This window comes from Ranitomeya imitator, chromosome 1 (assembly GCF_032444005.1).
Source record: "Ranitomeya imitator isolate aRanImi1 chromosome 1, aRanImi1.pri, whole genome shotgun sequence".
Taxonomy (NCBI): Eukaryota; Metazoa; Chordata; class Amphibia; order Anura; family Dendrobatidae; genus Ranitomeya; species Ranitomeya imitator.
Genome location: NC_091282.1, coordinates 1065449384 through 1066501498, shown reverse-complemented (window position 1 = coordinate 1066501498; position 1052115 = coordinate 1065449384). Strand labels below are relative to the sequence as shown.

Genomic DNA, 1052115 nt, shown 5'->3' with positions numbered 1-1052115 from the left:
TGTCTGACGTTGGTTGTGCACCACCACCATCAGAGACACTTCATTGTACTATGAGGGACCCTGTGCCAGTGTCGTCGCCCAAGAGTGGGCACACCCACCTGTCCAGGCAAACGGCACTTGCACGGGTGCTTGCACCAAGTGATGACCACGGCCTTGTGGGGGGAGTCAGCCCATTTAGGGAGGTATAAAATTGGCCTATGGTGAACATTCAGCAGCTGCAAATGGAGGAATTGGAGAAGTCAGTATGAGGAGGCCAAAAGCAAGACATTTTTCAGGCAAGCTACGTGTCAGCAGGGGAAGGTGGGGCAAAATAATTTGAAATCCATGATTGGTTCATTCTAATGAAGGTTAGATCATCAACATTTCTGGCAGACAGACGTGTCCTTTTTTCGGTCAGTATTGAACCTGCAGCACTGAAGACTCTTTCTAATAGCACACTAGCAGATGGGCAAGCGAGCTCCTGTAATGCATATTCTGCCAATTCAGGCCAGGTGTCTATTTTAGATGCCCAGTAATCAAAGGGGAATGACCTGTGAGGGAGAAAATCGATAAGGGAGAAAAAATAGTTGGTAACCATACTGGACAAATGCTGTCTCCTGTCACTTTGAATCGATGCAGCAGTACCTGTCGTGTCTGCGGTCATTGCGAAATCACTCCACAACCTGGTCATAAAACCCCTCTGTCCAACGCCACTTCGCATTTGTGCACCTTTAACACCTCTGCCATGTTGCCCCCTACAGCTCATGTGAGAACCATCATCGCCGCTGTGTGCTGGGAATGCCTGAACCAAACGGTCTACAAGAGTTGCTTGTTTGGTTGCCAATATTTGCTCAAGGTTCTCATGTGGCATGATATTTTGTAATTTTCCTTTGTATCGTGGAATCAGGAGGCAGGCCAACCAGTAATCGTCATCGGTCATCATTTTGATAATGCGGGGGTCCCTTTTTAGGATACGCAAGGCATACTCAGCCATGTGGGCCAATGTTCCAGGTGTCAATTCACTGCTTGTGCTGGGTTGAGGAGCACTTTCTTGCAAATCAACATCACTTGCAGCCCGCAAAAACCCTGTACCTGACCTTGCAACGCCACCAGTTTCTATTGCCCCCTGAGAAGCATCCTCCTCCCATAAATATTCATCCCCATCATCATCCTCCTCCTCCTCTTCATCCACCACCTCATCCAGGAGAGTTCCCTGAGCAGACAATGGCTGACTGTCATCAAGGCTTCCCTCCTCCTCGGCTGCAGACGCCTGCTCCATAATGTGCGTCAAACTTTGCATCAGCAGACGCATTAGTGGGATGCTCATGCTTATGATGGCGTTGTCTGCACTTACCAGCCATGTGCATTCCTCAAAACACTGAAGGACTTGACAGAGGTCTTGTAGCTTCGACCACTGCACACCAGACAACTCCATGTCTGCCATCCAAGTGCCTACCCATGTATGTGTATACTCCCACAAATAAATGACAGCATGCCTCTGTTCGCACAGCCTCTGAAGCATGTGCAGTGTGGAGTTCCACCTTGTTGCAACGTCGATTATTAGGCGGTGCTGGGGAAGATTCAGCTATTGCTGATGGTTCAGCATATGGCTGGAGTGTATGGGCGACCGGCGGTTGTGCGAGCAAAGTCTTCGCACCTTCAGGAGCAGGGCTGGTAACTCCGGATAATTTTTCAGGAAGCACTGCACCACCAGGTTCAAGGTGTGAGCCAGGCAAGGTATGAAAGGGCTATGGCAGCCAAAAAATTACTTCCGCTATCACTGACTACCTTGCCTGCCTCAAGATGTACACTGCCCAGCCATGACTGAGTTTCTTGCTGCAAGTACTCGGCCAGTACTTCCGCAGTGTGTCTGTTGTCGCCCAAACACTTCATTTGTAGCACAGCCTGCTGACTCTTACTACTAGCTGTTCCTTAATGGGACACCTCGTGTGCAACACCCGCAGCTGCGGATGGAGTGGTCATGCGACTGCACTCTGTGGATGAGCTTTCGCTTCTGGAGGAGGAGGAGGAGGGGTGGCGAATGCCTACAGCCAACTGTTTCCTAGACCGTGGGCTAGGCAGAACTGTCCCACTATGGCTGTCCCCTGAGGACCCTGCATCCAGCACATTAACCCAGTGAGCCGTGATGGACACGTAACATCCCTGGCCATGCCTACTGGTCCATGCATCTGTTGTGAGGTGCACCTTTCTACTAACTGATTGCCTCAGTGCATGGACAATGCGGTCTTTGACATGCTGGTGGAGGGCTGGGATGGCTTTTCTCGCAAAGAATTGTTGACTGGGTAGGTCATAGCGTGGTACTGCATAGGCCATCAGGGTTTTGAAAACTTCACTTTCAACCAACTGGTAGGGCATCATCTCTAACGAGATTACTCTAGCAATGTGGGCGTTCAAACCGTGTGTACACAGATGACAGGATGAGTACTTTCTTTTACTAACCAGAGTCTCTTGTAGGGTGAGCTGGACTGGAGAGCTGCATATGGTGGAACTAGCGGGGGTGGTGGTGGACATGGCAGATTGAGAGAGGGTTGGTGATGGTATTCTTGATGTTGGCCTACATACAGTGTTTCCTACCAAGAACCTTGTGATTCCCTGACTGCTTTGGCCTTGCGACAATACCTCCACATTTGCTGCTGGTGTTGTCCTAACTGGTGGGCTTACAGTGAGGAAAGCAATGTAGCATTGCTGACTACCTTCATTCTGAGTATGTGAACCAATGGTATGGGACGTTTGGTAGTTAGTCCAGGCTTGCAAGTGCATGCTGGTTAAATGTCTAGGCATGCACGTTGTATTTAAATTTTGGAGATTCTTCCTTCTGCTAAAGGTCTTTGAGCATTTCTTACAGATAACTTTGCACTGATCATTCGGATCTTGGTTAAAAAATTCCCACACTGCACTCTTCCTACTATGGAATACCTTTTCAGGCATTGCACGCTGTGCTACTTTAACCGGATGGCCACGCTGTCCTAAAACTGTTTTTGGTTTTGACAAATGTTTTTGGCCAGATACGGGCCTGCCAGATGAAAGCTGTTGCGATGTAGATGGCTGATGCGGAACATCCTCCTCCGCTTCTGAGCTACTGGCAGTGGCACCCTCTTCCCCCAATGGCTGCCAATCTGAGTCAACAACCTGGTCATCTATCACCTCCTCTTCAATTTCATGTGCACCTTCCTCTGTGTCACTGTGTAAGGTGCTATAGCGTTTAAGACGGGGCACCACAGTCTCATCAGGGTCAGATTCTGGCTCAGTACACTGCAAGGGCAATATAGTGATCTGAGTCAATGGAACAGCATAATAATCCAGCTGTGGCTGTGCATCTGTGCACTCCATGTCCGATTCATCTTGTAATGGGCTTTTAACAATTTCCCTCTCTAACCCAGGCACGGTATGTGTAAAAAGCTCTATGGAGTAAACTGTAGTGTCGCCTGCCGCATCCTTCAATTTTGGTTTGCGTGAAGGACACAAGGAAGTGACTTGCATCCACTGACGACTCGCTGCTTTTATATTTCGAACTTTCAACAGAGGAGGCAAAAGAGCAAAAACTTTTTTCTGCTGCTCCGGCTTTAAAAGCTGTTTTCCTACTCCCAGATAAGGGAGCCTTCGAGTCCTTGTGTAGCCAGACGATGACGCTGGCTCAACACCTCGAGTTTTTGGAGCTATTTTGCTTTTCCCACTACCACCAGATGCTCCACCACCACCACCACCATCAGTACCAGCTGGCAACGACCGCCCATGGCCTCTTCCACCAGACTTCCTCATTTTTGGAAAAATCTAACCAAAATAACAACCGTTATATTGTACTGGGAAACAAGGTAGAAGGTGTATATAAACTTGTTGAGAATTTAAATCTCCCTTTTTTGGGGGGAGACTGCACCAAAACTCAGGCCCAGTGTATTACACTATACAATGTAAGTGGAAGAATGTGGCTGGAAGATGTACGACAAACTAACAGAACTGATGTAGATCCACTTAGTGCCAATTTAAATCTCCCTTTTTTTGGGGGGAGACTGCGACAAAACTCAGGCCCAGTGTATTACACTACACAATGTAAGTGGCAGAACGTGGCTGGAAGATGTATGACAAACTAACAGAACTGACATAGATCCACTTAGTGCCAATTTAAATCTCCCTTTTTGGGGGGGGAGACTGCTACAAAACTCAGGCCCAGTGTATTACACTACACAATGTAAGTGGCAGAACGTGGCTGGAAGATGTACGACAAACTAACAGAACTGACGTAGATCCACTTAGTGCCAATTTAAATCTCCCTTTTTTTGGCGGGGAAACTGCACCAAAACTCAGGCCCAGTGTATTACACTACACAATGTAACTGGCAGAACGTGGCTGGAAGATATACGACAAACTAACAGAACTGACGTAGATCCACTTAGAGCCAATTTAAATCTCCCTTTTTTGGGGGGAAGACTGCAACAAAACTCAGGCCCAGTGTATTACACTACACAATGTAAGTGGCAGAACATGGCTGGAAGATATATAAAAAAATAAAAGGGCTGTAGTACAATTTCAATCTCCCTACAATGATCTCAGGACAAGTATGGCAGCAATAGAAAGGACTGCTGCACACAAAAGTGTGGACAAATAAATAAGATAACTGTACAGAAAGGAGCAACAGGATTTTTGCTTTTAAAAAAGCAGTTGGTTTGCACAGCGGCATACAAACAGCAATGCAGCTATCAGGGAGCCTTATAAGGCAGCCTAATAAGCTACAGCGCTGATGCACAAAAATATAAACGCCACAATCCCTGCATAGAAAAGGTGGTGTTGGACAGTAGAAACCGCTAGAGCACAAGCAGTTTCGGAGCTTAATCTTTCCACCCTAACTATATCCCTTCTTTTCATATAGCTGCAGCTGCAGCAACCTATGCTAAGATCGGCAGAAGTAAGATGGCATGCACACCTCTTTATAGCCCCTGTGACGCCACAGAAAGCAAGCCAATCACAGTCATGCCCTTCTTTAAGATGGTGGGGACCGAGACCTATGTCATCACGCTGCCCACACTCTGCGTCCTCCTTCATTGGATTAAAAATGGCGCTGAAAACGTCATACGAAACGTGACTTTGGCTCGCTGATCGCCGACCTCATGGCCCATCCCACACTAGGATCAGGTTGGGTTTCATGAAAGTCGGCAATTTTTGAATGTGTCCAATCCGTTTCGCTCAACCCCACTGTCCACATTCACACTATTACTGATTTTAAACTTGCTCTAATTAGGCCTCTGCCTCCACTGTTTTTCTAGTATTTGCCGTGGGCTCCAACACCACCAGTTGCTGCTCAGAAGTGCCATCTGCACAGTCAACACTTGCTCCTGTGTTATTGGGGTTCAGTAAAGTCACCTGATTCCCTGCTGTGTGTCCGGCAATTTCTCCTGCTCTGCCCACATTCACACTACTACTGATTTTATACTTGCTCCAATTAGGCCTATGCCTCCACTCTGTTTCTAGTATTTACCCTGGGCTCCAACACCACCAGTTGCTGCTCAGAAGTGCCGTCTGCACAGTCAACACTTGTTGCAGTGTTATTGGGGTTCAGTAACGTCAGCTGATCCCCTGCTGTGTGTCTGGCAATTTCTCCTGCTCTGTCCACATTCACACTACTACTGATTTTAAACTTGCTCCAATTAGGTCTCTGTTTCCACTCTGCTTCTAGTATTGACCCTGGGCTCCAACACTGCCAGTTGCTGCTCAGAAGTGCCGTCTGCACAGTAATCACATGCTCCTGTGTTATTGGGGTTCAGTAACATCATCTGATCCCCTGCTGGGTGTCCGACAATTTCTCCTACTCTGTCCATATTCACACTACTACTGATTTTAAACTTACTCCAATTAGGCCTCTGCCTCCACTCTGTTGTTAGTATTTACTGTTGTGAATTCTGTTGTCGGGCTCCCTCCTGTGGTCATGAATGGTACTTCGGCTGGTTCTGTCCATGGACTTTCTCTGGTGGATGTGGGCGTTTCTGAGTTTCCTTCCACAGGTGACGAGTAGGGTTGAGCGAAACGGGTCGTTCATTTTCAAAAGTCGCCGACTTTTTGCAAAGTCGGGTTTCATGAAACCCGATCCGACCCCTGTGCGGGGTCGGCCATGCAGTACGCGACTTTCGCGCCAAAGTCGCGTTTCAATGACGCGAAAAGCGCCATTTCTCAGCCAATGAAGGTAAACGCAGAGTGTGGGCAGCGTGATGACATAGGTCCTGGTCCCCACCATCTTAGAGAAGGGCATTGCAGTGATTGGCTTGCTGTCTGCGGCGTCACAGGGGCTATAAAGGGGCGTTCCCGCCGACCGCCATGTTACTGCTGCTGATCTGAGCTTAGGGAGAGGTTGCTGCCGCTTCGTCAGAAGCAGGGATAGCGTTAGGCAGGGTCCATTAACCACCAAACCGCTTGTGCTGTAGCGATTTCCACTGCCCAACACCACCTTCGGTGTGCAGGGACAGTGGAAGCTACATTTTTTATTTTTTTTCCCCTCAGCGCTGTAGCTCATTGGGCTGCCCTAGAAGGCTCCCTGATAGCTGCATTGCTGTGTGTACGCCGCTGTGCAAACCAACTGCTTTTTTCAAAGCACAAATCCTCTTGTTCCTTCCTTTCGGCACAGCTATCTTTTTTGTTTGTCCACACTTTTTATTTAATTTGTGCATCAGTCCACTCCTTATTGCTGCCTGCCATACCTGGCTGAGATTACTGCAGGGAGATAGTAATTGTTGGACACTCCCTGTTTTTTTTTTGTGGGAGATTAAGATTGACATTTCTGCTAGAGTGCCATCCCTGTGTGTGCCATCTCTCACTCAGTGGGCCATAGAAAGCCTATTTATTTTTTTGCTTGATTTGGGTTATAAAATCTACCTGAAAAAATCACTACATCAATCAGTGGGAGAAAAATATTGGCCTCAGCGCTTGTGTGCCACTCTTGACTCCTGTGTGTGCCATCTCTCAGTCAGTGGGCCATAGAAAGCCTATTTATTTTTTTGCTTGATTTGGGTTCTAAAATCTACCTGAAAAAATCACTACATCAATCAGTGGGAGAAAAATATTGGCCTCAGGGCTTGTGTGCCACTCCTGACTCCTGTGTGCATCATCACTCACTCAGTGGGCCATAGAAAGCCCATTTTTTTTTTTTTTTTTTGCTTTATTTGGGTTCTAAATTCAACCTGAAAAAATCAATAAATCAATCAGTGGGAGATTAATATTGGCCTTTGGGCTTGTGTGCCAGTCCTAAGCGTGCCATCTCTCTCTCTCAGATAGTGGGCCATAGAAAGCCTATTTATTATTTTTTTTATTGGGTTTATAAATTTTCCCTGGAACAAAAAAAAAAAAAGTGGGAGATTAATATTGGCCTCTGGGCTTGTGTGCCAGTCCTGAGCGTGCCATCTCTCTCACAAATAGTGGGCCATAGAAAGCCTATTTATTTTTTTTTTTTTGATTTTAAAAATTCTCCCTGAAAAAAAAAGGGAGATTAATATTGGCCTTTGGGCTTGTGTGCCAGTCCTAAGCGTGCCATCTCTCTCTCTCAGATAGTGGGCCATAGAAAGCCTATTTATTATTTTTTTTATTGGGTTTATAAATTTTCCCTGGAACAAAAAAAAAAAGTGGGAGATTAATATTGGCCTCTGGGCTTGTGTGCCAGTCCTGAGCGTGCCATCTCTCTCACAAATAGTGGGCCATAGAAAGCCTATTTATGTTTTTGGTTGATTTGGGTTCTAAATTCTACCTGAAAAAATCAATAAATCAATCAGTGGGAGATAAATATTGGCCTCTGGGCTTGTGTGCCACTCCTGACTCCTGTGTGCGTCATCTCTCACTCAGTGGGCCATAGAAAGCCTTTTTTTGTTTTATTTGTTTTCTAAATTCTCCCTGAAAAAATCATTTTATTTTATTTGGTTTCTAAGTTCTTCCTGAAAAAATCATTTTATTCTATTATTTTTTTTTCCTAAAGTCTCCCTGAAAAAAAAAAAAAAAATCAGTGGGAGATTAATATTGCCCTTTCTGCTTGTGTGCCAGTCTTGACTCCTGGGTGTGCCATCTCTCTCTCTCTCTCCAATTGTGGGCCATAGAAAGCCTATTATTTTTTTAGCTTGATTTGGGTTCCAAAATCTACCTGAAAAAATCACTACATCAATCAGTGGGAGATAAATATTGGCCTCTGGGCTTGTGTGCCACTCCTGACTCCTGTGTGCGTCATCTCTCACTCAGTGGGCCATAGAAAGCCTTTTTTTGTTTTATTTGTTTTCTAAATTCTCCCTGAAAAAATCATTTTATTTTATTTGGTTTCTAAATTCTTCCTGAAAAAATCATTTTATTCTATTATTTTTTTTTCCTAAAGTCTCCCTGAAAAAAAAAAAAAATCAAATCAGCGGGAGATTAATATTTACATTTGTGCTTCAGTGACAGTCCTGCATGTGTGGCATCTCTCTCATTTGTTGCCACCAACAACAGAGTGTGTAACATTGTGCCTGATTTTCGTTGTGGTCTCACTCACCTGTAAAGGGGTAGCTAAATCATACTGAAGTTATAGCTCACCATGTAAGTTGTGTGACAGCAACAAATACCGTTAGTTTGTTTACGTTTTTAAAACAATGAGGAAGTCTGGTGGAAGAGGTCGTGGCCGGGGGCGTTCATTGTCAGCTGGTAATGATGGTAGTGGTAGTGGAGCATCAGGTGGTCGTGGGAAAAAATATATTGCACCTATGTCTGGAGCTGTGGAGCCAGGTTCGTCGTCTGGCTACACAAGGCCTCGAACGCTCCCTTTTCTGGGAGTAGGAAAACCGCTTTTAAAGCCGGAGCAGGAAGAGCAAGTTTTGGCTTATCTTGCTGACTCAGCCTCTAGCTCTTTTGCCTCCTCTCGTGAAACTGGTAAATGTCAAAGCAGCGCGTCGTTAGTGGATGTTCATGGTCAGGGACAAGTCGCTTCCTTGTCCTCTTCAGCAAAAACAACAACAGAGAAGAATGCAGCAGGCGACACAACGGGTTACTCCATGGAGCTCTTTACACATACCGTCCCTGGCTTAGAAAGTGAAGCAGTTAACAGTCCATGCCCATTACAAGTTGAATCTGACATGGAGTGCACTGATGCACAGCCACAGCCAGACTTCTATGCTGGTCCTTTGACTCAGACCACAACATTGCCCTCGCAGGGTAATGATCAAGAATCAGACCCTGATGAGACTATGTTGCCCCATCACGAACGCTATACCACCGACCGACACGGTGACACAGACGAAGTTGCACACGAGCTACAAGAAGAGGTAATAGATGACCCAGTTCTTGACCCCGATTGGCAGCCATTGGGGGAACAGGGTGCAGGCGGCAGCAGTTCTGAAGCGGAGGAGGAGGGGCCGCAGCAGGCATCAACATCGCAACAGGTTCCATCTACCGGGCCCGTATCTTGCCCAAAACGCGTGGCAAAGCCAAAACCTGTTGGAGGACAGCGTGGCCATCCGGTTAAAGCTCAGTCTGCAATGCCTGAAAAGGTATCCGATGCTAGAAAGAGTGCAGTCTGGCATTTTTTTAAACAACATCCAATTGATCAGCGCAAAGTCATCTGTCAAAAATGTTCAACTACCTTAAGCAAAGGACAGAATCTGAAAAGTCTCAATACAAGTTGCATGCATAGACATTTAACCACCATGCATTTGCAAGCCTGGACTAACTACCAAACGTCCCTTAAGGTTGTAGCACCCTCGGCCAATGAAGCTAGTCAGCAACGCAACATCCCTTCCGGCAGTGTAGGGCCACCATTTTCCGCACCACCTGCAGTATCTGTGCAGGTTTCTTTGCCAGGCCAAAGCAGTCAGGGTCAGGGAATCACCAGTTTCGTAGTAGGAAACACTGCATCTAGGGCACCGGCGGCAACAATACCATCTCCCACCGACTCTCAGTCTGCCATGTCCACCGGCACCCCCGCTAGTTCCACGATCTCCAGCTCTCCAGTCCAGCTCACCCTACATGAGACTATGGTTAGAAAAAGGAAGTACTTAGCCTCGCATCCGCGTACACAGGGTTTGAACGCCCACATAGCTAGACTAATCTCGTTAGAGATGATGCCCTACCGGTTAGTTGAAAGCGAAGCTTTCAAAGCCCTGATGGACTACGCTGTACCACGCTACGAGCTACCCAGTTGACACTTTTTTTCCAGAAAAGCCATCCCAGCCCTCCACCAGCATGTTAAAGAGCGCATCGTCCATGCACTCAGGCAATCTGTGAGCACAAAGGTGCACCTGACAACAGATGCATGGAACAGTAGGCATGGCCAGGGACGTTACGTGTCCATCACGGCACACTGGGTGAATGTTGTGGATGCAGGGTCCACAGGGGACAGCAAGTTTGGGACAGTTCTGCCTAGCCCACGGTCTAGGAAACAGTTGGCTGTAGCCGTTATCACCCCCTCCTCCTCCTCTTCGTCCTCCTGCAGAAGCGAGAGCTCGTCCACAGACCGCAGTCGCACAACCACTCCATCCGTAGCTGCCACTGTTGCACACCAGGTCTCCCATTATGGGGCAGCTACTGGCAAACGTCAGCAGGCTGTATTGGCTATGAAGTGTTTGGGCGACAGCAGACACACCGCGGAAGTTCTGTCCGAGTTCTTGCAGAAAGAAACGCAGTCGTGGCTGGGCACTGTAGATCTTGAGGCAGGCAAGGTAGTGAGTGATAACGGAAGGAATTTCATGGCTGCCATCTCCCTTTCCCAACTGAAACACATTCCTTGCCTGGCTCACACCTTAAACCTGGTGGTGCTGTGCTTCCTGAAAAGTTATCCGGGGTTATCCGACCTGCTCCTCAAAGTGCGTGGACTTTGCTCACATATCCGCCGTTCGCCCGTACACTCCAGCCGTATGCAGACCTATCAGCGTTCTTTGAACCTTCCCCAGCATCGCCTAATCATAGACGTTGCAACAAGGTGGAACTCAACACTGCACATGCTTCAGAGACTGTGCGAACAGAGGCGGGCTGTTATGTTTTTGTGGGAGGATACACATACACGGGCAGGCAGTAGGATGGCAGACATGGAGTTGTCAGGTGTGCAGTGGTCGAAGATTCAAGACATGTGTCAAGTCCTTCAGTGTTTTGAGGAATGCACACGGCTGGTTAGTGCAGACAACGCCATAATAAGCATGAGCATCCCCCTAATGCGTCTGCTGATGCAAAGTTTGACGCACATAAAGGATCAGGCGTCTGCAGCTGAGGAAGAGGAAAGCCTTGATGACAGTCAGCCATTGTCTGGCCAGGGCAGTGTACAGGACGAGTTAGCGGGCGAAGAGGAGGAGGAGGACGAGAAGGATGATGGGGATGATTATATTTTTAATGAGGAAGCTTTTCCGGGGCCACTGGAAATTGGTGGCGCGGCAAGGCCGGGTTCTGGTTTTTGGAGGGACACAAGTGACGTGGATTTGCCTGAAACTGCCCCTCAACCAAGCACAACCGCAGATTTGAGAACTGGAACTTTGGCCCACATGGCGGATTATGCCTTACGTATCCTCAAAAGGGACACACGCATAACTAAAATGATGAACGATGACGATTACTGGTTGGCCTGCCTCCTTGATCCTCGCTATAAAGGCAAATTGCAAAATATAATGCCACATGAGAACTTGGAACTAATATTAGCAACCAAACAATCAACTCTTGTTGACCGTTTGCTTCTGGCATTCCCTGCACACAGCGCCCGTGATCGTTCTCACACGAGCTGCAGGGGCCAGCAGACCAGAGGAGTTAGAGGGGCAGAAATCAGAAGTGGCGTTGGCCAGAGGGGTTTTCTGACCAGGTTGTGGAGTGATTTTGCTATGACCGCAGACAGGACAGGTACTGCAGCATCAATTCAAAGTGACAGGAGACAACATTTGTCCAGTATGGTTACAAACTATTTTTCATCCCTTATCGATGTTCTCCCTCAACCGTCATTCCCATTTGATTACTGGGCATCAAAATTAGACACCTGGCCAGAATTGGCAGAATATGCATTGCAGGAGCTTGCTTGCCCGGCAGCTAGTGTCCTATCAGAAAGAGTATTCAGTGCTGCAGGTTCAATACTAACAGAAAAAAGGACTCGTCTGGCTACCCAAAATGTAGATGATCTAACTTTCATTAAAATGAACCACAACTGGATTTCGAAATCTTTTGCCCCACCTTGCCCGGCTGACACCTAGCTTTCCTATGAAAAGGTCTTGCCTGTGGACTATTCTGAATTACTTTTCCAATCTCGTAATTTTCTGCACCTGATTGTCCAGCATACGACATGTTTACACCTCACTAAATGGCCAAACTCCCCACACGGGGCCGTGGTATCGACACTTGGCGCCAGCACCCGTGAGAGTGCTGATTGTCTGAAGAGGTGGGTGTGCCCGCTTTTGTTCGACGGCACTGCCACTGGGTCCCTCCTAGTACAATAAAGTGTCTCTGGCGGTGGTGGTGCGCACCCAACGTCAGACACACCGTTGTAATATGAGGGGCCCTGGGCCTGTACCGCCGGCCACAAGACAGTCCCCCCCCCCCAGCTCAAACAGTGCTCTACCACTTGCAAAATTATCTCACAGCTCCACCAATGTTTAGTCTATGCGCTGACATCCTTCAATGCCTGCCACTGACAATACCATTGTATTGACATTTTTGTTATGTTAGGCCTTCGAAGCCTGTCTGCGGTCACTCCTTCCACTATGCCTCCACTGACCACACCACTGCTGCCCGTGTACCCCTGGAACCAATTTAAAATTGCCTACAGCCAGCCCAATTTTTTTATTTTAGGCCTTCGATGCCTGTTTGCGGTCCGTTCTTTCTACTACTACTACACTGACCAGGCCACTGCTGCCCGTGTTCCCCTGGAACCAATTTAAAATTGCCTACAGCCATGTGTTATTATTTTAGGCCTTCGATGCCTGTCTGCGGTCACTCCTTCCACTAGGCCTCCACTGACCACACCACTGCTGCCCGTGTACCCCTGGAACCAATTTAAAATTGCCTACAGCCAGCCCAATTTTTTTATTTTAGGCCTTCGATGCCTGTCTGCGGTCCGTTCTTTCTACTACTACTACACTGACCAGGCCACTGCTGCCCGTGTACCCCTGGAACCAATTTAAAATTGCCTACAGCCATGTGTTATTATTTTAGGCCTTCGATGCCTGTCTGCGGTCACTCCTTCCACTAGGCCTCCACTGACCACACCACTGCTGCCCGTGTACCCCTGGAACCAATTTAAAATTGCCTACAGCCATGTGTTATTATTTTAGGCCTTCGATGCCTGTCTGCGGTCACTCCTTACAATATGCCTCCACTGACCACACCACTGCTGCCCGTGTACCCCTGGAACCAATTTAAAATTGCCTACAGCCAGCCCAATTTTTTTATTTTAGGCCTTCGATGCCTGTCTGCGGTCACTCCTTCCACTAGGCCTCCACTGACCACACCACTGCTGCCCGTGTACCCCTGGAACCAATTTAAAATTGCCTACAGCCAGCCCAATTTTTTTATTTTAGGCCTTCGATGCCTGTCTGCGGTCCGTTCTTTCTACTACTACTACACTGACCAGGCCACTGCTGCCCGTGTTCCCCTGGAACCAATTTAAAATTGCCAACAGCAATGTGTTATTATGTTAGGCCTTCGATGCCTGTTTGCGGTCACTCCTTCCAATAGTTCTCCACTGACCAGACCAATGCTGGCCGTGTACCCCTGGAACCCAGCTGAAAGTGCATTTAGCCTCCTTTTTTTCTTTGTTTTATATTTAGAAAGCCCAGATGAACTACGCTGTGCAACGGTTCAAGCTACCCAGTCGACATTTCTTTTGCGAGAAAAGCCATCCCAGCCCTCCACCGGCATGAAAAAGTCTGCATTGTCATAGCACTCAGGCAATCAAACAGTAGAAAGGTGCACCTGACAAGAGACGCATGGACCAGTAGGCATGTCGACAAAAAGTTACGTGTCCATTACGGCGCACTGGGTGAATGTGTTGGATACATGGTCCACAGGGGACAGCCTACAAAGTCTGTCTGCAGTCCCTAATTCCAATTTTCCTCCGCTGACCACACCACTGCTGCCCGTGTACCCCTGGAACCAATTTTACAGAGTCTACAGCCTAATTTTGTTATGTTAGGCCTACTACGCCTGTCTGCGGTCCCTCTTTCCAATACTCGTCCACTGACCACACCACTGCTGCCCGTGGACCCCTGGAACCTATTTTTAATTGCATAGAGCATCATTTTTTTAATAGTAGGCGTACAAAGTCTGTCTGCGGTCCACTATTGAAATTGTCCTCCACTGCCCAGAGCACTGCTGCTTGTGTACCCCTGTAACTTTTTTAAGCTGCAGTGAGCCACATTTTTGGGTTAAGTCCTACTACCTGTGTCTGTCTGCGCCACTCAATTCAGCTGTGTTCCTTTGAAAAAAGCTGAGCGTCAATAGTCTTGTTTTCAGCCTCTTGGAATTTTAAGACTGCATTGGGGGTACAACTTTGGTAGGGCCTACTAACGGTGTCTGCCTCCCCAAGGTGTGCCCCAGGTTTCCTCGCCATTGCTTCGATCTTAATGCTCTCGTTTAGTAGTTGTTGGAAACTACACTGCATTAGGCCTACAAATTGGGTATGGGGTGTAGAGAGATGGTGTGTTCCACTCCAAGGTGTTCTCCAGGTTACCTTTCCTGAGCTCCGATCTTCCGGCTCTCGTTTAGTAGTTCTTGGAAACTACACTGCATTAGGCCTACAAATTGGGTATGGGGTGTAGAGAGATGGTGTGTTCCACTCCAAGGTGTTCTCCAGGTTGCCTTTCCTGAGCTTCGATCTTCCGGCTCTCGTTTAGTAGTTCTTGGAAACTACACTGCATTAGGCCTACAAATTGGGTATGGGGTGTAGAGAGATGGTGTGTTCCACTCCAAGGTGTTCTCCAGGTTGCCTTTCCTGAGCTTCGATCTTCCGGCTCTCGTTTAGTAGTTCTTGGAAACTACGCTGCATTAGGCCTACAAATTGGGTATGGGGTGTAGAGAGATGGTGTGTTCCACTCCAAGGTGTTCTCCAGGTTGCCTTTCCTGAGCTTCGATCTTCCGGCTCTCGTTTAGTAGTTCTTGGAAACTACACTGCATTAGGCCTACAAATTGGGTATGGGGTGTAGAGAGATGGTGTGTTCCACTCCAAGGTGTTCTCCAGGTTGCCTTTCCTGAGCTCCGATCTTCCGGCTCTCGTTTAGTAGTTCTTGGAAACTACACTGCATTAGGCCTACAAATTGGGTATGGGGTGTAGAGAGATGGTGTGTTCCACTCCAAGGTGTTCTCCAGGTTGCCTTTCCTGAGCTTCGATCTTCCGGCTCTCGTTTAGTAGTTGTTGGAAACTACACTGCATTAGGCCTACAAATTGGGTATGGGGTGTAGAGAGATGGTATGCTCCACTCCAAGGTGTTCTCCAGGTTGCCTTTCCTGAGCTTCGATCTTCCGGCTCTCGTTTAGTAGTTCTTGGAAACTACACTGCATTAGGCCTACAAATTGGGTATGGGGTGTAGAGAGATGGTGTCTTCCACTCCAAGGTGTTCTCCAGGTTGCCATTCCTGAGCTTCGATCTTCCGGCTATCGTTTAGTAGTTGTTGGAAACTACGCTGCATAAGGCCTACAAATTGGGTATGGGGTGTAGAGAGATGGTGTGTTCCACTCCAAGGTGTTCTCCAGGTTGCCTTTCCTGAGCTTCGATCTTCCGGCTCTCGTTTAGTAGTTCTTGGAAACTACACTGCATTAGGCCTACAAATTGGGTATGGGGTGTAGAGAGATGGTGTGTTCCACTCCAAGGTGTTCTCCAGGTTGCCTTTCCTGAGCTTCGATCTTCCGGCTCTCGTTTAGTAGTTCTTGGAAACTACACTGCATTAGGCCTACAAATTGGGTATGGGGTGTAGAGAGATGGTGTCTTCCACTCCAAGGTGTTCTCCAGGTTGCCTTTCCTGAGCTTCGATCTTCCGGCTATCGTTTAGTAGTTGTTGGAAACTACGCTGCATTAGGCCTACAAATTGGGTATGGGGTGTAGAGAGATGGTGTGTTCCACTCCAAGGTGTTCTCCAGGTTGCCTTTCCTGAGCTTCGATCTTCCAGCTCTCGTTTAGTAGTTCTTGGAAACTACACTGCATTAGGCCTACAAATTGGGTATGGGGTGTAGAGAGATGGTGTGTTCCACTCCAAGGTGTTCTCCAGGTTGCCTTTCCTGAGCTTCGATCTTCCGGCTCTCGTTTAGTAGTTCTTGGAAACTACACTGCATTAGGCCTACAAATTGGGTATGGGGTGTAGAGAGATGGTGTGTTCCACTCCAAGGTGTTCTCCAGGTTGCCTTTCCTGAGCTTCGATCTTCCGGCTCTCGTTTAGTAGTTCTTGGAAACTACACTGCATTAGGCCTACAAATTGGGTATGGGGTGTAGAGAGATGGTGTGTTCCACTCCAAGGTGTTCTCCAGGTTGCCTTTCCTGAGCTTCGATCTTCCGGCTCTCGTTTAGTAGTTCTTGGAAACTACACTGCATTAGGCCTACAAATTGGGTATGGGGTGTAGAGAGATGGTGTGTTCCACTCCAAGGTGTTCTCCAGGTTGCCTTTCCTGAGCTTCGATCTTCCGGCTCTCGTTTAGTAGTTCTTGGAAACTACACTGCATTAGGCCTACAAATTGGGTATGGGGTGTAGAGAGATGGTGTGTTCCACTCCAAGGTGTTCTCCAGGTTGCCTTTCCTGAGCTTCGATCTTCCGGCTCTCGTTTAGTAGTTCTTGGAAACTACACTGCATTAGGCCTACAAATTGGGTATGGGGTGTAGAGAGATGGTGTGTTCCACTCCAAGGTGTTCTCCAGGTTGCCTTTCCTGAGCTTCGATCTTCCGGCTCTCGTTTAGTAGTTCTTGGAAACTACACTGCATTAGGCCTACAAATTGGGTATGGGGTGTAGAGAGATGGTGTGTTCCACTCCAAGGTGTTCTCCAGGTTGCCTTTCCTGAGCTTCGATCTTCCAGCTATCATTTAGTAGTTGTTGGAAACTACACTGCATTAGGCCTACAAATTGGGTATGGGGTGTAGAGAGATGGTGTCTTCCACTCCAAGGTGTTCTCCAGGTTGCCTTTCCTGAGCTTCGATCTTCCGGCTCTCGTTTAGTAGTTGTTGGAAACTACGCTGCATTAGGCCTACAAATTGGGTATGGGGTGTAGAGAGATGGTGTGTTACACTCCAAGGTGTTCTCCAGGTTGCCTTTCCTGAACTTCTATCTTCAGGCTCTCATTAAATTGTGGTTAAACGGAACAACTGCATTTGGCGTACTAGTTGGTTTGGGGCCTACTATCGGTGTCTGCCACTCCTTGCTGTTCTCCTGGTTTCCCGTCCTGAAATTCCATTTTCAGGCTCTCGTTAAGTAGTTGTTAATGTTAGACTGCATTTGGCCTACTAGTTGGGTTGGGGCCTACTATCGGTGTCTGCCACTCCTTGCTGTTCTCCTCCACTGAACAAAGCTGTGCCGCCTGTTTACTACGGTTGCCAATTTTGAACTGCATTTCGACTACTTACTGATTTGGGCCTACTCTCTGTGTCAGCCTCTCATTCCAGTTGTCCTCCACTGCAATGCCCCCTGGTTAGTCCTGTGTTACCAATTTTGAACTGCATTTAGCCAACTTTATTCTTTGGGCCTATATCTGTGTTTCCTCCTCATCCTGCCCATTGCCCAGCCAGTGATAGATGAGTCTGCTGGTACATTGACCCATAACGCAAAATTCCCCGTGCACGCTACACAGCAAGATTGTGACCCTGCTGAAAGTCAGGTTCCTCTTCCCACATACCATACCACCTTACACGGGGACAAAGAGGAAGGTGCAGATGAAAGTGCAGGTTCCTTCATCAGGTGGGGTGAGGAATACTAGTTGGCGACGTCACTGGCACAGGGCCTCTCATAGTACGCAAAAGTGTTGCTGCCGGTGGGAGGCGCCCCCGCCATGCAAACACACCGCTGTACTTTGAGGGGCCCTGTGCCAGTGCCAATGCCAACGAGTGGGCCCCCCCTGCTTGCTCAGGATCACAGCACTTGCAAAGTTGAAATACTTACCTCTCCCTGCTCCACTGCCGTGACGTGGTCCAGATTTACTGGGCCCACTAATTACTTGAACCAGCCCTACCCCCCACAACTTTAGCCAAATGACCCCCAATTTCAAATGCCTAAGGTAAATTACGATTGACAAGCTTCTTTAACAAGAATGGATGTTTTTGCCATTAAAATGGGCAGTGTAGGTGTTTTCCTGGCCTCCACTCACTGCCGACTATGCTCCCCCATTGACTTGCATTGGGTTTCGTGTTTCGGGCGATACCCGACTTTTCGCGATAATCGGCCGATTCCACTCGACTCGACTTCTAAGATAGTCAGGTTTCGCGAAACACGGCTCGACTCTAAAAAGGTCAAGGTCGCTCAACCCTAGTGACGAGGTTAATTCGTTAGCTGGCTGCTCTATTTAACTCCACTTAGATCTTTGCTCCTTGCCACCTGTCAATGTTCCAGTATTGGTCTAGTTCACTCCTGGATCGTTCTTGTGACCTGTCTTCCCAGCAGAAGCTAAGTGTCGGCTTGTTTTTCTCTGGTTTGCTATTTTTCTGTCCAGATTGCTATTTCATTGTTGTCTTGCTTGCTGGAAGCTCTGGGACGCAGAGGGAGCGCCTCCGCACTGTGAGTCGGTGCGGAGGGTCTTTTCGCGCCCTCTGCGTGGTCTTTTTGTAGGTTTTGTGCTGACCGCAAAGCTACCTTTCCTATCCTCAGTCTGTTCAGTAAGTCGGGCCTCACTTTGCTAAATCTATTTAATCTCTGTGTTTGTATTTTCATCTTTACTCACAGTCATTATATGTGGGGGGCTGCCTTTTCCTTTGGGGAATTTCTCTGAGGCAAGGTAGGCTTCATTTTTCTATCTTTAGGGCTAGCTAGTTTCCTAGGCTGTGCCGAGTTGCATAGGGAGCGTTAGGAGCAATCCACGGCTATTTCTAGTGTGGTTGATAGAATTAGGGATTGCGGTCAGCAGAGTTCCCACGTCCCAGAGCTCGTCCTATATTATCAGTAACTATCAGGTCATTCCGTGTGCTCTTAACCACCAGGTCCATTGTTGTCCTGACCACCAGGTCATAACAGTACAGGTGGCCCAAAGTACTAATGCATCTCAATAGAGGGATAAGAGAAGTTCTGAGACCATTTTTTTTCTTTGCAGTGTGTTTTGTCTCTCTTTTCCCCTTTACATCTGGGTGGTTCAGAACACAGGTGTAGACATGGACATTCAAGGTCTGTCTTCTTTGATGGATAATCTCACTATAAGTGTACAAAATATTCAAGATTTTGTGGTTCAGAATCCGATGTCAGAGCCTAGGATTCCAATTCCTGATTTGTTTTTTGGTGATAGATCTAAGTTCTTGAATTTCAAAAATAATTGTAAATTGTTTCTTGCCTTGAAACCTCGCTCCTCAGGTGACCCTGTTCAACAAGTAAAGATCGTTATTTCTTTGTTACGTGGTGACCCTCAAGACTGGGCATTTTCCCTTGCGCCAGGAGATCCGGCATTGCGTGATGTTGATGCGTTTTTCCTGGCACTTGGATTGCTTTATGACGAACCTAATTCAGTGGATCAGGCAGAGAAAATCTTGCTGGCTCTGTGTCAGGGTCAGGATGAAGCGGAGATATATTGTCAGAAGTTTAGAAAGTGGTCTGTGCTCACTCAGTGGAATGAATGTGCCCTGGCAGCAATCTTCAGAAAGGGTCTCTCTGAAGCCCTTAAGGATGTCATGGTGGGATTTCCCATGCCTGCTGGTCTGAATGAGTCTATGTCTTTTGCCATTCAGATCGATCGACGCTTGCGTGAGCGTAAAACTGTGCACCATTTGGCGGTACTATCTGAGCATGGGCCTGAGCCTATGCAATGTGATAGGACTTTGACCAAAGCTGAACGGCAAGAACACAGACGTCGGAATGGGCTATGTTTTTACTGTGGTGATTCCACTCATGCTATCTCCGATTGTCCTAAGCGCACTAAGCGGTTCGCTAGGTCTGACACCATTGGTACAGTACAGTCTAAATTTCTATTGTCCGTTACTCTGATTTGTTCTTTGTCATCCTATTCTGTTATGGCATTTGTGGATTCAGGCGCTGCCCTGAATTTGATGGACTTGGAGTATGCTAGGCGCTGTGGTGTTTTCTTGGAGCCCTTGCAGTATCCTATTCCATTGAGAGGAATTGATGCTACGCCTTTGGCCAAGAATAAGCCTCAGTACTGGACCCAATTGACCATGTGCATGGCTCCTGCACATCAGGAGGATATCCGCTTTCTGGTGTTGCATAATCTGCATGATGTGGTCGTTTTGGGGTTGCCATGGCTACAGGTTCATAATCCAGTATTGGACTGGAAATCTATGTCTGTGTCCAGCTGGGGTTGCCAGGGGGTACATGGTGATGTTCCATTTTTGTCTATTTCGTCTTCCACTCCTTCTGAAGTTCCACAGTTTTTGTCGGATTATCGGGATGTATTTGATGAGCCCAAAGCCAGTGCCCTACCTCCTCATAGGGATTGCGATTGTGCAAATAATTTGATTCCTGGTAGTAAGTTTCCTAAGGGCCGATTGTTCAATTTATCTGTGCCAGAACACGCCGCTATGCGGAGTTATATAAAGGAATCCTTGGAGAAAGGCCATATTCGCCCGTCGTCATCACTAGGGTTGAGCGACCTTGACCTTTTTAGAGTAAAGCCGTGTTTCGCGAAACCCGACTATCTTAAAAGTCGAGTCGAGTGGAATCGGCCGATTATCGCTTAAAGTCAGGGATCGACCGAAACACGAAACCCAATGCAAGTCAATGGGGGAGCATAGTCGGCAGTGAGTGGAGGCCAGGAAAACACCTACACTGCCCATTTTAATGGCAAAAACATCCGTTCTTGTTACAGAAGCTTGTCAATCGTAATTTAGCATATAATAATTGGAAGGCATTTGAAATTGGGGGTCATTTGGCTAAAATTGTGGGGGGTAGGGCTGGTTCAAGTAATTAGTGGGCCCAGTAAATCTGGACCACGTCACGGCAGTGGCGCAGGGAGAGGTAAGTATTTCAACTTTGCAAGTGCTGTGATCCTGAGCAAGCAGGGGGGGCCCACTCGTTGGCATTGGCACTGGCACAGGGCCCCTCAAAGTACAGCGGTGTGTTTGCACGGCGGGGGCGCCTCCCACCGGCAGCAACACTTTTGCGTACTATGAGGGGCCCTATGCCAGTGACGTCGCCAGCAACGAGTATTCCTCCCCCCACCTGATGAAGGAACCTACACCTTCATCTGCACCTTCCTCTTTGTCCCCGTGTAAGGTGGTATGGTATGCGGGAAGGGGGACCTGACTTTCAGCAGGGTCACAATCTTGCAGTGTAGCGTGCACGGGGAATGTTGCGTTATGGGTCAATGTACCAGCAGACTCATCTATCACTGGCTGGGCAATGGGCAGGATGAGGAGGAAACACAGATATAGGCCCAAAGAATAAAGTGGGCTAAATGCAGTTCAAAATTGGTAACAGGACTAACCAGGGGGCATTGTTTTGTTCAGTGGAGGACAACTGGAATGAGAGGCTGACACAGAGAGTAGGCCCAAATCTGTAAGTAGTCTAAATGCAGTTCAAAATTGGCAAGAGTAGTAAACAGGCGGGACAGCTTTGTTCACTGTAGGAGAACAGCAAGGAGCGGCAGACACAGATAGAAGGCCCCAACCCAACTATTAGGCCCACTGCAGTTTTAAAATTCCGATAGGCTGAAAACCAGATAATTGTAGGTCATTTTTTGTAAAGAGGACAGCTGTATTGAGTGGCGCAGCCAGACACTACAAGTAGGCCTTAAACCACAAAGTTGGCTCGACGCTGGTTTAAAAAAGGTTACATGGGTACACGTTCTGCATTGTTGTGCTCAGTGGAGGACAATTGGAAGGAGGGACCGCAGAAAGACTTTGTAGGCGTAAAATTACAAAATAGGCTCTATGCAGCTTCGATTATGTGGCAACCTGGAGAACACTTTGGAGCGGCAGACACCGTCTCTACGACCCAGACCCAACTTGAAGGCCTAATGTAGTGTTGTTTCAACAACTACTTAAGACGAGCATGAAGATTGAAGCAATGGAGAGGAAACCTGGAGAACACCTTGGAGCAGAAGACACCGTCTCTACACCCCATACCCAATTTGTAGGCCTAATGCAGTGTAGTTTTCAACAACTACTAAACGAGAGTCGGAAGATCAAAGCAATGGAGAGGAAACCTGGGGAACACCTTGGAGTGGAACACACCGTCTCTACACCCCATACCCAATTTGTAGGCCTAATGCAGTGTAGTTTTCAACAACTACTAAACGAGAGTTGGAAGATCGAAGCAATGTGGACGAAACCTGGGGAACACCTTGGAGTGTAACACACCGTCTCTCTACACCCCATACCCAATTTGTAGGCCTAATGCAGTGTAGTTTTCAACAACTACTAAACGAGAGTCGGAAGACCCAAGCAATGGAGAGGAAACCTGGGGAACACCTTGGAGTGTAACACACCGTCTCTCTACACCCCATACCCAATTTGTAGGCCTAATGCAGTGTAGTTTTCAACAACTACTAAACAAGAGTCGGAAGATCGAAGCAATGTGGACGAAACCTGGGGAACACCTTGGAGTGTAACACATCGTCTCTCTACACCCCATACCCAATTTGTAGGCCTAATGCAGTGTAGTTTTCAACAACTACTAAACGAGAGTCGGAAGATCGAAGCAATGTGGACGAAACCTGGGGAACACCTTGGAGTGTAACACACCGTCTCTCTACACCCCATACCCAATTTGTAGGCCTAATGCAGTGTAGTTTTCAACAACTACTAAACGAGAGTCGGAAGATCGAAGCAATGTGGACGAAACCTGGGGAACACCTTGGAGTGTAACACACCGGCTCTACACCCCATACCCAATTTGTAGGCCTAATGCAGTGTAGTTTTCAACAACTACTAAACGAGAGTCGGAAGACCGAAGCAATGGAGAGGAAACCTGGGGAACACCTTGGAGTGTAACACACCGTCTCTCTACACCACATACCCAATTTGTAGGCCTAATGCAGTGTAGTTTTCAACAACTACTAAACGAGAGTCGGAAGATCGAAGCAATGTGGACGAAACCTGGGGAACACCTTGGAGTGTAACACACCGTCTCTACACCCCATACCCAATTTGTAGGCCTAATGCAGTGTAGTTTTCAACAACTACTAAACGAGAGTCGGAAGACCGAAGCAATGGAGAGGAAACCTGGGGAACACCTTGGAGTGTAACACACCGTCTCTCTACACCCCATACCCAATTTGTAGGCCTAATGCAGTGTAGTTTTCAACAACTACTAAACGAGAGTCGGAAGACCCAAGCAATGGAGAGGAAACCTGGGGAACACCTTGGAGTGTAACACACCGTCTCTCCACACCCCATACCCAATTTGTAGGCCTAATGCAGTGTAGTTTTCAACAACTACTAAACGAGAGGCGGAAGATCGAAGCAATGGAGAGGAAACCTGGGGAACACCTTGGAGTGGAACACACCGTCTCTACACCCCATACCCAATTTGTTGGCCTAATGCAGTGTACTTTTCAACAACTACTAAACGAGAGTCGGAAGATCGAAGCAATGTGGACGAAACCTGGGGAACACCTTGGAGTGTAACACACCGTCTCTCTACACCCCATACCCAATTTGTAGGCCTAATGCATTGTAGTTTTCAACAACTACTAAACGAGAGTCGGAAGATCGAAGCAATGGAGAGGAAACCTGGGGCACACCTTGGAGCGGCAGACACCGTTAGTAGGCCCTACCAAAGTAGTAGCCCCAATGCAGTTTTCAAATTCCTAGAGGCTGAAAACAAGACTATTGACGCTCTGCTTTTTTCAAAGGAGGACAGCTGTATTGAGTGGTGCAGACAGACACAGGTAGTAGGTGTGGCTCACTGCAGTTTAAAAAAAATTACAGGGGTACACAGGCAGCATTGCTCTGGTCAGTGGAGGACAATTTCAATAGTGGACCGCAGACAGACTTTGTACGCCTACTATTAAAAAAAGGATGCTCTATGCAATTAAAAATAGGTTCCAGGGGTCCACGGGCAGCAGTGGTGTGGTCAGTGGACGAGTATTGGAAGGAGGGACCGCAGACAGGCGTAGTAGGCCTAACATAACAAAATTAGGTTGTAGGCACTTTAAAATTGGTTCCAGGGGTACTCGTGCAGCAGTGGTGTGGTCAGCGGAGGACAATTTGAATTAGGGACTGCAGACAGACTTTGTAGGCTGTCCCCTGTGGACCATGCATCCAACACATTAACCCAGTGCGCCGTAATGGACACGTAACTTTTTGTGGACATGCCTACTGGTCCATGCGTCTCTTGTCAGGTGCACCTTTCTACTGTTTGATTGCCTGAGTGCTATGACAATGCAGACTTTTTCATGCCGGTGGAGGGCTGGGATGGCTTTTCTCGCAAAAGAAATGTCGACTGGGTAGCTTGAACCGTGGTACAGCCAAGTTCATCTGGGCTTTCTAAATATAAAACAAAGAAAAAAAGGAGGCTCCATGCACTTTCAGCTGGGTTCCAGGGGTACACGGCCAGCATTGGTCTGGTCAGTGGAGAACTATTGGAAGGAGGGACCGCAGACAGGCTTCGAAGGCCTAACATAATAAAATATGGCTGTAGGCACTTTAGAATTGGTTCCAGGGGTACACGGTCAGCAGTAGACAGGTCAGTGGAGGCCTAGTGGAAGGAGGGACCGCAGACAGGCTTCGAAGGCCTAACATAATAAATTAGGGCTGTAGGCATTTTAACATTGGTTCCAGGGGTACACGGGCAGCAGTAGACAGGTCAGTGAAGGCCTAGTGGAAGGAGGGACCGCAGACAGGCTTCGAAGGCCTAACATAATAAATTAGGGCTGTAGGCACTTTAACATTGGTTCCAGGGGAACACGGGCAGCAGTAGACAGGTCAGTGGAGGCCTAGTGGAAGGAGGGACCGCAGACAGGCTTCGAAGGCCTAACATAATAAATTAGGGCTGTAGGCACTTTAATATTGGTTCCAGGGGTACACGGACAGCAGTAGACAGGTCAGTGGAGGCCTAGTGGAAGGAGGGACCGTAGACAGGCTTCGAAGGCCTAACATAATAAGTTTGGGCTGTAGGCACTTTAACATTGGTTCCAGGGGTACACGGGCAGCAGTAGACAGGTCAGTGGAGGCCTAGTGGAAGGAGGGACCGCAGACAGGCTTTGAAGGCCTAACATAATAAATTTGGGCTGTAGGCACTTTAACATTGGTTCCAGGGGAACACGGGCAGCAGTAGAGAGGTCAGTGGAGGCCTAGTGGAAGGAGGGACCGCAGACAGGCTTCGAAGGCCTAACATAATAAATTAGGGCTGTAGGCACTTTAATATTGGTTCCAGGGGTACACGGACAGCAGTAGACAGGTCAGTGGAGGCCTAGTGGAAGGAGGGACCGCAGACAGGCTTCGAAGGCCTAACATAATAAATTTGGGCTGTAGGCACTTTAACATTGGTTCCAGGGGTACACGGGCAGCAGTAGACAGGTCAGTGGAGGCCTAGTGGAAGGAGGGACCGCAGACAGGCTTTGAAGGCCTAACATAATAAATTTGGGCTGTAGGCACTTTAACATTGGTTCCAGGGGAACACGGTACGGTACGGTGTAGGGCGTAGACACTAGGTTTACGTCGGATCGCCGGCAGCACAAAAGAGTTGCAGCGCTTTGGGACAGGAGGCTAGGCTTAGGGCAAGTGATATCTAAGGGGGGCTTGTGATAGAAATATGTATATCATGTAGATCTCACTTGCATGTATACTCCTTTAAATGACATATACTTACACAAAAGCAGATATATATCTATCTACTCAGCTACTTTATAATCAATTGCTTAAAATGGCTGACATAAACTAATATAAGCCAGACAGACTGTTCGGTGTTTTCCACCCAAAAAGCAGAAGAACTCCAGATGTATTAAGTGCTGATGAGTTGTCTCAACTTTGTCCCAGATGCAGAGAACTTCATTTTAGTTGCATAATCAGCAGTCATATGCGCATTAATCACAGTATTCCATATATATCAGATAACCAATAACTGAATTGTATGTTAATTAACTAACCGCCCCAACCACACCTTTCTATATGCTATTATAAAAACTATGTATCAGGAAATAAATGTCCAGTCTTTGATTGAATGTCAAGCTGTCACCATGTGTCAGACTCATTCTTTAAGGGCTCAGAAATAATAATTGGGAGCGGCCGCAGCACACACGGGTAGATTTATCCAACCCAAATTACCATAACAAATGGCGCCCCCGCGAGGCCGGACGAAGATATCACAGGAGGGGATCCGGCTGACCGCACAGACGAGGGTGCGGGCCACGGCCTTGGCCCACGGGACGGAGACTGCAGCTCCATCAGAGTAAGGTAAGAAAATTCTATCATCTTACCTGAATGTCCCCTGTGCACAGTCCGGGTCTGTACCTTTAGCTGGTCAGGTGTGGTCACCACCGCATTCCCAGGTAGTGTAAAAAGTCCGAGCCTGAACCTAAACCCTGGGATATAAGTCAAGGTGTATGCTGTGTGCCGTGTATATGTTCTGTGTTTGTGTAACATCCGGGAGAAGCAAGGAACAGTGACTGTTTGTGGTTGCTGGGTAACAGAGCGCAGGAGGTCAAATCGCTCGATAGGTTATTGCAGGATTCCCGTGCATAGGAGGGACAGTTAGTCCCGGGGCAGTTGGTCCCAGGCTCCAGGCACGGGTAGTGATAACTTAGAGGGCTACTGCAGATTCCCGTAGTGCCGACTATCTAGTTAGATAGGTTGGACCGGGGTGGTAGAAATCCCACCTGTTGTGTTTCTCACTCAGGTGGCCCGGGCATAGGTGTGCTCAGTGCGATTGGCAGTAGTCTGTTTCCCAGCGCTTCCTGCACGTGTCACAAAATAATAAAGAGGGTGTCGAATCTCCTGGATGTCAATGTTCTTTGTCTGTTAATGTCATGTATTATAGAAGTTTTTTTTTCTTCTCTCTCCCTGTCTGTTCACTATTTAGAACTTCCCCTCCTCCATGCAGTTAGGAGAAATATATGCATTGTAAATCACACGGTCACAACCGTTTTTTTTGTCTTTTTTCCCATTCTTTTTGTTGCCAAGTTTTCTGTTTTTGCATATATATGACATTTATTTGAAGAGGTGAAACTAAATGATATCTATCATTTTTGCTGTGACATACGTGATTTTTGGGTAAAACTGCAGCTGCTGATTAAAAGGGGAAGTGTGTCTCTGACTGCATTTAAGCGCAGAGTACAAAGAAAAAAAAAAAAAAAGGGGGGAGAAGAGAAGCTGTTTTAATTTTATTTTATTTTCTGTTTTGTTGCATTTTTTAAGTTTTTAGACTTTTAAGTTTTTCAAAGTCTCTTTTCTTTTCTGCCTCTTCATTTTTTTGTTTAAAAGGGGTTTTTATTTATTTATTTTTCTTCCTTCTCTGTGAAGATCCTGAGTTTTGGATCGTGTACCCAGTTTTTTTATGGTTCTTTTATGTTTTGATTTCAACATCTTGCATCAATTTTTTGAAAGCTCCCTTTTTCTTCTACTTTTCGTGTTTTTATATACTTACCTACTTGAGATTTTTATTGTTGTGTTTTTTATTTCTTTTTTCTTTTTTTTTTTGCAATGGGGAATAATTTGGCCAAGCGACAGGAGAGCCTTTTGCTTCCTGATGAGAAAACGGCTCCTCAAATAGTAGCAGAGCATGAAGGTGTCAGATATGTGAAGAATTACAGGCAGCTCATGAAAGTATGTGAAATCCATAAGGGAGGCAGACTTAGAGCTGCAGAATGGCATGATGTCTTAAAAAGAAAGAAAGGAAAGCTAGTTGATACAAACTTGCTGCCCACTGCAACAGCATGGTATAAGGTGGCTACAGACTTACAACGTTTAGGGAGCACTCAACGATATGTGAAGGAGTCAGGAAGTGATTTTTATGTGTACAAAGTAGGGAAAGGTGTTAAACCATCAGCACCTCCCCCATATGGGGATGAAAAATATTGGGTGTGTGCAGTCTGCACCCAGCAGAATCCACTGTACAGGGAGACTTGCTCAGCATGTGGTGCACCCCGCCCAAACTGGTACAGGGAGATGGCACTGTTACTCTGACAATGGCGGCACGGGCTGCATCAAAGAAGAAGGAATTCTCTTCTTGTCTTTCTCCTCCATCTTTTTCCTCTCCGTCTTCTGCACTGCCCTCTCCTCCTCCTCTTTCATCTCCACCTCTTTCTCCTCCTCTTTCTCTTCCTCACCCTTCTCATTATACCACATCCACCTCCTTCTTCTTCTTCTTCACCTCCTCCTCCTACACCACACCCACCTCCTTCACACTTTTCATCTCCTCCTCTCTCTCTCTCTCTGAAGCACTCTCCCCTTCCTCTAAATCACCCATCTTTTCCTTACTCTGTGTCACACTCTCCTTCTCCTGATCTGCTGCCTGTCGGGCAGGTGCCGAGTCCAGGCAGTGTGGTGTCTCTGTATCCAGTGCTCACAGCACAAGGCACATTCTATGTTCCCAATACAGCCCAGCATCTGACAGTCATGGTATCAGGGGAGGAGGGTGGAGATCCCCCAGTAGAAAGCACCCCCCAAGCCGCAGCAGGCTTCCCCCAGGCAAACCCAGCAGCAGGCAGCTCAGGTCCGGGGACAGGGGGGGGAGACAGGCATCACCATCAGATGGTGATCAGTATCCCTGGTCAGAGCAGCCAACATTCACACCACAATGGAACTATAATCCTCCACAACCTCAGCAGGGTGGGGACACATCCTCTCACAAAAAGACAATATCCAAGACCGCTTATCAGCCACTGCAGGACCCCAGTGCACTCTATCACAACTATTCCTCTGATGAGGATGAAGAGGGGACTTCATACATGCTACCCAGTACTAGAAAGAAAAACCCACGGGCACCTAGGAGACAGGGGCAGATAGAAGCACCACCATTACACTATGTGCACTTCACCCCAAGTCAGGTGACCAGTATCCTCAACAATCTTCCAGATCCAGAGATGCACCCCATGCCATTCTACAGAAGAATGCAGCAGAACTAGCGCACATATGCAGCCACCTGGAATGATCTGTGGGCAGTGATGGAGATAAAGGCAGGTGATGCCTTCTGGCCAATCATGAAAGAACACTTCAAGCTTTCAGCAGACTTAGACGTACATGCCTGGGAGTCAGGGCCGAAGCTGATTGAACAACTCAGAGAGTGGACCAAAGGCAGGCTGGCCGGACAGGCCCTCAGCTTACATGACATGAGTCAGGAGAAGACAGAGACTGTGGAGAATTTTCATGGCAGAATAATGCAGGTTTTCCAGGACCTGGGCTTCACATTCATGATCAGATACACAGGCAGATGTTGGCACAGGCCTTTGTGCATGGACTCAGAGAACCAATCAAGAAGCCACTGATAGTGGCTAGACCCGAGTACAGGTCAATAGCAATGGACACCCTGCTCACCGTAGCCAAAGGGATCGAGTCCCAACCAGGAGTGCGGAAGACAACACCCCTTATGGCGGCCATAGACTCTGAAGAACCACCGCAATACCGAGACAGAAGGAACGTCAGATGTTTCAACTGCGGCAAATTGGGTCATTACCAGAGCCGCTGCAGAGCTCCATCACAACCCAAGACCCTGCCCAGAAGCAGGGTCAGGAGCAGACAAGGTGGACAGTGAAGCGCCCCATCCATAGGACAGGGGCAAGCCAGGTCCGCAAGACACCACGCTCCTGACATGCAAAACCCCTTCAGCAGGACCAACCCCTCAAATTACCCTGAAAGTGGATGGCGTTGTCAGGTCTTTTCTTGTGGACACTGGTGCAGCCAGAAGTGTGATGAGACATGTGGAACTCCCTGACCCTACCTGCCTATCAGAATCCTCTGTGTCTTGCGTAGGCATCGACGGTCAAGTCAGAAATTCTCAGCTTACAAAGCCTCTGAGCGTGTGCACTCAGCCAGGACACTCTATCCTATCCCAGTTTGTGGTGTCAAGAACCTGCCCACTCAACCTACTGGGGGCAGACCTTCTACAGAAACTAAAAGCAACCATAGTGTTCCAGGAAGATGGGACCGTGACCCTTTCTTCACCTCTGACCCAGGAAGAGTCAGTCATGCTGGCACCCCTACAGGAACCTCAAACAACCCATGAAAGCCTACCCAAGGAGGTACTGGACGTAGTACCAGAAAGTCTATGGTCTAAGGGACCCCAAGATGTGGGAAAACTTCAGGTTGCCCCGGTGCGGGTATCGCTCAAGCCAGGTACTCCATATCCTCATAAGGCCCAGTATCCCTTGTCCATCGCACAGAGTCAAGCCGTCTCAGACCAATTGAAGGTGTTCCTGGAAATAGGGGTCGTTGTCCCCTGCACCTCTCCTTGCAATACCCCGCTTTTCCCTGTCAAGAAAAAGACTGTAAAAGGAGAGCCAGCCAAGTTCAGGATGGTACATGACCTAAGAGCGGTGAATGATGTTACAGTATTTGAAACTCCAATTGTGCCGAATCCACACACCCTGCTCTCAAATGTGCCTTCCACAGCAACAGTGTTCACGGTGATCGACCTGGCAAATGCTTTCTTCAGTGTTCCCCTCCATCCAGATGACCAGTTCCTGTTTGCCTTCACGCATCAGGGGGCACAGTACACATGGGCGGTGATGCCCCAGGGGGCCCAGAACAGCCCCTCGCAATTCACCAAAGCAATGTCCACAGTTCTCGCCAACTGGGTCACAGAACATGCAGAAGTGACCCTGCTACAATACGTGGACGATCTACTCCTTTGTGCAGTTGACTTTGACACGTGTAAAGCACATTCCGTGTCTCTCCTACTCTACCTGGCGAAACAACACTGCAAGGTCTCAAAGAATAAAGTCCAGTGGTGTCTGAAGCGAGTTACGTTCCTTGGGCACTGCATTGCTCACCAGACTAAACACCTGACAGATGACCGGAAGACCACAGTGGAGAGGATGGCTCCCCCAACATCTCCAAAGGCACTACAAGCTTTTCTTGGTCTAGTTTCGTATTGCAGAGCTTGGATCCCTGATGCCTCAGTCCTAATGCAACCTCTGTATGACTGCGTTAACGTAACCCCGTTCCTGCTAACAGATGTGGCCTGCAGTTCGTTCAAGAAGCTAAAAGACTCAGTAGTCTCAGCGCCAGCGCTAGGCCTACCTGACTACGAGAAGCCATTCTGTCTCTACCTGATGGAGAAAGAAGGCCATGCTACTGGAGTCCTGACACAGACTCACGGGGGAAGACAGAGACCTCTAGGCTATTTTTCAGCTGCCTGGATCCAGTTGCAAGGGGAGCCCCCTCCTGCATGAGAGCAGTATTTGCAGCACACGCCCTCCTGGACAAAACAGCTGACATCATTCTTGGACATCCACTGGAAATCCTGGCTCCACATGACATCTCAGCAATTCTCAATCAAACCCAGCCAAAACATCTCTCCACCGCAAGACATCTTCGTCTACAGTGCTCGCTACTACTGCCTGACAACATCACCATCTCCAGATGTACAGTCCTCAATCCAGCCACTCTACTCCCACTCCCAAGGGGGGATACAGATACGAATCTTCCAGATCAAAATCTGCATGATACCTTCCACAAGGATCTGGATTTGCTCCGACCGGATGATCATGATTGTTTTAGCATCATGCAACAGGAAACAGCAGGACTACCCAATGTGGCAGAAGAGCCACTGGCCAACCCAGAGTTGATCCTCTATGTAGATGGCTCCAGATTTGCAGATGATGAAGGAAGATTTCACACGGGATGTGCAGTGACCAGCAATCAAGAAATCCTGTGGTCCAGGAGTCTGCCACCTAGCCTGTCAGCCCAAGAAGCAGAACTGATAGCGCTGACGAAGGCTTGCCAGATTGCAGAAGGCAAAACTGCGAACATTTACACCGATTCAAGGTATTCGCATGGCATAGCACACGACTTCGGACCCATCTGGGCTGCAAGAGACTTCATCACAGCAAGCGGAACAACCGTAAAGCATCATGGAGCTATTAAAGACCTACTGAGCGCACTCCAACTCCCAAAAATGGTGGCAGTACTGAAGGTCAAAGCACATGGAAAACTGAACACAGTAGAGGCACGGGGCAACAACATGGCAGATATGGCAGCCAAAGAAGCCGCCAAAGGAAGACAGTATGGAGAAATGGGAGAGGTCGTAGAGCCAGGCGGCTACTATGTGGCAACTGAGGACAAGACACCAGATGAGATGACGTCTTGGGATCTATTCAAGAAGTTGCAAGAACAAGCCCCAAAGGAGGAGAAGGAGAATTGGATGCGGAAGGGTGCAACACATCAAGAAGGAAGGGTATACTCAATGGACTACAAACCCTGTTTACCCCGAAGCATGTACCCTATGGTGGTCCAGTGGGCACATGGGCCCACGCACAGATCAAAGACACAGATGAATGATCTGATTGGTGCTTACTGGTTCGCTCCAGGGATCTCCACCCTAACAGCCAAGTTCACTAGCAGCTGTCTGACCTGCGGCAAATGCAACCCTGGAAGAATGGAGAAAGTTCCCACACATCATCTCGCCAGACCGCTGTACCCCTTCCAGAGGATCCAGATAGACCACATCCAGATGCCGCCAAGTGGGGGATTCGAATATGCCCTTGTGGTCGTGGACGTATTTTCAGGATGGCCAGAAGCTTTCCCAGTGAGGAATCAGTCAGCAAAGACTACTGCAAAGAAGCTACTCTCAGAGATCGTGTGCAGATACGGGGTCCCAGAAGTGATAGAGAGTGATCAGGGGCCCGCATTCACAGCAAACCTCACAAGGGAGATCTGGTCAGCAGTAGGGTCAGACTTAGGCCTACACACTCCCTACCACCCCCAGAGTAGCGGGAAAGTAGAAAGACTGAATGGGACACTCAAAAACAGGATGCTGAAAGTTGCCCAAGAGACACGCAAACCATGGCATGAGACACTCCCCATCGCACTGTTTAGTGTCAGGCACACTCCCCGGGGCCCTGAAAAGTTGTCACCTCATGAGATTCTGTTTGGGTCCAGCCCTCGGTTAGGGGTATTCTTCCCTCAGCAGTTGACAATGCAATATGATACTTTGTCTGCTTATGTAATTGAACTCACCAAGAAACTTGCTAACATCCATTCTCGAGTTTTGTCTTCATTACCAGATCCAGGATCGGTACCCGTTTCACACTCCCTGAAACCAGGAGACTGGGTGTTGGTGAAGAAGTTTGTGAGGAGAACGCTCGACCCCAGATTTGACGGTCCCTTCCAAGTGCTGCTGACGACACCAACCTCTGTGAAACTAGGGGGAAGGCCCACTTGGATCCACGCATCGCACTGCAAGAAGGCTCCCGTACCAGAAGATACGCCTAAGCCAGAATGATCCTGATGATGGAAAAGACAGTCAAAGAAACAACAAACCTGATGCCGCATCTCCTCCTGGACGAACCTATCCGAATTCAGATTCACCCACCTGATGGCTCCTCCAATCCTGATGATGATGACGAATATGTGGAACTGATCGAACAGAGTCGCCAATATGAGACCATGCATGTTTCTACCTCCGTTTAGGGACAGATCTCCTGATCGCTCATTGCGAAAGACTGTACGGTGTAGGGCGTAGACACTAGGTTTACGTCGGATCGCCGGCAGCACAAAAGAGTTGCAGCGCTTTGGGACAGGAGGCTAGGCTTAGGGCAAGTGATATCTAAGGGGGGCTTGTGATAGAAATATGTATATCATGTAGATCTCACTTGCATGTATACTCCTTTAAATCACATATACTTACACAAAAGCAAATATATATCTATCTACTCAGCTACTTTATAATCAATTGCTTAAAATGGCTGACATAAACTAATATAAGCCAGACAGACTGTTCGGTGTTTTCCACCCAAAAAGCAGAAGAACTCCAGATGTATTAAGTGCTGATGAGTTGTCTCAACTTTGTCCCAGATGCAGAGAACTTCATTTTAGTTGCATAATCAGCAGTCATATGCGCATTAATCACAGTATTCCATATATATCAGATAACCAATAACTGAATTGTATGTTAATTAACTAACCGCCCCAACCACACCTTTCTATATGCTATTATAAAAACTATGTATCAGGAAATAAATGTCCAGTCTTTGATTGAATGTCAAGCTGTCACCACGTGTCAGACTCATTCTTTAAGGGCTCAGAAATAATAATTGGGAGCAGCCGCAGCACACACGGGTAGATTTATCCAACCCAAATTACCATAACAGGTGTCAGCGGCGGCCGATTGTAATGAGTGTCTGCCAGTTAGTAGTCCCAAAAAATAAATACATGTTAATGTCTCGCATTACAACAAAAAGAAAAACCAAAAGGGTGCAATCATTAGGTACAGGGGTGGGCTCCTCTGCGTAGTTTCAGACCTAGTAATTTGGCACAAAGTATTTACTTGGGTAAATATAGGACACTGCCCCTTACTATGTTAAGTACCATCATACATGTCAGCACAATGGTATTGTCAGTGGCAGGAATTTACGGATGTCAGCGCATAGACTAAACATAGGTGGAACTGTGAGAGATAATTGTGCAAGTGGTAGAGCAATGTTTGAGCTGGGGGTGGGGGAACTCTCTTGTGGCCGGCGGTACATGCCCAGGGCCCCTCATGTTACAACAGTGTGTCTGACGTTGGGTGCGCACCACCACCGCCAGAGACACTTTATTGTACTATGAGCGACCCAGTGGCAGTGCCGTAGACCAAAAGCGGGCACACTCACCTCTTCAGACAAACAGCACTCTCACGGGTGCTTGCACCAAGTGGCGATACCACGGCCCCGTGTGGGGAGTTTGGCCATTTAGGGAGGTGTAAACATGTCGTATGCTGGACAATCAGCTGCTGCAAATTACGAGATTGGTAAAGTCATTCAGAGTAGTCCACAGGCAATACCTTTTCATAGGAAAGCTAGGTGTCGGCCGGGCAAGGTGGGGCAAAAGAATTCGAAATCCAGTTGTGGTTCATTTTAATCGGGTTAGATCATCAACATTTTGGGTGGCCAGACGAGTCCTTTTTTCAGTTAATATTGAACCTGCAGCACTGAATACTCTTTCTGATAGGACACTAGCTACCGGGCAAGCAAGCTCCTGCAATGCATATTCTGCCAATTCTGGTTAGATGTCTAATTTGGATGCCCAGTAATCAAATGGGAATGACGGTTGAGGTAGAACATCGATAAGGGATGAAAAATAGTTAGTAACCATACTGGACAAATGTTGTCTCCTGTCACTTTGAATTGATGCAGCAGTACCTGTCCTGTCTGCGGTCATAGCAAAATCACTCCACAACCTGGTCAGAAAACCCCTCTGTCCAACGCCACTTCGGATTTCTGCACCTCTAACACTTCTGGTCTGCTGCCCCCTGCTGCTCGTGTGAGAACGATCACGGGCGCTGTGTGCTGGGAATGCCTGAAGCAAACGGTCAACAAGAGTTGATTGGTTGCTAATATTAGTTCCAAGTTGTCATGTGGCATAATATTTTGCAATTTGCCTTTATAGCGAGGATCAAGGAGGCAGGCCAACCAGTAATCGTCATCGTTCATCATTTTCGTAATGCGTGTGTCCCTTTTGAGGATACGTAAGGCATAATCCGCCATGTGTGCCAAAGTTCCAGTTGTCAAATCTGCGGTTGTGCTTGGTTGAGGGGCAGATTCAGGCAAATCTACGTCACTTGTGTCCCTCAGAAACCCAGAACCCGGCCTTGCCACGCCACCAATTTCCAGTGGCCCCGGAGAAGCGTCCTCATTAAAAAAATACTCATCCCCATCATCCTCCTCATCCTCCTCCTCCTGTTCACCCGCTACCTCGTCCTGTACACTGCCCTGACCAGACAATGGCTGACTATCGTCAAGGCTTTCCTCTTCCTCGGCTGCAGATGCCTGCTCCTTTATGTGCGTCAAACTTTGCATCAGCAGACGCATTAGGGGGATGCTCATGCTTATTATGGCGTTGTCTGCACTAACCAGCCGTGTGCATTCCTCAAAACACTGAAGGACTTGACACATGTCTTGAATCTTTGACCACTGCACACCTGACACCTCCATGTCTGCCATCCTACTGCCTGCCCGTGTATGTGTATCCTCCCACAAATACATAACAGCACGCCTCTGTTCGCACAGTCTCTGAAGCATGTGCAGTGTGGAGTTCCACTTTGTTGCAACGTCGATGATTAGGCGATGCTGGGGAAGGTTCAAAGACCGCTGATAGGTCTGCATACGGCTGGAGTGTACGGGCGAACGGCGAATATGTGAGCAAAGTCAGCGCACTTTGAGGAGCAGGCCGGAAAACCCCAGATAACTTTTCAGGAAGCACTGCACCACCAGGTTTAAGGTGTGAGCCAGGCAAGGAATGTGTTTCAGTTGGGAAAGGGAGATGGCAGCCATGAAATTCCTTCCGTTATCACTCACTACCTTGCCTGCCTCAAGATCTACTGTGCCCAGCCACGACTGCGTTTCTGTCTGCAAGAACTCTGTTGTCGCCCAAACACTTCAATACAAGTGTTCAAACAATTCAAAACAAGCCAATACAGCCTGCTGACGCTTGCCAGTAGCTGCCCCATAATGGGACAACTGGTGTGCAACAGTGCCAGCTGCGGATGGAGTGGTTTGGCGACTGCGGTCTGTGGACGAGCTCTCGCTTCTGCAGAAGGACGAAGAGGAGGAGGAGGGGGTGCGAACACCTACAGCCAACTGTTTCCTAGACCGTGGGCTAGGCAGAACTGTCCCGAAATTGCTGTCCCCTGTGGACCCTGCATCCACCACATTCACCCAGTGTGCCGTGATGGACACGTAACGTCCCTGGCCATGCCTACTGGTCCATGCATCTGTTGTCAGGTGCACCTTTGTACTCACAGATTGCCTGAGTGCATGGACGATGCGCTCTTTAACATGCTGGAGGAGGGCTGGGATGGCTTTTCTCGAAAAGAAGTGTCGACTGGGTAGCTCGTAGCGTGGTACATCGTAGTCCATCAGGGCTTTGAAAGCTTCACTTTCAACTAACCGGTAGGGCTTCATCTCTAACGAGATTAGTCTAGCTATGTGGTCATTCAAACCCTGTGTACGCGGATGCGAGGATAAGTACTTCCTTTTTCTAACCAGAGTCTCATGTAGGGTGAGCTGGACTGGAGAGCTGGAGATCGTGGAACTAGCGGGTGTGCTGGTGGACATGGCAGACTGAGAGACGGTTGGAGACGGTATTGTTTCCGCCTGTGCCCTAGATGCAGTGTTTCCTGCTACGAAACTGGTGATTCCCTGACCCTGACTGCTTTGGCCTGGCAAAGAAACCTGCACAGATACTGCAGGTGGTGCGGAAAATGGTGGCCTTACAGTGACGGCAGGGATGTAGCGTTGGTGACTAGCTTCATTGGCCGAGGGTGCTACAACCTTAAGGGACGTTTGGTAGTTAGTCCAGGCTTGCAAATGCATGGTGGTTAAATGTCTATGCATGCAACTTGTATTGAGACTTTTCAGATTCTGACCTCTGCTTAAGGTAGTTGAACATTTTTGACAGATGACTTTGTGCGGATCAATTGGATGTTGTTTAAAAAAATGCCAGACTGCACTCTTTCGAGCCTCGGATCCCTTTTCAGGCATTGCAGACTGAGCTTTAACCGGATGGCCACGCTGTCCTCCAACAGTTTATGGCTTTGCCACGTGTTTTGTCCCATCTATGGGCCCGGCAGATGGAACCTGTTGCGATGTTGATGCCTGCTGCGGCCCCTCCTCCTCCGCTTCAGAACTGCTGCCGCCTGCACCCTGTTCCCCCAATGGCTGCCAATCGGGGTCAACAACTGGGTCATCTATAACCTCCTCTTCTAGCTCGTGCGCAACTTCATCTGTGTCACCGTGTAAGTCGGTGGTAGAGCGTTCGTGACGGGGCAACATAGTCTCATCAGGGTCTGATTCTGGATCAGTACCCTGCGAGGGCAATGTTGTGGTCTGAGTCAAAGGACCAGCATAGTAGTCTGGCGGTGGCTGTGCATCAGTGCACTCCATGTCAGATTCAACTTGAAATGGGCATGGCCTGTTAACTGCTTCACTTTCTAAGCCAGGGACGGTATGTGTAAAGTGCTCCATGGAGTAAACCGTTGTGTCACCTGCTGCATCCTTCTCTGTTGTTGTTTTTGCTGAAGAGGACAAGGAAGCGACTTGTCCCTGACCGTGAACATCCACTAACGACGCGCTGCTTTTACATTTACCAGTTTCAAAAGAGGAGGCAAAAGAGCTAGAGGCTGAGTCAGCAAGGTAAGCCAAAACTTGCTCTTGCTGCTCCGGTTTTAAAAGCGGTTTTCCTACTCCCAGAAAAGGGAGCGTTCGAGGCCTTCTGTAGCCAGACGACGAACCTGGCTCCACAGCTCCAGACATAGGTGCAATATATTTTTTCCCACGACCACCTGATGCTCCACTACCACTACCATCATTACCAGCTGACAATGAACGCCCACGGCCACGACCTCTTCCACCAGACTTCCTCATTGTTTTAAAAACGTAACCAAAGTAACGGTATTTGTTGCTGTCAAACAACTTACACGGTGAGCTATAACTTCAGTATGATTTAGATATCCCTTTACAAGTGGGTGAGACCGCAAGGAAAATCAGGCACAATGTTACACACTCTGTTTTCGGTGGCACCAAATGAGAGAGATGCCACACACGCAGGACTGTCACTCAAGCAGAAATGTCAATATTGATCTCCCACTTTTTTTTTTTTTTTTTTCAGGGAGACTTTAGAAACAAAATTAAAAAAATGATTTTTTCAGGAAGAATTTAGAAACCAAATAAAAAAAATGATTTTTTCAGGGAGAATTTAGAAACCCAATAAAAAAAAATAGGCTTTCTATGGCCCACTATTTGAGAGAGAGAGATGGCACACCCAGGAGTCAAGACTGGCACACAAGCAGAAAGGGCAATATTAATCTCCCACTGATTTCTTTTTATTTTTTCAGGGAGAATTTAGAAACCCAATAAAAAAAAAAATAGGCTTTCTATGGCCCACTATTTGAGAGAGAGAGAGAGATGGCACACCCAGGAGTCAAGACTGGCACACAAGCAGAAAGGGCAATATTAATCTCCCACTGATTTTTTTTTTTTTTTTCAGGGAGACTTTAGAAACAAAATAAAAAAAATGATTTTTTCAGGAAGAATTTAGAAACCAAATAAAAAAAAAATGATTTTTTCAGGGAGAATTTAGAAACCAAATAAAAAACAAAAAAATAGGCTTTCTATGGCCCACAATTTGAGAGAGAGATGGCACACCCTGGAGTCAAGACTGGCACACAAGCAGAAAGGGCAATATTAATCTCCCACTGATTTTTTTTTTATTTTTTCAGGGAGAATTTAGAAACCCAATAATAAAAAAAAAAATATATGCTTTCTATGGCCCACTATTTGAGAGAGAGAGATGGCACACCCAGGAGTCAAGACTGGCACACAAGCAGAAAGGGCAATATTAATCTCCCACTGATTTTTTTTTATTTTTTCAGGGAGAATTTAGAAACCCAATAAAAAAAAATAGGCTTTCTATGGCCCACTATTTGAGAGAGAGAGAGAGATGGCACACCCAGGAGTCAAGACTGGCACACAAGCAGAAAGGGCAATATTAATCTCCCACTGATTTTTTTTTATTTTTTCAGGGAGACTTTAGAAACAAAATTAAAAAAAATGATTTTTTCAGGAAGAATTTAGAAACCAAATAAAAAACAAAAAAATAGGCTTTCTATGGCCCACTATTTGAGAGAGAGAGATGGCACACCCAGGAGTCAGGAGTGGCACACAAGCAGAAAGGGCAATATTAATCTCCCACTGATTTTTTTTTATTTTTTCAGGGAGAATTTAGAAACCAAAAAAAAAAAAATTAATAGGCTTTCTATGGCCCTCTATTTGAGAGAGAGATGGCACACTCAGGACTGGCACACAAGCCCTAAGGCCAATATTAATCTCCCACTGTTTTTTTTTTTCAGGGAGAATTTATAAACCCACAAAAAAAAAACAGAAAAATAAAAAGGCTTTCTATGGCCCACTATGTGAGAGAGATGGCACACACAGGGATGGCACTCTAGCAGAAATGCCAATCTTAATCTCCCACAACTTATTTTTTAGGGAGAAAAAAAAAAACAGGGACTGTCCTACAATTACTATCTCCCTGCAGTAATCTCAGCCAGTTATGGCAGGCAGCAATAAGGAGTGGACTGATGCACAAATTAAATAAAAAGTGTGGACAAAAACAAGATAGCTGTGCAGAAAGGAAGGAACAACGGGATTTGTGCTTTGAAAAAAGCAGTTGGTTTGCACAGCGGCGTACACAGCAATGCAGCTATCAGGTCTTTTCGGATGATTGGGAGTCTCATGTGAAGCAGGTCAGAATGGTGTTCCAGGTCCTTCGTGCAAATTCCTTGTTTGTGAAGGGGTTAAAGTGTCTCTTTGGAGTTTAGAAGGTTTCATTTTGGGGGTTCATTTTTTCCCCTTCTACTATCGAGATGGACCCTGTTAAAGTCCAAGCCATTTACGATTGGACTCAGCCGACATCTGTGAAGAGAATGCAAAAGTTCCTGGGCTTTGCTAATTTTTATCGGCGCTTCATCGCTAATTTTTCTAGTGTTGCTAAACCGTTGACTGATTTGACCAAGAAGGGTGCTGATGTGGTCAATTGGTCTTCTGCAGCTGTAGAGGCTTTTCAGGAGTTGAAGCATCGTTTTTCTTCTGCCCCTGTGTTGTGCCAGCCAGATGTTTCGCTCCCGTTTCAGGTTGAGGTTGATGCTTCTGAGATTGGAGCTGGGGCTGTTTTGTCGCAAAGAAGTTCTGATGGCTCGGTGATGAAACCATGTGCTTTCTTTTCTAGAAAGTTTTCGCCTGCTGAGCGCAATTATGATGTTGGTAATCAAGAGTTGTTGGCCATGAAGTGGGCATTCGAGGAGTGGCGTCATTGGCTTGAAGGAGCCAAGCATCGCGTGGTGGTCTTGACAGATCACAAGAATTTGACTTATCTTGAGTCTGCCAAACGGTTGAATCCGAGACAGGCTCGATGGTCGTTATTTTTCTCCCGTTTTGATTTTGTTGTTTCGTACCTTCCGGGCTCTAAGAATGTGAAGGCTTATGCCCTGTCAAGGAGTTTTGTGCCTGACTCTCCGGGTGTTCCTGAGCCGGCGGGTATTCTTAAAGAGGGGGTAATTTTGTCTGCCATCTCCCCTGATTTGCGGCGGGTGCTGCAAAAATTTCAGGCTGATAGACCTGACCGTTGCCCAGCAGAGAAACTGTTTGTCCCTGATAGATGGACTAGTAGAGTTATCTCTGAGATTCATTGTTCAGTGTTGGCTGGGCATCCTGGAATCTTTGGTACCAGAGATTTGGTGGCTTGATCCTTTTGGTGGCCGTCTTTGTCACGGGATGTGCGTTCTTTTGTGCAGTCCTGTGGGACTTGTGCTCAGGCTAAGCCCTGCTGTTCTCGTGCCAGTGGGTTGCTTTTGCTCTTGCCGGTCCCGAAGAGGCCTTGGATGCATATTTCTATGGATTTTATTTCGGATCTTCCCGTCTCTCAAAAGATGTCGGTCATTTGGGTGGTTTGTGATCGCTTTTCTAAGATGGTCCATTTGGTACCTTTGTCTAAATTGCCTTCCTCCTCTGATTTGGTGCCATTATTTTTCCAGCATGTGGTTTGTTTACATGGTATCCCGGAGAACATCGTTTCTGACAGAGGTTCCCAGTTTGTTTCGAGGTTTTGGCGATCTTTTTGTGCTAGGATGGGCATTGATTTGTCTTTTTCCTCGGCTTTCCATCCTCAGACAAATGGCCAAACCGAACGAACTAATCAGACTTTGGAAACATATCTGAGATGCTTTGTTTCTGCTGATCAGGATGATTGGGTGTCCTTTTTGCCGTTGGCTGAGTTCGCCCTTAATAATCGGGCCAGCTCGGCTACTTTGGTTTCGCTGTTTTTCTGCAATTCTGGTTTCCATCCGCGTTTCTCTTCAGGGCAGGTTGAGTCTTCGGACTGTCCTGGTGTAGATACTGTGGTGGATAAGTTGCATCAGATTTGGACTCATGTGGTGGACAATTTGACATTGTCCCAGGAGAAGGCTCAATGTTTCGCTAACCGCCGGCGTTGTGTGGGTCCCCGACTTCGTGTTGGGGATTTGGTTTGGTTGTCATCTCGTTATGTTCCTATGAAGGTTTCCTCTCCTAAGTTTAAGCCTCGTTTCATTGGTCCGTATAAGATTTCTGAGGTTATCAATCCTGTGTCATTTCGTTTGGCCCTTCCTGCTTCTTTTGCCATTCATAATGTGTTCCATAGGTCGTTGTTGCGGAGATACGTGGCGCCTGTGGTTCCATCCGTTGATCCTCCTGCCCCGGTGTTGGTTGAGGGGGAGTTGGAGTATGTGGTGGAGAAGATTTTGGATTCTCGTATTTCGAGACGGAAACTCCAGTACCTGGTCAAGTGGAAGGGTTATGGTCAGGAAGATAATTCCTGGGTTTTTGCCTCTGATGTTCATGCTGCCGATCTGGTTCGTGCCTTTCATTTGGCTCGTCCTGGTCGGCCTGGGGGCTCTGGTGAGGGTTCGGTGACCCCTCCTCAAGGGGGGGTACTGTTGTGAATTCTGTTGTCGGGCTCCCTCCTGTGGTCATGAATGGTACTTCGGCTGGTTCTGTCCATGGACTTTCTCTGGTGGCTGTGGGTGTTTCTGAGTTTCCTTCCACAGGTGACGAGGTTAATTCGTTAGCTGGCTGCTCTATTTAACTCCACTTAGTTCTTTGCTCCTTGCCACCTGTCAATGTTCCAGTATTGGTCTAGTTCACTCCTGGATCGTTCTTGTGATCTGTCTTCCCAGCAGAAGCTAAGTGTCGGCTTGTTTTTCTCTGGTTTGCTATTTTTCTGTCCAGCTTGCTATTTGATTGTTGTCTTGCTTGCTGGAAGCTCTGGGACGCAGAAGGAGTGCCTCCGCACCGTGAGTCGGTGCGGAGGGTGTTATGGCTGGCAATCAGGCAACACAGCGTGCAGTAATCAGCGCACATACAGAGATCTGGCAATAACCAAAAACAATAGGACGAGCTCTGAGACGTGGAATCTCTGTAGACTGCAATACCTGATCTATCCTCACACAACTATAAGCAGCAGTGGATTGCGCCTATCACTACCTATGCAACTCGGCACTGCCTGAGGAGCTGACTAGCCTGAAGATAGAAATACAAGCCTGACTTACCTCAGAGAAATACCCCAAAGGAATAGGCAGCCCCCCACATATAATGACTGTTAGCAAGATGAAAAGACAAACGTAGGAATGAAATAGATTCAGCAAAGTGAGGCCCGATATTCTAGACAGAGCGAGGATAGCAAAGAGAACTATGCAGTCTACAAAAAACCCTAAAACGAAAACCACGCAAAGGGGCAAAAAGACCCACCGTGCCGAACTAACAGCACGGCGGTGCACCCCTTTGCTTCTCAGAGCTTCCAGCAAAAGTTAATAGCAAGCTGGACAGAAAAAACAGAAAACAAACTAGAAGCACTTATCTAGCAGAGCAGCAGGCCCAAGGAAAGATGCAGTAGCTCAGATCCAACACTGGAACATTGACAAGGAGCAAGGAAGACAGACTCAGGTGGAGCTAAATAGCAAGGCAGCCAACGAGCTCACCAAAACACCTGAGGGAGGAAGCCCAGAGACTGCAATACCACTTGTGACCACAGAAGTGAATTCAGCCACAGAATTCACAACAGTACCCCCCCCTTGAGGAGGGGTCACCGAACCCTCACCAGAACCCCCAGGCCGACCAGGATGAGCCACATGAAAGGCACGAACAAGATCTGGGGCATGGACATCAGAGGCAAAAACCCAGGAATTATCTTCCTGAGCATAACCCTTCCATTTGACCAGATACTGGAGTTTCCGTCTAGAGACACGAGAATCCAAAATCTTCTCCACAATATACTCCAATTCCCCCTCCACCAAAACAGGGGCAGGAGGCTCCACAGATGGAACCATAGGTGCCACGTATCTCCTCAACAACGACCTATGGAATACATCATGTATGGAAAAGGAGTCTGGGAGGGTCAGACGAAAAGACACCGGATTGAGAATCTCAGAAATCCTATACGGACCAATAAAACGAGGTTTAAATTTAGGAGAGGAAACCTTCATAGGAATATGACGAGAAGATAACCAAACCAGATCCCCAACACGAAGTCGGGGTCCCACACGGCGTCTGCGATTAGCGAAAAGCTGAGCCTTCTCCTGGGACAAGGTCAAATTGTCCACTACCTGAGTCCAGATCTGCTGCAACCTGTCCACCACAGAATCCACACCAGGACAGTCCGAAGACTCAACCTGTCCTGAAGAGAAACGAGGATGGAACCCAGAATTGCAGAAAAATGGAGAGACCAAGGTAGCCGAGCTGGCCCGATTATTAAGGGCGAACTCAGCCAACGGCAAAAATGACACCCAATCATCCTGGTCAGCGGAAACAAAACATCTCAGATATGTTTCCAAGGTCTGATTGGTTCGTTCGGTCTGGCCATTAGTCTGAGGATGGAAGGCCGAGGAGAAAGATAGGTCAATGCCCATCCTACCACAAAAGGCTCGCCAGAACCTCGAGACAAACTGGGAACCTCTGTCAGAAACAATATTCTCAGGAATGCCATGTAAACGAACCACATGCTGGAAGAACAAAGGCACCAAATCAGAGGAGGAAGGCAATTTAACCAAGGGCACCAGATGGACCATTTTAGAAAAGCGATCACAGACCACCCAAATGACCGACATCTTTTGAGAAACGGGAAGGTCAGAAATGAAATCCATCGAAATATGTGTCCAAGGCCTCTTCGGGACCGGCAAGGGCAAAAGCAACCCACTGGCACGTGAACAGCAGGGCTTAGCCCTAGCACAAATTCCACAGGACTGCACAAAAGCACGCACATCCCGCGACAGAGACGGCCACCAGAAGGATCTAGCAACCAACTCCCTGGTACCAAAGATTCCTGGATGACCGGCCAGCACCGAACAATGAAGTTCAGAGATAACTTTACTAGTCCACCTATCAGGGACGAACAGTTTCTCGGCCGGACAACGATCAGGTTTATTAGCCTGAAATTTCTGCAACACTCTCCGCAAATCAGGAGAGATGGCAGACACAATGACTCCTTCCTTGAGGATACTCGCCGGCTCAGATAACCCCGGAGAGTCGGGCACAAAACTCCTAGACAGAGCATCCGCCTTCACATTTTTAGAGCCCGGAATGTATGAAATCACAAAATCAAAACGAGCAAAAAATAACGACCAACGGGCCTGTCTAGGATTCAAGAGCTTGGCAGACTCAAGATAAGTAAGGTTCTTATGATCAGTCAAAACCACCACGCGATGCTTAGCACCCTCAAGCCAATGACGCCACTCCTCGAATGCCCACTTCATGGCCAGCAACTCTCGGTTGCCCACATCATAATTACGCTCAGCAGCAGAAAATTTCCTGGAAAAGAAAGCACATGGTTTGAACACTGAGCAACCAGAACCTCTCTGTGACAAAACCGCCCCTGCACCAATCTCAGAAGCATCAACCTCGACCTGGAACGGAAGAGAAACATCAGGTTGACACAACACAGGGGCACAACAAAAACGACGCTTCAACTCCTGAAAAGCTTCCACGGCAGCAGAAGACCAATTAACCAAATCAGCACCCTTCTTGGTCAAATCGGTCAATGGTCTGGCAATGCTAGAAAAATTACAGATGAAGCGACGATAAAAATTAGCAAAGCCCAGGAATTTCTGCAGACTTTTTAGAGATGTCGGCTGGGTCCAATCCTGGATGGCCTGAACCTTAACCGGATCCATCTCGATAGTAGAAGGGGAAAAGATGAACCCCAAAAATGAAACTTTCTGCACACCGAAGAGACACTTTGATCCCTTCACGAACAAGGAATTAGCACGCAGTACCTGGAAAACCATTCTGACTTGCTTCACATGAGACTCCCAATCATCTGAGAAGATCAAAATGTCATCCAAGTAAACAATCAAGAATTTATCCAGATACTCACGGAAAATGTCATGCATAAAAGACTGAAAAACAGATGGAGCATTGGCAAGTCCGAACGGCATCACCAGATACTCAAAATGACCCTCGGGCGTATTAAATGCCGTTTTCCATTCATCTCCCTGCCTGATTCTCACCAGATTATACGCACCACGAAGATCAATCTTAGTAAACCAACTAGCCCCCTTAATCCGAGCAAACAAGTCAGAAATCAATGGCAAGGGATACTGAAACTTAACAGTGATCTTATTAAGAAGGCGGTAATCAATACACGGTCTTAGCGAACCATCCTTCTTGGCTACAAAAAAGAACCCTGCTCCCAATGGTGACGACGATGGGCGAATATGTCCCTTCTCCAGGGACTCCTTCACATAACTGCGCATAGCGGTGTGTTCAGGTACAGACAAATTAAATAAACGACCCTTAGGGAATTTACTACCAGGAATCAAATCGATAGCACAATCACAATTCCTATGCGGAGGTAGGGCATCAGACTTGGACTCTTCAAATACATCCTGAAAGTCCGACAAGAACTCTGGGATGTCAGAAGGAATGGATGACGAAATAGACAAAAATGGAACATCACCATGTACTCCCTGACAACCCCAGCTGGTTACCGACATAGAGTTCCAATCCAATACTGGATTATGGGTTTGTAGCCATGGCAACCCCAACACGACCACATCATGCAAATTATGCAGTACCAGAAAGCGAATAACTTCCTGATGTGCAGGAGCCATGCACATGGTCAGCTGGGCCCAGTACTGAGGCTTATTCTTGGCCAAAGGTGTAGCATCAATTCCTCTCAACGGAATAGGACACCGCAAAGGCTCCAAGAAAAATCCACAACGTTTAGCATAATCCAAATCCATCAGATTCAGGGCAGCGCCTGAATCCACAAACGCCATGACAGAATACGATGACAAAGAGCACATTAAGGTAATGGACAAAAGGAATTTTGACTGTACAGTACCAATAACGGCAGAGCTATCGAACCGCCTAGTGCGTTTAGGACAATTAGAAATAGCATGAGTAGAATCACCACAATAGAAACACAGTCTGTTCAGACGTCTGTGTTCTTGCCGTTCTACTTTAGTCATAGTCCTGTCGCACTGCATAGGCTCAGGTTTACTCTCAGACAATACCGCCAGATGGTGCACAGATTTACGCTCGCGCAAGCGACGACCGATCTGAATGGCCAAGGACATAGACTCATTCAAACCAGCAGGCATAGGAAATCCCACCATTACATCCTTAAGAGCTTCAGAGAGACCCTTTCTGAACAAAGCCGCTAGTGCAGATTCATTCCACAGAGTAAGTACTGACCACTTCCTAAATTTCTGACAATATACTTCTACATCATCCTGACCCTGGCATAAAGCCAGCAGATTTTTCTCAGCCTGATCCACTGAATTAGGCTCATCGTAAAGCAATCCCAGCGCCTGGAAAAATGCATCAACATTACGCAATGCAGAATCTCCTGGTGCAAGAGAAAACGCCCAGTCCTGTGGGTCGCCGCGCAAAAAAGAAATAATAATCAAAACCTGTTGAATAGGATTACCAGAAGAATGAGGTTTCAAGGCCAAAAATAGCTTACAATTATTTCTGAAGCTCAGGAACTTAGTTCTGTCACCAAAAAACAAATCAGGAATCGGAATTCTTGGTTCTAGCATCGATTTCTGATCAATAGTATCTTGAATCTTTTGTACATTTACAACGAGATTATCCATTGAGGAGCACAGAGCCTGAATATCCATGTCCACAGCTGTGTCCTGAAGCACTCTAATGTCTAGGGGAAAAAAAAGACTGAAGACAGAGCTAAGAAAAAAAAATGATGTCAGGATTTCTTTTTTCCCTCTATTGGGAATCATTGGGTGGCTCCTTGTACTGTTATGGCTGGCAATCAGGCAACACAGCGTGCAGTAATCAGCGCACATACAGAGATCTGGCAATAACCAAAAACAATAGGACGAGCTCTGAGACGTGGAATCTCTGTAGACTGCAATACCTGATCTATCCTCACACAACTATAAGCAGCAGTGGATTGCGCCTATCACTACCTATGCAACTCGGCACTGCCTGAGGAGCTGACTAGCCTGAAGATAGAAATACAAGCCTGACTTACCTCAGAGAAATACCCCAAAGGAATAGGCAGCCCCCCACATATAATGACTGTTAGCTAGATGAAAAGACAAACGTAGGAATGAAATAGATTCAGCAAAGTGAGGCCCGATATTCTAGACAGAGCGAGGATAGCAAAGAGAACTATGCAGTCTACAAAAAACCCTAAAACGAAAACCACGCAAAGGGGCAAAAAGACCCACCGTGCCGAACTAACAGCACGGCGGTGCACCCCTTTGCTTCTCAGAGCTTCCAGCAAAAGTTAATAGCAAGCTGGACAGAAAAAACAGAAAACAAACTAGAAGCACTTATCTAGCAGAGCAGCAGGCCCAAGGAAAGATGCAGTAGCTCAGATCCAACACTGGAACATTGACAAGGAGCAAGGAAGACAGACTCAGGTGGAGCTAAATAGCAAGGCAGCCAACGAGCTCACCAAAACACCTGAGGGAGGAAGCCCAGAGACTGCAATACCACTTGTGACCACAGAAGTGAATTCAGCCACAGAATTCACAACAGGAGGGTCTTTTTGCGCCCTCTGCGTGGTCTTTTTGTAGGTTTTGTGCTGACCGCAAAGCTACCTTTCCTATCCTCAGTCTGTTCAGTAAGTCGGACCTCACTTTGCTAAATCTATTTCATCTCTGTGTTTGTATTTTCATCTCTACTCACAGTCATTATATGTGGGGGGCTGCCTTTTCCTTTGGGGAATTTCTCTGAGGCAAGGTAGGCTTTATTTTTCTATCTTTAGGGCTAGCTAGTTCCTTAGGCTGTGCCGAGTTGCATAGGGAGCGTTAGGAGCAATCCACGGCTATTTCTAGTGTGGTTGATAGGATTAGGGATTGCGGTCAGCAGAGTTCCCACGTCCCAGAGCTCGTCCTATATTATCAGTAACTATCAGGTCATTCCGTTTGCTATTATCCACCAGGTCCATTGTTGTCCTGACCACCAGGTCATAACAATTTACCTTGGGCTCCAGCACCACCAGCTGTTTCCGGGCAGTGTCTTTGGCACGAGTACTCTCTCATGTCCAGTCTAGTTCCAGCATGCCATCTGTTTCCGGGTAGTGTCAATGTCACTTTGCCTCCAATACGTTGTCCTGTCATGTTGTGGTCGGGTTAGCCTACTCTATGGTGCCTGCAGTTTAGGTGCTTACTATGTGGGCTGCGGGATCTGGCAATGAAGGCTGGTTCCGTAGTGCCAATAGGACAAGCACCCCCTGTAGGACTGTGGGTTTCGGTAACTCTGGCCGGCTCGCGGCCTTGCAACTTTTTTCTTCATGTGTACCTTCTGCTGCCTATCTGAGTTCCAGTGCCATTAGCTGGTTCTTTGGAAGTCAATCTTGAATATGTCCCCCTGGGTTCCAGTATCATCAGCTGGTTCCAGGCAGTGCCTTTGGATTAGGTGTCTACCTCTCGGTATCCGAGTTTCACCAATGTCTGGTGGTCCTTGGTAGTGCTTTCTGGCACAGGTACCTCCTGCTAAGTAACCGGGTTCCAGTACCATCAGCTGGTCCTCGGTAGTTCCATTGGCTCTTGTACCTTCTACTACGCATCCAGGTTCCAGTACCGTCAGCTGGTTCTCGGCAGTTCCTCAGCCTTCTTGTACCTTCTGCTACATTTCCAAGTTCAAGCTTTTTTAAATGGTTTTTGGTAATCACTCTGGATCTCCCTGACGATGACCCCAAAGATGATGACCCTGAAGACCACCCCGAAGAAGACAACGACCCTGAAGATGACGAAGATGACGACCCTGAAGACGACAACCCTGAAGACCACCCCGAAGAAGACGAAGACCCCAAAGACAATGACAATGAAGATGACGACCCTGAAGACCACCCCAAAGAACACCAAGAAGATGACCCTGAAGAAGATGACCAAGAGTACAAAGAACAAGAAGACAACCACCAACATTCAGAAGACCAAGAAGATGAAGAACAAGAAGTTGCAGAACAAAAAGCAGAAGAACATTAAGCAAAAGACTAAAAAAACAGAGCAAAATATATTATCTAAATTATAAGCAGAAGACTACGCAGTGTATGGGGGTGAGTCTGTTCCTCCTCGTGGTGCGCCTGGAAAATACCTGCTCCTGCAGGCCAAACTGAATGCGGACAAATCCTGTTGTAAATCTTTTGTGACAGGCAGAACGGAAGGTGTAATCTTCAAACTTTTATAGATAACAACTACAGGAATGCCTGTCACAAATAAGAATATGATGAAGAAGAAGAATATGAATTCGATAAAAAAGTAGAATATGAAGAAGAATAATAGTTGAATAAGAAGAACATGAAGAATGTAAAAAAAAAGAATAATAGGAAGAAGGTGAAGAAGATGAATAAGGTGAAGAAGAAGTTGATGAAAAAGATGCTGCTGCTGAGGATGATGAAGGAGAAAGTGTGGGAGAAATAAAAAATAAGGTGAAGAGCATGGAAGTAGTAAAACATAAATATCTGGCAAAATATAAAAAAGCTTAACATAGTCAATATCTTTCTAACTCCGAACGTCTTTAAAAAAAATAATTCCTGCTATTCCATTTGATTGGGCTAAACCTCTATGCCTTTAATGTCTCCTCCACTTCCCCAATACATTTTACATTATTCTTAGTTGTTTTCCTTCATGTAGAATTAACCTACAAGGAAAGAAAGGGTTTAATTTCATTCCGATATTTGTGTCCCATTGACTTGCATTGGTTTCCGGTATCGGAATTGGCAATATCTGATATTCTTTGTTATACAGGCCTCACCCACAGTAAAAAAAATTATTTCTTCTGTTACTAAGGTGATGCAGAAGGGGAGATCTCACTTTGAAATTATTTGGCGCATCTATTCTATGTTATACAGGCCTCATCCATTCCACACTAAAAAAAATGTTACTAAATGTTACTAACGTGAAACAGTAGTGGAGATCTCAGTTTAAAATTGCTTGGAGTATTTGTTCATTGTCATACAGCGCTCATCCACATTGAAACAATTCTTTCTTCTGTTACTATCATGATTCAGCACACCATATTTCACCTTGTGATTTAGTGCCACTGAAATTCAGCTGTGTGCAGAGCTGCTGCAGAGTAAAAAAATCTAATTTTGTGCTGCTAATAGTTTTTTCCTTCCACACTGTCTGAGCAACATGAGTGGGGGAAAAGCAAGGTCGTGGTGGAAGGGGTAATAGGCTTGGTGTTCATGGTGTACGTGGGGTAAGTAACATAACATAGTAACATAGTTAGTAAGGCCGAAAAAAGACATTTGTCCATCCAGTTCAGCCTATATTCCATCATAATAAATCCCCAGATCTACGTCCTTCTACAGAACCTAATTGTATGATACAATATTGTTCTGCTCCAGGAAGACATCCAGGCCTCTCTTGAACCCCTCGACTGAGGTCGCCATCACCACCTCCTCAGGCAAGCAATTCCAGATTCTCACTGCCCTAACAGTAAAGAATCCTCTTCTATGTTGGTGGAAAAACCTTCTCTCCTCCAGACGCAAAGAATGCCCCCTTGTGCCCGTCACCTTCCTTGGTATAAACAGATCCTCAGCGAGATATTTGTATTGTCCCCTTATATACTTATACATGGTTATTAGATCGCCCCTCAGTCGTCTTTTTTCTAGACTAAATAATCCTAATTTCGCTAATCTATCTGGGTATTGTAGTTCTCCCATCCCCTTTATTAATTTTGTTGCCCTCCTTTGTACTCTCTCTAGTTCCATTATATCCTTCCTGAGCACCGGTGCCCAAAACTGGACACAGTACTCCATGTGCGGTCTAACTAGGGATTTGTACAGAGGCAGTATAATGCTCTCATCATGTGATAATGTTAGTGAAAGCACTAGTGAACCAACACCATCACGTCGTATTCAAACACAACTGACAACTTCTGATACTGGACAGGCTACTCTACCCCCTATCTTTCGAAGCCGCACAGTGGTATGCCTGATTTACGAGGGCCAGAAAGAGCATGTACTTCAGTGGATAGCAAGCGCTGCTTCAAGTGGCCTCGCCTCCTCTTCCTCCTCCTCAACATCACACACAGTACAGTCCATAGAGGTGGCACCCCAATTACCTTTGCTTCCCCCAGCATCACAACTCTCTAACCACCCAACTGACTGTAGGGAACCACAGATGGATGAGTCTGCAGAACAGTTTACACCTTCTATGCCTTCTAAGATTCACAGAGTCAAGAGAAGGAAATCATCTGCACAGATGCCCCTAATTTATTTTAGATTGGATTCAGGGCAGGACAAAGCACAGTTTGAGTAGCATCCTGACCCTAGTCACCAGACGTTAACTGGTTAATCATGATGAGCCTCAGATATCTGAGGCTCTCGCGGACTGTACTGTGCTGTCAAGGGCAAGGGCAGGAAGAGGATGAGGGTGACTGTCAGGGCAAGGAATGGGATAACATAGAGGATGATGATGAGGTTGTAGATCCCACTTGGTGTGAACACAGAGGCACGCAGCTGAATAGGTCATCTGAATAGGTGGTAGAGGAGGAAGATGAGGTGGTTACATTGCACCAAACACCAAAAAGCAGTCAAAGGAACATTCCATACTTAGGTATTGAAGTTAGAGGACTATTACCTGAAGTGGATGTGTGGTTGCTGTGATACAGTGAAGCCAAGAGAAAGAGCTATGTCATGCCCAGCATTGGGCCCTTTTACTTCAATTCCTAAGTATGGAATGTTCATTTGACTGTGTTTGTTGTATGGAGAATTTAGAAAGGGAATGGTAATATGGTTGTACATGGTTGTTGGGTCTTCACCTGTCCATGCATCCTCCTTTACTTGGCACATTATTTTCCTTATACCTATAATTTTTTGAGGTGTTTACTTGGATTCAGTGTGTTTAGCTCCTACAACTATAACCCCTCTTGATTTCAGATAATTATAATCCTCTACATGCCATGTTCTTTCTAATACCATTGTCCCAGTGCAGGCATTTGGAGATTATGCTGTTCCCTCCCCAGCTTGTTTGGAGGTACTTTTCCTTCCCCCAGTCTTTTTAACATTTTAAACTTTTCTGTTGTATACAATGTAATTAATAAAGATATTATTTTACAAATTTATTTTTCTTTTGGTCAATTCTTACTGTTATGGCACAATCTCATATCAGTGTGGTGAATAGCTAGAATATTGAAGTGCTTTCAACCTACTTTACCTAAGGACTGACAAGTGTGAGCAGAATCATATCTAGCAAGATATTTTCATGGTATTTAATCCATTACTCCTGTGGTGATTTTTGTTCTCTTTGGTTTCTGCTTTAAAGTGTTCAAAGCTATTTTTTTCACTGTTTATGGCCTTGTTCAGCATTGGTTGTTTACCCTACATAGTAATGCCTGCTCTGGCCTTGTGCTAATTGGTTAATTACTAATTGTGGCCATTTGGTGCCTAATGCTAGCAGACATTTCATTTCATATAGTGCAACAGGATAAAGTGCTTGGCAGTTATACAATGGCAGTTGGGCAGGGCAGGAGACAGGTAAGTTGCATAAGTTTTTCATTCAAACATGTTTCTCGGTCAGTCGTACTACAGTATGCATTGATCATATCAATCTGCCTCTTGTTTGTTTTTACTTCTCTTTTCTCACAACTCGACCGCCCTTTAACACATTCTGTGCACTCTCTTCATATCCACCCCTCCCTTCTCCCATGTATAACTCTGAGGCTCTACTGACATTTCTTACCCACTCCAAACCATACAATACCTCCATGCAGCACTCAAAACGTTAATACAAATCATCCCACCACCTGCTCTTCCTGTTTTATCTCCTTTTACTAGTTGCAGGTGACATGTCCCCCAACCCTGGGCCTCCCTCCACCAGCATACATTACTCTCCTCCAGCTGCATATAGAAACCTTGCTAATCTTATTAACATTCAGTGCATGCCTTCTCCTATTGCTTTCCAATGTGCTCTCTGGAATGCACGGTCTGTGTGTAACAAACTAACTTACATTCACGATTTTTTCCGCTCTAATTCTCTTAACCTTCTGGCTATTACAGAAACAAGGATCCAGCATTCTGACACCACCACCGCTGCAGCTCTCTCGTTTGGTGGGCTGAAATTTTCGCATACCGCCAGACCTTAGAACAGACAGGGTGGAGGTGTTTTGCTTCTTTCATCACAATGTGCTTTCCAGGTCTTCCCCCAGCTCCTTCACTTACATTTCCTTCCTTTGAAGTCTATGCTGTCAGTCTCTTTAAGCCCTTCTCCTTGAGAGTGGCGGTTGTTTATTGCCCTCCAGGCTCCTCCCGCCAGTTTCTAGACCACTTTGCCACCTGGCTTACTCACTTTCTATCCTGTGACATCAAAACCCTCATCATGGGAGACTAATATCCCCATCAATGATCCCCTCTCCCAATCTGCCTTTAATCTTCTTTCTCTTACAGTTTACTAATTCTCCTATGCATGAGGATGGGAATACTCTTGACCTGGTTTTCTCCTGTCCAGTCTCGCTGCACGACTTTATTAACTCCCGCTCTCGGACCACAATCTTCTTTCCTTCACTGTCAAGAATTGTCTCCTCACTCGAGATACCCCCACAAGCAACCTCCACACATCTTTAGCCCCATCTACTCCCTCTCCTGTCCAGACTTAGCATTGTCACACTTCTATAATACACTGAATAATGCCCTAGATGAAGCAGCACCTTCTACATGCAGAAAGACCCGACACAGACAACGGCAGCCCTGGACACAATGTAAACACGCTTTCTTCAGCGCTGCTCAAGGTGTGCAGAGTGGCAGTGGAGAAAATCTCTCTTAGCAGAAGACTTCATCCACTATAAGGTCATGCTCAAAACCTATAACTCTGCTCTTCATCTGGCCAAACAATCCGACTTCTCCACCCTCATCACCTCACTATCCAACAACCCAAAACAACTTTTTGAAACCTTAAACTCCCTTGTGAAACCTAAAGTACAGGCCCCCATCACCAACCTCAGCAGTGAGAATCTGGCCACTTATTTCCTAGAAAAAATCAACCACATTTATCAGGATATCTCAGCCCAATCTGTTCAGTGCCTGGATCCCCTTTCCTGCCGCACGTCAAGCTCACTAGACATCTTTGAGCTTGTTTCAGATGAAGAAGTTTCCAAGCTCCTTGCTTCTGCCCGGCCTACAACCTGCAACAGTGACCCCATTCCTTCACATCTCCTGCAGTCTCTCTCACCAGTGGTCACCACTCACCTGACTAAAATATTTAACCTCTGTCTTTCTTCAGGTATCTTTCCCTCCTCATTTAAACATGCCATCATAGCCCCTTTACTTAAAAAGCCATCCCTAGACCAGAACTGCACTGCTAACTACAGACCTGTCTCTAACCTTTCCTTCATCTCTAAACTCCTGGAAAGCTTGGTCCACTCTCGTCTAATCCGCTATCTCTCGGATAACTCTCTTCTCGACCCTTTACAATCTTGTTTGCGCTCTTTACACTCCATTGAAACTGCACTCACTAAAGTCTCTAATGATCTAATAACAGCTAAATCCAAAGGTCATTGCTCCCTGCTGATTCTCCTGTATCCCTCTGCCGCATTTGACACTGTGGATCACCAGCTCCTCCTTACTATGCTCTGCTCTATAGGCCTCAAGGACACAGCCTTCTCCAGGTTCTCCTCCTACCTCTCTGACCGCTCCTTCACTGTATCTTTTGCCGGCTCCTCTTCCTGTCCTCGTCCCCTCTGTTATGACCTGGTGGTTAGGAGCACCCGGAATGACCTGATAGTTAAACCTCATACAGGACGAGCTCTGGGATGTGGGAGCTCTGCTGACCGCAAGACCTAATCCTATCACACACACTAGAAATAGCCGTGGAGCGCTCCTGACCAGACCTAGGCGCCTCGTCACAGCCTAAGAACTATCTAGCCCTAGAGATAGAAAATAAAGCCTACCTTGCCTCAGAGAAATTCCCCAAAGATAAAGGAAGCCCCCCACATATATTGACTGTGAGTAAAGATGAAAGTCACAAACACAGAAATGAAACAGGTTTCAGCAAAGGGAGGCCAGACTTACTAAATAGACAGAGGATAGGAAAGGTAACTTTGCGATCAGCACAAAAACCTACAAAAGACCACGCAGAGTGTGCAAAAAAGACCCCCGCACCGGCTCACGGTGTGGAGGGGCCACTCTGCATCCCAGAGCTACCAGCTAGCAAGACAAAAGCATGATAACCAGCTGGACAAGAAAACAGTGAACAAATAGTGACTATCAGGAACTTAGCTTCTGCAGGAGAAGGCAGGTCACCAGAGAGATCCAGGAGCGAACTGAACAAATGCAGGAACATTGACAGCTGGCATGGAGTAACGATCTGAGAGGAGTTAAATAGAGCAGCCAACCAAAGGATAAACCACGTCACCTGTGTAAGGAACCTCAGAAGCAGCAGCTTCACTCATAGCCACCAGAGGGAGCCCATAGACAGAACTCGCCGAAGTACCATTCACGACCACAGGAGGGAGTTCGACAACAGAATTCCCAACACCCCTCGTCAATTTACATCTACTACCCTTATAATGAAGTAACCCACCCCATGAATTTTTCAGAATTCTTTGGCACATTACTGCCTTATAGTTTCTCTCGGTATACTGGATTATTATTTTTTTATATTTATGACCTGTTTTATAGGATGTTGAAATATGTCATGGATAAAACATATTGTTATGACTTATTGATTTGAATTTGTACTTCATTTTCTTGTTATATTGGGCTAGAGATCAAACAACTCCTAGGACATTGCCCTATGTAGGCTAATCCTCAGCTGCTCTGTAGAGTTAACGTGACCCAGCTTTTAACCTTGATACTTTCATTCAGACAAGTCTATATTAAGTACGACTTTATCCTGGATTTTATTAGTACCTCTGCGGATTATTATTCTATTTAAAACCCAAACGCTTTAGTGGTTGTTCACCCTATGTCTATGTACTTGAGATGGGAAATTCAACAATTGTCCATCAGCCTTTCATGTATTATTAACAATTAATGTTTTATTATTTCCTTGCAAAATCCATAGCATGTGTTCTCACTTTTCATTTTTATTTAAAATTATATATTCTACATCAAACAATTTATTCATCTGGAAGAATGTTTCTTTATTAACTATACCACACAATCTATTAGTAAGTTTATATGGTAAGAATTGCATTTAATTACATTTATTTTCAATATTATATATAATTAATACCAATTACTATGTTTATATTATATATCTACTGTTTGTAGACAGTAACTGTGCATTTGTCGTATGCTTCATTTGTTTTGTACCTGCGCTTGAAACATGTTAGATAAAAAAAAGGTTTAATATTTGATTTTTAGCTCTTTCTGTGTCTTTGGTCTTGGGACTGCACTCATTTTGTTTTTTCTTTGGGCCTAATTGCCAAAAGGTATAGGATGCTCTCTCCTCATGAGGATAAGTCAATTCTATGACATGGTTTTGGCTTCCCTCGTCTTTAGTAAGAACAGTGGAATAGTCTAAGACAGTGATGCCTAAATAGTGTTCCCAGACTACATGATCCAACATGTGACCAAAAAAGGGGGCAGCTGCCTTCAAAGTTCCAATCAGACAGTAGCTCTACTCTCTTGACCAATCTCTGTATAATCTCAGTGAAGAGCACAATTGGCTCTGAAGTTACTGTTTTCTCTATCGTACCACAGTCAAAAAACAACATATAATTCAATTTTTGATTGCACACTATGCATTTTTGATATGAGCTGATCGCTTTGTGCAACCATGGTCCATGAACTAGGTCAGCACATTCTAGCTGTGGACAGGAGATTCATGAATATACTTCTCTCCAAAATCCCAGAATTGGCTTATTATTAGGCTAGGACACAATAGTAACACCTTCTAGGGTAGATTTATACAATATGAAGGGATATGTGTATATTTATATATAGAGGTGAACATATGAGGTAAAGTATTTTATAAACACACCCGGTGTACTACAGAGAAAGTGAGTAAGTCATTACTCACAAAGTGGAGAAGATCAACACAGTGGAAGACCATAGAAAATCCCAGGCAAAGGAAATAATAATCAAAATATCTTTATTGATATAAGTGACAATGATACAAAAAGTAATTGATTAAAAGTGTGCACACAAGAGAATAATATTATGTGCCAGACTGGGAATAAAAAGATAAAACAATATAATGTATTTCAAGACCAAAATTGATTCACTAGACCCAAGCAAAAACATATACTAAGGAATATATTACCTCCAATAGAACAATTCTATCCGTATAGAAATAGGGTAGATGGCTAAAGTGCTAAATAAATGTGCAAAAAAGCAAACCACATCAAAAAAGTGCAACAATATTTAATTATTTCCATATAGGAATAAAGTGCAATGTGAGGAATAACTATACCATAGAAGTAAATGCAAGAGGAAAAGAGGAGGAAAAAATAGGGGGAGATTTGCATACACTAGTGCATAATAGGGGTAGCTATACCAATAGATGTTCAGTGTTAAATCAAGATGTTTTCAGGGGTACCCCCTGACGAAGGAAAACATCTCTGAAACGCACGTCGGGGTGCGCACACTTTTGACCAGACGGACCTTAAAGGTATATTCCTCCTATTAGATCACCCATTTTTAATTTAACACTGAACATCTATTGGTATAGCTACCCCTATTATGCACTAGTGTATGCAAATCTCCCGCTATTTTTTCCTCCCCTTTTCCTCTTGCATTTACTTCTATGGTATAGTTATTCCTCACATTGCACTTTATTCCTATATGGAAATAATTAAATATTGTTGCACTTTTTTGATGTGGTTTGCTTTTTTGCCCATTTATTTTGCACTTTAGCCATCTACCCTATTTCTATATGGATAGAATTGTTCTATTGGAGGTAATATATTCCTTAGTATATGTTTGTTGCTTGGGTCTAGTGAATCAATTTTGGTCTTGAAATACATTATATTGTTTTATCTTTTTATTCCCAGTCTGGCACATAATATTATTCTCTTGTGTGCACACTTTTAATCAATTACTTTTTGTATCATTGTCACTTATATCAATAAAGATATTTTGATTATTATTTCCTTTGCCTGGGATTTTCTATGGTCTTCCATTGTGTTGATCTTCTCCTTATTATTAGGCTGACAAGTTGTCACCGATGCGTTGCATGCAGCACAGATGACATCACAGCAGGCCAGCAAATCAAACATTACTCCAAGGAACCTGGAGGCTTAGACTAATTTGCTCAGCTCCACTCCATTTGCACTGTCCTGGATTGGGATTGTGTGAAGCTATTTGCTCATCTCTAATGTTGTAATGTGTTATCATCAGTGTGGTTTTGCTATTGGCTGATCTGGGTTGGAGTAGTGGTATGGCAACCACTAGGGGCAGCAACAGCAGGTAGCATACTCAGGGATAGCCAAGAAATTAGTACACAGAAGCAGCAATATAATCTTAGAATGAAGGAGCAGGTGAAAGGGAGCTTGACTAGAGGCTGGTAGCTCAATAATCTCAGAAGGAAAGGAGTGCAATTCCAGGTTTAAATAGGTTGTTCAATCAGGGTGGGGCCAATGAGAACCTCAGGGAGGAGACAATCATGAACTCAGGGTGGAGACAATCAGAAATAACAAAGGAACAAGTATCTAGGTTAACACATAACTATTCAGCGAGCTGAATAGCTCAGAAGGAATAGCCACCGCCTGGTGCACAAGAGCTGCTGGGTTCGAGTCCTGACAGGTTTATTGTAGTGTTTTGGGTTACAATTATGAACTGCTGATGTTGACACCAGCAATTGCGTTACTATCTTTTATGGGCATGGACATCAGCTCTCCTTCAGAAGGAAATCTCTGGTGACTAGTGTTGAGCGATACCGTCCGATACTTGAAAGTATCGGTATCAGATAGTATCATCCGACACCCGAAAAATATCGGATATCGCCGATACCGATATCCGATACCAATACAAGTCAATGGGACATCAAGTATCGGAAGGTATTCTCATGGTTCCCAGGGTCTGAAGGAGAGGAAACTCTCCTTCAGGCCCTGGGATCCATAGGGATGTGTAAAATAAAGAATTAAAATAAAAAATATTGATATGCTCACCTCTCCGGCGGCCCCTGGACATCATGCTGCTAACCGGGAGGCTTCTTTGTTTAAAATGCGCGCCTTTAGGACCTGGGAATGACGTCCCGGGTTCTGATTGGTCGCGTGCCGCCCATGTGACCGGCACGCGACCAATCAGAAGCCGTGACGTCATTCGCAGGTCCTCAATTCCTAGAATTAGGAGTTTTTGTGAATGAGAATGACGTCGCGGCTTCTGATTGGTCGCGTGCCGGTCACATGGGCTTCCGATGCTCTATTCCTTAAAGAATTAGGCATTTACTTAGAGCGTAATTCCCTTCAGTAGGGGGCCCTAGAGAAATTTTTTTTCTTTATAAATGAAAGATAATTTGTATACTTTTTTACCAGGGTACTCACTCACTTGTAATGCTTTCTATATCAGTTGCTGGTCTCCACAAAGTCAAACAGTTCACCCCAAAATGTTTCTCTGTTATGGAGCTACTGCAGGGGTGGACATATAGCTGGTGCAGCCAGTGCAGCTGCTCTGGGGCCTGGAGGTGGAGAGAGGTCCTTGTAGTGCAGCTAATAATGAGTGCAATCTGGCCTGTTTCTTGGAGTCCGAGATTCCAGGTGGCCCATGGCCAGATTGCCCTCATCATGTGCAGTGTGCTGTGCAGCAAGTGATACTGCAGTTCCGCTGCCTGTGAAGCTGCAGGATTCCATCCGCAGCCTCCTGCCAGGCGCTGTCTCAGTGACATAGGAGCGTGGATAAATGATGCCAGCATGCAGCGCGCTCCTGTGTCATTTAAAAAGTTGCCCGCTAAGAAGAAAGAATAAATTCTGCAGGGAAAAAGATGGAGAAGTGAGTGTGTTTTTTATTTTCCAATACACTGAGGAGAGGACAGTGCTGGGAGTTTGGAGAAAACAGTGATGGGAGTGGGGAGAGGTCAATGATGGGATGGGGGCGAGGACAATAATCGGATGGGGAAAAGACAATAATGGGGGAGAGGACAATGATTGGAGTGGGGAGAGGAGAATGAAAGGAATGGAGAGAGGACAATGATGTGATGTGTGAGAGGACAATGATGAGAGTGGGGAAAGGACAATGATGGTAGTGGGAAGAGGACAATGATGGGAGTAGGGAGAAGTCAATGGGGGTAGGGAAGAGGACAGTGAAGGATTTTGGGGGTTGGGATGGGAGTAAGGGGGTCTCATAGTGGACTTATAAACATGATGAGGAGCAGGATGTTAGATATGGATGTAAAATGAATTGGATGGAAGAGTAGGATGCTAATTCATAATTCATTATGACACTATCAGGGACATAAAATTTATTGGGGAGTGGGAGAAGAGGGTGTAAAGTGCATAGAACACTTTGTAATGAATTGAAAGGTGGGAATAGACACACTAAGGAATTATAATGAATTGGGAGGTGGCAGAGAATGTTGAGTACCTGATAACATCTTCTACCAGCCCCAAATTCTTTATGATGCTATCAAGGACTAATTCTGCTGCATATCCTAATGTGTTAGCAGGAAGAAACCTGGCTAAAATATTTTTTTGCCACGTTTTTGACATGCTTGTGTTGTGTATTTCCCCCATTAGTATGGGTGAAATACGCAGCAAGAATTGACATTATGCAGATTTTAATCTGCTGCAAATCTGTAATAAAAAATAAGCATCTTGTAGATTGTGAGCACTCGCAGGCAGGGTCCTCTCTCCTCCTGTACCAGTTGCGACTTGTATTGTTCAAGATTATTGTACTTGTTTTTATTATGCATACCCCTCCTGATATGTAAAGCGCCATTGAATAAATGGCGTTATAATAATTAATTATAATAATAATAACATGTGCATGAGACTTCAGGAATCTCATTCACTTTGCTTGTACTGTGAAACCTTGAATATTTTCTCCAACAAAAATGCAGCATGATCACAAAGCCTTAAAGTTAATTGGGGAGAGTCAGAGATACTGAACAATTTACATTTACTGGGTGGCAGGGATTATAGTTAATGGGGGGAACACTTATACTGATCACTTTATATTTTGATTGATGCGTGGCTAATAGCATATTAGTGGGGTACATACGAGGGGCGATCCAAAAGTAATGATAATCGGTTATTTCTATTGCACACAGAAATTAAAGTAAAATGTTTTCTTTTCTCTTAGGTACCCACTAGTCCAGGAAAGAAAAATCACTTAAATAGACCATGATTCCTGGGAGCTACATTCATTTGAGTATGAACTGCCGAGGAGTGAACATCAAAATGGAAAAAAACGAGCTAAGAGCTGTCATCAAATACCTCTGCTTGAAAAAAATGACTACCAAAGACATACACAGCGACTTGGTGGAAAAATTGGGAGACTCTTCTCCTCCATATTCCACAGTTGCATGCTGGGCCAAGGAATTTGAGCTGGGAAGAACATCGACGGAAGATGAACATTGTGAAGGACGCCCATCCACATCCCTCAATGAAGAAAACATGAAAAAAGTTGAAGAAGTTGTATTGGCAGATCGAAGAGTGATTATCAGGCATGTAGCTGAGGTCACAGGGATCTCATATGGCAGTATTCAAAGAATCCTTGCAAAAGAATTGCATATGAGAAAGGTCTCCGCGCGTTGGGTGCCAAAAATGTTAACCGACGAGCAAAAGAAGAAACGAGTTGACATTTCAATAGCAAATCTCGAAAAGTACCAAGCAGACAAGAAAAATTTTTTGTCACGTTTTTTGACCATGGACGAGACCTGGATCCACCACTTTGATCCCAAAACTAAACAACAATCGATGACATGGAAATGAGCCGATGAACCGACGCGGAAGAAATTCAAAGTGTCAAGCTCAGCAGGGAAGGTTATGGCGTCCATTTTTTGGGACGATGAAGGAATTATTATGGTGGACTATTTGGAGAAGGGAGCCACTATTACGGGCTCCTACTACGCAGAACAAATAAGAAGATTGCGGGAGGCTATCAAGGAGAAAAGGCGCGGCAAGCTGCGGGCTGGAGTGCTGTTTCACCAAGATAACGCGCCAGCTCACAAAGCTGCAGTTGCCATGGCTACCATTCAAGAAGCGGGCTTTGAACTGGTGGAACACCCCCCTACTCGCCAGATCTAGCCCCCAGTGACTTCTTTCTCTTTCCTCGGCTTAAGGAACACCTCTGGGGCAAGAAATTTGACGACAATAGCGACGTGATAACCGCTGTTGGGGATTTTTTGAGGGTCAAGATCAAGAATTTTTTTCGAAGGGAATTCTAAGTTTAGAAAAGAGATGGACTAAATGTATAGACTTGTTAGGAGACTATGTAGAAAAATATTTTTTTTGGACTATACTCATTGTGTTTAGTATTGATTATCATTACTTTTGGATTGCTCCTCGTATCTGTATTCAGGTGTGCAGGTGGGAGACCCATGTATGTATACAATACATGAGACCTTGTTATATCTAGAGCTGAAGTGATCATTGTGACAAGACAAATTGTGGCTGGGAGATGTCGATAAGAAGGTCTAAACAGATGGAGAAGAAACAATAGAAAACTCTAATCAGACGAGATGTAAGCCGTCACTGGATGTAAGTATTTATTCTGTGTCTATACTATATGACTTGGAGTGATAATGTTATTTGTAAAATGTGAAAAGTCCGTGACTGACTGATTTCAGGCTGCTGTAATGTGCGCAAGCTGGCTCCAGCAGGGATTAAATACCCCCTATGACGCTGTAAGGTCAGTCAATCACAGTAATGCCACTCCAAAGATGGCGCCGACTTTACTGTGATTGGCAAGAAGCCCAGCATGTTCATTGGCTGCAAATAGAGCGCTAAACATGCTGGGCAAGTCACTCGAATATACCGAGGCGACTAACAAATTACTTGCCAAGTAATGAATAGCCCAGATACAGTACTATCTGTGCGAGTAACAAATAGTGCCAAATGTATTTGTGTCTAATCATGACATCTGTATTGTATGGAAACAAAAGGGATGGGAACAACTTCAATCAAATAAGATTTCACGTATAAGGTACCTGGGTGTAAATATCTATCTGTGATAGTGCCTGCATCTCATCAGTACTGTGGTTCCTGTATGGTCCACGGTCTGAAGACTGTTAACAACAACTCCCTGCATCTCCTTACCATTGTTAAAATCACATTGGAAGCTGTAGGTTCATGTTATACACTTATACAGTGGGGGAAATAAGTATTTGATCCCTTCCTGATTTTGTAAGTTTGCCCACTGACAAAGACATAAACAGTCTATAATTTTAAGGGTAGGTTAATTTTAACAATGAGAGATAGACTATAAAAAATGAAATCCAGAAAATCACATTGTATAAGTAATATAAATGTATTTGCATTTTTCAGTGAGAGATAAGTATTGATCCCCTACCAACCATTAAGAGTTCTGGCTCCTACAGACCAGTTAGACATTCCTGATCAACTTGTTACCTGCCTTGCATAGTCCCCTTTTATAAAAGATTCTTGTCCACAGACTCGATTAATCAGTCAGACTCTAACGTCTGCAACATGGGTAAGACCGTAGAGTTTTACAAGGAGGTCAGGGACAAGATCAAAAACCTGCACAAAGCTGGAATGGGCTACAAAACCATAAGCAATATGCTGGGTGAGAAGAAGACAACTGTTGGTGCAATAGTAAGAAAATGGAAGAAATACAAAATGACTGTCAATCGACATCGATCTGGGGCACCATGCAAAATCTCACCTCATGGGGTATCCTTGATCATGAGGGAGGTGAGAGATCAGCCTAAAACTACATGGAGGAACTTGTAAATGATTTCAAGGCAGCTTGGATCACAGTCACCAAGAAAACCATTGGTAACACATTACGCCATAAAGGTTTAAAATCCTGCAGTGTCCGCAAGGTCCCCCTGCTCAAGAAGACACATGTGCTGGGCCATCTGAAGTTTTCCAATAAACACCTGGATGATTCTGTAAGTGATTTGTAGAAGGTGTTATGGTCAAATGAGACAAAAATGGAGGTCTTTGGCATTAACTCAACTCATCGTGTTTGGAGGAAGAGAAATGCTGCCTATGAGCCAAAGAACACTATCCCCATTGTCAAGCATGGTGGTGGAAACATTAAGTTTCTCTGTAGTAGTGTTTCTCTGGGCACAGGACTACTTCACCGCATCAATGGGAGAATGGATGAAGCCATGTACCATAAAATCCTGAGTGACAACCTCCTTCCCTCTGCCAGGACATTAAAAATGGATACTGGCTGGGTCTTCAAGCAAGTCAATGACCCAAAACAAACAGCCAAGGCAACAAAGGAGTGACTCAAAAAGAAGCACATTAAGGTCATGGAAATAAATGTTTTTAATGTACAGTATACAATGTTATAACCAACAAGAACGGAAAGGACGGCACTAGAGCGAATACGAAATCCGACAGGCAGGACTGAAGGCGGACAAATGAAAATCAGATATTCACGAGTGCTTGCCGGCTACGGTGCTCAGCATACTAAGGTAGAACAAATAGTCCAAAATAGCCAAAGCAGAAAAATATGCGGCACTCACCCCAATCTGGCAGTAGCACAGAGGTGCTTCGACGTCGTCCACACTCCTACACCGCACCCTCCTGTGTACCTGATGTCCTGACGGATGCTTTTCTTTAAATTTCTCCAATAAAATTCACGATTTCTACTGCCAGATTGGGGTGAGTGCCGCATATTTTTCTGCTTTGGCTATTTTTACAGTATACAATGTGATTTTCTGGATTTTATTTCTGATATTCTATCTCTCAATGTTAAAATTACCCTTAAAATTATACACTGTTCATGTCTTTGTCAGTGTGCAAGCTTACAAAATCAGCAAGGGATCAAATACTTATTTCCCCCACTGTATGTAGGGGAATGGATAATGTTATCATTTTGTTTTTTACCTCTTTCTCTTATTTTACTGGTACTGCTACACTATCATGTTTATTACCATTTAGTTTGTCACATAGGTACTGCTACACTATTCTGTGTATTACCTTAATGGTTAAATGCTCAATGTATATTAATGTTCTCTTATGTATAAAGTTAGGGAGACTGCAGTTTGTAGGTTTGGCCATTAGATGGGGGACATTTTAGTGTATACAGCTCTTAAATAGCGTATGGTGCAATTAGATGGTTAATTGTAGGAGGAGCGGCTGTATGATAAGTCTCTGTAGGTGTCAGGAGAAGCCAGAGGGTGAGGGACACCCGAACAATCCACATGGGCTATAGGCCCAGGACATAACAGCAGCAGGGGGCCAGTACATTTGGCGGCCTATAGTGGTTCCAGAATGTGGCAACTCATCACTTGGGTAGATATCCTTCACGGCCGGGGCGAGACGACTGGAGGAACCGACAGATGCAGTGAGTTTGGACAGTAAAAACGTGGTACAAGCACAGTATATAGAACAGTAGGGCAGGTCTCCCTCAGTGGCTTCTGACTCTGGGAACTAATGATCTTGTGTCTGGGGCAAAACAGAATGAGTGATCCATTTCCATAGCGGAGCTGTGCAGGGAGGATGCTGAGGAGCTGTCAGGGACGGTCCGACCAAGGCCCGTGCTATTTAACAATGAGAGAAGTGCAGGGAAAGGAATGGAGCACCATTTTAAGAAGTTTGTTGTAAAAGCTGTGAAACCTTTGGATGTACTGTGTGAAGAATCTAGTAAAGATGTTCTTGTTGAAGTTGAAATGGACTGTGTCTCAATTAATGCAAATCGGCGGAGAGAGTCTCCCGCAGCAAAGGGAAGATCCAGAAGGAGCTGGACCAGAAGACCCAGGTATGCTAACTAATGCTGATATTTTTCCTGTGAGGGGAGGCCAGGGCACAGAAACCCAGGTGTCCTCAACCATGATTACGTCCCTGGGCCATACCCTTACATGTACATGAGTCTGACTTGACATTGCAATTGATCGCTGTACTAAGCTTGGTGACTTATTCAAGTACTGATAGTGGTTCTGGCTCTGCATTTATATACTGAAAGTGGTTCTGGCACTGCATTCATGTTGATAATGATTCTGATCTTATACACATGTGGCAATCCAAAATGTGCTTCCTGTCTATGTTATACATAAAAATTCTCAAAACTTTGAGTTTTGATAATATGATGAGGATTTGGCGAGATTCTGCTCAGTTTCAGCTCTAAAAACTCAGTGTAAGTTTGAATATGTTCACACTTATCTTTTGGAGCAGAAACTGAGCAGAATCTCTCCAAATCCTCCTCAAATACTCAAAACTTGGTTCTGAGGATGTATTAATGTTCTGATAGTGGCTCTAGTGATATATTCATGGAAGTACCCCTTTAAATTTTTTGCAGCCCTAGGGATTGGCTTAGTATGGCATTGTGATCCATGGACCTAAAATGTTGTGCACCCCTGTAGTAAATGAACACATTCTGTCAAAAAAGCAATTTGTTTTAACCCCTTCATGACCCAACCTATTTTGACCTTAATGACCTGGCCGTTTTTTGCAATTCTGACCAGTGTTCCTTTATGAGATAATAACTCAGGAATGCTTCAACGGATCCTAGCAGTTCTGAGATTGTTTTTTCGTGACATATTGGTCTTCAAGTTAGTGGTAAATTTAAGTCGATAATTTTTGTGTTTATTTGAGAAAAAAATGGAAATTTGGCAATTTTCAAATTTTGAATTTTTATTCTGTTAAACGGGAGAGTTATGTGATACAAAATAGTTAATAAATATTATTATCCACATGTCTACTTTACATCAGCACAATTTTGGAAACAAAATTTTTTTTGCTAGGAAGTTATAAGGGTTAAAATTTGACCAGCGATTTCTCATTTTTACAACGAAATTTACAAAACCATTTTTTTAGGCACCACCTTACATTTGAAGTCAGTTTGAGGGGTCTATATGGCTGAAAATACCCAAAAGTGACACCATTCTAAAAAATGCACCCCTCAAGGTGCTCAAAACCACATTCAAGAAGTTTATTAACCCTTCAGGTGCTTCACAACAGCAGAAGCACCATGGACGGAAAAAATGAACATTTAACTTTTTAGTCGCAAAAATGATCTTCTAGCAACAATTTTTTTATTTTCCCAAGTGTAAAAACAGAAACTGGACCCCAAACGTTTTTGTACAATTTGTCCTGAGTACGCTGATACCACTGTTTGGGCGCACGACAGGGCTCAGTAGGGAAGGAGCGCCATTTGACTTTTTCAATGAAAAATTGGCTCCAATCTTTAGCGGATACCATGTTGCTTTTGGAGAGCCGCTGTGTGCCTAAACATTGGAGCTCCCCCACAAGTGACTTCATTTTGGAAACTAGATCCCCCAAGGAGCTTATCAAGATGCATATTGAGCACTTTGAATCCCAAGGTGCTTCACAAATTGATCCGTAAAAATGAAAAAGTACTTTTTTTTCACAAAAAAATTATTTTAGCCTCAATTTTTTCATTTTCACATGGGCAACAGGATAAAATGGATACTAAAATGTGTTGGGCAATTTCTCCTGAGTACACTGATACCTCATATGTGGTCACAAACCACTGTTTGTGCACACGGCAAGGCTCAGAAGGGAAGGAGCGCCATTTGACTTTTGAATGAAAAATTAGCTCCAGTCGTTAGCGGACACCATGTCGCGTTTGGAGAGCCCCTGTGTACCTAAAAATTGGAGTTCCCCCACAAGTGACCCCATTTTAGAAACTAGACCCCCCCCAAGGAACTTATCTAGATGCATAGTGAGCACTTTGAACCCCCATGTGCTTTACAAATTGATCCGTAAAAATGAAAAAGTTTTTTTTCCACAAAAAATTTCTTTTAGCCACAATTTGTTCATTTCCACATGGGCAGCAGGATAAAATGGATCGTAAAATTTATTGGGCAATTTCTCATGAGTACACTGATACCTCACATGTTGGGGTAAACCACTGTTTGGGCACACGGCAGGGCTCGAAAGGGAAGGAGCGCCATTTGACTTTTTGAATGAAAAATTAGCTCCAATTGTTAGCGGACACCATGTCACGTTTGGAGAGCCTCTGTGTGCCTAAACATTGGAGCTCCCCCACATTGACCCCATTTTGGAAACTAGACCTCCCATGGAACTAATCTAGATGTGCGGTGACCACTTTAAACCCCCAAGTGCTTAACAGAAGTTTATAACGCAGAGCCGGGAAAATAAAAAATAATTTTTCTTTCCTCAAAAATTATTTTTTAGCCTGCAATTTTTTATTTTAACAAGAGTAACAGGAGAAATTGGACCCCAAAAGTTGTTGTCCAGTTTGTCCTGAGTTCGCTGATAACCCATATGTGGGGCGGAACCACTGTTTGGGCACACGTCGGGGCTCGGAAAGGAAGTAGTGACGTTTTGGAATGTGGAATGGTCTGCGGGCATCATGTTATGTTTGCAGAGCCCCTGATGTGCCTTAACAGTAGAAACCCCCCACAAGTGACCCCATTTTGGAAAATAGACCCCCCAAGGAACTTATCTAGATGTGTTGTGAGAACTTTGAACCCCCAAGTGTTTTATCACAGTGATCAAAATGTACCTGGAACGAATCTGTTGGCCGGCAGATTCGGGGGGCGCACTGCGCATGCGCCCGCCAATTTGGAAGGCGCCCATGGAGAAGATGGATGGACACTGGGAGGTTTGGTAAGTATGAGGGGGGGAGATCGTAGCATGGGGGGATCAGAGCACAGGGGTGGGATCGGAGCACGGGGGAGCGGACAGGAGGACAGGGGAGCAGACAGGACAATGGAGGGGAGTGGAGCACAGGACGGAGGACTGGGGAGGAGATCGGTGGGGGTAGATCAGGGTTTCAAGCCATGGCCGATGTTATTGCAGCATCGGCCATGGCTGGATTGTAATATTTCACCAGTTTTCATAGGTGAAATATTACAAATCGCTCTGATTGGCAGTTTCATTTTCAACAGCCAATCAACAGCCAATCAGAGCAATCGTAGCCATGGGGGGGTGAATCCACCCCCCCTGGGCTGAAGTACCACTCCCCCTGTCCCTGCAGATCGGGTGAAATTGGAGTTAACCCTTTCACCCGATCTGCAGGGACGCGATCCCTCCATGACGCCAGATAGGCGTCACAGGTCAGATTGGCACCGACTTTCATGACGCCTGCATGGCGTCACAGGTCAGGAAGGGGTTAAAGTTGTTTTACTAAATTTTTTTATATAGAACAAAATATAAAACAACATAAATTTAATAAAAAATAAATAAATAAATTACCATTTCATCCCGCATGGAATGTTTCCAGTGTATTATATGATAAAGCCCTAAATCGGGTATGTCAGCTTCAAAATAATTTTAAAAAATGATGCTTTTAGGAGGAAAAGTAGGATCAAACAAAAGCACAGATAGGAAGAGGGTTAACTTAAAAATGGGATTCAAGCTAGAGGTTAATTTCTGGCACATTTGATTTAATCTTTTAATATTAGAAGACAGATCTTGTCTAACAGTAATTACTTAGCAATGCACAGAAACTTACACCCAGATTCACTTACATGTTATAATGTTTTCAAAAGTTTGACAATTATGTGACATGGAAATTATTTTTCATATGACATTTTAATGGGATGTGTTAAATTTACGCAAACCATTATGACAAGTTTCCTGAAATAAACTACATGATCTTGAAGGATTACGTCTTGGTGTAATCTGATTTTGTTTAGCATTGCGTCTTAAGTGTACTTTCCTTAATCTCCATTGGACTCTCAGCGGTTTTAATACTACGATGTCTAAATAACAACAATAAAATGAATGTGATCCACGGTTGCAATTAGCCAAGAGGACGGAAGTCATTTCACCCACCTTCATTGTGAATGGATTGTGAATTTTGTCAATGACATTTGACAGTCTTCATACAGATGCTTTGGTAGAGGGTCTGTACTACAATTACTTCATCTGTTTGAGAAAGATTTTCAATCTCAAATACATTGATTGTTGTCATAGAAAGTATTTGACATTTTCCTCAATACCATTGACTTTCTACTTTTATATTTTGCATAACTTCTAAACCTTGTGTACTTTCAAATTGTGAGGTTTCACTGGGTTATAAAATGTATCAAAAATCTTCTCCGAGAAACTGTGATAAAAACAATATAAAATCTCACAATAGCATAAACATTTTGATGCACTGGTCACCTAAATGACAAGGCTTGGTGCTTCGAGAAGGGACATTTTTTTTATTTCTGTTATAATATGCAATCATATAACTTGTGTCAGGTTTAGTAAGACAAATATTATTATATAGTATCGGGGAAGCTTTACATTCCACCTACAGAAGCTTTTATGACATCCTATTAGAAATTCATAGGAATTAATATAGATTTGGTCTTTTGTAGCTACACAGCTGCAACTCATCTAGGAAGACTTTCTACAAGGTATTGGTCTGTGCCGAGGAATTTTTGCCCTTTTATTGAGAAAAGCATTTTTGAGGTCATCACTCTTGATGTTAAGGAGAGCTCCTGGTTCACAATCTATGTTTTAGTTCTTCTCAAAGGTGCTGAATGGGCTTGAGTTCAGGGCTTTGTGTGGGCCCGTTCCATTCTTTCACACCAAACTCACCCAATCATACCTTTAGGTTCCCAACTCTGCGCACTGAGACACAACCATGCTGTAACAGAAATGGTTCCTGCAAAGGAAAGAAGTTTGTATGTTCTCCTGTGCTTGTGTTGGTTTCCTCTGGGTACCCCGATTTCCTCCCACACTCCAAATACATACTGATAGGGATGCAGATTGTGAGCCCCAATGGGGACAGTGCCCATAACGTATATGAAGCACTGTGTAATTAATGATCAAATTGACCAAAATGTCTTGGTGTTTTGAAGCATTAAGATTTACTTTTACTGGAATTAGGAGGTCTAGGACAAATCCTGAAAAACAATCAAATAACATTATCCTTCCCCTATCAAGCATTACAGTTGGCACAATATGAACACGCAGGTAATGTTCCCCTGCAAACCCAGACTCATCCAAAAGACTACCAGATAGAGGAGCATGATTTATCACCTTACAGAACACATTACCACTGTTCCAGATTCCAGTGGTAGCGTGCTTTACATCACTTCATCCAGTGCTTGGCATCGTGCTTGTGTCACGTGGGCACTGTTTGTAGTGACCTAGCAGTTCCAAAATGGCTACCACAAGCAGGCTTGGCTCAGGCTACTCCATTTTCCATAGCCCATGGGTTTCCCTGGCCTTCATCCATTAACCTTTGTAAATGGATCTGGATTTACACAGGGGTCCCTTTTCAAGGGCCAAGTGCTTAGCAGGTCAAAAAACTCAGCAAACATAAGGAAAAGGCCCACTAACTATATATTGTACATCAACTTTATTGAACCAATAATTAAAAAGAGGGGCTTTTTTATAATTATGATTATAGAATCCTTTCTATCTCCACGAGAATGCCTGCATGCAATGTGCTCTCTGTTACACAATTCCACTGATGAACTGCTGATACGAGAGGGGAGAAACGCGTTAGGACGGAGATGAATAGACATGATAAATGAGAAGAAAAGAGTCTTTGTTCCAGCTCGTTCAGGATAAAATTCTTCAAATTTGTTTAATCCATTTAAAACATGATAAGCTCCAAGACCGCACTGTGATGCACACTGGGACACAAGAGTGACATGTTTCGATCGCAAAAGCGATGTTTTTGATTACGTTTATGATTTTTTTGTTTGGTTATTTTTTATTTTTCCATTTTAAAATTTGTTTTTTTTAACATATTAATTATTCATTATGGCTTGTTCTTTGGAAACAATATCCTTGAACCCCGTCATTGATGTCTGGATTTCCATATATGAGCTGATTCTTACTGGCTAATATATTTAGAAACCTACTGTGTTTACAATAATCTGGTTTATTTGGGTTACTTATACATATATATTTTTTTGTGGTGGTGTTTATTTTGCTCTTTACAGGGTTCATTACGGGCAATGAGGGTAAGCTGTCATTGAGCGGGGGCGCCTTATTGTTTCTTATGGTGCCAACCTCCATGGCAAAGTAAGGCAAACACTAGACCGCAATTAGGGCCACAACCCCTACTTATCACTTTTCTAGCTCCCCCTTGCTGTGGTACATTATTAAAAAGCCCTCCTTTTAATAATTGGTTCAATAAAGTTGATGTATATAGTTGGGAGTTTTTCTCTTGTATTTTCTAAGAAGGGTCATCCAACAGAGTCAAAGTCAAGAGGTCAAGTCAGAAACAAAACCATAAAGAAAGCAAGTAGTCAGAAGTCAAGCTGAGGTCAAATAAGAGTAATAATAAGAGCAAACAGGATCAGAACTGTTGTGAATTCTGTGGCTGAGTTCACTTCTGTGGTCACAGGTGGTATTGCAGTCTCTGGGCTTCCTCCCTCAGGTGTTTTGGTGAGCTCGTTGGCTGCCTTGCTATTTAACTCCACCTGAGTCTGTCTTCCTTGCTCCTTGTCAATGTTCCAGTGTTGGATCTGAGCTACTGCATCTTTCCTTGGGCCTGCTGCTCTGCTAGATAAGTGCTTCTAGTTTGTTTTCTGTTTTTTCTGTCCAGCTTGCTATTAACTTTTGGAAGCTCTGAGAAGCAAAGGGGTGCACCGCCGTGCTGTTAGTTCGGCACGGTGGGTCTTTTTGCCCCTTTGCGTGGTTTTCGTTTTAGGGTTTTTTGTAGACTGCATAGTTCTCTTTGCTATTCTCGCTCTGTCTAGAATATCGGGCCTCACTTTGCTGAATCTATTTCATTCCTACGTTTGTCTTTTCATCTTGCTAACAGTCATTATATGTGGGGGGCTGCCTATTCCTTTGGGGTATTTCTCTGAGGTAAGTCAGGCTTGTATTTCTATCTTCAGGCTAGTCAGCTCCTCAGGCAGTGTCGAGTTGCATAGGTAGTGATAGGCGCAATCCACTGCTGCTTATAGTTGTGTGAGGATAGTTCAGGTACTGCAGTCTACAGAGATTCCACGTCTCAGAGCTCGTCCTATTGTTTTTGGTTATTGCCAGATCTCTGTATGTGCGCTGATTACTGCACGCTGTGTTGCCTGATTGCCGGCCATAACAGTACAAGGAGCCACACCAATGATTCCCAATAGAGGGAAAAAAGAAATCCTGGCATCATTTTTTTTCTTAGCTCTGTCTTCAGTCTTTTTTTTCCCCTAGACATTAGAGTGCTTCAGGACACAGCTGTGGACATGGATATTCAGGCTCTGTGCTCCTCAATGGATAATCACGTTGTAAATGTACAAAAGATTCAAGATACTATTGATCAGAAATCGATGCTAGAACCAAGAATTCCGATTCCTGATTTGTTTTTTGGTGACAGAACTAAGTTCCTGAGCTTCAGAAATAATTGTAAGCTATTTTTGGCCTTGAAACCTCATTCTTCTGGTAATCCTATTCAACAGGTTTTGATTATTATTTCTTTTTTGCGCGGCGACCCACAGGACTGGGCGTTTTCTCTTGCACCAGGAGATTCTGCATTGAGTAATGTTGATGCATTTTTCCAGGCGCTGGGATTGCTTTACGATGAGCCTAATTCAGTGGATCAGGCTGAGAGAAATCTGCTGGCTTTATGCCAGGGTCAGGATGATGTAGAAGTATATTGTCAGAAATTTAGGAAGTGGTCAGTACTCACTCTGTGGAATGAATCTGCACTAGCGGCTTTGTTCAGAAAGGGTCTCTCTGAAGCTCTTAAGGATGTAATGGTGGGATTTCCTATGCCTGCTGGTTTGAATGAGTCTATGTCCTTGGCCATTCAGATCGGTCGTCGCTTGCGCGAGCGTAAATCTGTGCACCATCTGGCGGTATTGTCTGAGAGTAAACCTGAGCCTATGCAGTGCGACAGGACTATGACTAAAGTAGAACGGCAAGAACACAGACGTCTGAACAGACTGTGTTTCTATTGTGGTGATTCTACTCATGCTATTTCTAATTGTCCTAAACGCACTAGGCGGTTCGATAGCTCTGCCGTTATTGGTACTGTACAGTCCAAATTCCTTTTGTCCATTACCTTAATGTGCTCTTTGTCATCGTATTCTGTCATGGCGTTTGTGGATTCAGGCGCTGCCCTGAATCTGATGGATTTGGATTATGCTAAACGTTGTGGATTTTTCTTGGAGCCTTTGCGGTGTCCTATTCCGTTGAGAGGAATTGATGCTACACCTTTGGCCAAGAATAAGCCTCAGTACTGGGCCCAGCTGACCATGTGCATGGCTCCTGCACATCAGGAAGTTATTCGCTTTCTGGTACTGCATAATTTGCATGATGTGGTCGTGTTGGGGTTGCCATGGCTACAAACCCATAATCCAGTATTGGATTGGAACTCTATGTCGGTAACCAGCTGGGGTTGTCAGGGAGTACATGGTGATGTTCCATTTTTGTCTATTTCGTCATCCATTCCTTCTGACATCCCAGAGTTCTTGTCGGACTTTCAGGATGTATTTGAAGAGTCCAAGTCTGATGCCCTACCTCCGCATAGGAATTGTGATTGTGCTATCGATTTGATTCCTGGTAGTAAATTCCCTAAGGGTCGTTTATTTAATTTGTCCGTACCTGAACACACCGCTATGCGCAGTTATGTGAAGGAGTCCCTGGAGAAGGGACATATTCGCCCATCGTCGTCACCATTGGGAGCAGGGTTCTTTTTTGTAGCCAAGAAGGATGGTTCGCTAAGACCGTGTATTGATTACCGCCTTCTTAATAAGATCACTGTTAAGTTTCAGTATCCCTTGCCATTGATTTCTGACTTGTTTGCTCGGATTAAGGGGGCTAGTTGGTTTACTAAGATTGATCTTCGTGGTGCGTATAATCTGGTGAGAATCAGGCAGGGAGATGAATGGAAAACGGCATTTAATACGCCCGAGGGTCATTTTGAGTATCTGGTGATGCCGTTCGGACTTGCCAATGCTCCATCTGTTTTTCAGTCTTTTATGCATGACATTTTCCGTGAGTATCTGGATAAATTCTTGATTGTTTACTTGGATGACATTTTGATCTTCTCAGATGATTGGGAGTCTCATGTGAAGCAAGTCAGAATGGTTTTCCAGGTACTGCGTGCTAATTCCTTGTTCGTGAAGGGATCAAAGTGTCTCTTCGGTGTGCAGAAAGTTTCATTTTTGGGGTTCATCTTTTCCCCTTCTACTATCGAGATGGATCCGGTTAAGGTTCAGGCCATCCAAGATTGGACTCAGCCGACATCTCTAAAAAGTCTGCAGAAATTCCTGGGCTTTGCTAATTTTTATCGTCGCTTCATCTGTAATTTTTCTAGCATTGCCAGACCATTGACCGATTTGACCAAGAAGGGTGCTGATTTGGTTAATTGGTCTTCTGCTGCCGTGGAAGCTTTTCAGGAGTTGAAGCGTCGTTTTTGCTGTGCCCCTGTGTTGTGTCAACCTGATGTTTCTCTTCCGTTCCAGGTCGAGGTTGATGCTTCTGAGATTGGTGCAGGGGCGGTTTTGTCAAAGAGAGGTTCTGGTTGCTCAGTGTTCAAACCATGTGCTTTCTTTTCCAGGAAATTTTCTGCTGCTGAGCGTAATTATGATGTGGGCAACCGAGAGTTGCTGGCCATGAAGTGGGCATTCGAGGAGTGGCGTCATTGGCTTGAGGGTGCTAAGCATCGCGTGGTGGTATTGACTGATCATAAGAACCTTACTTATCTTGAGTCTGCCAAGCGCTTGAATCCTAGACAGGCCCGTTGGTCGTTATTTTTTGCTCGTTTTGATTTTGTGATTTCATACCTTCCGGGCTCTAAAAATGTGAAGGCGGATGCTCTGTCTAGGAGTTTTGTGCCCGACTCTCCGGGGTTATCTGAGCCGGCGAGTATCCTCAAGGAAGGAGTCATTGTGTCTGCCATCTCCCCTGATTTGCGGAGAGTGTTGCAGAAATTTCAGGCTAATAAACCTGATCGTTGTCCGGCCGAGAAACTGTTCGTCCCTGATAGGTGGACTAGTAAAGTTATCTCTTAACTTCATTGTTCGGTGCTGGCCGGTCATCCAGGAATCTTTGGTACCAGGGAGTTGGTTGCTAGATCCTTCTGGTGGCCATCTCTGTCACGGGATGTGCGTGCTTTTGTGCAGTCCTGTGGAATTTGTGCTAGGGCTAAGCCCTGCTGTTCACGTGCCAGTGGGTTGCTTTTGCCCTTGCCGGTCCCGAAGAGGCCTTGGACACATATTTCGATGGATTTCATTTCTGACCTTCCCGTTTCTCAAAAAATGTCGGTCATTTGGGTGGTCTGTGATCGCTTTTCTAAAATGGTCCATCTGGTGCCCTTGGTTAAATTGCCTTCCTCCTCTGATTTGGTACCTTTGTTCTTCCAGCATGTGGTTCGTTTACATGGCATTCCTGAGAATATTGTTTCTGACAGAGGTTCCCAGTTTGTCTCGAGGTTCTGGCGAGCCTTTTGTGGTAGGATGGGCATTGACCTATCTTTCTCCTCGGCCTTCCACCCTCAGACTAATGGCCAGACCGAACGAACCAATCAGACCTTGGAAACATATCTGAGATGTTTTGTTTCCGCTGACCAGGATGATTGGGTGTCATTTTTGCCGTTGGCTGAGTTCGCCCTTAATAATCGGGCCAGCTCGGCTACCTTGGTCTCTCCATTTTTCTGCAATTCTGGGTTCCATCCTCGTTTCTCTTCAGGACAGGTTGAGTCTTCGGACTGTCCTGGTGTGGATTCTGTGGTGGACAGGTTGCAGCAGATCTGGACTCAGGTAGTGGACAATTTGACCTTGTCCCAGGAGAAGGCTCAGCTTTTCGCTAATCGCAGACGCCGTGTGGGACCCCGACTTCGTGTTGGGGATCTGGTTTGGTTATCTTCTCGTCATATTCCTATGAAGGTTTCCTCTCCTAAATTTAAACCTCGTTTTATTGGTCCGTATAGGATTTCTGAGATTCTCAATCCTGTGTCTTTTCGTCTGACCCTCCCAGACTCCTTTTCCATACATAATGTATTCCATAGGTCGTTGTTGAGGAGATACGTGGCACCTATGGTTCCATCTGTGGAGCCTCCTGCCCCTGTTTTGGTGGAGGGGGAATTGGAGTATATTGTGGAGAAGATTTTGGATTCTCGTGTCTCTAGACGGAAACTCCAGTATCTGGTCAAATGGAAGGGTTATGCTCAGGAGGATAATTCCTGGGTTTTTGCCTCTGATGTCCATGCCCCAGATCTTGTTCGTGCCTTTCATGTGGCTCATCCTGGTCGGCCTGGGGGTTCTGGTGAGGGTTCGGTGACCCCTCCTCAAGGGGGGGGTACTGTTGTGAATTCTGTGGCTGAGTTCACTTCTGTGGTCACAGGTGGTATTGCAGTCTCTGGGCTTCCTCCCTCAGGTGTTTTGGTGAGCTCGTTGGCTGCCTTGCTATTTAACTCCACCTGAGTCTGTCTTCCTTGCTCCTTGTCAATGTTCCAGTGTTGGATCTGAGCTACTGCATCTTTCCTTGGGCCTGCTGCTTTGCTAGATAAGTGCTTCTAGTTTGTTTTCTGTTTTTTCTGTCCAGCTTGCTATTAACTTTTGCTGGAAGCTCTGAGAAGCAAAGGGGTGCACCGCCGTGCTGTTAGTTCGGCACGGTGGGTCTTTTTGCCCCTTTGCGTGGTTTTCGTTTTAGGGTTTTTTGTAGACTGCATAGTTCTCTTTGCTATCCTCGCTCTGTCTAGAATATCGGGCCCACTTTGCTGAATCTATTTCATTCCTACGTTTGTCTTTTCATCTTGCTAACAGTCATTATATGTGGGGGGCTGCCTTTTCGTTTGGGGTATTTCTCTGAGGTAAGTCAGGCTTGTATTTCTATCTTCAGGCTAGTCAGCTCCTCAGGCAGTGTCGAGTTGCATAGGTAGTGATAGGCGCAATCCACTGCTGCTTATAGTTGTGTGAGGATAGTTCAGGTACTGCAGTCTACAGAGATTCCACGTCTCAGAGCTCGTCCTATTGTTTTTGGTTATTGCCAGATCTCTGTATGTGCGCTGATTACTGCACGCTGTGTTGCCTGATTGCCGGCCATAACACAGAACACAGCAATATTCACTATCAAATGGCAGTGGGGACTGGCTCTCACGGGTTCATATAATCCTGTAACTGCTGGACTGGCCATAGCCACAAGACCGAGGAATAAAATTGGATTGCTACTATCAAACATCACCTGCATCAAAGGTGTGACGCTGACTAGTGGCCATAGCAGAAACCTGCACTGATGTTACAGCTTTGTAATGTAACGTTTGCATGCAGGTGCTCATCCATGGCATGCTGTCTCATAAAGCTCCTGGGGTAATGTTTTTCCCAAGCACCGTAGGTTTGCAATGCTGCATTTATTGAGTCAGCAGTGTTACGCACCTCAGCTCTCGGTATCCCGGCTCTGCAAGTTTATGTGGTCTGCCACTTTTCAGCCAAGGTATTGTGGTTTCTAAACACTTTCAATTTTCGATAATACCATTGACCATTGATTATGCAATATTTAGAGGAAATACATTTTACAAACCAACTTGTTACAATGATGACATCCTGTTACTGTACCACGCTCAAATTCAGAGAGCTCTTTGTCAAGGCAGAATACATGACTAGGGATTGGTTTTTCTACACCTGTGACTGTTAAGGACTGGCGGAACGCACCAAGTATAGATAATATGAAACTAGGTGCGTTCGCAGTCCGAGGTCCACCGTGCAGGTAAAAGACCCTGCTGCTAGTAAGACGGACTATATGGCGGTACTAAGTATACACACATGGGTTAACTTCACCCTGCGTGAAGGAAGCGTCACAGGACCGCAGTACCGCACATAGAGCGCGAGCAAGAAGTCAGCGAACTCAACCCCTACACAGGATTGAAGTCCGATTAGACACTTGCTGGCACAACACCGCAACTGGGTGTGTAAGGAAACTTATACAATAGAATCTATAGGCACGAGAGTGTGTGCGGTGCCGCTCTGACGGACGCCACTAACCACCCAGGCTTGGGTAAGGAAAGCGCAGATGAAGCGCACGGCGCCGTACTGGCGGGCACAGCAACAGGACGCTGTGATGTGTGTTACATGCAGATGGCTAGTCGGGCGCTAGATAGCTACCATCATCCGCGAGCAGTCAACAACTCTAGGGAGGGATACTTAGGAGCTTTCATCAATCGACATACATCCATCTACACACACACATAATATCAAGACAATACTAGCGCATGGCCGTGCGGTCATGCGCAGTTTATATAGCTGCAGCACAGGAAACAGCTACAGAAGTTTTGCCCTTTCAGGACCTGCCAAAAGGACCAATGGGATGTGCTGCAGTACCTGAGCATGTGACCCTCGATTTCCAACGGGAGATCTTGCCCTGGGCAAGCTCAGTGTGTGCAAATAAGGACTTAGTCCCAGAGAAGCCCGCTCGCCGCAGATCAGTGCAGGGTACAACAGGAGAGCCAGAAAAGGCAGCAGTAACCCTTTGCACAGAATCAGTCCCAGCAAGACGCTGGGAGCGACGCCTCCGCTGAGCAGAGCCCACTGCAGCCGAAGCAGAATGGGAGACTGCAGCAGACACGGATCGAGATTCCCCCTGTGCAGCAGAGGAAACTCAACTCCTAACATCACCCCCCCCTCCTAGGGCCCCCCCCTCCTTGGGCCTCGCTACGTTCGAAGGCAGCAATAAGCTGCGGAGCCCGAATGTGCTCAGCAGGCTCCCAGGACCTATCCTCAGGACCGTAACCCTTCCAGTCCACCCAAAAAAATTTTTTGCCACGTACCACCTTGCACCCCAAGATAGCGTTCACCTCGAAATCGTCCGTAGATGAACCCGATGTCTGGCAGATGACTCAGAAAACCGGGACATGTATGCGGGCTTAAGGAGGGACACATGAAAGGTGTCGGTGATACCAAGGCGAGGAGGAAGGGCCAGACGGTAGACCACAGGATTAACCTGTTCGAGGACCTTGAAGGGGCCCAAGTAGCGAGGAGCAAACTTAGTGGACTCAACTCGCAGCCTGATGTTATGGGCGGAGAGCCACACTAAGTCGCCAGGAGCAAAGGTCGGAGCGGGGCGCCGATGAGCATCAGCGGAGGACCTCATTCTCTCCTTAGAGGCCCGAATGGCATCCTGAGTGCAGTCCCAAATATCCCGTGCCTCCACAGCCCAGTCTGCCACCCTGGAGTCTGCGGAAGACACGGGCATAGGCACAGGTACCCGTGGATGCTGACCATAGTTGAGAAGGAATGGGGTTTGTCCAGTGGAGTCGGCTACAGCATTGTTCAGCGCAAACTCTGCCCATGATAGCAAGGATGCCCAGTCATCCTGCCTGGCTGAAACAAAATGTCGCAGGTATGTGACCAAGGTCTGGTTGGCCCTCTCTACCAACCCATTCGTCTCGGGATGATAAGCGGAAGAGAGATTCAACTCAATACTGAGAAGATGACAAAGCTCTCTCCAGAACCGAGACGCAAACTGGGGACCCCGGTCACTGACAATTTTGTCAGGCATACCATGTAGGCGGAAGATGTGCTTAATGAACAACGCAGCCAAGGCCCGTGCAGAAGGTAACCGTGGTAGCGGCACCAAATGCACCATTTTTGAGAAATGATCGGTGATGACCCAAATGATGGTACAGCCGCGAGACTTGGGTAAACCCACGACAAAGTCCATCCCGACCATCTCCCAGGGTCTATCTGCCACCGCCAAGGGATAGAGCAACCCAGCTGGCCTTTGACGCAGAGATTTATTTTTGGCGCAGGAGACACACGCCAGAATATAATCCCTGACATCCCGGACCATATGCGGCCACCAGTACGTCCTCGCCAGTAGCTCAGATGTCCTTTTTGTCCCAAAGTGTCCACCCATGCTGGACGAATGAGCCCAAGAGAGAACCTCCGGTCGCAAATTAATGGGCACAAAAGTCTTGCCCGGAGGCACAGACTCTAGCGAAACCGGCGCGACGGTTCTCAGGCTCTCAGAAGGGACAATAAGCCGAGGCTCCTCTTCCTCCTCCTCAGTTGACATAAGGGAGCGAGAGAGAGCGTCGGCACGAATATTCTTCTCCCCGGCGAGATAATGCAGAGTAAAATGGAACCGGGAGAAAAATAAGGACCATCTGGCCTGACGAGAATTCAGCCGCTGGGCTGTGTGTAAATACACCAAATTTTTGTGGTCCGTGAAAACCTGGAAGGGAAACCGTGCACCTTCCAGAAGATGTCTCCACTCTGAAAAGGCCAACTTCATTGCTAGCAACTCCCTATCCCCGATGGAGTAATTTCTCTCCGCTGATGTGAAGGTCCTAGAGAAGAAGAAGCATGGATGCTTCCGACCTTGAGCGTCCTTTTGATAGAGGACTGCTCCAGCACCAACGGATGAGGCATCCACCTCCATTAGGAATGGCTTATCCACATCGGGACGATGTAAGATGGGAGCGCTAGCAAAGTGGGACTTAATAGAAGTGAAGGCCTTGGAGACCTCTTCCGACCACAATTTGGGATTCGCTCCCTTCTTGGTGAGGGCCACCAAGGGAGCTACCAGAGTTGAGAAGTGGGGAATGAACTGGCGGTAATAATTAATGAACCCCATAAAGCGCTGCACCGCCTTAAGAGAATGGGGCTCTTGCCAGTCCATCACAGCCTGTAGTTTGGCAGGATCCATAGCCAATCCCTGGGCGGAGATGATATAGCCCAGGAACGGTAAAGACTCCTGCTCAAACATACACTTCTCCAACTTTGCATAGAGAGAGTTTGCCCGTAAGAGGTCGAAGACTCTGCCAACATCTCTCCGGTGGGAGTCAATGTCTGGAGAAAAGATGAGAATATCATCCAGATAGACTACAACCGAGGTGGAAAGCATATCCCGGAAGATGTCGTTGACAAAGTCTTGGAAAACGGCTGGGGCATTACAGAGCCCGAAGGGTATCACCAGATACTCATAATGCCCATCTCTGGTGTTAAACGCCGTTTTCCATTCGTCCCCCTCACGGATGCGAATCAGGTTGCAAGCACCCCGCAGATCTAATTTAGTAAACACTCTAGCTCCCTGAAGCCTATCAAAGAGCTCGGATATCAAGGGCAAAGGATACTTGTTCTTAACGGTGATAGCGTTAAGACCCCTGTAGTCTATGCATGGACGTAGTTCCCCATTCTTCTTCTGCACGAAGAAGAACCCTGCCCCAGCAGGTGACACTGACTTCCTGATGAACCCTCTTGCCAGATTCTCTTGAATGTACTGAGACATGGCCTCCGTCTCCGGGAGAGATAATGGATAAACTCGACCCCGGGGAGGCTCTGCACCAGGCAAGAGATCAATAGGACAGTCATAAGGGCGATGGGGCGGAAGGGTCTCCGCCGCCTTTTTGGAGAACACGTCTGCATAAGACCAGTATTGCTTGGGGAGAGAGGAAAGATCTGCGGGTACCTCAGTAGTAGCAACCTGAACACACTCTCGGTAACACCTACCCCCACATGATTCACCCCATCCCAGAATTCTGCCTGAGGACCACTCGATATGAGGAGAGTGGAACCGTAACCAAGGTATCCCCAACAGGACCTCATCAATCCCCTCGGGAATGATGAGCAGAGATATAATCTCCTGATGGGATGGTGACATGGACAGAGTAAAAGGGATGGTCTGATGTGTTATCTGTGCGGGGAGTGTTGACCCATTCACCACTCGTACCGTTACTGGTTGAGATAGCATAACCAGGGGTATTGCGTGACGCTGGGCGAAGGCAGAAGACATGAAATTGCCTTCCGCCCCAGAATCCACGCAGAGCTCTACCGAGTGGGAGGATGAGCCAAAAGTTATTGTCCCCTTAAAGGACAATTTGGAGGCAAACGTCACCGTGTCTAGTGCACTTCCACCTACTACCACTAGACGCTGACGTTTCCTCGACCACTGGTGACATCTGGTGGCAAGATGTCCTGACTGTTGGCAAACATGGCAAACCTGGAGTGCATGAGCGGTCCGGGACTTAGATCCCGCTCGAGATACTACCTTAGGTTCATGGGACTCAGGAGCCTGGACTGGAGATTCCAAAGGTTTGGCGAAGGTGGGAGCCAGCCGAAACCTCTGCCTACACTGGGCTCGCTCTAACCTCCGCTCGTGAAAACGGAGGTCAATACGAGTAGACACTGTTATTAATTCTTCCAGTGTGGCGGGAATCTCCCTAGTGGCCAGGGCGTCCTTAACGTGGTCAGCCAGCCCCCTCCAAAATATAGGAATAAGAGGTTTATCCGACCACTCCAGCTCAGATGCTAGAGTGCGGAAGCGGACGGCAAAATGGCTGACCAAGGACGAGCCCTGAGTCAATGCCAACAGTTGGAGCGCCGTATCATGGGTGACACGAGGTCCTAAAAAGACCTGTTTCAGAGTGCTCAGGAATAACGGAGCACTCTGCACCACATGATCGCCACGCTCCCACAGCGGCGTAGCCCACTGCAACGCCCTGTCCGACAGTAAAGATACGATAAAGCCCACCTTAGCCCGCTCTGTAGGGAAACGAGAGGCCAGAAGCTCGAGATGTATTGAGCACTGACTCACGAAACCCCTACAGGACTTACTGTCACCAGAAAATTTCTCTGGTAGCGGGAGGCGAGATAGCGTCGGTACAGGGGCGGCAGTGGACAAGGTAGCTACAGCCACACTTGCAGCCTGAACAGCAACAGCAGTAACATCCACAGCTGAGGTTGAACGCTCAAGAGCCGCCAACCTTCCCTCCAGCTGCTGGATGTACCGCTGTAAACGCTGATCGTCCGTCATTACTAGCCAGACCTTGGTGCTAGTATTATGTTAAGGACTGGCGGAACGCACCAAGTATAGATAATATGAAACTAGGTGCGTTCGCAGTCCGAGGTCCACCGTGCAGGTAAAAGACCCTGCTGCTAGTAAGACGGACTATATGGCGGTACTAAGTATACACACATGGGTTAACTTCACCCTGCGTGAAGGAAGCGATCCTGTTGCGTCACAGGACCGCAGTACCGCACATAGAGCGCGAGCAAGAAGTCAGCGAACTCAACCCCTACACAGGATTGAAGTCCGATTAGACACTTGCTGGCACAATACCGCAACTGGGTGTGTAAGGAAACTTATACAATAGAATCTATAGGCACGAGAGTGTGTGCGGTGCCGCTCTGACGGACGCCACTAACCACCCAGGCTTGGGTAAGGAAAGCGCAGAGGAAGCGCACGGCGCCGTACTGGCGGGCACAGCAACAGGACGCTGTGATGTGTGTTACATGCAGATGGCTAGTCGGGCGCTAGATAGCTACCATCATCCGCGAGCAGTCAACAACTCTAGGGAGGGATACTTAGGAGCTTTCATCCATCGACATACATCCATCTACACACACACATAATATCAAGACAATACTAGCGCATGGCCGTGCGGTCATGCGCAGTTTATATAGCTGCAGCACAGGAAACAGCTACAGAAGTTTTGCCCTTTCAGGACCTGCCAAAAGGACCAATGGGATGTGCTGCAGTACCTGAGCATGTGACCCTCGATCTCCAACGGGAGATCTTGCCCTGGGCATGCTCAGTGTGTGCAAATAAGGACTTAGTCCCAGAGAAGCCCGCTCGCCGCAGATCAGTGCAGGGTACAACAGGAGAGCCAGAAAAGGCAGCAGTAACCCTTTGCACAGAATCAGTCCCAGCGAGACGCTGGGAGCGACGCCTCCGCTGAGCAGAGCCCACTGCGGCCGAAGCAGAATGGGAGACTGCAGCAGACACGGATCGAGATTCCCCTTGTGCAGCAGAGGAAACTCGACTCCTAACATGTGACAATTGGCCTGATTAACAATCCTGCCTTCAATGATTGATGGGGTATTTCAATACTGTTGTCCACAAAGTGTATATTAAATCAGTTTTTCAGCAAATTAAAACAGAAGGAGGCAAGATTTAATTGAGAATTATGTTTTAAGCAGATATTTAAAAAAAACAATTCTATTGAACAGCGGGTCTGTGTCGGCTTCAGTAAATGGAATAAAAGCATAACAGATTGATGTGTTTTCTATTAATCCCAGTACCCAAAGACATGAAAAGCTAAGTAAACATGTGCCAATGATTAATTGGAATGTAATCAGAAACATTCTGAAATCCCCAAAACAGGCTCAATACAATAAAGAGGCACAAATCAAACGCCAGCGTGGTAATTAAGTGCAATTTCTGCATTTACCAAATCTTAAAGAAAAGGTGACTACAATCAAGCACAATATCCCTATTGTATCTATGCATACTATTAACCAATGGCTCATTGTGATGCAAGGTTTTAACGGCTCTTACACCCACACCTCACGTCTACAGGCAAGAAACACATACAAATAAGCAGCTGTTATACCGGTAAATATAAATATTTGTTATTCTGTGAGCAATTTTGCATTTATTCAGTTTAATCCACTGTTAACCAGCCCATAGTTTTGTAGACAGAATTATCTTTTTGGTGATCAACATGTGTAACTATTTCAGGGCAAAGCACAGAATTTATTGTGTTTGTGTAGAAACATTTCCCTACTTAACTTTTTAGAATTTAGGGTCCGTTTACATAGACCATCTGGTAGCACAATATGACCACCAATCAGCAAACTTTTACCAACTGGCAATTGTTTGAATGCCCATTTACACAGGCAGACCAAAGTAAACTATATGCATTGATTGATCTTTGATGAATCACTCAGTGAGCATAGGCTGCCATTGCTATAAGCAGTGTAAGTCTATACAGATGGATGCACCGCTGAGAACTGATTCTGCATAAAAGTGTGTTTTTTAACCATTTCATACAATTGGATTAATAATGGATAGGTGTCATAATTGATGCCTCTCCATTATTAATCTGGCTTAATGTCACCTTACAATAGCAAGGTGACATTAACCCCTCTGTGACCTTAGACGTACTATCCCGTCGAGGTGCCCTGGGCTTATCTGACCCTGGACGGGATAGTACGTCATAGCCGATCGGCCGCGCTCCCGGGGGGAGCGCGGCCGATCGCGGCCGGGTGTCAGCTGCTTATCGCAGCTGACATCCGGCACTATGTGCCAGGAGCGGTCACGGACCGCCCCCGGCACATTAACCCCTGGCACACCGCGATCAAAGATGATCGCGATGTGCCGGCGGTGCAGGGAAGCACCGCGCAGGGAGGGGGCTCCCTGCGGGCTTCCCTGAGCCCCCCGCAGCAACGCGATGTGATCGCGTTGCTGCGAGGGTCTCCTCACCTCCCTCCCTGCTCGAGCCCCGGATCCAAGATGGCCGCGGATCCGGGTCCTGCAGGGAGGGAGGTGGCTTCACAGAGCCTGCTTAGAGCAGGCACTGTGAAGGCTGCACTGCTGTAAGTCAGATCGGTGATCTGACAGAGTGCTGTGCAAACTGTCAGATCACTGATCTGTGATGTCCCCCCCTGGGACAAAGTAAAAAAGTAAAAAAAAAATTTTCCAAATGTGTAAAAAAAAAAAAAAAAAATATTCCAAAATAATGAAAAAAAAAATATATATTATTCCCATAAATACATTTCTTCATCTAAATAAAAAAAAAAAAAACAATAAAAGTACACATATTTAGTATCGCCGCGTCCGTAACGACCCGACCTATAAAACTGTCCCACTAGTTAACCCCTTCAGTAAACACCGTAAGAAAAAAAAAAAAAAAACGAGGCAAAAAACAACGCTTTATTATCATACCGCCGAACAAAAAGTGGAATAACACGCGATCAAAAGGACAGATATAAATAACCATGGTACCGCTGAAAGCGTCATATTGTCCCGCAAAAAAAGAGCCGCCATACAGCATCATCAGCAAAAAAATAAAAAAGTTATAGTCCTGAGAATAAAGCGATGCAAAAATAATTATTTTTTCTGTAAAATAGTTTTTATCGTATAAAAGCACCAAACCATAAAAAAATGATATAAATGAGGTATCGCTGTAATCGTACTGACCCGAAGAATAAAACTGATTTATCAATTTTACCAAACGCGGAACGGTATAAACGCCTCCCCCAATAGAAATTCATGAATAGCTGGCTTTTGGTCATTCTTCCTCACAAAAATCGGAATAAAAAGCGATAAAAAAATGTCACGTGCCCAAAAATGTTTTCAATAAAAACGTCAACTCGTCCCGCAAAAAACAAGACCTCACATGACTCTGTGGACCAAAATATGGAAAAATTATAGCTCTCAAAATGTGGTATTGCAAAAAATATTTTTTGCAATAAAAAGGGTCTTTCAGTGTGTGACGGCTGCCAATCATAAAAATCTGCTAAAAAACTCGCTATAAAAGTAAATCAAACCCCCCTTCACCACCCCCTTAGTTAGGGAAAAATAAAAAAAAATGTATTTATTTCCATTTTCCCATTAGGGCTAGGGTTAGGGCTAGGGTTAGGGCTAGGGCTAGGGTTAGGGCTAGGGTTAGGGCTAGGGTTAGGGCTAGGGCTAGGGTTAGGGCTAGGGTTAGGGCTAGGGTTAGGGTTGGGGCTACAGTTAGGGTTGGGGCTAAAGTTAGGGTTAGGGTTTAGATTACATTTACAGTTGGGAATAGGGTTGGGATTAGGGTTAGGGGTGTGTCAGGGTTAGAGGTGTGGTTAGGGTTACCGTTGGAATTAGGGTTAGGGGTGTGTTTAGATTAGGGTTTCAGTTATAATTGGGGGGTTTCCACTGTTTCGGCACATCAGGGGCTCTCCAAACACGACATGGCGTCCGATCTCAATTCCAGCCAATTCTGCGTTGAAAAAGTAAAACAGTGCTCCTTCCCTTCCGAGCTCTCCTGTGTGCCCAAACAGGGGTTTACCCCAACATATGGGGTATCAGCGTACTCAGGACAAATTGGACAACAACTTTTGTGGACCAATTTCTCCTGTTACCCTTGGGAAAATACAAAACTGGGGGCTAAAAAATAATTTTTGTGGGAAAACAAAAAGATTTTTTATTTTCACGGCTCTGCGTTATAAACTGTAGTGAAACACTTGGGGGTTCAAAGTTCTCACAACACATCTAGATAAGTTCATTGAGGGGTCTAGTTTCCAATATGGGGTCACTTGTGGGGGGTTTCTACTGTTTAGGTACATTAGGGGCTCTGCAAACGCAATGTGACGCCTGCAGACCAATCCATCTAAGTCTGCATTCCAAATGATGCTCCTTCCCTTCCGAGCCCTCCCATGCGCCCAAACGGTGGTTCCCCCCCACATATCGGGTATCAGCGTACTCAGGACAAATTGGACAACAACATTTAGGGTCCAATTTCTCCTGCTAACCTTGGAAAAATACAAAACTGGGGGCTGAAATATAATTTTTGTGGAAAAAAAAAATTTTTTTATTTGCATGGCTCTGCGTTATAAACTGTAGTGAAATACTTGGGGGTTCAAAGCTCTCACAACACATCAAGATGAGTTCCTTAGGGGGTCTACTTTCCAAAATGGTGTCACTTGTGGGGGGTTTCTACTGTTTAGGTACATTAGGGGCTCTGCAAACGCAATGTGACGCCTGCAGACCATTCCATCTAAGTCTGCATTCCAAATGGCGCTCCTTCCCTTCCGAGCTCTCCCATGCGCCCAAACAGTGGTTTACTGCCACATATGGGGTATCAGCGTACTCGGGACAAATTGGACAACATCTTTTGAGGTCCAATTTCTTCTCTTACCCTTGGAAAAATAAAAAATTGGGGGCAAAAATATAATTTTTGTGAAAAAATATGATTTTTTATTTTTACGGTTCTGCATTATAAACTTCTGTGAAGCACTTGGTGGGTCAAAGTGCTCACCACACATCCAGATAAGTTCCTTAGGGGGTCTACTTTCCAAAATGGTGTCACTTGTGGGGGGTTTCAATGTTTAGGCACATCAGTGGCTCTCCAAACGCAACATGGCGTCCCATCTCAATTCCTGTCAATTTTGCATTGAAAAGTCAAATAGCGCTCCTTCCCTTCCGAGCTCTCCCATGCGCCCAAACAGTGGTTTACTGCCACATATGGGGTATCAGCGTACTCAGGACAAATTGGACAACAACTTTTTGGGTCCAATTTCTCCTGTTACCCTTGGTAAAATAAAACAAATTGGAGCTGAAGTAAATTTTTTGCGTAAAAAAGTTAAATGTTCATTTTTATTTAAACATTCCAAAAATTCCTATTAAACACCTGAAGGGTTAATAAACTTCTTGAATGTGGTTTTGAGCACCTTGAGGGGTGCAGTTTTTAGAATGGTGTCACACTTGGGCATTTTCTATCATATAGACCCCTCAAAATGACTTCAAATGAGACGTGGTCCCTAAAAAAAAATGGTGTTGTAAAAATGAGAAATTGCTGGTCAACTTTTAACCCTTATAACTCCCTAACAAACAAAAAAATTGGTTCCAAAATTATGCTGATGTAAAGGAGACATGTGGGAAATGTTACTTATTAAGTATTTTGTATGACATATCTCTGTGATTTAATTGCATAAAAATTCAAAGTTTGAAAATTGCGAAATTTTCAAAATTTTCGCCAAATTTCCGTTTTTTTCACAAATAAACGCAGGTACTATCAAAGAAATTTTACCACTATCATGAAGTACAATATGTCACGAGAAAACAATGTCAGAATCACCAGGATCCGTTGAAGCGTTTCGGAGTTATAACCTCATAAAGGGACAGTGGTCAGAATTGTAAAAATTGGCCTGGTCATTAACGTGCAAACCACCCTTGGGGGTAAAGGGGTTAACCCTTCATTACCCCATATCCCACCGCTACACAGGAATGGGAAGAGAGTGGCCAAGTGCCAGAATAGGTGCATCTTCCAGATGTGCCTTTTCTGGGGTGGCTGGGGGCAGATGTTTTTAGCCGGGGGGGGGGGCCAATAACCGTGGACCCTCTCCAGGCTATTAATATTTGCCCTCAGTCACTAGCTTTACCACTCTGGCAGAGAAAATTGCGCGGGAGCCCAGGCCAATTTTTTCCGCGATTTAACCCTTAAATTTAATAGCTACAGTGCCCAAATTTTGCACATACACACTACTAACATTAGTAGTGTGGAATATGCAAAAAAAATGGGGATATGACATGGTTTACTGTATGTAAACCATGTCTCATATCATGTCGGGTTTAGGAAGGAGAAATGAAAAGCCGGCATTTGAATTACCGGCTTTTCTGCTATATCGCGCTGAAGTAAATATAAATATATATATGTGTCTCAATGATATATCTACTATATAAAGCTGAATGTGTGTATGTGTGTGTGTATGTGTGTGTGTGTGTGTGTGTATGTCCGGGATTGGCATCTGCACCGTCGCAGCTACAGCCACAAAACTTTGCACAGTCACACGTCTGGACCCCGAGAGCGTCATAGGCTACGTTGTGAGGCGAAATTTTAACCCCGTGCGTTCCAATTCACCAAACAATTTTGCCCCTATCTACATAATGGGGAAAAAGTGAAATGAAAAGTGTTGGAGGAGTCGCAGCTACAGCCACAAAATTTTGCACAGTCACACGTCTGGACCCTGAGAGCGTCATAGGCTATGTTGTGAGGTGAAATTTTAACCCCGCGCTTTCCAATTCACCAAACAATTTTGCCCCTATCTACATAATGGGGAAAAAGGTGAAAGGAAAAGTGTTGGAGGCGTCGAAGCTACAGCCACAAAATTTTGCACAGTCACACGTCTGGACCCCGAGAGCGTCATAGGCTACGTTGTGAGGTGAAATTTTAACCCTGCGCTTTCCAATTCACCAAACAATTTTGCCCCTATCTACATAATGGGGAAAAAGTGAAATGAAAAGTGTTGAAGGCGTCGCAGCTACAGCCACAAAATTTTGCACAGTCACACGTCTGGACCCTGAGAGCGTCATAGGCTACGTTGTGAGGTGAAATTTTAACCCCGCGCGTTCCAATTCACCAAACAATTTTGCCCCTATCTACATAATGGGGAAAAAAGTGAAAGGAAAAGTGTTGGAAGCGTCGCAGCTACAGCAAAAAAATTTTGCACAGTCACACGTCTGGACCCTGAGAGCGTCATAGGCTACGTTGTGAGGTGAAATTTTAACCCCGCGCTTTCCAATTCACCAAACTATTTTTCCCCTATCTACATAATGGGGAAAAGTGAAAGGAAAAGTGTTGGAGGCAAATTGACAGCTGCCAGATGTGAACAAGGGGGACTTAAAGAATGAGAGCGATGGCGCCAAAGAGTATATACCGATCAGTTGCTAAGGTGGGGCCCCGACATGAGATACTCACCACACATGGGGATATGAACACACACACAAAATGCGCCACACACTACCACGTGCTTGAACACATATACCACCCTCAGCACACATTTCACCACACATACACCAACCTCGCCACATAAAAGTCGAAACACAAAAGTCACCGCTCAAAACTCGCCACGTGCAAAAACTAGGCTCACGCAAAACTCGCCACAAGTGCAAAACTCACCTCATGGAAAACTCGCCACACGCAAAACTTGCACACACGGAAAAATTGCCACATGCACAAAATTTGCAACACATGCAAAAGTTGCCTCACACAAAACTTGCACATACTCAAAAGGCACCAGACATAAAACTTACCACGTGCAAAACTCGCCATGCGCAAAACTTGCTGCACACAACTTGCTACACTAACCTGTCACATGCAACTCGACACGCAAAAAGTTGCTACACGCATGTTGCCACACAAAACTCATCTCACAAAAGTCGCTACATGCATGTCGCCACACACAACTTAACACACACAACTTGACAGACGAAACTCGCCCTAAAACACACACAAGTCTGGTATTAGCCTTCAAAAATAAAAATCTGATTAATAAGCAGACAAACTACAAGAGCAACAAATGTACCATATAGGAAATACAGCAGCTGTCAGTCACATGACCTGTCTATTATGTGTATGTGTGAGCTAATGTATACTGCCAGGGGGAGGGCTTCCTGTTGGCTGGGGATTTATCAGGCTGCCAATTTATCTTACAAATACTGAGGTAAAAATACTGATCAAATAACGTGTTAATGAGGTCTAATACAGGAGATCACACAGGTATATACTACATACAGGGGAGGTGACACACAGATATATACTATATACAGGAGAGATGACACACAGGTATATACTATATAGAGGAGGAGATGACATACAGGTACATACTATATACAGGAGGAGAGGACATACAGGTATATACTATATGCAGGAGGAGATGACACACAGGTATATACTATATACAGGAGCAGATTACCTACAGGTATATACTATATACAGGAGGAGATGACATACAGGTATATGCTATATATAGAAGATGACATACAGGTATATACTATATACAGGAGGAGATGACACACAGATATATACTATATACAGGGGAGATGACACACAGGTATATACTATATACAGGAGGAGATGACATACAGGTATATACTATATATAGAAGGAGATGACATACAGGTATATACTATATATAGGAGGAGATGACATACAGGTATTTACTATATATAGGAGGAGATGACATACAGGTATATACTATATACAGGGGAGATGACACACAGCAGGTATATACTATATACAGGGAAGATGATATACAGGTATATACTATATACAGGAGATGACATACAGGTGTATACTATATATAAGGGAGATGACAAACATGTATATACTGAGGTGAAAATAAGAGGTGTGAGGTGAAAATGAAAAGGTGTGAGTGCAAAATGAGAGGAGTGAGGGAAAATAGTGTAGTGATCGGAAAATGACAGATGTGAGGTCGAAATGACAAGTGTTAGGCGGGAATGAGGAGTGAGGGAGAAAATGAGAGGTGTGAGGGAGAAAATGAGAGATGTGAGGGGGAAAATTAAAGATGTGATTGGGAAAATGAGAGGAGTGATGGGAAAATAAGAGAAGTGACGTGCTATAACTAACCACAGATATTTACTATGCCCAGGCAACGCCGGGCTCTTCAGCTAGTATATATATATATATATATAGCGAAGTCTGACTTTGGAGCGAAGATCACCGACCGCCGACCCGATCCCACAGTGTGATCGGTAGGGTTGAGCGAAACGGGTCGAACATTTTCAAAAGTCGCCGACTTTTGGCTAAGTCGGGGTTTCATGAAACCCGATCCGACCCCTGTGCGGGGTCGGCCATGCGGTACGCGACTTTCGCGCCAAAGTCGCGTTTCAATGACGCGAAAAGCGCCATTTCTCAGCCAATGAAGGTAAACGCAGAGTGTGGGCAGCGTGATGACATAGGTCCTGGTCCCCACCATCTTAGAGAAGGGCATTGCAGTGATTGGCTTGCTGTCTGCGACGTCACAGGGGCTATAAAGAGGCGTTCCCGCCGACCGCCATCTTACTGCTGCTGATCTGAGCTTAGGGAGAGGTTGCTGCCGCTTTGTCAGAAGCAGGGATAGCGTTAGGCAGGGTCCATTAACCACAAAACCGCTTGTGCTGCAGCGATTTGCACTGTCCAACACCACCCTCGGTGTGCAGGGACAGTGGAAGTTTTTTTTTTTTTTTTTTTTTCCCCTCAGCGCTGTAGCTCATTGGGCTGCCCTAGAAGGCTCCCTGATAGCTGCATTGCTGTGTGTACGCCGCTGTGCAAACCAACTGCTTTTTTCAAAGCACAAATCCTCTTGTTCCTTCCTTTCTGCACAGCTATCTTTTTTGTTTGTCCACACTTTTTATTTCATTTGTGCATCAGTCCACTCCTTATTGCTGCCTGCCATACCTGGCTGAGATTACTGCAGGCAGGGAGATAGTAACTGCCTGCCATACCTGGCTGAGATTACTGCAGGCAGGGAGATAGTAATTGTAGGACATTCCCTGTTTTTTTTTTTTTTTTTTTTTTGGTGGGAGATTAAGATTGGCAATTTGGCATTTCTGCTAGAGTGCCATCCCTGTGTGTGCCATCTCTCTCACATAGTGGGCCATAGAAAGCCTTTTCATTTTTCTGTATTTTTTTTTGTGGGGTGTATAAATTCTCCCTGATAAAAATACAGTGGGAGATTAATATTGGCCTTTGGGCTTGCGTGCCAGTCCTGAGTGTGCCATCTCTCTCACAAATAGTGGGCCATAGAAAGCCTATTTTATTTTTTTTTGGGTTTTATAAATTCTCCCTGAAAAAAAGGGAGATTAATATTGGCCTCTGGGCTTGTGTGCCAGTCCTGAGCGTGCCATCTGTGCCAGCCCTGAGCGTGCCATCTCTCTCACAAATAGTGGGCCATAGAAAGCCTATTTAATTTTTTTTTTGGTTTTATAAATTCTCCCTGAAAAAAAGGGAGATTAATATTGGCCTCTGGGCTTGTGTGCCAGTTGTGAGCGTGCCATCTGTGCCAGTCCTGAGCGTGCCATCTCTCTCACAAATAGTGGGCCATAGAAAGCCTATTTAATTTTTTTTTTGGTTTTATAAATTTTCCCTGAAAAAAGGGAGATTAATATTGGCCTCTGGGCTTGTGTGCCAGTTGTGAGCGTGCCATCTGTGCCAGTCCTGAGCGTGCCATCTCTCTCACAAATAGTGGGCCATAGAAAGCCTATTTAATTTTTTTTTTGGTTTTATAAATTTTCCCTGAAAAAAGGGAGATTAATATTGGCCTCTGGGCTTGTGTGCCAGTTGTGAGCGTGCCATCTGTGCCAGTCCTGAGCGTGCCATCTCTCTCACAAATAGTGGGCCATAGAAAGCCTATTTAAATATTTTTTTGGTTTTATAAATTCTCCCAGAAAAAAAGGGAGATTAATATTGGCCTCTGGGCTTCTGTGCCAGTCCTGAGCGTGCCATCTGTGCCAGTCCTGAGCGTCCCATCTCTCTCACAAATAGTGGGCCATAGAAAGCCTATTTTTTTTTTTGGGGGGGTTTTAGAAATTCTCCCTGGAAAAAAAAAGGGAGATTAATATTGCCCTTTGGGCTTGTGTGCCAGTACTAAGCGTTCCATCTCTCTCTCTCTCTCAGTCAGTGGGCCATAGAACGCCTATTTTTGGTTTTATTTGTTTTCTAAATTCTCCCTGAAAAAATCATTTTATTTTATTTGGTTTCTAAATTCTTCCTGATAAAATCATATTTTTTTTATTATTTTTTTTTCTAAAGTCTCCCTGAAAAAAAAAAAAAAAAAACAACCAAAAAAAACAGTGGGAGATTAATATTGGCCTTTCTGCTTGTGTGCCAGTCTTGACTCCTGGGTGTGCCATCTCTCTCTCTCTCTCTCTCTCTCTCTCCAATTGTGGTCCATAGAAAGCCTATATTTTTTTTCCTTGATTTGGGTTCCAAAATCTACCAGAGAAAATAACTCCATCAATCATTGGTAGAAAAATATTGGCCTCTGGGCTTGTGTGCCACTCCTGATTCCTGTGTGCGTCATCTCTCACTCAGTGGCCCATAGAAAGCATATAGTTTGTTACATTTGTTTTCTAAATTCTCCCTGCAAAAATCTATTTTTTTTTTTTGGGGGGGTTTCTAAAGTGTTCCTGAAAAAAATAAAAATAAAAAAAAAATAATAGTGTGACATTAATATTAACATTTGTGCTTCAGTGACAGTCCTGCGTGTGGGGCATCTCTCTAATTTGCAGCCACCAAAAAAAGAGTGTGTAACATTGGGCCTGATTTTCGCTGTGGTCTCACCAACCTGTAAAGGGGTAGCTAAATCATACTGAAGTTATAGCTCACCGTGTAAGTTGTGTGACTGCAACAAATAACGTTAGTTTGGTTACGTTTTTAAAACAATGAGGAAGTCTAGTGGAAGAGGTCGTGGCCGGGGGCGTTCATTGTCAGCTGGTAATGAGGGTAGTGGTAGTGGTGGAGCATCAGGTGGTCGTGGGGAAAAAAATATTGCACCTAAGTCTGGAGCTGTGGAGCCAGGTTCGTCGTCCGGCTACACAAGGCCTCGAACGCTCCCTTTTCTGGGATTAGGAAAACCGCTTTTAAAGCCGGAGCAGCAAGAGCAAGTTTTGGCTTATCTTGCTGACTCAGCCTCTAGCTCTTTTGCCTCCTCTCGTGAAACTGGTAAAAGTAAAAGCAGCGCGTCGTTAGTGGATGTTCACGGTCAGGGACAAGTCACTTCCTTGTCCTCTTCAGCAAAAACAACAACAGAGAAGAATGCAGCAGGCGACACAACGGGTTACTCCATGGAGCTCTTTACACATACCGTCCCTGGCTTAGAAAGTGAAGCAGTTAACAGTCCATGCCCATTACAAATTGAATCTGACATGGAGTGCACTGACGCACAGCCACAGCCAGACTACTATGCTGGTCCTTTGACTCAGACCACAACATTGCCCTCGCAGGGTGCTGATCAAGAATCAGACCCTGATGAGACTATGTTGCCCCATCACGAACGCTATACCACCGAACGACACGGTGACACAGACGAAGTTGCGCAGGAGGTACAAGAAGAGTTATTAGATGACCCAGTTCTTGACCCCGATTGGCAGCCATTGGGGGAACAGGGTGCAGGCGGCAGCAGTTCTGAAGCAGAGGAGGAGGAGGGGCCGCAGCAGGCATCAACATCGCCACAGGTTCCATCTGCCGGGCCCGTATCTTGCCCAAAACGCGTGGCAAAGCCAAAACCTGGTGGAGGACAGCGTGGCCATCCGGTTAAAGCTCAGTCTGCAATGCCTGAAAAGGTATCCGATGCTAGAAAGAGTGCAGTCTGGCATTTTTTTAAACAACATCCAATTGATCAGCGCAAAGTCATCTGTCAAAAATGTTCTACTTCCTTAAGCAGAGGTCAGAATCTGAAAAGTCTCAATACTAGTTGCATGCATAGACATTTAACCACCATGCATTTGAAAGCTTGGACTAACTACCAAACGTCCCTTAAGGTTGTTGCACCCTCGGCCAATGAAGCTAGTCATCAACGCAACATCCCTTCCGGCAGTGTAGGACCACCATTTAGCGCACCACCTGCTGTATCTGTGCAGGTATCTTTGCCAGGCCAAAGCAGTCAGGGTCAGGGAATCACCAGTTTCGTAGTAGGAAACACTGCATCTAGGGCACCGGCGGCAACAATACCATCTCCCACCGTCTCTCAGTCTGCCATGTCCACCGGCACCCCCGCTAGTTCCACGATCTCCATCTCTCCAGTCCAGCTCACCCTACATGAGACTATGGTTAGAAAAAGGAAATACTTAGCCTCGCATCCGCGTACACAGGGTTTGAACGCCCACATAGCTAGACTAATCTCGTTAGAGATGATGCCCTACCGGTTAGTTGAAAGCGAAGCTTTCAAAGACCTGATGGACTACGCTGTACCACGCTACGAGCTACCCAGTCGACACTTTTTTTCCAGAAAAGCCATCCCAGCCCTCCACCAGCATGTTAAAGAGCGCATCGTCCATGCACTCAGGCAATCTGTGAGCACAAAGGTGCACCTGACAACAGATGCATGGACCAGTAGGCATGGCCAGGGACGTTACGTGTCCATCACGGCACACTGGGTAAATGTGGTGGATTCAGGGTCCACAGGGGACAGCAAGTTTGGGACAGTTCTGCCTAGCCCACGGTCTAGTAAACAGTTGTCTGTAGCCGTTCGCACCCCCTCCTCCTCCTCCTCCTCCTCGTCCTCCTGCAGAAGCAAGAGCTCGTCCACAGACCGCAGTCGCACAAACACTCCATCCGCACCTGCCACTGTTGCACACCAGGTCTCCCATTATGGGGCAGCTACTGGCATACGTCAGCAGGCTGTATTGGCTATGAAGTGTTTGGGCGACAATAGACACACCGCGGAAGTTCTGTCCGAGTTCTTGCAGCAAGAAACGCAGTCGTGGCTGGGCACTGTAGATCTTGAGGCAGGCAAGGTAGTGAGTGATAACGGAAGGAATTTCATGGCTGCCATCTCCCTTTCCCAACTGAAACACATTCCTTGCCTGGCTCACACCTTAAACCTGGTGGTGCAGTGCTTCCTGAAAAGTTATCCGGGGTTATCCGACCTGCTCCTCAAAGTGCGTGGACTTTGCGCACATATCCGCCGTTCGCCTGTACACTCCAGCCGTATGCAGACCTATCAGCGTTCTTTGAACCTTCCCCAGCATCGCCTAATCATAGACGTTGCAACAAGGTGGAACTCAACACTGCACATGCTTCAGAGACTGTGCGAACAGAGGCGGGCTGTTATGTTTTTGTGGGAGGATACACATACACGGGCAGGCAGTAGGATGGCAGACATGGAGTTGTCAGGTGTGCAGTGGTCGAAGATTCAAGACATGTGTCAAGTCCTTCAGTGTTTTGAGGAATGCACACGGCTGGTTAGTGCAGACAACGCCATAATAAGCATGAGCATCCCCCTAATGCGTCTGCTGATGCAAAGTTTGACGCACATAAAGGATCAGGCGTCTGCACCAGAGGAAGAGGAAAGCCTTGATGACAGTCAGCGATTGTCTGGTCAGGGCAGTGTACATGACGAGGTACCGGGCGAAGAGGAGGTGGAGGATGAGGAGGATGATGGGGATGAGTATATTTTTAATGAGGAAGCTTTCCCGGGGGCACGGGAAATTGGTGGCGTGGCAAGGCCGGGTTCTGGTTTTTTGAGGGACACAAGTGACGTAGATTTGCCTGCAACTGCACCTCAACCAAGCACAACCGCAGATTTGACAACGGGAACTTTGGCCCACATGGCGGATTATGCCTTGCGTATCCTCAAAAGGGACACACGCATTACAAAAATGATGAACGATGACGATTACTGGTTGGCCTGCCTCCTTGATCCTCGCTCTAAAGGCAAATTGCAAAATATTATGCCACATGAGAACTTGGAACTAATATTAGCAACAAAACAATCAACTCTTGTTGACCGTTTGCTTCTGGCATTCCCTGCACACAGCGCCCGTGATCGTTCTCACACGAGCTCCAGGGGCCAGCAGACCAGAGGTGTTAGAGGGGCAGAAATCAGAAGTGGCGTTGGCCAGAGGGGTTTTCTGACCAGGTTGTGGAGTGATTTTTCTATGACCGCAGACAGGACAGGTACTGCAGCATCAATTCAAAGTGACAGGAGACAACATTTGTCCAGTATGGTTACAAACTATTTTTCATCCCTTATCGACGTTCTCCCTCAACCGTCATTCCCATTTGATTACTGGGCATCCAAATTAGACACCTGGCCAGAATTGGCAGAATATGCATTGCAGGAGCTTGCTTGCCCGGCAGCTAGTGTCCTATCAGAAAGAGTATTCAGTGCTGCAGGTTCAATACTAACAGAAAAAAGGACTCGTCTGGCTACCCAAAATGTAGATGATCTAACCTTCATTAAAATGAACCACAACTGGATTTCAAAATCTTTTGCCCCACCCTGCCCGGCTGACACCTAGCTTTCCTATGAAAAGGTCTTGCCTGTGGACTATTCTGAATGACTTTTCCAATCTCGTAATTTTCTTCACCTGATTGTCCAGCATACGACATGTTTCCACCTCACGAAATGGCCAAACTCCCCACACGGGGCCGTGCTATCGCCACTTTGCGCTTGGACCCTTGAGAGTGCTGTTTGTCTGAAGAGGTGGGTGTGGCCGCTTTTGGTCGACGGCACTGCCACTGGGTCCCTCATAGTACAATAAAGTGTCTCTGGCGGTGGTGGTGCGCACCCAACGTCAGACACACCGTTGTAATATGAGGGGCCCTGTGCCTGTACCGCCGGCCACAAGACAGTTCCCCCCCCCAGCTCAAACAGTGCTCTACCACTAGCAAAATTATCTCTCACAGCTTCACCAATGTGTAGTCTAGGCGCTGACATCCTTCAATGCCTGGCACTGACAATACCATTGTTTTGACATTTTTGTTATGTTAGGCCTTCGAAGCCTGTCTGCGGTCCCTTCTTTCTACAACTACTACACTGACCAGGCCACTGCTGGCCGTGTTACCCTGGAACCAATTTAAAAGTGCCTACAGTCAGCCCAATTTTGTTATGTTAGGCCTTCGAAGACTGTCTGCCGTCACTCCTTCCACTAGACTTCCACTGACCATACACTGCTGCCCATGTACCCCTGGAACCAATTTAAAGTGCCTACAGCCAGCCCAATTTTGTTATGTTAGGCCTTGGAAGCCTGTCTGCGGTCACTCCTTCCACTAGACTTCCACTGACCAGACCACTGCTGCCCGTGTACCCCTGGAACCAATTTAAAAGTGCCTACAGCCAGCCCAAGTTTGTTATGTTAGGCCTTGGAAGCCTGTCTGTGGTCACTCCTTCCACTAGACTTCCACTGACCAGACCACTGCTGCCCGTGTACCCCTGGAACCAATTTAAAAGTGCCTACAGCCAGCCCAAGTTTGTTATGTTAGGCCTTCGAAGCCTGTCTGCGGTCACTCCTTCCACTAGACTTCCACTGACCATACACTGCTGCCCATGTACCCCTGGAACAAATTTAAAAGTGCCTACAGCCAGCCCAAGTTTGTTATGTTAGGCCTTCGAAGCCTGTCTGCGTCCCGTTCTTTCAACTACAACTACACTGACCAGGCCACTGATGGCCGTGTTCCCTTGGAACCAATTTTAACTTGCCTACAGCCAGCCCTATGTTATTATGTTAGGCCTTCGAAGCCTGTCTGCGGTCACTCCTTCCACTAGACTTCCACTGACCATACACTGCTGCCCATGTACCCCTGGAACCAATTTAAAGTGCCTACAGCCAGCCCAATTTTGTTATGTTAGGCCTTGGAAGCCTGTCTGCGGTCACTCCTTCCACTAGACTTCCACTGACCAGACCACTGCTGCCCGTGTACCCCTGGAACCAATTTAAAAGTGCCTACAGCCAGCCCAAGTTTGTTATGTTAGGCCTTGGAAGCCTGTCTGCGGTCACTCCTTCCACTAGACTTCCACTGACCAGACCACTGCTGCCCGTGTACCCCTGGAACCAATTTAAAAGTGCCTACAGCCAGCCCAAGTTTGTTATGTTAGGCCTTGGAAGCCTGTCTGCGGTCACTCCTTCCACTAGACTTCCACTGACCAGACCACTGCTGCCCGTGTACCCCTGGAACCAATTTAAAAGTGCCTACAGCCAGCCCAAGTTTGTTATGTTAGGCCTTCGAAGCCTGTCTGCGGTCACTCCTTCCACTAGACTTCCACTGACCAGACCACTGCTGCCCGTGTACCCCTGGAACCAATTTAAAAGTGCCTACAGCCAGCCCAAGTTTGTTATGTTAGGCCTTGGAAGCCTGTCTGCGGTCACTCCTTCCACTAGACTTCCACTGACCATACACTGCTGCCCATGTACCCCTGGAACAAATTTAAAAGTGCCTACAGCCAGCCCAAGTTTGTTATGTTAGGCCTTCGAAGCCTGTCTGCGTCCCGTTCTTTCAACTACAACTACACTGACCAGGCCACTGATGGCCGTGTTCCCTTGGAACCAATTTTAACTTGCCTACAGCCAGCCCTATGTTATTATGTTAGGCCTTCGAAGCCTGTCTGCGGTCACTCCTTCCACTAGACTTCCACAGACCAGACCACTGCTGCCCGTGTACCCCTGGAACCAATTTAAAAGTGCCTACAGCCAGCCCAAGTTTGTTATGTTAGGCCTTGGAAGCCTGTCTGCGGTCACTCCTTCCACTAGACTTCCACTGACCAGACCACTGCTGCCCGTGTACCCCTGGAACCAATTTAAAAGTGCCTACAGCCAGCCCAAGTTTGTTATGTTAGGCCTTGGAAGCCTGTCTGCGGTCACTCCTTCCACTAGACTTCCACTGACCATACACTGCTGCCCATGTACCCCTGGAACAAATTTAAAAGTGCCTACAGCCAGCCCAAGTTTGTTATGTTAGGCCTTCGAAGCCTGTCTGCGTCCCGTTCTTTCAACTACAACTACACTGACCAGGCCACTGATGGCCGTGTTCCCTTGGAACCAATTTTAACTTGCCTACAGCCAGCCCTATGTTATTATGTTAGGCCTTCGAAGCCTGTCTGCGTCCCGTTCTTTCAACTACAACTACACTGACCAGGCCACTGATGGCCGTGTTCCCCTGGAACCAATTTTAACTTGCCTACAGCCAGCCCAATGTTAGGCCTTTGATGCCTGTCTGCCGTCAATCCTTCCACTAGGCCTCCACTGACCTGTCTATTGCTGCCCGTGTACCCCTTGAACCAACATCATTAAATATAAAAAAAATTAATTTGATTAAAAAAAATAAGATCGTGTTGAGATCTCAAATGCAGACATTTTAACAATCAAAACAAACACACAACAAATATCTGGAACTGTACTACAAAGGTCCAACAGCTACAATTTCTTTCTCCTGCAAGAAGTTAACTGAAAGTTTTTTGGAGTTGTTAACACAGATATGGCATCCACCGAGTGTTGTCCTGTCGCGTCTCCTTTAAATTATTTCCAATAAGATGTTAAACTATTAATTTAATAAAATCAATAATTAAAAAAATAATTGAGTAAGTCAAAAGCACATTGCAAATAAACATTAATTACAAATCAAGAAGCATGGCGCGTCCGAGGGTGAGTAGATACCGAATAAGAATATAATCACCCTCGGACGCGCAATGCTTATTTACAACAGCCTTCCTTCCTAAGAATCAGCCCTTCCGTGGTGTAGAGAGAGGTTGTGTTACACTCCAAGGTGTTCCCCAGGTTGCCTTTCCTGAGCTTCGATCTTCCGGCTCTCGTTTAGTAGCTGTTGGAAACTACGCTGCATTAGGCCTACTAATTGTGTATGGGTGAAACAGTGGCGCATCTGCGGTCCCTCCTTCCACTAGGCCTCCACTGACCTGTCTACTGCGGCCCGTGTACCCCTTGAACCAACCTAATAAAATATTTAAAAAATTAATTTGATTATAAAAAATAAGATCGTGTTGAGATCTCAAATGCAGACATTTTAACAATCAAAACAAACACACAACAAATATCTGGAACTGTACTACAAAGGTCCAACAGCTACAATTTCTTTCTCCTGCAAGAAGTTAACTGAAAGTTTTTTGGAGTTGTTAACACAGATATGGCATCCACCGAGTGTTGTCCTGTCGCGTCTCCTTTAAATTATTTACAATAAGATGTTAAACTATTAATTTAATAAAATCAATAATTAAAAAAATAATTGAGTAAGTCAAAAGCACATTGCAAATAAACATTAATTACAAATCAAGAAGCATGGCGCGTCCGAGGGTGAGTAGATACCGAATAAGAATATAATCACCCTCGGACGCGCAATGCTTATTTACAACAGCCTTCCTTCCTAAGAATCAGCCCTTCCGTGGTGTAGAGAGAGGTTGTGTTACACTCCAAGGTGTTCCCCAGGTTGCCTTTCCTGAGCTTCGATCTTCCGGCTCTCGTTTAGTAGCTGTTGGAAACTACGCTGCATTAGGCCTACTAATTGTGTATGGGGTGTAGAGACAGGTTGTGTTACACTCCAAGGTGTTCTCCAGGTTGCCTTTCCTGAGCTTCGATCTTCATGCTCTCGTTTAGTAGGTGTCGGAAAGTAGGCTGCATTAGGCCTACAAATTGGGTATGGGGTGGAGAGAGATGGTGTGTTACACTCCAAGGTGTTCCCCAGGTTTCCTTGCCATTGCTTCGGTCTTCCGACTCTCGTTTAGTAGTTGTAGAAAAGTACACAGCATTAGGCCTACAAAATGGGTATGGGGTGGAGAGAGATGGTGTGTTACACTCCAAGGTGTTCCCCAGGTTGCCTTTCCTGAGCTTCGATCTTCATGCTCTCGTTTAGTAGGTGTCGGAAAGTAGGCTGCATTAGGCCTACAAATTGGGTATGGGGTGGAGAGAGATGGTGTGTTACACTCCAAGGTGTTCCCCAGGTTTCCTTGCCATTGCTTCGGTCTTCCGACTCTCGTTTAGTAGTTGTAGAAAAGTACACAGCATTAGGCCTACAAAATGGGTATGGGGTGGAGAGAGATGGTGTGTTACACTCCAAGGTGTTCCCCAGGTTGCCTTTCCTGAGCTTCGATCTTCATGCTCTCGTTTAGTAGGTGTCGGAAAGTAGGCTGCATTAGGCCTAAAAAATGGGGAATGGGGTGGAGAGAGATGGTGTGTTACACTCCAAGGTGTTCCCCAGGTTTCCTTGCCATTGCTTCGGTCTTCCGACTCTCGTTTAGTAGTTGTAGAAAAGTACACTGCATTAGGCCTAAAAAATGGGTATGGGGTGGAGAGAGATGGTGTGTTACACTCCAAGGTGTTCCCCAGGTTGCCTTTCCTGAGCTTCGATCTTCATGCTCTCGTTTAGTAGGTGTCGGAAAGTAGGCTGCATTAGGCCTACAAATTGGGTATGGGGTGGAGAGAGATGGTGTGTTACACTCCAAGGTGTTCCCCAGGTTTCCTTGCCATTGCTTCGGTCTTCCGACTCTCGTTTAGTAGTTGTAGAAAAGTACACAGCATTAGGCCTACAAAATGGGTATGGGGTGGAGAGAGATGGTGTGTTACACTCCAAGGTGTTCCCCAGGTTGCCTTTCCTGAGCTTCTATCTTCAGGCTCTCATTAAATTGTGGTTAAATGGAACAACTGCATTTGGCGTACTAGTTGGTTTGGGGCCTACTATCGGTGTCTGCCACTCCTTGCTGTTCTCCTGGTTTCCTGTCCTGAAATACCATTTTCAGCCTCTCGTTAAGTAGTTGTTAATGTTAGACTGCATTTGGCCTACTAGTTGGGTTGGGGCCTACTATCGGTGTCTGCCACTCCTTGCTGTTCTCCTCCACTGAACAAAGCTGTGCCGCCTGTTTACTACGGTTGCCAATTTTGAACTGCATTTCGACTACTTACTGATTTGGCCCTACTCTCTGTGTCAGCCTCTCATTCCAGTTGTCCTCCACTGCAATGCCCCCTGGTTATTCCTGTGTTACCAATTTTGAACTGCATTTAGCCCACTTTCTTCTTTGGGCCTATATCTGTGTTTCCACTTCATCGTGCCCATTGCCCAGCCAGTGATAGATGAGTCTGCTGGTACATTGACCCATAACGCAACATTCCCCGTGCACGCTACACAACAACATTGTGACCCTGCTGAAAGTCAGGTTGCTCTTCCCGCATACCATACCACCTTACACGGGGACAAAGAGGAAGGTGCAGATGAAAGTGCAGGTTCCTTCATCAGGTGGGGGGAGGAATACTAGTTGGCGACGTCACTGGCACAGGGCCTCTCATAGTACGCAAAAGTGTTGCTGCCGGTGGGAGGCGCCCCCGCCGTGCAAACACACCGCTGTACTTTGAGGGGCCCTGTGCCAGTGCCAATGCCAACGAGTGGGCCCCCCCTGCTTGCTCAGGTTCACAGCACTTGCAAAGTTGAAATACTTACCTCTCCCTGCTCCACTGCCGTGACGTGGTCCAGATTTCCTGGGCCCACTAATTACTTGAACCAGCCCTACCCCCCACAACTTTAGCCAAATGACCCCCAATTTCAAATGCCTTCCAATTATTATAAGGTAAATTACGCTTGACAAGCTTCATTAAGAAGAATGGATGGTTTTGACATTAAAATGGGCACTCTAGGTGTTTTCCTGGCCCCCACTCACTGCCGACTATGCTGCCCCATTGACTTGCATTGGGTTTCGTGTTTCGGTCGATCCCGACTTTACGTCATAATCGGCCGATTTCACTCGACCCGACTTTGGACATAGTCGGGTTTCGCAAAACCCGGCTCGACTCTAAAAAGGTCAAGGTCGCTCAACTCTAGTGATCGGGTCGGGTTTCACGAAACCCGACTTTGCCAAAAGTCGGCGACTTTTGAAATTGGCCCATCCATTTCGCTCAACCCTAGTCCTTACATCTTATTTTAAAATAAATAATTTAAAAAAATGGCATGGGTTCACATCCATTTTTTACTACCACCAGCCAATCTAAAGCAAACAGCTGGGGGCTGGTATTCTAAGACTGAAAATGGGCCATGGATATTTGCTCCCTCCAGCCTAAAAATAGCAGCCTGCAGCTGCTTCAGCTATTATATGCCCCTATTCTGGTGCTTTGTCTGACTCTTCCCACTTGCCCTGGTGCAGTGGCAAGTGGGGTAATAGTTGTGGGGTTGGTGTTAGCTGTTTTATGGCCATTGACATCAAGCCCACAGGTTAGTAAAGGAGAGGTGTCTATAAGAGGCCCCCATTACTAACATCATGGTGAGATTGTATAAAAGACACAGCCAGAATAAAGTTTTTTTATTCAAAGACACAGAAATCAAAATAAAAAAGCACAGTTATACTCACCTTACACCTAATCCACCTATGCCCATGTCACATGTAAAAAACAGAAAATAATAAGCAACCATATCCCCCACCTGTCCCCGATGTAAAGATAATCCTCCGATGCCCATGTCCCCTGGAAAAGAAGAAAAATAATAAACAATCATATCCCTCACCTGTCCAAAGTGAAGATTAGCAACATTGGCCCACACCATAGTCCATCTCCGCGATATCTGTTTTACTACCTGAAAGGTGCCATGATGTGACTGTCGAGGCTGAAAACCAGGTCACAATAAAGTGCTGTGAGCGCAGCTTCAGTGACGAGAGTGACAACATAGAGGTGACCGCTGGTCACTGAATCTGCTCTTGAAGCACCTTAATGTTTCCTGGATTTCAGCCTGGATTATCGCGTCATGGCACCGTTCATGTTGTAAGCCAGATGTTGCAGAGATGCATTATGGCATGGGACAGTATCTTCACTTCGGGCAGGTGAGGGATATGGTTGTTTATTATTTTTGTTTTTTTACAGGGAACAAGGGCTTCAATGGTTAAGGCATAAGAGGAGTATAACTTTGTTTTTTATTTTTAAATAAATGTGTAAAACAGGGAGTTGATTTTTATTTCAAATAAAGGACTTTATTCATGCTATGTGTTTATTTCAAAACTTACTATGGGGTTAGTAATGAGGCGTCTTATAGAAGCCTCTCCATTACTAACCCCTGTGCTTGATATCACCTTACAATATAAAGGTGACATCATCCCCACACAGGGCCAGTGGGAAGAGAGAGGCCAAGCGCCTTATTTGGCACACTTTATTGATGTGCCATTTCTGGGGCTGCTGAGGGCTGAAGTTCTTAGCCTGAGAGGAGGGCTAATTTCCATGGGCCCTCCCTGGCTATTAATATCAGCCCAAAGCTGTGTTTAACTTTTGCTGGTTTGAAATTATAGGGGGACACTGCATCATTTTTTTCTAAGGTCGCCCCATAAAAAATATCAGTGAAGACTAACCAATCAGCTGTGAGTTGATATTAATAGTCTGAGAACCATTAAGGATACTGCCCTCCATCCCAGAATATTAACATCAGCCCTGAACTGTTGGCTTTCCCTCTGCTGCTTCTGAAAATTTTGGAGGACCCCATACAGTCTTTTTTTTTTTCAAATTGTTTTTTATTGATTAAATATTGCAGTATAATACACACCCAACGTAACCTTAGTTCACAGCCTCCAGGTGTTCCAACAGCTGGAAAATCCAGTAACCATAAAATGTCCTTCAAAGTTTCCCATGAAGTTCCCAGGTATCGCAGCAGCCAGGAGAACTGAGCATCATCCCTCAGCCACTTCAGAAATGGTGCATTAATATGATACATAAAATCCATTTGTTTAAAAATAAAAAACAAAGTTATACTCACCTTACGCCTGTTCCATTAACCAGTTATTGGCTGGGCCAAATTTTTTAAATCTGACCAGTGTTCCTTTATGTGGTATTAACTCTGGAATTCTTCAACAGATCTCAATGATTTTGAAATTATTTTTTCGTGACATGTTGTACTTTCTGATAATGGTAAATTTATGTCTATATGTTTTGTGTTTATTTATAAAAATGATCAGAAATTTGACAAAAATGTACAAAAATGCAATTCCCAAACTTTGAATGATTATCACTAACAACTGGTGTTTTCCCCTCAAGCTTTAAACATGCCTCAATCACACCTATCCTCAAAAAGCCCACTCTTGACCCATCCTCTGCATCTAGCTATCGCCCTATATCACTTCTGCCATATGCCTCAAAACTACTGGAACAACACGTCCATCTTGAACTGTCCTTCCATCTATGTTCCTGCTCCCTCTTCGACCGCTTACAATCAGGCTTTCGGTCACACCACTCCACTGAAACTGCGCTAACTAAGGTCACCAATGACCTAATAACTGCCAAGAGCAAGCGACACTACTCTATCCTCCTCCTGGACCTGTCCTTTGCCTTTGACACAGTGGACCATTCCCTATTACTACAGACCCTCTCATCCCTTGGCATCACAGACTTGGCCCTATCCTGGATCTCCTCATACCTAACTGACCGAACATTCAGCGTCTCCCATTCACACACCACCTCCTCATCTCGTTCCCTATCTGTCGGAGTCCCGCAAGGTTCAGTTCTAGGGCCCCTGCTCTTCTCCATTTACACTTTTGGCCTGGGACAGCTCATAGAATCTCACAGTTTTCAGTATAATCTCTATGCTGATGATACACAGATCTGCATCTCTGGACCAGATATCACCACCCTACTAACCAGAATCCCTCAATGTCTATCTGCTATTTCATCCTTCTTCTCCGCTAGATTTCTAAAACTTAACATGGACAAAACAGAATTCATTATCTTTCCCTTATGTCACGCGACCCCCCCAACGAACCTATCTGTTGTGAATTCTGTGGCCAAGCTCCCTCCTGAGGTCGTGAGTGGTACTTCGGCTGGTTCTATCTATGAGCTTCCTTTGGTGGATGAGAGTGGTACTGCGGCTTCTGAGTTTCCTTCCTCAGGTGATGAGGTTGAGTCGTTAGGTGCTGCTCTATTTAACTCCACCTGGTGCTTTGATCCTGGCCTCCAGTCAATGTTCTAGTATTGGTCTTGCTTCCTCCTGGATCGTTCCTGTGGCCTGTCTATCCTGCATAAGCTAAGTTCTGCTTGTGTTACTTTTGTTTGCTATATTTTCTGTCCAGCTTGCTATATTGGTTTTTCTTGCTTGCTGGAAGCTCTGAGACGCAGAGGGAGCACCTCCGTACCGTTAGTCGGTGCGGAGGGTCTTTTTGCCCCTCTGCGTGGTTGTTTTTACGTTTTTGTGTTGACTGCAAAGCTATCTTTCCTATCCTCGGTCTATTCAGTAAGTCGGGCCTCACTTTGCTAAATCTATTTCATCTCTGTGTTTGTATTTTCATCTTTACTCACAGTCATTATATGTGGGGGGCTGCCTTTTCCTTTGGGGAATTTCTCTGAGGCAAGGTAGGCTTTTTTTTCTATCTTCAGGGCTAGTTAGTTTCTCAGGCTGTGCCGAGTTGCATAGGGAGCGTTAGGCGCAATCCACGGCTACCTCTAGTGTGGTATGATAGGATTAGGGATTGCGGTCAGCAGAGTTCCCACGTCTCAGAGCTCGTCCTATGTTTTTGGTAATTGTCAGGTCACTTGTGTGCTCTGAACTTCAAGGTCCATTGTGGTTCTGAATTACCTGTTCATAACACCTATCCATTCCAGTAAATGGCTGCCCACTCTCCCCAGTCCCACAAGCTCGCTGTCTCGGGGTAATCCTCGACACTGATCTCTCCTTCAAACTGCATATCCAAGCCCTTTCCACTTCCTGCCGCCTTCAACTCAAAAATATTTCACGGATCCGTACATTCCTAAACCAAGAATCTGCAAAAACCCTAGTCCATGCCCTCATCATCTCCCACCTCGACTACTGTAATCTTCTGCTCTGTGGCCTCCCCTCTAACACTCTCGCACCCCTCCAATCTATTCTAAACTCAGCTGCCTGACTAATCACCTGTCTCCCCGCTATTCCCCGGCCTCTCCCCTCTGTCAATCCCTTCACTGGCTCCCCATTACCCAGAGACTCCAGTAAAAAAGCCTAACCATGACATGCAAAGCCATCCACAACCTGTCTACTCCATAAATCTGTGACCTCGTCTCCCAGTACTTTCCTGCACGCAACCTCTGATCCTCACAAGATATCCTTCTCTACTCCCCTCTTATCTCCTCTTCCCACAATCGCATACAAGATTTCTCTCGCGCCTCACCCCTACTATGGAACTCTCTGCCACAACATATTAGACTCTCACCTACCATCGAAAACTTCAAAAAGAACCTGAAGACCTACCTCTTCCGGCAAGCCTACATCCTGCAGTAACCACCGATCGACCAAACCACTGCACGACCAGCTCTAACCTCACCTACTGTATCCTCTCCCATCCCTTGTAGATTGTGAGGCCTCATGGGCAGGGTCCTCTCTCCTCCTGTACCAGTTGTGACTTGTATTGTTCAAGATTATTGTACCTGTTTTAATTATGTATACCCCTCCTCACATGTAAAGCGCCGTGGAATAAATGGCGCTATAATAATAAATAATAATAATAATTATCCCTTTAATCCAGCTAGTCATACCACACAAAACATTAATAAATAACATTTCCCTCATGTCTGCTTTACATCAGCATCATTTGTAAAATGTTATTTTATTTTATTAGCCTTTTAGGAGGTTTAACCCCTTAGTGACAGAGCCAATTTGGTACTTAATGACCGAGCCAATTTTTACAATTCTGACCACTATCACTTTATGAAGCTATAACTCTGAAACGCTTTAACGGATCCCACTGATTCTGAGATTATTTTTTCGTGACATATTGTCCTTCATGTTAGTGGTAACATTTCTTCAATATTACTTGCGATTATTTATGAAAAAAATGGAAATATTGCTAATTTTTTTAAAATTTTGCAATTTTCAAAGTTTGTATTTTTATGCCCTTAAATCAGAGAGATATGTCACAAAAAGTAGTTAATAAATAACATTTCCAACATGTCTAATTTACATCAGCACAATTTTGGAAACAATTTTTTTTTTGTTAGGGAGTTATAAGGGTTAAAAGTTGACCAGCAATTTTTACAACACCTTTCTTTTAGGGACCACATCACATTTGAAGTCATTTTGAGGGGTCTATATGATAGAAAATAACCAAGTGTGACACCATTCTAAAAGCTTCACCCCTCAAGGTGCTCAAAACCACATTCAAGAAGTTTATTAACCCTTTACGTACTTCACAGGAACTGAAACAATGTGGAAGGAAAAAATGAATATTTAACTTTTTTTTGCAAACATTTTAATTCAGAACCTTTTTTTTATTTTCAGAAGGTAAAAACAGAAATGTACCCATAAATTTTGTTGTGCAATTTCTCCTGAACACGCCGATACCCTATATGTGGGGGTAAACCACTGTTTGGGTGCACCGCAGAGCTTGGAAGTGAGGGAGCGCCATTTGACTTTTTCAATGCAGAATTGGCTGGAATTGAGATCGGATGCCATGTCACATTTAGAGAGCCCCTGATGTGCCTAAACAGTAGAAACCCCCCAAAAGTGACCCCATTTTGGAAACTGGAACCCCCATGGAACTTATCTAGATATGTGGTGAGAACTTTTAATGCCCAAGTGCTTCACAGAAGTTTATAATGCAGATTTGTGAAAATAAAAAATATATTTTTTTCCACAAAAAAGATTTTTTAGCCCCCAAGTTTTTATTTTCACAAGGGTAACAAGAGAAATTGGACCACAAAAGTTGTTGTCCAATCTGTCCTGAGTATGCTGGTACCCCATATGTGGGGGTAAACCACTGTTTGGGCACACGGCAGAGCTCGGAAGGGAAGGAGGGCCGTTTTGGAATGCAGACTTACCCTAATCCCAACCCTAACCTTAATCCCAAACCTAACCCTAATCCCAAACGTAACCCTAATCCCAAACGTAACCCTAATGCCAACCCTTACCCTAATACCAACCCTAATCCAAACCCTAACCCTAATCCCAACTCTAACTCTAACTTTAGCGGAAACCCTAGCCCTAACTTTAGCTCCAACCCTAGCCCTAACTTTAGCACCAACCCTAACCCTAGCCCTAACCCTAAATTTAGCCCCAACCCTAACCCTAACTCTAATTTTAGCCCCAACCATAGCCCTAACCCTAACTTTAGCCTTAACCCTAAATTTAGCCCTTAACCCTAAATTTAACCCTAACCCTAGCCCTAACTTTAGCTCCAACCCTAACCCTAGCCCTAGGCTACTTTCTCACTTGCGTCGTGTTGCATCCGTCGCAATTCGTCGTTTTGGACAAAAACGGATCCTGCAAATGTGCCCGCATGATGCCTTTTTTGCCCATAGACTTGTATTGCCGACGGATGGCCACACGTCGCGTCCATCATGCACTGGTTCCGTTGTGTTTTGGCGGACAGTCGTCACAAAAAAACGTTCAATGTAACCTTTTTTTGTACATCGCATCCGCCATTTCCGTGCATGCGTGGCAGTAACTCTGCCGCCTCCTCCCCAGAACATAGACTGGGCAGCAGATGCGTTAAAAAACTGCATCCACTGCCCACGTTGTGCACAATTTACACAACGTGCGTTGGTACGTCGGGCCGACGCATTGCGACGGCCCCATACCGATGCAAGTGTAAAAGAAGCCTAACCCTAGCCTTAACCCTAGCCTTAACCCTAAATTTAGCCCCAACCCTAACCCTAATTTTAGCCCCAACTCCTCTCTCCAACCGGCCGGCAGATGGCGGCAGATGGCGGGCGCACTGCGCATGCGCCCGCCATTTTCTTTCCCCATGAAGAAGCCAGCGGGCGGGAGAGGATGCAGGAGGACCCAGGGACACCGGTAAGTATAATAGGGTCTCCGAATCCTCCTATGTCTCTGTCCTCTGATGTGCGATCACATCAGAGGACAGAGAATGACAGATCGCTTTTTTTTTTGCGACCGCCGGTAAACAGTTAATTACTGGCGATCGCAAAACAGGGGATGGTAAAAACCGACCCCGATCATGTTCTTTGGGGTCTCCAAAGATCATCCAGGTGCCGGCCGGCGGGTGCACTCCGCCATTTTTTTGCCGGAAAATGATGGCGGCGCCCATTGGGAGCCACAAGGAGCACCGGGGAGACAAGTGAGTATCGGGGGGGCTATCGGGACCCCATTTCTCTGTCCTCTGATGTGCGATCACATCGGAGGACAGAGAAATTAAAAGGGAAATCGCATTTTTTTTTCTGCGATCGCCGGTAAACGGTTAATTACTGGCGATCGCAACTCGGGGGTCGGTAAAAAAACCCAGAATCATGTTCTCTGGGGTCTCGGCTACCCCCGGCAACCGAGACCCCAGAGACAATCCGACTCTGGGGGATGCTATTCACTTTTTTCACAGCGCCGTTAATTAATTGCGCTGTGGTTTAAGTACCCTTAACTGCCGCCGTTAAAAGACGTATCGGCGGTCGTTAAGGGGTTAAAAATGTAGCAGTAAGTTTTCATTTTTTCAAGGAAATTTACAAAACTTATTTTTTTAGGGACCTATTCAGGTTTAAAGTGACTTTTGGGGTTCTAGATATTGGAAAACCTCCAAAAGTGATACCATTTTAAAAACAGCACATCCCGACATATTGAAAACTGCTGTCAGGTAGTTTGTTAACCCTTCAGGCGATGTTAAGGAATGAATGCAAAGTGGCATGACAGGAATGAAAAAATGTAATTTTTACCACTTTAATGTCGCTAACTTCTGAACAGGTCACTGTAGCCGGCAGACTCTAGGGCCACTATTTGGCTGTGAGTTGCCATTCAAACATCAGGACCACATAATCATGATCTCAGGGTGCTGATGGGGTTAAATAGGGAGCCCCTGCACTCTGTTAACCATTTATATGATGTAGTCACTATTGACAGCAGCATCTAAGGGGTTAAAAAGATATGGATGGTACCAACACCGATCGACAGGTGTTGAATTGTCACCTGTATGGGGATGCTATTTTCTTATATCTCAGGTCAGTAAAAAGACATATTAGCAGTCATTAAGAGGAAAAAGCCCATGTCTACTCTAAAAGAATAAACAACCATAATGCTCATCTTACTCATAATCCATTGAAGCCCTTGTCCCCTGGCACAACCATGTCCCTCACTTGTACGATGTGAAGATAAACCACACTGTCCCACAACAATTTGGATGATTTGGATAGCGGTCACATCAGTGATGCAATCCCTATGCCTGCCAGCCGGAACTCACTGACAGAAGTGCAATTACACCTCCAATGTCTAGGGCTGAGCTGCTGTGAGAAAGTTACCAGAGTCCAAACCTGATTAACCCCGGTGATCTAACTTACGGCACCACTCTCTGTGTGAGAAAGTTCTTATGCAACGAGCAGTGCTATAAGTGAGGTCACCGGGGTTCAGCTATGAATTCCGGTGAACTTTCTCATGGGAGCTCAGCGCTAGACACTGGAGAATTGATTACGCTACTGTCAGTATGAGCTGGATGATGGGAAAGTGGTTATTAATGTGACTTCTCTCTAAATCATCTAAATCGTCAGTATCAATTGTTGATATGGTTGTTTATCATTTTTCTTTTTTTTCATTTTTTACAGGGAACATGGGCATTAGTGGATTAGGTGTAAAGGTGAGCATTATGGTTGCTCATTACTTTCTGTTTTTTTCACAGGTGACAAGGGCTTCAATGGATTAGAGGTAAGATGAGTATAAAAGTGCATTTTTAACTTTTAGTTTAAATAAAGAAGTCTGTCTTTTTTTCAAATAAAGTATTTTATTCTGGATGCTTATTTTTTACAATCTAACTATAGGGTTATTAGTGGAGGTGTCTTATAGACAGCCCTCCATTACTAACAGCTCTCCATTACTAACCTGTGGGCTTGATATCAGCGGCAATAAAACAGCTGACATCAAGTCCACAACCATAACCTCACATTTCTCTGCACCAGTGCAAGTTGGAAGAGCCAGGCAAAACACCAGAATTGTCTAACCTACTAGATGCACCTTTTCTGGGGTGGCTGTGGTCTGCTTGTTTAGGCTGGGGGGAATATCCGTGGCCACTTTCCAGCCTGAGAATACTAGTTCCCAGCTGTCTGCTTTAGCTTGGCTGGTTTGCAAAAATGTGGGCACTTCATGCCGTTTTTTAAAATTATTTAAAAAAGGTGTGGAGACCCTTCTATTCTTGATAACCAGCCATGATAAACCTAACAACTGAGGGTTGCAGCCCACAGTTGTCAGTTTTGCCTGCACTGGTTATCAAAAAAAGAAGAGACCACACTTGTTATTTTTTTATTTATTTATAGCACAGGAACCAGCTGATGAACAATCCCATTAGCTGCAGCATTCTCTCATTAGCTGATGTCTGTGACTGGAGGTAACCTTTTTACCCTCAGTCACAGCTGCTGGCTCACACTGTCATCTGACAGTGTGGAAACCACAGCTCTATAATTTTACTGCCGATTTGAACCGGTGTTTTCCGTGCTGTTATTCAGATGTCAGTATGGCAAACAGTGGATGTTTAGCCCCCCATTTGGGTACCATACCTGAACTGAATTTCTTTTAGATGTTTGGCTAAACATGCTCGACCCAGAAATCCACGAGGTTGCCCATCACTAATTGTAGAATTGGCACCATAGAAATATTTCTCCCAGAAAATTATTGCAATTACACATTTTGTGATATACAGAGCCTTGCGAAATTATTTGGCCCCCCTGGAACTTTTCAACCTTTTCCCACATATCATGCTTCAAACGTAAAGATACCAAATGTAAATTTTTGGTGAAGAGTTAACAACAAGTGGAACACAATTGTGAAGTTGAACGAAATGTATTGGTTATTTTAATTTTTTTAGGGAAATTCAAAAACTGAAAAGTGGGGCGTGCAGTATTATTCGGCCCCTTTAATTTTAGTGCAGCAAACTCACTCCAGAAGTTCATTGTGGATCTCTGAATGATCCAATGTTTTCCTAAATGCCTAATGATGATAAATATAATCCACCTGTGTGAAATTATGTCTCCGTATAAATGCACCTGCTCTGTGATAGTCTCAGGGTTCTGTTTGAAGCACAGAGAGCATCATGAAGACCAAGGAACACAACAGGTAGGTCCGTGATACTATTGTGGAGACGTTTAAAGGTGGATTTGGATACAAAATGATTTCCAAAACTTTAAACACCCAAAGGATCACTGTGCAAGCGATCATATTGAAATGGCAGGAGTATCATACCACTGTAAATCTACCAAGACCCAGCTGTCCCTCTAAACTTTCATCTCAAACAAGGAGATGACTGATCAGAGATGCAGCCAAGAGGCCTATGATCACTCTGGATGAACTGCAGAGATCTACAGCTGAGGCGGGACAGTCTGTCCATAGGACAGCAATCAGTCGTACACTGCACAAATCTGGCCTTTATGGAAGAGTGGCATCTATAAAAGTGTTTTTTAAAGTTTGCAACAAGCCACCTGGGAGACACACCAATCATGTAAAAGAAGGTGCTCTCGTCAGATGAAACCAAAATCGAACGTTTTGGCAACAATGCCAAACGATATGTTTGGCATAAAGGCAACACAGCTCATCACCCTGAACACACCATCCCCACTGTCAAACATGGTGGTGGCAGCATCCTGGTTTGGGCCTGCTTTTCTTCATCAGGGATAGGGAAGATGGTTAAAATTGAATGGAAGACGGATGGAGCCAAATACAGGACCATTCTTGAAGAAAACCTGTTGGAGTCTGCAAAAGACTTCCAACAAGACAATGATCCCAAACATAAAGCAAAATCTACAATGGAATGGTTCACAAATAAACATGTCCAGGTGTTAGAATGGCCAAGTCAAAGTTCAAACCACAATCCAATTGAGAATCTGTGGAAAGAGCTGAAAACTGCTGTTCATGTTCACAAACGAACTCCATCAAACCTCACTGAGCTCGAGCTGTTTGCCAAGGAAGAATGGGCAAGAATTTCAGTCTCTCGATGTACAATACTGATAGAGACATACCCCAAGTGACTTGCAGCTGTAAGCCTAGCAAAAGGTGGCGCAACAAAGTATTAAGTTAAAGAGGTCGAATAATATTGCACGCCCCACTTTTCAGCTTTTGAATTTCCACAAAAATTTAAAATCGCAAATAAATTTCGTTCAACTTCACAATTGTGTTCCACTTGTTGTTGATTCTTCACCAAAAATTTACATTTGGTATCTTTATGTTTGAAGCATGATATGTGGGAAAAGGTTGAAAAGTTCCAGGTGGCTGAATACTTTCGCAAGGCACTGTACATGTATATTTTAATTGTGTGTATTGGAACAACACAAAAAATTGAGAAAAATAGATAAATTGGACATCATTTCACATGAGACCACAAAAATGGGCTGGACTAAACTTTGGCACTTTTCCAAAAATGTGAGTGAACAACTTTGTTTCAAGCATGTGAATCTCATTCAAACGCACTGTGGTAAGTAACAGGTATGGTCAATATGAAAACTGATGATAACTGCAATTAATTGCTTCCTAAACAATCAACAAGATACTTACACCTCTCAACTGGAATTTTGGATCGTTCTTGTTTTGCTAACTGCTCCAGGCCTCTCATTTTCGAAGGGTGCCTTCTCCGAACAGCAATTTTAAGATCTTGCCACAGGTGTTCAATGGGATTTAGATCTAGACTCATTGTTGGCCACTCTCAAGCACTTTCTTTCCATCCAATTCTGGAGACATTTTGAAGCATGTTTGGGGTTATTGTCCTGCTAGAAGACCCCTGACCTAGGACGCAAACCCAGCTTTCTTACACCGGGCACAAAATTGCAGCCCAAAATCCTTTGGTTATTTTCAGATTTCATAACACTGTGCACATGGTCAAGGCACCTAGTGCCAGTGGCAGCAAAGCAATGCCAAAGCATCTTTGAACCTCCACCACATTTTACTGTATGCACTGTGTTCTTTTCTTTGATGGCCTCATTCTGTTCTCTGTAAACAGTAAAATGATGTGTTTTACCAAAAATCTCTATCTTGGTCTAATCTGTCCACAAGATGCTTTCCCAGAAGGACTTAGGCTTACTCACGTACATTTTGGCACACTGAGCAACAAAGAAAAACCACGACAAAAAACTTCCAATATAATATAACCATAATTTGCAAAAATTATTTTATTTAAGTGACCAGATACAGATGACATGGGAGGAAAAGGGAGGGGGGGGGAAATACACCCACACACACGTCAGAGTCAAACGCTCCCAGAAATATATGTTATAACAGCATAGGACTATGGGTTTAATCTAATTTAAAGTAGAAAAGCTCTATTGCACATTAGCCCATATGGCCTATCAAAAAGAATCCGGCAAACATATATACAAATTGGAAAAATAACCAAAAGGCTATTATAATTACCTGGAGATATAGCTGTGAGGGGAGGACGCTGTGATGCCCACATTCTGTAGAATGGTCACTTTTTATTGAATTTAGAACCGTTCTGTGAAGAACAGTCATTGTGCCGGAAGCTACAACACAGATCCATTTAACAGATATGTACAGAGGATGTGGGAGCATTGTTGACCCCTTGTTTTATGGATCAATGGGATCTCAACAGTTGTACACCTTTCATTAGTACAGTATATGAAGTGATATTCCTTACCGTGGTGGGCAAAACCCTTTATCTCAGTAAAATGAAATGTTCCTCATGATATCAAGAATTTATACATGGAATTGAAATGCAAATCTGTAATAAGGAGACTACCAGGATATGTATCTACGGTGTGTAGGAGGCACCTATGTAAAACACTGCTTTCAAAAATTACAATTATTGAATAGTATTAAGCCAATTATATTTCGCTAATAAGCTGAGTCTGAACTAAATTGGATCTTAATACATTGGGGAGTAGATAGACAAAAGTTTAGTTTGTAATTCACTATTTAAATCTCAGAACAGTACTTATTACAGCTGCAATTACTACTGGCATCAAAAGTCTTGAAAAACAGGTATATAAAGGGCTTATCTAAGTTCAAGTTGCACATTAGGGAATGAAACATTACATAGTTCCATGTGTAATCAGTAGACTGTCTAATGTACTAATAAGCCTGATACTCACTTTGCAACTGATCTCTACTCTGGCTAATAGATATCAATATCAGTTCTCTAATGCGTAAATATATATATATACTAGATTGTGGCCCGATTCTAACGCATCGGGTATTCTAGAATATGCATGTCCCCGTAGTATATGGACAATGATGATCCCAGAATTCGCGGCAGACTGTGCCCGTCGCTGATTGTTCGAGGCAACCTTTATGACATCATTGTCGCCATGGCAACCATTATGACATCTACGTCGATACTGTGCCCGTCGCTGAATCAGAGACGCGGGATGTCTACGTCCTTTATGACATCATCGTCGCTGTGCCCGTTGCTGAGTGGTCGAGGCCTGGTGGCCTCGACCAATCAGAGACGTGGGATTTCCAGGACAGACAGACAGACAGAAAGACAGACAGACAGAAAGACAGACAGACGGAAAAACCCTTACAGACTTATATATATAGATATATATATATATATTTATATATATACTAGCTATTGAACCCGTTCTACGCCCGGGTGGCGAGCATTTATATTGGTATATTGTCTCCATCATGGTATGTGCTGCTCCATCCTGCGTCCCCATCCTGTCATGCGCTGCTCCATCCTGCGTCCCCATCCTGTCATGTGCTGCTCCATCCTGCGTCCCCATCCTGTCATGCGCTGCTCCATCCTGCGTCCCCATCCTGTCATGCGCTGCTCCATCCTGCGTTCCCTTTCCTGTCATGCGCTGCTCCCATCCTGCGTCCCCATCCTGTCATGCGCTGCTCCCATCCTGCGTCCCCATCCTGTGATGCGCTGCTCCCATCCTGCGTCCCCATCCTGTCATGCGCTGCTCCATCCTGCGTCCCCATCCTGTCATGCGCTGCTCCATCATGCGTCCCCATCCTGTCATGCGCTGCTCCATCCTGCGTCCCCATCCTTATGTGCTGCTGCATCCTGCGTCCCCATCCTTATGTGCTGCTGCATCCTGCGTCCCCATCCTTATGTGCTGCTCCATCCTGCGTCCCCATCCTTATGTGCTGCTCCCATCCTGCGTCCCCATCCTTATGTGCTGCTCCATCCTGCGTCCCCATCCTTCTGTGCTGCTGCATCCTGCGTCCCCTTCCTTATGTGCTGCTGCATCCTGCGTCCTCATCCTTATGTGCTGCTGCATCCTGCGTCCCCATCCTTATGTGCTGCTGCATCCTGCGTCCCCATCCTTATGTGCTGCTCCATCCTGCGTCCCCATCCTTATGTACTGCTGCATCCTGCGTCCCCATCCTTATGTGCTGCTGCATCCTGCGTCCCCATCCTTATGTTCATGCTGCATCCTGCGTCCCCATCCTTATGTGCTGCTGCATCCTGCGTCCCCATCCTTATGTGCTGCTGCATCCTGCGTCCCCATCCTTATGTTCATGCTGCATCCTGCGTCCCCATCCTTATGTGCTGCTGCATCCTGCGTCCCCATCCTTATGTGCTGCTGCATCCTGCGTCCCCATCCTTATGTGCTGCTCCCATCCTGCGTCCCCATCCTTATGTTCATGCTGCATCCTGCGTCCCCATTCTTATGTTCATGCTGCATCCTGCGTCCCCATCCTTATGTTCATGCTGCATCCTGCGTCCCCATCCTTATGTGCTGCTGCATCCTGCGTCCCCATCCTTATGTTCATGCTGCATCCTGCGTCCCCATCCTTATGTGCTGCTGCATCCTGCGTCCCCATCCTTATGTGCTGCTGCATCCTGCGTCCCCATCCTTATGTTCATGCTGCATCCTGCGTCCCCATCCTTATGTGCTGCTGCATCCTGCGTCCCCATCCTTATGTGCTGCTGCATCCTGCGTCCCCATCCTTATGTGCTGCTCCCATCCTGCGTCCCCATCCTTATGTTCATGCTGCATCCTGCGTCCCCATTCTTATGTTCATGCTGCATCCTGCGTCCCCATCCTTATGTTCATGCTGCATCCTGCGTCCCCATCCTTATGTGCTGCTGCATCCTGCGTCCCCATCCTTATGTTCATGCTGCATCCTGCGTCCCCATCCTTATGTTCATGCTGCATCCTGCGTCCCCATCCTTATGTGCTGCTGCATCCTGCATCCCCATCCTTATGTTCATGCTGCATCCTGCGTCCCCATCCTTATGTGCTGCTCCATCCTGCGTCCCCATCCTTATGTGCTGCTCCATCCTGCGTCCCCATCCTTATGTGCTGCTCCATCCTGCGTCCCCATCCTTATGTGCTGCTGCATCCTGCGTCCCCATCCTTATGTTCATGCTGCATCCTGCGTCCCCATCCTTATGTGCTGCTCCATCCTGCGTCCCCATCCTTATGTGCTGCTCCATCCTGCGTCCCCATCCTTATGTGCTGCTCCATCCTGCGTCCCCATCCTTATGTGCTGCTCCATCCTGCGTCCCCATCCTTATGTGCTGCTGCATCCTGCGTCCCCATCCTTATGTGTTGCTCCATCCTGCGTCCCCATCCTTATGTGCTGCTCCATCCTGCGTCCCCATCCTTATGTGCTGCTCCATCCTTCGTCCCCATCCTTATGTGCTGCTCCATCCTGCGTCCCCATCCTTATGTGCTGCTCCATCCTGCGTCCCCATCCTTATGTGCTGCTCCATCCTGCGTCCCCATCCTTATGTGCTGCTCCATCCTGCGTCCCCACCCTTATGTGCTGCTCCATCCTGCGTCCCCATCCTTATGTGCTGCTGCATCCTGCGTCCCCATCCTTATGTGCTGCTCCATCCTGCGTCCCCATCCTTATGTGCTGCTCCATCCTGCTTCCCCATCCTTATGTGCTGCTCCATCCTGCGTCCCCATCCTTATGTGCTGCTCCCATCCTGCGTCCCCATCCTTATGTGCTGCTCCATCCTGCGTCCCCATCCTTATGTGCTGCTCCATCCTGCGTCCCCATCCTTATGTGCTGCTCCATCCTGCGTCCCCATCCTTATGTGCTGCTCCATCCTGCGTCCCCATCCTTATGTGCTGCACCATCCTGCGTCCCCATCCATATGTGCTGCTCCATCCTGCGTCCCCATCCTTATGTGCTGCTCCATCCTGCGTCCCCATACTGCCTCTGACCCGCTCGGCGCCGAGTGCTGGGGGGCCTGAGCAGGCGGGGACACCGGCGCGCTGTGGGGGTCAGGTGCCGGTATCGCCGCCAGCTCAGGCCCCCCCAGCACTTACTATACTCACCTGTCCGGCGTTCCATCGCTGAGCGCCGCCGTCTTCCCGGTCTCCTGGCCGTGACTATTCAGTCAGAGGGCGGCGCCGGCGCGCATTAAGCGCGTCATCGCGCCCTCTGAACTGAAGGCCACAGACCGAAGACCGGGAAGATGGCGCCGCTCAGCGATGGAACGGGGACAGGTGAATATAGGCCGATACTCACCCTCCTGGCGGTCCCTGCTTCTGCGGTGGATATCGCGGTGTGTGTTCAGTGTGAACGCACACCGCGATCTCCCGGGAGCGTCGCTCTGTGAGGCCCAGACTGCGCCGGCGCTTGCGCTTGCGCAGTCTATAGAGGCTTCGGACAGAGTGACGCTCCCAGCGTTATATTATAGATTGTATATATATATATATATATATATATATATATATATATATATATATATATATATATACAATCAAACTATTCTTTGACCATAATAATTTGTGGCAATAAAAAAATTCTCAGAAGTGCAAGAAATTGTGCACAGAACAAAGGTAGATTAGGATCTAATGGTATCAGAGTAGAGTCATATCATGGAAAATACTTGTGTTCTCCTGAGACCAAGGACATCCATTAGCAGTATAGTGTTCCCTTGAACCTAGTGCAATGCTCACAACTACAATCCTAGTTAACATATTGTGACACTTACTATTGTCGCTTCTTACAGACAAGCAGTAAGGCTGGGGAGTCAAGAAGTCCAGTGTCAAATACCAAGAGTGTACATCAAATTTAATGGGGCTGGACAAAACAGTAAACAGGTCAGAGCACGCAGTCCGCAGTCCAAACGATGCAAGTCAAGACAAAGGGACTAGGCAAATGAATAGTCAAAGGCAAGGTCTGAGGACAGGCAGCAAAAGATCAGCATAGAAAGAACACAAAAATTAAGCTTGACTTTAGTTGGTATACATGCTACACATAAAAGCATGTTCACATTGGCCATAAAACATATAAAACCTATAAGAGAAAAAATGAGCAAAAACCCTGCTGTAAAGTCCTTTTTGTCTGCCCTTATTCACACGGAGGTCAACATTGACACATGGTAAGGTTTTCAATATTAGACAGTGTAGGACTGTCCCGATCAGAGTTACCTTGTCGTGGTGGGATTGCTTTTATGCTATTTTTGATCAAAAACAGTATCACTAAAAACTCTGTGTTATTTAGATGCACTTTTGGCATTTCACTTAGTTACAGCAGGGTTTTTGCTCATTTTTTTCTCTTGTACGTTTTATATAGCAAAAGATCAGTATAGCAGTATACTATAACACTTGTAACACACTCCACCAAGCAAAGCTATGACTGAAAATGGTCTGACCATTGCCAGCCAGCTAAATAGCCAGACAATCACCCTGAAAGGGTAACACCTAGAGGAAATCCAGCAATCCCAACCTGTGATTAGGCTTCTGGGCAATCCCAAATTTGCATGGGAACTGCCAAGCACACCCTAGCCTCTAATTGGGATAGTCAGCATGTTCCAGTCCCTAATTTGGCAGCTTGTATCTCCATTCACAATACTGACAGCCCAGTATGCTCCTGCTATCTATTGTGTGGCTGAGATGTTACTCATTGCATCCCTAGAATAGAGTGAGCAAAGGATTCATGAAAGTACCTCCTCTTCTAGGGAGGCACTGGACACTCAAGTTTCCCAGGAAACCTTAAATGGAAGATCCTGACCAAGTGATCAGCCTTCACATATTGAGCCAGGACCCAGGATCTCTCCTCAGGTCTGTATCTCCTTGAATGAAAAAGATTTTGGAGAGAATTTCAGACCCTCTGAGAATCTATGATCAGCTGTACCTTGTATTCCAAACCTCCATTGACTCAAACCAGAAAAGGTGGGGATGAGGGAGATAATAAAGAAAGGACAAACTCCTTTAACCCCTTTACCCCCAAAGGTGGTTTGCACATTAATATCCAGGCCAATTTTTACAATTCTGACCACTCTCAGTTTATGAGGCAATAACTCTGGAATGTTTCAACGGATCCTGGTAATTATGAGAATGCTTATACGTGACATATTGCACTTCAGGGTAGTGGTAATATTTCTTTGATATGACTTGTGTAAAACAAAACAGAAATTTAGCAAAAATTTAGAAAAGTTTATAATTTGCAAACTTTGAATTTTCATACCCTTAACAATTTTTGAAACAAATTTGGTTAAAAGTTGACCAGCAATTTCTCATTCTTACAACAAAATTTACAAAACCATTTTTGAGGGACCACATCACATTTGAAGTCACTTTGAGGGGTCTATATGACAGAAAAAAAAATCAAAAGTGACACCATTCTAAAAACTACAGCCCTCAAGGTGCTCAAAACCACATTCAAAAAGTTTATTAACCCTTCGTGTGCTTCACAGCAAATAAGGGAATGTGAAAGGAACGAATGAACATTTAAGTATTTTTCACTAAAATGTTACTTTAGACCAATCTTTTATTTTTAGAAAGGTAACAGGAGAAATTGGACTCCAAAGGTGGTTTGGCAATTTCTTCTGATTACGCCAAAGCTTCATATGTTGGAGAAAACCATTGTTTGGGCGCACGGCAGGGCTCGCAAGGGAAGGAGCACCGTTTGACTTTTTCAATGCAAAGCTTGCTGGAATCGATAGCGGACACCATGTCGCGTTTGGAGAGCCCCTGATGTGCCTAAACAGTGAAAGAACCCAACAAGTGACTATATTTTTGAAACTAGACCCCTTAAGGAAAGTATCTAGATGTGTGGTGATCATTTTGAACCCCCAAGTGTTTTACAAAAGTTTATAACGTAGAGCCGTGAAAATAAAAAATCATTTTTTTCACAAAAATTTAATTTTAGTCTCTTTTTTTCATTTTCACAAGGGTAACAGGATAAATTGGACTACAAAAGTTGTTGCGCAATTTCAACTGAGTGCTCTGATACCCCATATGTTTGGGTGCATGGCAAAGCTCAGAAGGGAAGGAGTGATGTTTTGGAATGCAGATGGAATGGTCTACATGGACGTCATGTAGCATTTGCAGAGCCCCTGATGTGTCTAAACAGTGTCAATGCCCAGCAAGTGCCCATTTTTGGAACTGATCTACGAAACGTGTGTTGGGTGGAGGAAAGCACTGCCAAATCCTGCACCAACACACTGGACCCCACACTTGGACTCTCATCACTATAGGTAAATCTACTTCTTCTTTTCACTATCTACATTTTGCATCATGTTGCACCACAGTTTGCTTTCATTTTCATTACTGACACTATATGGGCACTTGTACCCTTTTATATTTTGTCTGTATTTCAAAACAAAATTACTTTGCAGAATGAATTTAGTTTAGGATCTTTTACACTGGCTTCTTTACATGGTAGACAAGCTTTTTTCATATACAAAGTGGATATAGTCCAGCTTAAATTATGTGGGCATTTATGCTAATACAATATATGCGGTGACTGGCATGCCTTCCCTCACATGAAAGGCACCTTGTTGATATATGTCACGCTGCTTATATATGTTTTTTAACCCCTTCCCGACCTTTGACGCATACGCTGCGTCATGAAAGTCGGTGCCATTCCGACCCATGACGCAGCATATGCGTCATGGAAAGATCGCGTCCCTGCAGGCCGGGTGAAAGGGTTAACTCCCATTTCACCCGATCTGCAGGGACAGGGGGAGTGGTAGTTTAGCCCAGGGGGGGTGGCTTCACCCCCTCGTGGCTACGATCGCTCTGATTGGCTGTTGAAAGTGAAACTGCCAATCAGAGCGATTTGTAATATTTCACCTAAAAAACTGGTGAAATATTACAATCCAGCCATGGCCGATGCTGAAATATCATCGGCCATGGCTGGAAACACTTATGTGCACCCACCCCACCCCTCCGATCGCCCCCCCAGCCCCCCGATCTGTGGTCCGCTCCCCTCCGTCCTGTGCTCCGCTCCCCCGTCCTCCTGTCCGCTTCCCCGTGCACCAATCACACCCCCTGTGCTGCAATCAAACCCCCCCGCACTCCGATCCCCCCCCCGCACACAGCGACCCCCCCCCGTGCTCCGATCCACCCCCCCCGCACAGCGATCCCTCACCCCGTGCTCCAATCCTTCCCCGTGCTCCAATCCTCCCTCCCGTATTCCGATCCACCACCCCCCATGATCCGATCCACCCCCCCGTGCTCCGACGCCCCCCCCGTGCCCTGATCTCCCCCCCCCTTATACTTACCTGGCCGCCCGAGGTCCGTCCGTCTTCTTTCCTGGGCGCCGCCATCTTCCAAAATGGCGGGCGCATGTGCAGTGCGCCCGCCGAATCTGCCGGCCGGCAGATTCGTTCCAGAGTGAATTTTGATCACTGAGATATATCCTATCTCAGTGATCAAAATAAAAAAAATAGTAAATGACCCCCCCCCCTTTGTCACCCCCATAGATAGGGACAATAAAAAAAATAAAGAATTTTTTTTTTTTTCACTAAGGTTGGGGTAAGAACTAGGGTTAGGGTTAGGGGTAGGGTTAGGGGTAGGGTTAGGGTTAGGGGTAGGGTTAGGGTTAGGGGTAGGGTTAGGGTTAGGGGTAGGGTTAGGGGTAGGGTTAGGGCTAGGGTTAGGGGTAGGGGTAGGGTTAGGGCTAGGGTTAGGGTTAGGGGTAGGGTTAGGGCTAGGGTTAGGGTTTCGGTATGTGCACACGTATTCTGGTCCTATGCGGATTTTTCCGCAGCGGATTTGAAAAATCCACAGTGCTAAACCGCTGCCGATTTATCGTGGATTTACCGCGGTTTTTCTGCGCATTTCACTGCGGTTTTACAACTGCGATTTTCTATTGGAGCAGTTGTAAAACCGCTGCGGAATCCGCAGAAAGAAGTGACATGCTGCGGAATGTAAACCGCTGCGTTTCCGTGCAGTTTTTCCGCAGCATATGTACAGCGATTTTTGGTTCCCATAGGTTCACATTGAACTGTACACTCATGGGAAACTGCTGCGGATCCGCAGCGTTTTCCGCAGCGTGTGCACATACCTTTAGAATTAGGCTATGTGCACACGGTGCGGATTGGCCGCTGCGGATCCGCAGCAGTGTTCCATCGGGTTTACAGTACCATGTAAACATATGGAAAACCAAATCCGCTGTGCCCATGGTGCAGAAAATACCGCGCGGGAACGCTGCGTTGTATTTTCCGCAGCATGCCAATTCTTTGTGCGGATTCCGCAGCGTTTTACACCTGTTCCTCAATAGGAATCCACAGGTGAAATCCGCACAAAAAACACTGGAAATCCACGGTAAATCCACAGGTAAAACGCAGTGCCTTTTACCCGCGGATTTTTCAAAAATGATGCTGAAAAATCTCATACGAATCCGCAACGTTGGCACATAGCCTTAGAGTTGGGTTGGAATTAGGGTTGTGGTTAGGGTTAGGGGTGTGTTGGGGTTAGGGTTGTGGTTAGGGGTGTGTTGGGGTTAGGGTTGTGATTAGGGTTACGGCTACAGTTGGGATAAGGGTTAGGGGTGTGTTGGAGGTAGAATTGAGGGGTTTCCACTGTTTAGGCACTTCAGGGGGTCTCCAAACGCAACATGGCGCCACCATTGATTCCAGCCAATCTTGTATTCAAAAATTCAAATGGTGCTCCCTCACTTCCGAACCCCGACGTGTGCCCAAACAGTGGTTTACCCCCACATATGGGGTACCAGCATACTCAGGACAAACTGCGCAACAATTACTGGGGTCCAATTTCTCCTGTTACCCTTGAGAAAATAAAAAATTGCTTGCTAAAACATCATTTTTGAGGAAAGAAAAATGATTTTTTATTTTCACGGCTCTGCGTTGTAAACGTCTGTGAAGCACTTGGGGGTTCAAAGTGCTCACCACATATCTAGATAAGTTCCTTGGGGGGTCTAGTTTCCAAAATGGGGTCACTTGTGGGGGGTTTCTACTGTTTAGGCACACCAGGGGCTCTGCAAACGCAACGTGACGCCCGCAGACCATTCCATCAAAGTCTGCATTTCAAAAGTCACTACTTCCCTTCTGAGCCCCCACGTGTGCCCAAACAGTGGTTTACCCCCACATATGGGGTATCTGCATACTCAGGACAAACTGGACAACAACATTTGTGGTCCAATTTCTCCTATTACCATTGGCAAAATAGGAAATTCCAGGCTAAAAAATCATTTTTGAGAAAAGAAAAATTATTTTTTATTTTCATGGCTCTGCATTATAAACTTCTGTGAAGCACCTGGGGGTTTAAAGTGCTCAGTATGCATCTAGATAAGTTCCTTGGGGGGTCTAGTTTCCAAAATGGGGTCACTTGTGGGGGAGCTCCATTGCATAGGCACACAGGGGCTCTCCAAATGCGACATGGTGTCCGCTAACAATTGGAGCTAATTTTCCATTCAAAAAGTTAAAAGGCGCGCCTTCCCTTCCGAGCCCTGCCGTGTGCCCAAACAGTGGTTTACCCCCACATATGAGGTATCGGCGTACTCGGGAGAAATTGCTCAACAAATTTTAGGATCCATTTTATCCTATTGCCCATGTGAAAATGAAAAAATTGAGGCGAAAATAAATTTTTTGTGAAAAAAAAGTACTTTTTCATTTTTACGGATCAATTTGTGAAGCACCTGAGGGTTTAAAGTGCTCACTAGGCATCTAGATAAGTTCCTTGGGGGGTCCAGTTTCCAAAATGGGGTCACTTGTGGGGGAGCTCCAATGTTTAAGCACACAGGGTCTCTCCAAACGCGACATGGTGTCCGCTATCGATGGAGATAATTTTTCATTCAAAAAGTCAAATGGCGCTCCTTCCCTTCCGAGCCTTACCATGTGCCCAAACAGTGGTTTACCCCCACATGTGAAGTATCGGTGTACTCAGGAGAAATTGCCAAACAAATTTTAGGATCCATTTTATCCTGTTGTCCATGTGAAAATGAAAAAATTGAGGCTAAAAGAATTTTTTTGTGAAAAAAAAGTACTTTTTCATTTTTACGGATCAATTTGTGAAGCACCTGGGGGTTTAAAGGGCTCACTATGCATCTAGATAAGTTCCTTGGGGCGTCTAGTTTCCAAAATGGGGTCACTTGTGGGGGAGCTCCAATTTTTAGGCACACGGGGGCTCTCCAAATGTGACATGGTGTCCGCTAAAGAGTGCAGCCAATTTTTCATTCAAAAAGTCAAATGGCGCTCCTTCCCTTCCAAGCCCTGCCGTGCGCCCAAACAGTGGTTTACCCCCACATATGAGGTATCAGCGTACTCAGGACAAATTGGACAACAACGTACGTGGTTCAGTTTCTCCTTTTACCATTGGGAAAATAAAAAAATTGTTGCTGAAAAATCATTTTTGTGACTAAAAAGTTAAATGTTCATTTTTTCCTTCCATGTTGCTTCTGCTGCTGTGAAGCACCTGAAGGGTTAATAAACTTCTTGAATGTGGTTTTGTGCACCTTGAGGGGTGCAGTTTTTAGAATGGTGTCACTTTTGGGTATTTTCAGCCATATAGACCCCTCAAACTGACTTCAAATGTGAGGTGGTCCCTAAAAAAAATGGTTTTGTAAATTTCGTTGTAAAAATGAGAAATCGCTGGTCAAATTTTAACCCTTATAACTTCCTAGCAAAAAAAAATTTTGTTTCCAAAATTGTGCTGATGTAAAGTAGACGTGTGGGAAATGTTATTTATTAACTATTTTGTGTCACATAACTCTCTGGTTTAACAGAATAAAAATTCAAAATGTGAAAATTGCGAAATTTTCAAAATTTTCGCCAAATTTCCGTTTTTATCACAAATAAACACAGAATTTATTGACCTAAATTTACCACTATCATGAAGCCCAATATGTCACGAAAAAACAATCTCAGAACCGCTAGGATCCATTGAAGCGTTCCTGAGTTATTACCTCATGAAGGGACACTGGTCAGAATTGCAAAAAACGGCAAGGTCTTTAAGGTCAAAATAGGCTGGGTCATGAAGGGGTTAAGATAATGTATAATAAAATATTGTAATTTTTTAGACGAACACATTGACATTAGTGGTTATTATTGTGTGTTCCTGGCAATGTGACAGTGCTGGGTCATACTGTTGGATTCTACACCTTATTTTCCAGGTCAGTAAGAGGCTTAACAATCTGAGAAAAACCCTTAATGAATTTTCTATTATAGTTAGTGAATCCTAGAAAATCTTGCAATACTTTAAGATCACAAGGTTGAACCCAATCAATGGCCTTAACCTTCCCAGGATCCATCTTAAACCCTTCAGCTGATATAATGAACTAAATTTCCTGAATATAAAAAATACATTTCTCTAATTTAGCAAAGTATTCTCTCTCAACTTTTGTGATACAAAACAGATATGTACTGTATATGGTGAGAATCCAAATCAGAAAAAAAAATATCATCAAGGTAAGTCACAATAAATCTTCCAATGCAATAAAAAATATCTTTCATAAAGTTTTGAAATACTGCTGGCATGACAAAAAAAATCATTATATTGACCCTCAGACATTAAAATCGCGAGGTTTACTTAGTCACTAGTGATGTGTGAACCCGAACAGTAAGGCTGCTTTTACACATCAGGTTTTTTCTTTCAGGGACAATCCGGCAGTTTCAGGCACAATCCGGATCCATTTTTTTCTTATGCCGGATCAGTTTTTTCCCCATAGAGTTGTATTAGCGCCGGATTGAGGCCTGAAGGACAAGCGTTTCATCCGTTTTGTGCCTAATCCGTCCCTTCAGGCTTTTTTGCCGGACACAAAAAACGTCTGCTGCAACGTTTTTTGTGTATGGCGAAAAAGCCTGAAGGGACGTTTCCGGCAATAAATGCATGGAACTGATGTGTGAATGAACGTTTCCGGTGACCGAATCCGTTTTTACACATTGAGCATGCCCAGAAGCTTTGTTTTTGATTCTGGCAAGGGATATCTCTCTCTTTCTCTCTCTCTCCTCAAATCCATGCTCTCCTCCCACCAGGCAGTCAAAACTATGCGCAGTACAGAGAGCCAGATCCAGCTAAAAAACGGATCCGGTGCATCAGTTTTTCACAATTTACGCCGGATCCGTTTTTTTAGCAAATTTGCCGGATTTAGCCTGAAACCAAAAACCTGATGTGTGAAAGCAGCCTAAGTAGTTCACAGTAAATCTAGATTTATTAGGAGTATAGATCGAACTAAGCTAAATCACAGAAAAACCACAGTTTAAAAAAATTACCTTTTTATTAATCATTAATATAAAATCTGGTGCACACAAAACCATCACCAACACAGAAAAACATTAATAGAAAAATTGATAGAAAGGCCTTAGGAAGTGCCTGACCCTATAGTCTAATACTCACTGGCACCCTACCTAGCAGCAGAGGTTGGCACCCTACAACGTACACCGTGGCGCCCCCGCTCACCGTCAGCTGTCTCTTCTAATCTTAGTATCCCTATGGAACAGTGGGTAAGAAAAAGAAAGATATAGTATTACTGCAAACAATTTAGTGGATAGGGATTGTTAAGGGCCAGGAAGGATAAGTGCTGACCCTATATTCCGATGACTACCGCTATGGACATTGCCTGTTATGGAGCTAAGTAGCAGTCATCAATGAGATGTGTATATACTCCTGATGAACCTCATATTGAGAGGGGAAACGCATTGAGTTATATGTTTGAGATGTTGATATACACATATGTCTATGAGCTTCAATTTATACACATATAGTGGGGCATAATATCTATGAGAGTTTGGGCAGTTTCAGTGAGGGGGTTGATAAGGGATATGGAGCATTGCCTTTAGGTAAACCTTTGTCTCATTTTTTGTTTGGAGGTGGAAGGCTCCTTATATGAATTATCAATCAGTACCAATGTAACAGGTTCCTTGGAACTATTATGAATATTGGACTGTATGGTTACAATTGTAATAACGATTGCTCAAAGCCCAATATATATTGCCTTTGCAGGCCTTGGTTTCCCTGCACTGTAGCACTTTCTATCCCTCTGCAGGGTAACCCCTAGGGCTAGCCGCCGAGGAGTGGGGGCACCATATGTCGTGATTATTTTAGGGTGCCAACTTCCGCTGTGAGGTAGGGACGGAATATAGGGTCAGCACTTATCCTTCCTGGCCCTTAACAATCCCTATCCACTAAATTGTTTGCAGTAATACTATATCTTTCTTTTTCTTACCCGCTGTCCCATAGGAGACTAAGATTAGAAGGGACAGCTGACGGTGAGCGGGGGCACCACGGCGTAGGTTGTAGGGTGCCAACCTCCGCTGCTAGGTAGGGTGCCAGTGAGTATTAGACTATAGGGTCAGGCACCTCCTAAGGCCTTTCTATCAATTTTTCTATTATTGTTCTTTTTGTGTTGGTGATTTTTTTTGTGCACCCGATTTTATATTAATGATTAATAAAAAGGTAATTTTTTTAAACTGGGGTTTTCTGTGATTTAGTGTAAACCCGAACAGTAATGTTCAGGATCCATACCGAACACCTAGTGTCAGTGCATGGACCATACACATGTACTGTTCCAGGAAGTGTGTGTTACTGTTCAGGTTCTGTAGCCCAAACATCAGCTGTTTCCCTTCCTGTCATCTGTGTGACAGTGTGAGGAACACTGGCGGGTGTGATTGGTGGTAAGTTAGCTACCACCGGTCACAGAGCTGCTGTTCTCACACTGTCAGATGTCAGCATGTGAGCCAGCAGCTGGTCACAGGCGTTAGTAGATGAGAGAGTACCACTTTCATAAGCGAAAGTCTGCTGTCTCAGATGGCAAAGAGAGGAGGCGAGGTTGATGAATGTATTCATCAGCCGGTGTATGTGCTATAAAAAGTAAATAAATACAATGGCATGGGGTCTCTTTTCTTGGTAGCCACTGCAGTGGAAACGGACAGCTGTGATCAGTAGCCCCCCGCTTTCGGCTTTATCAGTGCTGGTGTTGAAGAATAAAGAGTTCCCATTTTTTTAACAATTATTTAAATAAAAAATAAAAAAATCGTGGGGTTTCCCCCATTTTTCACAACGAACCAAGCTAAAGCAGACAGCTGGAGGCTGGTATTCTCAGACTGGATATTGCCTTCCCAGCCTAAATATGGCAGCCAGCTTCTGCCTTACGAAAGGCACATTAATTAGATGTGCCAATTCTGGCACCATACCCTGTTTTCTCCACTTGCCCTAGTACAGTGGCAAGTGGTGTAATAGGCTGCAGACATCAAATCCAGGAGTAAGTAATGGAGAGACTTCTATAAGTCACCCCCATTACTAACCCCATAGTTTGCTTGTAAGAAAGACACAAACAGAATAAAGTAATTTAACTGAAACAAAGACACTGATTCCTTTATTTGAAATAAAAATGAAAAAGCAAAGTTATATTCACCTTTACGCCTAATCCATTGATACCCTTGTCCCCTGTAAAAGACAGTGCATGAAAATTTGCACACCCTAGCAGTGATGTCAGTGAGGTGAACGGAGTTCATCAACTATAAACTCCACTCACATTATTTACGTCACCGTGAGACACAAATGATGCGATAGCACATGCAGCTCAGTGTCTCTGTTGGATACCAGGCTGAATGCTTGTATCATGCCAATGTTCAGCATTGCATCTAGATGTAGCAGAGCTGGACTTGTCACGGGACCACTGGATTATCTTCTCAACAGACAGGTGAACAATATTTTTTTTTAATTAGTTTTGATCTTTTACAGGGAAAATGGGCATCAAAGGATTAGGTGGAAAAGTGAGTATAACTTGCTTTTTTAGTTTTATTTTAAATAAAGGTTTCATAGTCTTTATTTCAATAAAGGATTTTATTCTTGCTGTGTGTTTATTTCAAAGCTTACTATGGGTTAGTAACTGGGCGACTTTTAGACACCTCTCCATTACTAACCCCTGGGCTTGATGTCAGCTGACAATGCAAACCTGACATCAACCCGCTTGCTACCTTATTACCCGCTTGCTACCTCCACAGTGCAAGTGGGAAGAGTGAGGCTAAGTGCCAGATTTGAGGCAGCTGAAGGCTGATGTTTTATTTTGTGAAGGTAAAATTTTCATGGCCCTTTCCTAGGCTATTAATAACAGCACACAGCTGTTTGTTTAGCCTTTGCTAGTTATCGAGTATAGGGGGACCTTGAGACATTTTTTGAGGGGTCTCCCCTATAATAACCAGTAAAGGCTAAGCAAACAACTGTGAGCTGAAATTAATAACTTGGGAAACTTTATGGATGTTGTTTCCTTCCCAGAATATTAACAAAAGCCCCAGCCGTCAGCTTTCCCTAAGCTGATTATGAAATTTTTTTTCAAATGTTTTGTTATTTATTAGCAAGAACAGAAATGTAAAAAGAGTTCTCTTGCTTTGGAAGTGACCATGCCAGACTGATGAATGTCTGCAATTCCAGCACTCACCACTGCGGCATTCAGCAGTCTGGCACTGGAGCTATCGTGAGACATGGTGGCTTGAACTCTGTTAACCACTAGGTTACCAGAGTTCAAGCCATGGGGTGTCTGGCAGCTCAGAGGTTGCAAACCTCATGGGAATGTTTGAAGGACATTTGAAGGTTACTGAAGTTTCCAACTGCTGAAACACCTGGAAATTGTGAACTAAGGTAAGCTTTGGTGTGAATTTTACTATACTTGCTAATAAATAAAAAAATAAACAAACAAATTTTCATAAACAGCTGAAGGAAAGCCGATGGCTGGGGGCTGATGTTAATATTTTGGGAACGTGCCAATATCCATAAAGGTTACCAGGCTATTAATATCAGCTCACAGCTGTTTGATTATCCTTTATTAGTTATTATAGGGAAAACCCCCCAAAAATGACGTGGGGTTGATCTCAGCTATGTATGATTAGCTGACATGAAGCCCAGGTTTTAGTAATGGAGAGGAGTCTATAAGACACACATTACTAACCCCATTGTAAGATTGTGAGTAAAAAACATCCAGAAAAAAGTCCTTCAATTGAAATAAAGACAGTAACACCTTTATGTGTAAGAAAAATAAAAAAGCAAAGTTATACTTACCTTTACGCCCAGTTCACTGATGTCCATGTCCTCTGTAAAAGAATAAAAATAATAAACCGCCATATTTCTCACCTGTTCAACATGAAGATAATCCTCCGATGCCTATGTCCCCTGTAAAAAAAACTAAAATAATAAACAACCATATTCCTCACCTGTCCGACAAGAAGAAAATCATATCTGTCCCTTGAAGGTTCAGATGATTTGGCTAGCAGTCAAATCACTGACATGACCATTATCCAAGGCAGCTGGCTCACACTGAGGCAGGAGTGTACTCATGCGCCTGCAGTGTGTAGCAATAAGCTGCCCGTGAGAAGGGTCACTGGGCTGATGAACCCCGGTCACGCTACTTATGGCACCACTCACTGCATGAGAACTTACTGGATTATCATATCATTGGACAAGTGAGGAGTATGGTTTGTTTATTATTATTATATATATTTTTTTTTAAAGGGTACATGGTCATCGGGGGATTATCTTCACGTTGGTTTTCTAAAATACCACAACAACAGCCCCCAGAAGCTGATTATATAGTTCTAAGAAGAGTGTATGTGGGTATGAATTCTTAACCGTGATTTTATTAAGTTCTTGGAAATAGAGGCAAAGAGGGAGAACACTGCCCTTCTATCTACTATATAATTGTCTACGGGTCACTTCCGTCTGTCCTTCTGTCTGTCACGGTTATTCATTTGCGGATTGGTCTCGCCAGATGCCTGTCATGGCTGCCGCGACCAATCAGCGATGGGCACAGTCCGGAAGAAAATGGCCGCTCCATACTCCCCGCAGTCAGTGTCCCCGCCGCCCGCTCCTTACTCCCCACAGTCAGTGTCCCCGGTGCTCTGCTCCATACTCCCGGCAGTTAGTGTCCCCGGCGCTCAGCTCCATACTCCCCGCAGTCATTGTCCCCGGCGCTCCGCTCCATACTCCCTGCAGTCAGTGTCCCCGGCGCTCCGCTCCATACTCCCCGCAGTCAGTGTCCCCGGCGCTCCGCTCCATGCTCCCCGCAGTCAGTGTCCCCGACACCCGCTCCATACTCCCTGCATTCATCGCTCACACAGGGTTAATGCCGGCGGTAACGGACCGCGTTATGCTGCAGGTAATGCACTCCGTTACCGCAGCTATTATCCCTGTGTGTCCCCAACTTTTTACTATTGATGCTGCCTATGCGGCATCAATAGTAAAAAAAGTAATGTTAAAAATAGTAAAAAAACAAAAAACCTGCTATACTCAGCGCCCGTTGTCCGCTCGCGCCTGCCGCCATCTTCCTTTCCCAGCGATGCATTGCAAAATTACCCAGAAGACCTAGCGGTCTCGCGAGACCGCCAAGTCATCTAGGGAATTTCGCAATACATCCTGGGAATGGAAGATGGCGGCAGCCGCGCGGCCGTCGGCACAGCGCCGTTGGATCCCAGGAGGCGGAGAGACGGGACGCTGAGGAGCAGCGACGAGAATGGTGAGTATGTTAAACTACAAGGGGCCCTCGGATCGTTAGGTGAGTATGTTTATTTTTTTATCTTTTAACCTGTGACATACGTGGCTGGGCAATATACTACGTGACTGGGGAATATACTACGTGACTGGGCAATATACTACGTGGCTCTGTGCTGTATACTACGTCACTGGGCAATATATTACGTGGCTCTGTGCTGTATACTACATCACTGGGCAATATACTACGTGGCTGGGCAATATACAACGTGGCTGAGCAATATACTACGTGGCTGGGCAATATACTACGTGGCTCTGTGCTGTATACTACGTAACTAGGCAATATACTATGTAACTGGGCAATATACTACGTGGCTGGGCAATATACTACGTGGCTGGGCAATATACTACGTGGCTCTGTGCTGTATACTATGTAACTAGGCAATATACTACATAACTGGGCAATACACTACGTGGCTGGGCAATATACTACGTAACTGGGCAATATACTACGTGGCTGGGCAATATACTACGTGGCTCTGTGCTGTATACTACGTCACTGGGCAATATACTACGTGGCTCTGTGCTGTATACTACGTCACTGGGCAATATACTACGTGGCTCTGTGCTGTATACTACGTCACTGGGCAATATACATCACTGGGCAATATACTACGTGGCTGGGCAATATACTACGTGGCTGAGCAATATACTACGTGGCTGGGCAATATACTATGTGGCTCTGTGCTGTATACTACGTAACTAGGAAATATACTATGTAACTGGGCAATATACTACGTGGCTGGGCAATACACTACGTGGCTGGGCAATATACTATGTGGCTCTGTGCTGTATACTACGTAACTAGGCAATATACTACATAACTGGGCAATACACTACGTGGCTGGGCAATATACTACGTAACTGGGCAATATGCTACGTGGCTGGGCAATACACTACGTGGCTGGGCAATATACTACGTGGCTCTGTGCTGTATACTACGTAACTGGGCAATATACTACGTGGCTGGGCAATATACTACATGGCTGGGCAATATACTACGTGGCTCTGTGCTGTATACTACGTAACTAGGCAATATACTACGTAACTGGGCAATATACTACGTGGCTGGGCAATATACTATGTAACTGGGCAATATACTACGTGGCTGGGCAATATACTACGTGGCTCTGTGCTGTATACTACGTAACTGGGCAATATACTATCTGGCTGGGCAATATACTACGTGGCTGGGCAATATACTACGTGGCTGGGCAATATACTACGTGGCTCTGTGCTGTGTACTACTTCGCTGTGCAATATACTATGTGGCTCTGTACTGTATACTACGTCACTGGGCAATATACTACGTGACTGGCCAATATACTACGTGGCTCTGTGCTGTATACTACGTCACTGGGCAATATACTACATAACTGGGCAATATACTACGTTGCTGGGCAATATACTACGTCACTGGGCAATATACTACGTGGTTGGGCAATATACTACGTGACTGGGCAATATACTACATCACTGGGCAATATACTACGTGGTTGGGCAATATACTACGTAGCTGGGCAATATACTACGTGTCTGGGCAATATACTACGTCACTGGGCAATATACTACGTCACTGGGCAATATACTACGTAGCTGGGCAATATACTACGTGTCTGGGCAATATACTACGTCACTGGGCAATATACTACATGTCTGGGCAATATACTATGTGGCTGGACAATATACTACGTGACTGTGCAATATACTACGTGGCTGGTCAATATACTACATGGCTGGGCAATATACTACATGACGGGGCAATATACTACGTGGTTGGGCAATATACTACGTGGCAGGGCAATATACTACGTGGCTGGACAATATACTACCTGACTCTGCAATATACTACATGGCTGGGCAATATACTACGTGGCTCTGTGCTGTATACTACGTGACTGGGCAATATACTACGTGACTGGACAATATACTACGTGACTGGGCAGTATACTACGTGGACATGCATATTCTAGAATACCCGATGCATTAGAATCGGGCCACCATCTAGTTTTACAAATAAAAATCCAGAGTAGAGAACAGATATGACCTTTTCATAAACTTTTTTTCACATAGTTTTCATGGCAGTATGTTCAGGCCCAGACAAATTGTAAAGATGAGCTTTATGTCATTTGGTATTAGGGACAACTTTTAGGGTAGGGCAGACGTTCAGTAATCGGCAGCGCTTTTGAACGCAGGTGATTCCTGGCATTTGTCACAGGTCACAGGTGAGGATGTTACCTTTAGTAGCCATTCAAACCCATTCGGGTAAACTTCTGTGCATATTATCAGGCCAAAAACACCAGGGTATGTGAACTTTGGATCAGGGTGTTTTGGATGTTTTGGGCTGTCATTATGCTTTAAAAAGAGAAAACACAGTAGTTTGACAATAAATGGCTTCACCTAACCCCTAACCATGAGTGGAGAAAAAATTTTGGTGTTATCATTCACATTCTCTGAAAAAAGGCCAAGACAGCAAAAATTCTGCGGGGTATGTAAACTTTTCAGCACAACTGTATGTACTCAAACAAATGCACTTTACGCTACATAAGTATTGCTGTGGGATTAAGGAATATAAACTTTTTTCTTTAATTTTGCATTCATTTTCTAAAAATGGAAGTCTACCTAATATACATGTCTTAGCTCTTATCATTCAAGATACCCTTATCCTATCTATAAGGAATTATATTAAAAATTAAGCAAATAAATCACATTTGGTACAACTAACTCCCGTGGTTTCACCATGTTTCTTTCCTATCCATCCAACATGTAACAGATGTATTCATTTCTTTTAATAAAACTGTCCCAATGTCTCCTGCTGACAGTTTTCTTTATAAAGACAAGTTGCTAGTAGCTACTGAACTAATAATGTGAAATATCTTGTCTGAGAAATGAGCTTCTTGGAAGTCTGATCTCATGGATTAAAGCAGAAGAACTGCACATTAGGGGTCATATAACTAAGGCGGGTTAACACCTGGCACCATGTTCAGTTATATACAGAATTATACAATTTTTTGTCTAGTAAATGTATGTCTAAAATCCTATTTTTATTTTATCATTGTAGGGTAAATGGTTTAAATTTCTAACATGTGAAGAAGTATAGCATTGCTAGCACAGGCCACTTAGATACTTTAGTCAATTCCAAACAATAAGAGTTTTGTTTATTAACTTTGTGAATAATAAATGCAGGAATCTCCGCAGAGATTGTGTCCTACAGCAGCTCATTTATTTGCTTGCACTGCAAGAAGCGCACACAGCGGGGAACAACCGCGGAGCAGCGATTTTGTAGTTACTCACATGACATCTTAACAGCGTATATTTAGAAATCCATTTAATTCATGCTCTGCTTTAAGGAAATGGATAAAAAAACAAGAACCATTTCTTTCCTAGAAGAGGCATGTTGTGATAACCCAGCACTTGTTGAAAGTGTAGATAGAACATTCTGTAAGAATTGCAGCATCTCATGCTCAAACACATTATTTTCTTTCATTTCTTTTGTCTTGTAGTTGCTTATTGTGAAGTCGTGGCAAGTCAGATGTGACAAATACACCATCTGAAATATGCAATCTGGAGACTATTGCTTGATACAAAAGGCTGTGTTATGGACTTGGCACAAAAAATCCAATGAAATTCCAATAATTCTATAACATTGCACCTTAAAGTACAACTTCCGCATTTTTTTAAAATTTCACTGATGGAGTGTTATTACTAAAATACTTATCGGCCACTGTCTCCCGGCTCCACTCCAGTCCCACTCCGCCATTTTGTGACAGCAGTTTTTGACTGACCAGTAGTGATGAGCGAGTGTACTCGTTGCTCGGGTTTTCCCGAGCACGCTCAGGTGACCTCCGAGTATTTATGACTGCTCGGAGATTTAGTTTTCATCACGGCAGCTGAATGATTTACAGGTAGTAGCCAGCCTAAGTACATGTGGGGGTTGCCTGGTTGCTAGGGAATCCCCACATGTAATCAAGCAGGCTAGTAGCTGTAAATCATTCAGCTGTCGGGATGAAAACTAAATCTCCAAGATGTCATAAACACTCGGAGATCACCCGATGGTGCTTGGGAAAACCTGAGCAAGGAGTACGCTCGCTCATCACTACTTACCAGAAGTCAGAGGTAACGGAGACAAGCTCTCATTCCAAGTCTAGGAGGGCCTAATTCTGGCTTTGTTCTGCTTCTCATAGACATATATTGAGTTGTGGCTTCCATCTTGCCCAGCAAACACTGGAGCGATGTAGCAGGTGACAACCACAGTAGATGACCTGAGTAGCGCTGAGGACGGTGACAAGTGAGTATAGCACTAGGGACAAGGAACTTACATTAGAGACCACTCAGGCTTTAATACAAAAAAAAGCTGGAATGGACCATGTTCACACATTCAGTATTTGGTCAGTATTTAACCTCAGTATTTGTAAGTCCAAACCAGGAGTGGGTGAAAAATATTGAAGTGGTGACATGTTTTTATTATACTTATCCTCTGACTATTCCACTCCTGATTTTGGCTTACAATAACTGAGGTAAAATACTGACCAAACACTAATCTTGTGAATGTGGCCTTAAAGGGACTCTGTCACCTGAATTTGGAGGGAACAATTTTCAGCCATAGAGGCAGGGTTTTTGGGTGTTTGATTCACCCTTTCCTTACCCGCTGGCTGCATGCTGGCTGCAATATTGGATTGAAGTTCATTCTCTGTCCTCCATAGTACACGCCTGCGCAAGGCAAGATTGCAGGCATGTACTACGGAGGACAGAGAATGAACTTCAATCCAATATTGCAGCCAGCATGCAGCCAGCGGGTAAGGAAAGGGTGAATCAAACACCCAAAAACCCTGCCCCTATGGCTGAAGATTGTTCCCTCGAAATTCAGGTGACAGAGTCCCTTTAAGACTATGTTCCAATGGTGAGTATTTGATGAGTTTTTGATGTCCCAGATTTTCTGCAGCATCACTGCACCAATTAGTTAAATTAGGTTACATGTGTTCTTTTCATTGAGTTTTTTTAGGTGATTTCATCACATATTTTGACCCTGTGTTTTTTGTCTCTTCTTGGCATGTCATGTTTTAAATACAGCTGTTTTATTTTGTATCCTTCTTGTAGCTTGGCTTTGACAACTTTATTGATACAGTCATACATGGATTGCATGCATTTTTATTTTTTTCCACAGCAGAAACTCCCCACAAGTGACACCCTTTTGGAAACTTGACCCCCTAAGGAACTTATCTAGATATGTGGTGAGCACTTTGACCCACCAAGTGCTTCACAGAAGTTTATAATGTAGAACTGTAAAATAAAAAATCATATTTCTTCACAAAAATGATCTTTTCGCCCCAAATTTTTAATTTTCCCCAGGGTAAAAGAAGAAACTGGACACCAAAAGTTGAAAGTTGTTGTGCAATTTGTCCTGAGTACGCTGATACCCCACATGTGGGGGTAAACCACTGTATGGGAGTATGGCAGAGCTCGGAAGGGAAGGAGCGCCATTTGACTTTTCAATGCAAAATTGACTGCAATTGAGATGGGACGCCATGTCGTGTTTGGAGAGCCCCTGATGTGACTAAACATTGAAACCCCCGACAAGTGACACCATTTTGGAAAGAAGACACCCTAAGGAACTTATCTAGGTGTGTTGTGAGAACTTTGAAAATCCAAGTGTTTCACTACAGTTTATAATGCAGAGCCATGAAAATAAAAATTCTTTTTTTTCCACAAAAATAATTTTTTAGCCCCCAGTTTTGTATTTTCCCAAGAGTAACAGGAGAAATTAGACCACAAAAGTTGTTTTCCAATTTGTCCTTAGTACGCTGATACCCCATATGTGGGGGGAACCACCGTTTGGGTGCATGGCAGAGCTCGGAAGGAAAGGAGCGCCGTTTGGAATGTAGACTTAGATAGATTGGTCTGCAGGCGTCACGTTGCATTTGCAGAGCCCCTGATGTACCTAAACAGCAGAAATCCCCCATAATTGACCCCATACAGGAAACTAAACCCCCCAAGGAACTTATCTTGATGTCTTGTGAGAACTTTCCACCCCCAAGTGTTTCACTATAAGGCAGAGCCGTGAAAATAAAAAAATCTTTTTTTCTCCACAAAAATTATTATTTTAGCCCCCGGTTTTGTATTTTCCCAATGGTAACAGGAGAAATTGGACCCCAACAGTTGTCGTTTAATTTGTCCTGAGTATGCTGATACCCATATGTTGGGGGATCCACCGTTTGGGCGCATGGCAGAGCTTGGAAGGGAAGGAGTGCCATTTGGAATGCAGACTTAGATTGATTGGTCTGCAGGCGTCACGTTGCATTTGCAGAGCCCCTGATGTACCTAAACAGTAGATCCCCCCACAAGTGATGCAATATTTGAAACTACACCCCCCAAGGAACTTATCTAGATGTGTTGTGAGAACTTTTGAACCCCCCAAGTGTTTCACTACAATTTATAACACAGAGCCGTGAAAATAAAGTCTTTTTTTCCCACAAAAATTATTTTTTAGCCCCCGGTTTTGTTTTTTCCCAAGGGTAAAAGGAGAAATTGGACCCCAAAAATTGTCCAATTTGTCCGGAGTACGCTGATACCCCATATGTTGGGGTAAACCCCTGTTTGGGCGCACGGGAGAGCTCAGAAGAGAAGGAGCACTGTTTTACTTTTACAACGCAGAATTAGCTGGAATTGAGATCGGATGCCATGTCCTGTTTGGAGAGCCCTTGATGTGCCTAAACAGTGGAAACCCCCAATTCTAGCTGAAACCCTAATCCAAACACACCCCTAACCCTAATCCCAATCATAAACCTAACCACACCCCTAACCCTAATCCCAACCATAAATGTAATCCAAACCCTAACATTAGCCCCAACCCTAACTTTAGCCCCAACCCTAACTTTAGCCCCAACCGCGAACCTAACCCTAACCCCAACCCTAACTGTAGCCCCAACCCTAACTTTAGCCCCAACCCTAACCCTAACTTTAGCCCCAACCCTAACCCTAATGGGAAAATAGAAATAAATACATTTTTTAAATTTTATATTTCCCTAACTAAGGGGGTGATGAAGGGGGTTTTGATTTACTTTTATAGCGGTTTTTTATTGGATTTTTATGATTGGCAGCCGTCACACAATAAAAGACGCTTTTTATTGCAAAAAATAGTTTTTGCGTATACACATTTTGAGAGCTATAATTTTTCCATATTTTGGTCCACAGAGTCATGTGAGATCTTGCTTTTTGCGGGATGAGTTTACATTTTTACTGGTACCATTTTCGGGCACATGACATTTTTTGATCGCTTTTTATTCAGATTTTTGTGAGGCAGAATGACGAAAAACCAGCTACTCATGAACTTCTTTTGGGGGGGCGCTTATACCGTTCCTCATTTGGTAAAATTGATAAAGCAGTTTTATTCTTCATGTCAGTATGATTACCGCAATACCTCATTTATATAGTTTTTTTATGTTTTGGCATTTTTATACAATAAAAACTATTATATATAAAAAATAATTATTCTTGCATTGCTTTATTCTGAGGACTATAACTTTTTTATTTTTTCGCTGATGGTGCTGTATTGTGGCTTGTTTTTTGCGGGACAAGAAGACGTTTTCAGAGGTACCATGGTTATTTATATCCGTCTTTTTGATCGTGTGTTATTCCACTTTTTGTTTGGCAGTATGATAATTAAGAGTCGTTTTTTGCCTCGGGTTATTTTTTTACGGTGTTCACTGAAGGGGTTAACTAGTGGGACAGTTTTATAGGTCAGGTCGTTACGGACACGGCGATACTAAATATGTGTACTTTTATTGTTTTTTATCTTTTTATTTAGATAAAGAAAATGTATTTATTGGAACAATATTTTTTTTTTCTTCTTTATTTAGGAATTTTTTTTTTTTTTACACATGTAAATTTTTTTTTTTACTTTTTTACGTTGCCCCAGAGGGATACATCGCAGTAAAGTGACAGATCGCTGATTTGACACTTTGCAATGCACTGTGTCAGAACAGCGATCTAACAGGCAGTGCAGGGAGGCTTCCCGGGGCCTGCACTGAGCAGGCGCTTGAAAGCCACCTCCCTGCAGGACCCGGAAGGCCCCCCACAGCCATTTTGGATCCGGGCCTGCAGGGAGGAGGAGGTAGGAGACCCTCAGAGCAATGCGATCACATCGCATTGCTCTGAGGGTTTCAGGGAAGCACGCAGGGAACCCCCTCCCTGCGCGATGCTTCCCTATGCCGCCGGAACGCTGCGATCATCTTCGATCACAGTGTGCTGGGAGTTAATGTGCCAGAAGCGGTCCGTGAACGCTCCTGGCACATAGTGCCGGATGTCAGCTGCAATAGTCAGCTGACAGCCGGCCACTATCGGTCGCGCTCCCTCCGTGAGCGCGGCTGATCACGCTAGACGTACTATCCCGTCGGTGGTCATACGGGCCCATACCACCTCGTCTAATGTCAGAAAGGGGTTAAGGAGAATTTGCCTATGTTCTGCATGGGCTGATGGTCAGTCCTTTGTATTTCCTCTTTTAGCTGAAGAAACTCCAATTGGATGCATACAAAAATTAAAAACCTTTCACACAATTTTTGATTAAATAGATAAATAAAAAAAAACATATCATAAATTAAATAGTGTTTGAAATTTTAAAGTCAGGAAGTGTTCTTAGCATTATATGAAATAACCATATCCATAGTAAAGACAAGCAATCAAATGTCGACCAGGATTCCAGAAACTGATGACACAACAGACTCTACATATCACTACCACACTATTATATATTCACTGCATGCTGCTGTTGGAATGGACCCAGCTCTGCTAAGTTGTACATTATTCGGCCAATTTCTTCTGAGTTATGCTACGGTATCAGAATTTATTATGGAAAAGGACCTTTCAAGGAAAGTTCCCACGATCTATGAACAGCCAGCAGAGGGCGCCTCACCGCAAATGAAGCTAAATATAGCTCATTGATCTATATTTAGACTCATTCCCCGGGGTTTTGCAGCGAGGAGTAGCATTGCATTAACAAAGCTCCTGGCTGCAAAATGTTTTAACCCCTTCAGAAGGATTTACATCGTTGGACTTTACAGATCTGTGGAAGGTAAGTATATTGTTGGTTTATTATTTTTTTTTTGTCACAGAACGAGGGTCTTCACTGAGTGGATTGGGCGTTAAATAAAAAATTACAACAACCTTTGTTTTTATTTCATTAAAATAATTTTTAATAATGTGTGTGTGTATTTTTTTTAACCCTTTCTTTCAATTGGATTAATAATGGATAGGTGTCATAATTGACGCCTCTCCATTATTAATTAGGCTTAATGTCACCTTACAATTGCAAGGTGGCATTAACCCTTCATTACCCCATATCCCACCGCTACACGGGAATGGGAAGAGAGTGGCCAAGTGCCAGAATAGGCGCATCTTCCAGATGTGCCTTTTCTGGGGTGGCTCGGGGCAGGTGTTTTTAGCCAGGGGGGGCCAATAACCATGGACCCTCTCCAGGCTATTAATATCTGCCCTCAGTCACTGGCTTTACTACTCTGGCGGAGAAAATTGTGCGGGAGCCCACGCCAATTTTTTCCGCTATTTAACCCTTAAATATAATAGCTAGAAAGCCCAAATTTTGCATATACACACTACTAACATTAGTAGTGTGGAATATGCAAAAAAAATGGTGATATGAGATGGTTTACTGTATGTAAACCAGGTCTCATATCATGTCGGGTTTGTGAAGGAGAAAGCAAAAGCCGGTAATTGAATTACCAGCTTTAAAGCTATCTCGCGCTGCATTAAATATAAATATATATATATAGGTGTCTCCCTGACATATATATATGTATATATACCTATTCTATGTGTATATATCTACTCTCATCTAACCTGTCAGTGTGATTTTACTGTACTCTACGCTGAATTGCCGGCTTTTCTAAGGACACGGGTGCGTAAAAATCGGACAGCACTCGCATGGTGCGAGTGCTGTGCGTTTTTTTTCTCGCACCCATTGACTTGCATTGGCGAGTCTCGTCCGAGAATCTCAGCAATACGCAGCATGCTGCGATTTTTTTCTCAGCCGACACAGATTTTTCTCAGTCCGATTTCGGCTGGGAAAAAAATCGCAAATGGAGTGTCACATATTGATTAACATTGGTCCGAGTGCAATCCGATTTTTTAATCGGATTGCACTCGTCCGTTTTCCTCACAAGTGGAGATGAGCCCTAACTCAAACCACTGATTAATGCAGGGTATGGAAGAAAAACAAGGAACGACTATGTGCTGCTGGAAAAAGATACAGTCACTTTATTGTGGCTGCACTTTCAGAACCATACAAATGCCTTCGCACCAAACTACGCAATAAAAATCTTCTCTGATTATTGCATTTTTTATGCATTTTCCCCTTTTATTTGATTATTTTTAATGTCGATTTCAAGCAACGTTTTTAATGTCTTTTTTTTACAGTACAGAAAAGCTTTAATAATGCACTTAAAAAAGGAATTGCAATTTTTTTACATGGGAGTCTTTAGGCTCCACATAACAGCCTCTAGAGATAAAAAAAAACATCAAAACCGCACAGTTCAGCAGCGTCTTTAAATGCACAGTGGGTGGACGTTCACATTCACTTTTCTTGTACAGGTAAACAAAGTAGACTTTCTGTGCAAAAAAAAAAGCTGTAGAAAAACCGCAACATGAAAACACAACTTAAATGTCCAAGCAAAATGGATGTGATTTCATGCAAACTCTTGCCCTAAGTGCATCTAAAGGCAATACATGTTGTGAGGTTTTAGTGACCATGTTGACCAAAAGAGCTTACACTTTATACGAGAGAAAGAGAGCATAGTTCCCAACCGTCCTGGATTCAGCGGGGCTGTTCTGACTTTTACTCACGCTGTCTGCGATGTTTCCTGTAGCTGGAAATCCTCTGCAACAATGACATGCTACATATAATGTCCAACTGGCTGTATGCCTATATAGAACACCAGGAACAATTCTTTTAGGACACTCCCAATAACATTAATTCTACACAAAATATGGAGTAAATGTACAGAGAAAATACTAGTATCAAACAGATTTATTCAAGCATTAAGTCATAAATACATTTAAGAAAAATATAAAAAGTTAAAATACAGAAATAGACTCCGGTGTAGAGGACATCAATTCATACAAAAAGTATTGTCAGGGTAGCGAAACTGTAGGCCAATGGATCACCATAACGTCATGATTGTATGAATCAGTAAAGTGGACAGCGTCACATATCAGTGTGATGTGCTAGGGGGGGGGGGTGCTTTTATAATGAAAACAGGAGGCAGAGATTTCTTCCAGGCACAACACGCCCTGGAGCCTGGAAGAAATCATTAACATATTACATTAAAGCTGCTTTTCTCAACATCTTGACTGCAGCTATGAGGCATACAGGTAAAACTGGTTTAGGCCAGTCTCACACATCCAGATAATTCCGGTACCGGAAAAATCGGTACCGGAATTATCCGTGTCCGTGTGTCCGTGTGCTCACGTGGCACATCAGTGTGGCACACGTGCGGCATCCATGTGCTGCCCGTGTGCCGACTGGGTACCACACGCACCGTGCAGGAGACAGCGCTACAGTTAAGCGCTGTCCCCTGCACCTGGTGCTGAAGCCGCCATTCATTTCTTCTCTCCAGCAGCGTTCGCTGGAGAGAAGATATGAAAAATCTTTTTTTTTTTTTTGAGTTTAAAAAGAGATCCCTGTCCCCAACCCCCTCGCACCACCTGTGCCTCCCCCCACCCCCCGCTGTTAATAAAATACTTACCCGGCTCCCTTGCTGCTTCTTCTCCTCGCCGCAGCTTCTCCTGTATGAGCAGTCACGTGGTGCCGCCCATTACAGTGATGAATATGCAGCTCCACCCCTATGGGAGGTGGAGCCGCATATTCATCACTGTAATGGGCGGTGGAGCCGCATATTCATCACTGTAATGAGCGGCACCACGTGACCGCTCATACAGGAGAAGCTGCGGCAAGGAGAAGAAGCCGCGAGGAGCCGGGTAAGTATTTTATTAACAGCGGGAAGGGGGGGGGGGCGCACAGGGGGTGGGAAGGGGTTGGGGACAGGGATCTTTTTTTTAAAGACCAAAAAAAAAAATTTTCATATCTTCTCTCCAGCGAACGCTGCTGGGAAGAAGGAATGAATGGCGGCTTCAGCACCACGCTGGGAGGACAGCGCTTACTGTAGCGCTGTCTCCTGCATGGCACACGGACTGCACACAGACAGCATCCGTGTGCGGTACGTGTTTTACACAGACCCATTGACTTTAATGTGTCCATGTAATACGTGCGCTCCCACGAACACTGACATTTCTCCGTGTTTTTCAAACTGACACACGGTCCATGAAAACACGCTGACATGTGCAGAGACACATTGATTTTAATGTGTCTACGTGAGTCAGTGTCTCCGGTACGTGAGGAAACTGTCACCTGACGTACCGGAGCCCCTGACGTGTGAAACCGGTCTTAAGCATTCTATTACCTGTATGCCCATTTTAAGGCCGGAGTCACACTAGCGATGAATACGAATGAGTGTTATGCCAGAAAACATTGCATTGCACTCGGACCAGTGTTAATCTATGGGGCAGCTCATATCGCCGCTTTTTTCTCTGGCGTATTCAGTGTGTGTGTGAAATCACCAATGCAAGCCTATGGGTGTGAGAAAATAATCAGACACCACACCAACTATCAATGTAGCTTGTGAGTAGTGTTGAGCGATACCGTCCGATATTTGAAAGTATCGGTATCGGATGGTATCGGCCGATATCCGAAAAATATCGGATATCGCCGATACCGATATCCGATACCAATACAAGTCAATGGGACACAAATATCGGAAGGTATCCTCTATGGTTCCCAGGGTCTGAAGGAGAGGAAACTCTCCTTCAGGCCCAGGGATCCATATTCATGTGTAAAATAAAGAATAAAAATAAAAAAATATTGATATACTCACCCTCGGACACGCCCTGGTTGTAACCGCTGCAACCGTGACCTTCGATGACGTTGCAGCTTGTGATTGGTCGCGTGACCGCTCATGTGACCGCTCATGTGACCGCTCATGCGACCAATCACAAGCCGCGACGTCATCGAAGGTCCTTCACGCGGAAGCATGGCGGTTTCAGCGGTTACAACCAGGGCACATCCGAGGGTAAGTATATCAATATTTTTTATTTTTATTCTTTATTTTACACATCAATCTTCATCCCGATACCGATTCCCGATATCGCAAAAATATTGGAACTCGGTATCGGAATTCCGATACCGCAAATATCGGCCGATACCCGATACTTGCGGTATCGGAATGCTCAACACTACTTGTGAGAAATACGCAACCATTTTCCTTATTTGAGCCCATTGAGCCCTAAAATTCAATGGGGAAAGCAGAAAGAAATGTAAAGTCATATGGATGTCATACAGATACTTAGGTGTGACAAAATCGTATCACCGTATTGCAATTGCATAACGCACTGATGACCATAGGGAGAACACTTGTGCGACTCTTGGCAGGGAGACTCAGACCGATTTTCTATACGGTAAGTGTGACCCCAGCCTAATAGCTCAAATTCATCCAGGGGGGACAAAGTGTCTTTAAAAAAAACACAGTATTAGTAATGACAAAATAACCTCAATGTACTGTATATGACTATGGGTAAGCACATAGTATCCAGTGGAAACCAACAAGTGGCTTAATAATACACAGCACTGTCAGACTTTTTAAGAGTTTTCAAATTAAAAACCATGCAAACAATGATCGCTTTTTGAGGGCAGCTAGTCATGCCAGTCAGTATACAAAGGAAAATCCATTTTTGGGGGAGTAGGAATAAGTTTAGTATTTGCAATCAAAATAAGCAATCTCTTGGCTTAATTTAGCTGTCAAACATTATTAACAAAGTTGTCCATTACCCTAAGGCCGGCGTCACACTTAGCGTAAGGAAATACAGTCCGTTTTTTTCTGGCATAATATGCAGAAAAGTTCCAGAACAGTGATCCGTATTCAAAGCGAGGATGCGATTTTTTTCTCAAAAAATTATCCGTATGGCATCTGTACGTCATCCGTACGTCATCCGTATGGCATCCATACGGCGAGATTTTCTCGCCGGCTTGCAAAATGGACATAGAATGGATCCATGGGCTCAAATATTCGTGAAAACATATATACAGTATATATATATATACTGTATATATATATATATATATATATATATATATATATATTTATTTAATACGGAGCTAGATAGCAGAAAAGGCGGGAATTCACTTGCCGGCTTTTGCTATCTCCTAATCAAACTTGACAGGATATGAGACATGGTTTACATACAGTAAACATCTCATATCCCTTATTCTTTTACATATTCCTCACTACTAATGTTAGAAGTGTCTGCGTGCAAAATTTTGGAGCTCTAGGTGTTAAAATAAAGGGTTAAATCATGGAAAAAACTGGCGTGGACTCCCGCACAATTTTCTCTGCCAGAGTGGGAAAGCCAGTGACTGAGGGCAGATATTAATTGCCTAGAGAGGGTCCACGGTTATTGGCCCCCCCTGGCTAAAAACATCTGCCCCAGCCACCCCAGAAAAGGTGCATCTGTAGGATGCGCCTATTCTGGCACTTAGCCTCTCTCTTCACACTCCCGAGTAGCGATGAGATATGGGGTAATAAAGGGTTAAGGTCACCTTGCTAACGTAAGGTGACATTAAGCCAGGTTAATAAAGAAGAGATATCAATAAGACACCTATCCATTATTAATCCAATATTAATAAAGTGTTAAGAAAACCACACACACATTAGGAAAAATGTATTTTAATTAAATAAATACACATAGTGTTGTAATAGGTTTATTATACGCTCAACCCAAATTATGACCCTTGTCTTCTGACAAAAAAGTAAAAATAAAAAACAACAATACCTCATACCTGTCTGCCGTACAGTCATGTCCCATGATGTAAATCCATCTGAAGGGGTTAAATAATTTTACAACCAGGAGCTTGCTAATGCAGCTGCCCCTGGCTTTAAAAACTGGGAAATGAATGGAATGCAGGGGAACGTAGCTACCTAGACTGCGCCCCCTGCTGGCAGAACCTCATATGAACTCTAGCGTGGGAAAATATTCTGAAAAATTCCCATGCTAGAGTTCATATGAGGTTCCGCCAGAAGGGGGTACAGCACCGCAAGTCTAGGTAGCTACATGCTCAGATTTCCCTTTGACTCCCATTATACTCATTACTCTAAATGAGCATCCAAGCATTTTAGTGCTCAGTCATCTCTATGGGCCACCATTCCAGACTTGTGTAACAGGCGCTGCACGATGTGTTTGCATGGTCGTCTGTGAACTCACTAGAAATCATAGACATCATAGAATATTAGAATTGAAAGTGGCCTCCAGGGTCTTGATGTCCAACCCCTGCTCAATGCAGTATTCACTAAACTATCCCAGACAGATCTCTGTCCATCATCTGTTTGAAGACTTCCATTGAAGGAGAATTCACCAGTAGAGTTGAGCAAATATGTTCAGAATCAGTCTTCGAATCTGAATTTGCCATATTCGTGCTATAATGGCACCTTAATTTTGCCAACTTTATTTTTGACAATCGATTCTGAACATATTCATTAATTTCAACACCCATTGTGTCACGCACAGTGTGGGAAGACTAAATGCAACATGCAGGGAAGAGAGGAAGGAAGTCCAAATGCTAGGAACAAGAAGAATGCAGACCCCATAGGCAGATCTCAGGCCCTGTGCATAAAACAACACAATGTAAGTGGCAGAAAGTGGCTGGCTGATATACCACAAACTAACAGGACTGAAATATATCTACTTTGTGATAATTTGAATCTCACTTTTTTGGGGGGGAGACTAAACCAAACCTCAAGCCCAGTGCATAAAACACCACAATGTAAGTGGCAGAAAGTGGCTGGAAGATATATGAAAAACTACAAGGACTGTAGTACAATTTCATTCTCCCTACAGTGATCTCAGGACAAGTATGGCAGCAATAAAAAGGACTGCTGCACACAAAAGTGTGGGCAAATAAACAAGATAACTGTGCAGAAAGGAGCAACAGGATTTTTGCTTTTAAAAAAGCAGTTGGTTTGCACAGCAGCGTGCAAACAGCAATGCAGCTATCAGGGAGCCTTACAAGGCAGCCTAATAAGCTACAGAGCTGATGCACAAAAATATAGCCTCCACTGTCCCTGCAAACAAATGGTGGTGTTGGACAGTGGAAATCGCCACAGCACAAGCAGTTTCAGGGCTTAATCTTCCCTCCCTAATTATATCCCTTCTTCTGATGAAGCTGCGGCAACCTCTCCCTATGCTACAATCGGCAGAAGTAAGATGGCGGTCGACGTGCACGCCCCTTTATAGCCCCTGTGATGCCGCAGAAAGCAAGCCAATCACTGTGATGCCCTTTTCTAAGATGGTGGGGATCGAGACCTATGTCATCAAGCTGCCCACACTCTGCGTCCCCTTCATTGGCTGAAAAATGGTGCTGAACGCGTCATATGAAACGTGACTTTGGCGCAAAGATCGCTGACCTCATGGCCGATCCCACACTAGGATCAGGTCGGGTTTCATGAAATCCGACTTTGCCGAAAGTTGGCGATTTTTGAATTTGTCCGATCCGTTTCGCTCAACCCTACTAACTACCTCTCGTGGCAGCATGTTCCACTCATTGATCATCCTCACTGTCAAAAATGTTTTTCTAATATCTAATCTGTGTCTTCTCCCTTTCAGCTTCATTCCATTTCTTTTCATGTTTCCATAAGCAATTGAGAATAAGGATTATCACTGTACGCTGTGACATTCCTTCAGACATTTGCAGACAACTATTAAGTCTCTTCTTGACCTTCTTTTTTTGCAACCTAAACATTTCCAGATCTTTTAACAGTTCCTTGTAGGACATATTTTGCAGTTTGCTCACCATCCTAGTAAAGCTTCTCTGAATTTGCTCCAGTTTTCAATGTCTTTTTTAAAATGTGGTGCCCAGATCGGGACACAGATTCCTGATGAGGCTTGACCGAGGAGGAGTAGAGGGGATAATTACATCACATGATCTAGACTCTATGCTTTTCTTAAAACATCCTAGAAATATGTTTGCTTTTTTTGTCACTGTTGACTCATGTGCAGTATGCGATCTAGTAGCATACCCAAGTCTTTTTCACACGTGCTATTGCTTAGTTCTATTTGTCCCATTCTGTAGATTTAATTTTCGTTTTTCTTGCGCTGATGTAAAATCTAGCATTTTTTCCTGTTAAATACAATTCTATTAGTTGCTGCCCATTGTTCAAGTTTATCTTGATCCATCTGAAGCCTTTCTCTGTCTTCGCTAGTGTAAGCCATCACTCCTAGCTTTGCATCATCTGAAAATTTGATTACTTTACCTTCAATTCCCTTATCGAGATCATTTATAAAAATGTTGTCCAGCACTAGGCCCAGGACAGAGCCTTGCGGTACTGGACTTGAAATACTATCCCACTTCAACTCTTTCCTTCTTTTGAAGATAGGGACAACATTTGCCCTTCTACAATCTTCTGGGACTTCTCCTGTTCTCCAGGATTTTTCAAAAATTCTGGCTAGTGGTTCTGAAATTTCCTCTGCTAACTCTTTTAGTTCTCTAGGATGTAATTCATTTTTACCAGGAGATTTCAATTCTTATAAATTAGCTAAGTGTTCTCTCACCATCTCTCTGTTTATAGATAGTATGGATTATTTTATTCCTTTGATGGCACAGTGAAAATCAGTTGATGTTTTAATTGATTTCTTAAAGAACACAGATGCAAAATAGGAAATTAAAAAGGTCGGCCTTTTCAACATAATTTTTGACCACTTCACCCTTTTCATCCAATAAACATCCGATAGCATCTTTGATAGTGTTAAGCCACCTCCCTAGTGTTCGGGTTCGGTTTGGTTCGTCGAACAGGGACGTGTTTGAAGAAATGTTTGTCGAATGTTCGACGAACACCGTCGAACCCCATTGAAACCAATGGCAGGCAAACACAAACACATACAAACACATGGAAAACACATGGAAAACACCATAAAAGGTGTCCAAAAGCTGACAAACTGCTCAGAAGACACAACAAACACATGAAAAAGTCACAACTACATATAGTCATGCGAAAAGAAAAGAGGTGGAGGAGTAAAGGGAGGAGGAGACACAGATATAGGCATTTCAAAAACCTGACCTGCACATCCAAACATAGACTGAGTGTGAACAGGTGCTGAACCCAGAGTCGCCAACTCGTATATAGTTAAATAAATAGGGCAGCACACTGCAGCGCCAAAACATGCAAACTTGAAAAAACGAAATTTGAACTGCATTACTGCACTAGAAATATGAAAAATGAGAGCTTTTAGCGCACAAAAATGGCCAATTTTATGTGTACCTTGTAGCCACGTTAAGGCATCTCTCTTATACGAGGTCCTACGCTTGACCTACCTCACTGAGAATAAACGTCTCCATCTGAATGGGTACATGTGAAACCTCTTCTTGGACTCAAATTCTCTCTCTATGTGGAGGGGTATTGGACCTACTATAATTAAAACACCTGAAGCTAGGAGGCGGGGAGTGCACGATCAGAAGGCTAGAGAATACATTTCAAAAACCTGACCTGCACATCCAAACATAGACTGAGTGTGAACAGGTGCTGAACCCAGAGTCGCCAACTCGTATATAGTTAAATAAATAGGGCAGCACACTGCAGCGCCAAAACATGCAAACTTGAAAAAACGAAATTTGAACTGCATTACTGCACTAGAAATATGAAAAATGAGAGCTTTTAGCGCACAAAAATGGCCAATTTTATGTGTACCTCGTAGCCACGTTAAGGCATCTCTCTTATACGAGGTCCTACGCTTGACCTACCTCACTGAGAATAAACGTCTCCATCTGAATGGGTACATGTGAAACCTCTTCTTGGACTCAAATTCTCTCTCTATGTGGAGGGGTATTGGACCTACTATAATTAAAACACCTGAAGCTAGGAGGCGGGGAGTGCACGATCAGAAGGCTAGAGAATACATTTCAAAAACCTGACCTGCACATCCAAACATAGACTGAGTGTGAACAGGTGCTGAACCCAGAGTCGCCAACTCGTATATAGTTAAATAAATAGGGCAGCACACTGCAGCGCCAAAACATGCAAACTTGAAAAAACGAAATTTGAACTGCATTACTGCACTAGAAATATGAAAAATGAGAGCTTTTAGCGCACAAAAATGGCCAATTTTATGTGTACCTCGTAGCCACGTTAAGGCATCTCTCTTATACGAGGTCCTACGCTTGACCTACCTCACTGAGAATAAACGTCTCCATCTGAATGGGTACATGTGAAACCTCTTCTTGGACTCAAATTCTCTCTCTATGTGGAGGGGTATTGGACCTACTATAATTAAAACACCTGAAGCTAGGAGGCGGGGAGTGCACGATCAGAAGGCTAGAGAATACATTTCAAAAACCTGACCTGCACATCCAAACATAGACTGAGTGTGAACAGGTGCTGAACCCAGAGTCGCCAACTCGTATATAGTTAAATAAATAGGGCAGCACACTGCAGCACCAAAACATGCAAACTTGAAAAAACGAAATTTGAACTGCATTACTGCACTAGAAATATGAAAAATGAGAGCTTTTAGCGCACAAAAATGGCCAATTTTATGTGTACCTCGTAGCCACGTTAAGGCATCTCTCTTATACGAGGTCCTACGCTTGACCTACCTCACTGAGAATAAACGTCTCCATCTGAATGGGTACATGTGAAACCTCTTCTTGGACTCAAATTCTCTCTCTATGTGGAGGGGTATTGGACCTACTATAATTAAAACACCTGAAGCTAGGAGGCGGGGAGTGCACGATCAGAAGGCTAGAGAATACATTTCAAAAACCTGACCTGCACATCCAAACATAGACTGAGTGTGAACAGGTGCTGAACCCAGAGTCGCCAACTCGTATATAGTTAAATAAATAGGGCAGCACACTGCAGCGCCAAAACATGCAAACTTGAAAAAACGAAATTTGAACTGCATTACTGCACTAGAAATATGAAACTATATACGAGTTGGCGACTCTGGGTTCAGCACCTGTTCACACTCAGTCTATGTTTGGATGTGCAGGTCAGGTTTTTGAAATGTATTCTCTAGCCTTCTGATCGTGCACTCCCCGCCTCCTAGCTTCAGGTGTTTTAATTATAGTAGGTCCAATACCCCTCCACATAGAGAGAGAATTTGAGTCCAAGAAGAGGTTTCACATGTACCCATTCAGATGGAGACGTTTATTCTCAGTGAGGTAGGTCAAGCGTAGGACCTCGTATAAGAGAGATGCCTTAACGTGGCTACGAGGTACACATAAAATTGGCCATTTTTGTGCGCTAAAAGCTCTCATTTTTCATATTTCTAGTGCAGTAATGCAGTTCAAATTTCGTTTTTTCAAGTTTGCATGTTTTGGCGCTGCAGTGTGCTGCCCTATTTATTTAACTATATACGAGTTGGCGACTCTGGGTTCAGCACCTGTTCACACTCAGTCTATGTTTGGATGTGCAGGTCAGGTTTTTGAAATGTATTCTCTAGCCTTCTGATCGTGCACTCCCCGCCTCCTAGCTTCAGGTGTTTTAATTATAGTAGGTCCAATACCCCTCCACATAGAGAGAGAATTTGAGTCCAAGAAGAGGTTTCACATGTACCCATTCAGATGGAGACGTTTATTCTCAGTGAGGTAGGTCAAGCGTAGGACCTCGTATAAGAGAGATGCCTTAACGTGGCTACGAGGTACACATAAAATTGGCCATTTTTGTGCGCTAAAAGCTCTCATTTTTCATATTTCTAGTGCAGTAATGCAGTTCAAATTTCGTTTTTTCAAGTTTGCATGTTTTGGCGCTGCAGTGTGCTGCCCTATTTATTTAACTATATACGAGTTGGCGACTCTGGGTTCAGCACCTGTTCACACTCAGTCTATGTTTGGATGTGCAGGTCAGGTTTTTGAAATGTATTCTCTAGCCTTCTGATCGTGCACTCCCCGCCTCCTAGCTTCAGGTGTTTTAATTATAGTAGGTCCAATACCCCTCCACATAGAGAGAGAATTTGAGTCCAAGAAGAGGTTTCACATGTACCCATTCAGATGGAGACGTTTATTCTCAGTGAGGTAGGTCAAGCGTAGGACCTCGTATAAGAGAGATGCCTTAACGTGGCTACGAGGTACACATAAAATTGGCCATTTTTGTGCGCTAAAAGCTCTCATTTTTCATATTTCTAGTGCAGTAATGCAGTTCAAATTTCGTTTTTTCAAGTTTGCATGTTTTGGCGCTGCAGTGTGCTGCCCTATTTATTTAACTATATACGAGTTGGCGACTCTGGGTTCAGCACCTGTTCACACTCAGTCTATGTTTGGATGTGCAGGTCAGGTTTTTGAAATGTATTCTCTAGCCTTCTGATCGTGCACTCCCCGCCTCCTAGCTTCAGGTGTTTTAATTATAGTAGGTCCAATACCCCTCCACATAGAGAGAGAATTTGAGTCCAAGAAGAGGTTTCACATGTACCCATTCAGATGGAGACGTTTATTCTCAGTGAGGTAGGTCAAGCGTAGGACCTCGTATAAGAGAGATGCCTTAACGTGGCTACGAGGTACACATAAAATTGGCCATTTTTGTGCGCTAAAAGCTCTCATTTTTCATATTTCTAGTGCAGTAATGCAGTTCAAATTTCGTTTTTTCAAGTTTGCATGTTTTGGCGCTGCAGTGTGCTGCCCTATTTATTTAACTATATACGAGTTGGCGACTCTGGGTTCAGCACCTGTTCACACTCAGTCTATGTTTGGATGTGCAGGTCAGGTTTTTGAAATGTATTCTCTAGCCTTCTGATCGTGCACTCCCCGCCTCCTAGCTTCAGGTGTTTTAATTATAGTAGGTCCAATACCCCTCCACATAGAGAGAGAATTTGAGTCCAAGAAGAGGTTTCACATGTACCCATTCAGATGGAGACGTTTATTCTCAGTGAGGTAGGTCAAGCGTAGGACCTCGTATAAGAGAGATGCCTTAACGTGGCTACGAGGTACACATAAAATTGGCCATTTTTGTGCGCTAAAAGCTCTCATTTTTCATATTTCTAGTGCAGTAATGCAGTTCAAATTTCGTTTTTTCAAGTTTGCATGTTTTGGCGCTGCAGTGTGCTGCCCTATTTATTTAACTATATACGAGTTGGCGACTCTGGGTTCAGCACCTGTTCACACTCAGTCTATGTTTGGATGTGCAGGTCAGGTTTTTGAAATGTATTCTCTAGCCTTCTGATCGTGCACTCCCCGCCTCCTAGCTTCAGGTGTTTTAATTATAGTAGGTCCAATACCCCTCCACATAGAGAGAGAATTTGAGTCCAAGAAGAGGTTTCACATGTACCCATTCAGATGGAGACGTTTATTCTCAGTGAGGTAGGTCAAGCGTAGGACCTCGTATAAGAGAGATGCCTTAACGTGGCTACGAGGTACACATAAAATTGGCCATTTTTGTGCGCTAAAAGCTCTCATTTTTCATATTTCTAGTGCAGTAATGCAGTTCAAATTTCGTTTTTTCAAGTTTGCATGTTTTGGCGCTGCAGTGTGCTGCCCTATTTATTTAACTATATACGAGTTGGCGACTCTGGGTTCAGCACCTGTTCACACTCAGTCTATGTTTGGATGTGCAGGTCAGGTTTTTGAAATGTATTCTCTAGCCTTCTGATCGTGCACTCCCCGCCTCCTAGCTTCAGGTGTTTTAATTATAGTAGGTCCAATACCCCTCCACATAGAGAGAGAATTTGAGTCCAAGAAGAGGTTTCACATGTACCCATTCAGATGGAGACGTTTATTCTCAGTGAGGTAGGTCAAGCGTAGGACCTCGTATAAGAGAGATGCCTTAACGTGGCTACGAGGTACACATAAAATTGGCCATTTTTGTGCGCTAAAAGCTCTCATTTTTCATATTTCTAGTGCAGTAATGCAGTTCAAATTTCGTTTTTTCAAGTTTGCATGTTTTGGCGCTGCAGTGTGCTGCCCTATTTATTTAACAGATATAGGCATGTCATGCCCTTCTAAAATCAAGAAAGGCTGGAGTAAAAATCTAAAATCACTCTACCAACACCCAGACGTCTTGACAAAAAAAATAAAAAAAGAAATACCTTTAGGTAGAATGGCAGCGGGTCCATTCAGAACACTTTCCTTAGAAGACGTAGTGGTACCCCTGTTGGGAGTTGTGCCAAAAAATGAACCCAATACATTCAGACTAATCCACCATTTGTCATATCCAAGGGGCAGGTCAGTAAACGACAACATCGACGCGGAACCAAGTACAGTACTATGTAATGTACCTCCTTTGACGAGGTGGGGAACGCTGCTGAGTAGCACCAAATTCTACTAGGCCCAAAAGGATTTCCTGGGCTAGATGCCGTTAAAAAATAGTACTTAGGTAAACAGGCGGTGTAGCTTGCTTCATGGGTGGGGTACGCTGCTGAGTAGCACTAAATTCTACTAGGCTCAAAAGGATTTCCTGGGCTAGATGCTGTTAAGAATAGTACTTAGGTAAACAGGCGGTGGGTGGCTGGGCTACTCTGCTGACTAGCAGACACTGAAGCTTTGGAGCAGACCTCTGAATCCCAGGCCATAGTATGAGTAAACAACTCTGCAGACGACTCCACCCACCTGGAATTGACGATGGCAACGTCATGTAAAATTCAGCAAGGGGACTAAATAAAAGAGTCTCAATTTTTTCCAAAAATTCGGCTACTGACACCACTTAAGTGCCATCAATTTTGCCAGAGTTTTTTTAAAACTTATTTTAAAAAGTTGGTGAGGTGATTTTCAAAAATCATCAAGCTTTTAGTCTCCCCAAGATGACACAGGGGTAGAAAAATCCTTGCGGATCCAGGATTTGTTCATCTTGATGAACGTTAGTCTGTCTACATTGTCACTGGACAGCGCTTGCGCTTATCTGTCAGCACACCACCAGCAGCGCTGAACACACGTTCAGAGAACGCTGGCAGCGGGGCACGACAAGATCTCCAAGGCGTGAGTGGCAAGCTCAGGCCATTTTTCAAGATTGGAAGCCCAAAATGAGCAAGGGTCCAGTTCCACAGTCATGGCATCGATGTTAACTTGGAGATACTCTTGTACCATCCTCTCTAGGCATTGGCTGTGCGTCAGACTTCTTGTCTCCTGTGGCCTTGCAAAGGATGGTTTAAAAAATCTTGAAACGATTGGAAAAAATTGCTGTTGCCACCAGATGCGATGTTACTGTTAGGGTTTGAGTGATGACTCGATAGTCCCACAGTTGGCAAGTTAGAACTCAGAGATTCACTACGTGCACCACTGGTGTTTTGTGGAAAAGCAGATGTTAGATTCTGTAACAGTCTCTGCTGATACTCCTGCATGTGTGAATCCCTTTCTATGGCAGGAATTATTTCGCCAAATTTGCTTTTGTACTGGGGATCTTAAGAGTGTGGCAATCCCAGTAGTCGGCATTACTTAGGATTCTGACAATCCGAGGGTCATGTTGCAGGTTGTGCAGCAAGAAGGCACTCGTGTCTTGCGCATCCAGAAGGACCAAGTCCTTGTTGTCTTGGTGGTGGCGAGGTGAGAATCATGCTTCCTTCGTCTGCCCTCTCCCCCCAACCTCGCACAACAGAAATTTGATCAAGGTCTCCCTCATCTGATGAGTCATCCATGACCAGCGCCAGTTCGTCCTCCACTTCTTCCTTGCCTCCTGCACCTTCCTCAACAGTTTGGCTGCTACCATGAGCCCTCGGTAATCCCTCTCCCCCAGCCTCCAATGCCAGCCGTCTTGATGCTGCCAACCTTCTTGATCTTGGAGATATGATCCCTTCCGCATACAACTCCTCCTGTTCCTCCTCCTCCTCCTCTTCTTGCACCGCCTGACTCCGAACACTGTGTAAGGTGTGCTCCAGCATGTAAATCACCGGAATGGTCATGCTGATAATGGCATCGTCAGCACTAAACATCTTCGTTGCTATTTCAAAACTGTGCAGAAGGGTGCATAGGTCGCTGATCTGAGACCACTCCTGCAGCGTGATTTGCCCCACCTCTTTATCTCGTTGGCCCAGGCTCGTCGGTGCTGCCACAGTCGCTGCAACATGTGCAGAGTTGAATTCCACTGTGTGGGCACATAGCATTTCAGCCGGTGAACTGGCAGGCCCAACAACTTCTGTAGAGATGCAAGTCGTCAAGCTGCGGGATGCGAATGGCGGAAGTGAGCACACAGTCACCGTGCCCTCTGCACAAGCCCATCTAGTCCATAATAATGGGATAAAAACTGCTGGACAACCAGGTTCAAAACGTGAGCCAAACAAGGCATGTGTGTGACATTGCCCCGGCGAAGGGCCGCACCCAGGTTTGCAGCATTGTCGCACACAGCCTTTCGTGGCTGCAGGTTGAGTGGAGACAACCATTGATGGAACTCGGTCTCCAGAGCTGACCACAACTCCTCAGCTGTGTGACTCCCATTTCCCAGACATTTCAATGTAAACACTGCATGATGCCGTTGAGCCCTGGTGGCAGCATAGTGAGGAGGTGTGCAGGATTCCTTCTGCGCAGTTACAACGTGGGTGGCATTACCAGACAAGCTTTGGGTGCAGGTGGAGAACTGAGAGGAGGTTGAGGAGGCAGAAGCAGTGGAGGAACTTCTAGATACAGAGGATAGATGAGTAACTCGTGGGGATGGCAAGACTTGGACAGCAGCCCCTTCTCCTGATGTTGCCGTAGTTACCCAGTGCCCAGTCACTGTCATGTAATGCCCCTGTCCATGTCTACTCGTCCAAGTGTCTGTGGTGAAATGCACCCTGTCACACACAGAGTTTCTCAAGGAAGCGGTGATGTTGTGTGCGACATGCTGGTGTAGCGCAGGCACAGCTTTCCTTGAGAAGTAGTGGCGACTGGGCATCTGGTACTGGGGCACAGCGATGGACATAAGGTCTCGAAAATCCTCTGTGTCCACCAGGCGGAACGGCAGCATTTCTGTAGCCAACAGCTTGCTGATGGAGAAATTCAACATCTTAGCTTTGTCATGGCTAGGAGGAAATGGTCTTTTACTTGTCCACATCTGAGGGACTGAGGGCTAGCAGCCATGCTTAGACGGAGTTGAGTAGGGTGTCCCCGGCAAACTGCTGGTCTGTGAGGAAGGTGCAGGCAGAGATGTTATGTTGCCTTTATCAAAATGTGGTGTCAATGTCGGAGAGCACTCAACACCAGCAGGTGTTTCCACTTGCAAATGTCCTGATGACCTGCCAATCACACTGGCTGTTCCAGGTAAAGAGGTGGAAGGTCTCCATCCAAAACCATGTGTGACTGCTGTCCCCACAGTCACAGAGGATGAAGAGGATGTGGATGCACTTGATGGGGCAGACAGTGGTTGACCCGGCCCACTAGGCCACATTATAGCACAGTGAGCTTCCCACTGCAACTTATGCCTCAAATCCATGTGACGGTTCATGCATGAAGTACTCAAGCTAGTGATTTTTTGGCCTCTACTGAGATTTTGTTGACAAATCTTACAGACAACATGAGTTGGGTCATCCTTTGCGATGTAAAAAAATGCCCAGGCTATGCAAGGCTTAGAGCCCGTGTGACCTGAAGAGCCACCACGACTTCTGGTCTGAGGCACAGTTGGGGTTGAGGATGCAGTTGTTGACATGCTTCCAGTACTCCATCTCTGTCCAGGAAGGCGCATCGTTAACTCGTCGTCAGACTCATCACTAGCATCCTCCTCCACCTCCTCTGCTGACCTCATGGACTGGCAGACTGGGGGTTGACAGTAAGTGGGGTCTACATCCTCGTCATCATCATCCTTTGTGTTCTCACACCTGTCGTCATCAGAGCCAACCTCTACCTGCCCCGACTGAAAAGTCACGTTTTCTTTCCAATCAGGTATCTAAGTCTCATCATCATCTTCCTCATTGTCTCCACCAACAGGAGATACAGTTTGGGAACGAGGGTCTACATTATGCTCAGAACCTTCTTCATCTGGGCCTGGATCCGACTCACAAAGATTCTGGGCATCAGTGCAGATCATTTCCTCGTCTGGATTCACAGAAGCTCTGGAGCAGACCTCTGATTCCCAGGCTATAGTATGCGTAAATAGCTCTACAGACTCAACCATGTGTGTTACCCCATGCTCAGACGGGCAGCTGGAGACTTGGGAGCTGTGATGAAGCAAGTGCGATTGGGGTGACAACTCTGAGGACTGGAGTAGTTGTGATTAGAGTTGAACGACCTTGACCTTTTTAGAGTCGAGCCGGGTTTCGCGAAATCCGACTATCTCAAAAGTCGGGTCGAGTGAAATCGGCCGATTATGACGTAAAGTCGGGATCGACCGAAACACGAAACCCAATGCAAGTCAATGGGGCAGCATAGTCGGCAGTGAGTGGGGGCCAGGAAAACACCTAGAGTGCCCATTTTAATGTCAAAACCATCCATTCTTCTTAATGAAGCTTGTCAAGCATAATTTACCTTATAATAATTGGAAGGCATTTGAAATTGGGGTTCATTTGGCTAAAGTTGTGGTGGGTAGGGCTGGTTCAAGTAATTAGTGGGCCCAGGAAATCTGGACCACGTCACGGCAGTGGAGCAGGGAGAGGTAAGTATTTCAACTTTGCAAGTGCTGTGAACCTGAGCAAGCAGGGGGGGCACACTCGTTGGCATTGGCACTGGCACAGGGCCCCTCAAAGTACAGCGGTGTTTGCACGGCGGGGGCGCCTCCCACCGGCAGCAACACTTTTGCGTACTATGAGAGGCCCTGTGCCAGTGACGTCGCCAACTAGTATTCCTTCCCCCACCTGATGAAGGAACCTGCACTTTCATCTGCACCTTCCTGTTTGTCCCCGTGTAAGGTGGTATGGTATGCGGGAAGGGGGACCTGACTTTCAGCAGGGTCACAATCTTGCAGTGTAGCGTGCACGGGAAATGTTGCGTTATGGGTCAATGTACCAGCAGACTCGTCTATCACTGGCTTGGCAATGGGCAGGATGAGGAGGAAACACAGATATAGGCCCAAAGAATAAAGTGGGCTAAATGCAGTTCAAAATTGGTAACACAGGACTAATCAGGGGGCATTGCAGTGGAGGACAACTGGAATGAGAGGCTGACACAGAGAGTAGGCCCAAATCAGTAAGTAGTCGAAATGCAGTTCAAAATTGGCAACAGTAGTAAACAGGCGGCACAGCTTTGTTCAGTGGAGGAGAACAGCAAGGAGTGGCAGACACCGATAGTAGGCCCCAACCCAACTAGTAGGCCAAATGCAGTCTAACATTAACAACTACTTAACGAGCGCCTGAAAACGGAATTTCAGGACAGGAAACCAGGAGAACAGCAAGGAGCGGCAGACACCGATAGTAGGCCCCAAATCAACTAGTACGCCAAATGCAGTTGTTCCGTTTGACCACAATTTAATGAGAGCCTGAAGATAGAAGTTCAGGAAAGGCAACCTGGAGAACACCTTGGAGTGGAACACACCATCTCTCTACACCCCATACCCAATTTGTAGGCCTAATGCAGCGTAGTTTCCAACAACTACTAAACGAGAGCATGATGGTCGAAGCATTGGCGAGGAAACCTGGGGAACACCTTGGGGTGGAACACACCATCTCTCTACACCCCATACCCAATTTGTAGGCCTAATGCAGCATAGTTTCCAACAACTACTAAACGAGAGCCGGAAGATCGAAGCTCAGGAAAGGCAACCTGGAGAACACCTTGGAGTAGAACACACCATCTCTCTACACCCCATACCCAATTTGTAGGCCTAATGCAGCGTAGTTTCCAACAACTACTAAACGAGAGCCGGAAGATCGAAGCTCAGGAAAGGCAACCTGGGGAACACCTTGGAGTGGAACACACCATCTCTCTACACCCCATACCCAATTTGTAGGCCCAATGCAGCGTAGTTTCCAACAACTACTAAAGGAGAGCATGATGATCGAAGCATTGGCGAGGAAACCTGGGGAACACCTTGGAGTGGAACACACCATCTCTCTACACCCCATACCCAATTTGTAGGCCTAATGCAGCGTAGTTTCCAACAACTACTAAACGAGAGCATGATGATCGAAGCATTGGCGAGGAAACCTGGGGAACACCTTGGAGTGGAACACACCATCTCTCTACAGTGGAACACACCATCTCTCTACACCCCATACCCAATTTGTAGGCCTAATGCAGCATAGTTTCCAACAACTACTAAACGAGAGCCGGAAGATCGAAGCTCAGGAAAGGCAACCTGGAGAACACCTTGGAGTGGAACACACCATCTCTCTACACCCCATACCCAATTTGTAGGCCTAATGCAGCGTAGTTTCCAACAACTACTAAACGAGAGCATGATGATCGAAGCATTGGCGAGGCAACCTGGGGAACACCTTGGAGTGGAACACACCATCTCTCTACAGTGGAACACACCATCTCTCTACACCCCATACCCAATTTGTAGGCCTAATGCAGCGTAGTTTCCAACAACTACTAAACGAGAGCCGGAAGATCGAAGCTCAGGAAAGGCAACCTGGAGAACACCTTGGAGTGGATCACACCATCTCTCTACACCCCATACCCAATTTGTAGGCCTAATGCAGCGTAGTTTCCAACAACTACTAAACGAGAGCCGGAAGATCGAAGCTCAGGAATGGCAACCTGGGGAACACCTTGGAGTGGAACACACCATCTCTCTACACCCCATACCCAATTTGTAGGCCCAATGCAGCGTAGTTTCCAACAACTACTAAACAAGAGCATGATGATCGAAGCATTGGCGAGGAAACCTGGGGAACACCTTGGAGTGGAACACACCATCTCTCTACACCCCATACCCAATTTGTAGGCCTAATGCAGCGTAGTTTCCAACAACTACTAAACGAGAGCATGATGATCGAAGCATTGGCGAGGAAACCTGGGGAACACCTTGGAGTGGAACACACCATCTCTCTACAGTGGAACACACCATCTCTCTACACCCCATACCCAATTTGTAGGCCTAATGCAGCGTAGTTTCCAACAACTACTAAACGAGAGCATGATGATCGAAGCATTGGCGAGGAAACCTGGGGAACACCTTGGAGTGGAACACACCATCTCTCTACAGTGGAACACACCATCTCTCTACACCCCATACCCAATTTGTAGGCCTAATGCAGCGTAGTTTCCAACAACTACTAAACGAGAGCCGGAAGATCGAAGCTCAGGAAAGGCAACCTGGGGAACACCTTGGAGTGTAACAAACCCTCTCTCTACACCACGGAAGGGCTGATTCTTAGGAAGGAAGGCTGTCGGAAAGAAGCAGGGCGCGTCCGAGGGTGATTATATTCTTATTAGGTATATACTCACCCTCGGACGCGCCCTGCTTCTTTATTTGTAATGAATGTTTATTTGCAATGTGGTTTTGACTTACTCTATTTTTTTGGTAAATAATGATTTTATTATTTTCATTGTTTTGCATCTTCTTGGCAATAATATAAAGAAGACGCGACAGGACAACACTCGGTGGATGCCATATCTGTGTTTAAAATTGAAAAAACCTTTCAGTTAACTACTTGCAGGAGAAAGTTATTGTAGCTGGTGGCCATTTTTAGTACTGTACCAGATTTTTGTTGTATGTGTTTGTTTTTAATGTTAAAATGTCTGCATTTGATATCTCTCCAGTATTTTCTTTTTTTATAAGCAAAATACTTATTTTTATATTTTCTGATGTTGGTTCCAGGGGTACACGGGCAGCAGTGGTGTGGTCAGTGGAGGACTAGTGGAAGGAGTGACCGCAGACAGGCATCGAAGGCCTAAAATAATAACACATGGCTGTAGGCAATTTTAAATTGGTTCCAGGGGTACACGGGCAGCAGTGGTGTGGTCAGTGGAGGCCTAGTGGAAGGAGTGACCACAGACAGGCATCGAAGGCCTAAAATAATAACACATGGCTGTAGGCAATTTTAAATTGGTTCCAGGGGTACACGGGCAGCAGTGGTGTGGTCAGTGGAGGCCTAGTGGAAGGAGTGACCGCAGACAGGCATCGAAGGCCTAAAATAATAACACATGGCTGTAGGCAATTTTAAATTGGTTCCAGGGGTACACGGGCAGCAGTGGTGTGGTCAGTGGAGGCCTAGTGGAAGGAGTGACCGCAGACAGGCATCGAAGGCCTAAAATAATAACACATGGCTGTAGGCAATTTTAAATTGGTTCCAGGGGTACACGGGCAGCAGTGGTGTGGTCAGTGGAGGCCTAGTGGAAGGAGTGACCACAGACAGGCATCGAAAGCCTAAAATAATAACACATGGCTGTAGGCAATTTTAAATTGGTTCCAGGGGTACACGGGCAGCAGTGGTGTGGTCAGTGGAGGCCTAGTGGAAGGAGTGACCGCAGACAGGCATCGAAGGCCTAAAATAATAACACATGGCTGTAGGCAATTTTAAATTGGTTCCAGGGGTACACGGGCAGCAGTGGTGTGGTCAGTGGAGGCCTAGTGGAAGGAGTGACCGCAGACAGGCATCGAAGGCCTAAAATAATAACACATGGCTGTAGGCAATTTTAAATTGGTTCCAGGGGTACACGGGCAGCAGTGGTGTGGTCAGTGGAGGCCTAGTGGAAGGAGTGACCGCAGACAGGCATCGAAGGCCTAAAATAATAACACATGGCTGTAGGCAATTTTAAATTGGTTCCAGGGGTACACGGGCAGCAGTGGTGTGGTCAGTGGAGGCCTAGTGGAAGGAGTGACCGCAGACAGGCATCGAAGGCCTAAAATAATAACACATGGCTGTAGGCAATTTTAAATTGGTTCCAGGGGTACACGGGCAGCAGTGGTGTGGTCAGTGGAGGCCTAGTGGAAGGAGTGACCGCAGACAGGCATCGAAGGCCTAAAATAATAACACATGGCTGTAGGCAATTTTAAATTGGTTCCAGGGGTACACGGGCAGCAGTGGTGTGGTCAGTGGAGGCCTAGTGGAAGGAGTGACCGCAGACAGGCATCGAAGGCCTAAAATAATAACACATGGCTGTAGGCAATTTTAAATTGGTTCCAGGGGTACACGGGCAGCAGTGGTGTGGTCAGTGGAGGCCTAGTGGAAGGAGTGACCGCAGACAGGCATCGAAGGCCTAAAATAATAACACATGGCTGTAGGCAATTTTAAATTGGTTACAGGGGTACACGGGCAGCAGTGGTGTGGTCAGTGGAGGCCTAGTGGAAGGAGTGACCACAGACAGGCATCGAAGGCCTAACATAACAAAAATGTCAATACAATGGTATTGTCAGTGGCAGGCATTGAAGGATGTCAGCGCATAGACTAAACATTGGTGGAGCTGTGAGATAATTTTGCAAGTGGTAGAGCACTGTTTGAGCTGGGGGGGGAAACTGTCTTGTGGCTGGCGGTACAGGCCCAGGGCCCCTCATATTACAACGGTGTGTCTGACGTTGGGTGCTCACCACCACCGCCAGAGACACTTTATTGTACTAGGAGGGACCCAGTGGCAGTGCCGTCGACCAAAAGCGGGCTCACCCACCTCTTCAGACAAACTGCACTCTCACGGGTGCTGTCGCCAAGTGTTGATACCACGGCCCCGTGTGGGGAGTTTGGCCATTTAGTGAGGTGTAAACATGTCGTATGCTGGACAATCAGGTGCAGAAAATTACGAGATTGGAAAAGGCATTCAGAATAGTCCACAGGCAAGAACTTTTCATAGGAAAGCTAGGTGTCAGCCGGGCAAGGTGGGGCAAAAGATTTTGAAATCCAGTTGTGGTTCATTTTAATGAAGGTTAGATCATCTACATTTTGGGTAGCCAGACGAGTCCTTTTTTCTGTTAGTATTGAACCTGCAGCACTGAATACTCTTTCTGATAGGACACTAGCTGCCGGGCAAGCAAGCTCCTGCAATGCATATTCTGCCAATTCTGGCCAGGTGTCTAATTTTGATGCCCAGTAATCAAATGGGAATGACGGTTGAGGGAGAACATCGATAAGGGATGAAAAATAGTTTGTAACCATACTGGACAAATGTTGTCTCCTGTCACTTTGAATTGATGCTGCAGTACCTGTCCTGTCTGCGGTCATAGCAAAATCACTCCACAACCTGGTCAGAAAACCCCTCTGGCCAACGCCACTTCTGATTTCTGCCCCTCTAACTCCTCTGGTCTGCTGGCCCCTGCAGCTCGTGTGAGAACGATCACGGGCGCTGTGTGCAGGGAATGACAGAAGCAAACGGTCAACAAGAGTTGATTGTTTGGTTGCTAATATTAGTTCCAAGTTCTCATGTGGCATTATATTTTGCAATTTGCCTTTATAGCGAGGATCAAGGAGGCAGGCCAACCAGTAATCTTCATCATTCATCATTTTAGTTATGCGTGTGTCCCTTTTGAGGATACGTAAGGCATAATCCGCCATGTGGGCCAAAGTTCCAGTTCTCAAATCTGCGGTTGTGCTTGGTTGAGGGGCAGTTTCAGGCAAATCCACGTCACTTGTGTCCCTCAAAAAACCAGAACCCGGCCTTGCCGCGCCACCAATTTCCAGTGGCCCCGGAAAAGCTTCCTCATTAAAAATATAATCATCCTCATCATCCTCCTCGTCCTCCTCCTCCTCTTCGCCCGCTACCTCGTCCTGTACACTGCCCTGGCCAGACAATGGCTGACTGTCATCAAGGCTTTCCTCTTCCTCAGCTGCAGACGCCTGATCCTTTATGTGCTTCAAACTTTGCATCAGCAGACGCATTAGGGGGATGCTCATGCTTATTATGGCGTTGTCTGCACTAACCAGCCGTGTGCATTCCTCAAAACACTGAAGGACTTGACACATGTCTTGAATCTTCGACCACTGCACACCTGACAACTCCATGTCTTCCATCCTACTGCCTGCCCGTGTATGTGTATCCTCCCACAAAAACATAACAGCCCGCCTCTGTTCACACAGTCTCTGAAGCATGTGCAGTGTTGAGTTCCACCTTGTTGCAACGTCTATGATTAGGCGATGCTGGGGAAGGTTCAAAGAACGCTGATAGGTCTGCATACGGCTGGAGTGTACGGGCGAACGGCGGATATGTGAGCAAAGTCCACGCACTTTGAGGAGCAGGTCGGATAACCCCGGATAACTTTTCAGGAAGCACTGCACCACCAGGTTTAAGGTGTGAGCCAGGCAAGGAATGTGTTTCAGTTGGGAAAGGGAGATGGCAGCCATGAAATTCCTTCCGTTATCACTCACTACCTTGCCTGCCTCAAGATCTACAGTGCCCAGCCACGACTGCGTTTCTTTCTGCAAGAACTCGGACAGAACTTCCGCGGTGTGTCTGTTGTCGCCCAAACACTTCATAGCCAATACAGCCTGCTGACGTTTGCCAGTAGCTGCCCCATAATGGGAGACCTGGTGTGCAACAGTGGCAGCTGCGGATGGAGTGGTTGTGCGACTGCGGTCTGTGGACGAGCTCTCGCTTCTGCAGGAGGATGAAGAGGAGGAGGAGGGGGTGCGAACGGCTACAGCCAATTGTTTCCTAGACCGTGGGCTAGGCAGAACTGTCCCAAACTTGCTGTCCCCTGTGGACCCTGCATCCACCACATTTACCCAGTGTGCCGTGATGGACACGTAACGTCCCTGGCCATGCCTACTGGTCCATGCATCTGTTGTCAGGTGCACCTTTGTGCTCACAGATTGCCTGAGTGCATGGACGATGCGCTCTTTAACATGCTGGTGGAGGGCTGGGACGGCTTTTCTGGAAAAAAAAGTGTCGACTGGGTAGCTCGTAGCGTGGTACAGCGTAGTCCATCAGGGCTTTGAAAGCTTCGCTTTCAACTAACCGGTAGGGCATCATCTCTAACGAGATTAGTCTAGCTATGTGTGCGTTCAAACCCTGTGTACGCGGATGCGAGGCTAAGTACTTCCTTTTTCTAACCATAGTCTCATGTAGGGTGAGCTGGACTGGAGAGCTGGAGATCGTGGAACTAGCGGGGGTGCCGGTGGACATGGCAGACTGAGAGACGGTGGGAGATGGTATTGTTGCCACCGGTGCCCTAGATGCAGTGTTTCCTACTACGAAACTGGTGATTCCCTGACCCTGACTGCTTTGGCCTGGCAAAGAAACCTGCACAGATACTGCAGGTGGTGCGGAAAATGGTGGCCCTACACTGCCGGAAGGGATGTTGCGTTGCTGACTAGCTTCATTGGCCGAGGGTGCTACAACCTTAAGGGACGTTTGGTAGTTAGTCCAGGCTTGCAAATGCATGGTGGTTAAATGTCTATGCATGCAACTTGTATTGAGACTTTTCAGATTCTGTCCTCTGCTTAAGGTAGTTGAACATTTTTGACAGATGACTTTGCGCTGATCAATTGGATGTTGTTTAAAAAAATGCCAGACTGCACTCTTTCTAGCATCGGATACCTTTTCAGGCATTGCAGACTGAGCTTTAACCGGATGGCCACGCTGTCCTCCAACAGGTTTTGGCTTTGCCACGCATTTTGGGCAAGATACGGGCCCGGCAGATGGAACCTGTTGCGATGTTGATGCCTGCTGCGGCCCCTCCTCCTCCGCTTCAGAACTGCTGCCGCCTACACCCTGTTCCCCCAATGGCTGCCAATCGGTGTCAAGAACTGGGTCATCTATTACCTCTTCTTGTAGCTCGTGTGCAACTTCGTCTGTGTCACCGTGTCGGTCGGTGGTATAGCGTTCGTGATGGGGCAACATAGTCTCATCAGGGTCTGATTCTTGATCAGCACCCTGCGAGGGCAATGTTGTGGTCTGAGTCAAAGGACCAGCATAGTAGTCTGGCTGTGGCTGTGCATCAGTGCACTCCATGTCAGATTCAACTTGTAATGGGCATGGACTGTTAACTGCTTCACTTTCTAAGCCAGGGACGGTATGTGTAAAGAGCTCCATGGAGTAACCCGTTGTGTCGCCTGCTGCATTCTTCTCTGTTGTTGTTTTTGCTGAAGAGAACAAGGAAGCGACTTGTCCCTGACCGTGAACATCCACTAACGACGCGCTGCTTTGACATTTACCAGTTTCACGAGAGGAGGCAAAAGAGCTAGAGGCTGAGTCAGCAAGATAAGCCAAAACTTGCTCTTGCTGCTCCGGCTTTAAAAGCGGTTTTCCTACTCCCAGAAAAGGGAGCGTTCGAGGCCTTGTGTAGCCAGACGACGAACCTGGCTCCACAGCTCCAGACTTAGGTGCAATATTTTTTTTCCCACGACCAGCTGATGCTCCACCACTACCACTACCCTCATTACCAGCTGACAATGAACGCCCCCGGCCACGACCTCTTCCACCATACTTCCTCATTGTTTTAAAAACGTAAAAAAACTAACGGTATTTGTTGCTGTCACACAAATTACACGGTGAGCTATAACTTCAGTATGATTTAGCTACCCCTTTACAGGTGAGTGAGACCACAACGAAAATCAGGCACAATGTTACACACTCTGTTGTTGGTGGCAACAAATGAGAGAGATGCCACACACGCAGGACTGTCACTGAAGCACAAATGTAAATATTAATCTCCCACTGATTTGATTTTTTTTTTTTTTAAGGGAGACTTTAGGAGAAAAAAATAATAGAATAAAATGATTTTTTCAGGAAGAATTTAGAAACCAAATAAAATAAAATGATTTTTTCAGGGAGAATTTAGAAAACAAATAAAACAAAAAAAGGCTTTCTATGGCCCACTGAGTGAGAGATGACGCACACAGGAGTCAGGAGTGGCACACAAGCCCAGAGGCCAATATTTATCTCCCACTTTTTTTTTTTGTTCCAGGGAAAATTTATAAACCCAATAAAAAAAATAATAAATAGGCTTTCTATGGCCCACTATCTGAGAGACAGAGAGAGATGGCACGCTTAGGACTGGCACACAAGCCCTGAGGCCAATATTTTTCTCCCACTGATTGATGTAGTGATTTTTTCAGGTAGATTTTAGAACCAAAATCAAGCAAAAAAATAAATAGGCTTTCTATGGCCCACTGAGTGAGAGATGGCACACACAGGAGTCAAGAGTGGCACACAAGCCCTGAGGCCAATATTTTTCTCCCACTGATTGATGTAGTGATTTTTTCAGGTAGATTTTATAACCCAAATCAAGCAAAAAAATAAATAGGCTTTCTATGGCCCACTGAGTGAGAGATGACACAGACAGGGATGGCACTCTAGCAGAAATGTCAATCTTAATCTCCCACAAAAAAAAAAAAAAAAAACAGGGAGTGTCCTTCAATTACTATCTCCCTGCAGTAATCTCAGCCAGGTATGGCAGGCAGCAATAAGGAGTGGACTGATGCACAAATTAAATAAAAAGTGTGGACAAACAAAAAAGATAGCTGTGCAGAAAGGAAGGAACAAGAGGATTTGTGCTTTGAAAAAAGCAGTTGGTTTGCACAGCGGCGTACACACAGCAATGCAGCTATCAGGGAGCCTTCTAGGGCAGCCCAATGAGCTACAGCGCTGAGGGGAAAAAAAAAAAATGTAGCTTCCACTGTCCCTACACACCGAAGGTGGTGTTGGGCAGTGGAAATCGCTACAGCACAAGCGGTTTGGTGGTTAATGGACCCTGCCTAACGCTATCCCTGCTTCTGACGAAGCGGCAGCAACCTCTCCCTAAGCTCAGATCAGCAGCAGTAACATGGCGGTCGGCGGGAACTCCCCTTTATAGCCCCTGTGACGCCGCAGACAGCAAGCCAATCACTGCAATGCCCTTCTCTAAGATGGTGGGGACCAGGACCTATGTCATCACGCTGCCCACACTCTGTGTTTACCTTCATTGGCTGAGAAATGGCGCTTTTCGCGTCATTGAAACGCGACTTTGGCGCGAAAGTCGCGTACCGCATGGCCGACCCCGCACAGGGGTCGGATCGGGTTTTATGAAACCCGACTTTGCCAAAAGTCGGCGACTTTTGAAAATGAACGACCCATTTCGCTCAACCCTAGTTGTGATGTTGAAGTTGACATGGTGGAGAGCCCACTTGAACGAGCACTTGATATCCATTCAAGTACCTGCTGTTTTTGTGCCTCATCTGGAATTTTTGGCGATGCTTGTAGCGATGGTCGTAAGAAAGGGATCCTATCAGATTGTCCACGAAAAGAAGTAGACATCTTACTTTGGCTGGAAGATGGTCTTTCTTCTGCAGATGTTACTGTTGCTTTACCACCTACCCCACGGACACAACCTATTTTTCCCTTTCCAACATGCCTATTCCCCTTTCCACCAGCAGCAGGCCTTTTGCCACTCATTTTAGTGCTTAACTAATTGGCAACTCTGTATCTGTGGTTGTTGGCAAAACAACCGATGGATGAAAACCGAGCAGAACTGAATGGCCAAACTGTGGTACTAGGCCCAAAACTATTAACTGGATTAGATGCAGTGAAAATTGAGATACACAGGCGGTGTAGTGAGTTTCACAGGCGGGCTACTCTGCTGACGTGCAGACACTGCTCCTAGGCCCAAAACTAATAACTGGATTAGATGCAGTGAAAATTGAGATACACAGGCGCTATAGTTTGTTTCACAGGCGGGCTACTCTGCTGACGTGCAGACACTGCTCCTACGCTCTAAACTATTAACTGGATTAGATGTAGTGAAAATTGAGATACACAGGCGGTATAGTTTGTTTCACAGGCGGGCTACTCTGCTGACGTGCAGACACTACTCCTAGGCCCAAAACTACAGTTATATGAACAAGTTTGGGCCCCCTTATTAATCTTAAGCTTAATGTTTTATAAAAATTGTTTTTTTTGCAACAGCTATTTCAGTTTTATATATCTAATAACTGTTGGACACAGTAATGTTTCTGCCTTGAAATGAGGTCTATTGTACTAACAGAAAATGTGCAATATGCATTCAAACAAAATTGGACAGGTGCATAAGTATGTGCACCCTTATCATTTTCTTCTTTTAAATACTTCTACCTACTTTTTACTGACTTACTAAAGCACTTTTTTTTAGTTTTCGAACCTCATTGAGCTTTGAACTTCATAGCCAGGTGCATGCAATCATGAGAAAAGCTACTTAAAGTGGCCACTTGCAAGTTGTTCTCCTGTTTGAATCTCCTCTGAAGAGTGGCATCATGGGCTCCTCAAAACAACTGTCTAATGATCTGAAAACAAAATTTATTCAACATAGTTGTTCAGGGGAAGGATACAAAAGCTGTCTCAGAGATTTAACCTGTCAATTTCCACTGTGAAGAACATAGTAAGGAAATGGAAAAACACAGGAACAGTTCTTGTTAAGGCCAGAAGTGGCAGGCCAAGAAAAACATCAGAAAGGCAGAGAAAACGAAGATCAGTCAAGGACAATCCTCAGACCACCTCCAGAGAGCTGCAGCATCAACTTGCTGCAGATGGTGTCACTGTGCATCGGTCAACTATACAACGCACTTTGCACAAGGAGAAGCTGTATGGGAGAGTGATGTGAAAGAAGCCGTTTCTGCAAGCACACCACAAACAGAGTCAGCTGAGGTATGCAAAAGCACATTTGGAGAAGCCAATTTCTTTTTGGAAGAAGGTCCTGTGGACTGATGAAACCAAGATTGAGTTGTTTGGTCATACAAAAAGGCGTTATGCATGGCGGCCAAAAAACACAGCATTCCAAGAAAAACACTTGCTACCCACAGTAAAATTTGGCGGAGGTTCCATCATGCTTTGGGGCTGTGTGGCTAATGCCGGCACCGGGAATCTTGTTAAAGTTGAGGGACGCATGGATTCCTCTCAGTATCAGCAGAATAATGTTCATGAATCAGTGACAAAGTTGAATTTATGCAGGGGATGGATCTTTCAGCAAGACAATTATCCAAAACATCGCTCCAAATCTACTCAGGCATTCATGCAGAGGAACAATTACACTGTTCTGGAATGGCCATCCCAGTCCCCAGACCTGAATATCATTGAACATCTCTGGGATCATTTGAAGAGGGTTGTCCATGCTCGGCGACCATCAAACTTAACTGAACTGGAATTGTTTTGTAAAGAGGAATGGTCAAAAATACCTTCATCCAGGATCCAGGAACTCATTAAAGCTACAGGAAGCGACTAGAGGCTGTTATTTTTGCAAAAGGAGGATCTACTAAATATTAATGTCTCTTTTCTGGTGGGGTGCCCATACTTATGCACCTGTCAAATTTTGTTTGAATGCAGATTGCACATTTTCTGTTAGTACAATAAACCTCATTTCAAGGCAGAAACATTACTGTGTCCAACAGTTATTAGATGTATGAAACTGAAATAGCTGTTGCAAAAAAAAACTATTTTTATAAAACATTAAGCTTAAGAATAATAGAGGTGCCAAAACTTTTTCATATAACTGTATTAACTGGGTTAGATGCAGTAAAAATTGAAATTCACAGGTGGTGTAGCTAGCTTCACAGGCGGGCTACTCAGATGACTATTAGATAATGCTACTAGCCCAAAAGGATTGGCTGAGCTAGATTACACCAAATGCTGTGACAAACACTTACACAGCACTGGCACAGACCTGTCTGGCAAAAAGTGCTAGGAACTGCTGTAACCTACCCTGAAAAGGGCTGATATTACAACTAGTCCCGACTCCTCCCCACTCCCTAAACCTATCTCTCTGACAATTCGTTCCAAAAAAAACACTCTTCGTCTGTATAGCGCCCACAGCATTAGTGGTGCTGTCTAACACTAACCTGCAGCAGTGAGGAAATGGTGGCGACGTGGCAAATGGCTGGTTCTTATAGGGCAAGGACATGTGACATACACAGCCAATGACATATGCCCTTGCTTGTGTTCATCACATGCACATTGCTGTGTGTGTGTGTGCACTGCTGATAGGCTGAGAGACTGCACCGCCCCACTGTAAATGCGGGAAAAAAAATGGAGAACGGCGTTATTTCTGCACAGATCTATCCCCCGTCCCCCCACCCACCCACTTTGCACTGAAACAGTCTATTAACAATGATAAACAGTTTTAATGTGCAAATCAAGCTAGGCTTTCAGTGAACGAACAGTTATCGAACAGAAACTCGAACAGCCGAATTTTAAGCAAATTGTTCGGGTTCGTCGAACGACTCGAACACCGCCCAAAACAGCTCGAATTTGAAATTGGTTCGACTTGAACACCGCTCATCTCTAATCTTTGACTTTTCATTTGCTTTTGACATAACCCCAAAATCTTTTTAGAATTGCTTTTGGTCTCTCTTGCAAGCCTCACATCCTTAGTGGCTATAGTGCAAGGGACCTGACGGACACCGGAATGTAAGTATGTGCTGTTTTTTTTTTTTTAGTTTTACGCTTGTAACCAGGGTAAACATCGGGTTACTAAGCGCGGCCCTGCGCTTAGTAACCCAATGTTTACCCTGGTTACAAGCGAACGCATCGCTGGATCGCATCGCTAGATCACTAGATCGGTGTCACACACACCGATCTAGCGATGACAGTGGGAGATCCAGCGATGAAAGAAAGTTCTAAACGATCTGCTACGACGTATGATTCTCAGCAGGATCCCTGATCGCTGCTGCGTGTCAGACACAGCGATATCGTAACGATATCGCTGGAACGTCACGAATCGTACCGTCGTAGCGATCGAAATGGTATAGTGTGACGGTACCCTTACTCTTGCCCGAGATAAATTCCCAACAAATATCTGGATAGATAAATTTTCCCATGATAACTATGTCATACTTTTTTGAGAAGATCTGATGTAAAAAGAGTTCATCCATGTCTTCAGTCTGTCCATGTGGCCTATAATAAACACCTACAATAGTGTCCATGGCTGTGCGGTCATGCGAAGCTTATATAGCTGCAGAATGTTCAGGACCTTCCAATAAAGGACCAATGGGAAGCTGCCACAGAAGTTTAGCACCTTCAGGACCTTCCTGGAGGACCAATGGGAACCGCTGCAGCATCTGAGCATGTGACCTTCGATCTCCAACGGGAGATCTCACCCTGGGCATGCTCAGAAGGGAAAAAGCAGGACTTAGTCCCAAAAGCGTCTGCTCGCCGCTGCCCAGCACTGGCTTCAATGGCAGAAGCTGGAAAAGCAGCAGTAACCCTATGCACAGAGTGAGACTGAGAAAGACGCTGGGACCGACGTCTCTGCTGAGTAGACTCCACTGTGGCTGGAGAAGAATGGGAGACCGCAGCAGAGATGGTTCGAGATTCCCCCTGTGCAGAGGCGGGAACTCGACACCTAACACATGGTATTAAGAAATGGGGAATGTTAACTTTTGATTAAGGTCATTTGGATCTTTTGGGTTGTCAACTTGTCATCAGTTTTAGTGTTATCATTCATATTCTCTGAAAAAAAGGCCAAGAAAGCAAAAATTCTGCCGGGTATGTAGACTTTTGAGCACACCTGTAAGTTTAGTTTTACGTTTGAAGCAGTAGTGGATCATGAGAAATGGAGCCTGAAAGTCAAAAGTTCAAAACATTGTTACCCTTGTGTCTGTAAGTGTATATACACTGGTACGGTCACTGCCAACTTTATGAGAAATCGCTCCTGTCAAACCAATCTAATCAGTTTTTATGAAGAGGTAAGCTATAGACTGGACCACGGTGAGTCATTGGACGTGGTATATCTCGATTTTTCCAAAGCGTTTGATACCGTGCCGCACAAGAGGTTGGTACACAAAATGAGAATGCTTGGTCTGGGGGAAAATGTGTGTAAATGGGTTAGTAACTGGCTTAGTGATAGAAAGCAGAGGGTGGTTATAAATGGTATAGTCTCTAACTGGGTCGCTGTGACCAGTGGGGTACCGCAGGGGTCAGTATTGGGACCTGTTCTCTTCAACATATTCATTAATGATCTGGTAGAAGGTTTACACAGTAAAATATCGATATTTGCAGATGATACAAAACTATGTAAAGCAGTTAATACAAGAGAAGATAGTATTCTGCTACAGATGGATCTGGATAAGTTGGAAACTTGGGCTGAAAGGTGGCAGATGAGGTTTAACAATGATAAATGTAAGGTTATACACATGGGAAGAGGGAATCAATATCACCATTACACACTGAACGGGAAACCACTGGGTAAATCTGACAGGGAGAAGGACTTGGGGATCCTAGTTAATGATAAACTTACCTGGAGCAGCCAGTGCCAGGCAGCAGCTGCCAAGGCAAACAGGATCATGGGGTGCATTAAAAGAGGTCTGGATACACATGATGAGAGCATTATACTGCCTCTGTACAAATCCCTAGTTAGACCGCACATGGAGTACTGTGTCCAGTTTTGGGCACCGGTGCTCAGGAAGGATATAATGGAACTAGAGAGAGTACAAAGGAGGGCAACAAAATTAATAAAGGGGATGGGAGAACTACAATACCCAGATAGATTAGCGAAATTAGGATTATTTAGTCTAGAAAAAAGACGACTGAGGGGCGATCTAATAACCATGTATAAGTATATAAGGGGACAATACAAATATCTCGCTGAGGATCTGTTTATACCAAGGAAGGTGACGGGCACAAGGGGGCATTCTTTGCGTCTGGAGGAGAGAAGGTTTTTCCACCAACATAGAAGAGGATTCTTTACTGTTAGGGCAGTGAGAATCTGGAATTGCTTGCCTGAGGAGGTGGTGATGGCGAACTCAGTCGAGGGGTTCAAGAGAGGCCTGGATGTCTTCCTGGAGCAGAACAATATTGTATCATACAATTATTAGGTTCTGTAGAAGGACGTAGATCTGGGTATTTATTATGATGGAATATAGGCTGAACTGGATGGACAAATGTCTTTTTTCGGCCTTACTATGTTACTATGTTACTAAGTATACAATAACAAAAAGAACTACTAACAAAAACTAGCTTACCACATATATCATCTTGGTGAGCTCTTGTGGGGGCTGATTGCTGGATGTGTTAGGTCTTTTAGACTTTTATGTGATCCCTAACTTTCAGGATATCTTCACACCTGGGGGTCTCAGGCTGTACATATAGTCATCATTTATGTTATCACAATTTTACCTGTCTATAGAGATGAAACATGGACTGGATAGCATCATCCATGGGCCCCTTATTAAGTTGGATGAATTAGAATGACCGTACGGTGATGTGAGTGAATGTTTTATGCTCCTCCCTTGACTATGACGCTGAAAATATATCTTGCATAAATATCGGATAGATACAAACTCCAATTTGTATCACTGACTCCAAAATGTCTCAGAAATGTGCTTTGATTGGAGGAAGCGCTATCCCTTTGAAGTGTACTTCTCTGACTGTGTAAATGAATTTCACTCGTAGTGTCTGGCTCTCATAGCATCTCCTGCTATAATTTCCTGGTCACTGCAGGAGGTCCCTACTTCAATGAATGTTAAAGTTTTAGCTCCCTCCCACTTCCCCAGTTACAATTAGTTTTTTTTCCTCCCCAGCTATAATGAATCCCATATGTTCCATGTGGAGTTCTACTTTAACGGAGGTTGAAGTGTTAGTTCTTCCTCTCTTCCCATATGTGAGGGTGATATGTCCCCTCTCTGGAGATGTCTTATGCATTTTAATTTTTCTCTATAACACTTAGATGCAATGATGCCAATTGTTGAGAACCCAGGGTACTCTGAGGACAACTCCATCTGAACAACGACAAAATCTAGGCATATGTGAACATATGATGCTTTATGCCCTTTTATCTCATTTTATTTTAACGTATCGTTTTAGAAGTCTTGCTTCCTAGAGTTGCCACATAGTTACCTTCTCATGCTGATCTCCTTAGTGCCCTTTTCATCAGCGTGTTTCACATTAATCTTACTCCTTTTCTCACTGTGGGTGTCTTTTTTGTAGGAATATAGTGTTGGCACTTTACAAATTAGCATTTTAATCAGCGCTGCCATTAGATAATGTCATAAACGTGACGGAAAGCTAAAAGTGAATGTCTTCCAGTGATAATAAGGCCGGTGCTGTAATTGCCACACTTCTAGAAATGTGTATAGCTTGCTAGCGTAGTATGGAAGCCCGGAGTGTGGACGGCGGTGTGAGGACGGCTGTGTGTTTCCAGTGTCTGCTGGTTTTGCCTGTTCTGCAGCAGCTGATTATGTCTCATATACACACAATACAGAGAGTGGCTAGAGCTTAACAATCAGCCTCAGAATAGCACATTGCTGCTGCCAGTGTGGTACTCCTCTTTACACCTGATTCACTCACTGCTGTTCTTCACTTGAATGCAGATCCTTTGACCTAAGCAGATTAGACACATGAACGACACAGCAAGCTATCTGCGCTTTTCAAGGAAGAGATTTGGCTCCAAAATAGGGCACTAAGCTTTTCAGCCTTCTGCCCATTTACCTAGTCAGCATGATGCAGTGTCTCAGGGTGCTTAGTAGCCTCCCGGGGAATCAACTGGGAGACAAAAGCAGAAGTGGCAGCCCCTGCAAATGTGGAAGTCTGTGCCATTAGAGAAAGCGCCTGCTAATAATGGCCTGTGAGACCCAGGTTTCCTTGGTTTCCATGACAGCTATTAGGTACCATAGAAATTGAATTGCACACTGCTCCTGGGGGAGTGAAAGGGTGTTCGAATGACAGAGCATATTACCTAGAACTTGTCGTGTTCATCTTTTTGCAAAACTAACTGGATTATGGCTTTTTTTGTGTCTTTTGCTTGCAAAAGATCTGGATTGCTTCTAAACATTCATTTCCAATAATTTTTTTTCTTTATTTGTTTGTGCGTAGAACTAATCTTGGAAAATCAAGGATATGAGCTGTTATACAGGTGGGCTACCAAGGGGGAGTGAAAGTATCGAACATCCAATCAGGAATTGGCTACCTGCACTATCAGCAATATGCCCCTGCAACAGATTTCTGTAGTTCCTGCAAGGGAAACTGCTAGTAATGGGAGAAGTTCAATGGGAAAAAACAGAGAAAAGAACAAAGAAGTTGAGGTAAGTAGAGTATTGTTCTTATCTGGTGAACTGTCTACACGTTTCCTTAGGATGGATTCCAAGACTGATAGTATTGCTTTTCCTGATAAAACTGTGCCGATTTTAATGCTTGTATGATGCCACCTAGATATCCAGGTCCATGATATGTTTAAGTTAAAATGTATTAAAATTTCTTATATTATCTAGTTCTAGTTACTGCGTGAATTCTATTTTTTCAAAAGACAGTGATAAGAAATGTATGTGTGCAAAACTATATAAAAATAATAATACAATTAATAGTAGTAATAATGACAGCATTAGGAAAATGAAACGGTGGCATCAATTATCCACCACTCATTAAAGCTTTCATTACCAGAGCACTTACTGAATCTTAAGCTGGACGATATTGCTATATTAAGCACCGCAGACCTTTTGCAAGGAGTCAGTCATTGCATTGTTACCAGCCTTATAATTAATTATAATCCTCGTTCCTAATGACTAGAGCTCGTTGAAGGGAATTCAGAGGATTAATATGATGGAATGTTTTGAAATGATAGAAATCTTACAATGCTTCTGATGTACCTAGTATAATGTTCTTTAAAGTAAGTTTTTGGAGTGAGAATATCTTGAAGGTGTTATCACTTTCAGTGGGGGTCAGACCTTTGGTGTAGAACTGCATGCTCTTCATTGTCTGCTTCTGCGTAGTGGCCACCGAGCCATACTACCTGAGTTGTGTCAATCCATATATAAATATGTTGTTTTTCAAAATCACACAATGTTGTACGTGATACTCTATAATTATTAAGCTAGGAGGTTCATGTTACTACAAGGGTTAATAAGAACCACCAATTAGAAGGATTATCGCTTTTCTATCGTCAGTTCCCACCATACCACAAGCAAAATGTAAGTTGAATGATCTGAGATGGTGTAAGCTGTGAAACTTGGTGGATTTATTTCATCTTTATTTCCTAAAATTGTGCCTACCCCAAAATGGTTTGCTGGCTGGAAGGGGTTGAAAGATTACCTGTCTGTGAAATTTCTCTTGGCCAATCATTTTTGTCAGGCCTCTTGTTATAGCTGATTGGTCAAAATCATTGTGATAAAACTCATTGAACAGACAGCAACATCTTGTGCTGTGTTGAGTTTGGCATCTTTATCTCCTTAAATAACATCACGTTGGTGATAAATGTTTAAAGTATAATGACATGATGCATACATTGGGGCAGCACGGTGGCGCAGTGGATAGCACAGCAGCCTTGCAGCGCTGGAGTCCTGGGTTCTAATCCCACCAAGGACAACATCTGCAAAGAGTTTGTATGTTCTCTCTGTGTTTGCGTGGGTTTCCTCTGGGTTCTCCGGTTTCCTCCCACATTCCAAAGACATACTGATAGGGAATTTAGATTGTGAGCCCCAACGGGCTCGCTGCGGAATATGTTAGTGCTATATAAAAATAAAGATTATTATTATTATTATATATTTTTATTTTATGAATCTAAACATACTTGCACATACTGAGAAAGTCATATGTGCCCCTAAAACCATTTACGGTAATTTGTTCTATTGGTTAATCTATAAATATATGGACAACCCTTTAATATTGTTGGAATGGCCATATCTTGATACTTCCATATTTGTGATCAATATTCCAGTAAAGGAAGAACCCATGATTTATTTTTGCTTTTCCCACTGTACGGTCATTGGTCTCCACATGTCTTAGAGCTTGATTTCACATCCAGGTTGTCAACTGTCCAGAAATTCCTGGACAGTCCGTAAAAATGGGGCACTTTTTTTCGTCTGTACTTAAAAATATTTGATGCATTCTTTTCTTTTAAAGATGATTGCATTTATTACCATTTTACAGTTCACAGTGTGTGTAGCTAATGTTTTCATGTCTGGACATGAACATACATCGCTTATAATATTAATGATTTATTATTGTTTTTCATTGTGTCTGTAAAAAATATTGGCTATCCTCGAATTTTTGATCAGCTGTCCAGGAAGACGTAAAAGTTAAATTGGCAATCTTGAACCACATGCTTTGGTATAACAATAACAGTAGCAGCCACAATATGGTGCAATGGTTGAGGGGATTCAACACAAGTGCAAGTAGTTTTATAGGGAAGCACATATTGGTGGCTAATCCTATCTAGTACAACTATGTGTGTTTCCTGATATATGGTTCTTCAATTGTGGCTGCTTATGCTGTTAATGATCTACCATGATCATTGGGGATAACTGTAGACAGTAGACAGATAAGGTAACGCTTGCTGGAGATAACCTGATACTTTTACGAGATTTTGAAATTGATCTAATGATTGTTCCAATAATTATAAATACTCACAGTTTTTGGAAATGTAAATGTCAGATAATTCTATTAGAGCATATGGACTTTCTAGTGGGGTTTCCTCTACACTGAACTATTCTTTTTGAGCCAAAGTAGAAAACCATTAGCACAACCTGGTTCCCGATCAGACATACTAAATCCATCCAATATTAAAACAGTGGGCAATAACGTCCTATATTCGACCTAATGGTGTCTGCAGGTGGCCAACATTTTACTTTCTTTTTTTTATGTCTTATTGTCACATTAAGAACTTTAGCTCCTATGATAGAATTAGTATAATAACACTACCTGGAACCTCATAAAACCTTGGCAGTTGGTACTTGTGCAATCTGAAAATTAGCAAGCAATGTCCAGCCTTTGCTGGACATCAAGTTATTGCCAAAGAGCTGCCACTTTTTGAGACAGGGAACGCCAACTCAGTAATAGCATAAGGTGAACCATCTGGATTCCATAGCGCCACTAATTTGCTGAAGCAAAAAAATACCGTACGGTAGCAAAGCTGGTGTGGATAGAAGAGGAAACGCCAAGGACGTCATTATTCAGATATCCGGTTATTCTGCTATTACATCCCCTTCCTATACAGGATGTATCTTTCTTACCAGTAAACCTTCTAATATCTCAATTTTAAAGGTTTAATATTTAATAATGAAAAATGTATTGAACTTTAATGCAAGACACGACTCAGAATTATAAAAACAATATTTACAATATTTATTTCTCTATATGAATGAAAGCTGGGGAAAAAAAAAAAAAAAAAAAAAAAAAAAAAAAAATCGAGCAGAAATTTGTGTTTTTCACAATACTCCCCATAATATTTTTTGTTTTCTCATATATTTTTGTGTGCAGTGCTTGCTGAGTATGTTACTAATTGTTGTGTAAGTCTGGAAAGATGTGCTTAAGAAACAGGTTTTGTAAGTGTTCCTGTCTCTGCTAACAGATATACTAAGCTCTGTTACAAAAAGGATTGACCTGATTAGACATAAACAGCACGCCTTTTTATTATTCTTATTGTCTTATGCAACATATTTTCTAAGCTTTCTGCTTTTTTGTAGGCAAGGCAATACCTAAAGTGCACTTCTAAAGTGTCATTAAAAATGGTTTTCTAATTTCCAAAAATTATTTTCAAATGGCTACCATGCAAAATTCTTTATCCCTTACTAATAACTTCGGCTTATAGCTGAAAGTTGTACCTATGTCAGCCAGTTACTTTGAGGTTACGTGACCTGCTGCTGGTGTCTATCTAGTGTTTGTGTGATGTCTAGAATCATGGGTACAAGGTTATTTCTTCCATCTCCATCTCTGCAATACAGTAGGGCATATATCATTTATCTTACGAACAATGTTCTCTGGACCTTCTTTTCTGTCACTGGAGGGGAAATGTCTAGCGATCAACAGTACAGCAGAGCTACGTCTCAGTAACAGATCATTGTTGTATGCGAAGATTACAGCGCTACTTTATACCTTGGACATTAAGGTGTCTATAAATAAAGGCAATGTCTATGACAGGAGATAGGAACTATGGGAACTTTAGTACTTCACATGGTAATCTCATCCACGAAAAGCCCTGTTAGCATCAAAACAAAGGTCCTGCACAGCTCAGGGCAATATATTGAAAATGATAAAATTATCACTTTGGATCTATCATAGCACCATACAGTGAGAATTCAAACACATAACTAATTTTGTATATTTTTCACTTCAATGGTTTTTATTGAAATTTTCAAAGATGCAATTTGAAACAACCATATATAATAAAAACAAGATAGATGTCCCTTGGTGGGAATAAGTAAAATAAAAAACAAGACTGTTTTTCAAAAATACAAAGCATGTATTGTGCATGCATCAAAAAGTGCAAGAAAATTCACAAAATACTAATCAAGTGTATAAGGGGTTTTGCGCAGGACTATACATATTACTCCTATCTACATGAGTGGTTTCGGATATACAAGTTAGAACAACAACCACATATTGTGAAAAGATACGAGCCTCTTCATGGGGGAAAAAAAAACCAAAGCAAATATATGTTTCATAAAAGGAAATCAAGTAAATGCATACATGAAAAAATACAGAGGATCTCACAGGCTGCAGAACAAGTATATACAGGATTTTGCACAGAATTTTCCCGCCGTGGCCAAAAGTTTAGAGACAGTGTTTCTAGATAATTTAGACAGATTTTTATATGGTTACTGAAGAAAAATTATCAGCATTCCATAAGTTTTTAAACTTTCATTGAAAAATAAATCAAGTTTATGGAAAGACACTGTACTTCCAGTTAGCCCCTTCACCCCCAAGTTTGTTTGAAGTGACTTTGAGGGTCCTAAATACTACAAATTGGTACCATTCTAAAAATAATACCCCTCAAGTTGTTCAACACCTCATTCAATAAATGTACTAACCCTTCAGGTGCTTCACGGGAATTTTGTGCAATATGGAAGGAAAAGATTAACATTTAACTTTTTTTCACAAATTTATCTATTTTCACAAGTGAAACAAGAGAAAATGTACCCCAAAGTTTGTTGTGCAATTTCTTCTCAACATGCTGATACCCCATATGTCGTAGAAAACTGCTGCAAATGGCAGGGATAGGAATGCAAGCACAGTTTGACATTTTGAACCAAAATTGTCTAGAATCAAAATTGGACACCATTTCCTGTTTGGAGAGTATCTAATGTGCCTAAGCAGTGGTAAACCCCCACAAGTGAACCCATTTTGGAAACTAGACCTCTCAAAGAGGTATTTAGATGTGTAGTGAGCACCTTGAACCCCCAGGTGCTTCACAGAAGTTTAGAATGTTGGGTTGTGAAAATAAAAAACACATTTTTCCATAATATTATTTTAGCCCCATTTTTTTATTTTAATAAAGGTAACAGGATAAATGGCACCATTCAAATTGTTGTGCAATTTCACAGCAATCTGAGTACGATGATACCTCACATGTGGGGGAAAAGTACTGTTTGGGCGCATGGCAGGGCTCGGAAGGGAAGGAGCATCATTTGACTTTTTTAACACAAAATTAGCTGGAATCATTAGTGGACTGTTTAGCCCCCTAAACAGTGCAAACCCTCCACAAGTGACCTCATTTTGGAAACTAGACCCCCTCAAGGAACTTATTTAGAGGTGTGTTGAGCACCTTGAACCCCAGGTGGTTCACAGAAATTGAGCATTGAGCTGTGAAAATAAAAAATATCACCTAATTTTTCCCACAAAAAAAGCTATTTTAGTAAAAAAAAATACTTTCACAACGGTAACAGGAGAAATTGCACCATACCACTTGTTGTGCAAATTTCTTCTGAGTACATAAATACCCCATATGTGGGGAAAAACTACTGTTTGAGAACACGGTAGAGCTCAGAAAGGAAGGTGCACCATTTGACTTTTTGAATGCAAGATTTGCTGAAATCATTAGCGGATGCCATGTCGCATTTGGAGAGCCACTGATGTGCCTAAAGTGGTAACCCCCCATAAGTGAACCTCCAAGTGCTTCCCAGAAGTTTATAAGGTTGAGCTGTGAAAATATTTTTCCACAAAAATGTTGTTTTAGCCTCAATTGTTTTTATTTTCACAAGGGTAACAATAGAAATTGCACCATTCAAATTATTGTCCAATTTCTTCTGAGTACACCAATACCCTATATGTGGAGGAAAACTACTGTTTGGACACACAGCAGGGCTCAGAAAGGAAGGAGTGATATTTTGAAACAGACTTTAATGGAATTGGAAACGGGGGTCATGTCGTGTTTGGAGAGCCTCTGATGTGCCTAAACAATGGAAACCCCCCACAAGTGACCCCATTTTGAAAACTAGACCCCTAAAAGAATGTATTTAGAAGTTTGGTGAGCACCTTGAACCCACAAGTTGATCTATCAAAACTGTTGTTTTAGCCTCATGTTTTTTTATTTTTACACGGATACCAGGAGAAAATAGACCCTAAAATCTGTTGGTATTTTCTTCTGAGTACCGTGATACCCAATGTGTGGTCGAAAACTGCTTTTGAGGCACAGTGAAAAGCTCAGAAGGGAAGAAGCGCCAAATTGGAGTTTAGATTTTGCTGGAATGATTTCAGTGTGCCATGTCACATTGGCAGAGCCCCTGAGGTGCCGGATCCCCTGGTAAACCCCTCATATATGACCTAATTTTACAAACTACATTCCCCAGTGAATTTATCTAGGGGTGTAGTGATCATATTGACAGTACACCACATGTGTCTCACAGAATTTTATTTCAAAAGATAGCTCCAGCACACTAAAAGTTCCAGGCAAATGATATAATTTATTATATGTTTTCCAAAAAAAACGTGGAAAACATATAATAAATTATATCATTTGTCTGGAACTATTAGTGTGTCGGAGTTATCTTTTGAAATTTATTGACTATTTTTCTCCTGACCACCTCTCTTTTACAGTGAGCACCCCTTATATTCTTCAATTTTCACAGAATTTTATACCATTGGGCGGTGAAGAAAGAATAATTACATTTTTACCACTGAAATGTGGATTGAGCCCCAAGTTTTTAATTTTTATTAGGGCTAGTAGGAAAAATGCACTACAGTTTGTTGTACAAATGTTTCCTGAGTATACCCTGCATATAAATGGTATTTTTCATGCACAGTGCAAAGCTCAGAAGGGAAGGAGCGCAATATTATAGTGCAGATTTTGCTGTCATGGTTCGCAGGTGGCATGAGCCACTGGGAGAGATCCTGATGTACCAGAACAGCAAAACTCTTTATAAGTGACCCCATTTTACAAACTACATCTTTTTATGAATTAATCTATGGGTCCAGTGATCATATTGTCACCACAGGTGTGACACAATTTTATACCAATGGGCAGCAAACAAAAAATAATAACAGTTTTATCACAAAAAATTAGGTTTAGCCCCGGATTTTACATTTTCACAAAGAGAAATGGGTAAAAATGGCACCAAAATCTGTCACAATTTCTGCTGAATGTAGAAATGTCCCATATGTGGCTGTACGGTGTTGCTTAGCTATACGAAGAGGCTTGGGAGGGATGGAGTGTTACTTACCTCATGGAGTGCAGATTTTGCTAAAATAGTTTGCTGACTCCATATAAAAAGAGCCTAGGTGCTAAAAGAGCAGAATCCCCCTCAATTGACCCCATTTTGAAATGTATACTGTAGAGATAGTGATGATTTTGACTCCATGGATGTTTTCCAGTAACAAGCAGCAGCAAATGTTACTGAGTAAGTTGCAAACTGTTATTGTAGTGCCTGGTGTGTTGTAGTGCCTAATACGTTATGCCCAGTTTGTGCTTCTGGAGACATGAACTGGTAAATTAGGCCAGCTCAGATTGCTACAAAAATGCTAACCATGTGGATGCTATATGTGGTCTAGGCACACTGGGGTCAGAAGTGAGTGGGCATTGGATTTGCAAGCACAGAGTTTGCTGGATTTCTTTTGGAGGACAAGGATCTGTAGCACTTTTCTTGAGCCTTTGTACTTGTAGTAACACGGAAGCCCCCTATATTTCCATTAACAGGTGGCAGACCTAAGTGGGGACTGAAATTAAGCTTTTATTGGAAAACTTTTTTAGAACATTTCGGATCATGTTGATCCTGTGCTCTACGCTGAGCACTTACATCGGTGTTTCCATCTAAGTGTCTGAGTGACATGATTCAGATGAAACCCCCGAGGAATTCATTTACTATAATGGGGCAGCAGAGTTACTCTTACTCTGTCTGGCTTCAGTTCAGCAGTGCCCTTCTTTTTAGATTTGCACAAAACTGTGTAGAACCGCTTTTTTATGCATGCTTAAAAAGATGGCCACTGCCAGATGACAGACTGGACAGCATCCACAGTGACTTCATCTGCCTCCTTATAGGGAATCTTCCCTCTTAAGCACGTATTTCAGAGGTTTACACTGAAACCCTTGTGTAAGCGCTCAGCGCAATGCACAGGATAAATGAGAATTGAGCTTTACTGCAATCTTTGGGAGGCAGAATTTAAAATCAACAGCAGGTGAAAAATTGGTTTTATTTATTTTTCACGCAATTCCTTGTGCTGTATAAGTGATTAGACGACATTATTCTTCAGGTCACTGCGATTACAGCAATAGCAGTTTTATATCAGTTATTCGTGTTTGGAGTCATGTGAGGGCTTGTTTTTTGGGGGACAAGTTGACATTTTTATTTGTACCATTCTAGGGCACATTAATTTTTTTATTGCTTTCTATTCTATTGGGAGGCAGACTGTATAAAAAACAGCAATTCAGGAATTAGGAATTGTTTTTATGGATTTTTTTATGCTCTTTCACATGTGGTAAAATTGATAAGGCACCTGTATTCTTTGGGTCAGTAATATTATAGAGATACCACATTTAGTTTTTATGTTTTGCCGCTTTTACACAATAAAAACAATTTTATAGAAAAATAATTATTTTTGCATCACTTTGTTCTGACAGCTATAACTTTTTTATTTTTCCACTGCTGGAGCTGTGTAGTGGCTTGCTTTTTGCTGGAAAAGATTAAGTTTTCAGCGATACCATTTTATTTACATTCATCTTTTTGATTGCGTTTTATTCCATTTTTTGTTTGGCAATATGATGATAAAGAAAACATTTTTGCCCTGTTTTTTATCTATTTTTTTGTGGTATTTGTTGAAGGGGTTAACAAGTGGAACAATTTTATGGGCAGGTTGTCCTGGACATGATAATACCAAACGTGCTTTTTTTTTACATAAAAATAGAAATTTATCAGTACAGTATACTGTATATATCTTTTTATTATTTAAAATTTATTTTTAAAAAATATTTATACAATTTGTTTTACTTTTTTTACTTTGTTCCACTATGAGACTTTGACTTTAAGCAGCCTGATTGTTGTTATAAATCATTGCAATGGAGGAGCATTACAATGCTTGTAACTACTAGTGCTGCACTGACACAAGCCCTGGTGACCAAGATATGGTCATGTTGACATCCGGGTCACCATAGCAATTATCAGGACCCCTCGATTACATTGCGGGGATGCCGATCGGAGAACAGAGGGGGATCCCTCCCTGTGCCTGCCTTCTAAATGCTCGATCGCTTTTTCTTTTTCAATACTTACAGTGTAGACCCTCATTTTTTCAAGACTTATGCAACTTGTCCTGACATGCTGGATATCAGCTTATGGGCCAAATTCTGGCAGATGGCAAACCATTCTTACCTCATCAATTCTTGGAGTTCATTAACCCCTTACCAACATCGGGCGTACATTTACGCCGATGTCGGACACCCTCCCTTTGATGTGGGCTCTGGTGGTGAGCACACATCTTTCCAGGGGCATGTAAGCTGTTTTGAACAGCTGACATGTGCTTGCAATAGCCATGGGTGGAATTGTGATCCACCCACTGCTATTAACCAGTTAAATGCTGCTGTCAAACTCTGACCGCGGCATTTAAATCACGCTTCCAGCCATCGGGCCGGAAATACGCACATCGGTGACCCCTGTCATGTGATTGCTGGTTACTGGTGTGTTGGCATGACAACCTGAGGTCTCCAGGAAACCTGTATGGTTGTCAGTGCCAGCTTGCTATGAGCGCCACCCAGTGGTCGATGCTTATAGCAACTCAGTAAATCTACTATATAGAGGCGATATGAACATCGCCTCAATATAGCAAAGCAGATCGGGTTGTGGCAACTTCTAGTCTTCCATGGAGACTCTTGAAGCATGCCAAAAGTAAAAAAAAAAATATTTTCAAAAATATTAAGAAAATTAAAAAAATATATAAAAGTTCAAATCACCCCCTTTCACCCCATTCAAAATAAAACAATAAAAATAAAATCAAACATACAAATATTTGCTATCGCCATGTTCAGAATCGCTCAATCTATCAATTTAAAAAAGATTAACCTGATCGCTAAACGGCGTAGCGAGAAAAAAATTTTAAACGCCACAATTATGTTTTTTTGGTCATTAAAATGCAATAACGGGCAATCAAAAGATCATATCTGCACTATAATGGTATCATTAAAAATGTCAGCTCGGCACACAAAAAATAATCCCTCACCCAACCCGAGATCATGAAAAATGGAGACGCTATGAGTATCGGAAAATGGCACAATTGTTCTTTTGTTTAACAAAGTTTGAAATTTTTTTCACCACTTAGATAAAAAGAGAACCTAGACATGTTTGGTGTCTATGAACTCGTAATGACCTGGAGAATCATAATGGCAGGTCAGTTTATCATTTAGTGAACCTAATAAAAAAGCCAAACAAAAGACAAGTGTGGGATTGCACTTTTTTGCAGTTTCACCACACTTGGAATTTTTTTCCCATTTTCCAGTACACAACATGGTAAAACCAATGATGTTGTTCAACTAGTTCCGCAAAAAAACAACCCCTCACATGCCCATATTGATGGAAAAATAAAAAAGTTTTGGCTCTGGGAAGAAGGGGAGTGAAAAACGAAAACGTAAAACCGAAAAAAGCTCTGGGGTTAAGGGGTTAAAATGTTTGTGCTTTTGTTTGTCCACTTGCTTTTTGAGAATTGATCAAAAGTTCTCAAAAGATTGAATCTGGATTTTTCTGGGCATGGACTAAAAATGTAAAATTTGTCTGAAAATTTGTTCCAGTCTCAAAACATTTGGCCATAACTGTACACCTTGCAATTCACAGACTTAGTGGTACAAATAACTTTTTGATTTAACTTAATCATTTTGAATCAGCTAGAGATTCAAGTGTGTAGACCAGGGTTTCCAATTCTCACCAATTTTCTTTCACCTAAAAACACTAAGGTCTCATTCAGATGTCAATTTTTCATGTATAAGTTCTATCCATCTTTTTCATGCATAGAACTCATACTTATTATATTCTTTAAGGCTGTTCACATGTCTGTGCATTTTTCCGTACCCAGTGGGCCACATAAAATTGTGGAGTCACTGCAAGTCTATTGCACATGAAAAAATTGGACAGCATTTTCCTAGCATCCATGTGGCTAATAGGACAAGCTGAAGAAACTTCCAACATGAAACTTGGACTATGTTTTGTGTATGAGAAAAGTCAATGACGTCTGAATGAGCTCTAAAGGAAAGGACTGCTTTGTACAAATAATTGGGTTGTAAGGAGGAAGTTCTAAGAGGCTAGAGGAATTTTGCAGTTTCCAATGTTTCATAATCACTAGCTTGGCTGTCAGAAGTATGTTGGCTGATTATAGAAAGCAATTTAGGGGAGAAGGTATATATGTTGAGAAAATAAAGTGACAGAATTGGCAAAAGGGACATTGGAGTTGTGTAGCATTATATAATAACTCAAAAATGTCACGCAAGAAGACATTAATCTAGGGATGTGTCCATAAAGCATTGAACATGAAAAGAAAAAAGACACTACTTGAATTATGCACACCACTGCAACCATTATAATATGAAAAAATCCAATTTATTAGTACACCACATTTAAAACATTATTAAAATTAAAAATAACCACACAACTGTCCCCATCCTGGGTATATAGCATCAACCCCAATATACAACCTGACATTTGATAATATATATACACATGCCTAAATATAAAATATACCTGTAAATTAATGGCTCATGGGGCACCTAAAAACTCCTAACCAAATTAATAATAAAATGGATAAGATAGATATATTGTCAGAAATTACACAGTAAACGCCCCATCCAAGGCAAAAACCTGGCTTACCAACCCAATAGGTGATAAGCCAACACCCCTAAACATATATGGACAAGTCCATATTGCAAAATAAGAAGAGGAGGATGTTACCCAATATAATCTGCATGGAAAGTAACCAGGTACAGAGGTCCCAGGGTGGAAGACAGGACATGGCCCCAAGCGTATCGCCTCCAAAATGAGGCTTCATCAGGGGAAGTGAAGGGTGTGTGACCAATCCGTGAATAAATATACAAAATTTCACTGCTTAATAGCCTACCGGTGTTATTTGCCGTAATCAATACCGTAGGCGAAACCCACAGCAAGGTCGCAGTCGCCGCAACGCCGAGAAGAAGGAAATGCGCAGGAGTGGGCTGAAGCACAGCCACAGCAGCCGCGAAGGTCCAAACAAAAAATGCGCAGGCACAGATTGAAGTGCTGACCTAATGGCCGTATATACATCATATAGAGCAAAAAAGGAAGCTGCGCACAGGCACAAGCTGAAAAGCAGCAACGATTGCTATGAGGGACCCAAGAAAGAGTGCATGGGCGCAGACCAGAACGCAGGCCATATAGCTGCACATGTGCCATATGATAAAGGGTGCCCGGCTCCATTCCTGCCATAGAAGTAGGAAAAGGACATACACAGGCATAGATTGGAACAAAAATGACCAGCCACACGTGCTCCGTATGCGCATATGGTCCCATTGATAGGGATTGAATAGAGGCAAGTGTAAGTGCAAGAAAATTAGAACAAACCAGGGGACTTGAATAATAACCCAGACCAATTCATACATATAATTAGGGTATCCTTAACCCATAGCATCTTGAACATACCCCCATACATGGTCAATCACACAGCATTCGTCCCCGGGGATTAAAAAAATGCATACATGGAACAATGCCTACATTGTTTCCAACTAAGATTCAAGATATATAATCTAACTCTCTCTAGTGTGAAGTTCTACTTTATCGAAGTTTTACATGTTGCCTCATAGTGGGAGTCAAACAAAGTTTTTCAATAAAAGTTTTGCTGTCTTATACCGTGTTTATTTTTTTTATAAACTTGGTGTCACATATCTAAACAGAACCTGCTCCTGCGACTTCTGCTTCTGTCGCCATACGCCACCGTATTCACTCTGTGGCTGGTGCTGGTGATAAGTATCAGAACCAGAAGATCTGGATGGCAGGCTCTGTCCAGCTACTAAAGCTAGAGTGGCTGGGGCCTGTAGTGCTGTCCAGTCTGGCAGTATGGGTGTGTGCTGTCCAGCTGAAGTTGTAAGCTCCTTGCTCCAGCCAATTGGAGAGCACCACACCTTACTAAGGCTTCCAGCTTAATGCTGAAAGCTGCCAGATATAGCTTAGTGTTTTCCTGGCTACATGTGCATCTTCTGCTCCTATTTGGTTTAGTGTATTTCTGTTTTCAGAAAACAGGAGAATGTCCAGCTTCACCGAATCTGTAAAAAAGAGTTTTCTTTATTCACAAACTTTAAACATAGAGGATATAGACTTCAGCACAATCCATATGGGTAAGAATCTCAACGCGTTTCTGGAGACTAAGCTCCCTTAATCATGACATTTCTGTTTTCACCCTGGCTTGCTTCTGGCTATTCTTAAGGATCCTGATTTGTCTTTGACATGACCTCTCGGCTCTGACCCTGGGCCTGTGTCATCAGGTTGATGTGACACTTGGAAAACCTCTATAAAACAGTACTACCAAACTCTCTATAATAACCGTTTCATGCCCGGGCCTGTTTTTGCCATTGTGACTGGGCCAATTTTTACAGTTCTGACCACTGTCAATTTATGAGGTCAGAACTCTAGAATGCTTCAACGGATCCCAGTGATTCTGAGACTGTTTTCTCCTGACATGTTGTATTTATGATAGTGGTAAAACTTCTTAGATATAAATTGAATTTATTTGTGAAAAGAATGGAAATTTGATGAAAATCTAGAAACTTTTGCAATTTTCAAAATTCAAATTTTAATACCCTTAAATCAGAGAATCATATTGCACAAAATAGTTAATAAATAACATTTCCCACATGTCTACTTTACATCAGTACAATTTTTGAACCAACATTTTTTTTGTTAGGAAGTTAAAAGGGTTAAAAGTTGACCAGCGATTTTTCATTTTTCAATAAATTTAGCAAAATCCTTTTTTTAGGGACGACCTCACATTTGAAGTAACTTTGAGGGGTATATAGGAAAGAAAATACCCCAAAATGACATCATTATAAAATCTGCACTCTTCAAGGTGAGCAAAACCACATTTAAGAAATTTATTAACCCTTCAGGTGCTTCACAATAATTAATGGAATGTGGTGTTAGGGCTGGCGGAACGCACCGAGTATAATTAGATATAATTATTGGTGCGTTCACAGCCCAGTGTCCACCGTGCAGGTGACGAACCTGCTGCTAGCAAATGGTGGCACAATATGGAGGTATAAGCAAACTCAGTTACTTCTCAGAGTCGCATAGAATGGAAAACGCTGTGCCCTATTAGCGTCACAGGGGAACACAGCTGCCTAACAGAGCAAAAGCAATCATTGGTCAGAGAGTAGCAAGCACACAAACACCTGCTTGTTGTGAATTCTGTTGTCAAGCTCCCTCCTGTGGTCATGAATGGTATTTCGGCTGGTTCTGTCCATGGGCTTCCGCTGGTGGTTGTGAGTGGAGCTGCGGCTTCTGAGTTTCCTTCCACAGGTGACGAGGTTAATTCGTTAGCTGGCTGCTCTATTTAACTCCACTTAGATCATTGCTCCATGCCACCTGTCAATGTTCCAGTATTATTTCTCTGAGGCAAGGTAGGCTTTATTTTTCTATCTCTAGGGCTAGCTAGTTTCTTAGGCTGTGTCGAGTTGCATAGGGAGAGTTAGGAGCAATCCACGGCTATTTCTAGTGTGTGTGATAGGATTAGGGATTGAGGTCAGCAGAGTTCCCACGTCTCAGAGCTCGTCCTATATTATTAGTAACTATCAGGTCATTCCGTGTGCTCTTAACCACCAGGTCCATTATGGTCCTTACCACCAGGTCATAACACCTCCTCTCCGGTGGAGCTGGAATTCTAATGGCTTTACGCCAGCCCTGAATTCACCATGCAAAACTCCTCACCGGAGGTGCCGGTATTCTAATGGCTTATTTCAGCTGGACCCTGACCACAAACAGACAAGACCACTGAATAGCAAAAGCTCATGACACAAGCTGATCCTAGCGCATGGCCATGCAGCCATGCAAACCTTTCATAGCTGCAGCAACTTCAGGACCTTCCTAGAGGACCAATGGGAGCTGCTGCAGTACCTGAGCATGTGACCTCTGACCTCCAATGAGAGGTCTTACCTTAGGCATGCTCAGAAGGGGAAAAGCAGGACTTAGTCTCAGAGACGTCTGCTCGCCGCTAACCAGTACTGGCTACAATGGTTGAGCCTGGAAAGGCAGCAATAACCATCCGCACAGTATCAGGCTGAGCCAGATACGGAGACCGGCGTCTCCGCTGAGCAGGCTCCACTGCGGCTGGAGAAGAATGGGAGACCGCAGCGGAGATGGTTAGAGACTCCCCCTGTGCAGAGGCAGGAACTCGACCACTAACATTACCCCCCTCCTTGGACCTCTCTACGCTCGAAGGCTGCAATGAGCTGCAGAGCTCAAATTTGTTCAGCAGGATCCCAAGACCTGTCCTCTGGGCCATAACCCTTCCAGTCCATCAAATAAAATTTCTTGCCACGTACCACCTTGCACCACAAAATAGCTTTCACCGCGTAATCGTCTGTAGACGAACCCGATGTCCCGGCAGATGACAAAAAACCGGGACATGTAAACGGGCTTCAAGAGGGACACATGAAAAGTGTCGGTGATACCTAGGCATGGAGGAAGGGCCAAACGGTAGACCACAGGGTTAACCTGTTCGAGGACCTTGAAGGGTCCCAAGTAGCGAGGTGCAAACTTAGTGGACTCAACTCTCAGCCTGATTTTACGGTCGGAGAGCCACACTAAGTCACCAGGAGCAAAGGTCGGAGCAGGGCGCCGATGTGTATTGGCGCAGGATCTCATTCTCTCCTTGGAGGCCCGGATGGCATCCTGAGTGTGGTCCCAAATGTCCCGTGCCTCCACAGCCCAGTCTGCCACCCTGGAGTCAGCGGAAAACATGGGCATAGGCATAGGAGCCTGCGGATGCTGACCGTAGTTAAGAAGGAATGGGGTCTGCCCAGTGGAGTCGGCTACGGCATTGTTCAGTGCAAAAATCCACCCATGGTAGCAAGGATACCCAGTCATCATGCCTGGCTGAAACAAAATGTCGCAGATATGTGACCAAGGTCTGGTTGGCACTCTCTACCAACCCATTCCTCTCAGGATGGTATGCTGAAGAGAGATTCAACTCGATGCTGAGTAGACAACAAAGCTCTCTCTAGAACTGAGACGCAAAATGGGGACCCCAGACACTGACAATTTTTTCCGGCATGCCGTGTAGGTTGAAAATGTGTTTTATATACAACGCTGCCAAGGCCCGTGCAGAAGGTAGCCGTGGAAGCGGCACTAAGTGCACCATTTTAGAAAAATGGTCGGTGATTACCCAAATAATAAATAATCTTTATATAGCGCTACCATATTCCGCTGCGCTTTACAGTTTGAACACATTATCATCACTGTCCTCAATGAGGCTCACAATCTAAATTCCCTATCAGTATGACTTTGGTATGTGGGAGGAAGCCGGAGTACCCGGAGGAAACCCACGCAAACATGGGGAGAACATACAAACTCCTTACAGATGTTGTCCAAGGTGGGATTAGTACCCAGGACCCCAGCGCTGCAAGGCTGTATTGCTATCCACTGAGCCACTGTGCTGCCCCAAATGATGGTGCAGCCATGGGACTTGGGTAAGCCCACCACAAATTTCATCCCGACCATCTACCAGGGCCTGTCTGCCACCGACAGGGGATAAAGTAACCCAGCTGGCCTTTGTCGAGGATACTTATTTTTGGCACAGGAGACACACGCCTGAATATAGTCTCTGACGTCACGGGCCATATGCGGCAACCAGTACGTCCTCGCCAGAAGCTCAGATGTTCTTTTGGTCCCAAAGTGTCCACCCACCCTGGACGAGTGAGCCCAAGAGAGAACCTCCGGTCGCAAATTTGATGGCAAAAAGGTCTTGCCCGGGGGCACAGACTCTAGTGAAACTGGAGCCACGGTCCTCAGGCTCTCAGAAGGGACAATAAGCCAAAGTTCCTCCTCCGCTGATTACACTACTGAGCGGGAGAGAGCGTTGGCATGAATGTTCTTCTCCCCGGAGAGAAAATGGAGGGTGAACTGGAACTGGGAGAAGAACAGGGACCATCTGGCCGGGCAAGAATTTAGCTGCTGGGCAGTCTGAATATAGACCAAGTTCTTGTGGTCGGTGTAAACTTGGAAGGGAAAGCGAGCCCCCCCCCAGGAGGTGTCTCCACTCCGAGAAGGCCAACTTCATAGCAAGCAACTCCCTGTCCCCGATGGAATAATTCCTCTCCACCGGTGTAAAGGTCTTAGAGAAAAAGAAGCAAGGATGCTTCGGACCTTGAGCATCCTTTTGGAATAGGACAGCTCCAGCACCGACAGATGAGGCATCCACCTCCATTATGAAAAGTTTATCTACATTGGGGCGATGTTGAATGGGAGCGCTAGCAAAGTGGGACTTAATAGAGAGGAAGGCCTTGGAGACCTCTTCCGACCACAATTTGGGATGTGCTCCCTTTTTGGTGAGGGCAACCAAAGGAGCTACCAAAGTTGAGAAGTGGGGAATGAACTGGCGTTAGTAATTAATGAACCCCATAAAGTGCTGCACCGCTTTGAGATAATAGGGCTCCTTCCAGTCCATCACAGCCTGTAGCTTGGCAGGATCCATAGCCAATCCTTGGACTGAGATGATATAGCCCATGAAAGGCAAAGACTCCAGCTCAAACACACACTTCTCCAAATTGGCATAGAGTGAATTTGCCCGTAGGAGGTCGAAGACTTTGCAAACATCTCTCTGGTGGGAGGCTATATCTAGACAGTAGATGAGAATATCATCCAGGTAGACTACATCCGAGGTAGAGAGCATATCTTGGAAGATATCATTCACAAAGTGTTGGAAAACGGCTGGGGCATTACAGAGCCTAAAGGGCATCACCAGATATTCAGTGCCCATCCCTGGTGTTAAAAACCGTCTTCCATTTGTCCCCCTCACGCATGCAAATCAGGTTGTAAGCACCCCCCAGATCTAGTTTAGTAAACACCCTTGCTCCACAAAGCCTATCAGAAAGCTCAGATATTAGGAGCAATGGGTACTTGTTCTTAACGGTGATGACGTTAAGACCCCTGTAATCTATGCATGGACATAATTCTCCATTCTTCTTCTGCACGAAGAAGAACCCAGCCCCTTCAGGTGACACTGACTTCCTAATGAATCCCCTTGCCAGATTCTCCTGGATGTACTGAGACATCACCTCTGTCTCTGGGAGAGACAATGGGTAGACTCGACCCCGGGGAGGCTCAGCACCAGGCAAGAGGTCAATAGGACAGTCATAAGGGTGGTGAGGCGGAAGGGTCTCCGTAGCCCTTTTGGAGAACACGTCCGCATAGTGCCAATATTGCTTGGGGAGAAAGGAGAGATGTGCGGGTACCTCAGTAGTAGCAACCTGAATGCATTTCCTCTGACATCTACCCCCACATGATTCACTCCATCCCAAAATCCTGCCTGTGGACCACTTAATATGAGGAGGGTGGTACTGTAGCCAAGGTATCCCTAACAAGACCTCATCAATTCCCTCAGGAATGACGAGCAGAGATATTATCTCCTAATGAGATAGCGACATGGATAAAGTAAATGGGATGGTCTGGTGTGTAATCTGTGATGGGCAGTGTCGACCCATTCATCTCTCGTACGGTCACTGGTTGGGGGAGAATCACCAGAGGTATTACGTGTCATTGGGCAAAGGCAGAAGACATAAAATTGCCCTCCGCCCCGAACCCATGCAAAGCTCTACCGAATGAGTGGATGGGCCAATGGTAATTGTCCCCTTAAAGGACAATTTTGAGGTAAACGTCGCCGTGTATAGTGTACCTCCACATACTACCACTAGATGCTGATTTTTCCCCAACCGCTGGGGACATCTGGTGGCAAGATGTCCTGACTGCCGGCAAACATGACAGACCCTAAGTGCACGAGCGGTCCAGGACTTAGATCCCGCTCGTGACACCTCCAAGGCCTCATGTGACTTGGGTGCCTGGACCAGAGATTTCAAAGGTTTGGCAAAGGTGGGAGCCAGCCAAAACCTCTGCCTACACTGGCCTCGCTCTAACCTCCGCTCGTTAAAACGGAGGTCAATGCGAGTAGACACAGCTATTAGCTCCTCCAGTGTGGCGGGAATCTCTCTAGTGGCCAGACCGCCCTTAACATGGTCAGCCAGCCCCCTCCAAAATATAGGAATGAGGGCTTTATCCGACCACTCCAGCTCAGATGCTAAGGTGCAGAAGTGGACGGCAAAATGGCTGAACAAGGAAGAGCCAACAGATGGAGCGCCATATCATGGATGACTCGAGGTCCTAAGAAGACCTGTTTCAGAGTGCTCAGGAACAGCGGAGCATTCTGCACCACATGATCGCCACGCTCCCACAGCGGCATAGCCCACTCCAACGCCCTGTGCAACAGGAGAGACATAATGAATCCCACCTTTGCCCGCTCTGTAGGGAAACGTGCAGCCAGGAGCTCGAGGTGTATAGAACACTGGCTCACGAAACCCCTACAAGATTTGCCATCACCAGAAAATTTTTCTGGCAGCGGGAGGCGAGATAGAGTTGAAGCAAGGGTAGCAGTGGACAAAGTTGCTGCAGCCACGCTAGCAGCCTGAAGAGCTACTGCGGTAACATCCACAGCTGAGGTTGTGCGCTCAGCAAACCTTTTATAGCTGCAGCAACTTCAGGACCTTCCTAGGGGACCAATGGGAGCTGCCACAGTACCTGAGCAACTTTAGGACCTTCCTAGAGAACCAATGGGAGCTGCTGCAGTACCTGAGCATGTGACTTCTGACCTCAAATGAGAGGTCTTACCTTGGGCATGCTCAGAAGGGGAAAAGCAGGACTTAGTCCCAGAGACGTCTGTTCGCCGCTGACAATGGCTGAGCCTGGAAAGGCAGCAGTAACCATCCACACAGTATCAGGCTCCACTGCGGCTGGAAAAGAATGGGAGACCGCAGCGGAGATGGTTTGAGACTCCCCCTGTGCAGAGGTGGGAACTCGACCCCTAACATGTGGAAGGAAAAATAAGCATTTACATTTTTGTTTTTTTTCGCAAGGGTAACAGGAAAAAATGATCCATATCATTTGTTTTGCAATTACTCCTGAGCATGGCGATACCCCACATGTGGGGGAAATCTACTGTTTGGGCACATGGCAGAGCTTGGTAGGGAAGGAGAGCCATTTGATTTTTTGAATATAAAATATGCTGTAATAATTAGCGGTTGCCATGTCACATTTGTAGAGCCCCTGATGTGCCTAAACAGTGGAAACCCCCAACAAGTGACACCATTTTGGAAACTAGACCCCTTAGGAAACTTATCTAGATGTGTATTGAGCACCTTGAACCCACAGGTGCTTCACAGAAGTTTATAACGTAGAGCCGTGGAAAAAAAAAAAACATTTTTCCAAAATAAATCTTTTTAGCTTCATATTTTGCATTTTCATAAAGGTAACAGTAGAAATTGCACCATGCAGTATGTTGTTCAATTTCTCCTGAGCAAGCCGATACCCCATAAGTGGGGGAGTACAACTGCTTGGGCACACGGCAGGGCTTGGAAGGGATGGAGCGCCATATGACTTTTGGAATGCAAAATTGGCTGGAATCGATAGCGGACGCCATGTTGCGTATGAAGAGCCCCTGACATGCCTAAACAGTGGAAACCCCCAACAAGTGACCCCATTTTGGAAATTAGACCCCTCAAGGAATTTATCTAGATGTCTATTGAGCACCTTAAATCTCCAGGGTCTTCACAGAGGTTTATAATATTGAGCCGTCAAAATAATAAAAAAAAATTACCACAAAATTGCTATTTTAGCCCCAACTTTTTTTATTTTCACAAGGCTAGAAAGAAAAAATAGACCCCAAAGTTTGTTGTGCAATTTCTCCCGAGTATGGCAATACTCAGTATGTGGTGGAAAAACTACTGTCTGGGAGCACGGCAGGGCAAGAAAGAGAAGGAGCGCTATATTACAGTGAGGGTTTTGCTGCATTGCTTTGAGGGGACCATGTCACATTTCCAGAGCACCTGAGATGCCAGAACAGCAGAAACACCCGTAAGTGACCCCATTTTACAAACTACACCTCTCAATTAGTTAATCTAGGGGTGCAGTGATCATAGTGACACCACAAGTTTGTCACAGAATTTGATACCATTGGGCAGTAAAGAAAAAATAATTATATTTTTATCAAAAAAAAGTTTTTGCCCAAGATTTTACATTTTCACACTGAAAATGGGTACAAATTGTGCCAAAATGTGTTAAACAATTTCTTCTGAATTTGGCAATGCCCCATATGTGACTGTACAGTTGTGCTTAGCCACACAGCTAGACTCTAGAGGGACGGAGCGCTATTTAATTCATGGAGAACAAATTATTATAGAATAGTTTTCAGACTCTATATAAAGAGCCCCTAAATGCCATAAAAGCAGAAACCCCTCTCAAGTCACCCCAGTTTGGAAATTATACCCCTTTAGGAATTTATCGACAAGTGTAGTGATGATTTTGACTCCATAAGTGTTTTCCAGAAACAGGCAGCAGTGGACATTGCTGAATGAAAAATGCAAACTGCCATTGTACTGACCAGTATGCTCTAGTGACCAGTACATTGCAGTCACCAGTACATTATGCCCAGCCCATGCTTCTGGATGCATGCACCCATAAATTATGTGGGCTCTCATCACTACTGAAATGCCAAACATGTGGATGACATATGTGGGTTTAGGTACACTGTGGGGCTCAGAAGGGAGGGGGGCATTTGAATTTAGGAGTGCAGAATTTCTTTTAAGGGGGTGAGTAGCCATAATGCTTTTCCAGTGCCTTTGTACTAGCAGTAATGTGGAAGCACCCTATATTTCCGTTAAAAGATGACAGACCTGAGTGGGGTCTTGCTTTTTTTGTGGATTGAGTGGAAGCTTTTCTTGTGAACATTTTACATAACGTTTGGGATCACATTTATCTGGCGCTCTACACTGACCATTTCCTTTGGGGTTTCCATCTAAATCTCTGAGAGACATGACAGATGAAACCCCCAATCCATTCACTATGATGAGGCAGCATAGTTACTCTGGATTCCGTCTGGCCTCTGTTCAGCGGTGTCCTTTTCAGAGGTGCACCAAACTGGCTGACTGCGCTTTTATGCATGACTAAAAAGACGGATACGCCAGATTACAGGTCTTATGGGGTCCGCAGTGTCTCCATCTGCCTCATTATGGGGAATCTTCCGCCGGGGTTCCATCTGAATCACGTATCTCAGAGACTTACACAGAAACTCTGGTGTGGGCCGAGCCTTACTGCCATCTTTGGCAGACAGAATGAAAAAATCAACAGCATGTGATGAATTGGTTTTATTTATTTTTTCCGACATTCGTCATGCGGTATAAGTGATTAGGCAAACTTTATTCTTTGGGTTGGTGCGATTACAGCGATACCAGATTTATATCGGGTTTTTATGTTTGGCAGCTGTCACACACTAAAAGATGCTTTTTATTGCATAAACAACTTTTTGCATCACCATATTTTGAGAGCCATAATTTTTTCAGATTTCGGCCGACAGTCATGTGACAGCTTTTTTTTACGGGACGAGCTGACGTATTTATTGGTACCATTTTTGGGCATATGACATTATTTGATCGCTTTCTATTCTGATTTTTGGGAGACAGAATGATCAAACACCAGGAATTGTTTTTTTTAAATACGTTCAGTGTGTAGTAAAATTAATAAAGCAGCTTTATTCTTCTGGTCAGTACGATTACAGTGATACCACATATATATATTTTTTGACGTTTTGCCACTTTTTCATAATAAAATAAAAACTACCATATATACTCAAGTATAAGCTGACCCGAGTATAAGCCGACCCCCCTAATTTTGCCACAAAAAATTGGGAAAACTTATTGACTCGAGTATAAGCCTAGGGTGGGAAATGCAGCAGCTACCGGTTAATGTCAAAAATAAAAATAGATACCAATTAAAGTAAAATTACTTGAGACATCAGTAGGTTAAGTGTTTTTGAATATCCATATTGAATCAGGAGCCCAATATAATGCTCCATACAGTTCATGATGGGCCCCATAAGATGCTCCATATTATAATATACCCCATATAATGCTGCACAAAGGTTAATAATGGCCCCATAGGATGCTCCATAGAAACATTTGCCCCATACACTGCTGCATAAAGGTTGATGGCCCCATGCTCCACACATTAGGGGCCCCATAAGATGCTCCACACATTATGGCCCCATAAGATGCTCCACACATTATGGCCCCATAAGATGCTCCACACATTATGGCCCCATAAGATGCTCCACACATTATGGCCCCATGAGATGCTCCACACATTATGGCCCCATACATTGTGGCCCCATGAGATGCTCCACACATTAGGGGCCCCATGAGATGATCCACACATTATGCCCCATAAGATGCTCCTCATATATGCCCCATAAGATGCTCCTCATATATGCCCCATAAGATGCTCCTCATTTATGCCCCATAAAATGCTCCATACCTTTGCCCCATTTGCTGTTGCTGCGATTAAAATAAAAAAATCACATACTTACCTCTCTTCGCTCAGGCCCCCGGCACTTGTAATGGTCACCTTCCACGTTCCACCGTTGCACGCTGCTCTGTCTTCCATCCTTGGCACTGACTGTTCAGGCAGAGGGCGGCGCGCACACTAATCGCGTCATCGTGCCCTCTGACCTGAACAGTCACAGCCAGCGGACGGAAGACAGAGCAGCGCGCAGCGATGGAACGTGGAAGGTGACTATTGCGCAATGCTCCCCCTCCCCTGATATACTCACCTGCTCCCGGCATGGTCCCTGGCAGTGTCTCACTGTCAGATGGTCTCTGGGAGCCGGCGGCATCTTCCTATGCTCAGCGGTCACGTACCGCTCATTAGAGTAATGAATATGCGTGCATATTCATTACTTTAATGAGCGGTACCATGTGATGAGCAGGTAACTATATCAGTGCCGCCGCTCCCCCTCACCCGCCGACCCCACACCGACACTGACTCAAGTATAAGCCGAGAGGGTCACTTTCAGCCCAAAAAAGTGGGCTGAAAATCTTGGCTTATACTCGAGTATATACGGTATTTTATAAAAAAATAATAGTTTTTTCATCGCTTTATTCTGAAAGCTATAACTTTTTTATTTCTCTGCCATTGGAGCTGTATGGTAGCTTGTTTTTTTGCGGGACAAGATGACGTTTTCAGCGATACCATTTTTATTTTGATATGACTTTTTGATCGCGTTTTATTCTAATTTTTGTTTTGCGGCATGATGAAAAAGCAAAGGTTTTTGCTCCATTTTTTTTTTACAGTGTGCACTGAAGGAGTGAACAAGTGTGACCGTTATATAGGTTGGCTCGTTCTGGACACAGCGATACAAAATATGTGTACTTTTTTTGGTATATATATATATATATATATATATATATTTATTTATATTTATTTATTGGTTTAAAATGTTTCTTTTTTCTTTACTTATTTAGTGATTTTTTTTAATAGTTGTAAAACATTTTTTTTACTTTTTTTTTAAACTTTTTTACTTAGTTCCTCTAAGGGACATCAATTTTTATTTGTCTGATCACAGATCTCTTACAATGCAATACACATGTATTGCATTGCAAGAGACCTGACAGTGTTAAACTGTGAAATCGCTTGTTAGACTCAGCTGCAGGCTGCAGGCTGAGCCTAACAAGCCACCGTAGCTGGAAGTCATCACGTGACCTCCTGTTGCTGGGACAACGCGTATCCCCCATGATGTGATCAGATCTCATCACGGGGGGCGTCAGAGAGGAGAGTATAGCAGGGGTCTCCCTCTGCTATCTTCTAAATGCCGCGATGGTGGCATCTAGAAGATAGCAAAGGGTTAACATCATTGGGTCCTGATCTAATCAGGTCCCGATGATGTCACCTGTCAGCGCAATGGCTCTGCGCAGGAATCGCAGCGCTTGCAGGACCCTGGGGGTCCTGAGTGCTGCGAGATCACTGACTGTAGAAAAATGCGGTGCTGAACAAAGCCCTGATAGCGCCGATGTTTATCTACCATTGGCGTTCACGAAGCGGTTAAAGTGCATTTAATATGTGACAGTAGTTTAATCCATGTAAAGACACTGAGCTAGGAAGTCCACTTTCGAAACTGATTTACCTCATGCCTAGAGCACAAATAGCTGGATTCTTCTCTGCCTCTAGGTCAACTATTACTTTCTAAATGATAATATGAATAGAATTATTTCAATTTTCTACAATAAAATAAAATATTTTAATATGTCAAGTTACATGCAATTCACGGCAGTTCATAGTCAGCCTTATTGTACTTGTTATGCTATTGAACCTTTATGGTTTTGTTTGAGAGGCTTGCAAATGCTTCTGTGGATGGATGGGGATGTGTCAAAATCAATTCAAGACCTAAAAAATGCCTACCATGAGTCTCGGGTTGCTATTTTTACGTAAGAAAACAGTAAGCAGCCTCAGACTGCTGATGTTTCATTACACAGGTCAATAAAAAATATTTTTTGTAATCATCGCAGGTGACTTTGTACTTTCTGAATCATTTTTTTGTCCTGATCTCAAAAATGTAATAGCTTTTCTGTAGCACGTATAGTTTCCATGGAGCAGCATCATTATAATAAGATATAGGAAATATACTGGCGACTAGAGTTGAGCGACCTTGACCTTTTTAGAGTCGAGCCGGGTTTCGCGAAACCCGACTATCTCAAAAGTCGGGTCGAGTGAAATCGGCCGATTATGACGTAAAGTCGGGATCGACCGAAACACGAAACCCAATGCAAGTCAATGGGGCAGCATAGTCGGCAGTGAGTGGGGGCCAGGAAAACACCTAGAGTGCCCATTTTAATGTCAAAACCATCCATTCTTCTTAATGAAGCTTGTCAAGCGTAATTTACCTTATAATAATTGGAAGGCATTTGAAATTGGGGGTCATTTGGCTAAAGTTGTGTGGGGTAGGGCTGGTTCAAGTAATTAGTGGGCCCAGGAAATCTGGACCACGTCACGGCAGTGGAGCAGGGAGAGGTAAGTATTTCAACTTTGCAAGTGCTGTGATCCTGAGCAAGCAGGGGGGGCCCACTTGTTGGCATTGGCACTGGCACAGGGCCCCTCAAAGTACAGCGGTGTGTTTGCAGGGCGGGGGCGCCTCCCACCGGCAGCAACACTTTTGCGTACTATGAGAGGCCCTGTGCCAGTGACGTCGCCAACTAGTATTCCTCCCCCCACCTGATGAAGGAACCTGCACTTTCATCGGCACCTTCCTCTTTGTCCCCGTGTAAGGTGGTATGGTATGCGGGAAGAGCAACCTGACTTTCAGCAGGGTCACAATGTTGTTGTGTAGCATGCACGGGGAATGTTGCGTTATGGGTCAATGTACCAGCAGACTCATCTATCACTGGCTGGGCAATAGGCACGATGAAGTGGAAACACAGATATAGGCCCAAAGAATAAAGTGGGCTAAATGCAGTTCAAAATTGGTAACACAGGAATAACCAGGGGGCATTGCAGTGGAGGACAACTGGAATGAGAGGCTGACACAGAGAGTAGGGCCAAATCAGTAAGTAGTCGAAATGCAGTTCAAAATTGGCAACCGTAGTAAACAGGCGGCACAGCTTTGTTCAGTGGAGGAGAACAGCAAGGAGTGGCAGACACCGATAGTAGGCCCCAACCCAACTAGTAGGCCAAATGCAGTCTAACATTAACAACTACTTAACGAGAGCCTGAAAATGGAATTTCAGGACAGGAAACCAGGAGAACAGCAAGGAGTGGCAGACACCGATAGTAGGCCCCAAACCAACTAGTACGCCAAATGCAGTTGTTCCATTTAACCACAATTTAATGAGAGCCTGAAGATAGAAGCTCAGGAAAGGCAACCTGGGGAACACCTTGGAGTGGAACACACCATCTCTCTACACCCCATACCCAATTTGAAGGCCTAATGCAGCGTAGTTTCCAACAACTACTAAACGAGAGCCGGAAGATCGAAGCTCAGGAAAGGCAACCTGGGGAACACCTTGGAGTGGAACACACCATCTCTCTACACCCCATACCCAATTTGAAGGCCTAATGCAGCGTAGTTTCCAACAACTACTAAACGAGAGCCGGAAGATCGAAGCTCAGGAAAGGCAACCTGGGGAACACCTTGGAGTGGAACACACCCTCTCTCTACACCCCATACCCAATTTGAAGGCCTAATGCAGTGTAGTTTCCAAGAACTACTAAACGAGAGCCGGAAGATCGAAGCTCAGGAAAGGCAACCTGGGGAACACCTTGGAGTGTAACACAACGTCTCTCTACACCACGGAAGGGCTGATTCTTAGGAAGGAAGGCTGTTGGAAATAAGCATTGCGCGTCCGAGGGTGATTATATTCTTATTAGGTATATACTCACCCTCGGACGCGCCCTGCTTCTTTATTTGGAATGAATGTTTATTTGCAATGTGGTGTTGACTTTCTCTATTATTTTGGTAATTAATGATTTTATTATTTTCATTGTTTTGCATCTTCTCGGCAATAATATAAAGAAGACGCGACAGGACAACACTCGGTGGATGCCATATGTGTGTTTTCAATTGAAAAACCTTTCAGTTAACTATTTGTAGGAGAAAGTAATTGTAGCTGGTGGCCATTTTTAGTACTGTAACAGATTTTAGTTGTGTGTTTGTTTTTAATGTTAAAATGTCTGCATTTGATATCTCTCCAGTATTTTCTTTTTTGTAAGCAAAATACTTATTTTTATATTTTCTGATGTTGGTTCCAGGGGTACACGGGCAGCAGTGCCCTGGTCAGTATAGTAGTAGTTGAAAGAATGGACCGCAGACAGGCATCGAAGGCCTAAAATAAAAAAAATTGGGCTGGCTGTAGGCAATTTTAAATTGGTTCCAGGGGTACACGGGCAGCAGTGGTGTGGTCAGTGGAGGCCTAGTGGAAGGAGTCACCGCAGACAGGCATCGAAGGCCTAAAATAATAACACATGGCTGTAGGCAATTTTAAATTGGTTCCAGGGGTACACGGGCAGCAGTGGTGTGGTCAGTGGAGGCCTAGTGGAAGGAGTCACCGCAGACAGGCATCGAAGGCCTAAAATAATAACACATGGCTGTAGGCAATTTTAAATTGGTTCCAGGGGTACACGGGCAGCAGTGGTGTGGTCAGTGGAGGCCTAGTGGAAGGAGTCACCGCAGACAGGCATCGAAGGCCTAAAATAATAACACATGGCTGTAGGCAATTTTAAATTGGTTCCAGGGGTACACGGGCAGCAGTGGTGTGGTCAGTGGAGGCCTAGTGGAAGGAGTCACCGCAGACAGGCATCGAAGGCCTAAAATAATAACACATGGCTGTAGGCAATTTTAAATTGGTTCCAGGGGTACACGGGCAGCAGTGGTGTGGTCAGTGGAGGCCTAGTGGAAGGAGTCACCGCAGACAGGCATCGAAGGCCTAAAAAAATAACACATGGCTGTAGGCAATTTTAAATTGGTTCCAGGGGTACACGGGCAGCAGTGGTGTGGTCAGTGGAGGCCTAGTGGAAGGAGTCACCGCAGACAGGCATCGAAGGCCTAAAATAATAACACATGGCTGTAGGCAATTTTAAATTGGTTCCAGGGGTACACGGGCAGCAGTGGTGTGGTCAGTGGAGGCCTAGTGGAAGGAGTCACCGCAGACAGGCATCGAAGGCCTAAAATAATAACACATGGCTGTAGGCAATTTTAAATTGGTTCCAGGGGTACACGGGCAGCAGTGGTGTGGTCAGTGGAGGCCTAGTGGAAGGAGTCACCGCAGACAGGCATCGAAGGCCTAAAATAATAACACATGGCTGTAGGCAATTTTAAATTGGTTCCAGGGGTACACGGGCAGCAGTGGTGTGGTCAGTGGAGGCCTAGTGGAAGGAGTGACCACAGACAGGCATCGAAGGCCTAACATAACAAAAATGTCAATACAATGGTATTGTCAGTGGCAGGCATTGAAGGATGTCAGCGCATAGACTAAACATTGGTGGAGCTGTGAGATAATTTTGCAAGTGGTAGAGCACTGTTTGAGCTGGGGTGGGGGGAAACTGTCTTGTGGCCGGCGGTACAGGCCCAGGGCCCCTCATATTACAACGGTGTGTCTGACGTTGGGTGCGCACCACCACCGCCAGAGACACTTTATTGTACTAGGAGGGACCCAGTGGCAGTGCCGTCGACCAAAAGCGGGCTCACCCACCTCTTCAGACAAACTGCACTCTCACGGGTGCTGTCGCCAAGTGTCGATACCACGGCCCCGTGTGGGGAGTTTGGCCATTTAGTGAGGTGTAAACATGTCGTATGCTGGACAATCAGGTGCTGAAAATTACGAGATTGGAAAAGGCATTCAGAATAGTCCACAGGCAAGACCTTTTCATAGGAAAGCTAGGTGTCAGCCGGGCAAGGTGGGGCAAAAGATTTCGAAATCCAGTTGTGGTTCATTTTAATGAAGGTTAGATCATCTACATTTTGGGTAGCCAGACGAGTCCTTTTTTCTGTTAGTATTGAACCTGCAGCACTGAATACTCTTTCTGATAGGACACTAGCTGCCGGGCAAGCAAGCTCCTGCAATGCATATTCTGCCAATTCTGGCCAGGTGTCTAATTTTGATGCCCAGTAATCAAATGGGAATGACGGTTGAGGGAGAACATCGATAAGGGATGAAAAATAGTTTGTAACCATACTGGACAAATGTTGTCTCCTGTCACTTTGAATTGATGCTGCAGTACCTGTCCTGTCTGCGGTCATAGCAAAATCACTCCACAACCTGGTCAGAAAACCCCTCTGGCCAACGCCACTTCTGATTTCTGCCCCTCTAACTCCTCTGGTCTGCTGGCCCCTGCAGCTCGTGTGAGAACGATCACGGGCGCTGTGTGCAGGGAATGCCAGAAGCAAACGGTCAACAAGAGTTGATTGTTTGGTTGCTAATATTAGTTCCAAGTTCTCATGTGGCATTATATTTTGCAATTTGCCTTTATAGCGAGGATCAAGGAGGCAGGCCAACCAGTAATCGTCATCATTCATCATTTTAGTTATGCGTGTGTCCCTTTTGAGGATACGTAAGGCATAATCCGCCATGTGGGCCAAAGTTCCAGTTCTCAAATCTGCGGTTGTGCTTGGTTGAGGGGCAGTTTCAGGCAAATCCACGTCACTTGTGTCCCTCAAAAAACCAGAACCCGGCCTTGCCGCGCCACCAATTTCCAGTGGCCCCGGAAAAGCTTCCTCATTAAAAATATAATCATCCCCATCATCCTCCTCGTCCTCCTCTTCGCCCGCTACCTCGTCCTGTACACTGCCCTGGCCAGACAATGGCTGACTGTCATCAAGGCTTTCCTCTTCCTCAGCTGCAGACGCCTGATCCTTTATGTGCGTCAAACTTTGCATCAGCAGACGCATTAGGGGGATGCTCATGCTTATTATGGCGTTGTCTGCACTAACCAGCCGTGTGCATTCCTCAAAACACTGAAGGACTTGACACATGTCTTGAATCTTCGACCACTGCACACCTGACAACTCCATGTCTGCCATCCTACTGCCTGCCCGTGTATGTGTATCCTCCCACAAAAACATAACAGCCCGCCTCTGTTCACACAGTCTCTGAAGCATGTGCAGTGTTGAGTTCCACCTTGTTGCAACGTCTATGATTAGGCGATGCTGGGGAAGGTTCAAAGAACGCTGATAGGTCTGCATACGGCTGGAGTGTACGGGCGAACGGCGGATATGTGAGCAAAGTCCACGCACTTTGAGGAGCAGGTCGGATAACCCCGGATAACTTTTCAGGAAGCACTGCACCACCAGGTTTAAGGTGTGAGCCAGGCAAGGAATGTGTTTCAGTTGGGAAAGGGAGATGGCAGCCATGAAATTCCTTCCGTTATCACTCACTACCTTGCCTGCCTCAAGATCTACAGTGCCCAGCCACGACTGCGTTTCTTTCTGCAAGAACTCGGACAGAACTTCCGCGGTGTGTCTGTTGTCGCCCAAACACTTCATAGCCAATACAGCCTGCTGACGTTTGCCAGTAGCTGCCCCATAATGGGAGACCTGGTGTGCAACAGTGGCAGCTGCGGATGGAGTGGTTGTGCGACTGCGGTCTGTGGACGAGCTCTCGCTTCTGCAGGAGGACGAAGAGGAGGAGGAGGGGGTGCGAACGGCTACAGCCAATTGTTTCCTAGACCGTGGGCAAGGCAGAACTGTCCCAAACTTGCTGTCCCCTGTGGACCCTGCATCCACCACATTTAACCAGTGTGCCGTGATGGACACGTAACGTCCCTGGCCATGCCTACTGGTCCATGCATCTGTTGTCAGGTGCACCTTTGTGCTCACAGATTGCCTGAGTGCATGGACGATGCGCTCTTTAACATGCTGGTGGAGGGCTGGGATGGCTTTTCTGGAAAAAAAGTGTCGACTGGGTAGCTCGTAGCGTGGTACAGCGTAGTCCATCAGGGCTTTGAAAGCTTCGCTTTCAACTAACCGGTAGGGCATCATCTCTAACGAGATTAGTCTAGCTATGTGTGCGTTCAAACCCTGTGTACGTGGATGCGAGGCTAAGTACTTCCTTTTTCTAACCATAGTCTCATGTAGGGTGAGCTGGACTGGAGAGCTGCAGATCGTGGAACTAGCGGGGGTGCCGGTGGACATGGCAGACTGAGAGACGGTGGGAGATGGTATTGTTGCCACCAATGCCCTAGATGCAGTGTTTCCTACTACGAAACTGGTGATTCCCTGACCCTGAAGGCTTTGACCTGGCAAAGAAACCTGCACAGATACTGCAGGTGGTGCGGAAAATGGTGGCCCTACACTGCCGGAAGGGATGTTGCGTTGCTGACTAGCTTCATTGGCCGAGGGTGCTACAACCTTAAGGGACATTTGGTAGTTAGTCCAGGCTTGCAAATGCATGGTGGTTAAATGTCTATGCATGCAACTTGTATTGAGACTTTTCAGATTCTGTCCTCTGCTTAAGGTAGTTGAACATTTTTGACAGATGACTTTGCGCTGATCAATTGGATGTTGTTTAAAAAAATGCCAGACTGCACTCTTTCTAGCATCGGATACCTTTTCAGGCATTGCAGACTGAGCTTTAACCGGATGGCCACGCTGTCCTCCAACAGGTTTTAGCTTTGCCACGCGTTTTGGGCAAGATACGGGCCCGGCAGATGGAACCTGTTGCGATGTTGATGCCTGCTGCGGCCCCTCCTCCTCCGCTTCAGAACTGCTGCCGCCTGCACCCTGTTCCCCCAATGGCTGCCAATCGGGGTCAAGAACTGGGTCATCTATTACCTCTTCTTGTAGCTCGTGTGCAACTTCGTCTGTGTCACCGTGGCGGTCGGTGGTATAGCGTTCGTGATGGGGCAACATAGTCTCATCAGGGTCTGATTCTTGATCAGCACCCTGCGATGGCAATGTTGTGGTCTGAGTCAAAGGACCAGGATAGTAGTCTGGCTGTGGCTGTGCATCAGTGCACTCCATGTCAGATTCAACTTGTAATGGGCATGGACTGTTAACTGCTTCACTTTCTAAGCCAGGGACGGTATGTGTAAAGAGCTCCATGGAGTAACCCGTTGTGTCGCCTGCTGCATTCTTCTCTGTTGTTGTTTTTGCTGAAGAGGACAAGGAAGCGACTTGTCCCTGACCGTGAACATCCACTAACGACGCGCTGCTTTGACATTTACCAGTTTCACGAGAGGAGGCAAAAGAGCTAGAGGCTGAGTCAGCAAGATAAGCCAAAACTTGCTCTTGCTGCTCCGGCTTTAAAAGCGGTTTTCCTACTCCCAGAAAAGGGAGCGTTCGAGGCCTTGTGTAGCCAGACGACGAACCTGGCTCCACAGCTCCAGACTTAGGTGCAATATTTTTTTTCCCACGACCAGCTGATGCTCCACCACTACCACTACCCTCATTACCAGCTGACAATGAACGCCCTCGGCCACGACCTCTTCCACCAGACTTCCTCATTGTTTTAAAAACGTTAACAAACGAACGGTATTTGTTGCTGTCACACAACTTACACGGTGAGCTATAACTTCAGTATGATTTAGCTACCCCTTTACAGGTGGGTGAGACCACAACGAAAATCAGCCACAATGTTACACACTCTGTTGTTGTTGGCAACAAATGAGATGGCACACACGCAGGACTGTCACTGAAGAGCAAATGTAAATATTTATCTCCCACTGATTTGTGTTTGTTTTTTTTAAAAGGGAGACTTCAGAAAAAAAAAAAATTAAAAAAAAATTATTTTTTACAGAAGAATTTATAAAACAAATAAAATGAAATGATTGTTTCAGGGAGAATTTAGGAAAAAAAAAAAAAAAAAGGCTTTGTAGGGCCCACTGAGTGAGAGAGGACGCACACAGGAGTCAGGAGTGGCACACAAGCCCAGAGGCCAATATTTATCTCCCACTGATTGATGTACTGATTTTTTCAGGTAGATTTTGGAACCCAAATCAAGCTAAAAAAAATAATAGGCTTTCTATGGCCCACAATTGGGGAGAGAGAGAGAGATGGCACACCCAGGAGTCAAGACTGGCACACAAGCAGAAGGGGCAATATGAATCTCCCACAGATTTTTTTTTTTTTTTTTTTTTTTTTCAGGGAGACTTGAGAGAAAAAAAAATACAAAAAAAATGATTTTTTTCAGGAATAATTTAGAAACCAAAGAAAATAAAATGATTGTTTCAGGGAGAATTTAGAAAACAAATAAAACAAAAAATAGGCTTTCTAGGGCCCACTGAGTGACAGATGACGCACACAGGAGTCAGGAGTGGCACACAAGCCCAGAGGCCAATATTAATCTCCCACTGATTGATTGATTTATTTTTTAAGGTAGAATTATGAACCCAAATCAACCAAAAAAATAAATAGGCTTTCTATGGCCCACTATTTGTGAGAGAGATGGCACGCTCAGGACTGGCACACAAGCCCAGAGGCCAATATTAATCTCCCACTTTTTTTTTTTTCCAGGGAAAATTTATAAACCCAATAAAATAATAAAAAAATAGGCTTTCTATGGCCCACTATCTGAGAGAGAGAGAGATGGCACGCTTAGGACTGGCACACAAGCCCAAAGGCCAATATTAATCTCCCACTGATTGATTTATTGATTTTTTCAGGTAGAATTTAGAACCCAAATCAAGCAAAAAAATTAATAGGCTTTCTATGGCCCACTGAGTGAGAGATGGCACACACAGGAGTAAGGAGTGGCACACAAGCCCTGAGGCCAATATTTTTCTCCCACTGATTGATTTATTGATTTTTTCTGGTAGATTTTGGAACCCAAATCAAGCAAAAAAATAAATAGGCTTTCTATGGCCCACTGAGTGAGAGATGACACAGACAGAGATGGCACTCTAGCAGAAATGTCAATCTTAATCTCCCACCAAAAAAAAAAAAAAAAAAAAAGGAACTGTCCTTCAATTACTATCTCCCTGCAGTAATCTCAGCCAGGTATGGCAGGCAGCAATAAGGAGTGGACTGATGCACAAATTAAATAAAAAGTGTGGACAAACAAACAAGATAGCTGTGCAGAAAGGAAGGAACAAGAGGATTTGTGCTTTGAAAAAAGCAGTTGGTTTGCACAGCGGCGTACACACAGCAATGCAGCTATCAGGGAGCCTTCTAGGGCAGCCCAATGAGCTACAGCGCTGAGGAAAAAAAAAAAAAAAGGAGCTTCCACTGTCCCTGCACACCGAAGGTGGTGTTGGGCAGTGGAAATCGCTACAGCACAAGCGGTTTTGTGGTTAATGGACCCTGCCTAACGCTATCCCTGCTTCTGACGAAGCGGCAGCAACCTCTCCCTAAGCTCAGATCAGCAGCAGTAACATGGCGGTCGGCGGGAACTCCCCTTTATAGCCCCTGTGACGCCGCAGACAGCAAGCCAATCACTGCAATGCCCTTTCCTAAGATGGTGGGGACCAGGACCTATGTCATCACGCTGCCCACACTCTGCGTTTACCTTCATTGGCTGAGAAATGGCGCTTTTCGCGCCATTGAAACGCGACTTTGGCGCGAAAGTCGCGTACCGCATGGCCGACCACGCACAGGGGTCGGATCGGGTTTCATGAAACTCGACTTCGCCAAAAGTCGGCGACTTTTGAAAATGTTCGACCCGTTTCGCTCAACCCTACTGGCGACATTAAGAAAACACTAATCTACATATCAGAAAAAAATGCTTCACCTTACAAAACAGTTTTTATTGAACAAAAATAATTTCACATGCAAAATAGAAACCAAAATATGAACAGAAATTAAAAGTGCTTGACATTAGACTGTGGTTGATATGATTTTTCAGGGTTGTCCCTATACAATATCCGACAGTAATCTGCCATCATTGAGTCATTCCAAAAACACTGGTAGCATTGTTGTGTTACTTTAATGTCCTGGTGAAACCGTTTGCCTTGTTCATCGCTTACATCCCCAAGATTTTGAGGGAAAAAATCTAAATGTGAATGCAAAAAGTGCATTTTTAGAGACATGCAATATCCAAGACACTGGTATGCATTTGCATTTAGCAGTTCCTCAACACCTTCAACATATTCTGGAGATTGTTTTTTCCTAAGAAGTTTTCACAGAAGTTTTCACAGGAATTGAGATCTTTTTCCAAGATCTCAATTCCTTATCATTTAGAGTTCCTTCAAACAAATCATCTCTCATAAGCTCTCTGATCTGAGGATCAACAAATACCCCTTCCTCCAGTTTTGCTGGTGAAATGCTGGAGAATTTCTATGAAATGTACTGGAACCCTTGTGAATTTGTCTTTGCCATGGCTTTTACATTTTTAATTGATCACAACTTTTATGTAGTGTAGGAAGAAAGATTTTTGTTGGAGCAACTAAATGATTATGCTGAACATTGTCTCTATCTGGAGCTTAGATGTTTCTCTGTCTCCAATCACTACAAACATAATGCTCTAGTTTATTTCTACTGTCCCATAAATACAAGAAGCAACAATATTTTGTGAAACCTCCTTGCATTACCGTTAGCAGACCAATCACTTTCAAATCTCCACAGATATTCCATTGATGATGCTTATATTGTGTAGCATCCAAAATAACTGCAGATTTTCATAACTTTCCTTTAGATGAGTGAGCCCGATTGATGGTTTCATATTTCCATTGTGAAGCGACACTGCTTTCAAACTTCTCTGGGATGAGACAATTAACCATCACCAATCTGCAACAAAATACTCTTGATTCAGTTGTTACAGTACACCATTGGTCCATCAACTGTGAAAAATTGTGTTAAAGTGTTACTTTTGCTTTGGTAATAACACACTTTGACATCATCATGAAGAAGATTGTTCTGTTTCATTAGCCAAAAAAGAACAAAGTTGAATAGCACAAAGAAATAGTCTACTTACTGGTAGAGATGGTGAACTCTGAGTCAGCAACACCACACCTGGCGTGTTCATGGTAATTGAGGTGCTTGCTTGAAAGCACATTTGTAGTAATCCGAGATAAAGAGAAAATAGCCACACTACTCAATTTAGCCGTGGCATAAAAACCTTTGTCCTTTATCAAATTAATGTAGCATGGACAAGGTTAAGAGGGTAGGACAAAAGCAGGTAACAAGAATGGACCAGTTGATGTGGGCCACACACGAAACAGCCATAGTCCATTCTTGCTACCTGCACTTCTGCTTTTGAGTAGTGTGGCTATTTGCTCTTTCTCGGATTCTTCTGTTTCAACCTAGATGCAAGAAGTTCAGCTTTATCTTTTGACAATGAAAGGTCTCTGATGAGATCATTTAATTCATGTTGAGTAAAGCGTTCTGGCTGCTCCATCAGGTACATACTCATCTTGACTTGAGGTCTCCATGTCTCGCCAGTAGCTTCAGCTCCATAGTCTTCATATTCTACTTCATTTTCATCCAATCCAGACAACTTTGGGACAGGAACTGCCATTGTACCATCATGTGGAACTGGCCTAATCGCAGATTCAAGTTCAGGGTAATTAATCTTATGTTTGTTCTTTGTAGAAAAGCCCTTCAGATTGACAAAACAAAAGTAGCAGACATCACTATGATTTTTGAGTTCTCTCCAAATCATGGGAACAGCCACTTTCCTCATATTCAACCAGTCACAAAGACCATTTGAACAACTTGAGTGTGTCACATGAGGGGCCCAGCTTTTGTCTTGATCACCAAGTGGACACTTAAAGTACATCTGGTACATTTTTTTAATATCATGAGTGATTGAATGTACTTGGCCTTTTGGTGTAAAAGAACCACACACACAGCAGAATCTTTTCGGATGATTGATACACTTTTGGGGCATTTTTCTCCTTTATATCAGATCAAACAGTAGAGAAAGTTCAGTTCCCAGTGATTCTGACATAGTTTTCTCGTGACATATTGTACTTCATGACAATGGTAAAAATTCTTTGATAGTACCTGCGTTTATTTGTGAAAAAAACGGAAATTTGGCGAAAATTATGAAAATTTCGCAATTTTCCAACTTTGAATTTTTATGCAATTAAATCACAGAGATATGTCACACAAAATACTTAATAAGTAACATTTCCCACATGTCTACTTTACATCAGCACAATTTTGGAACCAAAATTTTTTTTTGTTAGGGAGTTATAAGGGTTAAAAGTTGACCAGCAATTTCTCATTTCTACAACACCATTTTTTTTAAGGGACCACATCTCATTTGAAGTCATTTTGAGGGGTCTATATGATAGAAAATACCCAAGTGTGACACCTTTCTAAAAACTACACCCCTCAAGGTGCTCAAAACCATATTCAAGAAGTTTATTAACCCTTCTGGTGCTTCACAGGAATTTTTTGAATGTTTAAATAAAAATGAACATTTAACTTTTTTTCACAAAAAATTAAATTCAGCTTCAATTTGTTTAATTTTCCCAAGGGTAACAGGAGAAAATAGACCCCAAACATTGTTGTACAATTTGTCCTGAGCACGACAATACCCCACATGTGGGGGTAAACCACTATTTGGGCGCATGGCAGAGCTCGGAAGCGAAGGAGCGCCATTTGACTTTTCAATGCAAAATTGACTGGAATTGAGATGGGACGCCATGTTTTGTTTGGAGAGCCCCTGATGTGCCTAAACATTGAAACCCCCCACAAGTGACACCATTTTGGAAAGTAGACCCCTTAAGGAACTTATCTAGATGTGTGGTGAGCACTTTGACCCACCAAGTGCTTCACAGAAGTTTATAATGTAGAACCGTAAAAATAAAAAATCATATTTTTTCACAAAAATTAACTTTCCGCCCCCAATTTTTTATTTTCCCAAGGGTAAGAGAAGAAATTGGACCCCAAAAGTTGTTGTACAATTTGTCCTGAGTACGCTGATACCCCATATGTGGGGGTAAACCACTGTTTGGGCGGATGGGAGAGCTCGGAATGGAAGGAGCGCTGTTTTACTTTTCAATGCAAAATTGACAGGAATTGAGATGGGACGCCATGTTGCGTTTGGAGAGCCACTGATGTGCCTAAACATTGAAACCCCCCACAAGTGACACCATTTTGGAAAGTAGACCCCCTAAGGAACTAATCTAGAGGTGTGGTGTGCACTTTGACCCACCAAGTGCTTCACAGAAGTTTATAATGCAGAGCCGTAAAAATAAAACAAAAAATTTTTCCCACAAAAATTATTTTTTTAGCCCCCAGTTTTGTATTTTCCCGAGGGTAACAGGAGAAAGTGGACCCCAAAATTTGTTGCCCAATTTGTCCTGAGTGCAATGATACACCATATGTGGGGGGAACCACTGTTTGGGCGCATGGGAGGGTTCGGAAGGGAAGGAGTGCCATTTGAATGCAGACTTAGATGGAATGGTCTGCAGGTGTCACATTGCGTTTGCAGAGCCCCTAATGTACCTAAACAGTAGAAACCCCCCACAAGTGACACCATTTTGGAAAGTAGACCCCCTAAGGAACTTATCTACATGTGTGGTGAGCACTTTGACCCACCAAGGGCTTCACAGAAGTTTATAATGGAGAGCCGTAAAAATAAAACAAACATTTTTTCCCACAAAAATTATTTTTTAGCCCCCAGTTTTGTATTTTCCCGAGGGTAACAGGAGAAATTGGACCCCAAAATTTGTTGTCCAATTTGTTCTGAGTGCACTGATACCCCATATGTGGGGGGGAACCACTGTTTGGGCGCATGGGAGGGCTCGGAAGGGAAGGAGCTCCATTTGGAATGCAGGCTTAGATGGAATGGTCTGCAGGTGTCACATTGCATTTGCAGAGCCCCTAATGTACCGAAACAGTAGAAACCCCCCACAAGTGACACCATTTTGGAAACTAGACCCCCTAAGGAACTCATCTAGATGTGTTGTGAGAGCTTTGAACCCCCAAGTGTTTCACTACAGTTTGTAACGCAGAGCCGTGAAAATTGAAAAAAAAATCTTTCCCCCCAAAATTATTTTTTAGCCCCCAGTTTTGTATTTTCCCGAGGGTAAGAGGAGAAATTTGACCCCAAAAGTTGTTGTCCAATTTGTCCTGAGTACGCTGATACCCCATATGTTGGGGGGAACCACCGTTTGGGCGCATGGGAGGGCTCGGAAGGGAAGGAGTGCCATTTGGAATGCAGACTTAGATGGAATGGTCTGCAGGCGTCACATTGCGTTTGCAGAACCCCTAATGTACCTAAACAGTAGAAACCCCCCACAAGTGACCCCATTTTGGAAACTAGACCCCCATGGAACTTATCTAGATGTGTTGTGAGAACTTTGAACCCCCAAGTGTTTCACTACAGTTTATAACGCAGAGCCGTGAAAATAAAAAATCTTTTTTTTTCCGCAAAAATTATTTTTTAGCCCCCAGTTTTGTATTTTCCCAAGGGTAACAGGAGAAATTGGACCCCAAAAGTTGTTGCCCAATTTGTCCTGAGTACGCTGATACCCCATATGTTGGGGTAAACCCCTATTTGGGCACACGGGAGAGCTCGGAAGGGAAGAAGCACTGTTTTACTTTTTCAACGCAGAATTGGCTGGAATTGAGATCGGACACCATGTCGCGTTTGGAGAGCCCCTGATGTGCCTAAACAGTGGAAACCCCCCAATTATAACAAACCCTAATCCAAACACACCCCTAGCCCTAATCCCAACAGTAACCCTAACCACACCTCTAACCCTGACACACACCTAACCCTAATCCCAACCCTATTCCCAACTGTAAATGTAATCTAAACCCTAACCGTAACTTTAGCCCCAACCCTAACTGTAGCCTTAACCCTAGCCCTAACCATAGCCCTAACCCTAACTTTAGCCCCAACCCTAACTGTAGCCTTAACCCTTGCCCTAACCATAGCCCTAACCCTAGCCCTAGCCCTAACCCTAGCCCTAACCCTAGCCCTAACCCTAACCCTAGCCCTAACCCTAGCCCTAGCCCAAACCCTAATGGAAAAATGGAAATAAATACATTTTTTTAATTTTTCCCTAACTAAGGGGGTGATGAAGGGGGGTTTGATTTACTTTTATAGCGGGTTATTTAGCGGATTTTTATGATTGGCAGCCGTCACACACTGAAAGACGCTTTTTATTGCAAAAAATATTTTTTGCGTTACCACATTTTGAGAGCTATAATTTTTCCATATTTTGGTTCACAGAGTCATTTGAGGTCTTGTTTTTTGCGGGACGAGTTGACGTTTTTTATTGGTAACATTTTCGGGCACGTTACATTTTTTGATCGCTTTTTATTCCGATTTTTGCGAGGCAGAATGACCAAAAACCAGCTATTCATGAATTTCTTTTGGGGGAGGCGTTTATACCGTTCCGCATTTGGTAAAATTGATAAATCAGTTTTATTCTTCGGGTCAGTACGATTACAGCGACACCTCATTTATATCATTTTTTTATGTTTTGGCGCTTTTATACGATAAAAACTATTTTATAGAAAAAATAATTATTTTTGCATCGCTTTATTCTCAGGACTATAACTTTTTTTTTTTTTTGCTGATGATGCTGTATGGAGGCTCGTCTTTTGCGGGACAAGATGACGCTTTCAGCGGTATCATGGTTATTTATATCTGTCTTTTTGATCGCGTGTTATTCCACTTTTTGTTCGGCGGTATGATAATAAAGCGTTGTTTTTTGCCTCGTTTTTTTTTTTTTTCTTACGGTGTTTACTGAAGGGGTTAATTAGTGGGCCAGTTTTATAGGTCGGGCCGTTACGGACGCGGCGATACTAAATATGTGTACTTTTATTGTTTTTTTATTTATTTAGATAAAGAAATGTATTTAGGGGAATAATATTTTTTTTCCTTTTTCATTATTTAGGAATATTTTTTTTTATTTTATTTTTTTTTTACACATTCTGAAATTTTTTTTTTTACTTTTTTACATTGTCCCAGGGGGGAACATCACAGATCAGTGATCTGACAGTGTGCACAGCACTCTGTCAGATCACTGATCTGACATGCAGCGCTGCAGCCTTCACAGTGCCTGCTCTGAGCAGGCTCTGTGAAGCCACCTCCCTCCCTGCAGCACCCGGATCCGCGGCCATCTTGGATCCGGGGCTGGAGGAAGCAGGGAGGGAGGTGAGACCCTCGCAGCAACGCGATCACATCGCGTTGCTGCGGGGGGCTCAGGGAAGCCCGCAGGGAGCCCCCTCCCTGCGGGAAGCTTCCCTATACCGCCGGCACATCGCGATCATCTTTGATCGTGGTGTGCCAGGGGTTAATGTGCCGGGGGCGGTCCGTGACTGCTCCTGGCACATAGTGCCGGATGTCAGCTGCGATAAACAGCTGACACCCGGCCGCGATCGGCGGCGCTCCCCCCGTGAGTGCCGCCGATCGCGCTGGACGTACTATCCCGTCCATGGTCATGGGGGCCCACCCCACCTCGACGGGATAGTACGTCCCATGTCAGAAGGGGGTTAAATATCCTCATATGATACTATACAGCATCCTCCCCATAGAGACCTATGCGGGAGAAATGAACAGGCAACTGCAATTTTTTTTTTCGAATCAAATTCATCTATGCATGTTTGCTTCATCAGCTGTCATATCTAAGTCATTCAGGGAGAAGGTGCAGCAAAGAAAGATTTTTTTCTCTGCCTTTGAGTTAGGTTAAAACAAAACGTTTGCTGGAGTTGGAAGAGAGAAATGTGATCTCCCTCCCCAACCATCCATGTTTTGGGACAAGAAAATAATAAATGTGAGTTAGAAAGTGTCCTTATTGTTTTCAGTATTTTGTAATGTAAGTTTCTTAATTTGGAGACATTTATTAGGATTCTTAATTCTCCATTAAATTTCTAATAAGTCTATAATTGTAGGTGATAGCCGTGTCCAGCTTTACTGCAGATAAATGCTAATAAAATCAATAACTGCTTGTGCAAAGCTAGCAAATAGGCTAGAAATATGTCATTCTGTAATTACTACAGTACTCTCAAGACCAAGGCATACCGCTAATTATATACAACTGGGGAAATGTTCCCAAGTCTCAAAACACAAGGCACTGTGTATTGGGAGAAAATTGAATGTGCATGCTGCAATTAAATACCCACTCTATGGAAATACACTCAAGGTCCTAAAATCATTCGATTTTGAAGACCTTAGCAAGGGCTGAACAGCTCTCTCATTTATATTTTGCATTTCTACCATTTCTAAATACTCACTTAAATACATCACAACAGAAAAATATTTTATTTTTTCAAAACTAAAGAATTTTGTAATTGTTATGGAAAAACATGGGTGTCATAAAGCTTCAATTTGTATGTAATTATGTTGCTGGTCACGTTTGCTGTGGAAACACTATGGGAAATGATTATGTACTCAAAGCCCTTGTCTTTTCAGTCCTGACTCTTAAATTTTTTTGATAGTAAAATGCCGCACACCGTAATCTTATAATTAAATCATTGCGTTGACTGTATAGACTGCCATATTTCTTCTACAAGATGCAGAATGGCCACTTCTGTGGTTACTAACAGCTTGTGCCCATGTACCTGGTGTCATTTTTCGTTTTTGAATTAAAATGACTGTAAGATTGCAGAATTTTTAATGTATACTTTTTTCAAATTTGTGGTTCATAATTTGTAACACTTGTAGCCATTGCTCCCTTTCACTCTCTATGGGACTGCTTGAGATAGTCAAGCTGTAATATTCATTGTCGGAATAAGAATACCCCTTTATTTCAAAAAATATCCTTTCAAGTGATTGAGGTATGCTCATGAACCCCAAAAAGCCAACTATTAAACATTGTATTGTAATCTGTGATTTGTAATTTTGTTATTAAAGGGAATCTGTCAATAGGATCAATTCTCTTTAGGAAACTTTCACAGTGTGTTTTGTCACACTTTTCTTGGTCCCTTCAGGGCTTACATCCACACCTCCCCACAAAAAGGGTTCTGGGCATATACGCCAACGAAGCCATAGACTATAATGATGCCTGCAGAGTGAATGTGTCTTCTGTCGTACATCATCTGCAAGCATATATGCCTACTTGAGGGGGAGGGGAAACTTAGACGCAGCAGACTGGGTGTCCATTTCCAATGCTTGTACACGCCCGAAAATGAAGCAGGACAGAGCACATATTCACTCTGTCATTACCATTATAGTCTATATTCCCAAATCCTGTTTTATGCAGGTTTCAGATGTAAGCCTCAACGTCACCAAGGAACATGTGACAAAACGCACTGAGAAAGCCCCTTTAGCAGTCTATATGGGCATGTAGATAATAAGTGACTGGCACACTCCGGACGTGTTGTGATGCAAAATTGGGGTTTATTATACATACAGTAACACAAACGTTTCGGTCGTAACTGGACCTTCATCAGTGTGCTAGATAACTAGTATGTTGAAGGAGCCCCAATAATTGAAACTACATTGCATCAGAAAAAAGCCTGGAGCTATATGAAATTCAGGTGATAGTATCGGTCCATGGACACAGGGGAATATGGCCCAGATGGTGCTATCAGAAAAGAAGCCTGAAGGTATATAGATCCCAGCAGGTGTGAACAATCTGCAGATGCAGGGTGGTGTATCACAGATAACGCTATCCCCCAGTAGATATGAAACCATGCGGAGTCGCCACTGCTGTTGGCTAAGAGGGAGGTATGCGCTGTCAGCCTGATGAGTGGAGGGAGCACGCGGTGAGCCCTCACTTGCGGTGGACACCGCGTGCTCCCTCCACTCATCAGGCTGACAGCGCATACCTCCCTCTTAGCCAACAGCAGTGGCGACTCCGCATGGTTTCATATCTACTGGGGGATAGCGTTATCTGTGATACACCACCCTGCATCTGCAGATGGTTCACACCTGCTGGGATCTATATACCTTCAGGCTTCTTTTCTGATAGCACCATCTGGGCCATATTCCCCTGTGTCCATGGACCGATACTATCACCTGAATTTCATATAGCTTCAGGCTTTTTTCTGATGCAATGTAGTTTCAATTATTGGGGCTCCTTCAACATACTAGTTATCTAGCACACTGATGAAGGTCCAGTTACGACCGAAACGTTTGTGTTACTGTATGTATAATAAACCCCAATTTTGCATCACAACACGTCCGGAGTGTGCCAGTCACTTATTATCTATATATTGAGGCTTGGGAACCTATGACTGTGCACCTCCTTCCTTCGGCTGTGCTGAACATTCTCTATATTACCTATATGGGCATGTAGGTCATAGGAAACTGAACAAAATGATAACTTGATATCTATGAAATAAAATCCATGGCATTCTTATATGGAAATGAGCTATTAAGATCTATAGCTCGAACACTGATCTGCATGAGAATCTGCCTTTACAGGTTCTTTTAAATGGAAGCGGGAATTACCACTGTGATGTGAAATAGCTGCTCTGAGATTTCGTGATCTCAATTCAGAGCTGTCTGTGATATAGTGTTGCAATATACATGTGCTGTGAGAGCTGCAGCAAATATGTTTGCAAGAAGACAAAGTTCAGTTCTCCTGTTCTGTGGAAGGTAAATGTCTCTCACTGGTTATGCCTCTTTTCATTTACGATAAGCTCTGGAGGCAAATTCTTGGGGAAATCTGTGTCCGGCCCATATATCTAAAAAGGAGTTGCCCACTTCTTGGACAATCCCTTCTCATTCCCCATGTTTGGCACCGTTGATATAAAAATACTAATACGTGCCTTCCCAGGGCTCACTTATGTTTGATGACACTTGAGTCCTGCGCTCAATCAGCACTAGCGTCGCTGTCCTTGCAGTCCCATGTTCAGATGCATAAATAATTAATAAGAGGAAAGCGGCAAGCCGCAGCTCTCATTTCCTCTTGATTACTTATATATCTGAAGGTGGGGACAGTGATGCCAGCATTGATTGGGCACAGGGCTCATGTATCAAAACAGTCTCACATGAGCCTGAGAATTTGAGTGCTGACACTGCAGTAGTGGCGCTGGCATGAGAGGTGAATGTAAGCTTTGTTATTTTAATGGGGCCAAACATGGGGAATGAGTCCGGGTTGTCCAAGTAGAAGACAACTCCTTTAACAGATCATTTAAATATTATAAAAAAATTTGGATTTCTTTGGGATAAGGCATTTGATTGCAGATGTAAAAGTATCATTTTATTCTGCTTCTTAGGGTTTGTCCTAAAGACAAATACCCTTTAAATGAAAAATGTGGGTAAATAATAAGTTCTAAGTGTGAATATATGAATTGTAGAATTCGCAGAATAGTGATGCATGTCATTTTACTGTATTTTTCCATAATAATAATTTTGATCCTTAATACAGGAAAATCATAAAAATTAAAATATCCCAGCAGTTCTCCCCTAAAAATGTATTGTGCCTATTGTGAGTGCTGCTGATGTCAAGAAGTTACATTTAATTGATGATATCATGAATAAGGTTGAGCGAAACGGGTCGAACATTTTCAAAAGTCGCCGACTTTTGGCTAAGTCGGGGTTTCATGAAACCCGATCCGACCCCTGTGCGGGGTCGGCCATGCGGTACGCGACTTTCGCGCCAAAGTCGCGTTTCAATGACGCGAAAAGCGCCATTTCTCAGCCAATGAAGGTAAACGCAGAGTGTGGGCAGCGTGATGACATAGGTCCTGGTCCCCACCATCTTAGAGAAGGGCATTGCAGTGATTGGCTTGCTGTCTGCGACGTCACAGGGGCTATAAAGAGGCGTTCCCGCCGACCGCCATCTTACTGCTGCTGATCTGAGCTTAGGGAGAGGTTGCTGCCGCTTTGTCAGAAGCAGGGATAGCGTTAGGCAGGGTCCATTAACCACAAAACCGCTTGTGCTGCAGCGATTTGCACTGTCCAACACCACCCTCGGTGTGCAGGGACAGTGGAAGTTTTTTTTTTTTTTTTTTTTTCCCCTCAGCGCTGTAGCTCATTGGGCTGCCCTAGAAGGCTCCCTGATAGCTGCATTGCTGTGTGTACGCCGCTGTGCAAACCAACTGCTTTTTTCAAAGCACAAATCCTCTTGTTCCTTCCTTTCTGCACAGCTATCTTTTTTGTTTGTCCACACTTTTTATTTCATTTGTGCATCAGTCCACTCCTTATTGCTGCCTGCCATACCTGGCTGAGATTACTGCAGGCAGGGAGATAGTAGCTGCCTGCCATACCTGGCTGAGATTACTGCAGGCAGGGAGATAGTAATTGTAGGACATTCCCTGTTTTTTTTTTTTTTTTTTTTTTGGTGGGAGATTAAGATTGGCAATTTGGCATTTCTGCTAGAGTGCCATCCCTGTGTGTGCCATCTCTCTCACATAGTGGGCCATAGAAAGCCTTTTCATTTTTCTGTATTTTTTTTTGTGGGGTGTATAAATTCTCCCTGATAAAAATACAGTGGGAGATTAATATTGGCCTTTGGGCTTGTGTGCCAGTCCTGAGTGTGCCATCTCTCTCACAAATAGTGGGCCATAGAAAGCCTATTTTATTTTTTTTGGGGTTTTATAAATTCTCCCTGAAAAAAAGGGAGATTAATATTGGCCTCTGGGCTTGTGTGCCAGTCCTGAGCGTGCCATCTGTGCCAGCCCTGAGCGTGCCATCTCTCTCACAAATAGTGGGCCATAGAAAGCCTATTTATTTTTTTTTTTTGTTTTATAAATTTTCCCTGAAAAAAGGGAGATTAATATTGGCCTCTGGGCTTGTGTGCCAGTTGTGAGCGTGCCATCTGTGCCAGTCCTGAGCGTGCCATCTCTCTCACAAATAGTGGGCCATAGAAAGCCTATTTAAATTTTTTTTTGGTTTTATAAATTCTACCAGAAAAAAAGGGAGATTAATATTGGCCTCTGGGCTTCTGTGCCAGTCCTGAGCGTGCCATCTGTGCCAGTCCTGAGCGTCCCATCTCTCTCACAAATAGTGGGCCATAGAAAGCCTATTTTTTTTTTTTTTTGGGTTTTAGAAATTCTCCCTGGAAAAAAAAAGGGAGATTAATATTGCCCTTTGGGCTTGTGTGCCAGTACTAAGCGTTCCATCTCTCTCTCTCTCTCTCTCAGTCAGTGGGCCATAGAACGCCTATTTTTGGTTTTATTTGTTTTCTAAATTCTCCCTGAAAAAATCATTTTATTTTATTTGGTTTCTAAATTCTTCCTGATAAAATCACATTTTTTTTATTATTTTTTTTTCTAAAGTCTCCCTGAAAAAAAAAAAAAAAAACAGTGGGAGATTAATATTGGCCTTTCTGCTTGTGTGCCAGTCTTGACTCCTGGGTGCGTCATCTCTCAGTCAGTGGGCCATAGAACGCCTATTTTTGGTTTTATTTGTTTTATAAATTCTCCCAGAAAAAATCATTTTATTTTATTTGGTTTCTAAATTCTTCCTGATAAAATCACATTTTTTTTATTATTTTTTTTTCTAAAGTCTCCCTGAAAAAAAAAAAAAAAAACAGTGGGAGATTAATATTGGCCTTTCTGCTTGTGTGCCAGTCTTGACTCCTGGGTGCGTCATCTCTCAGTCAGTGGGCCATAGAACGCCTATTTTTGGTTTTATTTGTTTTCTAAATTCTCCCTGAAAAAATCATTTTATTTTATTTGGTTTCTAAATTCTTCCTGATAAAATCACATTTTTTTTTATTATTTTTTTTTCTAAAGTCTCCCTGAAAAAAAAAAAAAAAAAACAGTGGGAGATTAATATTGGCCTTTCTGCTTGTGTGCCAGTCTTGACTCCTGGGTGCGTCATCTCTCAGTCAGTGGGCCATAGAACGCCTATTTTTGGTTTTATTTGTTTTATAAATTCTCCCAGAAAAAATCATTTTATTTTATTTGGTTTCTAAATTCTTCCTGATAAAATCATATTTTTTTTTTTTTTTTTTTTTCTAAAGTCTCCCTGAAAAAAAAAAAAAAAAAACAACCAAAAAAAACAGTGGGAGATTAATATTGGCCTTTCTGCTGGTGTGCCAGTCTTGACTCCTGGGTGTGCCATCTCTCTCTCTCTCTCTCTCTCTCTCTCTCCAATTGTGGTCCATAGAAAGCCTATATTTTTTTTCCTTGATTTGGGTTCTAAAATCTACCAGAGAAAATAACTACATCAATCATTGGTAGAAAAATATTGGCCTCTGGGTTTGTGTGCCACTCCTGACTCCTGTGTGCGTCATCTCTCAGTCAGTGGGCCATAGAACGCCTATTTTTGTTTTTATTTGTTTTATAAATTCTCCCTGAAAAAATCATTTTATTTTATTTGGTTTCTAAATTCTTCCTGATAAAATCATATTTTTTTTATTATTTTTTTTTCTAAAGTCTCCCTGAAAAAAAAAAAAAAAAAACAACCAAAAAAAACAGTGGGAGATTAATATTGGCCTTTCTGCTTGTGTGCCAGTCTTGACTCCTGGGTGTGCCATCTCTCTCTCTCTCTCTCTCTCTCTCTCCAATTGTGGTCCATAGAAAGCCTACATTTTTTTTCCTTGATTTGGGTTCCAAAATCTACCAGAGAAAATAACTCCATCAATCATTGGTAGAAAAATATTGGCCTCTGGGCTTGTGTGCCACTCCTGATTCCTGTGTGCGTCATCTCTCACTCAGTGGCCCATAGAAAGCATATAGTTTGTTACATTTGTTTTCTAAATTCTCCCTGCAAAAATCTTTTTTTTTTTTTTTGGGGGGTTTCTAAAGTGTTCCTGAAAAAAATAAAAATAAAAAAAAAATAATAGTGTGACATTAATATTAACATTTGTGCTTCAGTGACAGTCCTGCGTGTGGGGCATCTCTCTAATTTGCAGCCACCAAAAAAAGAGTGTGTAACATTGGGCCTGATTTTCGCTGTGGTCTCACCAACCTGTAAAGGGGTAGCTAAATCATACTGAAGTTATAGCTCACCGTGTAAGTTGTGTGACTGCAACAAATAACGTTAGTTTGGTTACGTTTTTAAAACAATGAGGAAGTCTAGTGGAAGAGGTCGTGGCCGGGGGCGTTCATTGTCAGCTGGTAATGAGGGTAGTGGTAGTGGTGGAGCATCAGGTGGTCGTGGGGGAAAAAATATTGCACCTAAGTCTGGAGCTGTGGAGCCAGGTTCGTCGTCCGGCTACACAAGGCCTCGAACGCTCCCTTTTCTGGGATTAGGAAAACCGCTTTTAAAGCCGGAGCAGCAAGAGCAAGTTTTGGCTTATCTTGCTGACTCAGCCTCTAGCTCTTTTGCCTCATCTCGTGAAACTGGTAAAAGTAAAAGCAGCGCGTCGTTAGTGGATGTTCACGGTCAGGGACAAGTCACTTCCTTGTCCTCTTCAGCAAAAACAACAACAGAGAAGAATGCAGCAGGCGACACAACGGGTTACTCCATGGAGCTCTTTACACATACCGTCCCTGGCTTAGAAAGTGAAGCAGTTAACAGTCCATGCCCATTACAAATTGAATCTGACATGGAGTGCACTGACGCACAGCCACAGCCAGACTACTATGCTGGTCCTTTGACTCAGACCACAACATTGCCCTCGCAGGGTGCTGATCAAGAATCAGACCCTGATGAGACTATGTTGCCCCATCACGAACGCTATACCACCGAACGACACGGTGACACAGACGAAGTTGCGCAGGAGGTACAAGAAGAGTTATTAGATGACCCAGTTCTTGACCCCGATTGGCAGCCATTGGGGGAACAGGGTGCAGGCGGCAGCAGTTCTGAAGCAGAGGAGGAGGAGGGGCCGCAGCAGGCATCAACATCGCCACAGGTTCCATCTGCCGGGCCCGTATCTTGCCCAAAACGCGTGGCAAAGCCAAAACCTGGTGGAGGACAGCGTGGCCATCCGGTTAAAGCTCAGTCTGCAATGCCTGAAAAGGTATCCGATGCTAGAAAGAGTGCAGTCTGGCATTTTTTTAAACAACATCCAATTGATCAGCGCAAAGTCATCTGTCAAAAATGTTCTACTTCCTTAAGCAGAGGTCAGAATCTGAAAAGTCTCAATACTAGTTGCATGCATAGACATTTAACCACCATGCATTTGAAAGCTTGGACTAACTACCAAACGTCCCTTAAGGTTGTTGCACCCTCGGCCAATGAAGCTAGTCATCAACGCAACATCCCTTCCGGCAGTGTAGGACCACCATTTAGCGCACCACCTGCTGTATCTGTGCAGGTATCTTTGCCAGGCCAAAGCAGTCAGGGTCAGGGAATCACCAGTTTCGTAGTAGGAAACACTGCATCTAGGGCACCGGCGGCAACAATACCATCTCCCACCGTCTCTCAGTCTGCCATGTCCACCGGCACCCCCGCTAGTTCCACGATCTCCAGCTCTCCAGTCCAGCTCACCCTACATGAGACTATGGTTAGAAAAAGGAAATACTTAGCCTCGCATCCGCGTACACAGGGTTTGAACGCCCACATAGCTAGACTAATCTCGTTAGAGATGATGCCCTACCGGTTAGTTGAAAGCGAAGCTTTCAAAGACCTGATGGACTACGCTGTACCACGCTACGAGCTACCCAGTCGACACTTTTTTTCCAGAAAAGCCATCCCAGCCCTCCACCAGCATGTTAAAGAGCGCATCGTCCATGCACTCAGGCAATCTGTGAGCACAAAGGTGCACCTGACAACAGATGCATGGACCAGTAGGCATGGCCAGGGACGTTACGTGTCCATCACGGCACACTGGGTAAATGTGGTGGATTCAGGGTCCACAGGGGACAGCAAGTTTGGGACAGTTCTGCCTAGCCCACGGTCTAGTAAACAGTTGTCTGTAGCCGTTCGCACCCCCTCCTCCTCCTCCTCCTCGTCCTCCTGCAGAAGCAAGAGCTCGTCCACAGACCGCAGTCGCACAAACACTCCATCCGCACCTGCCACTGTTGCACACCAGGTCTCCCTTTATGGGGCAGCTACTGGCATACGTCAGCAGGCTGTATTGGCTATGAAGTGTTTGGGCGACAATAGACACCGCGGAAGTTCTGTCCGAGTTCTTGCAGCAAGAAACGCAGTCGTGGCTGGGCACTGTAGATCTTGAGGCAGGCAAGGTAGTGAGTGATAACGGAAGGAATTTCATGGCTGCCATCTCCCTTTCCCAACTGAAACACATTCCTTGCCTGGCTCACACCTTAAACCTGGTGGTGCAGTGCTTCCTGAAAAGTTATCCGGGGTTATCCGACCTGCTCCTCAAAGTGCGTGGACTTTGCGCACATATCCGCCGTTCGCCTGTACACTCCAGCCGTATGCAGACCTATCAGCGTTCTTTGAACCTTCCCCAGCATCGCCTAATCATAGACGTTGCAACAAGGTGGAACTCAACACTGCACATGCTTCAGAGACTGTGCGAACAGAGGCGGGCTGTTATGTTTTTGTGGGAGGATACACATACACGGGCAGGCAGTAGGATGGCAGACATGGAGTTGTCAGGTGTGCAGTGGTCGAAGATTCAAGACATGTGTCAAGTCCTTCAGTGTTTTGAGGAATGCACACGGCTGGTTAGTGCAGACAACGCCATAATAAGCATGAGCATCCCCCTAATGCGTCTGCTGATGCAAAGTTTGACGCACATAAAGGATCAGGCGTCTGCACCAGAGGAAGAGGAAAGCCTTGATGACAGTCAGCGATTGTCTGGTCAGGGCAGTGTACATGACGAGGTACCGGGCGAAGAGGAGGTGGAGGATGAGGAGGATGATGGGGATGAGTATATTTTTAATGAGGAAGCTATCCCGGGGGCACGGGAAATTGGTGGCGTGGCAAGGCCGGGTTCTGGTTTTTTGAGGGACACAAGTGACGTAGATTTGCCTGCAACTGCCCCTCAACCAAGCACAACCGCAGATTTGACAACGGGAACTTTGGCCCACATGGCGGATTATGCCTTGCGTATCCTCAAAAGGGACACACGCATTACAAAAATGATGAACGATGACGATTACTGGTTGGCCTGCCTCCTTGATCCTCGCTATAAAGGCAAATTGCAAAATATTATGCCACATGAGAACTTGGAACTAATATTAGCAACCAAACAATCAACTCTTGTTGACCGTTTGCTTCTGGCATTCCCTGCACACAGCGCCCGTGATCGTTCTCACACGAGCTCCAGGGGCCAGCAGACCAGAGGTGTTAGAGGGGCAGAAATCAGAAGTGGCGTTGGCCAGAGGGGTTTTCTGACCAGGTTGTGGAGTGATTTTTCTATGACCGCAGACAGGACAGGTACTGCAGCATCAATTCAAAGTGACAGGAGACAACATTTGTCCAGTATGGTTACAAACTATTTTTCATCCCTTATCGACGTTCTCCCTCAACCGTCATTCCCATTTGATTACTGGGCATCCAAATTAGACACCTGGCCAGAATTGGCAGAATATGCATTGCAGGAGCTTGCTTGCCCGGCAGCTAGTGTCCTATCAGAAAGAGTATTCAGTGCTGCAGGTTCAATACTAACAGAAAAAAGGACTCGTCTGGCTACCCAAAATGTAGATGATCTAACCTTCATTAAAATGAACCACAACTGGATTTCAAAATCTTTTGCCCCACCCTGCCCGGCTGACACCTAGCTTTCCTATGAAAAGGTCTTGCCTGTGGACTATTCTGAATGACTTTTCCAATCTCGTAATTTTCTTCACCTGATTGTCCAGCATACGACATGTTTCCACCTCACGAAATGGCCAAACTCCCCACACGGGGCCGTGCTATCGCCACTTTGCGCTTGGACCCTTGAGAGTGCTGTTTGTCTGAAGAGGTGGGTGTGGCCGCTTTTGGTCGACGGCACTGCCACTGGGTCCCTCATAGTACAATAAAGTGTCTCTGGCGGTGGTGGTGCGCACCCAACGTCAGACACACCGTTGTAATATGAGGGGCCCTGTGCCTGTAACGCCGGCCACAAGACAGTTCCCCCCCCCAGCTCAAACAGTGCTCTACCACTAGCAAAATTATCTCTCACAGCTTCACCAATGTGTAGTCTAGGCGCTGACATCCTTCAATGCCTGGCACTGACAATACCATTGTTTTGACATTTTTGTTATGTTAGGCCTTCGAAGCCTGTCTGCGGTCCCTTCTTTCTACAACTACTACACTGACCAGGCCACTGCTGGCCGTGTTACCCTGGAACCAATTTAAAAGTGCCTACAGTCAGCCCAATTTTGTTATGTTAGGCCTTCGAAGACTGTCTGCCGTCACTCCTTCCACTAGACTTCCACTGACCATACACTGCTGCCCATGTACCCCTGGAACCAATTTAAAGTGCCTACAGCCAGCCCAATTTTGTTATGTTAGGCCTTGGAAGCCTGTCTGCGGTCACTCCTTCCACTAGACTTCCACTGACCAGACCACTGCTGCCCGTGTACCCCTGGAACCAATTTAAAAGTGCCTACAGCCAGCCCAAGTTTGTTATGTTAGGCCTTGGAAGCCTGTCTGCGGTCACTCCTTCCACTAGGCCTCCACTGACCACACCACTGCTGTCCGTGTACCCCTGGAACCAATTTAAAATTGCCTACAGCCATGTGTTATTATTTTAGGCCTTCGATGCCTGTCTGCGGTCACTCCTTCCACTAGGCCTCCACTGACCACACCACTGCTGTCCGTGTACCCCTGGAACCAATTTAAAATTGCCTACAGCCAGCCCAATTTTTTTATTTTAGGCCTTCGATGCCTGTCTGCGGTCCATTCTTTCAACTACTACTACACTGACCAGGTCACTGCTGCCCGTGTACCCCTGGAACCAATTTAAAATTGCCTACAGCCATGTGTTATTATTTTAGGCCTTCGATGCCTGTCTGCGGTCACTCCTTCCACTAGGCCTCCACTGACCACACCACTGCTGCCCGTGTACCCCTGGAACCAATTTAAAATTGCCTACAGCCAGCCCAATTTTTTTATTTTAGGCCTTCGATGCCTGTCTGCGGTCCATTCTTTCAACTACTACTACACTGACCAGGTCACTGCTGCCCGTGTACCCCTGGAACCAATTTAAAATTGCCTACAGCCATGTGTTATTATTTTAGGCCTTCGATGCCTGTCTGCGGTCACTCCTTCCACTAGGCCTCCACTGACCACACCACTGCTGCCCGTGTACCCCTGGAACCAATTTAAAATTGCCTACAGCCAGCCCAATTTTTTTATTTTAGGCCTTCGATGCCTGTCTGCGGTCCATTCTTTCAACTACTACTACACTGACCAGGTCACTGCTGCCCGTGTACCCCTGGAACCAATTTAAAATTGCCTACAGCCATGTGTTATTATTTTAGGCCTTCGATGCCTGTCTGCGGTCACTCCTTCCACTAGGCCTCCACTGACCACACCACTGCTGTCCGTGTACCCCTGGAACCAATTTAAAATTGCCTACAGCCAGCCCAATTTTTTTATTTTAGGCCTTCGATGCCTGTCTGCGGTCCATTCTTTCAACTACAACTACACTGACCAGGTCACTGCTGCCCGTGTACCCCTGGAACCAATTTAAAATTGCCTACAGCCATGTGTTATTATTTTAGGCCTTCGATGCCTGTCTGCGGTCACTCCTTCCACTAGGCCTCCACTGACCACACCACTGCTGCCCGTGTACCCCTGGAACCAATTTAAAATTGCCTACAGCCAGCCCAATTTTTTTATTTTAGGCCTTCGATGCCTGTCTGCGGTCCATTCTTTCAACTACTACTACACTGACCAGGTCACTGCTGCCCGTGTACCCCTGGAACCAATTTAAAATTGCCTACAGCCATGTGTTATTATTTTAGGCCTTCGATGCCTGTCTGCGGTCACTCCTTCCACTAGGCCTCCACTGACCACACCACTGCTGTCCGTGTACCCCTGGAACCAATTTAAAATTGCCTACAGCCAGCCCCATTTTTTTATTTTAGGCCTTCGATGCCTGTCTGCGGTCCATTCTTTCAACTACTACTACACTGACCAGGTCACTGCTGCCCGTGTACCCCTGGAACCAATTTAAAATTGCCTACAGCCAGCCCAATTTTTTTATTTTAGGCCTTCGATGCCTGTCTGCGGTCCATTCTTTCAACTACTACTACACTGACCAGGTCACTGCTGCCCGTCTACCCCTGGAACCAATTTAAAATTGCCTACAGCCATGTGTTATTATTTTAGGCCTTCGATGCCTGTCTGCGGTCACTCCTTCCACTAGGCCTCCACTGACCACACCACTGCTGTCCGTGTACCCCTGGAACCAATTTAAAATTGCCTACAGCCATGTGTTTTTATTTTAGGCCTTCGATGCCTGTCTGCGGTCCATTCTTTCAACTACTACTACACTGACCAGGGCACTGCTGGCCGTGTTACCCTGGAACCAATTTAAAAGTGCCTACAGTCAGCCCAATTTTGTTATGTTAGGCCTTCGAAGACTGTCTGCCGTCACTCCTTCCACTAGACTTCCACTGACCATACACTGCTGCCCATGTACCCCTGGAACCAATTTAAAGTGCCTACAGCCAGCCCAATTTTGTTATGTTAGGCCTTCGAAGCCTGTCTGCGGTCACTCCTTCCACTAGACTTCCACTGACCAGACCACTGCTGCCCGTGTACCCCTGGAACCAATTTAAAAGTGCCTACAGCCAGCCCAAGTTTGTTATGTTAGGCCTTGGAAGCCTGTCTGCGGTCACTCCTTCCACTAGACTTCCACTGACCAGACCACTGCTGCCCGTGTACCCCTGGAACCAATTTAAAAGTGCCTACAGCCAGCCCAAGTTTGTTATGTTAGGCCTTCGAAGCCTGTCTGCGGTCCATTCTTTCAACTACTACTACACTGACCAGGTCACTGCTGCCCGTGTACCCCTGGAACCAATTTAAAATTGCCTACAGCCATGTGTTATTATTTTAGGCCTTCGATGCCTGTCTGCGGTCACTCCTTCCACTAGGCCTCCACTGACCACACCACTGCTGTCCGTGTACCCCTGGAACCAATTTAAAATTGCCAACAGCCATGTGTTTTTATTTTAGGCCTTCGATGCCTGTCTGCGGTCCATTCTTTCAACTACTACTACACTGACCAGGGCACTGCTGGCCGTGTTACCCTGGAACCAATTTAAAAGTGCCTACAGTCAGCCCAATTTTGTTATGTTAGGCCTTCGAAGACTGTCTGCCGTCACTCCTTCCACTAGACTTCCACTGACCATACACTGCTGCCCATGTACCCCTGGAACCAATTTAAAGTGCCTACACCCAGCCCAATTTTGTTATGTTAGGCCTTCGAAGCCTGTCTGCGGTCACTCCTTCCACTAGACTTCCACTGACCAGACCACTGCTGCCCGTGTACCCCTGGAACCAATTTAAAAGTGCCTACAGCCAGCCCAAGTTTGTTATGTTAGGCCTTGGAAGCCTGTCTGCGGTCACTCCTTCCACTAGACTTCCACTGACCAGACCACTGCTGCCCGTGTACCCCTGGAACCAATTTAAAAGTGCCTACAGCCAGCCCAAGTTTGTTATGTTAGGCCTTCGAAGCCTGTCTGCGGTCCATTCTTTCAACTACTACTACACTGACCAGGTCACTGCTGCCCGTGTACCCCTGGAACCAATTTAAAAGTGCCTACAGCCAGCCCAAGTTTGTTATGTTAGGCCTTGGAAGCCTGTCTGCGGTCACTCCTTCCACTAGACTTCCACTGACCAGACCACTGCTGCCCGTGTACCCCTGGAACCAATTTAAAAGTGCCTACAGCCAGCCCAAGTTTGTTATGTTAGGCCTTGGAAGCCTGTCTGCGGTCACTCCTTCCACTAGACTTCCACTGACCAGACCACTGCTGCCCGTGTACCCCTGGAACCAATTTAAAAGTGCCTACAGCCAGCCCAAGTTTGTTATGTTAGGCCTTCGAAGCCTGTCTGCGGTCCATTCTTTCAACTACTACTACACTGACCAGGTCACTGCTGCCCGTGTACCCCTGGAACCAATTTAAAAGTGCCTACAGCCAGCCCAAGTTTGTTATGTTAGGCCTTGGAAGCCTGTGTGCGGTCACTCCTTCCACTAGACTTCCACTGACCAGACCACTGCTGCCCGTGTACCCCTGGAACCAATTTAAAAGTGCCTACAGCCAGCCCAAGTTTGTTATGTTAGGCCTTGGAAGCCTGTCTGCGGTCACTCCTTCCACTAGGCCTCCACTGACCACACCACTGCTGTCCGTGTACCCCTGGAACCAATTTAAAATTGCCTACAGCCATGTGTTATTATTTTAGGCCTTCGATGCCTGTCTGCGGTCACTCCTTCCACTAGGCCTCCACTGACCACACCACTGCTGTCCGTGTACCCCTGGAACCAATTTAAAATTGCCTACAGCCAGCCCAATTTTTTTATTTTAGGCCTTCGATGCCTGTCTGCGGTCCATTCTTTCAACTACTACTACACTGACCAGGTCACTGCTGCCCGTGTACCCCTGGAACCAATTTAAAATTGCCTACAGCCATGTGTTATTATTTTAGGCCTTCGATGCCTGTCTGCGGTCACTCCTTCCACTAGGCCTCCACTGACCACACCACTGCTGCCCGTGTACCCCTGGAACCAATTTAAAATTGCCTACAGCCAGCCCAATTTTTTTATTTTAGGCCTTCGATGCCTGTCTGCGGTCCATTCTTTCAACTACTACTACACTGACCAGGTCACTGCTGCCCGTGTACCCCTGGAACCAATTTAAAATTGCCTACAGCCATGTGTTATTATTTTAGGCCTTCGATGCCTGTCTGCGGTCACTCCTTCCACTAGGCCTCCACTGACCACACCACTGCTGTCCGTGTACCCCTGGAACCAATTTAAAATTGCCTACAGCCATGTGTTTTTATTTTAGGCCTTCGATGCCTGTCTGCGGTCCATTCTTTCAACTACTACTACACTGACCAGGGCACTGCTGGCCGTGTACCCCTGGAACCAACATCAGAAAATATAAAAATAAGTATTTTGCTTATAAAAAAGAAAATACTGGTGAGATATCAAATGCAGACATTTTAACATTAAAAACAAACACACAACTAAAATCTGGTACAGTACTAAAAATGGCCACCAGCTACAATTACTTTCTCCTGCAAGTAGTTAACTGAAAGTTTTTTTAAATTGAAAACACACATATGGCATCCACCGAGTGTTGTCCTGTCGCGTCTTCTTTATATTATTGCCGAGAAGATGCAAAATAATGAAAATAATAAAATCATTAATTACCAAAATAATAGAGAAAGTCAACACCACATTGCAAATAAACATTCATTCCAAATAAAGAAGCAGGGCGCGTCCGAGGGTGAGTATATACCTAATAAGAATCTAATCACCCTCGGACGCGCAATGCTTATTTCCAACAGCCTTCCTTCCTAAGAATCAGCCCTTCCGTCGTGTAGAGAGACGTTGTGTTACACTCCAAGGTGTTCCCCAGGTTGCCTTTCCTGAGCTTCGATCTTCCGGCTCTCGTTTAGTAGTTCTTGGAAACTACGCTGCATTAGGCCTTCAAATTGGGTATGGGGTGTAGAGAGAGGGTGTGTTACACTCCAAGGTGTTCCCCAGGTTGCCTTTCCTGAGCTTCGATATTCCGGCTCTCGTTTAGTAGTTGTTGGAAACTACACTGCATTAGGCCTTCAAATTGGGTATGGGGTGTAGAGAGAGGGTGTGTTACACTCCAAGGTGTTCCCCAGGTTGCCTTTCCTGAGCTTCGAAATTCCGGCTCTCGTTTAGTAGTTGTTGGAAACTACACTGCATTAGGCCTACAAATTTGGTATGGGGGAAACATTGGCGCATCTGCGGTCCCTCCTTCCTCTAGGCCTCCACTGACCTGTCTACTGCTGCCCGTGTTCCCCTGGAACCAATTTTAAATTGCCTACAGGCAGCCCAATTTATTATGTTAGGGCTTCGAAGCCTGTCTGCGGTCCCTCCTTCCACTAGGCCTCCACTGACCTGTCTACTGCTGCCCGTGTACCCCTTGAACCAACATCATAAAATAAAAAAAAAAGGATTTTGCTTATAAAAAAGAAAATACTGGTGAGATATCAAATGCAGACATTTTGACATTAAAAACAAACAAACAGCTAAAATCTGGTACAGTACTAAAAATGGCCACCAGCTACAATTACTTTCTCCTGCAAGTAGTTAACTGAAAGGTTTTTTAAATTGAAAACACACATATGGCATCCACCGAGTGTTGTCCTGTCGCGTCTTCTTTATATTATTGCCGATAAGATGCAAAATAATGAAAATAATAAAATCATTAATTACCAAAATAATAGAGAAAGTCAACACCACATTGCAAATAAACATTCATTCCAAATAAAGAAGCAGGGCGCGTCCGAGGGTGAGTATATACCTAATAAGAATCTAATCACCCTCGGACGCGCAATGCTTATTTCCAACAGCCTTCCTTCCTAAGAATCATCCCTTCCGTGGTGTAGAGAGACGTTGTGTTACACTCCAAGGTGTTCCCCAGGTTGCCTTTCCTGAGCTTCGATCTACCGGCTCTCGTTTAGTAGTTGTTGGAAACTACGCTGCATTAGGCCTTCAAATTGGGTATGGGGTGTAGAGAGATGGTGTGTTCCACTCCAAGGTGTTCCCCAGGTTGCCTTTCCTGAGCTTCGATCTACCGGCTCTCGTTTAGTAGTTGTTGGAAACTACGCTGCATTAGGCCTTCAAATTGGGTATGGGGTGTAGAGAGATGGTGTGTTCCACTCCAAGGTGTTCCCCAGGTTGCCTTTCCTGAGCTTCGATCTTCCGGCTCTCGTTTAGTAGTTCTTGGAAACTACACTGCATTAGGCCTTCAAATTGGGTATGGGGTGTAGAGAGAGGGTGTGTTACACTCCAAGGTGTTCCCCAGGTTGCCTTTCCTGAGCTTCGATATTCCGGCTCTCGTTTAGTAGTTGTCGGAAACTACGCTGCATTAGGCCTACAAATTGGGTATGGGGTGTAGAGAGAGGGTGTGTTACACTCCAAGGTGTTCCCCAGGTTGCCTTTCCTGAGCTTCGATATTCCGGCTCTCGTTTAGTAGTTGTCGGAAACTACGCTGCATTAGGCCTACAAATTGGGTATGGGGTGTAGAGAGAGGGTTTGTTACACTCCAAGGTGTTCCCCAGGTTGCCTTTCCTGAGCTTCGATCTTCCGGCTCTCGTTTAGTAGTTGTTGGAAACTACGCTGCATTAGGCCTTCAAATTGGGTATGGGGTGTAGCGAGAGGGTGTGTTACACTCCAAGGTGTTCCCCAGGTTGCCTTTCCTGAGCTTCGATCTTCCGGCTCTCGTTTAGTAGTTCTTGGAAACTACACTGCATTAGACCTTCAAATTGGGTATGGGGTGTAGAGAGAGGGTGTGTTACACTCTAAGGTGTTCCCCAGGTTTCCTTGCCATTGCTTCGGTCTTCCGACTCTCGTTTAGTAGTTGTAGAAAAGTACACTGCATTAGGCCATACAAAATGGGTATGGGGTGGAGAGAGATGGTGTGTTACACTCCAAGGTGTTCCCCAGGTTGCCTTTCCTGAGCTTCTATCTTCAGGCTCTCATTAAATTGTGGTTAAATGGAACAACTGCATTTGGCGTACTAGTTGGTTTGGGGCCTACTATCGGTGTCTGCCACTCCTTGCTGTTCTCCTCCACTGAACAAAGCTGTGCCGCCTGTTTACTACGGTTGCCAATTTTGAACTGCATTTCGACTACTTACTGATTTGGCCCTACTCTCTGTGTCAGCCTCTCATTCCAGTTGTCCTCCACTGCAATGCCCCCTGGTTATTCCTGTGTTACCAATTTTGAACTGCATTTAGCCCACTTTCTTCTTTGGGCCTATATCTGTGTTTCCACTTCATCGTGCCCATTGCCCAGCCAGTGATAGATGAGTCTGCTGGTACATTGACCCATAACGCAACATTCCCCGTGCACGCTACACAACAACATTGTGACCCTGCTGAAAGTCAGGTTGCTCTTCCCGCATACCATACCACCTTACACGGGGACAAAGAGGAAGGTGCAGATGAAAGTGCAGGTTCCTTCATCAGGTGGGGGGAGGAATACTAGTTGGCGACGTCACTGGCACAGGGCCTCTCATAGTACGCAAAAGTGTTGCTGCCGGTGGGAGGCGCCCCCGCCGTGCAAACACACCGCTGTACTTTGAGGGGCCCTGTGCCAGTGCCAATGCCAACGAGTGGGCCCCCCCTGCTTGCTCAGGTTCACAGCACTTGCAAAGTTGAAATACTTACCTCTCCCTGCTCCACTGCCGTGACGTGGTCCAGATTTCCTGGGCCCACTAATTACTTGAACCAGCCCTACCCCCCACAACTTTAGCCAAATGACCCCCAATTTCAAATGCCTTCCAATTATTATAAGGTAAATTACGCTTGACAAGCTTCATTAAGAAGAATGGATGGTTTTGACATTAAAATGGGCACTCTAGGTGTTTTCCTGGCCCCCACTCACTGCCGACTTTGCTGCCCCATTGACTTGCATTGGGTTTCGTGTTTCGGTCGATCCCGACTTTACGTCATAATCGGCCGATTTAACTCGACGCGACTTTGGACATAGTCGGGTTTCGCAAAACCCGGCTCGACTCTAAAAAGGTCAAGGTCGCTCAACTCTAATCATGAATTCCTAGAAGTACTGCTCTATATCGGAAAAAAAAAAAAGATGCTACCATCACTCTATGCCCTTGGTATACATGCACTTTTCCAGCATGACATTTATCCAAAACACACATCTAATGCCACTGGTGTATTTCTGAAGAATATGGTTAAAGTGATTCTGGGGCCAAGTATAACTCCTGATGTGAACTTAATAAAACACCTATGGGGAATTCAGAAGAGACACATTGAGCATCACTCTCCCTCGAGCATCCAGGCTCTAAAAGAGGTCATTGGTGAAGAATGGAAAAAGATTTATGTTGCAAAATGTCACCAACTTGTTCATTCCATGTCTAGAAGACTTGTTGTTGTCATTAAAAATCACGGAGGTCATACACAATACTAGATTAAGTGGTTTTTGATGTGGGGTGTTTTGTGGAAACACCTTTTATAAAGAGCTAAGTTCTTTAGCTCTACCAATATTGACCCAATTAAAAACACTGCACTGGACACAAGTGTATACGAACAGTGTGTCAGTGCACCCAGGCTTATCTGATCTCCCAGATGCCCAGTCACAAGTTTATTACAACCACAAAAGAAAGTGAAATGGGTTAAGTACATTACCTAAGGAAAATAATTTGTAAGTTGGGAAAAAAAAGTCATAAATTATTGATTCTGCTGAATTCATTCAAACTGTTTCTATCCAGCTTTCTATGCTTTCAGCTACAAAGAAGACTTAACACCAAGACTTCTCTATATCTATTGTCTCTATATCAGAGACAATGTTGACTTGTTGATTTTATGAATTACACTTAGAAAACTAATACAAGCACACAATATTATCAAAGATGTGTAGATATATAAATTGCCTAAATGATAACCAAAGCAAGGTGTAAAATATTTAGCATTAATGGTGTATTCATTTTTCTTCAACTAATATGAGTAAAACTGAATATTTTTTAATGCAAGTCATTTTATTATTGTTAATTTCAAGTTATGAGTTAAAAAATGCTCTATGCAATTCAGTCTTGTCAAAATTTTTGAAGTTGTTCATGCATTCAATGAGACATTGACTAAATTATTACTTTTCAAAGGGGATGTACTAATTTATTCTGTGCACTGTATACATATACATATACTAGATGGTGGCCCGATTCTAATGTATCGGGTATTCTAGAATATGTAGGTAGCATATAGCACAGGCTACGTACTATATTGCACAGTGACGTAGTATATAACACAACCGACGTAGTATATAACATAGCTACGTAGTATATAACAGAGCTACGTAGTATGTAACACAGCGTACGTAGTATATAGCAGAGCTACATAGTATATAACACAGTCATGTAGTATATAACATAGCCATGTAGTGTATTGCACAGGTTTATAGTATATTGGTCAGCCACGTAGTATATAGCAGAGCCACGTAGTATATAACATAGCCACGTAGTATATTGCACAGTCAACGTAGTATATAACAGAACTGACACAGCCACATGGTATATTGCACAGCTACGTAGTATATAACACAGAGCACGTAGTATATTGCACAGCCACATAGTATATTGGACACTCACGTTATATATTGTCACATTGTATTTTGCCCAGCTACATAGTGTATAACACAGAGATGTAGTATGTAACAGAGCACACGCAGTATGTAACACAGCCCACGTAGTACATAGCAATGTGGGCACTATATGCGTGGTTAAAAAAGACTTAAAATAAAAAATAAACATATACTCACCTTCTGAAGGCCCGTTGAAGTCCTGGTGCCTGTGTACGGTGCACGCAGCAGCTTCCGGTCCCAGGGTTGGTATGAGCGCAGGACTTGTGACGATGTCACAGTCATATGATCGTGACGTCATGGCAGGTCCTTCTCGCATAGCATTCTTGGCACTGGAACCTGCCACTTGCACTGCCGTGGACAGCGGGCGACGTCGGAGGGTGAGAATAACCTTTTTTTTTATTAGCATTATTTGTAACATTAGATCGTTTTACTATTGATGCTGCATACACAGCATCAATAGTAAAAAGTTGGTCACACAGGGTTAATAGCTGCGTTACTGGAGTGCATGACACCGCGCTCCGGTAACGCTGGCATTAACCCTGTGTGAAGGCTGACTGGATGGGAGTATGGAGCGGGCACTGACTGCGGGGAGGAAAGAACGGCCATTTTGCTGCCGGACTGTGCCCATCGCTGATTGGTTGTGGCAATGGTCATGGGCGTTTTGCCACGACCAATCAGCAACTTGGATTTCCATGACAGACAGAGGCCGCGACCAATGAATATCCATGACAGACAGACAGAAAGACAGACGGAAGTGACCCTTAGACAATTATATAGTAGATATCGTAGCACTATTGCCAACTGCTCTACATGGTTTCCCCTCCCCCTGCATGCAGAGATGCTGACATACTCACTGCTCCGGCCCCACAAAGTGGTCCCTTTCTGCTAGCATATCTTGTGCATGCTGCACTTCCTGGCAATGCGCCTAGTGTTTGCACAAATGCGTTTCCTTCTTCTTAAAGGGGCACTGCACATACAGTGTAATGCCCTTAGCCTTTTACTGTGAGGAATTTGACATAATTAGTTCACCTGCAAGATGGCTCCCAGCCAATTGCTAAGAGTCATCCTGGTGCAGCTCGTCCTTTCTCTAGTCACCTTCCACGACAGCCACTTCGGAGGTTATCTTCCCTGCCCTAATAGGGGACAGGAACACAAGAGGTTAAATACCCCTCCCCTTCCTGCAGCGCCAGTGTTTTCCTGTCCCCTATGGGGCATGAAGAGTTTCTGAAGGGGCTGCCGTGGCCGGCAACGGAGCTCCACTCACCCAGAAGCCGGGCGGCATGAAGGTCGGGTTTCCCTCCTTGATAATGCCGCTCCCATCTCCTCTCTTCGGAGCGACTCGGGACCTTCCCGCCCCTCCGGCGCTCCCTTTGGGGGCAATGCGGGGCGGTGATGTGCTTGCCGGGGGCCTCCTGCAGCCCCCCGGTTCCCTCCTCCACAGCTGCAGCGCTGGAGGTGGCGCGCGTCCCGGGCTGGGGCCGGAGAGCCTGATGACTTCCGGGTTAAAGCGCGCCACTTCCGGTTCAACCAGGAAGCGTGCCATGGAGCGCACGCCGACTGGCAATGGCGTCCAGCAGCAGAAGCACGCCATACAAACAGCGGCGGGGGCGTTCTAGGACCTACCCCAATCGGGCCACACGTGGGGGGAGGAGCACTACACGCTGGACCACCGATCCTTATAAAAAGATCCGGGTAGCAAGGTAAGCTGTCTGACTGTTAGCAACCTGACGGACATGGACAGTGACAGACCCCCTTGCTCTGCATCTGCAGATGCCAGCGTTCCCCCTCCTACCAAAGTAAGTAGCAGGTGTTGGGTCCAGCTATCCCCTATGTACATATGTGCTTTTATGTATATATGTATATATAGATATATTCCTCTAAGTGGCTTAGCAAACCCTCTTCTCTCTCTCTCTTAGGGAGAAAAGGTTTCCGACCCTAAAAAGTCGAGCCGCAAATGCAAAGTGTGTACGGCCAGACTCCCATCAACATACGGGAAAAAGCTCTGCCAATCCTGTACGGATGAGGTCCTGCGCGCCGAACAACCCTCGCTGTTGGATAGCATTAGATCCCTCATTAAAGATGAGGTCCATTCTTCTATGGCTACCTTCTCTCAGATGTCGGTGCCTCAGCCACCCCCTCCAAAAAAGAGGAAAAAAGCCCCAGTAGAATCCGACCCGGACTCGGGAGAAATCCAGTCCTCAGGTTCAGAGGATAACTGGGAAAACGAAGGCTCCACTTCTACCCCCACCTGTAAATCAGAAAACAAAAAATATTATTTTAGTTCTGAGGACATGAGTGAACTAATCGGTTTAGTAAGAAGCACCATGGGGGTAGAGGATGAAGAAGTTACACTCACAGTACATGATGAGATGTTTGAGGGTCTGAAACCCAAAGACCAAAAAGGATTCCCGGTGCATAAGAACTTACGAGATCTAATTCTGCATGAATGGGACCTCCCTGAAAAAGGTCTGACTATACCATCGGAACTAAAAAACCGGTACCCATTAGATGGGGATAACTCCTTATGGGAGACTCCGAAAGTAGATGTTCAGGTGTCTAGGGTAACTAAAAAAACTGCCCTCCCCTTTGAGGACTCTTCGCAACTCAAGGATCCGATGGATTGTAAAATAGAGAGTTTATTAAAAAAATCCTGGGACACCTCCACAAATCTGCTAAAATCTAATATAGCCTCTACTTGCGTAGCCAGATCTCTATTTATCTGGTTACGCAAACTTGAGGATCACTTGACTCAAGGCACCCCAAGAGAGGAGATTTTAGACTCCCTACCCTTACTACAGAAAGCTACAGGGTTCCTAGCCGATGCTTCTGCTGAATCGGTTCGAGTAGCCGCGAAAGCCGCCGTGCTCTCTAACTCGTCCAGGAGAGCACTCTGGATAAAATCCTGGGGAGGCGATTTTGTCTCCAAGTCCAAATTATGTAGCATACCCTTTCAGGGCCATAATGTATTTGGACCCGTCCTGGACGATATTTTGGATAAGGCGGCAGATAAAAAGAAATCTCTCCCTGAGCAAAAGACCCCCAAAAAACGCTTTTTTCGTCCCTCCCGTGATCAAACCTCACAGAGAGGAAAAGGCAAAACGGGAAGATGGAGTTATCCTAAGGGAGGCAGGGGGAAAAATATCCTGGCCCCTCAGGCCCAGCAAACCCCAGATAAACAATGACTGTACTCCGGTCGGGGGTCGACTCTCACGATTTTTCACCGAGTGGCAAAACATCTCCACAAATCAGTGGGTCCTTCGTACCATTCAAGAAGGATTAAAAATAGAATTCGTGAGACCACCCCCACATTGCGTAAAGATAACCTCCCTCCAAAACCCAGATCTCCAAAACTCCTTGTTACAAGATCTACAAAAATTAATACAATCAAATGTGATATCTCAGGTGCCGAAGTTAGAGGAAGGACGTGGTCATTATTCACGCCTTTTTCTAATAACCAAGCCGTCGGGGAAGAACAGAATTATCATAAATTTGAAACCCTTAAACGATTCTGTCCGATACAGGAGATTCAAAATGGAGACAGTCAAATCCGTAATTCCCCTCATCGGTCAGGGTTGGATGATGGCGACTGTGGACCTGAGGGATGCGTATTACCATGTGCCAATCCATCCAGAGCACAGGAAATTCCTCAGGTTCGCAGTCTCCAAGGGTCACCAAATCAAACATTTTCAGTTCAATGTTCTCCCCTTCGGCATCTCTTCGGCCCCTCGGGTTTTCACAAAGATTATGGCGGAAGCGATAATCTTCATCCGTCAGCAGGGAATATGCATAGTCCCGTATCTAGACGACCTGCTTATCATGGCTCCATCTGCCTCCCATCTGGAAACAGACGTATCAAAGTCCCTAGAGATATTACAAACCCTGGGTTGGATCCCAAATCTGGAGAAATCGGAGGTCCATCCCTCCACAAGAAGAAAATTCCTGGGGGTGCTACTGGACTCGGATGTAAGAACATCTTTTCTACCCAAAGATCATCAAATCAACCTTGTCCGCAAGGTAGCCAAATTCAGAGGCCAGCGTGCACCGACCCTCAGAGAATCGATGTCTGTACTAGGGTCCCTGACTGCATGTATACAATCGGTTTCCTGGGCCCAGGCTCACACACGAACTCTCCAGACTTATGTTCTCCTACATTCCAGGAGACGACAGACTCCATTGAATCAGAAGATTCTTCTCCCTGGCCATGTGAAATCGGCGCTAAAATGGTGGTTAGATTATCAAAATCTCCAGAGAGGGGTCAGCTGGGACCACCTTCCCCTAAAAACACTCCGCTCAGATGCCAGCAAAAGAGGCTGGGGTGCGGTGGTAGAGGGTTTCCACTTTCAGGGACAATGGACATCGAACATCAGCAGCAGCTCCTCGAATCTAAGAGAATTGAAAGCTGTGGAGGAGGCCCTAAAGGCATCATCTGCACTGATCAAAAATCATCACGTTCGTATTTACTCGGACAATATGACCACAGTAGCCCATCTACGACACCAGGGGGGGACAAAGTATGCCTCTGTAAAAGAAGTGGCCGCAAGAATATTTTTCTGGGCAGAGAGGAACCTTCTATCGGTCACAGCAGTACATCTGAGGGGATTGGACAACACTCAGGCGGATTTCCTCAGCAGGAAAGACGTTCATCCGGGAGAGTGGTCCCTAAACCAAGCAGTATTTCAGTCTCTAGCCGAAAAATGGGGTACTCCAGAGGTGGATTTATTCGCCAACAGGCAAAATGCGAAGGTGGAAACATTTTTCTCCCTTCATCACAAAGACAAGGCACAGGGAATAGATGCCTTTTCACACCAATGGAAATTCAACCTTGCATATGCCTTTCCTCCCATTCCCATGCTGGCGAAAACCCTGCAAAAAATCAGGACAGACGAAGTGACCACAATCTTGGTTGCCCCATTGTGGCCCGGGAGGAGTTGGTACGGCGCCCTATTAGATATGGCCCTGGAAGGTCCCTGCCTTCTACCTCAAAAGACCGATCTCCTACACCAGGGTCCTCTACTACATCCGGACCTAAACAGACTGAACTTGGCTGCATGGCTACTGAAGCCACAATCTTAAAAGCTAAAGGACTCTCAGATGACGTAATCCAGACCCTTCAAAAAAGCAGAAAGGCAGTAACCAATGCCATCTACACTAAGGTCTGGAAAAAATTTACGTCCTGGTGCTTCCCAGAAGTTCCAGACCCCTTCAATCCTGATATAGCAAGGATCTTACAATTTTTACAGAAGGGCTTGGATATAGGCCTTACCCCTAGCACACTCAAAGTACAAGTATCGGCCCTTAGTAGCTTTTTTGACTCAAATCTAGCCAATCATCGCTGGATCAAGCGATTTATGACAGCCGCATCCAGAATTCGTCCTACACTCCGTACTAGGGTACCCTCCTGGGACCTCAATACTGTACTTAACGCACTAACCCAGGATCCATTCGAACCCCTGGATGCCATATCCATAAAAAACTTAACTTTGAAAACAATCTTTCTAGTCGCAATCACTACGGCTAGATGTGTTGGTGAATTACAAGCCCTGTCAATACAGGAACCCTATTTAACGGTCACTGCGGATAGCATTGTACTAAAACTAGACCGGTCCTTTCTACCCAAGGTGGTCTCAAATTTCCACAGAGATCAGGACATTCTACTTCCTTCTTTTTGCCCAAACCCCTCCAACCCTAAAGAACAGGCCTTCCACACCTTGGATGTTCGCAGGGTGGTTCTATTTTACTTACAACAAACTGAAGCCTGGCGAATTGATCAAAATTTATTCATTCAGTTCTCCGGACGAAATAAGGGAAAGAAGGCGGCAAAAAACACCATCGCAAACTGGATCAAACAGTCTATTTGCTTGGCTTATTCATCGCAGGGACTGGATCCACCTGCCTCTCTGAAAGCACACTCTACCCGAGCAATGGCAACATCGTGGGCAGAGAGGGGGAATGCCTCAGCAGAGCAGATATGCAGAGCCGCCACCTGGTCGTCCATCCATACGTTCACCAGACATTACCGGCTAAATTTCAATAGGGATTTAACCTTTGGCAGACGTGTTCTGCAGGCTGTAGTCCCTCCCTAGAGAAATTAGCTGTTGGTACTACTCCGAAGTGGCTGTCGTGGAAGGTGACTAGAGAAAATAGAATTATTCTTACCGTTAATTCGGTTTCTAGGAACCTTCCACGACAGCACTAATTTCCCTCCCTACCTGATATTCTTATTGGATGATTCCTGCACTTTTGTGGTAACTATACATGCTACTGTGTCCAGGAAAACACTGGCGGTGCAGGAAGGGGAGGGGTATTTAACCTCTTGTTTTCCTGTCCCCTATTAGGGCGGGGAAGACAACCTCCGAAGTGGCTGTCGTGGAAGGTTCCTAGAAACCGAATTAACGGTAAGAATAATTCTATTTTTCCCGAACTCCCCTGGTCCTGAACATTGTCCCCTGGTCCCAATGCGGTCAGTCCTGTTTCCAAACTCCCCTGGTCATGGTGCGGCCATATCCTGAACAATGTCCCCTGGTTCTTGGTACTGGGGTGGCCAGTCCTGTTCCCAAAGTCCCCTGATCCCAGTGCGACCAGTATCTGAACATTGTCCTCATCTGAATCTCTGTGTCAGTATCATTCTACAGTGAAATGGCACTTCACCTGTTAGTCTGAATGGAGCCCTATTCAGTGTCAGTGTACCTGACCCCTGAGGTCAGCAGCTGCAGTACTGCCTAGGAGTGGTACCTGGTTACTACCTGCCACACATGCCTGATCTCACCACTAGAGGCTCCAGTGAACACAGGTAGTCACTTAGCCACGCCCTTACTTTCCAGGCCCGGTCCAGTGGCATAGTGGGTCCACTAGTCCATGACACATTAGAGCAGGGGTGTCAAACTGTATTCCTCGAGGGCCGCAAACCATGCGTGTTTTCAAGATTTCCTTAGCATTGCACAAGGTGCTGCAATCATTATGTGTGTAGGTGATTAAATTATCACCTGTGCAGTACAAGGAAAACATGACCTGGTTGCAACCCTCGAGGAATGCAGTTTGACACCCATGCATTAGAGTACTGGTCACGAGAAAAAAAAATTAGAGAATAAATAACACAATTAAGAGCCTACAAGGTAAACATAACTGTCATGTGAATATTTATATACTTTTTAGTAATTTAAATATAAATTAATGTAATAGCTATTGAACAAATATACATGTTAGTTTCAGAAAATTATGAAAAATTGTACGTGAAGGAGATTTCAGTTAAGTGCAGTAGGCAAGATAGAAAAATCAATTATGTAAAAAAACCATAATGGACGCTAAAAACATTTTGGTAGTTGATTTAGGAAAAACAAACTTAATTTGAAATGAAAAATATAATTTGTTATGATAAGACACTTTAACTTTGAGACAAATTATCTACAGCTGTGCTATGTACAACAGTAACCGCACACCCACACAGAATTGCTAGAAGCTGCTACTACACTCAAGAAATAAGCCTTGAAATGTTCAGCTGAATGCTGGTGGAGATGTGGAGAGAATCCAATTAAACAACAGATAATATGTATATTAGGGGAAAAGCTGATGTTTCAACAGTTTTAATTAATTTGCCTTCATAATTTGACTGTAAACGAGTTATTGGAAAGTAAAAAGTAGTGGAATGTATCAAAATGAGTGTAATGGAAAGTGCAACACTTGACTATAGCAAATGTTTTTGAAAAGTCTCTAGAAACTGAGAGATGAAATCTGATTGCATACTGTGGGCATCTCCTTAATTTGCATAACCCACCATACTGAATATGTGTTTTAAGGCCCCTTCACATTAAGCGGCGCTGCAGCGATACCGACAATGATCCGGATCGCTGCAGCGTCGCTGTTTGGTCGCTGGAGAGCTGTCACACAGACAGCTCTCCAGCGACCAACGATGCCGGTAACAAGGCTAAACATCGGGTTACTAAGCGCAGGGCCGCGCTTAGTAACCCGATGTTTACCCTGGTTACCATCCTAAAAGTAAAAAAAACAAACACTACATACTTACCTACCGCTGTCTGTCCCCGGCGCTCAGCTGCTCTGCACTCCTCCTGCACTGGCTGTGAGCGTCGGTCAGCCGGAAAGCAGAGCGGTGACGTCACCGCTCTGCTTTCCGGCCGCTGTGCTCACAGTCAGTGCAGGAGGAGTGCAGAGCAGCTGAGCGCCGGGGACAGACGGCTGTAGGTAAGTATGTAGTGTTTGTTTTTTTTACTTTTAGGATGGTAACCAGGGTAAACATCGGGTTACTAAGCGCGGCCCTGCGCTTAGTTACCCGATGTTTACCCTGGTTACCAGTGAAGACATCGCTGGATCGGTGTCACACACGCCGATCCAGCGATGTCCGCGGGAGATCCAGCGACGAAATAAAGTTCTGGACTTTCTTCAGCGACCAATGATCTCCCAGCAGGGGCCTGATCATTGGTCGCTGTCACACATAACGATTTCCTTAACGATATCGTTGCTACGTCACAAAAAGCAACGATATCGTTAACAATATCGTTATGTGTGAAGGCACCTTTAGACAGTTTTTCAACCTACTAGACAGTATTAAAAAGTGTCAAGAAAAGAGAATTGGCTTAACCCTTTCCGACATCTGGTGTAGTAATAAGCCCTCACCCAACCCAAGATCACGAAAAATAGAGACGCTACTGGTATCGTAAAATGGCGATATTTTTTTTTAACAAACTTTGGAATTTTTTTTCACCGCTTAGATAAGAAAAGAACCTAGACATGTTTGGTGTCTAGATTTAGCATTTAGGGAACATAGGAAAAAAAGCAAAACAAAAAACAATTGTGGAATTGCAATTTTTTTGCCATTTCACTGCACTCGGAATTTTTTCCCATTTTCCAGTACATGATATGTTAAAACCAAAGGTGTCATTCAAAAGTACAACTCGTCCCGCAAAAAACAAGCCCTCACATGGCCGTATTGACCAAAAAATAAAGTTATGGCTCTGGGAATGAGGGGAGCAAAAAACGAAAACGCAAAAACAAAAATACCTCCGGTCGTGAAGGGGTTAAAGAAACCTTAAAGGAAAGCCATCTTGTAAAACTACACTATTACTTGCAGATGAGGGGTTAATCTGCAGATTATTAGCGTTCTGAAGTCACTAATCCCTTTTTTCTCTGTTGTAGAAGTAGCAGTTGTCTGAATGCTGAGCCGTATTTAACCCAGCGCTCGCCCCAATGTGCAAGCTGCCAATCAGTGGTGGGTGAGATGTTACACAGATATGCCTGACTGGCTTGCATATGAGACCTAGTCCTCTAGTGATAATTTCCTGCTGATAAAACACTCATTGTATTGAGACTACAGCACACCACCTAATAAATGACACTTCCTTGGAATCAGGGTCTCTGCTCCTACATTGCGCTGCTTTCAGATTAAATTGCAAAAACTTGCTGACAAATTACTTTTAATGATAACATTGTAGGCAACACACTTCTAAGCTTCATCTGATGTTGGCTGGATAAAGCTAAATACTACATTCTATTAGAAAGTAGGCACATTTACTTTACAATAGCCAGCCAAATAATGAATGTAGGTCAACATTCAGTTTCCAGTTTGAGAAACAAAGAATCACAAAAAGCTCATTTTTATAAATACTAATGAACAACTTTATAATATACATATGCAACACCCGCTAGGGCTGTGGGGTACTCAGAACCAGGTCGCACAGCTCTTAAAGGGGTGGTCACGGCAGTGGTGACCCGGTCCGTGGCCCTGGGCGCTCAATTAAAAGGGATGAATGATGGAAAGGAATAAAGTTTATAGGGAATAAAAGAAATGCTTTACAAAAAAGAAAAAAAGAGCATGAACCGCACATCCCAAAATCATACGTTGATCTAAAGCCGCTAGGCAAAAATTAATATAACTGAATATGAGGTTTTCAGTTTAACATTCTGATCAGACTGTATGAAGCCCACTGCCCCTTCACGGCAAACCTCATAGTGGGTCCTATCACCCTAACGGAGCGGAGCCGTGCGGCGCCCACCGCCACAGCGGCCATGCACCAGCAGGGCGGACGGCCTGTTGCCCCACAGCACCCATGCTGCAAGACTGAGTCCCCAAGACTCCAGACCGCGCCGTCCCACCAGCACAACGCCACAGCAACAATGGCCACCACACAGCACCAACACCAAAATGAAAGGAGCATTGAAACTCACCTTCCTCCAGCTCTTCAGTGAGAGCCAAAATGGGCTCATTTTCAGTTATATAAATTTTTGCCTAGCGGCTTTAGATCAACGTATGATTTTGGGATGTGCGGTTCATGCTCTTTTTTTTCTTTTTTGCAAATCATGTTCTAGTCTTCTTCTTGGACCAGCACTCCTCCCATTTGGCTCAGGTGATTTTAATTAGCAGGAGACTGCAAAGTAAGGGGTCTAGCCCATTTTGGCTCTCACTGAATAGCTGTAGGAAGGTGAGTTTAAGTGCTCCTTTCATTTTGGTGTTGGTGCTGTGTGGCGGCCATTGTTGCTGTGGCTTTGTGCTGGTGGGGCGGCGCGGTCTGGAGTCTTGGGGACTCAGTCTTGCAGCATGGGTGCTGTGGGGCAACAGGCCGTCCGCCCTGCTGGTGCATGGCCACTGTGGCAGTGGGCGCCGCACGGCTCCGCTCCGTTAGGGCGATAGGACCCACTACGAGGTTTGCCGTGAAGGGGCAGTGGGCTTCATACAGTCTGATCAGAATGTTAAACTGAAAACCTCATATTCAGTTATATTAATTTTTGCCTAGCGGCTTTAGATCAACGTATGATTTTGGGATGTGCAGTTCATGCTCTTTTTTTTCTTTTTTGTAAAGCATGGAATAAAAGAAATGTTCGTGACGCCACCTGTGGCACTCAGCCAGGCATGGCCGACGCTGCTTAAAGGGACCACTGGGGCTGTTGGTGTTGCAACATAGTTGGTATAGCTCCCCACAGGTGGAGCGGGGGCCCCAGGGCTACCAGACCAGTCCATGAGGGGTTGTGGATGTTGGGTGCCAGAATGATTGGAGGACACAGGGACTGTACTGTAGTTTCTTTACCTTTAATAGTAGGTGCAGTCCAGAGCACAAATAACAGGTGGTATTGGAAATCTGGGCAGCGTGGAAGCAGTACAGAATTCTTCTATCCAGGTGGGGTTGGAAGCCTCACTACTGCGCTGCTCTCTGGGTTCCTGATGCTTGTAGTTCTCCTCAAGTTCCTCTCACAGTCTGTTCCTTAAGTGGAATACTACCCACATGGCAGGCAACTTGAGCCTGTTCCAAGAGTCAATTCCTCGTGGTGACTCTGAGCTGGATTTGGCTGTGGGGAGTGTAGTTCCCACACAATCACGGACTCCGGTGTCTGCTCTGTTGCGCTTAATCCTTGGGTGAGCTCAGTCGCAGCTCCACTCCCAGGCTTCTCTTCACATGCTTCCTCTCCCTTCACTGTTTCACACTAAGACAGCACTAACTAATCCCTCCTCCAGACCAGAACTTGTAGGGAAGCTTCCCTGAAACCGGGTTTAGGGCTCCCCCTTCTGGTCTGGAGTCAGGAAAGGTGTTGTATGCCAGCGTACTTGCTAAGGGAATCCCTTCTTGCTTTCGGGCATGGCATCACCCCCTATGAGGGAGGCATTGCCACTGTGGCATCCAGACTCCTGGAGTGCCACACATATACCTAACAAAATTATTTTTTATTCATAAAACAAATGAATTTATTGAGCTACATTTTAGAAACTTTACTGCAGAAATAAAAAAAAAAATCTGTCTATGTATTCATAAAATATGGAAAGATATTCCGGCAGATGTTTCATAACTCTTAATGGAAAACTAAACTGAAAAATCACTAGTCACAGTGTTTGTCAGGTATTGTGAAAACTCCCATCTTGCAGAGAACAATGGCACTAATTTTCTCTTAATTTCTTCTTTTCATATGACTGATTGGTGAACGAGGGAGGGGATCAATAAAATGAATGAGACATAATCATCTTAGCTCCCTATTGTAGACAGAGCAGGTAGAGATGAAGGGAAAGATAGATGTCTTATGTTATAATCATGGGTTTATGAGGAGGAGGGAGGAATAACTGATGACCTGAGACTAGAGAAGAGTGAATTTAGTCAATGAAAATTAAATGCAACTTAAATTAAAAAAAAAAAAGTATACAACTGTTGACAGATATTCAGCTAAAAGGCCAGCAAAAATAGAAAAGAAAATTAATACCTCGTCACTCATCTGCCCTGCCGCCCAGCAACTGGTCCTTCGTGAATCTCCATTTTGCCTTCTGATGTCTGGTGCATCCTGCCGTATTTTACGATAAGTAGGTCTATGATATCACTGTGTGCCGTGCTGTGAATTGCCATATTTAAATCTTGGCAGATTTGATCAGCTCTACCTGGGACACATTAAGATTTCTTTATATGCATTTCTCACAGTTGTAACATGGGATAAATTATTATAAAAGCAAAGTACAATACTGAGAAAGGAAGTGCATAGCTCCAAACCATCCCGGATCTAGCAAGACTGTCCTGATTTGAGGGAGCAGTCTGGCAGTTCTGGCAGGTAAGGAATGTGTCCCCCTTTCCACTCACTCCATCTTCTCTCCGTCCATCTTCATTACTCTGAGCTCCTCCACCTGGGAGTTGAGACCAGCATCTGTCTTTTCTACATTCACATTGAATTAAATTACCATTTCATTTCTGGTCTCAGCAGGATTCGAACACACAACCAGTATCATTGAAGGCAGTAGCGAAAGACTCTGAAATCCAAGGCAGATTGTACTGGTACATAGAAATACATTTTATATAAATGTGCATTTCTAAGTCCCTGTATTCTGAAAAATAATAGATACCGTATATCATTTTTAATGTACTTTAAAAATATATATACAACTCTGACAAAAATTAAGAGACCACCACATCAAACCCTGTCATGGGCAGCCCAATCTCCAGACCGGAACCCCATTGAAAACCTCTGGAATGAAATGAAGAGGGTGATGGATAGTCACAAGCCAAAGAAGAACTGATTAAATTTTTGTGCCAGAAGCAGTGTGAAAGGCTGGTGGAAAGCATGCCAAGACGCATGAAAGCTGTGATTAAAAATCATGGTTTTTCCACAAAATATTGATTTCTGAACTCTTCCTGAGTTAAAACATTAGTATTGTTGTTCCTAAATGATTATGAACTTGTTTTTTTTGCATTATCTGAGGTCTGAAAGCACTGGTTTTTTTAAAATATTTTGACCATTTTTCTTTGTCAGAAAAAAAATACAAAATGTATTGCTTGGAAATTCGGAGACATGTTGTCAGAAGTTTATAGAATAAATGAACAATTTATATTTTACTCAAAAATATATCTATAAAGCGAAAAATCAGACAAAATGAACATTTTGCAGTGTTCTCTTAATTTTTGCCAGAGCTGTATATATATTATATATATATTTATATACACTGTGTATATATATATATATATATATATATATATATATATACACACACACACACATCACAAATTAGCAAATGACATGGACACATTTGGTATTCTTTTAATTGGAACAACCCGTACAACACACTTAATAGATTATTTGTTTATTTGTGGTGATTAGTAAATTGCACAAAGGATTTTTTTTATACTTTAAACCTATATTTAAAAATGTAACACAAATGAAATACAGATATTGCATGCATGTGTAACATAAATGCTGCATTTTTTCTGCTGCTGTTCTTAGTCTGCAAATCGGATGTGATTTAATGAAAACACTGCCCATCGTATATATCTAAATACACTGCTGTGCCTTTTTGGAGCTTTTTTCTCCGTTAGCTTCTATGGGGAGCCTGAAAAAATGCATGTAAAAACTGCAGTTGCTTTTTAAAGTGCAGAATCAAAGTATTTATGTACTATAAAAAATACATTAAAACACTGCTTCAAATTTGCAGAAAAAACACACCTAAAAAGAGGGAAACACATAAAAAAATGTAACATAACAGCTATAATAACCAGAAAAAATTGTTATTGCGTAGATTGGTGCGGACACCTGCAGAAGATGTTCAGGAAGTCAAAAACACGGAATTTACACAAGCCTTGCATATACAAAACAGCAAGATGTCTTATAGTGAAGCTTACTTAAAGGTGAGAATGCTATGACTGCTAAAACTATGAATGATTAAACAAAAAATGACTAGGGATGACCAGATTGATTTGTGTACCTGGAGGCTAGATGGGAAATCTATGAATCTCTCACCTTCCAGTGTCCCCGACACCACATTTGATTTGTCAGGGCTGGTTCTAACTCACCTACTGTGACAGCAAAAGTTGTGGAACCACTGCACCACAGGCTGGGCTTACCCTTGAGGGGCCATGATTAAGTAACATAGTAACATAGTATTTTAGGTTGAAGGAAGACTCAAGTCCATCTAGTTCAACCAATAGCCTAACATGCTGATCCAGAGAAAGGCAAAAAAAAACCCCATGCAGCAAACAGTAAGCATTGGGGAAACAAATTCCTTCCCGACTCCACATACAGCAGTCAGACTAGTTCCCTGGATCAACGCCCTATCAAGGAATCTAGTATATATAACCTGTAACATTATACTTTTTATTCCCTTCTAAAATGTTAGTAGTGAATCACTCATTACAACATCATAAGGCAGAGAGTTCCATAGTCTCACTGCTCTTACAGTAAAGAATCCGCATCTGTGCTTGTGATGAAACCTTCTTTCCTCCAGACGAAGAGGCTGTCCCCTTTTCGCCGTCTCAGGTCTACGAGTAAGAAGTTCATTAGAAAGGTCTTTGTACTGTCCCATCATATATTTATACATTATATTAAGATCACTCCTAAACCTTCATTTTTCCAAACTAAATAACCCCAAGTGTAATAATCTATCTTGGTATTGCAGACCCCCCAGTCCTCTAATAACCTTGGTCACTTTCCTCTGCACCCGCTCTAGTTCAGCTGTCTTTCTAAGGCTACTTTCAAACTAGCATCATTTGGCCTCCATCGCAATGCGTCGTTTTGCAGAAAAAACGCATCCTGCAAAGTTGTCTGCAGGATGCGTTTTTTCTCGATAGGTTTGTATTAGCAACGCATTGCGACGCATTGCCACACGTCACAACCGTCGTGTTGCGTCGGACCGTCGGCACCAAAAAACGTTGCTTGTAACATTTTTTGGTGCGTTGTGTCTGCCATTTCCGATCACGCATGTGCGGCCGGAACTCCGCCCCCTTCTCCCCTCAACTCACAATGGGGCAGCGGATGCGTTGTAATAATGCATCCGCTGCCACCGTTGTGCAGCGTTGAGACAGGATGCGTCGGTACGTCGGCCAGACGCACTGCGACGGGCCGACGCTAGTGTGAAAGTAGCCTTATACACCGGAGACCAGAACTGTACACAGTATTCTAAGTGGGGTCGCACTAGTGACTTGTATACAGGTAAAATTATGTTCTCCTCATAAGCATCTATGCCTCTTTTAATGTATCCCATTATTTTGTTTGCCTTAGCAGCAGCTGCCTGACACTTGCAACTAAATGTGTTTGTCGTTCACCCATACACCCAGGTCTTTTTCAGTAAGAGTTTTACCCAGTGTTTTACCTTTAAGCACATAATTATACATCTTATTTCTTCTGCCAAGTGTCTACCTGTATGCACTAGGGCCTCTGTTTATTATTATTATTTATTAGTATAGCACCATTTATTCCATAGAACTTTACAATTATACATAATAAAAATGAGTACAGTAAGAGAAGTCACGACAGATACAGGAGAAGAGAGGACCCTGCTCGTGAGGGCTCACAATCTACAAGGGATGGGTGAGGATACAGTAGGTGAGTGTAAGCTTGGGACATTCGGGTAGCCACCAGGTGCCACTCCAGAGCTGCCCCTGGACCTCCAGATGCTGACTGATGGGCAGGAATACAAGGCATAAAAGAGGAAAGCTGGGACATGGTCATGAAGTCTCAGGTCAGGGCAGGCAGCACACGTTCAGAAGAAATAGTTGTGGTCAGGAGCAGAGAGATCATACAGACTCAAACAAGCCAGGTCGGTACCAGGAACAGTCAGAACTATGTAACTCCTTGACATAGCACTAGGGCAAATGGAAACTAGGAGCTAAGCTCAGGCAAGGTGTGGATGGAGAAGTTGCTTTATATACAACCTGCCGGCAGAGGATATGCCAGGGAAGCTGAACTCTGAATGGCACAGAAATTTTAAATTCCTGCAAATTCTGGTTGTGCCTCCCTATAGCAGTGTGAAGACTCTCAACAACAGGAGGGAGTAGCAGTGGTCATTCCAGTGTTTGGAAGAGGCAGCCCAGCGAGATGGTCAGACCCTGGAAGAAGAAGAGCAGTGCACATGGTAAGTAGGGTAGTGCTTACAAGCCGTGTGATTCACCTGGAAACTGGACCAGAGTCCCAAAAATCAATCCACTCATCTCTAGTCCCAATCATCACATATATAGCGGGACAGTCCCAGATTTCTACAGATGTCTACACCCATTAGTCCTTGGTGGTCTGCTGAATGTCCCTCACCGCCACTGGAACGCCCACCAGGGCCATGGTGGTACTCGATAACGGGTCCGGTACTTAAGGGGATATGTCACGGCGGTGGCCCGGTCCGTGGCCCTGGGTGCCCGTGTAAAGGGAAATTGAATAAAGTTTGAGTTCGTGATGCATGGACCGTTCCTGGCATATTAACCCCCCCGGAACACTGCGATCAAACATGATCGCAGCATTCCGTCAGCATAGGGAAGCATCGTGCAGGGAGGGGGCTCCCTGTGTGCTTCCCTGAGACCCTCAGAGCAACGCGATGTGATGTGATGTGATCGCGTTGCTCCGAGGGTCTCCTCCGTCCTCCTCCCTGCAGGCCCCGGATCTGACACTATACAGTGATGTCCCACCCTGGGAAAAACTAAGAAAGTAAACAAAAAATATTTACATGTGTAAAAAAAAAAAACCTAAATAAAGAAAAAAAAAATATATATATATAGTTGGAATAAATACATTTCTTTATCTAAAAAAAACCAATAAAAGTATACATATTTAGTATCGCCATGTCCGTAACGACCCGACCTATAAAACTGTCCTTCTAGTTAACACCTTCAGTGAACACTGTAAAAAAGGCAAAAAACAACACTTTATTATCATACTGCCAAACAAAATGTAGAATTACACGTGATCAAAAAAACGGATATGAAAAAAATGGTACCGCTGAAAACGTCATCTTGTCCCACAAAAAACAAGCCACTATACAGCGTCATCAGTGAAAAAATAAAAAAGTCATAGTCCTCAAAATAGAGCAATGCAAAAATTATTATTTTTTATATAAAATATTTTTTATCGTATAAAACACCAAAACATAAAAAATGATATAATTGAGGTATTACTGTAATCGTACTGACCCGAAGAATAAAACTGCTTTATCAATTTTACCAAACGTGGAACGGTATAAACGCCTCCCCCCCGAAAGAAATTCATGAATTGCTGGTTCTTGGTCATTCTGCCTCACAAAAATCGGAATAAAAAGCGATCAAAAATGTCACATGCCTGAAAATGGTACCAATAAAACGTCAACTCGTCCCGCAAAAAACAAGACCTCACATGACTCTGTGGACCAAAATATGAAAATTTATAGTTCTCAAAATGTGGAGACGCAAAAACAATTTTTTGCAATAAAAAGCATCTTTTAGTGTGTGACGGCTGCCAATCATAAAAATCTGCTAAAAAACCCACTATAAATAGTAAATCAAGCCCCCCCATTATCACCCCATTAGTTAGGGAAAAATTATATTAAAAAAAATGTATTTATTTCCATTTTTCCATTAGGGTTAGGGTTAGGGTTGGGGCTAAAGTTAGGGTTAGAGTTGGTGCTAAAGCTAGGGTTGGGGTTAGGGTTGGGGCTAAAGTTAGGGTTAGGGTTGGGGCTAAAGTTAGGGTTAGGGCTAAAGTTAGGGTTAGGGTTGGGGCTAAAGTTAGGGTTAGGGTTGGGGCTGAAGTTACGGAAGGGGTTAAAGTTAGGGTTTAGGGTTTGGATTACATTTATGGTTGGGATTAGGGTTAGGGATGTGTCAGGGTTAGGGGTGTGGTTAGGGTTATGGTTGGGATTAGGGTTAGAGGTGTGTTGGAGTTAGGGGTGTGGTTAGGTTTGGGGTTAGGGTTAGTGGTGTGTTGGGGTTAGGGATATGTTTGGGATTAGGGTTGGGGCGTGTTCGGGTTAGGGGTATGGTTAGGGTTGGAATTAAGGTTAGGAGTGTGTTTTGGCTAGGGTTTCAGTTAGAATTGGGGGGTTTCCACTGTCTAGGCACATCAGAGGCTCTCCAAACGCGACATGGTGTCGGATCTCAATTTCAGCCAATTTTGCATTGAAAAGTCAAATGGCGCTCCGAGCTCTGCCATGTGCCCAAACAGTGGTTTACCCCCACATATGGGGTATCAGCGTACTCAGGACAAATTGCACAACAACTTTTGGGGTCCAATTTCTTCTGTTACCATTGGGAAAATAACAAATTGTGGCAAAAAGATGATTTTTGTGAAAAAATATGATTTTTTAGTTTTACGGCTCTATAATTATAAACTTCTGTGAAGCACTTGGTGGGTCAAAGTGCTCACCACAAATCTAGATAAGTTCCTTAGGGGGTCTACTTTCCAAAATGGTGTCAGTTGTGGGGGGTTTCAATGTGTAGGCACATCAGGGGCTCTCCAAACGAAACATGGTGTTCGATCTCAATTCCAGTCAATTTTGCATTGTCAAATGGCGCTCCTTCCCTTCCGAGCTCTGCCATGCGCCCAAACAGTGGTTTACCCCCACATATGGGGTATCAGCGTACTCGGGACAAATTGTACTATATCTTTTGATGTCCAATTTCTCCTGTTACCCTTGGTAAAATAAAACAAATGGAGCTGAAGTATTTTTTTGTGAAAAAAAGTTAAATGTTCATTTTTTGCTAAACATTCTAAAAATTCCTGTGAAACGCATGAAGTTAATAAACTTCTTGAATGTGGTTTTGAGCACCATGAGGGGTGCAGTTTTTAGAATGGTGTCACACTTGGGTATTTTCTATAATATAGACCCCTCAAAGTGACTTCAAATGTGATGTGGTCCCTAAAAAAAATGCTGTTGTAAAAATGAGAAATTGCTGGTCAACTTTTAACCCTTATAACTCCCTAACAAAAAAAAAATGTTGGTTCCAAAATTCCACTGATGTAAAGTAGATATGAGGGAAATGTTACTTATTAAGTATTTTGTGTGATATATCTCTGTGATTTAAGGGCATAAAAATTCAAATTTGGAAAATTATGAAATTTCCGACAAATTTCTGTTTTTTTTTTCACAATTAAACGCAGGTAATATCAAATAAATTTTACCACTATCATGAAATACAATATGTCTCGAGAAAACAATGTCGGAATCATCACGATCCGTTGAAGTGTTCCAGAGTTATAACCTCATAAAGGGACAGTGGTCAGAATTGTAAAAATTGGCTCGGTCATTAACGTGCAAAACATCCTTGGGGGTAAAGGGGTTAAATAGTCAGTGTGGAAAACAGATTGAATAATTTGCTAGTTAACCCTGGTGGAAATACCATCAATAAATTGAATGCTTCTGTAGTCATAAAAGCCATTCTAAAGGAATGTGTAGTTTCTAAAAGATAAACATGCAAAAATGTCATTTTATGTGATGATAATGGCATGGCATCAAAAAGTTCTGCATCCCTGTTGCTTAATGCCATGATCTTTTACCTTACAATATTATAGGGCTATAAAAATCAGACTCTTAGAAATTGCTAAAGAATCTAAGAATAAATCAACAAATTTCAGTTGTCTGGATATAAGGATGCTTTTACATTATCTGTTATGTATGTGTACGCTATGAATACTTCATTTGTTTCACCCAATATTAATGTGGGCGAGACAGATCGTAGGAAAATAACATGAACCTTGTCTGCATGGAAGATTAGTGAGAGATTAAAAATCTGTTCTTCATTAAATAAAACATGAAAAGCTACAGAATATTGTTTCTGAATAGAGCAGAGATAAGCAGGTAGACTGTCATGGTAGTATACAGTGGAATGTAAAAGTTTGGGTATCCCAGTTCAAAATTACTGTTATTGTGAATAACAAGTTAAAGATTTCATATTTCATTTTTACTTAGGCAAATATAAATACAGCTCTGGCAAAAATTAAGAGACCACTACATCAAACGCTGTCATGGGCAACCCAATCTCCAGACCTGAACCCAATTGAAAACATCTGGAATGTAATCAAGATGATGATGGATAGTCACAAGCCATCAAACAAAGAACTGATTAAATTTGTGCACCAGAAGCAGTGTGAAAGACTGGTGGAAAGCATGCCAAGACGCATGAAAGCTTGTGATTAAAAATCATGGTTATTCCACAAAATATTGATTTCTGAACTCTTTCTGAATTAAAACATTAGTATTGTTGTTTCTAAATGATTATGAACTTGTTTTCTTTGCATTGTTTGAGGTTTGAAAGCACTGTTTTTTTTTAATTTTGACAACTTTTCTTTGTCATAAAAAAATACAAAATTTATTGCTTGGAAATTCTGAGACATGTTGTCAGAAGTTTATAAACTAAAAGAACAATTCACATTTTACTCAAAAATATACCTATAAAGAAAAAAATAAGACAAGCTGAACATTTTGCATTGGTCTCATAATTTTTGCTATATATATATATATATATATATATATATATATATATATATATATATATATGTTCATCTTTTACATTTCAAATATTATAAAAAGGAAAATGGGCCAATGCAAGAATGTGGGCACCCTGCATGGTTAGTACCTAATAACATACCGTTTTGCAGGTTTCACAGCTTGTAAACACTTCCAGTAGCCAGCCGAGAGTCTTTCAATTCTTGTTTGAGGGATTTTCATCCATTTTTCTTGGTCTGTGAGATTTCTGGGTTGTCTTACATGCTCTGCTATTTTGAGGTCTAGTTACAGATTTTCAATGATGTTCAGATCAGGGGACCGAGAGGGCGATTGTAAACCTTTTGAGGTAGACTATTGTGGATTTTGAAGTGTATTTAGGATCATTATCCAATTGTAGAAGCCATCCTCCTTTCAAGTTCAGCTTTTTTAAAGATGATGTTATGTTTGCTTCAAAAATTTGTTGAAATTGTATTGAATTATTTCCTTTATGTGAAATGTTCCCCGTGCCATTGGCTGCAAGACAACCTAACTGCATGACTAATCCACCCCAATGATTAATGGTTGGTGAAATGTTCTATTCCTGAAATTCAGTATCCACACATACCTTTGATCATTGTAGCCAAAGAATTTTAACCTCACGCTATGTTTTCTGCATACTTCTGATGCTGAATGTTATGGTGAGGACACAGGAAAGGTTTTCTTCTGATGACTCTTCCATGAATGCCATATTTGTACAGCTGTTTCTAAAGAGAAGAACAATGCACTGCAACTCCAGAGTCTGTTAAATCTTTCTGAAGATCTTTTACAGTCAAGCGGGGCTTCTGATTTACCTAAATTTACTTTATCTTGGTCTTCCAGATCTTATCTTCCACTGTTTCTATTAATTGTCATTAGGGTTGAGCGACCTTGACCTTTTTAGAGTCGAGCCGTGTTTCGCGAAACCCGACTATCTTAGAAGTCGAGTCGAGTGGAATCGGCCGATTATCGTGAAAAGTCTGGTATCGCCCGAAACACGAAACCCAATGCAAGTCAATGGGGGAGCATAGTCGGCAGTGAGTGGAGGCCAGGAAAACACCTACACTGCCCATTTTAATGACAAAAACATCCATTCTTGTTACAGAAGCTTGTCAATCGTAATTTACCTTATAATAATTGGAAGGCATTTGAAATTGGAGGTCATTTGGCTAAAGTTGTGGGGGGTATGGCTGGTTCAAGTAATTAGTGGGCCCAGGAAATCTGGAACACGTCACGGCAGTGGAGCAGGGAGAAGTAAGTATTTAAACTTTGCAAGTGCTGTGATCCTGAGCAAGCAGGGGGGGTCCACTAGTTGGCATTGGCACTGGCACAGGGCCCCTCAAAGTACAGCGGTGTGTTTGCACGGCGGGGGCGCCTCCCACCGGCAGCAACACTTTTGCGTACTATGAGAGGCCCTGTGCCAGTGACGTCGCCAACTAGTATTCCTCCCCCCACCTGATGAAGGAACCTGCACTTTCATCTGCACCTTCTTCTTTGTCCCCGTGTAAGGTGGTATGGTATGCAGGAAGAGGAACCTGACTTTCAGCAGGGTCACAATCTTGCTGTGTAGCGTGCACGGGGAATTTTGCGTTATGGGTCAATGTACCAGCAGACTCATCTATCACTGGCTGGGCAATGGGCAGGATGAGGAGGAAACACAGATATAGGCCCAAAGAATAAAGTTGGCTAAATGCAGTTCAAAATTGGTAACACAGGACTAACCAGGGGACATTGCAGTGGAGGACAACTGGAATGAGAGGCTGACACAGAGAGTAGGCCCAAATCAGTAAGTAGTCGAAATGCAGTTCAAAATTGGCAACCGTAGTAAACAGGCGGCACAGCTTTGTTCAGTGGAGGAGAACAGCAAGGAGTGGCAGACACTGATAGTAGGCCCCAACCCAACTAGTAGGCCAAATGCAGTCTAACATTAACAACTACTTAACGAGAGCCTGAAAATGGAATTTCAGGACAGGAAACCTGGAGAACAGCAAGGAGCGGCAGACACTGTTAGTAGGCCCCAAACCAACTAGTACGCCAAATGCAGTTGTTCCATTTAACCACTATTTAACAAGAGCCTGAAGATAGAAGCTCAGGAAAGGCAACCTGGAGAACACCTTGGAGTGGAACACACCGTCTCTACACCCCATACCCAATTTGTAGGCCTAATGCAGTGTAGTTTCCAACAACTACTAAACGAGAGTCGGAAGATCGAAGCAATGGCGAGGAAACCTGGGGAACACCTTGAAGTGTAACACACCATCTCTCTACACCCCATACCCAATTTGTAGGCCTAATGCAGTGTAGTTTCCAACAACTACTAAACGAGAGCCTGAAGATAGAAGCTCAGGAAAGACAACCTGGAGAACACCTTGGAGTGGAACACACCGTCTCTACACCCCATACCCAATTTGTAGGCCTAATGCAGTGTAGTTTCCAACAACTACTAAACGCGAGCATTAAGATCGAAGCAATGGCGAGGAAACCTGGGGAACACCTTGGAGTGTAACACACCATCTCTCTACACCCCATAACCAATTTGTAGGCCTAATGCAGTGCAGTTTCCAACAACTACTAAACGAGAGCCTGAAGATAGAAGCTCAGGAAAGGCAACCTGGAGAACACCTTGGAGTGGAACACACCGTCTCTACACCCCATACCCAATTTGTAGGCCTAATGCAGTGTAGTTTCCAACAACTACTAAACGAGAACATTAAGATTGAAGCAATGGAGAAGAAACCTGGGGAACACCTTGGAGTGGAACACACCGTCTCTACACCCCATACCCAATTTGTAGGCCTAATGCAGTTTAGTTTTCAACAACTACTAAACGAGAGTAGGAAGATCGAAGCAATGTGGACGAAACCTGGGGAACACCTTGGAGTGTAACACACCGTCTCTCTACACCCCATACCCAATTTGTAGGCCTAATGCAGTGTAGTTTCCAACAACTACTAAACGAGAGCCTGAAGATAGAAGCTCAGGAAAGGCAACCTGGAGAACACCTTGGAGTGGAACACACCGTCTCTACACCCCATACCCAATTTGTAGGCCTAATGCAGTGTAGTTTCCAACAACTACTAAACGAGAGCATTAAGATCGAAGCAATGGCGAGGAAACCTGGGAAACACCTTGGAGTGGAACACACCGTCTCTACACCCCATACCCAATTTGTAGGCCTAATGCAGTGTAGTTTTCTACAACTACTAAACGAGAGTCGGAAGACCGAAGCAATGTGGACGAAACCTGGGGACCACCTTGGAGTGTAACACACCATCTCTCTACACCCCATACCCAATTTGTAGGCCTAATGCAGTGTAGTTTCCAACAACTACTAAACGAGAGCATTAAGATCAAAGCAATGGCGAGGAAACCTGGGGAACACCTTGGAGTGGAACACACCATCTCTCTACACCCCATACCCAATTTGTAGGCCTAATGCAGTGTAGTTTCCAACAACTACTAAACGAGAGCCTGAAGATAGAAGCTCAGGAAAGGCAACCTGGAGAACACCTTGGAGTGGAACACACCGTCTCTACACCCCATACCAAATTTGTAGGCCTAATGCAGTGTAGTTTCCAACAACTACTAAACGAGAGCATTAAGATCGAAGCAATGGCAAGGAAACCTGGGGAACACCTTGGAGTGGAACACACCGTCTCTACACCCCATACCCAAATTGTAGGCCTAATGCAGTGTAGTTTTCTACAACTACTAAACGAGAGTCGGAAGACCGAAGAAATGTGGACGAAACCTGGGGAACACCTTGGAGTGACAAGAGAAGCAAAGGTGTGTAGAAATCACACCATACATCTACCCTCTGGCTCAAGACAAGATCAGCTGTGGAGGATATCCACTAATAAAACATAACTTTTAATAATAAACACTAAAAAACGCACACCCAATAGGACACAAACAAGAAACATATACAGTTAGGGCCAGAAATATTTGGACAGTGACACAATTTTCGCGAGTTGGGCTCTGCATGCCACCACATTGGATTTGAAATGAAACCTCTACAACAGAATTCAAGTGCAGATTGTAACGTTTAATTTGAAGGGTTGAACAAAAATATCTGATAGAAAATGTAGGAATTGTACACATTTCTTTACAAACACTCCACATTTTAGGAGGTCAAAAGTAATTGGACAAATAAACATAACCCAAACAAAATATTTTTATTTTCAATATTTTGTTGCAAATCCTTTGGAGGCAATCACTGCCTTAAGTCTGGAACCCATGGACATCACCAAACGCGGGGTTTCCTCCTTCTTAATGCTTTGCCAGGCCTTTACAGCCGCAGCCTTCAGGTCTTGCTTGTTTGTGGGTCTTTCCGTCTTAAGTCTAGATTTGAGCAAGTGAAATGCATGCTCAATTGGGTTTAGATCTGGAGATTGACTTGGCCATTGCAGAATGTTCCACTTTTTGGCACTCATGAACTCCTGGGTAGCTTTGGATGTATGCTTGGGGTCATTGTCCATCTGTACTATGAAGCGCCGTCCAATCAACTTTGCAGCATTTGGCTGAATCTGGGCTGAAAGTATATCCCGGTACACTTCAGAATTCATCCGGCTACTCTTGTCTGCTCTTATGTCATCAATAAACACAAGTGACCCAGTGCCATTGAAAGCCATGCATGCCCATGCCATCACGTTGCCTCCACCATGTTTTACAGAGGATGTGGTGTGCCTTGGATCATGTGCCGTTCCCTTTCTTCTCCAAACTTTTTTCTTCCCATCATTCTGGTACAGGTTGATCTTTGTCTCATCTGTCCATAGAATACTTTTCCAGAACTGAGCTGGCTTCTTGAGGTGTTTTTCTGCAAATTTAACTCTGGCCTGTCTATTTTTGGTATTGATGAATGGTTTGCATCTAGATGTGAACCCTTTGTATTTACTGTCATGCAGTCTTCTCTTTACTGTTGACTTAGAGACAGATACACCTACTTCACTGAGAGTGTTCTGGACTTCAGTTGATGTTGTGAACGGGTTCTTCTTCACCAAATTAAGTATGCGGCGATCATCCACCACTGTTGTCATCCGTGGACGCCCAGGCCTTTTTGAGTTCCCAAGCTCACCAGTCAATTCCTTTTTTCTCAGAATGTACCCAACTGTTGATTTTGCTACTCCAAGCATGTCTGCTATCTCTCTGATGGATTTTTTCTTTTTTTTCAGCCTCAGGATGTTCTGCTTCACCTCAATTGAGAGTTCCTTTGACCGCATGTTGTCTGCTCACAGCAACAGCTTCCAAATGCAAAACCACACACCTGGAATCCACCCCTGACCTTTTAACTACTTCATTGATTACAGGTTAACGAGGGAGACGCCTTCAGAGTTAATTGCAGCCCTTAGAGTCCATTGTCCAATTACTTTTGGTCCCTTGAAAAAGAGGACGCTATGCATTACAGAGCTATGATTCCTAAACCCTTTCTCCGATTTGGATGTGGAAACTATCATATTGCAGCTGGGAGTGTGCACTTTCAGCCTATATTATATATATAATTGTATTTCTGAACATGTTTTTGTAAACAGCTAAAATAACAAAACTTGTGTCACTGTCCAAATATTTCTGGCCCTAACTGTACATAAAAAGTGCTCAGGTGAACCAGTGCTTTGTTTACAAAATGGTTTGATCTCACCCAAGCTGCCGGACACTGTGTAATTCCGTATGACACAATAAAGATCCACGTAGATGAGAGGAGGCAGGGCTAAAATAGTATATCTACCCTGTAGCCCCTATGTAACTCCTGTCCTAACAAGGACTGTGGACACAGACGGACACTTCCAGTCTGGAATGCCTAGCCACTGCAGGCACCAGACATTATACTGACCTACAATCTCTCTGCCTGTTGGCACTTTTCTCCATAAAGACTCCCCTGATGATTCTCCACGACCGGAGTTGAAACGCGTAGGGAGGAAGAATTTATATTTCAAGAGGATTTGGGACTTTGCCTCCATACACATTGGGTGGATTGGTCCCTCTGAGTTAGGTCCACTTGGGGCCTGTCCTTGTTAGGACAGGAGTTACATAGGGGCTACAGGGTAGATATACTATTTTAGCCCTGCCTCCTCTCATCTACGTGGATCTTTATTGTGTCATACGGAATTACACAGTGTCCGGCAGCTTGGGTGAGATCAAACCATTTTGTAAATTGAACACATTGGAGTGTAACACACCATCTCTCTACACCCCATACCCAATTTGTAGGCCTAATGCAGTGTAGTTTTCAACAACTACTAAACGAGAGTAGGAAGATCGAAGCAATGTGGACGAAACCTGGGGAACACCTTGGAGTGTAACACACCGTCTCTCTACACCCCATACCCAATTTGTAGGCCTAATGCAGTGTAGTTTCCAACAACTACTAAACGAGAGCCTGAAGATAGAAGCTCAGGAAAGGCAACCTGGAGAACACCTTGGAGTGGAACACACCGTCTCTACACCCCATACCCAATTTGTAGGCCTAATGCAGTGTAGTTTTCAACTACTAAACGAGAGTCGGAAGACCGAAGCAATGTGGACGAAACCTGGGGTACACCTTGGGGCGGCAGACACCGTTAGTAGGCCCTACCAAAGTTGTACCCCCAAATGCAGTTTTAAAATTCCTAGAGGCTGAAAACAAGACTATTTACACTCAGCTTTTTTAAAAGGAACACAGCTGAATTGAGTGGCGCAGACAGACACAGGTAGTAGGCCTTAAACCAAAAATGTGGCTCACTGCAGCTTAAAAAAGGTTACAGGGGTACACAGGCAGCATTGCTCTGGGCAGTGGAGGACAATTTCAATAGTGGACCGCAGACAGACTTTGTACGCCTACTATTAAAAAAAGGATGCTCTATGCAATAAAAAATAGGTTCCAGGCGTACACGGGCAGCAGTAGACTGGTCAGTGTAGTTGTAGTAGAAAGAACGGGCCGCAGACAGGCTTCGAAGGCCTAACATAAAAAAATATTGGACTGTAGGCACTTTAACATTGGTTCCAGGGGTACACGGGCAGCAGTAGACTGGTCAGTGTAGTAGTAGTAGAAAGAACGGGCCGCAGACAGGCTTCGAAGGCCTAACATAAAAAAATATTGGGCTGTAGGCACTTTTAAATAGGTTCCAGGGGTACACACGCAGTAGACTGGTCAGTGTAGTAGTAGTAGAAAGAACGGGCCGCAGACAGGCTTCGAAGGCCTAACATAATAAAATGGGCTGGCTGTAGGCAATTTAAAATTGGTTCTAGGGGTACACGGGCAGCAGTAGACAGGTCAGTGGAGGCCTAGTGGAAGGAGGGACCGCAGACAGACTTCGAAGGCCTAACATAATAAAATTGGACAGGCTGTAGGCACTTTATAATTGGTTCCAGGAGTACACGGGCAGCAGTAGACAGGTCAGTGTAGTAGTAGTTGAAAGAACGGGCCGCAGACAGGCTTCGAAGGCCTAACATAATAAAATGGTCTGGCTGTAGGCAATTTATGATTGTTTCCAGGGGTACACGGGCAGCAGTAGACAGGTCAGTGGAGGCCTAGTGGAAGGAGGGACCGCAGACAGGCTTCGAAGGCCTAACATAATAAAATTGGACAGGCTGTAGGCACTTTATAATTGGTTCCAGGGGTACACGGGCAGCAGTAGACAGGTCAGTGGAGGCCTAGTGGACGGAGGGACCGCAGACAGGCTTCGAAGGCCTAACATAATAAATTGGGCTGGCTGTAGGCAATTTAAAATTGGTTCCAGGGGTACACGGGCAGCAGTAGACAGGTCAGTGGAGGCCTAGTGGAAGGAGGGACCGCAGACAGGCTTCGAAGGCCTAACATAATAAATTGGGCTGGCTGTAGGCAATTTAAAATTGGTTCCAGGGGTACACGGGCAGCAGTAGACAGGTCAGTGGAGGCCTAGTGGAAGGAGGGACCGCAGACAGGCTTCGAAGGCCGAACATAATAAAATTGCACAGGCTGTAGGCACTTTATAATTGGTTCTAGGGGTACACGGGCAGCAGGAGACAGGTCAGTGGAGGCCTAGTGGAAGGAGGGACCGCAGACAGGCTTCGAAGGCCTAACATAATAAAATTGGACAGGCTGTAGGCACTTTATAATTGGTTCCAGGAGTACACGGGCAGCAGTAGACAGGTCAGTGTAGTAGTAGTTGAAAGAACGGGCCGCAGACAGGCTTCGAAGGCCTAACATAATAAAATGGGCTGTCTGTAGGCAATTTAAAATTGGTTCCAGGGGTACACGGGCAGCAGTGGTCTGGTCAGCGGAGGCCGATTGTAATGAGTGTCTGCCAATTAGTAGTCCAAAACAATAAATAAATGTGAATGTCTCGTATTAAAACAAAACGAAAACACTAAAGGGTGCAATCATTAGGTTCAGGGGTGGGATCCTCTGCGTAGTTTCAGACCTACTAATTTAGCGCAAAGTATTTACTGTGGTAAATAGAGGACACTGCACCTGACTATGTTAAGTACCATCATACATGTCAACACAATGGTATTGTCAGTGGCAGGAATGGAAGGATGTCAGCGCATAGACTAAACATTGGTAGAAGTGTGAGAGATAACTGTGGAAGTGGTAGAGCAATGTTTGACCTGGGGTTGGGTGAACTCTCTTGTGGCCGGCGGTACAGGCCCAGGGCCCCTCATGTTACAACAGTGTGTCTGACGTTGGGTGCGCTGTTGTGAATTCTGTGGCAGAGTTCACTCCTGTGGTCACAAGTGGTACTTCGGCTGATTCTCTCTGGGATCTTCCGTTTGTGGAGGAAAGTGGTACTGCAGCTTCTGGGTTTCCTTCCTCAAGTGATCTGGTGAGCTCATTAGTTTCTTCTCTACTTAACTCCACCTGATGCTTTGATCTATGCTTCCTGTCAATGTTTCAGTGTGGGACTTGTTTTTTCCATTGAACATTCCTGTGGCCTGCTGCTCTGCAAAGCTAAGTTTTGCTTATGTTATTTTGTTGCTATTTTTCTGTCCAGCTTGCTTTATTGGTTTTTCTCGCCTGCTGGAAGCTCTGAGACGCAGAGGGACCACCTCCGTACCGTTAGTCCGTGCGGAGGGTCTTTTTGGTCCCCTCTGCGTGGTTTTTTATAGGTTTTTGTGCTGACCGCAAAGTTATCTTCCCTATCCTCGTTCTGTTCAGCTAGTCGGGCCTCACTTTGCTAAATCTGTTTCATCTCTATGTTTGTGTTTTCATCTTACTCACAGTCATTATATGTGGGGGGCTGCCTTTTCCTTTGGGGAATTTCTCTGAGGCAAGGTAGGCTTATTTTTCTATCTTCAGGATTAGCTAGTTTCTCAGGCTGTGACGAGGCGCCTAGGTTCTGGTCAGGAGCGCTCAACGGCTACCTTTACTGTGGTTTGATAGGCTTGGGGATTGCGGTCTGCAGAGTTCCCACGTCTCAGAGCTCGTTCTATTATTTTGGGTTATTGTCAGTTCACTGTATGTGCTCTGACCTCCATGTCCATTGTGATTCTGAATTGCCTTTCATAACAGTACAGGAAGCCAAAAGTGCTAATGATTCTCAATAGAGGGAAAAAAGAAGTTCTGAGACCATTTTTTTTTCTTTGCACTGTGTTTTGTCTTTTTTTTCCCCTAGACATTTGGGTGGTTCAGGACACAGGTGTAGCAATGGACATTAAAGGTCTGTCTTCATGTGTGGATCAGCTCACGGCAAGAGTTCAAAATATTCAAGATTTTGTGGTCCAGAATTCTTTGCTTGAACCGAGAATTCCTATTCCAGATTTGTTTTTTGGAGATAGAACTAAATTTCTGAGTTTCAAAGATAATTGTAAACTATTTCTGGCTTTGAAACCTCGCTCTTCTGGTGACCCAATTCAACAGGTTAGGATCGTCATTTCTTTTTTGCGCGGCGACCCTCAGGACTGGGCGTTTTCTCTTGCGTCAGGAGATCCTGCATTGAGCAATATCGATGCGTTTTTCCTGGCGCTTGGGTTGCTGTACGATGAGCCTAATTCAGTGGATCAGGCAGAAAAAAATTTGCTGGCTCTTTGTCAGGCTCAGGATGAGATAGAGGTATATTGTCAGAAATTTAGAAAGTGGTCAGTGCTCACTCAATGGAATGAATCTGCGCTGGCAGCAAGATTCAGAAAGGGTCTCTCTGAAGCCCTTAAGGATGTCATGGTGGGATTTCCTATGCCTACTGGTTTGAATGAGTCTATGTCTTTGGCCATTCAGATCGGTCTACGCTTGCGTGAGCGTAAACCTGTGCACCATTTGGCGGTATTACCTGAGCTTAAACCTGAGCCTATGCAGTGTGATAGGACCTTGACCAGAGTTGAACGGCAAGAACATAGACGTCTTAATGGTCTGTGTTTCTATTGTGGTGATTCCACTCATGCTATCTCTGATTGTCCTAAGCGCACTAAGCGGTTCGCTAGGTCTGCCACCATTGGTACTGTACAGTCAAAATTTCTTCTGTCCGTTACCTTGATCTGCTCTTTGTCATCATATTCTGTCATGGCATTTGTGGATTCAGGCGCTGCCCTGAATTTGATGGACTTGGAATATGCTAAGCGTTGTGGGTTTTTCTTGGAGCCCTTGCAGTGTCCTATTCCATTGAGAGGAATTGATGCTACGCCTTTGGCCAAGAATAAGCCTCAATACTGGACCCAGATGACCATGTGCATGGCTGCTGCACATCAGGAGGTTATTCGCTTTCTGGTGTTGCATAATCTGCATGATGTGGTCGTGTTGGGGTTGCCATGGCTACAAGCCCATAATCCAGTATTAGATTGGAAATCCATGTCGGTGTCCAGCTGGGGTTGTCAGGGGGTACATGGTGATGTTCCATTTCTGTCAATTTCGTCATCCACTCCTTCTGAGGTCCCAGAGTTCTTGTCTGATTACCGGGATGTATTTGATGAGCCCAAGTCCAATACCCTACCTCCGCATAGGGATTGTGATTGTGCTATCAATTTGATTCCTGGTAGTAAATTCCCAAAAGGTCGATTGTTTAATTTGTCCGTGCCTGAGCACACCGCTATGTGCAGTTATGTGAAGGAATCCCTGGAGAAGGGGCATATTCGCCCGTCATCGTCGCCATTAGGAGCAGGGGTTTTTTTTGTAGCCAAGAAGGATGGTTCGCTGAGACCTTGTATAGATTACCGCCTTCTTAATAAGATCACGGTTAAATTTCAGTACCCCTTGCCATTGTTATCTGATCTGTTTGCTCGGATTAAGGGGGCTAGTTGGTTCACAAAGATAGATCTTCGTGGTGCGTATAATCTGGTGCGAATTAAGCAAGGTGATGAATGGAAAACTGCATTTAATATGCCCGAGGGTCATTTTGAGTATCTCGTGATGCCGTTCGGACTTGCCAATGCTCCATCAGTGTTTCAGTCCTTTATGCATGACATCTTCCGAGAGTACCTGGATAAATTCCTGATTGTGTACTTGGATGACATTTTGATCTTCTCGGATGATTGGGAGTCTCATGTGAAGCAGGTCAGAACGGTTTTTCAGGTCCTGCGTGCTAATTCTTTGTTTGTGAAGGGATCAAAGTGTCTCTTTGGTGTGCAGAAGGTTTCATTTTTGGGGTTCATCTTTTCCCCTTCTACTATCGAGATGGATCCTGTTAAGGTCCAAGCCATCCATGATTGGACTCAGCCGACATCTCTGAAAAGTCTGCAAAAGTTCCTGGGCTTTGCTAATTTTTATCGTCGCTTCATCTGCAATTTTTCTAGTGTTGCTAAACCATTAACCGATTTGACCAAGAAGGGTGCTGATGTGGTCAATTGGTCTTCTGCTGCTGTGGAAGCTTTTCAAGAGTTGAAGTGTCGTTTTTCTTCTGCCCCTGTGTTGTGTCAACCAGATGTTTCTCTTCCGTTCCAGGTCGAGGTTGATACTTCTGAGATTGGAGCAGGGGCTGTTTTGTCGCAGAGAGGTTCTGGTTGCTCAGTGATGAAACCATGCGCTTTCTTTTCCAGGAAGTTTTCGCCTGCTGAGCGTAATTATGATGTGGGCAACCGAGAGTTGCTGGCCATGAAGTGGGCATTCGAGGAGTGGCGTCATTGGCTTGAAGGAGCTAAGCATCGCGTGGTGGTATTGACTGATCATAAGAACTTGACTTATCTCGAGTCTGCCAAGCGCTTGAATCCTAGACAAGCTCGTTGGTCATTGTTTTTTGCCCGTTTTGACTTTGTGATTTCGTACCTTCCGGGCTCTAAAAATGTGAAGGCGGATGCTCTGTCAAGGAGTTTTGTACCCGACTCTCCGGGTTTATCTGAGCCGGCGGGTATCCTCAAGGAAGGAGTAATTGTGTCTGCCATCTCCCCTGATTTGCGGCGGGTGCTGCAAAAATTTCAGGCTAATAAACCTGATCGTTGCCCAGCGGAGAAACTGTTTGTCCCTGATAGGTGGACGAATAGAGTTATCTCTGAACTTCATTGTTCGGTGTTGGCTGGTCATCCTGGAATCTTTGGTACCAGAGAGTTAGTGGCTAGATCCTTTTGGTGGCCCTCTCTGTCGCGGGATGTGCGTACTTTTGTGCAGTCCTGTGGGATTTGTGCTCGGGCTAAGCCCTGCTGTTCTCGTGCCAGTGGGTTGCTTTTGCCCTTGCCGGTTCCGAAGAGGCCTTGGACACATATCTCTATGGATTTTATTTCTGACCTTCCCGTTTCTCAAAAGATGTCAGTCATTTGGGTGGTCTGTGATCACTTTTCTAAGATGGTCCATCTGGTACCCTTGTCTAAATTGCCTTCCTCCTCTGATTTGGTGCCTTTGTTCTTCCAGCATGTGGTTCGTTTGCATGGCATTGCAGAGAATATTGTTTCTGACAGAGGTTCCCAGTTTGTTTCGAGGTTTTGGCGAGCCTTTTATGGTAGGATGGGCATTGACTTGTCTTTTTCCTCGGCTTTCCATCCTCAGACTAATGGCCAGACTGAGCAAACCAATCAGACCTTGGAAACATATCTGAGGTGCTTTGTTTCTGCTGATCAGGATGACTGGGTGTCCTTTTTGCCTTTGGCTGAGTTCGCCCTTAATAATCGGTCCAACTCGGCTACCTTGGTTTCACCGTTTTTCTGCAATTCTGGGTTCCATCCTCGTTTCTCTTCTGGACAGGTTGAGTCTTCGGACTGTCCTGGTGTGGATACTGTGGTGGACAGGTTGCAGCAGATTTGGACTCAGGTAGTGGACAATTTGACCTTGTCCCAGGAGAAGGCTCAACTTTTCGCTAATCGCAGACGCCGTGTGGGTCCCCGACTTCGTGTTGGGGATCTGGTTTGGTTATCTTCTCGTCATATTCCTATGAAGGTTTCCTCTCCTAAGTTTAAACCTCGTTTTATTGGTCCGTATAGGATTTCTGAGGTTCTTAATCCTGTGTCTTTTCGTCTGACCCTTCCAGATTCTTTTTCCATACATAACGTATTCCATAGGTCATTGTTGCGGAGATACGTGGCACCTATGGTTCCATCTGTTGAGCCTCCTGCCCCGGTTTTGGTGGAGGGGGAATTGGAGTATATTGTGGAGAAGATTTTGGATTCTCGTGTTTCAAGACGGAAACTCCAGTATCTGGTTAAATGGAAGGGTTATGCTCAGGAGGATAATTTCTGGGTTTTTGCCTCTGATGTCCATGCTCCCGATCTTGTTCGTGCCTTTCATGTGGCTCATCCTGGTCGGCCTGGGGGCTCTGGTGAGGGTTCGGTGACCCCTCCTCAAGGGGGGGGTACTGTTGTGAATTCTGTGGCAGAGTTCACTCCTGTGGTCACAAGTGGTACTTCGGCTGATTCTCTCTGGGATCTTCCGTTTGTGGAGGAAAGTGGTACTGCAGCTTCTGGGTTTCCTTCCTCAGGTGATCTGGTGAGCTCATTAGCTTCTTCTCTACTTAACTCCACCTAATGCTTTGATCTATGCTTCCTGTCAATGTTTCAGTGTGGGACTTGTTTTTTCCCTGGATCATTCCTGTGGCCTGCTGCTCTGCAAAGCTAAGTTTTGCTTATGTTATTTTGTTGCTATTTTTCTGTCCAGCTTGCTTTATTGGTTTTTCTCGCCTGCTGGAAGCTCTGAGATGCAGAGGGACCACCTCCGTACCGTTAGTCCGTGCGGAGGGTCTTTTTGGTCCCCTCTGCGTGGTTTTTTATAGGTTTTTGTGCTGACCGCAAAGTTATCTTCCCTATCCTCGTTCTGTTCAGCTAGTCGGGCCTCACTTTGCTAAATCTGTTTCATCTCTATGTTTGTGTTTTCATCTTACTCACAGTCATTATATGTGGGGGCTGCCTTTTCCTTTGGGGAATTTCTCTGAGGCAAGGTAGGCTTATTTTTCTATCTTCAGGATTAGCTAGTTTCTCAGGCTGTGACGAGGCGCCTAGGTTCTGGTCAGGAGCGCTCCACGGCTACCTTTAGTGTGGTTTGATAGGCTTAGGGATTGCGGTCTGCAGAGTTCCCACGTCTCAGAGCTCGTTCTATTATTTTGGGTTATTGTCAGTTCACTGTATGTGCTCTGACCTCCATGTCCATTGTGATTCTGAATTGCCTTTCATAACAGTGCGCACCACCACCAGATGGCAGTGCCGTCGACCAAAAGCGGGCACACCCATCTCTTCAGACAAACAGCACTCTCACGGGTGCTTGCGCCAAGTCGCGATACCACGGCCCCGTGTGGGGAGTTTGGCCATTTAAGGAGGTGTAAACATGTCGTATGCTGGACAATCAACTGCAGCAAATTAAGACATTAGAAAAGTAATTCACAGTAGTCCACAGGCAAGAGCTTTTCATAGGAAAGCTAGGTGTCGGCCGGGCAAGGTGGGGCAAAAGAATTCGAAATCCAGTTGTGGTTCATTTTAATGAATGTTAGATCATCAACATTTTGGGTAGCCAGACGAGTCTTTTTTTCGGTTAATATTGAACCTGCAGCACTGAATACTCTTTCTGATAGGACACTAGCTGCCGGGCAAGCAAGCTCCTGCAATGCATATTCTGCCAATTCTGGCCAGGTGTCTAATTTTGATGCCCAGTAATCAAATGGGAATGACGGTTGAGGGAGAACATCGATAAGGGATGAAAAATAGTTAGTAACCATGCTGGACAAATGTTGTCTCCTGTCACTTTCAATTGATGCAGCAGTACCTGTCCTGTCTGCGGTCATAGCAAAATCACTCCACAACCTGGTCAGAAAACCCCTCTGTCCAACGCCACTTCTGATGTGTGCACCCCTAACACTCCTGGTCTGCTGCCCCCTGGAGCTCGTGTGAGAATGATCACGTGCGCTGTGTGCTGGGAATGCCTGAAGCAAACGGTCAACAAGAGTTGATTGTTTGGTTGCTAATATTAGTTTCAAGTTCTCATGTGGCATAATATTTTGCAATTTGCCTTTATATCGTGGATCAAGGAGGCAGGCCAACCAGTAATCGTCATCGTTCATCATTTTAGTAATGCGTGTGTCCCTTTTGAGGATACGTAAGGCATAATCCGCCATGTGGGCCAAAGTTCCAGTTGTCAAATCTGCGGTTGTGATTGGTTAAGGGGCAGTTTCAGGCAAATCTACGTCACTTGTGTCCCTCAAAAAACCAGAACCCGGCCTTGCCACGCAACCAATTTCCAGTGCCCCCGGGAAAGCTTCCTCATTAAAAATATACTCATCCCCATCATCCTCCTCGTCCTCCACCTCCTCTTCGCCCGCTACCTCGTCCTGTACACTGCCCTGACCAGACAATGGCTGACTGTCATCAAGGCTTTCCTCTTCCTCTGGTGCAGACGCCTGATCCTTTATGTGCGTCAAACTTTGCATCAGCAGACACATTAGGGGGATGCTCATGCTTATTATGGCGTTGTCTGCACTAACCAGCCGTGTGCATTCCTCAAAACACTGAAGGACTTGACACATGTCTTTTATCTTCGACCACTACACACCAGACAACTCCATGTCTGCCATCCTACTGCCTGCCCGTGTATGTGTATCCTCCCACAAAAACATAACAGCCCACCTCTGTTGGCACAGTCTCTGAAGCATGTGCAATGTTGAGTTCCACCTTGTTGCAACGTCTATGATTAGGCGATGCTGGGAAAGGTTCAAAGACCGCTGATAGGTCTGCATACGGCTGGAGTGTACAGGCGAACGTCGGATATGTGAGCAAAGTCCACGCACTTTGAGGAGCAGGTCGGAGAACCCAGGATAAGTTTTCAATAAGCACTGCACCACCAGGTTTAAGGTGTGAGCCAGGCAAGGAATGTGTTTCAGTTGGGAAAGGGAGATGGCAGCCATGAAATTCCTTCCGTTATCACTCACTACCTTGCCTGCCTCAAGATCTACTGTGCCCAGCCACGACTGCGTTTCTTGTTGCAAGAACTCGGACAGAACTTCCGCGGTGTGTCTGTTGTCGCCCAAACACTTCATAGCCAATACAGCCTGCTGACGCTTGCCAGTAGCTGGCCCATAATGGGACAACTGGTGTGCAACTGTGTCAGCTGCCGATGGAGTGGTTGGCCGACTGCGGTCTGTGGAAGAGCTGTCGCTTCTGCAGGAGGACGAGGAGGAGGAGGAGGGGGTGCGAACGCCTACAGCCAACTTTTTACTAGACCGTGGGCTAGGCACAACTGTCCCGAAATTGATGTCCCCTGTGGACCCTGCATCCACCACATTCACCCAGTGTGCCGTGATGGACACATAACGACCCTGGCCATGCCTACTGGTCCATGCATCTGTAGTCAGGTGCACCTTTGTACTCACAGATTGCCTGAGTGCATGGACGATGCGCTGTTTAACATGCTGGTGCAGGGCTGGGATGGCTTTTCTGGAAAAAAGTGTTGACTGGGTAGCTCGTAGCGTGGTTCAGCGTACTCCATCAGGGCTTTGAAAGCTTCGCTTTCAACTAACCGGTAGGGCATCATCTCTAACGAGATTAGTCTAGCTATGTGGGCGTTAAAACCCTGTGTACGCGGATGCGAGGATAAGTACTTCCTTTTTCTAACCAGAGTCTCATGTAGGGTGAGCTGGACTGGAGAGCTGGAGATCGTGGAACTTGCGGGTGTGCCGGTGGACATGGCAGACTGAGAGACGGTTGGAGACGGTATTGTTTCCGCCGGTGCCCTAGATGCAATATTTCCTCCTACAAAACTGGTGATTCCCTGACCCTGACTGCTTTTGGCTGGCAAAGAAACCTGCACAGATACTGCCGGTGGTGCGGAAAATGGTGGCCTTACAGTGACGGAAGGGATGTTGCGTTGCTGACTAGCTTCATTGGCCGAGGGTGCTACAACCTTAAGGGACGTTTGGTAGTTAGTCCAGGCTTGAAAATGCATGGTGGTTAAATGTCTATGCATGCAACTTGTATTGAGACTTTTCAGATTCTGACCTCTGCTTAAGCTAGTTGAACATTTTTGACAGATGACTTTGCGCTGATCAATTGGATGTTGTTTAAAAAAATGCCAGACTGCACTCTTCCTAGCATCGGATCCCTTTTCAGGGATTGCAGACTGAGCTTTAACCGGATGGCCACGCTGTCCTCCAACAGGTTTTGGCTTTGACACGCGTTTTGGGCCAGATACGGGCCTGGCAGATGGAACCTGTTGCGATGTTGATGCCTGCTGCGGCCCCTCCTCCACCTCCGCTTCTGAACTACTGCCGCCTGCACCCTGTTCCCCCAATGACTGCCAATCGGGGTCAACAACTGGGTCATCTATTACCTCCTCTTCTAGCTCGTGTGCAACGTCGTCTGTGTCACCGTGTCGGTCGGTGGTATAGCATTCGTGACGGGGCAACATAGTCTCATCAGGGTCTGATTGTGGATCAGTACCCTGAGAGGGCAATGTTGTGGTCTGAGTCAAAGGACCAGCATAGTAGTCTGGCTGTGGCTGTGCATCAGTGCACTCCATGTCAGAATCTACTTGTAATGGGCATGGCCTGTTAAGTGTTTCACTTTCTAAGCCAGGGACGGTATGTGTAAAGAGCTCCATGGAGTAACCCGTTGTGTCGCCTGCTGCATCCTTCTCTCTTGTTGTTGTTTTTGCTGAAGAGGACAAGGAAGCGACTTGTCCCTGACCGTGAACATCCACAAGCGACGCGCTGCTTTTACATTTACCAGTTTCAGAAGAGGAGGCAAAAGAGCTAGAGGCTGAGTCTGCAAGGTAAGCCAAAACTTGCTGTTGCTGCTCCGGCTTTAAAAGCGGTTTTCCTACTCCCAGAAAAGAGAGCGTTCGAGGCCTTGTGTAGCCAGACGACGAACCTGGCTCCACAGCTCCAGACTTAGGTGGAATATTTTTTTTCCCACGACCACCTGATGCTCCACTACCACTACCATCATTACCAGCTGACAATGAACGCCCACGGCCACGACCTCTTGCACCAGACTTCCTCATTGTTTTAAAAACTTAAACTAAGTAACTTTATTTGTTGCTGTCAAACAACTTACACGGTGACCTATAACTTCAGTATGATGTCAATATCCCTTTACAGGTTGGTGAGACCACAAGGAAAATCAGGCACAATGTTACACACTCTGTTTTCTGTGGCACCAAATCACAGAGATGCCACACACGCAGGACTGTCACTCAAGCACAAATGTCAATATTAATCTCCCACCTATTTTTTTTTTTTTTCAGGGAGACTTTAGAAACAAAATAAAATAAAATGATTTTTTCAGGAAGAATTTAGAAACCAAATAAAATAAAATGATTTTTTCAGGGACAATTTAGAAACCAAATAAAAAAAAAAAGGCTTTCTATGGCCCACTGAGTGAGAGATGGCACACACAGGAGTCAGGAGTGGCACACAAGCCCAGAGGCCAATATTTTTCTCCCACTGATTGATGTACTGATTTTTTCAGGTAGATTTTGGAACCCAAATCAAGCAAAAAAATAAATAGGCTTTCTATGGCCCACTGAGTGAGAGATGGCCCACACAGGAGTCAGGAGTGGCACACAAGCCCAGAGGCCAATATTTTTCTCCCACTGATTGATGTAGTGATTTTTTCAGGTTGATTTTAGAACCCAAATCAAGCAAAAAAATAAATAGGCTTTCTATTGCCCACTGAGTGAGAGATGGCACACACAGGAGTCAGGAGTGGCACACAAGCCCAGAGGCCAATATTTTTCTCCCACTGATTGATTTATTGATTTTTTCAGGTAGGATTTAGAACCCAAGTCAAGCAAAAAAAATAAATAGGCTTTCTATGGCCCACTGAGTGAGAGATGGCACACACAGGAGTCAGGAGTGGCACACAAGCCCAGAGGCCAATATTTTTCTCCCACTGATTGATTTATTGATTTTTTCAGGTAGGATTTAGAACCCAAATCAAGCAAAAAAATAAATAGGCTTTCTATGGCCCACTGAGGGAGAGATGGCACACACAGGAGTCAGGAGTGGCACACAAGCCCAGAGGCCAATATTTTTCTCCCACTGATTGATGTAGTGATTTTTTCAGGTAGATTTTAGAACCCAAATCAAGCAAAAAAATAAATAGGCTTTCTATGGCCCACTGAGTGAGAGATGGCACACACAGGAGTCAGGAGTGGCACACAAGCCCAGAGGCCAATATTTTTATCCCACTGATTGATTTATTGATTTTTTTCAGGTAGGATTTAGAACCCAAATCAAGCAAAAAAATAAATAGGCTTTCTATGGCCCACTGAGTGAGAGATGGCACACACAGGAGTCAGGAGTGGCACACAAGCCCAGAGGCCAATATTTTTCTCCCACTGATTGATTTATTGATTTTTTCAGGTAGGATTTAGAACCCAAATCAAGCAAAAAAATAAATAGGCTTTCTATGGCCCACTGAGTGAGAGATGGCACACACAGGAGTCAGGAGTGGCACACAAGCCCAGAGGCCAATATTTTTCTCCCACTGATTGATTTATTGATTTTTTCAGGTAGGATTTAGAACCCAAATCAAGCAAAAAAATAAATAGGCTTTCTATGGCCCACTGAGTGAGAGATGGCACACACAGGAGTCAGGAGTGGCACACAAGCCCAGAGGCCAATATTTTTCTCCCACTGATTGATGTAGTGATTTTTTCAGGTAGATTTTAGAACCCAAATCAAGCAAAAAAAATAAATAGGCTTTCTATGGCCCACTGAGTGAGAGATGGCACACACAGGAGTCAGGAGTGGCACACAAGCCCAGAGGCCAATATTTTTCTCCCACTGATTGATTTATTGATTTTTTTCAGGTAGGATTTAGAACCCAAATCAAGCAAAAAAATAAATAGGCTTTCTATGGCCCACTGAGTGAGAGATGGCACACACAGGAGTCAGGAGTGACACACAAGCCCAGAGGCCAATATTTTTCTCCCACTGATTGATTTATTGATTTTTTCAGGTAGGATTTAGAACCCAAATCAAGCAAAAAAATAAATAGGCTTTCTATGGCCCACTGAGTGAGAGATGGCACACACAGGAGTCAGGAGTGGCACACAAGCCCTGAGGCCAATATTTTTCTCCCACTGATTGATGTAGTGATTTTTTCAGGTAGATTTTAGAACCCAAATCAAGCAAAAAAATAAATAGGCTTTCTATGGCCCACTGAGTGAGAGATGGCACACACAGGAGTCAGGAGTGGCACACAAGCCCAGAGGCCAATATTTTTCTCCCACTGATTGATTTATTGATTTTTTCAGGTAGGATTTAGAACCCAAATCAAGCAAAAAAATAAATAGGCTTTCTATGGCCCACTGAGTGAGAGATGGCACACACAGGAGTCAGGAGTGGCACACAAGCCCAGAGGCCAATATTTTTCTCCCACTGATTGATGTAGTGATTTTTTCAGGTAGATTTTAGAACCCAAATCAAGCAAAAAAATAAATAGGCTTTCTATGGCCCACTGAGTGAGAGATGGCACACACAGGAGTCAGGAGTGGCACACAAGCCCAGAGGCCAATATTTTTCTCCCACTGATTGATTTATTGATTTTTTCAGGTAGGATTTAGAACCCAAATCAAGCAAAAAAATAAATAGGCTTTCTATGGCCCACTGAGTGAGAGATGGCACACACAGGAGTCAGTAGTGGCACACAAGCCCTGAGGCCAATATTTTTCTCCCACTGATTGATGTAGTGATTTTTTCAGGTAGATTTTAGAACCCAAATCAAGCAAAAAAATAAATAGGCTTTCTATGGCCCACTGAGTGAGAGATGGCACACACAGGGATGGCACTCTAGCAGAAATGCCAATCTTAATCTCCCACAAAAAAAACAAAAAAAAACAGGGACTGTCCTACAATTACTATCTCCCTGCAGTAATCTCAGCCAGGTATGGCAGGCAGCAATAAGGAGTGGACTGATGCACAAATTAAATAAAAAGTGTGGACAAACAAAAAAGATAGCTGTGCAGAACGGAAGGAACAACAGGATTTGTGCTTTGAAAAAAGCAGTTGGTTTGCACAGTGTTGTAATAAGCTTACCTCTGGCAAGGGGTGCCTCTATATTGGTACCATTTTCATCACTGCTGTCTTTTATAGTTTGGATTATTTTCAATAAAATTTTGGAAGTTTTTGTACATTGAGGTCTTTTTGTGCAAATAATTATAGGTTATATACACGTATCTTTGTACGGGACCGTTACGGTATATATCTCCTGATGGACATAGGGTGTATTCAAGGATAACCCCGTGTATTGTTTGTATAACTGGTATTTATAATAGAAACGAGTACAATAATCTTAAACAATACAAGTCATAACTGGTACAGGATGAGAGAGGACCCTGCCCGCGAAAGCTCACAATCTACAAGGGATGGGTGAGGATACAGTAGGCGAGGATAGAGCTGGTCATGCAGCGGTTTGGTCGTTCGGTGGTTACTGCAGGTTATAGGCTTGTCGGAAGAGGTGGGTCTTTAGGCTCTTTTTGAAGGTTTTGATGGTAGGCGAGAGTCTGATGTGTTGTGGTAGAGGGTTCCAGAGTAAATTATACCCCTTTGGGAATTTATCTACAGGTGTCGTGATGATTTTGACTCCATGGGTGTTTTCCAGAAACAAGCAATAGATGTTGTTGAGTGAAAATCGCACACTGCCGTTGTAATGACCAGTATGTTGCAGTGACCAGTACATTGTAGTGCCCGTACATTGTTCCTAGATCATGCACAAGTAAATAAGGTGGGCTCTCATCGCTACAGAAATGCCAAACATGTGGACACTAACTGCGGTTTAGGCACACTGGAGTTCAGAAGGGAGGGGAGCATTTGGATTTGGGACTGCAGAATTTGCTTGACTTCTTTTTGGGGGGCGAAGGCCATTTTGCTTTTCCAGATCCTTTGTGCTACCAGTATCATGGATGTTCCCTATATTAATATTAGCAGATGACGGACCTGAGTGGGGACTTCCTTTTTTTGTGAATTGAGTTGAAGCATTTACATAACATGTAAACATTTTACATAACATGTTTAGATCATATTTATCTAGTGCACTATGCTGAGCACTTACATAGGGGTTTCCCTTTAAATCTCCAAGTAATATAATTCAGATAGAACCCTCTGAGGGATACATTCACCATAACACGGCAGCAGTTACTCTGGGCTGTGTCTGGCCTCTGCGCAGCAATATCCTTTTTATCAGAGGTGCACTGTTATGCACTCCTAATTAAAAGACAGAGACTGCCGCATCACTGGTCAGACGACATCCAAAGTGTCTCCATCTTCATTATTATAGGAAACCTTCTGCCGGAGGTCCATCTGAATCATGCATTTCAGAGATTTACACGGAAATCCCTGTGTAAGCACTCAATGCAGAGCACAGTATAAATGTGAGCTGAGACTTAGGAAGGCAAAATGAAAAAAATCAACAGCAGGTGAAGACTTGGTTCCGTTTATTTTTTACATGATTCCCCGTGTAATATAAGTGATTAGACAACTATATTTTTGGGTCGGTGCGATACCAGATTTATATAGTTTTTTCTGTTTGGCTGCTGTCACACACCAAGAAGCAGAACTTTTTATTGCAAAAACTAGTTTTTGCATTAACATATTTTGAGAGCTATAATTTTTCCATATTTCTGCTGACAAAGTCATATAGGTCTTAATTTTTGCAAGACAAGTTGACGTTTTAATTGGTACCAGTTTTGGGCTCATGACATTTTTTAATACTGTAGCTTTCTATTTCAATTTTTGGGAGGCAGAATAAACAAAAACCAACAATTAAATGACTGTTTTGTTTTTTGCTTTTATGCCATTTCATGTATGGTAAAATTGATCAGGCTCCTGGCACTGAGAGCTGGGTATCAGCTGTCAGAATCAGCTGACCCCCAGCGGCGATCACGTGATCACAGCCTCTGTTTGTGCAAAATTACCTGGGTGTGTCCATACGTCAAAGGTCAGTAAGTACCATGCGACCTGATCCATTGATACATCTAGTGTTGTGAAGGGTTTAAAACTATTTTTGTTGTTGTTTTAAACGACATGTGGAATAATCCCAAACAACTAAACAGCTAAGTAAATTATTAATGTGGAGAGGATGAAGTCCGAACCCACACACTTCTTACATAATTACCAGTAACTTATAAGCCTTTCCCACTTGGATTAACACAGTAAGTAAACTAGCCTCATCAAGTTTAAAAGATCTTTGCAGTAGGTGTGCAGTTTATTGCATGGATCTGCTTTACTAGCAATAGTCATTGACAACACAACATAAACTACTCCTCTGTTGGACATTATCTAGAATTTTTTTTAACAAAGCACTCTTTCTAATACAACAACATTTTGGACATAGCTTTGCAAGCCAGATTCAAGGGTATTTCCAAACCACAGAAGAGGTAAAATCTTTTCATCGCACCTTGCTATTTTATTCTATTGGTTTTGGCTTATAAATGCTAATTAAAATACTGCAGTGTGATCGTCACCTAATAGATGAGCAATATACAATCCCTGGTCTGGAGACTGACAGCCCATACCTACACTGATGGAACAAATCAGCTGTGTGGCCTAAGTCTGGATTTTATAAGAATGAAGCTATTTGTATGGTACTGATGTAATACAACTAGTGTTGAGCGATACCTTCCGATATCGGAAAGTATCGGTATCGGATAGGATCGGCCGATATTCAAAAAATATCGGATATCGCCGATACCGATACCCGATCCCAATGCAAGTCAATGGGACCAAAATATCGGAATTAAAATAAACCCTTTCTTGCCTTGTAGGTTCATTCTACATGAAGGAAAACAACTAAGAATAATGTAGGATGTATTGTGGGAGGTGGCGGAGACATTAAAGGCAATGAGGTTTAGCCCAATCAAATAGAATAGCATGTTTTTTGTTTTTTTTAAGACGTTCGGAGTGAAAAAGATATTGAGTATGTAAATTTTTTTTTATTTTGTCAGATATTGATGTTTCACTATTCCACGCCCTTCCCCTTCTTTTTTTTTTCTTTTTTTTTTTACTTTTCCCACACTTTCATCTTCATCATCATCAGCATCTTTGACATCAACTTCTTCACCTTATTCATCTTCTTCTTCATCTTCTACCTATTTTTTTTTTTTATTACATTCTTCATATTCATTTTATTCAACTATTATTATTCTTCCTATTCTACATATTCTTTTTATTCCACTGTTATTATTCTTCCTATTCTACTTCTTCATCATATTCTCATTTGTGACAGGCATTCCCGTAGTTGTTATCTATAAAAGTTGGAAGATTACACCTTCCGTTCTGCCAGTCACAAAAGTTACATTTGTCCGCGTTCAGTTTGGCCTGCAGCATCAGGCTTTATCCAGGGGCACCACGAGGAGGAACGGACTCACCCCCATACACTGCTTAGTCTTCTTCTGCATATAATTTAGATAATATCTTTTGCTCTGATATTAAGTCTTATGCTTAATGTTCTTCTGCTCTTTGTTCTGCAGCCTCTTGTTCTTCTGCTTCTCGGTCTTCCATGTTGTCGTCTCCAGGGTCTTCGTCTCCAGTGTCGTCATCTCCGCCGTCGTCGTCTCAGCCGTCGTTGTCTCCGCCGTCGTCGTCGTCATCGGGGTGGTCTTCCGGGTCGTCGTCATCGGGGTGGTCTTCCGGGTTGTCGACGTTAGGGTCTTCAACTTGGAAATGTAGCAGAAGGTACAAGAAGGCTGAGAAAATGCCAAGAACCAGCTGATGGAACTGGAACTCGGATGGCTACCCGAAGGTTCAAGAGCCTATGGAACTACCGAGGACCAGCTGACGTTACTGGAACCCGGTTACTAAGCAGGAGGTACCCGTGCTAAAAAGCACTACCAAGGACCGCCTGACGTTGGCGGAACTCGGATACCCAGAAGGAGGCACCTAAGCCAAAGGCTCTGCCCGGAACCAGATGACGTTACTGGAACCAGGATGGGGAGCAGAAGGTACAAGAGCAAAAGACACTGCCGAGAACCAGCTGACGGTACTGGAACCCGGATGGGTAGCCGAATGTCCAAGAGCCAATGGAACTACCAAGGACCAGCTGACGTTACTGGAACCCGGTTACTAAGCAGGAGGTACCCGTGCCTGAAAGCACTACCAAGGACCACCTGACATTGGTGGAACTTGGATACCCAGAAGGAGGCACCTAAGCCAAAGGCTCTGCCCGGAACCAGCTGACGGTACTGGAACCAGGATGGGGAGCAGAAGGTACAAGAGCAAAAGACACTGCCGAGAACCAGCTGACGGTGCTGGAACCAGGTGGTGGACCCGAAGGCCCACAGGAGAGGAGAGAACAGCTAGGCCGCGAGGCAGCCGCAGTTACCGAACCCCAACAGTCCTACAGGGGGAGCTGGGCCTACTGGCACTACAGAACCAGCCTTGACTACCAGTTCACGCAGCCCACATAGGAAGCTCCTAAACTGGAGGCACCCTGGAGTTGGCTAACTCGACCGCCCCACGACGGGGCAAGCATAGGCGTCTCAGTGAAGTTGACACAACCCGGAAACAGCTGACGGTGCTGAAACCAGGCTTGGCACGAGGGAGTACCTGTGACAAGAACACTGCCGAGAACCAGCTGGCGGTGCTGGAACCCGGATGCGTTGCCCCAGTGTGCAAGAGCCAATGGCACGACCGAGGACCAGCTGACGGTGCTGGAACCCGGTTACTAAGCTGTAGGTGCCCGCGCTTAAAAGCACTACCAAGGACCGCCTGGCGTTGGCGGAACTCGGATACCCAGGAGGAGGCACCTAAGCCAAAGGCTCGGCCCGGAACCAGCTGACGGTGCTGGAACCAGGTGGTGGACCCGAAGGCCCACAGGAGAGGAGAGAACAGCTAGGCCGCGAGGCAGCCGCAGTTACCGAACCCCAACAGTCCTACAGGGGGAGCTGGGCCTACTGGCACTACAGAACCAGCCTTGACTACCAGTTCACGCAGCCCACATAGGAAGCTCCTAAACTGGAGGCACCCTGGAGTTGGCTAACTCGACCGCCCCACGACGGGGCAAGCATAGGCGTCTCAGTGAAGTTGACACAACCCGGAAACAGCTGACGGTGCTGAAACCAGGCTTGGCACGAGGGAGTACCTGTGACAAGAACACTGCCGAGAACCAGCTGGCGGTGCTGGAACCCGGATGCGTTGCCCCAGTGTGCAAGAGCCAATGGCACGACCGAGGACCAGCTGACGGTGCTGGAACCCGGTTACTAAGCTGTAGGTGCCCGCGCTTAAAAGCACTACCAAGGACCGCCTGGCGTTGGCGGAACTCGGATACCCAGGAGGAGGCACCTTAGCCAAAGGCTCGGCCCGGAACCAGCTGACGGTGCTGGAACCAGGTGGTGGACCCCAAGGCCCACAGGAGAGGAGAGAACAGCTAGGCCGCGAGGCAGCCGCAGTTACCGAACCCCAACAGTCCTACAGGGGGAGCTGGGCCTACTGGCACTACAGAACCAGCCTTGACTACCAGTTCACGCAGCCCACATAGGAAGCTCCTAAACTGGAGGCACCCTGGAGTTGGCTAACTCGACCGCCCCACGACGGGGCAAGCATAGGCGTCTCAGTGAAGTTGACACAACCCGGAAACAGCTGACGGTGCTGAAACCAGGCTTGGCACGAGGGAGTACCTGTGACAAGAACACTGCCGAGAACCAGCTGGCGGTGCTGGAACCCGGATGCGTTGCCCCAGTGTGCAAGAGCCAATGGCACGACCGAGGACCAGCTGACGGTGCTGGAACCCGGTTACTAAGCTGTAGGTGCCCGCGCTTAAAAGCACTACCAAGGACCGCCTGGCGTTGGCGGAACTCGGATACCCAGGAGGAGGCACCTAAGCCAAAGGCTCGGCCCGGAACCAGCTGACGGTGCTGGAACCAGGTGGTGGACCCGAAGGCCCACAGGAGAGGAGAGAACAGCTAGGCCGCGAGGCAGCCGCAGTTACCGAACCCCAACAGTCCTACAGGGGGAGCTGGGCCTACTGGCACTACAGAACCAGCCTTGACTACCAGTTCACGCAGCCCACATAGGAAGCTCCTAAACTGGAGGCACCCTGGAGTTGGCTAACTCGACCGCCCCACGACGGGGCAAGCATAGGCGTCTCAGTGAAGTTGACACAACCCGGAAACAGCTGACGGTGCTGAAACCAGGCTTGGCACGAGGGAGTACCTGTGACAAGAACACTGCCGAGAACCAGCTGGCGGTGCTGGAACCCGGATGCGTTGCCCCAGTGTGCAAGAGCCAATGGCACGACCGAGGACCAGCTGACGGTGCTGGAACCCGGTTACTAAGCTGTAGGTGCCCGCGCTTAAAAGCACTACCAAGGACCGCCTGGCGTTGGCGGAACTCGGATACCCAGGAGGAGGCACCTTAGCCAAAGGCTCGGCCCGGAACCAGCTGACGGTGCTGGAACCAGGTGGTGGACCCCAAGGCCCACAGGAGAGGAGAGAACAGCTAGGCCGCGAGGCAGCCGCAGTTACCGAACCCCAACAGTCCTACAGGGGGAGCTGGGCCTACTGGCACTACAGAACCAGCCTTGACTACCAGTTCACGCAGCCCACATAGGAAGCTCCTAAACTGGAGGCACCCTGGAGTTGGCTAACTCGACCGCCCCACGACGGGGCAAGCATAGGCGTCTCAGTGAAGTTGACACAACCCGGAAACAGCTGACGGTGCTGAAACCAGGCTTGGCACGAGGGAGTACCTGTGACAAGAACACTGCCGAGAACCAGCTGGCGGTGCTGGAACCCGGATGCGTTGCCCCAGTGTGCAAGAGCCAATGGCACGACCGAGGACCAGCTGACGGTGCTGGAACCCGGTTACTAAGCTGTAGGTGCCCGCGCTTAAAAGCACTACCAAGGACCGCCTGGCGTTGGCGGAACTCGGATACCCAGGAGGAGGCACCTAAGCCAAAGGCTCGGCCCGGAACCAGCTGACGGTGCTGGAACCAGGTGGTGGACCCGAAGGCCCACAGGAGAGGAGAGAACAGCTAGGCCGCGAGGCAGCCGCAGTTACCGAACCCCAACAGTCCTACAGGGGGAGCTGGGCCTACTGGCACTACAGAACCAGCCTTGACTACCAGTTCACGCAGCCCACATAGGAAGCTCCTAAACTGGAGGCACCCTGGAGTTGGCTAACTCGACCGCCCCACGACGGGGCAAGCATAGGCGTCTCAGTGAAGTTGACACAACCCGGAAACAGCTGACGGTGCTGAAACCAGGCTTGGCACGAGGGAGTACCTGTGACAAGAACACTGCCGAGAACCAGCTGGCGGTGCTGGAACCCGGATGCGTTGCCTTGCCTATTAAAGATTGTCTTCCTAGAGCCCCAACTAGCGGTGTTGGAGCAAAGGGTAAGCAGGGGGAGATGAGTGTAGGCCGAAGCCTGCACTGGAGGCAGCTTTGTGTCTGCGTTGCGTTTGCAGGACACTTTGCCGGCTACACACTGGGGGAACAGCTGGCGTTGCTGAACCCCACTAACACAATGGCGTGTGTTTTTATCTGTGCAGCTAGCAGTTGCGGGCAAAAACTTGCGATGTTAGAGCCCGTGTTGAAGCAGGAGGAGGAGGAGAGGAGCAGAGTGTAGGCCGAAGCCTAGTTGAACCAATTTCAAAGGAAACCTTTAACCCCCCCCTCAGGTGTTAGAAAGTACAAGAGACACACCTTGTGCAGTATTAATGCTGCACAAGTGAAAGGTTGCTCTATTAATTTGTCTACTTGCACACGCTGAATGAAAGACATACACAATTTACCCCATTCTACAGTAAAACTGTAGTGGATGCGTGACTTGGTTTTTTGATGAGACGCAGCACAGGTGTCCAAAATAACGCCTTGGTGCTTGGCGCAGCTTCCTGAGCGTTGTTATTTGCTGTACAGGAGTCTGCGCTCTTGTGTTATCCCTTGGCAATGCCCTGTTAGCGCTGCCCATCTTATGACCTCATTTCATGTTGGCCGGTGCGGTTAACGATGGCCATAAATCCCAGACCCACAGTGGCTTTTCCTAAAGTCACACTGCGGTGCTGGGATTCGTGGCCTTGAGCAGTAAATATTTTGGCCGCTCACACACGTCCTTACACCTGCTTCAGACTGGGCGGCCTCTGCTGATCCCTTCTCGCATGCCGCGGCCATGAGGCTGCACAGTCTGAAGAAGGCGGAAGGAGATGAGTTAAGACAGGCGAAGATATGCACTGCTCGTGCCCATCAATCACACCCTCGCAGTCAAAATAATTAAGACAACGAGGAGCATTTTATTCAGGCAGGGCGGACGAACAGGCGCAAGTAGCCAACCAATGATGTCAGAAGACGGGAAGCGCTACCAAGGGGGGTGCTGCGTATCATTAGAAAGGAAAGTCACACCTCAGGGACAGTGGAATGGTCTCAAAGAGACACATTTTGTACGTGTTGAGTTCCACGTGGGCAAGGAGAAAACGTCAGCCACCTTGTACAAATGCAGCAGTACTGCTGTACAAGGTGGCTGTTATACATAGAAACACCTGGGGGTGGTGGCCAGGCTCCCTTCAATTTCAGTTCATGTGCCTGCGTGGCGTTTGCAGGTCACGTTGCAAGCTACACAGCAGGGGAACAGCTGGCGTTGCTGAACCCCACTGACACATTGACTGGTGTTTTTCTCTGTGCAGATTGCATGTCCGGGCAAAAACTAGCGGTGTTAGAGCCCAGGGTCAGCAGGAGGAGGAGGAGAGGAGCAAAGTGTAGGCCGAAGCCTGCACTGGTGGCAGCTTTTGGTCGGTTGTGCCAGCGTGGCTTGTGCTGGACACGATGCCGGCTACACAGCGGGGGAACAGCTGGCGGTGCTGAACCCCACTAACACATTGGCTGGTGTTTTTCTCTGTGCAGCTAGCATGTCCGGGCAGAAACTGGCGTTGTTTGAGCCCAGGGTCAGCAGGAGGAGGAGAGGAGCAAAGTGTAGGCCGAAGCCTGCACTGGTGGCAGCTTTTGTTCTGTTGTGCCAGCGTGGCTTGTGCTGGACACGTTGCCGACTACACAGCAGGGGAACAGCTGGCGGTGCTGAACCCCACTAACACATTGGCTGGTGTTTTTCTCTGTGCAGCTAGCATTTCCGGGCAAAAACTAGCGGTGTTTGAGCCCAGGGTCAGCAGGAGGAGTAGAGGAGCAGAGTGTAGGCCGAAGCCTAGTTGAACCAATTTCAAAGGTTACCTTTAACCCCCCCCTCAGGTGTTGCAAGGTACAAGAGCCACACCTTGAACAGCATTAATGATGCACAAGTCAAAGGTTGCTCTATTTAATTTTGCTCCTTGCACACGCTGAATTAAACACGTACACTATTTAGCCCATTATACTGTCAAACAGTTGTGGAGGCGTGACTTGTCTTTTTAACGAGACGCAGCACAGGTGTCAAAATTTGCACCTAGGTACTGGGCGCAGATTCCTGAGCGTTGTTATTTGCTGTACAGGAGTCTGCGCTCTTGTGTTATCCCTTGGCAATACCCTGTTAGTGCAGGCCGTCTCATGACCTCATTTCATGTTGGCCGGTGCGGTTAACGATGGCCATAAATCCCAGACCCACAGTGGCTTTTCCTAAAGTCACACTGCGGTGCTGGGATTCGTGGCCTTGTGCAGTAAATATGTTCGCCGCTCACACATGTCCTTACACCTGCTTCAGACTGGGCGGCCTCAGCTGATCCCTTATCGCATGCCGCGGCCATGAGGCCGCACAGTCAGAAGAAGGCGGAAGGAGGGGAGTGAAAACAGGGGAACATATGCACTGCTCGTGCCCATCAATCACACCCTCGCAGTCAAAATATATGAGACAACGGGGGGCGTTGTGTCGGGCAGGGGGGACGCACAGGCACAGCCAGCCAACCAATGATGTCAGGAGACGGGCAGCGCTAACAATGGGGGTGCTGCGTGTCATTACAAAGGAAAGTCACACCTCAGGGACATTGTAATGGTCTCTAATGAGACACATTTTTTACGTGTTGAGTTCCACGTGGGCAAGGAGAAAAAGTCAGCCACCTCGTACAAATGCAGCAGTACTGCTGTACAAGGTGGCTGATATACATAGAAACACCTGTGGGTGGGGGGCAGGCTCCCTTCAATTTCAGTTCATGTGCCTGCGTGGCGTTTGCAGGTCACGTTGCAAGCTGCACAGCAGGGGAACAGCTGGCGGTGCTGAACCCCACTAACACATTGGCTGGTGTTTTTCTCTGTGCAGCTAGCATGTCCGGGCAGAAACTGGCGTTGTTTGAGCCCAGGGTCAGCAGGAGGAGGAGAGGAGCAAAGTGTAGGCCGAAGCCTGCACTGGTGGCAGCTTTTGTTCTGTTGTGCCAGCGTGGCTTGTGCTGGACACGTTGCCGACTACACAGCAGGGGAACAGCTGGCGGTGCTGAACCCCACTAACACATTGGCTGGTGTTTTTCTCTGTGCAGCTAGCATTTCCGGGCAAAAACTAGCGGTGTTTGAGCCCAGGGTCAGCAGGAGGAGTAGAGGAGCAGAGTGTAGGCCGAAGCCTAGTTGAACCAATTTCAAAGGTTACCTTTAACCCCCCCCTCAGGTGTTGCAAGGTACAAGAGCCACACCTTGAACAGCATTAATGATGCACAAGTCAAAGGTTGCTCTATTTAATTTTGCTCCTTGCACAAGCTGAATTAAACACGTACACTATTTAGCCCATTATACTGTCAAACAGTTGTGGAGGCGTGACTTGTCTTTTTAACGAGACGCAGCACAGGTGTCAAAATTTGCACCTAGGTACTGGGCGCAGATTCCTGAGCGTTGTTATTTGCTGTACAGGAGTCTGCGCTCTTGTGTTATCCCTTGGCAATACCCTGTTAGTGCAGGCCGTCTCATGACCTCATTTCATGTTGGCCGGTGCAGTTAACGATGGCCATAAATCCCAGACCCACAGTGGCTTTTCCTAAAGTCACACTGCGGTGCTGGGATTCGTGGCCTTGTGCAGTAAATATGTTCGCCGCTCACACATGTCCTTACACCTGCTTCAGACTGGGCGGCCTCAGCTGATCCCTTATCGCATGCCGCGGCCATGAGGCCGCACAGTCAGAAGAAGGCGGAAGGAGGGGAGTGAAAACAGGGGAACATATGCACTGCTCGTGCCCATCAATCACACCCTCGCAGTCAAAATATATGAGACAACGGGGGGCGTTGTGTCGGGCAGGGGGGACGCACAGGCACAGCCAGCCAACCAATGATGTCAGGAGACGGGCAGCGCTAACAATGGGGGTGCTGCGTGTCATTACAAAGGAAAGTCACACCTCAGGGACATTGTAATGGTCTCTAATGAGACACATTTTTTACGTGTTGAGTTCCACGTGGGCAAGGAGAAAAAGTCAGCCACCTCGTACAAATGCAGCAGTACTGCTGTACAAGGTGGCTGATATACATAGAAACACCTGTGGGTGGGGGGCAGGCTCCCTTCAATTTCAGTTCATGTGCCTGCGTGGCGTTTGCAGGTCACGTTGCAAGCTGCACAGCAGGGGAACAGCTGGCGGTGCTGAACCCCACTAACACATTGGCTGGTGTTTTTCTCTGTGCAGCTAGCATGTCCGGGCAGAAACTGGCGTTGTTTGAGCCCAGGGTCAGCAGGAGGAGGAGAGGAGCAAAGTGTAGGCCGAAGCCTGCACTGGTGGCAGCTTTTGTTCTGTTGTGCCAGCGTGGCTTGTGCTGGACACGTTGCCGACTACACAGCAGGGGAACAGCTGGCGGTGCTGAACCCCACTAACACATTGGCTGGTGTTTTTCTCTGTGCAGCTAGCATTTCCGGGCAAAAACTAGCGGTGTTTGAGCCCAGGGTCAGCAGGAGGAGTAGAGGAGCAGAGTGTAGGCCGAAGCCTAGTTGAACCAATTTCAAAGGTTACCTTTAACCCCCCCCTCAGGTGTTGCAAGGTACAAGAGCCACACCTTGAACAGCATTAATGATGCACAAGTCAAAGGTTGCTCTATTTAATTTTGCTCCTTGCACACGCTGAATTAAACACGTACACTATTTAGCCCATTATACTGTCAAACAGTTGTGGAGGCGTGACTTGTCTTTTTAACGAGACGCAGCACAGGTGTCAAAATTTGCACCTAGGTACTGGGCGCAGATTCCTGAGCGTTGTTATTTGCTGTACAGGAGTCTGCGCTCTTGTGTTATCCCTTGGCAATACCCTGTTAGTGCAGGCCGTCTCATGACCTCATTTCATGTTGGCCGGTGCGGTTAACGATGGCCATAAATCCCAGACCCACAGTGGCTTTTCCTAAAGTCACACTGCGGTGCTGGGATTCGTGGCCTTGTGCAGTAAATATGTTCGCCGCTCACACATGTCCTTACACCTGCTTCAGACTGGGCGGCCTCAGCTGATCCCTTATCGCATGCCGCGGCCATGAGGCCGCACAGTCAGAAGAAGGCGGAAGGAGGGGAGTGAAAACAGGGGAACATATGCACTGCTCGTGCCCATCAATCACACCCTCGCAGTCAAAATATATGAGACAACGGGGGGCGTTGTGTCGGGCAGGGGGGACGCACAGGCACAGCCAGCCAACCAATGATGTCAGGAGACGGGCAGCGCTAACAATGGGGGTGCTGCGTGTCATTACAAAGGAAAGTCACACCTCAGGGACATTGTAATGGTCTCTAATGAGACACATTTTTTACGTGTTGAGTTCCACGTGGGCAAGGAGAAAAAGTCAGCCACCTCGTACAAATGCAGCAGTACTGCTGTACAAGGTGGCTGATATACATAGAAACACCTGTGGGTGGGGGGCAGGCTCCCTTCAATTTCAGTTCATGTGCCTGCGTGGCGTTTGCAGGTCACGTTGCAAGCTGCACAGCAGGGGAACAGCTGGCGGTGCTGAACCCCACTAACACATTGGCTGGTGTTTTTCTCTGTGCAGCTAGCATGTCCGGGCAGAAACTGGCGTTGTTTGAGCCCAGGGTCAGCAGGAGGAGGAGAGGAGCAAAGTGTAGGCCGAAGCCTGCACTGGTGGCAGCTTTTGTTCTGTTGTGCCAGCGTGGCTTGTGCTGGACACGTTGCCGACTACACAGCAGGGGAACAGCTGGCGGTGCTGAACCCCACTAACACATTGGCTGGTGTTTTTCTCTGTGCAGCTAGCATTTCCGGGCAAAAACTAGCGGTGTTTGAGCCCAGGGTCAGCAGGAGGAGTAGAGGAGCAGAGTGTTGGCCAAAGCCTAGTTGAACCAATTTCAAAGGTTACCTTTAACCCCCCCCTCAGGTGTTGCAAGGTACAAGAGCCACACCTTGAACAGCATTATTGATGCACAAGTCAAAGGTTGCTCTATTTAATTTTGCTCCTTGCACACGCTGAATTAAACACGTACACTATTTAGCCCATTATACTGTCAAACAGTAGTGGAGGCGTGACTACTAGTCTTTTTAAGGAGACGCAGCACAGGTGTACAAATTTACACCTAGGTGCTGTGCGCAGATTCCTTACCGTTGTTATTTGCAGTACAGGAAACTGCGCTCTTGTGTTATCCCTTGGCAATACCCTGTTAGTGCAGGCCGTCTCATGACCTCATTTCATGTTGGCCGGTGCGGTTAACGATGGCCATAAATCCCAGACCCACAGTGGCTTTTCCTAAAGTCACACTGCGGTGCTGGGATTCGTGGCCTTGTGCAGTAAATATGTTCGCCGCTCACACATGTCCTTACACCTGCTTCAGACTGGGCGGCCTCAGCTGATCCCTTATCGCATGCCGCGGCCATGAGGCCGCACAGTCAGAAGAAGGCGGAAGGAGGGGAGTGAAAACAGGGGAACATATGCACTGCTCGTGCCCATCAATCACACCCTCGCAGTCAAAATATATGAGACAACGGGGGGCGTTGTGTCGGGCAGGGGGGACGCACAGGCACAGCCAGCCAACCAATGATGTCAGGAGACGGGCAGCGCTAACAATGGGGGTGCTGCGTGTCATTAAAAAGGAAAGTCACACCTCAGGGACATTGTAATGGTCTGTAATGAGACACATTTTGTACTTGTTGAGTTCCACGTGTGCAAGGAGAAAAAGTCAGCCACCTTGTACAAATGCAGCAGTACTGCTGTACAAGGTGGCTGTTATACATAGAAACACCTGGGGGGGTGGGGGGCAGGCTCCCTTCAATTTCAGTTCATGTGCCTGCGTGGCGTTTGCAGGTCACGTTGCAAGCTACACAGCAGGGGAACAGCTGGCGTTGCTGAACCCCACTGACACATTGACTGGTGTTTTTCTCTGTGCAGATTGCATGTCCGGGCAAAAACTAGCGGTGTTAGAGCCCAGGGTCAGCAGGAGGAGGAGGAGAGGAGCAAAGTGTAGGCCGAAGCCTGCACTGGTGGCAGCTTTTGGTCGGTTGTGCCAGCGTGGCTTGTGCTGGACACGATGCCGGCTACACAGCGGGGGAACAGCAGGCGGTGCTGAACCCCACTAACACATTGGCTGGTGTTTTTCTCTGTGCAGCTAGCATGTCCGGGCAGAAACTGGCGTTGTTTGAGCCCAGGGTCAGCAGGAGGAGGAGAGGAGCAAAGTGTAGGCCGAAGCCTGCACTGGTGGCAGCTTTTGTTCTGTTGTGCCAGCGTGGCTTGTGCTGGACACGTTGCCGACTACACAGCAGGGGAACAGCTGGCGGTGCTGAACCCCACTAACACATTGGCTGGTGTTTTTCTCTGTGCAGCTAGCATTTCCGGGCAAAAACTAGCGGTGTTTGAGCCCAGGGTCAGCAGGAGGAGGAGAGGAGCAGAGTGTAGGCCGAAGCCTAGTTGAACCAATTTCAAAGGTTACCTTTAACCCCCCCCTCAGGTGTTGCAAGGTACAAGAGCCACACCTTGTGCAGCATTAATGCTGCACAAGTAAAAGGTTGCTCTATTTGTTTTGCTCCTTGCACACGCTGACTAAAACACGTACACTATTTAGCCCATTATACTGTCAAACAGTTGTGGAGGCGTGACTTGTCTTTTTAACGAGACGCAGCACAGGTGTCAAAATTTGCACCTAGGTACTGGGCGCAGATTCCTGAGCGTTGTTATTTGCTGTACAGGAGTCTGCGCTATTGTGATCCCTTGGCCATGCGCTGTGAGCGCTTCCTGTCTTCTGACCTCATTTCATGTCGGCCGTTGCGGTTAGCGATGGACATGAATCCCAGACCCACAGTGTGTTTTCAAAAAATCACACTGCGTGGCTGGGATTCGTGGCCTTGTGCAGTAAATAGGTTTGCCGCTTACACATGTCCTTACACCTGCTCCAGACTGGGCGGCCTCAGCTGATCCCTTATCGCCTACCACGGCCAGGAGGCCGCACAGTCTGAAGAAGGCGGAAGGAGATGAGTTAAGACAGGCGAACATATGCACTGCTCGTGCCCATAAACCACACCCTCGCTGACAAAATAAATATGACAACGAGGGGCGTTGTTTCTAGCAGGGCGGATGCACAGGCGCAGCCAGCTAACCATGATGACAAAAGACGGGAAACGCTACCAAGGGGGGTGCTGCGTATCATTACAAAGGAAAGTCACACCTCAGGGACAGTGGAATGGTCTCAATGAGACACATTTTGTACGTGTTGAGTTCCACGTGGGCAAGGAGAAAAAGTCAGCCACCTTGTACAAATGCAGCAGTACTGCTGTACTAGGTGGCTGTTATACATAGAAACACCTGGGGGGGTGGGGCCAGGTTCCCTTTTAATTTCAGTTCCTGTGCCTGCATGGCGTTTGCAGGTCACGTTGCCGGCTACACAGCAGGGGAACAGCTGGCGTTGCTGAACCCCACTAACACATTGGCTGGTGTTTTTCTCTGTGCAGCTAGCACTTCCGGGCAAAAACTAGCGGTGTTTGAGCCCAGGGTCAGCAGGAGGAGGAGAGGAGCAGAGTGTAGGCCGAAGCCTGCACTGGTGGCAGCTTTTGTTCTGTTGTGCCAGCGTGGCTTGTGCTGGACACGTTGCCGACTACACAGCAGGGGAACAGCTGGCGGTGCTGAACCCCACTGACACATCACCTAGTGTTTTTTTCTGTGTAGACAACACTTCCAGGTGGCAACTGACAGTGTTGAAACCCAGGGAATCAAAGAGGAGCAGAGTGTAGGCCGAAGCCTGCAGTGGAGCAAGTTGAAAGGGAACCTTTAACCCCCCCCCCCAGGCATTTGTTGCTGAAAGAGCCATCTTGTACAGCAGTAATACTGCACATGGAAAATGGTGGCTCCGAAAATTATGCTCCTTGCAAACGCTGAAGTACACACTCATATAATGTGTCCCCTCACACCGTCAAACCATCCCGGAAGTGGGACTTTCCTTTGTAATGTGACACAGCACAGCCGTCATTCCAACCCCTTTGGTGCCGGGCACCACCTCCTCAACGTTGTTTGGTTCTGTCACGGAGCCCGCACTGTAATGTTATCCCTTGGCCATGCACAGTTAGCGGTGCCCGTCTTCTGACATCATGTAGGTGTCAGGCTGGCAGTGCCTGTGCGTCCAAGCTGCCCGAGATCCAACCTTGCCGTGTCATCTAATGTAGTCCCACTGCGGGCCAGGGATCCATGGGCATGCGCAGTGCATATCATCGCCTCTCACTCACCTCCTTCCTGCTTCTTCAGACTGTGCGGCGTCACGGCCGTGGCATGCTATTAGGGATCAGCTGACGCCGCCTAGTCTGAAGAAGCGTGAAGAAGGGGAGTGAGAGGCTAGTATATGCACTGCGCATGGCCATGGATACCAGGCCCACTGTGGGATCACATTAGACGACACTGCGAGGTGTGATTTCGGGCAGCGTGGACGCACAGGCGCAGCCAGGACGACAACAAATGATGTCAGAGGACGGGCAGCGCAAACTGTGCATGGCCAAGGGATAACATAACAGCGCAGGGTCCATGACGGAATCAAACAACGCTAAGGAGGCAGCGCACGGTGCCAAGGGGGTAGCAATGACGGCTGTGCTGCGTCACATTACAAAGGAAAGTCCCACCTCCAGGACGGTTGGACGGTGTGAGGGGACACATTACATGAGTGTGTAGTTCAGCGTTTGCAAGGAGCATAATTTCAAGAGCGACCTTTCCCTTGTGCAGTATTAGTGCTGCACATGGTGGCTCTTTCAGTAACAAACGCCTAGGGGGGGGGGGGACAGGTCCCCTTACATTTTAGTTGTGCCAGCGTGGCGGTCGCATGACACGTTGCCGGATACACAGCTGGGGATCAGCTGACGTTACTGAACCCCAATAACAGAGGAGCGACTGTTGACTGTGCACACAGCACTTCCAGGCACCAACTGGCGGTGTTAGAGCCCAGGGACAGCAGGAGGAGCAGATTGGAGGTATTGCCGCACACACAGCTGGGGATCAGCTGACGTTACTGAACCCCAATAACAGAGGAGCGACTGTTGACTGTGCACACAGCACTTCCAGGCACCAACTGGCGGTGTTAGAGCCCAGGGACAGCAGGAGGAGCAGATTGGAGGTATTGCCGCACACACAGCTGGGGATCAGCTGACGTTACTGAACCCCAATAACAGAGGAGCGACTGTTGACTGTGCACACAGCACTTCCAGGCACCAACTGGCGGTGTTAGAGCCCAGGGACAGCAGGAGGAGCAGAGGAACAGAGTGTAGGCCGAAGCCTGATTGGAGCAAGTTGAAAGGAAACCTTTAACCCCCCCCCCAAGACGTTTGTAGCTGAAAGAGCCATGTTGTGCAGCACTAAGGATGCAAAAGGAAAAGGTTGCTCTTTTAATTATGCTCCTTGCAAACACCGAAGTAAACACTAAAAATGTGTCCCTTTATACCGTTAAACCGTTCCGGAGGTGCGAATTTCCTTCGTAATGGGACACAGCACAGCTGTCATTCCTATCCCCTTGATGCCGTGCGCTGCCTCCTCAGCGTTGTTTTAAGCTGCCACGGAGCCTGCGCTGTTCTGTTAGCCCTTGGCCATGCCCAATTAGCGCTGCCTGTCTTCTGACATAATTTGGTGTCAGGCTGTCAGTGCCTGTGCGTCCACGCTGCTCCAGATCCCACCTCGCAGTCTCATCTAACGTAATCCCACTGCGGGCCTTGGAACCATGGGCATGCACAGTGCATAACCTCGACTCTCACTCCCCTCCTTCCCTCTTCTTCAGACTGTGCGGTGTCACGGCCGTGGCATGCTAGGGATCAGCTGACGGCGCACAGTCTAAAGAAGGCGGAGGGAAATGAGCGAGAGCCCGAGGGGAAGATATGCACTGCGCATGCCCATGGATCCCAGGCCCGCAGTGTGACTCAATCAGAAGACACTGCGAGGCGGGATCTCGGGCACCGCGGCCGCACAGGCGCAGCCAGCCTGACACCAAATTATGTCAGAAGACAGGCAGCGCAAATAGGGCATGCCCAAGGGATAACAGAACAGCGCAGGCTCCGTGACAGCTTAAAACAACGCTGAGGAGGCAGCGCATGGCACCAAGGGGGTAGGAATGACGGCTGTGCTGCGTCACATTACGAAGGAAAGTCCCAGCTCCGGGACGGTATAACGGTATCAGTGAACACATTTTATAAGTGTTAAGTTCTGCGTGTGCAAAGAGCTAAAAAAAAAGAGCTACCTTTTCCTTGTGCAGCATTACTGCTGCACAAGATGGCTCTTTCAGTAACAAACGACGGGGGGGGGGGGGGACAGGTTCCCTTACATTTAGGTTGTTGTGCCAGCGTGGCGGTCGCAGGACACATTGCCGGCTACACAGCTGGGGATCAGCTGACGTTACTGAAACCCAATAACACTGGGTCGTATGTTTTTACTGTGCAGCCTGCACTTCTGAGCCGCAACTGGCGGTGTTGGAGCCCAGGAATAGCAGTTCAGGTGGTAGAAAGATGAACACAGCAGGAGACCTGGATGACACCCAATTACTTAATCAGGCAGAGGAGTGGCAAATTCCTGCGAGATCCAGGCCTGGTTCATTTTCAGGAAAGTAAGCCGGTCAACGTTATCGGAGGATAGTCGCATGCGACGGTCTGTTAGTACACCACCTGCGGCACTAAAGACACGTTCCGATAAGACACTAGCCGCAGGGCAAGCCAGCACCTCCAATGCATACTGGCTTAGCTCTGGCCATGTATCCAGCTTAGAGACCCAAAACTTGAACGGGGAAGAGCCGTCTGGGAGTACAGTAAGAGGGCAAGCCATGTAGTCTGTCACCATCTGACGGAACCGTTGCCTCCTGCTGACTGGAGCCGCCGGTGATGGTGTAGACATTTGGGGCGGGCACACAAAAGTGTGCCAGAGTTGTGCCATACTGGGCTTGCCTTGGGCAGAGGCACTGCTTCTGCTCCCTCTTTGGGCAGAGCCTCCCCCACTGCCTCGACGCACTGAGCTGCTTTGTAAAGCACTAGCAGCACTCCTCTCAGTTGGACAGGAGAAGATGATGGAATTCACCAGTGTGTCGTGGTACTCCCGCAATTTACGCTCCCGGGTCAACGCAGGGATGAGGTTTTGGACGTTGTCCCGGTAGCGAGGATCGAGGAGGGTGAACACCCAATAATCAGGCATGTTGAGAATGTGGTCGATGCGGCGGTCGTTTCTCAGGCACTGCAGCATGAAATCCACCATGTGCTGCAGAGTGCCAACCGGCCCAGAAACGCTGTCCCCTGCTTGAGACATGATCTCTGCCCGCTCGTCATCACCCCACCCTCGCTGTACACACTGACCACTGGACAATTGTGTCGCTCCCTCCTCTGGACGGAGCTCTTCCTCCTCCATTGACTCCTCCTCATCCTCCTCACAAATTGGCCCCTGCGTACCCCTTTGTGAGGAACCACGTGGCGCTGACTCTCCAGAAGCTGATGGAAAAGGTGACTCCTCATCCTCCACCTCTTCCACCACATCATCCCTTAACCCTTGCAAAGTTTGCTGAAGCAGGCAGATAAGGGGGACAGTCATGCTGACTAGTGCATCATCTGCACTTGCCATCCGCGTGGAATAATCAAAAGGACGCAAAACCTGGCAGACGTCCTTCATAGTGGCCCACTCTGTGGTTGTGAAGTCTGATCGGCGCTGACTGCGACTTCTTTGCGCCTGATGCAGCTGGTACTCCATAACTGCTTGCTGCTGCTCACACAACCGCTCCAACATATGTAACGTGGAATTCCACCGGGTAGGTAGGTCACATATGATGCGGTGTTCCGGAAGGCGGAATCGGCGCTGCAGAGCAGCAATGCGGGATCTGGCCAAGCTGGAACGCCGCAAGTGAGCACACTCTAGGCGGACCTTGTGCAGCAGGGCATCAAGATCCGGATAGTCCCTCAGAAAACTCTGCACAACCAAATTGAGCACATGTGCCAGACATGGGATGTGAGTGAGGTTGCCAAGGGCCAAAGCTGCCACCAGATTTCGGCCATTGTCACACACTACCATGCCTGGCTGGAGATTCGCTGGCAGTAACCACACATCGCTCTCCTGCTTTATAGCATTCCAGAGCTCCTGCGCTGTGTGGCTTCGATGCCCCAATGAAACTAGTTTCAAGACGGCCTGCTGACGTTTGGCCACGGCTGTGCTCATGTCGGTCATAGGTAAACGTTCACGGGTCCATGTGGGGGTGGACTGTGACGGATCCTGCAGAGAGGAATCAGAGGAACTGGTGTAAGAGGAGGAGTCGATGCGTACAGACTGGATTCCTGCAATCCTTGGAGTGGGCAGGACACGTCCTGCGCCACTCGCACGATCTGTACCTGGCTCAACAACATTAACCCAATGGGCAGTGAGGGAAACATATCGCCCCTGTCCATGCTGACTGGTCCACGCATCGGTGGTGAGGTGGACCTTGCTACTGACGGCGTTCAGTAGCGCATGTTTTATGTTTGCCTCAACATGCCTGTGCAGGGCAGGGACAGCCTGCCTGCTGAAGTAAAAGCGGCTGGGCACCTTGTACTGTGGGACTGCCAATGCCATCAAGTCACGGAAGCTGTCAGTCTCCACCAGCCTGAACGAGAGCATTTCCAGGGACAACAGTTTGGCAATGCCTGCATTCAGAGCCTGTGCTCGGGGGTGGTTGGCCGAGAATGCCCGCCTTTTCTCCCATGCCTGTACTACCGATGGCTGTAGAGTAGACTGGGAGTGTGAGGATGACTGGGAAGGTGGTGCTGTGGGTGGAATTACACAAGGTCTCTGGGAGGAAGCCAAACCAGCTGTGCGTGAGCTGGAGGAAGAGGCAACACGAGCTGAAGAGGTGGTAGCTGCCGCTGTTGGTTGGCCTACATCTTCAGTGTGTTTCTGTAACTCCACCGCGTGCCTGGTCCGCACATGTTTCCACATATTTGTGGTATTGAGGTTGCTGACATTTTTCCCTCTTTTTACTTTATGATGACACAGCTTGCATTTGACAAAACAAATGTCATCTGCAACTGTGTCAAAAAAGGACCAGGCACTGCAAGTCTTGGGAGCGCCCTTTTTGGCTTTGGAAAGAGACAGGCTCCTAACGGGTGCCAAAGTGGAGGCTACAGGCTCCGCAGTCTTCCCCCTCCCTCTCCCTCTTTGGCCCGTAAGAGGAAGCTCTTCCTCTGAGCTGCTCCCACCACCTTCCTGTTCCTCACGCCACGATGGGTCAAGGACCTCATCATCTCCACTACCCTCTGCCACCAACTGCTCCTCCTGGGTAGTCTCAGCAGCACAGTACGCACGAGAAAGCGGCACCTGAGTTTCATCATCAGATGCGTACTGCGCTGTGGTCACCGGAGGCACTGGCCCACCTGCCTCTTCAGAGTCAGAGAGAAAAAGGTGTTGGGCATCACTGCACACTGCCTCTTCTTCCATTTCTCCAATGCTGCTTGGCTGGCCCCCTGTTTCCAAGCCAAGAGATTCAGAGAACAGAAGTAGAGACGGCTCCTGTCCTGGGCTCTCTGACTGCCTGGCCAATTTGGCAGGTGGTGAAGAGACAGATGGCTGCTCTCCAGTGCTCTGTGCCTGAGAGGATGTGGCACTAACTGAAGTCGATGCCGAGGCGTTAGCTGCCATCCACCCGACAACGGCTTCAATTTGGTCTTCACGCAGCAGCGGTGCACGGCGCTCTCCGACAAAGCTGCGCATGAAGGACTGTTCCCTGCTGAAACTGAGTGACGACGAGTCACCGGCGCCCGCAGCAGGCACAGAATCACCACGTCCTCTCCCTGCTCCTCTCCCTGCTCCGCGCCCACGCCCACGTGCCTTACTCCCTGCCCTCTTCATCTTGGTTGACAGATAAAGATAAGCAGAAAAGTACTAAGGCCTTAGTGTGCTTATTCCTGTAATGCTCCTCCTAACAGGTGTAAGAAACACTAATGTTGTAAATTGTGGACTAAACTTTATTATTTTGCAAATGTGGCCTACACAAGTGTAAGTTGTGTTTGGTGAACTTAACCTTTTTTTTGGTGCAGATCGGGCTACAGAGCTAGTTTAAATCACACGGAGACCGTGCAGACAGCCGTAAACGGCGCTGCAAGGCCAAGAAACCCTCCTCTCGGTTATCCTATATAGTGTTTTTCCACTATTTAGCTGGATACGAGTGGAAAGACACTAATAGGAATTTTTTTTTTCAAATTTTAAACTGGCTGCACTATTTGAAAAAAAGGAAATTGTTTTTCAAGGTATGAGGCAGTAACGCACCCTGAGCTGAATCCAACCGGCTATGGCTGCACACAGACTACAGGGCGAGCTGGGCTCACACGGAGACCGTGCAGACAGCCGTAAACGGCGCTGCAAGGCCAAAAAACCCTCCTCTCGGTTATCCTATATAGTGTTTTTCCACTATTTAGCTGGATACGAGTGGAAAGACACTAATAGGAATTTTTTTTTTCAGATTTTAAACAGGCTGCACTATTTGAAAAAAAGGAAAATTTTTCTCAAGGTATGAGCCAGTAACGAACCCTGAGCTGAATCCAACCGGCTATGGCTGCACACAGACTACAGGGCGAGCTGGGCTCACACGGAGACCGTGCAGACAGCCGTAAACGGCGCTGCAAGGCCAAAAAACCCTCCTCTAGGTTATCCTATATAGTGTTTTTCCACTATTTAGCTGGATACGAGTGGAAAGACACTAATAGGAATTTTTTTTTTCAAATTTTAAACAGGCTGCACTATTTGAAAAAAAGGAAAATTTTTCTCAAGGTATGAGCCAGTAACGAACCCTGAGCTGAATCCAACCGGCTATGGCTGCACACAGACTACAGGGCGAGCTGGGCTCACACGGAGACCGTGCAGACAGCCGTAAACGGCGCTGCAAGGCCCAAAAACCCCCCTCTAGGTTATCCTATGTAGTGTTTTTCCACAATAGAGCTGGAGACTGGTGGAAAAACACTAATAGGAAATTTGAGAAAAAATGTGCAGCAGGCTGCACTAAGAGCAAAAAAGAACAACTGTGTGAGGCAGTGTGAACCCCCCCTGAGCTGAATACAACCGGGTATATGGCTGCACACAGACTACAGAGTGAGCTGCACACACACACACACACAGAGACCTTGCAGAACGCTGTTAAAACAGCGCTGCAAGGCAAGAGCAAGGTGAACAGTGAAGAACACACAGCGTTTTGCTAAATTAGCCTTTGGAAAGGAAAATAAAGCAATTAGCTAGCTCGACTGGCCCTCAGTTAGAACACAGCGTCCTGTCCCTAACTGAAATCACAGCAGAGTGAGCGCAAAATGGCGGCAGCGCTTTTTTATAGTGCAGAGTGACATCATTTCAGCAGCCAATCCCAGCCTTGCCAGTACTTACATGCCCACCATGCTAAACAGGATGTGCCCACACTTTCATTCATTCCTCATTGGCTGCTGCGTTCAATTTGAATTCTGGGAACTTCCGATTCCGGTATCCGATACGCGGGAAGTATCGGAATTCAGTATCGGAATTCCGATACCGCAAATATCGGCCGATACCCGATACTTGCGGTATCGGAATGCTCAACACTAAATACAACATAATACAGACAGCTAGAACACAATTCAGGCCACTGGATATGGATACAATACATATCAATTATTTAGTGTTACACAATAGTCTACAATCTTGAATTTCACTGCTGCATGCCCTGCAATGATGATTAGGCTATAAATAGTGATACAACAATTCTACAAAACCTTACGAATTTTATCTCTTATTATAAATAATAATTTTACGAGTCAAAGAAGATTGAAAGTGGATATTCATTTTTACCTACACTGTGATCCAGCATATAATAAATTGCTTTAACAGCATTTTACTTCCTAGCGTAGGAATTTCATAATGTCTGTGTGCGGCCTCCAACATAATAATATTAGAAAAATGAGCTGCAATTTCTGGCTGAATATAGCTAGAACTATAATACTAATATTTATACTCTTATTGATATGTATTTAGAAAATCATATTATAGAAAAAAAAATTATGTACTTGTAGGCAATTTAACTAAGGTACTATATATGTTTCCAATTTGTATCGGTATACAGTCTAGTTAATACTAGTATAAAATAAATTGTCCAGGACTGAACAAATTCTGCTCAATCAATTCATGGCCTCGTAGAATCCCAAACCAGGGATTCAAGCTTCAGGAGGCTAATTTGCATATTCCAGGTGCCTTCTGGGAGAAGCGAAGTCTCCCTAAGCTAGAAGATCGTTGGGTACAGCCGGGACCAGCTGCTTCGAAAGCATCACCAAACCGCGCGCCGTAATTTTTGCCTGTAGGACATTATTGCAAGAGAGCTTGGCTGAGTAGATTACACAAGAAGGAAAACACACAGCAAGTCAGCAGGATCTAGGAGCAACATGGCAGATGTGACAACCTACATGGTGAGCTGCAGCATGTGCTACATGTTCACAGATCGACCAGAAGAAGAATCCAATTTCACCTGTCAGAAGTGTAGACTAGTGGCCCTTTTAGAAGAAAAGGTGCGGGGTCTGGAAGAAAGAATAGCAACTTTGAAACTCATCAAAGAGAATGAAGACTTTCTAGACAGAACAGAAGCATCTCTACTGGTCACAGAAGGTGCAAAAAGTGTCAGAGAACCTCCAAAAGCAGATGAGTGAAAGCATGTGACCAAAAGAAGCAAGAAGACCATGGAGAAATCACCAACCACACAACTGAAGAACCGATATCAAATCTTTGTAGAGGATGAAGATGGCACACCTAAGAATGAAGCAATACCAGCAAGCAAAAAAAAAAAGGGCACACAGCAACAAGTGACAGCAAAAAGTACAGCCAAGAAGCAACGAAGAGTGGTGGTGGTGGGAGACTCACTACTGAGAGGCACCGAAGCAGCCATCTGCAGACCGGACATAACTGCAAGAGAAGTATGCTGCCTTCCAGGTGCGATGATCAAGGATGTGACCGATAGGATACCAAAGCTCTTCAGCTCCAAGGACGTCCACCCATTTCTTCTGATACATGTTGGTACCAATGACACGGCAAGGAAGGACCTACCGACAATCTGCAAGGACTTTGAAGAGTTGGGGAAGAAAGTAAAGGAACTGGATGCACAGGTAGTTTTTTCTTCTATCCTTCCAGTAGACGGGCATGGCACCAGGAGATGGAACAGGATCCTTGATGCAAACAACTGGCTAAGACGATGGTGCAGACAACAAGGATTTGGATTCCTGGACCACGGTGTGAATTACTGGTATGATGGACTCCTCGCCAGAGACGGACTACACCTCAACAAACCTGGGAAACACACATTCGCCAGAAGACTCGCTACACTCATCAGGAGGGCGTTAAACTAGAAGAAGAGGGGACGGGAAGAAAAACATTAGACTCGAACAAAGACGACCCAGGAAAACATACTCAGAAGGGAGGTAAGAACATTTCTAAAACAATCCACAGTGAGGAGATTGGAACAAAACAAAATCCTCTAAACTGCATGCTCGCAAACGCCAGAAGCCTGACAAACAAGATGGAAGAACTAGAAGCAGAAATATCTACAGGTAACTTTGACATAGTGGGAATAACCGAGACATGGTTAGATGAAAGCTATGACTGGGCAGTTAACTTACAGGGTTACAGTCTGTTTAGAAAGGATCGTAAAAATCGGAGAGGAGGAGGGGTTTGTCTCTATGTAAAATCTTGTCTAAAGTCCACTTTAAGGGAGGATATTAGCGAAGGGAATGAGGATGTCGAGTCCATATGGGTTGAAATTCATGGAGGGAAAAATGGTAACAAAATTCTCATTGGGGTCTGTTACAAACCCCCAAATATAACAGAAAGCATGGAAAGTCTACTTCTAAAGCAGATAGATGAAGCTGCAACCCATAATGAGGTCCTGGTTATGGGGGACTTTAACTACCCGGATATTAACTGGGAAACAGAAACCTGTGAAACCCATAAAGGCAACAGGTTTCTGCTAATAACCAAGAAAAATTATCTTTCACAATTGGTGCAGAATCCAACCAGAGGAGCAGCACTTTTAGACCTAATACTATCTAATAGACCTGACAGAATAACAAATCTGCAGGTGGTTGGGCATTTAGGAAATAGCGACCACAATATTGTGCAGTTTCACCTGTCTTTCACTAGGGGGACTTGTCAGGGAGTCACAAAAACATTGAACTTTAGGAAGGCAAAGTTTGAACAGCTTAGAGATGCCCTTAATCTGGTAGACTGGGACAATATCCTCAGAAATGAGAATACAGATAATAAATGGGAAATGTTTAAGAACATCCTAAATAGGCAGTGTAAGCGGTTTATACCTTGTGGGAATAAAAGGACTAGAAATAGGAAAAACCCAATGTGGCTAAACAAAGAAGTAAGACAGGCAATTAACAGTAAAAAGAAAGCATTTGCACTACTAAAGCAGGATGGCACCATTGAAGCTCTAAAAAACTATAGGGAGAAAAATACTTTATCTAAAAAACTAATTAAAGTTGCCAAAAAGGAAACAGAGAAGCACATTGCTAAGGAGAGTAAAACTAATCCCAAACTGTTCTTCAACTATATCAATAGTAAAAGAATAAAAACTGAAAATGTAGGCCCCTTAAAAAATAGTGAGGAAAGAATGGTTGTAGATGACGAGGAAAAAGCTAACATATTAAACACCTTCTTCTCCACGGTATTCACGGTGGAAAATGAAATGCTAGGTGAAATCCCAAGAAACAATGAAAACCCTATATTAAGGGTCACCAATCTAACCCAAGAAGAGGTGCGAAACCGGCTAAATAAGATTAAAATAGATAAATCTCCGGGTCCGGATGGCATACACCCACGAGTACTAAGAGAACTAAGTAATGTAATAGATAAACCATTATTTCTTATTTTTAGGGACTCTATAGCGACAGGGTCTGTTCCGCAGGACTGGCGCATAGCAAATGTGGTGCCAATATTCAAAAAGGGCTCTAAAAGTGAACCTGGAAATTATAGGCCAGTAAGTCTAACCTCTATTGTTGGTAAAATATTTGAAGGGTTTCTGAGGGATGTTATTCTGGATTATCTCAATGAGAATAACTGTTTAACTCCATATCAGCATGGGTTTATGAGAAATCGCTCCTGTCAAACCAATCTAATCAGTTTTTATGAAGAGGTAAGCTATAGACTGGACCACGGTGAGTCATTGGACGTGGTATATCTCGATTTTTCCAAAGCGTTTGATACCGTGCCGCACAAGAGGTTGGTACACAAAATGAGAATGCTTGGTCTGGGGGAAAATGTGTGTAAATGGGTTAGTAACTGGCTTAGTGATAGAAAGCAGAGGGTGGTTATAAATGGTATAGTCTCTAACTGGGTCGCTGTGACCAGTGGGGTACCGCAGGGGTCAGTATTGGGACCTGTTCTCTTCAACATATTCATTAATGATCTGGTAGAAGGTTTACACAGTAAAATATCGATATTTGCAGATGATACAAAACTATGTAAAGCAGTTAATACAAGAGAAGATAGTATTCTGCTACAGATGGATCTGGATAAGTTGGAAACTTGGGCTGAAAGGTGGCAGATGGGGTTTAACAATGATAAATGTAAGGTTATACACATGGGAAGAAGGAATCAATGTCACCATTACACACTGAATGGGAAACCACTGGGTAAATCTGACAGGGAGAAGGACTTGGGGATCCTAGTTAATGATAAACTTACCTGGAGCAGCCAGTGCCAGGCAGCAGCTGCCAAGGCAAACAGGATCATGGGGTGCATTAAAAGAGGTCTGGATACACATGATGAGAGCATTATACTGCCTCTGTACAAATCCCTAGTTAGACCGCACATGGAGTACTGTGTCCAGTTTTGGGCACCGGTGCTCAGGAAGGATATAATGGAACTAGAGAGAGTACAAAGGAGGGCAACAAAATTAATAAAGGGGATGGGAGAACTACAATACCCAGATAGATTAGCGAAATTAGGATTATTTAGTCTAGAAAAAAGACGACTGAGGGGCGATCTAATAACCATGTATAAGTATATAAGGGGACAATACAAATATCTCGCTGAGGATCTGTTTATACCAAGGAAGGTGACGGGCACAAGGGGGCATTCTTTGCGTCTGGAGGAGAGAAGGTTTTTCCACCAACATAGAAGAGGATTCTTTACTGTTAGGGCAGTGAGAATCTGGAATTGCTTGCCTGAGGAGGTGGTGATGGCGAACTCAGTCGAGGGGTTCAAGAGAGGCCTGGATGTCTTCCTGGAGCAGAACAATATTGTATCATACAATTATTAGGTTCTGTAGAAGGACGTAGATCTGGGTATTTATTATGATGGAATATAGGCTGAACTGGATGGACAAATGTCTTTTTTCGGCCTTACTAACTATGTTACTATGTTACTATGTTAGATGACAAGTACACTGTCTAGTCATCTCCTGCATCGGCGCCGTTTGAACAATGTCAACACCGAGCAATCTGACGTTCACATGACAATGATCGGCTGTCGCTCATCAATACTCTGCCCTCACTCAGGGGACTCTGGCATCTAACAAGGGTCTGTCCAATTAGTGGACAACCCCTACAAAGTTCTTTCTCATCAAGCCCAAAGGTTGTAAGTTTGAAGCCCGGTTGGTCATTCATGCATGCTTGGAACCAGTACAAAACCCAATACTGTCCAATGTGTCCCTTCGTAAAAGGAACGTCTGTGCATGACTGCTGGGATTGCCATTTTCACAATGCCTGTTGGTCACCCTGGAGGATAACCTCAGGAACTCTGGCTCCAGAGCAAGCATATGATTTGGTACTTTACGGACTCTTACAGTTGGCTCCAACCAGGTGGCTTGGAGCCTTGTGCAATGTTTTAAGGATGCTATTTGGGTCACAAGGGAGGGAGGAGGGAGATAATGTCCATATGGGACTGCTGCACACTGATCCACAGCCTACCAGATGACAATGAGGACCAGGATGAACACTAAGCTTTGGGCCTGTGATTTCCCCCTCTCTATCTCCTTTTTACATTACCATTTCCCATTGTATTTATAGTCTGACTAGACAGCATTTCAGTTTGCAGCACAGCACACTGTTTGTTATAATAATAATAATCTTTATATAGCGCTAACATATTCCGCAGGGCTTTACAGTTTTGCACACATTATCTTCACTGTCCCCAATGGGGCTCACAATCTAAATTCCCTATCAGTATGTCTTTGGAATGTGGGAGGAAACCCACGCAAACATGGAGAGAACATACAAACTCTTTGCAGATGTTGTCCTGGGTGGGATTAGAACCCAGGACCCCAGCGCTGCAAGGCTGCTGTGCTAACCACTGCGCCACCGTGCTGTTATAACTTTTGATGAATGTATGATGATAACATTTTTTCGATAACAAAAATCAGTTGATAACTGCGAGTTTAGTTTTAAAAGTCAGTCGATTTACTACAGAAAGTGTAATATTACATACTGGTTACCGTACTCATGTTACTGTATGTAATACATAGATGGGCAGGAGCTGTCAGTTGCAGCAATACTCTTCTCTTTGCTAGCAGCTCTGAACTATGGTTGATAGAGGCAGTAACTAAGCAGACAAATTATAATGTTTCTTTTTATGCCACAGTGAACTGAATGATTCCTCAGAATTGTAAAGCAGTATTTTCAATTTTACCTACTGAAAGGATGGAAAAATATAAATCACCCAGAGTATGCTTAAAACAGTATATGCATACGTAGTACTTAAAGAACTTGCCAGGTAGAAAATGGTGTCTGATTTGCAGGCAGAATGTTATAGAGCGGAAGGAGCTTTTCAGATTGCTGTGTCTGTTTATTGGATAATTTACAGTATAACTGGCATTTTATTCATTGAAAACCCAGGTAGTTATATTATTATTATTATTATTTATTTATTGTTATAGCGCCATTTATTCCATGGCACTTTACATGTAAGGAGGGGTATACATAATAGAAACAATATATATAACCTATAATTAATTGCACAAAAAGACCTCAATGTATAAAAACTTACAAAATTTTATTGAAAATAATCCAAACTATAAAAGACAGCAGTGATGGAAATGGTACCAATATAGAGGCACCCCAGGCCAGAGGTAAGCTTATTACAGCATTAAAACCCACCGCCACATATATCCAATTGTCATTAGGGTGAACAGTCTCTCTCGCCAAACTGCATCGTAACATATACTACCCTAGATACATCACAATAAGTGCAGCATAATGAGAGTGCAAATATACAAAATAGTAGAATTTATATTACCTCTGGTCTGATGGTGCCAAGACCCCTACGCGCTTTTCGGCTGCGTGTGCCTTCTTCTTCCCGGAAGGTACCATTTCCATCATTGCTGTTTTTTTATCGTTTGGATTATTTTCAATAAAATTTTGGAAGTTTTTGTACATTGAGGTCTTTTTTTGCAAATAATTATAGGTTACATACACGTATCTTTGTACAGGACCGTTAAGGTATATATCTCCTGATGGACATAGGGTGTATTCAAGGTATTGTATTGTATTGTTTGTCTAACTGGTATTTATAATAGAAACGAGTACAATAATCTTAAACAATACAAGTCATAACTGGTACAGGAGGAGAGAGGACCCTGCCCGCGAGGGCTCACAATCTACAAGGGATGGGTGAGGATACAGTAGGCGAGGGTAGAGATGGTCATGCAGCAGTTCGGTCGATTGGTGGTTACTGCAGGTTATAGGCTTGTCGGAAGAGGTGGGTCTTCAGGTTCTTTTTGAAGGTTTCGATGGCAGGCGAGAGTCTGATGTGTTGTGGTAGAGGGTTCCAAAGTAGGGGTGATGCGCGAGAGAAATCTTGTATACTATTGTGGGAAGAGGAGATAAGAGGGGAGTAGAGAAGGAGATCTTGTGAGGATCGGAGGTTGCGTGTAGGTAAGTACCGGGAGACAAGGTCACAGATGTATGGAGGAGACAGGTTGTGGATGGCTTTGTACGTCATGGTTAGGGTTTTGTCCTGGAGTCTCTGGGCAGTGGGGAGCCAGTGAAGGGATTGACAGAGGGGAGAAGCTGGGGAAAAGGGGGGGGGCAGGTGGATTAGTCAGGCAGCAGAGTTTAGAATAGATTGGAGGGGTGTGATTTGTGTCCAGTAGGTGGTCGTACTCAGTGATTGACAGTCTTCCCTGTAGTACTGTGCCTGCAGAGATAAGTGTAAATCACTAGTAAATCACTAGTAGGACCACCAACTGAACTCATTAAACAAACACAATGGATTTCAAGGAATAAAATACAAGTTATACTAAATCTTTTCCAACTAAATCTTTTCTGTGACAAAACACTCTGGGATCGCCTTTGCTGGGGTCAAAGGACACGTGGTTTGTGCATTGAATCTGAGGCGTACAGCAGGTTTCTGAGCAGGCTGACCTCAGGTCAGATTTATTAACGTGAAAGCAACACAAAAAACAAAACATAAAAATAAATCCTAGCCTGTCCGGCACTAACTAAACAAATACGTTGCTATCTCAACAACTGGGGGGGCTTCTCCCACCCAGCTAACATCATACAGATCTTGAGCAGAGCTCTTCACTCACGTTTGTCTCACACAGGCAGGCAATCTGTGTGCCCCAGGCAGAGACTGGAAACACCCAGCTGGTCATCTTTTATTCCTGCAATCATTAACCCATTAGCACCCTGAAGATACTGAGTGGCCTAATTCACATAGGACAAACACCTGGGCGAGATATACCTGCCTCCATCTACCACACCAGCATGAGTCTTACATATCCCCCCCCTTGCTCAGACCACTCCGGTCGAGCAAGAACACTTTTGAAGCAGTGCACTCGGGATAGGGCATCGGCGTTCCCCATCTGCACCCCAGGTCGGTGCTCCACCGTAAAAGAGTAAGCCTGCAGGGCAAGGAACCACCGGGTTACCCGACTATTACGGTCCTTGTGGAGGTGCATCCACTTGAGAGGGGCATGGTCTGTGACCAGCCTAAACTTCCTACCAGCCAAGTAATACTTGAGGGAGTCGAGAGCCCATTTAATGGCTAGGCACTCTTTTTCAACCACCGCATACCTCTGCTCATGTACATTCAGTTTCCGACTGAGATAGAGGACCGGGTGTTCGACTCCGTCCCTCACCTGGGAAAGTACAGCTCCGACACCAGTATCAGAGGCATCAGTTTGTACCACAAACTCGCTGCTGAAATCAGGAGTCACTAGTACGGGCTGAGAGCACAAAGCCCGTTTCAGGCTGTGGAAGGCCTCTTCAGCAGCTGAGGTCCATTTTACCATGACGGAACCCTTCCCCTTGGTAAGATCCGTCAAGGGAGTAGCCATGGCTGCAAAATTGGGTATGAACCGGCGATAATAGCCGGCAATCCCCAGGAAAGCCTGCACTTGTTTCTTGTTCACTGGTTGTGGCCAGCCCTGAATTGCCTGTATTTTGTCGATCTGGGGTTTAACCACCCCTCGGCCAATCACGTAGCCCAAGTATCGGGCTTCTTCAAGCCCGATGTGGCATTTCTTGGGGTTTGCCGTTAAACCTGCATCTCGCAGGTCATCAATCACGGCTTGTACCTTCTGTAGATGAGTTTCCCAGTCCATGCTGTAAATTACGATGTCATCCAGTTAGGCAGAAGCGTACTGTCTGTGAGGCCTCAAGACTCGATCCATCAATCTCTGGAACGTTGCGGGAGCTCCGTGAAGTCCAAACGGCATATAGACATACTGGAACAGACCTTCCAGTGTAGCAAATGCCGTCTTCTCTCTGGCCGCCTCGGCCAGAGGAATCTGCCAGTACCCCTTTGTTAAATCCAGGGTCGTAATGTATCGGGCTTTACCAAGCCGGTCGATCAACTCATCGACCCGGGGCATAGGGTACGCATCAAATTTAGAAACTGCATTCAGTTTCCTAAAGTCATTACAAAACCGGATGGAGCCATCCGGTTTAGGTATCAACACAATTGGACTGGACCAGGCGCTGTGTGACTCCTCAATGACTCCTAAGTCCAACATTGCCATCACTTCCCGGGAGATGGCTTCACGGCGGGCTTCCGGAATCCGGTAGGGCTTCACATGAACAGTGACGCCAGGCTCTGTGACAATCTCATGTTTCACCAACTTCGTCCGGCCAGGTTTTTCGGAGAAGAACTGTCGGTTCTGTAACAAAAATTGCTTAACCTCAGATTTTTGTCGTTCTGAGAGAGTCTCAGCAACCTGCACCTCTGGTACAGTAGGTGAACAAACCGGACGGGGCAGATCCGCCGTTAGGGCAGAGCGGTCTTTCCAGGATTTTATCAGATTCACATGATAAATCTGTTCCGGTTTTCTCTTACCCGGCTGGTACACTTTATAGTTCACTTCACCCACTCTTTCTCGGACCTCAAACGGGCCCTGCCATTTCGCCAGGAATTTACTATCCACCGTAGGGATTAGGACCAACACCCTATCGCCGGGTGCAAATGTACGGACCTTAGCGCCTCTATCATAACTTTGCCTCTGGGCTCCCTGGGCCTGTAACATATGGTCCCTAACAATGGGCATGACAGCGGCAATACGATCCTGCATTTGTGTTACATGGTCGATCACCGTTTTAAAGGGAGTGACTTGACCTTCCCAGGTTTCTTTTGCGACGTCCAGCAGTCCCCGGGGACGACGGGCGTACAACAGTTCGAAAGGCGAAAATCCTGTGGAAGACTGGGGAACTTCCCTAATGGCAAACAGCAAATAGGGTAACAAGTAATCCCAGTTCTTCCCATCTTTGTCTATCACCTTCCGGAGCATCTGTTTTAAGGTTTTGTTGAAGCGCTCAACCAGGCCATCTGTTTGAGGGTGATAGACAGACGTACGCAACGGGTCTATTTGTAAGAGCCTGCAGAGCTCCTTCATTACCCTCGACATAAAGGGAGTCCCCTGGTCGGTGAGTATCTGTTTTGGAATTCCCACCCGACTAAACACTTGTACCAATTCCTTGGCGATCGTCTTGGTAGCTGTGTTACGCAAAGGGACGGCTTCCGGGTAACGAGTGGCATAATCCACGATGACGAGGATATGTTGGTGCCCACGTGCGGATCGGGGAAGGGGCCCAACCAAATCCATCCCAATTCTCTCAAAAGGGACCCCGATGATAGGAAGGGGTACCAAAGGGCTACGGAACTGAGATTTAGGGGCCGCGATTTGGCACTCTGGACAGGACTCACAATAGTTACGCACATCACAATGTATTCCAGGCCACACAAAACAATGCAATATCCTTTCTGTGGTTTTCTGTACCCCCAGATGTCCCCCCATTATATGTCCGTGGGCCAAATCCAGTACCTTCCGCCGATAAGGTTTGGGTACCACTAACCGTTGCACTGTGTCTTCCCCTTTTTTTTTCTACCTGGTAGAGCAAATCATTTTCAAGAACCATATACGCTAGCCTAGTGTCAGGTTCTACGGGTACCCCATCTATCATTTTTACATTTTTCCTAGCCGGAGTCAAGGTAGGATCTTTCATTTGCTCGCTGTGGAAGTCATCCACCTGGACTCCCAAATCTGGCAGGCAGGGTGCCGGATGGCTGTCTGCCTCCGCCTCTCGCTGAGGTTCCTCAGTTTCCTCTGTTTCCCCCGCCATGATGGAGAAGGGGTACTGAAGGTTAGATTCACTAACCTCCCCAGCAACATCTTCCTGTGGGGTCTCCTCTAGGGACTCGGGACCTCCAGATGGCATGGGAGAAGATTCACGGGTACAGCTACCGTGAAGGAGCAACTGATTCTCCCACAACTGCCAGAAATAGGGAAAATCCCTGCCCAGGATTACATCATGTAACAATGCGGGAACGAGTCCCACTTTGTGCTGCACTGACCCATAGGGAGTAGAAATCCATATGACCGTTGTTAAGTACGAGCGGGTGTCACCATGCACACACGTCACAGAAAACTTGTCAGACGGACCAGACGGAAGTGCCACTAGACTAGCTTTAACCAGAGTCACCACACTTCCAGAGTCTAGTAATGCCACAACATTTTTCCCATCAACAGATAATTCACACAGGTGTTTCACTGTATCATTTTGACCCGCATTCACACTCACTAGCGTGCGTGTTCTAGAGTCTATAACGTCGCACTGCATGGGTTCAGCGGTAACAGGACAGTTCGCAGAAACATGACCCTTCTCATGGCAGCGGAAACACCTAACAGGTCCCCTACTGAGACCACCGTCCAATACTCTTGGTCTCGGAGTGCGAGCAGTCCCGGACTCCTCCCCCACAGTTTTAAGCAATTTTCCTTCACCCGTGGTCCCTGGAACAGTCTTACCGGTTCCACGAGGAGGAGGCACAGACCGGGGTTGGCGGTGTCGTCGGGAAGTCCTTCTGCCACGGAATAACGCTCGACCAACTCCACAAGTTGATCCGCTGTCGTGGGATTTCCTTGGCTTACCCACCTTTTCAGCGCTGGGGGTAGTACTCTCAGGTACTTGTCCAGGACAACCCGCTGGATTATTTCGGGTATTGTCAGTACCTCAGGTTGCAGCCATTTCTTTGTCAAGTAGATCAGGTCGAACATCTGAGACCGCGCTGGTTTATCCTGCTGGTATGTCCACTGATGTACCCTCTGTGCACGGACAGCCGTCGTCACACCCAGCCGGGCCAGGATCTCAGCTTTCAGCTTCTCAAAGTCCTGAGCGACCTCCGGGTCCAAATCATGGTAAGCTTTTTGGGCCTCGCCGGAGAGAAACGGGGCAATCAAATCGGCCCATCGTGCCTTCGGCCACTTCTCTCTCAATGCCGTCCGCTCAAACGTTGTCAGATATGCCTCGACGTCATCTTCTGCAGTCAGCTTTTGCCAGTATCGACTCACATGGATCCTTCTGGACTCTGCTTCCGGGTCAGCGTCAGGCATGCTCACCAGGCGCTGCGCCACCTGTTGGAGAAGTTGGCGGTCTGCAACCGTCATGTCCAGTAACTCCTTCAGCTGTGCGGCCATCAAGCGATTAGCTTCCTGCTGTGCGGCAGTGGCCTGCTGCTGTACGGCAGTGGACTTTACTAAGGCTTTCACCACGTCTTCCATGCTGTCGCCTGTGCCACGGTATGCCCGCGTTCTCCACCACAATGTGACAAAACACTCTGGGATTGCCTTTGCTGGGGTCAAAGGACACGTGGTTTGTGCATTGAATCTGAGGCGTACAGCAGGTTTCTGAGCAGGCTGACCTCAGGTCAGATTTATTAACGTGAAAGCAACACAAAAAACAAAACATAAAAATAAATCCTAGCCTGTCCGGCACTAACTAAACAAATACGTTGCTATCTCAACAACTGGGGGGGCTTCTCCCACCCAGCTAACATCATACAGATCTTGAGCAGAGCTCTTCACTCACGTTTGTCTCACACAGGCAGGCAATCTGTGTGCCCCAGGCAGAGACTGGAAACACCCAGCTGGTCATCTTTTATTCCTGCAATCATTAACCCATTAGCACCCTGAAGATACTGAGTGGCCTAATTCACATAGGACAAACACCTGGGCGAGATATACCTGCCTCCATCTACCACACCAGCATGAGTCTTACATTTCCATATATCATTCTGCTTGGCTCCTCCTTCTCTTTATAATGCTGTTTATAGATTGGACTGTATGTACAATGTAACAGGTTTCCTTTAAAAGGATTATTCATTAAAGTATGTATATGCCCACTTGTGACCGTAGATCCCAACGAAAATAAAATAAGTAGTAGATAGTCTACAGTACAACCATAAGGTTGGGGATAGGGTAATCCTAACCTATCATCTAAAGAAATATGGGAGGTCAGAATTGAATATTAATGTCATAAGAAAAGAGCATGTATCATCTTACTTTACCTAGATAGGCATGGCAGCAAATATAGGCATCTTACAATAATTTAGGGACAGACCAGGGGGTGAGCCGGTGGCTTTAAAACCTGGATGCTGTGCCTTAAGGGGCTCTTGCACCACCTTATAGGAAGGCTTCAGTATTATAAATGGCACATGAATGGTGGAAGGTACAGGTTTTGCAATGGAGTTCATTATCCTTACTTTACTCGTGTAAATTAGTAATTGTTGTGTAGCCATTCATTTATTAGCCAGCAAGGTAACAGAAAAGTGCTTTATTACTCAATGTACTATATTGCCGAATATATTATAAGACCCTGGCAATGTAATAGGTTGACTGTCAATGTTTTACACCTATTACTTAATTTTATCTCCCAGGTTTTCCTTTTTTTGTAATGACTTTATATGCAGTTTCATAGGAAAGCAGTCCTGTAACTACAGAGTGGAGTGTCACTGTGTATGCTTTTGATGGGATATTCAATAGAAATTATGTTTTATGGTCCTAAAACTTGCAATTCACTCTTATTATTCAATATAATCATTTCTTAAAAAAATAAAAAACATTTGTATTATGTGGAATTTCACTGAATGGGTAACACACACTTTAATATCAGCGCTGGCAGCACATTCATTCTAAAGACATTTAATTTCAGACAATCATGCGCAATTCAATTATAGAAAAGAATCAGAAATAAATATCATTTACATTTTATCTGCTCTCCTTCTTGCTTTATTTTCAGTATATTGATTAGCTGAATAAAACATTTTTATTTTCAATATATTTCGCAAACACTTGGCCTGCATATTTTTGCAAGCAAATGAAACTAATAAAGATACATTTTGATAAAAACTGGAAATATTATATTGGTTTCCAGGGAACTTTCCGGGCAGGCTGAATCTCTTTTGCTTTCATGAAATATGCAATGTTCTGGCATGTTTGAATTACTGTGCATAGGTGATATGTGGATTAACTTCAACTGACTTCATTAGGCTCTAAACACTGTACCAGGCGGCCTCAATTGGATCAGGGCATTTAAACGTTTTTGCCTCATTATTCTTAAAAACTGAAATGAAGAAAGAAGGATTTTTTGTTATACAGCTATAGGAAAGGACAGATCTGAATGAAGTCGGAAAGAGAATGCCACACTGAGGAAGAGACTCATGAGAATGCCATCCCAGGGCTAGGAAATGAGGTGACCTTTTCTTTATACGTCTGTATTCATTGGAAATTCAGTTTGAGAAACAACATCCTATTCTTGTTCTAAAACTGTAGCATTTAAACATTTCCTTTTTATTATAGAAGCATTCAATTTGGCAAAATATTAATTTAATGAACAATTTATTCAACTTTTGAGCAAATGACTTAATGCAGACTGATAAGACTGATAGCATATTCTAAGCACATTGCATCTTTTTGGGGTGTAGTGTAAACTATTATATTGAACACTAGCTATTGAACCCGTTCTACGCCCGGGTGGCGAGCATTTATATTGGTATATGGTCTCCATCCTGGTATGTGCTGCTCCATCCTGCGTCCCCATCCTGTCATGTGCTGCTCCCATCCTGCGCCCCCATTCTGTCATGTGCTGCTGCCATCCTGCGCCCCCATTCTGACATGTGCTGCTCCATCCTGCGCCCCCATTCTGTCATGTGCTGTTCCCATCCTGCGCCCCCATTCTGTCATGGGCTGCTCCCATCCTGCGCCTCCATTCTGTCATTTGTTGCTCCCATCCTGCGCCCCGGTTCTGTCATGTGCTGCTCCCATCCTGCACCCCCGTCCTGTCATGTGCTGCTCCCATCCTGCTCCCCCATCCTGTCATGTGCTGCTCCCATCCTGCGCCCCGGTTCTGTCATGTGCTGCTCCCATCCTGCGCCACCATTCTGTCATGTGCTGCTCCCATCCTGCGCCCCCGTTCTGTCATGTGCTGCTTCCATCTTGCACCCCCGTTCTGTCATTTGCTGCTGCCATCATGCACCCCCATTCTGTCATGTGCTGCTCCATCCTGCGCCCCATTCTGTCATGTGCTGTTCCCATCCTGCGCCCCCGTTCTGTCATGTGCTGTTCCCATCCTGCGCCCCCGTTCTGTCATGTGCTGCTCCCATCCTGCGCCCCCATTCTGTCATGTGCTGCTCCCATCCTGCGCCTCCATCCTGTCATGTGCTGCTCCCATCCTGCACCCCGGTTCTGTCATGTGCTGCTCCCATCCTGCGCCCCCATTCTGTCATGTGCTGCTCCCATCCAGCGCCTCCGTTCTGTCATGTGCTGCTTCCATCTTGCACCCCCGTTCTGTCATGTGCTGCTGCCATCCTGCACCCCCGTTCTGTCATGTGCTGCCCTATTCTGTCGTGTTCTGCTCCCATCCTGCGCCCCCATTCTGTCATGTGCTGCTCCCATCCTGCGCCACCGTTCTTTAATTTGCTGCTCCCATCCATATGCCCCATACGCTGCTCCATAATATATGCCCCGTATCAAGTGGCGTAAGTAACAAATAGCTGTGGCATGAAGTGCCACAGCCTCATGCCACAGCTATTTGTTACTTGCGCCACCAGATTCCTTTCCGCCGCCATTTTCTTGGTCCTCCTGCTGGCGGAATCGGCGCCTGCGCAGTCTGCGCTTTCCAGCGACATTTTCTTGAAGACACACTGCATGCCACTGCATGACACAATGCACGCCATTCCTTTCCGCCCATTTTCTTCGTCCTCCTGCTGCCGGAATCGGCGCCTGCGCAGTCCGCGCTTTCCGGCGCTATTTTCTTGAAGACACACCTGCGTAAGTAACAAATTGCTGTGGCATGAAGCTGTGGCAAATATGGGCGCAAATATGTGCACTGTGTCCCCCTGCTCCCGACCCCCTGCTCCCGGCAGTCCGCGCCTTCCGGCGCCATTTTTTTTTCCTGACACTATAATGTAACGCTAGGAGCGTCGCGCCTGCGCAGTCTATAAAGGCTTCTAACAGAGTGACGCTCCCAGCGTTATATTATAGATACTGTAGTTCCTTAGTGTTTGATGTAAAGTATCAAATATTTCCTTCACAGTAGCTACAGTTCTATATTGAACCATTTCATATTATATTCAAATGGTTGAAGATTAAATTACTGTTCTGCTGGGGTAGTAATCGTAAAGTCAATTTTGATTGGATGAAGTAACTAGTGTCATAGTCCTAAAAACTAGCTAAGCAACATGTAGTGAGATATCAGCTTATTCCTGTCAGTACCCACCAATTTCTTCCCAAATTCTTTACTAAAAATGGCAGCTAATGCTCCTTTGACCAGCCAATGCTGATTGGTCTAGGATTTATTAGGGTTAGCCTCACATCTCTGGACCCAAACAATAAGGTCCATTCAGAGAGTAGTCTGCTATAGTGTTGGAACTTGGCATATTTTTTCTGACCTTGTTTTCTTGTCTGCTACCCATACTGACATCTACTTGATCTCCACTTTGGCTGTACTACACTACACTATACTATAATTTGGGAAGTCTAGAATGCCGATGTGGCAGTTGTTCCTAACTAGACAATTTTAGATTTAGCCACCTTGTGATTCATTGTATGAAAGTCGAGACCTCCAGATCAATGTGGGACTGCGGTACCAATAGCCCACCAGTAACATTGGTTCTATGGGCTTACAGCTACATAGTGATATGATTGGTTGGGGATGGAGGATAATATATAATCTGCTACTGATCTTTTATGCACCCTCAGTCAACGATTCAATATACTAATAAAATGTTTAATTTGTTAAATAACTGATAAGACCTAGCCTTTGTCTGCATATAGTGCATTATATGCCAAGCAATACTCATGAGAGGTCCACCGAGGATTCATCAGTTCTCCTGTGGGCCAGTCCAAGGCTGCTCCTGCAAGACGCTAGTTAAACTAGACATCATTGCACTGTACACCAACTAAAGCCTATATTATTATTATTATTATTTATTTATTTATATAGCACCATTAATTCCATGGTGCTGTACATGAGAAGGGGTTACATACAAATTAGATATCACTTACAGTAAGCAAACTAACAATTACAGACTGATACAGAGGGGTGACGACCCTGCCCTTGCGGGCTTACATTTTACAGGATGGTAGGGAAGGAGACAATAGGTTGAGAGTTGAAGGAGCTCCGGTGTTGGTGAGGCGGTAGCTTCGGTAGCAGTGAGGAGGCAGCAGGGTCAGTGCAGGCTGTAGGCTTTCCTGAAGAGGTGGATTTTGAGGTTCCTTCTGAAGGATCCGAATGTGGTTAATAGTCGGACGTGTTGTGGCAAAGAATTCCGGAGAATGGAGGATATTCTGGAGAAGTCTTGGAGGCGGTTGGGTGAGGAGTTGTTAAGTGTGGAGGAGAGAAGGAGGTCTTGGGAGGACCGGAGATTACGTGAGGGAAGATATCTGGAGATTAGTTCAGAGATATATGGAGGAGACAGGTTATGGATGGCTATGTAGGTCAGTATTAGTAATATGAACTGGATACGCTGAAGGAATGGGAGCCAGTGAAGAGATTTGCACAGGGGGAGAAGCAGAGGAGTAGTGAGGAGAGAGATGAATTAGTCGGGCAGCAGAGTTAAGGATGGACTGGAGAGATGCAAAGGTGTTAGCAGAGATGCCACAGGAAAGGATGTTGCAGTAGTCGAGGTGGGAGATGATGAGAGCATGCACAAGCATTTTTGTAGATTGACGGATGAGAAAAGGACGGATTCTGGAGATATTTTTGAGCAGGAAGCGACAGGAGGTAGAAAGAGCTTGGATGTGCGGTTTGAAGGACAGGGCAGAGTCATGGGTTACTCCGAGGCAGCGGACTTCTGGTAAGGGGGAAGCGTGATGCCGTTAATTGTGATTTATAGATCAGATAAGGAAGATCTATAAGATAGAGGAAAGATGATGAGTTCAGATTTGTCCACATTGAGTTTGAGGAAGCAAGAGGAGAAGAAGGAGGATGTGGCTGATAGACTATATGTGACATCAAGAGTATATCTGAATTTATTTTCCTAGCAAACAAACACCAGGTCTGAAAGTTCAAAATACAGCTACAGTATGTATGAATTATTTATGGTCATGCTCAAAGAGAAGCCTATTTTTACTTATGATTACACACAGCACTTCATGTAGAATGTATTGTTAGTATTGCAAGGTTATACAGTAATTATATAGATATAGCATTATTTCTCACATGCCACAATAATCTCAGTAAGACTGGTTTCTTTCTCTGTGGGTGTTGTATTTTATTTCATGAATTGTATATTACTCCATAGTATTTATAGATTGCAAAAATTATGCCTACATTAATTTCCTATTCTGCCATGAAATTCTAAGATGTTCGTGATACAAACTTCATTTGTCATTTTGTTGTGTCTTATTTTAATGTACAGCACATTTATTGATATATATGCAATCCTTGCCCTTTCTATACATTTTATTCCTCAGCATATTTTATTTTTTCACAAAGAAATGTATTAGCTACATTGAAGAAGCCATAGAGTCTGGTACTTTTCAACTTTTATATTTTAAGGTTTATTTTCTTAATCTTCATGTTATTGAAAATACTTACATTTTTAAATAAAAGTTTATTTATTAATGGAATTGTACTAAAAACTAAAACTTATGCAACCCTTTAACAATGTCAGGGACTACCTACTAATTGACAACAAACTGAACTTAATGCAACATAACTTTATATTTGATGAATACTTTTGTCATATAGAAAAAGATCTGCACAAAAGAAAATAGAAAAAAAGTGTAAACAAAATTAGCATTTTTTTTTATCCACAAAAGAAATGTTGCACTGCATCTTTATAGGGCCATATTTATGCCCATTAGTAAATATTCATTTGATAACTTTACGCGTATAATTTGATTTCTATGGAAATGAGTTTGCTTTCATTTGGCAAAATTGCAAAATGATAAATTTAAGAAGCAATCACACCAATATCACAAATAACATTCAAACCATTTACCTAAGTCTGGGGCTAAACGTCAACTTGTCGGGTGTCAACAATTCTAAGACAAGTTACGTGTACAAAAATGTCTGTGCATCTAGTCTGTGACTTGCTTGTTCTGCGTGTGTTTTAGAATTATTATTTAACTGTAGAAAAGGGCAGCATCGCAGATTAGTCGCACAAAAGTCAAAAACATGAAACTTGCATTGAAGTTTAAGTCAGGTTAGTCAGGTGCAACTTGCAACAAGTGACAGAAAATCCAAAATATTTGGAAAATATAGGTTGCAGGTAGCAATTAATAATCATTGGATGCAGTCTTCCAATGTGCTTCCAAAACTGCACTGACCCTTTGTGGTATGGACCTCTAAAAGTGTTCTGGGATATCTAGGACCGAGACATTAAAGGGACTCTGTCACCTGAATTTGGAGGGAACAATCTTCAGCCATAGGGGCGTGGTTTTCGGGTGTTTGATTCACCCTTTCCTTACCCGCTGGCTGCATGCTGGCTGCAATATTGGATTGAAGTTCATTCTCTGTCCTCCGTAGTACATGCCTGCACAAGGCACTCTTGCGTCTACTATGGAGGACAGAGAATGAACTTCAATCCAATATTGCAGCTAGCATGCAGCCAGTGGGTAAGGAAAGGGTGAATCAAACATCCGAAAACCCCGCCCCTATGGCTGAAGATTGTTCCCTCCAAATTCAGGTGACAGAGTCCCTTTAAAGGAAGTCCTATAAATTGAGAGATGGAGCCTTTATAATCAGAATTTTTTTAATAATAAATGGATAAATAATCATTATTTTTATATAGCGTTAACATATTCCCCAGCGCTTTACAGTTTTGCACACATTATCATCACTGTCCCCGATGGGGCTCACAATCTAAATTCCCTGTCAGTATGTCTTTGGAATGTGGGAGGAAACACACGCAAACACGGGGAGAACAAACAAACTCCTTGCAGATGTTGTCCTTGGTGGGATTTGATCCCAGGACTCCAGCACTGTAAGGCTGCTGTGCTAACCACTGAGCCACCGTACTGCCCATATATAACACATGTCAAAGATACGGGATCTGCTTGAGATATAGGGAATTTAGAGGCTAATTTTTCAATTCCATTAGGAAGTCATAAAGGGGTGTACTTTTTATGCTATAATCTTGTCATAGTCACTCAGATCCATATTCTGGGTAATTTTTACGTCTTTAAACGTAGCCAACTGACTATTCACTTGCTGTTATATTTATCCCACCCTTTAACTCATTTTGAAGAAATGATTAATGATTTTCACTTCACCTGTCATTGATTTTACCACTTTGCGTAAAAATATACAGCCACATGTAAAGGCTGCCAGCTGGCTGAGATGCACAGCGATAACATAGAATCTGTATGTTTCACAAGTTTTACTGCTGTTCTCCTACAAAACTCTTGTTCATTATGGCTTATTCCCAAAGAGACACGAGTTTGTAGACAAACAGCAGTACAGCTGATTGTATTTGAAAAGCCTCTATAAATTCCAATGATCTTCTTATACAGAAAATTAGCGATATTTAGCTTACAATATCAGTTCTAAATCTGTTTTCACAGCTATATAAATGGTTCAAACATTTGATCTGCTGATTACTAAAATTCACTAACATAAAGCCAAAACCTCAACCTTGATTTCATTAGAAGCAAATGGCAATCACTTTCCGCTCAGAGTAATGTCAAGACTATGGACTGTGTAGACAAGATTGGGCTGACCCACAGTTGAATACGTGATTCCCAAAGTGGGCTCTTGTGCATGTGTGGGCCCTCCACATCTCAATATGAGCAGTAGTTACCACTGTACTCTCAATTCTCCATGTATAGACCAAGGCAAACTCATATAGCAAAGATGGTGGCATCACAGGAGCAAAATACTGATAAGACAATCACTCACAGCCTACCAATTCATGGAGGGGTTGATTGCTCAGTATATGATTGCACAAAAGAGGCTTATATAGGGCGCTGTTCTCATACAGGTAATGCACAGTATCTGGTTTACAGCCTATTTGTGATGCCCATGCTATTCAGGCTGGCTGGCTAGCACTCTCTAATGGCATCCCATGTGGACATCCCTGTTTACAAGACCTAACGTGGTGGGCTTGGCTGCACCCTAAAAAATAAAGTGCACAAAATACATATAAATATGTGAGGTATTGGTTGATATTTCAGCCAAGATATGCAAGCTCTCTTCCCAACGTCAAATATCCTCACGTTTGCGAGTCCTAACACTAAACTCAAAAGCAAAGCCACAAAAGAGAGCTAAAAATTCTCAAAAAATTCAAGAATACAGCAGAAAAGGGGAAGCAGTGCTTACCTGCCCAGGTCTTCGAACAAATGCACTATCAGGATGCAGCAAACACATATAGCAAAGATAGCAGCAACACAGGTGTAAAATAGTGATAAGACAACCACTCACAGCCTACCAATTCATGGAGGGGGTGATTGCTCAGTATATGATTGCATAGTATTTTGCACCTATTTTGTTGCCATTAGAGTTGAGCGACCTTGACCTTTTTAGAGTCGAGCCGGGTTTTGCGAAACCCGACTATGTCCAAAGTCGGGTCGAGTGAAATCGGCCGATTATGACGTAAAGTCGGGATCGACCGAAACACGAAACCCAATGCAAGTCAATGGGGCAGCATAGTCGGCAGTGAGTGGGGGCCAGGAAAACACCTAGAGTGCCCATTTTAATGTCAAAACCATCCATTCTTCTTAATGAAGCTTGTCAAGCGTAATTTACCTTATAATAATTGGAAGGCATTTGAAATTGGGGGTCATTTGGCTAAAGTTGTGGGGGGTAGGGCTGGTTCAAGTAATTAGTGGGCCCAGGAAATCTGGACCACGTCACGGCAGTGGAGCAGGGAGAGGTAAGTATTTCAACTTTGCAAGTGCTGTGAACCTGAGCAAGCAGGGGGGGCCCACTCGTTGGCATTGGCACTGGCACAGGGCCCCTCAAAGTACAGCGGTGTGTTTGCACGGCGGGGGCGCCTCCCACCGGCAGCAACACTTTTGCGTACTATGAGAGGCCCTGTGCCAGTGACGTCGCCAACTAGTATTCCTCCCCCCACCTGATGAAGGAACCTGCACTTTCATCTGCACCTTCCTCTTTGTCCCCGTGTAAGGTGGTATGGTATGCGGGAAGAGCAACCTGACTTTCAGCAGGGTCACAATGTTGTTGTGTAGCGTGCACGGGGAATGTTGCGTTATGGGTCAATGTACCAGCAGACTCATCTATCACTGGCTGGGCAATGGGCACGATGAAGTGGAAACACAGATATAGGCCCAAAGAAGAAAGTGGGCTAAATGCAGTTCAAAATTGGTAACACAGGAATAACCAGGGGGCATTGCAGTGGAGGACAACTGGAATGAGAGGCTGACACAGAGAGTAGGGCCAAATCAGTAAGTAGTCGAAATGCAGTTCAAAATTGGCAACCGTAGTAAACAGGCGGCACAGCTTTGTTCAGTGGAGGAGAACAGCAAGGAGTGGCAGACACCGATAGTAGGCCCCAACCCAACTAGTAGGCCAAATGCAGTCTAACATTAACAACTACTTAACGAGAGGCTGAAAATGGTATTTCAGGACAGGAAACCAGGAGAACAGCAAGGAGTGGCAGACACCGATAGTAGGCCCCAAACCAACTAGTACGCCAAATGCAGTTGTTCCATTTAACCACAATTTAATGAGAGCCTGAAGATAGAAGCTCAGGAAAGGCAACCTGGGGAACACCTTGGAGTGTAACACACCATCTCTCTCCACCCCATACCCATTTTGTAGGCCTAATGCTGTGTACTTTTCTACAACTACTAAACGAGAGTCGGAAGACCGAAGCAATGGCAAGGAAACCTGGGGAACACCTTGGAGTGTAACACACCATCTCTCTCCACCCCATACCCAATTTGTAGGCCTAATGCAGCCTACTTTCCGACACCTACTAAACGAGAGCATGAAGATCGAAGCTCAGGAAAGGCAACCTGGGGAACACCTTGGAGTGTAACACACCATCTCTCTCCACCCCATACCCATTTTTTAGGCCTAATGCAGTGTACTTTTCTACAACTACTAAACGAGAGTCGGAAGACCGAAGCAATGGCAAGGAAACCTGGGGAACACCTTGGAGTGTAACACACCATCTCTCTCCACCCCATTCCCCATTTTTTAGGCCTAATGCAGCCTACTTTCCAACACCTACTAAACGAGAGCATGAAGATCGAAGCTCAGGAAAGGCAACCTGGGGAACACCTTGGAGTGTAACACACCATCTCTCTCCACCCCATACCCATTTTGTAGGCCTAATGCTGTGTACTTTTCTACAACTACTAAACGAGAGTCGGAAGACCGAAGCAATGGCAAGGAAACCTGGGGAACACCTTGGAGTGTAACACACCATCTCTCTCCACCCCATTCCCCATTTTTTAGGCCTAATGCAGCCTACTTTCCGACACCTACTAAACGAGAGCATGAAGATCGAAGCTCAGGAAAGGCAACCTGGGGAACACCTTGGAGTGTAACACACCATCTCTCTCCACCCCATACCCATTTTGTAGACCTAATGCTGTGTACTTTTCTACAACTACTAAACGAGAGTCGGAAGACCGAAGCAATGGCAAGGAAACCTGGGGAACACCTTGGAGTGTAACACACCATCTCTCTCCACCCCATACCCAATTTGTAGGCCTAATGCAGCCTACTTTCCGACACCTACTAAACGAGAGCATGAAGATCGAAGCTCAGGAAAGGCAACCTGGGGAACACCTTGGAGTGTAACACACCATCTCTCTCCACCCCATACCCATTTTGTAGGCCTAATGCTGTGTACTTTTCTACAACTACTAAACGAGAGTCGGAAGACCGAAGCAATGGCAAGGAAACCTGGGGAACACCTTGGAGTGTAACACACCATCTCTCTCCACCCCATACCCAATTTGTAGGCCTAATGCAGCCTACTTTCCGACACCTACTAAACGAGAGCATGAAGATCGAAGCTCAGGAAAGGCAACCTGGTGAAAACCTTGGAGTGTAACACAACCTGTCTCTACACCCCATACACAATTAGTAGGCCTAATGCAGCGTAGTTTCCAACAGCTACTAAACGAGAGCCGGAAGATCGAAGCTCAGGAAAGGCAACCTGGGGAACACCTTGGAGTGTAACACAACCTCTCTCTACACCACGGAAGGGCTGATTCTTAGGAAGGAAGGCTGTTGTAAATAAGCATTGCGCGTCCGAGGGTGATTATATTCTTATTCGGTATCTACTCACCCTCGGACGCGCCATGCTTCTTGATTTGTAATTAATGTTTATTTGCAATGTGCTTTTGACTTACTCAATTATTTTTTTAATTATTGATTTTATTAAATTAATAGTTTAACATCTTATTGGAAATAATTTAAAGGAGACGCGACAGGACAACACTCGGTGGATGCCATATCTGTGTTAACAACTCCAAAAAACTTTCAGTTAACTTCTTGCAGGAGAAAGAAATTGTAGCTGTTGGACCTTTGTAGTACAGTTCCAGATATTTGTTGTGTGTTTGTTTTGATTGTTAAAATGTCTGCATTTGAGATCTCAACACGATCTTATTTTTTATAATCAAATTAATTTTTTAAATATTTTATTAGGTTGGTTCAAGGGGTACACGGGCCGCAGTAGACAGGTCAGTGGAGGCCTAGTGGAAGGAGGGACCGCAGATGCGCCACTGTTTCACCCATACACAATTAGTAGGCCTAATGCAGCGTAGTTTCCAACAGCTACTAAACGAGAGCCGGAAGATCGAAGCTCAGGAAAGGCAACCTGGGGAACACCTTGGAGTGTAACACAACCTCTCTCTACACCACGGAAGGGCTGATTCTTAGGAAGGAAGGCTGTTGTAAATAAGCATTGCGCGTCCGAGGGTGATTATATTCTTATTCGGTATCTACTCACCCTCGGACGCGCCATGCTTCTTGATTTGTAATTAATGTTTATTTGCAATGTGCTTTTGACTTACTCAATTATTTTTTTAATTATTGATTTTATTAAATTAATAGTTTAACATCTTATTGGAAATAATTTAAAGGAGACGCGACAGGACAACACTCGGTGGATGCCATATCTGTGTTAACAACTCCAAAAAACTTTCAGTTAACTTCTTGCAGGAGAAAGAAATTGTAGCTGTTGGACCTTTGTAGTACAGTTCCAGATATTTGTTGTGTGTTTGTTTTGATTGTTAAAATGTCTGCATTTGAGATCTCAACACGATCTTATTTTTTATAATCAAATTAATTTTTTAAATATTTTATTAGGTTGGTTCAAGGGGTACACGGGCCGCAGTAGACAGGTCAGTGGAGGCCTAGTGGAAGGAGGGACCGCAGATGCGCCACTGTTTCACCCATACACAATTAGTAGGCCTAATGCAGCGTAGTTTCCAACAGCTACTAAACGAGAGCCGGAAGATCGAAGCTCAGGAAAGGCAACCTGGGGAACACCTTGGAGTGTAACACAACCTCTCTCTACACCACGGAAGGGCTGATTCTTAGGAAGGAAGGCTGTTGTAAATAAGCATTGCGCGTCCGAGGGTGATTATATTCTTATTCGGTATCTACTCACCCTCGGACGCGCCATGCTTCTTGATTTGTAATTAATGTTTATTTGCAATGTGCTTTTGACTTACTCAATTATTTTTTTAATTATTGATTTTATTAAATTAATAGTTTAACATCTTATTGGAAATAATTTAAAGGAGACGCGACAGGACAACACTCGGTGGATGCCATATCTGTGTTAACAACTCCAAAAAACTTTCAGTTAACTTCTTGCAGGAGAAAGAAATTGTAGCTGTTGGACCTTTGTAGTACAGTTCCAGATATTTGTTGTGTGTTTGTTTTGATTGTTAAAATGTCTGCATTTGAGATCTCAACACGATCTTATTTTTTATAATCAAATTAATTTTTTAAATATTTTATTAGGTTGGTTCAAGGGGTACACGGGCCGCAGTAGACAGGTCAGTGGAGGCCTAGTGGAAGGAGGGACCGCAGATGCGCCACTGTTTCACCCATACACAATTAGTAGGCCTAATGCAGCGTAGTTTCCAACAGCTACTAAACGAGAGCCGGAAGATCGAAGCTCAGGAAAGGCAACCTGGGGAACACCTTGGAGTGTAACACAACCTCTCTCTACACCACGGAAGGGCTGATTCTTAGGAAGGAAGGCTGTTGTAAATAAGCATTGCGCGTCCGAGGGTGATTATATTCTTATTCGGTATCTACTCACCCTCGGACGCGCCATGCTTCTTGATTTGTAATTAATGTTTATTTGCAATGTGCTTTTGACTTACTCAATTATTTTTTTAATTATTGATTTTATTAAATTAATAGTTTAACATCTTATTGGAAATAATTTAAAGGAGACGCGACAGGACAACACTCGGTGGATGCCATATCTGTGTTAACAACTCCAAAAAACTTTCAGTTAACTTCTTGCAGGAGAAAGAAATTGTAGCTGTTGGACCTTTGTAGTACAGTTCCAGATATTTGTTGTGTGTTTGTTTTGATTGTTAAAATGTCTGCATTTGAGATCTCAACACGATCTTATTTTTTATAATCAAATTAATTTTTTAAATATTTTATTAGGTTGGTTCAAGGGGTACACGGGCCGCAGTAGACAGGTCAGTGGAGGCCTAGTGGAAGGAGGGACCGCAGATGCGCCACTGTTTCACCCATACACAATTAGTAGGCCTAATGCAGCGTAGTTTCCAACAGCTACTAAACGAGAGCCGGAAGATCGAAGCTCAGGAAAGGCAACCTGGGGAACACCTTGGAGTGTAACACAACCTCTCTCTACACCACGGAAGGGCTGATTCTTAGGAAGGAAGGCTGTTGTAAATAAGCATTGCGCGTCCGAGGGTGATTATATTCTTATTCGGTATCTACTCACCCTCGGACGCGCCATGCTTCTTGATTTGTAATTAATGTTTATTTGCAATGTGCTTTTGACTTACTCAATTATTTTTTTAATTATTGATTTTATTAAATTAATAGTTTAACATCTTATTGGAAATAATTTAAAGGAGACGCGACAGGACAACACTCGGTGGATGCCATATCTGTGTTAACAACTCCAAAAAACTTTCAGTTAACTTCTTGCAGGAGAAAGAAATTGTAGCTGTTGGACCTTTGTAGTACAGTTCCAGATATTTGTTGTGTGTTTGTTTTGATTGTTAAAATGTCTGCATTTGAGATCTCAACACGATCTTATTTTTTTTAATCAAATTATTTTTTTTTATATTTAATGATGTTGGTTCAAGGGGTACACGGGCAGCAATAGACAGTTCAGTGGAGGCCTAGTGGAAGGATTGACGGCAGACAGGCATCAAAGGCCTAACATTGGGCTGGCTGTAGGCAAGTTAAAATTGGTTCCAGGGGAACACGGCCATCAGTGGCCTGGTCAGTGTAGTTGTAGTTGAAAGAACGGGACGCAGACAGGCTTCGAAGGCCTAACATAATAACATAGGGCTGGCTGTAGGCAAGTTAAAATTGGTTCCAAGGGAACACGGCCATCAGTGGCCTGGTCAGTGTAGTTGTAGTTGAAAGAACGGGACGCAGACAGGCTTCGAAGGCCTAACATAACAAACTTGGGCTGGCTGTAGGCACTTTTAAATTTGTTCCAGGGGTACATGGGCAGCAGTGTATGGTCAGTGGAAGTCTAGTGGAAGGAGTGACCGCAGACAGGCTTCCAAGGCCTAACATAACAAACTTGGGCTGGCTGTAGGCACTTTTAAATTGGTTCCAGGGGTACACGGGCAGCAGTGGTCTGGTCAGTGGAAGTCTAGTGGAAGGAGTGACCGCAGACAGGCTTCCAAGGCCTAACATAACAAACTTGGGCTGGCTGTAGGCACTTTTAAATTGGTTCCAGGGGTACACGGGCAGCAGTGGTCTGGTCTGTGGAAGTCTAGTGGAAGGAGTGACCGCAGACAGGCTTCGAAGGCCTAACATAATAACATAGGGCTGGCTGTAGGCAAGTTAAAATTGGTTCCAAGGGAACACGGCCATCAGTGGCCTGGTCAGTGTAGTTGTAGTTGAAAGAACGGGACGCAGACAGGCTTCGAAGGCCTAACATAACAAACTTGGGCTGGCTGTAGGCACTTTTAAATTTGTTCCAGGGGTACATGGGCAGCAGTGTATGGTCAGTGGAAGTCTAGTGGAAGGAGTGACCGCAGACAGGCTTCGAAGGCCTAACATAACAAACTTGGGCTGGCTGTAGGCACTTTTAAATTGGTTCCAGGGGTACACGGGCAGCAGTGGTCTGGTCAGTGGAAGTCTAGTGGAAGGAGTGACCGCAGACAGGCTTCCAAGGCCTAACATAACAAACTTGGGCTGGCTGTAGGCACTTTTAAATTGGTTCCAGGGGTACACGGGCAGCAGTGGTCTGGTCAGTGGAAGTCTAGTGGAAGGAGTGACCGCAGACAGGCTTCCAAGGCCTAACATAACAAAATTGGGCTGGCTGTAGGCACTTTAAATTGGTTCCAGGGGTACATGGGCAGCAGTGTATGGTCAGTGGAAGTCTAGTGGAAGGAGTGACTGCAGACAGGCTTCGAAGGCCTAACATATTAACATAGGGCTGGCTGTAGGCAAGTTAAAATTGGTTCCAAGGGAACACGGCCATCAGTGGCCTGGTCAGTGTAGTTGTAGTTGAAAGAACGGGACGCAGACAGGCTTCGAAGGCCTAACATAACAAACTTGGGCTGGCTGTAGGCACTTTTAAATTTGTTCCAGGGGTACATGGGCAGCAGTGTATGGTCAGTGGAAGTCTAGTGGAAGGAGTGACCGCAGACAGGCTTCGAAGGCCTAACATAACAAACTTGGGCTGGCTGTAGGCACTTTTAAATTGGTTCCAGGGGTACACGGGCAGCAGTGGTCTGGTCAGTGGAAGTCTAGTGGAAGGAGTGACCGCAGACAGGCTTCCAAGGCCTAACATAACAAACTTGGGCTGGCTGTAGGCACTTTTAAATTGGTTCCAGGGGTACACGGGCAGCAGTGGTCTGGTCAGTGGAAGTCTAGTGGAAGGAGTGACCGCAGACAGGCTTCCAAGGCCTAACATAACAAACTTGGGCTGGCTGTAGGCACTTTTAAATTGGTTCCAGGGGTACACGGGCAGCAGTGGTCTGGTCAGTGGAAGTCTAGTGGAAGGAGTGACCGCAGACAGGCTTCCAAGGCCTAACATAACAAAATTGGGCTGGCTGTAGGCACTTTAAATTGGTTCCAGGGGTACATGGGCAGCAGTGTATGGTCAGTGGAAGTCTAGTGGAAGGAGTGACGGCAGACAGTCTTCGAAGGCCTAACATAACAAAATTGGGCTGACTGTAGGCACTTTTAAATTGGTTCCAGGGTAACACGGCCAGCAGTGGCCTGGTCAGTGTAGTAGTTGTAGAAAGAAGGGACCGCAGACAGGCTTCGAAGGCCTAACATAACAAAAATGTCAAAACAATGGTATTGTCAGTGCCAGGCATTGAAGGATGTCAGCGCCTAGACTACACATTGGTGAAGCTGTGAGAGATAATTTTGCTAGTGGTAGAGCACTGTTTGAGCTGGGGGGGGGAACTGTCTTGTGGCCGGCGGTACAGGCACAGGGCCCCTCATATTACAACGGTGTGTCTGACGTTGGGTGCGCACCACCACCGCCAGAGACACTTTATTGTACTATGAGGGACCCAGTGGCAGTGCCGTCGACCAAAAGCGGCCACACCCACCTCTTCAGACAAACAGCACTCTCAAGGGTCCAAGCGCAAAGTGGCGATAGCACGGCCCCGTGTGGGGAGTTTGGCCATTTCGTGAGGTGGAAACATGTCGTATGCTGGACAATCAGGTGAAGAAAATTACGAGATTGGAAAAGTCATTCAGAATAGTCCACAGGCAAGACCTTTTCATAGGAAAGCTAGGTGTCAGCCGGGCAGGGTGGGGCAAAAGATTTTGAAATCCAGTTGTGGTTCATTTTAATGAAGGTTAGATCATCTACATTTTGGGTAGCCAGACGAGTCCTTTTTTCTGTTAGTATTGAACCTGCAGCACTGAATACTCTTTCTGATAGGACACTAGCTGCCGGGCAAGCAAGCTCCTGCAATGCATATTCTGCCAATTCTGGCCAGGTGTCTAATTTGGATGCCCAGTAATCAAATGGGAATGACGGTTGAGGGAGAACGTCGATAAGGGATGAAAAATAGTTTGTAACCATACTGGACAAATGTTGTCTCCTGTCACTTTGAATTGATGCTGCAGTACCTGTCCTGTCTGCGGTCATAGAAAAATCACTCCACAACCTGGTCAGAAAACCCCTCTGGCCAACGCCACTTCTGATTTCTGCCCCTCTAACACCTCTGGTCTGCTGGCCCCTGCAGCTCGTGTGAGAACGATCACGGGCGCTGTGTGCAGGGAATGCCAGAAGCAAACGGTCAACAAGAGTTGATTGTTTTGTTGCTAATATTAGTTCCAAGTTCTCATGTGGCATAATATTTTGCAATTTGCCTTTATAGCGAGGATCAAGGAGGCAGGCCAACCAGTAATCGTCATCGTTCATCATTTTTGTAATGCGTGTGTCCCTTTTGAGGATACGCAAGGCATAATCCGCCATGTGGGCCAAAGTTCCCGTTGTCAAATCTGCGGTTGTGCTTGGTTGAGGGGCAGTTGCAGGCAAATCTACGTCACTTGTGTCCCTCAAAAAACCAGAACCCGGCCTTGCCACGCCACCAATTTCCCGTGCCCCCGGGAAAGCTTCCTCATTAAAAATATACTCATCCCCATCATCCTCCTCATCCTCCACCTCCTCTTCGCCCGGTACCTCGTCATGTACACTGTCCTGACCAGACAATCGCTGACTGTCATCAAGGCTTTCCTCTTCCTCTGGTGCAGACGCCTGATCCTTTATGTGCGTCAAACTTTGCATCAGCAGACGCATTAGGGGGATGCTCATGCTTATTATGGCGTTGTCTGCACTAACCAGCCGTGTGCATTCCTCAAAACACTGAAGGACTTGACACATGTCTTGAATCTTCGACCACTGAACACCTGACAACTCCATGTCTGCCATCCTACTGCCTGCCCGTGTATGTGTATCCTCCCACAAAAACATAACAGCCCGCCTCTGTTCGCACAGTCTCTGAAGCATGTGCAGTGTTGAGTTCCACCTTGTTGCAACGTCTATGATTAGGCGATGCTGGGGAAGGTTCAAAGAACGCTGATAGGTCTGCATACGGCTGGAGTGTACAGGCGAACGGCGGATATGTGCGCAAAGTCCACGCACTTTGAGGAGCAGGTCGGATAACCCCGGATAACTTTTCAGGAAGCACTGCACCACCAGGTTTAAGGTGTGAGCCAGGCAAGGAATGTGTTTCAGTTGGGAAAGGGAGATGGCAGCCATGAAATTCCTTCCGTTATCACTCACTACCTTGCCTGCCTCAAGATCTACAGTGCCCAGCCACGACTGCGTTTCTTGCTGCAAGAACTCGGACAGAACTTCCGCGGTGTGTCTATTGTCGCCCAAACACTTCATAGCCAATACAGCCTGCTGACGTATGCCAGTAGCTGCCCCATAATGGGAGACCTGGTGTGCAACAGTGGCAGGTGCGGATGGAGTGTTTGTGCGACTGCGGTCTGTGGACGAGCTCTTGCTTCTGCAGGAGGACGAGGAGGAGGAGGAGGAGGAGGGGGTGCGAACGGCTACAGACAACTGTTTACTAGACCGTGGGCTAGGCAGAACTGTCCCAAACTTGCTGTCCCCTGTGGACCCTGAATCCACCACATTTACCCAGTGTGCCGTGATGGACACGTAACGTCCCTGGCCATGCCTACTGGTCCATGCATCTGTTGTCAGGTGCACCTTTGTGCTCACAGATTGCCTGAGTGCATGGACGATGCGCTCTTTAACATGCTGGTGGAGGGCTGGGATGGCTTTTCTGGAAAAAAAGTGTCGACTGGGTAGCTCGTAGCGTGGTACAGCGTAGTCCATCAGGTCTTTGAAAGCTTCGCTTTCAACTAACCGGTAGGGCATCATCTCTAACGAGATTAGTCTAGCTATGTGGGCGTTCAAACCCTGTGTACGGGGATGCGAGGCTAAGTATTTCCTTTTTCTAACCATAGTCTCATGTAGGGTGAGCTGGACTGGAGAGATGGAGATCGTGGAACTAGCGGGGGTGCCGGTGGACATGGCAGACTGAGAGACGGTGGGAGATGGTATTGTTGCCGCCGGTGCCCTAGATGCAGTGTTTCCTACTACGAAACTGGTGATTCCCTGACCCTGACTGCTTTGGCCTGGCAAAGATACCTGCACAGATACAGCAGGTGGTGCGCTAAATGGTGGTCCTACACTGCCGGAAGGGATGTTGCGTTGATGACTAGCTTCATTGGCCGAGGGTGCAACAACCTTAAGGGACGTTTGGTAGTTAGTCCAAGCTTTCAAATGCATGGTGGTTAAATGTCTATGCATGCAACTAGTATTGAGACTTTTCAGATTCTGACCTCTGCTTAAGGAAGTAGAACATTTTTGACAGATGACTTTGCGCTGATCAATTGGATGTTGTTTAAAAAAATGCCAGACTGCACTCTTTCTAGCATCGGATACCTTTTCAGACATTGCAGACTGAGCTTTAACCGGATGGCCACGCTGTCCTCCACCAGGTTTTGGCTTTGCCACGCGTTTTGGGCAAGATACGGGCCCGGCAGATGGAACCTGTGGCGATGTTGATGCCTGCTGCGGCCCCTCCTCCTCCTCTGCTTCAGAACTGCTGCCGCCTGCACCCTGTTCCCCCAATGGCTGCCAATCGGGGTCAAGAACTGGGTCATCTAATAACTCTTCTTGTACCTCCTGCGCAACTTCGTCTGTGTCACCGTGTCGTTCGGTGGTATAGCGTTCGTGATGGGGCAACATAGTCTCATCAGGGTCTGATTCTTGATCAGCACCCTGCGAGGGCAATGTTGTGGTCTGAGTCAAAGGACCAGCATAGTAGTCTGGCTGTGGCTGTGCGTCAGTGCACTCCATGTCAGATTCAATTTGTAATGGGCATGGACTGTTAACTGCTTCACTTTCTAAGCCAGGGACGGTATGTGTAAAGAGCTCCATGGAGTAACCCGTTGTGTCGCCTGCTGCATTCTTCTCTGTTGTTGTTTTTGCTGAAGAGGACAAGGAAGTGACTTGTCCCTGACCGTGAACATCCACTAACGACGCGCTGCTTTTACTTTTACCAGTTTCACGAGAGGAGGCAAAAGAGCTAGAGGCTGAGTCAGCAAGATAAGCCAAAACTTGCTCTTGCTGCTCCGGCTTTAAAAGCGGTTTTCCTAATCCCAGAAAAGGGAGCGTTCGAGGCCTTGTGTAGCCGGACGACGAACCTGGCTCCACAGCTCCAGACTTAGGTGCAATATTTTTTTCCCCACGACCACCTGATGCTCCACCACTACCACTACCCTCATTACCAGCTGACAATGAACGCCCCCGGCCACGACCTCTTCCACTAGACTTCCTCATTGTTTTAAAAACGTAACCAAACTAACGTTATTTGTTGCAGTCACACAACTTACACGGTGAGCTATAACTTCAGTATGATTTAGCTACCCCTTTACAGGTTGGTGAGACCACAGCGAAAATCAGGCCCAATGTTACACACTCTTTTTTTGGTGGCTGCAAATTAGAGAGATGCCCCACACGCAGGACTGTCACTGAAGCACAAATGTTAATATTAATGTCACACTATTATTTTTTTTTTATTTTTATTTTTTTCAGGAACACTTTAGAAACCCCCCAAAAAAAAAAAAATAGATTTTTGCAGGGAGAATTTAGAAAACAAATGTAACAAACTATATGCTTTCTATGGGCCACTGAGTGAGAGATGACGCACACAGGAATCAGGAGTGGCACACAAGCCCAGAGGCCAATATTTTTCTACCAATGATTGATGGAGTTATTTTCTCTGGTAGATTTTGGAACCCAAATCAAGGAAAAAAAATATAGGCTTTCTATGGACCACAATTGGAGAGAGAGAGAGAGAGAGAGAGAGAGAGAGATGGCACACCCAGGAGTCAAGACTGGCACACAAGCAGAAAGGCCAATATTAATCTCCCACTGTTTTTTTTGGTTGTTTTTTTTTTTTTTTTTTCAGGGAGACTTTAGAAAAAAAAATAATAAAAAAAATATGATTTTATCAGGAAGAATTTAGAAACCAAATAAAATAAAATGATTTTTTCAGGGAGAATTTATAAAACAAATAAAAACAAAAATAGGCGTTCTATGGCCCACTGACTGAGAGATGACGCACACAGGAATCAGGAGTGGCACACAAGCCCAGAGGCCAATATTTTTCTACCAATGATTGATGGAGTTATTTTCTCTGGTAGATTTTGGAACCCAAATCAAGGAAAAAAAATATAGGCTTTCTATGGACCACAATTGGAGAGAGAGAGAGAGAGAGAGAGATGGCACACCCAGGAGTCAAGACTGGCACACAAGCAGAAAGGCCAATATTAATCTCCCACTGTTTTTTTTGGTTGTTTTTTTTTTTTTTTTTTCAGGGAGACTTTAGAAAAAAAAATAATAAAAAAAATATGATTTTATCAGGAAGAATTTAGAAACCAAATAAAATAAAATGATTTTTTCAGGGAGAATTTATAAAACAAATAAAAACAAAAATAGGCGTTCTATGGCCCACTGACTGAGAGATGACGCACACAGGAGTCAGGAGTGGCACACAAGCCCAGAGGCCAATATTTTTCTACCAATGATTGATGTAGTTATTTTCTCTGGTAGATTTTGGAACCCAAATCAAGGAAAAAAAATATAGGCTTTCTATGGACCACAATTGGAGAGAGAGAGAGAGAGAGAGAGAGGGCACACCCAGGAGTCAAGACTGGCACACAAGCAGAAAGGCCAATATTAATCTCCCACTGTTTTTTTTGTTTGTTTTTTTTTTTTTTTTTTTTCAGGGAGACTTTAGAAAAAAAAATAATAAAAAAAATATGATTTTATCAGGAAGAATTTAGAAACCAAATAAAATAAAATGATTTTTTCAGGGAGAATTTATAAAACAAATAAAAACAAAAATAGGCGTTCTATGGCCCACTGACTGAGAGATGACGCACACAGGAGTCAGGAGTGGCACACAAGCCCAGAGGCCAATATTTTTCTACCAATGATTGATGTAGTTATTTTCTCTGGTAGATTTTGGAACCCAAATCAAGGAAAAAAAATATAGGCTTTCTATGGACCACAATTGGAGAGAGAGAGAGAGAGAGAGAGAGAGAGAGAGATGGCACACCCAGGAGTCAAGACTGGCACACAAGCAGAAAGGCCAATATTAATCTCCCACTGTTTTTTTTGGTTTTTTTTTTTTTTTTTTTTTCAGGGAGACTTTAGAAAAAAAAATAATAAAAAAAATATGATTTTATCAGGAAGAATTTAGAAACCAAATAAAATAAAATGATTTTTTCAGGGAGAATTTATAAAACAAATAAAACCAAAAATAGGCGTTCTATGGCCCACTGACTGAGAGATGACGCACCCAGGAGTCAAGACTGGCACACAAGCAGAAAGGCCAATATTAATCTCCCACTGTTTTTTTTTTTTTTTTTTTTTTTTCAGGGAGACTTTAGAAAAAAAAATAATAAAAAAAATATGATTTTATCAGGAAGAATTTAGAAACCAAATAAAATAAAATGATTTTTTCAGGGAGAATTTAGAAAACAAATAAAACCAAAAATAGGCGTTCTATGGCCCACTGACTGAGAGAGAGAGAGAGATGGAACGCTTAGTACTGGCACACAAGCCCAAAGGGCAATATTAATCTCCCTTTTTTTTTCCAGGGAGAATTTCTAAAACCCAAAAAAAAAAAAAAATAGGCTTTCTATGGCCCACTATTTGTGAGAGAGATGGGACGCTCAGGACTGGCACAGATGGCACGCTCAGGACTGGCACAGAAGCCCAGAGGCCAATATTAATCTCCCTTTTTTTCTGGGAGAATTTATAAAACCAAAAAAATATTTAAATAGGCTTTCTATGGCCCACTATTTGTGAGAGAGATGGCACGCTCAGGACTGGCACAGATGGCACGCTCACAACTGGCACACAAGCCCAGAGGCCAATATTAATCTCCCTTTTTTCAGGGAAAATTTATAAAACAAAAAAAAAAATTAAATAGGCTTTCTATGGCCCACTATTTGTGAGAGAGATGGCACGCTCAGGACTGGCACAGATGGCACGCTCACAACTGGCACACAAGCCCAGAGGCCAATATTAATCTCCCTTTTTTTCAGGGAGAATTTATAAAACCAAAAAAAAAATTAAATAGGCTTTCTATGGCCCACTATTTGTGAGAGAGATGGCACGCTCAGGGCTGGCACAGATGGCACGCTCAGGACTGGCACACAAGCCCAGAGGCCAATATTAATCTCCCTTTTTTTCAGGGAGAATTTATAAAACCCAAAAAAAAATAAAATAGGCTCTCTATGGCCCACTATTTGTGAGAGAGATGGCACACTCAGGACTGGCACACAAGCCCAAAGGCCAATATTAATCTCCCACTGTATTTTTATCAGGGAGAATTTATACACCCCACAAAAAAAAATACAGAAAAATGAAAAGGCTTTCTATGGCCCACTATGTGAGAGAGATGGCACACACAGGGATGGCACTCTAGCAGAAATGCCAAATTGCCAATCTTAATCTCCCACCAAAAAAAAAAAAAAAAAAAAAAACAGGGAATGTCCTACAATTACTATCTCCCTGCCTGCAGTAATCTCAGCCAGGTATGGCAGGCAGCTACTATCTCCCTGCCTGCAGTAATCTCAGCCAGGTATGGCAGGCAGCAATAAGGAGTGGACTGATGCACAAATGAAATAAAAAGTGTGGACAAACAAAAAAGATAGCTGTGCAGAAAGGAAGGAACAAGAGGATTTGTGCTTTGAAAAAAGCAGTTGGTTTGCACAGCGGCGTACACACAGCAATGCAGCTATCAGGGAGCCTTCTAGGGCAGCCCAATGAGCTACAGCGCTGAGGGGAAAAAAAAAAAAAAAAAACTTCCACTGTCCCTGCACACCGAGGGTGGTGTTGGACAGTGCAAATCGCTGCAGCACAAGCGGTTTTGTGGTTAATGGACCCTGCCTAACGCTATCCCTGCTTCTGACAAAGCGGCAGCAACCTCTCCCTAAGCTCAGATCAGCAGCAGTAAGATGGCGGTCGGCGGGAACGCCTCTTTATAGCCCCTGTGACGTCGCAGACAGCAAGCCAATCACTGCAATGCCCTTCTCTAAGATGGTGGGGACCAGGACCTATGTCATCACGCTGCCCACACTCTGCGTTTACCTTCATTGGCTGAGAAATGGCGCTTTTCGCGTCATTGAAACGCGACTTTGGCGCGAAAGTCGCGTACCGCATGGCCGACCCCGCACAGGGGTCGGATCGGGTTTCATGAAACCCCGACTTAGCCAAAAGTCGGCGACTTTTGAAAATGTTCGACCCGTTTCGCTCAACCCTAGTTGCCATCTTTGCTATTTGGGTTTGCTGCATCCTGCATTTGTTTTGGAGACCTGATCAGGGAAGCACTGCTGTTCCCCCTTTTTGGCTAGACTGATACATAGTTTTGTGAGAAAAGAATCAGTATAACCCATAATTTAATCATCTGCTCTTTGATTTTTGGTCCAGTCGGCGGTCCTATCAGTGACTGAAAACTATCATTGCATACTGTTAGGTGTCGAGTTCCTGCCGCTGCACAGGGGGAATCTCAAACCCTGTCCGCTGAGGTCTCCTATTCTTCTCCTGCCGCACAGGAACCTGCTCAGCAGAGACGTCAGTCCCAGCGCCTGGCTCGGACAGATACTGCACGTTTGGTTACTGCTGCCCTTCCAGGTTCAGCCATTGTAACCAGTGCTGTTCGGCGGCAAGCAAGCGCTCATGAAACTAAGTCCTGCTTTTCTCCTTCTGAGCATGCCCAGGGGAGGACCTCTCATTGGAGGTCGGGGGTCACACGCTCAGGTCCTGTAGAGGCTCCTATTGGTCCACTAGGAAGGTCCTGGAGAGCTACAACTATAAAAGGTTCGTATGGCCGCATGGCCATGTGCTAGTATCATTTGTGTTTGGCTGTTGCCAGTGGATACTCGACCACTCAGTATATATGTGGTGTGAGTCTGTTTAGCTTTGGGGCTGTACACTCAGGCAGGCAGCTAGGATCAGTGGAGGCAATTAGCCTTGGCTTAGCATCTGGTTCCTTCATGTGTGCTGTTAGTACAAAAGAGTTCCAGACCAAGCACAACACTAGTTAGGGTATTGGTCTCTGTGTACAGCTGAACTCTGTGAGGCAACAGAGGTTGCTTTCATTTCACACGCGGTGAAGTTTAACCCACTTGTGAGCTCAGTGTCCATCCGCCATTACTTTGCAGCAGGCATCTCTGCACGGTGGACCCGGGCTGCGAACGCACCTCGTATCAATCTCTCTATTACTTAGTGCATTCCGGTAGCCCTAACACATACACACTTATATAAAGAAAGCTGACAGTCACTGATAGGACCACCCACTCGATCAAAAATCCCAGAAAGAGCAGTTTTAAATGGTGAAAACACAGGTTATATTGCTTCTTTTCTAATAACACTATATCACAGTCTTCTCAGCTCCCCCTGCTCTGTAACATGGTGAGTGCACATTATACTACATTTTCATGCTGACAGGTTTCTTTTAACAAACTACCCATTATATTATCATATAGAAGTTAAAGAGAACCTATCACCAGTTTTGGCCGATATAGGTTACGTCCATCACCTTTCAGGGCTGATATACAGCATTCTATGGTGCTGTATATAAGCTCCCAACCCGACCTGTAGGAGAAGAAAAAATTACTTTTATTATACTCACAGTGGACCAGTCCGAGTTGTGCTCAAAGTACTGCAGTGTGCAGGTGGCGGGGCTCTTTGACCTTTTCCGGCACCTGCACACTGCAGTACTTTGCTCTGCCCTCAACAAGGGCAAGAGAAGTGTACCTGCATTAGAGCGAGATGCCAAGGAGACTGTGTGGATGATGCAGTGATGGGTCATCCACACGAAGCAAGCAGGAGGGGGGCATCCCAAGCAGATGAGAGGCACTGGACCAAGAAGAGCGACACCCCTCGGACCGGACTGCACCGCAGGTATCATAAAACTTATTTTTCATCTCTTTCAGGTTGGGTTCAGGGCTGATATACAGCATTATAGAATGCTGTATGTCAGACCTGAAAGGTGATGGCCATGACTCATATTGGTTAAAACTGCTGATAGGTTCAATTTAAGGTGAGGGTGATATAATATTTGCATGTAGTTGAACAGTGGGCCCCCGAGTTAATGTTAGTGGTGGACACTTGGCACACTTAATATATGCCCACTATTGTCTAATATAATGCAAATATAGCATACAAAAGTAAGAACAGTCAGACATGGTAACTATTGTGTAATTTAAGTTACTTTTCTGCATCAAGAGTTAACCACTTGCTATAATTGCAGGAAACATGAATACTAAAATGAGACTGTTAGTTATTTATCAAGTCAAGCTTAATATAAAATGACTCAAGTCCTTCCTCATATTTCTTTTAAATGAAGATACCCTGAGAAATGATTTCCTTTGAAGAACACAAATTTGCAGTAAACACAGATTCTACCAAAGCTAACACTGACAAATACTTGTAAATCAGAAGGTAAATGTTTTGGACAACTTGGCAATCTATTCTTAACCCCTTAACGACCGCCGATATGCCTTTTTTACGGTGGCAGTTAAGGGTACTTAAACCGCTGTGGAAAAAGTAAATAGCACCCCCCAGAGTCAGATCTTCTCCGGGGCCTCGGCTGCCGGGAGTAGCCGAGACCCCAGAGAACATGATTCGGGTTTTTTTTTACCGACCCCGCTTTTTGCGATCGCCAGTAATTAACCGTTTACCGGCGATCGAAAAAAAAAAAAACACGATTTCCCTTTTAATTTCTCTGTCCTCTGATGTGATCGCACATCAGAGGACAGAGAAAATGGGTCCCCGATAGCCCCCCGATACTCACCTGTCTCCCCCGGTGCTCCTCGTGGCTCCCAATGGGCGCCGCCATCTTTTTCCGGCAAAAAAATGGTGGGCACATGCGCAGTGTGCCGGCCGGCACCGGGAGGATCTTTGGGGTCTCGGCTGCCGGGGGTAGCCGAGACCCCAAAGAACATGATCAGGGGTTGGTTATACCGACCCCTGTTTTGCGATCGCCGGTAATTAACTGTTTACCGGCGATCGCAAAAAAAAAAAGTGGCGTGTAATTCTCTGTCCTCTGATGTGATCGCACATCAGAGGACAGAGAAATAGGGGGATTCGGGGATCCTATTATACTTACCGGTGTCCCTGGGTCCTCCTGCTTCTCCTGGCCGCTGGCATCTTCTTTGGGAAACAAAATGGCGGGTGCATGTGCAGTGCACCCGCCATCTGTCACCCTCTGCTGGCCAGCAGGAGAGGGTTAGGGTTGGGGCTAAATTTAGGGTTAGGCTTCTTTCACACTTGCGTTGGTACGGGGCCGTCGCAATGCGTCGGCCCGACATACCGACGCACGTTGTGAAAATTGTGCACAACGTGGGCAGCGGATGCAGTTTTTCAATGCATCCACTGCCCAATCTATGTCCTGGGGAGGAGGGGGCGGAGTTACAGCCACGCATGCACGGTCGGAAATGGCGGACGCGACGTACAAAAAACGTTACATTGAATGATTTTTTGTGCCGACGGTCCGCCAAAACACAACTAATCCAGTGCACGCCGCGATCCATCGGCAATACAAGTCTATGGGCAAAAAACGCATCCTGTGGGCACATTTGCAGGATCCATTTTTTGTCCAAAATGACGGATGCCAAACGATGCAAGTGTGAAAGTAGCCTTAGGGCTAGGGTTAGGGTTGGGGCTAAAGTTAGGGCTAGGGTTAGTGTTGGAGCTAAAGTTAGGGTTAGGATTGGAGCTAAATTTAGGGTTAGGTTTAGGGCTAGGGTTGGGGCTAAAGTTAGGGCTAGGGTTGCGGCTAAAGTTAGGGCTAGGGTTGCGGCTAAAGTTAGGGTTAGAGTTGGGATTAAGGTTAGGGTTTGGATTAGGGTTGGTATTAGGGTTATGGTTGGCATTAGGGTTACGCTTGGGATTAGGGATAGGTTTGAGACTAGGGTTAAGGTTAGGGTTGAGATTAGGGGTGTATTGGGATTAGTGTTAGGTTTGAGGTTAGGGTTGAGATTAGGATTAGGGGTGTGTTGGATTTAGGGTTTTGATTAGAGTTATGGTTAGGATTGACATTAGGGTTGTTTTGGGGTAAGGGTTGTGATTATCGTTAGGGTTGTGATTAGGATTATGGATCGGGTTGGGATTAGGGTTAGGGGTGTGTTGGGGTTAGGGTTGGAGTTAGGATTAGGGGGTGTCCACTGTTTAGGTACATCAGGGGGTCTCCAAACAAGACAGCTAATTTTGTGCTCAAAAAGTCAAATGGTGCTCCCTCCCTTCTGACCTCTGCCGTGCGTCCAAAAAGTGGTTTACCCCCACATATGGGGCATCAGCGTACTCAGGATAATATGGACAACAACTTTAGGGGTTCAATTTCTCCTGTTACCCTTGTGAAAATAAAAACTGGGGGGCTACAAAATCTTTTTTGTGAAAAAAAACTTCTGTGAAGCACTTGGGCATTCAAAGTTCTCACCACACATCTAGATAAGTTCCTTACGGGGTCTAGTTTCCAAAATGGGGTCACTTGTGGGGGGTTACTACAGTTTAGGTACATCAGGGGCTCTGCAATCGCAACATAACGCCCACAGACCATTCTATCAAAGTCTGCATTCCAAAACGGCGCTCCTTCCCTTCCGAGCTCTGCTGTGCGCCCAAACAGTAGTTTACCCCCACATATGGTGCATCAGCGTACTCGGGATAAATTGGACAACAACTATTGCTGTCCAATTTCTCCTGTTACCCTTGGGAAAATAAAAACTTGGGGGCTACAATATCTTTTTTGTGGAAAAAAAATATTTTTTATTTTCACGACTCTGCATTCTAAACTTCTGTGAAGCACTTGGGCATTCAAAGTTCTCACCACACATCTAGATGGGGGGTCTAGTTTCCAAAATGGGGTCACTTGTGGAGGGTTTCTACTGTTTAGGCACATCAGGGACTCTCCAAACGCGACATGGCGTCCGATCTCAATTCCAGCCAATTCTGCATTGAAAAAGTAAAACGGCACTCCTTCTATTCCAAGCTCTGCGGTGCGCACAAACAGTGGTTTACCCCCACATATGGGGTATTGACGTTCTCAGGAGAAATTGCACAACAACTTGTGTGGTCTAATTTCTCCTGTTACCCTTGTGAAAATAAAAATTTGGGGGCAAAAAGAGCATTTTTGTAGAAAAAATGCGATTTTTTATTTTCACGGCTCTACGTTACAAACTTCTGTGAAGCACCTGGGGGTTTAAAGTTCTCACGACACATCTAAATAAGTTCCTTAAGGGGTCTAGTTTACAAAATGGGGTCACTTGTGGGGGGGTTTCCACTGTTTAGGCACATCAGGGGCTCTCCAAACGCGACATGGCGTCCGATCTGAATTCCAGCCAATTCTACATTGAAAAAGTAAAACGGCACTCCTTCTCTTCCAAGCTCTGCAGTGCGCCCAAACAGTGGTTTACCCCCAAATATGGGGTATTGACATACTCAGGAGAAATTGCACAACAAATTTTGTGGTCTAATTTCTCCTGTTACCCTTGTGAAAATAAAAATTTGTGGGCAAAAATATAATTTTTGTAGAAAAAATGTGATTTTTTATTTTGACGGCTCTACATTACAAACTTGTGTGAAGCACCTGGGTGTTTAAAGTTCTCAATACACATCTAAATAAGTTCCATAAGGGGTCTAGTTTACAAAATGGGGTCACTTGTGGGGGGTTTCCACTGTTTAGGCACATCAGGGGCTCTCTGTTGTGAGTTCCGCTCTTGGGCTCCCTCCGGTGGTTGTAAGTGGCACTTTTGTGAGTTCTGCTCTTGGGCTCCCTCTTGTGGTTTCTAGTGGTATGGCTGCTCCTTGGAGTTAGCTGTCATCAGCTGCCTCCACTTATCGTCTCTTCTGCTCGGCTATTTAAGTCTGGCTCTTTCTTCAGCCTGTGCCACTTGTCAATGTTTCCTTGCTGGATTCACATCTCTGCTTGGATTCTCCTGGTTTCCTGACCAGTTCTGCAAAGATAAGTTCTGGCTTTGCTCATTTCAGTCCACATGTTGTGGACTTATTGTTCTGTGCATTCTATATTTGTCCAGCTTGTCAGTATGGATTATTTCTGTTAGCTGGAAGCTCTGGGAAGCAGATTTACCCTCCACACCTTTAGTTAGGTGTGGAGATTTTTGTAATCTCTGTGTGGATTGTTTTGTAGTTTTTATACTGACCGCACAGTATCCTTTCCTGTCCTATCTATCAAGCTAGACTGGCCTTCTATGCTAAAATCTGATTTCATTTCTGCGTATGTTATTTTCGCCTCCTCTCACCATCAATATTTGTGGGGGGCTATCTTTCCTTTGGGGATTTTCTATGAGGCAAGATAGGTTTCCTGTTTCCATCTTTAGGGGAAGTTATATCTTAGGCTGTGCCGAGGGGTCTATGGAGCGTCAGGTACCCCCCACGGCTATTTTTAGTTGCGCTGCTGGGTTCAGGGTTTGCGGTCAGTACAGATACCACCTCCTTCAGAGCTTGTCTCATGTTGTTCCTAAACCACCAGATAATAGGGGTCTAGTTTCCAAAATGGTGTCACTTGTGGGGGGTTTCCACTGTTTAGGCACATCAGGGGCTCTCCAAACGCGGCATGGCGTCCGATCTCAATTCCAGCCAATTCTACATTGAAAAAGTAAAACGGCACTCCTTCTTTTCCAAGCTCTGCGGTGCGCCCAAACAGTGGTTTACCCCCACATATGGGGTATCGACATACTCAGGAGAAATTGCACAACTTTTGTGGTCTAATTTCTCCTGTTACCCTTGTGAAAATAAGAATTTGGGGGCAAAAATCATTTTTGTAGAAAAAATGTGATTTTTTATTTTCACGGCTCTACGTTATAAACTTCTGTGAAGCACTTGGGAGTTCAAAGTGCTCACCACACATCTAGATAAGTTCCTTAAGGGGTCTAGTTTCCAAAATGGTGTCACTTGTGGGGAATTTCCACTGTTTAGGCACATCAGGGGCTCTCCAAACGCAGCATGGTGTCCGATCTCAATTCTAGCAAATTCTGCATTGAAAAAGTCAAAAGGCGCTCCTTCACTTCCAAGCTCTGCGGCGCGCCCAAAAAGTGGTTTACCCCCACATATGGGGTATCAACGTATTCAGGAGAAATTGCACAACAACTTTTGTGGTCTAATTTCTCCTGTTACCCTTGTGAAAATAAGAATTTGTGGGCGAAAAGATCATTTTTGTGTGAACAAATGCGATTTTTCATTTTCACAGCTCTATGTTGTAAACTTCTGTGATGCACTTTGGGGTTCAAAGTGCTCACCACACATCTAGATAAGTTCCTTAAGGGGTCTAGTTTCCAAAATGGTGTCACTTGTGGGGGGTTTCCACTGTTTAGGCACATCAGGGGCTCTCTAAACGTGACATGGCGTACGATCTCAATTCCAGCCAATTCTGCATTGAAAAAGTCAAATGGCGCTCCTTCACTTCCAAGCACTGCAGTGCGCCCAAAAAGTGGTTTACCCCCACATATGGGGTATTGGCGTCTTCAGGAGAAATTGCATAACAAAATTAATAGGTTACATTTCTGTTTTTACACATGTGAAAAAAAAAATCTTCTGAATTAAAATGTTTGCAAAAAAAAGTTAAATGTTCATTTTTTCCTTCCACATTGTTTCAGTTCCTGTGAAGCACGTAAAGGGTTAATAAACTTCTTGAATGTGGTTTTGAGAACCTTGAGGGGTGCAGTTTTTAGAATGGTGTCACACTTGGTTATTTTTTATCATATAGACCCCTCAAAATGACTTCAAATGTGATGTGGTCCCTAAAAAAAATGGTGTTGTAAAAATGAGAAATTGCTGGTCAACTTTTAACCCTTATAACTCCCTAACAAAAAAAAATTTTGCTTCCAAAAATTGTGCTGATGTAAAGTAGACATGTGGGAAATGTTATTTATTAACTATTTTTCATGACATATCTCTCTGATTTAAGGGCATAAAAATACAAAGTTTGAAAATTGCAAAATGTTAAAAATGTTCGCCATATTTCCGTTTTTTTCATAAATAATCGCAAGTAATATCGAAGAAATGTTACCACTAACATGAAGTACAATATTTCACGAAAAAACAGTCTCAAAATCAGCGGGATCCGTTGAAGCGTTCCAGAGTTATAACCTCATAAAGTGACAGTGGTCAGAATTGCAAAAATTGGCTCGGTCATTAAGTACCAAATTGGCTCTGTCACTAAGGGGTTAATTGTCGTGTGCCCTTACATGCCCCTTGATGTTTCTGACATCAACAGAGCATTACTTATTTGAAAGAATATAACAAATTATTGATTTGGCCACATTGTTTTTGCTATCTCTGATTTTCTTTATCAGTTTAATGATGGCCTTCTTCACTTGCATTGAGACATCAGTGGACTACATATTGAGAGTTTTCATGCATTGCTGCCAAAAGAAAATTCACCACTTAGAATCAATTTCAGACCCTTTTTCTTCCTATTTTGCTATTAAATAATGAGGTAACCAGTCATAATGGCCCATAAAATGGTTCATCAAAGAGTTTTCCAATTACGGTACTTTTGAAAGTTGAAGGTCTTCACTTCAACCATACAGTATATTGAGCACTTTGTTTGACATATTTTGCACAGAGGTTAAATGCTTCTAGACCCAACTGTCTAGTCTTTGTTCCTTTACCTGAAAATGTGGAGGGATTTAAAGCAAGAAAAGAATCCTCACACACCAAGGGGCTTCCAACAATGTTTGTCAGGCCCTTAAAAAATAAATTCTTACACACCTACTCACCCATGAATAGTGTTTAGCATTCCAATACCGCAAGTATCGGGTATCGGCCGATATTTGCGGTATCGGAATTCCGATACCGAGTTCCGATATTTTTGTGATATCGGGAATTGGTATCGGGATTAAGATTAATGTGTAAAATAAAGAATAAAAATAAAAAATATTGATATACTTACCCTCTGACGCGCCCTGGTTGTCACCGCTGCAACCGCCATGCTTCCGTTACTAAGAATGAGCACGTTAACGACCAATTCAATGCAGAATTGGCTGGAATTGAGATCGGACGCCATGTCACGTTTAGAGAGCCCCTGATGTGCCTAAACAGTGGAAACCCCCCACAAGTGACACCATTTTGGAAACTAGACCCCTTAAGGAACTTATCTAGATGTGTGGTGAGCACTTTGAACCCCCAAGTGCTTCACAGAAATTTATAACGTAGAGCCGTGAAAATAAAAAATCGCTTTTGTTTACACAAAAATGATCTTTTCGCCCACAAATTCTTATTTTCACAAGGGTAACAGGAGAAATTAGACCACAAAAGTTGTTGTGCGATTTCTTCTGAATACGTCAATACCCCATATGTGAGGGTAAACCACTGTTTGGGCGCACCGCAGAGCTTGGAAGTAAAGGAACGCCATTTTACTTTTTCAATGTAGAATTGGCTGGAATTGAGATTGGACGCCATGTCGCGTTTGGAGAGCCCCTGATGTGCCTAAACAGTGGAAACCACCCATAAGTGACCCCATTTTGGAAACTAGACCCCTTAAGGAACTTATCTAGATGTGTGGTGAGCACTTTGAACCCCAATGTGCTTCACAGAAGTTTATAATGTAGAGCCGTGAAAAAAAAAAATCGCATTTTTTCTACAAAAATGATCTTTTTGCCCACAAATTTTTATTTTCACAAGGGTAACAGGAGAAATTAGACCACAAAAGTTGTTGTGCAATTTCTCCTGAGTACGCTGATACCCAATATGTGGGGGTAAACCACTGTTAGGGCGCACCGCAGAGCTTGGAAGAGAAGGAGTGCCGTGTTACTTTTTCAATGTAGAATTGGCTGGAATTGAGATTGGACGCCATGTCGCGTTTGGAGAGCCCCTGATGTGCCTAAACAGTGGAAACCCCCCACAAGTGACATCATTTTGGAAACTAGACCCCTTAAGGAACTTATCTAGATGTGTAGTGAGCACTTTGAACCTCAATGTGCTTCACAGAAGTTTATAACGTAGAGCCGTGAAAAAAAAAACGCATTTTTTCTACAAAAATGATCTTTTTGCCCACAAATTTTTATTTTCACAAGGGTAACAGGAGAAATTAGACCACTAAAGTTGTTGTGCAATTTCTCCTGAGTACATCGATACCCAATATGTGGGGGTAAACCACTGTTTGGGCGCACCGCAGAGCTTGGAAGAGAAAGAGTGCCGTTTTACTTTTTCAATGTAGAATTGGCTGGAATTGAGATCGGACGCCATGTCGTGTTTGGAGAGCCCCTGATGTACCTAAACAGTAGAAATCCCCCACAAGTGACCCCATTTTGTAAACTAGACCCCCCAAGGAACTTATCTAGATGTGTGGTGAGAACTTTGAATGCCCAAGTGCTTCACAGAAGTTTAGAATGCAGAGTCGTGAAAATAAAAAATATATTTTTTTTCCACATAAAAGATATTGTAGCCCCCAAGTTTTTATTTTCACAAGGGTAACAGGAGAAATTGGACTGCAGTAGTTGTTGTCCAATTTGTCCCGAGTACGCTGATGTGCCATATGTGGGGGTAAACCACTGTTTGGGCACACGGCAGAGCTCGGAAGGGAAGGAGCGCCTTTTTGGAATGCAGACTTTGATAGAATGGTCTGTGGGCATTATGTTGCGATTGCAGAGCCCCTGATGTACCTAAACTGTAGTAACCCCCCACAAGTGACCCCATTTTGGAAACTAGACCCCCCAAGGAACTTATCTAGATGTGTGGTGAGAACTTTGAATGCCCAAGTGCTTCACAGAAGTTTAGAATGCAGAGTCGTGAAAATAAAAAATATTTTTTTTTCCACAAAAAAGATATTGTAGCCCCCAAGTTTTTATTTTCACAAGGGTAACAGGAGAAATTGGACTGCAATAGTTGTTGTCCAATTTATCCCGAGTACGCTGATGCACCATATGTGGGGGTAAACCACTGTTTGGGCGCAGGGCAGAGCTCGGAAGGGAAGGAGCGCATTTTTGGAATGCAGACTTTGATAGAATGGTTTGTGGGCATTATGTTGCGATTGCAGAGCCCCTGATGTACCTAAACTGTAGTAACCCCCCACAAGTGACCCCATTTTGGAAACTAGACCCCCCAAGGAACTTATCTAGATGTGTGGTGAGAACTTTGAATGCCCAAGTGCTTCACAGAAGTTTAGAATGCAGAGTCGTGAAAATAAAAAATATTTTTTTTTCCACAAAAAAGATATTGTAGCCCCCAAGTTTTTATTTTCACAAGGGTAACAGGAGAAATTGGACTGCAATAGTTGTTGTCCAATTTATCCCGAGTACGCTGATGCACCATATGTGGGGGTAAACCACTGTTTGGGCGCAGGGCAGAGCTCGGAAGGGAAGGAGCGCATTTTTGGAATGCAGACTTTGATAGAATGGTTTGTGGGCATTATGTTGCGATTGCAGAGCCCCTGATGTACCTAAACTGTAGTAACCCCCCACAAGTGACCCCATTTTGGAAACTAGACCCCCCAAGGAACTTATCTAGATGTGTGGTGAAAACTTTGAATGCCCAAGTGCTTCACAGAAGTTTAGAATGCAGAGTCGTGAAAATAAAAAATATTTTTTTTTCACAAAAAAGATATTGTAGCCCCCAAGTTTTTATTTTCACAAGGGTAACAGGAGAAATTGGACCACTAAAGTTGTTGTCCAATTTATCCTGCGTATGCTGATGCCCCATATGTGGGGGTAAACCACTGTTTGGGCGCACGGCAGAGCTCGGAATGGAAGGAGCGCCGTTTTGGAATGCAGACTTAGATAGAATGGTCTGTTGGCGTTATGTTGCGTTTGCAGAGCTCCTGATGTACCTAAACAGTAGTAACCCCCCACAAGTGACCCCGTTTTGGAAACTAGATCCCCCAAGGAACTTATATAGATGTGTGGTGAGAACTTTGAATGCCCAAGTGCTTCACAGAAATTTATAATGCAGAGTCATAAAAAATATATATATATATTTTTCCACAAAAAAGATTTTGTAGCCCCCAAGTTTTTATTTTCACAAGGGTAACAAGAGAAATTGGACCCCAGAAGTTGTTGTCTAATTTATCCCGAGTACGCTGATGCCCCATATGTGGGGGTAACCCACTGTTTGGGCGCACGGCAGAGCTCAGAAGGGAGGGAGCACCATTTGACTTTTTGAGCGCAAAATTGGCTGTCGTGTTTGGAGACCCCCTGATGTAACTAAACAGTGGAAACCCCCCAATTCTAGCTCCAACCCTAACCCCAACACACCCCTAACCCTAATCCCAACCTGATCCATAATCCTAATCACTAACCCTAACCATAATCACAACCCTTACCCCAAAAAAACCCTAATGTCAACCCTAACGATAACCCTAATCAAAACCCTAAATCCAACACACCCCTAATCCTAATGTCAACCCTAACCTCAAACCTAACCCTAATCCCAATACACCCCTAATCACAACCCTAACCCTAACCCTAATCACAACCCTAACCTTAACCCTAATCCCAAACCTAACCCTAATCCCAAGCGTAACCCTAAGGCCAACCTTAATCCTTATACCAACCGTAATCCAAACCCTAACCCTAATCCCAACTCTAACCCTAACTTTAGCCCCAACCCTAGCCCTAACTTTAGCCCCAACCCTAACCCTAGCCCTAAGGCTACTTTCACACTTGCGTTGTTTGGCATCCGTCGCAATCCGTCGTTTTGGACAAGAAACGGATCCTGCAAATGTGCCCGCAGGATGCGTTTTTTGCCCATAGACTTGTATTGCCGACGGATCGTGACGGATGGCCACACGTCACGTCCGTCGTGCACTGGATCAGTTGTGTTTTGGCGGACCGTCGGTACAAAAAAACGTTCAATGAAACGTTTTTTTGTACGTCGCATACGCCATATCTGACCGCACATGCGTGGCCGTAACTCCGCCCCCTCCTCCCCAGGACATAGATTGGGCAGCGGATGCGTTGAAAAACTACAGCCGCTGCCCACGTTGTGCACAATTTTCACAACGTGTGTCAGTATGTCGGGCCGACGCATTGCGACGGCCCCGTACCGACGTAAGTGTGAAAGAAGCCTAACCCTAAATTTAGCCCCAACCCTAACCCTAAATTTAGCCCCAACCCTAACCCTAAATTTAGCCCTAACCCTAGCCCTAACCCTAGCCCTAACCCTAGCCCTAGCCCTAACCCTAGCCCTAACCCTAGCCCTAACCCTAACCCTAGCCCTAACCCTAACCCTCCCCCTAACCCTAGCCCTAACCCTAACCCTAGCCCTAACCCTAGCCCTACACCTAACCCTAACTATAGCCCTAACCCTACCCCTAACCCTACCCCTAACCCTAACCCTAGCCCTAACCCTAACCCTACCCCTAACCCTACCCCTAACCCTACCCCTAACCCTACCCCTAACCCTAATTTTAGCCCCAACTGCTATTCTCCTGACGGCCAGCAGATGGAGACAGATGGCAGGCGCACTGCGCATGCGCCCGCCATTTTCTTTTGCTGGCGGCCAGGAGGAGCAGCAGGAGGATCCAGGGATGCAGGTGAGTATTGTAGGGTCCCCGAATCCCCCTATTTCTCTGTCCTCTGATGTGCGATCACATCAGAGGACAGAGAATTACACTTTACTTTTTTTTTTTTTTTTTGCGGTCGCCGGTAAACAGTTAATTACCGGCGATCGCAAAACAGGTGTCGGTAAAACCGACCCCGATCATGCTCTTTGGGGTCTCGGCTACCCCCGGCAGCCGAGACCCCAAAGATTCTCGCGGGGACGGCCGGCGGGCGCACTGCGCATGTGCCCGCCATTTTTAAGATGGCGGTGCCCACCAGGAGCCACGAAGAGCACCGGGGGAGATAGGTAAGTATTGGGGGGCCACCTGGGACCCCTTTTAAAAAGAGATCGCTTTTTTTTTTGCGATCGCCGGTAAACGGTTAATTACCGGCGATCGCAAATGCGGGGAGGGTAAAAAAAAACGATTTCTCATTTTTTCAACAAATTTTAAAAAACATATTTTTAGGGACCACATCATATTTGAAGTCACTTTGAGGGGCCTATATGAGAAAATACCCAAAAGTGACACCATTCTAAAAACTGCACCCCTCAAGGTGCTTAAAACCACATTCAAGAAGTTTATGAACCCTACAGGTCCTTCACAGGAATTAATGTACTTTAAAAGGAAAAAATGATGTGCCTAAACATTGAAAAAAAAATACAAGTACCCCATTTTGGAAACTAGACCCTTCAAGGAACTTATCTAGCTGTGTGGTGAGGACTTTGAACGCCCAGGCGCTTCACAGAAGTTTAGAACGTAGAGCCATGAAAATAAAAAAATCACATATTTCCCTCAAAAATGATCATTTAGCAACGATTTTTTAAAAAATTTTCACAAGTGTAAAAGGAAAAAATAGACCACTACCGTTGTTGTGAAATTTCTCCTGAGTACGCCGATATCACGTATGTGGAGGAAAACCACTGTTTGGGCGGAATGCAGGGCTCGGAATGGAAGGAGTGACGTTTTGGATTGCTGACTTTGATGGAATGGTCTGCGGGTGTCATGTTTCATTTGCAGAGCCCTTGATGTGCCTAAACAGTGGAAATCTCCCACAATTGACCCCATTTTGGAAACTAGACCTCCAAGGAATTTATTTAGATATGTAGTGAACACCATGAACCTCCAAGTGCCTCACAGAAAATTATAACGTTGAGTCATGAAAAAAAATGTACATTTTTTCCACAAAAAATTATCTTTTTGCCCCTTTTTTTTATTCTCAGAAGGGTAATAGGAGAAAGGAGACTGCTAATGATATTGCTAAATTACTCCTGAGTACGTCGATACCCATACGTGTGGGGAAATCACTTTTCAGGCACATGGCAGGGCTCGGAATGGAAGGAGAGACGTTTTGGATTGCAGACTTTGATGGACTGGTCTCCAGGAGTCATGTTGTATTTGCAGAGCCCCTGATTGCCTAAACAGTAGAAATCCATATAAAACCCAAATAAATTTTTATTAAATCTTATTAAAAATGCCATCAACCTGTGGCTGCACCAAAAGCAAAAAACACACAGTGAGAAAAACTAGTGTGGGGAAAACGACATTCCCTAAATTGTATCTAAGCTGCAGGCTGCCTATCAGTGGGGGTTGGCGCTCTAGGGGGAACGTTGTGGCACTCCCGGTCCAGGCTGTACCTGGGGTCCCCAGAAAGACCCTAGTATTCCCATTGGGTCCATCTACCCACACAATCATGCACTAAAGGTACCTCTATTCACTATACATGAAACAAACCTATAAATAGGGAGTCCTATATCCCGACACCGTATAATAAAAACAATAGGAGAACATGTAGTAGGCTATTGACGGAAATAAGATGCAGTTTGCACACTTAGTCTGTGATTCTCATGACAAACATCCCTTTGCATGGATTACTGCAATCAACATCCACCTAGACTATAAGACATATTCACATGCATAGAAATCAATGTTGTCTGCCAAACAGATCACAGCTGATCCAGTGTTCAGATAAGCACCCTTTGGACCAAATTATATATCCCACAATGGCATGATGCCAAGAAACAGATACCATCCAATACGCATAAATGCGATAAAACTATGCCAATACACCTCTGTCGCATTCCATAAGAAATGTATTACAAAGGTAGAGACATGTGAGTAAAGTCCTTACTCATCGTCAGGTGAAGTGCCGTCCGCCTACTGTCTTGTGCAGCCTCAACGCGTTTCGCCTCTCTGGCTCATCAGGAGGCCCAATTTCATGTCATGTGTCTCGATGGTATATGATTAATGGGAACCACGATGACATTTACCTCAATTTAAAGTGGGGACCGCCGGAAAACATCAGTGGATGTACTTCCTGTTTTCAACCCGGAAGTAGAACCAGCATTATTGCTCAGCGTACCGGCGGAGTGATTTACTGCACCTGAGCACAGTGGAACGCGTAGTTTCTACCTGCACCTCTCAGTCTGCGTGTCACGCAGACTCGCTAGGATAGCTGAGTGTCTATGGAGGTGGTGAGGTAATTTACTGCGCCTGCGCGAAGTGCATCGCATGGTTTTTGCACCTCTAAGTCTGCGTAACACCCAGAATATCTGAGCTAGCTGCGTGTCTCTGAAGCAGGTACAACATAAGCTCCGCCTGCGAGAGTACTGCGCACGCGTCAAGTGGAACGTCTTTCACTTCTCTGTGTATCAAGACCTCGCATAGCGCAAAATCACTGTGTTGGATAAGCGTCTCCATTGCGGGACCGTATTCCTAGATGCGGCGCACGCGTATAGTGGTGTGCAACTGCTGTTCCAAGATGTATTCAGCCCAAATACAAAAAAATTCAATGCAGACCTGTTAATATCAGGCGAATAAATATACATAGCCAGTTACTATACAGGTTGGCAGCTATGTTTACTGGAGCAGCAGCTCAATCAAGGACAGTCTGCCGCTCCTTGGGCATAAACATATATGAAGATGCCCTATGAATTTGTGCCCCCGAACAAAATGGAGCACAATTTCCACCAATCGGTATGCCACCCTCATCCATGTGAAACTGTTTGCAAACCCCTACCGCCTCAGAGAGTTTCCGAGACTGCCAATCCCCTCTATAGGGTTCCTCATGGTATTCCTCCCCTTATCAGGAACTTGTGGCCTTTTCTCGAATAGGCACATATAAACATCATTATAAACAGATAACATGGTAGAGTTTAGTGCCTTTTTATAGCAAGCACCATGAAGGTCGAACATAATAGATCATACTCAGCCAACCAAGTCATTTGTTTATCAAGTCATCCCTTTTAACAAGCGGGTCCTTTAAACTGAGGATTTCTATTCAAGCTATTAAACACACTAATCTGTGTAGACCCCCTCATTAGGGGAGGTAACTCCAAGACAAAGCATGAAGATGCTTCCTCATAACAAGTCAATAAAGACTATCCCATAAAAATTATTGTCCAATAAACCTTATTAAAGATGGAGGGATCCCAACACTAAAGGAAGCATGTGAATGATATTTGTTCATTCAGTCCCTAGGGGGTCATTGTGTCCATCCTAAATGTCCACTCGCACTCCCTTTGTAGAATGGTCCTATCGAGGTTTCCTTCCTTCGGGTTAGGTTTCACCACTTCAGCAATCATGAATTTTATGTTCAGGGTACCACTGGGTTGTTGAGATCTCATGTGTCTGGCTAGAGTGGTGTCTCTGTTGTGCCTTATGTCCCCTAGATGTTCGCCCACCCTCCTGCGAAACTCCCTTTTTGTCTTCCCAATGTAGTCCTTGGGGCAGGGGCATGAGGCCATGTATACAACCCCAGTCGATTTACAGTTGGAGAAATCACATTGAAAGAAAACCTTCCCTGTAGAGGAGCTTATAAACGATTTGTTTGGTTTCATCAATCTGCAGAATTGACAGCTACCGCACCGGTAGAAACCACACGGCCTCCTCTCTAACCAAGTGCCTCCCCCCATTGGCTTCATATAGTGACTATGCACTAGAGAGTCTTTCAGGGACTTCCCTTTTCTAGATGTGATATCAGAGTGTGCGCCCAGCAAGTCCCTGAGGTCTGGGTCCATCCTAAGGATATCCCAATGTTTGTTTAACACCTCTCTCACCTTCTGGTGTTGGTAATCGAAGGTCCCTATAATCCTGATGGTTTCATTCCCTATTGGAGTGTCCTTTTTATGCAGTAGCTGTTGTCTGTCCATGTTGGCCACAGTCTTGTAGGCTGCATTCAAGACATATGGTGGATATTTCTTTTTCCTAAACCTATTGAACATATCACCCACCTGGCTGTGGAACATTCCAATGTCGGAGCAATTTAGCCTAAGCCTCAAGTACTGGCCCTTAGGAATCCTTTAGTGTTGGGATCCCTTTGTAGACCTCCATCTTTAATAAGGTTTATTGAACAATAATTTTTATGGAATATTCTTTATTGACTTGTTATGAGGTAGCATCTTCATGCTTTATCTTGGAGTTACCTCCCCTAATGGGGGGTCTCCACAGATTAGTGTGTTTAATCGTTTGAATAGAAATCCTCAGTTTAAAGGACCCTGTCCTTGATTGAGCTGCTGCTCCAGTAAACATAGCTGCCAACCTGTATAGTAACTGGCTATGTATATTTATTCGCCTGATATGAACAGGTCTGCATTTAATTTTTATGTATTAGAGATGAATACATCTTGGACCGGCAGTTGCACACCATTATACGCGTGCGCAGCATCTAGGAGTACGGTCCCGCAATGGAGACGCTTATCCGACACAGTGATTCTGCGCTATGCGAGGTCTTGATACACAGGGATGTGAAAGACGTTCCACTCGATGCGTGCGCAGTACTCTCGCAGGCGGAGCTTATGTTGTACCTGCTTCAGAGACACGCAGCTAGCTCAGATATTCTGGGTGTTACGCAGACTTAGAGGTGCAAAAACCATGCAATGCACTTCGCGCAGGCGCAGTAAATTACCTCACCACCTCCATAGACACTCAGCTATCTTAGCGAGTCTGCGTGACACACAGACTGAGAGGTGCAGGTAGAAACTATGCACTCCATTGTGCGCAGGCGCAGTAAATCACTCCGCCGGCACATTGAGCAATAATGCTGATTCTACTTCCGGGTTGAAAACAGGAAGCACATCAACTGATGTTTTCCGGCGGTCCCCGCTTTAAATTGAGGTAAATGTCATCGTGGTTCTCATTAATCATAAACCATCGAGACACATGATATGAAATCGGGCCTCCTGATGAGCCAGAAAGGTGAAACACGTTGAGGCTACACAAGACAGTAGGCGGACGGCACTTCACCTGACGATGAGTACCGACTTTACTCACATGTCTCTACCTTTGTAATACATTTCTTATGGAATGCGACAGAGGTGTATTGACATAGTTTTATCGCATTTATGAGTATTGGATGGTATCTGTTTCTTGAGATCATGCCCTTCTGGGATATGTAATTTGGTCCAAATGGTGTATATCTGAACACTGGATCGGCTGTGATCTGTTTGGCAGACAACATTGATTTCTATGCATGTGAATATGTCCCATAGTCTAGGTAGATGTTGATTGCAGTAATCCATGCAAAGGGATGTTTGTCATGAGAGTCACAGACTAAGTGTGCAAACTACATCTTATTTCCGTCAATAGCCTACTACATGTTCTCCTATTGTTTTTATTACATGGTGTCGGGATATAGGACTCCCTATTTATAGGTTTGTTTTATGGATAGTGAATAGAGGTACCTTTAGTACATGATTGTGTGGGTAGAGGGACCCATTGGGAATACTAGGGTCTTTCTAGGGACCCCAGGGTCAGCCATCGTTGAGCGGGGGCGCCACAACGTTCCCCCTAGGGCACCAACCCCCGCTGATAGGCAGCCTGCAGCTTAGATACAATTTAGGGAATGTCCTTTTCCCCACACTAGCTTTTCTCATGGTGTGTTTTTTGTTTTTGGTGCAGCCACAGGTTGGTGGTATTTTTACTAAGATTTAATAAAAATGTATTTGGGTTTTATATGATTACTTACAAACTATTACCCCAATTTACATATTCAAATAAAAAATTAAACAGTAGAAATTGACCCCATTTTGGAAACTACACCCCTGAAGGAATTTATCTAGAGGCATAGTTTTATAGTAATGATTATTTTTTTTGTTTTACTGGTGTATGAATTTATAATGCTGTGTTATGTGTAAGATGTGTGCTGTACATCAGATTATAAAAGTGTGTTGTGTCAAGATGGTAAAAACAAATGTTATTAATTTGTGGATGTGTAGTACACTTTGAAGCAATCCCTAATGCAAAAGCCAGGTTTCTCAGGGCAGATTTCACAATGGTAAGTGGTGTCCTTTCGGATTCCCCTCTTGGAGCATACTCTGCACCATTTTTGTGATTGTCCTGTCCTCGCTGTTTGGGAAACCTGTCCTGAGAAATGTTGCCCTAGACAATACGGGCACTATCAGATTCAGAAGTTCTGGGACCCTCACCTTCCTGAATGCCAATCATTAGGGCTTTGATGACTTCCTCCTGAAAATGAAGGAAAGTCCCGGCATTGCCTGCAGATCAAAACAGCACAAAAGCATTGTACATTGCCATCTGTACAATGTGCACGAACAATTTTTTGTACAATACTTTGGTTTTTCGCATGGCACTGTATGCTTCGAGGGCCTAATCTGAGAGATCTACACCCTCTATGTACCGATTGTAATCCAAGACACAATCTGGATTTGGGACTTGTGTTTTGGTCCCATGAACAGTGACAAGGGAGCTATTGTCACGGTATGTGGTGGTCAACATAAGAAAATCCATTTTGTCCTTATACTTGACCACCAGCATGTTGTCACTGCAATGGACCCTGCTTTCACCTTTTCTCAGCATTTACCCAATTAGTGGCTTAGGGAGGCCATGCTGATTTTTTTGCACGGTGCCACATGCAACTGTACCTCTGGCAGAGAGGGTCTTGAAGAGCGGGATGCTAATGTAAAAGTTATCAATGTAGAGGTGATAACCCTTATCCAGCAGTGGGTGCAGCAATTTCCACACAATTTTTCCACTCACCACCAGGACGTGGGGCATTCAGGGGGGTTAATCTGGGTGTCCTTACCCTCGTAGACCCTACATCTGTGGGTGTACCCTGAGGTACTCTCACACAGTTTGCACAATTTTATTCCATACCTGGTCCTCTTACTGGGCAGGTATTTTTGGAATTTTAGCCTCCCTTTGAAATTAATTAGAGATTCATCAATAGCTATGTCCCTCTGGTGTATGTATGCCTCAGCAAATTTTCTATTGAAGTGATCAACCACTGGCTGAATTTTATATGGACGATCAAAGTTTGGATCCTCTCAAAGGACACTGTGCATTATCACCGTAATCCAAAAAGTTTTGGATCGCTTCAAATCATGTCCTTTTTATGGCCGTGTGGAATACCGGTGTACTGTAGAGAATAGCAGAACTCCAGTATTGCTGAAACTTTGGTTTTCAGATTATGCCAATGTGACGCCCAAGAGACCGGGATACCCAGCACCGGACCAATGGGGTCTGTCTCTTGAGGGGGATGTCACGGGTGGCTTGACCCGGTGCTGTGGCCTCAGGCAATGCACAGTGTAAGGGGTATCGTGAGGGGACAGGCACTTACTTGATCAGCAGCAGGTTCTCCCAGCGGTGACGATCCCGATCCTGGATAGATGGCTATTGTCCAAATGAAAGACTGAGGCACTGAAACGTTTAACCAGTTTACTTTAACATAAAAGGATTTACAACCAGTCCTGTCACCGGAGTCTGTATGGGAACTCTGAGTTACTTTGACCCTGCCGGGGTCTTCGCCTCTTATTGTGCGCAATTTCTGTGTGGCCCTGCTGCTGTATGTGAACTGGCTGCCGGCCCAATCTGTCCCCTCCGGGTCCTGGTTCGATGGGCAACCCGAGTCCTTTTATCGGCTTACCCCCTCCAGGAGTACCGCTGAACTCTGTGTCTGTTGCTGCGTCCGGCCCTAGTGAAGCTGATATCACCTCACGTTTTTCCGGTTGCTGTATTATATATAATGAATACAGCCACGGATCCGGTATCCGTCTTTGCGCCTGTTCTGGGTAGTGATTAATGCTACCCGGTTCTCACAATGTCCCTTTTCTCTGTCCCTTTTCTCCTCAGGCCGGTAATTTGGGCCTGGAAACCGTCATAGGGCTGTTAGAAATTCAGCTGTATGACCTCTCACTATCAGCTCCTTAGCCCAACTGCCATTTCTTCTCTCAGACCAGAATGGATCAAGGGGAGTCTCTGGAGCTCCCCCTTCTGGCCGGAGGTGGTAGTGCAGTCTTGCTATTTTAGTATTTGTATTTACTGTCAGTAACTATTTTTGTGGCAAATACCCCTAGGGGTGCCACACCAATATGCAGCAAAATTCCCCAAAATGTCATCTTCTCTGCTGCATTTACAGGTGTCCATCTGGCGCATGATAACGTGGGATTTGGGGTGAAAGATTGATGGGCATACAGGTTTGTCTAGGCCACCATAACATTTATTAGTTACTCACAGAAAAAGAATTTGAAGAGGTAAATTTCAGTGAAGCCAGTGGTGTTAAACTGGATTTCTGGGCTGCCGATGAAATCTAGAATGATGGGCTGATAATTTCCGGGGGGGGGGGGGGGAGATGTGCAATACATATGGGATCAATTGCTGTAGGAGTTGCCTGCGTCCTAGGGCGCCTTGCTGGGGGTCCTTCCTCACTAGATGAGGAGGACGAGGAGGAATAGAGAGATGTGGGATCTTCCTTACTGCTTGACTCAGTGTTAGAGGCTCGGAAGGCGTAAGCCTCCTCTGGTGAATATTGTCTTTATGGCGAATGGGCCATTTATATTTTTATTTTCCCAAACCCGGGGATGTGTGTGTATGTGCTGCTTTTACACTTGTAATGTGTGGGGTGTGGGGCTTATGTACAGAGTACTATTTATTATAGAAAAAACAGAGAGAAAAAAAGAAAGAAGACACAAGAAAAAAAATGAAAAGAAAAATCAGATGTAAAAAAAAAGCTTGCATAAAAAAAATACAGACGCTCACTACACTTATGCCCTCCCTATAAATTTACTCAACGCAACTAATTCTTTTTTCACCAAAGAGAATTTAATGTTACCAACAATGTGACGTACGCTCTCCTAATGCACTCACTAAAAATTTACTCGACACAACTAATTATTTTTTTTACAAAAGAAAAGAAAACGTCACCAACAATGTGATGTACGCTCCCCTAATGCACTCGCTAAAAATTTACTTGACGCAGCTAATTATTTTTTTTACAAAAGAAAAGCGAGCATCACCAACAATGTGACTTATGCTCCCCTAATGCACCCGCTAAAAATTTACTCGATGCAACTAATTATTTTTTTACGAAATATAAACTAATCGCACCAACAATGTGATGAACCCTCTCCTAGTGCACTAGAAATTACCCAGCGATAGCAGTTTTTTTTATGCAAAAAGAAACGCTACTTCCACACCTATAAAAATACTGCATACGTTTTATTTTTTCTAAAACAAGATCGGGCGTCAGGAAACACTGACTCTGGCTATGACTTCTCCAATTCTGCCATTTGCAGCTGCTAATTGTCCACCATAGGCCATTTTTATACCTCCCTAAATGGGCTGACTCCCCCACAGGGCCGTGGTCAACACCTGGTGCAAGCTCCCGTGCAAGTGCCGTTTGCCTGGACAGGTGGGTGCGCCCACTCTTGGGCGACGGCACTGGCACAGGGTCCCTCATAGTACAATGAAGTGTCTCTGATGGTGGTGGTGCACAACCAACATCAGACACACCGTCGTAATATGAGGGGCCCTGTGACATTACAATATACAGGGGTCCTGGCCTCCATTTAGACCAGTTAATACTTTCCACCTACTACCACTGTCTGCTACTCAGCAGAGGAGCCCACCCCAGTACCTAGCTATGCTGCCTGTTTAGTCCTGTTACCAATTTTGAGCTGCATTTAGCCTACTTTTGTATTTGGGCCTACTAACCGTGTCTGCGCCACTCATTACAGTTGTCCTCCCCTGAACAAAGTTAGGCCGCCTGTTTAGTCCTGTTACCAATTTTGAACTGCATTTAGCCTACTTTTTTATTTTGGGCCTACTAACTGTGTCTGCGCCACTCATTACAGTTGTCCTCCACTGAACAAAGCAATGCCGCCTGTTTAGTCCTGTTACCAATTTTGAACTGCATTTAGCCTACTTTTTTATTGTGGGTCTACAAGCTGTGTCTGTGCCACTCATTACAGTTGTCCTCCACTGAACAAAGCAATGCCGCCTGTTTAGTCCTGTTACCAATTTTGAACTGCATTTAGCCTACTTTTTTATTGTGGGTCTACAAGCTGTGTCTGTGCCACTCATTACAGTTGTCCTCCACTGAACAAAGCAATGCCGCCTGTTTAGTCCTGTTACCAATTTTGAACTGCATTTAGCCTACTTTTTTATTTTGGGCCTACTAACTGTTTCTGCACCACTCATTACAGTTTTCCTCCACTGAACAAAGCTATGCCGCCTGTTTAGTCCTGTTACCAATTTTGAACTGCATTTAGCCTACTTGCTTATTGTGGGCTTACAATTTGTGTCTGCGCCACTCATTACAGTTGTCCTCCACTGAACAAAGCAATGCCGCCTGTTTAGCCCTGTTACCAATTTTGAACTGCGTTTAGCCTACTTTTTTATTTTCGGCCTACTAACTGTGTCTGCGCCACTCGTTACAGTTTTCCTCCACTGAATAAAGCTAGGCCGCCTATTTAGTCCTGATACCAATTTTGAACTGCATTTAGCCTACTTTTTTATTTTGGGCCTACTAACTGTGTATGCGCCACTCATTACAGTTGTCCTCCACTGAACAAAGCTATGCCGCCTATTTAGTCATGTTACCAATTTTGAACTGCATTTAGCCTACTTTATTACTTGGGCCTATATCTGTGTTTCCTCCTCATCCTGCCCATTGCCCAGCCACTGCTAGATGAGTCTGCTGGTACATTGACCCAGACCACTACATTCTCCTTGCACTCTACACAGCCTGAATCTGACCCTGCTGAAAATCAGTTTACCCTTCCCGCATACTATACCACCTTACACGGGGACAAAGAGGAAGGTGCAGATGAAAGTGCAGGTTCCTTCATCAGGTGGGGGGCATACTCGTTGGTGACGTCACTGGCACAGGACCCCTCATAGTATGCAAAAGTGTCTCTGGCAGTGGGAGGCCCCACCCACCGTCAAACACACCGCCGTACTATGAGGGGCTCTGTGTCAGTGCCAAGTGTCAACAAGTGAGCTCCCCCTGCTTGCTCAGGATCACAGCACTTGCAAAGTTGAAATACATACCTCTCTCTGCTCCACCGCTGTGACCTATTCCGCGTTTCCTGGGCCCACGAAAATCTTGAGCCAGCCCTACCCCCCACAACTTTAGCCAAATGACCCCCTGTTTTCAATGCCTAACTATTATTATAAAGTAAATTATGATTGACAAGCTTAAGCAATAAGAATTGATGTTTTTGACATTAAAATGGGCACTGTAGGTGTTTTCCTGTCCTCTACTCACTGCCGACTTTGATTCCCCATTGACTTGCATTGGGTTTCGTGTTTCGGTTGGCCCCCGACTTTTCGAAATAATCGGCCAATTTCACCCGACCCTACTTTTGACAAAGTCGGGTTTCGCGAAACCCGACTCGATCCTAAAAAAGTAAAAGTCGCTCAACTCTAGTGACCAGCCAGACTGTTCCATCTTGATAGCTATAACTGCCACTGTTCTCTATATTGGTTATAAACACTACATTGTCTGCCCTTAATTTGTATAATCTATACACTGTCAACTCGGATTATCTATAACCTCCACACTGCAACTGGCCAGCCTTATCAGCTGTAACTGTCAAGGTAGACAAAAAAGGTTGCACTCTATCGTGCAAAAGCATGTCTAATCTGAAATATATGAATAGCAAAATGGCTTTTGAACATTAGGAAAATATTTAAGAGACGCTTTGCACAGAATTTGATATAATCAAATAGTGTGAGCCCATCAACCGTCGTCAAGGTGGTCTCATAAAACTGATGGGTCCCTGACCCCCCTGTCCAAATGTGAACACTTACCGAAGGCCAATGTCTGTATGCCTGGGTGAATGTGGACACCTCTGTTCAGCAAAGCCTACATATGAGTTGGCCGGGACCAAGTGTGATGAGATGCAATTAAAAACCACATGGTGATGTGAGGAGTGCTTAGTCAGTCAGCTACCATAGAAATGACAAAAAAAGACTCGCACATCCAAACTAGTGTGAATAGGTGCATACCAGGAGCAGCTACCTCCATACATAAATATACAAAAAAGGTTGCACTCTATCGTGCAAAAGCATGTCTAATCTGAAATATATGAAATATGAATAGCAAAATGGCTTTTGAACATTAGGAAAATATTTAAGAGACGCTTTGCACAGAATTTGATATAATCAAATAGTGTGAGCCCATCAACCGTCGTCAAGGTGGTCTCATAAAACTGATGGGTCCCTGACCCCCCTGTCCAAATGTGAACACTTACCGAAGGCCAATGTCTGTATGCCTGGGTGAATGTGGACACCTCTGTTCAGCAAAGCCTACATATGAGTTGGCCGGGACCAAGTGTGATGAGATGCAATTAAAAACCACATGGTGATGGGAGGAGTGCTTAGTCAGTCAGCTACCATAGAAATGACAAAAAAAAGACTCGCACATCCAATTGCATCTATTGCATCTCATCACACTTGGTCCCGGCCAACTCATATGTAGGCTTTGCTGAACAGAGGTGTCCACATTTACCCAGGCATACAGACATTGGCCTTAGGTAAGTGTTCACATTTGGACAGGAAGTCAGGGACCCATCAGTTTTATGAGACCACCTTGACGACGGTTGATGGGCTCACACTCTTTGATTATATCAAATTCTGTGCAAAGCGTCTCTTAAATATTTTCCTAATGTTCAAAAGCCATTTTGCTATTCATATTTCATATATTTCAGATTAGACATGCTTTTGCACGATAGAGTGCAACCTTTTTTGTATATTTATGTATGGAGGTAGCTGCTCCTGGTATGCACCTATTCACACTAGTTTGGATGTGCGAGTCTTTTTTTTGTCGTAACTGTCAAGGTGTCCACCTTTATTAGCTATAACTACTACAGTCAAACTGTCTCCTTTCCAATTTTGGTAACCTCTCCACACTGTCCCCTCACAACTCATCAAGAGTGTCACTACACTACCCTCTGAAAGATGTTATTACTAGTGATGGGTGAGCACTAAAATGCTCAGGTCGAGCAAATTGGAATACTCGGGTACTCGACCCGAGCAACGAGCCCAATGTAAGTCTATGGGAAATCCGAGTATTTTTACTGCAATCACCCCCGGGGTTCCTTTTAAGGTCTAAAAACATCTGAAAATAATGGAAACACTGCTCAAATGACACTAGAACATCATGGAGATCGTCTCTGGAAGCATTTCTGACTCCATTGTCACGGCTGTAAGCAATGTTGTCAGAGTTTCATGCCATTTTTACAGGTGCACCAAAAACAAAAACAAAATGGATTTCGCTGGGAAATATGTTAAGATTAGTGTTGAGCGATACTTTCCAATACCCAGAAGTATCGGTATCGGATTGGATCAGCTGATATCCAAAACATATCGGATATCGCCGATACCCGATACCAATGCAAGTCAATGGGACACAAATATCGGAATGTAAATAATCCCTTTCTGTCTTTAAACATCCTGTTCCGGAGGGGGGAAGAGTGTGGGCAGTGCATGGGTGGACACTGTGGGTGTCTGTGTGTGCGGGCGGGGTCTGTGGGGGCCTGCTAGGGATGTGTACCTGCCTACCGGGGCTCTCTGGGGCTCTGCACGGCATGCAGGGTGTCTGTGTGCAGCGTGCGGGGTGTCTCTGCAGCGGGCAGGGTGTCTCTGCGGCAGGCGGGGTGTCACTGCGGCGGGCGGGGTCTCTGTGCAGCGGGCGTGGTCTCTGTGCGGCGGGCGAGGTCTCTGTGGGGCATGCGGGGTGTCTGGGCGGCATGTCTCTGTGCGGCATGTCTCTGTGCGGGGTCCCTGCGGGGTGTCTCTGTGCGGAGTCTCTGCGGGGTGTCTCTGTGTGGGGTCTCTGCAGCGTGTCTCTGTGCGGGGTCTCTGCGGGGTGTCTCTGTGCGGGGTCTCTGTGCGGGGTGTCTTTGTGTGGCGTGTCTCTGTGTGGGGTCTCTGCAGGGTGTTTCTGCGTGGGGTCTCTGCGGCATGCGGGGTGTCTCAGTGCAGGGTCTCTGCGGCATGCGGGGTGTCTCAGTGCGGGCATCGTCCGATGGGACTACAAGTCCCATCGGACGATGTCTACTACACTGACAGTGAATGACACATTAGCCAATGATGGGACAGTAGTAGTCCCATCATCCGGCTAATGTGTTGAATGAAAAAAAAAATACTCCATACATACTACATACATACTACATACATACTCCATACGATACATTCATACATTAAATACATGACATACATATAGACATACAGTACATTAAACATAGAATTCGTACTCACCATTACTTGTCATTTTGATCACTGAAGCCAGTGTCATCTGTAAAAAAGGTGAAAAAACAAACAACCAATATACTCCCTGTCCGCAGAAATCCACGAGTGTCCCACGACGCAACAGCTGTTGCGACCGCTCTCCAGGAGCCCCAGAAACACAATGACGGGAGGAAGCGATTCCTCCGCCGCCGTAAAAAAATAGTCCCTAGCCTCACTTATGGCATTGCTGTATGAGAAATTTTCCAACGCAGCAATTGCCATAAAGTGCCACTTTGAACCATAGTAACCTCAGTGATGCATTGCAGGAGCCATTGTCTCCTGTCAGTGTGTCACTGAGGGTCATATAGAGCAGTGACATCACCCGATGTCACTGTTCTATAGGGGAGATCGTCGTGGGACAATCGTTATTAATTGGACTACAGCGGACAGGTAGTATACGGTTTATTATTTTACGTTTTTTTGCAGGCGCTGAAGTATGGTAAGTATGGTTAAATGAAGAATATTAAAATACATTTTTCTGAATGTGTGCGTGTTTTATTAACCCTTTCTTACTATTGGATTAATAATGGATAGGCGTCTTATTGACGCCTCACCGTTATTAACCCGGCTTAATGTCACCTTACAATAGCAAGGTGACATTAACCCCTTATTACCCCATATCCCACCGCTACACGAGAGTGGGAAGAGAGGGGCTACGTGCCGGAATTTGCGCATCTTACAGATGTGCCATTTCTGGGGCGGCTGCGGACTGGTATTTGTAGCCGGGGGAGGGGCAATATCCATGGCCCCTCTCTAGGCTATAAATATCAGCCCGCAGCTGTCTGCGTAGCCTTTCTGGCTATAAAATATAGGGGGACCCCACGTCATTCTTTGGGGGGTCCCCCTATTTTAATAGCCAGTAAAGGCTACGCAGACAGCTGCAGGCTGATATTCATAGCAGGCTACAAATATTGGCCCATGGCCGTCGGCTTTCCCCCTCTGGCACAGAAAATTGCGCGGGAGCCCACGCCGGTTTTTTACGCTTTTTTTTTAAAATTCAACGCTCATTAAGGCCTCTTTCACTCTTGCGTCGGTACGGGTCCGTCGCTATGACGCACGTTGTGAAATTTGTGCACGACGTCGGCAGCGGATGCAGTTTTTCAACGCATCCGCTGCCCATTCTGAAGTGCGGGGAGGAGGAGGGGCGGAGTTTCTGCCGTGTGTGCGCGGTAGAAAATGGCAGGCGCGGCGGCCAAAAAAACGTTTACTTGAATGTTTTTTGTGCTGACGGTCCGCCAAAACACAACAGATCTGTTGCACGACAGACGCGACATGTGACCATCCATCACGATCCGTCGCTAATACAAGTCTATGGGTACAAAACACATCCTGCGAGCACATTTGCAGGATCCATTTTTTCCGCCGGATCTTTTTTTTCCGCTGGATCCATTTTTTTCCGCCGGATCCGCTTTTTTCCACCGGATCCGTTTTTTCCCGCCAGATCCGTTTTTTTCCGCCAGATCCATTTTTTCTCATAGAGTTGTATTAGCGCCGGATTGCGCCTGATGGCCACAAGTTTCATCTGTTTTTTTGCAGGATCCTTCAAAAAAGCTGTTTCCGCCGGATGGAAAACACATACAGAGGAAAGGTTTTTCTGTCCGTTGAAAAAACGCACAGCGACGGATCCAGCAAAAAATTTATTAAACGTGTGGCCATCAGGCGCACTCTGGCGCTAATACAACTCTATGAGAAAAAAGCCGATCTGGTGGAAAAAACAATCCGGTGGAAAAAAACGGATCCGGCAGAAAAAATGGATCCTGCAAATGTGCTCGCAGGATGCATTTTGTACCCATAGACTTGTATTAGCGACGAATCGTGATGGATGGTTCAAGTGAACGTTTTTTTGGCCGTCGTGCCCGCCATTTTCTACCGCGCATGCGTGGCAGAAACTTCGCCTCCTCCTCCCCGGACTTCAGAATGGGCAGCGGATGCGTTGAAAAACTGCATCCGCTCCCCACGTCATGCACAAATTTCACAACGTGCGTCGATACCTTGGCCCGACGCATAGCAACGGACCTGTACAGACGCAAGAGTGAAAGAGTCCCTAATGAGCGTTGAATTTTAAAAAAAAAGAAAGCAGAAAAAAACGGTGTGGGCTCCCGCGCAATTTTCTGCGCCAGAGGGGGATAGCCGACGGTCGGGGGCCAATATTTGTAGCCTGCTATGAATATCAGCCCGCAGCTGTCTGCATAGCCTTTACTGGCTATTAAAATAGGGGGACTCCCAAAAAAATGATGTAGGGTCCCCCTATATTTTATAGCCAGAAAGGCTACGCAGACAGCTGCGGGCAGATATTCATAGCCTAGGGAGGGACTATGGATATTGGCCCTCCCGGCTACAAATACCAGTCCGCAGCCACCCCAGAAATGGCGCATCTGTAAGATGCGCAAAATCCGGCACTTAGCCCCTCTCTTCCCACTCCCGTGTAGCGGTGGGATATGGGGTAATAAGGGGTTAATGTCACCTTGCTATTGTAAGGTGACATTAAGCCGGGTTAATAACGGAGAGGCGTCAATAAGACGCCTATCCATTAATAATCCAATAGTAAGAAAGGTTTAATAAAACACGCACACATTCGGAAAAAGTATTTTAATATTCTTCATTTAACCATACTTACCATACTTCAGCACCTGCATAAAACGTAAAATAATAAACCGTATACTACCTTTCCGCCGTAGTCCAATTAATAACGAGTGTCCCACGACGATCTCCCCTATAGAACAGTGACATCGGGTGATGTGTACTGCTCTATAGGACCCTCAGTGACACACTGACAGGAGACAATGGCTCCTGCAGTGCATCACTGAGGTTACTATAGTTCAAAGTGGCACTTTATGGCAATTGCTGCGTGGGAAAATTTCTCATACAGCAATGCCATAAGTGAGGCTAGGGACTATTTTTTTACAGCGGCGGAGGAATCCCTTCCTCCCGTCATTGTGTCTCTGGGGACCCTGGAGAGCAGTTGCAACAGCTGTTGCTGCCGTTCTCCACGGGAAATCGTCGTGGGACACTCGTGGATTTCTGCGGACAGGGAGTATATTGGTTGTTTGTTTTTTCACCTTTTTTACAGATGACACTGGCTTCGGGGATCAAAATGACACGTAATGGTGAGTATGAACTCTTTATTTAATGTACTGTATGTCTATATGTATGTCATGTATGTAATGTATGAATGTATTGTATGGAGTATGTATGGAGTATGTATGGAGTATTTTTTTTTTCATTCAACACATTAGCTGGATGATGAGACTACTACTGTCTCATCATTGGCTAATGTGTCAATCACTGTCAGTGTTGTAGGCATAGTCCGATGGGACTTGTAGCCCCATCGGACAATGCCCGCACTGAGACACCCCGCACGCCACAGAGACCCCGCACAGAGACACCCCACGAGCCGCAGAGACCCCGCACAGAGACACCCCACAGAGACAAGCCGCAGAGACCCCGCACAGACACGCCACACAGACACCCCGCACAGAGACACCCCACACAGAGACACCCCACAGAGACCCCGCACAGAGACATCCCACACACAGACCCCGCACAGAGACACGCCGCACAGAGACACCCCGCACGCCCCACAGAGACACCCCACATGCCCCACAGAGACCCCGCCCACTGCACAGAGACTCCGCCCACCACAGAGACACCACGCCCACCACAGAGACGCCCCGCACGCCCTGCAGAGACCCCGCATGCCGCGCAGAGACCCCGCACGCAGCATAGAGCCCCGGGACACACGCAGAGAGCCCTACGGTCATGCACAGACACCGCCCGCACACACACACGCAGTCTCCGCCCACACACCACCCACGCACCACCCACACTTCATTATACTGCATAATTGCACTATAGGAACTTCCGATTCCGATTTCCGATATCGCAAAAATATCAGAACTCGGTATCAGAATTCCAATACAGTGAATATCGGCCGATACCCGATGCTTGCAGTATCGGAATGCTCAACAACACTAGTTAAGATACATCCTTTCCAGGGTAATGACTTGTATATAAGGCAAAATATTTAATCCCAGATCAAAATGTTCCTCCACCACTTGGGTTATGTTCACATGCAGCATTTTTGATGCATTTTTTAACTGTAACATTGCTTTCAACCATTACAGATGCATTCACTGGTAAATGTCATTGTAACATTTAACAACCCTAGTTGGCCATGTGTTGTGTGACACATAAGGAGACCCATCTTGTTTCATTTATGAAGGAGGGACTCTTAAAGTCACATAGCCTATTTTTAGAGGGCATCAGGCTGCATTAAAATTCTTAAAGGACCATTATTAAACAGTGGGTCTCCTATGCTGTTATTGCCTATGAAGTGAGTGGCAGGGCTGCCAAGAATTATGATGCACTCCAATACCCCTTTCACGAGAGGTACAGGAGGGCATCCTGAAAAAATGGTGCATTGAATGCAAGGCCTGCCCTGCTATCAAGTCATATGCACCCCAAGAATCCTTTGAACCCAGGTACTGGATGGCCATATTAAAATCCACGCTGTGCTTGGTGGTTCTTTGGGGGGAGTTATTACATTTGAATACAGAGAGCAGTTGTCTTTTTAGCAACTAGCTTGAAGAATAGCTGAATCCCTTTGTTGGGAGAGAGACATTTTGGACTACCGCATGAAGCATCGCAAAGGCGCATGGTTGGTGGCTGACTCATTATGCAACACCCCCCAAATTTTTGTTCCTGATGGCAGTGTTCTATTTTTAGATGCTATATCTCATGCTATACTCAGTAAAAATAATAGGAAAACTAGTGGCAATGTGGTGCAGATACCATAGAACTACTTAAGAGCAATAATACTTTGTGTATTGTGATAGAAGATACATGCAAGTCATTTCAATAGCACCCTGTACTTTGTTTTGATGGACATTCATGTCTTGCACGCTTTTTGAATGGGCCTCTACTGTACTATAAACCCATTATTTCAGAAGATAATTAATTAATTTTTGTTTCGCCTTTTTGTAATTACTGCTTAGCTTACTATGGACATTTGAGGACATTATTATTTAAGGTGATAAATTGTGATTTGGTGGCGTCTCCACTAATGAGACACTCTGCCTTTTTATTATCATTTTTGTTTATGTATTTGATATTTTAATCTTATGGAAATAAAAATTAAACAGCTGTGGCAAAAATTAAGAGACCACATCAAATCCCTGTCATGGGCAGCCCAATCTCCAGACCTGAATCCCATTGAAAACCTCTAGAATGTAATCAATAGGATGATGGATAGTCACAAGACATCAAACAAAGAAGAACTGCTTACATTTTTGTACCAGAATCAGTGAGAAAGACTGGTGGAAAGCATGCCAAGACACATGAAAGCTGTGATTAAAAAATCATGGTTATTCCGCAAAATATTGATTTCTGAACTCTTCCTGAGTTAAAACATTAGTATTGTTGTTTCTAAATGATTATGAACTTGTTTTATTTGCATTATTTGAGATCTGAAAGCACTGGATTTTTTTTTTATTTTGTCCATTTTTATTTATCAGAAAAAATACTAAATTTATTGCTTGGAAATTCAGAGACATGTTGTCAGAAGTTTATAGAATAAAAGAACAATTTACATTTTGCTCAAAAATATACCTATAAAGAGAAAAATCAGACAAACTGAACATTTTGCAGTGTTCTCTTAATTTTTGCCAGAGCTGTATATTTTAACCTTATGGATCTCTTCTTCACCTTGGATTTTATTGCACCAAGGTTTTTTGATGTTTCATTGATGTGAAGTGCCATTAATTGATTATTTGGACACCTTTGATAATTTACAGTAAAAATAATAGGAAAACTAATGGTAATGTGGTGCAGATGTAGGTAGAATCCTGTTCATAGATGAAGACACATACTCAGAGCTGCCTGATAGCAACAATTAAACATTAGATAAAACTTAATTGATAACATTCTAAAATTCAGTAACTTATAGTAAAGGAAGTCAATAAACTATTTAGACTGATAATGTTTAGTAGATTTATAAATGATGGTTGATCAAGGCCCTCTCAAGCCCCAAGGTGGTGGAGGCCCAGCACAATCGTCCAATTTTCCCTTTCTAATATGATTTTTTTTCTTTTGTCTAATATTACATTATATTTAAGGTCAGAAATCATAAAATATGAAGAAACATGATAAATGTAAGAAACATGATAAATGAAGGAAATAGACTAACTATATAATGTTCAGCTGTAATGTCTATTTGAAACATATAAATTAAGTCATCAGAGTTGTGTTTTGTTAACTGAATGCTTAAACTAAAACAAAAATATTATCAGAATTAAAGTATCCTTCGTTTAGTAAGTGTCCCCTCTATCAGCTGAAGAGCATGTGTGAAGACAAGGCTTTAGTAGTGGGAATTTCCAATTTTGGGTTTTGGAATGAATACAAATCTCTGCTAAGTGGTATATAAACTTTTGGTTAATTGGTGACATGTTTAGAAACTGTTCTGCTATCTCCTAAGTCCTCCTTTGAGAAATGAAATGATTAAATTTGTGCTAGCCATGCCGGCAAGATGATTTTAATTAAAGCAGAAAATAATTGATAATAGAGCATTCTATTGAGGGAATGCGTTCATGCCTTCATGCTCTTTGCTAATTGCTAATGTTAATTAAAATATAGTTTTAAGAAGTTTACGTTAATCTCTGTATTATGTATAAAGGCAAAATGACCCCAGCTAGATTAATTTAGTCTTCAGCATATTATTTGAAGACTGGTCCATGCAAACATCTTTTCAAATTTAATTTAATTTAATTTAAAGGGGTTGTCTAGTCTGAGATATTAAGTCTGCAGTCTCTCAATATGACAGTGTGTGATGTGAACACTTTCACGATTTGCCTGTATATCCGATGTGAGTCGACAGTCACATGACTGGATGTGATTCGCTGTTGTGGTCATGTGCCCAGAGCTGGCATTAGGGCATGGCAGTCTAGGCAGCTGCCTAGGGCCCCACTGCCTTAGGGACCCTCAGTGTCTACAGCAGAAGCTCCACTGATAAACTCCACTGATGTAGAGACTGGTTGAGGACCTGTAGTGACATCACGATCATGTGACCTGCCAGGTGACCGTGATGTCACCACAGGCCATGTACTCATTGTCCAGTGCATCTGTCCTCCTGCACTGCGCTTCTGAGGGGAAGTGAGAGCTAGAGACCCGACACATACCCACCTGAGCTTTGAGGTAAGTAGTTGTCACGGGGGTATTGGGTAGACTAAAGCTCATTACCCGGGCCCCTGCGATATCCCTCAGACTAGGGAAAACCCTGTCTGTCCCTCTCCCAGAATTTACACTGATAGTGTGCTTGTCTGGGCTGCCAGGCCTGACCCTAACTCCTGTTTCAGCCCTATGCTGAAACCTCCTCCCGTCACCCAGTGATAAGACCACACACCAACCTACACAGAAAGTACAGACAGGGAAAACTGAAAACGCACCATGCTGCAGACACACAGGAAACACTATAATGTGCACAGGACAAAAATAAACACAAACATAGGAAGGAGAAATATGACAAAGGATAATACACCACCAGATACGATACTTCAACTCCTAGACCACCACTCCAGATCGAGATCACCAGGCACAAGACACAAGCTATAATCGGCGATGCCCAAAGTCCAGAATGACTATTTAAAGGCCACGGGCGTGACCCAGCCTCCAATCAGATTACCAGCCAGATTAACCCTGGATAACCTGGATAAAATCTAGCCAGCGCCACTGAGCGTATAGTGGACAAATGTGGAATTACCGCTCTCTGTTGGACGCCCTAGTGTGAATAGCGTCCGACATGACAGTAGTGCAGCACCCACTATGTGTGATGCTCCTGGTGATGATGGCTCCTGGCCTGCTGTCAACAACTCCTGCTCTTCTTGACAGTCCTAGCAGAGGAGAGAGCAGGGAGGTGTCTTCTGGGCAGTGCTGCTGGGAGCAGGAGGAGCTGCGGCTCTTAGTGTGGACATCTCATTCCCTCCAGCATAAAGCAGTGTGTGTGTATCTGAGGTGTGTGTAGTGTGTGTATGTGTGGTGTGTATAGTGTGTGGTATGTGCAGTGTGTGCTGTCTTTGAGCTATGTGTATATGTTTATATGAATCACATGTATCAAATGAGCATTTGTTGTGCACCATGTGTGTGCCATGTATCTGTGTGCATAAGTGTGTGTCGTGTGTGTGTGTAAGGGGGATGACCGCACCGTGGGTACCTGCATATCAGGGCTGGAACTGATGAGGCTGCGTCCTCTATTGTCTGGGGGAAAGTTTAGGCAACCAGACCGATCTTTTCAAGGGCTGGCAGGGGGCATGGCTAAGCATTACCAGGGGCAGCGCAGCACGCAGGTACAGACAGAGTGGGTGGGAAGGTGCAGCGCATGACTGTGGAGGGTGAGAGCTCCTGCTTCAGGACAGTTAGTAGCAGAGCACGCACCTGGCTGTGACATAGACGGACTGCAGAGACTCTGACAAGAAGCCCATCATGTGCAGGTTGGCACCCGGGCATCTCGGTGCCAATTGCTCTGTAACAGTCAGAGTGCTGCGCATGTGCCGCCTGACAAAGACTGTGACTGTGACCGGGTACTGCTGTTTCCTGAATCCCCAGTGCATATTTGTCGAGCCTCACAGTCTGACAGGACTGTGGCCTATACCTTGCCTGCCACCGGAGTCTCTTTACTTAGGACTCCACGGGACATCTCAAAGACTTAATGTTGCCAGCCGGTAATGGATCATTGCCTTCTTCAGGACCACACCGGATCTATATTGTGTCAACGGATGTTGGTGCCATTATCTACTCTGGAACCTTACCTGTCAGGAAGACGCCTGATGGATAAGTGACTTCATTGAGAACGACTTTCTTTGTTTTACCTGCGTTGATATTTGCCCAACCAAACCCCTGTATTCCCTATTCTGCCTGTATTTTACCTCACGTTTTCTCTATTCTGCCTGTATTTTTACCTCACACTTTCCCTATCTCCCTGCATGGAGTAAGTCCTTTTTTATTAAAACCTGTTAACACTTGATCAGCCTCCTGTCGGTCACTGCATCTGCCAGCCTGCTCACATGTGTATAAGTGTGTGCCATGTACATGTGTGTGCGCCATGTACATGTATGTGTATAAGTGTGTGTTATATATATATTTGTATGTGTATATATATATATTTATATATAAATGTATATATATAATATGTACGTGTGTGTATGTATATATACATTATTATTTTTGCATCCTCTAACTTTAATATATGTTATTAGTATATGTTGACGGCTGAGTATATGCACACAGTGGCAGTGTGTGTGTGTGTGTGTGTGCGTCATGCACATTTTTGAATACCGGCTGCACGGACAAGAGTTCATATACATATAGAGAGAGGAAAAAACAAAGTGAGATCTAAGAGCTAGCCTTCTATAAATTTAGACATAGTTTGGGGACGCATTCGTGCACTATTATTCATGTACAGTTATTCGAAGTACAGTTTTTAAAGTACTGGCAGTTAAATCATGGCAGTTAGACAGGGTCGGAGACAGGTAAGACACTTTAATCTTTCTACTCCCTGTTCATTTGGAACAGAACAAATATTCACCATATGCACTTGTATAATCTATATCCTGGCTGCTGCATTCACTCACATTCAGAGCCCTTGCATTAACTCTTTACACTCCATCCATATCGGTCCCTCTGTCCTTTCTTCTCCTATGTATAGCACTCACGCTCTGTTCACATTGCTTAACAGTGCAGATCCATTCGGTCCCACCATCCAACACAAGAGATGCTCTCACAAATCACTTAACCATCTGCTCACTCTTTCTATCCTCCTTCTCCTAGTCACTGGAGACATCTCTCCCAACCCCATTCCCCCATGATATAGCCAGTCAAATCTCCCAACTTTTACTCTCAGAAACCCCTCTAACCTTATTAATATTCCCAACATGCCTTCTGCCTCTTTCAATTGTGCCCTTTGGAATTCTTGCTCTGTGTGTAATAAACTTCCTTTCATCCATGACTTCTTCTTTTCTGATTCTCTTAACCTCCAGGCTCTTACTGAAACCTGGATCCAGCAGTCAGACACCATCGCTGCTGCTGCTCTCTCATATGGTGTACTACACTTTTCTCACACCCCAAGATCGGACAACAGAGCAGGTGGAGGAGTTGGTCTGCTCCTAACACCCAAATGTACCTTCCAAGTTATCCCCAAGTACCCTCACTTTTCTTCCCTTCCTTTGAAGTCAATGCTGTTAGACTCTACATCTCCTTCTCCATGCGAGTGGCGGTGGTGTATCATCCTCCCGGCCCCTCTCATCAGTTCCTGGATCACTTTGCCACCTGGCTTCCACACTTTCTCTCCTGTGACATCCCCACCCTCATCATGGGTGATTTCAACATCCCCATTGCTTTTCCCCTCACCCCCTCACCTTTTATCTCTAACCTCCTCTTTCTGCCTCTCGCAGCATACTAACTCTCCAACGAATGAAGACGGAAACTCCCTCGACTTGGTCTTCTCCCGGCTTTGCTCAGTGAACGATTTCACAAACTCCCCTCTCCCGCTCTCTGACCACACCCTTCTTTCATTCTCTATCAAGAACTGCCATCCCACTCAGGTCACCCCCACTTTCCACACTTATAGAAACATACAGGCCATTAACACCCAGAAACTTATGCAGAACTTGCAGTCCTCATTGGCTCCTATCTCCTCCAGGTGCGCCGAACGTCTGTGGAGAAAATCTAATCTACCCGAAGATTTCATCCATTATACGTTCATGCTTAAAACGCATAAAACATACAACTGTGCCCTTCACCTCTCCAAACAAATCTATTTTAACACTCTCATCACCTCCCTGTCCAATAATCCTAAACGTCTCTTTTACACTTTCCAGTCCCTACTCAATCCAAGAGTTCAGGCCCCAATCACGGATCTCCATGCTGATGATCTGGCCAATTACTTCAAAGAAAAAATTGAACACATTCATCAGGAAATTATCTCCCAATCCCTTCATACCATGCACTGTCCTCCCTCCCCCACTGCATCTAGTTCACTCTCTGACTTTGAACCAGTTACAGAGAAGTAATCAGGCTCCTTGCATCTTCTCGCCCAACCACTTGCACCAGTGACCCTATTCTGTCACATCTCCTCCAGTCCCTTTCCCCGGCTGTCACCTCTCACCTAACAAAAACATTCAACCTTTCTCTCTCTTCCGTTATTTTTCCCTCATTTAAGCATGCCATCATACACCCATTACTTAAAAAACCATCCCTCGATCAAAACTGTGCCGCTAATTATAGACCTGTCTCTAATCTTCCCTTCCTCTCTAAACTCCTCAAACGCCTGGTCCACTTCCGTCTTATCGCTATCTCTCAGATAACTCTTTTCTCGACCCTCTTCAATCTGGTTTCCGCTCTTTACACTTTACTGAAACTGCCCTCACTAAAGTCTCTAATGATCTACTAACAGCTAAATCTAATTGTCACTACTCCATGCTAATTCTCTTGGATCTCTCTGCAGCATTCAATACTGTGGATCATCAGCTCCTCCTTACTATGCTCCGCTCCATCGGTCTCAAGGACACCGTTCTCTCCTGGTTCTCCTCCAATCTCCCTGACTGCTCCTTCACTGTATCTTTTGCTGGTTCCTCCTCCTCTCACCTTCCCCTTACCGTTGGGGTTCTTCAAGGATCAGTCCTAGGCCCCCTCCTCTTCTCTTTGTATACTGCCCCAATTGGACAAACAATCAGTAGATTTGGCTTCCAGTACCATCTCTATTCTGATGACACTCAATCATACACTTCTTCTGATATCACACCTGCCTTTTTAGAAAACACCAGTGATTGCTTTACCGTCTCTAACATCATGTCCTCGCTCTATCTGAAACTGAACATGTCAAAAACTGAACTCCTTGTGTTCTCTCCCTCTACTAATCTACCTTTGCTTGACATTGCTATCTCCGTGTGTGGTTCCACCATTACTCCCAAGCAACATGCCCGCTGACTTGGGGTCATCCTTGATTCTGAGCTTTCCTTCAACCCCCACATCGGATTATTGGCTCGCTCTTCTTATCTGCATCTCAAAACATTTCTAGAATTCGCCCTTTTCTTACTTTCGACACTGCAAAAACTCTTACTGCTTCACTCATTCATTCTCATCTGGACTATTGTAACTCTCTCTTAATTGGCCTCCCTCTTACCAAACTCTCTCTGCTCCAATCTGTCCTCAATGCTGCTGCCAGGATTATATTCCTCACCAACCATTACACTGATGCCTCTACCCTGTGCCAGTCATTACACTGGTTAACCATCCACTCAAGAATCCAGTACAAAACTATTACCCTCATCCACAAAGCACTCCATGGCTCAGCACCACCCTACATCTCCTCCCTGGTCTCAGTCTACCACCCTACCTGTGCTCTCTGTTCTGCTAATTACCTGAGGTTAGCATCCTCAATAATCAGAAACTCCTACTCCTGTCTCCAAGACTTTTCATGTGTTTTGTCAATTCTTTGGAATGCACTACCCAGGTTGATAAGATTAATCTCCAATCCCCACAGTTTTAAGCACGCCCTAAAAGCACATTTGTTCAGACTGGCCTACCGCCTCTACGCATTAACTTAACTATCCCTGTGTGGCCCATTAAAAAAAAAGAAACCTTAAACCTTAATCATATCATGTTCTCATACATTTCATGCAGTTAATAGCTTTCTGTATCTGTACTGTTACATATGTAGGCTGATAACTGGTTCATGCAGCTTTACATGAACACCCAATCCTTACACTATGGCTGGTCCGAACAATGAAAGCAATTGTTACCATCCAACTCTCGTGTCTCCCTTTTTCCTATAGATTGTAAGCTTGCGAGCAGGGCCCTCACTCTTCTTGGTATCTATTTTGAACTGTGATTTTTGTTATGCTGTAATGTCTATTGTCTGTACAAATTCCCTCTATAATTTGTAAAGTGCTGCGGAATATGTTGGCACTACATAAATAAAATTATTATTATTAATATACATATACCTCCGATCTCAGCTGAGCGCTCTCTGTCTTTTGACAGCGTGGGAACCGTGGCTCTCTGACCAGCGGGGATGATTTTATCACCAATCAGAAGCGGTGTTTGCCACGCTGTCATGCACATGATAGCATGGCAAACACTGGATGCTTGGGCCCCCATTCAAATGAATGGGGTCCAGGTTCGGGTCCAGGTACTGTTCTGGTACCCGAACCAAAACTTTTTATTACTGTTCGGCCGAACCTGCCAGACTCGAACATCCAGGTGTGTGCTCATCTACAATTTTATACTGTATTTAAGGTGTCAGAGTCTGTTAATTTGATACCAGCTCCACCAAAATGGACACAGACTCCGACTTGACAGCCCTGCTGCTTATAACATGATACAGTATGGGGACAGATTGAGCTACTAGTGTTCTGTCCCATTCATTCTTCATTAGCCGGTGTAAAGAGGTCAATAAACAATACCCAAATGACTTCAATATTGTCAACCACACTCATTGAACGGCCTAAACTCAGCACATATAAATACAACCAAAATGTTTGAGTGTCATGGTGCAATATGTGAGTATTGAGATCCTTATTTTAATTTTTTGCCTAGCGCCCCACTTTGTCTAAAACCAGCCATGCATGTGCCCACAAGACTCCTGCTGTTTTCTCAATCAATTCTTTTATATTGAGAGAAGTCAGATGGAACTATTCAAGATTTGACAGTACCTCTGCATTCAGTCACGTGACCATCGACTCACATTGAGCATAGAGAAGACTGCACAAATCGACAGTCCGCAGTCACATATAGTGTCTGCATACTCTGCTTCTTAGACAGGAGAATCCATTTAACCCCTTTCTACCATTGGACATACTATTCCGTCCATGTGGGGTGGGCCCTACTTCCCAAGTACGGAATAGTGCGTCCAGCGAGATCAGCCACGGTCATGGGGGGACCGCGGCTGATCACGGCCGGGTGTCAGCTGACTAACGCAGCTGACATCCGGCACTATGTGCCAGGAGCGGTCACGGACATTACCCCCGACACACACTCCAATCAAACATGATCGCAGTGTTCCGGCGGTATAGGAAAGCATCCCGCAGGGAGGGGCTTACTGCGTGCTTCCCTGACACCCTCGGAGCAACACGATGTGATCGCGTTGCTCCGAGGGTCTTTTACCTCCTCTCTGCAGCAGGCCTGGATCCAAAATGGTCGGCGGGGCTGCATCCGGGTCCTGCAGGGTGGTGGCTTCACAGCGCCTGCTCAGAGCAGGCGCCGGGAAGCCTCCAGGAGTGCACGTCAGATCGCTGATCTGACACAGTTCACAGCAGTGTCAAATCAGCGACCTGTCACTTTACTGTGATGTCCCCCCCTGGGGCAAAGTAAAAAAGTTAAAAAAAATAAAAATTTACATGTGTAAAAAAAAAAAATAATAATAATTCCTAAATAAATAATAAAAATATATATATTGTTCCAATAAATACATTCCTTTATCTAAATGAAAAAAAAGAAACAATAAAAGTACACATATTTAGTATCCCCGCGTCCATAATGACCTGACCTATAAAACTGTCCCACTAATTAACCTCTTCAGTGAACACCGTAAAAAAAAAACGAGGCAAAAAACAACGCTTTATTATCATACCGCCGAACAAAAAGTGAAATAGCACGCGATCAAAAAGATGGATATAAATAACCATGGTACAGCTGAAAATGTCATCTTGTCCTGCAAAAAATGAGCCATGATACAGCATCATCAGCGAAAAAATAAAAAAGTTAAAGTCCTCAGAATAAAGCGATGCAAAAATAATTATTTTTTCTATAAAATAGTTTTTATCGTAAAATAGCGCCATAACATATGAAAGACAAAAATGAGGTTTCGCTGTAATCGTACTGACCCGAAGAATAAAACTGCTTTATCCATTTTACCAAACACGGAACGGTAAAAACTTCCCCCAAAAGAAATTAATGAATAGCTGGTTTTTGGTCATTCTGCCTCACAAAAAATTGGAATAAAAAGCGATCAAAAAATGTCACGTGCCCGAAAATGTTACCAATAAAAACGTCAACTCGTCCCACAAAAAACAAGACCTCGCATGACTCTGTGGACCAAAATATGGAAAAATTATAGCTCTCAAAATGTGGTAAAGCAAAAAATATTTTAGTGTGTGACGGCTGCCAATCATAAAAATCCGCTAGAAAACCCGCTAGAAACAGTAAATCAAACCCACTTAATCACCCCCTTAGTTAGGGAAAAATTAAAAAAATGTATTTATTTCCATTTTCCCATTAGGGCTAGGGTTAGGGTTAGGGTTAGGGCTAGGTTGAGGGCTAGGGTTAGGGCTTGGGTTAGGGCTAGGGCTAAGGTTAGTGTTAGGGCTAGGGTTAGGGCTAGGGTTAGGGCTAGGGTTAGGGCTAGGGTTAGGGCTACAGTTAGGTTTGGGGCTACAGTTAGGGTTAGGGTTGGGGCTAAAATTAGGGTTAGGGTTGGGGCTAAAGTTAGGGTTAGGGTTTGGATTACATTTATGGTTGGGAATAGGGTTGGGATTAGGGTTAGGGGTGTGTCAGGGTTAGGGGTGTGGTTAGGGTTACCATTGAGATTAGGGTTAGGGGTGTGTTTGGATTAGGGTTTCAGTTATAATTGGGGGCTTCCACTGTTTAGGCACATCAGGGGCTCTCCAAACACGACATGGCGTCCAATCTCAATTCCAGCCAATTCTGCGTTGAAAAAGCAAAACAGTGCTCCTTCCCTTCCGAGCACTCACGTGCGCACAAACAGGGGTTTACCCCAAAATATGGGGTATCAGCGTACTCAGGACAAATTGGACAACAACTCTTGCAGTCCAATTTCTCCTGTTACCCTTGGGAAAATACAAAACTGGGGGCTAAAAATAATTTTTGTGAAAAAAAAAAAGATTTTTTATTTTCACGGCTCTGCGTTATAAACTGTAGTGAAACACTTGGGGGTTCAAAGTTCTCACAACACATCTAGATAAGTTCCTTGGGGGGTCTAGTTTCCAATATGAGGTCACTTGTGGGGGGTTTCTACTGTTTAGTCACATCAGGGGCTCTGCAAATGCAACGTGATGCCTGCAGACCAATCCATCAAAGTCTGCATTCCAAATGGCGCTCCTTCCCTTCCGAGCTCTTTCATGCGCCCAAACGGTGGTACCCTCCACATATTGGGTATCAGCGTACTCAGGACAAATTGGACAACAACGTTTGTGGTTCAATTTCAACTGTTACCCTTGGAAAAATACAAAACTGGATGCTAAAAAATAATTTTTGTGAAAAAAAAAAGATTTTTTATTTTCACGGCTCTGCGTTATAAACTGTAGTGAAATACTTGGGGGTTAAAAGTTCTCACAACACATCTAGATATGTTCCGTGGGGGGTCTAGTTTCCAATATGGGGTCACTTATGGGGGGTTTCTACTGTTTAGGTACACTAAGGGCTCTGCAAATGCAATGTGACGCCTGCAGACCATTCCATCCAAGTCTGCATTCCAAATGGCGCTCCTTCCCTTCCAAGCTCTCCCATGTGCCCAAACGGTGGTTCCCTCCCACAAATGGGGTATCAGCATACTCGGGACAAATTGGACAACAACTTTTGGGGTCCAATTTCTCCTGTTACCCATGGGAAAATGCAAAAATGGGGGTTAAAATATAATTTTTATGGGAATAAAAAATAATTTTTATTTTCATGGCTCTGCGTTATAAACTGTAGTGAAACACTTTGGGGTTCAAAGCTCTCACAACACATCTAGATGAGTTCCGTAGGGGGTCTACTTTCCAAAATGGTTTCACTTGTGGGGGGTTTCAATGTTTAGGCACATCAGTGGCTCTCCAAACACAACATGGCATCCCATCTCAATTCCATCAATTTTGCAATGAAAAATCAAATTGCGCTCCTTCGCTTCCGAGCTCTGCCATGCGCCCAAACAGTGGTTTACCCCCACATGTGGGGTATCAGTGTACTCAGGACAAATTTTACCCAACAACTTTTGGGGTCCATTTTCTCCTGTTACTCTTGGTAAAATAAAACAAATTGGAGCTGAAGTAAATTTTTTGTGAAAAAAAGTTAAATGTTCATTTTTATTTAAACATTCCAAAAATTCCTGTGAAACACCTGAAGGGTTAATAAACTTCTTGAATGTGCTTTTGAGCACCTTTAGGGGTGCAGTTTTTAGAATGGTGTCACAATTAGTTATTTTCTGTCATATAGACCCCTCAAAATGACTTCAAATGAGATGTGGTCCATAAAAAAAATGGTGTTGTAAAAATGAGAAATTGCTGGTCAAATTTTAACCCTTATAACTCCTTAACAAAAAAAATGTTGTTACAAAATTGTGCTGATGTAAAGTAGACATGTGGGAAATGTTACTTATTAAGTATTTTGTGTGACATATCTCTGTGATTTAATTGCATAAATATTCAAAGTTAGAAATTTTCAAAATTTTCGCAAAATTTCTGTTTTTTTCACAAATAAACACAGGTAATATCAAAGAAATGTTACCACTATCATGAAGTACAATATGTCACGAGAAAACAGTGTCAGAATCACCTGGATCTGTTGAAGCGTTCCAGAGTTATAACCTCATAAAGGGACAGTGGTCAGAATTTTAAAAATTGGCCGGGTCATTAACGTGCAAACCACTCTTGGGGGTAAAGGGGTTAATTTATCTAAACAAGAATCCGTGTTCTCCGTTGGTTAACAAATTCACTATTGCAATAGGTTTGAAGCGAAAGTTTAGTCATATATAAATCATACTAAGTAAGACATGTCAGAATTCTGTCTCAAAGTGTGCCAACAAATTAGTATATGTTTTACCATTTTTCAAGATAAAGAGCAGGTAGCTAAGAAGAGTAATAAAATGTTATTAAATAATTATGAATGTGGGTCTTTCTTATGGTAAAAATATATTGGCGTACTGTATTGTATACTAAAGAAGAGAGTCGTGGAGAGTTAGGTCATGCAATTTGTATCTATTTTAGGCTATCTTTCAATGATAAGCTTTTGGTGAGTTTTTGATGTTGAAGATTTTTTTGCGCCATTTCTGCACCTATTAGTAAATTAAGTTACTTACATTTTTTCATTGCATTTTTGAGTGCATTTTGTACAAGCGTTTTTATCACATTTTTGGCTCTTTTAGATTTGTCATGTTTTAAATAAAGTTTCTTTATTTTTAATACTTCCTGGTAGTTGGTTTTGATAAAACTTTATTGATACAGTCATGTGCAGATTACATGCTGAAACGCATTAAAAAAGCATGTGTGTTTTTTTTACCTGAGTTCTTTCCGCATCTAATACAAGTCAATGGGAAAAATAAAAATAAAACTCAGTGCATTCGCAAAATAAATTGAAATGCGGCGGATTAGAAACACACACCGCAGGTCGCTTTGCTCTGAGTAGAAAAGAAGCACAGCATGCATGAGATTTCTATAAATCCCATCCACTTTGTTAAAACTGTAAAAACTGTAAGATGCTGAATTTTTTGCTCAGCAAAACTACGCAGCGTCAAAGACTCACTAAAATCTCATTGTGCTTACATAGCCTTAAAACCTTTATGCAATTTGCACAATATTGCTGGCTTGTAAAATCATGTAGCTTTCAATAACTGTTCAATCTGTAGGCAACAATTGACTGAAAGTTAATTTGATCCTTGGAAACTTGGTAGTAATGTCTGCTTGCCTTGTCCAATGTGTTTGCATCCACTAAGGCTATGTGCACACATATAATGGTCCACTGCGGATTTTTCCGCAGCGGATTTGATAAATCAGCAGGGGGAAAACGCTGCATTTTTGCTGCAGATTTATCGCGGATTTACCGTGGTTTTTCTGCGGATTTCACTGCGGTTTTACAACTGCGGTTTTCTATAGGAGCAGCTGTAGATCCGCTGCGGAATCCACAGAAAGAAGTGACATGCTGCGGAATGTAAACCGCTGCGTTTCCGTGCAGTTTTTTCCGTAGCATGTGCACAGCGTTTTTTGTTTCCCATAGGTTTACATTGTAATGTAAACTCATGGGAAACTGATGCGGACCCACAACTGCGGAAACGCTGCATATCCGCAGCGTTTTTCGCATCGAGTGCACATACCCTAAAGGATCTTACTCCCTTTTCATTCCTCATAAACGCAGGACTGAAAGGTTATTTCAGTATTTGCTATTGCTGTAAGTGCAGACTGACAAAATCTTACATTTTTGGATGCATTACATAAACCCCGTAAAGAAAAAAAAAATACTTTGTTTTAATCTCTGCAATAAAACAAGATTGAAATGACATATGCACACAAAAATGGTACCATTGCCGAAAACTACAACTTGTAATTACGAAAAAAAGTCTTCTTTTACCCTATTTTACTACACTTGGATCCTATTTATCAGTACATAATATAGTAAAAGCATTTATGAGAATTGTAGGATGAAAGTTTGAGCTAGGTTACTAAGGGTAGATTTGTATGCAGATTTTGCTTTGAACATTTCTGCTATTTTAAATCCGATCTATTCATCAGAATGGGGTTATTTTGAATAAACTATTCAGATTAATGGAACAGTAAATGTTTCTACACCAAAATCTGCCACATGTGATTCCACCCTAACACTGAAATGGAAATGAATGCGGAGCTCTTAGAAATGCAGAAGGAATGGTTGGTTATAAAATGCTAGATCTTTGCAAAATGCATAAGCATGCATGATTTCAGAAAGCGCAGTATCCTTCCAATGGTCTATTTATTCTACTACTATCTGATGAGAAGTTCCATCTCAGCAGTTATCTGCTGTGCATTTATTAAATAGCTCTGTTCAAATGCTCCATATGATTATAGGTATGCCTTAGTTGCAGGTGTATATTTTTTCTCCTCATTTTAAATTCCTGCTAAATTTAGTTGTTTTTTTTTAACATGAGGGAAAAAAAATCTACATAAGGCTTCCTTCACACGTCCTGATTCGTGGTTCGTACGACATCCTTATGTACATATGTAACATCCGTGTACCTGTTTGCTGTCTATGTCTGTGTGGCCATGTGTTGCAAGTATAGGAAAAATCAGCCGCACTCAAATGGTTGAAAGTTCTGCAAACTGTGTAGTTTCTTTATTTATATATTCAAAAAACATCACCATGTGCTTTTTTTTGGAGGTGTATAGGTGGCGGACCATTAAAATCAGGTTAACGTTTCGACCCAACCGGGTCTTTATCAAAACCTCACTGTAAAACAGATGTAAACATATAAGTGAACTGTACATATATACATGCAATATGTTAAAAAGAACCGAAAAAAACACAAACAAAAAACAACAATAACTTCCGGTCCAATATTTACAATGGTACTTATTGACAGCTGTAACATCAGTGAACTGTCCCAGACAATTACAAAAACATGCTGTAAAGACCATATTATAGGGATAAAAAGTCCCAAATTGGCAGGCAGGAGCAAGGCTATTACGGAGAAACAATCATATAGAGCACATGCATATATCTAAAACAGTATAACCAGGTGCAGAGATCAAGTCGCTGATGTAGCATACTGACCTTATGCCAAAGAGGTAAAGGGGAGAAGAGAGAGCCGATTTCCCATAGGGCTAAAGGAAAACAGAAGGAAGGGAAAAAAAAGAAATGAGAAATCAAATGATAAAACATGTAGACCATTGGAAGGAAGAGGAGAGAGACCCTGTAAGGACTTTGTATTTACCAGATCCATTGTGTGGAAGCGTGTCCGCCTGGTGGGTGATGTGGAGGCAAATGTGCAGGTCAGCGGGTATTTATGCAAAGTGCCCGTATGGAAATATCCTTAGCCCACAATCCCAGCAGTTTATTTTAGACCTCCTCTCTATAGTCCTCAAAGATAATTTTTTTATGTTTGGGGATCAATTCTAACTTCAAACCTGCGGGACTGCCATGGGCTCAAACGTGGCGCCAGCATATGCTAACATTTATATGGACACATTTGAGAACAGCCATATCTACAATAACACACTGTTCCAGAAACACTCTAAATGTTGGCTCCGATACATTGATGATGTGTTCTACCTGTGGGACGGAACACCAGATACCTCTTTTTCTTTTGTCTCACAGATCAAAAGCATCAGACCAGAACTGCAGTTCACCCCTAGCTGTGACACCCATAAAATCCCATTTTTGGATACCTTAGTGACCAAAAATGACAAAGGGGGCCTTGACACAGACATCTTTGTAAAACCCACTGATTCTAACAATTTACTTCTTTTCACAAGTTGTCACCCTAAATCTACCCGGGAGAGCCTCCCACGTTCCCAATTCCAGAGGGTCACCAAGATTGTCTCTAACACAGACTTAGTTGGATCACGGTTGGACGACATGGCCCAAAAATTCAGGATTAGGAAGTATCCAGAGAAAATTCTTACAACAGAAAAACAGAAGGCACTTGAATGCCCTCCTCGTATATCCCGCATCTCCAAACCCAAATGGATTCCTTTCGTACATACACACCACCCCATCATGCCCCTGATCTACAAAACTATCAACAAGCACTGGCCTCTCCTTTCGGAAGCCTACCCACAAGTAGTATCCTTTCAAACTTCCAAATTGATGTGCAAACGCAGACCTAGGAACTACAAAGACTCCCTGGTCAGGGCCGACATTGGCAGTCTCACTTAACGACATAAACAACAATTTCTAGGCTCTCAGAGAACGGGCACATTCCCATGCTTGATTTGCGCCTGTTGTGCCAATGTAATCAAATCAAGTGAGTTCCTACATCCACACACAGGCAAGAGATTTAAAATCAATGGCTTTTACACTTGTGAAGCCAACTTTGTGGTGTATCTTATTAAATGCCCATGTGGCCTCCTGAATATAGGTGAGACCACACAACATGTGCGGGACAGAATTGCAAGCCACAAATCTACAATTAGATTGAAAAAAACTTGGCTCCCACTTCCACACCACTTTTCTCTAGCCAACCACTCCGTTTCTCAACTCCGTTACCAGGTGATAGAAAGGGTAGAAAAACCCATACGTGGGGGTGACCATGTTAAACTTCTGAAAGAAAGGGAATCCTTTTGGATTTATACGCTACAGACTATGGCCCCCAAAGGCCTCAACAGGGAATTGGATTTGACCTTTTAGTTGAGTAGATTGTTCTATATGTAATTTTGATATGTTGTAACTATATCTGCCTCAGGTTTTCCAGGTTCTCCGATCAAGGTCACTTTTCTAACCTATGTCGTTCTTTTTGTCTCCACCCTTCCTCCTCTCATCAGACCTCATGAGCAAGCATTATACGAATTTTTTTGATTTTCTTGTCTTCAATTTGGCTTATCTGGGTAAGTTCCCCTTAATATTTTCTTTTTTAGAGAAATCCTCTTATTTTTTCCTTTTATTTTATTTTATTTTTTCCTTTTTATTTTTATTCTTTTTCTTTTTTATTCCCTTTTTTTCCCTTTTATTTTTCTAATTTTTCTGGTTGTTTATTTACTTTTTGCTATTTTTCCCATTTTTTCGATCATTTATTTATTGTTTTTTTTCTCTTTTTGTTTTTCTTTTTGTATTTTTTCTTTAAGTTCTTTTGTTTTCCTCTTTTGGTCTTTTTCTTTAGCACATTATTTTCATAATTTTTATTTTTTATTTTTTCATTTACATTTATGTATAACTCTTTATTATATATTTTTCACCTTTCATCCTTACTGGAGTTGGTGCATACCCCCACTCCAGCTTGCTTACTTAGAACAGGCAAAACTCCCCTTACTTAAAGCAGACAAAACTTCCTCTCTCCCCATTCTTTCATTATTATATTTTTATTTTATTTTTTCTTTACTTTTTCTGATTTTTACCTTCTCCTACTGTTTTTCTTCCTTTTTTCATCTTCTCAGCTTTATCAATAATTTTGTGACACTATTGCTTACCCCCCTACATTTGCACCATTATCCGATATACATACACCCGGTTCCCAGCTTTTCTTTCCCGTCTTCCATCTTCTTACTTTTCCTGTATCTACATGGTACACGCTCCCTAACATTTCCCTAGCTAGCACCAACATACACGCTCCCATAGCGCACTATGCATGCGCCGTACTTCCACGCTAGTTGCGCAGACTTCGATCAATCCTGCAGTTGTTGCAGTCACAGCGCAGGCTCCTTCATGACCACTTTCATACCAAGCCTCCCTTCTACCAACAGCCACTGCGCATTGTCCTGCGCAGACCTAGATATCGCCGTACATGCTCCCTAAGCGCACTGCGCATGCGCCGTACCACAACACTGTTGCCGCATACCCCGATCCACTCTGCGGCTCTCAGCAGCCACAGCGCAGACTCTGTTAGGACGTACAGCGTTCCTAGCCTCCTTTCCACCACTAGCCACTGCGCATTGGACTGCACAGACCCGGATATTGCCATACGGGCACTTTGTATAAATACCCGCTAACCAGCACATTTGAATCCACATCACCCACCAGGCGGACACGCTTCCACACAACTCCACCAGAGCTGGTAAATACAAAGTCTTTACAGGGTCTTTCTCCTCTTCCTTCTAATGGTCTACATGTTTTATCATTTGATTTCTCATTCGTTTTTTTCCTCCCTTCCTTCTGTTTTCCTTTAGCCCTATGGGAACTCGGCTCTCTCTTCTCCCCTTTACCTCCTTGGCATAAGGTCAGTATGCTACATCAGCGACTTGATCGCTGCACCTGGTTATCCAGTTTTAGACATATGCATGTGCATTATACGATTGTTTCTCCGTAATAGCCTTGCTCCTGGCTGCAAATTTGGGACTTTTTATCCCTATAATATGGTCTTTACAGCATGTTTTTGTAATTGTCTGGGACAGTTCACTGATGTTACAGCTGTCAATAAGTACCATTGTAAATCTTGGACCGGAAGTTATTGTTGTTTTTTGTTTGTGCTTTTTTCGGTTCTTTTTAACATATTATAACATATTAACATATTAACATATTGCATGTTAACTACAGTTCACTTATATGTTTACATCTGTCTTACAGTGAGGTTTTGATAAAGACCCGGTTGGGTCGAAACGTTAACCTGATTTGAATGGTCCGCCACCTATACACTTGCAAAAAAAGCACCTGGTGATGTTTTTTGTATATATAAATAAAGAAACTACACAGTTTGCAGAACTTTCAACCATTTGAGTGCGGCTGATTTTTCCTATACTTGGACTGTTTGTTCATGCCTGCACCAACCCAGTAACAGTGTGCACATCTTTTTTTTCGATGTCCATGTGTTGCAACCGTGTAGCATACGTGTGCCCATGTGACATGTACCAGCACATGGGTAAAGCAGTACAGTTAGCTGTTCCCAGGTGCCGGGTGCTGGGGGCAGCTGTCATCATTGTCACCTGGTCTCCCTTAGATCATCACGACCAGGCGACAATGATAGGAGTTGTATTTAACATCCGTTGTGTACATCGTGTATAAAATAAATATTTTTTTTAAATAGAGTTGGCTCCAGTTTAATTTTTTGAACCATCAGAGGGAAAGCCGACCGCTGGAGGCTTATGTTAATATTCTGGGAAAGTGCCAATAGCCATAAATATTCCCAGGTTATTAATATCAGCTCACAGCTGTTTGTTTACTAGTTATTATAGGGAAGACCCTTCCCAAAAAATTGACGTGGCATCCCCCCTATAATCAAAAACCAGAAAAGGCTAAACAGACAGCAAGGTGGTGCATGCATAAGATGTGCCAATTCTGGCACTTAGCCTTCGCTCTTCCCACTTGCAATGGTGGGGTGGCAAGGGGGGCAACAGGGTTAGGGTTGATGTTATCTTTGTAATATCAGCTGACATCAAGCCCACAGGTTAGTAATGGAGCGACATCTATAAGACGCCCCAATTACTAACCCGATAATAAGTTTTGAAAACACACAGCAAAATTAAAATATTTTATTTGAAATAAATACTCCCCTACCCTCTTTTTCTCATTTATTACAGTATAAATTAAAAATAATAAAACACCATATTCCTTACCTGTCTGACGATAATCCATTTGTCCCACGCAGTAATCTATCTCTGCTACTTCTGGATGCCTCTGCTTAACGATGGCATGATGCAACTGTTCAGCCTAACATCCAGAACACATGAGCTGAGCTTCAGAGGGCAGCTTCGGTGACCTGCAGTGATGTAATCGAGGTTGCCGAAAGTCACTGAAGCTGCAGTTACCACAGGCAGCTCATTGTGAGTGGCCTGATTATTTGCAGTGACCTCAATGAGATCACCACCAGCTCCATGAGAATTTTCTGACGGTGCTAGCGATGATATCATGAAGGTTACAGCAGTTCAACAGCTGCCTCACACTGAACTGATCGTGGGAACAGCTGTCAGTGACCAGCAGTAACCTCAATGACATTACTGCTTGTCACTGAAGCTGTGCCCCAAGCTCAGCTCAGTATCTCCTGGATTCATGGCTGATTAGTCACATGATGCCACTGCTCAGCCATGTAGTCCAGAAGTAACAGAGCTGGAATTGATTGTTGGACAGGTGAGGAATATGGATTTTAAATATTTTAATTTTTATAATAATAAATGGGAGAATGAGGGTGCGGTGTGTTTAATTCAATTAAAGGACTTTATTCATTTTGTGTATTTTTTACATTGTGACTTTTACAGATGCGTCTCCATTACTAACCTCTGGTCTTGATGTCAGCTGACAATACAAAGCTGAGAGGAACCCCAACCCCATTAACCCACTTGCCACCGCACCATGGCAAGTGGGAAGAGCAAGGCTAAGCAGATTTGTCTCATCTTATGGTTGTGGAATTGCTGGGGTGGCTGAGGGCTGATGTTGGTAGGCTGGGAGGAGGGCCAATATCCCTAGCCCCTTCCCAGGCTATTAATATCAACCCATAGCTGTCTGTTTAGCCTTTGCTGGTTAGAATTTACAGGGGTACCCTGCATAATTTTTTTTCTGGGGTCCCCATAAACTAACCAGTAAAGGCTAAGCAAACAGCTGTGCACTGTTATTAATAGCCGGGAACGTTTTAGGATATTGTTTCCTTTCCAAAATTAGAAACATCAGCCCCCAGCCATGGGCTTTCCCTCTGCTGGTTATTAAAAATTCTTTATTTTAGACATGATTTACACAGCGAGTGCTGAATACAATTCCCATCATTATTGTCTGAAGGAGATCAGGCGACAATGATTAGAGTTGTCTTTACACCCGACACCTGGGAACAGTGTGCACTGTATGGATTTTTCCCAGGTGCTGGTATGTGTCACGCTGATCATATGTCTGTTGGTTTTTCTACACGGACACAAGGTCTGTGTGGAAATCCTGACTTGTGTGCACCACCATTCAATACAATGAGTGTGCGCGTGTCCGCATTTGCGATCCTTAAAAAGTGGACCTTCTATGGACACAAAAAGCGGACACGTGAAGGGGGCCTTATTTAGATATAATTGCTGGGTGTTGAGCACCTTGCAATCGTAGCTTGCTCAATTTTCCAGGTCAGAGAAGAGTGTTGCACTTTACAAAAGTAAAGATACATACAGTACAGTCCAAAAGTTTGGACACACCTTCTCATTTAAATTTTTTTCTGTGTTTTCATGACTATGAAAATTGTACATTCACACTGAAGCATCAAAACTAAGAATTAACACATGTGTAATTATATACTTAACAAAAAAATGTGAAACAACTGAAATTATGTCTTATATTCTAGGTTTTTCAAAGTAGCCAACTTTTGATTTGATGACTGGTTTGTACACTCTTGGCATTCTCTTGATGAGGTTCAAGAGGTAGTCTCCAAGAATGGTCTTCCAACAATCTTGAAGGAGTTCCCAGAGATGCTTAGCTCTTGTTGGCCCTTTTGCCTTCAATCTGCGGTCCAGCTCACCCCAAACCATCTCAATTGGGTTCAGGTCTGGTGACTGTGGAGGCCAGGTCATCTGGCGTAGCACCCCAACACTCTCCTTCTTGGTCAAATAGCCCTTACACAGCCTGGATGTGTGTTTGGGGTCTTTGCCCTGTTGAAAAATAAATGATGGTCCAACTAAACGCAAATCGGATGGAATAGCATGCCGCTGCAAGATGCTGTGGTAGCCATGCTTGTTCATTTTTCCTTCAATTTTGAAAAAATCCCCAACAATGTCACCAGCAAAGCACCCCCACACCATCACACCTCCTTCTCTATGCTTCATGGTGGGAACCAAGCATGTAGAGTCCATCCGTTCACCTTTTCTGCATCGCACAAAGACACGGTGGTTGGAACTAAATATCTCAAATTTGGACTCATTAGACCAAAGCACAGATTTCCACTCGTCTAATGTCCATTCCTTGTGCTCTTTAGCCCAAACAAGTCTCTTCTGCTTGTTGCCTGTCCTTAGCAGTGGTTTCCTAGCAGCTATTTTACCATGAAGGCCTGCTGCACAAAGTCTCCTCTTAACAGTTGTTGTAGAGATGTGTCTGCTGCTAGAACTCTGTGTGGCATTGATCTGGTCTCTAATCTGAGCTGCTGTTAACCTGCAATTTCTGAGGCTGGTGACTCGGATAAACTTATCCGCAGAAGCAGAGGTGACTCTTGGTCTTCCTTTCCTGGTGAGGTCCTCATGTGAGCAAGTTTCTTTGTAGCACCTTGATGGTTTCTGCCACTGCACTTGGGGACACTTTCAAAGTTTTCCCAATTTTTCAGACTGACTGACCTTCATTTCTTAAAGTAATGATGGCCACTCGTTTTTCTTTACTTAGCTGCTTTTTTCTTGCCATAATACAAATTCTAACAGTCTATTCAGTAGGACTATCAGCTGTGTATCCACAAGACTTCTGTACAACACAAATGATGGTGCCAACACCATTTATAAGGCAAGGAATCCCACTTATTAAACCTGACTGGGCATACGTGTGAAATGAAAACCATTCCCGGTGACTACCTGATGAAGCTCATCAAGAGAATGCCAAGAGTGTGCAAAGCAGTCATCAAAGCAAAAGGTGGCTACTTTGAAGAACCTAGAATATAAGACATAATTTCAGTTGTTTCACACTTTTTTGTTAAATATATAATTCCACATGTGTTAATTCATAGTTTTGATGCCTTCAGTGTGAATTTACAATTTTCATAGTCATGAAAATACAGAAAAATCTTTAAATGAGAAGGTGAGTCCAAACTTTTGGTCTGTACTGTATGAGAGTACTGAAGTAATGTAAATTGCAAGCACTTTAAATAGATTAGCAATAAAGTATATTTTTTTAATATATTGGAGTTTCTTACGTTTCACGTTTCTTTGAATTGTACCTAAGTACTAATGGTGTGCCTTGTGGCTTGCAGAAATTGGGGTACAATATGACTGGCTATAAAGGATAAAACTGCGTGGCTAGCATTGTTGGGAGGGTAGTATGTGGCTGAAATTATTTGGTGAGGGACTTAGTGCTCCTTCATTGCAATGTTAACCTAGTTATATGGATACTATAAAGCTATATTAGTTATAGTTTAAGTAATTTAAATGGTGATTTTTCTTTATTCGCTTTTTTCTTATTTGCTGCCTTTTTTGTGCCAAGCTGTTCAAAATGGTGCACGTGTGTCATGGATTTATCTCCAAAATAAAATGCACTATTTTTTGTTTTCACCGATTTTCAAAATTTTTTTTTTTGCATCAAAATTCTGAAATCCTTTAGAAACTCACAAGTTTGTCTTAATATGTGCCAAATTGAAAACCCCGCCAGAAACCTTACTGCAGGTAGGGACTGGAGTGAGGTCAACCATCTGATTAAACAATGGTTTAAGCAAAATTGTTTTGGGGGAAAAATGAAAAAAATACTTATAATAGAAAGACAACTTAAAAAATGGTGCAAAAAATTATGGAAACAAAGGTGCAAATGCTAAAACCATAAAAAAAAAAGAAAACAAATTACTCCAGTAAACTAGAGAAATTACAAATATGAATAGGGACCAAAGGGTTAGTCCAGTCATGCAAAAAAGTTACATTCAATATAAATGTTTAATAGGTGTTCATTTAGACATTTTCCGAGCTACTTTTACTTTTTTTCTCCCTTGTTTTTGTCCCTAAAGCTGTGTGGTGCCTGGTTGCTTGACACACAGGTTGTCTTATTACCCTTCCTTTTGTGTAGTATTATCTTCAGTTCTGCTGACTGTCTTTTTGGTGCTCCCTGCATCTCCTCCTAAGCATTATCATATTTACTACCTCTTCAGCCGCTTTACAGTGATCACAGTTCCTCTGTTCTACAACTCCGCATTCCTTGCACTAATTTGAATGAGGTTTCTTGCACTTGCTTTGGTCAAAAATTAGTGGGGATTTTAGACAATGGTACTGAAAATAATCACCTGGGAGAAGAATTCTTCAGGGAAAGCTTGTGCAGTAGCCCCGCATACAGAAATGCAGCTTCTTTAGGCTCTAAAAATTTAATTCCATAGAGGTTTATATATTTTATTGTCTTTATTTTACATAGCGTCTTTCTACTTAATGGTTTCTTCTTGGGTGTGTTTTTATGTTATGTTTCTTACCATGGAAACAAATACGTATTTTAAATGTTTCCATGTCTGTTTCCACTGCTGTCTTCTCCAGAACATTTCTATGTTAATATGACAGACTAGTGAGCATTCTAACATTCACAGGACATGAAAGTGATAATTAGGACTGAGTCACATCTACTGGAATAGTGTGAAATTAAAAGTGAGATTGTGCAAAATGTAAAAGTGAGAATATGTGAAAATCAAGCAATGACTAATAGCACATTCTCAAAGAAAGTGGCATAAAGCAAAACATAGTAACATAGTTATTAAGGTTGAAGGAAGACTTTAAGTCAATCTAGTTCAACCCATAGCCTAACCTAACATGTTGATCCAGAGGAAGGCAAAACAAAACCAACCCATGTGGCAAAGAGTAAGCTCCACATTGGGGAAAACAATTCCTTCCCGACTCCACATACGGCAATCAGACTAGTTCCCTGGATCAACGCCCTATCAAGGAATCTAGTATATATAACCTGTAACATTATACTTTTCCAGAAAGGCATCCAGTCCCCTCTTAAATTTAAGTAATGAATCACTCATTACAACATCATACGGCAGAGAGTGTTACGGGTCGAGTTCCTGCCTCTGCACAGGGGGAATCTCGGGCCATCTCCGCTGCGGTCTCCCATTCTTCTCCTGCCGCAGTGGAGCCTGCTCAGCGGAGACGTCGATCCCAGAGTCTCGCTCAGTCTGACTCTGTGCTAAGAGTTACTGCTGCGTTTCCTGCTTCTCCCATTGAAGTCAGTGCTGGGCAGCAGCGAGCGGACTCTTCTGGGGCTAAGTCCTGCTTTTCACATTCTGAGCATGCCCTGAGTAAGATCTCTCAGTGGAGATCGAGGGTCACATGATCAGATAATACTGCAGCTAAGGTCCTTGTAGCTTCTAGGACTAAATCCTGCTTTGCACTCTGAGCATGCCCAGGGCGAGATCTCTCAGTGGAGATCCAGGGTCACATGCTCAGGTGCTGCAGCACTCCATTGGTCCTTCTTTGTAAGGTCCTAAACATGCTGCAACTATTTAAGGCTCGCATGGCCGCACGGCCATGCGCTAGTATCAAGTCATATGTGCTTTGCGCCAGTGTGGTTATGCATAAGTGTGTTCAGGGACCCGGCTGAAATAAGCCCCTAGAATACCGGCACCTCCGGTGTGGAGATTGTATGAGAGTGTTCAGGGACCTGGCTGAAATAAGCCCCTAGAATACCGGCTTCTCCGGTGAGGAGATTGCATGTTGTATAACCACAGACTGCTATCAGCTTGGCAGTAAGCTTGTGCTCCTGTGAGGCTAACAGGGCGCAGTGCTTTCCTCTCGCGGCTGCTCTGTGAGGTAACAGAGCTAGTCTATACCGCCAAACAGTGCCACCATTCACTAGCAGCAGGTTCTCCCTGCACGGTGGACCCCGGGCTGCGAACGCACCATTTATAATAAATATCTATTTCTACTCGGTGCGTTCCGCTAGCCCTAACAGAGAGTTCCATAGTTTCGCTGCTCTTACAGTAAAGAATATGCGTCTGTTATTATGCTTAAACCTTCTTTCCTCCAGACGTAGAGGATGCCCCCTTGTCCCTGTCTCAGGTCCATGATTAAAAAGATCATCAGAAAGGTCTTTGTACTGTCCCCTCATATATTTATACATTAAAATAAGATCACCCCTTAGCCTTCGTTTTTCCAAACTAAATAGTCCCAAGTGTAATAACCTATCTTGGTATTGCAGACCCCCCAGTCCTCAAATAACCTTGGTTGCTCTTCTCTGCACCCGCTCTACTTCAGCTATCTCTTTCTTATTCACCAGAGACCAGAACTGTACACAGTATTCTAAGTGTGGTCGAACTAGTGACTTGTATAGAGGTAAAATTATGTTCTCCTCATGAGCATCTATGCCTCTTTTACTGCATCCCATTATTTTATTTGCCTTTGTAGCATCTGCCTGACGCTGGCCACTAAATATAAGATTGTCATCCACCCATACACCCAGGTCTTTTTCATTGACGGTTTTGCCCAGAGTTTTAGCATAAAGCACATAGTTATACATCTTTTCCCTTCTACCCAAGTGCATGACCTTACATTTATCCCCATTAAAGCTCATTTGCCATTTATCAGCCCAAACTTCTAGTTTACATAAATCATCCTGTAATATAAAATTGTCCTCCTCTGTATTGATTACCCTGCAGAGTTTAGTGTCATCTGCAAATATTGAATTTCTGCTCTATATGCCCCCTACAAAGTCATTAATAAATATGATAAAAAGAAGAGGGCCCAATACTGACACCTGTGGTACCCCACTGCTAACCGCGACTCAGTGCGAGTGTGCTCCATTAATAAACACCCTTTGTTTCCTATCCCTGAGCCAGCTCTCAACCCACTTGCACATATTTTCCCCTATCCCCATTATTCTCATTTTATGTATCAACCTTTTGTGTGGCACCGTATCAAAAGCTTTTGAAAAGTCCATAAACACTACGTCCACTGGGTTCCCTTCATCCAGTCCGGAACTTACCTCTTCATAGAAACTGATCAGATTAGTCTGACAGGAACGGTCCCTAGTAATCCCATGCTGATATTGGGTCATGAGGTTATTCCTCTTCAGATACTCCAGCAGAGCATCCCTTAGAATGCCCTCCAGGATTTTACCCACAGTAGAGGTTAAGCTTACTGGCCTATAATTTCCGAGTTCAGTTTTTTTCCCCTTTTTGAATATTGGCACCACATTTGCTATACGCTAGTCCTGTGGTACAGACCCTGTTTTTATGGAGTCTTTAAAGATGAAAAATAATGGTCTATCAATAACTGTACATAGTTCCTGCAGTACTCGGGGGTGTATCCCATCCGGTCCCAGAGATTTGTCATTTTTAGTGATTTTTAGATGCCGCCATACTTCCTGCTGGGTTAAGCAGGTGACATTCAATGGGGAATTTTTGTTATCACTGATCATATTGTCTGCCATGGAATTTTCTTGTGTAAATACTGATGAAAAAAAGTCATTTAGCATATTGTTTTTTTCCTCATCCTCATCCACCATTTCACCCAGACTATTTTTAAGGAGGCCAACATCATCATTTTTTAGTTTCTTACTATTTACGTAGTTAAACAATATTTTGGGATTATTTTTACTCTCTCTGGCAATGAGTCTCTCTGTCTTAATCTTTGCTGCCTTGATTTGCTTTTTACAGACTTTATTTAATTTTCTGTATTTATTTAATGTCTCATCACTACCTACTTCCTTTAATTCTCTAAATGCTTTCTTTTTGTCACTTATTGCACCCCTTACAGCTCTATTTAGCCATATTGGTTTCCTCCTATTTCTAGTATGTTTATTCCCATACGGTATATACTGTGCACAGGTCCTATCCAGGATGCTAATAAACGTCTCCCATTTTCTTTGTGTATTTTTATGTCTCAGGATATCGTCCCAGTTAATTGCACCAAGATCTTCTCTCATCCGTTGGAAATTTGCCCTCCTGAAGTTTAGTATTCTTGTAACCCCTCTACTACACATCTTATTAAAGGATACGTGAAAACTTATTATTTTGTGATCCTATTCTCCAAGTGACCCCCAACCCTTATATTTACTATGCGGTCTGGCCTGTTGGTTAATATTAGGTCTAGCAGTGCCCCCCTTCTTGTTGGGTCCTAAACCAGTTATGAAAGGTAATTGTCTCTCATAGTTGTCAAAAACCAATTACCTTTGCTGGAACTGCAGGTTACCTGTTCCCCAATCTATTTCAGGGTAGTTGAAGTCCCCCATAATAATGACTTCTCCTTGAGTTGCAGCTTATTTGCTTTATGAGGATATTCTCCGTTGCTTCCATTATTCTTGGAGACTTATAACAAATAGTGATGAGCGAATGTGCTCGCCACTACTCGTTACTCGCCCAAGTATCACTATGCTCGGTGTACTCGGCGAGCAGCGAGCATTTCCGGTATCATTCGGCAGTAACTGCAGTCTCCACCCAGCAGTTTGGTGGATTTTAGAGACCCAATCACGGTGCAGGGATTGTCTGCCAGGCCATGAAACGATGCAGCCATCTTTGTTGTGATCGTGCAGTGATTGGCTGGACCGTACAGCATCATCCCAAGCATAAAAGACCCGACGCCACCCTGCTAGCCGCAGTCTGATCCTGTTTCAGCGAGAGTAGGGAGAGCTGCTGCCGAGATAGGGTCAGAATCGTAGTTTTAGAGTTAGTGTAGATCTGCAACTCTTACATCCACAACTCCTCAGAAACCAAAAGTCCTTTTTATGGCTAATTCGTGGGTCCTGATATTGCAGCACTAGGTAGGCCGGGCACAGCATATCCACATCAGTGCAAGGCCTGCAGGCACTGTATGTGCGTCTATTGCTCCCACTGCATCCTTCCCAAAGCTCCATAACTGCCTGCTGCTGCTTATTTACTGTCTATATACCTTTTTTTTTTTCAAACCCCCCCCCCCAAAAAAAAAAATACAGTCTGTTCTGTCAGACTGAGGCCTGTTGAAAAGTTATAGTTTGTCAGGCATATGTAGCATAGTTGTCTGTGCTACCCTTGTGCCCCTTTTGTTTTGCTGTTTTAAAGTCACTGAAAAAGGCCCCATATATCTGCGTGCTCCAAGTTTGGTCATTGGAGGCTGGTGTACTTATTTTTTTGACTGTCTGATACTCAAATTCTATACAGCACTATTTCGCATCCAAAAAAATGGAAAGGCCACAGATTTGCCAGTGTGGTGTTTCCGTTACAACCGACATATATCTCTGTGATCCAAGTTTGGGCATTGGAGGCCGGTGTACTTATTTTTTTGGCTGTGTGATACTCAAATTCTATACAGCACTATTTTGCATAAAAAAAAATTGAAAGGCCACAGATTTGCCAGTGTGGTATTTCCGTGTCAGCCCTGACACATCTGCATGCTCCAAGTTAGCGCATTTTTGGCCGGTGGACCACTTTTCTTGCTGTCTGATACACTAATTATATACAGCACTATTTTGCATTTAAAACCCCCCACCTATTTAGCAGTGTTATTTCCGTGACAGGACTCATACATGTTCGTGCTCCAAGTTACCGCATTTTAGGCCTTTTTTACACAGTATTTGCTGTCTGTTACCCTAGTTCAGTACACTATTTTAGTTTAAAAAAGTAAAAAATGCAGGCCACATTTTGAACAGTGTGGTACCTCGTTAAAAATACTTCTCTTTCAATTTGTTATGGCTGCTTCATGACTGTGTTAAATGATCCAACTACTAGTACCACCATCCTCATCTTCTGCCTACAGGCAGTCACTGCGCACATAGAAAGTCTGAGGAGCAGAGTGTGAATGCTTGGGCGGTGTTGTACTCTGCCTCTGTATTACGAAGGCGTTTTCTCCCGCTAATAAAAGCGGTACTGCCATAAAGCGAGGAGACATGTGGCCAATGACCGCTAGAGAGCGAAGCACTGTGCGCTCCATAAATGTACAAGTACAGCGCACGTGCGCAGTAGAGAGAGACAGTTCATGCTCTGTGTTCAGCTTTGATAAACAATAATTAAATGGCACAGAGGACTTTGGTACGGTCAGCAAGGTACTCCCTCTGCATTTTCCCAAACTTTGCTCTCCTTGTGAGAGTCCACCATGCCTCAGGGCCAGGGCGATGGGAGGGTCTGAGAAAACTCTCCCTGAACTTTACCAGTGTTCCACTGCCTCTGCTGGATTGGAGTTGTCTCTATCACCTGTACTCTTTACTTGGCCAATGAACTGTGACCTCTTCTGCCAGCATTTTCAGATGGGATTTTTTTAAATAATTCAGAAAGAAGGGCTCTATGGTCCTACAACCTTGTAGTACACCTGTCTGCCTCTGGAATAAGAGATATAAAGTTCTCCTTGTAGCGTGAGTCTAGAAGTGTCAACACCAATCAGTATTGCCTGTCACCCAAAATTTGGAGAGCGCAAGGGTGACGGGAAAGGCAGTGTAACCTAAACTCAGCCATGCGTCATAGACTGCAAACAGTCGATACTTCGGTGTCCTCACCAAAAGCACAACTGACCATGGTCTCCCTCTCCTCCTTGTCCTCAGGCCTCCACTACTTTCGACAAACCCCAGTAATATCATTGTAAATACATCATTGTAAATACATTACCCTGTAGTTTTTATTTCCCCCACCTCATTGTAGATTTTAAGCTGTCAGTCTTTTTTTTTTTTTGTTTTAATTATTGTTATCGTTATAAGTTAGTGTAGATTCTAAGCTGTCACAAGCAGGGTAGTTTTATTTCTGTTTAATTATTGTATTATTGTTATGATTGTTACTTAGGACTGCTGTGTTTGAAACTGTAAATATGTTTACGCTATATAAATAACTATAAATATTAATATTAGAACACAGTTGGATGGAGATGTTAATTATGGCTTTATTGCCGTTCACCAACTTGGTGAATTCCTCAAAGTTTTGGAGGATGGTACATATGTCTGACATCCATGTCCACTCATGAGAACTTATGTGTGAATTCAGAACTGAACACCGACGGCCTTGTTGATAATGGTAGTCAACAACTGCCCTCTTCCGCTCACAAATCCTTTCCAAAATATGCAGTGTAGAGTTCTAATGCATGGGGAGGACATAACACAACAGTCAGTGAGACATAAGCTGCAAGTGCTGCAGAAGCACAACAAAGGTGGATGAAGCTCTAGCTGATTTTCTAAAATGTGTACGCAGAGACTCGCACTTTTCCTAGCAGATCTGGCACCTCCATGTCACTTTTCATAAAATGTTGAACAATGAGATTAAGCACATGGGCCAGGCATGGCATGTGTATGAGCTTCCCTTGACACAGAGCAGGCACGAGGTTCCAGCCATTGTCCCACACGACCATGGCTGGCCATAGGTTCAGCGGTGTCAGCCACAGATCAGCCTGCTCTTTCAGAGCTGTCCAGTGTCCATAAATCTTCATCATTGTGCGGGTTGTCATCTAAGCATATTAGCTTCAGCACAGCCTGTTGCCGCTTGGCTGAGGCAATGCTGTAGTGCTTCCTGCTTGTGACTGATGTGCTACTTGCGGAAATGGAGGCTGAAGAGGAGGAGATGGAGTAGCTGAAGACTGTAGGGTCAACCCAGATTGACTAAGGGCCCGCAATACTTGTGGTTAGTCGGACGTGCACCATCCCAAGGTCGGACTGGGTCCCGGCTTCCACTATGTTAACCCAGTGTGCTGTTAGTGTGATGTACCATCCCTGACCACAACCACTTGTCCACGTGTCTGTGGTTAGGTTGACTTTGCCAATAACAGCATCTTGGAGGGCAAGGGTAATGTTTTGGGACACGTGCCTGTGTAATGCTGGGACGCCACACCAGCACATAAAGTCCCGCATGTTCGTGGCCTCGGGGTGATCATCGACTTTGCCCTGTCTTTCAATATACATATCCAAGCCCTTGCCTCCTCCTGCCCACTACAACTAAAAAACAGTTCTAGGATCCGTACATTCCAAGAAACTGCAAAAATGTTTGTGCACGCCCTCATGATCTCCCCCCTCCACTATTGCAACCTTCTAGTGTCTGGCCTCCCCTCTAGTGCTCTTACACCACTCCAATCTATCCTAAAGTCTGATGCCCGAGTAATCCAACTGTCCCTTGGTTATTCCCCGGCCTTTCCTCTCTGCTAGGCCCTTCACTGACTTCCAATTGCCCAGAGGCTACAGTTCAAAATCAAAACCCTAACTATGACATACAAAGCCTTCCACAACCTGTCTCCATACATCTGTAACATGGTCTCCCAATGTCCAACTGGGTCATGGCTTCCTCTACGCTAACCCAGCGTGCCGTCAGCAAGATATACAGTCCCTGACCACAAGCACTTGTCCATGTGTCCGTGGTTAGGTGCATTTTCCCTGTAACAGCATTGTTGAGGGCCCGGGTAAGGTTGTGGGACATGTCATTGCTTGTGTAATGTCATGTAGGCAGACCAGGCAAAATTGCGGTGGCTGGGTAGCGAGTACCTTGTGATGGTCACCGACATCAGGTTGCTGAAAGCTTAGGCCTCACACGGGCCTAAAATGCAAAATTTTGAGAAATCTATGAATTTAGTGCTGTGGCATTGCCTGCATATTTCCACTTGCGTTCCAAGGACTGGGGTATGGACAACTGAACGGGGCGCTAGGACAAGGACGCTGATGTGCTTGTTGATGGTGGTAGTTGAGTTTGTGTGCAACTGCAGATGCAGGGCATGAGGCATTTTTGCATGCAGCATGGACAGGGGATTGGCTTGCACGCACAACATCGGAAGAAGCAGTGGCATCACCCGCACACCTTGTTCATGGAGCCTTGTGCTCAACCCACAAAGTCGGGTGCTTTCCTGCCATGTGCCTGATCATGCTTGTGGTGGTTAGAATGGGAGTTTTGCTACCCCTGCTGATGCGGGCATGGCCGGTGGTGCAAATTACCTTTTTGGGGGTTATCGGCAAAGTCTTTAAAAAACAACCAGGCTGTCACGGGGTCATTCAGTGTCTCCCTCTCCCACACCACCTCCTCACCTCGACCCCGGTCTTTTGATGTTCCCCAAGAATCAGTTCTAGGACCCCTACTCTTCTCCATCTACACCTTCGGCCTGGGCCAGCTGATGTAATGCAAGGTTTGCAATCTCATCAGTACGCCGATGACACGCATATCTACCTATCTGTACATGACATAACCTCCTTACCGTCCAAAATCACACGTCTTCCCGCTAATTCATCCTTCTTTTGTGCTCACTTTTAAAAAGTAGATATGGACCAAACAGAATACATAATCTTTCATCCATCTCAGGCTAAATAGACATGAGAGCTGTGTATGCATCATTCGATACCACTTTAGTAAGAGGGAAAATTTGCCCAAGAGAAAATGATTTCCCAGACATTCACGGCCTTTTTTGCACATTTTTTGCAGCTATGATCTTCATCTTCTTGGTGTGGATGTAGTAAATTTCAAAGTGGTCATCAATATCATAGTAACATAGTAACATAGTAACATAGTTAGTAAGGCTGAAAAAAGACATTTGTCCATCCAGTTCAGCCTATATTCCATCATAATAAATCCCCAGATCTACGTCCTTCTACAGAACCTAATAATTGTATGATACAATATTGTTCTGCTCCAGGAAGACATCCAGGCCTCTCTTGAACCCCTCGACTGAGTTCGCCATCACCACCTCCTCAGGCAAGCAATTCCAGATTCTCACTGCCCTAACAGTAAAGAATCCTCTTCTATGTTGGTGGAAAAACCTTCTCTCCTCCAGACGCAAAGAATTCCCCCTTGTGCCCGTCACCTTCCTTGGCATAAACAGATCCTCAGCGAGATATTTGTATTGTCCCCTTATATACTTATACATGGTTATTAGATCGCCCCTCATCATCATCGTCCATATCTCAGAAAGAGGAAATCTGGTGTTTCCCAGAGTCGTGGTTATGTACATTTTGTGGCATTCCTTTAACAGTGTTCGTTACACTAGAAAAAAGAATTGTTGACTGTGACATTTAGATATTATTGGTAATATGTATGGGTAAAGATGAAGAAGCTTGTGCCACGGGTGTGTTTATAGTTACAGATGATGCACTGCTCTTTAAACTTTGTTTTTCACAATCATCCATCATTTTGTTTGGTTTTCCTACCACACTGATCTGCTTTCTCTAATTCAGGATCTCTCGAACATGTTGCACTTTGCCCTTTAGACAGACACGTGCGTCTTTGGCAACATATTTTTGACAGGAATTTTTTAGGCCAAATCTAACACGCGCATCTGTTACACAGATCTTTTAACGGCATGAAACACATTCTGGTAATTGGTGGTGGCTAATCTTTGTAGGCTGTATCCTGGATCTCATACCTCCCATAGCCACCGCTGTTATTAATCATGTACGTTCCCATTCCTGTCATCACCATGCCCCTTTTCTGATCACTTCATCCAAGGATTTGTCCTCCATATTTTTAGTAAAAAGTTGAACCTTCCCAGCAGCATCTGTGTAGGAAACCAATTTACAGTTTTGCAAGGTGTTTATAAATTATGATGCCGTTAACAAATTTTTGTACAGAACTTACCCCCCATGGGGAAATGTTTCACAGCCCATGCACTTAGTCTATGGACATTACAAGTGTAGGAGACCCGCTCTTTTACATTGGGAATAGATTTTAATGAGGCCTTCCTCCACCTCTCATCATTTTCCACCACTACATCACCAGGCTTCACGGGTTCTGTGCTGCTAAAGACAGTCAATTTTTGGGCAAGGGTGTCTATGATCCCCATGAAATATTTTTTAAACATTTACCCCCATGAGCAATTGCTTGTCAGGCCATGCACTCCATTACAAGTGTCAGACACCACACCCCTACATTGGGCCTACTTCTTAACCTGCCTCCTGCAATGTCTCCTTTAACTGCCACTAGATGACCATGGTGAACGTGCTCTGAACTGTTATAGGCCAGTAAATTTTGGGCAAGGAGGCTGTGATGGCACTATTTTTTTAAGTCCAAAAAGGACAACACATTGGGGAATTGGGCATGGCATTCCATTGGGCCTACTTCTTAACTCTGTCTACTACAATGTGTCCTTTAACTGCCACTAGATCACCAGGGTTGACGTGCTCTGTGCTCTCATAGGCCACAGAATTTTGGGCTAGGGTGCTGTGACGACACTAATTAAATAAGTCCAAAAAGGACCCCACATTGGGGAATTGGGCATGGCATTCCATTGGGCCTACTTATTAACTCTGTCTCCTGCAATGTCTCTTGTTTAACTGCCACTAGATCACTAGGGTGAACGTGCTCTGTACGGTGAATTTTGAGCAAGGAGGCTGTGATGGCACTCTTTTATTTAGTAAAAGAGCACCCCACATTGGCAAATTTGGCATTTCATTACATTGGGCCTACTTCTTAACTCTGTCTCCTGCAATGTGTCCTTTAACTGCCACTAGATCACCTGGGTGAATGTGTACGGTGAATTGTGGGCAAGGGGCTGTGATGGCACTATTTTATTTATTAAAAAAAGAACCCCACATAGGGGAATTGTTTGGCAGCTCATGCCCTCCATTACAAGTCTCAGAGACCCACACCCCTACATTGGGCCTACTTCTTAACTCTGTTTCCTGCAATGTCTCTTTCTTATCTCTGACGACATGACCTGGGTGAACATGTTCTGTACTTTTATAGGCCACAGAATTTTGAGCAAGGGGGGCTGTGATGGCAATAATATATTTTTTTAAAAAAGGTACCACCCATTGGTGAAACCACATTCTTGTTTGCAAGCACTTCATAACATTTGTGTACCTTAAAGAGCTCACTTGAAAAACTCCTTTTTGTGTTGCCTGGTTGCTCACATTGGACACAATATACTTAATATAAATTTGATAAAGCAATGCTGGTAGTTTGGCTCAGTAGTTCATTACAAATATTTCTTTGTCGACTATATTAGTATCTCTCCTTGAGAGGCATAACTTTGGCTGCCTCAAATGTACAAACTGTGAATATACAAATGGCAGTTCAGAATCCAGAATAAAATACTGTATACCGAATGCATTCAGACAATCACATAGCTGTGTTTCTTGTAAAACATTTACAGATATGACAGACAATGCTCATAGTGACACAATCTTGAGAAACGTTTGTTTATTCACTTCACAAACAGTTCTAAGCCTCTATATGTTTGCTGTTTGTCATTGTAAAACATTAAGGTTTACTGAAACTCTGCCTGTGGTGGTTTGATCTAAATCCTTGTGACCTTTATATCTAGGGGTTTATGGCCCCTCATCTGATGTCTCCATAATATCTCAGTTTCATAAAACCTTGAAAGCTGGCTACTTGAAGGTCTGGGTGAAACTAGAGTTACTACATAGTGTAAATCAGTATATAAGACCAGAGGAACATGACTAAGACAGATGCCAAAGCTGGGGTACCTGTACATGTACACTGTGCTGATACCTGCATAATTGGGGACGCCCATGCACTGTAGGTAATCTACCAGGGGTTCTCTGTCTTGGTGTTGCTTCTCTGATATTCCAGACGGATGATGTTTAAAAGCCTCTTGTGGATGATGTAAGTATACTGTATGTAATTAATCTTCATATATACATAATCACTATATGTATTTAATCCTTATATGTACTTAATAACCTTTGTATGTTAACATATACAAAAGTATATGCACTTACACTATTCAATCATACTATTCCTTGAATTTTGTTGTTTGCAATAAAATTGCATTGTATTGCAAGTATTAGCCTTATTTAAAGCTGTATCTGAACCTTAGTGTTTACAGTTGTGAACTTGACCCAGGAGTCAGGAATGCTTCCAGGGGTGATCTCCATGATGTCCCTGTGTCTTTTGAGCAATTTTTCCATCATTTTCAGACGTTTTTAGCCCTTAAAATCACCCCCGGGGGATCGCAGTAATAATACTCGGGTGTCCCATAGACTTACATTGGGCTCGTTGTTCTGGCCAAGTAACCGAGTATTCCAATCTGCTGGACCCGAGCAACGAGCACCCGAGCATTTTAGTGCTCGCTCATCACTAGTACGTATGAATAATTGTTGACACATTGTATGCCAGGGTCATCATAAGTGTACTCAAAAGCTTCACAGAGTCAAGAGGAAGAAATCTATACCGATGCCCAACATTTTTTAGCTTGGATCCGGGGCAGGACGAAGTAGGATCTGAGCAGCACCTGACCATCATCATCAGACGTTAACCCCTGGAGGGAAGTGATCCTGATGAGACTTAGATATCTGAGGCTCATACGGACTGAACTGTGCTGTCAGAGCAGGAAGAGGAGGAGGGTGACTTTGAGGGTGAGGAATGTGATAACACAGAGGATGATGATAATGAGGTGTTAGATCCCAGTTGACATGAACAGAGAGGCACACAGCTGAGTAGGTTATCTGAGGAGGAAGACGAGGAGGTTATATTGCACTGTACATCGCAGACACGTGGTGATGCAGCCATGACAAGCAATGTATCCTCAGCCACAACTGTGGCTGTGACCAGCAGCATCCGTGGGTCTACAGCTCAAAGGGGTGGCAATGGTTGCCTAGCGTGGGCCTTTTTTTGACACTACAATGGATGAGCCAACTCATGTAATCTGCCAACTTTGCAAAATAACTGAGTAAAAGAAAAAGTGCAATAATTTGACTACTACATGTACGAACCTTCACTTGTGCAATCAACATGCTTTACTGTGGGAATCCCACTGCACAAAAATGCGGACCAAAGGACCTCAACAGCCTTCAGATTCTCCATTAATTGCATCTCCTGCTTCTTCCTCCTCCTCCTTACTGTGCCAACTATTGAGATGCAGGTCTTTGACCGCAGAACCTCAGGTTGTTTACCTGCTCCAGTCACGCTGACTGATAGCCCGCCATCAGCTGTAACGGAAGCAGACATGTCTGCTTTTTTTGACCGATCTCAGAGAATGAGCACACCACAACTTTCTCAATCCACCGTTACATCTCCGCATGTACCTCTTTCACCGTCCAGCAGTTAGTCCTATTCACCGTACTCCACCCTGTCTCAGCACTACAGCCAGCCCATGGTACCGCAGTTGTAGTGACGTAAAATATTGTTTCCTCCTACGCATGACAAAGCTAAGAGACTGAATTCCACTATCTCCAGTCTGTTGGCCACGGAAATGCTGCATTTCCATCTGGTAAATACTGTCGGTTTCTGAAAGCTGATGTTTGTCGCAGTCCCCCAGTACCAATTGTCCAGTCGCAACTACATTTCTAAGAAACATCACCCATTCTTTGACTAAATCTATATTTGCCAAGGTGCATTTCACCACAGACACTTGGACAAGTAAGCATGGCCAAGGGCATAACATTTTGCTGACTGGGTACTGGGTGAATCTGGTGGCTGTGGGGGCAGACGCTGCTCCACAAGTCTTGGAATCCCCAAGACTTGCAGGCTACATGTCTACATTTAACACTTCCTCCACTGCTTCTGCCTCCTCCTGTCACTCAACATGTAGGAAAGTCTAAGTGCAATATGAAGGGATAAGGAAAAGAGAACCAAACACTAGGGAAGTGTTGAGTGGAGATCCCTAGAGAGATCTAATGTCACCCTATCTGCCATACCATCCCCTATATAGGCTCCAAAACTATCACCGAGCAGGATACCTAATCCATGACTGACCCTGGTGATAAGCCCTGCATCGGGAAGGAATGTTACTTAATCACCACTGCCGCTAAAGACAGCTAGGATACACAAAACAAGGGAACACTTAGCTTTAGTAGACTCAGAGAGAAACACCAACATCCTCCAAACTCCAAAGTAGAAGCTAGCTGACTGCTGAAGCTCCAAGCGTCAACAGGTAAGAGCAAATAGGAAATATCACCTGCAACTCCCAACAGCAAGTTGGGAGTTATAAACACCATTAGAGTCGGGGGAGGTGGCCACTGGGGCCTAGCATCAGAAAGACCAGGCAGGAGACTGCAAAGAAAACTGCTGAGACCTTCTGCAGACAGATACAGTGCAACAGTCTGCAGCCTGTGACACCTCCTCTATCTCTTCTAATGAGACATGCATTCCAACAGTGCAGAATGAATCCCATCACCTTCGTACTGCACAGTGAGGGCTCACTGCAATCAGGCAGTCTTAAAATTGATATGCCTTGGAGATCACAGTCATACAGCTGAAGAGTTGTGAACAGCTTTCCAGGCTGAGTTTGATCAATGGCTGTCTCCGCTGAACCTGCATCTAGGGAAAGCTGTGTGCAATGACGGTACAAACCTGGTGGTGGCCCTAGGGTGAGGAAAGCTCACACATGTGCCTTGCATGGCTCACGTCCCCAACCTGGGGGCCCAGCGTTTTCTCCACCACTATTCTAACCTGGGTGATGTGCTGCAGAAATCATGGAAGATGTGTGCTCACTTTTGCGATTTCTGTCAACAAATTGTCATGTCAATTAAGTAATTCATTTTATGATTTTTATGATGTAAGTTGTGCTGCTGTGATACCATAATTTCCCACGGAATCAATAAAGTGTATAGTATCGTATCGTATTTGCACCCCTCAGGTCATCGACTTGCATTGATACAGAGGTCTTTGTCCATGCCAGTTAACAGGTTGACAAGCAGGTTGATAAGTGATGTGCAGACACGGTGAAATTCCACTCTGCAAATGTTGCAGCAACTGTGGCAGCAGTAATGAGCCCTGACGCAGTATGTCATGTAGCCTGAGCCAACGCAGTACGGACATGGCGCATATCACGTTTACGGAGTGGGCTCAGATTAAGGACCTCTGCACCCTTCTGCAAAGTTTCAAAATGGCTACTAACATGGTTAGCGCTGACGCTGCCGTCATCAGCATCACTATTCCAGTCATTTATATGCTGGAGCAGACTTTGAATGGCCTGCAGGAGGAGATGGTGGTACCAGAAGAAGAGGAGGAAACAGAGGAGGATGCAGAAGGGATAATATTGTCTCAAAGTTCCAGACTGTTGTCACACAGGCGAGTGCTTAGGGAAAGTGGATTACTGTGATTGAGGGGGATTGGTGATAGCAGACAAACTGTTAATGAAGGTGCAAGATTCAAGGAACAAATGGAGGATGAAGAAATGATGGATGAGAAACTGTCAGTAAATGAAGAGGATAATCCTCCCCTTTCTGTTGTTCCAGGTTGATTGGAGGGGACAGAAGAAAAAAGCATCAGTGTTATCCAGCCACCAACACACCATGGGGTGGACCTCATGGTAGAGGTCATCATATGAGTGCTTTATTGCTGCACTATCTGCAACATGATCCCTCTATAGTTATGATTAGGAATAGAGCTGGCTACTTGGTTGCCACTCTGTTAGATTCATGTTATAAAACCACATTTTGCCAGATGCTTCACGCCTTGGAAATGCACCCACAAATGCTGGAGTATTGAAACATGCTTTTACACAACCACAAGAGAGCTTTTCCCCAAGACACCAGTCAAGCACACAGTTTGCATCGCAGCTCTAGACTTCCAACCTCCAGCATGTCAATTCATCAAAGCCAAAACATTGGCAGCAGCAGTAGTGTAAGTGGAAGAAGCAATTTCTGTGAGATGCACCCCAAAAGCAGACTGTACAGCCTAGGCAATATTGCACTCTGTGATATCCTTAGTGTGGCTTCTATGCCTGCTGCTGCTGCTGCACATATTAACACAAACTTTTGGAAATGTTAACAGTCATGGTTTGTCTAGATCTGATGGGTTGGCTGTAGTGAAAGACCTGTTGGTCTCAATCATACTATTTCTACTCTCGTAAAATTTATGCCACTTCGGTGGTGTCAGGCCCTCATTTTTTTAAATGTGAAAACTCCTGGTTGGGTGTACACCTGCTTGGTTGGGTATAGTGGAAGACCTGTCGGTCACTATTATACTACTTCTGCTCTCGTGAAATTTATGTCACTTCTGTGGTGTCAGGCCCTCATTTGTTTAAATTTGAGTTTGTGCAGCACTGCATGGGGCCATAACGTTTGTGCAAAACTATATGGAGCCATAACGTTTGTGCAGTACTATATGGGGCCATAACGTTTGGGCAGCATTATATGGGGCCATAACATTTGCGCAGCACTATATGGGGCCTTAACGTTTGTGCAGCACTGTATGGGGCCATAAGGTTTGTGCAGCACTGTATGGGGCCATAACGTTTGTGCAGCACTGTATGGGGCCATAACGTTTGTGCAGCACTGTATGGGGCCATAACGTTTGTGCAGCACTGTATGGGGCCATAACGTTTGTGCAGTACTATATGGGGCCATAATGTTTGTGCAGCACTATATGGGGCCATAACGTTTGTGCAGCACTATGTTGGGCCATAACGTTTGTGCAGCACGATGTGGGGTCATAACGTTTGTGCAGCACGATGTGGGGCCATAACGTTTGTGCAGCACTATATGGGGCCATAAAGTTTGTGCAGCACTATATGGGGCCATAACGTTTGTGCAGCACTATGTTGGGCCATAACGTTTGTGCAGCACGATGTGGGGTCATAACGTTTGTGCAGCACTGTATGGGGCCATAACGTTTATGCAGCACTATATGGGGCAAGTCTCTCAAAGGTGTTAAATTTTTTTCTATTGTCATGGCCAATGTTGAAAGGATAGTGTCAGAAGAAGAGACTATGGGGCGTCCTGGTGGTTTGTGTAGCCTGTTGTCAATCTTTTTCGAGAACATAGAAGACTGGTATGATTGGATCAGATTTAGACAGAAACTCTTTGAGTTTCTTATCAATGGTACCTGTCTGTATGTGTTTTTCCAGAACTGTGTTGATCATAGAAGCTATTGTGTTAGTGGGGTTATGGGGGATGACCTTATAGACAGTAGTATCATTGAGTTGTCTCATGACCTCCTCCAGATAGTCCCTTTTGTCCAAGATAACCACTGCTCCCTCTTTGTCTGATGGTTTAACTATCAGGGATGTGGTGAAACACGCGTCGAGGTGCAGCTTTTACTGGACCACACTAAGGCCACCATGACTGCAGGTACAATATGATTGCTATCTTAGCCAGACTGTCCTATTGGATAAATATGAAGTTATAGGCTATAGGGTTGAGTGCAATAACGTGGTTACTGTGTATTGGACATTTTGAGTGACCGTTTTAGGATGTGCACACTGCACTTTTATCCCTCAGATGCCAGGACTTGCTATCCATGTAATGTTCTGATAGGCTTACGTCTGTGAGCAGTCTATAAAATTTGAATATGGTCATTTGGCCTTTAGTGCTGTGATCCCGTATATTTTCTTTTTCTGCCAAAACTTGTGTACAGATGGATCAAACCATCTGAACTGTACTCTTTTCATTATTTGTGTATATAATAATTTTTGCACTGTAATAATTTTATGTAGAATAATTAATAAATATTGTTATACTGGGAACTGCTCCTTCAATTGTCTCTCTATCGGGACATATCTATATATGAAGGTATAACCTCCCCCCATCTTTTCTTTTATAAGTATATGAGGTGTTCTCTCTAAGTATATGTATCCGATGATGTTTGTTCAAGAGCTATTTTTTCGGCCAATGAAAGGTTGGGGCGGAAGTGTAATTTTCCTTGGAGTGTTTCCCTATTTAGTTTATCCATATCCTTCTCTACCAATGAAATAAATGTCTCAGTGGGTGGGTTGTCCTTTGGGGGCATATATGAACTAGGATTATGTAGGCCTAATTGTCCCTAAGGCCCCGTCACACATAGCGACGCTGCAGCGATACCGACAACGATCCGGATCGCTGCAGCGTCGCTGTTTGGTCGCTGGAGAGCTGTCACACAGACAGCTCTCCAGCGACCAACGATCCCGAGGTCCCCGATAACCAGGGTAAACATCGGGTAACTAAGCGCAGGGCCGCGCTTAGTAACCCGATGTTTACCCTGGTTACCATCGTTAAAGTAAAAAAAAAAAAACGCTACATACTTACCTATCGCTGTCTGTCCTCGGCGCTCTGCTTCTCTGGTCTGGCTGTGAGCACAGCGGCCGGAAAGCAGAGCGGTGACGTCACCGCTCTGCTTTCCGGCTGACCGGCGCTCACAGCCAGACCAGAGAAGCAGAGCGCCGAGGACAGACAGCGTTAGGTAAGTATGTACTGTTTGCTTTTTTTACTTTTAGGATGGTAACCAGGGTAAACATCGGGTTACTAAGCGCGGCCCTGTGCTTAGTTACCCGATGTTTACCCTGGTTACCAGCAAAGACATCGCTGAATCGGCGTCACACACGCCGATTCAGCGATGTCAGCGGGACCTCAACGATCAAAAAATGGCCCAGGCCATTCCGACACGACCAGCGATCTCACAGCAGGGGCCTGATCGCTGGTACGTGTCACACATAGCGAGATCGCTACTGAGATCGCTGTTGCGTCACAAAACTTGTGACTCAGCAGCGATCTCGCTAGCGATCTCGCTATGTGTGACGGGGCCTTTAGGTGAGTAGGGCAGGATCTGCAGAGGTAAGTGATTCTGGAGTTGGCATATGTTGGGAGAAATGTGCCCGAAGGCGTAGGTTGCGGTAAAATCTCTGCAGATCCATACTCAACTCAAAGGAATCATGCCTATTAGAGGGGCAGAAGGACAAACCCTTTTGGAGGAGGGAAAATTCGTTAGAGTCAAGATTTTTAGACGATATATTGATCACAAGTGGGAGACCCTTTGGGCTGGAGACCCTACTTGAGCACCTACTCTATACACTATTATGAGTGTTGTTCTCTCATATTCTAGGGAAGCTAATATTCCATCAACTAGTCAAACACCTCATTAGCATAGGAAATGGTAACTTTATAAATGCTTTTTTAAGCATTTATTTAACTGAATTAATCAATACAGGGCTGGTTAGGCAGGAAGTTTACATAGGTGAATGCTGCTGGACTGGAGGGCATGGGGGACCTGACACGTTCCTTTTATGCTTAGCTGATAGCCAATGTCTTTCTTTCCCTCGTATGAATATACAGGAGACGAGAAGCTGTAAAAGATTTATATCATTAAGCTGTGTTGTGCTCTATCTGTGGGTGTTCAGGATCAAAACATGCTGCAGAATTACAGCCTTCAGCATAATTCTTCAACACTTAGATCTTGTGGAAAATTGAACTCTTTAATGTAGTACTTATAGCAACCAATGTCTGCATCACCATGACATGAAGAATTACAAGAAATACAAGACAAAATTAAACTGGAGAGACATAAAACTAGGAAAAAAATAATATCTCCTGTTAAATAAACACATCTCCTCTACAGCATAAGCCTGCAGTTGTTGTATCCTCCAAATGCTATTATATGAGTGATGTCATTATACTTGGGATAAAAAAAAATAAGATTACAGTGCTACATCAGTTCAGCAGTTACTCAAGGCAGTTTATTCTCAAAGTAATAGTATAGTGTACTGAAATACTCAATTAACAGTAGAGGTTTTCTTTAACACTGCACTTGGTGAAAGTAGCCATGTGAATACAACTAAAATATTTGCAAAGCCTTTCAATCAAAATGAAGATGGAGCTGCACATTAATAATACAGCTATTGTTTAGAAGGATAGAGCATGACACAAAAGTATTAAGAAATTATTCTGTTATGACCTTTTAGCCTGCTACACACCCATAAACCTCCGAACTCATCATTTCTTATTTCAAAACCAAAATTAACAAGACTGCACACTGAGGTGGAATAAATTGGCCTTAGCAGCCTTTATTAAATTGACAACATATATACAGCACACTGTTAAAAAAAAACCAAAATGAAAACTAAGATCCCACATCCTAGCTATCACTGAATGAAATATTCCAGTTGTAAATCTTTATTCATTACATAGTGGAATGTGTTGAGAACAATAAAACCTAAAAATGATCAACGTAAATCACAACTAATATCCCACGGAGGTCTGGATTTGGAATGATGCTCAAAATCAAAGTGGAAAATGAAGTTACAGGTTGATCCAACTTCAGTAGAAATGCCTCAAGACAAGGAAATGATGGTCAGTAGTGTGTGTGGCCTCCACGTGCCTGTGTGACCTCCCTACAATGCCTGGTCATGCTCCTGATGAGGTGGCAGATGGTCTCCTGAGGGATCTCCTCCCAGATCTGGACTAAAGCATCCGCCAACTCCTGGACAGTCTGTGGTGCAATGTGACGTTGGTGGATGGTGCTAGACATGATGTCCCAGATGTGTTCAATCGGATTCAGGTCTGGAGAACGGGTGGGCAAGTCCATAGCTTTAATGCCTTCATCTTGCAGGAACTGCTGACACACTCCTTCCACATGAAGTCTGGCATTCTCTTGCATTAGGAGGAACCCAGGGCCAACCGCACCAGCATATAGTCTCACAATGGGTCTGAGGATGTCATCTCAGTACCAAATGCCAGTCAGGCTATCTCTGGCAAGCACATGGAAAGAAAGAAAGAAAGAAAGAAAGAAAGAAAGAAAGAAAGAAAGAAAGAAAGAAAGAAAGAAAGAAAGAAAGAAAGAAAGAAATGCCACCCCACACCGTTACTGACGCACTGCCAAACCGTTCATGCTGAAGGATGTTGCAGGCAGCAGATCGCTCTCCATGGTGTCGCCAGACTCTGTCTCATCTGTCACATGTGCTCAGTGTAAACCTGCTTTCACCTGTGAAGAGCACAGGGCGCCAGTGGCAAATTTGACAATCCTGGTGTTATGTGGCAAATGCCAAGCGTCCTGCACGATGCTGGGCTATGGGCACAACTCCTATCTGTGGATGTCGGGCACTCAGTTCATCCTCATGAAGTCGGTTTTAACCATTTTTGCAGACACATGTACATTTGTGGCCTGCTGGAGGTCATTTTGCAGGGCTCTGGCACTGCTCCTCCTGTTCCTCCTTGCACAAAGGTTGAGGTAGCGGTCCTGTGGATGGGTAGTTGCCCTCTTACGGCCCCCTCCATGTCTCCTGGTGTACTGGCCTGCCTCCTGGTAGCACCTCCAGCCTCTGGACACTACTCTGACAGACACAGCAAACCTTCTTGCCACAGCTCGCATTGATGTGCCATCCTGGATGAGCTGCACTACCTGAGCCACTTGTCTGGGTTGTAGAGTCTGTCTCATGCTACCACGAGTGTGAAAGCATAACCAACATTCAAAAGTGACCAAAACATCAACCAGAAAGCATTGGTACTGAGATGTGGTCTGTGGTCCTCACCTGCAGAACCACGCCTTTATTGAGTGTGTCTTGATAATTGCCAATAATTTCCATCTGTTGTCTATTCCATTTACACAACAGCAAGTGCAGCGCCCCAGAGATCTGGTCATTGCAGTATGACGCTCTGCCACTAAGGGGAGTGATGGTTCGTCTGATGGCACTAAAGGAGATCTCCTGACCAGGTATCACCAGAACACATTACACTTCACACTCCGGCCACTAGGGGGAGAAAAAGGCTTTATTTATTGGGCCACTCCTCACACTGGTAAAACTAGGGGTTGGGGAGGAAGTTAGTCAGAAGCTGACTGGGTTGGATTCATGCAACATCCCGTGGCAGGGGGTGTTGCAGGGAGAAGACACAGGGGGGTCCCTGTCAGGCGTGGGAACCTGGCAGGTGCCTATCGAACAGAACAGAACGTTACGGAACCGCACTACCTTGCGGCGATATCCTAAGAAAGAGACACAAAGGGAAGGATATTGTGGAACAGTATAAACGAGATCAAGCACAAAGGAGAGCCAGTAGGAGTCGTGCCGTGAGACCGAGGCAACATCCTACTGAGGCGCGTAGCCGGTGGCCGGAACACAGCGGGAGTAACTGACTCTAGGCCTTACTTCAAACTCCGCAGGACAGTTAATTATAGGTTGGCTGTCTACCTTAAATTTCCTAAGAAGACATAGGGTGCAACAGTGGGAGAGGGGCGTCTCTAGGGTCCCGGAAGACCTCCAGGCCTTCCCGTCATATGGGTGCGTCCTAGCCATAACATATCTGGGGGACGAGAAACTAGCAACATCTGGAACTAAAGAGAGAGAGAGCTGTAGAGAACGACGAACTAGAACAGCAGTTGTGAGGACTATTCCGAATGCTCAGCAGGGTAGGACTACAACACACAGGTGCTAGTGGTAGGCAACGATTTCCATCTGTGAAGGAAACTCTGGAAGTGCCCATCGGACCGGCCGGTCTCAGATAGCCCTGTTAAACGTGCTCTGGATTGAGGATCCTGAAGTCTTCAGTAAAGAGGTAAAGAGACTGCAACCCTGTGTCCTCGTTATTGACTGCACCTCCCACCATCACCATCCACCTTACTGGGAAGCCCTGGGGACATACTTCACCTGTGGGAAGGTATACCATCCAGCTGCTATTCCATCACCCCAGCGGACCCCACAGCAGCGTCGGTCACCCTGACCGAACACCACAGGTGGCATCACGAACATCTGACAGACTGCACCACCTTTATTGGACGCCTCTTAGCAGGGTCGTGGACCGGGTCTAGCCACCGTGACAGCCTCAGAACCGAACCAGAGAGGCCCGGTACCGAGAACTAGTGGCCCTGTGTCTGGGGGCGATCCAACTTGGCGTCACGAACAGGATCCTACTTAAGCCTGAGAAGCAGGTCATGTGTGCCTTGGAATTATGATTGAAACGTGTTGGACTGCGATTTGTTACAAGGACTGTGTATTGCTATCTGCCGCAAGATTCCCGCCAAAACCGCCGCCATTGTAATGCCACGAGGAGCGCAAGAGAAGAAGAAGGGCATGGAAGTGGGCGTGAGTAAGCTGGAGAGCGTGAAAGATAATGGCCGCCCAGTCTAAGCATTGCTGTATCCTGAGGGCGTGTCAATCAGAGGCTGAGGTCCGCCTTCTCATTCTCCATGGAGGGTGGAGACAATGGAGACGGGACCGCCCTCGGAAACGGGCCTGGGAAGAAGACCCAGAGGAGGAGACAAAGATGGCGACGTCCAGGCCACCGCATGGCGACAACCCGGCCAGGCAGAGACCTGCACTCCCTGCAGCGACCTCGGAGTCATCACCGCTGCAGAGACTTCCCATCGCGGAGCAGCCGGAGGGAAAACCCGGTGGATGGATGCCTGATGGTGGGATGGCCGTGGCAGAAGCCCAGCAGCTGGCGCGCTGCCTGAAGGCTTACGCTCGTGTGAGTTCCCGATTGGGCCACCCGACAGAGATTCGCCTGTCGCCCATGTCTCCTCATTTACCCGTTCCGGCCACGGCAGACCCCCGAACCCGGCCAGGGGATCGTGTATCACAGGGGTAGGATCTGAAGATCTTGATGGTGACGGAGCATCAGCGATGCCTGGTGGTGGCCCGGAGGAAGCAGCCTCAACCCATGACCATAGTCGACCTCACAGAGGAAGTGGAGGTCTCGCCATCGCACTGGGGAGTGGTGGTCCTTTTTGATCCCAGGGAGGAAAGAGGAGCTATCCAGGAGATTGGAGAGCCTGTGCGAGTCCATTTCAACCGGAGCGAGGTGGAGCCGTGTTATGGGACGGTCGAAGACCGCGACCTAAGACCTGGAGATGCGGTAACTTATACCCGATAGTCGAGGGGGACCGGTTGGACGGCCAGAGGCATTCAGCGGTGAGCAGTCCTTCAGGTCGCAGCTGGGACTCTGGAGGATGAGGTTCCCGCTGCGGATCGTCGGGCTGACCAGGCCCCCCGTGCGACTGTGGATCCCACCCATGCTCAACGGAGAGGAGTGGTCTGCGAGGTAAGACCACAACCTTCACAGAACTAAACCTCGAAAACCCGAATATGTAAATAAGTGTTTCCTGCTTTGTGCTGCTGTTTTAAACCCGACCAGGGTTATTTCTTAAAGGGGTCCCTTTGTTTACCCGGGATCCCTATTGTTTATAGCTATTTTTCTACTTTTGCACAGAGTTATTATTGTTCCAAAGACTGCCGGTGTTGTGAATTCTGTGGCAGAGCTCCCTCCTGTGGTCACAAGTGGTACTTCGGCTGATTCTCTCTGTGAGCTTCCGTTGGTGGAGGAAAGTGGTACTGCGGCTTCTGAGTTTCCTTCCTCAGGTGATGTGGTGAAGTCGTTAGGTGCTGCTCTATTTAACTCCACCTAGTGCTTTGATCCTGGCCTCCAGTCAATGTTCTAGTATTGGACTTGCTTCCTCCTGGATCGTTCCTGTGGCCTGCTGCTCTGCATAGCTAAGTTCCGCTTTTGTTATTTTTCTTTGCTGTTTTTTCAGTCCAGCTTGCTTATTTGGTTTTTCTTGCTTGCTGGAAGCTCTGGGACGCAGAGGGTGTACCTCCGTGCCGTTAGTCGGTACGGAGGGTCTTTTTGCCCCCTTTGCGTGGTTGTTTGTAGGGTTTTGTGTTGACCGCAAAGTTACCTTTCCTATCCTCGCTCTGTTCAGAAAGTCGGGCCTCACTTTGCTAAATCTATTTCATCTCTACGTTTGTCTTTTCATCTTAACTCACAGTCATTATATGTGGGGGGCTGCCTTTTCCTTTGGTGGATTTCTCTGAGGCAAGGTAGGCTTATTTTCTATCTTCAGACTAGCTAGTTTCTCAGGCTGTGCCGAGTTGCATAGGGAGCGTTAGGCGCAATCCACGGCTGCCTTTAGTGTGGTTGGAGAGGATTAGGGATTGCGGTCAGCAGAGTTCCCACGTCTCAGAGCTCGTTCTATGTTTTTGGGTTATTGTCAGGTCACTGTATGTGCTCTGACTTCTTTGTCCATTGTGGTACTGAATTACCTAATCATAACAGTACTGGAGGCCCAAAGTACTAATGATTCTCAATAGAGGGAAAAAAGAAGTTCTGAGACCATTTTTTTTTCTCTGCACTGTGTTTTGCCTTTTTTTCCCCCTAGACATTTGGGTGGTTCAGGACACAGGTGTAGAGATGGACATTAAAGGTCTGTCTTCATGTGTGGATCAGCTCACGGCAAGAGTACAAAATATTCAAGACTTTGTGGTTCAGAATTCTATGTTGGAACCAAGAATTCCTATTCCTGATTTGTTTTTTGGAGATAGAACTAAATTTCTGAGTTTCAAAAATAATTGTAAACTATTTCTGGCTTTGAAACCTCGCTCCTCTGGTGACCCAGTTCAACAAGTTAGGATCATTATTTCTTTTTTACGTGGCGACCCTCAGGACTGGGCATTTTCTCTTGCGCCAGGAGATCCTGCATTATGTAATATTGATGCGTTTTTCCTGGCGCTCGGGTTGCTGTACGATGAACCTAATTCAGTGGATCAGGGAGAGAAAAATTTGCTGGCTCTGTGTCAGGGTCAGGATGAGATAGAGGTATATTGTCAGAAATTTAAAAAGTGGTCCGTACTCACTCAATGGAATGAAGGTGCGCTCGCAGCTATTTTCAGAAAGGGTCTCTCTGAAGCCCTTAAGGATGTCATGGTGGGATTTCCTATGCCTGCTGGTCTGAATGAGTCTATGTCTTTGGCCATTCAGATCGGTCGACGCTTGCGTGAGCGTAAATCTGTGCACCATTTGGCGGTATTATCTGAGCATAAACCTGAACCTATGCAGTGCGATAGGACTTTGACCAGAGTTGAACGGCAAGAACACAGACGTCAGAATGGGCTGTGTTTCTACTGTGGTGATTCCACTCATGCTATCTCTGATTGTCCTAAGCGCACTAAGCGGTTCGCTAGGTCTGCCACCATTGGTATGGTACAGTCAAAATTTCTTTTGTCCGTTACCTTGATCTGCTCTTTGTCATCTTATTCTGTCATGGCATTTGTGGATTCAGGCGCTGCCCTGAATCTGATGGATTTGGATTATGCTAAACGTTGTGGATTTTTCTTGGAGCCTTTGCGGTGTCCTATTCCGTTGAGAGGAATTGATGCTACACCTTTGGCCAAGAATAAGCCTCAGTACTGGGCCCAGCTGACCATGTGCATGGTTCCTGCACATCAGGAAGTTATTCGCTTTCTGGTACTGCATAATTTGCATGATGTGGTCGTGTTGGGGTTGCCATGGCTACAAACCCATAATCCAGTATTGGATTGGAACTCTATGTCGGTAACCAGCTGGGGTTGTCAGGGAGTACATGGTGATGTTCCATTTTTGTCTATTTCGTCATCCATTCCTTCTGACATCCCAGAGTTCTTGTCGGACTCTCAGGATGTATTTGAAGAGTCCAAGTCTGATGCCCTACCTCCGCATAGGAATTGTGATTGTGCTATCGATTTGATTCCTGGTAGTAAATTCCCTAAGGGTCGTTTATTTAATTTGTCCGTACCTGAACACACCGCTATGCGCAGTTATGTGAAGGAGTCCCTGGAGAAGGGACATATTCGCCCATCGTCGTCACCATTGGGAGCAGGGTTCTTCTTTGTAGCCAAGAAGGATGGTTCGCTAAGACCGTGTATTGATTACCGCCTTCTTAATAAGATCACTGTTAAGTTTCAGTATCCCTTGCCATTGATTTCTGACTTGTTTGCTCGGATTAAGGGGGCTAGTTGGTTTACTAAGATTGATCTTCGTGGTGCGTATAATCTGGTGAGAATCAGGCAGGGAGATGAATGGAAAACGGCATTTAATACGCCCGAGGGTCATTTTGAGTATCTGGTGATGCCGTTCGGACTTGCCAATGCTCCATCTGTTTTTCAGTCTTTTATGCATGACATTTTCCGTGAGTATCTGGATAAATTCTTGATTGTTTACTTGGATGACATTTTGATCTTCTCAGATGATTGGGAGTCTCATGTGAAGCAAGTCAGAATGGTTTTCCAGGTACTGCGTGCTAATTCCTTGTTCGTGAAGGGATCAAAGTGTCTCTTCGGTGTGCAGAAAGTTTCATTTTTGGGGTTCATCTTTTCCCCTTCTACTATCGAGATGGATCCGGTTAAGGTTCAGGCCATCCAGGATTGGACTCAGCCGACATCTCTAAAAAGTCTGCAGAAATTCCTGGGCTTTGCTAATTTTTATCGTCGCTTCATCTGTAATTTTTCTAGCATTGCCAGACCATTGACCGATTTGACCAAGAAGGGTGCTGATTTGGTTAATTGGTCTTCTGCTGCCGTGGAAGCTTTTCAGGAGTTGAAGCGTCGTTTTTGCTGTGCCCCTGTGTTGTGTCAACCTGATGTTTCTCTTCCGTTCCAGGTCGAGGTTGATGCTTCTGAGATTGGTGCAGGGGCGGTTTTGTCACAGAGAGGTTCTGGTTGCTCAGTGTTCAAACCATGTGCTTTCTTTTCCAGGAAATTTTCTGCTGCTGAGCGTAATTATGATGTGGGCAACCGAGAGTTGCTGGCCATGAAGTGGGCATTCGAGGAGTGGCGTCATTGGCTTGAGGGTGCTAAGCATCGCGTGGTGGTATTGACTGATCATAAGAACCTTACTTATCTTGAGTCTGCCAAGCGCTTGAATCCTAGACAGGCCCGTTGGTCGTTATTTTTTGCTCGTTTTGATTTTGTGATTTCATACCTTCCGGGCTCTAAAAATGTGAAGGCGGATGCTCTGTCTAGGAGTTTTGTGCCCGACTCTCCGGGGTTATCTGAGCCGGCGAGTATCCTCAAGGAAGGAGTCATTGTGTCTGCCATCTCCCCTGATTTGCGGAGAGTGTTGCAGAAATTTCAGGCTAATAAACCTGATCGTTGTCCGGCCGAGAAACTGTTCGTCCCTGATAGGTGGACTAGTAAAGTTATCTCTGAACTTCATTGTTCGGTGCTGGCCGGTCATCCAGGAATCTTTGGTACCAGGGAGTTGGTTGCTAGATCCTTCTGGTGGCCATCTCTGTCACGGGATGTGCGTGCTTTTGTGCAGTCCTGTGGAATTTGTGCTAGGGCTAAGCCCTGCTGTTCACGTGCCAGTGGGTTGCTTTTGCCCTTGCCGGTCCCGAAGAGGCCTTGGACACATATTTCGATGGATTTCATTTCTGACCTTCCCGTTTCTCAAAAAATGTCGGTCATTTGGGTGGTCTGTGATCGCTTTTCTAAAATGGTCCATCTGGTGCCCTTGGTTAAATTACCTTCCTCCTCTGATTTGGTGCCTTTGTTCTTCCAGCATGTGGTTCGTTTACATGGCATTCCTGAGAATATTGTTTCTGACAGAGGTTCCCAGTTTGTCTCGAGGTTCTGGCGAGCCTTTTGTGGTAGGATGGGCATTGACCTATCTTTCTCCTCGGCCTTCCATCCTCAGACTAATGGCCAGACCGAACGAACCAATCAGACCTTGGAAACATATCTGAGATGTTTTGTTTCCGCTGACCAGGATGATTGGGTGTCATTTTTGCCGTTGGCTGAGTTCGCCCTTAATAATTGGGCCAGCTCGGCTACCTTGGTCTCTCCATTTTTCTGCAATTCTGGGTTCCATCCTCGTTTCTCTTCAGGACAGGTTGAGTCTTCGGACTGTCCTGGTGTGGATTCTGTGGTGGACAGGTTGCAGCAGATCTGGACTCAGGTAGTGGACAATTTGACCTTGTCCCAGGAGAAGGCTCAGCTTTTCGCTAATCGCAGACGCCGTGTGGGACCCCGACTTCGTGTTGGGGATCTGGTTTGGTTATCTTCTCGTCATATTCCTATGAAGGTTTCCTCTCCTAAATTTAAACCTCGTTTTATTGGTCCGTATAGGATTTCTGAGATTCTCAATCCGGTGTCTTTTCGTCTGACCCTCCCAGACTCCTTTTCCATACATAATGTATTCCATAGGTCGTTGTTGAGGAGATACGTGGCACCTATGGTTCCATCTGTGGAGCCTCCTGCCCCTGTTTTGGTGGAGGGGGAATTGGAGTATATTGTGGAGAAGATTTTGGATTCTCGTGTCTCTAGACGGAAACTCCAGTATCTGGTCAAATGGAAGGGTTATGCTCAGGAAGATAATTCCTGGGTTTTTGCCTCTGATGTCCATGCCCCAGATCTTGTTCGTGCCTTTCATGTGGCTCATCCTGGTCGGCCTGGGGGTTCTGGTGAGGGTTCGGTGACCCCTCCTCAAGGGGGGGGTATTGTTGTGAATTCTGTGGCTGAGTTCACTTCTGTGGTCACAAGTGGTATTGCAGTCTCTGGGCTTCCTCCCTCAGGTGTTTTGGTGAGCTCGTTGGCTGCCTTGCTATTTAGCTCCACCTGAGTCTGTCTTCCTTGCTCCTTGTCAATGTTCCAGTGTTGGATCTGAGCTACTGCATCTTTCCTTGGGCCTGCTGCTCTGCTAGATAAGTTCTTCTAGTTTGTTTTCTGTTTTTTCTGTCCAGCTTGCTATTAACTTTTGCTGGAAGCTCTGAGAAGCAAAGGGGTGCACCGCCGTGCTGTTAGTTCGGCACGGTGGGTCTTTTTGCCCCTTTGCGTGGTTTTCGTTTTAGGGTTTTTGGTAGACTGCATAGTTCTCTTTGCTATCCTCGCTCTGTCTAGAATATCGGGCCTCACTTTGCTGAATCTATTTCATTCCTACGTTTGTCTTTTCATCTTGCTAACAGTCATTATATGTGGGGGGCTGCCTATTCCTTTGGGGTATTTCTCTGAGGTAAGTCAGGCTGGTATTTCTATCTTCAGGCTAGTCAGCTCCTCAGGCAGTGCCGAGTTGCATAGGTAGTGATAGGCGCAATCCACTGCTGCTTATAGTTGTGTGAGGATAGATCAGGTACTGCAGTCTACAGAGATTCCACGTCTCAGAGCTCGTCCTATTGTTTTTGGTTATTGCCAGATCTCTGTATGTGCGCTGATTACTGCACGCTGTGTTGCCTAATTGCCGGCCATAACAATATAGTTTCTGACAGAGGTTCCCAGTTTGTTTCGAGGTTTTGGCGAGCTTTTTGTGCAAGGATGGGCATTGACTTGTCTTTTTCCTCGGCTTTCCATCCTCAGACCAATGGCCAGACCGAACGAACCAATCAGACCTTGGAAACATATCTGAGATCTTTTGTTTCTGCTGATCAGGATGACTGGGTGTCCTAATTGCCTTTGGCTGAGTTCGCCCTTAATAATCGAGCCAGCTCGGCGACCTTGGTTTCGCCGTTTTTCTGCAACTCTGTGTTCCATCCTCGTTTCTCTTCAGGGCAGGTTGAGTCTTCGGACTGTCCTGGTGTGGATACTGTGGTGGACAGGTTGCAGCAGATTTGGACTCATGTAGTGGACAATTTGACCTTGTCCCAGGAGAAGGCTCAACGTTTCGCTAATCGCAGACGCTGTGTGGGTCCCCGACTTCGTGTTGGGGGTTTGGTTTGGTTGTCTTCTCGTCATATTCCTATGAAGGTTTCCTCTCCTAAGTTTAAACCTCGTTTCATTGGTCCGTATAGGATTTCTGAGGTTCTTAATCCTGTGTCTTTTCGTTTGACCCTTCCAGATTCTTTTTCCATCCATAACGTATTCCATAGGCCATTGTTGCGGAGATACGTGGCACCTATGGTTCCATCTGTTGATCCTCCTGCTCGGGTTTTGGTGGAGGGGGAGTTGGAGTATATTGTGGAGAAGATTTTGGATTCTCGTGTTTCAAGACGGAAACTCCAGTATCTGGTTAAGTGGAAGGGTTATGCTCAGGAAGATAATTCCTGGGTCTTTGCCTCTGATGTCCATGCTCCCGATCTTGTTCGTGCCTTTCATATGGCTCATCCTGGTCATCCTGGGGGCTCTTGTGAGGGTTCGGTGACCCCTCCTCAAGGGGGGGGTACTGTTGTGAATTCTGTGGTCAAGCTCCCTCCTGTGGTCACAAGTGGTACTTCGGCTGATTCTCTCTGTGAGCTTCCGTTGGTGGAGGAAAGTGGTACTGCGGCTTCTGAGTTTCCTTCCTCAGGTGATGTGGGGAAGTCGTTAGGTGCTGCTCTATTTAACTCCACCTAGTGCTTTGATCCTGGCCTCCAGTCAATGTTGTAGTATTGGACTTGCTTCCTCCTGGATCGTTCCTGTGGCCTGCTGCTCTGCATAGCTAAGTTCCGCTTTTGTTATTTTTGTTTGCTGTTTTTTCTGTCCAGCTTGCTTATTTGGTTTTTCTTGCTTGCTGGGAGCTCTGGGACGCAGAGGGTGTACCTCCGTGCCGTTAGTCGGTACGGAGGGTCTTTTTGCCCCCTTTGCGTGGTTGTTTGTAGGGTTTTGTGTTGACCGCAAAGTTACCTTTCCTATCCTCGCTCTGTTCAGAAAGTCGGGCCTCACTTTGCTAAATCTATTTCATCTCTACGTTTGTCTATTCATCTCAACTCACAGTCATTATATGTGGGGGGCTGCCTTTTCCTTTGGGGGATTTCTCTGAGGCAAGGAAGGCTTATTTTCTATCTTAAGGCTAGCTAGTTTCTCAGGCTGTGCCGAGTTGCATAGGGAGCGTTAGGCGCAATCCACGGCTGCCTTTAGTGTGGTTGGAGAGGATTAGGGATTGCGGTCAGCAGAGTTCCCACGTCTCAGAGCTCGTTCTATGTTTTTGGGTTATTGTCAGGTCACTGTATGTGCTCTGACTTCTTTGTCCATTGTGGTACTGAATTACCTAATCATAACATGCCGGATCATGGACGGTGAATGATTCAAAACTGTTTTTGTATATAGTTTGCACCTTCTTAAAGGTGCTCCCTACTGGTTTTACAAGCGAAAGAAGACTTTGCGAAGATAATGCTTCTGGACATGACGCAGAAGGTCTTGCTTTCAGTGGACTTGCAGAGAGAGAGAGAATCTGCACTATCTCCTAGAGACTTGGGTCCCTCTTAAAGGGAATGTTTACATGATTGCTTTAATAAAAGTTGAAACGTTAATAATGTTGAAATTTAGAAAGTTTGATAATTTTGATAGAGACTGAGGACAGGAAAGCTTGAAAGTGAACCCGTAGGGGTTAGAGAGAGAGTCCTCCTGAGAACTGTAGAAAGATGGTCGGCACAATGACAGTAGGCCCAGCCAAGGAGCTAGGCGGTCCTGCATTGGGGAAGCTAGAACAGAAAGGAAAGTTGAGTTATGTATATAGTATTTTATAGTAGGCCTTTAGTGGGTTCAGCGTATACGCCCTTAAAGGAAAAGTTAACGTATTGTTCAAAGTTTGCACTTGGTAGAATACCCGGCTGGGTACTGAGAGTTATTTATAGTCAACCTGTTATTTAAAAAATATATATATATATATTAAATTTTGTTTGTAACGTTCAAGTGTCCTCACCTCCCATAAAGGGAAGCATTGTTCTATTTACTTGTTTTAGCATTTCAAAAATTTTGTATGTCTTTTGCTGCTATGTATTGTTGTTCTTCTTCCCAGTCCAGGAGTACTGGATTTAAATGGGGGGGAGTGCAGCGCCCCAGAGATCTGATCGTTGCAGTATGACGCTCTGCCACTAAGGGGAGTGATGGTACGTCTGATGGCACTAAAGGAGATCTCCTGACCAGGTATCACCAGAACACATTACACTTCACACTCCGGCCACTGGGGGGAGAAAAAGGCTTTATTTATTGGGCCACTCCTCACACTGGTAAAACTAGGGGTTGGGGAGGAAGTTAGTCAGAAGCTGACTGGGTTGGATTCAGGCAACATCCCGTGGCAGGGGGTGTTGCAGGGAGAAGACACAGGGGGGTCCCTGTCAGGCGTGGGAACCTGGCAGGTGCCTAGCGAACAGAACAGAACGTTACGGAACCGCGCCTGCACTACCTTGCGGCAGTATCCTAAGAAAGAGACACGAAGGGAAGGATAGTGTGGAACAGTGTAAACAAGATCAAGCACAAAGGAGAGCCAGTAGGAGTCGTGCCGTGAGACCAAGGCAACATCCTACTGAGGCACGTAGCCGGTGGCCGGAACACCGCGGGAGTAACTGACTCTAGGCCTTACTTTGAACTCTGCCGGACAGTTAATGATAGGTTGGCTGTCTACCTTAAATTTCCTAAGAAGACATAGGGGGCAACAGTGGGAGAGGGGCGTCTCTAGGGTCCCGGAAGACCTCCAGGCCTTCCCGTCATACGGGTTCGTCCTAGCCATAACATATCTGGGGGACGAGAAACTAGCAACATCTGGAACTAAAGAGAGAGAGAGCTGTAGAGAATGACGAACGAGAACAACAGTTGTGAAGACTATTCCGAATGCTCAGCAGGGTAGGACTACAACACACAGGCGCTAGTGGTAGGCAACGATTTCCATCTGTGAAGGAAACTCTGGAAGTGCCCATCGGACCGGCCGGTCTCAGATAGCCCTGTTAAACGTGCTCTGGATTGAGGATCCTGAAGTCTTCAGTAAAGAGGTAAAGAGACTGCAACCCTGTGTCCTCGTTATTGACTGCACCTCCCACCATCACCATCCACCTTACTGGGAAGCCCTGGGGACATACTTCACCTGTGGGAAGGTATACCATCCAGCTGCCATTCCATCATCCCAGCGGACCCCACAGCAGCTTCGTGTTGTGAATTCTGTGGTCAAGCTCCCTCCTGTGGTCATGAGTGGTACTTCGGCTGGTTCTGTCCATAAGCTTCCTCTGGTGGATGTGAGTGGGGCTGCGGCTTCTGAGTTTCCTTCCTCAGGTGACGAGGTTAAGTCGTTAGGTGCTGCTCTATTTAACTCCACCTAGTTCTTTGTTCCTGGCCTCCAGTCAATGTTCCAGTATTGGTCTTGCTCTCTCCTGGATCGTCCTTGTGGCCTGCATAAGCTAAGTTCTGCTTGTGTTTCTTGGTTTGCTATTTTTTCTGTCCAGCTTGCTATTTTGGTTTGTCTTGCTTGCTGGAAGCTCTGGGACGCAGAGGAAGCACCTCCGTACCGTTAGTCTGTGCGGAGGGTCTTTTTGCGCCCTCTGCGTGGTTGTTTGTAGGTTTTTGTGCTGACCGCAAAGCTATCTTTACTATCCTCGGTCTATTCAGTAAGTCGGGCCTCACTTTGCTAAAATCTATTTCATCTCTGTGTTTGTATTTTCATCTTTACTCACAGTCATTATATGTGGGGGGCTGCCTTTTCCTTTGGGGAATTTCTCTGAGGCAAGGTAGGCTTATTTTTCTATCTTCAGGGCTAGCTAGTTTCTCAGGCTGTGCCCGAGGCGCCTAGGTCTGGTCAGGAGCGCTCCATGGCTACCTCTAGTGTGGTGTGATAGGATTAGGGATTGCGGTCAGCAGAGTTCCCACGTCTCAGAACTCATCCTATGTTATTAGTAACTATCAGGTTACTTTGTGTGCTCTTAACCACCAGGTCCATTGTGGTTCTGAATCACCAGTTCATAACAGTACTGGAGGCCCAAAGTACTAATGCTTCTCAATAGAGGGAAAAGAGAAGTTCTGAGACCATTTTTTTTCTTTGCACTGTGTTTTGTCTTTCTTTTCCCCTTTACATCTGGGTGGTTCAGAACACGGGTGTGGACATGGACATTCAAGGTCTGTCCTCTTTGATGGATAATCTCACTATAAGTGTACAGAACATTCAAGATTTAGTGGTTCAGAATCCTATGTTAGAACCTAAAATTGCTATTCCTGAGTTATTTTCGGGAGATAGAGCTAAGTTTCTGAATTTTAAAAATAATTGTAAACTATTTCTGGCTTTGAAACCTCGCTCCTCTGGTGACCCAGTTCAACAAGTTAAGATCATTATTTCTTTATTACGTGGCGACCCTCAAGACTGGGCATTTTCCCTTGCGCCAGGAGATCCTGCATTATGTGATATTGATGCGTTTTTTCTGGCGCTCGGATTGCTTTATGATGAACCTAATTCAGTGGATCAGGCAGAGAAAAATTTGCTGGCTCTGTGTCAGGGTCAGGATGAGGTAGAGATATATTGTCAGAAGTTTAGGAAGTGGTCTGTGCTCACTCAATGGAATGAATGTGCGCTGGCAGCAATTTTCAGAAAGGGTCTCTCTGAAGCCCTTAAGGATGTCATGGTGGGATTTCCTATGCCTGCTGGTTTGAATGAGTCTATGTCTTTGGCCATTCAGATCGATCGACGCTTACATGAGCGTAAAATTGTGCACCATTTGGCGGTATTATCTGAGCATAAACCTGAGCCTATGCAATGTGATAGGACTTTGACCAGAGCTGAACGGCAAGAACACAGACGTCGGAATGGGCTGTGTTTTTACTGTGGTGATTCCACTCATGCTATCTCTGATTGTCCTAAGCGCACCAGGCGTTTCGCTAGGTCTACCACCATTGGTCCGGTACAGTCGAAATTTCTTTTGTCCGTTACTTTGATCTGCTCTTTGTCATCCTATTCTGTCATGGCATTTGTGGATTCAGGCGCTGCCCTGAATTTGATGGACTTGGAGTATGCTAGGCGCTGTGGTTTTTTCTTGGAGCCCTCGCAGTATCCTATTCCACTGAGATGAATTGATGCTACGCCTTTGGCCAAGAATAAGCCTCAGTACTGGACCCAACTTACCATGTGCATGGCTCCTGCGCATCAGGGGGATATTCGCTTTTTGGTGTTGCATAATCTGCATGATGTGGTCGTGTTGGGGTTGCCATGGCGAGGTCCCAGAGTTCTTGTCGGATTACCGGGATGTATTTGATGAGCCCAAATCCAGTGCCCTACCTCCGCATAGGGATTGCGATTGTGCTATCGATTTGATTCCTGGTAGTAAGTTTCCTAAAGGTCGACTGTTTAATTTGTCTGTGCCTGAGCACGCCGCTATGCGGAGTTACGTAAAGGAATCCTTGGAGAAGGGTCATATTCGCCCGTCGTCGTCGCCATTGGGAGCAGGGTTCTTTTTTGTGGCCAAGAAGGATGGTTCGTTGAGACCTTGTATTGATTACCGCCTTCTAAATAAAATCACAGTCAAATTTCAGTATCCCTTGCCGCTGCTGTCTGATTTGTTTGCTCGGATTAAGGGGGCTAGTTGGTTCACCAAGATAGATCTTCGTGGTGCGTATAATCTTGTGCGTATTAAACAGGGCGATGAATGGAAAACAGCATTTAATACGCCCGAGGGCCATTTTGAGTACTTGGTTATGCCATTCGGTCTTTCCAATGCTCCATCAGTATTTCAGTCCTTTATGCATGACATCTTCCGAGAGTACCTGGATAAATTCCTGATTGTATACTTGGATGATATTTTGGTCTTCTCGGATGATTGGGAGTCTCACGTGAAGCAGGTTAGAATGGTGTTCCAGGTCCTGCGTGCTAATTCTTTGTTTGTGAAGGGGTCAAAGTGTCTCTTTGGTGTTCAGAAGGTTTCATTTTTGGGTTTCATTTTTTCCCCTTCTACTATCGAGATGGACCCTGTTAAAGTTCAGGCCATTTATGAGTGGACTCAGCCAACATCTCTGAAGAGTCTGCAAAAGTTCCTGGGCTTTGCTAATTTTTATCGTCGCTTCATCAATAATTTTTCTAGTATTGCTAAACCATTGACTGATTTAACCAAGAAGGGTGCTGATGTGGTCAATTGGTCTTCTGCTGCTGTGGAAGCTTTTCAGGAGTTGAAGCATCGTTTTTCTTCTGCCCCTGTGTTGTGCCAGCCAGATGTTTCGCTCCCGTTCCAGGTCGAGGCTGATGCTTCTGAGATAGGAGCAGGAGCTGTTTTGTCGCAAAGAAGTTCTGATGGCTCGGTGATGAAACCATGTGCCTTCTTTTCCAATAAGTTCTCACCTGCTGAGCATAATTATGATGTTGGCAATCGAGAGTTGCTGGCCATGAAGTGGGCATTCGAGGAGTGGCGTCATTGGCTTGAAGGAGCTAAGCATCGCGTGGTGGTCTTGACTGATCATAAGAACTTGACTTATCTCGAGTCTGCCAAACGGTTGAATCCTAGACAGGCTCGTTGGTCACTGTTTTTCTCCCGTTTTGACTTTGTGGTTTCGTACCTTCCGGGCTCTAAGAATGTGAAGGCGGATGCCCTTTCTAGGAGTTTTGTGCCCGGCTCTCCGGGTTTGCCTGAGCCGGCGGGTATTCTCAAAGAGGGGGTAATTTTGTCTGCCATCTCCCCTGATTTGCGGCGGGTGCTGCAAAAATTTCAGGCTAATAGACCTGACCGTTGCCCAGCGGAGAGACTGTTTGTCCCTAATAAATGGACGAGTAGAGTTATCTCTGAGGTTCATTGTTCGGTGTTGGCTGGTCATCCTGGAATCTTTGGTACCAGAGATTTGGTGGCTAGATCCTTTTGGTGGCCGTCTCTGTCGCGGGATGTGCGTTCGTTTGTGCAGTCCTGTGGGATTTGTGCTCGGGCTAAGCCCTGCTGTTCTCATGCCAGTGGGTTGCTTTTGCCCTTGCCGGTCCCGAAGAGGCCCTGGACACATATCTCTGGTTTTTATTTCGGATCTCCCCGTCTCTCAAAAGATGTCGGTCATTTGGGTGGTTTGTGATCGCTTCTCTAAGATGGTCCATTTGGTATCCTTGTCTAAATTGCCTTTCTCCTCTGATTTGGTGCCATTGTTTTTCCAACATGTGGTTCGTTTACATGGCATTCCTGAGAACATCGTTTCTGACAGAGGTTCCCAGTTTGTTTCGAGGTTTTGGCGAGCCTTTTGTGCTAGGATGGGCATTGATTTGTCTTTTTCCTTGGCTTTCCATCCTCAAACAAATGGCCAAACTGAACGAACCAATCAGACCTTGGAAACATATCTGAGATCTTTTGTTTCTGCTGATCAGGATGATTGGGTGTCCTTTTTGCCTTTGGCTGAGTTCGCCCTTAATAATCGGGCCAGCTCGGCTACTTTGGTTTTGCCGTTTTTCTGCAATTCTGGTTTCCATCCTCGTTTCTCTTCAGGGCAGGTTGAGTCTTCGGACTGTCCTGGTGTGGATACTGTGGTGGATAGGTTGCAGCAGATTTGGACTCATGTAGTGGACAATTTGACATTGTCCCAGGAGAAGGCTCAACGTTTCGCTAACCGCAGGTGCTGTGTGGGTCCCCGACTTCGTGTTGGGGATTTGGTTTGGTTGTTGTCTCGTTATATTCCTATGAAAGTTTCCTCTCCTAAGTTTAAGCCTCGTTTCATTGGTCCGTATAGGATTTCTGAGGTTCTTAATCCTGTGTCTTTTCGTTTGACCCTTCCAGCTTCTTTTTCCATCCATAATGTATTCCATAGGTCATTGTTGAGGAGATACGTGGCACCTGTGGTTCCATCCGTTGATCCTCCTGCCCCGGTTTTGGTTGAGGGGGAGTTGGAGTATATAGTGGAGAAGATTTTGGATTCTCGTATTTCGAGACAGAAACTCCAGTATCTGGTTAAGTGGAAGGGTTATGGTCAGGAAGATAATTCCTGGGTCTTTGCCTCTGATGTTCATGCTGCCGATCTGGTTCGTGCCTTTCATTTGGCTCATCCTGGTCGGCCTGGGGGCTCTGGTGAGGGTTCGGTGACCCCTCCTCAAGGGGGGGGTACTGTTGTGAATTCTGTGGTCAAGCTCCCTCCTGTGGTCATGAGTGGTACTTCGGCTGGTTCTGTCCATAAGCTTCCTCTGGTGGATGTGAGTGGGGCTGCGGCTTCTGAGTTTCCTTCCTCAGGTGACGAGGTTAAGTCGTTAGGTGCTGCTCTATTTAACTCCACCTAGTTCTTTGTTCCTGGCCTCCAGTCAATGTTCCAGTATTGGTCTTGCTCTCTCCTGGATCGTCCTTGTGGCCTGCATAAGCTAAGTTCTGCTTGTGTTTCTTGGTTTGCTATTTTTTCTGTCCAGCTTGCTATTTTGGTTTGTCTTGCTTGCTGGAAGCTCTGGGACGCAGAGGAAGCACCTCCGTACCGTTAGTCGGTGCGGAGGGTCTTTTTGCGCCCTCTGCGTGGTTGTTTGTAGGTTTTTGTGCTGACCGCAAAGCTATCTTTACTATCCTCGGTCTATTCAGTAAGTCGGGCCTCACTTTGCTAAAATCTATTTCATCTCTGTGTTTGTATTTTCATCTTTACTCACAGTCATTATATGTGGGGGGCTGCCTTTTCCTTTGGGGAATTTCTCTGAGGCAAGGTAGGCTTATTTTTCTAACTTCAGGGCTAGCTAGTTTCTCAGGCTGTGCCCGAGGCGCCTAGGTCTGGTCAGGAGCGCTCCACGGCTACCTCTAGTGTGGTGTGATAGGATTAGGGATTGCGGTCAGCAGAGTTCCCACGTCTCAGAGCTCGTCCTATGTTATTAGTAACTATCAGGTCACTTTGTGTGCTCTTAACCACCAGGTCCATTGTGGTTCTGAATCACCAGTTCATAACAGCGTCGGTCACCCTGACCGAACACCACAGGTGGCGTCACGAACCTCTGACAGACTGCACCACCTTTATTGGACGCCCCTTAGCAGGGTCGCGGACCGGGTCTAGCCACCGTGAGAGCCTCAGAACCAAACCAGAGAGGCCCGGTACAGAGAACTCGTGGCCCTGTGTCTGGGGGCGATCCACATGTCAAATAGATTGTCAATCAGTGTTGCTTCCTAAGTGGACAGTTTGATTTCACAGAAGTTTGATTTATTTAGAGTTATATTCTGTTGTTTGTGCTCCCTTTATTTTTTTGAGCAGGGTATAATGCTATTAGAAAAGCAATCCCCCAAATGATCCTATATATAAAAAAGTGGATGGTCTATGAAGCCCCATATATTTGACAGGCACGATAAATACCGTATATACTCGAGTATAAGCCGACCCGAGTATAAGCCGACCCCCCTAATTTTGCCACAAAAAACTGGGAAAACTTATTGACTCGAGTATAAGCCTAGGGTGGAAATGCAGCATTTACCGGTGAATTTCAAAAATAAAAATAGATCATTATTTCCCCATAGCTGTGCCATATAGTGCTCTGCACCGTTCATATTTCCCCATAGGTGTGAACCATATAGTGCTCTGCACCGTTCATTGTGCCCCCTAGCTGTGCCATATACGGTGCTCTGCACCGTTCATTGTGCCCCATAGATGTGCCATATACGGTGCTGTGCACCGTTCACTGTGCCCCATAGCTGTGCCATATACAGTGCTCTGCACCGTTCACTGTGCCCCATAGCTGTGCTGTGCCATATACGGTGCTCTGCACCGTTCACTGTGCCCCATAGCTGTGCCTTATACGGTGCTCTGCACCGTTCACTGTGCCCCATACATAGCTGTGCTGTGCCATATACGGTGCTCTGCACCGTTCACTGTGCCCCATAGCTGTGCCATATACGGTGCTCTGCACCGTTCACTGTGCCCCATAGCTGTGCTGTGCCATATACGGTGCTCTGCACCGTTCACTGTGCCCCATACATAGCTGTGCTGTGCCATATACGGTGCTCTGCACCGTTCACTGTGCCCCATAGCTGTGCTGTGCCATATACGGTGCTCTGCACCGTTCACTGTGCCCCATAGCTGTGCTGTGCCATATACGGTGCTCTGCACCGTTCACTGTGCCCCATAGATGTTCCACATAAATTTGTGCCGCCGCTGCCGCAATAAAGAAAAAAAAACACATACTCACCTCCCTTGATTGCAGCTCCCGGCGTCTCGTTCCGGCGCCTCCATCTTCCCGGCGTCTCTGCTCTGACTGATCAGGCAGAGGGCGCCGCGCACACTATATGCGTCATCGCGCCCTCTGCCTGAACAATCAGAGCGCAGACGCCGGGAAGATGGAGGCGCCGGCCGGGAAGATGGATCGGCGCCCGGCGGCTGGAACGAGGACAGGTGAATATGCTATACTCACCTAGTCCTGGCGATCCTCGCGCTGTCCCCTCCTGTCTTCGGTGCCGCAGCTTCTTTATCAGCGGTCACCGGCACCGCTGATTAGAGAAATGAATAAGCGGCTCCGCCCCTATGGGAGGTGGAGCCGCTTATTCATTTCTGTAATGAGCGGTCCCACGTGACCGCTGAAGAGAGGAAGAAACTGCAGCGCCGAAGCCCGTGGGACGGCAGGGACAGCGCGAGGATCGCTGGGACTAGGTAAGTATACCCCAGCGCCCTCACCCCCTCACCCGCCGACCCCACCGCTACAGTGACTCGAGTATAAGCCGAGGGGGGCACTTTCAGCCCTAAAATTTGGGCTGAAAATCTCGGCTTATACTCGAGTATATACGGTATATCACTAATCACGTTGTATTACCATTATCCGATTAATCACCTGTTCAGAGGAATCATTTAAAGGGAATCTGTCACCTAATTTTTTGCATATAAGCTGCGGCCACCGCCATTAGGGTCTTATCTATAGCATTGCTTAATGCTGTAGATAAGCCCTCAATGTAACCTGAAAGATAAGAAAAACAAGTTAGATTGTGATCACCCAGGGGCGGTCTGGTGCGGTCCGAGTCCGATGGGTGTCGCAGGTCCAGGTCCGGTGCCTCCCATCTTCATGCGACGACGTCCTCTTCCTTGCTTCTGTCGCGGCTCCTGCTCAGACATACTGATGCCCTGTTGAGGACAGCATAAAATACTGCAGTGCGCAGACGCTGGGCCGATCTGATCTTTCCCGGCACCTGTGCACTGCAGTACTTTGCTCTGCCCTCAACAGGGCAGAGAATTATGCCTGCGCAGGAGCCGCGACAGAAGCAAGGACGAGGACGTCATCGCATGAAGATGAGAGGCGCCAGACCCGGACCTGCGACACCCATCAGACCCGGACCACACCGGGACCGCCCCTGGGTGAGCAAAATCAAACTTGTTTTTCTTATATTTCAGGTTATGTCGGGGTTTATGTGATGTTCGTCCTTCGTTTTCGAAATTGACCATGACTTCAGGGTTAGAAGAGAATTAATAGTTATGGGTCCGGAGGTGACTGATGAGTCAAATCCGGGCCCTGAAGGTTCGCCCACATACTTGACATACGAAAGCAGATGTGGTCAGTACACCAGATTCTACTTGTGCCTTGCGTACAGCACGCTTTCTTTTTGCGTCACAGATTTTCCTATCTTCAGCTGCACGTGCTCCTGAGGTGATCCTGCCCAGCCAACCTGGACGATCCAGGGCAAGCTCTTCCCATTCATTGGTGTTGACTTCCTGGTTTTTGAGAGACACCTTAAGGCAGTCTTTATAGCGCTTCTTCTGCCCCACAACTGCTCGCTTTCCTTGGCACAGCTCTCCGTCCAGCAGTTGTTTCGGTAGTCGGCTGTCAGGCATTCGGACCACATGTCCAGCCCACCTGGCTTGGACTTTTAGCAGTAGAGTGTAAATGCTGCAGAGCCCAGTTTGTTCCAGAATCGCTGTGTCCTGTGACCTTGTCTTGCCACCTGATGTGGAGGAGTCTGCGGAGGCAACTCATGTGGAAATGATTAAGCTGTTTAGCATGCCGGCTGTACACTGTCCAGGTCTCGCTAGCATAGAGAAGTGTGGTGAGGACCACCGCGCAGTAGACCTTCAGCTTGGTGGTAAGGCTGAGTCCCCTTCATTCCCAGACTTTCTTACGCAGTCTCCCGAAGGCGGCACTGGCTTTGGCGATTCTGTAATTAACCTCAGCATCTATGGTTACTTCACGGGAAAGTGTGCTGCCTAAGTAGGTGAAGTTATCGACTGCTTTGAGGTTTTGCTCCTTCACCGTGATACGTGGCTCCTTGTACAGTTTTCCTGGAACCGGTTGATACATAACTTCAGTTTCTCTAATGTTGATCTCGAGACCAAAACTGTCGCAGGCTTGCAAAAAACAGTCCATTTCATGCTGCATCTGCTGTTCCATGCTAGCGTTAAGTGCACAGTCATCAGCAAATAGTAATTCACGGATAACAGTCTCATGCACTTTCGTAACCGCCTTCAGGCGTTTTGGGTTGAATAGCTTGCCATCAGTCCTGTACCTAACCTGGATTCCATCTTCACAGTTGTTAAAGGCATCACTTAACATTGCAGAGAACAGCATACTGAACAGGGTTGGAGCAAGCACACAGCCTTGTTTTACGCCGTTTGTTACTGGGAAAGCCTCAGATACATCTCCATCGTTCAGAACTTTCACCATCATGCCATCATGGAATTGCCGGATGACTGAGATGAACTTGCTTGGGCAGCCAAATTTTGCCATGATCTTCCACAGGCCTTCCCTACTGACTGTGTCAAAAGCCTTGGTCAAATCAACAAAAGTTACATAAAGGTCACGGTGTTGCTCATGGCACTTTTCCTGAAGTTGACGTGCTGAAAAGACCATATCTACTGTTCCACGTTTAGCACGGAAACCACACTGGCTTTCGGGTAAGGCTGCATGTCCACTTTCAGGATGGCAGGCGGTATCGTCGGAGCGGCTTTGCCGCTCTACGGTAAGCCCCGCCCCCTTCTGGGACGCGATTATGCCGGATGTGTTCATAGCACACATCAGGCATCATCGCACCCATCGCATAGGGCCCTATGCTATATCTTGCGGCAACGCAGCGTCGCCGCAAGATATACGGACATGCTGCAATCTGAAAAGACGCGCAGCTAGGGTTGAGCGACTTTTGTTTTTATAGGATCGGGTCGGATTTCACGAAACCCGACTTTTTCAAAAGTCGGGTCGAGTGAAATCGGCCGATCCTATAGAAAAGTCGGGGTCGGGGTCGGCCGAAACACGAAACCCAATGCGGTGCATTGGGTTTCTAATGGTTCCCAGGGTCTGAAGGAGAGGAAACTCTCCTTCAGACCCTGCGATCCATATTAATGTGTAAAATAAAGAATAAAAATAAAAAATATTGCTATAATCACCCTCGGACGCGCCCTGGTTGTAACCGGGAGCCTTCCTTCCTAAGAATCAGCGCTTGTAGGACCTTTCGATGACGTTGCGGCTTGTGATTGGTCGCGTGAGCGGTCACATGGGCGTCACGCGACCAATCAGAAGCCGTGACGTCATCGAAAGGTCCTTCAAGCGCTGATTCTTAGGAAGGAAGGCTGCGGGTTACAACCAGGGAGCATTCGAGGGTGAGTAGATACCTATTAGGAATATACTCACCCTCGGACGCGCCCTGGTTGTAACCCGCAGCCTTCCTTCCTAAGAATCAGCGCTTGAAGGACCTTTCGATGACGTTACGGCTTCTGATTGGTCGCGTGAGCGGTCACATGGGCGTCACGCGACCAATCAGAAGCCGTGATGTCATCGAAGGGTCCTTCAAGCGCTGATTCTTAGGAAGGAAGGCTCCCGGTTACAACCAGGGTGCGTCCGAGGGTGAGTATCGCACTATTTTTTATTTTTATTCTTTATTTTACACTTAAATCTGAAATCCGATACCAATTCCCGATATTTTAAACATATCGGGAATCGGTATCGGAATTCCGTTTCCAGATTCAGAAGATCGCCGACTTCATGGCCGACCCCACACAGGGGTCGGGTCGGGTTTCATGAAACCCAACTTTGCCAAAAGTCGGCGACTTCTGAAAATGGCCGACCCGTTTCGCTCAACCCTACGCGCAGCATGTCCGGAGTCGCAGGGCCGCCACGTGCGTGTTACCACGCATAGTGGAGATGGGATTTCATTCAATCCCCTCCACTATGCTGTAACATCTGGACGCTGCGTGTCTGACGCTGCGGCTCTATGCAGCGTCAAACACGCAGCGTTTCCTGCACGTGGAAGCATACCCTGATAGTCCTTGCTCAAGGTGATGTAAAAGGCGGTTGAGCAAGACACGAGCCAATATCTTGCCTGCAGTGGACAGAAGGGAGATGCCTCGATGGTTGTCACAAGATTGGCGATTACCTTTCCTTTTGTATATGTGGATTATGCTGGCATCTTTCATCTGTTGTGGAACCTGTTCCTTTATCCACATATATTGGAATAGTTTGGTCACTATTTGCATCAGAACAGGGCCGCCAGCTTTATATACCTCAGCAGGTATAGCATCATTTCCGGGTGCTTTTCCACAAGAAAGTTGTTTTACTGCTTTCCTGACTTCATCTCCACTTGGAAGAACATCAAGCTCCTTGTTGATTTCTACCTGGGGCAGGCGAGCAATTGCCTCATCATTGATATTGGCAGGGCGATTAAGAATATTATTAAAGTGCTCAGCCCACCATTCCAGAATTTGTTTCCTTTCTGTCAGCAGCTTAGTTCCATCTGCGTTAAGCAGAGATGAAGAGCTTGATGACTGGGGTCCATATACAGCTTTGAGCGCATCGTAGAAGAGTTTCTGGTCATGGGTATCTGCATAGCCCTGAATTTCGTCGGCCTTCTTGCTAAACCAGATATCCTGCATCTCGCGTAGCTTGATTTGTACCTTTCTTTTTATGTTGGTAAAGGCACCTTTCTTAGCTAACGATGTGGGGTCATTTTGGTACACCTTATACCGCTGATGTTTCTCTTCTAGGAGTGCCTTTATTTCCTCGTCGTTTTCATCGAACCAGTCTTGATTATTTCTGATTGCTGATCCGAGATGCTCCAGAGCAGTATTATAAACAGCATCTCTCAGAATTGTCCACTGTTCCTCAACGCCAATCTCCTCTGCCTGTAGTATATTTAACAGTCTGCCATCAAGGTCATTGGCTAATTCCCTTGCAATTCTTTTATTTTGCAGCTTATAGATATTCAGCCTCTTTGTTGTTTTCTGCCCTTGGGGTCTCCTCGCAGGCAGGATGCGGAGCCTGCACTTAGAAACAATGAGGTGATGGTCAGTCCAGCAGTCTGCACCGCACATGGCCTTCGTCACTCTAAAGTCCATCTCATCCCTTTTCCTGGCAATGATGTAATCAATGAGATGCCAATGCCTTGAGTGCATCCATGATGTCTTCTTGTGTGTGGGTAAGCGGAATAAAGTGTTGGTGATGACAAGGTCATGTGTGGCACACATCTTGAGGAGCAGCAGGCCATTACTGTTACACTTGCCAGTGCCGTGTCTCCCAATGACCCCTTCCCAGTTTTGATGGTCTGTTCCCACTCTGGCATTAAAGTCTCCAAGTATAATGAGCTTGTCTGCCTGTGGGATTGCTGAAATAAGTGTGTCAAGTTCATCGTAGAACTTATCTTTAATGTCATCCGGATTAGTCATCGTGGGAGCATAGGCACTGATCAGAGTTACGTGTTTCTTGTTTGTAAGTGGAGCTGAAATGTCATCAGACGGTCATTGATGCCCTCCGGAAGCCTGGTAAGTTTACGAGCAAGATGAGTTTTGATAGCAAATCCCACGCATGCTTCTCGTTTTTCAGTGCTGCCTCGACCACTCCAGAAGAATGTATATCCACCACTATGCTCTGTCAATTGACCCTTGTCTGCCAGGCGTGTTTCACTGAGTGCTGCTATATCAACCTTGTAATGAGCTAGCTCCCGAGCAACCAATGCCGTTCTTCTCTCTGGTCTGTCTGCCTTGGTATTATCCAGCAGAGTTCTCGCATCCCATGTGCCAAGGTTGAGTACCATCATTTTCTTTTTCTTTATTGTGTGTCGACCGCTGTATGGGAAACCCGCCAGCTGCGGTAGGCTGGCCAGGTGAAATGAAGCAGACTATGTTTGAGGAACCTTTTCTAGCCCCTTCCTCAATTGAGGTGAGCAGAGTGATCCTGAACAGGACTGCTCAGACTCCCAGAAGGCTGCCGAACTCCAGAGCGACCATATGGCCTGGGCCGCCTCCGTGCAGGTTCGTGACTACAGCTTCCAGTGACTCCACACCTGCTGCTTTGCCACTCTCCCATCACCACAGGACTTTTGATACGCAGTGGTTGAAGTCATGACTTGCGCTTGACTTGGATTAAAGTGAGGAGGAGTTGCGCAGTCGTCAACCTCACTCTCTCGCCCGTACCTATCGAGCCCCAGTGGCAAGAACTAGGCGAGACAATTGGAGATACGTCAGGGTGCAGTGGATGGCCAGCAGTGTCCTATATGTGCCTCGCTGCGCCCTCTCAGCGCTCCACAACACTGTGCTGGAAATCGCTTGTCTGTCCGTTGAATCTTGGGTTCTTCCGCACATATCCAGTCTTCACATGCAAGGGTAGGCAAACCCTTGAAAAACACTGTAGATCTCAAAGAAACCCAACAGCTACCCTCACCTGGTTTGGCCCGCCTGCCGAGGCGGTGTTCCAGGGTGTACCCGCTGCCGCATGCTAGCAGCTACTTGGAGGTACAGGTGAGAGTTGAGCATCAGATGAGGACCAAAGATGGAAGAGCTGTCCAAAAAGGACACGGCAAGCACTCCACCAGAGGTGCTACCTTTATCTAGATACCCCATATACCCATCTAGATACCCCATATACCCATATCTGTAATGCTGTTTATGTACAGCATTACAGAATGCTGTAGATAAGCTCCTAATGGCGATGGCCGCAGCTTATATGCGAAAAATGAAGTGACAGATTCCTTTTAAAACAACCTGGCAATTTTTGTCATAACCCACCAATCTCAGGCCCCCAAAGCGCCCTTTATAATAATAATAATAATAATAATTTTTATTTATTGTAAGACTCATGCTGGTGTGGTAGATGGAGGCAGGTATATCTCGCCCAGGTGTTTGTCCTATGTGAATTAGGCCACTCAGTATCTTCAGGGTGCTAATGGGTTAATGATTGCAGGAATAAAAGATGACCAGCTGGGTGTTTCCAGTGTCTGCCTGGGGCACACAGATTGCCTGCCTGTGTGAGACAAACGTGAGTGAAGAGCTCTGCTCAAGATCTGTATGATGTTAGCTGGGTGGGAGAAGCCCCCCCAGTTGTTGAGATAGCAACGTATTTGTTTAGTTAGTGCCGGACAGGCTAGGGTTTATTTTTATGTTTTGTTTTTTGTGTTGCTTTCACGTTAATAAATCTGACCTGAGGTCAGCCTGCTCAGAAACCTGCTGTACGCCTCAGATTCAATGCACAAACCACGTGTCCTTTGACCCCAGCAAAGGCGATCCCAGAGTGTTTTGTCACATTGTGGTGGAGAACGCGGGCATACCGTGGCACAGGCGACAGCATGGAAGACGTGGTGAAAGCCTTAGTACAGTCCACTGCCGTACAGCAGCAGGCCACTGCCGCACAGCACGAAGCTAATCGCTTGATGGCCGCACAGCTGAAGGAGTTACTGGACATGACGGTTGCAGACCGCCAACTTCTCCAACAGGTGGCGCAGCGCCTGGTGAGCATGCCTGACGCTGACCCGGAAGCAGAGTCCAGAAGGATCCATGTGAGTCGATACTGGCAAAAGCTGACTGCAGAAGATGACGTCGAGGCATATCTGACAACTTTTGAGCGGACGGCATTGAGAGAGAAGTGGCCGAAGGCACGATGGGCCGATTTGATTGCCCCGTTTCTCTCCGGCGAGGCCCAAAAAGCTTACCATGATTTGGACCCGGAGGTCGCTCAGGACTTTGAGAAGCTGAAAGCTGAGATCCTGGCCCGGCTGGGTGTGACGACGGCTGTCCGTGCACAGAGGGTACATCAGTGGACATACCAGCAAGATAAACCAGCGCGGTCTCAGATGTTCGACCTGATCTACTTGACAAAGAAATGGCTGCAACCCGAGGTACTGACAATACCCGAAATAATCCAGCGGGTTGTCCTGGACAAGTACCTGAGCGTACTACCCCCAGCGCTGAAAAGGTGGGTAAGCCAAGGAAATCCCACGACAGCGGATCAACTTGTGGAGTTGGTCGAGCGTTATTCCGTGGCAGAAGGACTTCCCGACGACACCGCCAAACCCCGGACTGTGCCTCCTCCTCGTGGAACCGGTAAGACTGTTCCAGGGACCACGGGTGAAGGAAAATCGCTTAAAACTGTGGGGGAGGATTCCGGGACTGCTCGCACTCCGAGACCAAGAGTATTGGACGGTGGTCTCAGTAGGGGACCTGTTAGGTGTTTCCGCTGCCATGAGAAGGGTCATGTTTCTGCGAACTGTCCTGTTACCGCTGAACCCATGCAGTGCGACGTTATAGACTCTAGAAAACGCATGTCTTTGGTTACACAGCTAGTGAGTGTGAATGCGGGTCAAAATGATACAGTGAAACACCTGTGTGAATTATCTGTTGATGGGAAAAATGTTGTGGCATTACTAGACTCTGGAAGTGTGGTGACTCTGGTGAAAGCTAGTCTGGTGGCACTTCCGTCTGGTCCGTCTGACAAGTTTTCTGTGACGTGTGTGCATGGTGACACCCGCTCGTACTTAACAGCGGTCATATGGATTTCTACTCCCTATGGGTCAGTGCAGCACAAAGTGGGACTCGTTCCCGCATTGTTACATGATGTAATCCTGGGCAGGGATTTTCCCTATTTCTGGCAGTTGTGGGAGAATCAGTTACTCCTTCACGGTAGCTGTACCCGTGAATCTTCTCCCATGCCATCTGGAGGTCCCGAGTCCCTAGAGGAGACCCCACAGGAAGATGTTGCTGGGGAGGTTAGTGAATCTAACCTTCAGTACCCCTTCTCCGTCATGGCGGGGGAAACAGAGGAAACTGAGGAACCTCAGCGAGAGGCGGAGGCAGACAGCCATCCGGCACCCTGCCTGCCAGATTTGGGAGTCCAGGTGGATGACTTCCACAGCGAGCAAATGAAAGATCCTACCCTGACTCCGGCTAGGAAAAATGTAAAAATGATAGATGGGGTACCCGTAGAACCTGACACTAGGCTAGCGTACCCGTATATGGTTCTTGAAAATGATTTGCTCTACCAGGTAGAAAAAAAAGGGGAAGACACAGTGCAACGGTTAGTGGTACCCAAACCTTATCGGCGGAAGGTACTGGATTTGGCCCACGGACATATAATGGGGGGACATCTGGGGGTACAGAAAACCACAGAAAGGATATTGCATTGTTTTGTGTGGCCTGGAATACATTGTGATGTGCGTAACTATTGTGAGTCCTGTCCAGAGTGCCAAATCGCGGCCCCTAAATCTCAGTTCCGTAGCCCTTTGGTACCCCTTCCTATCATCGGGGTCCCTTTTGAGAGAATTGGGATGGATTTGGTTGGGCCCCTTCCCCGATCCGCACGTGGGCACCAACATATCCTCGTCATCGTGGACTATGCCACTCGTTACCCGGAAGCCGTCCCTTTGCGTAACACAGCTACCAAGACGATCGCCAAGGAATTGGTACAAGTGTTTAGTCGGGTGGGAATTCCAAAACAGATACTCACCGACCAGGGGACTCCCTTTATGTCGAGGGTAATGAAGGAGCTCTGCAGGCTCTTACAAATAGACCCGTTGCGTACGTCTATCTATCACCCTCAAACAGATGGCCTGGTTGAGCGCTTCAACAAAACCTTAAAACAGATGCTCCGGAAGGCGATAGACAAAGATGGGAAGAACTGGGATTACTTGTTACCCTATTTGCTGTTTGCCATTAGGGAAGTTCCCCAGTCTTCCACAGGATTTTCGCCTTTCGAACTGTTGTACGCCCGTCGTCCCCGGGGACTGCTGGACGTCGCAAAAGAAACCTGGGAAGGTCAAGTCACTCTCTTTAAAACGGTGATCGACCATGTAACACAAATGCAGGATCGTATTGCCGCTGTCATGCCCATTGTTAGGGACCATATGTTACAGGCCCAGGGAGCCCAGAGGCAAAGTTATGATAGAGGCGCTAAGGTCCGTACATTTGCACCCGGCGATAGGGTGTTGGTCCTAATCCCTACGGTGGATAGTAAATTCCTGGCGAAATGGCAGGGCCCATTTGAGGTCCGAGAAAGAGTTGGTGAAGTGAACTATAAAGTGTACCAGCCGGGTAAGAGAAAACCGGAACAGATTTATCATGTGAATCTGATAAAATCCTGGAAAGACCGCTCTGCCCTAACGGCGGATCTGCCCCGACCGGTTTGTTCACCTACTGTACCAGAGGTGCAGGTTGCTGAGACTCTCTCAGAACGACAAAAATCTGAGGTTAAGCAATTTTTGTTACAGAACCGACAGTTTTTCTCCGAAAAACCTGGCCGGACGAAGTTGGTGAAACATGAGATTGTCACAGAGCCTGGCGTCACTGTTCATGTGAAGCCCTACCGGATTCCGGAAGCCCGCCGTGAAGCCGTCTCCCGGGAAGTGATGGCAATGTTGGACTTAGGAGTCATTGAGGAGTCACACAGCGCCTGGTCCAGTCCAATTGTGTTGATACCTAAACCGGATGGCTCCATCCGGTTTTGTAATGACTTTAGGAAACTGAATGCAGTTTCTAAATTTGATGCGTACCCTATGCCCCGGGTCGATGAGTTGATCGACCGGCTTGGTAAAGCCCGATACATTATGACCCTGGATTTAACAAAGGGGTACTGGCAGATTCCTCTGGCCGAGGCGGCCAGAGAGAAGACGGCATTTGCTATACCGGAAGGTCTGTTCCAGTATGTCTATATGCCGTTTGGACTTCACGGAGCTCCCGCAACGTTCCAGAGATTGATGGATCGAGTCTTGAGGCCTCACAGACAGTACGCTTCTGCCTACCTGGATGACATCGTAATTTACAGCATGGACTGGGAAACTCATCTCCAGAAGGTACAAGCCGTGATTGATGACCTGCGAGATGCAGGTTTAACGGCAAACCCCAAGAAATGCCACATCGGGCTTGAAGAAGCCCGATACTTGGGCTACGTGATTGGCCGAGGAGTGGTTAAACCCCAGATCGACAAAATACAGGCAATTCAGGGCTGGCCACAACCAGTGAACAAGAAACAAGTGCAGGCTTTCCTGGGGATTGCCGGCTATTATCGCCGGTTCATACCCAATTTTGCAGCCATGGCTACTCCCTTGACGGATCTTACCAAGGGGAAGGGTTCCGTCATGGTAAAATGGACCTCAGCTGCTGAAGAGGCCTTCCACAGCCTGAAACGGGCTTTGTGCTCTCAGCCCGTACTAGTGACTCCTGATTTCAGCAGCGAGTTTGTGGTACAAACTGATGCCTCTGATACTGGTGTCGGAGCTGTACTTTCCCAGGTGAGGGACGGAGTCGAACACCCGGTCCTCTATCTCAGTCGGAAACTGAATGTACATGAGCAGAGGTATGCCGTGGTTGAAAAAGAGTGCCTAGCCATTAAATGGGCTCTCGACTCCCTCAAGTATTACCTGGCTGGTAGGAAGTTTAGGCTGGTCACAGACCATGCCCCTCTCAAGTGGATGCACCTCCACAAGGACCGTAATAGTCGGGTAACCAGGTGGTTCCTTGCCCTGCAGGCTTACTCTTTTACGGTGGAGCACCGACCTGGGGTGCAGATGGGGAACGCCGATGCCCTATCCCGAGTGCACTGTTTCAAAAGTGTTCTTGCTCGACCGGAGTGGTCTGAGCAAGGGGGGGGATATGTAAGACTCATGCTGGTGTGGTAGATGGAGGCAGGTATATCTCGCCCAGGTGTTTGTCCTATGTGAATTAGGCCACTCAGTATCTTCAGGGTGCTAATGGGTTAATGATTGCAGGAATAAAAGATGACCAGCTGGGTGTTTCCAGTGTCTGCCTGGGGCACACAGATTGCCTGCCTGTGTGAGACAAACGTGAGTGAAGAGCTCTGCTCAAGATCTGTATGATGTTAGCTGGGTGGGAGAAGCCCCCCCAGTTGTTGAGATAGCAACATATTTGTTTAGTTAGTGCCGGACAGGCTAGGGTTTATTTTTATGTTTTGTTTTTTGTGTTGCTTTCACGTTAATAAATCTGACCTGAGGTCAGCCTGCTCAGAAACCTGCTGTACGCCTCAGATTCAATGCACAAACCACGTGTCCTTTGACCCCAGCAAAGGCGATCCCAGAGTGTTTTGTCACATTATATAGCGCCAACATATTCCGCAGCGCTTTACAAATTATAGAGGGGACTTGTACAGACAATAGACATTACAGCATAACAGAAATACAGTTCAAAACAGATACCAGGAGGAATGAGGGCCCTGCTCGCAAGCTTACAAACTATGAGGAAAAGGGGAGACACGAGAGGTGGATGGTAACAATTGCTTTAGTTATTCGGACCGGCCATAGTGTAAGGCTCGGGTGTTCATGTAAAGCTGCATGAACCAGTTAACTGCCTAAGTATGTAGCAGTACAGACACAGTGGGGTATTAACTGCATAAAGTGAATGAGAACATGATGCGAGGAACCTGATAGTTTTTTTTTTTTTATATATAAATAGGCCACACAGGGATAGTTAGGTTAATGCATTGAGGCGGTAGGCCAGTCTGAACAAATGAGTTTTTAGGGTATGCTTAAAACTGTGGGGATTGGGGATTAATCGTATTAACCTAGGTAGTGCATTCCAAAGAATCGGCGCGTGTAAAGTCTTGGAGATGGGAGTGGGAGGTTCTGATTATTGAGGATGCTAACCTGAGGTCATTAGCGGAGCGGAGGGCACGGGTAGGGTGGTAGACTGATACCAGGGAGGAGATGTAGGGTGGTGCTGAGCCATGGAGTGCTTTGTGGATGAGGGTAGTAGTTTTGTACTGGATTCTGGAGTGGATGGGTAGCCAGTGTAATGACTGGCACAAGGTAGAGGCATCGGTGTAACGGTTGGTGAGGAATATGATCCTGGCAGCAGCATTCAGGACAGATTGGAGCGGGGAAAGTTTGGTAAGAGGGAGGCCGATTAGTAGAGAGTTACAATAGTCCAGACGAGAATGAATAAGTGAAACAGTAAGAGTTTTTGCAGAGTCGAAAGTAAGAAAAGGGCGAATTCTAGAAATGTTTTTGAGATGCAGGTAAGAAGAGCGAGCCAGTGATCGGATGTGGGGGGTGAATGAAAGGTCAGAATCAAGGATGACCCCAAGGCAGCGGGCATGTTGCTTTGGAGTAATGGTGGAACCGCACACGGAGATGGCAATGTCAGGCAAAGGTAGGTTAGTAGAGGGAGAGAACACGAGGAGTTCAGTTTTTGACAGGTTAAGTTTCAGATAGAGGGAGGACATGATGTTAGAGACAGCGGTAAGAAAATCACTGGTGTTTTCTAAAAAGGTCGGTGTGATATCAGGAGAAGAAGTGTATAATTGGGTGTCGTCAGCATAGAGATGGTACTGGAAACCAAATCTACTGATTGTTTGTCCAATAGGGGCAGTATACAACGAGAAGAGGAGGGGGCCTAGGACTGATCCTTGAGGAACCCCAACAGTAAGGGGAAGGTGAGAGGAGGAGGAACCAGCAAAACATACAGTGAAGGATCGGTCAGAGAGATAGGAGGAGAACCAGGAGAGAACGGTGTCCTTGAGGCATTATACAGGCATTCTGCTCTCCGACATCAAATTTGAGTCCAACTGTAAAGTCCAGAGCCTTGCAAGCTCCCCCCAATCCATTCACTATGAACAACATCCCCAACTTTGAGGACTTCCCCTGTTACTAATGTAAATGTTTTGCACCCTGCTCAGTGTCCTGCTGGATCACCAGCCACCACAAATCCAAACCTATTGCATTCAAATGGACTCCATCCCATCTCTAAAACTCATCTTCCCCTGATTCCAAAGGATGTCACACCAAAACTGCCCCGTTCTGAGCCATATTAAACTTAAAGCTCTATTAACCTTTATTCTCACCTTTATTCTCGACCAGCTGCACAAAAAGACTCCTCCTGGGCCGAGATAGATGGAGGCAGCAGTACGGCCCATCTCCAGACACAGAGGGGGCGGCAAAGAGCTCTAGATGAGATGCCAATCCTGGGGGTTTAAATCAGGACTAAGGGACCGGTGCCTAGTCATTCATAGCAGGTGCATATTAGGGGATGGCTGAGAGGAATTATCACCTGACCCACCCCAGCAGATTTTGAATGGGTTTCTGTACTCAGTTTCCTTTTTGGACCCTGTAGCCCTCCTAAGTACAGTCTCTATCAACTCCATTAATAAATTACTGTGAGTAGTTTAATGAGGTCAGCTCAACCTAAAACCTAAATTGACTGCCCCTTTCTAACAGCCCTCATCTTTTATACCTTCCCTTACTCCTACCCCTATCTTTTCTGACATCATATAACCTCCACACCCACTATAAACCTCTCCTTTCTCACTAATCATCACATTCTTTGGACTAAATAAAACTACATTCCCATCTAAACCCCATCATGGCGGCCTCCCTTCTAAGCCATGGTCTACATCTGGCCTTACTCATGGTGTAGTTCTCTGTACCATGTGTTAATGGATTCGGTTTTTTCTATCACCAGCCTTTGAAATTGCTGTACAGTAGTGCTAATCAAATATAAACATTTTTGTATTTTTACCCCCGACTTCCACTTCTCTATTTTATTTTGAGAACATTCAAGTTGTGAAATAACTGGAAGGATTCAGAAAAACCACAGAAGCTGTGCCTGCCTTGTGTTCAACGTGACCTCATAAAATATGGTTTCTTTCTTGTTTGGCTTAAAAACATAATTTCTCTTTCATGTGTAGCTTCACATAAGGAGATTAGTCATCCAGTCACTTATTCAGTGTAAACAGTGTGAATATGAAGCTCTATTTCTGGGAGTTCTCTTGAAAAGTAATAAGAAGTAAAGCAAGATAGTGTGAAAAAATGAGAATTGTGTGATAATAATGAATGCCCAGACTAATTGTGCTCAGATTTATTCCAAACTTTACAGAACGGAAGATTGAGACTGTTTTATGCTGGGATTATGATAGCCGAGGCTCCACAAATGTGATGTAAATGCTGTTTGAGAAGAACAGAACTGAAGAGGTTTATGTAGTAAGATAATTTTAGGCATTAACTCTTCACTTCTATCCTGTCATCATCAAAAATTGGAGTTGGACTTATGCATATTCACGAAAACTTCACAGGATTTCAGAAGGAAATTATATATGCGAGCTCTGAGCTACAGCAAATTGCAGAACATTTTGTTCCATCTCCATCCACTTCAAAACTTGGAGACGGAGCAGATAACCAGTGAATACTTAAGACCACACGGAATACAAAAATGTCAGCTTTTAGTAGAGGTATACTAGATAATGTAGATACATGTACTTATCCATGTCCTTTAGTATGGTGTACACTAATGATTATATGTCTAGTATTAGTTAGAACAAACTACACAAAACGCACAGCGATCCGCACTGCTGCCGCACCTATGACACAATGTCCACCTTGCAATACCAAAAACGTTGCAGACATATACACCTGGACTCTCGGGTGCCCACTCAGAAAAACAGCACTAATAGTCCATGAACAAGAAAGAATGGGAGGCACTCACTGGTCTGTAAAATCCATAGTTCATTGCAAATCTTTAAAACATCATCGGCAGGTAAGTGGAGGGCAGAGTGTGAGGACGATGGCCATTTTGCGCATTTGAGCTTCTACGGGTCCCGAATATGTTTTAAAGATTTGCAACAAGCTATGGATTTTACAGACCAGTGAGTGCCACCCATTCTTTCTTGTTCATGGACTAGTATTAGTTAGCAACTAGAGTTGAGAAGATCTATACGTGAATGATCGACTTCAAGTCGAATTTCAAAAAAAGTATGTAGAAAAAAGCAACACTGCACCACATGCACACCATCCAAATAATAACCAATATATAGAAAATAATATAGTTTATTGACACATCTAAAACACACCAACAATTAAAACATACTTAAAAAACACCAAAAACAATACATCTCAGGTTGAGTAGCCGTATATAATGAGGTAAACACCAATGCCTAACCTAACTGGCTCATATTATAGTATCCTATGTGGCTCTAACAGGATAAACCAGCCACTAATAAGGAGCAAGCAGGGGAAACAGAAAGAAAATAAACATATCCCCACAAATAAACGGCCATAGCTGGAGTGGTGACCAAAACCCTGATTATAGGCAGGACACGAGGTAGGAACGATCCGCCATAAAAACGGCACAAAAAAAGCTCATAGTAAGATCTAAATGAGCATACAACCTGGTGCGAACAAATATCCCACGCGTATCGCCCGGCGAACCGGGCTTCGTCAGGAACATTCGAAAGGAACATTCCCTGACGAAGCCCGGTTCCCTGGGCGATACGCGTGGGATATTTGTTCGCACCAGGTTGTATGCTCATTTAGATCTTACTATGAGCTTTTTTGTGCCGTTTTTATGGCGGATCGTTGCAAGAAAAGTGCAATGTTTTGGGGGTTTTTACTTAACATTTTTACTATGTTGTAAAACGGACCCGGCAACTTTTCTCACAATCCAAGAGATGCTAATGCGCAAGCACCGCTGGCACCATTTTGCACCAGTTGCATTTGTCGGTGATCCAATAGATGCCGCTGGTGCCATCTTTGTGGAAACTATTTTTTTTCTCCTCTAGCAAAATGGTGCCGATGGTGGCACCTACGTAGTAGCATCTATCGCATTCCAAATTATGCTAGTGAGCAGAAACGACCGGCACCAGATTTATGTACCCGATTTTCTGGTCTTCTGATTCCTTCTTCTCCAACACTGGGTAAAATGTGGTGACTTTCCTATATAGATTTTCTGACTGTAACACTTATATATTACCATCATTTTGCAGACTTATATCCAAATTATAGTGTCATCCCCTCAGTCTATAAAATTTGTCAACCCCTGGGTAATGGTTTAATATATTTTAACAGTCAGTTTTAACATTAATTGTGGGGTCTTATATTTGTTTGTATGTCTTGTTCCTACAATTTTATAATTTTTGGCTATGTTGTCTGACAATAAAATTTAGCTTTTTAAAACAATATACTTCGACTTTCTCTCTCTTTATATATAGTATGCTTTGGAGTGGTTTTCTGTGTGTGACTCTGTGGCACTAATTTGGTGCCTAGTCCCACAACCTAATATACTACTGGGTTATGCATTGCAAAATGTTTCCCGAATGTCTGAAAAGAAAATGAGAAGGGAGAGAAAATATATTAGCGGATTACCAAAGAATACAGAGGGTAAAAAGCTAAAAGCATAATTTCAGTCATATTAAAACATTTGCCATTCTAATGTGTGACCATTTATTTCAAGGCTTTTTCAAGGCCAGTTTTATGTACTCTAAGTCCAGTGGCAATGAGAGATTAAGATTGTTCCATTAATTTGTTTTATTGTTCTGAAATATCAAATTTGCTAATGCTGCGGTCAAAGAAAATCAGTTTGCAATGTAAACAGGCTTATAAACATGAAGTTGTAAATGCATTAAAAAGACAACCTTTGTTTCTGAAAGACTTTTTTATAATTATTTATGAGTCAGTACAGCATCATTTCTAAGGACATTTTGTTTTAAGTTCATTCATATTTTATTAATACCTTTTTTATGACATCATAATTTGAGCAAGCTATTTAACTACTTTTAGTTTGTCCATAGACTTTAAACGTCCATGAGGTCCACAAATTACTGTTCACTGACATTGTAAAACATCTATGCAGCGCAGCAGCTGGCATGAGACTGTGCAGCTATGAGGATGGGGAGCTGTCAGACACAGCCAGACTTCCTTGAGAGAACTTAAACATGGTTTATTACTGTGTCTACCTTCCCGTTCACTGTATACACAGTGGATCCAGTGCTTTTGTATACAGATTGAGTAGCATTGTCATTTATTCCTCATCTATAGGCAGTAGGAGATAGTATGGATCCTAAGAGATCCATTCAGCTCTGCTATGCAGGCAGGAAGTTGAAACTCCCCTGTATCTGTGGCTAGAATACCAATCCCAGTTGCAGGGGAGTTCAGCAATAAAAAGAATATATTGATATGTTAAAATGGCCCCTTACCAGCCTAAGAATACCAGCCTCCAGCTGTCTGCTTTAGCAAGGCTGGATGTCAAAATGGGGGACCCTATGCCGTTTTTGTTTTTAAATTATTTTCTTTAATAATTAAAACATACTGGAAGGGGACCCCTCTATTCTTGAGTTCCAGCCTTGCTGAAGCTCACAGCTGAAGCTTGCAGCCCACAGCTGTGAGTTTTGCCTAGCTTTTTATCAAAAATAAGGGGGAATACACCTCAGTTTTTTTTCATTATTTATTTACAGTGCAGGAGCCAGCTGATGAATTCTCTCATCTGACTGTTATTAGTGGCAGCAGTCCCATCAGCTGACACCAGTGACCGGAAGTGAACTTTATACCTCTGATCATAGGTGAGGGCTCATGCTGTTGTGGTACCCCAGGAGTTTGGGTACCACAGTGGTATTGCCTTCCTCTCGGGGAGGGTGATGCCATGCCTGGAAATGAGGAGGATCCCTTTAACAGGTAGCACATACATGCAACATGTTCCGACTCCAGGCCAAAAGAGGGAGCTCTAAACTCGATTTCAAGGGAGCTTCCCTAGATATATATTGTGGCTGGGGGAGGAGTTAGATCAGATTGTGTGAGACAGTGAAGGAGGAAGGAGCAGAGGAGAAGTGAGGAGCTGGAGGAGAGCTGTGACTAGGCTACCTCCACGCTCAAATGCAGGAACCGGACACCGGGAGTCTGAGGCTGTGTGGGACTGTATGCCCCAGAGCAGAAACCGGAGGGCAGTAGATTGAAAGTTACTTGCCCACATCTATACCCGAAGGCACAGCAGCAGAAGGACAGAGAGAGTGTAAGGAGCGCTGCGGTGAGCTTACCTGCCAGAGTGCAGGACCTTAAACACTTGACCTCCGGGGGAGTGGATGGAGGCGGAGTTAGTCACCGAGTGGGGGCAGTGACCAGCGGAGCCGGAGAGTAGTCAGAACATGCCAAAGTCAAGCCGAGAGGTTGATGAAGTGCCTAAGGGTGAGACATAAGTGTTGTCGAAATGTAGCGAAAAGGTCGGGGAGCCAAAGATAGCGGTGCAGTACAAGCAGGGCAGACAGGAGGGAAGTTAGAGTACCAAGCCAAGGGTCAGAGCTAGAAACAGACAATTAGCACAGAGTCACAAGTCAAAGCACAGAAGAAGAAAGCAGACCGAGACATACACAAGACAGCAAATGGACTAAACAGTATGCAAGCCCACCAAGGGGTCAGACACACAGCCAAGACAGATATATCATTGACAAGGATCCCCAGATGAAGGCGGGTAAATATAGCCTTCCCCAAACCAGAAGGAGGCTATACAAATTAACCCCCTGAGAACAGGGAAGGAACCCTGTCTGCAACCAACCATGGCAGGTATTAACCCCTTCCTAAGCTATAAACATCAGCCCCCATCGCTGGCTTTCCTTCTCTGGTACAGAAAATTGCGCAGGAGCCCATGCCATTTTTTCCCACGAAAAGATTCTTTTATTAAATACATACAAGTCCCATAATTTGCACACACACTATACTAATTGTATTGGTCCCACACATCTATATGTCAAACTATTCTGTATGGATTTACTGTATGTAAACCATGTCTCCTATCCTGTCGGCTCCTGCAAGGACACCGGTGCGTACAAATTGGACAGCACTCGCATGGTGCGAGTGCTGTGCGATTGTTTCTCGCACCTATTGACTTGCATTGGACTCGCTACTCGTTATGAATACCCGAGTATTAGAAGCTACTCATTATGAGTATAGCAAGTCCGAATATTTCACTACTCACTCATCCCTACAGGTGACAAATCAGTTGATGAGGCAAATTAAAGCGCTGCTGCAGCAAAGCCAGACCGACGAAAGCAAGGGATGACTTTCACAAATGGGCGCTGACATAGTGTACCTTGACAAATAGGTTCGGCAAGTCAGGGTATGTTTTTAAAATATGTTGTACAACCAATCTCAGCATGTGGTCTATGCATGGAATGTGTACCAGCTTACCGAGCATTAAAGCCGCCACCAAGTTACGCCCATTATTGCACACAACCAGACCTGGTTGGAGGTTCAGCGGGGAGAGACACTAATCAGTCTGGTCTGTTATCTCTTTCAACAGTGCTTTATCACCTAAATAGATGAGCTTCAGCAGAGCGTGCTGCCGCTTCGCCAAGGCAGTGCTGCAGAGCTCCCAGCTGGGGAGTGATGGGGAGGCTAGTTTAGCTGAGGGTGATAATGAGGAGGAGAGACAGGAACTGGAATATGAGGAGACTGAAACCATGATGGAAGTTGGGCCCACTATTCTTGGTATGGGTAAGTTGTGTAATGTTCTAGCCTATGACTGTGTCCCAGACTCCACCAGGTTCACCCAGTGTGCCATCAGGGAAATGTAGTATTCCTGTCCAAAAGAACTTGTCCACATGTCCGTGGTTAGGTGGATCTTCCCTATTACTGCATTGGCTAGAGCATGGCTGATATTGTGTTTCACGTGCTTATGCATTGTGGGGACTGCACACCGAAAAAATAGTGGCGGCTGGGAATCGAGTACTGCGGGGTTGCCACCACCAAGAGGTTGTGGAAAGACTCAGTTCCCACAAGCTGAAATGACAACATTTCCATTGTTAGCAATCTGGAAATGTGAGGGTTTATGTTTGGGCCTGTGGGTGGCTGGGTAGATAGTTCTGCTTCCTGTGAAATGTCTGGGGCAGGGACAACTGAATGCTGCGCTGGGACAATGAACTGGATGTGGTTGCTGACTGTTGTGTCTGTGCAACCGCACGTTTTGGTCAGGAGACTTCATTGCCTGCTTCCTGGGAAGCACATTGGAAAGGCCGTAACACAGGGGAAGGGGCAGGGATTTTACCCTCAGACACAGATTTTGTACCCAGGCATTCCGCCCATCTACTGGCGTGCTTGGCTGCCATGTGCTTCACCATGTTGGTGGAGCACAGGTTGGCAGTGTTCTTGCCTCTTCTCAGCTTGTTATGGCAGATGCTGAAAATTACAGTTGTTTTGTCTGAAGGACTTTCAGAAAAAACTGCCATACAGGGGAAGAACACACCCTTGACCTGTTATCTAGCCAAGTGGGGGGCTCAGTCATACAGTTGACCCAGTTCTCCCTCTAGTAAAACAACTACCTCTTTTTGCATGTTTTCGTACAACAGATCCATCCCTCTCTGCACTGCTGTGCTCATTATGCCACCATGCCAGGTTGGACCAGTGATGGACATTTGCATATCTCAACAGGTTTTGCGCCAGTTACACAATATATGCTATTTATTTAACCAATAGCAGAGTAATTTTTTTTAAATCACCTTTACGACACATGCCAACAACAGACTCAGAAAAATTACTGGTAAATGGTCACGTTTGCATATCTCAGCAGGCTTTGCGCCAGTCACACAAAAGCTAGATAAATATATGCTATTTATTTAACCAATAGCAGAGTGATATTTTTGTCACCTTTATTGCACACGCCAATAGCAGACTCAGGAAAATTACAGGTAAGTAATAAAATTTCTGTATCTCACCAGGCTTTGCGCCAGTCGCTCAAATGCTAGATAAATATACACTATTTATTTAACCAAGCACAGTAATTTTTTTAAGATTGCCTTTATTACACACACCAACACCAGACTCAGGAAAATTACAGGTAAATAGTAACGTTTGTGTACCTCAACAGGCTTTGCGCCAGTGGCGCAAATGCTAGATACATATATGCTCTTTATATCACCTTTATTACACACACCAACAGCAGACTCAGGAAAATTAAAGGTTAATAGTAAGGTCTGCGTAACTCTGCAGGCTCTGTGCCAATTACACAAATGCTATATAAATATACACTATTTATTTAACCAAGAGCAAAATGATTTTTTTATCGCCTTTATTACACACGTCAACAGCAGCTCAGGAAAATTACAGGTAAATGATAACGTTTATGTGTCTGAGCAGGCTTTGCATCAGTCGCATAAATGCTAGATAAGTATACGCTATTTATTTAAACAATAGCAGAAAAATATTTAGAATTGAGAGTCCTCAGTGGTTGATACCTTTTAATGGCTAGCTGAAAAGATGGTAACAAATTGCAAGCTTTCGAGACTACACAGGTCTCTTCATCAGGCAAATCTTTGCCTGATGAAGAGACCTGTGTAGTCTTGAAAGCTTGCAATTTGTTACCATCTTTTCAGTTAGCCATTAAAAGGTATCAACCACTGAGGACTCTCAATTCTAAATATTTTTCTATCTACTGGCTAACACGGTACTAACATATATTTCTTTCCTGTACCAATAGCAGAGTGATTTTTTTTATCACCTTTACTACAAACGCCAAAAGCAGACTCAGTGAAATTACCAGTAAATAGTGACATTTGTGTATTTCAGCAGGTTTTGCACCAATCGCACTACTGCTAGATAAATATACACTATTTATTTAACCAATAGCACAGTAATTTATTTTTTAGATCGCATTTATGACACATGCCAACAGCAGACTCAGGAAAATTACTGGGAAATAGTGACATTTGCAAATCTCAGCAGGCTACTATTGAACTATTTTCTTTTGCTGCATTGCAGTTTCTATTAGTTGTAATCAGCCTTATAATTGATTTCCTGTGTCTTTTTTTCCTGTCAGAGATTACAATAGATGACATCCTTTAAACCTAGAAAATATTATATAGGCTTGGACAGTGAGAAAACTTATTAGATAAATTGCTCACCGTGCAATGAATGATTAAATCTGTCCTTTATATGCGATAGGTGTCATTTCAAGTACTGCAGACTGCCAGAAAATATGTCCAAGAATGTTGTTTGGCACATCCAAAGAAATAGATAAAATCTTCACATTTTATTCCCTATATGTCAAACAATTACAATCCACGTTTTGCTCATAGACAAACATAGACATAAACAAAAAAAGTTAAAAGCAAAAAGCACACAGAACTAGAAACGCAAAAGTGTGTTTTTTTCATCACCAACATGTGTATTTTAATTGTTTAACATACAGTGTATGGAATAAAATTTGAAGATTTTATCTACATTTTTGGATGTGCCGATCAACTTTATTTATCTTTGACTGAGGCAGTGTTTCTTCTCAAACTGTGAGGTGTGCCTCAAAGTGATTAGCCCTCTTGTACTGACACACGGCGGGAGAGAGGCTTTACAAAAAAGTGATAATTTTCTGCATAATAAATGCAGTTATGTCTAATTTATCAAGATACGTGACTCATTTTGGATGTATTTTAGAGATGTTCACATCTTTGGAAATTCGAGTTTGCAGACAATTTGTGGCACATACATTTGCATTAAGCTCAGTAATTGAAAGCTTGTAATTGATTGGAAAATATACAGTATGTGTGTGAGCGGAGAGAGAGTGAATCCCGTTGACCATAAGAGCTTACACTTTACAGGTGAGATAGAGAGTGGACCCTGCTGACCATCAGAGCTCATATACTACAAGTGATAGAGGATCCTCCCTACCATAAGAGCTTACACTTTACAGGGAAGCAAGGGAGGACTCTGCTTACTATAAGATCTTATACTCTCCATGTGAGAGAGAGAGTAAAGGAGAGAGAGGATGATAATGAACATAATAGTTTACCCTTTATAGTCAAGAGAGAGGGAAGACCCCGCTGACCATAAGAGATTACACTCTCCAGGTGATGGAGGTAGTGAGAAAGAGAATCCTGCTGACCACAAGCACTTATACTCTCCATGTAAAAGAGAGTGAGGGAGAGAGAGGACCCTAATGAACTTAAGATTCTACCCTTTACAGGCAAGAGAGAGGGAGGACCCCGCTGAGGATAAGCGATTATACTGTGCAGGTGAGGGAGTGAGAATCCTGCTTAAACTCTCCAGACAAGAGAGACTTACCTAGTGACTCTGGAGATGGAAAACCACTCTTCTGCACAAAACTGTGCTTCGCTGGGAACTGCCGATCTGTGATGGCCCAGGTACTGACCACCACTGTACAAAGCATGATAATCCTTATGACTAGGGTTGAGCGAAACGGGTCGGCCAGATTCAGAAGTCACCGACTTTTGGCAAAGTCGGGTTTCATGAAACCCGACCCAACCCCACACAGAGGTCGGCGATCTTCTGATCTGGTATCGGAATTCCGATACCGAGTTCCGATATGTTTGCAATATCGGGAATCGTATCAGAATCCATAATTAAGTGTAAAGTAAAGAATAAAAATAAAAAATATTGATATACTCACCCTCAGATGCGCCCTGGTTCTAACCGGCAGCCTGCGTTCCTAAAAATGAGCGCCTGAAGGGCCTTCGATGACGTCGCGGCTTGTGATTGGTCGCGTGAGCGGTCACATGGGCGGTCACACGACCAATCACAAGCCGTGACATCATCTAAGGTCCTTCAGGTGCTAATTCTTAGGAAGGAAGCATCTGAGGGCGCGTCCGAGGGTGAGTATATTCCTAATAGGTATATACTCACCCTCGGACGCGCCCTGGTTCTAACCCACAGCCTTCCTTCCTGAGAATCAGCGCCTGAAGGACCTTAGATGACGTCGCGGCTTGTGATTGGTCGCGTGACGCCCATGTGACCGCTCACGCGACCAATCACAAGCCGCGACGTCATCGAAGGTCCAAAGAGAAACAAACAACTTATGTATTGTATATAATATAGATCTTTTCCATGTCTCCTCTATGGTGTTTGTATCTGCGGTGGTGGACTTTTATATGATATGTATCTGATGTGTGTTTTGTTATTTTTATGTGGTATTATGAGACAGGGGGCTGACCTGATGGTGATTGGTGCAATGTGTGGCATCCACGCTATTTAAGGCCGCTCCCCTGCAAGTCTAGATATGCTTGACAAAGACCTCCGGGTCGAAACGTTGCTGTAACATGGCCCAATAAAGTTTGCACTTTGGAATATTACACCCGGATGGAGCGCTGGTCTTTTGTTTCTCTTTGGACTATGTGGATGATCCAGGAAGGTTCCCTGGATGTGGACCTGGCGCCCCAATAAGTGAGTGCTGTCAGTCTTCTTTTTCTTCCTTGTCATCGAAGGTCCTTCAGGCGCTCATTCTTAGGAAGGAAGGCTGCCGGTGAGAACCAGGGCGCGTCCGAGGGTAAGTATATCAATATTTTTTATTTTGATTCTTTATTTTACACTTAAATATGGATCCCAGGGCCTGAAGGAGAGTTTCCTCTCCTTCACACCCTGGGAACCATTAGAAACCCAATGCACTGCATTGGGTTTCATGTTTCGACCGACCCCGACTTTTCTATAGGATCGGCCGATTTCACTCGACCCGACTTTTGAAAAAGTCGGGTTTCGTGAAACCCGACCCGATCTTATAAAAAGAAAAGTCACTCAACCCTACTTATGACGTTACAGCTGCAGGGCAATATGAAAAGGCCTGCAAAATGACATTAGCCCGCTTTCTGATGCTTCAGCAGTTTGGGAAATTATTATTTTTTTGCAAACTGTAAATCAAATCTCAAAATGTTTGAAATTGCGTAAAATTGCAGATCGATCCCTCATCTATAATGTCTTTCTATACTGGGTTCAGATGAAATAAAAATGAATATTGTAAGACATTTTTACTTTTCGCATGGATGTCTACTATGATTTCCCCAAAAGAAGAGGCTTAAGAAGTCCTGGACTGTGTCAACATGATCCTGTCATCTGTTACAGTAAAATAAGAGCTGTGGGTGTGATTTGAGGTCAACTTTCTGTCTCATAAAGGACAAATTATGTACTTACCATGGCTTGGGGGTCGCCCTGAAGCCCTAACCCATTGCACAGCAGCCTTGATTCCATGATTCTATGTGAAAATGTACTGTAAATAATGACCAGCTCATGTATAGTTTGCTTATTCTCTGGTTGCAGTCAGTTATTGTATACACATCAGTACAATACTTTGATAATTATAGCATGGAATAAAACAGTTCATGCTTCACAGTTCTCCATAGTAATTAAAACTAATTGACTCAGCATGGATAAAAGTGAGGAGAGAAGATACAATCCAAATTCTTATCACACCTATTTTGGTAATCTAATTTTGTTTTGCAGAATGACAAATCGCCTGGGCGCTCAGCTAGTCGATCAAGCAACATTTCAAAGGTACGTGAAAAATGTTACCTATTACGCTTGATAGAGTACACTGAGGTGCCAAGCATTAGGATACATTATTTATTGCACATTATATGCACATACTGGATTTCACCTGTCGGCTTCAGTTTAACATTTCTTTTCTGACTTTAATTAGAATGATACACTGCCAATCCAATTTGCAGATGTCAAGATTTTAACATGGCATATTGCTTTCATGTTATTCAAGCCATCTACCCCAGACAATGCAACAAATGTGAAGGCTGGATAAATGTTTCATTTCTTTGTTCTTATTTGATGTTCATGAGATGCAACTAGTGACAAATGTTTATAAATGAATATATGCAAAATATTTTACATATACATGGTCACACACTGCATGGATATGCAATGAGTAATCTGTAATGAAGTAAGATAATGTAATGAAAATAATAGGAGGATTAAAGGGGTTGTCTCAACATTAGTAATGGGTAAAGGGGTTGGATGTTTGGCTTGTAATGCAATGTCAAAAATGCCTTTGAATAGTTTGTGTAGACACTGTTTGACTCCTTAGGCTTGGTACTGTATGTGACAAATAATTCATTTTCAGTACAGAACGGATCACCACTCCACCATTCTTCTAATCACATGGACAGGGACATGAAGAAGCCTTCCCGAGAGTACATGACATCATATTATGGAGTCAGGTACCATAATGTATGGTAGCTGCTCCTCTCTAGTCTTCATTCTAAGCACACTAAGAGTACAGCACATATAAAGGAGTTTGACTTCAAATGGTTTGCGTAAACACTGTTTGACACCGTAAGCCTGTATGTGACATCAAATTTTACTTGTATCAATAGAGCAACCAGTGGTGCTGCTATTTTTTCAAAGTGTCCCAGGAGTTTTTCAGCTTTGACAATGCCAGGCCGAAAGTTGCTTGTGCTACTCAAGCAACCTGCGTAACTTAAATGTAACTGAAATGTGCTACCATAGTCTGGATGTCATTGGCTAGCAATAGCAAAGGAAGCAGCCACAAACAGATCTTGATGATATACATGCACCAAAGCAAACAACCTGGCAGAACATTCCTCAGACAACCATTAATAATCACATTTAAAGCATAACAAGTTTAAGATGTTTCTGGTTCTCATAATTGATACTAAATAAATCTAGATATTTCGAAAATAATGTTTAAACTTTTTCATCCTTTGCATATCATTATCATGTCTATTGAATCTGTGATTTCAATACTTAAACAACTTTTCCTTCTTTGTGTTGCAATTTAAATATTGAGGAGTGCATTTAGAAAGAATTAGTAATTACAATTTTTTGCTGGTAGTGCTTTCAACAAGGTTTTCTTCACAAGAATTTTTTAGTTTAGTTTTCTATGCTCATTGTGTGGGTTTCCAACCACCATTTGAACTTTGTTCACGCTCTTTTAAATAGATAGATAACTAGGCCAAAGAGAACACAGTTTAGACCAGTGGAGCAACTATGCCACTGTGTGAACTACCAATCTTCAGGAGCGCACCACCCTTGGCAAAGGGAAGGCAGGAGGTTTGTAAGCAGAGTGCTTCCGAGCATCACTGAAAAATAAATGAGATTACAAAAGTAAGGCCTACTAAACCTCAAATGCATTAGCTCTGTGCCTTTTTAAAATACTGTTATGAATTCAAAATGTAAAATACATTTTCTGATCCAAAATGGCCATGGGGGTCCTCCGGGTCCTGCAAGGAGGCGGCTTGCAAGCACCTGCTGAGCAAAGGCGCCGGCAATACTCCTGCACTGCCTGTTATTGCTCCAATAAATACATTTCTTTATGTATATATATATATATATATTTTTTTTTTTTTTAAACTGTAAAAGTACACATATTTATTATCGACCCGACCACTACTTAACCCCTTCAGTGAACACTGTAAAAAAAGAGACAAAAAACAATGCTTTATCATCATACCGCCGAACGTAAAGTGGAATAACACGCGATCATGGTACCGCTGAAAACGTCATCTTGTCCCGCAAAAAACGAGCTGCCATACAGCGTCATCAACGAAAAAATATAAAAGTTATAGCCCTCAGAATAAAGCGATGCAAAAATAAATATTTTTTCTATAGAATAGTTTTTATTGTATAAAAGCGCCAAAACATAAAAAAATGATATAAATGAGATATCGCTATAATTGTACTGGCACGAAGAATAAAACTGCTTTATCAATTTTACCAAACGCGGAACGGTATTAATGTCCCCCCCAAAAAGAAATTCATGAATTGCTTGTTTTTGTTTTTTCTGCCTAACAAATATCGGAATAAAAAGCGATCAAAAAATGTCATGTGCCCAAAAATAGTACCAATAAAAACATCAACTCGTCCCACAAAAACAAGACCTCAAATGACTCTGTGGACAAAAATATGGAAAAATTATAGCTTTCAAAATGTGGTGATGCAAAAACTTTTTTGCAATAAAAAGCATCTTTTAGCGTGTGACAGCTGCCAAACATAAAAACCCGCTATAAAAACCCACTATAAATAGTAAATCAAACCCCCCTTTATCACCGCATTAGTTAAGGAAAAATAATAAAATAAAAAAATGTATTTACTTCTATTTTCCTGTTAGGGTTAGGGCTAAAGTTAGGGTTAGGGTAGGGGCTAAAGTTAGGGTTAGTGTTTGGATTACATTTATGGCTGGGATTAGAGTTAGGGGTGTGACAGGGTTAGGGGTGTGGTTATAGTTATGGTTGGGATTAGGATTAGGGGTGTTTTGGAGTGAGGGATGTGGTTAGGGTTGGGATTAGGGGTGTGTTGTGGTTAGGGTTGGGATTAGGGTTAGGGGCGTGTGTGGGTTAAGGGTGGGGTTAGGGATAGGGTTGGGATTAAGGTTAGGGGTGTGTTGGGGTTAGCGTTGGAGTTAGAATTGGGGGGTTTCCACTGTTTAGGCACATCAGGGGCTCTCCAAATGCGACATGGCATCCTATCTCAATTCCAGCCAATTCTGCATTGAAAAAGCAAAACAGTGCTCCTTCTCTTACGAGCTCTCCCGTACGCCCAAACAGGGGTTTACTCCAACATATGTGGTGTCAGCATACTCAGAACAAATTGGACAACAAGTTTTGGGGTCCAATTTCTCTTGTTATCCTTGGGAAAATAAAAATTTGGGGGCTAAAAAATCATTTTTGTGGGAAAAACTATTTTTATTTTCACGGCTCTGCGTTATAAACTGTAGTGAAGCACTTGGGGGTTCTAAGTTCTCACAACACATCTAGATAAGTTCCTTGGGGGGTCTAGTTTCCAATGTGGCATCACTTGTGGGGGCTTTCTACTGTTTAGGTACATCAGGGGCTCTGCAAATGCAACATGACGCCCGCAGAGCATTCCATCTAAGTCTGCATTCCAAATGGCGCTCCTTCCCTTCCGATTTCTGCCATGCACCCAAACAGTGGTTCCCCCCACATATCAGGTATCAGTGTACTCAGGACAAATTGGCCAACAACTCTTGGGGTCCAATTTCTCCTGTTATTCATGAAAAAATACAAAACTGGGGGCTAAAAAATCATATTTGTGGGAAAAAATAAATTTTTTATCTTCACGGCTCTGCGTTATAAACTGTAGTGAGACACTTTGGGGTTCAAAGTTCTCACAACATGTCTAGATAAGTTCCTTGGTTGGTCTAGTTTCCAATGAGGCATCACTTGTGGGGGGTTTCTACTGTTTACGTACATCAGGGGCTCTGCAAACGCATTGTTTCCCCGTAAACCATTCCACCTAAGTCTACATTCCAAACGGCACTCCATCCTTTCTGATCTCTGCCATGCGCCCAAACAGTTGTTTCCCCCACATATGGGGTATCAGCGTACTCAGGACAAATTGGACAACAACATTTCCAGGTCTAATTTCTCCTGTTACCCTTGGGAATACAAAACTGGGGGCTAAAAAATAATTTTTGTGGAAAAAAAAAGATTTTTTATTTTCAAGGCTCTGCGTTATAAACTGTAGTGAAACACTTGGGGTTCAAAGTTCTCACAACACATGTAGATAAGTTCTTTAGGGGGTCTAATTTCCAAAATGGTGTGAATTGTGGGGGGTTTCTACTGTTTAGGCACATCAGGGGCTCGCCAAACACAACATGGCGTCCTATCTCAATTCCAGTCAATTTTGCATTGAAAAGTCAAACGGCGCTCCTTCCCTTCAAAGCTCTGCCATGCACCCAAACAGTGGTTTACCCCCACATATGGGGTATCAGCATACTCAGGACAAATTTCGCAACAACTATTGGTGTCAAATTTCTTCTGTTACCCTTGGGAAAATAAAAATTTGGGGGCAAAAAGACCATTTTTGTGAAAAAATATGATTTTTTATTTTTACAGCTCTATATTATAAACTTCTGTAAAGCACTTGGGGGTTCAAAGTGCTCACCACACATCTAGATAAGTTCCTTAGGGATCCAACTTTCCAAAATGGTGTCATTTGGGGGGTTTCACTGTTTAGGCACATCAGGAGCTCTCCAAACGCGACATGTCTTCCTATCTCAATTCCAGTAAATTTTGCATTGAAAAGTCAAGTGGCGCTCCTTCCCTAGTAGACCCACTCGTTATCATTGGGCCTAGTTTTTAATGAAGCCTTCCTCTACCTCTCATCATTTTCCACCACTAGATCACCAGGATTAACGTGTTATGTGCTGCTACAGACAGTCAATTTGTCACGATCCATGTTTGGATCTGTGGCACATCTGGTTTTCCCCTGATTTAAACCTTTTTTTCCTTTCTGGTCATTGGGGGTTATTGCAGTTTTCCCCCCAGTGGCTGCTGGTGTTATTGCATTGCATTGCTGCTGGGTCAGCTGATGTTTGTGACCACTCCCACCATCCTTTATAAGGTCACCTGGTGCATCAGCTGACTGTTGGTTATACAGGTCCTTTCTGGAGACCAACCTCGCAGTAGCAGCTCCCTGGTGTCAGCCAAGTCTGGTGTTTGGAGCTCAGTTGCTGTACTATCTGTGTTGTGGAGTCTGCAGCGGCGTGCACAAGCTAAGTTCTTGTTTCCCTGTAGTTTGTGCATTCACCTTTTGGCATTGTGTTCCCTTCACTCTCATTTTGTTCATTCCTGTTTATTTGCTTTGTGGTGCTGTTTACACTGTTCACCTCCTGGGGTGGGGGTTGGGGGTTTAATTCAGGGTTTAACAGGAGACAGGGACAGGTCAGTGACTTGGGCCTCCCTACCGTCAAGGGTACCCCCAAGTTAAGGAAAGACAGGGCTTCCCCTAGCCTGAGGGGCAGTTCAGGGGCCCAGACTCCTAATCTCCTGTCTTCCTAAACCTTGCTCCATGACACAATTTTTTGACAAGGGTGTCTGTGATCCCAATTAAATATTTTTTTTACAAATATATCCCCCATGGGGAAATGTTTGTCAGCCCATACACTTAGTGTATGGGCATTACAAGTCTAGGACACATGCTCCTTAACATTGGGCTTAGTTTCTAATAATGACTTCCTCCTCATATCATCGTTCTCTGCCACTAGAACACCATGGTGTGGCTGTGCTGCTACAGCAATTCAACTTTTCGCCAATGGTGTGTAAAAAATTGTAACCCCCATGGGAAAATGTTTGTCAGCCCATACACTTAGTGTCTAGTCTAGGAGACACACTCCTTTGTAATGGGACAGGTTTTTTTACGAGGCCCTCCATGTTTCTTTCAAAGGGGATTGGGGTGCGTGCAAATTTGGGTCAAGGCGGAACTTGCACTCAATGCATAAGGAAATAGTATGGCAGGACCAACTGAAGAATGCGAAGTGGCTTTTCTTGTGGCCATCCAGTACCTGGGTTCTAAGGCTTATTGAGTGCATATGACTTGATAGCAGGGCACGCCTTGCAGGTAATACATAAGAAAACAGTATGGCAGGACCAACTGAAGATTGTGAAGTAGCTTTTCCTGTGGCCATCCAGTACCTTGGTTCAAAGGCTTATTGGTGTACATATGACTTGATAGCAGGGCAAGCCTTACAGGTAATACATAAGAAAACAGTATGGCAGGACCAACTGAAGAATGTGAAGTGGTTTTTCCTGTGGCCATTCAGTACCTGAGCTCAAAGGCTTATTGGGGTGCATAGGACTTGATAGCATGGCAGGCCTTGCATTCAATGCAACATTTTTTCAGGAGGCCCTCCTGTACCTCTCATGAAAGGGGTATCGGGGTGCGTTGTAATTCTCGCAGCCCAGCCACTCACTGCATAGGCAATAACAGTAAAGGAGACCCACTGTTTAATAATGTCCCTTTAAGAATATTAATGCCGCCTGATGCCCCTCAAAAAATAGGCTTTGTGACTTTAAGAGTCCCTTCTTCATAAATAAAACAAGATGTGTCTCCTTATGTGTCACACAACCCATGGCCAGCTAGGGTTGTTAAATGGTACAATGACATTTCCCAGTGAATGAATTTGTATTGGTTGAAAGTAATGTTAAAGTTGAAAAACGCATCAAAAACGCTGCGCGTCAACATAGCCCAAGTGGTGGAGGAACATTTTGATCTGGGGTTAATTATTTTGCCTTATATACAAGTCATCACCCTGGAAAGGATGTACCTTAACATTTTTCCCAACAAAATCCATTTTGCTTTCGTTTTTTGGTGCACCTGTAAAAATGGCATGAAACTCGAACAACATTGCTTACAGCTGTGACCTTGGAGTCAGAAATGCTTCCAGGGGCGATCCCCAAGATGTTCCCATGTCATTTGAGTAGTGTTTCCATCATTTTCAGATATTTTTAGACCTTAAAAGGACCCCTGGGGGGATCGCGGTAAAAATACTCGGGTTTCCCATAGACATACATTGGGCTCGTTGCTCGGGTCGAATACCTGAGTTTTCCAATTTGCTCGACCCTGGTGCATCAAGTGGCATTAGTCTTCTTAAAGGGCCATTATTAAACATTGGGTCTCCTAAACTGTTGTAGCCTACGCTGTGAGTAAATAGGCTGCCAAGAATTACAACGCACCACTATACCCCTTTCATAAGATGTCCAGGAGGGCCTCCTGAAAAAAAGTTGCATTGAATGCAAGGCCTGCCCTGCTACCAATTCATATGCACCCCAATAAGCCTTTGAACCCACATACTGGCTGGGCCCATGCAAATCCACTTCGCAATATTCATTTTGTACTCCCGTAATGCTTTGTTTTGCACATTGGCAGCAAGGCCAGCACTGCTGCATAGTCAGTCATATGCACCCCATTACGCCTTGGAACCCACATACTGGAAGGACCCATGAAAATTCGCCTCGCAATATGCATATTGTACTCCCATACTCCTTTGTTTTACACATTGGCAGCAAGGCCAGCCCTGCTGCATAGTCAGTCATATGCACCCCATTACACCTTGGAACCCACATACTGCATGGGCCCATGAAAATCCTCTTCACAATATTCATTTTGTACTCCAGTACTCCTTTGGTTTACACATTGGCAGAAAGGCCAGTCCTGCTGCATAGTCATATGCACCCCATTATGCCTTGGATCCCACATACTTGATGGGCCCATGAAAATCCACTTCACAATATTCATTTTGTACTCCCGTACTCCTTTGTTTTACACATTGGCAGCAAGGCCAGCCCTGCTGCATAGTCATATGCACCCCATTATGCCTTGGAACCCACATACTGGAAGGACCCATGAAAATTCGCCTCGCAATATGCATTTTGTACTCCCATACTCCTTTGTTTTACACATTGGCAGCAAGGCCAGCCCTGCTGCATAGTCATATGCACTCCATTACGCCTTGGAGCTCACATACTGGATGGGCCCATGAAAATTCGCCTCACAATATGCATTTTGTACTCCCATACTCCTTTGTTTTACACATTGGCAGCAAGGCCAGCACTGCTGCATAAGTCAGTCATATGCACCCCATTACACCTTGGAACCCACATACTGGATGGGCCCATGAAAATCCTCTTCACAATATTCATTTTGTACTCCAGTACTCCTTTGGTTTACACATTGGCAGAAAGGCCAGTCCTGCTGCATAGTCATATGCACCCCATTATGCCTTGGATCCCACATACTTGATGGGCCCATGAAAATCCACTTCACAATATTCATTTTGTACTCCCGTACTCCTTTGTTTTACACATTGGCAGCAAGGCCAGCCCTGCTGCATAGTCATATGCACCCCATTATGCCTTGGAACCCACATACTGGAAGGACCCATGAAAATTCGCCTCGCAATATGCATTTTGTACTCCCATACTCCTTTGTTTTACACATTGGCAGCAAGGCCAGCCCTGCTGCATAGTCATATGCACTCCATTACGCCTTGGAGCTCACATACTGGATGGGCCCATGAAAATTCGCCTCACAATATGCATTTTGTACTCCCATACTCCTTTGTTTTACACATTGGCAGCAAGGCCAGCACTGCTGCATAAGTCAGTCATATGCACCCCATTACACCTTGGAACCCACATACTGGATGGGCCCATGAAAATCCACTTCACAATATTCATTTTGTCCTCCTGTACTCCTTTTGTTTTACACAATGGCAGAAAGGCCAGTCCTGCTGCATAGTCATATGCACCCCATTACGCCTTAGAACCCACATACTGGATGGGCCCAGGAAAATCCACTTCACAATATGCATTTTGTACTCCTGTACTCCTTTATTTTACACATTGGCAGCAAGGCCAGCCCTGCTGCATAAGTCAGTCATATGCACCCCATTACACCTTGGAACCCACATACTGGATGGGCCCATGAAAATCCACTTCACAATATTCATTTTGTCCTCCTGTACTCCTTTTGTTTTACACAATGGCAGAAAGGCCAGTCCTGCTGCATAGTCATATGCACCCCATTACGCCTTAGAACCCACATACTGGATGGGCCCTTGAAAATCCACTTCACAATATACATTTTGTACTCCCGTACTCTTTTATTTTACACAATGGCAGCAAGGCCAGCCCTGCTGCATAGTCATATGCACCCCATTACGCCTTGGAAACCACATACTGGAAGGACCCATGAAAATCCACTTCACAATATGCATTTTGTACTCCCTTACTCCTTTGTTTTACACATTGGCAGCAAGGCCAGCCCTGCTGCATAGTCAGTCATATGCACCCCATTACGCCTTGGAGCTCACATACTGGATGGGCCCATGAAAATCCACTTGTATTTTTAATGGTATGATGGTTCCCTCTTTGCAGAATTATTTACAGGAGAATTTGGCAATTTTATTTGCCATTTTTTTAACACTAAGGTTTAGATATGGCTTTAAAGAAGGCTAATACTTGCAATACAATGCAATTTTATTGCAAAGCACAAAATTCAAGAAATAGTGTTATTGAATAGTATGAGCACGTACACTTTTGTATATGTTAACATACAAAGGTTAATGAGTACACAAAAGGATTAAATACATATAATGATTACGTATATATAAAGATTAACTACATACAGTATATTTACATAATCAACAAGAGGCTTTAAACATCATCTGTCCGGAATAGCAGAGAAGAAACACCAAGACAGAGAACCCCTGGTAGATTACCTACACTGCATGGGCGTCCCCAATTATGCAGGTATGAGCACAATGTACATGGACAGGTACCCCAGGTTTTGCATCTGTCTTAGTCATGTTTCTCTGGTCTTATATAGTGATTTACACTATATAGTAACTCTAGTTTCACCCAGCCCTTCAAGTGGCCAACTTTCAAGGTTGTATGAAACTGAGATATCATGGAGTCATTAGACGTTGGGCCATAAACCCCTAGAATATAAAGGCCACAAGGATTTAGATAAAACCACCACAGGCATAGTTTCAGTAAACATTAATGTTTTACAATGACAAACAGCAAACATATAGTGGCAAAGAACTGTTTGTGAAGTGAACAAACAAACATTTCTCAAGATTGTGTCACTATGAGCATTGTCTGTCACATTTTTAAATGTTTTACAAGAAATGCAGCTATGTAATTGTCTGAATGCATTTGGTATACAGTATTTTAATCTGGATTCCAAATCGCCATTTGTATATTCGCCATTTGTACATTTGATGCAGCCAAAGTTATGGCTCCCAAGGAGAGAAACTAATATAGAGGACAAAGAAATATTTGTAATGAACTACTGACACAAACTAACAGCATTGCTTTATCAAACTTATATGAAGTGTATTGTGTCCAATGTGAGCAACCAGGCAACACAAAAAGGAGCTTTTCAAGTGAGCTCTCACAAATGTTATAAAGTCTTTGCCAACAAGGATGTGGTTTCACCAATGGGGGTACCTTTTTTAAAAATCTACTATTGCCATCACAGCCCCCCTTGCTCAAAATTTTATGGCCTATAACAGTACAGAACACGTTCACCCAGGTCATGTCATCGGAGATAAGGAAGAGACATTGCAGGAAACAGAGTTAAGAAGTATCCCAATGTAGGGGTGTGGGTCTCTGAGACTTGTAATGCAGTGCATGGCCTGACAAGCATTTGCTCATGGGGGTACATTTTTTAAAAATTTTTAATGGGGATCATAGACACCCTTGCCAAAAATGTGACTGTCTGTAGCAGCGCGGAACACATGAACCCTGGTGATCTAGTGGTGGAAAATGATGAGAGATGTAGTCAGGCCTTATTAAAACCTAGGCCCAATTTAAAGAAGCATGCCTCCTACTCTTGTAATGCCCATACAGTAAGTATGTAGGCTGACAAACATTTCCACAAGGGGAAAATTTGACTGCCTGTAGCGGCACAGAAGCCGATAAGACTGGTGATCTAGTGGTGGAGAATGAGGAGACATAAAGCTAAATCATAACGAAGTAAAATAAATAAATAAAAAATGTGAATCCACTGATGAAAGCAAATAACAAAAGGGAGGTGCGAACACAGCTTCATAGATTTGAAGCCTGCATGTGTCCAATGAGAAATGTTTGTCCTTAGCAACAGCTCAGAGACAGGGCTATAAATAAAAATATAATATAAAAGTCTTTGAATAATTTTCTATTGTAGAGGTGTATACTGCCTCATTAGAGGACTGTCCAGAGATAGGGAAAATGGAAAATATAAGAATAAATGGTAATAATAGATGTACATGTCTTTTTCATTACATTTCCCCCTGTGAGAGTAACATTTGTTTTGGTTTCCAATTAGTTACAGGCATCATATTTACAACCTTGCAAAAAAAATTGACTTTGGCATCAAGGAATCTGTTCACTCTGGTGCACTACTGGATGTGCATGATGAGGATTAGGATAAGGAGGAGGAGAACAACAAACAGACCAAATCTGGAAGAGTATGCCCATGTGTGGTTGTGAAAAGTTGCATGAGAATACACTTCCCCAAAGCAGTGAATGTATTTGAGGTTATGTTTCGCTGTTTTCACTTGGTGGTGTGCAGAAGTCTTTCCCAATCCAGCCCTTGTTCACTTTTATAAGAGTCAGCCTGTCAGCATTTTCAGTTGACAGGCGGATGCGCTTATGTGTTATAATTCCACCCGCGGCACTAAAAACCCGCTCTGACAGAATGCTAGCAGCAGGGCAGGCCAGGACCTCCAAGGTGAAGAGAGACAGTTCATGCCACGTGTCCAGCTTGGATACCCAATAATTAAAAGGCACAGAGGAATCACAGAGGATGTTTGTACGATCGGCAAGGTAGTCCCTTACCATCTTCCCAAACATTGCACTTCTTGTGACAGCACCCCTTGCCTCAGTGCTGTCACGATGGGAGGGTCTGAGAAAACTGTCCCAGAATTTTGCCATTGTTCCTCTGCCTGAGCTGGATTGTCCTTCTGTCTCTCTCACTTGGACTCCTTAGTTGTACAACAAACTCTGATGTCTGCTGCCAGCGTTCTCACATAGGAATTTTCTAACTAATTCTGCTTCAAGGGCCCTCTGGTACTGCAACATTTTAGTGTACCTCTCTGCCTCTGACAGAAGAGATTGAAAGTTCTCCTTGTAGTGTGGGTCTAGAAGTGTCACCAACCAGTAATGAGTGTCACCCAAATTTTTTATAATATGAGGGTCACGTGAAACGCAGCAGAACATAAAGTCCTCCATGCGTGCCAGACTGCTAACAGGTAAGACTTCCGTGTCCTCACCAACAGGACGGCTGACCATGCTCATCATCCTCCTCCTCCTCCTCCTCCCTGTCCTCAGGCCATCCCCACTGAACAGACCGTATGACAGCTGTGTTTGTAGTACCGTTTATAGCGCATGAAAGTAACTCCTGTTCTTCTTCCTCCTCCTCCTCCTCATTGCCTACCAATCCACGTTGAGAAGACATGAGGTTCGGCTGAGTGTAATCCCCCTCTATGGTTCCTTGCTCCATGTCATTATGCTCTGCCTGCAATGCATCCTCTTTAATTGTGAGCAGAGAGGTTTTCAGAATGCTGAGAAGCTGGATGGTGATGCTAATTATTGCATCATCGCAGCTCACCATCTTAGTGCCGTCCCCAAAATTTTGGAGGATGTTACATATGTCTGACATTCATGTCCACTCCTGAGGTCTTATGTGTGGAGTCTGAACTGAATATCGACAGCCTTGTTGATGTTGGTCGTCAACAACTGCCCTCTTCTGCTCACAAAGCCTTTCTAACATATACAGCGTAGAGTTCCAGTGTGTGGGGACATCAAACTCCAGTCGTTGAGCTGGAAGCTGCAAACGCTGCTGAAGCATGGCAAGGGCTGCTGAAACTGTAGCTGACTTTCTAAAATGGGCAGATAGATGGCGTACTTTCACTAGCAGATCCGGCAGCTCTAGGTAGCTTTTCAGAAAACTTTAAACCACGAGGTTAAGCACATAGGGTAAGCAAGGTACGTGTGTGAGCTCACCTTTCCTCAGAGCCGCCACCAGGTTACGGCCATTGTCACACACGACCATGACTGGCTGTAGGTTGAGTGGTGTCATCCAAATATCTGACTGCTCTTTCAGTGCTGTCCACAACTCTTCTGCATTGTGCAGTTTGTCACCTATGCAGATTAGCTTCAGCTCAGCCTGTTTCCGCTTGGCTGAGGCAGTGCTGCAGTGCTTCTAGCTTCTGACTGATGTGTTGATTTCAGGGATGAAGGATGAGGATAAAGAGGAGGAGGAGGTGTAGGATCTGTAGACTGTGGGGGCAACCCTGATTGATGTAGGGCCAGCAATCTTCGGCATGGGGAGGTTGTGTTCCATCCCAAGGTCCGACTGGGTCCCGGCTTCCACTATGTTAATCCAGTGTGCTGTCAGTGAGATGTACCATCCTTGCCCACAAGCACTTGTCCACATGTCTCTGGTTAGGTGGACTTTCCCGGTAACAGCATTGGTGAGGGCACAGGTAATGTTGTGGGACACATGCTGGTGTAATGCCGTTACAGCATACAGGGTGAAATAGCGGCGACTGGGGACTGAGTACCTTGGGACTGCCGCTGCCATCAGGTTGCAGAAAGCTTTCGTCTCAATGAGCCTAAAAGGCAACATTTCGAACGCAAGCAGAAGAGAAATATTACAATTTAGGACTGTGGCCTGTGGGGCATTGGATAGGTATTTCTACTTGCGTTCCAAAGACAGGGGTATAGACAACTGAAGGCTGTGCTGGGACAAGGATGTGGATGGACTTGATGATGGTGCTGCCTGACTGTGGGCAAATAAAGGAGCAGGGCTAGAGGCATCTTCACATGCATGGTTGACTGGGGATTGGCTTCTACGCAAAAGAGTGGAAGAAGCAGTGGTGTCACCAGCAGATAGTGTTCCTGGAGTCTGGGGTTCAGCCCATAAAGTCAGGTGCTTTGCTGCCATGTGCCTAATCATGCTGGTGGTGGTCAGACTGGTAGTTTTGCTACCCCTGCTGATGGCGGCATAGCAGATGCTGCAAATGGCCTGTTTGGGGTTATCGGCAGAGTCTTTTAAAAATAACCAGACTCGGGCAGATCTAACAGTTGGAATGGCAACTTCCCTCATGTTGGTGTTTCGGGGAACGGATGCACGCCTTCTGTCTGTGGCCAACACACTGCTTCTTCCTGCCTGTTAGGGGGATATGCCTCCTTCTCCATGTGTGCTGCTGTCCTCGCTCTGCATGTCATCCTGCCAGGTTGGGTCAGTCACTATGTCATCCATCACCTCGTCTTCCACATCCGCCCCCTGCTCCTCCTCCAGACTTTCCGGCAATTGTGTCTCATCATCGTCCACCTCTTGTGACACTTTCCCACCATCGCCTTTGTGTGAGCCGGGCTGGTCAAAACTTTGGGCAGCTCTACATGCGATCTCATCAGTCCCCACTTCACGTTGACCGTCCGAAAGTCCGGAATCTTGAAATGGAAAACTGAACAACTCTTCAGAGTGTCCAAGTGTGGGATCAGTTGTCTCAGGGCACTTAGCATGGTGAGAGAAAGGAGGATCAGGGTGAGGAATATCTAGTCCACACTCACGGCTACTCAGACTTGACCGTGTGGAAGACATGTTGGTGGTGGTGGCTAAGTAACTGTAAGCATTATCCACTATCCAACCAACAACTGTTTCACACTGCTCTGGCTTTAATAGTGGTGTGCAGCGGTCCCCTAGAAACTGGGACAGGAAGGTCAAGCGAGAAGATGAGGGTCTTTGTTGTGGCGCATTTTCTGCTTGGCCACGGCCTCGTCCTCTGCATGCACCATCAGCATCACATCCACTTCCCTGTCCCTTGCCTTGGCCATTTTAAATGGACTAATGAAATATTTGAAAGCTCAATACAAATGGATTCATTTGGAGAAAACTTATATGTGATCAGTATGCCTTAAAAGCAAGTATTGGAGACCACAAATACACCGTCTGACGGAGATAACAGACACTTAAAATATGTTGTGTTTTTAAAAAAAGAAATATTTTGTAACCACAAAATAATGAATAGACCAAGGCTAACAGACAAAAAAATACAACATATGTCTGCAAAGCGAAGGTTTGGACTCAACAGATACACCAGGCGTCTGACGGAGATAACAGACTGTATAATTTTTTTTTTTTAATTTTTGAAAACACCAAATACTGAGTAGACCAAGGCTAGCAGACAAAACAATGCAACATATGCCTGCAAAGCAAGGATTTTTATACCACAAATACACCAGGCATCAGCCAGAGATAACAGACTGAGCAAAATGTGGCCTTGATTTTTTGGGGCCCACCAAAATTGTGTCAATAAGTTGGCTTTGACACAAAAAAAACTGGAGTACTAAAATTGTAAGATATTTAGTGCAATGATATGCGATGCGTATAGCGTACAAATCACAATGATAAATATAAGAACTGTAGCTAAATATTTTTGGGCCAGCTACAGACGTTTTGGGCAGTAAAATAGTGTCGAAAAATATTGTAAGACGCTACAAAAAATTATACAGTACCAAACAAAAGGCCAGATTTTTCTGTGCACTCACATCTGATGCCTGTGACAATTTTTTTTTTTTTAAATCGTTAGATTTTCACGCTCTTGTATTGTAATGACCTGGCTGTTGTGCGCAGCGTGACCAAGCAAATAAATGTAGAAAAAAGTGGGCTATTGATTGCTTTCCAATATAATGAGCAGGTATAATCTGAAAAAAAAAATTGCCACAGATAACTGCAGCTAGGTATATATATAATACGTAGCAGCAGACAGTAATGGAGCCTTTTTATGTATGCAGTGAGATTTATGTACTCACATACAGTGCTGCAGGCATTGAACTCCTTGAGTCCGGAGCAAAATGCGCCGAGCTGGTCGCCAGGTCTCTTATAGACCTGATGACACTGAGTGGCCAGCCAATCACTGTAATACCATAACAAAGATGGCTGTAGTATTACAGTGAATGGCAGACAATCCTTGCATGCTGATTGGTGCTCCCAAAGGGTTAAAATTAAAAGGAGACCCGAGCTCTCGCCGAATAATCCTCTCCGAGTACGCCGAGCATAGTGATTCTCGGGCGAGTACCGAGTAGTGGTGAGCACGTTCGCTCATCACTAGTTATCATTCATATTCTCTGAGAAAAGGCTAAGAAAGCAAAAATTCTGCCGGCTATGAAAACTGTTGAGCACAATTGTACAGTGGGGCAAAAAAGTATTTAGTCAGTCAGCAATAGTGCAAGTTCCACCACTTAAAAAGATGAGAGGCGTCTGTAATTTACATCATAGGTAGACCTCAACTATGGGAGACAAACTGAGAAAAAAAAATCCAGAAAATCACATTGTCTGTTTTTTTAACAATTTATTTGCATATTATGGTGGAAAATAAGTATTTGGTCAGAAACAAACAATCAAGATTTCTGGCTCTCACAGACCTGTAACTTCTTCTTTAAGAGTCTCCTCTTTCCTCCACTCATTACCTGTAGTAATGGCACCTGTTTAAACTTGTTATCAGTATAAAAAGACACCTGTGCACACCCTCAAACAGTCTCACTCCAAACTCCACTATGGTGAAGACCAAAGAGCTGTCAAAGGACACCAGAAACAAAATTGTAGCCCTGCACCAGGCTGGGAAGACTGAATGTGCAATAGCCAACCAGCTTGGAGTGAAGAAATCAACAGTGGGAGCAATAATTAGAAAATGGAAGACATATAAGACCACTGATAATCTCCCTCGATCTGGGGCTCCACGCAAAATCCCACCCTGTGGGGTCAGAATGATCACAAGAACGGTGTGCAAAAATCCCAGAACCATGCGGGGGGACCTAGTGAATGAACTGCAGAGAGCTGGGACCAATGTAACAAGGCCTACCATAAGTAACACACTACGCCACCATGGACTCAGATCCTGCAGTGCCAGACGTGTCCCACTGCTTAAGCCAGTACATGTGCGGGCCCGTCTGAAGTTTGCTAGAGAGCATTTGGATGATCCAGAGGAGTTTTGGGAGAATGTCCTATGGTCTGATGAAACCAAACTGGAACTGTTTGGTCGAAACACAACTTGTCGTGTTTGGAGGAAAAAGAATACTGAGTTGCATCCATCAAACACCATACCTACTGTAAAGCATGGTGGTGGAAACATCATGCTTTGGGGCTGTTTCTCTGCAAAGGGGCCAGGACGACTGATCTGGGTACATGAAAGAATGAATGGGGCCATGTATCGTGAGATTTTGAGTGCAAACCTCCTTCCATCAGCAAGGGCATTGAAGATGAAACGTGGCTGGGTCTTTCAACATGACAATGATCCAAAGCACACCGCCAGGGCAACGAAGGAGAGGCTTCGTAAGAAGCATTTCAAGGTCCTGGAGTGGCCTAGCCAGTCTCCAGATCTCAACCCTATAGAAAACCTTTGGAGGGAGTTGAAAGTCCGTGTTGCCAAGCGAAAAGCCAAAAACATCACTGCTCTAGAGGAGATCTGCATGGAGGAATGGGCCAACATACCAACAACAGTGTGTGGCAACCTTGTGAAGACTTACAGAAAACGTTTGACCTCTGTCATTGCCAACAAAGGATATATTACAAAGTATTGAGATGAAATTTTGTTTCTGACCAAATACTTATTTTTCACCATAATATGCAAATAAAATGTTAAAAAAACAGACAATGTGATTTTCTGGATTTTTTTTTCTCAGTTTGTCTCCCATAGTTGAGGTCTACCTATGATGTAAATTACAGACGCCTCTCATCTTTTTAAGTGGTGGAACTTGCACTATTGCTGACTGACTAAATACTTTTTTGCCCCACTGTATATGCAGATAGATAAGGAATTGGCTAAATGACAGTAAACAAATAGTTGTCAGAAATGATACATTTTCTCAATGGGATATAGTCAGCAGGTGAGTGCTGCAGGGATCTGTCATAGGACTGATTCTTTGTTAATGACCTTTTGGATGAGATTGAGAGTAGAGTGTAAGTCTTTGCTGACGACACCAAATTATAGCTCTGGCAAAAATTAAGAGACCACCACATCAAAACCCTGTCATGGGCAGCCCAATCTCCAGACCTGAGCTCCATTGAAAACCTCTGGAATGTAATCAAGAGGATGATGGATAGTCACAAGCCGTCAAACAAGGAAGAACTGCTTACATTTTCCACCAGAAGTCGTGTGAAAGACAGGTGGAAATCATGCAAATAAGCATGAAAGCTGTGATTAAAAATCATGGCTATTCCACAAAATATTGATTTCTGAACTTTTCCTGAGTTAAAACATTAGTATTGTTAGCTTTAAATTATTATGAACTTGTTTTCTTTGCATTATTTGAGATCTGAATGCACTGTTTTTTTATTTTGACTATTTCTCGTTTTCAGAAAAAAATCCAAAATGTATTGCTTGGAAATTCGGAGACATGTTGTCAGAAGTTTATAGAATAAATGAACAATAAACATTTTACTCAAAAATATACCTATAAAGAGAAAAATTAGACAAACTGATCATTTTGCAGTGGTCTCTTAATTTTTCCCAGGGTTGTATGTAGGATATTAAAATCTGACCTTGACATTACAATATTGCAAAAAGATCTGAATAAGATGACTGAATGGCCAAACACTTAGCAAATGAGACTTAATGTAGATAAATGTAAAGTAATGCATTTAGGAGGGAGAAATCCTATTGCTGCGTATCCATTAAATGGGAGTATACTCAGGACTACAGAACAGGAGAAGGACTTGGATATTCTCATTACAAGTTAGCTGAGCAGCAGTGATCGATGTCAAGAAGAAGACGCAAAAGCAAACAAGATTTTAAGATGTATAAAAAGAGAGATAAAATCCTGTGATGCCAACATATTATTAACCCTTTATAAATCACTGGTGAGGCCACATCTAGAATATAGGACCCAGTTTTGGGCTCCACATTTTAAAAAGGATATTCAGAAGTTAGAATCAGTTCAAAGACAGGCATTTAGATTATTACAAGGGATGGAAGGCCTCTCATATGAGAAGAGTTGGAAAAGTTGGGCTTGTTTAGCTTAGAACAATGACACCTCAGAGGGGATCTCATTTACATGTATAATTATATATATTATATGTGTGCCCAATACAAAACACTGGCACATGACTTATTTCATCCAAAGACTGTACTGAGGACTAGGGGGCACTAATTACGGGTGGAAGAAATGTGATTCCAGCAGCTAAACAAGAAAGGGTTCTTTAAGGTTAGAACAGTCAGACCGGGCAATACCCTACCACAAGAGGTAGTAATGGGAGATGCTATAACAGATTTAAAAAAAGGGCTGGACGATTTCCTTGATACATATAACATTGCAGGTTATAGTTAAGTTAGTGACGAAATGTACAATTGGTGGAGAAAGGTTGAACTTGATTAACTTTTTTCTACCTACGTAACTATGCAACTATGCAAAAAGATAACACTAGTAAACACAAAATGCAGTTTTTACATGAAGGTCTTAATTAAAAAGGGAAAGGAAAAAGAAATCCAAACCTACAGGGCCCTGTGTGAAAAAGTGATTGCCTCCTAAACCTAATAAAGTGTTAGGCCACCCATAGCAGCAAAACTGCAATTAAGCATTTGTGATAACTCTCAATGAGTGTTTAGCAACGTTCTGGAGGAATTTTGGCCCTCTCATCTTTGCTCCATTTTTTGCAAGGAGGGGAAAGCACTCTGATCTCCCTCAAGGATTACCTACCACTATGGGATAATTTTTCTCTGCTTTTTTATTTATTCTAGCACTAAGCTCTTTGAAGCATTGATGCACCTTTCTACTCTATGAAAGAGAGAGCAATGTGAACCTCATGTTTTGGTTGTACAGAATTTTTTCCCATCAACAAGTACACTCCCTTGATGAAATCTCAAGACTAAGAAAAGAAATGCATTGGGAAGATTTTCATTTGGGTTTTCAATTTGAGGACCATACTTATTTACTGCAGTTGTCAGGGTGGGAGCACCTGCAGAGGACACAACAAGGAGCATAGGTTTATACATCAGCTCCTGAACATCCAGTTGAATCTGTCCAATATGGTTACCCTCCACAGATTAAATGGGGAGAGTAACACTTTTTTGCATCTTTTATGCGCTATAAGACTTTTTATTGTTGTATGTTCTATTTTGTTTTGGTACTTTTCTGCTTGTGTGATCTCGTTTCTAAGCGAGTATATTGTCTTTACCTAGCAGAATCTGTACTTATAAGTCCAATTTACTATTTGCACTCACTTATGGACCTAGAGTTTGCTATATGCAGGGTTAATGTATTTTAACTGTGCATTATTAAGGGTTATATTTTAAATGAATTTTCCATGCTATAAAATATTGGATTCAGAACGATGGAATCTGCAGTAACTAAGCACATGGTAAAGCTATATTAGTTTTTCTTAAGTCATTTAGAGGTGGTTTTGCTGGTGTGTTTTGGATCGTTGTGCTGCTGCATAACCCAAGTGCGCTTCAGCTTGAGGTCACAAATAGATGGCTAGACATTCTTCTACAAGATTTTTTTGGTAGACAGCAGAATTCATGGTTTGATGGAGTCCCAAAGCTTGAAAAATGGCTTCATAACCTTTTCCAGACTAATCGATCTCAATTACTTTGTTTTTCATTTGTCCCAGAATTACTTTGGATTGCAGCATTATGTCTAGCTTTTGAGGATGTTTGACCTTCTTCACTTTGCCATTCAGGTACTTTTTAAGTGATTTCTTTATTGACAACAGATGTGTCAGTAATCATGTCTGGATGTGGCTAGGGAATTTGAACGCAGCCTGCCAAAGATATGAGAAACCACAGCTATTTTATATTCTTGGGGGGGCAAATCATTTTTCACACACTGCCTTGTATGTTTGGATTTCTTTTCCCTTAACCCCTTACCGGCATCGGACGTACTATACCGTCCGATGCCGGCTCCCCTGCTTTGATGCAGGGCTCCGCGGTGAGCCCGCACCAAAGCCGGGACATGTCAGCTGTTTTGAACAGCTGACATGTGCCCGTAATAGGCACCTATTAACTAGTTAAATGCCGCTGTCAAACGCAGACAGCGGCATTTAACTACCGCTTCCGGCCGGGCGGCCGGAAATGACGTCATCGCCGACCCCCGTCACATGTCCGGGGGTCGGCGATGCGTCTCCATTGTAGCCATAGAGGTCCTTGAGACCTCTATGGTTACTGATTGCCCGTCGCTGTGAGCGCCACCCTGTGGTCGGCGCTCACAGCACACGTGCAATTCTGCTACATAGCAGCGATCAGCAGATCGCTGCTATGTAGCAGAGCCGATCGGCTTGTGCCTGCTTCTAGCCTCTCATGGAGGCTATTGAAGCATGGCAAAAGTTAAAAAAAAAAGTTTAAAAAAATGTGAAAAAAATAAAAAAAACATAAAAGTTTAAATCACCCCCCTTTCGCCCCAATCAAAATAAATCAATAAAAAAAATATCAAATCTACGCATATTTGGTATCGCCGCGCTCAGAATTGCCCGATCTATCAAATAAAAAAAAGTATTAACCTGATCGCTAAACAGCGTAGCGGGAAAAAAACTCGAAACGCCAGAATTACGTTTTTTTGGTCGCCGCGACATTGCATTAAAATGCAATAACGGGCGATCAAAAGAACGTATCTGCACCGAAATGCTATCATTAAAAATGTCATCTCGGCACGCAAAAAATAAGCCCTCAACCGACCCCAGATCACGAAAAATGGAGACGCTACGAGTATCGGAAAATGGCGCAATTTTTTTTTTTTTTTTTTTAGCAAAGTTTGGAATTTTTTTTCACCACTTAGATAAAAAATAACCTAGTCATGTTTGGTGTCTATGAACTCGTAATGACCTGGAGAATCATAATGGCAGGTCATTTTTAGCATTTAGTGAACCTAGCAAAAAAGCCAAACAAAAAACCAATGTGGGATTGCACTTTTTTTGCAATTTCACCGCACTTGGAATTTTTTTCCCGTTTTCTAGTACACGACATGTTAAAACCAATGATGTCGTTCAAAAGTACAACTCGTCCCGCAAAAAATAAGCCCTCACATGGCCAAATTGACGGAAAAATAAAAAAGTTATGGCTCTGGGAAGGAGGGGAGCGAAAAACGAACACGGAAAAACGAAAAATCCCCTGGTCATGAAGGGGTTAATAATACAGACCTTAATTTAAAAACTGAATTTTGTGTTTACTTCTGTTATCTTTGTCCAACATGTGAATTTGTTTGGTGATCTGAAACATTTAAGTGTGACAATCATGCAAAATAATAGGAAATCAGGAAGACTTTTTGTCATGCACTCTGCATGGTACTTACAGACTAGCCTGGTCCGAGTGTCCAGAATGACAGATTCCAGGGTCTGTTTTGGATGCCAGAGATGTGGAGCGGTGGTGGCGACGAGACGTGCTTCAGGCAGACAGGACCTGAAGCACGTGACCACCGGGGAAGCTAGGCTCCAACGGGGAAAGAAGGAGAGCTGTCAGAAAGGCAGAGTTCACAACCAGAGGATGACACTGTTACCAGAGGGGACCATCAGGGACGTAATCAGGGCCTGGCCGGGGTCAGAACCAGAGATATCATAGTAACATAGTTACATTGTAACATGGTTGTTAAGGTTGAAGGAAGACTTTAAGTACATCTAGTTCAATCCATAGCCTATCCTAACATGACATAACATGTTGATCCAGAGGAAGGCAAAAAAAAACCCATGTGGCAAATAGTAAGCTCCACTTTGGGGAAAAAAATTCCTTCCCGACTCCACATACGGCAATCAGACTAGTTCCCTGGATCAACGCCCTATCAGGGAATCTAGTATATATACCCTGTAACATTATACTTTTCAAGAAAGGTATCCAATCCCCTCTTAAATTTTAGTAATGAATCACTCATTACAACATCATACGGAAGAGAGTTCCATAGTCTCACTGCTCTTACAGTAAAGAATCCGTGTCTGTTATTATGCTTAAACCTTCTTTCCTCCAGATGTAGAGGATGCCCCCTTGTCCCTGTCTCAGGTCTATGATTAAAAAGATCATCAGAAAGGTTTTTGTACTGTCCCCTCATATATTTATACATTAAAATAAGATCACCCCTTAGTCTTCAATTTTCCAAACTAAATAGCCCCAAGTGTAATAACCTATCTTGGTATTGCAGACCCCCCAGTCCTCTAATAACCTTGGTCGCTCTTCTCTGCACCCGCTCTAGTTCAGCTATGTCTTTCTTATACGCCGGAGACCAGAACTGTGCACAGTATTCTAAGTGTGGTCGAACTAGTGACTTGCATAGAGGTAAAATTATGTTCTCCTCATGTGCATCTATGCCTCTTTTAATGCATCCCATTATTTTATTTGCCTTTGTAGCAGCTTCCTGACACAGGCCACTAAATGTGAGTTTGCCATCCGCCCATACACCCAGGTATTTTTCATTGACAGTTTTGCCCAGAGTTTTAGAATTAAGCGCATAGTTATACATTTTATTACTTCTACCCAAGTGCATGACCTTACATTTATCCCCATTAAAGCTCATTTGCCATTTATCAGCCCAAGCTTCTAGTTTACATAAATCATCCTGTAATATAAAATTGTCCTCCTCTGTATTGATTACCCTGCAGAGTTAAGTGTAATCTGCAAATATTGAAATTCTTCTCTGAATGGCCCCTACAAGGTCATTAATAAATATGTTAAAAAGAAGAGGGCCCAATACTGACCCCTGTGGTACCCCACTACTAACCGCGACCCAGTCTGAGTATGCTCCATTAATAACCACCCTTTGTTTCCTATCCCTGAGCCAGCTCTTAACCCACTTACACATACTTTCCCCTATCCCCATTATTCTCATTTTATGTATCAACCTTTTGTGTGGCACCGTATCAAAAGCTTTTGAAAAGTCCATATACACTACGTTCACTGGGTTCCCTTGGTCCAGTCCGGAACTTACCTCTTCATAGAAGCTGATGAGATAAGTCTGGCACGAACGGTCCCTAGTAAACCCGTGCTGATACTGGGTCATGAGGTTATTCCTCTGCAGATACTCCAGTATAGCATCCCTTAGAATGCCCTCCAGTATTTTACCCACAGTAGAGGTTAAGCTTACTGGCCTATAATTACTGAGTTCAGTTTTTGTCCCCTTTTTGAATATTGGCACCACATTTGCTATACGCCAGTCCTGTGGTACAGACCCTGTTATTATGGAGTCTTTAAAGATTAAAAATTATGGTCTATCAATGACTGTACTTAATTCCTGCAGTACTTGGGGGTGTATCCCATCCGGGCCCGGAGATTTGTCAATTTTAGTGATTTTTAGACGCCGACGTCTATCGTAGCAGTATCAGAAGGGAAAGACAGAGAGGGTAGTCAAAAATCAAGGCAAGGGTCAATATACCGAACGAGCAACCAAACAGTACCGAGACAGAATACCAAATCACAAACAAAGGGGCAAACCGGGTCAGAGACAAAAGATCAAGCACAAGAGCAGGCACAAAGCACAGGCACACGAGGGTCAACACACTCAGCCGAGGGCATAAGTATATCTGACAGGGAACCTAAGCCTGGTGAGGGAATATATGTCCCTCCCAGATCCAAAAGGAGGCCAAAGACAATTAACCCGGGAGAGAACCCAGATCACAACCATTTCACTTTTTCACACAACCGTATATATATATATATATATATATATATAGTTATTGTTTTTTGCCTAAAATACAAAGGAAATGTGTCATCTTTAACCTTAGACCTTTTGAAGTTCACTTCATCTTCAACATGCTCACCTGTTCCTAATAACAATAACTTTAACAAGTGGTGCCCAAACTTTTACATGCCACTGTAGATACATTCCCAGAGGGGTGTAATTTACAAAATGTGGTCTCATGAGGTTGAATTCTGCTCTTCTGGCACTTAGGGTCTCTCTATATGTAGTCTGCAAACTATTTTACAATAATTTGCGCTCCGAGATTCAAATAGCTCTCCATGCTTCTTGAATCACATATAGGGTTTTGCCACTTGCAGCAAAAACTGTGTGACAATCTTTAGTGTCATTTTTACTCATTTCCCTATTTGAAAATGCAAAATCTGGGGCTAAAACAAAATTTTTCTGAATGATGTAATTAATTTTTCTTCACTGTCCAGTGATATAAAATTCTGACACACCTGTTGTGTCAATTGATCACTGCACATTTAAATACATGAATCCTTTCAAATTGCTTTATGTCTGGTAAAGCCCTTAAAGGGTTAATACATTTTTAATGTGTTTTGGAGCATTTTAAGGGGTGTAGTTTTTAAGATGGTGTCACTTTTGTGTATTTTCTATCACATAGGCCCCTCAAAGTCACTTCAAATTGGGTGTGGTCTCTAAAAAAATTGTTATGGTAAACTTTTAACCATGCTAATTTCCTAACAAAAAAATAATCTTTCAAAAATTATGCTTATGTGAAGTAGACATGTGGCTAAAGTTGTTTATTATCTATTTGGTGTGATAGAATTATCTGGCTTAAAGACATAAAAATTCAATGTTTGATAATTGCAAAGTTTTTGTCCAATTTTTGATTTTTACATAAACATACACAAATCATACTGACCAAATTTTACCACTGTCATGAAATACAACATTTGTCAAAAAAAGGGTCTCAGAATCATTATGATCCGTTGAAGGGTTTTGGAGTTATAATATTGTAATATAATATTATTCAGAATTGAAAAAATTGTCTTGATATGGAAAGTGAAAATAGGCTGGGGGGTGAAGAGATTATTATGAGAAAAAGAAGTTCTGAAACCAGCTCACTTTCTTGGTACTAAGTGTGCAGGAGCAGGAAAACCCGTATGACCACACGTGTGGAAACAGGAAAAAATGGGAACATTCCAGCTCCTAAAATTCCAGTATTTATTTAAAAAATGTAAAAACATTAAACCATAGCCCAGAGCGATGCAATTAGAACGCACGCAGGTATTCTTTGTCAGAGCTACATGATAATGAATACCAGTAAAGCTTTATATTGAAAGGTGACCAAAAAGATGCTTACATAACAGTCACATGTTAAAACCAACATGACTGGCTAAAACAACCAAAAGTGACATGTAAGTGTTTGAATAGAAAACATAAAACACAACAATAACAGTTTGGTTGCTGAAATTCAGAGAGGCACAAATGTAAAAAAAAAAAGAAAAGAAATTGGCTGGCCGTAAAAGCTCTTTCAGGCCTAGTCAATGAAGGGTTAATTTACAAGAAGAAACCTTAATTTGTCAGAATATTACTTTACCTTGTTCAGACGGTAATTACTGGATTCCATTTAAAGCACAAAGAGCGAAGAGTAGCCTGCTCGTTCCTTTTCAGAAGCTTGCACTTCATATGGTTGGATAGTTTAGATGTGCAAGTACCATGGCTTCAAAAATACTTTCAACTAATTATGCATAAAAGCTAGTAGCTTCTAGGAAGACCTCCCTCTTACACCGGGTACTGTATAGAAGCTCTCATGCTACTAGATAAAAGCACAAACTCTTGCCATCCTGGAGAGAATAGATGAGACTGTGCTATTTATCTGGTATATGTTTATCTTACTGAAAATTACTGTCAATTTAAAAGTCAATTTAGCTGCCGTGTAAAATTAAACCATAAACTCTCCACTTTTACACTATCAAGAATAAAACTGAAATTTAATAGATATAATAGATAAAACAGCTGTGGGATAGGCAGTAGGGTGCTACAGTTACTAATCAATCTTAACCATTTTATTTGTTCGTCAGGTTACAAATGGCATGTATTTTATGCATGTAGCATAAAAATTATATTACCGTATATACTCGAGTATAAGGCGAGATTTTCAGCCCAAATTTTTGGGCTGAAAGTGCCCCTCTCAGCTTATACTCGAGTCAAGGTGGGTGGCAGGGTCGGCGGGTGAGGGGGTGAGGGCGCTGAGGCATACTTACCTAGTCCCAGCGATCCTGGCGCTGTCCCTGCTGTCCCACGGTCTTCGGTGCTGCAGCTCTTTCCCTGTTCAGCGGTCACGTGGGACCGCTCATTAGAGAAATGAATAAGCGGCTCCACCTCCCATAGGGGTGGAGCCGCCTATTCATTTCTCTAATCAGCGGTGCCGGTGACCGCTGATTAGAGAAAGAAGCTGCGGCACCGAAGACCAGCTGTGACAGGCAGAGGGAGCCGGACGTCGGGACCAGGTAAGTATGTAATATTCACCTGTCCGCGTTCCAGCCGCCGGGCGCCGCTCCATCTTCCTGGCGCCGCTCCATCTTCCCGGCGCCTCCATCTTCCCGGCGTCTGCGCTCTGACTGTTCAGGTCAGAGGGCGCAATGATGCATATAGTGTGCGCGGCGCCCTCTGCCTGATCAGTCAGTGCAGAGACGCCGGGACGAGACGCCGGGACCGGACGCCGGGAGCTGCAAGCAAGAGAGGTGAGTATGTTTTTTTTTTTTTTACTGCAGCAGCAGCGGCAATGGCAGAGCTTTCTATGGGGAACTATGAACGGTGCAGAGCACTATATGAGGCACAGCTATAGGGAACTATGAACGGTGCAGAGCACTGTATGGGGCACAGCTATAGGGAACTATGAACGGTGCAGAGCACTATATGGGGCAGAGCTATAGGGAAATAATGAACGGTGCAGAGCACTGTATGGGGCACAGCTATAGGGAAGTAATTGAACGGTGCAGAGCACTGTATGGGGCACAGCTATAGGGAACTATGAACGGTGCAGAGCACTGTATGGGGCACAGCTATGGGACAATCATGAACGGTGCAGAGCACTATATGGGGCACAGCTATAGGGAACTATGAACGGTGCAGAGCACTATATGGGGCACAGCTATGGGACAATCATGAACGGTGCAGAGCACTATATGGCACAGCTATGGGGAAATAATGATCTATTTTTATTTTTGAAATTCACCGGTAAATGCTGCATTTCCACCCTAGGCTTATACTCGAGTCAATAAGTTTTCCCAGTTTTTTGTGGCAAAATTAGGGGGGTCGGCTTATACTCGGGTCGGCTTATACTCGAGTATATACGGTATATTGTATTCTTTTTTACTGACATATCATGAAGCATTTTCACTTCAAATAAGTATAGTTCATAGGCTGGGTTCACATTAGCGTTTCTGTGCGATGCGTCTAATCCACATACATTCGCATGCATCATGCATACTTGCATATCTTTAACATGGTTTATGCAGGGACATGCATTTGCGTGCGTTCGCAGTGTGCGGATGCATGCGCATGCGTCATTTCGCAGTGTGCGGCAGTGTCCAGCGAATGCAATATGTTGAATTTTTGACCCGTCAAATAGTGTGCAATGGTCCGCATGCGGATGAGTGCAGAGGAGTGCATAAAAAGATGCGTTACTGTCTATTATTATTATTATTATTATTATTAATTTATATAGCACCATTAATTCCATGGTGCTGTACATGAGAAAGGAGTTACATACAGGGTTATAGATATCGATTAAAGTAAGCAGGTTTACATTGACAGACTGGTACAGAGGGGAGAGGATTCTGTCCATGCGGACTTACATTCTATGGGATAGTGGGGAGAGACAGAAGGTAGGGGCGAGGCGGCGGCTCTGACGATGGTGAGGCAGCGGCTCTGGCGATGGCGAGGAGGCAGAATGGTTATTGCTGGCTGTAGGCTTTCTTGAAGAGATGGGTTTTTAGGTTCCGTCTGAAGGAGCCGAGGGTGGTGAATAGTCGGACGTGTTGAGGTATGGAATTCCAGAGGATGGGGGATATTCGGGAGAAATCTTGGAGGCGGTTGTGTGAGGAACGAGTAAGTGTGGAGGAGAGTAGGAGGTCTTGGGAGGATCGGAGATTACCTGTCTATAGGAATGCATTGGTACGCAGGGACATGCGTACGCATGCGTTCGATGGGCATGCACACTTCACACTAATCATGTCCAGGAAATGATGTCAACACCTACAAAATCACAGATGTATAAAAGGGGTTCTGGAGACAGGTAGTCCATTACTCTCAAGACTGTGGATGGAAGCAGAAGACTCTGGACAAGACTCTGGATTTAAGTATAGAAGCTTTGAAAATGTCTGTTTGTCTTTGCAGTCTGTACTCTGCTTTTTTCTGTTCCTTGTAGACTGTTTGCTGCTCCAGTCCTGTTGCTGCAGTCCTGTTTCTGCCATCCTGTTGCTGCCGCCATCCAAGTGCTGCCACCTTCCTAGTGCTGCCGCCTTCCAGGTGCTGCTGCCACCTTCCTGATGGTGCTGCCACCTTCCTGGTGCTGCCATCTTCCTGGTGCTGCCGTCCTGGTGCTGCTGGATGTAAGTATAGAAGCTTTGAAAAAGTATTTTTGTCTTTGCAGTCTGTACTCTGTAATAATTTTTTTCTGTTCTTTGCAGACTGTTTGCTGCTCCGGTCCTGTTGCTGCCATCCTGTGTACTCTGTACTATTTTTTTTCTGTTCCTTGTAGACTGATTGCTGCTCCAGGCCTGTTGCCGCCTTCCTTTTGCTGCCGCCTTCATGGTGCTGCCACCTTCATAGTGCTGCTGCCTTGCTGGTGCTGCTGGATGTAAGTATAGAAGCTTTAAAAATGTCTTTTTTGTCATTGCAGTCTGTTTTCTGTACTAATTTTTTTCTTTTCCTTGTAGACTGTTTGCTGCTCCGATCCTGTTGCTGCCTTCCTGGTGCTGCTGCCATCCTGTGCTGCTGCCTTCCTGGTGCTGCTTCCATCTTGGTGCTGCTAGATGTAAGTATAGAAGCTTTGAAAAAGTCTTTTGGTCTTTGCAGTCTGTACTCTGTACTAATTTTTTTCTGTTCCTTTTAGACTGTTTGCTGCTCCGGTTCTGTTGCTGCCGTCATGTGGACTCTGTACTACTTTTTTTCTGCCCTTTGTAGACTGCTTGCTGCTCCGGTCCTGGTACTGCCGTCCTGTTGCTGCTGTCTTCCTGGTGCTTCTGTCCTGGTGCTGCCTGATTGCTGTGCTGTTGGACTACTGCCTGTAATGTAAATATTGGTATCCATTGTTCTTTTTTTTTGTTTTTTGGGGCTACATTGTGTTTGGCTCTTAACAAGTTTAATTTTTCTTATTTGTTCTTTTCTCTAGTGTTTCACTTGACTGCTGCCTGCTCTTACAACCTGTCCTACACTAAAGCTTCCGAAAATGGACATGACGCTGATTATGTAATTAAATTTGATTTATTGATAGGTATGTATTGACTGTCAATACCATACATGTGTTAAATCATGGAAACAGGAACACATGGGCTACTTGCACAGTGAACAAGTCTGTAGGAACATGTTCACACACCACCAAGAAACCTGAAGACACAAAAGAGAATAGTAAAACCAAAAACACTCAGTTTGAAAAAAATCGCAGTAATCCGCAAGTGCTAGTAAAAGATGCAAAAAAACGTATCAACCAAATACCCTGTTTTTTACATCTTTTACTAGCACTTGAGGATTACTGCGATTTTTTTCAAACTGAGTGTTTTTGGTTTTACTATTCTCTTTTGTGTCTTCAGGTTTCTTGGTGGTGTGTGAACATGTTCCTACAGACTTGTTCACTGTGCAAGTAGCCCATGTGTTCCTGTTTCCATAATTGTTCTCTTGTGTCTACAAGACTGGGGAGGTATCCACCACTCCTCTTGGGCTATCTGCATAATAGCTGTTCTACTCTGTATGCACACATGGATTTTTCCTCTCTGAACCCTGTTCACACAGGTAATATACAGATGATCAGGTTTTTAAATACATCAGATAGGGATTGCATACATTAGTTAGGACTGCTCTGATATGGGTATACCGTGAAGTTTGGTAGAGCAGCTTAGTATACATTTTTTGCAAAAAACGTATCAACCAAATACCCTGTTTTTTACATCTTTTACTAGCACTTGAGGATTACTGCGATTTTTTTCAAACTGAGTGTTTTTGGTTTTACTATTCTCTTTTTTGTCTTCATGTGTTAAATCATGTATTTTCTTTAAAGGTACCTGACAGTGCAGAAGAGCAGGAGCAGTCTAGTAGAAATGATTCTTCCCAGGGTGGTTGGCCTCAAGTTGCTGAGGAGGAAAGACGAGTAAGTAGCCTTTATCATTGTTGTAATTGAATTTGCTTTCAGTTTTACCTGCACTTTTTTTTTGTATTTCATCTATAGGTTCCACAATGTGAGGAAGGACAACCGGATATCGATAATGACGTCCTTATTCAAGCTGTGCAAGAGCGAGCAGAATTGTGGGACCCCCATGATTGGAATTATTCTGACTCAGCCTTGATCTGACGACTCTGGCAAGAAGTGGCCAGATCGCTGTTGGATGATTGGGACCATGCAAGGCCACAAGTCAAAAAGGATTTTCGTAAGCATTGCAATGTGGTCTTACGCATCGGTTTTGATGTAAATGTTGGTGTCTTTTTACAATTATATTTTCTTTCCCTCTTCACAGTGAAGAGAGTAAAAGTTCATTGGTGTTCGATGAAGGATCACTTCAATAAGGACATGAGAGAGGAGATTTGGGTTCGAAGTGTTGCTGCTTAAAAAATCTTAAAATATATGTACCATCATTGCCTTTTTTCCTGAGACCTTGCTCAGCGAACATGAGAATCTTTTGTTTTGTCTTACTATTATTTAAACTTTAATTTTTTTTTTTTATATTTTTCATTTATTTTCCACACAGAACCTGGTGCAGTACCACAGAACCTGGATCGTCCTCTGCTGGAGTGGCCCCTCATCGACTAGCCAATGAATAGACCCAATCCCAATCATCCACCAGCGATGGAGCAACCAGGCAGGCTTCACAGGCTGGGGAACAGGAAGCTGATCCCTCTGGCTTTCCCTATTCCCAGCCCTCTGCCACTCTTTTACTTGGGTCTGCTCGCCAGTGGCAGAGGGCCTTGGAGAGGACAGTCATGCCCAAGTTTATTCACTTAAGCTCAGTCTTCCAGGCTGGGATGAAGGCGGTTGTAGAAAGGCTGAATAGTGGATTCACTCACATGAACAAACTTTTCCAGGATGTCTACAGATGCCTTGACCATCTGGAAGCCAACCTTAATAGACCGGCACAACATTATTTTTCCTGTATAGACTGGGGCATGATGGAAAACCTTAATCCTGAACTCCTGCTCTATGTGGTGAAGGACTATCAGGCTGCTTGCACTGATACCATGCAGCGGTCCCGATATCAGCAGCAGGCACAAACTTCATTCCCTAAAGGGCAACAAGCTCCAGGGCAGCATCATTCGCAGAATCCGCCAGCACCTTACCCAACATCTCAAGGACATGGATACCAGTCATCTCACCACCCACGTGACCTATCTGCCACCACCACAGCCACCGCTGGACATTATGACTGTTCCAACAGTACCCAGCTACACCATGCAGTCAAGTACAACAGCCTAGCCTTCCCCTTCAACCATGCCGCCAAGTGCAGAAGCCCAGCCTTCCACTACCACCACACAGCAACAGGAAGCAAAAGGCCAAGGAAGCAGCAAAACAAAGTCCAGGAAACAAACAGCTGCTAAAAAACATTTACCATCCCCTCCACCCTCATCTCCTAATGTGTCTTTTTTTCAAGTATGTCTACACCTTCCCTTGGTTCTTTCCCATCCAATGTGTCACTCCGTTCCAATTTGTTTTCCACTCGTAATGTATCCTCTTCCCCATGTGTCCTCTTCAATGTTTCTGACCCAATCCTTCAATTGACTGCCACTTCCACGTCCCCTACTTCCCCAACCACTCCTAGCCTACCATCTCAGCCCGACACACTCCAGGTCCACCATGTAACTCCCTCACGCAGACCCCAAAAGTAAATCACATTTTCCTTTTTTATTTAAAATGTCAACTTGTTTTTATTTTTGATAGTAAAAATTATTTTGTTTCACAATAACTGTCCCACTGTGTTTTCTTTATCTTTTTTATTTAAGTATATGTGCATTGTTGAGTGAAGTATTAATTGGTGCTACAGTTAAGGTGTTTATTATTAATGTTACATTCAAGGTGTTAATATTACAGTCTGAAAACAGTACAGGTACATAAATTTACAGGTACATTTGGCTTATTTGCAGCTTAAACCATTTCATCTTGCCATGACACACGTCCAATATCAGAGACAAAATAGGCAGTCAATTTATCCCTCATTTGGGTAACTTCCACTGTAGTCCTCAGAGGGTGAGCATGATAATCCGGCAATGTGGTATTAACAGGTTCCTCAAGTTCAAAGTGAGGTTGCTCTTTTGTCAGGATGTAATTAAGCAGAACAACACACATTTCACAACCTCATCAATTGTCTCTATTTTAAGATCGATTGGTGTTCCCAAAATGCGCCATTTATCTGCCAGCAAACAAAAGGCACACTCCACAGTTCTTCGTGCCCTTGTCAGTCAGTAATTAAAAATCCTTTTGGTGTGAATCAAGTCCTGACTTGAGTATGGCTTTATGAGGTTGGCACACATTTGAAATGTCTCATCCTCAACTACAACAAATGGCATTGGCGGTCCTTCAGTGTTCGAAAGAGGTTGTGGTGGTGGAAAATTAAAATTATTACCATACCATTCCATGTCAGAGTTTTTGAAAGAATGTGAATCATTTCCTCGTCCAAGTGAGCCAACATCAACCGTGACAAATCGACACTCAGCATCTGCAATTGCCATGAGAACAATGGAAAAGTATTTTTTAGAGTTGAAGTACTCAGATCCACTTCCACCAGGTTTCATAATCGGAATGTATTTGCCATCCACAGCCCCTACACAGTTTGGAAAATTACAAATTTCATAGAATTTTTCTGCATTTTTCAGCCAGAGTTCAGTTGTAGGTTGGGGGAGGAATTCTGCACTCAGAACGTCACATAATGCACGGTAGGTGTCTCCAACAATCCCAGAAAGGGTGGAAACTCCAATCCGAAAATGAAAATGTAGAGATCTTAAGGTCTCTCCAGTAGCCAGGAATCTGTGGAAAAGAAAATGGGAAAAAAAATCAGTACATGGCTTTCAGAAAAATAATATTAATGACAGGTGTTTCTTTTTCAAAATTATGTACCTTAGGGTCACCAACAGAGGTTCCTCAGCCGGAATTGCTCTACTTAGTTGTGTGTCCTGCCGGGGGATGGATCCTCAGAAACATAGCAGCTATTCTTCAAAGCTCTGTTGCGACATTCTTGTGTACTCGAAAACTTTTGTGGGTTTTCAAGAAGCTCGGTGTACAATGAGTGGTAGGCTCTAGGGTTGAGCGACTTTTACTTTTATAGGATCGGGTCGGGTTTCACGAAACCCGACTTTCTCAAAAGTCGGGTCGAGTGAAATCGGCCGATCCTATAGAAAGTCGGGGTCGGGGTCACGAAACCCAATGCAGTGCAATGGGATACTATGGTTCCCAGGGTCTGAAGGAGAGGAAACTCTCCTTCAGGCCCTGGGATCCATATTTAAGTGTAAAATAAAGAATTAAAATAAAAAATATTGCTATACTTACCCTCTGACGCACCCTGGTACTAACCGGCAGCCTTCCTTCCTTAGAATCAGCGTGTGAAGGACCTTAGATGATGTCGCGGCTTGTGATTGGTCGCGCGACCGCCCACCTATTAGGTATATACTCACCCTCGGACGCGCCCTGCTTCTTTCCGGCAGCCTTCCTTCCTAAGAATCAGCGCTTGAAGGACCTTCGGTGACGTCGCGGCTTGTGATTGGTCGCGTGAGCGGTCACATGGGCGGTCGCGCGACCAATCACAAGCCGCGACATCATCTAAGGTCCTTCACGCGCTGATTCTAAGGAAGGAAGGCTGCCGGTTAGTACCAGGGCGCGTCAGAGGGTAAGTATAGCAATATTTTTTATTTTAATTCTTTATTTTACACTTAAATATGGATTCCCATACCGATTTCCGATATTGCAAACATATCGGAACTCGGTATCAGAATTCCGATACCAGATTCAGAAGATCACCGACCTCATGGCCGACCCCACACAGGGGTCGGGTCGGGTTTCATGAAACCCGACTTTGTCAAAAGTCGGCGACTTCTGAAAATGGGCGACCCGTTTCGCTCAACCCTAGTAGGCTCCACGGCTCTCTCGAACTTCAACAATGGGGTGTTGCCAATAGTGACAATGACATCTTCTCCATCTTTCTCTTCTCCTTTCTTCCTCACATGCCACAGCAAAAGCAACAGCCAATTTCCATGACAAAGCCAGATTCATATTGAAGCTTTCCACGTTAAGAGTCATCTTGCAGCTGAATAAACGATCAAAAGATGAGGATTTCATCTGTGCAGTGTGTCTATACAGGATATAGAAATCCCATAAGACACGTCCATTGTGTGTGCCTGGTGTCAAGGAAATTCTCCTGGAAAAGCATTGTCCTGTTGAACACATGCACATAAACAATGCAAATGCATGCGAAAACGCATACAAACACATGCACATGCAGCTTATTTTTGCAGTCATGAGTAAGTTGATGCTGAAAAAAGATGCAGCGTAACCATTAAAGGGAACCTGTCAGCAGTTTTTTTGCCTATCAACTAAAAATATCATCTAATAGAGTGTGAGCTATACATTCCCCAACTACTTGTGAAACCCCCCGACTGCCCATGAATCCACCTTAAGAACCTTTTATATTGCTTCTGCACTGTATGGAAATATCCTTGGTCCGGTCTGATGGGTGTTGTTCTGGCCCCTCTCCCCACCTCAAATCAGCGTGCTGTACGCATTCCATTCTGTGAATAGCGTTATTCACATACAAGTCCCGTGCGTGCGCCTTCAAATTGCCTCCTGGGCGTGCGCAGTATGCTTTGCCCAACTACTGGCAAAGCCGAAAAAGCATTAGTGCGCATGCTCCGGAAGTACTATATCACTGAAGTCTTTAGCTGTGTTCCGGGACGTACAGTAGTTTACTGGTGCATGCGTACTACTACTTTTCGGCTTTGTCCGCAGTTGGGCAAAGCATACTGCGCACGTGCAGAAGGCAATTTGAAGGCACACGCGTGGGGCCTGTACGCGAACAACGCTATTCACAGAACGGAATGCATACAGCACGCCGATTTGGGGTGGGGAGAGGGGCCAGAGGCAACACCCATCGGACAGGACCGAGGATATTTCCATACAGCGCGGGAGCAATATAAAAGGTTCTTATGAGGGATTCATGAGGAGTCGGGGGGTTTCACAAGTAGTTGGGGAATGTATAGCTCACACTCTATTAGATGATATTTTTAGCTGATAGGCAAAAAAACTGGTGACAGGTTCCCTTTAACGTTTCGGCATTCGTTTGTGCATGCAGATGATACGCTGCACACAGAAACGCTAATGTGAACCTAGCCCTATGACCCAACCTCTTTTTTCATGTTATTACCATATATACTCGAGTATAAGCCGACCCAAGTATAAGCCGACCCCCCTAATTTTGCAACAAAAAACTGGGAAAACTTATTGACTCGAGAATAAGCCTAGGGTGGAAAATGCTGCAGCTACCGGTAAATGTCAAAAAGAAAAATAGATACCAATAAAAGTAAAATTAATTGAGACATAAATAAATAAATAAAATAAAATAAATCTTTTATTTATTTTCAGTAAGTTAAGTGTTTTTGAATATCCATATTGAATCAGGATCCCCTTATAATGCTCCATACTGTTCATTATGGCCCCATAAGATGCTCCGTACAAAATAGGCCTCATGTAATGCTCCGTATATTTCATTATGGCCCCATAAGATGCTCCATATACAATTATGCCCCATATAATGCTCCATGCAGTTCTTTATGGCCCCATAAGATGCCCCATATAATGCTCCATTCAGTTCTCTATGGCCCCATAGATGCCCCATATAATGCTCCATGCAGTTTTCATTATAGCCCCATAAATGCCCGATATAATGCTCCATGCAGTTCTTTATGGCCCCATAGATGCTCCATATAATGCTTCATGCAGTTCTTTATGGCCCCATAGATGCCCCATATAATGCTCCATGCAGTTCTTTATGGCCCCATAGATGCCCCATGTAATGCTCCATGCAGTTCTTTATGGCCCCATAGATGCTCAATATAATGCTCCATGCAGTTCTTTATGGCTTCATGTAATGCTCCATATAATGCTCCATGCAGTTCTTTAGGGCCCCATGTAATGCCCCATTTAATGCTCCATGCAGTTATGTCCCCATAGATGCTCCATATAATGCTCCATGCAGTTATGGCCCCATAGATGCCCCATATAATGGTCCATGCAGTTATGGCCCCATAGATGCTCCATATAATGCTCCATGCAGTTCTTGATGGCCCCACAGATGTCCCATATAATGCCTCATATAATGCTCCATGAACTTATGATCCCATAGATGCCCCATATAATGCTCCATGCAGTTATGGCCCCATAGATGCCCCATATAATGCTCCATGCAGTTCTTTATGGCCCCATAGATGCTCCATATAGCATTGTGCCACATGTAATGCTACTGCTGCTGCACAAAAAAAAAACTAACATCCTACATCATGTGTGAATGCATGGAGGAGACTTAGGAATGGAATCTGAACTACAACTAGTAGATGCTGGCTGTGTCATACAGCCGGCACCTGTCGTCAAATGTAGGAAGAAGAGCGAGTTTTGATTGCTCCTGTTAAACCACTTACAGTAAATGCCAATAATAATTAGTAGTATTTAAATAGCTTGAACATGTGTTCCAATTGTTCCACTGCCCTTTGACCCACTCCCTGCAATAAGGTTATGGGGAGCTGATGGGTTGCCTTGGCTCCATGCAGTTATGGCCCCATAGATGCCTCATATAATGCTCCTTGAAGTTATGGCCCCATAGATGCCCCATATAATGCTCTATGCAGTTATGGCCCCATAGATGCCCCATATAATGCTCCATGCAGTTATGGCTCCATAGACGCCCCATATGATGCTCCATGCAGATCTTTATGGCCCCATAGATGCCCCATAAAATGCCTCATATAATGCTCCATGAAGTTATGGCCCCATAGATGCCCCATATAATGCTCTATGCAGTTATGGCCCCATAGATGCCCCATATAATGCTCCAAGCAGTTATGGCTCCATAGACGCCCCATATGATGCTCCATGCAGATCTTTATGGCCCCATAGATGCTCCATATAGCATTGTGCCACATGTAATGCTACTGCTGCTGCACGAAAAAAAAAACTAAAAATACTCACCTCTCATCGCTGCCCGCTGCTCCTCAGCGTCCCGTCTCTCCACACTGACTGTTCAGGCAGAGGGCGGTGCGCACACTAACACGTCATCACGCCCTCTGACCTGAACAGTCACTGCAGAGGACGAGGAAGACGAGGCAGCGGTGGAACGCTGAAAGGTGAATGTGACATACTCACATTCTCCTGGCGCGGTCCCTGCATGTCCCACGTCTCCGGGAGTGGCAGCTTCTTCCTGTAGTGAGCGGTCACATGGTACCGCTCATTACAGTAATGAATATGCGGCTCCACCCCTGTGTGAGTGGAGTCCATATAACTTTAATGAGTTTTACCAGTGACTGCTGAACAGGGGAAGAAGCTGCCACGCCCGAAGACCATGGGACATGCGGGAACCGCACCAGGAGCGCTGGGAGCAGGTGAGTATTTGACAGGCGTTGCTCCCCCTCACCCGCTGATCCCCCCGCCTTCCATGACTCGAGTATAAGCCGAGAAGGGCTCTTTCAGACCATTTTTTTGGGCTGAAAATCTTGGCTTATACTCGAGTATATACGGTATATATTCTTTTTAGATCTCTCCTGGCATCCCTTTTAGTAAATACTTATATACCACATGAAAAAGCACTCAGCCTTTTCAAAAATAGATATTAGAGACCCCTTTTTAATGTATGATATAATATTACATCCTACATCATGTGTGAATGCATGGGGGAGACTTAGGAATGGAATCCGAACTACATCGGATAGGGCAGCACGGTGGCGCAGTGGTTAGCACAGCAGCCTTGCAGCGCTGGAGTCCTGGGTTCTAATCCCACCTTGGACAACATCTGCAAAGAGTTTGTATGTTCTCTCCGTGTTTGCGTGGGTTTCCTCCGGGCACTCCGGTTTCCTCCCACATTCCAAAGACATACTGATAGGGAATTTAGATTGTGAGCCCCATCTGGGACAGCGATGATAATGTGTGCAAACTGTAAAGCGCTGCGGAATATGTTAGCGCTATATAAAAATAAAGATTATTATTATTACATCTAGTAGGTGCTGGCTGTGTCATCAAATGTAGGAAGAAGAGCGAGTTTTGATTGCTCCTGTTAAACCACTTACAGTAAATGCCAATAATAATTAGTAGTATTTAAATAGCTTGAACGTGTGTTCCAATTGTTCCACTGCCCATTGACGCACTCCCTGCAATAAGGTTATGGGGAGCTGATCGTTTGCCTTGGCCGACAGAGGCCTCCTGAATGTCTCCATTATCATTATCTTTGGCTCCCAGATTATATTATTGCAATATTGCAGCAGCTGGAGTAAGAAAACAATCCACAGGTTCAAATCCCAAAAAGTTGTTAAAAAAATAAAGTAAAAAACAAAACATTAAATAGTTTAAATTTCACCCTTTAGCCAGTTCAAAAATGAAAAAATAAAAAAAGCATGCATGGTAACATTGTATTTATGAGTCAAATCTATCAAATGTAAAATAATTTAACTCATATGTTGAATTCTGAAAACAAGGTCCCAGAATATATATATTTCATTTGCTGCACTTCCTCCAAAAAAATTATTAAATAGAGATTAAAATATGTGTACTACCAAAATGGTATTGATAAAAACATCACTTTGGCACAAAAAAGACATTATGATTTTTTAAACTGCCAAAATAAAATATATTGCCAGGTCGTTTGCACCGCATAATGAACTCTGTTGGAAAAATATATATATAATAAAGATGGAATTGCATTTCTTTTCACCAATTTAATAATGTGAGGTTTTGAGTACATTATGTGGTGAAATGAATGATGACATTTAAAACTTTATCCAGCAATAAAAAGAAGCTTTTGTCTGGTTGCGTCAGTAGAAGAAGCTATGGCTCTTCATAGAATGGAAGAATAAAAAACGCAAAAAACTGAAAAACAAAACCGTTTGATCCAAATTGATAAGTCTGCAGTCACTCTGATTTTTGAATCCCATACCACACAGAAGATACAGCCTCTCGAAAAACCTGTCTGATGACAAATACACTTCTAGCAGGATGCAGCAGGCCTCCACTGATAAAGGCAAGGGGCAGCACAGGTGCAATATACTTGATAAAAATAGCCACCCCTACAGCTACCAGATTATGGAGGGTTGGCTACCTAGCAGAAAAAAATTCACATTAATAGGGCTTGCATAGGACACCAGTCACACAGATATATGCGATGCACGGTGTCTGGTTAACAGCCTATTGATCACGCCCATAGTATTAGCAGGCGAGCTACCCAGCACTAAATATATGCATCACACAGGGACAGACCCCCCAATAAACCAAGCCAGCAAAAAGAGGCCTAGCTGCATCCTGCAAAAAAATTATATGATAAAAAGTGCAAAAAAATTAATGTATATTATAAATACATTAAATGAGGTATTGTTTAATATTTTGGCCAAAAATAGATAAGCTCGCAACCCAACGTTTGCATCTGTGCTGCCCATTGCCTTTATCAAAGGAGGCCTGCTGCATCCTGCTAGAAGTGCATTTGTCATCAGACAGGTTTGTGGGAAGGCTGTACCTGTGTGGTATGTGCTTTTTTTTCTTGATTTTCTATGTTAGCTGTTTTTGATATTAGTGGTAGGACTTGCAAGCATGGGGACCCTTGACGTTTATTAACTCTTTAGGTGTGTCATAGGAATTTTTGGAATGTGGAAAAAAATGAACATTTAACTTTTTTTCACAAAAAAATTATTTTAGATCCTAATTTTTTTTATTTTGGAAAGAATAACAGGAAAAAATGGGCCCCAACATTTGTTGTGTAATTTCTCCTGAGCATGCCGATACCCCTTAGGAGGGGCAAAACCACTGTTTGGGCGCATGACAGAGCTCAGAAGGGAAGGAGCGCCATTTGACTTTTTGAATGCAAAATTTGCTAGAACATTTGGCAGAGGGCATGCTGCTTTTGGAGAACCTCTGATGTGCCTAAACATCCACCACAAATGATACCATTTTGGAAACAAGAACCCTCAGGGAACTGATCTAGATGTGTGGTGAGCACATTGAACCCTTAGGTGATTCACAGAAGTTTATAACGTTGAGCTGTAAAAATAAAAAAATATCTAATTTTCCTCACAAATATGTTTTTAGCTTAAAATAGTGCATTTTCATTAGAGTAACAGGAGACATTGCACCACATAGTTTGTTGCGCAATTTCTCCTGAGTATGCTGATACCCCATATGAGGGAGAAAACCACTGTTTGGGTGCAAGACAGAGAATGGAAGGAAAGGAGCACCATTTGACTTTTTGAATGCAAAATTTGCTGGAACAATTGGCAGATGCCATGACGTGTTTGAAGAGCCCCTAATGTGCCCAAACAGTGAAAATCCCCCACAAGTGACACCATTTTGGAAACTAGACCCCTCAGGGAACTGACATAGATGTGTGATTAGCATATTGAACCCTCAGGTGCTTCACAGAAGTTTATAATGTTGAGCTGTAAAAGTAAAAGAAAATATAATTTTCCCCACAAATATGTTTTTAGCACAAAATATGTCATTTTCATAAGTGTAACAAGAGAAATTCCACCATAAAATTTGTCCTGAGTACACCTATACCCAAAATGGAGGCGAAAACTACTGTGTGGGAGCAAGGCGCAACTCAGAAAGGAAGGAGCGTCATTTGACTTTTTGACTGTTAAAATTCCTGGAGTTATTTGTGGACATCATGTCCCATTTGGAGAGCCCCTGATGTGCCTAAACAGTGGAAAACCCTCACAAGTGACCCCATTTTGGAAACTAGACACCTCAAGGAATGTATTTAGATGTATGGTGAGCATTTTGAACCCCTAGGTGTTTCACATAAGTTTATAATGTTGATCCATGAAAATGATAAAATCATGTTTTCATCACAATAATTTTAGTTTAGTCCCAAATTTTTGCATTTTCATAAGGGCAATGGGAGAAATTTCACCACACAATTTGTTGTGCAATTTCTCCTGAGTACGCGTTACTCCATATGTGGGGGAATACAACTTTTGAGGCACAGTGCAAAGCTCAAAAGGGAAGAGGAGCCATATTGGAGTTCAGATTTTGCTGGAATGGTTTGAAGGTGCCATGTCTTATTGGCAGAGCCCCTGAGGTGCCAGAACAACAGAAACCCATATATGTGAACTCATTTTACAAACTATGAAATCAGCTACGGGTGCAGTGATCATATTGACACCACGTATGCCTCACATAGTTTTATACTACTGAGCGGTGAAGAAAGAATAAATTACATTTTTACCACTCAAATGTTGAGGATCATTTTTTCCTGAGTGCGCCAATATCCTACATGTAATTGGGAAATATTTTTCAGGCACAGTGCAAAGCTCAGAAAGCAAGGAACGCCAGATTTTAATGTAATGGTTTGCACATGCCATGACCCACTGCAAGAGCCCATGAGGTGCCAGAACAGCAGAACCCCCATAAGTGCCATTTTACAAACTACACCTATCAATGAATTAATCTAGGGGTGGAGTGATCATATTGACACAATGGGTGTGTCATAGAATTTTATACCATTGGGCTGTGAAAACAAAATAACTATATTTTTACCACCAAAATTGTGTTTTAGCCCCAGATTTTACACTTTCACACAAGAAGTGGGTAAAAACGGCACCAAAATGTGTCCAACAATTTCTACTGAACATAGCAATACCCCATATGTGGTTGTACAGTACTATTTAGACAGACGGAGAGATTCAGGAGGAACAGAGCGCATTTTTGTCTCCTGGATTGCAGATTTTCCTAGAACAGTTTATGGACTCCTTATACAGAACCCCTAATTGCAAGAAGAACAAAATCCCCTCTAAAATGACCCAGTCTGGGAAACTATACCCATTGGGGAATTTATCTATAGGTGTAGTGACGATTTTGACTCCATGGGTATTTTGCAGAAACAAGCAGCAATGAATGTTGCCGAGTGAAAAATACAAACTTCCGTTTTAGTGACCAGTACGCTGTAGTGACCAGTACGCTGTAGTGACCTGTACGTAGCAATCATCAGTAAGTTATGCCCAATCTGTGCTTGTGGAACCATGCACACGTAAGGTACGCGGGCTCTCATCGCTTCAGAAATGCCAAACGTGGATGCAATATGTGGTTTAGGTACACTGAGGGGCTCAGAAGGGAGGGGGCATTTGGATTTTAGAGCACAGAATTTGCTGAATTTCTTTTGGCGGGTGAGGAGCGATTTTACGTTTCCAGAGCATTTGTGCTACCAGTAACAGGGAAGCCCCCTATTTTTCTCTTAACAAATGACAGACCTGAGTGAGGGCTTGCTTTTTTATGGATTGAGTTGATGATTTTATTGTGAACATTTTGCATAACATAAGGGATAACATTTATCGAGCACTCTACGCTGAGCACTTACTTTGGGGTTTCCATCTAAATCTCCGAATGACACTGTGGGGTCTCTGATCCAAAGGCAGAGGGGCTGTCAGCCCTCTGCCAGCTTCTGGAAATCTGTGATCGTGTGTGGGGGTTAAAATGCCAGGAGCAATCTGTGACCACTACTGGGACACAGTCCCAGGTGTCAGCTGTCAAAATCAGCTGACATTCAGCAGCGTTCACCCTCACACCCCACATCGCGCGGGCGATCGCACAGACATAATAATCCAATCCTGGTCAAATAGGCCCAGAGCACATGGACGGATTATTAAGTCTGATATCAGAAAGGGGTTAAAAATAGGCTATTAATATATATATATATATATATATATATATATATATATATATTATTTCTATCATAGAATCATAGAATGACAGAGTTGGAAGGGACCTTCAGGGTCATCATGTCCAACCCCTTGCTCAATGCAGGATTCACTAAACAATCTCAGACAGATGTCTGTTCAGCCTCTGTTTGAACACTTTCATTGAAGAACTCACCACCACTCATGTCAATCTGTTCCACTCATTGATCACCCTCACTGGCAAAAAAACATTTCTAATATTTAATCTGCATCTTCTCCCTTTTAGTTTCATTCCATTGCTTCTCGTGTTTCCATGTGCAAATGAGAATAAGGATGATCCCTCTACAATGTGACATCCCTTCAGATATTTATAAAAGGCTATTAACTCTCCTCTTAATATTTTGTTTTTGCAAGATAACATTCCCAGATCCTTTAACCATTCCTGGTACAACATTCCTTGCAGTCCGCTCGCTATCCTGGTAGATCTTCTCTGAACTTTATCTAGTTTTTCAATGTCTTTTTTTAAATGTGGTGCCCAGAACTGGACAAAGTATTTCAGGTGAGGCCTGACCAAGGAGGAATAGAGGAGGATAAGTACTTCACGTGATCTAGACTTTATGCTTCTCTTAATACATCACAGAAATCTGTGTCTTTTTTGCTGCTGCATCACACTGTTGGCTCATGTGCTATCTGTCATTTATTAATATACTCAAGTTGTTTTTCACACATGCTGTTGCTTAGTTGTATACTTCCCATACTGTAGATGTGATCTTCATTTTTCTTGCCCTGATGTAGAATCTTGCATTTCTCCCTGTTAAATACCAGTCTATTCGTTGCTGCCCACTGTTATTATTATTATTATAGTGGCATTTATTCCATGGCGTTTTACTTGTGAAAATGGGTATATATAATAAAAACAAGTACAATAATCTTAAACAGTAAAAGTCAGTACATGAGGCGAGAAACCCTGCCCATGAGACTCATAATCTACAAGGTATTGGTGAGGATACAATAGGTGAGGGTAGAGCTGGTCGAGCAGTGGTTTGGTGGATCGGTGGTTATGTTCAAGCTTTCTTAGATTCTTCTGAATTTGCTCTCTATCTCCTCTAGTGTTAGCTATCCCTCTTAGCTTTATATCATCTGTAAAATTGATTAGTTTATCTTCAGTTCCCTTTTCAAGATCATTTATGAAAATGCTGAACAAAACTAGGGCCAGGACAGAGCCTTGTGGTAGCCCAAATGAAACACTCTTCTAATTGGATGTGCAAACATTTATTATCACTCTTTGAGGGTGGCACATGTTAAGGAGCTGAAACTCCTAAACCCTTCATCTAATTTTAATGTGGATACCCTCAAATGAAAGCTGAAAGTCTGAACTTCAACTGCATCTGAATTATTTTGTTTAAAATTCATTGTGGTAATATCTATAACCAAAATTAGAAAAATGTTGTCTCTGTCCAAATATATATGGACATAACTGTATATCTACTGCATTTCCCTGATCCACCCAGTCAGGGATTCCATCATAGAGGTAAATTAGATACAAGAAGAAAACTTCTTGAAGTAAAAAATAGTCAAATATCTTTGTCAATTACATGATTTTATTAAGGACTCCAAAAATAGACAAGACTAATTAAAAAACATGAAACTACAAGACATAATAAAAAAATACACAAAGATTAAAAAAGAGGAAGCAGAATGTTAGTAGTCGATTTTCCTCTGCTGCACAGGGGGAATCTCGATCCGTGTCTGCTGCGGTCTCCCATTCGGCATCGGCCGCAGTGGGGTCTGCTCAGCGGAGACGTCGCTCCCAGCGTCTCGCTGAGGCTGATTCGGTGCATAGGGTCACTACTGCCTTTTCTGGCTTTCCTATGGTACCCTGCACTGATCTTCGGCGAGCAGGCCTCTCTGGGACTAAGTCCTTATTTACACACACTGAGCATGCCCAGGGCAAGGTCTCCCATTGGAGGTCGAGGGTCACATGTTCGGTCACATGTTCAGGTACTGCAACGCATCCCATTGGTCATCCAGGAAGGTCCTGAAAGGGCAAAACTTTGGTAGCAGCTTCCTGTGCTGTAACTATATAAACTGCGCATGACCGCACGGCCATGCGCTAGTATCGTCTTTTGTCATATGCTTTGCGCCAATGTGGTCATGCGTTTGTATGTGTTCAGGGACCCGGCTGAAATAAGCCCCTAGAATGCTGGCACCTCCGGCGAGGAGATTGTGTATAAGTGTGTTCAGGGACCCGGCTGAAATAAGCCCCTAGAATGCTGGCTCCTCCAGCGAGGAGATTGTGTATGCATGCATGACCACTCACTGCTCACATCTGGGTAGTTGGCCTGTGCCTCTGTGAAAGTCTAACAGGGCACAGAGCCTGCCTCTCGCGGTTACTCTGTGAAGCTAACAGAGTTGGTATATACCGCCATATAGAGCCGCCATTATTTAGCAGCAGGTACTTTCCTGCACGGTGGATCCCGGGTTGCGAACGCACCAATTCCATTTAATAAACAATATATTTGGTGCGTTCCGCCAACCCTAACACAGAACAGCATTAGCAGAATGAATGCAATAGGACAACCAAAGAAGTTAGATGCAGATATAAACTCCAAGTACACGGTATAAATTACCAAACACTCATAACAATGAGCTATGTATATATATAAAATGCAATGCACAATAGGGTTAATTGACCATACATATCATAAGAAACTGAACAAGTCATGATAGAAGTTTCACGTGAGTATAGTGCATTTATAATAAATATAATGCAAGCAACAGTAATGAGTAAAAATGAAAGTGATAGAGTGTGAGACTAAAATGAATGCATAGATCAGATTACCAAGGTTCTTGCTGCGAATGCTGCTGTCGCCACCTTTTACTCCAACGCACGTTTCACACAAGCTTATTCAGGGAATTATGGAGTGGGTGGCTGCATGGAGTTTAAATATAACAGTAATGATCTCCAGACCAATGACAAGTAACCTAGTCAGGTGTGGTCTCGCCTGCTTGTGACATTGATGCGGGGTGTTCAATGGATACACGGCAACACTGGCAAGATAATTCATGTGCCCAGTAGCAGGCATCTGAATAAGTTACTTTTCATTGCTCTAGAGATCATTATGCTTATATTCAAACTCCATGCACTTCCCCCCACTACATCAATCCCTGAGGAAGCTCGTGTGAAACACACCTTGGAGTGACTGGCAACGGCATTCACAGCATGGACCTGGGTTAGTAATGTGATCTATATATTCCTTATAATCTCACACCATATCCTTTTCAGTTTTACTCATTATTCTTACTTTTATTATCTTTATTATAATTCTGCTATACTCACTTAACACTTCTATCATGACTTGTTCTGTTTCTTATATTATGTAGGGTCAATCAACCCTATTATGCACTGCACTTTATATTTATACATGTCTCATTATTATGAGTGTTTGAGTAATTTCTACTGTGCACGTGCACTTGTACTTATACTTTGCATCTGCATCTAACTTCTTCGGTTGTCATATTTTATTCATGTTGCTGATGCTGTTCTATAGCCTCTTTTTTAACCTTTGTGTATTTTTAATTACGGTATGTCTTGTAATTTCATGTTTTTTAAATGGTCTTGTCTATTTTTGGTGTCCTTAATAAAATCATGTAATTGACAATGATATTTTACTATTTTTTACTTCAAATAGTTTTCTTTTTACATCTAATATGTTGTCTGCTTGAGTTGTGCTTTGTATCGCACACATCTATGTGGTAAATATTAGGGATATACTCCTCTTTATCTAGGTAAAAAAAAAGGAAATTAGATTAGTCTGGCATGACTTGTTTCTACAAAGCCATGCTGGCTCTGGTTAATTACTGCATTCTTATCCATGTGCTTACATACATGCGGCTTAATAATTTGTTCAAAGATCTTTTCTGGTATAGAAGTAAGGCTCACTGGCCTGTAATTTCCTGGCTCTATCTTCTTTCCTATTTTGAAGACAGGGACAACATTTGCCCTTCTCCAATCTTCTGGGACTTCTTTTTCTGCAGGATTTTTCAAAAGATTATGGCCAGTGGTTCTGCAATTTCCTCTACTATCTTTTTCAGTACCCTAAGACGTAATTCATCTGGAAAGAGATTTAAATTAATTTAAATTAGCTAAGTGTTCAATCACCAACTTTCTGTTTACAGATAGTGTGCATTATCTGTACCAGGGATTCAAGCTTCAGGAGGCTAATTTGCATATTCCAGGTGACTTCTGGGAGAAGCGAAGTCTCCCTAAGCTAGAAGATCGTTGGGTACCGCCGGGACCAGCTGCTTCGAAAGCATCACCAAACCAGGGATTCAAGCTTCAGGAGGCTAATTTGCATATTCCAGGTGCCTTCTGGGAGAAGCGAAGTCTCCCTAAGCTAGAAGATCGTTGGGTACAGCCGGGACCAGCTGCTTCGAAAGCATCACCAAACCAGGGATTCAAGCTTCAGGAGGCTAATTTGCATATTCCAGGTGCCTTCTGGGAGAAGCGAAGTCTCCCTAAGCTAGAAGATCGTTGGGTACAGCCGGGACCAGCTGCTTCGAAAGCATCACCAAACCAATTTTTGCCTGTAGGACATTATTGCAAGAGAGCTTGGCTGAGTAGATTACACAAGAAGGAAAACACACAGCAAGTCAGCAGGATCTAGGAGCAACATGGCAGATGTGACAACCTACATGGTGAGCTGCAGCATGTGCTACATGTTCACAGATCGACCAGAAGAAGAATCCAATTTCACCTGTCAGAAGTGTAGACTAGTGGCCCTTTTAGAAGAAAAGGTGCGGGGTCTGGAAGAAAGAATAGCAACTTTGAAACTCATCAAAGAGAATGAAGACTTTCTAGACAGAACAGAAGCATCTCTACTGGTCACAGAAGGTGCAAAAAGTGTCAGAGAACCTCCAAAAGCAGATGAGTGGAAGCATGTGACCAAAAGAAGCAAGAAGACCATGGAGAAATCACCAACCACACAACTGAAGAACCGATATCAAATCTTTGTACAGGATGAAGATGGCACACCTAAGAATGAAGCAATACCAGCAAGCAAAAAAGAAAAGGGCACACAGCAACAGGTGACAGCAAAAAGTACAGCCAAGAAGCAACGAAGAGTGGTGGTGGTGGGAGACTCACTACTGAGAGGCACCGAAGCAGCCATCTGCAGACCGGACATAACTGCAAGAGAAGTATGCTGCCTTCCAGGTGCGATGATCAAGGATGTGACCGATAGGATACCAAAGCTCTTCAGCTCCAAGGACGTCCACCCATTTCTTCTGATACATGTTGGCACCAATGACACGGCAAGGAAGGACCTACCGACAATCTGCAAGGACTTTGAAGAGTTGGGGAAGAAAGTAAAGGAACTGGATGCACAGGTAGTTTTTTCTTCTATCCTTCCAGTAGACGGGCATGGCACCAGGAGATGGAACAGGATCCTTGATGCAAACAACTGGCTAAGACGATGGTGCAGACAACAAGGATTTGGATTCCTGGACCACGGTGTGAATTACTGGTATGATGGACTCCTCGCCAGAGACGGACTACACCTCAACAAACCTGGGAAACACACATTCGCCAGAAGACTCGCTACACTCATCAGGAGGGCGTTAAACTAGAAGAAGAGGGGACGGGAAGAAAAACATTAGACTCGAACAAAGACGACCCAGGAAAACATACTCAGAAGGGAGGTAAGAACATTTCTAAAACAATCCACAGTGAGGAGATTGGAACAAAACAAAATCCTCTAAACTGCATGCTCGCAAACGCCAGAAGCCTGACAAACAAGATGGAAGAACTAGAAGCAGAAATATCTACAGGTAACTTTGACATAGTGGGAATAACCGAGACATGGTTAGATGAAAGCTATGACTGGGCAGTTAACTTACAGGGTTACAGTCTGTTTAGAAAGGATCGTAAAAATCGGAGAGGAGGAGGGGTTTGTCTCTATGTAAAGTCTTGTCTAAAGTCCACTTTAAGGGAGGATATTAGCGAAGGGAATGAGGATGTCGAGTCCATATGGGTTGAAATTCATGGAGGGAAAAATGGTAACAAAATTCTCATTGGGGTCTGTTACAAACCCCCAAATATAACAGAAAGCATGGAAAGTCTACTTCTAAAGCAGATAGATGAAGCTGCAACCCATAATGAGGTCCTGGTTATGGGGGACTTTAACTACCCGGATATTAACTGGGAAACAGAAACCTGTGAAACCCATAAAGGCAACAGGTTTCTGCTAATAACCAAGAAAAATTATCTTTCACAATTGGTGCAGAATCCAACCAGAGGAGCAGCACTTTTAGACCTAATACTATCTAATAGACCTGACAGAATAACAAATCTGCAGGTGGTTGGGCATTTAGGAAATAGCGACCACAATATTGTGCAGTTTCACCTGTCTTTCACTAGGGGGACTTGTCAGGGAGTCACAAAAACATTGAACTTTAGGAAGGCAAAGTTTGAACAGCTTAGAGATGCCCTTAATCTGGTAGACTGGGACAATATCCTCAGAAATGAGAATACAGATAATAAATGGGAAATGTTTAAGAACATCCTAAATAGGCAGTGTAAGCGGTTTATACCTTGTGGGAATAAAAGGACTAGAAATAGGAAAAACCCAATGTGGCTAAACAAAGAAGTAAGACAGGCAATTAACAGTAAAAAGAAAGCATTTGCACTACTAAAGCAGGATGGCACCATTGAAGCTCTAAAAAACTATAGGGAGAAAAATACTTTATCTAAAAAACTAATTAAAGCTGCCAAAAAGGAAACAGAGAAGCACATTGCTAAGGAGAGTAAAACTAATCCCAAACTGTTCTTCAACTATATCAATAGTAAAAGAATAAAAACTGAAAATGTAGGCCCCTTAAAAAATAGTGAGGAAAGAATGGTTGTAGATGACGAGGAAAAAGCTAACATATTAAACACCTTCTTCTCCACGGTATTCACGGTGGAAAATGAAATGCTAGGTGAAATCCCAAGAAACAATGAAAACCCTATATTAAGGGTCACCAATCTAACCCAAGAAGAGGTGCGAAACCGGCTAAATAAGATTAAAATAGATAAATCTCCGGGTCCGGATGGCATACACCCACGAGTACTAAGAGAACTAAGTAATGTAATAGATAAACCATTATTTCTTATTTTTAGGGACTCTATAGCGACAGGGTCTGTTCCGCAGGACTGGCGCATAGCAAATGTGGTGCCAATATTCAAAAAGGGCTCTAAAAGTGAACCTGGAAATTATAGGCCAGTAAGTCTAACCTCTATTGTTGGTAAAATATTTGAAGGGTTTCTGAGGGATGTTATTCTGGATTATCTCAATGAGAATAACTGTTTAACTCCATATCAGCATGGGTTTATGAGAAATCGCTCCTGTCAAACCAATCTAATCAGTTTTTATGAAGAGGTAAGCTATAGGCTAGACCACGGTGAGTCATTGGACGTGGTATATCTCGATTTTTCCAAAGCGTTTGATACCGTGCCGCACAAGAGGTTGGTACACAAAATGAGAATGCTTAGTCTGGGGGAAAATGTGTGTAAATGGGTTAGTAACTGGCTTAGTGATAGAAAGCAGAGGGTGGTTATAAATGGTATAGTCTCTAACTGGGTCGCTGTGACCAGTGGGGTACCGCAGGGGTCAGTATTGGGACCTGTTCTCTTCAACATATTCATTAATGATCTGGTAGAAGGTTTACACAGTAAAATATCGATATTTGCAGATGATACAAAACTATGTAAAGCAGTTAATACAAGAGAAGATAGTATTCTGCTACAGATGGATCTGGATAAGTTGGAAACTTGGGCTGAAAGGTGGCAGATGAGGTTTAACAATGATAAATGTAAGGTTATACACATGGGAAGAGGGAATCAATATCACCATTACACACTGAACGGGAAACCACTGGGTAAATCTGACAGGGAGAAGGACTTGGGGATCCTAGTTAATGATAAACTTACCTGGAGCAGCCAGTGCCAGGCAGCAGCTGCCAAGGCAAACAGGATCATGGGGTGCATTAAAAGAGGTCTGGATACACATGATGAGAGCATTATACTGCCTCTGTACAAATCCCTAGTTAGACCGCACATGGAGTACTGTGTCCAGTTTTGGGCACCGGTGCTCAGGAAGGATATAATGGAACTAGAGAGAGTACAAAGGAGGGCAACAAAATTAATAAAGGGGATGGGAGAACTACAATACCCAGATAGATTAGCGAAATTAGGATTATTTAGTCTAGAAAAAAGACGACTGAGGGGCGATCTAATAACCATGTATAAGTATATAAGGGGACAATACAAATATCTCGCTGAGGATCTGTTTATACCAAGGAAGGTGACGGGCACAAGGGGGCATTCTTTGCGTCTGGAGGAGAGAAGGTTTTTCCACCAACATAGAAGAGGATTCTTTACTGTTAGGGCAGTGAGAATCTGGAATTGCTTGCCTGAGGAGGTGGTGATGGCGAACTCAGTCGAGGGGTTCAAGAGAGGCCTGGATGTCTTCCTGGAGCAGAACAATATTGTATCATACAATTATTAGGTTCTGTAGAAGGACGTAGATCTGGGTATTTATTATGATGGAATATAGGCTGAACTGGATGGACAAATGTCTTTTTTCGGCCTTACTAACTATGTTACTATGTTACTATGTTACTATTATTTTATCCCTTCGATAGCACCATGAACATCAGTTGATGTTACAACTGATTTCTTAGAGAAAACCGATGCAAAGTAGGAATTTAAAAGTTTGGCCTTCTCAACATCATTTTCACCCTTTTAATTCTTTAGATATCTTATATCCTATTTGACTTTTCTTTTGCTTTTGACATATCCCCCAAATCCTTTTTTATTGCTTTTGGTCTCCCTAGCAAGGCTCATTTTGTTACTGGTTTTAACTCTTCTAACGCCTGCCCTGCATTCCCTGTAGACATGATTATATTCTTCATTACATATGACAACCTCTTTCCGTTTAAAATTTATTTATTTTTTCCTTTTTAACAAGCTTTCAAGTTCTGTGTTAAACCATAATGGTCTATTTAAATGCCTTCAATTCTTTATTCTTTTAGTGATTGTTACTATGCAGAGATAATTCCATTTTGCTAATTCTCCCATCCTTCTTGGACATTTCTGTCCATTTGATCATCCAGCCATTGAACCTTTTTTACCCTTTTTCTGAGTCCATAAAAATTTGCTTGACTGAAGTCCAACCTTAAAATCTTGAGTCCTCGCACTAGTCTTCCTCCTCTTGTAATCCAAAATTCGAAGATAGCATGATCGCTGCCGCCTATATTCCCAGTCACCTTTACTTCCTCAACCATTTCCTCCTTGTTGGTGAGAGTTAGATCCAAGTTGGCAGATCCTTTTGTCCTTTCTGCTACCTTTTGAAATATAAAGTTGTCAAGGATAGAAGATTTTTCTGGACCTTTCTGCTTTTGCCTGAGAGAGATTGCCAACAAATATTTAGATAGTTAAAATCTCCCATGATCACTATGTTGCACTTTTTTGAAAACAGGGACATTTGATGTAAAAAGAGTTCATCCATATCTTCAGTCTGTTCAGGTGGTCTATAGTAAACACATACAATAGAGTCCTTTCTGCTCTTCTCATCTTGTATTCTTACCCAAACAGTTTCAACAGAGCTACCATTCTCTGATGCTTGGATATCTGTGGAGATATACTTTTTCCTAACATACAATGCAACATCTCCTCCCCTCTTATTAGTCCTTTTTCTAATAAATAGGTTGTAGCCTTCAAGGTTTGTATTTCAATCATGTTTATCATCCCACCAAGTTTCACTGATGCCTATGACATCATATTACTCTCTCTGTGCTAGCAGCTCCAATTCTCCTAGTTTGTTTCCTATGTGCTGTGCATTTGTATAGACACATTTTAGTTTGTATTCGGTTTCTATTGTTCCTCTAGTTTCATTCAGAATTTGAAGTTTTTCTTCTTTATTTCTACATCTAACAGCAAGATTTCATTAGCTCCATAATTTTTCCTGGACATATACAGTACAGACCAAAAGTTTGGACACACCTACTCATTTAAAGATTTTTCTGTATTTTCATGACTATGAAAATTGTACATTCACACTGAAGGCACCAAAACTATGAATTAACACATGTGGAATTATATCCTTAACAAAAAAGTGTGAAACAACTGAAATTATGTCTTATATTCTAGGTTCTTCAAAGTAGCCACCTTTTGCTTTGATGACTGCTTTGCACACTCTTGGCATTCTCTTGATGAACTTCAAGAGTTATTCACCAGGAATGGTTTTCAATTCACAGGTGTGCCCAGCCAGGTTTAATAAGTGGGATTTTTTGCCTTATAAATGAGTTTGAGACCATCAGTTGTGTTGTGCAGAAGTCTGGTGGATACACAGCTGATAGTGCTATTGAATAGGCTGTTAGAATTTGTATTATGGCAAGACAAAAGCAGCTAAGTAAAGAAAAACAAGTGGCCATCATTACTTTAAGAAATGAAGGTCAGTCAGTCCGAAAAATTGGGAAAACCTTGAAAGTGTCCCCAAGTGCAGTTGCAAAAACCATCAACTGCTACAAAGAAACTGGCTCACATGAGGACCACCCCAGGAAAGAAGACCAAGAGTCACCTCTGCTTCTGATGATAAGTTTATCCGAGTCACCAGCCTCAGAAATCTCAGATTAACAGCAGCTTAGATTGGAGACCAAGTCAATGCCACACAGAATTCTAGCAGCAGACGCATCTCTACAACAACTGTTAAGAGGAGACTTTGTGCAGCAGGCCTTCATGGTAAAATAGGTGCTAGGAAAACACTGCTAAGGGCAGCCAACAATCAGAATAGACTTGTTTGGGCTAAAGAACACAAGGAATGGACATTAGACCAGTGGAAATCTGTGCTTTGGTCTGATGAGTCCAAATTTGAGACAAAAAAGAAATCCATAACAAAAAAGAAGACAGCGCCACACCGGTCAGTGAAAAAAGACTTACAGATTTAATCTGCCATCTGCGGCGACGTTTCGGTACAATGACCTTTATCAAGCACAGTCTGACACATGTTCCAACCACCATTATATACTTCTAGCACCACCTCTCATTACATAATCCACCAATAGGAGTATAGCACCATACAGGTAAACACAAATGAATACACATAAATACACTTACATATATAGAAAATACATTACAAACACATAGAAACAATGCTACATCATCTAACAAAGACATACTAGCCCTGATTGCCAAAAATCCAAAGAACCAGCCCACTACAATGTAATCCAGATCCCCCACATAGTGATATAAACAAACCGCAGTCCTCCAATAGATCTACAGCATGCCCCGTAACTAAGATACAGGCCAACCCTCCGAATGATGTCATAACGGCCATAGTCCAATTGGAAGTCGATCATAAGTCATGTGAACACAGGGGTGGATAAGATTGCTGCGCAAGTCCAGTTCATTCCTGCAATAGATCCCCATTGAGCATGACGGCCACAAACTCCAGGACATAACTCCACCCCCAGAATAATACCATGGTAACCATCGTCCAATCAAGTACTCGGTCGTCCTTCACATGATCGCAGGGGTAAAAACAATAGCCATGTAAGTCCAGTTTGATCTTTCCTGTGTATAACACAGACAACTTCCAAGAAGGAGTCCACAGATGTAACAGCATTGCGCAGATTCACCATCTTCCAACAGCGGTTGCTTGATCAGCTATACAGGGGCAGTAACATCCATGCCCCACAGGACTTCCATGCGCTGACGATTGTAGATACTTCTCCATAGTATATGGCAATCCGGCAATATAAAAAAGTCTATTGATTCAAAGCTGAGACTCATGAAATAATTTAGGAAAAAAGCAGCTATATATAATATAACACAAATCCCTTAAACATTATATCTAACTGTAACAGCATTGCACAGATTCACCATCTCCGAGCAGCAGTTGCTTGATCAGCTATACAGGGACAATAACATCCGTGTCCTAACAGCACATATATCCCAGACCTAACCAACCAACATATACTGACAGTAATGCAAAATATCTGCATCATATAAGATAAATTCTTCCAACTATCAATAGACCTCTCCATATATGCTAATTGGTCTCCCTGGTGTGAACCAAGCACAGTGAACTTAAGAGTGCACCATGCATGGACACACCAAGGAGTACAATAGCTCCCCTCAAAAAAAGGGGGGGCAAATCATATAATGAACACAGAATATTAAATATCGGGGGAATTGTCAATCATGTTCAAATAGCTTGTCTGATAGGGCCCATCATTGCTAATACAGATACATCATATACATACAGAATAACAAAACTTATTTAGATATAGCAAATATATATAACACAAAGATGGTTACAAACAATATACCTGAAGAATACTGCAAGAAATATAAAAAGGTCACTAGAGACAACAACTTTGTTGATAGTCCAAGTTCATCCCCCTAGGGTGTAGGGTATCCAGCTCAAAGATCCACCTTAGTTCCTTCCTTTTCAAAAGGGTAATACGATCACCACCCCGGCGCATCACTGGTATCATCAATCACCCTATACCTTAGTTGATTGACCGAATGTCCCTTATTATGAAAGTGTCTCGGAACAGGTAAATCCAACAACTTCGTTCTAATCGTGCTCTTGTGCTTGCTAATTCTCGCCCTGACCTCCATTGTGGTCTCCCCCACATAGAAAAGACCACAAGGGCAGGTCAAGACATACACAACATAACTGCTCCTACACGTATACCGTCTCTTAATATCATATCTTTTACCGGTATATGGGTGACAGAAAGAGGCCCCCTTGAGCATGTTACTGCAACTAGCACAACCCAAACACGGAAAATTGCCAAGACTAGGTTGGCTCAATGTCGTCTGTAAATCCCTTTTTGAGCTGCCGATATCAGAAGAAACTAATTTCAAGTTCTTATTCCTCCTATATGAAAATAACGGAGGTGTTTGAAACTCAACAACATTAGAATGACCCTTGTTCAGCAGGGACCAATGCCTTCGTATAATACCCGAGATCCTGGAACTCATGCGATTATACGTACTCACAAATGGGATTCTTTTATTTATCTCAATCCTATCCTTCGGAACCAAAAGATCCTCACGTCTGCTAACCATAGCCCGCTGCTTAAATTTCTCAAGGTCAACCCTAGGATATCCCCTTGATAAAAATTTACGACACATTTCTTCCAATCTATCGTCTACAGAGTCCTCACAGGAAACAATCCTCCTCACCCTCAACAGCTGACTCCAAGGCAAGGACTCAATCATCCTGCGTGGATGCTCACTGGAGAAGTAAAGAAGATTGTTCCTATCCATTTCCTTGACACATAAATCATTCTGTAAACAACCCCCAGTCTTGTATACACAAGTATCAAGAAACTGGATCCTGTCCCGAGAACACTCCATGGTAAAACCAAGGCCAGGGTGGACACTGTTCAGATGGAGAAGAAAGGATTCGAGCTCATCCCTATCCCCATCCCATACCAGGAAAATATCGTCGATGTAGCGTCGCCAACCCCTGACATGGCACCAAAAACGTGAACTGTACACGCATTCATCCTCCAGAACGGCCATATAGATATTAGCATATGTGGGGGCCACATTGGACCCCATGGCCGTCCCGCGGCGCTGCAGGAAGTAGTCATCACCGAAGAGAAAAAAATTCCTCCCCAGAATGAACTCCAGCAGCGCCAGGATGAACCGTATACAGCTCGGGGCCATGTCGGAGCCGGCGAGCGCCACACCGACGGCATACAAACCCCTGGCATGTTCGATGGAAGTATAAAGGGAAGACACATCAAAAGAAACCAACCACGTGGACTCAACCACATGTATTCCTTCAAGGGACTTAATGAAATCACTGGTGTCCCTTACATTTGAAGGGGTAGACACAGCAAAATCCCTCAACAGCCGATCAAGAGAAATAGCCACCTTATTACTCAGAGACCCCCTGCCCGACACAATTGGTCGGCCAGGAGGTCTCCGCAGATCCTTATGGATCTTAGGTAATGTATATAATATGGGGACTACCGGATGCTCAACCTTCAAAAACTTTGCCAATTTGACATCAATAATACCCATACTTAAGGCCTCATCAATAATTGCATCCAACTCTAGTTTAAATTCCTGAACAGGATTCACACGTAGCTTCTCATAGATATCACCATCAGAAAGTTGTGACCTTATCTCACTAACATACTGTGAGGTATCCATCACCACCAAAGCCCCGCCTTTATCGGCTGGCGTGATGGTGATGGATTTGTTCTTCCTCAGTGCTCCAATCTCCTTACGCTCAGCAAACGTTAAATTGGATTTACCAAATTTCAAATTACTTTTCCTCAATTTGGCTATATCAGCCTTAACAAATTTAGAAAAAGTCTCAACAACAGGGTCATGTTCCGGAGGAATAAAATCACTCTTGTTGTGGAGACCCAATTTGCTGAGTGAAAGGCCCTCCAATGGAGTCGAGGACACAACATCCTGCTTACCTGAGAAAAACAAAGATAGTCTCAACCGTCTAAAGAAAGAGAACAAGTCATTATCAAGAGTAAACCAGTCAATCCGACTGGTAGGACAAAACGATAATCCCTTAGACAATAGCTTAATCTGGATATCTGAAAGGGAAAGTGAAGATATATTTACCACCAAAGATGTCGGAGCATTCACTTCGTCCTCCCCTTGGATCTCGTTGTCAAGCCTTGGCTCCCTTTTCTTGTGTCTCCTGCCACCCCTGTGGCCACTGCGCTTCCTTGGGATATAGGTCCCGCCTCTTTGGCTAAAAAAACGACAGGACCAATGCTTGCAGCAACACCATCATCCGTGGAGTCCGATTCCCCACCTGTGAACCCAAATGAGTTCTGTGGGGCTGATTGTTTCTGAGGTCTTCCCCACCTCTTAGGGTGATTCTTGGACCGCCCAGGGCCCGACCTCATTTTATTAGGTAAAGAATTTCTGAATTGCCAGCCATATACTTTGCCATTGTTGTAGTCCTCAAGATCTCTGAACCACTTGGACCTCTTAGTATCTTCCAATCCGGTCCGATATTTCAAAAGGTTCTCTTCGATCTTAGAGTTAATTGAGCCAAAGTCCGTAGTAGAAACTAATGGTACGAGACTATTCTTAATCTCTTCCACCTTAGTTTTAAGGGACTCAATTTCCTTCTTTAAAAACTCTATATTGAGCAGCATGATGTCAAATGCATACTTATTACCAATAGCCTCAAACTTGGCACAGAATTGGGTGTTATTTGGCATTAAGGTGGGTCTCAGATTAGGCCTTAATCCCCTCGGGATTCTCTTCGCCTTATAGTACTCCACCAATGTCCCGGAATGCAATTCTAATGAGATAAGTTTTTTATTTTCAATCTCCCACCTGTTTTTCAGCATCACAGGTGAAGGCTGGTTCAAAAACGAATTGTCTGCTCCAGCGTCTGAAATAATTCTAGCAGCATCTTCATCAGTATAATAAAAACAGGCAGATGCTAGCTCACTGCCACTCGTACTAGCAAATGTATCCATAACAAGTTCGGGGAAAGGTGCAGGTAAAACAGGACCCACAACACATAAAAATCCAAAAAATGCGTTAAACCGCACCCTACACCCATACGGCCTTCATAGGCTTAGTGGCGCACGTCACTGCCAGGGGGTCAGCCCAGCTACAAAGTCCAATCCATAACAAAAAAGAAGACAGCGCCACACCGGTCAGTGAAAAAAGACTTACAGATTTAATCTGCCATCTGCGGCGACGTTTCGGTACAATGACCTTTATCAAGCACAGTCTGACACATGTTCCAACCACCATTATATACTTCTAGCACCACCCCTCATTACATAATCCACCAATAGGAGTATAGCACCATACAGGTAAACACAAATGAATACACATAAATACACTTACATATATAGAAAATACATTACAAACACATAGAAACAATGCTAAATCATCTAACCAAGACATACTAGCCCTGATTGCCAAAAATCCAAAGAACCAGCCCACTACAATGTAATCCAGATCCCCCACATAGTGATATAAACAAACCGCAGTCCTCCAATAGATCTACAGCATGCCCCGTAACTAAGATACAGGCCAACCCTCTGAATGATGTCATAACGGCCATAGTCCAATTGGAAGTCGATCATAAGTCATGTGAACACAGGGGTGGATAAGATTGCTGCGCAAGTCCAGTTCATTCCTGCAATAGATCCCCACTGAGCATGACGGCCACAAACTCCAGGACATAACTCCACCCCCAGAATGATACCATGGTAACCATCGTCCAATCAAGTACTTGGTCGTCCTTCACATGATCGCAGGGGTAAAAACAATAGCCATGTAAGTCCAGTTTGATCTTTCCTGTGTATAACACAGACAACTTCCAAGAAGGAGTCCGCAGATGTAACAGCATTGCGCAGATTCACCATCTTCCAACAGCGGTTGCTTGATCAGCTATACAGGGGCAGTGACATCCATGTCCCACAGGACTTCCATGCGCTGACGATTGTAGATACTTCTCCATAGTATATGGCAATCCGGCAATATAAAAAAGTCTATTGATTCAAAGCTGAGACTCATGAAATAATTTAGGAAAAAAGCAGCTATATATAATATAACACAAATCCCTTAAACATTATATCTAAACAGCATTGCACAGATTCACCATCTCCGAGCAGCAGTTGCTTGATCAGCTATACAGGGACAATAACATCCGTGTCCTAACAGCACATATATCCCAGACCTAACCAACCAACATATACTGACAGTAATGCAAAATATCTGCATCATATAAGATAAATTCTTCCAACTGGGGGTAAACAACCCCCAGTCTTGTAAACACAAGTATCAAGAAACTGGATCCTGTCCCGAGAACACTCCATGGTAAAACCAAGGCCAGGGTGGACACTGTTCAGATGGAGAAGAAAGGATTCGAGCTCATCCCTATCCCCATCCCATACCAGGAAAATGTCGTCGATGTAGCGTCGCCAACCCCTGACATGGCACCAAAAACGTGAACTGTACACGCATTCATCCTCCAGAACGGCCATATAGATATTAGCATATGTGGGGGCCACATTGGACCCCATGGCCGTCCCGCGGCGCTGCAGGAAGTAGTCATCACTGAAGAGAAAAAAATTCCTCCCCAGAATGAACTCCAGCAGCGCCAGGATGAACCGTATACAGCTCGGGGCCATGTCGGAGCCGGCGAGCGCCACACCGACGGCATACAAACCCCTGGCATGTTCGATGGAAGTATAAGCTATTTGAACATGATTGACAATTCCCCCGATATTTAATATTCTGTGTTCATTATATGATTTGCCCCCCCTTTTTTTTGAGGGGAGCTATTGTACTACTTGGTGTGTCCATGCATGGTGCACTCTTAAGTTCACTGTGCTTGGTTCACACCAGGGAGACCAATTAGCATATATGGAGAGGTCTATTGTTAGTTGGAAGAATTTATCTTATATGATGCAGATATTTTGCATTTTTGTCAGTATATGTTGGTTAGATCTGAGATATATGTGCTGTTAGGATACGGATGTTATTCTCCCTGTATAGCTGATCAAGCAACTGCTGCTCGGAGATGGTGAATCTGTGCAATGCTGTTACAGTTAGATATAATGTTTAAGGGATTTGTGTTATATTATATATAGCTGCTTTTTTCCTAAATTATTTCATGAGTCTCAGCTTTGAATCAATAGACTTTTTTATATTGCCGGATTGCCATATACTATGGAGAAGTATCTACAATCGTCAGCGCATGGAAGTCCTGTGGGACATGGATGTTACTGCCCCTGTATAGCTGATCAAGCAACCGCTGTTGGAAGATGGTGAATCTGCACAATGCTGTTACATCTGCGGACTCCTTCTTGGAAGTTGTCTGTGTTATACACAGGAAAGATCAAACTGGACTTACATGGCTATTGTTTTTACCCCTGCGATCATGTGAAGGACGACCGAGTACTTGATTGGACGATGGTTACCATGGTATCATTCTGGGGGTGGAGTTATGTCCTGGAGTTTGTGGCCGTCATGCTCAGTGGGGATCTATTGCAGGAATGAACTGGACTTGCGCAGCAATCTTATCCACCCCTGTGTTCACATGACTTATGATCGACTTCCAATTGGACTATGGCCGTTATGACATCATTCGGAGGGTTGGCCTGTATCTTAGTTACGGGGCATGCTGTAGATCTATTGGAGGACTGCGGTTTGTTTATATCACCATGTGGGGGATCTGGATTACATTGTAGTGGGCTGGTTCTTTGGATTTTTGGCAATCAGGGCTAGTATGTCTTGGTTAGATGATTTAGCATTGTTTCTATGTGTTTGTAATGTATTTTCTATATATGTAAGTGTATTTATGTGTATTCATTTGTGTTTACCTGTATGGTGCTATACTCCTATTGGTGGATTATGTAATGAGGGGTGGTGCTAGTAGTATATAATGGTGGTTGGAACATGTGTCAGACTGTGCTTGATAAAGGTCATTGTACCGAAACGTCGCCGCAGATGGCAGATTAAATCTGTAAGTCTTTTTTCACTGACCGGTGTGGCGCGGTCTTCTTTTTTGTTATGGATTGGACTTTGTAGCTGGGCTGACCCCCTGGCAGTGACGTGCGCCACTAAGCCTATGAAGGCCGTATGGGTGTAGGGTGCGGTTTAACGCATTTTTTGGAGTCCAAATTTGAGATCTTTGGTTCCAATCGCCGTGTATTTGTGCGATGCAGAAACGTTGAACAGATGGACTCTACATGACTGGTTCCCACCGTGAAGCATGGAGGATGAGGTGTGATGGTGTGGGGGTACTTTGCTGGTGACACTGTTGGGAATTTATTCAAAATTGAAGGCATACTAAACCAGCATGGCTACCACAGCATCTTGCAGCGTCATGCTATTCCATCCGGTTTGCGTTTAGTTGGACCATCATTTATTTTTCATCAGGACAATGACCCCAAACACACCTCCTGGCTGCGTAAGGGCTATTTGACCAAGAAGGAGAGTGATGGGGTGCTACACCAGATGACCTGGCCTCCACAGTCCCCAGACCAGAATCCAATCGAGCCGCAGAGTGAAGGCAAAAGGGCCAACATGTGCTAAGCATCTCTGGGAACTCCTTCAAGATTGTTGGAAGACCATTCCTGGTGACTACCTCTTGAAGCTCATCAAGAGAATGCCAAGAGTGTGAAAAGCAGTCATCAAAGCAAAAGGTGTCTACTTTGAAGAACCTAGAATGTGACATAATTTCAGTTGTTTCACACTTTTTTGTTAAGTATATAATTCTATATGTGTTAATTCATAGTTTTGATGCCTTCAGTGTGAATGTACAATTTTCATAGTCATGAAAATACAGAAAAAATTTTAAATGAGAACGTGTGTTCAAAGTTTTGGTCTGTACTGTATTTCCCACCCCATATTGCTCTAGTTTACTGGCACAGTATATGAAGGGAGATATGTGTCACTGCACGTAATGTTGTCAGTGATAAGAAACCAGGATACTTTCCTCCAGCATACTACGTGTTGGTAGGGATAAATTAAAATTGCAGACATGGGCTTGTTTTAAATGGACATCTATAGAGTGGGTGGGAAGGTGTCCACCATATCTCCACCTGCAGAGTCAACATCGGCATGTGTACTGACAGAACCTGTCAGTCATGTGATCATCACATGTTCTGGCTTAAATAGCTTGACTTGAGAGACAGTGGTGTGGTTTGGAGAGAGTAAGGCTCCAAACGATGGCTCGAGATGGAGCTGAAGACACCTGGTGGTCTGAGCAGGCGAATCGCTCAGACAATTGGACTTTTCCAAATGTTATCTTTTTGTTTCCCGTCATGCCAGAAAAGCTCTGTATATTAGGCTGAATCCTGCTGTGGTTTATGCCGTCCATAATAAACCAGCATGTGACTTACTTGAAGAACCTTTCCTGTGTCTACCTTGGGAAGCAGCTGAGTGAGTCAACCCCTCACACATGCAATACCTCATCTCAGCTCATAACCATGCCCTTTACATGGTTATGTACTAACATGGGGTTCTAATGACCTCTGTGATGCTTTTACTGTGCTGACATTTATGGATACCAGATAATGGACTCTCATAATTACTCATTGATGGATCATTAAACATAGAATAGGTTATCGATGTTTATGTCCTAGAGATTCTCTTCCAGTGCAAACAGCTGTTCTATTTTTTAATTATTGTACTACTCTACTGTAAACCAGAAAGCATTGTAATCAAACTGACAGTGACTCAATGTTTTTACACAGTAAAACAATTCTGAGGCTTGTGAATACTTTCTAAACACTTTGAATATATCTATGCATGACTTATTTAATAAATTCAGCTCTACTCTTTGATTATTCCATTTGACGTTTAATAAAAAGATTTGTATGTTTTAGAGAACCACCTCCAACTGCAAGAAAAATGGTATTGACTTTCTTTCATTTGTTCTTTGACTAGTACTTTATGTGGGCACTTAATGTGGTGTGAAGTATGTGACTTCGAGTTATTCTGATGTAATTAAGCGCCATCATTTGTTCTCCGGTATTTATCGTGCTGTAAGCAGATGTCAGTCAACAATTTATGCAGAACTTTATAATTAATGTTTTATGAGAATGAAGGGTCAGCAATCAAGGTGCAAACTATTAAGTAAATTATAATTATTACTTATCAAGTCGAGGAAAAGTCAAGGAAAAGATTACAATTTGTTTGCCATTCGCTTGAATTAAGCAATCTAAATGGCCAATTATATTTATTACAATTAAAAAATGACTTTTTTAACCCTGCTGTTCTGTTGGTCAAAAATGACCGACTTTGAACTTCAATATTCTTTAAAATATTCAAGATGCGGCTCTGAAACCCGTGGCCGACCGACCCATCCTCATTTAAGTCAATCAACCACAAGTTTCAGAACCGCATCTTGAACACCCCAAAAAATACCAAAGTTCAAAATAGGTCTCCCCAGACCGAACAGAACAGCAGGGTTAAACTAAGTAAATAATTGAATTTAATTGCCACTGAATGTTGCGTTTATTTTAGATGAGTTCTCTGGTTGAAAATATGATGTCAGTAGGTTTGCAGACCATTTAAATACCAATTATAGCTGTTAGTCACGTTCTCTAGTTCTAGTGATACCTCTCAGTCACGATTCCAGTCTTGGTTGATTGGCTGCAATGGTGACATCTTGTCTACAGTACGTTACTGCAGCAGCCAATTAAAGGGCACAGTGGAGATACCTTACGTAAACACTATGTGCTGCTAAGCCAAGTGATTGGTTGAAATGGAGATATGTGCTGTAGAAATTAATATACCACTGCAGTCCATCCAAAGATCAGATATGGAGGGGCATCACTGGACCCGTTGAAGATAATTAACTGCTGTAACTGGTATTTCATAAGTTTGAAACCCTGTAACCACATAAAATTTTAAAGCAAACAACCCTTTTAACAATTTTGGACTTTATGCACCAAAATGTGTAACATGTAGTATATTTATTGCTGCAATGAGTCTACGGCTATGCAAAAATAGTTGCAAAAAGTGTGAAATAATTACAGTATAAAAACAGTGAATATTTTTTTTAAACTAGAATATAATTCCTAAAACAAGTAACTAACAAAATATTATTTTGCCTCCTTTCAGGCAAAAGATCCTCATATTTATAGTTGGTTAATTTGAAAAAATTGCAGATTAAAGGGTATCTGGCACCAGGTTTGTGCTACCCCATCTGAGAGCAGTATTATGTAGGGACAGGGACACTAATTCCTGCATTATGTCACTTGCTTTACTGGCGCTTCAGTTTGGATTAAATACTGCTTTCTCTGCTGCACATCTGTCAGTTCTCTGAATGCTGAGCTCTATAGAACCCCGCTCACACCACTGAATGTCCTCTTTCTGTTCACACTGTGCATAGTCAGAAAGCTGCCAATCAGTGGTGACTGAGTGGTTGGACTATATCACAGCAGGATCCTCTAGAGATAATCTGCTAATTTTGTCAAAACCACAAGAAGTAGCTCAATAAGTAACACATCACTGGAATCAGGAACTCTGCCTCTATAGTATGCTGCAGTCAGATAAAATACCTGATGAACTGTTCCCTTTAAGATATTATACTCACATATAGTGGAGTGAAGGGCACTTCTTATGCAGTTATATTGGCCTCTACACAGTGTTGTATTATAGAAATATTCACCACCACAAAGTAGAATACCAGTGGAATAAAGGATTTGACAAAGAACAGCAAGTCAACCTTGAAGAAAGGTGACATTACAATAGAGCACATTCAACTTTACAGGTGCAATATTGTGGCTATGTACGATTCACACACTCAGTCTAGCTGAGATACATTCATGTACTTGAGCCCCTAACAGCCTGTTACATTTCTTTCTACTCCACAATAAAGTATTGAAAATGTTAATACATATCTGGTGGTGACTTGATGCCTTCTTTCAAACATTGCAATAAATAAATTAAGAAATAAATCCATACAAATACTGCTTGCACAACAAGGAATATTTTATATTACCGCTCTGGCAAAAAATAAGAGACCCCAGCAAAATGTTCAATTTGTCTGATTTTTCTCTTTATAGGTATATTTTTGCGTCGAATGTAAATTATTTAGTCTGTAAACTTCTGACAACATGTCTCCGAATTTCCAAGCAACCAATTTTGTATTTTTTTCTGAAAAGGAGAAATGGACAAAATTTAAAAAAAAACAAAAACAAAACAGTGGTTTCAGACCTCAAGTAATGCAAAGAAAACAACTTGATAATCATTTAGAAACAATACTAATGTTTTAACTCAGGAAGAGTTCAGAAATCAATATTTAGTGGAATAACCATGATTTTTAATCACAGCCTTCATGCGTCTTGGCATGCTTTCCATCAGTCTTTCACACTGCTTCTGGCACAAAAATTTAAGCAGTTCTTCTTTGTTTGATGGCTTGTGACTATCCATCATCCTCTTGATTACATTCCAGAGGTTTTCAATTGGGTTCATGTCTGGAGATTCGGCTGCCCATGACAGGGTTTTGATGTGGTGGTCTCTTCATTTTTGCCAGAGCTGTATAGGCAGAGGCAGAGCACAATATACAGTATTATCATGTGGTATAATACTTCATTTTTTTTTAGGCAAGCAGTCCAACCACAGATACAGCTCCAAGGAGCCATTCACAAACATCCGTCTGTCCATCTACTCAGGATATATGTAGGTATGTAAAGCACATTATATTCTATTTCTAAATGGCAAAAATGACCATACGCTTTGAGGTCCTAATGTATCGTTATTTTCCATTTTTAGTTACCATTTTATGCATCAATGGTTTCATTTTTTATTCACATGCTGTTTCTGTTCCATTTATCATTGTTTTTCATCTTTTCTTTCATTACTTTTGCATGCCCCATCTGTCATGGATATTTTTTTAGAACTGCCTTGCTTGATGTTTCGGAAGATGACTTTAACCATACTACACCTGTCATGCCAATTGCACCTTCTGGTAGGGAGTCTGGTAAAAAGCAAGTAAAACGAAGGTATAAACGTAGAAGAACATATTGCTCCACCTGTGCCCAAAAAGCAAAGCAAAGAGAAACGCAACCTAGAGAGGTAACAGAGAAATTAGATGGGATAGACACAGATTCTTCATCAGATGACAGACAGTGGGCTACAAGAGTAAGAAGGAATGAAAATCCTAAACAGCGCAAAAGAGGAAGAAAACATAATAAATCACATGCTGCTTCTTCAGACTCTTGTGGCATTGAAATGGTGCCTCTAAGATCCAAATTCTCACAAGCACAAAATCTTAATCAACATCATCGCCATCATCAAGAGCAGAAACAACAGGCACATACCAGTAATTTTACCAATAGTTCCTCCTACTACAGAAGGAGAAAACCATCAAAGTTCAAAGAATCCAACAGCCTTACATCATCAGGATCATCAGTTGAAACAAAGCGCTATGCTAATAGAAGAGTGAAGAGAAGAGTGAACTCATGTTGTACTGGTAATCAGAAGTGTCAATGTCACATTAAAGAAGATAAACGTATTAAGAAAACTATAAAGGAGGAAGGATCTGGTGCAGAGACGTTGGCGCCAGTTCCTCTATCCCAATATGAACATACTACTACACCTGTTAACTGCGATGAATGGGGTGATGATTTAGAAGTTTGCAGGTCAGTCTTCAACTGTAGTATTTAGTTGGAAAAACGTTTATGTTTTGATTTTTAATTTTTTATTATTTGATCATCTAATACATGCTATTCCTAATCCTCACAGGTCATTACAGTTGCAATCATGTGTAAGGATTTCACTCGCTCAGGTGCAATGGCTGACACTCAGGAGGCACACTCCATTAAAAGTTCACAGGGTTTATTGTTCCATAAACCACATAGCAAAACAGAAAACAAATAGCCTTTAGCTCAGGAAAAAAAAAAAAAAGTCCAGTCCTTCAGGCTCAGTCCTGAAGCCTTAACACACTCTGGAGGCTAACACCTCCACACATATACCTCCTGTGTTAAAATTTAGCCTTTCTTTTATAGGTCCAACCACACCCAGGAACCCATCATATGATTAGACATGTAGTTATGACATCACCACAGGTCCTGAAACACATATAGATAGGCAGGGTTATGTCACAGCGACAAGCCACCTATGTGACACATATCTCCTGTCGACTATACAACCTTTAGCCATGCTACACATGGAATAAACATGAATAAAATATGATTTCATAAGGATTGTGGCCTTATGAGAGCTTAGAACATGTCGTAGCAGAGTTGGAGAAGGTGATAGATAATCTATAGTAAGAGGTCTGCTAGAATGCAGACAAAAGATGTCAAATCCCAAAATATTTCCCAAAGAGCAACCGCCTTAACATTAGACACAGTAAAATACAGCAATCAAAATGTAGTCTAGATGCATGGCTTTCAACATGTCAATCACATTTGTCAAGTTCTCAAGAAGAAATTCCTGACTATATATTTTAGTGAAATATTTTGATATGTCGGGAAGAATAATTTATACTGAACTAAAAGCTTAGAGTGTATAATTTTCTATGTAAGAATTTTGTTAACCCAATGCATTAATGGGAAAAGGAGGGTTTGCTATAACATACAATTTAAAAATTGAGTGAAAATGTATGTTGTACACAAAGTAGAGACGTACATTAGAAGATAATGGTATCTTCTAGAAACCTGTGCTTAGCAATTTAATTTAATAATGGTCCATCAAATGGAAATGAGTGGTCTAAGCAGCCATCACCCTGATGTAAATATGTGGTTGAAGATGTTTAGGCTGTGAATTGTTAGCATTTTTTACTGTTTACTTTTAAGTTTGTGAAAGCTAAACATTCTCTGCCATTAAGACTTTTCTTTTTCTATTTGAAAAAAAAAAATCAAAACAAAGATTTGCAGGACCATGGTCCAGCGTCCCCATACGTAGTCCGTGGCTGCTGGCCTAGAGCACTGAGAACCTTCTACTACCCAAGGGAATATTTTGGTTAGTAGGTTTTGCAACGTCATTTTGTTGCCATGTATTAAATGCATGACTTCAAGGGGGTCTAATATTCAGATGATGTGCCACAGATGCCATAGGTTGTATGAGGTTTACAGTGCTCTGGTCCAGCGGACAAAGACTGCTGAAAAGGCCAGTGTACTACCAATCTTTTACTCAACTTTAAAAGTCTTCTTAGCTTAAATATCAATTAATTCACTCACCTCACCACCCACAGCACCATTCCACCCACCGGTGATGGTTTTCCTGGCTGGTCACGTGTCACTATTGTATCACACATCTACTGCCTCTGCTTGTCTGTAACACATAAGTATAGTTGTCAGAGCATCCATCTCTGACATGACAAAATAGTAAAGGATGCAACCAATCAGCTGACCCATGACACAGCAATGTCATGTGACTGACCGGAAATTTTGGCACTGACATCGTTGGAATGGTGCCGCTATGGAAGTTGAGTATACATTGTTTTCACTTTCGTTAGTGACCCAATGTGGTTAAGATAGACTTGTCCAGGGATGATGTGCCAACTAAAGAAGGCTGGAAAAAAGCCCACAATAGTGGATCAGTGTCTACTTGGATAAATCTAAGGCCTTAACATCCTTTTTTTTCTCATTTTTGAAAAGCTGGCCATTTGTGTTTTCAATGTGTTAGATCCAGTTTAGCTTGTGAGTCAGTTTTTATAATCGATGTCATTTTTATCTTCTGAAAAAAATAAAGAGGCTTTTCAAAGCTTCTATACTTCTATACACTGCTCAATAAAAAATGGAAAGAAAGTAAATGACACAGGGAGCTGAGTGCTGTCCATTTTTCACTCTAGCCCATTCTCTTGAATGGGTGGGTTTAATCCACAAATCTGTTCAAAAGGGGACAACGTCTCCATTTTTTATACGGACAATCAGACATTGGAGCATGTCCATTGATTACAATAAGTACATGTTCTTTATGTAAAAACTATGAGAACTGTTATGACCTGGTGGTGAGGACAATAATGGACCTGGTGGTTAAGAGCACACGGAATGACCTGATAGTTACTAATAATACAGGACAAGCTCTGAGACGTGGGAACTCTGCTGACCGCAATCCCTAATCCTATCACACACACTAGAAATAGCCGTGGATTGCTCCTAACGCTCCCTATGCAACTCGTCACAGCCTAAGGAACTAGCTAGCCCTAAAGATAGAAAAATAAAGCCTACCTTGCCTCAGAGAAATTCCCCAAAGGAACAGGCAGCCCCCACATATAATGACTGTGAGTTAAGATGAAAATTACAAACACAAAGATGAAATAGATTTAGCAAAGTGAGGCCCGACTTACTGAACAGACAGAGGATAGGAAAGGTAACTTTGCGGTCAGCACAAAAAACTACAAAAAGACCACGCAGAGGGCGCAAAAAGACCCTCCGCACCGACTCACGGTGCGGAGGCGCTCCCTCTGCGTCCCAGAGCTTCCCGCAAGCAAGACAAAAATCAAAATAGCAAGCTGGACAGAAAAAATAGCAAACAGAGGAAAGCAAGCAGGAACTTAGCTTCTGCTGGGAAGACAGGTCACAAGAACGATCCAGGAGCGAACTAGACCAATACTGGAACATTGACAGGTGGCATGGAGCAATGATCTAGGTGGAGTTAAATAGAGCAGCCAGCTAACGGATTAACCTCGTCACCTGTGGAGGGAACCTCAGAAGCCGCAGCCCCACTCACAACCACCAGAGGAAGCCCATGGACAGAACCAGCCGAAGTACCATTCATGACCACAGGAGGGAGCTTAACAACAGAATTCACAACAGTACCCCCCCTTGAGGAGGGGTCACCGAACCCTCACCAGAGCCCCCAGGCCGACCAGGACGAGCCAAATGAAAGGCATGAACCAGATCGGCAGCATGAACATCAGAGGCAAAGACCCAGGAATTATCTTCCTGACCATAACCCTTCCACTTGACCAGGTACTGGAGTTTCCGTCTCGAAATACGAGAATCCAAAATCTTCTCTACCACATACTCCAACTCCCCCTCAACCAACACCAGGGCAGGAGGATCAACGGATGGAACCACAGGCGCCACGTATCTCCGCAACAACGACCTATGGAATACATTATGGATGGCAAAAGAAGCTGGAAGGGTCAAACGAAATGACACAGGATTGAGAACCTCAGAAATCTTATATGGACCAATGAAACGAGGCTTAAACTTAGGAGAGGAAACCTTCATAGGAACATAACGTGACGACAACCAAACCAAATCCCCAACACGAAGTCGGGGACCCACACAGCGCTGGCGGTTAGCAAAACGTTGAGCCTTCTCCTGGGACAATGTCAAATTGTCCACCACATGAGTCCAAATCTGCTGCAACCTATCCACCACAGTATCTACACCAGGACAGTCTGAAGACTCAACCTGCCCTGAAGAGAAACGAGGATGGAAACCAGAATTGCAAAAAAACGGCGAAACCAAAGTAGCCGAGCTGGCCCGATTTTTAAGGGCGAACTCAGCCTAAGGCAAAAAGGACACCCAATCATCCTGATCAGCAGAAACAAAGCATCTCAGATATGTTTCCAAAGTCTGCTTAGTACGTTCAGTTTGGCCATTTGTCTAAGGATGGAAAGCCGAGGAAAAAGACAAATCAATGCCCATCCTAGCACAAAAGGATCGACAAAACCTCAAAACAAACTGGGAACCTCTGTCCGAAACGATGTTCACCGGAATGCCATGTAAACGAACCACATGCTGGAAAAACAACGGCACCAAATCAGAGGAGGAAGGCAATTTAGACAAGGGTACCAAATGGACCATCTTAGAGAAGCGATCACAAACCACCCAAATGACCGACATCTTTTGAGAGACAGGGAGATCCGAAATAAAATCCATAGAAATATGCGTCCAGGGCCTCTTCGGGACCGGCAAGGGCAAAAGCAACCCACTGGCACGAGAACAGCAGGGCTTAGCCCGAGCACAAGTCCCACAGGACTGCACAAAAGAACGTACATCCCGCGACAAAGACGGCCACCAAAAGGATCTAGCCACCAAATCTCTGGTACCAAAGATTCCAGGATGACCAGCCAACACCGAACAATGAACCTCAGAGATAACTCTACTAGTCCATTTATCAGGGACAAACAGTTTCTCCGCTGGGCAACGGTCAGGTCCATCAGCCTGAAATTTTTGTAGCACCCGCCGCAAATTAGGGGAGATGGCAGACAATATTACACCCTCTTTGAGAATACCCGCCGGCTCAGGAACACCCGGAGAGTCGGGCACAAAACTCCTTGACAGGGCATCAGCCTTTACATTCTTAGAGCCCGGAAGGTACGAAACCACAAAATCAAAACGGGAGAAAAATAGTGACCAACGAGCCTGTCTAGGATTCATCCGTTTGGCAGTCTTGAAATAAGTCAAATTCTTGTGATCCGTCAAGACCACCACGCGATGCTTGGCTCCTTCAAGCCAATGACGCCACTCCTCGAATGACCACTTCATGGCCAACAACTCTCGATTGCCAACATCATAATTGCACTCAGCAGGCGAAAACTTTCTAGAAAAGAAGGCACATGGTTTCATCACCGAGCCATCAGCACTTCTTTGCGACAAAACAGCTCCTGCTCCAATCTAAGAAGCATCAACCTCGAACTGAAACGGGAGCGAAACATCTGGCTGGCACAACACAGGGGCAGAAGAAAAATGACGCTTCAACTCCTGAAAAGACTCCACAGCCGCAGAAGACCAATTGACCACATCAGCACCCTTCTTGGTCAAATCAGTCAACGGTTTAGCAACACTAGAAAAATTACTGATGAAGCGACGATAAAAATTAGCAAAGCCCAGGAACTTTTGCAGACTCTTCACAGATGTCGGCTGAGTCCAATCATAAATGGCCTGGACTTTAACAGGGTCCATCTCGATAGTAGAAGGGGAAAAAATGAAACCCAAAAATGAAACCTTCTGAACTCCAAAGAGACACTTAGATCACTTCACAAACAAAGAATTAGCACGAAGGACCTGGAACACCATTCTGACCTGCTTCACGTGAGACTCCCAATCATCCGAGAAGACCAAAATATCATCCAAATATACAATCAGGAATTTATCCAGGTACTCTCGGAAGATGTCATGCATAAAGGACTGAAATACTGATGGAGCATTGAAAAGCCCGATTGGCATAACCAGGTACTCAAAATGGCCCTCGGGTGTATTAAATGCTGTTTTCCATTCATCGCCCTGTTTAATACGCACAAGATTATACGCACCACGAAGATCTATCTTGGTGAACCAACTAGCCCCCTTAATCCGAGCAAATAAATCAGACAGCAGCGGCAAAGGGTACTGAAATTTGACTGTGATCTTATTAAGAAGGCGGTAATCAATACAAGGTCTCAAAGAACCATCCTTCTTGGCCACAAAAAAGAACCCTGCTCCCAATGGTGACGACGACGGGCGAATATGACCCTTCTCCAAGGATTCCTTTATATAACTCCACATAGCGGCGTGTTCTGGCACAGATAAATTGAACAGTCGGCCCTTAGGAAACTTACTACCAGGAATCAAATTGATAGCACAATCGCAATCCCTATGAGGAGGTAGGGCACTGGATTTGGGCTCATCAAATACATCCCGGTAATCCAACAAAAACTCCGGGACTTCAGAAGGGGTGGATGACGAAATAGACAAAAATGGAACATCACCATGTACCCCCTGACAACCCCAGCTGGACACAGACATAGATTTCCAATCCAATAATGGATTATGGACCTGTAGCCATGGCAACCCCAAAACGACCACATCATGCAGATTATGCAACACCAAACAGCGAATATCCTCCTGATGTGCAGGAGCCATGCACATGGTCAATTGGGTCCAGTACTGGGTCTTATTCTTGGCCAAAGGCATATCATCAATTCCTCTCAATGGAATAGGATACTGCAAGGGCTCCAAGAAAAAACCACAGCGCCTAGCAAACTCCAAGTCCATCAAATTCAGGGCAGCGCCTGAATCCACAAATGCCATAACAGAATAGGATGACAAAGAGCAAATCAGAGTAACGGACAAAAGAAATTTCGACTGTACTGTACCAATGGTGGCAGACCTAGCGAAACGCTTAGTGCGCTTAGGACAATCGGAGATAGCATGAGTGGAATCACCACAGTAAAAACACAGCCCATTCCGACGTCTGTGTTCTTGCCGTTCAGCTCTGGTCAAAGTCCTATCACATTGCATAGGCTCAGGTCTATGCTCAGATAATACCGCCAAATGGTGCACAACTTTACGCTCACGCAAGCGTCGATCGATCTGAATGGCCAAAGACATAGACTCATTCAGACCAGCAGGCATGGGAAATCCCACCATGACATCCTTAAGGGCCTCAGAGAGACCCTTTCTGAAAATTGCTGCCAGCGCACATTCATTCCACTGAGTGAGTACAGACCACTTCTTAAACTTCTGACAATATATCTCTACCTCATCCTGACCCTGACACAGAGCCAGCAAGATTTTCTCTGCCTGATCCACTGAATTTGGTTCATCATAAAGCAATCTAAGCGCCAAAAAAAACGCATCAACATCACGCAATGCCGGATCTCCTGGCGCAAGGGAAAATGCCCAGTCTTGAGGGTCGCCACGTAACAAAGAAATAATGATTTTCACTTGTTGAACAGGGTCACCTGAGGAGCGAGGTTTCAAAGCAAGAAACAATTTACAATTATTTTTGAAATTCAGAAACTTAGATCTATCCCCAAAAAACAAATCAGGAATTGGAGTCCTAGGCTCTGATATCGGATTCTGAACCACAAAAACTTGAATGTTTTGTACCCTTGCAGTGAGATTATCCATACAAGAGAACAGACCTTGAATGTCCATATCTACACCTGTATCCTGAACCACCCAGAGGTAAAGGGGAAAAGAGAGACAAAACACACTGCAAAGAAAAAAAATGGTCTCAGAACTTCTCTTATCCATCTATTGCGATGCATTAATACTTTTGGCCACCTGTACTGTTATGACCTGGTGGTGAGGACAATAATGGACCTGGTGGTTAAGAGCACACGGAATGACCTGATAGTTACTAATAATACAGGACAAGCTCTGAGACGTGGGAACTCTGCTGACCGCAATCCCTAATCCTATCACACACACTAGAAATAGCCGTGGATTGCTCCTAACGCTCCCTATGCAACTCGTCACAGCCTAAGGAACTAGCTAGCCCTAAAGATAGAAAAATAAAGCCTACCTTGCCTCAGAGAAATTCCCCAAAGGAACAGGCAGCCCCCCACATATAATGACTGTGAGTTAAGATGAAAATTACAAACACAGAGATGAAATAGATTTAGCAAAGTGAGGCCCGACTTACTGAACAGACAGAGGATAGGAAAGGTAACTTTGCGGTCAGCACAAAAAACTACAAAAAGACCACGCAGAGGGCGCAAAAAGACCCTCCGCACCGACTCACGGTGCGGAGGCGCTCCCTCTGCGTCCCAGAGCTTCCAGCAAGCAAGACAAAAATCAAAATAGCAAGCTGGACAGAAAAAATAGCAAACAGAGAAAAACAAGCAGGAACTTAGCTTCTGCTGGGAAGACAGTTCACAAGAACGATCCAGGAGCGAACTAGACCAATACTGGAACATTGACAGGTAGCATGGAACAATGATCTAGGTGGAGTTAAATAGAGCAGCCAGCTAACGGATTAACCTCGTCACCTGTGGAAGGAACCTCAGAAGCCACAGCCCCACTCACAACCACCAGAGGAAGCCCATGGACAGAACCAGCCGAAGTACCATTCAGGACCACAGGAAGGAGCTTAACAACAGAATTCACAACAGAGAACAACAGGTATGACATCTGAATCAGGCTTTGACCCCTTCACGACTTGCGCTGTACTGGTACTGCGCATTTCGTGTCTCACATCAAAGCCATGACGTGTCAGCTGTTTTGTACAGCGGACATGTGCGTGCAATAGCGGCGTGTGGAATCGCGATCAACCCACCATTAGTAACTAGTTAAATGCCACTGTCAAATGCTGCTGACAGCAGTATTTAACTAGCGCTTCCGGCCATTTGGCCGGAAGTGCGCGCATCGCTGACCCCCATCATGTGATCGGGGGTCAGCGATGTGTCAGCATGACACCTTGAGACCTCTATGGTTGTTGATGTTCTATTGCTGTGAGCACCACTCTGTGGTCAGAACTCATAGCAATGCAGAAATTCAGCTACATAGGAGCGATCTGAGCTTCGCTCCTATGTAGCAGAGCTGATCGAGTTGTGCCAGCTTCTAGCCTCCCATGGAGGCTATCGAAGCATGGCAAAAGTAAAAAAAAAGTTTTAAAAAATATGAAAGAAATAAAAAAAATAAAAGTTTAAATCACCCCCCTTTTGCCCCATTCAAAATAAAACAATAAAAAAATCAAACCTACACATACAGTATTTGGTATCACTGCATTCAGAATTGCCAGATCTATCAATAAAAAAATGATTAACTTCATCGCTAAACGGCATAGCGAGAAAAAAATTTGAAACGCCAGAAATACTTTTTTTTTTGTCGCCACGACATTGCATTAAAATGTAAAAACGGGCGATCAAAATAAATTATCTGAACCAAAATGGTATCTTTAAAAATGTCAGCTCGGCACCCAAAAAATAAGCCCTCACCCAACCCCAGATCTCAAAAATTAGAGAAATTGAGCAATTTTTTTTTTACCACGTAAATGAAACACAACCTAGACATATTTGGTGTCTATGAACTCATAATGACCTGGAGAATCAAAATGGCAGGTCAGTTTTAGCATTTAGTGAACCTAGCAAAAAAGTCAAACAAAAAAACAGTGTGGGATTGCGCTTTTTTGCAATTTCACGGCACTTGGAATATTTTCCCGTTTTCTAGTACACGACATGCTAAAACCAATGATGTTGTTCAAAAGTACAACTTGTACCCGCAACAACAAGCCCTCACATGGCCATATTGGTTGAAAAATAAAAAGTTATGGCTCTGGGAAGGAGGGGAGCGAAAAATGAAAACGCAAAAACAAAAAAGGGCTCCGTCATGAAGTGGTTAAGCTGGGCACATCAATCTGATATCATCATTGGCTTACGCTCAGTAGAAGAAAATAATCTTGATCCTTATTTTTGAAAATATCTGCTTTCTAGTGTAAGATAGGAGGACATTAAGGGGGTGGGGGCAGATCCAACAACATTGAACTGTACACAATACTGTAGATAGCATCACTCAGAACTGATCCAAGGAGGACAAAGATTCTAACTACATCTAAAGCTTTGTGTAGAAGGCAATATAACCATACGTCCACTTTTTGCCTTTAGTTGACTATATAAAAGACTCAAGGCGCGGTACACATAAACAATTGTGTAAAGGAGGGAACCATCACCACCAATGTGCACCAATAGGTAATGTACTGGACAAATCGGAACTCAGACAAGGAACACGAAGAAAAAATGAAACAAGGTCCAATATAAAGTATATATAACAATGTTTATTAAAAGTATATGGTAAAGTGGTATGGTGGAAAGAATACCATAAAAAGCACTACATCAGGGACATATAAATGGCAATAAGAAAATTCATAAATATAACCACAGTGGGAATTTCAACATATATGTGCATACCTATGTATATATGCCATATAGATATGAGTAGCGGCAATACCAAATCTATAACATAAAGTGCATGTGCAACATAAATAGAGTGGTGGAAAAAACCTGATAGAAAAAAGTAATGGCACTAAATAAGGCCAATGTGTAACATGGCGAGCATGGTAACCTGTGTGATATCAAACAGTGTGCGGGAAGGAGAACAAATGAAAACAAGGCAAGAGCCACCTGGTATTTACCTGCAGTGTGAGATAGTGGTCCCTGGGATGTGCCAAGCCCCTGACAAAGGCAGACACCGAAACGCGCGTTCTCCTGCCCACACACTGTTTGATATCACACAGGTTACCATGCTCGCCATGTTACACATTGGCCTTATTTAGTGCCAGTACTTTTTTCTATCAGGTTTTTTCCGCCACTCTATTTATGTTGCACATGCACTTTATATTATAGATTTGGTATTGCCGCTACTCATATCTATATGGCATATATACATAGGTATGCACATATATGTTGAAATTCCCACTGTGGTTATATTTATGAATTTTCTTATTGCCATTTATATGTCCCTGGTGTAGTGCTTTTTATGGTATTCTTTCCACTGTACCACTTTACCATGTACTTTTAATAAACATTGTTATATATACTTTATATTGGACCTTGTTTCAGTTTTTCTTCGTGTTCCTTTAGTTGACTATGAATAGTGCATTATATATACATTCAATATCAATGAAAAGAATTTCAGAAATCATTTATGTGTTCCGTAATGACTGAAGAAAAAATAGCGCCACAGGTGAGAACATTGCTAAAAGTCAGGCAACTCTGAAGCAACTTAGAAAATGTATAATAATGTATGCCATGCGATGTATTATTGATTAAAATAAATGTCCATTTCAAAACTTTTATTTTAAGAGTAAGGAGTAGTTTTCTGACCACCATCTTTTGATTGAATGACATCATCCTTTTCAAAAAAGGATACAGTTGCTTATTCATTTACCATGAGAATCTACAGCATCTGGGGCCTAGGTGTTATATGACACACACAAGAGCCACGTAATAAAAATGCTACTTATAGGTACACAGCAATGAATTAGGATGTAGTATTACTGCTCTACAAAAATGAAAGTTGCCCTATGATATAGGATAAATGATTAATATTTTGTTTTGGCAAATTATGACATTTGCCTAGTTTGTCAGACTGGAGAGCAGGATCAGAGAGTCACCGACCTGCCTTCACTTCCTGAAATCTGTCTCAGCAACTCAGCTGCTAGAGACAGATTACTCTTGACAATAGGCAGATAGTAGAATAGGAAACACCAGGCAGCCGGCACATTGCATTGATTTGTCATAAATGAGTAAATAATAGTAAATAATAAATGAGATCAAGTTATCTGAAAGTACAGTGACCATTTTGACAAATATAAACTAATTGTGCCTCATTTTTTCAGAATTTGCCATTGTGAGGGAGATGATGAAAATCCCTTAATTACACCATGCCGCTGTACAGGAACACTGAGATTTGTACATCAAAGCTGCCTACATCAGTGGATTAAAAGCTCAGATACACGTTGCTGTGAACTTTGCAAGTATGATTTTGTAATGGAAACGAAGCTTAAACCTTTAAGAAAGGTAAGGAAATCTAATGATATTGGCATGTGCTAATCTCCAGATATGTACAACGAAACACTATATCTCTGGTATTACGGTGACATCCGATCGCTCTGTAAGCCATATAAATATCCTGGATATAACTTTTGAAATTCAAATTTGCCAGCTTCACAAATCTTTTTTTCATAACAATCATAAAATTCAATTTGCAGCAAATCGATTCACCATTCACAGACCAGCTCTCCAAATGCTTTGAATTGCAATGTGTAAGACCTACTGAGGTCTCTTAGGAGTGAACTTAAATCCTTTCAAGCTTTTCACTGCAAACACAGCCTTAGTAATATCAACGTGATCTCAACAAATATGGAAATAAATAAAACGGTTCTGTCCCACACACTATCTGAAGAATTTGTTCATAGTTTTATGGCTTTGCAGTGATGTTCTTTCACTATTCATAGTTACAGACTGCTGCATTCCCTAAGTCTGCTTTTATACTGGCTGTGATATTCCATCCTAATTTTCCACCCTATGCCATGTGATGTGATTGCTGCAGGGCAATATGGGGGGCCCATCCAGCATCACCCAAGAACATTTGAGTCTCTTTTGGCTAGTACAATCTTCTACAATGTGTAAAATGGTGACAGGTTCTTATTCTTAAATGTGGTTAAAAAATAACTCTACCCATAATTGCGCAAGCAACAATGAAGCACAGAATGATGCAAGAGGTGTCAAACCAATTCTGTTTCCTAGACAAAAATCCATAGATCAAGGGCTATATTTTTAGGAAGTAGACTTTTTGAAGTTAGTTGTCCTTAAGGCTATGTTGCTCTTATTTGCGTCATACTTTTCAAAGTGTCACATAATGTTTGATAAATTTAAAACATATTTAAAACTAACCTTAGATATATTTCACCCTTTTTTATGCCACTGCCCTATTGTTTACTTTTTAAAAAGTTGCAATTCATATATTTAGCATACAGCAATTTGTCTTTTCCACCGACTCTTTGAACCTAATGAGAATGTCTTAAAAATCTCAAAAAAAATCGCACGTTTACTCTAAATGGCAAAACTTTACACTTTTAATGTGAGAAAATGGGTGCAAAAGCCAATTTCCCCCCAAGTGCTCACTGTTCTGAAAATGTGTCAAAAACTGTCACATAGTGCTTAATCCATGCGTGCCATCCATAAAATGCAGATAATATATTGCAATATATTGTTAAGTCGGTAATGAAATCTGACAATGTAAGCTTTTATCAAACACCACAGAATTAAGGGAGCGTTTCTATATTTGTCTACTAGTTGCTCACTATAATTATTTCTTTAACCATTATTAAAATTTTTGTGATCTCCCAACTAATTATCATAATTTTCACTGATCATTCTGCTTCTAACTTCTTAAGTTTTATTCTCTTATGGGTTTGGCTTGCCATAAGAACCTATGACTTATCCACAGGATTGGAAATAAACTTCTAATAATTCACTTGGACCCCACAATTCTAAGAATGAGGCTTTAAGTGGTGGTCACACATGTGCACTACAGCTCCTTTCATCGTTTTAAAGGCCGTCCGTGATATCTAAAGCACTGTACCTTTTAACTTAAGTATAAAAATGCTGCTTACTTTAGCAAAAAATGTTTGTAAATTTGACTGAAAGCAATAATTCAACATAAAAGTTACAGTAATATTTTGAAAATGTCTCTTCAGAGAGGAGGAGGACTAGAACTCTAGTGCCACCTATTGGAAGTAGCAATCCTAACAGTCAATGTCGACCCTTTAACGAGCCTTGTCACATGACTTAGGATAATAACCAAACCAGAATCTCAATTTGCAGTAATATTTTGAAAATGTACAGGTGCTTCTCACAAAATTAGAATGTCATCAAAAAGTTAACTTATTTCAGTTCTTTAATGCAGAGTGATCTATTTCAAGTGTTTATTTCTGTTAATGTTGATGATTATGACTTACAGTCAATGAAAACCCAAAAGTCATAATAACACAAAACACATTGAGACATACCAGACGGAAAGAATACACCAGGATACCAATGTTGGATAGAAAAATGGCCATGATGTTTATTAAGAGTAACGTATTAAATTTTAATAAATAACCATAAATAAATATATAACAACCATTATATCATAACCATAAGGCCAAGGCTAGGCGATTTTCCTACTAATCAACGTCATGACAATAAAATGAAGTTGAAAAAAGAGGGAGGGTGGGGGATGCTTCATTCTTTTGCATATTTAATGAACAGCTGACAAAAAACTGGGATATTTATATGCCAAAATCATCCCGCACTTTTTTAACCCCTTAGCGACCGCCGTTACGCCTTTTAACGGCGGCCGCTAAGGGTACTTAAACCACAGCGCCGTTAATTAACGGCGCTGTGAAAAAAGTGAATAGCGCCCCCCAGAGTTGGATTTTCTCTGGGGTCTCGGCTGCCGGGGGTAGCCAAGACCCCAGAGAACATGATTCGGGGGGTTTTTTACCCACCCCGCATTTGCGATCACCGGTAATTAACCGTTTACCGGCGATCGCAAAAAAAAAAAAAAAAACGCGATCTCTTTTTAATTTCTCTGTCCTCCGATGTGATCGCACATCGGAGGACAGAGAAAAGGGGTCCCAGGTAGCCCCCCAATACTCACCTATCTCCCCCGGTGCTCCTCGTGGCTCCCGGTGGGCGCCGCCATCTTCAAAATGGCGGGCGCATGCGCAGTGCGCCCGCCGGCCGGCCCCACGAGAATCTTTGGGGTCTCGGCTGCCGGGGGTAGCCGAGACCCCAAAGAGCATGATCGGGGTCGGTTTTACCGACCCCTGTTTTGCGATCACCGGTAATTAACTGTTTACCGGCGACCGCAAAAAAAAAAAAAGTAAAGTGTAATTCTCTGTCCTCTGATGTGATCTCACATCAGAGGACAGAGAAATAGGGGGATTCGGGGACCCTGTCATACTCACCTGTGTCCATGGATCCTCCTGCTGCTCCTCCTGGCCGCCGGCAAAAGAAAATGGCGGGCGCATGCGCAGTGCGCCCACCATCTGTCTCCATCTGCTGGCCGGCAGGTGAACAGCAGTTGGGGCTAAAATTAGGGTTAGGGCTAGGGTTAGGGCTAGGGTTAGGGTTAGGGCTAGGGTTAGGGTTAGGGCTAGGGTTAGGGCTAGGGTTAGGGCTAGGGTTAGGGCTAGGGTTAGGGTTAGGGTTAGGGCTAGGGTTAGGGCTAGGGTTAGGGTTAGGGCTAGGGTTAGGGCTAGGGTTAGGGTTAGGGCTAGGGCCAGGGTTAGAGTTAGGACTAGGGTTAGGGCTAGGGTTAGGGTTAGGGCTAGGGTTAGGGCTAGGGTTGGGGCTAAATTTAGGGTTAGGGTTGGGGCTAAATTTAGGCTTAGGGTTGGGGCTAAATTTAGGGTTAGGCTTTTTTCACACTTACGTCGGTATGGGGCCGTCGCAATGCGTCGGCCCGACATACTGACGCACGTTGTGAAAATTGTGCACAACGTGGGCAGCGGCTGTAGTTTTTCAACGCATCCGCTGCCCAATCTATGTCCTGGGGAGGAGGGGGCGGAGTTATGGCCACGCATGCGCGGTCAGAAATGGCGGATGCGACGTACAAAAAAACGTTTCATTGAACTTTTTTTGTGCCGACGGTCCGCCAAAACACAACTGATCCAGTGCACGATGGACGCGACGTGTGGCCATCCGTCATGATCCGTCGGCAATACAAGTCTATGGGCAAGAAACGCATCCTGCGGGCACATTTGCAGGATCCGTTTCTTGTCCAAAACGACGGATTGCGACGGATGCCAAACGATGCAAGTGTGAAAGTAGCCTTAGGACTAGGGTTGGGGCTAAAGTTAGGGCTAGGGTTGGGGCTAAAGTTAGGGTTAGAGTTGGGATTAGGGTTAGGGTTTGGATTAGGGTTGGTATTAGGGTTAGGGTTGGAATTAGGGTTACGCTTGGGATTAGGGTTAGGTTTGGGATTAGGGTTAAGGTTAGGGTTGTGATTAGGGGTGTATTGGGATTAGGGTTAGGTTTGAGGTTAGGGTTGAGATTAGGATTAGGGGTGTGTTGGATTTAGGGTTTTGATTAGGGTTATGGTTAGGGTTGACATTAGGGTTGTTTTGGGGTAAGGATTGTGATTATGGTTAAGGTTAGTGATTAGGATTATGGATTGGGTTGGGATTAGGGTTAGGGGTGTGTTGGGGTTAGGGTTGGAGCTAGAATTTGGGGGTTTCCACTGTTTAGGTACGTCAGGGGGTCTCCAAACACGGCAGCCAATTTTGCGCTCAAAAAGTCAAATGGTGCTCCCTCCCTTCTGAGCTCTGCCGTGCACCCAAACAGTGGGTTACCCCCCCATATGGGGCATCAGGGTACTCGGGATAAATTGGACAACAACTTCTGGGGTCCAATTTCTCTTGTTACCCTTGTGAAAATAAAAACTTGGGGGCTACAAAATCTTTTTTGTGGAAAAATATATATATTTTTTTATGACTGTGCATTCTAAACTTCTGCGAAGCACTTGGGCATTCAAAGTTCTCACCACACATCTAGATAAGTTCCTTGGGGGGTTTAGTTTCCAAAATGGGGTCACTTGTGGGGAGTTTCTACTGTTTAGGTACATCAGGGGCTCTGCAAATGCAACATAACGCCCACAGACCATTCTATCTAAGTCTGCATTCCAAAACGACGCTCCTTCCCTTCTGAGCTCTGCCGTGCGCCCAAACAGTGGTTTACCCCCACATATGGGGCATCAGCATACTCAGGATAAATTGGACAACAACGATTGCAGTCCAATTTCTCCTGTTACCCTTGTGAAAAACTTGTGGGGAGTTTCTACTGTTTAGGTACATCAGGGGCTCTGCAATTGCAACATAATGCCCACAGACCATTCCATCAAAGTCTGCATTCCAAAAAGATGCTCCTTCCCTTCCGAGCTCTGCCGTGCGCCCAAACAGTGGTTTACCCCCACATATGGCGCATCAGCGTACTCGGGATAAATTGGACAACAACGATTGCAGTCCAATTTCTCCTGTTACCCTTGTGAAAATAAAAACTTGGGGGCTACAATATCTTTTTTGCGGAAAAAAAAATATTTTTTATTTTCACGACTCTGCATTCTAAACTTCTGTGAAGCACTTGGGCATTCAAAGTTCTCACCACACATCTAGATAAGTTCCTTGGGGGGTCTAGTTTCCAAAATGGGGTCACTTGTGGAGGGTTTCTACTGGTTAGGTACATCAGGGGCTCTGCAAACGCAACATAATGCCCGCAGACCATTCTATCAAAGTCTGCATTCCAAAACGGCGCTCCTTCCTTCCGAGCTCTGCCGTGTGCCCAAACAGTGGTTTACCCCCACATATGGGGTGCCAGCATACTCATGACAAATTGGACAACAACTTTTGGGGTCCAATTTCTCTTGTTACCCTTGTGAAAATAAAAACTTGGGGGCTAAAAAATCTTTTTTGTGGAAAAAAAAATATTTTTTATTTTCACGACTCTGCATTATAAACTTCTGTGAAGCACTTGGGCATTCAAAGTTCTCACCATACATCTAGATAAGTTCCATGGGGGGGTCTAGTTTCCAAAATTGGGTCACTTGTGGGGGATTTCTACTGTTTAGGCACATCAGGGGCTCTCCAAACGCGACATGGCATCCGATCTCAATTCCAGCCAATTCTACATTGAAAAAGTAAAACGGCACTTCTTCTCTTCCAAGCTCTGCGGTGCGCCCTAACAGTAGTTTACCCCCACATATTGGGTATCAGCGTACTGAGGAGACATTGCACAACAACTTTTGTGGTCTAATTTCTCCTGTTACCCTTGTGAAAATAAAAATTTTTGGGAAAAAATCATTTTTATAGAAAAAATGCGATTTTTTTTTTCTTCACGGCTCTACATTATAAACTTCTGTGAAGCACATGGGGGTTCAAAGTGCTCACCACACATCTAGATAAGTTCCTTAAGGGGTCTAGTTTCCAAAATGGGGTCACTTGTGGGTGGTTTCCACTGTCTAGGCACATCAGGGGCTCTCCAAACGCGACATGGCGTCCAATCTCAATTCCTGCCAATTCTACATTGAAAAAGTAAAACGGCGCTCCTTCACTTCCAAGCTCTGCGGTGCACCCAAACAGTGGTTTACCCTCACATATGGGGTATCGACGTATTCAGGAGAAATCGCACAACAACTTTTGTGGTCTAATTTCTCCTGTTACCCTTGTGAAAATAAGAATTTGTGGGCGAAAAGATCATTTTTGTGTAAACAAAAGCGATTTTTTATTTTCACGGCTCTACATTATAAACTTCTGTGAAGCACTTGGGGGTTCAAAGTGCTCACCATACATCTAGATAAGTTCCTTAAGGGGTCTAGTTTCCAAAATGATGTCACTTGTGGGGAGTTTCCACTGTTTAGGCACATCAGGGGCTCTCTAAACGTGACATGGCGTCCGATCTCAATTCCAGCCAATTCTGCATTGAAAAAGTCAAACGGCGCTCCTTCACTTCTAAGGTCTGCGGTGCGCCCAAAAAGTGGTTTACCCCCACATATGGGGTATTGGCGTATTCAGGAGAAATTGCATAACAAAAGATATGGTTACATTTCTGTTTTTACACTTGTGAAAATAAAAAAAATGGTTCTGAATTAAGATGTTTGCAAAAAAAAGGTAAATGTTCATTTTTTCCTTCCACATTGTTTCAGTTCCTGTGAAGCACATAAAGGGTTAATAAACTTCTTGAATGTGGTTTTGAGAACCTTAAGGGGTGTAGTTTTTAGAATGGTGTCACACTTCATTATTTTCTATCATATAGACCCCTCAAAATGACTTCAAATGTGATGTGGTCCCTAAAAAAAATGGTGTTGTAAAAATGAGAAATTGCTGGTCAACTTTTAACCCTTATAACTCCCTAACAAAAAAAAAATTTGTTTCCAAAATTGTGCTGATGTAAAGTAGACATGTGGAAAATGTTATTTATTAACTATTTTTCGTGACATATCTCTCTGATTTAAGGGCATAAAAATACAAAGTTTGAAAATTGCAAAATTTTAAAAATTTTCGCCATATTTACGTTTTTTTCATAAATAATCGCAAGTAATATCGAAGAAATGTTACCACTCTCATGAAGTACAATATGTGCCGAAAAAACATTCTCAGAATCAGCGGGATCCGTTGAAGCGTTCCAGAGTTATAACCTCATAAAGTGACAGTGGTCAGAATTGCAAAAATTGGCTCGGTCATTAAGTACCAAATTGGCTCTGTCACTAAGAGGTTAAGTTAAGAAATCAGATTTAAATAAAAAGACCGCCAAAAAACTGGTTTGAACTGGAATAACAACCTGCTTGTGAATTCACAGCTGACTGATATTTGAACTTTTGACCTCAGATGAAGACCCTACCATAAACCATAAATAAACCACACAAGAAATAAAGAGGGAGGTTGTGTTATCATGAGACCCCCATTATATTCGTTATGGGGGCCTCCATTATCTCAGGAAATTAGTATACTTTATAACACCAGCTTGAAAAATGATTTTAAAATCTAAAATATGAAATGTATGTTCAGTAAATGCAGTCAATACTTGGTCGGGGCTCCTTTTGCATCAATTACTGCATCATTGCTGCGTGGCATGAAGGCAATCAGCCTGTGGCACTGCTGAGGTGTTATGGAAGCCCAGGTTGCTTTGATAGCAGCCTTCAGCTCATCTGCATTGTTGGGTCTGGTGTCTCTCATCTTCTTCTTGACAATACCCCATATATTCTTCATGGGGTTAGGGTCAGGTGAGTTTGCTGGCCAGTCAAGCACAGTACTACTGTTGTTTTTAAACCAGGTGCCAAGTCCTGCTGGAGAATTAAATTTCTATCTTCAAAAAGCTTGTCGGCAGAGGGAAGCATGAAGTGCTCTAAAATTTCCTGGTAGACGGCTGTGCTGACTTTGGTCTTGATAAAACACAGTGGCCCTACACCAGCAGATGACACGGCTCCCCAAACCATCACTGATAGTGGAAATTTCCAAGTAGACCTCAAGCAGCTTGGATTGTGGCCTCTTTACTCTGCCTCTAGACTCTGGTACCCTGATTTCCAAATGAAATGTAAAATTTATTTTCACCTGAAAACAACACTTTGGACCACTGATCAACAGTCCAGTTCTTTTTCTTCTCGGCCCAGGTAAGATGCTCTCTGGTGTTGTCTATTGTCTATTGGTGATGAGTGGATTGACACAAGGAATTTGACACTTGTAGCTTATGTCTGTGTGTGGTGTCTTGAAGCAATGACCCCAGCAGCAGTACACTCCTTGTGAATCTCCCCCAAAGTTTTGAATTGCCTTTTCTTAACAATTCTTTCAAGGCTGCGGTTTTGCACATTTTTCTGCCACACTTTTCCTTCCCTCTGCTTTCCATTAATATGCTTGGATACAGCACTCTGCGAACAGACAGCATCTTTAGCAATAACCTCTTGTGGCTTACCCTCCTTGTGGAGTGTGTCAATGACTGCCTTCTGTCTGACCATTTGTCAAGTCAGCAGTCTTCCCCATGATTATGGCACCTACTGAAACAGACTAAGGGACCTTTTAAATACTTAGGAAGCCTTTGCAGGTGTTTTTTGATAATTTACTGAGATAATGACTTTTGCGTTTTCATTGGCTGTAAGCCATAATCATCAACATTAACCGAAACAAACACTTGGAATAGATCACTCTGTTTGTAATGACTCTATATAATGAGTTTCACTTTTTATATTGAAGAACTGAAATAAATTAACTTTTTGATGATATTCTAATTTAGTGAGATGCACTTGTAGATGCTCCTAATTAACCAATTATTTATTTCACTAACTGGTGTGATTGTGAATGAATGTATACAACATATGGAGAAACTCAATTTATTCTTTCCAATTAAAAAATATTATAATTTATATACCACACAAAACAAAACCTATAACAACAGCATGATTGCTTTTCATAGAAGTAAAATCTTCATGTGGCACTACTGAGAAACACATTTAATCGTGCAAAAAAACAATCTTTCATATAGAAATTCCTATGAAAAAATAAAATAAGTACATCACTCGCATCAAAATTTTTATCTTCTAAATATATTGCAGTCATCATATTATACAGCACTGTGAACTTACAGTCGCTCATTTTGCCTTTCTACCCAGCTATTTATTGACTTTTCCATTAGGTCTATGGCATCACATGATTAAAAACTAACTAGAAACAGGAGATCAATTATCCCTGTATGAGTCATAAGTCACTTCAACATACGTATTAAGAGGATAAACCATAGATGGGAAGAATGCTTCTTTAAGGCCATTAGAATGCCTGTTACACAATTATACTGAAAACAAAATATCTTGTGTTGCTAAAGTCAAGACATGCTGTTTTTCAAACTTTGATGTCATTATTATTATTATTATTATTATTGCCAGTTGCCCACTTTGGCCGTTTTGCCAGACCATTTTATTTCTCACTTTTCTATTGTTGTTTTAAGGGAGTCATAAATGTTTTTATTTTTTTTTTAGTGATCTGGTCACATGAGGGCATTTTGGGGGCTGAGTTAGTTGTACTTCTCAGTGGCATCATTTTAAGGTTCTCAGCATTTATTGCCAAACTTTGATTAACTCTTTATGGAAAGGAATATAAAGAGCAATTCATCTGACCCATTTTAAATATTGTGCTATTTACCATGCTACTTATATAAACTGATAACTTCATTCTGTGGAGCATTATAAACATGGTGATACCAAATTGATATAATTGTGTTTATTTTTAATTTATTGCTTTTCTATAATTAATACTCCTTTTAAAAAAAATAATTTGTCTTGGTGTGGCTATATTCTGTGAGCCATAAATTTCACAATTTTCAATCAGCTGTTTGAGTGCTTATTTTTTGCATTAAAGATATAGTTTTCCTTGGTGCCATTTTGTGGTACATGTGAATTTTTTATCACTTTATATTATTTCTTTGTGAGGCAAACAAAATGCAGCAATTCTATTTTTTTTTTAATTATTAAGTTGATACCCAATTTATAACCTTTTTATGTTTTAGTACTTTTTCACACAATTTTTTTTAAATCACTTATTTTTGGTCATCATTTTGTAAGAGGACTAACATTTTTATTTTTCTATTTATGGAACTTTATAGTGGCTTTTTTATGAGTTATTTTTATTGGTAGCATTTTGGAACACACATGATCACTTTTTATTTAATTTCTTTGAGCAAATAACAAAAATGGTAATAACAGCATCGTTTTCCATATTTGTTTTATAGCATTCACCATATGAAATAAAAATTCATTTAATGTTTTAGCATGGATTATTACAAGTTCGGAATGTGACTTTTTCTTTTATTTAATTTTTTACATATAAACAAATCCTGCATTACTAAAACTGTGATTATATGATTTTTATTTTTACATTTTTTGTTGGAACACTTAATAATTTTTATATTTTGTTTTCTTTCTATGAGACTTAGTAATCCCATAACGGGAACTGAACCTAAATGTACCAGGTGCCAATCTCTTTTTGCACAGAGCGGTCACAGACGGCTCCATTCAGTGATTTAGCTACTTCTGGTGACATTACATCGACAGACCAGTGGCTTCTCATTCAATTGGGCGTGGCTGCTGGCATCATACTGATTGACAGCTGGCTCTCTGCTGCCTAATTACAGGGAAATGGCTCTCAATCTTCATGACATCGGTAGTCATGTACTGTCCATAGAACAGACTGGAAGAACAAGAGCTGCTTTGTCGACATGGAGCAGCTGAGTCAACGGCATGAGTGGTCAGCGACTGCTCTTTACCGGTGCCGGGTTGAACAGGAAGATGATTGCCTCTGTTAGTTTTTAGGCCCATAGTAAAAAAAAATTAAATGGTCCTGGACAACCCGTTTAACTTATTGAGTTTTATTACCTACTAAAATAGTCCCAATATAAAAAGCTGACATCTTGTATACATCACAGGAATGCATTTTCAGTGTCAGCACATGACCAGAATTGTGTGTGAAGGGGCTGGCTGACTAAGCAGTTCAATAGGTAAGCTAGTCCCCTTCTCAGTCACAGCCAATGTATAGACAGAGATGAGGGGGTTAAGGCTACTTTCACACATCAGTTTTTTGCCATCACTCTCAATCTAGCGAATTTTGAAAAAAACGGATCCTGCAAAAGTTGCCGCTGGATCAGTTTTTTTCTCATAGACTTGTATTAGCAACAGATTGCAACGGATGGCCTCACGTTTCATCCGTTTTGTCCTGATCCATCTAAAATTGTTTTTTTGGTGGCCAGAGAAAATGGAGATAGTAACGTTTTTTCTGTTTGTCGAAAAAAACAGACAGCGTCGCCATCCGTTGTTTGCTAGAATGGAACCCTATGGTGCCGAAACCACCAAATGACGAAATCTGGCGACGGATTCCATTTTTTTAACTGAGCATGTGTTGGGAGTCGAGTTCCCACCGCTGCACAGGGGGAATCTTGGACCATCTCTGCTGCGGTCTCCCATTTTTCTCCTGCCGCAGTGCAGCCTGATCAGCGGAGACGTCGGTCCCAGCGTCTTGCTCAGTCTCACTCTGTGCATAGGGTTACTGCTGCTTTTCCAGCTTCTGCCATTGAAGCCAGTGCTAGGCAGTGACGAGCGGACGCTTTTGGGACTAAGTCCTGCTTTTCCCCTTCTGAGCATGCCAAGGGCAAGATCTCCCATTGGAGATCGAGGGTCACAAGTAGTGTTGAGCGATACCGTCCGATACTTGAAAGTATCGGTATCGGATAGTATCGGCCGATACCCGAAAAGTATCGGATATCGCCGATACTGATATCCGATACCAATACAAGTCAATGGGACACCAAGTATCGGAAGGTATTCTGATGGTTCCCAGGGTCTGAAGGAGAGGAAACTCTCCTTCAGGCCCTGGGATCCATATTAATGTGTAAAATAAAGAATTAAAATAAAAAATATTGACATATTCACCTCTCCGGCGGCCCCTGGACATCATCGCGGGTAACCGGCAGGCTTCTTTGTTTAAAATGAGCGCGTTTAGGACCTGAGTTCAGATCCCCTGCTTTGATGCAGGGCTCCGCAGTGAGCCCGCATCAAAGCTGGGACATGTCAGCTGTTTTGAACAGCTGACATGTGCCCGTAATAGGCGTGGGCAGAATCGCGATCTGCCCGCACCTATTAACTAGTTAAATGCCGCTGTCAAACGCAGACAGCGGCATTTAACTACCACTTCCGGCCGGGGGCCGGAAATGATCGCATTGCCAACCCCCGTCACATGATCGGAGGTCGGCGATGCTTCAGAATAGTAACCATAGAGGTCCTTGAGACCTCTATGGTTACTGATCCCCGGCAGCTGTGAGCGCCACCCTGTGGTCGGCACTCACAGCACACCTGCAATTCTGCTACATAGCAGCGATCTGATGATCGCTGCTATGTAGCAGAGCCGATCGTGCTATGCCTGCTTCTAGCCTCCCATGGAGGCTATTGAAGCATGGCAAAAGTAAAAAAAAAATGTAAAAAAAATGTAAAAAAAATAAAAAAAATATAAAAGTTTAAATCACCCCCCTTTCGCCCCAATCAAAATAAATGAATAAAAAAAAATCAAATCTACACATATTTGGTATCGCCACGCTCAGAATCGCCCGATCTATCGATTAAAAAAAGCATTAACCTGATCACTAAACGGCGTAGCGAGAAAAAAATGCGAAACGCCAGAATTATGTTTTTTTGGTCACCGTGACATTGCATTAAAATGCAACAACGGGCGATCAAAAGAACGTATCTGCACCAAAATGCTATCATTAAAAATGTCATCTCGGCACGCAAAAAATAAGCCCTCAACTGACCCCAGATCATGAAAATGGAGACGCTAAGAGTATCGGAAAATGGCGCAATTTTTTTTTTTTTTTTACCAAAGTTTGGAATTTTTTTTCACCACTTAGGTAAAAAATACCCTAGTCATGTTAGGTGTCTATGAACTCGTACTGACCTGGAGAATCATAATGTCAGGTCAGTTTTAGCATTTAGTGAACCTAGCAAAAAAGCCAAACAAAAAACAAGTGTGGGATTGCACTTTTTTTGCAATTTCACCGCACTTGGAATTTTTTTCCCGTTTTCTAGTAAACGACATGCTAAAACCAATGATGTCGTTCAAAAGTACAACTTGTCCTGCAAAAAATAAGCCCTCACATGGCCAAAATAAAAAAGTTATGACTCTGGGAAGGAGGGAAGTGAAAGACGAACACGGAAAAACGAAAAATCCCAAGGTCATGAAGGGGTTAAAATCCCCTCCCTATTGTATTACTGTTCGTGTATGGTGGATGGCTACTATCTAGCGCCTGACTAAACTCACAGCGTTAACACACGAAACAGCGTCTACTGCTGTGACCGCTAGTGCGGTGCCACGCGCCATAGAGCGCTTCCTTAGCCCAAGTCTGGGTGGTTAGTGGCATCCACCAGTACGGCACAGTTCGCACTCTTGTGCTCTAACTATTATTTCAGTTCACCTCTTACACCAAGTAGCGGTATCGAGCGCAAGTAGTCTAGATGGACTCAAATCCCAAGTCTTGGGACTGAGCTCGGTGACTCCTTGCTTGCGCTCTTTTGTGCGGTACCACGGCCCTGTGACTTAACGGGGTTCGCTTCCACCGCCATATAGCGCTGCCATTTGCTAGCAGCAGGTTCTCACCTGCACCGTGGACCCCAGACTGTGAACGCACCTAATAGCGTCTCACCTTTTACTCGGTGCGTTCCGCCAGTCCTAACAGCATGCTCCGATTTTTTTAGGATCCAATTAGCTGGATCAGCTAGTCAGATCCGTCTAAAAAACGAATCCGTCGCATCAGTTTTTCACAATCTGCGACGGATCCGGTTTTTTCAACATTAGACGGATTGTGACTGATGGCAAAAAACTGATGTGTGAAAGCAGCCTAACGTAAACATAAAAACGAGCAGTCAGCCAGCTCCTTCTCCCATGGTTTCAGTCATAGGATTTACATTGTGAGCCCCATCGGGGACAGTGATGATAATGTGTGCAAAACTGCGGAATATGTTAGCGCTATATAAAAATAAAGATTATTATTATCTAACGCAGTAAATACTCTCCTATGTTGGACACAAACTTGGAGAGGCCTTGGACTGGTGTTTGTAGCTGAAGATCGGAGCACCTTGTAGACAGAAACTAAATTAGAAACTGTATTAGTAAGTTGCTTTACTTACTAAGTTAAACACACCGAAAGGGTGCCCATTTTTTTCAGAAAACAATAGTACTCATGAAAATATGAAACGTTGTAATATAGCTTATCAAAGCACCAAAATACATATCTTAATGGAAGCCATTGAAATATATATACACCTATACAAAGAGGCTCCACACAAGAGCAAATCCGAATAAAATATATTTTTATTTTCAAATCACAAAAATAAGACCAAAAAGTATTAAGAATCAGTATAATTCAAGGATGAGGACCACAAATACAGGAAGAAAAAAGTGGACACACCTGGAGGTAACTCACATATATACAATCATAAATATAAATATATGTATAAATAGGGTAATGAATATTTGTTGTTTTAACATAGTACAACACATGACATTGAAAATCCTATCTCATAAAGACAATACACCCCTATATATACTGGGCCAAAGTATGTATGAACATTGTCTAAACATACAAGAGAAAATACTCTCAAATAAGACCAAGAAAGGGGGTAGTCTAATCAATCACATTGACATGTATATAAGATATTAACGTATATAAACATTATCATTACCAGAGGTGACAGAGAGGATCCAGGCATCCACCACACCCGACGCACGTTTTGCAATGAAATGCTTCCACCCCTGATGACTACGCAAATGTAATGGACTGCAGGGTGGTAGTCATGTCCAAGCGTCGCTTCTTTAATACCCTGTTATGACCTGGTGGTTAAGAGGCCACACTGAAATGACCTGGTGGCTAAAACGCAACATGGAACGAGCTCTGAGAAGGTGGTATCTCTACTGACCGCAGTCCCTAATCCTAACAACACAACTAGAAATAGCCGTGGGATGTTCCTGACACTCCCTAGACACCTCGTCACAGCCTAAGATATAACTACCCCTAAAAAAGGAAATAGAAAGCTATCTTGCCTCAGAGAAACCCCCAAAAGGAAAGATAGCCCCCACAAATTATGAAAGGAGAGGGAAATGACGAACACAGAAATGAAATTAGAATTCAGCAAAGGAGAGGTCAATACTAAACTAGATAGACAGAGAGCAAAGGATACTGTGCGGTCAGTATTAAAAACTACAAAATCCACGCAGAGTTTACAAAAATGAACTCCACACCGACTCACGGTGTGGAGGGGCAATTCCCAGAGCTTCCAGCTAGCCTAAATACGACATAGTGAAAGCTGGACAAAAGAGACAAAATGCAAAGCAATAGAGTCCAAACAAATGGACAAACAAACTAGCAAAACTTATCTTTTGCAGACAAGGACTGGCCATATGAGAAATCCAAGGGAAGAATCAAATCCAACCAAGAACATTGACAGCAGGCATGGACTAAAGCCCAGAGCAGGTTTAAATAACAAACCCAGGCAAGGCGATTAGTGAAGGCAGCTGCTACAGCTACCTAACGGAGCAGCAGTTCCACTCGAAACCACCAGAGGGAGCCCAAGGGCAGAACTCGCAAACACACCATTAGCAACCACAGGAGGGAGCTCCAGAACGGAACTCACAACAGTACCCCCCCCTTGAGGAGGAGTCACCGAACCCTCACCAGAGCTCCCAGGCCGAGCCAAATGGAAAGCATGAACCAAATCGGGAGCATGAACATCGGAGGCAACAACCCAAGAATTATCCTCCTGGCCATAACCCTTCCACTTGACCAGATACTGAAGCATCCGCCTCGAAAAACGAGAATCCAAAATCTTCTCTACCACATATTCCAATTCCCCCTCAACCAACACCGGAGCAGGAGGATCAACAGAGGGAACCATAGGTACCACATATCTCCGCAACAAGGATCTATGGAACACATTATGAATGGAAAAGGAAGCTGGAAGGGCCAAACGAAAAGACACTGGATTGATAATTTCAGAAATCTTATAAGGCCCAATAAAGCGAGGCTTGAACTTAGGGGAAGAAACCTTCATAGGAACATGACGAGAAGACAACCAGACCAAATCCCCAACACGAAGCTGGGGACTAACACACCGACGACGGTTAGCAAAACGCTGAGCCTTCTTCTGAGACAACGTCAAATTGTCCACCACATGAGTCCAAATTTGCTGCAACATGTCCACCACGGAATCCACACCAGGACAGTCAGAAGGCTCAAGCTGCCCTGAAGAAAAACGAGGATGAAAACCAAAGTTACAAAAAAAAGGCGAAACCAAGGTAGCAGAACTAGCCCGATTATTAAGGGCAAATTCGGCCAACTGCAAAAAGGTCACCCAATCATCCTGATCAGCAGACACGAAGCATCTCAAATAGGTTTCCAAGGTCTGATTGGTTCGCTCCATTTGGCCATTTGTCTGAGGATGGAATGCAGAAGAAAAAGACAAATCAATGCCCATTCTAGCACAAAAGGACCGCCAAAACCTAGAAACGAACTGGGAACCTCTGTCAGACACAATATTCTCCGGAATACCATGCAAACTAACCACATGCTGAAAAAATAATGGAACCAAATCAGAAGAGGAAGGCAACTTAGGCAACGGCACCGGCACCAAATGGACCATCTTAGAAAACCGGTCACAAACCACCCAGATAACAGACATCTTCTGAGAAACAGGAAGATCAGAAATAAAATCCATGGAAATATGCGTCCAGGGCCTCTCAGGAATAGGCAAAGGCAACCCGCTGGCACGGGAACAGCAAGGCTTAGCCCGAGCACAGGTCCCACAGGACTACACAAATGAACGCACATCCCGCGACAAGGAAGGCCACCAAAAGGACCTAGCCACCAAATCTCTGGTACCGAAAATCCCAGGGTGACCAGCCAACACCGAACAATGAACCTCAGAAATTACCCTACTAGTCCATCTATCAGGAACAAACAATTTCCCCACAGGACAGTGGTCAGGTTTATCAGCCTGAAACTCCTGAAGTACCCGCCGTAAATCAGGGGAGATGGCAGAAAGAATCACCCCCTCCTTGAGGATCCCAGCCGGCTCAACAACTCCCGGAGAATCAGGCAAAAAACTTCTAGAAAGGGCATCAGCCTTCACATTCTTAGATCCAGGAATATACGAGACCACAAAATCAAAATGTGAGAAAAACAAAGACCACCGAGCCTGTCTAGGATTCAACCGCTTAGGAGACTCGAGGTAAATCAGATACTTGTGATCAGTCAAGACCACCACGCGATGCTTGGCTCCCTCAAGCCAATGTCGCCACTCCTCAAATGCCCACTTCATAGCCAACAACTCCCGATTGCCGACGTCATAATTACGCTCAGAAGACGAAAATTTTCTGGAGAAGAAGGCACATGGTTTCATCAAAGAGCCATCAGAATTTCTCTGAGACAAAATGGCCCCTGCCCCAATCTCAGAAGCATCAACCTCAACCTGAAAAGGGAGAGAAACATCTGGCTGACGCAACACAGGGGCAGAAGTAAAACGACGTTTAAGCTCCTGAAAGGCCTCAACAGCCGCAGAGGACCAATTCACCACATCAGCGCCCTTCCTCGTCAAATCGGTCAGAGGCTTCACCACACTAGAAAAATTAGCAATAAAGCGACGATAAAAATTGGCAAAGCCCAAAAATTTCTGAAGGCTCTTTACAGATGTAGGTTGAGTCCAATCATGAATGGCCTGGACTTTAACAGGGTCCATTTCAATAGCCGAGGGAGAAAAAATGAAACCCAAAAAAGAAACCCTCTGAACTCTAAAGAGGCACTTAGACCCCTTCACAAACAACGCATTAGTATGAAGGACCTGAAACACCAACCTAACCTGCTTCACATGAGACTCCCAATCATCGGAGAAAACCAAAATATCATCCAAATACACAATCATAAATTTATCCAGATAATTCCGGAAGATATCATGCATAAAGGACTGAAATACCGATGGAGCATTAGAGAGCCCGAATGGCATCACAAGATATTCAAAATGGCCTTCAGGCGTATTAAATGCTGTTTTACATTCATCACCTTGTTTAATACGCACAAGATTTTACGCCCCTCGGAGGTTGATTTTAGTAAACCAACTAGCACCCTTAATCCGAGCAAACAAATCAGAAAGCAAAGGTAACGGATACTGGAATTTGACAGTGATCTTATTGAGAAGGCGATAATCTATACAGGGTCTCAAGGAGCCATCCTTCTTGGCAACAAAAAAAAATCCCGCTCCCAACGGTGACGAAGACGGGCAAATATGCCCTTTCTCCAAGGACTCCTTTACATAACTCCGCATAGCGGCATGCTCTGGCACAGACAGATTGAAAAGTCGGCCCTTAGGGAACTTACAGCCAGGAATCAAATTAATGGCGCAATCGCAGTCCCTATGAGGAGGCAGGGAACTGGACTTGGGCTCATCAAATACATCCTGGAAATCCGACAGAAACTCAGGAACTTCAGAAGAAGGGGACGAGGAAATGGACATCAAAGGAATATCACTATGTATCCCCTGACAACCCCAACCAGTCACAGACATAGATCTCCAATCCAGCACTGGATTATGTTCCTGTAACCATGGAAAACCCAGCACAACAACATCTTGCAAATTATGCAACACCAAAAAACGAATATTTTCCTGATGTGCTGGAGCCATGCACATGGTTAATTGTGTCCAGTACTGAGGTTTATTCTTGGCCAATGGCGTAGCATCAATCCCCCTTAAGGGAATAGGACTCTGCAAAGGTTCCAAGGAAAAACCACAGCGCCTGGCAAACTCTAAGTTCATTAAGTTCAGGGCGGCGCCAGAATCCACAAATGCCATAACAAAAGGATGACAATGAGCAAATCAGGGTAACAGACAAGAGAAATTTAGGCTGCACAGTACTAATGGTAACAGACCTAGGGACCCTCCTAGAACGCTTAGGGCAATCAGAAATAGCATGAGCTGAATCACCACAGTAAAAACACAGGCCATTCTGACGTCTGAATTTCTGCCTTTCTGCTCTAGTCAAAATCCTATCACATTGCATAGGCTCAGGACTTCGCTCAGAGGACACTGCCGTATGGTGCACCGCCTTGCGCTCACGCAAGCACCGATCAATCTGAATGGCTAGAGACATAGACTCGTTCAAACCGGCAGGCGCAGGAAAGCCCACCATAACATCTTTAATGGTTTCAGAAAGACCTTTTCTGAAAATAGCAGCCAGCGCCTCTTCATTCCATTTAGTGAGCACAGACCATTTTCTAAATTTCTGGCAATATAACTCTGCCGCTTCCTGACCCTGACACAGGGCCAACAGTGTTTTCTCAGCATGCTCTACAGAGTTAGGTTCGTCATACAACAATCCGAGTGCCTGAAAAAATACATCTACATTCAATAATGCTGGATTCCCTGTTTCAATAGCAAATGCCCAGTCTTGAGGATCACCGCGCAGTAAGGATATGATGATTTTCACTTGCTGAATGGGATCACCAGAAGAACGGGGTTTCAAAGCAAAAAACAATTTGCAGCTATTTTTAAAGTTCAAAAACTTGGATCTGTCCCCAAAAAACAGCTGGAGTCTGAACAATATAATCTTGGATACTCTGGACTCTTGCAGCAAGTTGATCCACACGAGAAAACAAACCCTGAACCTCCATACCAGAGCATATATCCAGCACCACCCAGATATCAAGAGGAAAAAAAAGACAGAACAGAGCACAAAAAAAAATGGTTCAGAACTCTTTTTTTCTTCCTTCTTTTGAGATGCATTCAATTCATTCTTGGCCTGCTGTACTGTTATGACCTGGTGGTTAAGAGGCCACACTGAAATGAACTGGTGGCTAAAACGCAACATGGAACGAGCTCTGAGAAGGTGGTATCTCTACTGACCGCAGTCCCTAATCCTAACAACACAACTAGAAATAGCCGTGGGATGTTCCTGACACTCCCTAGACACCTCGTCACAGCCTAAGATATAACTACCCCTAAAGAAGGAAATAGAAAGCTATCTTGCCTCAGAGAAACCCCCAAAAGGAAAGATAGCCCCCACAAATTATGAAAGGAGAGGGAAATGACGAACACAGAAATGAAATTAGAATTCAGCAAAGGAGAGGCCAATACTAAACTAGATAGACAGAGAGCAAAGGATACTGTGCGGTCAGTATTAAAAACTACAAAATCCACGCAGAGTTTACAAAAATAAACTCCACACCGACTTACGGTGTGGAGGGGCAAACCTGCTTTCCCAGAGCTTCCAGCTAGCCTAAATAAGACATAGTGACAGCTGGACAAAAGAGACAAAATGCAAAGCAATAGAGTCCAAACAAATGCACAAACAAACTAGCAAAACTTATCTTTTGCAGACAAGGACTGGCCATATGAGAAATCCAAGGGAAGAATCAAATCCAACCAAGAACATTGACAGCAGGCATGGACTAAAGCCCTGAGCAGGTTTAAATAACAAACCCAGGCAAGGCGATTAGTGAAGGCAGCTGCTACAGCTATTTAATGGAGCAGCAGTTCCACTCGAAACCACCAGAAGGAGCCCAAGGGCAGAACTCGCAAACACACCATTAGCAACCACAGGAGGGAGCTCCAGAACGGAACTCACAACAATACCCCATGCCTCTACAGTAAATTGTGTACTGTGGGGTTGCTGTTATGATCCGGTGACCTTGGAGCTGCATGAGAACTTTCACTGGAGAAAGTGGCCACTATACTGACCGCAAACCTGAACTTAACACCGCAACTAGAAGTAGCCGTGGAGTGTACGTAACACACCTAGACACCTCGTCACAGCCGTAGGACTAAGTACCCCTAAAGATGGAAATCGGCCTCAGAGAAAATCCCCAAAGGATAGACAGCCCCCCACAAATACTGGCAGTGAGTCGGAGAGGAAAAAACATACACAGGCAGAAAAAACAGGATTTAGCACAGGAGGCCACTCTAGCTAGATAGGACAGGATAGGACAGAGTTCTGTGCGGTCAGTATTAAAACCCTTCAAAAAATCCACAGCAGAATATAGAAAAAACTTCCTACATCTAACTAAAGATGTAGGAGCGTATATCTGCAACTCCAGTGAATCCTACAAACAGAGCAGGAATAAACTGAAACAAGCACACAGCAGTGTGCCACAGAAACAAAAGCAAAACACTTATCTTTGCTGAATTTGGCAGCAAGCAGGAGAAGCCAGAAAGAGATCCAACACTTCACAAGGAACATTGACAACTGGCAAGGGCTAAAGGATCCTGCACACCTAAATATCCCAGTCAGAATTGTAATTATCCGATACACCTGGCCAGGACTGTGAGTCAGAGACAACTGCATTCCCACCAACAACCACTGGAGGGAACCCAAGAGCAGAATTCACAACAGCTTGCATGTGTGATGATGCTTCGAGATCTGAGATCTCCACAGTCCCCGTTAATGCACTGGGTGCAGAACCATTACTGGGTGCAGAACCAAAACTTTTTACCCTCTCAGTCAAGAAGTCAGACCAGCTGTTATAAACAGTGTTTTTTTATGTACAGTCAAACAGGTGAACAGGGAGTAATAGGTTATGCATTCTTCATCAGATCTCCCACAATAAACTGGCACAATAATAAGGAGAGATCTTAAATGCCTGCATTTTTCCTTAGGGGCAGGTTCATATGGGCCATGTGCATTTCTATGCCATGATACTCAGTGTCCTTGCTTATCCCAATGGCTGCTCGTAGAAACATGCTCCCTGTTTCAGTACCCCTAGCAGGTCAACACCTTGTTCCAAGGTGCCAATCTAACTGGACAGTACCCACAGTACCTCATCCTGAGGTCCACTTCTCACAGGACAGTATGCTTCCCAGACTTCTAAGCCTCTCTCTTGCACGAATCTCCACTTGCCTTTGTTTTCCTGCTGCCTCTGTAACTAGATCCTTTTCCTCAAGAGCCTTGATGTTACATACTAGGAAAAACCTGTCTTGCCCCTTTATCTTCCTCTTCTTGACTGCCTGAAATGGATTCCATTTCCCAGAATCCACAGAACTCCCTCAAACTATGGGCCATAACCCTCACAATGTCTTTGTGCCTGCTGTCTATGTTACTGAGCAGATTTCACCTTTCACTTACATTATCTACAAGAGTGAAAATGAAGACAGTGACATCTTGTGGTCATTTGTTAGTACTGAAGCCCACAGATAAATTAACAGTTGTTACCTCAGCAAAGCATTACATGAACAAAACTTTATTCACATTCTACATAATCTATACCTCATGTAACCAAACCACAGTAGCACTGATATCTTCGAGGGGGAACATGGCAGCTGGTCCACCTCCTCACACTAGTGCAGTATACCTACAAAAATCTTTACCAAGAGGCAGAAATTTTTCTCTAAGTGAATATTACAGTAATTGACCAAAATAATCCAAGAGAATTAGCAGAGCTTAACAGAGTTTAGATGTTTGTATCTTTAAATTTTTCATGAGGCTCCTATTGAGCTTGGAATATGTGCATTTTTATTATTCATTTCTTACAAATTATTGCTGCTTTACAAACACAAGCTGTAAAATAAAAATAGTTTGAGTTTTGTTGAGAATCATATTTGCTTGGTTGTACTGCACAATGGTGTAAATAGATGTCATCTGAATTGTCACATTCATGCAGTATTCATGTATTCTGAATAATATATGATCTTATGCATCGGTAGTCGATGACACAAGAGAAATATACAAAGCATGTCATTTGTAATAATGCAAACTGAGTAAATAAAGTAAATAATGCCTTGAGAGTTATATGCAGAAAAAAAGTGGTGCCAGGGTTGGTGCAGCTTCTTTCTAAAATTAAAAATGATAATTGTTTATTCTCAATAAAAATGCATTATTTTCTTCTTTCACTATGCCAAAACATTGTTCTGCTAAGTGAAGTACTACTCCACCACCGATAGGTTGGCATGACAACCATACATCTCCAAAAGACCTCTATGGTTGTCATAGCCGGCATGTAAAAAGAAAAGAAAAAATGTTTAAAAATATTAAAGAACTAAAAAAATATAAAAGTAAGTTCAAATCACCACTCTTTCGCCCCATTCAAAATAAAGCAAAAATCAAACATACACATATCTGGTATCCCCGCATTCAGAATCGCCCAAACTATCAAGCTATAGAAAGAATTAATCTGATCGGTAAATGACGTAGTGAAAAAAAAACACAACAAACTCCAGAATTATGTTTTTTTGGTCACCACAACATTGCATTAAAATGCAATAATGCGCGATCACAAGATCAAATACAGACTAAAGTATTATCATTAAAAACGTCAGCTCGGCATGCAAAAAATAAGCCCTCACCCGGCCCCAGATCCTGAAAAATGGAGATGCTACAGGTCTCAGAAAATGACGCATTTTTTTTAAACAAACTTTGGATTTTTTTTTCACCACTTAAATAAAAAAGAACCTAGACATGTTTGGTTCTATGAACTCATAATGACCTGGAGAATCATAATGGTAGGACAGATTTAGCATTTGGTGAACATGGTAAAAAAAACTTTGTGCAGTTGCACTTTTTTGCAATTTCACCGCAATTTTTTTCCTGCTTTTGAGTACACAATATACCGTATATACTCGAGTATAAGCCGAGATTTTCAGCCCAAAAGCTGAAAGTGCCCCTCTCAGCTTATACTCGAGTCACGGTCTGTGGCAGGGTCGGCGGGTGAGGGGGAGAGGTCTGAGGCATACTCACCTAGTCCCGGCGGTCCTGACGCTCCCTCTGCCCGTCACACGGTCTTCGGTGCTGCAGCTCTTCCCCTGTTCAGCGGTCACGTGGGACCGCTGATTAGAGAAATGAATATGCGGCTCCACCTCCCATAGGGGTGGAGCCGCATATTCATTTCTCTAATCAGCGGTTCCAGTGACCGCTGATAGAGGAAGAGGCTGCGGCACCGAAGACCGTGTGACAGGCAGAGGGAGCGGAACACCGGGAGCAGGTAAGTATGTCATATTCACCTGTCCACGTTCCACCCGCCGGGCGCCGCTCTGTCTTCGCGTCCTCTTGCTCTGACTATTCAGGTCAGAGGGCGCGATGACGCATATAGTGTGCATGGCGCCCTCTGCCTGATCAGTCAGTGCGGAGAGACGCCGGGACGAGATGCTGGGAGCTGCAAGCAGCGAGGTGAATATGGCATTTTTTTTTTATTGCAGCAGCAATGGCACAGCTTTATATGGCATAACTATGGGGCAATAATGAACGGTGCAGAGCACTATATGGCACAGCTATGGGGCAATAATGAACGGTGCAGAGCACTATATGGCACAGCTTTATATGGCACAGCTATGGGGCAATAATGAACGGTGCAGAGCACTATATGGCACAGCTATGGGGCAATAATGAACGGTGCAGGGCACTATATGGCACAGCTTTATATGGCACAGCTATGGGGCAAAAATGAACGGCACAGAGCACTATATGGCACAGCTATGGGGCAACAATGAACGGTGCAGAGCACTATATGGCACAGCTATGGGGCCATAATTAACGGTGCAGAGCACCATATGGCACAGCTATGGGGCAACAATGAAAGGTGCAGAGCACTATATGGCACAGCTATGGGGCAATAATGAATGGCACAGAGCACTATATGGCACAGCTATGGGACAAAAATGAACGGTGCAGAGCACTATATGGCACAGCTATGGGACCATAATTAACGGTGCAGAGCACTATATGGCACAGCTATGGGGCAATAATGAACGGTGCAGAGCACTATATGGCACAGCTACGGGACAATAATGAATGGTGCAGAGCACTATATGGCACAGCTATGGGGCAACAATGAACGGTGCAGAGCACTATATGGCACAGCTATGGGGCAATAATGAATGGCACAGAGCACTATATGGCACAGCTATGGGACAAAAATGAACGATGCAGAGCACTATATGGCACAGCTATGGGACCATAATTAACGGTGCAGAGCACTATATGGCACAGCTATGGGGCAATAATGAACGGTGCAGAGCACTATATGGCACAGCTACGGGACAATAATGAACGGTGCAGAGCACTATATGGCACAGCTATGGGGCAACAATGAACGGTGCAGAGCACTATATGGCACAGCTATGGGGCAACAATGAACGGTGCAGAGCACTATATGGCACAGCTATGGGGCAATAATTAACGGTGCAGAGCACCATATGGCACAGCTATGGGGCAACAATGAACGGTGCAGAGCACTATATGGCACAGCTATGGGGCCATAATTAACGGTGCAGAGCACTATATGGCACAGCTATGGGGCAACAATGAAAGGTGCAGAGCACTATATGGCACAGCTATGGGGCAATAATGAATGGCACAGAGCACTATATGGCACAGCTATGGGACAAAAATGAACGGTGCAGAGCACTATATGGCACAGCTATGGGACCATAATTAACGGTGCAGAGCACTATATGGCACAGCTATGGGGCAATAACGAACGGTGCAGAGCACTATATGGCACAGCTACGGGACAATAATGAATGGTGCAGAGCACTATATGGCACAGCTATGGGGCAACAATGAACGGTGCAGAGCACTATATGGCACAGCTATGGGGCAACAATGAACGGTGCAGAGCACTATATGGCACAGCTATGGGGCAATAATGAATGGCACAGAGCACTATATGGCACAGCTATGGGACAAAAATGAACGGTGCAGAGCACTATATGGCACAGCTATGGGACCATAATTAACGGTGCAGAGCACTATATGGCACAGCTATGGGGCAATAATGAACGGTGCAGAGCACTATATGGCACAGCTACGGGACAATAATGAACGGTGCAGAGCACTATATGGCACAGCTATGGGGCAACAATGAACGGTGCAGGGCACTATATGGCACAGCTATGGGGCAACAATGAACGGTGCAGAGCACTATATGGCACAGCTATGGGGCCATAATTAACGGTGCAGAGCACCATATGGCACAGCTATGGGGCAACAATGAAAGGTGCAGAGCACTATATGGCACAGCTATGGGGCAATAATGAATGGCACAGAGCACTATATGGCACAGCTATGGGACAAAAATGAACGGTGCAGAGTACTATATGGCACAGCTATGGGACCATAATTAACGGTGCAGAGCACTATATGGCACAGCTATGGGGCAATAATGAATGGTGCAGAGCACTATATGGCACAGCTACGGGACAATAATGAATGGTGCAGAGCACTATATGGCACAGCTATGGGGTAACAATGAACGGTGCAGAGCACTATATGGCACAGCTATGGGGCAATAATGAACGGTGCAGAGCACTATATGGCACAGCTATGGGGCAATAATGAACGGTGCAGAGCACTATATGGCACATCTATGGGGCAATAATGAACGGCCCAGAGCACTATATGGCACAGCTATGGGGCAACAATGAACGGTGCAGAGCACTATATGGCACAGCTATGGGGCAACAATGAACGGTGCAGAGCACTATATGGCACATCTATGGGGCAATAATGAACGGCGCAGAGCACTATATGGCACAGCTATGGGACAAAAATGAACGGTGCAGAGCACTATATGGCACAGCTATGGGGCAATAATGAACGGTGCAGAGCACTATATGGCACAGCTATGGGGCAATAATGAACGGTGCAGAGCACTATATGGCACAACTATGGGGCAATAATCAACGGCGCAGAGCACTATATGGCACATCTATGGGGCAATAATGAACGGTGCAGAGCACTATATGGCACAGCTATGGGGCAATAATTAACGGCGCAGATCACTATATGGCACAGATATGGGACAATAATGAACGGCGCAGAGCACTATATGGCACAGCTATGGGGCAACAATGAACGGTGCAGAGCACTATATGGCACATCTATGGGGCAATAATGAACAGCGCAGAGCACTATATGGCACAGCTATGGGACAATAATGAACGGCGCAGAGCACTATATGGCACATCTATGGGGCAATAATGAACGGCACAGAGCACTATATGGCACAGCTATGGGGCAATAATGAACGGTGCAGAGCACTATATGGCACATCTATGGGGTAATAATGAACGGCACAGAGCACTATATAGCAGCTATGGGGCAACAATGAACGGTGCAGAGCACTATATGGCACAGCTATGGGGCAATAATGAACGGTGCAGAGCACTATATGGCACAGCTTTCTATGGTACATCTATGGGGCAATAATGAACGGTGCAGAGCACTATATGGCACAGCTATGGGGCCATAATGAACAGTATGGAGCATCTATTTTTATTTTTGAAATTCACCGGTGGCTGCTGCATTTTCCACCCTAGGCTTATACTCGAGTCAATACGTTTTCCCAGTTTTTTGTGGCAAAATTAGGGGGGTCGGCTTATACTCGGGTCGGCTTATACTCGAGTATATACGGTAATAAAACCAATAGTGTCGTTCAAAAGTACAACTCGTCCCACAAAAAAAAAAGCTCCCACATGGCCGTATCGACAGAAAAAATTAAAAAGTTATGGCTCTGGGAAGTAAGGGAGCAAAAAATAGAAATGCAGAAACAAAAAGGGGCTTCGTCATGAAAGGGTTAAAATAGTGGACAACCCCTTTAACACTCAGTATGTGTTTACTATGTTAGATATGTAGATATGTTATTCTTGTAAAACACAGCAAGCAATGTGCAAATTCAAATTAGTTCTGATCGTTATCATGTCATCTAACGTAAGACTCCATTTATCATAACAATGTCTACACTTGAAGACTTGTTCTTGTAGTGACAGTTTGTCAGATGCAGATACTGTCACAGTTACCAAGGCAACTGGTAGAGCGATAGGTTCCCTATTATCTGTAGTACTGCACTTAGTTTAATATGTATTGTACTGTGCGGCTTTAATAAAGTCAACAATAATCTATAACCTAAAAATGAAGAGGCAATGTTCTATTGTGTTTGAGACTGGTTTACAAAAGGTACAGAGACGCCCGTCCACAGTGTCTAATAATGGTGTACTTTACATTAGGAATAGTAGAGGGGGTACTCAGTAAAATTTGCTCCAAATGTATTAAAAGAGTGTGCTGCTTAACTTATTTGGCACTTGTTTAACTTTTTCACCAACAAAAAATATTTTTATGTTGCTATGAACAAATGTAGATTGTGTCATAAATGCTTGCACCTTGATTCACCCTTCGTCTGTTGAGAGTGAATTCGAAAGAAGAATAAAATATATTCAAGTAAAAATTGTCTTGTATACAAAAGTTTGATTAGTTTTTTTTTTGATTGGTCTATAACCCCTTGCCAACTTTGGTCATACCACATACTAGTTCGTCCAATGTTGTCCAACTAGTTCGTCCCATATGTGACGTGAGTTCTCACCATACCCAGCAGATCAGGTGGGAATCCATCATTAGGGGTTCCTATTGAAGAACATAAGAAGATAAGGAGATAAAGACTCATGAATATCATAGCACCACATGTTAGCTTTATTAAAGGGGTGTTCCGAAACTCAGAATTTTCACTCCAAATGTCTCTATATTTCTTTTAATCTGCTTTATTTTTTTCTTTTTAACTATTTCTATTTTGACATCAGCGTGTCCCCGTGAAATTAAATGTCATCAGTGATGTCCATTTCAGGGGCTGGGCTGGTGCCTGCTCTACTGAGCACTCGTTGGATGTCAATTCTGAGGTATGCTCAGTATGAGCTCCCTTCTTACCATGCAATATTAACAGTGCGCTCCCTTGCCGCCTATAAGTAGAAGTGACAAGCTAGCAACAGAGCGCACTGTCAATGTGCATTGTAAGGAAAGAAGCAGAGAGCAGAGTCCCGCCCCATCCTGAAAATGACTTCTGTCACTGTGCATCAAGAAGAATATTGCACAGTGACAAGGAAGCTCCTACTGAGCACACATTGGGGTTCATAACAGAAGTCACTGGTGATGTTTTGTTTCAGGGTGGAGACTGACACAGCCTCTGCCCCCTGATAGAGACTCCATCTTGTTTGAGTGTCTCAACATGCACTGAGAATTCTCAAAACAAAGCGTTATCAAAATGGAAATAGGTGAAAAAAAAAAAAATTAAGCAGGTAGATTAGAGAGAGAAGGGTAGGGACAATTTAAGTAAACCATATTGTAAAAACTATTGCATTATTAAAAATATGGAGACTGTAGCGTGGCTAAAGGTTGTATAGTCGACGGGAAGTATGTATCACAGAGAAGGCTTGTCGCTGTGATGTAACCCGGAGTGTTTTCTTTAATGCACATAAAGCAATAAGGAATTGCTTGGTATATTTGGGTCCGTGTTACATGTAGCTATGAGAGATGGGAGGGTCTGGCTACCCATATACCTCACCCCTGGGTAAGGGGCATAACCGTGCCTATCTATGTTTGTTTCAGGACCTGTGGTGATGTCATAGCCACATGTCTAATCATGTGACGTTACTTCACCAATGGGTGTGGTTTCAGGCTACATAATGGAGATGTGTAGCACATGGTGAGAGTGTGTTTGGGAGTCTGCAAGAGTGGACAGACTTCCATGTGTCCTGGCTGGACACTGCAGAGTGGCCTGTGTGTTGGACGGTTCCAAGTGGGGACAGACATCCTGAACAGCACACAGAGACCATATTTAGGCTGGAGAGCCTACGTGCTGGACATGGCACAGCCTGTGTGCAAACAGGTCTGAGAGAGAGCGGAGCTCTACTATGGACATTGAGGATTCAACTGTCTGATGTAAGACTGTTTACCCTGGTGTTTCTGACTTAAATGGTTTATGGAGTGAATAAACCTAAATGAACGCTGAAGAGAATGTGCCTCCTGTTTCCTCCTATGCATCCGAGCGAGTACAATCCCTACAAGACATTTAGGATGAATATTAATTTTAGCTTTGCACCACCTCTTGAAAGGGTTTATCTGAGACTTAAAAAAAAATGTACTTAACAGCTAGCAGGCAGTTAATTGCAACTTACCGGCCTGTTGTGCCTAGTGCCATTCTTCCTCAGCACAAAGCGGTTAGAGACCACTCCTGCCTGGGATTCAGAAGCCTCTGTTGATCTCACATCTACAGGGTAGAGGCTTCTATTTTTATCCACTCTATTGACAGGGCGGAACTTACAGCATCATTCTGATTGACGGTATGATCCCCGCTGCTTAACTTGGGGAGTTGGTTGTCAGTCAGAATGATGCCTGAAGTCAAGCCCCGTCACATCAGCAGAAGCAGCTGAATCCCTCGCAGGAGTGGTATGTTACTGTTCTTTACTGGGGAAGAATGGCACCATGCACAACAGGCAGGTAAGCAGCAATTACCTGCCTGTTAGTGCATAGGTGCATTTTTTGTTTTTTTGTAAAGTCACAGATACCCCCTTTAGATATTGATGTGCTCTACTGCAATCCAAACATAGATCATCACAGTGGGGCTACAGAAGCTGGAGTTGGTCAATCTATATAAACATATAAGACTTCTTCATGTTGTACTCCCAATGTTATCACCACTGGGTGTCCTTAGTGGGAATATTTTCAGTTGTTTTAGTCAAGGTCGATTAGAGATTAGCTGATCTTTTTAAATTTGAATTAGCTGACTTGACCAAATTTTACCCTAAAATTTAATTAAACATGATTACATTTTAGGAGACTCTCAAAACTGGAAAATTTTTAACTACTTGGAAAATGCGCATAGGGAGAGGAGAAAGAGGGAACCTTGTTGACCATGAGAACTTACACTTTACAAGAAACAAGACAGACAGAGAAGATAACGCTGACCCTAGGAGCTTACACTCTTCAGGAGAGAGAGAACATCCCGCTGACCATAAGAGCTTACAATCTATAGGTTACAGAGGTAGAAACCTGCTGACCATTAGCACTTATGTAGGATGCTAGCAGGTGCGCAGGATGCAAGGACACACAGGAGGCAGAACGAGGGTTAACAGTTTCTTTATGTATGAGAACAGTAATCTTACAAGCAGGGGGGTAAGGAATGTGATTGCAGGATGGGGGAAAGTCAACTGCAATAGAATGTGACAGGTTAATTTATCAGTGCGCTGGAGGAAGGTGGCTGGAAGATCCCACGGCGGCTCCTCAGGAGGCATGAGATGTCTCCAATCTGGTCCTGCAGATGAGCGGTACCTTTTCTGCTTGCAACGACGAATCATCCGGGCTGATCCGTGCGCACGATGAGTCACGGGCGATGGTGGGTGGCACAGAATAAGAGAGAGTTCAGTGAGCAAGGCAGCGGTAGGAGCACACAGTTCAGAGGACACAGCCACAGGTACGGGCCGGTCCTCAGCAGGCACCGCAAGGATGGGACTCAGCGGTGCCTCCACGGTGGTGAATGGAGTGAAGATCTTTTTTTTATCCTGGTCACTACCCGGTGAGGAAGTCTCTCTGTACTGCGGGTAGGAAACGTCAGCGGTCTTGCTAGCTGAGGTATAGGGACAGCTAGCGGGCATGGGTCTGTGAAGAGGGAGTTAACTGTCTTATACACACAAGCTCAGTCCCTTCCAAGTTTGCTGTCATCCCACTCAAACTGCTATTTAAGTCCGACCTGCCCCCCATCAGTCAGGTATCCTGTACTGCTCCGGTCAGTAATCTCTTCCCTCTGCAACACTGGTGACATCCCCAACTGTTCCGGCCCAGATACGCTGGAGAGACCATCAACTTGGTTCTCCTCCCTACACTTACACTCTGCAAGAGAGAAAGACTTACCAAGTGACTAGAGATAGAAAACAACTCCATCATATAAACTGTTCTCCGCTGGGAACCGCGGATCTGTGACAGCCCAGGTACTGACCACTTGTAAGATATCTTAGCTTCATTACAGAGGCCCACACAACAACACAAAATTACATTAGCTTGCTCTCTCATGCTTCAGCAGTGTGGGAAATGGAGCAGAGCAAGTTTTTTTTACAAATCGATTCTCAAAATGTTTGAATTTGCGTGAAACCGTGAATTTCAGGAAATTTGTCTTGATTTCAATGCTCTACAGATCAATCCACTCATTTCTAATGTTGATCCACTGCAACTTTTTCTTCGCTGGTTCATAAAATCACTTTGGTGGCTTCATTCAGACCCTTTAGATTTGGGGTTTGTAATTTATGCATTAAGAAGTCCTTAGGTTTCAATAATAATGATGTTATTTCTATTGCGCCAACATATCCCGCAGCACTTTACATTTTAGAATTGACTTGTACAGACAAAAAAAGACATTACAGAATAACCATCATCACATAAATCAACAGATGCCAAGAGGAGTGAGGGCCCTGCTCACAAGCTTACAATCTATGAGGAAATAGGGGGTACACAAAAGGTGGATGGTAATAATTGCTTTCATTGTTCTGACCAGCCATAATATAATAAATCGGGTGTTCATGTAATGCTGCATGAACCTGTTACCAACCAGAATGTGTAAAAGTACAGACACAGAGGGCTATTCAATGCATAAAAACAGATGATACAAGGGTCCTGGTTATGAAGAAAATTTTGAATGGGCAACACAGGGATAGTTAGATAAATGTGTTGAGGTGGTAGGCTAGTCTGAAGAAATGCATTTTTAGGGCACGCTTAAAACTGTGGGTGTTGAGGATTAATCGCATTATCTTAGGTAGTGCATTCCAGAGAATTGGCACAGCACTCAAAAAGTTTTGGAGATGGGAGTGGGAGGTTCTGAGGCTGTTAACCTTAGGTCATTAGCTGAATGGAGGGAATGGGTAGGGTGGAAACCTGAGAGGAGGGAGGTGATGCACAGTGATGATGAACCGTGGAGCGCTTTGTGGGTGAGAGAGATAAGTTTATATTAAACTCTGCAGTAGATGGGTAACCAGTGCAATGACTGGCACAAGGTAGAGGCATCGGTGTAACGGTTGGTGAGGAACATGATTCTGCGCAGCATTCAACTCAATATTTCCAAGATTCGAGTGGCAGAGAAAAACAGATTAAAAATGTAAAAAAAAATTCAATCCATTTAAAAATAGTATAATATAAACCTGTATGATAGCGTCACTGATGCATTTCAAACCTGCTAGAGTGAATTTATACTGGCTGAACTGCAGCCAATAAACAACCACTGATTGGCTTCATAATTGCTGCCTGGACAACATTTACTAGCTTCTTTAGGCAGATTGAATGCACTTCCAGGCATACAGAATGATCATTGTTCTCTGCAACAATTCTCTTGTTTACACATGATGATGTGCTGTCAAGAATAATGATTTTTTTAAAAAAGCTGAAAAATGATTTCACCCAATGAACAAGCGTTATACTTGTTGGGTGATTGACAGTCTTTTCAGGAAGGCCTTTTATCAGGAATGAATGTCTTGATCATCTAATATCACAACCTGTAGAAAGCAAGTGTTCCAATTATCTGGGATAGAAAGTAGAAAGGGAAAAAAGGAAGAGAAAGAAAATAAGGATTGGGTGTAGAGTGAAAGAGAAGGGTGTTGTAACAATGAAACGAAATCCTATCATTTTAAAATGGTTTGGATCTGATGGAGATCGTGCACCATCCGTAATACTAATAACAAATTAGTGCAACTGTGATGTATTTAAAGTTGTTCGCGCTTGTGCCTGATATTGTAGTCATTCCCATGTACCTTCAAGGGATTAGATGACTGGTGGGCTACATGGGCGTGTGTCCTGAGTGCTGAATGCCAGGTAGACAGAGGAATGGAGAGGCAACAATCTACTTTGCCTTGATAAGAGTATTTAGACAAAAAAGTAAAATTGGCAATTTGGCCCTTAGATAAGAAAGTCTATCTGCATTTTTTGTATCTGAGCAATGGATATTATTCTAATCTTTAAGATTCAGAGAAATGAAAATATTCCAGAGGAAAAAATAGGGATCTTGATTAAAATTCCAACATTTATTTGTGCATAATTACAAATATCATCCCATATGGTACACCACTTAATGTTAAAACTAGCTGTTACAACATCATGCACATACCAGCGTTAGGAACAGCGTTAGCCTATGCGTTTCGACATAGGTCTTATTCATGGCAGAGCAAAGCTCTGCTAAGCTAGTCTGTATCAGAGATGGCACAGATGTGAACTGATGCTCATCACCCATTCTGAACATTACAATATACAATGGCAATTGCTGTATTCCATTTCATTCCAGTTGTCAGTGTATGTTGGGATTTGTAGTTTAGCGAATATTGAGTATAATAATATATTGTGCTTGATTTTATTTATCTTTCAGCTTTTATATAACAGTCACAATTATCTAATGCAGTCCTATGGCTTTCCTCTTTTTTCTTGCACCTCACCCGCCTTATACATGAAGTGTATGCTGTGAAATTGACTCAGTTCAGACAAGTTCTTGTTTCTTCTGGCTTTAAGCAGTAAAGACTATTTGTGAAATACCATTGCACCCTCTAGTGTTCTACATCAGTGTCACACAGAAATTCATTGCAGGGTCGGCATGATATTCTTATAGTTAAGAGAAAACAAATAGGTTATATAATTTATTAAACCAAAAAAAGTTTCCTATATACAATGACACACACGAAAGACTCTAAATAATAACAATGCTATCCAGATAATGAACTTTATTACAATCACAACAACGTAGATAAACAAATTGAAAGGTGAAATATTTATATACAGTGCAGACCAAATGTTTGGACACACATTCTCATTTGAAGATTTTTCTGCATTTTCATGACTATGAAAATTGTACTTTCACACTGAAGGCATCAAAACTATGAATTAACACATGTGGAATTAAATACTTAACAAAAAAGTGTGAAACAACTGAAATTATTTCTTATATTCTAGGTTATTCAAAGTAGCCACCTTTTACTTTGATGACTGCTTTGCACACTCTTGGCTTTCTCTTGATGAGCTTCAAGAGGTAGTCACCAGGAATGGTTTTCACTTCACAGGTGTGCCCTGTCAGGTTTAATAAGTGGGATTTCTTGCCTTATAAATATGGTTGGGACCATCAGTTGTGTTGTGCAGAAGTCTGGTTGATACACAGCTGATAGTCCTACTGAATAGACTCTTAGAATTTTGTATTATGGCAAGAAAAAGGCAGCTAAGTAAAGAAAAACAAGTGGCCATCATTACTTTAAGAAATGAAGGTCAGTCAGTCCATAAAATAGGGAAAACTTTGAAAGTGTTCCCATGTGCAGTGGCAAAAACCATCAAGCGCTACAAAGAAACTGGCTTACATGAGGACCACCCCTGGAGAGGAAGACCAAGAGTCACCTCTGCTTCTGAGGATAAGTTTATCCGAGTCACCAGCCTCAGAAATCGCAGGTTAACAGCAGCTCAGATTAGAAACCAGGTCAATGCCACACAGAGATCTAGCAGCAGACACATCTCTTCAACAACTGTTAAGAGGAGACTTTGTGCAACAGGCCTTCATGGTAAAATAGCTGCTAGGAAACCACTACTAAGGACAGGCAACAAGCAGAAGAGACTTGTTTAGGCTAAAGAACACAAGGAATGGACATTAATCTAGTGGAAATCTGTGCTTTGGTCTGATGAGTAAAAACTTGAGATCTTTGGTTCCAACCACCGTGTCTTTGTGCAACGCAGAAAAGGTGAACGGATGGACTCTACATGCCTGGTTCCCACCGTGAAGCATGGAGGAGGAGGTGTGATGGTGTGGGGGTGCTTTGCTGGTGATACTGTTGGGGATTTATTCAAAATTGAAGGCATACTGAACCAGCATGGCTACCACAGCATCTTGCAGCGGCATGCTATTCCATCCGGTTTGCATTTAGTTGGACCATCATTTATTTTTCAACAGGACAATGACCCCAAACACACCTCCAGGCTGTGTAAGGGCTATTTGACCAAGAAGGAGAGTGATGGGGTGCTACGCCAGACCTGAACCCAATCGAGATTGTTTGGGGTGAGCTGGACCGCATAGTGAAGGCAAAAGGGCCAACAAGTGCTAAGCATCTCTGGGAACTCTGGGAGATTGTTGTAAGACCATTCCCAGATGACTACCTCTTGAAGCTCATCAAGAAAATGCCAAGAGTGTGCAAAGCAGTCATCAAAGCAAAAGGTAGCTACTTTGAATAACCTAGAATATAATTTCAGTAGTTTCACACTTTTTTGTTAAGTATATAATTCCACATGTGCTAATTCATAGTTTTGATGCCTTCATTGTGAATGTACAATTTTCACAGTCATGAAAATGCAGAAAAATCTTCAAATGAGAAGGTGTGTCCAAACTTTTGGTCTGTACTGTATAATGCAGTGGTCATAGTGGTATAGAGGCCAGCCATAAATTCAATATATGGGGCACACAGATTGACAGATAAGATACCCTTTTTGTTATGATCAGGCGGCCTTGGAACAGCATGAAAAGACCTTCGCTGGAGTAGTGGTAACTATACAGACCGCTAACCCTGAACTTATCACAGACACTAGAAATAGCCGTGGGGTGTGCCTATCAGACCTAGACACCTCGACACAGCCGGAGGACTAAATATCCCTAAAGATGGAAAATAGGAAAACTGACTTGCCTCAGAGTAGACCCCCAAAGTATAGGCAGCCCCCCACAAATAATGACGATGAGTAGGAGAGGAAAAGACACACGCAGGCGGAAAACAGATTTAGCAAAGGAGGCCACTTCTACCTAGATAGGAAAGTATAGTACAGGAAACTGAGCAGTCAGCACAAAATCTACAAAATATCCACCGCAGAAAAATACAAAAACTCCACCACCTAACTAAAGGTGTGGAGAGTATATCTGCAACTCCAGCGAATCCAACCAGACTGAGAAAACAACAGGACAGTCGAAGCTGGAACAAAATAGAAACTATGAACAGCACTGAAAAATAGACACACAGCCTGTGAGCCTAAGAAAAAGAATAAGACACTTATCTTTAGCTGAAATGGCAGCAGGCAGGAGAGGCCAGGCAGAGAACCATTACTGGCAATAGAACATTGACAACTGGCAGGGACTAATGAGTCCTGCAAAGCTAAATACCCTAGTCAGCTTTGCAATTAGCAGATACACCTGTCCAATCCTGCAGTCCAGGCACAACTGCATTACCATCTACAACCACCGGAGGGAGCCCAAAAGCAGAATTCACAACAGTACCCCCCCTTGAGGAGGGGTCACCGAACCCTCACCAGAGCCCCCAAAGTATAGGCAGCCCCCACAAATAATGACGGTGAGTAGGAGAGGAAAAGACACACGCAGGCGGAAAACAGATTTAGCAAAGGAAGCCACTTCTACCTAGATAGGAAAGTATAGTACAGGATACTGAGCGGTCAGCACAAAATCTACAAAATATCCACCGCAGAAAAATACAAAAACTCCACCACCTAACTAAAGGTGTGGAGAGTATATCTGCAACTCCAGCGAATCCAACCAGACTGAGAAAACAACAGGACAGTCGAAGCTGGAACAAAATAGAAACTATGAACAGCACTGAAAAATAGACACACAGCCTGTGAGCCTAAGAAAAAGAATAAGACACTTATCTTTAGCTGAAATGGCAGCAGGCAGGAGAGGCCAGGCAGAGAACCATTACTGGCAATAGAACATTGACAACTGGCAGGGACTAATGAGTCCTGCAAAGCTAAATACCCCAGTCAGCTTTGCAATTAGCAGATACACCTGTCCAATCCTGCAGTCCAGGCACAACTGCATTACCATCTACAACCACCGGAGGGAGCCCAAAAGCAGAATTCACAACACCTTTTATTAAATGACGATCTTTGTAATGTACCTATAATCATATATTATACTATAAAAAGTACCAATACATAGCCCATTCAACATGATAGCAAAAAAATAGCAAGCTTTTGGCTCATTCAGATGTCAGTGATTATTCATCAGTATTTGTGTGACAAAACCAGGAGTGTCTCCAAAACACAGAACAGGAGTCAATCATTCCAATATGGTTTTTCTCTGTAAGTTCCACTCCTGGTTTTGGCATACAAACACTGATCTCTGAATGAGCCCTAAAGGAAAGCATGTATATGGACCACTAAGATGACCCTTTACCTAATGTACTTTACTTCTTTGCTTCATCCTAGTGTGTTCAGGGTAAAATGATTCCTATTGGGACTTTGGACGTTTTTAATGACCACTAAATGTTCTTATCTTTATTTTATTTTTCGAAGGTTATTCTGCAGTGGAGACCAGCGAGAGGTGGGGGGGGGGGGGGGGGGGGCAGCACATAAGCAGAGCTCCATTTGCGCATGTTAGAAGCTATTTATTAACAGCATTTTATATTTCTAGTATAGATTCCTGTACAATTCTTTGCACCATGACAACAAGCTGTGCAGTCTCAGTTTAGCACAATGGAGTGGCATGACAACAGAAATCAGAAAGCTGGAGATTTGTAATGCATATTCTAATAATACTAATGTTTATATTTCTACCATAAATATCAATTATACCAACAAATGATGGTTATTTATTGTCCTCAGGGATTTCTTTTTACAGTATATAGCTACAGTTAGGTCCATATATATTTGGACAGAGACAACATTTTTCTAATTTTGGTTATAGACATTACCACAATGAATTTTAAACAAAACAATTCAGATTCAGTTGAAGTTCAGACTTTCAGCTTTCATTTGAGGGTATCCACATTAAAATTGGATGAAGGCCACCCTGTTTTTAAAGGGACCAAAAGGAATTGGACAATTGACTCCAAGGCTATTTCACGGACAGGTGTGGGCAATCCCTTCGTTATGTCATTCTCAGTTAAGCAGATAAAAGGCCTGGAGTTGATTTGAGGTGTAGTGCTTGCATTTGGAAGGTTTTGCTGTGAAGTAAACATGCTGTCAAAGGAGCTCTCCATGCAGGTGAAACAAGCCATCCTTAAACTGCGAAAACAGAAAAAACCCATCCGAGAAATTGCTACAATATTAGGAGTGGCAAAGTCTACAGTTTGGTACATCCTGAGAAAGAAGGAAAGCACTGGTGAACTCATCAATGCAAAAAGACCTGTGCGCCCACGGGAGACAACAGTGGTGGATGATCGCAGAATAATCTCCATGGTGAAGAGAAACCCCCTTCACAACAGCCAACCAAGTGAACAACACTCTCCAGGAGGTCGGCGTATCAATATCTAAATCTACCATACAGAGAAGACTGCATGAAAGTAAATACAGAGGGTTCACTGCACGGTGCAAGCCACTCATAAGCATCAAGAATAAAAAGGCTAGACTGGACTTTGCTAAAAAACATCTAAAAAAGCCAGCACAGTTCTGGAAGAACATTCTTTGGACAGATGAAACTAAGATCAACCTCTACCAGAATGATGGAAAGAGAAAAGTATGGCGAAGGTGTGGTACAGCTCATGATCCAAAGCATCCCACATCATCTGTAAAACAAGACGGAGGCAGTGTGATGGCTTGGGCATGCATGGCTGCCAGTGGCACTGGGTCACTAGTGTTTATTGATGATGTGACACAGGACAGAAGCAACCGAATGAATTCTGAGGTATTCAGAGATATTCTGTGTGCTCAGATCCAGCCAAATGCAGCAAAACTGATTGGTCGTCGTTTCATACTACAGATGGACAATGACCCAAAACATAAAGCCAAAGCAACCCAGGAGTTTATTAAAGCAAAGAAGTGGAATATTCTTGAATGGCCAAGTCAGTCACCTGATCTCAACCCAATTGAGCTTGCATTTCACTTGTTAAAGACTAAACTTCAGACAGAAAGGCCCACAAACAAGCAGCAACTGAAAACTACCACAGTGAAGGCCTGGCAGAGCATCAAAAAGGAGGAAACACAGCATCTGGTGATGTCCATGAGTTCAAGACTTCAGGCAGTCATTGCCAACAAAGGGTTTTCAGCCAAGTACTAAAAATGAACATTTTATTTAAAATTATTGAATCTGTGCAATTAGTTTTGGTCCCTTTAAAAACAGGGTGGCACATGATAAGGAGCTGAAACTCCTAAACCCTTCATCCAATTTTAATGTGGATACCCTCAAATGAAAGCTGAAAGTCTGAACTTCAATTGCATCTGAATTGTTTTGTTTAAAATTCATTGTGGTAATGTCTATAACCAAAATTAGAAAAATGTTGTCTCTGTCCAAATATATATGGACCTAACTGTATATTGGTGTGTATGTACAATGACAAGCAAAAGGGTAACAATGTTTTGAACTTTTGGCTTTCAGGCTCCATATCTCACCATCCACTACAGCTTCGAATGTGAGACTACCATCATTTTATAGATAATCATCTTGGACATCTCATAAATAAATATGATTTACAACTATTTAGCATATGATTATTTATGTGGATTCTTGTCATGTCACTGCATTGTTACTGTTTTGCTCCTGGTGGGGGGAAACATTTTTTCTTCCTGTATACTACAAAATGCAACCTTTTCTCACATTAACTAATAGCTCAGTGTGTTATTAGGTCAACTCCCAAGTGAAAGGTCACTCGTTCTATTCGAGGAGCAGCCATGAAGAAGATTTGCCAAGAAAAGAGAACCAGTCTTTCGGCAAAGAAAAATTACAAATTCCATTAACTGAGTGCCATGACAGTTGGGAGAAGTCAAAATGAAGTCAGTCCATTCATTCAAAAGCCAAGAGGTGGACGTCCAGGCTAAATATCAAAGTCAACAAGTCAGCTCATCACAAGATCTATCAGTTCTGGTGCTGCAAACATGGCAGTGGTGGCGGCTTGTGTTCTTCTTGCTTGTGAGATCACAAATGTCCATGCAAGCACCGTGCGACACATGTTACACAAATCTGGAATGGCGGTCCAAAAAAGTGAAGAAGCCTTGCCCACAGTATTGTCATATGTAGCATCTGCTCAAGTTTGCCACAAAGTGCGAAAGTGGTCAGTACAAAAATGAAGATAGGTGATTTGGAACAATAAGATGAAAGTCAATAGACTAGGTTCTGATGGGTACAAATGGGTCTGGAAGAAACAAGGGAAAAAGGGGCTAATGGATTGAGAAACTGAAGGAACTGTCAAGTTCTATGCGGAAGCCTGATGATATTGGGTTGTTCACAGGCCAAAGGTGTTAGATACTTGAGCAGGATAGATAGTGCTCTCAATGCTGAGCTATACGTGAGTACAAGACAAGTTACTTTATACACTTGAGCACTACGGGTATGAAAAATTCGACATAATTTTTCAGCAGGACAACGACCAGAAGCATACATCGAGATTGGGGAACAAATGGTTCAATGACAATGAAGTAAAGGTACTGGATTGGCCTCCACAGTCCCCACACCTCAAACTAATCGAACACTTGTGGGTAGAGCTGAAGAAAAAGCTGTAAATATACCCAAGTGAGTTGACCAGTGTGCAGCAACGTGTACACGAGACCTGAGAGATTTCGGTCGAGATTTGCTTGAATGTGATCAAGAGCATGCCCAGAAGGATTCAGACAGTGTTGAAAGCCAAAGGTGCAAAGGTGAATTTACAAAAAATAACAAAATAATAAAAATTTAAATTTAGAATTTTAGAAACAAAACAGTAGCAATGCAGTGAAAAGACAATATTATGAATAACTAATCATATTCTAAATAGTTATAAGTCAAATTTATATGTATAAGGTAGCTGAGGTAATTGTCTATAAAATGATGGTAGTCTCATGTTAGTGAGTCGCCCGCAGGGCAATGGGGTACACGGTACCGAGTCTGGTCTGCAAGGGGATGTCACAGTGGCTGAGACAGGGTCCATGGCCTTGGGCCTCAACGTTAAAGGGGAACGGTCTTTAAAGGGGGAAATGTTCAAAGTTTGTCGTGACGCCACCTGTGCAGTTCGGTCAGTAGTTTGACTGATGCTGCATTAAAGGGGTCTCCTCGGGATGTTGTGGCAGCACAGATGTTACACTTCACACAGGTGAAGCGGGGTCCCTAGGGGCCCTATGGTGTAAGGCGTGGATGGTATATGCTGGTGAATAAATGGAGGAGACAAGTTGAAAGTCTTTACCTGGTTTACTGCAAGTTGCTGGCCACAGTCCAGGGTACCAAGCATGGGTGATGGTGGTCCAGCTGGCTCAGAGGCAAGAGAGGGTTCCCTTCTCCAGTAGAGATCCGTGAGCCTTTCCAACAAGCACCATTAAAGGTGAGGACACTGCTGACTGAAGCTTCCTACAGGGTCCTCCAGTTTCTCCCTGTCCTGGGACAGGTACCTGCATGACGGGCAGCTTGAGCCTTTTTACAGGGACTCTAACATGCCCCGGGCTCCTCAGGTGCTGCTGCGTCTCAGGCGTGGTGCGGGTAGGTAACGTGTAGTGTTGTGCCCTCTGGTTCTGCTTTGTGTCCTAGAGTCCTACAAAAGCCTCAGGCTCCCGGCTACTGTGCTTCAGCTCTGAGTATGACCTGCCACAGTTCCCCTCTGAGCTCTGTTCCTCTCCTGTGCTCCTTCCCTTCCAGCTACTCCACATACAACAACCCTTCAGGTTCTTCCTCCTTCCCAGAGGCTGCAGCTCCCTCGTGGCTGCCAGGCCTCTCTGTCTGCACTCAGTTCCAGACTTCCTTCTACTTCTGTGTCTCTATCAGACTTGTAGAGAAAATTGGCGCGCACTCAGGGTAATAAGGGAGCGAGGTGCAGGTGTAGTGGGCTATGACAGCCCTACGTACATATAGAATATAGTACACCGCACACTCTGTATATATATTTTGCAAATAGTGAAGGATTTTATTTACATAAAGTAGAATTAGGTGACATGAAAAGCGACCAAAGGTAATTATAATGACGTTTCGGCCCTGCCAGGGCCTTAATCATATAATCGCTATAGAAAAAATAAAGAACAGACAAAAAAATACATGAACATACAATATATGAAATACACCGTATATAAAGTCCAACAAAAATAAAGTTCCCATCCTGGATAAAAGAGAAAAAAATGCAAAATAAAATAGAGGGGAAAAAGGGGGGAAGGGAAAAAGATTGTCATAGTAACTGTAGCATAATCTGATATACTTCCATAATATATAACACTTCGTATGCCAGCAAGAAAGACATGAGGTTAGAAACATGATAACAGGGTAAGGCTAAAACTCCTGAAGCAAGACCATATGACAGTACACTTGGGCAATTTTACTAGATGCAATTTACCTTCAATGTGCACAAAAGAGAGGAAAAGATCCTGGTAGGTAGAGGCATATACTGTGGAGAAGACAGAGGTACGTGAGATGGAGGGTATATAGGGAGGATACATAGATAATGAGAGGCTATAGGTGAAATGCTGTATAATATATACCTTGGGTGCCAGTAAGCTGTGTGTATATCTCGCAAAGAGAGCCCTGTAGGGGTCTGTAAGGCGTAGAACTGTAAGGGAAAGGTACGTAAATAAATGTAATGGTAGCTAAACCAATAGATGGTAGAAGAGGGGAAGACCTATTACCTTTATAAGTGCAGTAGATATGCGGCGCTCCCGCGCCCTGCAGTCAGTGTGTGGTGTGGCTGGCGCTGCTGTGTTATGAAGGCGCAAACCGGAAGTAGGACCTGCGGTACCGGAAGTGATGCAGGCGGCTCTGGAGCGCTACTGCGCATGCGCGGCCGGCGATATTGTTGATGCCTGGTTGCTGGGGAACTCAGGTGCTCCAATGCACAGCCATAGAAAGCGAAGCCAAAGCGCTAGTGTGGGCAGTGTCACCTATGATAGCCTGGTATAGTGGTGACATAGAAAGTGTAGGGCAGGCACAAAGGTAATAAATTGGACCTAGTGCTAGAACTTGTAATGTAGAAAAGGGTAGTGCATGTAAGAAAAGACAAAATACAGTGTGGCAGAAATAACATGAGCGATAATATGGGTACGATTACTACACAAATAGACTAACGAGGGGTCATGTATGAAATGAAAATATGAAATGAAAATATGGACATAGCTAGAGTAATGTGGCTAGGGGACTCACCGGGGTGATCAACGGATCTGCGGGGAAAGAAAAGGACAATATCAATAGGCTTAAAGAACTATATCAGCCAATCTATTTCCCTATTAAGACCCCTAGGTGCAAGTGTATCCAATGTATATATCCAATAAGTCTCCCTAGATTTTAATTATTTGATATGATTGCCGCCCCGTCTAGGTCGGGGTACCTGCTCCAAAACCTGGAATTTGAGTTGAGCCACCGTGTGTCTCGCCTTAATAAAGTGGTCAGGCAGGGGAAGCCATGTTTTGTTACATCTGATGGTGGACTTATGGCTAGCGATTCTATCGCGTATATGTTGCGTGGTTTCGCCCACGTACAGTAGGCCGCAGGGGCATTTGATGGTATAGACCACGAAATTAGAATCGCATGTGTAAAATCCACGGATGGGATATGACTTCCCAGTCCTAGGGTGGGTCACGTTATCTGATTTTATTACGTTTGAGCAAGCAGCACAGTTCAAACATGGGAAGGTCCCGTTGCGTCGTGAGCCTAAAAATTGTTGGGTAGGTATCCGGTGTGTGCTGCCCATGTCAGCCCTGACAATCTGATCGCGGATATTAGGTGGTCTCCTCGTGCTCATAAGTGCGGGTACCTTGAAAGACGGGATTTCGGGGTGGGCCCTACCTAGAAGGGGCCAATGTTTTTTGATGACGGAGTATATTTTAGTCATGAAGGGATGATGGGTATGGACAAACGGTATCCTTTCTTGGGGATAACGTGGCGTGGGGCTAGTGGGTGGACCGTAGGACCTGTTAAGTTCCTGCGTCAAGAGAGTAGAACACATACCAACATGTCACTTGAAGAGAAACAGGCACTCTCCGCAATACGGTCTAATAATACAATTACCATAAAACCTGCTGACAAAGGGGGCGCTACAGTTGTAATGGACCGGTCACAATACCGTAGCGAGATACTTAGGCAACTGTCAGACACCAATACCTACAGGTCCATTCCTAGAGACCCCACCACAGTTATCACCAAAAAAATCAAGGACCTCGTTGGAGTATACCTGGACAACGGTACTATCGATAGCAAGACGGCTACATTCTTACAGAACCCCCACCCAATAATCCCAGTTTTTTACGTCCTTCCTAAAATACACAAATCTCTACAGAACCCCCCTGGCAGACCTATTGTGGCCTCAACCGATTCAGTCCTTTCACCACTGTCCGTATTTCTCGAAAAAATCCTGACACCACTAACAAAAAACACTAGATCCTATATATTAGACACCAACCAATTTCTAGAGAAAATTAAACAGATACATCAGGTACCTCCCCACAGCCTTCTCGTCACCATGGACGTGAACAGTCTATATACATCCATAACCCACGAGAAAGGTATACGAGCCACCAGAGAGCTCCTGGAACGATCTGATATGTCTCAGAATGCCATATCCTTTTGTCTTGAACTTCTAAATATGGTCTTATTTGAAAATTATTTCCTATATGAGGACACATATTATGTCCAGTTGTGCGGGACCGCCATGGGTTCTAATGTGGCTCCGGCCTACGCTAATGCGTATATGGATTACTTCGAATCACATTACGTCTATAATAATGAGTCCTTTTCCCAACATGCTTTAGACTACTGTAGATACATAGATGATGTTTTCCTAATTTGGACAGGGTCATCAGATACCCTCGACTCATTCTTTTCTACCCTCAACTCCACTTTCCAAGAACTTAAATTCACTATCCATACCCATGCAACAGAAATTGCTTTCCTGGACACCTTGGTATTGAAAGACACCAACGGATTCCTACAAACGGACCTGTATACAAAACCCACGGACTGTAACAGCCTGCTACTTTATTCCAGCTGCCATCCCACCACCACTAAAAACAGTTTGCCCAGATCTCAATTTAAAAGAGTGTCCCGCATTGTAACGGACCCCGAGACGCGACAAGTCAGATTAACGTCCATGGCACAGAAATTCAGCGACAGGAATTATCCTTCTACTCTCTTGACGCAGGAACTTAACAGGTCCTACGGTCCACCCACTAGCCCCACGCCACGTTATCCCCAAGAAAGGATACCGTTTGTCCATACCCATCATCCCTTCATGACTAAAATATACTCCGTCATCAAAAAACATTGGCCCCTTCTAGGTAGGGCCCACCCCGAAATCCCGTCTTTCAAGGTACCCGCACTTATGAGCACGAGGAGACCACCTAATATCCGCGATCAGATTGTCAGGGCTGACATGGGCAGCACACACCGGATACCTACCCAACAATTTTTAGGCTCACGACGCAACGGGACCTTCCCATGTTTGAACTGTGCTGCTTGCTCAAACGTAATAAAATCAGATAACGTGACCCACCCTAGGACTGGGAAGTCATATCCCATCCGTGGATTTTACACATGCGATTCTAATTTCGTGGTCTATACCATCAAATGCCCCTGCGGCCTACTGTACGTGGGCGAAACCACACAACATATACGCGATAGAATCGCTAGCCATAAGTCCACCATCAGATGTAACAAAACATGGCTTCCCCTGCCTGACCACTTTATTAAGGCGAGACACACGGTGGCTCAACTCAAATTCCAGGTTTTGGAGCAGGTACCCCGACCTAGACGGGGCGGCAATCATATCAAACAATTAAAATCTAGGGAGACTTATTGGATATATACATTGGATACACTTGCACCTAGGGGTCTTAATAGGGAAATAGATTGGCTGATATAGTTCTTTAAGCCTATTGATATTGTCCTTTTCTTTCCCCGCAGATCCGTTGATCACCCCGGTGAGTCCCCTAGCCACATTACTCTAGCTATGTCCATATTTTCATTTCATATTTTCATTTCATACATGACCCCTCGTTAGTCTATTTGTGTAGTAATCGTACCCATATTATCGCTCATGTTATTTCTGCCACACTGTATTTTGTCTTTTCTTACATGCACTACCCTTTTCTACATTACAAGTTCTAGCACTAGGTCCAATTTATTACCTTTGTGCCTGCCCTACACTTTCTATGTCACCACTATACCAGGCTATCATAGGTGACACTGCCCACACTAGCGCTTTGGCTTCGCTTTCTATGGCTGTGCATTGGAGCGCCTGAGTTCCCCAGCAACCAGGCATCAACAATATCGCCGGCCGCGCATGCGCAGTAGCGCTCCAGAGCCGCCTGCATCACTTCCGGTACCGCAGGTCCTACTTCCGGTTTGCGCCTTCATAACACAGCAGCGCCAGCCACACCACACACTGACTGCAGGGCGCGGGAGCGCCGCATATCTACTGCACTTATAAAGGTAATAGGTCTTCCCCTCTTCTACCATCTATTGGTTTAGCTACCATTACATTTATTTACGTACCTTTCCCTTACAGTTCTACGCCTTACAGACCCCTACAGGGCTCTCTTTGCGAGATATACACACAGCTTACTGGCACCCAAGGTATATATTATACAGCATTTCACCTATAGCCTCTCATTATCTATGTATCCTCCCTATATACCCTCCATCTCACGTACCTCTGTCTTCTCCACAGTATATGCCTCTACCTACCAGGATCTTTTCCTCTCTTTTGTGCACATTGAAGGTAAATTGCATCTAGTAAAATTGCCCAAGTGTACTGTCATATGGTCTTGCTTCAGGAGTTTTAGCCTTACCCTGTTATCATGTTTCTAACCTCATGTCTTTCTTGCTGGCATACGAAGTGTTATATATTATGGAAGTATATCAGATTATGCTACAGTTACTATGACAATCTTTTTCCCTTCCCCCCTTTTTCCCCTCTATTTTATTTTGCATTTTTTTCTCTTTTATCCAGGATGGGAACTTTATTTTTGTTGGACTTTATATACGGTGTATTTCATATATTGTATGTTCATGTATTTTTTTGTCTGTTCTTTATTTTTTCTATAGCGATTATATGATTAAGGCCCTGGCAGGGCCGAAACGTCATTATAATTACCTTTGGTCGCTTTTCATGTCACCTAATTCTACTTTATGTAAATAAAATCCTTCACTATTTGCAAAAAAAGCATGGAAAGTCTACTTCTAAAGCAGATAGATGAAGCTGCAACCCATAATGAGGTCCTGGTTATGGGGGACTTTAACTACCCGGATATTAACTGGGAAACAGAAACCTGTGAAACCCATAAAGGCAACAGGTTTCTGCTAATAACCAAGAAAAATTATCTTTCACAATTGGTGCAGAATCCAACCAGAGGAGCAGCACTTTTAGACCTAATACTATCTAATAGACCTGACAGAATAACAAATCTGCAGGTGGTCGGGCATCTAGGAAATAGCGACCACAATATTGTACAGTTTCACCTGTCTTTCACTAGGGGGACTTGTCAGGGAGTCACAAAAACACTGAACTTTAGGAAGGCAAAGTTTGAACAGCTTAGAGATGCCCTTAATCTGGTAGACTGGGACAATATCCTCAGAAATGAGAATACAGATAATAAATGGGAAATGTTTAAGAACATCCTAAATAGGCAGTGTAAGCGGTTTATACCTTGTGGGAATAAAAGGACTAGAAATAGGAAAAACCCAATGTGGCTAAACAAAGAAGTAAGACAGGCAATTAACAGTAAAAAGAAAGCATTTGCACTACTAAAGCAGGATGGCACCATTGAAGCTCTAAAAAACTATAGGGAGAAAAATACTTTATCTAAAAAACTAATTAAAGCTGCCAAAAAGGAAACAGAGAAGCACATTGCTAAGGAGAGTAAAACTAATCCCAAACTGTTCTTCAACTATATCAATAGTAAAAGAATAAAAACTGAAAATGTAGGCCCCTTAAAAAATAGTGAGGAAAGAATGGTTGTAGATGACGAGGAAAAAGCTAACATATTAAACACCTTCTTCTCCACGGTATTCACGGTGGAAAATGAAATGCTAGGTGAAATCCCAAGAAACAATGAAAACCCTATATTAAGGGTCACCAATCTAACCCAAGAAGAGGTGCGAAACCGGCTAAATAAGATTAAAATAGATAAATCTCCGGGTCCGGATGGCATACACCCACGAGTACTAAGAGAATTAAGTAATGTAATAGATAAACCATTATTTCTTATTTTTAGTGACTCTATAGCGACAGGGTCTGTTCCGCAGGACTGGCGCATAGCAAATGTGGTGCCAATATTCAAAAAGGGCTCTAAAAGTGACCCTGGAAATTATAGGCCAGTAAGTCTAACCTCTATTGTTGGTAAAATATTTGAAGGGTTTCTGAGGGATGTTATTCTGGATTATCTCAATGAGAATAACTGTTTAACTCCATATCAGCATGGGTTTATGAGAAATCGCTCCTGTCAAACCAATCTAATCAGTTTTTATGAAGAGGTAAGCTATAGACTGGACCACGGTGAGTCATTGGACGTGGTATATCTCGATTTTTCCAAAGCGTTTGATACCGTGCCGCACAAGAGGTTGGTACACAAAATGAGAATGCTTGGTCTGGGGGAAAATGTGTGTAAATGGGTTAGTAACTGGCTTAGTGATAGAAAGCAGAGGGTGGTTATAAATGGTATAGTCTCTAACTGGGTCGCTGTGACCAGTGGGGTACCGCAGGGGTCAGTATTGGGACCTGTTCTCTTCAACATATTCATTAATGATCTGGTAGAAGGTTTACACAGTAAAATATCGATATTTGCAGATGATACAAAACTATGTAAAGCAGTTAATACAAGAGAAGATAGTATTCTGCTACAGATGGATCTGGATAAGTTGGAAACTTGGGCTGAAAGGTGGCAGATGAGGTTTAACAATGATAAATGTAAGGTTATACACATGGGAAGAGGGAATCAATATCACCATTACACACTGAACGGGAAACCACTGGGTAAATCTGACAGGGAGAAGGACTTGGGGATCCTAGTTAATGATAAACTTACCTGGAGCAGCCAGTGCCAGGCAGCAGCTGCCAAGGCAAACAGGATCATGGGGTGCATTAAAAGAGGTCTGGATACACATGATGAGAGCATTATACTGCCTCTGTACAAATCCCTAGTTAGACCGCACATGGAGTACTGTGTCCAGTTTTGGGCACCGGTGCTCAGGAAGGATATAATGGAACTAGAGAGAGTACAAAGGAGGGCAACAAAATTAATAAAGGGGATGGGAGAACTACAATACCCAGATAGATTAGCGAAATTAGGATTATTTAGTCTAGAAAAAAGACGACTGAGGGGCGATCTAATAACCATGTATAAGTATATAAGGGGACAATACAAATATCTCGCTGAGGATCTGTTTATACCAAGGAAGGTGACGGGCACAAGGGGGCATTCTTTGCGTCTGGAGGAGAGAAGGTTTTTCCACCAACATAGAAGAGGATTCTTTACTGTTAGGGCAGTGAGAATCTGGAATTGCTTGCCTGAGGAGGTGGTGATGGCGAACTCAGTCGAGGGGTTCAAGAGAGGCCTGGATGTCTTCCTGGAGCAGAACAATATTGTATCATACAATTATTAGGTTCTGTAGATGGACGTAGATCTGGGTATTTATTATGATGGAATATAGGCTGAACTGGATGGACAAATGTCTTTTTTCGGCCTTACTAACTATGTTACTATGTTACTATATATACAGAGTGTGCGGTGTACTATATTCTATATCTCTATCAGACTTGACTGCTCTGCTTGGTTTCCCAGGACCAACTGACTAGCTCCTCCTCCAGGACAGGATCGTTATACAGGAAAGTTCCCCTTAATCTGGGCATTGAGCTCCCCCTCCTGGCCTGGATTTAGAATGTGTTGCATGTGTTTGCCTTACCTGGTGAAGAGAACTCCTTTGCCTCTTTGCATGACATCACCTTCCCCGAAGGAAAAGCAACATCACTGCAGGAACCGGTAACCTGGGGTGCTGCATCCCCCCCCCCCCCTGATAACACCAGTACTCCCGGACTGGTAAAAGAATGACAGACATTACAGGTTAAGACAACTTTTTGGAAATGCATTTCAACTGGTTTGACAGGCTAAACTTTAGCATCCCTTTATGGGAGGTATGATTTCTTGAATGTTGCATAACATAACAATAACATAACTTTTTATTACAAGTGAACACAGGTTAAAGTGCAAACTTTGGATAAGCAAGGCACATTGACCAGTCCTGGTCTCTTCTGTGCCGTGCAGTTCTGCTCCTGAAAAGCAAAACAGGTATTCACATATTGTCACAGTTCTGTTCACGCTACCAGTGCGCGGCGTTATCTAAGCCAAGGGGGCACCATAACAGGTGCCAAACTATTTATATCAGTTTCCAGGGAACATTTTGTCCATTGTACTGCAAGAAAACACACATCACAAAAACATATTTACATCAATTACTTCACGCAGGTGAATGTCCTTCTGCTTTTTCCAGGGTAGGCCCTGGTGTGCACAGCTTCCTGACAGGGGAAGTCTATATGTAGGTGTAACAACTGGTGACACCGTTAACAGTAGTTCAGCATTTGAAGTTTGTGTAGCCTGAGTCTGTGTTTCAGTTCCACTTTCAGTGGCTACACGGGTATGATCAGGATGTCCATGGCACCGTTTTACATGGAGGGGGTAGTATCCGCTTTCTCCATGGTGCCGGGTATAAGTGACTCTGTCACCAGGGTACAAATCGCGATCAGGGTGTCCTCCTAACAGGTGTGACTTCACATCCCTGCGGTTTACAAACAGTTCTCTTTGGCCAATTTGCTCTCTTATAAATCCCCAACCTCTGTCCAAGTTAAAGGATACAACAGTTCCAATTCTAGTGGGCCCTCTACTGGCAGGTTTAATTAAACCGGATTGACCTTTAGCTGTTAAGTTCTTTTGCTCCATGGCATCCCATTTATTTTATAAGCCTGGATTTAGAATGTGCAAGTAGCCCATGTGTTCCTGTTTCCATGATTGTTCTCTTGTGTCTACAAGACTGGGGAGTTCCACCACTCCTCTTGGGCTAGCTGCACAAAAGCTGTTCTGCCCTGTATGCACACATGGATTTTTCCTCTCTGAACCCTGTTCACACAGGTAATATACAGATGATCAGGTTTTTAAATACATCAGATAGGGATTGCATACATGGATTTAGAATGTGTTGCATGTGTGTGCCTTACCTGGTGACGAGAACTCCTTTGCCTCTGAGCATGACATCACCTTCCCCGAAGGAAAAGCAACATCACTGCAGCAGGTAACCTGGGGTGCTGCATTAGAACCTGTAGTGGATGGTGAGATATGGAGCCTGAAAGTCAAAAGTTCAAAACATTTTAACATTTTTGCTCATCAGGGTATTTTGTTATTGTAATGCCTCTATATAGATGAATGCTTTAGCTGCTGTTGCTTCCCATATTTTATATTATTTCTATATAAACAGTACTGTCGATAAGTTTTAGGCAGCTATGGAAAAAAGTGCTGTAAAGTAAAAATGTTTTCAAAAATAGAAGTGTTAATATATTTTATCAATTAACGGGGAGAGAATGAACAAAAAAAGAAATCTAAATCAAATCCATATTTGGTGTGATGCCCTTGGCTTTCAAAATAGCATCAATCAGTACAGAAAGTGCGGGATTTTGTGCTCAGAACTGGCAGCAACAAGTGGGGCCTAGCTACACTCATCCACTGTTCAAATAAGTATTTCCAAAAGTGGTCTACATGAAATAATTGCAGTCAAAATAACATAAATTGAACATGGAAGCAAGGTCAAATCACTCAACTACGCAAAAAAACATAGAAACCGATGTGCAGAAAGATAGCAGTAGGTGATCAGGACTGATGAGTCAAAATGTGAATAAGTTTGTTGTATGATTTCACCATCAAGTCTGTTGTGGAATTAAATTAATCCAAGGAGAAACGTTACCCTTGGATCCCGGTCAGGCGCCTCTCACGCAGCCAAACCAAATATCACACTTTGCACTGATGAGAGGAAGTACCACGAAACACAGTGTCTGCAAATTGAGATTCTGGATTTGTCTTTTATCCTAAGTCATGTGACAAGGCTCGTTAAAGGGTCGACATTGACTTTTAGGATTGCTACTTCCTATAGGTGGCACTAGAGTTCTAGTCCTCTTCCTCTGTGAAGAGACAATTTGGAATTAAGTGAAGAGACCGAAGAATCTGCACAAGCCTAAATTCAACAGAAAATCTGTGGTTAGTTTTCCAAAATTTTTGGAACAACCTACATGTTGATTTTCTTCAAAAACTGCGTGCAAATGTATCTAAGAGAATTGATACTATTTTGAAGTCAAAGGATGGTCACAACAATTAATGATTTGATTTAGAGTTTTCTTTTGTTCATTAACTTTTAAGCATTTATAAGTTATATTTTTGAGAGCATTCTTACTTTGCATCATTATTTTTTTCATACCTGTCTAAAACTTTTGCACAGTGCTCTATACAAGATATTATGCTTACAGTAAATGAGGAACAATGAATTGAATACGGTATATAATAAACACACACAAAAATAGAACAGTAAACAACCACACATCATGAACTCGAAGAAGTAAAATCGAGAGGACAATAACAACTCAAGATAGTCCTTCAAGATGAAACTAGGTAGATTCAATAGTTCTAATGCCAAGGAAAGTATTCAGAGTAAAAGGTTCTTCTTAGAAAGTTCAGAATAGGCTCCAGTGTGGCTAAGAGCTCCACAACATATTTTACAAAGATAATATTTACAACAATCAAAGGTATGCTTTTAACCCCTTAGTGACCAGGCACAATTTGTTTCAAATCTGACAAGTGTCACTTTATGTGGCAATAACTCTGGAACGCTTCAACGGATTACACTGATTTTGAGATTGTTTTATATGATACATTATATATGTTATGATAATGATAAATTTAAGTTGATATGAATTACGTTTATTTATAAAAATATCAACAAACATTAGCAATTTTCAAACTTTCAATAATTATCCTTTTAATCATGATAGTCATATCACACATAGTAGTTAAGATATAACATTTACCGTATATACCCGAGTATAAGCCGACCCCCCTAATTTTGCCACAAAAAACTGGGAAAACTTATTGACTCGAGTATAAGCCTAGGGTAGGAAATGCAGCAGCTACCGGTGAATTTCAAAAATAAAAATAGATGCTTCATACCGTTCATTATTGCCCCATAAGATGCTCCATATAAAGCTGTGCCACATATAATGCTCCATACTGTTCATTATTGTCCCATAGATGTGCCATATAAAACTGCCATATAGTGCTCTGCACCGTTCATTATTGCCCCATAGATGTGCCATATAAAGCTGTGCCATATAGTGCTCTGCACCGTTCATCATTGCCCCATAGATCTGCCATATAAAGCTGTGTCATATAGTGCTCTGCACCGTTTATTATTGCCCCATAGATGTGCCATATAAAGCTGTGCCATATAGTGCTCTGCACCGTTCATTATTGCCCCATAGATGTGCCATATAAAGCTGTGCCATATAGTGCTCTGCACCGTTCATCATTGCCCCATAGATGTGCCATATAAAGCTGTGCCATATAGTGCTCTGCACCGTTCATTATTGCCCCATAGATGTGCCATATAGTGCTCTGCACCGTTCATTATTGCCCCATAGCTGTGCCATATAGTGCTCTGCGCCGTTCATTATTGCCCCATAGCTGCCATATAGTGCTCTGCGCCGTTCATTATTGCCCCATAGCTGCCATATAGTGCTCTGCGCCGTTCATTATTGCCCCATAGCTGCCATATAGTGCTCTGCGCCATTCAGTATTGCCCCATAGATGTGCCATATAGTGCTCTGCGCCGTTCAGTATTGCCCCATAGATGTGCCATATAGTGCTCTGCGCCGTTCAGTATTGCCCCATAGATGTGCCATATAGTGCTCTGTGCCGTTCAGTATTGCCCCATAGATGTGCCATATAGTGCTCTGCGCCGTTCATTATTGCCCCATAGCTGCCATATAGTGCTCTGCACCGTTCAGTATTGCCCCACAGCTGCCATATAGTGCTCTGCGCCGTTCAGTATTGCCCCATAGATGTGCCATAGAAAGCTGTGCCATTGCTGCTACTGCAATAAAAAAAAAACGCCATACTCACATCTCTTGCTTGCAGCTCCCGGCGTCCGGTCCCGGCATCTCTCCGCACTGACTGATCAGGCAGAGGGCGCCGCGCACACTATATGCATCATCGCGCCCTCTGACCTGCACAGTCAGTGCAAGAGGACGCGAAGACTGAGCGGCGCCCGGCGGGTGGAACACGGACAGGTGAATATGTAATACTTACCTGCTCCCGGCGTCCCGCTCCCTCTGCCTGTCACACGGTCTTCGGTGCCGCAGCCTCTTCCTCTATCAGCGGTCACCGGCACCGCTGATTAGAGAAATGAATATGCGGCTCCACCCCTATGGGAGGTGGAGCCGCGTATTCATTTCTCTAATGAGCGGTCCCACATGACCGCTGAAGAGGAGAAGAACTGCAGCACCGAAGACCGTGTGACGGGCAGGGGGAGCGCCAGGATCGCCGGGACTAGGTGAGTATGCCTCAGCGCCCTCTCACCCGCCGACCCTGCCACCCACCGTGACTCGAGTGTAAGCCGAGAGAGGCACTATCAGCCCAAAATTTTGGGCTGAAAATCTCAGCTTATACTCGAGTATATACGGTACATCCTGTCTGCTTTACATCAGTATCTGTAAAATTTTCTTTTATTTTGTTAGGATTTTAGAAGCTTTAAAATTGTAGGAGAAATTTTTCATTTTTTTCAATTAAATTTTCAAAACTCATTTTTTAGGGAACTATTCAGTTATGAAGTGGCTTTAAAGGACCTACATATTGGAAAATCATCAAAAGTAATTTCAATTTAAAAATAGTAAAAAATAGCACCCCTCAACATATTAAAAACTGGTGTTTATTAACCCTTCAGGTGCTTTTCAGTGATAAATGCAAAGTAACATGACGGGAAAGAAATATGTTATTGTTATCACCCAAATGTTACTAACATCTGAGCAACAGGTCCCTATAGCCGGCAGATTCATGGGCCGTTAGTAGGCCATGGCAACCATCAGGACCACACAATCATGATCTCAAGGTACTAAATGGGTTAAAGAGGGTGCTCCCACACTCTGCTAACCATCTAGATGCCATAGTCACTATTGAAAGCAGCATATAACGGGTTAAACGGCCATGGTCCATGTCAGTATAGATCGTGACTGATGCAGCAGGGTATCACCTACAGTGTACAGCCTCCGAAGCCTCGATAAACAGGATTTGGAGCGCTGATGGGGCCATAGACTATAATGATGCAGACGAAGACACTAAGACATAGCTGATTGCCCCCATTGCATGCACAGCATTCATGCGAGTGCTGTGTATAGGAGGGTTGGGAAGGCAGAAGGAGTAGAATGGCATTATCACCTTCTCTGGTGGATGACTGGGCAGCACGGTGGCGCAGTGGTTAGCACTGCAGCCTTGCAGCGCTGGGGTCCTGGGTTCTAATCCCACCCAGGACAACATCTGCAAAGAGTTTGTATGTTCTCTCCGTGTTTGCGTGGGTTTCCTCCGGGTACTCCGGTTTCCTCCCACATTCCAAAGACATACTGATAGGGATTCTAGATTGTGAGCCCCTGTCCCTGGGGACAGTGATGATAATGTGTGCAAAACTGTAAAGCGCTGCGGAATATGTTAGCGCTATATAAAAATAAAGATTATTATTATTATTATGACTGGCCGTCTTTGGTAGCCTGGAACTGTCCCATGACTGTCCTGTCCTGTGGATAGGTGATAACTTGCTTTCATTTGAAAATTCACTTAAAGGGACTCTGTCACCTGAATTTGGAGGGAACAATCTTCACCATAGGGGCGGGGTTTTTGGGTGTTTGATTGACCCTTTCCTTACCCGCTGGCTGCAATATTGGATTGAAGTTCATTCTCTGTCCTCCGTAGTACATGCCTTCACAAGGCAATCTTGCCTTGCGCAGGCGTGTACTATGGAGGACAGAGAATGAACTTCAATCCAATATTGCAGCCAGCATGCAGCCAGCGGGTAAGGAAAGGGTGAATCAAACACCCGAAAACCCCGCCCCTATGGCTGAAGATTGTGCCCTCCAAATTCAGGTGACAGAGTCCCTTTAAGTGAATTTTCAAATGAAAGCAAGTTATCACCTATCCACAGGATATTGTGCAGTCATGGGACAGTTCCAGGCTACCAAAGATGGCCAGTCATCCACCAGAGAAGGTGATAATGCCATTCTACTTCTTCTGCCTCGGTGTAGAAATACTTGACACTTCCTGTCTTTGCAGTGGGCAATGCAGACCCTCAGGCTATGTGCCCACGTTGCGTATTTGTGTGCGGATTTTTCCGCACCGTTTTTGAAAAGTTACCCGCGGATTTCCTGCGTTTTTTGTGTGAATATCACCTGCGATTTTAAACCTGCGGATTCCTATTGAGGAGCAGGTGTAAAATGCTGCGGAATCCGCACAAAGAATTGACATGCTGCGGACAATACACCATAGCGTTTCCGCGTGTTTTTTTCCGCAGAATGTGCACTGCGGATTTGGTTTTCCATAGGTATATATTGTACTGTAAACCGCATGGAAAACTGCTGCAAAACTGCAATGGCCAATCAGCTGTGGATCCGCAGCAAAATCCGCAACGTGTGCACATAGCCTTAATGTCCTGGAATTTGCTTCATTCAATAAATAAGTTCTTGAATACACCTATATGAGTGCCAAGTATTTCTACATCGCAGCTGACGGATTTAGTTATCCTACTTGTGCACCACCAGTATTCCAGAAGTGCCGTGTTTTCCTAATTACTTTAGTTTATGCTCTTTTGGGAATATTTCAGTTTAATAAAATGAATATGGAACTGCGATGGAAGTGAGGCCAGGCAGATGGCAGCAGCACTCTACAAATGCGACTAAGACTGCCTTATAGTCAATGTTGCCTGTAACATTCTATTTTACCTTCGAAGGAATGAATTCGGTGATATTTGCTTAAAGATTTTCAGCAGCATGAGCAGCTCAATGTCAGAATGTAAAGTATTGTAAAATATTGCATCTGTGATGGGTGAAGATGGTCCTAAACGACTTGTGTGACGATTGATGAATGATTGTACCGAGCCTTCTGAGGAGTTGCTGTGAAATCATGACACATACGGTTATTGTAGAATTTGTCATGAAAGGTTCTGTCCATTCTTGTGTCGTAGCGTCCATTTATAACAGAGTCATGACAGTGATGAGTAGGGTTGAGCGAAACGGGTCGAACATTTTCAAAAGTCGCCGACTTTTGGCGAAGTCGAGTTTCATGAAACCCGATCCGACCCCTGTGCGTGGTCGGCCATGCGGTACGCGACTTTCGCGCCAAAGTCGCGTTTCAATGACGCGAAAAGCGCCATTTCTCAGCCAATGAAGGTAAACGCAGAGTGTGGGCAGCGTGATGACATAGGTCCTGGTCCCCACCATCTTAGAGAAGGGCATTGCAGTGATTGGCTTGCTGTCTGCGGCGTCACAGGGGCTATAAAGGGGAGTTCCCGCCGACCGCCATGTTACTGCTGCTGATCTGAGCTTAGGGAGAGGTTGCTGCCGCTTCGTCAGAAGCAGGGATAGCGTTAGGCAGGGTCCATTAACCACAAAACCGCTTGTGCTGTAGCGATTTCCACTGCCCAACACCACCTTCGGTGTGCAGGGACAGTGGAAGCTCCTTTTTTTTTTTTGTTTTCTCAGCGCTGTTGCTCATTGGGCTGCCCTAGAAGGCTCCCTGGTAGCTGCATTGCTGTGTGTACGCCGCTGTGCAAACCAACTGCTTTTTTCAAAGCACAAATCCACTTGCTCCTTCCTTTCTGCACAGCTATCTTGTTTGTTTGGCCACACTTTTTATTTAATTTGTGCATCAGTCCACTCCTTATTGCTGCCTGCCATACCTGGCTGAGATTACTGCAGGGAGATAGTAATTGAAGGACAGTTCCTTTTTTTTTTTTTTGTGGGAGATTAAGATTGACATTTCTGCTAGAGTGCCATCTCTGTCTGTGTCATCTCTCACTCAGTGGGCCATAGAAAGCCTATTTATTTTTTTGCTTGATTTGGGTTCCAAAATCTACCAGAAAAAATCACAACATCAATCAGTGGGAGAAAAATATTGGCCTCAGGGCTTGTGTGCCACTCCTTACTCCTGTGTGTGCCATCTCTCACTCAGTGGGCCATAGAAAGCCTATTAATTTTTTTGCTTGATTTGGGTTCTAAATTCTACCTGAAAAAATCAATAAATCAATCAGTGGGAGATTAATATTGGCCTTTGGGCTTGTGTGCCAGTCCTAAGCGTGCCATCTCTCTCTCTCTCAGATAGTGGGCCATAGAAAGCCTATTTTTTTATTATTTTATTGAGTTTATAAATTTTCCCTGGAAAAAAAAAAAAGTGGGAGATTAATATTGGCCTCTGGGCTTGTGTGCCAGTCCTGAGCGTACCATCTCTCTCACAAATAGTGGGCCATAGAAAGCCTATTTATTTTTTTGGTTGATTTGGGTTCATAATTCTACCTGAAAAAATCAATCAATCAATCAGTGGGAGATTAATATTGGCCTTTGGGCTTGTGTGCCAGTCCTAAGCGTGCCATCTCTCTCTCTCAGATAGTGGGCCATAGAAAGCCTATTTATTATTATTTTTTTTATTGGGTTTATAAATTTTCCCTGGAAAAAAAAAAAAAGTGGGAGATTAATATTGGCCTCTGGGCTTGTGTGCCAGTCCTGAGCGTGCCATCTCTCTCACAAATAGTGGGCCATAGAAAGCCTATTTATTTTTTGGGTTGATTTGGGTTCCTAATTCTACCTGAAAAAATCAATCAATCAATCAGTGGGAGAAAAATATTGGCCTCAGGGCTTGTGTGCCACTCCTTACTCCTGTGTGTGCCATCTCTCACTCAGTGGGCCATAGAAAGCCTATTAATTTTTTTGCTTGATTTGGGTTCTAAATTCTACCTGAAAAAATCATTAAATCAATCAGTGGGAGATTAATATTGGGCTTTGGGCTTGTGTGCCAGTCCTAAGCGTGCCATCTCTCTCTCTCAGATAGTGGGCCATAGAAAGCCTATTTATTATTATTTTTTTATTGGGTTTATAAATTTTCCCTGGAAAAAAAAAAATGGGAGATTAATATTGGCCTCTGGGCTTGTGTGCCAGTCCTGAGCGTGCCATCTCTCTCACAAATAGTGGGCCATAGAAAGCCTATTAATTTTTTTGCTTGATTTGGGTTCCAAAATCTACCTGAAAAAAATCACTAAATCAATCAGTGGGAGATTAATATTGGCCTCTGGGCTTGTGTGCCACTCCTGACTCCTGTGTGCGTCATCTGTCACTCAGTGGGCCCTAGAAAGCCTATTTTTTGTTTTATTTGTTTTCTAAATTCTCCCTGAAACAATCATTTTATTTTCTTTGGTTTCTAAATTATTCCTGAAAAAAATCATTTTTTTTGTATTTTTTTTTCTCTCAAGTCTCCCTGAAAAAAAAAAAAAAAAAAAATCTGTGGGAGATTCATATTGCCCCTTCTGCTTGTGTGCCAGTCTTGACTCCTGGGTGTGCCATCTCTCTCTCTCTCTCTCCCCAATTGTGGGCCATAGAAAGCCTATTAATTTTTTTGCTTGATTTGGGTTCCAAAATCTACCAAAAAAAATCACTAAATCAATCAGTGGGAGATTAATATTGGCCTCTGGGCTTGTGTGCCACTCCTGACTCCTGTGTGCGTCATCTGTCACTCAGTGGGCCCTAGAAAGCCTATTTTTTGTTTTATTTGTTTTCTAAATTCTCCCTGAAACAATCATTTTATTTTCTTTGGTTTCTAAATTATTCCTGAAAAAAATCATTTTTTTGGTATTTTTTTTTTCTCTCAAGTCTCCCTGAAAAAAAAAAAAAAAAAAAAAAATCTGTGGGAGATTCATATTGCCCCTTCTGCTTGTGTGCCAGTCTTGACTCCTGGGTGTGCCATCTCTCTCTCTCTCCCCAATTGTGGGCCATAGAAAGCCTATTAATTTTTTTGCTTGATTTGGGTTCCAAAATCTACCAAAAAAAATCACTAAATCAATCAGTGGGAGATTAATATTGGCCTCTGGGCTTGTGTGCCACTCCTGACTCCTGTGTGCGTCATCTGTCACTCAGTGGGCCCTAGAAAGCCTATTTTTTGTTTTATTTGTTTTCTAAATTCTCCCTGAAACAATCATTTTATTTTCTTTGGTTTCTAAATTATTCCTGAAAAAAATCATTTTTTTGGTATTTTTTTTTCTCTCAAGTCTCCCTGAAAAAAAAAAAAAAAAATCTGTGGGAGATTCATATTGCCCCTTCTGCTTGTGTGCCAGTCTTGACTCCTGGGTGTGCCATCTCTCTCTCTCTCCCCAATTGTTGGCCATAGAAAGCCTATTAATTTTTTTGCTTGATTTGGGTTCCAAAATCTACCTGAAAAAAAATCACTAAATCAATCAGTGGGAGATTAATATTGGCCTCTGGGCTTGTGTGCCACTCCTGACTCCTGTGTGCGTCATCTGTCACTCAGTGGGCCCTAGAAAGCCTATTTTTTGTTTTATTTGTTTTCTAAATTCTCCCTGAAACAATCATTTTATTTTCTTTGGTTTCTAAATTATTCCTGAAAAAAATCATTTTTTGGGTATTTTTTTTTCTCTCAAGTCTCCCTGAAAAAAAAAAAAAAAAAAATCTGTGGGAGATTCATATTGCCCCTTCTGCTTGTGTGCCAGTCTTGACTCCTGGGTGTGCCATCTCTCTCTCTCTCTCCCCAATTGTGGGCCATAGAAAGCCTATTAATTTTTTTGCTTGATTTGGGTTCCAAAATCTACCAAAAAAAATCACTAAATCAATCAGTGGGAGATTAATATTGGCCTCTGGGCTTGTGTGCCACTCCTGACTCCTGTGTGCATCATCTGTCACTCAGTGGGCCCTAGAAAGCCTATTTTTTGTTTTATTTGTTTTCTAAATTCTCCCTGAAACAATCATTTTATTTTCTTTGGTTTCTAAATTATTCCTGAAAAAAATCATTTTTTTGGTATTTTTTTTTCTCTCAAGTCTCCCTGAAAAAAAAAAAAAAAAAAAAATCTGTGGGAGATTCATATTGCCCCTTCTGCTTGTGTGCCAGTCTTGACTCCTGGGTGTGCCATCTCTCTCTCTCTCCCCAATTGTGGGCCATAGAAAGCCTATTAATTTTTTTGCTTGATTTGGGTTCCAAAATCTACCAAAAAAAATAACTAAATCAATCGGTGGGAGATTAATATTGGCCTCTGGGCTTGTGTGCCACTCCTGACTCCTGTGTGCGTCCTCTCTCTCAGTGGGCCCTACAAAGCCTTTTTTTTTTTTTTTTTTCCTAAATTCTCCCTGAAACAATCATTTCATTTTATTTGTTTTATAAATTCTTCTGTAAAAAATAATTTTTTTTTAATTTTTTTTTTTTCTGAAGTCTCCCTTTTAAAAAAAACAAACACAAATCAGTGGGAGATAATTATTTACATTTGCGCTTCAGTGACAGTCCTGCGTGTGTGCCATCTCATTTGTTGCCAACAACAACAGAGTGTGTAACATTGTGGCTGATTTTCGTTGTGGTCTCACCCACCTGTAAAGGGGTAGCTAAATCATACTGAAGTTATAGCTCACCGTGTAAGTTGTGTGACAGCAACAAATACCGTTCGTTTGTTAACGTTTTTAAAACAATGAGGAAGTCTGGTGGAAGAGGTCGTGGCCGGGGGCGTTCATTGTCAGCTGGTAATGAGGGTAGTGGTAGTGGTGGAGCATCAGCTGGTCGTGGGAAAAAAAATATTGCACCTAAGTCTGGAGCTGTGGAGCCAGGTTCGTCGTCTGGCTACACAAGGCCTCGAACGCTCCCTTTTCTGGGAGTAGGAAAACCGCTTTTAAAGCCGGAGCAGCAAGAGCAAGTTTTGGCTTATCTTGCTGACTCAGCCTCTAGCTCTTTTGCCTCCTCTCGTGAAACTGGTAAATGTCAAAGCAGCGCGTCGTTAGTGGATGTTCACGGTCAGGGACAAGTCGCTTCCTTGTCCTCTTCAGCAAAAACAACAACAGAGAAGAATGCAGCAGGCGACACAACGGGTTACTCCATGGAGCTCTTTACACATACCGTCCCTGGCTTAGAAAGTGAAGCAGTTAACAGTCCATGCCCATTACAAGTTGAATCTGACATGGAGTGCACTGATGCACAGCCACAGCCAGACTACTATCCTGGTCCTTTGACTCAGACCACAACATTGCCATCGCAGGGTGCTGATCAAGAATCAGACCCTGATGAGACTATGTTGCCCCATCACGAACGCTATACCACCGACCGCCACGGTGACACAGACGAAGTTGCACACGAGCTACAAGAAGAGGTAATAGATGACCCAGTTCTTGACCCCGATTGGCAGCCATTGGGGGAACAGGGTGCAGGCGGCAGCAGTTCTGAAGCGGAGGAGGAGGGGCCGCAGCAGGCATCAACATCGCAACAGGTTCCATCTGCCGGGCCCGTATCTTGCCCAAAACGCGTGGCAAAGCTAAAACCTGTTGGAGGACAGCGTGGCCATCCGGTTAAAGCTCAGTCTGCAATGCCTGAAAAGGTATCCGATGCTAGAAAGAGTGCAGTCTGGCATTTTTTTAAACAACATCCAATTGATCAGCGCAAAGTCATCTGTCAAAAATGTTCAACTACCTTAAGCAGAGGACAGAATCTGAAAAGTCTCAATACAAGTTGCATGCATAGACATTTAACCACCATGCATTTGCAAGCCTGGACTAACTACCAAACGTCCCTTAAGGTTGTAGCACCCTCGGCCAATGAAGCTAGTCAGCAACGCAACATCCCTTCCGGCAGTGTAGGGCCACCATTTTCCGCACCACCTGCAGTATCTGTGCAGGTTTCTTTGCCAGGCCAAAGCCGTCAGGGTCAGGGAATCACCAGTTTCGTAGTAGGAAACACTGCATCTAGGGCACCGGTGGCAACAATACCATCTCCCACCGTCTCTCAGTCTGCCATGTCCACCGGCACCCCCGCTAGTTCCACGATCTCCAGCTCTCCAGTCCAGCTCACCCTACATGAGACTATGGTTAGAAAAAGGAAGTACTTAGCCTCGCATCCGCGTACACAGGGTTTGAACGCACACATAGCTAGACTAATCTCGTTAGAGATGATGCCCTACCGATTAGTTGAAAGCGAAGCTTTCAAAGCCCTGATGGACTACGCTGTACCACGCTACGAGCTACCCAGTCGACACTTTTTTTCCAGAAAAGCCATCCCAGCCCTCCACCAGCATGTTAAAGAGCGCATCGTCCATGCACTCAGGCAATCTGTGAGCACAAAGGTGCACCTGACAACAGATGCATGGACCAGTAGGCATGGCCAGGGACATTACGTGTCCATCACGGCACACTGGTTAAATGTGATGGATGCAGGGTCCACAGGGGACAGCAAGTTTGGGACAGTTCTGCCTAGCCCATGGTCTAGGAAACAATTGGCTGTAGCCGTTCGCACCCCCTCCTCCTCCTCTTCGTCCTCCTGCAGAAGCGAGAGCTCGTCCACAGACCGCAGTCGCACAACCACTCCATCCGCAGCTGCCACTGTTGCACACCAGGTCTCCCATTATGGGGCAGCTACTGGCAAACGTCAGCAGGCTGTATTGGCTATGAAGTGTTTGGGCGACAACAGACACACCGCGGAAGTTCTGTCCGAGTTCTTGCAGAAAGAAACGCAGTCGTGGCTGGGCACTGTAGATCTTGAGGCAGGCAAGGTAGTGAGTGATAACAGAAGGAATTTCATGGCTGCCATCTCCCTTTCCCAACTGAAACACATTCCTTGCCTGGCTCACACCTTAAACCTGGTGGTGCAGTGCTTCCTGAAAAGTTATCCGGGGTTATCCGACCTGCTCCTCAAAGTGCGTGGACTTTGCTCACATATCCGCCGTTCGCCCGTACACTCCAGCCGTATGCAGACCTATCAGCGTTCTTTGAACCTTCCCCAGCATCGCCTAATCATAGACGTTGCAACAAGGTGGAACTCAACACTGCACATGCTTCAGAGACTGTGTGAACAGAGGCGGGCTGTTATGTTTTTGTGGGAGGATACACATACACGGGCAGGCAGTAGGATGGCAGACATGGAGTTGTCAGGTGTGCAGTGGTCGAAGATTCAAGACATGTGTCAAGTCCTTCAGTGTTTTGAGGAATGCACATGGCTGGTTAGTGCAGACAACGCCATAATAAGCATGAGCATCCCCCTAATGCGTCTGCTGATGCAAAGTTTGACGCACATAAAGGATCAGGCGTCTGCAGCTGAGGAAGAGGAAAGCCTTGATGACAGTCAGCCATTGTCTGGCCAGGGCAGTGTACAGGACGAGGTAGCGGGCGAAGAGGAGGAGGAGGACGAGGAGGATGATGGGGATGATTATATTTTTAATGAGGAAGCTTTTCCGGGGCCACTGGAAATTGGTGGCGCGGCAAGGCCGGGTTCTGGTTTTTTGAGGGACACAAGTGACGTGGATTTGCCTGAAACTGCCCCTCAACCAAGCACAACCGCAGATTTGAGAACTGGAACTTTGGCCCACATGGCGGATTATGCCTTACGTATCCTCAAAAGGGACACACGCATAACTAAAATGATGAATGATGACGATTACTGGTTGGCCTGCCTCCTTGATCCTCGCTATAAAGGCAAATTGCAAAATATAATGCCACATGAGAACTTGGAACTAATATTAGCAACCAAACAATCAACTCTTGTTGACCGTTTGCTTCTGGCATTCCCTGCACACAGCGCCCGTGATCGTTCTCACACGAGCTGCAGGGGCCAGCAGACCAGAGGAGTTAGAGGGGCAGAAATCAGAAGTGGCGTTGGCCAGAGGGGTTTTCTGACCAGGTTGTGGAGTGATTTTGCTATGACCGCAGACAGGACAGGTACTGCAGCATCAATTCAAAGTGACAGGAGACAACATTTGTCCAGTATGGTTACAAACTATTTTTCATCCCTTATCGATGTTCTCCCTCAACCGTCATTCCCATTTGATTACTGGGCATCAAAATTAGACACCTGGCCAGAATTGGCAGAATATGCATTGCAGGAGCTTGCTTGCCCGGCAGCTAGTGTCCTATCAGAAAGAGTATTCAGTGCTGCAGGTTCAATACTAACAGAAAAAAGGACTCGTCTGGCTACCCAAAATGTAGATGATCTAACCTTCATTAAAATGAACCACAACTGGATTTCGAAATCTTTTGCCCCACCTTGCCCGGCTGACACCTAGCTTTCCTATGAAAAGGTGTTGCCTGTGGACTATTCTGAATGCCTTTTCCAATCTCGTAATTTTCAGCACCTGATTGTCCAGCATACGACATGTTTACACCTCACTAAATGGCCAAACTCCCCACACGGGGCCGTGGTATCGACACTTTGCGACAGCACCCGTGAGAGTGCAGTTTGTCTGAAGAGGTGGGTGAGCCCGCTTTTGGTCGACGGCACTGCCACTGGGTCCCTCCTAGTACAATAAAGTGTCTCTGGCGGTGGTGGTGCGCACCCAACGTCAGACACACGGTTGTAATATGAGGGGCCCTGGGCCTGTACCGCCGGCCACAAGACAGTTTCCCCCCACCCCAGCTCAAACAGTGCTCTACCACTTGCAAAATTATCTCACAGCTCCACCAATGTTTAGTCTATGCGCTGACATCCTTCAATGCCTGCCACTGACAATACCATTGTATTGACATTTTTGTTATGTTAGGCCTTCGATGCCTGTCTGTGGTCACTCCTTCCACTAGGCCTCCACTGACCACACCACTGCTGCCCATGTACCCCTGGAACCAATTTAAAATTGCCTACAGCCATGTGTTATTATTTTAGGCCTTCGATGCCTGTCTGCGGTCACTCCTTCCACTAGGCCTCCACTGACCACACCACTGCTGCCCGTGTACCCCTGGAACCAATTTAAAATTGCCTACAGCCAGCCCAATTTTTTTATTTTAGGCCTTCGATGCCTGTCTGCGGTCCATTCTTTCAACTACTACTACACTGACCAGGTCACTGCTGCCCGTGTACCCCTGGAACCAATTTAAAATTGCCTACAGCCATGTATTATTATTTTAGGCCTTCGATGCCTGTCTGCGGTCACTCCTTCCACTAGGCCTCCACTGACCACACCACTGCTGCCCGTGTACCCCTGGAACCAATTTAAAATTGCCTACAGCCAGCCCAATTTTTTTATTTTAGGCCTTCGATGCCTGTCTGCGGTCCATTCTTTCAACTACTACTACACTGACCAGGGCACTGCTGCCCGTGTACCCCTGGAACCAATTTAAAATTGCCTACAGCCATGTGTTATTATTTTAGGCCTTCGATGCCTGTCTGCGGTGACTCCTTCCACTAGGCCTCCACTGACCACACCACTGCTGCCCGTGTACCCCTGGAACCAATTTAAAATTGCCTACAGCCATGTGTTATTATTTTAGGCCTTCGATGCCTGTCTGTGGTCACTCCTTCCACTAGGCCTCCACTGACCACACCACTGCTGCCCGTGTACCCCTGGAACCAATTTAAAATTGCCTACAGCCAGCCCAATTTTTTTATTTTAGGCCTTCGATGCCTGTCTGCGGTCCATTCTTTCAACTACTACTACACTGACCAGGTCACTGCTGCCCGTGTACCCCTGGAACCAATTTAAAATTGCCTACAGCCATGTGTTATTATTTTAGGCCTTCGATGCCTGTCTGCGGTCACTCCTTCCACTAGGCCTCCACTGACCACACCACTGCTGCCCGTGTACCCCTGGAACCAATTTAAAATTGCCTACAGCCAGCCCAATTTTTTTATTTTAGGCCTTCGATGCCTGTCTGCGGTCCATTCTTTCAACTACTACTACACTGACCAGGTCACTGCTGCCCGTGTACCCCTGGAACCAATTTAAAATTGCCTACAGCCATGTGTTATTATTTTAGGCCTTCGATGCCTGTCTGCGGTGACTCCTTCCACTAGGCCTCCACTGACCACACCACTGCTGCCCGTGTACCCCTGGAACCAATTTAAAATTGCCTACAGCCAGCCCAATTTTTTTATTTTAGGCCTTCGATGCCTGTCTGCGGTCCATTCTTTCAACTACTACTACACTGACCAGGGCACTGCTGCCCGTGTACACCTGGAACCAATTTAAAATTGCCTACAGCCATATGTTATTATTTTAGGCCTTCGATGCCTGTCTGCGGTCACTCCTTCCACTAGGCCTCCACTGACCACACCACTGCTGCCCGTGTACCCCTGGAACCAATTTAAAATTGCCTACAGCCAGCCCAATTTTTTTATTTTAGGCCTTCGATGCCTGTCTGCGGTCCATTCTTTCAACTACTACTACACTGACCAGGGCACTGCTGCCCGTGTACCCCTGGAACCAATTTAAAATTGCCTACAGCCATGTGTTATTATTTTAGGCCTTCGATGCCTGTCTGCGGTGACTCCTTCCACTAGGCCTCCACTGACCACACCACTGCTGCCCGTGTACCCCTGGAACCAATTTAAAATTGCCTACAGCCATGTGTTATTATTTTAGGCCTTCGATGCCTGTCTGCGGTCACTCCTTCCACTAGGCCTCCACTGACCACACCACTGCTGCCCGTGTACCCCTGGAACCAATTTAAAATTGCCTACAGCCAGCCCAATTTTTTTTATTTTAGGCCTTCGATGCCTGTCTGCGGTCCATTCTTTCAACTACTACTACACTGACCAGGTCACTGCTGCCCGTGTACCCCTGGAACCAATTTAAAATTGCCTACAGCCATGTATTATTATTTTAGGCCTTCGATGCCTGTCTGCGGTCACTCCTTCCACTAGGCCTCCACTGACCACACCACTGCTGCCCTTGTACCCCTGGAACCAATTTAAAATTGCCTACAGCCAGCCCAATTTTTTTATTTTAGGCCTTCGATGCCTGTCTGCGGTCCATTCTTTCAACTACTACTACACTGACCAGGGCACTGCTGCCCGTGTACCCCTGGAACCAATTTAAAATTGCCTACAGCCATGTGTTATTATTTTAGGCCTTCGATGCCTGTCTGCGGTGACTCCTTCCACTAGGCCTCCACTGACCACACCACTGCTGCCCGTGTACCCCTGGAACCAATTTAAAATTGCCTACAGCCATGTGTTATTATTTTAGGCCTTCGATGCCTGTCTGTGGTCACTCCTTCCACTAGGCCTCCACTGACCACACCACTGCTGCCCGTGTACCCCTGGAACCAATTTAAAATTGCCTACAGCCAGCCCAATTTTTTTATTTTAGGCCTTCGATGCCTGTCTGCGGTCCATTCTTTCAACTACTACTACACTGACCAGGTCACTGCTGCCCGTGTACCCCTGGAACCAATTTAAAATTGCCTACAGCCATGTGTTATTATTTTAGGCCTTCGATGCCTGTCTGCGGTCACTCCTTCCACTAGGCCTCCACTGACCACACCACTGCTGCCCGTGTACCCCTGGAACCAATTTAAAATTGCCTACAGCCAGCCCAATTTTTTTATTTTAGGCCTTCGATGCCTGTCTGCGGTCCATTCTTTCAACTACTACTACACTGACCAGGGCACTGCTGCCCGTGTACACCTGGAACCAATTTAAAATTGCCTACAGCCATGTGTTATTATTTTAGGCCTTCGATGCCTGTCTGCGGTCACTCCTTCCACTAGGCCTCCACTGACCACACCACTGCTGCCCGTGTACCCCTGGAACCAATTTAAAATTGCCTACAGCCAGCCCAATTTTTTTATTTTAGGCCTTCGATGCCTGTCTGCGGTCCATTCTTTCAACTACTACTACACTGACCAGGGCACTGCTGCCCGTGTACCCCTGGAACCAATTTAAAATTGCCTACAGCCATGTGTTATTATTTTAGGCCTTCGATGCCTGTCTGCGGTGACTCCTTCCACTAGGCCTCCACTGACCACACCACTGCTGCCCGTGTACCCCTGGAACCAATTTAAAATTGCCTACAGCCATGTGTTATTATTTTAGGCCTTCGATGCCTGTCTGCGGTCACTCCTTCCACTAGGCCTCCACTGACCACACCACTGCTGCCCGTGTACCCCTGGAACCAATTTAAAATTGCCTACAGCCAGCCCAATTTTTTTATTTTAGGCCTTCGATGCCTGTCTGCGGTCGATTCTTTCAACTACTACTACACTGACCAGGTCACTGCTGCCCGTGTACCCCTGGAACCAATTTAAAATTGCCTACAGCCATGTGTTATTATTTTAGGCCTTCGATGCCTCTCTGCGGTCACTCCTTCCACTAGGCCTCCACTGACCACACCACTGCTGCCCGTGTACCCCTGGAACCAATTTAAAATTGCCTACAGCCAGCCCAATTTTTTTATTTTAGGCCTTCGATGCCTGTCTGCGGTCCATTCTTTCAACTACTACTACACTGACCAGGGCACTGCTGCCCGTGTACCCCTGGAACCAATTTAAAATTGCCTACAGCCATGTGTTATTATTTTAGGCCTTCGATGCCTGTCTGCGGTCACTCCTTCCACTAGGCCTCCACTGACCACACCACTGCTGCCCGTGTACCCCTGGAACCAATTTAAAATTGCCTACAGCCAGCCCAATTTTTTTATTTTAGGCCTTCGATGCCTGTCTGCGGTCCATTCTTTCAACTACTACTACACTGACCAGGGCACTGCTGCCCGTGTACCCCTGGAACCAATTTAAAATTGCCTACAGCCATGTGTTATTATTTTAGGCCTTCGATGCCTGTCTGCGGTGACTCCTTCCACTAGGCCTCCACTGACCACACCACTGCTGCCCGTGTACCCCTGGAACCAATTTAAAATTGCCTATAGCCATGTGTTATTATTTTAGGCCTTCGATGCCTGTCTGCGGTCACTCCTTCCACTAGGCCTCCACTGACCACACCACTGCTGCCCGTGTACCCCTGGAACCAATTTAAAATTGCCTACAGCCAGCCCAATTTTTTTATTTTAGGCCTTCGATGCCTGTCTGCGGTCCATTCTTTCAACTACTACTACACTGACCAGGGCACTGCTGCCCGTGTACCCCTGGAACCAACATCAGAAAATATAAAAATAAGTATTTTGCTTACAAAAATGAAAATACTGGAGAGATATCAAATGCAGACATTTTAACATTAAAAACAAACACACAACTAAAATCTGGTACAGTACTAAAAATGGCCACCAGCTACAATTACTTTCTCCTGCAAGTAGTTAACTGAAAGGTTTTTTAAATTGAAAACACACATATGGCATCCACCGAGTGTTGTCCTGTCGCGTCTTCTTTATATTATTGCCGAGAAGATGCAAAACAATGAAAATAATAAAATCATTAATTACCAAAATAATAGAGAAAGTCAACACCACATTGCAAATAAACATTCATTCCAAATAAAGAAGCAGGGCGCGTCCGAGGGTGAGTATATACCTAATAAGAATATAATCACCCTCGGACGCGCAATGCTTATTTCCAACAGCCTTCCTTCCTAAGAATCAGCCCTTCCGTGGTGTAGAGAGACGTTGTGTTACACTCCAAGGTGTTCCCCAGGTTGCCTTTCCTGAGCTTCGATCTTCCGGCTCTCGTTTAGTAGTTGTTGGAAACTACGCTGCATTAGGCCTTCAAATTGGGTATGGGGTGTAGAGAGAGGGTGTGTTACACTCCAAGGTGTTCCCCAGGTTGCCTTTCCTGAGCTTCGATCTTCCGGCTCTCGTTTAGTAGTTCTTGGAAACTACACTGCATTAGGCCTTCAAATTGGGTATGGGGTGTAGAGAGAGGGTGTGTTACACTCCAAGGTGTTCCCCAGGTTGCCTTTCCTGAGCTTCGATATTCCGGCTCTCGTTTAGTAGTTGTTGGAAACTACACTGCATTAGGCCTACAAATTTGGTATGGGGGAAACATTGGCGCATCTGCGGTCCCTCCTTCCTCTAGGCCTCCACTGACCTGTCTACTGCTGCCCGTGTTCCCCTGGAACCAATTTTAAATTGCCTACAGGCAGCCCAATTTATTATGTTAGGGCTTCGAAGCCTGTCTGCGGTCCCTCCTTCCACTAGGCCTCCACTGACCTGTCTACTGCTGCCCGTGTACCCCTTGAACCAACATCATAAAATAAAAAAAAAAGTATTTTGCTTATAAAAAAGAAAATACTGGTGAGATATCAAATGCAGACATTTTAACATTAAAAACAAACACACAACTAAAATCTGGTACAGTACTAAAAATGGCCACCAGCTACAATTACTTTCTCCTGCAAGTAGTTAACTGAAAGGTTTTTTAAATTGAAAACACACATATGGCATTCACCGAGTGTTGTCCTGTCGCGTCTTCTTTATATTATTGCCGAGAAGATGCAAAACAATGAAAATAATAAAATCATTAATTACCAAAATAATAGAGAAAGTCAACACCACATTGCAAATAAACATTCATTCCAAATAAAGAAGCAGGGCGCGTCCGAGGGTGAGTATATACCTAATAAGAATATAATCACCCTCGGACACGCAATGCTTATTTCCAACAGCCTTCCTTCCTAAGAATCAGCCCTTCCGTGGTGTAGAGAGACGTTGTGTTACACTCCAAGGTGTTCCCCAGGTTGCCTTTCCTGAGCTTCGATCTTCCGGCTCTCGTTTAGTAGTTGTTGGAGACTACGCTGCATTAGGCCTTCAAATTGGGTATGGGGTGTAGAGAGAGGGTGTGTTACACTCCAAGGTGTTCCCCAGGTTGCCTTTCCTGAGCTTCGATCTTCCGGCTCTCGTTTAGTAGTTCTTGGAAACTACACTACATTAGGCCTTCAAATTGGGTATGGGGTGTAGAGAGAGGGTGTGTTACACTCCAAGGTGTTCCCCAGGTTGCCTTTCCTGAGCTTCGATATTCCGGCTCTCGTTTAGTAGTTGTTGGAAACTACACTGCATTAGGCCTACAAATTTGGTATGGGGGAAACATTGGCGCATCTGCGGTCCCTCCTTCCTCTAGGCCTCCACTGACCTGTCTACTGCTGCCCGTGTTCCCCTGGAACCAATTTTAAATTGCCTACAGGCAGCCCAATTTATTATGTTAGGGCTTCGAAGCCTGTCTGCGGTCCCTCCTTCCACTAGGCCTCCACTGACCTGTCTACTGCTGCCCGTGTACCCCTTGAACCAACATCATAAAATAAAAAAAAAAGTATTTTGCTTATAAAAAAGAAAATACTGGTGAGATATCAAATGCAGACATTTTAACATTAAAAACAAACACACAACTAAAATCTGGTACAGTACTAAAAATGGCCACCAGCTACAATTACTTTCTCCTGCAAGTAGTTAACTGAAAGGTTTTTTAAATTGAAAACACACATATGGCATCCACCGAGTGTTGTCCTGTCGCGTCTTCTTTATATTATTGCCGAGAAGATGCAAAACAATGAAAATAATAAAATCATTAATTACCAAAATAATAGAGAAAGTCAACACCACATTGCAAATAAACATTCATTCCAAATAAAGAAGCAGGGCGCGTCCGAGGGTGAGTATATACCTAATAAGAATATAATCACCCTCGGACGCGCAATGCTTATTTCCAACAGCCTTCCTTCCTAAGAATCAGCCCTTCCGTGGTGTAGAGAGACGTTGTGTTACACTCCAAGGTGTTCCCCAGGTTGCCTTTCCTGAGCTTCGATCTTCCGGCTCTCGTTTAGTAGTTCTTGGAAACTACACTGCATTAGGCCTTCAAATTGGGTATGGGGTGTAGAGAGAGGGTGTGTTACACTCCAAGGTGTTCCCCAGGTTGCCTTTCCTGAGCTTCGATATTCCGGCTCTCGTTTAGTAGTTGTTGGAAACTACACTGCATTAGGCCTACAAATTTGGTATGGGGGAAACATTGGCGCATCTGCGGTCCCTCCTTCCTCTAGGCCTCCACTGACCTGTCTACTGCTGCCCGTGTTCCCCTGGAACCAATTTTAAATTGCCTACAGGCAGCCCAATTTATTATGTTAGGGCTTCGAAGCCTGTCTGCGGTCCCTCCTTCCACTAGGCCTCCACTGACCTGTCTACTGCTGCCCGTGTACCCCTTGAACCAACATCATAAAATAAAAAAAAAAGTATTTTGCTTATAAAAAAGAAAATACTGGTGAGATATCAAATGCAGACATTTTAACATTAAAAACAAACACACAACTAAAATCTGGTACAGTACTAAAAATGGCCACCAGCTACAATTACTTTCTCCTGCAAGTAGTTAACTGAAAGGTTTTTTAAATTGAAAACACACATATGGCATCCACCGAGTGTTGTCCTGTCGCGTCTTCTTTATATTATTGCCGAGAAGATGCAAAACAATGAAAATAATAAAATCATTAATTACCAAAATAATAGAGAGTCAACACCACATTGCAAATAAACATTCATTCCAAATAAAGAAGCAGGGCGCGTCCGAGGGTGAGTATATACCTAATAAGAATATAATCACCCTCGGACGCGCAATGCTTATTTCCAACAGCCTTCCTTCCTAAGAATCAGCCCTTCCGTGGTGTAGAGAGACGTTGTGTTACACTCCAAGGTGTTCCCCAGGTTGCCTTTCCTGAGCTTCGATCTTCCGGCTCTCGTTTAGTAGTTGTTGGAAACTACGCTGCATTAGGCCTTCAAATTGGGTATGGGGTGTAGAGAGATGGTGTGTTCCACTCCAAGGTGTTCCCCAGGTTGCCTTTCCTGAGCTTCGATCTTCCGGCTCTCGTTTAGTAGTTCTTGGAAACTACACTGCATTAGGCCTTCAAATTGGGTATGGGGTGTAGAGAGAGGGTGTGTTACACTCCAAGGTGTTCCCCAGGTTGCCTTTCCTGAGCTTCGATCTTCATGCTCTCGTTTAGTAGTTGTCGGAAACTACGCTGCATTAGGCCTACAAATTGGGTATGGGGTGTAGAGAGAGGGTTTGTTACACTCCAAGGTGTTCCCCAGGTTGCCTTTCCTGAGCTTCGATCTTCCGGCTCTCGTTTAGTAGTTGTTGGAAACTACGCTGCATTAGGCCTTCAAATTGGGTATGGGGTGTAGCGAGAGGGTGTGTTACACTCCAAGGTGTTCCCCAGGTTGCCTTTCCTGAGCTTCGATCTTCCGGCTCTCGTTTAGTAGTTCTTGGAAACTACACTGCATTAGGCCTTCAAATTGGGTATGGGGTGTAGAGAGAGGGTGTGTTACACTCCAAGGTGTTCCCCAGGTTGCCTTTCCTGAGCTTCGATCTTCCGGCTCTCGTTTAGTAGTTCTTGGAAACTACACTGCATTAGGCCTACAAATTGGGTATGGGGTGGAGAGAGATGGTGTGTTACACTCCAAGGTGTTCCCCAGGTTTCCTTGCCATTGCTTCGGTCTTCCGACTCTCGTTTAGTAGTTGTAGAAAAGTACACTGCATTAGGCCTACAAAATGGGTATGGGGTGGAGAGAGATGGTGTGTTACACTCCAAGGTGTTCCCCAGGTTGCCTTTCCTGAGCTTCTATCTTCAGGCTCTCATTAAATTGTGGTTAAATGGAACAACTGCATTTGGCGTACTAGTTGGTTTGGGGCCTACTATCGGTGTCTGCCACTCCTTGCTGTTCTCCTGGTTTCCTGTCCTGAAATTCCATTTTCAGGCTCTCGTTAAGTAGTTGTTAATGTTAGACTGCATTTGGCCTACTAGTTGGGTTGGGGCCTACTATCGGTGTCTGCCACTCCTTGCTGTTCTCCTCCACTGAACAAAGCTGTGCCGCCTGTTTACTACGGTTGCCAATTTTGAACTGCATTTCGACTACTTACTGATTTGGCCCTACTCTCTGTGTCAGCCTCTCATTCCAGTTGTCCTCCACTGCAATGCCCCCTGGTTATTCCTGTGTTACCAATTTTGAACTGCATTTAGCCCACTTTATTCTTTGGGCCTATATCTGTGTTTCCACTTCATCGTGCCCATTGCCCAGCCAGTGATAGATGAGTCTGCTGGTACATTGACCCATAACGCAACATTCCCCGTGCATGCTACACAACAACATTGTGACCCTGCTGAAAGTCAGGTTGCTCTTCCCGCATACCATACCACCTTACACGGGGACAAAGAGGAAGGTGCAGATGAAAGTGCAGGTTCCTTCATCAGGTGGGGGGAGGAATACTAGTTGGCGACGTCACTGGCACAGGGCCTCTCATAGTACGCAAAAGTGTTGCTGCCGGTGGGAGGCGCCCCCGCCGTGCAAACACACCGCTGTACTTTGAGGGGCCCTGTGCCAGTGCCAATGCCAACAAGTGGGCCCCCCCTGCTTGCTCAGGATCACAGCACTTGCAAAGTTGAAATACTTACCTCTCCCTGCTCCACTGCCGTGACGTGGTCCAGATTTCCTGGGCCCACTAATTACTTGAACCAGCCCTACCCCACACAACTTTAGCCAAATGACCCCCAATTTCAAATGCCTTCCAATTATTATAAGGTAAATTACGCTTGACAAGCTTCATTAAGAAGAATGGATGGTTTTGACATTAAAATGGGCACTCTAGGTTTTTTCCTGGCCCCCACTCACTGCCGACTATGCTGCCCCATTGACTTGCATTGGGTTTCGTGTTTCGGTCGATCCCGACTTTACGTCATAATCGGCCGATTTCACTCGACCCGACTTTTGAGATAGTCGGGTTTCGCGAAACCCGGCTCGACTCTAAAAAGGTCAAGGTCGCTCAACTCTAGTGATGAGAGATCCATTTTTAACCTTATCTATATGTTTATGAATATATATTACTTCATCACTGGTGGACACAGACAGAAAAGCGCCCCTGTGCAAGAACAATATCTGGGCCCTTTGCAGCTCGAGAGCTCCTAAAAATGCAAAATTACACCTGCTTTGGAGGTAAAAATGAGCCTCTTTACCTACTGGGCCCCTGCATGGCCAGACAGGTTGCATAAGTCTGCCCCTATACTTAATCATATAATTTCTGTAATTTTAACCTATTGTCTATTCTATTTACCGTATCTATTTATCAATCTTTCATTTTTATGTAATTTGATCTAATATCAGTTAATTAATGTCAATAAATAAAATATTATTCCATTCTCCCTCTTTCTTATGAATAAAGTTGTTCAGCTAGTTATGTAGTGAGGATCCAGCTGTCAATCAACATGACGTCGGTGGTGATGCTCCATCAACAGAGCAGAGCGGAAGAGAAAGAACTGCTCTATTGATATGACATCCTAGAATACTGGAGAATTGCCGCTAGTAGAGGTTGCATGACCGCTCTGTGCAAGAGGGAATCAGTACAAAGCAGAAGAGGCAGGTGGTAGCCATTACCTGCCCGTACAGTGGGAGAAATAAGTATTTGATCCCATGCTGATTTTGTAAGTTTGCCCACTAACAGACATGAACAGTCTATAAATTTAAGGGTAGGTTAATTTTAACATTGAGAGCTAGAATATCTAATATATAAAGCTGAATGTGTGTGTGTGTGTATGTGTGTGTATGTATGTATGTCCGAGATTGGCATCTGCACCGTCGCAGCTACAGCCACAAAATTTTGCACAGTCACACGTCTGGACCCCGAGAGCGTCATAGGCTATGTTGTGAGGCAAAATTTTAACCCCGCGCGTTCCAATTCACCAAACAATTTTGCCCCTATCTACATAATGGGGAAAAAAGTGAAAGGAAAAGTGTTGGAGGCGTCGCAGCTACAGCCACAAAATTTTGCACAGTGACACGTCTGGACCCTGAGAGCGTCATAGGCTATGTTGTGAGGTGAAATTTTAACCCAGTGCTTTCCAATTCATCAAACAATTTTGCCCCTATCTACATAATGGGAGAAAATGAAAGGAAAAGTGTAGGAGGCAAATTGACAGCTGCCAGATGTGAACAAAGGGGGACTTAAAGAATGAGAGCGATGGTGCCAAAGAGTATATACCGTACAGTTGCTAAGGTGGGGCCCCGACATGGGATACTCACCACACACGGGGATATGAACACACACACAAAATGCGCCACACACTACCACGTGCTTGAACACATATTACCCTCAGCACACATTTCACCACAAATACACCAACCTCGCCACATAAAAGTCGCCACTCAAAACTCGCCATGCGCAGAACTCGCCACATGCAAAAACTAGGCTCTTGCAAAACTCGCCACAAATGCAAAACTCACCTCATGGAAAACTCGCCACACGCAAAACTTGCACACGCGGAAAAATTGCCACATGCACAAAAGTTGCAACACATGCAAAAGTTGCCTCACACAAAACTTGCACATACTCAAAAGGCACCACACATAAAACTCACCATGCGCAAAACTCGCCATGCGCAAAACTGGCTACACTAACCTGTCACATGCAACTCGACACACAAAAAGTTGCTACACGCATGTTGCCACACAAAACTCATCTCACAAAAGTCGCTACATGCATGTCGCCACACGCAACTCAACACACACAACTTGACAAACGAAACTCACCCTAAAACACACACGAATCTGGTATTATCCTTCAAAAATAAAAATCTGATTAATAAGCAGACAAACTACAACAAATGTACCATATAGGAAATACGGCAGCTGTCAGTCACATGACCTGTCTATTATGTGTATGTGTGAGCTAATATATACTGCCAGGGGGAGGGCTTCCTGTTGGCTGGGGATTTATCAGGCTGCCAATTTAGCTTACAAATACTGAGGTAAAAATACTGAGCAAATAACGTGTGAACGAGGTCTAATACAGGAGGAGATGACACACAGGTATATACTATATACAGGGGAGATGACACACAGATATATACTATATACAGGAGAGATGACACACAGGTATATACTATATAGAGGAGGAGATGACATACAGGTACATATATATACAGGAGGAGATGACACACAGGTATATACTATATACAGGAGCAGATGACTTACAGGTATATACTATATACAGGAGGAGATGACATACAGGTATATGCTATATATAGAAAATGACATGCAGGTATATACTATATACAGGAGGAGATGACACACAGATATATACTTTATACAGGGGAGATGACACACAGTTATATACTATATACAGGAGGAGATGACATACAGGTATATACTATATATAGAAGGAGATGACATTCAGGTATATACTATACATAGGGGAGATGACATACAGGTATATACTATATACAGGAGATGACATACAGATGTATACTATATATAAGGGAGATGACAAACATGTATATACTGAGGCGATGAGGTGAAAATGAGAGGTGTGAGGTGAAAATGAAAAGGTGTGAGTGCAAAATGAGAGGAGTGAGGAAAAATAGTGGAGTGATCAGAAAATGACAGATGTGAGGTTGAAATGACAAGTGTTAGGGGGGAATGAGAGGAGTGAGGGAGAAAATGAGAGGTGTGAGGGAGAAAATGAGAGATGTGAGGGGGAAAATGAAAGATGTGATTGGGAAAATGAGAGGCGTGATGGGAAAATAAGAGAAGTGAGGTGCTATAACTAACCACAGATATTTACTATGCCCAGGCAACGCCGGGCTCTTCAGCTAGTCTAATATATAAAGCTGAATGTGTTTGTGTGTATGTGTTTATGTATGTCCGGGATTGGCATCTGCACCGTCGCAGCTACAGCCACAAAATTTTGCACTGTCACACGTCTGGACCCCGAGAGCGTCATAGGCAATGTTGTGAGGCGAAATTTTAACCCCGCGCGTTCCAATTCACCAAACAATTTTGCCCCTATCTACATAATGGGGAAAAAAGTGAAAGGAAAATTGTTGGAGGCGTCGCAGCTACAGCCACAAAATTTTGCACAGTCACACGTCTGGACCCCAAGAGCATCATAGGCTATGTTGTGAGGTGAAATTTTAACCCCGCGCTTTCCAATTCACCAAACAATTTTGCCCCTATCTACATAATGGGGAAAAGTGAAAGGAAAAGTGTTGGAGGCAAATTAACAGCTGCCAGATGTGTACAAAGGGGGACTTAAAGAATGAGAGCGATGGCGCAAAAGAGTATATACTGTACAGTTGCTAAGGTGGGGCCCCGACATGGGATATTCACCACACACGGGGATATGAACACACACAAAATGCGCCACACACTATCACGTGCTTGAACACATATTACCCTCAGCACACATTTCACCACACATACACCAACCTCGCCACATAACAGTCGAAACACAAAAGTCGCCGCTCAAAACTCGCCACGCGCAGAACTCGCCACATGCAAAAACTAGGCTCACGCAAAACTCGCCACAAGTGCAAAACTCACCTCATGGAAAACTCGCCACATGCAAAACTTGCACACGTGGAAAAATTGCCACATGCACAAAAGTTGCAACACATGCAAAAGTTGCCTCACACAAAACTTGCACATACTCAAAAGGCACCACACATAAAACTCGCCACGCGCAAAACTCAGCATGCGCAAAACTTGCTGCACAAAACTTGCTACACTAACCTGTCACATGCAACTTGACACACAAAAAGTTGCTACACGCATGTTGCCACACAAAACTCATCTCACAAAAGTCGCTACATGCATGTCGCCACACGCAACTCAACACATACAACTTGACAAACGAAACTCGCCCTAAAACACACACAAGTCTGGTATTATCCTTCAAAAATAAAAATCTGATAAATAAGCAGACAAACTACAAGAGCAACAAATGTACCATATAGGAAATACGGCAGCTGTCAGTCACATGACCTGTCTATTATGTGTATGTGTGAGCTAATATATACTGCCAGGGGGAGGGCTTCCTGTTGGCTGGGGATTTATCAGGCTGCCAATTTATCTTACAAATACTGAGGTAAAAATACTGAGCAAATAACGTGTGAACGAGGTCTAATACAGGAGATGACACAGGTATATACTATATACAGGAGGAGATGACACACAGATATATACTATATACAGGAGAGATGACACACAGGTATATACTATATAGAGGAGGAGATGACATACAGGTACATACTATCTACAGGAGGAGATGACCTACAGGTATATACTATATACAGGAGGAGATGACACACAGGTATATGCTATATATAGAAGATGACATACAGGTATATACTATATACAGGAGGAGATGACACACAGATATATACTATATACAGGGGAGATGACACACAGGTATATACTATATACAGGAGGAGATGACATACAGGTATATACTATATATAGGAGGAGATGACATACAGGTATATACTATATACAGGGGAGATGACACACAGCAGGTACATACTATATACAGGGGAGATGACATACAGGTATATACTATATACAGGAGATGACATACAGGTGTATACTATATATAAGGGAGATGACAAAAATGTATATACTGAGGTGAAAACAAGAGGTGTGAGGTGAAAATGAAAAGGTGTGAGTGCAAAATGAGAGGAGTGAGGGAAAATAGTGGAGTGATCGGAAAATGACAGATGTGAGGTCGAAATGACAAGTGTTAGGGGGGAATGAGAGGAGCGAGGGAGAAAATGAGAGATGTGAGGGGGGAAATGAAAGATGTGATTGGGAAAATGAGAGGCGTGATGGGAAAATAAGAGAAGTGAGGTGCTCTAACTAACCACAGATATTTACTATGCCCAGGCAACGCCGGGCTCTTCAGCTAGTCAAAAATAAAATCCAGAAAATCACATTGTATAAATTGTATACATTTATTTGCATTTTTCAGTGAGAAATAAGTACTTGATCCCGTACCAACCATTAAGAGTTCTGTCTCCTACAGACCAGTTAGACGCTCCTGATCAACTCGTTACCTGCATTAAAGACAGCTCTCTTACATAGTCACCTTTATAAAAGACTCCTGTCCACAGACTCAATTAATCAGTCAGACTCTAACCTCTACAACATGGGCAAGACCAAAGAGCTTTATAAGGATGTCAGGAACAAGATCAAAGACCTGCGCAAAGCTGGAATGGGCTACAAAACCATAAGTAAGAGGCTGGGTGAGAAGGAGACAACTGTTGGTGCAATAGTAAGAAAATTGAAGAAATACAAAATGACTCTCAATCGACATCGATCTGGGGAACCATGCAAAATAACACCTAGTAGGGTATCCTTGATCATGAGGAAGGTGAGAGATCAGCCTAAAACTACACAGGGGGAACTTGTTAATGATTTTAAGGCAGATGGGACCACAGTCACCAAGAAAACCATTGGTAACACATTACACCATAAAGGTTTAAAAGCTTGCAGTGCCCGCAAGGTCGCCCTGCTCAAGAAGGCACATGTGCAGGCCCTTCTGATGTTTGCCAATGAACACCTGGATGATTCAGTGAGTGATTGGGAGAAGGTGCTGTTGTCAGATGAGACGAAAATTGAGGTCTTTGGCATTAACTCAATGTGTTTGGAGGAAGAAAAATGCTGCCTATGACCCAAAGAACACTATCCCCACTGTCAAGCATGGAGGTGGACACATTATATTTTGGGGGTGTTTCTCTGCTAAGCGCACAGGACTACTTCACCGCATGCATCAATGGGAGAATGGATGGAGCCATGTATCATAAAATCCTGAGTGACAACCTCCTTCCCTCCACCAGGACATTAAAAGTGGGTCGTGGCTGGGTCTTCCAGCAAGACAATGAACCAAAACATACAGCCAAGGCAACAAAGGAGTGGCTGAAAAAGAAGCACATTAAGGTCATGGAGTGGCCTAGCCGGTCTCCAGACCTTAATCCCATAGAAAACTTATGGAGGGAGTTGAAGCTCCGAATTGCCAAGCGACAGCCTCAAAATCTTAATGATTTAGAGATGATCTGAAAAAAGGAGTGGAGCAAAATTCCTCCTGACATGTGCACAAATCTCATCATCAACTACAAAAAATGTCTGACTGATGTGCTTGCCAACAAGGGTTTTCCCACAAAGTACAAAGTATTGTCTTGTTTACCAGAGGGATCAAATACTTATTTCTCACTGCAAAATAAAAATAAATTAATGTAATTTATACAATGGGATTTTCTGGATTTTATTTTTGATATTCTATCTCTCAATGTTACAATTAACCTACGCTTAAAATAACAGACTGTTTATGTCTTTTTCAGTGGCCAAACTAGCACTATGCAGTGATAAAGAAACAAATTCCTGGATAATGCCTTCAATGATTTTTTTCTGCTTTCCTCAGTTGGTCAATTAACAATGTAATCTACATTCTTCATTCTCTATCCACATGATTTTGTTTTATCTACAGTTTGATACATACCAGTTATTAATCAGCTATGGTTATCTAACCACTCCACTATCTGTATGTTACATTTCACATGTATGGATGCCTTCTACTGTTTTGTGATTTCTCAGTTTACTTGTTCCTGTCAAAGTGATTAAAACCTTTTGCTATTCTGTCCATACATATAATGGGACATGCCAGTTTAGAACTACATTACGCCTGAAGAAGAGACCTAGGCTGTCATGAAAGCCTGAATGTGTGCTCCACTCAGTTAATTAAAATGTAGCACACAACTCCAATTATTATCTGTATGAGTGCCTTTGCGTGTGCTGATTTTATGCAGCTTCTTGATGCAGTTTTTGAAGGCAAAGACAGAAGTGGATGATAATGGAAAGGAAGTTATAGAGGAAATGGTATATTTCTTTGTTTATCCACCCCTAGATGTGGCTAAAACTATATTCACGCATCCATGTGTTGTGATCCGTGATGCAAATACCAGTCATGGGTCTCCTAACCCAAATCCAACTTATTCATGAGCATATATGCACAGTGGTGGGTGATTCCTGCCTTAAAGAAATGCACAACATGGCATCAAAACAACACATCTTTTTTTAGTGATTTAAAAAAGTAATATCTTAAATGGGTTGTCCTGGACTTAGATATTGATTACTAGAGATGAGTGGATCTATTATACCTTATACAGTGGTGGTCAGTACCTGGGCCATCACAGATCAGCTGTTCCCAGTGGAGCATATTTTGTAGGCAGAATGGTATTACATCTCCAGAGTCACTGGGTAAGTCTCTCTCCTGTAGAGTGTAAGCTCCTTTAGCCAATGGAGGTCATCTCTCTTCTGCAGAGTGTAATCTCTTGTGGTCAATCGGGTAATTTCTCTTCTGCATGGTGTAAGCTCTTAAGGTCAATGGGGTCATCTCTCTTCTGCAATGTGTAACCTCTTATGATCAATGGGGTCATCTCTCTTTTGCAGGGTGTAAGCTCTTATGGTCAATGGGATCATCTCTATTCTGCAATGTGTAAGCCCTTATGATCTATGGGGTCATCTCTCTTCTGCAGGGCGTAAGCTCTTATGGTCAATGGGGTCATCTTTCGTTTGCACGGTGTAAGCTCTTAAGGTCAATGGCATCATCTCTCTTCTGCAATGTGTAATCTCTCATGATCAATGGGGTCATCTCTCTTTTGCAGGGTGTAAGCTCTTATGGTCAATGGGGTAATCTCTATTCTGCAATGTGTAAGCCCTTATGATCTATGGGGTCATCTTTCTTCTGCAGAATGAAAGCTCTTATGATCAATTGGGTCATCTCTCTTCATCAGGGTTGTAAGCTCTTATGATCAATCGGGTCAACTCTCTTCTGCATGGTGTAAGCTCCTATGACCAATGCGGTCATCTCTCTTCTGCAGAGTGTAAGTTCTTATGGTAAATGGGGTCATCTCTCTTCTGCTGGGTGTAATGCTTATGGTCAATGCAGTCATCTCTCTTCTGCACTGTGTAAACTCTTATGGTCACTAGGGTCATCTACATTCTTGCAGGTGTAAGCTCTTATGGTCAATGGGGTCATCTCTCTTCTTCAGGGTGTCAGCTCTTATGATCAAAGAAATCATCTCTCTTCTGCAGGGTGTAATCTCTTACGATTAATGGGGTCATCTCTCTTCTGCGGGGTGTAAACTCTTATAATCAATGGGGTCATCGCTCTTCTGCAGGGTGTAAGCTCTTATTGTCAATGGATTCACCTATATTCTGCAGGGTGTAAGCTCTTATGGCCAGTGAGTTCATCTCTCTTATGCACGGTGTAAGCTCTTATGGTCAATGGGGTCATCTCTCTTTTGCACGGTGAAAGCCATTATGATCAATGGGGTCATCTCTCTTCTGCAGGGTGTAAGCTTTTATGATCAATGTGGTCATCTTTCCCTTCTACAGGGCATAAGCTCTTACGGTCAATGGGGTCATCTATCTTCTGCAGGGTGTAAGCACTTATGGTCAATGGATTCATCTATCTTCTGCAGGGTGTAAGCTCTTATGGTCAGTGAGTTCATCTCTCTTATGCACGGTGTAAGCTCTTATGGTCAATGGGGTCATCTCTCTTTTGCACGGTGAAAGCCATTATGATCAATGGGGTCATCTCTCTTCTGCAGGGTGTAAGCTCTTATGGTCAATGGGGTCATCTCTATTCTGCGGGGTGTAAACTCTTATAATCAACTAGCTATTGAACCCGTTCTACGCCCGGGTGGCGAGCATTTATATTGGTATATGGTCTCCATCCTGGTATGTGCTGCTCCATCCTGCGTCCCCATCCTGGCATGTGCTGCACCCATCCTGCGTCCCCATCCTGTCATGTGCTGCACCCATCCTGCGTCCCCATCCTGTCATGTGCTGCACCCATGCTGCGTCCCCATCCTGTCATGTGCTGCACCCATCCTGCGACCCCATCCTGTCATGTGCTGCACCCATCCTGCGTCCCCATCCTGTCATGTGCTGCTCCATCCTGCGCCCCCATCCTGTCATGTGTTGCACCCATCCTGCATCCCCATCCTGTCATGTGCTGCACCCATCCTGCGTCCCCATCCTGCCATGTGCTGCACCCATCCTGCGCCCCCATCCTGTCATGTGCTGCACCCATCCTGTGTACCCATCCTGTCATGTGCTGCACCCATCCTGCGTCCCCATCCTGTCATGTGCTGCACCCATCCTGCGCTCCCATCCTGTCATGTGCTGCACCCATCCTGCGTCCCCATCCTGGTATGTGCTGCACCCATCCTGCGTCCCCATCCTGCGTCCCCACCTGTCATGTGCTGCACCCATCCTGCGTCCCTATCCTGTCATGTGCTGCACCCATCCTGCGTCCCCATCCTGTCATGTGCTGCACCCATCCTGCGTCCACATCCTGTGACGTGCTGCACCCATCCTGCGTCCCCATCCTGCGTCCCCTTCCTGTCATGTGCTGCACCCATCCTGGTATGTGCTGCACCCATCCTGCGTCCCCATCCTGCATCCCCATCCTTGTTATGTTTGCTAATGACAGGTGTTATGAAGGCAATCCAGAAACACAGTGTGCTTAGCGATCAGAGCGCACACAGTGATCTGACAAATACCCAAAAATACAAGAACGAGCTCTGAGACGTGGAAACTCTGTAGACTGCACACCTGATCCTATCCTAAACACAACTAAAAGCGGCTGTGGATTGCGCCTAACAACTACCTAGGCAACTCGGCACAGCCTAAGAAACTAGCTAGCCTGAAGATAGAAAAATAGGCCTGACTTGCCCCAGAGAAATTCCCCAAAGGAAAAGGCAGCCCCCCACATATAATGACTGTGAGTAAGATGAAAAGACAAAACGTAGGGATGAAATAGATTCAGCAAAGTGGGGCCCGATATTCTAGGACAGAGCGAGGACAGTAAAGCGAACTTTGCAGTCTACAAAAAAGCCTAAAGCAAAACCACGCAAAGGGGCAAAAAAAAACCACCGTGCCGAACTAACGGCACGGCGGTACACCCTTTGCGTCTCAGAGCTTCCAGCAAAACAAAAGACAAGCTGGACAGAAAAAAAAGCAACAAAAAAGCAAAAAGCACTTAGCTATACAGAGCAGCAGGTCACAGGAACAATCAGGAGAAGCTCAGATCCAACACTGAAACATTGACAAGGAGCAAGGATAGCAGCATCAGGCGGAGTTAAGTAATGAAGCAGTTAACGAGCTCACCAGAACACCTGAGGGAGGAAGCTCAGAAGCTGCAGTACCACTTGTGACCACAGGAGTGAATTCAGCCACAGAATTCACAACAGTACCCCCCCCTTGAGGAGGGGTCACCGAACCCTCACCAGAGCCCCCAGGCCGACCAGGATGAGCCGCATGAAAGGCACGAACAAGATCGGAAGCATGAACATCAGAGGCAAAAACCCAGGAATTATCTTCCTGAGCATAACCCTTCCATTTAACCAGATACTGGAGTTTCCGTCTAGAAACACGAGAATCCAAAATCTTCTCCACAATATACTCCAATTCCCCCTCCACCAAAACCGGGGCAGGAGGCTCAACAGATGGAACCATAGGTGCCACGTATCTCCGCAACAACGACCTATGGAATACATTATGTATGGAAAAGGAGTCTGGGAGGGTCAAACGAAAAGACACAGGATTGAGAACCTCAGAAATCCTATACGGACCAATAAAACGAGGTTTAAATTTAGGAGAGGAAACCTTCATAGGAATATGACGAGAAGATAACCAAACCAGATCCCCAACACGAAGTCGGGGACCCACACGGCGTCTGCGATTAGCGAAAAGTTGAGCTTTCTCCTGGGACAAGATCAAATTGTCCACTACCTGAGTCCAGATCTGCTGCAACCTATCCACCACAGAATCCACACCAGGACAGTCCGAAGACTCAACCTGTCCTGAAGAGAAACGAGGATGGAACCCAGAATTGCAAAAAAATGGAGAAACCAAGGTAGCCGAGCTGGCCCGATTATTAAGGGCGAACTCAGCCAACGGCAAAAAGGACACCCAATCATCCTGGTCTGCAGAAACAAAACATCTCAGATATGTTTCCAAGGTCTGATTGGTTCGTTCGGTCTGGCCATTAGTCTGAGGATGGAAAGCCGAGGAAAAGGATAGGTCAATGCCCATCCTACCACAAAAGGCTCGCCAAAACCTTGAAACAAACTGGGAACCTCTGTCAGAAACAATATTCTCAGGAATGCCATGCAACCGAACCACATGCTGAAAGAACAAAGGTACCAAATCAGAGGAGGAAGGCAATTTAGCCAAGGGCACCAGATGGACCATTTTAGAAAAGCGATCACAGACCACCCAAATGACTGACATCTTTTGAGAAACGGGAAGGTCAGAAATGAAATCCATCGAAATATGTGTCCAAGGCCTCTTTGGGACCGGCAAGGGCAAATGCAACCCACTGGCACGAGAACAGCAGGGCTTAGCCCTAGCACAAATCCCACAGGACTGCACAAAAGTACGTACATCCCGTGACAGAGATGGCCACCAGAAGGATCTAGCCACTAACTCTCTGGTACCAAAGATTCCAGGATGACCAGCCAACACCGAACAATGAAGTTCAGAGATAAGTTTATTAGTCCACCTATCAGGGACGAACAGTTTCTCTGCTGGACAACGATCAGGTTTATTCGCCTGAAATTTTTGCAGCACCCGCCGCAAATCAGGGGAGATGGCAGACACAATGACTCCTTCCTTGAGGATACCCGCTGGCTCAGATAAACCCGGAGAGTCGGGCACAAAACTCCTAGACAGAGCATCCGCCTTCACATTTTTAGAGCCCGGAAGGTACGAAATCACAAAGTCGAAGCGGGCAAAAAATAACGACCAACGGGCCTGTCTAGGATTCAAGCGCTTGGCAGACTCGAGATAAGTCAAGTTCTTATGATCAGTCAATACCACCACGCGATGCTTAGCTCCTTCAAGCCAATGACGCCACTCCTCGAATGCCCACTTCATGGCCAGCAACTCTCGATTGCCCACATCATAATTACGCTCAGCGGGCGAAAACTTCCTGGAAAAGAAAGCACATGGTTTCATCACTGAGCAATCAGAACCTCTCTGTGACAAAACCGCCCCTGCTCCAATCTCAGAAGCATCAACCTCGACCTGGAACGGAAGAGAAACATCTGGCTGACACAACACAGGGGCAGAACAAAAACGACGCTTCAACTCCTGAAAAGCTTCCACAGCAGCAGAAGACCAATTAACCAAATCAGCACCCTTCTTGGTCAAATCGGTCAATGGTTTGGCAATGCTAGAAAAATTACAGATGAAGCGACGATAAAAATTAGCAAAGCCCAGGAACTTTTGCAGACTTTTCAGAGATGTCGGCTGAATCCAATCCTGGATGGCTTGGACCTTAACCGGATCCATCTCGATAGTAGAAGGGGTAAAGATGAACCCCAAAAATGAAACTTTCTGCACACCGAAGAGGCACTTTGATCCCTTCACAAACAAAGAGTTAGCACGCAGGACCTGAAAAACCATTCTGACCTGCTTCACATGAGACTCCCAATCATCTGAGAAGATCAAAATGTCATCCAAGTAAACAATCAGGAATTTATCCAGATACTCACGGAAGATGTCATGCATAAAAGACTGAAACACAGATGGAGCATTGGCAAGTCCGAACGGCATCACTAGATACTCAAAATGACCCTCGGGCGTATTGAATGCAGTTTTCCATTCATCTCCTTGCCTGATTCTCACCAGATTATACGCACCACGAAGATCTATCTTAGTGAACCAACTAGCCCCCTTAATCCGAGCAAACAAGTCAGATAACAATGGCAAGGGATACTGAAATTTAACAGTGATCTTATTAAGAAGGCGGTAATCAATACACGGTCTCAGCGAACCATCCTTCTTGGCTACAAAGAAGAACCCTGCTCCCAGTGGTGATGACGATGGGCGAATATGTCCCTTCTCCAGGGATTCCTTCACATAACTGCGCATCGCTGCGTGTTCGGGCACGGATAAATTAAATAATCGACCTTTAGGGAATTTACTACCAGGAATCAAATTGATAGCACAATCACAATCCCTATGCGGAGGTAGAGCATCGGACTTGGGCTCTTCAAATACATCTTGATAATCAGACAAGAACTCTGGGACCTCAGAAGGGGTGGATGACGAAATCGACAAAAATGGAACATCACCATGTACCCCCTGACAACCCCAGCTGGATACCGACATGGAATTCCAATCCAATACTGGATTATGGGTTTGTAACCATGGCAACCCCAACACGACCACATCATGCAGATTATGCAACACCAGAAAGCGAATAACTTCCTGATGTGCAGGAGCCATGCACATGGTCAGCTGGGCCCAGTATTGAGGTTTATTCTTGGCCAAAGGTGTAGCATCAATTCCTCTCAATGGAATAGGACACCGCAAAGGCTCCAAGAAAAACCCACAACGTTTAGCATAATCCAAATCCATCAGATTCAGGGCAGCGCCCGAATCCACAAACGCCATGACAGAAAACGACGACAAAGAGCATATCAAGGTAATGGACAGAAGGAATTTGGACTGTACAGTACCAATGACGGCAGACCTAGCGGACCGCTTAGTGCGCTTAGGACAATCAGAAATAGCATGAGTGGAATCACCACAGTAGAAACACAGACCATTCAGACGTCTGTATTCCTGCCGTTCAACTCTAGTCATAGTCCTATCGCACTGCATAGGCTCAGGTTTAACCTCAGGCAGTACCGCCAAATGGTGCACAGATTTACGCTCGCGCAAGCGTCGACCGATCTGAATGGCCAAAGACAAAGACTCATTCAAACCAGCAGGCATAGGAAATCCCACCATGACATCCTTAAGAGCCTCAGAGAGACCCTTTCTGAACAAAGCTGCCAGCGCAGATTCATTCCACTGAGTGAGTACTGACCATTTCCTAAATTTCTGACAATATACTTCTATATCATCCTGACCCTGGCACAAAGCCAGCAAATTTTTCTCAGCCTGATCCACTGAATTAGGCTCATCGTACAGCAATCCGAGCGCCAGGAAAAACGCATCGACACTACTCAATGCAGGGTCTCCTGGCGCAAGAGAAAATGCCCAGTCTTGAGGGTCGCCGCGCAAAAAAGAAATAATAATCAAAACCTGTTGAATAGGATTACCAGAAGAATGAGGTTTCAAGGCCAGAAATAGCTTACAATTATTTTTGAAACTTAGAAACTTAGTTCTATCTCCAAAAAACAAATCAGGAATAGGAATTCTTGGTTCTAACATAGATTTCTGATCAATAGTATCATGAATTTTTTGTACATTTATAACGAGATTATCCATTGAAGAGCACAGACCCTGAATATCCATGTCCACACCTGTGTCCAGAATCACCCAAATGTCTAGGGGAAAAAAAAAAAAAGGTGAACACAGAGCAGGAAAAAAAAAAAAAATGATGTCAGAACTTTTTCTTTCCCTCTATTGAGAATCATTAGTTAGGCTCCTTGTACTGTTATGTTTGCTAATGACAGGTGTTATGAAGGCAATCCAGAAACACAGTGTGCTTAGCGATCAGAGCGCACACAGTGATCTGACAAATACCCAAAAATACAAGAACGAGCTCTGAGACGTGGAAACTCTGTAGACTGCACACCTGATCCTATCCTAAACACAACTAAAAGCGGCTGTGGATTGCGCCTAACAACTACCTAGGCAACTCGGCACAGCCTAAGAAACTAGCTAGCCTGAAGATAGAAAAATAGGCCTGACTTGCCCCAGAGAAATTCCCCAAAGGAAAAGGCAGCCCCCCACATATAATGACTGTGAGTAAGATGAAAAGACAAAACGTAGGGATGAAATAGATTCAGCAAAGTGGGGCCCGATATTCTAGGACAGAGCGAGGACAGTAAAGCGAACTTTGCAGTCTACAAAAAACCCTAAAGCTAAACCACGCAAAGGGGCAAAAAAAAACCCACCGTGCCGAACTAACGGCACGGCGGTACACCCTTTGCGTCTCAGAGCTTCCAGCAAAACAAAAGACAAGCTGGACAGAAAAAAAAGCAACAAAAAAGCAAAAAGCACTTAGCTATACAGAGCAGCAGGTCACAGGAACAATCAGGAGAAGCTCAGATCCAACACTGAAACATTGACAAGGAGCAAGGATAGCAGCATCAGGCGGAGTTAAGTAATGAAGCAGTTAACGAGCTCACCAGAACACCTGAGGGAGGAAGCTCAGAAGCTGCAGTACCACTTGTGACCACAGGAGTGAATTCAGCCACAGAATTCACAACACATCCTGTCATGTGCTGCACCCATCCAGCGTCCCCATCCTGTCATGTGCTGCACCCATCCTGCGCCCCCATCCTGTCATGTGCTGCACCCATCCTGCGCCCCCATCCTGTCATGTGCTGCACCCATCCTGCGTCCCCATCCTGTCATGTGCTGCACCCATCCTGCGTCCCCATCCTGTCATGTGCTGCACCCATCCTGCGCCCCCATCCTGTCATGTGCTGCACCCATCCTGCGTCCCCATCCTGGTATGTGCTGCACCCATCCTGCGTCCCCATCCTGTCATGTGCTGCACCCATCCTGCGTCCCCATCCTGTCATGTGCTGCACTCATCCTGCGCCCCATCCTGTCATGTGCTGCACCCATCCTGCGTCCCCATCCTGTCATGTGCTGCACCCATCCTGCGTCCCCATCCTGCGTCCCCATCCTGTCATGTGCTGCACCCATCCTGCGTCCCCATCCTGGTACGTGCTGCACCCATCCTGCGTCCCCATCCTGTCATGTGCTGCACCCATCCTGCGTCCCCATCCTGGTATGTGCTGCACCCATCCTGCGTCCCCATCCTGTCATGTGCTGCACCCATCCTGCGTCCCCATCCTGTCATGTGCTGCACCCATCCTGCGTCCCCATCCTTGTATGTGCTGCACCCATCCTGCGTCCCCATCCTGCGTCCCCATCCGGGTTTGTGCTGCAACCATCCTGCGTCCCCATCCTGTCATGTGCTGCACCCATCCGGGGGCCTGAGCAGGCGGGGACACCGGCGCGCTGTGGGGGTCAGGTGCCGGTATCGCCGCCAGCTCAGGCCCCCCAGCACTTACTATACTCACCTGTCTGTCCCGTTCCAGCGCTGCGTGCCGCCATCTTCCCGGTCTCCTGGCTGTGACTGTTCATTCAGAGGGCGGCGCCGGCACGCATTAAGCGCGTCATCGCGCCCTCTGAACTGAAGGTCACAGGCCGAAGACCGGGAAGATGGCGGCGCTCAGTGGTGGAACGGAGGACAGGTGAATATGGCCGATACTCACCTTCCTGGCGGTCCCTGCTTCTCTGTTGGAGATCGCGGTGTGCGTTCAGTGTGAACGCATACCGCGATCTCCCGGGAGTGTCACTCTGTGAGGCCCAGACTGTGTCGGCGCTTGCGCCTGCGCAGTCTATAAAGGCTTCGGACAGAGTGACGCTCCCAGCGTTATATTATAGATGGGGTCATCTCTCTTCTGCAGGGTGTAAACTCTTATGATCAATGGGGTCATCTCTCTTCTGCAGGGTGTAAGCTCTTTTGGTCAGTGAGTTCATCTCTCTTATGCACGGTGTAAGCTCTTATGGTCAATGGGGTCATCTCTCTTTTGCACGGTGAAAGCTATTATGATCAATGTAGTCATCTTTCCCTTCTACAGGGCGTAAGCTCTTACGGTCATTGGGGTCATCTATCTACTTGAAGGTGTAAGCTCTTATGGTCAATGCGGCCATCTCTTTTCTGCAGGGTGTAAGCGCTTATGATCAAAAGGGTAATCTCTCTTCTGCAGGGTGTAAGCTCTTATGATCAATGGGGTCATGTCACTTCTGCAGGGTGTTAGGAGTCGAGTTCCCGCCGCTGCACAGGGGGAATCTCAAACCATGTCTGCTGCGGTCTCCCATTCTGCATTGGCCGCAGTGGAGCCTGCTCAGCGGAGACGTCGGTCCCAGCATCTCACTGAATCTTATACTGTGCAAAGGGTTACTGCTGCCTCTCCAGGCTTTACTATTGTACCCTGCACTGGTCTGCGGTGAGCAGGCTTTTCTGGGACTAAGTTCTGCTTTGCACACACTGAGCATGCCCAGGGGAAAATCTCTCAGTGGAGATCAAGGGTCACATGCTCCGGTACTGCAGGAACTTCCATTGGTCCTCCAGGAAGGTCCTGTACCTGATCAAGTTCTGTGGCAACCTTCCATTGGTCCTTCTGGAAAGGTCCTGGAGGTGTTACAGCTATAAAAGGTTCTCATGACCGCGCAGCCATGCGCTAGTATCAAATATGTACGAGCTCAGCGCCAGTGTGGTCGTGTGTGTGGTCAGGGACCCGGCTGAAATAAGCCCCTAGAATGCTGGCACCTCCGGCGAGGAGTTTTGTGTATGCAGTCAGGGACCCGGCTGAAATAAGCCCCTAGAATGCTGGCACCTCCGGCGACGAGTTTATATCTGAATTCAGGGCTGGCTAATAGCCATTAGAATTCCAGCTCCACCGGAGAGGAGCTGCTTGTTGGTTGGACTGCATGACCACTGTCAGCTCTACACAGTAGCTGTGTCGCCTGTGAGCTAAACAGGGCACAGCGTTCTCTTTACTACGGGCTCTGTGAAGTAACAGAGTTCGTTTGAACTAATTTGCTTCGCCGCCTTGCTTAGCAGCAAGTTCTTTCCTGCACGGTGGATCCTGGGTTGCGAACGCACCTATCTCATCTAATAAATATATTTGGTGCGTTCTGCCAACCCTAACAGTATACTAGCACCAGGATCTGGCTAAGTAATGGCAGATGAACAGCGATTGCTGGAGGGCCGGTTGGCGTCTCTTGAGCGTGCAACCTCGGTGGTGGATGTTACTGCAATAGCTGTTCAGGCTGTTAGCGTGGCTGCAGCAGCTTTACCCACTGCCCCCTCTGTTCCGACTTTGTCTCACCTCCCATTGCCTGAGAAATACTCTGGGGACAGTAAGTCCTGTAGGGGTTTTGTGAGCCAGTGTGGTATACACCTCGAGCTCCTGGCTGCAGGTTTTCCCACAGAGCAGGCAAAGGTGGGATTCATAATCTCTCTCCTGTCGGACAGAGCTTTGAAGAACAACGATCATGTTGTGCGGAGTGTTCCTCGGTTTCTGGACACTCTGAAACAGGTCTTTGTAGGACTTCAAGTCACCCATGATATAGCGCTCCAACTGCTGGCTTTGACTCAGGGTTCAACCATGGTCAGCCATTTTGCCGTCCACTTCCGGACATTAGCATCTGAATTGGAATGGCCAGATAAAACCCTCATTCCTGTATTTTGGAGGGGGCTGGCTGACCATGTGAAGGACACTTTGGCCACTAGGCAGATTCCCGCCACACTGGAGGAGCTCATAGCTGTATCAACTCGCATAGACCTTCGTTTTCACAAGCGAAGGTTGGAGCGAGCCCAGTGTAGGCAGAGGTTTTGGCTGGCTCCCACCTTCACCAGACCTTTGGAATCTCCAGTCCAGGCATCCGAGTCACATGAGACCATAGAGGTGACACGAGCGGGGTCCAAGTCCCAGTCCGCTCGTACACTTAAGGTCTGTCATGTTTGCCAGCAGTCAGGACATCTTGCCTCCAAGTGTCCCCACGGTCGGGGAAACATCAGTGTCTAGTGGCAGTTGGAGGAGGTACACTAGACACGGCAACGTTTGCCTCTAAGTTGTCCTTCAAGGGGACAATTACCATAGGCCCATCCACTCTTATGGTAGAGCTATGCGTGGACTGTGGGGCGGAGGGTAATTTTATGTCATCCGCTTTCGCCCAACGTCATGCAATACCCCTGGTGATGCTTGCCAAACCAGTAATCATTCGAGTGGTAAATGGGTTGACACTACCCTCACAGATTACCCACCAAACCATTCCTTTCACTCTTTCTGTGTCTCCATCACATCAGGAGATTATCTCTCTATTAGTAATTCCTGAGGGAATTGATGAGGTCCTGTTGGGGATACCATGGCTACGCTATCATTCTCCTCATATAGAGTGGTCCTCAGAGAGAATTTTGGGATTGAGTAAATCCTGTGAGGGTAGATTTCAGAGGGCGTGTGTTCAGGTTGCTACAACAGAGGTACCCGCAGATCTTTCCTCTCTCCCCAAGCACTATTGGCCCTATGCGGACATGTTCTCCAAAAGGGCTGTGGAGACCCTTCCGCCTCACCGCCCCTATGACTGTCCTATTGACCTCTTGCCTGGTGCTGAGCCTCCCCGGGGTCGAGTCTATCTGTTATCTCTCCCAGAGACGGAGGCAATGTCTCAGTACATCCAAGAGAATCTGGCAAGAGGATTCATTAGGAAGTCAGTGTCACCTGCAGGGGCTGGGTTCTTCTTCGTGTAGAAGAAGAGTGGAGACTTACGTCCATGCATAGACTACAGGGGTCTTAACGCCATCACCGTTAAGAACAAGTACCCACTACCCCTGATATCTGAGCTTTTTGATAGGCTATGGGGAGTAAGGGTATTTACTAAATTAGATCTGCGGGGTGCTTACAACCTGATTCGCATCCATGAGAGGGACGAATGGAAGACGGCTTTTAACACCAGTGATGGGCACTATGAATATCTGGTGATGCCCTTCGGGCTCTGTAATTCCCCAGCCGTTTTCCAAGACTTTGTGAACGACATCTTCCGGGATATGCTCACCACCTCGGTCATAGTCTATCTGGATGATATTCTCATCTACTCTAGAGATATTGACTCCCATCGGAGACATGTTCGCAAAGTCTTCGACCTCTTACGGGCAAACTCCCTCTACACCAAGTTAGAGAAGTGTGTGTTTGAGCAGGAGTCCTTGCCTTTTCTTGGTTATATCATCTCTGCCCAGGGTTTGGTTATGGATCCTGCCAAACTACAGGCTGTGATGGACTGGCAGGAACCACATTCACTTAAAGCGGTGCAGCGCTTTATGGGGTTCATTAATAACTATTGTCAGTTCATCCCACACTTCTCAATTTTGGTAGCTCCCTTGGTTGCCCTCACCAAGAAGGGAGCATATTCCAAGTTGTGGTCAGAGGATGTCTCCAAGAGTCACACTTCGCTAGCGCTCCCATTTTACATCGCCTCGATGTAGATAAGCCATTTATCATGGGGGTGGATGCCTCATCCGTTGGTGCTGGAGCAGTCCTTTTCCAAAAGGATGCTCAAGGTGGGAAGCATCCTTGCTTCTTCTTCTCCAAGACCTTCACACCGACGGAGAGGAATTATTCCATCGGGGACAGGGAGTTGCTAGCCATGAAGTTGGCTTTCTCAGAATGGAGACACCTCTTGGAGGAAGCTCGCTTTCCCTTCCAGGTTTTCACTGACCACAAGAACTTGGTATATCTACAGACGGCCCAGTGGCTGAATTCTTGCCAGGCTAGATGGTCCCTGTTCTTCTCCCGGTTTCATTTTACTCTTCATTTTCTCTCCGGGGAGAAGAACATTTGCGTCGATGCTCTCTCCCACTCCGTAGTGTCATCTGAGGAGGAGGAGGAGGAGCCCCGGCTTATTGTCGCTTCTGAGAGCCTGAGAACTGTAGCTCCGGTTTCGCTACAGTCTGTGCCCCCGGGCAAGACTTTCATGCCAGCGAATCTGCGACCGGAGGTTCTCGCTTGGGCTCACTCATCCAGAGTGGGTGGGCATTCTGGGACTAAAAGGACATCCGAGCTTTTGGCGAGAACGTACTGGTGGCTGCATATGGCCCATGATGTCGGGGACTATATTCGGGCGTGTGTTTCCTGCGCCAAGAATCGGTCTCCTCGGCAACGGCCTGCTGGGTTGCTTTACCCCTACCGGTGGCAGACAGGCTCTAGGAAATGGTCGGGATGGACTTCGTGGTGGGCTTGCCCAAGTCTCCTAGCTGCACCGTTATCTGGGTTGTCACCGATCATTTCTCTAAAATGGTGCACTTGGTGCCACTTCCACCGGTTACCTTCTGCGCGGGCCTTAGCGGCGTTGTTCATAAAGCTTATTTTCCATTTACATGGAATGCCTGATAAAATTGTCAGCGATCGGGGTCCCCAGTTCGCGTCTTGGTTTTGGAGAGAACTCTGCCGTTTACTCAGCATAGAGTTGAATCTCTCCTCTGCATACCATCCCGAGACGAATGGGTTGGTAGAGAGGACCAACCAGACTCTGGTGACATACTTGCGGCATTTTGCCTCTTCTAGGCAGGATGACTGGACATCTTTGCTACTTTGGGTAGAATTTGCCTTGAACAACGCTGTAGCCGATTCCACTGGGCAGACTCCTTTTCTCCTTAATTACGGCCAGCATCCGTGTGTCCCTGTGCCCATGCCCGTGTCATCCACCGATTCTAGGGTGGCAGACTGGGCGGTGGAAGCATGTGACATTTGGGACCGCACACAGTATGCCATCTGGGCCTCCAAGGAGAGAATGAGGGTTTCTGCTGATACACACCGGCGCCCCACTCCGACCTCTGCTCCTGGCGACTTAGTGTAGCTCTACACCCGTAACATCAGGCTGCAAGTTGAGTCCACTAAGTTTGTGCCTCGCTACATTGGCCCGTTCAAGGTTCTGGAACAGGTCAACCCTGTGATCTACCGTTTGGCTATTCCTCCACGCCTTGGTATCACCGACACTTTTCACGTTTCCCTCTTAAAGCCCGTTCATTTGTCCCGGTTTTCTGAGTCATATGCCGGGACATCGGGTTCATCCTCGGATGAGTTTGAGGTGAATGCTATCGTGGGGTGCAAGGTGGTACGTGGCAAGAAATATTATCTGGTGGACTGCAAGGGTCACGGTCCAGAAGATAGAACCTGGGAACCTATGGAGCACATTCGGGCTCCGCTGCTCATTGCAGCTTTTGAGCGTAGTGAGGCTCAAGGAGGGGGGCCCTAGGAGGGTGGGTAATGTTAGGAGTTGAGTTCCCGCCACTGCACAGGGGAATCTCGAACCATGTCTGCTGCGGTCTCCCATTCTGCATCGGCCGCAGTGGAGCCTGCTCAGCGGAGACGTCAGTCCCAGCGTCTCACTGAATCTGATACTGTGCAAAGGGTTACTGCTGCCTCTCCAGGCTCTACTATTGTACCCTGCACTGGTCTGCGGCGAGCAGGCTTTTCTGGGACTAAGTCCTGCTTTGCACACACTGAGCATGCCCAGGGTAAGATCTCTCAGTGGAGATCAAGGGTCACATGCTCAGGTACTGCAGCAACTTCCATTGGTCCTCAAGGAAGGTCCTGTACCTGATCAAGTTCTGTGGCAACCTTCCATTGGTCCTTCTGGGAAGGTCCTGTAGGTGCTACAGCTATAAAAGGTTCTCATGACCGTACGGCCATGCACTAGTATCAAATATGTACGAGCTTAGTGCCAGTGGGGTTGTGTGTGTGGTCAGGGACCCGGCTGAAACAAGCCCCTAGAATGCTGGCACTCCGGCGAGGAGTTTTGTGTATGCAGTCAGGGACCCGGCTGAAATAAGCCCCTAGAATGCTGGCACCTCTGGCGGCGAGTTTATGTCTGAATTCAGGGCTGGCTAATAGCCATTAGAATTCCGGCTCCACCGGAGAGGAGCTGCTTGTTGGTTGGACTGCATGACCACTGTCAGCTCTACACAGTAGCTGTGTCCCCTGTGAGCTAAACAGGGCACAGCGTTCTCTTTACTTTGGGCTCTGTGAAGTAACAGAGTTTGTTTGTACTAATTTGCTTCGCTGCCATGCTTAGCAGCAGGTTCTTTTCTGCACGGTTGATCCCGGGTTATGAACGCACCTATCTCATCTAATAAATATATTCAGTGCGTTCCGCCATCCCTAACACAGGGTGTAAGCTCTTATCATCAATGTGGTCATCTCTCTTCTGCAGGGTGTAAACTCTTATGATCAATGGGGTTATCTCGCTTCTGCAGGGTGTAAACTCTTATAATTAATTGGGTCATCTCTTATCTGCAGGGTTTAAACTCATATGATCAATGGGGTCAACCCTCTTCTGCTGGGTGTAAGCTCTTATGGTTAATGGGAATCATCTCTCTGCCGCAGGGTGTAAGCTCTTATGATTAATGGGGTCATTTCTCTTCTGCAAGGTGTAAGTTCTTATGATCAATGGGGTCATCTCTCTTCTGAAGGGTGTAAGCACTTATGATCAATGAGGTCATCTGTCTTCTGCATGGTGTAAGCTCTTATGGTCAATGGGGTCATCCCTCTTCTGCAGAGTGTAAGCTCTTATGATCAATGGGGTCATCTCTCTTCTGCAGGTTGTAAGCACTTATGATCAATGGGGTCATCTGTCTTCTGCATGGTGTAAGCTCTTATGGTCAATGGATTCATCTATCTTCTGCAGGGTGTAAGCTCTTATGGTCAGTGAGGTCATCTCTCTTCTGCACGGTGTAATCACTTATGGTCAATGGGGTCATCTCTCTTTTGCACGGTGAAAGCTATTATGATCAATGTGGTCATCTCTCTTCTGCAGGCTATAAGCTCTTATGATCAATGTGGTCATCTTTCCCTTCTACAGGGCGTAAGCTCTTACGGTCAATGGGGTCATCTATCTACTTGAATGTGTAAGCTCTTATGGTCAATGCGGCCATTTCTCTTCTGCAGGGTGTAAGCTCTTACGATCAATGGGGTCATCTCTCTTCTGCAGGGTGTAAACCCTTACGATAAGTGGGGTCATCTCAATTCTGCAGGGTGTAAGCTCTTATGATCAATGTGGTCATCTCTCTTCTGCAGGGTGTAAACTCTTATGATCAATGGAGTTATCTCTCTTTCTGCAGGGTGTCAACTCTTATAATCAATTGGGTCATCTCTCATCTGCAGGGTGTAAACTCATATGATCATTTGGGTCAACCCTCTTCTGCAGGGTGTAAGCTCTTATGGTTAATGGGAATCATCTCTCTTCCTCAGGGTGTAAGCTCTTATGATTAATGCGGTCATTTCTTCTTCCCTTTTCTGACCATCCTATAAATGCAGGCTTTACCATGTTATTAGCCATAGGTAAGTGTACACACTAGGCAGTCAGGTCAGGTACCCATTCGATCTGAGATTACCTTGATGTTTGGTGGATGGGCTCACATTTTTTGGCCAAATCTTGTGCTAAGCAGCTCATGTGTTTTTTCATAGATTTCACAAGCCATTATGCTATTTGCATTTCATGTATTGCATCTATTTGCTATGTAAGCCTTTTTTGGTTATGCACCAGTTCAGACTAGATTGCTTTTCAGTCAGTTTACCTATACTTACTTATGATCAATGGGGTCATCTGTCTTCTGCATGGTGTAAGCTCTTATGGTCAATGAGGTCATCTTTATTCTGCAGAGTGTAAGCTCTTATGATTAATGGGGTCATCTCTCCTGCATTGTGTAAGCTCTTATGATCAATGGGGTCATCTCTCTTTCGCAGGGTGTAAGCTTTTATGATCAATGAGGTCATCTCTCTTTCGCAGGGTGTAAGCTCTTATGATCAATGGGGTCATCTCTCTTCAGCAGGGTGTACGCTCTTATGATCAATGGGGTCAGCTCTCTTCTGCAGGGTGTAACCTTTACGATCAATGTGGTCATTAGGGTTGAGCAAAACGGATCGGTCAATTTCATAAGTCGCCGACTTTCGGCAAAGTCGGGTTTCGTGAAACCCGAGCCGATCCCAGTGTGGGATCGGCCATGAGGTCGGCGATCTTCGCGCCTAAGTCACGTTTCATATGATGCGTTCAGCGCCATTTCTCAGCCAATGAAGGTGGACGCAGAGTGTGGGCAGCGTGATGACATAGGTCTCAGTTCCCACCATCTTAGAGAAGGGCATTACAGTGATTGTCTTGCTTTTTGCGGTGTCACAGGGGCTATAAAGGGGCGTGCACGCCGACCGCCATCTTACTTCTGCCGATCTGAGCATAGGGAGAGGTTGCTGTAGCTTCATCTGAAGCAGGGATATTGTTAGGAAGGGAATATTAACCCCCAAACCGCTTGTGCTGTAGCGATTTCCACTGTCCAACACCACCTTTTCTTTGCAGGGACAGTGGAGGCTAGATTTCTGTGCATCAGCTCTGTAGCTTATAAGGCTCCCTGATAGCTGCATTGCTGTTTGTACACCGCTGTGCAAACCAACTGCTTTTTTCAAAGCAAAAATCCTGTTGCTCCTTCTTTACTGCACAGTTCTCTAGTTTCTTTGTCCACACTCTTGTGTGCAGCAGTCCTTTTTATTGCTGCCATACTTGTCCTTTGATCATTGTAGGGAGATTGAAATTCTACTACAGCCCTTGTATTTTTTGATATATCTGCCAACCACTTTCTGCCACTCAAACTGTGTTGTGTAATACGGTGGGCCTGATTTTTTCCTGCATTCTCCCACACATAAAAAAGGGAGATTTATATTGCCACTGAGTGCATCTGCGTCAGTCCTGTTTGTGATATCTGTCATCCACTTTCTGCCACTCAAACTATGTAGTGTAATACAGTGGGCCTGATTTTTTCCTGCTGTCTCCCACACATCAAAAAGGGAGATTTATATTGCCACTGAGTGCATCTGCATCAGTCCTGTTCGTGGCATCTGTCATCCACTTTCTGCCACTCAAATTGTGTAGTGTAATACAGTGGGCCTGATTTTTTCCTGCTGTCTCCCACACATAAAAGGGGAGATTTATATTGCCACTGAGTGCATCTGCGTCAGTCCTGTTTGTGGCATCTGTCACCCACTTTCTGCCACTCAATCTGTGTAGTGTAATACAATGGGCCTGTTTTTTTTCCTGCATTCTCCCACACATAAAAAAGGGAGATTTATATTGTTACTGAGTGCATCTGCGTCAGTCCTGTTTGTGGCATCTGTCATCCACTTTCTGCCACTCAAACTGTGTAGTGTAATACAGTGGGCCTGATTTTTTCCTGCTGTCTCCCACACATAAAAAAGGGAGATTTATATTGCCACTGAGTGCATCTGCATCAGTCCTGTTTGTGGCATCTGTCATCCACTTTCTGCCCCTCAAACTGTGTAGTGTAATACAGTGGGCCTGATTTTTCCTGCATTCTTCCACACATAAAAAAGGGAGATTTGTATTGCCACTGAGTGCATCTGCGTCAGTCCTGTTTGTGGCATCTGTCATCCACTTCCTGCCACTCAAACTGTGTAGTGTAATACAGTGGGCCTGATTTTTTCCTGCATTCTCCCACACATAAAATAGGGAGATTTATATTGCCACTGAGTGCATCTGCGTCAGTCCTGTTTGTGGCATCTGTCATCCACTTTCTGCCACTCAAACTGTGTAATGTAATACAGTGGCCCTGATTTTTTCCTGCATTCTCCCACACATAAAAAAGGGAGATTTGTATTGCCACTGAGTGCATCTGTGTCAGTCCTGTGTGTCGCATCTGTCATCAACTTTCTGCCACTCAAACTGTGTAGTGTAATACAGTGGGCCTGATTTTTTCCTGCTGTCTCCCACACATCAAAAAGGGAGATTTATATTGCCACTGAGTGCATCTGCATCAGTCCTGTTTGTGGCATCTGTCATCCACTTTCTGCCACTCAAATTGTGTAGTGTAATACAGTGGGCCTGATTTTTTCCTGCTGTCTCCCACACATAAAAGGGGAGATTTATATTGCCACTGAGTGCATCTGCGTCAGTCCTGTTTGTGGCATCTGTCACCCACTTTCTGCCACTCAATCTGTGTAGTGTAATACAATGGGCCTGTTTTTTTTCCTGCATTCTCCCACACATAAAAAAGGGAGATTTATATTGTTACTGAGTGCATCTGCGTCAGTCCTGTTTGTGGCATCTGTCATCCACTTTCTGCCACTCAAACTGTGTAGTGTAATACAGTGGGCCTGATTTTTTCCTGCTGTCTCCCACACATAAAAAAGGGAGATTTATATTGCCACTGAGTGCATCTGCATCAGTCCTGTTTGTGGCATCTGTCATCCACTTTCTGCCCCTCAAACTGTGTAGTGTAATACAGTGGGCCTGATTTTTCCTGCATTCTTCCACACATAAAAAAGGGAGATTTGTATTGCCACTGAGTGCATCTGCGTCAGTCCTGTTTGTGGCATCTGTCATCCACTTCCTGCCACTCAAACTGTGTAGTGTAATACAGTGGGCCTGATTTTTTCCTGCATTCTCCCACACATAAAATAGGGAGATTTATATTGCCACTGAGTGCATCTGCGTCAGTCCTGTTTGTGGCATCTGTCATCCACTTTCTGCCACTCAAACTGTGTAATGTAATACAGTGGCCCTGATTTTTTCCTGCATTCTCCCACACATAAAAAAGGGAGATTTGTATTGCCACTGAGTGCATCTGTGTCAGTCCTGTGTGTCGCATCTGTCATCAACTTTCTGCCACTCAAACTGTGTAGTGTAATACAGTGGGCCTGATTTTTTCCTTCTGTCTCCCACACATAAAAAAGGAGATTTATATTGCCACTGAGTGCATCTGCGTCAGTCCTGTTTGTGGCATCTGTCATCCACTTTCTGCCACTCAAACTGTGCAGTGTAATACAGTGGGCCTGATTTTCCCAGCAGTCTCACACACCTATAAAGGGAGATTTAAACTCACAACAAGTTTACATACACCTTCTAACTGGTTTTACAGTACCATATAATGTTTGTTCGTTTGGTTACATTTTTCCAAGAATGAGGAAGTCTGGTGGAAGAGGTCATGGCTGTGGGTAAAGCAATATAGCACCTCGAGTTGTTGAGCCAGCGTCAACGTCTGGCTACACAAGGCCTCGAACGCTCCCTTTTCTGGGAGTAGGAAAACCGCTTTTAAAGCCGGAGCAGCAGGAACAAGTTTTTGCTTTCCTTGCTGACTCTTCCCCTAGCTCTTTCACCTCCTCTTCAGAAAGTGCAAAATTTAAAAGCAGCGCGTCGTCAGTGGGTGCTCCCGGTCAGGAACAAGTCGCTTCCTTGTGTCCTTCACCCAAAACAACAGAGAAGGATGCGTCAGGCGACACAACAGGTTACTCCACGGAGCTCTTTACACATACCGTGCCTGGGTTAGAAAGGGAAATTGTTAACAGGCCATGCCCATTACAAGATGAATCGGACATGGAGTGCACAGATGCACAGCCACAGCTAGATTATTATGCTGTTCCATTGACTCAGACCACAACATTGCCCTCGCAGTGTACTGAGCCAGAATCAGACCCTGATGAGACTATGGTGCCCCGTCCCGAACGCTATAGCACCGGCTTACACGGTGACACAGAGGAAGGTGCACAGGACATAGAAGAGGAGGTGATTGATGACCCAGTTGTTGACCCCGATTGGCAGCCATTGGGGGAACAGGGTGGAGGAGGAGCCGCAGCAGGCATCAACATCGCAACAGCTTTCATCTGGCAGGCCCATATCTGGCCAAAAACATGTGTCGAAACCAAAAACAGTTGTAAAACAGCGTGGCCATCCGGTTAAAGTAGCTCAGTGTGCAATGCCTGAAAAGGTATCCGATAGTAGGGAGAGTGCAGTCTGGCAATTTTTTAACCAAGATCCAAATGATCAGTGCAAAGTCATCTGTAAGAAGTGCTCAAGGACCTTCAGCAGAGGTCAGAATGTGAAAAATCTAAATACAAGTTGCATGCATAGACATTTAACCACCATGCACTTGCAAGCCTGGACTGACTACCAAACGTCCCGTAACGTTGTTGCACCCTCTCACAATGAAGCTAGTCAGCAAAGTTACATTCCTTCCCTCACTGTAAGCCCACTGTTTACGACACCACCTGCAGCAAATGTGGAGGTTTCGTCGCAAGGCCAAAGCAGTCAGGGAATCACCAGGTTCGTGGTAGGAAACACTGTATGTAGGCCAACTGCAAGAATACAATCACCAACCCTCTCTGTCTGCCATGTCCACCATCACCCCCGCTAGTTCCACCATATGCAGCTCTCCAGTCCAGCTCACCCTACAAGAGACTCTCATTAGGAAAAGGAAGTACTCATCCTCTCATCCGCGTACACAGGGTTTGAACGCCCACATTGCTAGACTAATCTCGTTAGAGATGATGCCCTACCGGTTAGTTGAAAGCGAAGCTTTCAAAGCCCTGATGGACTATGCAGTACCACGCTATGACCTAACCAGTCGACACCAGCCATCCCAGCCCTCCACCGGCATGTAAAAGACCGCATTGTCCATGCACTCAGGCAATCTGTCAGTAGAAAGGTGCACCTCACAACAGATGCATGGACCAGGAGGCATGGCCAGGGACGTTACATGTCCATCACTGCACACTGGGTTAATGTGGTGGATGCAGGGTCCACAGGGGAAAGCCATATTGGGACAGTTCTGCCTAGCCCACGGTCTAGGAAACAGTTGGCAGTAGGCGTTTGCCCCCCCTTCTCCTCCTCCTCGTACTCCAGCAGAAGCGAGAGCTCATCCACAGACCGCAGTCGCACGACCACTCCATCCGCAGCTGGCACTGTTGCACACGAGGTGTCCCATTATGGAACAGCTAGTGGCAAGCATCAGCAGGCTGTGTTGGAAATGAAGTGTTTGGGCGACAACAGACACACCGTGGAAGTTCTGTCCGAGTTATTGCAGCAAGAAACTCAGTCATGGCTGAGCAGTGTACATCTTGAGGCAGGCAAGGTAGTCAGTGATAACGGAAGGAATTTTATGGCTGCCATAGCCCTTTCACAACTGAAAAACATTCCTTGCCTGGCTCACACCTTGAACCTGGTGGTGCAGTGCTTCCTGAAAAGTTATCCGGGGTTACCCGACCTGCTCCTGAAGGTGCGCAGACTTTGCTCGTACATCCGTCGTTCGCCCGTACACTCCAGCCGTATGCAGAACCATCAGCGATCTTTGAAGCTTCACCAGCACCAGCTAATAATCGACGTTGCAACAAGGTGGAACTCCACACTGCACATGCTTTAGAGGCTGTGCGAACAGAGGCGTGCTGTTATGTATTTGTGGGAGGATACACATTCACGGACAGGCAGTTGGATGTCAGACATGAAGTTGTCAGGTGTGCAGTGGTCGAAGCTACAAGACCTGTGTCAAGTCCTTCAGTGTTTTTAGGAATGCACATGCCTGGTTAGTGCAGACGACGCCTTCATAAGCATGAGCATCCCCCTAATGCGTCTTCTGATGCAAAGTTTGACGCACAAAAAGGAGCAGGCGTCTGCAGCCGAGGACGAGGGAAACCTTGATGACAGTCAGCCATTGTCTGGTCAGGGAAGTCTACTGGACGAGGTGGTGGGCTAAGAGGAGGAGGATGATGGGGATGAATATTTTTTGGATGAGGAAGCTTCTCAGGGTGCAATAGAAACTGGTTGGCGTTGCAAGGTCAGGTTCAGGGTTTTTGAGGGAGACAAGTGACGTTGATTTGCCAGAAAGTGCTCCTCAACCCAGCACAAGCAGTGAATTGACACCTGGAACATTGGCCCACATGGCGGATTATGCCTTGCGTATCCTCAAAAGGGACCCCCGCATTATCAAAATGATGACCGATGACGATGACTGGTTGGCCTGCCTCCTGGATCCACGCTATAAAGGGGAATTATAAAATATCATGCCACATGAGAACCTTGAGCAAATATTGGCAACCAAACAAGCAACTCTTGTAGACCGTTTGATTCATGCATTCCCAGCACACAGCGCCGGTGATGGTTCTCACACGAGCTGCAGGGGGCAACATGGCAAAGGTGTTAGATGTGCACAAATCAGAAGTGGCGTTGGATAGAGGGGTTTTCTGACCAGGTTGTGGAGTGATTTTGCAATGACCGCAGACAGGACAGATACTGCAGCATCAATTCAAAGTGACAGGAGACAACATTTGTCCAGTATGGTTACTAACTATTTTTCCTCCCTTATCGATGTTCTCCCTCACCCATCATTCCCATTTGATTACTGGGCATCCAAAATAGACACCTGGCCTGAATTGGCAGAATATGCATTGCAGGAGCTTGCTTGCCCAGCAGCTAGTGTGCTATCAGAAAGAGTATTCAGTGCTGCTGGTTCAATACTGACCGAAAAAAGGAGTCGTGTGGCTACCCAAAATGTTGATGATCTAACCTTCATTAAAATGAACCAATCATGGATTTTTAATTATTTTGCCCCACCTTTCCCGGCTGACACCTAGCTTTCCTGTAAAAAGGTCTTGCTTTTTCACTGGTCTTACTGACTGTTCCAATTTCTCCATTTGCAGCTGCTGTATGTCCAGCATATGACATTTTTACACCTCCCTAAATGGGCTGACTTCCCCCACGGGACCGTGGTCACCACTTGGCGGAAGCACCCGTGAGAGTGCCGTTTGTCTAAAGAGGTGGGTGTGCCCACTTTTGGGCGACGGCACTGGTACAGGGTGCCTCATAGTACAATGAAGTGTCTCTGGCGGTGGTGATGCGCACCTAATGTCAGGCACACCATTGTAACATGAGGGGCCCTGTGCCAGTACCGCCGGCCACGAGAGAGTGTTCCCCCCCAAGCTCAAACAGTGCCCTACCACTTTCAAAATTATCTCTCACTGCTCCACCACTGTTTAGTCTATGCGGTTAAATCCTTCAATGGCACTGCCAATACCAATTTGTTGACATATATGATGCTAGTAAAAATATTCAGGAGCCCTGTCCTACATTTACACCAGTTAATACTTTGCGCCAAATACCACTGTCTGCAAGTCAGCAGAGGAGCTCACCCTTGTACCTATGTATGCCACCTGTTTATTTGTTACATTTTTTTTTTGCCAGACATTAACCTCAATTTATTATTTTGGCCTACTAACTGTGTCAGACACTCCTTCCAATTGTCCTCCGCTGACCAGACCAATGCTGCCTGTGTACCCCTGGAACCTATTTAAAAGTGCATAGAGCCTATTTTTTTTGTTTTAGGCCTAGTAAGTCTGTCTGCGGTCCCTCCTTCCAATTGTCCTCCACTGACCACACCAATGCTGCCTGTGTACACCTGGAACCTATTTAAAAGTGCATAGAGCCTACTTTTTTATTTTAGGCCTAGTAAGTCTGTCTGCGGTCTCTCCTTCCAATTGTCCTCCACTGACCACACCAATGCTGCCTCTATACCCCTGGAACCTATTTAAAAGTGCATAGAGCCTACTTTTTTTATTTTAGGCCTAGTAAGTCTGTCTGTGGTCCCTCCTTCCAATTGTCCTCCGCTGACCACACCAATGCTGCCCGTGTACCCCTGTAACCTTTTTTAAACTGCTTTGAGCCAACTTTTTGGTTTAAGGCCTACTACCTGTGTCTGTCTGCGCCACTCAATACAGCTGTCCTCCTCTTAAAAAAGCTGAGCTTCAATTGTCAGGTTTTCAGCCTATGGGAATTTGAAAACTACATTGGAACTACTAGTTTGGTTGGGGCCTACTAACGGTGTCTGCCGCTCCTTGGTGTTCTCCTGTTTTTTTTTCATTAGCTTCAATCTTCAGGCTTTCGTCCTATGTTTTTTAAAATATTAAACTGCATTTGGCCTACTAGTTTGGTTTGGGCCTACTAATGGTGTCTGCCGCTCCTAGGTGTTCTCCTGGTTTACTTTCCTGAGCTTCAATCTTCAGGCTTTCGTTAAGTAGTTTTAATATTACACTGCATTTGCCCCACTAGTTTTGTTGGGGCCTACTAACGGTGTCTGCCGCTCCTAGGTGTTCTCCTGGTTTCCTTTACTGAGCTTCTATCTTCAGGCTTTCATTAAGTAGTTTTAATAATATAAAGCATGTGGCCTACTAGTTTGGTTGGGGCCTACTAATGGTGTCTGCTGCTCCAAGGTTTTCTCCTGGTTTCCTTTCCCGAGCTTCTATCTTCAGGCTTTCATTAAGTAGTTTTAATATTACACTGCATTTGGCCTACTACTTTGGTAGGGGCCTACTAACGGTGTCTGCCGCTCCAAGGTGTTCTCCTGGTTTACTTTCCCGAGCTTCAATCTTCAGGCTTTCATTAAGTAGTTTTAATATTACACTGCATTTGCCCTACTAGTTTTGTTGGGGCCTACTAACGGTGTCTGCCGCTCCTAGGTGTTCTCCTGGTTTCCTTTACTGAGCTTCTATCTTCAGGCTTTCATTAAGTAGTTTTAATAATATAAAGCATGTGGCCTACTAGTTTGGTTGGGGCCTACTAACGGTGTCTGCCGCTCCAAGGTTTTCTCCTGGTTTCCTTTCCTGAGCTTCTATCTTCAGGCTTTCATGAAGTAGTTTTAATATTACACTGCATTTGGCCTACTAGTTTGGTTGGGGCCTACTAACGGTGTCTGCCTCTCCAAGGTGTTCTCCTGGTTTCATTTCCAGAGCTTCTATCTTCAGGCTTTCATTATGTAGTTTTAATATTACACTGCATTTGGCCTACTAGTTTGGTTGGGGCCTACTAACGGTGTCTGCCGCTCCTTGCTGTACTCCTCCTCTGAACAAAGCAGTGCCACCTGGTTAGTCCTGTTACCAATTTTGAAATGCATTTAGCCCACTTTATTATTTGGGCCTATATCTGTGTTTCCTCCTCATCCTGCCCATTGCCCAGCCAGTGCTAGATGAGTCTGCTGGTACATTGACCCAGACCACTACATTCCCCTTGCACGCTACACAGCCAGAATCTGACCCTGCTGAAAGTCAGGTTCCCCTTCCCGCATACTACAGTTAGGGCCAGAAATATTTGGACAGTGACACAAGTTTTGTTATTTTAGCTGTTTACAAAAACATGTTCAGAAATACAATTATATATATAATATGGGCTGAAAGTGCACACTCCCAGCTGCAATATGATAGTTTCCACATCCAAATCGGAGAAAGGGTTTAGGAATCATAGCTCTGTAATGCATAGCGTTCTCTTTTTCAAGGGACCAAAAGTAATTGGACAATGGACTCTAAGGGCTGCAATTAACTCTGAAGGCGTCTCCCTCGTTAACCTGTAAATCAATGAAGTAGTTAAAAGGTCAGGGGTGGATTCCAGGTGTGTGGTTTTGCATTTGGAAGCTGTTGCTGTGAGCAGACAACATGCGGTCAAAGGAACTCTCAATTGAGGTGAAGCAGAACATCCTGAGGCTGAAAAAAAAGAAAAAATCCATCAGAGAGATAGCAGACATGCTTGGAGTAGCAAAATCAACAGTTGGGTACATTCTGAGAAAAAAGGAATTGACTGGTGAGCTTGGGAACTCAAAAAGGCCTGGGCGTCCACGGATGACAACAGTGGTGGATGATCGCCGCATACTTAATTTGGTGAAGAAGAACCCGTTCACAACATCAACTGAAGTCCAGAACACTCTCAGTGAAGTAGGTGTATCTGTCTCTAAGTCAACAGTAAAGAGAAGACTCCATGACAGTAAATACAAAGGGTTCACATCTAGATGCAAACCATTCATCAATACCAAAAATAGACAGGCCAGAGTTAAATTTGCAGAAAAACACCTCAAGAAGCCAGCTCAGTTCTGGAAAAGTATTCTATGGACAGATGAGACAAAGATCAACCTGTACCAGAATGATGGGAAGAAAAAAGTTTGGAGAAGAAAGGGAACGGCACATGATCCAAGGCACACCACATCCTCTGTAAAACATGGTGGAGGCAACGTGATGGCATGGGCATGCATGGCTTTCAATGGCACTGGGTCACTTGTGTTTATTGATGACATAAGAGCAGACAAGAGTAGCCGGATGAATTCTGAAGTGTACCGGGATATACTTTCAGCCCAGATTCAGCCAAATGCTGCAAAGTTGATTGGACGGCGCTTCATAGTACAGATGGACAATGACCCCAAGCATACAGCCAAAGCTACCCAGGAGTTCATGAGTGCCAAAAAGTGGAACATTCTGCAATGGCCAAGTCAATCTCCAGATCTAAACCCAATTGAGCATGCATTTCACTTGCTCAAATCCAGACTTAAGACGGAAAGACCCACAAACAAGCAAGACCTGAAGGCTGCGGCTGTAAAGGCCTGGCAAAGCATTAAGAAGGAGGAAACCCAGCGTTTAGTGATGTCCATGGGTTCCAGACTTAAGGCAGTGATTGCCTCCAAAGGATTTGCAACAAAATATTGAAAATAAAAATATTTTTTTGGGGTTATGTTTATTTGTACAATTACTTTTGACCTCCTAAAATGTGGAGTGTTTGTAAAGAAATGTGTACAATTCCTACATTTTCTATCAGATATTTTTGTTCAACCCTTCAAATTAAACGTTACAATCTGCACTTGAATTCTGTTGTAGAGGTTTCATTGCAAATCCAATGTGGTGGCATGCAGAGCCCAACTCGCGAAAATTGTGTCACTGTCCAAATATTTCTGGCCCTAACTGTATACCACCTTACACGGTGACAATGAAGAAGGTGCAGATGAAAGTGCAGGTTCCTTCATCAGGTGGGGGGGAATACTCGTTGGCGACGTCGCTGGCACAGGGCCCCTCATAGTATGCAAAAGTGTCGCTGCCAGTGGGAGGCGCCCCCCCCCCGTGCAAACACACCACCATAGTCTGAGGGACCCTGTGCCAGTGCCAATGCGAACAAGTGGGCCCCCCTGCTTGCTCAGGATCACAGCACTTGCAAAGTTGAAATACTTACCTCTCCCTGCTCCACTGCCGTGACGTGGTCCATGTTTCCTGGGCCCACTAAATACTTGAACCAGCCATACCCCCCACAACTTTAGCCAAATGACCCCCAATTTCCAATGCCTAACTATTATTATAAGGTAAATTAAGATTGACAAGCTTCAGTAACAAGAATGTATGTTTTTGCCATTAAAATGGGCACTGTAGGTATTTTCCTGGCCTCCACTCACTGCCGACTATGCTTCCCCATTGACTTGCATTGGGTTTCGTGTTTTGGTCGATCCCAGACTTTTCGCGATAATCGGCCGATTTCACTCGACTCAACTTTTGAGATAGTCGGGTTTCGCGAAACCCGACTCGATCCTAAAAAAGTAGAAGTCGCTCAACCCTAGTGGTCATCTCTATTATGCAGGATGTAAGCTCTTATGATCAATGGGGTCATCTTTCTACGGCAGGGTGTCATCTCTTAAGATCATTAAGGTCAGCTCTCTTCTCCAGTGTGCAAGCTTTTATGATCAATGGGCTCATGTCTCTTCTGCATGGTGTAAGTTCTTATGGTCAATGAGGTCATCTCTCTTCTGCACAGTGTAAGCTCTTATGATTAATGGAGTCATCTCTCTTCTGCAGGGTGTAAGCTCCTATGGTAAATGGGGTCATCTCTCTTCTGCAGGGTGTAAGCTCTTATGGTCCATGGGGTCATCTCTCTTATGCAGGTTTTAAGCCCTTATGATCAAGGAGGTAGTCTTTCGGCTGCAAGGTGTAAGCTCTTGCGATCAGTGGGGTCATCACTCTTCTGCAGGGTTTAAACTCTTATGGTCAATGAGGTCATCTCTCTTCTGCACAGTGTAAGCTCTTATGATTAATGGAGTCATCTCTCTTCTGCAGGGTGTAAGCTCCTATGGTAAATGGGGTCATCTCTCTTCTGCATGGTGTAAGCTCTTATGGTCCATGGGGTCATCTCTCTTATGCAGGTTTTAAGCCCTTATGATCAAGGAGGTAGTCTTTCGGCTGCAGGGTGTAAGCTCTTGCGATCAGTGGGGTCATCGCTCTTCTGCAGGGTTTAAACTCTTATGATCAATGGGGTCATCTCTTTTCTGCATGGTATAAGCTCTTATGGTCAATGGATTCATCTCTCTTCTGCAGGGTGTCAGCTCTTATGGTCAATAGGGTCAACTCCCTTATGCATGGTGTAAGCTCTTATGGTCAATGGAGTCATCTCTCTTATGCAGGTTTTAAGCCCTTATGATCAATGAGGTAGTCTTTCGGCTGCAAGGTGTAAGCTCTTGCGATCAGTGGGGTCATCACTCTTCTGCAGGGTTTAAACTCTTATGATCAATGAGGTCATCTCTTTTCTGCATGGTGTAAGCTCTTATGGTCAATGGATTTATCTCTCTTCTGCACGGTGTAAGCTCTTATGGTAAATGGGGTCAACACTCTTATGCACGGTGTAAGCTCCTATGGTCAATGGGGTCATCTCTCTTCTGCAGAGTGTAAGACTTTATGATCAATGGGGTAATCTCTCTTCTGCATGGCGTAAGCTCTTATGGTCAATAGGGTCAACTCTCTTATGCACAGTGTAAGTTCTTATTGTCAATGAGGTCATCTCTCTTCTGCATGGTGTAAGCTCTTACGATCAAAGGGGTCATCTATCTTCTGCAGGGAGTAAAGTCTTATGGTCAGGGGGGATCACTCTCTCTCCTCTTCTCCATGTTTATTTAATGAGCAATTACAAACTTTCCTGCATTGGTTAATTCGATTTTGAAACAACTGGCTCATCTTTATCGAATATCTTTCTTTAGGACAGGTCATGAATATCAGACTGGTGGAGGTCTGACACTTGATACCCAGTCCCAGTAGCTGCCAGATGAGCACAGTGTAAAAGAGCTGTACAATGATAGCGCCACTCAATCTGATGTGGTTATTCTCAGATACTGGAGCTCAATTCCCATTCTCCTCAATAGAAGCTGAGCTTCAATACCATGTATTGTATGCAGTTGTGGTGTTCTGGCTCCATAGAGTATATGCTATTGTAGGAGCATAGATTAACTGATTGTTCAGGGTGCCTGGTATCAGTCCTTGACCATTCTGATATAATATATAATTATTACTAACCAGAAGCATGACACATATAAATTATTGTATCAGTAACTTTGTCGACTACACAGAAGTATTTCATTGTCTAATTTCATGGGATAATCAATTAACAAGATGTACTTCACAAATAGCAGACCTTGTAAATCTTTAATTTCAAGATGAATGCTTAACTTGGTACAGCAGCCACTTCCAGAGAGTAAATTCCTAATACCTCATCAGACAGAGCTAGAATATCCTCAGCAAAATATTTTTTCATCAGGCTGCAAAAAGCAACATTAAATAAGACATTAAATCTGCTAGAAAATATTTCACCACGTTGTCATTCTTCCTTGTATTTGCTGAGAAAATGGATGGTCACTTGCTGTGTTCCTCGTTTCACCATTAGGTGGCAGCGTCTTCCCGTCAGCTATGACCGCGGTGCTAATAGTCTTTGGCTTTAAATATATTTTGAGTTTCTCTATATGTCTTCTTGCCTGAAGGAGAAAATCATTCTTTTCTAGAGCAAAACTGTAAAAAGGTCTAGTAAGTCCTAAATTTAAAAAAAAACTATTTTTTTTTTAGTTTTTGTATGCAAATTTGCTTGCTGATATTGTCATAATTTAAGGGACTAAACCCCTAGAATTCCATTATATTCTCCACAACAATAATTCCCAAATGTCTAATTATCCCTTCATTCTAATTATTGCATTACTAGGGGGTAGGGCAGATCTTGTGTGTTTACAAAAGGGAATACAATTGTGGTATACAATTATTAGTTTAGCACAATTTGCGGACTCTCACGGGCTCCCGCTTGACACAAGGTCACCTTTACATGAAAATGTGACCACCAGCAACGACAAAGGGTTTTATTCTACGACTTAAGTTATGTAGCGCGTTCTTAGAAGAATTGAATCAGGAAGGCTGTGGGCAAGTACAAGGACTGCCAGCCTTAGTAACGCAGTGCTTAGATCCAAGGACTTCTCTGATTGTCACTCGGGGGCCAAGAAGACTGATTTCTACTTTAAATACAAATCCGGTCAATATATTTTAACATCTTGCTGTCTTCTAGATCAGACTGGAAAAGGGCAGGTTGAATGTGATGTTGCGCGTCGTTTTCATCATGACAATTGAGTTAACGCCTTAAATACAGATTTGCAGATATTCCATGTTGGTCTTAATGTCATTAACAAGAAACATTGCCAATCACTGGTCAATATTTCCTCCCCAATGATCTGTTATATGCGTGCAGTGATGTTTCCAATATCGTTGTAATAATACAAATAGTCCAATAAATTGAGGATAATCCTTTTTGTGTCTATAGATCATGTTGCCCCGATTCTACTCCCTTCTCCACCAGACTTCGATTTTCCCCATATTAACTAGAGTTCATTGAAACCAGGGTTGTCAACTTGATATTTTTTCTTTTTATTTCTGGACAGCTTCTCAAAAAATTAAGGATATTCAATTTTTAATTTACGGACGCATTAGATGTCCATAAGAAATCAATAAGATTGTAAGTGATCTATATCTACAGACAATAAAATCCTATAGGAAGACATCATCTGCATTCACTCTGAACTGTAAAAAAAATCATGGACGCATCATATTTTTTATACGGATAGGGGAAAAATGTAACCTATTTTTAAGGACTGGATATTTGGCGAAATGTATCTCTTCCCATTGATTATGGTCCTGACAGTTTCCGGTTACACTACACTATCTGCTATATAATTGTCTACGGGTCACTTCCGTCTGTCTGTCTGTTCTTCTGTGTGTCACGGATATTCATTGGTTGCGGCCTCTGTCTGTCATGGAAATCCAAGTCACTGATTGGTCGCGGCAAAACAGCCACGACCAATCAGCGACGGGCACAGTCTGGAAGAAAATGGCTGCTCCTCACTCCCCGCCAGGGCCGGACTGGCCATAGGGCAATTCTGGCAAATGCCAGAAGGGCCTGTCTGGTCATGGGCTGCCTTGTATGCTACGTTGTTCGCAGAATCAGTGTTCTCAAGACTCCCATACTGTTAAGAGTTGTGGTGGAGCACATAGTCGCTGACTCCGTCACTTACCCCAGCAGGCCACGGGTATCATTAGAAATATTGGTCTTGTAGTAATTCTTGCTTTCCTCCATCCACGATAATGTTAATAATATATCCCCATCTGTTGCTTGGAAATGGGACAACATGGGCCTGTGTGATTGCAAATGCCAGGGCTGAATTTTAGTCCCAGTCCGTACCTGCTCCCCGCAGTCAGTACCCGGCGTTCGCATACTCCCCTCCGGTCAGCGCTCACACAGGGTTAATGGCAGCGTTTACCGCAGTGTAACGCACTCGGTTAACGCTGCTATTAACACTGTGTGACCAACTTTTTACTATTCATGCTGCCTATGCAGCATGAATAGTAAAAATATCTAATGCTAAAAAGGATTTAAAAAGTAAAAAATAGTTACATACTCACCATCCGTAGCCCCCGGATCGAAGCGGCCAGTTACCGATGCTCCTCGCGATGCCCCGGTGACCGCTCCATGCATTGCGGTCTTGCAAGATGATGACGTGCGGTCTCGCGAGACCACTACGTCATTATCTCGCGATACCGCAATGCACTCTTCAGACCAGAGCGTGCGAGGAGCATCGGTAACCGGCCGCTTCGATCCGGAGGCTCCGGATGGTGAGTATGTAACTATTTTTAATTTTAATTCTTTTTTTTAACAGGGATATGGTGCATACTACGTGACTGGCAAATATACTACGTGACTGGGCAGTATACTCCGTGTCTGTGCTGTATACTACGTGGTTCTGTGCTGAATACTATGTGGCTGGGCAATATACTATGTGGCTGGGCAATATACTATGTGGCTGGGCAATATACTACGTAACTGGGCAATATACTACGTAACTGGGCAATATACTACATAGCTGGGCAATATACTACGTGGCTGGGCAATATACTACGTAAATGGGCAATATACTACGTAACTGGGCAATATACTACGTGACTGGGCAATATACTACGTGGCTGGGCATTATACTACATGGCTCTGTGCTGTATACTACGTGACTGGGCAATATACTACATGGCTGGACAATATACTACGTGACTGTGCTGTATACTATGTGTCTGTGCTGTATACTCCGTGGCTCTGTGCTGTATACTACGTCACTGGGCAATATACTATGTGGCTGGGCAATATACTATGTGACTGGGCAATATACTACGTGGCTGGGCAATATACTACGTGGCTCTGTGCTGTATACTACGTGACTGGGCAATATACTACGTGGCTCTGTGCTGTATACTACGTCACTGGGCAATATACTATGTGGCTGGGCAATATACTATGTGGCTGGGCAATATACTACGTGGCTGGGCAATATACTACGTGTCTGGGCAGTTAACTACGTGGTTAGGCAATATACTACGTGGACATGCATATTCTAGGATACCCGATGCATTAGAATTGGTCCACCATCTAGTTTATTTATATTAGCCCAAATATTGTAAAGCAATAATACAATGTTGCATTGTTTCTATAATGTTTCATTTTTTAGATGCCAAGAATGATAACTCCCATTGAACGCTTTCTAAAGCATAGCTATGGTTATCAATTTTTGCATAAATTAGCAGTACATTGGAAAAAAATGAAAGATTATAATATATCCTATTAGGAGAAAGTGGCATTTTCTTGACCTTAGATCCATTTCCCCATCTACCGAAATGAGCTACCGTATATACTCAAGTATAAGCTGACCCGAGTATAAGCCGACCCCCCTAATTTTGCCCCCAAAAACTGGGAAAACTTAATGACTCGAGTATAAGCCTAGGGTGGGAAATGCAGCAGCTAACAGTAAATGTAAAAAGTAAAAATAGATACCAATAAAAGTAAAATTAATTGAGACATCAGTAGGTTAAGTGTTATTGAATATCCATATTGAATCAGGAGCCCCATATAATGATCCATAAAGTTTATGATGGGCCCCATAAGATGCTCCATATTAAAAATATGCCCCATATAATCCTGCATAAAGGTTAATAATGGCCCCATAAGATGCTCCATAGACACATTTGCCCAATATAATGCTGCACAAATGTTGATTATGGCCCCATAAGATGCTCCACAAAGATATTTGGCCCATATAGTGCTGCACAAACGTTGATTATTGCCCCATACAGACACTTACCCATATAGTGCTGCACAAACTTTATAGCCACATAAGATGCTCTATACAGACACTTGCCCCATTATAGTGCTGCACAAACGTTATGGCCCCATAAGATGCTCTATACAGGCACTTGCCCCATTATAGTGCTGCACAAACATTATGGCCCCATAAGATGCTCTATACAGACACTTGCCCCATACAGTGCTGCACAAATGTTATGGCCCCATAAGATGCTCCGTACAGCCACTTGCCCCATATAGTGCTGCACAAATGTTATGGCCCCATAAGATGCTCTATACAGACACTTGCCCCATACAGTGCTGCACAAATGTTATGGCCCCATAAGATGCTCCGTACAGCCACTTGCCCCATGTAATGCTGCACAAACGTTATGGCCCCATAAGATGCTTCATACAGACACTTGCCCCATTTGCTGTTGCTGCGATAAAAAAAAATCACATGCTTACCTCTCCGTCGCTCAGGCCCCCGGCACTTTCAATATTCACCTGACTTTGTTCCGGCACCGCATCATCTTCAGCGTCTTCTGCACTGAGCGTCACTGCAGAGGATGCGGAAGACAGAGCGGCGCCGGAACGAGGTACAGGTGAATATCGCGCAGCGCTACGCTCCCCCTCCCCACTATACTCACCTGCTCCTGGCGCGGTGCAGTCCCTGGTTTCCCGGCGCTGCTGCTTCTTCCTCTACTGAGCGGTCACCATTACCGCTCATTGCAGTAATGAATATGCGGCTCCACCCCTATGGGAGGTGGAGCCACATATTCATTACTGTAATGAGCGGTACCATGTGACCACTCAGTACAGGAAGAAGCGGCCGGGGAAAAGACGTGCAGGGACCGCGCCAGGAGCAGGTGAGTATAATTAGACAGCCCCCGCTCCCCCTCCCCTGCCGACCCCTGGGTATGACTCGAGTATAAGCCGAGAGGGGGACTTTCAGCCCAAAAAAATGGGCTGAAAATCTCGGCTTATGCTCAAGTATATATGGTAATTTCTCAAAAATAATTCCGTAGAGTGATACATTAAATAATCCATCTTGGAGAAGGAGAATGGAGTGTCACTGGCTTTCTGTGAAACATCTTCTTGCTGTGTGTGTGGGAGGGAAGCCGTAGAGAGTAGTACATGATTGGATCTGAGTGCATTATTAAATCACCAGGGGTGCTAATCACTAAACAGGTGTAAAGACATAAAATATGTGTATGTATAGAAAATCCCAAAACAGCTGGCTGCAGTTAGAGGTCTTTTCATTGGTTGTTTCCATATGCATTAAAGCTTTGACATCAACGTGAACCGAGCCTTTATATACTAATGTACATGGTCATTATGTGATTATACAGGATGAGTTGCAGCAGATTTCATGCATAGTTATAAGAGATCTTGAAAAATATTATTCATTCAGAAGATTTTCTCTTTTTAACTGCAGTCAAAATGAATTATTTTTTTCCATTTTTTTATTTCAGTGGGAAAAACTGCAGATGACCAAAAGTGAAAGGAGGAAAATAGTCTGTTCTGTATCTTTCCACATAATTGCCATTACATGCGTAGTATGGTCTCTATATGTGCTGATAGACCGGACAGCAGAGGAAATCCGGCAAGGGAATGACAATGGTAAGACATTATAAGTATATTTACATCTCATTTATTTATTTGCTAATAAATAAAAAATCTCGAGTAACGAGTATATTCGCTCATCACTATTTAACATCATCACTGATGCTAATTTTTTAATGTGCGAGCAGTAAGACTATGGAACTTAGTATCTTATAACGTTGTAATTGTTGATTCATTCATTTATGAAAAATATAATATTACAGGTAATGGATACTGAATTCTGGGATGGGGTTGATCCATGGCACTGGCCTGATTCTCACGTAGAACTGGGAAGGAAATATTCCTCTGAGGCCAGGATCACACATAGTAACATAGTAACATAGTAACATAGTTATTAAGGTTGAAGGAAGACTTTCAGTCCATCTAGTTCAACCCATAGCCTAACCTAATATGCCCTAACATGTTGATCCAGAGGAAAGCAAAAAAAACCCATGTGGCAAACAGTAAACTCCACACTGGGGAAAAAAATTCCTTCCCGACTCCACATACGGCAATCAGACTAGTTCCCTGCATCAACGCCCTATCAAGGAATCTAGTACATAAAACCTGTCACATTATACTTTTCAAGAAAGGTATCCAGTCCCCTCTTAAATTTAAGTAATGAATCACTCATTACAACATCATACAGCAGAGAGTTCCATAGTCTCACTGCTCTTACAGTAAAGAATCCGCATGTGTTATTATGCTTAAACCTTCATTCCTCCAAACGCAGAGGATGCCCCCTTGTCCCTGTCTCAGGTCCATGATTTAAAAGATCATCAGAAAGGTCCTTGTACTGTCCCCTCAAATATTTATACATTAACATAAGATCACCCCTTAGCCTTCGTTTTTCCAAACTAAATAGCCCCAAGTGTAATAACCTATCTTGGTATTCCAGACCCCCCAGTCCTCTAATAACCTTGGTCGCTCTTCTCTGCACCCGCTCCAGTTCAGCTATTTCTTTCTTATACACCGGAGACCAGAACTGTGCACAGTATTCTAAGTGTGGTCGAACTAGTGACTTGTATAGAGGTAAAATTATGTTCTCCTCATGAGAATCTATGCCTCTTTTAATGCATCCCATTATTTTATTTGCCTTAGTAGCAGCTGCCTGACACTGGCCACTGAATATGAGTTTGTCATCCACCCATACACCCAGGTCTTTTTCATTGACGGTTTTGCCCAGAGTTTTAGAATTAAGCACATAATTATACATCTTATTACTTCTACCCAAGTGCATGACCTTACATTTATCCCCATTAAAGCTCATTTGCCATTTATCAGCCCAAGCTTCTAGTTTACATAAATCATCCTGTAATATAAAATTGTCCTCCTCTGTATTGATTACCCTGCAGAGTTTAGTGTCATCTGCAAATATTGAAATTCTGCTCTGTATACCCCCTACAAGGTCATTAATAAATATGTTAAAAAGAAGAGGGCCCAATACTGACCCCTGGGGTACCCCACTGCTAACCGCTACCCAGTCCGAGTGTGCTCCATTAATAAACACCCTTTGTTTCCTATCCCTGAGCCTGCTCTCAACCCACTTACACATATTTTCCCCTATCCCCATTATTGTCATTTTATGTATCAACCTTTTGTGTGGCACCGTATAAAAAACTTTTGAAAAGTCCATATACACTACGTCCACTGGCTTCCCTTGGTCTAGTCTGGAACTTACCTCTTCATAGAAATTGATGAGTTTAGTATGACAGGATCGGTCCCTAGTAAACCCATGTTGGTATTGGGACATAAGGTTATTCCTCCTCAGATACTCCAGTATAGCATCCCTTAGAATGCCCTCCAGGATTTTACCCACAGTAGAGGTTAAAGGGACTCTGTCACCTGAATTTGGCGGGACTGGTTTTGGGTCATATGGGCGGAGTTTTCGGGTGTTTGATTCACCCTTTCCTTACCCGCTGGCTGCATGCTGGCTGCAATATTGGATTGAAGTTCATTCTCTTTCCTCCATAGTACATGCCTGCGCAAGGCAATCTTGCCTTATGCAGGCGTGTACTATGGAGGACAGATAATGAACTTCAAACCAATATTGCAGCCAGCATGCAGCCAGCGGGTAAGGAAAGGGTGAATCAAACACCCGAAAACTCCGCCCATATGACCCAAAACCAGTCCCGCCAAATTCAGGTGACAGGTTCCCTTTAAGCTTACTGGCCTATAATTTCCGAGTTTAATTTTTGTCCCCTTTTTGAATATTGGCACCACATTTGCTATACACCAGTCCTGTGGTACAGACCCTGTTATTATGGAGTCTTAAAAGATTAAAAATAATGGTCTATCAATGACAGTACTTAATTCCTGCAGTACCCGGGGGTGTATCCTAGCCGGGCCCTGAGATTTGTCAATTTTAGTGATTTTTAGACGCCGCCATACATCCTGCTGGGTTAAGCAGGTGACAATTAATGGGGAATTTTTGTTATCACTGATCATATTGTCTGCCATGAAATTTTCTTGTGTAAATACTGATGAAAAAAAGTCATTTAGCATATTGGCTTTTTCTTCATCCTCATCCACCATTTCACCCAGACTATTTTTAAGGGGGCCAACACTATCATTTTTTAGTTTCTTACTATTTACGTAGCTAAAGAATGTTTTAGGATTATTTTTACTCTCTCTGGCAATGAGTCTCTCTGTCTGAATCTCGATCTCCCATCAGGTATTTGTCACACCATAGCTATGCTTACTTTCAAAGAGCTGAGCAGAAATGGCGTGAGAATGCTAAAACTCACCAAATTTTAAGACAGCTTCAGGTGTACCAAACGTTTGTGACTTTTCAAAGTTTTTAAACCAAAATACTGATGTAAAAGCTTTGATGAATTGGGATTAAGGTCCTTATGGACATTAGAACAGGTAAGACCTTTCACGAAACTGGTTACACAAAGTTGGCAGCATACAGATGTCTAAAATGCCTCTATGTTTTAGAAACAGCATTTACCTTCACGTGAAATAAGGGGCATATCCCAAGCCCTGAAAAGCAGCTTCATATCACTCTCTCGTTCTGACCCTATTTTACAGTAGATTATGTATGCTGATAAGTAGATTCCTCCTCATACTCAAAATCATTCATCACACTAACCAACTAGTAAAAGATCAGTCCAGTAGCTGTTTGCGTTACACCACTCCAGCCAATGATTTCCATTATACTTAGGCTTGAATGCAGCTGCTACCAAGGAAAAGTCATGAAGATCCTGACGCACAGTTCTTGTATTGAGGTCATTTCTAGAAGCAGTATGCAATTCTGTAGTGCGTGAGGCATCTGGAGGATAGATGAATGTTACTTGCCATGAGCTTAATAATAATAATAATAATAATAATAATAATAGTAATAGTAATAGTAATAGTGTCCCTCATGTCTCCTTATAACAAAAATAATACCTGCTACACCTCATAATAATAACAATGCACCCTGTGCCTCCTTATACTAGTGCTCATGTGCCTCTTTTTAACAATATTACCCCCACTGTGCCGTCCAAACAATACAATGAACTTGGTGTCGGCTACTGTGAATGTTGGGGAGAAGAGAATTTGTGACTCTCTGTTGTGCCACAGTTAGTAAAATTATTTACACCCTGAGGACATGGATATGATTAAGTGTTGTCGACCAATATATCCCACAGCAGGTCCTGTGTACAGCAAACTCTGAATTTATTTTTTCCATTAAAGTTCTTGTTGACCGTTGACAACATAAGAAAGAGGCACAAAATCTATCGGTGACATTAAACTACAACAGTGATACAAGCAACAATGAAATATTAATCATCCAAAGAGCAATCCTTTTAAAAATCCCTTGAGCAGCTGCAACACAATTCTCCAAGTACTTTCATGTAAACTCTTTATGACCTGTTCCTTTCAGTTTGTCTACCTTGTGTTTTCCAACTTTTTATACATTTTCGCTTGAAACTAAATTTATTTTGGTCAATATACAATATTGTAGTATACATATTAAAGTTCACTGCTGTAGATATATAGTTAGAATATATATATATATATATATATATATATGTATATACTGTATATATATATATATATATATACCAAAAGTTTGGACACACCTTCTCATTTAAAGATTTTTCTGTATTTTCATGACTGAGTGTGAGTGTGCAATTTTCATAGTCATGAAAATACAGAAACATCTTTCAATGAAAAGGTGTGACCAAACTTTTTGGTCTGTACTGTATATATATATACTGTAAATCAAGTAATAACTAGGCTGTAAACAACTGATGTTGGCCCATAATTTGATGATGATATTACAATAAATCTCAAAATTTGTTTTCAACCTGGAGTACCTTAGTTTTCTGCTTGTATTGCTATAACTCTTTCCATTGAGCACCCAATTATTCAGTATAGTATTTTACTATTCAGTACATGATTGTACATTCTATTTCCTCGATCAAGTGTATTGACTTTAATTTATTTATATTAAAGTTCAAGTACCATTCCTGAGAGCAAGCTTCCAGTATACATAAATCCCTTGATAATATTTAAATATCATCCTCTGTGTTGATAATCTGGCTGAGTTTATTATCATCTGCAAATATTGAAATTCTACTCTGTAAGCTCTCTAAAAGGTCATTATTAAACATGTTAAAAAGAAGGGGGCCCAATAATGACTCTTGTGGAATCCCACTGTTAACACTGATCCAATCTTTGTGTTCCATTAATAACCACTCTCTGTTTCCTATTTCCAGTTGTTTCAGCAATTACAGATATTTTTCTCTTGTCCTATTGCTCTTATTTATTGTACCAACCATTAATGTGGCACTGTATCAAACACATTTGAAAAGTCCAGATAGGAGACATCTACAGCCTTACCCTGATCCAGTCTGAAACTTACCCCCACATAAAAACTAATAAGATTAGTTTGATCATGTCAATATCTCATAAACCCATATTGGGTCATGATGAGGTTATTTTTATTGAGATGCTGCAAGAAATCATATCTTTAAAAATCCTCAAAAATTTGGTGAATAGTAGAGGTTATACTTACTAGCCTATAATTCTTATCCTTGCTTTTTTTTTACATAATTTTGAATGTTGGCACTAAATTGTCTATGTGCCAGTCCAATAGTACAGACCTTGAACATTAGAAATAGTTACATAGTTACATAGTTATTAAGGTTGAAGGAAGACTATAAGTCCATCTAGTTCAACCCATAGCCTAATCTAACATGTTGATCCAGAGGAAGGCAAAAAAAAACCATGTGGCAAACAGTAAGCTCCACCTTGGGGAAAAAAATTCCTTCCTTCTCAGTACTTAATTCCTGCAATACTCAGGGATGTATGCAATCTGGCCAGGTGATTTGTCTACTTTAGTGTTTTTGACTTGGTGCTGCACTTCCTGCTAGGGTAAGCAGGTGACATTTAGTAGACAATTTATAGCATCCCTGATCATATCATCTCTTGTGGGATTTTCTTTTGTAAATACTTTAGAGAATAAAAGAAGAAAGCATTTTGTAGATTTGCCTTTTCTTTTCGTTTTCTCCATTTCACCCAGATTATTTTTGAAGGGGCCAACATTATCATCTGTGAGTTTCTTACAATTTATTTAAAGACTAGTTTTGGAGTATTTTTACTTTCGATGGCAATGAGCCTTTCTCATGTCATGGTAGCCCCTCTACTCATCTTATTAAAGGACACTTGAAAACTTTTTATTTAGCGGTTATCTTGTGATCACAATTATCCAATCGACCCCCAATTTGTACTTTTGATACTCCGTCTGGGCTATTGATTAACCCTTTCACCCCGGGCCATTTTCCATTTTTACTTTTTTGTCTTCCCAGAGCCATAATTGTTGTTTTTGTTTTTCTGTCAATATGGCCATGTGAGGGCTTTTTTTTAGAGAGGAGTTGTACTTTTGAACAACACTATTGATTTTACCACATAATATACTGAAAAGTGTGGTGAAATTGCAAAAAAAGTTTACTTTTTTTGCCATGTTCACTAAGTTCTAAAACTGACCTGCCATTATGATTTTCCAGGTCAGTACAAGTATACAGATACCAAACATGTACAATTTCTTTTTTATTTAAGTGGTGAAAAAAATCCAAAATTTGTTAAAAGAAATATGGTGCCATTTTCAGAGACCCGTTGCATCTCCATGTTTCAAGATCTGGAGCTGGGTGAGGGCTTTTTTTTAGCACCGAGCTGACTTTTCTATGTATACCATTTTGAGGACGATACAATGTTTTGGCCACCTGTTATTACATTTTATTGTAATGTTGAGGCAGCCAAAAAAACGTAATTCTGATCTTTTTGAATTTTTTTCTTGTTATGCTTTTACCGATCGGTTTAATTCTTTTCATATTTTGATATATCATGGTGTTTATGAATGTGGAAATATCAAATATGCGCTTTTTTACTGTTTTATTTTGAATGGGGCAAAACTAGGCAGTGATTATAGCAGATCGACAATGACAACAACCCAACCGGTGTCGCCTGCAGATCCTGGATTGTCATTGCCAACCCATCGGTGCCCCTGGTCATGTGACAGGGGTGCTGATGGGTGGAGCTAGTGACACACTTCTGGTGCAATCATGTTAAATGCTGCTGTGAGAGATTGGCAGGCGCATTTAACATGTTAACAGCCACAGGTGAAATGCTATTCCACCCGCGGCTGTTAGAGGCACATATCAGCTGTCATGTGCCAAATCCCACATTAAACAGGCAGACACGACATGTGACGTAATAATATGTCATATGACATGAATGGGTTAAAATTGTATCTAGGTGTGCTTCCTCTCTTGTTGATTCTAGTGTAAGGGGATGTAAAGTCTACCCCTTAATCTTTATATGCTGCTACATGTATCTAATTATTGTATGCAATGTACTGTATTAATGTTTGTGTTAGCGAGAGCGTAGTGCCCATCTTTGGCTATTAGATGGGGGCATTCTAGGATGTTTAGTAAGGATAGGTTTCCACATTATAGATAGTTAAAACAAAACATAGAAGGGGTTTACTGGTATAAGGCAGGAGTAGCTTCCTGGATAGAGATAGTTGGGGCTGGGACGAAACATATAGCTTGGGTGGGCGTTTGAGCCCAGGCTCCCCAGTAGCCCCGCAAAGTTTTATAAGCGGGAGCCCAGTCATCCACAGTATCAAGCCAGGACAGCATCAGGCTGCAGCAGAGTGGGAACGCAGTCTAGGAACAAGGAAAGAACAAGGCGGATACACAGGTGGCTCCAGAATGTGGCAGCTCATTGCATAGGCTTATGCCCTCAGATATGGTGCAAAATGACTGAGGGGTACCCCAAATGCAGTGAATGTGAATAAGGAGGATGCTGTGATACCGCAAGGGAAAGTGCAGCCGGGCAGATCGCTCACCATTTTGCAGCTGACTTCGAGGGCTGATGCCCTTAGGTCTGTTGCGAAACAGATGAGGGGATGCCTAACTGTAGCAAAGCTGGACGGGGAGTACGCTGAGGAACCATATCATACGGTCCATCCCAGGGACTTGCTGTGTGACAGAGAAAGGGGTGCAGAGAAAGAGAAAGGAACGTGCATTGTGAAACCTGCTGTAAATACTGTGACAAATACGGATGTGCCGTGTAACGAAGTCAGTAAAATTGTTCATATAAAAGTTGAAGTGGACTGTGTCTCAATATGTACACAACTGTGTGGAGTGAGCCTTCAGCAAAGTAAAGAAAATCCTGACACCACAGAAAATGTTTACATGTGATGGGAGACCAGGGCACAGATATACCGCAATCCTCAGTCACGACTATGACCCTGGCTCTGCCTCTCACACTTGCACCAGTTGTCTTTTATTATTATCAAAAACCTGTTTCCTTTGCTGGACTTGCAGTTTTCTGCTCCCCAATTTATATCAGTTAAAGTCCCAAATAATAATTGCTTCTCCCTAATTTACAGTCTTATCTATTTGCTTTATGAGGATATTTTCTGCTGCTTCCATTATTGTTGTATGGAAAAGATTAATTTCAGGGCACAAGTGTTTTTTTTCTATATATTTCATTAAGGTAGTTAAAGTAATAACAGCAATTCATTATTATTGGAGATTGATACTTTTATGTAAGCCCTAGGAATATGCACATGTCTTCCAAGGAAATCAATAGTCACTTGTTTTTGATACACAGCATGACCTTTTTCTCTTTGTAGAACAACATTTCTGCCCTTGATATTGTTCTCAAAGTAGAAACATTAAAGACTATAAACGTGATTGAAATATTATGTCTAGAGACAAATTTTGTTGGTAATGTAACATAACATCATTTATATGTAAAATATACGAGCAGACCAACAGTTTGGACACACTTTCTCATTTAAAGATTTTTCTGTATTTTCATGACTATGAAAATTGTAAATTCACACTGAAGGCATCAAAACTATGAATTAATTACATGTGGAATTATATACTTAACAAAAAAGTGTGAAACAACTGAAAATATGTCTTATATTCTAGGTTCTTCAAAGCAGCCACATTTTGCTTTGATGACTGCTTTGCACGCTCTTGGCATTCTCTTGATGAGCTTCAAGAGGTAGTCACCAGGAATGGTTTTCACTTCACAGGTCTGCCCTGTCATGTTTAATAAGTGAGATTTCTTGCCTTATAAATGGGGTTGGGACCATCATTTGTGTTGTGCAGTAGTCTGGTGGATACACAGCTGATTGTCCTACTGAATAGACAAGAAAAAAGCAGCTAAGTAAAGAAAAATGAGTGGCCATCATTACTTTAAGAAATGAAGGTCAGCCAGTCCAAAAAATTGGGAAAACTTTGAAAGTGTCCCCAAGTGCAGTGGCAAAAACCATCAAGTGCTACAAAGAAACTGGCTCACATGAGGACCGCCCCACGAAACGAAGACCAAGAGTCACCTCTGCTTCTGAGGATAAGTTTATCTGATTTACCAGCCTCAGAAATCGCAGCTTAACAGCAGCTCAGATTAGAGACCAGGTCAATGACACACAAAGTTCTAGCAGCAGACACATCTCTACAACAACTGTTAAGAGGAGACTTTGTACAGCAGGCCTTCATGGTAAAATAGCTGCTAGGAAACCACTGCTAAGAACAGGCAACAAGCAGACGAGACTTGTTTGGGCTAAAGAACACATGGAATGGACATTAGACCAGTGGAAATCTGTGCTTTGGTCTGATGAGTCCAAATTTGAGATCTTTGGTTCCAACCACAGTGTCTTTTTGCGACGCAGAAAAGGTGAACGGATGGACTCTACATGCCTGGTTCCCACAATGAAGCATGGAGGAGGAGGTGTGATGGGGTGGGGGTGCTTTTCTGGTGACACTGTTGGGAATTTATTCAAAATTGAAGGCATACTGAACCAGTATGGCTACCACAGCATCTTGCAGCAGCATGCTATTCTATCCAGTTTGTGTTTAGTTGGACCATCATTTATTTTTCAACAGGACATTGACCCCAAACACACCTCCAGGCTGTGTAGGGGCTATTTGACCAAGAAGGAGACTGATGGGGTGCTACGCCAGATGACCTGGCCTCCACAGTCACCAGACCTGAACTCAATCGAGATGGTTTGGGGTGAGCTGGACCACAGAGTGAAAGCAAAAGGGCCAACAAGTGCAAAGTATCTCTGGGAACTCCTCCAAGATTGTTGGAAGACCACTCCCGATGACTACTTCTTGAAGCTCATCAAGAGAATGCCAATAGTGTGCAAAGTAGTCATCAAAGCAAAAGGTGGCTACTTTGAAGAACCTAGACTATAAGACATAATTTCAGTTGTTTCACACTTTTTTGTTAAGTATATAATTCCACATGTGTTAATTCATAGTTTTGATGCCTTCAATGTGAATTTACAATTTTCATAGTCATGAAAATACAGAAAAATCTTTAAATGAGATGGTGTGTCCAAACTTTAGGTCTGTACTGTATTTTAGCAAAATGGTGTAGGTATATAACATCAAAGAAAAACATCTTCTGTTTGTCATGTATACATTTATATCATTTACAAACTAGTTATGATTACTGAGTTTTACATACCCTACATTCACAAAGCAAGTGGCCATTTTAAAAAATAATCCAATTTTTGTGTCCGCGCACATATGTGGACAAATACTAGGCAAAAATTATCTTAACTTAGACATATCATTTTGGAGAAAAAAAATACTTTTTTAAGATTTATGCAAAGATATTCCATTAATGTCTAATTGCTGGGTGTACAGGAGTAGATGGTTTGAAAAGAGTAGCCATCAAACGTGTCTACTGCTCTAGTCTATGGCACTGTGGGGAACAGCTGTGCATAGTGACTTTGGTAGGGGTTCCAGCATTCACATCCATGAATATTCTATCATTTATACCTATAAAGTGGATAGGTAATAAATGATTTTTGCTGGTGTGACGCCCAGGAGACCGGGATACCCAGCACCGGACCAATGGGGTCTGTCTCTAAAGGGTGATGTCACGGGTGGCTTGACCCGGTGCTGTAGCCTCAGGCAATGCACAGTGTAAGGGGTATCGTGAGGGAGCAGGCACTTACTTGATCAGCAGCAGGTTCTCCCAGCGGCGATGATCCCGATCCTGGATAGATGGCTATTGTCCAAATGAAAGACTGAGGCACTGAAACGTTTAACCAGTTTACTTTAACATAAAGGGATTTACAACCAGTCCTGTCACCGGAGTCTGTATGGGAACTCTGAGTTACTTTGACCCTGCCGGGGTCTTCGCCTCTTATTGTACGCAATTTCTGTGTGGCCCTGCTGCTGTATGTGAACTGGCTGCCGGCCCAATCTGTCCCCTCCGGGTCCTGGTTCGACGGGCAACCTGAGTCCTTTTATCAGCTTACCCCCCCCCGGGAGTACCGCTGAACTCTGTGTCTGCTGCTGCGTCCGGCCCTAGTGAAGCTGATATCACCTCACGTTTTTCCGGTTGCTGTATTATATATAATGAATACAGCCACGGATCCGGTATCCGTCTTTGCGCCTGTTCTGGGTAGTGATTAATGCTACCCGGTTCTCACAATGTCCTTTTTCTCTGTCCCTCTTCTCCTCAGGCCGGTGATTTAGGCCTGGAAACAGTCACAGGACTGTTAGAAATTCAGCTGTATGACCTCTCCCTTTCAGCTCCTTAGCCCAACTGCCATTTCTTCTCTCAGACCAGAATGGATTAAGGGGAGTCTCTGGAGCTCCCCCTTCTGGCCGGAGGTGGTAGTGCAGTTTTGCTATTTTAGTATTTGTGTCTAGTGTCAGTAACTATTTTTGTGGCAAATACCCCTAGGGGTGCCACATTCCCCCTTAGTTAAGAACAGTACTCCGGGACTGTGGGACAATAACATTTTGAAATAACAATTAATATGTACAGAGTCTTAAAAATGAAAAGTTACAAAAACCACTCAAGGAAACAAAAATAGAGTTCTGTAAAAAGTCACTTCAAATAGCGTCCATTAATACAGTTCTATCCTTGAAGGTATTAGGAAAGGCACTGTACTTAGTGTCCAGGAATTTAGTTCCATTTTTCCAACGGAGTTATCAATATAAAGTCTAAAGAAAGTTCAAAAAGAGCAAAAAGCAAAGTTCAAAAAGCAGTCTTTCCGGAGCTTTGATTTAGTGCCTCCGGGCTGATAAAAAGTTCAAGAATATGCAAGAAGTTCATACAGACAAGTCTCTGTAGGTACTGGGCTTAAACGTTGCAGAATGATAACAATGACTATAGTTTTATAGTTGGTAATCTGCATACCTGGCCGGTAATTGACCCTGGGTACTACGCTGTGATCTACGTAATAGCGGTATCTCTTCATGTGATGTACTACTGTCTACTGCGGATGTAGTATCTACCCGCTCTGCTAAACATAATTCCACGACTATGGAGTTGGCAAGTCCACCGTGAATGGGATTACTCTGACCAGGAATCTGTTCTTCCCGGCCTGGAACCTCCTGTAGTACGGGGTCAGCCTCTTCCTGTCTTGGGACTTCTGGTATTGGGTTCGGTGTTGGGTAAAAGGCCACCATGGGAACCACTACTGCACCATGGTATGTTAGTAGGGTTTTGGGAAAGTCTCCTATACAGGTGTGATACACTTCCTCTTCTTTTTCCTTTACTGGTTGAACCTGTATGGGTTGAATAACTTCTGGTTCTGGCTGGACAACGTCTGGCTCTTTCAATGCTTCCGGACATAATTTAAGATTGTCTCTTGACACTAGTACAGATGTTAAGCCTCCGTTTTTGCTAATGAGACACATTTTAGGATTATCCACTCTTGTTGGTAAAACTGTGTAGGGTACGGCTTCCCACTGATTGTCCAGTTTATTGGTTCGACGATTTCTCTTGAGCACTTGGTCACCCGGTCTTAATGGGGTCGCTAGAGCATTCTGGTTGAAAGTTCGCTCTTGTCTTTCTCTAGTTTACTGAAGGCTTCTTTCCACACTCTCTTGCACTTGGCAATACTGCTTTTGCCATATGATATCCCAATTGGAGTCTTGAACTTCTGCGTCTGGTTTCAGAATTCCCATTTCTAGATCGATTGGTAATTGGCCGGGTCTTGCACGCATAAGGTAAGCTGGGGTGCAGTTGGTGGAGCTCACCGGGACATGATTATACAGATCCACCAAGTCAGGCAATTTCTCTGCCCATTGATTCCTTTCTGTCTCAGGTAAAGTCTTTAGTAGGTCTATTACAATATGGTTCATCTTCTCGCATAAGCCGTTTGTTTGTGGATGATAGGCCGTCGTCCGGATCTTTTTGCAACCATACATATTACAGAATTCTCTGAAGATCTCTGATTCAAAGGCTGTACCTTGGTCGGTGAGAACCTGTTCTGGATATCCATGGGGTCTACAAAAGTACGTTTGGAACGCTTTGGCCGCTGTTTTTGTTGTCAGATCTTTTACGGGTACTACTACCAAGAAGCGTGAATAATGGTCCACGATGGTCAAGGCATAGACATAGCCGGACCGGCTTGGTGTCAACTTCACATGGTCTATGGCTACAAGTTCAAGTGGTTGTTTGGTGATTATGGGCTGCAGTGGTGCTCTTTGGTTCTTTTGATCGTTTCTTCTGAGGTTGCACGGGCCACAATTTCTTCACCACTGTTCGATTGATTTTCTCATCCCGACCCAATAAAATCTTTCTCTTAGAAGTACTTCTAACTTTTTCCAACCGAAGTGACCAGCACCATTATGGTAAGCTTCGAGGACCATCTTCACATCTTGTTTAGGCACGATAATCTGCCAAACCAATTCATGTGTTTTCGGATTGGTGTACCTTCTACAGAGCTTCCCTTGATACAGGAACATTTTGCCTCTCTCTTTCCAGAGTTGATGCGTCTCTTCTGGGGCATCCTCATCGGGATATGCACTTTGCTCAGTTAACAGTTCCTTCACCAACTTCACAGCCGGATTGCTGTCTTGGGTGTCAGCCCATCTATGGTGTGCTAACGGATGAAAATTCACCTCTTGTTGTTTCTGATAGGTACTTGACTGATGATGTTTCGCCTTGGGATGATGGAAGGCTGGTAGTTCAATTTCTTCAAGCTCCCCCGTTTCTTCTTCTACATCTCTCAAGTGTGGCATCCGGGATAGGGCATCGGCATTTCCATTCTTGCGACCTGCTCGATACTTGATCTTGAAGTTGTAATTAGATAACCGGGCTATCCATCGCTGTTCTAACGCACCTAATTTGGCTGTGTCCAGGTGGGTCAACGGATTGTTGTCAGTATAGACAATAAATTCTGCAGCAGCCAGATAGTGTTTGAAACGTTCAGTCACAGCCCAAACTACTGCCAGTAGTTCCAATTTGAAGGAGCTATAATTTTCTGGATTTCTTTCAGTAGGCCGGAGCTTTCTACTTGCAAAGGCGATGACTTTCTCCCGACCTTCTTGCTTTTGTGACAGCACCGCTCCTAGTCCCACATTACTGGCATCAGTGTAGAGGATGAAAGGTTGATGGTAATCTGGGTATGCCAGAACATCTTCTCCGGTTAGTGCCTTCTTTAGTTGTTCAAAGGAGTCTTCCCTTTCATCGTTCCACTGAAAAGGAGGGTTTCGGTTTGAAGGTTTCTTCGTCTGCCCTACCAAGGCGTCTTGCAAGGGTGCTGCCAATTTGGTAAATCCTTTTATAAATCTGTGATAGTAACCCACCAATCCCAGGAATTGCCTCACTTCTTTTGCGTTGGTAGGTCTTGGCCAATCCCTTATGGCGCTTATTTTCTCGGGATCCGGTGCTACTCCCTCCGAACTCACGATGTGTCCCAGGTACTGTACCTTTGGCTTGAGAAGGTGACATTTGGATGGCTTGATTTTAATGCCATACCTGGATAAGGCTTCGAACACTTCTGCCAGGTCTATTAAGTGTTGTTCATAAGTCTTTGAGTAGATGATCACATCATCTAGGTACAGGAGGACGGTCTCGAAGTTCTTGTGTCCGAGGCAGCATTCCATCAGCCGCTGGAAGGTACCGGATGCGTTGCAGAGTCCGAATGGCATGCGATTAAATTCACATAGACCCATTGGTGTGGTGAATGCCGTCTTTTCCTTATCTCTCTCAGCTACAGGGACTTGCCAATACCCGCTTGTTAAGTCTAAGGTGGAAAAATAATTAGCAGATTTCAAAGCAGTCAAGGACTCTTCTATCCTAGGCAAGGGGTAGGCGTCTTTATGGGTGATGTTATTAATCCGCCGGTAGTCTACGCACATTCTCATGGTTCCGTCCTTTTTTTTGACAAGCACTAGAGGGGTCGCCCAGGGGCTACAGCTGTCTCTTATTACCCCGGCCTGTTTCATCTCCCTCAGCATATCTTTTGCACATTGATAGTGAGCGAGCGGTATGGGTCTATATCTTTCTTTTATTGGGGGATGGTCACTGGTGGGGATTGTGTGTTCTACCCCTTCTATCCGTCCGAAGTCCAATGGGTGTTTACTGAAGACTAGTGTTGAGCGATACCGTCCGATACTTGAAAGTATCGGTATCGGATAGTATCGGCCGATACCCGAAAAATATCGGATATCGCCGATACCGATATCCGATACCAATACAAGTCAATGGGACATCAAGTATCGGAAGGTATTCTCATGGTTCCCAGGGTCTGAAGGAGAGGAAACTCTCCTTCAGGCCCTGGGATCCATAGGGATGTGTAAAATAAAGAATTAAAACAAAAAATATTGATATATTTACCTCTCCGGCGGCCCCTGAACTCAGCGCGGGTAACCGGCAGGCTTCTTTGTTCAAAATCAGCGCTTTTAGGACCTGAGAATCACGTCCCGGCTTCTGATTGGTCGCGGGCCGCCCATGTTACCGCCACGCGACCAATCACAAGCCGTGACGTCATTCGCAGGTCGCGACCAATCACAAGCCGCTACGTCTTTGAAAGCCATTAACGCGCTCATTTTTAAAAATGAGCGCGTTAATAGCTTGCGGTGACGTCGCGGCTTGTGATTGGTCGCGTGGCCGCGACCAATCACAAGCCGCTACGTCTTTGAAAGTCATTAACGCGCTCATTTTTAAAAATGAGCGCGTTAATAGCTTGCGGTGACGTCGCGGCTTGTGATTGGTCGCGGCCACGCGACCAATCACAAGCCGCTACGTCTTTGAAAGCCATTAATGCGCTCATTTTTAAAAATGAGAGCGTTAATAGCTTGCGGTGACGTCGCGGCTTGTGATTGGTCGCGTGGCCGTGACCAATCACAAGCCGCTACGTCTTTGAAAGCCATTAACGCGCTCATTTTTAAAAAATGAGCGTGTTAAGGACCTGCGAATGATGTCGCGGCTTGTGATTGGTCGCGTGGCGGTCACATGGGCGGCCCGCGACCAATCAGAATCCGGGACGTGATTCTCAGGTCCTAAAAGCGCTAATTTTGAACAACGAAGCCTGCCGGTTACCCGCGCTGAGTCCAGGGGCCGCCGGAGAGGTAAATATATCAATATTTTTTATTTTAATTCTTTATTTTACACATCTCTATGTATCCGATACCGATACCCGATACCACAAAAGTATCGGATCTCGGTATCGGAATTCCGATACCGCAAGTATCAGCCGATACCCGATACTTGCGGTATCGGAATGCTCAACACTACTGAAGACTTGTTCATATTCCGTCACTAGCCTATACACCCCTTGTTTTTGATGGGTAGGTGTTGAATTTATGCCCACGTGTAGCTGTTGGCACCAATCCTCCATTTCTCCATCTGAGCCATTGCCTTCCACCTGACAGGTTGGTTCTAAGGGCTCAATGGTTGTGATGGCATTGTTGTCAACAGTATATAGCTTTGCCACTGTAGCATACCTTGGCAAAGTGACCTCTTCCTCTCCACAGTTCAAAAGTCGTACCGGCACCCGTCCTCGGTGTACCTCGACTATCCCTCGTGCTGTGAGTATAGTGGGCCTGCTGTCGGTGTACACTGGTTCTGTTAAGGCTTGATAATCTCGTCCCTTAGTACCAATGGCTGCTCTACACCATACCAGCATTTCTGTTTTTGGTGGGATTACAATAGACGTTGGATCACTTACCCTCACACTGCCGATTTCTCCACCTGCAACTTCTACCTGTTGCCTTAACATCAATACTTTTATTTCCCTCCGGAGAACTCTCTGCTGGCAGGATTGGGCAGTTTCAGCAATTTGCTGTAAGACAGAAATGACTTCGGAAAAGCAGTTCTCTAACACATTCATTCCTATCAATACAGTTGGTTCACAGTTCCGCCGGTCAACATCAACAACAATTATACCCTGTTTCTTCAATTCTACTTTACCAATCTTTATGGTCATCTCCATGAAACCTAGTTTCGGTACCAACTTACCATTACTGGCCCATATATCTAGTTCAACATCAGAGGGCCCTTTATCAATATCTGCATCAGCCCAATACCTCTTATAAAGGATATACGGTATAGATGAAATCTGGGAACCTGTGTCCAGCAAAGCGTTGAGGGGTAGAGTTGAGCGACCTTGACCTTTTTAGAGTCGAGCCGGGTTTCGCGAAACCCGACTATCTGAAAAGTCGGGTCGAGTGAAATCGGCCGATTATGACGTAAAGTCGGGATCGACCGAAACACGAAACCCAATGCAAGTCAATGGGGCAGCATAGTCGGCAGTGAGTGGGGGCCAGGAAAACACCTAGAGTGCCCATTTTAATGTCAAAACCATCCATTCTTCTTAATGAAGCTTGTCAAGCGTAATTTACCTTATAATAATTGGAAGGCATTTGAAATTGGGGGTCATTTGGCTAAAGTTGTGTGGGGTAGGGCTGGTTCAAGTAATTAGTGGGCCCAGGAAATCTGGACCACGTCACGGCAGTGGAGCAGGGAGAGGTAAGTATTTCAACTTTGCAAGTGCTGTGATCCTGAGCAAGCAGGGGGGGCCCACTTGTTGGCATTGGCACTGGCACAGGGCCCCTCAAAGTACAGCGGTGTGTTTGCACGGCGGGGGCGCCTCCCACCGGCAGCAACACTTTTGCGTACTATGAGAGGCCCTGTGCCAGTGACGTCGCCAACTAGTATTCCTCCCCCCACCTGATGAAGGAACCTGCACTTTCATCTGCACCTTCCTCTTTGTCCCCGTGTAAGGTGGTATGGTATGCGGGAAGAGCAACCTGACTTTCAGCAGGGTCACAATGTTGTTGTGTAGCATGCACGGGGAATGTTGCGTTATGGGTCAATGTACCAGCAGACTCATCTATCACTGGCTGGGCAATGGGCACGATGAAGTGGAAACACAGATATAGGCCCAAAGAATAAAGTGGGCTAAATGCAGTTCAAAATTGGTAACACAGGAATAACCAGGGGGCATTGCAGTGGAGGACAACTGGAATGAGAGGCTGACACAGAGAGTAGGGCCAAATCAGTAAGTAGTCGAAATGCAGTTCAAAATTGGCAACCGTAGTAAACAGGCGGCACAGCTTTGTTCAGTGGAGGAGAACAGCAAGGAGTGGCAGACACCGATAGTAGGCCCCAACCCAACTAGTAGGCCAAATGCAGTCTAACATTAACAACTACTTAACGAGAGCCTGAAAATGGAATTTCAGGACAGGAAACCAGGAGAACAGCAAGGAGTGGCAGACACCGATAGTAGGCCCCAAACCAACTAGTATGCCAAATGCAGTTGTTCCATTTAACCACAATTTAATGAGAGCCTGAAGATAGAAGCTCAGGAAAGGCAACCTGGGGAACACCTTGGAGTGTAACACACCATCTCTCTCCACCCCATACCCATTTTGTAGGCCTAATGCAGTGTACTTTTCTACAACTACTAAACGAGAGTCGGAAGACCGAAGCAATGGCAAGGAAACCTGGGGAACACCTTGGAGTGTAACACACCATCTCTCTCCACCCCATACCCAATTTGTAGGCCTAATGCAGTGTAGTTTCCAAGAACTACTAAACGAGAGCCGGAAGATCGAAGCTCAGGAAAGGCAACCTGGGGAACACCTTGGAGTGTAACACACCCTCTCTCTACACCCCATACCCAATTTGAAGGCCTAATGCAGCGTAGTTTCCAACAACTACTAAACGAGAGCCGGAAGATCGAAGCTCAGGAAAGGCAACCTGGGGAACACCTTGGAGTGGAACACACCCTCTCTCTACACCCCATACCCAATTTGAAGGCCTAATGCAGTGTAGTTTCCAAGAACTACTAAACGAGAGCCGGAAGATCGAAGCTCAGGAAAGGCAACCTGGGGAACACCTTGGAGTGTAACACAACGTCTCTCTACACCACGGAAGGGCTGATTCTTAGGAAGGAAGGCTGTTGGAAATAAGCATTGCGCGTCCGAGGGTGATTATATTCTTATTAGGTATATACTCACCCTCGGACGCGCCCTGCTTCTTTATTTGGAATGAATGTTTATTTGCAATGTGGTGTTGACTTTCTCTATTATTTTGGTAATTAATGATTTTATTATTTTCATTGTTTTGCATCTTCTCGGCAATAATATAAAGAAGACGCGACAGGACAACACTCGGTGGATGCCATATGTGTGTTTTCAATTGAAAAAACCTTTCAGTTAACTACTTGCAGGAGAAAGTAATTGTAGCTGGTGGCCATTTTTAGTACTGTACCAGATTTTAGTTGTGTGTTTGTTTTTAATGTTAAAATGTCTGCATTTGATATCTCACCAGTATTTTCTTTTTTATAAGCAAAATACTTTTTTTCTTTATTTTATGATGTTGGTTCAAGGGGTACACGGGCAGCAGTAGACAGGTCAGTGGAGGCCTAGTGGAAGGAGGGAACGCAGACAGGCTTCGAAGCCCTAACATAATAAATTGGGCTGCCTGTAGGCAATTTAAAATTGGTTCCAGGGGAACACGGGCAGCAGTAGACAGGTCAGTGGAGGCCTAGAGGAAGGAGGGACCGCAGATGCGCCAATGTTTCCCCCATACCAAATTTGTAGGCCTAATGCAGTGTAGTTTCCAAGAACTACTAAACGAGAGCCGGAAGATCGAAGCTCAGGAAAGGCAACCTGGGGAACACCTTGGAGTGTAACACACCCTCTTTCTACACCCCATACCCAATTTGAAGGCCTAATGCAGTGTAGTTTCCAAGAACTACTAAACGAGAGCCGGAAGATCGAAGCTCAGGAAAGGCAACCTGGGGAACACCTTGGAGTGGAACACACCATCTCTCTACACCCCATACCCAATTTGAAGGCCTAATGCAGTGTAGTTTCCAACAACTACTAAACGAGAGCCGGAAGATCGAAGCTCAGGAAAGGCAACCTGGGGAACACCTTGGAGTGGAACACACCATCTCTCTACACCCCATACCCAATTTGAAGGCCTAATGCAGCGTAGTTTCCAAGAACTACTAAACGAGAGCCAGAAGATCGAAGCTCAGGAAAGGCAACCTGGGGAACACCTTGGAGTGGAACACACCATCTCTCTACACCCCATACCCAATTTGAAGGCCTAATGCAGCACAGTTTCCAACAACTACTAAACGAGAGCCGGAAGATCGAAGCTCAGGAAAGGCAACCTGGGGAACACCTTGGAGTGTAACACAACGTCTCTCTACACCACGGAAGGGCTGATTCTTAGGAAGGAAGGCTGTTGGAAATAAGCATTGCGCGTCCGAGGGTGATTATATTCTTATTAGGTATATACTCACCCTCGGACGCGCCCTGCTTCTTTATTTGGAATGAATGTTTATTTACAATGTGGTGTTGACTTTCTCTATTATTTTGGTAATTAATGATTTTATTATTTTCATTGTTTTGCATCTTCTCGGCAATAATATAAAGAAGACGCGACAGGACAACACTCGGTGGATGCCATATGTGTGTTTTCAATTGAAAAAACCTTTCAGTTAACTACTTGTAGGAGAAAGTAATTGTAGCTGGTGGCCATTTTTAGTACTGTACCAGATTTTAGTTGTGTGTTTGTTTTTAATGTTAAAATGTCTGCATTTGATATCTCTCCAGTATTTTCTTTTTTGTAAGCAAAATACTTATTTTTATATTTTCTGATGTTGGTTCCAGGGGTACACGGGCAGCAGTGCCCTGGTCAGTGTAGTAGTAGTTGAAAGAATGGACCGCAGACAGGCATCGAAGGCCTAAAATAAAAAAATTGGGCTGGCTGTAGGCAATTTTAAATTGGTTACAGGGGTACACGGGCAGCAGTGGTGTGGTCAGTGGAGGCCTAGTGGAAGGAGTCACCGCAGACAGGCATCGAAGGCCTAAAATAATAACACATGGCTGTAGGCAATTTTAAATTGGTTCCAGGGGTACACGGGCAGCAGTGGTGTGGTCAGTGGAGGCCTAGTGGAAGGAGTCACCGCAGACAGGCATCGAAGGCCTAAAATAATAACACATGGCTGTAGGCAATTTTAAATTGGTTCCAGGGGTACACGGGCAGCAGTGGTGTGGTCAGTGGAGGCCTAGTGGAAGGAGTGACCGCAGACAGGCATCGAAGGCCTAAAATAATAACACATGGCTGTAGGCAATTTTAAATTGGTTCCAGGGGTACACGGGCAGCAGTGGTGTGGTCAGTGGAGGCCTAGTGGAAGGAGTCACCGCAGACAGGCATCGAAGGCCTAAAATAATAACACATGGCTGTAGGCAATTTTAAATTGGTTCCAGGGGTACACGGGCAGCAGTGGTGTGGTCAGTGGAGGCCTAGTGGAAGGAGTCACCGCAGACAGGCATCGAAGGCCTAAAATAATAACACATGGCTGTAGGCAATTTTAAATTGGTTCCAGGGGTACACGGGCAGCAGTGGTGTGGTCAGTGGAGGCCTAGTGGAAGGAGTCACCGCAGACAGGCATCGAAGGCCTAAAATAATAACACATGGCTGTAGGCAATTTTAAATTGGTTCCAGGGGTACACGGGCAGCAGTGGTGTGGTCAGTGGAGGCCTAGTGGAAGGAGTGACCGCAGACAGGCATCGAAGGCCTAAAATAATAACACATGGCTGTAGGCAATTTTAAATTGGTTCCAGGGGTACACGGGCAGCAGTGGTGTGGTCAGTGGAGGCCTAGTGGAAGGAGTGACCGCAGACAGGCATCGAAGGCCTAAAATAATAACACATGGCTGTAGGCAATTTTAAATTGGTTCCAGGGGTACACCGGCAGCAGTGGTGTGGTCAGTGGAGGCCTAGTGGAAGGAGTCACCGCAGACAGGCATCGAAGGCCTAAAATAATAACACATGGCTGTAGGCAATTTTAAATTGGTTCCAGGGGTACACGGGCAGCAGTGGTGTGGTCAGTGGATGCCTAGTGGAAGGAGTCACCGCAGACAGGCATCGAAGGCCTAAAATAATAACACATGGCTGTAGGCAATTTTAAATTGGTTCCAGGGGTACACGGGCAGCAGTGGTGTGGTCAGTGGAGGCCTAGTGGAAGGAGTCACCGCAGACAGGCATCGAAGGCCTAAAATAATAACACATGGCTGTAGGCATTTTTAAATTGGTTCCAGGGGTACACGGGCAGCAGTGGTGTGGTCAGTGGAGGCCTAGTGGAAGGAGTCACCGCAGACAGGCATCGAAGGCCTAAAATAATAACACATGGCTGTAGGCAATTTTAAATTGGTTCCAGGGGTACACAGGCAGCAGTGGTGTGGTCAGTGGAGGCCTAGTGGAAGGAGTGACCACAAACAGGCATCGAAGGCCTAACATAACAAAAATGTCAATACAATGGTATTGTCAGTGGCAGGCATTGAAGGATGTCAGCGCATAGACTAAACATTGGTGGAGCTGTGAGATAATTTTGCAAGTGGTAGAGCACTGTTTGAGCTGGGGTGGGGGGAAACTGTCTTGTGGCCGGCGGTACAGGCCCAGGGCCCCTCATATTACAACGGTGTGTCTGATGTTGGGTGCGCACCACCACCGCCAGAGACACTTTATTGTACTAGGAGGGACCCAGTGGCAGTGCCGTCGACCAAAAGCGGGCTCACCCACCTCTTCAGACAAACTGCACTCTCACGGGTGCTGTCGCCAAGTGTCGATACCACGGCCCCGTGTGGGGAGTTTGGCCATTTAGTGAGGTGTAAACATGTCGTATGCTGGACAATCAGGTGCTGAAAATTACGAGATTGGAAAAGGCATTCAGAATAGTCCACAGGCAAGACCTTTTCATAGGAAAGCTAGGTGTCAGCCGGGCAAGGTGGGGCAAAAGATTTCGAAATCCAGTTGTGGTTCATTTTAATGAAGGTTAGATCATCTACATTTTGGGTAGCCAGACGAGTCCTTTTTTCTGTTAGTATTGAACCTGCAGCACTGAATACTCTTTCTGATAGGACACTAGCTGCCGGGCAAGCAAGCTCCTGCAATGCATATTCTGCCAATTCTGGCCAGGTGTCTAATTTTGATGCCCAGTAATCAAATGGGAATGACGGTTGAGGGAGAACATCGATAAGGGATGAAAAATAGTTTGTAACCATACTGGACAAATGTTGTCTCCTGTCACTTTGAATTGATGCTGCAGTACCTGTCCTGTCTGCGGTCATAGCAAAATCACTCCACAACCTGGTCAGAAAACCCCTCTGGCCAACGCCACTTCTGATTTCTGCCCCTCTAACTCCTCTGGTCTGCTGGCCCCTGCAGCTCGTGTGAGAACGATCACGGGCGCTGTGTGCAGGGAATGCCAGAAGCAAACGGTCAACAAGAGTTGATTGTTTGGTTGCTAATATTAGTTCCAAGTTCTCATGTGGCATTATATTTTGCAATTTGCCTTTATAGCGAGGATCAAGGAGGCAGGCCAACCAGTAATCGTCATCATTCATCATTTTAGTTATGCGTGTGTCCCTTTTGAGGATACGTAAGGCATAATCCGCCATGTGGGCCAAAGTTCCAGTTCTCAAATCTGCGGTTGTGCTTGGTTGAGGGGCAGTTTCAGGCAAATCCACGTCACTTGTGTCCCTCAAAAAACCAGAACCCGGCCTTGCCGCGCCACCAATTTCCAGTGGCCCCGGAAAAGCTTCCTCATTAAAAATATAATCATCCCCATCATCCTCCTCGTCCTCCTCTTCGCCCGCTACCTCGTCCTGTACACTGCCCTGGCCAGACAATGGCTGACTGTCATCAAGGCTTTCCTCTTCCTCAGCTGCAGACGCCTGATCCTTTATGTGCGTCAAACTTTGCATCAGCAGACGCATTAGGGGGATGCTCATGCTTATTATGGCGTTGTCTGCACTAACCAGCCGTGTGCATTCCTCAAAACACTGAAGGACTTGACACATGTCTTGAATCTTCGACCACTGCACACCTGACAACTCCATGTCTGCCATCCTACTGCCTGCCCGTGTATGTGTATCCTCCCACAAAAACATAACAGCCCGCCTCTGTTCACACAGTCTCTGAAGCATGTGCAGTGTTGAGTTCCACCTTGTTGCAACGTCTATGATTAGGCGATGCTGGGGAAGGTTCAAAGAACGCTGATAGGTCTGCATACGGCTGGAGTGTACGGGCGAACGGCGGATATGTGAGCAAAGTCCACGCACTTTGAGGAGCAGGTCGGATAACCCCGGATAACTTTTCAGGAAGCACTGCACCACCAGGTTTAAGGTGTGAGCCAGGCAAGGAATGTGTTTCAGTTGGGAAAGGGAGATGGCAGCCATGAAATTCCTTCCGTTATCACTCACTACCTTGCCTGCCTCAAGATCTACAGTGCCCAGCCACGACTGCGTTTCTTTCTGCAAGAACTCGGACAGAACTTCCACGGTGTGTCTGTTGTCGCCCAAACACTTCATAGCCAATACAGCCTGCTGACGTTTGCCAGTAGCTGCCCCATAATGGGAGACCTGGTGTGCAACAGTGGCAGCTGCGGATGGAGTGGTTGTGCGACTGCGGTCTGTGGACGAGCTCTCGCTTCTGCAGGAGGACGAAGAGGAGGAGGAGGGGGTGCGAACGGCTACAGCCAATTGTTTCCTAGACCGTGGGCTAGGCAGAACTGTCCCAAACTTGCTGTCCCCTGTGGACCCTGCATCCACCACATTTAACCAGTGTGCCGTGATGGACACGTAACGTCCCTGGCCATGCCTACTGGTCCATGCATCTGTTGTCAGGTGCACCTTTGTGCTCACAGATTGCCTGAGTGCATGGACGATGCGCTCTTTAACATGCTGGTGGAGGGCTGGGATGGCTTTTCTGGAAAAAAAGTGTCGACTGGGTAGCTCGTAGCGTGGTACAGCGTAGTCCATCAGGGCTTTGAAAGCTTCGCTTTCAACTAACCGGTAGGGCATCATCTCTAACGAGATTAGTCTAGCTATGTGTGCGTTCAAACCCTGTGTACGCGGATGCGAGGCTAAGTACTTCCTTTTTCTAACCATAGTCTCATGTAGGGTGAGCTGGACTGGAGAGCTGCAGATCGTGGAACTAGCGGGGGTGCCGGTGGACATGGCCGACTGAGAGACGGTGGGAGATGGTATTGTTGCCACCGGTGCCCTAGATGCAGTGTTTCCTACTACGAAACTGGTGATTCCCTGACCCTGAAGGCTTTGGCCTGGCAAAGAAACCTGCACAGATACTGCAGGTGGTGCGGAAAATGGTGGCCCTACACTGCCGGAAGGGATGTTGCGTTGCTGACTAGCTTCATTGGCCGAGGGTGCTACAACCTTAAGGGACGTTTGGTAGTTAGTCCAGGCTTGCAAATGCATGGTGGTTAAATGTCTATGCATGCAACTTGTATTGAGACTTTTCAGATTCTGTCCTCTGCTTAAGGTAGTTGAACATTTTTGACAGATGACTTTGCGCTGATCAATTGGATGTTGTTTAAAAAAATGCCAGACTGCACTCTTTCTAGCATCGGATACCTTTTCAGGCATTGCAGACTGAGCTTTAACCGGATGGCCACGCTGTCCTCCAACAGGTTTTAGCTTTGCCACGCGTTTTGGGCAAGATACGGGCCCAGCAGATGGAACCTGTTGCGATGTTGATGCCTGCTGCGGCCCCTCCTCCTCCGCTTCAGAACTGCTGCCGCCTGCACCCTGTTCCCCCAATGGCTGCCAATCGGGGTCAAGAACTGGGTCATCTATTACCTCTTCTTGTAGCTCGTGTGCAACTTCGTCTGTGTCACCGTGGCGGTCGGTGGTATAGCATTCGTGATGGGGCAACATAGTCTCATCAGGGTCTGATTCTTGATCAGCACCCTGCGATGGCAATGTTGTGGTCTGAGTCAAAGGACCAGGATAGTAGTCTGGCTGTGGCTGTGCATCAGTGCACTCCATGTCAGATTCAACTTGTAATGGGCATGGACTGTTAACTGCTTCACTTTCTAAGCCAGGGACGGTATGTGTAAAGAGCTCCATGGAGTAACCCGTTGTGTCGCCTGCTGCATTCTTCTCTGTTGTTGTTTTTGCTGAAGAGGACAAGGAAGCGACTTGTCCCTGACCGTGAACATCCACTAACGACGCGCTGCTTTGACATTTACCAGTTTCACGAGAGGAGGCAAAAGAGCTAGAGGCTGAGTCAGCAAGATAAGCCAAAACTTGCTCTTGCTGCTCCGGCTTTAAAAGCGGTTTTCCTACTCCCAGAAAAGGGAGCGTTCGAGGCCTTGTGTAGCCAGACGACGAACCTGGCTCCACAGCTCCAGACTTAGGTGCAATATTTTTTTTCCCACGACCAGCTGATGCTCCACCACTACCACTACCCTTATTACCAGCTGACAATGAACGCCCCCGGCCACGACCTCTTCCACCAGACTTCCTCATTGTTTTAAAAACGTTAACAAACGAACGGTATTTGTTGCTGTCACACAACTTACACGGTGAGCTATAACTTCAGTATGATTTAGCTACCCCTTTACAGGTGGGTGAGACCACAACGAAAATCAGCCACAATGTTACACACTCTGTTGTTGTTGGCAACAAATGAGATGGCACACACGCAGGACTGTCACTGAAGCGCAAATGTAAATATTTATCTCCCACTGATTTGTGTTTGTTTTTTTTAAAAGGGAGACTTCAGAAAAAAAAAAAATTTAAAAAAAATTATTTTTTACAGAAGAATTTATAAAACAAATAAAATGAAATGATTGTTTTAGGGAGAATTTAGGAAAAAAAAAAGGCTTTGTAGGGCCCACTGAGTGAGAGAGGACGCACACAGGAGTCAGGAGTGGCACACAAGCCCAGAGGCCAATATTTATCTCCCACTGATTGATGTAGTGATTTTTTCAGGTAAATTTTGGAACCCAAATCAAGCTAAAAAAAATAATAGGCTTTCTATGGCCCACAATTGGGGAGAGAGAGAGAGATGGCACACCCAGGAGTCAAGACTGGCACACAAGCAGAAGGGGCAATATGAATCTCCCACAGATTTTTTTTTTTTTTTTCCAGGGAGACTTGAGAGAAAAAAAAATACCAAAAAAATGATTTTTTTCAGGAATAATTTAGAAACCAAAGAAAATAAAATGATTGTTTCAGGGAGAATTTAGAAAACAAATAAAACAAAAAATAGGCTTTCTAGGGCCCACTGAGTGACAGATGACGCACACAGGAGTCAGGAGTGGCACACAAGCCCAGAGGCCAATATTAATCTCCCACTGATTGATTTAGTGATTTTTTTCGGTAGATTTTGGAACCCAAATCAAGCAAAAAAATTAATAGGCTTTCTATGGCCCACAATTGGGGAGAGAGAGAGAGATGGCACACCCAGGAGTCAAGACTGGCACACAAGCAGAAGGGGCAATATGAATCTCCCACAGATTTTTTTTTTTTTTTTTCAGGGAGACTTGAGAGAAAAAAAAATACCAAAAAAATGATTTTTTTCAGGAATAATTTAGAAACCAAAGAAAATAAAATGATTGTTTCAGGGAGAATTTAGAAAACAAATAAAACAAAAAATAGGCTTTCTAGGGCCCACTGAGTGACAGATGACGCACACAGGAGTCAGGAGTGGCACACAAGCCCAGAGGCCAATATTAATCTCCCATTTTTTTTTTTTTCCAGGGAAAATTTATAAACCCAATAAAAAAAATAATAATAAATAGGCTTTCTATGGCCCACTATCTGAGAGAGAGAGATGGCACGCTTAGGACTGGCACACAAGCCCAAAGCCCAATATTAATCTCCCACTGATTGATTTAATGATTTTTTCAGGTAGAATTTAGAACCCAAATCAAGCAAAAAAATTAATAGGCTTTCTATGGCCCACTGAGTGAGAGATGGCACACACAGGAGTAAGGAGTGGCACACAAGCCCTGAGGCCAATATTTTTCTCCCACTGATTGATTGATTGATTTTTTAAGGTAAAATTATGAACCCAAATCAACCAAAAAAATAAATAGGCTTTCTATGGCCCACTATTTGTGAGAGAGATGGCACGCTCAGGACTGGCACACAAGCCCAGAGGCCAATATTAATCTCCCACTTTTTTTTTTTTCCAGGGAAAATTTATAAACCCAATAAAAAAAATAATAATAAATAGGCTTTCTATGGCCCACTATCTGAGAGAGAGAGATGGCACGCTTAGGACTGGCACACAAGCCCAAAGGCCAATACTAATCTCCCACTGATTGATTGATTGATTTTTTAAGGTAGAATTATGAACCCAAATCAACCAAAAAAATAAATAGGCTTTCTATGGCCCACTATTTGTGAGAGAGATGGCACGCTCAGGACTGGCACACAAGCCCAGAGGCCAATATTAATCTCCCACTTTTTTTTTTTTCCAGGGAAAATTTATAAACCCAATAAAATAATAAAAAAATAGGCTTTCTATGGCCCACTATCTGAGAGAGAGAGAGATGGCACGCTTAGGACTGGCACACAAGCCCAAAGGCCAATATTAATCTCCCACTGATTGATTTATTGATTTTTTCAGGTAGAATTTAGAACCCAAATCAAGCAAAAAAATTAATAGGCTTTCTATGGCCCACTGAGTGAGAGATGGCACACACAGGAGTAAGGAGTGGCACACAAGCCCTGAGGCCAATATTTTTCTCCCACTGATTGATGTTGTGATTTTTTTCTGGTAGATTTTGGAACCCAAATCAAGCAAAAAAATAAATAGGCTTTCTATGGCCCACTGAGTGAGAGATGACACAGACAGAGATGGCACTCTAGCAGAAATGTCAATCTTAATCTCCCACCAAAAAAAAAAAAAGGAACTGTCCTTCAATTACTATCTCCCTGCAGTAATCTCAGCCAGGTATGGCAGGCAGCAATAAGGAGTGGACTGATGCACAAATTAAATAAAAAGTGTGGACAAACAAACAAGATAGCTGTGCAGAAAGGAAGGAACAAGAGGATTTGTGCTTTGAAAAAAGCAGTTGGTTTGCACAGCGGCGTACACACAGCAATGCAGCTATCAGGGAGCCTTCTAGGGCAGCCCAATGAGCTACAGCGCTGAGGAATAAAAAAAAAAAAAAGGAGCTTCCACTGTCCCTGCACACCGAAGGTGGTGTTGGGCAGTGGAAATCGCTACAGCACAAGCGGTTTTGTGGTTAATGGACCCTGCCTAACGCTATCCCTGCTTCTGACGAAGCGGCAGCAACCTCTCCCTAAGCTCAGATCAGCAGCAGTAACATGGCGGTCGGCGGGAACTCCCCTTTATAGCCCCTGTGACGCCGCAGACAGCAAGCCAATCACTGCAATGCCCTTCTCTAAGATGGTGGGGACCAGGACCTATGTCATCACGCTGCCCACACTCTGCGTTTACCTTCATTGGCTGAGAAATGGCGCTTTTCGCGTCATTGAAACGCGACTTTGGCGCGAAAGTCGCGTACCGCATGGCCGACCACGCACAGGGGTCGGATCGGGTTTCATGAAACTCGACTTCGCCAAAAGTCGGCGACTTTTGAAAATGTTCGACCCGTTTCGCTCAACCCTATTGAGGGGCATTCCGTCCAGCACGATAGGGATAATGGGTCGTCCTCCGATGTACCTGTCGTGCCAGGGTGTTGGGCCTTGAAAGTTCATTCCTGCGAAGCGGCCCGCATTCCCAGGGGATTCCCGTTTAAATCACAATCTCGTGCAAAGTGGCCTGGCTGCTGGCAACGGCGGCAAATGGGCTGTCCATCCGGTTGGTAGCGGTCGCGGGGTCGTCCTCTCCATGTCGGGTATCTCCGGGGTCTCATCCATGGAACATCTTCTCTACGGTTTGCCAACTCCATCTTGGGTCCTCTCATCTCCTGCATGGTTTTAGCCATTGAAGCAACAACATCAGTTAAAGAGTCAAGCTTTTGTTGAAGAGCCTCATTAGTACTGGGCCCCAGGGGCTTAGCAATGGCCCCGGACATAGCTGATGTCACTGGCACTCCCTGTTGTTGAGGAGCCTCTGCCATGGGTTGCGCAGGCTCCTGATCCCGAGGTGCCTCTGCCAGCTGGAGACGTATAGCGCTCTCCTTTAATTGGGCAAATGTCAATTAAGGGTTCTTAAAAACAAGCATGCTCATATGCCCCCGGTGAGAAGGGGTGTAGAGTCCCTCAATAAATTGATCTCTTAGCAGTTTATCCGCTCCGGTGTTAAAAATGGGTTCAGCTAGTGTAAGTGATTTAAGGGCTTCCTGCAGGTTTAAGGCAAAGTCTCTCACGCCCTCATTAACTTTTTGTTTGCAATTAAAGAATCGTACTTTAGCTTTGCTGCTGGCAGTAGTTTCAAATGTAGCTTTTAATCCAGCAAATATGCGTTCAACAGTGCCTTTCAGATCAGCTGCCCATGCTGTGACTTCTCGCTTAGCATGGCCACTTAACTGCATCATCAGGAGACTAACACGCTGAACTTCACCCACGGGGAACATGTCAAAATGGGCCAGCATCTTTTCTCTGAAATCGTCAAGGGTATTAGGCTCACCTTCATACATTGGAAGCCATGGGCCACCCGGGGTATATGGCATCAGCACCGGCATGATGGGCGCCACTCCTTGCACCGCTGCGCTACCAGATGCTCTATCGACACTCTGTCTTTCAGCTGCATTAGCGCCGCCGGGTGCTGCGGCGTCTCCGTGCTGCGACATACTGTGCCCCCTTAGTTAATCCGGACCCTTCCGGTCCTCCGCTTCCGTCGGGATAGTGTAGATTCGTTCTGCTGTGCAGCAGGATTGGCTTTCCCCTTGCTCTGACGTCAGAGCGCTCAGCTTGGTGCCGCCCACAATGACACGCCCCCTGCTGCTCCCACCCGCCGCGCGCTCTGTAATGGCGGATTCTGAAGTTTTTCAGTTAGACTGGGGCTCAGGTAATGGCGTAGCTCAATTAACAGTCTCGCGCCTAACGGTTATGAGGTGATTACCTCAGGGGATGGCGGCCATCTTTACTCCATTATAACCAATGGGGAGAAGTCACTTTCAATAGTTTTTAATGGGAAATGGAATTTTCTTTAATAAAGTCAATTTTCACGATTTTTCATCCAAGTTTTCAAAGTTTTGGGCTCCAATCACGGCACACAATACCCGGTATATGGGCTGGCTCTATCCTGTTCGTGATGCCAATTGTGACGCCCAGGAGACCGGGATACCCAGCACCGGACCAATGGGGTATGTCTCTAAAGGGGGATGTCACGGGTGGCTTGACCCGGTGCTGTAGTCTCAGGCAATGCACAGTGTAAGGGGTATGTTGAGGGAGCAGGCGCTTACTAGATCAGCAGCAGGTTCTGCCAGCGGCGATGATCCCGATCCTGGATAGATGGCTATTGTCCAAATGAAAGACTGAGGCACTGAAACGTTTAACCAGTTTACTTTAACATAAAGGGATTTACAACCAGTCCTGTCACCGGAGTCTGTATGGGAACTTTGAGTTACTTTGACCCTGCCGGGGTCTTCGCCTCTTATTGTACGCAATTTCTGTGTGGCCCTGCTGCTGTATGTGAACTGGCTGCCGGCCCAATCTGTCCCCTCCGGGTCCTGGTTCGACGGGCAACCTGAGTCCTTTTATCAGCTTACCCCCCCCCCGGGAGTACCGCTGAACTCTGTGTCTGTTGCTGCGTCCGGCCCTAGTGAAGCTGATATCACCTCACGTTTTTCCGGTTGCTGTATTATATATAATGAATACAGCCACGGATCCGGTATCCGTCTTTGCGCCTGTTCTGGGTAGTGATTAATGCTACCCGGTTCTCACAATGTCCTTTTTCTCTGTCCCTCTTCTCCTCAGGCCGGTGATTTAGGCCTGGTAACAGTCACAGGGCTGTTAGAAATTCAGCTGTATGACCTCTCACTTTCAGCTCCTTAGCCCAACTGCCATTTCTTCTCTCAGACCAGAATGGATTAAGGGGAGTCTCTGGAGCTCCCCCTCCTGGCCGGAGGTGGTAGTGCAGTTTTGCTATTTTAGTATTTGTGTCTAGTGTCAGTAACTATTTTTGTGGCAAATACCCCTAGGGGTGCCACACTGGCATACCCTTATTATGCAATGCAAAACTAGGAAATAAGCTTAGCAAGATATTACAGTAGTCCCTGACGGTAGAGCAGAAGGGGGTATTCTTTCATTCATCTATACTACTCTAGTCTACTTCAGACTACAAATTAGATAAAACCAAATTATAAACCAAATTAAATCATTAGTATTTTCCATTCCTTCTTTATTTGCTATTGTGTTTAGCCTATTCCATTTTAGATAGAAATTTAACTTTTGATTGGATCAAAAAGAGAGGAAGTAAGGCTGGACAAAGCCAATGTTGAGAAATATTCCTTCAGGTGGCTGTATCTCAAAGCACACTGAGCTCCTTGCTTGTTTTTTATGTAACCAAGTGTATGTGCATTCGTGCTGCTGATTATTATTATATACCTCTTCCTGCAGCAGATTTGTATATCATACCTGGGGCCATTTGTACTCCATAGGTGTTGTTATATGCGGAGTTTGGAATCCTATTAGAGGTCACTGAGTCTCTAAGGTCTTTTGGAAGAGACTGTACCCCTATCTTTTAATTACACTTTGGGTGACATTGTTTACTTTTATCTGTATTAATTAGTAAAAGTTAAGTTTTATATTTCCACTTACACTGTATTTATAGATGTACTTACTTGAAAGATCCATGTCAGAATGGCTGTAGAATATTTTTTAAAATCCATCTACCTAAATAAAAACGTCCTCAGTGTTCCTCCTTCATGTTGCTGCTGAAATCTCACACTGCTCAGCACAAGCTACAGATTGTCAGTCACAGTGGGTGATAACCAAAGTTGTTATGGTGACATACTGGAATGTGTATTCAATAAGCCACAATGCATGTGGTGCTGATAAACTAGGGATTGGAGTATAAGGAATCACGTGGTCTTCAGCCTTAAATCCTGCAAGAAGGTCCAGGACTATTTCCCATTTTCCAGGCTATTCCCCCAAATAGTCATGGACTGGCAACACTTACTTTGATGTAGTAGTCATGTGATCAGAAATGTAATTAGAATGTCATTACAATGTAAATGATCAGTATACAACAAGCCAGTGAATGAGACATATTCAGTACTATTACAAAATGTGCACATAACATCTTTTTCAGGCGGTATGCTCTATAACCCACCTGAAATAGCACTAAATAAAGGCTTAAAAGAATGAACATAAGCACAGAAAGTGGTTTCCACGTATAAATGCATATGTTCAGTCTTTGGAGACTTTTTAACGGCTTCAAACTTCCAAAGAACTGTTGTGGTTAAAAGAAGTGAACTCAACGTTCTTCAGGTTAGTTTATATAATACTGGCAAAGATATTGACAAAAAGACACTAAAGCATCTTCTGCTTGAAAAAGCAAGCAGGTACCTCAGCTAAAAGACATTGGGTGTGCACACCCTAAGAAGGGTCAGAATAAGTCCGTCAGGTATTAGGTAGACAACTGGAAGGCAGGAGAAAGAAAAGGAACAAAGCTCAGCCCTGGATAATGATTAATCAAGAGTCAAGACCAGAACTGTAGCACACGGACTTATAGCAAGAAGAGAAATGAGCTTCACACGGGAAGCAGGAAGGCAAGGCTAGATAATCTTCTTTAAAATAGTCTTTCAGTGCCTTATTGACCCACTACAGTGGATCTCAAGCAGTAAATCCTTCACCTGAAGCAGGGAAGCCTCAGTGAGAGCCAGGAACTGGAGCAGGGGATGGGAAAGTGTATGGTTGCTTTGCAACCATACAAAAACATGACCAGGAAGGGGATCCTGAGCAGGAAACCTTTTTCTGTAATGCTATTATGCATTGATAGGTGAGATAAGCCTTTGCAATTCGATTGATGAATGAAAAAAATTGTTGAATGTGCAATGTTTTCTCCTCATAGAAGTCAGTGACTTCTTAATGTATTACTGTGAGTGTGACCATCAGACACTTATCAATGGGTCATTGTGTGGCAAAGTTGCTGCTCAGCACAGACTAAGGCTTCTTTCACACTTCAAAATGTTGAAATGACGGATCCTGTGCAGATTGTAAAAAAACGGTGCACTGGGTCCATTTTTCTGACGGACCCGTCGAGGCTATGTGCACCTGTTGTGTATGCGTCTTCGCAGAGGTTTTTCGCTATGAAAATGCATACCCAACACAACCCAAGTTTAAAAATAATAAAAAAATTAAAAATCGCAAAAGTATTACCTTCTGGCGTCCCGCGCAGCGCTACTGATGCTTGCGATGCTCCCCGCAGCTGGCGTTCCCAGTATTGCCTTGCGTGCAATGACCTCTGATGATGTAGCAGTCTCGCGAGACCGCTACGTCATCGGGTCATTTCACAATGCATTACTGTGAACGCTAGCTGCCGGGAGAATCGGTAATGCTACGTGGGATGTCGGAAGGTAAGAATTTTGCAATTTTTTATTTATTTTTATTTATGACATTATATCTTGTTACTGTTGATGCTGCATAAGCAGCATCAATAGTAAAAAGAGAGAGAGAGCAAGCGAGAATTTCCCTGACTGGAAATTCTTCCACGCATGCTCAATTTCAAAAGACGGAACCCGTCGTTGGATTCCTGCTTTTGACAGTCAGCGATTTTCCGACGTTCAGAAAAAAACGTTCCTCTGAACATTTTCTCCATCCGACTGACAGCGATTTTCCAATGGATCCAGTGCACAACGGATGAAACGGATGGCTATCCATCACAATCCGTCGCTAATACAAGTTTATGGGAAAAAACATGATCCAGCAAAAAGATTTGCTGGATCCTGCTTTTTCAAAAATCAACAGATTTCGACGGGAGCTAAAAGACGGAAGTGTGAAAGAGGCCTTAATGTCTCATGCACCCTTTAGATCTGTATGTCTGCAAGAAGTCCCGACAGTGACACAGTAAAATATCTTAGATTCTGCCAGTGTTACTGTGTTTGAATCAGAAAATCAGATTACATTGTTACATTGTTTGCTGAAAGGCATATCTAACAAGATCAACCTTTCTCTGATGAGTGACATTCAGTGCAACCTTATTGTGCTAGTTGGAAGGTTCATATACTTTTGAAAAAAATGTAATTCCATATTTGAGATGGTGGCAATAGTTATGAGCGAGCATGCTCACCACTACTCGGTATTCACCCGAGCATCTCACTGCTCAAGATGCTTGGAGTTCGCCGAGTATTTCCGGGGTTGTTCGTCGGGAGCTCGGGCCTCCGGCCTGCATGTTTGGAGCTCTTTAGACAGCCAATGAACATGCAGAGATTGTCTGCCACACACTGTAATACCGCAACTATGTTGGTTGTGACATTACAGTTATTGGCTGACCGGACAGCGTCATCAGGTATATATCAGACCTGGCACGGCCTTGCTCATCACAGTCTACTCCAGAATCAGTGTAGGAAGAGTTGCTGGTGAGCTAGGGACAGATTTGCTTGTTACTTAGGGTAGATATGCCACAATATATTCTACACATATCCTTCTCAACTAATAGTCCTTCTGAGGACTAATCCAGCTACATAGATATCAGTGCTAGGCAGGCAGTGTATGTGGCAGACTGCAGTGCATTTAGCAAGAGGATCCATTCCAGTTCTGTTTTCTGCTGCTACTTTTACAGATATTTCTAGACATTGTCCCAGGTATCAGGGGCCAGGAATAATTTTTTTTAATCTTAATCCTGATTGCTTAAAAAGCAATCCAGAGCACACTGTTTTTCTGCTCCATTTGCTTGTTTGCACTGCATAATACAGGCAGATCCTTTCCATATTTCAGCACTAAAAATCCATCTATTTAAAACTGTGGTTTGTCCGTCACATGGATCACATATAAGTGCAATCATAATTCTGCCATTTCTGGCCTACATTTAAATTTTGTTGCAGTGCGTTAGCGAAGTTATTGACACCAGTTTGCTGTTAAAAAATTTTACCAACAGGTCAGCTATTTAAAACAGTTGTTTTGCGTTACATGGATCACATATACGTGCGCTAAAAATTCTTCCATTTCTGGCCTCCATTTAAATTTTGCTGCAGTGGGCTAGCAAAGTTATTGACACCAGTTTGCTATTAAAAATAGTTACCTACAGGCCAGCTATTTAAAACTGTGCTTTTATATCACACGGATCACATATAATTTTGCTCCAAAATTGCCAGGCGCATGGCAAGGGATGGGGAACTGGACATGATGGAGATGGTGTTAGTGCTTGCAGAGGCTGGGGCTGACCCCGTGGGCAAGCTGAAATTGTGCCACAACAAATACCCACATTTTCTCACCCAACCTTCCTGTCCTGATTACTAGGGGACCACATCACACCATTTTTTAACCCAGAGCAGTGTCAAAAGGTTGCTGTTGGATAGCAGATAATGCTCCCAGTCACTTTGCCACCACCACCACACGGTCAAGTCTCAGTTGCCGTGAGTCTGGACTGCATATTCCTCACCCTGATCCTCCTTCTTCCCACCATGCCAAGTGCCAGGAGACAACTGATCCCACACTTGAACACTCCAAAGAGCTGTTCACTTTCCATTTATAGATTTGGGCCTCTCGTCCGGTCCTTTTGAAGTGGGGCATGAGGAAATAGCATGTAGCAAAGCCAAAATAATTGAGCAGCCATGGTCACATGAAGGCGAGGGTGGGAAAGTGTCACAAGAAGTGGATGATGATGAGACACAATTGCCCAGAAGTCAGGAGGAGGACCAGGTTGTGGAAGTGGAAGACGAGGTGGTGGATGAAATAGTAACTGACCCAACCTGGCAGGAGGACATGCACAGCGAGGATAGCAGAACAAAGGGGAAGGCATGCGTAGCACCCCAACAGGCAGGAAGAAGCAGTGTGGTGGTTGCAGACAGAAGGTGGGCAACCATTCCCCGTAACACCAACACAATGGAAGTTGCCAGTACAACTATCACATCTTCACGAGTCTGCTTGTCTTTTAAATACTCTGCCAATAACCCCAAAAAGGCTATGTGCACCACCTGCAAGGCCAGCACCAGCAGGGGTAGCAGTCTGACCACCACCAGTATGATCAGGCTCATGGCAGCAAAACACTCGACTTTGTGGACTGAACCCAGGAACAGTGTCTGCAGGTGACACCACTGTGTATTCCACTATTGTGCATGCAAACTAATCCCCTGTCCATGGTGCATGCGAAGATGCCTCATGCCCTGCACCTGTCATTTCACACACTCAACTAGCACCATCAGCAAGCACGTCCACGTCTTTGTCCCAGCACAGCATTCAGTTGTCCATACCCCAGTCCTTGCAAAACAAGCGCAAATACGCAGCCAATGCCCCACAGGGCACACTACTAAATTCCCACATTTTGTGACTGCTTGCGCTTGAAATGTTGCCTTTAAGGCTTGTAGAGATGGAAGTTTTCCACATCCTAATGGCGGCGGCCATTCCTCAGTACTCGGTCCCGAGCCACCACTATTTCTCCTGGTGTGCCGTCCTCGCATTACACAATCATGTGTCCCACAACATTAGCAGTGCTCTCAACAATGCAGTTACTGGGAAAGTTCACATAACCATAGACACATGGACAAGTGCTTGTGGGCAGGGACGGTACATTTTGCTAATGGCACACTAGGTTAACATAGTGGATGCCGGGACCCAGTCGGATCTTGGAAAAGAACATGTCCTTCCGACTCAGAGGATTGTGGGCCCTAGGTCAATCAAGGTGGCCCCCACAGTGTAAAGCTCCTGCACCTCATCCTCCTCCTCCAACTCTTCAGCCTTTTTCTCTGAAATGACCACATCAGTCTCAAGCTGGAAGCACAGTAGCACTGCCTCAGCCCAGCGGCAACAGGCTTTGCTGAAGCTAATATGCTTGGGTGACAAATCGTACAATGCTGAAGAGTTGTGGACAGCTCTAAAAGAGCAGGCAGATCTATAGCTAACACCACTGAACCTACAGCCAGGCATGGTTGTGTGTGACAATGCCAGCTCTGAGGCAAGGCAAGCTCACACATGTACTATGCCTGGCCCATGTGCTTAACTTCATGGTTCAGCAGTTTCTCAAAACCTACTCGGAGCTGCCTGATCTGCTTGTGAAAGTATGCCGCCTGTGTGCCCATTTTAGAAAGTAAGCTACAGCTTCCACCGCCCTTGCTGTGCTTCAGCAACGTTTGCATCTACCGGTTCACCAACTGGTGTATAATGTCCCCACGTGTTGGAACTCTACACTGCAGATGTTGGAAAGGATTTGTGAGCAGAAGAGGGCAGTTGTTGACTACCAGCATCAACAAGGCCGTCGATGTTCAGTTCAGACTCGAAACATAAGACCTCAGGAGTGGACATGGATGTCAGACATATGTACCATCCTCCAAAGCTTTAAGGACTCCACCATGATGGTGAGCAGCAATGATGCCATAATTAGCATCACCATCCCACTTCCCTGTGTTCTGAAACACTCTCTGCTCACAATCAAATAGGATGCATTGAGGCAGAGCACGATGAGATGGAGCAGAGAGCCATACAGGATGATCACACACAGCCCAGCCTCATTTCATCCCAACGATTGGGTGACAGTGAGGAAGAGTAGGAGGAGGAAGAACAGGAGATAGTTTCATGACGGTACTACCTGCTGTCATACCTCATACCATCTATTCAGTGTGGATGTCCTGAGGACAGGGAGGAGAAGGAGGAGGAAGAGAGCATGGTCAGTTATCCTACTGCTGAGGACACGGAAGTCTTGCCTGTTAGCAGTCTGAAAATGCAGAAAACCCAGGAATGGAACCCATGTGATCTGCGGTCACGTGGGGTCTGCGGTGGGCGTTGCTGAGGCACGTCATGCCGGCGCTGGGTTCTTCCCCATTCAGGCGGGGATGCTCAGCGATGACGTGGAGCACCGATGCGGGTACACCGCGACCTGCGTTGAGACCGAAGGAGCACAGGGAAGACCAGGACGGGGACTACCGCTGACGTTGTAAGTATGGCTTATTGAAAGGTCGTGGGGCATTGGTATCCCAAGCCGCACACTGATGTACGGAAAGTCCAGATTGGATGTTTATATTATTCGGCGCCAATCACTGTGACTGGTTGGGACAACACAGGAAGTGTATCGTGGAGCCGGACCGATTGGCAAATGGTTACCATAGAGACGAATATGCATCATGGAAACATATGGATAAGAATAAGTAAACATTGCATATTTCTGCATTTATGAAGCGATTAATATACTATTATACATAGCAGTGATTCATCTGTATGGAATTTATATGTTCACATATATCTGATGTCTGTTTTGAGTTTTATATTACTTTGTATATTTTAATGGTGGGCTGGCACTGAAAGGTGATTGGCTCCCTGCGTGGAGTACACACTATTTAAGACAGCCCTTGGCACTATGTTGTATGCTTGAAAAAGGCCGGATGTGCGGCCGAAACGTTGCTATCTTATCATGGATGGAATAAAGACTTTTTCTATTAGACAATAACACCTGTTTGGAGCGCTGTTCTTCCTATTTTTTGGATATACGTTTCTTCAGGAGGGTTCCCTGGACTTGGAACGAGCGCCCTTAAAAGTGAGTGCTGTTGGTCACCTGTATGCTATATGTGTTTGATAATGTGTCACACACAACATGGCCAGATAAGGTTGTAAAATGTTAACCCCTTCATGAACCAGCCTATTTTGACCTTAATGGCCTGGCCATTTTTTGGCAATTCTGACCAGTGTCCCTTTATGAGGTAATAACTCAGGAACGCTTCAACAGATCGTAGCGATTCTGAGACTACTTTTTCGTGACATATTGAGCTTCATGTTAGCGGTAAATTTAGGCTGATAATTTTTGCGTTTATTTGTGAAAAAAACGGAAATTTTCAAATTTTGAATTTTTATTCTGTTAAACCAGAGAGTTATGTGACACAAAATAGTTAATAAATAACATTACCCACATGTCTACTTTACATCAGCACAATTTTGGAAACAAATTTTTTTTTGCTAGGAAGTTATAAGGGTTAAAATTTGACCAGCGATTTCTCATTTTTACAGCAAAATTTACAAAACCATTTTTTTAGGGAACACCTCACCATTGAAGTTAGTTTGAGGGGTCTATATGGCTGAAAATACCCAAAAGTGACACCATTCTAAAAACTGCACCCCTCATGGTGCCCAAAACCACATTCAAGAAATTTATTAACCCTTCAGGTGTTTCACAGCAGCGGAAGCAACATGGAAGGAAAAAATGAACATTGAACTTTTTAGTCACAAAAATGATCTTTTAGCAACAATTTTTTTTATTTTTCCAAGGGTTAAAGGAGAAACTGGACCCCGAAAGATGTGGTCCAATTTATCCTGAGTACGCCAATACCCCATATGTGGGGGGGAACCACTGTTTGGGCGCACGACAGGGCTCAGAAGGGAAGGAACGCCATTCCACTTTTTGAATGAAAAGTTGGCTCCAATTTTTAGCTGACACCATGTCGCGTTTGGAGAGCACCTGTGTGCCTAAACATTAGAGCTTCCCCACAAGTGACCCCATTTTGGAAACTAAACCCCCCAAGCAACTTATCTAGATGCATGGTGAACACTTTGAATCCCCAAGTGCTTCACAGAAGTTTATAACGCAAAATGATTTTTTTAGCCCACAATTTTTTATTTTCCCAAGGGTAACAGGAGAAATTCAACCCCAATAGTTGTTGCCAAGTTTGTCCTGAGTACGCTGATACCCCATATGTGTGGGGTAAACCACTATTTGGGCACATATCGTGTTAGGGTTGGCGGAACGCACCAAATATATAGTTTATTAGATGGAATTGGTGCGTTCGCAACCCGGGATCCACCGTGCAGGAAAGTACCTGCTGCTAAGTAAGACGGATTATATGGCGGTACTATAAGTATACATACAAGGGTTAACTTCACCCTGCGTGAAGGAAGCGATCCTGTTGCGTCACAGGACCGCGGTACCGCACATAGTGCGCGAGCAATAAGTCAGCGAACACAACCCCAACTAGAATTGAAGTCCGATTAGACCACTGCTGGCACAACACCGCAACTGGGTGTGCAAGGAAACTATTGAAATAGTAAATAAAGGCACGAGAGTGCGTGCGGTGCCGCACTGACGGACGCCACTAACCACCCAGGCTTGGGTAAGGAAAGCGCAGAGGAAGCGCACGGCGCCGTACTGGCGGACACAGCAACTGGACGCTGTGATGTGTGTTACATGCTGTTGGATAAGTCGGGCGCTAGATAGCAAACATACACCTTCCGCGAACAGACATTCAATAGGGAGGGTTATTTAAAGAGCGACTTTCACTCACAACACACACACATACAGTGGGGCAAAAAAGTATTTAGTCAGTCAGCAATAGTGCAAGTTCCACCACTTAAAAAGATGAGAGGCGTCTGTAATTTACATCATAGGTAGACCTCAACTATGGGAGACAAACTGAGAAAAAAAAATCCAGAAAATCACATTGTCTGTTTTTTTAACATTTTATTTGCATATTATGGTGGAAAATAAGTATTTGGTCAGAAACAAAATTTCATCTCAATACTTTGTAATATATCCTTTGTTGGCAATGACAGAGGTCAAACGTTTTCTGTAAGTCTTCACAAGGTTGCCACACACTGTTGTTGGTATGTTGGCCCATTCCTCCATGCAGATCTCCTCTAGAGCAGTGATGTTTTTGGCTTTTCGCTTGGCAACACGGACTTTCAACTCCCTCCAAAGGTTTTCTATAGGGTTGAGATCTGGAGACTGGCTAGGCCACTCCAGGACCTTGAAATTCTTCTTACGAAGCCACTCCTTCGTTGCCCTGGCGGTGTGCTTTGGATCATTGTCATGTTGAAAGACCCAGCCACGTTTCATCTTCAATGCCCTTGCTGATGGAAGGAGGTTTGCACTCAAAATCTCACGATACATGGCCCCATTCATTCTTTCATGTATCCGAATCAGTCGTCCTGGCCCCTTTGCAGAGAAACAGCCCCAAAGCATGATGTTTCCACCACCATGCTTTACAGTAGGTATGGTGTTTGATGGATGCAACTCAGTATTCTTTTTCCTCCAAACACGACAAGTTGTGTTTCTACCAAACAGTTCCAGTTTGGTTTCATCAGACCATAGGACATTCTCCCAAAACTCTTCTGGATCATCCAAATGCTCTCTAGCAAACTTCAGACGGGCCCGGACATGTACTGGCTTAAGCAGTGGGACACGTCTGGCACTGCAGGATCTGAGTCCATGGTGGCGTAGTGTGTTACTTATGGTAGGCCTTGTTACATTGGTCCCAGCTCTCTGCAGTTCATTCACTAGGTCCCCCCGCGTGGTTCTGGGATTTTTGCTCACCGTTCTTGTGATCATTCTGACCCCACGGGGTGGGATTTTGCGTGGAGCCCCAGATCGAGGGAGATTATCAGTGGTCTTGTATGTCTTCCATTTTCTAATTATTGCTCCCACTGTTGATTTCTTCACTCCAAGCTGGTTGGCTATTGCAGATTCAGTCTTCCCAGCCTGGTGCAGGGCTACAATTTTGTTTCTGGTGTCCTTTGACAGCTCTTTGGTCTTCACCATAGTGGAGTTTGGAGTCAGACTGTTTGAGGGTGTGTACAGGTGTCTTTTTATACTGATAACAAGTTTAAACAGGTGCCATTACTACAGGTAATGAGTGGAGGAAAGAGGAGACTCTTAAAGAAGAAGTTACAGGTCTGTGAGAACAGAAATCTTGATTGTTTGTTTCTGACCAAATACTTATTTTCCACCATAATATGCAAAAAAAATGATAAAAAAACAGACAATGTGATTTTCTGGATTTTTTTTTTCTCAGTTTGCCTCCCATAGTTGAGGTCTACCTATGATGTAAATTACAGACGCCTCTCATCTTTTTAAGTGGTGGAACTTGCACTATTGCTGACTGACTAAATACTTTTTTGCCCCACTGTATTTACAAGACAATACTAGCGCATGGCCGTGCGGTCATGCGCAGTTTATATAGTTGCAGCACAGGAAGCTGCTACTGAAGTTTTTGCCCTTTCAGGACCTTCCAGAAGGACCAATGGAAAGTGCTGCAGTACTTGAGCATGTTTTGCCCTTTCAGGACCTTCCAGGAGGACCAATGGAATGTACTGCAGCACCTGAGCATGTGACCGGACATGTGGCCCTCGACCTCCAATGGGAGACCCTGCCCTGGGCATGCTCAGTGTGAGTAAACAAGGACTTAGTCCCAGAGAGGCTCGCTCGCCGCAGATCAGTGCAGGGTACCATAGGAAAGCCAGAAAAGGCAGTAGTGACCCAATGCACCGAATCAGCCTCAGCGAGACGCTGGGAGCGACGTCTCCGCTGAGCAGAGCCCACTGTGGCCGATACCGAATGGGAGACCGCAGCAGACACGGATCGAGATTCCCCCTGTGCAGCAGAGGAAACTCGACTCCTAACACATCGGGGCTCGGAAGGTAAGTAGTGACGTTTTGAAATGCAGACTTGATGGAATGGTCGGCGGGTGTCACTCTGTGTTTGCAGAGCACCTGATGTGCCTAAACAGTAGAAACCCCCCACAAGTGACCACATTTCGTAAACTAAACCCCCCAACTTATCTAGATGCATGGTGAACACCTTGAATCCCCAAGTGCTTCACAGAAGTTTATAACGCAGAGCCGTGAAAATAAAAAATAATTTTTTTTTCCTCAAAAATGATTTTTTAGCCTGCGATTTTTTATTTTCACAAGGGTGACAGGAGAAATTGAACCCCAAAAGTTGTTGTCCAGTTTGTCCTGAGTATGCTGGTACTCCATATGTGGGGGTAAACCACTGTTTTGGCACACGTCGGGGTTCGGAAGGGAGGGAGCACCAGTTGACTTTTTGAACGCAAGATTGGCTGGAATCAATAGTGGCACCATGTCGCGTTTGGAGACCCCCTAATGTTCCTAAACAGTGGAAACCCCTCAATTCTAACTACAACACTAACCCCAACACATCCCTAATCCTAATCCCAACTCTAACCATGACCCTAATCACAACCCTAACCCCAACACACCCCTAACCACAACCCTAACCCCAACACACCCTTAACCCTAATCCCAACCCTAACCACAACCCTAACCCAAAACACACCTCTAACCCTGATCCCAACCATAACCCAAACCACAAGCCTAACCCTAACCCCAACATACCCCTAACCCAAATCTTAACCCTAATTCCAACCCTAACTATAATTCCAACCCTAACTCTGATTCCAACCCTAAGGCTATGTGCCCACATTGCGGATTTGTGTCTGGATTTTTCTGCACCATTATTGAAAAATTTACTGTGTATTTCCAGTGTTTTTTGTGCGGATTTCACTAGCGGATTCCTATACAGGAGCAGGTGTAAAATGCTGCGGAATCTGCACAAAGAATTGACATGCTGTGGAAAATACAACGCAGCATTTCTGTGTGGTATTTTCTGCACTATGGGCACAGCGGATTTGGTTTTCCATAGGTTTACATGGTACTGTAAATGTGAATTAAAACTGCTACGAATCCGCAGCGGCCAATCTGCTGCTGATCTGCTGCCAAATTCGCACCATGTGCACATAGCCTAATTCTAACACTGACCCTAATTCTAACCGTAACCTTAACCATAATTGCAACCCTAACCCTAATTGCAACCCTAACCCTAGTTCTAACCCTAACCCTAGTTCTAACCCTAACCCTAGTTATAACCCTAACCCTAGTTGAAAAATATATATATATATTTTCTTTATTTTATTATGTTCCCTGTTGTGAATTCTGCTCTTGGGTTCCCTCCAGTGGTTGTAGGTGGGAATGCAGTTATCTCTGAGTCGCAGTCCTGGCCAGGTGTATCTGCTGCAGTTCTGACTGGGATATTTAGGTGTGCAGGATTCATTAGTCCTTTCCAGTTGTCAATGTTTCTTGTGAGGTGTTGGATCACTTTCTGGCTTCTCCTGCTTAGCTGCCAATTCAGCAAAGATAAGTGTCTGTTTCTTTTTCTATGGCACACAAGCTGTGTGCTTGTTTTTTTGATTGTATTCCGGCTCTGTGTGTAGGAGTCTCTGGAGTTGCAGATATACGTTCCACGTCTTTAGTTAGATGGAGGGATTTTTGTATAATCTGCTGTGGATATTTTTGGAAGGGTTTTAATACTGACCGCACAGAACTCTGTCCTATCCTTTCCTATTTTAGCTAGAGTGGCCTCTTGTGCTAAATCCTGTTTTTCTGCTTGTGTGTGTCTTTCCTCTCCTACTCACAGTCAATATTTGTGGGGGGCTGCCTATCCTTTGGGGTTCTGCTCTGAGGCAAGGTAGAATTCCTATTTCTATCTATAGGGGTATTTAGTCCTCCGGCTGTGTCGAGGTGTCTAGGTTTTGTTAGGCACACCCCACGGCTACTTCTAGTTGCGGTGTTAAGATCAGGGTATGGAGGTCCATTTCGGGCGGTCACTGCCTCCCGGACCTCCACACCGGATACACTAGCGGCGTCTGTCTCTAAGTGGGAGTTCCACCCTTATACCAAGGCTGATAAACAGTAATCTCTTGAAAAAGGCTCAAAAAGCCGAAACGTTGAGAACCATATACACTGTTTATTATCATTCAACTATCATATGTGGATTCCCACCAACATTGTGGCTTGAAATAAAGAAGTTTTTCTTGAAAATCTACCATTTTCTGTCTTGAGTGCCGGAGTTTTTAGATTTTACTTATATTCTGTGCTATTCATTTGTTTTTCTCTTGTCCAGCTTAGACTGTGTCAGTGTTTTCTCAGTCTTGTTGGATTCTCTGGAGTTGCAGATATACGCTCCACATCTTTAGTTAGATGGTGGAGTTTTTGTATTTTCTGCTGTGGATATTTTTGGAAGGATTATTAAAACTGACCGCTTAGTATCCTGTCCTATCCTTTCCTATTTAGCTAGTGTGTGCCTCATTTGCTAAAGCCTGTTTCCTGCCTGCGTGTGTCTTTTCCTCTACTACTCACAGTCAATATTTGTGGGGGGCTGCCTATCCTTTGGGGTTCTGCTCTGAGGCAAGGTAGAAATTCCTATTTCCATCTATAGGGGTATTTAGTCCTCCGGCTGTGTCGAGGTGTCTAGGTTTTGTTAGACACACCCCACGGCCACTTCTAGTTGCGGTGTTAAGATCAGGGTTTGCGGTCAGTATAGTTACCACCTACTCCAGTGAAAGTTTTCATGCTGCTCCAAGGTCACCTGATCATAAGAGTACAACTGGCCAATAATGAGTTAAATGCATCTCAGAAGAAGGGAAGAAAGGTCTTGAGCCATTTTTTTTTTTCTTCAGTCTACTTTGTCTTCTCCTCCCTCTTTATCTCTGGGTGGCTGAAAAGCCTTGTGCTAGCATGAATGTTCAGGAATTAGCTTCTCGTGTAGACCAGCTTGCTGCTAGGGTACAGGGTATTTCTAATTATATTGTTCAGACTCTGGTTTTAGAACCGAAGATTCCTACTCCTGATGTGTTTTTTGGTGGCAGGTCCAAATTTTTGAGTTTTAAAAACAACTGTAAGCTGTTTTTTGCTTTGAGACCTCAATCCTCCGGTGATTCCATTCAGCAGGTTAAAATTGTCATCTCCCTGCTGCGTGGCGACCCGCAGGATTGGGCATTTTCCCTGGAATCTGGGAATCCGGCTTTGCTTGATGTAGACTCCTTTTTTCAGGCTTTGGGATTGTTATATGATGAACCTAATTCTGTTGATCAAGCTGAGAAGACCTTGTTGGCCCTGTCTCAGGGTCAAGAGGCGGCAGAATTGTATTGTCAGAAATTCAGAAAATGGTCGGTGTTGACTAAATGGAATAATGATGCTTTGGTGGCAATTTTCAGAAAGGGTCTTTCTGAATCCGTTAAAGATGTTATGGTGGGGTTTCAGACGCCTTCCGGTCTGAGTGATTCTATGTCTCTGGCCATTCAGATTGACCGGCGCTTGCGGGAGCGCAGAACTGTGCAAATTTCTGAGCCTATGCAGTGTGATAGGATCCTGTCTAGAACGGAACGACAAGGTTTCAGACGTCAGAATAGGTTGTGTTATTATTGTGGCGGTGCTTCTCATGTCATTTCTGTCTGCCCTAAGCGGACAAAGAGGATCGCAAGTTCAATTACCATCAGTACTGTACAACCTAAATTTTTGTTATCTGTGTCCTTGATCTGCTCATTGTCATCATTTTCTGTCATGGCGTTTGTGGATTCAGACGCCGCCTTGAACTTAATGGACTTTGAGTTTGCCAAGCGTTGTGGTTTCCCCTTGCAGCCTTTGCAGAACCCTATTCCTTTAAGGGGCATTGATGCTACACCCTTGGCTAAAAATAAACCCCAGTTTTGGACACAGGTGACCATGCGCATGGCGCCAGCCCATCAGGAAGATTGTCAATTTCTGGTGTTGCATAATTTGCATGATGCTATCGTGCTGGGTTTTCCGTGGTTGCAGGTACATAATCCTGTGTTGGATTGGAAGTCCATGTCTGTGACTAGTTGGGGTTATCAGGGGGTTCATAATGATGTTCCTTTGATGTCAATCTCCTCTTTTGAAATTCCAGAGCTTTGTCTGATTTTCAGGATGTATTCGATGAGCCCAAGTCCAGTTTCCTTCCACCGCACAGGGACTGCGATTGTACTATTGACTTAATTCCAGGCTATAAGTTTCCTAAGGGTCGACTTTTCAACCTGTCTGTGCCTGAACATACCGCCATGCGGAGCTATATTAAGGAGTCTTTGGAGAAAAGGCATATTCGACCATCTTCTTCACCGTTGGGAGCGGGGTTCTTTTTTGTTGCTAAAAAACATGGTTTCTTGAGACCCTGTATTGATTATCGCCTCTTGAATAAGATCACGGTCAAGTTTCATTACCCTTTACCTTTGCTTTCCGATTTGTTTGCTAGGATTAAGGGAGCTAGTTGGTTTACGAAGATTGACCTTCGGGGGGCACATAATCTTGTTCCTATTAAGCAGGGTGATGAATGGAAAACTGCGTTTAACACGCCCGAAGGCCATTTTGAATACCTTGTGATGCCATTCGGACTCTCTAATGCTCCATCTGTTTTTCAGTCCTTCATGCATGATATCTTCCGGACTTATCTTGATAAATGCTTGATTGTATATTTGGACGATATTTTGATTTTTTCCGATGATTGGGAGTCTCATGTGCAACAGGTCAGGATGGTATTTCAGATCCTTAGTGACAATGCTTTGTTTGTGAAAGGGTCTAAGTGTCTCTTTGGGGTGCAGAAGGTTTATTTTCTGGGCTTTATTTTTTCTCCCTCGTCTATAGAGATGGATTCGGTTAAGGTTCAGGCCATTCATGATTGGATTCAGCCCACATCCGTGAAGAGCCTTCAGAAATTTTGGGATTTTGCAAATTTTTATCGCCGTTTCATTTCTAATTTTTCCAGCGTGGTTAAACCCTTGACCAATTTGACGAAGAAAGGCGCTGATGTGGTGAATTGGTCCTCTGCGGCTGTCTCTGCCTTTCAGGAGCTTAAACGTCGATTTACTTCTGCTCCGGTGTTGCGCCAACCAGATGTTTCTCTTCCGTTTCAGGTTGAGGTTGACGCTTCTGAGATTGGGGCAGGGGCCGTTTTGTCTCAGAGGGATCCTGTTGGTTCCTTGATGAAACCGTGTGCCTTCTTTTCCCTTAAGTTTTCGCCTGCTGAACGCAATTATGATGTCGGCAGTCGGGAGTTGTTGGCTATGAAGTGGGCGTTTGAGGAGTGGCGACATTGGCTTGAGGGAGCTAAGCACCGTATTGTGGTCTTGACCGATCATAAGAATTTGATTTACCTCGAGTCTGCCAAACGGCTGAATCCTAGACAGGCTCGATGGTCCTTGTTTTTTTCCCATTTTGATTTTGTGGTCTCATACCTTCCGGGTTCTAAGAATATTAAGGCTGATGCCCTCTCTAGGAGTTTTTTGCCTGATTCTCCTGAGGTCTTAGAACCGGTCGGTATTCTGAAAGAAGGGATGGTCCTTTTGCCATTTCCCCTGATTTACGACGGGTTCTTCAGGAATTTCAGGCTGACAAACCTGACCGCTGTCCTGTGGGGAAACTGTTTGTTCCTGACAGATGGACTAGTAGATTGATTTCTGAGGTTCACTGTTCCGTGTTGGCTGGTCATCCTGGCATTTTTGGTACCAGAGACTTTGTTGGTAGGTCCTTTTGGTGGCCTTCTTTGTCGCGTGATGTGCGTTTTTTTGTGCAGTCCTGTGGGACTCGTGCGCGGGCCAAGCCTTGTTGTTCCCGTGCTAGTGGGTTGCTTTTGCCATTGCCAGTCCCTGAGAGGCCCTGGACGCATATTTCGATGGATTTTATTTCTGATCTTCCGGTCTCCCAGAAGATGTCTGTTATATGGGTTGTTTATGACCGGTTCTCTAAGATGGTTCATTTGGTGCCTTTGCCCAAATTGCCTTCCTCTTCAGATTTGGTTCCGTTGTTTTTCAGCATGTGGTTCGTTTGCATGGTATTCCGGAGAATATTGTGTCCGACAGAGGTTCCCAGTTTGTTTCTAGGTTTTGGCGGGCCTTTTGTGCTAGGCTGGGCATTGATTTGTCTTTTTCTTCTGCATTTCATCCTCAGACAAATGGCCAGACCGAGCGAACTAATCAGACTTTGGAGACTTATTTGAGATGCTTTGTGTCTGCTGATCAGGATGATTGGGTGGCCTTCTTGCCATTGGCCGAGTTTGCCCTTAATAATCGGGCTAGTTCGGCTACTTTGGTTTCGCCTTTCTTTTATAATTTTGGTCTTCATCCTCGTTTTTCTTCTGGGCAGGTTGAGCCTTCTGACTGTCCTGGTGTGGATTCTGTGGTTGACAGGTTGCAGCAGATTTGGGCTTATGTGGTGGACAATTTGGTGTTGTCTCAGGAGGAGGCTCAACGTTTTGCTAACCGTCGTCGGTGTGTTGGTTCCCGGCTTCGGGTTGGGGATCTGGTCTGGTTGTCTTCCCGTCATGTTCCTATGAAGGGTTCTTCCCCTAAGTTTAAGCCTCGGTTTATTGGTCCTTATAAGATTTCTGAGATTATTAATCCGGTGTCTTTTCGTTTGGCGCTTCCGGCCTCTTTTGCTATCCATAATGTCTTCCATAGATCTTTATTGCGGAAATATGTGGTGCCCGTTGTTCCCTCTGTTGATCCTCCGGCCCCTGTGTTGGTTGATGGAGAGTTGGAGTATGTGGTTGAGAAGATTTTGGATTCTCATTTTTCGAGGCGGAGGCTTCAGTACCTTGTCAAATGGAAGGGTTATGGCCAGGAGGATAATTCTTGCGTTTTTGCCTCTGATGTCCATGCTGCTGATTTGGTCCGTGCCTTTCACCTGGCTCATCCTGATCGTCCTGGGGGCCCTGGTGAGGGTTCAGTGACCCCTCCTCAAAGGGGGGTACTGTTGTGAATTCTGCTCTTGGGTTCCCTCCAGTGGTTGTAGGTGGGAATGCAGTTGTCTCTGAGTCGCAGTCCTGGCCAGGTGTATCTGCTGATTGCAGTTCTGACTGGGATATTTAGGTGTGCAGGATTCATTAGTCCTTGCCAGTTGACAATGTTTTTTGTGAAGTGTTGGATCACTTTCTGGCTTCTCCTGCTTAGCTGCCAATTCAGCAAAGATAAGTGTCTGTTTCTTTTTCTGTGGCACACATGCAGTGTGCTTATATTCTGTGCTATACTAACGATTAAGGGGGTGCTCACTGTATATATAGGTGCCAGGAGAAAAAATCCAATACGAGTAAAATCTAAAAACTCCGGCACTCAAGACAGAAAATGGTAGATTTTCAAGAAAAACTTCTTTATTTCAAGCCACAATGTTGGTGGGAATCCACATATGATAGTTGAATGATAATAAACAGTGTATATGGTTCTCAACGTTTCGGCTTTTTGAGCCTATTTCAAGAGATTACTGTTTATCAGCCTTGGTATAAGGGTGGAACTCCCACTTAGAGACAGACGCCGCTAGTGTATCCGGTGTGGAGGTCCGGGAGGCAGTGACCGCCCGAAATGGAGGTCCATTTCGGGCGGTCACTGCCTCCCGGACCTCCACACCGGATACACTAGCGGCGTCTGTCTCTAAGTGGGAGTTCCACCCTTATACCAAGGCTGATAAACAGTAATCTCTTGAAAAAGGCTCAAAAAGCCGAAACGTTGAGAACCATATACACTGTTTATTATCATTCAACTATCATATGTGGATTCCCACCAACATTGTGGCTTGAAATAAAGAAGTTTTTCTTGAAAATCTACCATTTTCTGTCTTGAGTGCCGGAGTTTTTAGATTTTACTTATATTCTGTGCTATTCATTTGTTTTTCTCTTGTCCAGCTTAGACTGTGTCAGTGTTTTCTCAGTCTTGTTGGATTCTCTGGAGTTGCAGATATACGCTCCACATCTTTAGTTAGATGGTGGAGTTTTTGTATTTTCTGCTGTGGATATTTTTGGAAGGATTATTAATACTGACCGCTTAGTATCCTGTCCTATCCTTTCCTATTTAGCTAGTGTGTGCCTAATTTGCTAAAGCCTGTTTCCTGCCTGCGTGTGTCTTTTCCTCTACTACTCACAGTCAATATTTGTGGGGGGCTGCCTATCCTTTGGGGTTCTGCTCTGAGGCAAGGTAGAAATTCCTATTTCCATCTATAGGGGTATTTAGTCCTCCGGCTGTGTCGAGGTGTCTAGGTTTTGTTAGACACACCCCACGGCTACTTCTAGTTGCGGTGTTAAGATCAGGGTTTGCGGTCAGTATAGTTACCACCTACTCCAGTGAAAATTTTCATGCTGCTCCAAGGTCACCTGATCATAACAGTTCCCTACCTATGGGGTGATAAAAGGGGGTTATTTACTATTTTTTATTTTGATCACTGTGATATGATCTATCACAGTAATCAAAATGAATGAATGAATCTGCCGGCCGGAAGATTCGGCGGGAGCACTGCGCATGTTCCCGCCATTTTGAAAGATGGCAGCACCCATGCAGAAGACAGACAGACACCTGGAGGGACACTGGAGGTCGGTTAGTATGGGGGGTGGAGTCGGAGTACGGGGGGAGCAGAGGACAGGACTGAGGACGGGGGAGGTGAATCGGTGGTGGTGGCGGGGGCAGATCAATGTTTCCAGCCATGGCCGATGATATTGCAGCATCGGCCATAGCTAGATTGTAATATTTCACCCATTTTCATTGGTGAAATATTACGATTGCTCTGATTGAAAGTGAAAGTGAAACGTCACTTTCAACAGCCAATCAGAGCGATCGTACCCATGGGGGGCGAAGCCACCCCCTTGGGCTCAAGTACCACTCCCCCCTGCAGGTCGGGAGAAATTACAGTTAACCCTTTCACCCGTTCTACAGGAATGCGATCCTGCCATGGTGCCCTGTTTATGCGTGTTGAGGTTACCATGGGGGATCCATTCCCTGCTGTTTGTTCACCTGTTACTTCCAATAAAGATTATTTGTTTATTTGCATATAACTGGACTCTAGACTGCTCTTTTTCTCTCCTTGGGTTGTGTTGCCATATTGTATTGCAGTTTGTCCATCATAGTCCGACCCAGTGCTAGGATTTATTTTACCTTACAGTATTCATATTTATGATTTTGTGTTATACTTACTGGTATGTTTTCTATTATTTATTAATGATGCCATATAGGCATCACAGGTCGGATTGGCACCGACTTTCATGACGCCTACGTGGCGTCACAGGTCGGGCACGGGTTAAAATGACATTTCCCAGTGAATGCATTTGTCTTGACTGAAAGCAATTCTAAAGTTCAAAAATGCATCAAAAACTCTACGTGTGAACATATCCCAAGGTGTGGAGGAACATTTTTGTTTTTGGTTATTTATTTTGCCTTATATACAAGTCATTACCCTGGCAATGTTTCTTAACATATTTCCCAGGAAAATCAAATTTGGTTTCGTTTTTGTATGTTTTATTGTGAGTAAAAGTGGCATAAGACTCAGACAACATTGTTCAGAGCAGTGACCTGGGAGTCAGAAATACTTCCAGGGGTCTTCCCCATGCTGTTGCCATGTCATTTTAGCACTGCTCCCATTGATTTCCACAATTTCTAGTCCCACTGCTGGGGGGGCCGCCGGAAAAATGCTCAAGTCTCCAATAGACATACACTTGGCCCGTTATTTGGGCCGAGCACCCGAGCATTCCAATTTTCTCGACCCATGCACCAAGCACCTGAACATTTTAGTTCTTGCCCATCACTAGTGGACAGTTATATATGGACAATACTACATTGTGATCATAGGTTTTTATTTTTCTTCTCTTATAACCTAAAATCGTTCATACTTTTGCAGCTTCTTCTTGACATTGAGTACTTCTGCTTAGGTTACTTGTAACCAGAATTCCCAAGTTCTTCTTCTGATCTCTAATCCCCAGGTCTAATACACATAATGTAATGTTTATGTAGTAATACCATTACTGCAGTGTAGGCAATTTCTTGATCTTTCACATTTTTCTGCACGCTGTCAAATGATCAAGGTCTCTTTGTAATATTTTTTACAATCTAGCAGAGTTTTAAGTATCCTACAAACTTTGATATTTTCAGCAAAAACTGATACTTTACTTTGAAACGTATCTTCAAGGTCATTAAAAAAGATTAAAGAACCTCTTTTTCCCTGCTACTCGTTTAGCCTATTTTGTACAATTTAAAGTATACTGAATTTTACAGAAGAAACGTCTCTGTATTGAGAGGACATACAACATGCTACATATAAAGTCTTGAGGTGATGTGCTATGGCTGTGTACAACCTGGAGTTTGTATGGAGCTATATTGTTTATGTGCTTTAGTCCAAGGGTTATTCCAGTACAGAGTGATAGCATATGGCAATTATGTGCCATCTCTTTGAGATCAATAAAGTTCTATTATGATCTAAGACTATTCCTAAGAATGATGGGGTTGAGATATTGGTTATCACTTAATTACCGTCAAAGTTCCTCCTGTACAGCTGACATCCTGGTCACCGGCTGTACAGGGAGATACAACATGGCTCTATATATTTTAATGCAGCTGTGCCGTGGGTTACCAGAAGTGTCATTCTGTAGGGGAAAACTGAGGAGATCGCACAGTGACAATCTTATTCCTACTACCAGGACATTCAAAAACAATTATATCACTTTATATGAAGATAATAACAATTTAAAAGGGGTTATCATGTGCAAATAAGGGATTACCCTTACAGTGGATAAGTGATATCATAGATTAGTGAGGATACAACTGCTGAGACCCTAATTAATCAGCAGAGGAGACACTGTTATTCCCTTTAGATTGGAGTGGCGCTTCATTCATTCTCCATGGCACTGCCAGAAAAAGCTGAGCGAGTGCTTGGCAGTCCCTTAGAGAATAACTAGAGTGGTGTTCAAATGTGTGGACTGGCGCTTAATTCAAACAATGATGAAAGTACTTCATTCCAACCAACAGTGGAGTTTCCAGCAGTTAGATCCCATCGGTCTATAAGTTATCATCTATTCCATAGATAGGTGATACCTCCTTTTTACCTGATGAACCTGTTAAGTGTCCTTTTAGCTAAATAAATCTGAGTTGCCAGAAGTTCTTGTTTATGCCACATACTACTTATTATCAGCACTTTTAATGTGCCACTAGTGCTGGGCCTGATGTTCTCCCACTTTTGCTGTCTTTGCACTCTGTTCTGGCTTTTTTGAGATGCTGAAATAAACTGTTTTTAAGCTGAAGCAGCTCTTGTGAGCTCTTCATAACAGCGCCTGCATTGATAAACTGTAAGTTAATGAAGGGCACATTCATCCATTATTTCTTGACACTGCATCACCTGCCTTTTGCATTTTTTTTTATTTACATTATTTCATATTTTTATATTTATTATTACATTTTTACCACTCTCTTTAAATTATGATGTTAACGGATCCCCAACGTTTTAAAACAGTATTTCTTGTTATTCTTTTTCCACTAATGAGGCACAATTAATATTCCTTCCACTTTGTATGAATAATTAACATACATGTAATATTCCTCATGACAACCCTGTGAGAAGCTTTAAACCTTGAAATGCTAAAATGAGAACTGTCAAGTGTACAATAAGATACTGTTTTTTTTCATCTCCACTGCTAATTAGATGCTATTTCGGCCAAGTGTTCTTCTTTTCATTCTGTTCATAAAATTCCACATAGAAAACAAGAGATTACTAATAATTTATATATATATATATATTTATATATGTTACTAGATGGTGGCCCGATTCTAACGCATCGGGTATTCCAGAATATGTATGTAGTTTATTTATGAAGATTTAAGAATAATGCAATGAATACACAGGATTTTCCGGGAAAAATATATATATTATCATTAAATCTTATTGCTCATAGAACTTAATACAACTGAATGAAATTATTAAACAGATCATCAAAATATATAAACCATTGCATGAATATCTAACTGTATTTAAATAAATCATTGAACGAAAGAAGTACATCGACACTATAATATATTTGTTAACAACATCAACCCAAAATATTTTTGTACACCACATTTCTTGTGAATATCTTTTGACTATCTATAAGCAACTTTCCTTGTAAAAGGGTTATGAAGAACTTGCACCTTGACATTGGATCTCTTTTTAACTCTTGAAAATGCAACGTAGAGTTGTCCATGACCAAAAACGGGCTCTGGTAGATATATGCCAACAAGGTATAGAGTTTGACCTTGTGACTTGTTTATTGTCATGGCAAAAGCTGGTTTTACCGGAAACTGTCGATGCCGAAGCCTAAATGGAAGACCGGTGTCTGAAGGAAATAAATCAATGCGTGGAATGAACACTTTGTCTCCTTTTGCTGATCCAGTGATCATTCTTGCTTGAATTACGTGGGAATGGAGTCCACTAACAATAAGGCGAGTTCCATTACATAGACCATTTTTTGTATTTAGATTCCGCAGCAACATTACGATTGTTCCAACTTTGAGATGTAGTCTGTGGATGGCATTCCTGATGGCGTAAGTTTATTTAAAAATTCAACTGGATAATGCTCTCGTTCTTCTTCATTGTCTACATCCACTGAATCATCACTTTTGTACAACGTATACTCTCCGGGCATTCTATCCATCACACGGGAATTTAGCAGAGCCACGTCATCATTCTTGGGACAGAGAATTGCATGGGAAGAGGCCCTCTCAACACTGCTTTGGTCGGTCACATCAATTTCAATGCATTGTGCAAAAACATCACTTACGATGCAGTCATAACATGCACAACATGTCTTCTGGTATTTCAATAATGTCTTCTCCAAGGTTGTATTCGTTGCTAAGTTCACGGTTACCTAGTTAAAGAAGCCAGTTGCTGTACTCTGAGTCAGAAGATCGCATGTTGTTAATAAGTTGGAGTTTATTAAACTGTTTCCAAAGGTCAGCCATTTTTAAACTGGACTCGAAAACATCTGTTCTTGTTCCATTTGGTATGACTGGAAGGCATTGCCTAAAATCTCCGCCAATGACAAAAACTTTACCTCCAAATGGAATTTCATTTTTTTCAGCAACAGTTTTAGTCATTACTTCACACAGAAGTCTGTCAATTAAGCTCAAAGCATATTTGGGTGCCATGGTACACTCGTCAGGTATCAAAAGATTTGAATTGTTTAACTGTCTTCCTGCAAATGTGTCTTGTTTTATTCTGGAAATGGAGATTTCGTTGTCTGGAACTGGTATCCCAAAGAGTGAATGGATAGTGCGACCTCCTTGTAAAAGGTTTGACTTTTCCCAACCCTCTAACGTGATGTATTAAAACTTCATAGAGGTATGTTTTACCGGTCCCTCCTGGACCATCAATAAAGAAACATTTTGGCCTTGCATTCGCTTGGTTTTCTATAGTGCTCACAATAGTGTCATATGCAATCCGTTGTTGTTCATTTAAGGAGTTACTCTTCTCTGTTAACAACAATAATTCATAAGCTTCGTCATACTCTGGAACTTGTGGAACTTGAATTGCAGGCTGTTGCAAATTAAAGTCTGAAAACGTTATTCCATGCAGTAGTAAGACATTTTGAACATCTTGCATAAGATTCACAATTTTGACAATTTCCACTTCTGTTGTGAAGATGTAAGCAGTAATCTTCGATTATATGTTCTTTGAAATCTGTCCAAAGTTGAGCCGGCTTTGTAGGCGGTCCAAATACGCAGAAGTAGGCAAACAATTTGCGAAGTTGCTTAGGCATATATTTAGGTTAACTGTGTCTTCTACAGTAAGTCTCCACACAGTATCATCCAATAGAAGTCCTAAAGCCAAAGCTGCAGCTTTAAATTTATCGTGCAATACTCGTTAACTGTTTTCAAATTGACATAACTTGTAGCTCCTTTGACATGCAGTATCAACAGCCGAAAGCAATACTTTTCTTGATACTTGACACTAACAGTATACATGCGTCCAATTATTCTGCTAAGTCCTCGTTGTCTTGGATTCCAAGTTTTATTCCAAACGTAATGCTCTGGGATCTCTAAATACAAATACTACCTTACGTTTTCATTACGTTGGTTCAGCAAAAACCATTCCATTAATGTTGACATCATGCTTAAAGTTTTTGAGACATCTTTGACTTGAGCATCTTCAAAGAAATAAAGCTGCTGTTGATTTGGTAAATGAATAGCTAAACATAGAATGGCATGGGACTGTGAATGCATTGGAAACGCAAATATCCTCCAAGCAGCTTCTGGAGCACTCACATATCTTGAGTCAACAAAAGTTGATGATTCATTGTGATTGACTGTTTTCTGTTGTAATTCGACGTTAGCTTTGTCATGCCCTTGGTAGATATACTTGAAAAGATATGTTACACTTTTTATTGAAGCACAGATTTCTTTTGTTGATGTGACAGTTGTAGCATTTTGATAAGTATGGGTTGTATGGGACTATCCATGAGTTATTTATAATTTTTTTGTTGCGAACAATGTTATCAATGTGCTGTCGCCGGTAGGATGGGTAGCCATCCAAGTCTTTAACAGTGTGCTGATTGAACTCCTTTGGAAACCCTTTTGTACACTTTACATTTTCCATGCATGGACTTTTTGGATTTGCTACACCTCATGGGCCATGAACCATATGAGAGACTACAATATTATACAGTTCAGGATACTTTTCTTGGTTAGGAATTTCAGCCCACATTATATTGTCAATTTTTTCCTCCGTGCGAAACTTGGAATCTGCGTCTAAGATAATTAGTATATGCGCATGTGGGAGACCTCATTTCTGAAACTCTATGATGTGTACCATTGCTAAGACTGTTCCAAAATGCCCATTTTTTATGTCTTTCAAAAGGCTGCTGAGTTTCAGTCGAAATACACGTGCGACTAAATCTGGCCTGTGTTCAAGTTGTTGCCAGGGTTCTAGATTTTTGGTAATTTCCGGCCATTTAGGATTACAGATCATTGTCACAAAAATGTCAGGTCTTCCATACTTTGTTACTATTGCCATTGCATCTTGATAACGCTGTTGCATGTTGCGGGGGCTACCTTCAAACGACGACGGGAAAATTACTGTTTTTTCCAATTGGAATTCCATTTTGAATTGATTTTTTTTGCAAATGTTCTTGAAGAACGCAGTAGTCTTCAACTTTAGGTTGTTTTTCTTTCATTCGCATGAAACTGAGGCGATTAGCTTCAATTTTAACGTATGCGTCAACTAATCACTGTTGTGTCAGTTTTCCACCGTTTAAAATAGGATTGAAGTAATTTCGAACAGACATAAGAAAACTGTAGTGCTGCAGTTATGTAATTCTTCTTGAAGTTCCTTGCTGGTGTAGGTGTTCATGCCACCCTTGATCACCTCTTGGAAAGAATAGCGGATACAGAAGAGCATCAAGGTTGCTGTGCAAAATGCTTATTCGTTGTGTCTTAGGAACCAAGGGGTTCTTTTGGTCTGACTTAAGATATACTAATTTAGCCCTTTGAAAAGGAGGCTCTCTGTCATCGTTTTGAAAAACAACTGCGACCTCACTTACACATGGTTTGTTGTAAAGTCGGGGATCCTGTTTAAGTTCTTGTTTAATGGCCATGACAATAGAAGGCATTTCAGTCCCATTTTGTATAGCCCTCTGTTCCTCCTCAGCTTTGACATCTGTTAGCATGCGATATGCGGCAGCAAATGGGCTTTTTTGTAAATGTACGGCAATTTGGTTCATCAGTTCAGCACCACACTTTTTGTTTTCTTTGAGGTTCATCCTCTGTTCTGTAGCCTCATTTGTATCAAGGATGTATAATTGTGCAAATTTTGGTGGTTGTCCTATTTCTGGGTGAAGTGTTCCAGTGCAGTGGTAGATCTGGCCGTGAATTTTAAAACAATACAGTCCGAATCCAGGGGGCGGTGCAATGTTGGCACCAAATGAAGCAAATGCATGAGAAGTGTTGATACTTCTGATATTTTCCATAAAATTTCTACTGTGTTGATGCGTTCCTTTCATCAACTGCTCAAACAGAGCTGAGTAGTGAGATCTCGGTAGCATAACTTTTCTGTTTTTGCAGCATTGAGTAAACTGATTGTCAGATGGTTTTTCATCAGTGAAATTCAGAGAGTCGCATTTAGAGCAAACTGCATTCATATTAACACAGTAGTGTTCAATAATTGTAGTTTTGTTGTCTGTTACATAACGTGCAAGTTGTTGAATATTCTTTTGGGCTTGCCTTAGTTGGTAGAGCAGTTGTTTTTTATGAATTTAGCGATTGTGTTATTGTCTGTTTGCCCTAGATTGTGGAGATTCATTCACCCGACATTGTCTGTGGGATTCCACATTGTGTTCCTGCCTAGCGGAAGTGTGTTGTGGTGTCTCCCGTTCTTGTCTCTGTGAATCAGCTACTTGTACCTGTCGTGTGGTAGTTTGTTGTGGTTTCTCCTGTTGGTGACGTTGTCTGTGAGATTCCGCATCCTGGGCTTGTCTGGCGGCAGTTTGTTGAAGTGTCTCTTGCTTTTGACGTTGTCATTGCTTTGCTGCTGCTGCTTTTCTGTCATCATTGGCGTATTTTCGCTTACATCCCATTGGAAGACAGGAAGCGTAAATCGTGATAGCGTACAGTAAGGAGCTGTGACTGACAGAACATGTTCATTGAACCTGACTGAACTATGTCGCACTGTGACTGACAGAACGTGTTCAGTTAACATGACTGAACTACGTGGCACTGTGACTGACAGAACTTGTTCATTGAACCTGACTGAACTATGTCGCACTGTGACTGACAGAACGTGTTCAGTTAACATGACTGAACTACGTGGCACTGTGACTGACAGAACTTGTTCAGTAAACGTGACTGAACTACATCACACTGTGACTGACAGAACTTGCTCAGTAAACGTGACCAAAATACATGGCACTGTGACTGACAGAACTTGTTCAGTAAATGTGACTGAACTACATGGCACTGTGACTGACAGAACTTGCTCAGTAAATGTGAGTGAACTATGTGGCACTGTGACTGACAGAACTTGTTCAGTAAACGTGACTGAACTACGTGGCACTGTGACTGAAAGAATTTGTTCAGTAAACAGGACTGAACTATGTGGCACTGTGACTGACAAAACTTGTCCAGAAAACATAACTGAACTACATCACACTGACTGACAGAACTTGTTCAGTAAACGTGAGTGAACTATGTGGCACTATGACTGACAAAACTTGTCCAGAAAACATAACTGAACTACATCACACTGACTGACAGAACTTGTTCAGTAAACGTGAGTGAACCACGTCATGCTGTGAGTGGGGGTTAAATTCCACGCCAATATCGCTGATTGGTTGCGGCCGGCCGGGCGCGACCAATCAGTGAAGCGTGGTTCAAATCCCGCACCAATTCGCAGCCAGACTGCGCCTGTCGCTGATTGGCCGCGGCGGGTGGGCGCAACCAATCAGCGAAGCGTGGTTCAAATCCCTCGCCAATTCGCAGTCGGACTGCGCCTGTCACTGATTGGTCACTGGCGGCTGGCACGATCAATCAGCGATGTGGGATTTCCGTTACAGACAAACAGACAGAATTAGACGATTATATAGTAGATGATTTCACCGGCAATAATAGTAAAAGTAGTAATATTGTCCTCATTATATCTGGAATTCTTCTTAGGAGAAATCATTTGTATGTATCGCCTTGTTGTGTAGTATTTATTAATACTTTCAAGGGCAATATTCTCCTGGCAAACATCAATGAAGATGCATAAATAGGCAGAATATTCTTTTGCCAATTTATTGAAATCTTATCTATATCCACCAATGACCCGATGGAGAGAATAACATTGACTATCCCATAAAAAGGCCCATAAACCATATTAAATAGGGAGGTAGTAGGCTGTCCACTGTCCAGATGAGTGTCCAAAGGTTAGTACTAGAGATGATTGAATCCTTGAAAAGTCTAATTTGCCAGACTCAATGCATTGTCCCAGGAAAGTCAATATGCAGTAAATCGCTTCACTGCAAATAAACATACTCTAAAGTCCTAAATTGCCCTGAAAAATGGCACTATTCTTTTCATATGCCAATAACTTTTTTCTTTTTCTGTTCATTGACTCGAATGAGAGCGTATCGTTAGCTTGCCGAACTTTGGTCTTTATTGGTACCAAGTTGGGGAAAATGTAGATCCTGCCTTTTTCTTATTTTGGGGAAAGTGTAATTACTAAAGAAATATCAATTTTGACTTTTCATTTTTTTTTCTTTACAGCTTACAGCAATGTGGAATATGCTTAATTTTTAATTTTTGAAAGTTCTTTATTTTTGGATGGGGAAAAAGGGTGATTTTTAGTTTTTAGGTTTTTTTTTTTTTTTAAAGATTTTAAAAGCATTTTTTTAACAAGGCACCCGACTGAGATGGCAATCAATTCACCCACCAGGATTGCATCTGGAAAGGGGAGAAACAACTTGGGCCCTGATGGCTACAGAGGCAGGAAAGCGCCTATTAAATTCTGCTCTCAGAGTTTGACACCAGCATTTAAGTGGTTAAACAGCAGCACTCAGAGCTAGCACCAATATCTGCTGTTAGAGGCAGATGCTGACTATGTAAAACATCTAAAACCTGACCTGTGTAAAGCAGACTCAATGCCTGAGCCTGCTCTATAAGTCAGCACCTGCTCCAAAATAGATACAGTGCCTTGAAAAATGTACATACCCTGTAAATCTTTCCACATTTTTTTAATGTTATACCCACAAACTTAAATGTTTTTTATTTGGATTTTATGTGATATATCAACATAAAGTAGCAAGTGATTGTGAAGTGTAAAGGAAATTATACATAGTTTTCTAAATATTTAAAAAATATAAATCTGAAATTTGTGACAAGCATCTGTATTCAGTTACCCTGAGTCAATACTTTGCAAGACAACTTTTTGTTGCAATTGCTGATAAAAACCTTTTGCAGTATGTCTTTGCCAGCTTTGTACACTTAGAGACTGAAACTCTTGCCCATTAATAGAATCAAAGAATGTTAGAGTAGGAAGGAACCTCAAGGGTCATTGGATCCAACCCCTTGCTCAATTCAGGATTTACTAAACCATCTCAGACAGATGTCTGTCCATCCTCTTTTTGAAGACTTCCATTGAAGGAGAACTCACCATCTCTTGTCTCAACCTGTTCTATTCATTGATCACCCTCACTGTCAAAGCGTTTTTTCTAATATCTAATCTGTATCTTCTCCCTTTTAGTTTAATCCATTGCGTTTCATGTTTCCATGTGCAAATGAGAATAAGGATGATCCCTCTACACTGTGACATCCCTTCAGATATTTTTAGTTTTTAAGTCTCCTCTTAGGCTACTTTTTTGAAAGATAAAAATTCCCAGATCCTTTAATCGTTCCTTGTAGGACATACTTTGCAGTCTGCTTACCATCTTGGTTGCTCTTCTCTGAACTTGCCCTGGTTTTTATATGTATTTTTCAAAATGTGGTGCCCGGAACTGGACACGGTATTCCAGATGAGGCCTGACAAAGGAGGAGTAGAGGGATAATTACTTCACGTGATCTAGACTTTATGCTTCTCTTAATATATTCTAGAACTGCTTTGCCTTTTTCACAAGTGCGTGATGTAGAATCTTGCATTTTTCCCTGTTAAATATCATTCTATTGGTCACTGCCCATTGTTCAAGCTTATCTAGATCCTTCTGAATCCTTTCTCTGTCTTCTCTAGTGTCAGCTATCCCTCCTAACTTTCCATCATCTGCAAATTTGATTAGTTTACCATAAGTTCCCTTATATAGATCATTTATAAAAATATTGAACAACACTGGGGCCAGGACACTTGACAGGACACTTGCGGTACCCCACTTGAAACACTCTTCCAATTGGATGTGCAACCATTTATTACCACTCTTTGAGTACACTGAGCCAGTTATGAATCCACCAAACCATAGCCTTGTTAAACCCATACTTGGTCATTTTTTTCAATAAGGATAGTATAAGATACTTTATTAAATGTTTTGCTAAAGTCAAGATAAACTATATCTACTGTGTTTCCCTGATCCACCCAGCCAGTAATTCCATCATAGAAGAACATTAGATTGGCATGACTTGTTTGATACAAACCCATGCTGCCTTCAGTAACTTACTGCATTCTTATGCAAGTACAAACATACATGCTGTTTAATGATTTGTCAAATATCTTTCCCGGTACAGAAGTAAGGCTCTCTGGCCTGTAATTTCCTGGCTCCATCTTCCTTCCTTTTTTTCATCTTTTTCAAACTAGCTTCAGCTCATTGAGAAGGAGATCGTTTGTAAAAAGCAATTTTCAAGTCTTGTCACAGATACTCAATGGGATTTAGGTCTAAACTTTAACTGGATATATATATATGCTTTGATCTAAACCATTCTATTATAATTAACAAATTGGGGGGAACTCTGAGTGAGTCCCCACTAGAAGGCCTAAAATATAACTTTTATTTTGAATTTAAAATTATGAGCAAAAGGTTATAAAAGTTTTAGCTGGATTCCTTTTTCCACATGTGCATAAAAGTTTTAGTCCCTAATCTGCCTCTATTGTTTCAATTATATTTAAACAGCATGCCTGCTACTCTGTATTGATAAAGTGTATAACTAGCACATATCGGGCAGAATAGGACAGTGAATTTTAGCACAAATGTCCCCCAACATGTTTCACCGTGTTAGCGGCATCATCAGGGGATGGGACATATGCTTGAAGGTTATATTTTAGGCCTTCTAGTAATGGTTCATTCGGGGTTCTCCCCAATTTGTTAATTATATTTATATATCCCTCCAAATGTCATTTTGATATCCTGCATTGTATTGCTTTATGATCCACTCTTTTATAGCTTTGGCAGTATGCTCAGTATTGTTGTCCTACTCAGGGCCGCCGTGAGCCCCCAGAGCACCCGGGCAAGTGCCGGGGCCCTGGCGAGATGGGGGGCCCACTCACTCTGTCATAGAGATCCATCTGGCCGTACAATTTGCACTGGCACAAGCATCTTCTTAGTCAGTGCAGGGCCAGGCACATAGGGGTTAAGAACGCAGCCAGCGTGACATTGTTTGTGGGCGGAGAGAGCACGTTCTCCTGCTCTGCTCTCCCGCCCCTCGCTGGCTGCACTCACTGACTGCTGAACTTATCAGATTCAGGCAGATTACGGAGGAATCCTATACAGAAAAGAAATACCAAAATATATTCAAAATGTAACCAATTTAGTAAATATTACTCAGAAAATATATAACCTAAAAAAATATTTACTGACAAACCAATCATAGATTTTAATCAAATACTTTTATTTATTAAAAAGTGACATGAACACAACAATTAATTCTTTTTTATTAATTTTGTACAAGACAGTATATAAAATATTACTAAAATTTGTCTACTAAAACATACAACAAGTATGTGAAGGGGCCAGGGCACGCAAGAACTGGTTGGCAAAAATATATTTCTAAAAAAATACAACATAAATTAAATATATAAAATAATACAAAAATTATTAATACTTTGATAAAAGATATAATAATATGGCTGAAAAGCAAATCAGTATATACTCACATAATAAAGTACAATGAATTAATAATAAATGAATATAAGAGTAATATCTGAATTAGTCCACACACCTGATCAATGTTAATAGATCTTATATAGTTAATATAATCAGTTATATAATATAACAAATAAAGACAAAAATAGTAAAAAGAGGAAAAAATAATAAAATAAAAAGAAAAAAGGAAAACAAGAAAAAATAATAAAAAATAAATAAAAAACAAAAAATGTATATATTAATATATATGAAGGTGAGGGAATAATATATGTAAAGTGATAGAATTATATATATTATATATGTGTAAAATAAAATGTGCAAAAAATATATGTTGTGCAAAAAAATAAAAAAACAAAAAACTATAAAAAAGTATATAAATAAATAAAAAATAAATAAAAAACTAATACTAAAACATGAAAAAGTGTCAAAAATTAAATGTATAATCATATGTAATTGAAGGTGAAAGTTATATACAGTGGGGCAAAAAAGTATTTAGTCAGTCATCAATAGTGCAAGTTCCACCACTTAAAAAGATGAGAGGCATCTGTAATTTACATCATAGGTAGACCTCAACTATGGGAGACAAATTGAGAAAAAAAAACCCAGAAAGTCACATTGTCTGTTTTTTTAACATTTTATTTGCATATTATGGTGGAAAATAAGTATTTGGTCAGAAACAAAATTTCATCTCAATACTTTGTAATATATCCTTTGTTGGCAATGACAGAGGTCAAACGTTTTCTGTAAGTCTTCACAAGGTTGCCACACACTGTTGTTGGTATGTTGGCCCATTCCTCCATGCAGATCTCCTCTAGAGCAGTGATGTTTTTGGCTTTTTGCTTGGCAACACGGACTTTCAACTCCCTTCAAAGGTTTTCTATAGGGTTGAGATCTGGAGACTGGCTAGGCCACTCCAGGACCTTGAAATGCTTCTTACAAAGCCACTCCTTCGTTGCCCTGGCGGTGTGCTTTGGATCATTGTCATGTTGAAAGACCCAGCCACGTTTCATCTTCAATGCCCTTGCTGATGGAAGGAGGTTTGCACTCAAAATCTCACGATACATGGCCCCATTCATTATTTCATGTACCCGGATCAGTCGTCCTGGCCCCTTTGCAGAGAAACAGCCCCAAAGCATGATGTTTCCACCACCATGCTTTACAGTAGGTATGGTGTTTGATGGATGCAACTCAGTATTCTTTTTCCTCCAAACACGACAAGTTGTGTTTCTACCAAACAGTTCCAGTTTGGTTTCATCAGACCATAGGACATTCTCCCAAAACTCCTCTGGATCATCCAAATGCTCTCTAGCAAACTTCAGACGGGCCCGGACATGTACTGGCTTAAGCAGTGGGACACGTCTGGCACTGCAGGATCTGAGTCCATGGTGGCGTAGTGTGTTACTTATGGTAGGCCTTGTTACATTGGTCCCAGCTCTCTGCAGTTCATTCACTAGGTCCCCCCGCGTGGTTCTGGGATTTTTGCTCACCGTTCTTGTGATCATTCTGACCCCACGGGGTGGGATTTTGCGTGGAGCCCCAGATCGAGGGAGATTATCAGTGGTCTTGTATGTCTTCCATTTTCTAATTGATGCTCCCACTGTTGATTTCTTCACTCCAAGCTGGTTGGCTATTGCAGATTCAGTCTTCCCAGCCTGGTGCAGGGCTACAATTTTGTTTCTGGTGTCCTTTGACAGCTCTTTGGTCTTCACCATAGTGGAGTTTGGAGTCAGACTGTTTGAGGGTGTGCACAGGTGTCTTTTTATTCTGATAACAAGTTTAAACAGGTGCCATTACTACAGGTAATGAGTAGAGGAAAGAGGAGACTCTTAAAGAAGAAGTTACAGGTCTGTGAGAGCCAGAAATCTTGATTGTTTGTTTCTGACCAAATACTTATTTTCCACCATAATATGCAAATAAAATGTTAAAAAAAACAGACAATGTGATTTTCTGGATTTTTTTTTCTCAGTTTGTCTCCCATAGTTGAGGTCTACCTATGATGTAAATTACAGACGCCTCTCATCTTTTTAAGTGGTGGAACTTGCACTATTGATGACTGACTAAATACTTTTTTGCCCCACTGTATATACATATATATATATATATTTAATTGTTAGTGCATACACTGATAAAAATAATAAAATATGATAATGTGATATCAGGTACTGTGACAAAAAGGTTAAATATTAAAACCTATATATAACCTGTGCAGAGAAGGAGCAAGAAAGAAGAGAAAATAAAAAAAAAATATATATATAAACACTATAATTGATTATATGAAAAACTCCCCAGAGTCAAAAACAGGAGTGTGTCATAGCACAGTTTATACAATGGGCAGGTGTGTGGGCGCACCTAAAAAGAAACAACAAGTGACACTCCCTGACGAAGCGGTTGCGAAACGTGCGTTGGAGTGGTGTGTGCGGGGGCTGCGGCACGCATATCTGGTTGGTAACGGCTGATTCCATATTCCATATAACTTTTGCACGTCCTTGTTGTTTCTTTTTAGGTGCGCCACACACGGGAGGAGCAAGACAATGGCGCCGGAAAAGAATCAGGTAGCGTACGTAACAAATTGCTGTGCCATGAGGCTGTGGCACTTCATGCCACAGCTATTTGCTACTTACGCCACCTGATGGGGGTCATAAACCATTATGGAGCAGCGTATGGGGCATATGGATGGGACCAGCACATGACAGAACGGGGGCGCAGGATGGGAGCAGCATATGACAGAATAGGGCAGCACATGACAGAACGGGGGTGCAGGATGGCAGCAGCACATGACAGAACGGGGGCGCAGGATGGGAGCAGCACATGACAGAATAAAGCAGCACATGACAGAACGGGGTGCAGGATGGCAGCAGCACATGACAGAACAGGGGTTCAGGATGGAAGCAGCACATGACAGAACGGGGGCGCAGGATGGGAGCAGCACATGTCAGAACAGGGGCGCAGGATGGCAGCAGCACATGACAATGGGGGCGCAGGATGGGAGCAGCACATGACAGAACGGGGGTGCAGGATGGCAGCAGCACATGACAGAACGGGGGTGCAGGATGGAAGTAGCACATGACAGAACGGGGGCGCAGGATGGGAGCAGCACATGACAGAACGGGGGCGCAGGATGGCAGCTGCATATGACAGAACGGGGGTGCAGGATGGCAGCAGCACATGACAGAACGGGGGTGCAGAATGGAAGCAGCACATGATAGAACGGGGGTGCAAGATGGAAGCAGCACATGACAGAACGGGGGCGCAGGATGGGAGCAGCACATGACAGAACGGGGGCGCAGAATGGCAGTAGCACATGACAGAACGGGGGTGCAGGATGGAAGCAGCACATGACAGAACGGGGGCGCAGGATGGGAGCAGCACATGACAGAACGGGGGTGCAGGATGGAAGCAGCACATGACAGAACGGGGCGCAGGATGGGAGCGGCACATGACAGGATGGGGACGCAGCATGGGAACAGCCAGTGACAGAATGGAGGCGCAGTATGGGTGCAGCACATGTCAGAATGGAGGCGCAGGATGGGTGCAGTACATGTCAGAATGGAGGCGCAGGATGGGTGCAGCACATGACAGAACGGGGGTGCAGAATGTCAGCAGCACATGACAGAACGGGGGTGCAGGATGGAAGCAGCACATGACAGATCGGGGGCGCAGGATGGGAGCAGCACATGTCAGAACGGAGGCGCAGGATGGCAGCAGCACATGACAATGGGGGCGCAGGATGGGAGCAGCACATGACAGAACGAGGGTGCAGGATGGCAGCAGCACATGACAGAACGGGGTGCAGGATGGAAGTAGCACATGACAGAACGGGGGCGCAGGATGGGAGCAGCACATGACAGAACGGGGGCGCAGGATGGCAGCAGTACATGACAGAACGGGGGTGCAGGATGGCAGCAGCACATGACAGAACGGGGGTGCAGAATGGAAGCAGCACATGATAGAACGGGGGTGCAAGATGGAAGCACCACATGACAGAACGGGGGCGCAGGATGGGAGCAGCACATGACAGAACGGGGGCGCAGAATGGCAGTAGCACATGACAGAACGGGGGTGCAGGATGGAAGCAGCACATGACAGAACGGGGGCGCAGGATGGGAGCAGCACATGACAGAACGGGGGTGCAGGATGGAAGCAGCACATGACAGAACGGGGGCGCAGGATGGGAGCAGCACATGACAGGATGGGGACGCAGCATGGGAACAGCCAGTGACAGAATGGAGGCGCAGTATGGGTGGAGCACATGTCAGAATGGAGGCACAGGATGGGTGCAGCACATGTCAGAATGGAGGCGCAGGATGGGTGCAGCACATGTCAGAATGGGGGCGCAGGATGGGAGCAGCACATGACAGAATGGGGGCGCAGGATGGGTGCAGCACATGACAGGATGGGGGTGCAGAATGTCAGCAGCACATGACAGAACGTGGGGTGCAGGATGGAAGCAGCACATGACAGAATGGGGGCGCAGGATGGGAGCAGCACATGTCAGAACGGAGGAGCAGGATGGCAGCAGCACATGACAATGGGGGCGCAGGATGGGAGCAGCACATGACAGAACGGGGGTGCAGGATGGCAGCAGCACATGACAGAACGGGGGCGCAGGATGGGAGCAGCACATGACAGGATGGGGACGCAGCATGGGAACAGCCAGTGACAGAATGGAGGCGCAGTATGGGTGGAGCACATGTCAGAATGGAGGCACAGGATGGGTGCAGCACATGTCAGAATGGAGGCGCAGGATGGGTGCAGCACATGTCAGAATGGGGGCGCAGGATGGGAGCAGCACATGACAGAATGGGGGCGCAGGATGGGTGCAGCACATGACAGGATGGGGGTGCAGAATGTCAGCAGCACATGACAGAACGGGGGTGCAGGATGGAAGCAGCACATGACAGAACGGGGGCGCAGGATGGGAGCAGCACATGTCAGAACGGAGGCGCAGGATGGCAGCAGCACATGACAATGGGGGCGCAGAATGGGAGCAGCACATGACAGAACGGGGGTGCAGGATGGCAGCAGCACATGACAGAACGGGGGTGCAGGATGGAAGTAGCACATGAAAGAACGGGGGTGCAGGATGGGAGCAGCACATGACAGAACGGGGGCGCAGGATGGCAGCAGCACATGACAGAACAGGGGTGCAGGATGGCAGCAGCACATGACAGAACGGGGGTGCAGAATGGAAGCAGCACATGATAGAACGGGGGTGCAAGATGGAAGCAGCACATGACAGAACGGGGGCGCAGGATGGGAGCAGCACATGACAGAACAGGGGCGCAGAATGGCAGTAGCACATGACAGAACGGGGGTGCAGGATGGAAGCAGCACATGACAGAACGGGGGCGCAGGATGGGAGTAGCACATGACAGAACGGGGGTGCAGGATAGAAGCAGCACATGACAGAACGGGGGCGCAGGATGGGAGCAGCACATGACAGGATGGGGACGCAGCATGGGAACAGCCAGTGACAGAATGGAGGCGCAGTATGGGTGCAGCACATGTCAGAATGGAGGCACAGGATGGGTGCAGCACATGTCAGAATGGAGGCGCAGGTTGGGTGCAGCACATGTCAGAATGGGGGCGCAGGATGGGAGCAGCACATGTCAGAATGGGGGCGCAGGATGGGAGCAGCACATGACAGAATGGGGGCGCAGGATGGGTGCAGCACATGACAGGATGGGGACGCAGGATGGAGCAGCACATGACAGGATGGGGGCGCAGGATGGGAGCAGCACATGACAGAATGGGGGCGCAGGATGAGTGCAGCACATGACAGGATGGGGACGCAGGATGGAGCAGCACATGACAGGATGGGGGCACAGGATGGAGCAGCTCATGACAGGATGGGGACGCAGGATGGAGCAGCACATGACAGGATGGGGACACAGGATGGAGACACTGCTGTGTGTCTTCAAGAAAATGGCGCCGGTAAGCGCGGACTGCGCAGGCGCCGATTCCGGCACCGGGAGGAGCAAGACAATGGCGCCGGAAAGGAATGGCGTAAGTAACAAATTGCTGTGGCATTAAGTGTCACAGCCTCATGGCACAGCAAGTTTTTACTTACGCTATTCGTTTCGGGCGCCATTGTCTTGCTCCTGGTGCCGGAATCGGCGCCTGCGCGGTCCACACTTTCCGGCACCATTTTCTTGAAGACACACAGCAGTGTGTCTTCAAGAAAATGGCGCCAGAAAGCGCAGACTTCCGGCACCAGGAAGAGCAAGACAATGGCGCCCGAAACGAATAGCGTAAGTAAAAACTTACTATGGCGGCGGATTATTTGCATAATCAGGGCGCACATATGTAGACGGCGTCCCCGTGCTCCCGACCCCTGCTCTTGGTGGAATTTTTTCTATATTGTAACGCTAGGAGCGTCGCGCCTGCGCAGTCTATTAAGGCTTCGGACAGAGTGACGCTCCCAGCGTTATATTATAGATATTATATACTTCAGCAGCCGCCCAGGCCCCCAGTACCTGTCCTGTATATGAATATACTGTATCTATACAGCCTGTATGACAGTATATATAATATATATACAGGACAGGTGCTGGGGGCCTGGGCTGGGGGGCTGTTGAAATATATACACTGCACAGTACCACTGCCCTGTATATATACACTGCACAGTACCACTGCCCTGTATATATACACTACACAGTACCACTGCCCTGTATACACTGTACAGTACCACTGTCCTGTATATATACACTGCACAGTACCACTGCCCTGTATATATACACTACTCAGTACCACTGTACCACTGCCCTGTATATATACACTACACAGTACTACTGCCCTGTATATAATCACTGCACAGTACCACTGCCCTGTATATAATCACTGCACAGTACCACTGCCCTGTATATACACACTGCACAGTACCACTCCCCTGTATATATACACTGCACAGTACCACTCCTCCTGTCCTGTATATATACACTGCACAGTACCACTCCTCCTGTCCTGTATATATACACTGCACAGTACCACTCCTGCTGTCCTGTATATATACACAGCACAGTACCACTCCTCCTGTCCTTTATATATAAACTGCACAGAACCACTCCTCCTGTCCTGTATATATACACTGCACAGTACCACTCCTCCTGTCCTGTATATATACACTCCATAGTACCACTTCTCCTGTCCTGTATATATACACTGCACAGTACCACTCCTCCTGTCCTGTATATATACACTCCATAGTACCACTTCTCCTGTCCTGTATATATACACTGCACAGTACCACTCCTCCTGTCCTGTATATATACACTGCACAGTACCACTCCACCTGTCCTGTATATATGCACTACACAGTACCACTCCTCCTGTCCTGTATATATGCACTGCACAGTACCACTCCTCCTGTCCTGTATATATACACTGCACAGTACCACTCCTCCTGTCCTGTATATATACACTGCACAGTACCACTCCTCCTGTCCTGTATATATACACTGCACCGCTCCTCCTGTCCTGTATATATACACTGCACAGTACCACTCCTCGTGTCCTGTATATATACACTCCACAGTACCATTTCTCCTGTCCTGTATATATATACTGCACAGTACCACTCCTCCTGTCCTGTATATATACACTGCACAGTACCAATCCCCTGTATATATACACTGCACCGCTCCTCCTGTCCTGTATATATACACTGCACCGCTCCTCCTGTCCTGTATATATACACTGCACAGTACCACTCCTCGTGTCGTGTATATATACACTGCACAGTACCACTTCTCCTGTCCTGTATATATACACTGCACAGTGCCACTCCTCCTGTACTGAATATATACACTGCACAGTACCACTCCTCCTGTACTGAATATATACACTGCACAGTACCACTCCTCCTGTCCTGTATATATACACTGCAAAGTACCACTCCTCCTGTCCTGTATATATACACTCCACAGTACCCCTTCTCCTGTCCTGTATATATACACTGCACAGTACCACTTCTCCTGTCCTGTATATATACACTGCACAGTACCACTTCTCCTGTCCTGTATATATACACTGCACAGTACCACTCCTCCTGTCCTGTATATATACACTGCACAGTACCAATCCCCTGTATATATACACTGCACCGCTCCTCCTGTCCTGTATATATACACTGCACCGCTCCTCCTGTCCTGTATATATACACTGCACAGTACCACTCCTCCTGTCCTGTATATATACACTGCACAGTACCACTCCTCCTGTATATATACACTGCACAGTACCACTCCTCCTGTCCTGTATATATACACTGCACAGTACCACTTCTCCTGTCCTGTTTATATACACTCCACAGTACCACTTCTCCTGTCCTGTATATATACACTGCACAGTACCACTCCTCCTGTCCTGTATATATACACTGCACAGTACCACTCCTCCTGTCCTGTATATATACACTGCACAGTACCACTCCTCCTGTCCTGTATATATACACTCCACAGTACCACTTCTCCTGTCCTGTATATATACACTGCACAGTACCACTCCTCCTGTCCTGTATATATACACTGCACAGTACCACTCCTCCTGTCCTGTATATATACACTGCACAGTACCACTCCTCCTGTATATATACACTGCACAGTACCACTCCTCCTGTCCTGTATATATACACTGCACAGTACCACTTCTCCTGTCCTGTATATATACACTCCACAGTACCACTTCTCCTGTCCTGTATATATACACTGCACAGTACCACTCCTCCTGTCCTGTATATATACACTGCACAGTACCACTCCTCCTGTATATACACACTGCACAGTACCACTCCTCCTGTCCTGTATATATACACTGCACAGTACCACTCCTCCTGTATATATACACTGCACAGTACCACTCCTCCTGTCCTGTATATATACACTGCACAGTACCACTTCTCCTGTCCTGTATATATACACTCCACAGTACCACTTCTCCTGTCCTGTATATATACACTCCACAGTACCACTTCTCCTGTCCTGTATATATACACTGCACAGTACCACTCCTCCTGTCCTGTATATATACACTGCACAGTACCACTCCTCCTGTATATATACACTGCACAGTACCACTCCTCCTGTCCTGTATATATACACTGCACAGTACCACTCCTCCTGTATATATACACTGCACAGTACCACTCCTCCTGTATATATACACTGCACAGTACCACTCCTCCTGTATATATACACTGCACAGTACCACCCCTCCTGTCCTGTATATATACACTCCACAGTACCACTTCTCCTGTCCTGTATATATACACTGCACAGTACCACTCCTCCTGTCCTGTATATAAACACTGCACAGTACCACTCCTCCTGTCCTGTATATATACACTGCACAGTACCACTTCTCCTGTCCTGTATATATACACTCCACAGTACCACTTCTCCTGTCCTGTATATATACACTCCACAGTACCACTTCTCCTGTCCTGTATATATACACTCCACAGTACCACTTCTCCTGTCCTGTATATATACACTCCACAGTACCACTTCTCCTGTCCTGTATATACAGGTCCTTCTCAAAAAATTAGCATATAGTGTTAAATTTCATTATTTACCATAATGTAATGATTACAATTAAACTTTCATATATTATAGATTCATTATCCACCAACTGAAATTTGTCAGGTCTTTTATTGTTTTAATACTGATGATTTTGGCATACAACTCCTGATAACCCAAAAAACCTGTCTCAATAAATTAGCATATTTCACCCATCCAATCAAATAAAAGTGTTTTTTAATAACAAACAAAAAAACCATCAAATAATAATGTTCAGTTATGCACTCAATACTTGGTCGGGAATCCTTTGGCAGAAATGACAGCTTCAATGCGGCGTGGCATGGAGGCAATCAGCCTGTGACACTGCTGAGATGTTATGGAGGCCCAGGATGCTTCAATAGCGGCCTTATGCTCATCCAGAGTGTTGGGTCTTGCGTCTCTCAACTTTCTCTTCACAATATCCCACAGATTCTCTATGGGGTTCAGGTCAGGAGAGTTGGCAGGCCAATTGAGCACAGTAATACCATGGTCAGTAAACCATTTACCAGTGGTTTTGGCACTGTGAGCAGGTGCCAGGTCGTGCTGAAAAATGAAATCTTCATCTCCATAAAGCATTTCAGCCGATGGAAGCATGAAGTGCTCCAAAATCTCCTGATAGCTAGCTGCATTGACCCTGCCCTTGATGAAACACAGTGGACCAACACCAGCAGCTGACATGGCACCCCACACCATCACTGACTGTGGGTACTTGACACTGGACTTCAGGCATTTTGGCATTTCCTTCTCCCCAGTCTTCCTCCAGACTCTGGCACCTTGATTTCCGAATGACATGCAAAATTTGCTTTCATCAGAAAAAAGTACTTGGGACCACTTAGCAACAGTCCAGTGCTGCTTCTCTGTAGCCCAGGTCAGGCGCCTCTGCCGCTGTTTATGGTTCAAAAGTGGCTTTACCTGGGGAATGCGGCACCTGTAGCCCATTTCCTGCACACGCCTGTGCACGGTGGCTCTGGATGTTTCCACACCAGACTCAGTCCACTGCTTCCTCAGGTTCCCCAAGGTCTGGAATCGGTCCTTCTCCACAATCTTCCTCAGGGTCCGGTCTCCTCTTCTCGTTGTACAGCGTTTTCTGCCACATTGTTTCCTTCCAACAGACTTACCATTGAGGTGCCTTGATACAGCACTCTGGGAACAGCCTATTTGTTGAGAAATTTCTTTCTGGGTCTTACCCTCTTGCTTGAGGCTGTCAATGATGGCCTTCTTGACATCTGTCAGGTCGCTAGTCTTACCCATGATGGGGGTTTTGAGTAATGAACCAGGCAGGGAGTTTATAAAAGCCTCAAGTATCTTTTGCATGTGTTTAGAGTTAATTAGTTGATTCAGAAGATTAGGGTAATAGGTCGTTTAGAGAACCTTTTCTTGATATGCTAATTTATTGAGACAGGTTTTTTGGGTTATCAGGAGTTGTATGCCAAAATCATCAGTATTAAAACAATAAAAGACCTGACAAATTTCAGTTGGTGGATAATGAATCTATAATATATGAAAGTTTAATTGTAATCATTACATTATGGTAAATAATGAAATTTAACACTATATGCTAATTTTTTGAGAAGGACCTGTATACACTGCACAGTACCACTCCTCCTGTCCTGTATATATACACTGCACAGTACCACTCCTCCTGTATATATACACTGCAGAGTACCACTCCTCCTGTCCTGTATATATACACTGCACAGTACCACTCCTCCTGTATATATACACTGCACAGTACCACTTCTCCTGTCCTGTATATATACACTGCACATTACCACTCCTCCTGTCCTGTATATATACACTGCACAGTACCACTTCTCCTGTATATATACACTGCACAGTACCACTCCTCCTGTCCTGTATATATACACTCCACAGTACCACTCCTCCTGTATATATACACTGCACAGTACCACTCCACCTGTCCTGTATATATACACTCCACAGTACCACTCCTCATGTCCTGTATATATACACTGCACAGTACCACTCCTCCTGTCCTGTATATATACACTGCACAGTACCACTCCTCCTGTCCTGTATATATACACTCCACAGTACCCCTTCTCCTGTCCTGTATATATACACTGCACAGTACCACTTCTCCTGTCCTGTATATATACACTGCACAGTACCACTTCTCCTGTCCTGTATATATACACTGCACAGTACCACTCCTCCTGTCCTGTATATATACACTGCACAGTACCAATCCCCTGTATATATACACTGCACCGCTCCTCCTGTCCTGTATATATACACTGCACCGCTCCTCCTGTCCTGTATATATAAACTGCACAGTACCACTCCTCGTGTCGTGTATATGTACACTGCACAGTACCACTTCTCCTGTCCTGTATATGTACACTGCACAGTACCACTCCTCCTGTCCTGTATATATACACTGCACAGTACCAATCCCCTGTATATATACACTGCACCGCTCCTCCTGTCCTGTATATATACACTGCACCGCTCCTCGTGTCGTGTATATGTACACTGCACAGTACCACTCCTCGTGTCGTGTATATGTACACTGCACAGTACCACTTCTCCTGTCCTGTATATGTACACTGCACAGTACCACTTCTCCTGTCCTGTATATATACACTGCACAGTACCACTCCTCCTGTCCTGTATATATACACTGCACAGTACCACTTCTCCTGTATATATACACTGCACAGTACCACTCCTCCTGTCCTGTTTATATACACTGCACAGTACCAATCCCCTGTATATATACACTGCACCGCTCCAACTGTCCTGTATATATACACTGCACCGCTCCTCCTGTCCTGTATATATAAACTGCACAGTACCACTCCTCGTGTCGTGTATATGTACACTGCACAGTACCAATCCCCTCTATATATACACTGCACCGCTCCTCCTGTCCTGTATATATACACTGCACAGTATCAATCCCCTGTATATATACACTGCACCGCTCCTCCTGTCCTGTATATATACACTGCACCGCTCCTCCTGTCCTGTATATATAAACTGCACAGTACCACTCCTCGTGTCGTGTATATGTACACTGCACAGTACCACTTCTCCTGTCCTGTATATGTACACTGCACAGTACCACTCCTCCTGTCCTGTATATATACACTGCACAGTACCAATCCCCTGTATATATACACTGCACCGCTCCTCCTCTCCTGTATATATACACTGCACCGCTCCTCGTGTCGTGTATATGTACACTGCACAGTACCACTCCTCGTGTCGTGTATATGTACACTGCACAGTACCACTCCTCGTGTCGTGTATATGTACACTGCACAGTACCACTTCTCCTGTCCTGTATATATACACTGCACAGTACCACTCCTCGTGTCCTGTATATATACACTGCACAGTACCACTTCTCCTGTATATATACACTGCACAGTACCACTCCTCCTGTATATATACACTGCACAGTACCACTCCTCCTGTCCTGTATATATACACTGCACAGTACCACTCCTCGTGTCCTGTATATATACACTGCAGAGTACCACTTCTCCTGTCCTGTATATATACACTGCACAGTACCACTCCTCCTGTCCTGTATATATACACTGCACCACTCCTCCTGTCCTGTATATATACACTGCACCACTCCTCCTGTCCTGTATATATACACTGCACAGTACCACTTCTCCTGTCCTGTATATATACACTGCACCACTCCTCCTGTCCTGTATATATACACTGCACAGTACCACTCCTCGTGTCCTGTATATATACACTGCACAGTACCACTCCTCCTGTCCTGTATATATACACTGCACAGTACCACTCCTCCTGTCCTGTATATATACACTGCACCACTCCTCCTGTCCTGTATATATACACTGCACCACTCCTCCTGTCCTGTATATATACACTGCACAGTACCACTTCTCCTGTCCTGTATATATACACTGCACCACTCCTCCTGTCCTGTATATATACACTGCACCACTCCTCCTGTCCTGTATATATACACTGCACCACTCCTCCTGTCCTGTATATATACACTGCACCGCTCCTCCTGTCCTGTATATATACACTGCACAGTACCATTCCTCGTGTCCTGTATATATACACTGCACCACTCCTCCTGTCCTGTATATATACACTGCACCACTCCTCCTGTCCTGTATATATACACTGCACCACTCCTCCTGTCCTGTATATATACACTGCACCGCTCCTCCTGTCCTGTATATATACACTGCACAGCACCACTCCTCCTGTCCTGTATATATACACTGCAGAATTTTCAATAGCTATCACTCATGTAAGAAGTGAAATCTGACATTGTACTATAGCTATATTTCTCTGCTGTATCTGTGCATCATGAATCATGGTATGTGTTAAGGGGGGGGGGCACTGAGACTCTTTCGCCCGGGACCCTCAAAAACCTGGAGCCGGCCCTGGTCCTACTGGAAGGTGAAAATATGCCCCAGTTTTATCTTTTGAAGCCTCTATCAGGTTTTCCTCTAGGATTGTCCTGTATTTTGCACATTATACCTTTCCAACAACTCTGACCAACTTATGTGTCCCTGCTGAAGAAAAGCATCCCCCAGAATGATGCTGCTACTATCATGTTTGACTGTGGCGATGTTTTTTTTCAGGAAGAAGTGCAGTTTTAAATGTCCACCACATATAGCATTTTGCATTTAGCTCAAACAACTCTATTTTGGTCTCATCTGACCAGAACTCTTTCTTCCACTTGCTAGCTGTATCTCCTACATAGCTTTTTGAAAACTGCAAATGGGATTTCTTATTGCTTGCTCTTACAAATGGCTTTCTTCTTGCCACTCTTCCATTGAAGCCAGATTTGTGGAGTATATGACAAATAGTTGTCAAGTGGACAGATTCTATCACCTGAGGTATGGCTCTCTGCAGCTCCTTCAGAGTGAATGTGGACCCTACGGCTGTTTCTCTGATTAATGCTTTACTTTACTGAGATGTTAGTTTAGATTGACAGCCATGTCTTGGTAGGTTTGCAGTTGTGCTATAATCCTTCCATTTTTGGGTGATGAATTGAACACCTTTCTGTGAGATGTTCAGAGCTTGGTCTTTTTTTATAACTTTACTTTTATTCACAACATTATCTCTGACTTGCCTGGTGTGTTCCTTGGTTTTCATGATGCCGTGTGATCCTTAATGTTTACAAACAAACCTCTGAGGCCTTCAAAGAACATCTGTAGTTATGTTGAGAATAAATTGCACATGGATAAACTCAATTTTCTAACTATGTGACTTGGGGAGGCAACTGATCACTCAAGATTTTATTTAGCGATGTGAGACTTCAGGGGCTGAATACTAATGTACATCATGATTTTCAGGTTGATATTTTTAAAAGAATTAGAATATACCATTTATCATTTCCTTTGCACTTCACAAATACTTGCTCCTTTGTGTTGGCATATCACATAAAATCCTAATAAAATGCATTTAAGTTTGTGGGTTTGATGTGAAAAAGTGTGGAAATGTTCACAGAGTATTCATTCTTTTTCAAGGCACTGTACATACAACACGGAGCAAGAGTGGATTAATCTGTGTTAGGAATGAAAAGTCACCCATCAGATAAAAAGAAAAAAATGGTATTGCAGCCTAATTTGCTGAAGAAGTTGTCTGGAAATATGATATTGATGACCCGTTATTAGTATGACGATATTATTATTACTGTATATGCTGGTAATATCTGGTTATGTTACAGTCTCTGATATTTCAGTATTTGTGGTGATATTCATCATGGTGTAGTGGATTTAGTTAAAGGGAACCTGTCACACCCCTCAGGCGTTTGTAACTAAAAGAGCCACCTTGTGCAGCACTAATGCTGCATTCTGACAAGGTGGCTCTTTTAGTTATGCTCCCTGCACATGCTGAAATAAACGCTTGTAAAATGTGCCCCCTCATACCGTGAAATCGTTCTGGGGCGGGTCTTCCCCCCTAATCAGATGCAGCACAGCCGTCACTCTGGGCCTGTGCACGCCAGGCGTCGCCTCCTCTTGCTTCATTAGCGCCTCTGGCGCCTGCGCTGTAAGTTCGAAGGGCAGCGCAACTGCGCATGCCCGGAAAAAATACTTACAGCGTAGGCGCCGGGAGCGCTAATGAAGCAAGATGAGGCACAGGCCCAGAGTGACGGCTGTGCTGCGTCTGTTTAGGGGGGAAAGACCCGCCCCGGGACGATTTCACGGTATGAGGGGGCACATTTTATAAGCGTTTATTTCACCGTGTGCAGGGAGCATAACTAAAAGAGACACCTTGTCAGAGTGCAGCATTAGTGCTGCACAAGGTGGCTCTTTTAGTTACAAACTCCTGAGGGGGGTGACAGGTTCCCTTTAATGATTAGTATGGAGGTATTATTTGGTTACTATGTGATGGAATATACTGTATAATTTGAAGTTGATTACTGTAAGTTATACTTACATATAAAACATTTGTGTCCAGTCAGATGAATAGACTGTAAATCTGTCGAAATATTGTGCTCGCAAGTAGGAATTGAGATTTAATATTCTGTAAGTTGATTTGCAGTCTCTATAGTGCGTTACCGTCCTGTACAGCTGGGAAATTCAATTACATTAATTGACATATAAAGTGTTATATAGAAAGAGAGTTATAAAGCTCTGCGCATACATTTTGTTTTTGCTACAGAAAAATTTGCTGCAAGTACTCAAGTATTGGCCAGAAAAATGCTGCATAAATTACATATGCTTTTTATACAGTACGTTTTTGACACATTTTTACATGTATTTTCACATGTGTTTTTTCAATTATTTGAATGGGTGAAAAATGCTGCAAAAAAAGTTGTGAAAAACTGAAATGCTGCATGTTTGAAAAAAAACACTTTGACGGTTCAAATCCACAAGGAAAAAATATGGAGCATGTTAATGAGATTCCCAAAAATTATATTTACTTTGATGGTAATGGAAAACGCTGTTTGTTTTTTGTGGCAATAATGTGCTAAAGATAATGCACTGTATGAACAGGCCCTAAATGGTGTAAAGTATTTTCTAAGACCCATGTCCTTATTTTTTTCTGACACGAATACAATATTTTAATGGTACCATTTTTGGAGATGCAGGGACTGAGATGTAGCGACGGAGGGTGAGTATGATGTCACAGCCACCGGCTTCTGCAGCTGCCCCCCTCTCCCACCGGCTTCCTGGGACCGTGACTCATGTATAAGCCAAAGGGACTGTTTTCAGCACAAAAAAATGTGCTGAAAATCTTGGCTTATACACAAGTATATACAGTAATTGTATTCTGTTTGTCAGTGCGATTATGGCAATATCAAATTATATAGTTTTATTTTTCCTACTTTTGTCCATTCTAATCAATTAAAAAAATTAAATACATTTTTACTTGTATCGCCATATTCTGAGAGCAATAAGTTTATTATTTTTCCTTTGGAGGAACTTTTTGATAGGTTTTTTTGTATCATTTTGGAGTACATGTAATTTTTTTATCGCTTTTTATTGCATTTTTTAGTGGTGGATGAAAGACAAACAACACTTCTGTTTTTTTCAGCCTTTTCCCTTATGGGTTAAATAACATTTTATAGCTGAGGTCTGTAGGAATGTGACGATACCAATTACAGTTGAAAGTGTTTGCACCCTTGAAATTGTTCCAGAAAATGAAGTATTTCTCACAGAAAATTGTTACAATTGTACATGTTTTAGAGGAGAAAATTAGGAAAAAAATTGAAGAAAAAATGTGATCAATTCTGTACTTAATAGCCCTTATCCTGGTATATATGGTACCCTCATCCCCATCCTGATACACATGGCCCCCTCATCCCTATCCTGGTATACATGGCTCCCTCATCCCTACACTGGTATGCATGGCCCCCCTCATCCTTACCCTGGTATGCATGCTCCCTCATCCCTATCCTGGTGTGCATGGCCCTCATCCCCATCCTGGTATGCATGCCTCCTCATCCCTAGACTGGTATGCATGCCCCTCTTATCCCTATTCTGGTAGGAATGGTCCCCTCATCCCTATCCTGGTAGAAATGGTCCCCCTCATCCCTAAACTGGCAGGAATGGTCCCCCTCATCCTTACCCTGATAGGAATGATTGCCCCATCTCATCCTAGTATGCATGGCCCTATCCCTATTCTTGCATACAGGGCCCCATCCCTAACCTGGTATGATTGGCCCCCATCCTGGTCCTGGTATGCATGGTCCAATCCTTATCCTTGTATGCTTGGCCCCACCCCCATCCTGGTATGCAGGGCCCCATCTCATCCCAGTATGAATTGCCCCATCCCTATTCTGGTATGATTGCCCCCCATCCAGGTCCTGGTTTGCATGGCCCCATCAGAAAACATTAAAAAAAAAAAAACATTACACTGACCTTCCTGGCGCTTCCTTGCATCATCCTGTTCCGATGCCAGCAACTGCTTTATGCTTGTAAGCAGCGCATGGCAGGGATGTCATGCGCTGCTTGCGAGCCGATGGGCAGCTGCCGGAATAGTCAATGCTCTGTACGACAGGACTGTGTGCACAGAGAGCAGTGAGTATTCATTGCTCACTAGCAAGAGAATGTATTTCAAAATGAACTGATATGGCCAATAAATCAAGAAAAACTACCAAAGAAATTAACCCTATATCACTTAAAGATATCAGATAAAATTTAACTTTTAATGAGTTACTCTAAAAAGCTTCAGAAAAACAGAATAAAAAAAACACAATCACCGTAAAAGCAGCAGTGCTTGCTTTGTTCAACGTGCACCAATTTTCCTGTATTCAATGCCTACCTTACAGCGGAGGTTGGCACCCTTAGCAAATAAATGAGTGATGGCGCCACTGCTCCTCGACAGCTATCCCTAAATCTCCTAGATAGGCCTATGCTGGTGAACCATGCAACCACCTAATTGTGCATGCATAGGGTAAAGGAGTAGACAGGGAATGAATTCAAGTCTTCAGGTCCAGATGAATTACACCCCAGAGTACTGAAGGAGATAGCAGAAGAAATTTTTGAACCACTCTCTATAACCTTTGAAAATTCTTGGAGAACAGGAGAAGTCCCAGAAGACTGGAGAATAGCAAATGTTTTTCCTATCTTCAAAAAGGGGAGGAAGTTGGACCCAGGGAACTATAGGCTGGTGAGTCTGACGTCTATACCGGGATAGATCTTTGAACAAATTATTAAACAACATGTATGTAAGTACCTGGATAAGAATGAAGTGATTAAACAGAGTCAGCAAGGGTTTGTAACTAATAAGTCATGTCAGACTAACTTACTTTCCTTCTATGATAGAATTGCTGACTGGGTGGATCAGGGAAATGCTGTAGATATAGTATATCTTGACTTCAGCAAAGCATTTGACAAAGTATCTCTCACATTCCTTATTGAAAAAATGACTAAGTATAGAATTGACAAGGCAACTGTTTGGTGGATTCATAACTGGCTTAGTGATCGGACCCAAAGACTGTTTGTAAATGGCTGCTGTTGTGAGTTCTGTTTTTGGGCTCCCTCTGGTGGTTACTGATGGTACTGGATGATTTGTGTTCTGCTGTCTCTGGTGTCCACCTGTTCTATTAGGATTTGGGAGTTTCCTATTTAACCGGACTTTCTTGTCATTTCCCCGCCGGCTATCAAGGTTATCAGAGTGTTTTGTTACCTCAGCTTTTGGCTTCAGTAATCTTCAGGACAAGCTAAGTTTTTGATTTTCTTGTTCCACGCTTTGCTTTATTTTTGTCTTGTCCAGCTTGCATATAATTGTTTCTTTGCTGCTGGTTGCTCTAGCGGGCTGTAATTGCTCCTCATGTTCCATGAGTTGGAAAATGAGTTCAAGTAATTACAGGATGGTTTTTTTGAAGGGTTTTTTTCTGACCGCACAGTTTACTTTTGTATCCTCTGCTATCTAGTTTTAGTGGGCCTCATTTTGCTGAATCTGATTTCATACTGTGTATGTGCCTTCCTCTCATTTCACCGTCATTATATGTGGGGGGCTGCTATTTCTGTGGGGTATTTCTCTGGAGGCAAGAGAGGTCTGTGTTTCTTCTAATAGGGGAAGTTAGATCTTCGGCTGGTGCGAGACGTCTAGGATCAACGTAGGCACGTTCCCCGGCTATTGTTATTTGTGTGTTCAGGTTTAGGGTCGCGGTCAGCTCAGGTTCCATCACCCTAGAGCTCGTTGGTGCTTGTCCTTTTGTGATTCCCTGCCATTGGAATCATGACAGTATAGCCGGCCACTAAATGTTTGGGCTGAAGTAGGAGGAAAAGTAGTCTGAGGAAGTTTTTTTTTTTTTTTTTCCTCTCCTCTGAGGTTGCTGCCTAAGCCCTAATTGCAGCCAGGCTGATTTTTTTTTTTTCCTCCTCTTAATCCTTGAATGGCTCTGACCTTAGCTGTTTATCATGGATGTCCAGAGTTTAGCTTCCAGCTTGAATAATCTTGCTGCTAAGGTTAAAAATATACAAGATTTTGTTGTACATGCTCCTATGTCTGAACCTAGAATTCCTATTCCAGAGTTCTTTGCTGGAGATAGATCTAGTTTTCTGAATTTTAGGAACAATTGCAAGCTGTTCCTTTCTTTGAAATCTCGCTCTTCTGGAGACCCTGCTCAGCAGGTTAAGATTATTATATCTTTCCTGCGGGGTGACCCTCAGAATTGGGCATTTGCATTGGCACCAGGGGATCCTGCGTTGCTTAATGTGGATGCGTTTTTTCTGGCATTGGGTTTGCTCTATGAGGAACCTAACCAAGAGATTCAGGCTGAAAAAGCTTTATTAGCTCTCTCTCAGGGGCAAGATGAAGCAGAAATATATTGTCAAAAATTTCGGAAATGGTCAGTGCTTACTCAGTGGAATGAGTGCGCCCTGGCTGCAAAGTTCAGAGATGGCCTTTCTGAGGCCATTAAAGATGTTATGGTGGGGTTCCCTGCGCCTACGGGTCTGAATGAGTCTATGACTATGGCTATTCAGATTGATCGGCGTTTACGGGAGCGCAAACCTGTGCACCATTTGGCGGTGTCTTCTGAACAGGCACTTGAGACAATGCAATGTGATAGAGTTCAGTCTAGAAGTGAACGGCAAAACTATAGGCGGAAAAATGGGTTGTGCTTTTATTGTGGTGATTCAGCTCATGTTATATCAGCATGCTCTAAACGCACAAAAAAGGTTGATAAGTCTGTTGCCATTAGTACGTTACAGTCTAAGTTCATTCTGTCTGTGACTCTGATTTGCTCATTATCATCCATTTCCGTCGATGCCTATGTAGATTCAGGTGCTGCCCTGAGTCTTATGGATTGGTCATTTGCCAAGCGATGTGGGTTTAGTCTTGAGCCTCTGGAAGTCCCTATTCCTTTGAAGGGAATTGACTCTACACCTTTAGCTATGAATAAACCTTAGTACTGGACACAAGTGACCATGCGTATGACTCCCGTTCATCAGGAGGTGATTCGCTTCCTGGTGGGGATGTCAGGGGGTTCATGATGATGCACCTCCGATTTCTATCGCTTCATCTACTCCTTCTGAGGTTCCTGTATTTTTGTCGGATTATCGGGATGTTTTTGAGGAGCCTAAGCTCAGTTCGCTTCCTCCTCACAGGGATTGCGATTGTGCTATAGATTTGATTCCTGGTAGTAAATTTCCTAAAGGTCGTTTGTTCAATCTGTCAGTGCCAGAGCATACTGCTATGCGGGATTATGTTAAGGAGTCCTTGGAAAAGGGACATATCCGTCCATCTTCGTCCCCTTTGGGAGCAGGTTTTTTTTTCGTGGCCAAGAAAGATGGGTCCTTGAGACCTTGTATAGATTATCGTCTTTTGAATAAGATTACCGTAAAATATCAGTATCCTTTGCCTTTGTTGACTGATTTGTTTGCTCGCATTAAGGGGGCTAAATGGTTCACTAAGATTGATCTCCGGGGTGCGTATAATCTTATACGAATAAAGCAAGGTGATGAGTGGAAAACCGCATTTAATACGCCTGAGGGCCATTTTGAGTATTTGGTAATGGCTTTCGGACTTTCTAATGCTCCTTCAGTCTTCCAGTCCTTTATGCACGATATTTTCCGTGAATATCTGGATAAATTTATGATTGTGTATTTGGATGATATTTTGGTTTTTTCTGATGACTGGGAGTCTCATGTTCAGCAGGTCAGGAAGGTGTTTCAGGTCCTGCGGGCTAATTCCTTGTTTGTAAAGGGCTCAAAGTGTCTCTTTGGAGTCCAGAAGATTTCTTTCTTGGGGTATATTTTTTCCCCTTCTACTATTGAGATGGATCCCGTCAAGGTTCGGGCTATTTGTGACTGGACGCAGCCTGCATCTCTTAAGAGTTTGCAGAAGTTCTTGGGCTTTGCTAATTTCTATCGTCGTTTTATAACTAATTTTTCTAGTGTTGTTAAGCCTTTGACGGATTTGACTAAGAAGGGTGCTGATGTTGCTGATTGGTCTCCTGCGGCTGTGGAGGCCTTTCAGGAACTTAAACGCCGGTTTTCTTCTGCTCCTGTGTTGCGTCAGCCTGATGTTTTGCTTCCTTTCCAAGTTGAGGTTGATGCTTCCGAGATTGGAGCGGGGGCGGTTTTGTCACAGAGAAGCTCCGATTGCTCGGTGATGAAGCCATGTGCGTTCTTTTCTAGAAAATTTTCGCCCGCTGAGAGGAATTATGATGTGGGTAATCGGGAACTTTTGGTCATGAAGTGGGCATTTGAGGAGTGGCGTCATTGGCTGGAGGGTGCTAGACATCGTGTGGTGGTCTTGACTGATCACAAAAATCTGATTTTTCTTGAGTCTGCCAGGCGTCTGAATCCTAGACAGGCTCGTTGGTCACTGTTTTTCTCTCGTTTCAATTTTGTGGCTTCATACCTGCCAGGTTCAAAGAATGTGAAGGCGGATGCTCTTTCTAGGAGTTTTGTGCCTGACTCCCCTGGAAATTCTGAGCCCACTGGTATCCTTAGGGATGGGGTGATTTTGTCGGCCGTATTCCCAGACTTGCGACGTGCTTTGCAGGAGTTTCAGGCGGGTAAACCTGATCGTTGTCCGCCTGAGAGACTGTTTGTTCCGGATAGCTGGACCAGTAGAGTCATCTCTGAGGTCCATTCTTCTGCGTTGGCAGGTCATCCTGGAATATTTGGTACTAGAGACTTGGTGGCCAGGTCTTTTTGGTGGCCTTCCTTGTCTAGGGATGTGCGTTCTTTTGTGCAGTCTTGTGAGGTTTGTGCTCGGGCTAAGCCTTGCTATTCTCGAGCCAGTGGATTGTTGTCACCTTTGCCTATCCCGAAGAGGCCTTGGATGCACATTTCCATGGACTTTATTTCGGATCTCCCTGTCTCTCAAAAAATGTCCGTCATCTGGGTTGTGTGTGACCGCTTTTCTAAAATGGTTCATCTTGTACCCTTGCCTAAGTTACCTTCCTCCTCTGAGTTGGTCCCTCTGTTTTTCCAGAACGTGGTTCGTTTGCATGGGATTCCGGAGAACATCGTTTCTGACAGGGGATCCCAGTTTGTGTCTAGATTTTGGCGGACGTTCTGTGCTAAGATGGGCATTGATTTGTCCTTTTCGTCTGCATTCCACCCTCAGACGAATGGCCAGACGGAGCGAACTAATCAGACCTTGGAAACTTATTTGAGGTGTTTTGTTTCTGCTGATCAGGATGACTGGGTTACCTTTTTGCCGCTGGCCGAGTTTGCCCCTAATAATCGGGCTAGTTCTGCTACCTTGGTTTCTCCTTTCTTTTGTAATTCGGGGTTTCATCCTCGTTTTTCCTCTGGTCAGGTGGAGCCTTCTGATTGTCCTGGAGTGGACATGGTGGTGGATAGGTTGCATCAGATTTGGAGTCATGTGGTGGACAATTTGAAGTTGTCCCAGGAGTAGGCTCAGCAGTTTGCTAATCGCCGTCGCCGCGTGGGTCCTCGACTTCGTGTTGGGGACTTGGTGTGGTTGTCTTCTCGTTTTGTTCCTATGAAGGTCTCTTCTCCTAAGTTCAAGCCTCGGTTCATCGGTCCTTATAGGATCTTGGAAATTCTTAACCCTGTGTCGTTTCGTTTGGATCTCCCGGCATCATTTGCTATTCATAATGTGTTCCATCGGTCGTTGTTGCGGAGGTATGAGGTACCTGTTGTTCTTTCGCCTGAGCCTCCTGCTCCGGTGCTGGTGGAGGGAGAATTGGAGTATGTTGTGGAGAAGATCTTGGATTCTCGTGTTTCCAGACGGAAACTCCAATATTTGGTCAAGTGGAAGGGTTATGGTCAGGAGGATAATTCTTGGGTGGTTGCCTCTGATGTTCATGCTGATGATTTGGTCCGTGCTTTTCATAGGGCTCATCCTGGTCGCCCTGGTGGTTCTCGTGAGGGTTCGGTGACCCCTCCTCAAGGGGGGGTACTGTTGTGAGTTCTGTTTTTGGGCTCCCTCTGGTGGTTACTGATGGTACTGGGTGATTTGTGGTCTGCTGTCTCTGGTGTCCACCTGTTCTATTAGGATTTGGGAGTTTCCTATTTAACCGGACTTTCTTGTCATTTCCCCGCCGGCTATCAAGGTTATCAGAGTGTTTTGTTACCTCAGCTTTTGGCTTCAGTAATCTTCAGGACAAGCTAAGTTTTTGATTTTCTTGTTCCATGCTTTGCTTTATTTTTGTCTTGTCCAGCTTGCATATAATTGTTTCTTTGCTGCTGGTTGCTCTAGCGGGCTGTAATTGCTCCTCATGTTCCATGAGTTGGAACATGAGTTCAAGTAATTACAGGATGGTTTTTTTGAAGGGTTTTTTTCTGACCGCGCAGTTTACTTTTGTATCCTCTGCTATCTAGTTTTAGTGGGCCTCATTTTGCTGAATCTGATTTCATACTGTGTATGTGCCTTCCTCTCATTTCACCGTCATTATATGTGGGGGGCTGCTATTTCTGTGGGGTATTTCTCTGGAGGCAAGAGAGGTCTGTGTTTCTTCTAATAGGGGAAGTTAGATCTTCGGCTGGTGCGAGACGTCTAGGATCAACGTAGGCACGTTCCCCGGCTATTGTTATTTGTGTGTTCAGGTTTAGGGTCGTGGTCAGCTCAGGTTCCATCACCCTAGAGCTCGTTGGTGCTTGTCCTTTTGTGATTCCCTGCCATTGGAATCATGACAGGCTGCTCATCCAGTTGGAAGAATATCTCAAGTGGGGTACCACAGAGCTCTGTCCTGGGCCCTGTATTGCTCAACATCTTTATCAATGATTTAGACGAAGGAATTGAGGGTAAACTGATTACATTTGCTGATGACACAAAGCTAGGAGGGATAGCTAATACTACAGAGGAGAGAGAAGATTCAGAAAACTGGAGCAGTGGGCAGCAACTAACAGACTGTTTTTCTAACCCATTATCTACCAATGTCCTTTTTTGGGGGGATGCCTATTTTTTAGCTTTTAGTAACTAAGATTTTATAATTTTTATAATTAGGTCCAATTTTTTGTGTTGTGCTTGTAAAAGTAATGTTTTCAAAATAGGAAATCATGTCATTGTAATTTTTAAATGAATATTGGGATGTCCTTTTCTGAAAAATCCGTACTTGTAAAAATTTTAATTTGGCAAGTAATGGGTTAACAGGGAGAAATGCAAAGTACTACATCTGGGCAATAAAAATGAAAAAAGCATACACAGAATGTGAGGAATAGGGCTAAGCAACAGCACATGTGAAAAAGACTTGGGTACACTAATAGATCACAGACTGAACATGAGTCAACAGTGATGCAGCAGCAAAAAAGGCAAATGCAATTCTGGGATGTATTAACAGATGCATACAGTCTAGATCATGTGAAGTCATTATTGCCTGCTACTCCTCTTTGGTCAGACCTCATCTGGAATACTGTGTCCAGTTTTGGGCACCAGATTTAAAAAACAGACATCAACAAACTGGTGCAAGTTCAAAGAAGAGTGACCAGAATGGTGACCGGTCTGCAAACCATGTCCTATGAGGAACGTTTACAGGATTTGGAACTGTTTAGCTTGCAAAAAAGAAGACTGAGAGGAGACTTAATAGCTGTGTACAAATATCTCAAGGGCTGTCACATTGTAGAAGGATCATCTTTATTCTCATTTGCACAAGGAAAGACTAGAAGCAGTGGGATGAAGCAGAATGGGAGGAGACACAGATTAGATATTAGAAATAACTTTTTGATGGTTAGGGTGATCAATGAATGGAACAGGCTGCCACAAGAGGTGGTGAGTTCTCCTGCAATGGAAGTCTTCAAACAGAGGCTGGACAGACATCTGTCTGGGATGATTTAGTGAATTCTGCTTTGAGCAGGGGGTTGGACCAGATGACCCAGGAGGTCCCTTCCAACTCCACCATTCTATGATTCTATGAATGCCATATAAGGACTGATCGCATAGCTAGACGGCAATAATAGAGATGTGCTTAAAAAGGTGAACAATATCACACTGTTAAAGTGACATGTGCATAAAGAAATATGTAGTACCTCTCCATACTGTTTCCTGTTGATATGAGCCCTGCCGGACAGCAGAGGTAGGCACCCTGCTTGTCAGTGGATATGGCACCCCCGCTCAGTGATGGCTAACCCTGGGAGTCCCTAATGATAATTCAACTAAAATGATATCAGCTATGGTATGAGGTTCTCACCACCATTCAAAGTACCTTCAGGGGTTAACTAACAAATATAGATTGGAGGGGTCCCCAAATATTAAAACATAACCTTTAATCAATTATTAAAAGGACAAATATCACAAACAAGCCAAATAAAGTGCTCGTGCAAACCAGTGCTCATTAAAAAATGTTTTGGTCTCACCACTGTTGATGGACAAAAGATCCCGGCCTCCTTCCGGAAGTACCTCGCCGAGAAATGGATCCACACACACTAAAAAAAAGGGGGACTATATATAGGGAGAGAGACATAAGCAGTATGCAATGATTTCCTAGAATGATTTTCCTGTCGTGCCCCAGTATTGCTCCTGTCCTAACAAGGACAGGCCCCAAGTGGAACCTATAGTGATACCTCCAATGATATGGGGCTAAATACTGTCTAATCATGTACTACCTTATACTACCTATGTTTTAATTATCATGTCCAATAAAGATATGTATATTATTATTTTAATAGAGTTCTCCAGTTGTTTAAGCATAATTTTATTTCTTTGGTAGTTTTGCTCTCTAGCGAGCACAGTGTCAGCCAGAGTCTTTCTTCTGCTGCAGGCGGTCACGTGTGCCCATACCTAAGAGAAATGAATATTCATGGAATGGGGTGAATATTCATTCCTCTTAAGTATTGGCACATGTGACCGCCGGCAGCAGCAGGAAGGTTGCGGCTGACATTGTGCTGGCTAGAGAGCAATGAATACTCACAAAAAAGCATTAAGCAGCTGGTGGCATCGGAGCAGGATACAGCGAGAGAGCGCTGGGAAGGTAAGTGTAATGGTTTGCTTTTTTAATATTTTCTGATGGGGCCATGCATACCAGAATGGGCTTGGGGGCCAATCATACCAGCATAAGGAAAGGATGGGACCAGTCATACCGGGATGCCATTAAAGAGATATGAATATTCATTGACCTCTATGCCCATGGGCATGGAATGCAGTGAATATTCCTTTCAGCAGTGGGCACAGGAGTTAGCCGCAGTAGCCGGCTCCCGGCTCTGTGACCCACTGCTCCACTGAAACCGCTCCCCCATCTCCCCACCAGAGCAGGTACATCCAGACTATAAGATGCAACCTCCATTTTTGTCCAAGTTTTTGGAGGAAAAAAGTGCATCTTATAGCCAGAAAAATACGGTGTGTTTATTTCCTTTGTGCGTATCGGAATAGCACAACAAAAACAGATTAAAAATAGGCAAATTGGACATAGTTTTACACAAAACCCCCAAAATGAGTCTGGACAAAATTGCTGTCACCTTTCCAAAATTGTGAATAAACAACTTTACAATCTATGTACAATTTTACAAGCTTACAATCTGTGTACAATTTTACAAGTTAACAATCTATGAATAATTATGCTCTTCAATATGTCTTGTGTGGACAAACTCCATTAACTTTCGTTAACGCAGTTGTTTTTTATGAGTAAAACTGATAGGAAAAATTATTTTAATGACACTTAACAGGAAAGAAAGTCTCCAACAGTCATTTGAAATTTTTTCATGAAATCCCTCTTTTAATTCTCTCGACATTCTGTGAAGTAGAACGGCTTCTAGACAGTGCTTTCAAATATGCCCACAGCTGGTAACAACAAAGTGCTGTGAGGACACTGTCTGTCTCCCATTCTAATTATGCCTCAGCTGATTACCATGTTGTATCTTCCAGTGTGACATTGTGACAGAAAACTAGGGCATGCTGAAAAACAGAAATCAATCCATAGAAAATACCATGTGATAAGGAAATCAGACATAGATTTCAAAGCTACATCAAACCATTTTGGATAGCTCAAGCAGCCGTAAAATTAAAACCTGTGACATGTGACACTGACACTGACCACTGACATACCATTGAAATTAGAAGTTTACATACACTATATAAACAGACACATATGCATGTTTTTCTCAATATCTGACATGAAATCAGAAAAAACCATTCCGGTTTTAGGTCAATTAGGATTACCATAATTATTAATATTTGCCAAATGCCAGAATAATGAGAGAGAGAGGCAATGTTTTAAAGCATTTTTATTACTTACTGCAAAGTCAAAACTTTACATTAGTATTTTTTACCATTCCCCTTAAACTGAATGACTTGGGTCAAACATTTGGGATATCCTTCCACAAGCTTCTCACAATAGTTGGTCACAATTTGAGCCCATTCCTTCTTACAAAACTGGAGTAACTGATCCTGGTTTGTAGGTCGCCTTGCTCGCATCTGCCTTTTCATCTTTAACCATAAATTTTCAATATGATTGAGATCAGGCCTTTGTGATGGCCACTCCAAAACATTGACTTTGTTATTCTTAAGCCACCTTGTTACCATTTTGGCAGTATGCTTTGTATGCTTTGGGTCATTTTCTACTTGGAAGACCCATTTCTGCCTAAGCTTTAACTTCCTGACTGATGTCTTGAGATGCTGCTTCAATATTGCCACATAATCTTCTTTTTTCATGATGCCATCTATTTTGTGAAGTGCACAACAGTCCGTCCTGTAGCAAAAAAAAACTCCACAACATGATGCTGCCCTATGTTTCACAGTTGGGATGGTGTTCTTAGGCTTCCAAGCTTCTCCCTTTTTCCTCCAAACGTAGCGATGGTCATTATGCCCAAAAAGTCCATTTTTTTATTCAGCAGACCATAGGACATGTCTACAAATATTAAGGTCTTTGTTCCTGTGTGTATTTGCAAACGTTAATCGCACTTTTTTATCTTTCCTTTGGGAGTAGTTGCTTCTTCCTGGCAGAGTGGCCTTTCAGCCCATGTTTGATACAGTATTTGTTTCACTGTGGATATTGACACAATCTTTCCAGCTTCTGCCATCATTTTCAAGGTCTTTTCCTTTTGTCCTTGGGTTGATATGCACATGTCAGGCCAAAGCACATTCATCTCTGGTGCATAGAATCCGACTCCTTCCTGAGCGGTATGATGGCTGGACATTCCCATCTTGTTTGTACTTACAATTGTTTACAGAGATGAAAGAGGCACCTTCAGGAATCTTGAAATTGTACTCTAGGGTGAGCTACACTTGTGCAAGTCCACAATTCATATCTTGGCTGATTTCTTTAGACTTTCCCTTGATGATACATAAAAAAGAAGTGTGTTTCAGGTGTGCATTAAAATACATCCACAGGTGTGTCTCTAATTAGCTCAGATGTTGCCAAGAAACCTATGAGAAGCTTCCAAACGCATGACATCGTCATATGGGCAGTACAGAATTGTTTAAAGACATAGTAATCTTTGTGTATGTAAACTTTTGACTTAGCAGTAAGTGCCATAAAACATTATCTCTCATTATTCTGGCATTTGACAAATATTAATAATTATGGTAATCCTAATTTACCTAAAACGGGAAAGGTTTATTCTGATTTCTTGTCAGATATTTAGAAAAACATGCATATGTGTCTTTTCATATAGTACATGTAAACTTCTGGCTTCAACTGTAGATTATCTTGTGGCAACAGACCCTGTCAAGGCGGGAGGTATATATAATAAGGCAGAAAGTAAACTGTGAATATTTGAAGTTGAAGTGTTGGAAGTTGGGAAGAATTACCAATGTCTTTAACAAGGGTCAAGTCATTGAAGCCTGTTCACTGGGTCTGAACATGTGCAAAACATAATATCAGGTGGGGTTTTCCCAGTATGCAATTGTTAGTACCTTGCAAGGTGACCCCAGGAAGAACAAAAGGGGAAATAGTAACAGGTTCATTGGGATCCAAGGCTCGCTGATGTGTATGGGCAGTGAAGAGCTACTGTGGCGCAAGTTGCTTAAAAATTACTACCTGCTAGGCTATGATAGAAAGGTTATCAGAACACACAGTGGATCTCAGCTTGATGCAGGCCTGGGCTATTAGTGAAGCAGTGGGTGAAGTGCACACTTAAAGGGATGGTGCTACAATTTGTAATGGCCCAAAACTAGGCCCAAAAGGATTTCCTGGGCTAGATCCCGTTAAAAAATAGTACTAGGTAAACAGGCGGTGTAGCTTGCTTCATGGGTGGGGTACTCTGCTGAGTAGCACAAAATGCTATTAGGTGCAAAATGATTTCCTGGGCTAGATGCAGTTAAAAATTTTTAATTAGATCAACAGGCGGTGTTGGTTGCTTATGGGTGGGGTACTCTGCTGAGTAGCACAAAATGCTATTAGGTACAAAACAATTTCCTGGGCTAGATGCAGTTAAAAATTAGTAATTTGATAAACAGGCAGTGTAGCTTGCTTCATGGGTGGGGTACTCTGCTGAGTATCACTAAATTCTACTAGGCCCAAACGGATTTCCTGGGCTAGATGCTGTTACAAAGTAGTAGTTAGGTAAACAGGCGGTGTAGCTTGCTTCATGGGTGGGGTACGCTGCTGAGTATCCCTAAATTCTACTAGGCCCAAAAGGATTTCTTGGGCTAGATGCCATTACAAAATAGTAGTTAGGTAAACAGGTGGTGTAGCTTGCTTCATGAGTGGGGTACGCTGCTGAGTATCACTAAATTCTACTAGGCCCAAACGGATTTCCTAGGCTAGATGCCGTTACAAATAGTAGTTAGGTAAACAGGCGGTGTAGCTTGCTTCATGGGTGGGTTACGCTGCTGAGTATCACTAAATTCTACTAGGCTCAAATGGATTTCCTGGGCTAGATGCCGCTACAAAATAATAGTTAGGCAAACAGGTGGTGTAGCTTGCTTCATGGGTGGGGTACTCTGCTGAGTAGCACAAAATGCTATTAGGTACAAAACGATTTCCTGGGCTAGATGCAGATAAAAATTAGTAATTAGATCAACAGGCGGTGTAGCTTGCTTCATGGGTGGGGTACGCTGCTGAGTATCACTAAATTCTAATAGGCCCAAACGGATTTCCTGGGCTAGATGCCATTACAAAATAGTAGTTAGGTAAACAGGCGGTGCAGCTTGCTTCATGGGTGGGTTACGCTGCTGAGTATCACAAAAGTCTACTAGGCCCAAACGGATTTCCTGGGCTACATGCCGTTAAAAAATATAACTTAGGTAAACAGGTGGTGTAGCTTGCTTCATGGGTGGGGTGCTCTGCTGAGTAGCACAAAATGCTATTAGGTACAAAACGATTTCCTGGGCTAGATGCCGTTAAAAAAATAGTACTTAGGTAAATAGGCGGTTTAGCTTGCTTCATGGGTGAAGTACGCTGCTGAGTAGCACCAAATTCTATTAGGCCCAAAAGGATTTTCTACATGTCGTTAAAAATAGTACTTAGGTAAACAGGCGGTGGGTGGCTGGCCTACTCTGCTGACTAGCAGACACTGAAGCTTTGGAGCAGACCTCTGAATCCCAGGCCATAGTATGAGGAAACAACTCTGTAGACGACCCCACCCACCTGGAATTGACAATGGCAACGTCATGTAAAACTCAGCAAGGGGACTAAATAAAAGAGTCTCCAATTTTTCCCAAAATTTGGCCACAGACACCACTTAAGTGGCATCAATTTCGCCAGAGTTTTTTAAAATGGTTGGTGAGGTGATTTTCAAAAATCATCAAGCTTTTAGTCTCCCCAAGATGACACAGGGGTAGAAAAGTCCTTGCGGATCCAGGATTTGTTCATCTTGATGAACGTTAGTCTGTCTGCATTGTCACTGGACAGCCAAGTGCGCTTAACTGAAATTCAAGGGAAAAGAAAGCGGTCACTAGGGAGCGCTGTGAGGGTCACAGTTACAATTGAAGGCAAACGGTCCACCGCAGCTCCAGCCGTTAACCTTCTAGGAGGATACAAAATGCAGTAAATAGTAATAGCGGTCCTAGGAGTGCTGGAAATGAGACCAAAACAAGGATTTTAGTGTTGAACCACAACGCGTTTCAACGGTTAAACCGTCTTCATCAGGTGGAAGTTTATTAAAGGAGAACAGGAAGGGGTATTTAAACAAATAGCAACCAATAAAATTTGCAGTCAGCAGGTCACATGATAAGAACAAGTCACATGATAAAATAGTAAGGTCACATGGTAAAAACACAATAGGAACAAAACTATCTATATATAAAAAAAGATTAAATAAAGCCCCTAGACCTGATTAAAATATAAAACATGGTAAAATGCAAAAAATAAGACAACATATAATAAAATTACACTATAAAAACACTATAAAATGATTAAAAACAGAGAGATCACTTGTTAACCCTTTCAATGGTAAGATTTAGCCCTTCAGGCGCCAGAGTCCCCAACTTAAAAATCCAGAAACTTTCCCTATTAATCAAGCTCCCATACCGATCAGATACATTTTCTGGTATAAAATCTATAATCGTCAGTTTCAGAGATTCTAAATTTTTTTGGTGCTTGTTTAAAAAATGCTTTGATAGGCTATGCAACATAAAACCATTCCTAATATTTTGGCGATGCTGGTTCAGTCTTGCGTGCATGGTCTGTATAGTCCGTCCAACATATTGGAGCCCACATCCGCATTCTATTAGATATACTACAAATGAGGATTGACAGTTGACATGGTAGTTGATTCTGTAATTAATATTAGTAGTATTGGATGTGAATTCTTTAACACCATTTTTGATGGAGTTACAACACAGACATTTTGCAGATCTGCAAGCAAAACAGCCGGGATTTTTTGTTAGCTGGGTCGCGGATATGGCACTGGGGCTAATACCTGTATTGCTGGGTGCAACTAGGTTGCGGAGTGTGCGATTCCGCCTATAAATTATTCTGGGGTGGGTAGGGATATGACCTGAGAATATCGGGTCACCTTCCAATATGAACCAATATTTTTTCAAAAGTCTCTGGATAGTGGCATAAGATTGATTAAAGGTAGTAACCAAGCTCCACTTGGCAAATTCAGAGGTCACAGATTTAGCACCCCAACTAGTTTTACTTTTAATTTTCTGTATACATTCATATTGGGACAATATTCCTGTTTTAGAAAGGGCGTCTTGAACCAGTTTTTTAGGGTAGCCTTTTTGTAAAAAACGTTGCTCTAAGACTTTGGCCTCTTCAAAAAAATCCTTGTCTCTTGTGCAATTTTTTCTTATGCGCCAATACTGCCCATACGGGATGTTACGGATCCATTTGGGAAGGTGTCCACTATTAAAATTCTAGTAACTATTCAAGTAACTGTCAGCACACCACCAGCAGCGCTGAAGACACTTTCAGAGAGAACGCTGGCTGCAGGGCACGACAAGATCTCCAAGGCATGAGTGGCGAGCTCAGGCCATTTTTCAAGATTGGAAGCCCAAAATGAGCAAGGGTCCAGTTCCACAGTCATGGCATCGATGTTAACTTGGAGATACTCTTGTACCATCCTCTCTAGGCGTTGGCTGTGCGTCAGACTTCTTGTCTCCTGTGGCCTTGCAAATGATGTTCTAAAAAAATCTTGAACAATTGGAAAAAATTGCTGTTACCACCAGATACGATGTTACTGTTATGGTTTGGGTGATGTCTCGATAGTCCCACGGTTGGCAAGTTAGAACTCAGAGATTGACTACGTGCACCACTGGTGTTTTGTGGAAAAGCAGATGTTAGATTCTGTAACAGTCTCTGCTTATACTCCTGCATGCGTGAATCCCTTTCTATGGCAGGAATTATTTCGCCAAATTTGCTTTTGTACCGGGGATCTAAGAGTGTGGCAACCCTGTAGTCGGCATTACTTCGGATTCTGACAATCCGAGGGTCATGTTGCAGGTAGTGCAGCAAGAAGGCACTCATGTGTCTTTCACATCCAGGAAGACCAAGTCCTTGTTGTCTTGGTGGTGGCGAGGTGAGAATCATGCTTCCTTCGTCTGCCCTCTCCCCCCAACCTCGCACAACAGAAATTTGATCAAGGTCTCCCTCATCTGATGAGTCTTCCATGCCCAGCGCCAGTTCGTCCTCCACTTCTAGCTCGCCCCCTGCACCTTCCTCAACAGTTTGGCTGCTACCATGCGCCCTCGGTAACCCCTCTCCCCCAGCCTCCAATGCCAGCTGCCTTGGTGCTGCCAACCTTCTTGACCTTGGAGATATTATCCCTTCCACATACGACTCCTCCTGTTCCTCCTCTTGTTCCACCACCTGACTCTGAACACTGTGTTAGGTGTGCTCCAGCATGTAAATCACCAGAATGGCCATGCTGATAATGGCATTGTCAGCACTAAAAATCTTCGTTGCTATTTCAAAACTGTGCAGAAGGGTGCATAGGTCCCTGATCTAAGACCACTCCTGCAGCGTGATTTGCCCCACCTCTTGATCTTGTTGGCCCAGGCTATACATCATAACATATTGCACCAGGGCTCGTCGGTGCTGCCACAGTCGCTGCAACATGTGCAGAGTTGAATTCCACCTTGTGGGCACATCGCATTTCAGCCGGTGAACTGGCAGGCCCAACGACTTCTGTAGAGATGCATGTCGTTAAGTTACGGGATGCGAACAGCAGAAGTGAGCACACAGTGACCGTGCCCTCTGCAGAAGCCCATCTAGTCCGGGATAGTGGAATAAAAATTGCTGGACAATTAGGTTCAAAACGTGAGCCATACAAGGCACGTGTGTGACATTGCCCCGGCGAAGGGCCGCACCCAGGTTTGCAGCGTTGTCGCACACAGCCTTCCTTGGCTGCAGGTTGAGTAGATACAATCATTGATGGAACTCGGTCTCCAGAGCTGACCACAACTCCTCTGCTGTGTGACTCACATTTCCCAGACATTTCAATGTAAACACTGCCTGATGCCGTTGAGCCCTGGTGACAGCATAGTCAGGAGGTGTGCAGGATTCCTTCTGCGCAGTTACAACGCAGGTGGTATTACCAGACAGGCTTTGTGTGTAGGTGAAGGACCGAGAGGAGGTTGAGGAGGCAGAAGCAGTGGAGAAACTTCTAAATACATAGGATTGACGAGCAACTCATGGCGATGGCAAGACTTGGACAGCAGCCCCTTCTTCTGATGTCGCCGTAGTTACCCAGTGCCCAGTCACCGACATGTAATGCCCCTGTCCATGTCTACTCGTCCAAGTGTTTGTGGTGAAATGCACTCTGTCACACACAGAGTTTCTCAAGGAAGCGGTGATGTTGTGTGGGACATGCTGGTGTAGCACAGGCACAGCTTTCTTTGAGAAGTAGTGGCGACTGGGCATCTGGTACTGGGGCACTGCGACGAACATAAGGTCGCGAAAATCCTCTGTGTTCACCAGGTGGAAAGGCAGCATTTCTGTAGCCAACAGCTGCTGATGGAAAAACAGCTGCTACAAAGGCAAATAAAATAATGGGATGCATTAAAAGAGGCATAGATGCTCATGAGGAGAACATAATTTTACCTCTATACAAGTCACTAGTTCGACCACACTTAGAATACTGTGCACAGTTCTGGTCTCCGGTGTATAAGAAAGACATAGCTGAACTAGAGCGGGTGCAGAGAAAAGCAACCAAGGTTATTAGAGGACTGGGGGGTCTGCAATACCAAGATAGGTTATTACACTTGGGGCTATTTAGTTTGGAAAAACGAAGACTAAGGGGTGATCTTATTTTAATGTATAAATATATGAGGGGACAGTACAAAGACCCTTCTGATGATCTTTTTAATCATAGACCTGAAACAGGGACAAGGGGGCATCCTCTGCGTTTGGAGGAAAAAAGGTTTAAGCATAATAACAGACGCGAATTCTTTACTGTAAGAGCAGTGAAACTATGGAACTCTCTGCCGTATGATGTTGTAAAGAGTGATTCATTACTTAAATTTAAGAGGGGACTGGATACCTTTCTGGAAAAGTATAATGTTACAGGGTATATATACTAGATTCCTCGATAGGGCGTTGATCCAGGGAACTAGTCTGATTGCCGTATGTGGAGTCGGGAAGGAATTTTTTTCCCCAATAAGGAGCTTAATCTTTGCCACGTGGGTTTTTTTTGCCTTCCTCTGGATCAACATGTTAGGGCATGTTAGGTTAGGCTATGGGTTGAACTAGATGGACTTATAGTCTTCCTTCAACCTTAATAACTATGTAACTATGTAACTATGTCACCTCTTAGCTTTGTCATGGCTAGGAGGAAATGGTCTTTTACTTATCCACATCTGAGGGACTGAGGGCTGGCTGTCGTGCTTAGACAGAGTTGAGTAGGGTGTCCCCGGCAAACTGCTGGTCTGTGAGGAAGGTGCAGGCGGAGATGTTATGTTGCCTTGATCAAAATGTGGTGTTGATGTCGGAGAGCGCTCAACACCAGCAGGTGTTTCCACTAGCAAATGTGCTGACGACCTGCCAATCACACTGGCTGTTGCGGGTAAAGAGGTGGAAGGTCTGCATCCAAAACCATGTGCGACAGCTGTCCCCACAGTCACAGAGGATGAAGAGGACGCGGATGCACTTGATGGGGCAGACCGTGGTTGACCCGGCCCACTAGGCTGCATTGTAGCACAGTGAGCTTCCCACTGCAACTTATGCCTCATATCCATGTGACGGTTCATGCTTGAAGTACTCAAGCTAGTAATTTTTGGCCTCTACTGAGATTTTGTTGACAAATCTTACAGACAACATGAGTTGGGTCATCCTTTGGGATGTCAAAAAATGCCCAGGCTGTGCAAGGCTTAGAGCCCGTGCGACCTGAAGAGCCACCAAGACTTCTGGTCTGAGGCACAGTTGGGGTTGAGGATGCAGTTGTTGACGTGCTTCCAGTACTCCGTCTCTGTCCAGGAAGGCGCACCATTACCTAGTCATCATACTTGTCACTAGCATCCTCCTCCACCTCCTCTGCTGACCTCATTGACTTGCGGACTGGGGGTTGACAGTAAGTGGGGTCTACAACCTTGTCATCATCATCCTGTGTGTTCTCACACCCGTCGTCCTCAGAGCCAACCTCTTCCTGCCCCGACCGAAAAGTCAAGTTTTTGTTCCAATCAGGTATCTCAGTCTCATCATCATCTTCCTCATTGTCTCCACCAACAGGAGTTACAGTTTGGGAATGAGGGTCTACATTATGCTCAGAACCATCTTCATCTGGGCCTGGATCCGACTCACAAAGATTCTGGGCATCAGTGCAGATCATTTCCTCGTCTGGATTCACAGAAGCTCTGGAGAAGACCCCTGATTCCCAGGCTATAGTATGCGTAAACAGCTCTACAGACTCAACCATGTGTGTTACTCCATGCTCAGACGGGCAGCTGGAGACTTGGGATCTGTGAGGAAGCAAGTGCGATTGGGGTGACAACTCTGAGGACTGGAGTAGTTGTGATGTTGAAGTTGACATGGAGGAGAGCCCACTTGAACGAGCACTTGATATCCATTAAAGCACCTGCTGTTTTTGTGCCTCATCTGGAATTTTTGGCGATGCTTGTAGCGGTCGTCGTAAGAAAGGGATCATATCAGATTGTCCACGAAAAGAAGTAGACATCTTACTTTGGCTGGAAGATGGTCTTTCTTCTGCAGATGTTACTGTTGCTTTACCACCCACCCCACGGACACAACCTTTTTTTCCCTTTCCAACATGCCTATTCCCCTTTCCACCAGCAGCAGGTCTTTTGCCACTCATTTAGTGCTCAACTAATTGGCAAGAACTGAGTGGCCAAACTGTGGTACTAGGCCCAAAACTAATAACTGGATTAGATGCAGTGAAAATTGAGATACACAGGCGGTATAGTTTGTCAGCAGACACTGCTCCTATGCCCTGACATGCAGACACTGCTCCTAGGCCCAAAACTATTACCTGGATTAGATGCAGTGAAAATAGAGATACAAAGGCGGTATAGTTTGTTTCACAGGCAGGCTACTCTGCTGACATGCAGACACTGCTCCTAGTCCCTAAACTAATAACTGGATTAGATGCACTGAAAATAGAGATACACAGCCGGTATAGTGTTTCACAGGCAGGTTACTCTGCTGACGTGCAGACACTGCTCATAGGCCCTAGACTAATAACTGGATTAGATGCAGTGAAAATAGAGATACACAGGCAGTATAGTTTGTTTCATAGGCGGGCTACTCTGCTGACGTGCAGACACTGCTCCTAGGCCCTAAACTAATAACTGGATTAGATGCAGTGAAAATAGAGATACACAGGTGGTATTGTGTTTCACAGGCGTTCTACTCTGCTGACGTGCAGACACTGCTCCTAGGCCCTAAACTAATAACTGGATTAGATGCAGTGAAAATGAGATACACAGGTGGTATACTGTTTCACAGGCGGGCCACTCTGCTGACGTGCAGACACTGCTCCTAGGCCCTAAACTAATAACTGGATTAGATGCAGTGAAAATAGAGATACACAGGTGGTATTGTGTTTCACAGGCGTTCTACTCTGCTGACGTGCAGACACTGCTCCTAGGCCCTAAACTAATAACTGGATTAGATGCAGTGAAAATGAGATACACAGGTGGTATACTGTTTCACAGGCGGGCCACTCTGCTGACGTGCAGACACTGCTCCTAGGCCCTAAACTAATAACTGGATTAGATGCAGTGAAAATAGAGATACACAGGCGGTATAGTGTTTCACAGGCAGGCTACTCAGATGACTATCAGACAATGCTACTTGCCCAAAAGGATTGGCTGAGCTAGATTACACCAAATGCTGTGACAAACACTTGCACAGCACTGGCACAGACCTGCCTGGCAAACAGTGCTATGAACTGCTGTAACCTACCCTGAAAAGGGCTGATATTACAACTAGTCCCGACTCCTCCTGACTCCCTAAACCTATCCCTCTGACAATTCGCTCCAAAAAAACACTCTTTGTCTGTATAGCGGCCACAGCAGCAGCGGTGCCGTCTAACACTAAGCTGCAGCAGTGAGGAAATGGTGGTGACGGGGCAAATGGCTGGTTCTTCTAGGGCAAGGACGTGTGACATACACAGCCAATGACACATGCCCCTGCTTGTATGCCTTACATGCACATTGCTGTGTGTGTGCGCACTGCTGATAGGGTGAGAGACTGCACCGCCCCACTGTAAATGCAGGAAAGAAAAAAAAATGGAGATCGGTGTTATTTCAGCACAGATCTATCCCCCACCCCTCCATGCCCACTATACACTGAAACAGTCTATTAACAATGATAAACAGTTTTAATGTGCAAATCAAGCTAGGCTTTTACTGAACGAACAGTTATCGAACAGAAACTCGAACAGCCGAATTTTAAGAAAATTGTTCGGGTTCGTCGAACGACTGGAACACCGCCCAAAACAGCTCTAATTTGAGATTGGCGAACAGTTCTGCTCGAACACCACTCCTCTTTACTCTTTAACATAGTGAGACTTGGCCCTAAAATTACTCATCCTCAGCATCCACTGTGTTGAGAAGGGGAGAGGGCCATATGATTAATATCCTATTCTCTTGTTGGGGAAATTCACACTTAAATCCTTCAGAATCCTGAAAGTGAGAGGATGACGTGTAGATATAATAATAGAGATTACATTGTAGTCTGATCTATTACTCCTTTTAGGCCGGGATCACACATGCGAGAAACACGTCCGTGTCTCGCATGTAAAATCCAAGCTCTGGCGCCGGCACTGTGGAGCGGAGCGTGCAGCTCCATGTGTTGCTATGCGGCCGCACGCTCCGCTCCACAGTGCCGGCACCAGAGCTTGGATTTCACATGCGAGACACGGACGTGTTTCTCGCATGTGTGATCCCGGCCTTAGACAAAGCTCCTACACCGAACAGTTGCTTAATCTTTTGTTGAATTAAACCATTAAATTTGCTACATATTTTAAAAAATGTATGGGATTACATGAATTATTTACATAGCAAGGATACTTTTCAGCTAATATATGCTGCAATGTCACATGTATTACTCTTCTGTGCGCTATTACTATTACTATTCGCTCTTCGGCCGCTGTTTGGCCCGTTCATGAGGTTAAAATTATTATTAACCTTTGGTTTAAGCCATTACATTGATCTAAGAAGTGACATCATTAGAACGGCTTTTCATGCAGTCTTTAGTTCAAAAATAAATTAGCTGTAACTTCATTATGATAGTAATGTGTAGACTATTAATTATCTTTATTTAATTACAAAAGGTTATTTATGTAAAATGCATTTTTAATGCACGCTAAATGAAAACTATAATATTTCCATTGATTCTCACTGACAGAGTATTGATTTCTTCCCTCCAGTTAACATAATACACAGCTCTTTAATAAAAGTAAAAAAAAAAAAAGATTTTATTTGGATGATTTCTTAGCCATATCTGAAGCATTTAAATACGGATTATGCGACTACAGAGACATGAATGAGTAATGGTGTGATTAAAATGCCATCGCCGAACTGTCATGTTAATCTAGCATTGGAAACAATTGGAAATCTCTTTTTAGTGTGGAAGTAGAATAACTTTTATTTTTAACACTGAAGCTATAATCAGTGCATGCTGGGACACTCAATCAAAGCATCACCAAGGGGCAGATGCTGTGTTCACTGCCACAGCCCCTGCCTCTCCTTGAAATGATGCATCATTGGTGACCTTCATTTCAGGGGCTGGGCTTTTCCCTGCTCTGCCACAGTGTGATGTGCACAATGACAGTGCACACTCTCGCCACCTCAGATCAATTGTAATGAGTCAGCAACAAAGCACATTGCCAGTGCGCAATGTAAAGACAAATACCCTGCTTGCCCAGACCAGGGCCGCAAGTGACAGATGAAAATTGATTTGTGTTTCAGGCAACCCATCATTTTGGACGGATGGATCATTTACTTTAGGTTTGTGTTATAGTAGTTGAAATATTGCCGTAATGTGCCATAAAATAAATATTTTTAACAGCTGAAAAATTGTAACATTTTAATTAAAAATAAAACCATTTCATTTTTTTACAATGGTATAAAATATGCTTTTTTAAAAAAAAATAATTATATTTTCAAATTTTAAACACTAGGAGGAGCAGCTGCTGATACCAGTGTACTGCTAGCTCGCATTATGACTGCAGTAAAATGTAGGTGGGGTCTGCTTATATAACTCTGACGTTCTTACGTCATTCCTACCTCCCCTTCTGAGACTTTTGAAGAGGAGCGGGGATAATGTTTAGGATAACCGTACAGAGCTGTTTTGCTGGCAACTGCAATGTGAAACTGAAATGTGGACAGTGTCGCTGATGGGCACTTGTATGGGCAATTTGGACTTTTCTGCTAACTGAAGAGAAAATTGAAAAGGCTCTGCTCCCCACAGTGCAATAGAAGCATGCAGTGAATAAACACAATCCCTTAATTTTTGGGGGTCACTTTACTATGGAGTTCATTGTATGATAGAAGTAACCTGTCAGCATGATTTTCCAGGTCAGTATGGTTATGACAATACCAAACTTGTATTGATTTAATGTAGAGAAAATCAGTTTAAAACATTAAAAATGGTTTGAGGTTTATTGATACCATTTTGGGGTAAATATGATTTTTTGATGGCTTTTTATTGCATTTTTGGGAGGTATTGTAAATGAAAAAACACAATTCTGGCATTTAAATTCATTTTCTGTTTATTTAATTTAATGTGGGGATTAATTAGTTTTAGATTTTTTATAAAATTGACTTTTTGGCAACATCAATTATATTTATTTTTAACCCCTTAATCCCATATGACGTACTATCCCGTCCAGGTGACCTGGGACTTAATTCCCATGGACGGGATAGTACGTCATATGCGATCGGCCGCGCTCACGGGGGGAGCGCGGCCGATCGCGGCCGGGTGTCAGCTGCCTATCGCAGCTGACATCCGGCACTATGTGCCAGGAGCGGTCACGGACCGCTCCCGGCACATTAACCCCCGGCACACCGCGATCAAAGATGATCGCGGTGTGCCGGCGGTGCAGGGAAGCATCGCGCAGGGAGGGGGCTCCCTGCGGGCTTCCCTGAGACGATCGGTACACGGTGATGTGCTCACCGTGTACCGAGCGTCTTCTCCCTGCAGTCCCCGGATCCAAAATGGCCGCCGGGCTGCATCCGGGTCCTGCAGGGAGCACTTCCGGGTCAGGATCAGGCTGCAGCTGCAGCTCTAATCCTGCCCGGCTGTATGTCAGATCACCGATCTAACAGAGTGCTGTGCACACTGTCAGATCGGTGATCTGTGATGTCCCCCCCTGGGACAAAGTGAAAAAGTAAAAAAAAAAATTTCCACACTTGTAAAAAAAAATAAAAAAAAAATTCCTAAATAAAGCAGAAAAAAAAAAATATTATTCCCATAAATACATTTCTTTACATAACAAAAAAAACAAACAAAAAAAAAAAAGTACACATATTTAGTATCGCCGCGTCCGTAACGACCCGACCTATAAAACTGGCCCACTAGTTAACCCCTTCAGTGAACACCGTAAGAAAAAAAAAAAAAAAACGAGCCAAAAAACAACGCTTTATTATCATAACGCTGAACAAAAAGTGGAATAACACGCGATCAAAAAGACGGATATAAATAACCATGGTACCTCTGAAAACGTCATCTTGTCCCGCAAAAAACGAGCCGCCATATAGCATCATAACCAAAAAAATAAAAAAGTTATAGTCCTGAGAATAAAGCGATGCCAAAATAATTATTTTTTCTATAAAATAGCTTTTATCGTATAAAAGCGCCAAAACATAAAAAAAATGATATAAATGAGGTATCGCTGTAATCGTACTGACCCGAAGAATAAAACTGCTTCATCAATTTTACCAAACGCGGAACGGTATAAACGCCTCCCCCAAAAGAAATTCATGAATAGCTGGTTTTTGGTCATTCTGCCTCACAAAAAATCGGAATAAAAAGCGATCAAAAACTGTCACATGTCCGAAAATGTAACCGATAAAAACGTCAACTCGTCCCGCAAAAAACATGACCTCACATGACTCTGTGGACCAAAATATGGAAAAATTATACGTCTCAAAATGTGGAGACGCAAAAACTTTTTTGCTATAAAAAGCGTCTTTTAGTAAGTGACGGCTGCCAATCATAAAAATCCGATATAAAAAACTCGCTATAAAAGTAAATCAAACCCCGCTTCATCACCCCCTTAGTTAGGCTAGGTTCACATTGCGTTAATGGGTTAACGCTAACGGACAGCGTTGCACGGCGAAAATGTCACAATTAACGCCGTGCAACGGGTCCGTTAGCACAACCATTGACAGCAATGTGATTTTCGGGTGTAGCGCATCGCTAGAGCGTGCCATTTTCGGCTCGCGCTAGCAAGGTGCCGTTATTTTGTGGCGCGCCTCAGACGCTGCTTGCAGCGTCCGCGGCGCGCCCGAGGTCCGATCCCCGATCTTCCAGAGCGGGGACGTTAACGCGACCACTAAACACGACACCTAAAAAGACATTGCGTTAGCGCAATCCGCTAGTGCTAAACGGATTTCCCTAATGCAATGTGAACCTAGCCTTAGGGAAAAATAATAAAATTAAAAAAAATGTATTTATTTCCATTTTCCCATTAGGGTTAGGGTTAGGGCTAGGGTTAGGGCTAGGGTTAGGGTTTGTATTACATTTACGGTTGGGATTAGGGTTGGGATTAGAATTAGGGGTGTGTCAGGGTTAGGTGTGTGGTTAGGGTTACAGTTGGGATTAGGGTTAGGGGTGCGTTTGGATTAGGGTTTCAGTTATAATTGGGGGTTTCCACTGTTTAGACACATCAGGGGCTCTCCAAACGCGACATGGCGTCCGATCTCAATTCCAGCCAATTCTGCATTGAAAAAGTAAAACAGTGCTCCTTCACTTCCGAGCTCTCCCGTGCGCCCAAACAGGGGTTTACCCCAACATATGGGGAATCATCGTACTCGAGACAAATTGGACAACAACTTTTTGGGTCCAAGTTCTCTTGTTATCCTTGGGAAAATAAAAATTTGGGGGGCTAAAAATCATTTTTGTGGGAAAAAAAAGGATTTTTTATTTTCACGGCTCTGCGTTGTAAACTGTAGTGAAACACTTGGGGGTTCAAAGTTTTCACAACACATCTAGATAAGTTCCATGGGAGGTCTAGTTTCAATATGGGGTCACTTGTGGGTGGTTTCTACTGTTTGGGTACATCAGGGGCTCTGCAAATGCAACGTGACGCCTGCAGACCAATCCATCTAAGTCTGCATTCCAAATGGCGCTCCTTCCCTTCCGAGCTCTGCCATGCGCCCAAACAGTGGTTCCCCCCCACATACGGGGTATCAGCGTACTCAGGACAAATTGAACAACAACTTTTGGGGTCCAATTTATTCTGTTACCCTTGTAAAAATACAAAGCTGGGGGCTAAAAAATCATTTTTGTGAAAAAAAAAAAGAATTTTTATTTTCACGGCTCTGCGTTATAAACTGTAGTGAAACACTTAGGGGTTCAAAGTTCTCACAACACATCTAGATAAGTTCCTTGGGAGGTCTAGTTTCTAATATGGGGTCACTTGTGGGGGGTTTGTACTGTTTGGGTACATCAGGGGCTCTGCAAATGCAACGTCACTCCTGCAGACCAATCCATCTAAGTCTGCATTCCAAATGGCGCTCCTTCCCTTCCGAGCTCTGCCATGCGCCCAAACAGTGGTTCCCCCCCACATATGGGGTATCAGCGTACTCAGGACAAATTGGACAACAACTTTTGGGGTCCAATTTATTATGTTACCCTTGTGAAAATACAAAACTGGGGGCTAAAAAATAATTTTTGCGAAAAAAAAAAAAAAATTATTTTAACGGCTCTGCGTTATAAACTGTAGTGAAACATTTGGGGGTTCAAAGCTCTCAAAACACATCTAGATAAGTTCCTTATGGGGTCTAGTTTCCAAAATGGTGTCACTTGTGGGGGGTTTTAATGTTTAGGCACATCAGGGGCTCTCCAAACCAACATGGCGTCCCAACTTAATTCCAGTCAATTTTGCATTGAAAAGTCAAATGGCGCTCCTTCCCTTCCGAGCTCTGCTATGCACCCAAAAAGTGGTTTACCCCCACATATGGGGTATCGTCGCACTCAGGACAAATTGCACAACAACTTTTGTGGTCTAATTTCTTCTCTTACCCTTGGGAAAATAAAAAATTGGGGGCGAAAAGATCATTTTTGTGAAAAAATAAGATTTTTTATTTTTACGGCTCTGCATTATAAACTTCTGTGAAGCACTTGTTGGGTCAAAGTGCTCACCACACATCTAGATAAGTTCCTTAAGGGGTCTACTTTTCAAAATGGTGTCACTTGTGAGGGGTTCCAATGTTTAGGCACATCAGGGGCTCTCCAAACGCAACATGGCGTCCCATCTCAATTCCAGTCAATTTTGCATTGAAAAGTCAAATGGCGCTCCTTCCCTTCCGAGCTCTGCCATACGCCCAAACAATGGTTTACACCCATATATGGGGTATCAGCGTACTCAGGACAAATTGGCCAACAATTTTTGAGGTCCAATTTCTTCTCTTACTCTTGGGAAAATAAAAAATTGGGGGCGAAAAGATCATTTTTGTGAAAAAATATGATTTTTTATTTTTACGGCTCTGCATTATAAACTTCTGTGAAGCAATTGGTGGGTCAAAGTGGTCACCACACATCTAGATAAGTTCCTTAGGGTGTCTACTTTCCAAAATGGTGTCACTTGTGGGGGGGTTTCAATGTTTAGGCACATCAGTGGCTCTCCAAACGCAACATGGTGTCCCATCTCAATTCCTGTCAATTTTGCATTTAAAAGTCAAATGGCGCTCCTTCCCTTCCGAGCTCTGCCATGCGCCCAAACAGTGGTTTACTCCCACATATGGGCTATCAGCGTACTCAGTACAGATTGTACAACAATGTTTGGCATCCATTTTATCCTGTTACCCTTGGTAAAATAAAACAAATTGGAGCTGAAATAAATTTTGTGTGAAAAAAAGGTAAATATTCATTCTTATTTAAACATTCCAAAAATTCCTGTGAAACCCCTGAAGGGTTAATAAACTTCTTGAATGTGGTTTTGAGCACCTTGAGGGGTGCAGTTTTTAGAATGGTCTCACACTTGGGTATTTTCTATCATATAGACCCCTCAAAATGACATCAAATGAGATGTGGTCCCTAAAAAAAAATGGTGTTGTAAAAATGAGAAATTGCTGGTCAACTTTTAACCCTTATAACTCCCTAACAAAAAAAAATTTTGGTTCCAAAATTGTGCTGATGTAAAGTAGACATGTGGGAAATGTTACTTATTAAGTATTCTGCGTGAGATATCTCTGTGATTTAAGGGCATAAAAATTTAAAGTTGGAAAATTGCGAAACTTTCTAAATTTTCGCCAAATTTCCGTTTTTTTCACAAATAAACGCAAGTTATATCGAATAAATGTTACTACTAAAATGAAGTACAATATGTCACGAGAAAACAATGTCAGAATCGCCAAGATCCGTTGAAGCGTTCCAGAGTTATAACCTCATAAAGGGACAGTGGTCAGAATTGTAAAAATTGGCCCGGTCATTAACGTGCAAACCACCCTCGGGGCTTAAGGGGTTAAAATGTCTTCACTTCTAATGAGGGAGAAGGTGTGGGTTGATTTGAATTTTGTTTATATTTAATATACTTTTTTTTTACACTTTTTTCTTATTATTTTTACTATGTTGGTGCAGCAGTGACGTCTTCATGACTGCAATCTGCACACTTACTCAGTTTTGCTAACTCAGCACACAGTATACAGATGTGAACCACAAACGTCTGAATACGGCTTTACTGCTAGATCTGAAAAGCACATATTAACATAGTAACATAGTAACATAGTAACATAGTTAGTAAGGCCGAAAAAAGACATTTGTCCATCCAGTTCAGCCTATATTCCATCATAATAAATACCCAGATCTACGTCCTTCTACAGAACCTAATAATTGTATGATACAATATTGTTCTGCTCCAGGAAGACATCCTGGCCTCTCTTGAACCCCTCGACTGAGTTCGCCATCACCACCTCCTCAGGCAAGCAATTCCAGATTCTCACTGCCCTAACAGTAAAGAATCCTCTTCTATGTTGGTGGAAAAACCTTCTCTCCTCCAGACGCAAAGAATGCCCCCTTGTGCCCGTCACCTTCCTTGGTATAAACAGATCCTCAGCGAGATATTTGTATTGTCCCCTTATATACTTATACATGGTTATTAGATCGCCCCTCAGTCGTCTTTTTTCTAGACTAAATAATCCTAATTTCGCTAATCTATCTGGGTATTGTAGTTCTCCCATCCCCTTTATTAATTTTGTTGCCCTCCTTTGTACTCTCTCTAGTTCCATTATATCCTTCCTGAGCACCGGTGCCCAAAACTGGACACAGTACTCCATGTGCGGTCTAACTAGGGATTTGTACAGAGGCAGTATAATGCTCTCATCATGTGTATCCAGACCTCTTTTAATGCACCCCATGATCCTGTTTGCCTTGGCAGCTGCTGCCTGGCACTGGCTGCTCCAGGTAAGTTTATCATTAACTAGGATCCCCAAGTCCTTCTCCCTGTCAGATTTACCCAGTGGTTTCCCGTTCAGTGTGTAATGGTGATATTGATTCCCTCTTCCCATGTGTATAACCTTACATTTATCATTGTTAAACCTCATCTGCCACCTTTCAGCCCAAGTTTCCAACTTATCCAGATCCATCTGTAGCAGAATACTATCTTCTCTTGTATTAACTGCTTTACATAGTTTTGTATCATCTGCAAATATCGATATTTTACTGTGTAAACCTTCTACCAGATCATTAATGAATATGTTGAAGAGAACAGGTCCCAATACTGACCCCTGCGGTACCCCACTGGTCACAGCGACCCAGTTAGAGACTATACCATTTATAACCACCCTCTGCTTTCTATCACTAAGCCAGTTACTAACCCATTTACACACATTTTCCCCCAGACCAAGCATTCTCATTTTGTGTACCAACCTCTTGTGCGGCACGGTATCAAACGCTTTGGAAAAATCGAGATATACCACGTCCAATGACTCACCGTGGTCCAGTCTATAGCTTACCTCTTCATAAAAACTGATTAGATTGGTTTGACAGGAGCGATTTCTCATAAACCCATGCTGATATGGAGTTAAACAGTTATTCTCATTGAGATAATCCAGAATAACATCCCTCAGAAACCCTTCAAATATTTTACCAACAATAGAGGTTAGACTTACTGGCCTATAATTTCCAGGTTCACTTTTAGAGCCCTTTTTGAATATTGGCACCACATTTGCTATGCGCCAGTCCTGCGGAACAGACCCTGTCGCTATAGAGTCACTAAAAATAAGAAATAATGGTTTATCTATTACATTACTTAGTTCTCTTAGTACTCGTGGGTGTATGCCATCCGGACCCGGAGATTTATCTATTTTAATCTTATTTAGCCTGTTTCGCACCTCTTCTTGGGTTAGATTGGTGACCCTTAATATAGGGTTTTCATTGTTTCTTGGGATTTCATCTAGCATTTCATTTTCCACCGTGAATACCGTGGAGAAGAAGGTGTTTAATATGTTAGCTTTTTCCTCGTCATCTACAACCATTCTTTCCTCACTATTTTTTAAGGGGCCTACATTTTCAGTTTTTATTCTTTTACTATTGATATAGTTGAAGAACAGTTTGGGATTAGTTTTACTCTCCTTAGCAATGTGCTTCTCTGTTTCCTTTTTGGCAGCTTTAATTAGTTTTTTAGATAAAGTATTTTTCTCCCTATAGTTTTTTAGAGCTTCAATGGTGCCATCCTGCTTTAGTAGTGCAAATGCTTTCTTTTTACTGTTAATTGCCTGTCTTACTTCTTTGTTTAGCCACATTGGGTTTTTCCTATTTCTAGTCCTTTTATTCCCACAAGGTATAAACCGCTTACACTGCCTATTTAGGATGTTCTTAAACATTTCCCATTTATTATCTGTATTCTTATTTCTGAGGATATTGTCCCAGTCTACCAGATTAAGGGCATCTCTAAGCTGTTCAAACTTTGCCTTCCTAAAGTTCAATGTTTTTGTGACTCCCTGACAAGTCCCCCTAGTGAAAGACAGGTGAAACTGCACAATATTGTGGTCGCTATTTCCTAAATGCCCGACCACCTGCAGATTTGTTATTCTGTCAGGTCTATTAGAAAGTATTAGGTCTAAAAGTGCTGCTCCTCTGGTTGGATTCTGCACCAATTGTGAAAGATAATTTTTCTTGGTTATTAGCAGAAACCTGTTGCCTTTATGGGTTTCACAGGTTTCTGTTTCCCAGTTAATATCCGGGTAGTTAAAGTCCCCCATAACCAGGACCTCATTATGGGTTGCAGCTTCATCTATCTGCTTTAGAAGTAGACTTTCCATGCTTTCTGTTATATTTGGGGGTTTGTAACAGACCCCAATGAGAATTTTGTTACCATTTTTCCCTCCATGAATTTCAACCCATATGGACTCGACATCCTCATTCCCTTCGCTAATATCCTCCCTTAAAGTGGACTTTAGACAAGACTTTACATAGAGACAAACCCCTCCTCCTCTCCGATTTTTACGATCCTTTCTAAACAGACTGTAACCCTGTAAGTTAACTGCCCAGTCATAGCTTTCATCTAACCATGTCTCGGTTATTCCCACTATGTCAAAGTTACCTGTAGATATTTCTGCTTCTAGTTCTTCCATCTTGTTTGTCAGGCTTCTGGCGTTTGCGAGCATGCAGTTTAGAGGATTTTGTTTTGTTCCAATCTCCTCACTGTGGATTGTTTTAGAAATGTTCTTACCTCCCTTCAGAGTATGTTTTCCTGGGTCGTCTTTGTTCGAGTCTAATGTTTTTCTTCCCGTCCCCTCTTCTTCTAGTTTAACGCCCTCCTGATGAGTGTAGCGAGTCTTCTGGCGAATGTGTGTTTCCCAGGTTTGTTGAGGTGTAGTCCGTCTCTGGCGAGGAGTCCATCATGCCAGTAATTCACACCGTGGTCCAGGAATCCAAATCCTTGTTGTCTGCACCATCGTCTTAGCCAGTTGTTTGCATCAAGGATCCTGTTCCATCTCCTGGTGCCATGCCCGTCTACTGGAAGGATAGAAGAAAAAACTACCTGTGCATCCAGTTCCTTTACTTTCTTCCCCAACTCTTCAAAGTCCTTGCAGATTGTCGGTAGGTCCTTCCTTGCCGTGTCATTGGTGCCAACATGTATCAGAAGAAATGGGTGGACGTCCTTGGAGCTGAAGAGCTTTGGTATCCTATCGGTCACATCCTTGATCATCGCACCTGGAAGGCAGCATACTTCTCTTGCAGTTATGTCCGGTCTGCAGATGGCTGCTTCTGTGCCTCTCAGTAGTGAGTCTCCCACCACCACCACTCTTCGTTGCTTCTTGGCTGTACTTTTTGCTGTCACTTGTTGCTGTGTGCCCTTTTCTTTTTTGCTTGCTGGTATTGCTTCATTCTTAGGTGTGCCATCTTCATCCTCTACAAAGATTTGATATCGGTTCTTCAGTTGTGTGGTTGGTGATTTCTCCATGGTCTTCTTGCTTCTTTTGGTCACATGCTTCCACTCATCTGCTTTTGGAGGTTCTCTGACACTTTTTTCACCTTCTGTGACCAGTAGAGATGCTTCTGTTCTGTCTAGAAAGTCTTCATTCTCTTTGATGAGTTTCAAAGTTGCTATTCTTTCTTCCAGACCCCGCACCTTTTCTTCTAAAAGGGCCACTAGTCTACACTTCTGACAGGTGAAATTGGATTCTTCTTCTGGTCGATCTGTGAACATGTAGCACATGCTGCAGCTCACCATGTAGGTTGTCACATCTGCCATGTTGCTCCTAGATCCTGCTGACTTGCTGTGTGTTTTCCTTCTTGTGTAATCTACTCAGCCAAGCTCTCTTGCAATAATGTCCTACAGGCAAAAATTTGCGCGCCGTAAGGCGCGCGGTTTGGTGATGCTTTCGAAGCAGCTGGTCCCGGCTGTACCCAACGATCTTCTAGCTTAGGGAGACTTCGCTTCTCCCAGAAGGCACCTGGAATATGCAAATTAGCCTCCTGAAGCTTGAATCCCTGGTTTGGTGATGCTTTCGAAGCAGCTGGTCCCGGCTGTACCCAACGATCTTCTAGCTTAGGGAGACTTCGCTTCTCCCAGAAGGCACCTGGAATATGCAAATTTGCCTCCTGAAGCTTGAATCCCTGGTTTGGTGATGCTTTCGAAGCAGCTGGTCCCGGCTGTACCCAACGATCTTCTAGCTTAGGGAGACTTCGCTTCTCCCAGAAGGCACCTGGAATATGCAAATTAGCCTCCTGAAGCTTGAATCCCTGGTTTGGTGATGCTTTCGAAGCAGCTGGTCCCGGCTGTACCCAACGATCTTCTAGCTTAGGGAGACTTCGCTTCTCCCAGAAGGCACCTGGAATATGCAAATTAGCCTCCTGAAGCTTGAATCCCTGGTTTGGTGATGCTTTCGAAGCAGCTGGTCCCGGCTGTACCCAACGATCTTCTAGCTTAGGGAGACTTCGCTTCTCCCAGAAGGCACCTGGAATATGCAAATTAGCCTCCTGAAGCTTGAATCCCTGGTTTGGTGATGCTTTCGAAGCAGCTGGTCCCGGCTGTACCCAACGATCTTCTAGCTTTGGGAGACTTCGCTTCTCCCAGAAGGCACCTGGAATATGCAAATTAGCCTCCTGAAGCTTGAATCCCTGGTTTATTGTAGTATTATTGTATTCTTTAGATCTTTCTCTGCCCTAGCGGTTATTATTTGTTCCTAACTCTATCTCTTTAGCCCTAGCCACTGCTCTATAAAACAATAAACCTGGCGCTACTACATTTACAAGTGTGACACCAATAGGTTAGTCATCTATAAAGATTCCCTAGCTTTCCCTGATGACTGCTGACTGTATAGCATAGCAATATAGGATATGGATTAAAAACTGATTTACTTCCTTTGGTAATATTGAGAAGAATACAGTGGCCTGTCAACCATCAGAGTCCTAATGAAATCTGTATGAGCCTTTCCTTGGCCTTTCTGGATTGCATTAGTGGTTACCACTTCAGGCCTTAACAGATGCCAACTCTTTACTCCTGCTGTAGGCCACAGACAGTTACGTTGATCAGGCCTTTGAGCCCGTTGCTCGTTAGTCCAGGGGGTTCTGTACCATTGACCAAGCCTCTGTGCCTGGTTCTCACACAATCAGGGGTTCTTTGCCACTTATCAGGCCTATGTGCTTGCCAATCAATTGACTGGAGGGTTCCATACCATTGATCAAACCTCCGTGCCTGCAGCTCACTCGATTGGGGGTTCCATACTATTGATCAAGCCTCCGTGCCTGCCGCTTACATGATCATGGACTTTTGTACCTTTGATCAGGCCTACGTGCCTCCATCTCACTCGATCAGGGGGTTCTGCCTGCAACTCACTCGATCAGGGGGTTCTGCCTGAGGCTCACTTAATTGGGAGAAAAAGAATTCCTTGTTCTTCAGAGAGGTTCTGCACCCCTGGACTAGTTCACCTCCAATAATAATTATTCATTTATATCCACACTGTCCTTGGGTATGGCTGTAAGCTAGTGCAGGTCTTACTCTGCATGCAACTTAGTACAAGTCTGGGCAATGAGACAACTCAGTCCTGGCACCAGGAGCTTTTTGTATTTTCTTGCTGCGACATTGCAGATCACAAGTCACTGTTCATCTCACTTTCCTATTCCCCCCTGTACCAACAATCCTGTCTATGTGGCTCCTAGGTCATTTTTAGTTCAGATCCCTCTAGCCTCTAGTCACTAGTTGGCAGCATCTGTTCACACAAGCATAGCAGTACATTCTTGTTGTATGAGTTACTTACTTCCTTACAGTATCTCACAGCTCCTGCGCCATTTCCATACTTCTAGTCACCAGCTCTTCTCAGTCCACATATGATTACTGTAAGTCGCAGTGACAGAGGGATATTGCAGCTTAGTGCACAGCGCTGGGTTGCAGTTAAATTATGCCATGCTGCCTCAACAGCTGTAAGTTCCCAGGAGGCAGGGGAACTGATATGACCACTTAAGGGTCTGCTGTGTTTGCAGTGTGTAAGTGTCGTGCTCTGACATTTACACACCAGCAAATGAAAATGGGAACCCCAGTAAGTAAAAAAAAAATGTACATAAAACATTTTTTAATGCAGGAAATGTTATAGTGTTTAAAAAGCAAATATTAATTTAATTAGCAATAAAAATAAAAATCCTTATACATTCTGTTTAACTGCTATAATACATTCCCAGCGAGGGTTCCTGAGTTGCCAGGTATTGACACTGCAGGACAAGTGATAAGCAAGGGCATAACGATCATGATTGCAGAGGTCACGGCCAAGATCGTGTGTGTGAGGGGACTGACAATGTCAGCTCAAATTCCAACTGGATCTGCGTCAACTGCTGCCAGTGTATCTGGGGATTTATTATGATGGAATATAGGCTGAACTGGATGGACAAATGTCTTTTTTCGGCCTTACTAACTATGTTACTATGTTACTATGTAACGCTAGCAGACAATCAAAGGCCAGCAGCGGACATTACTGGGGGTGCATGGCAGTGGTGTCGTGTGCTCCCATCGCTTGCAAGCTGAAGTCAGCTGATGGCTTCAGAAGAGGACACCGCACAGTGAGGGAGCGGAGAGAAGGTGAGTAGAATCTGTTTTCTATGCATTAAAGACGCACATTCAGCTAAAGTGTATAAAGGCACAGAGAGCTGCAGGATCTGTGTGCTGCAAAACACTCTGCCTGACAGTCAGAGGCCAGCAGTGGAGACATTACTGGGGGTGCATGGCAGTGGTGTTACGCACTCCCATCGCTTGCAAGCTGAAGTCAGCTGACGGCTTCAGAAGAGGACACCGCACAGTGAGGGAGCGGAGAGAAGGTGAGTAGAATCTTTGTTTTTCTATGCATTGAAGAACAGCGGCAGATTGGGGGATATAGAGTATGTACCAGGATGGGGGGTATATATACCAGGATAAGGAACATATATACCAGGATAAGGAAAATATATACCAGGATGGGGTATTTATATACCAGGATGGTGGATATATATACCAGAATGGGGCCCAGGATAAGGGATATATGTACGAGGCTGGGGGATATATATTACTATTATTATTATTATTTATTTATTTATTTATATAGCACAACTGATTCCATGTTGCTGTACATGAGAAGGGGTTACATATGAATTACAGATATCACTTATAGTAAACAAACTAACAATGAGAGACTGATACAGAGGGGAGAAGACCCTGCCCTTGTGGGCTTACATTCTATAGGATGATGGGGAAGGAGACAGTAGATTGGGGGGTTGAGTTAGCTCCGGTGTTGATGAGGTGGTAGCTCCGGGAGTGGTAAGGAGGCAGCAGGGTCATTGCAGGTTGTAAGCTTTCTTGAAGAGATGGGTTTTCAGGTTCTGCTTTAAGGATCTGAATGTGGTTGATAGTCGGATGTGTTGGGGCACAGAATTCCAGAGGATTGGGGATATTCAGGAGAAGTCTTGGAGGCAATTAGGCGAAGAGCGAATAAATGTGGAAGAGAGAAGGAGGTCTTGGGAGGGCCGAGATTACATGACGGGAGATATCGGGAGATTAGTTCAGAGATATATGGAGAAGACAGATTATGGATGACTTTTTAGGTCACCTTACTTAGCCTGTTAGGGTTATGGCTTGCATACTATCATCATTAGGAAATGCAAGGTGATGCAAATTTTCATGCTTTATAAAAACCCAGCCTCCTATAACCTTGTGCCAAAAGAAAGCAGCCATGGTGTCCTTCTAAGCAGCTACCTAGCACTCTGAAAATAAAAATGGTGGAGGTTCACAAAGCAGGAGAAGGTTTTAAGAATATAGCAAAGCATTTTCAAGTTGTCCTTTACTCAGTTCTAAAATTAAGAAATGGCACTTAACAGGAGCAGTGGAGTTTAGCATAAGGTCTGGAAGACCAAGCAAAATTTCAGTGAGAGTTGTTCATAGGGTTGCTAGAGAGGCAAATCAGAATCCCCGCTTGACTGCAAAAGACCGTCACAAAGATTTACCAGACTCTGGAAATGTGGTACATTATTTTACTGTTCATAGTCACCTACACAAATATGGGCTTCATGGAAGAGTCAGGAGAAGAAAACCTCTTCTGTGTCCACCCATACAACTCCACATCAGAAGTATGTAAAAGAACATCTAAACAAGCCTTATGCATTTTGGAAAGAAGTCTTGTGGCAGATGAAATTGAAATAGAACTCTATGATCACAATGGGCAAAGGAATGTGTAGGGAAAAAAAGGGCACAGGATTTCAGAAAAAAACATTTTGCCCACCATTAAGCGTGAGGGTTAATCAATCATGCTTTGAGTTGTGTTGCAGCCAATGGCATTAGTAACATTTCACGGGTTGAGGGAATAATGGATTCAATGAAATTTCAACAAATTCTTTATGCAAACATAACACCATCTGCAAATAAGCTGAAGTTGAAAAGAGGGTGGCTTCCACAAATGGATAATTAGTGATGCGCGAATATACTCGTTACTCGAGATTTCCCCAGCACGATCAGGTAACCTCCGAGTATTTTTTAGAGCTCGGAGATTTAGTTTTCCTCACCTCAGCTGAATGATTTACATCTCTTAGCCAGCTTGATTACATGTGGGGATTCCCTAGCAACCAGGCAACCCCCACATGTACTTATGCTGGCTAACAGATGTAAATCATTCAGCTGCGGCGATGAAAACTAAATCTCTGAGCACTAAAAATACTCGGAAGACACCCGAGCGTCCTCGGGAAATCTCGAGTAACGGGTATATTCGCTCATCACTAAAAATAATCCTAAACACACATCAAAATCCATAATAGATTACTTCAAAAGGCGCAAGTAGGGCAGTAGTGAAACGTCTGTTTTTACTTTATCTGAATTATAGATTGATAAGCAGATTTTTTTTGTAATTAACGAAACTCAAGTTCAATGTGATATTTCAATTAAAAAAAAGGACAAGAAAACAATCTGTAATAATTGTTACAGAATTTCTATATTTAGTTTTTTTTAAGTTGTATGTGGTTTTTCTCATTTATTGCTTTACAAATTCAATATTTGAATTGGAATTGATAGAGGAAAAATAGTTTGTCACAGTGTTGAAAAATGACTGGAAGGCAGTAGATGGACATTATTGATTAGGCAAGCACATGAAGAGTCAGTAAACATATCTTATTCAATAACTGGAAAAGCAAACACTATGGAGCCAAGGTAGATGAGTAACATTTCATAGGGAAGAGCAGGTACTTCTTGCTGGATAACAACTACAACATGAAACCAGGATAACTGTCAAAGGCACACAAAACTGAAGCTATAATGTGTAAATGACCAGCGAAAAGCTCATATAGGATAAAAAGAGTAAAGCAAAAGATTTTTTGGAGCAAAATTATAATAGTGACTGTCTGACTATCTATTGCAAGATATAAATTCAACAGAGGTGATGAGTAGCCCATTTATTGCATATACGTATAATGTATATAGGGGAATTGCAAGAACATCTACCTTCATGTCCTGCAGGAAACAGTTTTGATGGGTTTTGTATTATTGTTGTTTTCTCTCCATGATGTTCTAAAAAGACCAGGATTACTGAGTAAATGAGTAGCTGATGAATGTCTTTTTTTGTCCTTTGTTTCGGTACTATTTACCGACGTACTGGATAATTTCTTCTAAAGAAGCACTCCCATAAAAATTATCCTCTTAATATATTTCTATCATCATATTATATAGCACTATGTACTTACAATTGCTCATTTTGCTTTTCTACCCAGCTAATTCTTCCCTTTTCCATTAGGTCCATGACATCACTGATTTAAAAAATGACTAGCTGACTCCTTCTAAACTCTATGTAGAAACAGGAAGTCTCTTTTTCCTGCATGAGTTATCACTGCAACAGTCCTTGGCAGGTGGGTGGAGTGGAGCAGCTGGGTGAGGAGGTGAAGAGGGGGATGACTCATGTAGGAAAAAGAGATTCAAGGGATTCAAGCTTCAGGAGGCTAATTTGCATATTCCAGGTGCCTTCTGGGAGAAGCGAAGTCTCCCTAAGCTAGAAGATCGTTGGGTACATTCGGGACCAGCTGCTTCGAAAGCATCACCAAACCGCGCGCCGTAAGGCTAAAGAGATAGAGTTAGGAACAAATAATAACCGCTAGGGCAGAGAAAGATCTAAAGAATACAATAATACTACAATAAACCAGGGATTCAAGCTTCAGGAGGCTAATTTGCATATTCCAGGTGCCTTCTGGGAGAAGCGAAGTCTCCCAAAGCTAGAAGATCGTTGGGTACAGCCGGGACCAGCTGCTTCGAAAGCATCACCAAACCAGGGATTCAAGCTTCAGGAGGCTAATTTGCATATTCCAGGTGCCTTCTGGGAGAAGCGAAGTCTCCCTAAGCTAGAAGATCGTTGGGTACAGCCGGGACCAGCTGCTTCGAAAGCATCACCAAACCAGGGATTCAAGCTTCAGGAGGCTAATTTGCATATTCCAGGTGCCTTCTGGGAGAAGCGAAGTCTCCCTAAGCTAGAAGATCGTTGGGTACAGCCGGGACCAGCTGCTTCGAAAGCATCACCAAACCAGGGATTCAAGCTTCAGGAGGCTAATTTGCATATTCCAGGTGCCTTCTGGGAGAAGCGAAGTCTCCCTAAGCTAGAAGATCGTTGGGTACAGCCGGGACCAGCTGCTTCGAAAGCATCACCAAACCAGGGATTCAAGCTTCAGGAGGCTAATTTGCATATTCCAGGTGCCTTCTGGGAGAAGCGAAGTCTCCCTAAGCTAGAAGATCGTTGGGTACAGCCGGGACCAGCTGCTTCGAAAGCATCACCAAACCGCGCGCCTTACGGCGCGCAAATTTTTGCCTGTAGGACATTATTGCAAGAGAGCTTGGCTGAGTAGATTACACAAGAAGGAAAACACACAGCAAGTCAGCAGGATCTAGGAGCAACATGGCAGATGTGACAACCTACATGGTGAGCTGCAGCATGTGCTACATGTTCACAGATCGACCAGAAGAAGAATCCAATTTCACCTGTCAGAAGTGTAGACTAGTGGCCCTTTTAGAAGAAAAGGTGCGGGGTCTGGAAGAAAGAATAGCAACTTTGAAACTCATCAAAGAGAATGAAGACTTTCTAGACAGAACAGAAGCATCTCTACTGGTCACAGAAGGTGCAAAAAGTGTCAGAGAACCTCCAAAAGCAGATGAGTGGAAGCATGTGACCAAAAGAAGCAAGAAGACCATGGAGAAATCACCAACCACACAACTGAAGAACCGATATCAAATCTTTGTAGAGGATGAAGATGGCACACCTAAGAATGAAGCAATACCAGCAAGCAAAAAAGAAAAGGGCACACAGCAACAAGTGACAGCAAAAAGTACAGCCAAGAAGCAACGAAGAGTGGTGGTGCTGGGAGACTCACTACTGAGAGGCACCGAAGCAGCCATCTGCAGACCGGACATAACTGCAAGAGAAGTATGCTGCCTTCCAGGTGCGATGATCAAGGATGTGACCGATAGGATACCAAAGCTCTTCAGCTCCAAGGACGTCCACCCATTTCTTCTGATACATGTTGGCACCAATGACACGGCAAGGAAGGACCTACCGACAATCTGCAAGGACTTTGAAGAGTTGGGGAAGAAAGTAAAGGAACTGGATGCACAGGTAGTTTTTTCTTCTATCCTTCCAGTAGACGGGCATGGCACCAGGAGATGGAACAGGATCCTTGATGCAAACAACTGGCTAAGACGATGGTGCAGACAACAAGGATTTGGATTCCTGGACCACGGTGTGAATTACTGGTATGATGGACTCCTCGCCAGAGACGGACTACACCTCAACAAACCTGGGAAACACACATTCGCCAGAAGACTCGCTACACTCATCAGGAGGGCGTTAAACTAGAAGAAGAGGGGACGGGAAGAAAAACATTAGACTCGAACAAAGACGACCCAGGAAAACATACTCAGAAGGGAGGTAAGAACATTTCTAAAACAATCCACAGTGAGGAGATTGGAACAAAACAAAATCCTCTAAACTGCATGCTCGCAAACGCCAGAAGCCTGACAAACAAGATGGAAGAACTAGAAGCAGAAATATCTACAGGTAACTTTGACATAGTGGGAATAACCGAGACATGGTTAGATGAAAGCTATGACTGGGCAGTTAACTTACAGGGTTACAGTCTGTTTAGAAAGGATCGTAAAAATCGGAGAGGAGGAGGGGTTTGTCTCTATGTAAAGTCTTGTCTAAAGTCCACTTTAAGGGAGGATATTAGCGAAGGGAATGAGGATGTCGAGTCCATATGGGTTGAAATTCATGGAGGGAAAAATGGTAACAAAATTCTCATTGGGGTCTGTTACAAACACCCAAATATAACAGAAAGCATGGAAAGTCTACTTCTAAAGCAGATAGATGAAGCTGCAACCCATAATGAGGTCCTGGTTATGGGGGACTTTAACTACCCGGATATTAACTGGGAAACAGAAACCTGTGAAACCCATAAAGGCAACAGGTTTCTGCTAATAACCAAGAAAAATTATCTTTCACAATTGGTGCAGAATCCAACCAGAGGAGCAGCACTTTTAGACCTAATACTATCTAATAGACCTGACAGAATAACAAATCTGCAGGTGGTTGGGCATTTAGGAAATAGCGACCACAATATTGTGCAGTTTCACCTGTCTTTCACTAGGGGGACTTGTCAGGGAGTCACAAAAACATTGAACTTTAGGAAGGCAAAGTTTGAACAGCTTAGAGATGCCCTTAATCTGGTAGACTGGGACAATATCCTCAGAAATGAGAATACAGATAATAAATGGGAAATGTTTAAGAACATCCTAAATAGGCAGTGTAAGCGGTTTATACCTTGTGGGAATAAAAGGACTAGAAATAGGAAAAACCCAATGTGGCTAAACAAAGAAGTAAGACAGGCAATTAACAGTAAAAAGAAAGCATTTGCACTACTAAAGCAGGATGGCACCATTGAAGCTCTAAAAAACTATAGGGAGAAAAATACTTTATCTAAAAAACTAATTAAAGCTGCCAAAAAGGAAACAGAGAAGCACATTGCTAAGGAGAGTAAAACTAATCCCAAACTGTTCTTCAACTATATCAATAGTAAAAGAATAAAAACTGAAAATGTAGGCCCCTTAAAAAATAGTGAGGAAAGAATGGTTGTAGATGACGAGGAAAAAGCTAACATATTAAACACCTTCTTCTCCACGGTATTCACGGTGGAAAATGAAATGCTAGGTGAAATCCCAAGAAACAATGAAAACCCTATATTAAGGGTCACCAATCTAACCCAAGAAGAGGTGCGAAACCGGCTAAATAAGATTAAAATAGATAAATCTCCGGGTCCGGATGGCATACACCCACGAGTACTAAGAGAACTAAGTAATGTAATAGATAAACCATTATTTCTTATTTTTAGTGACTCTATAGCGACAGGGTCTGTTCCGCAGGACTGGCGCATAGCAAATGTGGTGCCAATATTCAAAAAGGGCTCTAAAAGTGAACCTGGAAATTATAGGCCAGTAAGTCTAACCTCTATTGTTGGTAAAATATTTGAAGGGTTTCTGAGGGATGTTATTCTGGATTATCTCAATGAGAATAACTGTTTAACTCCATATCAGCATGGGTTTATGAGAAATCGCTCCTGTCAAACCAATCTAATCAGTTTTTATGAAGAGGTAAGCTATAGACTGGACCACGGTGAGTCATTGGACGTGGTATATCTCGATTTTTCCAAAGCGTTTGATACCGTGCCGCACAAGAGGTTGGTACACAAAATGAGAATGCTTGGTCTGGGGGAAAATGTGTGTAAATGGGTTAGTAACTGGCTTAGTGATAGAAAGCAGAGGGTGGTTATAAATGGTATAGTCTCTAACTGGGTCGCTGTGACCAGTGGGGTACCGCAGGGGTCAGTATTGGGACCTGTTCTCTTCAACATATTCATTAATGATCTGGTAGAAGGTTTACACAGTAAAATATCGATATTTGCAGATGATACAAAACTATGTAAAGCAGTTAATACAAGAGAAGATAGTATTCTGCTACAGATGGATCTGGATAAGTTGGAAACTTGGGCTGAAAGGTGGCAGATGAGGTTTAACAATGATAAATGTAAGGTTATACACATGGGAAGAGGGAATCAATATCACCATTACACACTGAACGGGAAACCACTGGGTAAATCTGACAGGGAGAAGGACTTGGGGATCCTAGTTAATGATAAACTTACCTGGAGCAGCCAGTGCCAGGCAGCAGCTGCCAAGGCAAACAGGATCATGGGGTGCATTAAAAGAGGTCTGGATACACATGATGAGAGCATTATACTGCCTCTGTACAAATCCCTAGTTAGACCGCACATGGAGTACTGTGTCCAGTTTTGGGCACCGGTGCTCAGGAAGGATATAATGGAACTAGAGAGAGTACAAAGGAGGGCAACAAAATTAATAAAGGGGATGGGAGAACTACAATACCCAGATAGATTAGCGAAATTAGGATTATTTAGTCTAGAAAAAAGACGACTGAGGGGCGATCTAATAACCATGTATAAGTATATAAGGGGACAATACAAATATCTCGCTGAGGATCTGTTTATACCAAGGAAGGTGACGGGCACAAGGGGGCATTCTTTGCGTCTGGAGGAGAGAAGGTTTTTCCACCAACATAGAAGAGGATTCTTTACTGTTAGGGCAGTGAGAATCTGGAATTGCTTGCCTGAGGAGGTGGTGATGGCGAACTCAGTCGAGGGGTTCAAGAGAGGCCTGGATGTCTTCCTGGAGCAGAACAATATTGTATCATACAATTATTAGGTTCTGTAGAAGGACGTAGATCTGGGTATTTATTATGATGGAATATAGGCTGAACTGGATGGACAAATGTCTTTTTTCGGCCTTACTAACTATGTTACTATGTTACTATGTTACTTAATGTTTCTGCATAGAGAAAAGAGTAAAATTAGCTGGGTAGAAAGGCAAAATGAGCAATTACAAGTACACAGTGTCAAGTAATATGATGATTGTACTATATTTACAAGTAAAAAACATTGATGGGAGTGTTTTTAAGTGGCATGACTGATTCATGGCATTGGCGTAGTAGTGAAAACTGTTTATTGCCTCTATTCTTAGTATTTCCTTTTGTACAATGATAGAAGGGCAATAATGCTTTAAATTGATGATTAATGTCAGCTCTCGTATCCTCTTACAGCACATAAACCAATATATTTATAGCATATAAAACTTGACCAGGCCATAAATTAAGGGGACAATTACGGTAAGGGATAATACTGTATATCGGATAATTTCCTATATGGTTTACTGAACCTAGTTTTCAGCCCTTCAAGATTTTTGGGATGTCACAATAGGCTTATAATCATTATATATGTGTAAAAGTAAATGAAAAAACATCCTGCTTATAATTAACTTATTAGGGCTGAGGGGAATTTACAGCAAAACAGGATGTCCCACTGTTCTGTAACGGTCATGTATCCCTACAGAGCATTATGGCTATTATACAATTTGCATTGACATTTTGTATATCCACTATATGTCTCAGGTAAGTGAAGAGTTTGAAAGAACTTTTTTCCAGATAATAAAGGTGAGAACTAGTGATGGGCGAGCACTAAAATGCTCTGGTGCTCGTTGCTCGGATCGAGCAAATTGGAATACTCAGGTACTCGACCCGAGCAACGAGAACAATGTAAGTCTATGGGAAACTTGAGCATTTTTCTGGCGGCCCCCTAGCAGTCTTTAGAAAGACTAGAAATTTCGGAAATCGAAAATCCGAACAGCATGGGGAAGACCTCTGGAAGCATTTCTGGCTTCCAGGTCACTGCTGTGAACAATGTTGCGTTTCTGAACTTTAGCAGAGAATATGTGTGTGTGCGGCTGTCTGCATGTGGGTGCAGCTGTCTGGGTGTGTGTGCGGTTGTTTGCGTATGTGTGCGGCTGTCTGCATGTGTGTGCGGTTGTCTGCATGTGTGTGCGGTTGTCTACATATGTGTGCGGCTGTCTATATGTGTGTGCGGGTGTCGGTGAGTGTATGTGGCTGTCTGCATATGTGCGGTTGTGTGTGTGTGTGCGGCTGTCTGTGTGTGTGAGCGGGTGTCTGTGTGTGTACGGTTGTCTGTGTGTGTGTGTTTGGTTGTCTGTGTGGGTGGTTGTCTGTGTGTACGGTTGTCTGTGTGTGTGAGTTTGTTTGTCTGTGTGGGTGGTTGTCTGTGTGTGCGGGTGTCTGTGTGTGCGGCAGTGTGCAGTAACGCTACCGCCAGTATTGTTGATCACAGTGCTACGGGATCATGCTGGGCTGATCATGAAAAATACCCAGTGTGAGCATACCCATAGGGGCATTGTTTTCTGCATTTTTTAAGCTAATTTTCAGCTGCTTTTTAGAGCTGAAAAGCCAATAAGATTTCAGAAATCTCATGGACATACATTGGTTTTTTAGTCATCAGGATTTTGTTCTTTGCTGCTCTTTTTGGACATAGAGCATGTTGTGTCCCACGCATGGGAACAACCTGTAATGTATATTTCTCTGTGTTGTGTTTTTTCCTTCAATCAGCAAAATTGCCTGTTGTTGCTAGACAGAATTAGACTGTGCTAAGATTGTCCCTATGTCAATCCCGCAGTTGGGTTCTGCATTAGGTTGCTCCTCCCTTCTTCCTCAGTTTAGTCTACAGCGGCCATTACTCAAGACTAGTGATGAGCGAACGTGCTTGCCACTACTCGTTACTCGCCCGAGTATCACTATGCTCCATGTATTTGGCGAGCACTGAGCATTTCCGGGAATATTCAGCGGTAACTGGTGTCTCCACCCAGCGTTTTTGGCGGACTTTAGAGACCCAATCATGGTGCAGGGATTGTCTGCCAGGCCATGAAACGCCACAGCCATCTTTGTTGTGGTCATGCAGTGATTGGCTTGGCTGTACAGCATCATCCCGAGTACAAGAGACCTTGCGCCGCCCTGCTTGCCGCTTTCTGTTCCCGATTCAGCGTGAGTAGGGAGAGCAGGTGCCGAGATAGGGTCAGAATCGTGGTTTTTAGAATTGATGTAGGTCTGCAACTCTTACATCCACAACTCCTCAGAAACCAAAAGTCCTTTTTAGGGCTAATTCGTGGGTCCCGATACTGCAGCTCTAGGTAGGCAGGGCACAGCATATCCACATCAGTGCAAGGCCTGCAGGCACTGTATGTGCGCCCATTGCTCCCACTGCATCCTTCCCAAAGCTCCATAACTGCCTGCTGCTGCAGCAGCTTCTTTACTATATACCTAGTTGCATTTTTTTCCCCAAAAATTCACCCCCAAAAAAACAAAAATATACAGTCTGTTCTGTCAGACCGAGGCCTGTTGAAAAATCATAGTTTTTCAGGGATACGTAGCATAGTTGTGCGTTCTAGCCTTGTGCCACTTTCTTTTAAAATTCACCGAAAAAGGCCTCATATATCTGCGTGCTCCAACTTTGGGCATTGTATTCTGGTGGAGCACTTTTTTTGCTGTCTTAGCACTATTTTGCATTTAAAGAAGAAAAACAGGCCACATTTTTGCTAGTGTGGTAGTTCCGTGACAGCCCTCATATATCTGTGTGCTCCAAGTTGGGCATTGTAGGCAGTTGTACCACTTTTTTTGCTGTCTGTTACTCTAATTATATACAGCACTATTTAGCATAAAAAAATATAAAAAGGCCACATATTTGCCAGTGTGGTATTTCCGTGACAGCCCTCATATATCTGCATGCTCCAAGTTTGGTCATTGTAGGCCAGTGGATCCCTTTTTTTTGCTGTCTGATACTGTAATTGTATACAGCACTATTTTGCATTTAAAAAAAAACAGGCCACATTTTTGCCAGTGTGGTATTTCCGTGACAGCCCTCATATATCTGTGTGCTCCAAGTTTGGTCATTGTAGGTCATTGAAGGTCTGTGTGAAACTAGAGTTACTACATAGTGTAAATCACTATATAAGACCAGAGAAACATGACTAAGACAGATGCCAAAACTGGGGTACCTGTACATGTAAAGTGTGCTGATACCTGCATAATTGGGGATGCCCATGCAGTGTAGGTAATCTCCCAGGGATTCTCTGCATTGGTGTTGCTTCTCTGATATTCCAGACGGATTATGTTTAAAAGCCTCTTGGTGATGATCTAAGTACCGTATATACTCGAGTATAAGCCGAGATTTTCAGCCCAAATTTTTGGGCTGAAAGTGCCCCACTCGGCTTATACTCGAGTCACGGTCGACGGTCGGGTCGGCGGGTGAGGGAGAGAGAGGGCTGAGGCATACTTACTTGCTTCCGGGGCTCCTGGCGCTGTCCCTGCAGTCCCACGGTCTCCGGGTGCCGCAGCTCTTCCCCTGTTCAGCGGTCACGTGGGACCGCTCGTTAGAGAAATGAATATGGACTCCACTCCCATAGGGGTGGAGCCGCATATTCATTTCTCTAATGAGCGGTAACGGTGACCGCTGATAGAGGAAGAGGCTGCGGCACCCGGAGACCAGCTGTCCGGGAGAAGGAGCGGTACGTCGGGAGCAGGTAAGTATTTCATATTCACCTGTCCACGTTCCACACGCCGGGCGCCGCTCCATCTTCGCGTCCTCTTGCACTGACTGTTCAGGTCAGAGGGCGTGATGATGCATATAGTGTGCACGCCGCCCTCTGCCTGAACAGTCAGTGCAGAGAGATGTCGGGACGGGACGCTGAGGAGCTGCAAGTAAGAGAGGTGAGTATAGCATTTTTTTTTTATTGCAGTAGCCGCAGCACTATATATACAGGTAGCACAGCTTTCTATGGCACAGCTATGGGGCAATAATGAACGGTGCAGAGCACTATATGGCACAGCTATGGGGCAATAATGAACAGTGCAGAGCACTATATGGCACAGCTATGGGGCAATAATGAACGGTGCAGAGCACTATATGGCACAGCTATGGGGCAATAATGAACGGTGCAGAGCACTATATGGCAGAGCTTTCTATGGCACTTCTATGGGACCATAATGAAAGGTGCAGAGCACTATATGGCAGAGCTTTCTATGGCACATCTATGGGGCAATAATGAACAGGGGAAGAACACTATATGGCAGAGCTTTCTATGGCACATCTATGGGGCAATAATGAATGGTGCAGAGCACTATATGGCAGAGCTTTATATGGCACATCTATGGGGCAATAATGAACGGTGCAGAGCACTATATGGCACAGCTTTATATGGCACATCTATGGGGCAATAATGAACAGTATGGAGCATTATATATGGTACAGCTTTATATGGCACATCTATGGGGCAATAATGAACAATATGGAGCATTATATGTGGCAGAGCTTTATACAGAGCATCTATGGGGCAATAATGAATGGTATGCAGCATTATATGTGGCACAGCTTTATATGGAGCATCTTATGGGGCAATAATGAACGGTATGGAGCATCTATTTTTATTTTTGAAATTCACCGGTAGCTGCTGCATTTCCTACCCTAGGCTTATACTCGAGTCAATAAGTTTTCCCAGTTTTTTGTGGCAAAAGTAGGGGGGTCGGCTTATACTCAGGTCGGCTTATACTCGAGTATATATGGTATATTGTATGTAGTTAAACTTCATATATATACGTAATCACTATATGTATTTATTCCTTATATGTACTTATTAACCTTTGTATGTTAACATATACAAAAGTGTACGCACTAACACTTCTCAATCATACTATTCCTTGACTTTTGAAGTTTGCAATAAAATTCCTTTGAATTGCAAGCATTAGCCTTATTTAAAGCCGTATTTGAACCTTACTGTTAAAAACATGGCAAATAAAATTGCCAAATTCTCCTGTAAATAATTCTGCAAAGAGGGAACCATCATACCATTAAATAATATGAGTGGATTTTCATGGGCCCATCAAAAATGTGGGTTTCAAGGCGTAATGGGGTGCATATGACTATGCAGCAGGGCTGGTCTTGCTGCCAATGTGTAAAACAAAGGAGTACAGGAGTACAAAATGAATTATGTGAAGTGGGTTTTCCTGTGAGCATCCAGTACTTGGGTTCAAAGGCTTATTGGGGTGCATATGACTTGATAGCAGGGCAGGCCTTGCTGTTAATACATAAGAAAACAGTATGGCAGTACCAACTGAATAATGTGAAGTGTATTTTCCTGAGGCCATCCAGTACCTGGGTTCAATGGCTTATTGGGGTGCATATGACTTGATAGCAGGGCAGGCCCTGCATTCAATGCAACATTTTTTCAGGAAGCCTTCGAGTACCTCTCGTGGCAGCCCTGCCACTCACTGCATAGGCAATAACAGCATAGGAGACCCACTGTTTAATAATGGCCCTTTAAGAATATTAATGCCGCCTGATGCCCCTCTAAAAATAGGCTTCATGACTTTAAGAGTCACTCCTTCCTAAATGAAACAAGATGGGTCTGCTTATGTGTCACACACCACATGGCCAGCTAGGGTTGTTAAATGTTACAATGACATTTCCCAGTGAATGCATTTGTAGTGGTTGAAAGCAATTTTAAAGTTGAAAAATGCTACGTCTGAACTAAGTTTAACTGGGGGAGGAAATTTTCGGTCTGGGGTTAAATATTTGGCCTTACAGGCAAGACATTAACCTGCAAAAGGATGTACCCATATTTCCCAGCAAAACCCGTTTTGGTTTCGTTTTAATGTGTTTTTTGTGGCATCGGAAAAAATGGCATGAATCTCGGAAAAAATTGATTAAAGCTGTGAACTAGGAGTCAGGAATGCTTCCGGGGGCGATCCCCATGATGTTCCTCTGTCATTTGAGCAGTGTTTCCATCGCGATAAAAATACTCGGGTCTCCCATAGACTTACATGGGGCTCATTGCTCTGGCCGAGTACCTGAGTACTCCAATCTGCTCGACCCGAGCAACAAGTACCCAAGCATTTTAGTGCTCGCTCATCACTACTCAAGACCCATGTGTACTGCCCTGTACAGACTACTCCTTTTTACCTACTGTTCATTGTAACTAATACAAGATTTTGGAAGAAACAGCTCCTGATTTTTCTACAGTTGCAGTACGGGTAGAGTTAAACTGTTTGTGGATGCCTGGTGGTGTAAGTACGAGTCACACAATTATATAATTATCTAAATTATTGATAACATGAACAGCAGGAAGTTTTGATTTTTTTCTCTGGGGTACTCAACTTTATTAGCATGTACAAAGAGACACAAGTTAGCCAAAAAAGCACCAAAAACGCAGCGACAAATGCACCTAAGAGTAAGACAGGTCCTGAAGAGTCAGCTCAATGGGAAAAATAAAATCCACACCATCAATACATATACCCTGCCAATGTTTTCAGATACCATGCTGGCATAGTATGATGGCCAAAAATGAGATAGAAGCTGCAGATGTTAAGGCACAAAAGCTTCTTACAATGCATGGGGTCTCCACCCTAAGTCTAGCAAGCAAAGATTGTATACCAACAGAAAGGAGGGTTGTCGAGGATTGGTAAGCATCCAAGTCACCATCATGGATGAAACAAGGAGTATCCAGGAATACATCCGAAAAATGGCACCAAAGGATGGGATGCTGAGAGAAAGCCTAAGGCAGCAACAACAACACATATGGAAGGAAGAACAAGAACCTGAAGCACCATGGCAAGACAAGCCGCTGCATGGGATGTACCATCAAAAGATAATGAAGGTGGCTGACATGGAGAAATCCTACCAATACCTGGAGAAAGCTGGACTCCGAGACAGCACAGAGGCACTAATCATAGCGGAACATGAGCAAGCACTAAGTACCAGATCCATAGAAGCAGCAATGATATATGTGGCAGTGCCAAGTAACAGCAGCATCAGAAAGAAGGAATATGAGAAGCTGAAGAAATACCAGGGCCTCAAAAGAAAACTGGAGATGTGGAAAGTGAAGGCAACAGTGATTCCAGTGGTGATAGGAGCACTTGGAGCCGTGACCCCTAAGTTGGGAATATAGCTACAACAGATCCCAAGAGCAACATCTGAACTCTCTGTCCAGAAAAGCGCAATGTTTGGAGCAACTGAGATCCTGCGCAGAACCCTCAAAGTCCTAGGCCACTGGTAGAGGACTTGAGAATGAGAAAGGACAAAAACGACCACCCCCATTGGGAGGGTGAGAAGGAAGTTTTTATATAAAGGATATCAGAAGTTTTGGGGCAATTATTATGAAAATCTATCAACATGTTAGACCTAGAAATTACATGGCATTGAAAGGTTGACAGTAATTTAAAGCACGTTAGTGGAACTATTTGTCCTATGCTTAGATTTGTATTAATGTAGCACTATCACTGAAAATCCAGTTCAATATCTTACATGGAGTAAAAGCCAACATATGGTGCCCAAATCATCAAAGCTTTTATACTGGTATAAAAAGCTTTTAAAAGTCATATAATTTTAGCACAACTTGAGGCAATAGTAAAATATTGCAACTTTTAGCATTCTCACACCAATTTCTCCCAGCTCTGACACAAAGCGGACATAATTGGAGCGGAACAGAGGCATTGCGACCACCACTAATTAAATTCATGATGACTGGAGTAGGATTTATGGCGAGGTGTAAAGAGAAGTTTACACCAATCGCCAAACACCTGCTAATGAATCAGGAGTTTCTAACTTCATTACATTTTCTCATCACGGGTGTGAACAACGCCAGTCTTGATGAATTGGCCCATGTTACCTAGAATGGTAGAGTAAATAATATTCTAACAGTTGACTGTAGTAAAGGTGAATAAAAAACATCAACATTTTAACATTCATACATCAAGCCGATGATTTCTGCTTCCTGTAGACTAGAGCAATGGAGGGAAAAAAGAACAATATCTTCAACATGAAGCTGAGGATCATTTCCTGACCTCTACTGGCAATGAGCAAAGAACCCCATATATATGAAATACAGCCTCAGTTATTAATTTAAACCCTAGATACAATTATATCTAGAAATGTGTAATCAAACAAAGTGATCCTAAAAAAGGGTCTTAAAATCAGTACCCCATAATAGTGTTATGTCCTTGTAGGGAGGAGAGACAGTCTAACGGTCTCTCTTGTGTGTCTGGGCTGGAACTGTAGGGGCTGTTACCATTATTCCGAGGGGAAGAGATTTCTGACCGGAGCAGTTCAGTACACCTGACTGATGGGGGCGGGCCCGACTTAAATGGCGTTGTGCGTGGGAAGAGGAGGCTTTTGGCAGGGAACCAGCCTGAGAGCACAGAGATGGTTGACTCCCTCTCGACTAACCCATGCCAGCTATCCGTGCCTTCCCACTTGGTTAGCAGCACCATCCCGACTGAAGACACCAAGCCCAGAGAGATCTTCGCACTGCACAGTGACCCGTATGGACTTCAGAGCATCGTTCCGCTCACCACTGCTGAGGTACCGCTGAGTCCTATCCCTGCGGTGCCTACTGAGTGCCGGCCTGCTCCTGTGGCCATAACCGTTGGACTGCATACTACTTCTGCTGTGCCGTGGACCCACACCTTTACAACATCTCGTACCCGTACCATAAGCCCAGATGTCGAAGGAGACAGTGCATCACCTTTCTGCAGGACCGGGTTGGAGTCTTCACGCGCTGCCTGCGGTGCCAGTGAGGGATCTTCCAGCCACCTCCTAACAAGGCCCAGAGACTGATCATTAGAACTGTTGTTTTCTTTATTATAATGCCCCCCTGCTTGATCTATTGTTGTGTTACATAAAATCCCTGTTATCCCTTGCTCTGTCTCCTGTGTGTCACTGCATCCTAGGCACCTGCTAGTATCTTACATCATTGTACATATACTGCTAATATAGGATTTAAAGCTACAGTTTGCTCTAGGAGTAACATGATAATAGTAATGTTTTTTTTTTTTTTACTTTTTAAAAATGTGTTTCCCAGAATGTCACAGTAATATAGCCTTTAAATGGTTAGTCCGTCTGCTGATAAATTACGGTAGAAATTTTGCACCCATACGTCACAAAATGTGCACTTTTTTTTAACCATTTCTCGTTAATATAATGGCTTTTTACCTTGTCTCAGGTTTTTCTAGGGATAGCATTGCTTTTTACTACCTCATTTATCCTTTTTAATTTTGGCTTAAGACCTGCTGTTACAGAAGGTTTGTCATGATTTTACCTGATGTTACATAGAATTGTTATTGATTATTTTGCTTCTTTGAAAAGATGGATGATGAATCAATACATAATTATATAGTTAGTCGTTTGTAAGAAGACATACGTCCATCAAGTTCAACCTTTTCTGCGTGCAAACCTGAATCAGACAAAAACCACTCTTGAACGAGATAGACCAATACCCTAAAGGCAATTAAATAGTATTAATGGCATTAACCCTGCACATTCCTTTCTTAAAGAAAATGTCTAAAACCTTTCTTGTCAACACATTTTGTCTTCTGCAGATAATTTGATAAAATGGAATTTTACAATCTTGACCGGTAAATAACGCTTTCATATTTTAAGAATAAGTCGATATTCTTTTAGCTACAAGGAATGACCTTACATTCTCAGGGGTCACAAATTTAATAGGTTTCATGGAATAAATAGACGGATCAATGTGTTTCCATCCATTTCTGCTACTTGATTTTTTTTTTTATTTCAAAGACATTGTATGTCTAACAAGATTCCTCTTGTAAGAGGAAACTCTATTTCAATTGTCTGTACACTATCTAATATAGTAATTTGTCTTCTTTTGAATGGACATGCCAGATACAGTATATTCATTAAATCAGTAAAATAGCTTCTAATTTTAAGCTCTAATAGTCTAAAACCATTCATCCTGGAATGTCTAATATTACCAATTGACATGTAGACTGTGACATGTGACATGTAGGGTTGAGCGAAACGGGTCGAACATTTTCAAAAGTCGCCGACTTTTGGCTAAGTCGGGGTTTCATGAAACCCGATCCGACCCCTGTGCGGGGTCGGCCATGCGGTACGCGACTTTCGCGCCAAAGTCGCGTTTCAATGACGCGAAAAGCGCCATTTCTCAGCCAATGAAGGTAAACGCAGAGTGTGGGCAGCGTGATGACATAGGTCCTGGTCCCCACCATCTTAGAGAAGGGCATTGCAGTGATTGGCTTGCTGTCTGCAACGTCACAGGGGCTATAAAGAGGCGTTCCCGCCGACCGCCATCTTACTGCTGCTGATCTGAGCTTAGGGAGAGGTTGCTGCCGCTTTGTCAGAAGCAGGGATAGCGTTAGGCAGGGTCCATTAACCACAAAACCGCTTGTGCTGCAGCGATTTGCACTGTCCAACACCACCCTCGGTGTGCAGGGACAGTGGAAGTTTTTTTTTTTTTTTTTTCCCCTCAGCGCTGTAGCTCATTGGGCTGCCCTAGAAGGCTCCCTGATAGCTGCATTGCTGTGTGTACGCCGCTGTGCAAACCAACTGCTTTTTTCAAAGCACAAATCCTCTTGTTCCTTCCTTTCTGCACAGCTATCTTTTTTGTTTGTCCACACTTTTTATTTCATTTGTGCATCAGTCCACTCCTTATTGCTGCCTGCCATACCTGGCTGAGATTACTGCAGGCAGGGAGATAGTAGCTGCCTGCCATACCTGGCTGAGATTACTGCAGGCAGGGAGATAGTAATTGTAGGACATTCCCTGTTTTTTTTTTTTTTTTTTTTTTGGTGGGAGATTAAGATTGGCAATTTGGCATTTCTGCTAGAGTGCCATCCCTGTGTGTGCCATCTCTCTCACATAGTGGGCCATAGAAAGCCTTTTCATTTTTCTGTATTTTTTTTTGTGGGGTGTATAAATTCTCCCTGATAAAAATACAGTGGGAGATTAATATTGGCCTTTGGGCTTGTGTGCCAGTCCTGAGTGTGCCATCTCTCTCACAAATAGTGGGCCATAGAAAGCCTATTTTATTTTTTTTTGGGTTTTATAAATTCTCCCTGAAAAAAAGGGAGATTAATATTGGCCTCTGGGCTTCTGTGCCAGTCCTGAGCGTGCCATCTGTGCCAGTCCTGAGCGTCCCATCTCTCTCACAAATAGTGGGCCATAGAAAGCCTATTTAATTTTTTTTTTGGTTTTATAAATTTTCCCTGAAAAAAGGGAGATTAATATTGGCCTCTGGGCTTGTGTGCCAGTTGTGAGCGTGCCATCTGTGCCAGTCCTGAGCGTGCCATCTCTCTCACAAATAGTGGGCCATAGAAAGCCTATTTAATTTTTTTTTTGGTTTTATAAATTTTCCCTGAAAAAAGGGAGATTAATATTGGCCTCTGGGCTTGTGTGCCAGTTGTGAGCGTGCCATCTGTGCCAGTCCTGAGCGTGCCATCTCTCTCACAAATAGTGGGCCATAGAAAGCCTATTTAAATATTTTTTTGGTTTTATAAATTCTCCCAGAAAAAAAGGGAGATTAATATTGGCCTCTGGGCTTCTGTGCCAGTCCTGAGCGTGCCATCTGTGCCAGTCCTGAGCGTCCCATCTCTCTCACAAATAGTGGGCCATAGAAAGCCTATTTAATTTTTTTTTTGGTTTTATAAATTTTCCCTGAAAAAAGGGAGATTAATATTGGCCTCTGGGCTTGTGTGCCAGTTGTGAGCGTGCCATCTGTGCCAGTCCTGAGCGTGCCATCTCTCTCACAAATAGTGGGCCATAGAAAGCCTATTTAAATTTTTTTTTGGTTTTATAAATTTTCCCTGAAAAAAGGGAGATTAATATTGGCCTCTGGGCTTGTGTGCCAGTTGTGAGCGTGCCATCTGTGCCAGTCCTGAGCGTGCCATCTCTCTCACAAATAGTGGGCCATAGAAAGCCTATTTAAATATTTTTTTGGTTTTATAAATTCTCCCAGAAAAAAAGGGAGATTAATATTGGCCTCTGGGCTTCTGTGCCAGTCCTGAGCGTGCCATCTGTGCCAGTCCTGAGCGTCCCATCTCTCTCACAAATAGTGGGCCATAGAAAGCCTATTTAATTTTTTTTTTGGTTTTATAAATTTTCCCTGAAAAAAGGGAGATTAATATTGGCCTCTGGGCTTGTGTGCCAGTTGTGAGCGTGCCATCTGTGCCAGTCCTGAGCGTGCCATCTCTCTCACAAATAGTGGGCCATAGAAAGCCTATTTAATTTTTTTTTTGGTTTTATAAATTTTCCCTGAAAAAAGGGAGATTAATATTGGCCTCTGGGCTTGTGTGCCAGTTGTGAGCGTGCCATCTGTGCCAGTCCTGAGCGTGCCATCTCTCTCACAAATAGTGGGCCATAGAAAGCCTATTTAAATATTTTTTTGGTTTTATAAATTCTCCCAGAAAAAAAGGGAGATTAATATTGGCCTCTGGGCTTCTGTGCCAGTCCTGAGTGTGCCATCTGTGCCAGTCCTGAGCGTCCCATCTCTCTCACAAATAGTGGGCCATAGAAAGCCTATTTTTTTTTGGGGGGGGGTTTTAGAAATTCTCCCTGGAAAAAAAAAGGGAGATTAATATTGCCCTTTGGGCTTGTGTGCCAGTACTAAGCGTTCCATCTCTCTCTCTCTCTCTTAGTCAGTGGGCCATAGAACGCCTATTTTTGGTTTTATTTGTTTTCTAAATTCTCCCTGAAAAAATCATTTTATTTTATTTGGTTTCTAAATTCTTCCTGATAAAATCATATTTTTTTTATTATTTTTTTTTCTAAAGTCTCCCTGAAAAAAAAAAAAAAAAAAAAAAAACAGTGGGAGATTAATATTGGCCTTTCTGCTTGTGTGCCAGTCTTGACTCCTGGGTGTGCCATCTCTCTCTCTCTCTCTCTCTCTCTCTCTCTCTCTCCAATTGTGGTCCATAGAAAGCCTATATTTTTTTTCCTTGATTTGGGTTCCAAAATCTACCAGAGAAAATAACTCCATCAATCATTGGTAGAAAAATATTGGCCTCTGGGCTTGTGTGCCACTCCTGATTCCTGTGTGCGTCATCTCTCAGTCAGTGGGCCATAGAACGCCTATTTTTGGTTTTATTTGTTTTCTAAATTCTCCCTGAAAAAATCATTTTATTTTATTTGGTTTCTAAATTCTTCCTGATAAAATCATATTTTTTTTATTTATTTTTTTTCTAAAGTCTCCCTGAAAAAAAAAAAAAAAAAAAAAAAACAGTGGGAGATTAATATTGGCCTTTCTGCTTGTGTGCCAGTCTTGACTCCTGGGTGTGCCATCTCTCTCTCTCTCTCTCTCTCTCTCTCTCCAATTGTGGTCCATAGAAAGCCTATATTTTTTTTCCTTGATTTGGGTTCCAAAATCTACCAGAGAAAATAACTCCATCAATCATTGGTAGAAAAATATTGGCCTCTGGGCTTGTGTGCCACTCCTGATTCCTGTGTGCGTCATCTCTCACTCAGTGGCCCATAGAAAGCATATAGTTTGTTACATTTGTTTTCTAAATTCTCCCTGCAAAAATCAATTTTTTTTTTTGGGGGGGGTTTCTAAAGTGTTCCTGAAAAAAATAAAAATAAAAAACAAATAATAGTGTGACATTAATATTAACATTTGTGCTTCAGTGACAGTCCTGCGTGTGGGGCATCTCTCTAATTTGCAGCCACCAAAAAAAGAGTGTGTAACATTGTGCCTGATTTTCGCGGTGGTCTCACCAACCTGTAAAGGGGTAGCTAAATCATACTGAAGTTATAGCTCACCGTGTAAGTTGTGTGACTGCAACAAATAACGTTAGTTTGGTTACGTTTTTAAAACAATGAGGAAGTCTAGTGGAAGAGGTCGTGGCCGGGGGCGTTCATTGTCAGCTGGTAATGAGGGTAGTGGTAGTGGTGGAGCATCAGGTGGTCGTGGGGAAAAAAATATTGCACCTAAGTCTGGAGCTGTGGAGCCAGGTTCGTCGTCCGGCTACACAAGGCCTCGAACGCTCCCTTTTCTGGGATTAGGAAAACCGCTTTTAAAGCCGGAGCAGCAAGAGCAAGTTTTGGCTTATCTTGCTGACTCAGCCTCTAGCTCTTTTGCCTCCTCTCGTGAAACTGGTAAAAGTAAAAGCAGCGCGTCGTTAGTGGATGTTCACGGTCAGGGACAAGTCACTTCCTTGTCCTCTTCAGCAAAAACAACAACAGAGAAGAATGCAGCAGGCGACACAACGGGTTACTCCATGGAGCTCTTTACACATACCGTCCCTGGCTTAGAAAGTGAAGCAGTTAACAGTCCATGCCCATTACAAATTGAATCTGACATGGAGTGCACTGACGCACAGCCACAGCCAGACTACTATGCTGGTCCTTTGACTCAGACCACAACATTGCCCTCGCAGGGTGCTGATCAAGAATCAGACCCTGATGAGACTATGTTGCCCCATCACGAACGCTATACCACCGAACGACACGGTGACACAGACGAAGTTGCGCAGGAGGTACAAGAAGAGTTATTAGATGACCCAGTTCTTGACCCCGATTGGCAGCCATTGGGGGAACAGGGTGCAGGCGGCAGCAGTTCTGAAGCAGAGGAGGAGGAGGGGCCGCAGCAGGCATCAACATCGCCACAGGTTCCATCTGCCGGGCCCGTATCTTGCCCAAAACGCGTGGCAAAGCCAAAACCTGGTGGAGGACAGCGTGGCCATCCGGTTAAAGCTCAGTCTGCAATGCCTGAAAAGGTATCCGATGCTAGAAAGAGTGCAGTCTGGCATTTTTTTAAACAACATCCAATTGATCAGCGCAAAGTCATCTGTCAAAAATGTTCTACTTCCTTAAGCAGAGGTCAGAATCTGAAAAGTCTCAATACTAGTTGCATGCATAGACATTTAACCACCATGCATTTGAAAGCTTGGACTAACTACCAAACGTCCCTTAAGGTTGTTGCACCCTCGGCCAATGAAGCTAGTCATCAACGCAACATCCCTTCCGGCAGTGTAGGACCACCATTTAGCGCACCACCTGCTGTATCTGTGCAGGTATCTTTGCCAGGCCAAAGCAGTCAGGGTCAGGGAATCACCAGTTTCGTAGTAGGAAACACTGCATCTAGGGCACCGGCGGCAACAATACCATCTCCCACCGTCTCTCAGTCTGCCATGTCCACCGGCACCCCCGCTAGTTCCACGATCTCCATCTCTCCAGTCCAGCTCACCCTACATGAGACTATGGTTAGAAAAAGGAAGTACTTAGCCTCGCATCCGCGTACACAGGGTTTGAACGCCCACATAGCTAGACTAATCTCGTTAGAGATGATGCCCTACCGGTTAGTTGAAAGCGAAGCTTTCAAAGACCTGATGGACTACGCTGTACCACGCTACGAGCTACCCAGTCGACACTTTTTTTCCAGAAAAGCCATCCCAGCCCTCCACCAGCATGTTAAAGAGCGCATCGTCCATGCACTCAGGCAATCTGTGAGCACAAAGGTGCACCTGACAACAGATGCATGGACCAGTAGGCATGGCCAGGGACGTTACGTGTCCATCACGGCACACTGGGTAAATGTGGTGGATTCAGGGTCCACAGGGGACAGCAAGTTTGGGACAGTTCTGCCTAGCCCACGGTCTAGTAAACAGTTGTCTGTAGCCGTTCGCACCCCCTCCTCCTCCTCCTCCTCCTCGTCCTCCTGCAGAAGCAAGAGCTCGTCCACAGACCGCAGTCGCACAAACACTCCATCCGCACCTGCCACTGTTGCACACCAGGTCTCCCATTATGGGGCAGCTACTGGCATACGTCAGCAGGCTGTATTGGCTATGAAGTGTTTGGGCGACAATAGACACACCGCGGAAGTTCTGTCCGAGTTCTTGCAGCAAGAAACGCAGTCGTGGCTGGGCACTGTAGATCTTGAGGCAGGCAAGGTAGTGAGTGATAACGGAAGGAATTTCATGGCTGCCATCTCCCTTTCCCAACTGAAACACATTCCTTGCCTGGCTCACACCTTAAACCTGGTGGTGCAGTGCTTCCTGAAAAGTTATCCGGGGTTATCCGACCTGCTCCTCAAAGTGCGTGGACTTTGCGCACATATCCGCCGTTCGCCTGTACACTCCAGCCGTATGCAGACCTATCAGCGTTCTTTGAACCTTCCCCAGCATCGCCTAATCATAGACGTTGCAACAAGGTGGAACTCAACACTGCACATGCTTCAGAGACTGTGCGAACAGAGGCGGGCTGTTATGTTTTTGTGGGAGGATACACATACACGGGCAGGCAGTAGGATGGCAGACATGGAGTTGTCAGGTGTGCAGTGGTCGAAGATTCAAGACATGTGTCAAGTCCTTCAGTGTTTTGAGGAATGCACACGGCTGGTTAGTGCAGACAACGCCATAATAAGCATGAGCATCCCCCTAATGCGTCTGCTGATGCAAAGTTTGACGCACATAAAGGATCAGGCGTCTGCACCAGAGGAAGAGGAAAGCCTTGATGACAGTCAGCGATTGTCTGGTCAGGGCAGTGTACATGACGAGGTACCGGGCGAAGAGGAGGTGGAGGATGAGGAGGATGATGGGGATGAGTATATTTTTAATGAGGAAGCTTTCCCGGGGGCACGGGAAATTGGTGGCGTGGCAAGGCCGGGTTCTGGTTTTTTGAGGGACACAAGTGACGTAGATTTGCCTGCAACTGCCCCTCAACCAAGCACAACCGCAGATTTGACAATGGGAACTTTGGCCCACATGGCGGATTATGCCTTGCGTATCCTCAAAAGGGACACACGCATTACAAAAATGATGAACGATGACGATTACTGGTTGGCCTGCCTCCTTGATCCTCGCTATAAAGGCAAATTGCAAAATATTATGCCACATGAGAACTTGGAACTAATATTAGCAACAAAACAATCAACTCTTGTTGACCGTTTGCTTCTGGCATTCCCTGCACACAGCGCCCGTGATCGTTCTCACACGAGCTCCAGGGGCCAGCAGACCAGAGGTGTTAGAGGGGCAGAAATCAGAAGTGGCGTTGGCCAGAGGGGTTTTCTGACCAGGTTGTGGAGTGATTTTTCTATGACCGCAGACAGGACAGGTACTGCAGCATCAATTCAAAGTGACAGGAGACAACATTTGTCCAGTATGGTTACAAACTATTTTTCATCCCTTATCGACGTTCTCCCTCAACCGTCATTCCCATTTGATTACTGGGCATCCAAATTAGACACCTGGCCAGAATTGGCAGAATATGCATTGCAGGAGCTTGCTTGCCCGGCAGCTAGTGTCCTATCAGAAAGAGTATTCAGTGCTGCAGGTTCAATACTAACAGAAAAAAGGACTCGTCTGGCTACCCAAAATGTAGATGATCTAACCTTCATTAAAATGAACCACAACTGGATTTCAAAATCTTTTGCCCCACCCTGCCCGGCTGACACCTAGCTTTCCTATGAAAAGGTCTTGCCTGTGGACTATTCTGAATGACTTTTCCAATCTCGTAATTTTCTTCACCTGATTGTCCAGCATACGACATGTTTCCACCTCACGAAATGGCCAAACTCCCCACACGGGGTCGTGCTATCGCCACTTTGCGCTTGGACCCTTGAGAGTGCTGTTTGTCTGAAGAGGTGGGTGTGGCCGCTTTTGGTCGACGGCACTGCCACTGGGTCCCTCATAGTACAATAAAGTGTCTCTGGCGGTGGTGGTGCGCACCCAACGTCAGACTCACCGTTGTAATATGAGGGGCCCTGTGCCTGTACCGCCGGCCACAAGCCAGTTCCCCCCCCCCCAGCTCAAACAGTGCTCTACCACTAGCAAAATTATCTCTCACAGCTTCACCAATGTGTAGTCTAGGCGCTGACATCCTTCAATGCCTGGCACTGACAATACCATTGTTTTGACATTTTTGTTATGTTAGGCCTTCGAAGCCTGTCTGCGGTCACTCCTTCCACTAGACTTCCACTGACCATACACTGCTGCCCATGTACCCCTGGAACCAATTTAAAGTGCCTACAGCCAGCCCAATTTTGTTATGTTAGGCCTTCGAAGACTGTCTGCCGTCACTCCTTCCACTAGACTTCCACTGACCATACACTGCTGCCCATGTACCCCTGGAACCAATTTAAAGTGCCTACAGCCAGCCCAATTTTGTTATGTTAGGCCTTGGAAGCCTGTCTGCGGTCACTCCTTCCACTAGACTTCCACTGACCAGACCACTGCTGCCCATGTACCCCTGGAACCAATTTAAAGTGCCTACAGCCAGCCCAATTTTGTTATGTTAGGCCTTGGAAGCCTGTCTGCGGTCACTCCTTCCACTAGACTTCCACTGACCAGACCACTGCTGCCCGTGTACCCCTGGAACCAATTTAAAATTGCCTACAGCCATGTGTTAATATTTTAGGCCTTCGATGCCTGTCTGTGGTCACTCCTTCCACTAGGCCTCCACTGACCACACCACTGCTGCCCGTGTACCCCTGGAACCAATTTAAAATTGCCTACAGCCATGTGTGATTATTTTAGGCCTTCGATGCCTGTCTGCGGTCACTCCTTCCACTAGGCCTCCACTGACCACACCACTGCTGCCCGTGTAACCCTGGAACCAATTTAAAATTGCCTACAGCCATGTGTTATTATTTTAGGCCTTCGATGCCTGTCTGCGGTCACTCCTTCCACTAGGCCTCCACTGACCACACCACTGCTGCCCGTGTACCCCTGGAACCAATTTAAAATTGCCTACAGCCAGCCCAATTTTTTTATTTTAGGCCTTCGATGCCTGTCTGCGGTCCATTCTTTCAACTACTACTACACTGACCAGGGCACTGCTGCCCAAGTACCCCTGGAACCAATTTAAAATTGCCTACAGCCATGTGTTAATATTTTAGGCCTTCGATGCCTGTCTGTGGTCACTCCTTCCACTAGGCCTCCACTGACCACACCACTGCTGCCCGTGTACCCCTGGAACCAATTTAAAATTGCCTACAGCCATGTGTGATTATTTTAGGCCTTCGATGCCTGTCTGCGGTCACTCCTTCCACTAGGCCTCCACTGACCACACCACTGCTGCCCGTGTAACCCTGGAACCAATTTAAAATTGCCTACAGCCAGCCCAATTTTTTTATTTTAGGCCTTCGATGCCTGTCTGCGGTCCATTCTTTCAACTACTACTACACTGACCAGGGCACTGCTGCCCAAGTACCCCTGGAACCAATTTAAAATTGCCTACAGCCATGTGTTAATATTTTAGGCCTTCGATGCCTGTCTGTGGTCACTCCTTCCACTAGGCCTCCACTGACCACACCACTGCTGCCCGTGTACCCCTGGAACCAATTTAAAATTGCCTACAGCCATGTGTGATTATTTTAGGCCTTCGATGCCTGTCTGCGGTCCCTCCTTCCACTAGGCCTCCACTGACCTGTCTACTGCGGCCCGTGTACCCCTTGAACCAACCTAATAAAATATTTAAAAAATTAATTTGATTATAAAAAATAAGATCGTGTTGAGATCTCAAATGCAGACATTTTAACAATCAAAACAAACACACAACAAATATCTGGAACTGTACTACAAAGGTCCAACAGCTACAATTTCTTTCTCCTGCAAGAAGTTAACTGAAAGTTTTTTGGAGTTGTTAACACAGATATGGCATCCACCGAGTGTTGTCCTGTCGCGTCTCCTTTAAATTATTTCCAATAAGATGTTAAACTATTAATTTAATAAAATCAATAATTAAAAAAATAATTGAGTAAGTCAAAAGCACATTGCAAATAAACATTAATTACAAATCAAGAAGCATGGCGCGTCCGAGGGTGAGTAGATACCGAATAAGAATATAATCACCCTCGGACGCGCAATGCTTATTTACAACAGCCTTCCTTCCTAAGAATCAGCCCTTCCGTGGTGTAGAGAGAGGTTGTTGTTACACTCCAAGGTGTTCCCCAGGTTGCCTTTCCTGAGCTTCGATCTTCCGGCTCTCGTTTAGTAGCTGTTGGAAACTACGCTGCATTAGGCCTACTAATTGTGTATGGGTGAAACAGTGGCGCATCTGCGGTCCCTCCTTCCACTAGGCCTCCACTGACCTGTCTACTGCGGCCCGTGTACCCCTTTAACCAACCTAATAAAATATTTAAAAAATTAATTTGATTATAAAAAATAAGATCGTGTTGAGATCTGAAATGCAGACATTTTAACAATCAAAACAAACACACAACAAATATCTGGAACTGTACTACAAAGGTCCAACAGCTACAATTTCTTTCTCCTGCAAGAAGTTAACTGAAAGTTTTTTGGAGTTGTTAACACAGATATGGCATCCACCGAGTGTTGTCCTGTCGCGTCTCCTTTAAATTATTTCCAATAAGATGTTAAACTATTAATTTAATAAAATCAATAATTAAAAAAATAATTGAGTAAGTCAAAAGCACATTGCAAATAAACATTAATTACAAATCAAGAAGCATGGCGCGTCCGAGGGTGAGTAGATACCGAATAAGAATATAATCACCCTCGGACGCGCAATGCTTATTTACAACAGCCTTCCTTCCTAAGAATCAGCCCTTCCGTGGTGTAGAGAGAGGTTGTTGTTACACTCCAAGGTGTTCCCCAGGTTGCCTTTCCTGAGCTTCGATCTTCATGCTCTCGTTTAGTAGGTGTCGGAAAGTAGGCTGCATTAGGCCTAAAAAATGGGGAATGGGGTGGAGAGAGATGGTGTGTTACACTCCAAGGTGTTCTCCAGGTTTCCTCGCCATTGCTTCGATCTTCCGACTCTCGTTTAGTAGTTGTAGAAAACTACACTGCATTAGGCCTACAAAATGGGTATCGGGTGGAGAGAGATGGTGTGTTACACTCCAAGGTGTTCCCCAGGTTGCCTTTCCTGAGCTTCTATCTTCAGGCTCTCATTAAATTGTGGTTAAATGGAACAACTGCATTTGGCGTACTAGTTGGTTTGGGGCCTACTATCGGTGTCTGCCACTCCTTGCTGTTCTCCTGGTTTCCTGTCCTGAAATTCCATTTTCAGCCTCTCGTTAAGTAGTTGTTAATGTTAGACTGCATTTGGCCTACTAGTTGGGTTGGGGCCTACTATCGGTGTCTGCCACTCCTTGCTGTTCTCCTCCACTGAACAAAGCTGTGCCGCCTGTTTACTACGGTTGCCAATTTTGAACTGCATTTCGACTACTTACTGATTTGGCCCTACTCTCTGTGTCAGCCTCTCATTCCAGTTGTCCTCCACTGCAATGCCCCCTGGTTATTCCTGTGTTACCAATTTTGAACTGCATTTAGCCCACTTTATTCTTTGGGCCTATATCTGTGTTTCCACTTCATCGTGCCCATTGCCCAGCCAGTGATAGATGAGTCTGCTGGTACATTGACCCATAACGCAACATTCCCCGTGCACGCTACACAACAACATTGTGACCCTGCTGAAAGTCAGGTTGCTCTTCCCGCATACCATACCACCTTACACGGGGACAAAGAGGAAGGTGCAGATGAAAGTGCAGGTTCCTTCATCAGGTGGGGGGAGGAATACTAGTTGGCGACGTCACTGGCACAGGGCCTCTCATAGTACGCAAAAGTGTTGCTGCCGGTGGGAGGCGCCCCCGCCGTGCAAACACACCGCTGTACTTTGAGGGGCCCTGTGCCAGTGCCAATGCCAACGAGTGGGCCCCCCCTGCTTGCTCAGGATCACAGCACTTGCAAAGTTGAAATACTTACCTCTCCCTGCTCCACTGCCGTGACGTGGTCCAGATTTACTGGGCCCACTAATTACTTGAACCAGCCCTACCCCCCACAACTTTAGCCAAATGACCCCCAATTTCAAATGCCTTCCAATTATTTTAAGGTAAATTACGCTTGACAAGCTTCATTAAGAAGAATGGATGGTTTTGACATTAAAATGGGCACTCTAGGTGTTTTCCTGGCCCCCACTCACTGCCGACTATGCTGCCCCATTGACTTGCATTGGGTTTCGTGTTTCGGTCGATCCCGACTTTACGTCATAATCGGCCGATTTCACTCGACCCGACTTTGGACATAGTCGGGTTTCGCAAAACCCGGCTCGACTCTAAAAAGGTCAAGGTAGCTCAACTCTAGTGACATGTAGACTGTCACCTTGGCTCACCATTATTAGTCATATTGGATATTTGGTTTAAAATACCTGTGGACACAAATACGTGCTCTACTTGGTATATGGATTTAAATACCAGTTCTAAAGGGAGTGTAACATTAAAGGGGTTGTCCAGTTTAAAGCTACAAGTGTGTAGTCACTCTATGTCAGGGCAGACTTGTGAATCCTCACATCGTGTGCATTGTGTGCTATGAGGACTGTCTGGTGCCGGGGCTGGAGGCAGGATGTCATGTGACCACATGTATGCGATAGGCATACTCCTGGCCACATTCCGACTAGATGGGCCATGCAAGTGTATTGAACAGTGCTGTAAACATATTAGTTGAAATGTGGCCGGAAGTAAGCAAATGGCATTATTGTGGTCATACGATTGCTCGGCAACCGAGAAAGCTCACCACCCACACTGGGCACAATGTGAGGATTCACAAGTCTGTAGTCACAGAGAATGAATGCAGACTTGTAGCTTACCACTGTACAACCCTTTAGTACTTTTGAACTGACTTATTCAGCTGTATATCTATACAGTGACACAGGTATCCCACTGACTATCGGTATAAAATGTATGCTAGATTTTGTAGTTTATTGTTTATATATGGATATTGCATAACACAGAGTGCAATCTTCTGCCATTTTTAACACAAATATATCTGCAGGAGCTTGATGTAAACTAGCCAAATGTATGAGCCATAAGAACAACCTTTTGAGAGGTATTTTGAAAGTAATACATTTGGTCCTGTTAACATTAAAGTTGAGCGAAAAGACTCATGCGTCCCTCTGTAGCAGCGAGATTTCACTTCTGCACTCAATATGTGGGGCCCCTGTTGTGCTTACTGGATCCTCAATGTCATGATGTTGTTTGAGGATAAGTGACCAGACCTCGCATAATGTCATAAAGGTGAAGGGCCCTCTAAGAGCAAGGAGTCCCCAGGATGCTGCACGCAGAAGTGAAGACCCCTTTATTCCGCTGCCATGGAAGACTGGATTGGATACTGGGCCAGGACAGTGCAAATCTTTTTGCTCAACTCTAGTTAGGGGATTTTTGAGGCACATATGCCAAGACATATGGTAACATTTACTTATCAAAATGCAGAAGACATGTGCCAAATGTATTGAGAGCTTTGAATGCTCTCTGCACCTCGCTTGGCTAGGGGGCAAAGATTGGCAATAGTGATGTGCGAATATGCTCGTTACTCGAGATTTCCCCAGCATGATCGGGTGTCCTCCAAGTATTTTTTAATGCTCGGAGATTTAGTATTTATTGCCGCAGCTGAATGATTTACATCTGTTAGCCAGCTTGATTACATGTGGGGGTTCCCTAGCAACCAGTCAACCCCCACATGTACTTATGCTGGCTAACAGATGTAAATCATTCAGCTGCGGTGATGAAAACGAAATCTCCGAGCACTAAAAAATACTCGGAGGACCCCCGAGCGTGCTCAAGAAATCTTGAATAACGAGTACATTCGCTCATCACTAATTGGCATCAAAATGAGTTTGGCTTAGTGACAAAGGGGAGTTAAATGGTCTAATTTCTATGCAGTCTAAACTAAGACTCTATTAGAAAATGTGACCCATAGTGTAAGTGCAGCCTTTTTTTCTCTTTTAAGATGCAATACATTTTATTTTTCTATAACCAATGAATATACTATAAACTGTGAAGAATCAGTAGTTCAAGACAATTCTTTTTATCATGAGATGGACAAATCATTTATTGATATCAGTTTTAAATAAATACATTTTTTATTTCATTTTCATCCAGTTTTCTTTTACCCTGATAGAGAATTTTACTCTGGTTGAAATTCATTGTCTGACTTACAAGATCGGCTGTAGATATTTTCAGGCCATGACTGTTGATATAATAGCGCTTTCATCGGGTGGCAGAGGCTTTCACATTCACTAAAGCTGATGAATCTTACATATTTTTCCATTTATGTTCAAGAGATGGCATGAAAACAAGTGAGATGATCTCTTGCTGTGAAATTCATTCCCTGCGGACTGTTAGTAGGTGTCCTGGTCACGTCATGTATTCTTCATTCTTGTATAATGTTAAAAAAGAATGACTTCACTAAAGTAAAAAACAGCATGAGAAATGTAAGGAGCTATATATACAGTGCCTACAAGTAGTATTCAACCCCCTGCAGATTTAGCAGGTTTAATAAGATGCAAATAAGTTAGAGCCTTCAAACTTCAAACAAGAGCAGGATTTATTAACAGATGCATAAATCTTACAAACCAAAAAGTTTTGTTGCTCAGTTAAATTTTTATAAATTTTAAACATTAAAGTGTGGGTCAATTATTATTCAACCCCTAGGTTTAATATTTTGTGGAATAACCTTTGTTTGCAATTACAGCTAATAATCGTCTTTTATAAGACCTGATCAGGCCGGCACAGGTCTCTGGAGTTATCTTGGCCCACTCCTCCATGCAGATCTTCTCCAAGTTATCTAGCTTCTTTGGGTGTCTCATGTGGACTTTAATCTTGAGCTCCTTTCACAAGTTTTCAATTGGGTTAAGGTCAGGAGACTGACTAGGCCACTGCAACAACTTGATTTTTTGCCTCTTGAACCAGGCCTTGGTTTTCTTGGCTGTGTGCTTTGGGTCGTTGTCTTGTTGGAAGATGAAATGACGACCCATCTTAAGAGCCTTGATGGAGGAGCGGAGGTTCTTGGCCAAAATCTCCAGGTAGGCCGTGCTATCCATCTTCCCATGGATGCGGACCAGATGGCCAGGCCCCTTGGCTGAGAAACAGCCCCACAGCATGATGCTGCCACCACCATGCTTGACTGTAGGGATGGTATTCTTGGGGTCGTATGCAGTGCCATCCAGTCTCCAAACGTCACGTGTGTGGTTGGCACCAAAGATCTCGATCTTGGTCTCATCAGACCAGAGAACCTTGAACCAGTCAGTCTCAGAGTCCTCCAAGTGATCATGAGCAAACTGTAGACGAGCCTTGACATGACGCTTTGAAAGTAAAGGTACCTTACGGGCTCGTCTGGAACGGTGACCATTGAGGTGGAGTACGTTACTTATGGTATTGACTGAAACCAATGTCCCCACTGCCATGAGATCTTCCCGGAGCTCTTTCCTTGTTGTCCTTGGGTTAGCCTTGACTCTTCGGACAAGCCTGGCCTCGGCACGGGAGGAAACGTTCAAAGGCTGTCCAGGCCGTGGAAGGCTAACAGTAGTTCCATAAGCCTTCCACTTCCGGATGATGCTCCCAACAGTGGAGACAGGTAGGCCCAACTCCTTGGAAAGGGTTTTGTACCCCTTGCCAGCCTTGTGACCCTCCACGATCTTGTCTCTGATGGCCTTGGAATGCTCCTTTGTCTTTCCCATGTTGACCATGTATGAGTGCTGTTCACAAGTTTGGGGAGGGTCTTAAATAGTCAGAAAAGGCTGGAAAAAGAGATAATTAATCCAAACATGTGAAGCTCATTGTTCTTTGTGCCTGAACTACTTCTTAAAACTTTAGGGGAACCAAACAGAATTCTGGTGGGTTGAGGGGTTGAATAATAAATGACCCTCTGAAAAGACTTTCACAATTTAAAAAAAAAATAAACAAAGAAATAACATTATTTTTTGCTGCAGTGCATTTCACACTTCCAGGCTAATCTACAGTCCAAATGTCACAATGCCAAGTTAATTCCAAATGTGTAAACCTGCTAAATCTGCAGGGGGTTGAATACTACTTGTAGGCACTGTATATATAATTGACCGTGGCTTGTTGCCTCCATTGTTTGGTAGTGTGTGTAATGCCGAAAGTTTTGGCACCCTTCAAAATGTTGCAGAAAAGGAAGCACTGTATTTTGCGGATTATAAGAAGCACCAGATTATAAGGCACACATAAGTGCTAACTTCTTCTATTGCTCCCTGGGTTGCCATGTGTAATGTGGCTAGTTTGCAGCTACACACATTCCATATCACATTAAAGGGAATCTGTCACCTGAATTTGGAGGGAACAATCTTCAGCCATCTTGCCTTGTGCAGGCGTGTACTATAGAGGACAGAGAATGAACTTCAATCCAATATTGCAGCCAGCATGCAGCCAGCGGGTAAGGAAAGGGTGAATCAAACACCCCAAAACCCCGCCTCCATGGCTGAAAATTGTTCCCTCCAAATTCAGGTGACAGAGTCCCTTTAAAGCAAGCCATCTTCAGAACTTCCAGTCATGCGCACTGCCACTGTGAAGCCAGAGAACCGTACATCCAGCTTCCGAGGCGTACTGCACATGAATGGAAGTTCAGAAGATGGCTTCTGGCCATGTGCCGTATGCCTCTGAAGTCGGAAAGTGTACACCCAGCTGCAGAGGTGCAGTGACGCTGCCAAAATGTGCGGCGCGCGTGCATAATATTTGCAGGAGCTGGTGATGAGTCTGAGCCAACTAACGCCCCATCGACTAGTAAAAGCCCTAATTATCATAGGAAATTGAGACTTTTTTAAACCTAATTTCTACAGAAAAACGTTCTACAGGGCTGGATAGGCAGAGAATTTACTCATAAATAAGTAAATGATGCTGGGTAGGAGTGTATGGGGGACCTGACAGTTTCCTTTTAAGTGCATGTATTTGGGGCTAAAAATTATTTTTGTAATTGAGTTCATTTAAAATTTTGCATTATCTGTTTTTACAGACTCTCCTGTAAGAACCATCAAAACGATCTCACTGATGAACTCTCAGTTCACTCACTTTGCAGCCAACAATAGACAGAGGCTATAAAAGCCATAGTCTGATTTTTTTTTTGCTTAAAGAGACTCTATTGCAAAATAATATTTATCTCAAAATCCATGGATTCGAATAAGAAAATGTTACCCAATCGTAGTCAACTCCTTTAGGGTATGTGCACACATAGAATGGTCCACTGCGGATTTTTCCGTAAATCCGCAGTGCAAAACCGCTGCTGTTTTTCCTGCGGATTTATCGCGTTTTCTATTGCGGATTCCGCTGCGGTTTTACATCTGCAGTTTTCTATTGGAGCAGGTGTAAAAACGCTGCGGATTCCACACAAAGAATTGACATGCTGCGGAATGTAAACCGCTGCGTTTCTGTGCGTTTTTTTCCGCATGTGCACTGCGGATTTCGTTTCCCATAGGTTTACATTGTACTGTAAACTCATGGGAAACTGCTGCGGATTCGCAGCTGCGGAAACGCTGCGGATCCGCAGCAAAATCCGCATCGTGTGCACATAGCCTAAATGTTTTCAGCGATTTGGGTTACATCATGTCTCCTGCAAGCCTGACTAGGACGCTCCACCCTTCAATTGTTGCACACATCAATAAAACTTGGGTCCCCATGTACCTGTTGCCAAATCATCAGTTCTTCCTTGGATCACTTTTGGTACGTACTAATCATCAACTTCTGGAAACAGCCATCACAACTTGGTCTATGTCAAAGTTACTTACCGTAGATTATTACACTTGCCCATTTTCCTGCTTCCCACTTCACAAATTTTAAGAACTGACCATTTCCTTCCTGCCTTTTTGGTTGTTGCTGTTGTTACTACACTTTTATCAGGCTATATTCACTTTGTATGAAAACCTGATTTTTCTTGGCGTCATCAACATTAAATATAATAAATAAGATTGTGATTTTTGATGGAAGTCATATACTACATCTAAGGCAAGGGCTATAAGGATACGGCGATGTGTTGCCCAACACTGAAATGGCAGTGACACATTGTAGCATTGGATGAAACGATTTCTTATGGTGTCACATTGCAATTTGAGACATACCACAACTGTAACGCATAGTGGCATTTGTAGCATTTGTTTCTAAATATGTTGGACTTTCTGTCGCTGGTCGTACCTCACGTGAGTGGGAAATGCGACTTGCATGCGGCTTATCTACAACTTGGTTGTTTTATTTACTGCAAAATCAGAACCCTAAAATATAAAGGTACCGTCACACTAAACGATATCGCTAGCGATCCGTGACGTTGCAGCGTCCTGGCTAGCGATATCGTTCAGTTTGACACACAGCAGCGATCAGGATCCTGCTGTGATGTCGTTGGTCGCTGCAGAAAGTCCAGCACTTTATTTCGTCGCTGGACTTCCTGCAGACATCACTGAATCGCCGTGTGTGACGCCGATTCAGCGATGTCTTCGCTGGTAACCAGGGTAAACATCGGGTTACTAAGCGCAGGGCCGCGCTTAGTAACCCGATGTTTACCCTGGTTACCGGCGTAAAAGTAAAAAAAAAAAAAAACACTACATACTTACCTTCCGCTGTCTGTCCCTCGGCGCTGTGCTTCTCTGCCCTGTGTAAGCACAGCGGCCGGAAAGCAGAGCGGTGACGTCACCGCTCTGCTTTCCGGCCGCTGTGCTCACAGTGAGTGCAGGAAAGCACAGCGCCGGGGACAGACAGCGGAAGGTAAGTATGAAGCATTTGTTTTTTTTACTTTTTGGATGGTAACCAGGGTAAACATCGGGTTACTAAGCGCGGTCCTGCGCTTAGTAACCCAATGTTTACCATGGTTACCGGCATAGTTGGTCGCTGGAGAGCTGTCTGTGTGACAGCTCTCCAGCGACCAAACAGCGACGCTGCAGCGATCCGGATCGTTGTCGGTATCGCTGCAGCGTCGCTTAGTGTGACGGTACCTTTAGCAGATAATTTGCTCCAATTTTTTAGTTTCAAGAATTGTCAAAAAATTGTTGTCACACTAATTGTTGTCATGTAGGGAAATAGACCGGACCTCGGGTACCTGCATGCCGGGTCCGGAACTAGAAAGGCTGCATCCTCCATTCTCGGGGGACAGCTTTGAGGAGGCAGATCTTCCCTTGCAGCCTGAGGAAAGCCTGAGTGGGAGGGACCTTCCTGCAGACCCAGAGAGACGAGTAGAGCCAGAAAAGGGCACGCAGCTAGTGAAGAGTAAGTGCATGCAAGAGGAGAGTTGCGGGCCACAGCAGAGCAGTGGGCAGAGCAGTGAGTGGCGCGCACGGCTTTACCCTCAGACAGTACTGGCGCTATAGCAGGCCGCATAGAGTGGACCCAGTCGTCTGCAGAGCCGAGTGTGCCCAGCAGCATTCCGGAGTGAGGGACTGCTGCAGAGCCATGCAGAGTGGAGCAGAGCCGTGCAGGACAGAGGTGTGCAGAGCTGTGCACATAGAGCATGGCCGAGCCGGATGCCACAGCAGACATAGAGAGGAGTGCTCTAGTCAAGAGCATCAGTGCCAAAGAGACTGGCGTCGCCTGTCGCCAACAGTGAGGAGCAGGGAAAGCGGGACGTGCGGTGTGTGTTAGGGCTAGCGGAACGCACCGAGTGAAAATAGATGTTTATTATAAACTAGATGGCAGCCCGATTCTAAAGAATCGGGAGTCTAGAATCCATATATACTTTATTTATTCAAATGTAAAAATAATACAATTAATAAATAATAGTAAGAAAGAACAAAAAATGGCTGCACTCACCAGCTCTTGACAATTCTTGTTATTTAAGGTACAGTTACACAGGATCCATGAACATGCTTATGAGGGGAGGGATGAAAGACATCAGACGACAACTTTGCGTGTTGTGGCAAATGCCACAACAACGGTTCTTTGCTTAAGAACAATGTCAGGTAGTAGGAAAATACCCAGTTAATAATAGGCAATAGTTCTTTGCAGGAATGCAGATATTAATAAATAGGCAGTTTATATTGCAGAGAAATTGCTGGGCAATAATGGACAATGTCCTTATGTGGCAAATAATAGAGCAATATACCCAATGTGGCAAAGAAGAGGTTAATAAACGGCAGTCTCTCAGTATAACAGTCAGTGAATAATAGGCAGTATATGGAGAAAACACCAAACAAAAGTTCAAAATTGGTGTGAAAATGTCACTGAACCACTTCACAACTAAATATATATAGTTTTGATAAAAAATGGTATTATCATTTTTTTGACAAAATTCGGCAGGAGCTTGAAGAGCAACGTCACTGGGCCCGCCTCCACGCAGTAGAAACTTGCTGTGAGGTAAAAATTCAAAAATCACACCAAAATGGCGGGCGGAGTGTGTCACAGTACGGCATGTTTCTGATTGGTCGCTCGCAGCAGGCGGCAACCAATCAGACACTGGACACTGTTGACGTCACTTATCTCCGGACATTAGCTCCGGACATTATCTCCGGACATTAGCTCCGGACATTATCTCCGGACATTAGCTCCGGACAGGAAGTTGGCACAAATTGCAGGAAGTAGTATTCTAGGCAATTATATATTAGATGGTGCGTTCACAGCCCGGGGTCCACCGTGCAGGAGGAACCTGCTGCTAGTGAATGGTGGCACTGTTTGGCAGTATAGACTAGCTCTGTTACCTCACAGAGCAGCCGCAAGAGGAAAGCACTGCGCCCTGTTAGCCTCACAGGAGCACAAGCTTACTGCCGAACTGATAGCAGTCAGTGGTTATGCACACACGCAATCTCCTCACCGGAGGTGCCGGTATTCTAGGGGCTTATTTCAGCCGGGTCCCTGAATCACGTTCACACAATCTCCTTGACGGAGGAGCCAGCATTCTAGGGGCTTATTTCAGCCGGGTCCCTGAACACATACATGCATAACCACACTGGCGCAAAGCACATATTAGAATTGATACTAGTGCATGGCCGTGCGGCCATGCGAGCCTTATATGGCTGCAGCAAGTAAAAGACCTTCCCAGAAGGACCATTGAGAGACTGCCATACCTGAGCATGTGACCCTAGATCTCCACTGAGAGATCTGGCCCTGGGCATGCTCAGTGTGTGCAAAGCAGGATTTAGTCCTAGCACTTAAAGGACCTTCTTGAAAGGACCAATGGACTTAGCTGCAGTATCTGACCATGTGTCCCTCGATCTCCACTGAGCGATCTTACTCAGGGCATGGCCAGAACGAGACAAGCAGGACTTAGTCCCAGAAGCGTCTGCTCGCCGCTGCCCAGCACTGACTTCAATGGCAGAAGCAGGAAAAGCAGCAGTAACTCTTCGTACAGAGTGGGACTGAGCAAGACGCTGGGACCGACATCTTTGCTGAGCAGGTTCCACTGCGGCAGGAGAAGAATGGGAGACTGCAGCGGACATGGATCTAGATTCCCCCTGTGCAGAGGCGGGAACTCGACCCCTAACAGTGTGTGCCTAGTGATTGCCAGAGAGTACCAGGTGCTGTACTCGACATGACCGTGAGTACCGCACACGTGCTGCCCCCAAGAGAGATCACACACGGGACTGAGACTTGCACCCTTACGTCGGGAGAGAATGGTTGCCCTGACCATCTGTCACCATCTGTCACCTGACCCCCATTTCAGATAGTTAATGAGCCACGTTGGGCTCGCACCGGACTGTGGTACGTGCCTTTAATAGCCACATTACTATATGGACTAGGCCCAGTGGAAGGTACCCGAGACCGACCACTGCCACCAGAAGATGAAACCAGCAACTACAGTACCCTCCAGGAGGAAGCACTGCGCCCACTGTTGCCGGCGCTATTTAGTGCGCAGCAGGAGGTGCATTGTGAGAACTTGCTTCCTAATTGTTGTGTATGAACTGTTGCATTTTACCATGCTGTTAATGCTTTATATCCCTGCATGGAGTATCTCCCCTGTAAATAAACCTGTGTTAACTCTTGTTCTGCCTCCAGTCCGTCACTGCATCCCGCACCACCTGCTAGCATCTTACAGCCTTGTTACCTCAACCTGAGTCTGGGGTCACAGAGAATTGGACTGAATATACTAAGGTCACCAGATCAAACTCTGTCAGAGGAATGTCACCCTTAGTATGATCCGATTCTCTCGCATGAGATGTACCCACAGTATGCTGCAATTCTCTTCTCATGCCGAATCGACCCGAGAAAAAAATTGCAGATCTGCACTGCCCCGTAGTATAACATTGGGCCAAGTGCTATCCTATGTAACATCCCATAGCCCTTGGCCATGTTATATGCCATTGTGAGCGTGTCCGCATTTACACTATATGGAGAAGAGTTGTGTTTGTGAACATTATATACGAATAGTCCTAGCTACACTTTCTACATGTTTTTGCTGTTCTTTCCTGATATGTGATTTTCCAGGTTTGAAGCAGTGTTTCAGTACTGAATTAGTAAGTGTCCTATTTTTTTAGTGCATACAGGTATTAATAGCTTCTTGTCAGTCTTCAGTACCAGAGGGGTGTAGAGTTCAATGAATATTAATTGGTCCATTGTGTGCATCGGTTGAGACTAGATCTAAAATAAGTGAACCATAATGTCAGAGTTTATTTCAATTTTTGCAGAGTGACTGCCTCTTGATATGATCACTGTGCAATGATTCACTTCAGTGATGAGCAGTAACGAATCATGCATCACCACCCAGTAATACAGTATATTCATAGTTTTATTATTAGATATTAGATCTGGGACTGAGTGTCGTGTAAGAAGATGTTTTTTCTGAAAGAGATGTGTATTGTTGCAATGTATTTTATGTTAGGTAATGTCTGTTATTAGTGATAGATTATTCTGCCCCCTAGCAGGGAGTTAATAGGGACTGTTTGTGTTAATGGTTGGGACTAACCTAGAGTGTGAGGGAAAATTAAGGGACAGAGACAGTTTTCTGTCAGGGAGGCAGATAGGACCTAGCATGCAATAGAAACAGAGCTACAGACTGACCAGCAAGCAGTGCCACATGAAATAGGTGTTCCTGAAGTGAGAGGAGGCTGAGGCAAAAGATAGTGAGATCCAGAGTAGAGATGAGAAAATGAGATAAAAGGAGTGAGTGATTCTAGGGCAGGAGACCTATCAGAAAGGTCCCAAGTTTACAAGCTGAAGAGGTAACGGGACAAATCAGAGTGGGGAAAGAGAGACAAAGAAAGTGGTAATTCCAAGGCAGCAAGCACAGAGCCTAGGTAAAGGCCAAATGTCACAGTGCAGTTACCAGAGATCCTGGGGCTAGGAGCTCCTTCCCTATCCTAAAGCTAGGGGCACCATAGCTATCCCTGCTCCTCAGATTACTTCTGATGGTGAAGATGCCTGGGCTATGTGCCTTACTGAGCTACTAAATCAGCCCTTATCTGTCACCTCTCTCACCCAGGTAAGTGGGGAGTAGTAGTGTAGACAAATACACAAACCAGACTAACAAGGAAAGATGTACAGTGATAAATGAAAATACCACATCTACAAATATGCAGTCACAAAGAGCAGAGTGGAACACCAAGAAGTAAAGAGAGGAAAAACTAGATAGGAGAGGATGAGGATATGCACAAAGACAAATCACCAAGCAACAGTCTTTAAAACAACACTCCAAACACCAACTCCAACTCCAAAACTAGGCAGTATAAAACTAACACTGGCAAACCCTGCTTTCCAGAGGTAAGTATATATAACAGAGTGGAGTGACCAATGCTGAATACCTGAGACCATCAAAGCAGGAAAGCTTAAAGAAGCTCTCAACTGAACAGACTAACCCCTGCACAGCTCACAGAACTTGCACTCTTTAATAAGAAGCTGAAGGGCTTCTAATCAGTGCAGGAGTAAGAAAAATCAGACAGCATGGCGTTCTGGCCCTTCTCTGTAGCGGTAAACCCGTGACTGTACCCTCCCCCCCCTTCCAAGAGAGACCTCTGGAACCTTAGGGCCAGGTCTATCAGGGAGTGCTGCATGAAAAGATCGGGTCAACCTGACCATACGGAATCAGATACTGGTACCCACATTCTCTCTTCAGGACTGTAACCCTTCCAGTGTAACAGATACTGAAGTGAATGACAAACCAAGTGAGAACCGAGAATCAAGCATCTTAACGATCTGAAACTCCAAATATCCAACAACAATGATTGGGGATGGAGGTGGTGGTGATGGTACAGAAGACGCAACGTATCTTTTCAGTAGAGATGGGTGAAACACATTATAAATCCTAAAGGTGGGTAGCAAAGCAAGGCTTAATGTTACAGGATTGACAATGGCCACAATCTTATAAGGACCAATGAACCTGGGTCTCAGTTACCAAGAAGTAACCTTTAACTTAATATTCCTTAAGGCAAACCACACCAAATCTCTCCGATGAGCCACACACTTATATTTGGACCCCATCCTTTTCAAATAGTTCAAAACTCCATGCCACACAGATGTAATAGATGATGAAAACAATTCCTATTAGAGCAGAACTGTGCATGAAACCCATATGCCCCAAAGATTCGGGGCGTACCAGTAAACTCATGAAAATGGTTATTCACCAAATTCAGCTAGATGTAAATAAGTAACTCAATCCTCCTTATTCTCAAACACAAAACACCTAAGAAAAGTCTCAAGATTCTGATTAACACATTCAGTTTGCCCATAAGACTGTGGATGAAAGGTTGAAGAAAATAACATATGGATCTCCAAATGATCACAAAATGCTTTCCAAAATTTGGAAATAAATTTCACCCTAAACAGTATTGATAAGATTCCCATGTCATTTTACAATCTCTCTGACGAAAATTTGCGCTAAAGTCTTGGCACTGAGTAAAGCAGGTAGCGCTATGAAATGTGACATTTAACTGAACCTGTCCACCACCACCAAAAGTACTGTATTACCTGCAGACACGGGTAGGTCAGTGATGAAATCTACAGATAAATGAGTCCAAGGTCTAGTGGGAATCACCAATAGTTGGAAAGACCCAGACGGGCAAGTATGAGGGGTTTTTGAATATTCACAAACATTGCAGGCAGCTATTTACTCCGAAACATCCTGGTGCACCCTAGACCACCAAAAACACCGAATAAGGATAACTGCGATGACTTTACTACCAGGAAGTCCAGCCACGACCGAATCATGATGTTCATTTAAAACTTTAAGATGGAGATTCACGGGTAAGAACAATCTAATGGACAGGCAGCAGAGGCATCCCCATGAGCCTCTACGACCTCTTTCTCAAGATCAGAGCATATAGATGCAATAACCCCACCTTTTTGGAGTATAGAAACCAATTCGCAATTATCTTCACCCCAAGGAAAACAACAATGTTCTTATTCCCTTGTCTATATCTCACAAAAAAATTAAATCTGGTAAAGAACAACAACCAACTTGCCTGTCTAGATGTCAGACGCTTTGCCGTCTCTAAAGTTAAAATATTTTTATGATTAGTGATTACCATGACCAGATAAACTGCCCCTCCAGAAAATGATGCCACTCTTCAAAAGCCCACACCCTGGCTGGACTGGACCATTTGGAAAAGTCCATCCCTTTCCTGCTCATATCTGGCAGAGGTTTGGCCACTATCAAAAAGTTCTTGATGAACTTACGGTAGTAGTTGGAGAAGCCCAAAAATCTTTGTAACACTTTTAAGTCCTCATGATGATCCCAATCCAGTACCGCCTGTACTTTTGATGGATCGATGCGAAAACCGGTAGAACACAAGAAATAAACCAGAAAAGGGCACTCCTGAACCGAGAACATACATTTCTCTGGTTATCTGTAAGACCTGCCTGAAATGTACCTGATAGGACTTGAGTTCAGGCGAATAAATTAATATCTCATCAAGATAGATAACAACAAATCTACCTGCCAGATTACTAAAAATGTAATTTACAAAGTGCTGAAAGACACTGGGCACATTATTCATCCCGAATGGCATCACAAGGTTTTAATAGTGTGCCTCAGGAGTATTAAAGGCTGTCTTCCACTCATGCCCCTCCTTAATTTGAATGAAATTATATGTCCCGAAATTCAATTTAGAAAACCATTTTGCTCCTACGATCTGGTTAAACAGGTGTGGAATTATATGCAGAGGATAGGGATCCTGGACCACGATCCAATTAAGTTTGTGAAAATCTAGGCAAGGAAGTACCCCCCATCTTTTTTCTTAACAAAGAAAAAAAGGCGGCAATGGGAAATGTCTGATATGACCGTTTGCCAGACTATCAGTGACATAGTCCTTCATGCCTTGCATCTCTAGACCAGACATATTATATAGCCTGCTCTTTGGCAGCTTAGCCCCAACAATAAGGTTGACGGCACAATCATAATGATGATGATGAGGAAGTTCTCGGTACCCCTGTTCAGAAAACAAATTTCAAAACTCAGATAGGTATTCAGGCAAAGACTGGGTGCCCACCCTGGCCAGCTGGGTGCCCAAGCAGTTTCCTTGACAAAACTCGCTCAACTTTATTACCACCCAAGTCTGCCAATCTACCATGGGGTTGTGCAGTATAAGTCAAAGCAGTCCAAAAACCACAAGAGAGGGTAAGCCCTCTAGCACATAACAATCAATAAACTCTGAGTGCATGGACCCTTCCTGTAGATGTATCCCTCAGGCAACCTGAGTAAAATACCCCTGGCTCAAGGGTACAGAGTCATTGGCAATTTTGCGTATGTGGTGTATGTGGTTTGACGTCGTGAACTTGGACGAACCTAGCATCGATAAAATTAAACCCCACCCACTGTCCAGAAAGGCTGAAATAACCAACACTGAACAGATGAGACAATCAAAGCAGGAAAGCTTCCAGGAGCTCTCAACTGAACATATTAACTCCTGCACTGCTAACAGAATCCTGCTGTTTAATGGGAACCTGTCACCCCGAAAATCACGGGTGAGCTAAGCCCACCGGCATCAGGGGGCTTATCTACAGCATACTGGAATGCTGTAGATAAGCCCCCGATGTATCCTAAAAGATGAGAAAAAGACGTTAGATTATACTCACCCAGGGGAGTTCCCGCTGTTGGTCATGGTCCGGCGCCTCCCATCTTCATCAGATGACGTCCTCTTCTGGTCTTCATGCTGCCGCTCCAGCGCAGGCGTACTTTGTCTGCCCTGTTGAGGGCAGAGCAAAGTATTGCAGTGCGTAGGTGCTGGGCCTCTCTGACCTTTCCCGGCACCTGCGCATTGCAGTACTTTGCTCTGCCCTCAACAGGGCAGACAAAGTACGCCTGCGCTGGAGCCACAGCGTGAAGACCAGAAGAGGATGTCATCTGATGAAGATAGGAGGCGCCGGACCCGGACCAACAGTCGGAACGCCCCTGGGTGAGTATAATCTAACGTCTTTTTCTCATCTTTTAGGATACATCGGAGGCTTATCTACAGCATTCCAGTATGCTGTAGATAAGCCCCTGATGCCGGTGGGCTTAGCTCACCTGCGATTTTTGGGGTGACAGGTTCCCTTTAATATGAAGATGAAGTGCTTCTAATCAGGGTAGAAGTACAAGAAATCAGACACCAACGTCTTCTGGCCAATCTCTGTCATAGTAAACCGACAATACCATATTGGCAGAAGTAGCTCCCCTAAAGGGAAAAGGATGCAGAACTGTAGATTGAAAATTAGGACTCTCGTTTACTTAACTATTGTGTCATTATTGGGGGCAAGGGAAACTCCTGAAACACTGTGCTGGGTTGTGGTGAAAGCAAAGAAACCAAATAAGGCTGAATCGTGTGAGTTTAGGAAGTAAAGAAAGAAACGTCTATGGAGATTTACATACGGTACCATTGTACATGCTCCTCCCCAATAGTGGCGTAACTAGAGTCCGAGTGGCCCTGGTGCAAGATTTGGACCAGGTCCCTTCCATCCTGGTGTATATTTATAGATACAAATACAAGTGCTTCTCACTAAATTAGAATATGATCAAAAAGTTAATTTATTTCAGTTCTTCAATACTAAAAGCTTAGAGCTTAGCTTTCTTTTTTAAACTGCTCTGGTAAAATGTGATTGGTTGCTGGGGTCAATATTAATTGATTTTCCTTTCCACAGTTTTGACTTGTTGGATGTCTAGGTTATCACATTGACAGTCTATTTTCAGGACAAGCTATCAATGTGTGAGGGGATTCAATTAATAAAATCTAGAAAAAGCTAATCATATTTGTATCCTAATGACATGTCTATGTTTGAATGGAAGTTGTGGATCTTTTTTTAAAATACTATTTGTGTTTGTCTATTAATGGCTATGCTCTAATGCGCTTTTCTTTTGTAATGTTAAAATTAATGTCTAGATTAATTACACTGTCATCTAATTCTAAGTATTCTTTAAGTCCTACCTGGTTGCAAAGTTCTAAAGGAAATTTGTCACGAGGTTTTTGCCACTTACTCCTACAGCAGTATAATATAGAGACTGAGACCTTGATTCCAACGATGTGTCACTCATTGAGCTGCCTGATGTAGCTTTGACAAAATCACTAGAGGACTAGTAAACCTGCTGCCATTTTAGTTCTCTATTTTCATGAGTTCTGTCTAACCTCACCTTCACCAATGGTTGGCAGCTTTCTGCATATGCACAGTGTACACAGACAGCTGCCAATCCATAATACGGGTGTGATTATTCGGAGCTCAGTATTCAGACAACTTGTAGATCAGCAGCAGATGAACAGGGACATTATCAAAACTGCAGGAAGCAGCACAGTAATGATATATTGCAGGAATCAGGGTCTCTGCCCTTAAGTCATGCTGCTCTAATATATAGTAGCAAAAATCTGGTGACAAATCTCTTTTGATCAAATAACTAAATTCTAACCATGCTAGTTGCTTAGACATGAAAAGCTGAGCTTTTTTTAACTGAGCCACTTAAAAAAGGATTTAGAAAAGGGTTTTAATCCCTTAACGACTGCCAATACGCCTGAAAACTATGGTTGTTAAACAGTCGTATTCCCTCATCGACATTTTTAAATAGCATAGAATAAGCAAATAGTGTTGTCCCACAGGCAAAATTCCAACAGGTGACAGCTGTACATAACAGCTGACACCCAGCGATATTGGCCTTGGACAGTTTGGAACCAATTGGGGCTGATTCAGGCAATGAAGAGAAAAATGTGGCGCTGCACAGCCTGTGAATAAGATACTGGTAGAACACAGTCACTTGTGGGTGTTTAGACTTCAGTAGCTGGAGGTGCTCGCATGAGGAAAAACAGGCATTCCAATATAAATACGACAAAAAAAAAACCTGTAGAAGCGCTGGTAGAGCCCGAGACAGCTGTTGTGTTTCCCTGCTCACTTCCACTATGTCCGCACTCCCCCGAGCCGTGAACACGTTACCATGGATTTTTTATCTCCAATAAAGGATTGAACCACGCCATCTGGTGAGTGCTGCCGCATTTTTTTCAATTGGGGCTGATTAACCACTTAACCACTGGTTTGCACGCTAATGGCCAGGCCAATTTTTACAATTCTGACCAGTATCACTTCATGAGGTCATAACTCTGGAACACTTAAACCAGAGGCATAGCTAGGGGTTTGGTTCAGGGGGGGGCGAAGCTTCTGAGTGGGCCCCTAACCAGGTAACCTTGATTACCACTCGGTGACGCAAACTTATAGTGGAGGAGAACCTCAGCAGATGACCGCGCTATTACTGAAGATAATCTCTATATAACGACCAACATGGATATTACCGCCATATGGTCAGTGGTAGATACCAGTCCTACAGAACATATAAGAGATCACTGCACAGTTACAGATAATGTCTTAACGCTGATGTTCTTTCTGATGGAATCGTTCATTTTTCCCGTTTTTTCAATCTGGCCCAGACCGAAATGACAACTTCTTCCAGTCAGGACTCGTCTGCAGAGAATAAAACAAAGACACATTTCACTTCCCATATTCCAGCCCCATCACCATATATTCCCAACCTGCACAAACTCCTCATCCTGTTGATACCCCAATGCTGAGCCGCTGCTGCCTTATGTGACCCTATTACTGCACCTGATACCGCAATACTGAGCCGCTGCTGCCATATGTGACCCTATTACTGCACCTGATACCGCAATACTGAGCCGCTGCTGCCATATGTGACCCTATTACTGCACCTGATACCGCAATACTGAGCCGCTGCTGCCATATGTGACCCTATTACTGCACCTGATACCGCAATACTGAGCCGCTGCTGCCGTATGTGTCCCTATTACTGCACCTGATACCCCAATACTGAGCTGCTGCTGTATGTGTCCTATTACTGCACCTGATACCCCAATACTGAGCCGCTGCTGCCGTATGTGTCCCTATTACTGCACCTGATACCCCAATACTGAGCCGCTGCTGCCGTATGTGTCCCTATTACTGCACCTGATACCCCAATACTGAGCCGCTGCTGCCGTATGTGTCCCTATTACTGCACCTGATGTGTGGTTCTCTGTGCCCTCTAAATTCTAAAGCAACCCTCTATAATATAGTAATGCCGGGTGCAAGTGCCCCAGAAAATAGTGCCCACATTTTGCCCCCTAGAAAGTAATAATGCCCTATGTGCCTCTTTGATAGCCACAGTAACCTGAGTTCCCCTATAACAATAAGTGCCCACTTTACATTCAATAATGTCCCGAGTCTCCCCCCTGTACAGCTTCCCTATACACAGCATGATGCTCTTTTATATACAGTATAATGCCCCCTCACTGTATAGTACCACCCACACAGTATACTGACCACTTAGTAACCTCCAAACTGTTTGATGGCTCCAACACTGTACTATGGCCCCCTCACTGTAATCTCCACACTGTATGATACCCCCTAGATAGCCTCCAAATAGTATAATGCACCAGATAGTCCTAAGTGTAGTATAATACACTCCCATAAGCCTCCATATAGTATAATGCACTTCCCATAAGCCTCCAAATAGTATAATACACTCCCCATAGGCTTACTATATATTGTATAATCCACCCCCATAGGCAGACTCTATAGCATTTTGCAGCACCCATAGGCAAACTCTATAGCACAAGGCAGCACCCATAGACAGACTCTGAAGTATAAGGCAGCACCCCAGAGGCAAACCCTGTAGTATAAAGCAGCACCTCCATAGGCAGACCCTGTAGTATAAGGCAGCACCCCCATAGGCAGACCCTGTAGTATAAGGCAGCACCCCCATAGGCAGACCCTGTAGTATAAGGCAGCACCCCTATAGGCAGACCCTGTAGTATAAGGCAGCACCCAACAGGCAGACAACATAGTATAAGATAGCACTCCATAGGCAGACCCTGTAGTATAAGGCAGCACCCCTATAGGCAGACCTTGGAGTGTAAGGCAGCACCCCACAGGCAGACTCTAAAGTATAAGACAGCACCCCATAGGCAGACCTTGTAATATAAGGCAGCACTCCTATAGGCAGACCCTGTAGTATAAGACAGCACCCCATAGGCAGACCCTGTAGTATAAGGCAGCACCCCACAGGCAGACCCTGTAGTATACGATAGAACCCCTTAAGGTAGACCCTGCAGTGTAAGGCAGCACCCCACAAGCAGACCCTGTAGTATGAGGCAGCATCCCACAGGCAGAACCTGTAGTACAAGGCAGCACCTCCATAGGCAGACCCTATAATATTAGGCAGCATCCCACAGGCAGACCCTGTAGTATACGATAGCACCCCCATAGGCAGACCCTGAAGTTTAAGGCAGCACCCCTATAGGCAGACCCTGAAGTATAAGGCAGCACCCCTATAGGCAGACCCTGTGGTGGTCTATTGCAGCACCACACAGGCAGACCCAATAGTATAAGACAGCACCCCCAAAGGCAGACTTTGTAGGATAAGGCAGCACCCCCTTAGGTAGACCCTTTAGTATAAGACAGCACCCCCATAGGCAGACCCTGTAATATAAGGCAGCACCCCACAGGCAGACCTTGTAGTATAAGGCAACATCAAACAGGCAGACTCTGTAATATAAGACAGCACCCCTATAGGCAGACCCTGTAATATAAGGTAGCACCTCACAGGCAGACCCTGTAGTATAAGATAGCACTCCCATAGGCAGAACCTGTAGTATAGGGCAGCACCCCTATAGGCAGACCCTATAGTAAAAGGTAGTACCCCCATAGGCAGACCCTGTAATATAAGGCAGCACAAAATAGGCATACCCTGTAGTATAAGGCAGCACCCCTATAGGCAGACCCTGTAGTATAAGGCAGCACCCTACAGGCACACACTGTAGTATAAGACATCACTCCCATTGGCAGACCCTGTAGTATGAGGCAGCACCCCCATATGCAGACCCTCTAATAATAGGCAGCACCCCCATAGGCAGATCCTGTAGTATAAGACAGCACCCCCATTGGCAGACCCTGTAGTATAAGGCAGCACATCATGCAGGTCCTGTAGTATAAGGCAACACCCCACAGGCAGAACCTGTTGTATAAAACAGCACCTCCATAGGCAGACCCTGTAGTATAAGACAGCACCTCTATAGGCAGACCCTGTAATCTAAGGCGGCACTCCATAGGCAGACCCTGTAGTCTAAGGCATTACCCCACAGGCAGACTCTATAGTAAAAGGCATCACCCCATAGGCAGACCCTGTAGTTTAAGGCAGGACCCCATAGGCAGACCCTGCAGTATGAGGCAGCACCCCATAGGCAGACCCTGTATTATAAGGCAGCACCCCTATAGGCAGACCATGTAGTATAAGGCAATACTTCCATAGGCAGACCATGTAATATAAGGCAGCACTCCATAGGCAGACCCTGTAGTATAAGACAACACTCCTATAGGCAGACCCTGTAGTATAAAGCAGTGCCCCACAAGCAGACCCTGTAGTATAAGGCAGCACCCCTATAGGCAGACACTGTAGTATATGGCAGCACCCCACAGGCAGACCCTGTAGTATAAGACAGCATCCCCATAGGCAGACACCCTGTAGAATAAGGCAGCACCACCATATACAGACTCTGTAGTAATAGGCAGCACCCCCATAGGCAGATCCTGTAGTATAAGGCAGCACCCCACAGGTAGACCCTGTAGTATAAGACAGCATCCCCATAGGCAGACACCCTGTAGAATAAGGCAGCACCACCATATACAGACTCTGTAGTAATAGGCAGCACCCCCATAGGCAGACCCTGTAGTATAAGGCAGCACCCCTATAGGCAGACCCTGTAGTATAAGGCAGCACCCCCCACACAAGCAGAACTTTAGCTGCCTCAGGGGCCCCATAGCAGCCGGGCGGCAGAGCAGGGAGTTCAATTCTGCGCCCACTGATACAGTTATAGTAGTGTAGCTCCGGCTGGGCCTCCTCAGAGCACAGCGCCCTGAGCAACTGCCCCCTCTGCCCCCCGGTAGCTACGCTACTGACTTCAACTTATCCCACTGATTCCAAGACTGTTTTTCTGTGAAATATTGTGCTACATGATAGGGGTACAATTTATTCAATATTGCATTTGTGAAAAAATATATAAATTTGGAGAAAATTTGATACATTTTGAAATTTTCAAACTTTGAATTCTTGTGGCCTTTAATCAGAGAGATATGTCACACAATAGTTCATAGAAACATTTCCCTCCTGTCTACTTTACATCTGCGCAATATTTGTAACAAAATCTTTTTTTATAAGGAAGTTATAAGGGTTAAGAGTTGAACAGCGATTTCTCCTTTTTCCAACAAAATTTTGAAAAAACATTTTAAAATTTTTAAAAAACATTTAGGGACCATCTCACATTTGAAGAGACTTTTAAGGGTGTATATGATGAAAAATACCCAAAAGTGACACCATTATAAAAACTGCACCCTTCAAGCTGCTCAAAATCACATTCAAGAAGTTTATTAACCCACCTGATACTTCAAATGAATTTTTGGAATATGAAAAAAACACTGGGTGCATGGCAGAATTCATAAGGGAAGGAGGGGCACCATTTGACTTTTTGCTGGAACAATTAGCGGACGCCATGTCACGTTTGGATAGCCCTTGATGCACCTAAACAGTGAAAATCCCCCACAAATGACACCATTTTGGAAACTAGACCCCTAAGGGAACTGATCGTTATGTGTGGTGAGCAAAATGATCTTGATACTTGTACTTGATCTTGTACTGATCTTGATAATTGTATTTCCTAGTCATTTTTTACACCACAGTGAATGCCATAAATACCAAACCCAAGAAAAACAAATGTGTAATTGCTTTTTTTTTTCACAATTTCACCTCACTTGGAATTTGTTTCTTATTTTTCAGTGCATTATACGGTAATATAAATAGTGTCATTCAAAAGTACAACTTGGTCCACAAAAACAAGTTCTCATACTGCAATGTGAGTGGAAATATAAACATTTTATGGCTCTTGATAAAAGGAGAGGAAAACAGAAAATAAAAAATGGGTTAAAAGTCATGGTGTACTTACAATTGCTTATTTTGTCTTTCTACCCAGTTAATTATTCTGCTCTGTGTAGAAGCAGAAATTCTATTTTCCCTGAATGAGTCATCAATGCAATGTACCTTTTGGGGGGAGTAGTGGAGCAGTTTGGTCAGGAGTTGAAGAAAGGAATGACTCATACAGGTAAAAGAGACTTCATATATCTACATAGAGCAGAAAGCAGAAAAGAGAAAAATTTGCTGGGCTAAAAGGCAATATGAGCAATTGTAAGTACACCGTGCCATATAATATGAAGATTGCCTTATTTTAAGAGGATAAAAACTTTGATGAGAGGAGTTCTAAGAATTTGCATATCCATGATGAAGGTAGATGAATGGCTGTTTTAAACAAACATAGTTATTATATAGAAAAAGGTGCAGGAGGGAGAGGAAGGGAAACAGAAAAGGGATATGGATACAAAATTATACAAATAAACTAAAATACAAGCAAAAGGCTAAAACCTATTGATAATGAGGAATCTTCATTTGTTCACTGGAGAATGCTTTTTTTTCTCCAGTTGTCCCCCTCCCCTTGTTTTGGACATGTAACTTTTTTGATTCCATAGCATACATAATTAAATAGATTATTTTTATGTGTTTCAACAAAGTGCTTTGCTGCTTCCGAATATGTGAAGTTACCCTTATTTACGATATTTTTCGCACTGTAAGACACACCAGACCATAAAACGCACCCCAAATTTTGGGGAGTAAAATAGGAAAAAAAAGATTTTTTATAAGATGGGGTTCCGGCAGAAGTTGATCAATCCTGCTGTCATGCTACTGCAGTGCAGTATAATGCAACCTCCACCAGGGAGTACTGGTGAGGGAAGAGAGGCTAACACTGAGTAGCAGCACAAGCGCCACCAGGTGGTGAAAGAGTGGTCAGACAAGCAGAGTCAGCAACAATCAGGAGCATAAGTATCAGAGGTCACAGCAGCACACATGGTCAGAAACAAGCCAGGGGGTCTGCAATGGTCAGAAGCAGATAAAACAAAGACCAAAGACAGAAGGGAGTCTGAATGCAAGCCAAGTCAAAACCAGGGAGTCAATAAACTTACAGGGAAACACTGAGTCAGGACAGGCAGAGGGAATAAACAGACATGGGGCAAGTCAGGGATCACAGCAGGACTAATCAGGATATACCAGAATCAGATACACATGCTAAAGGCAGAACGATAGCTGACCCCGCCTGCAGGATGCATAGGAGCTAAATAGCAAACCTAAGACCAGACTAAGGCTGAGAAAAGTTAACCCCTGAAATGACCAAACAAGAAAGACAGGACTCAAAACCCGGTCTGGATCATGATACCTGCTGGCCCTGGGTGGGAGAAGTGGGTGTCTCAGCGGTGTGATTCTGCAGGCCCAATGTCGGGAGTGAGGCAGAGCGGAGTGCATTGCTTTCCCAGAGGCCATTTTCCAGAAGCTGTGGGCCACCGGAAGCAGGGCATGCACAGACTGGGATCTCAGCACAGCCAAGATCTCAATCTGCACAAGCACTGCCTCCAGCCACCATCTTCCGAGATCCCAGTCCACGCATGCTTCACCTCCAGCAGCCCACGATTTCAGGAAAATGGCCGCTGTGAAAGCAATTTGCTTCACTCTGACTCACCGCTGACACTGACCCTACAGCATTGCACCGCTTCTGCAGCTGCCGACTTCCTGAGGAAAGAACCCTGCCTCCTGTGTTTCCGCTCCGACAGTGTCACAACCCAGCAGTAAGCTACATTCTGACTATAAGACGCACTCCCAATTATGCCCAAAAGTTTCTGGGGGAAAAAGTGTATCTTATAGTCCAAAACACGGTTTATTGTAAGGCCATGTTCACACAGTGCGTTTTTTACTGCGGAACCGCAGCGGTTTTGCCGCTGCGGTTCCGCAGCTGTTTTCCATGCAGGGTACATAACAATGTAAACGTACAAAGAAAGAATATAAGCAACCTAGGGAAAAATAATCAGTTGTGTAACATATAATCCCTTAAAACATCAATTTATTTATATATATATTAAAAAAACCAATTCCCAGTGGAGAAAAATAATAAATAAACAACAGGATCCAGATGTGCACCTAACCTGTCAAATAGCCCTGCACTTAGCTACTATCCCTACCTACCAGTGGAGGTTGGCACCCTAATAGATCGATTTGGCGCCCCCACTCAACGCCGGCTGACCCAGACTCACCCTGATAAATATCTAGCGAGCTACAGGTGGGAAAACAATAAGCTATTGAAAGAAATGAAGGAAGGGCTGGAGAGATAAACTAAGGTGCACAAAAAAATAAAATAATAAATAACCCCAGTATTGGTATAGCATACAGTAACAAAGCTACTTATGTGTGCTGCATACAAGCCATGGTACCATCACATAAGAGCTATACTCATAGTGTGCCGGCTAAGAAAAAAAAAAAACTGGAATAAACAAATATAGCCAGCACTCAAGAGGTTACAGACTACAACAAAAATAATACTGATAACTGGGGTAGGTAAAATATCCTCAGAATAGCCTGATATGGTGTATGTCAGCAGACTGTTAATAACAGACCCTTTTTACACAGCCTGAGATAGTATGTGCCAATAGTATCATGGTAGATGATAGATGGTGTGACATAGCAATCATATGTAGCTGACATGAAAAACAATAATATTGTCACACAGCACAATAGAAAAAATCTATTCCATGTCTAAGCACCAGACTGAAGACAGATCAATATATCAGCAATGCACAGCCTCAGCATATTGGTGTACATGATATACAGGACAGCTAGAGAAGGACATAGGCCAAATCAACTTAGCTGCCAGGTAATCGCCCCGACGCGTTTCCCCGCAAGACGGTTCCTCAGGAGGCAAAGATATCAGGAGGCATATGTAATGGATGCAGGCGCCATGATGGAAAACAGTCACTGCTGTGCACATGATCCGGAATTTCGTTTAAAAAGCCGCGCAGAATAGCTGCGGCAAAAAAGAAGGAGCATGTCACTTCTTTTTCCTGAACCGCAGCGGTTCTGCACCCATAGACCTCCATTGTGAGGTCAAAACCGCAGTAAAACCCGCAGATCAAAAATATATCTGCGGGTTTTACTGCGATTTGATGTGCAGAACCGCTGCAGCAGGAAGTGCGGGGGAGCGGGCGGAAGTGCGTGGGCGGAGTGTGGCTGCCCCCCCGTGCTCTGATCCCGCCCCCGTGCTCCGATGCCCCCCCCGTGCTCCGATGCCCCCCCCAGTGCTCCGATGCCCCCCCGTGCCCTAATCTCCCCCCCTTATACTTACCCGGCGTCCCGGTGTCCGTCCGGCCGTCTTCTCCCTGGGCGCCGCCATTTTGCAAAATGGCGGGCGCATGCGCAGTGCGCCCGCCGAATCTGCCGGCCGGCAGATTCGCTCCAAAGTGCATTTTGATCACTGAGATATAACCTATCTCAGTGATCAAAATAAAAAAATAGTAAATGACACCCCCCCACACTTTGTCACCCCCATTGGTAGGGACAATAAAAAAATTAAGAATTTTTTTTTTTTTTTCACTAAGGTTAGAATAGGGGTAGGGGTAGGGTTAGGGTTAGGGTTAGGGGTAGGGTTAGGGTTAGGGTTAGGGTTAGGGTTAGAAAACTGCATAAAAAAAAAGGATCAAAAAACGCATCAAAAAAGGACAAAAAAGGACCAAAAAAAGGACCTGCGTTTTCTGCCAAGAGCTGCAGTTTTTTAAAAAAACAGTCCTGAAAAAAAAAGGATGGAAATCCTGAACGTGTGAACATACCCTAAATGTATTTTGATATAAGTTTTTTAAAATTTTCTTGCTGTGCATTCAATATTATTAACACTGCATGTAGTGCATGTTGTGTAATATCTTATGTGATGAGTATTGCAATTAAAGAAATACATGATTTTACTCTGTTTATTTTGTGGTAACATTATTAACCTTTTTGTGACAATCATGTGAATTTATTATTTTTTTGTTCAGTGTATAGACTTGGTGATAACATATTTCCCAGAGACAATCCCATTTGCTACCATTATATAGCCATTTTTGAAAATGTGTCATCTTGATGACATATAGTAATTAGTTGTTTATTTTTTTATATTGAGTACTACAGTTATGCTTAAAAGTTCACATTCCCGGCAGAATTTTTGCTTCCTTGGCTTTTTTTCAGAAAATACGAATTATATCACCAAAACTTTTTCCCCACTCATGGTTAGTGGTTGGGTGAAGCTATTTATTCTCAAACTACTGTGTTTTCTCTTTTTAAATGACAATCCAAAACATCCAAATGACCCTGATATGAAGTTCACATACCCTGGTGATTTTGGCCTGATAACATGCACAGAAGTTGACATAAATGGGTTTGATTGGCTACTAAAGGTAACATCCTCACCTGTGACCTGTTTGCTTGTAATCAGTGTGTGTGAATAAAAGCTAATATGCAAATCGCCTCTTCTGAGAAAAAGAGGACTTAAAGGGACACTGTCACCTGAATTTGGAGGGAACAATCTTCAGCCATAGAGGCGGGGTTTTGGGGTTTTTGATTCACCATTTCCTTACCCGCTGGCTGCATGCTGGCTGCAATATTGGATTGAAGTTCATTCTCTGTCCTCCATAGGACACACCTGTGCAAGGCAATCTTACCTTGTGCAGGCGTGTACTATGGAGGACAGAGAATGAACTTCAATCCAATATTGCAGCCAGCATGCAGCCAGCGGGTAATGAAAGGGTGAATCAAACACCCAAAAACCCCGCCTCCATGGCTGAAGATTGTTCCCTCCAAATTCAGGTGACAGTGTCCCTTTAAACTCTATAGCGCCACCTGTTGGAAGTAGCGATCCTACAAGTCACAATCAACCCTTTAACGAGTCGTGCAATATGACTTAGGTTAAAAGCCAAATTAGTATCTCAATTTGCAGACATGGTGTTTCGGGCTGTTGGCCCTCGTCAGTGCGAAGCATGAGAACTAATTTAGCTAGGTGAGCCTCTCAGTTGTTACTTATGACTTGCGCTGCAGAATATGTTGGCGCTATATAAATAAAGATTATTATTATTATTTATTTTTTGGTTTATTGGATAATAATTTTGTAAGCGGTTTTATTGATACTTTGTAATGTCATTTCAATATATTATTTGGATAGTATCCTCTTTTTAATAGTTAATCACCGACATTGTTGCACACTTCTTTAAATTTATATTTATCTAAAAAAAATCATTTGGCTTGCTAAAATTCACTAAAAGGAATTGCTTTTAACCCTCAACTGGTGAGGTGGGGTTTGCCACACCCCAGGGAATTTGTGTTCTGCTGGTATGAGGATACGTGTCTCACTAGCTTCCAGCCATAAGAAAACGATTAAAACAAACGTGATCTTTGCATTTTCTGTAAAAATAAGAGATTTCTAAACACTGGGGTATAGGAAACCCCACATCACCAGTTGTGTGACAAAAACCCCACCTCACCAGTTGTGTGACAAAAACCCCACCTCACCAGTTGAGGGTTAATGTGTGAATTGGGTGACAACTGTTGGCTTGTAATATTGTATTGCCACTCATGTGTTTACGATACGTGGAGGTATGCACATTATTTAGATGAAAATCGCCTTCTAAATTAATATACAAAATTAGAATATGCTATTTGGTTTGGAAAAAGTGAATTTTAATTTGTATTCATTACAGTTTAGATAATTGATTAATTCTGGTATGGCCACCATGTGGATGATATCCTAATCATTTGGGGCAGCAGCAACAGAGATGAGAGTTTGAACAGTCTGAACAAATTTTTAATGGAACCTCAATAAAGAAGTGATTTTACCTTATACAAGTGGTTCTACCCGCTGCTTTTCTTCTTGTAATTGCATGCTGTGGGAATGATTAATTTGAGAATACTGAATGGAGGTATTGTGGAACTTCTAGATCTTAGTATACTGTGGAATTTCTGTGGAAAAGCTTAGGCTGTCAATTTACCAGCAATAGGGACTTTGTGTGTCACTAATGTAAGGAAGGCTAGAGTTGGATGTGGCTGTTTACTCTCTCTTAGACCTTAATATGGCTTGTGAGACTTTCTCAAAACTGAATGTAGCTCTCAAGGTCAGAAAGGTTAGGAGCCACAGACTTAGAGGAAGGCAAAAACCCCATGAGGCAGCTGTTAATTACCCCTTCTTAGGGGACATATTCCTTCCTAACTCCGCATACAGTATTCATACAAGTTTCCTAAGTCAACGTTGCATTAAAAAATTTCATACCCATAACCTTATTTTTGGCTATATTGTGTATTTTAACAAATATAGTAGTATATATTCTGTACTTTTACCCTTGTTAGTTGCAAAATTAAAGGCAATTTGTCAGTAGGATCAACCGTCTTAAGCAGTCTATATGGGCATGTATGTCATAGAAAGTTTAATAAAATTAAAATTAATATTTGCAATCCGATGACTTATTCCAGAGATGTGCACATTTTTCTTAATTTATAGATGAGCTGTTCCAGACTATGGGCCGCACACTGATATGCATGAGCATCTGCTTCCAGAGATTATTATAGATGAGAGGGAACATTACCTGTGTGAGATATAATAGTCACCAGTGTGATATCTACTGGCTGCTCTCTGCTCTCCAGATCTCACTGGAGAGCTGTGTGTGAATATACCTGACACATCTGCAGGTTCCTCTCCGCTTCAGCTTCCAACTCACAGGCAGTCCGAGCTGCAATAGTGTTGCAGTACAGCAGAGCTATGAAAGCGGCCGTTAATGTGTTTGTAAGAAGACAAAGTTTAGGTCTACTATCCTGGGTTATTACATGTCTCACAGTGGTAACTTTACCTTTTAAAATAATCTTTGAAGGCAGATTCTCATGCAGATCATTTTCCAGTCCATAGTTCTTAACTCATTTACATATAAGAAACAATAGATTTCTCTGGAATAAATCACCAGATCACAGAAAAGGTATCATTTTATTTAGTTTTCTATGACCTACATGCCCATATAGACATATAGACTTAGGAGGGTTTCCTTTTAACTAATCTTATGAGAGAAAAAAAGATAAAATCTCATTTTCAGTCGTAACTGCAGTTTTAGAAATAATTTCTAAATATGCGACAAACAACATTGATTTGAGCCTAGTTTATTGTAATCTCATTATGTTTTATTTCTACACTGAACTCAGATGGTGTGCAAAATATGTACATAGTCAAGATGAAAGAAAACTCTAAAAAATGCTTACAGCTAAGTCTGGAGTTTGGTTTTGATCTTGCTGCCTACAAAGAGATATTCTTTAAAATGAACTTTTTGCAGCTGTACTCAGACTCTAAAATGAATTTTCAACTTCAGAATACACACAGATCAGTCTGCATGTCTTACCTGGTCTCTATGATGGGTTTAATGTCTCTGTGTTTTACTTTAATTTAAAATGCTTACATGATATATGTGCTCTACAACCTACATGGAGCAGACTGAATTAATTCACTGTCATTTTCATCCTTCCCAGCAGACGATACCCTTTGACTTTCTGCATCACAGCACATCTTCAAAGTCCTCTTAGGTCTTTTCTCTTGTTCATTTCTAATTGTTTCTGACATCAACACTTCACTTACCTTGAGCAACTGTCTCTGTAGAAAACAGCATTTTCTGTATTACCTAAGCGGACTGCTCTTTAATGTTCACATTGAAGTCAAGTTTTGTCTTTATTGTGTTATTTAAATTATTTTAAAAATGTGCTGTATAAAACCAAGTAATTGTGCAATGTTGATGATAATGGTATTTCAGGCACACAATATGTCAGTTATTTTAGAGTTAAATGCACTGATTTCAGAAACTTTACCACAATGGCTGTTGAATGGAAAATTAGTCATCTCACAGCTTTCCGCTGGGATTCAACCAGTCAAAAGAAAACATACTATGTATATGGATTTAATTTCTAAATGTGTTTGTACAGGTACTTAATAAATGCCAAATGCTCAGAAACAATGTTCAATAGGGTGTAGACAGACATTTTGATACAGCTGCAGCCCCACATTGCTCATTGCCCTGGCCATGAACTATCTCATTCTACACCATCAGTATTTGCAGATATATAAAGTGACAGGGAATCAAAAAAATGCTTCTTCTACTACTTCATTATGGAACAACTCATTTCTTAAATTGCAACTCTTGCTCTATAAAATATTTGACACGTCAGAAGTTTTGTTGAGCAATGGTTCTGAGATACGTAACGGTTGCGAGAAACAAAGGTCCCAAATCATCAAGACTGGTGTCATGCTGGTCTTGAAGATGGAGAGTGCTGGAGTCAGATTTATAAAGAAAAATGTGCCTCTTAATGAATCAGAACCGTCGGACAAATGGCGTGCACCTCTATGTTCGCCTTGCCAGAAATCCTACTCCATTTGGGGTTTGGAATAAGATTTGTAGCGTAAGGAACTTGTCATTAGTTTGTTGCCTGGGGGTTATCGCGCTCCTATAACACTACAGCTCCCCTTAGGCTGGGGTCACATTGCGTTTTGGTCAGAGCGCTAACGGACAGCGTTGCACGGCGAAATTAACGCCATGCAACGCGTCCGTTAGCGCTCTCATTGCCCGCAATGTACCAGCGCATTGCTAGCGCGTGTCATTTTCGGCACGCGCTAGCAACGCGCCGGTCTTTTGTAGCGCGCCTCGGACGCTGCTTGCAGCGTCCGCGGCGCGCCCGAGGTCCGTTCCCCGCTCTCGCAGATCGGGGATCTGCGAGAGCGGGGACGTTAACGCGACCCCGAAACGCGACCCTTTAAAAACATTGCGTTAGCGCAATGCGATAGCGCTAAACGGATTGCACTAACGCAATGTGACCCTAGCCTTACTTTGCCTGAGAATTACACAAGAAAATACACAAATTCTTGAAATTTTAGCGCAGCCTCAAGTTGCGACAAAATTAAACAACTTTCCACAGGTTTATATTTTAGAATTCTGGCATCAAAGCTTTGAAGAATTGGGCCCAAAGAGTCAAGAGAGACAATTTAAAGGGAACAATGTCTTAATTAAAGTAAAATAAGACTCTTTATGCTGCTAATTCATCCTCTATGAAAGAGTCAATCACAGCCAAAGATACACAGCCCCCAGCGTGCCTCTGCCCCCTTCGTTTAAGCGGTTGGTCTAGTCTAAGTACATGTCATTGCACCAACCAAAATGTCGATTGCTATCGTTCACACGGGGCGCTTTTGCTGCTTTTTTTTTCTGCTGTTAAACCTGATCTTCTTGGCAGGAAAGAAGCTTTTTGGTGCGTTTTTTTCCCTCTTTGTCTATACTAATGTCCTTGGATTTTCAGCTGCAAAAACGCAGCAAATAATGATACCTGCATTTTTGCTGCGTATTTTCAACAGCCATTCAAGTCAATGTGTGAAAAATGCTGAAAAAATGCAGCAAAACGCTTGCAGTGACAAGCTCTATGTCCAAAAAACGCAGCAAAGCACAAAGTACTGATCAAACAAAAAAACAATATGTGTGTATGAGATTTCTGAAATCTCATAGGCTTTGTTGGTACTGTAAAAAGCAGCTGAAAATTAGCATTAAAAAAGCAGCAAAAACGCCCTGTGTGAACTGTTATGAAAGGTAATTCAGTACCACAATGGACATAGAGGTCAGCGCACATACAGTGACCTGGCAATAACCCAAAAAACAAGAACGAGCTCTGAGACGTGGGAACTCTGTTGACCGCAATCCCTAATCCTCTCCAACCACACTAAAGGCAGCCGTGGATTGCGCCTAACGCTCCCTATGCAACTCGGCACGGCCTGAGAAACTAGCTAGCCTGAAGATAGAAAATAAGCCTACCTTGCCTCAGAGAAATACCCCAAAGGAAAAGGCAGCCCCCACATATAATGACTGTGAGTTAAGATGAAAAGACAAACGTAGAGATGAAATAGATTTAGCAAAGTGAGGCCCAACTTTCTGAACAGAGCGAGGATAGGAAAGGTAACTTTGCGGTCAACACAAAACCCTACAAAAACCACGCAAAGGAACTAACGGCACGGAGGTACACCCTCTGCGTCCCAGAGCTTCCAGCAAGCAGAAAAAAACAAATTGACAAGCTGGACAGAAAAAAACAGCAAACAAATAACAAAGAGGAACTTAGCTATGCAGAGCAGCAGGCCACAGGAACGATCCAGGAGGAAACAGGTCCAATACTAGAACATTGACTGGAGGCCAGGATCAAAGCACTAGGTGGAGTTAAATAGAGCAGCACCTAACGACTTCACCACATCACCTGAGGAAGGAAACTCAGAAGCCGCAATACCACTTTCCTCCACCAACGGAAGCTCACAGAGAGAACCAGCCGAAGTACCACTTGTGACCACAGGAGGGAGCTCTGCCACAGAATTCACAACAGTGAACTTACTCTGTTTGAACTACAGATTTCACTAAAGACATTTTAGTCTGTCTTGAGATGCTATTCATTTAGCCACATATGTAGAAGAATACAGTATGACGCCACAAATAGTATCCAGAAGAAAGTTCTTATATGTCTTTAGGATAGTCAACGCATAACTGTAACAATAATGTGTACATTAAAGGGGTTGTCCAGGCATAAAACATTGAATAGAAGTTGAACCATAATTCTTGGCAGCGCCAGTTATACATTGACGTAAGCTGTGCTGTTCACCTCCACTCAATGCTTACATTGGGCAGCTGCCGGAGTTGATAATAGATGATCGGTGGAGGAGCACGGTGTCCAACCCCCATTGATCTGATATTGATGACCTGTCCAAGATAGATCATTAGTGTTTTATGCTCAGACAACCCCTTTAAGTAAAGGCATAACCCACATCCTATTAGATTAGCTCAAACTGCATAATCCCAAACATTGAAGGTCAAGGTTACATATCAGGAATTGCAATAATTTTGCAGATGTAGCGTATGCGCTCGTTGCCATCAATTATATCACATTTACAGGGTAAGTTCTATTAGACAAGGTTTCCAATGAAAAGAGTTTTCTTAGGTTAGATTACATCATGGAATGAAAGGATGTACACACGTATTAGGCAGCGTTCCTCAGAGAAACATGTTGGAGGTGCATCACTGATTTCTATGTCATGGACTAATTGTCTGTCCCCAAGAGTGTATCAGGAAATGGACTGAAGAGCAGAACGGTCATGCATCATTTTCTCCAGTATAAGCAATTAAATCTCTTTCCAATATGTTTGTAAACACACATGAACCCATAGCACAGAGATAAACGACCTCTGCTCAGACAGAATTTGCATTCACTGAACATTACGAATCCAAATGAGAATATTTTCATTTTTCTTCAGAAGAATGGAAGCATGGCCCATTAAGCATATTATTATTATTTATTATTATCGCGCCATTTATTCCATGGCGCTTTACATGTGAGGAGGGGTATACATAATAAAAACAAGTGCAATAATCTTAAACAATACAAGTCACGACTCGTACAGTAGGAGAGAGGACCCTGCCCGTGAGGGCTCACAATCTGTAATGTAATAGAAGTTACACCGTCCCTCTGAATAACTCTCCAAAACTGATTACGATAAATTGAAATCATCAAGTAAAATGTTCAGTATATATTTTGAGAATTTTCCATCATGCTTGCCAGTAAGTCACGGAAATAGCATTCATTATTTAAGACTCATTTCTTCATTCAGTGATTTTGCATTATTGCAAAGGAGATCTTTTGAAATTCCATTCACAGATGACGCTAGAAACTATTTGGTTTTTGTAAAAAAAAGCTGCTATTCTTTGTGAGGAAGCACTGACACACCTTGGATGATATGGCAGGTGTCATGCTGCTGCAATGCAGGTAGGTGCAGGCTGCACTAGGAGGCAGTAGAGACGAAGCAGGTCTGCACCTAAACAGAGCTAACCTGCAGTGCAACAGTGAGGCTACCATAGTTGTCAGCAGAATAGTCAAAACAAACCGGGTCAAATCCAAGACTGTAGCGCAGTACCAAATGAAAGAGCAAACTCACGGTCAGAGACAAGCTAGGGGATCAGTAACAGTCAGGAGCGGATAAGTCAAAAGACGAAGGACAGAAAACAGGTCAGGATACATGCCAAGTCAAACCAGGGATTCTGAACGCTAAAGGGAAACACTGAGTCATGACAGGAATAGGGGAAAACAGAGACACGGGTTCAGACTGCAAATGCAGCAGGACAAATCGGAGCACTCAGGGCCAGCTACAGCAGCACTAGGTAAAATCTATAACGGACATGATCTGCAGGACACAGTGGGGCTAAACAGCAAACCTGAGACCAGACTCAGGCTGAGAAAAGTTAACCCCTGACATGACCAGATCGGGAAAAGGGAAGGCAGGACTCAAACCCCAATCTGGATCATGACAGATGGCCAGAGTATCCCTGTCCTTTTCTCAGAAACAACTTCCTTAATCTAAAAAGATATGTAGAACTTGGGCAAGATGGACAGTTGATGAAGACATTGCAGAACAGATACAAGCTGCGAAATGCGTAATTAATGGACAATGGAGGGAATGCTTCTTTTAAGTAACTCATGCTGCCTTGTGTGGTTTCAATATATGGCCATCCCCTAACTTCTTAAATCAGATTCCAGTAAGCTTGAAATGCCAACTCACCTCACCAACTTATGGGTTCCAGAGTGTATATTCACACACAAAATGAGTGGAAGGAGGTATCAGAATATATACACAGAGATTGAAGGATAAAGGCTCCCCTTAGCGTCAATCCCAGCTTATTTCACCAGTTTAATTCCCATAGGTTGGTACAACAGGCATTGCCACTGGTTCATATGATCTTGTTGGTAATTTAACAGTGTCTTTTTTCTATCAATTATTAGGGCCAAAGACTCCGGGATATAGCAGTTAACAAATTACAATTGTTCCGTGTAGACAGACTTGACACAGAAACATGAAGAGATATACCGTATATACTCGAGCATAAGCCATCCCAAGTATAAGCCGAGACCCCTAATTTTTCCACAAAAAACTAGGAAAACCTAATGACTCGAGTATAAGCCTAGGGTGGAAAATATAGCAGCTACCGGTAAATGTCAAAAATAAAAATAGATACCAATGAAAGTAACATTAATTGAGACATCAGTAGGTTAAGTGTTTTTGAATATCCATATTGAATCAGGAGCCCCATATAATGCTCCATAAAGTTCATGATGGGCCCCATAAGATGCTCCATACAAAATACGCCCCATATAATGCTCTATAAAGTTCATGATGGGCCTCATAAGATGCTCCAAATAAAATATGCCCCATATGATGCTCCATAAAATTTATGATGGGCCCCATAAGATGCTTCATACAAAAATATGCCCCATATAAAGCTGCACAAAGGTTGATTATGGCCCCATAAGATGTTCCATAGAAAATGTGCCCCATATAATGCTGCATAAAGGTTGGTTATGGCCCCATAAGATGCTCCATAGAAACATTTGCCCCGTATAATGCTGCACAAAGGTTGATTATGGCCCCATAAGATGCTCCATAGAAAATGTGCCCCATATAATGCTGCATAAAGGTTGATTATGGCCCCATAAGATGTTCCATAGAAAATGTGCCCCATATAATGCTGCATAAAGGTTGATTATGGCCCCATAAGATGCTCCATAGAAACATTTGCCCCATGTAATGCTGCACAAAGGTTGATTATGGCCCCATAAGATGCTCCATAGAAAATGTGCCCCATATAATGCTGCATAAAGGTTGATTATGTCCCCATAAGATGCTCGAGAGAAACATTTGCCCCATGTAATGCTGCACAAAGGTTGATTATGGTCCCATAAGATGCTCCATAGAAGATGTGCCCCATATAATGCTGCATAAAGGTTGATTATGGCCCCATAAGATGCTCCAGAGAAACATTTGCCCCATATAATGCTGCATAAAGGTTGATTATGGCCCCATAAAATGCTCCATAGAAACAATTGCCCCATGTAATGCTGCACAAAGGTTGATTATGGCCTCATAAGATGCTCCATAGAAACATTTGCCCCATATAATGCTGACCTATCAGCAAAGAGAATATATTAAAATATAACTTTTATTTCTTTATACAATAAAAACTACCTCTCAGAGAAAGTGATAAAGTGCAAATAAAATCTCACTCATCCACTATACGTCCAAATGGACAAAAAAAATAGGGATACTTCCTGTTGTGAATTCTGCTCTTGGGCTCCCTCCGGTGGTTGTTGATGGTAATGCAGTTATTCCTGAGCAGCAGTCTTGGACAGGTGTTTCTGCTAATTGCAATTCTGACTCAGGTATTTAGCTGTGCAGGACTCATTAGTCCTTGCCAGTAGTCAATGTTCCTTTGGAAGTGTTGGTCCTCTGCCTGGCCTCTCCTGCTTGCTGCCAATTCAGCAAAGATAAGTGTTTTCTTCATTTTTTTAGACACACTGCTGTGTGTTTATTTTCTGTGCTTATCTTGTTTCTATTTTGTTCCTGCTACACTGTGCCTGATGTTTTTCTCAGTCTAGTTGGACTCGCTGGAGTCGCAGATGTACTCTCCACATCTTTAGTTAGGTGGTGGAGTTTTTGTATTTTTCTGCTGCGGAAATTTTGTAGTGTTTTATGCTGACTGCATAGTATCCTGTACTATCCTTTCCTATCTAGGTAGAAGTGGCCTCCTTTGCTTATCCCTGTTTTTTGTCTGCGTGTGTCTTTTCTTCTCCTACTCACAGTCATTATTTGTGGGGGGCTACCTATCCTTTGGGAGTCTACTCTGAGGCAAGAGAGTTTTCCTATTTCCATCTTTAGGGATATTTAGTCCTTAGGCTGTGTCGAGGTGTCTAGGTCTGGTTAGGCACACCCCACGGTTACTTCTAGTTGCGATGATAGGTTCAGGGTTTGCGGTCAGTAAAGTTACCACTGCTCCAGCGAAGGTCATTTCATGCTGCTCCAAGGCCACCTGATCATAACAGTACTACTGGACAACAATGAGTTAATTGCATCTCAGAAGACGGGAGGAAAGATCTTGAGCCATTTTTTTTCTCCAGTCTGCTTTGTCTTCTCCTCCCTCTTTATCTCTGGGTGGCTGAAGAGCCTTGTGCTAGCATGAATGTTCAGGAATTAGTTTCTCGTATAGACCAGCTTGCTGCTAGAGTACAGGGTATTTCTGATTACATTGTTCAGACTCCTGCTTTAGAACTGAAGATACCTACTCCTGATTTGTTTTTTGGTGACAGGTCCAAATTTTTGAGTTTTAAAAACAACTGTAAACTGTTTTTTGCATTGAAACCTTGATCCTCCAGTGATTCCATTCAACAAGTTAAAATCATCATTTCCCTGCTGCGTGGTGATCCACAGGATTGGGCATTTTCCCTGGAATCTGGGGATCCTGCTTTGCTTAATGTAGACTCCTTCTTTCAGGCGTTAGGATTACTGTATGATGAACCTAATTCGGTGGATCAAGCTGAGAAGACCTTGTTGGCCCTGTCTCAGGGTCAAGAGGCGGCAGAATTGTATTGTCAGAAATTCAGAAAATGGTCTGTATTGACTAAATAGAATAATGATGCTTTGGCAGCAATTTTCAGAAAGGGTCTTTCTGAATCCGTTAAAGATGTTATGGTGGGGTTTCCCACACCCTCCAATCTGAGTGATTCTATGTCTCTGGCCATTCAGATTGATCGGCGCTTGCGGGAGCGCAGAACTGTGCGCGCTATGGCGTTATCCTCAGAGCAAATTCCTGAGCCAATGCAGTGTGATAGGATTCTGTCTAGAACGGAACGACAAGGTTTCAGACGTCAGAATAGGTTGTGTTATTATTGTGGCGACGCTTCCCATGTCATTTCTGTCTGCCCTAAGCGGACCAAGAGGATCGCCAGTTCATTTACCATAAGTACTGTCTAACCTAAATTTCTGTTATCTGTGTCCTTGATCTGTTCATTGTCATCATTTTCTGTCATGGCGTTTGTGGATTCAGGCGCCGCCTTGAACTTAATGGACTTTTTTGCCCCCAATAAGTTTTGGTTTATTGTGTATTTCGCCGCTGGCAATACACACCATGCGCCAAATGAAAAAATGCGCCGCACACTTTATTTTTTTGCCACCTCCTAGCTCCTAAAGTTAGTAAGTACAACACTGCAGCTTTGTGTGTGTTTGGTATAGAGATATGAGGTGGCCCCAAAAAATAATACTTGTATTTTCTCCATAATCTCTTCTTTCTGCTTACTCTGTGACTTTGTGTCGCAGACTGAAGAGAAAATTGTGGTAATACACAGCAGAATACACAGCAGAACTATGCTCAACAGGTCATGTATTCAAAAAATCATTAGTTATGACACCTGACCTGGTGAGTAGAGAAATGCCTTATATTACCTCATTTTTTTCTTTTGTGTACATAAAATGTATTTTACACAAAGTGAAGGGACGATGGAGGTCATTCAAGGCATATCTATACTCACTAGGAAATGTGTCAGAAAGAATGAATTCATGAGGCATTTATTTGTGCATCATGAATTCATTATTTCTGACACCTGACTTGATGACTATAGAACTGCTTTGCAGGCTGTCGTCACACTGTCAGTGTTTGGTCAGTATTTAACATCACTATTGGTAAGCCAAAACCACGAGTGGAACAATGTGAGGAAAAGTATAGTAAAACATATGCACCACTTCTGCATTTATCACCCACTCATGGTTTTGGCTTACAAATACTGATGTAAAGTACTGAACAAATACTGCTAATGTGACGGCACCAAACAGCCATCGTCTCTTCAGTCTGCGTCAAATAGCTACTGGTGAACCGAGTCAGGACGCAATGACGTCAACAACCTAAGCCCAAAAATCCAAAGTGGTTTGGATAGGAAATACGTAGGAGACATTGTCAACATAATAAAACACGTATTTTATTAACAACAAACATTAGTAACATTTAAAACATAACTGGTACAGACCCAAAGCCAACAGGACATTTTACACAATATTGTCCTGCCATGCCACACGTCCTATCTCAGAATCAAAAAAGGCAGCAAATTGGTCCCGCATGTGGCCAACTTCAACAGTTGACCGCAGCGGGTGATGCCGGTAATCAGGCAAAGGGTTTGCAACTTGTTCATCAAGTTCAATGGTGGGTCGCTCCTTAGCCAGAATGTAATTGTGGAGAACAACACAGGCCTCATCCCCAACCATAACAAATGGCATCGGTGGGCCTTGAGTGTTGGGGAGAGGTCGTGGCTGGGGAAAATTAAAATTTTTGCCGTAAACACGTCGGTCCATATCCGAGTTTTTGAAAGTCTGGGAATCGTTTCCATGGCCAAAAGCACCAATGTCCACGGCGATGAAGCGACAGTCCGCATCAGCTATTGCCATGAGAACTACTGAAAAATATTTTTTATAGTTGAAGAACTCTGATCCTGTTCTAGCTGGTTTGATAATCCGGATGTGCTTTCCATCCACCGCACCCAAATAGTTGGGGAAATCACACACAGTCCAGAATTTATCAGCAACTGCCATCCACATGTCCATGGTGGGTATGGGTATAAATTCTTGATGGAGAACATTCCACAAAGCCCGGCAGGTGTCCAAAACTATTCTGGACAGGGTGGAAATTTCAAGCCAGTACTGGAAGTGGAGGGATGACAAGCTCTCTCTGGTTGCCAGAAATCTGTAATAAAATAAACAAAAAATAAATTACAATCAATTCTATTTATGGTGTTATTCTGCTAAAGACATAAAGGAAAATACAAAGAATACATGTCAGACCAACAATAATTATGACTGGCATTTGTTTAGAATTATTACGTACCTTAAGGTAACCAGGAGACATTCCCCTGCTGGAATCGCTCTACAGAGCTGGGTGTCCTGTCCCCGGATGACTCCTTGAACACAAGCAAGCAACTCCAAAAAAGAGTCTTGCGACATCATGGTATATTCCGGGAATTTGTCCGGGTTGGCATTAAGCTTGCCATACAGAGTGCGATATGCTCCACGGCTCTCACGCAGTTCTATAATGGGGTGTTGCCAAAAACACCTACGCCATGTCCTTCTTCGTCTTTCACGGTTTCAGTGTTGCTCCCAAGCAAATGCACATGCAATAAAAAGCTTGATGCTTAGATCCAAGTTAAAGTAAAAGCTATCCATGTGAAGATCCATCATGACACAGGATTCAGTAGCACACTGGTAAGATTTCAGCAGTCCTAGGGTCTATATATAGATATCCCATAATACACGCCCTCTGTAGTCCCATTGGCGGTGTCTGGTTATCTAGATTTTTCTCCTGTAAACTTTTCCACCATGTGCACAAAAAATGCAAACGCATGAAAAAAATGCTTAGAAGTGTGTACAAACACAGCTTTTTCAAACCGCATGCGTTCCCGCATGCACCTAAAAATGGCTTCGTTTGTACGCGCTTCTATGCGTTTTTTCCTGTACTTGCGTTTGCGGATTAAACACTGCGGATTCTAATGCAAATGTGAAAGTAGCCTTAGAAGGCTAATGGATGGTTAAAATACCCTTGAAAACCCTTGTGCAAGTATGTTAGCACAGCTGAAAACAGTTTGGCTGATTAGAAAAGCTATAAACCTGACCTTCCTTTGAGCTAGTTGAGAATCTGGAGCATTACATTTGCTGGTTCCATTAAACTCTCAAAATGGCCAGAAAAAAAGAACTTTCATGTGAAACTCGACAGTCTATTCTTGTTCTTAGAAATGAAGGCTATTCCATGTGAGAAATTGCAAGAAACTGAAGATTTCCTACAACGGTGTGTACTATTCCCTTCAGAGGAGAGCACACACAGGCTCTAACCAGAGTAGAAAGAGGAGTGGGAGGCCCTGCTGCACAACTGAGCAACAAGACAAGTACATTAGAGTCTGTAGTTTGAGAAATTGACGCCTCACAGGTAGGGTTGAGCGACTTTTACTTTTATAGGATCGGGTCGGGTTTCACGAAACCTGACTTTTTCAAAAGTCGGGTCGAGTGAAATCGGCCGATCCTATAAAAAAGTCGGGGTCGGGGTCGGCCGAAACTCGAAACCCAATGCAGTGCATTGGGTTTCCAATGGTTCCCAGGGTCTGAAGGAGAGGAAACTCTCCTTCAGGCCCTGCGATCCATATTTAAGTGTAAAATAAAGAATTAAAATAAAAAATATCGCTATACTCACCCTCGGACGTGCCCTGGTACTAACCGGGAACCTTCCTGCCTTCGAATCAGCGCTTGCAGGACATTGCGGTGACGTCGCGGCTTGTGATTGGTCGCGCAACCGCCCATGTGACCGCTCGCGCGACCAATCACAAGCCGTGACATCACCGCAAGGTCCAGCAAGCGCTGATTCTTAGGAAGGAAGGCTGCCGGAAAGAAGCAGGGCGCGTCCGAGGGTGAGTATATTATTAGGTATATACTCACCCTCGGACGCGCCCTGCTTCTTTCCGGCAGCCTTCCTTCCTAAGAATCAGCACTTGCTGGACCTTGCGGTGACGTCACGGCTTGTGATTGGTCGCGCGAGCAATCACAAGCCGCGACGTCACCGCAAGGTCCTGCAAGCGCTGATTCGAAGGAAGAAAGGCTGCCAGTTAGTACCAGGGCACGTCAGAGGGTGAGTATAGCGATATTTTTTATTTTAATTCTTTATTTTACACTTAAATATGGATTCCGATACCAATTTCCGATATTGCAAACATATCGGAACTCGGGATCGGAATTCCGATACCAGATTCAGAAGATCGACGACTTCATGGCCGACCCCACACAGGGGTCGGGTCGGGTTTCATGAAACCCGACTTTGCCAAAAGTCGGCGACTTCTGAAAATGGCCGACCCGTTTCGCTCAACCCTACTCACAGGTCCTCAACTGGCAGCTTCATTAAATATTCAATTCATTTGGCAACTCATTTGATTAATAAAAGTATGAGTTTTCATGGAAAACACAAAATTGTCTGGGTGGCCCCAAAATTTTAGACAATAGTGTACCTTACATAAAGCTACATATTCATTTAAGGGAATTTCTCAGCAGGTTTTTGCTATTTAATCTTGGATCAGCATAATGTAGGGGCAGAGAGCTGTATTCTCATGATCTGTCACTTGCTCAGCAACTTGGTAGTTTCAATACAGAGCAGGAGATTATCACTGCCGGGTAGGTATCACATGCAAGACAGACCAGCTAATCTCTGTAACTCCACCCCCACCATTGATTGTCAGCTTGCTGACTATGCACAGTGCACACAGGAAGCTGCCAATCAGGGGTGTGGGCGGGGTTATACACAGCTCAGTATTCTGACCACTGCAACATTTACAACAGAGAAAAGAGGGATTTTATGAAAACTGCACCAAGCAGTCCTGTGAATTATACATCACTGGAATCAGGCTCTCTGCCCCTACAATATGCAGCTCTCAGATTCTATAGCAAAAACCTGAGGACAGATTCCATTTAACTCCTTCGCCACAACTCATTTAGTTTTTTTATTTGTTTTTTAACTCCCCATCTTCCCAGAGCCATAACTCTTTTATTTTTCTGTCCACATAGACATATGAGGGCTTGGTTTTTGTGGGGTGAGTGGTAGGGTTGAGCGACTTTTACTTTTTTAGGGTCGAGTCGGGATTCGCGAAACCCGACTATCTCAAAAGTCGAGTCGAGTGAAATCGGCCGATTATGGCGAAAAGTCGGGGATCAACCGAAACACGAAACCCAATGCAAAGTCAATGGGAAATCTAACTTCTCTCTCTCTCTCTCTCTCTCTCCTCCGTCCCTGAACAGAAAAGCTGGTGTTACACATTGCAAATCGCTACAGCACACAAGCAACAAGATGGCGATAGGCGTCCACGCCCCTAAGACCTATGACATCACTCTGCCCACGCTCCTTCATTGGCTGAAAAAATGGCGCCAAACGCGTCATACGAAACGCGACTTTGGCGCGAAGATCGACGACCGCATGGCCGATTCCACACTAGGATCGGGTCGGGTTTCATGAAACCCAACTTTGCCAAAAGTCGGCGACTTTTGAATTTTTCCGATCCGTTTCGCTCAAGCCTATTGAGTGGTACTTTTGAACTACACCATTCAGTTTACCACATAGAAGTGTACTTGAAAACGGGGAATAAAAATCCAAGTGAGCTGAAATTGTGAAAAAATTACCATACAGAATTTGATTTTGGGGGAATTATTTTATAGTGTACATTTTGTGGTTAAAAAAAAATCACCATGCAAAATGACTGTCATAAAAAAAAATCTGAAGTTTGCAAAAAACTTTTGGGAGTTGTATTGCCATTTTCTGAGACCCATAACATTTGTATTTTTTGTCCAAGGAGCTGTATCATAGCTTATTAGTAATATTATGGGATAGTTGTGACATTTTGATTACTTGTTGCAGGATTTTTTTCTGGAATTGTGGCTACCAAAAAAATGTAATTTTGGTGTTCTTGAAATTTTTCGTTTTTACTGACCAGATTAATTGTTTTATATTTTGATAGATCAGACTTTTCTGAATGCAACGATACCAAATATGTGTGTTTTATTTTTAATATCTTTATTTTAACTAGGGGGATAGAAGGGTGATTCGAACTTTTATTTTTATATTTTTGTTCATATTTTTTAAAAACATTTTTTGTACTTTTTATTGAGTTTGTTAGCCCCAAGATGTGATCATCTGATCTATCGTGCTACATGCAGCTATGGTTCTTCACTGCATATACAGTGAGAAAAAAAAGTATTTAGTCAGCCACCAATTGTGCAAGTTCTCCCACTTAAAAAGATGAGAGAGGCCTGTAATTGACATCATAGGTAGACCACAATTATGAGAGTCAAAATGAGAAAACAAATCCAGAAAATCATCTTGTCTGATTTGGCAAAATTTAATTTACCTAAAAACATGCAAGATTTCTGGCTCTCACAGACATGTAACATCTTATTTAAGGCTACTTTCACACATCAGGTTTTCAGTGTCAGGCTAAACACGGCGAATGTTGGAAAAACTGGATCCGGCGCAGATTGTGAAAAACTGATGCGACGGATCCGTTTTTTTGACGGATCCAGCTAGCCTATAAAGATTATTGGATAAAAAAAAAATTTGGAGCATGCTCAGTTTAAAAAAACGGATCAGGCCGCCGGATCCACCTTTTTCCTGATCCGGCACCTTCCGGCTCTCATAGGCTTCCTTTCTAGCAAACAGCCGGAAGCGCCGGATCTGGCGCTTCAGGCTTTTTCGCCGGAGAGAAATAACATTGCAGTGGACGTTTTTTCAAGAAACTGGAAGCGGCAGATTTGCCGGATCCGGCGAAAACTGGACGAAACGCAATGTCATCCGGTGCAATCCGGCACTAATACAAGTCTATGGGAAAAATACCTGATCCGGCGGTAACATTCGCCTGATCCGGTTTTTTGAAATTTAGCCGGATTTAGCCTGACGGCGAAAACCTGATGCGTAAAAGTAGCCTAAGAGGCTCTGTCCTCCACATATTACATGTATTAATGGCACCTGTTTGAACTTGTTGTCAGTATAAAGACACCTGTCCACAACCTCAAACAGTCAGGCTATGTTCACACGCTGCGGATTTTGCTGCGGAGCCGCAGCGTTTCCGCAGCTGTGGGTCCGCAGCAGTTTCCCATGCATTTACAGTGCAATGTAAACCTATGGGAATCCGCAGTGCACATGCTGCGGAAAAAAACGCGCGGTCAGAGATAGACAGCAGCATTTAACAGGTAAACAATCGCGCCACCACGATTGTTGGTGGCAGGTCTTGGCTGTAATACACAGCTATCGCCTGCCATGTATGGTACTGGCTCGCTCCATGATCCCGCTCCATACACCCGCTTCCGTCAAGGTACATCAGTGTCAGATCATGACTTCATGGAGGACGATTGAGGATGAAACTACTGTTGAAAGCAAATCATAATAAAGATTCAGGGAAAATGTCTTTTGGACAGATCAGACAAAACGTTTATGGAAGTCGCATCAGTTCTATGTTCAAAGATGAAAAATGAAACTTCTTCCATTGTCATTTGGACCAACCAGAGTTAGCCAAATGTTGTGCTTGGCTAGCACTCCTATTGAGAATGAATGGCACAGAGGTATGCATGCTCAACCTCCACTCACTTCAAGATGGGGCCTTTCAGAGCCCTGTTCTTTTGGATTGGTAAAGGTCTCAGTTGTCGGACTTTCAGCAATAGATAACTTATCCCCTATCCTATGGATACAGAATGACCAATAATCATTTTGCAAGTTTTTTAAGCCATCTTCCCTCTATAGGACGTGATGTATTAAGGTTAGAGAATGCCAGCACTTCCTTATCCATAGAAGGCCAACTGCCTGAACTTTTTTAAATCCTTGGATGCAGTTTTTCCGCACAATCAATGCAGTATAAAATCTCAATCTGTCTTGGCAGGAGACTCAGAGGTCAAAACGTCATATATATTCTTAAATGGAGCTGTAATATTGCCCTTCCAATCTGTAAGTCCAGTGCTTTTATTTCCTTGTATGATGTTGTTCTTCCATAGAATAGTCACTTTATGAATTTTGACACACCAGATAAATGTTTAACCGATGGAAACCTGGAGCAATATTTTCACACAGTATGTGAGAGGTTTTTCCCGGAAAGTGTGAAAGACGTATATCTGATAATGAAATTTCTTACATCCATGTACCACCAAAGTCTTCAATGCAATTTAGTTCATACAGAATTGAATAGTGTTAAGGTTCTCGGTGTCAAAGTTCTCATTAATAGGCACAGCACAATATAAACATAAATGTCAAATTTAACAGTGTGATCTCTGAGCTTTTCTATGGTTATAAAATGGTTTGATGTCTCTTTCTCATTTGGGAATTCCACTAAACGGGTTGAATGAGTTTTGTTTCTTATTAGATATGGGTTTTTTCCCCCACTTTTTTTAGCATTGCTTCTGTCCACCCCATGTGACAGGGGAAACGTGAATATTACAGCCTTGATACTGGTCTGTACATGGCTCTTTCCCCCTCTCGCAGTGCAAAATGATGCATACCTGTTCTGCTCGTCAGTCCATTTCCTGATACAGTCATGGGGATAGACAATTAGTCCTTCACATAGAAATCAGTGATGTACTAATACCATTCATTATTCACTCAGTCCATGATTTAATCTAACCTAAGAAATTAGGAAACTTTGTCTATTAGAACTTTCTGGGTGAGAAAGGAATCCAGCTCAATGAAACGTGAAAACTTTATTCAAGGAGGACGTGCAAAGCCATCGGTACAAGTTGCATGACACGTAGCATCAATGCGTTTCAGATGGCTGCGCACATTAAATCATGATAAAGTAGTCATGTTTTATTGAGCCAGATTCCTTTGATTTTGTTATTTTCTATGTTTTGATGAGGCGTCTCCAAGCTTTGAACACCTTCAGGATGCCATTTACGGTGAACTTGATTTCATTTCTCTTAGAACTGATGAATGCACCACATCTACATAAAGAACGACCTTGTACAGAGGCCCTGTAATCTGAAAGATATGTCACTATAGAAATTGCTGGGTTGTTCTTTTAAAAATGCACAGACTTAGCGTCAAGGTTGTAATGACTGCAGCTAGAATAAAAAAAGTGCACAATTAAATAACAAATAATAAACCTATCTCTTGTAACATGGCCGCTTATGGCCAATAAAAAAACACAGTAACTTTCTTCATATTTTGAGGAAAAATCACTTGAAAAGCTCTTTTTTTATCAATACTGATGAATTACAAAGTGTTTTTAGAAAACAGCAGCTGAAGTATCTTGAGAAATGTGTGGCATTTTCCAATGACTCCTACACAAGTAACGTTTTCACTTGTTGGTCACCGTATAACTGTACACGCCGTCTTGTTCAGCATATCTCCTTATATTGCTAATTATTAGAGATGAGCGAACTTGTTCGGAAAACATTCGCCAATCTCCAATTCAGTACTAATGTAGCACATTCGGATTCGTGTTCAGTTTCACAAGCATTTTTACTCAAAGTCGTCAAAATTATGTCATGGTTTGGTAAATCGTCTGTTTTCCACTAATTCTTACAGTACAGATCAAAAGTTTGGACACAACTTCTCATTTAAAGATTTTTCTGTATTTTCATGATTATGAAAATTGTAAATTCACACTGAAGGCATCAAAACTATGAATTGACACATGTGGAATTATATACCTAACAAAAAAGTGTGAAACAACTGAAAATATGTCTTATATTCTAGATTCTTCAAAGTAGCCATCTTTTGCTTTGATGACTGCTTTGCACACTCTTGGCATTCTCTTGATGAGCTTCAAGAAGTAGTCACCGGAAATGGTCTTCCAACAATCTTGAAGGAGTTCCCAGAGATGTTTAGCACTTGCTGACCCTTTTGCCTTCACTCTGCCGTCCAGCTCACCCCCAAACCATCTTGATTGGGGTCAGGTCTGGTGACTGTGGAGGCCAGGTCATCTGGCGTAGCACCCCATCACTCTCCTTCTTGATCAAATTTCCCTTACACAGCCTGGAGGTGTATTTGGGGTCATTGTCCTGTTGAAAAATAAATGATGGTCCAACTAAACGCAAACCGGATGGAATAGCATGCCGCCGCAAGATGCTGTGGTAGCCATGCTGGTTTAGTATGCCTTCAATTTTAAATAAATCCCCAACAGTGTCACCAGCAAAGCACCCCCACCATCACACCTCCTCCTCCATCCTTCACAGTGGGAACCAAGCATGTGGAGTCCATCCGTTCACCTTTTCTGCGTCACACACAGACATGGTGGTTGAAACAAAAGAGCTCAAATTTGGACTCATCAGACCAAAGGACAGATTTCCACTGGTCTAATGTCCATTCCTTGTATTCTTTAGCCCAAACAAGTCTCTTCTGCTTGTTGCCTGTCCTTAGCAGTAGATTCCTAGCAGCTATTTTACCATGAAGGCCTGCTGCACAAAGTCTCCTCTTAACAGTTGTTGTAGAGGTGTGTCTGCTGCTAGAACTCTGTGTGGCATTGACCTGGTGTCTATTCTGAGTTGCTGTTAACCTGTGATTTCTGAGGCTGGTGACTTGGATAAACTTATCCTCAGAAGCAGAGGTGACTCTTGTTCTTCCTTTCCTGGGTGGTCCTCATGTGAGCCCGTTTCTTTGCAGCTCTTGATGGTATTTGCAACTGCACTTGGGGACACTTTCAAAGTTTTCCCAATTTTTTGGACTGACTGACCTTTATTTCTTAAAGTAATGATGGCCACTCATTTTTCTTTACTTAGCTGCTTTTTTCTTGCCATAATACAAATTCTAACAATCTATTCAGTAGGACTATTAGCTGTGTATCCACGAGACTTCTGCTCAACACAACTGATGGTCCCAACCCCATTTATAAGGCAAGAAATCCCACTTATTAAACCTGAAAGGGCACACCTGTGAAGTGAAAACCATTTCCGGTGACTACCTCTTGAAGCTCATCAAGAGAATGCCAAGAGTGTGCAAAGCAGTCATCAAAGCAAAAGGTGGCTACTTTGAAGAACCTAGAATATACGACATGTTTTCAGTTGTTTCACACATTTTTGTTAAGTATATAATTCCACATGTGTTAATTCATAGTTTTGATGCCTTCAGTGTGAATGTACAATTTTCATAGTCATGAAAATACAGAAAAGTCTTTAAATGAGAAGGTGTGTCCAAACTTTTGATCTGTACTGTATATTATTACCTTGGCTAGTATAGTGGTTCTGCACTATGATCAAGGGGGACATGGTAATGTGTTGATGAGGGGAGGGGGTGTGGAGAACTTAGAGCAGCGGGGCACTCTTTTTCTTTTTTTTCTTCCCTTAACTTCTTAACTTTTTGTGTGTTGATTCAGGCAGCCAATCAGGGTGCAGAACTTGTCCACAAGGTCTTGTGTAATTGGTTGACGAAGTCACACATCCCTGGCCATATAAAAAATGGACATCTTGTTTTGCTGGCGGTATTTGCTCAGTGTCACAGTGTAAAGAGGTCTGATCTGACTCAAATTGATCTTCCAGCATCTAACTACTTTAAGCAAAAACTGTGTGGCAGTCTCTGGAGGCCCAATTTGCTACTTCAAATAGTTTGTGATAAAACTGTGTTTCAGTGACAAATCAGAAGGCCAGATTTCCACTTAAAAATTGTTGGCCTAAGATTGTGGTGCAGTCACGAGGCCCAATTAGCTACTTCGAATCACTTGTGCTAAAACTGTGTTTCAGTGACAAATCGGAAGGCCAGGTTTACACTTAAAAATCATGAGGCCTAATATTGGGTTATAGCGACGAGGCCCAATTAGTTAATCCAAATACATTGTGATCAAACTGTGCTTCAGAGACAAATCAGAAGGCCATATTTCCACTTAAAAATCATTAGGCCCAATTAGCTAATCCAGTGTGAAATCAGAAGGCCTGAATTCCACTTAAAAATCGTTAGGTATTGTTCAGGCACACTATCTAAGAAAATAAACAGTGAGTGTTCATTTAGTGACAGGAGACTGACAGCTGTGGGCCTAAAGTTGTGAAACAGCAGGTTACAAGAGGGAAAGGTTACTTTCAACATAAGTAGGAAAAAGGGAGGTCATGGTGGAAGGGGGAATAGGCTTGATGTTCGACGTGTTCGTGGGTTAGGTGATAATGTTAATGAAAGTTCAACTGAACAGACATCATCTCATCCTATCCATATACCACTGACAACATCTGTTCCTCAAACACGTGCATGGTTCAGATCCTCAACCTGGTGGTACAGCAATTTCTCTGCCTTTATCCCGGCCTAGTGCACTGCTGCAGAAAGCATGGTTGCTGTGTGGTCACTTCTGCCAATTGTACCCCGCAGGTCATTGACTTGCATCGCTCCAGAGGTTGTCCGACCTAACGGTTTACTGTTTGATTTGCGATGATCCCACGTGGTGGAATTCCACTCTGCACATGTTGCAGCAACTGAGGCAGCCGTGATGAGCCCTGGTACAGTATGTCCATTTGCCTAGCCTGGGCCAACACAGTACGGACGTGGTGCAAGTCACACTTGCAGGTGGGCACAGTTGTAGGACCTCTGTACCCTTCTGCACAGTTTTGAAATGGCTACTAAGATGGTTAATGCTGAAGGCGCCATCATCAACATCACTATTCTGATCACCTACATGCTGGAGCACACTTTGGATAGTCTGAGTGAGGAGGTGGTGGTACCAGAGAAAGGAATTGTACAATCTATTATCACGGTGACAACCGGGCCAGTAGAACCTCCTGAGCATCCGTTCCTGGGTTTTCTCTATGCCCATGTTACCACCTAACACATATGTATGGGCTATGTCTAACACTCTGCATCTGTATGGCCCTGGCAGCAGTAACTGCTCAATTACCGTATTTTTCGAACTATAAGACGCACCGGACCATAAGGCGCACCCCAAATTTGGGGTGAAAATTGCAGAAAAAAAGATTTTTTATAAGATGGGGGTCCGTCTTATTGTCCGAATTTATAGTATCTTACCTGAGGGCTGGCGGTGGCAGAGCAGGGTCACAGGAGGCATGGTGTCGGCAGAGGTGGGGAGGTGCTGGGATGAGGAGGTGCTGGGATGAGGAGGTGCTGGGATGAGGAGGTGCTGGGATGAGGAGGCGCAGTAAAAGGTATGGCGTGAGAGGGGTCCCTTTCCCCGGTATGGTGATGCAGCAGCCCGGTAAGCAGAAGAGCCGGTTGAATCCTGCGGTGGCAGAGGTGCGGCGGCAGAGGTGTGGCGGCAGAGGAGGCGCAGTAAGCGGGGTCCCTTTCTCCGGTGAGGTGATGCAGCAGCCCGGTAAGCAGCAGAGCCGGGTGAATCCTGTTGTTATCGGTGGGGGCGGCCATCTTCCTGAGGCCACGCGTGTGCAGATGAAGTGCTCTGCTTCCCGGGGCTTCAGGAAAATGGCCGCGGGAGGCCGCGCGTGCGCAGATGGAGATCGCGGCGGCCATTTTCTTGAAGCCCCGGGAAGCAGAGCGCTCCCCATCTGCGCACGCACGGCCTCAGGAAAATGGCCGCCACCACCGATAACAACAGGATTCACCCGGCTCTGCTGCTTACCGGCTGCTGCATCACCTCCCCGGAGAAAGGGACCCCGCTTACTGCGCCTCCTCTGCCGCCACACCTCTGCCGCCACACCTCTGCCGCCGCACCTCTGCCACCGCACCTCTGCCGCCACGGTAAGACGCACCCTCCATTTTCCCCCCTTTTTGGGGGGGAAAAAGTGCGTCTTGTAGTCCGAAAAATACGGTACCTCCCTTCTCAGCTTGATGATGCGATATATCATCTCCCCATTCATGGCAAAATGTGAGTATTGAGTGTCAGCCCCTGGCTCTTGAGCAACACCATTAAGTACTTTTACATTATCAAATACCCCTTTTAGAGTTAAATCCCTGAGTTGGGCGGTCCAAAAGTTTCCCCCGGACACCTCCAGCTCAGCGACGTTGACCTCAGTCAAAATGGAAACTTGTCATCTGCAGCCTGCAACGAGGTTTCTTTAGGAGCAACCTGGCTGTTGTCCAGGCAACCAAACATCCTCCCTTTTCCCCATAAGTCCGAAAATAACCCAAAGTCCGGCCCTATTATAATAGGGTGCAATAGGTCCTTGACCAAGCCGACCACATGGGACTCGGTGCCACAGTTTGCTTTTATGACCACCTGGGCCACAGGGTAGTCCTTTGCATCGCCATGGATACAGTGGACACCCAGCCTTTTTCCAGGAATCAGCTGCCCTCAGTAGGGTTACCAAACTTCCTGAGTCCAGCAAACCAGTCACTTGCCCCCCGTTTACTGTCACGGCGCATGCCTGTGGCCCCTCTCCCACTTGGGGAACAGCACTGCAGGCTGGATAGGCAAAATACTAGCAGCGCCATCCTGTGCTGCAGTCCATTGACTCAGAGGTCATGGGACAAAGGGTGGCTATGTGGCCAGGCGTATTGGTGGTGTGAACATGTTCCTACAGACTTGTTCAATGTGCAAGTAGCCCATGTGTTTCTGGTCTCTACAATACTTGGTGCACTGGAAGGGTTATGTCCATAGGAAAGGATGTGGGTCTTGGCATCAGAGGTGGATGTTCCCAGGCAGGTTCACTCATCTCACACCTCTTATCCCAAGAAGCCTGGTCCTGCTTGTCCGGTAGCCACTCGTAGAAGGGGGGATACTGTCACGGGTGAGTCAGAGGCTGCAGACAGTCGCTCTGCATCTGGCTGCAGAAGGTCTCAGCGGTTGGCCTTGCAGACTAGTGGCCATATGCCCCCCCCCCCTTAATGGTGTCACCTGCATGTGGGTGTTTTTAACTCTCAACTTCCTGTTCAGAGTTGTGGGTGTTATTTTCTATTTATACTTCCCTGTTGAAACTGGGAGCTGCAGCAGTTGGCTAGTTGGTAGATGGTGTTTCTCTCTAAGTCTACTCAAGCCAAGTTTCCCCTTGCTGTGTATCCTAGCTGTCTTTAGTGTTATTGTGGTTCAATCAGCGTGCACCCCTGCCTTCCCTAAGCAGGGCATATCGCTAGGATCTGACATGGACTAGGTACAGGACTATTGCTTGCTCAGCTAGAGATGCGGAACCTATTTAGGGTCTCTTATGGCAGACAGGATGACGTTAGATCTGCTTAGGGGTCTCCACTCCTTTCTTTTCTAGTGTTGGGCTCTCGTTCCCCTTAGTCCTTTGTGTTGCACTTAGTCTGTCCTACACTGTATGTGACAGGGTCTGCTGAAATGTAAAAATATTCTTCCTTTGGGCCTGCAAGAGTTAATGTCAGTCTATTGTTGGCAGTTTATTGTAGGCTGGTCAGCTGATGTTGCTGGGTAACCACTTCCACCTGCGTTTAAATAATGACATGACCCATCAGCTGATCATTGGTTATAGAGTTTTCTATGCAGACAAGCTAGGTATGTGGAGCTCGACTCTGACGGTAGTGTTTCTGTTATCCTGGTGCCCTGTTCTCTGCTGCTATGAAGCTAAGCAGCAGAACCTGAGCCGAGAATTATCCTTTTTGTCTGTCCCCTGTTTGTCTCTTCACCTGTGTATTATCATCTGCAGTGACGAGGCTAGCGTCCTTGCCGGCCAGTGCACTAGCCAGGGTTAATAGAGGTGACAGTCAGAGACTAGGCATGTGATGGCAGCGGGGAAACAAGGTCCCGCATAGGGTATTAGAGAAACTTAGGAACAGGTTGATGTCAGGAGGTATCACTTCCCCACTCCCAACCGTTTGTCTTTCCTCTTCCTTTTCCTTCATGTTGCATTTGCACATTGCATCTTTTGGTGAAAAAACCCTGACATTGCTGAATGCCTGCAGCTGGAGGAAGATGATGGACAGCTGCAGGCTTTCAGCAATGTCAGGGTTTTTTTTTCACCAAAAGATGCCCCCCTCGGGTAGGCAAGAACTAAAGCCCTAGGCCTTAGACCTACCTGCCTACCCCTTCTCAGCCTCGTCAATATCCAGCATGTAGAAGGCATTTAAGACTAAAAGAGAAATGATCCAGCTGGAGGTGGAGGCAGTTCAGACTTTGTGAGACTTTATTAGACAACTAAAGCGATAAAAAGTTCTTCAACAAGAAAAATCTTTACATAGCAAACACCTGGCACACCAGGATCAACGCGTTTCAACTACGAAGTCTTACTCATGGTAGATCATGAGTAAGACTTCATAGTTGAAACGCGTTGATCCTCCTCACTGGTGTGCCAGGTGTTACAATACTCACCTGTGTCCCTGGATCCTCTTGCTGCTCCTCCTGGCCGCCGGCAGAAGAACATGGCGGACGCATGCCCAGTGCGCCCGCCATCTGTCTCCATCTGCCGGCCGGCAGGAGAACAGCAGTTGGGGCTAAAATTAGGGGTAGGGGTAGGGGTAGGGTTAGGGGTAGGGTTAGGGGTAGGGTTAGGGGTAGGGTTAGGTTAGGGTTAGGGGTAGGGTTAGGGTTAGGGGTAGGGTTAGGTTAGGGTTAGAGGTAGGGTTAGGGGTAGGGTTAGGGGTAGTGTTAGGTTAGGGTTAGGGGTAGGGTTAGGTTAGGGTTAGGGGTAGGGTTAGGGGTAGGGTTAGGGGTAGGGTTAGGGCTAAATATAGGGTTTGGGTTGGGGCTATATTTAGGGTTAGGGTGGGGGCTAAATTTAGGGTTAGGCTTCTTTCACACTTACGTCGGTACGGGGCCGTCGCAATGCGTCGGCCCGACATACCGACGCACGTTGTGAAAATTGTGCACAACGTGGGCAGCAGCTGTAGTTTTTCAACGCATCCGCTGCCCAATCTATGTCCTGGGGAGGAGGGGGCGGAGTTACGGCCACGCATGCGCGGTCAGAAATGGCGGATGCGACGTACAAAAAAACGTTTCATTGAACGTTTTTTTGTGCCGATGCTCCGCCAAAACACAACTGATCCAGTGCACGACGGACGCGACGTGTGGCCATCCGTCACGATCCGTCGGCAATACAAGTCTATGGGCAAAAAACGCATCCTGCGGGCACATTTGCAGGATCCGTTTCTTGTCCAAAACGACGGATTGCAACGGAATGCCAAACGACGCAAGTGTGAAAGTAGCCTTAGGGCTAGGGTTAGGGTTGGGGCTAAAGTTAGGGCTAGGGTTGGGGCTAAAGTTAGGGTTAGAGCTGGGATTAGGGTTAGGGTTTGGATTAGGGTTGGTATTAGGGTTAGGGTTGGCATTAGGGTTACGCTTGGGATTAGGGTTAGGTTTGGGATTAGGGTTAAGGTTAGGGTTGTGATTAGGGGTGTATTGGGATTAGGGTTAGGTTTGAGGTTAGGGTTGAGATTAGGATTAGGGGTGTGTTGGATTTAGGGTTTTGATTAGGGTTATGGTTAGGGTTGACATTAGGGTTGTTTTGGGGTAAGGGTTGTGATTATGGTTAGGGTTAGTGATTAGGATTATGGATCAGGTTGGGATTAGGGTTAGGGGTGTGTTGGGGTTAGGGTTGGAGCTAGAATCGGGCGGTTTCCACTGTTTAGGTACATCAGGGGGTCTCCAAACACGACAGCCAATTTTGCGCTCAAAAAGTCAAATGGTGCTCCCTCCCTTCTGAGCTCTGCCGTGCGCCCAAACAGTGGGTTACCCCCACATATGGGGCATCAGCGTACTCGGGATAAATTGGACAACAACTTCTGGGGTCCAATTTCTTTTGTTACCCTTGTGAAAATAAAAACTTGGGGGCTACAATATCTTTTTTGTGAAAAAAAAAATATTTTTTATTTTCACGACTCTGCATTCTAAACTTCTGTGAAGCACTTGGGCATTCAAAGTTCTCACCACACATCTAGATAAGTTCCTTGGGGGGTCTAGTTTCCAAAATGGGGTCACTTGTGGGGGGTTACTACAGTTTAGGTACATCAGGGGCTCTGCAATCGCAACATAATGCCCACAGACCATTCTATCAAAGTCTGCATTCCAAAACGGCGCTCCTTCCTTCCGAGCTCTGCCGTGCGCCCAAACAGTGGTTTACCCCCACATATGGGGTACCAGCATACTCAGGACAAATTGTACAACAACTTTGGGGTCCAATTTCTCTTGTTACCCTTGTGAAAATAAAAACTTGGGGGCTACAATATCTTTTTTGTGGAAAAAAAAATATTTTTTATTTTCACGGCTCTGCATTATAAACTTCTGTGAAGCACTTGGGCATTCAAAGTTCTCACCACACATCTAGATAAGTTCCTTGGGGGGTCTAGTTTCCAAAATGGGGTCACTTGTGGGGGGTTACTACAGTTTAGGTACATCAGGGGCTCTGCAATCGCAACATAATGCCCACAGACCATTCTATCAAAGTCTGCATTCCAAAACGGCGCTCCTTCCTTCCGAGCTCTGCCGTGCGCCCAAACAGTGGTTTACCCCCACATATGGGGTACCAGCATACTCAGGACAAATTGTACAACAACTTTGGGGTCCAATTTCTCTTGTTACCCTTGTGAAAATAAAAACTTGGGGGCTACAATATCTTTTTTGTGGAAAAAAAAATATTTTTTATTTTCACGGCTCTGCATTATAAACTTCTGTGAAGCACTTGGGCATTCAAGGTTCTCACCACACATCTAGATAAGTTTCATGGGGGGTCTAGTTTCCAAAATGGGGTCACTTGTGGAGGGTTTCTACTGGTTAGGTACATCAGGGGCTCTGCAAACGCAACATAATACCCGTAGACCATTCTATCAAAGTCTGCATTCCAAAACGGCGCTCCTTCCTTCCGAGCTCTGCCGTGCGCCCAAACAGTGGTTTACCCCCACATATGGGGTACCAGCATACTCAGGACAAATTGTACAACAACTTTCGGGTCCAATTTCTCTTGTTACCCTTGTGAAAATAAAAACTTGGGGGCTACAATATCTTTTTTGTGGAAAAAAAAATATTTTTTATTTTCACAGCTCTGCATTATAAACTTCTGTGAAGCACTTGGGCATTCAAGGTTCTCACCACACATCTAGATAAGTTTCATGGGGGGTCTAGTTTCCAAAATGGGGTCACTTGTGGGGGATTTCTACTGTTTAGGCACATCAGGGGCTCTCCAAACGCGACATGGCGTCCGATCTCAATTCCAGCCAATTCTACATTGAAAAAGTAAAACGGCACTCTTTCTCTTCCAAGCTCTGCGGTGCGCCCAAACAGTGGTTTACCCCCACATATTGGGTATCGACGTACTCAGGAGAAATTGCACAACAACTTTAGTGGTCTAATTTCTCCTGTTACCCTTGTGAAAATAAAAATTTGTGGGCAAAAAGATCATTTTTGTAGAAAAAATGCGATTTTTTTTTTTCACGGCTCTACGTTATAAACTTCTGTGAAGCACATGGGGGTTCAAAGTGCTCACCACACATCTAGATATGCTCCTTAAGGGGTCTAGTTTCCAAAATGGGGTCACTTGTGGGGGGTTTCCACTGTTTAGGCACATCAGAGGCTCTCCAAACACGACATGGCGTCCAATCTCAATTCCAGCCAATTCTACATTGAAAAAGTAAAACGGCGCTCCTTCACTTCCAAGCTCTGCAGTGCGCCCAAACAGTGGTTTACCCTCACATATTGGGTATCGACGTATTCAGGAGAAATCGCACAACAACTTTTGTGGTCTAATTTCTCCTGTTACCCTTGTGAAAATAAGAGTTTGTGGGCGACAAGATCATTTTTGTGTAAACAAAAGCGATTTTTTATTTTCACGGCTCTACGTTATAAACTTCTGTGAAGCACTTGGGGGTTCAAAGTGCTCACCACACATCTAGATAAGTTCCTTAAGGGGTCTAGTTTCCAAAATGGTGTCACTTGTGGGGAGTTTCCACTGTTTAGGCACATCAGAGGCTCTCCAAACACGACATGGCGTCCAATCTCAATTCCAGCCAATTCTACATTGAAAAAGTAAAACGGCGCTCCTTCACTTCCAAGCTCTGCAGTGCGCCCAAACAGTGGTTTACCCTCACATATTGGGTATCGACGTATTCAGGAGAAATCGCACAACAACTTTTGTGGTCTAATTTCTCCTGTTACCCTTGTGAAAATAAGAGTTTGTGGGCGACAAGGTCATTTTTGTGTAAACAAAAGCGATTTTTTATTTTCACGGCTCTACGTTATAAACTTCTGTGAAGCACTTGGGGGTTCAAAGTGCTCACCACACATCTAGATAAGTTCCTTAAGGGGTCTAGTTTCCAAAATGGTGTCACTTGTGGGGAGTTTCCACTGTTTAGGCACATCAGAGGCTCTCCAAACACGACATGGCGTCCAATCTCAATTCCAGCCAATTCTACATTGAAAAAGTAAAACGGCGCTCCTTCACTTCCAAGCTCTGCAGTGCGCCCAAACAGTGGTTTACCCTCACATATTGGGTATCGACGTATTCAGGAGAAATCGCACAACAACTTTTGTGGTCTAATTTCTCCTGTTACCCTTGTGAAAATAAGAGTTTGTGGGCGACAAGATCATTTTTGTGTAAACAAAAGCGATTTTTTATTTTCACGGCTCTACGTTATAAACTTCTGTGAAGCACTTGGGGGTTCAAAGTGCTCACCACACATCTAGATAAGTTCCTTAAGGGGTCTAGTTTCCAAAATGGTGTCACTTGTGGGGAGTTTCCACTGTTTAGGCACATCAGGGGCTCTCTAAACGTGACATGGCGTCCGATCTCAATTCCAGCCAATTCTGCATTGAAAAAGTCAAACGGCGCTCCTTCACTTCTAAGTTCTGCGGTGCGCCCAAAAAGTGTATTACCCGCACATATTGGGTATTGGCGTATTCAGGAGAAATTGCGTAACAAATTTTATGGTTACATTTCTGTTTTTACACTTGTGAAAATAAAAAAAATGGTTCTGAATTAAGAGGTTTGCAAAAAAAAGTTAAATGTTCATTTTTTCCTTCCACATTGTTTCAGTTCCTGTGAAGCACGTAAAGGGTTAATAAACTTCTTGAATGTGGTTTTGAGAACCTTGAGGGGTGTAGTTTTTAGAATGGTGTCACACTTCATTATTTTCTATCATATAGACCAGGGGTCCCCAACTCCAGTCCTCAAGGCCCACCAACATTTCATGTTTTCAGGATTTCCTTAGTCTTGCCCAGGTAATAATTGCATCACCTGTGCAATGCAAAGGAAATCCTGAAAACATGACCTGTTGGTGGGCCTTGAGGACTGGAGTTGGGGACCTCTGATATAGACCCCTCAAAATGACTTCAAATGTGATGTGGTCCCTAAAAAAAAATGGTGTTGTAAAAATGAGAAATTGCTGGTCAACTTTTAACCCTTATAACTCCCTAACAAAAAAAAAATTTGTTTCCAAAATTGTGCTGATGTAAAGTAGACATGTGGGAAATGTTATTTATTAACTATTTTTTGTGACATATCTCTCTGATTTAAGGGCATAAAAATACAAAGTTTGAAAATTGCAAAATTTTAAAAATTTTCACCATATTTCCGTTTTTTTCATAAATAATCGCAAGTAATATCGAAGAAATGTTACCACTAACATGAAGTACAATATGTCACGAAAAAACAATCTCAGAATCAGCGGGATCCGTTGAAGCGTTCCAGAGTTATAACCTCATAAAGTGACAGTGGTCAGAATTGCAAAAATTGGCCTGGTCATTAAGTACCAAATTGGCTCTGTCACTAAGGGGTTAATTGACATCAAATTACTGTACAGTGAAGAGATGAAATCTGACTGTATCCTCCTATTGGAAGATCATTAATACTATATGTAGAACCACATACTGAAGCAGTGGGTACAGCTTGAAACATCACTCTGTTGTTCTCTTACTGAAACAAAATTAATTACCTCTGGGAGTTAGATGGATTATTGTTTGGATGCTTTGTGTTATCAAGGAAAAATGAGAACAAAGCACGGTTCTTGGCTAACATAAGAAAACTAAAGAGCTCTGTATTTAGTATTATGTATCCATTTTCCATTAACATTTATATGCCCTTGTACTGTACACGCACTACATAATTTAGGTCGTTGGCAGGTTCGGCTTTGAAATGAGCTATTTCTTAATGATTTTGGCCTTCTGAAATCAAATCTGATAATGAAAATTTTTAGGCGGCTCTTGTTTCTATGATATCAAATGGTTTTCCTTTTACCTCTATATGTAAAAATTAATGCATAAAAGTTTCAGTACTTTGAAACATTATTATTTTTGCAAATATAAAGATGCAATTTTTTTATTCCAATTTTCTGATATTTATTTAGAGGAAACTTAGCAACTATTCAAATAACTAAAACATCTCTATTCACTATTTCAAATTTTAAACAATTACAGAATCAAGTGTTGCATTTATATTTTTGTTCAGTATAGTTACAAATAATGCAAATGCTACCATGCACCCTTTTCGTTGCCCTGCAGCAAACAGAGAAACTCTTCATCTTGAAGAAGCTTACGAACCTGAGGTCCAATATAAACTCCTTCCTTTATCTTCACTCAACGTTGGAAATTTATCAATGAGATACATTAATGGTTTTGCATTTTTTATCCATTGCCTTTGCAAAGTTCTTCTTTAGTCCCAACTTGATATGCAATGGTGGTAACAAAATCTTAAGTGGGTCAAAGAGTGCTGGATACAGAACATTTTTACTCCCTGGCTGAAGTGAATGTTGAAGAAGCCAGTCTCTTTTATTATTATCCGAATAACACAGAAAACAGCTGTACTTTTTGCATCCACCATGAAAACCAAGTAAGAGGGCAACCACCTTTCACTTACCACACCAAATGTTGGTCATAGCTCAGGTACCTCAACAGCTGTTTCATGTTGTCATTGGTTTCTTTCATGTGGACTGCATAACTAACTGGAATTGAAGGTATCGAATTGCCATTATGCAGCAAGACATCTTTTAGGCTTGTTTTTTGTTTTCAAATAATTTTTATTAACAATTTTTTTAAAACAAAACCAATATAATGCATTTGTGAAATATTAGTATGCATCTACATTAAAGAAAAGGAAGTGGTTGGGAGAAGGGGGGAAGGGGAAAAGGGGAACAGGAGGGGAAGAGAAAGGGGCAGGGGAAACATAATAACAAAACAAGAAAGAACAAAACTAACAGATAAGCAATAACCTTGCTTTTTGGGCCACTGACCTAGTTAGGCCAGAAACAAATTGCCCTAATAAAGAAAGAAAACTTTTAACTTAGTTACTCGTCTTAATTTGATCGTCAAAAACACCACAATCCACCGAAAAGATTACTGATTTTGGAATCTGAAGTTCCATTTATTCCATTTTTTTTCATATTTTTGTAAACATCCATTCGCTATAGCGAATTTAAGATCTAAGGAATTGTGAAGATTAAGATTGTCCACAACGTCAGGGAAACTCGGAGCCTCAGAGCTCTTCCACATCGCTGCAATTTTGTTTTTAACTATCAACAAGATATGGATTATTACAAACCTCATTGAGTAATGTAATTTTTCGATGTCCACTGATAGAAGAGCCGTCTGGGGAGTCAGGACAAAGTCCTCATTGAGCAGACTACTAATGTATTTGGAGACCTGCTTCCACAGGTTTGTTAATTTTGGACATGACCAGGCTTGTTTTTAACGAATCAATGAAAAGCCTACATTCCTCTGATTTATGACTTATCTGTAGCTTCCATTAAACTGTTGATGTTGTTACATGCCTCAAGATTGTCTACCATAAAGAAGTATTAGACAAGATCTTTTTGACAGTTGTGGATCAAAGAAATCCAAACATCACCCATTAGGAGATCCACTGCTGTAGCCATAAACCTAAGGGCTCAGCCTGACTCTTGGGCAGATCCAAATCTCTAACTTTGTGTTTTAAGTTGTGGCTAAGTTTACTTTGTGTCATAAAATGTTATTCAGGAAAGGTTACTGACAGGAAGTCTGGGTCATCAGAGGAAGATGACTCCAAGAGCCCTATTCTTCCTCACTTCACTCAACTGAAAATGTTTCAGGTGTCTTTGGAACCTGCAGTTGTTCTGTATGTGCTACTTGGCATATTGCAGATGGAATGTTTGGACACTGTAAAGTCCACTTCTTCTTCCATGAAACTCTTTTCCTAATGGGGGGCCCATGCAAAAAAAAGCAATTGATAGTGTAATTCGTTGGCTTTCTCCAGATCTTTGGGACTGCAAAGGGCATAGATTGCCTCTTCCCATGAAACCACTGGGTAAGATATAAAACACAGCTATTGCAGCAAACTGTGTGTGGAGCCCAATGTTTGTCCAGATCTCCTATTCTACAGCCAAAACACAGGTTGTAGGCTTTCCTTATCATTGTAGTCAAGTTGCACCTTGTGACACAAATGACTGAATTTAGATACAATATGAGGATATTGTTAAACCACAATGTAAAACATTTATCTGTTCAATGTTAACTTTTGTTATATAGGATGTCAAGATTAGGAATCTGACAAAATTCAAATTTGTGCACAAGTTTTACTGGGTAATTCAATTTACAATACAGTTATGCTCTGCTAATTGTATGTTCCCCAATAGGCTCTGGGTGTTAGGACTAGCGGAACACACCAAGTAATAAGGTGATAGATAGGAGGTGCGTTCGCAGCCTGGGGTCCACCGTGCAGAGATAACTGCTGCAAGTAATGGCAGATGGACACTGAGCTCACACGTGGGTTAAACTTCACACCGTGTGAAATGAAAGCGAGCTCTGTTGCCTCACAGAGTCGCACTGTACACAGGGACTAAAACCCTAACTGAAAATTGTGCTTGCTCTGGAACTTCTCTGTGCTAACCGCACACATGAAGGAACCAGATGCTAAGCCAATGCTAATTGCCCCAAATGATGCTAGCTGCCTGCCTGAGTGTACAGCCCCAAGGCTAAATAGACTCACACCACTTATATAATGTGGCAAAGTATCCGCTGGCAACTGCCAAACACAAATAATACTAGCGCATGGCCGTGCGGCCATGCAAACCTTTTATAGCTGTAGCAGTTCAGGACCTTCCTAGTGGACCAATAGGAGCTGCTACAGGACTTGAGCGTGTGACCCCGACCTCCAATGAGAGGTCTTCCCTTGGGCATGCTCAGGAGAAGAAAAGCAGGACTTAGTCCCAGGAGAGACTGCTCACTGTCGAACAATACAGGTTATAATGGCTGGACCTGGAAGGGCAGCAGTAACCAAACATGCAGTATCTGTCCGAGCCAGGCACTGGGACTGACGTCTCCGCTGAGCAGGCTCCACTGTGGCTGGAGAAGAACGGGAGACCGCAGCAGACATGGCTCAAGATTCCCCCTGTGCAGCGGCAGGAACTCGATGCCTAACATTACCCACCTCCTAGGACCTCCCCTACGCTCAAAGGCCACAATGAGCAGCAGAGCCCGAATGTGCTCCACAGGCTCCCAGGTTTTATCCTCTGGGCCATGGCCCTTCCAGTCCACCAGATAGTATTTTTTGCCACGTACCACCTTGCACCCCAAGATAGAGTTCACCTCAAACCCGATGTTCTGGCAGATGACTCAGAAAACCGGGACATATAGACGGGCTTTAAGAGGGATACATGAAATGTGTCGGTGATACCTAGGCGTGGAGGAATAGCCAAACGGTAGACCACAGGATCGAGAATGAAGACTTTCTAGACAGAACAGAAGCATCTCTACTGGTCACAGAAGGTGCAAAAAGTGTCAGAGAACCTCCAAAAGCAGATGAGTGGAAGCATGTGACCAAAAGAAGCAAGAAGACCATGGAGAAATCACTAACCACACAACTGAAGAACCGATATCAAATCTTTGTAGAGGATGAAGATGGCACACCTAAGGATGAAGCAATACCAGCAAGCAAAAAAGAAAAGGGCACACAGCAACAAGTGACAGCAAAAAGTACAGCCAAGAAGCAACGAAGAGTGGTGGTGGTGGGAGACTCACTACTGAGAGGCACCGAAGCAGCCATCTGCAGACCGGACATAACTGCAAGAGAAGTATGCTGCCTTCCAGGTGCGATGATCAAGGATGTGACCGATAGGATACCAAAGCTCTTCAGCTCCAAGGACGTCCACCCATTTCTTCTGATACATGTTGGCACCAATGACACGGCAAGGAAGGACCTACCGACAATCTGCAAGGACTTTGAAGAGTTGGGGAAGAAAGTAAAGGAACTGGATGCACAGGTAGTTTTTTCTTCTATCCTTCCAGTAGACGGGCATGGCACCAGGAGATGGAACAGGATCCTTGATGCAAACAACTGGCTAAGACGATGGTGCAGACAACAAGGATTTGGATTCCTGGACCACGGTGTGAATTACTGGTATGATGGACTCCTCGCCAGAGATGGACTACACCTCAACAAACCTGGGAAACACACATTCGCCAGAAGACTCGCTACACTCATCAGGAGGGCGTTAAACTAGAAGAAGAGGGGACGGGAAGAAAAACATTAGACTCGAACAAAGACGACCCAGGAAAACATACTCAGAAGGGAGGTAAGAACATTTCTAAAACAATCCACAGCGAGGAGATTGGAACAAAACAAAATCCTCTAAACTGCATGCTCGCAAACGCCAGAAGCCTGACAAACAAGATGGAAGAACTAGAAGCAGAAATATCTACAGGTAACTTTGACATAGTGGGAATAACCGAGACATGGTTAGATGAAAGCTATGACTGGGCAGTTAACTTACAGGGTTACAGTCTGTTTAGAAAGGATCGTAAAAATCGGAGAGGAGGAGGGGTTTGTCTCTATGTAAAGTCTTGTCTAAAGTCCACTTTAAGGGAGGATATTAGCGAAGGGAATGAGGATGTCGAGTCCATATGGGTTGAAATTCATGGAGGGAAAAATGGTAACAAAATTCTCATTGGGGTCTGTTACAAACCCCCAAATATAACAGAAAGCATGGAAAGTCTACTTCTAAAGCAGATAGATGAAGCTGCAACCCATAATGAGGTCCTGGTTATGGGGGACTTTAACTACCCGGATATTAACTGGGAAACAGAAACCTGTGAAACCCATAAAGGCAACAGGTTTCTGCTAATAACCAAGAAAAATTATCTTTCACAATTGGTGCAGAATCCAACCAGAGGAGCAGCACTTTTAGACCTAATACTATCTAATAGACCTGACAGAATAACAAATCTGCAGGTGGTCGGGCATCTAGGAAATAGCGACCACAATATTGTGCAGTTTCACCTGTCTTTCACTAGGGGGACTTGTCAGGGAGTCACAAAAACATTGAACTTTAGGAAGGCAAAGTTTGAACAGCTTAGAGATGCCCTTAATCTGGTAGACTGGGACAATATCCTCAGAAATGAGAATACAGATAATAAATGGGAAATGTTTAAGAACATCCTAAATAGGCAGTGTAAGCGGTTTATACCTTGTGGGAATAAAAGGACTAGAAATAGGAAAAACCCAATGTGGCTAAACAAAGAAGTAAGACAGGCAATTAACAGTAAAAAGAAAGCATTTGCACTACTAAAGCAGGATGGCACCATTGAAGCTCTAAAAAACTATAGGGAGAAAAATACTTTATCTAAAAAACTAATTAAAGCTGCCAAAAAGGAAACAGAGAAGCACATTGCTAAGGAGAGTAAAACTAATCCCAAACTGTTCTTCAACTATATCAATAGTAAAAGAATAAAAACTGAAAATGTAGGCCCCTTAAAAAATAGTGAGGAAAGAATGGTTGTAGATGACGAGGAAAAAGCTAACATATTAAACACCTTCTTCTCCACGGTATTCACGGTGGAAAATGAAATGCTAGGTGAAATCCCAAGAAACAATGAAAACCCTATATTAAGGGTCACCAATCTAACCCAAGAAGAGGTGCGAAATCGGCTAAATAAGATTAAAATAGATAAATCTCCGGGTCCGGATGGCATACACCCACGAGTACTAAGAGAACTAAGTAATGTAATAGATAAACCATTATTTCTTATTTTTAGGGACTCTATAGCGACAGGGTCTGTTCCGCAGGATTGGCGCATAGCAAATGTGGTGCCAATATTCAAAAAGGGCTCTAAAAGTGAACCTGGAAATTATAGGCCAGTAAGTCTAACCTCTATTGTTGGTAAAATATTTGAAGGGTTTCTGAGGGATGTTATTCTGGATTATCTCAATGAGAATAACTGTTTACCTCCATATCAGCATGGGTTTATGAGAAATCGCTCCTGTCAAACCAATCTAATCAGTTTTTATGAAGAGGTAAGCTATAGGCTGGACCACGGTGAGTCATTGGACGTGGTATATCTCGATTTTTCCAAAGCGTTTGATACCGTGCCGCACAAGAGGTTGGTACACAAAATGAGAATGCTTGGTCTGGGGGAAAATGTGTGTAAATGGGTTAGTCACTGGCTTAGTGATAGAAAGCAGAGGGTGGTTATAAATGGTATAGTCTCTAACTGGGTCGCTGTGACCAGTGGGGTACCGCAGGGGTCAGTATTGGGACCTGTTCTCTTCAACATATTCATTAATGATCTGGTAGAAGGTTTACACAGTAAAATATCGATATTTGCAGATGATACAAAACTATGTAAAGCAGTTAATACAAGAGAAGATAGTATTCTGCTACAGATGGATCTGGATAAGTTGGAAACTTGGGCTGAAAGGTGGCAGATGAGGTTTAACAATGATAAATGTAAGGTTATACACATGGGAAGAAGGAATCAATGTCACCATTACACACTGAACGGGAAACCACTGGGTAAATCTGACAGGGAGAAGGACTTGGGGATCCTAGTTAATGATAAACTTACCTGGAGCAGCCAGTGCCAGGCAGCAGCTGCCAAGGCAAACAGGATCATGGGGTGCATTAAAAGAGGTCTGGATACACATGATGAGAGCATTATACTGCCTCTGTACAAATCCCTAGTTAGACCGCACATGGAGTACTGTGTCCAGTTTTGGGCACCGGTGCTCAGGAAGGATATAATGGAACTAGAGAGAGTACAAAGGAGGGCAACAAAATTAATAAAGGGGATGGGAGAACTACAATACCCAGATAGATTAGCGAAATTAGGATTATTTAGTCTAGAAAAAAGACGACTGAGGGGCGATCTAATAACCATGTATAAGTATATAAGGGGACAATACAAATATCTCGCTGAGGATCTGTTTATACCAAGGAAGGTGACGGGCACAAGGGGGCATTCTTTGCGTCTGGAGGAGAGAAGGTTTTTCCACCAACATAGAAGAGGATTCTTTACTGTTAGGGCAGTGAGAATCTGGAATTGCTTGCCTGAGGAGGTGGTGATGGCGAACTCAGTCGAGGGGTTCAAGAGAGGCCTGGATGTCTTCCTGGAGCAGAACAATATTGTATCATACAATTATTAGGTTCTGTAGAAGGACGTAGATCTGGGGATTTATTATGATGGAATATAGGCTGAACTGGATGGACAAATGTCTTTTTTCGGCCTTACTAACTATGTTACTATGTTACTATGTTACTATGACCTGTTCCAGAATCTTGAAAGGGCCTATGTAGCGAGGTGCAAACTGAGTGGACTCAACTCGCAGTCGGATGTTACGGGCAGAGAGCCACACTATGTCGCCAGGAGCAAAGGTCAGAGCGGGGCATCGGTGTGCATCGGCAGAAACCCTCATTCTCTCCTTGGAGGCCTGGATGGCATCCTGTTTGTGGTCCCAAATTGTCACGTGCCTCCACCGCCCAGTCTGCCACCCTGACACGGGCATGGGCACAGGGACACGCGCATGCTGGCCTTAATTAAGGAGAAATGGAGTTTGCCCGGTAGAGTTGGCTGTCATCCTGCCTGGTGGAGACAAAATGTAGCAAGTATGTGACCAGAGTCTGGTTGGCCCTCTCTACCAACCCATTCATCTCAGGATGGTATGCAGAAGAGAGATTCAGCTCAATGCTGAGTAAACGACAGAGCTCTCTCCAGAGCCGAGACGCAAACTGAGGACCCCGGTCACTGACAATTTTGTCAGGCATGCCATGTAGGCAGAAAATGTCCGTGCAGAAGGTAACCGTGGAAGCGGAACCAAGTGCACCATTTAAATAAAATGGTCAGTGACTACCCAGAAAACTGTGCAGCTATGAGACTTGGGTAAGCCTACCATGAAGCTCATCCCGAGGGGGTAAAGTACCCCAGTAGGCCGATGACGAGGAGACCATTTCTTGGTGCTGGAGACACACGCCCGAATATAGTCCCCGACATCACGGGCCATTCGCCGCCACCAGTACATCCTCGCCAAAAGCTCAGATGTCCTCTTGGTCCCAAAATGTCCATCTACCCTGGACAAGTGAGCCCATGAGAGCACCTCCGGTCGCAAATTAGATGGAATGAAAGTCTTGCCTGGGGGCACAGACTCTAGCGAAACCAAAGCCACAGTTCTCAGGCTCTCCGAAGGGACAATGAGCCGAGGCTCCTCCTCTTCTGATGACACTAAGGAGCAGGAAAGAGCATCGGCATGAGTGTTCTTCTCCCCGGAGAGAAAATAGAGGGTAAAGTGGAACTGGGAGAAGAACTGGGACCTTCTGGCCTGGCAAGAGTTTAGCAGCTGGGCGGCTTGCAAACACAACAAATTTTTGAGGTCAGTGAAAACTTGGAAGGGAAAACGAGCCCCTCCAAGTGGTGTCTCCTCTCCAAAAAGTCCAACTTCATGACTAGCAACTCTCTATCCCCGATGGAATAATTCCTCTCCGCCGGTGTGAAGGTCTTGGAGAAGAAGATGCAGCACTGATGGAAAAGGCATCCATCTCCATGATAAATGGTTTATCAACATCGGGACAATGTAAAATTGGAGCACCAGTGAAGTGTGACTGATAGAGAGGAAGGCCTTGGAGACCTCCTCCGACCACAATTTGGGATTAGCTCCCTTCTTGGTGAGGGCAACCAGAGGAGCTACCAAAGTTGAGAAGTGGGGAATGAACTGGCGATAATAGTTGATGAACCTCATAAAGCGCTGCACCGCTTTGACAGAATGGGGTTCCTGCCTGTCCATCACAGCCTGTAGTATGGTGGGATCCATAGCCAATCCTTGGGCCAAGATGATATAGCCCAGAACAGGCAAAAGACTCCCACTCAAACATACACTTCTCCAACTTGGCATAGAGGGAGTTTGCCCGTAGGAGGTTGAAGACTTTGCAAACATCTCTCCGGTGGGAGTCTATATCTGGAGAGTAGATGAGAATATCATCCAGGTAGACTACAACCAAGGTAGAGAGCATTTCCTGGAAGATATCATTCACAAAGTCTTGGAAAATGGCTGGGGATTTACAGAGCCCGAAGGGCATCACCAGGTATTCATAGTGTCCATCCCTGGTGTTAAAAGACGTCTTCCATTCGTCCCCCTCATGGATGTAAATCAGGTTGTAAGCACCCCGCAGATCTAGTTTAGTAAAAACCCTTGTCCCCGAAGCCTTTCAAAAAGCTCAGATATCAGGGGCAATGGGTACTTCTTCTTAGCGGTGATGGCATTAAGACCCCTGTAATTTATGCATGGATGTAACTCTGTTCTTCTACACGAAGAAGAACTCAGCCCCTGCAGGTGACACTGACTTCCTAATGTATCCTCTTGCCAGATTCTCCTGGATGTACTGAGATATTGCCTCTGTCTCTGGGAGATACAACAGGTAGACTCGACCCTGGGGAGGCTCAGCACTAGGCAAGAAGTCAATAGGACAGTCATAGAGGCGGTGAGGCGGAAGGGTCTCCACAGCCCTTTGGAAAACACGTCCGCATAGGGCCAAAATTGCTTGGGGAGAGAGTAAAGATCTGCAGGTACCTCAGTAGTAGCAACCTGAATGCATTCCCTCTGACATCTACCCCCACAAGATTCACTCCATCCCAAAATTCTGCCTGTGGACCACTCAATATGAGGGGAGTGGTACCGTAGCCAAGGTATCCCTAACAGGACCTCATCAATTCCCTTAGGAATGACGAGCAGAGATATAATCTCCTGATGAGATGGCAACTTAGGTAGAGTAAATGGGATGGTCTGGTGTGTTATCTGTGAGGGTAGTGTCGACCCATTCACTACTCGTATGGTCACTGCTTTGGCGAGCATCACCAGGGGTATTGCCTGTCGTTGGGCGAAGGCAGATGACATAAAATTACCCTCCGCCCCGGAATCCATGCAAAGATCTACCGAATGAGTGGATGAGCCTATGGTATTTGTCCCCTTAAAGGACAGTTTGGAGGCAAAAGTCGCTGTGTCTAGTGTACCTCCACCTACTACCACTAGACACTGATGTTTCCCGGACCGCTGGGGACATCTGGTGGCAAGATGTCCTGACTGCTGGCAGACATGACAGACCTTGAGTGCACGAGCGGTCCAGGACTTAGATCCCGCTCATGACACCTCCATGGCCTGATGTGACTTGGGCACCTGGACTGGAGATTACAAAGCTTTGGTGAAGGTGGGAGCCAGCCGAAACCTTTGCCTACACTGGGCTCGCTCTAACCTCCGCTCATTAAAACGGAGGTCAATGCGAGTGGATACAGCTATTAGCTCCTCCAGTGTGGCGGGAATCTCCCTAGTGGCCAAAGCGTCCTTCACATGGTCAGCCAGACCCCTCCAAAATACAGGGATGAGGGCTTTATCCGACCACTCCAGCTCAGATGCTAACGTCCGGAAGTGGACGGCAAAATGGCTGACGATTGGGCGAGCTCTGAGTCAATGCCAACAGTTGGAGTGCCATATCATGGTTGACTCGAGGTCCCAAAAAGACCTGCTTCAGAGTGCTCAAGAACAGCGGAGCACTCTGCACCACATGATCATCACGCTCTCACAGCGGCGTAGCCCACTCCAATTCCCTGTCCGACAGAAGAGATATAACGAATCCCACCTTTGCCTGCTCTGTGGGAAAACGTGCAGCCAGGAGCTCGAGGTGTATTGCGCACTGGCTCACGAAACCCCTACAAGATGCGCTATCACCAGAGTATTTATCTGGCAGTGGGAAGCGAGATAAGGTCGGAACAGGGGTGGCAGTGGACAAACTTGCTGCAGCCACGCTTGCAGCCTCCACAGCTGAGGTTGTGCACTCGAGAGCTGCCAACCTGCCCTCCAGCTGCTCGATGTACTGCAGCAGTTGCTGTTCATCCGTGATTACAAGACAGACCCTGGCACTAGTATACTGTTAGGGTTAGCGGAATGCACCAAGTTATAGGGTGATAGATACAAGGTGTCTTCGCAGCCCGGGATCCACTGTGCAGAGATACCTGCTGCAAGTAATGGCGGATGGACACTGAGCTCACACGTGGGTTAAACTTCACCCCGTGTGAAATGAAAGCGAGCTCTGTTGCCTCACAGAGTCGCGCTGACTAAAACCCTAGCTGACTAAAACCCTAACTGAAAGTTGTGCTTGCTCTGGAACTCTAACCGCATACATGAAGGAACCAGATGCTAAGCCAAGGCTAATTGCCCCCACTGACGCTAGCTACACAGACTCACACCACTTATATACAGTGTGGCAGAGTATCCGCTGGCAACTGCCAAACACAAATGATACTAGTGCATGGCCGTGCGGCCATGCAAACCTTTTATAGCTGTAGCAGTTCAGGACCTTCCTAGTGGACCGATAGGAGCTGCTACAGGACCTGAGCATGTGACCCCCGACCTCCAGTGAGAGGTCTTCCCTTGGGCATGCTCAGGAGGAGAAAACAGAACTTAGTCCAAGGAGTGCATGTTCGCTGATGAACAGTACTTGTTATAATGGCTGGACCTGGGAGGGCAGCAGTAACCAAACGTGCAGTATCTGTCCAAGCCAGGCACTGGGACCAACGTCTCCACTGAGCAGGCTCCACTGCGGCTGGAGAAGAATTGGAGACCGCAGCGGACATGGCTCGAGATTCCCCCTGTGCAGTGGCAGGAACTCGACGCCAAACACTGGGGTCTCTCTCTGACCCAAGTGCATAATAAACGTAGTATATAAAAGTAAAAAGCTTATACTCCCCTTATTGCTCATTGGTCCCAGATGCCCTGCTGCCTCCATTTCCCATTGGCTTCCATCTCATCCTTTGGCTGCAGCCAGGCCTCAGAATTTAGAGAGCATTGTATCATCACAATGCATATCTCTACGTCACAACGATACAACATACTGTAACCTCTGAGACATGGTTGTGGCCGGAATTCCTGTTCTAGAGTGAAGACATCAGCGCAGCTGCCAAAAGGAAAGACCCTAATTACCAGATAGCGTGCCGCAGGCACCACAGGAAGCAAGGGGCACGTAAGTAATGAGATGAGTTAGTTTTTGTGGATTCTTATAACCTTTTGCTGGCCGTTGAATTCATGTGGATCAAATTGTAAAAAATCAGTTTGCTGGAGTACATATATTTATTTTAAATTTGAGTAGGATGAAATTCAAATATAATAAGTTTGCCCATCCATAATATGAAGGAATATATGGTATTCATGTTTGGCATTGTATGACAATATTAGGTACCGTTCACACAGACAATACCGTTTGCTCCAAACATGTGCAGTTTTATTGCTTTCATAAAACTCCAAGGGTTTCAAAGCCAAAAAACAGCCTATTCTAGGCACAAATGTACAGTTAGGGCCAGAAATATTTGGACAGTGACACAAGTTTTGTTATTTTAGCTGTTTACAAAAACATGCTCAGAAATACAATTATATATATAATATGGGCTGAAAGTGCACACTCCCAGCTGCAATATGATAGTTTCCACATCCAAATCGGAGAAAGGGTTTAGGAATCATAGCTCTGTAATGCATAGCGTCCTCTTTTTCAAGGGACCAAAAGTAATTGGACAATGGACTCTAAGGGCTGCAATTAACTCTGAAGGCGTCTCCCTCGTTAACCTGTAATCAATGAAGTAGTTAAATGGTCAGGGGTGGATTCCAGGTGTGTGGTTTTGCATTTGGAAGCTGTTGCTGTGAGCAGACAACATGCGGTCAAAGGAACTCTCAATTGTGGTGAAGCAGAACATCCTGAGGCTGAAAAAAAAGAAAAAATCCATCAGAGAGATAGCAGACATGCTTGGAGTAGCAAAATCAACAGTTGGGTACATTCTGAGAAAAAAGGAATTGACTTGTGAGCTTAGGAACTCAAAAAGGCCTGGGCGTCGACGGATGACAACAGTGGTGGATGATCGCCGCATACTTAATTTGGTGAAGAAGAACCCGTTCACAACATCAACTGAAGTCCAGAACACTCTCAGTGAAGTAGGTGTATCTTTCTCTAAGTCAACAGTAAAGAGAAGACTCCATGACAGTAAATACAAAGGGTTCACATCTAGATGCAAACCATTCATCAATACCAAAAATAGACAGGCCAGAGTTAAATTTGCAGAAAAACACCTCAAGAAGCCAGCTCAGTTATGGAAAAGTATTCTATGGACAGATGAGACAAAGATCAACCTGTACCAGAATGATGGGAAGAAAAAAGTTTGGAGAAGAAAGGGAACGGCACATGATCCAAGGCACACCACATCCTCTGTAAAACATGGTGGAGGCAACGTGATGGCATGGGCATGCATGGCTTTCAATGGCACTGGGTCACTTGTGTTTATTGATGACATAAGAGCAGACAAGAGTAGCCGGATGAATTCTGAAGTGTACCGGGATATACTTTCAGCCCAGATTCAGCCAAATGCTGCAAAGTTGATTGGACGGCGCTTCATAGTACAGATGGACAATGACCCCAAGCATACATCCAAAGCTACCCAGGAGTTCATGAGTGCCAAAAAGTGGAACATTCTGCAATGGCCAAGTCAATCTCCAGATCTAAACCCAATTGAGCATGCATTTCACTTGCTCAAATCCAGACTTAAGACGGAAAGACCCACAAACAAGCAAGACCTGAAGGCTGCGTCTGTAAAGGCCTGGCAAAGCATTAAGAAGGAGGAAACCCAGCGTTTGGTGATGTCCATGGGTTCCAGACTTAAGGCAGTGATTGCCTCCAAAGGATTTTCAACAAAATATTGAAAATAAAAATATTTTGTTTGGGTTATGTTTATTTGTCCAATTACTTTTGACCTCCTAAAATGTGGAGTGTTTGTAAAGAAATGTGTACAATTCCTACATTTTCTATCAGATATTTTTGTTCAACCCTTCAAATTAAACGTTACAATCTGCACTTGAATTCTATTGTAGAGGTTTCATTTCAAATCCAATGTGGTGGCATGCAGAGCCCAACTCGCGAAAATTGTGTCACTGTCCAAATATTTCTGGCCCTAACTGTATAACAGCAAATAAACTGTTAATTTAACTGGAGACGTGCTAGTGATAGCTCACCTGAACATATTATAGTCCTGTTTCCCAGAACAAACTTCATACTCAGAAGAAACAAGATCTCACCAGTGGTGATATCTAGTGTTGAGCATTCCGATACCGCAAGTATCGGGTATCGGCCGATATTTGCGGTATCGGAATTCCGATACCGAGTTCCGATATTTTTGTGATATCGGGAATCGGTATCGGATCCATATTAATGTGTAAAATAAAGAATGAAAATAAAAAATATTGATATACTCACCTCTCCGGAGGCCCCTGGACATCACCGCTGGTAACCAGCAGCCTTCTTTGTTTAAAATGAGCGCGTTTAGGGACTTCCATGACGTCACGGCTTCTGATTGGTCGCGTGCCGCTCATGTGACCGACATGCGACCAATCAGAAGCCGCGACGTCATTCTCAGGTCCTAAATTCCTAGAATGAGGAGTTTAGGACCTGAGAATGACGTCGCGGCTTCTGATTGGTCGCGTGGCGGTCACATGGGCGGCACGCGACCAATCAGAAGCCGCGACGTCATTCTCAGGTCCTAAACGCGCTCATTTTAAACAAAGAAGCCTGCCGGTTACCAGCGGTGATGTCCAGGGGCCTCCGGAGAGGTAATTATATCAATATTTTTTATTTTAATTCTTTATTTTACACATTAATATGGATCCCAGGGCCTGAAGGAGACCCTGGGAACCATCAGGATACCTTCCGATACTTGGTGTCCCATTGACTTGTATTGGTATTGGGTATCGGTATCGGCGATATCCGATACTTTTCAGGTATCGGCCGATACTATCCGATACTGATACTTTCAAGTATCGTACGGTATCGCTCAACACTAGTGATATCCCCTTTAGCTCGAGCTCCAGCAGCTTCCAGCACCAAACAGAAGTGTTCAATTCCATGCACAGTTCACACTGAACCGGTGGCAGCTATTCATGCTTCTCTGCAGCTTCAACACACAGATTGCTCAGCTTTTCTAGCTTTCCAATGCAGTCTCTATTCAGAAAGAGACACAGGCATGCCTCTCTCCCTGCTAAAGCTCACATTTTGGCTGGTCACTTACCAGCAGCACATTTGCCTCTGCTTCTTTCAGCTTGCTGATATGCCTAGAACACAGGCACTGTTTTGTAGTCAAGTGCATCTAATCATATCATGCAAAGCTAGAATTTAGCCCTGTCTTACCTGGCTTTTCTAAAAAAAAAAACTTAATTTACACTTAATTTACACTCTGCAATGCTTGCTGAATATACTACACAGACCAGATTTAGATGAGCACTGAATGATCTGTAATAGATTGGTTAGTGCATATAGGTTTCCATTTTTCCCAGTAGCACAAATCGTGCTTATATAGGATGATGCACTCTCAAGAATGATGATTTTTTTACAGCACAAAAATAATTTCTCCAAATGAAAAAACAATTACTAGGAATGTTGTTTCACAAATATTGTACTGTGTAAATAGACCTTAAGATATAGGTAAGAATGTCTATTTGGCTTGTGCTAAAGAGGCATATAAATCTAACATAAGCCCTGAAGCCTGTTGTTTCCATAAGAATAATGACATTTGAGGTTCATCAAATTTTTCACTACTGTATCCTGAGTGTTATTACTGTGCCAAAACACTCACATGGGAAACGTATAAACCAGGAGAGATGCAACACCAGCACACAACAGGTCCCTGTTCAGACTAGGAAAGTCCGTAATCTGACACTGATTTGTCCTTGCCTGACCGCAGAGGTAGGCACACTAAGTAAATATAGTGGAGCCCTCACTCAACATCGACGGACCTTGAATATCCTTAAATGCACTCTCTATAGATAATGTGCAACACAAACACAAGTATAGCTATAAAATTAAATACACATGAACCAGAGATCAGAGGATAGTGCACAGCTCTATGAACTTGTTCAAACAGTCAGACAGGAAAATAAAAAGAACCAAAATACAAATGGAATACATGGAAACCTCCCTGTCCCTAAACATAATAGAAGGGAATGGGTGCTTGGGAAGGACGTCTCACAAACAAACTGCAGAAGAAGCAACAGAGATTAACCAGGCAAGATAATCCCTAGATGAGGAGCTGTAACTTCAAACATCCATCCATCATGAATTATAGCCAACAAAGAAGGCAGGTACATGTTGAGTATAAATAGCCCATCCCAAGATGTGGTAGGACAGAACCAATTGGGGATGTGAGAGACACCTGAAAAGAAGAAAACCAAGGCAAGGAAAGCAAAGACAAGGGAACTATCAGCAGTTGGACAGAGACCAAACAAACTGTGGCTCAGCAGAAAGGAAAACCGACCACACAGCAAGGGGTCACCGTATCGAGCCGCAAATCCGAGACATGATACTGAGTTATTACTTATAATTATTTTAAAAATCACTCCCTAAAGTCAATCTGTCAGCACAAAATCCAAGCAGAAGAACTAATACTTGGTGTGGTCGAATAATTCAATACCCCTTCAAACCTGCATATTTTGTATGCATTTCTATCCCCTTCTTCCTTGATTGGTAGATCTGGTTTTACAAAACTAGAGATGATAGGTGAAAAACAAGGAAGTGGGAAGGTGCGCTCAACGGTTTTGCCATGCTATTGGTGCACTAATCGCTTGTGATTGGTTTGAACAGTCATCTTGTGCTGACAGACTCCCTTTAAATTAAAGTAGTAGCCATACAATAATAATTGTATTCACGCATTATTTATTTTAGCATTAATGGTGCAGATAATCTACTATATAATTGTCTAAGGGTCACTTCTGTTTTTCTGTCCTTCTGTCTTTCTGTCAGGGATATTCATTGGTCGCGGCCTCTGTCTGTCATGGAATCCAAGTCGCTGATTGGTCTTGCTAGCTACCTGTCATGGCTGCCGCAACCAATCAGCGACAGCCACAGTCTGATTAGTCCCTCCCTACTCCCCTGCAGTCGGCGCCCGCTCCATACTCCCCGCAGTCACCGCTCACACAGGGTTAATGCCAGCGGTAACGGACTGTGTTATGCCGCGGGTAACTCACTCCATTGCCGCCGCTATTAACCCTGTGTGACCAAGTTTTTACTATTAATGCTGCCTATGTAGCGTCAATAGTAAAAACATCTAATGTTAAAAATAATTTAAAAAATAGCAAATCATTATATACACACCTTTCGTGAAGCTCCAGTGACCTCCGGCAGGTTCCGTTGCCAAGAATGGTATGGGAGAAGGACCTGCCATGACGTCACGGTCATGTGACCGCGACGTCATCACAGGCCCTGCGCGCCTGCGTGAGAAGGACCTGCCATGACGTCACGGTCATGTGACCGCGATGTCATCACAGGGCCTGCGCGAGAACGACCTGCCATGACATCACGGTCATGTGACCATTACGTCATCACAGGTCCTGCGTGCCTGCCCGTGAAGGACCTGCCATGACGTCATGGTCATGAGACCGCGACGTCATCACAGGTCCTGCGCGCCTGCGCAAGAAAGACCTGCCATGCCGTCAGGGTCATGTGACCACAATGTCATCACAGTGCCTGCGCGCCTGCACGAGAACGACCTGCCGTGACGTCACGGTCATGTGAACGAACTACAAGGGGCCCTCGGAAGGTGAGTATGTGTTTATTTTTTATTTTTTAACCTGTGGCTGGGCAATATACTACGTGGCTGGGCAATATACTACGTGGCTGGGCAATATACTACGTGGCTGGGCAATATACTATGTGGACATGCATATTCTAGAATACCTGATGCGTTAGAATTGGGCAACCATCTAGTGTATAGTATAAAAGTAGATGTTTCTAAAATTTTCAGGTACAAATGTCTCATAGGGAACATGTTATTACGGTAAGTGGGAAGATGTGAAACCACAATGAGTAGAAAAGGTGACAATTAAATCTCCATGTTTTAAGAGAATTTACACCAGAATACGTGTTTACCTCTAGCTGCCTCCCCTCCTCCGCTCCATAGAATCTCATAAGCATCAAAGGTCACCTTCTATCTCAGTAATGGGCATACTGTCTTTATTGAATGCAGATTTATTTTATTAATCTAGCTTTATTGAATTTTCAACTGAAACAGCCTTAAAATAGTTTTAGAAATAAATGAATACAAGACCACACAGGGCCCGATCACAAACAAGTATATTGAAAAACTGATAATAACGCTTTGATACATCAGTGATAAACAATCAATATTCAAAAAAGTAAATGTTTAGCTGTATTCAGTTCCAAATGGTGTAAAAGGAAGAACTCTGTCTAAACATATGAGCTTTGATCCGTAAACGTAAGGTATCCAATAGAGTTAGTGAATAAACAGCTGTATAGCAGATATATGATATTAACTCACACACCCAAATTAAGTCAGCAAATAAAAAGGATAAAAATATCCCAATATGTAAAGAGTTGGAGTCATTAGAGAAGGAAGAAGAAGAGAGAAGTATAACTAGGAGGAAAAAGCATTAGGGGAAAGATCAAGAGGAGAGAGAGCGAAAGGGAGAAAGAAAAAAAGGGGAGGAATAAAGGGAGGAAGAATTTCAGCTTATTCTCTATATGCTGCAGGATTTGGGAAGTTTCTTTTAATACCCAGAAAATATGTCATGTAAATTGGGTGTGTCTCTAAAAGGGATCCAGGGTTGCCAAAGCCGGACAAATATCATGTCTCCGGTAGCTTCCGCTGATAAGTCTTTAATATGGCATTTGTGTGAGAATTCTTGCTAACACTCAGACATAGACAGGATTTCTGTGTCTAGTTTTCACTAAGCAAGCAGCGGTTAGGCAGAATCACAGGAGACGTTTCTGGACACCTATTGAACCCGAGAGCTTAGACAGGATGGTTATCTGACAGGAAGAAATAATTCTCTCTCCTGTAATCTTAAGGTAAATAGAAAATACATGTTCCCAAAAAGGTTTTATTTTATCACAATACCACCAAATGCAGAACATCATACCCTTCTCTTTTCAACAGCACTCACATGAATCTGGTACGAAGGGAAAGATATGTAGCTTTCTTGGGTACTGTTACCATTGTCAAAATCTTGTAGTTTCTTTCTTGAGCATACATTGCCACTGACATTTTGTGAATAAACAGAAATGTCTTTTGTTTTTCCTCTTCTGAGAAGATAGTGTCTAACTTAGTTTCCCAAGAGTGAATAAAGTTAGGGTCTGTAAGGTGAGATGATTAAATCAAAAAACTATAAGGCCATGTTCACACGTTCCTGATTTCCCTGCTGTTTTTTCTGCACTAAAAACCGCAGCTCTTGGCAGAAAACGCAGGTGCGTTTTTTGGTGCTTTTTTTTATGCGTTTTTTGATGCGGTTTTTAGTGCGGTTTTTTATGCAGTTTTCTCTGCAGAGTCTGTGTGTTTTCTAGGAAGTTTTTTTAGGGTTAAAATGGCTGAAAATACCCTAACCCTACCCCTAACCCTAACCCTACCCCTAACCCTACCCCTAACCCTAACCCTACCCCTACCCCTACCCCTAACCCTACCCCTAACCCTACCCCTAACCCTAACCCTAACCCTAGTTCTAACTGTAGTGGGGGAAAAAAAAATTCTTTATTTTTTTTATTGTTCCTACCTATGGGGGTGACAAAGAGGGGGGGGGGTCATTTACTATTTTTTTTATTTTGATCACTGAGATAGATTATATCTCGGTGATCAAAATGCACTTTGGAACAAATCTGCCGGCTGGCAGATTCGGCGGGCGCACTGCGCATGCGCCCGCCATTTTGGAAGATGGCGACGCTTAGGGAGAAGACGGCCGGACGGGCACCGGGAGGCCCGGTAAGTATAAGGGGGGGAGATGAGGGCACGGGGGGGGCGTCGGAGCATGGGGGGGTGGCATCGGAGCATAGGGGGGTGGGATTGGAGCACGGCGGGGCATCCACACTCCGCCCACACACTTCCTGCTACAGCGGTTCTGCACCACAAACCGCAGAAAACCCGCAGATATTTTTTTCATCTGCGGGTTTTACTGCGGGTTTGACCTCACAATGGAGGTCTATGGGTGCAGAACCGCTGCAGTTCCGCACAAAGAAGTGACATGGTACTTCTTTTTTACCACAGCTATTCAGCGCGGCTTTTTTAGTGCATTTCCACAATGTGGGCACAGCGGTTCCTGTTTTCCATAGGGTACATTGTACTGTACCCTGCATGGAAAACAGCTGCGGACCCGCAGCGGCAAAATCGCGGCGGTTCCGCAGTTAAAAACGCATAGTGTGAACATGGCCTAAACAAGAGAAAACAGATGAGATGGTGGTGAGTACCGAAAGGAATAGATCTTCAAATGGAGTTAGTATAGCAAGTAAAGAGTGAGGTCCCCCTTTTTAAAGTAAAAAATATAAAATATAAAAGATCTCAGATTTTCGTACTCTAACCAAGAGTGTTGTTGTGATGGGTCAAGAGTTTGTTCTTCTACAAAAGAGGTAATATTGGTTCCTTTTAATATATGACAAAAAGTTATTTCAGAGTGTACATTCGATCTAAGGAATTTGTCCCTTGTGTAGTCTGGTGGGAATTAGTCTTTGGAAAACATGTCAATAAATGGGCTGTAAGGTCTTGTGAGAAGATTTATATTCTTAATTGGACCCAAATCTTCAGGTCAGAAAATCCAGGGAATGTATTTTAAGGAAATAGAGAAATACTGTTATTCCAATATGACCCATTGTTTTGAGTCTGAGTAAAAGTGCCAATCAAATAATCAGACTAATAAAGAGGCCTGTTGATACAACAGAAGGTTTGGGAGACCTGCTAGTCCCATAACTTTAGAAATTATGGGTAAGAATCTGAAATTTTTATTCTCGATTTATTTTGTCTAGACAAACCTGATCAGAGCAGACTTACGTATTCTGAAGAATCACGGCGGCGGGATAATTGGAGCTGTTTGAAAAATGTGTAAGAACCTGGTGAAGATATTTTAAGTGTATTTATTCATTCAAAGCACAAAATAGTTTTTTTATCATATGTAGCAAAGTCTTTGAGAGGTTTCAAGGAAATTTTTAGCGCCTCAGTTTTGAAATAATTAACTTTAAAAGTAATTAGATAATCAAATTGGTCAAATGCATACATGAGAGAGAGGAATGTAATGTGAGGTTGTGATTAGTGATGGGCGAACCCCCCAATGATTGGAATCGACGGGTTAACCTGAGTTTTTTTGTAAAGTTCGAGTTCGGGGCCGGAGATGATGCAAACTTGTGTCCAAACCCTGAGCTTGGACTTTACAGATATGGGATGGGGCAGGGGGTTGTAAAACAAAGCATAAAATTAATAATAAAAATTATAATTATACTTACCGATCCAGCAATGCATCCTCCCATCTCGCTGTCTTCCAGCCGCATCTACTTCCGGGGCCACTCATTAACTTCTGGGTTATTCACTCCAAAGCTCGTCGCTCGACAATTTTCGGCTGGAACAAGCCATAGACTGCTGAGTTCAGTGAATACCGCAGCTAATGAGCGGTCCCGAAAGCAGATGCGGCCAGTAGGCAGTGGAACGGGAGGGCGCGTCGCTGGACTGGTAAGTATAATTATAATGTTTATTATTAATTTTATGCTTTTACAGGCCCTGGACCCGAACTGGACCTGAACTGTAACACGGGTTTCCCATGGATACCCATGTTCGGGGGCCTTGTGACCGGACATTATGTTTGGTATGGGTCCCGAACTTTACAGATCAGGTTCACACATTCCTAGTTGTGATATGTACAGTACAAGATCAGATGCATGTAGGGAGGTTTTATACTGGTTACAGCCTATGCACAGACCAGTACACTGGGGTTATTTCTTATTGCAATTGCCAAACATTCCATAACTATGACATGTATTAACCGGGAAAAGGGGGCATCCTTGTCTTATCCCGTTTGTCTAGAAGAAGGGCCATTGGCTTTGAGAGGAGTTGTTGGTATACAGGGCCATTATTTTGTTAAGGAAACACTGCCCAAGGCCAATCTGCTTAAGGGCTCTTTCACGCATCAGTGTCTCTAGGAAGTGAGGTGACATTTTTCACACATACCAGGGATACTTACACACATAGATCCATTCAAGTGAATTGGTCTGAAAACATGTCAGTGTGTTTACACGGACTGTGTGTCCATGTGACCCACACGTAGACATGTCCTTTTTTACCATTAGCATGGACTGCAAAACTTCCCGCACACGTGCACACAGATGGAACACTGGGATGTCATCCATGTTACATGTCCCAGCGCCTGAGAAGCAGCGGTACAGTAAAGGCTATTCCACGACACTCGGTACTTTACACGGCTCTCATCATTCTCCGCTGCTCTGCCTGCGATCAGCGTGAGCAAGGGAGAATGATGAGAGTTGTATTTAAGTGAGAACAATGAGAGCAGGTGGAGCCTGATGGCACCATAAGTCTCATCAGTATATACCTACTGCCGCTAATAACATTGACAGCATTTGCGGCTGATGGGAGTATTCATCAGCCAGGTCCTGTGCTTTAAAAAAAAATAAATATAAAAAAATCTGGCATGCGTTCCCCTCAATTTTCTGTAACCAGCCAGGCAAAACTGACAGCTGGGAACTGCAATCCTCAGCTGTCAGCTTCACCAAGGCTAGTTATGAAGAATAGAGGGGTCTTCTCGCTGTTTTTTTAATTATTTAAATAAATAATTTTTAAAAAATTGGCATGGGGTCCCCCCCATTTTTGGCAACCAGCCTTGCAAAAGCTGACAGCTGAGGGCTGGTAGTCTCAGGCTGGTAAGGGGCCATTGATATAGGCCCCCCAAGCCTAAAAATAGCAGCCTGCATCTGCCCAGAAAAGGCGCATCTATTAGATGCACCAATTCTGGTGCTTTGCCTGGCTCTTCCCACTTGCCTTGCAGTGGTGGCAAGTGGGGTTCATATTTGTGGGGTTGATGTCACCTTTGTATTGTCAGGTGACATCAAGCCCATGGTTTACTAATGGAGAGGTGTCTATAAGATACCCCTCAATTACTAATCCTATAGTTATATCGGAAATAAAGACACAGCCAGAGTAAAGTCCAATGTTAGAAATAAAACAAAACACACATTTCTATTTTTATTTAAAAATAATAAACACAGTCATACTCACCTAACTCCTAATTCCACCAAAGCCCTAAAAAGACAGATACACTTTGAGAATATTCAAAGAAATCTGTCAGTAAGATGTCTATATCTTTTGCAGTACCTTTGATGAGTATCAAATGCTGATGGAAAAATTATTCTGAATATATTGTATATTTCTTATTAAACTCTATTGTTCTCTCATTGATAAATAGCTCCAGACAGTATAGCAGCCACTCCTCCTACTTATGCAGAGCAGATGCATTGTGTTAATTGAAAAAAATTACACTGTTACTGCATTTTTGTAATATTATATATTATAATTATAATTATTATTATCATTATTATTATTATAATAACGTTTAATTAATCATGTAAAATAATCTTTCATTCAATGTGTGACATATAAGTCTATCTATCTTGGCAGGTCAGAAATATTTATTTAATTAATGAAGAGGTGCTTTTGTGTGTAACACAGTTATTTTTTCACTACTTCCCTAAACACAACTGGACTATCATCCTTTTTTTAGCATAGAACATTACTGGGATAAATTAAAGATCCAAAATCTGACATAGGTATCAATGACCAGATTTTAAAAATCTGCAGTACTCAGCCTATCATCTATACCAGCAACTTATCAGGATAAGTCAGAATATATTTAAATGAAATCCCTGTTAATTGGACGGAGTCGTTCACAATAAGGTGCTCACAGGATAATCCACTGCAGGTGCCATCAACGATAAGATGAAATCCCTACCATAGCAGTAGAAAATATATAGCATGTTACAAAGATATTCGAGGTCTTGTAGAGTGGGAGAAACTCTTTGTGGCTGCTCTATGAGTAGTATATGAAGGCCTTACATAAGGACCCTCCTTAATAGCTTTGGTATTTACAAGGTACAGAAAACTTCCAGGAGTAAAGGGAATTTACTGTTTTTGACAACTCTGAGATCAGTGTTTATCCTGCTGTGATCTCAGGACATCAAACAGAAGGAGTTTCCTTTACAATTGCCATTTATTGCTTCGGTTAGACAAAACATTTAGCCTAAATTTCCTATTTCTACGAGGATTACAGTAAGTCTTTCAATTCTGTCCTATACTGAACCTGAATGCTGTGCATATGCTAAATGTCTTTAAGTGAATCAACAGAGATGTGCTGTTTCTGTTCTTTGAAAAGCTAAATTGATTTCTATTAATTTTCCCTAAAAATAAACTATTATTTTGTATCCATTTTTATGTTCACAGGTGTCCTGGAATGGCCATTTTGGACAAAATTAGTTGTTGTTGCTATTGGATTTACAGGCGGCTTAGTTTTTATGTATGTTCAGTGTAAAGTCTACATACAGCTGTGGAGAAGACTGAAGGCTTACAATAGAGTGATATTTGTTCAGAACTGTCCTGACACCACAAAGAAGCTGGAAACTAAGAACTATCCAAGTAATCAGAACAGTGAACTGAAGGATTCTGTATGTGTTCCAGTTTCACAGACATCTACTAATCTCCAGTCATGTTCCAATGCAAGTGTAGCCGGAATCATGTCTGTTTGATGAACATGGTGGAATTTTTCAATATATTTGTACATTTCCAGACGTTATACTGAAAGTGTTTCTGATTCACTGCAAAGATGCGACTAGGGGCTACTCTTCATCAAGGAGTGCCACCGTGACACCCAATGTGGGAATGACAGTTTCCAGAATGTTACAAATGTCGTAGTATTACCATGAAGAGCAAAGTCCACAATTTTGAAAGCCGGCAAACTCAAACAGCTGACGGTATTAGTTTTATTAGGGAAAACTTTTTTTTTTCCAAGTTGTTGTGTTTGTTACTGTGTGAGTGAGTTGAATGTTTTTTATTGAAAAACACATTTTACAAAATACATGTACAGCGCATTCTACAAATTCTCCCCTATAGCTCTGTGTCATCTACTCAATGTTCTGAATAAAAGGCTTTACTAGTTCAGAACTGATATAAAAAATGCACTTAACATTTGTACCAGGTTATGATACATTATTAAAGGTTTGGATTTAGAAATTGTGGCAAATGAAATGAACCATATAACATTTGTTTTACTTGTGGAATTTTGAACTGTTTTTAGTGCCATAGTGGCCAAATGATAGTAATTTCCAAAGTTACAGGTGAAAGGCAAAAAAGGATTCACCATGTCCATCACAGCAATAGTTGTTTTCTAAGGGGCGTCGTAGATTGGAGTGTTGTAATCATTACAAATAATGCAAAAAGTTTAAAATCTGCTGCATTATATAATATTTTCTCAGCCAGAAAGTTTGTATGCACATGACAGATCCAACTTTTAAAGTTTTGCCAGGAAAAAAGGTTTGCATATGAAGCTTAAATGAAAACCATGTTTGCTCTTGTAGTCATATATTTGTACTTTCTATTTGATTATACGTTAGTTACATATGTCACTCTCCTTTCTTGTCAAGTAGATCTTACACAGCCTGGTGGTGTGTTTGGGTTATAATACTGTTGAAATATAAAAGAGGGTCCAACCAAAGCTCCTCATACATGGTAGACTAAACTAAGCTAAACCTGCTAATAGCGATGTGTTTGGCCAATAATTAAATGTGTTTTCGAGTTCTGGATCATTTATTGTTGGGGAAAATATTGAACAGCAAAGTCCAATTTTGGACTGCCCATCATATTGTCTCCAGGGTGTAAACTGCTATCAGACATGACATATTATATAGAGAACAGGAGCGCTTCGCTGAACTAACGTTTCTGTGTAGGGGAGAGCTGTCCAAACAATCAGCTGAACCATTTTTGTCCGAAAGCCATCTGTTGTTCATGGCAAGCTTAAGTGCAAAGCAGATAAAATGTTGTTTGACACAGAACATTGCCGTAGCCATGTTGGTTGGGTGTGCATCCAATGCTATATAAATCACCAACTGTGCGAAGAGAAAAGCACCATCACACCATCTCCTTTTTGCATAATGTTGGCAACCAGGTTAACCTGAAGTCATCACTTTCTCAAATCTCGACTCATGAAACCAAAAAACATGTTTCTACTGGTCTGGTGTCCACTGTCTACAGACTTATAAGGCCATAAAAAGTCCTGTGTGGCATGCTAGATTGTTATCATGTAATTTTTAGTCAAGCAGCAGTTTTTCTAATGGAACGACCACAACTGTTGTTCATTTGAATAACATCTTTATATTTTTACATATGAATGTTTCTTAACCCAACAAATCTTCTTATTAGTTTTCTGCAAACAATTCAACTACATAGGCCTGATTCACATTTTCTCCCTTGTTGATGTTGAGTTCTGCTGCCTGAACTCACTGAATCATTCAACTTGGTGCTAATCTGAACTTAATACTAGCTTATATTTTCCAAGACTAATAAATTCTATATACTTTAGTGCAATCCTAGAAGACAATATTGACTTCTTAACGAGCCTTACCACATTTCTTGGGTTAAAAATCCAAGATAGACACTCACTCCTTTTGCTGATATGTATTTAAAGGTGTTTGCCACTCATCAGTGCAAAGTAGGAGAACTGATTTGGCTAAGAGAGAGGGCTCTGACATGGTGTCTAAGGGGAACGTTTCTCTTTGTGGAAAAAAACAAGCCAAAATAAGGAGACTTATAGGCAATCTAGTTCTTTTTTGAAGAGGATATTTGCAAATTAAATTTCCCAGAGGAGGATTGCAAGGCCTATAGGTCTCCCTACGCTGGTTTGGTACTCTCCATAAGGAGAAATGTTTCTCCTTAGAACAACTTGTTTCCACATAACAGCTAATCATTTTTGTAATTGCATTAAAAACCTTCAAAGTTCTTGTTCCATATTGGCTGACCTACATTTTTTACGGTAAGGATGGGTTATCTTTAGTCTTATGTAAGCTATGGTGTTTTAGTCCTAATTTGGAATACTAGCAACAGAAAACCCAAAAAGAACTCTGTAAGGTATACCCCTTATTGAAATGTATAGGCATTGCGTATGAACATGCAAAGACACCTCATAAAATAGCTTTAAAAAGGCACCTGGAAGCATTCAAAAGAAAAAAAACTTGCTTAGAAAATGTGCAATTTATACCTACATCAATAAGCATAAATTACAAAATTAAATTTTAATAAAACTATATCCATTAATCTTCAGATCAGTGTGTCACTAAATGGATAAAACAAACATTCAGTCCGCTGAACCTTTGTCTGCATCTGAACTACATTATATATAAAATACAAGATCATTAATTATAGCTACTGAGCTAATGTGTGAAATTAAAATTCCTGAAAATTATTAACATTTTGGCAACTATGTATTTCTAGATGGCTAAATGGCTAAAAGCTAATGCAACATTTTTCCACTTAGAAAAGCAGGGATGGTGAATGTTTTGCACACAACATTTTCATGGTTTATTGCATTTTGAATAAAACCAAAATTGTCTAAGCACTGAATTTATATGTCTCGAAATTTTTCTATTACATATAAAAGTACATCTGTGCCAAAGGTTCTATTTAATATTGTCCTAGCTTTTCAATTTATTATTTTCGCAGGACTTTCAGTTACTTTAATATTGTGTCTTTGCTAAAATAATATCTTTGAACTTTGCCATAGTAGGGAAGAATCAAAGAGACATTAATTTGGTTTATTGAATCTTTCTCTGCTGAAGTCAAAATACAAAACATTGAAATTGAAACACTGAAAAGGTAAATTGTGGAATTATTGAAATCACAGAATCAATTGACATGTTAATATGTATGTGAAGAAAAAACAGAAACAGAACTTTCTAAACATCTCAATTTATTCAGTATCAAGCATGAGTACCATTTGCAGAAATAAAAGCATGTTTATGCCTTGTCATGCTACCGGTGAGATTACTAATGTTATCTGAGGAATGTTCTGCCGCACTAGGTGCACAATGCTCAATGACATCCTAGCTGTGCACAATGGGAAACAAATCCGGAGATGCTGCAGGCCAAGAAAGCATAGTTAGATCACACCAACTGCTCACGGTAGAAAGAGCAACATACATCTTGACATTGGCATGTTGGAAAAAGGCTCCTAGGACAATTTGAAGACTTAGCTCTACCAAGGGTTCCTTGACCAAATCAATGTAATGGCGGGCTATTAGTGAACCTGGAAAAAAGAATAGAGGGGTCTGCCTACCATACATTATGCAAATCCACACCATAATCTCAGAAGTAGAACCAGTGTGACATTCCATAATGAAGGCGTCTTAATGGCGCTCCCCAATGTGGTCTCCATACCAAGCTATGTCTATCATTGCATTCAAGACAAAAGTGGGACTCATTGCTGATAAGGAAATATCTCTACTGCTCTCTTGACAGCAAAGTACTGTCAAAAAAATTTATTTACGGGCATCATAAACACCCTTTAAAACAATACAGTAGGTGTTGCATCATGGACCATGGTCACCCTGGTGATCTAGTGGTAGTCGATGATGAGGATGAGGAGAAGGAGGAAGACAACAGCAAATAGGCCAAATCAGGAAGTGTATACCCATGTGTGGGTGTGAAGAGGTGCATGGAAATAGACCTCCCAAAAAAGACACTGGATTTGAGTTTAATAACAATAATAATAATAATCTTTTTTTTATATAGCACCAACATATTCCGCAGCGCTTTACAGTTTAACAGTTTCAAACACAACAGTGATAAGAACCAAGATTAACAATAATACAATAATTAGCGCAAAATAAAACGACCCTGCTCGTGAGAGCTTACAATCTACAATGCGATGGGGGAGATATAAAGTACAGGTGTGTATTTACAATTATGGTCCAGCCATCTTGAGGGAGTGGGGGATAGACAGAGATAGTGAATGGGCTGCACACACAAACACATAAAATGACAATGATTAGGGAACGTGATAGGCTGCTCTGAACAAATGTGTTTTGAGGGAGCGCCTAAAAAGTTGTGGCTGGTCCTAAATTCTTGGGGTAGAGCATTCCAGAGGATTGGCGCAACGCAGGAGAAGTCTTGGAGTCGGGAGTGGGAGGTACGGATTAGTGCAGAGGTCGAAAGTCATTTACAGAGCGCAGCGATTGGCTAGGCCAATAGACAGAAATGAGGGAGGAGATGTAAGGGGGTGCCGCACTGTGGAGAGCTTTGTGGGTGAGAACAAGTACTTTGAATTGGATCCTATAATGAATGGTAAGCCAGTGTAATGACTGGCAAAGAGCGGATGCATCTGAGTACCGATCAGCCAGATGGACAACCCTGGCTGCTGCATTAAGGATGGACTGGAGAGGGGAAAGTCATGTGAGGAGGAGGCCAATTAATAGAGCGGTACAGTAGTCCAGGTGGGAGTGGATCAGGGCGACTCTGATGGTTTTTGTTATTTCCATGGTGAGCAAAGGGCAAATTCTAGAGATTTTCCTTAGGTGTAAACGGCAAGAGCAGACAAGAGATTGTATATGAGAGGTGAAGGAGAGATTGGTGTCAAACATAACACCCAGACAGCGCGCCTACTGCTGGGGTGTTATTATAGTGTCACCCATGGAGAGGGAAATGTCAGATTCAGGGAGGTCAGTAAACGGTAGGAGTAGAAGGAGTTCAGCTATGGAAAGGTTGAGTTTCAGATAAAAAGCGGACATGATGTTTGAGACTGTGGACAGACAATCGCTGGTGTTCTGTAGAACAGCATGAGTAAGGTCAGGGGATAACATGTATAGTTGTGTGTCATCAGCATAAAGATGGTACTGCAAGCAAAATCTGCTGATCGTCCGTCCAATTGGGGCTGTGTAGAGAGAGAAGAGAAGGGGGCCAGGACTAAGGCTTGAGGTACCCCAACAGTGAGAGGGAGAGGGGATGAAGTTGAGCCAGCAAACAAAACACTGAAGGAGCGGTGAGAAAGATGGGAAGAGAACCAGGAGAGAGCAGTGTCCTTAATGCCTAGTGACTGGAGCCTAGAGAGTAGGAGATGCTGGTCACCAGTGTTGAAATCTGCAGAAAGGTCGAGAGGAATGAGCAGAGAGTGGTCACCATTACATTTTGCTGTCAGAAGGTCATTGGTCACTTTGATGAGTTGTAGGGGGCGAATGCCTGACTGTGAAGGGTTTAGGAGGAAGTGAGTGGAGAGGTAACGGGAAAGGTGGGAGTAGACCAGGTGCTTCAAGAGTTTAGAGATGAAGGGGAGATTGGAGACTGGTCTGTAGTTGTTTGTGCAGGATGGGTCGAGAGTGGATTTCTTTAAAAATGGAGTAATGATAGAGTGTTTGAAGGAGGTGGGAAAAATGCCCGAGGAGAGGGAGAGATTAACAATTGTAGTAAGGTGAGTTGTGACGATTGGAGAGAGGGACTGGAGGAGATGTGAGGGAATGAGGTCAGTAGTGCATGTAGTCAGACAAGAAGAAGAGAGGAGCCTGGAGACTTCTTCTGGGATGTGATCAAATATGGAGAATGAGCCAGGGGAAATGCAGGGAGTGATGGCAGTCACAGCACCTGGTGGATGGGAGCAGATTTCCTGACAGACGTTATCCATTTTTTCTATAAAATGGGAGGCCAGGTCATTAGCACAAATGTCTGTGATTGGGAATTGTGCTTTCGGCCCGAGGAGGGAGTGAAAGGTGTCAAAAAGTTTCTTGGGGTTGTTGGAAAGTGAGGAGGTCAGGGTGGTGAAGTAGCTCTGTTTGGCGAGGTGAAGGGCAGAGGTATAGGTTCTTAACATAAATTTTGAAGTGGATGAAGTCTTCTGGTGTGCGAGTTTTCCTCCATAAGCGTTTAGCACTCCTGGAGCATCGCTGGAGAAATCGAGTTTGCGATGTGAGCCAGGGCTATTTTACTCTGTGCTTGGAGGTTTTGAGGGTGAGGCGAGCTACTGGGTCAAGATTAGGAGAGGAAAAAGAGGAGATTGGGGACAGTGATGAGTGTAGGGAGTCTGAAAGTGTATGAGGGTTAATGGCTTGTAGATTTCTGAATGTATGGTAGGTAGGAGTGTGCTGGGGTGGGCGAGGATTTGTGAGCATGAAGGAGAGAATGTTGTGGTCACAGAGAGGAAGCAATGAATTATCTAGGTAGGAGATTGAACAGAGCCGGACAAAGACCAGGTCAAGGGTATTACTGTCTTTGTGTGTTTCAGAGGTTGAGAGCTGTGAGAGGCAGAGAGAAGTGGTTAGTGATAGAAGCTGGGATGCATATGAGGAAGTTGGGCTGTTAATGGGGATGTTGAAGTCTCCCAGGATAAGGGTTGGGAGTTCTGAGGACAAGAAGTGCAGCAGCCAGGCAGATAAATGGTCTAGGAAGTGGGTGGGTGAGCCTGGGGGCCAGTATATGACTGCTACAATGAGGGAGAGGGGACGAAAGAGCCTGATGGTGTGGACTTCGAAAAAAGGGAATGATAGTGATTGAACTTGGTGGATGACCTGGAAAGTGCATTGTGGGGACAGGAGTATCGGGGAATGTGGTATCGGGGAATGGGAGAATTGTAAGCCTCCATGGGAAATGGCAGCAGGGGAGACAGTGTCAGAATCTTGAATCCAGGTTTCAGTGAGGACCAACATATTAAGAAAGTTGTTCAGAAAGTAGTTGTGCAAGAAAGGAAGTTTGTTACATACAGACCGTGGATTACAGAGGGCACAATTAAAAGAAGTAGATGAAGGGGTGCAACTAATATTAAAAAGGTTAATAAGGTTTCAATGTGAGTTAGGGTAGTGGTTGAGGTTGGGGGATGGTGCATCAGGGTTGGGGAAGATGTCCCCCGAAATCAGTAGGAGTAGGAAGATAAAGAGCAAGTTGTTATTGGAATTGTAAGAAATTTTTGAGTCTGATGTGTTTGGGCAAGATGGGCTGAGGCTTTCAGGAAAGTGGGAAGTGCATTGGAACTGTATATGGCAGATAAAAGTATAGACGGGCTGATGTGTATGAGTCGTGATGGGGGGATGGGGCAGTGAATGTGGATGACAAGGGAACACCGGAAGATAGAAATAAAGCACATGGATAAAAGGGAGAGCACAGTGTGGGTTACCTGTCTCTTGCCCTGACTAACTGCCATGGATTAACTGCGTCTTTTAGATGCTTAGCTTCTGGGATGTTTTGCTGAGGGGATGCATGTATGTACCCCACACTGCCTGCACCACTTAGAATACTTCTAACTTTATAGGCCACACTAAAGAATCAGGAGAGAGGGATTGTGGGAGCTGGTTTGGGATAATTTAGCAGCTGCTCAACACTCATGGGGTGGATAAATGATCAAAGACACTAGTCCTGGCTCCATCTCTTTCACCAAGATAATATCTAAAATGATCCCAGCCATTGACATACAGCAGTGAGTATTGAGTAGAATGCAACAGATGAATTATAGCAAGGATTCAGAAAGCAGAGTTTTATACCATTAAAATTGTTGCAGGATAACAAGGCAGTATATGATAGACAGCAAGCAGAGTTCTATACCATTAAAATTGTTGCAGGATAACAAGACAGTAGATGATAGACAGCAAGCAGACCTGTATAACCTGTGTGAAAAGAGAAGATGGATGTTAATACCTTGCCATGGATTAACTGCTTCTTCTAGATGCTTAGCTGCTGGGATGCTTTGCTGAGGGGATGCGTACATCTACTCCACACTGCGTGCACCCTTTAGAATGCTTCTAAATTTATAGGCCACACTAAAGGGTCAGGAGAGAGGGATTGTGGAAGCTGGTTTGGGATAATTTAGCAGCTGCTCAACACTACCAGTTGACAACCACCAGCATGATCAGACACATGGCAGCAAAGCACCTGACTTTGTGGGCCCAACCCCAGGGTCCACGAACAGTGTCTGTGGGTGACACCAATGCTTCATCTGCTGTTATGCGCGCAGGCAAATTCCCTGTCCACAGTGCATGTGAAGATGCCTCCTGCCCTGCACCTGTCAGTGCACACAGTCAACTAGCACCATCATCAAGCACGTCCACGTCCTTGTCCCATGACAGCGTTCAGTTGTCCATACCGCAGTCTTTTGAACACAAGCGCAAATACACAGCCAATGCCCCACAGGCCACAATACTAAATTCACACATTTCGTGACTGCTTGCACTCAAAATGTTGCCTTTTTGGCTCATGGAGAAGGAAGCTTTTCGCAACCTGATGTCAGCGGCCGTCACTGGGTACTTGGTCTCCAGATACCACTATTTCTCCTGGTATGCCATCCCCGCATTACACAAGTATGTGTCCCACAGCATTAGCCATGCCTTCAACAATGCAGTTACTGGGAAAGTCTACCTAACCACTGACACATGGACGGTACATCTCGGTCTCGGCACACTGACTTAATATAGTGGAAACCAGGACCCAGTAGGACCTCTCGATGCTGAAGATTGCCCTCACAGTCTACAACTCCTGCACCTCCCCCTCTTCAGCCTCCATCTAGAAAATGACCACATCAGACACAAGCTGGAGGAACTGCAGCACTGCCTCAGCCAAGCCGCAACAGGCTGTGCTGAAGCTAATATGCTTAGGTCACAAACTGCACAATGTTGAAGAGTTGTGGACAGCTCTGAAAGCACAGGCAGATCTGTGGCTGGCACTGCTGAAACTACAGCCAGGCATGGTCGTGTGTGACAATGGCCCGGAACTTGGTGGCGCCTCTGAGGAGAGGCGAGCTCACACACATACCATGCCTGGCTCACATGCTTAACCTCGTGGTTCAGCAGTTTCCCAAAACCTACCCCAAGATGCTGGATCTATCAAAGTATGCCGCCTGTGTGCCCATTTTAGAAAGTCAGCTACAGCTTCCGCCGTGCTTGCCGTGCTTCAGCTGTATTTACAGCTTCCGGCTCACCGACTGTTGTATAATGTCCCCACGCATTGGAATTCTACACTGCAGATGTTGGGAAGGATTTGTGAGCAGAAGAGGGCAGTTGTTGACTACTAGCATCAACAATGCCATCGTTTTTCAGACTCCACACATAACACCTCAGGAGTGGACATTGATGTCAGACATCCATCAAGACTTTGTGAACTCCACCAAGATGGTGAGCGGCAATGATATCATAATTAGCATCACCATCTCGCTTCTCTGTCTTCTGTAATGCTTTCTACTCACAATCAAAGACTATGCATTGCAGGCGGAGCACAATGAGATGGAACAGGGAACAATACAGGGTGATTACACACAGCCCAGCCTCATCTCATCCCAACGTGGAGGAAGAGGAGGAGGATGAAGACCAGGAGCTAGTTTCATGCGATATAGATTGTACTACCTGCACAACTGTCATACCATCTGTTCAGCGTGGATGGCCTGAGGACAGAGAGGAGGAGGAGGAGACCATGGTTAGTCGTCCTCTTGCTGAGGACACGGAAGTGTTGCCTGTTAGCAGTTTGGCACGCATGGCTGAGTTTATGTTACGCTGCCTTTCCTGTGACCCTCGCATTCTCCAAATTTTGCGTGTCAGTCATTACTGGTTGGTGACACTTCTAGACCCACACTACATGGAGAAATTTCTATCTCTTATTCCTGAGGTGGATAGGTCTACTTAAATGTGGCAGTTTCAGAAGTCCCTTGTTGTGGAATTATTTAAAAAAAATCCCATCTGAAAATGCTGGTGGCAGAGGTCACATGTTATGTCTGCTAATGAAAGGTGTAATGAAGGCAATCCAGAGACACAGTGTGCCTAGCGATCAGAGCGCACACAGTGATCTGACAAATACCCAAAAACAAAAGAACGAGCTCTGAGACGTGGAAACTCTGTAGACTGCACACCTGATCCTATCCTAAACACAACTAAAAGTGGCTGTGGATTGCGCCTAACAACTACCTAGGCAACTCGGCACAGCCTAAGAAACTAGCTAGCCTGAAGATAGAAAAATAGGCCTGACTTGCCCCCAGAGAAATACCCCAAAGGAAAAGGCAGCCCCCCACATATAATGACTGTGAGTAAGATGAAAAGACAAAACGTAGGGATGAAATAGATTCAGCAAAGTGGGGCCCGATATTCTTAGACAGAGTGAGGACAGTAAAGCGAACTTTGCAGTCTACAAAAAACCCTAAAGCGAAACCCACGCAAAGGGGGCAAAAAAGACCCACCGTGCCGGACTAACGGCACGGCGGTACACCCTTTGCGTCTCAGAGCTTCCAGCAAAACAAAAGACAAGCTGGACAGAAAAAAGGCAACAAAATAGCAAAAAAGCACTTAGCTATACAGAGCAGCAGGTCACAGGAACAATCAGGAGAAGCTCAGATCCAACACTGGAACATTGACTAGGAGCAAGGATAGCAGCATCAGGTGGAGTTAAGTAACGAAGCAGCTAATGAGCTCACCAGAACACCTGAGGAAGGAAGCTCAGAAGCTGCAGTACCACTTGTGACCACAGGAGTGAATTCAGCCACAGAATTCACAACAGTACCCCCCCTTGAGGAGGGGTCACCGAACCCTCACCAGAGCCCCCAGGCCTACCAGGATGAGCCGCATGAAAGGCACGAACAAGATCGGGAGCATGAACATCAGAGGCAAAAACCCAGGAATTATCTTCCTGAGCATAACCCTTCCATTTAACCAGATACTGGAGTTTCCGTCTAGAAACACGAGAATCCAAAATCTTCTCCACAATATACTCCAATTCCCCCTCCACCAAAACCGGGGCAGGAGGCTCAACAGATGGAACCATAGGTGCCACGTATCTCCGCAACAATGACCTATGGAATACATTATGTATGGAAAAGGAGTCTGGGAGGGTCAGACGAAAAGACACAGGATTGAGAACCTCAGAAATCCTATACGGACCAATAAAATGAGGTTTAAATTTAGGAGAGGAAACCTTCATAGGAATATGACGAGAAGATAACCAAACCAGATCCCCAACATGAAGTCGGGGACCCACACGGCGTCTGCGATTAGCGAAAAGTTGAGCTTTCTCCTGGGACAAGGTCAAATTGTCCACTACCTGAGTCCAGATCTGCTGCAACCTGTCCACCACAGAATCCACACCAGGACAGTCCGAAGACTCAACCTGTCCTGAAGAGAAACGAGGATGGAACCCAGAATTGCAGAAAAATGGAAAAACCAAGGTAGCCGAGCTGGCCCGATTATTAAGGGCGAACTCAGCCAACGGCAAAAAGGACACCCAATCATCCTGGTCTGCAGAAACAAAACATCTCAGATATGTTTCCAAGGTCTGATTGGTTCGTTCGGTCTGGCCATTAGTCTGAGGATGGAAAGCCGAGGAAAAGGATAGGTCAATGCCCATCCTACCACAAAAGGCTCGCCAGAACCTTGAAACAAACTGGGAACCTCTGTCAGAAACAATATTCTCAGGAATGCCATGCAACCGAACCACATGCTGAAAGAACAAAGGTACCAAATCAGAGGAGGAAGGCAATTTAGCCAAGGGCACCAGATGGACCATTTTAGAAAAGCGATCACAGACCACCCAAATGACTGACATCTTTTGAGAAACGGGAAGGTCAGAAATGAAATCCATCGAAATATGTGTCCAAGGCCTCTTTGGGACCGGCAAGGGCAAAAGCAACCCACTGGCACGAGAACAGGAGGGCTTAGCCCTAGCACAAATCCCACAGGACTGCACAAAAGTACGTACATCCCGTGACAGAGATGGCCACCAGAAGGATCTAGCCACTAACTCTCTGGTACCAAAGATTCCAGGATGACCAGCCAACACCGAACAATGAAGTTCAGAGATAAGTTTATTAGTCCACCTATCAGGGACGAACAGTTTCTCCGCTGGACAACGATCAGGTTTATTCGCCTGAAATTTTTGCAGCACCCGCCGCAAATCAGGGGAGATGGCAGACACAATGACTCCTTCCTTGAGGATACCCGCTGGCTCAGATAAACCCGGAGAGTCGGGCACAAAACTCCTAGACAGAGCATCCGCCTTCACATTTTTAGAGCCCGGAAGGTACGAAATCACAAAGTCGAAGCGGGCAAAAAATAACGACCAACGGGCCTGTCTAGGATTCAAGCGCTTGGCAGACTCGAGATAAGTCAAGTTCTTATGATCAGTCAATACCACCACGCGATGCTTAGCTCCTTCAAGCCAATGACGCCACTCCTCGAATGCCCACTTCATGGCCAGCAACTCTCGGTTGCCCACATCATAATTACGCTCAGCGGGCGAAAACTTCCTGGAAAAGAAAGCACATGGTTTCATCACTGAGCAATCAGAACCTCTCTGTGACAAAACCGCCCCTGCTCCAATCTCAGAAGCATCAACCTCGACCTGGAACGGAAGAGAAACATCTGGCTGACACAACACAGGGGCAGAACAAAAACGACGCTTCAACTCCTGAAAAGCTTCCACAGCAGCAGAAGACCAATTGACCAAATCAGCACCCTTCTTGGTCAAATCGGTCAATGGTTTGGCAATGCTAGAAAAATTACAGATGAAGCGACGATAAAAATTAGCAAAGCCCAGGAACTTTTGCAGACTTTTCAGAGATGTCGGCTGAATCCAATCCTGGATGGCTTGGACCTTAACTGGATCCATCTCGATAGTAGAAGGGGAAAAGATGAATCCCAAAAATGAAACTTTCTGCACACCGAAGAGACACTTTGATCCCTTCACAAACAAAGAGTTAGCACGCAGGACCTGAAAAACCATTCTGACCTGCTTCACATGAGACTCCCAATCATCTGAGAAGATCAAAATGTCATCCAAGTAAACAATCAGGAATTTATCCAGGTACTCACGGAAGATGTCATGCATAAAGGATTAAAACACTGATGGAGCATTGGCAAGTCCGAACGGCATCACTAGATACTCAAAATGACCCTCGGGCGTATTGAATGCAGTTTTCCATTCATCTCCTTGCCTGATTCTCACCAGATTATACGCACCACGAAGATCTATCTTAGTGAACCAACTAGCCCCCTTAATCCGAGCAAACAAGTCAGATAACAATGGCAAGGGATACTGAAATTTAACAGTGATCTTATTAAGAAGGCGGTAATCAATACACGGTCTTAGCGAAACATCCTTCTTAGCTACAAAGAAGAACCCTGCTCCCAGTGGTGATGACGATGGGCGAATATGTCCCTTCTCTAGGGATTCCTTCACATAACTGCGCATAGCGGCGTGTTCGGGCACGGATAAATTAAATAATCGACCTTTAGGGAATTTACTACCAGGAATCAAATTGATAGCACAATCACAATCCCTATGCGGAGGTAGGGCATCGGACTTGGGCTCTTCAAATACATCCTGATAATCAGACAAGAACTCTGGGACCTCAGAAGGGGTGGATGACGAAATCGACAAAAATGGAACATCACCATGTACCCCCTGACAACCCCAGCTGGATACCGACATGGAATTCCAATCCAATACTGGATTATGGGTTTGTAGCCATGGCAACCCCAACACGACCACATCATGCAGATTATGCAACACCAGAAAGCGAATAACTTCCTGATGTGCAGGAGCCATGCACATGGTCAGTTGGGCCCAGTTCTGAGGTTTATTCTTGGCCAAAGGTGTAGCATCAATTCCTCTCAATGGAATAGGACACCGCAAAGGCTCCAAGAAAAACCCATAACGTTTAGCATAATCCAAATCCATCAGATTTAGGGCAGCGCCTGAATCCACAAACGCCATGACAGAAAACGACGACAAAGAGCATATCAAGGTAATGGACAGAAGGAATTTGGACTGTACAGTACCAATGACGGCAGACCTAGCGGACCGCTTAGTGCGCTTAGGACAATCAGAAATAGCATGAGTGGAATCACCACAGTAGAAACATAGCCCATTCAGACGTCTGTATTCCTGCCGTTCCACTCTGGTCATAGTCCTATCGCACTGCATAGGCTCAGGTTTAACCTCAGGCAATACCGCCAAATTGTGCACAGATTTACGCTCGCGCAAGCGTCTACCGATCTGAATGGCTAAAGACAAAGACTCATTCAAACCAGCAGGCATAGGAAATCCCACCATGACATCCTTAAGAGCCTCAGAGAGACCCTTTCTGAACAAAGCTGCCAGCGCAGATTCATTCCACTGAGTGAGTACTGACCATTTCCTAAATTTCTGACAATATACTTCTATATCATCCTGACCCTGGCACAAAGCCAGCAAATTTTTCTCAGCCTGATCCACTGAATTAGGCTCATCGTACAGTAATCCGAGTGCCAGGAAAAACGCATCGACACTACTCAATGCAGGGTCTCCTGGCGCAAGAGAAAATGCCCAGTCTTGAGGGTCGCCGCGCAAAAAAGAAATAATAATCAAAACCTGTTGAATAGGATTACCAGAAGAATGAGGTTTCAAGGCCAGAAATAGCTTACAATTATTTTTGAAACTTGGAAACTTAGTTCTATCTCCAAAAAACAAATCAGGAATAGGAATTCTTGGTTCTAACATAGATTTCTGATCAATAGTATCTTGAATCTTTTGTACATTTATAACGAGATTATCCATTGAAGAGCACAGACCCTGAAAATCCATGTCCACACCTGTGTCCAGAAACACCCAAATGTCTAGGGGAAAAAAAAAAAAAAAGTGAACACAGAGCAGAGAAAAAAAAAAAAAAACTTTTTCTTTCCCTCTATTGAGAATCATTAGTGGGCTCCTAGTACTGTTATGTCTGCTAATGAAAGGTGTAATGAAGGCAATCCAGAGACACAGTGTGCCTAGCGATCAGAGCGCACACAGTGATCTGACAAATACCCAAAAACAAAAGAACGAGCTCTGAGACGTGGAAACTCTGTAGACTGCACACCTGATCCTATCCTAAACACAACTAAAAGTGGCTGTGGATTGCGCCTAACAACTACCTAGGCAACTCGGCACAGCCTAAGAAACTAGCTAGCCTGAAGATAGAAAAATAGGCCTGACTTGCCCCCAGAGAAATACCCCAAAGGAAAAGGCAGCCCCCCACATATAATGACTGTGACTAAGATGAAAAGACAAAACGTAGGGATGAAATAGATTCAGCAAAGTGGGGCCCGATATTCTTAGACAGAGCGAGGACAGTAAAGCGAACTTTGCAGTCTACAAAAAACCCTAAAGCGAAACCCACGCAAAGGGGGCAAAAAAGACCCACCGTGCCGGACTAACGGCACGGTGGTACACCCTTTGCGTCTCAGAGCTTCCAGCAAAACAAAAGACAAGCTGGACAGAAAAAAGGCAACAAAATAGCAAAAAAGCACTTAGCTATACAGAGCAGCAGGTCACAGGAACAATCAGGAGAAGCTCAGATCCAACACTGGAACATTGACTAGGAGCAAGGATAGCAGCATCAGGTGGAGTTAAGTAACGAAGCAGCTAATGAGCTCACCAGAACACCTGAGGAAGGAAGCTCAGAAGCTGCAGTACCACTTGTGACCACAGGAGTGAATTCAGCCACAGAATTCACAACAGTCACAGTTCCTTGAACAACCAAAGAGTATAGGCGAGAGAGACATAACTCCAATCCAGCACAGGCAGGGAAACACTGGTAAAGTTCTGGGAGAGTTTTCTCCATCCCTCCCATCGCATAGGCCCTGAGGTGTGGGGTAATCTCACAAGGACTGCAAAGTTTGAGAAGATGCTGAGGAAGTACCTTGCTAACAGTACCAACATCTTCTGTGATTCATCTGTGCCTTATAATTATTGGGTATCCAAGCTGGACACATGGCATGAACTGGCTCTTTACGTCTAGGAGGCCATGGCATTTTGTCAGAGCGGGTTTTTAGTGCTGCTGGTGGAATTATAACTGATAAGCACATCTGCCTGTCAACTGAAAATACTGACAGGCTGACTCTTAAGGCCCCTTCACATTAAGCGACGCTGCAGCGATACCGACAACGATCCGGATCGCTGCAGCGTCGCTGTTTGGTCGCTGGAGAGCTGTCACACAGACAGCTCTCCAGCGACCAACGATGCCGGTAACCAGGGTAAACATCGGGTAACTAAGCGCAGGGCCGCACTTAGTAACCCGATGTTTACCCTGGTTACCATCCTAAAAGTAAAAAAAACAAACACTACATACTTACCTACCGCTGTCTGTCCCCGGCGCTCAGCTTCTCTGCACTCCTCCTGCACTGGCTATGAGCACAGCGGCCGGAAAGCAGAGCGGTGACGTCACCGCTCTGCTTTCCGGCTGACCGACGCTCACAGCCAGTGCAGGAGGAGTGCAGAGCAGAGCGCTGGGTACAGACAGCGGTAGGTAAGTATGTAGTGTTTGTTTTTTTTACTTTTACGCTGGTAACCAGGGTAAACATCGGGTTACTAAGCGCGGCCCTGCGCTTAGTTACCCGATGTTTACCCTGGTTACCAGTGAAGACATCGCTGGATCGGTGTCACACACGCCGATCCAGTGATGTCAGCAGGGAGTCCAGCGACGAAATAAAATTCTGGACTTTCCTCAGCGACCAACGATCTCCCAGCAGGGGCCTGATCGTTGGTCGCTGTCACACATAGCGATTTCCTTAACGATATTGTTGCAACGTCACCAAAAGCAACGATATCGTTAACGATATCGTTATGTGTGAAGGTACCTTTATAAAAATGAACAAGGACTGGATTGGGCCTGACTTCTCAACACCACCGAATTATAACATAAGCTCAAAACCAGTGTCTTTTTTGAGAGGTCTATTCCTATGCATCACTTCACACCCACACATGGTTATACGCTTCCTGATTTTAGCTATTTGTTGTTTTCCTCCTCCTTCTCCTCATCCTCCACCACCATATCACCAGGGTGACCGTGGTCCGTGATGCAACACCCACATATTTTGTAAAAGGTGTTTATGATGTCCTTAAAAAAAAGGTATTCAGTATGTTCATGTATGTCCCCGGGGGTAAATGTTTGTCAGCCCATACACTTTGTGCATGAGCATTATAAGTATAGGAGACCTGCTTCTTTCTAATGGGAACATTTTTTAATGAAATTGTAAATTGATTGATCCCATGACTAAGACGGATGTCAAAATGCGTTGGCTCAATGCTACTCTATGCGCATAATGCTGTAAAGTGCTGTAGTGGTTTACCAAATTATCCCTTTTCTTACCTTTTGATTAATAAATATAAGGAATTTTAATAAAAGAAAGTATGTTTCCCGCTGGAGTATTTTTCCCTTTTTTCTCATTTTTGAATGACACCATCGTCCACGTCTCTTCCAAGAGACATTGGAGTGCCTCCAAATTTTTGGCAGCCCTTGCATTCACTGCATAGACAAACAGTATGGGAGAACCACTTCCTAATAACGGGAACATTGTTTTCAGGAGGCCATCCTGAATGGCTCTTCAAAGGGGTATTATGGTGTGTCCAAATTTTTGGCAGCTCTTGCATTAACTGCATAGGCAAACAATATGGGAGAACCACTTCCTAATAATGGGAACATTATTTTCAGGAGGCCCTGCTGTATGTCTCTTCAAAGGGGTATTATGGTGTGTCAAAATTTTTGGCAACTTTTGCATTCACTGCATAGGCAAACAGTATGGCAGACCCAATTCCTACTAATGGGAACATTGTTTTCAGGAGGCCCTCCTGTATGTCTCTTCAAAGGGGTATTATGGTGCGTCCAAATTTTTGGCAACTCTTGCATGCACTGCATAGGAAAACAGTATGGGAGACTCACTTCCTAATAATGGAAGCATTGTTATCAGGAGGCCCTCCTGTGTGTCTCTTCAAAGGGGCATTGGGGTGCGTCTAAATTTTGGGCAGGCCTTGCATTCACTGCATAGGCAAACAGAATGGGAGAATCACTTCCTAGTAATGGGAACATTGTTTTTAGGAGGCCCTGCTATACGTCTCTTCAAATGGGTATTATGGTGCATCCAAATTTTTGGCAACTCTTGCATTCACCACATAGGCAAACAGTATGGGAGACCCACTTCCTAATATTGGGAACAATTGTTTTATTGGAGTGTTGGAGACCCAATTTTGAAATAATGGGAACAATTTTTTCAGGATGCCCTCTTGTACATCTCTTCAAAGTGGTATTGGGGTGCATCTAAATTTTAGGCTGGCCTTGCATTCACTGCATAGGCAAACAGTATGGGAGAACCACTGTTTAATAATGGGAACAACAAAGCATAGCTGGCTGATGGCTCTCTAAGGATAGTGACGGCCAATTGCTTGCCTTAAAGAATAGTAAAGTCTGCCTGATGGCCCTATAAAAATAGGCTTTGTGACTTTCAGAGTCCCTCTTTCATAATAGAAACACAATGTGTCTGATGATGTGTCACACACCACACGGTCAGATAAGGTTGTAAATTGTTAAAATGACATTTCCCAGTGAATGCATTCTCTTGGTTGAAAGCAATGCTAAAGTTCAAAAACGCATCAAAAACGTTACGTGTGAACATAGCCCAATGTGTGAAGGAGCAATTTTGTTAATGGCTACTTATTTTGCCTTACATATAAGTCATTACCCTGGAAAGGATGTTCCTTAACATATTTCCCAGGAAAATACCATATATACTCGAGTATAAGCTGGCCTCAGTATAAGCCGAGACTACTGATTGTTACGCCCACAGGGCATGGGGAAATATAGTGGACTCACTAGACCACTGATGGAGCAGTGGCAGCTGTATACCCGGTACACAAGAGACAGGAGAATGGCTTCAAAATGCAAAGGTATTTAATTAAATGAAGTTTTAAACAAACAGAAAGAGGTGCCTGAGAGAAGAACCCTCTGGACCACAACACTGAACCACGTAGTGGAGCACCGGGCAAGGTGTACCCCTATACAGGGATTCCCCCGTCACAACACCAGATGGCTTAAATGCCGCAGTACCCGGACCAGAGGGACGACCCGTACAGACCATATAAACAAGACGGTGGAATTCAAGCTCTATCAGTGAAGAGGATCCTGGAAGCTCTGTGTAGTTTCGGAAAGGCTGATCCAGCCGGCAGCAATATCAGGATAGTTCTGCGAGGAGCAGCTCAGTCAGCCTGGAGTGGAAACCGGGGAGTCCAGAAGGATCCAGAATAGGGAACTGCCAGCGGAGGATACTGAGGAGACAGAGGGATTAGAAAACCAAAAGTAAACTACACTTTGCAGAGCACAGCAGCGTGTGGACTGAGCAGAGGGCCATAAACAATAGAATGAACACATTGTCCAGGCACCTCCCATAATGGGAGGATGCCTTTTATGCACAGAGCATCATAGCACAGAGAGCCTTAATAGAGAACAGGTGTTCTGCTGTTTTAAGTATGTGCAGGAAGCGGGGCGCGCCTCCTAAGAGCATTTCCAGGAGACCTGCCAAGAGGATGCAGGTTCTTAGCAGAGAAAGGAGCCGCTGATCGTCTGGAGCCGCGGACAGGGTGAGTAGTACCAGTGGAGCTGTGTGAAAGGTGCCGGTCTCCCTTCACAGCAGAGACCGAACCTGCAGCTGAGGGCATGATTGTACCCTCCCCCTTACGCCCCCCCTTCCTCAAACCTGCCAGGAACTTTCTAAGAAGGACCGGGGCATTAATGTTCTCCTCAGGCTCCCAGGACCTCTCCTCAGGACCATATCCCTTCCAATCAACCAGAAAGAGCGACCTGCCCCCTCTTTTCTTCATGGCCAATATGTCCTTCACCTCATAGACATCCTCAGAACAGACAGGAGGAGGAAAATTACCTGGATCCTGGGTAAAGCGACTGAGAACAACTGGCTTCAGCAGGGAGACATGAAAGGAGTTATGGATCCGTAAGGAGGCAGGCAACTTCAAACGATAGCACACATCATTTATCCGGTGGAGCACTTCAAAGGGACCGATGAAACGAGGAGCCAGCTTATAAGAAGGGACCTTAAGACGGATGTGCCTAGAAGACAGCCATACCTTATCTCCTGGTTGAAAAGGTGGTGGATCCAGACGTCTCTTATCCGCATGGTTCTTGGTTTGAACCGATGCCTTCACCAGAGAGGTCCTGGTCTCAGTCCAAACCTTTGTGAAGTCCTTGGCCAGGGAGTCAGCCGCAGGATTGCCGGAGGCAAGAAGCAATGGAGTCGGGATCCTAGGATGCTGTCCACAAACAATGAAAAACGGGGAGTTAGAGGAAGACTTACCAACATGATTGTTGTAAGAAAACTCCGCCCACGACAGCAGGTCAGCCCAGTTGCTGTGGTGACCATTCATGAAGTGTCGCAAATAGTGGGTGATGACTTGATTCACTCTCTCCACTTGGCCATTAGATTGTGGGTGATAGGCCGAGGAGAAGTCCAGGGTGACCTCCAACAGCTTACAGAGGGACCGCCAGAATCGGGACTCCTCTGTCGGAGACAATGTGCAGTGGAAGTCCATGAAGCCGAAGGACATGCAGAATGAAGAGCTCCGCAAGTTTAGGAGCAGAAGGGAGACCAGATAGCGGAGTGAAGTGTCCCATCTTGGAGAACCTGTCCACAACAACCCAGATTACTGTACAACCAGATGATGCTGGCAGATCTGTGATGAAGTCCATGGCAATGTGTTGCCAGGGAGCAGACGGAATCGGTAGCGGGAGGAGGCGACCGGCTGGCAGTTTCTTGGGTGTTTTATTATGAGCACAGGAGGGACAGGCTGCAACGAAGTCCAGAACATCTTGGCGCAAGGTGGGCCACCAGTAGTGTCGAGATATTAATTGTAAAGTCTTCTTTTGACCGGCGTGTCCGGCAAGCTTAGAAGAATGACCCCAGTGTAGAACTCTCCTCTTGTCTCTTTCAGTTACAAGGGTCTTACCGGGAGGGGGCTGCGATAGCCTGACTGGAGCCACCGTGATCATCTTGGACGGTTCAATGATATGCTGAGGCTCCTCTTCAAGGTTGTCAGACAGGAAGGACCTGGAAAGCGCATCAGCTTTAATATTTTTTTCTGCTGGACGGAAATGGAGAGAGAAATTGAACTGAGCAAAAAATAAAGACCAACGAGCCTGGCGAGGGTTGAGTCTTTGAGCAGACTGAAGATAGGACAGATTTTTATGATCAGTGTAGATGATGACTGGATGAACTGTGCCTTCAAGCAGATATCGCCATTCCTCTAAGGCGAGCTTAATTGCCAGTAACTCTCTATCCCCAATCGAGTAGTTACGTTCACAGGGCGAGAATGCCTTAGAGAAAAAACCACAGGTCACCATCTTACCGGTAGGCAGTTTTTGTGTGAGGACCGCTCCGGCTCCAGATGACGAAGCGTCCACTTCAAGGAAAAACTGTTTGTTGATCATTGGTCTGTGCAGGGCCGGTGCGGTTGAGAAAGCTTGTTTGAGGGAGGTTTGGCACCTTTACAGGTCAAGGCAGTGAGTGGACTTACCAAAGAGGAGAAGTGAGGGATGAATTGCCGATAATAGTTGGCGAATCCCAGGAACCGCTGAATGGCCTTGATTCCCTCAGGTCGGGGCCACTTAAGCACGACAGAGACCTTCTCTGGATCCATCTCGAGACCTGTATCGGAAGTGATGTAGCCAAGAAAGGGTAAAGACCTCTGTTCAAACAGACATTTCTCGAACTTTGCATAGAGACGATTCTCCCTCAATCGTTGAAGAACAAGACGAACATTCCTCCTGTGACTTGGTAAGTCGGGAGAAAACACCAGGATGTCGTCCAGATACACCACCACACAAACATAGAGCAGGTCACGGAATACGTCATTGACAAACTCTTGGAAGACGGCGGGTGCATTGCTTAACCCGAAGGGCATCACCAGATATTCATAGTGACCATCTCTCGTGTTGAAGGCAGTTTTCCACTCATCCCCAGATCGTATCCTGATGAGGTTGTAAGCCCCACGGAGATCCAACTTGGTGAAAATTCGGGAACCTCGAAGACGATCAAAAAGCTCTGGAATTAAGGGAAGAGGATATCTATTCTTTACAGTTATTAGGTTGAGACCACGATAGTCGATGCACGGGCGAAGAGATCCATCTTTCTTCTTGACGAAGAAGAATCCAGCTCCAGCCAGAGAGGAGGACTTCTGGATAAACCCTCGAGCCAAATTCTCCTTAATGTACTCGGTCATGGCTTGAGTCTCAGTGGGAGAAAGAGGGTAGATCCTACCTCGAGGCGGAGAAGATCCAGGAACAAGATCGATGGGACAATCGTAAGGCCTGTGAGGAGGAAGAGTCTCGGCTTCCTTCTTGTCGAACACATCTGAGAAGGACCAGTAGGCACGAGGTAACCCGGGTAAAGCTGCAGGAGGCCGCAGGATAGAACCAGGCCGAACCGGTTTGAGGCAGTGATCGAAACAGGACTGACCCCAACGAAGGATATCCCCAGACAGCCAATCCAGGACAGGTTCATGGAGACGCAGCCACGGAAGACCTAGTAGAAATGGTGGAGAAAGATTCGGTAACACATAGAAAGAAATCTTCTCCCTGTGGAGTGCTCCAATTTGAAGTTCCACCTCCTCGGTGATGCCAAGAATGGAATCCTTCAGGGGTCTTCCATCTACAGAGATAATGCACTGGGTCCGCTGTAGAGGAATGATTGGGATCCCGAACCGCCTGGCCACAGTTTCCTGAATTAAATTTCCACCAGACCCAGAGTCCAGATAGGTCATCTCGGAGAACCGCACCTTTCCGTAGATCACCTGTATGGATATAGTTAGTGGAGGAGAGGAATCATTCTCACCTAGGGAGACCTCCCTTACCTGTCCTAGGCAGAAGAGTTCTTCCGGCCTCTCAGCTCCACTGCATTGCTCGGGAACGAAGCATCCGCTATAACAATACAGATTTCTAGCGGGCATCTCCTGCAGATTCCTCTTCACCTTTATGCGATCAAGCTCCATGGGTCCATCCCCAGAGACAAGAGCATGAGAAGGCGGAAACCGAGGTTTCGGTGAAGAAGATGCTGGATGTGGAAATTGCTTCTCGAAGATCCTCTCTCTGGAGCGCTCCTGAAGACGCAGGTCAATCCGAATGGCGAGGGATATGAGATCATCCAAAGTCTCGGGTAGGTCCCTGACTGCCAACTCATCCTTAATTCTTCCAGATAGCCCTCGCCGGAAGGCTCCGACCAGAGGCTCATTGGTCCACTGGAGCTCCGAAGCTAGGGTGCGGAAACGGATGGCATACTGACCGACCGAGAGCGAGCCCTGTTGCAGATTGAAGAGAGACTCCATGGCAGATGTAGCACGACCAGGCTCGTCAAATATCTTGCGGAACGTGTCCAAGAATACCTGCAGATCAGACACGATGGGATCATTCCGCTCCATTAGGGGGTTGAACCAAGCTAAAGCCTCTCCCTCCAGATGAGAGGCAAGGAAAGCCACCTTGGCCATGTCTGTCTGAAAATGCTGAGGCAAAAAATGAAAATGCAGCAAGCATAGGTTGAGAAATCCTCTGCACAACTTGGGGTCACCATAGTAACGAGGAGGCTTGCAGAGACGAGGACAGGGTCTCATGGTGGGCTCAACCGTCAGATGCTGTACCTTAGTTAACCGGTCATCCACAGACGTCATGAAGTCCAACAAGCGGGTCTGCGTCTCAAGTTGGCGATTGAATTCCAGACGGAGCTCTGCTAGCTGTGTCATGTTGGTGGACTCGGCAACCTGTAGAGTAGATAAGCGGGTATCCAGAGTTTGCATGAAGGAAACTAGCTGATCCTGGCCCTGACAAAGCGTAGCCAGCTCTCTCTGAACTGAGTATCGGGTATCAGCGGAGTCCATGGCCTGGACAAACTGTTATGCCCACAGGGCATGGGGAAATATAGTGGACTCACTAGACCACTGATGGAGCAGTGGCAGCTGTATACCCGGTACACAAGAGACAGGAGAATGGCTTCAAAATGCAAAGGTATTTAATTAAATGAAGTTTTAAACAAACAGAAAGAGGTGCCTGAGAGAAGAACCCTCTGGACCACAACACTGAACCACGTAGTGGAGCACCGGGCAAGGTGTACCCCTATACAGGGATTCCCCCGTCACAAGACCAGATGGCTTAAATGGCGCAGTACCCGGACCAGAGGGACGACCCGTACAGACCATATAAACAAGACAGTGGAATTCAAGCTCTATCAGTGAAGAGGATCCTAGAAGCTCTGTGTAGTTTCGGAAAGGCTGATCCAGCCGGCAGCAATATCAGGATAGTTCTGCGAGGAGCAGCTCAGTCAGCCTGGAGTGGAAACCGGGGAGTCCAGAAGGATCCAGAATAGGGAACTGCCAGCGGAGGATACTGAGGAGACAGAGGGATTAGAAAACCAAAAGTAAACTACACTTTGCAGAGCACAGCAGCGTGTGGACTGAGCAGAGGGCCATAAACAATAGAATGAACACATTGTCCAGGCACCTCCCATAATGGGAGGATGCCTTTTATGCACAGAGCATCATAGCACAGAGAGCCTTAATAGAGAACAGGTGTTCTGCTGTTTTAAGTATGTGCAGGAAGCGGGGCGCGCCTCCTAAGAGCATTTCCAGGAGACCTGCCAAGAGGATGCAGGTTCTTAGCAGAGAAACGAGCCGCTGATCGTCTGGAGCCACGAACAGGGTGAGTAGTACCAGTGGAGCTGTGTGAAGGGTGCCGGTCTCCCTTCACAGCAGAGACCGAACCTGCAGCTGAGGACATGATACTGATGAGCGAGTATACTCGTTGCTCGAGATTTCCCGAGCATGCTCGGGGGGGTCTCCAAGTATTTGTAAGTGCTCAGAGATTTAGTTTTTGTTGATGCAGCTGCAAGCCAGCATAAGTACATGTGGGGGTTGCCTCGTTGCTAGGGAATCCCCACATGTAATCAAGCTGGCTAACAGATGTAAATCATTCAGCTGCGGCGATGAAAACTAAATCTCCGAGCATTAAAAAAATACTCGGAGGACACCCGAGCGTGCTCGGGAAATCTCGAGTAACGAGTATGTTCGCTCATCAGTAGCCGAGACCCCTAATTTTGCCGCAAAAAACAGGGAAAACTTAATGACTCGAGTATAAGCCTAGGGTGGGAAATGCAGCAGCTACTGGTAAATTTCAAAAATAAAAATAGATGCCAATGAAAGTAAAATTAATTAAGACATCAGTAGGTTAAGTGTTTTTGAATATACATATTGAATCAGGAGCCCCATATAATGCTCCATAAAGTTCATGATGGGCCCCACAAGATACTCCATACAAAATATGCCCCATGTAATGCTCCATAAAGTTCATGATGGGCCCCATACAATGCGTCATACAATAATATTCCCCATATAATGCTGCACAAAGGTTGATTATGGCCCCATAAGATGCACCATAGAAACATTTGCCCCATACAATCCTGCATAAAGAAAAAAGACACGGCAAAAAAGCCAAGAAAAATTACCAAAACAGTCCAATATGCATATAAAAGTGAAAAATACTTTATTAATACATAATAATAAGGGACAAAAAAGCCATCAGGCCAAGAGATGACATGCAATACATGAAACAAAAAAATGACAATGGTAAAAACAGCAGGTGTGCACACATGCAGGTACCACACAGCACAAAAAAAAAAAAAAATATATATATATATATACAGTGGGACAATGACTCAAGTATAAGCAGAGAGGGGCACTTTCAGCCTAAAAAAATGGGCTGAAAATCTCGGTTTACACTCGAGTATATATGGTAATTTTGGTTTCATTTTTGTAAGTTTTATTGTGAGTCTACAAAAGTGACGTAAGACTCTGACAAGTGTTCACAGCAGTGACCTGGGAGTCAGAAATGCTTCCAGGGCTCCTCCCCATGCTGTTCCCATGTCATTTGAACACTGTTCCCATTGATTTTGCAATTTCTAGTCCCTCTGCAGATCGCCAGGAGGGCTGCCAGAAAAATGCTCAAGTTTCCCATAGACTTACTTTGGGCTCCTTTCTCGGATCGAGCACCCGAGCACTACAATTTGCTCAATCTGAGCAATGAGCACCCAAGCATTTTAGTGCTTGCCCGTCACTAACTACAATACAACACAGTGGAAAATAGCAGAGATCTGCAGCATGGACTTGCAATGATCAGAACACCCACCCATATGCCTGCCTTTCTACCACCCTCCCTCCTATTATATCTCTCACTATGACTGAAATCCCCACCTAAAGGCCCCTTCACATTAAGCGACGCTGCAGCGATACCGACAACGATCCGGACCGCTGCAGCGTCGCTGTTTGGTCGCTGGAGAGCTGTCACACAAACCGTTCTCCAGCGACCAACGATGCCGGTAACCAGGGTAAACATCGGGTAACTAAGCGCAGGGCCGCGCTTAGTAACCCGATGTTTACCCTGGATACCATGCTAAAAGTAAAAAAAAACAAACACTAGATACTTACCTACCGCTGTCTGTCCTCCAGCGCTGCGCTCTGCTTCTCTGCTCTCCTCCTGTACTGTCTGTGAGCCGGAAAGCAGAGCGGTGACGTCACCGCTCTGCTTTCCGGCTCACAGACAGTACAGGAGGAGTGCAGAGCACAGCGCTGGAGGACAGACAGCGGTAGGTAAGTATCTAGTGTTTGTTTTTTTTTACTTTTAGCATGGTAACCAGGGTAAACATCGGGTTACTAAGCGCGGCCCTGCGCTTAGTTACCCGATGTTTACCCTGGTTACCAGTGAAGACATCGCTGGATCTGTGTCACACACGCCGGTCCAGCGATGTCCACGGGAGATCCAGCGACGAAATAAAGTTCTGGACTTTATTCAGCGACCAACGATCTCCCAGCAGGGGCCTGATCGTTGGTCGCTGTCACACAGAACGATTTCATTAACGATATCGTTGCTACGTCACAAATAGCAACGATATCGTTAACAATATCGTTATGTGTGAAGGTACCTTAACAAACAAGTAATCTAATCTCTACACTATCTTCAGCTCTTAAGAGAGCCTTTTGGAATGAATAAACCCTCAGTATAAACTATCACTCTCCCTACTCTACTTTCACTTTCCCTATGCTCAAACTACGCTCTCCCTATGCTATTTCTGGCAGCAATGTGTGCAAGATGGCACCGGCAGGGCTTAAATATCCTTCTATGAAGCTGTAAGGCCAGCCAATCGCAGTAATGCCACAACAAAGATGGTGATGGCATTACTGTGATTGGCAAGCAAGCCCTGTATGTTCATTGGCTGCAAATAAAGTGGCAAACATGCTGTGCAGGTCACTCGAATATACCGAGGCGAATATACTCACCTAATAACGAATAGCTCGAATACCGTACTATTCGTGAGAGTATCGAACAGTGGCGAATGTATTCGCTCATCACTAATAACAATATGTCTAACTTTTGGACTGTCATCGCACAAGCAGGTGCCATGGGAGAGTGAATTATATCTATCGAGGGGAGCTCAAGGTACCAGACAAACTGTTAGTTAAGGTGCAGAAGCCAAGGAACAAATTAAGGAGGACAAGGATGAAGAGGTGATGGGTAAGCAACAGTTAGGACATGAAGAGGATAATGATACCCTCCGTTGTGCGTGGTTAGCAGGAGAGGATGGAGGAAGCAAGCTTAAGTCTTTCCTCACCACCAACACAGCATGTACTTGGACCTCATGGAAGTGGCTGACACATGAGCGCCTTCTTGCTGCACTATTTGCAATATGATTGTTGGGCGTATTGTTAGGATTACTAATACTGCTGATTACTGGGTTGCCACTCGGTTACATCCATGATACAAGACTAAATTTTGCCAGATGCCTCACCCCCTTGAAAAGGACACGCGCATGCTGGAATATCGAAAACACATAAGGGTCTTAAGGGTGATTTTTCACAAGACAGTGAGACACATAGTTATGGATTTCCAACCCAGGTAACTTCTAGTCGTCAATGCAAAAACAGCAGCAGCAGTGTAAGTGGCAGGGGAAGCACGGTGGCTTGTTGTTTAACCCAGCACTGGGGTCCTGGGTTAAACACTACCAAGGACAACATCTGTAAGGAGTTTGTATGTTCTCCCCGTGTTTGTGTGAGTTTCCTCCGTTTACTCTGGATTTCTCCCACACTCAAAAGATATACTGATAGGAAATTTAGATTGTGAGCCCCAATAAGGATAGTGCCGCAAATGTCTGTGAATCACCATGTAATTAATGGTGCTATATAAGTGAGGAAAATAACTACAAATCAAAATAAGCAATTTCTGTGAGTTGTGAGAGTGGTTTTCCCCAAGACAGCACATAGTGTGCATTGCAGTTTTAGACCTCCAACCCTGGGAAGGTCAAGGTGTCATCGTAAAAACATTAGCAGCAGCAGTGTCAGTGACATAAGCAGTTTCTGTGAGCTGTTTCACACATTTTTTAGACTAGCCCATGCACCAGCAGAACAGAGTGCAAGTCTGACGTGTTGTGAATGATTGGAGAAGATGGTACAGGAGTATCTGGAGCTCAATATCAATACCCTAAGGGAGAATTTGACCCCTTTGCATTTTAGTCTTCAAAGATGGAATAGTTGCCTGAGCTTACTTGTCACGCCTTGGAGGTTTTATCATGCCCGGCAGACAGCCAAAATTTTACCAGCACAACATATTATTCTGCAAAAATGTGACATTGTTTCAGGACAAAGGAATTAGCACAAAGAATTTATATTTTCAAATCTGGCCTTCTGATTTGTCATTGAGACACAGTTTTATCACAAACAATTTGGAGTAGCTATTTGGCCCTCCAGGCTGCATCACTATATTAGGCCTAACGATTTTTAAGTGGAAATCTGGCCTTCTGATTTGCCAATGAAATACAGTTTTAGCACAAACAATTTTGAGTAGGCATTTGGGCCTTGTGCCCATACCAGAAATGCTTGTTTATTGGCTGTATTGCAGCCTTTCAACAAGCTATGTTCGGGGTGTCGAACCTGAACAGTAACACAGACTTTCGGAAAAAGTCAGTGTTCGGGGTCCATGCACGAACACTAGGTGACCGGCAAGGACTCTGAACTTTATAGTTCGTGTTCGCCAATCCCTATTAATCAACAAATAACAGTAAGAAGACGGCACATCAAGTTTGAGAAATAAATTAGACTTCATACTGTTACTTTTATCTCTTTTTTAATCTGTTTGTCTCAAGTAATTTGCATAATTCTATAAATTACAATACATATGACATCACAAACATATATGATATTGACACTGTTTTCAGTAGCTTTAACATCAATGTGTTTTGATATCCTGTTGTTTTTCCATTATATAGTAACACAGCAAGCAGCCAACAGATGGAAAAAGCATGTACCGTATCTATAAAAAAGTGCTTTCAGATCCATGACCTTTATACAAATAAATACTCACACTATTATCTCTATACAAATCTGCCATACATTACATTTCAGTTGGAAAATTGACCTATGTGTATGTGACGCCTGATATCTATGTGTTTAGATAAAGTAATCAAATAGAATTCTTATGAATGAATTCTGTATGTGCATCACCCCCGATGCAATATTTTATTGTAATTCTACTTGTGTTCCACAGTTTCTATTAGATGTGAAATTGAAAAATTCTTGTAAATTCAATACAGGTCAGAAACACATTACAACATTAAAGATTTTCAGCAAGTATCTTACTCTCTCTCTATCTCTCATGGTGAAGATGGCACACTGTAATTTACAGAAAACATCCTGTCTGCATGTATTAGTATGAATTGGAATCTGGTTGGTAGGATAATAAAATAAAGTAGCCTAAAATGTAAAAAGATTTAAGACTTCATACTTATTACTAAAAACTATGCAAAGAAAAGCATCAAACAACTGTATGTTTAAAGGCTTCCCAATTGGGAGATTTTCCATTGTGGCATATATTTTTTCCACTTCTTCAAAGATCCTTACCTTTTTTTATTTTACCATCAACAATGAAGTATGAAAGCTTGTTTTTTGCTAGATGAGTTGTCTTGAATGGCGATATTAATTTTATCATTCAATGTTAAATGGAAAGTGTAGTGAAACTGCTAAAAAAAAAACATTCTGCTACCGTTTTTCTTACTTTGCTTTTACAGTATTAATTTTATGGTAAGATTGCAACATGATTCTCCATGACAGTATGATTATGGTGATAAAAAAATTGTGTATAGTTTTCCTTTTTTTAACCCCTTCACCCCCAAAGCTTGTATTCACATTCATGACCAGGCCAAATTTTATAATTCTGACCAGTTCCAATTTATGTGTTAATAACTCTGCAACAGATCCCACTGATTCTGAGATTGTTTTAGGTGACATATAGAACTTCATGATAGTGGTCAAATTTCTTCAATATGACTTGCGTTTATTTGTGAAAAAGATGGAATTTTGCAGAACTTTTTGGAACTTCCGCAGTTTTCAAATTTTTATCTTTATGCCCTTAAACCAGAGCGTTACATCACACAAAATAGATAATAAATACCATTTAACACATGTCTACTTTACATCAGCACTATTCTTTAAACAAAATTTTTATTGTTAGGAAGTTAGAAATGTTAAAAGTTGACCATCAATTTTTCATTTTTCAACAAAATTTACAAAACCGTTTTATTAGGGACCACATGAAATTTGAAGTGACTTTGGGGGCCTAAATGATAAAAGATACCGAAAAGTGACACCATTCTAAAATTTACAACCGTCAAAGTACTTAAAACCACATTCAAGCAGTTATTAACCCTTCAGGTGCTTCACAGGAATTGATGCAATATGGAAGGAAAAAATTAACATTTTACTTTTTTTTTTTACAAAAATGTTACTTTAGTGTAATAGGAGAAAATGGTCCTATAGACGTGTTGTGCAATTTCTCTTGAGCATGCCAATACCCCATATCTGGTGGAAAAATGCTATTTCGATGCATTGCAGAGCTCAGAAGGAAGGGAACAGTTTGACTTTTTGAAAGCAAAAATGGCTGGAATCAAGAGAAGATGCCATGTCACGTTTGGAGAGCCCCTGATATGCTTAAACAGCGGAAACCTTCCACAAGTGACCCCATTTTGGAAACTAGCCCTCTGAAGATATGTATCTAGTTGTGTGGTGAGGACTTTTAAACCCCAGGTGCCTCACAGAAGTTTACAATGTAGTGTGAAAATAAATAAATCACATTTTTCCCACAAAAATGTTCTTTTAGCCACAAATTTTGCATTTTCACAAGGGTAACATAAGAAAATAAACCATACAACTTGTCAATTTCTCTTGAGTACGCTGATACCCAATATGTGGTGGAAAACTACTGTTAGGGAGCATGGCAGCGCCCGGAAGGGAAAGAGCTCCATTTGACTTTTTGAATGTAAAATTTACTGGAATCATTAGCGGAAGTCATGTTGCATTTGGAGAGCCCCTGATGTGTCTAATGAGTTTAAAACTCCCACAAGTGACCCTATTTTGGAAATTAGACCAATCAATGAATGTATCTAGATGTGTTGTGAGCAAGGTGCTTCTCAGAAGTTTACAACATTGAGCTGTGAAAATAAAAAATCAAATTTTTCCCACAAAACTGTTTTTTAGCCCCAATTTTTGCATTTTCACTAGGGTACCAGAAAATATTGCACAATAAAATTTGTTGTGCAATTTCTCCTGAGTTCATCAATACCCAATATGTGGGGGAAAACTACTGTTTGGGCACTTTGCAGGGTTTGGAAGGAAAGGAGTGCCATTAAACTTTTGAACTCAAAATTGGCTGAAATCATTAGCAAATGCCATGTCAGATGTGTAAAGCTCCTGATGTGCCTAAACAGTTCAAGCACACCAAAAGAGACCTCATTTTGAAATCTAGACCCCTCAAGTAATGCATCTAGATGTGTGGTACGCATTTTGAACCCCCATGTGTTTCACAGAAGTTTATAACATTGAACTGTAAAAAAGTTTAAAAAACATTCCGTAAAAAATGTCGACTTTGCCCAAAGGGTAACACGAGCAAAATGGGCCATACAATTTGCTGCACAATTTCTCCTGAGTACAATCATACCTTGTATGTGGTTGAAAGATACTTTTGAAGCACAGTGCAAAGCTAAGAACGGAAGAAGCGCCATATTGGAGTACATATTTTGCTGGAAAGATTTAAGGGTGCCATGTTACATTGGCAGAGCCACTAAGGTCCAAAAACAGCACCCTTCAATTAATTCACCTAGGGCTGCAGTGAGCATGTTGACAACACATGTGCCTCACAATTATGTTTTAGCCTCACATTTTTATAAGGGCTAATAGGAAAAAAGGGACCTCTCAGTTTGTTGTGCAATTACTCCAATACCCTACACGTAATTGGGAACTACTTTTGAGGCACAATGCAAAACTCAGAAGGGAAGGATTGCCACATTTCTGAAACTTAACATGGACAAAACAGAATTCATCATCTTTCCCCCATCTCACGTGACCCCCCCAACGAACCTATCCATTATAGTAAATGGCTGCCCACTCTCCCCAGTCCCACAAGCTCGCTGCCTCGGGGTAATCCTTGATGCTGATCTCTCCTTCAAACCAAATATCCAATCCCTTTCCACTTCCTGCCAACTTCAACTCAAAAATATTTCACGAATCCGTTCATTCCTCAACCAAGAATCTGCAAAAACCCTAGTCCATGCCCTCATCATCTCTCGCCTTGACTACTGCAACCTCCTGCTCTGTGGCCTCCCCTCGAACACTCTTGCACCCCTCCAATCTATTCTAAACTCTGCTGCCCGACTAATCGACCTGTCCGCCCACTATTCCCCAGCTTCTCCCCTCTGTCAATCCCTTCACTGGCTCCCCATTGCCCAGAGACTCCAGTACAAAACCCTAACCATGACATACAAAGCCATCCACAACCTGTCTCCTCCATACATCTGTGACCTTGTCTCCCGATACTTTCCTGCACACAACCTCCGATCCTCACAAGATCTCCTTCTCTATTCCCCTCTTATCTCCTCTTCCCACAATCGCATGCAAGATTTCTCTCGCACATCACCCCTACTCTGGAACTCTCTACCACAACATATCAGACTCTCACCTACCATCGAAACCTTCAAAAAGAGCCTGAAGACCCACCTCTTCTGACAAGCCTATAACCTGCAGTAACCACTGATTGACCAAACCGCTGCATGACCAGCTCTACCCTCACATACTGTATTCTCACCCATCCCTTGTAGATTGTGAGCCGTCGCGGGCAGGGTCCTCTCTCCTCCTGTACCAGTTATGACTTGTATTGTTTAAGATTATTGTACTTGTTTTTATTATGTATACCCCTCCTCACATGTAAAGCGCCATGGAATAAATGGTGCTATAACAATAAATAATAATAATAATTTAGTCCAGATTTTACTGTTATGGTTTGCAGGTGCCATAACCCACTGGGAGAACCCCGGAGGTGCAAGAACAGCAGAACCCCCGTAAATAAACACATTTTAGAAACTACACCTCTCAAAAAATTAATCTAAGGGTGCAATGGTCATATAGGCACCACGGGTGTATCACAGAATTTGCTATTATTGGGGAGTGAAGAAAAAATTATTACCGTATATACTCGAGTATAAGCCAAGAATTTCAGCCCATTTTTTTAGGCTGAAATTGCCCCTCTCTTATACTTGAGTCATCCCCAGGGGTCGGCAGGGGATGGGGAGCGGCAGCTGTCTAATCATACTTACCAGATCCTGGCGCGGTCCCTGCACGTCTCTGGTTCTCCGGGCACTGACTGCTTCTTAATGTATTGAGCGGTCACATGGTACCGCTCATTACAGTAATGAATATGAACCCGACTCCACTCCCATAGGGGCCGCATATTCATTACTGCAATGAGCGGTACCATGTGACCGCTTAATACAGGAAGAAGCTGTCAGCGCCCGGAGAACCAGGAATGTGCAGGGACCACGCCAGGAGCAGGTGAGTATGCCGGGGCAGTGCGCGATATTCACCTGTCCCCCGTTCCACCGTCGGCACTGCTCCATCTCCAGTGTCCTGTGCAGTGACGCTCAGGTAAGAGGGTGCAATGACGTGATTAGTGTGCGCGCCGCCCTCTGCTGAACAGTCAGTGCAGCTGCTGCTGAGGGCTAATTCGTGAGTCTCGATATTGCAGCGCTAGGCAGGCAAGGCACAGCATATCCACATCATTGCAAGGCCTGCAGGCACTGTATGTGTGTACATAGCTCCCACTGCATCCCTGCCAAAGCTCCTAAACTGTCTGCTGCAGCTTGTTTACTATATACCTAGTTGCACATTTTTTTTCTCCAGAAAATTCACCCCCCCAAAAAAAATATACAGTGTGTTCTGTTAGACTGAGGCCTGTTTAAAAATCATAGTTTGACATGCATACGTAGCATAGTTGTGTGTGCTAGCCTTGTGCCACTTTTTTTTGGCGTTTTGAAATTCACCAAAAAAAAGCCTCATATATCTGCGTGCTGCAAGTTTTTGCATTTTAGGCCGTTTTGCCACTGTTTTTGCTGTCTGTTAATCTAATTATATACAGCACTATTTGGCATTTTAAAAAAAAGCAGGCCACATATTTGCCAGTGTGGTATTTTCGAGACAGCCCTCATATATCTGCATGCCCCAAGTTTGGTCCTTGTAGTCCGGTGTACCCCTTTTTTTGCTGTCTGTTACTCTAATTATATACAGCACTATTTAGCAAAAACAAATATAAAAAGGCCACATATTTGCCAGTGTGGTATTTCCGTGAAAGCCCTCACATATCTGCGTGCTCCAAGTTTGGTCATTGTAGAACGGTGGACCACTTTTTTTTGCTGTCTGTTACTATAATTATATACAGCACTATTTAGCATAAACAAATTTAAAAAGGCCACATATTTGCCAGTGTGGTATTTCTGTGACAGCCTTCATATATCTGCATGTTCCAAGTTTGGGCATTGTAGGCTGGTAGACCACTTTTTTTGCTGTCTGTTACTGTAATTATATACAGCACTATTTAACATAAAAAATATAAAAAGGTCACATATTTGCCAATGTGGTATTTCCATGACAGCCCTCATATATCTGCATGATCCAAGTTTGGGCAATTTAAGCCGGTGGACCACTTTTTTGTTATCTGTTGCTCTCATTATATACAGCACTATTTAGCATAAAAAATTATAAAAAGGCCACATATTTGCCAGTGTGGTATTTCTGTGACAACCCTTATATATGTGCGTGTTCCAAGTTTGGGCATTGTAGGTTGGTGGACCACTTTTTTGCTGTCTGTTACTCTAATTATATACAGCACTATTTAGCATAAAAAATATAAAAAGGCCACATATTGCCAGTGTGGTATTTCTGTGGCAGCCTTCATATATCTGTGGGCTCCAAGTTTGGTCATTGTAGGACGGTGGACCACTTTTTTTGCTGTCTGATACTCTAATTATATACAGCACCATTTAGAATAAAAAAATATAAAAAGGCCACATATTTGCCAGTGTGGTATTTCCGTGACAGCCCCCATATACCTGTGTGTTCCAAGTTTGGTCATTGTAGGCCGGTGGACCACTTTTTTTGCTGTCTGTTACTGTAATTATACACAGCACTATTTAGCATAAAAAAATATAAAAAGGCCACATATTTGCCAGTGTGGTATATCCGTAACAGCCCTCATATATCTGCGTACTCCAAGTTTGGTCATTGCAGAACGGTGGACCAATTTGTTTGCTGTTTGATATTCTAATTATATACAGCACTATTTAGCATAAGCAATATAAAAAGGCCACATATTTGCCAGTGTGGTATTTCCATGACTGCCCTCATATATCTGTGTGTTCCAAGTTTGGGCATTGTAGGCCAGTGGACCTGTCTGTTACTCTACTTATATACAGCACTATTTTGCATAAATTAACTTCACAAAAAAGGTGGTTGGGTTTGAAAAATCGTAGATTTGCAGGCATACTGATCAGATATTATTTCACTACTAATAAATATATTTGTGTTGAGCATTTGAAATAGTACAGTAGGCCATTTAAAATGGGCAAGGCAAGGGGCAAGGGACGGGGAAGTGGACGTGATGATGATGGTGCATGCAGAGGACAAGGCCGTGGCCAAAGTGAAAGTGGGCAACAACAAAAACTCACATCTTCTCGCTCGACCTTCCTGTCCCAGTTTCTTGGGGACCGCAGCACACCACTATTGAAGCCAGAGCAGTGTGAAACGGTTGTTGGTTGGATAACGCATGCGGCTTCAAGTCACTTAGCCAGCACCACAACCACCATGTCTTCCACACAGTCAAGTCTGAGTAGCCGTGAGTGTGGTCCAGATATTCCTCACCCTGATCCTCCTTCCTCCCACCATGCCAAGTGCCCTGAGAAAACTGATCCCATGCTTGGACACTCTGAAGAGCTGTTCAGTTTTCCATTTCAAGATTCAGAAATCTCTGCCGGTCAACCTGAAGTGGGGACAGATGAGATCGCATGTGGAGATGCCAAAAGCTTTGACCAGCCCAGGTCACACGAAGGCGATGATGGGAAAGTGTGAGAAGAGGTGGACGATGATGTGACACAATTGCCAGAAAGTCAGGAGGAGGAGCAGGGTGCGGATGTGGAAGATGAGGTGGTGGATGAATATGTGACTGACCCAACCTGGCAGGAGGACATGCAGAGCAAGGCAGCAGCACTCATGGGGAAGGAAGCATAACACCCGAACAGGCAGGAAGAAGCAGCGTGGTGGCCACAGACAGAAGGTGTGCATCCGCTCCCCGAAACACCAACATGAGGGAAGTTGCCATTCCAACTGTTAGATCTGCCCAAGTCTGGTTATTTTTTAAAGACTCTGCCTATAACCCCAAACAGGCTATTTGCAGCACCTGCCATGCCCGCATCAGCAGGGGTAGCAAAACAACCAGCCTGACCACCACCAGCATGATCAGGCACATGGCAGCAAAGCACCCAACTTTGTGGGCCGAACCCCAGGCTCCAGGACCACTGTCTGCAGGTCGCACCACTACTTCTTCCACTGTTTTGCAGTGCAACGTACATGTGAACATGCCTCTAACCCTGCAACTCTTGTGGCCCACAGTCAAGCAGCACGATCATCAAGCCCGTCCACGTTCTTGTTCCACTCCCAGCACAGCCTTCAGTTGTCAATAACCCACTCTTTGGAACACAAGCGGAAATACCCAGCCAACTCCCCACAGGCCACAGTCCTAAATTCTAATATTTCTCTTCTGCTTGAGCTAGAAATGCTGCCTTTTAGGCGCATTGAGACGGAAGCTTTCAGCAACCTGATGGTGACGGCTGTCCCAAGGTCCTCGGTCCCCAGTCGCCACTATTTCTCCCGGTGTACCGTACCGGCATTACACCAGCATGTGTCCCATAACATTATCCGTGCCCTCAACGATGATGTTACAGGGAAGGTCCACCTAACGACGGGCACATGGACAAATGCTTGTGGGCAGGGACAGTACATCTCACTGACAGCACACTGGGTTAACATAGTGGAAGCTGGGACCCATTCGGACCTTGGGATGGAACACATCCTCCCCGCGCCGAGGATTGCTGGCCCTACGTCAATCAGGGTTGCCTCCACAGTCTACAGCTCCTGCACCTCCTCCTCCTCTTCATCCTCCATCTCTGAATTCAACACATCAGTCGGAAGCTTGAAGCACTGCAGCACTGCCTCAGCCAAGCGGCAACAGGCTGTGCTGAAGCTAATCTGCATAGGTGACAAACCGCACAATGCAGAAGAGTTGTGGACAGCACTAAAGGAGCAGTCAGATGTTTGGATGACACCGCTGAACCTACAGCCAGGCATGGTCGTGTGTGACAATGGCCGTAACCTGGTGGAGGCCCTGACACAAGGTAAGCTCACACACGTACCTTGCTTGGCCCATGTGCTTAACCTTGTGGTTCAACGTTTTTTGAAAAGCTACCCGGAGCTGCCGGATCTGCTAGTGAAAGTACGCCATCTGTCTGCCCATTTTAGAAAGTCAGCTACAGCTTCAGCTGCCCTTGCCGTGCTTCAGCAGTGTTTGCAGTTTCCAGCTCACCGGCTGGTGTGTGATGTCCCCACACGCTGGAATTCTACGCTGCATATGTTAGAAAGGTTTTGTGAGCAGAAGAGGGCAGTTGTTGACTATCAACATCAACAAGGCCGTCGATATTCAGTTCAGACTCCACATGTAAGACCTCACGAGTGGACATGGATGTCCGACATATATACCATCCTCCAAAACTTTGAGGACTGCACCAAGATGGTGAGTGGCGATGACGCCATAATTAGCATCACCATCCCGCTTTTCAGCATTCTTAAAACCTCTCTTCTCACAATTAAAGAGGATGCATTGCAGTCAGAGCACGAGGACATGGAGCAATGAACCATACAGGGGGATTACACTCAGCCCAGCCTCATGTCTTTTCAAAGTGGACTGGTAGGCAATGAGGAGGAGGAGGAAGAAGAACAGGAGCTCCTTTCATGCACTATAGACGTTACTACAAACATAGCTGTCATACCGTCTGTTCAGCGGGGATGGCCTGAGGACAGGGAGGAGGAGGATGAGGATAAGAAGGAGGAGGATAGCATGCTCAGTTGTTCTGTTGGTGAGGACTGAGAAGTCTCGTCTGTTAGCAGTCTGGCACGCATGGCTGATTTTATGTTACACTGCGTTTCACGTGTCCCTCGCATTATAAAAATTTTGCTTGATATTCATTACTGGTTGCTGACACTTCTAGACCCACGCTACAAAGAGAACTTTCAATCTCTTCTACCAGAGGCAGAGAGGTGTACTAAAATGTTGCAGTACCAGAGGGCCCTTTTAGAGGAATTACTTAGAAAATTCCCATGTGAGAATGCGGGCAGCAGACGCCAGAGTTTATTGTACAACCAAGGAGTCAAAGCGGGAGAGACAGAAGTACAATCCAGCTCAGGCAGGGGAACAATGGCAAAGTTCTGGGACAGTTTTCTCAGACCCTCCCATCGTGGTGGCACAGAGGCAAGGGGTGCTGTCACAAGAAGTGCAATGTTTAGGAAGATGGTGAGGGAGTACCTTGCAGATCGTACAAACGTCCTTCGTGATTCCTCTATGCTTTTTAAGGATTGAGTATCCAAGATGGACATGTGGCATGAACTGGCTCTCTACGCCTTAGAGGTCCTGGCCTGCCCTGCTGCTAGCATTCTGTCAGGGCATGCTTTTAGTGCCACTGGTGGAATTATCACAGATAAGTGCATCCACCTGTCAACTGAAAATGCTGACAGGCTGACTCTTAAAAAATGAACAAGGGCTGGATTGGGAAAGACTTCTGTACACCACCAAGTGAAAACAGCGAAACATAAGCTCAAATACATTCTCACTTTTGGGGAGGTGTATTCTCATGCACCTCTTCACAACCACACATGGGTATACTCTTCCAGATTTGGTCTGTTTGTTGTTATCCTCCTCCTTATCCTCATCCTCATCATTTAGAACCACTAGATGACCAGGGTGAAGGTGCTCTGTACTGTTATAGGCCGGTGAATTTTGGGCAAGGGGGCTGCGATGGCACTATTTTATTTAGTAAAACGGGACCCCACATTGGGGAGTTGGGCATTACATTAAATTGGGCCTAATTCTTAATTCTGTCTCCTGCAAAGTGTCCTTTAACTGCCACTAGATCACCAGGGTGAACGTGATCTGTGCAGTGAATTTTTGGCAAAGGGGCTGTGATGGCACTATTTTATTTAGTAAAGAAAGGACGCCACATTGGGGAATTGGGTAAGACATTACATTGGGTCTACTTCTTAACTCTGTCTCCTGCAATGTGTCATTTACCTGCCACTAGATCACCAGTGTGAACGTTCTCTGTATGGTACACTTTGGGCAAGGGGGCTGTGATGGCACTATTTTATTTAGTAAAGAAAGGACCCCACATTGGGGAATTGGGCATTACATTAAATTGGGCCTACTTCTTAACTCTGTCTCCTGCAAAGTTTCCTTTAACTGCCACTAGATCACCAGGGTAAACGTGCTCTGTACAGTGCATTTTGGGCAAGGGGGCAGTGATGGCACTATTTTATTTAGTAAAGAAAGGACGCCACATTGGGGAATTGGGCATGACATTACATTGGGTCTACTTCATAACTCTGTCTCCTGCAATGTGTCATTTAACTGCCACTAGATCACCAGGGTGAACATGCTCTGTACGGTGCATTTTGGGCAAGGGGGCTGTGATAGCACTCTTTTATTTAGTAAAGAGAGGACCTCCCATTGGTGAATTGGGCATTACATTAAATTGGGCCTACTTCTTACCTCTGTCTCCTGCAATGTGTCCTTTCACTGTCACTAGTTCACCAGGGTGAACGTGCTCTGTACGGTGAATTTTGGGCAAGGGCACTGTGATGGCACTATTTTATTTAGTAAAGAAAGGACCCCACATTGGGGAATTGTTTGTCAGCTCATGCCCTCCACTACAAGTCTCAGAGACCCACATCCCTACATTGGGCCTACTTCTTAGCTCTGTTTCCTGCAATGTCTCTTCCTTATCTCTGATTACATGACCTGGGTGAACGTCTTCTGTACTTTTATAGGCCCCAGAATTTTGAGCAAGGGGGGCAGTGATGGCAATAATATATTTTTAAAAAGGTACCCCCCATTGGTGAAACCACATCCTTGTTGGCAAAGACATCAAATTTTGTTTGAATGCAGATTGCACATTTTCTGTTAGTACAATAAACCTCATTTCAACGCAGAAACATTACTGTGTCCAACAGTTATTAGATATATGAAACTGAAATAGCTGTTGCAAATAAAAACTATTTTTATAAAACATTAAACTTAAGATTAATAGGGGTGCCCAAACTTTTTCATATAACTGTATTAACCTTTGTATGTTAACATATACAAAAGTGTACGCACTCACACTATTCAATCATACTATTCCTTGAATTTTGTAGTTTGCAATAAAATTGTGTTGTATTGCATGTATTAGCCTTATTTAAAGCTGTATCTGAAACTTAGTGTTAAAAACATTGTAAATAAAATTGCCAAATTATCCTGTAAAAAATCCGGCAAAGAAGGAACCATCATACAATTAAAAAATACGAGTAGATTTTCAAGGGCCCATCCAATATGTGGGTTCCAAGGCGTAAATGGGTGCATAAGACTATGTAGCAGGGCTGGCCTTGCTGCCAATGTATAAAACAAAGGAGTACGGAGTACAAAATGCATATTGTGAAGTGGATTTTCATGGGCCCATCCAGTATGTGGGTTCCAAGGCCTAATGGGGTGCATATGACTGACTATGCAGCAGGGCTGGCCTTGCTGCCAATGTGAAAACAAAGGAGTACGGAGTACAAAATGCATATTGTGAAGTGGATTTTCAGGGGCCCATCCAGTATGTGGGTTCAAAGGCTTATTGGGGTGCTTATGAATTGGTAGCAGGGCAGGCCTTGAATTCAATGCAACACTTTTTCAGGAGTCCCCCCTGGACATCTTATGAAAGGGGTATTGTGGTGCGTCGTAATTAATGTTGAGCATTCCGATACTGCAAATATCGGGTATCGGCCGATATTTGCTGTATCGGAATTCCGATACCGAGTTCCGATATTTTTGCGATATCGGAAATCGGAAACGAAAGTTCCTATAAGTTCCCCGTTATCTTCGGCGTGTGCGGTGCGTATGGTTCCCAGGGTCTGGAGGAGAGGAGACTCTCCTTCAGGCCCTGGGATCCATATTCATGTAAAAAATAAAGAATAAAAATAAAAAATGTGGATATACTCACCCCTCTGGCGGATCCTGGCTCTCACCGCTGCAAGTGTCTGCCTCCGCTCCTGAGAATTCAGAGAGTGAAGGACCTTCGATGACATCGCGGTTTCCTCTCCTTCAGACCCTGGGAACGATCCAGGATCACTTCCGATATTTGTGTCCCATTGACTTGCATTGGTATCGAGTATCGGTATCGGCGATATCCGATATTTTTTGGATATCGGCCGATCCCATCCGATACCGATACTTTCAAATATCGGAATGTATCGCTCAACACTAGTTGTAATTCTTGGCAGCCCATCCATTCACAGCATAGGCTACAACAGCTTAGGAGACCCACTGTTTAATAATGGCCCTTTAAGAAGATTAATGCCGCCTGATGCACCAGTAAAAATAGGCCCTGTGGCTTTAAGAGTCCCTCCTTCATAAATGAAACAAGATGGATCGGCTAAATAAGATTAAAATAGATAAATCTCCGGGTCCGGATGGCATACACCCACGAGTGCTAAGAGAACTAAGTAATGTAATAGATAAACCATTATTTCTTATTTTTAGGGACTCTATAGCGACGGGGTCTGTTCCGCAGGACTGGCGCATAGCAAATGTGGTGCCAATATTCAAAAAAGGCTCTAAAAGTGAACCTGGAAATTATAGGCCAGTAAGTCTAACCTCTATTGTTGGTAAAATATTTGAAGGGTTTCTGAGGGATGTTATTCTGGATTATCTCAATGAGAATAACTGTTTAACTCCATATCAGCATGGGTTTATGAGAAATCGCTCCTGTCAAACCAATCTAATCAGTTTTTATGAAGAGGTAAGCTATAGGCTTGACCACGGTGAGTCATTGGACGTGGTATATCTCGATTTTTCCAAAGCGTTTGATACCGTGCCGCACAAGAGGTTGGTACACAAAATGAGAATGCTTGGTCTGGGGGAAAATGTGTGTAAATGGGTTAGTAACTGGCTTAGTGATAGAAAGCAGAGGGTGGTTATAAATGGTATAGTCTCTAACTGGGTCGCTGTGACCAGTGGGTTACCTCAGGGGTCGGTATTAGGACCTGTTCTCTTCAACATATTCATTAATGATCTGGTAGAAGGTTTACACAGTAAAATATCAATATTTGCAGATGATACAAAACTATGTAAAGCAGTTAATACAAGAGAAGATAGTATTCTGCTACAGATGGATCTGAATAAGTTGGAAACTTGGGCTGAAAGGTGGCAGATGAGGTTTAACAATGATAAATGTAAGGTTATACACATGGGAAGAAGGAATCAATATCACCATTACACACTGAACGGGAAACCACTGGGTAAATCTGACAGGGAGAAGGACTTGGGGATCCTAGTTAATGATAAACTTACCTGGAGCAGCCAGTGCCAGGCAGCAGCTGCCAAGGCAAACAGGATCATGGGGTGCATTAAAAGAGGTCTGGATACACATGATGAGAGCATTATACTGCCTCTGTACAAATCCCTAGTTAGACCGCACATGGAGTACTGTGTCCAGTTTTGGGCACCGGTGCTCAGGAAGGATATAATGGAACTAGAGAGAGTACAAAGGAGGGCAACAAAATTAATAAAGGGGATGGGAGAACTACAATACCCAGATAGATTAGCGAAATTAGGATTATTTAGTCTAGAAAAAAGACGACTGAGGGGCGATCTAATAACCATGTATAAGTATATAAGGGGACAATACAAATATCTAGCTGAGGATCTGTTTATACCAAGGAAGGTGATGGGCACAAGGGGGCATTCTTTGCGTCTGAAGGAGAGAAGGTTTTTCCACCAACATAGAAGAGGATTCTTTACTGTTAGGGCAGTGAGAATCTGGAATTGCTTGCCTGAGGAGGTGGTGATGGCGAACTCAGTCGAGGGGTTCAAGAGAGGCCTGGATGTCTTCCTGGAGCAGAACAATATTGTAACATACAATTATTAGGTTCTGTAGAAGGACGTAGATCTGGGGATTTATTATGATGGAATATAGGCTGAACTGGATGGACAAATGTCTTTTTTCGGCCTTACTAACTATGTTAATATGTTACTATGTTATGTGTCACACACCACATGGCCATCTAGGGTTGTTAAATGTTACAATGACATTTCCCAGTGAATGCATTTGTAGTGGTTGAAAGCCATGTTAAAGTTGAAAAACGTTTCAAAAACGCTGCGTCTAAACTAAGCCTAAGTGGAGAGGAATTTTTTCGGTGTGGGGTTCAATATTTGGCCTTACAGGCAAGTCATTAACCTGCAAAGGATGTACCTTGACTTATTTCCCACCAAAACCCATTTTGGTTTTGTTTTAGTGTGTTTTTTGTGGCATCGGGAAAAATGGCATGAATCTCAGAAAAAAAAGTTTACAGTGGTGAACTAGGAGTCAGGAATGCTTTCAGAGGCGATCCCCATGATGTCCCTGTGTCATTTGAGCAGTGTTGCCATCATTTTCAGACATTTTTAGACCTTAAGGCTGCCGTCACACTAGCAGTATTTGGTCAGTATTTTACCCAGGAGTGGGTAATAAATACAGAAGTGGTGCATATGTTTCTATTATACTTTTCCTCTATTTGTTTCACTCCTGGTTTTGGCTTACAAATACTGATGTAACATACTGACCGAATACTGCTAGTGTGACGGCAGCCTAAAAGGACCCCCGGGGATCGCAGTAAAAATACTTGGGTCTCCCATAGACTTACATTGGGCTCGTTGTTCTGGCCAAGAACCCGAGTATTCCAATCTGCTTGATGTTATCTTGAAAACAATGCCCGTAAAAATAAATCAGTCTATTGTGGCATCATCACACTGAATTACAATGAAGTTTAAAATATATATATATTCTGAAGAGGAATAACCTCATGACCCAGTATCAGCACGGGTTTACTAGGGACCGTTCATGTCAGACTAATCTGATCAGCTTCTATGAAGAGGTAAGTTCCGGACTGGACCAAGGGAACCCAGTGGACGTAATGTATATGGACTTTTCAAAAGCTTTTGATACGGTGCCACACAAAAGGTTGATACATAAAATGCGAATAATGGGGATTCGGGAAAATATGTGTAAGTGGGTTAAGAGCTGACTCAGGGATAGGAAACAAAGGGTGGTTATTAATGGAGCACACTCGAACTGGGTCGCGGTTAGCAGTGGGGTACCACAGGGGTGAGTATTGGGCCCTCTTCTTTTTAACATATTTATTGGAATTTCAATATTTGCAGATGGCACTAAACTCTGCAGGGTAATCAATACAGAGGAGGACAATTTTATATTACAGGATGATTTATGTAAACTAGAAGCTTGGGCTGATAAATGGCAAATGAGCTTTAATGGGGATAAATGTAAGGTCATGCACTTGGGTAGAAGAAATAAGATGTATAATTATGTGCTTAATTCTAAAACTCTGGACAAAACCGTCAATGAAAAAGACCTGGGTGTATGGGTGGATGACAACCTCATATTCAGTGGCCAGTGTCAGGCAGCTGCTACAAAGGCAAATAAAATAATGGGATGCATTAAAAGAGGCATAGATGCTCATGAGGAGAACATAATTTTACCTCTATACAAGTCACTAGTTCGACCACACTTAGAATACTGTGCACAGTTTTGGTCTCGGTGTATAAGTATAAATATATGAGGGGACGGTACAAAGACCTTTCTGATGATCTTTTTAATCATAGACCTGAGACAGGGACAAGGGGGCATCCTCTACGTCTGGAGGAAAGAAGGTTTAAGTATAATAACAGGCGCGGGTTCTTTACTGTAAGAGCAGTGAGAGTATGGAACTCTCTGCCATATGATGTTGCAATGAGTGATTGATTACTTAAATTTAAGAGGGGACTGGATACATTTCTGGAAAAGTATAATGTTACAGGGTATATACACTAGATAGGGCGTTGATCCAGGGAATTAGTCTGATTGCCGTATGTGGAGTCGGGAAGGAATTTTTTCCCCAAGGTGGAGCTTACTCTTTGCCACATGGGTTTTTTTTGCCTTCCTCTGGATCAACATGTTAGGGCAAGTTAGGTTAGGCTATGGGTTGAACTAGATGGACTTAAAGTCTTCCTTCAACCTTAATAACTATGTTACCATGTTACTATATATATATATATATATATATATATATATATACTATCGTATCATAGTGAGAGAAGAACAAATGCTACAACAAAATTAGTGACATCATTACAATAAGAAACGCCATAAAATAATGACAAATGGTACTGTGACATTATAAAAAAAATAGGAATAAAAACTAGTAACACATTTGCAGAACTATCACAATAGAATGCAGAAATGAATAAAGGAAAACCATTCAGACATTTTCACGCCAATGCACATTTATAGGGGTTGGCCACTACTTTTCATGTCTCTTTCATGTGAACTAACTGCCATAAAAAAAGCACTTCTCTAAATACCTTCCTTTGCCAAATCCTTCTGTAACCTGTGCTGCTCTTCGGGTCACATGATCTCTTGCTGAGGATCGGCTGCTTCGTATGATGTCATGTCAGATTCTCCCTCTGTTCCGGATAGGGAAACTGATGAGTGGGCGGCCATTAATAGAGCTCACTCGGTCGCTGTGAATGCTGCCAGCTCTTCCTTGCATCTGTATGTATACAGCAAAGTGTATAAAAATGTACAAACACTCCTGTATACCCTGTTTAATGTATAAACTCCCTCCTGAATATTCTTTATAATATGAACATATTCACATCTCTCTCCAACCATCCATCCACCCATGAATCCATGTCATCCATCCCATCATCCAAGTTAGGGAGGAGGAGAGGGGGATAATCTTCATCGTCAGGGCTGGTGAAATGGTGCTTTGTGCCTTACTTCTGTTCTCTGAAGTATCCTGTACAGGAGATTGTGCTGATGAGGTAATTCACATAAGGAGTTGGAGAGGTTTGGGAAGAATTATAGGTCTTTGCTCACTGCTGGCTTGCAATTCAGCACAAGAAATGATGGGATGGGAAGGGAGCAAACAATTCTGAAGTGGAAGTGATCGTGACAACATAGCTGATGCGAGGGCACAAGAAGTGAAGCAGAGCGGTAGAAAGCAACATGCAATTTGGTAGAAAAGTAATTTGGGGTTACAGTTATATGAAAAAGTTTGGGCACCCCTATTAATCTTAAGCTTAATGTTTTATAAAAATTGTTTTTTTGCAACAGCTTGAACACAGTAAAGTTTCTGCCTTGAAATGAGGTGTATTGTACTAACAGAAAATGTGCAATCTGCATTCAAACAAAATTTGACAGGTGCATAAGTATGGGCACCCCACCAGAAAAGTGACATTAATATTTAGTAGATCCTCCCTTTGCAAAAATAACAGCCTCTAGTCGCTTCCTGTAGCTTTTAATGAGTTCCTGGATCCTGGATGAAGGTATTTTTGTCCATTCCTCTTTACAAAACAATTCCAGTTCAGTTAAGTTTGATGGTCGCCGAGCATGGACAGCCCTCTTCAAATGATCCCACAGATGTTCAATGATATTCAGATCTGGGGACTGGGATGGCCATTCCAGAACAGTGTAATTGTTCCTCTGCATGAATGCCTGAGTAGATTTGGAGTGGTGTTTTGGATCATTGTCTTGCTGAAAGATCCATCCCCTGCGTAACTTCAACTTTGTCACTGATTCATGAACATTATTGTCAAGAATCTGCTGATACTGAGAGGAATCCATACGTCCCTCAACTTTAACAAGATTCCCGGTGCCGGCATTGGCCACACAGCCCCAAAGCATGATTGAACCTCCACCAAATTTTACTGTGGGTAGCAAGTGTTTTTCTTGGAATGCTGTTTTTTGGCCGCCATGCATAACGCCTTTTTGTATGACCAAACAACTCAATCTTGGTTTCATCAGTCCACAAAAAGAAATTGGCTTCTCCAAATGTGCTTTTGCATACCTCAGCCAACTCTGTTTGTGGCGTGCTTGCAGAAACGGCTTCTTTTGCATCTCTCTCCCATACAGCTTCTCCTTGTGCAAAGTGTGTTGTATAGTTGACCGATGCACAGTGACACCATCTGCAGCAAGTTGATGCTGCAGCTCTCTGGAGGTGGTCTGAGGATTGTCCTTGACTGATCTCACCATTCTTCTTCTCTGCCTTTCTGATGTTTTTCTTGGCCTGCCGCTTCTGGCCTTAACAAGAACTGTACCTGTGTTCTTCCATTTCCTTACTATGTTCCTCACCGTGGAAATTGACAGGTTAAATCTCTGAGACAGCTTTTTGTATCCTTCCCCTGAACAACTATGTTGAATAATCTTTGTTTTCAGATCATTAGACAGTTGTTTTGAGGAGCCCATGATGCCACTCTTCAGAGGAGATTCAAACAGGAGAACAACTTGCAAGTGGCCACTTTAAGTAGCTTCTCTCATGATTGCATACACCTGGCTATGAAGTTCAAAGCTCAATGAGGTTAGAAAACCAAAAAAAATGCTTTAGTAAGTCAGTAAAAAGTACAGTAGGTAGGAGTATTTAAAACAAGAAAATGATAAGGGTGCCCATACTTATGCACCTGTCAAATTTTGTTTGAATGCAGATTGCACATTTTCTGTTAGTACAATAAACCTCATTTCAAGGCAGAAACATTACTGTGTCCAACAGTTATTAGATATATGAAACTGAAATAGCTGTTGCAAAAAAAACTATTTTTATAAAACATTAAGCTTAAGATTAATAGGGGTGCCCAAACTTTTTCATATAACTGTATTTAAGAGCATTATCCTTAAGAATGTTAGGAAAAATCATAGCTGAATTAAGATACTGGGCAACCTTTTTATTAGAAAAAGCAAAAATCATTTTGACACGGATAAAGAAAAAAAAGCTGCATAAGAAAAATAATCATAATCAACTAATTTTTTCATCCGTCTATACTGGTGCCGGAGTTCCTCAATCTGTCCCTCCTCCAGCTGCAGATGTGGGTGAGTGCGTCATAACAGGAATAGAAAACAATGATAGTACCGGTTTAGTGACTGCCCTTAAGGCATTAGTAGAACAAATATCAACGCCATTTAGTTCAGTAATGACCACCAATAAAGTTATTCCCCTTTAGCTAGCATGCATAAAGATGTATTTTTCTGTGGGGTTAGCAAACTTGGTTCTCATTTAGATAATGACACCAGAAATAAAATCTGGAATAATGATTATATTGATACCTGGTACCTAATCTCTGTGGATCAACATACCGTTGACAAAGAAAAGAAATCAGTTGAGAGGCCATTTGATAGGTGTAGGAAAAAGGTGACAAAACAAAATAAACAATTGGCTGTAAGCAATTGCAGTTTTAGGTTGTGTTATGGGCCAGAAGCGCCCAGAAAGTTGCTCAGATCTATTCATATATCAGGACATGATATAAAACTTGTATAAAGCACATGGCGGCAACCGCCTGGTAGCGATATGATGAGGAGTTCTGGAGGCGGCCGGCCCTGCAACCAGAAATTGGCTGAGGGGTAAAAACATCTGATGTTTGGTTGCGCCATGTTGTCCTAAAAGCATTTTCCCTTTCCAGCAGTGGCTATTGTCCAACCCACAAGAGGCCAAAATTTAATGGTCGTATGCAGACCCGGGGACTGTTGGTTGTTTAATGAGGGACACTGTCGCTACTATGGACTGTGTAAATACAAGCACGAATGTTCTGCATGTGGAGGATCTCATTTTGCTGCACTGTGTTCCCACCCCTCAGGAAAACTACCAACCAAACCCCCTCAAACAGAATGCAAGGACCCCGGTGAGCGTAGTCACAATGGGCCCGTGGTTAGACAAGTATCCTAACAAAGATGTGGCAAGTCAGTTTTGTTTTGGTTGCGCGTATTATTTCTTCATCCTGTTTAAACTAAATCATGCAATTAATGTGGCAAAAGAATTTAAATCTGCTCTTAAGCACCCGGAAGCTCTCTGTAATAAGATGAATAAAGAAGTCGCATTAGGTAAAATGGCTGGTCCTTTTCAAGCCCCTCCTTTTCGAAACTTTAGAATTTCACTGTTGGGTATAGTTAAAAAAAGACCCTAGCACATTTCGTCTTATTCATCATCTGTCATATCATAAAGGGGATTCTGTCAATAATGGGATTTCGCTGGAGGACGATTCGGTATCGTACACATCCTATGACAGAGCGGTTGCAATGGTATGGGATTCAGGAGCTGGATCATGGCCAGCAAAATCAGATATTGATTCCACCTTTTGCTTATTACTGGTACATCCTGATTGCTTCCATCTACTGGGATGTCAGGTGGACCATGATTACAACTATGATATGTGTCTCCAATGGGTTGTTCTATTTCATGTTACTTCTTCGAACTATTCATTTCCTTTTTAGATTGGGTGGTAAGGTACGAAACAGGCAGTAGGGCCGTCACCCATTATTTGGATGACTTCTTATTTGTCAGTCCCAAAAATTCAGAATTATGCCAAATGTTACATAAAGAATTTTAAATTATCACCACATTTCGGTGTACCTTTGTCCCCTGAACAAACTGTTGGACTGGTTAATGCATTGTCTTTCCTAGGAATAGAAATTAATACCATAAAGACAATGATGGTGGTGGAATGGGCAATGATGGGGATGATGGGGTAGGAGGAAATGATGGAGGTCGTGGAATGGGTAATGATTGGGGAGAAGACAATGATGATGGCAGTGGAAAGGATAATGATAGGGCGGTGGGGAGGAGGAATGATGGAGGTGGTGGAATGGGTAGTGATGTGGTGGTGGGGAGAAGGCAATGATGGTGGCAGTGGAAAGGACAATGATGGTGGTGGGGAGGAGGCAATGATGGAGGTGGTGGAATGGGCAATAATGGGGTGGTGGGGAGAAAGCAATGATGGAAGTGGTGAAGAGGGCAATCATGGGGGTGAGAGAGAGGGCAATAATGGGATGCGGGGGGAGAAGGACAAAGAGGGTGTGGGAGATTGGGATGGGAGGAAGGGAAATTTATAGTGGATTTAGAAACTGGGAGGTGGAGGAAGACATTATTATCGATTAATACGGTATGTCTAGCACAATCCCTTTGTAAAAAGTGTATTCACTTATTATGTATAGCACAGTCCGTTAGTGTATACTGTACTCACTTATGTATAGCACAGTCCCTTAGTGTATAGTGTACTCACTTATTATGTATAACACCATCCTTAATTACATACTTTCTACTTTTGTTATGTATAACACCATCCCTTATTACGTACCATCCTCTCTAGTTATAGATGATGCCCTACCTTGTTGTTATGAACAGGTAATTCAGAACCACAATGGACCTTGAAGTTCAGAGCACACAAAGTGACCTGACAATTACCAAAAACATAGGACGAGCTCTGAGACGTGGGAACTCTGCCGACCGCAATCCCTAATCCTATCCAACCACACTAAAGTTAGCCGTGGAGCGCTCCTGACCAGTCCTATGCGCCTCGAGCACAGCCTGAGAAACTAGCTAGCCCTAAGAAAGAAAAATAAGCCTACCTTGCCTCAGAGAAATACCCCAAAGGAAAAGGCAGCCCCCCACATATAATGACTGTGAGTTGAGATGAAAATACAAACGCAGGGATGAAATAGATTTAGCAAAGTGAGGCCCAACTTACAGAACAGCCCGAAGATAGGAAAGATTGCTTTGCGGTCAACACAAAACCCTACAAACAACCACGCAGAGGGGGCAAAAAGACCCTCCGCACCGACTAACGGTACGGAGGTGCTCCCTCTGCGTCCCAGAGCTTCCAGCAAGCAAGAAAAACCAATATAGCAAGCTGGACAGAAAAAATAGCAAACAAAAATGACACAAGCAATACTTAGCTTATGCAGGATAGACAGGCCACAGGAATGATCCAGGAGGAAGCAAGACCAATACTAGAACATTGACTGGAGGCCAGGATCAAAGCACTAGGTGGAGTTAAATAGAGCAGCACCTAACGACTTAACCTCATCACCTGAGGAAGGAAACTCAGAAGCCGCAGTACCACTCTCATCCACCAAAGGAAGCTCATAGACAGAACCAGCCGAAGTACCACTCACGACCACAGGAGGGAGCTTGGCCACAGAATTCACTACACCTTATATAGCTTCCTCTGCTGTTGTATACAGTGCTGTCTCTTACATAGTGTATTCTTGTTATTTTTATTATTCACAGCACTCTCTTTTATTGCATAGTCCCCTTTCTTGTTAGATATAAAATGACTACTGATAGAGGAGCCGGTAACCAGACTACCAGTCCATCAGCTCCTCCTTTAGAAAAGAAGCTTTCCCATGCTCCATCAGCCATCATTGCATTATACAGCTAACAAGACAGAACGGTATAAAATCCAATATGTAAGGGATGGCAATATACATAATAAAGGATACTATGTAATATATACATGTATGTGTGTGTGGCTATTTATATATATATATATATATATATATATATATATATCTTTAGCTTTGTTGCCTTAAAAGGAGGGGGCCCAGATTTCCTGCACAGGGGCCCCAAGAGGTCTGTGTCCGCCCCTGCCTCCTCCCCTATTCTTACTATGTTCACGCTCCTGCGCCTCCCCACCCACTCCTATGTTAAGAAGGTGGTAATAAAACCGTTAGGCCAATAAAAATTTGAAGTGGCTAGTACAGCCTCTTCCTAGTGTTTATAGTGGGGCACTGAGCCTTTCTCCTCCTCTTCCTCTGTTCGGGTCCCAGAGGTGCTTGTCCCACCCTCCCTCCCCTTGTTTATTGTAATTATATGATTGTTAATATATGTGCTATTTTACTAGAATTACAAGTCATAGCGGCAGTAAATGAAAGAAAGGACACCTGGATACGTTACGGCTTGTTGGCCGAGTTGCCTGTGAATATGCAACAGGGCATTTGGCAACGAGTGTGGTTAAAAAAGGTCACTGCCTTTCTAATTGTTAAAACAAAATAAATTAATAAAGCTGTGACCGACCTTCACCCATCAATTAGAGTACTTGTCTTATTTGTATGTGTAGTAGTTGTGGGTTAGAAGGCGTGCTGGTGAGCTATGTTTGGTCGCCACAGTTGGATTCAAATAGCCAGTTTTTAATTACATGATGTCCTACACCTAATGGAAAAGAGGAGAATTAAGCAGAAGAGCAGAATGAGCCATTGTAAGTGCATAGTGCTATATAATATGATGATTGCAATATATTTTAAAAGATAAAACCTTTAAAAGGAGTGCTTCTTTAAAATAAAAAATTAGTGTATAAAAAGTCACACACGATAGTGTTATTATCTGGAAAACACTAATCAAAACACTATTGTATAGCATAGCAGCATACAACCCATATATTAACGTCTAGTTTGACATGAGATCAGAATAAATTTAAGAAAAAGAAGTGAAAAAATACAGCAACATATTCACAGTGTTTGCAATATAAATAAATGCAACTATGGCATAAAAAGAGTACCGTAATTACTTTTTAAGGAAGAATCACAGAACATAGCACATAAATGTCATAATAATAGAAAACTGCCCTGACGCTGAAATAAACACTGTTCTGCCATCATCAAAAATGGAAGATCGTCCATAAAATATTAGTCTATTGTGACATCTCTGCATATTGTCATTATAACAATCAAACATAACATGGTGGTAAGACAAACACTATTTGACAGTAATCAAAACCTGGCACTCAACTTATGGTGAAATTCTTTTGTATTTTGATGCAGCAAAATGAAAAGTAAACGTTTCGGCCAGTGTTAGCCTTCTTCAGTAACTACATGCAAAGAAACAACATAACAAAATAAGAATACATCGCTCAAAGCAATAAAATAAGGTACGGTATTTACAGAAGGACAGTAATGTGGTCAAAAAAGATGGCAAACTCAAACCTATCAAAAGGAACCCACCCATACATTGCTCATTATAGAATATCCTTACATAATAAGTCCTGTAGTTTACATGTGCAATCAGAGAGATAATAGAATTGACATATCGTGCTGCCCAATAGGACAAGAGTTATATGTGTTGGTAGATGAGGAATACATTTCGTCACGCATCCTGTGCCTGTAATGGAACGAATATATAGGGCTTAATAATATCTGATGTGCAATACATAGAAGAAGTTACCGTTTTTTATTGCCTACCAGAGTATATTGTAGTAGGGTCTTAGGTTTCAGGCCGTTGTGCCCGGTATCCTATATAAGCCTGCGGAATACAGGTAAGCAAACCAACGTTATGTTGAAAGACGGCGGGAGTGTAGCAAAATCTTACCCTTTACGAAAGTAGTGTCGGCGTGTCCTCCAGGGATGCGGCATCCACCGCTAGTCAGCTGTGGAAGGTGCGTGGTATGCCGAGGCTAAATAGGAAGAGAGCGTGGCTATGGAGTCCGCTGATACAGGAGTGCAGACGTGACGTAACAGGAAGTGATGGAATGTGCACATCTCCACGTGCGTTCCAGCCGCCATGATATGCGTTTCACAGTGGTGAATATGAGTGCCAGTGACAGGCAAACAGTAAATGAGGCTGACATTGCCAAGGAAAAAAAATGGTGAATGAGGTGGCTGCTAGATTGAAGGGAACTCCATATAATGAGTGATGTTCAGGAAGAATCAGTATAGACGATTCTGCAAAGAGGAAATACATTGTTAATGCCATATTGAAAATGCATAATAAATTATAAGACATTATTGCAATTGCAAAGGTTACAATGAAATAACAGGGAACAATAATCCTAGAATTATAAAATTAGGGAATTATACAAGGCAATTTAAATGAAGCACATCAGATCACAGTCCCTGTTCAGACCTCTTGGGTGTAGAGTCCCTAAAGTGTGGATCCAAAAAGCCTCACGGTGTTTCAGCCTTTTGATGCGATCCCCACCCCGCCTGGAGTGTGATATCTGGTCTATCACTTGGATCTTAAGTTGGGAAACACTGTGATTATGTGTGGCAAAGTTTTGGGGAATAGGTAGGAGATTCTTACATCTAATGGTGGATTTATGTTTGGATAATCTATCTTTCACGGGTGATTATTCTATTACTCTATTGATATACGGTGTGGGAACCTACCTTGGCACCCACTCTGGTAGTGCATACGGTACCTAAGTTCACAAAACACTGTTTGACAACTGCAAAAGGTAACAATATAAAAAGATTATTCACACCACTTTGAAATCATCACTCGATAATCTCCAATCTATTATGCTTCATGCTTCAGGAGAGCAAAAACACCTCTATGAGCTAGTTGTCAATTGCCTTATATCAGAAAAAAAATTTAAAGCGGTTGTCCACTACTAGGACAACCCCTTCTCATTCCTCTTGTTTGGCCCTGTTAAAAAAAAACAATTGCAGGTGAAATAAGTATTGAACATGTTTCCAATTTTCTAAGAAATGGTAAATATATTTTTATCAAATTCACCACTTATGAATTATAGGTACGTCATAGGTCATGTCCCTCTCTTTGAGCCAGCATCTTTCTTGGCATATGACAACTGATTTGATCTGCTGTCATGGGCCCCGAACAGCCGAGTTAGCATGTTAGCATGTTAAAAGCTGCTGTTAATCACTGACAGTGGCAATTAACATGAGCACATCCCAAACCCTGTCTATCAGCACCCCTTTCACATGATCTCAGGGTGACGATGGGTTAGCATGACAACTGGAGGTCTGCAGAAGACCCCTGTGCTTGTCATTGCAGATCTCCTATGAATGACTGCACGTTGCTGGCATTCATAGGAGATGATGATTTTTGAGCCACATGGTAGGCCAGCAGCCCTACAATGTGTATAACAAGCTATCGCATGATCGCAGCTTCAAGTAGCCTAAGAGAACTATTGAAGCAAGTAAATGTTTTAAACAATATTTAAAAATGGAAAATACAGTGGGTATGGAAAGTATTCATACCCCTTTAGAGTTTTCACTCTTTGTTTCAATGCAGCCATTTGATAAACACAAAAAAAGTTCATTTTTCTCATTATTGTACACTCTGCACACAATCTTGACTGAAAAAAAACAGAAATGTAGACATTTTTGAAACTTTACTAAATAAGAAAAACTGAAATATCACTTGGTCATGAGTGTTCAGACCCTTTGCTCAGACACTCATATTTAAGTCACATGCTGTCCATTTCCTTGAGATCCTCCTTGAGATGGTTCTACTCCTTCATTGGAGTCCAGCTGTGTTTAATGAAACTGATAGGACTTGATTTGGAAAGGCACACACCTGTCTATATATGACCTCACAGCTCACAGTACATATCAGACCAAATGAGAATCATGAGGTCAAAGGAACTGGCCAAGGAGCTCAGAGACAGAATTGTGGCAAGGCACAGATCTGGCCAAGGTTACACAAGAATTTCTGCAGTACTCAAGGTTCCAAAGAGCACAGTAGCCTCCATAATCCTTAAATGGAAGAAGTTTGGGACCACCAGAAGTCTTCCTAGACCTGGCCGTCCAGCCAAACTGAGCAACCATGGGAGTTTGTATGTTCTCTCCGTGTTTGCGTGGGTGTCCTCCGGGTTCTCCGGTTTCCTCCCACATTCCAAAGACATACTGATAGGGAATTTAGATTGTGAGCCCCATTGGGTACAGCGATGATAATGTGTGCAAACTGTAAGGTGCTGTGGAATATGTTAGCGCTATATAAAAATAAAGATTATTATCATTATTATGATTATAGAAGAACCTTGGTGAGAGAGGTAAAGAAGAACTCCAAGATCACTGTGGCTGAGCTCCAGAGATGCAGTAGGGAGATGGGAGAAAGTTCCCCAAAGTCAACTATCACTGCAGCCCTCCACCAATCGGACCTTTATGACAGAGTGACCCGACGAAAGCCTCTCCTCAGTGCAAGACATATGAAAACCCGCACAGAGTTTGCTAAAAAACACATGAAGGACACCCACACTATGAGTACGAAGATTCTCTGGTCTGATGAGATGAACATAGAACATTTGGGTGATAATTCTAAGCAGTATGTGTGGAGACAACCAGGCACTGCTCATCATCTGCCCAATACAATCCCAATAGTATAACATGGTGGTGGCAGCATCATGCTATGGGGGTGTTTTTCAGTTGCAGGGACAAGATGACTGGTTGTCATTGAAGGAAACATGAATGCGGCCAAGTAGAGAGATATCCTGGATGAAAACCTCTTCCAGAGTGCTCTCTACCTCAGACTTGGCCGAAGGTTCACCTTCCATCAAGACAATGACTCAAAGCACACAGCTAAAATAACAAATAAGTGGCTTCAGAACAACTCTGTGACCATTTTTGACTGGCACAGCCAGGGCCTTGACCTCACTCAATTGAGCATCACTGGAGAGACCTGAAAATGGCTGTCCATCAACGTTTACCATTAGTGATGAACGATCGTGCTCACCACTACTCAGTAATCGCCCGGGTATCACTGTGCTCGGTGTACTGGGCGAGCACCGAGTATTTCTGGGATTATTAGGTGGGAGCTCAGGTCTCCGCTCTGCAATTCTGGTACTCTTTAGAGCGCCAATGACAATGCAGGGATTGGCTGCCATGTGCTGTAATGCCGCAGCCATCTTTGTTGTGGTATTACAGTAATTGGCTGGCCACACAGCATCATCAGGTCAAAAAGAGACCTGGCCCCGCCCGTCGAATTCTGCTCTGGACTTAGATATTGTAGGGAGAGCTGCTGCCGAGATAGGGTGAGAATCGTCCTTTTAATAGTTAGTGTGGGTCTGCTAGTGTGCAGTCTACAAATCCTGAGGAACCAACAGTCCTTTTTAAGGCTAATTCGAGGTCCTGAGATTGCAGCGCTTGGAAGGCAGGGAAGTCTATGTGCACATATCCACATCAGTGCAAGGCCTGCTGGCACTGTATGTGAGTACATACAGTAGATCCATCTCACTGCATACCTCCAAAATCTCCATTCCTGTCTGCTGCTTATTTTCTACTTGTATATACCGAGCTGCAGTTATCTGTGACAATTTTTTTTCTGCTTATACCTGCTCATTTTATTCTAAAGGAATCCATAGCCCCCTTTTTTCTACATTTATTTGCCTGGTCATGCCACTGACTACAGGTCATTGTAATAGAAGAACCTGCAAATCTTAGAAATTTTTTTATTTATTTGATCTGACTTTTATTTATCTGACTTTTTGTGCTATCTAATATTTTGTGGTGTCTTGCAACATTTTGGGACACCATTTTGCTACTCCAAAAATCCGTAGCTGTCCCAAAAATATTTAGCTACAGTTCTTATATTTATCACTGAGAGTTATACGCCACATGCATCGCCTATCATTGCGCAAAATATATTTACATTTTAGTACTCCTTTTTTTTTTGTGTCATAGCCAACTTGTTGACACAATTTTGGTGTGCCCAAAAAAATCAAGGCCACATTTAGATCAGTCTGTTATCTCAGGCTGACGGCTGGTGTATCTGTGGTGGAAAAATCTTTTATTCGCAAGCATACGTTGCATAGTTCTCTCTGGTAGCCTTGTTCTACTCATCTTTTGTTCAAAAATTACCAACAAACATAAAAAAATTAATACAGTCTGTTAATCCCAGGCTGTTGCCTGGTGTATCTGTGGTTGAAAACTCTTTTATTGGCAGGCATATGTTGCACAGTTCTGTCTGCTAGCCTTGTTCTACTCATTTTTTATTGTTTTCAAAAAATCACAAAAACATAAAAACAAATACAGTCTATGTCTGGCTGAGGCCTTGTGTATCTGTGGTTGAAAAATCTTTTATTGGTAGACATACGTTGCATAGCTCTGTCTGCTAGCCTTGTTCTACTCATTTGTTATTTTTTTCTCAAAATGACCAACAAACATAAAAAAATACAGTCTGTTATGTCAGGCTGAGGCCTGGTGTATCTGTGGTGGAGAAATCTTTTAATGGCAAGCATTTGTTGCATAGTTCTGCCTGTTAGCCTTGTACTACTCATTTCTTTTTTTTTTTTCAAATATTACCAACAAACATAAAAAAAATACAGTCTGTTATGTCAAGCTGAGGCCTGATGTATCTGTGGTGGAAAAATCTTTTATTGGCAGGCATACGTTTCATAGTTCTGTCTGCTAGCCTTGTTCTACTCATTTGTTATTGTTTTCTAAAAATCACAAAAAAACATTAAACAAAATATACAGTCTGTTATCTCAGGCTGAGGCCTGGTGTATCTGTGATGGAAAAATCTTCACTTAGCATCAGGCATGTTGACCACATATAATTTTTCTACAAATAAATCCATTTGTATTGAGGTTTTCACATATTTCAGTAGTCCATTTAAAATGGGCAAGGCAAGAGGCAACGGATGGGGAAGTGGACGTGATGCTGATGGTGCATGGAGAGGACAAGGCTGTGGCCAAGCTGAAAGTGGTCCACAACAAAGACCCACATCTTCGAGCTCCGCCTTCCTGTCCCAGTTTCTAGGGAACCATAGCACACCATTATTTAAGCGAAGCCAGAGCAGTGTGAAATGGTTGTTGGTTGGATAGCGGATAATGCTTCCAGTCACTTAGCCACCACCACCACCACCATGTCTTCCACACGGTCAAGTCTGAGTAGCTGTGATTGTGGACTGGATATTACTCATTCTGATCCTCCTTCCTTCCACCATGCCGAGTGCCCTGAGACAACTGATCCCACACTTGGACACTCCAAAGAGCTGTTCAGTTTCCCCTTTAAAGATTCTGGACACTCAGCCAGTCAACTTGAAATGGGGCCAGATGAGATTGCATGTAGTGATGCCCAAAGATTTGAACAGTCACTGTCACGCAAAGTCGATGGTGGGAAAGTGTCACAAGAGGTGGACACAATGACACAATTGCCAGAAAATCAGGAGGAGGAGCAGGGTGTGGATGTGGAAGACGAGGTGGTGGATGATATAGTGACTGATCCAACCTGGCAGGAGGACATGCAGAGTGAGGACAGCAGCAAACATGGTAAAAAAGGCATATCACCCCAACAGGCTGGAAGAAGCAATCTTCCCGAGTCTGGTTATTTTCTAAAGACTCTGCCGATAACCCCAAACAGGCCATTTGCAGCACTTGCCATGCCCACATCAGCAGGGATAGCAAAACTACCAGCCTGACCACCACCAGCATGATTCGGCACATGGCAGCAAAGCACCCGACTTTGTGGGTCGAATCCCAGGCTCCAGGGACACTGTCTGCAGGTGACAACACTGCTTCTTCCACTGTTTTGCGTAGAAGACAATCTCCAGTTCACCGTGCCTGTGAAGATGCTTTGGGCCCTGCACCTGTTGTTGCCCACAGTCAACCAGCATGATCATCAAGCCCGTCCACGTCCTTGTCCCAGCACAGCCTTCAGTTGTCTAGACCATAGTCATTGGAATTTAAGCGGAAATACCCAGCCAATGCCCCACAGTCAACATTACTTAATTCTAACATTTATCTTCTGCTTGCACTCAAAATGTTGCCTTTTAGGCTCATTGAGATGGAAGATTTCTGCAACCTGATGGCAGCGGCCATCCCAAGGTACTCGGTCCCATTGCCACTATTTGTCCCGGTGTGCCATACTGGCACTACACCAGCATGTGTCCAACAACATTACCAGTGCCCTCAATAATTCTGTTACAGGGAAAGTCCACCTAACCATGGACACGTGGACAAGTGCTTGTGGGCAGGGACAATACATCTTACTGACGGTACACTGGGTTAACATAGTGGAAGCCGGGACCCAGTCGGACCTTGGGATGGAACACATCCTCCCCACCCCTACATCAATCAGGGTTGCCCCCACAGTCTACAGCTCCTGCACCTCCCCCTCCTCCACTTCAGCCTCCATCTCTGAAATGAACATATCAGTCAGATATTTGGATGAGACCGCTAAACCTACACCCAGGCATGGTCATGTGTGACAATGGCCGTAACCTGGTGGCGGCTCTGAGGCAAGGTGAGCTCACACACGTACATTGCTTGGCCCATGTGCTTAACCTCGTGGTTGAACACTTTCTGAAAAGCTACCCAGAACTGCCAGATCTGCTAGTGAAAGTGCTCCATCTGTCTGCCCATTTTAGAAAGTTAGCTACAGCTTCAGCCACTCTTGTTGTGCTTCAGCAGCTTTTGAAGCTTCTGGCTCACCGACTGGTGTGTGATGTCCCCATGCTTTGGAGCTCTACAATGCATATGTTGGAAAGGATTTGTGAGCAGCTCAGACTCCACACAAAATGATGAGCGGCGATGATGCCATAATTAGCGCCACCATCCAGCTTCTCAGCATTCTGAAAACCTCTATGCTCACAATTAAAGAGGATGCATTGCAGGCAGAGCAAGATGACACGCAGCAAGGAACCATACAGGGTGATTACACTCAGCCTAGCCTCATGTCATCGCAATGTGGATAGGTAGACTATGAGGAGGAGGAGGAAGAACAGGAGCTACTTCCATGCGCTATAGACGGTACTACAAGCACAGCTGTCATGCCGTCTGTTCAGCGGGGATGGCCTGAGGACAGGAAGGAGGAGACGGAGGATGAGGAAGAGGAGGACAGCATGGTCAGTCATCCTGTTGGTGAGGACACGAAAGTCTTGCCTATTAGTTGTCTGGCACGCATGACTGACTTTATGTTGTGCTGCGTTTCCAGTGACCCTCGAATTATTAAAATTTTCTGTGACACTCATTACTGGTTGGTGACACTTCTGGACCCACGCTACAAGGAGAACTTTCAATCTCTTCTTCCAGAGGCAGGCAGGTGTACAAAAATGTTGCTGTACCAGATGGCCCTTGTAGCGGAATTGCTTTAAAAATTCCCATGTGAGAACGCTAGCAGCAGACTTCAGATTTTGGTATAAAACCAAGGAGTCCAAGCGAGAGAGACAGAAGTACAATACAGCTCAGGCAGGGGAACAATGGCAAAGTTCTGGGACAGTTTTCTCAGAACGTCCCATCGTGCTGCCACAGAGACAAGGGGTGCTGGCACAAGAAGTGCAATGTTTGGGAAGATGCTGAGGGAGCACCTTGCAGATCGTACAAATGTCCTCCGTGATTCTTCTGTGCTTTTTAATTATTGGGTATCCAAGCTGGACAAGTGGCATGAACTGGCTCTCTACACCTCGGAGATACTGGCCTGCCCTGCTGCTAGCTTTCTGTCAGAGCGGGTTTTTAGTGCCGCTGGGGAATTATAACAGAGAAGCATATCTGCCTGTCAACTGAGAATGCTGACAGGCTGACTCTTATAAAAATGAGCAAGGGCTGGATTGGGCAAGAGTTCTGTACACCACCAAATGAAAACAGCAGAACATAACTGTGAAGAAACCAGATTGTATCTTAATTTCCCAGACAGCCATGTTTTTGCAAAGCCAAAAGAACTGGCTTTTTGTCTGTATATTGGCTGGTGAATTTACTGTAGGTGTTTATGTCTGGTGGGTCAAGAATACAGACTTGGCCACTGATATACTATCTAATATACTGTGTAAGGGTACCGTCACACAGTGGCATTTTGATCGCTACGACGGCTTGATCCGTGACGCTCCAGCATCGTAACAATATCGCTCCAGCGTCGTAAACTGCTGTCACACTTTGCAATGTACGACGTTGGAGCGATAATTTCATGACATATGTGCGATGTAGAAGCCGTTGGTTACTATGCGCACATCGTATACAATATCGTGCACACCTTTGTTACACCATGCGATCATGCCGCCACAGCGGGACACTAGACGACGAAAGAAAGTTTCAAATGATCTGCTACGACGTACGATTCTCAGCGCGGTCCCTGATCGCAGGAGCGTGTCAGACACTGCGAGATCGTAACTATATCGCTGGAACGTCACGAATCGTGCCGTCGTAGCGATCAAAATGCCACTGTGTGACGGTACCCTAAGTCTGTAATAGTGACTGTACATTGAGTGGGTTAAGCTTTGTTTATTGATGTGTGCTGATATGCTAATTGTGCATTGAATTTCAGAACTAGTTTGGTGACTTCTAAAGCAGAGAAGGAAAGACTGTGCAAATAGATTGAATGGTCAAGTAGTACTATGTAATCTCATCACCATTGTTTACCTTATCTTGATGTTGAACTAAAGGACACTGGGTAATTCTAAAAATAGCTTACATGCCTTGGGTATAAAAAGACTGAGACATCACATCCTGGGAGTCTGAAGTTATACAGAGCTACCAGCCGGACATTCTGAAAACCACTCAACAGACAGAAGAAAGGACTGCAGCCAATTCATCATGGCACCATCACAAGGGACACTGATCTAGGATTCTATAGGATACAACCTAGGAGTTTTCGGCTCCAGTTGGAAGGACACAGATCTGATACAGTGACAATCTCTGCACCATGGATATGTTTGGAGAAAGCCAGGGTTGGGACCCGCTGCTGGTCGCCTGGTTCCATGGAGATGGTCAGATAAGCCAGGTGGTGACTCTCGTGTCAACTGGCTTTGGACCTTGTATGGACTCTATGGACAGTTCTTGGTCACCTCCCTATGCTTGTCGTTACCCCTTCTCTGTGCGTTCATCCACAGATGGAGTATTATTATTATTATTTATTTATATAGCACCATTGATTCCATGGTGCTGTACATGAGAAGGGGTTACATACAAGTTACAAATATCACATACAGTAAACAAACTAACAATGACGGACTGATACAGAGGGGCGAGGACCCTGCCCTTGCGGGCTTACATTCTACAGGATTATGGGGAAGGAGACAGTAGGTTGAGGGTTGCAGGAGCTCCGGTGTTGGTGAGGCGGTAGCTCCGGTGTTGGTGAGGCGGTAGCTCCGGTGTTGGTGAGGCGGTAGCTTCGTTGGTGATGAGGCAGCAGCGGTGTCAGTGCAGGCTGTAGGCTTTCCTGAAGAGATGAGTTTTCAGGTTCCGTCTGAAGGATCCGACTGTGGTTGATAGTCGGACGTGTTGGGGCAGAGAGTTCCAGAGGATGGGGGATATTCGGGAGAAGTCTTGGAGGTGATTGGATGAGGAGCGAATAAGTGTGGAGGAGAGAAGGAGGTCTTGGGAGGACCGGAGGTCACGTGAGGGAAGATATCGAGAGATTAGTTCAGAGATATATGGAGGAGACAGGTTGTGGATGGCTTTGTAGGTCAGTATTAGCAATTTGAACTGGATACGCTGAGGGAATGGGAGCCAGTGAAGAGATTTGCAGAGGGGGGAAGCGGAGGAGTAGCGAGGAGAGAGATGGATTAGTCGGGCAGCAGAGTTAAGGATGGACTGGAGAGGTGCAAGGGTGTTAGCAGGGAGGCCACAGAAAAGGATGTTGCAGTAGTCAAGGCGGGAAATGATGAGGGCGTGCACAAGCATTTTAGTAGATTGGGGGTTGAGGAAAGGACGGATCCTGGAGATATTTTTGAGCTGGAGGCGACAGGAGGTGGAAAGAGCTTGGATGTGTGGTTTGAAGGACAGAGCCGAGTCGAAGGTTACTCCGAGGCAGCGGACTTCGGGTACAGGGGAAAGCATGATGTCATTGACTGCGATAGATAGGTCAAGTAAGGAAGATTTGTGGGATGGAGGAAAGATGATGAGTTCAGATTTGTCCACATTGAGTTTGAGGAAGCGAGAGGAGAAGAAGGAGGATATGGCTGATAGGCACTCTGGGATTCTGGACAGCAGAGCGGTGACGTCTGGGCCAGAGAGGTAGATCTGAGTGTCGTCAGCATAGAGGTGGTACTGGAATCCATGGGACTTTATGAGTTGTCCCAAGCCAAGTGTATAGATTGAGAAGAGTAGGGGTCCTAGAACAGAGCCTTGGGGGACTCCAACAGAGAGAGGGTGGGATGAGGAGGTAGTATGGGAGTGGGAAACGCTGAATGTGCGGTTGGAAAGGTACGAGGCGATCCAGGATAGGGCGAGGTCTTTGATGCCAAAGGAGGAGAGGATCTGTAGTAGGAGGCAGTGGTCAACTGTGTCGAAAGCAGAGGACAGGTCTAGAAGGAGGAGTACAGAGTATTGTCCAAGTAGCTTTGGCGGTAAGTAGGTCATTAGTGATTTTGGTCAGGGCAGTCTCAGTTGAGTGATGGGGGCGGAAACCAGATTGTAGATTGTCGTACAACAAGTTAGATGAGAGGTGGGAGGAGAGTTCAGCATGGACGTGCTGCTCCAGGAGTTTGGAAGCAAATGGGAGCAGCGATATTGGGCGAACGCTGGACATAGCAGTTGGATCGAGGGTTGGCTTTTTAAGGATAGGCGTGATTGTGGCATGTTTGAACGCAGAGGGGAAGGTGCCAGAAGTTAGTGATAGGTTGAAGAGGTGGGGTAGGTATGGGATAAGTGTGGTGGTGAGGTTGGGGAGGAGGTGGGATGGGGTGGGGTCGAGCGCACAGGTGGTGAGGTGGGATTTGGAGAGGAGACAATTAAGTCCCCCTTCAGTGATGTTGGATAGGGAGGTTATGGGGTTTGGGCATTGGTCTGGTATACAAAGGGGTTGTGGTGGTTGAACAATAAAGCTCCCTGGGAGCTCTGACATCGTGTCAACTGGCATTGGACCTTGTATGGACTCTATGGACAGTTCTTGGTCACCTCCCTATGCTTGTCGTTACCCCTTCTCTGTGCGTTCATCCACAGATGGAGTAGCGACGCTGGGAGCTCTGACATCATGTCAACTGGCTTTGGACCTTGTATGGACTCAATAGACAGTTCTTGGTCATCTCCCTATGCTTGTCGTTACCCCTTCTCTGTGCGTTCATCCACAGATGGAGTAGTGACCCTGGGAGCTCTGACATCATGTCATACTGGAAATACATGGAGATGCAGTGATCTTTTATATGCACCCATGTGACCCTGGGAGCCCTGACATCATGTCATACTGGAAATACGTGGAGACGCAGTGATATTTTATATGCGCCCATGTAACTAAACAATTCCAGCCATGGTGAGATTGTTCTGTTTGCTATTGTGTGTTGTGGTTCAATAAAGTATTGCCACACTGTTTTACCTTAACCCTGTGTTGTCTGTGTAGTGTATTGCCCACGGGGAGATAGAGCGGGCGTTCAGTGGTATGAGCCGTGGTCCATGCAGTCTTGCTAAAGACAGCCGGGCCAGCGGACGAGAGCACCCACTGACCCCGTTTCTCCGTTACAATAACCTTGAATACATTGTCTTTTTTGTGGAGGTGTATTCTCATGCACCTCTTCCCAACCACACATGGGTATCCGCTTCCTGATTTAGTCTGTTTGGTGTTCTCCTCCTCCGTGTCTTCATCCTCGTCATTCACAAACATATGAACACCAGAATGAACATATTCCGTGATGCAAAAGTCACTCATTTTTTTTTTACAAGGGTGTCTATAATTCCCGTAAAATATTTTTAAAAAATGTACCCCCCATGTGGAAATTTTTGTCAGCCTATGCACTTAGTGTATGGGCATTACAAGTCTGGGAGAGCTGCTCCTTGTCATAGGGCCTTGCTTTTAATGATGACTTCATCAATGTCTCCTCATTCTCTGCCACTAGATCACCAGGGGTAATGTGTTCTGTGCTGCTACAGCCAGTCCAATTTATGGCAAGGGTGTCTATGATGCCCACAAAGTATTTTTAAAAAATGCACCCAACATGGGGAAATGTTTGTCAGTCCATGCACTTCGTGTATGGGCATTACAAGTCTAGGAGACCCGCACCATTACATAGGGCATAGTTTTTAATGAGGCCTTCCTCGACGTGTCATCATTCTCCGCCACTAGATCACCAGGGTTTACGTGTTCTGTGCTGCTACAGCCAGTCCAATTTTTGGCAAGGGTATCTATGATGCCCATAAAATATTTTTAAAAAATGTATCCCCCCTGGGAAAATGTTTGTCAGCCGATGCACTTCGTGAATGGGCATCACAAGTCTAGGAGGCGAGCTCCTTTACATAGGGCCTAGTTTTTAATGAGGCCTTCCTCAACGTGTCATCATTCTGTTCTGGGCTGATACAGCCAGTCTAATTTTTGACAAGGGTGTGTATGATGCCCATAAAATATTCTCGGCTAGCACCAAGCATTTCTGGAATTATTAGGCAGGAGCTTGTGTCTCCGCCCTGCAAATTTGGCGTTCTTTACAGCACCAATGACCATGCAGGGATTGTTTGCCATGCACTGTAATACCCCAGTCATCTTTGTTGTGGTATCACAGTGATTGGCTGGCCGCACAGCAGCATCAGGTCTATAAGAGACCTGACGTCGCCCTGCTCGGAGCATTCTGCTCCCGTCGTAGTTAGTGTAGCGAGAGCTACCGCTGAGATAGGGTCAGAATTGTTCTTTTATTAGTTAGTGTGGGTCTACTAGTGTTTAATCCACAAATCCTGATAAACCAAGAGTAATTTTTAGGGTTATTTCGGTGGTGTATAGATCATTGTGCTAGGTAGGCAGGGGAGTCTATGTGCACATATCCACATCACTGAAAGGCATGCAGGCACTGTATGTGAGTCTATAGATCTTCCTGCATACATCAAAAGGCTCCATTACTGTCTGATGCTGCGTATTTTATATATACCTAGCTGCAGGTATCCGTGGCTATGATTTTTTTGGGGGGAAGGCACCTTATATCTGCAAATTTTAGTACAAAGCAATCCTGAGCCCTATTCTTTTCAACATTTATTTGCTTGGTCACACTGCAGACTACATCCAGGTTATTTTAATACAAGGGCATTACAATCTAACAATTTAAAATGGTTGTTTTTGTCCCAGGCATCAGATATGAGGGCGCATAAAATACTGACCTTTTTTTTGTGTACTATATTTTTTTTTGGGGGGGGGTGTCTTGCAACATTTTTGGACAACATTTTGGTGACCAAAAAATCTTTAGTTGGCAAAAAAATATTTAGCTACAGTTCTTATATTTAGCACTGTGATTTGTACACCACACGCATCACATATCATTGTGGTAAATATTGTACAATTTTAGTACTCCAAATCTTTTATTTTAGTGTCATAGCCTACTTATTTGTAAGAAAAACCTGGCACTCAACTTTATATAGGTAATATTTTATTATTCCAAGCGGAGGTGCAGTAACAGCAACCGTTTCGGTCATAAACACATGACTTTCATCAGTTACGTAAAGTGATTGCTGGTGAAGTAAGTGTTAGCTCTGTTTAACAGACTATAGTGCTAATTGCCCTTTAAGGGAAGGCACCGGTTAGAATACTCAGGTATGGGCACAGCCCTGTAGTGCTGCAGACGCGGAGTCCACCGCTTGAAGACAAGCGGTGGACTCCGCGTCTGATTGTAGATTGTCAAAGAGCAAGTTAGATGAGAGGTGGGAGGAAAGTTCAGCGTGGACGTGCTGCTCCAGGATTTTGAAAGCGAATGGGAGCAGTGATATTGGGCGATAGCTGGATATAGCAGTTGGATCGAGGGTTGGCTTTTTAAGGATAGGCGTGATTGTGGCATGTTTGAAAGCAGAAGGGAAGGTGCCAGAAGATAGTGATAGGTTGAAGAGGTGGGTTAGGGATGGGATTAGTGTGGTGGTGAGGTTGGGGAGGAGGTTGAATGGGATGGGGTCGAGCACACAGGTGGTGAGGTGCGATTTGGAGAGGAGACAATTAAGCACCCCTTCAGTGATGTTGGATAGGGAGGTTATGGGGTTTGGGCATTGGTCTGGTATACAAAGGGGTTGTGGTGGTTGAACAATGAAGACTTGCCTTGTCTGGTCGATCTTATTTTTAAGGTGTGTAGTTCCATGACATGCCTCATCTATCTGTGGGCTACAAAGTGTGCTTTGAGGCTTCCATTCTCCTTTTCTTTGCGGTGTGTTACCCTAGCTCTAAACACTATTTAGCAGTAAAAAATAATTATACAGGACACAAATTGAAGAGACTGGTATCTCAGTCAAATGCCAGATGTATCTGTGGCCTACAAATTGTGGTATTTCAGAGCTACATTCAACCATATTTGCTGTTTTTGACCTGATTTCTATACACTATTTTTGGGGACAAAATAAAAACACAGGCCACAGTGTGGTATCTCCGTGGCACGCCTCATGTATCTTTGGTCTACAAAGTGTGCTTTTCAGGCTTCCATTCACCTTTTTTTGCTGTGTGTTACCCTAGCTCTAAACAGTAAACACTATTTTGGGCTGAATATCTTTTTTTTTTATTTACCCCCCATGGGGAAATGTTTGTCAGCCCATACACTTAGTGTATGGGCATTACGAGTCTAGGAGACCCTCTCCTTTATAATAGAACATTATCTTTATGAGGCTATCCTCCATGTTTCTTCCAAGGGGGATTAGGGTGCGTGCAAATTTGGGTCAAGGCAGTCCTTGCATTCAATGCATAAGGAAACTGTATGGCAGTATCAACTGAAGACTGTGAAGTGGGTTTTCATGTGGCCATCCAGTACCTGGGTTTAAAGGCTTATTGGGGTGCATATGACTTGATAGCAGGGCAGGCCTTGCACTCAATGCAACATTTTTTCAGGAGACCCGCCTGTACTTCTTGAGAAAGGGGTATTGGGGTGCGTTGTAATTCTTGGCAGCCCAGCCACTCACTGCATAGGCAATAACAGCATATCAGACCCGATGTTTAATAATGGCCCTTTAAGAATATTAATGCTGCCTGATTTCCCTCTAAAAATAGGCTTTGTGACATTAAGAGTCCCTCCTTCATAAAAGAAACAAGATGTGTCTACTTATGTGTCACACACCACATGGCCAGCTAGGGTTGTTAAATGTTACAATGACATTTCCCAGTGAATACATTTGTATTGGTTGAAAGCAATGTTAAAGTTGAAAAACGCATCAAAAACGCTGCGTGTGAACATAGCCCAAGTGGTGGAGGAACATTTTGGTCTTGGGTAAATTATTTTGCCTTATATACAAGTCATTACCCTGGAAAGGATGTACCGCAACATATTTCCCAGCAAAATCTATTTTGGTTACATTTTTGTATGTTTCTTAGTGCACCTGTAAAAATGGCGTCAGAAATACTTCCAGCAGTGATTCCAGTGATATTCCTGTGTCATTTTAGCAGTGTTTCTATCATTTTCAGATGTTTTTAGACCTTAAAAGGACCACGGGGGGGGGGGTTCATGGTAAAAATACTCATGTTTGAAAGCAGAAGGGAAGGTGCCAGAAGATAGTGATAGGTTGAAGAGGTGGGTTAGGGATGGGATTAGTGTGGTGGTGAGGTTGGGGAGGAGGTTGAATGGGATGGGGTCGAGCACACAGGTGGTGAGGTGCGATTTGGAGAGGAGACAATTAAGCACCCCTTCAGTGATGTTGGATAGGGAGGTTATGGGGTTTGGGCATTGGTCTGGTATACAAAGGGCTTGTGGTGGTTGAACAATGAAGACTTGCCTTGTCTGGTCGATCTTATTTTTAAGGTGTGTAGTTCCATGACATGCCTCATCTATCTGTGGGCTACAAAGTGTGCTTTGAGGCTTCCATTCTCCTTTTCTTTGCGGTGTGTTACCCTAGCTCTAAACACTATTTAGCAGTAAAAAATAATTATACAGGACACAAATTGAAGAGACTGGTATCTCAGTCAAATGCCAGATGTATCTGTGGCCTACAAATTGTGGTATTTCAGAGCTACATTCAACCATATTTGCTGTTTTTGACCTGATTTCTATACACTATTTTTGGGGACAAAATAAAAACACAGGCCACAGTGTGGTATCTCTGTGGCACGCCTCATGTATCTTTGGTCTACAAAGTGTGCTTTTCAGGCTTCCATTCACCTTTTTTTGCTGTGTGTTACCCTAGCTCTAAACAGTAAACACTATTTTGGGCTGAATATCTTTTTTTTTTTTATTTACCCATGGGGAAATGTTTGTCAGCCCATAAACTTAGTGTATGGGCATTACGAGTCTAGGAGACCCTCTCCTTTGTAATAGAACATTATCTTTATGAGGCTATCCTCCATGTTTCTTCCAAGGGGGATTAGGGTGCGTGCAAATTTGGGTCAAGGCAGTCCTTGCATTCAATGCATAAGGAAACTGTATGGCAGTATCAACTGAAGACTGTGAAGTGGGTTTTCATGTGGCCATCCAGTACCTGGGTTTAAAGGCTTATTGGGGTGCATATGACTTGATAGCAGGGCAGGCCTTGCACTCAATGCAACATTTTTTCAGGAGACCCGCCTGTACTTCTTGAGAAAGGGGTATTGGGGTGCGTTGTAATTCTTGGCAGCCCAGCCACTCACTGCATAGGCAATAACAGCATATCAGACCCGATGTTTAATAATGGCCCTTTAAGAATATTAATGCTGCCTGATTTCCCTCTAAAAATAGGCTTTGTGACATTAAGAGTCCCTCCTTCATAAAAGAAACAAGATGTGTCTACTTATGTGTCACACACCACATGGCCAGCTAGGGTTGTTAAATGTTACAATGACATTTCCCAGTGAATACATTTGTATTGGTTGAAAGCAATGTTAAAGTTGAAAAACGCATCAAAAACGCTGCGTGTGAACATAGCCCAAGTGGTGGAGGAACATTTTGGTCTTGGGTAAATTATTTTGCCTTATATACAAGTCATTACCCTGGAAAGGATGTACCGCAACATATTTCCCAGCAAAATCTATTTTGGTTACATTTTTGTATGTTTCTTAGTGCACCTGTAATAGATTGTGAGATCACTGAAGACAATGCGTGACTATAATTTATGAAAATGCTAAATACTTTGTTGCTATAAAAGCAGTAGAAGAAAATAAAGAAATAAAATAAAACTGTTCCTAGAAGGGGAAGACAAACATTATTGTTGTATCATCAGGATAGAATACACATAATTTTAACATGGTTTCAAAAGATTTCAGCTTATAAATGAATACAAGTACTATAATGAAAGCAGCAAAACTGACCACAACAGAGAAAAAACAACAAACACAATTATGACATCCTCACAACAGAATTCTGCCGAGGAATAAAGAGCAATGTTATTCAATTTTGCAAAAATAGTATACACTATTAGGCTAGTTCCAAATTGTAAATCAATATAAATTTAAGCAAAGACATAGCAGCAATACATAGCATGCGGGACGTAAATTGGTAAAACTGATACTGGGATTATATAGAGATTCTAGCTAGTGTTGAAACATAATACGCATGATGAGAACATGTAGTCTTTCCTACTTATCAGTCAGACACATGAAACACTGTGTACACTGCTGGATTCCAGTATACTGAATTATTGCAATCCCCTGCTAATTGTATTTTATAAATTCTGCATGAGCAATCTACATTTCATCATTATTATTATTATTTATTTATATAGCACCATTAATTCCATGGTGCTGTACATGAGAAAGGGGTTACATACAGGGTTATAGATATCGTTTACAGTAAACAAATTTACAGTGACAGACTGGTACAGAGGGGAGAGGACCCTGTCCTTGCGGACTTACATTCTATTAATACTACAAATCCTCAATATATTGTATAAAAATATGTTTTAATGAATTACGCATTAATATAGCGTTGCAAAGTCTATCTGGAATAAGGATCACAGCACCTGATAGTAATGGATTATTTTGCTTTCATACAGCTCCAGTTTTAACCTCTTTCTGACACTGGGCGTAATAATATGTCCATGTGCCCTGGACCTTTGTGAGGAGGTGGAAGGAACCCTCATTTACTCCTTCCCCACACATGACCTATGCGGTCCTTTCTATATTATGCTATATTTGTTATGCAGTGTATAATGTCATGTGTTGTATGCTGTGATGTGTTTGCAATGTGTGTACCACCATATGTTGCACCTGTTTACTATGTTTTGTGGATGTTCCCCTTGAAATCGCAGTACATAGTTAGGGATAGTGAATAGTTAATGTTAGGGGCTGGGCCAGCAGCAGGAAGGTGGAAGGAAGCTGCTGTCCCCAGTCAGAAGCTCGGGTACGTTAGCACTGAGCAGATGTATAGTAACAGCTGGGCCATTGCCAGACTCCCAGATGGGAAGAGATCTGTTGCCCCAGGATCAAGGCACTCAGAGGAGCGTGAAAGGACAAGAGAAGACTCAAGAGGGGTCCCAAAGACTAAAAAGGACTAAAGACTGCAACACGGGCCCCAGGACTCTGGAAGGGCCCCCCGCTGAAGGGGTTTTAAGTACCCAAATCCTAGCGAGTGGACTACTGTGAATTTTTGGCTGCTGCAGCTGATGTGGGTGTGGCTGTGGAGAGTGTCAAGGAGAGAACAGGAATCCAGTGTTGTACTCTTCTCCTTATATTCCATCCCTGTTGATTAAAAGTTATTCCCTGTTTGACTGCAGTTGCCTTCTAGGACTCTAATTTGCCTGGACTACCGTGGCCAGAGAGAGAACAAGGTAAACTGTGGGAAAAGCTGTGTCAGTCCCCATCTATTTATGTACAAGGTGCCGAGAGGTGATCACTGACCATCTGTTCAGTGGACTCTGTCTGTGGACTGTGTCTTTAAGTAACTCGGCCATAACTGCCCCTCCCCCTGTCGCCCTTGTTACACCTTATTGACCAGAGACGGATTATTACATGTAGGCAACCGGGTGTGCATACAGGCTAATTCCGATTGTGACAGCTGACACCCGTCACTAAGTGCACGCACCACTCCCGGCACTTTAACCCCCAAAATACTGCGATCAAACATGATCACAGCATTCTGGGAGCCGGCAGAGGGAAGACAGCCCCTCTGCCCTTAGATCGGAGACCAGGTGGCATGACAATCGTTGTCATCGTGACCAGATGTCGTCATGACAACATCTGGGTCAGTAGAGCTAGGAAAATTGCTTGATCATGCACAGTACATGATCAGCAACTTTCTATGTCTGTGCAGAGCTGACAGTTTGCACAGTATGGGGATGCTGTTGCTGCTGCTGCTGGGGGTTCAAGGTGCTCACAACACATCTAAATACATTTCTTGAATGGTCTAATTTCCAAAATGGGGTCACTTGTGGGGGGTTTCCACTGTATAGGCACATGAGGGGCTCTCTAAATGAGACGTGAAGTGCACTAATGATTTAAGGCCAAATAATAGTTTTCTCCCTCATATGAAGTATCGGCGTACTCAGAAGAAATTGCACTGCAAATTGTATGGTGTCATTTCTCCTGTTACCCTTATGAAAATGCAAAATGTATTATTTTCACGGCTCAACGGTATAAACTTCTGTGAAACACCTGGGGGTTCAAGGTGCTCACCACACATCTAAATTCATTCCTTGAGGGGTCTAGTTTCCAAAATGGGGTCACTTTTGTGGGGGATTTCCACTGTTTAGGCACATGAGGGGCTCTCCAAACGAGACATGATGTCCACTAATGATTCAAGGAAATTTTACAATCAAAAAGGTCAAACGACCCTCCTTCCCTTCCAAGCCCTTGCGTGCACCCAAATAATAGTTTCCTCCCTCATATGAGGTATCGGCGTACTCAGAAGAAATTGCACTGCAAATTGTATGGTGCAATTTCTCCTGTTACCCTTATGAAAATGCAAAATTTATTATTTTCACGGCTCAATGGTATAAACTTCTGTGAAGCACCTGGGGGTTCAAGGTTCTCACCACACATCTAAATACATTCCTTGAGCGGTATAGTTTCCAAAATGGGGTCACTTGTGTGGGGGATTTCCACTGTTTAGGCACATCAGGGGGCCTCCAAAACGGGATATGATGGCCACTAATGATTACAGGAAATTTTACATGCAAAAAGTCAAATGGCGCTCCTTCCTTTCTGAGCTCTGCTGCGCACCCAACAGTGGCTTTCTCCCTCATATGGGGTATCGGTATGCTCAGGAGAAATTACACAAGTGTTGAGATCCATTTTTTTCTCATACCCTTGTCAAAATAAAAAAAATTGTATCTTAATTTTTGGTGAAAAAAAGTTAAAAGTTCATTTATTTTCCACATTCCAAAAATTCCTAGGAAGCACCTGAAGGGTTAATAAACTTCTTGAATGGGGTTATAAGCACCTTGGGGGGTGCAGTTTTTAGAATGGTGTCACTTTGGGGTATTTTCTGTCATATAGACCCCTCCAAGTGACTTTAAATGTGATTTGGTCTGTAAAAAAATGGTTTTGTAAATTTTGTTGAAAAAAGGAAAAATTGCTGCTCAACTTTTAACCCTTAAAACTTCCTAACTAAAAAGAAATTGTTTCCAAAATTGTGCTGATGCAAAGTGAACATGTGGAAAATGTTGTTTATTAACTATTTGGTGTGACATGACTCTGATTTAATGGCATGAAAATTCAAAGTTTAAAAATTGCAAAATTTTCAAAAAGTTTGGCAAATTTCCATTTTTTTCACAAATAAACGAAAGTCCTATCGATGAAGCCTTACCACTATCATGAAGAAACATATGTCGCAAAAAAATTATCTCAGAATCACAGAGATCCGTTGAAGCGTTCCAGAGTTATAACCACATAAAGTGACAATGGTCAGAATTGTAAAAATTGGTCTGGTCATTAACGTGCAAAAAAACATTCGGGGGTAAAGGGGTTAATACATATACTCTCCTACTGAACTTGCAGCTGAGGGATTAGAGTACATTACTGTAGAAACATAGAACTCATTACTTCGTTGATGCTTTCTAAGAAAGTGTTTATCTACCCAGAAGTAAATGGAAAACATACGGAAAATAATTGCTGCACAGAAATAGAATATAATAGAGAAAAAACATCATGCTATATTGCTCCTTTTATTTCATAGCAGAAGCCAAGAAGTTTGATAACACAAGAAAGCAATGCTCCATTATATACATATTAAAGGAAATATATCAAAGGCAAATGAGAGTAATGATATTTTACAGCCATGAAAATTAAGTGTACCTTGATCTTTCAATGGTGTAATATATTATTAATAAATTATAATTCAGTTGTAAGTAATAAAGTGGTTACTGATTGGTATACATTTATTTTATACTGTTGAATCCTTTATCACTTTATTACACTGGTCAACGCAATTTTTCTGGCAAAAGGTTTTAAAACATATTTTAAGTCAATTTTGGCTGCTGGTTACGAATATGAACTCCGTTTTTGGCTATCACATCAGGATTTCGAGATATTTTCAATTTTTGATGAAAATTACTCCTAATGTTTTATGATAAAAATACTTGATTTTCAGTACTACATTTTGTATATTTTTAATCAAGGAATAATAAAGATTACAAAGTCTATGTATAGCAAATCAAATATACTTACAGAATTAAAACAAAATATAAAAACACACATATATATATATATATATATATATATATATATATGGCACACAGATGAATGATAAATGGCAGTTATTTGAACTTTCTTTTCTTGGCTGATCTGTGATGTGTATCACAGAAAAAATGATGCCAGTGCCCAAAAAGAAGTATACGGTAATTCACCGAGAAGCAGCAATAAATAACCAAATAAATCCAATACACAATAAAACGTAACATTTACTATTGATAAGGATAAAAAACGACAACATTCACGACCTAAAAAACGTCCAATGTTTGGCTGAAAAAAGATACAGGGTGCACTCAGTCCCTAATATACTGACTATCTATGCCCTACCTTGCAGTGGAGGTTGGCACCCTATAAATCCTGCGCAATGGCGCCCCCGCTCAACGTAGACTCGCCCTGACTCACCCTGAACAACCCTAAAGTGTGGGAAAAATAGACAAACAGCAGACCATACAGACAGACAAACAAATGAAATTGACCAGTGTGCTATATAGTAGGGGCACAGAATACCGATAAAGTGCAAATGTGCTGTAATAAATTTTCAATAGCGCACACTCAACATATAATTGCACATACAATGCCTACAAGTAGTATTCAACCCCCTGCAGATTTAGCAGGTTTAATAAGATGCAAATAAGTTAGAGCCTTCAAACTTCAAACAAGAGCAGGATTTATTAACAGATGCATAAATCTTACAAACCAAAAAGTTTTGTTGCTCAGTTAAATTTTTATAAATTTTAAACATAAAAGTGTGGGTCAATTATTATTCAACCCCTAGGTTTAATATTTTGTGGAATAACCTTTGTTTGCAATTACAGCTAATAATCGTCTTTTATAAGACCTGATCAGGCCGGCACAGGTCTCTGGAGTTATCTTGGCCCACTCCTCCATGCAGATCTTCTCCAAGTTATCTAGGTTCTTTGGGTATCTCATGTGGACTTTAATCTTGAGCTCCTTCCACAAGTTTTCAATTGGGTTAAGGTCAGGAGACTGACTAGGCCACTGCAACACCTTGATTTTTTGCCTCTTGAGCCAGGCCTTGGTTTTCTTGGCTGTGTGCTTTGGGCCGTTGTCTTGTTGGAAGATGAAATGACGACCCATCTTAAGATCCTTGATGGAGGAGCGGAGGTTCTTGGCCAAAATATCCAGGTAGGCCGTGCTATCCATCTTCCCATGGATGCGGACCAGATGGCCAGGCCCCTTGGCTGAGAAACAGCCCCACAGCATGATGCTGCCACCACCATGCTTGACTGTAGGGATGGTATTCTTGGGGTCGTATGCAGTGCCATCCAGTCTCCAAACGTCACGTGTGTGGTTGGCACCAAAGATCTCGATCTTGGTCTCATCAGACCAGAGAACCTTGAACCAGTCAGTCTCAGAGTCCTCCAAGTGATCATGAGCAAACTGTAGACGAGCCTTGACATGACGCTTTGAAAGTAAAGGTACCTTACGGGCTCGTCTGGAACGGAGACCATTGCAGTGGAGTACGTTACTTATGGTATTGACTGAAACCAATGTCCCCACTGCTATGAGATCTTCCCGGAGCTCCTTCCTTGTTGTCCTTGGGTTAGCCTTGACACTTTGGACAAGCCTGGCCTCGGCACGGGAGGAAACTTTCAAAGGCTGTCCAGGCCGTGGAAGGCTAACAGTAGTTCCATAAGCCTTCCACTTCCGGATGATGCTCCCAACAGTGGAGACAGGTAGGCCCAACTCCTTGGAAAGGGTTTTGTACCCCTTGCCAGCCTTGTGACCCTCCACGATCTTGTCTCTGATGGCCTTGGAATGCTCCTTTGTTTTTCCCATGTTGACCATGTATGAGTGCTGTTCACAAGTTTGGGGAGGGTCTCAAATAGTCAGAAAAGGCTGGAAAAAGAGATAATTAATCCAAACATGTGAAGCTCATTGTTCTTTGTGCCTGAACTACTTCTTAATACTTTAGGGGAACCAAACAGAATTCTGGTGGGTTGAGGGGTTGAATAATAAATGACCCTCTGAAAAGACTTTTCACAATTAAAAAAAAAAATAAACAAAGAAATAACATTCTTTTTTGCTGCAGTGCATTTCACACTTCCAGGCTGATCTACAGTCCAAATGTCACAATGCCAAGTTAATTCCAAATGTTTAAACCTGCTAAATCTGCAGGGGGTTGAATACTACTTGTAGGCACTGTATCCCCATTTGGCCTATAGCCTATTGCACTGTACCTAGATGCGCACTGCCTGCTTGCGGGGGTTGGCACCCTATATATCCTGCGCAATTGGCGCCCCCGCTCCCGTCGTCTGGCCCTAGTAAGACCTAACACTGCCAAATGGCAAAAACCGAAAAGGTACAAAAAAGCAGGCCGAGCCTACAGTCATAAATAAGGATACACTATAGCACCCAACCATAGACATGTACAAAAAAACCAAAATATCATCAATATTTCATCTGAAATGAACATACTAAAATGAGCATATTTATTGTGTTGTGTTGTGTTTATGTATTATCTAAGATACTGGGGATTTAGGCATTCTCCACTGTGATTGAGAGCTTTGACAAACTGCTTCATCAATCCAAGTTTTATGTGTAAGGGAGGAAAGACAATGTCCTTCCTATCCACTAGAGTATCATGGATGACATTCTTATCGCCAGATGCCAAACCCTGTCGCTGAGGCCATTCAGTTTTCACCCAATGCTCTGCTGTAGCTCTACTGTCCAGTAGCACAGAAAACAAGGGTGTTATCATAACAAATGGGAATTATGCATGTTCAAAGAAAACAAAGATATTCTCACATTTAATGGGAGACTAAATGAAAAGTAAATTTACCTTAGTGAACCGTATAAACAGGCGCTTTTCATTCACTACTTAAATTTATCATGGAATTCATGAAAATGGGCTATATACCTGTAGCGCAAAAACGTGATGTGATAGAGAAATTATAAGATCAGATTTGAATGCAGCACCCTCAAATTAGTCTAAAACCATTCTTAACCCCTCTGTGACCTTGGACGTACTATCCCGTCGAGGTGCCCTGGGCCTATCTGACCCTTGACGGGATAGTACGTCCTGCCCTTTAATGCGATACCGTGACTTAAGTCGCGGTGATCGCATTAAAATTCCGACGCCATCTCACCTGGGGGGAGATGGCCTCGGCATCCAGGGCATTGTCGCCGCCCACCCGCCCTCTCGATCGCTGTGATTGGCTGTTCAATTCTGAACAGCCAATCACAGCCATTCTCATTGTTTCAGCCAATCGGAGCGGCTGAAACAATGAGGTCACAGGCTAGGATCGAGTACCGATGTACTCGATCCTAGGTCCGGTGCCTGGCAACGCCAGGCACCGGCAAGAACACCCCGGATTGGCGCGATCGCCGATCGCATCGATCGCGCCAATCGCAGGGCACCGCGCGGTATTACCGCGTTGTGCCCTGCCGGAACCTGCGTGGATCGGTGCTCTAATAGCACCGATCCTAGGATAGGACACAGTGCAGGCCCAGCAGGGCCTGCAGGAGCCGATTGGCGCGATCGATGTCATCGTCGATCGCGCCAATCACAGGGCGCAGCGGCGATCACGCTGTGACCGCTCTGTGCCCTGCAGGTGACCTGGCTGTGACCTGCCTAGGATGGCGCGAACAGATCCGATCCTAGGCAGGTCACAGCCAGGTCACCAGGAAAGCTCTGATTGGTGGGATCGATGTTATGGTCGATCCCACCAATGACAGGTCACAGCAGCAGCATGACCGCTCTGTGACCTGTCTGTGTCACCTGCCTGACCTGTGTATGACCGCTCTGCAGGGTCCTCATTCTAGCTGAGGATTCCTACAGAGCGGTCATACTGCTGGATCTCCCTGCTGGATTTTGTGCCTGGATCTCCCTGCCGTGCTGGGTATTGTGGTGCCACAGCAGCCTGTAGCACCACAATCCCTGCTAAAGAAAGAAGACAACTAAACGTAAGTTTTATCCCTGATCCCTGCCCAATCCCCGTTCATCCACCCCAATCCCCGTTCATCCACCCCAATCCCCGTTCATCCACCCCAATCCCCGTTCATCCACCCCAATCCCCCCTTCCCCCTCTTTTTACCCCCTCCACCCCCATTTGTGCCGCCTCCGTGCGCACATTTAGTAGCCGCCGAGCGTTGATTGGTGACGCAGTTCACCGATCAACGCTCGCGCTCGCTTTTTTTCCCTCGCCCCCGTTGCGCCAACTCCGTACACACATTCCGCAGCCGCCAAAGTTTGATAAGTGACGCAGTTCACTTATCAGAGTTTGTGCCTGCCGTTTTCCTTTTTTTTTTTTACCCCTCTTTTGCGCCACCTGACTACAACCGTACGTTTTGATCACTGATCCCTGCCCAATCCCCACTTCCACCCCCATCTCCCTTCCCCCTCTTTTTACCCCCCTTTGCACCTCCTTCCGTGCGCCCATTTAACAGCCGCCGAACGTTGATTGGTGACGCAGTTCACCGATCAATGCTCGCGCTCGCTTTTTTCCCTTCAGCCTTTTTGCGCAACCTCCGTACACACATCCCGCAGCCGCCAAACTTTGATAAGTGACGCAGTTCTCTTATCAGAGTTTGTGCCTGCCTTTTTTTTTTTTTACAGGTTTTTCTTCTCCTTTTAGCATTTTCTTTTCAGATAAGTTTGCACAAATCACTATCCCCCCACACATACACATACAGTTATCAATAAAGTGCACCCAATCACCATATTCACACAAAAATGTCCCGCTCGTCCCGTTCGTCCCAACAGCGCTATTCATTGGAGGAGGCATATGCTTTCCTTGCCTCCGACACTGATAGCGAGGGAGAGGATCCCACTTTTCTTCACTTTTCTGATTCTTCATCCTCTTCCTCCTCCTCTTCCTCCTCATCTTCCTCCTCGGGTCCTGCAGAACCACCACGCAGACGCCCCAGGACAGAAGATGAGGCAGCCCCCACCACTCCTGAACCAGCGCTCCCCACTGCGGAACCCACATGGACCTCGCCCCCCGAAAATTACGAGCCACTGATTCCTGATTTTGTGGCAGAATCAGGAATCAAGTTTGACACCACGGGCCTCACAGAAACAGACTTTTTCAAAGTCTTTTTCTCTGAGGATTTTATTAACCTCATGGTGGAGCAAACTAATTTGTATGCTCGTCAATTTTTGGAGCAAAACCCCGGTACATCATTTTCCAACTGGTCTCCTGTAGACGCAGTTGAAATGATCCAGTTTTGGGGCCTGGTCCTCCACATGGGGATCGTGAAGAAGCCAGAAATGCGGCAATATTGGAGTGTAGATGTTTTATATAACACTCCAGTATTCCGAATGGCCATGGTTCGGAGACGTTTTGAGGCCATCCATAAATTCCTGCATTATTCCGATAATGCACAGTGTCCCGCACGAGATGACCCCAACTTTGACCGTCTGTTCAAAGTTCGGCCGGTCATCGAACACTTCAACAAAAAGTTTTCTGAAGTGTACGTGCCCAAAAGGGACATCTGCGTGGATGAGTCCTTGGTCCATTTTAAGGGGCGGCTCGGATTCCGTCAATACCTGCCCAACAAAAGGGCCAGGTACGGAATCAAACTCTACAAGCTGTGTGAGAGTGCCTCAGGGTACATCCACAGGTTTAGAGTGTATGAAGGGAAGGACAGCAGGATTGAACCCCCTGAGTGTCCTCCTGTCCTGGGAGTGAGTGGGAAGATCGTGTGGGATTTGGTGCACCCACTGCTGGATAAAGGTTATCACCTCTATACTGATAACTTTTATACCAGCATCCCACTCTACAAATCCCTCTCTGTGCGAGGTACCGCAGCCTGCGGTACTGTGCGCAATAATCAGAGAGGCCTCCCAAAGACGCTACTTCGGCAGATGCTCAGAAAAGGTGAGAGCAAGGCCCAATGTAGCGACCACCTGCTGGTGGTCAAGTACAAGGACAAGAGGGATGTCCTTCTCTTGACCACCATACATGGTGATGGCAGAGCCCTCAGCACTGTACGGGGTACCTCTACACAGGTCTGCAAACCGGACTGTGTACTGGGCTACAACAAAAGCATGGGGGGGGTTGATCTCTCTGATCAACTCCTCCAACCATACAGTGCTTTGAGAAAGGCCAAGGTGTGGTACAAAAAGTTGGCCGTCCACATCGTACAAATGGCAATGCTCAACGCTTTCCTGCTGTTACGATGTGCACGCCACACCGATACATCGTACCTTCAGTTCCAGGAGGTAGTGGTTAAGGCCCTGATATTTGGTACTCCGGAAGGAGAGGGCCCCAGTACTTCCGGAACTGAAGGTGCTCGTATCGTACCAGGCCAGCATTTTCCGGGGGTGGTCCCGCCAACCGGCAGAAAAGGTAAGCCGCAAAAAAGGTGCCGAGTGTGTTACAAAAGGGGAATACGCAAGGACACCATTTATCAATGCGACACCTGCCCCGAAAAACCTGGCCTGTGTATGAAGGATTGCTTCAGATTGTACCACACCTCCATGCACTACTAATTTACTTTACAAGAAAGCGTATATTAGTTCCAAAAAGGGGGCACATCTAGATAAGTTCCTTGGGGGGGGTCTAGGTTCCAAAATGATGTTGCTTGTGGTTTTTGTTTACTGTTTAGGCACATCAGGGGCTCTGCAAACGGAACATGACGACCGCAGACAATTTCTGCATTCCAAAATGTCACAACTTCCCTTTCGAGCCCCAACGTGTGCCTAAACAGTTTTTTCCCACATATGGCGTACCAGCGTAATCAGGACAATTTGGACAACAACTTTTGATGTCCAATTTCTCCTGTTACCTTTGGGAAAATTAAAAATTGGGGACTAAAATATCATTTTTGTGGGAAAAAATAGGATTTTTTATTTTCACGCCTGGGCATTATAAACTTTAGTGAAGCACGTGGGGGTTCAAATTTCTCACCAAACACCTAGATAAGTTCCTTAGGGGGTACAGTTTCCAAAATGGGGTCACTTGTGGGGGGTTTCTACTGTTTAGTCACATCAGGGGCTCTGCAAATGGAACATGATGCCAGCAGAACATTCCATCAAAGTCTGCATTCCAAAACGTCACTACTTCCCTTTCGAGCCCCAACGTGTGCCCAAACAGTAGATCCTCCCCATATATGGGGTATCAGCGTACTCAGGACAAATTGGACAACAACTTTTGGGGTCCAATTTCTCCTGGTACCCTTGGGAAAATTAAAAATTGGGGACTAAAATATCATTTTTGTGGGAAAAAATAGGATTTTTTATTTTCACGCCTGGGCATTATATACTTTAGTGAAGCACGTGGGGGTGCAAAATTCTCACCACACAACTAGATAAGTTCCTTAGGGGGTACAGTTTCCAAAATGGGGTCACTTGTGGGGGGTTTCTACTGTTTAGTCACATCAGGGGCTCTGCAAATGGAACATGATGCCAGCAGAACATTCCATCAAAGTCTGCATTCCAAAACGTCACTACTTCCCTTTCGAGCCCCAACGTGTGCCCAAACAGTAGTTCCTCCCCACATATGGGGTATCAGCGTACTCAGGACAAATTGGACAACAACTTTTGGGGTCCAATTTCTCCTGGTACCCTTGGGAAAATTAAAAATTGGGGACTAAAATATCATTTTTGTAGGAAAAAATAGGATTTTTTATTTTCACGCCTGGGCATTATATACTTTAGTGAAGCACGTGGGGGTTCAAAATTCTCACCACACAACTAGATAAGTTCCTTAGAGGGTCTAGTTTCCAAAATGGGGTCACTTGTGGGGGGTTTCCACTGTTTAGGCACATCATGGGCTCTCCAAACGCGACATGGCGTCCGATCTCAATTCCAGCCAAAGTTAGCTTGAAAAAGTCAAACGGCGCTCCTTTCCTTCTGAGCCCTGCCATGCGCCCAAACAGTGGTTCCCCCCAAATATGGGGTATCAGCGTACTCAGGACAAATTGGACAACAACTTTTGGGGTCCAATTTCTCCTTTTACCCTTGAGAAAATAAAAAATTGGGGACTAAACGATCATGTTTGTGGAAAAAATAGGAATTTTTTTTTTCACGCCCGGGCGTTATAAACTTTCGTGAAGCACTTGGGGGATAAAAGTGCTCATGACACATCTAGATAAGTTCCTTAGGGGGTCTAGTTTCCAAAATGGGGTCATTTGTGGGGAGTTTCCACTGTTTAGGCACATCAGGGGGTCGCCAAACGCGACATGGCGTCCGATCTCAATTCCAGCCTAATTTAGCTTGAAAAAGTCAAACGGCGCTCCTTTCCTTCTGAGCCCTGCCATGCGCCCAAACAGTGGTTCCCCCCAAATATGGGGTATCAGCGTACTCAGGACAAATTGGACAACAACTTTTGGGGTCCAATTTCTCCTTTTACCCTTGAGAAAATAAAAAATTGGGGACTAAACGATCATGTTTGTGGAAAAAAATAGGAATTTTTTTTTTCACGCCCGGGCGTTATAAACTTTCGTGATGCACTTGGGGGATAAAAGTGCTCATGACACATCTAGATAAGTTCCTTAGGGGGTCTAGTTTCCAAAATGGGGTCACTTGTGGGGGGTTTCCACTGTTTAGGCACATCAGGGGGTCGCCAAACGCGACATGGCGTCCGATCTCAATTCCAGCCAAAGTTAGCTTGAAAAAGTCAAACGGCGCTCCTTTCCTTCTGAGCCCTGCCATGCGCCCAAACAGTGGTCCCCCCCCACATATGGGGTATCAGCGTACTCAGGACAAATTGGACAACTTTTGGGGTCCAATTTCTCCTTTTACCCTTGAGAAAATAAAAAATTGGGGACTAAACGATCATGTTTGTGGAAAAAATAGGAATTTTTTTTTTCACGCCCGGGCGTTATAAACTTTCGTGAAGCACTTGGGGGATAAAAGTGCTCATGACACATCTAGATAAGTTCCTTAGGGGGTCTAGTTTCCAAAATGGGGTCATTTGTGGGGGGTTTCCACTGTTTAGGCACATCAGGGGGTCGCCAAACGCGACATGGCGTCCGATCTCAATTCCAGCCAAATTTAGCTTGAAAAAGTCAAACGGCGCTCCTTTCCTTCTGAGCCCTGCCATGCGCCCAAACAGTGGTCCCCCCCACATATGGCGTATCAGCGTACTCAGGACAAATTGGACAACAACTTTTGGGGTCCAATTTCTCCTTTTACCCTTGAGAAAATAAAAAATTGGGGACTAAACGATCATGTTTGTGGAAAAAATAGGATTTTTTTTTTCACGCCCGGGCGTTATAAACTTTCGTGAAGCACTTGGGGGATAAAAGTGCTCATGACACATCTAGATAAGTTCCTTAGGGGGTCTAGTTTCCAAAATGGGGTCATTTGTGGGGGGTTTCCACTGTTTAGGCACATCAGGGGGTCGCCAAACGCGACATGGCGTCCGATCTCAATTCCAGCCTAATTTAGCTTGAAAAAGTCAAACGGCGCTCCTTTCCTTCTGAGCCCTGCCATGCGCCCAAACAGTGGTTCCCCCCAAATATGGGGTATCAGCGTACTCAGGACAAATTGGACAACAACTTTTGGGGTCCAATTTCTCCTTTTACCCTTGAGAAAATAAAAAATTGGGGACTAAACGATCATGTTTGTGGAAAAAATAGGAATTTTTTTTTTCACGCCCGGGCGTTATAAACTTTCGTGAAGCACTTGGGGGATAAAAGTGCTCATGACACATCTAGATAAGTTCCTTAGGGGGTCTAGTTTCCAAAATGGGGTCATTTGTGGGGAGTTTCCACTGTTTAGGCACATCAGGGGGTCGCCAAACGCGACATGGCGTCCGATCTCAATTCCAGCCTAATTTAGCTTGAAAAAGTCAAACGGCGCTCCTTTCCTTCTGAGCCCTGCCATGCGCCCAAACAGTGGTTCCCCCCAAATATGGGGTATCAGCGTACTCAGGACAAATTGGACAACAACTTTTGGGGTCCAATTTCTCCTTTTACCCTTGAGAAAATAAAAAATTGGGGACTAAACGATCATGTTTGTGGAAAAAAATAGGAATTTTTTTTTTCACGCCCGGGCGTTATAAACTTTCGTGATGCACTTGGGGGATAAAAGTGCTCATGACACATCTAGATAAGTTCCTTAGGGGGTCTAGTTTCCAAAATGGGGTCACTTGTGGGGGGTTTCCACTGTTTAGGCACATCAGGGGGTCGCCAAACGCGACATGGCGTCCGATCTCAATTCCAGCCAAAGTTAGCTTGAAAAAGTCAAACGGCGCTCCTTTCCTTCTGAGCCCTGCCATGCGCCCAAACAGTGGTCCCCCCCCACATATGGGGTATCAGCGTACTCAGGACAAATTGGACAACTTTTGGGGTCCAATTTCTCCTTTTACCCTTGAGAAAATAAAAAATTGGGGACTAAACGATCATGTTTGTGGAAAAAATAGGAATTTTTTTTTTCACGCCCGGGCGTTATAAACTTTCGTGAAGCACTTGGGGGATAAAAGTGCTCATGACACATCTAGATAAGTTCCTTAGGGGGTCTAGTTTCCAAAATGGGGTCATTTGTGGGGGGTTTCCACTGTTTAGGCACATCAGGGGGTCGCCAAACGCGACATGGCGTCCGATCTCAATTCCAGCCAAATTTAGCTTGAAAAAGTCAAACGGCGCTCCTTTCCTTCTGAGCCCTGCCATGCGCCCAAACAGTGGTCCCCCCCACATATGGCGTATCAGCGTACTCAGGACAAATTGGACAACAACTTTTGGGGTCCAATTTCTCCTTTTACCCTTGAGAAAATAAAAAATTGGGGACTAAACGATCATGTTTGTGGAAAAAATAGGATTTTTTTTTTCACGCCCGGGCGTTATAAACTTTCGTGAAGCACTTGGGGGATAAAAGTGCTCATGACACATCTAGATAAGTTCCTTAGGGGGTCTAGTTTCCAAAATGGGGTCATTTGTGGGGGGTTTCCACTGTTTAGGCACATCAGGGGGTCGCCAAACGCGACATGGCGTCCGATCTCAATTCCAGCCTAATTTAGCTTGAAAAAGTCAAACGGCGCTCCTTTCCTTCTGAGCCCTGCCATGCGCCCAAACAGTGGTCCCCCCCACATATGGGGTATCAGCGTACTCAGGACAAATTGGACAACAACTTTTGGGGTCCAATTTCTCCTTTTACCCTTGAGAAAATAAAAAATTGGGGACTAAACGATCATGTTTGTGGAAAAAATAGGATTTTTTTTTTTCACGCCCGGGCGTTATAAACTTTTGTGAAGCACTTGGGGGATAAAAGTGCTCATGACACATCTAGATAAGTTCCTTAGGGGGTCTAGTTTCCAAAATGGGGTCATTTGTGGGGGGTTTCCACTGTTTAGGCACATCAGGGGGTCGCCAAACGCGACATGGCGTCCGATCTCAATTCCAGCCAAATTTAGCTTGAAAAAGTCAAACGGCGCTCCTTTCCTTCTGAGCCCTGTTATGCGCCCAAACAGTGGTCCCCCCCACATATGGGGTATCAGCGTACTCAAGACAAATTGGACAACAACTTTTGGGGTCCAATTTCTCCTTTTACCCTTGAGAAAATAAAAAATTGGGGACTAAACGATCATGTTTGTGGAAAAAATAGGATTTTTTTTTTTTCACGCCCGGGCGTTATAAACTTTCGTGAAGCACTTGGGGGATAAAAGTGCTCATGACACATCTAGATAAGTTCCTTAGGGGGTCTAGTTTCCAAAATAGGGTCACTTGTGGGGGGTTTCCACTGTTTAGGCACATCAGGGGGTCGCCAAACGCGACATGGCGTCCGATCTCAATTCCAGCCAAATTTAGCTTGAAAAAGTCAAACGGCGCTCCTTTCCTTCTGAGCCCTGCCATGCGCCCAAAAAGTGGTTCCCCCTCACATGTGGGGTATCAGCGTACTCAGGATAAATTGGACAACATCTTTTGAGGTCCATTTTCTCTTTTTACCCTTGGGAAATTAAAAAGATTATTGCTGAAAGATCATTTTTGTGACTAAAAAGTAAAATGTTAATTTTTTCCTTCCATGTTGCTTCTGCTGCTGTGAATCACCTGAAGGGTTAATAAACTTCTTGAATGTGGTTTTGAGCACCTTGAGGGGTGCAGTTTTTAGAATGGTGTCGCTTTTGGGTATTTTCTGCCATATAGACCCTTCAAAATGACTTCAAATGTGAGGTGGTCCCTAAAAAAATGGTTTTGTAAATTTGGTTGTAAAAATGAGAAATTGCTGGTCAAATTTTAACCCTTATAACTTCCTTGAAAAAAAAAAGTTTGTTTCAAAAATTGTGCTGATGTAAAGTAGACATGTGGGAAATGTTATTTATTAACTATATTGTGTCACATAACTCTCTGGTTTAACAGAATAAAAATTCAAAGTTGGAAAATTGTGAAATTTTCAAAATTTTCGCCAAATTTCCGTTTTTTTCACAAATAAACGCAAGTTATATCGAAGAAATTTTAGCACTATCATGAAGTACAATATGTTACAAGAAAACAATCTCAGAATCGCTAAGATCCGTTGAAGCGTTTCGGAGTTATAACCTCATAAAGGGACAGTGGTCAGAATTGTAAAAATTGGCCTGGTCATTGACGTGCAAACCACCCTTGGGGGTAAAGGGGTTAAAGTCCATGCCAGAATTTTTTTTTTTTTTTTGTAGACCAGTGTTATATAACATGTATATTTCACAATTTCTTTATAGCAATAGCTATTTACAGTATTACAACCAATGTATTTTTGCTGTAGCTAGGAACGGCTAAACCAGTTCAGTGCATGGAAAGTCAATAACAGTAGTTACTTGGAAGTGAAGAATAATGTAAATGAAGAAGAATGTAAATCAATGGGAAGAATAATGTCCATGTTAAAATGATGCTAGTACCAATATTCAAGGACATTAAACAGTTAATTGCCTCCTATCATGATGATAATCAACAGAACTGTAAAGTAAAATAATAGAGTGTATTGCCTAGTGCACCAATTTAATTGATGATCATGTTTTGCCAAATATGTTGGGTAGACAATTAGGAATTAACAGACTCAAACAGTAAAGTTTGGGGTCTGTACCGGACACCTAGTGTCCATTACCGAACCCCGAACACGGTCTTTTAATGTACGTCCGATTTCTTGTTTGGGTTCCCTAGACTAATAAAGCTTGTTGAAAGGCATCAGCGCAGCCAATCAAACTGCTTTTAGACTGAGAGCACTTCCAGGGCCATCACAGCCATGCCAAGTAACAGCATGACTTTAATTGGCCGACACACCACGTGAACCCGGCCTGTATAAAGGCCAGATCATGAGTGCCGCCGCCATTCTGCTCTTATTAGTTTAGGGTCAGGAAACAGCTGGAATGGGGATAGAATCTGACTGCGCACTGTGCAAAAAAAGTTGCCGTGTGTACTTTGCAACGTCACCTTTTCTAGTAATGTGCTAAAAGCCGCTGTGTGTATTCTGCAACCCAAATTTGTGGGAGTACTGTAACAAAAAAAAAAACTATGTGTATTCTGAATCCACATCTATGGGAGTATTGTGCCAAAAGTCGATGTGTGTACTCTGCAACTCCCTACTATGAGAAAACTGTTCCTTTCAGCTACTGTGTGTACTCTGCAACCCCTGCCAGTTGGAGTACTGTTTATTTAAGCCGCTGTGTGTATTCTGCCCCCTGCCTGTGGGAGTACTGTGCCTTTAAGCAGCTGTGTGTACTCTACAACCATGCCTGTGGGAGAACTGTTCCTTTAAGCAATTGTGTGCTTTCTAGTAGTGTTGCAAAAAAATAATTGCCACCAGCCATCTCGTTGCCATTTTTAGGCCAACTAAATAATTTCTCTGGACTGCTGTATCTTTTTTAATTGTCTGCAGTGGTGTACTGACAATGGCAGCAGGCCACGCAACTGCTATGGGGCCCACCGGCAGGGCTGCCATCAGAACATTACTGCTCTGACTGGCGTATGAGGCCCAGAGGGCCGAGAGGGCCCGCATCGGGCCCCATCTCTACTGCTCATTGGGCCCCAGCGGCATGTTTCTGCCGGTGCAGTAACTGAACCTGCGTCCGAGAAGCAAGTTCAGTTAAACTTTATTGCCGTTCGGGCCCGCATGACAATAGTTAAAAGCCACCAGCCAATCGGAGGCTAACAGCTCCCATCAGTGTGCATGTCGCCGGCATATGATGTCATTGTCATATGCCGGCGAGGGCGCACTTGAACTGCATGGAGGGATCATCACCGCAGGAGAATGGCCAGGTAAGGAGAACATTTTTTTTTTTTTATTGAAAGCGGTACGGGGGCAGGATGGGAGACACAGTGGCAGGATGGGAGACACAGGTGGCAGGATAGGAGACACGTGTGGCAGGATGGGAGACACAAGGCAGGATGGGAGACACAGGGGGGCAGGATGGATACACAGTGGGCAGGATGGAGACACAGGGGGCAGGAGGGAGACACAGGGGGCAGGAGGGAGACACAGGGCAGGATCATGGTGCAGGATTGAGATAGATGGGGCAGGATGGAGATACAGTGCCTTGCGAAAGTATTCAGTATTTTACATTTTTTGTGGAAATTTAAAAACTGATAAGTGGGGCATGCAATATTATTTGTCCCCTTTAATGTAACACTTTATTGCGCCACCTTTTGCTGCTGATGAAGACTGTTTAACCGTTGAAACGCGTTGTGGTTCAACACTAAAATCCTTGTTTTGGTCTCATTTCCAGCGCTCCTAGGACCGTTATTACTATTTACTGCATTTTGTATCCTCCTAGAAGGTTAACAGCTGGAGCTGCGGTGGATCTTTTGCTTTCAATTCTAACTGTGACCCTCACAGCGCTCCCTAGTGACTGCTTTCTTTTCCCTTGAATTTCACTTATTAAACTTGACAGGGCACACCTGTGAATTGAAAACCATTCCCAGTGACTACCTCTTGAAGCTCATCAAGAGAATGCCAAGAGTGTGCAAAGCAGTCATCAAAGCAAAAGGTCGCTACTTTGAAGAACCTAGAATATAAGACATAATTTCTGTTGTTTCACACTTTTTGTTAAGTATATCATTCCACATGTGTTAATTCATAGTTTTGATGCCTTCAGTGTGAATGTACAATATTCATAGTCATAGAAATAATTAAATGAGGTGTGTCCAAACTTTTGGTCTGTACTGTAATTTTGCTCCAAATAAATCAAGCGGAAATACCCAACCAACGTCCCACAGGCCACAGTCCAAAATTCTAACATTTCTCTTCTGCTTGTGCTTGAAATGTTGCTTTTTTGGCTTTCTGCAACCTGATGGCAGCGGCCGTCCCAAAGTACTTGGTCCCCAGTCGCCACTATTTCTTCCGCTGTGCCATATCGGCATTACACCAGCATGTGTCCCACAACATTACCTGTGCCATCAACAATGCTGTGAAGTCTTGCCTGTTAGCAGTCTGGCATGCATGGCTGACTTTATGTTGTGTGACCCTCGCATTATAAAATTTTTGGTGACACTCATTACTGGTTGGGTACAAAAAAGCAACAGCATCCCATCCAGGTGATGAAAGATTAAAAGAGCTTTGTTCTGCCATGATGCAATGCTTTGACCATCATAGGTCTTTATCAAGCTTGTTAAACAATGCTTGTTAAAGACCTATAATGGACGAAACGTTGCATCATGGCAGAATAAAGCTTTTTTAGTCTTTCATCACCTTGATGGGATGCTGTTCCTTTTTTGTACTGGACTGTGTTTTCTTTCCAATTGGGCCATTGAACTGTAACAAGCACACCTGCATTGAAGTGCTGTCAGCTGCTAGTTATTTTTACTTGGACTCATTGCTGGTTGGTGACACTTCTAAACCCACGCTACAAGGAGAACTTTCAATCTCTTCTGCCAGAGACAGAGAGGTGTACTAAAATGTTGCAGTACCAGAGCGCCCTTGTAGCAGAATTATTTAGAAAATTCCCATGTGAGAACCCTGGCAGCAGACGTCAGAGTTTGTTGTACAACCAAGGAGTCCAAGCGAGAGAGAGATAGAAGTACAATCCAGCTCAGGCAGGGAACAATGGAAAAGTTCTGGGATAGTTTTCTCAGACCCTCCCATCGTGCTGGCACAGAGGCAAGGGGTGCTGTCACAAGAAGTGCAATGTTTTGGAAGATGCTGAGGGAGTACCTTGCAGACCGTACAAACATCCTCCGTGATTCCTCTGTGCCTTTTAATTATTGGATATCCAAGCTGGACACGTGGCATGAACTGGCTCTCTATGCCTTGGAGGTCCTGGCCTGCCCTGCTGCTAGTGTTCTGTCAGAGCAGGTTTTTAGTGCAGCTGGTGGAATTATAACAGATAAACGCATCCACCTGTCAACTGAAAATGCTGACAGGTTGAGTCTTATAAAAATGAGTAAGGGCTGGTTTGGGCAAGATTTCTGAACACCACTAAGTGAAAACAGTGAAACATAATCTATAATTAGTGTTGAGCGATACCTTCCGATATCGGAAAGTATCGGTATCGGATAGGATCGGCCGATATTCAAAAAATATCGGATATCGCCGATACCGATACCCGATCCCAATGCAAGTCAATGGGACCAAAATATCGGAATTAAAATAAACCCTTTCTTGCCTTGTAGGTTCATTCTACATGAAGGAAAACAACTAAGAATAATGCCGGATGTATTTGGGGAGGTGGCGGAGACATTAAAGTCATAGAGGTTTATCCCAATCAAATAGAATAGCATGTTTTTTGGTTTTTTTTAAGACGTTCGGAGTGACAAAGATATTGACTATGTAAATTTTTTTTTTTATTTTGTCAGATATTGATGTTTCACTATTCCACGCCCTTCCCCTTCTTTTTTTTCTTTTTTTTTTTTCTTTTCCCACACTTTCATCTTCATCATCATCAGCATCTTTGACATCAACTTCTTCTTCACCTTATTCATCTTCTTCTTCATCCTTTACCTTTTTTTTTTTTTTTTTTTATTACATTCTTCATATTCATTTTATTCAACTATTATTATTCTTCCTATTCTACATATTCTTTTTATTCCACTGTTATTATTCTTCCTATTCTACTTCTTCATCATATTCTCATTTGTGACAGGCATTCCCGTAGTTGTGATCTATAAAAGTTGGAAGATTACACCTTCCGTTCTGCCAGTCACAAAAGTTACATTTTTCTGCGTTCAGTTTGGCCTGCAGCATCAGGCTTTATCCAGGGGCACCACGAGGAGGAACGGACTCACCCCCATACACTGCTTAGTCTTCTTCTGCATATAATTTAGATAATATCTTTTGCTCTGATATTAAGTCTTATGCTTAATGTTCTTCTGCTCTTTGTTCTGCTGCCTCTTGTTCTTCTGCTTCTCGGTCTTCCATGTCGTCGTCTCCAGGGTCGTCGTCTCCAGTGTCGTCATCTCCGCCGTCGTCGTCTCAGCCGTCGTCGTCTCCGCCGTCGTCGTCTCCGCCGTCGTCGTCTTCGCCGTCGTCGCCGCCGCCGGGTGGTCTTCCGGGTCGTCGTCGTCGTCATCGGGGTGGTCTTCCGGGTCGTCGACTTTAGGGTCTTCAACTTGGAAATGTAGCAGAAGGTACAAGAAGGCTGAGAAAATGCCAAGAACCAGCTGATGGAACTGGAACTCGGATGGCTACCCGAAGGTTCAAGAGCCTATGGAACTACCGAGGACCAGCTGACGTTACTGGAACCCGGTTACTAAGCAGGAGGTACCCGTGCTAAAAAGCACTACCAAGGACCGCCTGACGTTGGCGGAACTCGGATACCCAGAAGGAGGCACCTAAGCCAAAGGCTCTGCCCGGAACCAGCTGACGGTACTGGAACCAGGATGGGGAGCAGAAGGTACAAGAGCAAAAGACACTGCCGAGAACCAGCTGACGGTACTGGAACCCGGATGGGTAGCCGAAGGTCCAAGAGCCAATGGAACTACCGAGGACCAGCTGACGTTACTGGAACCCGGTTACTAAGCAGGAGGTACCCGTGCCTGAAAGCACTACCAAGGACCACCTGACGTTGGTGGAACTTGGATACCCAGAAGGAGGCACCTAAGCCAAAGGCTCTGCCCGGAACCAGCTGACGGTACTGGAACCAGGATGGGGAGCAGAAGGTACAAGAGCAAAAGACACTGCAGAGAACCAGCTGACGGTGCTGGAACCAGGTGGTGGACCTGAAGGCCCACAGGAGAGGAGAGAACAGCTAGGCCGCGAGGCAGCCGCAGTTACCGAACCCCAACAGTCCTACAGGGGGAGCTGGGCCTACTGTCACTACAGAACCAGCCTTGACTACCAGTTCACGCAGCCCACATAGGAAGCTCCTAAACTGGAGGCACCCTGGAGTTGGCTAACCCGACAGCACCACGACGGGGCAAGCATAGGCGTCTCAGTGAGCTTGACACAACCCGGAAACAGCTGACGGTGCTGAAACCAGGCTTGGCACGAGGGAGTACCTGTGTCAAGAACACTGCCGAGAACCAGCTGGCGGTGCTGGAACCCAGATGCGTTGCCCCAGTGTGCAAGAGCCAATGGCACGACCGAGGACCAGCTGGCGGTGCTGGAACCCGGTTACTAAGCTGTAGGTGCCCGCGCTTAAAGCACTACCAAGGACCGCCTGACGTTGGCGGAACTCGGATACCCAGGAGGAGGCACCTAAGCCAAAGGCTCGGCCTGGAACCAGCTGACGGTGCTGGAACCAGGTGGTGGACCCGAAGGCCCACAGGAGAGGAGAGAACAGCTAGGCCGCGAGGCAGCCGCAGTTACCGAACCCCAACAGTCCTACAGGGGGAGCTGGGCCTACTGGCACTACAGAACCAGCCTTGACTACCAGTTCACGCAGCCCACATAGGAAGCTCCTAAACTGGAGGCACCCTGGAGTTGGCTAACCCGACCGCACCACGACGGGGCAAGCATAGGCGTCTCAGTGAGCTAGACACAACCCGGAAACAGCTGACGGTGCTGAAACCAGGCTTGGCACGAGGGAGTACCTGTGTCAAGAACACTGCCGAGAACCAGCTGGCGGTGCTGGAACCCAGATGCGTTGCCCCAGTGTGCAAGAGCCAATGGCACGACCGAGGACCAGCTGGCGGTGCTGGAACCCGGTTTACTAAGCTGTAGGTGCCCGCGCTTAAAAGCACTACCAAGGACCGCCTGACGTTGGCGGAACTCGGATACCCAGGAGGAGGCACCTAAGCCAAAGGCTCGGCCTGGAACCAGCTGACGGTGCTGGAACCAGGTGGTGGACCCGAAGGCCCACAGGAGAGGAGAGAACAGCTAGGCCACGAGGCAGCCGCAGTTACCGAACCCCAACAGTCCTACAGGGGGAGCTGGGCCTACTGGCACTACAGAACCAGCCTTGACTACCAGTTCACGCAGCCCACATAGGAAGCTCCTAAACTGGAGGCACCCTGGAGTTGGCTAACCCGACCGCACCACGACGGGGCAAGCATAGGCGTCTCAGTGAGCTAGACACAACCCGGAAACAGCTGACGGTGCTGAAACCAGGCTTGGCACGAGGGAGTACCTGTGTCAAGAACACTGCCGAGAACCAGCTGGCGGTGCTGGAACCCAGATGCGTTGCCCCAGTGTGCAAGAGCCAATGGCACGACCGAGGACCAGCTGGCGGTGCTGGAACCCGGGTACTAAGCTGTAGGTGCCCGCGCTTAAAAGCACTACCAAGGACCGCCTGACGTTGGCGGAACTCGGATACCCAGGAGGAGGCACCTAAGCCAAAGGCTCGGCCTGGAACCAGCTGACGGTGCTGGAACCAGGTGGTGGACCCGAAGGCCCACAGGAGAGGAGAGAACAGCTAGGCCGCGAGGCAGCCACAGTTACCGAACCCCAACAGTCCTACAGGGGGAGCTGGGCCTACTGGCACTACAGAACCAGCCTTGACTACCAGTTCACGCAGCCCACATAGGATGCTCCTAAACTGGAGGCACCCTGGAGTTGGCTAACCCGACCGCACCACGACGGGGCAAGCATAGGCGTCTCAGTGAGCTAGACACAACCTGGAAACAGCTGACGGTGCTGAAACCAGGCTTGGCACGAGGGAGTACCTGTGTCAAGAACACTGCCGAGAACCAGCTGGCGGTGCTGGAACCCAGATGCGTTGCCCCAGTGTGCAAGAGCCAATGGCACGACCGAGGACCAGCTGGCGGTGCTGGAACCCGGTTACTAAGCTGTAGGTGCCCGCGCTTAAAAGCACTACCAAGGACCGCCTGACGTTGGCGGAACTCGGATACCCAGGAGGAGGCACCTAAGCCAAAGGCTCGGCCTGGAACCAGCTGACGGTGCTGGAACCAGGTGGTGGACCCGAAGGCCCACAGGAGAGGAGAGAACAGCTAGGCCGCGAGGCAGCCGCAGTTACCGAACCCCAACAGTCCTGCAGGGGGAGCTGGGCCTACTGGCACTACAGAACCAGCCTTGACTACCAGTTCACGCAGCCCACATAGGAAGCTCCTAAACTGGAGGCACCCTGGAGTTGGCTAACCCGACCGCACCACGACGGGGCAAGCATAGGCGTCTCAGTGAGCTAGACACAACCCGGAAACAGCTGACGGTGCTGAAACCAGGCTTGGCACGAGGGAGTACCTGTGTCAAGAACACTGCCGAGAACCAGCTGGCGGTGCTGGAACCCAGATGCGTTGCCCCAGTGTGCAAGAGCCAATGGCACGACCGAGGACCAGCTGGCGGTGCTGGAACCCGGTTTACTAAGCTGTAGGTGCCCGCGCTTAAAAGCACTACCAAGGACCGCCTGACGTTGGCGGAACTCGGATACCCAGGAGGAGGCACCTAAGCCAAAGGCTCGGCCTGGAACCAGCTGACGGTGCTGGAACCAGGTGGTGGACCCGAAGGCCCACAGGAGAGGAGAGAACAGCTAGGCCACGAGGCAGCCGCAGTTACCGAACCCCAACAGTCCTACAGGGGGAGCTGGGCCTACTGGCACTACAGAACCAGCCTTGACTACCAGTTCACGCAGCCCACATAGGAAGCTCCTAAACTGGAGGCACCCTGGAGTTGGCTAACCCGACCGCACCACGACGGGGCAAGCATAGGCGTCTCAGTGAGCTAGATACAACCCGGAAACAGCTGACGGTGCTGAAACCAGGCTTGGCACGAGGGAGTACCTGTGTCAAGAACACTGCCGAGAACCAGCTGGCGGTGCTGGAACCCAGATGCGTTGCCCCAGTGTGCAAGAGCCAATGGCACGACCGAGGACCAGCTGGCGGTGCTGGAACCCGGTTACTAAGCTGTAGGTGCCCGCGCTTAAAAGCACTACCAAGGACCGCCTGACGTTGGCGGAACTCAGATACCCAGGAGGAGGCACCTAAGCCAAAGGCTCGGCCTGGAACCAGCTGACGGTGCTGGAACCAGGTGGTGGACCCGAAGGCCCACAGGATATGAGAGAACAGCTAGGCCGCGAGGCAGCCGCAGTTACCGAACCCCAACAGTCCTACAGGGGGAGCTGGGCCTACTGGCACTACAGAACCAGCCTTGACTACCAGTTCACGCAGCCCACATAGGAAGCTCCTAAACTGGAGGCACCCTGGAGTTGGCTAACCCGACCGCACCACGACGGGGCAAGCATAGGCGTCTCCGTGAGCTAGACACAACCCGGAAACAGCTGACGGTGCTGAAACCAGGCTTGGCACGAGGGAGTACCTGTGTCAAGAACACTGCCGAGAACCAGCTGGCGGTGCTGGAACCCAGATGCGTTGCCCCAGTGTGCAAGAGCCAATGGCACGACCGAGGACCAGCTGGCGGTGCTGGAACCCGGTTACTAAGCTGTAGGTGCCCGCGCTTAAAAGCACTACCAAGGACCGCCTGACGTTGGCGGAACTCGGATACCCAGGAGGAGGCACCTAAGCCAAAGGCTCGGCCTGGAACCAGCTGACGGTGCTGGAACCAGGTGGTGGACCCGAAGGCCCACAGGAGAGGAGAGAACAGCTAGGCCGCGAGGCAGTCGCAGTTACCGAACCCCAACAGTCCTACAGGGGGAGCTGGGCCTACTGGCACTACAGAACCAGCCTTGACTACCAGTTCACGCAGCCCACATAGGAAGCTCCTAAACTGGAGGCACCCTGGAGTTGGCTAACCCGACCGCACCACGACGGGGCAAGCATAGGCATCTCAGTGAGCTAGACACAACCCGGAAACAGCTGACGGTGCTGAAACCAGGCTTGGCACGAGGGAGTACCTGTGTCAAGAACACTGCCGAGAACCAGCTGGCGGTGCTGGAACCCAGATGCGTTGCCCCAGTGTGCAAGAGCCAATGGCACGACCGAGGACCAGCTGGCGGTGCTGGAACCCGGTTACTAAGCTGTAGGTGCCCGCGCTTAAAAGCACTACCAAGGACTGCCTGACGTTGGCGGAACTCGGATACCCAGGAGGAGGCACCTAAGCCAAAGGCTCGGCCTGGAACCAGCTGACGGTGCTGGAACCAGGTGGTGGACCCGAAGGCCCACAGGAGAGGAGAGAACAGCTAGGCCGCGAGGCAGCCGCAGTTACCGAACCCCAACAGTCCTACAGGGGGAGCTGGGCCTACTGGCACTACAGAACCAGCCTTGACTACCAGTTCACGCAGCCCACATAGGAAGCTCCTAAACTGGAGGCACCCTGGAGTTGGCTAACCCGACCGCAACACGACGGGGCAACGCATAGGTGTCTCTGTGAGTTTGACAGTACCCGGAAACAGCTGACGGTGCTGGAACCAGGCTTGGCACGAGGGAGTACCCGTGACAAAAACACTGGCGAGAACCAGCTGACGGTGCTGGAACCCGGATGCGTTGCCTATTCAAGATTGTCTTCCTAAAGCCACAACTAGCGGTGTTGGAGCAACGGGTAAGCAGGGGGAGCAGAGTGTAGGCCGAAGCCTGCACTGGAGGCAGCTTTGTGTCAGCGTTGCGTTTGCAGGACACTTTGCCGGCTACACAGTGTGGGAACAGCTGGCGTTGCTGAACCCCACTAAAACAATGGCGGGTGTTTTTCTCTGTGCAGCTAGCACTTCCAGGCTACAACTGGCGGTGTTATAGCCCAGGGTCAGCAGGAGGAGGAGAGGAGCAGAGTGTAGGCCGAAGCCTAGTTGAACCAATTTCAAAGGTAACCTTTAACCCCCCCTCAGGTGTTACAAAGTACAAGAGACACACCTTGTGCAGTATTAATGCTGCACAAGTGAAAGGTTGCTCTATTAATTTGTCTACTTGCACACGCTGAATGAAAGACGTACACAATTTAGCCCATTCTACAGTCAAACTGTAGTGGATGCGTGACTTGGCTTTTTAAGGAGACGCAGCACAGGTGTCCCAAATAACGCCTTGGTGCTTGGCGCAGCTTCCTGAGCGTTGTTATTTGCTGTACAGGAGTCTGCACTCTTGTGTTATCCCTTGGCAATGCCCTGTTAGAGCTGCCCGTCTTATGACCTCATTTCATGTTGGCCGGTGCGGTTAACGATGGCCATAAATCCCAGACCCACAGCCGCCCATGAGGCTGCACAGTCTGAAGAAGGCGGAAGGAGATGAGTTAAGACAGGCGAAGATATGCACTGCTCGTGCCCATCAATCACACCCTCGCAGTCAAAATAAGTAAGACAACGAGGAGCATTGTTTCAGGCAGGGCGGACGCACAGGCGCAACAAGACAACCAATGATGTCAGAAGACGGGAAGCGCTACCAAGGGGGGTGCTGCGTATCATTAGAAAGGAAAGTCACACCTCAGGGACAGTGGAATGGTCTCAATGAGACACATTTTGTACGTGTTGAGTTCCACGTGGGCAAGGAGAAAAAGTCAGCCACCTTGTACAAATGCAGCAGTACTGCTGTACAAGGTGGCTGTTATACATAGAAACACCTGGGGGGGTGGGGCCAGGTTCCCTTTAATTTCAGTTCATGTGCCTGCGTGGCGTTTGCAGGTCACGTTGCCGGCTACACAGCAGGGGAACAGCTGGCGGTGCTGAACCCCACTGACACATTGGCTGGTGTTTTTCTCTGTGCAGCTAGCACTTCCAGGCAGAAACTGGAGGTGTCTGAGCCCAGGGTCAGCAGGAGGAGGAGAGGAGCAGAGTGTAGGCCGAAGCCTGCACTGGTGGCAGCTTTTGGTCAGTTGTGCCAGCGTGGCTTGTGCTGGACACGATGCCGGCTACACAGCGGGGGAACAGCTGGCGGTGCTGAACCCCACTGACACAATGGTGGGTGTTTTTCTCTGTGCAGCTAGCATGTCCGGGCAGAAACTGGCGGTGTTTGAGCCCAGGGTCAGCAGGAGGAGGAGAGGTGTTATGTTTGCTAATGACAGGTGTTATGAAGGCAATCCAGAAACACAGTGTGCTTAGCGATCAGAGCGCACACAGTGATCTGACAAATACCCAAAAATACAAGAACGAGCTCTGAGACGTGGAAACTCTGTAGACTGCACACCTGATCCTATCCTAAACACAACTAAAAGCGGCTGTGGATTGCGCCTAACAACTACCTAGGCAACTCGGCACAGCCTAAGAAACTAGCTAGCCTGAAGATAGAAAAATAGGCCTGACTTGCCCCAGAGAAATTCCCCAAAGGAAAAGGCAGCCCCCCACATATAATGACTGTGAGTAAGATGAAAAGACAAAACGTAGGGATGAAATAGATTCAGCAAAGTGGGGCCCGATATTCTAGGACAGAGCGAGGACAGTAAAGCGAACTTTGCAGTCTACAAAAAACCCTAAAGCAAAACCATGCAAAGGGGGCAAAAAAAAACCACCGTGCCGAACTAACGGCACGGCGGTACACCCTTTGCGTCTCAGAGCTTCCAGCAAAACAAAAGACAAGCTGGACAGAAAAAATGCAACAAAAAAGCAAAAAGCACTTAGCTATACAGAGCAGCAGGTCACAGGAACAATCAGGAGAAGCTCAGATCCAACACTGAAACATTGACAAGGAGCAAGGATAGCAGCATCAGGCGGAGTTAAGTAATGAAGCAGTTAACGAGCTCACCAGAACACCTGAGGGAGGAAGCTCAGAAGCTGCAGTACCACTTGTGACCACAGGAGTGAATTCAGCCACAGAATTCACAACAGTACCTTCCCCCTTGAGGAGGGGTCACCGAACCCTCACCAGAGCCCCCAGGCCGACCAGGATGAGCCGCATGAAAGGCACGAACAAGATCGGAAGCATGAACATCAGAGGCAAAAACCCAGGAATTATCTTCCTGAGCATAACCCTTCCATTTAACCAGATACTGGAGTTTCCGTCTAGAAACACGAGAATCCAAAATCTTCTCCACAATATACTCCAATTCCCCCTCCACCAAAACCGGGGCAGGAGGCTCAACAGATGGAACCATAGGTGCCACGTATCTCCGCAACAACGACCTATGGAATACATTATGTATGGAAAAGGAGTCTGGGAGGGTCAAACGAAAAGACACAGGATTGAGAACCTCAGAAATCCTATACGGACCAATAAAACGAGGTTTAAATTTAGGAGAGGAAACCTTCATAGGAATATGACGAGAAGATAACCAAACCAGATCCCCCACACGAAGTCTGGGACCCACACGGCGTCTGCGATTAGCGAAAAGTTGAGCTTTCTCCTGGGACAAGATCAAATTGTCCACTACCTGAGTCCAGATCTGCTGCAACCTATCCACCACAGAATCCACACCAGGACAGTCCGAAGACTCAACCTGTCCTGAAGAGAAACGAGGATGGAACCCAGAATTGCAAAAAAATGGAGAAACCAAGGTAGCCGAGCTGGCCCGATTATTAAGGGCGAACTCAGCCAACGGCAAAAAGGACACCCAATCATCCTGGTCTGCAGAAACAAAACATCTCAGATATGTTTCCAAGGTCTGATTGGTTCGTTCGGTCTGGCCATTAGTCTGAGGATGGAAAGCCGAGGAAAAGGATAGGTCAATGCCCATCCTACCACAAAAGGCTCGCCAAAACCTTGAAACAAACTGGGAACCTCTGTCAGAAACAATATTCTCAGGAATGCCATGCAACCGAACCACATGCTGAAAGAACAAAGGTACCAAATCAGAGGAGGAAGGCAATTTAGCCAAGGGCACCAGATGGACCATTTTAGAAAAGCGATCACAGACCACCCAAATGACTGACATCTTTTGAGAAACGGGAAGGTCAGAAATGAAATCCATCGAAATATGTGTCCAAGGCCTCTTTGGGACCGGCAAGGGCAAAAGCAACCCACTGGCACGAGAACAGCAGGGCTTAGCCCTAGCACAAATCCCACAGGACTGCACAAAAGTACGTACATCCCATGACAGAGATGGCCACCAGAAGGATCTAGCCACTAACTCTCTGGTACCAAAGATTCCAGGATGACCAGCCAACACCGAACAATGAAGTTCAGAAATAAGTTTATTAGTCCACCTATCAGGGACGAACAGTTTCTCTGCTGGACAACGATCAGGTTTATTCGCCTGAAATTTTTGCAGCACCCGCCGCAAATCAGGGGAGATGGCAGACACAATGACTCCTTCCTTGAGGATACCCGCTGGTTCAGATAAACCCGGAGAGTCGGGCACAAAACTCCTAGACAGAGCATCCGCCTTCACATTTTTAGAGCCCGGAAGGTACGAAATCACAAAGTCGAAGCGGGCAAAAAATAACGACCAACGGGCCTGTCTAGGATTCAAGCGCTTGGCAGACTCGAGATAAGTCAAGTTCTTATGATCAGTCAATACCACCACGCGATGCTTAGCTCCTTCAAGCCAATGACGCCACTCCTCGAATGCCCACTTCATGGCCAGCAACTCTCGATTGCCCACATCAAAATTACGCTCAGCGGGCGAAAACTTCCTGGAAAAGAAAGCACATGGTTTCATCACTGAGCAATCAGAACCTCTCTGTGACAAAACCGCCCCTGCTCCAATCTCAGAAGCATCAACCTCGACCTGGAACGGAAGAGAAACATCTGGCTGACACAACACAGGGGCAGAACAAAAACGACGCTTCAACTCCTGAAAAGCTTCCACAGCAGCAGAAGACCAATTAACCAAATCAGCACCCTTCTTGGTCAAATCGGTCAATGGTTTGGCAATGCTAGAAAAATTACAGATGAAGCGACAATAAAAATTAGCAAAGCCCAGGAACTTTTGCAGACTTTTCAGAGATGTCGGCTGAATCCAATCCTGGATGGCTTGGACCTTAACTGGATCCATCTCGATAGTAGAAGGGGTAAAGATGAACCCCAAAAATGAAACTTTCTGCACACCGAAGAGACACTTTGATCCCTTCACAAACAAAGAGTTAGCACGCAGGACCTGAAAAACCATTCTGACCTGCTTCACATGAGACTCCCAATCATCTGAGAAGATCAAAATGTCATCCAAGTAAACAATCAGGAATTTATCCAGATACTCACGGAAGATGTCATGCATAAAAGACTGAAACACAGATGGAGCATTGGCAAGTCCGAACGGCATCACTAGATACTCAAAATGACCCTCGGGCGTATTGAATGCAGTTTTCCATTCATCTCCTTGCCTGATTCTCACCAGATTATACGCACCACGAAGATCTATCTTAGTGAACCAACTAGCCCCCTTAATCCGAGCAAACAAGTCAGATAACAATGGCAAGGGATACTGAAATTTAACAGTGATCTTATTAAGAAGGCGGTAATCAATACACGGTCTCAGCGAACCATCCTTCTTGGCTACAAAGAAGAACCCTGCTCCCAGTGGTGATGACGATGGGCGAATATGTCCCTTCTCCAGGGATTCCTTCACATAACTGCGCATAGCGGCGTGTTCGGGCACGGATAAATTAAATAATCGACCTTTAGGGAATTTACTACCAGGAATCAAATTGATAGCACAATCACAATCCCTATGCGGAGGTAGAGCATCGGACTTGGGCTCTTCAAATACATCCTGATAATCAGACAAGAACTCTGGGACCTCAGAAGGGGTGGATGACGAAATCGACAAAAATGGAACATCACCATGTACCCCCTGACAACGCCAGCTGGATACCGACATGGAATTCCAATCCAATACTGGATTATGGGTTTGTAGCCATGGCAACCCCAACACGACCACATCATGCAGATTATGCAACACCAGAAAGCGAATAACTTCCTGATGTGCAGGAGCCATGCACATGGTCAGCTGGGCCCAGTATTGAGGTTTATTCTTGGCCAAAGGTGTAGCATCAATTCCTCTCAATGGAATAGGACACCGCAAAGGCTCCAAGAAAAACCCACAACGTTTAGCATAATCCAAATCCATCAGATTCAGGGCAGCGCCCGAATCCACAAACGCCATGACAGAAAACGACGACAAAGAGCATATCAAGGTAATGGACAGAAGGAATTTGGACTGTACAGTACCAATGACGGCAGACCTAGCGGACCGCTTAGTGCGCTTAGGACAATCAGAAATAGCATGAGTGGAATCACCACAGTAGAAACACAGACCATTCAGACGTCTGTATTCCTGCCGTTCAACGCTAGTCATAGTCCTATCGCACTGCATAGGCTCAGGTTTAACCTCAGGCAGTACCGCCAAATGGTGCACAGATTTACGCTCGCGCAAGCGTCGACCGATCTGAATGGCCAAAGACAAAGACTCATTCAAACCAGCAGGCATAGGAAATCCCACCATGACATCCTTAAGAGCCTCAGAGAGACCCTTTCTGAACAAAGCTGCCAGCGCAGATTCATTCCACTGAGTGAGTACTGACCATTTCCTAAATTTCTGACAATATACTTCTATATCATCCTGACCCTGGCACAAAGCCAGCAAATTTTTCTCAGCCTGATCCACTGAATTAGGCTCATCGTACAGCAATCCGAGCGCCAGGAAAAACGCATCGACACTACTCAATGCAGGGTCTCCTGGCGCAAGAGAAAATGCCCAGTCTTGAGGGTCGCCGCGCAAAAAAGAAATAATAATCAAAACCTGTTGAATAGGATTACCAGAAGAATGAGGTTTCAAGGCCAGAAATAGCTTACAATTATTTTTGAAACTTAGAAACTTAGTTCTATCTCCAAAAAACAAATCAGGAATAGGAATTCTTGGTTCTAACATAGATTTCTGATCAATAGTATCTTGAATTTTTTGTACATTTATAACGAGATTATCCATTGAAGAGCACAGACCCTGAATATCCATGTCCACACCTGTGTCCAGAATCACCCAAATGTCTAGGGGAAAAAAAAAAAAGTGAACACAGAGCAGAAAAAAAAAAGTGATGTCAGAACTTTTTCTTTCCCTCTATTGAGAATCATTAGTTAGGCTCCTTGTACTGTTATGTTTGCTAATGACAGGTGTCATGAAGGCAATCCAGAAACACAGTGTGCTTAGCGATCAGAGCGCACACAGTGATCTGACAAATACCCAAAAATACAAGAACGAGCTCTGAGACGTGGAAACTCTGTAGACTGCACACCTGATCCTATCCTAAACACAACTGAAAGCGGCTGTGGATTGCTCCTAACAACTACCTAGGCAACTCGGCACAGCCTAAGAAACTAGCTAGCCTAAAGATAGAAAAATTGTCCTGACTTGCCCCAGAGAAATTCCCCAAAGGAAAAGGCAGCCCCCCACATATAATGACTGTGAGTAAGATGAAAAGACATGACGTAGGGATGAAATAGATTCAGCAAAGTGGGGCCCGATATTCTAGGACAGAGCGAGGACAGTAAAGCGAACTTTGCAGTCTACAAAAAACCCTAAAGCAAAACCACGCAAAGGGGGCAAAAAAAAACCACCGTGCCGAACTAACGGCACGGCGGTACACCCTTTGCGTCTCAGAGCTTCCAGCAAAACAAAAGACAAGCTGGACAGAAAAAAAGCAACAAAAAAGCAAAAAGCACTTAGCTATACAGAGCAGCAGGTCACAGGAACAATCAGGAGAAGCTCAGATCCAACACTGAAACATTGACAAGGAGCAAGGATAGCAGCATCAGGCGGAGTTAAGTAATGAAGCAGTTAACGAGCTCACCAGAACACCTGAGGGAGGAAGCTCAGAAGCTGCAGTACCACTTGTGACCACAGGAGTGAATTCCACCACAGAATTCACAACAGAGAGGAGCAGAGTGTAGGCCGAAGCCTGCACTGGTGGCAGCTTTTGGTCAGTTGTGCCAGCGTGGCTTGTGCTGGACACGATGCCGGCTACACAGCAGGGGAACAGCTGGCGGTGCTGAACCCCACTAACACATTGGCTGGTGTTTTTCTCTGTGCAGCTAGCAATTCCAGGCTACAACTGGCGGTGTTATAGCCCAGGGTCAGCAGGAGGAGGAGAGGAGCAGAGTGTAGGCCGAAGCCTAGTTGAACCAATTTCAAAGGTAACCTTTAACCCCCCCTCAGGTGTTGCAAGGTACAAGAGCCACACCTTGAACAGCATTAATGATGCACAAGTCAAAGGTTGCTCTCTTAATTTTGCTCCTTGCACACGCTGAATAAAACACGTACACTATTTAGCCCATTATACTGTCAAACAGTAGTGGAGGCGTGACTTGTCTTTTTAAGGAGACGCAGCACAGGTGTACAAATTTACACCTAGGTGCTGGGCGCAGATTCCTTACCGTTGTTATTTGCAGTACAGGAAACTGCGCTCTTGTGTTATCCCTTGGCAATACCCTGTTAGTGCAGGCCGTCTCATGACCTCATTTCATGTTGGCCGGTACGGTTAACGATGGCCATAAATCCCAGACCCACAGTGCCTTTTCCTAAAGTCACACTGCGGTGCTGGGATTCGTGGCCTTGTGCAGTAAATATGTTCGCCGCTCACACATGTCCTTACACCTGCTTCAGACTGGGCGGCCTCAGCTGATCCCTTATCGCATGCCGCGGCCATGAGGCCGCACAGTCAGAAGAAGGCGGAAGGAGGGGAGTGAAGACAGAGGAACATATGCACTGCTCGTGCCCATCAATCACACCCTCGCAGTCAAAATATATGAGACAACGAGGGGCGTTGTGTCGGGCAGGGCGGACGCACAGGCACAGCCAGCCAACCAATGATGTCAGAAGACGGGCAGCGCTAACAATGGGGGTGCTGCGTGTCATTAGAAAGGAAAGTCACACCTCAGGGACAGTGGAATGGTCTCTAATGAGACACATTTTGTACGTGTTGAGTTCCACGTGGGCAAGGAGAAAAAGTCAGCCACCTTGTACAAATGCAGCAGTACTGCTGTACAAGGTGGCTGTTATACATAGAAACACCTGGGGGTGGGGGGCAGGCTCCCTTCAATTTCAGTTCATGTGCCTGCGTGGCGTTTGCAGGACACGTTGCCGGCTACACAGCAGGGGAACAGCTGGCGGTGCTGAACCCCACTAACACATTGGCTGGTGTTTTTCTCTGTGCAGCTAGCACTTCCGGGCAGAAACTGGAGGTGTTTGAGCCCAGGGTCAGCAGGAGGAGGAGAGGAGCAGAGTGTAGGTCGAAGCCTGCACTGGTGGCAGCTTTTGGTCAGTTGTGCCAGCGTGGCTTGTGCTGGACACGATGCCGGCTACACAGCGGGGGAACAGCTGGCGGTGCTGAACCCCACTGACACAATGGTGGGTGTTTTTCTCTGTGCAGCTAGCCTGTCCGGGCAGAAACTGGCGGTGTTTGAACCCAGGGTCAGCAGGAGGAGGAGAGGAGCAGAGTGTAGGCCGAAGCCTGCACTGGTGGCAGCTTTTGGTCAGTTGTGCCAGCGTGGCTTGTGCTGGACACGATGCCGACTACACAGCAGGGGAACAGCTGGCGGTGCTGAACCCCACTAACACATTGACTGGTGTTTTTCTCTGTGCAGCTAGCAGTTCCGGGCAAAAACTAGCGGTGTTTGAGCCCAGGGTCAGCAGGAGAGGAGCAGAGTGTAGGCCGAAGCCTAGTTGAACCAATTTCAAAGGTTACCTTTAACCCCCCCTCAGGTGTTGCAAGGTACAAGAGCCACACCTTGTGCAGCATTAATGCTGCACAAGTAAAAGGTTGCTCTATTTAATTTGCTCCTTGCACACGCTGAATAAAACACGTACACTATTTAGCCCACTATACTGTCAAACAGTAGTGGAGGCGTGACTTGTCTTTTTAAGGAGATGCAGCACAGGTGTCAAAATTTACACCTAGCTGCTTTTGCGCAGATTCCTGAGCGTTGCTATTTGCTGTACAGGAGTCTGCGCTATTGTGATCCCTTGGTCATGCGCTGTGAGCGCTTCCTGTCTTCTGACCTCATTTCATGTCGGCCGTTGCGGTTAGCGATGGACATGAATCCCAGACCCACAGTGTGTTTTCAAAAAATCACACTGCGTGGCTGGGATTCGTGGCCTTGTGCAGTAAATATGTTTGACACTCACACATGTCCTTACACCTGCTTCAGACTGGGCGGCCTCATCTGATCCCTTATCGCCTGCCGCGGCCATGAGGACACCCAGTCTGAAGAAGGCGGAAGGAGATGAGTGAACACAGGCAAACATATGCACTGCACATGCCCATCAATCACACCCTCGCTGTCCAAAAAAATAAGACACCGAGGGGCGTTGTTTCGAGCAGGGCAGACGCACAGGCGCAGCCAGCTAACCAATGATGTCAAAAGACGGGCAGCGCTAACAAGGGTGGTGCTGCGTATCATTAGAAAGGAAAGTCACACCTCAGGGACAGTGGAATGGTCTCAATGAGACACATTTTGTACGTGTTGAGTTCCACGTGGGCAAGGAGAAAAAGTCAGCCACCTTGTACAAATGCAGCAGTACTGCTGTACAAGGTGGCTGTTATACATAGAAACACCTGGGGGTGGGGGGCAGGCTCCCTTCAATTTCAGTTCATGTGCCTGCGGGGCGTTTGCAGGTCACGTTGCAAGCTACACAGCAGGGGAACAGCTGGCGTTGCTGAACCCCACTGACACATTGACTGGTGTTTTTCTCTGTGCAGCTCGCATGTCCGGGCAAAAACTGGCGGTGTTAGAGCCCAGGGTCAGCAGGAGGAGGAGAGGAGCAATGTGTAGGCCGAAGCCTGCACTGGTGGCAGCTTTTGGTCGGTTGTGCCAGCGTGGCTTGTGCTGGACACGATGCAAGCTACACAGCAGGGGAACAGCTGGCGTTGCTGAACCCCACTGACACATTGACTGGTGTTTTTCTCTGTGCAGATCGCATGTCCGGGCAAAAACTGGCGGTGTTAGAGCCCAGGGTCAGCAGGAGGAGTAGAGGAGCAGAGTGTAGGCCGAAGCCTAGTTGAACCAATTTCAAAGGTTACCTTTAACCCCCCCTCAGGTGTTGCAAGGTACAAGAGCCACACCTTGTGCATCATTAATGCTGCACAAGTAAAAGGTTACTCTATTTAGTTTGCTCCTTGCACACGCTGAATAAAACACGTACACTATTTAGCCCATTATACTATCAAACAGTTGTGGAGGCGTGACTTGTCTTTTTAAGGAGACGCAGCACAGGTGTCAAAATTAGCACCTAGGTACTGGGCGCAGATTCCTGAGCGTTGTTATTTGCTGTACAGGAGTCTGCGCTATTGTGATCCCTTGGCCATGCGCTGTGAGCGCTTCCTGTCTTCTGACCTCATTTCATGTCGGCCGTTGCGGTTAGCGATGGACATGAATCCCAGACCCACAGTGTGTTTTCAAAAAATCACACTGCGTGGCTGGGATTCGTGGCCTTGTGCAGTAAATAGGTTTGCCGCTCACACATGTCCTTACACCTGCTTCAGACTGGGCGGCCTCAGCTGATCCCTTATCGCCTACCACAGGCGAACATATGCACTGCTCGTGCCCATAAACCACACCCTCGCTGACAAAATAAATATGACAACGAGGGGCGTTGTTTCTAGCAGGGCGGATGCACAGGCGCAGCCAGCTAACCATGATGACAAAAGACGGGAAACGCTACCAAGGGGTGTGCTGCGTATCATTAGAAAGGAAAGTCACACCTCAGGGACAGTGGAATGGTCTCAATGAGACACATTTTGTACGTGTTGAGTTCCACGTGGGCAAGGAGAAAAAGTCAGCCACCTTGTACAAATGCAGCAGTACTGCTGTACTAGGTGGCTGTTATACATAGAAACACCTGGGGGGGTGGGGCCAGGTTCCCTTTAATTTCAGTTCATGTGCCTGCGTGGCGTTTGCAGGTCACGTTGACGGCTACACAGCAGGGGAACAGATGGCGTTGCTGAACCCCACTAACACATTGGCTGGTGTTTTTCTCTGTGCAGCTAGCACTTCCGGGCAAAAACTAGCGGTGTTTGAGCCCAGGGTCAGCAGGAGGAGGAGAGGAGCAGAGTGTAGGCCGAAGCCTGCACTGGTGGCAGCTTTTGTTCTGTTGTGCCAGCGTGGCTTGTGCTGGACACGTTGCCGACTACACAGCAGGGGAACAGCTGGCGGTGCTGAACCCCACTGACACATCACCTAGTGTTTTTTCTGTGTAGACAACACTTCCAGGTGGCAACTGACAGTGTTGAAACCCAGGGAATCAAAGAGGAGCAGAGTGTAGGCCGAAGCCTGCAGTGGAGCAAGTTGAAAGGGAACCTTTAACCCCCCCCCCCCCCCCAGGCATTTGTTGCTGAAAGAGCCATCTTGTACAGCGGTAATACTGCACATGGAAAATGGTGGCTCCGAAAATTATGCTCCTTGCAAACGCTGAAGTACACACTCATATAATGTGTCCCCTCACACCGTCAAACCATCCCGGAAGTGGGACTTTCCTTTGTAATGTGACACAGCACAGCCGTCATTCCAACCCCCTTGGTGCCGGGCGCCACCTCCTCAACGTTGTTTGGTTCTGTCACGGAGCCCGCGCTGTAATGTTATCCCTTGGCCATGCACAGTTAGCGGTGCCCGTCTTCTGACATCATGTAAGTGTCAGGCTGGCAGTGCCTGTAAGTCCAAGCTGCCCGAGATCCAACCTTGCAGTGTCATCTAATGTAGTCCCACTGCGGGCCAGGGATCCATGGGCATGCGCAGTGCATATCATCGCCTCTCACTCACCTCCTTCCTGCTTCTTCAGACTGTGCGGCGTCACGGCCGTGGCATGCTATTAGGGATCAGCTGACGCCGCCTAGTCTGAAGAAGCATGAAGAAGGGGAGTGAGAGGCTAGTATATGCACTGCGCATGGCCATGGATACCAGGCCCACTGTGGGATCACATTAGACGACACTGCGAGGTGTGATTTCGGGCAGCGTGGACGCACAGGCGCAGCCAGGACGACAACAAATGATGTCAGAGAACGGGCAGCGCAAACTGTGCATGGCCAAGGGATAACATAACAGCGCAGGATCCATGACGGAATCAAACAACGCTAAGGAGGCAGCGCACGGTGCCAAGGGGGTAGCAATGACGGCTGTGCTGCGTCACATTACAAAGGAAAGTCCCACCTCCGGGACGGTTGGACGGTGTGAGGGGACACATTACATGAGTGTGTAGTTCAGCATTTGCAAGGAGCATAATTTCAAGAGCGACCTTTCCCTTGTGCAGTATTAGTGCTGCACATGGTGGCTCTTTCAGTAACAAACGCCTAGGGGGGGGGGGACAGGTCCCCTTACATTTTAGTTGTGCCAGCGTGGCGGTCGCATGACACGTTGCCGGATACACAGCTGGGGATCAGCTGACGTTACTGAACCCCAATAACAGAGGAGCGACTGTTGACTGTGCACACAGCACTTCCAGGCACCAACTGGCGGTGTTAGAGCCCAGGGACAGCAGGAGGAGCAGATTGGAGGTATTGCCGCACACTCAGCTGGGGATCAGCTGACGTTACTGAACCCCAATAACAGAGGAGCGACTGTTGACTGTGCACACAGCACTTCCAGGCACCAACTGGCAGTGTTAGAGCCCAGGGACAGCAGGAGGAGCAGAGGAACAGAGTGTAGGCCGAAGCCTGATTGGAGCAAGTTGAAAGGGAACCTTTAACCCCCCCCAAGACGTTTGTAGCTGAAAGAGCCATCTTGTGCAGCACTAACGATGCAAAAGGAAAAGGTGGTTCTTTTAATTATGCTCCTTGCAAACACCGAAGTAAACACTAAAAATGTGTCCCCTTATACCGTTAAACCGTCCCGGAGGTGCTAATTTCCTTCGTAATGGGACACAGCACAGCTGTCATTCCTATCCCCTTGGTGCCGTGCGCTGCCTCCTCAGCGTTGTTTTAAGCTGTCACGGAGCCTGCGCTGTTCTGCTAGCCCTTGGCCATGCCCAATTAGCGCTGCCTGTCTTCTGACATAATTTGGTGTCAGGCTGTCACTGCCTGTGCGTCCACGCTGCTCCAGATCCCACCTCGCAGTCTCGTCCAACGTAATCCCACTGCGGGCCTTGGAACCATGGACATGCACAGTGCATATCCTCGACTCTCACTCCCCTCCTTCCCTCTTCTTCAGACTGTGCGGTGTCACGGCCGTGGCATGCTATTAGGGATCAGCTGACGGCGCACAGTCTAAAGAAGGCGGAGGGAAATGAGCGAGAGCCCGAGGGGAAGATATGCACTGCGCATGCCCATGGATCCCAGACCCGCAGTGTGACTCAATCAGAAGACACTGCGAGGCGGGATCTCGGGCAGCGCGGCCGCACAGGCGCAGCCATCCTGACACCAAATTATGTCAGAAGACAGGCAGCGCAAATAGGGCATGCCCAAGGGATAACAGAACAGCGCAGGCTCCGTGACAGCTTAAAACAACGCTGAGGAGGCAGCGCATGGCACCAAGGGGGTAGGAATGACGGCTGTGCTGCGTCACATTGCGAAGGAAAGTCCCAGCTCCGGGACAGTATAACGGTATCAGTGAACACATTTTATAAGTGTTAAGTTCTGCGTGTGCAAGGAGCTAAAAAAAAAGAGCTACCTTTTCCTTGTGCAGCATTACTGCTGCACAAGATGGCTCTTTCAGTAACAAACGACGGGGGGGGGGGGACAGGTTCCCTTACATTTAGGTTGTTGTGCCAGCGTGGCGGTCGCAGGACACATTGCCGGCTACACAGCTGGGGATCAGCTGACGTTACTGAAACCCAATAACACTGGGTCGTATGTTTTTACTGTGCAGCCTGCACTTCTGAGCCGCAACTGGCGGTGTTGGAGCCCAGGAAAAGCAGTTCAGGTGGTAGAAAGATGAACACAGCAGGAGACCTGGATGACACCCAATTACTTAATCAGGCAGAGGAGTGGCAAATTCCTGCGAGATCCAGGCCTGGTTCATTTTCAGGAAAGTAAGCCGGTCAACGTTATCGGAGGATAGTCGCATGCGACGGTCTGTTAGTACACCACCTGCGGCACTAAAGACATGTTCCGATAAGACACTAGCCGCAGGGCAAGCCAGCACCTCCAATGCATACTGGCTTAGCTCTGGCCATGTATCCAGCTTAGAGACCCAAAACTTGAACGGGGAAGAGCCGTCTGGGAGTACAGTAAGAGGGCAAGCCATGTAGTCTGTCACCATCTGACGGAACCGTTGCCTCCTGCTGACTGGAGCCGCCGGTGATGGTGTAGACATTTGGGGCGGGCACACAAAAGTGTGCCAGAGTTGTGCCATACTGGGCTTGCCTTGGGCAGAGGCACTGCTTCTGCTCCCTCTTTGGGCAGAGCCTCCCCCACTGCCTCGACGCACTGAGCTGCTTTGTAAAGCACTAGCAGCACTCCTCTCAGTTGGACAGGAGAAGATGATGGAATTCACCAGTGTGTCGTGGTACTCCCGCAATTTACGCTCCCGGGTCAACGCAGGGATGAGGTTTTGGACGTTGTCCCGGTAGCGAGGATCGAGGAGGGTGAACACCCAATAATCAGGCATGTTGAGAATGTGGTCGATGCGGCGGTCGTTTCTCAGGCACTGCAGCATGAAATCCACCATGTGCTGCAGAGTGCCAACTGGCCCAGAAACGCTGTCCCCTGCTTGAGACATGATCTCTGCCCACTCGTCATCACCCCACCCTCGCTGTACACACTGACCACTGGACAATTGTGTCGCTCCCTCCTCTGGACGGAGCTCTTCCTCCTCCATTGACTCCTCCTCATCCTCCTCACAAATTGGCCCCTGCGTACCCCTTTGTGAGGAACCACGTGGCGCTGACTCTCCAGAAGCTGATGGAAAAGGTGACTCCTCATCCTCCACCTCTTCCACAACATCATCCCTTAACCCTTGCAAAGTTTGCTGAAGCAGGCAGATAAGGGGGACAGTCATGCTGACTAGTGCATCATCTGCACTTGCCATCCGCGTGGAATAATCAAAAGGACGCAAAACCTGGCAGACGTCCTTCATAGTGGCCCACTCTGTGGTTGTGAAGTCTGATCGGCGCTGACTGCGACTTCTTTGCGCCTGATGCAGCTGGTACTCCATAACTGCTTGCTGCTGCTCACACAGCCGCTCCAACATATGTAACGTGGAATTCCACCGGGTAGGTAGGTCACATATGATGCGGTGTTCCGGAAGGCGGAATCGGCGCTGCAGAGCAGCAATGCGGGATCTGGCCAAGCTGGAACGCCGCAAGTGAGCACACTCTAGGCGGACCTTGTGCAGCAGGGCATAAAGATCCGGATAGTCCCTCAGAAAACTCTGCACAACCAAATTGAGCACATGTGCCAGACATGGGATGTGAGTGAGGTTGCCAAGGGCCAAAGCTGCCACCAGATTTCGGCCATTGTCACACACTACCATGCCTGGCTGGAGATTCGCTGGCAGTAACCACACATCGCTCTGCTGCTTGATGGCATTCCAGAGCTCCTGCGCTGTGTGGCTTCGATGCCCCAATGAAACTAGTTTCAAGACGGCCTGCTGACGTTTGGCCACGGCTGTGCTCATGTCGGTCATAGGTAAACGTTCACGGGTCCATGTGGAGGTGGACTGTGACGGATCCTGCAGAGAGGAATCTGAGGAACTGGTGTAAGAGGAGGAGTCGATGCGTACAGACTGGATTCCTGCAATCCTTGGAGTGGGCAGGACACGTCCTGCGCCACTCGCACGATCTGTACCTGGCTCAACAACATTAACCCAATGGGCAGTGAGGGAAACATATCGCCCCTGTCCATGCTGACTGGTCCACGCATCGGTGGTGAGGTGGACCTTGCTACTGAGGGAGTTCAGTAGCGCATGTTTTATGTTTGCCTCAACATGCCTGTGCAGGGCAGGGACAGCCTGCCTGCTGAAGTAAAAGCGGCTGGGCACCTTGTACTGTGGGACTGCCAATGCCATCAAGTCACGGAAGCTGTCAGTCTCCACCAGCCTGAACGAGAGCATTTCCAGGGACAACAGTTTGGCAATGCCTGCATTCAGAGCCTGTGCTCGGGGGTGGTTGGCCGAGAATGCCCGCCTTTTCTCCCATGCCTGTACTACCGATGGCTGTAGAGTAGACTGGGAGTGTGAGGATGACTGGGAAGGTGGTGCTGTGGGTGGAATTACACTAGGTCTCTGGACAACAGTGGAGGAAGAGGCAACACGAGATGAAGAGGTGGTAGCTGCCGCTGTTGGTTGGCCTACGTCTTCACTGTGTTTCTGTAACTCCACCGCGTGCCTGGTCCGCACATGTTTCCACATATTTGTGGTATTGAGGTTGCTGACACTTTTACCTCTTTTTACTTTCTGATGACACAGCTTGCATTTGACAAAACAAATGTCATCTGCAACTGTGTCAAAAAAGGACCAGGCACTGCAAGTCTTGGGAGCGCCCTTTTTGGCTTTGGAAAGAGACAGGCTCCTAACGGGTGCCAAAGTGGAGGCTACAGGCTCCGCAGTCTTCCCCCTCCCTCTCCCTCTTTGGCCCGTAAGGGGAAGCTCTTCCTCAGAGCTGCTCCCACCACCTTCCTGTTCCTCACGCCACGATGGGTCAAGGACCTCATCATCTCCACTACCCTCTGCCACCAACTGCTCCTCCTGGGTAGTCTCGGCAGCACAGTACGCATCAGAAAGCGGCACCTGAGTTTCATCATCAGATGCGTACTGCGCTGTGGTCACCGGAGGCACTGGCCCACCTGCCTCTTCAGAGTCAGAGAGAAAAAGCTGTTGGGCATCACTGCACACTGCCTCTTCTTCCATTTCTCCAATGCTGCTTGGCTGGCCCCCTGTTTCCAAGCCAAGCGATTCAGAGAACAGAAGTAGAGACGGCTCCTGTCCTGGGCTCTCTGACTGCCTGGCCAATTTGGCAGGTGGTGAAGAGACAGATGGCTGCTCTCCAGTGCTCTGTGCCTGAGAGGATGTGGCACTAACTGAAGTCGATGCCGAGGCGTTAGCTGCCATCCACCCGACAACGGCTTCAATTTGGTCTTCACGCAGCAGCGGTGCACGGCGCTCTCCGACAAAGCTGCGCATGAAGGACTGTTCCCTGCTGAAACTGAGTGACAACGAGTCACCGGCGCCCGCAGCAGGCACAGAATCACCACGTCCTCTCCCTGCTCCTCTCCATGCTCCGCGCCCACGCCCACGTGCCTTACTCCCTGCCCTCTTCATCTTGGTTGACAGATAAAGATAAGCAGAAAAGTACTAAGGCCTTAGCGTGCTTATTCCTGAAATGCTCCTCCTAACAGGTGTAAGAAACACTAATGTTGTAAAGTGTGGACTAAACTTTATTATTTTTCAAATGTGGCCTACACAAGTGTTAAGTTGTGTTTGGTGAACTTTACTTTTTTTTTTGTGCAGATCGGGCTACAGAGCTAGTTTAAATCACACGGAGACCGTGCAGACAGCCGTAAACGGCGCTGCAAGGCCCAAAAAAACCCCTCTAGGTTATCCTATGTAGTGTTTTTCCACAATTTAGCTGGAGACGGGTGGAAAAACACTAATAGGGAATTTTTTTTAAAATTTTTAAACAGGCTGCACTATTTGAAAGAAAGGAAAATTTTTCTCAAGGTATGAGCCAGTAACGAACCCTGAGCTGAATCCAACCGGCTATGGCTGCACACAGACTACAGGGCGAGCTGGGCTCACACGGAGACCGTGCAGACAGCCGTAAACGGCGCTGCAAGGCCCAAAAACCCCCCTCTAGGTTATCCTATGTAGTGTTTTTCCACAATTTAGCTGGAGACGGGTGGAAAAACACTAATAGGAAATTTGAGAAAAAATGTGCAGCAGGCTGCACTATGAGCAAAAAAGGACAACTGTGTGAGGCAGTGTGAACCCCCCTGAGCTGAATACAACCGGGTATATGGCTGCACACAGACTACAGAGTGAGCTGCACACACACACACACACAGAGACCTTGCAGAACGCTGTTAAAACAGCGCTGCAAGGCAAGAGCAAGGTGAACAGTGAAGAACACACAGCGTTTTGCTAAATTAGCCTTTGGAAAGGAAAATAAAGCAATTAGCTAGCTCAACTGGCCCTCAGTTAGAACACAGCGTCCTGTCCCTAACTGAAATCACAGCAGAGTGAGCGCAAAATGGCGGCAGCGTTTTTTATAGTGCAGAGTGACATCATTTCAGCAGCCAATCACAGCCTTGCCAGTACTTACATGCCCACCATGCTAAACAGGATGTGCCCACACTTCCAATCATTCCTCATTGGCTGCTGCGTTCTGTTTGAATTCTGGGAACTTCCGATTCCGGTATCCGATACGCGGGAAGTATCGGAATTCGGTATCGGAATTCCGATACCGCAAATATCGGCCGATACCCGATACTTGCGGTATCGGAATGCTCAACACTATCTATAATACATTGTCTTTTTTGTGGAGGTGTATTGTCATGCACCTCTCCCCAACCACACATGGCTATCCGCTTCCTGATTTTGTCTGTTTGGTGTTATCCTCCTCCTTATCCTCATTCTCATCATCCACAACCAGTACAACACCAAGGTGAACGTATTACGTGATGCAAAAGTCACTCCATTTTTGTGCAAGGGTGTTTTGTAGATGCCCGTTACTAATTAGAAACCAAAATAAACTCCCCCAGGGGGAACTGTTATCAAAATGAGATGTATGTATATTTTCCCATTTATTCTTATATATTCCAGTTTTAATATCTCTGCATCATCCTTTTATGACCCAGTGTATACATCTACAATATGAAAATATTGAAATACTATTGTATTTTTTTTTTATATCCCTGTCTCTGAGCTGTTGGTAGGGGCAAACATATCTCGTTGAACAACATCCTTTTTTTTTATTTCAGTATGATTTATCTTTATGTCTCCTCATTCTCCACCACTAGATCACCAGGTTTAACGTCTTCTGTGCCGCTACAGGCAGTCCAATTTTTGGCAAGGGTGTCTATGATGCCTGTAGTACAGCGTTTCCCAAACTCCAATCCTCACAGTCCCCAACAGGTCATGTTTTCAGGATTTCCTTAGTATTGCACAGGTGATGGAATTATTATCAAGGTGTCAGAAATGGCCATAAGTTCTCTCGCCTTTGCAATACTAATGAGATCCTGAAAATATGACCTGTGGGGGTCCGTGTGGACTGGAGTTTGGGAAACACCGCTATAGTATATTTTTAAAAAATGTATCCCCCTTGGGGAAATTTTTGTTAGCTCATACACTGCGTGTATGGTCATTACACGTCTAGGAGACACACTCCTTTACATTGTGCCTATTTTTTCATGAGGTCTTCAGCAATGTCTCCTCATTCTCCTCCACTAGATCACCAGGCTTAATGTATTCTGTACTGCTACAGGCATTCCAATTTGTCGCAAGGGTTTCTATGATGCCCACAGTATATTTTTTTAAAAATGTATCCCCCTTGGGAAAATGTTTGTCAGCCCAAGCACTACGTGTATGGGCATTACAAGTCTAGGAGACACACTCATTTACTCCTTTACATTGGGCCTAGTTTTTAATGAGACCTTCAGCAATGTCTCCTCATTCTCCACCACTAGATCACCATTCACTACGCTTAACGTGTTCTGTGCTGCTATAGGCAGTCCAATATTTGGCAAGGGTGTCTATGATGGCCATAGTATATTTTTAAAAAATGTATACCCATTAGGGAAATGTTTATCAGCCCATGCACTGTTTGTATGGGCATTACAAGTCTAGGAGACACACTCCTTTATAGTGTGCCTATTTTTTCATGAGGCCTTCAGCAATGTCTTCTCATTCTCCACCACTAGATCACCAGGGTTAACGTGTTCTGTGATGCTACAGGCAGTCCAATTTTTGCCAAGCCTGTCTATGATGTCCATAAAAGATTTTTAAAAAAGGTGCCCCCCATGGTGAAATGCTTATCAGCCCATGCACTTCGTGTATGGGCTTTACAAGTCTACTAGACCCGCTCCTTATCACTGGGCCTAGTTTTTAATTGTGCTAGTTGGGCAGGGGAGTCTATGTGCACATATCCACATAACTGCAAAGCTTGCAGGCACTGTATGTGAGTGTTTAGATCTCCCTGCATATATCAAAAGGCTCCATTACTGTCTGCTGCTGCGTATTTTATATATACCTAGCTGCAGTTATCCGTGGCAATTTTTTATTTTTTTCATTTTTAAGATTATACCTGCTCATTTTGTTATAAAGCAATACATAGCCCACTTTTTTCGACATTTATTTGCTTGGTCATGCTGCAGACTACAGCCAGGTCATTGCAATACAAGAGCGTGAAAATATAATTTTTTACCTATTTTTGGTTGGTCCAGGCATCAGATGTGAGTGGGTCTAACAAACTGTCCTTTTTTTGGGGTACTATCTAATATTTTGTAGTGTCTTATAACATTTTTGGACACCATTTTGCTGCCCCAAAAAACTTTAGCTGGCCCCCCAAAAATTAGCTACATATGTTATATTTATCACTGTCTGTTGTACACATCATGCATCGCATATCATTGCGCTAAATATCTTAAAATTTTAGTACTCTAATTTTATTTTCGGGTGTCATAGCCAACTTTTTGACAAAATTTTGGTGTGCCAAAAAAAAGGCCACATTTTGATCAGTCTGTTATCTCTGGCTGACGCCTGGTGTATCAGTGGTGTAAAAATCCGTGCTTTGCAGGCATACGTTGCATTCTTCTGTCTGCTACCTTTGGTCTACTCAATATTTACTGTTTTAAAAAGTAAAAAAAAAATAATTATACAGTCTGTTATCTACGTCACGCGCCTGGTGTATCTGTGGTGTAAAAATCTTCTGTTTGCAGGCATACATTGCATTGTTCTGTCTGCTAGCCTTGGCGTACTCAGTATTTATTGGTTTACAAAAAATAAAATTTATACAGTCTGTTATGTCAGGCTGAGGCCTGGTGTATCTGTCTTGGAAAAATCGTAGCTTCGCGGGCATAAGTTGCATAGTTCTGTCTGCTAGCCTTGTTCAACTCATTTTTATTTTTTTTTTCAAAAAATCAGAAAACAACAAAAAAGATTTAAACACTTAGTGTATGGGCATTACAAGTCTAGGAGACCCGCTCCTTTAAATTGGGCCTAGTTTTTAATGAGGCCTTCCTCCACTTATCATCATTTTCCACCACTAGATCACCAGGGTTCATGTGTTCTGTGCTGCTATAGACAGTCAATTTTTTGACAAGGGTGTCTGTGATCCCAATGAAATATTTTTTAAAACTGTAACCCCCATGGGAAAATGTTTGTCAGCCCATGCACTTCGTGTATGGGCATTAAAAGTCTAGGAGACATGCTCCTTTTCATTGGGCCTAGTTTTTAATGAGGCCTTCATCAATGTTTCCTCATTCTCCACCACTAGATCACCATGGTGAACATGTTGTATGCTGCTACAGCCATTCAAATTTTGGGCAAGGGTGTCTGCGATCCCCATTATTTTTAAAAAATGTATCCCTCATGGGGAAATGTTTGTCAGCCCATACACTTAGTGTATGGGCATTACGAGTCTAGGAGGCCCGCTCCTTTGTAATGGGACAGTTTTTTATGAGGGCATCCTCCATGTTTCTTCCAAAGGGGATTTGGGGTGCGTGAAAAATTTGGGTCAAAGTGGCCCTTGCATTCAATGCATAAGGAAACAGTATGGCAGGACCAACTGAAGAATATGAAGAGTGTTTTCCTGTGGCCATCCAGTACCTGGGTTCAAAGGCTTATTGGGGTGCATATGACTTGGTAGCAGGGCAGGCCTTGTAGTTAATACATAAGAAAACAGTATGGCAGGACAAACTGAAGAATGTGAAGGGGGTTTTCCTGTGGCCATCCGGTACCGGGGTTCAAAGGCTTATTGGGGTGCATATGACTTGATAGCAGGGCAGGCTGTTATGATCTGGTGGCCTTGGAGCAGCATGAGACGTACTCTGGAGAAGGTGGCACCTGTACTGACCGCAAACCCTGAACTTAGCAGCGCAACTAGAAGTAGCCGTGGGGGGTACATAACGCTCCCTAGACCCCTTGACACAGCCTAAGAATTAAACCTATCTTGCCTCAGAGAAAATCCCCAAAGGATAGACAGCCCCCAACAAATATTGACTGTGAGAGGAGAGGGAAATAACATACGCAGACATGAAATCAGGATTTAGCATAGGAGGCCATACTAGCTAAAAAGAAAGGATAGAACAGAGTACTATGCGGTCACTATTAAAACACTAGAAAATATCCACCACAGAAAATACAAATCACCACATCTGACTAAAGACATGGAGGGTATATCTGCATCTCCAGAGACACAGCTAGGCTGCAAAAAATCCTTCACAACAAAACTAGACAAGACAAAACATGAAAAATGCACAGAACTATAAGGTCCACAGCAGGTGGACAGCAAAAACAAAGCCAGGACTTATCTTTGAAGAAAAGCACAGTGAACAGGAGAGACCAGAAGGGATGTGAATCCTCCAAAAACAATGGACAACTGGCACTGACTAAAGGAACAAGCAAGGCTATATAGCCCAGCCCAAATTGCAAAAAATAGATACACCTGATAAATGCAGCGATCCAACTACCGCAGCACTACCACTCATAACCACCGGAGGGAGCCCAAGAGCAGAATTAACAACAGTCCCCCCCCTTGAGGAGGGGTCACCGAACCCTCACCAGAGCCCCCAGGCCGATCAGGACGAGCCAAATGAAAGGCACAAACCAAATCGTCAGCATGAACATCGGAGGCAACAACCCAAGAATTATCCTCCTGGCCATAACCCTTCCATTTGACCAGATACTGAAGCTTCCGCCTCGAAAAACGAGAATCCAAAATCTTCTCAACCACATACTCCAACTCCCCATCAATCAACACCGGGGCCGGAGGATCAACAGAGGGAACAACGGGCACCACATACTTCCGCAACAAAGATCTATGGAACACATTATGGATGGAAAACGAGTCTGGAAGGGCCAAACGAAAAGACACTGGATTGATAATCTCAGAAATCCTATAAGGAGGACCAAAAAACCGAGGCTTGAACTTAGGGGAAGAAACCTTCATAGGAACATGACGGGAAGACAACCAGACAAAATCCCCAACCCGAAGCCGGGAACCAACACACCGACGACGGTTAGCAAAACGCTGAGCCTCCTCCTGAGACAACACCAAATTGTCCACCACATGAGCCCAAATCCGCTGCAGCCTGTCAACCACAGAATCCACACCAGGACAATCAGAAGGCTCAACCTGCCCTGAAGAAAAACGAGGATGAAAACCAAAATTACAAAAAAAAGGCGAAACCAAGGTAGCAGAACTAGCCCGATTATTAAGGGCAAACTCGGCCAATGGCAAGAAAGCCACCCAATCATCCTGATCAGCAGACACAAAGCATCTCAAATAAGTTTCCAAAGTCTGATTAGTTCGCTCGGTCTGGCCATTTGTCTGAGGATGAAATGCGGAAGAAAAAGACAAATCAATGCCTAGCCTAGCACAAAAGGCCCGCCAAAACCTAGAAACAAACTGGGAACCTCTATCGGACACAATATTCTCCGGAATGCCATGCAAACGAACCACATGCTGAAAAAACAATGGAACCAAATCAGAAGAGGAAGGCAATTTAGGCAAAGGTACCAAATGAACCATCTTAGAAAACCGGTCACAAACCACCCAGATAACCGACATCCTCTGGGAAACCGGAAGATCTCAAATAAAATCCATAGAAATATGCGTCCAAGGTCTCTCAGGGACCGGCAAAGGCAGAAGCAACCTACTAGCGCGGGAACAGCAAGGCTTAGCCCGCGCGCAAATCCCACAGGACTGCACAAAAGAACGCACATCCCGCGACAAAGAAGGCCACCAAAAGGACCTACCAACCAAATCTCTGGTACCAAAAATCCCAGGATGGGCAGCCAACACAGAACAATGAACCTCAGAAATCACTTTTCTAGTCCATCTATCAGGAACAAACAGTATCCCCACTGGACAGTGGTCAGGTTTATCAGCCTGAAATTCCTGAAGAACCCGTCGTAAATCAGGGGAGATGGCAGAAAGAACCACCCCTTCCTTCAGAATGCCGACCGGCTCAAGAACCCCAGGGGAATCAGGAAAAAAACTCCTAGAGAGGGCATCCGCCTTAACATTCTTAGTACCAGGAATGTACGAGACCACAAAATCAAAACGGGAGAAAAACAAGGACCATCGAGCCTGTCTAGGATTCAGCCGTTTGGCAGACTCGAGGTAAATCAGATTCTTATGATCGGTAAGGACCACAATACGGTGCTTGGCCCCCTCAAGCCAATGTCGCTACTCCTCAAATGCCCACTTCATAGCCAACAACTCCCGAATGCCGACATCATAATTGCGTTCCGCAGGTGAAAACTTCCGAGAAAAGAAGGCACACGGTTTCATCAAGGAACCATCAGAATTCCTCTGAGACAAAAACGGCCCCTGCCCCAATCTCAGACGCGTCAACCTCAACCTGAAATGGAAGAGAAACATCCGGCTGACGCAACACAGGGGCAGAAGTAAATCAGCGTTTAAGCTCCTGAAAGGCAGAAACAGCCACAGAGGACCAATTCGTCACATCAGCGCCCCTCCTCGTCAAATCGGTCAGAGGTTTAACCACCCTGGAGAAGTTGGCAATGAAACGACGATAAAAATTAGCAAAGCCCAAGAATTTCTGAAGGCTCTTCACAGATGTGGGCTGAATCCAATCATGAATGGCCTGATCCTTAACCGGATCCATTTCTATAGATGCGTGAGAAAAAATGAAGCCCAAAAAAGAAACCTTCTGCACTCCAAAGAGGCACTTTGACCCCTTCACAAATAAAGCATCATTACGGAGGATCTGAAATACCATCCTAACCTGTTTCACATGAGACTCCCAATCATCGGAAAAAAATCAAAATATCATCCAAATATACAACCATGAATTTATCAAGATAACTCCGAAAGATATCATGCATAAAGGATTGGAACACAGATGGGGCATTAGAGAGTCCGAATGGCATCACAAGGTATTCAAAATGGCCTTCGGGCGTATTAAATGCAGTTTTCCATTCGTCACCCTGCTTAATACGAATAAGATTATATGCCCCTCGAAGGTCAATCTTAGTAAACCAGCTAGCCCCCTTAATCCTAGCAAACAAATCAGTAAGCAAAGGCAGAGGGTATTGAAATTTGACAGTGATCTTATTCAAGAGGCGATAATCAATACAGGGTCTCAAGGAGCCATCCTTCTTGGCAACAAAAAAAAAACCTGCTCCCAATGGTGAAGAAGATGGCCGAATATGCCCCTTCTCCAAAGACTCCTTAATATAGCTCCGCATGGCGGCATGTTCTGGCACCGACAGGTTGAAAAGTCGGCCCTTAGGGAACTTACAACCTGGAATCAAGTCAATAGCACAATCACAGTCCCTATGTGGTGGAAGGGAACTGGATTTGGGCTCATCGAATACATCCTGGAAGTCTGACAAAAACTCAGGAATTTCAGAAGAGGGGGAAGAGGAAATTGACATTAAAGGAACGTGACCATGAACCCCCTGACAACCCCAACTAGTCACAGACATAGATCTCCAATCTAACACCGGATTATGTACCTGTAACCATGGAAAACCCAGCACAATATCATCATGCAAATTATGCAACACCAGAAAATGACAATCTTCCTGATGGGCTGGCGCCATGCACATGGTCAGCTGTGTCCAAAACTGAGGTTTATTTTTAGCCATCGGTGTAGCATCAATGCCCCTTAAAGAAATAGGGTTCTGCAAAGGCTGCAAGGGGAAACCACAACGTCTGGCAAATTCTAAGTCCATTAAGTTCAGAGCGACGCCTGAATCCACAAATGCCATGACAGAAAATGATGATAATGAGCAGATCAAGGTCACAGATAACAGAAATTTAGGTTGTACAGTACTGATGGTAACAGAACTAGCGATTCTCTTTGTACGCTTAGGGCAATCAGAAATAATATGAGCTGAATCGCCGCAGTAAAAACACAACCTATTCTGACGCCTGAATTTTTGACGTTCAGCTTTAGACAAAATCCTATCACACTGCATAGGCTCAGGGCTCCGCTCAGAGGACAACGCCATAGTGTGCACAACTCTGCGCTCACGCAAGCGCCGATCAATCTGAATGGCCAGAGACATAGAATCACTCAGACCAGCAGGCGTGGGGAACCCCACCATAACATCTTTAACGGATTCAGAAAGACCCTTTCTGAAAATTGCCGCCAAGGCATCCTCATTCCATTTAGTCAGTACAGACCATTTTCTAAATTTCTGGCAATACGATTCTGCCGCTTCTTGACCTTGACACAGGTCCAGCAAGATTTTCCACAGAATTAGGCTCATCATACAATAACCCCAATGCTTGAAAGAAAGAATCAACATTAAGCAAAGCAGGATTGCCAGTTTCCAGGGAAAATGCCCAATCCTGTGGGTCACCACGCAGCAGGGATATGATGATTTTAACCTGCTGAATGGGATCACCAGAAGACCGGGGTCTCAATGCAAAAAACAGTTTACAGTTATTTTTGAAACTCAAAAATTTGGATCTGTCACCAAAGAATAAATCAGGAGTGGGAATCCTAGGTTCTAAGGCAGGAGTCTGAACAATATAATCTGAAATACCCTGTACCCTAGCAGCAAGCTGATCCATACGAGAAACTAACTCCTGAACACTCGTGTTATTACTATGTTCCGCAGCCACCCAGAGATTAAGAGGGAGGAACAGGCTAAGGAAAAAAAATGGCTCAAAACCTTTCCTTCCTTCTTTTGAGATGCAATTAACTCATTGTTGGCCAGTTGTACTGTTATGATCTGGTGGCCTTGGAGCAGCATGAGACGTACTCTGGAGAAGGTGGCACCTGTACTGACCGCAAACCCTGAACTTAGCAGCGCAACTAGAAGTAGCCATGGGGGGTACATAACGCTCCCTAGACCCCTCGACACAGCCTAAGAATTAACTACCCCTAAAGACAGAAACAGGAAACCTATCTTGCCTCAGAGAAAATCCCCAAAGGATAGACAGCCCCCCACAAATATTGACTGTGAGAGGAGAGGGAAATAACATACGCAGACATGAAATCAGGATTTAGCATAGGAGGCCATACTAGCTAAAAAGAAAGGATAGAACAGAGTACTATGCGGTCAGTATTAAAACACTAGAAAATATCCACCACAGAAAATACAAAACACCACATCTTACTAAAGACATGGAGGGTATATCTGCATCTCCAGAGACACAGCTAGGCTGCAAAAAATCCTTCACAACAAAGCTGGACAAGACAAAACATGAAAAATGCACAGAACTATAAGGTCCACAGCAGGTGGACAGCAAAAACAAAGCCAGGACTTATCTTTGAAGAAAAGCACAGCGAACAGGAGAGACCAGAAGGGATGTGAATCCTCCAAAAACAATGGACAACTGGCACTGACTAAAGGAACAAGCAAGGCTATATAGCCCCGCCCAAATTGCAAAAAATAGATACACCTGATAAATGCTGCGATCCAACTACCGCAGCACTACCACTCATAACCACCGGAGGGAGCCCAAGAGCAGAATTCACAACAGCAGGCCTTGCATTCAATGCAACATTTTTCAGTAAGCCCTCCTGTACCTCTCGCGAAAGGGGTATTGGGGTGCATTGTAATTGTTAGCAGCCCAGCCACTCACTGCATCGGCAATAAGCCTAGGAGACCCACTGTTTAATAATGGCCCTTTAAGAATATTAATCCCACCTGATGCCCCTGTAAAAATAGGCTTTATGACTTTAAGAGTCCCTCCTTCATAAATGAAAGAAGATGAGTCTCCTTATGTGTCACACACCACATGGCCAGCTAGGGTTGTTAAATGTTACAATGACATGTCCAAGTGAATGCATTTGTATTGGTTGAAAGCAATGTTAAAGTTGAAAACACTGCATGGGAACATAGCCCAAGTGATGGAGGAACATTTTCGTCTGGGGATAATGAGTTTGCCTTATATACAATTCATTACCCTGGAAAGGATGTACCTTAACATATTTCCTAGCAAAATCCATTTTGGTTTCGTTTTTGTATGTTTTTTGGTGCATCTATAAAAATGGCATGAATCTCTGTCAACATTGCTTACAGCTGTGACCTTGGAGTCAGAAATGCTTCCAGGGTGCTCCCCATGATGTTCCCGTGTCATTTGAGCAGTGTTTCCATCATTTTCAGATGTTTTAGACCTTAAAAGGACCCCCGGGGGATATCGCAGTAAAAATACTCGGGTTTCCCATAGACTTACATTGGGCTCATTGCTCGGGTCAAGTACCCGAGTGTTCCAATTTGCTCGGCCCGAGCAATGAGCACTCAGGCATTTTAGTGCTCGCTCTTCACTACTTACTATTAATAACTTTCTAACTCTTGTATGGATAAAATGCTTTGTTTGATCTGAAAAAGAATATTGGTCTGTTTTTTTGGTTCCGATTGGTAGCCAATATAAAAATCAGGTCACATTGACCCTTAATGGTATTGAACTTTTTAGAGGGGAGTGGGACTCAATATGCCCATTGTAACAACCCCTCCATTCCCAAAATATTCTCATACCTCCTGTCGGCTATTATGTGAACCAACATTACTGAGTATGGCTCTAACTGATTTTTCCACAACTACCACACTTAGTGTATGTGCACACGTTGCAGATTTGCCTGCGGATTTTTCTGCACTGAATCTGCATCTCTTGGCAGAAAACGCAGGTGCATTTTTTGCATGTTTTTGATGTGTTTTTTCATCCACTTTTGTATGTGTATTTGAAAGCTAAATAAATATATTATTGAACAAAATTTCAATTTTGTGCGGAAGGATACCTTCCATCATTGTATCCCGGAGCCACTGGAGAGCAGTCGCATCAGCAGATGTGGCAGCTCTCCATGGGAGATCGTCGTGAGACACTCGTTTTAATTGGATATCTGCGGACACAGGGAGTATATTGTTTGTTTATTATTTTAATATTTTTTACAGGTGAGCAAGGGCTTCGAGATCAAGGTGATTGGTGAGTATGTACTCTATGTTGTATGTACTGTATGTGTTGTGTATATGTACTGTATGTCCGTATGTGTTGTATGTACTGTTGTATGTAATATGTTGTATGTACTGCATGTCATATGTTGTATGCACTGTTGTATGATGTATGCCCTGCATGTCATATGTTGTATGTACTGTTGTATGTACTGTTTTATGCTGTATGTACTGAATGTCATATGTTTATGTACTGTATGCCATATGTTGTATGTACTGTTGCATGTTCTATGTTCTGTATGTAATATGTTGTATGTACTGTTGTATGTAATGTTGTATGTCATATGTTGTATGCACTGTTGTATGTTGTATGCACTGCTTGTCATATGTTGTATGTACTGTTGTATGTACTGTTGTATGTTCTGTATGTCATATGTTGTATGTACTGTTGTTTGTCATATGTTGTATGTACTGTATGTCATATGTTGTATGTACTGTATGTCATATGTTGTATGTACTGTATGTCATATGTTGTATGTTCTGTTGTATGTACTGTATGTCATGTGATGTATGTACTGTTGTATGTTGTATGCACTGTTGTATGTCATGTCATGTCATATGTTGTATGAACTGTTGTATGTTGTATGTACTGTATGTCATATGTTGTATGTGTATGTACTGTTGTATGTATTGTATGCTGTATGTTGTATGTACTGTTGTATGTACTGTATGTCATATGTTGTATGGTGTATGTACTGTTGTATGTTGTATGTACTGTATGTCATATGTTGCATGTACTGTTGTATGTTGCATGTAGTATGTACTGTTGTATGTCATATGTTGTATTGTATGCCATATGTTGTATGTACTGTATTTCATATGATGTATGTTCTGTTGTATGTCATATGTTGTGTGCACTGTGTGTCATGTGTTGTATATGTTGTATGTACTGTTGTATTTTGTATGTACTGTATGTCATATGTTGTATGTACTGTTGTATGTTGTGTGTACTGTTGTATGTCATATGTTATGTGTACTGTATGGCATATGTTGTATGATATGTTGTATGTTGTATGAACTGTTTTATGTTCTGTTGTATGTCATATGTTGTATGTACTGTTGTATGTACTGTATGTCATATGTTGCATGTTCTGTTGTGTGTACTGTTGTATGTCATATGTTGTATGTACTGTTGTATGTACTGAATGTCATATGTCATATGTTGTATGTACTGTTGTATGTCATATGTTGTATGTACTGTATGTCATATATTGTATGTTGTATGAACTGTTGCATGTTGTATGTATTGTATGTCATATGTTGTATGTAGTGGTGTATGTTGCATGTTGTATGCCCTGTTGTGTGTCATATGTTGTATGTACTGTATGTCATATGTTGTATGTACTGTTGTATGTACTGTTGTATGTCATATGTTGTGTGTACTGTATGCCATATGTTGTATGATATGTTGTATGTTCTGTTGTATTTTGTATGTACTGTATGTCATATGTTGTATGCACTGTATGTATGTCATATGTTGTATGTACTGTTTTATGTTCTGTTGTATGTGGTATGTTGTATGTACTGTTGTATGTACTGTATGTCATATGCTGTATGCACTGTTGTATGTACTGTTGTATGTTGTATGTTCTGTATGTCATGTCATATGTTGTATGTACTGTATGTCATATGTTGTATGTACTGTATGTCATATGCTGTATGGACTGTTGTAAGTACTGTTGTATGTTCTGTATGTCATGTGTCATATGTTGTATGTACTGTTGTATGTCATATGTTGTATGTACTGTATGTTATATGTTGTATGTACTGTTGTATGTTGTATGCACTGTTGCATGTCATGTTGTATGTACTGTATGTCATTTGTTGTATGTCATATGATGTATGTACTGTTGTATGTTGTATGTCATATGCTGTATGTACTGTTGTATGTTCTGTATGTCATATGTTGCATGTACTGTTGTATGTACTGTATGTCATATGTTGCATGTTCTGTTGTGTGTACTGTTGTATGTCATATGTTGTATGTACTGTTGTATGTACTGTATGTCATATGTTGTATGTCATATGTTGCATGTCATATGTTGCATGTACTGTATGTCATATGTTGTATGTACTGTATGTCATGTTGTATGTACTGTTATATGTTGTATGTATGTGTTTTTTTACATTCAACACATTAGCCAGATGATGGGACTACTACTGTCCCACCATTGGCTAATCTGTCAATCACTATCACTGTAGCAGGCATAGCCCGATGGGACTTGTAGTCCCATCGTATGATGCCCGCACACACCCGGACAGCCCCGTACAGTGCCGCACAAACCCGGACAGCGCCACACACCCCGGGACAGTCCACAGACACCCCGGACTGCCCGCAGACCCCCCTGCACACACATACGCGCACACAGTCACTGCCCACACTCCACCCACACACTCCCTCCTCCCGATCTGCAGCGTTTCCCCCAAAGCTAAACAGCAGACCTTTTTTATATTTGTGGTTTTGTTGCGGATGTGCCTGACTCAATGCAAGTCTATGGGTGCAGAAACACTGCAGATTCGCCCCCAAAATTGACATGCTGCAGAAAAAACAATGCTGTGTTCCCGCACGGATTTTTCTACAGCAAGTGCACAGCGAATTTGGTTTCCATAGGTTAACATGCCACTGTTAAATGCATGGAAAACTGCTGCAGATTTTGCGTTTTTGACTCTGCAGATCCGTGGGAAAATCCGCAACGTGTGCACATAGCCTTAGGATATGAAGCTTAATTGAATATAATGGCGGAGTTGTCTCTAGCAATACAGAATATGAGTGACTAGGTATTGGGGCATATAAGGACCATAAAGGGTTACGTACAACTGGTCTGGTCTGGTTTTTGCTTTGGTTGACTATTGTACAATGTTAATACAGAACCAACTGTGATGGAATAGATATATTTCTTTCATCTTAATTATACTCAACATCTCTGTTTGTACAATAACCATTATGCCTTTTGATTGTTATAACAGTTGAATTATGTATGTATCGGATCTATAAAACTTCCATATTTTGGAAATACACTGCTCAAAAAAATAAAGGGAACACTTAAAACAACAGAATATAACTCCAAGTAAATCAAACTTCCGTGAAATCAAACTGTCCACTTAGGAAGCAACACTGTTTGACAATCAATTTCACATGCTGTTGTGCAAATGGAATAGACAACAGATGGAAATTATTGGAGTGGTTCTGCAGGTGGGGACAACAGACCACATCAATGCCTTCTGGCTTTCATTTATTATTTTACATTTTTTACTTTTTATTATTTTTTACTTTTTTATTAATTATATTTTTATCATTTCGTTATTTATTTTTTCTATTTATTTGTTCTATTTTCTATTTAATCAAAAGTTTAACCTTTAATTTCTACTCAAGTTTTCTCCTGTATATAGTCATTACAGTTTGGACTCCTACGATTATTTGTACTTGTTTCATGCTTCATTTGTTCCGTTTTATTAAGTTGCCATATCAAATATTATATCGGTTTGCCATATCATTTTTGGAGTATTTTGCTGTATGTATTTCCCAGTATCTTCCTTGTTATCTGCCTGCCACATTATTTCATTGAATACGGTACTTTGGAGTCTTTTATATTTTTCCACACGGATACTGTCAAGGGTATTATAATAAGTATCACCGGTCCCTCTCCACGCAACATATTAGTACCATGGTAACGACTATAATCGCACACCAAGCTGATATCACGGACATTGGTTGGGGCCCATGCACCCTACTGTGTAGATGCTGAACTGCCGCTGCCCGCGCCACACACTGCGCATGCGCCGCTAATTCGGCCCTACTGCACAAGATGCTGAACTGCCACTGCCTGCGCCACGCACTGTACATGCGCCGCTAATTCAGCCCTACTGCGCAAGCGCAGGCTACTGCCGTACTGCTGCTATACACAGCGCAGGCACCGGCGTCCACCACAATATCTGGTCACATGACCAGCTGGAGCATTTTTTATACGGCAGCACCACGCTCTAAAACTCCTCAGCTGCTTCGTTTGCCAAGATACAGATCGTGTCGGCTTTCCCCACTTTGCCACCAACGCTAGCGTCTAGGACCAGGATTGCGGCTCCCACTGCGCTACCAATGGAAGTGAGATAATCAGCCATGACGGATAAGTCCTCTTTATTTTTTCATCCTAGTTATCCTAAGCAATTCTATTTACCTTTTTACAGACCTAAGTATCCGTAATTCCTCTGGGCAAGTGTGCGCATACTGCACCAGTACCACTGTATATTTTGGGATTTACTCCATCCCCACGGGCGCAACGCCATACGGGTAAGTATTGTATAGTCTATGTTCTGGGAGATTTCCATTGCTCGTAATATCCAATAGGAATTTTTTCCCTTTTTTTCATTTGTGTATTTATGTTGCAGCACCCCCTCTCTTTGGGTAGATGGTGCATACACACCATCTGGGATATCCTCCATTTGGATTACTGGCCATACACGCCTACACAAGGTAAATACCTATCTGTAGGTCTCTATCCCTATATGCCTTGGATCACTAGAAATACAGTTGTGGCCAAAAGTATTGACACCCCTGCAATTCTGTCAGATAATACTCCGTTTCTTCCTGAAAATGATTGCAAACACAAATTCGTTGCTATTATTATATTCATTTAATTTGTCTGAAATGAAAAAACACAAAAAGAATTGTCCTAAAGCCAAATTGGATATAATTCCACACCAAACATAAAAAAGGGGGTGGACAAAAGTATTGGCACTGTTTGAAAAATCATGTGATGCTTCTCTAATTTGTGTAATTAACAGCACCTGTAACTTACCTGTGGCACCTAACAGGTGTTGGCAATAACTAAATCACACTTGCAGCCAGTTGACATGGATTAAAGTTGACTCAACCTCTGCCCTGTGTCCTTGTGTGTACCACATTGAGCATGGATTAAAGAAAGAAGACCAAAGAAGTGTCTGAGGACTTGAGAAACCAAATTGTGAGGAAGCATGAGCAATCTCAAGGCTACAAGTCCATCTCCAAAGACCTGAATGTTCCTGTGTCTACCGTGCGAAGTGTCATCAAGAAGTTTAAAGCCCATGACACTGTGGCTAACCTCCCTAGATGTGGACGGAAAAGAAAAATTGACAACAGATTTCAATGCAAGATTGTGCGGATGTTGGATAAAGAACCTCGACTAACATCCAAACAAGTTCAAGCTGCCCTGCAGTCCGAGGGTACAACAGTGTCAACCCGTACTATCCATCGGCATCTGAATGAAAAGGGACTGTATGGTAGGAGACCCAGGAAGACCCCACTTCGTACCCCAAGACATAAAAAAGCCAGGCTGGAGTTTGCCAAAACTTACCTGAAAAAGCCTAAAACATTTTGGAAGAATGTTTTCTGGTCAGATGACGCAAAAGTAGAGCTTTTTGTGCAAAGGCATCAACATAGAGTTTACAGGAGAAAAAAAAAGGCATTCAAAGAAAAGAACACGGTCCCTACAGTCAAACATGGCAGAGGTTCCCTGATGTTTTGGAGTTGCTTTGCTGCCTCTGGCACTGGACTGCTTGACCGTGTGCATGGCATTATGAAGTCTGAAGACTACCAACAAATTTTGCAGCATAATGTAGGGCCCAGTGTGAGAAAGCTGGGTCTCCCTCAGAGGTCATGGGTCTTCCAGCAGGACAATGACCCAAAACACACTTCAAAAAGCACTAGAAAATGGTTTGAGAGAAAGCACTGGAGACTTCTAAGGTGGCCAGCAATGAGTCCAGACCTGAATCCCATAGAACACCTGTGGAGAGATCCAAAAATGGCAGTTTGGAGAAGGCGCCCTTCAAATATCAGGGACCTGGAGCAGTTTGCCAAAGAAGAATGGTCCAAAATTCCAGCAGAGCATTGTAAGAAACTCATTGTTACTGGAAGCGGTTGGTCGCAGTTATTTTGGCTAAAGGTTGTGCAACCAAGTATTAGGCTGAGGGTGCCAATACTTTTGTCTGGCCCATTTTTGGAGTTTTGTGTGAAATGATCAATGTTTTGCTTTTTGCTTCATTCTCTTTTGTGTTTTTTCATTTAAGACAAATTAAATGAAGATAATAATATCAAAGAATTTGTGATTGCAATCATTTTCAGGAAGAAACTGAGTATTATCTGACAGAATTGCAGGGGTGTTAATACTTTTGGCCACAACTGTAGCTGCAGAGGCATTATTCACTATAACGCACTAGAGGCGGTTAGGTTGCCCAATGTCTATGGAGTTATTCATGAACACATATGGTGTATCTTTAGCTATCTCTTATTATCTCCTATTACGTTAACCAGGTTATACTTTTGGCCAGCCTCTTTATCCTAAAGCAACAGAACTACTCATAGAAGCGAACCACTACACAGGGTATGTGCATTTGTTTTATTGTCCGTAATATGTGACATGTAGTCTCTCTCTAGAAATTCAACCTAATCCCTTTAAACCAGTCTCTTTCTGTATGTCTAGAAGAACATAGGTCTCAACATTATAGGTCTCCATTTTTTTGGTCATCTGAGAACCCTGACATGTTTCTCAAACATTGTATATAGGATTTTCTCTTTGTATTGTATATAGTTCCAATAGTTCATTGGATCATTGTATATATTGTATATATTACTTTGAGTATGTGTTTTTCTCTGTAGAAATGTACCTGAGGGCTCATTGTATAGATTTTTTCTGTTACAGCACTATTGTGATCAAGGCCACTGGGTGGCCGAAACGTTAAAATATTGCCTCACTTGTCGCTTCGTTTCCATCACCATTTTTCAATTAATGATTCACCTAAGCAACTTTTTTGAACTGGATGAGTGCAGTGATTTTCTTACCTCAAGTGCTTATGGAACCATTGGCTCCTTTCACTTGCACCATCAAAAAACTCTTCAAATTGTCGAGTGTTAGCTTCTCGTTCTCATTGTGGCTGGAGTGTGTCAGCAGTTCCTGCAAGATGAAGGCATTGAAGCTAAGGACTGGCCCGCCTGTTCCCCACACTTGAATCCGATTGAGCACATCTGGGATATTATGTCTCGCACCATCCACCAATGTCACGTTGCACCACAGACTGTCCAGGAGTTGGCGGATGCTTTAGTCCAGGTCTGGGAGGAGATCCCTCAGGAGACTATCCGCTGCCTCATCAGGAGCATGCCCAGGAATTGTACAGTAGGGAGGTCATACAGGCACGTGGAGGCCACACACAATACTGAGCTTCTTTTCCTTGTCATGACTCATGAGGCATTTTCACTGATGTTGGATCAGCCTGTAATTTAATTTTCCACTTTGATTTTGAGTATCATTCCAAATCCTGACCTCCATGGGTATTCATTTTGAATTGCATTGATAATTGTTACGTTTTATTGTTCTGAACACATTCCACTATGCAATGAATACAAATTTGAAGCTAGAATATTTCAGAGATATCTAGGATGTGGTGTTTTAGTGTTCCCTTTATTTTTTTTTAGCAGTGTATTTGCCCCTGGGGAATCAGGCATTTGCTAAATCCATGCGCCACTATTCTGAGCATTAAGTAATTTGTAAAAAACCTTAGAGACATTGTCTAGTAAATAGTCTTTGTCTGGCTGCCTGTCCAGATACATAGGAAATTTTACATGTGTACCAGCCACGATATCGATATAGTGGTGGGCTAACACACTGTGACTGATTACAGATTGCAGTATGCCCCTTTCTACTGTATATAGCGCGGTCTTATGGCTTGTTGTGACAACTTAAACTTGAGCTCCTTTGCAAGCATGTTATTATTTTAGCTCTGTCTACTCAATTCAGCGCCAAGGGCGGCGCTGCGCCTGCGCAGTATGATGGCTGCTGCTTCACCTGTACGATGACTGATATGCATAGCGCTGTTATGTAACGCATTCCCAACCTTATGGCTTTGGCTGTCTCCATGACAACCTCTGCATGACCTCCTTTGCAAGCGCTTCGGTATCTTTGCTCTATGCGGTGATTGATAACATACCGCCAATGCGCAATGCGGTGGCTGCTGCTCTATAGTGACTTATACGCAAGTGCTGGATAAGGAACTTCCGGTGGCCAAGCACACATATCGACACTGCATGTAGCCCCGATGGGGTAAGTCAATCAGCTGTTGAGAGTTGCTTAATTTATGCATGGGTATACATTGATACATGTGTATGAGAACCACTCTCTGCCCCTGATGAAGTCACAGATGTGACAATACGCGGTCGTGTTTAAGAGGAGCCGGATCTCGCTCCTGTGCCTCACACACTTACCTGTGTGTTCTGTTAGCATGTCCATCATGGTTACCTACTGAAAACTAAGGCTAGGTTCACATTGCGTTAGTCCAGTCCGTTTAGCGCATACGCAACGTTAACGCAATTGCCGAAAAGGGATCGCATTATGCGATCGCGCTTGCGCAGATGCTCTATCTGCGCTAGCGGGAACGGATCCAAAAACGCTGCGAGCAGCGTTCGAGGGTCTGTCACAAAATAACGGCACATCACTAACACATGCCAATAATGGCATGCGTTAGCGATGCGCTACATAATTGCGGTCAATGGGTGCGCTAACGGATCCGTTACATAGCTTTAGTGCCGCTATGAAACGGATTCCGTCAGCGGACACCCACTAACGCAATGTGAACCTAGCCTAAGGGAAGGGCCTTAGTGCCGGATATGGTATAATTTTGATCGGCCCTTATCCTTATCATATTTGATTGTTTTCTATTTCATTCTTTACCTTATAGAATTGTTCCATTTAAGAATTCCTTTTTGATATTTTCATGTGTATATATTGGGTACCAAGCTCTTTCTGCATGGTATTAGGATATTTCTGTTCAAGAACTCCCCTTTCTGTACGTTTGTACCATTTAAAGGCAATGTCTGTAACGTATAATCATATCAGGAGAGGACATGTTGGTATATCAAGTTGCATTGACCTATGTTTGACATAGCATAATTACTCAGATATTCTTGTTACAACTCTCACTTTGATAGATTTTGTTGAGGCGTCCGTAAGCAATCTGCAGTTTCTGCCCTTTAAGGGCATGATGCTTATATTCTTTTGTGTTTTTTAAATGGTTTTAATAATTGCGTGTGATTTACAAATATGAATACAAATGTGTGATTTTGTATGGTGATCCGTGCTGCTGTGCTTGTCTCCTTGTTCTCTTTTTTACATTTTTCTCCTTCAGGAACTTCAACAGTGAGCAAAATCCTGCGGACGGGTTCGCTTTAAAGAAAAACGAACAGGTCTGTGAGCCAGAATTCTTGCTGGTTGGTGGGCGATCGAAAATTTACTTACTGGAACAAAGTGCAAATTAGTTATGTAAATATCATACAATGTGATTTTCTGGATTTTTTTTAAAGATTCCGCATCTCACAATTGAAGAGTACCGGTACCTATGATGAAAATTACAGACCTCTCCATTCTTTGTACGAGGGAAAACTTGCAAAATCAGCAGTGTATGAAATACTTATTTTCCCCACTGTGTATAATATAGTCCCAGGACATGAATACAATTGTCCTTTTGCAGGAAAGGGGTAAGGAGGGATTCAACAAGCAATAAATGGTGTTTGGTATGAATGCAATTGATTTTTTTTTCTTTTTTTAGGAGCAGAACATAAACATTATCGCTCACTTACAGGAATAAAATATTCTGGTTTTGGCTTTAATCCTAAGTCATGTGACAAGGCTCATTAAAGGGTCGACATTGACTTTTAGGATTGCTACTTCCAATAGGTGGCACTAGGGTTCTAGTTCTCTCTGAAGAGACTATTTGCAGGAATAAAATATGAAATTTAATTTGGTGTGGGATTATGATGGATTACTGAGATCAAATAGTGAGCATGTTGTGCGTATATAAATTAATAATCTTGCTGAAGCACAGACTGAAAAACAGGTGCCTCAAGTTAAATTCAGAGGGAAAAAAACAACCCACAAACTGTCCATATAAGACGAGGCTCATAAAGCATTCAGCACCACAATTTATGTGCAATTTGAAGATGCACTATGGGGACAAGTGATGGAACACTCCACTTAATAATTGAATTCAGGTTACTCATTCAGTTCCATTGTCACAGATGTATAAAATCCAAGCCCTGGCCTTGCAGCTAAATATTCCACCATCAACAGTCAGTTTTATTATTGAAAGGTGGAAATGTTTAGGTACCACAGCAACAAAGTGTCAGGTCAGAGCTCGATAAGTTGAAGAGCAGAGTTGTCAAGTGCATAAAAGTCGCCAATATACTGCGAACTCGATGACTGCAAAGTTGCAAACCTTCTCTGACATTAACATCAACATAAAAACTGGACTGGTAGCTTTACGACATGGGTTTTCATGGTATCACAGTTGCATGTAAGCTCATCAAATGTCAGGAGAACATTACCCAACCTGACTGCATTATGCCAACTGTAACATTTGGTGCAGGAAGGATAGTGCTATGGGGTTGGACTGGGCTCCTTAATTCCCGTAATGAAAATTTAATGTTTCAGAATAAGAAATATTTTAGTCAATAGCTTCCAAATTTGTCAGAACAAATTGGTGAAGACCAAACAAGGTTCATAAAGGCATGGAAGGTCAAATTTGGTGTGGAAGAACTTGAATAGACACCAACCCCATGAAATATTTTTGGGATCATATCCTTGTTATACTGTTCCCGTATATCCCAGTGTCATTGCTACAAGTTTCAGTGTACTTTTGGGACATTTTGTTTTTTTATTGTTTTTATCATACATGGTTTGTTGTTTCCAATAAAATGTGTACAGTTTGTATCACAGGTGTGCTTATCATTAGGTAATTTCTGTTTGTTGTTTAGTTTTGCCCTTGAAACAAATAAACCACCACTATTCATTTATCTGGTATTCGGATCCTTTTTGGAATCAGCAGTGTATATGAAGTTTACAATTTATGGTCTCTGGATGAACAGGCAAAATTCCCATATATACACTTCAAATTCTTACAGAAGCCTTTCCCAGAAGAATGGACCCTGTAACCAACTACATGTCCTTGCCCATGGATTTAGAATGGGATGTCCTAAAAGCTGCTGTGGGAGTAATGTGTAGGTGTCCCAATACTCTTGGATATACAGTGTATGTTCAACTATGACTTAGGCTATGTGCACACGTTCAGGATTTTTCACGTTTTTTCGTCCGTTTTCCGTGGGAAAAATGCTTAAAAAGCGCATACATAAGCATCCCATCATTTTTAATGCATTCTGCAATTTTTGTGCACATGATGCGTTTTTTTCTCGCGAAAAAAACGCATGGCAGTAAAAAACGCAGCATGTTCATTAGTTTTGCAGATTTCTCCCTTTTTCCCGCTATTTATGCATTGGGAAGCTCCGGAAAAAAAAAGCACAAAAAATGCGTCAAAAACGCGGAAAAAAAAAACGCATGCGGATATCCTGCAGAAAAAGTCCAGTTTTGTTGAGGAAAATTTTGCAGAAAATCCTGATGTGTGCACATAGCCTAAAGGTGGGAACACATCAAATTAGAGCGATTATAGGGGTCTTTCCCCCTAAAAACCATCTCTCCAAGGGATATATGATACATGTCTGACCACTAGAATCTCCTAGATCTCCTAGTCATGTGCAGAGAACAACCAAAAACAAAGATTCCAAACCTGGCTTTTGATGAAGCCTACCAAAAAAGGGTAAAGGGAAAAAGTTGAACAGGCTAAATAAGGAATAATTGCCGGTATGACAGACAGGCAAGGCACAGCAAAAATAAAATACAAAATCAGTAAGCCAGAGAATTCCTTATTGGTTACAGGGTCAAATATAAAAGAACATAAGACAATGGCTGCATGGGAACAGAATAAAAGGGGCAGATTTATCAGTTCATCTTTAACAGAAAACAGAATACTAAAATAAAAGAAATTGTATTCTCCCCGTTTGGCAAATGTTACCATAAATTTCCATCAGGGCGATGCTATGCTAACAATCTCTTGCATATGCCAAAGTTAACTAAGCCAGGGTTAATAATTCTATGGAAATATGTAATACAAAATATCCTGCTACTAGTCCTAAAAAATATTCTTAAAGGGAATCGGTCACCCCCCGGGATGTAAATGACCTATTAATATGGGCATACAGGTAATAGAAATGTTACACTAGTCCTACCTGTATGCCTCATATTAATGGTCTTGTTGTATTCTGTCTTTATGTTAATGATTTCTTTGAGGTTCCGGGGCGTGCGGTGCCTGGAAGAAAAATCCCTGCCTCCTTTCCTCATTGTAAGGCCGGGATCACACATACGTGAGATACGGCCGAGTCTCGCAGGTGAAATCCCTCCTCTGGCGCCGGCACTCCGGCGCGGAGCTTGCAGCTCCATGTATTGGTATGCGGCTGCACGCTCCGCTCCGGAGTGCCGGCGCCAGAGGAGGGATTTCACCTGCGAGACTCTGCCGTATCTCGCGTATGTGTGATCCTGGCCTAATACTTACCTCCTCCCATCAGCGTCAGTTACAGTCCCGGAATCCTGGCCTGCGCCCTGCACTCCCTCAGTAATACAAGTCATCCTCCCTCCTGTGGGCACTGCAATCAGGGATCTTCTGTGGCATCAGCATCAACAACTATAAACTGATTATTTGGCTGTATTTGTTTTTTAAAGTTAATTACAGACAACAAGATTATAGTGTGAACTTGTCCCATACAGAATGATACTCATTTTATCTCACGTCTTTCACCATATATTCAAATGCCTTGGACTAGTCGGGAAGGATTGCACTACTGTCCAGCCCCACCTCATCTTCCAATCGCACGCCCACTGAGGCGTGACTGATGATCTCCCCGAGACGTTCTTACACTTTCCTCCCATGACTTTGAGGTTATGTGCACATGTTCGGGATTTTTCGTGTATTTTCAGCTGTTTGCCGCGGGAAAAACGCTTAAAAACGCATATATAAGCATCCCATCATTTTTAATGCATTCTGCAATTTTTGTGCACATGATGCATTTTTTTCCGCGAAAAAAACGCATAGTGGTACAAAACGCATCATGTTCATTAATTTTGCGGATTTTTCACATTTTTGCCGCTATTTTATGCATTGGGAAGCCCTGGAAAAAAACGCACAAAAAACATGCAAAAAATGTGCCAAAACCGCGAAAAAAATACATGCGTATTTCCTGCAGAAAAAGTCTGGTTTTGTTCAGGAAAATTCTGCAGAAAATCCTGATGTGTGCACATAGCCTGAATCTTGTGGCTGCTTGTGAACACCATGGTTCAGGCAGGTGCTCTGTGGCTTCTGCCAATGTGACAGGGGAGGATTGCTCAGTGAGGGTTGCACTCATTGTAGACTAGTCCAAGCATTTAAATATATGGTGACAAATTTGACAAGGTATCACTATATACTGTGAACTTGTTCCATGCAAGGGGTTGTCTGTAATCAGCTTTAAAAGAAAATGCAGCCAGGTAATTAGTTTATACTCGTAGGTGTCAATCTTGCTGATAGGTTCCTTTGTAATGTGCAGATACAGAATAGAAAACACCAAAAGGTAATTCAAAGTTAACAGCAATGGCCATAAACAGGTGACAATTAAAAAACAACTCAATGGGTGCTTGGCTATGTAGCAGAGGACACGTCTTGAGAGAGCTCCTGGAATCCTGATCTTATCCTGCACTTAAGGGCTCTTTTCCATTTGCGAGAAACACGTCCGTGTCTCGAATGTGAAAACCAAGCTCTGGCGCCGGCACTCCAGAGCGGAGCGTGCGGCCGCATAGCAACACATGCAGCTGCACGCTTCGCTCCCAAGTGCCGGCGTCAGAGCTTGGTTTTCACATGTGAGACACGGACGTGTTTCTCGCAAATGGAAAAGAGCCCTAAGATCCCCTTCAGCAAGGTATATTTACCAGCATCGGGAACCCCTGGGCCCCAGGAAGTTCTTGGCTCCTGCAGGAGGGTGCTGTGAGGCTCTGGTGTGCCGGGAGCTGAAGGGACCAGGGCAGACAGCAGGGCTTGTGTGAGGCGGCGGCCATCTTCTAAAGCATTCACTCTCACAGGAAGAGACGCGACACCAACTTTCATCACTGCAGCGCTTCTCGGGAGGTGAGCACATATCCTGGGATATTAGGGAGACGCACGGTGTGTGTTCTGAAAAATTGGGCCCCGCGCTTCCCTATCAATAAGACGCTTGACCCGTCAGTGCCACTACTTTGGGGGGCCCCTGGACCTGTCACTACCGGCACTGTGGATCCTTCCTGCTGAACAGAACTCTGGTACTGACCCAGAGCCTGTTATTATATTTATAATATCTATAATTCTAAGCGTCTACTTAGAGTTATTTCAAGGCACAAGTACTTTACAGTAGCCCTGCTGTGTCTGTGACTGGGAGTGAGGAACCCCTATAAAATATAATTTTAGTCATCCTGATGTGCCACATTGTTGTTAACCATGATTCGCTCCAATGGATCAGGAGCCGCCGATAAATTAAGAGTTTGCTAGAACTGATTCCCCCTCAGAAATAATCCCTCACAAGTTCAGTGTAAAAATCGTCCCTCTGATGGTGAGGAGGGGGTTGAACAGGAAGAATGAACTCTTAAACAGGCGTCTGAACAGTTAATGCAGGCTATATCCTTAACCAGAACATTCCTGACTGGAAAAATAGAGGACGTACACACTGAGGTGGGGAGTCTCCGGCAGGATATGGAGGCCATGACGGGCCCATTACAGAAGTGGAAACAAGAGTGTCCCATATAGAAGATACCATTACACCTATGGAGGCTAAGTTGACAAGAGTGGCTGGCTCTATAAATGCCTGGAAGCAAATAGCACACGATCTAGAGAAGAGGTGTCAAACTGCACTCCTCGAGGGCTGCAAACAGGTCATGTTTTCAGGATTTCCTTGTGTTGCACAGGTGATAATTTAATCACCTGCACAGAATGATTCCATCACCTGTGCAATGCTAAGGAAATCCTGAAAACATGACCTGTTTGCAGCCCTCGAGGAATGCAGTTTGACACCTCTCATCTAGAGAATAGACTACGTTGGAATAATATCCGAATCATTGGTCTGCCAGAGCGCTCAGGGGTCAGCAGCCTGAGCAATTTTTAGAAGGCTGGCTTAAGGCTTCTTGGGGGGGATGAATTCTCTCCAACATTCTCCATGGAAAGGGCTCAGAGTCCTTACAAAACCCCTTCCTCCGGAGGCCCCGCCTAGACCTTTCCTTGCACGTCTCCTCAACTGTAAGGATAAAGATGGCATTCTACGTTTGGCAAGGCAAAAAAAGCCCCATTAAGTTCAACAATGCTACGATCTCGATTTTTCCGGATTTCTCTATGTAACCCCAGAAACAGTGGGCATGGTTCACGGAAATCAAGAAACAACTTAGAGACAAAAACTTTATATATTCAATTATTTATCCAGCTTGACTACGAATTGTCCACAAAGGTTCTTCCATATTCTTAATGGATCCAGCGGAAGCAGCTGAATGGCTAAGGTCTCATAAGGTGTCTAGCGTGAAGGAATCCTAATATGTTCACAGTCAAGCAGAATTCTTCTAACAAAGGCATGAACAGAGCTCTTTCCATGGGCGTCCAGTTTACCAGCAATACCGGACACTGAATTCAGTGAGGGTATACCCTTGTCTACTTAATGATAGGAGCACAGGACTTGGCTCCTATACTGTTTGGTTCTTGCTCTGTTCTTTCTTTTACATTGGTTTTATTTGTTTATGTAGAAGTCGTTGCCAACATCATTTTCATTTTTTGTGTGATGTCTCTGAACTTTACTTGAGTAATAATGTATACCATATTCAGATGAGTAAGTATGGGGTCTGAAATGGTATGCATGACCTGGAATGTGAGGGGTACTAAATCTCCTCCGAAGAAAATTAAGGCATTTTTGCAAATCAGGCGCTACCATTCTCACATTGTGGCTTTGGTGGAGACACACCAGACCAGGGATACAGCCCGGTGCGTACAGAAACCATGGGTACAATGGTACAACCACACGTTCCATACTAGTTATTCGAGAGGGGGTTCATTATTGATACATAGGGATGTTAGGTGGGAGGCCAGGGAAGTCCAGAAGGATCCAGAGTCGCTTTGTCTTGTATATGCATTGATTAATAATTGATTAATTAATCAATTAATGCAATCGATTAATTAATTAATTAATGCAATTGATAATGTGTGTAAAGCGCTGCGGAATATGTTAGCGCTATATAAAAATAAAGATTATTATTATTATTATATTATTATTATTAACTCTAGAAAATATACTATATTGTGTTTTATAACCCCCCCGCCCCCCCATCCCCCCCCGGCTACTACGTCAATCCTTCAGATGGCGATGAGTTTCGCCTTAAATTATCCGGAGGCAAATGTCATTTGCATGGGAGATTTTAATTTAGTCATGGACAACCGTCTGGATAGACTGAGATTGGGAGATGAGGTGTCTGGGAAGACCCCCTTATCTGGTTCCGTCCCAGCTAGCATTATTCATGGAGGGTAGTGGATGGTTGGATTTGTGGGGGGTGCGAAACCCTGAGATGAAAGAATATACTTGTCACTCATCCACTAGGCGCTCTCTGTCATGCATAGATTATATATTTGGATCTGGTGGTCTGGCGATGTGGGTGGATAGCATAGAACATGGCAATGGGGGGTCTCAGATCACAACCCAGTTGTACTCAAACTTAAATATGGGCAACGAAATAATGGTATGTCTGGAAGCTGAACCCTTTCTGGCTGAAGTTAATAGGATCTAACGATAGAACGATTGATCAGTTGAATTGCTTGATTTCGTCCCACCTAGAACCTCAGAATGTCAATTTATTTTCAGATACCCTTAAGGCATATTTAAGAGGATGTCTATCCTCTACGATTTCTTATATTAAGCGGGCAACCTCAAGGGAGGATGATGAGATGGAGCGATGATTTAAAGACTTGGCGGCTAGATACATATCTAACCAGACTAATGGCAAAAGAATTGAGTGGCTAGCTTCTCAAAGGTTATACACCCAACATATAGACACTAAGAGCAGCTCTGATATTTTGGAATGTCTAGATATCAGATATAACATTTCCCACATTGAGCCCTGCCCAGCGGGCCTTTTTGGACGCTGAGTTTACTTTGGAGGAGATAGAGTATGCCATGGCGGACAAGGCCTCCGGGATGGCTCCTGGGCCGGACGGGTTTTCTATTGAATTGTACAGGAAATACCGGGATATACTAGCACCACTTCTGCCAGAATATTTTAAAGAGACAAATATTATTGTACTTAAGGAGGGGAAAGACCTTTTGGAGTGAGGATCTTATTGCCCCATATCGTTAGTAAATGTAGACTATAAAATCTTTACTAAGGTCCTAACCACCTGACTGAATTCAGTCATTCTGGACCTGATACATCCAGACCAAACTGGCTTTATGCCTGGTAAGAGTACTTCTATTAACATCAGGCGAGTCCAGTCGGCGGTCCAATATAGTTTCTTGATACCAAACAACAATTGGGCATTGGCGTCGCTGGACGCGAGCAAGGCCTTTGACTCTCTTGAGCGGCCTTTCCGGTCTGCATGTTTGCAAAGATATGGTTTTGGTGATAAGTTTTTAAAATGGGTTTGTATACTATATATGAAACCCAAAGCTGATATAATTGTAAATAATTCCATTTCTGAGTCATTTTCATTATATAGGGGGAACCGTTAGGGGTGCCCCCTTTCCCCGGCCCTCCTTGCTCTTGCGATCGAGGCATTGGCAATACGCATAAGGTCTTTCCCTGATATTAGGAGTATAGATATAGCAGGTCGTGTGGATACCATCGGTTTATATGCTGATGACATGGCGATATTTATGGATAGGGAGAAGGAAATCCTGACACAGGTGATTGCCACTATAGATAAATTCAGTAAAAACTCTGGCTTATTTATAAACTGGGAAAAGTCTGCTCTATTGACTACCTCCCATGCCCCACCTTGAGACCCTTTCCTCGCTACCTATTGTATCGAATTTCAAATATTTAGGTATCCACATATCTCAATACAGTAAACTTGACCTACAACTTAATGTTTACCCACTGCTAGAGATAGTCAAATCAAAAATTGGCAACTTGGAGTAAACTCCCGCTATCTGTAGCCGGTCGTATTAATCTGATCAAAATGATATTCCTCCCTAAACTCAGTTATTCCCTTCAACACAGTGCTGTACTGATACCTAAATTCCTTTTAAGAATTTAAGTTCCCAAATTACATCTTTTATATGGGGGAAAACTAGACTCAAACTTAGGCTATCTGCCTTAGGCCGGCTTCACATTCAGCGTATGAAAATACGGTCCGTATATTACGGCCGTAATACGCTGAAAAGTCCCGAAAATAGTGGTCCGTAGCTCCTCCGTAGGCAGGGTGTTTCAGCGTTTTTTGCGCATGGCATCCTCCGTATGTAATCCGTATGTCATCCGTACTGCGTGTTTTTATCGCAGGCTTGCAAAACCGACATACGGATATACAAGGGATCCATGTGTAAAAAAAAAAAAAAAACATATATACCGTATATATATATATATATATATATAATGTCAGTAGGCACATATATGTATATATATTAATATTTCATCCAGCGCGATGTAGCAGAAAGTTCCCACGATCTAGGGACCACCAGCAGAGGGCGCCTCACCGCAAATGCAGGTAAATATAGGTCATTGACCTACTTTACCTACATTCTCCGGGGTTTTGCAGACATGAGCAGCTGCATTAGCAAAGCTCGTGTCTACAAAATATTTTAACCCCATCAGATGGATTTACATCGTTGGACTTTACAGATCTGCGGAAGGTAAGGATATTGTTTGTTTATTATGTTTTTTTTGTTACAGAACGAGGGTCTTCAGTGATTGGATTGGGCGTTCAATAAAATATTACAACAACCTTTGTTTTTATTTCATTAAAATAATTTTTAATAATGTGTTTGTGTATTTTTTTAACCCTTTACTAGTATTGGATTAATAATGGATAGGTGTCATAATTGACGCCTCTCCATTATTAATCTGGCTTCATGTCACCTTACAATAGCAAGGTGGCATTAACCCTTCATTACCCCATATCCCACCGCTACACGGGAATGGGAAGAGTGGCCAAGTGCCAGAATAGGTGCATCTTCCAGATGTGCCTTTTCTGGGGTGGCTGGGGGCAGGTGTTTTTAGCCAGGGGGGGGCCAATAACCGTGGACCCTCTCCAGGCTATTAATATCTGCCCTCAGTCACTGGCTTTACTACTCTGGCGGAGAAAATTGTGCGGGAGCCCACGCCAATTTTTTCCGCCATTTAACCCCTTAATTTACTAGCTAGAACGGCCAAATTTTGCATATACACACTACTGACATTAGTAGTGTGGAATATGCAAAAAAATGGTGATATGAGATGGTTTACTGTATGTAAACCATGTGTCATATCATGTCGGGTTTTAGGAAGAAAGCAAAAGCCAGTAATTGAATTACCGGCTTTAAAGCTGTCTAGCGCTGGAAGAAATATTAATATATATACATATATGTGTCTCCCGGATATATATATGTATATATATATATATATATATATATATATATATATATATATATATATATATATATATGTATATATATATATACATATATATATGTATATATATATATATATATACACCTATTCTATGTGTACACATTTATTCTACCTATTCTAATGTCAGCTGTCAGTGTGATTTTACTGTACACCGCAATGAATTACCGGCTTTTCTCGCTAACACCGCTGCGTATTCCTCGCAAGTCACACTGCTGGTCCGTGTGTGATCCGTATTTTTGGGGCTTCCATAGACTTTCATTGACGTTTTATTTGCGCAATACGGTGACAAACGCAGCATGCTGCGATTTTCTACGGCCGTAGAAAGCCGTATAATACTGATCAGTTTAATACGGCAGATAGGAGCAGGGGCATAGAGAATAATTGTGCCGTATG

The 1052115-nt window shown here is 44.4% G+C and overlaps 1 protein-coding gene across 2 annotated transcripts; it reads left to right on the top strand.

The window, feature by feature from the left end:
- The first annotated feature begins 182204 nt into the window (after positions 1-182204).
- MARCHF1 (membrane associated ring-CH-type finger 1) lies at positions 182205-907415 on the top strand. Of its 2 annotated transcripts, XM_069744180.1 has the most exons (8): positions 182416-182608; positions 182817-183025; positions 473658-473708; positions 540332-540411; positions 540626-541369; positions 552735-552915; positions 672336-672483; positions 904250-907409. In XM_069744180.1, the coding sequence occupies exons 2-8, from the start codon at positions 182927-182929 to the stop codon at positions 904549-904551; spliced, it is 1605 nt and encodes a 534-aa protein (XP_069600281.1). In that variant the 5' UTR covers positions 182416-182608; positions 182817-182926; the 3' UTR covers positions 904552-907409. The 2 variants fall into 2 exon arrangements, with proteins under 2 accessions (XP_069600282.1, XP_069600281.1); XM_069744181.1 differs by lacking the exon at positions 540626-541369 and having other exon boundaries at positions 182205-183025; positions 904250-907415.
- Positions 907416-1052115: the final 144700 nt, after the last annotated feature.

What these genes read in the sequence shown, in the direction of transcription:
- MARCHF1 (XM_069744180.1), top strand. Translation starts at nt 182,927, where the DNA reads ATGCCCCTGCAACAGATTTCTGTAGTTCCTGCAAGGGAAACTGCTAGT. An exon ending in AGCTTAAACCTTTAAGAAAG is followed by an intron (nt 552,916 to 672,335) that starts GTAAGGAAATCT and finishes TTTTTATTTCAG; the next exon opens with TGGGAAAAACTGCAGATGAC. An exon ending in CCGGCAAGGGAATGACAATG is followed by an intron (nt 672,484 to 904,249) that starts GTAAGACATTAT and finishes TTATGTTCACAG; the next exon opens with GTGTCCTGGAATGGCCATTT.